This window comes from Bos grunniens, chromosome 12 (genome assembly GCF_055505025.1).
Source record: "Bos grunniens cultivar Pamir isolate PY7600 chromosome 12, Bosgru_T2T1.0, whole genome shotgun sequence".
NCBI classification, from domain to species: Eukaryota; Metazoa; Chordata; class Mammalia; order Artiodactyla; family Bovidae; genus Bos; species Bos grunniens.
This window is the reverse complement of record NC_141176.1, coordinates 17,032,393-18,185,825: the sequence shown is the minus strand read 5'-3', so window position 1 is coordinate 18,185,825 and position 1,153,433 is coordinate 17,032,393. Positions and strand designations below refer to the sequence as shown.

Here is a 1,153,433-nt window from a genome sequence, read left to right as displayed (position 1 = left end):
TACCTGTACATATTACAATGAATAAGATTAAAAAAAAAATACAAAAAAACCCTGGTATTACCAAGTACTGGTAAGCATACAGGCTAATTAGACCTCTCATACATTGTTGGTAGGAATGCAAAATAGTACGAACAGTTTGGCAGATAACTTATTATTTCATATAATGTTGAGCATATGCTTATCACACAACCCAGAAGTTCCATTCTTTGATGTATACCCAAGAGAAATGAAAACTTATGTTCATTCAAAGACTTGTATGCAAATGTTACAGAAGCTTTATTCATAATCATCAAAAACTGGAAATAACTCAAATGTTCTTCAACTGTGAATGGATAAATCTACTATAATATGCTCATACAATGGAAAATGACTCAGTAATACAAGGAACAACCAACATGGATGGGTCTCAGGTGAAAAAAATCATATATAAAAAGCTACCTGCTGTTTGGATCCATTTATATGACACTCTGAAAGAGGCAAGGCTACAGACACATAAAACAGGCCACTCTTGCCTGAGGCTGAGGGTGTAAAGAGCTTGAGCACAACAGGACCTGAGGGATTTTGGGGAGTGCAGCAACTGTCCTGGAACTGATTGTGGTGGTGGTAACATGGCTATGTATTTGTCAAAGCTCAGAACTATACACTAAAATAGGTGAATTTTATTTTATGTACATTAAATCTCATTAAATCTGACTTAAAAAAAAAGCAGAGTGCACTTTGGACTTGGAAAAGTGAAGTGAAGTCACTCAGTCATGTCTGACTTTTTGCGACCCTATAGACTGTAGCCTACCAGGTTCCTCTGTCCATGGGATTTTCCAGGCAATAGTACTGGAGTGGATTGCCATTTCCTTCTCCAGGTGATCTTCCCAACCCAGGGCTCAAACCCGGGTCTCCCTCATTGTAGACAGACGCTTTACCGTCTGAGCCACCAGGGAAGTCGAAGAAAGGAAAAGTCAAGATGCAGTTTAGCAATGGTAAGATTCAAGATCTTACAGAGCTTGGGACTTCCCTGGTGATTAACTCTGCACTTCCAATGCAAGGGGCATGGGTTTGATCCCTGGTCGGAGAACTAAGATCCCAGATGCTGGCGGCTTAGCCAAAAAAAAAAAAAGAGAGAGAGACATTTCAGAGCTAAACTGCTCTATTAACAATACCTGAAGTTGTCATCCTTGTGGGTGGAGTTGTGGAAGTGATGACATCTCCTGGAAAGCTAGCGTTACGCTGGAGATAAGGGGAGGCAGTTTCCTCCGCTCACTGGGCCTTAGAAGATTCAGGGAGCCTGAGCTCTGGTGGGTGATGTTCATGGTCACAGCCCTTCTTGGTAAGGAGGGTAGCCTACTCCTAAAACACAGTAGGAAGTCTGGGGCTAATAGGAGTGTAGATAAGGAGATTCAGAAGAAGTCGCATTTAGTAGCCAGTTTGAAGTTTTCCTTTGTTCTGTGCCCAGTTGTGTCCAGCTCTTTGCAGCCCCATAGACTATAGCCTGCCTGCCTGGCTTCTCTGTCCATGGAACTGTCCAGGCAAGAATGCTGGAGTGGGTTGTCATTTCCTCCTCCAGGGGATCTTCCTGACCCAGGGATTGAACGGCTCTTTTGTATCCTGCATTGGCAGGCGGATTCTTTACCACTGTGCTGCCTGGGAAGCCTGAAGTTTTCCCTTACTATGCTGTAATTTCGTTTTACTATCCTGAAGCCTTCAATAAAATCTGGTTATACATTACAGCCTGGTCTTAACTTGCCTTGAAGAGTTAGGATGGGCCTGAGTTTACCCTCCTATGAAGGAATAAAGGAAAAAGAAGGGCATCAGGCCGGAGAGCTTTGAGAGAGCATCAAATGTCAAAGCCATTTGATCAGTCTTTGATCTCACTGCACTATGTACTCGGAGCTGTACTTAACACATTTATATACTTGGATACTTGAACAAAAGCTATTGTCCACATTATCGTTTAAGGAAACTAGAAAAAAAATTTTTCTCAAAATCTTTATGCTGATTGACATGCAATACAAATGGTTATAAAAGGGAAAAGGCACCGACCTGATGTTTAGGGATCCTACAAGAGAAGTGTAAATCAGCCCGCATGGATGTTGCTTACTCTAATTAGACAATCCACATAGCACAATTCCTTTCTGCAGGACTGCCAACCCATTGAACAGGGCATACCAATAGTTACTGCAGCATTAGAACCTGACACATCTTAGCACTGGGTCTCTTCTTAGTTTACCTAGATTCTCAGCTGAAGGGTAAGGCTCTCAGGCACGGGGGACTCCCATGCCCAGTTCCAGGACTTCTTGGGAGGGCACACTTCTCCTCCCACCCATCCAGGCAAAAATATTGAATACCCACCATGGAGGGTGCTGGAAATCCCCCAGACTGACTATTTTGTCCAACTTCAATACATCGTTATTTTAATGAAAGTCTGTTTATTTTCCATACATTTTCTATTTATTATAATTGAGTCAGCTTTTTACCAGAAGGTTATCTGATCTTCCCCAGTGGCTCAGATGGTAAAGAATCTGCCTGCAATGCAGGAGACCCAGGTTCAATCCATGGGTCAGAAAGATCCCCTGGAGAAGGAAGGCATGGCAACCCACTCCAGTACGCTTTCCTGGAGAATTCCATGGACAGAGGAGCCCGGCGGGGTATGGTCCATAGGGTTGCAAAGAGTCGAACACTACTGAAGCACTTTGCACACATGCGTAGACCAAAGGAATAGAACAGAGAACCAAGATATAAACCCTTGTGTGGTTAACCAGCATTGTCCAGCTATTAGCTCCTTCAGATCCTCCCACCCTCAGTGTTTCGACTGAGGTCACCTTGTGGTGTTCCTCAGCCAGTGACTGAGATCACAGTTAGAGGCAGAGGTACAAGGCACTTTTATCCCACATCGAATTTATCTAACAGGCCGTTTTTGCTCCAGAGCTCCCTGCTGGGTTAGCAGTCTTGTGGTCAGGTTATTGTTTGATGGCTTCCCTGCTCAATCTTTTTCCCTCACTGTTTCTTAAGAAGCATCAATAAAGCTTCAGCACTCCCAACTCAATCTCTGTATCCACTTCGTGTGTCTGTCATCAGGCGGTGGTTTGTCTGGTGACTAGATGATGTGGGGTGGCCTCCCTTCCTTGTGATTAGCAGGCTGTGGTTGGGATAAGAGGAGGAGTGAGTCACGTGTCACTCATCATTCAGAAGGGCAGCCTGGACTTGTTCTCATGGTGAGTGATTCAAGAGCAGCAAAAAGGCAAGTCCCAGCACATAAGCACTTTTCAAGCTCGTTACATTTATTAACGTTTCATGTGCCAAAGCCAGCCACGTGGCTGGCCAACCTGATTTAAGAATGGAGAAAATAGCCTCGGCTCCTCAGTGGGAACGTCTGCCAACTGACACTGCGAGGTGTGGATGCCAGAAGACTGGCCATTTTCATAATCTACCAGAGAGACCTTGGTAGAGTTAGCCAACTCCAGCTTACTCTAAAGTAAAATGAGAATAATGAGTGCCTATGACAGCTGAAAGGGTTATTGAAAAACTTACATAGGACACAGTGAGTAGAGGGTCTGCTGTGGTATATGCCTCACAGTGGGGCTTCCCTGGTAGCTCAGGGGTAAAGAATTACCCCCTGCCATTGCAGGAAACGCGGGTTCAATCCCTGGGTCGGAGAGATCCCCTGGAGAAGGAAATGGCAACCCACGCCGGTATTCTTGCCTGGGAAATCCCATGGACAGAGGAGCTTGCCGGGCTGCAACCCTTGGGGTTGGAAAGACTCACACATGACTTAGCAACTCAGCATCAACAACAAATGCCCTACAGCAGGCACTCTTATGTAGCTGTGCCTTGTGCTCCTAAGGTACAAGAATGTTTGCGTGTTCATGGCATGTGTAAGTGACTACGTTTTGTAAGAGGTTGTATTGTTATTCCCAAATATCCACAGATCCCTTCCTTGTAAAATGATTATACACTCCTGTCTACTGCACTGCATCCCCTGGAAGGAGTATAAGTCTGCCCTGTCACTAGGCTTAGCCATGTCACTTTCTTTAACAACAAAACAAAACTCCACCAAAACTGAAACCAAACCAAAAGGAGATTATAATGTGCTAGTTCTTAGGAGAAACTTTAAGAACCATTGCTGTTTTCTACTAACTCACTTAATATTGTCCTCTGCCATGAGAATGTCAGGTCCGGATAAAGACTATTCCTTCGGCGCCAGTCATAGAATGAGAAGCAAAATGGATGAGAGCCATAGCCGACCTGCAGCCCTTCGCATGTAATATGAATGAGAAATACACTTGTTGTAAGCCATTGAGATTTGCGGGGCTGTTTGTTTCTGCAGCATGATCTAGTGAAATCAAGTACGTATTTCTTGTTCTTAGTTGGAATAAAGGGTGTATCCTTGTAGATACTTCAAGTAAGAAAAAATTCTGTTTAATTTCAGAATTTCTCATCTAGTTTCAAACTTGTGTCACTCAGACTATTTATAATAATAGTTTATTTTCCCTTGGGTAACTTGTCATTGCCTGAGATTAACTAAAAATGTGTCTTTCTCCTATTAAAGTAGCAAACTTTCTTGTAGCCTTGAATTTTCCTTCTTCTATACTGTAGATCAATAGCAATATTAAGCCACACAGCTGGTGTTTTGCAAGTTGTTTACTTTTCTAACACATTTCATTTTATTAAGTGGGTATCTATTCTTCACAATTGCACCACTGCTGAAATGACTAGAGATTATTTCCTTTGAAGTCTTATAATCCCTTTAGTTTGCAGCCAATTTTGCCCTAAGAGTAGATAGTCTGAGCCTGTGAGAAATTTAGAAGAGACATAATATTTTTCTAGAGTTTTTCTAAAAAAAAAAATCAGTCAGGTATATTCAATATAGAAAATGTAGCCATGAAGAAATGTACAAAGAGGAAAACCAAATCTACCAGCCAGAGATGACGATGGTTAGCATTTATGCTGTATATCTCCAGTTCCTCTCCTAAGACACCACTGGAAAATTAATAAGCATCTTATCTATCTATTCTCCTTCCTTCATATAAAACGGTAAAATCAATTGGGGCTTGAATACACCCTCTTCTAATAGAGCCAACTCTCTCTCCTTTTCTCTTCACCCTCCCTCCCTCTCCCCCACTTTAGCTACTGCCCCGCCTCTACTGTAGTACTAGAAAACTCATCTTGGGTGGAGGTATCCCGGGGTACAGCCCACTTCTGGAACAATGCTTTTGGCTTGGAACAAGGGCACTTGGCGGAGCTTCTCTTGAGGGCAGAGACTTTGCATTTCCTTTGCGCTCTATATGCACACCTTATTTCTACTGATGGAGGTGTAACGTGCGCGTCACTACTTTTGCTCACCCATTTCCCTTCCTTTTTTAAATTTTTGTTTGTTTGGCTGAGCTGGGTCTTCTTTGTGGCACAAGGGATCTTGAGCTGTGGCACATGAACTCTTAGCTGTGGCATGTGGGAGCTAGTTCCCCGACCAGGGATCAAATCCCGGGCCTCCTGGGTTGGGAGCTTGGAGTCTTAGCCACTGGACCACCAGGGAAGTCCCCCATTCCCTTCCATACTACAACTGTAGTAACAGGAAATTCCTTCCTACTTTTAACAAACATATTTCAGGAACTTGCTATCTGCTAGAGATAGTGCTGGGCCCTGTGGTTAACAAGATGCAGCCTGTCCATCCAGGTTTCAATCGAGAGATAAAACCTTAGCTCTAAGTTTTCTCTTAAGTGAGTGAGTGACTATTTATTAGACTGTACCCTGGGCTAAACCCTAATCAGCGTTTCTCTGCCATCCCTTCCATCTCCTTGTCTTAACTGAAATCTGACTCTTCCTTAGGTTAGCACTTTCCCAGCCAAGATCACAATGAACCTGGAGGTTGCATTCGGCAGACCTGAACGCCATGCCTTTTGGGCTGATACAGTCCACTGGGTCACAGTTTATGGAATGATTCTTCTTATGTGTCCCTTTGCCTAGATTAAATGTTGGCTGTTTATGCCCTTATACTCCACTGGCCTCAGGAATCAGCATTCCCAGTGCTAAAGAATCCACCTGCCAATGCAGGAGACACTGGTTCAATAAGATCCCTGGTTCGATCCCTGGAGAAGGAAATGGCACCCCACTCCAGTATTCTTGCCTGGAGAATCCCGTGGACAGAGGAGCCAGGTGGGCTATGGTTCATGGGGTCGCAAAGAGTTGGACCCACTGAGTGACTAAGTTTCTGTCTGCCTTCTGTTCACTGCCTCTTCCAGACCATTACTCCCTCACGCTCCTGCAAAAAAAATTCTCCTTTACTAAGGTTCAGGCCTTTTGATCTGCTCTCCCATCTGTCTTCAGGTCCCTGTCGTATGCCCACCTTGTGGTTGTACTCTGTCATTCAGTGAAGACTTTGATGCTCAACTCACAGCCTTATCTACCACATGTGCCATCCCCCTCCACGGATGACCCTCCAAGACTCGCTTCATTTTCAGTGGCCTTTTCTCCACTTCTGTCACAAGCTCCTATAGCCACACCCCAAATCTTACATCATTTGAAACTATTTCCAAAGTAACAAATTTAAGCACTGATAAATGTGTGCATGCTAAGTCACTTCAGCCGTGTCCAACACCAGGCTCCTCTGTCCATGGGATTCTCCAGGCAAGAATACTGGAGTGGGTTGCCATGCCCTCCTCCAGGCAATCTTCCTGACCCAGGGATTGAAACTGGGTTTTCTGCAAATCCTGCATTGCCAGCAGATTCTTTACCACTGAGCCACCAGGAAGCCCCCTGATAAAATGTGTAAGGACCTGTAATTGTGTCCTTCCCTCTTTAGCAGCCTAGTCAGGTTCAACACTGGGGAGAAGAACCCCGGGAGAGGGTAGTGTGTGGGCTGAGGTCTGGGGCTTATCATGCTCTGGTTGACAGAGAAGCAAAATCGAAGCTAAATAAGTTCAGCTCTTAACCACTTTATTAATGGCTTGGTCCTCTGCCTCGTTTTCATGCTGGTTCCTCTAGCAGTGTTTCATTATCTCTTAGTATCTGTGTTTGGTGGAAGAGGTTCTATGTTTGGAGGATGTGATGAAGGGTAGCTGCCCCATCCCACCGTCTTCCAGCTCTGGCCCATCCTTCCTTCCTGTCTTCTGTTCAGCCGCTCTCTCTGTAGTTGTTCTTCCTCCTCCTTGGGACCTCTGGTCCACTGACAACCCTCCCACTTTCTAATCCATCAGGCTTCTTGTCTTGGGTTCCATGGTTTCTTAGTTCCATAACATTCTTAACATTATACTAAACTCCCTTCACCCACTCACACTTTCTCATCTGGCAAAAACCCAGCCTGGAGTGGAACCACCTGTGTGCTGTCTCTGTGGTTGCCCCTGAGCCTCCGTGTCTGCTGGAGAAAATGACACAATAGGCAGACTGTTGTCAGTATATAGTCAGCATCACCTCCTTCAAATGGGTTCTTCTTAACACAGCCCAGCCATCCTGGGGCTTCTCACTTGACTTGCTTTCCTACAGTCCATGATGAAAGCTTCAAAGCCTCTCCAGTCTCTTCAGATCTCTGACTTTCTCACCTTCTGCCTTTTTTTCCAGTAGACAGCTGTGACTCCTCTCCCTCAGAAAATCCAAGCTTTTGGATCAAACCTTATTCAGTTTTCTGGTACAAAACCTGCCACCCTGCTACTTCCATATCCACTCTCTCAATGCTCCCTCTTATGGCTTCAGAAGAGGCCAGTCCTCCCATGAGGGTTGTAAGATACCCTCTCCAGAAGTGTGATGTTATTTAATTGTCTTCTCTCCTGTATATTATTTAACCTCTTTCACTCAGCTGAATTGTTCCCATCCAATCTAAATATACTCACATCTTTTCCATCTAAAACCATACAAACAAATATGAACAGAGCATAATAGTCTAGATCACGGTCCTTTTTAACTGCTCTCATTAAACTGTGTTCCTCATCTTTAAAAGACACATTTTAGTTTCAGTTATGTATTCATTACTGTGGGTATTTAGCTCATGCCTGCTCCTCCAATGGAGTATAAGCCATATGAAAGGTCATTTCTGTGTTAAGTTTTTGCTTTCCATTGTCTTCCCAGGTGCCCAGATCCACAGCTGCTTGAACAGAGTTGACCTTCAATCAATAGATATTTTGTGTTGAATTCCTTCATCCATTCAATACTTAATTTTTTTTTCAATACTTAATTTTTGACCAGCTTCCAGGCACTGAATTAAGCACCAAAGATAAAAATTTGCCTTGCCTCCAAGAACTCAAGTTCAGTGAGGAAAAAAGATCAAACCCTTGAGTGATTTCAATATAATGTGATATGTACCATGAAAAGTCATACACAGGCTTCAACTTCAGCCTGGATGGGAGTGGAGAGTGAGAAAAGGCAGATAAAGGCAGTTGAGAAAGGGTTCCAAGAAGAGGTACCTACTGTGTTGAGTCCTAAGAGCCAACGAGGTGGCAGTTGCCCAGCGAGTGATGAGGAAGACAGGCAACAGCATGTACACTGGCCCCAGGGCCATGACCTTTAATTGCAAAAGACCTCTAACTGTAAGGAGTTCAGTGAGTCTCCAGACTGTGTAAGAACGTGGAAGGAGCTGGGACATGAAGAGATTTGGAATGCCAAGGAACCACTGATGGTCTTTATACTTGGAAGCACAACTGCACCTCTAAAGCTATTGTTGAAAGGTTGTTGTTGAATCACGAGAAGACTCCGGGATTCTTGGCCCCCGGAGGAGAAGAATTCAATCCGGGGCCAGAGACGAGGCTTGATCGCTCAGAGCTTTTGTGTAATAAAGTTTTATTAAAGTATAAAGGAGATAGAGAAAGCTTCTGACATAGGCATCAGAAGAGGGCAGAAAGAGTACCCGCTTGCTAGTGTTAACAATGAAGTTATATACTCTCCAGTGAATCCAAAGAATGTCTGGAGGTTGTAAAAACCTCACCACACCTACTCCCATAATTTACATTTTAAGATAACAGAATTAGCCAGAAGGTTTAATCCAGAGACTGTCCTCAGGCAGGATACATTATTGTTATATAATCCTTGTAAAGACCAGATCTACTCCCATAATTTACATTTTAGGATAACAGCCAGAAGCTTTAATCCAGAGACTGTCCTTAATCCAGAGACTGTCCTCAGGCAGGATACATTATTGTTATATAATCCTAAGGAATATAGAGAAGGAAAAAAAGTTTGTCCTTTCTTCCTCCTTGAGAATTCCAGACCCCTCTCTCCTTGGGGACCCCTAGACTCCTTATCAACCTGCCTCGGAAATGACTCTCTCATTGTGATGCTGTATTTGCTATATTTGGGCTTCCTAGGTGGCTCAGTGGTAAGGAATCTGCCTGCCAAGCAGGAGACACAGGTTCAATCCCTGGGTTGAGACGATCGCCTGGAGAGTGAAATGGCAACCCGCTTCAGTATTCTTGCCTGGGAAATCCCATGGACAGAGGAGTTTGTTGGGCTACAGTCCATGGCATCAAAAAAGAGTCAGACACGACTTAGCAACTAAACAACAACAACAACATCTGCATTGATTACTCCTCTGTGGAGGATGGACTGAAGAGTGACTGGGAGAATCTGGAGACACCTTTTGGGTTCCTCTTCTTTTCAAATTTATTTATGTATGTGACTGTGCCCTGTCTTAGTTGGTTGTGACATGAGAACTCAGTTGTGGCCTGTTTGATCTCTTAATCATTCCTTGACCAGGGATGGAACGTGGGTCCCCTGCTTTGGGAGCATGAAGTCTTAGCCACTGGACCACGAGGGAAGCCCTAAATTGACCTTTAACTGGCAACATCAGACTAGCTTCTTTCAAGGTCACAGTTAAATCTTCAGCTTGCCATCTTTTAAGATGTATTAAAACCTTAAATGAGAAATAAATGATGTTCCAGGTCAAGAGATAAAAAGACCTACATTCAGTTCACCTCCTAATCCAGGCTTCAAAGTATATCTCTGTACTAGCCTGGGTATTTGGGTTATCAGTGTATTATTCTCCCCACCTCTCCAATGTCTATTTATTTTTTGTTCTGTTTTGATTTCTTAAGCTAAATTGACCTTTGAATTGAGGGCTACATGAAACAGCTCTAGGGAGTATTAACACTACACTTACTCTAGTTCAGTTCAGTCGCTCAGTCATATCCGACTCTTTACGACCCCAGGGACTGCAGCACGCCAGGCCTCCCTGTCCATCACCAACTACCGGAGTTTACTCAGATTCATGTTCGTTGAGTTGGTGATTCCATCCAACCATCTCATCCTCTGTTGTCCCCTTCTCCTCCTGCCTTCAATCTTTCCCAGCATCAGGGTCTTTTCAAATGAGTCAGTTCTTTGCATCAGGTGGCCAAAGTATTGGAGTTTCAGCTTCAGCATCAGTCCTGCCAATGAATATTCAGGACTGATTTCCTTTAGGATGGATGGTTGGATCTCCTTGCAGTCCGAGGGACTCTCAAGAGTCTCCTCCAACACCACAGTTCAAAAGCATCAGTTCTTTGGTGCTCAGTTTCTTTATAGTCCAACTCTCACATCCATACATGACCACTGGAAAAACCATAGCCTTGACTAGACAGACCTTTGTTGGCAAAGTAGTGTCTCTGCTTTTTAATATGCTGTCTAGGTTGGTCATAACTTTTCTTCGAAGGAGTAAGCGTCTTTTAATTTCATGGCTGCAGTCACCATCTGCAGTGATTTTGGAGCCCCCCAAAATAAAAGTCTGTCACTGTTTCCATTGATTCCCCATCTATTTGCCATGAAATGATGGGGCCAGATGCCTTGATCTTAGTTTCCTGAATGTTGAGCTTTAAGCCAACTTTTTCACTCTCCTCTTTCACTTTCATCAAGAGGCTCTTTAGTTCTTTGCTTTCTGCCATAAGAGTGGTTTCATCAGTATATCTGAGGTTATTGATATTTCTCCCAGCAATCTTGATTCCAGCTTGTGCTTCATCCAGCCCAGCATTTCTCATGATGTACTCTGCATAGAAGTTAAATAAGCAGGGTGACAATATACATCCTTGATGTACTCCTTTCCCTATTTTAAACCAGTCTGTTGTTCCATGTCCAGTTCTAACTGTTGCCTCTTGACCTGCATACAGATTTCTCAGGAGGCAGGTCAGGTGGTCTGGTATTCCCATCTCTTTCAGAATTTTCCACAGTTTATGGTGGTGCACACAGTCAAAGGCTTTGGCATAGTCAGTAAAGCAGAAATGGATGTTTTTCTGGAACTCTTGTTTTTTCTATGATCCAGCAGATGTTGGCAATTTGATCTCTGGTTCCTCTGCCTTTTCTAAAACCAGCTTGAACATCTGGAAGTTCATGGTTCATGTACTGTTGAAGCCTGGCTTGGAGAACTTTGAGCATTACTTTACTAGCGTGTGAGATGAGTGCAACTGTGTGGTAGTTTGAGCATTCTTTGGCATTGCCTTTCTTCGGGATTGGAATGAAAACTGACCTTTTCCAGTCCTGTGGCCACTGATGAGTTCTCCAAATTTGCAGGCATATTGAGTGTGATTTCACAGCATCATCTTTTAGGATTTGAAATAGCTCAGCTGGAATTCCATCACCTCCACTAGCTTTGTTTGTAGTGATGCCTCTAAGGCCCACTTGACTTCGCATTCCAGGATGTCTGGCTCAAGGTGAGTGATCACACCATCATGATTATCTGGGTTGTGAAAATCTGTTTTGTATAGTTCTGTGTATTCTTGCCGCCTCTTCTTAATATCTTCTGCTTCTGTTGGATCCATACCATTTCTGTCCTTTATTGAGCCCATCTTTGCATGAAATGTTCCCTTGGTATCTGTAATTTTCTTGAAGATATCTCTAGTCTTTCCCATTCTATTGTTTTCCTCTTATTTCTTTGATTGCTGAGGAAGGCTTTCTTACTTCTCCTTTGTATTCTTTGGAACTCTGCATTCAAATAAGTATATCTTTCCTTTTCTCCTTTGCCTTTTACGTCTCTTCTTTTCACAGCTATTTGTAATGCCTCCTCAGATAGCCATTTTGCTTTTTTTTTTACTTACTCTAAGGATATTGTAAAAAATGATTTTCAGAAACTAACAACAACCAACCCCCCAGTTCACACACATATACACACCGAACTCATAGAAAAAGAGATCAATTTTGTAATTTTCAGAGGTGAGCAGTGGTAGAGAGCCGGGGTAGGGGGAATTGGAGGAAGGTGGTTGAAAGCTACAAACTTCCAGTTAATGTTAAATAAGTACTAGGGCTGTAATACACAATATGATGAGTATAGTTAAGCCTGCTGTATGGTATATAGGAAAGTCATCAAGAGGGTAGATCTTAAGGGTTCTCATTACAGGGAGAGTTTTTTCTTTCTATGGTATCTATATGAGATGATGGATGTTAGCTAGACCTTTTGTGATATCATTTCACAATATACATAAATCAAACCATCATGCTCTACACTTTAACTTATACAGTGATGTATATCTATTTCTCAATAGAACTGAAAAAATATGTTTTCCATTATGTCCCATGTGACCTTACACAGTGATCCCTGTGTGAGAAACTCTTGCCTGATCTTAATATCAGATGTAAAGGTCCTGAACAATGACCTATTTATGTATCTGCAATTAAATTACATAATTCACTAGTTGCGTACAGAAAGGCTTAGGGATCTGCTTTGGGTCCATTCTTAATAGGGATCATTATTGTCAACATACTTTCAGTGCTATTCTTGACCCAAATGTTGACCTTTTCACTCCTCTGTTTACGTTTCACTTTAAGGTGAGAGGGTGAGTCAGGCAGCTTATGGGTGAAGAACATTCTCGGAGGAAGGAATGACAGCTGTCTAAAGGTCAAGGCAGAAACATGCCTGATGTGTTTCAGAAAGAGCATGGAGGCTGGCATGCTTGGAGTGGAAAAAACAAGGGAGAGTAACGGGAGATTCAGTCTTAGTGGTTAGTAGGTCTGGACCATGGCTTTGCAGGTCATTTCGAAGAAGTCTGGCTTTTACCCTAAGACGCGCAAAGTGGCACCATCTAACTTGTATTTTCATAGGACCACTTTGGCTGCTGGGAGCAAGGGTAGAGCTGGGTTATTAGTCAAGAGGCTGTTGCAATAATGCAGGTAAGAGATGATGGTGACTTGGACAACAGTGGTATTTCTTTTTTTAATTTTAGTTATTTGTGCTGGGTCTTTGTTGCTGCATTGACTTTTCTCTAGTTGCAGCAAGCGGGGGATACTCTCTAGTTGCGGTGTGCAGACTCTTCATTGTGGCGCTTCTTTTGTGGCAAAGCACACGCTCTAAAGCATTTGGGCTCCAGGAGTTGTGGCACTATGGACTCAGTAGTTGCGGCCCCCTGGGCTCTAGAGTGTTCGCTCAGTAGTTGTGGCGCATGGGCTTAGTTGCCCCATGGCATGTGGAATTTTCCCAGACCGGGGATCGAACCTGTGTCTCCTGCATTGGCAGGTAGATTCTTTACCACTTGATACCAGAGAAGCCCAACAGTGGTATTAATGGAAGGATTGAGAAGTGGTGGGATTCTAGATGTATTTCGAAGGGGGAGTCTATAGAATTTGCTGATGGATTGGATATGCAAGAAAATGTGGGATGTGAGCAACTAGAAAAGTATACTTGACATTAACTTTCAGGAGGAGCAGGCTTGGGAAAGAAACCCAGGAGCTAAGTTTTGGATGTGGCAAATGCTCCATAACTCAGTGAACCAGTACTTTTTTTCAAATGATCAATACATGCCGGTACAAAATCATGCATAGGTAAATATTCATTCAACATTCACAATAGATCAATGGATTTCAAAATAACAGGCTGAGAAATTCACTGATATAGTTGCAGATTCTACATTGCAGCACATCTTTAAGGAACTATCATCCTTTGAGTTTCAGGGTAGTGTCAAAGACAAATATCCATAATTATCTGAAAATAATAAAAATAACAAAGTACTCCCCTTTCCCCCCAATTACATATCTGTACATGTTTTCTTCACACACTTGAACCAAAACACATGTTGCAGTAGATTGAATGCAGAAATATATATGAGAATCTTACTGTTTAACATGTACAAGAGCTTTGTAAAAATGTAAAACATTGCCACTCTTCTCATTAATGCTTTATATTTTGGAAATAATTATTTTTCATAAAAGCATACTATTTATGTTAACATGTGATAGGTTATTTTAGTTATTTTTAAATAAATTTAAATTTTCTCAATTCAAATTAAGATGGTACACAACATTGAGAGATAAAACCACAGAAACAAAAATTCTTTGGGATCCTCAACAAGTCTCAGGGTATAAAAGCATTTTGAGACCAGAAAGTTTGAGAACTGCTGGTTTTGTCTGCTTTGCATAGCTAGCCTAGAGTCTTATAATGATTGTAAACTTATCTCCTTTGGAATTCTTAGTTCTCATCAGGACCAGAGCCAAAGAGTTAGGGCTTACACCAGCTGGCTCTGTTACTATTCATAGGCGACAGAGTGGACACTAGAGACTGCCTTTACTTCTGTATCCTTCACGTCCTAGGGTGCGGTGGACCGAAGAATACAACAGCACTTGATCATGACCAGGAGCCAAAGGGAAGCCATTCTTCATGTTGAAGAGATGGATTTCAGATCTTCAAACTATTTGGAATTGTCTTATGAAGCAATTTTAGATAAAGTTTCCTAAACAGAATTAATTTAAAGGCTCATTTAGAATGGGATATATGTACAATTTTAATATCCTATACTCCATTGAGAATTAAGTAAACCTCTTTTGTCCATTTTTCAACTGAGTTGTCTTTTTCTTTTAGTGCATTAATTAACTATAATATTGCTAATTGTCACATAAGTACCTTTATAGTTTGTAATATAAATGTGTTATGTTTCTACAGGTCAATCTACAATAATTAAATTTAAGGTCTGAATGGATTTATTTTCAAATGCCTGCTGATATCAACTGTACAGGAGACAAGTTAATTCATTTATCAAGTTAGATACAACCTCAGAAAAGTAACACAGGAGATGTAACAGTTAATTCAGGCGTATACTATCTTGTGTAGATTTGTCATAGAAATGATACTTCTGTTTCATTTGTTGCATAAATTCTATGATCAGTTCTTGAACAATGTATAGGATGGCTGCAAACCATTTCTTAACAGTTTTTCACAATGCTTGGATCACACTCTGAAATACTTTGGTTATAATGCACTTGCCCAAGGTTTTGTAATTCCATGCTGAAAGTGAAATTTGCTCAGTCGTGTCTGACTCTTTGATCCCATGGACTATACAGTCCATGGAATTCTCCAGGCCAGAATGCTGGAGTGGGTAGCCTTTCCCTTCTCCAGGGGATCTTCCCAACCCAGGGATCAAACCCAGGTCTCTCTCATTGCAGGCAGATTCTTTACCAGCTGAGCCACAAGGGAAGCCCAAGAATACTGGAGTGGGTAGCCTATCCCTTCTCCAGTGGATCTTCCTGACCCGGGAATTGAACCAGGATCTCCTGCACTGCAGGCAGATTTTTTACCAACTGAGCTATCAGGTCAACATCCCCATGCCGAAATGTCCTACTACTTATCGGAATAAGCTTTATAAAATTCTTGATTAGATAATAAAAAGACAAGAAATTAAAATGACAAATTTCCGTTACCGGTTTCATGATAAAATTCTTAAACTCAAAATTGATCTTTACATTCAAGTCAACAATCTGAAAATTACCCATGCAACCTGGCTAACCTGCTGTCTAGATTAATTTCATTAATTAAGTCATTGACTTATTCAGTGAACATTTATTGAGTGTCTAAAATATGTAATTGACTGTTAAAGGTCCTTTGTGCAGCAGGTGTGCTCAGTTGCTCAGTTGTGTCCCACTCTTTGCTACCCCATGGACTGTAGCCTGCCAAGTTTCTCGGTTCATGGGATTTCCCAAACAAGAATACTGGAGTGGGTAGCCATTTCCTTCTCCAGGGGATCTTCCCAGCCCAAGGATCGAACCTGCATCTCCTGCTTGGCAGGCAGTTTCTTTACCACTGCACCACTTGAGAAGCCCTGTTAAAGGTCCCAGCGTAATGAAAAAGACAAAATTCTTATGCTTATATTCTGTATTCTAAGTATAATCATATAATTCCTAAATGGGGTATTTATTTGGAAACTGAAGAACTATAAATGAGAATAATGACAACAGTAATAAGAAATATATTTTGAGAGCCATGTACCAGGCACTGTTCTAAATACTGTGTATCTCTGACAAGGAAATTCTTCTAACACACCACTGCACTCTCCTAGTTTCAGCCTCTTTCTAAAGAAACACCCTCATTATATTAGGGTGGGGAATGGAGGAAAGACAGCGACTTCTTGCTGCTATTGTTGTTCAGTTGCTAAGCTGTATCTGAGTCCGACCCCTGGACTTCTTGCTGTGACTTCTACCATTTACCTTGTATGAATATGTATGTGTGTGTGTGTATGTGTGTGTGTGTGTTGGGGAGGGGTTGGAGAGGAGGGAGACTAGATTCCCTGTTTACTTCCTTCTTGGTAATTTTTGGTATTGTTTGTTCTTCACCACGAACTTACATTTCTGGTTTTACTAGTCACCTGGCTCCTTGGGTTTCTCTATTATAGGAAACCCCAAATTAAATTGCTCTTAGTACTGCCTAGGGGAAGGGCAAAGAGCTCTCAAGACAATGGGAGTAGAGTTGTTTGTGACAGGCAGCTCCACTTAATAACCAAACACAGAGAAACACAGCATTGTTCAATCTTGTAGTATCCTGGTACCATACCAGTCTTCTGTTTTGGGGGAGGAACTAAAATATAATCCATTTTTCAATGGAAACCATCCTAATTGAAATAAATCTGGATTCCAGAACTATTAGCTTCATATTTTCTTTATGTTCCTTCACAATTTGGGCTAACATTTGTCGAGCACTTATTCCAGCCACTGTTTCAAGCACTTTTATACAATTTAACTCACTTTGTACGCATGATGACTTTAGGCCTGGTTTTGATGTACATCTATTTCAAAGGCAGGGAAATTGGACTTCCCTGGCAGTCCAGTGGTTAGGACTCCATGCTCTCGTGCAGGACTCACAGGTTTAATTCCTGGTCAGGAAACTAGGATTCCCCATGCCACATGGGCAGAATAAATGAATAAACACTAGAGAAACTGAGGCATGAACAGTTGAAGAAATTTCTCAAAGTTATAGAGCAAGCAAATCATACAGCCAGGATTTGGGTCCAGGCAGTCTAGCTCTACATCCCATACTCTTATCCACGTGAGAGATGCACTGTATCGATGTATTCTTTTCATTATATCACACGTGTGTAATTAAAGCACTGACGAAGGTGCATGTTCAGAAGACAAACTGAAATTACCATGGAGTCATCACAGTGCAGGCAGACAAAAATGGAGCGGGGAGGCCAGTTCTTCCAGTTCACAGAGTCTTTGTTCTGCTCCCATTCTGCTGTTGAGCCTACCACCGAACTTCCTTATTTCAGTTACTGTATTTTTCATTCCTAAAGTTTCCATTTGGTTCCTCCTTATATCGCCAATGGTTTGCTGAGGGTTTTGATTTTTTTCGTCTGTTTCGAGCATGTCTATAGTTGCTCACTGAAGCATTTTTTATCATGGCTGCTTTAAAATCTTTGTCAGGTAATCTAATGTCAGTATCAACTCTGTGTTGGTATGTATTAATTGTCTTTTATTCATTCAGTTTGAGATTGTGTGGTTCTTCATAGAATGGATGCCTTCAGATGGAAATCTGGACATTTTGTATGATATTATGAGATTCGGGATTTTATTAAAACCTGTTCACCTGTTTTTTTTTTTGACACTGCTCGGTCAAGGAAAAGGGGGTGCTGCCTAGATACTGCCAGGTAAAGGGAGAAGACCAGATTCTCCTCTTGGCCTTCACTGACCCCCAAGGTGGGGAGCTCCTTATTATTGCTGGGTGGGAATGGGAGTCCTGATTTCCACCAGCACCAGGGAGGAGGCAGTTTTATTACCACTCTACAAGGATGAAAGTACTGACTCTCTGTCGGGTCTCTTCTGACACCACCCCAGTGGGGAAGGAGGGAAGAACCTCAATACTTTTGGGTTGGGGCAGAAGACCAGCTTCCCCATATGATCTCCACTGAAACTGAGGGGTGAGGGGGCTCAGTGTCAGTGAAAGTGCGGTACTCAGTGTTCTTTTCTGACACCACCCTAGCTGTAGTTTGCAAGGATGGAATCCTCCACTCCCCCCCGCCCCGCCCCCCGCCATATTTATTTATTTAGTTGGCTGGGCCAGGTCTTAGTTGCAGCATGTGGGATCGAACCCAGGCCCCCTGCATTAGGAGCATGGTGGAGTCTTAGCCACTGGATGGCCAGGAAAGTCCCAAGGATGGAATTCTTGAGGGTCTCCTCAGACTTTGTTGGCATTGGTGGATGTGGGGCCACGGTTTTTCTTGTGGTGTTTGGCCAGAGCAGAATGTTGTTGTCTGAAAATTTTCTATCTTGTTAGGCTGTACACTGCTTTTTAGTTACAGAGAACAGACTTTGGTGGGGGTACTTTTTTAATTTTGGTCTGTACCCAATGGCATTTCTGGCTTGCTAGCTTCTTTGGCACTGATTTGGGATATACAGGACAGAGAAGAAAATCCAGAGAACTCACCGCCATGTTGTTCCTTGGTTCTAGGGATCCCTGGCTGGCTTGTCTTCTCTCCTGCTCTCAGAGTCTTGTTTTGATTGTTTTATATATAATGCCTACAGTTTTTAGTTGAACTAATTGGGGAGAATAGGAAAAGTACTTGCACTCCATATTCCCCACTGTTATTTATTTTGTTGTTCAAATTGTCTCATAACTGGCCACTGGGAGACCCTTCATACTGGCCCCTGTATATTTCTGATGCATTTCCATCATTCTTTGAATACACCCTAACTTTCTGGGCTAACAAAATATTCCAGGCTCATCATATACTTTCCCTGCTCAATCCTTAAGCAGCCATTTCTCTAAGAACTCCGAGTTCCTTCCACTGGAGAAGGGTGGTTATACATGGGCACTAGATGTGCTTGCTGGTATTGGTGGTTGCTGCTCCCAGGTCTTCTCCGTGAACAGAGCACACATACATATTTATATCTGTGATGGTCAGTCCTATGTGTCAATTTGCCTGGGCAATGGTGCCCAGATACTTGGTCAACCACTATTCTAGATGTGTCTATGAGGGTGTTTTTGTATGAGATATACATTTAACTCAGTGGACTTTGAGAAAAGCAGACTGTCCTCCATAGAGTGGGTGGGCCTTACCCCATCATCTAAAGGCGTGACTAGAACAAAAGACTCACCACTTCCGAGAAAACGGAAATTCTCCAACTTGATGGACTTTGGACTTGAACGAAACATCTCTTTCATGCGTCTGCTGTCTGCTGGCCTTTGAACTTGAATCACTGCATCAGCTCTTCCTACGGTTTCCTGCCTGATGACTCACTCTGTAGATTCTGGTCAAATCCAGAATCTAGCTCCATTATTGAATGAGCTAGCTCAAATGGTAAAGAACCTGCCTGCAATGCGGGAGACCTGGGTTCTATCTCTGTGTTGGGAAGATGCCCTGGAAAAGGGAAAGGCTACCCACTCCAATATTCTTGCCTAGAGAATTCCATGGACAGAGGAGACTGGTGGGCTACAGTCCATGGGGTCTCAGAGAGTCCGACACGACTGAGTGACTAACACTTTCAATTTACCAAAATGAATCTCTCTCTCTCTATTCATATCCTATTGGTTCTGTTTCTCTGGAGACTCCTAACAGTATATACTCCTAACACATATTTATACTTATTTATATATCTGTATATCGACAACCATGAGTTTATGCTAACAATTAACTCCAATTGAGAGAAAACTCTTTCCTTCTATATTTTAACTTCCTTCTTTGATAGAGAAAAACCTGGATCCCACGATTTTTAATATATTCACTATTTGCTTAATTCCTCTTACAAGTCTTTGAGAGATGGTAGTATGTATTTTGTTAATTTTCCAACAGGCAGAAGCGAAGTGTCCTGAGGATGGGATCACTTTGCTTTCTAATTCCATAGGAGACTATAGATGTGGGGTGATGCTGGTTCGACCTCCAGGGAAGATATCCCAGGAGAGGAGCTGGGAGGTTGCCAGGGGCACAGCACACGTCCCAGGGGGTTTTAAAAGCCAAGTCATGGAAACTGGCAATAACGATTACAGGTTGTACAATATTTGTCTAACATTTTAAAGGAACTTTCACATATTTGTTTTAGTTTGCCCCTAATTACCTTTACCTTACTTTTTTTTTTTTTTTACCTTACACAGCAAAAAGTACTTGGCCAATCTGATTAAACTAGGGTTTTGTGATGAGATCATCTTGGACTATGGTTGGTTCTCAGTGTACCTGTATCCTTGTAAGAAAAAGAGCAGAAGGAGATTTGACACGGATTGAAGAGAAGGAGGCAGAGGTTGAAGTCACATGGCTACAGGCTAAGGAGAGCTAGCATCCACTGGAAGCTGGAAAAGGGTTCAGAAAGCCCTGGCAGACTCTCCCAAATACTGAGAATATGATTCAGCTGCATCTGCAGGGAGGCACTAGCCTGCCAGAGGTTCCCACCCTCGTGCTATCCCTGGAGTCAAGGATTTTCAGTCTCCTTCTATTGCTCCTTGTTTTAGATTCCTGAATCTCTGTGGGGGTAGAATTAAGTTTTGGCCTGGAGATGATGGCCTTGGCAAGTACACAGCAAGGGGACCTTCCTTAAGGAACCACCAGAGAGTGTCTTTCTTTCCTTCTACGTTCGTCTCCATTTTCTTGGGGGGCAGGATCCTTCCAATTCCATTTCTGAGGCATAAACTTTCCCTGAGTCCTACTGGACTTTGAGTTAAAGTTCAGTCTCTTGCATTTCAAAGCTCTTGAACTTGCAGTTCAAAACCTATCCTCTGCTGATGTGCATTATCATCCTTTTCTTTAGATGATGAATACTTTTAGCTAAATAGTGTAAGTAGTAAAGGATTGAAGAAAATAGGAGGGTATAAATCTCAGTTGTTCTCTCAAATACTCATCCTGCCACCGAGAATTGGGTTTGAATATTGTGCTGGAACAGCTGAGTAAAAGCTATGACACTGGACAAGTTTCTTATTGTTTCTGAGCCTTAATTTTCCCTTCTGCAAAATGCAGGATTTGTTGTGAGAATGTGCAAATATATGTATCTTGCTCTGTTGGCATTGCCATTCAAAGGTGGTCTAGATGAGTGTTCCTCCTTCTAACATTTCTGAGACTTCAAGAGAACTAAGAGAAACCTTGTGTAAACATCCAACTGTCTCATGTTGTGTTACTGATCTTCCTTCATCCCCAGACTTTAGTTCAAGAGACTGTATATATCTGGTTAGTTTCTTTCTCTTGCAGAGCCTGGACGGGTAAAATGGAGTAAGATGAAAACCAGAGAATTCTGGAAATGTCTCATGGCAAAATGAAGGATAGGAGAAAAAAGAGAAAGAAAATATGTAAAAGAATCTGGCATTAGGGACTTACCTGGTGATCCCATGGTTAAGATTCCGGCTAACACTGCAGGGGCCATGGGTTCCATCTCTGGTCAGGGAACAACAACAAAAGATCTGGCTTTAAGTGTTCAGTGAAAGTGAAGTCGCTCAGTCGTGTCTGACTCCTCTTTGTGACCTCATGGACTGTAGCCTACCAGGGATTTTCCAGGCAAGAGTACTGGAGTGGGTTGCCATTTCTTTCTCCAAGGGATCTTCCTGACCTAGGGATCGAACCTGGGTCTTCCGCATTGCAGGCAGACACTTTAACATCTGAGCCAAGTGTTCAGTAGATGGCTTTTATTCATCTCAGCCCTCAGAAGTTTGGGTTGAGGTAAGCAGATATATTGCAAGTTGTTTCTATGGCACTTTGTAATTCTATTACTTCTATAGTTAACATACAACAGTTTAGCCAAGGCTTTGCTCTGGGCATCAAAATGTGGAGGGTATATAACTTTAATGTTTTTAAAGAAATATTAAAAGATTAAAGACACTTTTTCAGAAAATTTCTTTTCCCTTTTTTTCCCCTGCATACCATCCTACCATTAATTTCCTAGTAGAAAAAAGAGACAGACAAAGTGGGAGACTAAACGTGGAGGAAATCAGTTCTAATGAGGTGGATGAAACTGGAGCGTATTATACACAGTGAAGTAAGCCAGAAAGAAAAACACCAATACAGTATACTAACACATATGTAGGGAATTTAGAAAGATGGTAACGACAACCCTGTATGCGAGACAGCAAAAGAGACACAGATGTATAGAACAGTCTTTGGACTCTGTGGGAGAGGGAGGGGGGAAGATTTGGGAGAATAGCATTAAAACATGTATAATATCATATAAGAAACGAATCGCCAGTCCAGGTTTGATGCAGGATACAGGGAGCTTGGGGCTGGTGCACTGGGATGACCCAGAGGGATGGTATGGGGAGGGAGGTAGGAGGGGGGTTCAGGATGGGGAACACGTGTACACCTGTGGCGGATGCATGTTGATGTATGGCAAAACCAATACAATCATCAGATCAGATCAGTCGCTCAGTCGTGTCCGACTCTTTGCAACCCCATGAATCACAGCACGCCAGGCCTCCCTGTCCATCACCGACTCCCGGAGTTCACTCAGACTCACGTCCATCGAGTCAGTGATGCCATCCAGCCATCTCATCCTCTGTCATCCCCTTCTCCTCCTGCCCCCAATCCCTCCCAGCATCAGAGTCTTTTCCAATGAGTCAACTCTTCGCATGAGGTGGCCAAAGTACTGGAGTTTCAGCTTTAGCATCATTCCTTCCAAAGAAATCCCAGGGCTGATCTCCTTCAGAATGGACTGGTTGGATCTCCTTGCAGTCCAAGGGACTCTCAAAAGTCTTATCCAACACCACAGTTCAAAAGCATCAATTCTTCGGCACTCAGCCTTCTTCACAGTCCAACTCACATCCATACATGACCACAGGAAAAACCATAGCCTTGACTAGACAAACCTTTGTTGGCAAAGTGATGTCTCTGCTTTTGAATATGCTATCTAGGTTGGTCATAACTTTCCTTCCAAGGAGTAAGCGTCTTTTAATTCCATGGCTGCAGTCACCATCTGTAGTGATTTTGGAGCCCAGAAAAATAAAGTCTGACACTGTTTCCACTGTTTCCCCATCTATTTCCCATGAAGTGGTGGGACCGGATGCCATGATCTTCCTTTTCTGAATGTTGAGCTTCAAGCCAACTTTTTCACTCTCCACTTTCACTTTCATCAAGAGGCTTTTGAGTTCCTCTTCACTTTCTGCCATAAGGGTGGTGTCATCTGCTTATCTGAGGTTATTGATATTTCTCCCGGCAATCTTGATTCCAGCTTGTGTTTCTTCTAGTCCAGCGTTTCTCATGATGTACTCTGCATAGAAGTTAAATAAGCAGGGTGACAATATACAGCCTTGACTGCCGGGAGCCGGCATATTGCATATTGCATATTGAGTGCAGCACTTTCCACAGCATCATCTTTCAGGATCTGGAATAGCTCAACTGGAATTCTATCACTGCCGGGAGCCAGCGTGAGGAACTCTGCCCATGACAAAGGTCATGAGGAAGGAGGCTCAGCATACGCAAAGGCGGGATCGAGCCTCAGGAGTCCCCCATCTACCCCCAAAACCGGAGTCTGCCTACTTTCTGCTTTGTGCTTTCACCTACACCTCTGACTTTACAGGGGGCTGTCCCCCACTACCTCTCTCTGAAAAAAGAGTTAGCTTACAGCTCCAGTTAATAATTCCTGGGTGTGACAGTGTTTCAACCTACAAACTCCTTTGGAAGTCCTCTAGCCTGCCTGAATAGGTTTTTCCGGCCACATGTGATTGTTCAGAGCCTCCCAACTGTGAGAGGCAGGAGATGTTCTAAACTGTCTAAACACAGATTCTTTTGAGTAGTTAAAAGATTGATTAGAAATTGTATTGGTGAAGGGTTTTTCACTTGTTGGGCCAATGTTTGCTGCTGAGTCTCCATATCCCTTACCTGCTGTGTCTCTGGCAGTGTATTGATTAATATAATTGGGGTAAATAGTAGCTTTAATGTTTGTAATCTGGGACCCTTGAGTTAATTCTTTTTCTTGTTATAGCCCACCACACCTTTGCTCTGTAGGAATGCAACTTTATCTAATGCTTTTTGGAGGGTGGCTCCTGACCAATCACCTTTAGAGAAAAATAAGTTTTCTGAAGAAAGGGTCTTAAAATGTTAACAGGCCTCCGGGCCAGAAGATGATGCAAATCACCTAAGCTTTTGCATATGATAAGTTTGCAGGAAGAAAGCCTGGTTTGCTGCATGACTCTACCCCTTCCCCCATTATCCTCTATGCATAACTTAAGGTATAAAAACTACTTTGGAAAATAAAGTGCGGGCCTTGTTCACCCAAATTTGGTCTCCCCATGTCGCTCTCTCTCCCAAATTCTGGCTGAGTCTCCATCTGGAGCGCGGAACCCGCCATGCTTGCTAACTATGCCTGGGCTTCTAAGATCCGACCGGGGAGGCCTCAGTGTCTCCTCTCCTTCAGGAGAAAGGAAGGACGCCTGCGGCCTACGTAAGTGGTGCAAACTTCTTGTCTTGAAGTTTTATTGGTCTCCCGCGTAAACCAAGCTACTCAGCCTCTTTTCTCCACTGAATTTTCCTACTGAGCTATCCTCATCCTATTACTCTTTATATCTTTGATAAAATATTTAAATAAATAGGTCGCCGACGCCGTCCCCGCTTCGAATTCCCTGGATCCACCGGGGCTGGACCCCGGCACTTGACGAACAAAAAAAATAAATAAATGTGGAGGATTCGAATGCCACTGTACCTGAAGAACAATTCTTTCTTTCCCCTGTTCCTCAAATAGTCTTCCTCCTACCTCCCCCAAGTTAAAAAAAAGCAAACCAAAACCCCTTAGCGTCTATTTTTACTTAATTGTATTCTGCTATCCTTTACTGCCCACTGTGTGCGTGCTAAGTCGCTTCAGTCGTGTCCAACTCTTAGCGACGCTATGGACTGTAGCCCACCAGGTTCCTCTGTCCATGGGATTCTCCAGGCAGGAATACTGGAGTGGATTGCCATGCCCTCCTCTAGGGGATCTTCACCACCCAGGGATCAAACCCATGCCTACTAGTTTCTAAAATCCTTGCAAATAAGGACTGCAAAAGTTTTTGCTGGGCAAAAAGTAGTTTCTTGGTAAAGTGATTTCATTTTTTAAGGCTGGTTGTGTGGTGATGAAGCACTTAGGTAGGAGGCCCACCATCACGTTACCTACTCAGTTCTTTAAGGACGTATCCAGAGGTAGAGAGCTCTGAGCAGAGCCAAGAAGTGCTGTGGGAGGAATCTGCCCCCTCCCCCTGCCTTGTGTAGGCTTCCAAAAGAGCTGGACCCCAGGGGACCTGCATGTTCTCTTTCTCACTCCTGCTCCTATTGGGTACTTCTGCTGTTGCTGTTCTTGCTTTTGAGCCAGTATTACAGAGGGCATGGCAGTGGAGAGATTTCCTTTAATGAATCAACTATGACCGACTTGAAGCTTGTGAAGCAAAGTTAACCCAGTCAGGATCCTAACAGGGCTATAGCATTACATCTTATTTTAGTATGCTGTCTTATTCTGGTTTTCCCCGGGTGCCCTTTAAATAACTGGCCTTGGGCTCAGACGGTGGGTGGTACTTGGTAGCTCAACTTCTGTGTCTACTAAGAGTTAAAAAGCTGGTTTGACAATGTGCGAAGTCACTTCAGTCGTGTCTGACTCTTTGCGACCCCATGAACTGTAGCCCGCCAGGTTCCTCTGTCCATGGGATTCTCCAGGCAAGAATACTTGAGCGGGTTGCCCTGCCCTCCTCCAGGGGATCTTCCAGACCCAGGGACAGAACCTGTGTCTCCTGTGACTCCTGCACTGTAGGTGGATTCTTTACCGCTGAGCCACTGGGGAAGCCCCAATAAATATGCTATATTCATATCTAATGGGATACGTGTTCCTAACAGAAACTGGCAGGTCTCAATGCCGATTTGGGGGACTGGTTATCCAGATTTTATTTGATTGGTTAGATTGGGCAGTAGAAAGGAGGAGCAAGAGACATCTGAAGTACTAATGTCTGTTTTCCGTTTCCCTGTTTCTAATTGCAAAGAATATCAGTTAATGCTGAGCCTTGAGGTCAGTCCCCCATGAGTGTCAGTGAAACAATGAAGTCCTTAAGACCTTTCCTGCCTTTAAGAACTTAAGAGCTTTGAGGGATGCAAAAAGCTCCTCTCCATTCTCTAAATCGATAGTCTCCTTGTTTTGGATTCACTTCTGACCCCGCTCCATAGATGGGTTCTGGTGAAGGTGTTTTTCACGGAAGTCCCCAGGGACTTGCTTGGTGGTCCATAGGACTTCACCTTCCAATGCACGGGGTGCAGATTCAAGCCCTGGTCAGAAGCTAAGATTTCACATGCCTGGGGCCAAAAAACCAAAACAGAAGGAATACTGTAACAAATTCAATAAAGACTTTTAAAATGGTCCCCATCAAAAAAAAAAAAAAAAAGCTTTCCAGGTGATTCTGGTATACCTTCTGGGTTGATAATGTGGAATGTCACCCCCTGATTCCACTTCTAAAGGATCAGGCTATCCTAAACCACTGCAGCCTTGCACAAGCACACACACCTCCTCTCCTTGGTGTGCCCTGAGGGGAAATCAGGATGGCAAAAAATATTCTGTGCTCTGGATACTGGCTCTAGATAGTTAAGGGGCTTCCCTGATAGCTCAGTTGGTAAAGAATCCACCTGCAATGAAGGAGAACCCCCCCACCTCCACCCACACCCCCTTCAGTTCCTGGGTTGGGAAGATCCCCTGGAGAAGGGATAGGCTACCCACTCCAGTATTCTTGGGCTTCCCCTGTGGCTCAGCTGGTAAAGAATCTGCTTGCAATGCGGGAGACCTGGATTTGATCCCTGGGTCCGGAAGATTCCCCTGTGGAGAAGGGAAAGGCTACCCACTCCAATATTCTGGCCTGGAAAATTCCATGGACTGTATGTACAGATAGTTAATATGCATTTCTGAGGAATAATTTCAATAAACCGAGATCCTTATATCTTCCTATACCTAGAAAAGCTCTAAAATCATTAACTTGAGATGTCTGTTCTTTAATTAGCAGTGACTGTTTTATGTTTAACTACATGTTCTTTTCCCCCAGCAAAAAAAGTCCTGTACATCCTGGCTCCTCTTTACCTTTTGGGAGCAGTTCCTCAGAGCTATCTGAGAAGTTATGTCCTGGCTAGGGTCCTCAGTAACTAGTGTTTGATCATCTTCCCTTTGAGGACAGAATCATTCTGTTGTACGTATTCAGTCAGTTTAGTCGCTCAGCCCTGTTCCACTCTTTGTGACCCCATGGACTGCAGCCCGGCCAGGCTTCCCTGTCCATCACCAACTCTCCGAGTTTACTCAAACTCATGTTCATCCACTCGGTGATGCCACCCAACCATCTCATCCTCTGTTGTCCCCTTTTGTCCCGCCTTTGATCTTTCCCAGCATCAGGGTCTTTTTCCAGAGTCAGTTCCCTGCATCAGGTGGCCCAAGTATTGGATACTTTGGGATACTGGACAAAGTATGGGATATTTTGGGACAAAGTACTGGATATTGGATTTGGGATACTGCTGTATCCCAAAGGCAGTATTTGGCACAAAAACAGGAATGCAAGTTCTTGTTTTCTGAAGGAACCCCGTTTTACAGCTGAGGCACCTGAGACTCAGAGATGTTAAGATCACACAGGTAGTGGCGTTGATCATCTCCATTACATTTCACTAGGAAAGCTCCGGGTTTCTGAGCGCCGACCTCAGGTCTGATGTTCAGGCTGCGGTGTCCAGTTACCAAGGTTAAAGTTTGCTCTCTGTCCGCCTACGCGAGCCTATCAACAGTAACGCCTGCGGCACTCGCCCAGGGCCACAGCCGCAGAGTTAATCCGAGGCTCCGCCCCATGGGCGGGGCTAGGGGCGGTGCGCGCGTAGGGAGCCGCCGCGTCTCCGGTCGTCTCGAGGTTCTGCGCCTGCGCGCGGCGCCCGGGGGACTTGGTCGGACTGAGACATGGCGGCCTCCGTGTTCTACAGCCGGCTCTTGGCTGCCGCCACCCTGAGGAGCCACCGACCCCGAACGGCGCTGCCGGCCGCCGCCCAGGTATTGAGGCCCTGCCCGCTCTCGCTTTGAGGGTTGGCAGGAGAAAGGGCGAGGTGGAGGGCTGGCTCCTGTGGGCGAGGTCTGAGGGGGCCCGGGGCCCGGCTCCGGGTCACTCCGCAGTCGGTGACATTGGGTGACAGGGGGGTGCCCCGCCGGAGTGGCGGGCGTCTTGCCCGGGAGTGCTGCCCGCCAGGCCTGCGAACGGGCTCATGTTTGCGCCTTTTTGCTGCAGCCTGAAATCTGCGAGGAGCTCCGGCTGTCTGGCTAGGGCTGCTCACCTTGTTACTGAGAGGGCGGCGGCGGCGGCGGGGAGCCCTCTTTTTGGAGCCCTTTCGGGGGGTGGCCTCCGAAAGGAGAGGCGGGGGCTGGGTACCTTCTCCTGCTTGCTCCTGCCTCCGTTGCGGTGAGCCGAGGCTTCCGCGGCTCTTTGAGGAGGAGGACATGCCCTTCAGATACACTTTTGTGTCTCTTGGATGCTTCGCAGAACCAGTACTGCTTGCTGCTGGCCTTTCTTGAGATGAGGTCGGGAAGCTTCCCCAGATAGTTGTTTAATAGTGAGAATGAGATGATGTTCACCAACTTATCAATTGGGGAAATAAAATAATCTTGTGGATCACTTTTTTTTCCCTGCATACACCATAACATCATAGCCTCAGTTTAAGTTTGTGTGTGTGTAAGTAAAAGTAATGGAGCAAGGGCTTGAGTGTCCGTGGCATAGAAAGCCAAATTCTGACGGGTTGTTTGCAGTAAAATAAGGGTTTATTTGCAGGGCGCCAGGCAATTCACAGATCCACTGCAACTTGATCTTTCAGTTAGGAGTTCGTTTTTTTTTTTTTTTTTTTAAGGAGTTGTTTTTTAAAGGGGGAGAACAAAGAAGCTGGGAGTAATCTTTGGCTTGTGTAATTTCTGTGACATTTCTGATTCTAGTATCAGGGAGTTGAGTTGTCTATGATGTACGATTCTCTGATCAAATGGTCCAAGGCTTAGGGCCTATTAGCTCATCTTGCCCTGGAGAAGCAGCCTGAGTTTGTTCTTTACTAATAGTATCTTCAGTAGCCGGTTTAGGACATTAATGATGTCATCAACACAGCAGTTTAGTCATCAGACTCTGGTTGATTAGTGTTCAGATAGCACAGGATTGAGGTAGCGGGGGACAAGAAAGGGGATAAAGTTTTGGGTAAAGAGATTAATCATCAATTCGGTAAGGGAATTTGGTGGTAGGAGGCCTTGGTTTCCTGTGTGTTGGAGCATTTGCTGTATGCCAGGAACTGTGCCAAGCATTGTACATGTAGTCTTTCATTAGGCTCTTGAGCAACACTGTAAGGAAGTCCTTAATCTCCATATCACTGATGGAGAAACTCTGGCTGAGAGAAGGAGTAATTTGGTCTAGATCACCAAGCAGTTGAGATCAGAACTGAGCCTTCATTCTGGAAGCATGTAGCTCCAAAGTCTGTGTTTGAATCTGCTCTACAGTCTTTTTCTAGAACATAAGAATTAGACAATTCTTCCCAATATATGTTGACACTAATAAACTTGTGGAAGGGTATGATTGGCTTCATAAGTCATTTCTAGAGCTTTTGGTTGTGTTCTGAAGTAACCTCAGACATGCTGTAAATGAATTTAGATTTTTTTTTTTTTCTTTTTAAAGCTATTCATTCTTTCAATCTAGTGAATTCAGTGAATTTGCTTCCTAATAGGAGAAGTGATTTTTTTTTTTTTTTAGCCTTGAACTTCCTTCTTTTGGGTCTTAAAGGGTGCTGTCTGGTTTTTAGAAAATGAGATTTTGGTGAACAGATCTATTTCCCTTCTAATCATTGTCTTTATACTTTTGGAAATTCCTTTAAAAGTCTTTATTTCTTCTTATAGAGATGCCTGATATATTGTCTTAAACATCTCTTCCACCCTCACATTAAGAAATACAGCTTTGGAATTTGAATTCACCTTAGTCTAACCCCTTGCTTTTATTTTTAATTTAATCTTTAATTTGTATTGGAGTACAGTTGATCTATAATGTTGTGTTTCAGGTACAGCTTAGTGATTCAATTATATATATATGTATTATACTCAGTTATATTTAATATATCAGTTATATACGGATATATATGTGTGTGGTATACATATATATATTCATTCTTTTTCAGACTCTTTTCCCATCTAGATTATTACAGAATATTGAGTAGAGTTTCTTGTGCTATAGAATAGGTCCTTACTAATTACCTATTTTATATATAGTAGTGTGTATGTGTTAATCCCAAACTCCTAATTAAGTGTTCCCCAACCTTTCTGGCACCAAGGACCAGTTTTGTGGAAGACAGTTTTTCCATGGGCTGGGGGCGGGGATGGTTTTGGGATTATTCAGGTGTATTATATTTATTGTATACTTTATTTCTATTATTATTACATCAGCTCCACCTCAGATCATCAGGCGTTAGATACTGGAGGTTGGAGACCATTGTCCTGATTTATCCTTCCTCCCCAAGTTTCCCCTTTGATAACACTGTTTTTGAAGTCTGTGAGTCTGTTTCTGTTTTGTAAATAAATTCATTTGTATCTTTTTTATTCTGCATGTAAGTGATATCATATATTTATCTTTCTTAGTATAATTATCTTGAGATTCACCCATGTTCATGCAAATGGCATTATCTCATTCATTTATGACTGAGTAGTATTCTATTGTAAAGATGTACCACATCTTCTTTATCCAGTCCTCTGACAGTGGACATTTAGGTTGCTTCCGTTATCTTGGCTATTGTAAATAATACTATCAAGAACATTGGGTCTAACCCCTTGCTTTTGTAGATGGGGACATAGAGGTGCAGAGCTTAAGGAATCTTGTTCAAGGTCACCCATTAGGTTTAGCAAATTTGCTTAAACATTTTGTTCAGTGCTCTGACCCTCTTCTTGTTTCTGTGTATCTTTTGTCTAGTGTATATTTGATAAAAATAGTTCAAGTTACTAGCATATTAAACAATTTAAGATATCTTCTCCCTAGTAACTACACTTCCCCACTTTTGAATAAGTATTACTTACACTCAGTATGGGTTGGAGAGGTGGTGGTGGAGGAGTTTGGCCAGGAGTTGGTGGCCTTTTGGCAGGAGGAATCTTCTAAGTGATGTATCAGGAAAGAAAAATGCATCAGTGTGGGGAATCTTTGTGATTATGCAGGGATTTGTATTACCATCATGATTCCCAGCTGATGGTATTTCAAGTTATAGCTTCTAGTGGCACAAGGAAAGGATTATCAAAATATTTCTGATATTTTAAAAAAACCTTAATATGGTCTGAAAAGCTGTCAGCAACACCTTATGAGTACTACTAATTCTTTTAGACATTTGAAAGAAACCATAAAAATAAAGTTTTGTGTCATGGATTTATCACCAAGCTTTTTTGGAAAAATTGCAAACTGATAGGTATGTTTCAACTATACATTGAACACCCGTACTACCCTCACCTTCATTTAACATTCTGCCACATTTTCTTTAAAAATTTATGTTATTCAATTTATATAATTTATAATTTACAAAAATTATATCATTTAAAATATTATATAAATTAAAAATATTATATATATAATATATATAACTTATATACACATGCTGCTGCTGCTGCTGCTAAGTCGCTTCAGTCGTGTCCAACTCTGTGCGACCCCATAGACAGCAGCCCGTTAGGCTCCCCTGTCCCTGGGATTCTCCAGGCAAGAACACTGGAGTGGGTTGCCATTTCCTTCTCCAATGCATGAAAGTAAAAAGTGAAAGTGAAGTCGATCAGTCCTGTCCGACTCTTAGTGACCCCATGGACTGCAGCCTACCAGGCTCCTCCGTCCATGGATTTTCCAGGCAAGAGTACTGGAGTGGGGTGCCATTACCTTCTCCGATGTACATATGCGTGTATGTATAAATTACATTCATATATTTTTGTTGAAGTATTTGAGAATAAGTTACAGCTATCATGGCACTTCATCCTTAGATATTGCAATGTATGTCTCTTAAGAATGAGAGACACAAATAACCACAATATAGTTATCATACTTTAGAAATATAAAATTGCCATAATACTAATACCTAATTTATAGGGCAGATTCGTATTTCCCCAGTTGTCCCCAAAATGTCCTTTTTAGCTGTTAGGTTTTTTTTTTTTTTTAAACTGGGATCAAGCCTCTGTAGTATTTTTTTTCTGGTCTGTCTAGATAATTACGTACTACCTGGTGATTATGCTCTCTCTTAGACTTGTTGCAGCTGTTTATTTATACATCTGTGAACTCTGTGGTTGGGACCAAGTTGATCTCATTCTTTTAGTGTTCCTAGTAGTTGGTCTATAAAAAAAGCTGAGCGCCGAAGAATTGATGCTTTGGAACTGTGGTGTTGGAGAAGACTCTTGAGAGTCCCTTGGACTGCAAGGAGATCCAACCAGTCCATCCTAAAGATCAGTCCTGGGTGTTCATTGGAAGGACTGATGTTGAAGCTGAAACTCCAATAGTTTGGCCACCTGATGCGAAGAGCTGACTCATTTGAAAAGACCCTGATGCTGGGGAAGATTGAAGGCAGGAGGAGAAGGGGACGACAGAGGATGAGATGGTTGGATGGTGTCACCGACTCGATGGACATAGGTTTGGGTGGACTCCAGGAGTTGGTGATGGACAGGGAGGCCTGGTGTGCTGCGATTGGGGTCACAAAGAGTCGGACACAACTGAACGACTGAACTGAACTGAGTACAGTGTCTGGTATATAGGCATCCAAAAAATGTTTCAGTGTATGACTATTTTTACCAAGCTTATGCTAGGTACTCTCCCTTGGCCCCCTTATTTTTATTATTTTGAGGTATAATTTCTGTACAGCAAAGTACATAATTTATGTCTAACTTCAGTTTTTGCTGTTCAGTTGCTAAGTTGTATTCTACTCTTTGTGATCCCATGTGAGTAGCTAGATTAATTTGTATGTATGGATCCATCTGTGTAGCTGCCGTTCAAATTGTGGTGTGTGTGTGTGTATAGTGTTTTTAGTCTTCAGAAGGCACTCTCTTTATCAGTACTCACCAACAGAAGGTGACCAACCACTTATTTTGACTTCCATCACTGTATGTTAATTCTGAGTTTGAACTATATTTTAAAAAATCATGTAAGTTTGTGTTGTTGTGTCTGGCTTCTTTCCCTTAAAATTGTACTTGTGAGATGAATCCATTGTTGTGTGAGCAGTACGTTTTTCCTTTTTTGCTCTTGATTTTTCTATTGATATAGTACATTGTACCCATTCTTCTATTTTTAAAACAATTTAAATTATTTGTTTTTCTGTTTTGGCTGTGCTGGGTCTTCACTGTGGTGCTTAGTTGCCCCAAGGCATGTAGGATCTTATTTCTCCTACCAGATATTATTAAACCCATGTTCCTTGCATTGAACGGTGGATTCTTAACCACTGGAGCACCAAGGAAGTTCCTACCCATTCTTCTGCTGATGAGCAGTTGGGTCGTTTCCATTTTTTTGTCTGTTATGAATAAGCCTGCTATATATGCCTTTTGATAGACTAAGCACTCATTTCTCTTGAGGCTTTACCCAAGAGTGGGATTTCACAAGGTAGATGTACACTGAAGTTTAGGAGGTTGTTAGTTTTTAATACTAAAGTGAAACTAAATCAGGGGATTGAGCTACCAAGAGAAATTTTATCCAGGGTTTTAGCTTACCAAATGAATCAGAAATAGCTTGCTATTCTATATGATTGATTTGTTAGACTATTCGTTCTCAAACTGTAGAGAGCTTAAGAATCAACTGAATAACTTTACAAATGCAGATTTTTTGAGGCACAGTCCAGAGATTCTGCTTTTATAAATGAGAGTAGGGCCTTGGAATCTGCATTTTGGAGGCATTCCTAGGGAATCTTGATGCAGGTGGTTCATGAACCCTCTTTAAGAAGCAGACTATTTTCTATGAGGCTATGGTTTTTCCAGTAGTCATGTATGGATGTGAGAGTTGGACTGTGAAGAAAGCTGAGCGCCGAAGAATTGATGCTTTTGAACTGTGGTGTTGGAAAAGACTCTTGAGAGTCCCTTGGACTGCAAGGAGATCCAACCAGTCCCTTCTGAAGGAGATCAGCCCTGGGATTTCTTTGGAAGGAATGATGCTAAAGCTGAAACTCCAGTACTTTGGCCACCTCATGCGAAGAGTTGACTCATTGGAAAAGACGCTGATGCTGGGAGGGATTGGGGGCAGGAGGAGAAGGGGACGACAGAGGATGAGATGGCTGGATGGCATCACTGACTCGATGGACGTGAGTCTGAGTGAACTCCGGAAGTTGGTGATGGACAGAGAGGCCTGGCGTGCTGCGATTCATGGGGTCGCAAAGAGTCGGACATGACTGAGCGACTGAACTGAACTGATTTTCTGTGAGATTCCTTTAAATTCATTTCTTAAACATATTCTATGTTTCATATGAGCAATGTTTCAGCATTCTGTGTGGCGATAATAGAAATGTACGGATGGATAACATTTAAATGTGTGATTCCAGTAGCACTTAATTTGTTCTGCCATATAAAGTTGATAGAACTGAGTAGTCTGGAAAAAGGTTGAGAAGTGTTTCTGTGTGGTGTTGATGGTTTAAGACTAGGAACTTAGGGGGGAGTTTTGGGACCCATAGATGCTCAAGATCTTTCTGATTGCATCCTTCTTTCAGTACTTCTCATTGTTGTGGCCCTGCAACCAGACGCTGACAACTCTCATACTCCTTTGTCTTTCAACAGTGACTTATTCAGCTTGTAGAGGAATATCTTATTTCTGTTTCCTACTTATTTGTTTTTGAAAAGATAATTCTTAACTCAGCGTCCCCTCCCCCCCTCCCCCCGCCGCTCCCGCCCCGAGGGATGTTTTAGTGGAGAAAACTCCTGCAACTGTATAAAATAGCACTTCTTATTTTTTAATTTTCTATGTTTTTTACTCTTACTGCTGTTTGGCATATATTCTTTCTTTATTGTTTATGCCTCCCCCAACCCCCGACATACAAATACATACTAGACTGTAAGCTTTAGATGCAAGGGTTTTGTTGGGTTGACCTCTCTATTTCCAGTGTGCTCAGTGAGTTTTTGAGTGAATGAATGTTTTACATAGATTGAAAAGGAGGTTGGTGGGTCATTTCTTTCTTAGAAGCTTTGACTGTTTGTGAAGCATGTACACCTGAAGGGGTTTATAAAGGGAGTAGTTTAGAAGGAATGCGTTAAAGATGATATTGCAGATTGTAATTTGCCGAGTATTCAATGGAGAGTTTCATGGAGGAAGTTTATTAAAAGTGATCTCAGGATCTATACCTGTGGGAGAGTGAAGGAAGGAGGATTGACCGCAACTCCAGTGCAGTGCAGTGGGACCTCTGCTCTTCCTGTGGGAGGTCTGCAATAGGATGATCCTGAATTGTCCCAAATTGGGGTGAGGTGCCAGGTATTTGGGCTTCCCTGGTGCCTTAGCGGTAAAGAACTCACCTGCTAATGCAGGAGACATAAGAGACGTGGATTCGATCCCTGGGTCTGGAAGATTCCCTGGAGAGGGCATGGCAACCCAGTTTTTCGAGTATTCTTGCCTGTAGAGTCCCATGGACAGAGGATCCTGGCGGCCTCAGTTCATAGGGTCACAAAGAGTCGGACCCGACTGACTGAGCCACTGAGCATGCACACGCACACGAGGTTTTTACATCCCTACCTTAACTCTCATTGGCCAGTCGTTGGCTATAGGCTGACAGTGGGAAAGGAGTATGACTTTGGGCAGAAAGGCTCCAATGAGCAGACTCAGCTGAGGCCTGTCAGCTGCCAGCCCTCCCAGCAGCTGGGGCTATGAATGCCTTGGTCCTGAGGGGGGATCTGGGTGGCACACCACGATGTGCAGTGCTGATGAAGTCGGGGTTTGAATTTTGAATGTATGAAAGATTGATGGTACCACATCATACAGGTGCCTCATCTCTCGTGTCAGGCAATTTGTTAGGTCCTGGAGGAATGATGGAGAGAAGAAAGATGGGAAGGATTTTTGATTTGGTGGAAATAGGAGATTGGTTTTAGATCTGCAGAATTTGGCTTTGAGGTAGAAATGCTCTGTAGATCATTAGGGATATGGTAGTAAAGCTCAAATGAAAGTTAAAAACTAGAGATAATGAGGAAAAAGTTAAAACTATAAGGGTCACTTTTGACATTTAGCTAGTAGATTTAGTTGTTAGTTTTGTGCTGTAATTTACTCTGAATATGATATTTTGATGTTTTACTATGACAATTTTGTTATAGTTTTGAAGAATCAAGTACTCTAAAGTATTTTAAAGTGTTTTTAACAAGAATTCCTGCTAAATCACTCTTTATATAAATATGTCCCCAATTTCTCTAGGTCCTGGGAAGCTCTGGATTGTTTAACAACCATGGAGTCCAAATACAGCATCAACAGCAAAGGAATCTCTCGCTGCATGAATACCTGAGTATGGAATTGTTGCAGGAAGCTGGCGTCTCCATTCCCAAAGGACATGTGGCTAAGTCACCAGATGAAGCTTATGCAATTGCCAAAAAATTAGGTACTAAATTAAGAAATAGGTTCTCAGATAAGATACGAACTTTACTTCTGGCTTAATAACAACTTTTGGCTTTTCTTTTATATTTTTAAAAATAAGTTTTATTAATGTAAAAGAGAAGACAATTGTTGACATGCTAAAATTATTGAGATTTTCTGAGCTCCCATAGTGCCCATAACTTAAGAATCAAACCTTCAAGAAGTTGAAGTCCTGTTTTTAGTTTTTTGAGCTGAAGTCCTTTAGGGAAGGAAATTCTGGCTGTGTCGATTCTTCAGGGAATGGTGAAAGATCTTAGCTGTTTATGTATTTGTAAAGAGAAGTCTGGGGCTTCCCAGGTGGCACAGTGGTAAAGAATCTGCCTGCCAGTGCAGGAGACCCAAGAGACTCGGTCGAGAAGATCCCCTGGAGTAGGAAATGGCAACCGGCTCCAGTATTCTTTCTTGGAAAATTCCCCAGACAGAGGAGCCTGGCAGGCTGCAGTCCATGTGGTCACAAAGAGTCAGATATGACTGAATGACTGAGAACACAAAGAGAGGTACAGTGTTTCCCCATCTTTTTTTTGGACATGAAAAATAGAGAATCAGAAGGAGAAAAAAAGAAGTTTAGCATTAGAATGTAAGCTCTATGAGAGCAGGGTTTCTTTGTCTTTTATTCACTGATAGACCCCAATCTCTTAGAAGACGGCCTGACACTTAGGTAATCAATATAAATGTTAATATTTTTAAATGAATTAAATAGTTCCCCATGTTTATTAGATTCTTTTATTGATAATAGAAACCTTAGTAGCTTTGATTAATTTGAATTTATGTTAATCTCAATTAAAAAATAAATTTGGAGTTTGGAAAGTATGCTTTATATTTTTAAGGATCTAATAAGAGAACATGTTAATGAGTAATGTACTAGCTATACACTGCATTTTCTTTTAGTAGTATTTAAAATCACACCATTTTTATGTATTAATAATTATCATAATCTCTCTTGTATGTACATTTGATTAATATGCTTTTCAGTGTGCTTTGGTGAAGACTTTGCTTTTATTATTTTTTTTAGGAAAGATGTGGAACATTTTAAACTGTTGAAAATTGTAAAAGTTTTTGTCTCTATTTATACTTACTTGTTTCTAGGATGGGTTTTTGTTTCAAAAGTGAAAGCATGTAGAAGACTAGAAGGTTGTCATATATCATATGATATGTTTTTGAATGGGGCACTCTTGATTTCCTTGTCTTGGAAGTATGATTTTTAATTTGCAGTTTATTCTTAATCAGAAAAACTTCTTTTTATTCAGATTACAAACAAACTTCTTTTTATTAGTAAAAGTCTGATGTAAATTCATACTAATTTGGGGGAAATTTTTGTTAATTAATGGTAACCTGAAGTTTGAATTTGTCCATGGTAAAAGATGTACCTCATTTTAACCTTTAAAACATTATGTATATTAGGGGCTTTTAAGGGTCACGGCTTAAAGAAAACTCATGATTATATTTCTGTAGTATTTCTTGCAAAGGCACTTTTTAATAACTACCCTCTTGAGATTCAGTCTTAGATATGTGACCTAAATGTTAATTTCTAAAGAAAACCCAGATAACTAGGAAGCAAAAGTTTTTCTTATTCTACCCTTCTGTACTTAAGGATGAATTTCAGACACTTGATTTTCTTCTTTTAATTTTGTTAATTTTTTGAGTGATTCATTTTTTGTTTACTAGTTCTTTCCTTCTTCATAAAGCTGAAGGCATAAAGTGTTTTCCATACACTTTATGTGATAAAAGGGCCAGATTTAATGAAGTCAGTTAAAGCTAGTGTTTCTTTTTTCTGCTTCCAAATTATTATAATTGGTTTTCTTAGTTTTCTGTATATTTTCTCACTTAGTCAAATTTCACTATGTTGTCAAAAAAAAAAATCTATGTACAGACTTTTTCATAAAACAAGCAGGATTTATTCAGATGCCAGTCTCTCGATTTATTTACTCACTGTAAAAATCTTTAATGATTTCTAGCTGTGGAAGAAACAATAGTTAATATGTAGGATATATTATAGCTGTGAAATTTCTGGCAAGTTCTCTGGATCCAGGACTTAGAAGTAGTAAGGAGCAGATAAGCAGCTCTGATTTTGAGGCCCTTGGAACAGAAGGCATCATGTTTATCTAGAAAGTGTGCTTTTGTCAAAGAAGGCTGCAAATGATGATTGTCATATGGAGCAGGATTAGTGACAAACAGGACCTTTAAATCTAAAGAATCAGAAACACTACATTTTAAAAGATGCATTTCATAGCTGTTTGAAGAATGTTGAAACAATTTTGTTTTTTGTGGTGAGTCATTAATATCAGAAGATACCGATTATGGGATGTAATTTTACAAGTTGTGTTATGAGGTATGCTAGAAATACACCTGATTCTTTCCATCTAGCTAGCAATTTTCAGTGCTGATTTTGGCTGATTTTTGCTTCTCAGTTACTCCAAAATTCATAAAATGTTAATTCCCTTTTTTTTTTTTTTTTAAAGTCTTACCTCACCAACTGATAAACTTAGGGCAAAAATGTGTTACAGATGTGACAAAGTATTGCTTCCCTTCAGTCCTGTGGGTGGCAAGAGAAGTCTGGTTAGCATGAGGCCTGGGACCACTGAGCCCTGTAGCTGGTAACTCCTTCCAAAAGAGCTCTGACCTCTTTCCCCAGTATTCCCTACAAATTCTATCATTTTCTGGCATGATTGTGATAAAAGTTTGAAAACACTGCCCTAGGGACAAGTTTTACCTATTGTGAATAATTGAAGTTAGGGATAGGAGAATGGTTGGAAAGAAATCTAATTCCAGTATTTTAAGACTCATAGGAGTCCATACAATGAAGGGTGATGAGTTGGAAGATAATGGAGGCATTTCTGGAATGGATTATCAAAGGGTTGTTAAGTACAGAGAAATAGTTATCATTTGGGGTCAGTTCTAAGAGCAGGTTCCCATCTCCTCCTTACAGTTACTGCTTTAAGAAAACATGATTTCACTAAGGCATTTGGTAGAATTCTTATGATTTCCCTGTTGATTGTAGAAACATAGTTTGGATTCTAGTATAGTTGAGATAGAATTTCTCTCTGGATAAATAAACATGCGGAGGGTGCCGATTAGTGAATGTCTGCTTGGAGGCAGATTTCTTTTGGCATGCAACAGGACTTTGCCTCCTTTTCCTTTTACCGATGTCTTACTAGATGACTGTATATGAGGAGTGCTTAACAACATTTGTGAGTGATTAGATTCCCTCATGGCTCAGATGGTAAAGCGTCTGGCTACAATGTGGGAGACCCGGGTTCAATCCTTGGGTCAGGAAGATCCCTTGGAGAAGGAAATGGCAACCCACTCCAGTACTCTTGTCTGGAAAATCCCATGGACAGAAGAGCCTGGTAGGCTACAGTCCATAGGGTCTCAAAGACTCGGGCACAACTGAGCGACTTGTCAATGTCAATGTCAAAAGCTAGGAGGGATGGTGAATATACTTTAAAAATAATCTTGAGACACACAAATTTTGCTCTTGTCTGACTAGAGAAAGGGCCAAATCCAGTAAGACTGAGCTCTCTGCTCATTGTTGTATCAAGAACTCTAGCACAGTTATCTCGTATGTAGATGTAACTGTTGATTGAATTAATGGAATTGAATAAAATCTTCTTTCAATCATTTGTCCTCAGATTTATCTTCTTATTCTCCCTCTTTTGCTAGATGATGAGATTGTATGTCATTACTTGTGTGTGTGTTTTTTTTTTTTCTCTCTTCTTCTGTTGTGAAGGACTTATTTACAAGTAACTTTTGAAGAATCTTTTGTGCCCTTAAGGAGTTTATTTTCCTAAGAAAACAAAAATTGACACTTTGGGGGAAGAGCTTTCTGTTTTGTAAAATGTTTTTGAAGAAATAGAACTTCATTACTCTTACTTAATAGATCAGTATGTTAAGTTCCCAGCTTGATGAATAGGAATGTTTGAATTTAGCCCAGCAAAGCACCAGTTTAACTGTTGTCCATTTTTATATTACATTTATACTGTTTGGATTACAGATATCCTCTTTGGATTTAAATGAATATTTAAGTACTGGAAAACTGACTCAACAGGTAATCAGAAACAGGTAAAATGACTAGTGGCTGCTGCTTTTATCAATAATTTGGGCATGCACTCTAATTTGCTGTAGTCCCTGAGGCTACCTGTTGTCTTCTCAATAAGGAAATGATTGTCAGTTTTAAGGAAATTTCTCAACTTTCTCTAATCTTTATCTAAAATTAGTTGTTACATTTGGGAATGGTGGGGACTGTGGCAAATTGAAATAATGTCTTATGTAAACAAAACACTTTTAGTCATTTCTGGGTGTAGGGCCCAGGATTTCCAATTCAGATTTTTCAAGAACAGTGGAAAATCTGGATTCATAAGAATTCTCTTGATTTGTAACTGTTCTTTTATTCATCATTCAGAATATATTGTGTACTAGGAACTCTCCCAGGATCTTGTAAATATCACTGAACAAGATTCTGCCCTTCTGGAGTCTACATTCTAGTGAGGGAACAAAACAAAAATAATAAACACGAGAAATTATGTTTGAAGGCAATGGCTTCTATTAAAAAAAAAAAAAAAGATCAGGGTAAGGCGGATTGGTGGTGGGCAGTCAGAGTGTTAAGTAGAGTGATCAAGGTGAACCTGAACCTCATGGACAATTTAGACTTAAAGAAAAACTGAAAAGGAATGGGTACCTCTCCTAAATGGATACCTGTATGCAGAGTATTCCAGGGAGAGAGGTTGCTGGGAGCCAGATCCTGAAGGAAGAGAGGAACATGCTCAGGACCAGAGAGACTAGAGTAGCTGGTGTGTGAACAGCGAGGGGGATGTAATACAAGGGGCAGGGGTTCTAGGGGATTACACGGAGCCTTGAGGCCATTGTAAGGACTCTGCCTGTAACTCCCAGGGAAGTTACTTTTGATCATTTCTTATTTGATCACAATCTGTATTTGTTACCTCCTTGATCAGGTGAGGGTGCCCTCTCATTTGGCTTGGTATATGCATGTTAGAGATGGCCTTTCCTGGTGGTAGAATTCCCATCTTTAGCCTATTCAGATACACATTTATGGAGTGGTCGTTACTTCCCAGGGACCTCTTCCTGCTGAGGATACAACAAATAATATAACAATGTCCTTAATCCTGACCTCAAAGGGTAATTGTTTTTCGTAATGTAATAGTGATGTTACACTGCTGTAACAGTTTAACAGTGTAACTGAGCATGCATCTGTGCTCAGTCATGACTTTGAGACCCTATGGACTGTAGCCCACCGGGTTCCTCTGTCCGTGGATTTTTCCAGGCGAGAATACTGGAGTGGTTGCCATTTCTTCCTCCAGGGGCTCTTCCCCACCCAGGGATCAAACCCTTGTCTTCTGCACTGGCAGGTGGATTCTGCAGATTCAGGCGGTAACACTGCACCACCTGAGTATGGGCAAAATACTCTGAGACGTGAAATGAGGAGGCTCTGAAATTCTACCTGTCTTGGGAGACAGAATGCACCTCTAAAAAGTGTTGCTCTGAATCATGAAGAGTAGTACCTAAGCTAAATAGCTAGTTTGATAATTTTCTTCATCATGTTAGAAAAGGAAAGAAAAGAGATCAGTTTACCTGTTAAAGAAGAAAAATTCAATTATTTGCTGAAAAAAATGTCTTAAAGACTTGGAAGCATAACATTCTGGAATCTTTGGGTTAACATGCCTTAATTCCTGTCACCTCCCTCACAACAGTACAGCTGGAGAGTGTCAGTGGGATGATGTGAGCTGGTATCAGTAGTGGAACTTGCCCTCAAAGTCATGGTACATTTCTACTCAAAGCAGCATTTATACCTCAAAGTTTCATAGGATAGCAAGGTTACATATCAATAGGGAGGGAGGATGGAGAAGGCAATGGCACCCCACTCCAGTACTCTTGCCTGGAAAATCCCATGGGCGGAGGAGCCTGGTAGGCTGCAGTCCATGGGGTCGCTAAGAGTCGGACACGACTAAGCGACTTCACTTTGACTTTTCACTTTCATGCATTGGAGGAGGAAATGGCAACCCACTCCAGTGTTCATGCCTGGAGAATCCCAGGGATGGGGGAGCCTGGTGGGCTGCTGTCTAGGGGGTCTCACAGAGTCGGACACGACTGAAGCTACTTAGCAGCAGTAGCAGCAGGGAGGGAGGAAACTGTTAGGAAGGTATTTGACTCTCAATTTTGTAAATTTAGTACCTTGCAGAGTAATTAATATTTAAAGTACCAGATAAAGGTAAACTTGTTTTCAGTATGCTTAAGAAATGGTTTAATGAGTGGCTGATTTTTTTAAGTTTGTGAATCTTTAGGTGGTGAATATTTTAGTGTCCTAATCTAGAAAATCTATGTACATGGAGTGCCTCATTTTTCAACATTGTGGGTAAATGGATCTTTAATTTACTACGTTTAGTAAGGTTGCTAAATATGTATGTTTAATAGCAAAGTATTGTGTGTTGTGTGCTGCTCCATGCTTCGTATCTAATAGAAGTGTTTTTCTTCTAGGTTCAAAAGATGTTGTGATAAAGGCGCAAGTTTTGGCTGGTGGCAGAGGAAAAGGAACATTTGAAAGTGGCCTCAAAGGAGGAGTGAAGATAGTTTTCTCGTAAGTTTTTTTTTTTTAAATCATCACTATTAAAGAAATAATGAATATTATAAAAGATGCCCTTATTGAATTGATAAGTAGTAGGCGAGATAAGGTTTTGGCTGTCATGTGCTTATATTTATCTCACTTGGAGGAGAAAAGAGTTTGAGTTCTTTTTCTTATTTTAGTCCAGAAGAAGCAAAAGCTGTTTCCTCACAAATGATTGGGAAAAAGTTGTTTACCAAGCAAACAGGAGAAAAGGGCAGGATATGCAATCAAGTATTGGTTTGTGAACGAAGATATCCCAGGAGAGAATACTACTTTGCAATCACAATGGAAAGGTCATTTCAAGTGAGTAATTGTAGACATGATACATTTAGGATGATCTTATTACATTCAGTTTCAAAAGCTGATCATTATTTCTATTTGTATGGGAAAGATTAAAAAGGTATGGTCCATAATCTATTTGTGTATGTCAGGAGAACAATGTTTTTGTTTAAAAAAACAACATGATTAATGCCGTAAAACTTAATAGAATCTTGTAATAAAAATTGTAGGTAAAACCATGCTGAAATAAAACCCACAGAATTTCTAAATTGTTAATTTGATAAGAGCAGCTTAAATCATCTCTGATTCACCTTTAGATTCCATAAACTGAGAAAATAACTTCTAGCACAGTAAAATAGTCTAACCAAAGAGAAAGTCTCTGTATCCACTAAGAGAATGTGTACCCCTGGCTTCATCTTTGTCTTTTTCAGCTTTTTGGTATTTTTATACTTTGAGGTTTGTTTCATGATGACCTGCTACTGGATAAGTTCAAGGAAGACATTCAGTAGCAAACAGTATGCTTCTAAAAAACATAACCTTATTCTGCCTTGCTTTCTTTGTGGAACTTAATATGCTAGCAATGAATTTAAGGCATCATGGGAAGAGAAATTTCTTGCGTAGATCCTGTGCTTGGAGAGGGTGTTGAGTCATTTTATAGTATAATTATCTGGCTTTCTGAGTGCATTGGTTAAGTTTTATGAGCTGAATCTGTGTGCTAACTACCTTGTCTTTTGAAGACTGGGTTCATATTTGGTAGCCCTGGTCAAGATTTGATGTAGAACATCACTAAATTATATAATTGGTAATATGACATAAATTTTAAGAGTCATGAAACTATTTTCTTATATAAAATGTCTTTTAAAAAAATAGCTGTTTTCCATACTGTGTTTTTTTTAACATTTAATTAAGTCTTCTAATAATTTTTGAATGATATTATAAAATGTCTTTTGTAACTTTTAATTTTTATAAGAAAGTATTTTTTAAGGTATAACACTAGATGGTAGTAAAAACCCGCTCAGGATATAAGATAAAAAGCATTGTTTTGTTTGGAAGTGATGTCTTTACCTCTAGGTTTCTTCATGTGATAGAATTTGCTTTTGTAAGTTGCCTTAGAAATCCCATGACAGTAATCTTGTATATTACAAACATTTATAAAAATTATGTTTTTACAAATTCATTTATGTTTTTCTACATTTTCTTTTCCTTTTCAGTGATGTTATATATCAACATCTATCATTCTGTTAGTTATTATGTTTTTACTTTTTGTTATAGCCAGGAACAGGATACATGTGCCTAAACAGTTTGAAATAATGAGTCCTGTTATATTGCACATTCAGAGTAGCTCATTTTTATGGGAATAAATGTAGCAAACTGAATGTGTTTTAAAGATACAGCTATAACACTGTGAATATGTTTTATTAAAGATATGTTAAAGCAATAGAGAAAATGATCAAATTTGAATTCATTTTAAGAACTTGAATTTTCAGAGAACTCAGAGTCTTATTAAGGAAAACTGTTTTTATTTCATTTGTACAAGTAATACATAGTTGTAGTAATTCATGCTGAAAATTCAGTAGTACTAGTTGAACCATTCAGCCAAAGACATTATAATGTAGTTTGATACTATCATGTTAGACCAATGTGGAGTTGGTTGGTGTTACTTTTGGGGGTACAGTGAACTATTTTGGGAATCCCTGTGGACAGTTGCTTATTAAACAACAAAAAATAAGTCAGCCATTTAAATTAAAAAGAAAAGCACATTTTGATTGAATTAAAGTCAAATGCTTCTGAGTTAATTGCTCTTTAAAAATTGATTTGGTTGCTTATCTGTTTCTAGGAGATGAATCATAAACTCTACTGGTCTTCTTCAGTGTGTATCACATAAGGAAGCCTGAGCAGATATGTACCATAGGGTTGATGTGCCCCCCAAAATTGATTTTAAGTTCCTCTTCAGTATTTTGGCACTTTAAAATTTCTTAACATTTGCCTAGTACCCATTGGGTACTTTTGGGCTGAGACAAATCTAATTTAACAAATCATATTTGCTACTTAATTTTTCTAGTAAAACATTGCAGGCTGCTGTAAATGAATGGTACATTTAACTCTGTCAGTTTTTTTTTTTTTTACTTTCTTGGATTAGATATAAAATGTGCTGCAAGAATTCCAAATTTTATTTTCTATACTTTTATTTCTTTAAAAAGAGATATATGAAGTGGCTTCTTTGTCATATAATTTTAAATTCAGTTCCATTTTAGGGCAAAACCTTTCGTAAGACTGACAAGAAAAGAGAAATTTAGGCTAAGAATGTGAAAATAGCATTATTAATTTATTTGAAATTATAATTCTTTGCTAGAACTTACTGTTCTGAAAGTTTATCACTGAAATTTCAGAGTTGAAATGCAGATTATTTGAACTACCAATTCATTCAACAGGCATGACCATATGCAAAACTACAGCCATTGTTTTAACAGATCTCTTTCTTATTTTCCTATGTAAGCTTTCTTCTGAACAGTTGACTACAAATTTGAGGGTTTCTTTCTAGTCAGGGAATTAGTACAAAGAGCAGTTCACTTTCAGTTCAGTTTATAAGCAGTTCAGTTTCTATATTTAATTTCTTCTGTATTTTTTAAGATTTTTCTCTAACTTATAGCCAACTCTTAGAGATCTAATCATTACTTTAGTGAGAATTTAATATTAACTATTTTCCCCCAGTAGCGCTGCATTTTATGTGGCTCTTCACTTCTCTTATTAGTAGATATGAGAAGAAAAGGACTGTAAAACTAAAATAAAATGTTCAAATAAACTCTAAAAGTTTATTTATTCTACCTCTTCTTTTGAATAAAATAATATTAATCTGTAGATTAATTCATCTATATTATACTTCAGTAGGAGGACAGTAGTAGATAGACTCTTAAATCTGAATTTTTTCCTCTCTCTTTAGATCTCTGTAAAAGCTTATAATTATGAATTGCCTTTCTAGGGAGGAAATGAAGAATACCTTTTCATTTGAAGTTTGTAGAGTGTTGAGGTCCTTTAATGGACCGGAACCTGGTGGTCCGAAGTCGACCGAAAAGAAAGTAGAGAGAAAGAGGCTGATATTATTTGGTTTACGCAGAAAGCCAATAAAGCCCCTGGCATGGGGCTTGCTCTGTTTACAGAGGCCTCAGGCGCCCTCTCAATGGGGTGAATGTGCAGAGCACCTTCTCAAGAGGGTTTTAGAAGCTTGGGCAGGAAAGTGAACTCAGAGAGCCTCTGCGCTCCAAAGAAATAGCCTGAGAGAGAGAGAGAAAGACAGACACGGGGACCAAAGCTCTAATGGAGCAGAGGTGTTTTAATCAACATGGTGTGGGCATATATACTGTAGTTATTCTCAGCAAAGATAAAGATTAAAATTCCAGACTTATAAAACATAGGCGATCCATAATAAAGAGACAGAGAGTTGTAAATAATCACTTTTACCGTATGGTTCCTGTGTATTCCCCCTTTTTTAATTTTTTTATTTGCAATTTTAGTGTGTGATGTGCTCGTTTGACTATACCTTGTACCTGTGGATTATAAGCAATACCTGTAATATGTTTAATAGAAGAAGATTGTAAAAATTGTTTAAAGTGTCCAGAAATACAGGCAGGGCCATTGTCTATTTTTATAGAACTAGGAGTTCCCATTACAGCAAAACAAGCTAATAAGTGAGTTATAACATGTTGTATAGCCTCACCACGAAGAGGTGTGGCCCAAATAAAAGCTTAATACCTTGTGTGATGGGTAGAGGTCTGTTAAGAGACGCCATTTGTTAGATTTCTTTTTTATAACAAAAATAGGAGAGTTCCAAGGAGAACAAGATTCCTCAATATGCTTTAATTCTAGTTGTGTATCTATAAGTTCCTTAGCTGCCTGTAATTTCTCTTTCATGAGGGGCCACTGCTCTGTCCAAATAGGCTTGTCATACTTCCAAGTTATTTTAATAATTATATTGTTTGTTAAATGAGCAGTGGCCCCCAGGAAAAATGTGGAATGTATATCTGAGTTTGCCATATCTTATATCTTTTTATTAAAAGCATATATTTAGCTTTTCCTTAGCAACTATGAAGTGTCATATATTAGCATTTTATAGATTGGTGAATATATTTATTATATTATATATATTTAGTATATATAAATATATTTATATATAATACATTATATAATATATTTATTAATAGTTTAAATCTCTTTCGTTTTTCTGTAAGAAAAACTTTTTGTAAGAGGAAGTTAATGTTCAGTAATTAATGTTTTAAAATCTTATTTTATTTGGAAATGACCTAGTTATTTAATAAACTTTTATTATTTAGTTTAGTACAACTCTAGAAATTTAAGTTATCCCAGTCTTAAGAGATTATTTTTTTGGGCTTCAGAATCACTGCAGATGGTGACTGTAGCCATGAAATTAAAAGACGCTTAGTCCTTGGAAGGAAAGTTATGACCAACCTAGATAGCATGTTCAAAAGCAGAGACATTACTTTGCTAACAAAGGTCTGTCTAGTCAAGGCTATGGTTTTTCCAGTAGTCATGTATGGATGTGAGAGTTGGACTGTGAAGAAAGCTGAGTGCCGAAGAATTGATGCTTTTGAACTGTGGTGTTGGAGAAGACTCTTGAGAGTCCCTTGGACTGCGAGGAGATCCAACCAGTCCATTCTAAAGGAGATCAGCCCTGGGATTTCTTTGGAAGGAATGATGCTAAAGCTGAAACTCCAGTACTTTGGCCACCTCATGCGAAGAGTTGACTCATTGGAAAAGACTCTGACGCTGGGAGGGATTGGGGGCAGGAGGAGAAGGGATCGACAGAGGATGAGATAGCTGGATGGCATCACCGACTGGATGGACGTGAGTTTGAGTGAACTCCAGGAGTTGGTGATGGACTGGGAGGCCTGGCATGCTGCGATTCATGGGGTCACAAAGAGTTGGACACAACTGAGCAACTGAACTAAACTAAAGAGATTATTATAATAATAGATTATAATAATAGATTATTCTATTAAAATATAATTATTTTTAATAGAGTTTATCTAAAAGTTTTCATCTCGTTTATATATTTTTATATATATATATATATATATAAAGAGTTACCTTTTTGTTGACAAATTTAGTTTACCTTAAACCTAGGCATAATAAAAGTATTATATAATGTTGATGACTTAAGACATGTCTTAATTAGATTAGCAAACAATTATATTTAAATTATATTTATATTTAAATAAACATTATATTTAATATTTTTCAGTTCACGTGAATTTGAATTTAAATAGAGCTCATTAACTTCATATTATCTAAAAACAAAGCTGGTATATCGAGGGCAGCACTGCCGGATGTTGAGGGTTTGAGAGAAAAGATGGAATTTGCCCCAGGTTTTTGTTGAAGGGGACCTGGGGGGTCCTCTGCTTGGAGTTTCCTGGAATAGGTTTTCTTTCAGTGTCAAATTTAGACTTACAATCTTTGGCCCAATGCATTTCTCTATGGCAGTGAGGGCAGATTTTTGGAGGTTTTTTATTTTTATATTTTCATATTTTTTTCTTTTTTTTTAAGCTTTCTTAGGGCCGTCCCTTTTTAAATGGTTCTTATTTCCACATGTAAAACATCCTTTATTTCCCTTTCTTAAGGCAGCAGCTATTGTTTCAGCTACCATTTGCATCTTTTGAATTTCTAATCCTAGATTGCGACAAGCCTTCAAATAATCAATAATAGTCCCTGTCTCATGAATTGGAGCTATAGCTTTTTGACATTCCTGATTTGCATTTTCATAAGCAAGTAATTTCTCTAGTTGCCTTTTGGCTGCTTCTTCAATTACAGTATGGGAAATAGCAGTTTGTAATCTAGCTAAAAAATCAGCATACCTTTCATTAAGTCCCTGAACTTTAAATAAGTGATGAAGTAAAGTAGAAAAGTGATGGGGCTTTCCAGCCGTTTTACCCATGTCTTAATACTTACCGGCCTCAATAGGCCCTGGGGTCACTCCGTCCGAATGTGCATACGTGTACCAAGTCCCTGTTCTGGGCGCCACTTGTTGAGGTCCTTTAATGGACCGGAACCTGGTGGTCCAGAGTGGACCGATAAGAAAGTAAAGGAGAGAGAAAGAGGCTGATATTCCTTGGTTTACGCAGAAAGCCAGTGAAGTCCCTGGCACCGGCCTTGCTCTGTTCATGGAGGCCTCAGGCACCCTCTTGATGGGGTGAAGGCACAGAGCACCTTCTCGAGTGGGTCTTAGAAGCCCGGGCAGGAAAGTGAACTCAGAGAGCCTCTGTGCTCCAAAGAAATAGCCTGAGAGGGAAAGAGGGAGGGAGAGAGAGAGAGAAAGATAAGGAGAAAGAGAAAGCAAGACACGGGGACCAGAGCTCTGATGGAGCAGAGGGGTTTTAATCAACATGGTGTGGGCATGTATACTGTAGTTATTCTCAGCAAAGATAAAGATTAACATTCCAGACTTACAAGACATAGGCGATCCATAATAGAGAGTTGTAAATAATCACTTTTACCATATGGTTCACAAGAAGGAAGAGGGTACTTATCACCGTATAGAAAAACTAAGGAAAGAAATGCCTGGATTCCTCAGTCCCTGGAAGAGGCTTGCCTCTCCTCTTAATTCCTGAATATTCAGGAATTAATAAGGAACAGAATTCCTGACAGATCCAAAACAGCACACAGGAAGCCTCCTGTTAAATGCTTCCTGACAGTAGAGAAAGTAAAAATTATACTTTTAATTTCAAACATTTCCCTTTACTTGGGCTTGCGTCTGTTTTCTTCTTTAGTTTCAGAAAGCAACAGTGAATTCTTATGTTAAATTGTGTGTGTGTGTGTGTGTTGCAGTGAGTTCTGACACCAGGATACCCAGAGTTGAGCCAGACTTCACAGGTTCAGGGCACATTCCTCTGCATGACTGCCCTCAGTTCAGATATCAGTTGCAAGTTTAGCGTCCCCAGGTCACCCTCACTTCTGACTAACTGGCAACAAATTTAGGGATTCCTAGTATCCCTCAGGTTCATAATTTGCTAGAATGACTCACAGACCTTAGGAAAATACTGTATTTGTTTTTTTGTGTGTGTGTGTGTAATAAAGTTTTATTAAAGTATAAAGGAGATAGAGAAAGCTTCTGACATAGGCATCAGAAGGGGGCAGAAAGAGTACCCCTGTATTTGTGATTACAGTTTTATTATAGCCAAAGGATAAAAGCCAGAACCAGCGAAATGGAGATGCACAGGGCATGGTCTGGGAGAGTCCCACACATAAAGTTTTCATTTGCTTCAGGGTTGTGTCCCCTTCCTTACATACTGATATGTGACAACATGCAGAGTATTGTGCAACCTCAGAAGCTCACTGAACTTGTGGTCTAGAGCTGTCATTTTTTTAAAGTTGTGGTCAGAAACATAGAATATGAAATTTACTGTCTTCAACTGCTTTTATGTGTATCATACCTAAGATCTGGTCCCATCACTTCATGGCAAATAAAGGGGGGAAAATGAAAACAGTGACAGACTTTATTTTCTTGGGCTGCAAAACACTATGGATGGTGACTGCAGCCGTGAAATTAAGACTCTTGCTCCTTGGAAGAAAAGCAATGACAAACCTAGAGAGTGTATTGAAAAGCAGAGACATCACTTTTCCGACAAAGGTCCATATAGTCAAAGCTGTGGTTTTTCCAGTATTCATGTATGGATGTGAGAGTTGGACTATAAAGAAGGCTGAGCGCAGAAGAATTGATGCTTTCGAATTGTGGTGTTGGAGAAGACTCTTTCGAGTCCTTTGCACAGCAAGGAGATCAAACCAGTCAGTCCTGAAGGAAATCAACCCTGGATATTCATTGGAAGGACTGATGCTGAAGCTGAAGCTCCAGTACTTTGGACACCTGATGCAATGAACCGATTTATTGGAAAAGACCTTGATGCTGGATAAGATTGAGGGCATGAGGAGAAGGGGATGACAAGGAATGAGATGGTTGGATGGCATCATCAACTCAGTAGACATGAGCTTGAGCAGCCTCCTGGAGATAGTGAAAACAGGGAAGCCTGGCATGCTACAGTCCATGGGGTCGCAAAGAGTTGGACACAACTTAGCCACTGAACAGTAACAACAATATTGAAATCTAGTCATGTAATATTACATTTAAAAGGTACAAAGATGTACAGGGAAATATAAATCTTCCACCCACCCTTATTCCTCTACCACACAGTTTTTTTTCCTTGAAGACTGATACTTTTTAAAAATCTTTTTTTGCCTAAGTATAATAATTCTCTTTAAAAAAAATAAATAAATAAATACTCCCAGCCTCATCTCTTTGGCTATTGCTGTATTTTGAGGATTTGAAACACTGTATTGTTTTCCAAACAGTACTGAATGTTTTGGTTTGGCCAAAAGGTTCATTCAGTTTTTACCATTAAGACAGCTATAGTAGTGCTTAGTTGTTTTTAATTTCATTTGAAACACTTTTGTTAGATTTGTGTTGTGACAGCTGTCAGATCAGTGAGCTTTAAAAAAAAAAGGACATCACAATTGGTGAATTTTTGTATAGCCATTTTAATATTGAAGATGGAAGAAAAAAGCAGTGTTTTTGGCATATTGTGTTTTATTGTTTCAAGAAAGTAAAAATGCAACTGAAATACCCAAAAAAGACTTGTGCAGTGTATGCATAAGGTGCTGTGACTGAGTGAATTTGTCAGAATTGGTTTGTGAAGTTTTGTGCTGGATATTTTTCATTGGACAATGCTGCTCGGTCGAGTAGACCAGTTGAAGTTGATAGAGATCAATTATGCCTTTTGCTGCTGCTGCTGCTAAGTCGCATCAGTTGTGTCCGACTCTGTGTGACCCCATAGACGGCAGCCCACCAGGCTCCACCGTCCCTGGGATTCTCCAGGCAAGAACACTGGAGTGGGTTGCCATTTCCTTCTCCAATGCAAGAAAGTGAAAAGTGAAAGTGAAGTCGCTCAGTCGTGTCTGACTCTTTGCGACCCCATGGACTGTAGCCCACCAGGCTCCTCCATCCATGGGATTTTCCGGCAAGAGTACTGCAGTGGGGTGCCATTGCCTTCTCCAAAATGTGGCTTTTATTTTTACTTAAAAAACCGGATGAAGATTTTGGCCAACTCAATAATATTATTTCTTTACTTTATATCTTGAAATGAATTTGTTACTGAAACATTTAGATGCTGGGGTAGAAGAGTGAAATTAGTCTTTAGGTTTTTTTTTTTTCTTTCCTGAATTAAGAATCGTATATTCACTGTAGAAGTTATTTTTTTTTTTTCTTCAGAAAATGTTGTTGCTCATCGCCAAATAGTGACACAACAAAGTAAAATAATAGAAGTCTTATTTAATGTTTTACTTCTTATCTTTTTTGTGTGTCTGTGAATAGTGGGAGGGTGCACGTTTAAACACACTTTATGTTAAAAAAAATTTGAGTATAGAATCAAGGGTTTTGTACCTTTTTTTCTCCATATTATACTACTGAATCATTTTCCGTTCCAGAAGCATTAAATAATCTTCAGTAGAATGTTTTTACCGTTTCCTGTTTTTGCATATTAAGATTATTTCCAGTTTTGTGCATAGATTGGCAAATCTGTTAGATAATTTTGCTTCAAGGTTTTTTCCTTAACTGATCTTCAGTTCAGTTCAGTCGCTCAGTCGTGTCCGACTCTTTGCGACCCCATGAATCACAGCACGCCAGGCCTCCCTGTCCATCACCAACTCCCAGAGTCACATGAGTCACTCAGACTCAGTCAGTGATGCCATCCAAGCATTTCATCCTCTGTCGTCCACTTCTCCTCCTGCCCCCAATCCCTCCCAGCATCAGAGTCTTTTCCAATGAGTCAACTCTTCGCATGAGGTGGCCAAAGTACTGGAGTTTCAGCTTTAGCATCATTCCTTCCAAAGAAATCCCAGGGCTGATCTCCTTCAGAATGGACTGGTTGGATCTCCTTGCAGTCCAAGGGACTCTCAAAAGTCTTATCCAACACCACAGTTCAAAAGCATCAATTCTTCGGCACTCAGCCTTCTTCACAGTCCAACTCACATCCATACATGACCACAGGAAAAACCATAGCCTTGACTAGACAAACCTTTGTTGGCAAAGTGATGTCTCTGCTTTTGAATATGCTATCTAGGTTGGTCATAACTTTCCTTCCAAGGAGTAAGCGTCTTTTAATTCCATGGCTGCAGTCACCATCTGTAGTGATTTTGGAGCCCAAAAAATAAAGTCTGACACTGTTTCCACTGTTTCCCCATCTATTTCCCATGAAGTGATGGGACCGGATGCCATGATCTTAGCTTTCTGAATGTTGAGCTTTAAGCCAACTTTTTCACTCTCCACTTTCACTTTCATCAAGAGGCTTTTTAGTTCCTCTTTAGTTTCTGCCATAAGGGTGGTGTCATATGCATATCTGAGGTTATTGATATTTCTTCTGGCAATCTTGATTCCAGCTTGTGCTTCTTCCAGTCCAGCGTTTCTCATGATGTACTCTGCATATAAATTAAAGAAGCAGGGTGACAATATACAGCCTTGACGTACTCCTTTTCCTGTTTGGAACCAGTCTGTTGTTCCATGTCCAGTTCTAACTGTTGCTTCCTGACCTGCATACAGATTTCTCAAGAGGCAGGTCAGATGGTCTGGTATTCCCATCTCTTTCAGAATTTTCCACAGTTTATTGTGATCCACACAGTCAAAGGCTTTGGCATAGTCAATAAAGCAGAAATAGGTGTTTTTTCTGGAACTCTCTTGCTTTTTCCATGATCCAGCAGATGTTGGCAATTTGATCTCTGGTTCCTCTGCCTTTTCTAAAACCAGCTTGAACATCAGGAAGTTCACAGTTCACGTATTGCTGAAGCCTGGCTTGGAGAATTTTGAGCATTACTTTGCTAGCGTGTGAGATGAGTGCAATTGTGCGGTAGTTTGAGCATTCTTTGGCATTGCTTTTCTTTGGGATTGGAATGAAAACTGACCTTTTCCAGTCCTGTGGCCACTGCTGAGTTTCCCAAATTTGCTGGCATATTGAGTGCAGCACTTTCACGGCATCATCTTTCAGGATTTGAAATAGCTCAGCTGGAATTCCATCACCTCCACTAGCTTTGTTCGTAGTGATGCTTAGGAGACTTAAAAGTTAACTTAATTGATTAGTATTTATGTCTCATTATATTCATGATAATAGCTGGAGCTCTTCTTTGAAGGTAGATAGCTTTCTTCTTCAGAGAAGGCAATGGCAACCCACTTCAGTGTTCTTGCTTGGAGAATCCCAGGGATGGCGGAGCCTGGTGGGCTGCCGTCTATGGGGTTGCACAGAGTCGGACACGACTGAAGTGACTTAGCAGCAGTAGCAGCAGCTTTCTTTTTCACTGACCTCCAGTAGCCTAGAGATTATAAATCTGAACATTTGTTCATTAGATTTTCCGTTTTAAGTACCAGTAAACTGTTTCTATTATTTTTTTAAATGTTCTTTAAACAATACTTTAATGAACCTTCAGTTCTTGTGAGAAATGTAGAGGTTATATTTCACATATACGTGTATATTTATATTGTTTGGTATACATTTTGTGTATATTTTTAATCCTTTTCCCCTCACTGGTAAGACAGTGTCTTCCTCCTCCTTTTCCATTATTTCAGTTGAATGTTTAGAAGAACACTGTAGGAGATGCAAGGACAAATTCTCAAGGGGGTTTAAAAATAGTGGGAAGTGACAGATGTATAAGTTTAATAGTATGCATGAATAGATTTTAAGATTTTATTGATGGGTCCAAAATAAAATCTAGATGTTTTTTCTGTTTCCCTTCCTGCTAGGGTCCTGTATTAATAGGAAGTTCTCACGGTGGTGTCAACATTGAAGATGTTGCTGCTGAGACTCCCGAGGCCATAGTTAAAGAGCCTATCGATATCGTAGAAGGCATCAAAAAGGAACAAGCTGTCCGGGTATGTTGTGTTTTGAAACATTTCTAGCTTTTAATTGGATTATTGCAACACTTAAAGAGAATTAACTTTATGTAAGTGAAGTGCTTGATAAAACTTCTGAAAACATTTTTTTTGAGTGTCAGGTATGTTAAATCTTGTTTGAAATGGAAACTTTTTAGAAGTATGTACAGCATTTTACTTCATATCCTCCATAAATATTTTAATATGTATTTTTAAAAGATAAGGATTCTTTTAAAAGAGCCACTATACATACCATAGCCATACCTAGTAAAATCAGTATCTTCACTTACCCAGTCATTCCCGTTCCCTAGTTGTCTCATGTTTTTTTTTCTTTTAGAATCTGTTTGAGTTGGGATCCACATAAGTTCCTTCATTGCAGTTGGTTAATAGGTCTCATAGGTCTCCTTCTGTTAATAGCTTATAGGTTTCCTTTTCTTCACTTTCTTCATCCATTTTCTTTCATTTGTTGAAGAATCTGGAGTGATACTTTGTTTTTCATACTCTGGATTTTACATCTGCATGGTGGCATTTAATGTGTTCCTGTCCCCCCTTTATTTCCTAAACACTGTATGGAATGGTAGTGACACTGTCTCATATATCCGTATGATAGATCAGTGATTTTATTTTGGGGGTCTTATGGGTGCTTTAAAGATGCTGATTAAAGCTGTGGGCTTTCAGTGTATTCACATGCACAGTACATTTTGCCTGCAATTTCACTAGTTTTCTGTACCATCCTTCTTGTGTGCCTCTGCCTCTCATTACATTCCCCCCTCAAAAAGAGCTCTCCAAGACAAAAACTTAAGTATGAAGTTAATTATGGTGTGTGAGAGTTGCTTGGTAATGTTTGTAATATTGCTATTAAATTGTTTATATATAAAAAATAAGTGACCCATCTTAAAAAGAAGTTTGAGTATTAAAGTTTGAATGAAATTAACATCTCTTATCAGGAAACTGTCAAACGAAGCTAATGGTATTGAAGTACAGTAGAGCAGGAATTTTGACTGATACAGAGACCTCCCTGATAAAGCGTGAAGCAAGTCATTTAGGCAAGTGAGTGGTATAAATGTTTAAAGGGGACAGAGATTTGACTCATTAGATAGTTATATGAGAGTGGTAACTAGAGTCTTGAATTTAGATGAGAGAGAAAACACTTGATTTACAACAATATTTGAAGGAAGAATGTACTAAGTTTGTAGCTTTTTGAGTGATGGATGAACGGAAATACTACTCAGTATAATGCGAGACAAACTGATGTCATACTGGGCTGATCAGAATTCTTTTGCAATTCTCAGATGTTTAAATTTAAAACAGTAGATTGTGACTTCTGAAAAATTTCTAAATGAAATGGTACTTTTAATTCTTCTTATTCTTTTTTCTGAAATGTCTTAACCCCAAATGGCATTTCTCAATTAGATCATCCACTTTATTTGTATTTAATTGTTTGCATTTGAATTCTTACAGAAATCACATTCACTTTCAAAGAATTTAATATTTTCTATTGTTAAAGTTAAATGTATTGTAGTATTAGATAACAATTGGAAAACAGGAGAAAACTCCTCCAGAGGGTTCCTGAGCAGCTGTGGCAGTTAGGATTAAAAAAAGAGACATGTAACTTCCATACATGTAGCTTCTTCTGTAGGTTCAAAATTGCTTATAAAACTTTAAAAAATTATAGATTTTTGATCACCTATAGAACTTGTGAACCATAGCCTCTGGGTTGAGACCTTGGTGTATGTATTTTTTAAAAAGCTCTTCAGGTATATTTAGCAAGAAATCTTTGCTCAAGACTGTGAACTCTTCTACTAGATTGGAAGCTTGAAAGTGAAAGTCGCTCAGTCATGTCTGACTCTTTGTGACCCCATGGACTATATATAGTCCATGGAATTCTCCAGGCCATAATACTGGAGTGGGTAATCTTTCCCTTCTCCAGGGGATCTTCCCAATTCAGGGATTGAACCCAGGTCTCCCATATTGCAGGTGGATTCTTTACTAGCCGAGGCACCTTAAGGTATCTTTTGAATCTAGCATTTATTAGGTGCTCAGTACTCTTGCCTGGAAAATCCCATGGACGGGGGGGCCTGGTGGGCTGCCGTCTGTGGGGACACACAGAGTCGGACATGACTGACGCAACTTAGCAGCAGCAGCAGTAGATTTTTGAATGAATAGGATGATACTCATTTTACTAGTCATTTTACTGAATGTAGACACTCTTCATAAATTACCTAAAAGGTAAAATAGGGTTAGTATTTTGGCCATTGTTTTTAGACCAGTGGGATTAGTAGTCTACCTTTTCTATGTAGTTTTAATAAAATATTAGCCTCTTTTTTCAGTTTAGGTTGGCTATAAGACTCAGTGGCAGTATGGAGGGTATGGGATAAACATGAGAACAGAAATTGAGGTGAATGGCAAGTCATTTGACCTCTCAGAATCTCTTTCTTTGTAAAATGGGCATATTACCTGCTTTGTGAGGATTTTGCATAGTTTTGTTTAACCATTTATTGATAATAATGATTAATATTTGATCATAAATGATTCATGCTTATTATTTAAATGATAAACTACAAGGTTATTTATTTGCAACAATTTAATGTTGATTGGATGTTATGCAGCATTCTTGTAACAAAGAGACATATTGCTTTCAGCTTGCACAGAAGATGGGATTTCCAGCCAGTATTGTGGATTCTGCAGCAGAAAACATGATCAAGCTTTATGACCTTTTTCTGAAATACGATGCAACCATGGTAGAAATAAATCCAATGGTAGAGGATTCAGATGGAGCTGGTAAAGTATCTTCTTTCATCAGACATTGATTATCTGTTTAGCCCCTATCATATGCTTCACTGAGGAATTGAACTCATAAGGAAGTGAACTCATTGCTATGTAGAAACTTGTTTTATAATGAAAAGAGTGAATGTGAACGTTTGAAAAGAGTGAATGTGAACAAAGAGACACATTAAACGAACACTTTATATATTTACACACAGAGGGATTAAAGCTGTACTGTATGGCAGCTAACAATCACATGTGGCAGTTAAAATGAATTGAAATGGTATAAGATTAAACTATTTCTCAGTTGCACTAGTTACATTTCAGGTGCTCTGTAGCCCCATGTGGTTAGTGCATTAGCACACACACAGAACAATTTCATTCTTGCAAAAAGTTCTGCTGGGGAGTGTTTTGTTAGAGTATTTAGCACGGTAGTGGATAGTTATAGTTTGGGAAAATTAGCCATTTTAATCTCCCCAGGTTTCAGACTTTAGAGACATGATTGTTTTTGTACAAAGAGTATATTTTGATACTGCTGCTGCTGCTGCTAAGTCACTTCAGTCGTGTCCGACTCTGTGCGACCCCGTAGACGGAAGCCCACCAGGCTCCCCTGTCCCTGGGATTCTCCAGGCAGGAACACTGGAGTGGGTTGCCATTTCCTTCTCCAATGCATGAAAGTGAAAAGTGAAAGTGAAGTCGCTCAGTCGTGTCCGACTCTTAGCGACCCCATGGACTGAAGCCTACCAGGCTCCGCCGTCCATTTTGATACTGGAATCCTTTTAATATTAGGGAAAAAAGATTAGCTTATCACTTTGACAGCTTTCCTTTTATATGTGTTTAAAAGGTAAGTCAGATTTTGAATTATCATCCCTTCCCTGTATAGATATTCTAAAAATATAAGCTGCTTTATTGTAGCCTAAGTTTTTCTTGGTATTTCACATTAATTGCTTCTTTTGCTGTGATTTGTTAGATTTTGTTTCACATTTCTTTGGGCATTTCTAATCTCCTTAAGCATTTGTAGAACTCTTTCACTTTTGTACTTCTAATGAGTTGTTATTGTAGAAATCAATTTTTAGGTGGTCATTTATAAGGTAGTGTAAAGACAAAGGAGTAAATTCTCTTGTGATTATAGAGGTAGTTTATAAAACTAAAATTAATTAAATTTTTTAAAGAGTGAGGGCTGAAACACATTCTAAAAGTGAAATTTTAATAATTTGTGTAGGAGAATTAATCTGTATAAAACTTTGTTTTTTCCTTTTTTTTTTTTTTTTTTAAGGGAGGCAGTTCTTAACCTATTTATTCTTTTAGATTGACATTACTTAACCTGTTGTGGGTCAAGGACAAATTTTAAGAAATGCAGTGAAAATGGTATGAAAGCAAGTAACACTCACCAAGGAATCACCAGTGTTGCCACGGGTGCGTGTGCACATGCACTGTGGAAGTCTAAAGTTGGATGTGGTTTAGAAATCCTCAGCTTCCTTAAAGCCTTTAGTCCTGCGTTTGGTACTTGGATGTCACATTACTAATTCCTATTGCTAGGCAACCTTTAGAATCTTTTTTTCATGTTTCAAAACCAGTCATGCTGGAATTTTATTGGAATTGTATCATCCCTATAAATTGTTGGGGGAAAATTGACATATTTCTAGAAGTCAGGTTTTCCAACTAGAAATACAGTTTTTTTCCATTTATATTTTTTAAAATAAGGCATCTTTTGGAAGATATTTCTTTTTAGATATATTTGTAGAAATATATTTTTTGTTGCTATTTTGAATAGGATTTTTTCTGCCATTGTATTTTCTTACTGTTTATTGCCGCTGTACAGAGACTTTTGATTTTGTTCTTTATTTGTTGATTTTAATTCTGTCATTATATTTGTTTTCCTTAGTCTGAAAAGTATCTCTACTATGTTTCAGCTTGTCTCCCTCCCATGTTTGGGTTTGTTTTCAGTTTCTTCTTTCATAGTACATAGTTTTGAATTTTGACTGTACAAAAGAGACATTTTATGTATACTTTGGTTTCCTACAGTAAAGTTTTTTCTTTTTTTAAAATATTTCCCTCTATAAACAAAAACATAGCAAATACTTTGTGCCAGGCACTGTTGTAAGAGCTTTTCAAATATAAACCCTGTAGTTCATTAGATGTTTATAACAGTTCTGTGAGGGTAGGTCCTATTACTATCCTTACTTTATAGGGTAGGAAACTGAGTTATCAAGAGGTTTAAGTGACTTAGCCAGGGACACATGGCTAATGGTAGAGCTGGACTGTGAGTCCAGGTAGTCCACTGCAGAACTTGTACTCTTAGATATGACACAGTTGTATGACGGGGGTATTTTGGGTAGAGATGAGTCTATCAGCAGTATTGGAGAAGTAAGGGATTAGCTGTTAGGGTAATCTTTTAGTCTGGGACTTCCCTGGTGGCTCAGTGGTAAAGAATCTGCCTACCAATGTGGGAGGATGTGTGTGCTGTGTGCTCAGTCCAATTCTTTGTGACCCCATGGACTGTGTAGCCCCCCATCAGGCTCTCCTGTCCATGGGATTTCCCAGGCAAGAATACTGGAGTGGGTTGCCATTTCCTTCTCCAGGGGATCTTCTTGACCAAGGGATTGAACCCGCATCTCCTGAGTCTTCTGCATTGGCAGGCAGATTTTTTACCATTGAGCCAGGAGGCCAGGTTCAATTCCTGGGTCAGAAAGATCCCCTGAAGAAGGAAATGGCAATACACTCCAGTATTCTTGCCTGGGAAATTACATGGACAGAGGAGCCTGACAGGCTAAAATCCATGGGGTTGCATGACCTCTCAACTAAACAGCAACAGCAGTCTTTTAGGCTAAGAAGCTTAGTAGTAGTCCAAACAGAAGGCAACAGAGGCAGTGGGAATGGAGAGGAGAAGGGTTTATTTTACAGATGAGTTCAAGCTCAGGCTCTGTCAACGCATCTACATTTCTCATAGTACCTTCTTTTATGTATTTTGAATGGAGGCTTCAGATCAGTGTACTCTGGGTAGTTCTAAACATCTACAAATTGATATGTTTTATTTATGAGGTACATATTGAGTTTTGAAAGTAATATTTAAAAAATAGGAAATATTATCTCCTTTTGTACTAAGTTACCATATGACAAGATAGTATATACATTTGGGGAAATTATCATCGTATTCCTTAAAATAGTAGTTAAGGACATTTTGAATGACTAAATTTGGAATTATTTCCTTTGTGCACAGTTCTTTTGGAACATATCTGCTGCACAGAATTGAAGTATACCTGTTAATTTTTACTGATTTAATTGTTTGAATAATTTTAAGAGGCAAGCTTGTAGACCGTAGACTTACTTTCCTAGTAATGCTCTGAAAACATAGGGTAATATTAAAATATACATATGTATTTGAATAGAATTGCTTAAATAGCTTGTCATACCATTGTTGGGGTTTCTGAGAGATCTTCCAGTGACTACCCGTCTTCCCTGCCTGAGTTCTAATTAAAATGGATCTGACAGCTAAATTACAATTAGACAGACTTAATAAATCTATTCACATATGAGGCTTTAACAGGGCAGTCGTTTCAGGGATAGGCTATGCCTTGGGAATAGCAGTTGGACATGCTTGTTCCCTGTGGGAAGCTTACTCCCAAAAGGAAGAAAGTTTGAGCTAAATTATGCATGTCTGGTTTTACAATGTCTAGATTAACTAGATAGTTAATTTACTTCCCTTCCTCTGGGAAGAAGTAAGTAGAGAGACAGTGAGGACACAGATGTTACACTAAGTGAGCCCTTTGGATGTGAAAGGAAACATCCAGAGTTGGGGATTTGCTCAGCTGCTCCCAAACATTCCACAGTATTTTCTTTACCCACTGAGCTCAGCCATCAAGCCTGTGATCTATCAGGGTGGATGTGGAAGTTTTGAGGGACAGAGATTAGCTATCTGTTTGCATAGTCTTGTTCTGCTTTTGAGGCTGTCATTCTAGTCCCAGCCGTTGTTCCTTTGAATGTTATGGGCACACCGATAGGTAGTTTGAATTTTTACCTCCGGAAATTTCCAAAATGGGTCAGAACAGTATACCAGTGTCAGCCTTTTAAGAAGGTGTTAGGCTTAATTCTGGAAATTTACTCTTTTCTGTTTCTGACTCCAGATTATGTCCAGTCATCTATTGGAGTATCAGAAGTTCATGGGTGAGATTAGATTATATAGCATTAAAATTCTCTGAAATACTTTAATAGTAAACTGCATAAAGACACACCTGAGACATAAAGACACAAATGTGATAAAGTCCAAAGGACCTAGAGAACTGAAGTCCCAAGTCAGATTCTTTTATCTGAGTTAGAAATTCAAAGAAATTAATGTTCTTAGTAATTTCTTAACTATTTTCATTGAACAAGAGGTTGTGAATTCTAGATACAGTTTAAATTCTTTCAGCCAGGGCAGTTTGGATTTTTTTTTTTCGTAGGAATATTCTCTGTAGTCTCAGAAGTTGCATTATTTGAATTTCAGATCTCTTATGGGCCTCAATTCTAATGGTGTACAAAAGGTTAATAATACATATAAGTTTATCACAGCTTTGACCCTCTGTTACCAAATTTGGAAAAAAAAAAACACCACCACCAAACCCAGGCCATTCCCACTGCCAGGAACAGTGATCTCAGGCACAGTTATTTCTCAGAACCATGTACTTCATTTTATGAAGGGTCATGGCAGAAACTCAGGCTTCCTTGGTGGCTCAGACAATAAAGAATCTGCCTGTAATGTGGAGAGACCTGGGTTCAGTCCCTGGGTTGGGAAGATTCCCTGAAGGAGGGCATGGCAACCCACTCTGGTATTCATGCCTGGAAAATCCACATGGACAAAGGAACCCAGTGGGCTACAGTCCATGGGGTTGCAGAGTGGACATGACTAAGTGACTAAGCACAGCACAGCACGTGGCAGAAACTCAGTGAAAGCTGAATAAAGGAGAGTGGATTGATTTTAGTCTCACCAGGACGCCGGTGATTATTTTACTTGTGGACTTCAAATCAGTTGAGAGAAATCTCTGAGCAGCAAATTAATTTTGGCCTAGTAACGGCACCCCACTCCAGCACTCTTGCCTGGAAAGTCCCATGGACGGAGGAGCCTGGTGGGCTGAAGTCCGTGGGGTCGCTAGAGTCGGACACGACTGAGTGACTTCACTTTGACTTTTCACTTTCATGCATTGGAGAAGGAAATGGCAACCCACTCCAGTGTTCTTGCCTGGAGAATCCCGGGGACGGGGGAGCCTGGTGGGCTGCCGTCTATGGGGTTGCACAGAGTTGGACATGACTCAAGTGACTTAGCAGTCATTTTGGCAATTAATTTGGCACTTGTGATTTATAGGGGTGAAAAACCAAATATGTACATCTCTTAAAAGCTTTCCCTCTTTTGAACACTATGAATTGAGTGTGGGCTCTGTTTACTCGTATTACACACACCCTTGCTTAGTTAGCAGAGTTGTCAGTGGCTGGTTCTGCTGACTGTTACAGAGCTCAGGCCTAGGAAATGTGCTTCCTAGGTATTTCACCCCAGGTTGTTTTTATTGGAGAATCACCCTCAACTGAGTGAACCTGTCTTGATCTTGAGTCTGTATGCCTCGGAAGCCTACTAAGGATTGGTTCCTTAGTAATGTAATCCATGTAATCCTCATTTTTAAAAAATAGATACACAGTTGATCATTGAAAAACTTGTATTTGAACTGTGAGGGTCCACTTATATGCAGATTTCTTTTTTTCCAGTAACTGTACATCAGTATTACACAGTCTGTAGTTGGTTGAATCTGTGGATGCAAAGCTACAGATATGGAGGGCTGACTATATAAAGTTTTATGCAGATTTTTGGGGGGATGTATCTTGAGCACTTTTTGTGTTTACTGAAATATTCTTCTAAAACATTTACTTTAATGTTTATAATCCTGTCATATATAGATATGCCACAATTTATAAATTTGTAAGTGATTATGAAAATACAAGGGATCTGAAGCATTACAGTCTAAGAAACATATATATTATCATTCACCAGTGATTTCATATACTGTACTTTTCAGTTTAGATTTTCAATATGTTTCATTTCATAGTTTTATTATCTGCTGATATTTCTTACCTAGTGCTTTATTACGAACATATTTTCCTTTAAGTCGTTTTAAACATGTTTAAAAAAGCTGTTTCACAGTTCTCTGATAATTTAAAATTTTAGTCATCTTGGGTTTTGTTTCTTTTGACTGCTTTTCCTTTTTACCATTTGTTACATTTTCCTGTTTCTTAAGAGATCTAGGAATTTTTATATGGACATTTTGGGAGGCTGAATTCTGTCTTCCTCTGAAAGAATGGTTGGCTTTTGTTGTTGTTAGTTAACTTGGCTGACTCCAAACTTTGTCTCTTGTTTTGGGCAGCAGCTGAAACTGCTTGGTTCTTTTCACCTCTGTCTGTTTAGGAGTAAGGAGAATGTTGTAGTTAGATTGGAGCAAGGAAGGGATAAAACACTGAAAGATGAAGTCAGAGAATTAGCCTTCGTAAGGACCGTTTTGGTAGAGTGCTGCAGGTAAAAGCCTGATGAGAGTGAATTTAAAAGAGAATGGCAGGAGGAAAACTTGGTACAGTGAGTTAAGCGCAGGTATTGGCAGATAATAAGTATTTCAGGCTTTGTGGGCCATGTATAGTCTCAGTTGCTGCTGTTTTTCTCCTTCATTTACCCTTTCTTTTTTCTTCTTGATAACTATTTATTCATAAAAATGTAAAACCCTTTGTTAGCCCACGGGCCATAGTTTGCTGACCCCAGGTTTAAACAGATAACTTTTTCTGTGAATGGTGCTGTATAGGAAGAGGAGAGTAAGCGAGGAGGTAGCGGGTAAAAGAGTTTCTTCTTTCTTTTTATTAGGTGGGGGAAAGGATAGCTTTTTTTGCAAGCCAGTTTAATTTAGCCCATGGAAAAATGGAGTGGAATTTATGGTGCTGGAAAAGCAGAATTGCTGTGACAGTGCCCTTGAGTTGGGACCCAGAACCCAAGCAATGGAATTAGCTAAGAGCATGGACTGTTTTTTCTTGGTAATTAAAAAGAACATTAAATGCGCTTCTGAGGTTTTTCTTTCTTCTTTATCTGTTGCTTAGGACAGATGTAGAAGCAGTAACTTTAATGGGACAGTTTTAAATTCTCACATATTCTTATTCAGGAGATAGTTTGAATCAGTTGTGAACATGAGTTGAAATACTTTCAGTAAGTAACCAAATGTGTTTTTCCCCTAAAGTAAAAAAACATTTGATTATTGTATAGTTTTTTTTTTGGTCTATCTTGAAATTAAAATCGCTTTCTTTTTTTCCTTTAAAGTGCTGTGTATGGATGCAAAGATCAATTTTGATTCTAATTCAGCTTATCGTCAGAAGAAAATCTTTGACCTGCAGGACTGGACCCAGGAAGATGAAAGGGACAAAGATGCAGCTAAGGCAGATCTCAACTACATTGGCCTTGACGGAAATATCGGCTGTCTAGGTACCACGTGTTCTTGTGTTAGAGTTGGATTGGTTAATCTTATTTTCTTTATGTTTGTCGCTTACACAAATCATTTTCCTCTCTTGATAGTGAATGGTGCTGGTTTGGCTATGGCTACAATGGATATAATAAAACTCCATGGAGGGACTCCAGCCAACTTTCTTGATGTTGGTGGTGGTGCCACAGTCCATCAAGTAACAGAAGCGTTTAAACTTATCACTTCAGATAAAAAGGTAAGGGCAGAACCTATGTTTTAGATTTGAATGGTAAGAAGTAACTTGATTAATTAGTAGAGTACATAGTTTTACTTGTTGAGCATACATAGGTCATTAATAAATATTTGTTATTGATGGTGCTCTGTATTTTTTCTTGGTGTTAGATTCTAGAATTGTTTAATACAATTTTTTATTTTATTGCTCTTTCCCTTTGAGTCTGTGGACTTATTTTCCATATTTAACTTTATAAAAAGCATTAAACTAAAATGAGATACAAAATATGCTTTGTTTCTTTTGTTTTATAATTATTCTTTTTAAAATAAATTTTATTGGAACTATATTCCTATAGTTTCCTTTGGCAAAAACTCTAAAAGCAGAGCATTATTTAATTACCTAACTGTTGACTACTTGTCTGAGCCACCAGGGATTCCCAATAATATGAACTAGAGTTCATATTCTATTTCTAAGCATGGCTTTTTAGGCCTGTGTGCAAGAATGGAGAAAAGCATGTGAAAAGTTCCTGTGCTGGGGCGTTGGAGTTAGAAGCAGGCCAGGAGCCGGGGGGTGACAATGTGGATAGCATTGAAGTAGCTGTATACATATGTCCCTTTGTATTGGACACTGGGCTTGGATTTTGGAACACATGGTTTTTTCCTTCAAGGCCTTTTATAGTGTGTTGAGGCTAATCAATGTAGTGCTATAGAAGAACAGAAGACAGGGCTGATAAATTGGGAGAATCAGCATGGCCTGACTGTGATGAAGAGAGAATGCTGACCCAAATAAGCCCTGAGGTTTGGATGTGGCATGTATTCAGGAGTGGTCACACTTGTTGAGTGCTTTGGGGGACCTTGTGTTTGTGGAAAGTGGTAGAGTTGATGGGGAAGAATGAAGAAACGATAGTAAGGACTAAGCTGGAGATCTTGCATATAACGTTGTCTTACCACATGGCCTGGGGTAATGGCTCTGCTTAATAGGAAGCAAGTAAACAGAATCGGGAGGGAGGTCTTGTTAATATGGAACAGGAGAGAAAAAACTATGAACTAGGTGTTGAAATTACCCAACGAGGGGAAGGAAATTTTGGTGGGTGGTGGACTGCCAGACTTCAGTGGTGAGAGCTGCATGCAGAGTATGGCTGTTTGGTCTGAAAATGTTTCTGTGGGGTTAACTTCTATAAGGCACAGGTAGGGCTTCCCCAGTGGCTCAGTGGTAGAGAATCTGCCTGTGATGCAGAAGACACAGGAGACGCAGGTTCAGTCTCTGGGTGGAGAAGATGCCCTGGAGGAGGGCACGGCTGCCCACTCCGGTATTCCTGTTAGGAGAATCCCACGGACGGAGGATCTGGTGGGCTGTCGTCCTAGGGTTGCAGAGAGTCAGACACCAGTGAAGTGACTGAGCACACACACAAGGCCCAGATACGAGTGTGCTCCTGAGAAGGAAGGAAAAAGAGTCATTCCTTTAAAATTTTAATCTCCCAAAACATTTTATTGACAGGTACTATCTATTTTGGTCAACATTTTTGGAGGAATCATGCGGTGTGACGTTATTGCACAGGGTATAGTCATGGCAGTAAAGGATTTGGAAATTAAAATACCTATTGTGGTACGGTTACAAGGTGAGTGTAAAAGGTATCTTGTAATTGTTTGACTAACTCTAAAAGTTAAAAGTTCATAATTAAACTTTTATTTAAACTTTTAAAAGATCATTATTAAAAGTTCATAATCCCAAGGGGTTTATTTAGATTTAGTTTTAAATAGCTATATTTTTAAAATGAGAGTGTATAATAGAGAATTTTTTAAATGTGAGTTAAAAAAAATCTTAACATTGGCACAAAATTGTTGATAGTTTTGTTTGGTATAAGTTGATACATTATTTGGTATGTTTTGTCTTGAATTCTGACTTGTCTGAATTACCATTAATGTGATAAGGCAAAGTATTTTACAAGATGGCTCCAGGTTTTTACAATATTTTCTTTGGTTTAGAAGCATTTGTATTAAATGACAGAAGTTGGTTGAAATTTTATATTTGTGGTATATTGTGACAAACATTTTAAATGATTTTGTGTATGTATTTAAAGCACCTTTATATTTGCATAAATCATTTCCAGGTACACGAGTTGATGATGCTAAGGCACTGATAGCGGACAGTGGACTTAAAATCCTTGCTTGTGATGACTTGGATGAAGCTGCTAAAATGGTAAACGGGTTATGTTGATCGAAGGAAAAATTTGCAGTGTCTGAAAGTTTATAGGCACTTAGATTCTAAAGTGAACAGCTAATACTGCTAATAATTAGTGTTTCACTTAAATACTAGGAGTATTGAATCCCATATACTATCATATCCCATATCCCAACATCCTAAACAGTTACCAACTCATGCCCAACCTTGTCTCATCTAATTTTTACCTACTTCCTTCCATTGCCCATGATTATTTGGAAGCAAATCCCAGACACTATATCATTTCATACATACCATCATGTACCTATAAAAGATAAAAGTATTGATGATATAAAGGAATTATTGTTATTTCAGATGGGATAGTGGTATTATGTTTATATTTTATGAAAAAAAATCGAGTCAGTGTTGAAACATCTCTGATTTTCTTAAATATATTTTGCCTATAATCTTTGTTAGATTTAGGATCAAAATAAATCTATGCTTGCAATTGGTTAATATATCACTAAATTTCTCCTTATAGATTCCCCCTTGCCCATCCCCCACCCCACTTTTTAAGTTCATTTGTTGAAAACAAAACAGGCTGATGGGCTAGTAGTGTCTCCTGTAGTCTGGATTTTAATGATTTTATAGATAATGATTTTATCTATGGGGTGTCATTTAACAATTTATTGACCAGAGGTGTGTTAATACATTGTTACCTGAGCACTATTCTGGAATGTTTCACTATTATAATGTTTCACTATACTGGAATGTTTCAGTATTAACTTACATAACATATTGCTGGTCACAGGCGTTAGTTTCTGCAAAAAATCCCCTGGTCAGTAATGCGTTAACATGTTCCTTTGCTCCTATACTTCCTGTAAACTGGTAATTCAATCTATAGACTTGAGGGATAGTAGGAGTCTGGCTAGTTCAGTAATTAGATGTGACGTGAGGTGAAGGGAATGAATAGGTTAGAACTTTTCTCTGAAAATATGCTTGTTTGCAGTGAGAGCCTGAATTAGGAAAAGCTTTTTGGACATAGAGAGAAAGGATAAGAGTCAGTAGGTGCTTGATCAAATAGACCGTGAAAGATAAAAGTGAACAGTTGATTTAAGTTGTATCTGTAGTGTTTTTCTAGTGAATAAGAGGTTATGGAAGTCGTGACAGTATTAATAATATGGTGATAATATTAGCAATTGCTACCATTTATAATTTATTATGCATGCAATGCTAAGCCTTTTTTTCCCCTTCCACTATTACCTGACTTAATATAAGTTTGGTGATATAATATCCACTTTTATAGATGAAGAAACAAAAGCTCGATACATTAATCTTATTCAGGATCACATGTTGTAAACATCAGAGTGGGACCTGAACTCAAGGTGTCTAACTTTAAAACTTTCTCTTAACTATTCTGCTGGAGAGGAGAGAAGCTAAATTTGTTGTTTGGTTTTAGATATGTTTAATTTGTATATTTTATATGGTACCAGCTGAATATTCTCAGATAGATTTATAGAGAGAACATTGGAATTCAGGTTGATAATTGTTAACTTACTGACAGAAAGTAAAATAGTAACTTCTAGATTCAAGCCCCTATCCCAACATTCTAGGATTATATACATATTTTTAAAATCAGCTCTTATTTATTTATTTATGGCCATGCTATGTGGCTTGCAAGATCTTAGTTCTCTGACCAGGGATTGAACTTGGGCCCTGGCAGTGAAAACTATAAGTCCTAACCACTGGACCACCAGGGAATTCCCCAAACTTTTATTTAGATGTGCTTTGCGTTGTGTAGTATCCAGCCAAGACAGTCACTATTTCTGTCGTCAAAGATAGTTAAGGGCTGCTGTTGCTGCTAAGTCACTTCAGTCGTTTCCAACTCTGTGCGACCCCAGAGATGGCAGCCACCAGGTTCCCCCGTCCCTGGGATTCTCCAGGCAAGAACACTGGAGTGGGTTGCCATTTCCTTCTCCAATGCATGAAAGTGAAAAGTGAAAGTGAAGTCGCTCAGTCGTGTCTGACTCTTCGTGACCCCATGGGCTGCAGCCCACCAGGCTCCTCTGCCCATGGGGTTTTCCAGGCAAGAGTACTGGAGTGGGGTGCCATCGCCTTCTCTGATAGTTAAGGGCAGCAGATGTAAATAGACATTTCTCCAAAGAAAACATACAGATTGATGGCTACCATGCACATGAAAAAATGCTCAACATCGCTAATTATTAGAGAAATGCAAAACTACAATGAGGTATTACCTCACACCAGTCAGAATGGCCATCACTAAAATGTCTATAAATAACAAATGATGAAGAAGGTGTGGAGAGAAGGGAAATGTACTACAGTTTTTTGGTGGGAATGTAAATTGGTGAAATCACTATGGAAAACAGTATGGAGGTTCCTCAAAAAACTAAAAATAGAACTACCATATGATTCAGCAGTCCTACTCTTGGATATATCTGCAGAAAACTGTAATTGGAAAAGATAAATGCACCTCTGTATTCATAGAGCAAATTTACAATAGCCAAGACATGGAAGCAACCTAAATGTCCATCAACACACAAATGGATAAAGACGATGCATATATATATGTATATATGTATACACACACACACACATTCAATTGAATACTACTCAGCCATAAAAAAGAATGAAATAATGCCATTTGCAGCAACATGGATGGACCTAGAGGTCATCATACTAAGTGAAGTAAGTCAGAGAAAGACAGATACCATATGATACCACTTACATGTGGAGTTTAAAATATGTCACGAATGAACTTACTTACAAAAGAGAAACTGACACAGACATAGGAAACAAGCGTAGGGTTACCGAAGGTGAAAGGGAGGGGGAGGGGAATAAATTAAGAGTTTGGGATTAACATATATCCACTATTATATATAAAATAGATAATCAGCAAGGACCTACTGTATAGCACAGGGAACTATAGTCAATATCTATAAGGGAAAAGAATCTATATATGAATAACTGAATCACTTTGCTGTGTACCTGAAACTAACACAACATTGTAAATCAACTAAAATTCAATTTTAAAAGAGGAAAAAAATAAAGATAGATATAAATAGGGCAATGAAAAAGAGGTATATACATATATCAGACATGTATCCATTTAATACCTTCTGATTTTATATATGTGAATAAAATGTAGTGTGGGTTATAATATGCAGGTTATGAAGTATTAGATTTGACTGTCCTTCTAGGAGTGGCAAGGGCTTCCCATGTGGCACTAGTGGTAAAGAACCCTCCTGTCAGCGCAGGAGAGGTAAGAGATGTGGGATCGATCCCTGGGTTGGGAAGATCCCCTGGAGGAGGGCACAGCAACCCACTCCAGTATTCTTGCTTGGAGAATCCCACAGATAGGGGAGCCTGGCAGGCTGCAGTCCATAGGGTCGCAAACCATTGGACACGACTGAAACAACCTAGCATGAATGCATGCCAGAGTGGCAAATGCTTCTGAGACTGTGAAGTGGTTTATACCAATGTCAGAATAGCCCAGATGTTTTAAATGAAAAGGATTGAAGATGCAGTTAATTTCGCATTGACCAATTGTTCTGATTCTATGTTTTGGTGAAAATAGAGACAAAGATTGTTTTCTTTTCCTTTCAGGTTGTAAAGCTCTCTGAGATAGTGACCTTAGCCAAGCAAGCCCAGGTGGATGTGAAATTTCAGTTGCCAATCTGATCTGAGAATCCAGTGGTCAACTGAGGATGTTAAATGTGTTATAATTGTTAAAAATACTGTGTTCTGTATTACTATTGTTCCTTTTCTCTTCAGCGTGTGAAGCTTTGTAATTACCACCTGGGCATAAAAACTAAAAGCGTTTGGTCCGCGTTTATTTCTATTCAAAAGGGGCTGTTTGTATAAAGAATGTGTAAGGCAGTTATCTAGTTTGTTCTGTTGCAGCTTTCTTTTTCACTTTTACAGAATATGCCAGTTTATTATTGCAGTATGCCAGTTTATTATTGTTGGGTACAGCATTCTTCATTGATAAAGAGTCTTATGAATAAAATAAATATGAAGATAAAACTTTATTCTTTAGTGTTAGAAATGTATTATATCTAATAAACTAGTTTCATCAGTAGAACAATGTATTAAAACAATGTTTTATATAAGAAGGGTTTATCTTCAGCACCAAATACTTAACTAAGTATATCAGTCGCTATTTATAAGCAGATCTTTCAAACACTCCCCAGAATATTCTTTTACGTATTTCAGTGAAGTAACTTATGAATTATTTGAACATTGTTTTAATCATTACAAAACTCTTGATAACTGCTAGTCCTCATGATGATCCTGTGTTATTGAGAACCTGGAAGTCTGTATCAAGTAAAGGTATATTTACTAAGGACTTGGCAGACAAAATTAACAATGTCAATTTAAATTAATAAAGATCTCCCAATGTGATTTGGATTAATTTTTTTTTCCTTTTTAAGTAAACACAGTAAAAAGTGATATGTTTATCATTGCACTAAATACCTCTGAGGAACTGACTTGTAGATTGTGTACTAGGAATGATACTTGCATATAATAAAGCAGTCTAAAGATACTTCACTTGAATTCCACTGTTTATGTGTGTGCCATCTGGTGCTCTTCTCCAGAAAAGCCTACGCTGTCCTTGGTGTCCCAGTTCATACGTGTGTGTGTGTGTGTGTGTGTGTGTGTGTGTAGATGTCCATCTTCATTGCATAGGACAGTTGATAATTTAACTATTAACAGGTTAAGTACCATGGGAGGAAATATCAGCCAAGGAGTAGACTCTGTATGTAAACATACTGGTGAATTTGAGAACTTCTACCTATTTCTTGAAATGTGATCACACACACATGAGAGGCAGCATAGCACAATGAGGGAGCACAGAATTTGAAAGTAGACTATCTGGTGTGAATCTTGCTTCCACTACTTACTAGCTATATAAGCTGGTCAAGTTTCTAAATTTCAGTGTACCTCAATTTCCTTAGCCCCTTTCTCATCCTCACTAGAATTACTTAGTGGGGAGAGGGAGATAGAGGCAAAGAGAGGAAGGGGGGCAGTTATATAGGGAGAACATGAAATATACATATGTTCAAACCACCTATATCATATGGTCTGTCTTCCCAGCCGTACATTAAAAGACTAAATCAGAGCCATTGAACCATTTAGAATTGTGATAGTTATAATTAAAAGTCCAAAGCCTTTAGCTTTTAATTAAAAAAAGAAATCATTCCAAAAAACGCCAGCCAGTGATTAGCTCAGAAAATACTGACATTTGTTTTGGTTGGGTCTAGTCAGGAATTAAAGACTGCTTGGTATGTCAGAGAGGATGTAATACAGGCTCCTGGTAATACTAGTTTTTTCTTATCTATTCTTGCATAATAGATTGTCCCCAAACTAGTGATTTTCAAATAACAAAATTTTAACCTCACAGTTTGTATGTGTCAGAAATTTGGAAATAGTTTATCTGGGTGGTGGTCCTGGTGATGCACTTCCTTGCAGGTTTGAGGACTGCTTCCACGATGGCCCCCGCTCATGGCCGTTGGCCTCCATTTCTCCCCGTGTCAGCCTGTCTTCGGGGCTGCTTGACTGTCCTTGTGACAGGGCAGCTGGCCGCCTCCGGAGTGTGTGATCCAAGGGAACAAGAAGGAAGTTGCCCTGCCTTTTGTGTTCTAACCTCAGATATTTGTGTTCTCATCTCATTGTCCCTTCTGTGACACACCATTAGAAATGAATCAGTAAGTCCAGAGATTTCCCTGGTGGTCAATGGCTAAGACTCTGAGCTTCCAACACAGGGGCTCCAGGTTCCATCCCCGGTTAGGGAACTAGATCCCACACGTCACAACTAAGTTCTCATGCCACACGCATGTCGCAACAAAGATTAACAGATTCCGGGTGCTGCAACCAAGACCCAGCACAGCTAAATAAATAAATATATATATTTTTAAAAGACCTTAAGAAAAAAAGAATCACTAAGTTCAGTCTACAAGAAGGGAATTCATCTCCATTCTTGAAGAGGGAAATATCAAGGAGTTTGTTGACATATTTTAAATCACAATGTATGCTGGGTACTGAAAGCAAACCGTGGATGCTGAGTTCAGAGATCCATAGCTGCTCAGACTGAGATGTAATGAGCATCTAGGATCTTTCTTTTTTTTTTTTTTTGACAGGTAAGAAGTGGATTTATTCAGAGAGAAGAACATTCTACAGACAGTGTGGACCATCACAGAAGGTGAGTGCGGCCAGCATCTAGGATCTTGGAAGAGTTCTGAGGCTTGGACCACTGAGAGGAGAGTGCCTTGGCTGCTAATGTTCAAACCCTGCTTGAATGGTGGACACTGATAGTATCAGTTACAGCTGAGAAGTCAGGTAACCGGACAAAAACTAGTGGGATTGAATCGGCAGGCTATAACTAATCTTGATAAGAATGATTATAATGTAATGGTGGGGAAAGAAGTCAGTTCTGTGGAGAAGAGAGAGTGGAGATAACTGACTGGTGTCTACTTATACACCCTCCTTCCTCATCCCCCAAGCACACATACAGGCACACCTTGGAGATAATGTGGGTTTGGTTCTAGAATACTGCAATAAAGCCAATATCTAATAAAGGGAGTCATACTAATTTTTTGTTTTCCCAAGATATGCTGTGGTTTTATGTGTGCAATAGCATTATGTCTAAAAACCAACGTACATACCTTCATTTAAGAAACTTTTACTGCAGGGACTTCCCTGGTGGTCCAGTGGTTAATACTTCACCTTCCATTTCAGGGGGTGTGGGTTTGATCTGAAACTCCAATACTTTGGCCACCTGATGCAAAGAGCTGACTCATTTGAAAAGACCCTGATGCTGGGAAAGATTGAGGGCAGGAGGAGAAGGGGAGGACAGAGGATGAGATGGCTGGATGGCATCACTGACTCAATGGACATGGGTTTGGGTGGACTCCGGGAGTTGGTGATGGATAGGGAGGCCTGGTGTGCTGTGGTTCATGGGGTTGCAAAGAGTCGGATATGACTGAGCGACTGAACTGAACTGGGGAGCTAAGATCCCACATGCCTCGTGGCCAAAAAACCAAAACATGAAACAGAAGCAATATTGTAACAAATTTAATAAAGACTTTAAAAAGGGTCCACATCAAAAAATTAATAAAAACAACAAATTTTTATTGCTAAAAAATACAGACCATTATCTGAGCCCTCCATGAGTCATATTAGTGACTTCAAAGATCACTGATCACAGATCATTAAGACATATAATAAAAATGAAAGAGTTTGATATATTGCAAGAATTCCATAATGTGACACAGAGATGCTAAGGGAGCGAATGCTGTTGGAAAAATGGCACCCATAGGCACGGGTGCCACAAACCTTAAACTTGTAAAACTCACGGACTCTGTGAAACACAATGAAGTCAAGTATAGTTAAGTGCGATGCGCCTGTGACACTCATCAATGTTCTCTACTCAGTCTTGAGGCTTCCTTCCCTACAGCCCTACTTGCTTCATGTGGAAAGAAAACCTACCTTAATATTTGAATTCTTTTAAGTTACAATTATATGGATCTAAAAGTTGGCTTAAAGCTCAACATTCAGAAAACGAAGATCATGGCATCTGGTCCCATCACTTTATGGGAAATAGATGGGGGAACAGTGGAAACAGTGTCAGACTATTTTTTTGGGCTCCAAAGTCACTGCAGATGGTGATTGCAGCCATGAAATTAAAAGACGCTTATTCCTTGGAAGGAAAGTTATGACCAACCTAGATAGCATATTCAAAAGCAGAGACATTACATTGCCTACAAAGGTCCGTCTAGTCCAGGCTATGGTTTTTCCAATGGTTATGTATGGATGTGAGAGTTGGACTGTAAAGAAAGAAATCTGAGCGCCGAAGAATTGATGCTTTTGAACTGTGGTATTGGAGAAGACTCTTGAGAGTCCCTTGGGCTGCAAGGAGATCCAACCAGTCCATTCTCAAGGAGATAGCCCTGGGTGTTCTTTCGAAGGAATGATGCTAAAGCTTCAGTGCTTTGGCCTCATGTGAAGAGTTGACTCATTGGAAAAGACTCTGATGCTGGGAGGGATTGGGAGCAGGAGGAGAAGGGGACGACAGAGGATGAGATGGCTGGATGGCATCTCCGACTCGATGGACGTGAGTTTGAGTGAACTCCAGGAGATGCTGATGGAGAGGGAGGCCTGGTGTGCTGCAATTCATGGGGTCGCAAAGAGTTGGACACGACTGAGTGACTGAACTGAACTGAACTGAACCATATAAACTTCTCCAGTTTCTCCATAGAATATAGCCAATTTTGATTATATCAAGTTTATAGCTATAGAATCTAGAGCAGTAAGCTTGATAGATACTGGTGCTTTGTAGCAGATGGGATTTAAAAAACCCACACATGCTAAGGGAGAAAACAAGCAAAAATCAAAAAGAGAGAAGCGACACTCACAACTCCAGCAGGACATTGAAGCTATTCACATTTTAGTGAGCTGTTTAGTGAGTCCTTTGCCTGGCTGAGAATTCTATTTAAAGAAAAGTTAAAAATCATGGGCGTAAATGTTAGTCGGCTATGGGTCAGGTGTGCCGGGCTGTAATTAGAATCATGCTCTTTGGTCATGTTGAAACGTAAAGGGTGAGAAAAGACCTTTGGAAAAATCAATTTTCAGATGTATGTAATTTATCGTGTGGTGATAACCTGAAATGAGATTTAGAGGTTTGCAATATAAAATGAGGAAAGATGAAAGGTTGCGAAATCAATTTTTGTTTCATGTTTGATTTAAAACGAAGTGGTGAACGTGAAGGGATAAAATAATAATGATGTAAAAGTTGGCATCTAAGTGACAGCCTGGAGAGGAGAGAACTGGGCAGTGAAGGCTTGTCTGCAGTGATGCAGGAGAGAACGAGATAAAGCCGAGTGTCCTTGAGCACCAGGATTTGCCTTACTGTCTGAATGTTCTCGGAATTGAGGTTGTGGCCGTCTTTGTTCTCCTTTTCAAACAGCCGGCTCTGACAGCATCTTTTTCTGCTCTGAAGACTTTGAAGGGCTTTCTTACAGCTTTGCCTCATAAGGAGGTAAGATCATGGACAACTCTTTGTTTCTTCACGCATAACCAGCTTCTTTCCATTTTTCACTTGTTTCAATCGTGTGTGTACATTGCTGTATTCCTGCGTCCTGTGTGCCCTTAAGGTAGTCAAGGGGAGACACCCCCATTTGCCTTCCTTCACTTGACGATTCCACTGATGGTGCAGCGGCAGCAAACTGCTCAGTAAGCAGCCATCTTGGAGACACAAGACTGTTAGGGTCCAGCTTGTCAGGATCCGGTCAGTCAGCTTCCTGGAGGAGTTCCATGTGTCCTCCACAGTCACCTCCATTGTCTGTCATTCCTTCATTATACTTTATTCCTTTCATTTTAGCCTTTTGGTTCTCTGCTTCAAGAACAAATATGTGAGGTCTCCTGGACTTCACCTTGCCCTGTCTGTGGTCAGCAGAACAATAGCCCCTCGTAGAAGCCCACATCCTAATCCCTCTAACTGTGCCTGTGTCACATTACAAAGGGACTTTGCAGATGAGATTAAGGCTGTGGCTTTTAAAAGAGGAAGATTATCCAGGATTATCCCTGTGGGCCTCTTTTAGTCCATTTAGGCTTCTATAGTGAAATGCCATGGGCTACGTGGCTTATAAACAACAGAAAAGTGTTTCTCACAGCTCTAGAAGCTGGGAAGTCTAAGATCAAGGCACCAGTAGATTCAGTGTCTGGTGAGAGCCTGTTTCCTGGTTCTTAGTTGATACCTTCTCCCCATGTCCTCACATGTTGGAAGGGGTGAGGGAGCTCTGTGGGGTTCCTTTTATAAGAGCACTAATCCTTTAGTTCCTAGGGGCTCTCCACTGAAGACCTGAGCACCTCCTAAAGACCTAAGGACCTAGGAGCACTTCCTAAGACTATCATATTGGGCATTAAGTTTCAGTATATGAATTTTGGGGGGCACAGATACTCGATCCGTAGCAAGGCCCAGTCACTCAAGCCCTTAAAAGCAGAGAACGGCCTCCAACTGGAAGCAAGAGAGATGCATTCAAAGGGGAAGCTGAGAATTCCAGACATGAGAAGAATTCAGGGCACAAGGACTGGAGAGGAGCCTTTAACTGAAGATGGTCCTCAGCTGACAGTCCGTGAGGAAAGGGCTCAGTCCACAGCAAAAGGAATTGGATTTTGCTAACAGTTGGATGCATTCCTAATGAAAGTGTACGTAGCTGGCTGACACCTTAATTTCAGTTTTGTGAGACTGAGCAGAGAAACCAGAAAAGCCCACTGGGACTTTTGACCCATAGAACTGGGAGATAATAAATTTGTGTTGTTTTAAGCTGCTAAAATTGGTGGTCATTTGTTATGGCAGCAATGGGAAATTTATATGCTAATATATTCAGACTGCTGGAAATGAGTTTCACCCCTTAAACTGAGGTGAAGGAGCTTTTTTTAAAAATTAGAAATTTATACCTTTTTAATCTATCACGGACTGATTCTTTTATAGCACACTATTAATAATAAAAACTATTACTAAAGAAATAAAATTTTAAAAAGCATGCAAAGTATGAGCCCTGAATCTTTTACTTATTTTTGACTCAACAGCATAAAATTGCTCTTTCAAATTGTTATAAGGGTTTCTAAATGCTTACCCTAAAATATCTGCTTCTGCCTTTGAGGTTTGTGAACTGTTCATGGATCAGCATTAGTCCACACAGATCACAATTTCAGTAGGACTGAGAGAAGCTCAGTCACATCCAGTTTGTGAGAATGTAAACACACGAATTGGAAGTAGGATGTAAGCAAACATCTAGGGTTGAGAGGCTTAACTGAATAGTTTCTAGTGAACATTGTGATATAGCTTTGTAAATCTCTGAAGCAATTGCAATTCATCAAAAAAGCCACATGACTTCTTTATGCCCTAGAATTTAGTTGACTTTTATGTAGAAATTTATCTGTTTAGCGAATTAGAGGGGAATGCAATGAAAGGGCCAGGAGTACCCTGAGTTTCATGATGCTAACTGAGCCCTGACATTATCAACATTTTAGTAGGAGTTACTTGACCACCACTTGAGATCTTGCGTGTGCAGGCAGCATGCTCCAGGTTGATGGGGTGGACGTTTCATACGAAGGAAACTGGAGACAAACCTTGAATATTGCATGATTATTTCTCTGATGAACTCCAAAAGCAGGAAGCATCCTTTCATTCTGTTTTTGATATTATGTGCTTGATGAAACTGAGAGAGTCATTTCCTAGGCAGGTTGATAGGAAGTCTAGGGGTCCCCAAGGAGAGAGGGGTCTGGAATTCTTAAACAGCCTGAGAAAAATGCCCAGAGGGGCCCAGGTGAAAAGGGATGGGCTTGCTACTACTGTAGAAAGGAGGGGCACCTCAGGCGTGATTGCTCTCAGGCATCTAAGCCGCCCCCGGCTCCATGTCTGGTCTGCAAAGGACCACACTGGAAGAGAGACTGCCCCCAGAGGCGTAGGTCTCCCGGGTTGGACTCTCAAGACAATCAGGACTGAAGGTGCCCGGGGGTCCCCACACAAGCTCCCATCCTAATTACACCTGAGGAACCCCGGGTATTAATAGTTTGGGGGGGCCAATCCGTCGATTTCCTTTTAGATACTGGGGCAACTTATTCTGTGCTTACTGAAGCCCCTGGCCCACTTTCTTCCCGATCCGCTTCCGTAATGGGACTGTCTGGACGAGCCAAAAGGTATTATTTCAGTTATTCTTTATCTTGCAACTGGGATTCTGTGCTGTTTTCACACGAGTTTCTGATCGTGCCAGAATCTCCCTCACCCCTTTTGGGAAGGGATATACTGAGCAAGGTCCATGCCTCTGTTTTCATGAATATGGAGCCCTCCCTTTCTCTCCCTTTAGTTGAACAAAATGTAAATCCTAGAGTATGGGCTGATGGAAAATCTGTGGGTCGAGCACAAAATGCTATTCCTGTAGTTGTTAAGCTCAGAGACCCACACGTATTTCCACATAAGAAGCAGTATCCACTGAAACCTGAAGTTAAAGAAGGGTTAAAACCCATCATCGAAAATTTAAAGGAGCAGGGACTATTAATTCCCTGTAACAGTCCTTGCAACACTCCTATTTTGGGTATAAAGAAATCGAATGGTAAATGGAGACTAGTTCAAGATTTACGAATAATAAATGAGGCTGTAGTTCCTTTACACCCCGTGGTGCCTAATCCTTATACTCTATTGTCTGAAATTCCTGAACGGGCCAAATATTTCTCTGTAATTGATTTAAAGGATGCCTTCTATTCAGCGCCTTTGGCGGAAGAAAGTCAATTCCTATTTGCCTTTGAAGACCCTACGCAGCCAGCTTCTCAGTTAACCTGGACAGTTTTGCCCCAGGGATTTCGTGACAGTCCTCACTTATTCGGACAGTTTCTCACGGGATCTACAAAATTTTAATAGCTCTGAAGCAGTGGTGTTACAATATGTAGATGATATTTTGCTCTGTGCTGAGACAGAGGAAGCTTGTTCGCGAGCCTCAGAAGATTTCTTAAACTTTCTGGCAGGCTGTGGTTACAAGGCATCAAGAGAAAAGGCTCAGCTTTGTCAACAATCGGTTAGATATCTGGGCCTAATCATATCAGAAGGGACTAGGGCCATAGGCCCTGAGAGAATTAAACCTATACTAAATCACCCCCTACCTATGACTTTAAGACAATTGAGAGGATTTTGGGGAATCACAGGTTACTGTCGAATTTGGATTCCGGGAACTTGCCCGGCCTTTATATAAACTTATAGCTGAAACTCAGCAGGCCCAAACCGACAAACTGGTTTGGTCTCCAGAAACTCAAAAGGCTTTTAAGGTTCTTCAGACTGCTCTCCTGCTAGCTCCAGCTCTGAGCTTGCCCACAGGGTCAGAATTTGATTTGTTTGTCACTGAAAGAAAAGGTGTGGCATTGGGAGTTTTGACACAACCCCGAGGGCCTCATCAGCAACCTATTGCTTATCTAAGCAGAGAATTAGATGTAGTTTCACGTGGGTGGCCCCACTGCCTAAGAGTAATTGGGGCAGCGGCTTTATTAGCGTCTGAAGCTTTAAAAATAATTAATGGACGAAACCTTACTGTACTGACTTCTCATGATGTGAGTGGAATCTTAAATTCTAAGGTTAATATTTGGATGACAGACAGTAGGCTTCTTAAGTATCAGTCATTGTTGTTAGAAGGACCAGTAACTAAGCTTAAAGTTTGTGTAAATTTAAATCCTGCCACTTTCCTTCCTGAGAAGGAAAATGAAACACCTGATCATGATTGTTCTCAAGTCCTAACTTTAAACTATGCAGCTCGGGAGGATCTAAAGGATACCCCATTAGACAATCCTGACATGGAAATATTTACAGATGGCAGTTATTTTGTTCAGGATGGAAAGTGTAAAGCAGGTTATGCCGTGGTGACTACTGAACAGGTTTTGGAAGCAAAATCTCTCTCCCAAGGAACCAGTGCTCAGTTAGTGGAGCTTGTGGCTCTGACCCGAGCTCTAGAGTTAGACAAAGGGCAGCGGATGGGCCTGATAATCTATGTGAGTCTACTTCTGCTGACTCCAAATATCCTGAGTCTGCTGTTGTATCCTCAAGACAATATATTCCTGTCCTGGGCTCACTCCTATGCTGCATTCCACAATTGGTCTAACTGCTGGGTCTGCAGAGAGCTCCCCTCTTCGTCAGTGGAAGGCTTCCTGTGGTGGACATCCCCACTTCAAGAAAAAGACTTTCTCCAAGTCTGTGAATAACCTTCGACAACAATCACATGCAATGCCTCTTCTTCATCTGATGACATCTACCAACCCTAAAATGGACTGGTGCAACTTTGTACTCTAACTATGGACATAATGTGACTTTTAATTTTGATTCCTCAATTGCCTCACTTTGGGAGACATTAACTAGTTCCCCATGGTGGACAACTGTCTTAATTACAATAATTCTGGTTGTTTTGTTTTTGCTGTTTGCTCCCTGCATCTGTAATTGTATAACTGGATTTGTTTCTAGCTGCATGAAAGCTTTTAAGTTACAAATGGTTGCTCAAACTCCTGCTACTGCTGTAGCTTCCTCCAGCTACTATTTGGGGCCCCTGGATCAGATATCCTCAATATGAGGATTAGAATATGTTGCCTCACCAATTTAGGGACAACGCCCCTTGTCAGCTCGGAAACAGTTATGGAACGAAAACGACGCCCCTTTTCCCTAGGCAACATAATTCTCCTAAAAGAAAAGGGGGGAATGAGAGAGTCATTTCCTAGGCAGGTTGATAGGAAGTCTAGGGGTCCCCAAGGAGAGAGGGGTCTGGAATTCTCAAGGAGGAAGAAAGGACAAACTTTTTTTCTTTCTCCTCATTCCTTAGGATTATATAACAATAATGTATCCTGCCTAAGGACAGTCTTTGGATTCAACCTTCTGTTATCTTAAAATGTTAATTATGGGAGTAGACCTGGTCTTTACAAGGATGTATCTTGCCTGAAGACAGTGTTATCTTAAAATGTAAATTATGGGAGTAGGTCTGATGAGGTCTTTACAACCTCCAGACATTCTTTGGATTCACTGGAGAGTATATAACTTCATTGTTAACACTAGCAAGCGGGTACTCTTTCTACCCTCTTCTGATGCCTCTGTCAGAAGCTTTCTCTATCTCCTTTATACTTTAATAAAACTTTATTACACAAAAGCTCTGAGCGATCAAGCCTCGTCTCTGGCCCCGGATTGAATTCTTCTCCTCCGGGGGCCAAGAATCCCGGTGTCTTCACGTGATTCAACAACAACCTTTCAAAACTAGCATTTTCTTACAAAAAGAGACCTTTGGTTTAGTGAAAATGATACACACTCATTGTAAAAACAAAAACCCCCAACAATACAGAAAGTATAAAACAAGTAAAAAATTAATGACAAAGCCAGATCCCAGAGATGACTTGTTAACAGTTTGGTAAACTTACCTCTGGTCTTCTCTACATATGAACATTTGTACACACACACATACACACACATATACTTTTACATGCTGCTAAGTCACGTCAGTCGTATCCAACTCTGTGCAACCCCATAGATGGCAGCCCACCAGGCTCCCCCGTCCCTGGGATTCTCCAGGCAAGAACACTGGAGTGGGTTGCCATTTCCTTCTCCAATGCATGAAAGTGAAAAGGGAAAGTGAAGTCGCTCAGTCGTGTCCGACTCTTACCGACCCCATAGACTGCAGCCTACCAGGCTCCTCCATCCCTGGGATTTTCCAGGCAAGAGTACTGGAGTGGGGTGCCATTGCCTTCTCCGATACTTTTACATACTTTTACAGGCCACTTTCCCTGGTGTCCGATATAGGTCTGCATCACTTTCAATGGCTACACACACAAAAGAATACACATACTACCGTTTTACATAACCTAGTCTTGTATTATTGACATTTACTTTCTACATTTAAAAAATAATTTTATTTATTTATTTATGGCCCTGCTGGGTCTTCATTGCTGCACAAGCTTTCCTCTAGCTGTGGTGCGTGGGCCTCTCTTTGCGGTAGCTTCTCTTTTCAGAGCGTGGACCCTAGGGTGCTCAGGCTTTCAGCAGTTGTGGCTCCCAGGCTCTAGAGTTCTGACTCAGTAGTTGTGGCATACGGGTTTAGTTGCTCCACAGCACATGGGATCTTCCCATACCAGGAATGGAACCTGTGTTTCCTGCATTGGCAAGCGGATTCTTTACCACTGAGCCACGAGGGAAGTCCAGTGTTTGCAGTTTTAACATTATAAATAACAGAGGTGAATGCTCTGGTGCATATGTTCATCACGTGGTTAATTCAGATAAAAACCTGTAGGTGGAATAGATGTGTAAAAGCATAACTGGTGGTGGTTTAGTCTCTCAGTCGGGTCCAACTCTTGCCACCCTTTGGACTGGAGCCCACCAGGCTCCTCTGTCCATGGGATTCTCCAGGCAAGAATACTGGAGTGGGTTGCCATTTCCTTCTCTAGGGATCTTCCCAATCTAGGGATCAAACTGGGGTCTGCTGCCTTGGAGACAGATTCTTTACCGACTGAGCCACCAAGGAAGGCCCAAAGCATAACTCTATGTAATATTTTCATGGCAGTTACTGAGCTGCTTTGCAGAAAATCTGTACTGGTTACTCTCCCATTTGCAGTGCATATGGTTTTTCCAAGGTTTAACAACAGTGCGCTCCTAACTCCAAATGGGCAAAAGCCAGATTCTTCCTGTTTAATATTGGCTGGACTTTCATCTGTTTACTAGTCCTTTGTGGAGAAGCTTGTGTATATGACTTCCACGTCATGCTCCTTGACTATTTTTCCAGTGATTGTTCATTCTTACTGATATTTAAGAACTTTTTGCATATTTGAGATTAGCCATTTGTTATATACTGCAAATGTTTCATCATATGTAGTTTTTTTAAGTTGTTGTGAGAACACAATAGGAAATCTACCCTTTCAACAAGATTTTAAATACATAGATAGTATTCTTAACTGTAGGTACCCTGTTGTTCAGCAAGCCTCTAGAACTTGTTCATCTTGTATAACTGAAACTTGACACCTGTTGAACAGCAGCTCATGTCCCCTACCCCGGCCCCTGGAAAACCACAATTCTACTCTGTTCCTGTGAGTTTGACTATTTTAGATACCTCATATAAGTGGAATCATACAGTATTTTTCTCATATGTACTTTTTAATATACTCAAATGTACAGTCTTTGTGGTTTCTGCTTTTCATGACGTATTTTGAAAGACTTAATTTATAATATAATTTCATTTCTTTGGTATAAGGTCTGAACTTGAGTTATGAATGCAGATATTTACTCCCCCTAAATTGTTGGCCAACTTTGCAAACACAGTTTGTTTACTATTTCATCCATTTCACCAATTTTGGAATGTTGTCTTTCTTACATACCAACTTCCTTATGTGTTCTTGTGTGTATATGAAGTGAGCGAAAGTCGCTCAGTCGTGTCCAACTCTTTGCAACCCCATGGACTGTATAGTCATTGGAATTCTCCAGGCCAGAACACTGGAGTGGGTAGCCTTTCCCTTCTGCAGGGGATCTTCCCAACCCAGGGATTGAACCCAAGCCTCCCACATTGCAGGTGGATTCTTTACTGGCTGAGCCACAAAGGGGAAGCCCAAGAATACTGGAGTGGGTAGTCTATCCCTTCTCCAGTGAATCTTCCCAACCCAGGAATCGAACCGGGATCTCCTACATTGCAGGCTGATTCTTTATCAACTGAGCTATGATGGCCTCAGTATATATGTGAAGTGAAGTGAAGTCGCTCAGTCGTGTCCGACTCTTTGTGACCCCATGGACTGTAGCCCACCAGGCTTCTCCATCCATGGAATTTTCCAGGCATGAGTACTGGAGTGGGTTGCCACTTCCTTCTCCAGGGGATCTTCCCGATCTAGGGATTGAACCCAGGTCTCCCGCGTTCAGCATATATGTATGTGTATATATATGTATATATGTATGTATATATTATGTACATGTATGATGGCACCCCACTCCAGTACTCTTGCCTGGAAAATCCCATGGACGGAGGAACCTGGAAGGCTGTAGTCTATGGGGTCGCTGAGGGTCAGACACAACTGAGTGACTTCACTTTCACTTTTCACTTTCATGCACTGGAGAAGGAAATGGCAACCCACTCCAGTGCTCTTGCCTGGAGAATCCCAGGGATGGGGGAGCTTGGTGGGCTGCCGTCTATGGGGTTGCACAGAGTCGGACACGACTGAAGTGACTTAGCATGCATATATGTATATGTACACATATACATAAATATATGTATATGTATGTGTATATGAAACTAGCATTTAAAGACATGCTCTTTATTTAATTTTTATTTGGGGTAGGAAACCATGGCACAGGATGTCACAGGCAAAGGAATTTCCCTTCAGTCATTTACTGTCAAAGTCATCACTGTTTATTGTGAAAATTTTAACTTTCCTCTTTCTGATGATTCAGATTCTACTAGAGGAAAAGAACTGTAATATTTAACACCAAATGTATAAGACTGTGTGGGCTGACAAGAAATGGAAATACTGGTTTGAGTGATGAGTTACTTTGTGTCTGGTGGGCCAAGATTCTTGTGAAGGGGGAAGACATAAATCTGAATCTTTTTAATCTAATGCTTTTCTTCCAAGAAGATCACATAAGGAGCCATATCTGACACCTTCCTCTGACCCAGCTTTCCTGACATTCGATGCCTGTTATAGTTCCTTTCCCTCTTCCTTGGTGGCTCAGTGGTAAAGAATCCACCTGCCAATGCAGGAGAGGCAGGTTCAATCCCTGGGTCGGAAAGATCCCCTGGAGGAGGAAATGGAAATCCACTCCAGTATTCTTGCCTGGGAAATCTCATGAACAGAGAACCTGGCAGGCTTCAGTCCACGGGGTCAAGAGGAGAAGAGGGTGGCAGAGGATATGATGGTTGGATAGGATCACTGACTCAGTGGACATGAACTTGGGCAAACTCCAAGAGATAGTGAGGGACAGGGAGGCCTGGTGTGCTGCAGTCCATGCGGTCACAAAGAGTCAGACACTACTTAGCAACTGAACAACACCAACAAACCCTTGATATTACTATTGCATCTTTGCATGGTCAGGTCAATGTGAACTGAACCCAGCCTTCTGGCTTCAAATTCCAAGTTTTTCCAAACTATATTTCCACACACTTCCTCTATATGTTGCTGGTTTTAAAGTGAAGGTGGTGTTAGGGTGTAGAATATTCTGTCATTTGATAGTAGTTGCTGGAAGAAGTCAATTCAGATTCCCTTTCTGAATAGGAGAATTCATACAGGGGCCATTCCTGGTAGGACTCCTCTACCCCTCACCAGCCTTGTGCTGTTTCAGTTCTTCCTTTCCCCTCTTCCCTTCTGCTTGCCCATCTTTCCTGTCTGTTGTTTTTTTTGGCTCTTCCCTTCTGCTGATGCTCAGGCTTTAAAATCTCTCAGACTGGAATGGTTGATGTTGTTGCTCTTCTTGAGTTGCTCAGTCATATTCAACTCTTTGTGACCCCATGGACTATAGCCGGCCAGGCTAGGTTCCTCTGTCCGTGGGATATCGCAGTCAAGAATACTGGAGTGGGTTGCTGTTTCCTCCTCCAGGGCATCTTCATGACCCAGGGCTTAAACTCAAGTCTCCTGCATTGGCGGGCACCAGGGAAATTCTGGAAAGGTAGATGACCTCACAGCTATAGCATTCTATCATTGGCAGGAGCAGGGGACAGACTCTAAGAACCCCTGAACCTGCACACTCTGGGGTGCAAAGATAAACATACTCCATAATTCATCAAATTGAAATGTATCAATATTTGGACTGGATTTTATGCTCCAAGTTAAGAAACTGAGAAACACTCACCCAAAGGAAAATAGGCTACTTGGTAAACTATAGCAGAGGTAGAATGGGCATTAGTTAAGAACACAGATACCAAATGTATAAGAGTGTGGTGCCTTTATAATCACATTCCAGAAAAGCTGTTAATGCTGTATAGGAATAGGAAGAACACCAGACCTCGTGAAAAGGAGTGAGAGATGAACTCCTCAGAGGTGACAAAATCAAATGAACATTTCACTCCTTAATTTTCAAGGATAAGAAATCTCTTCTGTGTCTGACTAAAAACAACTCAAATAGCTTGGGCTTTCCAGGTGGCTGGCTTAGTGGTAGAGAATCTGCCTTCCAATGCAGGAGACACAGGAGATGAGGGTTCAATCCCTGGGTCGGGAAGATCCCATAGAGAAGGAAATGGCTACCCACTCCAGTATTATTGCCTGGAGAATCCCATGGACAGAGAGCCTGGCAGGCTACAGGCCATGGGGTTGCAAACAGTTGGACATGACTTAGTGACTAAACAACAGCAACAACACAACTCAAGTAGCTCATTACTGCCATGATGAAACAAAGAACACAAGTTTGGGCAATATATAACTTATAGGGAATGTGATTTGTTCCTTACATTGACTTTAATGTTCCTATAAGCTCTTGCCTTAGGTCAACACAGCTCAATATATTACTTTTCTCATTTCTAGGCAAGACAGTGCTATAATTAAGCAGTGAATAATTAGCTGCTTTTTCTCACGTGAAAATCCCAGTCACCCAGAGAGATGGCACTAGAGGTTTATTTTCCACAAGTCAAACCAGCCAGTTCATTATCAGATAAAGTCCCCGTCCTTTTTTTCACTACTGTGATACCTACGATTTACAAAAGGGAATTTCTAAGAAGGACTGTTCCTTTTCCTGAGAAGTAGAGTTACTTCTTTCTCACCCACAAAATTTCACATTGCCATTTATTTATCCTCTTCATCCCGCAAAAGGACTTGGGTGACTTATAACCAAAGACGTGCAATTCAGTTGAGTTGAACAAACGTTTGTTAAATGCTAGACTCTTCAGCAGGCACAGGGAATACAAATTTGACTAATACTAATTTCTTGATGGGTCTCTGAGCTTCCTGGAAACCTGTAAAGTCCAGAGTTCAAAGGATGTTTATTAATGTCTCTCTTTTTTTAAATTGAAGTATAGTTGATTTAAGATATTATATTAGTTTCAAGTGTACAGCATAGCGATTCAATATTCTTATAGTCCATTGAAGTTATTACAAAATAATGGCTATATTCCCTGTTGCTGTACAATATTTCTTTGTTGCTTATCTATTTTATACATTAGTAGTTTGTACCTCTTAATCCCACACCCCTGTCTGCTCCTCTTCCCTTCCCTCTCCTCACTGGTAACCACTTGGACTCACAAATATAAATATAGAAAGTGAACTAGTGGATACGAACAGTTCTTGAGTGCCAGCACAATGAAAAGTCCCTTCTACTTTTCACCTATGAAGGCTAACATATTTTTTAAAAAATTTAATACTTCCTTTTATTTATTTGTCTGGCCACTCTGGGTTTTCATTGTGTCATGCAGAATCTACTTCTCTGACCAGGGATTGAACTCAGGCCCTCTGCGTCAGGAGCACAGAGTCTTAGCCACTGGCCCACCAGGGAAGTTCCTCAAAAAGTGTTTGTAACTTCATGTCTCTTGGAAATTGCTTCAGTTCATAGGGAGATTGCTCTTTCTTCTTTACATGGTACTCCCTTGGATGTACATACAATAATGTATGCAACCAATTCCCTTGTTTCAGACATCTAGGAAGTTTCCAATATTTTGCAGGTACAAGTAATGCGGTCATGAATAATCATGTGCACGTATATGTTGGTACTATTGTGGGTGTATCTTTAGGATAAATTCCCACAAATGGGATTACTGGTTTGATGTAGTTTTTTAAAGATATTTCCAAATTTCCCTCCTTGGGGACTATTTCACTTTACTTTTCCATCAGCAATGTGTGGGAGTGCCCGTTTTCCCCACAGTCTTGTCCAGTGAGGGCACTGCAACATTTTTATTTTGTTTTTCAAACTGATAGGTGATAAATGCTATCTCAGTAAAGTTTTAAAGTTTTGCATTTCACTTATTGTAAGCGAACATCTTTTCATTTATTCAAAGTCTATGTTAAAATCCCTTTATGAATTGTCTGTTCATGTCTTTTGCCCATTTGACTTATTTTTGGACATTTCCCCTCAATTTAAAAAGTTAAAAAGATAAATTGGGGATGTTAGCTTTGATATATATTACAGATATTTACTCCCAATCTATCATTTGTCTTTTGACTGTTTACAGTATTTTTGACCATGCAAAAGTTTTTATTCTTTTCTTTATGTAGTCAAATTTACCAATCTTTTCTTTTATTGCCTCTGAATTTTGAGTCACAATTAGAAAACCTTTCTCTGCTCCGAAGTTAGAGAGGATTCACTCATGTTTTCTTCCCTTACTTGTGTAGTTTCACTTTTTTGGGTCTCTGATCCTTTTTAAATTTATTCTTTTATCTAGTATAAGCATTGAATCTAATTTTTTCCCAAATGGCCATCCAATTGTCCCAATCTCATTTATTAAAAGTGACTATCTTTGCTTTAGTGATTTGAGATCCCGTCTTTATCATGTGCTTGATTTTTATATGTAGTTGAATCTGTGTGGGAGCTTTTCATTCCATTTCTTGGATTTGTTTTCTACTCATGTACCAATACTACACTGATTTGACTATAGAGGCTTTGTAGTTTGCTTTAACATCTGATCAGCTAGTCCTCCCCAGAACTCTTCCTTGTCAGTGTTTTCTTAGCCTTTATTTTCCCATGTGCCTTTCAGGATCATCTTTTATGAGACATTTCATTCTTGATTTTGTTTATTTCTGAAGGTGTTCTGGGACTCTGTTGGAAACTGTCTATCCTAGGAATATCCCTCCCTCTGCCCTAAAGTAACTGAAGTCATGAGAACCTTTTACTGATGGCTTACCTCACAGCTTGCAGGTAAGTTAAAGCCTTAGCACAGTAATTCTTAACCTTGGCTCACATTAGAATTACCCAAAAAGCTTTTAAGAATTACTGGTGTCAGGGCTTTCCATTAAATTAGAATCTCTGAGGTTGAAGCCCTGGTACTTTAATTATAAGAAAGCTTCCCAAGTGATTCTAATGTGCAGGTAGGCCTGAAATCTATCACTTCAGAGATGTAACTGGGAATATCCTTGTTTAACACTTAACGTACACAAGAGAACAGAAATAGTATGTAATAAGCTGTGATACAAGCATACAACCAGAAGATTAGTCCCATAGCAGACAGGAGGTGATTTTGAGCTAGTGGAAAGTGATCAAATGGTGATATTTGGGAGAGAAAATAATGGGAAAAAGAAGAGTGGCCCAAGAACTCTCAGAGTGGATATAGACCATACACTTCATGCTTAATACCTACGTCAAATAGTGTGCTTTATAATTACACTTATTGAAATCAGTCAGGTACAAATGTTCTTCTTAAGCTTCAGATAATCCATGGAGGCTAAAAAAAGTGGTTTTGGGTACCTGTGGGGAGAGGGAGTTCACATGAAGTTATACTAAACGGAAGCTCCTCTGATAATGTGAGAAACTTATCTTTATTTCTGAAGGGTGTGGCTGTGGTTAGAGTACTTAACTCATGGTTCTCTTCTGGAACATTTTCATAGCACACTTGGTTATCATGCCTTAACTCAGGCTGCTATGACAAAAATAACATAGACTGGCAACTTAAATAACAAACATTTCTTTCTCACAGTTCTGGAGGCTGGGGAGCCCAGGATCAAGATGCTGGCAGATTCACTGTCTGGTGAGGACCTTGGTAAGGGTATCTTCTTCTTGGTTCTTTGTGTCTTCCCAAGGACACAGAGCAAACGCTCCAGGGTGTCTAATCCCATTCATAGTGGTTCCACCCTCATGACCTAAGCCCCGCCCAAAGGCCCTGCTTCCAAATGCCATCATTTTGAGGGTTAGGATTTCAACATATGAATTTTGAGAGGACACAAACATCCAGTCAGGGCTTCACAGGTGATTCAGGGGTAAAGAGTCCGCCTGCCAAAGCAGGAGAGGCAGAAGACTTCGGGTTCTACCCCTGAGATGGGAAGATCCTCTGGAGGAGGAAATGGCAATCCACTCCAGTATTCTTGCCTGGGAAATTCCATGAACAGAGGAGCCTAGCAGGCTATATAGTCCATAGGGTCCCAAAGAGGCAGACACTACTGAGTACACATAGAACATCCAGTCAACATCTTCGTCAGAAAGTACATAGCGTCTGACCCTTGCTTAACAATAATCATTCTCATTTTCATGCCATGTGCTTTTGTTTTGCGGAGAAGGCGATGGCACCCCACTCCAGTACTCTTGACTGGAAAATCCCATGGATGGAGGAGCCCTGTAGGCTGCAGTCCATGGGGTTGCTCAGAGTCCAACACGACTGAGCGACTTCACTTTCACTTTTCACCTTCATGCATTGGAGGAGGAAATGGCAACCCACTCCAGTATTCTTGCCTGGAGAATCCCAGGGACAGGGGAGCCTGGTGGGCTGCTATCTATGGGGTCGCACAGAGTCGGACACAACTGAAGCGGCTTAGCAGCAGCAGCAGCTCTTGTTTTGTAAGCTACCCTTCTTTAAAGAGTAATTGTCCTGCTTCAACCTATAGTTTTAACAACTATAGTTGAGATATATTCAAAGAGAGAGAGAAAAGAGAAATTAGAATGTTTTAAATTTTTTTTTTTTTAAATTGGAGCCCTCTTCCCAGGAACATGCTTCTCACTATAAATCTTTTGCAGGATTATTGTCGGGCACATTGTCCACTAGTTGACTTAAAAAACCCATGTCTCTAACTGCATCTTCCCCTGAAGCGAATCCTCTGGGGTAGCCAGTGATTGAGCTGTCCCTCTTAAATCAGGGGGTTGGCATCAAAAATGGTATGTTGCTTTTCCTTCTCTTTTATTTTATCCAGTCTTTGCACAGTGTGTCACTTAATTAAAGTGAGTGTCATTTTATATGACTTTCCTGCTTTTCATGGCTCATTATTTTTCTTCCAGTCTAGGAAGTTGCTGTACACATCATTTCTCATTCTTTCTCTGTGTCATAGAAAACGACCAATTTGAAAGACAGTTTTAGTTTACTTCTATGCAAGACATCTAGTGACCTTTCTGCTTGCCAACAAAAGAACCATTTCCTGTCCAGCATTAGCAATTAACTTCTTACAATTGATTTTGTTTAAGGTCAAAACAGAGACATCACTTTGCCAACAGAGGTCTGTATAGTTCAAGCTATGGTTTTTCCAGCGGTCATATATGTATATGATGTACTCTGTACATCATGAGAGTGAAAAAGTTGGCTTGAAGCTCAACATTCAGAAAACGAAGATCATGGCATCCGGTCCGGTCACTTCATGGCAAATAGATGGGGAAACAGTGGAAACAATGGCTGACCTTATTTTTGGGGGGCTCCAAAATCACTGCAGATGGTGATTGCAGCCATGAAATTAAAAGACGCTTACTTCTTGGAAGGAAAGTTATGACCGACCTAGACAGCATATTCAAAAGCAGAGACATTACTTTGCCAACAAAGGTCCGTCTAGTCAAGGCTATGGTTTTTCCAGTGGTTGTGTATGGATGTGAGAGTTGGACTATAAAGAAAGCTGAGCACCGAAGAATTGATGCTTTTGAACTGTGGTGTTGGAGAAGACTCTTGAGAGTCCCTTGGACTGCAAGGAGATCCAACCAGTCCATCCTAAAGGAGATCAGTTCTGGGTATTCATTGGAAGGACTGATGCTGAAGCTGAAACTCTAATACTTTGGCCACCTGAGGGGAAGAGCTGACTCATTTGAAAAGACCTTGATGCTGAGAAAGATTGAGGGCAGGAAGAGAAGGTAGTGACAGAGAATGAGATGGCTGGATGGCATCACTGACTCAATGGACATGAGTTTGAGCAAACTCTGGGAGACAGTGAAGGATGGAAGCTGTTGTATTGCAGTCCATGGGGTTGCAAAGAGTCGCACATGACTTAGCAACTAAACAGCAACAAGGTCAGTGGTAGCCTATAATATAACTACTTCAGTAAATGTAGCTTTACAGAAAATGGAGATCATGTGTGAGACTGTAAGTGAAATCTCACATCTCAAAGTAAAGCAGTTCATTTTCTGACATTTTTAAAGTAGTTGCCAATGGTGTGGTATTATCTCCAAAAAAAGCTCACACCACCTTGGAAGGCACTGGCCACATCCCATGGCCAGAAAGTTCTTCTGTGTCTTGTTCTGGGTTATTCAGTTCAGTTCCTAATGTGAAGATTCAATAGAGATGCTCATAGGATTTCCTTGGTGATCCAGTGGTTAAGACTCTACACTCCCAATGCAGGGGGCATGGGTTTGATCCTAGACCAGGGAACTAAGATTCCATATGCCAACTTATCAAAAAAAAAAAGAAAGAGAGAGAGAGAGAGATTCTGACAAAATAGAAGATGTTCCAGGTGTTCATGGGGCTGGAAAAAATCTCTGAGAGTACTTCAAAAGTTTAGCTGGATATAGAAAAGATAGGGTGGACATGATGACCACTGTCATGTATTTGAAAGGGTATTTTGTTATGAGAGGTAGTCATTTTTTTCAAAAATTGAAGACCAGTTCCAGGAATATGCTTTTCACTATAAATCTTTTGCAGGATTATGTCAGCTGCATTATCTGTAAGTTGATTACAAAACCAGTCTCTGTAACTGTGTCTTTCCTTGAAACAAATCCTCTGGGTAAGCTGGTAACTGAACTATATTTCTCTTTTAAATCCGAGGGTTAGCATCAGAAATGGTTCTTTTGACCTCAGAAGCATAATAAGTGTCAAGGGGTATAAATATAAATATGGCAAACAATTGTAAGGATACCTGAAAATTAGTGAGTAGCTTGCTGTCATTTCAAAGCATTAAGTGAGAAGCTAGATGACCATTTGCAGGATTTTTGTAAAGGGTTTTCCTGTGCTGGGTGGGTGTCCATGTGAACACACTGTGTTTTTCATGATGCTAAAGAAGAAATATTGGGCTTCCCTTGTGGCTCAGCAGTAAAGAATCTGTCTGCCAATGCAGGAGATGAGGCCCATGCAGGAGACGCAGGTTTGATCCTTGGATCAGGAGGACCCCCTGGAGAAGAAAATGTCAACCCGCTCTTGTATTCTTGCCTGGAAAATCCCATGGACATAGGAGCCTGGCGAGCTATAGTCCTTAGGGTCACAAAGAGTTGGACATGACTTAGCAACTAAACAACAACAAAAGAGGAAATTCTCGCTTTTTCAGTTTAAAATGGTTAACTTAGAGAAGACTTAAGTCCTTTCACATCATAAAATATGGGCTAGAATTTTAGGTTGTGGATACATTCCTCGTTTACTCAAGGGAAAACTATTCAATATAAAATGTTAATATGTGTAGGTTGTATATAAGCTTTTGTAAAGAAAATTCTACTCTAAATGGAAATAACATAGATGCACATGTACCAGTTTCCAGCAAACTCTATAGATGGAGTGGCCTCGGATGGCCTCAGATGGCATTCAGTTCAGTCAGTTCAGTCACTCAGTCATGTCTGACTCTTTGTGACCCCCATGGACTGCAGCACACCAGGCTTCCCTGTCCATTGCCAACTCCTGGAGTTTACTCAAACTCATGCCCATTGAGTCAGTGATGCCATCCAACCATCTCATCCTCTGTTGTCCCCTTCTCCTCCTGCCTTCAGTCTTTCCCAGCATCAGGGTCAAATGAGCCAGCTCTTCAAATCAGGTGGCCAAAGTATTGGAGTTTCAGCTTCAGCATCAGTCCTTCCAATGAACACCCATGACTGATCTCCTTCAGAATGGACTGGTTGGATCTCCTTGCAGTCCAAGGGACTCTCAAGAGTCTTCTCCAACACCACAGTTCAAAAGCATCAATTCATAGGCACTCAGCTTTCTTCACAGTCCAACTCTCACATCCATACATGACCACTGGAAAAACCATAGCCTTGACTAGACGGACCTTTGTTGGCAAAGTAATGTCTCTGCTTTTTAATATACTATCTATGTTGGTCATAACTTTCCTTCCAAGGAGCAAGTGACTTTTAATTTCATGGCTGCAATCACCATGTGCAGTGATTTTCAAGCCCCCCAAAATAAAGTCTGTCACTGTTTCCACTGTTTCCCCATCTACTTACCAGTAAGTGATGGGACCAGATGCCATGATCTTCATTTTCTGAATGTTGAGCTTTAAGCCAGCTTTTCCCCTTTCCTCTTTCACTTTCATCAAGAGGCTCTTTAGTTTTTCTTCACTTTCTGCCATAAGGGTGGTGTCATCTGCATATCTAAGGTTATTGATATTTCTCCCAGCAATCTCGATTCCAGCTTGTGCTTCATCCTGTCCAGCATTTTTCATGATGTACTCTGCATATAAGTTAAATAAACAGGGTGACAATATACAACCTTGATGTACTCCTTTTCCTATTTGGAACCAGTCTGTTGTTCCATGTCCAGTTCCAACTGTTGCTTCCTGACCTGCATACAGATTTCTCAAAAGCCAGGTCAGGTGGTCTGGTATCCTCATCTCTTTAAGAACTTTTCAGTGTTTGTTGTGGCTTTGATATAGTCAATAAAGCAGAAGTAGATGTTTTTTCTGGAACTCTCTTGCTTTTTCGATGATCCAGCAGATTTTGGCAAGTTGATCTCTGGTTCCTATGCCTTTTACTGACTCAATGAACATGAGTTTGAGCAAGCTCTGGGAGATGGTGAAGGACAGGGAAGCTGGCATGCTGCAGTCCATGGGGTTGCAAAAAGCCGGACACAACTGAGCAATTGAACAACTGTAGATGGAATGATTTCTCTGGCCTTCTTAGAGAATGGGGATTATTGCAGATCCTGATGTGAGCAAGAAGTTAGTTATTGATTGTGCTGGGAATTCTAAACCACGATATGTCAAACTGATAAACTCTAAGAAACTGGCCTTTTCTCTTAACAGACACTTTCTCAAAGCCCTGACATGTTGTGTTCAATGTCAATTATTTGCTGTCTTTGTTTTCTGAAAATAGCACCTTGATATTGATAACATGAAGCCAATGTTCAAGATGTTAAATCGGCCCTAGAAGGAAATTGTTCAGGATTTCTAAAGTAAGAAATGGTTCCCTTTGCTCTATGAAAAGAGAGAAAAAGAAAGGAATATTTCCCACCTGCCTCTCCTGACAACCACAAAGTCTCTACATAGTCTGAGAAGCTTTTTGGTCTCTTCAGAACTTTCTTTCTTATATCTTATCACTGATAACTGTCCACACTTATCATTCAACAAATCCAAACAGCCTAAGGATGAAGTTTGCTGCTATCTGCTTTGTAGGGAGGAGTTAGCTTGGGTACCTGCAGCACATTACACTCTTAGCCTCTTACTTCTTTGCAATAAGCACTAAAGTATCTTACATGTTATTTTTTTTGAAAACAAATTTTTGAGAGCATGAGATGCCCCGGTGAAATGCCATTAATTTAGCAGGCTGCATAGCACACGAAAACCTCTACTTCAGCAAAACAACTCAGTATATGCAAGGTACTCTTAGTCCTCTTTGATGGCTTTGATTTCAGAATAAGATTAGACCTCTTCTGCTCTTGAGTATGTTAGGTGGTGTACTAAGTACTTTACATATTCCTTCTTGCTTCATCTTCTCAATAAACCATGCATGAGTGCTCAGTCACGTTCGACTCTTTGTGGCCCCATGGACTATAAACTGCCAGGCTGCCAGGCTCCTCTGTCCATGGGATTTCCCAGGCAAGAATACTGGCATGGGTGGTCATTTCCTTCTCCAGGGGATCTTCCTGACCCAGGGATTGAACCCAGGTCTCCTGCGTCTCCTGCATTGACAGGCAGATTCTTTACCACTGTGCCACCTGGGAAGCCCCAGTACATGAGTTAGGTATTATTATCCACACTTTGCAGATGAGCGAACAGATGTGGGAAAGTAGAATCACTAGGTTATGGAATTAGCTTCTGTTTTGCTTCAGTAGATTCAGACAGTTTCCCTGAGGCTCTTTAAAACCTTGGGCTCTGAGTCTTTGCCTCCTTGAGCCTGAGAACTCTCAACTTCCTCATGATACATCCCAGCCCAGAGCTTGGGGAGGGATGAGGAAGGGAAGTAACCAAGAGTTAAATGGTGGCTTAACTGGAAGGTCTGTGGGAACTTGCAAGGGTGTCAGAAGCAACTCAGCCTCAAAGGTCAGGCAGGGTGGGGACTTCCCTGGTGGCTCAGCAGTTAAGGCTCTGTGCTCCCAATGAAGGGGGCCTGGATTCGATCCCTTGTTAGGGAGCTAGATCCCACATGCTGCAGATCCTGAATACTGCAACAAAAATCCCATTTGCTGCAACAAAGATCAAGACCATTTCCATGGAAAAGAAATGCCAAAAAGCAAAATGGCTGTCTGGGGAGGCCTTACAAATAGCTGTGAAAAGAAGAGAAGCGAAAAGCAAAGGAGAAAAGGAAAGATATAAACATCTGAATGCAGAGTTCCAAAGAATAGCAAGAAGAGATAAGAAAGCCTTCTTCAGCGATCAATGCAAAGAAATAGAGGAAAACAACAGAATGGGAAACACTAGGGATCTCTTCAAGAAAATCAGAGATACCAAAGGAACATTTCATGCAAAGATGGGCTTGATAAAGGACAGGAATAGTATGGACTTAACAGAAGCAGAAGATATTAAGAAGAGATGGCAAGAATACACAGAAGAACTGTACAAAAAAGATCTTCACGACCCAGATAATCATGATGGTGTGATCACTGACCTAGAGCCAGACATCCTGGAATGTGAAGTCAAGTGGGCCCTAGAAAGCATCACTACGAACAAAGCTAGTGGAGGTGATGGCATTCCAGTTGAGCTATTTCAAATCCTGGAAGATGATGCTGTGAAAGTGCTGCATTCAATATGCCAGCAAATTTGGAAAACTCAGCAGTGGCCACAGGACTGGAAAAGGTCAGTTTTCATTCCAATCCCAAAGAAAGGCAATGCCAAAGAATGCTCAAACTACTGCACAACTGCACTCATCTCACACGCTAGTAAAGTAATGCTCAAAATTCTCCAAGCCAGGCTTCAGCAATATGTGAACCGTGAACTTCCTGATGTTCAAGCTGGTTTTAGAAAAGGCAGAGGAACCAGAGATCAAATTGCCAACATCTGCTGGATCATGGAAAAAGGAAGAGAGTTCCAGAAAAACATCTATTTCTGCTTTATTGACTATGCCAAAGCCTTTGACTGTGTGGATCACAATAAACTGTGAAAAATTCTGAAAGAGATGTGAATACCAGATCACCTGATCTGCCTCTTGAGAAATCTGTTTGCAGGTCAGGAAGCAACAGTTAGAACTGGACATGGGACAACAGACTGGTTCCAAATAAGAAAATGAGTTCGTCAAGGCTGTATATTGTCACCCTGCTTATTTAACTTCTATGCAGAGTACATCATGAGAAACGCTGGACTGGAAGAAACACAAGCTGGAATCAAGATTGCCAGGAGAAATATCAATAACCTCAGATATGCAGATGACACCACTCTTATGGCAGAAAGTGAAGAGGAACTAAAAAGCCTCTTGATGAAAGTGAAAGAGGAGAGTGAAAAAGTTGGCTTAAACCTCAACATTCAGAAAACGAAGATCATGGCATCTGGTCCCATCACTTACTGGCAAGTAGTTGGGGAAACAGTGGAAACAGTGTCAGACTTTATTTTTCTGGGCTCCAAAATCACTGCAGATGGTGACTGCAGCCATGAAATTAAAAGACGCTTACTCCTTGGAAGGAAAGTTATGACCAACCTAGACAGCATATTCAAAAGCAGAGACATTACTTTGCCAACAAAGGTTCATCTAGTCAAGGCTATGGTTTTTCCAGTGGTCATGTATGGATGTGAGAATTGGACTGTGAAGAAGGCTGAGCGCCGAAGAATTGATGCTTTTGAACTGTGGTGTTGGAGAAGACTCTTGAGAGTCCCTTGGACTGCAAGGAGATCCAACCAGTCCATTCTGAAGGAGATCAGCCCTGGGATTTCTTTGGAAGGAATGATGCTAAAGCTGAAACTCCAGTACTTTGGCCACCTCATTCGAAGAGTTGACTCGTTGGAAAAGACTCTGATGCTGGGAGGGATTGGGGGCAAGAGGAGAAGGGGACGACAGAGGATGAGATGGTTGGATGGCATCACTGACTCGATGGATGTGAGTCTGGGTGAACTCCAGGAGTTGGTGATGGACAGGGAGGCCTGGTGTGCTGCGATTCATGGGGTCGCAAAGAGTCGGACATGACTGAGTGACTGATCTGATCTGATCTGATCTGAAGACCAGTACAGCCAAATAAGAAAATAAAATAAAAGAGAGAAGCATCAGAGGCTCTTCTCTAAAGGAAGAAAGAAAGAAAAAGAAAAACTATCAGGCAGGGTAAAGCAGGGGCCCCTCACTCTGTGAGAAAACCAAGGTCCAGAGAAGGGATGTACCCCATCCAGGCCAGGCCAGGAAGGAGCTCCAGTGGAATTAATTCCGTTCTCAGTGTGGGAGGGGATGATGAAGCTTGATATGATTCTGGGTGAACAGACAGGGAAGTACCTAGTTTCAGCAGTAAATCCTGCAAGAAAGGATTCCTACCTGTTATATATTTCGTTAGCAATTTGATTTCTTTCAGGCCCAACCACCACCTTTGCATTTATACAAATTCCAGACCCTATTTCTGATTCTCTAAGAGGTTTGTCCACAGGGCCTCCCATGCCCGCTTGCTACTGCCCAGGTTCAGGCAAACGAAGACTTCATGCTCGAGGCTACAGGCCAGTGATGGGTGGGTGGCTACCTTGGTTTGTCCTGGGGTTGCTGAGTGCCTGGGATTGCTGATTTGGCTGATGGTCCTGGCCTGAACTGTGGGGCGAGGCTATGTTCTAGAAGTACAGACCAGGTCTTGGAAGTGACTGTCAGTTTCCCTAGAAAAATGAGAGAGGTCCCCAGAAGGACCGCAGCTGTCTTTCTCTGCTAGGAAAAGATATAAATAAAGACCGAGAGTTTCAAGAGGAACATTTAGAAAAAAATCTTTATTCTATGCTCTTCTGCTAGGACCAGGCTCCTAGAATTGAGCTTAGATCTTTGTCACTGAAAAGCAAGAGATGAGAGGTCACCTTCTTGAGATCTTGGAGCCCAGGTTCCTGCTGGGTGTGACTTTCAGGGGCATGTGTGGGACTCTGATGTTTAGGATATTGAGATAGAATGTTTAACCTCTGTGATTTCATCTTAACACTGTTGATGGCTGAAAATTTTGTGATAATAGAATGGCTTCTGAAGATGCTCATCTCTGGCAGGACATTAATTATAAGAATAGAACAAATCCCAGATCTTTCTTTCCTTCTTGCCATTTTCCAGTCCTCTTTGTCTCTGTTTCGTCATATTTTTATCTAAAGAAAGAGGTCTGATGTGAAATTTCTTTCTTCATCACATTCTGGGCATATCTTGAGAAAATGATCTAGGGGTTTTCTGAATGATTGTTTCCCAGTCAGTGAATTCCCACCTTAGTGAAATAAGCCCCTCTGATGATAAACACTGGGAAGCTGTCATAAGTCTTTACCTTTCCTGAATTGCCTTCTCACTTTGAGATGGAGAATCCCTCATGGGGAGCAGCCCCAGCTTCCCTTGTCCAGATGGCTATTCCGAGTTTATGCATGTCTATACATTCTTCCTTTTCGTACTTGTAGCTTATCAGCACGTCTGGGAGAAACCGGGCTAGTCCTGAGCATGGAGAATCCATCAGTTGTTTGCGACTCTGGTCACACATTGAAGGAGGGAGGGATTTGAGTGTTTTGGCTAGTGTTAGATTTCGAAAAATTTATCATTAAAAAAAATTTTATTGAAATATCATTGATCTACAATGTTGTATTAGTTTCAGGTGTACAGCAAAGTGATTCAGTTAAGTGTGTGTATATATGTCTATATGTGTGTGTGTTCAGTTGCTCAGTCATGTCCAACTCTGCAATCCCCTGGTCTGTAGCCTGCCAGGCTCCTCTGCCCATGGCATTCTCTGGGCAAGAATACTGGAGTGGATTGCCATTTCCTTCTCCAGGGGATCTTTCTGACCCAGGGATTGAACCTGTGTCTCTTGCATCTCCTGCATTGCAGGCAGATTCTCTACTGCTGAGCCACCGGGGAAGCCCTATATATGTATTCTTTTTCAGATTCCTTTTCCATTATAGGTTATTACAAGATATTGAATATAGGTCCCTGTGCTACATAGTAGGTCCTTTTGGTTATCTATTTATATATACTAGTGTGTATATTTAAATAGATGATAGTGTGTATATTTTGATCCCAATCTCCTAATTATTCCCTCCCCCTTTCCGCTTTAGCAAACAGGTTTGTTTTCTATGTCTGAAAGTCTGTTTTGTAAATAAACTCATCTGTATCATATTTTAGATTCCACACAGAAGTGACATCATATTTGTCTTTGTTTGACCCCTTCACTTAGTATGATGATCTCTAGGCCCATCCATGTTGCTGCCTGGTGTTAGACTTCTGATGGGCCTGTCCTTCGTCCCTCCCTGCCCAATCCCCTCCAGTGGACCTTGGAGGATTAGATGTGTCGCAGCGCCTCTCACTGACTGGTATTCAGTCCATGCTTGTCGTCTTGAGCTGCGTCTCATTAGTCATGGCACAGAGCCCCAGGTGAACTGGCTGAAGGTCAGAAGAACCAGAAGCTGTTTGGCTTGAGGCAGTTTCTCTTGGACGATTTAAAGTTTTTAGTGACTGTTCTGTTACTGTATGTATTCATTTGCTAAGGCTTCCAGAACGAAATGCACAAACTGGTGGCTTACACAAGAGGGATTTTCTGTCTCATGGTCCTGGAGGCCGGAAGTCCAAGATCAAGGTGTTGGCGGGTTTGGTTTCTCCTGAGGCCTCTCCCTGGCTTGCAGATGGCTGCCTTCCTCCCATGTCCTTGAATGGCCTTTTCTCTGTGCATCCCTGGTGTCTCTCTGTGTGTTCAAATTTCCTTTTATAAGAACACCATCAGACTGGATTAGGGACCATCCATGTGACTCATCTAACCTTAATTACCTTTTTAAAGCTCATCTCTAAATGCAGTCACCATCTGAGGTACCAGGAGTTATAAGTTTAACATTTGTACTTGGAGAGGATGCAATTCAGTCCATGGCACCATATATGTGATGGATACCAAATCTGAGAGTCAGAGCCTATTAGGATTGGAATGGACTTTATATTTTTAGTATTTCTTTTTAATTTATTTTTACTTGGAGAAAAATTGCTCTACAATGTTGTATGGAATGGTGTTTAAACACCCAGTTTACAGATAAGGAGCCTGAATTCAAAAAGGGAAACTGGAAAAATCTGGATTGAAACAATAGGGAATCCCAACTTCTTTTCCCCACAACCCCAGCTGCATTTGGCTCCAGTCCAGGCTGGAGTTACAGGCCCTACCTGCTTCCATGAGGATGGAGGCCGGTCAGTCAGAAACTTCCTCAGAGTGACACCGTGTCCCACGGACAGGAGGGCAATGATATCCAGCTCCTTTCTAATAACACAGAGCTCCTCTCGACTCCAGGTGTGGCCTCCCCAACTCAGCCGTCACTCACTGCTGGGGTGCTCCCCCCAACACCAAGCCACTCCTCCCAGCCTCCTCTTAGGCCTTTTCCAGCCTCTTTTTAGGCTCTTCCACGGGAAACACACAGGGAAAGTTAAGTTTGTCTTTAGCTACCCACCCACAGCCTTGGCATTCATTTGTTTCCCTCCTCAGCACCTGCAGGTCTCATGCTCTCTCTCCCTCCTGCCCAGCTCCCCGTTCCTGTGACGTCCCCTCTAGGCCGCTTGCGGGCCCTTTCCTCCTGATAGTCCCTGCCCCACCACAGGTGGGCTGGACCTGCTTGAAATATGGGACTCTTCAGGGGTGTCCACGCCCGTTGCTCCCAGGGCCCTGTGCTCTCCCCTGCTCTGTGGCATTTCTCATCCTGCAGCTTACAGTAAGTCCCCTACATTTGAGCTTTCAAGTCACAAGTTTTCAAAGATGTGAATAGGTGTGCCTGCCCCCTGTATGCCAGCTATTGTTCTGTACTACTGTACTTTGCAAGGTACTGTACTGAAAGATTTAAAATGTTTTCCATATTTTTTGTGTTTAAGTAAATATTATCATGTGAAAGCATTATAAACCCATTATAGTACAGTACTATATAGCTAATCGTCTTAGTTAGGTACTTAGGCTAACTTTGTTGGACTTACGAACAAGTCAGACTAACAAACGAGCTCTCAGAACAGAACTCATTCTTATGTAAGGGACTTACTGTAATTGTAGGCTCCCATTCAGGTCTCTGCTCCTAGATTATCAGCATCCAAAGCTCAGGGGCATTTCATTTCCTTTGTGCCCTTAGGATTGAGTACAGTATCTGGAACAGACTAGGTTTTCAGTAGGTGCTTCTGGGATGAGTGAAATCCCTAATTACCCACCACTCAGCAAGGTCACAGCTCGACTTGACCTAATGATCTGCTTGCTGTGGTCTGAGTGTTGAAGGTGAAGCCACCGATGGTTGGCACGCAGACCTATGAGGCAAGGGCTCCGGACCTTCCTTTCTTCAGTCATTCAACATTTCAGACATATTTCAAGCACCTCCTGTTGTCGGGGATTGAACAGTGAACAAAACAGGTTCTGTTGTCAAGTTCAACATAGAACATGGCAGAGCTGGAAAATTTTCTCTTTTCCATTTGACACCATAGATGTGGTAGGATAAAGACTTGAAGTTACTTTGCTGGGCATCTATTAGGTTCTTAAAGGTGCGTTGATAAGTTATTTCAACATGCGTATTTCCAATATTTTAGATGAAAGCTGTAGTATCATGGTGCAAAGTGTCAGGGAAGAAACAGAGGCTGACTAGCTCATTCCTTCATGGTTCATTTAATGCTGCTGGAAACCCATTTTGGTTGCCTGCACTCTCCTGGCCAGTCACAGCTCCAACATCCTCCATTGTTCTCTATTTTAGAAAAAAAGGACTGAAAGTCTTTTTTTTGTGTGTGACACTCCTGCAATTATTGCTCACCTTCTCAAATTAATATGCTAAGCATCCAAAATGTAATTTGCATTGTGATTTGGGGGAGTGATGAATCTTGTGCCAAGGACCTTTTTTTGGATGAGAGGTAGCTAGCGTTGTGAAATTCTCGAGGTGTGTGACAGGAAGCTGGGGTTGGGCTGTGAAGAGAGGAAAGAGGGGAGAGTTTGTACTTTGCTCCTGCAGGGAACAGTAGCGATGGATGAATTTATTTACATTGATGAATATATTTACACACAAATGTAGCTTTGCATTCTTAGGATTTTTTTCTCAATAATTTTCCATTTCTAAGATAAAGTGGAACTATACTTTTTCATTGTTGAAAGCATCTCCTGTAAATATATAAAAGTTAATTCCTTGATTTAAAAAATGTGCTTTAAATAGGTAATGCATGCCTATGATATGAAAGTATGGAAGAATATGCAATAAAAATTGTGTCGTGGGTACTTGCAATTCTTTTTATTATTCTGGTAAAAATACATATTTATCATTTTAACCATTTGTAAGTATACAGTTCAGTGGTTAAGTACATTCATAAGGTTGTATAATCATCACCATTGTCAACGTGTGCTTGGATGTGTGCTAAGTCGCTTCAGTCGTGTCCAACTCTTTGCGACCCTATGGACTGTAAGGCTGTCCATGGGGATTCTCCAGGCGTGATTACTGGAGTGGGTTGCCATGCCCTCCCCTCCTCCAGAGGATCTTCCCAACCCAGGGATCAAACTCACATCTCATATGTCTCCTGCATTGGCAGGCGGGTTCTTTACCACTAGCGCCCCCTGGGAAGCCCCACCACAATCAATATCCACAACTTTTCCATTATATCCCCAATAAAATCTCTGTACCCATGAAACAATAATTTCCCCTTCCTCCCTGCAGTCCTCGGTGACCACTCTTCTACTTTCTGTGTTCAAGAATTTGACTCCTCATAGAAGTGGAGCCATACACTATTTGTCTCTCTGTGACTGACTTGTTTCACTGTGCATGCCTTAAATGTTCGTCCATGTTCTAACATGTATCAAAATTTCATTGCTTTTTAAGGCTAAATAACATTCCGTGGTATGTATATTCCACATTTTGTTTACCTATTCTCCTGTTGATGGATATTTGCATTGTCTCCACCTTTTAGCTAGTGTGATAATGCTGCTGTGAACATTGGTGTAAATATCTGTTTGAGCTCCTGCTTTTGATTCTTCAGCTATATACTTGTAAGTGTAACTGCTGGGTTGTGATTTGTTTGCTTAGATTCTTAGTCACTCAGCTCCGTTGGAGGATTCTTATTTTTGAGGCAAAGCCTGCTTCTCACACAAAAGGTGGAATTGATTTAGGGAAATCTTTCTGACTTTTTAGTCCCCTATGCCTGAGCCGGAAAGTATCTAAGCCTTCTGATATCCTTCTGAAAGACTCGCTTCCGACTTAAATCAGCCAGCGTTGTTTTTGTTGCTTGAAGTGCAAACAATGGCAGACACAGATTCCAAGTTCCTGTTTCCAGCAGAGTAGTTCTATTCTTTGAGGCACCCATTGTCACCAGCTTCCTGTGCCTCCCTCCAGATAATACTTTAGTATTTTTAAATGTAAAAGAGAGTATATTATTGCCTAGCCCACACCTAACACGAAGGCCTTGAGAATGTAAACTATGTACTGCTCAGTGTTTTTTGTTTGTTTTTTAAATATTATTTGGCTGCGTCATGTCAGCTCGTACTTGAGGCACGCAGGCTGTTGCCCTGCGCCATGTGGGATCCTAGTTCCCTGACCAGGGATTGAACCTGTGTTCCCTGCATTGGAAGGCAGATTCTTAACCACTGGAACACCAGGGAAGACCATATTAAGTGTTAACTTAGCAATCTTCTAATATCTGTGCTTGGGGGCAGTCTGGTGTTGATACTACTATGAGCTTTGACAGCCTTCTGATGAGTTAACATGTATGGCAGAGAAAGAAAGAGTTAGTCATGCAGTCATATCTGACTCTTTACAACCCCACGAACTATAGCCTGCCAGGCTCCTCTGTCTGTGGGATTTCCCAGGCAAGAATACTGGAATGGATTTCCATTTCCTTCTTAGGGGATCTTCCTGACCCAGAGATCAAACCCAGGTCTCCTACATTACAGGCAGATTCTTTACCATCTGAGCCACCAGGGAATATGGCAAAGTGTTAGCGACTCAGTCATGTCTGACTCTTTGAGATCCCATGAACTGTAGCCCACCAGGCTCTGCAGTACATGAGATTCTCTATGGCAAGAATATTGGAATGGATAGCTATTCCCTTCTCCAGGGGATCTTCCCAACCCAGGGATTGAACCCAGTCTCCCACACTGCAGGCAGATTCTTTACCTTCTGAGCCACGAGGGAAGCCTCTAAAACCAAGTGCCTACATTCTAAGTCATGTCTGACTCTTTGTGACCCCATGGACTGTAGCCTGCCAGGCTCCTCTGTCCATCGGATTTTTCAAGTGAGAATACAAGAGTGGGTTGCCATTTCCTTCTTCAGAGGATCTTCCCAACCCAGGGATCAAACCCACGTCCCCTGTGTCTCCTGCATTGGCAGGCAGATTCTTTACCACTGAGCCACCTGGGAAGCCCACGTATGACAAAGCTATTGGCGAAGGGCTCAGTGGGAAGGGCAAGAAGGGGAACACGGGAGAGCACAAGATGGGGAGCTGTGGGTGACTTCAGTACCTAGAGGCTGAGAAGCCGGTGTTGAGCACTTTGCTTAGTTGCTGGGTTCTTCAGTCTCTCGTCCCACTAGAGTATGTCAGCAGATTCCATAACTATGTAAATTCTTGATTTTAATCCCCAGTCCCAGGAGTTAAAGAGCTGAGTGGAGCTTGTTTGGGTCCTATGTACCTGTATTACCATAGGTTGCCTCCTGAGAGTCTCATTTTCAGCAGCTTCTTAGATCTCAAGCTGGGATGCCTGCTTTGATATGTCCCACCTAGTGGCTTTGCTCCTGAACTGTGCAGGAGAGAAAGGTAAAGAAAAAGGAAAAGAATGAAGACATTTGTCTTTTGCAAAGGGCACCCTTGCTATAATGTGGAAGGACAACTGAAGGGAGCCCAGAGTCCATGGGAGGGGGGAATCCTGTTAGGAGGTGGCCGCTGTCATCAGGTGAGAGATGGTGGCAGCTTGGACAAGGGTGAGGTGGTGGAGGTGGACAGCTGTGGATGCATTCAGGAGATTCTGAGAGAGGAGGCTAGCAGGACTTGGCGAAGGACTCTCAAGGGTGTCAGAGGGGAGGGGTTAAGGAGACGCCCAGGTTTCTGGCTTGTGCCCATGGGCCTTGGTGGGCTATTCACAGAGACAGGGAACCCGGAAGAGGATCAGGCTCCATGAGGGAAAGATGACCTGTTGAGACAGCTCCTGGAGGAAGAATAGGACAGCCGCATGACAGCAGAGTGAATGCATTAGAATTCTTCATCCATTCATTCATTAGTTAACCTCGTGACTGAATCTTTCTGAAAATGAGCCTAACTGCAGTCTACTCCATGGTGGTGAGGGCGTGGTGAGGGGTGATGAACTATTTGGAGATGGTTGTAGCTTCCTTGTCTGTAAAAATGAGGGATCCAAATAGATACTCTAGTTATTGTACTATGAGAAATGAAGGCCTTTTCTTCTCTCTGCTGCTGGCCTAACAGTCTCTGGACTGTAAGCTAGAGGAGGTCAGAGCACTATCTGTTTTTGTTCACCAGTCTTTTATATGTTAACTTCTCCTGGAGCGAGGACTGGAGTATTTACCTGCCTCCTTTACCTGCCTGCCTCCAAGGGGAATGGACATCATTGCTGAACATTCATTCCAAAAACCCCAACATCTTGCTTGTTTTGCATGCTGACATTAAATAGGAGAACCTTTTCTGTGGCCAACTCCAAGTCCCAGTCACTTGAATGTATTTTTATCTGCAGCCATTTCCGGCAGTAAACTTGTTTCAGATTCAAGAGAGCAAAAAGTAAAAAGTGAGTTTATATTATCCTGTCTCTGCCATTTAATAATCAGGAGAACTAGATCCAATTTAACTATTCTGAGCTCCTTACCAAAATTTCCCCTGGGGAAAGCATCTTGTGAAGCAGTCAAAACAAGTCAGGGTGAAAAGAAAGACATTCAGGTGCAGAACCCACGGTGTGGAACAAACAGCAAAACTTAAATCCAACCCCCAAATCTGCCCCAGAGTACAAACCACCTCCAAACAAACAAAAACAGGTGCCTTCCAACCCCAACACACACACACACACACACACACACGTACTCACAAATATACACACTTTTCTCATTTGGGGCATGTGCTGTGTTGGGGGACTGTTGTAGCCCAGAACCAGGGAGGGACTCCCTTGTCAAATTCTCTCCTGCTTGTCAGAATCTTCTCCTCGCTGTTCTGCTGTCAGTGACTTCTGAAGACTACCTAGTGGTGGGTATAGTAGTTAGCAGTTCACATGCTTTTGTTGGCCCCTCCCATCTTCTGCATGTCATCATCTCTTGCCATCATGGGCTCTGAGTCACCACAGCTGTCACCTTGGTGACATGAATATCTAGATCTTTGTTTAACAGTCTCTAGAAGCAACACTTTCCTCTCTAAGACAGTTGGACTCTTCCTCTACATTTCTGAGCTGGTGGAAGAAGAGAGAAGACAAACTAAATGGATATTACTATAGGTGGCGCTTCAAGGGAACTGATTATGTTTCCAGGGTCCCTCAGCAGTGAAGCAAAGTCTTGCACAGCTCCGTTTGAGGTGCCTAGGGAATCTTTATTTTTATTTATTTACTTGACTATGTTGGGTTGTAGTTGTGTCACATGGGATCTTTCATTGCAGCACACAGACTGTGGCTCTTGGGTTTAGTTTCTCCACAGCGTGTGGGATCTTAGTTCCCCGACCAGGGATCAAACCCAAGTCCCCCATGTTGCAAGGTGGATTCTTAACTACTGGATCACAAGGGAAGTCCTGCTTGTTGTTGGTGGTGAGTCACTAAGTCATGTCTGACTCTTTGGACCCCATGAACTATAGACTGCCAGGCTCCTCTGCCCATGGAATTTCCCAGGCAAGAATACTGCAGTGGGTTGCCATTTTCTCCAGGGGATCTTCCTGACTGCAGGATCAAACTTACACATCTCCTGCATTGACGGGCAGGTTCTTTACCAAGGACCCCCAAGGAAAGCCCGAAGTCCTGCTAGAACATCTTTAAAAGTGAAGACTTGCCAAGATAGGATCTTAAAAGTTGTGGTAGAATTCACACATTTACATTTAATAATAAAATACTTTAACACATGTAAGTATAGTTGTTTTAGTCCTAAGATAATAGGAAAAGGAATAGGAAAAGGAGTACGTCAAGGCTGTATATTGTCACCCTGCTTATTTAACTTATATGCAGAGTACACCATGAGAAACGCTGGGCTGGAAGAAACACAAGCTGGAATCAAGATTGCCAGGAGAAATATCAATAACCTCAGATATGCAGATGGCACCACCCTTATGGCAGAAAGTGAAGAGGAACGAAAAAGCCTCTTGATGAAAGTGAAAGTGGAGAGTGAAAAAGTTGGCTTAAAGCTCAACATTCAGAAACCGAAGATCATGGCATCTGGTCCCATCACTTCATGGGAAATAGATGGGGAAACAGTGGAAACAGTGGCAGACTTTATTTTTTGGGCTCCAAAAACACTGCAGGTGGTGGCTGCAGCCATGAAATTAAAAGACGCTTACTCCTTGGAAGGAAAGTTATGACCAACCTAGATAACATATTGAAAAGCAGGGACATTACTTTGCCAACAAAGGTCCGTCTAGTCAAGGCTATGGTTTTTCCAGTGGTCATGTATGGATGTGAGAGTTGGTCTGTAAAGAAGGTTGAGTGCCGAAGAATTGATGCTTTTGAACTGTGGTGTTGGAGAAGACTCTTGAGAGTCCCTTGGACTGCAAAGAGATTCAACCAGTCCATTCTGAAGGAGATCAGCCCTGGGATTTCTTTGGAAGGAATGATGCTAAAGCTGAAACTCCAGTACTTTGGCCACCTCATGTGAAGAGTTAACTCATTGGAAAAGACTCTGATGCTGGGAGGGATTGGGGGCAAGAGGAGAAGGGGACGACAGAGGATGAGATGGCTGGATGGCATCACCGACTCGATGGACATGAGTCTGAGTGAACTCTGGGAGTTGGTGATGGACAGGGAGGCCTGGTGTGCTGTGATTCATGGGGTCGCAAAGAGTCGGACATGACTGAGCGACTGAACTGAACTGAACTGAAGATAATACTGATCATAAAATTAATAAAACACTATAGTTTTTTATAATTTGGTTCTAATCAGTGGAGATAGATGATGCAATGAATAGTATGTTGAGATACACCATTACACCATAAATCAGTTCACAGTGGAGCAAATATTTAAACTTGACCATTAAAGGTACTCAGAAAAACTACAGAAGAATTTAAAAAATTTTCCTAGTGGGGAAAGACTTTAAAATGTGACAAAAAACCCAGAAGCAGAAAAGATGTTGTTGATAAATATATAAAAGCATAAAATTTCTGCAAGGCAAAGTCCTGTACAATCAAAATCAAAAGACAAACAGATGAGAATAACTCATATCATAGACTGAGCACTGATTTCCCTAACATATTCAAAGCCCCTATAATTTAACAAGAGAACAACAAGCCCATAGTAAAATGGTCAAAGAATATAAGTTGACAGTTTAAGGCAATAGAAATGGTTCAAACATATACACAAATGCCCAATGCCTTTTTACTCCTAATAAGAAAATGCAAGGTGAATTCTGGGACACCATTTTCCCCTGTTAAATTAGAAAATATAAAACTGTTTTGATAGTGTCAGTTAAAGAGGGTGTGGGAAATAAGCATTCTTACAGATTGATGTGGGAGTACAACTCCTTGGATACCAATTTGCTAACATGGATATACATTACAAATGCATGCACCTTCCAGCCTGCATATGCCACTCCTAGAACTTTATCCTACAGTTACGCTCATGCAAGTATAAAGTGACAGATGTAGGCAATCCTTCATTGCAGCATGGTAGAGAATATTTAAATCATTTAAATATCTTTCAAGAGGGGATAGATTAAAGCAAATATTACCAATGTGTAATCTTCAGGAAAGAATACTGGAGTGGGTAGCCTTTCCCTTCTCCAGGAGATCTTCCCAACCCAGGGATTGAGCCCAGGTCTCCCATATTGCAGGCAGATTCTTTACCTTCTGAGCCACCAGGGAAGCCTCAGAGAATACTTAAACCATTTAAATATCTATCAAGAAGGGATGGATTAAAACAAATATTACAAATGTGCACAATGGTATATTATGCAGCCATTAAAAATGAAGCATATCATTTTATGCAGAATCTAAAAAGAAATTATGCACATGAACTTGTTTACAAAACAGAAATAGACTCACAGAGAATTGAACTTATGGTTGCCAGGGGGGAAGGGTGAGGGGAGGTGATAATCAAGGAGTTTGGGATGGACAGGTACACACTGCTGTATTTAAAATGGATAACCAACAAGGTCCTACGGCATAGCACAGGGAACTCTGCACAGTGTTATATGGCAGCCTGGATGGGAGAGAAATTTGGGGGAGAATAGATACATGTATATATATGGCTGAGTCCCTTTGCTGTCCACCTGAAACTGTTAATTGGCTATACTCCAATACAAATAAAGAGTTTAAAAAAAGAAAAAAATGAAGCATATATTTTTATATATTGGTATGGAATTAACTCCAAAATATTTTGTTAAGGAAAGATAAAAATCATTCCACAATGTGTGTAAGTCAAACCATTATGCTGCACACCTCAAACTTATACAGTGCTGTATGTCAATTACATCTCAGTAAAACAGGAAGAAAAATACCAACGTGCAGAACAAGCTGTATAGTATGTTTCCACTTTAAGAGTATATTCCACATGTATAATACCCCCAACACACACACACGTGTTTGCCTGCGGATGTATAAAATATCCCCGAAGTTTACAAACTCTCTTGGGAAAGCAGTGGATTTACTAGGAGACAGAAATGAGAAGGAGACCTATTGTTTACGACTGCACTTTGTTGTTGTTTAATTGTTCAGTTGTGTCCAACTCTTTGTGAACCCATGGACTGTAGCCTGCCAGGCTCCTCTGTCCCTGGGATTCTCCAGGCAAGAATACTGAAGTACGTTGCCATTTCCTTCCCCAGGGGATCTTGCCAACCCAGGAACTGAACCCACATCACCTGCGAGTCTTCTGCATTGCAGGTGGATTTTTTACTGCTTAGCCATTGGGGAAGCCTTTACTAGAGCTTTCTAGTAAGCTTCACTGCTGCTGCTGCTGCTGAGTCGCTTCAGTCGTGTCCGACTCTGTATGACCCCATAGATGGCAGACCAGCAGGCTCCCCCGTCCCTGGGATTCTCCAGGCAAGAACACTGGAGTGGGTTGCCATTTCCTTCTCCAATGCATGAAAGTAAAAAGTGAAAGTGAAGTCACTCAGTCGTGTCCGACTCTTAGCAACCCCATGGACTGCAGCCTACCAGGCTCCTCCATCCATGGGATTTTCCAGGCAAGAGTACTGGAGGGGGGTGCCACTAGAGCTTTCTAAATTCTGATATTATGAGCATGGACTATAAATTTAATAAATAAGTTAAAATTTAAAAATATTCCCAGAAGTATGGTTCTATAGTGGAACACAAGCCTAGACTTTTAAATTGACACCTCCCCTTCCCCACCACACACACACACACACACACACACACACACATGCACACACACACACACACGCCCCTGGCTAGACCCTGTTTGGGTTCTGAATGTCACCATTGCCCTTTCTCCTTATTCCACCGCTCACTCCTGGGTGATACCCGAGGGTGACTCTGTGATTATAACACATGATACCTTTAAATTGAATAGATTCCAGATTCAGAAGATGCTGCCTTTTTGACAGAGAGGTGCCAGGACCCAGGAGAGAGCTTTTCTGGCTTAAAGGGAAGCTTTTCTTTCTCTTAGGAACCTCTATGTGCAAGTAGAGGAGATTGCTTTAGTGGTGGCAGGAATAAAAGGAGCTGAACCTTATGACTCTGATATATACATATATATATTTATATATATTTTTTAATGGCTGCTGTTATTCATGCATTATAAATGACTATTTTGACTTTGACTGTCCCTCTCTTCCTCCCTCCCTCTTTCTGTCCCTCCCTTTTCTCCTTTCCTTCCTTCCATTATTCCTTCTCTCTTTGTTCCTTCCTGTGTGAATCCATTTTAGACATAGATAGTGTTGGAAATTCTGTTTGCCTGTGATTGCAAAATCATAGGCCTCATTTGGTAACACAGAGATTCCCTAAAAAAAGACTTTGCAGGTTAAACTTTAACTGTGTCAGTACTTCTGTTTGCTAATTCCTTTTTTAAACAATAGAGCTCTGTTAATGATCACAGGAAAAACATCACATCAACTGAGAGAGTAACTGAATGTCAATAAAACCTAGACTTATGAAGTTCAAATACTGAAGACTTTCAATATTATATATATATTTATCCATTGCTTCTGGAGCTTTATCATAGCCAGAAAACCAAATGTAGCCCCGTCACACTTGGGGCACCACCAGCCTAAGGGATGTATGGGAAGAAAAAAATGAAGAATTGGATAACTATAGTTCTCCAATTCTCGGGCTTCAACCAGCCAAAACCATCTCAGGGTTCCCTTGGCTTCATCACATTTCATCAACCCTGAGCCTTTGAGTCACTCCCTTAAGATTGGAGGTCTCAGGTGGGAGCATCTGATTGGCTGAGCCGTTGGGGCCAGGTTTCTGAAAGAGTGCATATCCCTCTGTCTTTGAGGAGGATGCAGAGCTGTCTTCCATTTGTGTGTTGTCCCCCATCCCCACATTAGAAAGGGTCTTGAGAAGCCCAGAAGTACAAGCGTCCACATAAATTGTTTGGATTTTCTCCTTCAAATATCATCCCTTGTATACTATGTTGATGAGTTAAAAAACAAAAACAGAAACCAAAAACTACAACGAAGAGTTTTGAATGACTGAAGGACTTAAGTCACTAAAAGTTACTCATGGATAACTTAAGATAGATTTCAATTTTGGAGGGCTATTCTCAATCAAGATTTGGAAGCTCCTCATGGATAACTTAAGATAGATTTCAATTTTGGAGGGCTATTCTCAACCAAGATTTGGAAGCTCCTCATGGATAACTTAAGATAGATTTCAATTTTGGAGGGCTATTCTCAACCAAGATTTAGAAGGTCCTGGGTTGGGAAGATCTGCTGGAGAAGGGAAAGGCTACCCACTCCAGTATTCTGGCCTGGAGAATTCCATGGACCATGGGGTCGCAAAGAGTCAGACACGACTGAGTGACATTCACTTTCACTTTCAATATTGAAGGTTAATTTAGAATTCTAGCTTCAGACTGCTTGGTTGCTTAAGTAGTGCTATGGGGGACCACACTGCCGTAGGCCTTTTGGGTGATGTTATTTTCATGCCAGGCTAAAATTTGACATGCTGCTTTGAAGTGAAAAGAACCAATTACATAAATTCTTGACCAAAAGCAACATAATTTCAAGTTGTAAAAATCACTTGATCTTTTCACGGTTCATCACTTTGCACCAAATGACAAGAACTTATTAATTTACTTCCTTGCTTATTTAATGACCATGTTTGTGGAGAACATTAGTTAAAATATGATTACCTGTGACTGAGCGATTTCACTTTAACTTTTCACTTTCATGCATTGGAGAAGGAAATGGCAACCCACTCCAGTGTTCTTGCCTGGAGAATCCCAGGGACGGGGGACCCTGGTGGGCTGCCGTCTATGGGGTCGCACAGTCGGACACGACTGAAGCGATTTAGCAGCAGCAGTGGCTACTTTCCTGGAAAGGGGTTTTTCAATAACCTTCTGAATAATTCTTCTGTTATGTGACTTCAAGGAAGAGATATTTGTGGACTGGGCAACTGAAATTAACATTATTCAGATTAGTGTGCTCCACAGATGACAGTAAAAATCGTGCAGAGCAATTTCCTACCAGGAGAGGCTTACCGCAGGTCTCAAATGCTGAGCATGGGCCCATTTTTGTCGTTATTGTTGATTTACAGTGTCTGTCAATCTTCTCTTCAAATCAAAGTCACTTGGGGACCTTTAAAAATCCCCAGCCTCAGGACTTACTTGGTGGTACAGTGGAAAAGAATCCACCTGCCAAAGCAGGGGGCATGGGTTCCATCCCTGGTCCAGGAAAATCCCACATGCCATGAAGCAAATAAGCCTGTGGGCCACAACTACTGAGCCTTTGCTCTAGAAGTTGTGCTCCACAACAAGAGAAGCCACCGCAATGAGAAGCCCACGCACCACAGTGAAGAATAGCCCCTGCTTGCTGCAACTAGAGAAAGCCTGTGCAAAGCCACGAAGGCCCAGCGCAGCCAAAAATAAAACAGAGGAGGGAGGAGCTAAGATGGCAGAGGAGTAGGACGGGGAGAACACTTTCTCCCCCACAAATTCATCAAAAGAACATTTAAACGCCGAGTAAATTCCACAAAACAACTTCTGAATGCCGGCAGAGGACATCAGGCACCCAGAAAAGCAACCCAAGTCTTCAAAAGGAGGTAGGAAAAAATATAAAAGACAAAAAAAGGGACAAAAGAGGGAGGGACGGAGTTCTGTCCCGGGAAGGGAGTCTTAAAAAGAGAGAAGTTTCCGAACACTAGGAAACCTTCTCACTGCCGAATCTGTGCTGAGCCTTGGAAGCACAGAGGGCAACATAACAGGGAGGAAAAATAAATAAACAATTAAAACTCGCACATTGCGAGCCCTACGGTAACTCCCCTAGCGGAGAAGCAGCACAGACGCCTGCATCCGCCATTAGCAAGTGGGGGCTGGGCAGGGAGGCGCGGCGTGGGCAGGGAGGCGCGGCGCGGGCTGCATCGCAAGAATCTGGCCTGAATACCCTGAGCGCTATCTGAGCGAAATAATTTGGGCTAGCAAACCAGACTGTGGGATATCTACCAGGCGAAAAGCCAGCCCTAACCTATGACACTGCCAGGCCCGCGCACGAAACAAAGGACTGAACAGAGATAGCCGGCGGCAGACCATCCCCCTCCGGTAATAGGCAGCCAGAGCCGGAAGGGGACAATTGCAGTCCCAGAGAGACATTGTCTATAAAACTGTAAGCAGGCTTCTTTGCTAACTAAAACTTCTCGGGGGTCTGGACGGTCAACATCTGCCTGAGAAGGTGTGCCGGTGCACACCTAGATAACCGAGCGGTGGGGAAGCGATAAGTTGCAGCAATCGCGCGCGCCAAACACCTCATCACCTGAGCTGCTCGGATCTGGGAAGGGCACAAAACGCAGGCCCAAACGAGAGTCTGCGCCTCTGAGGACTACCCGAGTGCCCAAACCTGAGCGGTTTGGACCTGGGAAGTACAGGCAGCCCAGGGCCGGCCACGGATGGTTACTGGCGGGGTGGGGGGGTGGGGTGGGGTGCAGACCCAGTGTGGCTGAGGCACTGCGAGCACACGCCAGTGTTATTTGTTTGCAGCATCCCTCCCTACCTCCCCTCAGCGCGACTGAACAAGTGAGCCTAAAAAAAAAAAAAAAGTGTCCTCCATGGTCCCCTTTGTGTCAGGGTGGAAACCAGACACTGAAGAGACCAGCAAACAGAAGAAGCTATAACAGAGGGAACTGCCTTGGAAGCTACAGGCAATAGATTAAAACCCTGTGGTTACTACCAACTACATAGGAAGGGGCCTATAGATCTTGAGACATATAAGTCGGATCAAGGAACTAGCCAAAAATGAACTGAACCACAATACTCACAATAAAACCAGAGAAAGTCCTAGATATATTTTTACTATTTGTACAATCATTCTTTCTTTCTTTTTTTTTTTAATTATTATTTTTAATTAAAAAATTTTTTTAAAGTCCTCTGTTATTCCTTTAATTTTCCACTTTTATAACCAATTACTTTGCAAAAAAAAAAAAAGACCCTATTTTTTTTTAAAGCAAACTTCACATATATATATATTTTATAATTTTTTTGACCTTTTTTTTTCCCTTCTTTTCTTTAACATTATATTTTTCAAATTCCAAACTCTACTCTAGATTTTTAATTTTAGCTTTTTGGTATTTGTTATCAATTTTGTACCTATAGTTTTTTTTTTTTTTTAATAATTTCTGTGACCCTTTTTTATTTTTTCTTTTTCTTTTTCTCTGTTTCTTTCTCTTCTTCTTTTAAATAACATTGTATATCTGAAATTCCAAACTCTACTCTAGATTTTTAATTTATGCTTTTTGGTATTTGTTACCAATTTTGTACCTGTATTTTTTTTTTTTTTTTATAATTTATGGGACTTTGTTCTGTTTTTTTTTTTTTTTTCTCTTTCTTTTTCTTCTTCTTTTTTTAACATTGTATTTTTGAAATTCCAAACTCTACTCTAGATTTTTAACTTTTGCTTTTTGGTATTAGTTATCAATTTTGTACCTATATTTTCTTTATAATTTTCGCAACCTTGTTTGTTTTTTTTTCCTTGTTTGTTTTTGTTTGTTCGTTTTTTCTCTCTTTCTTTTCCTTCTTCTTTTCTTTAACATCATATTTTTGAAATTCCAAACTCTACTCTAGATTTTAATTTTTTGCTTTTATGTATTTGTTACCAATTTTGTACCTTTAAGAACCCAATCTTCAGTACCCATTTTTCACTAGGGAGCGAGATTACTGGCTTAACTGCTCTCTCTCCCTTTGGACTCTCCTTTTTCTCCACCAGGTCGCCTGTGTCTCCTCCCTAACCCCTCTCTACTCTACCCAACTCTGTGAATTTCTGTGTGTTCCAGAAGGTGGAGAATACTTAGGGAACTGATTACTGGCTGGATCTGTCTCCCTCCTTTTCATTCCCCCCATTTATCCTCCTGGCCACCTCTGCCACCTTCTTCCTTCTTCTCTTCTCTGTATAACTCTGTGAACAACTCTGAGTGGTCCAGTTGTGGAGTGCACATAAGGAAGAGATTACTGAATAGCCCACTCTCTCCTCTATTGATTCCACCTCATCTCATTTGGGTCACCTCTAACTCCCTCCTCACTCTTCCCTTCTCCATATAACGCTGTAAACCTCCCTGGGTGAAACAAGTTTCAGGGCAAGACATACCAAGCAAATTCTCCAGCAGCAAGGAACATAGCCCTGAGCTCCAAGATACAGGCAGCCCAAAGTCACTCCAAAACCATAGACATCCCGTAACTCATTACTGGACATTTCATTGCACTCCAGAGAGAAGAAATACAGCTCCACCCACCAGAACACGGACACAAGCTTCCCTAACCAAGAAACCTTGACAAGCCACCTGTGCAAACCCACACAGAGCGAGTAAACACCACAATAAAGAGAACTCCACAAACAGCCAGAATACAGAAAGGACACCCCAAACTCAGCAATTCAAACAAGATGAAGAGACAGAGGAATACCCAGCAGATAAAGGAACAGGATAAATGCCCACCAAACCAAACAAAAGAGGAAGAGATAGGGAATCTACCTGATAAGGAATTCCGAATAATGATAGTGAAATTGACCCAAAATCTTGAAATCAAAATGGAATCACAAATAAATAGCCTGGAGACAAAGATTGAGAAGATGCAAGAAAGGTTTAACAAGGACATAGAAGAAATAAAAAAGAGTCAATATATAATGAATAATGCAATAAATGAAATTAAAAACACTCTGGAGGCAACAAATAGTAGAATAACAGAGGCAGAAGATAGGATCAGTGAATTAGAAGATAGAATGGTAGAAATAAATGAATCAGAGAGGATAAAAGAAAAACGAATTAAAAGAAATGAGGACAATCTCAGAGACCTCCAGGACAATATTAAATGCTACAACATTCGAATCATAGGGGTTCCAGAAGAAGAAGACAAAAGAAAGACCATGAGAAAATACTTGAAGAGATAATAGTTGAAAACTTCCCTAAAATGGGGAAGGAAATAATCACCCAAGTCCAAGAAACCCAGAGAGTCCCAAACAGGATAAACCCAAGGCGAAACACCCCAAGACACATATTAATCAAATTAACAAAGATCAAACACAAAGGACAAATATTAAAAGCAGCAAGGGAAAAACAACAAATAACACACAAGGGAATTCCCATAAGGATAACAGCTGATCTTTCAATAGAAACTCTTCAAGCCAGGAGGGAATGGCAAGACATACTTAAAGTGATGAAAGAAAATAACCTACAGCCCAGATTATTGTACCCAGCAAGGATCTCATTCAAATATGAAGGAGAAATCAAAAGCTTCTCAGACAAGCAAAAGCTGAGAGAATTCAGCACCACCAAACCAGCTCTCCAACAAATACTAAAGGATATTCTCTAGACAGGAAACACAAAAACGGTGTATAAACTCGAACCCAAAACAATGAAGTAAATGGCAACGGGGTCATACTTATCAGTAATTACCTTAAACGTAAATGGGTTGAATGCCCCAACCAAAAGACAAAGACTGGCTGAATGGATACAAAAACAAGACCCCTACATATGTTGTCTACAAGAGACCCACCTCAAAACAGGGGACACATACAGACTGAAAGTGAAGAGCTGGAAAAAGATTTTCCATGCAAACAGGGACCAAAAGAAAGCAGGAGTAGCAATACTTATATCAGATAAAATAGACTTTAAAACAAAGGCTGTGAAAAGAGACAAAGATGGCCACTACATAATGATCAAAGGATCAATCCAAGAAGAAGATATAACAATTATAAATATATATGCACCCAACATGGGAGCGCCACAATATGTAAGACAAATGCTAACAAATATGAAAAGAGAAATTAACAATAACACAATAATAGTGGGAGATTTTAATACCCCACTCACACCTATGGATAGATCAACTAAACAGAAAATTAACAAGGAAACACAAACGTTAAACAATACAATAGACCAGTTAGACCTAATTGATATCTATAGGACATTTCATCCCAAAACAATGAATTTCACCTTTTTCTCAAGCGCACATGGAACCTTCTCCAGGATAGGTCACATCCTGGGCCATAAATCTAGCCTTGGTAAATTCAAAAAAATAGAAATCATTCCAAGCATCTTTTCTGACCACAATGCAGTAAGATTAGATCTCAATTACAGGAGAAAAACTATTAAAAATTCCAACATATGGAGGCTGAACAACACGCTGCTGAATAACCAACAAATCACAGAAGAAATCAAAAAAGAAATCAAAATTTGCATAGAAACGAATGAAAATGAAAACACAACAACCCAAAACCTGTGGGACACTGTAAAAGCAGTCCTAAGGGGAAAGTTCATAGCAATGCAGGCATACCTCAAGAAACAAGAAAAAAGTCAAATAAATAACCTAACCGTACACCTAAAGCAACTAGAAAAGGAAGAAATGAAGAACCCCAGGGTTAGTAGAAGGAAAGAAATCTTAAAAATTAGGGCAGAAATAAATGCAAAAGAAACAAAAGAGAGCATAGCAAAAATCAACAAAGCCAAAAGCTGGTTCTTTGAAAGGATAAATAAAATTGACAAACCATTAGCCAGACTCATCAAGAAACAAAGGGAGAAAAATCAAATCAATAAAATTAGAAATGAAAATGGAGAGATCACAACAGACAACACAGAAATACAAAGGATCATAAGAGACTACTATCAACAATTATATGCCAATAAAATGGACAACATGGAAGAAATGGACAAATTCTTAGAAAAGTACAACTTTCCAAAACTGGACCAGGAAGAAGTAGAAAATCTTAACAGACCCATCACAAGCATGGAAATTGAAACTGTAATCAAAAATCTTCCAGCAAACAAAAGCCCAGGTCCAGACGGCTTCACAGCTGAATTCTACCAAAAATTTAGAGAAGAGCTAACACCTATCCTGCTCAAACTCTTCCAGAAAATTGCAGAGGAAGGTAAACTTCCAAACTCATTCTATGAGGCCACCATCACTCTAATACCAAAACCTGACAAAGATGCCACACAAAAAAAGAAAACTACAGGCCAATATCACTGATGAACATAGATGCAAAAATCCTTAACAAAATTCTAGCAATCAGAATCCAACAACACATTAAAAAGATCATACACCATGACCAAGTGGGCTTTATCCCAGGGATGCAAGGATTCTTCAATATCTGCAAATCAATCAATGTAATACACCACATTAAAAAATTGAAAAATAAAAACCATATGATTATCTCAATAGATGCAGAGGAAGCCTTTGACAAAATTCAACACCCATTTATGGTAAAAACTCTCCAGAAAGCAGGAATAGAAGGAACATACCTCAACATAATAAAAGCTATATATGACAAACCCACAGCAAACATTATCCTCAATGGTGAAAAATTGAAAACATTTCCTCTAAAGTCAGGAACAAGACAAGGGTGCCCACTTTCACCATTACTATTCAACATAGTTTTGGAAGTTTTGGCCACAGCAATCAGAGCAGAAAAAGAAATAAAAGGAATCCAAATTGGAAAAGAAGAAGTAAAACTCTCACTATTTGCAGATGACATGATCCTCTACATAGAAAACCCTAAAGACTCCACCAGAAAATTACTAGAGCTAATCAATGACTATAGTAAAGTTGCAGGATATAAAATCAACACACAGAAATCCCTTGCATTCCTATACACTAATAATGAGAAAACAGAAAGAGAAATTAAGGAAACAATTCCATTCACCATTGCAACGGAAAGAATAAAATACTTAGGAATATATCTACCTAAAGAAACTAAAGACCTATATATAGAAAACTATAAAACACTGGTGAAAGAAATCCAAGAGAACACTAATAGATGGAGAAATATACCATGTTCATGGATTGGAAGAATCAATATAGTGAAAATGAGTATACTACCCAAAGCAATTTATAGATTCAACGCAATCCCCATCAAGCTACCAACAGTATTCTTCACAAAGCTAGAACAAATAATTTCACAATTTGTATGGAAATACAAAAAACCTCGAATAGCCAAAGCGATCTTGAGAAAGAAGAATGGAACTGGAGGAATCAACCTACCTGACTTCAGGCTCTACTACAAAGCCACAGCTATCAAGACAGTATGGTACTGGCACAAAGACAGAAATATAGATCAATTGGACAAAATAGAAAGCCCAGAGATAAGTCCACGCACATATGGACACCTTATCTTTGACAAAGGAGGCAAGAATATACAATGGATTAAAGACAATCTCTTTAACAAGTGGTGCTGGGAAATCTGGTCAACCACTTGTAAAAGAATGAAACTAGAACACTGTCTAACACCATAAACAAAAATAAACTCAAAATGGATTAAAGATCTCAATGTAAGACCAGAAACTATAAAACTCCTAGAGGAGAATATAGGCAAAACACTCTCTGACATACATCACAGCAGGATCCTCTATGACCCACCTCCCAGAATATTGGAAATAAAAGCAAAAATAAACAAATGGGACCTAATTAAACTTAAAAGCTTCTGCACATCAAAGGAAACTATTAGCAAGGTGAAAAGACAGCCTTCAGAATGTGAGAAAATAATAGCAAATGAAGCAACTGACAAACAACTAATCTCAAAAATATACAAGCAACTCCTGCAGCTCAACTCCAGAAAAATAAATGACCCAATCAAAAAATGGGCCAAAGAACTAAATAGACATTTCTCCAAAGAAGACATACAGAGGGCTAACAAACACATGAAAAGATGCTCAACATCACTCATTATCAGAGAAATGCAAATCAAAACCACTATGAGGTACCATTTCACACCAGTCAGAATGGCTGCGATCCAAAAGTCTTCAAATAATAAATGCTGGAGAGGGTGTGGAGAAAAGGGAACCCTCTTACACTGTTGGTGGGAATGCAAACTAGTACAGCCACTATGGAGAACAGTGTGGAGATTCCTTAAAAAACTGGAAATAGAACTGCCTTATGATCCAGCAATCCCACTGCTGGGCATACACACTGAGGAAACCAGAAGGGAAAGAGACACGTGTACCCCAATGTTCATCGCAGCACTGTTTATAATAGCCAGGACATGGAAGCAACCTAGATGCCCATCAGCAGATGAATGGATAAGAAAGCAGTGGTACATATACACAATGGAGTATTACTCAGCCATTAAAAAGAATACATTTGAATCAGTTCTAATGAGATGGATGAAACTGGAACCTATTATACAGAGTGAAGTAAGCCAGAAAGAAAAACACCAATACAGTATACTAACGCATATATATGGAATTTAGAAAGATGCTAACAATAACCCTGTGTACGGGACAGCAAAAGAGACGCTGATGTATAGATCAGTCTTATGGACTCTGTGGGAGAGGGAGAGGGTGGGGAGATTTGGAAGAATGGCATTGAAATATGTATAATATCATGTGTGAAACGAGTCGCCAGTCCAGGTTCGATGCACGATACTGGATGCTTGGGGCTGGTGCACTGGGACGACCCAGAGGGAGGGTATGGGGAGGGAGGAGGGAGGAGGGTTCAGGATGGGGAACACAGGTATACCTGTGGTGGATTCATTTCGATATTTGGCAAAACTAATACAATATTGTAAAGTTTAAAAATAAAATAAAATTAAAAAAAAAACAACAAAAATAAAACAGATAAATTATATATATTAAAAAAAAATCCCTAGGCTCCACTTCAGACTGCTTAAATCGGAATCTTTGGGGGCAAGACCCAAGAGTCAGAATCTTTCAAAGCTTCTCAAATGGTTCTAATGTACAGGTAAAGTTGAGAACCACCGGTTCATCAGATTGACTGGCAGATGACTGAAGAGCAGACCAGAAAGGCATACCCTGATTCCTTCTAGAAACTTTAGCTCCCAAATCTACAGCTTCAACTCTGGGCTCCCTCCTCCTGAGGCAGGGCTCCATATTTGTTCACAACGAAGATCATGATCTAGCTTTCACCTGAAAATCCTCTTGCCCTCCTTTGTTTCTATATTAGTTAAGGGCGTGTAAGTCCGAGTGCTGGTCAAGGGAGGTCTCTGATAGCTTTTTGTTGAAATGTAGATTCTGACTCAACAGGTCTGGGATTGCTTCCACCATCCAGGAACCGCACTTGTTTAGAAAGGATCGAATGTCCCTTGTCCCAGTTATTTTTATTTTCTATCATAATCTCTCATAGTATCTTACTTAGTTTCTTCATATTATTCTTCAGAGTTATTTTGCTTCTTGATTTATTCATTCTCTGTCCTCCCACCGCATGAAAGCAATCCTGTTTCTCTTGTATCTACCGTATGTCTATTGCACTGCCTGGCATTTAATCATTACTGCTTAACGATTGAATGAATATATGAACGAGTGAATATGTTGAAGAGACTTGTGGTAGCTGGGTCAAGCTGGAAGGGCTCTTTTCTAGTAGATTCTTGATGGGGATACTGAACTGTTAAGGTCAACTGAGGTGAAAGGTGAAGAGAAATTAAGGGCATGAATGAAGGATGAGCAGCAATTGGGTAACTGAACATGTCGAGGGGACATGTTAGGGTTTAAGTGGCGAGTGGATAACAGCAGGTTTCAGGAACCTAATGTTAAAAATTCTCCGTCACCATTGTCCCACACTGGGTTACAATTGCTTGTCATTTATACCCCTGTGCTGCTCAGTCACTGGGTATGGTCTGCCTGGGGGAGGACATGGTCTCAGGGGTGGGGATGGGGTTGTGGTGACTCTGCAGCTCAAGCAGGTCTGGAGGAACAAACAGCAGGAATCTCTGTGCTGACAGCACTTCCCTCCTTTCCTCGAAGGAGAGTCTGGGTGACCCATCTCCATGTCTCCCGCAAGGATGGACCCCACTGCATCTCCTCATTCTCTTTCTTTTGGACTCAGTTGTCATAAGGCCTTGCCAAAAGATCTGGAAGATGTTCTCATCAGTCTGAGTCCCATCCAACATCCCTTACGGTGCCTTGTGCAGCCGAGGGTACAGGGTCCATGGTTCTTTTGTGCCGGGATGTGGAGAAACAGTGACTATCACAGGTCCTGGCACAGAGCAGATGTCACAGAGGATCCCCAGTCTCATAGCAAATGGCAAGGAGCAAACCTCCTGCCACTCTCTGGGTGCTAAAAGTAGACAAGACTTCAGGGATCAGTGCAATATGGTTTATTACTCATAGTGGGGAAACAGCAGGGGCATTACCTAGATGGGACCAGTTCTCCAGGGCTCTTGTGCCATGTGATGAGGAGGAAGGGTGCTACACACCACAACTGAGGTGCCCGGGGCCAAAGACTGATCATCTTCTTGAGCAAGCAGTGAACATTGCAGCAAGAAACAAGCTACTTCCCTTCCCTGGGGGAATAGGTAGTTACATGGTAGTTACACTTGGCTACCCTTTCATCATCTTCAGTGTCAGGAGAGGGAAGAGACTTGTGGTCTGGCACACTCAGCAAGAACAAACAGGATGCTTGGGACTAGGGGTGGATAGCCTCTCTGAACAGGAGGTATTCATAAGTGTTCATAGAATGAATAAACAAGCAGAATTATAATGCGCTCTGCTTAATGTAGGAGGCCTCTGTCCCATTTCACTGGGTAACTTGGAATGGAAAACATATTCCTGTCATACTGTATAAGTTTAACTATACAGTTTTAACTGTAACTTGTTCTCACTCTACAGGGGACCTTGAGAAGGACTAGAAAGAAATATGGGTGTGGAGGAGGGTAGGACATTGGCAGATGAAATGCAAATTTTGCTGGGAAAAGAGAGGCATTTTGGGGGAGCAGGTTGATGAGCCTTAAAACTATTTGCATAAGTGCTGGAAGTTCCCACACAGTGTCTTGCTGTGATTGGTTATTAAGTTGCAGCTGCAACTGTAGAACAAGTTGCTATCCAAGTTTTAAATAATCTTCTGAAATGTGTAATTCTCCCTGGGATGGTAGATTGAAATTCATGCTCTCTGTTTTCTGTACTTCATGGTATTTTCCTTTAAAAAAAAAAATCACTATTGGGGAGAGTAAAAGAGACTGAAGAGAGTTTGGAAGATAATCAAGATAATCCCAGCCTGAAAGGGGCTGGCTGGGAGAGCCTTTCATCTGCAGCTTTAGGAATTAATGTCATCTTGTTAAGATGCTAAGAACTGCTCCAACTACTTTCACTGAGAGATTATATTGGATCAGGTATCAGGGGCCAGGACTAGACTGAGTTATCCACTGAATAAAACCACAGTTTAGAGACTGCCCTGGGGGTCCAGTGGCTAATGCTCTGCCCTCCCAATGCAGGGGGCTTTGGTTTGATCTCTGGTCAGGGAACTAGATCCCATGTGCCTCAGCTAAGGAAAGATCCCACCATACTTGCGTATTGCAACTAAAGATCCTACATGTGGGTGAAGATCCTGTGTGTAGCAACTAGGACCTGTCTCAGTAAAAAAAAAAAAAAATTTAAAACCATACTTCAAGTGTCTCAAATCCACCCTTACAGCTAAAAATGAACGATTTGCCTTGTTATGAAAATAAAGCAAGTTTTCTAAGATCCAGGAGAAAACACTGGCGGGGGTTCAATAGCATGTGTACTTTCTGACTCTACCTTGAGTTGGGGTCCTTTTCTCTGATTCATTTCCCAAGTCTAACTTAGATCCTAAGTTGTATTCTCTGACCACTTCTGCCCTCACCTTCTTGGAGGGTCAGAGCTCTTTTTATTTATATCAGTGTTTTTCAAACTTTACTGGGAATCAGAATTACCCAGGAAGTTTGCAAAAACAGAATTTTGAGCCCTAACCCTCCGAATACGGAGGAGATATGGGGTGCTGCTGGTGATTTTGTGTTCTAAATTCCAAGAGCTATGCTACTGCTACCGTGCCTAGTACTACAACTCGAGGAACTTCAATCTCAGTACCTTGTGTTTTGCACTGCTTGTAAATATCTCAAAATTGGAGACTTCTCTTGCTGTACTGCTGTTGAAACGTTCACATGTATATGTCTTGTCTGACACACGTATCTTATTTATTTAATAAATGTTAGTTCCATTCACCATGCCCCACATTATTTGAGTTATAAATTCTTTGAAGAAAAGAGTTTTTGATTTACACAACTACTTACTTAGGAAGTACTCAATAAATACGTGCTACATAAAATGGATGGATGGAAGTTTCTTGATTTCAATCAAGATTTTCTCCTAAGACTTCTAGATTCTTATTTTGTTTTGTTTTTTCTTTTTTTTTTTTTTCAAAAATGGATGTTTTGTTATAAATACCTTCAGTTTGCCTCCCATGCAGTCCTAGTAATATAGAAATATCTTTTATCGGTTGAGTGTTACGGAAAGGACTGTCAAGTGAAAATGTCTCACTTCAATGTAGTTGCCAGTTGGCCAATAAAAGATTCTTTTTCCATCCTAAGGTCTTTCACACTGCTGAGATAAGTGACAAGGTCATGAGTTTTCTGGCTTATGTCTCTGAAGTCTCTTGGAGCTGAGCTCTCACCAGGCTTACATTGAACTGTTGGGAGATGCAATCCAATGGTCTTTGTCTAAAAGACACTTTTTAACCTCCACCTTGACAGTGGCGGAGCCTCTTCCCTGGTGGCTCAGACGGTAAAGAATCTGCCTGCAATGTGGGAGACCCAGGTTCTATCGCTAGGTTGGGAAGATCCCCTGGAAAAGGGCATGGCAACCCACTCCAGTATTCTTGCCTGGAGAATTTCATGGACGGAGGAGCCTGGCAGCTACAGTCCATGGGGTCCCAAAGAATCAGACACAACTCAGCGACTAACACTTTTTTCACTTTCACTTTGGCAGTGGGGCTGAGGATGCCTAACATCTGCCTTTTTTTTTTTTTTCTGTGTCCACACTGGGACTTGATTATTGCAACAGTTTCTAGTTTGGGAGGAGAGCTTGGGAAGGAGATCACAGGATGCTTCTTTCCCTCCTGCTATTACCAAGTGCAGGAGCAGAGTTTCCACTGACCAGGAAGCCAGAAGAGTAGAAGCAAGTCACTGTTTATTTCAGACACACCAGCAGAAAGCAATCCTTTAAAACAATATCACCAAGAGTCAAAGAATTTGAGAAATAGAAAAATTATCTCTTAACTGGTCCCCTAAAAAATGAATTGCAGGAATTCTCTGGTGGTCCAGTGGTTAAGAATCTGCCTGCAGGGCAGATTGCAGGGGACATTGGTTTGATCCCTGGTCCAGGAAGATTCCACTTATTGCAGGGCAACTAAGCCCTTGCACCCCAACTACTGAGCCCTCGAGCCCTGGAGCCTGTGCTCTGCAACAAGAGATGCCACCACAATGAGAAGCCCATGTACTGAAACTAGAGTAGCCCCTCCTCACCATAACTAGAGAAAAGCCTGTGCACAGCAATGAAGACTGGTGCAGCCAAAAATAAATAAATGAATTTCATATCTAGCTTTTTTTTTTTTTTCTGTTATGGATAAGCTTGTCCTCTATCTTGACACCTGAGAGAGAGTGGGGTTTCATTATCTGTAATTATTTTATGGTGACCACTTGTTTCTGCCTATGTACAGCAGCTCCTGTGAGAGGGGTGGGAAAAAACAGATTTGAGGCCATAGACTGGAGTTCGGCTTTTGGCATTTCCCCTGCTTTAATTCTGCTCTGTTGAGAAGCTGAAGCCAGGACTGGATAGCTGTACAGAGATTTAACGGGGGAGGGAGCAGGGGCCATGGAGTAGAGCAGACTTCATATAGCATGCAAGCTGAACACCTGAGACAGAGATCAGGAAGGAGGGCGGTGGGGGAAGTCTGCAGAGTCAATACAAATGTTTGGTCAGGTTTATGGGGAACCTCAAGCCCAGGTGTCTGTTGGAGGAGTGCCATGTCTCGCAGGAAGGAGCCCGAGTTAGTCTTCAACCAGTAGCCCCCCTGTGCTCAGTTGTTGGCTGGGAGAAGTGGTGAAACCTATGGCCTTGTAATAGATCGGGTAGCTTGCACCCTACCCCTCGTAGCCCGTTACCAGGGAAGGGTTATCGCGAGACTAGGGGTGCACGATGTTTAGAGCAGCGGCTAGTAGTTGTGCTCAGCCATTGGTCGGTGCTGCAGTGAGCTGCTCCCCCAAGACACCAACTGTCAAGCAGGGACCGTTAGTGGACTTTTCAGTGAACTGTCGTCGGAGTGGTGGTCATTAGGAGGAGAGTGAGGTAAGAGGAGGATCCTGGCCTTCTCCCTGGAGCCAGCCTCCGGCCAGCAGGTGAGTTAGGAACCTTGGGAATAGGCTGGAGGCTGTGACCTGCAGGGCTCCAGCCCTCGCCAAGAACCTCCACTGGGCGAGCCTGGGCCTTGAAGCGGCTGTGACCCTCTCCCCATCCCCATCTCTGTGACCTAATGACAGCGATCCTCTGCAGGGACACAGTCTGCGCTGGTCCCTGCTGTAGCACAGCCTAAGGAGCCTCAGGGCCATCTGGGTCTTGGACGCCTGCCTCCCTCAGCAATGACAGCTGGACCGGATCTGGGGCCTTGGCTCTAAGGGAGCCGGCAGCTGAGATCTGCCTCTTCAGCCAGGCCTGGGCACTGCTGGGAGGACCCAGACTGGGTGTTGGGTAAAAGCTTGGGGTCAGGTAACCCACCCCTGCAGGGACCCTCCCCTCCCCCTTCTCAACCAGGCCTGGACCTTGGAGGGTGACAGTTGTGCCTTGGGACCTTGCCCTCTCTTGTCAGAACAGAGAATAACGTTTGTTTGGTGAAGATTTATAGGAATATTGTGATCTGATCATGAGCTGATCCCAAGAACACAGGATCTGACCCCAAGAAGTTTGCAACAACTACCCACGCCCCTCTCTCACCTTTCCTAGAAAAGGGCTTTGCTGAAAGCTTTCTAGGAGTTCAGAGTTTTTCAGGCAGGAGCCAGCCATCTCTTTGCAGGGGCCCTCAATAAACCGTTCTCTACTCCAGACTCCAGTGTTTTGGTATCCTTTGGCCTTACTGCTCTTTGGGCACATGGACTTAGATTTTGGTTACAGCTTTGGGGGAAAATGGTGGTAGGTCCAGAGTGCAGCAGCTGGGCGGCTAGATGTCCTTATAGCAGGGCATCTGAGAGCATTATTTCCATGGCAACCACAGACTCTGAGAATACATTCTGTTTTCAAACTGAGTTCCCCACCTGAAACTGACTTCCTCTCTTGAGTTTGTGAGTAACTCTCTCTGTCAAAATGTTCTTCCCTTTCTCGTTCAGTACCTGTTTCCCTCAAGACTGAGGAGTATTGGGTCTTCCCTGGTAGTCCAGTGGATAAGACTTCACCTTCCAGTGCAGGGGGTGCAGGTTTGAACCCTGGTTGGGGAGCTAAGATCCTACATGCCTCAGAGCCAAAACTCCAAAACATAAAATGGAAACAATATTATAACAAATTCAATAAAGACTTTAAAAATGGTTCATATCATTATGCCAAGGAGCAAATAAGCCCATGGGCCACAACTGTTGAGCCTGAGCTCTAGTGCCCATGAGCTGCAATTACTGAACTTGCATGCAGAAACTACTGGAGCCTGAGAGCCTAGAATCTGTGCACCACAACAAGAGAAGCCACTGCTGTGAGAAGCCCACACACTGCTTACCTTGCTTACTGCAACCAGAGAAAACCCGAGTAGCAATGAAGCCCCAGGGCAGCCATGAATACATAAACAATTTTTAAAAGGGTCCACATCAAAACAAACTTTAAAAAATGATTGAGTAGTATCAAAGAAAAGGGAGTGCTGCAAGCAAGTAGGACCCTAGAGGACCTTCCTGGGAGAGACCCCAGTGTCCTACCTGCCTCTTGTTTGTAGCAGAGCTTGAGTTTCCCAGGCTGTCACTGAGTCTCAAAATTCTGGCTGGAGTTAAGCCTTGGGAAATGTAAAGATGTGGAAACAAAGAATACTTGTTGGGCTGGGAAACTGGTAACAATTTAAACTATAAACCAGCCACCCAGCCCAGTCACCAAACTCTCAGTTCCCTGAAAGATACAGATGAAAGTCCGACACACATTCCTAAGTTGTTTTGATGGGACATGGACACTCATTAGATGAAAACGGCTGACTGCAAGCATGTGGACCCCAGGCTAGTTGAAACCAGAAGGCTAGTGATGCTCAAACCTTCACCTTGTTGCCAACCAATCCGAGAGGTGTGCACAAACTGCTCATGCATCCTGCAGCCTATGCCTCACTCTGCCTTTAAAATCTTTGGCTCCTAACTGGCAACCTGGAGATAGTCCTAGGACGTTAGTTAGTCTGCCATCTTCCCAGATTGCCGTCTTCCTGAATAAAGCAACTTTTCCTTTTCCAGCAACCTTTGTCTCTCCAGGATTGGCCTTTTGAGTGTCAAGCAGCCAAACTTGGGTTCAGTACCAGCCTCGTGCAGTTACATTTTACTGCCTCATGGGTACAGAATGATGGGAAAAATATTGAAAGACAGATTACCTTCCGTACCTAGGAATGACTGTGAATGAGGTCTGCCTAGAATTTTTATCTTGGGTAAAATGACCAAGAGATTAAAAACCACAGAGGTGAATTCATCTCAGCAGCTACTGCCTTTTTCCCCCCTGAAATTTCTGAATCTGGTTCCCAAATTTTCCCTTCAAATCTTAATTTACTTCCTATTTGCTGTTTGAGTTGAAAATGTTATTTTTATTGCTTTAACTTGCCCATGAACATTGATTTTGGGTGTTTTTCTAATCTTTTTGCTCTACTTAATTAAATGTGAGTGTTGCAAAAGTTAAATAAGAGAATATTTGAAACATTTGGTATATGTAATTCAGTTCAGTTTAGTCGCTCAGTCATGTCCGACTCTTTGCGACCCAATGAACCACAGCACGCCAGGCCTCCTTGTCCATCACCAACTCCCGGAGTTTACCCAAACTCATGTCCATTGAGTTGGTGATGCCATCCAACCATCTCATCCTCTGTTGTCCCTTCTCCTCCTGCCCTCAGTCTTTCCCAGCATCAGGGTTTTTTCAAATGAGTCAGCTCTTCGTATCAGGTGGCCAAAGTGTTGGAGTTTCAGCTTCAACATCAGTCCTTCCAGTGAACACCCAGGACTGATCTCCTTTAGGATGGACTGGTAGGGAGCAGCAGCTGTGCGGCAACTGTTGGGAGGAGCGGCTGAGAGGAGCTACTCCACGTCCAAGATCAGGGGCGGTGGCTGAGAGGAGCCACCCCACGTCCAGGGTCAGGGATGGTGGCTGAGAGGAGCCACCTCATGTCCAAGGTAAGGAGCAGCAGCTGTGCCTTGCTGGAGCAGCCGTGAAAAGATAACCCATGTCCAAGGTAAGAGAAACCCAAGTAAGATGGTAGGTGCTGAGAGAAGGCATCGGAGGGCAGACAGACTGAAACCACAATCACAGACAACTAGCCAATCTGATCACACGGACCACAGCCTTGTCTAACTCAGTGAAACTAAGCCATGCCCATGGGGCCACCCAAGACAGACTGGTCATGGTGGAGAGGTCTGACAGAATGTGGTCCACTGGAGAAGGGAATGGCAAGCCACTGCAGTATTCTTGCCTTGAGAACCCCATGAACAGTATGAAAAGGTATATGTAAGGCACCCAACAATTTTCCCCCCTTCAAAATGTAATATTTTAATGACGTATATCTCTGAGATTTGAGTTTGTATAAAATTGTATTAGGTTGTAAATGTTTATTTTTTACAAACATCACACTGTTTATTGACCATCAGCTGTGTGTGAAGTAAAATTCTATAAAAGATACTTCAAGATATGGTTCCCAGTCTCAGAGGGAAACAACCACTTTCTCAAAAATCTTAATTCCCTATTGTCTAAGATAAAATTAAAAATACTTTTTTTTTTTTGTCATTTAAGTCCACTCAGCATCTCACCCTGTCTTTTCTTCCTAGCCTTATTTCAAACCCCTGCCCATCACATTCCCAAATTTACCCACTCATATTGAACCCACATTTCCCTTCTTGTGCCAGGGGTCTTATTAAGATGTTCCAGTTGCTGCTGCTGCTGCTAAGTCGCTTCAGTCGTGTCCGACTCTGTGCAACCTCATAGATGGCAGCCAACCAGGCTCCCCCATCTCTGGGATTCTCCAGGCAAGAACACTGGAGTGGGTTGCCATTTCCTTCTCCAATGCATGAAAGTGAAAAGTGAAAGTGAAGTCGCTCAGTCATGTCTGACTCTTAGCGACACCATGGACTGCAGCCTACCAGGCTCCTCCATCCATGGGATTTTCCAGGCAAGAGTACTGGAGTGGGGTGCCATTGCCTTCTCCAAGATGTTCCAGTTACCCTTTGCTTTTACCCACTCGTCCCGCACCCCTGCCTTCTGCTGTTAGGCTCCTACCTGTCCTCGTGCTGACCTCAATTGTCCTTGACATGAAGCCATCTATAGTCTGAATTGGCCCCAATATTTCTGATCTCTCTTTCTGTTCTTTGCACATAGTAGCTTCTGTCCCCAGGATAGTTATGTTCACCCACACTTGAACCTCCCCCACTGGACTGGGCTCGCATCTCACTGCTCTTTATTTCCCCGCGAGTACTCAGCACAGTCTCTGTGGCATAAGTGCACCCCAAGTGATAACCGGAAGCACGTGGCAGGAGGGCCGGTGGGAGCAATACTGTGTGATGGTAGGAAGCAGGTGACACATTCCTTTGTGCTCTGCATTCTACTTCCTCAGAAGTATAGATAACACTCCTTTTAAATTTTATCTTCAATTTCCAAACTTAGAGAAATGGAACTACAGTATAAAGAACAGCAAACCTTTCACCCTAATTTACTGATGGCGACTGAGCGACTGAACTGAACTGAACTGAATATTTTACCACATTCACTTTTTCTCTCATTCTTCCTGTCTATGTATAATTACTTTTTTGAACAATTTGAGAATAAGTTGCCTAAATCCTGTCACTTTCCCCTTTAATATATCAGTGGGTATTTACTAAGAGGATATTCTCTCACCCAAACCACAATACAATAATGAAAATTAAGAAATTTGTCATCAATTCAGAATTAGTCTATACCCTGATTAAATTTCTTCAATTGTCCCTAAATCTAGTATATAAAAAAAAAATTTTTTTTTCTGGTTTAGGACCCAACTTAGGATCATATGTTAAATTTGGTTTGCATGGCAGATAAGATTTTAAGGGGAAAAAAATTGCATGGGATGGGGGTTCAGTTTCTACTCAAATTCCAGATGCCTGTTGTTTCTCATACTGGCAAATTCTGATAGCAAAAAAGAGAGTCTTAACCGTTCTACAGAGATTCTGGGTTTCCTGTTGCTTTTTATTTGTGGTCCTATCAGAAGCCCTGCCAGCATTGAGACCTAAGGGTTCTCCTCGACCCCCACCTTGGTGGTGAGAAAAGCTTTCTGGGGGATGAAGTGATGGTTGTCTGCTTGAAACTGCTTTTCTTTCCTAGAGATTGGCAAGGAAGTGCACTCCTGTGAGACCCAACTCAGCAGGGAGCACTCACTCAGAAGTGGTTTTGTGAAGCAGTATTACTGGTGTTGATTATTAATCATATTTATTTTAAGATTCTAAATTAACACAATTATCCATATCTGATGATTACAGCAACACAGAATATTAGCCTTTCACTTACAAATGTGTAAATACTAATTTTAGCCTTTAATGCATTGAAAAGCAAATTACACTAACATTACTGACTGGAGATGCTGAGACCGTCTCTTTTATCCCTTGTTGTGCTCCTGAAACTTTTTTTTTTTAAAACATTTCCTGGCTGGAGGTTCTTTCTTATTTTAAAGCAGTTCAAGAAGGGAACTCCATCTCCCAACCCTTTGTAAAGAGAGTGGAGATCTTCTTTGTCGGAGGCCTTTCACAATGATGGATTTCTCACATATCAGCTGTCCTTCCTGGGTAGTCCATTTCGCCTTTTCTCTTTCACGGTTAAGATGTAATTCAGTGTCCACCTCCTCCATGAAGTCCTCTGATCCTTCAGTCACTTATTTGTCCTTTCCTCCATGCACCTCAGCATTTGCTCAGTGTTGGAGAAGGAAATGGCAATCCACTCCAGTGTTCTTGCATGGAGAATCCTAGGCAAGACAGAGGAGCCTGGTGGGCTACAGTCCTAGGTAGGGGTCGCAAAGAGTCAGACACGACTGAGCGACTAAGCATTCAGCATACCAAGTAATATGCTGTGTTTTACAAACCCTGTTTCCCTTCTTGGGAATCATAATGAATTCTGGAAATGAATTCATCCTGGAGATGAATTTCATCTTTGTCTCCTCCATACTCAACATGATTTTTGGCACATGGATGGTGCCCAAGGCATGAATGAACTTCTGTCATGATCTCCCATTGACCTTCTAAGAATCTTTGAATACTCATGACTTAATTTTGGAGGCTGCTAGTTCTAATATTCTGTGCTTTCCATCTATCTCTCTGATACCCTTTGTACTTTACTTCTCACTTGGGTAGAAATGGATACTGCAGCTTTATTGCAGTTGAGAAGGCTTTCAGATTACAGAGCAGATATGATGTTTTGGGGGATAATTCCATTTGAAGACTATTGGAAAGCAGACACCTGGAGGGGCCTGAGAATTTTTCTTGTCACTTCCACTTCTTTTTGACTGATGGGTATTTTTATCATTCTCAAAGACATCTAGGGACAGCAATTGTGTGTAGCCCTGGATAGAAAACTTCACAGTGGCAGAGCTCTGAAGCATGTGTGACAGTTTAGAGTTTATAAAAATGGGTTTTCTCAGCTGCCCCTACACAGAACACAGCTTCTCAAGTCTGAAAAGAAGTCTGTCCACCTTAGGATGATAACAGTGCAAATTTATCTGGTCTCACAGATAAGCTTCCTGGTCCCATTGTCTGTTCCTTCCATCTCATCAAGTCAAGGGGTCTGGCCTCATCCAGGCCATTGGCCCTTTTTGTACTCAGCAAGTTTTACTTATAAGCCAGCTCTCCTCCTGTACTGCCTCTTGCTCCACTTCGACTCTATCTCCTAGGCCTTGGAATTCTATCTGTATCTAACCTCAGCCTCCAGCACGAGCACCTCTATATTAGTGCCTCAACGCCTAGTATGTAAGGTAAGGCTCAGAAGAGCCAGGGTTACCCATTTGCCTTTAGAGTGAAGTCTTGGCACCTTATATAATGATGCGTCCTATATTCTAACAAGTAAATTCGATCATGCGTCACCTACCCATTTTAAAAGCTAACAAAATAAATGAGTGTGTAGCTCTTATCACAGTAGTGGGAGTTGTAAGGTTAAAAAAAAAAGGCCAGATGCCTTTGGCTTTGTTTCTCAGTAACCACTAACATCTTCGCTCTACATTTGCATCTCAGTGACGCTCTCTTGCTGCTCGGCCAGGTCTATTGTTAGCACAGCACTTGTGGGCCGCACTGGCAATTTGTGTCCTAGGAGGTTTCAGTTTACAAAAATAGACAAAAATTAACTTTTCACAGCCACTGCCTCTGTAATTAAAATGGCTTATTTCTTTAGTAAGGGATGAGTTCATGGTAAGGGGAATAAGAGTATTTCCGAAAAGCCTGAATTTATATTCTTGGACCACTGCCATAAATACTAACAGGTTTGCTATTGCTTGAAAGTCAGTTTGAATGTTGGATATAACTAGATAGTGCAAATTGGATAAATTATGCTCTACATTCTTATCTTTTGGAGGACATATTGACTTTTTTTTTTGTTGATCTTGGGGAAGTGGAGTAAATGGAAGCATTGTGGTGGAAGTTTCTTTTTTAAAGAAAGTATAGTTAGGAATATACGTATCTTCCTATGGGGGGGGGAATCTCTATTCTTTTTCAACTTTGTTTTTGATCTCAGATACTATAGGTTTAAAGCATATATACTTCGGCTTCTTGGGCTTGATGCTTACTTGTTTTTTAATTTTCTAGCTGTGCCTTGCAGCATGCAGGATCTTAGCTCCCCAACCAGGGATTAAACCTTTTCGCCCTGCATGGGGAGCACGGAATTTTAACCACTGGACTGCCAGGGAAGTCCCTTGATACTTGTTTTGTTGTAGATCCTAAGTGGGTTCTTGATTCTATTCTTGAGACCATGTGGTTCTCACCCCTTGGAAGTCACAGGGGACAACTGTCTGTATGAAGTTAATGAAGGCGTTAGTGCTCGTTAACTTACTGCTGCACTGGGATTCGTTTAGGCTGGAGTAGCACCTCACACCTGCAGCAGAAGGATGTGTGACACACTGCAGCTGTGTGTTGCTCAGAGCCATCTGGGAGAAATTAGAAATTGACAGAGAGGAAAACTCTTTAGGAGAAAGTCGGCTGCCTCTAGTGGGGAAAGAAAAAAAAATATCATCACAGGCAAAAATTCCTGCATCTTTTGAAGTCATTGAAATGAAAAGGCCTTTTGCTTGAGTTATTCAGCTAACTGCCTTAATTTTCCACCTGGTATGTCAGTTGAGGTCTTTCATGTGAGTAAATACCTGGCTTTAATGATGATTGAAGTAACTAAAGTTCAGGAAATCATGAAAATAATATCCTTTTCTTTGGAGTTTATTTACTTAGCCAACAATTTGGTCTACTCTACTTCAAGCTTTGCACTAGGAAGTGGTCACAATTGTGTCCTCAGAAAGGAGCATTTAGGGATTCTGAAATGTGAATATGCCTGTAAGCCTTTCCAGGGCAAAACTGGGTGGTGGTTTTCTTCATGTCTGCAGATTCTTTGATAGTATTGCGTGCAAAAGCTGAAGTCTAATCTCCCCTCTGTGAATGTGATTGTGAGCTGAATTGGCGACTTATTTCTCATTAATAGAATGTGGTGGATGTGATGGCCTAGGATAGGTCATTAAAAAAAGATACATCTGAGACATGGAACTCAGCTTTGTTGGAATAAAGTTCTGAATCTCTAACCCAAATTTTATTCTCACTGAACAGGTAAATCTTTTAATCTAATTGAATTTTGTGTGACCCAGGTGAGTCATGCTAGACTATAAAAACTGGTCAGTTCAGACTTGGGAATTGGTGAGAATGACTATTTAGATGAGGCTTGTCTGAGCTTCTTTAGCAAGCAGTGCAAAGGATACACAACAAGACTAGGGATGTGTGCTGGTATAAGTGGATGTGGCTTCTCAGGACCTCCTTTGTCTCACATTAGACATGTTCTACGCAAGGTCAGCGGCCTCAGCAATCTTCAATGAGGGATGAATGTGTCAAGTCAGAGGAGCTCACAGATTCATAATTCTTTGCTGAACTACAATGAAATAGCTTAATTCTATAATATATCTTAGCCTGGGTTCTCTAGAAAGTGGATCCAGAAGCAAAGGCTTATATTCTCTTATGTTATCAAGGAGTATATTTTATACCACAGAGTACAGGCGAGGGACCAGGGAAGAAGGCAGGAACAAGAGAGAGCTGTTTTTGAGGTATCATATGTGTAATTGTTTGATCTCCATGGAACAATCTTCTAGAAGGTAATATAATTGACTACTTCTTGTAGTAATATAATTGATTGTCCACTTGGCGGGGGAGGATGATAAAGAATTTGTCAGTCATTTCCATTTTTTCTGGTTTAATGTTTTGCTTTTCAATTTCCCAAGTACTTATGGGTGACATTTATGTGGGTGCCAGTGGTTCCCACAATACCTCATGTCTCAACCATGAAGCCCTGGGGGAGGGAAGAATGGGAGACACAGGCATAGAGATGAAGTCCTGATGAATTGTAAACCCATGAAGCTGGCCAGAGTCCATGCAGAGCAGGTCACCAATTACTAGGACAAGGGTATTGGTGACAGATGAGGCCTGAGAGGATCTGAGGGTTGTAGGAGGTGTTGGAAGAGGTGTCTGATACACAGTGCTTCAGTTCAGTTCAGTTCAGTTCAGTTGTTCAGTCGTGTCCGACTCTTTGCGACCCCATGAGTCGCAGCACGCCAGGCCTCCCTGTCCATCACCAACCCCTGGAGTTCACTCAAACTCAGGTCCATCGAGTCGGTGATGCCATCCAGCCATCTCATCCTCTGTCGTCCCCTTCTCCTCCTGCCCACAATCCCTCCCAGCATTAGAGTCTTTTCCAATCAGTCAACTCTTCGCATGAGGTGGCCAAAGTACTGGAGTTTCAGCTTTAGCATCGTTTCTTCCAAAGAACACCCAGAGCTGATCTCCTTCAGAATGGACTGGTTGGATCTCCTTGCAGTCCAAGGGACTCTCAAGAGTCTTCTCCAACACCACAGTTCAAAAGCATCAATTCTTTGGCGCTCAGCTTTCTTCACAGTCCAACTCTCACATCCATACATGACCACAGGAAAAACCATAGCCTTGACTAGACAAACCTTTGTTGGCAAAGTAATGTCTCTGCTTTTGAATATGCTATCTAGGTTGGTCATAACTTTCCTTCCAAGGAGTAAGTGTCTTTTAATTTCATGGCTGCAGTCACCATCTGCAGTGATTTTGGAGCCCCAAAAAATAAAGTCTGACACTGTTTCCACTGTTTCCCCATCTATTTCCCATGAAGTGATGGGGCCAGATGCCATGATCTTCATTTTCTGAATGTTGAGCTTTAAGCCAACTTTTTCACTCTCCTCTTTCACTTTCATCAAGAGGCTTTTTAGTTCCTCTTCACTTTCTGCCTTAAGGGTGGTGTCATCTGCATATCTGAGGTTATTGATATTTCTCCCGGCAATCTTGATTCCAGCTTGTGCTTCTTCCAGCCCAGCATTTTTCATGATGTACTCTGCATAGAAGTTAAATAAGCAGGGTGACAATATACAGCCTTGACATACTCCTTTTCCTATTTGGAACCAGTCTGTTGTTCCATGTCCAGTTCTAACTGTTGCTTCCTGACTTGCATATAGGTTTCTCAAGAGGCAGATCAGGTGGTCTGGTATTCCCATCTCTTGAAGAATTTTCCACAGTGCTTACAACCTACCAAATTCCCCATTGTATTCCTTGCCTGGTCATAGGACTGGTGAGGTTTCAGAGTAGGGGTCAAGTCATAGACTTGGTTATTTTAAAAGAGCTCTTTGTGAATGACTTGTGTCAGAAGCATATAAAAGAAGAGGGCACCTGTTAAAAATATAGATATCTAGGTCCCATGCAGACCTACGGATTCAAAATCTCTGAGGCTGGCAACTAAAATGGGCATGTTGAACAAGTAGCTTAGGCAGTCCTGAAGTGTACTATACCTAAGAATCACTAAGAAAACATGGGATATCAGTCAATTAAAGTCAACTTTATTGAATATTGCTCTATTGTTTAAAAACATTATGCATTAGAGTAGACTTTGAAGTAATTTCCATATAAAATAATTTATCTACCAAGGCCCCATTTACTTCAAGAATCCTGACAGGCTATTATCTATTTAAATCCATTGACTGTATTTTATTTAAAAGATCAAGTACTGAAGCTACTTTAGGTCCTTGAGTACTTTTAACAGCATAGCTCCATAGCTCCTATAAAAACACACTTTCGTTGTCACTCATTACTTTATGGACTTTCCTGAAGCCAGCAAGGTCATGTCACAGGGCCTGCTCTCTGTGGCCTGTGGTCTCTGGGCTCTGTGACCTGGACATTGCCTTCCCACCACTTTTGCCTCATGGGAGCACTCACCACAGGACACGGGATCCGGGTTTCCTGGTAGCTGCCCTAGTGGGTAAACACTGGGAAGTGTGAAGGAAATTTTCTAACCTATGGAAAATGGGAGATGGGCCCCAGAGGATATATCTCCCTTTCTTCCCCCAACAGAATTTTTGAGGTGAAGTGGTTTCACAAGGCCTGTCTGGAAACCATGCCAGGCAACAGGCTGTGTTTTCTTGTGAAGCTATGATTTGATGCTGCCTTATATCTGCAGATGCTTTCTCCTTTCTGTCTTACTCTTACTGTCCTAGAATTACACTTTCCCATAAAGCCTTGGCATGTCAGTCTTGCCACGAGCCTTTTTTTCCCCCCTTAAGAAACTCAAGGGAAGAAAATTGGTGCAGGAGTGGGTCTAGAAAGCAGACCCTCAGGACTGGATTTTGAGTTTGAATTGCCTGCTGTCTGAAAGCCATAGGAACTCCATTGCTGCCAGCACATGGACAGTTAATAACTCTGGCATGCAGTGGCATCCCTAATTAGCTTTCTATAGCTGTTGTGACTAATTACCATAATCTTAGGGGCTAAAACAGCAGAAATGTATTAATTTATTATCTTCAAGTTCAGTAGGTTAGAAGTCTGACTTCGGTCTCACTGGGCTAAAATAAAGGTGTCAATGGGGCTGTGATTCTTCCAGAGGCTCCAGAGCAGGATCCGTTTCCTTGCCTTTTTAAGCTTCTAGTGGCTTGTGGCAACTTTATCTTCAAAAGCCAGCGACATAACATCGTCACCCTTTCTGAAGTAAAACATTCATTCCCCTGTCTACTGCCTCACCCTCCACTGCCTGGATACCATGCAAAACCTCCTGTGAAGTCACTAACTTGCATGTCCTCATTAAGCTCAACTTTCATAATCCCTCATTGCAATCATGTTGAGAGCAAGATTCAGGTCTAAATGGGGAGGTCCTGTTCAGGAAGAAATGGTTCTCACATAGGAGTTGTGAAAGCTCTGGGAGGAACTGGGGGAACACAGGTAAAGGGCAGGTCTTGAGGATGTTAGTTCAGGGAGGGGAGGAACATAGTACTGAGAATTCACTGACAAAGTGACACCCATACTCAGGATGCAGTGTCCAATCAGACCCCTGGTATTCATCTTAATCGCTTGCTGCTCCAGGCCTTAATTAGGGCTGCTCAAGGCCTGAATTAGGCATTGGGTTCCAGTAAATCATGTGGAGATGCCATAACTTCCTTGACAGGGTGTTCTCTCTCAGGTTTTGAGAATGGATGAACTTGTATGCCAAAGTTTTTTTTTTTTTTTTTGCAGCCAAAGATGGAGAAGCTCTATACAGACAGCAAAAACAAGACTGGGAACTGACTGTGGCTCAGATCGTGAACTCCTTATTGCCAAATTCAGACTTTAATTGAAGAAAGTGGAGAAAACCCCTAGACCATTCAGGTATGATCTAAATCAAATCCCTTATGACTATACAGTGGAAGTGAGAAATAGATTTAAGGGACTAGATCTGATAGATAGAGTGCCTGATGAACTATGGACGGAGGTTAGTGACATTGTACAGGAGATAGGGATCAACACCATCACCAAAAAAAAGAAATGCAAAGAAACAAAATGGCTGTCTGAGGAGGCCTTACAAATAGGTGTGAAAAGGGAAGTGAAAGGCAAAGGAGAAAAGGAAAGATATACCCATTTGAATGCAGAGTTCCAAAGAATAGCAAGGAGAGATAAGAAAGCCTTCCTCAGAGATCAATGCAAAGAAATAGAGGAAAACAATAGAATGGGAAAGACTAGAGATCTCTTCAAGAAAATTAGAGATACCAAGGGAACATTTCATGCAAAGATGGGCTCAATAAAGGACAGAAATGGTAGGGACCTAACAGAAGCAGAAGATATTAAGAAGAGGTAGCAAGAACACACAGAAGAACTGTACAAAAAAGATCTTCATGACCCAGATAATCATGATGGTGTGATCACTGACCTAGAGCCAGACATCCTGGAATGTGAAGTCAAGTGGGTCTCAGGAAGCATCACTACGAACAAAGCTAGTAGAGGTTATGGAATTCCAGTTGAGCTATTTCAAATCCTAAAAGATGATGCTGTGAAAGTGCTGCACTCAATATGCCAGCAAATTTGGAAAACTCAGCAGTGGCCACAGGACTGGAAAAGGTCAGTTTGCATTCCAATCCCAAAGAAAGGCAATGCCAAAGAATGCTCAAACTACTGCACAATCGCACTCATCTTACACACTAGTAAGGTAATGCTCAAAATTCTCCAAGCCAGGATTCAGCAATACGTGAACTGTGAACTTCCAGATGTTCAAGCTGGTTTTAGAAAAGGCAGAGGAACCAGAGATCAAATTGCCAACATCTGCTGGATCATGGAAAAAGCAAGAGAGTTCCAGAAAAACATCTACTTCTGCTTTATTGACTATGCCAAAGCCTTTGACTGTGTGGATCACAATAAACTGTGGAAAATTCTGAAAGAGATGGGAATACCAGACCACCTGACCTCCCTCTTGAGAAATCTGTATGCAGGTCAGGAAGCAACAGTTAGACCTGGACATGGAACAACAGACTGGTTCCAAATAGGAAAAGAAGTACGTCAAGGCTATATATTGTCACCCTGCTTATTTAACTTATATGCAGAGTACATCACGAGAAACGGTGGGCTGGAGGAAGCACAAGCTGGAATTAAGATTGCAGGGAGAAATATGAATAACCTCAGATATGCAGATGATACCGCCCTTATGTCAGAAAGTGAAGAGGAACTAAAGAGCCTCTTGATGAAAGTGAAAGAGGACAGTGAAAAAGTTGGCTTAAAGCGCAACATTCAGAAACTAAGATCATGGCATCCGGTCCCGTCACTTCATAGCAAATAGATGGGGAAACAGTGGCTGACTTTATTTTTGGGGGCTCCAAAATCACTGCAGATGGTGATTGCAGCCATGAAATTAAAAGATGCTTACTCCTTGGAAGGAAAGTTATGACCAACTTAGACAGCATATACTTTGTCAACAAAGGTCCATCTAGTCAAGGCTGTGGGTTTTCCAGTGGTCATGCATGGATGTGAGAGTTGAACTATAAAGAAAGCTAAGTGTCAAAGAATTGATGCTTTTGAATTGTGGTGTTGGAGAAGACTCTTGAGAGTCCCTTGGACTGCAAGGAGATCCAACCAGTCCATCCTAAAGGAGATCAGTCCTAGGTGTTCATTGGAAGGACTGATATTGAAGCTGAAACTCCAATACTTTGGCTACCTGATGCGAAGGGCTGACTCACTGGAAAATATCCTGATGCTGGGAAAGATTGAGGTCAGGAGGAGAAGGGTATGACAGAGGATAAGATGGTTGGATGGATCACTGACTCGATGGACATGGGTTTGGGTGGACTCCCGGAGTTGGTGATGGACAGGGAGGCCTGGCATGCTGCGGTTCATGGGGTTGCAAAGAGTTGGACACGATTGAGCGACTGAACTGAACTGAACTGAATATGCAAAGGTGCATATGGCACAAGAACTCTCCCTTGCCTCAGGGAGTAACTAATCTAGTATGGAAGATATATACCTGGGACAGAAATCATCTTCTATCTCAAGGCCACACCCCTGTATTAATAAATCCTTTGGACATATGTGTTGTGGCATACGAATTTCAGTGTAGTGGTTCTATAACTGCTGCTTTTCTGATATGACAAATAATATGATCTTAATCTAGCTACGCAAGAAGTGCATACATTTGAATAGACTTATAAAACATTTCATCTGGAGCCTTCAACTTAAAAAAAAGATTCAAGAGGGAAAAATATAGATTCAGATACTTGTTTCTTAAATACATTTATATAATTTCATTACCTGTTGAGACTGTTATTTGGAAGCTATTGAAATGTTTTTCAAGAATCACTGAAAAAGCACACACCATTTTGGTGAATTTCCAATTTAAATAGTATGGGCTTAGAAGGATATGCTTCAAGCAAAAATCTCATAAATTCCTCATATGTTCCATTTTGAAATTAACAGAAAGGTTTATGGATGAGGGGCAGAAGAAGAAAGATGAATCTGTCTTATTTCATTTCAACTGCCACTCAGACTTGTAATTTTTTACACAAGAACTACTTAGTTTTTGATAATTTAAGTTCCTTACATAATTAATATTTTCCTGGTCCATCAACTCCGTCATTTTTTTCCCCACTCTTTTGTGACTTGCAGCTCTAAGTAAGCACCGAAGTAATAGCTGAATAAGATGATTAATCTGTAAACCATGCACTCATTTGTATGATTTTTATTCCAATTAAATTTTGGAAGTATTATTACAAAGATGAACATCAACAAAATTGTTTTGGAGCAATTCGTGAAAACTATCATGGTAGACAGAGGATGATCAATAAATATTTGAGTGATGATTGTAGAAGAAAATTTATAATGTAGAAAGCAGTCATTTCCTTTACTAAAGAATTTATTCCTTTAAACTTAAAGGAATATTCTATCACTTTTCATGAAAGGAATGTTTGATTATTGATTATACATAGTTATAATTATGTATTATAAAAAGATGCTGCATTTGGAATGCTCAGTGCTGGCATCTGTTCCCTGATGTGCTTTGCTTTTTTTTGGCAAATAATATTAAGAACACATTACTTTTTACCATTATAAAAATGATATGCCATGTATTCATACATATGTATGTTTTTTTAAAAATGAAGGAGATTATTCATAATTCTACCACCAAAAAAATCACAACTGTTAATTTCTTGGTGCTTATTTTTTTTAATTTATTTTTAATTGAAGGATAATTGCTTTATAATTTGTGGTGCCTATTATTCCAGTCTCTCTATGTGTAACCATTTCATCAAATGAACTTATCTCGTAGGTACAATCAACAAAAGGGACTATTCCCTCTCCTACCCGCCCTACCCCAGTGCCTTCAAATATTTCCTTCAAATTATTTCTTCCTTCTTTGTCTTTAATAACATCTCTAGCATTCTTCTTAGTGTTGTTGTTTTTTTAATTCTCTCTCTTTCTCTCACCTTACTGGCTATGGTGCTTCCACCATATTTAAAACTATGGGAATTGGCTATGATTCAGGTGTTGCCCTGCTTCCTCTGTCTGTACAATTATTGCTTCAAATAATCCAGTTCTAAGTAATTTGGTGCATGACATGCCCTTAGTTCCAGGAATTGATTTAGAGGTTACATAATCAATATGATACTTAGAAAATTTACTGGGAATTCTGGGACACAGGAAGTATTTCTTTTCCTCTGTTGGATAATGGAGAATATACAAAGATGGAACTTGCTGCCATGACTATCATATTGGGAAGTCATTTTGTGAAGCAGCTCACCCAGACGTAATGATAATGTTGAGAGAAATGTGGAGATACTGAGCTGGAGTCCTAAAGAAATTATGCCTAAGGTCTGTGCTGGCTCTGGAATTTAGGTTTATGTGAGTCAATAAATCTCATTCAGTGTCTGAGCCAGTCTGTGTTGAGTTTTCTGTTCTTAGCTACTGAAAACATCCTAACTGGCTCACGTGTGGTTTAAACAGATGGTAATTGGAGATTATGTTCATTTCCTCTTGCTGAACTGTCTGAGCGCAGTAGCATCACATGCTTTGTGGAATTCCAGAACTATTTTATGGAAATGAAGCACAGTTTCAGAAGATACTCACAGATATTTGAGGGGTATGAATTATACATTATGTTTCTGCAATGGTCTTTCAAGTGCAAACCTCAGAGGATATGATGAGTTCTCAAGAATATGTCCTGTTAGTTTGGCTTAGTTTTAAGGGGACTCAATTGAGCTGAGGGATAATTAAGCCTTCCAAGGTGATATAGAATCTCTGTAATGCCAAAAGCAAGTAATTCCAGAACTGTTACGAAATTATATGGCTAAAGTTTGGGTAATATTTGCTTTCACCTATCTTTATGAAAACATTTTCTTTTTTGTGTGTGTGTGTATTAGTCACTCAGCTGTGTCTGACTCTTTGGGACCCCATGGACTGTAGCTCAACTGTCTCCTCTGTCCTTAGAATTCTCCAGGCAAGAATACTGGAGTGGGTAGCCATTCCCTTCTCCAGGGATCTTCCTGACCTAGGGATCTAACCTGGGTCTCCTGCATTGCAGGCAGATTCTTTACTGTCTGAACCACCAAGTCATCAAAGTGTTCAAATACAAGTTAAATACAAGCTGAGATACAAAATAAGAGCTATTGTTTGTGAGATAAATCTGGGGTTGAAATTTAGACATATACTTGTTGAAAAGATCTAAGTTTTTTGGAGACCAGTTTGATGGCTCAGACGGTAAATAATCTGCCTGCAATGCAGGAGACCTGAGTTTGATCCCTGGGTTGGGAAGATTTCTTGGAGAAGGGAATGGCTACCCACTCTAGTATTCTTGCCTGGAGAATTCCATAGACAGAGGAGCCTGGCAGGTTACAGAGTCTGACATGACTGAGCGACTAACACTTTCAATAGGCAAAAAGTAGATCAGGGAAAAACCCAAAGCATCATGAAAAATCACTGATATAGAAAGAATGAATGATTTTAAAGTGTATTTCTTTTGAGGAAGAGTAAGAAATAGAGGTAATAATTAGAAGTTAATGTCATAAAAACCAGTAATGTTATAAGTAGTTGACTCTGGGAAGGAATGAATATGAAATTGCTGCTTTTTACTATATACTGTTGTCTACTTGATTTTTAAAAAAATCATGTGCACACCTTACTTTGAGCAATTAAAGACATATCCCAGATAGGGCTTTATGTCACACCCTCTCCACCCACTCCTGAATTTGGCTGCATCGCACAGACACTTCCCTGCAAGTTCTTTCAGTTCTTCTACCCACAGCATATGGCCTCAACTGTAGTGTTTTTTTCCTCTTACTTGTTTTTTTCTTTATGCCTCAAAAGACTTCTTCAAAATTATGGGGGCCCTCCTGGTTAATGAATTGAAGCAACTAGGAAGTGGAGATGCATACAGACGCCTGGGGATAAACTTAACAGGGGCGGGGGAGAGAACCTGTGGACCCAATTTCAAGCTCCTACTCTTTTAGCTGGTAATTCTAGGAGGAATCTGAGTATTTACCGCACTTGACAGAGGTCCCCAGCAGAATACATCCCAGGTTACCTGCCGAGATGAGAATATATCCTTAATTTGAAGTGTTCTCTTTCTCTCTCATCCTCTTACCCCCATTCCTTCTTACCTATTCCTACTTCCTAGAATCACCTCTCAAATAAACTATCCGCATCAAGTTATCATCTCAGGCTCTGTTTTCAGTGGAAATGAAGACAGCTCCTGATGTGAAAAGTGATCATCCTCAGCACCCTGAAGTCTCTGGCCCTTGCTCTCTGCAGAACAGTTAGACTGCCCACGATTCCTGGGCACTGCTGCTGTGTAAGCCGACAGCAAAATAATCCCATTGCAAACAATCAGTTCAACTATTACAGAAATGTACCAGACGAAAGGCTCATGGCTGGGGCAACAAATGCCATAAGGGAGTCTGTAAATGACTTTCTGGCCAGCCAAAGAAATGTCACAGAAAAAGAAAGAAAGAAAATGAACGTGAGAGGGAAAAGAAGTTGGCATCTTACAGAGAAACGGAAGTGCTGTCTTTCTCCTTCCTCCTGTCAAGGAGGCTGAGAGGTGTGAGCAGCAGATTGCAAAATCAGCCAGGGAGCCAAGGACACCGCCAACTTGCCGTAGATACTGGAACTGTCTCTGGGGATTTTGGAAACCCACGGCAAGAGCCTGGAAAGATGCCCGAATAGAGACAGTGTCTGCCATGGATGTGGGGTGAAGGCTACCCATCGACTGAAACTCTGACAGGTCCAAGAATTCTGCAACCAGGAGACTTGCCAGGTTTCAGATTTCTAGTTTCCAGTTTGGCTTTTTCTAGACTATGAATGGCCACTGGCTTCTCTCCATCCTTACCATTCCACCCCAACTCCCTCTTCCACTAGCTACAGTGGGCTGGTTCTTGCTATTTGCAGCCAAGTTCCAGGCAGTTTCAGGTGCCCTCCCCACCAGCCTTACCTCACTCATGCCCTCTCACTTGGGGTTGTTTCCTTCCTTAGTCAAATCTTGAGGGACCCTTTGGACTAAGGCCCCCTCTCCTTTTTGTTTTCCAGCTAATTCTATTTTCTTTTTTTCATCCACAGCCTCTTTACCCATCTCTCAGTACATCTAACAGACCTTCACATGTGATGTCATCAGGCAAATGACATTGGCAAGTGGTAATCCCCTGGGCAGTCAATGCCAGAATCACCAAGAGGAGTAAAGTGTGAGTTACTTCTACCAATTTCAGTGTCCACCTTGGAAGGGGAATTACTGTGGGATTCCTGAGGTTTGCGTGACTCTTGAGTATCCATAGCCAACACAGTTACTGCTCACTTTTCCTCCCCATCTGCTTCTTGGCTGGCTGGTGGGGGTGGGGGTCTTATTGGAGGAAAGCTTGTTTGCTAAGAAATTCTACTCCTGGCTTTGCTCTAAGGATCTCATGGATGCGACTCTAAAAGCAGATTCTTTCAAGTCAACTTGCTCTTTTGAGCTAGACTTCAGTAAGCATCAAAATTTGAAACAAATTCTACTATTCCTATCACTGAAAAGGCAAATAATCAGCTCACATTTCTGGGTTTTGTTCTAAAAACATAAACACTCAGACAGCAACATGTTTTTATGCCTAAAAACAGCCACTAATATGCCCCAAGTGGTGTAGACCTATTTTCTATTATTCTTACATTTTAAATTAAAAGCAAAAACTGCTTTAAAAAATGTTAAAAAAAAATGAAGCTGAGCTGGAAAGAAGCATGCTGCAGTGCCTTAAGGAGTGGCTGGGCCAAACCACCTGGGTTGCAATCTTGACTGTGACCTTGGTCTGTCCGAGTCTCTTATCTGAGATGGGAATAGTAATAGTACCTACCTCAGAGTTTTTCAGGAGAAGGCAATGACACCCCACTCCAGTACTCTTGCCTGGAAAATCCCATGGACGGAGGAGCCTGGTAGGCTGAAGTCCATGGGGTCACGAAGAGTTGGACACAACTGAGCGACTTCACTTTCACTTTCACTTTCATGCAATGGAGAAGGAAATGGCAACCTACTCCAGTGTTCTTGCCTGGAGAATCCCAGGGATGGGGGAGCCTGGTGGGCTGCCGTCTATGGGGTCGCACAGAGTTGGACATGACTGCAGCAACTTTAGCAGCATTAGCAGTAGCAGCAGCAGCAGAGTTTTTCATAAGGATCAAATCAGTTAATACTTATAAAGAACTTAGAGTAGTACCTCTAACACAGTAGTTCAGTTCAGTTGCTCAGTTGTGTCCGACTTTTTGCAGCCCCATGGACTGTAGCACACCAGGCCCGCTGTTTATCACCAACTCCCGGAGTTTACTCAAACTCCATTGAGTCAGTGATGCCATCCAACCATCTCATCCTCTGTCGTCCCCTTCTCCTCCTGCTGTCAATTTTTCCCAGCATCAGGGTCTTTTCAAATGAGTCAATTCTCTGCAACAAGTGGCCAAAGTATTGGAATTTCAGCTTCAGCATCAGTCCTTCCAATGAATATTCAGGACTTATTTACTTTAGGATGAACTGGTTGGATCTCCTTGCAGTCCAAGGGACTCTCAAGAGTCTTCTCCAACACTACAGTTCAAAAGCATCAATTCTTAGGCACTCAGCTTTCTTTATTATTATTATTATTTTTTTCAGCTTTCTTTATAATCCAAGTCTCACATCCATACATGACTACTGGAAAAACCATAGCTTTAACTAGATAGAGCTTTGTTGGCAAAGTAATGTCTCTGCTTTTTAATATGCTGTCTAGGTTGGTTATAACTTTCCTTCCAAGGAGTAAGTGTCTTTTAATTTCATGGCTGCAGTCACCATCTGCAGTGATTTTGGAGCCCCCCAAAATGAAATCTCTCACTGTTTCCATTGATTCCCCATCTATTTGCCATGAAGTGGTGGAACCAGATGCCATGATCTTAGTTTTATGAATGTTGAGTTTTAAGCCAACTTTTTCACTCTCTTCTTTCACTTTCATCAAGAGGCTCTTTAGTTCTTTGCTTTCTGCCATAAGGGTGGTGTCATCTGCATATCTGAGGTTATTGATATTTCTCCCGGCATTCTTGATTCTAGCTTGTGCTTCATCCAGCCCAGCATTTCTCATGATGTACTCTGCATATAAGTTAAATAAGCAGGATGACAATATACAGCCTTAGCGTACTCCTTTCCCGATTTGAAACCGGTCTGTTGTTCCATGTCTGTTTCTAGCTGTTGCTTCTTGACCTGAATACAGATTTCTCAGGAGGCAGGTCAGGTGGTCTGGTATTCCCATCTCTTTCAGAATTTTCCACATTTTGTTGTGATCCACACAGTCAAAGGCTTTGGCATAGTCAGTAAAACAGAAATAGATGTTTTTCTGGAACTCTCTTGCTTTTTCAGTTGTCCAGTGGATGTTGGCAATTTGATCTCTGGTTCCTCTGCTTTTTCTAAAGCTAGCTTGAACATCTGGAAGTTCACAGTTCACGTATTGCTGAATCCTGGCTTGGAGAATTTTGAGCATTACTTTGCTAGCGTGTGAGATGAGTGCAATTGTGCGGTAGTTTGAGCATTCTTTGACATTGCCTTTCTTTGGGATTGGAATGAAAACTGACCCTTTCCAGTCCTGTGGCCACTGCTGAGTTTTCCAAATTTGCTGGCATATTGAGTGCAGCTCTTTCACAGCATCATCTTTCAGGATTTGAAATAGCTCAAGTGGAATTCCATCACCTCCACTAGCTTTGTTTGTAGTGATGCTTCCTAAGGCCCGCTTGACTTCGCATTCCGGGATGTCTGTCTCTAGGTGAGTGATCACACCATCGTGAATATCTGGGTCATGAAGATCTTTTTTGTACAGTTCTTCTGTGTATTCTTGCTACCTCTTCTTAATATCTTCTGCTTCTGTTAGGTCCGTACTGTTTCTGTCCTTTATTGTGCCCATCTTTACATGAAATACTTGCTTGGTATCTCTAATTTTCTTGAAGTGATCTCTAGTCTTTCCCATTCTATTGTTTTCTTCTATTTCTTTGCAGTGATCACTGAGGAAGACTTTCTTATGTCTCCTTGCTGTTCTTTGGAACTCTGCATTCAAATAGGAATATCTTTCCTGTTCTCCTTTGCCTTTCTCTTCTCTTGTTTTCACAGCTATTTGTAAGGCCTCCTCAGGCAACCATTTAGCCTTTTTGCATTTCTTTTTCTTGGGGATTGTCTTGATCCCAGCCTCCAGTACAGTGTCACAAACCTCCATCCATAGTTCTTCTTCACTCTGTCTATCAGATCTAATCCCTGGAATCTATTTCTCTCTTTTACTGTATAATTGTAAGGGATTTGATTTAGGTCATACCTGAATGGTCTAGTGGTTTTCCCTATTTTCTTCAATTTGAGTCTGAATTTGGCAATAAGGAGTTCATGATCTGAGCCACAGTCAGCTCTCGTTCTTCGTTTGCTGACTGTATAGAGCTTCTCCATCTTTGGCTGCAAAGAATATAATCAATCTTATTTTGGTATTGACCATCTGGTGATGTCCATGTGTAGAGTCTTCTCTTGTGTTGTTGGAAGAGGGTGTTTGCTATGACCAATGTGTTCTCTTGGCAAAACTCTATTAGACTTTGCCCTGCTTCATTCTGTACTCCAAGGCCAAATTTGCCTGTTACTCCAGGTATTTCTTGAGTTTCTACTCTTGCATTCCAGTCCCCTATAATGAAAAGGACATCTTTTTTGGGTGTTAGTTCTAGAAGGTCTCGTAGGTCTTCATAGAACTGTTCAACTTCAGCTTTTTCAGCATTACTGGTTGGGGCATAGACTTCGATTACTGTGATATTGAATGGTTTGCCCTGGAAATGAACAGAGATCATTCTGTTGTTTTTGAAATTGTATCCAAGTACTGAAATTAGGACTCTCTTGTTGACTATGATGGCTACTCCATTTCTTCTAAGGGATTCTTGCCCACAGGAGTAGATATAATGGTCATCTGAGTTAAATTCACCTATTCCAGTCCATTTTAGTTCTCTGATTCCTAAAATGTCAATGTTCACTCTCGCCATCTCCTGTTTGACCACTTCCAATTTGCCTTGATTCATTAACCTAACATTCCATGTTCCTATGCAATATTGCTCTTTACAGCATCAGACTTTACTTCCATCACCAGTCATGTCCAAAACAGGGTGTTGTTGTTTTGGTTCCATCTCTTCATTCTTTCTGGAGTTATTTCTCCACTGATCTCCAGTAGCATATTGGCCACCTACTGACCTGGGGAGTTCCTCTTTCAGTGTCCTAACTTTTTGCCTTTTCATGCTGTTCATGGGGTTCTCAAGGCAAGAATACTGAAGTGGTTTTGTCATTCCCTTCTCCAGTGGACCACGTTTTGTCAGAACTCTCCACCATGACCCGTTCGTCTGGGGTGGCCCTACAAGGCATGGCTCATAGTTTCATTGAGTTAGACAAGGCTGTGGTCCGTGTGATCAGATTGGTTAGTTTTCTGTGATTCTGGTTTTCAGCCTGTCTGCCCTCTTATGGAGAAGGATAAGAGGCTTATGGAAGAAGCTTCCTGATGGGAGAGACTGACTGAGGGGGAAACTGGGTCTTGTTCTGATGGGAGGGGCCATGCTCAGTAAATCTTTAATCCAAGTTTCTGTTGATGGATGGGGCTATGTTCCCTCCCTGTTATTTACCTGTGGCCAAACTATGGTGGAGGAAATGAAGATAATGGTGACCTCCTTCAGGAACTGCTACACTCAGTGCCCCCAACCCTGTAGCAGGCCACCGTCGACCCACGCCTCCACCAGAGACTCCTGGACACTCATGGGCAAGTAAGGGTTAGTCTCCTGTGGGGTCACTGCTCCTTTCTCTTGGTTTCTGGTGCACACAAGGTTCTGTTTGTGACCTCCAAGAGTCTGTTTCCCAGTAACACAGTAAGCCTCATATAAAAACTTTTGTTCTTGTTCAGTCGCCAAGTTATGTCCAACTCTTCGTGACCCCAGGGACTGCAGCACACCAGGCTTCCCTGTCCCTCAACTTCTCCCAGAGTTTACCCAAGTTCATTTCCACTGAATTGGTGATGCCTTCCAACCATCTCTTCCTCTGTTGCCATCTTCTCCTTCTTCCTTCAATCTTTACCAGCATCAGGGTCTTTTCCAATAAGTTGAAGTCAGCTGCTTGTATCAGTCAGCTGTTCATGTCAATAAAAACTTACTGTATGAAATAAAATGTTTTCAAATAAATTCTTCATTTTCTATGTCTATATGAGCATATCAACAAATTATTTTTCTGTTTATATAAGTGGGTGTTCTGATATATATATAGATACACACATATATATAATGGACCTATTTTTTCCCCCTTGACAATGAGTCTTGGCCATCTTCATTGTCAATATTTAGAGATACAGATATCGTTCTTTTTAATGACTATATATATTCCACTCTGTGGCTGTACAATGGCTTAACAGCCCTCCGAATGGATTTATGTTGTTCTAATATTTCTGTTACCAGTACTGCTGTAACACAGAGGTGTGGGCCTGTATTTCCAAACACCACAGCAAATGAATTCATAGAAATAAAATATAATTATTTACTTTTATTTTACTAGATATGTATTGCCAACTTCTCTCCCAGAAAAGTTTACCAACTTATACTTGGTTTGGACTCTTCTTGATTGAAATATGATGACTAAGCAGTGATTCTTGGTTGATGGGAATAAATTTGAAATGCAGAGAAATGTGTCTGTGGCATTACTGGACAGAATGTATGGCAATACATGAATTGAAATAAATTTAGGTCATAACTTTTCTGAATAGGAGCTTACCTTGGGTCTGAGCCCAGTTTTGAGAATATATAGAATACTGCTAGCATCCATGGCCACTGCCCCTTGGCTCAGGAAATCTCCTCCAGTTCATCATCATGCTCTTAGTGATGGGCTTGGAAAACACTGCTTTGGTCGGCTTTTGTGTTTCTGTTGTTGTTCAGTTGCTAAGTCATGTCCAACTCTTTGAGACCCCATGGGCTGCAGCACTGCAGGCCTCCCTGTGCTTCACTATTTCCCGGAGTTTGCTCAAACTCATGTCCATCGAGTCGGTGATGCCATCCAACCCTCCCATCCTCTGTCACCCCCTTCTCCTCTTGCCCTCAATCTTTCCCAGCACTAGAATTCCAATGAGTGGGCTCTTCATATCAGGTGGCCAAAGTATTGGAGCTTCAGCTTCAGCATCAGTCTTTCCAATGAATATTCAGGACTGATTTCCTTTAGGATGGACTGGTTGGATCTCCTTGTAGTCCAAGGGACTCTCAAGAGTCTTCTTCAGCACTACAGTTCGAAAGCATTAATTCTTTGGTGCTCAGCCTTCTTTATAGACCAACTCTCACATTCATACATGACTACTTGTAGAGCCATAGTTTGACAATACAGACCTTTGCTGGAAAAATGATGCCTCTGCTTTTCAATATGCTATCTAGGTTTGTCATATCTTTCCTTCCAAGTAGGAAGCATCTTTTGTTTTCATGGATGCAGCACCCATCGTAGATAAGCCCATGTATCAAATAAGGAGAGAATAAATCTCTTTCTAACTAAATACTCTGCAACTGCAAGAGAAGACTGTAAAGTGTGCTGAGAGCAAATGGATGCAGGAAGTCATTAGAATACAGGGTGTTGAAGAAGAAAGGAAGGAGGCCTATGGGTCAAGGAACTGACTGACCCTTGACCTCTGGCCCTGGCTGGACACTCCTTTTTGTCTAAGGGTCACATCTTCCTCTCCTTTCAGACTTCCTCTGTGCTTTCCTCAGGATGCCAGCCAATGTCCTATACTATCTTGCATAGCTTAAAGACAAAGTTTGGGAAATTCATTATATAGAACCCAAATGATACAAACTTCACTGCTGTGCAATTTCTGAGTCAGGGAAAAATTCATTTAATTGGAACAATAAATCATTATTACTCATTCATTTAATCTCTAAAAGGCATAAAGTAGGCTTACAATATAGAATGCTGAAAAAATACAAGAAAGAAGGCAAATATTACCATAACCCCTATGCTTATGCATTATATATAATTAAAAGTGAAAACTCACTCAGATCACCTTTTTCTCTCTCCCACTCCAACTGCTATTAATAGTTTCAGGTCAGGTGCATCTTGGAATTTTTAATCTTTTCAGTAGTCCATATTAAAGAGAAAATGTCAGCTCTGATCTTCCCCACTGAGCAGCTAAAAACTCATAGAATGTTCTAGCACCTTTAGGAGACAAAGGAGAGAGAGAGAAGGAGGAAGGGGGAGGAAGTGGGAGGCTGCAGGAGGGGGTCAGAAATATCTGGGGCTGCCCTGGCTCCCCTACTGCTGTTTGTTGTTGCTTAGTCATTAAGTCGTGTCCAACTCTTCCGACCCCCTGAACTGTAGCCTGTCAGTCTTGTCTGTCCATGGGATTTCCCAGGTAAGAATATTGGAGTAGGTTGCCGTTTCTTTCTCCAGGGGACCTTTCTTACCCAGGGATCGAACCCATGTCTCCTGCATTGGCAGGTGAATTCTTTATCATTCAGCTACCAGGGAAGTCCATCTCTCTGTTTACAGAGGTGCTTTTCAGCCCTTCACTCTTGATGCATCCTGGAGAACAGGATTCTCTCACTAATAAGATAATGATGATAAAATTAACTATAGCAATGATTTCTTGAGCATTTATTCTATGCCAGGTATTTAAAATGCATCACCCTCTTTAATTTCCATTTCACATTGAATCCTATTGTTATTTCCATTTCACAGATGAGGAAACTGAGGTCAAGAAAAGTTATACAGGTAACAAAAAGAGTTCAGAATTCCAGTGCACACAGTTGGACTCCACAGCACACATTCCTCCTGCTGTGAAGAAGCCCTGCAGACACAGTCATGTTACATTTGATTCTTCTGTAGAAAAGAATTTCCTGAAGTTATCCTTGGGGAAAGCTGCATTCCACATCTTTAGAAACCCACCCAGGCTAAGTCAGGAAGGTTTCCTACATGTACTTTTCTCCTGATGGATAATTTCTAGAAGACTAGAAGGGTTCTAATCCGTAGCTAGACTGATCAGCTTTGTAGACTCTGTTGCTTAAAAAGAATGGGCCAGGGGTTTCCCTGGTGGCTCAGTGGTAAAGAATCCACCTGCCAGTGCAGGAGACCTGGGTTTAATCCGTGGTCCGGAAAGATCCTGGATGCCTTGGAGCAGCTAAGACCATGTTCCACAACTATTGAGCCTGTGCTCTAGATCCCAGGAACTGCAGCTATTGGGCCCACATGCCCTAGAGTCCTTGCTCCGCAGCAAGAGAAGCCAGCACAATGAGAATCCCGTGCACCTCAATGAAGAATGGCCCCCGCTCACTGCAGTTAGTGAAACCTGCTCACAGCAAGGAAGACCCAGCACAGCCATAAATAGAATTAAAGGAAAACAAACGGCCAGAAAACTTCCAAAATAGTGCTGAGGCAGAAAGAAGTACCGGACAAAAGCAGAGCTGTTAGTAAGGGAAGTTCAGAAGTTCAGATTTATTACCAGTGTCTTAAAAGTTGGTATCTAGGAAGCTAAATAAAAGGTTTGGGGAATCAGGAAGTAATAAAACACAAACATTACTGGTAGTCCTTGGCATTGATGAACATCAAAGCCAGGGCAGCTTGGGAAAAATACTTAAATCAAAGGAACAGTTCTAAGTGGCACGTCAGAGTTGGGGAGGAAGGGTCTGAAATGTAAGGCTTGCTGGGGAGACTCATGGAAGGTAGAGCTGTCTGCAGACTGATAGTTGGGAAAAGGGAGGAAGGAAATGAGGTTGCATGTGGGGCCAGTGGATTGACGGGATGTAAAGTGTGATGCTCAGACACCAGCTGGTGGAGGCAGTGTCTCTCTCTCGGGGGAGATGGTCCCTCCCTTGTGTACTCTCTGACTCCTGCCACTTCTTCCCAGCACTGTATCTGTGGGCCTCTTTGTGGGGCCAGAAAGAAGGCACAGCTGTTCACTGGGTTGATGGCCTCACAGGCATGTGGCTAGGAGGAAGTCATGCCCAAGAAACATGGGAAGTCAAACTGATTTCAGGGAACATGACATAGCATTAGCTCAAAGTGCTGTGTCTCACGCCCTGTCAGCTATCAAGAGACAGAGGTAAAATCGCTTGTAAAACCTTCTGAGAGGTTGTAAGTAGGTGGCCAACGAGAAGGAAGCCCTGAGCTCCCCCTGACCACTGGGAGAAGGATCTGGTGGATTGACCTTGGGATGTTCGATGACCCCATTAGCCTCTGTCAAACCCCAGAAGCTGCCTCAGAGTCCAGGCTTGTAGGACAGAGCCTGGTGTGATCAGGTAGAGGGAACGTGAGAGGTAAACTAGCTGTATGGCTTGAGAGTCAGTCATGCAAGTGGCTAGAACATGAGATCTGGAGTCCCATGTGGCTCTATTCACCCACTGTGGGATCTAGGACAAGTTACTCAACCTCCCTGTGTCTGAACTTGCTCATCTGTAAAACAGGGCTCAAAATTGAGTTCTTTTATAAGGTCACTGTGAGAATGAAATGAACTAATACATGTTAAGCACTTGAACAGTGCCTGGAACATAAACAATCTATGTGTGTCATTAGTGATTATTACCAAAAAGAAACTAAAAAGTCCACTGATTTTTAGTAACAAACACTTATTGTGTTTTGAGCCTTTTACTAATCACTTCACCTGCCTTGTCACCTTTCATGTCTTAACTAGCTGTGATCAGCACACCCATTCTTCAGAGGAGGATGAGATCAAAGGAGTAAACACATTGCCTGGGGCCACACACAGCTTTCAAGGCCCAGAGCCAAGTTGCTGCTATTAAGAGCTAAGCAGGAAGTCTTGGAGGGAACATAAAGAAGGCAGGCATTGGATGTTATGAGGAGTGACCTTTGTCTTCACTAATATTGTATTTGGAAGGGGATCAGGCAGATGTGTTGGGTTCCAGCTACTTGGAGGAGTATGAATAGTTTTGTTCCCTACTTTTTTGGCTCATTACTTTGTTATCCTTTTCTAGCAAACAATCATTTCCCATCTGTGCTCTGCTGTGGTCCTCAAGCTTGCCTGTACATTACAGTCACCAAGGAGCCTTTCAAATCCTGACTCCCAGGCTTAGACCAATTAGGTGGAAATCTCTGGGGGTGGGACCTAGGCACCCATACTTTGTAAATTGGCCCAAGTGAGGCCAACCCACATCACTGTCCCAAAGCTTCTCAACCTTACAGGCCATTTTGAATCATCTAGGAATTTTTTGAACCATGCCCAGGGCCTTCCTTCCACCAGACTGAGTCACTCTGTCTGAGTTAGCACTCAGGACCCGTATTGTGTAAAAAGATCTCCAGGTGATTTGAATGTGCCACCAGAAGGACACTTTGGGCAGCAACCCAGGAGAAAATATGTTATTTTTAAGAAAAAAGAGAGGTAAAATTCAGGACATCAACCATTTACACATTCATGACTTCGATTTTGAGTTCACATTCTACATCATTCTTGTGACAACTCAGTCGATGACAAATACCACACACTGAGATCTGTCAGAAGGAAAGAGTCATACAATAACTCACATTGACATATTTGCAAGACATGATCCAAGGGGCCTTTTGGGGACGTAAGAGCTATTGGGCACTTCCAAAATGATAAAGAAACAAAGGAGCTCTGAAGACACTGGATCCGGTTCTCTTTGCTCGAGGTCACACAGCAAGAAAATTTCACGTTACTAAGAACAGTTGCTGCTCCTGTCACGTCATCTGAAATCCAGACCCTTAGAGTTTATTGATTTATGAAAAGTCTCTGTAGTGGAGCTACAGTCGCAGATTCCAGGTGGGTAGTGAGGGTGGATCAGAGCCCACACTGTAAGGGTGATGAGCAGGATGGATCTGGGTAGAGATAATCTTCATCAGTGTGTGTGAGCTTCGTTCTGTCCTCCTCGGCTGGTACCTGGCCTGACTGTGAGGTGAGCTAGAAAGTGGACAGGGAGTGTTCAGTATTCATTGTCTTTTCTATTTTATGCCAACCCCCTTCACCTACTCAGAGCTGCTCTTTTCTCCTGAGCCTGCCCTAGGAGGGAGGTGACTCGGTCATCCTTGGAGGTTAGGTGGTCCTAAGCTCAGCATGACCCTACTTGCCATGTGATTTTGGGTAAACCTCTTTACTGAGCCTCAGTTTCCCTATCTGTAAAATGGATCAATAGCATCGATTCCAAAGGATTAGAGGAGGCATATTAGGCATTTAAAGTGGCCAGAGTAGATGTTTTGCATTACCCACTGCAGGCTGGTGTTTGGGGAGAGAGGCTTTGTGGGCTATACAGGCCTACATGCTGGTGATTGTTGAAATCTGGGTCATCACAGAAATGTGTTAGTTGGGGAACCAGGTCCCACCACTGACTTGTATGGCCTTATGTCAAATAAGTGAGTTGTTCCTGCTAGTTCTCTTGGAAATACAGAAATTCATCAGTATTTCATTTCATGTAAAAATGAAGTAGAGGTTTAGAGTTTTTGGAATAACTGGGAGAGAGGCTGGGATCTGAAACCTGGGACCTGGGACTCTGCTGCAGTGCTTGCACCTGGACAAATGTCTCCTCAAGCAACAAAATACAAAGAAACTATAAGGGACTAAAAATAACTGTGTGCATGTGTAATTGGGGCAAATTATGAACAACAAGATACAAAAAGATGAAAAATCCAACGGCTACTTCTGAGGAGCAAGGCGCAAAAGCAGGGTACGGTACATGTGCCCTACACACAGCACCATGAGGCGGTGGGCAGGCCACCTAAGCCGCCCCTCTGGACAGACCCCTGGGCCACCCCTACCCTCACCCCTCAGAACCAGCTCCTATTTTTTTTTTTTTAAGGAATCTCCATACTGTTCTCCATAGTGGCTGTATCAACTTACATTTCCACCAACAGTGAGTGAGGGTCCCCTTTCTCCACATCCTGTTCAGCATTTATTGTTTGTAGATTTTTTAATGATGGCCATTCTGACCAGGTGAGGTGATACCTGATTGTAATTTTAATTTGTGTTTCTCTAATAATGAGCCAGGTTGAGCATCTTTTCATGTGTTTGTTGGCCATCTGTGTGTCTTCTTTGGAGAAATGTCTGTTTAGGTCTTCCACTCAGATTTTGGTTGTTTTTTTTCTGGTATTGAGCTGCTTGTACATTTTGGAGATTAATTCTTTGTCATTTGAGATTAATTCTTTGTTTCATTTGCATTTATTTTCTCCCATTCTTAAGGGTGTTTTAAAATCATGATTATTGTTTCCTTGCTGTGCAAAAACTGTAAGACCCCAAAATCCCACCACTGGGTGTATACCCTGAGAAAACCATAATTGAAAGAGACATATGTACCCCAATATTCATTGCAGCACTATTTACAATAGCTAGGACATGGAAGCGACCAGATGTCTGTTGACAGATGAAAGGGTACAGAAATTTTGGTATCCAATATATATACAATGGAATATTACTCAGCTACTAAAAAAATAATGCATTTGAATCTGTCCTAATGAAGTGGATGAACCTAGAGCCTATTGTGCAGAGTGAAGTAAGTCAGAAAGAGAAAGACAGATATTGTATATTAATGCATATATATATGGAATCTAGAAAGATGGTACTGATGAATCTATTTGCAGGGCAGCAATGGAGGTGCAGACATAGAGAACAGACTTACGGACATAGTAGGGGAAGGAGAGGGTGGACGTATGGAGAGAGTAACGTGGAAACATATACACTACAATATGTAAAGTAGCCAGTGGGAATCCGCTCACCTTAGGGCTCTGTGACAACCTACGGAGGTGAGAGGGGGCTTCAAGAGGAGGGGACACATGTATACCTGTGGCTGATTCATGTTGATGTATGGCAGAAACCAATACAATATTGTAAAGCAATTATCCTCCAATTAAAAAAAAAAAACCAGCTCACGGCCCCCACCTCCCCCACAGTCAGGGAGTGAGCAAGGACACCACCTGTTACTTGTTTTCACTCCCTTGTGCTGCAGCACAAGTCCCAGTAAAGCCTTGCCTGAGTTTCTCTAGCACTGGTCAGTAACAACAGTGTCTACTACATTCTAAGTTAAAGTATCTAATTATTCAATTTCAATTGTCAGTACTCTTAGCAAAAAATGCTGGAAGTGACTTTTCCATTTATTTTACTAATTGAGTGTATTGGGGAAAGGACCAACACACATTAAAAGAAAAAACCCAAACTTCCCAAAGGGTTTCTTTCAGCAAAGCATGAGGGAGGGGCATTCCATCAGCTCATGCACAATTCTCTAATTGGTTGACAGTGAGGTAACAGGGGCGTTAACCTTATCGATCTTCAGGTGCCAGCAGGTCGGGGGGTGGGGGGTTATGTGCTCATGATCATCAAGTAGTTAACCATTCTGGTGGTGGTTTTTAGCATCTGAACAACTTGAGAAATATGTGTGTCAGGGTACTTCAGAGAGGACCTACAGCAGAGGCTATAGGGGAGGGGTCTGTCCTGGGAAGGCCCCATGCACAGACTGGAATCCATACTGCTCACTTTCTGCAGTTGAGCAGTGGTTTTTGCAGGTCTGGGCACGGGTGCACTTCAGATATGTTTTATTCACTCTATTCCCTGCCATCCTCACAGACCCTCGATGGGTCCTGTGGACAGGAAGCTCAAAGGTGCTCCGAGTAACTGTGTCATCTGTCTCCCCACCGCCATGGCAGCCAGGCGTGAAGAGAGGGGATCTCGATTAAAAAGTGAGAGGTAAGTGCTTTTCCTTCGATGGTGTTATGATATGTGTATGTACAGGCGTCCTTAAAAAATATCCAGAGCAAGAGGATTCACAGAGGAAAATATGGAAACCTTGTAAGACCGAGTGTCTTACTTCTACTTTTGTATGTCATTATGTGTCTTTCAACTTTATGTGTGATTTTGAGAGTCTTCTCGTTTGTTAATATTAATAGTTGTCATTTTCTGGTTCCATGAAGAAAGGAACCCTTTCTTCATGGAAGGAAGAGCCCTTCCTTCCAGGATATGCTCTTTGTCCTTTTGGGGACATCTGTTCACAGGAGATAAATATACTGTAATATACTTTCTCAAATGCATTTCCCAGTGAGACCTGCCTTGTCTCAGAATTCGATTTCTTTTTCTAGAGAAGACACTGTATTCTTTCCAAAAATTAAAGAGAAATAGCTATTTAAATATAATTTCAGGGAGAAGATATATTTCTGATATAAAAATAAAGCATATTATAGAGCCTATATACTTGAAATTTTTGACTCATGTGGTTTAAAAAATCAATAGTATAAGACTTAAATTATAGGATGGCATATTCATTGGCACAATTGTGACTGATGGCACAGTGGCTCAAAGGGGTCCTGAGATGCTGCTCAGCTTGTATGAAACCAAATCTGCAGAAAACTGAGAAAACTGTGAACTGTTTCAGGACCAGTCAGTACATTACGCAGTACTTGAGTACTTAAGTACATTACTCAATACTTGAGTAAATGTTTGTGTGGGAGAGGTTTTGTATCCTGGGCAAAGTAAAAGTAGGTTATAAACTGTGACCCCTGGGAGGTAACAGTTCAACAAACGAATCCTAAGGGATAAATCTCAAAGATGACTTATTGGCTATTAGAGCATCATCCATACTACAAACTCCAATCAGCTCTGTGCCGTTAAGATTTCAGGGCATGAGTCCCGGGAGGGAGTGGTGAGGTGAGGGGTCGGATGGTCTTGCTAGGGGACTAGCCAAATAGACACATAGACGCCATGATGATGTCTAGAATCCGTACCCAGCTCTGCCTCTAGAAGAATCATGTGGTTCAGCCACATTTCATTTCAGCATAGGTCCATCTTTATTTTTTCTAGCCTTTTCCATATTTGGATTAATTAGGATGATTATGGTACATCGAGCAGAAGTCAGTCCAGGTCAGGCAATGTTCAGTGAATGGGCTGTGTGTCTGATGTCTGCTCTGGAAACAAAATTGGGACTGAACTTTTCATGAGAGACTCTCCAATCCAGAAAGTCTAGGTATCTGTTCCTGAAGTGGTTCTGTAAGTTGACTCTTCATAAATAAATCATTTGAGCTCACACCCTGGAAGGTAAACTGTGCACATGATATTGTACACCTGACACATGGATAGACACACATGCAGCATGCTGTTTCATCAGAGATTAAAACAAGTGCTTTGGCTTCCGCAGCAGCAAGGTGTCAGGGACCAACTCGGTACCTTGGAGGATGAGAAACTGTGAAGTCTAGGGGATAGGAAGTGCTCACCTCAGAAGAAGAAGAACCTGCTGATCCCTTCATCTTCAAGGGTTGTAGGACCCTGTGTGGATGGAGGAACATAAAAGGCAGGGTTGTTGTGGGCTCCCACGATCGTAGTAGGTTCTAGAGAGGATGGGAGAAGAGGGTTAGAGACAGTGATCTGAATGACTCTTGCAAGAAATTTTGCTTAAAATTGAGAAGTAGGTAGAAGTCTGGGGAATTTTCTTTGGGGAGAGAGGAGGAACGATTGGAATGCTTGGCAGTGTCCTCTAAACCGGGGATAATGCGTTCAGCGTCAAGGCTCTTGTTTGATTTTGAGCGACTGAGTGTCAGAAGATTTGAATCCTTGAGACATTTCTAAGCACTCATGGAAGATTTAAAGTGTCTTCAATGGAAAGAAAGCAGCAGCTAGTCTGGTCTTCTCGGGGGAGCAGTGAGCCAGGCCTCTGCGAGCTTGCTGTGTGGGGAGCTGCTGAGGGCAGGGTGGACTTTACTTGTCCCAGAGGACCCTGCTCCACCGTGGTCCACCCACCCTGGGGTTCTGTCCTTAAACAATCATACCAAGGATTGATTGGTAGGGGGTTTACCAGTTTTTCATGAAATTGGCCACTACAGATTATGGGAACAAGATAACAAGACACACTGAATGCTTTAGTAAATTATTATGGAGTGTAATAACCCAAAGTGAAGTGAAAGGGTTAGTTGCTCAGTAGTGTCCAACTCTTTGCAACCCCATGGACTGTAAGTCATTGGGCTCTTCTGTGTATGGAATTCTCCAGGCAAGGATACTGGAGTGGGTAGCCATTCCCTTCTCTAGGGGATCTTCCTGACCCAGGGATTGATCCGGGTAGTGTAATAATTAAGTGAGTGAAGTTGCACAGTTGTGTCCGACTCTTTGCGACCCCATGGACTGTAGCTTACCAGGCTCCTCTGTCCATGGGATTTTCCAGGCAAGAGTACTGGAGTGGATTGCCATTTCCTTCTCCAGTGGCTCTTCCCGACCCAGGGATCGAACCCAGGTCTCCTGCATTGTAGACAGACGCTTTACCGTCTGAGCCACCAGGGAAGTAGTGTAATAATGGTTTCTACTTATTGAGTCACTATGCTGGGTATTTAGTATACATTAGTTTTATTTCTTATAGCAGTCCTATAAGGCAGGTACTTCGATCTTCATCTTTTTTTTTCTTCTATTTTTTGGCCGCACTGCCTAGTTTCCTGACGAAGGATCCAAGCCATGCCCCCTGCCATGGAAGCATGGTGTCCTAACCACCGGACCACCAGGGAAGTCCCTGATATTCATCTTATAGACGAAGAACCTAAAGTGAAGATCAATGTGATGTCCGCATCATTGGCAGGCAGGGCTGCTGTTCAAACCCATTCTGTTTGAGTCCAAGGTTTACACTGTGTAACACTGCTTCGCTATTGATTCTGGTGACCAGGAATTTGCTTAACCTTTTTAAGATTCTATTTTTATATTCAGCTTTTAGCTCTTGAAGTAGGACGTGGAGGAAGATTCCATGATTGTTGTATAAACTGTCCACCACATATAGTAGCAAATTGCTTTGTTTCATCTTCAGTTTATTTCTCTCAGATGTTAAAAGCTACCCGATAAACCTAATATTCTGAAATGTGAAGAGCAGACATTTATTCCATTTATGTTATTTATTGTTTGTGTATTTCTGTCTTGTTACTTCTCCATCTTTCTATTTTATGAGTCCACGGGAAGTATGTGTTTATTTGTTTATGTGGCTGTGTCGGGGTCTTAGCTGTGTCATGCAGGACCTTTTGTTGCAGAGCACGGACTCTCCAGTTGCAATGTGCAGGCTTAGTTGCCCTGTGGCATGTGGGATCTCAGTCCCCCGACCAGGGATCGAACCCACTCCCCTGCATTGCAAAGCAGATTCTTAACCACTGGGCCACCAGGGAGGTCCCTGCTTCTCCATCTTTTCCACTCCTCACTACAGAGTCATATCCTTAAACCCTCTCTTCTCCTCATGTTGTGGCGGGTCTGCTGCTCCCCCTGCCCCGCCCCGTTTGACATTTTCTGGACTCCCCTTAGCCGTGATGTCATTCTTAAGCAGGATTTTGCACAGAGTTCTTATCGTGAATGCATTATGGTTTTGAATAAGGCTAGAAGTTCTATTTTGTTTCCATTATATTCAGAGAACTTCTATTACAAAGATTAGGCCAAAGGCGTCAACAGTTCACTGGACTGATGTCTTTAAGCTCAGTTTATAGTGACTCTTAGATTCCTTTTGAAAGTTATGGGCTTGGAGCCTATTCTTCATGATTCAAAACAGCATTTCCCTATCTGGGTTTTACGAAACACTGTTCAGCGTGATGTGACTGAAATGCCATTAAGAAGGTGAACTCAATGTCCACAAGTTTGGAAACTGCTGTGTGTGCTCTTTCTCTTCCTAGGACTGACAGTACATAAGAAAAGCTAAGAAGTCACATCTAAAGGATGTGACTAAAGCTAAAGGATGTCGCAGGTAAAGTTTTGCTAGAAGCAGATCTTGCAGTAAGGATTCAAGGGCAAGTAATTACTTTGGGACTCTGGAAAGCACAGAAGAGAAGTGGGGAAGTGATATAGGAATGGGAAGGAAGCCAACAAAGCGTGCATTATCGTGCTGGCCATTACTTTCGGGAAATTCTGGGAGACTCTTCATGCCTCAGAGTTGTCCCATCTGTCCGTCATCACTGATGGCTGCTCCCGATTCTTGTTCTTCCAGTCTGTTGCTGGCAAAGCAGCCTTCTGGGTTTTGGAAAAATCCCTTAGGCAAAATAGATGCAATGGCCATCTGAAGTCAATTAGAGGAATGTAGGAGGAATACAGAGCATGGACATTGCCTGCTATGTAGTAAGAATCCTGTTTAATTTAGTTTAACCACAGATTTTCAAACCCCAATTGAGCATGAAACACTTATTCTTTAGTTCACTCCTACTGTTTTGACTGCTATGAGAATTGACTCACTGCAGAGAGATTCAATGAATGAGAACGAATGCACCAGAGCTAACAAGTAAACATGACTGTAACCATATGAACACCTTTTGTACATGACTGTAGTATGAACTGTACTAAGGGAACACTCAACACTTTTTACTTAAGGTGTCTAATGGTCCTTGTCTGAAACAAATTCGATTGTTAACAGTTTCATTACATTTTTCCATGTTTCAGTGACCTGGACATTCCTTAGAGAGTTGCAGGTTTGGAGAAATTAAATTGCTGCATAACAAGCGTTGACTTTAGTAAGGTTTTGAGTTTCATTTTGCATGAAACTGTTAATAATTCAATACAGAAACATGGTGGAGACCAGCAGTTCCTAACCTTTTCTAAGGAAATGGCTTCTTTATGATGTAAAATCATGTGACAGATTCTTCATCTAATAATGTGCTCGTTTCCCTAGTCTTTAGTAAATACTCATATGAGTTAGTGTATTCTCTGGAATAATTACTTGACCCCAAGCCATAGGCTGGGTTTCTGCCACTTAATTATTAGAGAAGGGGAAGCCACTTGCAAAGAACGGCTCTTGGTGTGGAAAATGGAAATGTATCCGGGGTTCTCCTGCTTAGGAATCTTCTTACACCTAGAAACTTCTTCTGGGGTGGCTATTTCGGGAATGTTTCCAGCCTTCTCGTTTATTTCTTCATTTATTTGGCTGCACTGGGTCTTAGTTGTGGCACGTGGACGCTTAGTTGTGACGTGGGATCTAGTTCCTTGACCGGGGGTAGAACCCAAGTCCCCTCCATTGGGAGTATGGAGTCATAGCCACTGGACCCTCAGGGAAGTCCCCATCCTTCTCATTTTGACAGTTTACCTTACTTTGGTCATCCACGTCAGGTCTGAGCGGAAAATCATACCCCAGTTGTATGGTTCAGTGACTCCTTCCTTTCCTTTATAGCAGCGAATTTTGTCCCAGTAGAATGAAGCCAAATGAGTGATATGGAAAAAAGCCCCATGGCTGGCTGTCTGTTGATTCTATATTTGTCGTTACCGGTGGGCCTGGTACTTGAGACATGTCTTCATAATCTGGGTAGTGCCTCATCCCAGATGGCATTTGAGAGCAGTAATTCAGCTTCAGTGGATCCTGTAGATTCCCTTACAAAGCTGTGAGAAGAAACAGAAGACTATTTTGAGTAGTTACTGCCTTCTTGACACTTCTGATTTCTTTGGGGGTACAAATCCTGCAGCTTTGTGCCCTGGTTTTGCTGGGGTTGTAACTGCTGCCAGTTATTTCTAGCTCAGAAAAGAGAGAGGGCTCCTGTCAGTTCACTCCATTCAGTGATAGCAGAGGAACCTTCATGGCACAGTTGGGAAAACATTCTTGCTTTTATTGAAGGAATAAAAACCGGTATTCTGTCTAGCAGAGAAACACTTTATGTTGTCAGAAAGACAGTCATTTTTAGCTTTAAAAAAAATCTACTAATTGAAAACTGGTTTTGTGATGCAAATGTACCGCCAGTGACTCATCTACTGTGAAGTGTAGAAGCTGCTGAGAGGCTGAGCTGAGGCCTGGAGCCTCCAGAGTATTCTGAAAAGAGGTTGAAACTTACTCAGATTTGAAGGTTACCTTTTTTACGATGAACAGCGTCTCTGTCAGGAAAGTTTTGATGTACAGTCCTTTCACATTTAACCCCCTCTGAAAAATAAGCCACCAGGAGAGAAGTCAGTATATTTCTGACTCTGGGTTTAAATGCTATTCAATCATTTATTAGGTGTGTGCACTTGAATAAGTTACTTCATTAAGCCTCAGTTTCCCCATCTGTAAAGCAGAGCAGACAACATAATCTATCTCATGGAATTGTAGCCACATTAAATGAGGTATAGCATGGTGCCTTGCATGGTGCAGTGGCCCAAATAGTGCTAGCTATTTTTATTCTATTATAAATAAAATGAGCTCCCCTGGTGCTCAGATGGTAAAGAGTCTACTTGCAATGCTAGAGACCCAGGTTATCTGATAGTAGCTAATACTTTATACCTACCCTTAAGTCCTAACTTCTGACTCTTGTCTTATGCTTTTTTTGTGTGATGTGCTAATAATACCCTTTAGCCCAGGACCACCAGGAACATACCTGCAGTTGAATAAGCACATTTGTTACTTGTGGGAAGTAGAACACAGTCCAGCGCCTGCTTCACCACTTCTCAGCTCCCATTTCTAGGAGACCTCCATGCACATGAATTGAAGTTCATTTCTTTTTTTTTTTTTTCCTGTTAATCTGTCTTGGGTCAATTTTATTATTAGTCTGGCCACAGGAATTCAGGAGGGGTAGAGAACCCCTTCCTGGCACTGAATTCTGGAGACTGTGTCTACTGGGAGAGTCACATAGTCCAGCTGTGAGTGCCAGTCCAGTTCCTGAATGTTGGAAGCTGCTCACCTTTCTTTCTCAACTCTTAGAGTATTCTGAAGACATATTCCAATGATTAAAATGAATATTGCATCCATCTCCCATGAGGAGTTGATTAGGATCCTAGAGAAGTTTTCAGGAAAGTCATCATACATTTATTCATTTAACAAAGATATATATATATATATATATATGTATGTGTGTATATGTATATTTGGAATTAACTTCTGGGCATTGTTCTATGTGCTGGGGCTTTGACAGTAAACAAAGGTAGACAGCATATTTATTCTAGAGGACCTTGCATTCCAATTAGGGGAGACAGATAAACAGGAGACAAAAGGAGACATCAGATAGGTGGCTCAGATGATAAAGAATCTGCCTGCAATGCAGGAGACTCAGGTTTGACCCCTGGGTCAGGAAGATCCCCTGGAGAAGGGAATGTCTGCCCACTCCAGTCTTCTTGCTTAGAGAATCCAATGGGCAGAGGAGTCTGGCAGACTACAGGCCATGGGGTTGCAAAGAATTGGACACAACTGAATGACTAACACTTAACTTTTTAAGAAGGTAAACAGGGTGTTTGGAAACATCAGGTTTCATTCTGTGTTTTTGTTATCCCTGAAAAATAGTACTTGGTGAGTGGGTTTCTTCTTTGTGCAAGATTTTCTTTCTTGTCCCTTCATATCTTATCTTTCCTTTGTTTCCCCACATTGGTTGTCATGGTCCCTGAACAGAACAGGTGTTGTGAAGGCCTGTGGGTTGGCTCTTGGCTTTTCCACCATTCTGTGACCCACATGTCAGCTGTGCTCTCAGCCTCTAACTCCAGAAGCCACAACCACTCTTTCTGTGTTCAGCCCATGACTGGATGCAGACCCAGCACTGCTTTGTCATTACTTGAAGAATCTACTTACCCAGAAACCTGGTAGATCAAGATTCATTGAGGATTTTATAGTAAACACGGAGGAGATTTACCTCAAATGTTCACATCATACAACTTCAGCATCTCCATTGTTGTTGCTATTGAGTCGCTCAGTTGTGCCCAGCTCTTTTACGACCCCATGGACTGTAGCTCGCCAGGCTCCTCCATCCATGGGATTCTCCAGGCAAGAATACTGGAGTGGGTTGTCATTTCCTTCTCCAGGGGATGTTCCCGACCCAGGGATTGAACCCATGTCTCCTGCATTGCAGACAGATTCTTTGCTGCTGAGCCACCAAAGAAGCCCAGCATCTTCATGAAGCAAATCCATTTTGTCCTCAGTTTGGTGGCAATCGAGTTTTCCTGCCTATTTTTCCCCAAAGAAAGAACTTTTCTCTATTTCTTGGATTTTCTTTGGGGCACCTAAAAATGTTCACCTCTGTATCCTGGAGAGTGATGAAAGCTATCATTGTGAGGCATTCTTTTCTGAGCTATTACTGAAATAATAACTGTCTATCAGCTTCATTCTAAAGCCACTTTCTTGGCATGGAGCAGTCTCTGCTCTCCCAGCTGTCCACCTCCCACATTTGAGAGTAAATATAGGAAGTAAAATGGGAAAAGTGTATAAGTAAATATAGTTCGTGTTTCTACAGATGAGAACTACAGTTCTGGGACATCAGTACATTTTAAATATTAATTTTAGCAAAGAGAACAAAAAACATTCAAAAAACAAATTTCCTCTTATCTCTTGGATTCAGATCTTCTTTCCTACTGTGCTTTTGGGCTTACTTATTTGTTGACTGCCTTTGCCACTTTTACAGATCTTGTCAATATACTGTTTGATTATCCTTAGTTGAAGCTAAGAGTTGCATGGAAAAATGAAATTCACAGTCCTTAAACTTTTTTTTTTTTTTTGGATATTTATTTCAGCTTCTTTGAGCAGAATTGCAAAATAAATGTATTTGAATTTTATCTTCCTTGACTTTCCAGCCTGTCTTTGCTGAAGAAACATGTTGCAGTGATGAATACAGATGTTTGCAGTCAGTAATATGGGCTTGTATTGAAGGTTTACTGTGCAGAATGGAAACTGGTTCAGAAAAATCCCTAACAAAACCTTCAAAAGAAGCAACTCAGAACCTACGCTCTTTTCCACAGGAGTCTTTCTTGTCTTCATTTCTAATGATTTCATGTGTTTTTGGAGGGAGTTTGTGAATGTAGTGGTTGATTTCACTTTAGACATCGTTTTTTGTCAGAAATGATTTATAAAAGTTAGATGCATCTTACACTTATACCTATATCTCCTCTTTCCTTAGAATTAGAAATGAGAATTTATCTTCAAGGATTTGAATCTGAGCTAGAATTTATCTTCAAGAGACTCTGCAAGGGGGATGTCAGTAGTGATAATAACTGCTCTTGTTTATTTTTAATACTTGCTATTTTGTTTTTATGAAAAAAATCTTTAACTTGGGGTGATATGCAGAGCCTGGTGTACTTATGGAATGAATGCCTTTAAAAGTTCTCCAATCCCAATTCTGATACCATTCTTGCTAGTTTTGGGCAATCTCTTTCTGTGCTGTCCGCGTTTCCAGCTACTGTTAGTGGTTCTAGGGGGGAAAGAATGATCATAAAGATAATTACAATTGTTTGCATTCATTTCATGCCTGTTTTGTTGAGGTATTACATGAGGTGTTTATGAACAACTTCCTGTACACTTGAGTTACTGAAGGATTTTTAAACTTTTAAAAAAGGAGCTCAGATCACAGCTTTGCTTGAGTTGCTCTGAGTGAAATTGCTCGGTTGCTTCCGCTTTTTGTCTAGGACCATCTTTTTTTTTTTCTTTTCTTTCTTTTACTTGTATTCTAATGTGTTTGCTTACAAGTTACAACAAATAAATTCCATACACATTAAGGAAAGGATCTTACATTTTTCCAGGTTTTTAGCTATTAATTTTTGCTTGTTGAAATCATCAAAATAGCAACACATTTTATTTTTCCCCAAACTCCTCTCACATCCGGACTGCCATATAACATTGAGCAGAGTTCTGTCTAGGGCCATCTTGAATTGACCACAAAGCCTGGAAATGGAATCCTCTGCTCAATATTGAGAGAGAGAGTTTGTAAAAATTGGCAAAAATAGGGGCAGCAAGCGGTTTCTTTTGCTATGCTATCCCCTTTTCTGCAGTTCTAGAATTTTAGTTTCCTTGGTCAGTTGCAGTGTTATCAGAATTCAGTGAGGTAAAACCTGCCGTCAGCCCCCAAAGCCCTAATTTCCTCTGCGTCCCACTTACATTAGCATTCTCCAAATGTAAGAGGGGATTCAGAGGTCAACTGGCCAGGTTGGAATCCTGATCCCTGCATATCTAAACATGTCTCCTCTCTCCTTAATGTATCAAGGTGTGAGCTTTTGAAAATGTCCCCCCAAAGCTTAAGAAATCATCTCACTCACTGGATTCAAACTGAACTCCTTGAAATGACTAATGAGTACCTTCAGCAGCTCCAACAACAGATGCCAACTTGATGAATGAGAACCAAGAAAATGCTAATCCCATGTGAGCCTGAAGGTATAAAATGATAGAACCAAAGTCTTTGGGGGCCACCCCAGCTAGAGTGGTAGAAATGATCTTGGAGTTTGAAACCAGAAGACCTTGACAATTCAGAGAGAAACTCTAAGTGTGAGTAATTTTCAGACCAGTTATGTAGTCCCTCTATAAGACAGAAATGATAAAAAAAAATACTCATTTTACAAGGAAGTGAGTATTGAATGGGAATTATGAGTATTAAAACACTTTGTAAAATGTAAACCTCTCTGCAGATATTTGTTGTTTGTGTTATTGTTATTGTTGTTAATGAGAACTAATTAATTAGAAAGGTGAAAGTTCCAAAAAGTGAGGAGGGGACTCTTATTGAACCTTATGATTCCAAGGTGCTAAAAAATGAGTGACTCTAGATTAGAGGAGCTTGGAGAGACAGATATCCAGAAACCTAAAGACCAGAATTATGGAAATTTCACTCTTGACATCTTGCATGAGTTTTTTAAAAATTTATTTTTATTTGGAGGATAATTATTTCACAGTGTTGTGTTGGTTTCTGCCATACAACAATGTGAATCAGCCATAGGTATACACATATCCTTTCCCTTTTGAACCTCTCCCTCATCCCCATCCCACCCCTGTAGGTCATCACAGAGTACAGAGCTGAGCTCCCTGTGCTATATAGCAATTCCTCACTAGCTATCTATTTTACACATTGCATAAGTTTTTAAAGGGAAGCTTCAGGTCTCAGTTCAGTTAGGATCAATAAACTGTTACTGAAATACTTGTTCCAAGTACTGTATCAGGTGCTGGGGTTCTGAGATGAATGAGACCTCATTCCTACCCATTAGAAGCTACAGGCTAAGGGAGAAACCAACATAAGCAGACTATTTGATATATTGTGGTAGGGTTAGAATGGAGGGATATTCACTGTGGTCACCAAGAGTCCCTAGATCTTCAAAGCCAATGGAGATTTTAAAATTCTTATAGGAATACTCTTCTGTATATCTCTGTGGTTGACCTCTCCAATGACCTGCAAACTCCCACATTTAACTGTTTTTTTCTTTTTCCTTTTTTGTTCTTTATCAGTTTCAACCTGTCCCATATTGAGTCAATCGCTATACGTTGACACCTGAGTTACTGTTTGGATTTTTAGGTGTTTTGATAGTTTCCTATGTTCCATCTTGTGATGGAATTGAAATTTTTTTCAGACCTTTCACAGTTACAATGCAAAATGTGACTTAGGTACTGCCAGTCAGATACACCTGCGCAGGACTCAGGGAAAGAAGCGGCATAAGAAGGCAGCTGTAGGAAGACTGATCTTCTGGGTTGTGGTAATGGGGGCATCCGGTTCTTCTGGGGCTCTAGAGAGAGAGTTTCTGGCATTCAGTGCCTGTGTGCTCTGGGCCAAGTGGTTGGTGGAAGGGGTGGTTTCTCTCCCGTGATTGAGCATTGCTCCTGAGTCATCTCAAGATGTGTATCATTCATAACGAGTTCTCTGATTCTCTATAAATTATGCAAGCTAACAAATATCTCTTAATAAATTATTTTCTATTTAAGACAGCTAAAGCATTGCTTGTAACTGCCAGTACTGACTGGTATGGGCCTCAGGTTAAGAGTTCTGATGTTATCTTTCAATGAAGTTGTACACACATTTGCATTTGTGTGTTACAAACATTAATTTAAAAAAATAGACTTTATTTTCAAGAGTAGTTTTAGATTCAGAGCAAAATTGAGCCTGAAGAGATTTCTCATATATCCCTTCCCATCACGCATGCACAGCCTCTCCCATTATCAACATCCTGCTTCAGAGGGTGCCATTTGTTACAAGTGATGAACCTACATTGGCATGCCATTATCACCCCAAGTCCATAGTTTATGTTAAAGTTCACTGTGTATTGATATGTATCCAGTATCATAGTGTCATATTGAACACTTTCACTGCTCTAAAAGTCCTCCTTGACACACCAACTCATCTCTGCCACCACACTAACTCTTGGGAACCACTGATCTTGCCGTGTTCATAATTTTGCCTTTTCCAGAATGTCATATGGTTGGAGTCACACAGTAGATAGCCTTTTCAGATTGGCTTCTTTCACTTAGTAACATGCATATAATTTTCCTCCATGTCTGTTCATGGTTTGGTAGGTCAGTTCTTTTTAGCCCTGAATAATCCATTGCCTGAATGTAACAAAGTTTATCCATTCACCTAATGAAGGACATCTTGGTTGCTTCCAAATTTTGGCAATTATGAATAAATCTGTTATTATCTTCTGTGTGCAAGTCTTTGTATAAACATAAGTTTCAACTAACTTGGGTAAAATCAAGGAGCATGGTTGCTGGTTCATATGGTTAAGGTTAGCCTTAGTTTTGCAAGAAACTGCCAAACTCTTTTCCAAGGTAGGCTGTACCATTTTGCATTCCTACCAGCAATGAATGAGAGTTCTTATTGTTCCATGTCCTTTTCAGCATTTGGTTCTGCCTGTGTTTGAATTTTGGCCATTTTTAATAGGTGTGTAGTGGCATCCCATTGCTGTTTTAATATAAAATTTCTTAATGACATATGATGTTGAGAATTTTTCATGCATTTTCTAAAATAATTTAGAAAATTTTAAATTTTAAATAATAAATTTATTATCCTATTTTGGATATTTTTTATAGTTTACTATTTTTTAGTTACCAAAAAAAAAAAAAAAAAAAAAAAAAGATTTGCCCAGAACTCTCTTGAGTTCTGAGAAGACTTTGCATTAAGTTGAAGAAAGAAGGAAAGAAATGTTAGGGACAGAGAATAAGGGGATGATTGTGAAGAAATAAATTGTCAGGTGTGAAAAGTGATGGTGGTGTTAAAATTGCTCAGTCGTGTCTGACTCTTTGTGACCCCAGGGACTGTAGCCCATCAGGCTCCTCTGTCCATGCAATCCTCTAGGCAAGAATATTGGAGTGGGTTGCCATTCCCTTCTCCAGGGGATCTTCCCAACCCAGGGGTTGAACCCGGGTCTCCTGCATTGCAGGCAGATTCTTTACCATCTGAGTCACCAGAGAAGCCCATGTGAAAGAGAGTGAAGTTAAAAGCAGAATACTCCTAAAAATGAAATATTAAATGACAGATTATACTATTTCCTTTTAGAAAAGGCAGAGGAACCAGAGATCAAATTGCCAACATCCGCTGGATCATAGAAAAAGCAAGAGAGTTCCAGAAAAACATCTATTTCTGCTTAATTGACTATGCCAAAGCCTTTGACTGTGTGGATCACAATAAACTGTGGAAAATTCTGAAAGAGATGGGACAGTTAGAACTGGACACAGAACAACAGACTGGTTCCAAATAGGAAAAGGAGTACGTCAAGGCTGTATATTGTCACCCTGCTTATTTAACTTCTATGCAGAGTACATTATGAGAAATGCTGGACTGGAAGAAGCACAAACTGGAAGCAAGATTGCCGGGAGAAATATCAGTAACTTCAGATATGCAGATGACACCACCCATATGGTAGAAAGTGAAGAGGAACTAAAAAGCCTCTTGATGAAAGTGAAAGAGGAGAGTGAAAAAGTTGGCTTAAAGCTCAACATTCAGAAAACAAAGATCATGGCATCTGGTCCCATCACTTCATGGCAAATAGATGGGGAAACAGTGGAAACAGTGTCCGACTTTATTTTTTGGGGCTCCAAACTCACTGCAGATGGTGATTACAGCCATGAAATTAAAAGACGCTTACTCCTTGGAAGGAAAGTTATGACCAACCTATATCTAGGTTGCTATCGCATATTCAAAAGCAGAGACATTACTTTGCCAACAAAGGTCCATGTAGTCAAGGCTATGGTTTTTCCTGTGGTCATGTATGGATGTGAGAGTTGGACTATGAAGAAGGCTGAGTGCGGAAGAATTGATGCTTTTGAACTGTGGTGTTGGAGAGGACTCTTGAGAGTCCCTTGGACTGCAAGGAGATCTAACCAGTCCATCCTAAAGGAGATCAGTCCTGGGTGTTCATTGGAAGGACTGATGCTAAAGCTGAAATTCCAATACTTTGGCCACCTCATGCGAAGACTTGACTCATTTGTAAAGACCCTGATGCTGGGAAGGATTGGTGGCAGGAGGAGAAGGGGATGACAGAGGATGAGATGGCTGGATGGCATCACCGACTCGATGGACATGAGTTTGGGTAAACTTCGGGAGTTGATGATGGACAGGGTGGCCTGGTGTGCTGCGGTTCATGGGGTTGCAAAGAGTCGGACACAACTGAGCGACAACTGAACTGAACTTTACAAAGTGGAGTTTCCTATTTACTTAACTTTTTTTACAAAGTGAAGGGTGAATAAGAGTTTCCTAAATGTCTACTGCTAGGCTGTTTGGTGAACAGGAGAAAAACTGTAAAATAGAATTTTATGTGTAGTAGTTCACCTATGACCTTAGGCTCTAGGAAGGCTCATTTTGAAGTGGATTACACTAAGTCCCCTACACACAAACCTTCAAGTTTCAAACTTTCAAAGATGCGAATGTGCCCCTCTGTGCCAGCTGTTGTACTATTGTACTTTTCAAGGTACTGTACTGTAAGATCAGAGAAGGCAATGGCACCCCACTCCAGTACTCCTGCCTGGAAAATCCCATGGATGGAGGAGCCTGGTAGGCTGCAGTCCATGGGGTCGCTAGGAGTCGAACATGACTGAGCGACTTCACTTTCACTTTCACTTTTCACTTTCATGCATTGGAGAAGGCAATGGCAACCCACTCCAGTGTTCTTGCCTGGAGAATCCCAGGGACAGGGGAGCCTGGTGGGTTGCCGTCTATGGAGTTGCACAGAGTCGGACACGACTGAAGCGACTTAGCAGCAGCAGCAGTACTGTAAGATTAAAAATGTTTTCCTTATTTTTTTTTTTTTTAATATATTAATTTGTGTGAAAAGTATTATAAACCTATTACAGCACAGTATCACATAGCTGACCATGTTAACTGAGTACCTAGGCTAACTTTGTTGGACTTACAAAATATTCAGACTTACAAACACACTCTTGGAACAGAACTCATTCGTAAGTAAGGGACTAAATGTAGTCATGCTCATTGTATAGGAATTGCTGCTGCATACTCACACTTTTACCAACTCTACAAGAGAGACTTTGCAAAGTATATTAGCCTGATTATTAGCAAAATTCACTTCCACTTTTTTTCCCTGGAAAATGAACATCTACCCATCATAAGGATGTTATTAAGATAAAATATGATAATGGTGTGAAGTTATTTTAAAACATAACATGTTTTACAAAGGAAAATTGTACAGGATTGATTTTCTATTTTAGCCTCTCATTGATTCACAGTCACCTCAGTTATGGGACTTTTAAGGTACAATATTCGTCTAAGTTTAATGCAAGATTTATTTTGCTTCCTAAACTGATCTTGTCAATGAACACCTCACCACTTTCTTTTTTTTTTTTTGTAGTAAAATACCTTGTGGCTACTCAATAACATTTTTAATAATAAAGAATTGAAAGTATCATTTAATCATCATATACTATGTTATACATTCCAAAAGTTTTCAGTTAGTAATCTTTTATTTTTTTTTGAGAATTTCCTCTCACATTAAATATCTTCCTTAATATTCATCTCTAAAACTTGATGTTGGGGTTTTGATGTGTTTCTATTTTTATAAGTAGAATGAAAACAATAACAATAGCAATTTTCTTATTATATTCAAAAGCCTTCAAATGCTATCTTAAATATCTTTTGTTGTCTACATATTTTTTTTCTTTTAGAAGAAAAAAAATTTTCTTTTCTTCTTTCTAATTTTGTTGGAGTAGGTCTGAATAATGATATTTTAAAATAAAATGCCTTAAGAAGTGACTAGAAAACAGCATTTTGAGTAATAAATATTTTTTTTTAATAAGCATTTATTATACCTGATATTTGGGCTTCCCTAGTGGCTCAGTCAAAAAGAATCCACCTGCAGTTCAGGAAATGTGGGTTTGATCCCTGGGTCGGGAAGATCCCCTGGAGGAGGAGGGCATGGCAACTCACTCCAGTATTCTTGCCTGGAGAATCCCATGGGCTGAGGAGCCTGGTGAGCTGCAGTTCATAAGGTCTCTAAGAGTCAGACACAATTGAGCAACTGAGCAAGCACATATGGCTACTATTTATGTGAAGATGCAGTGATTATATTGTTTCATTGAATTATTGAAGGACAGCAATTGACAAAACCTGTCATGTTAAAAAAATATTTTTATCCTGAAAGTTGAGAGTTATGTTTTATTTGGTGAGGATTTTTACAATATCAAGCCCAGGAGGTAGTATCTCAAGTAACTCTGAGAGAGCTACTTTGAGGAAGCAGGGGTAGAGGGGGTGAGAGGAGCCAATTTATATATTAATAGAAGCTTTGCAACAAAGAGCATATAGTCTGAATTGTCAAAAGATTATTGTTAAGTAAAGAATTAAAGAAAACTAGAGATCTTAAGGTATGTAGTGCTCTTCTAAGTATAGGAAGTTTCAGGAGTCTTGGCTCACTGAAATCACTCCATTGATAGGCATATCAGCTACCTGGGGCGTATCCTGTGCATCCTAATTTCCTTAGGGCTCACTGTAGGGAGTGGCTGCAGTCTGATGGCTGCTAGATGGCAGGTATTTTTTCCTTCCTGGGTTCCCTTACCAGTTCACCATAGGCTGTGGCTGCAGTCGATCATGACTGTGACATCCCTTGTTTACTGGTATTACAGGCAAAATTACATTTATCAGCACATTAAAAAGGTTTTTTAAAATGATTCTATTTTTAAGGATCTAAAAAATCCTTAATAATTGCAAAACCAGCACATTAAAATTTCAGTGCTTAGCATTGCACGGTAATAACTTGACATTTAATTGTGGGAACAGTCATCCAAAGAGTGGTATCACTAGTAAAATAATAAATAACCTTTCAAAGGAGGAAATTAGAGGTAAATTTACTTGGCCCTGTGCTGGGCAGCAGAGTCCAGTGGAAAATAAAAGAGAGCAAGAGAATAAATTCATTGGGAAAGTGTTGGCAATGCTCAATGTGTATTAAATGGATTCAGCAAGCAAGGGAACATTAGTACAAGTTAAATGAAAACATCTTTAAAATGTGTGCAACTCGACATAAGTAAAACTGAGCTTAGTATTTTCTTCATCTCCTTTCATTCTTCAGCCAGCTTCTCCTCTTGATTTCTGTCTCAGTTGGTGGCTTTTATGCCCTCCCAGGTGTCTCCACCTGGCATCTGGAAGTCATCTGAGCTTCCTCCTTCTTTGTTAACTTTATGAGTGGCACAGTCTTATCAATGTTACCTCCTAAATTCATTCCCTTTCTTGGAATTCACTAGCTTCATTAAATTACCAGAAATGTTCCTGCCTTATCTCTTGCCACTTCTCTGTCTAACCTAGGAGACTTGTTTTTCACAACTTGCCCCAAGGATTGCTTTTTTTTTTTTGCATTAAGATTGATTCCGACACCTGACTGTTCCAGTAAAACAGTCGTTCTTATCTCTGGCCACACTTTGGAATCACCTGCCGTGTTTCAGAAAACTAATGCACTTCTAGATATTCTGACTGAATGGGTCTGGGGTGCAGCCTGCAAGGGGATTTTAAAATACTCTCCTAGTGATTCTAAGGGGCAGTCAAGGTTGAAAACCATAACAATAAATAAATCTCTTTTGTGTTGCCTTCTTTATCTTAAAACAACAGTTCTGGAGCTTGATTAAACATCAACATCACTGAGGTGCTTTAAAAAGCCGTGGCTTGGGGTTGTGGTGGATTGTGGTGGGGTTGTTGTGGACTCTAAAGTCATTGTTGTTGTTCAGATGTGCAGTTGTACCCGACTCTGTGACCCCATGAACTGCAACACTCCAGGACTCTAAGATATCCAACCAAATAATCCCAGCTTCCAGGGATCAAGCCCTTGTAAAGCCCCTCTTCTTGAGTGTGGTCAGGGCCCGTGACTTGTTTCTCACCCACAGAGCACAGCAAAGGTGATGGGCTGTCACTCAGTGATTATTGATTGTCTTAGGTTCTTTTCCCCTTTCTAGCTTGAAGAAGCCATCTGCCGTGTTGTCAGGAAGCCATGGAGAGAGCCAGGTGGCAAAGAACTGTGAGCAGCCTGAAGGAGCTGAGAGTGGCCTCCAGCCAACAGCCAGTGGGAAGGCAGGAACCTCAGTGTTACTGCCACAAAGAAAGAAATTCTGGTAACAATGTAAAGGGAGACAGATTTGTTACTGTTCATGGCTCCAGAAGGCTAAGCCCTGGGTGACACTTTGGTAGCATCTTTGCAGAGGACCCTCTTAAGGCAGCCCAGACTCCTGACCTGCAGAAGTAGAGAGATAATAAATGTGTGTGGTTTTAAGCTGCTAAGTTTGTGGTAATTTGCTTGGGGGCATCTTACACTAATTTGGGACCCTGTGTGTGTGTGTTAGTTGCTCAGCTGTGTCTGACTCTTTGTGACCCTACGAACTGTAGCCCACCAGGCTTTTCTGTCCATGGAATTCTCCAGGCAAGAATACTGGAATGGATTGCCATTCCCTTCTCCTGTAACTCTATTTATTTATAACCTACCTCAGGGATAGGCTACCCACTCCAGCATTCTTGGGCTTCCCTTGTGGCTCAGCTGCTAAAGAATCCACCTGTAACGTAGGAGACCTGGGTTCGATCTCTGGGTTGGGAAGATGCCCTGGAGAAGAGAAAGGCTACCCACTCCAGTATTCTGGCCTGAAGAATTCCATGGACTGTATAGTCCATGGGGTTGCAAAGAGTCAAACACGACTGTGCAACTTTCACTTTCACTTAAGATGAAAAGACACAAACTACTTCACTGGTTAAATATCTGGATGCCTCTGGAATGGTCCAGTAGAAGTCATCCTCAAATCCATTACATTTAAGCCTTAAGATTCCAAAGCCCTCTCTTCCACTCCTGAAGCCTTTGTGGGAGTGGAAAATGCCGTTACTGTATGCAGTGACCAAGCCCTTGGTGCTTTCAGGGGTATCTGGTCTTATCAAGTGATGCTTGGTAGGAAATGTCCACGAAATGGTCCTGAGAACTTAACGAGGTTCCTGCAAAGAGAGGACTAACCGGATTAGTGAAACCAGTTCAGGTAAAGAATCACCATTCACTTTTCCCACATATGAAATCTTCCTATGGAGGCTTAAAGTTGAGAGCAAGGAGGGTTGAGAAGGCTCTCTGTAGGCATTTTCCTGCAGGATCCACCAATTGGAACAGATTCCAGGGGCCTAAGTGAAATCTAACCTTTCTCCTCCAAACCCAGCCATGGGATAGATGCCCTTCAGAAGAGAGTTTCTGGTTGTCAGCTGTATTCAGGCAAAGATTTGATGGCAAGTCAAGGAGCAAGTGGCTGGGTTTCTATATAGGTTAAGAGTTTGAATGATACTGAATTTTAAGGTCCTTTCTATCTCTAAGAGTATATATATTCTAGGATCTGCACTACTCCTAAAATAATTCAGTGAGGAGGAGGTTCGTATCTAGGTAAATCAGCTGGTCATGAGTACTAGTCTACTGATAAATGTCCACACAGCTTCCTTCTTCTAGCAGCATCTATAAGTGTCTATAAAATAGTTGTCTGCCTCAGAACTGCTGAGTCAGTTGCCTTTTAGAGTTCCATTAATATTGTCCTTTAATCATCATTTTAGTTTCCTTTTCTGCAGATTATAAAAAATGAGGTATTGTCTTATTAAAAAAAATGTGTTTCTGGAAATTTACATTTGGTTTTCATGTGTCACTTTACACATTAGCATTTAATTTGCCCTTTTGTAATAGCAAACTTTCTAGTGATTATCCTATCTTGAATTTCACATTATTAACAATATCCATTTTGCTTTCAAAATACAGTAAAGAATAAAACACATTTTTAATACCTTCTTTCACTGTATTAGATTAGAGACATTGAACATGCTTTGGAATGCCTAATGAAGTCACAGAGTACCTTCTTTTGAAATAATTTCTTGAAGTTAATAACTCTTTAATACTATCAGGTCAGGGATTGCTTGTTTATACATACTGTGAGCCCATGCCAGATCAAGAGAAAATAAAACACAGATTTTATACACAAGGAATTTCAGGCCAGTTGAGGACAAAGTATAGGTACACATGAGGCAAAGGGATTCAAGGGAACAGTTGTGCAGAGGACAGATAAGCAGAGAGGTCAGAGATCAAAGCAGACTGGACGATGCAGTTCACAGGGGGTTCTGGAGGGAGAGCCACTCAGCTGAGCTGAGGAGGGTTGTAGGAGGTGGGTGAGAAAAAACAAAAGAAGGCAGCTGTTACTTGTTAGGGTGGAAACGATTAGGGAAGAATTAAAGCTCAGAGGCATTTGTGTATTAGTTTCCTCAGTTCAGTTCAGTTGCTCAGTTGTGTTCAACTCTTTGTGACCCCATGGGCTGCAGCATATCATGCTCCCCTGTCCTTCACCATCTCCTGGAGCTTGCTTCAACTCATGTCCATCGAGTCGATGATGCCATCCAACCATTTCATCCTCTGTTGTCCCCTCCTCCCTGCCTTCACTCTTTCCCAGAATCAGTCTTTTCTAATGAGTCAGCCCTTTGCATCAGTAGTTTTCTAGGGTTGCTGTAACAATGTACCACCAAGGACATGACTTCAAAGAGCAGACATGTATTCTTTCACTGTTCCAGAGGCCAGAAATCCAAGACAAAGGTGTGAGTAGGGCCCTGCTCCCTCTGAAGGCTCTAGAGGAGAACTGTTCTATGCCTCCCTTCCAGCATCTGATGCCTCTGACAATCCCTGACCTTCCTTGGCTTGTGGGTGCTTAGTTCCTCAGTCATGTCTGACTCTTTGCAATCCCATAGACTCTAGTCCACCAGGCTCCACTGTCTGTGGGGATTCTCCAGGCAAGAATATTGGAGTGGGTTGCCATTTCCTTCTCCAGGGGATTTTCTCAACCCAGGGATTGAATCCAGTTCTCCTTCATTGCAGGCAGATTCTTTACTGTCCAATCTCTTTGTCCATTATCACAGGGTATCTCCCCATTTCTCTTCATGTTGTCTTCATGTTGTCTTCTTTGTGCCTGATGTCACTACATTTCTTCTCCTTTTCTTATAAAGACAATAGTCAAGTTGGATTAAGGGCTCACCCTACTCCAGTATAACCTCAAATTAACTTACACCTTAATGATATTTTCAAAGACTCTGTTTCCAAAATAAGGTCTCACAGGTTCTGGTGGGTTGGATTTCAATATATCCCTGTGCGGTATTCAATTCCTCACTCAGCGGCATCTATGGGGGTTAGTGAAGAAGCCCTGAATACAGAGCTGAGGGCTGCATTGGAAGCCTGAAGAATTCTGAATGCTGGTGTATACTGCAGAGGGGAGGGGCATGCTGAAAATGTAGAGGAACACTAATAGCTTTTGTTTTATTTTATATTTGTATTATTTATCTATTTGTGCTGTGGCATGTGGGACATTTTAGTTACAGCATGCGAGCTCTTAGTTGTAGCGTGTGTGTCTAGTTCCCTGGTCAGGGATTGAACCCAGGCCCCTGCATTGAAAGCACAGATCCTCAGTCACTGCACCACCAGGAAAGTCCAAAACTCATAGTCAGAATGCATTTGGGACAAAGGGAGCAAGTTGTGGGACAGTATGCATAGTGTGATAGGCTTTATGTTTTAAAAGTGATGTAGTCTTTTATTATGTAGAGACTATTTCTGGAAAAATCCAAAATGTAGTCATAGTGGTTTCCTCTGAAAAGAGGAATTGAGGGTCTTTGGGATAAGAGTGAGATCAGAGACTTCCCGTGTATAATCTATTTTATTGTTTGATTTCTGTTTTTTTTTTTTTTTTTTTTTTTTATAACTGTGTACCGTAAATAACTTAAAAAAGTAAAATCATAAACACACTTGAGGCATTGTTATGTAAAGCCAACTAGGGATGACTTTAAAAACTGTAATAATTGTCATTAGAGAATGAAAGCATTTGTTTCCACATTGAAATTTCTTTAAATTGAGTTTTCTGGATCAGGCCATTTCTGGATGTCAAAGGACTAGCTAGCCATGGTATTAGCTAATTATTGAAATACCCAGTTGGCCTGGGTGTTTGAATGCTGATGCTCTATTTGTGGCTGCCTTTTCTGATGTCCTTGTTACTTCAGATGTTTAATTTTAAATCCATTTTCCCTCTGTGGTTTAAAGTTGCACTTTATTCCTCAGAGAGTGAAAGATAAGACTAATTATACTGCCAGTACCACAGAGAATGTGGGGTGACCTTGTCCTGAATGCTGAAGGACCCAGGATCCAGAGAGCAGCTCAGCGCATCTATTTCCAGAGCTCCAGTGACTCCCGTGGAGACAGAGAGGAGGCCGGTCTCTTTTGATGGTTCCTGTTGGCAGTGGTGAGTGGGAGATGTGGCGGCTTGGGGAGGCCGCTGCACGGAAACCTGGCCCGGAGGAGAAATGTGGATTGAAATCGTGTCTACCATGGGAATGTGATGAAACCTGTTTCTACTATATCTTCAGCATCACCTCTGCTTCCAGGCTGGTACATTCAAGTGTTCGTCACTCAGCTGTGTCCGATTCTTTGTGACCCCATGGACTGTAGCCCTCCAGGCTCCTCTGTCTATGGAATTCTCCAGTCAAGAATACTGGAGTGGGTTGCCATTTCCTTCTACAAGGGCTCTTCCTGACCCAGGAATCGAATTCAGCTCTCCTGCATTGCAGGCAGACTCTTTACTATCTAAGCCACCAGGGAAGCCCCAATGCATTCAAAGGCAGAGGCATTAACAATGATGAGGACTTCTTTCTCCAGATAGGACCCTGACCATTTTATTAGGGTTTTCTTGAACACTGCTTTCAAATCCCTAAAAAAGGGTAGTATAACAAAAACCTAATTCTTGGTCTTTATCATCCCCAGGCAGCTTATTTGGTGGCAGTGCTTCAAATCAGGGAAGTTAATATTAGGCAGAAAAATTGCTTTGTCTTTAACTCTTGCCATTCAGAGAGGCTCTGGGTATACCAAGTAGAGCATCCTTGCTCTTGCAGTTTGGGTCTCCTTGGGCTTCCAAAGCTTTAGGGTAATGCTGTTAGCAAATGCGAGAGGCTTGGCTTGATGAAGGAGTGGATAACTTGAAAGCAGCCATTCAGGGCTTCCCTGGTGGCTCAGATGGTAAAGAATCCACCTGCAATGCAGGAGACCTGGGTTTGATCCCTGGATTGGGAAGATGCCCTGGAGAAGGGAAAGGCTACCCACTCCAGTATTCTGGCCTAGAGAATTCCATGGACTAAACAGTCCATGGGGTCGCAGAGTTGGACACAACTGAGTGACTTTCACTTTCACTTTTCACTTGAGACTAAGACTTAATCAATGAAATGTAACACCCTTGCTGAACACCAGTCATAATAAGCCAGGTACTGGGGACGATCACTCAAGGCAAGATTCTTGGTCTCTGATGGGAAAGACAGACATATTACAAAATACAGGTTCACAATCATACCTGCACGTTTCTGATACCCCCAAACTTTGTGACACTGAATTCTTTTTTTCCATGACCCATCTGGCAGCAAACTTAAATGGATATAAGTCTGTTGGGATGGCTCAAAAAGTCCATTTGGGTTTTTCCATTACATCTTATGGAAAACCTGAATTAACTTTTTGACCAACTCAATATCGATATCCTTGATTTCTCCTACATAGTATTAGTTTCTTATGTTTTGCTCAAGAAAAATGGGATGGTGTACTCAGACCTCAATGGAAAAGTTACATAATGCTGTTGATTATGCATCAAAATTTTTTTCTAAAATCCCCCAATACAGAATTCTTAAACACATCTGGCACCAAGAGGTTGGTCTGGGGGTCTAGGTAACTGTTCAGTGCACCTTTCTCCTCAGGAGACCCTGCTACTGGGCCACCTGGAGTCTTCTAGGACAAGGACTCAGGTGACATTGTCTTTTCAACACAAACATTTCTATCTTTTCAGTTAGGATTTTCTGGTTTTCTGATGCATTCTGAATAATTTTCTTTCCTCACTGAAAGTGTTGCCTTGCCAAAGACTTATTCCCTTTTCCTTTTAGAGAGATTAATACCTCCCCAGTTTCTCCTTGTAAGTATTGTTTAATCCGCATGCAGTTTGATTGTTTCTTTCAGAGCGCTAATTAGTCTGTGTCCTACTTAAGCTGTAGGGGGCTCTCTTTGAACAGTTAGGTATAGCAGCACCCAGGAGTCTTGTCTCTGAAACACGAAGATCAAATCAAATTTGGTCAGATCAAATAGGCTCCTGTGGACTTAATATAGATGTTTCTAAGAAGTGTTCTTTCCCTTCCTCTCATCCTCCTCCCTTTCTTTGCTGCAGACGGATATTGACTTGTTTTAAGTTTAACCTTAACGGGCACCAAGTTCTCTTTCTTTGGGATTTCATGCTCACACCCCTAAGCATTCATTTCTCTCACGTGAGCGGGACAGAATGACTCAAGTGGCCAGAGTTCCTGTGAACTTTGAGGATGAGATGGTGGGGACCCTCTTTAATACTCCTCCAGCGTGTGGGATGTAAACCACTCACTGCAGTGGGTGGCAGCTTCTTCAAGGGGCTTGGGGAAGCTTTATTTTTTCCTGCATAACTGAAAGCAGATACTCTTTGTGTGAGGCTCACTTGTCTGGGATGGAGGTGGGTGTAGGACCCAAGGACTTAGTCCTGGATAGACTCACCCTGCAGGAGAAGAGTAGAAAGGCTTTAGTTTTCTAAGAAATTTCCAGGAACCAGAAACTAGAACTCCAAGCAGCAACTGCATTCATAGTATTTCTTGTTAACATTAATAGTTTTTGTTTCCCACCCTTAGTGCTTAGGAGGAAAGCTGGTAAAAAGGAAAAAAAAAAAAAAAAAGTTGGTGTGATTATTTTTAAGAATAGAAACTCTGAGTCTCCTTTTATTATTTGAAAACTTCTTCCCTCTGTCCTTATTTAAAAAGTTTATCTCCAAAATTCAATTCTTCATAGAAAATTTAGAAAATACAGCTTAGTTATAGAAGAAAAGGGAAATCCCATTATCTTGCTGCATAGACATGACTGTTTCTATCATCTTGGTGTACGCCCTTACTGACTTTTCTAAGCCTGTGTTTAAACTTGGCTGGCGCGATACATTTGGATGCTGTGTGTTCATGTACGTAGTGTGTGTCTGCACGTGAAAGTCATGGTTTCTACATTTAAAGATATTAAATGCATTTCTTCATGTTTCAGTAAATTTATTCCTCACCCATTATTTTATTCTGATTCTAGTGGTAAAAAAGAAGGCCCTTTAAACAATGGTGGTGGTGGTTTTGGAGAGGTGTGGTGACAAAGAAAAATTGCACCCAATGGATTTAAATAGGCAAAGAAAACTTTATGGAAGATAATTGGAAGAGGGGAGAGAGCTTCACCCTCAACTCCATTTAGGCAAAAGATGAGGGCGTTGAGGTGCGAGAGTGACCAGCTGGAAAAGTCCTGAAGGCCATTAGGGAGGAAGCTTGCCTGTGGGATTAGGACATCAGGGTTTACTAACTGGTGCTTATTGAAGTCAAGCTTTTACCTAATGAGGGCCTGGGAGACAGGGGTTTTATCTTCCTTGATGATATATCAAAGGGATGGCTCCCTGATCTTTGAGAAAGACATTCCTGTGCTGTAAAACTGGCAATTTTTTTTTTTTTTTTTCAGTCGCCCAGTCATGTCTGACTCTTTACGACCCTATGGACTGTAGCATGCCAGGCCTCCCTGCCCTTCACCATCTCCCAGAGTTTGCTCAAACTCATGTCCATTGAGTTGATGATGCCATCCAACTATCTCATCCTGTTGTTTCCTTCTCCTGCCTTCAATCTTTCCCAGCATCAGGTCTTTTCCAAGGAGTTGGCTCTTCCCATCAGGTGGCCAGAGTATTGGAGCTTCAGCTTCAGCATCAGTCCTTCTAATGAATATTCAGGGTTGATTTCCTGTAGGATTGACTGGTTTGATCTGCTTGCTGTCCAAGGGACTCTCAAGAGTCTTCTCCAGCATCACAGTTTGAAAGGATCAATTCTTTGGCACTTAGCCTTCTTTATGGTCCTACTCACATCTGTATATGACTACTGAAAAAACCATACCTTTGACTATACGGACCTTTGTAGGCAAAGTGGTGTCTCTGCTTTTTAAACCAGCAAGAAGCTGGGAGAAGTTTTATATCCCCCAGGGGCAGAAAAAGAATTTACAATTGCAAATTTTCCAAAATATATGAAATGAGGAAAGGAAAACAGGGGTCCATTGTTCAGAAGAAACTCTGAGTAGTTTAACCTTGCTGGACGCGGGTAGAGTTGGGTGGGAGGCAAGCCTGCCAAGCCCCTAGAGAACTGTGGGAAGGAGGAGATTTCCTTAGGACCTGGTCAGCAGGGGCTCAGACCATGGTTTGCCCTGAAGAGCAGTCACCAAAAGTGTAAGTTAGTAATAAGCATCTTAGTGCATTTTCAACCATGTTTATATTCGTTACAAAGGGGAAACTGTCTGTTCAATAAAAGGGATGTCGCTGTTGTTTAGTCGCTAAGTCGTGTCCCACTCTTTTGCAACCCCATGAACTGTAGGCTGCCAGGTTCCTCTGTCCATGGATTTTCCAGGCAGGGAGACTGGAGTGGGTTGCCATTTCCTACTCCAGGGACTCTCCTGTCGCTGTCACTGGCTGCTGCGTTCTCCAAAGGCAGCCGCTCAGAGGCACAGGAGTGTGCGTGTTTACACTCCCAAGTGTATTGTTTAGCATAACATCCTCAGGGTTCACTGCCATTGTAGCAAATGGCAGGATTTCCATCATTTTTAAGACTGAATAATATTTCATTGTTTGTATAGGCCACATCTGCTTTGTCCATTCACCTATTCATGGACATTTGGGTTGTCCCCTTTTCTCTTGTGGACATGGAAGGGCAGATTCTCTATGAGATCCTGTTTTCAGTTCTTTTGGATAAACACTCAGAAGTGGGATGGCTGGAGGGAATCTGGAAAGCAACACAGGAAGCTGATGAGTAGCTTTTGAAGTCATTTAAGTGTTTGTCCTCCTCAAGGTAGCTCAGCTGGTAAAGAATCAGCCTGCAATGCAGGAGACCTGGGTTCAGTCCCTGGGTTGGGAAGGTCCCCTGGAGAAGGGAACAGCTACCCACTCCAGTATTCTGGCCTGGAGAATTCCATGGATGTAAAGTCTATGGGGTTTCAAAGAGTCAGACATGACTGAGCGACTTTCACATCACAAGTCATTTCTGCTCACAATCCTGCTCAGTAGAAAAGGATTCATAAGGAATTTATGAAATAACATAGGAGATCGATGAAAAGATTTTGTGTGCATGCATGCTAAGTTGCTTCAGCTGTGTCTGACTCTTGGCAACCCTATGGATTGTAGCCTGCCAGGCTCCTCTGTCCGAAGAGAGGAAATAGATGTGTTAAATATTGGGTGACTCCCTTGCCCTCCTCCTCAGGCTTGTCCAGTGGGACTTCTGTGGAAAGAGAGAAGCTTTGGGGTTTGGATTTCTATAGGGCCTGAGCTGGGCTTCAAGCAGTGACTGGCCCCTTGGATTTGTTTGTAAAACGTATGTGTGGAGCACTCTTTAGCTGTCACCAGATTCTCAGAAAAGGCCATGACCTTGAGGAAGCCAAGGACCAGTGCTTTAGAGACTGGCTATCCTGCTCTGTCAGATAATCACTCCGTTTGTTGCTCAGTCGTGTCCCACTCTTTGAGACCCCGTGGACTAGAGCCGACCAGGCTCCTCTGTCTGTGGGATTTTTCAGGCAATAATACTGGAGTGGGTAGCCATTCCCTGCTCCATGGGATCTTCCTGACTCAAGGATTGAGCCCATGTCTCCTGAGCCACTCTGTGGCCTTGGGTCAATTGTTTGACCTGGGGACTCAGTTTCCACATCTTAGAGTGTTTTTCAGTTCAGTTTAGTCACTCAGTCGTGGCCAACTCTTTGCGACCCCATGGACTGCAGCACGCCAGGCTTCCCTGTCCATCACCAACTCCCGGAGCTTACTCAAACTCATGTCCATTGAGTCGGTGATGCCATCCAACCATCTCATCCTCTGTCGTCCCCTTCTTCGTTCATCCAAAGCCTGTCTTTGGGTGGATAATGTACATCTCACAGGTTTGGAATAAAGTTTAAGTAAGAGGAGAACATAATGTGTTCTTCCACTTAGAGGCTTAATAATTATTTCTTTCTTTTCTTTTTTTCTCTTCTTTCCCAACTTGTCAGAGCAGAACTTCTCTCTGGATAATTTGGGACCAGCAGGTTCTATTCTGAGTGCATCCTAAGAAATGTTTAGGCTAAATAGTTTAAAAGTTATAGGAAGAAGAACCTCTGATATTAAAAAAAATTGAAACATGTTTGACATGTAACATTGTGTTAATATAAATATATAACATGTTGACTTGACAAATGATATATTTACATATCATATAAATTTATATATTTATACATCAATTTTTACATATCAATGTTTACAATTTACATATCATATCACATAGCTATTTCTTTTGGGAGGAGCTGGAATAATTAAGATCTGGTCTTTTAGGAAGTTTGATTATTACAATACAATATTGTTGTCTATATTCACTAGACCAGAAAGCTAATGATCTCTAGGACTTACGACTAGATGCAAGTCTGTACTCTGAGACAACATCTCATTTCCCCACTCCAGACCCTGGTAATCACCATTTTAACACTCATTTTAAATTAAATACCCTTTGCTGCTGTGATCACTTACCAGAGACAGTAGCAGATGTCATGGAGAAGTCCACGCAGCAGGGAGTCATCCTGGGAAGCATTTACTAAATTCCCACTGTGCTGGGAAGATGCTGGACGTGGTCTCAGAGTTCCTTCCCCCAAAGACCTTTAAAGTGGTTCTACTCAGGCTTGCTAATGAAGGACACTCGGGGCTGCCAGAGTCCACTGAGTCCTGTCTGGGAACCAGAAACCAATTATTGCTTAGTTTAGACTCCACTGAAATCTTTTCTGGGTATTTTATGGGGATGAGCTCAGTTTGGTTGTTGAGGCTCAGAGGGAGCTAATTAAAGATGTGAAATGACCAAGCAGAGTGAATCTTTGTAACACTGAACAAGTCTGGGACCAGTTCCCACTTAGATTCTAAAAAAAAAAAAAAAAAAAATCCATATTAGGACCTCCAGACTTTCCCTTTTGAGCAAAATCACTGCTTAGGTAAAATTGCAAATATGAAATTATAAAGAGATGAGATCTGGCAGTCAGTTTGAATTTTTCTTTCCCTTCCATTAATTTTGCATCTCAAATCACCAACTAGAACACAATGATATAAAGAGAATGCTGTGCATTTGCTTCCAGTCTACCATGGAGGATGTGTGAAGGGATATGTTGCTGTGAGGGCGCTGGAGGGGCTTTCAGGGGAAACAGAAGTGCACACTCAGCTGGTAGAAAGGCCTAATACGCTTTTCAACTAGACCATGCTATATGTAACATATTATATATAGTTTACAGTTTTTTTTTTTAATAAATTATGTATATCCTAAAGTTAAAACTACTACCTTCTCCCATCAAGCCATGTATCTGGCTTGAAGCCTTTGGAAATTGCCCCCGTAAGATCTGGAAGGGAACTAATTTGCACATGGTTACAGAATCAGTTGGGGTAATTCTCTAAACATTCTCACAATTTGACATGCATTTTATATTTTTTTATCTCAATTGCCAGCAGGTATTTCTTTTTTATTTTTTTTGCTTTTTAAAAAATTTAAGTTAATTTTTATTGGAGTTTAGTTGCTCTACAGTGTTGTGTTAGTTTCTGCTGTACAGCAAAGTGAGTCAGTTATGTGTGTATGTATATCCCCTCTGTTTTGGATTTCCTTCCTATTTAGGGTTTCCTTGGTGGTTCAGCTGGTAAAGAATCTGCCTGCAATGCAGGAGCCCTGGGTTCAATCCCTGGGTTGGGGAGATCCCCTGGAGTAGGAAATGGCAACCCCTTCTAGTATTCTTGCCTGGGAAATTCCATGGACAGAGGAGCTTGGTGGCCTACAGTCCATAGGGTCACAAAGAGTCGGACACCACTGAGAGACTGACACTAGGTCACCACAGAGCCCTGAGTTCCCTGTGAGATAAAGTAGCTTCTCATTCGGCAGTTCAGTTGTTCAATGTCCTACTCTTTGCAGCATTAGTTATCTATTTTATACATAGTATCAATAGTGTATATACATGAATCCCCATCTCTCAGTTCATCCTACTTCCCCTTTCCCCCCTTGGTATCCATATATTTATTCTCTATGTCTGTGTCTTTATTTCGCCAGCAGGTATTTCTTAAGGAAGAAATGCTTTCCCTTGACACATTTCCTTGCTTAGATCTGAGTCACACTGTGTTACCTTAAATTGCGCTGGTGAGTTAAATAAAATGTTGTCATTGAGCAGAATTTTCAGTTTCTCTGAGGGTTGGATATTGTCCCGATGCTCATTGAATAGAGATATCTGGGATGTTTTTACTTCATTATTAGAAGAAAAATGAATCCATCTTAGATTCTCACCTTATAAAGTACACTCTGTCAACTAATGGTTTTTTTTTTTTTTTTTTTTACCCCTGACATAGTAGACAAAAGCTAAAGTGTTAGGAACTTTTTAGAACTGAAATATTAGTTTGCCTTTCCCCAACAAAGAGTCTACAGCTATAAATAAGTCGTTTTGTTAAGAGTAGTATTTAATTCTGTGTGGAAACATCCTTTGGCAACCCATTTGCGCTTGATATTCCGAAAGGATTTCAATAGAGTCTGATCATGGGCTTGTGTTTATGAACGTTTTCCCCCCCAACAAAATAGAGCCTAAAACTGACCAATTAAATTTTTAATTTCATACAATCTGATTGTTCTTCTTCACTTAAAAAAATCAAATAAATGCCTACATAGTGGAGACATTTTTGTTTATCAGGCCTGCAAAGTACATGTTGAAATACTCCTGTGAACATTAGAGAATGGCTTTTTCTATTGTTATCTACTTTACATTTCCTCCATAATTTTACGGATAGTGGTTTGCATACAGCAGGTGCTCAGTATTTCTAATAAATTGATAATAGGACATACCAATATTTAGTGCCTTTTTTATCTTGTTACAGCAACACAATGATCTTTCATTTAAAAAAATTTTTGGTAACAGCTTTACCAAAATATAATTCACACACAATTCATCCATCTAAACTGTACAAGTCAGTGATTGTATATTCGCAGCTATGCAACCATGAACACTACTTAATTTTAGACCATTTTTATTAACCGTCCCCACCAGCCTCAAAGAAACCCTGCATTCATTAGCTCATTAGCGGTCACTCCTCACTCTCTTCCAGCCTGGTCAAATTCTCAGCAACCCCTCATCTACTTTAAGTCTTTTTAAATTTGCCCACTCTGGACTTTATTCGTGGAGTCATACAATATGGGGTTGCTTGTGTAGGATTTTTTTTTCACTTAACATAAGCTTTCAAGGTTCATCCACAGTATAGCATGTATTAGTGAGAGGGTAACAGGCAGGAAGGCTAGGGGTCTTCAAACGGAGGAAATAGGCTGAAAGGGTCAGACTTTTTTATTTCTCTCGTAAGTGGCAGGAGGAAACAAATTACATGTGTCAGATTTTTTTTCCCCTTTTCTATACAAAATTAAAAGGAGGTTTCTCTTAAAATTCTTTGTTACCATGATGACTCCTGGTTCCACCTGAACTTACCTTTTCTCAAACCTTGAGCTAACCAATGCCTTTTTTTTAATGGAAATGTTTTTCTTAAGCTATCTTTATGAACTATGTATTTACCCTAGACTCTGTCTTTCTTCCAGTCAGTTCTGCTTAAGACTCAGAACCCATAAGGGCTCAAGAAACCAGTATATTTACTCATACAATTGTTCTCCTAATCTATGTTAATGAAACTATATATTTGCTTGGAAACTTGCCTTTCTTCAAGATACATGTCAGTTGTTTTATGGCCCCGGATGACTCACCTTGTGCAATGTTATCTCAAAATGCATGTTGTGGGTGAGGGGCCTGGGCCACTCTGAGTTTTGAGATATTTCCTTTCTCTAATTAGCAGCCTGCTGATAGGCATATAACATAATGCTAAAGGCTAGCAGGGAGCTAGCTTTCTGCCCCCTTCTGATGTCTATGTCAGAAGCTTTCTCTATCTCTTTTACACTTTAATAAAACTTTATTACACAAAAGCTCTGAGTGATCAAGCCTCATCACTGGCCGTGGATTGAATTCCTCTCCTCCAGAGGCCAATAATCCCAGCATCTTTCACAATTCAGCAACAACCTTTCATTAGTACTTTATTTCTTTTTGTTGACGTAATCATTCCATAAAAGATGATGCTGTGAAAGTGCTGCACTCGATATGCCAGCAAATTTGGAAAACTCAGCAGTGGCCACAGGACTTGGAAAAGGTCAGTTTTCATTCCAGTCTCAAAGAAATGCAATGCTAAAGAATGCTCAAACTACCACACAATTGCATTCATCTCACACGCTAGTAAAGTAATGCTCAAAGTTCTCCAAGCCAGGCTTCAGCAATATGTGAACCATGAACTTCCAGATGTTCAGGCTGGTTTTAGAAAAGGCAGAGGAACCAGAGATCAAATTGCCAACATCCGCTGGATCATCGTAAAGGCAAGAGAGTTCCAGAAAAACATCTATTTCTGCTTTATTGACTATGCCAAAGCCTTTGACTGTGTGGATCACAATAAACTGTGGAAAATTCTTCAAGAGATGGGAATACCAGACCACCTGACCTGGCTCTTGAGAAATCTGTATGCAGGTCAAGAAGCAGCAGTTAGAACTGGACATGAAAAAACAGACTGGTTCCAAATCGGGAAAGGAGTGTATCAAGGCTGTATATTGTCACCCTGCTTATTTAACTTATATGCAGAGTACATCATGAGAAACACTGGGCTGGATGAAGCACAAGCTGGAATCAAGATTGCTGGGAGAAATATCAATAACTTCAGATATGCAGATGACACCACCCTTATGGCAGAAAGTGAAGAGGAACTAAAGAGCCTCTTGTTGAAAGTGAAAGCGGAGAGTGAGAAAGTTAGCTTAAAGTTCAGCATTCAGAAAACTAAGATCATGGCATCTGGTCCCATCACTTCATGGGACGTAGATGGGGAAACAGTGGAAACAGTGTCAGACTTTATTTTTTGGGGCTCCAAAATCACTGCAGATGGTGACTGTAGCCATGAAATTGAAAGACGCTTATTCCTTGGAAGTGTTAGGTAGGTAGAATAGGGAAAAGGAGTCCAAAATGGCGGTGGCTAAAAGACAAGGAAGGTCCGAGGACCAGAGTGAAGACTTCAGGCAGAACAAACAGAACAAACAGCACTCCTGGCTAAGCCCAATTTGCATAGGGCAGCCCCAGGTGGAGGAAAAACATATAAAAGGAGGAGCCAAAGCGCTTTCTCTCGGACTCTCTCTCCTGTGTGCATGCGCGCGCTCTCTCTCTCTCTTTTTCTCTCCCCACGCACTCCTCCACTCTCTTCTCTTCGAGTCTTGGATTCTCCTCCTATCTTATAAATAAAATGGAGCTGTAACACTGATTTGCCTAAGAGCTGTAGCACAATTTGTCCAAGACCCAAGAGCTGTGATGCGCTGAGGGCTTAAATGTCCGTCGCTCCAAATCTTTGTTGTGACGAGACAAAGAACCGAGGAACATACACTCGCGTGACAGAAGGAAAGTTATGACCAACCTAGACAGCATATTAAAAAGCAGAGACATTACTTTATCAACAAATGTCTATCTAGTCAAGGATATGGTTTTTCCAGTAGTCACGTATGGATGTGAGAGTTGGACTATAAAGAAAGCTGAGCGCTGAAGAATTGATGCTTTTGAACTGTGGTGTTGGAGAAGACTCTTGAGAGTCCCTTGGACTGCAAGGAGATCCAACCAGTCCATCCTAAAGGAGATCAGTCCTGGGTGTTCATTGGAAGGACTGATGTTGAAGCTGAAACTCCAATACTTTGGCCACCTGATGCAGAGAACTGACTCATTTGAATGACAGAGGATAAAATGGTTGGATGGCATCACCGACTCAATGGACATGAGTTTGAGTAGACTCTGGGAGTTGGTGATGGACAGGGAGGCCTGTTGTGATATGGTCCATGGGGTCTCGAAGAGTTGGACTGAGTGACTGAACTGAACTGAGCTGAATATTCTGTTTTATACATATGCCACATTCTGTTGATCATCAAATGATAGACATTTGTTTTCACTTTTTGGCTTTTATGAATGATGTTGCTATGATTGTTTGTGTGCGTGTGTGCTCAGTCATGTCCAACTCTTTGTGACCCTTTGGACTCTAGCCTGTTATGTTCCTCTTTCCATGGAATTCTCCAGGCAAGAATACTGGATTGTGTTGGCATTCCCTTCTTTATGGGATCTTCCCAAGCCAGAGACCAAATCTGCATCTCCTGCATTGGTAGGCAAATTGTTTACCACTGAGCCACCTGGGTTGCCCTTCCTAAGTGACTGTACTGTTTATAATACCAGTGGCACTGAAACCATTTACCACAGATTGGGACTTGAACCCACATGCTGGGACTCAAACCCAGCCAAAACCCATAGTACCTGGTTTCAGGACCTAATGAAGCTCAGGTTCTTGATGTCTCATCACAGAAAGAATTCAGTGAGAGGCAAAGTGATAGGTAAGAAGTGGATTTATTCAGATGCAGAGAGAAGCACACTCCACAGACAGAGTGTGGGCCATCGCAGAGGGCAAGCGTGGCCCTGAAATTTGGCATGGTTAGTATTTATACGCTGGAAAATTTCATATACTAATGAGTGGGAGGATTATTCCAACTATTTTTGGGAAGGGGCAGAGATTTCCAGGATTTGGGCCACCACCCACTCCTTGGTCTTTTGACAGTGCATTGGAACTGTCATGACACTTTTGGGTGTGTCATTTCACTTGCTGATTGAGGATCAAGGTCTAGTCCTGTCTGCCATCTTGGTCCCATTTGAGTCTAATCGGTTTTATGCTGTGTTCTTGGGCTATGTCATTCTTTCAAAAGTTGTGCCCTGCCCCATTCCCTCCTATTACAGCAGTGAGAAAGTTCCAATTTCTCTACTTGCTCACCAAAACTTATCATCTACCTTTTTGGTTATAACCATTCTAGTGGGTTGGAGAAGGCAATGGCACCCCACTCCAGTACTTTTGCCTGGAAAATCCCATGGACGGAGGAACCTGGTAGGCTGCAGTCCATGGGGTTGCTAAGAGTCGGACACGACTGAGCGATTTCACTTTCACTTTTCACTTTCGTGCATTGGAGAAGGAAATGGCAACCCACTCCAGTGTTCTTGCCTGGAGAATCCCAGGGACGGGGGAACCTGGTGGGCTGCCGTCTATGGGGTCACACAGAGTCGGACACGACTGAAGTGACTTAGCATAGCATAGCATGCTAGTGGGTAAGGAATGATAGCTCAATGTGATTTTGACTTGTATTTCCCTGATGGCTAAATAAATACTTGTCTTTTCATGTGGTTATTGGCCATTTGTACATCTTCTTAGTAGAAAATTTCTATGCAAATCCTTTGCACAGTTATTATTGGCTTGCTTGTCTTTTTAATTATTGAGCTGACAAGTTCTTATATATCCTGAATACAAGTCTCTTATCAGATGTATAATTTGAAAACAGTGTCTCGCATTCAATGGGCTATATCTCTACTTTCTTGATGGTGTCCTTTGAAGCACAAGTTTAAAATTTTGATGAAGTACAATCTATCTGTGTTTCCTTTTGTTTCTTGTGCTTTGGTATTTCATTTGAACATACCATAGAGTCATGCTATAGGGGAAGATCTTAGAAGGAATACCTGGTTGGTTAATAAGGAACTCCCTCTTAAAATAGAGCTGTTTTTAGCACTAACACTAGGTACAAATGTGATTGAGAGGATGCCTGTTATAGCGTTTCCTTTCTGCACTTTGCTGTTGCAGAGAGTGCGCTTTCTGCACCCGCCCTTTAGAAGATGGGTCTGCTGTCCCACATCACCTGCCCCTGCCCACTGCTGACTTCAGATCCACATGAAGACTGGTGCCCCTGAAGGAGACCACACCCACCTCAGGTGAGGCCAGCGTGCCTTCCTATTTTCTGCTCCGTGGCCTTCTCTTTTGCGTGCAAAATAAATGACAGTGCTAGCGTCTGAAGAAAGGGGCCAATCTTTTTCCAAGATTGATTTTATCCACCTGCTTGGAGGAGGTCTGGTTCATGTGTAATGTAGATGTGCACTGCATATTGTCCTATCACAAAGAGGGCATGTTACTTATTTTTTCTTAGTTCAGTTGTTTTTCCACAGAAAAAAATTATGATTTTTTTCCTCATCACTTATAAGCCCCTTTCATATTTTTTCCTCTTCTTCAGCTAGCTTTTGTCTGAACTATGAGACAAAGAGGGCTGTGAAGTTGCCCTGTGGGTGCAGCTCTTGCCGATGAGCAGAGACTCTCTTTGTTTATGGGCTGGACTCTCCCCTGGCACCTTGACCTTGTTACCCTTTTTGAGAGGATTCACAGGAGTGATATTTCACTTCAAACAGAGCTCTGTCTTGGTGTCAACAGACATGATTTTTCACTTTCTTTCTAAAATTAAAAGCAGTGAGTTAGTCTTAAGTAAATTACACATTTCTAGACTGTACTAGAAATGAGTGCTTGCTTATGCATGAATGATCCCTGGGTCAGGAAGATCCCCTCAAGGAGGGCGTGGCAACCCAATCTAGTATTCTTGCCTGGAGAGTCCCATGGACAGAAGAGCCTGGCAGTGGGGGTCAGTCTGTGGGGTCGCAAAGAGTCGGACACAACTGAGAGACTAATACTTTATGCATGAATGACTGCTGTGACTGCCATCATCTTCATTCTTAAATAGAGACCAGAACAACTTTGGGTTCTGCAGGTCACTACCCTTGGACTGTGAGCTCTGGGGACTGTGGAATGCCAGTAGTAATGGCAGTGATAATGATGACACAGCCACTTAGTGTAGGGCACTTACATAAGCATGCACACATCCGCTTTGCTCATCACCTGATTACCAAGAAGACTGCCTTTCAGAGACGTTAATAAGCCCAAGGTCACTAGTAATGGTGAGGCTGTGTTTCAAATTACTTTTGATGGTATCTAAAGAATGAGATCTCTCTGGAACATCCCTGGCAGTCCAGTGGCTAAGACTGTGCTCCCGAACTCAGGGCCTGGGTTCAGTCCCTGGGTGGGGAGCTAAAAGCCCACATACCATAATTAAGAGTTTGCATGCCACAACTAACAGTCCTGCATGCCACAACTAAGACCCAGCACAGCCGAATAAATAACAAAAAATATAATAAAAGAAATCTCATTTCTTTTTTTTTTTTTAAAGAGTGAGCTCTCTCCACTGTATGGGCTTCCCCTGGGGCTCCGTGGTAAAGAATCCACCTGCAATGTGAGAGACCCAAGTTTGATCTCTCCGTTGGGAAGACCCCTGGAGAAGGGAATGGCAACCCACTCCGGTATTCTTGCCTGGAGAATCCCATGGACAGAGGAGCATGATGGTCTACAGTCCATGAGGTTGCAAAGAGTTAGACACGACTAATACACACTCTCTACTATATACACCGCCTTCCTCACTTACTAAGGAGTGGTTGCCAGCTTTTAGAAGGTTAAACACTCATGTCTAGTTTATGGACCCGTTTGAATTTGGTGGGCATGCAGACAAAACTCTTATTTTTTTCTTCAATACCTCTTTCAGGCTCTGTTCAGTTTCCTTTCCCCAACTCCAAAGGAGGTTTCAGGCAGCACCCTCAGCTTTGTGAATGATCCCAGTGATGAATTCAGTGTAGGCTCTGGCCATGAGCTCCCCAGATGGACTCAGTGTGGGCTGACAGCCCCAGATCTAGGTAAATGTTTCCTTCTATATCCTGTGCAAGGTACAGCACAGCTGCATTGGGGCAATCCCAGATTTTCTTTTCTGAAGTTGTGACTTAACTTGCTTTTGTTACCCTAAGCCATCACTTGTATTTCAACAGCATATGGGTTTGGAATTTGTCAGCTTTTCCAGGTGGTGAAATGAATAAAAATACTTTTCTTAGCTTCCCTCCATTTTCCTTGTTTAACTATTCTGAAACACTCTTTCCTTGATGCCTTTTTGAGAACTTAAATCTTCATGAGAGGACTTCTATTCTTGAGGTGGTGAGACAGTGTTAAGCTTTAATGTACCTAAGATTCTCTATTATGTGGTCCCACATTTTTTCTTCAACTCCCTAAATTTCTGACTGATGCTCTTTGCCAGTAGTGATGCCAAACACTTACCCAGATCCCTTGAAACTTGCCCAAGACTCAGATACCCATTTCTGCTGCAGAGAGCTCACAGCCCAGGACTTTCAGGAATTGCCCTGGATTAAAGGAACTCCCCACCTAGGGTTGAACCCCTCCCTCAGAACAGGGGCAGTGGGCATTCCTTGCCTGGTCACTGCAGGAAGGTTGAGGGGGAGGGGGCATGGTATAAAGGTCATGCCACTTTCAGCAGTTTGGACAATTTCATCTCCATTTCAGAGTCCCTCCCTTGGGTCTGTTTGTGTCCTTTGCTGCCATCCTATTGCCTAAATTCTGATTTTCCCTGTTAAAATGTGTTTTATACTACAATTTTCCTCAAAAGTGTTTTGGGAAACATAAACAGGATTAAGTTCCAAATAGTTCTATTTAAAATATTGTTTTTTTCCCTAGGTATTTCCCCCAAACTAGCTTGAAAACATAATGTTTATGAGAACATTTAAAATGTTAAAAAAAGTTAAAAATGTTTTTTAACATTTTCTGTTAAAAGCCTTGTTTTCTACCATATTTTTACTCAAAAGTTGCTTGGAAACTTTGCTTTTTCTCTTTATCCCAGCAGACATTCTGCACTTTCTAAGAATTTCTTTTATTAGATTTTTTTTTCTAAAAGTTATCTTGGAAACACAGCTCTCCCTCCACTCCAGCCGCCTCTCCCCAGTTTTACTAGAATTACTGTATACAATTTACTGTATAAATTTGAGATATAGCAAGATGATTTGATTTGCATATACGTGAAATGATTACCACAGTAGGTTCAGCTAACATGCATCATCTCATAAAGACACAATAAAAAGAAAAAAAGAAAAAAAACTCCCTGGAATGAGAATTCATGATTTATTTTCCTAACTCTCCTATATATCATACAGCAGTTATAACATCTTAGTCATTATGTTGTACATTATGTTCCTAGTACTTACTCATCTTATAGCAGAAAGTTTCAATCTTTTAATCACTTTTCTTCATTTCCCCCTCACCCCGCCTTCCACCTTTGGTAACCACAAGTCTGATTTCTCTTTCTGAGTTTGTTTTTGCTTTGTTTTTTTTAGATTCCATGTATAAGTGAGATCATACAGTATTTGTTTTTCTCTGACTTTTTTCACGTAGCATAATGCCTTCGAACTTCATCTGTGTTGTCACAAATGGCAGGATTTCTCTGTTTTTTTTTTTTTTAATGACTGAATAATATTCCATTGTGTGTGTGTGTGTGTGTATATTGGAGAAGGAATATATATATATGTCACAACTTCTTTATCCATTCTTCCCTTGATGGACACTTAAGTTGGAAGTGGCTGTTAATCACAGCAGGCTTAACTCTTTAGTTCTCAGCAGAATTTAAGTTCATTTTGATGAAAATAAAATTTCCAAGTTGAGTTTTAAGAAAAAACCTGGCACAAAACAAGATTTTCAATAGAAAAAGTGTTCAGTTTAAGAACTTTGTGATAATCATATTTCCAAGGTAGTCAAATATTAATCCTTTACTACTAGGACTGAGAGACTATTTCTCTTCCCAGTGAATTTTTTTTCCCCAATGAATGTTTTTGATATGATTTACAAACAGATTTTATATTTACAGAGAAGTTCAGTCATCATGTTTTATGTTTTACTAATGATTCATGGGGTCGCAAAGAGTTGGACAGGACTGAGTGACTGAACTGAACTGAACTGAATGTTTTAACATTATTCATGACATTATACCTGTTAAAAGGCCTGTCTGTCCTTTGATGAAATTCTTGCAAGCCAGCTGTCTTGTCTTCAATCTTGCCTTGTCCTCCCCACACCCTTAAAAACACCCTCTGTCCTACACAGATGATCTCTGTGTAGATGTCATTCTCTGATTTGAATTCTTCACAGGCTTTCTATCATCAAGAAAGTGAGTTTTAAACTGTATTCTGCAGGGGTCTTGAATTCTGTGTGTGTGTGTGTGTGTGTGTGTGTGTCTGTGTGTGGTGAGGGCAGGGGCTTTGAGGCTGCTGTCAAGGGAAGGGAAACCAGATGGGGAGATTGAATCACAGGGACTCCAAGCCCCGCTATTTTCACATGTCAGAACAGATCTAATGGTTACAGGTCTATAGAATTCCAGAGTTTCCTGTACATTTTCCTTTACTAAAGGGATTCAGGGCCTTCAGAAAAATTTCTCTTTAAGAAAAGCCCCCTTTCAGTAATAAGAAGAGTTGCAAATATTTTTTCCCCTAGTTTGAATTGCTAGTATATACTAGAAGATGGTTATGTCCGTAAATCTTTATGCTTTTATTTTTCACTTTAACAACAGCCGCAACAGAATCAGCTCACATGCCAAATTAGATAGAGTTCAGCGCCTTCCTTTTTGATTGGCTGTGATATTTTTATGAACTCCAGGAATTTACAAGACCTCAAAGTCGAGGTTAGTCAGAACACTTGTTAGATACTGTCATTACTTCTTGCAGCCACATGATGTCACTGTGGACAACTGGTCAATTTGACAGATTCTGCGGGTCTGCCTCTGGCTCACGCCGGTGCACATCACCAAGAAACCTTGGACAGTCTGCAGTGGTGGACAATTAACTGCTTCCGTGCCATGCTTAGCTAAGAATCTCCCATACCTGAGCTCCCAGGATCACAGTTCTTGACACTCACTTTTTTTCTGGCTGAAGTCATCTGCTAAGGCACTCGAAGCTCCTTGAACACTTAATGAGCTGACTCTGGAGTCTGCTTCTTGTGAAGTAGCCCACTTATTTCTCACTGCTAATTCATATCCTTAGGAGCTGGGCAACCTTCCAACTCTTGAACAACAAAGGGTTTTATTACATTAACTTTATTGGCAGATAGGATTATGTACCCCTTTCCCCTTAATGATGGTTCTCTCATGACTTTCAGGGAACCGAACATCTTTACTATAAGCCTTATCTGCCTTGGTGATTCCCCTCTCATGGGCAATCAGGATGATCTTCTAGAAGCCCTTGCTAGAGATGAGAATGATCCTCACCCTCCTTCACTCTTTGAAGTTTTAGTTTTCAGTAGAACATTCTACAAATGGTCATAGTCCTTTCCTTTGAGAAGTTAATATCTGGTGAAAGAGAAAGAGACTTAACGCTTATAATCATTTTACATTTTACTAAGCACAACAAAAGAAGAAAAGAATATGCAAGAACAGATGCTGGAGAAGTTGTTGGGACTGAGATTGTAAAAGGATTTTGTATGTTGTGATATGAATTTGGCAGAAAGTCAGAAAAAGAAAGTGAAAGTCGCTCAATCATGTCCAGCTCTTTGTGGCTTCATGGACTGTAACCCACCACGCTCCTCTGTCCATGGAATTCTCCAGACTAGAATACTGGAGTGGGTTGCCATTTCCCTCTCCAGGGGATCTTCCCAACCCAGGGATCAAACCCAGGTCTCCTGCATTGCAGGCAGATTCTTCATCATCTGAGTCACCAGGGAAGCTCAGAAAGTCAGAAGAGATTTTAAGCATCTGAGAGACAGGTTCAGGCAGGAATTAGCTTTTAGAATGCTAATTACAGAACTTGTGAGGAAGATGAACTATAACAAGGAAATATCAGTGGTAGGGAGGCTATACTAATCAGTGGGCTGCTGTCATGGTTTCAGTCCAGTCGCTCAGTCGTGTCCAGCTCTTTGCGACCCCATGGACTACAGCAGGGCAGGCTACCCCGTCTATTCCCAACTCCCGGAGTTCACCCAAACTCATGCCCATTGAGTCAGTGATGCCATCCAACCATCTCATCCTCTGTCGTCCCCTTCTCCTCCTGCCCTCAATCCCTCCCAGCATCAGGGTCTTTTCCAATAAGTCAGCTCTTCGCATCAGGTGGCCAAAGTATTGGAGTTTCAGCTTCAATATCAGTCCTTCCAATGGACACCCAGGACTGATCTCCTTTAGGATGGACTGGTTGGGTCTCCTTGCAGTCCAAGGGACTCTCAGGAGTCTTCTCCAACACCACAGCTCAAAAGCATCTATTCTTCGGTGATCAGCTTTCTTTGTCAGCTGTCAGCTTTCAGTTGTCATGGCTAGAAATGTTGAGGGCTTGAACCAATACAGTACTAGCGAGGCTGACGAGGAGTGACAGATTCCAAAGATTTTCCTGAGATGGAATTGACAGGAATGGTGTGACTGTGAAAGTCAAAAATAGAAGGCGAGGACATGATGGGCCTGAGAGACTAGATGTCGATACTATAAAGAATATAGTGAGTTTCAAAGGGAGAAAAGGTTTCTAAGGAAGGAAAAGTTCTGTTTGGGGACATTGGATTGGAAAAATATTTTCACTGGTGTAGACAAAATGTATTTCCACTGAGTTGGCAGATTTTTCTTCCAGCACATGATGTATGTCATTCTGTTGTCTTCTGGCCTTCATTGCAACTGTTGAGAAGTCATTCATAATTCTTTATAATTCTGTTCATCTGAATGTAATGGATCTATTATTTTCCTGACTACTTTTCAGATTTTTGTTTCCCTTCATCTTTGTTTTGTAGCAGTTTAACTGATGTGTCTAGGTGTGGGTTTCTTTGTGTTTATTCTGCCTGGCTGGATACTTAGCCAATTTTGTTGAGCACTTTGAACTTGTTTGATATCTTTTAACCAGTTTTAGAAAATCATTGGTGATTATCTTCACAAATATTTATTCTGCTTAGTTTTTGCCCTCATCTTTGTATGTTACTCCGATAACATTTATATTAGAAAGCTTGGTATTGTCCCATATGCCTCTCATGTTGTGTTTTTTTTTTTCTTGTCCTTTCCTCCCTTTTCTCCAGCTTGATTAATTGACCAATTCTCACATTTATGGGCCTTGTCTCTTGCTGTTCAATCTGCTGCTAAGCCTTTCCAATGCATTCTCTTTTTTTTGAAATACTGTGTTTTTCAGTCTTAGTATATCCACTTTTCTATAGAAATTCTCCATCTTTTCATTTGTTTCTTCCATCTTTTTACTCTCATTTATTTAACCTGTTTATAAAAGTTAATTAAAAGCCTTTATCTTTTGATTCCAATGGCTTGTTTATCTGTGGGTATCTTGTTGATTGCTTTTTGATTTTCTGGTTATTAGTCATATGTTACTTAATATGGCTCATAAATTTTTTATGGTATGCTAGAGACTGTGTTTAATAAGCATTTTATTTTAGAATGGATTCAGTTTCACAGAAAAATTGTGAGAGTACAGAGAGATCCCATATACCCCAGATCCAGTTTCCCCTCTTATAAATGTCTCATGATAGTACGGCACACTGGGGACAATAAATCAGCATTATTACATTATTTATTAACTAAAACCCACACTTGATTCAGATATCCTTAGCTCATACCTAATGCTTTTATCTTTTGCAGAAACTCACTCAGGATACCACATTATATTTAGATGTGATACCTCCTTAGGCTCCTCTTGGCTATGAAAGTTTCTTAGACTTTTCTTATTTTTGATGACCTTGAACATTTTAAGGGATATTGGTTTAGATATTTGTACAATGTTTCTCAATTGGAAATAGTCTGGTGTTCTCTCCATGATTGAATTGGGTCATGGGTTTTGGGAAGAAGATCCCAGAGATGAAGTGCCATTTTCTTTACATCATATCAGATTTACATACTATTAACCTGACTCTCACTCTAATCTCGATAAGGTAGCATTTGTCAGGTTTCTCCACTGCAGTTACTCTTTGTTTGCCCTTTCCATGCTGTACTCTACGGAGGGAAGTTCCTATGCACAATCCACACTTAAGGAGCGGGGAGTTACGCTTCACATTCTCAAGAACAGAGTATCTATGCATATTATTTGGAATCCTTCTGCATGGACAATTTGCTCACTCTCCCTCATTTATTTAGATTACTACTCTCTGAGATACTTATTTTATTCTTTGAGTTATAATCCAACAAAATATTCAGTTTCATGCTCAAATTGTTCCACATTTGGCTATTGACTGCTTCCCTGGAGGCTCAGGTAGTAAAGACTCGCCTGCAATGCAGGAGACCTGAGTTTGATCCCTGGGTTGGGAAGATCCCCTGGAGAAGGAAATGTCTACCCACTCCAGTATTCTTGCCTGGAGAATTCCAAGTACAGAGGAGCCTGGGGGGATCACAAAAAGTTGGACATGACTGGGTGACTAACATTTTGTTGACTCATATGACATATCCCCTTCATTGTGGGTTTTTGAGCAATTTCGTACTTTCTGGCATTATAAGATACTCCACACTCATCTTCTATATTTAGTACCAGCCCTTAGAATGATCCATTTCTCTAAAAGCTTTGATTCCTTTTACTGAAGAATAATATAAGAAACCAAGATCTGGGTGCTGCTGCTGCTAAATTGCTTCAGTCGTGTCTGACTCTGTGCGACCCCAGAGACGGCAGCCCACCAGGCTCCCCTGTCCCTGGGATTCTCCAGGCAAGAACCTGGAGTGGGTTGCCATTTCCTTCTCCAATGCATGAAAGTGAAAATGAAGTCGCTCAGTTGTGTCTGACTCCTAGCGACCCCATGGACTGCAGCCTACCAGGCTCCTCCATCCATGGGATTTTCCAGGCAAGAGTACTGGAGTGGGGTGCCATTGCCTTCTCCGATCTGGGTGCCATGTATGCTTATTGCTTCCATATCTTTTCAGCTAACAAAGCAAGAAAACATACGTGTGTAAATCAGCCCATGTATATAAAAATGTCTATAAATATGCCTACATGGAATCATCTGTTTCCATATCAAGCTAAAACATGAGTTAGCAAAGATGTATTCAGCTCCATCACCACATGGATTTTTATAGCTTTTACTCCTTGTTTATCTGTAGCCTCCCACTCCACAGTGAGAAAAACCTGGCTCCCACCATCTGCCATCCATTTACTTAATTGTTTAATTTCAATATGTATGTATAGTGGTTTCAGAATTTTTAATCCCTACTCCTGTGGGAAACAACTTTATCAGCTAGAAGACAGGGCTTATACATAATGCTTTTCATCTTTACCTTGAGGGACTCCACTTATTTCCAAAGTTACTTAGGTCAGCACCTTTTCCCTCCACCTCCTTCAATGATGTTGTTTCATACATTTGCAATACAGTTAGATGTGTTTTTTTTTCTTCACATTTTGTATTCTATCCTGGAATCTACTTACCTTCTAAATAATTTTTAAAATATTTTCATGCATTGAGTTTCCCTCTTTGTGCTATGCTATGGATTTTGACAAACGCATAGTTTTATGGATCCATCATTACAGTGTCATATAGAATAGTTTTACTGATCTAAAAAAGTCATCTACTTAACTGCCCCTTAACTTTTGGTAACTGCAGCTCTGCTTACTATCTCTATAGTTTTGCCTTTTCCAGAATGTCATACAAATGGAATTGTACAGCATGTAGCTTTCTCAGGCTGTCTTTCACTTTGCATTTAAGATTCACCAACTTCATTGAATGACTTGATAGTTCATTCTTTTTTATTGCTGAAAAGGATTCAAATGTTTGAGATGTATCATAATTTGCTTATCTGTTAACCTACATCTTGGTTGCTTCTTGTTTTTGGCAATTCTGAATGAAGATGCTATACACATTTGTGGTGCAGGCTTTTGTGTAGGGAAAAGTTTTAAAATCAGTTGAGTTAATACCCAGGAGCACAATTGCTGAATCGTATGGTAAGATTGTGCTTGGCCTCGTAAGAAACTGCGAACCTATCTTCCAAAGTGGCTGTACCATTTTTGTATGCATACCAGCAATAAATGAGAATTTCTGTTGTTCTGAATCCTACTAGCAATTGGGTGTTTTTAGTTTGTTGGATTTTAACCACTCTAATAGGCTTGTATGGTATCTCATTAGTGTTTTAATTTGCACTTCTCTCATAACATATTGGAGAAGGCGATGGCACCCCACTCCAGTACTCTTGCCTGGAAAACCCCATGGACGGAGGAGCCTGGTAGGCTGGAGTCCATGGGGTTGCTAAGAGTCAGACACGACTGAGTGACTTCACTTTCACTTTTCACTTTCATGCATTGGAGAGGAAAATGGCAACCCACTCCAGTGTTCTTGCCTGGAGAATCCCAGGGACGGGGGAGCCTGGTGGGCTGCTGTCTATGGGGTAGCACAGAATCAGACACGACTGAAGCAACTTAGCAGCAGCAGCAGCAGCAGCATAACATATAATGGAGAAGGCAATGGCACCCCACTCTAGTACTCTTGCCTGGAAAATCCCATGGATGGGGGAGCCTGGTAGGCTGCAGTCCATGGGGTTGCTAGAGTCGGACATGACTGAGCGACTTCACTTTCACTTTTCACTTTCATGCATTGGAGAAGGCAATGACAACCCACTCCAGTGTTCTTGCCTGGAGAATCCCAGGGACGGGGGAGCCTGGTAGGCTGCCGTCTATGGGGTCGCACAGAGTCAGACATGACTGAAGTGGCTTAGCAGCAGCAGCAGCATAACATACAATGTTGAGTGTGTTTTTACATGCTTATTTGCTATCTGTATATCTTATTTGGTGAGTTGTCTGTTCATATCATTCACCCATTTTTTATAATTGGTTTTTTCTGATGTGGAGAAGAAACATATGGATTCCAAGAAGGGATGGGGGATTGATGGGATGAATTGGGGGATTAAGATCGACATATATACATTACTATGTATGAAGTAGATAACCAACTGTATAGAGAACCTACTATATAGCACAAGGAATTCTACTCAATGTTCTATGGTGACCTGAATGGGAAAGAAAGCCAAAAAAGAGTGGGTATATGTGTATATGTGGCTGATTCACTTTGCTTTATAGCGGAAATTGACACAGAAGTGTAAAGCGACCATATTCCAATTAAAAAACGGGCTGTTTCATTATTGTTGAGTTTTTTTTTTTTAGCTTTATTTTTATTTTATTTTATTTTTAAACTTTACATAATTGTATTAGTTTTGCCAAATATCAAAATGAATCCACCACAGGTATACATGTGTTCCCCATCCTGAACCCTCCTCCCTCCTCCCTCCCCATACCATCCCTCTGGGTCGTCCCAGTGCACTAGCCCCAAGCATCCAGTATCGTGCATCTAACCTGGACTGGCATCTCGTTTCATACATGATATTTTACATGTTTCAATGCCATTCTCCCAAATCTTCCCACCCTCACCCTCTCCCACAGAGTCCATAAGACTGTTCTATACTTCAGTGTCTCTTTTGCTGTCTTGTACACAGGGTTATTGTTACCATCTTTTTAAATTCCATATATATGCGTTAGTATACTGTATTGGTGTTTTTCCTTCTGGCTTACTTCACTCTGTATAATAGGCTCCAGTTTCATCCACCTCATTAGAACTGATTCAAATGTATTCTTTTTTAATGGCTGAGTAATACTCCATTGTGTATATGTACCACAGCTTTCTTATCCATTCATCTGCTGATGGACATCTAGGTTGCTTCCATGTCCTGGCTATTATAAACAGTGCTGCAATGAACATTGGGGTACACGTGTCTCTTTCCCTTCTGGTTTCCTCAGTGTGTATGCCCAGCAGTGGGATTGCTGGATCATAAGGCAGTTCTATTTCCAGTTTTTTAAGGAATCTCCACACTGTTCTCCATAGTGGCTGTACTAGTTTGCATTCGCACCAACAGTGTAAGAGGGTTCCCTTTCCTCCACACCCTCTCCAGCATTTATTATTTGTAGACTTTTGGATCCTGGTTGTTCTTCATAGGAACATTGAAGTCTACTCTCATGACAACCCGCTTCCCCTTCACATCCAGCTTGTCCAGAGTCAGCTTGTTAGAAAGCAACATCTTGGCAATTCAGCTGCAGCGAGAGGCCAGGGGATGAGACAGCAGCAGAGACTCTATTGTTGAGTTTTAAGAGTTCTTTATTTATTTTGGACACAAGATTTTCATTAGATATATTTGGCAAATATCATGTCATTTTCCTTCTGCCTGATGAACTTCTTTTAACATTTCTTGCAGAGTACATCTGTCAGCAGCGAAATCCTTCAGTGTTTGTTGAAAAAAGTCTTCATTTTTCCTGAATACAGAATTTTAGGTTGTTAGTTTTTCTTCTTTTAGCACTTTAAATAGTTTGATCTGTATCTTCTTGTCTGTATGGCTTCTGATGAGAAATCCTCTGTAGTTCTTATCTTTGTTCCTCTATTTTGTTGTTCAGTTTGCTCTATCTCATGTCCATTGAGTCGATAATGCCTTTTAACTATCCTATCCTCTGTTGCCTCCTTCTCCTTCTGCCCTCAGTCTTTCCCAGCATTAGGGTCTTTTCCAATGAGTTGGCTCTATAGATAAGGTTTTTTTTACCCTCTGACTTCTTTCATAATATTCATTTTGCTTTGTGTTTTTTTGTGCAACTTGATTATGATATGCCTAGGAGTGGATTCTACTTGGTGTTTTTTGAGCTTCCTGGATTTTTTATTTGATATCTGTCATTTATTTTAGAAAATTCTTTTTCATTACCACTTCAGATATTTCTTTTGCCCTTGTTCTCTCTCTCTTCTCCTTTACTATTCCAATTTTACATATGTTCTATTACGTTTTTTGGAAACTTCTCACAATTCTGGACTTTAACATTTATTTTTTTCTTTTTCTGTTTTCATGTCAGTTTGGGAAGATTGTGTTCATGTATCTTCAAATGTCTTGACTTGTTCCTTGGTTGTGTCAAGTCTACTAATGAACTCATTGAAGGCATTCTTCATTTCTGTTACTGTGTTTTTGATTTCCAGAATTTCTTTTTGATTCCTTAGAGTTTCCATCTCTCTGCTTCTATTATCCATCAGTTCTTGCATCTTGTCAACTTTTTTCATTGAAACTCTTAATACATAATTATTTCAAATCCCCTGAGTGATATATTTCACTGACTGTGTCATATCTGAATCTGATTTTGATGCTTGCTTTATCATTTCAAACTGTGATTTTTCTTCTTAACTGTTGACATGACTTAATTTTTTTTTCTTTTTGGTGTAAAAAAAGACATTTTGTATTAGATACTGCTGCTGCTGCTGTTGCTAAGTTGCTTGTCGTGTCTGATTCTGTGTGACCCCAGAGACGGCAGCCCACCAGGCTCCCCCGTCCCTGGGATTCTCCAGGCAAACATGGGAGTGGGTTGCCATTTCCTTCTCCAGTGCATGAAAGTGAAAAGTGAAAGTGAAGTCACTCAGTCGTGTCCGACTCTTGGCGACCCCATGGACTGCACCCCACCAGGCTCCTCTGTCCATGGGGTTTTCCAGGCAAGAGTACTGGAGTGGGTTGCCATTGCCTTCTCTGGTCCTAGATACTAGAAACAGTTAAAGAACCTTTTAGTGTGACGATTTATGTTCATTTGGCTAGAAATTGGGCTGTAAATGCAGCCCAACCTAACCCTTACTGTAGTTGTAGATATCAGAGCTTCAAATTCCTCTAGTGTCCTTGTTTTTTGTCCTCTGTTGACTTCAGGGAATATCTCTAAGTTCTGCTCCTCAGAGAGTATCTGTGTGTTGCATCTCTTTCAACTACAATCATTGTTATTATACAAGAGCCCGATTGTGTGATCATGATGTATGGATGGGTGTTCTACCAACTTATGATTAAATTTCAGTCTTGTAGTAGGCTCATGTCTCTTGTCTGTGAGCTACATAAAAAAAATTTTTTTTTTCTGCCCAGTGCTATTGCTTTTTATTTCCCTCTGTTGCAGGAAAGGGGACCCATTCCAGGGCCCAAGAATGGACTCTTGTCTAACACTTGGAAATGAATTATCCAAGGAGACACATGTGTTGACAAAGCAAGAGAGTTTATTGGGAAGTGGTGCTCAGGCAGAGAGCAGGAGTGTGAGGGCACCCAGGAGGACTGCTCTGCAGTCTCTGGTTTTATGGTGATGGGATTAGTTCCTGGGTTGTCTCTGGCCAGTCCTTGTGACTGGCCTTCCTGGTGGCATTACTCAGCCAGGATGGATTCCAGGGTGGAGGATTCTGGGAGGTTGGTAGGACACATGGTATCTCCTTTTGACCTTTCCCAATTTCTTCCAGTTGATGGTGGCTTGTTAGTTCCATGTTCCTTACCAGGATCTCCTGTCGTAAAATAACTCATGTGAATAGTTACCATGGTACCTGGTCAAGATGGGTGATTTCAGTCAGTGTTTTCCCTAACACCTTGTTTCCCTTCCTCCTTTGCCTGGTTATGGTGTTTTCAGTCTTTTCCCCAGAGCTTCTTATCCCTGTTGACTATGTCCCTCCACCCTCTCTCCATTAGTCAGTAACAAGACAGATTTGTTACTGCTGAAAATTTTAAGGGAACTCAGAGACATTTCCAAAACCATTCCACATAGGCAATCCTTTGGACTTGAGGCTTTATATATACATGAAAGGAAAAATTAGGGAGGCGGGAAGGTATCTTAGGAGAGAGAGGAAGGCTAGAGGAGTCTGGAGTGCGAGAAATGCCTTTTCCCTAAGAACAAGCTCACAGAACTTTTTTCTCCAGAGTAAGTCTTGGTTATGGACAAGGTTCTGGGTGCATCACAATTAGCACTCACTTCCTTCTTCCAGAGCAATGAGGGGGTATTTCTAGGATTTTTATCTTGAGAACCAGTGGAATTCCTGAAGGTAAAGCTTACAGAAATTTGAGGGCCCCCCAAGAGATTTTTATTCTTATGCTAATCCAAACACAGATTCTAGCAATTCATCAAATTTACCCCATTCAAATTGCTCTACTATTTTATCCCTTCACTGACTTCTGCTTCAGGTGTGACTCTCTGCATGTGCCTGTTTCTCTTGATTTGGGGGTGATGTTTCCCTAAAACCTTGATTCTTTAATGGGTCCTAGAAGAGTCATTGGTTCTAGTTTATCCCACTTTTCTGCTTTTCCTTAATTATAAGGATGGTAGTGACAACTTCTAAACTCTTTACATGTTGGAGCTGAAACAGGAAATCTGAAGGTTGTGTTTCTAAGAACCATGAGATTGAAGTAAATATTATACCTTCCCTCCTCCCTAATTTTTCCTTTCATGTATATATAAAGCCTCAAGTCCAAAGGATTGCCTATGTGGAATGGTTTTGGAAATGTCTCTGACTTCCCTTAAAAATTTTCAGCAGTAACAAATCTGTCTTGTTACTGGCTAGTGCTGTAATCTTCACCATGAAGGTATCATCTTAAAAAACAGTTATAGTCTTCTCAAAGTGAAAACAATAATAATTTAACCTGTTGTCTAAGATCATATGCATGTCTTTCTGTTTATTTCTTGAGAACTTTTAAAAAATATTTATGTATTTACTTGGCTGTGCTGGGTCTTGGTTGGAATTTTGATCTTCCTTTTGGCACACTGGATCTCTAGCTGCAGCTGTGAACTCTCAGTTGTGGCATGTGGGATCTAGTTCCCTGACCAGGGATCGAACCTGGGCCTCTTGCATTGGGAGCATGGAGTGTTAACCACGGGACCACCAGGGAAGTCCCCTGAGAACCAAAACAAAACAACTTGTTTTGATAGCAAAAGAAGTTAACGATGTGCTGTGTGAAATGCGTGCAAGAGGATGGCATGGATATATAGAAAGAGGTGACGGCAGGGAAAGAATGGCAAAGGTTGACAGAGCACAGACAAATTTTACCTACTAACTACTTGCCTAACAACTTGCTTGGGGCAGCTTTTGTAAATGTGCAATCTAATTTGCAGGGAAAGCAGTGTCCCTTTCTTCCCCAACACTTCTGTGAAGCTGCAAATCTTGGTTTCTTTATTCTGCCTCTTTTCCCTGGGTCACCCACACAGTGGCTGAACTACATGACTATTTCCTACTCCCCAAGAGCTGTACTTCCAGGCAGTACCGATGTGCCTCTTTTTTTTCTCAGTCTTTGAAACTCTTTCTCATAAGTCAAGGTCAAGTTGCAAGGGAGAATGCTAAGTGGTATTCTCCTTGGTAACTTGGAATCTCAGGGTGAAGAGGCACTAAGGAACAATTGTTAAGACACCGTCTCTCTCGCCTCTGGTAAATCTTGGCACTTGAAGGTTTCACAATCCAGGCGAACACGGTTGCACCCTGCCTTGTGCCTGTTGCCAGAGTTTGATGAATTAGGTAGAGTCCATGTGCAAAATGGGTAGCCACATTGTTGAGACTTTTACTACCTTCTTACCCTATTTCCAATTAAAGGGCTTCCAATTACCAGGTTGCTCAGTGGTAAGGACTCTGCCTGCCAAGCTTGAGACTTAGGAGACTTGGGTTCAATCCCTTGATTAGGAAAATCCCCTGGAGAAAGAAGAGGCAACCCACTCCAGTATTCTTGCCTGGAAAATCCCATTGACAGAGGAGCCTGACAAGTTACAGTCCATGGGGTTGCAAAGAGTCAGACACAGCTGAGTGACTGAACAGCAAGGAGCCCCTATCTTCAGCCAAAGCCTCACCAGGGAATGTGCTAACGAAACAGGGTCACTGCTCCAGGAGCGTTCCTTGCCTGCTTTATTTATTTATTTATTTTTATTGCTTTAATTAAAGTGTGGGCGATTTACAATATTGTGTCAGCTTTAGTTATAGAGCAAGGTGATTCAGTTATACACACACACACATGTTCTTTTTCAGGTTCTTTTCCATTATAGGTTGTTATAGTGAATATAGTTCCCTGTGCTATACAGTAGGGTTATCTATTTTAGATAGAGCAGTGTATATCTGTTAATCCTAAACTCCTAATTTATCCCTCCTTCCCCCTGTTCCCACTTCCCCCTCCGGTAACTATAAGTTTGTTTTTATGTTATGATCTATTTCTGTTTTGTATATAAGTTCATTTATATCATTATTTTTTAGATTCCACATACAAGTGGTATCATATGGTATTTGTCTTTCTCTGACTTCCTTCACTTAGCATGATAACCTCTAGGTCCATTCATGTTGCTGCAAATGGCAATATTTTATTCTTTTTATCAGTCCAGTTCAGTCACTCAGTTGTGTCCAGCTCTTTGCGATCCCATGGACTGCAGCATGCCAGGCTTCCCTGTCCATCACCATCTCCTGGAGTTTGCTCAAACTCATGTCTGTTGAGTTAGTGATGCTATCCAACCATCTCGTTTTCTGTCATCCCCTTCTCCTCTTGCCTTCAATCTTTTTATGGCCAAGTGATATTCCATTGGCCATAAATGGATATATATGGGTATATATATTCCATATATGTGTATATCATATCTTCTATTTTTACTTTTTTTGCTTTTTTGGCCATGCCCCATGGCAGGTGGGATCTTGGCTCCCTGACGGAGGAAAAAACCTGTGTTCCCTGCATTGCAAGGTAGATTCTTAACCACTGGACCAATGGGGAAGTCCCTGCCACACCTTTATCCATTCCTCTGCCATGAACACTTAACTGCTTTCATGTCTTGCTTGCCTACTTTACAGCTAAGCTTTGTCCTCTCATTTTTCTTTTGAGAATGGTAGAAACTACAGTTGGAGAAGAAACCAGGTTTCTGTCCACTCTGTGGTATTTTAAAATTTTATATTTGGTTTACAGTGGCAGTAAGGCTGTCAGCGCAGTCCTACAAGGACTTTAAGCAGAAGGGCACTTCTTGGGACTGTATAAAGGTTTCTCAGTATGTTAGGCATAAAATAGAGAAATGGAGCCTGTGAAATACCGATTTTATAAAACAGAGGGGCTAAACCCATTTGGAGGAATTCTCTGCTCCAAACTGTAGAAACTTGAGAAAATTTAAGCCATTCTTTAGTTATGGAAGCACTAAATTAGGAGTTTTTGATGTATGGTTAGAACTTGCATCAGAATCATTGCTATTGTTGTTCGGTTGCTCATTGTGTCTGACTCTTTGTGACCCCATGGACTGCAAAATCATTAGGGAGAACTTACTTAAAATGCAGAGTCCTGTCCTACTCTTTGCCTCCTGCATCAGTATCTCTGAGGGTGGGACCTGGGAAATCTATGTTTTAAAAGACTTTCCTGGTAGTTTTTCTAAGGATCACTGATTAGAGGTTGTCTTTTAAATTTTATATTCTAAACTTGAAGAAAGCACTCCACAATTGTTATAATGTGAATGCCATGATAGACAGAATTCTCTTAATAAGATGACTCCCAATGACCCATGCCCTTGTAAAGCCCTCTCCCCTGGACTGTGGATGGATTCTGTCACTTGTTTCCAACCAGTAGACCTTGGTAAGGATGATGGCATATAGAAGAGTCCTTGATTATGCTGTGTTATGTAGCAAAGGTGAGGCCTTCCCCCATGGTTCAGCAGTAAAGAATCTGCCTGCAGTGTAGGAGTTTGATCCCTGGGTTGGGAAGATCCTCTGGAGGAGGGCATGGCAACCCACTCCAGTATTCTTTCCTGGAGAATCCCATGGACAGACGAGCCTGGGGGGCTACAGTCCACAGGGTCGCAGAGTCGGACACAACTGAAGCGACTGAACACGCACGCATAGCAAAGGTGAAAAGATGTTACCGATGTGATTAAGCCCTCTCAGTAGTTGATACTAAGTTAACCAAATTGGAGATTAATTTGCTGGGCCTGACCTAATCACTTGAGTCCTTTACAAGCCAGTCAAGAGCCAAGACAGAAGAAATGGCGGGGCATCTGTCTGTTGTCCTTAAAGAAACAAACGACCAAGCTGTGGAAAGAGTTACATGTCAGGGAAGAGTGGGCAGCATCTAGGAGCAGAGAACCTCTGTCCTGTAATCACCAGGACTCCTGAATCCTGTTGACAGTCAGTGAACTTGGACGAGGAGACAGACCCCAGGTGAGATGGTGACACCTGGACCTACAGCCTTATGAGACTGAGCAGACTACACTGCCAAGCTGTGTTTGGACTCCTGATGCATGGAAACCGTGATATAATACATGTGTGTTGTTTGACCCTTGTTACGCAGCAATAGAAAATAATGCAAATATTAGAGAATAAAATATTTGATTTCTCAAGCATTATAAATTAGATTTCTCAGTTGCTTGGAAGTCTGCAGCGATGGTCTTCAAATCAGGGTCTAGGTACCTGTTGGGAAATAGGAGGCTTTTCTAAGAGGTACACAATTTTGAGGAGCACCAATTTTCATATCATTGCTGCCTATAATCCTCCTTTCTCAAATGTATTGGCCTGGAAGGATGCCTGCAATTCAGGAAGTCATGTGTGTTTTTCTTTCCCACCTTCCTTTTCACATCTGTCTTTTCCCTACATTCCGAAAGAAAATCACATTTTAACACATCTGAAATCTTACTGCATGAACTGTTAGAGGGTGTAAAAATCTCTAATCAAATGAAAAATATCAGCATGCATGGTGCCTCCATTAATTTAAATCCAAAGCACCTGCTATAGGATTTCGTGTCTTTCTCAGACTTTTACATATTTCTGTTGAGTGCAAAGTGTAGCATTAGAAACAGGACTCAGATGGTAAAGAATCTGCCTGCAATGCAGGAGACCTGGGTTGATCCCTGGGTTGGAAAATCCCCAGGAGAAGGGAATGAAACCCACTCCAGTACTCTTGCCTGGAGAATCCCATAGACAGAGGAGCCTGGCGGGCTATAGTTCATGGGGTCACAAAGAGTCAGACGTAACTGAAATGACTAACACGTTCACCTTCACAAACAGGGCATTTTGGCTTCTGTGACAATGTTCTGATCTCATTTCAGTGTTCCGATCTCTGTTATAAAATGGTGCAGCAGAAGTGATGGACGCTACTTCTCTCCTCTACTTGATGCCTGTGAAGGCAGCATTTCCCAGGCAGAGGCACTGGAGAGAGAAGTCGAGAGAGTTTGCCCCACACAGTCCTCATTCCAGGATCCAGGGTGAGGAGCAGCACCTACCTGTGATCACGTCAGGGGCAGAGAGAAACAGTGGTGATGAGAGGTCCCTCCCAAAGTTTGTGCTTGGAAGTAGCAAATGTAGAGGTGCCTTCTTTTGTCAAGGGAGCAACCTCATGGAAAAGGTCTGTTCTAGAACTTGGTGTCTATGTTAGAATTCACAGGCTTGTCACAGAGACATGTGTCAACACTTTTTATGTGAATTGAAAAATGACATCAGGTATTTTTATTGTCAGAAAGAAATCTGATTTTACTGGTTTGATAAGGAGGACTGGCTGTGTCAATCATGCTATGTGGTGGATACCTCCATAATTGAAGGAGCTAAGTCTACAGTGACAAGGTTTGGATCACATGTTTAATCACAAGATAAAAACATTTTATCAAAAATCCTGTATCAGCCAAGGAGTACTATAATTAATAGCATTTTGGTTTTCCAAATTCATTATAGGATTCCACAAAATGCTTATACATGAAAGAGTCAGGTGTAATTAATATATTATTGGTAAGCTTGGGCAAAGCCTTTCTAAAAAATATTTGGAAATAAAGTTGAATGAGTCTAGTAATTGGATAGTGAGTAATTTGTCAAAGAGATTATTTCTAATTCTGTGTTTTCAATAAAATTCAAGGAGGACTTAATTAAATTGTCACCCAGTAAAACATTAAAATAATTTTTTGATGATAAATTGCAACACGATTTTGGACATTTAATTCAGAAGCAAACTCCTTCCATTCTAATTTATTCACACATATCCATATTTTTTTTTATTGCTTATAGCTGTATAAATGAGCAAAAAAGTAATGAGTGTATTTCTTAACCTGATCACTTTCTGACAACAAATAACATTCATCGATAGTTTGATAAACTAATTGAAAAACTCCCGTTCATATTATTTCCAATAATATTTAATTTTTATATTTGATATCATTTGTCAAAATTATACCAGATTTATATTCTATATTTTGATTGATTGTGTGCTATGAATAATTGTGATAATAATTCAATCCAGAAGAAGAAGTTCAATCTTGGAGTCTCATTAGAAAAGAAAATTCAAAATTGAATTATACACAATAGACAATTATATACATTTTCTTTCTGAGAGAAAAGATAGAGTGACTAATAAAATCAGGATTCAGAAGTCTGTGGGGAAAGTAAAATGAAAATACAAGTTCACCCAGAATGAATGATCTATATTTTCCAACTATTAAAGCTTGATTATATATTTTTAAAATACACAAAATATGATGGTGGGTCTTATAATAATATGATTTTGTACCCATTTTGGTACATTAAAAGAGTGAGGGAGTGGTTGTATTTCAACAACCAAAATTTAGGACAAAAAATGAAAACTTTACCATTTGCAAAAATTAAAATAACTTTCATACATAAGATGGAAAATTTTAGTTGCCAACTTAACTTAGAGGCAATCTATAGTTTCTGAAAATTATTTTAGAAGATATACAGTTAAAAATTTGAAGACTATATGTAGATGACACCACCCTTATGGCAGAAAGTGAAGAACTAAAGAGCCTCTTGATGAAAGTGAAAGAGGAGAGTGAAAAAGTTGGCTTAAAGCTCAACATTCAGAAAACTAAAATCACGGCACCTGGTCCCATCACTTAATGGCAAATAGATGGGGAAACAGTGGAAACAGTGGCTGACTTTATTTTTCTGGGCTCCAAAATCACTGCAGATTGTGATTGCAGCTATGAAATTAAAAGACACTTACTCCTTGGAAGGAAAGTTATGACCAACTGAGACAGCATATTAAAAAGCAGAGACATTACTTTGCCAACAAAGGTCCATCTAGTCAAGGCTATAGTTTTCCATATAGTGGTCATATATGGATGTGAGAGTTGGACTGTGAAGAAAGCTGAGCACCGAAGAATTGATGCTTTTGAACTGTGGTGTTGAAGACTCTTGAGAATCCCTTGGACTGCAAGGAGATCCAACCAGTCTTCTGAAGGAGATCAGCCCTGGGATTTCTTTGGAAGGACTGATGTTGAAGCTGAAACTCCAATACTTTGGCCACCTGATGCGAAGAACTGACTCATTTGAAAAGACCCTGATGCTGGGAAAGATTAAGGACAGGAGGAGAAGGGGACGACAGAGGATGAGATGGTTGGATGGCATCACCGACTTGATGGACATGGGTTTGGATGGACTCTGGGAATTGATGATGGACAGGGAGGCCTGGTGTGCTGTGGTTCATGGGGCTGCAAAGAGTCGGACACGACTGAACTGAAATGAACTGAATGTAACAGTCAATCATTGGCCAAGGAATGCTGGGTTAATAATTTCCAATTTTCAGTGGCTTAGAACACAAAAGTTTCTCATGCATGCTACTGCTGCTCCTGCTCCATGCTCTTTTGTCTCCAGGATCCAGGTCAGTGAGCTGCTCTACTTGGAAAGTGGCTGAGCTTGCAGCAAATGGAAAAAAGATCAATAACATATGGCTACTCTTAAAGCTTTGACTTAAAAGTGGCACCATGATTTTCATCACATTTTAGGGACCAAAGCAAGCCACAAGGCCAGGCCTAACATCAGTGGGACAGGAAACAAAATTTTTCCACTGGAAGCATAAGCAAATATTTGGGAACATCATCTCCCACAATGACTTATAGAATTATAGATACTCACTTTGGGCAAAGTGTAGATATGCCCAGTGGAAAAGGTGTTGGGCAAAAAAGAAAATTAAAGATGTGTTTCAATAAAAAATAGAGGTACTAGTATAGGTTAGAATTCTATTAAATAGGGAGTTTCTTATTTGGATTGACCAATTTTCTGACTTCTTTCAAATTGTGTCAGTTGCAGTCATTTAAATGCTTCATGGAACAGAGTTTTTAGGCTGCTGACACATACGTGAATCGGATCCAATCAACAGCAAATTCTTTATCAAAAACTTGTGAAATTTGATGTTTTCAGTTGGCAGATTTGTTTCATTTTTATCCTACCAATAAGTAGAGCTTCACCATTTGTCATTTGTGAGGTGATCTGTTCATCTGTTTGGAAACAGCACGTTAGAAGATTGTCAGGGGAAATGAGTAGACAAGAAATCCTGTTTTGAAATCTTTATAAGTGTCCCTGTGTAAGAAACTTCCTAGAAACCTTCTGGAACTTTAAGATGAGAACTTCAAGGATCAGTCAGTCACCTAAATTTTAATTCTAGTCTGTACTACAAATGCTTCCAATATTCAAAGCTGTTCTGCCACTTGATGTATTTTACTGTGGAATCTCACCTCCTACAACTATATTGAGAGTTTTTTGATACATGAAAATTTCCTATGAAGTTCCCAGAATTATTATGTGTTTGACATTTTAAAACATTTTTTTCTCTTCAATCTGTAGTAGTAGAAAGATGGGTAGATTAGAGTTTAAAGAAAGCTTAGGAAAAAACATGATCGTGAACTATTATCTTTATTCTCTTTTTACTCTCAATCAACTTTAAGTTAAGCGTTAGTCGCTCAGTTGTGTCTGACTCTTTGTGACCCATGGACTGTAGCCTGCCAGCCTCCTCTGTCCAAGGGATTCTCCAGGAAAGAATACTGGAGTGTGTTGTGGTGCCCTCCTCTAGAGGATCTTCTTGACCCAGGGATCGAACCCTGGTCTCCTGCATTGCATGATAACATGATGTCCTGTATTATATATTTAATGTAAATGACCTTTTCCCTTTGGACAATGCAATGTACTTAGCATGTGTCAGCTACATGGTAAGTACTCAATAAATATGGACTAATAAAAAACAGTAAGATTTTTATTAATGTAGTTTTTCCTTATTTTTCTTCCCTATTAATTTTTGCCTTGGGAATAATGAAATGTAATATTTCAGTGGCATAAACAACAAAGATTCATACTCACAGACCCTAGTGGTATCTTTAGCTAAATGAATCATTGGAGAGGGGATTTAGGAAGAGATTAGAAGAGGAAACAGAGAGAAGTGCGACTGTATCAGAGATGCAAATGTAAAAATAGTGGAGCCACACGACCACTAGAAGAAGCAAGCGTGAGTCCTTTTATGACTGTGCTGCTGAGGGGGATCTTACTAAGGCCCAAATCAAGGAGCAATAAAAGAAAAATATGACAACAATAGCAACAAAAACCAGTAAGTTTTTATTAGTAATCCCAACATTTTGATAAAGTGAGGAATAATGGTTGGGCAACTGAGGGCCAGAGAGGAAGAAGTGAAACTTTAATTTGAAACATTAATATATTTCGGGGAGTTTCCTGGTTGCCTAGCAGTTAGGATTCCAGGCTTTCGCTGCTGTGATCTGGGGATCTCAATCCCTGGTCAGGGAACTGAGATCCTACAAGCTGTGCAATTGAGGCCAATACAAAATTAGGAAATAAAGAAAAGTTAATATACTTTTTTTCTTAGTGGGCAGAGCTGTTGATGGTGTTGATGATTTAAGAGAGTTGCTTTAGCCAGAATCTGATTAAAAAGATGATGTGAGCAGCAGGATTCTGAGGATCGATTGAGTTTGAGGTTCTTCTTCGAAGAATTTTTTCTGGTAGGCTGAGTATAACACTGATCCATTGTATTTTATCCTGGAACTTTTGCACAAGGAAGTGGAATTAGAGTTTTGCCTGTTCTGCTCTATGACAGGTAGTCAAATACTTGTGTCCATTAACTATCATCTACTTCTTAAAATTGTTGAAGACAGCTAATTGTCCTATTTTATCCATTAGTAAGTACAATTGGAGAAGGCAATGACACCCCACTCCAGTACTCTTGCCTGGAAAATCCCTTGGGTGGAGGAGCCTGGGGGGCTGCAGCCCATGGGGTCGCTAGAGTTGGACACGACTGAGCGACTTCACTTTCACTTTTCACTTTCATGCATTGGAGAAGGAAATGGCAACCCACTTCAGTGTTCTTGCCTGGAGAATCCCAGGGACGGGGAAGCCTGGTGGGCTGCTGTCTCTGGGGTTGCACAGAGTCGGACACGACTGAAGCGACTTAGCAGCAGCAGCAGCAGCAGTAAGTACAATCTAATTTATGGAGATTTCTTTCTAAATTAAACTTCAAAGACTTTTATCTACTTTTGTTTCCAGAATTAGTGGATTACGTTCAGGACTCTGACACTATTCTGGGAAAAAAAAAAAAAAATTAGGCATTTTTTTTTCTTGTTCTAAAATATCAATCTAGTCAATACAAGGTCAATATTACCTCCCTGAAATCATTAGTTTGAATGTAAAATAAGTGTATAAGCATTTGTCTTAAAATGCCAACATAGCATTATATTATATTATAAGGGGATAGTATAAATTTGAAGTAGAAAGAGAACACCTAATTTTATTTTGAATTCTTTTTGATGACTATCCTTAACATTTTCCCATTTTAGCCTGCTGTTGGGTTGTCCTCCAATGTCCTCAGCAGGGGAAGGTGGGAAGAAATAATGTTTAATTAGATTGCAGCTACGTGACCCCCGCACTTTTCATTAAATCAGTGAAGAATCAGCCAAACCAGTTTGGTGTCTTGAAGGCAAAACAACTCCTTGATTAACTAAGTTTCTCACTTTTTAAATTGGTGGCTTTTTTTGTTGCATGGATATAGCATTCGATAGAACTAAAAATTAGAGATTTTCTGCAAACCATAGGAGGCATTTACAGCATCTATCAAGGCAGAGCCAAGTTGGAAGCCCTGAACACTGAGAAGGCAAAATGAACTTTGAGTCCTCTCAGTTCTATTACAGCTCTCTCCAATTTTGCTCCTGGTGAGCCACCGCCAGGTACCTGGCTCATCTGGTTTGGGCCTGCTCAGTGTTGGGTTCCCAGTGGGCTATTTGTCCTGTAATCCTAGCTGAGATGTTAACTAGTAAATGATTGCCAGCTCTCAGCTTCCAGGGGACATCTGAATTCTAATAAGAGATTAGAAGATATAATATCTCTAATGATTATATTTCAAGTAGATGGTGGGTAAAATCCCAACTTGGGCATTAGGGGATTCTGAAATCCCATCCCATAGGTATCTGGCCCATGCAATGAGCATGGTTGATTCAAAAACATAGCCAAGGTTACAGCAATGGAGAAACAGACATAAAGTACAGCTTTATGGACACAGGGAGAGGGGAGGAGAGGGTGAGATGTGTGGAGAGAGTAACATGGAAGCTTACATTACCATGTATAAAATAGACAGCCAATGGGAATTTGCTGTATGGCTCAGGGAACTCAAACAGGAGCTCTGTAACAACCTAGAGGGGTGGGGTGGGGAGGGAGATGGAAGGGAGGTTCAAAAGGGAGGAAATATATGTACACCTATGGCTGATTCATGTTGAAGTTTGACAGAAAACAACAACATTCTGTAAAGCAATTATCCTTCAATTAAAAAAAATTCAATAAAAAAAGACTAAACAAAAACATAGCCAAGGTTAGACATTGAGGATTTTAGCCCAATGCTTCATTCGGACTCCCATTATTATTCCTACCTGATTCAGAGACCATGAGGATGAGTTTCGAGAATTTGCTGCCTAAAATAATGAGCTAGGGAAAGGAAGGATGATGATACATAGTCACAAATATTTATTGAGAACTAATATTATCCAAACCCTGAACTAGGTGTGTAAGTGGCAAGACAGGGAGTGTCCTTGTCCTCATGATATTTGATAGAATGGTGGTAGAAGCTAGAAAGTAATCAAATATACAAATCTATGCTATGAATTGCAATAAATATGGAGAGGAAAACGAATGGGATACTAAGAAGTTACTGGGACTTCCTCAGTAGCTCAGGAGTGCAATGCAGGAGCCACGGGAGATGTGAGTTCAATTCCTAGACAGGAAGTTCCTCTGCAGGAGGGCACGGCATCCCACTCCAGTATTCTTGTTTGGAGAATCCCATGGACGAGGAGCCTGGTGAGCTAGAGTGCATAGAGTCACAAGAGTCAGATACTACTGAAGGGACTTAGCACGCATGCACACACGCAAGACAGTTACTGAGGGAGACTTTGACCCAGGGAAAGATCAACTCAGTGGTGAACTGTCTCCGAGACCCTGGAGCCAAAATGTCTGGATTCAAATCCCAGCTCAGCCGAGTGATCCTGGCCGCACTGCTTGAGTTTTGTGTTGCCTCAGTTTCTTCATCTGGAAAATGGGGACGATAATAATATCTATCTTATGGAGTTGTTACGAGGATTAACTGAGTTAACACATGTGTGTAAGGTGTTCAGAACAGAGACGGGCACAAAGTAAATCTTTAGTCCTTATTATTACTGGGGTCAGGGAGAGAATCTCACAGAGGAAATGCCGTTTGACTGTGATTAGAAGGAAGCCCCATGAAGAGGATTAGGACGTGGGCTCTGGGCAGAGGGCAAACTTCTGCGATATGAAGGAACTTACTACATTTAAGAAACCGAATAAAGAGAGAAGCTATCTGGTTGATGCCAAGTGGCCGGAGGGTTGAGACAAGGCTCCAGAGGAGGAGGATAGAGGTCATATTATGTTGAGATTTGAAGAGTGTGTTAAGGGTTTTGGATTTTATTCTAAGTGCAATAGTAAGATAGACATGGTTTAAACTGGGAAATAATGTGTTATGATATATGCTCTGAAAAATAACATTCTGCCTATACTGTGGAGAATGGATAGGAAAGCTGGGCTACCACTTGGGGGCGTGTGTTAGTCTAGTTAGGGTTCTCCAGAGAAACAGAATCAACAGGAGGTGTGTGCGTGCTCAGTCATGTCTGAATCTTTGTGACCCCATGGAGTGTAGCCCCACCAGGCTCCTCTGTCCATGGGATTTTCCAGGCATGAGTACTGGAGTGGGTTGCCATTTCCTTTTCCAGGGCATCTTCCCAATCTAGGGACTGAAACTGCATCTCTTGTGTCTCCTGCATTGGCAGTCAGATTCTTTACCACTAGCGCCACCTGGAGAGCCCTATATATAAAATATATATTATATATAGTACCTTCCCAGCAACATTTAGACTGGTGTCTGAAACCATAACCTACCAAGTTGACCCATAAAATTAAGCATCACGTGGCCTGTTTCCGTAGTCCAGGTGAGAGATAATGGTGAAGAGGGCAGTGGCTGGAGATTGAGAAGAGGTTGAGTCAAGACTTAGTGTAACAAAAGAATAAGTAGTACTTGGTGTTGATGCATTATGACATAGCGTAAAAAGTGGGGAGGCGGGGCGGGAAGCCATCAAGAACATCCCCTTTATTTCTGTCTTTTGTCAAAAGCACAACCCCACCTCACCCACCTAGGGGGGGTCCTCAAGCAGTGACCTTGTACAACCTGCCAAATGTGACCCAGTGAAGGTCAGGACTTGCAGGAAGGACTGGCTCAGTAGAACCCAAACAGGAATATGAAGAGAGGTTAATGCTTCCTTTCTACCCAGCTTGGGGAAAGTTGCTTCAAAAAGGAGACAATGTAAGACTTCCCTGGTGGTCCAGTGGTTAAGATGCCACACTCCCAATGCAGGGGACTCAGGTTCAATCCCCGGTCAGGGAACTAGATCCCATATGCCACAACTAAGACCTAATGTAGCCAAATAAATAAATATTTTAAAAATTAAAAAAAAATTCTTTAAAAATCGTTAAGCTGTGTTCATGAAACTGAGAGGTATTGGACTGAAAAATGCCCATCTAATTTGGTAGTTTTGCTGATGGACCCATTTTTCAGATGAACAAACTGAGGTAAGAAAGGTAAACTAACTCTTTCTAGTTCAAGCTAGCAGCTCAGTTTGTCTGCTTCCAAGACCAAACTCTTAATTACTGTCCATGTTTTTGAGAATGAGCACAGGGTGGGGTCTTACTGCCCTTGCCCTGACTTCATGCCCTTTTCTTGATGTGGCTGATGGACAGTGATACTCTGATTCTGGACTTTAGCCCAGATATAAACTGGGTCTTCTGAAAACATCTCAAAGTTCTAATATTTAAGACTCTTTCGCAAAATTCATAGTATTTGCTAACATTTTCTTAAAGTCTTAGTGGTGGTAAACCATCAGTTTGTAACACCAGTTCTTAAAATCCTTCTTGGTTTAGAGATCCATGCACTTAAAGCAAATTTACTGAAATAGATTTTATACTTAGTCTTGTAACAAGACTTTTGTTAGGTTTGTAAGCACAAACCGAGAACAACCATTCAACCATATTGAAGAGCTAATTTAGTTTTAGCCCAGCAATTTTGAAATAGTCACTTATATAATAAAATTTAAATCATAGAAGTTATTTTCTAGAAGTTACTGTGTATATATTTATAAGTTCATAATACATGCTATTATGGTTTATTTAATGTTCTTCTATTTCCAACTCACATTCAGTTCCTTCTGTTTATTTGCCTTCTGGATCATAAGTGTCAATGATTCTTTGCTCTTGTTTCATTTTCTGTCTGGCACATAGAGCTATTGTACAAATCATTTCATTTGTAAAGGACTTCTATGTAAGTTCTGTATTTTGAAAGCAATAAGCATGCCTCACATAAAAAATGACTGTGACACAGGTTATTTTATTTTTTATCACTTTCAAGTCATGCTTGTAAATGCTCAATAAGTATGCATTTTTAAAAAGAGATAATTTTATTAAACAGAAGAATTTCCATTCAGAAATTATACAACCCCATGTGGTGGTTTTTAAACATGTCCACAGACTCTTCGACATTCCTTCCTTCAGGAGGTGCTGTCTAATTCACCTCTCATCTCAATTCCTCCTCCCCTTGCATTGTGGGTAGGTGGACTTAGCTCTTAGCTTCTAACTAATGGGACGTTCCAGAAGTCATGGGGTATGACTTCTGAGCTGGGTCATAACAGGCATATCCATTCTGTCTTGTTCCCTTGGGTGACTCTACTAAACACAGCTCATCACCGTGATGTGAGGACACTCAGGTTGCCTGAGGCTTCCTGCCCGAGACCTGTGCCAACTGCCAGGTGTGAGTGAGACAACCTGGAGGCAGTCTCTGCAGCCCCACTGAAGCCTTTAGCTGATGGCAACTCTAGCCATCATGTTGGGTCTCACGAGAGACTGAGCCAGCTAAGCAGCCTCTAAATTCCTGAAGCTGAGAAAATCCAATTTTATTGTTTAAAAACCACCAAGTTTTAAGATAATTTTCTATGCAGCTAAAGATAGTAATGACCTTAGCTTTGGGAAACCCCTGGGGATGGTCAACATTTTAAAGATTCACTGTCCTCATTTGGGATGTCACTAGCATTCTTTGTTGGGGCGGGGGCGGGGTGCTATCTCTCATGTCTGTACCTTTCTGGGGAATCCCCTATAGACACAGCCCAGCCTGAGTGTGTTTGGAAGCAAGCTGGTGGAGTCCACACCACAACTGGAGAATATCTGGCACCCAGCAGTTAGCATGAGAAACACAGAAGTATTTTTAAGTAAAGCCATTGCATCATCGCCACATCGTCACCACAGACGTCACCAAGAGCGCTTGTGCTGTCACTTCAGTCATGTCCGAAGCTTTGTGACACTCTGGACTGCAGCCCGCCAAGCTCCTCTGTCCTTGTCCTCTCCAGGCAAGAATGCTGGAGTGGGTTGCCCTGTCCTCCTCCAGAGGATCTTCCCCACTCAGGGATCGAACCCACGTCTCTTACATCTCCTGTATTGGCACATGCGTTCTTTACCACTAGCGCCACCTGGGAGGCCCCTGGCCATCGCCGTCTTTGTCATTAAACATTGGGCTGCAGATGCTATTACAGAAGCAAGTGTCTACTTAAAAGGGAGAAATCAACCACACGCCCCCAAAGGCAATGACCCTTAGTTGTTTTTTTTTTTAATAATTATTTCCTTAAAGTCCTCGACAGTGTGATGATGCTTACATTTGTGTGATGTAGCCCACATTCCATGGGAACATATACTGGCAATCAAAGCCACAGTGCTTTCTCTGTCAGCTTCCATTGAAAATGCTACTGTCAACTCAGCCATTAGCCTCATTTTGCAAGTTGATTCTCTTTATCCTCCATTTTGGATGACGGAGGAAAGGGAAGACACAGAAGGAAGGAATATGCCTGCTGAGATAATTGCCCTGTCCTTCTCCGCAGGAAATAAAAAATCTCCTTTATCCTTTCATTCGTCTAAGCAAGCTGCTTCAAAATGCGGTTCGGCAAAGAACTTGGATGTTAAAAAGCCCAGATGACATCTCCAGAGTAGTATATTATGCAGCTTTTGAGCTAGGTACAGACAAGGTGGCTAATGACTGGAGAGCTGATCAGATGCCCCAGAGAAGGTAGTAGTCATGCTTGAGAATGATTCCTCCTGGGGAGTTGGCAACAACATTTTAAATCTCTGATTTGTTTGCTACAGCACAGGCCAACTGTGGTTCCTTCATGTTTATGTTCCATGCAGCCAGAGGTGCTGCAAAGACACGTTTTCTTCTTTCCCACCCTCCAGTTCCATGGGGCTCAATCTGTTACTTGAGCTAGGAATATTAGCTTCCCTGATATTTGTGGGTATCAGGAGACAAGAGATTACTTCTCCTAACAAAGGAATCTTGATGCTGCTTCATGGTATGCAGCACCTCCTTTTAATTATAGGACTTTCGTTGGATGGACAGTTATTTTCGGTTGAATATAAGTTTGAGAACAAGGAATGAGGGGATAGTGGTCATAGGAGAGGAAAACAGGCAAGTTAGGAGAGGCAGAAATGAGAGGTTTGGCATTGCAGATCTGGACTTAGAAGAGCAGCCACCGAGGGACCGATTTCTGTGTAAGTGTTTTTGAGGCAGGAGCAGTGAGCAGTTGTGTGAGCGCACCCTCCCTGCTCTGCACACCAACATCCCAGGAACCTGTCCTGAATGTGTTGCCGAAATCTTGGCTCCCTGTGCATTGATGCCATAGAAGAGAAATATGGAGACAGAGTAGAGAAAATAGAAAAGAGTAGCTTTATTTTTTCCAGGCAAAGGAGAAACACAGCAGGCTAGCACCTCAAGAACTGTGCACTTCTCTCACAGGAATAGGGAGAGGTTTTATATCCTCATGAAAGTCTTGCTTTTTTTTTTTTGCAAAGTTTCAAATCGACCATGGCTACCACCAGGCAACTCAGCAACAAGGCCTGGTGTCCCTGAAATTATTGGCTCCTGACCTTCTTTTTGAAATGCAGAACGCTACAAGAGAATATAAGGGGAGAAGAATGCAGGTTCAGAGTACAACTATATGAAGTCAAAAAGTAATTAGATTTGTTTAACTTTGTGAAGGACAAGTCTAACTATAAATGTTTGTTAGTAGTAACAGCTAAAGAATAACCAAGATTGCTTAACTCTTGCAGGCGTATTTGGCTGGTATGTGGCAAAGGCTGTTCAGTCATTTCTGTTTTTGCTGCAACAGGTGTGACCCCAAACAGCCCCACTCCCTGCTCCCGGCCTTCTTCCTTGTCCTTGCTGGAAGTGTCAGTGAGACGGAGTCTGATTGTATGTCCACAGTTAGATGAAAATAAGAACTTTCTTTAAGAAAATTAAAAACAAATGATGGATGGAAACATTTACTAAATCTTAAGAATGCATTTTTAAATGCATTAAAACCTTAAGAATGCATTTAAACCATTTTAAAATATATAATACTGTTGCATTAAGTACATTAACCGTATTGTGCGGCCATCACCACTATGCATTTCTGGAACTCTTTTGTCTTTCCAGTCAGAAATTTGGTTCCCATGAAACAATAACTCCCCATTCCTTCCTTTCCTCAGCCCCTGGTAACCACTATCCTACTCTCTGTTTCTGTAAAATTGCCTATTTTAAGATACCTAAGATACTGTAAGGTAACATTTGTCCTTTTGCATCTGGTTTATTTCACTTAGCATCGTGTCTTTAAAGTTCATCCATGTTGCAGCATGTCAGAATTTCCTTCCTTTTGAAGACTGAATAATTTTCCATTGTATGGATATACCACTTTAACTTATCCATTTATCTTTTTTTTTTTTTTTTGGATTTTTTGGCTATATCCTGCAACATGTGGAATCTTCCCTGACCAGGAAAGTGCATGGAAGTGCAGAGTCACTTCCCCTGTCATGGAAGTGCAGAGTCTTGACTCCTGGACCACTCAGGAAGTCCTCTGTTCATCTCTTGATGGACATTTGGGTTATTCCTTTTTAAAAAAAATTTTTTTTTTACTTTACAATATTGTATTGGTTTTGCCATGCATCAACATGAATCCGCCATGGGTGTACACGTGTTCCCAATCCTGAACCCCCCTCCTGTCTCCCAGCCCATACCATCCCTCTGGGTCATCCCAGTGCACCAGCCCCAAGCTTCCTGTATCCTGCATCAAACCTGGACTGGCGATTCATTTCTTATATGGGTTATTCCTTTTTCTGACGATTGTGAGTAATGTTTCCATTAACACTGATGTTAATGAACAAATACCTGTTCAAGTTCCTGCTTTTATTTCTTTTGGGTATACACCCAGAAGTGTATATACACCCAGAAGTTTTCCACAGTGACTATACCATTTTATATTCCCACTAGCAATGCTTGAGTGTTCCAATTTCTCCATATCCTCTCCAACGTTTATTTTCTATTTTTTAAAAAATTATTTTACAGCAGCCATCTTAATGGGTGTGGAGTGGTATTTCATTGTGATTTTGATTTTGATTTCCCCAATGATTAGTGATGTTGAGCATCCTTTTATGTGTTTATTGGCCACTTGTATCCTTTGGAAAATGTCTATTCAAGCCCTTTTCCCATTTTTGAATCAGATTGTTTATCATTTTGTTGTTGAGTTGTTGCTGACTATTTTTGTAAATAAAGTTTTATCAGAACAGCCATGCATGTTCATTTAGATATTTGTTTATGGCTGCTGCCCTGTTATAATGACAGAGTTGAATAGTTGAGCTGGAAGCTGAATGGCCCACAGAACCTAAAACATTTTCTATCTGGCTTTTTACAGAAAAAGTTTGCCAGTCCCTGCTGCAGAACATCAGAGCTTCTATTGACATTTTCACTTCCCCTAGGAAAGCTGGCAACCTCTTCTCCCTACCCTTGTCCTCCTCATCACCCTTTTCCTCCTCTCCACCCTTGTCCTCAAGATGTGACACTTAGTTCATTGGTTAAGGCTGTGAAGAAAGGTAAAATTAGAGAGTTGGAAAGGAGCAGAATGAATATTCTAGGAAGGATAGAATATTATAGAATAACAAGCTTGTGAGGTGAAATGTGAAAGTGGGACTCCACAGTGTTTATTTCTGTAATTAATATTTATTCGTGACTTTTAATGTGCCAGGTACTGCTAGGTACTTTCCACGCATAATAACATTTCATTATCAGAAACCTAACTCTGAGATAAATGTTCTTATTAACATTATTTAAGCATGAGATTATTTGCTCAAAGTTTCTGAACTCTAGGTCAGTCTAACTCCAGAGTCCAAATGTAACCATTCCATCACTAGGCTGGGGAGAAACAAGTTCCATTTGGAAACAGGGAGCCCAGTAGGGTAGAAGAAGTTGTGTGTTGGGAGGGAGAGGTAGATAAGTTACCTGCTCTAGATTTGAACTGAATTTCAGGTGACCTTGATAGCCATGCTGTAGGTTTTGAACTTTATCCTGAGAACTATGGGGGCTTAAATGATAAAGTTCATTTGAGGTTGTAAAGAATTGGGTGGCTGAGGAGGGGCAAGGCAGGGAGGGCAGTGGGCAGGCTGTTGTGGTCATCTTGCACAATGGTAAAGGCTTGAACTAGGATGCTGTAAATTCTAAAATGGGTCATAAAAAACCATGCATCTGTTTTCTCAGAGTAATGACCTCCAAAGGTATTTCTAGGTTAATTTTAATTTTTTTTCTTTCCTCCTCCTCCTCTTCCTTCTTCTTCTTCTTTTTTTTTTTAACATTTTGGATGTATCACACAGCATATGAGATCTTAATTCCCCAACCAGGGATTGAACCCATGGCCCTTGCAGTGGAAGTGCAGAGCCTTAGCAGTTGGACCTCCAGAAAAGTGCCTAGCTTAATTTTAGAGGAGGATGTATGTTGCTGGGTCTCTATCCTTAGCTGCATTTGTCGTCTCCTGTGGAGCACGCTAGGAGAGGTGCCATCATAACAATGGGAAAGGGGGACATGCTGTGGTTTATCTGTGCCTTTCTTAAGGCTGGTTGGGACTTTCTTAATGTAACCAGGGACTAAGAACTTTAATTTGATCTCCTTCTAGTTATTAAAAATTGCAGTTTTACCTCATTGTGTATGACAGATGGGACTCTCTTTATAGTATTTTTATTAGTTTTTCCAGATAAACAGAAAAAGAAGAAGTATTTATTTATTTAGAAGGGGTTTGTTTAGAGCAGGAATAAAGATAAATGCTGCTACTCACACATACAGAGAACAAGCTAGTGACTGCCAGTGGTGGGGAGGCGGAAGAGAGGGGAATACAGCCAATATTTTTAAATAAATGTAAGTGGAATTTAACTTTTAAAAGGCATATAAAAATTAAAATAAAAAAAAAAAGAACTGCAGTTACCGCAGTTCTCAGAGGCTCTGCATGTTTGAGACTTGGAGGCCTCTCTATGTCCAGAGAGGCTCCTGGTTGTTAAGTGAGGTAGACATTTAGTGTAATTTTAATGAGGAATGGTTTGATCCCTGGGTTGGGAAGATTCCCTGGAGAAAGAAATGGCAACCTAGTCCAGTATTCTTGCCTGGAAAATCCCATGGACAGAGGAACCTGGCAGGCTACAGTCACAAAGAGTTGGACATAGCAACTGAGCATGCATGCAGGCACCAAGCTGGTGGTATTGATCAGAATTAGAGTTGAAGTATAACGTATTCAAAATGCAATCATTTCTCATGATTTGCAGTGGTTAAGTTGATCAAGTGTCCTGATTGTGTAAATACTGAACTGTTCTCCTGAGGAAACACATGATAGGTTCCCAAGAGCCTTGGGGCACAATATTTTCATTATCAGATGAAACACATAACAATGTTTCATGTGTGTTTCTGTTTAAAGACACCTTGTTCCTGAACACTGAACTATGGCCTATGTTACAGTACTGTAACTCATGCCTGAACAAAGCTTTTCCAACACGTTGTTTCCTCTGTAAGGCATGTCACAGTCTTCTTGCTCACAGGAACGCTGGACAGCAAAGTAATTTCAGCACACGGATTGGGGACCATTTTAAAAACAGCAAAATCACTCCCCCACCCCCCCAAAAGTGAAGCGTGACAGTAAATAAACAACACAAAGGACCCTGTTTACAGCATGAAGGCTGGACTAAGATGGCTTGTTCAACCTCACCTAGGACCTCGTGCAGCGGGTGGTGGATGAAAGTATTTGCTACAATGGTGGAAATGACCCCAAGAACTCCATGAGTATTGACTTTGCAGTTACAAATAGGTTTTTGCAAGAGGCGAATTTGCCAATATGGAATAGTGAGGGTTGACTGAACATGACTAATGAATGGCATTCTTTTATAACAGCAGTTTAATTTGGTTAACGATGTGCTAACTTCTGCTTAGTTAACCCCTGTCTGAGGAAATCTTTGATCCTGCACAGTCCTGCTGTGATTTATAGGCAGAAAGCTCAGGAGTAGCTACAGGGACCAGGTGGTTGGCTTGCTTTGCAAATCTAAAACTCCGCAATGCAGTGAAGGCTCTTTCACTAGTCCACGTGTGAAAAACACCAGAGGAGCCCATATGCTCACCGCACTACTAGTGAGAACCCACAACAGACTTCATCTGCTTTTGTCTTCCTTACGTCACTTACAACAGTTAGGCATGTGAAGCACAAAAACGTTCTAATTCCAAGACAGGACTTTTAAGAGAGTCAGAAACACCAGAAACTTGCTTAAGCTAACCTTGCCTGTCTCCTGGGACAAGACAGTCAATCAACCTGCCAAGGGGGAAGTTTTTTGATGCAGCCCAGGGAGTTAAATCCAGGCTCAGAAAGTCCAGAAAGTCTAACTACTGTCCTGCTAAATCATCTAGTTACTAACAAGCCTTGGCTAGTTAATTTTCATAGGTAGAAGCCAGAGACATACATAGGAAGAATGATTCAGCTGGTTGATGGTAAAGTTTGATACAACCCTGAAAGTCATCAGACTTCTCCATACTGAATCATTGCCCCACTTGAATACGTGAGAATATGTGGGGTCATTTCAAACTTTGGGAGCAATTTCCAAGCATGGACCTGAGCCCCACAGTGCAAGAGGTCTGGGTGTAGGTTCCTGGTCCCGTCAGCATCCTGCAGGCAACTCAAGGTCCCACCTTGGACAGCACCCCTGCACTCCTCCAGCACCTAGATGCCTCACAGCAGGGATAATCCTGCTGAATTGCCTCCAGTGCAGGGCTCCATGCTTCCAGACCACATTCCTCCCCCATCCATCAAAATCTCAGTTTATCTGGTCAGGATATGATCTGTCTTAGCCCATCTCAGTTTTCTGGAGTAAAGAACCTTGTTGTCTCCAACCTTCTCCAGAACCAGTGAAGGTCTGGCTGAGCACATCTCCTGGAGTTCTTGTTTCAGACCTGGTCTTTGAGGCAGCCTCCTTATGACCGTGTACCTGAGGGATGCCCCAGACTTGTCTGGCTTCCTCCTGGACATCATCCCTGCAGTCCTAAGTTGTGATTAAAGTACAAAGTAGCAGCAACTGACATTAGAAGTTCTGGGGAGATAGAAATGATGGTAGAGAAAATGGCTGACTTCAAGGGAGTAGGTATTTCCACAAAGAGCTGCAGGTATATTGAGGCACATACAGTGTATCTTACCTGGAGCAAGTTGAGTAAAATGGAGCACATGGAGCCCCCATGGAGCATTTGAATGTTTACACATAGGATAACAATCGAGGCCTGCTGATTTAAAAATATGCACGACCTAAAGGTTGAGTGTGTGTGTGAAGTAGCTTCAGTCGTGTCCGACTCTTTGAGACTGCATGGACTGTAGCCTGCCAGGCTTCTCTGTCCATGGGATTCTCCAGGCAAGAATACTGGAGTGGACTGCCATGCCCTTCTCCAGGGGATCTTCCCAACCCAGGGATCAGAACTGCATCTCTCATGTCTCCTGCACTGGGTCCTTTACCACTGGCATCACCTGGGAAGCCCCAAAGGTGGAGAGTTATGCTTTCTCTGGTGGAAAATTTTAGGACTTCAAGCCTTTAGGATTACAAGACTTCTCTTGTAACCCTGAGAGAATTGTTTTGAGGAGGCTAGGGGGGAGCTAGGATATATAGGAGTTTTGCAATAAAGGGCAGGTAATAGGAACAGATGGAGAAGGCAATGGCACCCCACTCCAGTACTTTTGCCTGGAAAATCCCATGGATCGAGGAGCCCGGTAGGCTGCAGTCCATGGGGTCGCTACGAGTCGGATATGACTGAGCGACTTCACTTTCACCTTTCACTTTCATGAATTGGAGAAGGAAATGGCAACCCACTCCAGTGTTCTTGCCTGGAGAATCCCAGGGACGGGGGAGCCTGGTGGGATGCTATCTATGGGGTCGCACGGAGTCGGACACGACTGAAGTGACTTGGCAGCAATAGGAACAGAAGATTATTGCTAATTAAGGAAACTAGAAATCTTAAGGAATGCAGCACTTTTCTAAGTATGGGAAGGTTGAAGAGTCTGGACTCACTGAAATCATTCCTTTGGTATGTGCCTCAGCTGAGGCCAGTATCCTGTGTTTTCACATCCTGGGTTTCTCCTGGGCTTACCGTAGGGAGTGGCTACAGTAGATGGTAGGTGTTCTTTTCCTCCCTGAGTTTTCTCAGGGCTCACCAGCTCACCATTGGCTGTGGCTGCAATCACTGATGACTGTGACATTGTTTGTTTACTGAGATGGCAGGGAATATTCCATTTATTATGCCCATAATGGCATCCTGGCCATTTATTGTCTTAACGCAAATAGAGACACGTTATCAAATAAGATAGAAATAAAGCGTCTCAGTAGAAATTGTCCTAAGAATGGTTAAAATACAGTAAATGAAAGCACTTTGGGAGAAAACTTCTCAGCAAATTCGGTTCTGTGCAGCACTTTATTTCTGGATTATGTCAGGTAAACAAGACTTAATCGATTTGAGATGAATTGCTCTGCTCACAGCCTTCCTGGTTCATGCATATTTCTAATCTAGGTAGAAAGGATGACAGTAGAGTTTTTCAAATAAGAGAATCTGCCTGAGGGGGCATGCAAGAGTCTCTGGGTTACCTTCGAAACAGCCACTCCCCTCCCGTTCTTCCTTGATGGCTCTTTCAGGGTCACCATCGAAAAGAATATCAGGTTATTTCCCAACCTCCCTTGCAGCTAAGGGTGGGCGTGCAGCCAGTTTACAGCTGCTGCTGCTGCTGCTGCTAAGTTGCTTCAGTCATGTACGACTCTGTGCAACCCCATAGACGGCAGCTCGCCAGGCTCCCTCATCCCTGGGATTCTCCAGGCAAGAACACTGGAGTGGGTTGCCATTTCCTTCTCCAATGCATGAAAGTGAAAAGTGAAAGTGAAGTCGCTCAGTTGTGCCTGACTCTTAGCGACCCCATGGACTGCAGCCCTCCAGGCTCTCCATCCATGGGATTTTCCAGGCAAGAGTACTGGAGTGGGTTGCCATTGCAAATAGAAATCTGCCAGGATGTTTCTGGGAAAAACTTTCCTCTTAAATTAAAAAAAAAAAAAATTGTACAAAACAGATACATGTCAGGAAATTTCTCTCAACATCCATGTCTCCTTGCCCACTTTCTGCCTTTGAACTGCCTTGAAATTAAGCCTGTTTTAGCCCTCCTGCTGTCATTGTAACCAAAAGTGGGGTCTAGTTTCTTGCTACTCAAAAGTCAATAGAAAGGCAAGGTTAGTGGAAAGGAAAGTTTGCTTTATTTTGCATCCTGGCAACTGTTGTGGGGGGAGGGCAGGTGCCTGTCCAAAGGCCAACTCTATCCCACACAACTCCAACAATCAGTGAGCAAGAGTTTTAGTAGACAGAGGGAAGAGGCTGCACACAGAAACAGCACAGTCAGCTTTAATAGTCATCTTGAAATTGGTCATCACTGGTCTGACCAGCATCATTTTTGTTGTTTTAGATACAGTTAATCTTCAGTTCTAGGGTTGTTTTGTTCCCGTTTCCTTGAGACTGATTCTTGAAATTGTAGCAGCTTATGTCATGGCTATAGTCTGGTCATCATGTAGCTAACTTCTCCTACCTAATGCGGGTTTCAGTATCTATAACACAGTTCACAGGAAATGGCTCAGAATATTATCCATAGCCCTTGAGAAGGAACTAAATGTCCTGACTATGCTTTATGACTACATTATTATTATTTGGTTTCTTTTGATGGCTTTCCTTTTTTTCTGCATTTTTTCACTTCTTTGATTAAACTTACCCTTTGGCTAAAGTTTTTCCACAGACAAAAGGCAGGGTGAGGACATGGGGGAGGAGCAAGAACCATAGGGTCCTGCTTCATTTCATCATGAAGGGACATGTCACTCATGCACCAAGAATGACAGGAGGTAAATGTGGAGCAGTTCTGAGTCCTTGATGACACAGCTAAGCCCCTAGATCAGCTCTGGCACCAGCTTTATTTAGACTTCTAGTTATAATATGTGAGATAATTAAAATCCTACATGTCTGTTCTTAATATTCTGATATTTGAACCTGGGAACCTCCCAGATGGTCAGCTGAGTGGTGGGGAGGGCTTCTTTTTAAGGCTTGTGTGCCAATTTTGATCCTTGGTAAACACCTTTTTGAAAAGTAAAGAAAGAAACCAGGGGGCCAATTGCAGAAAAAGAATCATGTATGTAGACTGGTTAGAGCAAGTTGTTAGTGAGGTCGGGGTGGGGCTGAATTTCTGGGCAATGTGGCAAGTGTTTCAGTTTTATGGGCAAGGGCTGAGCTGTTCCTGCTCTCAACAATAGCAGCAACATGCATACAACCACCACGGTGATGACAGCCAACATTTTACTGAGTGCTTGTGCTGAGTACTGATACTGTTCTCAGATGTTTACACATATTAACGTATTAATTCTGCTTGATATCCCTATCATGTCTCTAAGGTGACCCCAAAGTTTCCCATCTCCTGGTATGCACCCCCTTGTCTTGTCACTCCCCACATTTTACTGTAGGTTGGTTTTGTGGCCAACAGCATCGGGCAGAAGGAAGGGATGGTGTGTCACATTTGCAATTAGACTAGATTGTATTAGACTATGTGCTCAGTTGCATCCAATTCTTTGTGACCCCCAGGGACTGCAGCCCACCAAGCTCCTCTGTCCATGGAATTTTTCTGACAAGAATACTGGAGTGAGTTGCCATTCCCTCCTCCAGGGGATCATCCCAAACCAGGAATCAAACCTGGGTCTCTCGCATTGCAGGTAGATTCTTTACCGTCTGAGCCACCAGGGAAGCCCTTCATTAGATTATATTAGACTATAAAAGGCTGGATTTCCTCCTTGTCAAGAAACTGTGGCCACACCCAGATTGCCTCTGGGAGGCCTCCAAGTATTATTTGATGGCTTTAGGGAGGCTCCCCAGCGTGGGAGAAGTGGTTAGAAATCCATCACCACTGCATGCTCAGAGTGGGTCCACAGGATCATGTTCCTACATCAAGGACATTGGTATGTCCTCTCAGCCAACTCAGGATCACTCTCTCGTAAATATGTGACTTCAAAGGCTAGTGCAGATCCAAAGCCTACACTCCATAGTCTTCTTATCTGGGCCCTGCCAAGGATCTGGACTTGAGCAAACGATAAAGAAAATTTATTAAAAATAGGAGTTACACTTTGGGGAGGGATTTTATTTTATCACAAATTTGTTCCTGCTCTAAGCAGTGGGTTAACCTTAGAGTTCATATTCTTTTCAAATTTATATTAATTAACTCCTCCCCTCAATGACCTCTGGATGCGTTGGAATGAAAGCTCTTGGCAGGTCGAGATGCTAGAGGAAATGTCAGATATTTAGAGAATTCATAGAATGTTCACCCTAGAGACAATGTACACAGAGGCTCCCGTTTACCAAACTAGAAGTGAGGCACAAAATGAAAATTCCCTTTGTAATAATAAAAATTCTGTAGTTTCCTGATTTATCTAGCTCTTTGAACTTTCCAGAATACCTCCATAGACACTGTTTCTCTGGACCTTTAGAATGTACTTATTCTGTCACTGTTGAGAAGGTGACTCAGAGAGATCCATTGATTTGCTTAGGTCATACAATAATAATAGCTCAGTTTGGGGCTACTTACTGTGTACTTATTATTCCAAGCACTTTCACACATTAACTCATTCAATCCAAACAACAACCCTATGAGGTAGATTCTGTTATTTTGTGCATGTGTGCTAAATTGCTAAGTTGCTTCCGACTCTTTGCAACACTATGGACTGTAACCTACCAGACTCCTTTGTCCATGGGATTCTCCAGACAAGAATACTGGAGTGAGTTGCTGTGCCCTCCTCCAGGAGATCGAACCCAAGTCTCATGTCTCCTGCATAGGCAAGTGGGTTCTTTACCACTAGCGCCACCTGGGAAGTCCATATACAACCAGGCCATGTGTTTAATCATTAGGTTTTACTACAACTAATTAGTGATATATGCTGGAATCTGAACCCATTTTTACATCTGCAGTGCTCTTACTGATTTCTTTGCTCCATTTTGCTGCAGTACCAACAATCATATAATTTCATTTCAGATATCCGTTCATTTGCAGGTGGCCCATTCTGTTTTAGAAAACTGTCAACCACTTTACTAGTAAATATGGCCTTTCTAGTGATTGCAGCCATTGAAATTAAAAGACGCTTACTCCTTGGAAGGAAAGTTATGACCAACCTAGATAGCATATTCAAAAGCAGAGACATTACTTTGCCAACAAAGGTCCATCTAGTCAAGGCTATGGTTTTTCCAGCGGTCATGGATGGATGTGAAAGTTGGACTGTGAAGAAGGCTGAGCACCGAAGAACTGATGCTTTTGAACTGTGGTGTTGGAGAAGACTCTTGAGAGTCCCTTGGACTGCAAGGAGATCCAACCAGTCCATCCTAAAAAAGATCAGTCCTGGGTGTTCTTTGGAAGGACTGATGCTAAAGCTGAAACTCCAATCCTGTGGCTATGTCATGTGAAGAGTTGACTCATTGGAAAAGACTCTGATGCTGGGAAGGATTGGGGGCAGGAGGAGAAGGGGACGACAGAGGATGATATGGCTGGATGGCATCACTGACTCGATAGATGTGAGTCTGAGGGAACTCCAGGAGTTGGTGATGGACAGGGAGGCCTGGCGTGCTGCAATTCATGGGGTCACAAAGAGTCGGGTACGACTGAGCGACTGAACTGAACTGATGGCCTTTCTTCTAGATTGCCTGCCATGTTTGATGGAAACATAATAGCATGGGAAGTACCCTAGAAACCTTGAAAAATCCATCCATCTGACTGTGACTGCTGATTCCTGAGGGTCCCCCACAGACCACAGGCCAGCCCTGAAGCTGCAGTCACATGTCATTGCTAGCTGCAGTGTTGGCTTCAGACTGCATGGGGAGTCTAAAACCTAAATGGAAACCAGCAAGAGGTTCTTCTGGGTGGGTTGCCTCTCCCAGACCTCAGCCTGAATTTGGCTCTCCAGGTCTTATCCCTCTGGGAGTGAGATGTGAGATCGCTCTTTCAGTATTTGTCACCCTTAAGAATAAGCCAACTGTTGTGTGACTTATAGAAGATAGCATAGTGTGGGCTCACAGTCAGCCCCTAGGCTTTTATAATATCTCTGCTCTACAACTTCCTCTTCTAAAGGCTCCCCTTCGCTTTTTCTATGACCTTAGGCAAGTGGAGAAGCAGCAACATTTAAAATATCTTGAACCTATTTCTCCCACCAGAACATCAGCTGTTCTGACAATAAACTGTGGAAAATAAACTGTGGAAAATTCTGAAAGAGATGAAATACTGGACCACCTGACTGCCTCTTAAGAAACCTGTTTGCAGGTCAGAAAGCAACAGTTAGAACTGGACATGGAACAACAGACTGGTTCCAAATAGGAAAAGGAGTACGTCAAGGCTGTATATTGTCACCCTGATTATTTAACTTATATGCACAGTACATCATGAGAAACACTGGGCTGGAAGAAGCACAAGCTGGAATCAAGATTGCCGGGAGAAATATCAATAACCTCAGATATGCAGATGACACCACCCTTATGGCAGAAAGTGAAGAGGAACTAAAAAGCCTCTTGATGAAAGTAAAAGAGGGGAGTGAAAAAGTTGGCTTAAAGTTCAACATTCAGAAAACGAAGATCATGGCATCTGGTCCCATCACTTCATGGCAAGTAGATGGGGAAACAGTGGAAACAGTGTCAGACTTTATTTTTTTGGGCTCCCAAATCACTGCAGATGGTGATTGCAGCCATGAAATTAAAAGATGCTTACTCCTTGGAAGGAAAGTTATGACCAACCTAGATGGCATATTAAAAAGTAGAGACATTACTTTGTCAACAAAGGTCCATCTAGTCAAGGCTATGGTTTTTCCAGTAGTCATGTATGGATGTGAGAGTTGGACTGTAAAGAAAGCTGAGTGCCAAAGAATTGATGCTTTTGAACTGTGGTGTTGGAGAAGACTCTTGAGAGTCCCTTGGACTGCAAAGAGATCCAACCAGTCCATCCTAAAGGAGATCAGTCCTGGGTGTTCATTGGAAGGACTGATGTTGAAGCTGAAACTCCAATACTTTGGCCACCTGATGTGAAGAGCTGACTCATTGGAAAAGACCCTGATGCTGGGAGGGATTGGGGGCAGGAGGAGAAGGTGATGACAGAGGATAAGATGGTTGGATGGCATCACCAACTCAATGGACATGAGTTTGGGTGAACTCTGGGAGTTGGTGATGGACAGGGAGGTCTGGTGTGCTGCAATTCATGGGGTCTCAAAGAGTCAGATATGACTGAGCGATTGAACTGAACTGAACTGTTCTGACAGCTCTTGGTGGGGGCAAGGAGGTGGGTCAGTAAAGGAGAGTGACTAGAAAATGTTTACACCTGCAAAGAAGGACTCATCTCACCTACTGCATTGCATACACAATACTTGAGTGCTTATTTTTGAGAACTTTCCCATATGTAATATTTATTGCATTGAATTAGCTACAACAGCTCTAACAAAAAGTAGAATGGTTTGTTGTTGCTGTTTTTGTTCAGTCTCTCAGTCGTGTCCGACTCTTTGTGACCCCATGGACTGCAGCACACCAGGCTTCCTGGTCCTTCACCATCTCCCGAAGTTCGCTCAAACTCATGTCCACTGAGTCAGTGATGTCATCCAACCATGTCATCATCTGTCATCCCCTTCTCCTCCTGCCCTCAATCTTTCCCAGCATCTGGGTCTTTTTCAATGAGTCAGCTCTTTGCATCAGGTGGCCAGAGGATGGTCATTATTATTATCCTAAAAGATCTTACAGAGGTTTCAAGACTTGTCCAAGACCTGGGATCCAGATCCAGATCTTGCGACCTTAACTCTAATGCTCTGTTATTATACCAGCTATGGTGACAATAACCATGTTCTTTCAAGTAATCTCCAGGATGTTTTAAATAGGATCTTACAGAATATTCAATTAGTCCCTTTGAACTGCCCAATAATTTAGAGTTGACAATAATAACAATGTCACCTCATAGTTACTGAATGCTTGTTATGTGCCAGGTACTGTGCTGAGAACTTGCTGTGCATTATCTCAGTTAAGTCTCAAAAACCCAGTACAGCTTACTCCTTCAAATGTGGTTTGCAGACCATCAGTTTGGGCGTCAGTGGGAGCTTGTGAGAAACTCAGCCTCTCGGTCCCACCCTGAATCTGAGCCTGCATTTCACTGAGGTCCCAGGTGATGTGTGTGCTCCTGACAGTCTGAGATGCTCTGCTGTGAGGAACGGTCAATACTCCGTGTTACTGAGGAGGAAAACGAGTCTTAGAGAGACTTAAGGAACACAGATGTCTATTTAGCCAGTGCAGTCCAACCAGGATGCCAGCCTCAGAGCCTTGCACACCATGACTGGCTGCTTTCCATTCTGGAGCCTCAGCCTGCCGGCCTGCCACACAGGAACAATGGCACCTCAGGGTTTCAGTATCATGGCACAAAATGCAAGATCATCCGTCAAAACAGCAGGCTCAGTGCCTCGGCCAGGGCTATGGACAGCTCTGTTTATTTCCTGTAAAGCGGTGTAAATCATGCCCAGCTGGCAGCATTCTTCTACTTCTCTACCATAATGTCTGCAAAGGTCTTAGCCAGGCTTCAGCCAATGGTGCTTATATTTTATGTATGTAATGGTGACAAGCAAGGGTTTCTTCATAAATTTGCAGGCAAAATGTGACTTCTGATTGTTTAGAAGGACAAGGAGCCTTTCTGTGGCAAAATACACACACACACACACACACACACACACACATATGCACACACACTCACATACCCCAATGCCATGGTAAAAAGCCTGAAATCAAGATAAGCAGAAACAATAATTTTATCTGCCCTGAGGCCTCAGGCGTCTCCTGAAATTATTTGCTTAATAGAGAATGAGCTGGACCATGAGCAAATGTCGATTTCTGTGTTTTCTAGCAGTATGTCCCTGCTATGACTTTAAAAGTGTTTCAGCTTCAGTGAGTAAGTGCCACATTTTTCACTGAGGAGCAAGATACCGCAGCCCGAAATACATAGCATATGTATCCTTATTCCCCTCTTATCTTCCCCGTATCTCTGTCACAGGACCCTTTTTCATCAGAGAGGACACTCTAGGTCTCTGGGGTGGCTCACACTCAAGGTTACCCACTCACCACCCAGGGATCTGGCCATATGAAATAACGCTGGTGTCACAGATGTGGGATGGATCTCCAGCTGCTGGGCTGCTGGGCCCTCCCCACTCTGTTTTTTGTCTTTTAAAGTACCCTGCTCTGGGGTTGTGGCAGGTGTCCCTTCCTCTGGCAGTGCCCTTCTCTTTTCTCTGAATACCTTTCTTTGCACAGTTTATATCTAGGGAGGACTTCCCTCATAGCTCAGCTGGTAAAGAATCTGCCTGCCATGCAGGAGACCCCAGTCAATTCCTGAGTTGGAAAGATCCCCTGGAGGAGGGAAAGGCTACCCACTCCAGTATTCTGGCCTGGAGAATTTCGTGGACTGTATAAGTCCATGGGGTCGCAAAGAGTCGGATAGGACTGAGTGACCTTCAGTTTCACTTTCACTTCTGTTTGAATTATTCCCATTGACATAAGGCGGTTCAGTGCAGTGCTCAAGCCACCTCTGTCTGCAAAGACACACTGGTTACATTCACTCCTGACTCTGCTGGTTACTGAAGCTTTTTGTGCCTCATTTACATTGCTAAGAGGAAGAGTAAAAGAGCCTACTTGCTCCCTAGGGTTTTGAGAACCTGGACACCCTTAGAACAGTGCCTGACACACAGCAAGTGTTCAGTAATGAGTCTTATCTTTTTTGTTCCTCTCTGGAAATCTGTGATCCACTCAGGACAGTTACGTTTCCATTTAACAGATGAAAACAATGGGCTCACTTTTGTTTGGTAACAATTACAGGGAGCCATCCAAAGAGCTTTTGCCTGGGCCAGGCCGACCCCGGTCAGGGGCAGTCCCTTCGATGATTTCCAGCAGCTGCTGAAGCTCCTTTAGCTCCTGGAGCCACGAGGGACTCTGGGACAGGCTCTGGCCGCCCCAGCACAGGAGATGCCTTGAGCTACTCCCACTGGATGTCCTAGGGGTAAGTCGCTCCAGTTTTGCGCTGCCTGGGAATTCTACCCACTTCCTGTAGGCTACTTTGGTTGTGGGAATTAAACCACTATGGGCTCGTCATTGTTGTTGTTCGGTTGCTCAGTTGTATCTGACTCTTTGTGACCTCAGGGACTGCCGCATACCAGGCTCCTCTGCCCACCACTATCTCCCCGAGATATTCATGTCCCTTGAGTCGTGATGCTATGGGCTCCGAGAGCCAATTCTGGGTTCTTCTCTTTTAAGAACTGTGCCAGTCTGTTTGGAGGTCCTGTCTGGGAGTGGAAAATCCCATGGACAGAGGAGCCTGGTGGGCTGTAGTCCATGGGGTCGCTAAGAGTTGGACATGACTGAGCAACTTCCCTTTCACTTTTCACTTTCATGCATTGGAGAAGGAAATGGCACCCCACTCCAGTGTTCTTGCCTGGAGAATCCCAGGGACGGGGGAGCCTGGTGGGCTGCCGTCTATGGGGTCACATAGAGTCGGACACGACTGAAATGACTTAGCAGTAGCAGCAGCAGTCTGGGAGTGGAGGTGGAATTTTTAGACTACACGTTCTCTGATTTTCTATCTGTACGGCCGTAGCTTATCTGTTGCTTGTGCTTTTGTGTGTGTTGTTTTGAGCTGAGGCACTCTGATGGGTGCAGGATGGGAAAATTCTACCCGCTCCATCTGGGGAGTGAGTCATCCGGGGCTCAGTGGGAGCCACTTTGGGTCCAGGCCACTCTGGAAGCTTCTGTCTGGGAGCGGAAGTGGAATTTTTAGGGTACACCTGGTCCGACTTTCGTTTGCGGGACCGCGTTTGTTGCTTGCCTGTTAGTGTTCGCTTTGGCTGGCTGAGAGGCACGTGGTGGCTAACAGGCCTTGCGTGTGATGCCACTGTCAGTTTCACCTGTGGCAGAGAGTGGTTGGGATTTTCCCTTTTGGATGAGCAGCAGTCATTCCTTCAGCTTCATCTCTGCTGCTACTGCTAAGTCACTTCAGTCGTGTCTGACTCTGTGCGATCCCATAGACGGCAGCCCACCAGGCTCCCCTGTCCCTGGGATTCTCCAGGCAAGAGCTTCCTCTCTGGTGGGTCTTTAATGGGGATTCTCCCCTTTTGAACTTGTGGGGCATTAGCTGGGAATCTCCTTTTATGGGGCTAGGGAATTGCAGGACCCTGAAAGACATTTCTGCACCGCATTGGTCTGCTGTTTGGCCGTGACTAATTAAGTATGGCTGAGTTAAGCTCTGTTCCATCTTACAGTCCCTTAGGGTATTTTTTGAAAAACTGGGAGATCTTTAGTTATGCTCTCAGGAATGAAAGGAATTGATATTTCTCTCCCCTAGTGCCTTGAGATGCAAATGTTCTACCTGGGCTCTCAGGAACACTTATCCAGACTATTCCTGAGACTGAAGGAGAAAAAAATGGGGATGAGGGAGGGGGGGAGGATTTTTTAAACTCTAGCAGAAAAATTGAGATCTCTGGTTCTGTCTTTATGTAAAAATTAACTTGCAAATGAACTCTATTTAATGGAATTAAAATTAAGTGCTTACACATTAAATCTAAATATTTAGAAAGTTGGTCAGAATGAATTTCGGGCTCATATGATCTGGGAAATATTCAGTACTGAGTCAATAACTGGTACTGAAGCTGGCTTTGATTAATATAGACATGTCTTCAGAGTCATCCATGTTACGTATAATATTTCTGTTGAGGTCAAATAAGACCTATCTGTTGCAAATATATCAGCAAGGAAATACCTTGATATGATGAAACTTTAAGTAAATGCAAATGAGATAAGAGCTTTTAGATAAACTCTGTAGGAATAATTATGTTTTGGGAATGTTTACCTAAAATATTCTCTCCAGAGACTCGCTTGCCTGGAAAATGCCAAAGGAAGAAAAAGAAAAGACAATCTCTTACATTTTTGCTGAAGCAGTGCCCTGTCTGCCCCACGGGAGAGGGTGGATGTTGACCCACCTTGAGTGACACTGGATACTGGAGAGGTCTCTTGATGAAGCCTTCAGGGCACTCTGTAGGTTGGGATGGGATACGTTCTGAATGTGGTTTTCATAGGATATGTGGGTTAAAGAAACTGCAGTTCATGAATCCATTCTGACTTCTTTTGACCTGCGGAAGGAGGGAAAGACACAGGCCATTTAAAGCTGTGCAAGTACTTGAAAATCTAAATCAGTATCTAACTCAATGAAAGAACTAAAAGAAAAACATAAGTGATAAAATTAATAGGTTAGGGGACTTCCCTGACAGCCCAGTGGTTAAGACTCCAAGCTTCCAATGCAGGGGGCTTAGGGTCGATCCCTGGTTGGGGAAATAAGGCCCGTCACGCTGCATGGCACGGCCAAGACAGTAACAACATGTAAACAAGCAAAAAAGCCCCAAACAAAACAACAACAACAAAACCTTGATAGGTTAAAATTCACTGTCTGAAATAATTATTCAAATATCACCTGTGACATGTTGGCTAATTTCAATGCATTGTGAGAGGTCCGGAGGCTTGTATGAGGAGGAATAAGACACAGATCTTGTCCTCAACAAGCCACTGAAAATACACTGAGCCGAGTCATATGGAGGCTTGGCTGTGGGGGTCCACCTGGTTATCTCCTATGTCAAATTGAATATCTAGGAGTACAAATTTCTAATAAAGCTGAGGCCGCAGCTTTTTTTGTTCCCATTTCATAGGATCTTTCCATCTTGCCCAGATCCTGTGACACCATCTTTCTGCTAACTCCTCCTTCCCCCAAACACCTAATTACCCACCACCATTCTGGGGAAAGGGACTCAAGCAGCGGTCCTCGGTTCCAGATGGTGAGCCAGGCAACCTCACATGCTTACTGAGGTCTCACCGGTCCCCTGGGGGTTGTAATTGCTACTGATTTTTCTGACATGGAGCCCAGACCCATTTGTCAATTCAGACTGGCGTACCTTCACCCTTTTGCAGTTCAGGCCGGGTCCTTGGGTAGTGACAGCAGCCTGGATTTGATTGAGGTTTTCCCACATTTGTTCACACGTGTGCAGAAGGGAGAGTGCACATGCTGCTTCTTCTCTACTGATGCGTTTATTCCCATGGATCCAGCCGTCTCCTGGCATGACTACCTAGTGGGACAGGATGGAGGGTTTTGATAAGCGGATGTGATGAGCAGGGAGATGTATGACAAATGAATGGAATAAGCAGGGTTGTGTTCCCAGGTGGCACTAGTGGTAAAGAAACTGCCTGCTAATGCAGGAGATGCAAGAGAAGCAGGTTTCTTCCCTGGGTCGGGAAGATCCCCTGGAGGTGGGGCTGGCAACCTACTCCAGTATTCTTGCCTGGAGAATCCCCACGGACAGAGGAGCCTGGTGGGCTACAGTCCACAGGGTTGCAAAGAGTCGGACATGACTGAAGCAACTTAGCACGTGTATACACGTTGAAAAAATGAACAGGGATGTGTGTAATGAATGAATAAAATGAACAGAAAAGTGTATAATAAATAAATGAACAAGATGTGTAACAAATGAATTAAATGAACATATTTCATACGAATGAAATAAGCAGAGTGATTATAACGAATGACTGAAATTAGCAGCAAACGGGAGGTGTTTAGAGATACCAGTGAGAGTAGAGAACTGAGGCAGGAACATGGACCATAGCAAAATAGGTATATTTAGGGAATTCTATTTTCTTACATGTTTGTCTTCACATGAGTCAGTCAACTTCCATTATGTATTTGAAGACTTTTTTGTCCAATTATTTTCTCAGGTCAGCTGATATAAAGGTAGGGTTGGCACTCAAAAGAGCAAAGTATTCCTGTGATTTAACAATAAGCTATTTCCCAAGAAGAGATGAATAAGTGAAGCCGTTCTGTAGATGTTCTGCTTGACCATATTGATTTCTTGTGTGGGTGTTTTTTCCTAACAATAGTAGAGGAAGTGACCCCAAGATTCCCAGAATCAATTATGGCAAATCTTGATAGCACACCTGTGATTCCAAGAAATGCTCTGATCTAATAAAGGTTTGCTTCCAATGAACTCTCAATTGCTTAAAATTTGCACCTACCCACCGTACTTGTGCCTTCTGTGATTCTGTGTCACTGGTGATCTTGAGTTTTATAAAGTTTATTATTAAAGAGCAAATCCAAGGAGGAAGCAAAACAGGTGCAGAGTACATCTCCCCTGTCACATTTCACGACTGTCAATATAAATCTCCCAGATGGAGACACACAATTACAACACAGTATTTATAGCTAACACCCCAGCATTCAGTCTGGTTTATGGATTAGACTATCTTGTCCCATTCATTACTATATGTACTTTCTTTTCATTTCAGTGTTTGTTATCATCCCCAAATATTAGATTAAAAAGAAAACTCAAACAAGTCTATTAAGAACTTAGGGTCTTGGAGAAGATGCTTGGTAAGGATTGAAGCAATTGACTGAGAGGCCATATTTGGATTACACGTGAACTTCAGCCATCTGTGCTTTTCCTGGGTCTATCTGTGTTCTCCAGCTTAGTCAACGCATTCCATTCTCCATAAAATGAGTGCTTGTACATAGCTCTTTGAGTTGGAGTGCGAAATTCCTGGAGAACCACCCTGTTACCTCACCGCTGACCGATCAGAAGAAAGCCACACACTCAGGAGTCCTCACCCCAAATTTTGCCTGTATAAACTTTTCCCCACAAAACACTGGGGAGTTTGGGAGTTTTGATCATGAACCACCCATTGTCCTTGCTTGGCCCTGTAGCAAACCCTTCTGTGCTCCAGACTCCTTTGGTTTATTTGGCCTCCCTACACGCACAGGGGGCACACGGACTTGTGTTCAGTAACAGGGCCCCTAGAACTGGCTGTTTAATGGTGTTCTTGTACAGACAATTGAAATGTACCATTTAAATGCCCTGTACCTTTGCTTACCCTCCTCCCCAACCCAAATGAAAATTACATTCTGCCCATTGATAGCTTACAGTGAATGATGTTGGATTTGTGATCTCTGAAGATTTAGCTTCAGGACCAGGGACCAGACTTGATCACTCAAGATCACTCAAGCAGACTTTTAAAGTACAAAAAGGGACAAAGCTTTTGACATAGACATCAGAAGGGGGACGGAGAGTGCCCCCATCGCTAGTCTTCAGTTCAGTCGCTCAGTCCGACTCTTCGTGACCCCATGGACTGCAGCACTCTAGGCTTCCCTGTCCTTCACCAACTCCCGAAGCTCGCTCAAACTCATGTCCATTGAGTCCCTAGTCTTATCAAGGCCTTATATACTTTTACCAGGCCATTCCCACAACATCTTAAATCAACAAGATTAGAACTAACAATAGACAGTGAAAGTGAAAGTGAATTTGCTCAGTCGTGTACCACTCTTTGTGACCCCAGGGACTGTAGCCCAACCAGGCTTCTCTGTCCATGGGGATTTTCCAAGCAAGAATACTGGAGTGGGTTGCCATTTCCTTCTCCAGCAGATCTTCCTGACCCAGGGATCAAACCTGGGTCTCCCACACTTCAAGCAGATGCTTTACCACCAGGTAGATGTTTGAGCCACCAAAGAAATTCCAACAATAGAAAGGTCTCACCAGACCCACTCCCACAACATACAGTTTAAGATAATGGGATTAGAACTAAGAATAGAAAGATCTTACCAGACCCACTCCCATAATATACATTTTAAGATGACAGGGTTAGTCAGAAGGTTCTTAAAAAGGAGAGAAACATGTTCTCAAGCGGGATACTTTGTTGTTATATAATCACTGGTACAGAGTTTATAAAATCTCTGGTTATATAATCACTGGTACAAAGAGCAGTGGCTGCGTGGGCGCAGGAGGGCCTAGAGGAGCTATCCCACGTTGAAGGTCAGGAGGGGCGGCGGTGAGGAGATACCCCTCGTCCAAGGTAAGGAGCAGCAGCTGCACTTTGCTGGAGCAGTTGTGAAGAGATACCCCAAGCCCATGGTAAGAGAAACCCAAGTAAGACGGTAGGTGTTGCAAGAGGGCATCAGAGGGCAGACACACTGAAACCATACTCACAGAAAACTAGTCAATCTAATCACACTAGGACCACAGCCTTGTCTAACTCAATGAAACTAAGCCATGCCTGTGGGGCAACCCAAGACGGGCAGGTCATGGTGGAGAGATCTGACAGAATGTGGTCCACTGGAAAAGGGAATGGCAAACCACTTCAGTATTCTTGCCTTGAGAACCCCATGAACAGTATGAAAAGGCAAAATGATAGGATACTGAAAGAGGAACTCCCCAGGTCAGTAGGGGCCCAATATGCTACTGGAGATCAGTGGAGAAATAACTCCAGAAAGAAAGAAGGGATAGAGCCAAAGCAAAAAGAATATCCAGTTGTGGATGTGACTGGTGATAGAAGCAAGGACCAATGCTGTAAAGAGCAATATTGCATAGGAACCTGGAATGTCAGGTCCATGAATCAAGGCAAACTGGAAGTGGTCAAACAAGAGATGGCAAGAGTGAATGTAGACATTCTAGGAATCAGCAAACTAAAATGGACTGGAATGGGTGAATTTAACTCAGATGACCATTATATCTACTACTGCGGGCAGGAATCCCTCAGAAGAAATGGAGTAGCCATCATGGTCAACAAAAGAGTCCGAAATGCAGTACTTGGATGCAATCTCAAAAACAACAGAATGATCTCTGTTCGTTTCCAAGGCAAACCATTTAATATCACAGTAATCCAAGTCTATGCCCCAACCAGTAATGCTGAAGAAGCTGAAGTTGAACGGTTCTATGAAGACTTACAAGACCTTTTAGAACTAACACCCAAAAAAGATGTCCTTTTCATTATAGGGAACTGGAATGCAAAAGTAGGAAGTCAAGAAACACCTGGAGTAACAGGCAAATTTGGCCTTGGAATACGGAATGAAGCAGGGCAAAGACTAATAGAGTTTTGCCAAGAAAATGCACTGGTCATAGCAAACACCCTCTTCCAACAACACAAGAGAAGACTCTACACATGGACATCACCAGATGGTCAACACCAAAATCAGATTGATTATATTCTTTGCAGCCAAAGATGGAGAAGATCTATACAGTTAACCAAAACAAGACCAGAAGCTGACTGTGGCTCAGATCATGAACTCCTTATTGCCAAATTCAGACTTAAATCGAAGAAAGTAGGGAAAATCACTAGACCATTCAGGTATGACCTAAATCAAATCCCTTATGATTATACAGTGGATGTGAGAAATAGATTTAAGGGCCTAGATCTGATAGATAGAGTGCCTGATGAACTATGGACTGAGGTTCGTGACATTGTACAGGAGACAGGGATCAAGACCATCCCCATGGAAAAGAAATGCAAAAAAGCAAAATGGCTCTCTGAGGAGGCCTTACAAATAGCTGTGAAAAGAAGAGAAGTGAAAAGCAAAGGAGAAAAGGAAAGATATAAGCATCTGAATGCAGAGTTCCAAAGAATAGCAAGAAGAGATAAGAAAGCCTTCCTCAGTGATCAATGCAAAGAAGTAGAGCAGAACAACAGAATGGGAAAGACTAGAGATCTCTTCAAGAAAATTAGAGATACCAAGGGAACATTTCATGCAAAGATGGGTTTGATAAAGGACAGAAATTGTATGGACCTAACAGAAGCAGAAAATATTAAGAAGAGGTGGCAAGAATACACAGAAGAACTGTATAAAAAAGATCTTCATGACCCAGATAATCACGATGGTGTGATCACTCACCTAGAGCCAGACATGCTGGAATGTGAAGTCAAGTGGGCCTTAGAAAGCATCACTACGAACAAAGCTAGTGGAGGTGATGGAATTCCAGTTAAGCTATTTCAAATCCTAAAAGATGATGCTGTGAAAGTGCTGCACTCAATATGCCAGCAAATCTGGAAAACTCAGCAGTGGCCACAGGACTTGGAAAAGGTCAGTTTTCATTCCAATCCCAAAGAAAGGCAATGCCAAAGAATACTCAAACTACCGCACAATTGCACTCAACTCACATGCTAGTAAAGTAATGCTCAAAATTCTCTAAGCCAGGCTTCAGCAATACATGTACTCTGAATTTCCTGATGTTCAAGCTGATTTTAGAAAAGGCAGAGGAACCAGAGATCAAATTGCCAACATCTGCTGGATCATGGAAAAAGCAAGAGAGTTCCAGAAAAGCATCTATTTCTGCTTTATTGACTATGCCAAAGCCTTTGACTGTGTGGATCACAATAAACTGTGGAAAAATCTGAAAGAGTTGGGAATACCAGACCACCTGACCTGCCTCTTGAGAAATCTGTATGCAGGTCAGGAAGCAACAGTTAGAACTGGACATGGAACAACAGACTGGTTCCAAATAGGAAAAGGAGTACGTCAAGGCTGTATATTGTCACCCTGCTTCTTTAACTTCTATGTAGAGTACATCATGAGAAACGCTGGGCTGGAAGAAGCACAAGCTGGAATCAAGATTGCCGGGAGAAATATCAATAACCTCAGATATGCAGATGACACCATCGTTATGACAGAAAGTGAAGAGGAACTAAAAAGCCTCGTGATGAAAGTGAAAGTGGAGAGCGAAAAAGTTGGCTTAAAGCTCAACATTCAGAAAACGAAGATCATAGCATCCGGTCCCATCACTTCATGGGAAATAGATGGGGAAACAGTGGAAACAGTGTCAGACTTTATTTTTTGGGGCTCCAAAATCACTGCAGATCGTGACTGCAGCCATGAAATTAAAAGACGCTTACTCCTTGGAAGGAAAGTTATGACCAACCTAGATAGCATATTCAAAAGCAGAGACATTACTTTGCCAACAAAGGTCCATCTAGTCAAGGCTATGGTTTTTCCAGTAGTTATGTATGGATGTGAGAGTTGGACTGTTAAGAAGGCTGAGCGCCGAAGAATTGGTGCTTTTGAACTGTGGTGTTGGAGAAGACTCTTGAGAGTCCCTTGGATTGCAAGGAGGTCCAACCAGTCCGTTTTGAAGGAGATCAGCCATGGGATTTCTTTGGAGGGAATGATGCTGAAGCTGAAACTCCAGTACTTTGGGCACCTCATGCGAAGAGTTGACTCATTGGAAAAGACTCTGATGCTGGGAGGGATTGGGGACAAGAGGAGAAGGGGACGACAGAGGATGAGATGGCTGGATGGCATCACTGACTCAAAGGATGTGAGTCTGAGTGAACTCCGGGAGTTGGTGATGGACAGGGAGGCCTGGCATGCTGAGATTCATGGGGTCGCAAAGAGTCGGACACGATTGAGTGACTGAACTGAACTGAACAGAGTTTATACAGTTGTTATATAATCACTGGTACTGGGAGGGATTGGGGGCAGGAGGAGAAGGAGACGACAGAAGATGAGATGGCTGGATGGCATCACTGACTCAATGGCTGTGAGTCTGGTTGAACTCTGGGAGCTGGTGATGGACAGGGAGGCCTGGTGTGCTGCAATTCACGGGGTCGCAAAGAGTCAGACACGACTGAGGGACTGAACTGACTGACTGACCTACAGAGTTTAAGGAAAAACATATCCTTGAGCAAGATGAGTTGTTTTTTTGTGCAATCATCAGCTCTGGGCTTAAAGAAAAAATACCTGTCCTTTTCTCCTCCTTGAGAACTCCAGACCCCTGTCTCCTCCTCTGGGACCCTGGACTTCTTATCGACCTATCTAGGAACTGACTCTCTCACCAGAACCTGGCATGCAACTCCCATGGATTGCACACAATGGCATATTTACAATTTATTTTATTCTCCAGATTTATTGAGCTATAGTTGACATACAACACTGTTTAAGGCATACAAATTAAGGACTTGAAATATATATGTATTGTGAAATGATTACCACAATAAGGATAACACATCCATATCATTTATTTTTTCCATTTCCATAGATTTTGTGGGCAGAAAGATATGCATTTGGATTCAGGCTGTGTTAGTAGCTGTGAGACTTTGGGCAAGTTACTCGCCTTCTCTGAGCCTCTTGCTCACCTATCTATTGTGGATAATACAGCTGTATCTCTGTGTTGTTATGAGGATGCAATAAAGTAATTCGTGTAATATACCCACGAGTGCTAATCAATAGATGCTGAATCTTTGTGAAATCCTGTTACTCTGGTGGACCATTGCTAGGCTCTGCCTCCCTGGTTATTTTGCCTCTCCCAATCATCTCTCCAAACTTTTGTTATAACCAGAAGATTTATTATCTTTGAAAGTGAAAGTAAAGTTGCTCAGTCATGTCTGACTCTTTGCGACCCTGTGGACCGTAGCCCACCAGGCTCCTCGGTCCATGGGATTCTCCAGGCAAGAATACTGGAGTGGGTTGCTATTTCCTTCTCCAGGGGATCTTCCCGACCCAGGGATCAAACCCAGGTCTCTCGCATTTCAGGCAGACGCTTTAACCTCTGAGGCACCAGGGAAGCCCATGGCTCTTTATTATCTTTATGTACTAGTAAAAGTGATAAAGGACTTAAATTAAGTTCTTGGTCATAGGACTGGCATTTATTATAGCCAGGATTTAAACCCAGTTCTTTCTCACTCATGCCACGTGCTCTTTCTGCTCTTTCTTTTCTCTGCTGAGTTAGCAGGCTTCCAGCGTTTTATTCTACTCTAGCATTTTGTGGACCAAGTTTTCACAAGTTTTGTATTCTCACAGAATTGCACATCATGAGCACAAAACAGATATCAACATGTGCCAAATGGCTATAGTTCTACTCTGCTGATCCAATATCCCATCCCTCAACCAGCACCAGAAACAGGTTTCCTCTCTATGTGACTGCACCTTTATCCATATACTCACATATGGGTAGCTGAAAATGGTACTCCCCACTTCTTGCCCCCAAAATATTCATGGCAAATTCCTGAAACCTATGAATGTTACTTTAATTGGAAATAGGGCTGTTGCAGATGTAATTAAGTTAAGGATCTTGAGATGAGGTGACGATTACCCAGATAGTACCTAAATCTAATGACAAGAGTCATTTATGAAAGGCAGAGGGAGGTCTGAGATAAATAGGTGTGACCACAAGCAGATACTAGAGTGATAGGGCCACAAGCCAAGGAATGCCTGGAGCTGTCAAAAGCAGGAAGAGGCCAGGAAGGATGCTCCTTCCAAGAGAGCATGTCTTGTTGATACCTTGGTTTCAGACTTCTGGCCCCCGCTGTAAAAGAATAAATTTCTGTTGTTTGAAGTCACCAAATTTATAGTAATTTGTCACTACAATCAAGAAACTAGTACACCATCCATTGATATGCATGGGCTAAATATAATAATAAGAAATTATATTTCTTGAATGCCTTCCCCCTCCTGTGATTTTTTCCCCCCTCCGGCACTGCTCCAAACTTTGGAGCAATGTAGTTATATTATTTTCCTGTCTTGACTATTAATGCTGTGGCTGCCTCCACTGGTATTGTAGCTCTAGGGTTGCTACTCACCAATCCTGAAGACAGCGAGTTCAGATGACATTGACTGAAGTTTGGAGAGTTTAGAAAACCAGGTCTTGGAGACTCAAGATCAGTGTTTTTATCTTTAATTTTTTCCTTAAAGGAAGACAGAAAGGTGAAATCGAAATTTCTATTAAATATGACAAATACTATTTAGGGAAATGGGCAGAGAAGAGTGTCTCATTACCTGGCGAATTGATTTTTAACTCACTGGCAACTTGGTGCCACTAGATCTGAAAGTCATGCCAGTGGGCAGGTTAATACATTCTTTGCAGAGATGTGACAACTGCCACTAGGAAGAATGTGCATTACTTTAAAATTAAGGTAAATTCCTGTAGTTAGTATTGAGGGAAAAATTAGCATGATCTCTTAACAGCTGAAAGTGAATAAAGCCACCAAGGGTTATTTGCAAGTGATTTGTAGTGAATAATTGCAGACCTAAGATGGAAAATGAAATCGATTAAATCTTAAAGACTTGAGATAAGGACTCTAGTTCTGGAGCTATTGCAGTATAAGCTCTGTATCTCAGTAGATAGGAGAGAAAGGAGAATAGCTTTCTGATGAAAGAAACTCGTCCACAGCGATCATCTCTCCAAGAGCCTATTTTCTTTGCTAGAAAATCAAAGAGGAAAATTATATTTCAAGGTCATGGAATTAATCTTTCTCTGAACAATAATAACAAAAATGCAGTTAAAAAAAAAAGATTTATACCTGGAAATAAATCTGTTGAAAGGGTTGTGGTTTCAATTTGACACATAAATATAAAAATATTCCTGATTTTAAAAGCTGTGGAACCTGGATTTGATTTAAGGCCAGAGTCCATTGGTCACTCAGAGGTGGCTGAGCTCTGTTTCACAGAGTGTGCAAATCAGTCAGGGTGAGCAGAGATGCTCCTGTTCATCTCCATTTTGTCACAGTTTTATAAATTCAATATTTTAACTGTAATATCCATCATACATTTTCTTTTTTTCCTGGCTGTTACTGACTCAGGGACATCACACAGCTGTGATATCCTATAGCTCTGATCCTCTCCTCTCTCTCTTATTTCTGTCCGTTCACACCATCATCATAATACTTTGGGTGACAGGTGAAAGAACATGGCATAGAAGGGAACATCCTTTTCCCGAAATTGTTAATGTCCAGATATAGTTTTCTGGGGAAATAGATAAAAAAGAATGTGTAATTTTTGAAAGTAAGCTACTTAACTGTAAACATAAGGCATGGTTTTATTTGTCATATAGTGTAAGAATTGTTTTGAAAAGTTTCAAGATAGAAAAGTAAAATAAAGAAAGCAGGGAGTGAATCTCTTGGTGATCCTGATCGGCATCATACCTAGGTTATTGGAATTCACCAATTGTTTCCTTTAATTTTTATTGAAGTTACAATGTTGTGTTTGTTTCAGGTGTACAGTGAGGTGGATCAATTATGCATATACATATATCTACCCTTTTATAGATTCTTTTCCCATATAGAACATTACAGAGTATTGAGTAGAGTTCCCTGTGCTATACAGTAGATCTTAATTAGTTATTTGTTTTATATACAGCAGTGTGTATATGTCAATCCCAGTCTCCCAGTTTGTCCTCACCCACTGCCAGCCTGCAACCCTTTACCCGCTGGTAACCATAGGTTTGTTTTCTACATCTGTCACTCTATTTCTGTTTTGTAGATAAGCTTATTTATACCCTTCCTTTAGATTCCACATATAATGATGTTGTTGTTTAGTCCCTAAGTCGTGTCTGACTTTTTTGTGACCCCCATGGACTATAGTCTACCAGGCTCCTCTGTCCATGGAATTTTTCAGGCAAGAATACTACAGTGGATTTCCATTTCCTACTGCAGGGAATCTTCCTGACCCAGGTATCAAACCTGAATCTCCTGCATTGGCAGGCAGATTCTTTATTGCTGAACCACCAGGGAAGTCCCATATAAGTGATCAGATCAGATCAGATCAGTTGCTCAGTCGTGTCCGACTCTTTGCGACCCCATGAATTGCAGCACGCCAGGCCTCCCTGTCCATCACCATCTCCCGGAGTTCACTCAGACTCACGTCCATCGAGTTAGTGATGCCATCCAGCCATCTCATCCTCTGTCATCCCCTTTTCCTCTTGTCCCCAATCCCTCCCAGCATCAGAGTCTTTTCCAATGAGTCAACTCTTCACCTGAGGTGGCCAAAGTCCTGGAGTTTCAGCTTTAGCATCATTCCTTCCAAAGAAATCCCAGGGCTGATCTCCTTCAGAATGGACTGGTTGGACCTCCTTGCAGTCCAAGGGACTCTCAAGAGTCTTCTCCAACACCACACTTCAAAAACATCAATTCTTTGGTGCTCAGCCTTCTTCACAGTCCAACTCTCACATCCATACATGACCACAGGAAAAACCATAGCCTTGACTAGATGAACCTTTGTTGGCAAAGTAATGTCTCTGCTTTTGAATATGCTATCTAGGTTGGCCACAACTTTCCTTCCAAGGAGTAAGCATCTTTTAATTTCATGGCTGCAATCACCATCTGCAGTGATTTTGGAGCCCAGAAAAATAAAGTCTGACACTGTTTCCACTGTTTCCCCATCTATTTCCCATGAAGTGGTGGGACCTGGCTTCCCAGGTGGCTCAGTGATAAAGAATCCACCTGCCAGTGCAGGAGATGCAGGAGACATGGGTTCAATCCCTGGGCTGGCAAGATCCCTTGGAGGAGGGCATTGGAGTGGGCTGGAACCCTCTCCAGTCTTCTTGTCTGGGAAATCCCATGGACAGAGGAGCCTGACAGGCTACAGTCCATGGGGTCATGAAGTGTCAGACATGACTGAGTGACTAAGTGCACATTAATGTATATTATAAATCATATATATAAATATGTATATATATTTGCATGCTAAGTTGCTTCAGGCATGTCCTATATATATATATGTGACATTATATATATATATATGTAATATACATATACACACATTTTTTAAAATTTAAATTTATTTATTTTAATTGGAGGCTAATTACTTTACTATATTGTATTGGTTCTGCCACACATCAACATGAATTCACCACAGGCATACACGTGTTCCCCATCCTGAACCCCCCTCCCACCTCCCTCCCGGTACCATCCCTCTGGGTCATTCCAGTGCACCAGCCCCAAGCATCCTGTATCGAACCTGGACTGGCAATTCGTTTCTTATATGATATTATACATGTTTCAGTGCCATTCCCCCAAATCATCCCACCCTCTCCCTCTCCCACAGAGTCCAAAGACTGTTCTATATATCTGTGTCTCTTTTGGTGTCTCGCATATGGGGTTTATTGTTACCATCTTTCTAAATTCCATATATATGCATTAGTATACTGTATTGATGTTTTTCTTTCTGGCTTACTTCACTCTATATAATAGGCTCCAGTTTCATCCACCTCATTAGAACTGATTCAAATGAATTCTTTTTAATGGCTGAGTAATACTCCATTGTGTATATGTACCACAGCTTTCTTATCCATTCATCTGCTGATGGGCATCTAGGTTGCTTCCATGTCCTGGCTATTATAAACAGTGCTGCGATGAACATTGGGGTACACGTATACACACATTTTATATATATACACACACACAGGAAGCTACAGAAGTTACTATGCAATAAAAGTTTTGGATCTAAATTAATAATGAATATAGTGAGACAGCTCATAAACAATGTGGGAAAAGATTTTAATTCTTCTTTTCCTCTGAGATAATGTCACCAGTCTCAATGGAAAGCTATTCAAATGATCAGAGTTTCTTCTTCTGGGATTAGTAGGTTTTCATAATTGAAGTCATGTCTTTGATTGCTGGGCTGTCTCCCTGGTAACCCAGTTGGAAGTCTTTGTGGCAACTTAGTGGGTGAGAACGTGTCCCCCAGCCATGCTGACTTACGGAAGAACTGCCAGCAGCTGTTTATTTTCCATCTATAGCAAGTCACAGAGCAACTCAGTAGAGCCACATTGCCCCTACATCTGTCCTGAGGAGGATTTAGATCCTTACATTTCGGAGTTGGGGACACTACAGACATCTACCTGGCATGACATCACCTATCCATCCCACAGCGTGTTCTCTTTTCTGGTGCAGCCAATGCTCCAATTCCTTGAATCTGTGGAAAAGCAAACTTTTCAGAGGCAGAGGGGGCATATGGCTGCTCACCTGGTCATGGCTCTTGACCTTGATGTACCATTCATCTGCTGCGTTCTGTCATGACCTTGTGATTTTCTGTCTTCTCCCAGGCAGGTGTATAATTTATCAGCTGTCTGTCTCTACACTTGAATAAAGTTCTGTTAATTTTCATGACCCCCTTCTGCATAATAAGAACATAGAGTGGGAGAGGAGGGAGGGAGGCTCAGGGCACCCCATCCTTCACTGCCTGCCAGCTTATTCCGTGGCAGCTTGTTATACAGGTAAGATGTCAGGCTACCTTGAAAACTACATTTACTACCAACTCCATTTGTAACAGACATGCAAGGGAACATCAGAGAGCAGCAGGGCAGGATTAGCGGATGATATCTTTTTCTGGATCTACTTCATTATTTATCCTTTTTTTGCAACTGTCAGAACATATTTGTGTGTGCATTCATTTAAAAATGCTGGCAGGAGTTAGTAGAAACCCAGGTGTCAGTTTTTCTTCCATGGTGGTTTCATGGTGGTTTCATGTCCCAAAGTGATGTAGCCCACAGGAGTCCAGAAAGCCAGAAGCATCAGGTGAGCCAACTAGGGAAGGCACGAGACTAGAAACCTCCTGAAGCTATTGGAGCAGTTTAACATCTCATTCTCATTCTCTATTGTCTTAGAATCCTCTCATCTTCCAATGAAAAATTCTTTTCCTTTATTTAAAATTTTTAAAAATTTTAGAAATTGTTTATTTAATTTTTAATTGGAATATAGTTGCTTTACAATGTTGTGTTAGTTTCTACTCTATAAGAAAATGAATCAGCCATAAATATCTATATCTATATATTGATATAGATATATATCCCCTCACTTTTGGATTCCCTTCCCATTCAGGTCAGTTCAGTTCAGTCATGTCCAACTCTTTGTGACCCATGGACTGCAGCACGCCAGGCTTCCCTGTCCATCACCAACTCCCGGAGCTTGCTCAAGCTCATGTCCATCGAGTCGGTGATGCCATCCAACCCTTCTTTTCCTGCCTTCAATCTTTCCCAGCATCAGGGTCTTTTCTAATAAGTCAGTTCTTCACGTCAGGTGGCCAAAGTATTGGAGCTTCAGCTTCAGCATCAGTACTTCTAATGAATATTCAGGACTGATTTCCTTTAGGATGGACTGGTTGGATCTCCTTGCAGTCCAAGGGACTCTCAAAGAGTCGTCTCCAACACAACAGTTCAAAAGCATCAATTTTTTTGTGCTCAGTTTTCTTCATAGTCCAACTCTCACATCCATACATGACCACTGGAAAAACCATAGCCTTGACTAGATGGACCTTTGTCAGCAAAGGAATATCTCTGGTTTTAAAAATGTCTCTGCTTTATTCAGGTCACCACAGAGCATTAAGTAGAGTTCCCTGTGCTTTACAGTATGTACTTATTAGTTATCTATTTTACACATAATATCAATAATGTGGGCTTCCCAGGAGGCTCAGGGTGTAAAGAATCCACCTGCAATGCAGGAGATGTAGGTTAATTCCCTGGATTGGGAAGGTCCCCTGGAAGAGGGCATGGCAGCCTACACCAGTGTTCTTGCCTGGAAAATCCCATGGACAGGAGCTTGGTGGGCTACAGTCCATAGGGTTGCATAAAGTCTGACATGACTGAAGGGGCTAAGCACGCACGCACACATCAATAGTGTACTTTTTTCTTTTATGCTTGTCATTTCTCCTCAGATCGTCAGTTTTCTCAGATGAGCCCCAACCCTGAGTTCCTTGGTTTCACTGGCTGTGGCAGAGATGACTAGCTGTCCTGGGACACCATGCCCCAGGTGCCCTTGAGTCAAAGTAGGGTCATGTCAGTGTGGGTTTGGATGGCGGGGGTCATCTACAGTCAGTTCTGGCCACTAGGGAACTAGAGTCAGAGAGAGAGAGAGAGAATGAACAAGAGCTCAGGATGGAGCAGCTGCAATGATGCAGGAGGGGCCAGACCTAGGGAAGAGCCAAGATGAAGGAACCAGAGGTGCAGCCTTGGCCAAGCAATGAGTTCACAGAGACAGCTCAGGGCCAGCTGACAGTTTGAGGGATGTTTAAGTCCAAGACAGGGAGAGAGAGCGTCTGATGTGATCCAAGGGAAATTTAACCATAAGATGAAAATCAAAACCTCAGCAGGGGATTTTTCAGAAAGGCTGATGAGAAGAAGACAGAATAGACTCTCAAGGGATGTCTGACTGCTCAAAACATGGACCAGGCACTGCTGGTGATATCTGGCCAGTGCCTTCTATTCTCTGTGTGGTGGTGGGGAAAGAAGGTGGGGGTCTTATGATTTGCTGGATTTTTGTCCCTCTCCTTTTGGGTCATGTTAATGATGACACACTCATCTTGCCTTTCCCTCCACACAGTTCTCATTGCACCTATCCCAGTGAGTTCTGTCTGGTCCTTACTGGCCTCATGTGTCAACCACCATTAAATATTTGCATGATCTTAGTGTGCCTTACAGGGCTTCCCCGGTGGCTCAGCAGTAAAGAATCCGCCTGCAGTGCAGGAGTCTCAGATGATGCAGGTTTGATCCCTGAGTCAGGAAGATCCCCTGGAGGAGGGCATGGAAACCCACTCCAGTATTCATGCCTGGAGAATCCCATGGACAGAGGAGCCTGTGGGCTACAGTCCATTAGGGCCGCAGAGTTGGACACAACTGGAGCGACCTAGCACGTGCGCATGCGCAGTGTGCCTTAGAAACGTGTTTTTCATCTAATGCCAGCCCAGGGTGCCGGAGGCTTTTCTGTGTCACTTCATCCTCCGTGTCTCCTTCTCCAAAAATGTTGCGGTACAACTCTCAGGTGCTGCCCATTGCTGACTAACAGCTGTTCAGTTAAGCTGTTCCTTTTCAGCCTCATCTACTGCCAGATTTTTACAAGAGCTGCAGACGTGCAGAGAAACTAGAAATGACAGAAAGCCTGGCACTCTGGATGGTGTAAGAGAGAAAAGAATCTGAATAAGTCAGTGATCATGTAATTAACCCTTGTGTGATTGGAGGCCACTGTGACTTGTGTCTCTGCTGGGACCTCTGAAAGCAACCTCAGGGGCCGTTGCTGCCCCTTTAGAGTGAATGCATTTTCTGGGCTGCCCATCTTTCCTTGGTCTTAAAAGGACTGACTTTCATCCCTTTAAATTTAGCTTTTTGAGTTGCTTTGCAGAAATGCTGCTGATGGGTCTCCCAGCTTTTCACTGTGGAGGTACTTTGGTGTAGGAGAATCAGCCTTGGGTCTGGAGTTGTTAGGCTGGGTTAGAGTTATGATTCATTAGTTAAGACTTTCCCTTAGGAAAGTCACTCAGCCTTTCTGAGCATCTGTTGTCCTTCAAGATCTCTTCCTCCCTTCCTCCTGGACACATGGCTGCCTGGCTAGAGATCATGTTTCTTAGCCTCCTTCATAGGTAGGTATGGTCTCAAAACTAAGCTCTTGCCGATGGAACACAAGGAGAAATTGCTGGCCCTGGAATCCCTTTTCTTCTCTTTCCACTTCTCTTGGGATGGATTTTAAACCTGGTGTGACACAGATGCAGTAGAGAACAACACCCCGAGGGACGACAGACCAAAAAACAGAGTCACTTGGATCCCAAGATGACTTCATGATATACAGCTGCCCTGCCAGCTTGGACCTGCAAGCTCCTCACGACCAAGTGTGAGAGGAGCAGATGTCGATCTTATTTAAACCACTCTTTTTCTGTCTCTATTATAGCTGTGTAGTATTCAGTTCAGTTCAGTTCAGTAGCTCAGTCACGTCTGACTCTTTGCAACCCCACGAACCGCAGCACACCCGGCCTCCCTGTCCATCACCACCTCCCGGAGTCCACCCAAACCCATGTCCATTGTGTTGGTGTTGGTGTGCCATCCAGCCATCTCATCCTCTTTTGTCCCCTTCTCCTCCTGCCCCCAATCTTTCCCAGCATCAGGGTCTTTCCAGTGAGTCAGCTCTTCGCATCAGGTGGCCAAAGTATTGGAGTTTCAGCTTCAACATCAGTCCCGCCAATGAACACCCAGGACTATCTCCTTTAGGATGGACTGGTTGGATCTCCTTGCAGTCCAAGGGACTCTCAAAAGTCTTCTCCAACACCACAGTTCAAAAGCATCAATTCTTCAGCGCTCAGTTTTCTTTATATGTGTAGTCTTAACCTTAATTAATGCAGTAGGTATATCTTTATTTGTAAGGACTGAGGAATTCATGTCTTCGTGATAGCGTTGCTGAGAGGGTTGTTATATAATGTATATGTGTTTAGAAATTGTAAAGCACTATTCTGCTGTTAACTTTTATTACTTTTGCCACCTTTGATGCCATGGTGAGAGCACCAGGGGGGACAGTAGAGGAAGGGATAAATCTGGGTGTGAATAATAAAGTTTCTGGAGGGGACATGAGGTATTTTTCTACCCACAGACCTTCTGATCCTGCTGGAAAAAGGGAAGGTATGAAGATGATGGCCAAATGCACAGCTTTGCATTCTGACTGCCTGAACTTAAATTCTGACTCCACTGTATATTACTTAGGCAATTTACTCGAACTTTCTGTTCCTCAATTGATCCATTATTCCTCAGATAGCAATGGTACTGACCTTGTTGGTTTGTTGTGAAGATTAAATGTGTGCTGTGAGGATTTCTGTGTATATGACTCTGAATAATGCCTGCAATGTATGAATTACTCAGATGGATTTCATATTTGAGTTACTTATTTGTTTAGAGGAAAGGACACATGGAAATTGGGAGATGCAGTACATACATGAATAGACAGCCTCTCTATCCCAAGATTCAGCATGATCTGAGACTACTTCAGAATCCTTGTAGAGACTTACTATCCTTGAGTCCCCCAATTTTTTTCTTCTCAACTCCTGTTACCATACTTCACCAGCTCTCAGATGGACATTTTTTTAAGTGGCAAAAATTGAGATGCATCCTAAAATTGATGGTGTTTTGTAACTGCTGTGGACCAGGCAGGAACTGCCTGTTATGGCATGAACAAAGCTGGGCCACAGCTATTTATATTATTGTTAATGCAATTGGGTTATGCCCATTGTTGGTTTGATTGGTGCTTCAAATATCTTAATAAAGAGGACACTGATATTTAAATGATAAATTATTAACATAAATAGACATGGACACAGAGCAACAGATTGTGCATTTTATTTTAGTGAAGCAGATATTTGTGGCTCGAGGCGTGATGTAATTCCATATTCTCCTGAAAAGTGAAAGCCAAGGGGATTATGGGACCTGAGGAAGAAAGATTTCTGTAAGTATATTAAGCTGTGTTATTTTCTGTGGCTGAAATATTTGCACAAGGATTATCAACCCCATACCTAAACACATGACTAAAGATGGAGAAATTGCCACAGTTGCCAATATATATAATTATCATATATTATCATATATCATGTGATATAACACATGACTAAAGATGGAGAAATTGCCACAGTTGCCAATATACATGAAAAGAAAATTTAAAGATATAAGAGACTTGTGTGTTTAGACTATGACTAAAGCACTGAACCACTGAACATCAATTTGTCAGACACCTCTGGATAACTCTGAACAGAAACAGATTAATTTCCAGCAACATGTAATTCAATTGAGGGAAAGCTTATAAATTAAATCAAGGGGGCAATGTTGATAAAACTTCAGCAGTTTTGACATATTTAGGAATTTATGTAAGGTATGAAGGAGACAAAGAACTTAATCATTGGTGGGAAAAAGCATCATATCACTGTAATAATATGTATAATTTCAGTAGCCAAAAATTGTTACCATATTTAATTTAGTCCACAAAAACCCAAGAATGAGATAGTAATCTAAAAGATTTTTGTTTTTAAAAGGATAGATAACAGTTGATTTAATAGAAGACTGGCTTAAAGTAATCTGAAAAAGACATCCTGGAGCTCTATCTAAATCACTAAGAATGCTCATCATTAATGCAATTTGGGGATATGTATTCAAATAATTAAAGAGGAAGCTCACAGGGAGTTTAGGGACTTGGTTATTATTTTTGAGAGGTATGACTGAATGCCTGCAGCCCTTCGATGTTTCCATCAACAAACTTTTTAAAGACAATTTGAGGAAGGAATAGGAATCCTAGCTGTTTCCCGGAAACTTTCTGATGATACCTTCTGGTAAGATGAAGAAAGTGCTGGTATCAAAACTGGCTGATAGGGTGGTAAGGAGCTTGGGAGGAAGCCTTAGAGACAAGTGCTCTCATGATGGTACAAAGAATGGTTGTGCAGAAAAGAGGGGTGGGATGTGGAGGGGTGGGAAGCCCAAGAGGGAGGGGATATATGGGATATATGTACACATATAGCTGATTCACTTCATTAATGTATATCATAAATTAACACTGTAAAGCAATTATACCCCAATTTAAAAATACACACAGAAGTATAGGTATCTGTGTATCCATCATCCACATTGAACAGATGTCATACTTGCTTCAGATTCAAGTTGCTCACTTGTGTCTGACTTTTGCAGCCCTGTGGATTGTAGCCCATCAGGCTCCTCTATCCATGGGATTTTTCAGGCAAGAATATTTGAGTGGGCTGCCATTTCCTTCTCCAGGGGATCTCCCCAACCCAGGGATCAAACCCACATCTCCTGAATTGCGGGCAGATTCTTAACCTGCTGAGCCAAAAGGGAAGATTGCCATCTTTTAAGAAGTTACAGCTAAAGCCCCAATCCCTGAACCATACCCCTCTGTGCTAGCTATTAAAGTATCGTCTCCCAGGCCCAAACCCATGCCTTTATGTTCTACACTGTTGTGCCAGGGCTGAGACTTTGTCAGCCACCCTCTCCTTTGCCAACTGAGTCCCTTGTATCTTCTGTGAAGAGAGGATGGAGGAGGTAGATGGGAAGGCTGGTGTCATCTCAGCGATGCTTCTCCAAACTGCCAGCTGTGGTTGGTTCCAGCAGCAGCTGGCTTCAGTGTGCCGGTTCCCTCTCACTCCTGGAAACTTTTGTACCATCTCAGAGATCCCAATACCCACACCTATTAGTCAGTGCCTCTGATCCAGTTTATAGGTGGTTCATCTGCACCCCTGAGGTTTCAGCACCAGCTGGGTGGTAAAACTCCTCAGAGATCAGAATAGTTGCCGCAGAGAGAACTTTAGGTCTGAAAACCCCACCTCTACAAGAAAACTGCCTTACAGCACTGATCTCAACCCACATGGGGGTGCTTGGTAAACCCATTACACTCCTTGCCTGGAGCTGGAGAAAATAGCTCCTGTTCACGAAGCCTGTGCAAACTTCAGATTAGCCTTCGAAGCAAAGCTCTAGAAAGCACTGGAAAAGCAGTTTTTAGAAGATGTCAAAGTAGAGAATGTGATTAAATCTTCTTGCACTATGGGAGCCCCTGGGAGAAAATGTGTTCCCTTGACAGAAACATCACAGTTGAGGAGAGTACCTTTCTTGGTCCCGTCCCAGAGATTGCTGGTATTCTAATCTCTGGTTAAAATAAGCAGCACTTGGGGGGTGGGGGCCAAATGGGGAAGAGCCAGCCTTCATGAAGACAATGAGCTTAAGTGGCACACACTAAGCTTGTGCGGAAGAGGTCTTCTGCAGTTAGATGAGTTTCAATCTCCTCCCGATTCTCATCCACACTTCTGGCCAGAAGAAGTTCCCAGTAAACGGTAGATATGCCCAGGATGAACATTTCCTTTGATTGCTGTTGTGAGTTTTGCCTCCAGTCCCAGAAAGTGGGCATACAGCCCTGTCTTCTTCCTTATCTGCTAAGGGCAGTGAGACGTGCCTGGCCCGCGTGGGTGACACAGGAACCCTGGCCACACTGGGGCAGGCAGGGTGGGCCCTGGGCTTCCACAGTTCCCCTGACAGCAGAACAAACCTTCCAGCAGAGTGACCTCTGTGTCTTATCAGAGGGGATGCTATCAGAGTATGCAGTTTGAGAGCATGACTGCTTGGGGACCCAGAAAGGGTCATATAATTTAAAACTCCCTCAGTATATTCAACCCTATGGAAAGCACAGGTAGAGAGTTTTCCTATGAAGGCTACAAAAGGGGAGCCTTTCAGTGTTTTCCTTTTTTTTTTTTTTTTTCCAAAGTAGAAACAAAAGAAAAAGAATTAAAGGACATAGAAGAAAACTCTTTGCTGTTTCTGTGGTCAGCAGACTTCCTGAGCATTTTCTCAGGTCCAGCTCCAGTGCCAGAGGCATGGGTCTTCTTTCCATGGACGTCACAGCTGAGAGAGACATCCTGTGAATGTGCAGTGGCTGAAACTGTGTTGGGGGTTTTCTGTTTGCCTGAGCAATTCCACTTTCTACAGTTACCATGATGCTCGGAACCCTGGGAGGTCAACCTTTATAGACTAAATCAGAGGGTCTCCTCACCTCTCTCTGGCTCTGGGGTGGGTTTGATCAAAGGAAAACACTAGCCACTATGGGAGGGAAGGAGGGAGGTCCATCAGATTGGGCTATTTATTCCCTGGCTCTTCCCTGCTGGTTAGATGAGTTCCCTGAGTTAGGGTCACTTGCTTAGTCTTGTCCAACTCTTTGCGACCCCGTGGACTGTAGCCCACCAGGCTCCTCTGTCCATGGGATTCTCCAGGCAAGAATACTGGAGTGGGTTGCCATTTCCTTCTCTAGCAGATCTTCCTGACCCAGGAATAGAACCCAGGTCTCCCACATTTCAGGCAGATACTTTACCCTCTGAGCCACCAGGGAAGCCCCAGTTAGGGCCACAACTTCTGTCAACTGGTCCTCCCCCACAATGTCACTGATTTCTCAAGAATAACCAAACTGTGACACAGAGGCACGGGTGAGCAAATAATGTTGGAAACATGGCATCCATGGATTTGCTTGACACAGGGTTGCCACAAGCCTTCAACTTGTAAAAAACAAAAACAAAAACAAAAAGCAAAACCAACAAAACACACACACACACACACAATCTGTGAAGTGCAATAAAGTAAAGCCCAGTAGAATGAAGTGTGCCTGTATAAACTTTAAAAATTCTGGTGGGAATATTTGGAGATGTCTTACGCCACCCAAGACAAGCCTCATATGTAAGTTCTCTTGCTTATTAAACCTGCCACCTACCAAGCTGGAGGTGGCTACTTCTTTCTTTGGTTTCTCCTTGTCCTCCATGGAGAAGAGCCATTTTCAGATTTCAGCAAGAAAATTCACAAGGTTTTGAACCAACAGTATACGAGAGTGCTGGATACTAGATTTTATTCAACTTGACAAATCTGAATATTATTATACTTAATATTTTGCAGTATTGCATATTACTAGACTTTTAAACTTCTCTATCTGATTGGTGGACTCCTGCTTATTTTTACTTCTCCTTTTCAACTAAATAATTTATTTAGGCATCAATAGCTTCCACTTCTATGTAAATTGAAAATCCCAGTTAGAGTGAATAGAAAGAAAATCTTCCATATACTCATGAATAACTTTTCCTTTTCTGACCATTCAATTTTTGTTCTCTATATGTACTTCCTTCAGGACATGTCTATAGCTTCTAAAATGTGTTTTCTTTTTCTGTTTTAAGTAAGTGACTATTTTAAATTAATCTATATTTTCCTTTAACCCATCTTTGCTGTTCTCTCTTTGAGTACTTAACACTCATTATTTCCTAGGTTTTCAAGGGTCATATGACTCTTTGACTTCTGTGTACATTGTATTAATAGTAAGGATGTAGAACAGTAGTAAAAAAGAGACCATCTAATTTCAGATAGAGATAAGTGCTACAAAAATAAAACAAGGATGGGTTAGAGAGTGTGTGTATTGGAGGAGGGAGGGGAAGCTGGTATTTAGATATGAAAGTAAAGCAGAATCTCCCAGAAAAGACAACTTTTGGGCAGATCCCAATGATAAGGAATGAGACACATGAAGAAGGGAGGGGGTAGAGGGGTGAACCAGGCTGAGGGAAGAATGTGCAAAGGTCCTGGGGTGGGAAGGAGTTTAGTGTATCTGAGATTAGGAAGAAGCCAACTTACTAGAGGTGAAGTGAGCAAGGGAGAGGAAGAAAAAGTTGGCTGTGCAGGCCTGTAGGCCACTGTAAGGAGTTGGGATTTGATTATATGGAAGAAAGGCTGTTAGGAGCTGTTAAGAGACATTATCTGATTTATATTTTTAAAAGGCCGTTCTGGAGACATGTGCTACTTGGGCTGTTCCTCCCATTCTCCAGCCCACTCAGCTTGGAGAAACTTCTCCCTGTTTAAAAATAGCCCTTTTTTTAAAAAACCACTTGGCATTGTGAAGTTACCAAGCAAAACAAAGTGGGGTTTAAGCTGAAAGGTGGCTTTGTGTGTGGTCCTTTATCTTTCCTCTGAGTCCTTCAATTTATCTCATCAGAGATGGTTTAATTATATCAAGTCATCGAGTTCTAGCTGAAGTATTTTGGATAGATCTGCCCAAAGATTAGATGTCATTTAAAAACAACTTGTATTTTTTTGGAACATGTCCAAGTGCAGCACTGGGTTGCTTAACAGTAGCTTCATCCTCCAGCTCTTTAGGATGCCTGAAAGGCTCCATTCCCATGAAAATGTAAGAGGAAAGCAATTTCGTATAAGTCTTTTTGTATAAACCTTTTCCCCTCTGTCTCTGATTTTCACTAAATTTCTCTTTGTTTAAAAACATTGCCAATAAAACTCAACTTGAGTGTGAATTATAATTAGAGATACAGTCTCTGAGGTTGCCACATTATGTCTTCCCAGATCTATTAACATTTCCCCTGTTCTCTGTTGGCTGATGTAGATCCTGTACTAGGAGGACTTTGGCTACTTTTCCATTTAGTTTCTGCACATTGACTGATGTGTATCAAGCTAATTGCTGGCTAATTCTATAATAGATGCATCCTTGTATTCTTGGGTCTCTTGGGGATTTGTACCGTGTGATTTTCTGCACTTGAACCCCTACACACATCTTTACCAACTTGCATAATGTATAAACCTTTAATCTCTCAGAAAACTATGCCCTTTGCTCTGCTGTAAGCCCTGGATTAAAAAGCCCTTGCTGACTACGGTGAGTTGAGTTTAGGAATTTTGATTAACAACAAAACTCAAGTCTAAAAGATTTGATTATTTTGAACTAAGATCTGGGAATACACTACAGAATAGGCCACTCACACGGTGCAAACAGCAAGTTTAGGGGGTGAGAGTGAAAACTAGGTGGCGAATAAGATCAATAGGCACTAGGTAGTACCTGGTCTCCACCTCTGCTCTTTTCTGTTCTGGTTCTGCACTGCTTCTCAGTACCACTGCAATACGTGTATCTACAATTTCAGCTGTTCTTTCCCATTGCTTTTACTCAAGAAGCCCAGAAGTTTGGAATCTGGTATTTTCAAGAACCTCAAATGATAAACTCTTTGGTATTGTGGTTAGTTTTTTTTTTTTTTTAAACAGTCTTTACCAGTGATCTGTTAGTAAAATATTCTTCAAATATTATCTTCCTAAGGGCACCCACCCTGAACTACTCTATTTAAAACTGCAACACTCTACACTTCCATATCTTCTTGTTGTTCTAAGTGGTGTCCAACTCTTTGTGACCCCATGGACTGCAGCATGCCAGGATTCCCTGTCCTTCACTATCTCCCAGAGTTTGCTCAAACTCATGTCCATTGAGTCAGTGATGCAATCCATCCATCTCATCCTCTGTTGCCCCCTTCTCCTCTTGCCCTCAATCTTTCCCTGCGTCAAGGTCTTTTCTACTGAGTCAGCTCTTCCCATCAAGGGACCAAAGTATTGGAGCTTCAGCTTCAACATCAGTCTTTCCAGTGAATATTCAGGGTTGATTTCCTTTAGGATTGACTGGTTTGATCTCCTTGCTGTTCAAGAGACTCTCAAGAGTCTTCTCCAACCCCAGTTCAAAAACATCAATTCTTCAGCGCTCAGCCTTCTTTATGGTCCACCTCTCACATCTGTACATGACTACTGGAAAAACCATACCTTTGACTATACAGACCTTTGTCAGCAAGTGATGTCTCTGCTTGTCAATATGCTGTCTAGGTTTGTTATAGCTTTTCTTCCAAGGAGTAAGCATCTTTTAATTTCATGCCTGCAGTCATCATCTGCAGTGATTTTGGAGCCCAAGAAAATAAAATCTGTCACTGTTTCCATTTTTCCCCATCTATTTGCCATGATTTTCATTTTTTGAATGTTGAGTTTTAAGCCTGCTTTTTTCACTCTCCTCTTTCACCTTCATCAAGAGGCTCTTTAGTTTCTCTTCACTTTTTGCCATGAGAGTGGTATCATGTGCATATCTGAGATTGTTGATATTTCTCCCAGCAATCTTTATTCCAGCTTGTGAGTCATCCAGCCTGTCATTTCGCATGATATGCTCTGCATATAAATTAAATAAGCAGGGCAGCAATATACAACCTTGATGTACTCCTTTTCCAATTTTGAACCAGGTTTTACTCTTTTTTTTTTTTTTTTATTAGCACTTGCCAACCTCTAACATACTATGCTACCTATTATGCTTGTCGTCTTTCTCTTTCTTCTGCTAGAATGTGAACCTCAAAACTACAGGGGTATTTGCTTTGTTCATTCATGTATACCAGGAATGAACTCAGCACAGTGCCTTGTACAAAGTAGATGGTTAATAAGTATTTGTTAAATGGTCAAATGATGTTTCACAGCAAGATTGAGTCATAAATTTCCTCTCTGAAGACTACTTCTTATTTTGGGTATTTAATTAATTCAGCTGTTCAACCAGTCTTTACTTGTGAATGTTTGCATGACATAATATGTAATCTATCTACAGCTGTCATGACTTTTATTATAATTTTCTTACCAACCATGTACATTGTAGTCCTATTCTTAGACTACCAAAAGTCGCAAAACTGGCTATTACATTTCTTTTTTTTTTTTTTAAGAAAAAAAAGTTTATTTGCTTGGCTGCACTGGGTGTTGGTTGTAGCAAGTGAGATCTACCTTCATTGTGGCAAAACGGATCTTTAGTTGTGTCACATAAACTCTTAGTTGCAGCATGTGAAGTCTAGTTCCCTAGTCAGGGATTGAACCCTGGGCCCCCTACATTGGGAGTACAGAGTCTTGGCCACTGGACTGACAGGAAAGTCCCCTGGCTCTCACCTTCTTGACAGATAAACTGATCTAATATAGCATGATTCCTATAATTAAGTATATGATATATTAATATTGTTTCGTTGTACACTGCTTCCAATTTTATTTTCAAGTGAATATCCCCTTTCTTTGGATTTATCATAGCACTAAGCATTTAGTACCTACTAATTAAGTACTTAATAACTAACTGTAAAGTGTCATGGGAATTTGCATCTTCCTATAACTATTACAATTCTGTCAGCTGTTAACAGTTCTGTTGTTGGCAGCAATTGCACCTCAGGAGTTAGTCTCATGAAATGTAAGTTGCTCACTGGCCTTCTGCACATGTTCCTTCCTGATGGTATTCCCTCCTTCCAGATCTTTCTCCCTCAGCTCTGGCATCGACAACTCTATCAAACTTTCCTCTCAGATCTGATCATCCATGCTAACCTCAAAAACCTTCAGCAGTCCTGAGTGCCTATGTGAGTGTGCTGTGTATGCTAAGTTGCTTCAGTCATGTCTGACTCTTTGCGACTCTCTGTACTGCAGCCCACCAGGCTCCTCTGTCCATGGGATTCTCCAGGCAAGAATACTGGGGTAGGTTGCCATGCCTTCCTCCAGGGGATCTTCCTGACCCAGGGATCGAACCCACACTTCTTAGGTCTCCTGTATTGGCAGGCAGGCTCTTTTACCACTAGCTCCTGGTAAAGAACCTGGGAAGCCTGAGTGCCTATGCAGATGGATACAAATTCTTTAGCATCTTATTGAAAGCCCTCTTAAATGGCCTCAAATTACCTTCATAGGTAATTTATGTCTTATTATTTTCATATTAACACCAAAATCAGATTGATTATATTCTTTGCAGCTGAAGATGGAGAAGCTCTATACAATCAGCAAAAACAAGACCAGGAGCTGACTGTGGCTCAGATCGTGAATTCCTTTTGCTAAATTCAGACATGAAGAAAGTAGGGAAGACCACTAGAGAATTCAGGTATGACCTAAATCAAATCCCTTATGATTATACAGTGGAGATGAGAAATAGATTTAAGGGACTATATCTGATAGACAGAGTACCTGATGAACTATGGACAGAGGTTCGTGACATTGTACAGGAGACAGGAATCAAGACAATCTCCAAGAAAAAGAAATGCAAAAAAGCAAAATGGGTTTCTGAGGAGGCCTTACAAATAGCTGTGAAAAGAAGAGAAGCGAAAAGCAAAGGAAAAAAGGAAAGATATATCCATTTGAATGCAGGGTTCCAAAGAAGAGCAAGGAGAGAAAAGAGAGTCTTCCTTAGTGATCAGTACAAAGAAATAGAGGAAAACAATAGAATGGGAAAGACTAGAGATCTCTTCAAGAAAGTTAGAGATACCAAGGGAACATTTCATGCAAAGATGGGCTCGATAAAGGACAGAAATGGTATGGACCTAACAGAAGCAGAAGATATTAAGAAGAGGTGGCAAGAATACACAGAAAAAACGTGCAGAAAAAATTTTCATGACTCAGATAATCATGATGGTGTGATCACTCACCTAGAGCCAGATATCCTGGAATGAGAAGTCAAGTGGGCCTTAGAAAGCATCACTATGAACAAAGCTAGTGGAGGTGATGGAATTCCAGTTGAGCTATTTCAAATCCTGAAAGATGATGCTGTGAAAGTGCTGCACTCAATATGCCAGCAAATCTGGAAAACTCAGCAGTGGCCACAGGACTGGAAAAGGTCAGTTTTCATTCCAATCCCAAAGAAAGGCAATGCCAAAGAATGCTCAAACTATCGTATAGTTGCACTCATCTCACATGCTAGCAAAGTAATGCTCAAAATTCTCTGAGCCAGGCTTTGGCAATACATGAACCGTGAACTTCCAGATGTTCAAGCTGGTTTTAGAAAAGGCAGAAGAACCAGAGATAAAATTGCCAACATCAGCTGGATCATCAAAAAAGCAAGAGAGTTCCAGAAAAATATCTATTTTTGCTTTATTGACTATGCCAAAGCCTTTGACTGTGTGGATCACAATAAACTGTGGGAAATTCTTCAAAAGGTGGGAATACCAGACTATGGGAATATGCAGGTCAGGAAGCCACAGTTAGATCTGGACATGGAACAACAGACTGGTTCCAAACAGGAAAAGGAGTATGTCAAGGCTGTATATTGTCACCCTGCTTATTTAACTTATATGCAGAGTACATCATGAGAAATGCTGGGCTGGAAGAAGCACAAGCTGGAATCAAGATTGCCTGGAGAAATATCAATAACCTTAGATATGCAGATGACACCACCTTTATGGCAGAAAGTGAAGAGGAACTAAAAAGCCTCTTGATGAAAGTGAAAGAGGAGAGTGAAAAAGTTGGCTTAAAGTTCAACATTCAGAAAACTAAGATCATGGTATCTGGTCCCATCACTTCATGGCAATTAGGAGGGGAAACAGTGGAAACAGTGTCAGACTTTACTTTTTTGGGCTCCAAAACCACTGCAGATGGTGATTGCAGCCATGAAATTGAAAGATGTTTAATCCTTGGAAGGAAAGTTATGACCAACCTAGACAGCATATTCAAAAGCAGAGACATTACTTGCTAACAAAGGTCTATCTAATCAAGGCTATGGTTTTTCCAGTGGTCATGTATGGATGTGAGAGTTGGACTGTAAAGAAAGATGAGCACCGAAGAATTGATGCTTTTGAACTGTGGTGTTGGAGAAGACTCTTGAGAGTCCCTTGGACTGCAAAGAGACGCAACCAATCCATCCTAAAGGAGATCAGTCCTGGGTGTTCATTGGAAGGACTGATGTTGAAGCTTAAGTTCCAATACTTTGGCCACCTGATGCGAAGAGCTGACTCATTGGAAAAGACCCTGATGCTGGGAAAGATTGAGGGCAGGAGGAGAAGGGGATGACAGAGGATGAGATGGTTGGATGGCATTGCCAACTCAATGAACATAAGTTTGAATAAACTCCAGGAGTTGGTGATAGACAGGGAGGCCTGGTGTGCTGCAGTCCATGGGGTCGCAAAGAGTCAGACACAACTGACTGGCTGAACTGAACTGAACTGATTTTTATATTCCCAGAAAATCAGGAGGATCGTTGTTCCCCCCATTCCCTGGACATTTCTGATTCTCTAACTTGGCTCATGTTAGTCCTTTGCCCCATCCTAGGCTGGATTCTATCTGTGAAGCTTTTTTAATCTTTCAGAATAATCTCACGGGCCACCTTCATGAAATTTCTTCTAATTCCTTCCTCTCCTTTCTCCTAAGTACTGTAACTTTTAAAACAAAGATTTGCAACATGTGGTTCACTATTCTTTTTTAAACATTTTCTTTTATTCTGGTAAGAACAATTAACATAAAATCTACTTTTCTTTTTGCAGCTTCATTGAGGAATATATGACAAATAAAATTATATCTTTAAAGTGTGCAATGTGATGATTTGATATACATATATATTATGAAAGGATTTCTACATATAAGTGATATCATGCAGTATTTGTCTTTCTCTGTGTGTCTTAATTTTACTTTGCATAATACCCTATAGGTTCATCCACTTGTCACAAATGTCAGGATTGCCTTCTCTTTAAAGGATGAATTATATTCCATTGTGTGTGTGTATATGTGTATATATATATATATATATATATCACATTTTATTTATTCATTCACCTGTTGATGGACACTTAAGCTGTTTTCATACCTTGACTATTGTGAATAATGCTGCAATGGACATGAACAAGGGAATGCAGCCATTTTAATGAGATACTGATGCCAATCTCTTTGACTATGTACCCAGAAGTGAGATTGTTAGATCATATGGTAGCTCTATTTTAATTTCTGAGGGACCTCTTTACTATTTCCATAATAGTATTTACCGATTTACATTCCCTCTGAGAGTCTACAAGGATTCCTTTTTCTCCATATCCTCACCAGCATTTTTTATCTCTTCTACATTTTCCCTCTTCCCCTCATGCATTTGATGATTTTGATGTCATGATTTACATCTTTTTATATTGTGTATCCATTAACATATTACTGTAGTTGTTATTCAGTCACCAAGTTGTGTCCGACTCTCTGAGACCCTATGAACTGTAGCACAGCAGGCTTCCCCGTCCTTCACTATCTCTCTGAGTTTGTTCAAACTCAAGTCCATTGACTCAGTAATGCTATCCAACCATCTTTTCCTCTGTTGCCCCCTTCTCCTCTTGCCCTCACTTTCCCTCAGAATCATGGTCTTTTCCAGTGAATCGGCTCTTCACATCAGGTGGCCAAGTATTAGAGCTTCAGTTTCAGCATCTGTCCTTCCAATTAACTTTCAGGGTTGATGTCCTTTAGGATTGACTAGCTTGATCTCCTTGCTGTCCAAGGGAATCTCAAGAGTCTTCTCTAGCACCACAGTTTGAAAACATCAAGTATTTGGCACTCAGCCTTCATTATGGTTCAACTCTCATAGCCATACATGACTACTGGGAAAACCATACCTTTGACTACATGGACCTTTGTCAGCAAAGTGATGCCTGTGCTTTTTAATATGTTGTCTTGATTTGTCATAGCTTTCCTCCCAAGGAGCAAACATCTTTTAATTTCACGGCTGCATCCACTGTCCACAGTGATTTTGGAGCCCAAGAAAATAAAGTCTGTCACTGTTTCCACTTTCCCCCCCATCTATTTGCCATGAAGTAATAGGACCAGATGCCATGATCTTAATTTTTTGAATGTTGAGTTTTAAGCTTGCTTTTTCACTCTTCTCTTTCACCTTCATCAAGAGGCTCTTTAGTTCCTCTTCGCTTTCTGCCTTTAAAGTGGCATATCTGAGGTTGTTGATATTTCTCCTGGCCATACATATTGTAGTTACGTATTTTTGGTGCTTCGTATTTTAGTCTTTAAACTAGAGTTGCAAATGATTATTTAAAAGACTCTTTACTTAATTTGTTACAGTATTGCTTCTGTTTTATGATTTGATTTTTTGGCTCTGAGACATGTGGGATCTTAGCTCTCTGACCAGGTATGGAACCTGCATCTCCTGCGTTGGAAGGCAAAGTCTTAACCACTCAACAGAATTGCAATATTAAAGTATTTTAAATTCAATTATACATTTACATTTACCAATGAGTTTTCTATTTTGCCTTATTTTCGTGTTACTAAGCATTCTCTCATTTCAACTTGAAGAATGTTCCTTTAACATTTCTCATAAGACCAGTCTAGTAGTGATGAAGTCCTTCAGCTTTTATTTGTCTGGGAATCTCTTTATGTCATCTTCATTTCTGAAGGAACAGTTTACCCAGGTAGAGTATTCTTGGTTGTCAGGTTTTTTGAATATACTATCCCACTCTTCTGGATTGCAGTTTTCCTGATGAAAAAAATCTGTAAAAATTATATGGGCATTTCCTTATATATAGCAAGGTACTTTTTTCTTACTTTTGCTTTTAAGTTTCTCCTTTTGTCTTTAACTGTTTACACTTTAATTATAATGTGTCTCCATGTGATCTCTTGGAGTCTTTTAGTTTGGTTCTCTTTGGACTTCCTGTATCTAGATGTCTTTCCCCCCCATTGTTAGGAAAGTTTTAAGCCATCGTTTCTTCAAATGGACTTTCTGTCCTTTTCTCTCTCTTCTCCCTCTGTGAACATTGGTCCCCTTGACTGTGTCCCATAAGTCCTAACCTATCTTCATTCCCTTTTGTTCTTTTCTTTTTGCTTCTGCTCTGTCTTTGAGTTTATTGACCCTTTCTTCCTCCTGATACAGTTTACTGAACACGTCTGTTTAATTTTTCAGTTCATTTACAGTATCCTTTGGCTCTAGGATTTCTGTTGACTACTTTCACAAACCTTTCTATCACTTTGTTTAAACTCTTACTTTGTTTACGCGTTGCTCTTCTGAACATGGTGAACATCTTTGTGACCTTTATTTTGAAGTCTTTATCTGATAAATGTTTCATTAAGATTGGTTCTGGAGATTTATCTTGTTCTTTTATTTGTAACGTATTCCCCTTTACTTCATTTCCTTTGATGCTCTGTGTTGGTTTTTGCACAGTAGACAAACAGCCACCTCTTCTGATCTGGAGAGACGGGTTTTGTGTAGGAGATAAATCTCATCAATCAGCCTCTCAAGGTCATGGTTGCCTCTCAAACCTTTGTGATTGTCAGGCTACTGTCTTTGTTCTTAGTGGCTTCCAGTAATTGAGGTTGTGCCAAGACCTGTCAGTCTCCAGACATGAAGGATACAGTCAGCAATAGTTGCATGCTGATTAGAACCTTGTAGAGTATGCAGTAAAATCTTTTCCAGGAAAAGACAGGCAGATGAGACATGTTACCTGTTTGCTCTGCACGGAGTCCTAGGGAAAAGCTTCAGCAAGTGCTTATGTGCCTGTTAACAACTGCTTCTTTGTTTGCTAAATTCTTGTGGGGATCATGAATTCAAGCCCTGCTGACTTTCAGAGCTGTGTGATTTGGGGACCTGATCCTCAGGTGGCAGCCTTAAAAACTGGGGTGCTAGATATGTGCTCTAAACTCTTCACTTCTCAAGGAGAACTTACGAGTTAGGGGTTCCTTCCCAGTTATATGGTGCTGGGCCAAGGATGGGATTCATGGTGAGAGTATCTCAGCCTTTTCTACCCATTGTAATGTGAGTATTTTCTCAATTGTCTGATGTATAGGAGTCACTCAACTTGTTTCTCTATTTGACAAGTTTAGATACTTCTTTTAATAGAATCATGCTATATTTGTCTTCCTGTGACTGGCTTATTTCACTCTGCATAATGTTCTCAAGGTTCAACCATGTGATGCATGCTGTAGATTTCCTTCTTTTTAAACTCTGAATAGTATTCCATTATATATACATACCACAGTTTCTTTATCCATTTGTCTATTGATGGACATATAGGTTGTTACCATATATATGTTGGCTATTGTGAATAATGCTATAATAAACATAGAAATGCTAATATCTCTTTGAGATCTTGATTTAAAATCTTTTAAAGAAATATCCAAAAATAGAATTGTTAGATCATATGGTAAATTTAGTTTTAATTTTTTGAGGAACCTTTATACTGTTTTCAATAGTAGTTGCACCATTTTGCATTCCTACTGAGGTGCAAAGATTGCAGTTGTTCCACTTACTCATCAACACTTATCTCTTACTTTTTTAATAGTTATTTTTGATAACAGCCATCTTTATGGATGTGAAGTGACATCTCACGGTGGTTTTGGTTAGGATTTCCCTGATGATTAGATGTTGAACATTGTTTCATATGCCCATGTCCACTGTCATAGCATTCTGTGTGTCTAATATACTCTTATTTTCTTGTACTTATATTTTAGTCTACAAACTTGTCTAGTTCTCATCCTCTGCTAGAAATCACCTATGGGTGGGGATCATATATATGGTACCTGGCATATAATATTTCACGGCTGCACTGAATGGAATGAATGAGGAAGCTTATCCAGGATAATAAAATATTTTCCATCCTTATATTGTTATCTCAAATAAGTTTAACCTTGAGTAAGGTGGAAGGAACACAGGGGGACTGATAAATTGACTGATAAGGAAGGTTTGGAAGTGTCTCTTTGAGGAACAGGAAAGAAGACTGACCAAGGACAAATGAATAGTTTGCCTAGTAGTGTTGGGAACCCAGCTGAGCTAGTGAAGTGTTACGTGGTTAAAAAGTAGTAGTAATAATAGTAGTATATTATGTGCTAAGCAGTGTGCTAAGCATTTTACAATAATAATTTTATAATAAAATTTTATTTAATACTCAATTCTATCTTTGAAGCAAGGTATTAATTTCATTTTACATATGCAGTAACTGAGGCTCAATGATTTATTTGAGTTCACACAGTTAAAGAGTGTCAGTGTCAGAATTACCAACCAGCTCTTTCTGGTTTCATCTTTGGATCATTTAACAGCTGTACTAGCCTGTCTCTAGAGGAACTGAACTCACAGGTTTTGGCATACCTTATCTCAACTGCAAAATTACTCAGCCAAAGGACAGGCACCATCACTCTTTGGATGTCAGCTTCCTTGTGTGTGATGTCTTAGTGGTTCTATTGGGGGGCAAGAGGGGTGGGAGGTATTTAAAGTGATCTATCACATTCTGTGATTCTATTCTATAGTAAATATGCTCAAACAGAGCTTCTACTTGCAATTACAGAACAAAACACAACAGCAGCCTATGGGAGAGCCTCTGGTGCCTTGTGTTTGTATAGGGCAATCTTTGCAATTGTTTCCAATTCAATCTGAGACTATAACCTGGACAGCTAATTGCTGTCACAGCCACATTTTACCATCTTCTGTGCTTGGTTATCAAGTTTTCTTATTCTCTGCCAACTTCCTGCTCTTTGGTCCCTGCTTTTTAGCATTTTTGTAGTCAAGGTAACTAGCCCTTAGATTTTCTTGACCCATTGCAGTCTGCAACCTCATCTCAATCAGAATTGTCAAGTGGGTTGCTGAAATCTACTCTTTAGCCTGATTGGAGAATAGGGGCCTACCAGCCTGCAGACAACTCTTTGCTGGGTGTTTCCCAAGTCTAGCACATTTCCTGCTTAGATATATGTTTTTGTTGACATAAAAAAATGCAAAACGTGAGAATTGTGAGTAAAGTTTTATCTGGGGCAAAATGAGGCTTGTAGTCCAGGAGACAGCATCTTGATGTTCTGAGAAACTGCTCCAAAGAGGTGGGGGGAAGGTCAGTCAGCACATGTGTGATTTTGGTGAAGAAGGAGTACAGTTCAAGCACATATTTTTTGCAGGTTTCTGCTAGTTTCACAAAGGTAACTGCCAGTCATAAAGAGCAGACCTCACCATGAAGGATTTTAGTGCATTTTTTAGATATGAAAAGATACAAGAATTGGGCTCATAAAATCAGCTCCTGAAAATATCTAATTATCTGAAGACCTGTTCTGCCAGTTTTTCCCAGGGCACAGAGTGCCTCATTTCTGTTCTCCACCCTGAACTCCTTTCAGGGGGTTCTGAAAGTCAGCAGCTGCAGTAGCACCTGATTTAATCCTTGTAGAGGTAGATGGCAAGTGCCTATGGCAAGTGCCAATTTGTAGTTGACGTTTTGAATCACAGAATCTGCTCACTCTGACCTCAGTACCTTTTATTTCTATGAAGTTAGAACCACTTCTTAGAAAGAAACACTTTCCACTGACTTTAGGAATTTTCAATTACTGCAACAATTTTCTTTTAGGACAGAAACACATTTTTTATCATGAGGGACTACATGATTTTTCATCTCCGAATGGATGCATGGTTACTTTTGTTTAAAGTTTGACTCTCAGAAAATAGCCTTGTGCTAATATTTATGTAAAAGTGACAGGCTGTGGGTCAGAAAATACAGGAGGAAATTTAAAAATACACTTTTGAGTGTGTTATGTTCAATTCCCCCAGGAGATTAATCTGCTTTGTTAAACTAGATATACCACCTTTTGCATTTTCCTTGATACATAAACTATGATTTTTATCTGCAATATTTATAGTGTTGTGGAGTAACTCATCAAAGACAAATCTCAACAAGTACTTCCAGAAATTAGAACTTCTCTGGCCATAAACCCAGTGCCTATGGGTCTAAAGTCTCAGGTCTCTGGACATGGGACATTTGGTTTTCTATCATTAAGAGAAACGGACAATTTCTTAAGTTTTGCCTAAAATGAAATTCTACTTACCAATTTTCCTTTCATTTAGCACTTAAGTTATCTGCTTTTAGTTATTTCTCATTGATCAGCAAGGAACAACTTTCAGCAAGACACGTAAAAATTCAGTTCCACACAGCTCTTAAATTCTGACTTTTGGTGGGTGCTATGTATCATGGGAAAAAGTCTTCCCTGGTGGCTCAGATGGTAAAAAATCTGCCTGCATTGAGGGAGACCCAGGTTCAGTTCCTGGGTCAGGAAGATCCTCTGGAGAAGGAAACAGCAACTCACTCCAGTATTCTTGCCTGGAGAATCCCATGAACAGAGGAGCCTGGTGAGCTACAGTCCATGGGGTCGCAAAGAGTTGGACATGACTGAAGTGTCTTAGCAGCAGCAGTGTATCATGGAAAATATAAAAATGAATAAAGTGTGGCCTCTCCTCTTTAGGGAGTTATGGTCAGTTAGTAGAGACAGGCATAGACAAAAAGCTTGAATACAGTAAAGGGACTCAGCCAAAGAAATATATTCGCTGTTCGCCTGAAACTATCACAACATTGTTAATCCTACATACCCCAATACAAAATAAAAAGTTTTAAAAACAAAACAAATGCTTAAAATCATGTTGACATGGTAACAAACTTCTAAAATATAAAAGCAGAGAAAGAAATCAATATGATCATCTACAAATACCATAAATAAAATTAAAAGGCAAAAGAACAAGCAAGAAAAATATTTGTACTGTATTTAACATTATTGATCTAGATACTTTAAAAATCATTTTCTTTTAAAAGATGAAATCCTAATGGCAAAAATTGGTGAGTTCAGTTCAGTCACTCAGTTGTGTCTGACTTTGCGACCCTATGGACTGCAGCACGCCAGGCCTCCCAGTCCATCAACAGTTCCTGGAGCTCGCTCAAATTCATGTCCATCTAGTTAGTGATGCCATCCAACCATCTCATTCCTTGTTGTCCCCTTCTCCTCCTACCTTCAATCTTGCCAGCATCAGAGTCTTTTCCAATGAGTCAGTTTTTTGCATGAGATGGCCAAATTATTGGAGTTTCAGCTTCAGCATCAGTCTTTCCAATGACTATTCAGGACTGATTTCCTTTAGGATGGACTGGTTAGATCTCCTTGCAGTCCAAGAGACTCTCAAGAGTTCTCCAACACCACAGTTCAAAAACATCAATTCTTCGGTGCTCAGCTTTCTTTATAGTCCAACTCTCACATCCAAAGATAACCACTGGAAAAAACAATAGCTTTGACTAGATGGACCTTTGTTGACAAAGTAATGTCTCTGCTTTTTAATATGCTGTCTAGGTTGGTCATAACTTCTCTTCCAAGGAGTAAGCGTCTTTTAATTTCATGGCTGCAATCACCATCTGCAGTGATTTTGGAACCTCCCCAAATAGAGGTTTTATTAAATAAGTACGCCATCATTTATTTAGCCACTCTTCTGGGTGCTTCCCAATTGTTTCTATTATAGACAAACCTAGGGGGACAGTCCTTGTACATTCATCATTGCCCGCTTTTCTGATTACCTCTTTCGTATCTAATTCCTTCAAGTTGAATTATTGGGTGAAGTTTGTGATATTTTCTAAAGCCATTGATCTATATTGCCAAATTGCTCTTCAGGAAGTCTTACCAATTTATAGCATTTGAAGAAGGTAATGAGACTGTTTATGTCACTGCACATTTATCAAAACAGAGTAGGACAATTTCTAAATTATCATCTCTAAATTATTATCAACGTCAAAGGTAAAAATAGTACCTTGTTTTTTTTTCTCCTTTCACAGTTTTCAAATTTATTGACATAATTTTGTTCACTGCTGCTGCTGCTAAGTCACTTCAGTTGTGTCTGACTCTGTGCGACCCCATAGATGGCAGCCCACCAGGCTCTCCAGTCCCTGGGATTCTCCAGGCAAGAACACTGGAGTGGGTTGCCATTTCCTTCTCCAATGCATGAAAGTGAAAGGTGAATTGAAGTCGCTCAGTCTTGTCTGACTCTTAGCGGCCCCATGGACTGAAGCCCACCAGGCTCCCCCGTCCATGGGATTTTCCAGGCAAGAGTACTGGAGTGGGGTGCCATTGCCTTCTCCCAATTTTGTTCACAGTATTCTCATATTATCCCCTATAACTCTGCTTTATCTCCTAGACCAAAAGCCCCATAAGTGCGAGGCTTTTGTGTGCTTTAATCTTTGTTGTATTCCTTTTTTTAAAATTTAAATTTATTTATTTTAATTGGAGGCTAATTACTTTACAATATTGTATTGGTTTAGCCATACATCAACATGAATCCGCCACGGTGTACACGTGTTCCCAATCCTGAACCCCCTTACCTCCTCCCTCCCCATACCATCCCATATCATCCCTGGGTCATCCCAGTGCACCAGCCCCAAGCATCCTGTATCCTACATCAAACCTGGACTGGCGATTCGTTTCTTATATGATATTATACATGTTTCAATGCCATTCTCCCAAATCATCCCCCACCTCCCTCTCCCACAGAGTCCAAAGGACTGTTCTTTAGATCTGTGTCTCTTTTGCTGTTTTGCATACAGGGTTATCGTTACCATCTTTCTAAATTCCATATATATGCGTTAGTATACTGTATTGGTGTTTTTCTTTCTGGCTTACTTCACTCTGTATAATCGGCTCCAGTTTCATCCGCCTCATTAGAACTGATTCAAATGTATTCTTTTTAATGGCTGAGTAATACTCCATTGTGTATATGTACCACAGCTTTCTTATCCATTCATCTGCTGATGGACATCTAGGTTGCTTCCATGTCCTGGCTATTATAAACAGTGCTGTGATGAACACTGGGGTACACATGTCTCTTTCAATTCTGGTTTCCTTGGTGTGTATGCCAGCAGTGGGATTGCTGGGTTATATGGCAGTTCTATTTCCAGTTTTTTAAGGACTCTCCACACTGTTCTCCATAGTGGCTGTACTAGTTTGCATTCCCACCAACAATGTAAGAGGGCTCCCTTTTCTCCACATCCTCTCCAGCATTTATTGCTTGTAGACTTTTGGATCGCAGCCATTCTGACTGGTGTGAAATGGTACCTCATTGTGGTTTTGATTTGCATTTCTCTGATGTTGAGGAAGTACCTTGTTTTAATTTGCATTCATTTATTAGTTGGAAGCTGAGTATTCTCTCACACATTTACTGGCCATTTTTATTTCTTCTTTTGTGGAGTATTCATCACAATCTTCATTGATAAAGGATAAAGGACAAAAATTGGTAAAGGTTGTGATGAATACCAATTGATGAACACTTCTGGCTTCTCTCCCCATGGGAGGAGGAGTGATCAGATGTACTCTTTGCAAAGCATCCAGTTAAGTGCTAGAGGCCCTGCCCTTGTGAACAATGACTGCCTTTGTCCATGCTTGCCTGGACCTGAGAGGAAAGCTTTGTTCATGCTGACAGGCCTCCTCACCAATGATAATAAGTTAGTGACAGTGATATCAGAGATAAGAATGTGGCATAGACAAATACACAGCGGCACTTTCATCTCAACACACAGTTCCACTATTGATAATATGCTAAGTGACTTCTCATCTTATTGATCAGTTACTTAGAAAATTCTGTACCGTATTAGTCAGCTGTTTGCTAATACAAAATGTTATGCGATGTTACATAATGAACAACTCCAAGATTTAGTGGCTTCTGACAGCAAATATTTCTTCATTGCTTATAAATCTAAGGGTTGGGCATGGTTCTGCTGGTCTTTGCTTGGCTTGTAATCTCTTCTCATTCTAGGGTCATCTCTAGCCTGAGTTCTTCTCGTAGTGAAGGCCAGGCATGTGACAGGGGCAAACTCAGATTTTTAATGCCTTTTAGGGCTTCCCTGTTGGCTCAGATGGTAAAGAATCTGCCTGCAATGCAGGAAACCTGGGTTTGATCCCTGGGTCAGGAAAATCCCCTGGAGAAGGGAAAGGCCACCCACACCCAGTCCAGAGAATTCCATGGGCAGAGGGGCCTGGCTGGCTACAGTCCTTGGGGTCACAGAGTTGGACATGCCTGAGTGGCTAACACTTTCACTTTCCTGTCTCTTCACACGTATGCATTGCTTCATTCCCACCTGAATGAGTTCTCTTGGTATAAAAGTATGTTTGCTAATGTGTGTGTATAGATAATAGAGATGAAATTTATAGTAGGAATTGGGTTGGAAATATGGGCTTCCCTCATAGCTCAGTTGGTAAAGAATCTGCCTGCAATGCAGGAGACCCCGATTTGATTCCTGGGTTGGGAAGATCCACTGGAGAAGAGAAAGGCTACCCACTCCAGTATTCTGGCCTGGAGAATTCCATGGGCTGTATAATCCATGGGGTCACAAAGAGTTGGACACAACTGAGTGACTTTTGCTTTTACCTTTCAGAAATGAATGCAAACAAAAGTACCTTAGAGTTCAGGAGATTGAAATAAAATATAATAAGAGTAACAAAAAAGTATCATTTGGTGTATAATCTTGTGATAACTTGGGTAGGAACTGTATGGTATAATGCTATGATAGTGATCCTTAGGATAAGGAAAAAGACATTTTAAAATGATAAAGAGTTAGCTATTGAGTCCTATCTAGTATATATTGACCATATACCTAACTGAGCTCTTGTTTATGAGAACAGAGGCAAGCCAGTTCTGAAACTGCTTTGCATATCAATGTCCCTCTGTATCTCCTTATTTCTCTTTGCTCTGCAATTATTCTGCTGGCTTTTATTAAACTATAGATATTTCATCCCTCTGTGAATCAAAATCTTTTGCTTCTGTCATTTCTGCACACACGTTCCATTTTAGAGTATGCATTCTGGGCATGCCAAGGAGGAAATAAAGTTTTCTCTTACTTTGGCTTGGAATTTTTTTCTTTCCAATTAGTTTACAGAGTGTTTTCTTCTTAGGCATTTCTCTTGGTAGAAAAAAATCTGTCTCCCAAAAGTATGTTTGGAACTGAAAGTGCATCTGTCTTGAGAGCCTGGCGCCATCTTAAATGTAAATATGTGCTTTGTGAACGTTCGTAATTGTCGAGAAAGACAAATAATGGAGATTGTGTCTATGGATTCTCTCTCTGTGTGTGTATGTGAGAGAGAGAGAGAAAGAGAGAGAGATTCAGAGGGAGTCAGAAGGAAGAGGCAAAAGAGAACTAAAGAAAGAAATGGGGGAATTCTTGAGATGGTTAATAAACAGAAATCAGTTTGACTTGAAGCGGGCGTCAGGGTCATTACTGTGTTCACTAATTAGACAGCTACAAAATGATGACAAAGGGGGGCCAGACACTTAGGGGAATCTGTTCAGAAAGACAGAAAGGTCACAGAGAAAAAAAATAGGAACGAGACAAGAATCCAGCTTGTCCTCCTTTTCTGGGATAATAAGAGAGTCCAGTTTAAGGTCCTGTGACAATGGATGTAATAATTCGGGAGCCCACCTTTTCAGGATACAATCTAGGTAAGGAGCTAAACACCTGAAGTGTTTCTTAAAGTTCAGTAGGGAGGAAAGGTGATTTGGAAATTGATTCCCAAAGGTATTTGTTTTCCCCGTGCTGGAGAAGGGGAGCACTTGGACTGGGGTCACCAGCAAGTGGTGACAAGAGTGGAATTGGAAATGGGGTAAATAGGATCCTGGTCAATACATTAAAGGGCGTTGCGTGTGTACTTGGTTGCTCAGTTGTGTCTGACTCTTTGCTACTCCGTGGACTGTAGCCCACCACGCTCCTCTGTCCATGGGATTTTCCAGGCAACAATGCTGGAGTGGGTTGCCATTCCCTTCTCCAGGAGATCTTCCTGACCTAGGTGTCAACCCTGGATCTCCTGCATTACAGGCAGATTCTTTATCATCTGAGCCACTGGGGAGGCCATTCCCAATATCTAATCTTTCAAACATTTCTTCTTTAACTTCCCATGCCAGTGGAGCTTTAAAAACAACCGTAGAGTAGACATTATCTTTAAACTCAATTCAATTCAGTCAATTTATTCAGGACTCATCTACTAGATGTTATAAGTGTGGGGATGAAGAGATAAAGAAGCTGGCCCCACTTCTTCAAATCTTACCACACAGGCAGCTTAGTGGAGAAACAAGCAGATACTGGTATGTGTGCTGTAAGGAAGGTGAGGAAAAATCCCATGGACAGAGGAGCCTGGCGGGCTATAGGCTACGGGGTCACAAAGAGTCAGACATGACAGAGTGCACGCACACACACACACACAGACACTGACACACACACACACACACACACACACACACACTCTGGATACTGGGGGTAAGGAAGAAATGAGACAGATTCAGGAGAAGAAATGATGTTTTGGGACAGAAAGAAGAGCTCAGTTTTGGACATGTGCTTGAGGAATCATGGGTCACCTAGATGGAGTCGATGGAAGTCAATCTCATTATTATAGAAAATGGAACTTTTAAGTAAATGAGGTCACCTGGGCCATTATAAAGAGAAGATCCTTGGGAATGCCAACAGTTGAGAAACAGGTAAAGGTAGAAGACAAGTCAGTAAAGGGCAAGAGACATTTGCTGGAAAGGTAGGAGAAGCTCTTTACAGTACAAAATGCCTCCAAACCTATGGGTTGAATGGATATAATTAATTAATTAATTGTATTTATTATACATGTAATTAATACCTCTGCAAATTAATCATTTTTCAAATTAGGCAACTGCACAGATTTAAATCATCTGTCCTTTGTTAGTGCTTAGAATAATATTCCTGAATGACTGCATATCCTAAAACTGAATGTGTAAAAAGGCTCTTCAGTGGATCTGGGGAGTAACTTATAGTTACAGAGCCAATGTGATCTAGAATGTAAAGGAGTAAATGAAAATACATTCAATTTGAAGGGGAATTTCTTTGAGCAGCTTATTTGGAAAATATATTTCTTTTAGCTATATTGTATTATCATAAATCTCCTTTCCCCTAAAAGTTTAGTTCAAGAAGAGACTGATGTTCAAAATTAGATTTTATGGGAGAGACATTTTAGAAATAGTATCTGAAACACTAAAAAAAAAAAAAAAAAGTTCTATCAGATGCAATTGTGTCCAGTACTTTTCTTTTTCTTCATGTATCTTGGATATCTTTCCATATCAGTACACAAAGGACTTCCTTGTTCTTAAAAAAAAAAAAAGTAGCTGTACAGTATAGCCACTAAATGAATGTTTGAGAATAGACAGATAACTCCATATTGCTGGAAATTAAGGTAATTTCTGATATTTTCCATTCAAAACAGTGCTGCAATAGATAACTATTACATGTGTCATTTTTACAGTCTGCTAATAAATCTGCCTGATAAATTCCTAAAAGTAAAATTGCTGCATTAAGTGATATGTGCAGTTATAATTTCAATATATACTGCCAAATTGACTCCATGTGAGGTTCCAATTTGAATTCTCATCAGCAGCATACAAGAACTCATGTTGTCTTCACTGCTTTGCAGCAAGCCTATCTCCAAAATTTTAAAATGTTACCAATGTGATAAGTTAAAAATAATGCCACATGTTTTAATTTACATTTTTCTTATTAATGTGGTCATATTTTTCCTATGTTTAAGAGCTATTTGTATTTCCTTTCCTGTGAATTAGTTGTTCATATGTCTTGCTTTTTCTATTTATTTTTCATGGTTTTTAGAAATTCATTATGTATTAATGACATTAATATATACATTTCTCTCAAGCTATTTTTTGTTTGTTTTTTGATTTTGCTTTTGGTGGTTTGCTTTGCAGAAAGTTTCAATTTTTATGTAGTCAAAATTGGTTGTTTAAAAGCTATTTTTAAATTTCATAAGGCATAATAGCTACAAAGGTCTTTCTTATTCTGAAGTTGTAAGAAAATCCTCCTATATTCCCTTTATTGTTTAATCATTGTTTGTATTTTAATTTTAAAAGATATTTGGAGTTTTTCCCTGATATAAAGTTGAAGTCCCTGCATAAAGACTTAGTTTAGATCTGGAAAATGTTTTTTTTAAGTAAGAAGTTAATTGAGAGAGTAAGAAATTTGAAGGTTTTTTTTTTTTTAACCTAAATGTGTAAAGTGATTGAGAAATCTTTTTGGAATGAGCGGTGGCTGCCATGATTTCAACACCCAAAGACAATCTCATTTCTATTTTTTTTTTTTGTCTATTCAATAATGTATTAAATAGAACTTACCTGGTTAGCAAAAGATCTTCTTTTAGATTAACTTGAAAGTGGACACAGAGTTCTGACCAGCAATAAGAATGGAATGGAAGAACAGAAAATCAAGAAGCCTTAAAGTATCGTGGGGCTTCCCAGGCAGTAAAGAACCTGCCTGCCAATGCAGGAGACGTAAGAGATGTGGGTTCAGTCCCTGGGTTGGGAAGATCCCCTGGAGGAGAGTATGGCAACACACTCCATTATTCTTGTCTGGAGAATCCCACGGACAGAGGAGCCCGGTGGGCTACAGTCCATGGGGTCGCACAGTTGGAAATGACTGAAGAGACTTAGCACACACGTACAAAGTATCGTGAGGGCATGGAACGAGAAACTTGAGGACCAAATCACAAAGTTACTTTTTCAAAATTAGCTTTTAGGGTGAAACTGGAGAAGGGATTATTGACAAAAAAAGAGTTGTATTGTAGTTCTGAGGATGTGATAAATAATGGCTTTAAACTGCTCTTGGGTTCAGTTTTTGCATCAGTTGAGTTCAGGTCAGGTCAACTTTGCTGCCCAATGACTTTCTAAAAAATCTTTTATTTTCAGAGCATTTTGAATTTCAGAATTTCCTATAGATTTGTGGTCTTCCAATCATCTGAGTTATTTTTCTCTGCTATGTTTTTCCCTGTATTTACCAGCATCAGATAGTTGTTCTCTGTGGCAGGGTTGGAAGGGATATTTTACATTGGAAAATGACTACAAGAGTAGAAAAAAGAAGACTTATATTCTAAATATGCTCTCCTGATAGTTTCATTTGATGGGATACCCTTCCATTCAAAGACATGTATATGGAGAACACTCTGATGAAACCCAAATTCATTCTTTTCTCATATGTTTTATAGCTTCCTGATCACTTATATTGTAGCTGACAGTTAACAACTTACTAGGTGAATATTCTGCTTATGTGTTTGTACAGTGTGTGGTACTAGGTGCTGGGGAACCAAATTAGATGCTCTTTCTCCTGAGGGATCATAATGTCAGTTTAGTGAGACAAACAGGTAAAGCAGTAAGTGTAGCCCAATGTGGGGAGTGTCAGGTATAAATAGGAACAGGGTACTTTGGGGGCATGGAGAAAGCCCAGCTAAACCATATTGCAGAGCTAAACCATGCAGAAGGGGATGAAACGCTTGACCTGAGTTCTAAAGTCTGGAAAGGAGTTAATGAAGAACTAGAAAAAGAAATGGAGATCACTACAACGTATGTGTGTCGGGAAGTTCAAGTGGCTTATTTGGGCTGCAGTGGAGGGCCTGTGTGGGGGATCGAGAAGGCAAGCCAGTGAGGCAGGCAGGAGTCAGAGCGTGAAGGGCCTGTGTTCTAAGCTGGAGCATTCGACCACTGTTTTGAAAGCCAGGGGATAAGGGATAAGCAAAAAACTGACATATCTAGGTTTGCCTTTGATAAAGACCATTAAGATATTTTTGTGGAGGATAGATTCGGGTGGGCCAGATGGGGAGCTGGAAGACTTAGGCAGGCAATGCTGAAAGCTGGGTGGGAGGGGTAAGACTCAAGAGGTATTAAGGCAGTAGAAGCTATAGGGACAAAGAAAGTGAAAGTGTTAGGCTCTCAGTTGTGTCCCACCCTGAGATCTCATGGCCTGGAAGCCCCCCAGGCTCCTCTGTCCATGGTATTCTCCAGGCAAGAATACTGGAGTGGGTTGCCATTTCCTTCTCCAGGGGATCTTCCCAACCCAGGGAGTGAAACCACGTCTGCATTTCAGGCAAATTCTTTACCAACTGAGCCACTTTGGAGGCCTGGGACAAAGAAACTATATCCCAATTTTAAAAAAATGCTGTAGTATAGAGTTAAAAAAAAAAGAAGCTGTAGGGACTGATGGTTGACTGAATGTGGAAAAGGGAGAAGCAAAGTCAGTTTGTAACCAGTGAAGCTGGGACCAGGTGTTTTGAGAAGCCTGTGGCCAGAATTGGAGTGGGTCTGGCCTGGTTTAAGCTCTGCTCCAGGATGACATGTAAAAACTCTCTGGTTTAAGGTTTCTGCCATTGCCTAAAAGTCCAAATGTGACCATCCCCCATTCCCATCCTGCCAAAGTTGCTAATTAAAGAAAAATAATTTTAATTAAAAAAAAAACAAACACTCTTTTGTTTAAGCAGTTTGGTGGATGCAGGTGCCTTTATGGACTTAGGGAGAAGTGGTCATTCTGCTCTGGATATCTTAAATTTGCCAGTGGGCTAGACTAATGGGGTTACCCAGGAGATAGTTAGCAAAGAGTTTTCATGTGTATGAGAGGGGTTGAAGTCAGAGGATAGATTTGGGAGTTATCTAACCATTCCTGGCTTGGGTGTGACCATTCAGGGTGAGACTATAGAGAGTAAAGAAGAGAGATTCTGTGTCAGTACCCCACAGAGACAAATATATCTCCTGTATAAATTGGGCAGTCATCCTTTTTTAAACAATTTCCTGAAGTGGGTGGCTGTAAGCAATGCATTAAGAACTTTTGCAACTGGCTGGATCCACTGCTCAGGCCAGTTAACCTGTAGCAGAGAATGGTCAGAGTGGAAAAATTGCAGATGGAGCCCAAATCTGTTAGGTTAACTCTTGATTTGAGACTAAAGGGTTGGGCTGTATGCCATTGCCTACAGTCCCTTTCAGAGTAATCTCAGGGATCCACATTTCCATACTGGAGATGGGCCTATTTGGGAGGTCTAGTTAAGTGACCTCCGTACCAAATGATGGTCTCCAATGGTCATCTTGACTACTGGAAAAACCATAGCTTTGACTATACAGAGCTTGGTCAGTAAAGTGATGTTTCTGCTTTTTAGTATGCTGTCTAGGTTGGTCATAGCTTTTCTTCCAAGAAGCCACTGTCTTTAATTTCATGGCTGCAGTCACCATCTGCAGCAAAAACAGTGGTCATCATGCCATACTCTTGATTTCTTATCTTCTTTTATTTTATTAGCGGAAGAATGTTGCAATGTTGTGGGTGTAATATAGACAGGGATTTGAAATTTTGTTGAGGGTGGTCAGGCCAAATTTTAGACCATAAGTCTCTGGATGTGTCTTTGCTAATTGTTGAACATGAGTTGTTGTGTTACTTTTCTTCAGTTCTGTTCGAACGGTCACATCCAAATCTTTCTATCCCAGAACATAAGTGAAAGGTAGGAAAGAAGCTTCCAGAATCTCTCTCCATCCCCATTTCATGCTACGCTTTCATTTTTTAATGTTCCAGAGCCACTGGTCTTGCTTCCTTTTTTCTATCACTGAGCTGTTTCATCGACCACAGGACCTCTGCACAGTCTGCCTGGAATCTTCCACAGCTTTTACTCACAACTGGCACTTTCTCCTGTTTCAAGTTCTGGTCTGTTTGCCACTTTTTTCCTCCGATCACCCAATTCACAGAGAGGAGTCCTCTCCCTATCCCCACTTCGCATCAGTCTGTCGATTTGCCTACTTGTTTTCTGTGTTGTTCAGCGGTATACCCTGACAGCAATAATGTGAAGACATTTCAGATTTATTCTCATTTGAACAATTCAAATGGCTGGCTTCCCTGGTGGCTCACTTGACAGAGTCTGCCTGCAATGCAGGAGACCCCAGTTCAGTCTATGGGTTGGGAAGATCCCCTGGAGAAGGGAATGGCAACCCAGTCCAGTATTCTTGCCTGGACAATCCTACTGACAGAGGATCCTGGTGGGCTACAGTCCATGGGGTCACAAAGAGTCAGATACAACTGAGTGACTAACGCTTGAACAATTCAATGTGCCAAGGTGTGATATTAATATACCCCAATGATAAATAAGAAATTGGAGGCCCGGAAAGCTCAAGTGAGTTACCCAGGGTCACACAGTTAGTAACGACAGAGCTGCACATGGTCTGATTGACTGACCATGGCTGCTCTCATAACATCATCGTCTTAAGGGGAGCATCTCAATGTGACCTTTCCAAGGACTAGCACTTCTCTCAAATACGCTGTCTTTGGTGAAGGCTTCACTTTCCTGTGTCTTTGCCTTTAAGACAATTTCTTTTATTCCTTTCCTGGAATCTATAGTGACTCCAGAGAAAGATGATTTTGTTTTTCCCTGTAAAAGGGAAATAGCCCCTGATTTCAGCACTGATTAGAAGTGAGGTCTTTCCCTGGGGACATAATCAGCCATGGACAGTAGGTTCTGATGATGTCTGAGTTTCTTTCTCCCGCTCTGCCCTGAGGGGAGATGAAGGGTTTTCAGTCTTTACTTTTTAATGACGATGTAAGAGGAAAACAACGAGCTGGCGCAGAAGCGGTGAGTCATATTGGAAGCAGTGAGGAAGCGTGCGAGGCGATACGTGTGTTGGTGGTGGCAGGGGGTGGTCTTTCCCAGTACTCAGTAATTATTTCAAGGAGCTCAATCAAACCCGCTGCTGGCCCCATGTCAATCAAAGGGGGAGCTAACTAATTGCCAACTTCTCCCTTTAAATTCCTTCCCTTCCTATCATTAAGGAATTTGGCAACACAGATACATAAGTGCAAGAGCCAAGCCTGCATTCATTTGCACAATCTCTTCCCTCAGTGTTTACTTCTAAAGGAGGCAAGAGGGGGCCACCCTGATGAATCAGATTTTCATAGAGTACTGACAGCCATCTAATCAGAATAAGATGAGACCTAAATTGCTTTAGGAGAACTTAGTCCTCCCCCTCACTCCCCAGAACTATCTTAGAGGTTTTTATTTTTTTAAATTAAAAAACACTTCTAACTTTTTATTTTGCTTTCATGCTACAAAAATTCTGATAAATTCCCCCTCCATTCTGATAAATTCCTCCTTGGTTACAGTGCCAGGATAAAGGATAAAGGAGAACATTTTTAATACTGTCATTTTAGTTTGGTCTCTGAACCAAGAGAAAGACACAAGGAAGTGGAAAATCTGTTCAAGGGCACCAGGGAATTTCTTCCCACCTTACCAAGAAAGACTGTAGGACAACCCCAAGCTCACTGCTGGTGCAAACGTATCACCATACTTTGCAATGTCTTGTTGAAGCAAAGATTTAATTTCTACCGTCACCAAAACCTTCTATACCTACAACCCAGAAGATCCAACAAATTACCCTTCAGTCAATAGTAACAACTGAAGTAGTTTCATAGCTGCATCTCTATATTGATTATACTCAAATGTATCATTGCTTCACGTAAATATATACACATAAAATTTATCAATAGTGTGGAAATATTGATTAGTTGTGGTTATCACTGAGAGATTCTATTAATACAATTCATATTTTTTCTGTATTTTGCAAATCTTCTACAATTACATATGTTAGTTTTATATGTTGAAAAATAGACATTTTAAAATATCATTGTGCATTGGTTTTCTATATACCATAAAAAGCTATACAGAGCAAAAAGACTAGAAAGAAATGCAGGAAGTTATTTTTAAAATATTTATTTATATACAATGTGTTAGTTTCAGGTAGCAGCAAAGTGATTCAGTTAGACCTATATATTCTTTTTCAGATTCTTTTCCATTATAGGTTATTACAGTATATTGAATATAGTTTCCTGTTCTGCTAAGTCACTTAAGTCGTATCCGACTCTGTGTGACCCCATAGACGGCAGCCCACCAGGATCCCCCGTGCCTGGGATTCTCAAGGCAAGAACACTGGAGTGGGTTGCCATTTCCTTCTCCAATGCATGAAAGTGAAAAGTGAAAGTGAAGTCGCTCAGTCGTGTCCGACTCTTAGCGACCCCATGGACTGCAGCCTACCAGGCTCCTCCATTCATGGGATTTTCTAGGCAAGAGCACTGGAGTGGGGTGCCATAGTTTCCTGTTAGGAAGTTATTAATACTGGTTATCCCTAGATGGTGGGCCAAAGGGAAATTTGTTTTACTTTTCATCTATTATGATGTGATCAGCATGTGTTAGCTTCAAAATGGGAAATGAAACAATTTTAAAAAATGAGATTAGAGAAAGAGTGCCCCAGTGCAGTAGTATGTATCACACTTAAAATCAAAACATTGATCAAAGAAACATGCTGGACAAGAGTTATGCAGCAAAACCAGGAGTTTTATGCTGCCCAATGAGAGAAAAAAGTCTTGCCAATGATTTTCATTGTTGTTTAGTTGCTGTGTCATGTCTCTCTCTTTTGCAAGCCCATGGGCTATAGACCACCAGTCTCCTCTGTTCGTGGGATTTCCCATACAAGAAAACTGGAGTGGGTTGCCGTTTCCTTCTTCAGGAGATCTTCCTGATGCAGGGATTGAACCCATGTCTCCAGCATTGGAAGGCAGATTTGTTACCACTGAGCTACCTTGGAAGTCTTCCCAGTGATTTGAGGCCACCTAAATACCAAGATGGGACCAGATGCCATGATCTTAGTTTTCTGAATGTTGAGCTTTAAGCCAGCTTTTTCACTCTCCTCTTTCACTTTCATCAAGAGGCTTTTTAGTTCCTCTTCACTTTCTGCCATAAGGGTGGGTATCATCTGCATATCTGAGGTTATTGATATTTCTCCCGGCAATCTTTATTCCAGCTTGTGCTTCTTCCAGCCCAGTGTTTCTCATGATGAGCTCTGCATAGAAGTTAAATAAGCAGGGTGACAATATACAGCCTTGACGTACTCCTTTTCCTATTTGGAACCAGTGGCATCTGGTCCCATCACTTCATGGGAAATAGATGGGGAAACAGTGGAAACGGTGTCAGACTTTATTTTTTGGGGCTCCAAAATCCCTGCAGTTGGTGATTGCAGCCATGAAATTAAAAGACGCTTACTCCTTGGAAGGAACGTTATGACCAACCTAGATAGCATATTCAAAAGCAGAGACATTACTTTGCCAACAAAGGTCCGTCTAGTCAAGGCTATGGTTTTTCCTGTGGTCATGTATGGATGTGAGAGTTGGACTGTGAAGAAGGCTGAGTGCCGAAGAATTGATGCTTTTGAACTGTGGTGTTGGAGAAGACTCTTGAAAGTCCCTTGAACTGCAAGGAGATCCAACCAGTCCATCCTAAAGGAGATCAGTCCTGGGTGTTCATTGAAAGGACTGATGCTAAAGCTGAAACTCCAATACTTTGGGCACCTCATGCAAAGAGTTGACTCATTGGAAAAGACTCTGATGCTGGGAGGGATTGGGGGCAAGAGGAGAAGGGGACGACAGAGGATGAGACGGCTGGATGGCATTACCAACTCAATGGACATGAGTTTGAGTGAACTCTGGGAGTTGGTGATGGACAGGGAGGCCTGGTGTGCTGCGATTCTTGGGGTCGCAAAGAGTCGGACATAACTGAGTGACTGAACTGAACTGAACTGAACTGAACTACCAAAATTCTCAGCATGGTGTTCATGAGCCATTTGTGAAGATGGTACAGCACTTCTGTGGACATTTGTGTACAGCATGTACTTTAATTTTTGTTTATGGTTAAGTTTTATCATACAATCCTATGTGTGTCTCTAGAAGTCATCTTTTCCTTTACTGAGTCTAGATAGAGCACAAGTAAATAGACAAAATAATGTTTTCTGATGATGTATTGATATACACCAAAGTGATTTCCATTAATCTGTCTAGGTACAAGTACCAGAACCATTTTCTATAATTTCTCTGATCATCATAATTTAGTTTAAGAAAATGATTTAGAACACTTCAGAGAAAGATAAAGAGCTACTTTTGAGCATTTTTCTTGTATTTGGTTTTGAAAGTTATGAAAACCACGGAATTATTGTAAGAGGTTCATCAGCCCGAAGGTACAAATGTTTTCTTATTCCACAGAGACTAAAAGTACATATGTTTTTACATGAAGGTCTCTGGGCTTCCCAGCTGGTGCTCATGGTAAAGAACACACTTGCCAGGGCAGGAGACATGAGGAACTTGGGTTGGATCTCTGGGTTGGGAGGAGGGCGTGTCAACCCACTCCAGTATTCCTGCTTGGAGAATTCCCTTGGACAGAGGAGACTGGCAGGGTACAGTCCATAGTGTCCCGTTGCAAAAAGTTAGTCATGATTGAAACGACTTAGCATGTACACTATGTGGTCTATGTGAAGATTTATGTGGAAATTATGACTTTAGAAAGTGGTTCTTTGATTGTGAGAGACAGTAAAGCATAGATATTGCTGTCATTCAGATCTGACTTCAAATTCCAGTATCTGAATCCAAGAGTTTGGGGAAAACGTTCTATGTAGATTGAGACTTGAGTGTATTTTATAGGTTGAAGAACTTTCCTTAGTAGTTAAAAAGGAAAGAGTAAAAAAAAAAAAAAATCAAAAGCTTATCTCTCTAGATTTCCAGTTATAAGTTGTCCCTAGCGGTCCTGTGGGTCTTGGGTTTCTTTGTTATACAGCTGTTAAGTGTATGACTTTGACAATTTACCTAACCTCTCTGTTTTCATTTCCTTACCTGAAAATAAGACTTCCCACTGTCTCAGATGGTAAAGAATCTGCCTGCAATTCGGGAGACCTGGGTTTGATCCCTGGGTCGGGAAGATCCCCTGGAGAAGGGAATGGCAACCCACTCCAGTATTCTTCTCTGGAGAATTCAGAGGGAGCCTGGCAGGCTACAGTCCATGCGATCGCCAAGAGTTGTACACGACTGAGGGACTGCTGCTGCTGCTGCTAAGTCGCTTCAGTCGTGTCTGACTCTGTGGGACCCCGTAGACGGCAGCCCACCAGGCTCCCCCGTCCCTGGGATTCTCCAGGCAAGAACATTGGAGTGGGTTGCCATTTCCTTCTCCAATGCATGAAAGTGAAAAGTGAAAGTGAAGTCGCTCAGTCGTGTCTGACTCTTCGTGACCCCATGGACTGCAGCCCACCAGGCTCCTCCATCCATGGGATTCTCCAGGCAAGAGTACTGGAGGGGGGTGCCATTGCCTTCTCCAGACTGAGGGACTAACACTATTCTATTCTGAAAATAAGAGTAATAATGTCTTCCATCATACAATTGTCAAGAAGATAGCATAATTTGATTTATATAATTTCTTAGAACACTGCCTGGCACAGAGTAAATGCTCTATGAATGTTCTTAGCATTTATCTCCAGAAGTCAAAGTGTATGATGTTGATGGTAATATAAAAAGTCTTAAAAATAACCTAGGGTGTTGCTGATGATGGTAGCAAATCCATTGGGGCCAGAATTTCTCATTTATGCTTATTCCTCTTTCAGGAGCCAGGGTTATTTCCTAAATTGACACAGGCCCAGTGGATTTCAGGCAAAGTTCATCTGTCTTGATTCAGGCATTTATTCAAAAAATGTTATTGTCTTATTTTTGGATTATGAAAAACTTTGGGAAGAAGAAAAACAACACTTAAGGTATTCTAATTTGCCAAGACCACTGTAATGTGTATTGCAGTGATGTTCTAAGTTTACCCCGTGTGGGTAACTGAAAAGAGATGAAATGACTCATCTGGTTTGTTCTCCGTAATTTCTCATGAACTTGACTCGGCTTACTTAGAGCTTAAGTGGGAAAAAGAGAAAAAGATTCCATTGTTTAAAGGAAGAGAACTGTTTCTCTCTCTAAGCATTCTCTCTGTATTTACACAGATGACAGTAGCTCAGTACTTTCGTGCTAGTCCTTGGTTTATTGTTTTATTGACATATCTTCCAGTTTTCTATGTATTTTAACTAAAATAGAATCAGATGTTGTTTGTTACCTGCTAAACGTTTTCTTGCCCTTTCCACCTACTTACTCATCAGCATTCCTCCCAGTATCTGACCAGGGCTCAGCAGGGAACAGATGTCACAGTTAAATTAGGATAATTTGAGGATGGTTTAATAAGCAGACGCTTTACAAAGACTTTGGGGGGTGTAGGGAGCCCCAGGGAACAGTGTGTCCCCTGGTGCTGATAACAAGAGAGGACAGCAGGCAGAGGAAGATGAGAGACTCTTAGAATCTCAGTGCAGCCGGTGTGATGAAGGCCACTTTGAGAGGAGCAGTGACCATGGATTGCACAGTGAAGGAAGCAGCCAACCAAAAGCAACCCCATGAGGAGGCACCAGGCAGACTAAATATTTCTACTTCTCTCTCCCTGCTCCCACCAGTCCCCTGCCAGGACTTCCCACTGGCTGACCCCAAGGATAACCAGAAGGCATGGGACACTTGATGCAGACCCCCTCATCAGCTTTAGCTGGTAGAAGAGGCTCAAAGAGAATGCAGGAGGTACCCACATGTTACCTGTCCTTTCCTCCTTCTCTTCCACGTCAGAGACAGGGATGCAATCCCTGCAGCCCACCTTTCTCCACTGATCTTCTTCTCCCTCCCTCTCCCTCTCCACCATCTCCTTCCCAGCAGTGGATCATTTTGCTCAAGTTTCTTCCATTTAAAAACAACAAAAGTAGACATGGCAACCTACTCCAATATTTTTGCCTGGGGAATCCCATGGCCAGAGGAGCCTGGTGGGCTATGGTGGCAAAGAGTTGGACCTGACTGTAGAGACTTAGCATGCAAACACCCCCTTTTAGTATCATTTTAGTGTTCTTGAAGAAATGACAGTTGAGATCCATGGGCTGAATTGATGTTAGACAGGTAAAGAGTGCGTTTCAGACAAGGAAAAAATTGTCTCAGTAGAGTTTCTGATGAGGAATAAGCAAGGGTCAGAGTGGTTGATGCTTGGTTAGCAAGGTTCAAGAAGAGACTGCAGGACTAGCCAGGATCCGAATCATGCAGGAACTGTCGGTTTCAGAAAGGATGTTGGATGTTATCCTGAGGACAGTTGGAAGCTGATCCAGTCACTATTGCTGTATAAATAAGTAACCCTCAAATTTAGTGGTGTAAGAATGGCCATTTAATTTTTACTCAAATTTTGTGGGCCAGTAATTCATAAGGGACTCAGCTGGGCAGTTCTTGCTCAGATTCTCATATTTACTTTTGTTCAGATGTTGCCTGGGGTCAGTGACCATCAGCTGAAGTCTCAGCTGGGCTGGATGGTCAAGATGTTTGGCAGTTGGTGGTGCGAGTTCAGCTGAGGCTGTTGTCTGGAGTGCCTTATATGACTTCTGAAATGGAGGTCTACCTTTTTTAAAGGTAGTATCATTTTATTTAGTGTTACAGGAATGGGGTCGCAAAGAGTTGGACATGACTGGGCGACTGAACGACAACAACATAGGAAATTTTAGGTTACTTCTTAAAACCAAAAGAAAAGAAATTCAAAGTTCCCCAAATAACAAGGCAGGAAATTGGAATTCCAGTTCGTTAAGTTTTTACGGCTGACTTTCTCCAAAGTAAGAATCTCAAGGAAAACAGATGGAAGCTTCCTGGCCCTTTTTGACCTAGGCCCAGAAGTCACATAATGTCACTTCCACTGCATTCCATTAATTGAGTCTGTCCCAGATTCAAGGATGAGGGCAGTTTTATTCTGTCTCTTAGCTGGGGAGAATCCCGAGTCCCAATCACATGTGGTCCCGAGAGCATGTGTGAAGCATGTTATCATGGAAAAGAAAATCTCTCCAGCTACTAAAATACTTTTAACACAGTAGTAATGAAGGCCAGTATGGGTCCTACAAAGGTCACTGTGCTTGCTGCTCAGACTAAAGAGTGAACAAGACTGTACATGGCAGCCTGTGGAGGTAGTGCAGGCAGGATATGCTGATGGCTTGGTGCAGAGGGCTGGCAGCAGACATGGGGAGCAGCAAGAAAATATGAGTTAAGTTGTAGACGGCACTGCTGAGGCTTGGTGAAGGATGGGCTGTGGAGTGTGAAGGAGAAGTGATGTCATGTGGCTTGCAAGTTTCTGGACTTGAAGCTGTTAAGTGAATGCTGCTGCTATTTTCCGAGATTAGGCAGTTAGGAGGAGGGGTGGTTTTGAAGGCAAAAATCAAGGCTTCACTTTAGATTGAGTGTAAGTTGGGCTTCCCATTGTGGCTCAGTGATAAAGAATCTGCCGACAATGTAGGAGACCCGGGTTCAACCCCTGGGTCAGGAAGATCCCCTGAAGGAGGGCATGGCAACCTACTCCAGCGTTCTTGCCTGGAGAATCCCATGGACAGGGGAGCCTCGGGGGTTATGGTCCATGGGGTTGCAAACAGTTGGACATGACTGAAGCGACTGAGCACACAAGTTGCTTTGGGGCCAACAAAGGAGACTTGTCGAGAGGCTGTCTACACGCTCAGAGATGGGGCTCAGAAGAAAACTCTGGGCTAGGGATATAAATGTGGTACTGGTTGTCACATGAATGATACGTAAAACCATGAAAAGGGATGAGATTCTACTAAGAGAATGCCTGCAGAGAGACGAGAGACAGGTAGGTGAGAGCACTGAGAACCTGCATCGATACTGAGCAGAGAAGGAGCTTCCAAAGGAGACAGAAATTGCCAGAGACTGAGTGTATTTTTGGTGGAAGAACATGTATTTTTCCAAACTCACATAAATCAACAGAAAAATCTCAATATAGAAAGTTGGAAACATTAAATATGCTTCTCCCAATTATCTCTTGGAAAGATTTTTTCCCCCTTCTTGATCAAGCACCTTTCATACTTAGCAGCCTAATAGGCAGTTTCTGATTTCCTGTGATTTCTGTGAGTGAGGTATTTGTTTAAACTAATTAGGTGTTAGAGATGTTATGCTAGAATGCTAATCTCTGTGTGATCCTGAATAACTTGTTTAGCAGAGTGTGTTCTCATTTGGAAGCTACCTGGATGAAAACATAAACTAAAAAATAAAAAAAATTAAAAAAAAAGAAAACATAAACTAATAACCTAGAATTTTAACTTTAAATTTAAAGTTTAAATTTAAAACTTAGAAATTTAAAATTAAGTTTAAATCTAAATTTAAAACCTAAATTTTTAACTTTAAAAAGTGTCATACACTGTTTGCTTTATTAGAGATATTTTGTTAGGCTTCTTGTCAGAGAACTATTTTGAGGTAAATGTGATGAAAACTTAGAAAGGAGGTTCCAAATTAGGTAGTAGATATAGATAGGGTTTCTCTAAAGCAAAGACATCATGAAGTGGATTGGATAACATCAAGAATGTGGCTGAGATGTATCATTTGGTGCAATATACAATTTCTTTTGTACAAAATCATAGGTGTGAAGACTAACCAGTGGAGGCATGGGATGAAGTTGGCAGAGAAAAGATATAAGGCAGAAAAATGGGCAAGAGTTGTGTGCTTCATGACAAATGAGAAGCAGCAGACATAGAGGACTTATGTGAAAGAGGTTTATAAAGCGTCCTTGATGAAGAGAACATTTCTTTTTTTTTTAACAACTAAGTGGTTTTTATTATATTCACAAAGTTGTACAACCATCCCCATTGTCTATTTTTCTTTCTGGCTGTGCCACACAACCTGTGGCACCTTAATTCCCTGAGCAGGGATTGAGCCCACACCCCCTGCATTGCAAGTGCTGAATCTTAGCCACTGGGCTGTCAGGAAAGCCCCCAAATTCTTGTTTTAATATTGCTCCATCTTCAGTAGTGATCATTGGAACATCATTTAATTTTTATTTTTCCATCTTCTGAAATTTCTAACACTTATTGCTTCAAAAAAGTGACTGTCATTCTCTGTTGGAATTAGTCACCCCCCTCCTTAGAAAGGGTATATTTTTGCTCAGATCGTCTGTTTTCACAGTATGAATTTGGGTGCAGTTACAATAAAAATAGCCAAACTCTACTCAGGAGAGTGGCGTGACCTGATTTGCTTATTAGGATGGACAAGTGGGAAGTTGGGAGGCTACCAACCTAGAGGAGACAGGATGAAAATCGAAACTGACTCAACAGTGGAAATGGCAGGAAGAGCCCAGATTTGAGCATGTTTTTTGAAGTGGATTAAACAGATCTTGGTGGGCCTTCCCTGGCAGTCCAGTGGTTAGGACTTTCGCCTTCCAATGCAGGGGGTGTGGGTTCGAACCCTGATGGGGGAGTTAAGATCCCACATGCCTCTCGGTCAAAAAACCAAAATGTAAAACAGAAACAATATTGTAACAAATTCAATAAAGACTTTCAAAAGGGCTCACATTGAAAAAAAAAAAAATTCTTAAAACCAGACAGATCTTGGTGACCGATTCAGTTGAGGCAGTTTAGATAAAGTGAGGAGTCTGATCAGGCTGATGTCTGCCTTAGATCACAGGTGAAACAGAGTCTCTGAGAAGGAACCACGTGTGGGCATGATGCCAATGAGACAACTAGAGAGCATGTCCATGTGTTATCTTCTCAGCAGCTCTATGAAGTGGATCGGGCAGACTGTATTTTCCTCTCAGGAAAGGCAACTCAGCTGAAGTTCAAAATCCGAGATCCTCCAGATCTGTAGAGTTACTACTTGCTTGCCACTAGCACCTAGATGATGAAGAGTAGGAGTAAGGAAAGAGATTTATCTCCCTCAACTCCACTCACACAAGCAATCACGACCTTCCCTATACATGTATTTAAGGCCCTCTTCTAGGAATATAGTTCTTGCTGATCAGCTAGTTATGACAAACATCTTGTTCATGGAGGAAATTTCATGATGGATTGGCTTGCACGTTACTCTTACAGCTACAATTTCCACTTTTCCTTGCAGTCAGGATTCTATCTTTAAAAGTCTTAAAATTTGTTTTTCAAAAGGTATTTATCTATTTTACTCTGCTGGGTTTTAGTTGTGGCATGTGGGATCTAGTTCCCTGACCAGGGATTGAACCCAGGCCCCCTGCACTGGGAACGTGGAGTCTTAGCCACATGGTGGCAGGAATGAGGTTTTCCTTATAACATTCTCACGGTAGGTAGGGTATTTCTCCCATCTGCAGTTCTTCCTGGCTGTGTAGCATCTACTCTTGACTCATGGCCTTCCTGGAGGTATGGTATGTCACCCAATAATCTATAATAAATGCCTTTCTGATCTAACTAGCTAGAGTTGAGTCTATTGACTGCATTTGAGAACAGCGATGATGCTCAAAGTATGTGTGTGTGTATCTATCCATCTATCTATCTGCTAAACCAGACATAAGTATCTTTATGTTGAACAATTCATTTTGGCACAAATCACAACTTTTATAGTGCTTTCAAAATAAAATTGATGTTTAAAAATTATTTAGCAGTTATTAATTGGACATTTCCTGGAGAAGGGAATGGCAACCTACTCCTGTATTCTTGCCTGGAGAATTCCATGGACAGAGGAGCCTGGCAGGCTGCGGTCCATGGGGTTGCAGAGTCGGACATGACAGAGTCTAACACACAATTGGACATTTAGGATTTTTTAATTGAAGTCTAGTTGCTGTACAATATTATGTAAGTTATAGGTGTCCAATATAGTGATTCACAATTTTCAAAGGTTATACTCCATTTACCATTATCATAAAATATTGGCTATATCCCCATAGTGTAAACCATATACCCTTGTGTCTTATCTTATACCTAATGGTTCTTACCTTTTACTCCTCTACCCCTATGTTCCCCCTCCTTCTTTGCTCTCCCCACTAGCAACTGGCAGTTTGTTCCCTATATCTGTGAGTCTGCTTCTTTTTGTGACATTCACTAGGTTGTTGTAACACTTAGGATTTTTAAAGCAGTGTCCTAGATAGGGATGCATTTGATGTCATGAGTCCTGGCCTTCAAAGAATCTCAAAATTTAGTGTCTCTCTCTGGCTTAAAATTCCTATTGGATGCTAACCTAGGAGGACAAAGACCACAGCTTTCTCATTCACCGCGGGATCTGAGGCCTAGCACCATGCTTAGCATTAACACATATACTGGAACACATACACACATATCATACACAGACATACATACTTCATGCATACACACGTGCATTTACTACATGAATAAATGAAACTCTATGCCAAGGGTACTAGAAGTAAATAACATGGGGAGAAATACTTTTGGGCTATTTCATGCCAGCCATCTCTTCTTCCAGCCATGAAACCCTACTTTCAAAATGACTCAAATTTGTTCTAACATGATTTTCTTATAATAATCTGTATTTTCCCAAGGTAATTTGCTCAGGTCAGAATTATCTCAAAGGTTTTGTTCTCTTTTCTGATTATGTAATTTTCCTAAAAATCTGCGTCCTTACTCTTGCCATGCAGACTCCCACTTTGTCAAAACGTACATTTCCAGGCAGCTGCTTCTTATTGGCACACAACCCCCAGGTCGATGCTTTCTTTCCAGGGTTAGCATTTGCTTATCTATTACCCAGTCTACTCAATCATGGAAGTCCAGACTGCCAGCTCTAGAGAGATTTTTTAAAAAACAGTTCCACACATGATTTTTTTTCCAGTTGGGGTTTGCTATCCCAGGGATGGGGGAGCCTAGTGGGCTGCCGTCTATGGGGTCTCACAGAGTCAGACAAGACTGAAGTGACTTAGCAGCAGCAGCAGCAGTGCAGGTAAACCAGGGGAGGCATATCTTGCTAATGCTTCTATTTCATAATTGAGAAAACAGTGAAATGATGAAGTTCATGCAGAACTGTAGGATGACTCAATTTTTGCTTCTTAAACTGTAATTTCTTTATGATCAACATGCTTGTTCAAGGTCACTTGAAATCTGTACTGTACACACAGTCCTAAGATTTTTAAAGTAGGGATGACTCAGGCATGGAATGACAGTGATGGCTTAAAGGAAATAATTGAGCGTCACCTCCAGTCGCATCTTTCAGACAACAAACAAGCTCAGTGAAAATTGGGGGGACATGTTGGGTGATAGACATCTGACAGGTGGGCCTCTTATTGTTTAGGAAGAGAAGGGACTTAAAGCCTAATGTGCTTTTTAGTGTTCTTTGCTGTAGTTCTTTGCTGTAGTCTGAAATCACCATCCATGAGAACAGAGCTCACCTCTAAAAATTCACAGTCGTCCACCTGCTGCTCTAGCATAAAATTTCTGCCCATCATAATTCAGAAGAAATGATAATGTGTAGGTTTTTAACTTCCTTTAACAGGTGTTTTTCACAAATATTGATTCTTTAAAAACCTCAGATTTCTCTAGACATGGCTGTGGTTGACATCATTAACCTCAGTTGGCTTCATTGAAACACTGGTGCTAGCCTGTCAGCATACCAGCTTGTGCTACCTCCAAATACTGAGCTGAGCCACCTTAGGCCAAATCCATGTGATAAACATCATTGAACACCTTCGCAGATCAAAGCTCTTCAATAGGAGCTCTTGGAGGTAAAAGGTGGTAAAATGTCTTTCCTGTCCTGTTTCTTAGACTAGTTAGGAAACGGTCAAATGAAAGCAAAACAAACCCAAGCAAAACCCATGTAATCACGGACTAAAATAAGATATCTCCCCAGGTGGTGCAGTGGTAAAGAATCCACCTGCTGACGCAGGGAATGTGGTTCGATGCCTGGGTTGGGAATATCCCCTGGAGTAGGAACTGCAATCCACTCCAGTACTCTTGCCTGGAAATTTCCATGGACAGAGGAGCCTGGTTGGCTGCCGTCTATGAGGTTTCAGAGTCGGACATGACTGAGCACACACGCACGCAAAAAATTCTTTGCAGCAGGTGAGGTAGAGAAGAGAAAAAAACTGAATGCCCAGATTCCAAGCAGTTGTCCAGTATTTCAAAGGGAGTTAATTTCATGGACGCCAGTCACTGTCATCGTTCATCTTAGAGGTCACAGGTGAAAAATTGACAAATGATAAGAAACTAGGAAAAAAAAATGTCCAAACGAAAGACAAAGTAGGCAGGGAACAAAACAGAAGAATAAAAAGCAGAGAAGTAAATTAATTAAAAGCAGAAGCACTAAAGAGAAAGTTGGTGAAACTAAAAGTTCATTCTTTGAGAAGGTTGATAAAATTTATAAGCCACCAGGCCAACTGATTGTGAAATGATCAGCAATTACAGAATTGGCATCATAACAGATTCTATAGATTAAAAAAAAATGTGTTATTTATTTTTGACTGTGCTGACTCTTCACTGCTGTGCTGGCTTTTCTCTGCTGTTAAGTCACTTCAGTCGTGTTCAACTCTGTGCAACCCCATAGACGGCAGCCCACCAGGCTCCCCCGTCCCTGGGATTCTCCAGGCAAGAACACTGGGGTGGGTTGCCATTTCCTTCTCCAATGGGTGAAAGTGAAAAGTGAAAGGGAAGTCGCTCAGTCATGCCGGACTCCTAGTGACCCCATGGACTGCAGCCCACCAGGCTCCTCCATTCATGGGATTTTCCAGGCAAGAGTACTGGAGTGGGCTGCCATTGCCTTTTCTGCTTTTCTCTAGTCGCCATGAATTTGGGCCATTCTAGTTGCTACTCCCTCGTTGACGTGCTAAGGCTTCTCGTTGCTGTAGCTTTTCTCCTTGTGGAGTAGGGGCTTAGGCTGTGCCGGTTTCAGTAGTTGCAGCTCGGTGGGCTCAGTAGTTGCGGCTCTCAGGCTCTAGAGCACAGGCTCAATAGTTACAGCACAGGGGCTTAGTTGCTCTGCAGCATGTGGGATCTTTCCGAATCAGGGATCAAACTCATGTCTCCTGCATTGGCAGGTGGATTCTTTCTCACAGAGCCACCAGGGAAGCCCTGGGATTCTATAGATCTGAAAAAAAATTAACAGAAGGTGAAAATGACATAGGAAGACAAAAAGGATAGTAATGCTGCTGCTGCTAAGTCTCGTCAGTCGTGTTCGACTCTGTGTGACCCCACAGACGGCAGCCCACCAGGCTCCTCTGTTCCTGGGATTCTCCAGGCAAGAACACTGGAGTGGGTTGCCATTTTCTTCTCCAATGCATGAAAGTGAAAAGTGAAAGTGAAGTCGCTCTGTCGTGTCCGACTCTTTGAGACCTCATGGACTGTAGCCTACCAGGCTCCTCCATCCATGGGATTTTCCAGGCAGGAGTACTGGAGTGGGGTGCCAAAAGACTCATAGAATTTTATAATTGAAATTTTCCAAGTGGAAATATATAACTATTAAATACACATTGTTTTTGAGAGCTATGTGTGTGTGCATGCATGCTAAGTTGCTTCAGTTGTGTTCAACTCTTTGCAACCCCATCTACCATAGACCGCCAGGCTCCTCTGTCCATGAGATTCTCCAGGCAAGAATAATGGAGTGAGTTGCCATTCCCTCCTCCAGGGGATTTTCCTGACTCAGGGCTCAACCCGCGCCTCCTGCATCGCAGGCTGGTTCTTTACCACTAGTGCCACCTGGGAAGACCTTTGAGCGCCACGTTGCGGTCGTTCAGTTGTCCAGTCCGACTCTTTGTGACCCTGTAGACTGTAACATGCCTGGCCTCCCTGTCCCTCATCATCTCCCAGAGTTTGCCCAAGTTCATGTTCATTGCATTGGTGATGCAGCTATCTCATTGAAAGCCATATACTATATTAAAAAAAAAAATGTACTAGGCCACAAAGGAAATCCCAATAAATTACAAAGCATTGGCATCAACCTACTCCAGTATTCTTGCTTAGGAAATCCCATGTACAGAGGAGCCTGGTGGGCTACAGTCCAAAGAGTTGTAAAAGAGTTGGACATGACTCAGTGAGTGAGCGCAAGTGGCACAAAAATTGGCATTATACAAATAATGTACTCTGAGCACAACACAGCACAGGCAGAAATTCAGAATAAAAGAGGAGCTTAAGAAAATCTACCTCCATATGATTTGAAAATATTACTAAGTAATTCCCATATGAAATAAAAAAATTATGAAATACTTAAAGCTAGATAACAAAGTGGTACATGTCAAAATTTGTGGAACAGAGCTAATGACTATCGGAAACTTTGATTGTGTTCTTAGATAGCAAGAAAGAAAATACATAAGCAAGAAGCTAGTAAAAGAATGGCAGAGTAAATATAAATCAACAAGAAGGAAATAAATAACAATGATAAAGGCAGAAATTACTAAATTTAAGAAGAATAACAATAACAAAAAAATAGGAAAATTTGACACAAAACTGATTTGTTTAAAAGACTAATAAGATCTCTCCTAAGACTAATTACAAAATGCAATGCAATAATGAAAAGAAGGGTATTATAGTTGAAGATTTTGAAATGGTTTTATTAAAAAAGTAAAGAATATTTTGAAAAATGTGCCATAGAATTGGAAGACTAAGAATAAATATCTTAATTTCATAATATATCAGAGTTGTCAAAAGAAATAAAAAGCTATAGTAAATTGTGATTCCAGAAATTAAATGATAATTAAATCTTCCATTTTCTATGAAATATTCTCCCCCCAATTATTTCTGGGTCCAAATAGTTTCTCTGATTTATTCTACAAATTTTAAAGAAAGAGTAATCCCTATATAGATTACTCTAGAAGGTAGAAAAAAAGGAAAATGCTTACCTCATTTTATGAGACTAGTACAACATAACACTAAAAGCTGGTTTAAGAAAAGATAATTTTCGGTTAATATCACTTAAGAACAGGTGTAAAACTTTATTTTAAAATGTTTCACAGCTATAATGATTTAAAAGTGACCATTGCATGTAATATTGAAAAAAGAAAATCCTTGTCTATCTGGGGTTTATGATTGCTCACTGCCAAGTAAGTTTTCGAGAAATAAAAGAAGTGCACAAACATGAAAATACTATTTTTCTAAATCAGATACTCTGTTTAATAAAATTAAGGTATTACGATCATGTCAGTTTTTTCCCAAGAATGTAAGGATGATTGAATATCAGAAAAATATATCCATATAATTCACCACATTAATGAACTAAAGTAAAAAAAAAAAAAGTTGGTGCAAATAAATCGCTTGCTAATTTTCTACACACATTTACTATGAGAGCTTGCTGATAAGTAAGGGTAGAAGGAAACTACCTTAACTGAAAAGTGGATGTTGACACAAATCTCAAAGTACAAATGGTGTTTTATTATAAAACACAGATTTTTACCTCTGAGTTCAGTAAAAAAAAAAAACAACAAAAAACTTCCAAGTGTGTCTGTTCTTGCTGCTACAGTTCAGTGTGGAACTAGAGGTTCTTATAACTAAATTCAAAAGTTCTAAAATGCTACAAGATTTAGAAGGGAGTAGATAAAATGATTACATACAAATGATATCTTAATTAACATATCAAACCCAAAAGAATCAAAGAAAGGTTCATGCAACTAATAAGAAATTTCAAAAGGATTCTTAGTTATAATATCCATATACCACATTAGTTATATTTACTTAAACCAACAATAGCTGAGTAAAAGTTGTTCTGAAAACTAAGATGCCATTTACAATAACAACAACAATATCCTAGAAATTACAAAGAATGATAAAGAATTCAGAAGTCCTTTAGGGAGACAATGTTTTAAAATTTAGCTTTTTATTGAAGCATTTTTACAGTGTTGTGTTAATTCCTGCTGTACAGCAAGGTGACTCAATGATACACCTGCATTCCTTTTTATATTCTTTCCCTTGTGGTTTATCTCAGGATACTGAATGTGGTTCCCTGTGCTATCCAGTAGGATCTTGTTGTTTATCCATTTTATGTATGATAGTTTGCATCTACTAACCCCAGACTCCTAGTCCATTCCTCTCCCACCCCTCTCTCCCTCGGTAACCACAAGTCTGTTTTCTGTCTATGAGGCTATTGCTGTTTTGTAGCTGGGTTCATTTACATCGTATTTTGGAGTCCACATATAAAGTGATATTGCATGGTATTTGTCCTTCTGACTTATTCAACTTAGTGTAATCTCTAGGTCCGTCCATGTTGCTGTAACTGGCATTATTTCATTCTTTTTTATGGCTGAGTAGTATTTCACTGTATACATGTAGCCCATCTTCTTTACCCATTCATGTTCTGATGGACGTTTAAGTTGTCTCCATGTCTTGGCTATTGTGAATAGTGTTGCTATGAATGTTGGGGGTGCATGTATCTTTTTGAATTAGAGTTTTGTCTGGATATATGCCCAGGAGTGGGATTGCTGGATCATATGGTAATTCTATTTTTAGCTTTCTGAGGAACCTCAATACTGTTTTCCGTAGCGGTTGCACCAATTTACATTCTCACCAACAGTTTAGGAGGGTTCCCTTTCTCCACACCCTCTCTAGCACTTGTTATTTGTAGACTTTTTAGTGATAGCCATTCTGACTGGTATGATGTGGTGTATCTCGTTGTAGTTTTGATTTGCATTCATTTAATAATTAGTAATGTTGAACATCTTTTCATGGGCCTATTGGCCATCTGTATGTCTTCTTTGGAGAAATGTCTATTTAGGTCTTCTGCCCATTTTTTGAATTGGGTTGTTTGGTTTTTGTTGAGTTGTATGAGCTGTTTGTATATTTCGGAAATTAAGCCCTTGTTGGTTGCATTGTTTGCAAATATTTTCTCCTAGTCTGCAGATTGTCTTTATATTTTGTTTATGGTTTCCTTTGCTGTGCAAAAGCTTGTAAATTTGATTAGGTCCCACTTGTTTGTTTTTGTTTTTATTTCTATTGCCTTGGGACACAGAGCTAAGAAAATATTGGTATGATTTATGTCAGAGAATGTTTTGCCTATGATCTGTCTAGAAGTTTTATGGTGTTATATTGTATGCTTACCTCTTTTAGCCATTTTTGAATTTTTATTTTTGTGCGTAGTGTAAGGTGTGTTCTAACTTCATTGATTCACATGCAGCTGCCCTCTGTACTGTAGCCTGCCAGGCTCCTCTATCTATGGGATTCTCCAGGCAAGAATACTGGAGTGGGTTGCCATGCACTCCTCCAGGGGATCTTCCTGACTCAGGGATTGAACCCATATCTCTTATGTCTCCTGCATTAGCAGGCAGGTTATTTACAATAATTAACATTGTAAAGATATTCAGTTCAGTCCAGTTGTTCAGTTGTGTCCGACTTTAATTCTCCTTAATCTATACAAGGCATTAGCAAACTAAACCTGGAGATCACATCCAGTCCACCAGCTCTTGTAAATAAAGTTTTATTGGAACCCAGCCACATTCTTTGTTTACATATATCTTAGGCTGTTACCCTTCTGCAATAGCAAAATTGAGTAGTTGCAACACATAATGTATGGTCTGCAAAAACTAAAATATTTATTACCTGACTTCTACATAAAAAGTTTACAGACCCATGATTTAACCATTTTTTAATGCTATTCCAATCTGATGCTGAAGCTGAAGTTCCAATACTTTGGCCACCTGATGTAAGGAGCTGACTCTTTGGAAAAGACCTGATGCTGGGAAAGATGGAAGACAAAAGGAGAAGGGGGGTGGCAGAGGATGAGATGGTTAGATAGCATCACCAACTCAATGAACATGAATTTGAGCAAACTCAGGGAGATAGTTGAAGGACAGGGAAGCCTGGTGCACTGAAGTCCATGGGGTTGCAAAGAGTTGGACATGACTTAGCAACTGAAAACATGGAAAATCTCAATATTTCTTGGGCAAATAAACAAACTTACTTTGAAGTTATATGAATACTAAATATATTAATAGTTATCATAATTCAGAGAAAGATAATGAGGTTGACCTTATTAGATTAAAAAACATTTCAAAGCTATTTTAATTAAAATAGCATGTACTGGATGGGATCAGTCAAAAGGACCAATGTTATACAGTAGATGCAGATCCAAGTAAAATGGGAACTTCTTGTAAGATAGAAATGCCGTTGCAAATTCATGAGGAAGGATAAATAGTAAATCGTTTTATTAAAGGTGAATCAATGTATGAATAAAAGGTTGAATTCCTTCCTCACAACCTTATTCCACGCATAAACTGCAAAGAAGTTAAAACTGAAATATGGAAAGAAAACCTATAAAGTGAAAAAAAAGTTTGAACGAATATCTTTGTGACTTTAGGATGGTGTTTATCTTTTGAAAGAAAAATAGGAAGTGCTCTGAAACTCAAAGTTGACAGTGTAAGTAACATAAACTTTGAAGTGAAGGAGGGAGATGAATTTGTCAATGTGTATAAAGGAACTGTGTTTAATGAAGAACACTCCAGAAAAAGTCAGCAGAATTATGATTCACTGTAACAAGATTTTTGCAACATCTATAATGAACAAAGAACTTAAAACTAGAAAAATAAAAGCAGAGAGAAGTGAAAAAAGACAAAGGCATCAAATAAGAATTTTCAGGAGGGGAAACAGAAAACATGAAGGGTACGACAGAGCTTCATTTTCAATAGAAATCAGTGAGATCAGATTCCGTTAACGCAGATACCACTTTGTATCCACTAGATTACAAAAATGAGTTTAGTGGATGCTATCAAATGCTGATGGGAATAGGAGAAAAGAGAAACCATCATGGTCTGCTGGGTGCACTGCCAACGGGTGGAAGAATAGAGCTATACTTAACAAAATTAAATATGTGATACAATATGACCCTGCGCTCCTACCTCTGGGGAAATATCGCAAAGAAACTTTTGTGTGATTGTAGAAGAGACATCTGTGAGGTTTTCATTTCACCACTGTTTGTGATAGCAAAAGTTGAAGAGCTATCACTAGAAGAAAAGACAATGAAAGATCTTTTCTCACAGCAGATCGAAACTGTCCAACAGATGCAAGAAATTAGATTCGATTTACATTTACCAACATGGATAGATTTCATATAGGTTTCAAAAAAACATCAGCACTGGATCATTTTGAAAAATTAAAAAATTCCCCACAAAATTAATAATTGATATTTTCCCAGGACAATATGTTTGAAAATAAAGTCGCGATAGATGGATTGCAAAGATACACTAAAATGAAGAGAGAGGGTATTTTGGGTCAATGGGAATGTAGCAGAAGTGATAATCATAACAACTTGAGACTTTGTGTGGTCTAATAATGATAGTTTGCCCTGAACTGAGGTAGGTCACCCGAATAAACACAGAGAGCACCCTGCAACCCCCATAAAAAGGGCAGGTATCAATGTCAGTGATGCAAGACAGTAACCACAATGGATTTGGGAGTAAAAGTCCCTTGAGATATCTGACATTAAGAACTTGAAAAGGAGAGGGTGATGGCACAGTTAGCTGGTATCTAGAAAATGACAAAGACATTATCTATATCTATCTATCCATCTATCTATCTATATATACACACGCACATACTAGATGGACAGGGACAATGAATAATTGGGCTTCCGAGAACAATCTGTGAGAACCAATTTTTCAGTATTAAAATAGAATGTGGACCATAACAGTCAAAGACACTTCCTGTTTCAAGACTCGTAAACAGAATTTTTTATAAACAGAGCAAAAGTTTCTAAATGGACTCGTGGACCCAGATGCTGTCACCAACTGAAGGGTTTTTAGCTCAAATTTTGATTTAGGGAAAAAAGCAGTCATTTATTAGGATTGCTCAGCCCTGACAGCTCTCAAAGGCCTCGGTGATTATATTTGCAGAAAGGACACAGAGACACTTTTAGCATACACATTTCCTCTGAATGAATTGTATTCTTTTTCTGTATTTATTTTTGCTTTTGCAAACTGAAAAAAATATGCTTTAAACAGAGTTTGGGTTCAGTCATCCTCTTGTTACTCACCAGAGTGTTAGTTTGGAATCTGACAAATATAGAATAAAACTTACCTTGAATTAAGTGCCTGCCTTAATTTTGATGCTTCTGCCTTTTGTGTTTCCCCTGGGAACTCAGAAAGAACCCAGCATGCCCAACAGCTCCCCAGATTGGCTGGTTTCACTTCTCAGCAAATTTCCACCTTTCTAATTTTCTTTTTGAAGCTACAAAGTGCTGAAATGTGGATGCAAACCAAAATAAATTAAATCACTTTTCATCATGCTAAGAGTGTATTTGTTGCTCTGAAATGTAAAGTGTCCTAAAGATTATTGTGTGATATTTTCTTTTTAAAAATTTTATTTAATATTGGCGTATAGCTGATTAATGATGATGTGTTAGTTGCAGGTGTACGGCAAGGTGATTAAATGATACCCATACAAGAATGATATCCAGTCTTTTTCAAATTCTTTTCCTATTTAGGTTAGCACAGAATACTGAGCTGGGTTCCCTTTATTTTTTCCTAAAGGCTTTTTTGTTATAATTAAGTATTTGAGTAAAATGGCCTTTGAAGCAGCAATTATCAACTCTGAAAAGCAATTGATATTTTCATTAATCTTTTTCTTGGGAAACCTTCTGAGGCTATACCATCTTCTGTGAGTAGGATTTAGCATAACAGTATTTCAAAAGTAGCCTTTTTATTGCAAGATAGTTGCTTGGTTTTAACATAATAAAGGCATGTGTTAATTTAAGAAAAACCAAACTCTATTTCCATTGCTAATAAAGCCTGTAAAAATGAATTGTGTGACAAATAGTAAGATAGAACATTTGATTGTGGGTAGTAGTCTGTCCAGTAGGGTTTCATAGGGAGGTCGTTAGAAGGTAGAGCTTAGAAGGATAAATACATTTATGCAAGTGGAACAAAGGCATCATAAACAGAAAGGAAAGAATGTTCAGGTGCTCAGGGGAGATGTGCTAAGGTTTCTAGTGTGATCATAGTTTGAAATACTGACTTTCACCTGGGTTTGGGGTTGGTTAAGATGAAGCGTGCTGGTGATTCCAAGCCATAGGTGTGCATCTTTGAATATATGTGTGTATGTGTGTGTGTGTGTATCCATCTCACCATTGTGGTAGAAACACTTTAGGGATGTGTATCTCATAATCCTACTAACAACAGTCCAGTTCCCTAGAAAAGAGAGACTGAGGCAAACTATACAAGCTAATGTTTTATTAAAGAGTCCAGTTCTAAGACTGCAACAGAGGAAAAATGAGGTTGGGAGAGCAAAAGCAAATACAAGATGGTGCATTTTTGTGCTGGAGAGACAGTCCTGCAAAAAACATAGCTGATTGCTTCATCCTGTTGTTGGAGAGTCCATAGGGAACCATGTGGCCTGGGAATTGTTCTTGGGGTGGAGGGATGGGAATAAGGAAGGGTAAAGCATCTATCCATCAGCTACTTCAGCTCCTTTTCTTGGGAGTCTAAGTCTGGATTTCTGTTCTTGATTCAGTACTCACTCTTATATAAATACATGGGTTTCTCAGGTGGAGCAGTGGTAAAGAATCTACCCCAATGTAGCAGACACAGGATACATGGGTTCGATCCTTGGGTCAGAAGATTCCCTGAAGTAACCCATGGCAACCCATGCCAATATTCTTGCCTGGAAAATTTCATGGACAGAGAAGCCTGGCAGGCTACAGTCCATGGGGTCACAAACAGTTGGACATGACTGAGTGATTGAGCACACACACACGCATAGAAATAGATATGTTTGCACACTCTTTGCCATGTGACTTTGCAGTTCCACAACTGGGTTGGGTGAAGTATGTTTCTGACCCCTCTGATGCTATGCTTGGCCACGCTTATGCAGAGCAGCTCACTGAGTGCTCCATGACAGATGACAGATATGACAATGGTCTACTTTGGCAAAATTGTCCAGGAGATGATAAAGCCTGGATCGCAGAGTTTGCTGTAAGTAGATTCTGAGCACAATGGAATCCTAACCAGTTTAGTTGTACCCACATATCTGTAAAGAAGTGTGGTCAGGGTTTGGGGAAGAAGGCTGCCAGTCAGGCTCAGATGTTCTTGTCCGAGAGAGTAGCTAAAGCAAAGAGACCTTGTAGATGGAGAGAAAGGTGCTGGCCCCGGAAGAACTGAGGATGAGTGATAGTAGCCAGCCGGAAGACTGAAGGAGAATATTGTCAAGATGGAGGGTGGGAATGATTTGGACCACTCCAGTCAGCTGACGTTAAAGAGTATTTTGCTCATAGGTAAGGCTGTCCCTCTGTTGCCAGGTTAGTCCACATACTTCTGAGCAAAGCTTCTTTATAACCACATACAAGCCTGAGGTAAGATTGAGCAGCTAGGCAGCAGGTATGATCACGGACTCAGAATCACACAAGATCTGGGTTCACATCCTTCCTCTTCTTTTATGTGTGGGCTTCCTTGGTGGCTCAGACAGTAAAGAGTCTGCCTGCAATGCAGAAGACCTGAGTGCAATCCCTGAAACAAGAAGACCCCCTGGAGAAAGGAATGGCTACCCACTGCAGTATTCTTGCCTGGAGAAGCCCTTGGACAGAGGAGCCTGGTGGGCTATAATCCATTGGGTCCCAAAGAGTTGGACAAGACTAAGCGACGAACACATACTTTTTTTTTTTGGTAACTGTGCCAGGTTTTCTAAATTTCTATAAACCTTGATTTCTCACCTTTAAATGAGCGTAAGGAAAGTCAGTATTTGACTGAACTATTGGTCGGTGATAAAGATAAATGATTTGATGCTTGTTTTATAGTCACTAGCACTGTTGGAGGGGGCGTCCTCCCATCTCCCAGGTCATGGTAACATTGCTAGCTCCTTGTTGGAGGGATGGTGCTGTATGACTTACTCTGGTCAATGAATTGTGGATGGAAGCTGTGGGTGCCATTTTGGGGCTGCTATATAACCCTCTGGAGACCCCTTTCCCTCTAGCAAGGTGATCAAGTGTTCAAGATAGTGGCTGCTCTGTTAATTTGCTCCCTGAATAACTACTGTGAGCAGAATCCTATTGTTGATCTGCAGTGTACCTGGAGTTTAAGAGCAAATCATAAATCTTCATTGTTATAAGTAATTAAGATCTTTGATGGCGTTAGTTACAGCAGCATTACCTATTCTTTCCTGATATAGGATAAAAACATTTGATAAAACTTCTGGCACATTGCTAGTACTCAAAAATATAGTTACTAAATTGGAAATCCTATGATTCAATTAGGCGTATTCTCCAAAGAGCTTTTGTTTTAATGTCTTATCATTAGTGAGGAAGAAATAGGAAGGAAGAAGCAAAAAGACCTGAGTAGCTGTGGAATTTTGAGGTTTCTTTTATATAATCATTAATGTTATGATCATAGTGCATAAGAATATAGGAAAATCATCACTGCACATGCAATTATCTTAGAAAAGTCTGAAAGTGTTGAGACAAGTAACTGATTGCATGAAAGTTTATGCAGAAGCTTAAGTATAAATGCATGTCAGTCTCCTAATTTAATACCTATGATCATTTCCACCTGGTTGTTTACTTGGATGATAGGTCCAGATAATATATTGATTTTTCATTCAAGGGCTATTAAAAAATAATATGACAGTAGATGAGAAAGCATCCCAATAATTTTCCTAAGGTGACATTCACGTTGTTGTATCCTGCGTGCCAAGTCCCTTCAGCCGTGTCCGACTCTTTGTGACCCTATGGACTGTAGCCCACCAGGCTCCTCTCTTCATGGGATTCTCCAGGCAAGACTACTGGAGTGGGTTGCCATACTCTCCTCCAGGGGATCTTCCCAACCCCTGGGGATCGAACCCACATTTCTTACATCTCCTGCACTGGCAGGCGGGTTCTTTACCACTAGCACCGCCTGGGAAGCCCACGCTGTTGCATCAGTGGTCTTCAAATGCCACTCATGATGTGCTGTTTCAGAATTGCCAGGGGAGTTAAACTCAAAACCTTTTTATTTCAAAATAAATTTAAATTGACACAAAAGTTGCAAGATTAATATAAACTCCTGTTTCCCTGTCAGGATTTGCTAATTTTTAACATTTTCCAAATTTTTGTCCTCTTTCCTGAGACAAGGATGTTTTTTAAAATTATCATTGTATAGTTATCAAGTCCTAAGGATTCAACATTGATTTACTACTTTTAACCTAGGCTATAATCCAATCTAGTCTTATAGTCCAATTTGTCAGTTGTCTTAATAATGCATTTTATGGTATAATTTTCTCTTCATTACAGGATCCAGTCCAGAATTATGGGCAGCATTTAATTTCCATGTCTTGTTAATCTCTATCCATCTGGAATATTTCAGCCTCTGTCTTTTTTTGTATTGACACCTTTGAAAATAAAGATCAGGGTATGTATCCCTTGCCAGAATACTCCAAAAGTTACATATGTATTTCTCAGGGCAAAAGTACTTAATACCCATCTGCCTCTCCTGGGTGATGTTAATTTTGATCACCAAGCAAAGGTTTTGCCTAATTTTTCCATTGGATAGTTATTACTTTTCCTCTTGCAAATAACAAGAAATTTATGGGTAACTAATTTATGATCATGCATATATTGTACTCCTCATCCAGTGTTCCTTCTTAGGTTTAGCAACCATTGTTGATTTTCCACATCTATCAGCTGGTCTTCTTCTGTAGGGAGTAACCTAATCTTCTATTCTACCTATGTGTCCATGTATGTTTCCATGTATATATAAGTGATCTATCTATTGATCTATTTATCATCTATCTTCATTAAAAGAACATACTCATTGATTTCTATTTTATTCAACAGATTATAATCTGTAGCTATTTTACTTATTTTGTTGTCCAAATCTTCCCAGTTTTGGCCAGCAGGGACTCCTTCAAGCTGACCAGGTTGGCTCCTATGTCTTTTTTACATGCTTCCATCATGTGTGTGTGTTTGTGTGTGTGTGGTGTTCTGCCAACACTTGCTTAATTTCTTGCAAAGCAAGATGTTCCAGGCTCATCTTATAACTAACCTGGATCAGATCAGGATTTATAGATCCCAACCCTAAACTAACTGAACTAAATGTCACAAAGTAGGGCTCAAATGTCTGTATTTTTAAAGAAAACTCCTAAATAGTTCTAATGCTCAGGTAGTTATTTTTGTGGTTGTTTAGTCAGTAAGTCATGTCTGACTCTTTGTGACCCCAAGGACTATAGTCTGCCAGCGTCCTTTATCCATGAGATTTTCCAGGTAGGAATACTGGGGGAAGCATGGTTTAGTGATAAGATCTTGGACTTTGAAGTCACAAAGACACATATGCTAAGACACTCAGTTGTGTCTGATTCTTTGTGACCCTACGGACTGTAACCCTGTGTCCATGGTATTTCTCCAGGCAAGAATCCCATGGAATTTTCCAAGCAAGAATACTGGAGTGGGTTGCAATTTTCTCCTCCGGGCGAATCCTCATGACCCAAGGATTGAACACATGCCTCCTGCTTGGCAGATGGATTCTTTACCACTATGCCACCTGGGAAGCCCTTTCAGGTAGCTATATGGCTACTGTATTATTCAATAAAAGGGGGGTTATAAAATGCCCTATAATTGTGTCAGTGATCATATTCTCTGGCCTATGATGGGTCCTTGAGTCCTCTGGGATTCTGTTTTGCAATTGCAGACCATCGAAATGCTACTCAACTACCCTTTAGAAATGCCCCCCTACCCACTAGTCAAAATTATGAAAATGTGGCTCTTTCTTCAGGGCTCACCTTCTAGCCTGGTTCTAGTTCTGCTTTTCCTTGGCCGCTTTAAATCTCGCCTTCAGATGCTCACTGCTTTCTTGTTCTCTTCCTCTTCTGATCCATCATTTGACAGCATAAACTATATTTAACATCTTTCAGGAATGGGAGAAAATTGTTGAATATTAGGGTTTATAAAGAATCTGCCTGCCAATGCAGGAGACACAGGAGACATGGCTTTGGTCCTTGGGTTGGGAAGATGGCAACTTCCCCAATTTCCTACTTCCCCTGGAGTAGGAAATGGCAGCCCACTCCAGTATTCTTGCTTGGAAAATTCCATGCTCAGAGAAGTCTGGAAGGTTACAATCCATAGGGTTGCAAAGAGCTGGACATGACTGAGCAGGCACGCACATTCATTCCTTTAGTCAACAAATATTTATTGATTAATCTGAAACATAAATTTCCTGTCATTAGTTTTAAAACGTGCATGAAATCAAGATGCTTCTTTATGCAAATGGGCTGAGTGGCAAAAAGCAATAGGAGTCAGAGCTTACTGTTAGTAGTATTATGTCTCTCTGTCTTTTGCTTTTGGTTTGAGTTCTTAGGTTTCTGTTACTGAGGAAACAGTCTAAAATGAGCAATTTATTAAAGGTTTAGCTAACAGATTAATTGATATTAAAATTTAAATATGAGCTATTAATAAATAGCCCCATGCCCTGGCATATACATTCTTATGTATTCTTTTCTATTGGCTTCCTCTGCAAATACTTGAAATAAATGTTTGTATGTACTTATTGACTAGAGAAAAGGGGCAGTGGTGGGAAAGATGGATGCACAAGAGTTGAATGTGGAGGGTGGTGGAGGTAAGGCAGGCATTAAATAAATGCTTAGGAACAGACAGAAAGCTGGCTAAATCCCTGTGTTTATGGGAAAGGCAGAGCTGGCTCAGTGAGACAGACATTAACCCTAACGGTTGTCACCTCTGAAGAAGAAATTTTTGGTATAAGAAATTCAAAGGCAAAAAGCCTTCCTTGAAAGCCAAATAGACATCATAGATTGTTGACGTGGAGCCTCAGGAAACTCAGAGTGGAGTGTTGCCTATAAATAAAGCCTGGGGACAAGACAGAGGAACCATTTGTTTTGTATGGCCAAAGTGTCTGAAAGGTGTTTCCTTTACATTTAAAGCATAGAACAGACTTCGTGGAGGGTCACCATGATTTCAAGGGTCTACATGAGGGGTTAACATGGAGAAAAATCCCTAAGCCAGAGGCATTTCTTTCTCTGGACTCTCTAAAAGCAATGAATTGTTGTAATGACTTGTTCATGTATAACCAGAGAACTCCTCACGACTGGAGGAAAAAAGCTTTGTTGCACTGAAGCCTGCAATGTCACAGTTGTCGAAAGTCACCCTGGGGAAGCTACTGACTGGGGAGTGTTTGATCCTGTTTATTCTCTAAGCCTCTTTTCAGTCATCAGTAGCAGTTTTCTGAGCAGCTGCTGGTACAATAAAATGAAGCTTACATTCACACCAGCATCAAAGGGTGGGTCCTTTAACCACCTGAGAATCTTCTTCTGTCTATCATTTCCCTGTCATGGAAATACAGAGCACTTTTTCATTCAGTCCTACTGCCTGCAACACTCTCATGGCCTTCACTGCACAGCTCTGGCTCGGATGGGGAAAGAACAGAAAAGCAACTGACAAAAATGCAAGGGTTGGTGGGAGCTGGGTGAGAAATAGAAGGGACATTAGGACAGGGAATTGGGGGCCCTGATCCACAGCATCTTTATTGCTGTGATAGGGGCAAACCTGCAAAGCTGATCAGAAGAAATGAGATACAATAAAAAGTGACAAGCGGCTAAACCAAGTCAGGTGCATTGTGGGTCAAGCTCAGCAAAGCTCCCAAAACCTTGAGGCCTTTCTCCCTGCAGGCAGTTTGGAGAGCACGTAAATGCCTTGCTAATCTAGTTAGGGGCTACCCCGGGGACTCAGCTGTAAAGAATCTGCTTGCAATACAGGAGACACAGGAGACGTGGGTCGGGAAAATCCCCTGGTGGAGGGAATGGCAACCTACTCCAGCATTCTTACCTGCAGAATCCCATGGACAGGGGAACTTGGCGGGCTATAGTCCACGGGGTTGCACAGAGTTGGATACGACTGAAGTGACTTAGTATGCACACATGCAATCTAGACACAGCTGTTGAAAAACCTAAAGGGCAAATGCACATGGTGAGGTTGTCATTTAGCCAAGACAGAGTTTTGAGAAATTCCGTGTTCCCATCACACAGTTATAAACTCTTCCTTCATTGTGAATTAAATGAGCTCATGGTTTCTGAAAATAAACCAAAAATAATCTGTGGGCCATCTTTAGATGAATAATAGCTATCCTTGGAAGAGATGAAATGCAGAAACGTGCACTTCTTGATAAAGGAACACAGGGAAATTGCTTGCTGCTCTGTAGATGACAGCCTAGAGAACTGATACGCTCTTAATCAGGGTGTATTTGGTCTGTCAGGCCCAGAGAGGATCATTTATTTTCTGTGTTTTGCTGACTTGCACAATTCCCGTTAAGAAAAACAACAGCAGCAAGAAATCAGTTACTGAAAGCCCCTGCTAACGGCATTGGTTGAATAATACACCACTGTTGCCACTTATCTGTCCACATGGTTTGAATCTGGGGCTGAGTCCCCCTGAGTCAGCAGCACCTGGGTCCAGGGGTCAGGTGGTGCCTCCCTGGGCAGCTCTGACCTCAGGAGCCCTTCTCTCCCAGCAGGAGCCCCTTAAAGGTACATGCTGAGTCCCTGGCCAATGACCTCACTCAGATGGAGGGGCAGGATTGTCTTCTAAACAGATTTTTAGGATTAATGACATTTGCTTTGAGGATCCTCTGAACTAAAAACTACCAGGGACTAATAAACAGTGAATCAGGTAAATAGGCTTTATAATCATGTATTAGTTTTTGTTCAGAGACCATCCACGTGTAATGTTAGCATTTAACAATATTTCCTATTTCTCTGCCCACTCCTCATGGATTCCGGCACAACTCACTCTTTGATGTAGCTGCTGCCTGGTTCCTAGAAACAAATCCAGGTTTCCATTCCTGGAGAGATGATGGGTGTCATCAAATGCTCAAGTAATGAGGTCAAGAGAGCTCATGTCTATCAGAAGCCTGTGTGCTTAGCTGCTGCTGCTAAGTCGCTTCAGTTGTGTCGGACTCTGTGGACCCCAGAGACGGCAGTCCACCAGGCTCCCCGGTCCCTGGGATTCTCCAGGCAAGAACACTGGAGTGGGTTGCCATTTCCTTCTCCAATGCATGAAAGTGAAAAGTGAAAGTGAAGTCACTCAGTCGTCACCGACTCCTAGTGACCCCATGGATTGCAGCCTACCAGGCTCCTCCATCTATGGGATTTTCCAGGCAAAAGTACTGGAGTGGGTTGCCATTGCCTTCTCCATGTGTGCTTAGAAGAGCAGACAAAACTATTAGAAAAGAAAGCAACTTTGAGAGTGTTGGAAGTATCCGATGAAAGCAGATTTCTAGGGGCTGATTCACTGTAGGTACATAAGTATACATCACTGGGCTACAATAGCATTCATTGATCCTTCTGTTTCAGTCTCTACAGCAGCACTATCCTGCTGCTGCTAAGTTGCTTCAGTCGTGTCCGACTCTGTGCGACCCCATAGACGGCAGCCCACCAGGCTTCCCGTCCCTGGGATTCTCCAGGCAAGAACACTGGAGTGGGTTGCCATTTCCTTTTCCAATGCATGAAAGTGAAAAGTGAAAGGGAAGTTGCTCAGTCGTGTCCGATTCTAGCGACCCCATGGACTGCAGCCTACCAGGCTCCTCGGTCCATGGGATTTTCCAGGCAAGAGTACTGGAGTGGGGTGCCATAGCACTATCCTATAGAAACATAATTTGAGCCAATATGCTATTTTATTTTTTAAATTATTTTTTATTTTTAAAAAATTTTATTTTCTTATTGAAGTATTGTGTTAATTACTGCTATACAGTAAAGTGATTCATTTATACATATATATTCATTCTTCTTTCTTAAATATTCTTTTTCCATTATGGTTTATCATAGGATATTTTCAGGTTAGCAGAGGATATCATAGGATATCATAGGATAGGATATTTTCAGGCTTTTATATATAGAATGGATAAAAGACAAGGTCTTACTGTATAGCACAGAGAACTATATTCAATATCCTATGATAAACATATAGAATTTAAAATCTTCTTGTAGTCCCATTAAAAAGTTAAAAGAAATAGGTAAAATTAATTTTAAAAATATATTTTATTTAACTCAAGTTACTCTAAATAATATCATCTTGACATGTAAATCAGGATAAAAAATTATCACGAGATATTTTACATTCTTTTACAGTCTTTGAAATCTGGTCTGTATCTTATACTTACTTAAAAATTTTTTATTGGAGTATTCAGTGTTGTGTTAGTTTCCTGTGTACAGCAAAGTGTTATCAGTTATACATATGCATATAGCCACTCTTTTAGATTCTGTTCTCATAGACGTCATTACAGAGCACTGAGTAGAGCTCCCTGTGCTGTACAGTAGATCGTTATTAGTTATCTATTTTATATATATAGTGTGTATATGTCAATCTCAGTCTCCCAATTAATCCCTTCCTCCACTCCCCGCCCATAGCCATAAGTCTATTTTCCACATTTGTAACTCTGTTTTGTAAATAAGTTCACTTCTACCATTTTTTGATTCCACATATAAGTAATATCATATGATATTTGTCTTTCTCTATCTGCCTTACTTCACTCAGTATGACAGTCTCTAGTTTCATCCATGTTGCTGCAAATGGCATTATTCTGTTCTTTTCTTGGCTGAGTGATAATCCATGGGATACACGTACCACATGCTCTTCATCCATTCCTCTGTCAGTGGACATTCATGTTGCTTCCATGTCCTGGCTATTATAAATAGTGTGCTGCAATTAATATTAGAGTGTGAATTCTGGTTCTCTCTGGGCATATGCGCAGGAGTAGGATTGCTGGCTCATATGGTAGCTCTATTTTTAGTTTTATAAGGAGCCTCCATACTGTTCTCCATAGCAGCTGCATCAGTTTACATTCTCATCAACAGTGTGAGAGGGTTCCCTTTTCTCTACACCCTGACCAGCATTTATTGTTTGTAGATTTTTTTGACACTGGCCATCCTGACCAGTGTGGGGTGTTACCTCATTGTAGTTTTGATTTGCATTTATCTAATAATTAGTGTTGTTGAGCATCTTTAAATGTGCCTATTGGCCACCTGTATGTCTTCTTTGGAGAAATGCCTATTGATCTTCTGCCCATATTTTGATTGGATTTTTTTTTATTATTATTATTACTGAGCTGCATGAACTGTTTGTATATTTTGAAGATTAATTCCTTGTTGGTTGCTTCATTTGCAAATTTTTTTCCCATTCTGTGGGTTGTCCTTTCATTTTGTTTATGGTTTCCTTTGCTATGCAAAAGCTTTTAAGTTTAATCAGGTCCCATTTGTTTATTTTTATTTTTATTCTCATTATTCTGCTGCTGCTGCTGCTAAGTCGCTTCAGTCACGTCCAACTCTGTGCGACCCCATAGACGGCAGCCCACCAGGCTCCACCGTCCCTGGGATTCTCCAGGCAAGAACACTGGAGTGGGTTGCCATTTCCTTCTTCAATGCATGAAAGTGAAAAGTGAAAGTGAAGTCGCTTAGTCGTGTCTGACTCTTCACGACCCCATGGACTGCAGCCTACCAGGCTCCTCCGTCCATGGGATTTTCCAGGCAAGAGTACTGGAGTGGGGTGCCATCGCCTTTTCCTCTCATTACTCTAGGAGGTGAATAAAATATGATCTTGCTGTGATTTATGTCAGACAGTGTGTCTGGCCTTACATTTAGGTCTTTAATCTGTTTTAAGTTTATTTTTGTGCATAGTCTTAGGGAGTGTTCTAATTTCATTCTTTTATATGTAGCTGTCCAGTTTTCCCAGCATCACTTGTTGAAGAAGACTGTCTTTTCTACACTGTATATTCTTGCCTCCTTTGTCATAGATTAGGTGGCCTACACTTACTTTTTAATTTTCTATACAAGTATTTATCTGCATTGCTAACCTCCTTGTTCATCACAGTCTCTAAGGCTTGCATATTACTGTAACACAGAAAAGTAATATTTTATTTCCATATTTTTGGACATGGAAGGCTTTCATTTTGGGATATTACTATAAATGGCATAGTACTTAAAATTTTTTATAAAAACAGCTTCTGTTTTATGATTATTTTAAGCCAGAGTCACAGGAATAGAATTACTATTTAGATTTCACAAAACCTAATATGAAAAGTTTGATTTTGGTAAACTTCTCTTACCAATCTGTTAGGGAGTTCATTTCGCTTTAATATCATTAAGTAAAGAAAGATGTTAAAAATCCCCCAAACCTCAAGTCACTTCGGAAGAATCTGAGAAAGATAGTGAATGAAAATTATTTTTTCTTATTTGCCAGTCCAAAATTAAATAGTTACTTCTGGAGTTCAGAGGTGGGAGAGACTAGAGACAGTAGGAAAAAGAGAGAGAGAGAGAGAAAGGGAGATATCCTGAATGTGTGGAGCTGTGGGCCTCATCTTTCATTTCCATGGGCCAAGTTCTGGGCAGGGGAAGGAGGTAAAAGAATCCTATTCTCCTTTACATTTGGAGGTCCAAGAGTGAAGGCAATGAATGCTACCTTATTTTGTTTGTTTGTTTGTTTTTTGATTTGCAACATGCTTGTTCCCACAGAAGCATCCTTGAGTCATGACAACCCATCAAACCAGAGATAGCTAAACACAGCACTTGGACAGATAGGTCCAAATGTACCCCCTCTGAATCCTCTCTCTCTCCAGTGAAATGTGTGAATAGTTTCCTTGCTGGTAAAGAGTGGCTTGATTGAGATGCTAAGAGCAGGAAGGACCCAGAAGTGGCCATGGGGCCATGACAGGGCTTTGCATCTGCAGAGAGGAGTATAGGTAGTGCAGTTATGACGGGAAATGATTTTTCAACTGACACCAACGTTAAGAAATGCCAGAGGCTTCAATAAAGGCCATCGTAGAACAGACCAAGACAGAAGAGCGGAGCCCCTCCTTACCAGTGCTACACCTTACAGGGCAAAAGGTGGAGACAATCCTAAAAGAAACTAAGTTTGATGGACTTCCCTGGTGGTCCAGTGGTTAAGACTCTGAGCTCCTAATGCAGGGAGCCCAAGTTCCATCCCTGATTGGGGAACTAGGTCCCACATGTTGCAACCAACTGTTCACATGCTGCAATGAAAATCTCAGATGCCATGTGCTAAGAGCTGGTGCAGCAAAATAAATATTAAAAAAACCCCTCAAATAATTAAGAGAATACTGATTTGACAGACTTCAGTTGGCTATCAGTTGAAAATGAAGAAGGGTAAAAATATAAACTTGATTCTAGTTATTGAAAATTAAAGAAGTTTTTATTTTGAAAAATACAGGGAGAGTAAAAATTTTCAGTCTTTAAAATATGCATTATTTCTGTATTTTTTTTTGCCATGGCTGTATTTTTCCAGAGGTGAAACAAGTGACTTAAATTGTTCTTAGACTGCAGGATCACATATAACTCCCCATGGTGACTATTTTCTTTGAGAACCATAGATAGTAACCAAGCAAGTGATTTCAGCTCTCTGTATTTGACATGCCATTTTGACTCCATCAAAAGCATTTGTTTTCCTTGCAAAGTAGTTTCATTTATCTCTTTTGTGGCAAAACAAATGAAGAGCCTTTTAAAGGAACAGAATGTGGAGGCTCACAGAGGCAAAGTAAGCTGGACATGAGGTTCAGAGAATTATTAATATTAGAGTTGTCTTCAGAGATCACTGAAAGTCAACGTAATTGAGATACCCTGCCTGTGTCTTTGTACTGGCAGAAAATTGGTTAGAAAATGCAAATGTACATCTATGTTCATCAGTGATATTGGTCTGTAATTTTCTTTTTTTGTGGCATCTTTGTCAGGTTTTGGTATTAGGGTGATGGTGGCCTCATAGAATGAGTTTGGAAGTTTACCTTCCTCTGCAATTTTATGGAAGAGTTTGAGTAGGATAAGTGTCAGCTCTTCTCTAAATTTTTGGTAGAATTCATCTGTGAAGCTGTCTGGACCTGGGCTTTTATTCGCTGGAAGATTTCTGATTACAGTTTCAATTTCTGTGCTTGTGATGGGTCTGTTAAGATTTTCTATTTCTTCCTGGTCCAGTTTTGGAAAGTTGTACTTTTCTAAGAATTTGTCCATTTCTTCCATGTTGTCCATTTTATTGGCATATAATTGCTGATAGTAGTCTCTTATGATCCTTTGTATTTGTGTGTTGTCTGTTGTGATCTCTCCATTTTCATTTCTAATTTTATTGATTTGATTTTTCTCCCTTTGTTTCTTGATGAGTCTGGCTAATGGTTTGTCGATTTTATTTATCCTTTCAAAGAACCAGCTTTTGGCTTTGTTGATTTTTGCTATGGTCTCTTTTGTTTCTTTTGCATTTATTTCTGCCCTAATTTTTAAGATTTCTTTCCTTCTCCTAACCCTGGGGTTCTTCATTTCTTCCTGTTCTAGTTGCTTTAGGTGTAGAGTTAGGTTATTTATTTGACTTTTTTCTGCTTTCTTGAGGTATGCCTGTATTGCTATGAACTTTCCCCTTAGCACTGCTTTTACAGTGTCCCATAGATTTTGGGTTGTTGTGTTTTCATTTTCATTCATTTCTATGCATATTTTGATTTCTTTTTTGATTTGTTCTGTGATTTGTTGGTTATTCAGCAGTGTGTTGTTCAGCCTCCATATGTTGGAATTTTTAATAGTTTTTCTCCTGTAATTGAGATCTAATCTTACTGTATTGTGGTTAGAAAAGGTGTTTGGAATGATTTCAATTTTTTTGAATTTACCAAGGCTAGATTTATGGCCCAGGATGTGAGATCATACACCATGACCAAGTGGGCTTTATCCCAGGGATGCAAAGATTCTTCAATATCTACAAATCAATCAATGTAATACACCACATTAACAAATTGAAAATAAAAGCCATATGATTATCTCAATATATGCAGAGAAAGCCTTTGATAAAATTCAACATCCATTTATGATAAAAACTCTCCAGAAAGCAGGAATAGAAGGAACATACCTCAACATAATAAAAGCTATATATGACAAAACCACAACAAACATTATCCTCAATCGTGAAAAATTGAAAGCATTTCCCCTAAAGTCAGGAACAAGACAAGGGTGCCCACTCTCACCACTACTATTCAACATAGTTTTGGAAGTTTTGGCTACAGCAATCAGAGCATAAAAATAAAAGGAATCCAAATTGGAAAAGAAGAAGTAAAACTCTCACTGTTACAGATGACATGATCCTCTACATAGAAAACTCTGAAGACTTCACCAGAAAATTACTAGAGCTAATCAATGAATATAGTAAAGTTGCAGGATATAAAATCAACACACAGAAATCCCTTGCATTCCTATACACTAATAATGAGAAAATAGAAAATGAAATTAAGGAAACAATTCCATTCACCATTGCAACGAAAAGAATAAATACTTAGGGATATACCTACCAAAAGAAACTAAAGACCTATATATGCTGCTACTGCTGCTGCTAAGTCCCTTCAGTCGTGTCTGACTCTGTGCGACCCCATAGACGGCAGCCCACCAGGCTCCCCATCCCTGGGATTCTCCAGGCAAGAACACTGGAGTGGGTAAAGACCTATATATAGAAAACTATAAAACACTGATGAAAGAAATCAAAGAGGACACTAATAGATGGAGAAATATACCATGCTCATGGATCAGAAGAATCAATATAGTGAAAATGAGTATACTACCCAAAGCAATCTATAGATTCAATGCAATCCCTATCAAGCTACCAACGGTATTTTTCACAGAGCTAGAACAAATAATCTCACAATTTGTATGGAAATACAAAAAACCTCGAATAGCCAAAGCAATCTTGAGAAAGAAGAATGGAACTGGAGGAACCAAACTGCCTGACTTCAGGCTCTACTACAAACTCACAGTAATCAAGACAGTATGGTACTGGCACAAAGACAGAAATATAGATCAATGGAACAAAATAGAAAGCCCAGAAATAAGTCCACACACCTATGGACACCTTATCTTTGACAAAGGAGGCAAGAATATACAATAGGAAAAGACGATCTCTTTATAAGTGGTGCTGGGAAAACTGGTCAACCACTTGTAAAAGAATGAAACTAGAACACTTTTTAACACCATACACAAAAATAAACTCAAAATGGATTGAAGATCTAAACATAAGACCAGAAACTATAAAATTCTTAGAGGAGAACATAGGCAAAACACTCTCTGACATATAACACAGCAGGATCGCCTATGACCCACCTCCCAGAATATTGGAAATGAAAGCAAAAATAAACAAATGGGATCTAATTAAAATTAAAAGCTTCTGCACAACAAAAGAAACTATAGCAAGGTGAAAAGACAGCCTTCAGAATGGGAGAAAATAATAGCAAATGAACCAACTGACAAACAACTAATCTCAAAAATATACAAGCAACTCCTACAGCTCAACTCCAGAAAAATAAACGACCCAATCAAAAAATGGGCCAAAGAACTAAATAGACATTTCTCCAAAGAAGACATACAGATGGCTAACAAACACATGAAAATATGCTCAACATCACTCATTATCAGAGAAATGCAAATCAAAACCACAATGAGGTACCATCTCATGCCAGTCAGAATGGCTGCGATCCAAAAGTCTACAAGTAATAAACGCTGGAGAGATGTGGAGAAAAGGGAACCCTCTTACACTGCTGGTGGGAATGCAAACTAGTACAGCCACTATGGAGAACAGTGTGGAGATTCATTAAAAAACTGGAAATAGAACTGCCATAACCCAGCAATCCCACTGCTGGGCATACACACCAAGGAAACCAGAATTGAAAGAGACACGTGTACCCCAATGTTCATCGCAGCACTGTTTATAATACGCAGGACATGGAAGCAACCTAGATGCCCATTAGCAGATGAATGGATAAGAAAGCAGTGGTACATATACACAATGGAGTATTACTCAGCCATTAAAAATAATTCATTTGAATCAGTTGTAATGAGGTGGATGAAACTGGAACCAATTATACAGAGTGAAGTAAGCCAGAAAGAAAAACACCAATATAGTATACTAACGCATATATATGGAATTTAGAAAGATGGTAACGACAACCCTGTATGCGAGACAGCAAAAGAGACACAGATGTATAGAACAGCCTTTTGAACTTTGTGGGGTGGGGGATGATTTGGGAGAATGGCATTAAAACATGTACAATATCATATAAGAAAAGAATTGCCAGTCCAGGTTTGATGCAGGATATAGGAAGCTTGGGGCTGGTGCATTGGGATGACCCAGAGGGATGGTATGGGGATGGAGGTGGGAGGTGGGTGCATGATGGGGAACACGTGTACACCGTGGCAGATACATGTTGATGTATGGCAAAACCAATACAATATTGTAAAGTAAAAAAAATATATAATAATAAAAATAAATAAATAAAAATAGTAAGCCATAGAATCAGGTTTTCAAATATGTAGTGACATTGAAAATACTTTTGATGTATTAAATTAAAAAACATAATCTAAAGCTGTAAAATTTTTTTTAAAAAAAGGAAAAAAAATGAAAAAAAAGAAAATGTAAATATGGCTCACCTCAGTTTTAGATAGCTTACTTAAGTTAGTTAAGTCTTGGGTGGCTATTTGTAAAAAGAGAGGCCAACATACATCATCATCATTGTGTAAAAGTATCAGATCAGATCAGATCAGTCGCTCAGTCGTGTCTGACTCTTTGCCACCCCACGAATCGCAGCACGCCAGGCCTCCCTGTTCATCACCAACTCCCAGAGTTCACTCAGACTCATGTCCATTGAGTCAGTGATGCCATCCAGCCATCTCATCCTCTGTCATCCCCTTCTCCTCCTGCCCCCAATCCCTCCCAGCATCAGAGTCTTTTCCAATGAGTCAACTCTTCACATGAGGTGGCCAAAGAACTGGAGTTTCAGCTTTAGCATCATTCCTTCCAAAGAAATCCCAGTGCTGATCTCCTTCTGAATGGACTGGTTGGATCTCCTTGCAGTCCAAGGGACTCTCAAGAGTCTTCTCCAACACCACAGTTCAAAAGCATCAATTCTTCGGCTCTCAGCCTTCTTCACAGTCCAACTCTCACATCCATACATGACCACAGGAAAAACCATAGCCTTGACTAGACAGACCTTTGTTGGCAAAGTAATGTCTCTGCTTTTGAATATGCTATCTAGGTTGGTCATAACTTTCCTTCCAAGGAGTGTCTTTTAATTTCATGGCTGCAGTCACCATCTGCAGTGATTTTGGAGCCCAGAAAAATAAAGTCGGACACTGTTTCCACTGTTTCCCCATCTATTTCCCATGAAGTGATGGGACCGGATGCCATGATCTTCGTTTTCTGAATGTTGAGCTTTAAGCCAACTTTTTCACTCTCCACTTTTACTTTCATCAAGAGGCTTTTGAGTTCCTCTTCAATTTCTGCAATAAGGGTGGTGTCATCTGCATATCCGAGGTTATTGATATTTCTCCTGGCAGTCGTGATTCCAGCTTGTGTTTCTTCCAGTCCAGCATTTCTCATGATGTACTCTGCATAGAAGTTAAATAAACAGGGTGACAATATACAGCTTTGATGTACTCCTTTTCCTATTTGGAACCAGTCTGTTGTTCCATTTTCAGTTCTAACTGTTGCTTCCTGACCTGCATACAAATTTCTCAAGAGGCAGATCAGTGGGTCTGGTATTGCCATCTTTCAGAATTTTCCACAGTTTCTTGTGATCCACACAGTCAAAGGCTTTGGCATAGTCAATAAAGCAGAAATAGATGTTTTTCTGGAACTCTCTTGCTTTTTCTATGATCCAGCGGATGTTGGCAATTTGATCTCTGGTTCCTCTGCCTTTTCTAAAACCAGCTTGAACATCAGGAAGTTCACGGTTCACATATTGCTGAAGCCTGGCTTGGAGATTTTTGAGCATTATTTTACTAGCATGTGAGATGAGTGCAATTGTGCAGTAGTTTGAGCACTCTTTGGCATTGCCTTTCTTTGGGATTGGAATGAAAACTGACCTCTTCCAGTCCTGTGGCCACTGCTGAGTTTTCCAAATTTGCTGGCATATTGAGTGCAGCACTTTCACAGCATCATCTTTTAGGATTTGAAATAGCTCAACTGGAATTCCATCACCTCCAGTAGCTTTGTTCGTAGTGATGCTTTCTAAGGCCAACTTGACTTCACATTCCAGGATGTCTGGCTCTAGGTCAGTGATCACACCATCGTGATTATCTGGGTCGTGAAGATCTTTTTTGTACAGTTCTTCTGTGTATTCTTGCCATCTCTTCTTAATATCTTCTGCTTCTGTTAGGTCCATACCATTTCTGTCCTTTATCGAGCTCATCTTTGCATGAAATGTTCCCTTGGTATCTCTGATTTTCTTGAAGAGATCTCTAGTCTTTCCTATTCTGTTGTTTTCCTCTATTTCTCTGCATTGATTGCTGAAGAAAGCTTTCTTATCTCTTCTTGCTATTCTTTGGAACTCTGCATTCAGATGCTTATATCTTTCCTTTTCTCCTTTGCTTTTCGCTTCTCTTCTTTTCACAGCTATTTGTAAGGCCTTCCCAGACAGCCATTTTGCTTTTTTGCATTTCTTTTCCATGGGAATGGTCTTGCTCCCTGTCTCCTGTACAATGTCACGAACCTCATTCCATAGTTCATCAGGCACTCTATCTATCAGATCTAGGCCCTGAAATCTATTTCTCACTTCCACTGTATAATCATAAGGGATTTGATTTAGGTCATACCTGAATGGTCTAGTGGTTTTCCCTACTTTCTTCAATTTAAGTCTGAATTTGGCAATAAGGAGTTCATGGTCTGAGCCACAGTCAGCTCCTTGTTTTTGTTTACTGTATAGAGCTTCTCCATCTTTGGCTGCAAAGAATATAATCAATCTGATTTCGGTGTTGACCATCTGGTGATGTCCATGTGTAGAGTCTTCTCTTGTGTTGTTGGAAGAGGGTGTTTGTTATGACCAGTGCATTTTCTTGGCAAAACTCTATTAGTCTTTGCCCTGCTTCATTCCATATTCCAAGGCCAAATTTGCCTGTTACTCCAGGTGTTTCTTGACTTCCTACTTTTGCATTCCAGTCCCCTATAATGAAAAGGACATCTTTTTTGGGTGTTAGTTCTAAAAGGTCTTGTAGGTCTTCAGAGAACCGTTCAACTTCAGCTTCTTCAGTGTTACTCGTTGGGGCATATACTTGGATTACTGTGATATTGCATGGTTTGGCTTGGAAACGAACAAAGATCATTCTGTCGTTTTTGAGATTGTATCCAAGTACTGCATTTCAGACTCTTTTGTTGACCATGATGGCCACTCCATTTCTTCTGAGGGATTCCTGCCCGCAGTAGGAGATATAATGGTCATCTGAGTTAAATTCACCCATTCTAGTCCATTTCAGTTCGCTGATTCCTAGAATGTTGACGTTCACTCTTGCCATCTCTTGTTTGACCACTTCCAATTTGCCCTGATTCATGGACCTGACATTCCAGGTTCCTATGCAATATTGCTCTTTATAGCATCGGACCTTGCTTCCATCACCAGTCACTTCCACAGCTGGGTATTCTTTTTGCTTTGGCTCCATCCCTTCATTCTTTCTGGACTTATTTCTCCACTGATCGCCAGTAGCATATTGGGCACCTACTGACCTGGGGAGTTTCTCTTTCAGTATCCTATCATTTTGCCTTTTCATACTGTTCATGGGGTTCTCAAGGCAAGAATACTGAAGTGGTTTTCCATTCCCTTCTCCAGTGGACCACATTCTGTCAAATCTCTCCACCATGACCCGCCCATCTTGGGTTGCCCCACGGGCATGGCTTAGTTTCATTGAGTTAGACAAGGCTGTAGTCCTAGTGTGATTAGATTGACTAGCTTTCTGTGAGTATGGTTTCAGTGTGTTTGCCCTCTGATGCCCTCTTGCAACACCTACCATCTTACTTGGGTTTCTCTTACCTTGGGCATGGGGTATTTCTTCACGGCTGCTCCAGCAAAGCTCAGCCATTGCTCCTTACCTTGGACGAGGGGTATCTCCTCACTGCTGCCCGTCCTGGCCTTCAACTTGGGATAGCTCCTGTAAAGTATAGTCAAGTGTATATTCAAATCAAGTATAGCAGAGAGTTTGCAACAAATAAAATTTTCTACTTTTCTCTTGTTGTTTGCTCTCATGAAAGATAATATGGACAAATGATGAGTTGTGGAATTTTAGAGGAGAGAGAAACCTCAGAGCATCTAGTCTAGTGGCTTTCAGATCCAAGAGCACTTTTTTCCCTTTGGCCATGCTATGTGACATGTGGGATTTTACCTCCCTGACCAGGGGTTGAACCTGTGGCCCCTGCATTGGAAGATTGGAGTCTTAACCACTGGATTGTCAGGGAGATCTCCCAAGAGTACTTTTACAACAAATATTTTATAATATACCTCTGATACTGCTGCTAAGTCACTTCAGTCGTGTCTGACTCTGTGTGACCCCATACCCGGCGGCCCATCAGGCTCCTCCGTCCCTGGGATTCTTCAGGCAAGAATACTGGAGTGGGTTGCCATTTCCTTCTCCAGATATACCTCTATTATCCTAAAATAAAACTTATAAATAAATTTTATACACATAACTAAAAGTGTCTTAATTATAAGTGAGAAAGAAGATGAAAGTAATTTATGATGACATATATATATGTGTGTATATATTTCATAGTGAATAACTTTAAGGTTAAAAGACAAACAGGAGCTATTCTCTATAAGCAAAAGGAAAAATGCAAGCATAGAGGTACACATAGATAGTGGAATAGAAACTATTTAGTAGGACAAGTACATATTAAAACTGTGCAAAAAGTATTTTTCTTTCATATGTAAAACAGAGTTGGGTTCTAGGCTTAATTAATTAAGACTTTTCATCTACCTCAATGTTAGAGGGACCTTAGAAATGAGGTCAATGACAGCAGGACAATTAGTGGTTTCCCCAGACTACTAAGCATTGTAGGATAACTAACATCCCTGTCCACACTTGCTAAATACCAGTGTGTCAGTTCAGTTCAGTTGCTCAGTCGTGTCTGACTCTTTGCGACCCTATGAATCGCAGCACACCAGGCCTACCTGTCCATCACCAACTCCTGGAGTTCACTCAGACTCATGTCCATCGAGTCAGTGATGCCATCCAGCCGTCTCATCCTCTGTCGTCCCCTTCTCCTCCTGCCCCCAATCTGTCCCAGCATCAGAGTCTTTTCCACTGAGTCAACTCTTCGCATGAGGTGGCCAAAGTCCTGGAGTTTCAGCTTTAGCATCATTCATTCCAAAGAAATCCCAGGACTGATCTCCTTCTGAATGGACTGGTTGGATCTCCTTGCAGTCCAAGGGACTCTCAAGAGTCTTCTCCAACACCACAGTTCAAAAGCATCAATTCTTCGGCTCTCAGCCTTCTTCACAGTCCAACTCTCACATCCATACATGACCACAGGAAAAACCATAGCCTTGACTAGACAGACTTTGTTGGCAAAGTAATGTCTCTGCTTTTGAATGTGCTATCTAGGTTGGTCATAACTTTCCTTCCAAGGAGTAAGCGTCTTCTAATTTCACGGCTGCAGTCACCATTGCAGTGATTTTGGAGCCCCCCAAAATAAAGTCTGACACTGTTTCCACTGTTTCCCCATCTATTTCCCATGAAGTGATGGGACTGGATGCCATGATCTTTGTTTTCTGAATGTTGAGCTTTAAGCCAACTTTTTCACTCTCCACTTTCACTTTCATCAAGAGGCTTTTGAGTTCCTCTTCACTTTCTGCCATAAGGGTGGTGTCATCTGCATATCTGAGGTTATTGATATTTCTCCCAGCAATCTTGATTCCAGCTTGTGCTTCTTCCAGTCCAGCGTTTCTCATGATGTACTCTGCATAGAAGTTAAAGAAGCAGGGTGACAATATACAGCCTTGACGTACTCCTTTTCCTATTTGGAACCAGTCTTGTTCCATGTCCAGTTCTAACTGTTGCTTCCTGACCTGCATATAGGTTTCTCAAGAGGCAGGTCAGGTGGTCTGGTATGCCCATCTCTTCAGAATTTTCCACAGTTTCTTGTGATCCACACAGTCAAAGGCTTTGGCATAGTCAATAAAGCAGAAATAGATGCTTTTCTGGAACTCTCTTGCTTTTTCTATGATCCAGTGGATGTTGGCAATTTGATCTCTGGTTCCTCTGCCTTTTCTAAAACCAGCTTGAATATCAGGAAGTTCATGGTTCACATATTGCTGAAGCCTTGCTTGGAGAATTTTGAGCATTACTTTACTAACATGTGAGATGAGTGCAATTGTGCAGTAGTTTGAGTACTCTTTGGCATTGCCTTTCTTTGGGATTGGAATGAAAACTGACCTCTTCCAGTCCTGTGGCCACTGCTGAGTTTTCCAAATTTGCTGGCATATTGAGTGCAGCACTTTCACAGCATCATCTTTCAGGATTTGGAATAGCTCAACTGGAATTCCATCACCTCTACTAACTTTGTTCGTAGTGATGCTTTCTAAGGCCAACTTGACTTCACATTCCAGGATGTCTGGCTCTAGGTCAGTGATCACACCATCATGATTATCTGGGTCATGAAGATCTTTTTTGGACAGTTCTTCTGTGTATTCTTGCCATCTCTTCTTAATATCTTCTGCTTCTGTTAGGTCCATACCATTTCTGTCCTTTATCAAGCCCATCTTTGCGTGAAATGTTCCCTTGGGATCTCTAATTTTCTTGAAGAGATCTCTAGTCTTTCCCATTCTGTTGTTTTCGTCTATTTCTTTGCATTGATCTCTGAGGAAGGCTTTCTTATCTCTTCTTGCTTTTCTTTGGAATTCTGCATTCAGATGCTTATATCTTTCCTTTTCTCCTTTGCTTTTTGCTTCTCTTCTTTTCACAGCTATTTTTAAGGCCTCCTCCGACAGCCATTTTGCCTTTTTGCATTTCTTTTTCTTTGAGATGGTCTTGATCCCTGTCTCCTGTACAATGTCATGAACCTCCTTCATATTTCATCAGGCACTCTATCAGATCTAGTCCCTTAAATCTATTTCTCACTTCCACTGTATAACCATAGGGTTTTGATTTAGGTCATACCTGAATGGTCTAGTGGTTTTCCCCACTTTCTTCAATTTCAGTCTGAATTTGGCAATAAGGAGTTCATGGTCTGAGCCACAGTCAGCTCCCAGTCTTGTTTTTGCTGACTGTATAGAGATTCTCCATCTCTCCATCTTCTCCATGATTGAGGGTAGGACTTCTTAATGTACTAATGTGTTAAGAATTTCCTAGAGAGATAAGAGTGTATGTAGTGTTTCTTAAAAGGACTTGTCCCATAGAACTCTTTCCATCATCAGTACTTTTGGAACATTGATTTTGGAGGCAGCATGTTTAGCAAATGCTCTGGACCTAGATTTTCTGGGTTCAGATGCCACCTTCTCCACCAGTGACCCTGGATAAACCCTTTCATCTTTTCAGCTTCTTCCAAGGTAAAATAGAAATAATGGTAACTACCTTACAAAATTTTTAGGAAACTTTTTGATTTGATATTTTAAAGTGTTTTGAATACCGACTGGTATTAATAAATACTCTATGACGGGTGCATGAGTGTGTGTGTGTGCATGCATGTGTGTGTGTGTGCATGTGTATGTGTTCAGTAAATTAATGAATACATCCACCTCTCTTGCCTTGTCTGCTAGTTTCCTATACTCCCTGGGCTCCTTTGTCAATACTTGAAGCTTCATTGCCTTAATACTTAGGAATAATTATCAAGCATGTACTTGGTGCTTGATAAATGTTGGTTGAAAATAAATGGATAAATCGATCTCATTCCATAGTAGGAGGTCAGTAAGTATGTTATCATTATGAACAACCAAGTTAAAGAACACTCACATTTTAACATTGATAACAATTGGTTCTGGAGGAGCAGAATCCAGCAAATAACTCTAGTCAACATTCTGGTGCTCAGAGTGCATAGGTAAGGAAAAAAAAAACAATCTCTGTTTTACTCCCAGAGTGTGTTACATACCATATCAAAACTCTGGAGAATAGACTTTAACTAGTTAATCAAAGGAATTAGATTAAGGACACTTAGCTAACTTTTCCAGCTTTTTCTCAAAGTCTTAATTAAAGTTACTAATTTATCCAAAAGCACTACTTTCCCTTATATACACCGGAAGACCTGGGTGTATATACTTGCTAATGAACTTGCTAATCTCAAGTTCACCTTGGTGCATACTGACCATGTGTTTCCAGACAATTCAACCAAAATTTTGAATTGTTGGAAAGGAATAGTTGAGCTAAAAAAATGCAGTTGATAGACATAAGGTAAAAAATGGATTGAAAAAACTAAGGAACAATTTTAGAAAGAAGATAGAAGACTAGAGTGACTTAGAATTTGCACTACATGGAAAAAGGAGTCAAATATTAAGCTTCCTGGACAGAGGCAAGGAGAAGAAGCAGGAGCACCAGACAGGTTGGGGGGCCCATGAGTGGTCTTTCTTAGAAAAAAGCTATAGGTCATCGCTATTTGGAGGAATCTTACTGGTTGTGATATTCCGTATAATGTCATCTGAAAGTAAACTGAAAGGTAATCAATCCAAAACCATTTGTTAAGACTCATCATGAAAATAGGGCTTCCTTGGGGACTTAGATGATGAAGAATCCACCTGAAATACAGGAGACCCGGCTCCATCCCTGGGTCTGGAAGATCCCCTAGAGAAGGGAATGGCAACCCACTCCAGTATTCTTGCCTGGAGAATCCCATAGACCCAGGAGCCTGGAGTGCTACAGTCCATGGAGTCTCAAAGAGTTGGACACAACTGAGCCACTGAGCACAAAGTACACATCATGAAAATAGATTGAAAAGAAGAGAGATTTGTTGTAATGCAGTGTTTTTCAAAGTGGGGTTCCCAGGTCCCTGAGCCCTAAGGATGCATTCTTGGGTATCTGAGAATTCTCAGCAAGACTTTCCAGATATGTTTTTATTATGGTGTGTCAAGCTAACCACTCCTCCAAATCAACAAATAGATAATCTGGATTATCTGTATGCCACATTATTGGGTGGACATATGGCCGATATTTCTGTTCATTTCAGTGCCCGAGTTTACTGTGGTGTAGAGAGAATAACAGTTCAGTTCAGTCACTCAGTCGTGTCCTACTCTTTGCGAATAGAGAGAATAACAAGCAGATGAAATCTGAAAGTGAAATGCTCACACCAAGTGAGAGCCAAATGATGCCATGGTGAGCTGAAGTGAAGTCAGTTCAGCTGAAGCTGAAGTCAAATGACTCTGTGACTCAGGAATATTTAGAAAACATCACCCAATTCTGTTTGTCTATACTGTTTACAGCAGAGTTGCTAGAGGAATCCTACCATGCTTTATCCTAAATCCTGACCTGTGAACAGAACATGCTGGAGGTGGGAAACCTTTATATATATATTAGGAGGACCCAGGAGTAGAAAGCAATCTAAACTCTGCTTCTAGGTTTTGAGTCTATTGGATGTGGCAATACCCACAAAGATTTATGGCTGAGGAGTATGTCTAGGAATGTAGGGTTGTTGTCAGTACAATGGTGCTTCCTGTGCCTTAGCCAGGCATAGATATGGTAGAGGGGATTGGATGATGGAAGGAACTTGGTGGACAGAAAAGAGGGCACACTTCATAATGACCTGCATGTGCTGACAATGGATTTCTCCATAAACATAACTGTGGACAGAGGGTTTAAAGATCAGATAGTCACTTTCCCTGGTCAATCACACTCTCTCCTACCATACATATGCCTTGATGAGAGCTTGGGGTAAAGCAAGGCAAATTGACTCTGAGATTAAGTTTCTACTGTCCTGAAAGTGAAAGCATTAATCGCTCAGTCATGTCCTACTCTTTGCAACCTAATGGACTGTAGCCCTCCAGGCTCCTCTGTCCTTGGAATTCTGCAGGCAAGAATACTGGAGTGGGTTTCCATTCTCTTCTCCAGGGGACCTTTCTGACCCAGGGTTCAAACCCGGGTCTCCTGCACTGCAGGCAGATTTTTTTCTATCTCTATCTGAGCCACCAGGGAAGCCCTAGCAGAGGACAGCTAAAAAGGAAAAATTAAATTGAGTCACTGAAATAATGAAGAAAGTAAGCTTTAGATACACCAAAATTTATAGACAAAAGTTCATACCTCTATGATATCAATTATAGGCACACCAGCTCAAATGAAGCTGGACCATGATAGATAAGTCCCCATTCTTATTGAGAGCTCTGAATTATTTTTAAACAAAATAAGATTGTGTGTTGCATTAAATTAACGTTCATTAGAATTGTATTTGTTTTGTAGTTTTGTTTTATGTTTAACTAGTTTTGACTTTTTAATTGTTTAAGAGCTGAATTCTACCCAACTTTATGCTTTTACATACTGACTAACATAATACCACTAATTCACATCCCAGCATTGTCATCTACTAGAATGTTTTCCTTTAATAGAGGTCCAGAAGATTTTACATATGAGAAACACTACTGTCAAGACAAGGACAATAAACTTCAAGGAATCCTAGAACATGAAACTAAGAAGTAAAACTTGGACATTGATTTTTAGCTTTGATCAGAAACTGGCCAGCACTAATGCTGTGAATGGCAGCCCACTCCAGTGTTCTTGCCTGGAGAACCTCAGGGACGGGGAAGCCTGGTGGGCTGTCGTCTATGGGGTTGCACAGAGTCGGACACGACTGAAGCGACTTAGCAGCAGCAGTAGCAATGCTGCAAAACAATTTTAGTTAATTATAGGAGCCACTTTTGTATAAATAAAATCATTCATTCTCAATCAACATTTAGTGCATTGAGCATTTATTAGATATCAGACCTTGTGCTAGGAACTGTGAATATACGAAGTAAAACATGACTCCTGATTTCAAATGGGGCCTTTAACTATAGGGAAATGTATGTATACAATTGGACTTCCCCAGTGGCTCAGCAATTCAGGAGCCACAGGACACCCAGGTTTGATCCCTTGGTCGGGAAGATCCCCTGGAGGAGGGCATGACAACCCGCTTCAGTATTCTTGCCTGGAGAATCCCATGGACAGAGGAGCCTGGTGGGCTACAGTCCACAGGGTTGCAAAGAGTTGGACAAGACTGAAGCGACTTAGCAGGTACACATGTATTCTAAGATAATGCTATGCTTGGAGTCTGAACAATATTTCAGTGAGAACACAGCATATTATTAGTCCCCCTTTTGTAGAAGTAGATGTGGTATGTTGCAAAAGTGGTTCAAAATGTACCCCCTCCCTGGGTCCATGACCTTGTAATTCTCCCTTGTAGAAGTGGACTCTCTTTTCCCACTCCTTGATCTTGGGCTGATCTTTTGACTTGCTTTGGCAGATAGGATGCATCAGCCATGACAATGTATCAGTTCTGTGCCATCATGCACTCCACTCCTGTTTTTGAAACCCTTGTTGCCACCATGTGAACAAGCCCAGGAGAGCTTCCTGGAGCATGAGACAGGGCATGGAGCAGAGGTGAGCTCTCTGGCTAAGGATCCCCTTCATGTCCCCACTGACAGCTAAGCACGGACACGCAGGGAAACCCAGCTAAGACCACATGGACCAGAAGAGTTGAGCCCAGCTTAAATTGGCAACCCATAAAATTATGAGATAAATACATGATTGTTGTTTTAAGCCACTGAATTTTGGAATGGTGTGTTATACAAGAAATGCTGAGACAGTCGTTTGCAGAACACTTTACCAGGGAGGTAACAATTGACCTGGGCGTTGAAGGAAGAGGTTTCTACAGACAGAAAAGAGTGGGGAAGAAAGGGTGTTTCCAGCAAAATAGGACACATAAGCAAAGGCATGGGGACTTGTGTTCATGGTGTTCTGGCAACAACCACACTGTAGTTTTGGGCGTGAAGAGTTTAAATCAAGAATACGAAGGGCTGAAGACAAGATGATAAGGTATGGGAAGAGAAGTCTTTATAAGTGGTAATAATAATAATAATAACTTATCAAAGTGTCAGAGGAGGAGAATGGGGAGGGTGCCTATGAAAGGATCACTTTGCAGGAGAATATGGTCAGCTGTGTTCAGTGAGATCTGTTAAAGTGAGGATAAGGAAAAATTGATTGGATTTAGCAGTGATGAGAAAGACACTGGTGATTTCTGAAGAGTGATTGTTTTGTGCATGCAGGCTCTTTCCTTCCAGAAAGGAAATTGTCTTACAGAAAAGAAAATAAAAAATAGTGAAGACAGCTCTAGTTTATTATCACATCATCAAGCTCAGATGAGCATCTTCCATGTGTGAATTCTAGGGTTTATATGCAGGGTAATCTCTTGCTCTGTCTCAGCTAAGTGCAGTTTGTGATTTCTTCTTTCCTGCTGATCATGCAGGTGTTAGGTTTTTTCCCTCCTCCATAATGAGGATGTATTGCTTGTGAGCTACAGGAGATGCAACTTATTTCTTGATGTCTCTATTAAGCATCTCTCGGTAACTTCAAATGCCTGAGATCATTATAGTCTTTGGACTTTATCATTGGCACTTATATAACACACCTTTGGGAATAACTCTGAGCACATGGATTTGGAATAAGCACCAATTCTCTGTGGAATTAGGGGAAATAGAAAAGGATTAAAAGAAAACCTGTAAAAAATCTTTTAGAACTGAACTGCATAGATCTGGAAATGCGTCTTCTACATTGTGTTCTTTCTAAAAAATGAAACAAAACCAAAACGTGGGGATTCTGTCATTTCCCCACTATTGACTCCCCATGGCTACAAGAAATCTAAAGTCTCCTCCTTCTCTTGATGCATTTAGTTAAATCCCTAACATTTACCACAGCAGTTACATCCTGGCTCCTCAGTCCCAGAAGAAGATAGCCCTGGCCTATAGCAATCCACCATTTATTGCTCTTGTTCCTCCTACTAGCACCTCTGCAGCAAGCTGAACCTCAGTGCTTCATTATATAGGCTTCTGGAATTTTGGCCAATGGGAGATCACAAAGTATTTGCGGCTCAGTAATGCAGATGATGCCACCCTTATGGCAGAAGGTGAAGAACTAAAAAGGCTGTTGATGAAAGTGTAAGAGGAGAGTGAAAAAGTTGGCTTAAAGCTCAACATTCAGAAAATGAAGATCATGGCATCTGGTCCCATCACTTCATGGGAAATATATGGGGAAACAGTGGAAACAGTGTCAGACTTTATTTTTGGGGGCTCCAAAATCACTGCAGATGGTGATTGCAGTCATGAAATTAAAAGACGCTTATGCCTTGGAAGGAAAGTTATGACCAACCTAGATAGCATATTGAAAAGCAGAGATATTACTTTGCCAACAAAGATCCATCTAGTCAAGGCTATGGTTTTTCCTGTGGTCATGTATGGATGTGAGAGTTGGACAGTGAAGAAAGCTGAGCACTGAAGAATTGATGCTGTTGGAGAAGACTCTTGAGAGTCCCTTGGACTGCTAGGAGATCCAACCAGTCCATCCTAAAGGAGATCAGTCCTGGGTGTTCATTGGAAGGACTGATGCTGAAACTCCAATACTTCGGCCACCTCATGCAAAGGGTTAACTCACTGGAAAGGACCCTGATGCTGGGAGGGATTGGGGGCAGGAGGAGAAGGGGATGACAGAGGATGAGATGGCTGGATGGCATCACTGACTTGATGGACATGAGTTTGGGTGAACTCTGGGAGTTGGTGATGGACAGGGAGGCCTGGCCTGCTGCGATTCACAGGGTCGCAAAGAGTTGGACACGACTGAGCGACTCAACTGAACTGAAGCAGACTACATACAAAGACTGTTAGAGTCTAGACATCACTGGACATAATGTTACATCAGTTCCCTCATCACTTTTCCGTCACTGAAATCATACTGCTAGTGCTGGCATGTTGTGTACGTGTGTGTGTGTACATGTGTGTGTACTTGTGTGTGTGTGTATATACATGTATGTGGAAAATTCTTGTTTGTCACTCATAATGACCCCATCTCTTTGGAGCAGTCCTGAAAAAATCTGAACACCTTCGCTGAACTCCAAAGCATCATTTACCTCATCCTAGTTCCTGAGTATCAAGGGCACACTTCTCTCCAGTCCTAGTTGCCATTTGTTAGGGAAATTAAGTAGTCTTGTTTTAAGCTTCAGAGACACAGCAATGCAGGCCTCTGACCTTGCTTCTAACCTGCCAGGATGCTGCTCTGACTGGGAGTGACTGTGAGTGACTGCCTGCTGTGAGTGCAAGATTTGCAGCACCATAGATAAGATGGGGGAGGAATCTTGAGATTGTTGAGCCCCTGGAGGAGGTCTGGCCAACCACTCCCAGGACGTAACAACATTCCAAGATTTACAGAACAAAACAGCGTTAACATGAAACCAGAGCTGCAATTTGCTCGCAGATTGATGATGCTCTCAGTTTGCCTCCTGGGATTATAAGCGGGAACTCGGAATTGCAGTCTTTGAAGTCTCACTCATGGAGTGGACATGCTGCCTGGGACCCTTTCCCAATTAGGACTCCAGATGTGCTGTGACAGGAGACTTCCCAGCTCTGTTTGAGTCTGGGTGTTGGTTGAAACCCAATTTGGTGATGTATTCTCTGATCTTTCTATTTCTCTTTTCTTTTAATGTTAGTATGTTGAAAGTAAGCTAGATAATTCTCTAAAAAATAAATGCATTATTTATTTGTATATAACGAGTGGCTTATTTTGTTAACAAATCCTTTGAACCTGAGACGAAAGTGAAAACTTTCGGCAAAACACCATTGGCTCTTAGGGTTGGCAGACCTCATTTCCGTGGAGGGAAGGAGTTGAGTCTCCTCTCTCCATGTAAGCCTCCCCTCATCTAAAGTAAACCTCTGGGATATCCTCTTTACCTCCTCACCTCTTTCCCTTTCTGCCATCCATTTTCACTGTTCTCTATCCATCTTTTCCTCCAGTTTGCCCTCAGATTTCATGTGTGGGCCTTTCTGCTTCAACAAGTCTTTTTGAACCCAAACTCCATTTCTCCTCTGCTGGGAACTACAACTAGAAAAGCCGTAGCCCCTTTTCTGAGGAAGATCCCCAAACACTTGCCTTTTAAATCCACTAGAGACTACCAGACTAGAATCTTCTCCAAAGCAGGTAACGTGCCACTCTTGACGTCCCCTGGGTGTGCCTCTGTGCTTGCCACCTTGTAGGTGCTCCAAATACATACTTATTCACCTGTTCTTGAACTCTTGGCGCCTCAGTTCTCTCCTGAATGGTATTAATAATATTATCTGCCTCAAGGTGTAGTTGGTAGGAATTATAATAACGCATGTTAGCCTAGAACATAGTGAGTGCTGGGCAAGTGTAAGATGTCATAAGTATTATTCCATGCACTTTCCCAGGCCTGGGTGTACAGCCTGAACGAATCAGAAATAGTAGTCTATTCCTTAAAAAAATTACATTTTAGGGGAAGATAGCTATTTAACAACTAATAATAATGAGATTAAACAAACAAACAAAGATCTTTCTGTTGTCTTAAATTTCACATGTCTACACACTCCATTTCAGTTGAAAACTTTCTTATGTTGTATGCAGGACAAATACCATTCTTCCCATTTTGCAGATGAGAAAATCGAGGCTTCAGTGGAATATGTGATCTTCCTAAGTTTTTATACCTTATGTAAGTGCTCTGACTTTAAGGCTAAGGTGTCCTCCACTGTTTCAGGTTCTTCCTTCCAAACCAACCTCTCTCTCCTGGGACAGATAAATACATGAAGCCTCTGGACACACATGACCAGAATGCTGGATGCTGTCAGTGCTATTGGGATAGGCTTTTATTTGAATGATACAAAGGGATGTTTTTCCTAAAAGTTTGCTCATACAGGTGGATTATATATTGTTTATTTATTCATTTTGGCAGTATGATCTAGGACTTTCTGACATCCTTCCAGAATAATCTAGTACAGTTCCATTGAGTGAAAGCAGCTCCCTTCTCCTGAAGGGGCCAGTTGGTCCTTCAGGGGAGTACATTCGGCAAATTGCACACTGCAGTTTTCACTTTCACTGTGCTTCTGGATCAGTAGTCTCATTAAACTATGGAATCTTGGAATCTTGTTGAGTCATGTATGACAGTTTCAGCTAATTGAGAGTAAGTCATATCACTGATCTTGTTAAGTACTTTTCTTGTTGTACTCCAAGTAAAGACTGCTGAAGCAAAAATAATTACTTCAAGAATAAGCATATATTTGAACATTGTTTCCAAGGATGATATATTTCAAGCATGCTACCTGTGTTATCCCTAAACAAAAGGGATAATTAGATGTTTATTTCTGTATCTAAGGAGACTATTTTGAAAGAATGTACTTTGCTTGCTCAAAGTAAATTTCAACTTGGAAAACAAACCTTAGTGACATACAAAATAGTCTTTACTTTTTAAATTCAGGGATAATTGGTTTAAAAATAACCTATAAAAACAAGTCCAAAGTGACAAATGGCAATAAGAACACACATATCAATAATTACCTTAAATGTATGTGGATTAAATACTCCAGCCAAAAAACATAGACTAGCTGAAAAAAATAAGCCTTTTATACCTTATCCACAGGAGACCCACTTCAGATCTAGAGACGCATACAGACTGAAAGTGAGGGGATGGAGAAAGGTATTCCATGCAGATGGAAATCAAAAGAAAGCTGGAGTACCAATACTCATCAGAGAAAACAGACTTTAAAATAAAGACTGTTACAAGAGACAAATAAAGACAGTACACAATAATCAAGGGATCAATCCAAGTAGAAGATATAACATTGTAAATATATAAGCACCCAGCACAGGAGCACTTCAATGTATAAGGCAAATGTTGACTAGATATCCCTGTCTTTTCCTTATCTTAGAGGTAAAGCGCTCCGTCTTTCACTGTTAAATTTGATATTGGTTATAGGTTACTTGCAGACTCCTTTTTATCAAGTTGGGGAAGTTTCCTGCTCAAATTCCAATACCTAGCTTGTTGAAAGTTGTATGAAAGGGCACTGCTTTTTTTCGATTTTTTTTTTTTTGCATCTGTTGAGATAATCTGTGGTTTTTGTTCATTGTTCTGTTGTTTGGTATATTTCATTAATTCTGGGGATAGCATTGCAGATTGATAGTTGTTTCCTCAGTATTTTAAAGATGTTGCTCTACTCTTATTTTGCTTGCTTTGTTTCTTAAAAGAGCTTTTCTGGGTTTCTTTTGTTTTTTTCCTGTAAGTAGCATGTCTTTTTCCTCTGGTTGCTTCTAAGGTTTTTCTTTATTGCTGTTTTTGAGCAATGTGCTTCTGCTGTGCCAGGCTTTAGTTTTCTTAATGTTTCTTGAGATTGGAATTTATTTAATTCCTTAGATATGTAGCTTTACATTTACTAATAAATTAGGAAAATATTTATGTACTAATTTTCAAATATTGTTTGTCTCTCCCTTCCAAGAGACTTTAGCTACTGATATATTAGGTTGTCTGGAGTATTAATAATTTCATAGCTTCCTGATGGTCTATTTAAAAAATTATTCTTTCTCTCATTTTTGGTAGTTTCTATTGCCAAGTCTTCAAGTTCACTAATCTTTTCTTCTACAGTGTGTAATTGGTTATGAATCCTTTCCAATGTTATTTTTCTTCTCCTACATTGTAATCTTTACTTCTAGAAATTTGTCTTGGGTATCTTAAAAATATTTTGCAATTTTTGATTAACTTATTTTTCTCCTCATTAGGGATTACATTTTACTTTCTTATTTGGATACCTGCCAATGTTTGATTGGATGTCATATGTTGTGAATTTTACCTTGATGCTTAAAGAATGTTTTTATATTCCTATAAATGGAAAATAAAACATTGAACTTTGAACATCTTGGGCTTTGCTAATGGATGCAGTTCAGCTACTTGGAATTTTTCTGACTCTTTCAGTTCTTGCTTTTAAGATACGTTAAGCAGGTTGGAGCTGTCCTCAGTCTAGGGGTAAATATTTCTCACTACTGAGGTAAAACCGTTTATAATGAGGTTTTTCCAGTCTAGCTATTGGATATAAGTACTATTCTCAGCCCTGTGTGAACACTGAATATTGTGACCTGTAATCGCTTTAGGTACTTCTTTTCCAAGCCTTGGGGAATTTTTTACACATTATACCTAATGCTGGTCAATAGTCAGTGAATCAGCTATGGGTATACATGTGTTCCCCACCCTTAACCCCCCACCTCCCTCCCTCCCCATCCCATCCCTCATGGTCATCCCAGTGCACCAGCCCTGAGCACCCTGTGAGAATTGATTTTCAAAGTCATTTCAGAAAGGCCCCAACCTTCTGCAATGTATTACATATACAAGGAAAAATGCTTTGAATACACCTATGCTATTATATGCAGAGTACATCATGAGAAACGCTGGGCTGGAAGAAACACAAGCTGGAATCATGACTGCCAGGAGAAATATCAATAACCTCGGATATGCAGATGACACTACCCTTATGGCAGAAAGTGAAGAGGAACTAAAAACCTCCTGATGAAAGTGAAAGAGGAGAGTGAAAAAGTTGGCTTAAAGTTTAACATTCAGAAAACTAAGATCGTGGCATCTGGTCCCATCACTTCATGGGAAATAGATGGGGAAACAGTGGAAACAGTGTCAGACTTTATTTTTGGGGGCTCCAGACTCACTGCAGATGGTGATTGCAGCCATGAAATTAAAAGACGCTTACTCCTTGGAAAGAAAGTTATGACCAACCTAGATAGCATATTCAGAAGCAGAGACATTGCCAACAAAGGTTCATCTAGTCAAGGCTATGGTTTTTCCAGTGGTCATGTATGGATGTGAGAGTTGGACTGTGAAGAAAGCTGATCACCGAAGAATTGATGCTTTTGAACTGTGGTGTTGGAGAAGACTCTTGAGAGTCCCTTGGACTGCAAGGATATCCAACCAGTCCATTCAGAAGGAGATCAGTCCTGGGTGTTCTTTGGAAGGACTGATGCTGAAGCTGAAGCTCCAGTACTTTGGCCACCTCATGCGAAGAGTTGACTGATTGGAAAGGACTGATGCTGGGAGGGATTGGGGGCAGGAGGAGAAGGGGACGCCAGAGGATGAGATGGCTGGATGGCATCACCGACTCGATGGACGTGAGTTTGGGTGAACTCCGGGAGTTGGTGATGGACAGGGAGGCCTGGCGTGCTGCAATTCATGGGGTCGCAAAGAGTCGGACATGACTGAGCAATTGAACTGAACTGATGCTACAGTTATTTCCTCCACTAAGGCAGAAAAATAAAGTAACATATTTAGAATGAATATTTCCCTCTTAGATTTGAGTACTTATTTTTTGAGGAGTGACTGATGAGAAAATAATATCCCACTTGGGATTTTCTCTACTTTAGTATTAACCTTGCTAATCCTGGTATATCAAATTTAGAAAATATAGTAACTAAAATATATTACATATATAATAAAAGTATAGTAAATAATGTTTTGTCTTTATTTTCTCAGTCTTTATTTTAAAATTTTCTCAGAAAAACCAATTAATTATAATACTGTAGGGATTATTTTGAAAGTTTTTCTTACTCAAAAATTTAGACAGATTTCAGTAGGAGTGCTTGTTGTACCCACAGAAGGCCTGTCAACAATCATATCATAGAGGAATTATGCAGCCCAGAATCATTTTGTAGCAAAGAGAACTTAGAAAAATATTGAGAATATTCTTAGCTTCACTACTCTTGATAAGGCCAGGCCTTAAAAATACAGAAATACGGAACAACATTTTGGCTGAAGTATAACTCTTGATACTTTTAAGTATTTGGTTTGTATAAATTACAGTCAATTTTATTTAAGTGTCTTTTATGTGCTCCTATCAATGTTCCCACTGACTGCTTTTGAAAGCAGAAATGCTATATTCTTTCAGAACGTTGGAACTTTAATCAATCAATCAAATGTGAAATAAAATATCATGATTTTATAGATCTTCAACTTGATTTCATTTCTATTTTGTAGACTTTCCTATGCTTTTTTATAATACAATTTTATAGGTTAAATAAATAATAGTTTTTAGCATTGCATATAATTACCCTAATAAGTCTTTTAGAGCATCTGTAGTAGAGCTGCACCATAGGAACCTTAAACTTATGTGAATTCAACAAAATCCACTCAGTCAAGGGAATAAAAGTTTCAAGAAATAGAAATATCAGTTTAGGAGGCCAAAAGATGCTGTATCCTCAGTTAAATTCTTTAAAAGACAATGACTTTAAAGTGTTACTTCCCCAATATGTGCTCCTTAAGCTGTAAAAAATGCTGTTAAAATTCTTCCTCAATTTCTTCTCCCAATATCAGGTCTTTGCCAGGGAGACAAAGAATTTTTCAAGGGATAATTTTGAACATATGCAATCCTCCCTTTGCTTCAACAGCTAATAACTGGACAAATGTGCATCCACTTATAAAGGTCTAAAAGAATGAAAAGAAATTACGTAGAGATCAGGATATTCTACATTCCTTTAAAATTTCCTCACAAAATTTCCAAGTCGCTGAATCACAGATATGAGAGCAAACTGTAATGAAAGGTTTATATTCTACCATTAAGCAAGCACTTTACTTAGGAGATTAGTTCTTCCCACCTGCAACTTCTCTCACACAGGTGATAGCTTTTGCTTTAATTACATAAACTGTACAACAGTTTTAATGTTCATCAAAATAGCATTAATTAGCCAAAAGTTAAGCTAGATGAACTTCAGAATATCTGCAGAATATATGCTTAAAGTATTAAAGTTCTCATTTTCTTTTTCTCTCTGATTGCTCTGAATTTCCAAAAGTATTAGACTTTTTTTGGGAATAATAAGTTAAAAATCTAGGTAGACTATTTCTTAGGTACCACAAACTCTGTGTATGAGGTTCTTCCCCTTATTTGATTCTGATTTATTTTATTGACTACTAGCTACAGGCCAACACATGGCATTTTTAGGGCATTTGGAAAATACTCAGAAAATAAAGGCGCTTCCCGGGTGGCACTAGTGGTAAGGAATCCACCTGCCAAAGCAAGTAGATGCAAGAGACACGAGTTCCATCCCTAGGAAAAGGCAACCCACTCTAGTATTCCTGCCTGAGGAATCCCATGGACAGAGGAGCCTGGCTGGCTATAGTCCTTGCAGTCACAAAGAGTTGAACACGACTGGGCTGCTGAGCACAGGACAGAAAATAAATGAAATGTTATGTCATATTACGAATTTGTCAGTGTTTTTTCTTTCTTCTATTGCTTCAGCAAAATCAGGGTTACAGAGATGCAAGCATGAAGTCAGGACTCAGTGGACACTGGGCATCCTCCTCCTGATGTTGGTCATTGCTGTACAAAACATCGCATGGGTATCTGTCAAGAGATCTTTCTCTAACATATGTGGGTTGATAGTAGGACCTGATCTGGTCACCAAGATGAGCTGCTGGTCTGGGATCGGGATGGATGTAGCAAATGGGGAGTCATGGAGTTAATGAGGAAACTTGGGGCTTTTAGAGGAATTGGGTACAGAAATTATGAGGAAGGGTTATATGAATTGTCTATATAGAGGCAAGAGAAGAAAAAGATGCCTTTGTTAGACCTTTGCAATGGGCTACAAAAAAGGAAAGAGGACATTTAAGTCAGTAAAAAGAGTCCCCAATTTAGGGTGAAAGAGAGCTATTTTAGGGTGACTGTGGACTGTGTCTACAGGTATGCTTCTCTAGGGCTCCAGTATTTTAAGAATGAACTAAGTGTTGCTGAAATTCTGAATATCTTAATATACTGACAAGGAACTAAAAAGAGAGTCCACTTAGGAAGAAATGCAAATAACAGAAAGCATGAAAAAATGTTTAAATCTGTAGTAGCCATTAACATTTTACACTAAAGTTTTTATTTCTACTTCCAGGTATAAGGTAGGATTCTGTGTCAGGCTGGGTTGTATCTTGTTTTGACCAATGAAATGTGAGTGCAATTATATCCATCACTTGTAGAGGGAATTATTTTTAACAGCCAGAGCTGATTCCCTAAACCCTTTATTTCTGCCATTGCTACTGGCAATATTCCAGAGAGAATGGTTCCCTTGACCTGGATATCAAATGAGATTGGCAGAGCCCTAAGCAAACCTATGCTGAGGATCTATCATAAGCAAGAATTAGGTTCTATTGTTTTAAGCTTGCCAGTATTCTTGCCTAGAAAATTCCATGGACAGAGGAACCTGGCAGGCTTCAATCCAAGGGGTCGGACATGACCGAGCACAGCACAGCGACAGCAGCACTCTATCCTGACTAATGCAAACTTGAGCAGTAATCAGAGACACACACATATTCAAATAACAAATTCCTTTTCACTGTTTCCAGAATTTTTGAAGTACTTTACTTACTATACTGAAACAAGATATACTCAGTTCAGTTCAGTTCAGTTGCTCAGTTGTGTCTGACTCTTTGCGACCCCATGAATCGCAGCACGCCAGGCCTGCCTGTCCATCACCAACTCTCGGAGTTCACCCAGACTCATGTCCATCGAGTCAGTGATGCCATCCAGCCATCTCATCCTCTGTCGTCCCCTTCTCCTCCTGCCCCCAATCCCTCCTAGCATCAGAGTCTTTTCCAATGAGTCAGCTCTTCGCATGAGGTGGCCAAAGTATTGGAGTTTCAGCTTTAGCATCATTCCTTCCAAAGAAATCCCAGGGCTGATCTCCTTTAGAATTGACTGGTTGAATCTCCTTGCAGTCCAAGGGACTCTCAAGAGTCTTCTCCAACACCACAGTTAAAAAGCATCAATTCTTCGGTGATCAGCCTTCTTCACAGTCCAACTCTCACATCCATACATGACCACAGGAAAAACCATAGCCTTGGCTAGACGAACCTTTGTTGGCAAAGTAATGTCTCTGCTTTTGAATATGCTATCTAGGTTGGTCATAACTTTCCTTCCAAGGAGTAAGCATCTTTTAAGTTCATGGCTGTAGTCACGATCTGCAGTGATTTTGGAGCCCAGAAAAATAAAGTCTGACACTGTTTCCACTGTTTCCCCATCTATTTCCCATGAAGTGATGGGACCAGATGCCATGATCTTCATTTTCTGAATGTTGAGCTTTAAACCAACAAGATATACTAATTGTAGCTAATTATACATATTAATAAATTCAAATGATACAAAAAGAATTAGGAGAAAAATTAAAAGCCTTCAAATCTTAACCTCAAGAGATAATTGCCAATGAAATTTCCCTTCATCAGTAGTGAATAATCTGGTTAATTTACACATTTTTAGCGGTTATATTTTTCATATCTAAAAGTTCCCTTTGGTTCTCTTCAAAATATGCTTGTTCTTTTTCATGTTGTTCTTTTATTGATCTGATGTTATTATTATTATTTTGACTACCATATAGCGGTTACTTCTAGGAAGGAGGGTGGAGGAAGGAAACAGAGCACTTGTCTGTATTAATTTAATAGTTGTTCCTTTGCAAGTAATCTGGTCTATTACCTCTTATTTTATATATTTCTACTAGTTGTTGATAATTTACCATTTTTCTTTTCATTTTTGTATATAGACAAGAATATGTTTTGTTTAGGATTCATGAACTCTTCTCCGAGCTTGCGTGAATAGTAGTAGTCATGTCCGACTCTCTGTGACCCCATGGACTGTAGTCCGCCAGGTTCCTCTGTCCATGGGCTTTTCCAGGCAAGAGTACTGAAGTGGGTTGCTATGCCCTTCTCCAGTGGGTCTTCCTGACCCAGGGATTGAACCCCTGTCTCTTATGTCTTCTGCATTGGCAGGCAGGTTCTTTACCACTAGCGTCACCTGGGAAACCCTCATGAACTCTTACTTTCCATTAATTATGGAAAATGACAAATATCATTTTTGAATTTCTCTTCTACTTCTTACTTTCTCATTTCTGGAACTCTTACAGACATTTTTACCACCTTCACATTCTCTCCTCCATGTTTCTTAACTTAGCTATTTTCTGTCTCTTAATTTTCTTTTCTGCTTCTTCGAGTGAATTTTCTAGTTTTTGAATTATATCTCTGGCTGTGTCTAAACAGTTAGTTTATCTAGTCATTAAGTATTTAACTTCCAAGACTATAGCTTTTATTCCTAAGACATCTGTTGGATTTAAAATTTTTCTCCTCTTTTCATAGTAATTAGTTCTTGTCTTGGTTTTAATTTTTATTTGACATCTTTATTATTTTTAAACTTAGTTATTTTATAAACCACTCAAGATGAAGTCATCCAACAATATGATGAAAATCTACTGTGTGAACAACACTGTTCTAGGCCCTGTACAACAGTGAACTAACTCACAAAAGTCCTTTCACTCTGGGATCTTACGTTCCAGTGAGAGGAGATAGTTAATAAAATACACATTGTGTTGGAAGGTGATAATTGCTGTGGAGAAAAATAAAGCAGGGAGGGCTGAGTGTGATGGAATTTTAAAGTGTCAGGGAAGCCTTCTTTTAGATGATAATATTTGCACAGAGATTTGAAGGAGGTGAGAAAGGAAGGCATGTGGGTATTTGGGAGAGAAATATTTCAAGTAAAGAGAACAACAGAGGTAAAAAAAAATCACCCCATGTAGGAGGGCACCCGGTGTATTAGAAGAACAGTATGAAGGTCACTATGGCTGAAGCCAAGGGAGGCAGGAGAGACGAGTAAGAAGTGAGGCAAAGGGGTAGTGAGCAGGCAGATAACATAGGGCTTGGGGCCACTGTAAGCCTTCCCGTTTTTCCCTCTGAAGGAAATGAGAAGCTGTGGGAAGGTTTGGGCTGAGAAGGGCAGGACTGGACACATGTTTCATGGCATCACTGTCTACTGTGTTGAGAAGAGATAATAAGGAACAAAGAAGGACCTCACCAGGGAGACTACTGCACTTATTCAAGTGAGAGGTGACAATAGACTGGATGGACCAAGGTGGTGAGAAATGACTGGATTCACGGATGCTAGAAAGTGGACATGGACTGCTGCTGCTGCTAAGTGACTTCAGTCGTGTCCGACTCTGTGCGACCCCACAGACGGTAGCCCACCAGGCTCCGCTGTCCCTGGGATTCTCCAGGCAAGAACACTGGAGTGGGTTGCCATTTCCTTCTCCAATGCACGAAAGTGAAAAGTGAAAGTGAAGTTGCTCAGTTGTGTCCGACTCTCAGCGACCCCATGGACTGCAGCCTACCAGGCTCCTCTGTCCATGGGATTTTCCAGGCAAGAGTACTGGAGTGGGTTGCGTTAGAAGTTAATGTTGGGAGAACTAAAACTATCATTGTAAATATTATTATTATTATTTAAGTGAACCCTTTAAAAATGTATTTATTGATCTATTTAGGCTGCACTGGGTCTTCTTTGTTGCGCGTGGACGTCCTCTAGTTAGGGCGAGCTGGGGCTACTGTTTGTTGCAGTGCACCAGCTTCTCATTGCGGTGATTTCTCTTGCTGCCCAGCATGGGCTCTAGGGTGCATAGGTTTCAGCCACTGCAGTTCTCAGACTCTACAGCACAGGCTCAGTAATTGCAACGCATGGACTTAGTTGCCCCATAACATGTGGAATCTTCCCAGACCAGGGATCAAACCTATGTCCCCTGCACTGGCAGGCAGATTCTTAATCGTTGGATCACTAGGGATGTCCCTTTAGTGAACTCTTGAGGTCTGCACATTATGCTAGAAGTTGAGGACCCAAGGAAATGATCACTTAGAAAGAAGTTGAAGTTGAGTGGATGTACTTACACATTTAATTTTTATTTTATGATGCTACCATTTCAAAGTAATGTTTTTTTCCAAAATGAAATTTATTTAATGTTATGAATACAAAAAACCTTGAATCATAAAAGAAAAATAAATTGCAATGTGAAATAAGAATACCATCTTTGAATAGGGTATCAGTGTTTGAGTTACTTAGTGATTCTTTGAGTGAAGCTTCATGCCTCAAGGAAAGTTAACAAACTAATTTAAAATAATAATTGAAATGGTCAGAAAAATAATACCATTATTATAGTTAAGCTCTGGCCTGAAATTTGAAATAAATGACCCTGAGCAGAAGGAAAATTTAAAATAAAATTTTAATTTATCGGGTCTCTGGATGAATTTGAATGCCCAATAATCTGGAGAGGAACCATTTAGGCTCTAGTAGCTTTGTGAATCAACATTTCTTTCTTTGTAAAGTGAGAACACTGAATTAGATTTTTCGTCTGACTTCAGTTATAGCTATAGTTCTTGCAATATTTGTTCTTTCTTGCTTCAAAGAAGAATATACTAAAGCACATTCATCTGGACATTCACCATGATTAGATATTTATAAAATTCATGGTAAATGTATAAGAACACTGACCTACCTATCTCATCTGTTGGATACAGATTTTTCAAAACAGAAGAATGTCTTTTATCAAAATTCTGTTAAGCTGCAAATCATTCATTATTTTTAAAATGTAGCAATCCCAATGACTGGTTTGTGGTAGGTAGGATTTTTTTGAGGGGTGGGGGTATGCACCATGCTGCTTGTGGGATCTTACTCTTAACAGTGAAAGAGCAAAGTCCTCACCACTAGATCTCTAGGGAATTCACATAGGTAGGATTTTTTGGAGAGAGTAACATGGAAATATATGCTACCATATGCAAAATAGATAGCCAATGGGAATTTGCTGTATGATTGGGAACTCAAACCCAGGCTCTGTAACAACCTAGAGGGATGGGATGGGGTGGAGGTTCAGGAGGGAGAGCACATAGGTATACCTATGGCTGATTCATGTTGATGTATGGCAGAAACCAATGCAGTATTGTAAAGTAATTATCCTTCAATTAAAAATAAATTTTAAACAAGAATTTAAAAAAATCGAATCTCTCTTTTCACCTTTCAAGTGGAGACTTGCATTTCATGGGCAGTGAATGTAACCTGAATAGGGTATGGTCCTTCATAGTTGCTAATTTCAACCTGTCCAGCTGATCCCCAGGTCTTAGTCTGAGAGTAGAGCTAATAAAACAACATGGCAAACAAGGAGTCCCCAGCTTCCTCATGTAGCGTCCGCCACTTCCAAGGTGACCTATTGTTCCATGTCAGTTTTCTTCCTGATCCTTGGGGAACCCATTTGGTGCTTCAGATGCTATAAGACTGCTTCAGGACTTCTCTGATTTGCAGCCCCACAGCTGTGAACAGGCTCCCAGACCTCTTCAGATCTCTCTCAATGTCTCTGCTATACTTGGCCCCAGCCTAGTAAGGGCATGACTGGCTCACTTATCCCAGTAGGGGATCCAGGGTCAAGTTAGTGTCAGCACTCACCTTCACTGAGAGATGCTAAGAGATACTTTCATCATACTCCCTGTAGTCTCCCTGGGTAAGCTATAGAATAGAACAGATAAGGATATACTGAAGGATGTACTGCCTGTGAGTATTTGAGTGTCTCCTGCAGAGGCACAGCTCAGCAGTGGCCTGCCACAGGGGCAGGGGCTCTGAGTGCAGCAGACCTGGGGGTAGCATAAACCCTCTTGGAGGAGGTCGCCATTAACTCCACCACAGAGCTGCCAGAACTTACACAGGACTGGGGAAATAGGCTCTTGGAGGACTCACAAAAAAACCTTGTGTGCACCAGGACCCAGGAGAAAGGACCAGTGAACCTACAGAGACTGACCCTGACTTGCCTGTGAGTGTCTGGGAGTATCTGGCAGAGGCATGGGTTGGCAATGGCCTGCTGCAGGGTCAGAGGCACCGAGTGCAGCAGTGCATGCATGGGACCTTTTGAAGGAGGTCACTGTTATCTTCATTACCTCCACATAGCTCAGTTGGTAAAGAATCTGCCTGCAATGCAGGAAACCCAGGTCGAGAAGATCCCCTGGAGAAGGAAATGGCAACCCACTTCAGTATTCTTGCCTGGAGAATCCCATGGACAGAGGAACCTGGAAGGCTACAGTCCATGGGGTCGAAAGAGTTGGACATGACTTAGTGGCTAAACCACTACCATAGTTTGGTCTCAAGTTAAACAACAGGGAGGCAATGCAGCCCCACCCATCAACAGAAAATTGGATTGAAGATTTACTGAGCATGGCCCCGCCCATCAGAACAAGACCCAGTATCCCCCACAGTCAGTCTCTCCCATCAGGAAGCTTCTATAAGCCTCTTATCCTTATCAGAGGGCAGACAGAATGAAAACCACAATCACAGAAAACTAACCAAACCAATCCATGGACCACAGCCTTGTCTAACTCAAATGAAACTATGAGCCATGCTGTGTAGGGCCACCCAAGACGAACAGGTCATGGTGGAGAGTTCTGACAAAAGGTGGTCCACTGGAGAAGGTAATGGCAAACCACTTCAATATTCTTGCCTTGAGAACCATGAACAGTATGTAAAGGCAAAAAGATATGACACTGAAAGATGAACTCTGCAGGTCGGTAGGTGCCCAATATGCTACTGGAGAAGAGTGGAGAAATAACTCCAGAAAAGAATGAAGAGACAGAGGCAAAGCAAAAATAACACCCAGTTGTGGATGTGACTGGTGATGGAAGTAAGTCCAAGGCTGTAAAGAAAAATGTTGCATTGGAACCTGGAATGTTAGGTCCATGAATCAAGGCAAATTGGAAGTGGTCAAACAGGAGATGGCAAGAGTGAATATCAACATTTTAGGAATCAGTGAACTAAAATGGACTGGAATGGGGGGATTTAACTCAGATGACCATTATATCTCCTACTATGGGCAAGAACCCCTTACAAGAAACAGAGTAGCCCTTATAGTCAACAAAAGAGTCCTAAATGCAGTTCTTGGATGCAATCTCAAAAACAACAGAATGATCTCTGTTCATTTCCAAGGCAAGCCATTCAATATTACAGTAATCTAGGTCTATGCCCCAACCAGTAATGCTGAAGAAGCTGAAGTTGAATGGTTGTATGAAGACCTGTAAGACCTTCTAGAACTAACACCTCCAAATGATGTCCTTTTTATCATAGGGGACTGGAATGTAAAAGTACGAGGTCAAGAGATACCTGGAGTAACAGGCAAATTTGCCTTGAAATACAAAATGAAGCAGGGTAAAGGCTAACAGAGTTTTGCCAAGAGAACATGCTGGTCATAGCAAACACCCTCTTCAAACAACATAAGAGAAGTCTCTACACATGGACATCACTGGATGGTCAATACCAAAACCAGATTGATTATATTCTTTGTAGCCAGAGATGGAAAAGCTCTATACAGTCAGCAAAAACAAGGCCAGGAACTGACTGTGGCTCAGATCATGAACTCCTCATTGACAAATTCAGACTTAAATTTAAGAAAGTACGGAAACCACTAGAGAATTCAGTTCAGTTCAGTTCGTCGTTCAGTCGTGTCTGACTCTTTGCGACCCCATGAATTGCAGCACGCCAGGCCTCCCTGGCCATCACCAACTCCCGGAGTTCACCCAGACTCATGTCCATTGAGTCAGTGATGCCATCCAGCCATCTCATCCTCTGTCGTCCCCTTTTCCTCCTGCCCCCAATCCCTCCTAGCATCAGAGTTTTTTCCAATGAGTCAACTCTTCACACGAGGTGCCCAAAGTACTGGAGTTTCAGCTTTAGCATCATTCCTTCCAAAGAAATCCCAGGGCTGATCTCCTTCTGAATGGACTGGTTAGATCTCCTTGCAGTCCAAGGGACTCTCAAGAGTCTTCTCCAACACCACAGTTCAAAAGCATCAATTCTTCGGTGCTCAGCCTTCTTCACAGTCCAACTCTCACATCCATACATGACCACAGGAAAAACCATAGCCTTGACTAGACGGACCTTTGTTGGCAAAGTAATGTCTCTACTTTTGAATATGCTATCTAGGTTGGTCATAACTTTCCTTCCAAAGAGTAAGCGTCTTTTAATTTCATGGCTGCAGTCAGCATCTGCAGTGATTTTGGAGCCCAGAAAAATAAAGTCTGACACTGTTTCCACTGTTTCCCCATCTATTACCCATGAAGTGATGGGACCAGATGCCATGATCTTCGTTTTCTGAATGTTGAGCTTTAAGCCAACTTTTTCACTGTCCTCTCTCACTTTCATCAAGAGGCTTTTTAGTTCCTCTTCACTTTCTGCCATAAGGGTGGTGTCATCTGCATATCTGAGGTTATTGATATTTCTCCCGGCAATCTTGATTCCAGCTTGTGCTTCATCCAGCCCAGTGTTTCTCATGATGTCTCTGCATATAAGTTTAATAAACAGGGTGACAATATACCTTGATGCACTCCTTTTCCTATTTCGAACCAGTCTGTTGTTCCATGTCCAGTTCTAACTGTTGCTTCCTGACCTGCATACAAATTTCTCAAGAGGCAGATCAGGTGGTCTGGTATTCCCATCTCTTTCAGAATTTTCCACAGTTTATTGTGATCCACACTGTCAAAGGCTTTGGCATAGTCAATAAAGCAGAAATAGATGTTAATTCAGGTATGATCTAAATCAAACCCCTTATGATTATACAGTGGAAGTGAGAAATAGATTTAAGGGCCTAGATCTGATAGAGTGCCTAAAGAACTATGGATGGAGGTTTATGACATTGTACAGGAGGCAGTGATCAAGACCATCCCCCCAAAAAAGAAATGCAAAAAGGCAAAATGGTTGTCTGAGGAGCCTTACACATAGCTGAGAAAGAAAGAGAAGCAAAAGGCAAAAGAGAAAAGGAAAGATATACCCATTTGAATGCAGAGTTCCAAAGAATAGCAAGGAGAGATAAGAAAGCCTTCCTCAGTGATCAGTGCAAAGAAATAGAGGAAAACAACAGAATGGGAAAGACTAGAGATCTCTTCAAGAAAATTAGAGATACCAAAGGAACATTTCATGCAAAGATGGGCTTGATAAAGGACAGAAATGGTATGGACCTAACAGAAGCAGAAGATATTAAGAAGAGATGGCAAGAATACACAAAAGAACTGTACAAAAAAGATCTTCATGACACACATAATCACAATGGTGTGATCACTCACCTAGAGCCAGACATTCTGGAATGTTAAGTCAAGTGGGCCTTGGGAAACATCACTATGAACAAAGCTAGTGGAGGTGATGGAATTCCAGTTAAGCTATTTCAAATTCTAAAAGATGATGCTGTGAAAGTGCTGCACTCAACATGCCAGCCTTGAATCTCTAGATTGCTTTGGGTAGTATACTCATTTTCACTCATTTCACTCATTGATTCTTCCGATCCATGGTATATTTCTCCATCTATTAGTGTCCTCTTTGATTTCTTTCACCAGTGCTTTATAGTTTTCTATATATAGGTCTTTATTTTCTTTTGGTAGGTATATTCCTAAGTATTTTATTCTTTTCGTTGCAATGGTGAATGGAATTGTTTCCTTAATTTCTCTTTCTATTTTCCCATTATTAGTGTATAGGAATGCAAGGGATTTCTGTGTGTTGATTTTATATCCTGCAACTTTACTATATTCATTGATTAGCTCTAGTAGTTTTCTGGTGGAGTCTTTAGGGTTTTCAATGTAGTAGATCATGTCATCTGCAAACAGTGAGAATTTTACTTCTTCTTTTCCAATTTAGATTCCTTTTATTTATTTTTCTGCTCTGATTGCTGTGGCCAAAACTTCCAAAACTATGTTGAATAGTAGTGGTGAAAGTGGGCACCCTTGTCTTGTTCCTGACTTTAGGGGAAATGCTTTCAATTTTTCACCATTGAGGATAACGTTTGCTGTGGGTTTGTCATATATCGCCTTTATTATGTTGAGGTATGTTCCTTCTATTTCTGCTTTCTGGAGAGTTTTTATCATAAATGGATGTTGAATTTTGTAAAAGGCTTTCTCTGCATCTATTGAGATAATCATATGGCTTTTATTTTTTGATTTGTTAATGTGGTGTATTACATTGATTGATTTGTGGATATTGAAGAATCCTTGCATCCCTGGGATAAAGCCCACTTGGTCATGGTGTATGATCTTTTTAATCTATAGATTCAGTGCAATCCCTATCAAGCTACCAACGGTATTTTTCACAGAGCTAGAACAAATAATTTCACAATTTGTATGGAAATACAAAAAAAACCTCGAATAGCCAAAGCAATCTTGAGAAAGAAGAATGGAACCGGAGGAATCAACCTGCCTGACTTCAGGCTCTACTACAAAGCCACAGTCATCAAGACAGTATGGTACTGGCACAAAGACAGAAATATAGATCAATGGAACAAAATAGAAAGCCCAGAGATAAATCCACGCACATATGGACACCTTATCTTTGACAAAGGAGGCAAGAATATACAATAGATTAAAGACAATCTCTTTAACAAGTGGTGCTGGGAAAACTGGTCAACCACTTGTAAAAGAATGAAACTAGAACACTTTCTAACACCATACACAAAAATAAACTCAAAATGGATTGAAGATCTAAACGTAAGACCAGAAAATATAAAACTCCTAGAGGAGAACATAGGCAAAACACTCTCCGAGATAAATCACAGCAGGATCTTCTATGACCCACCTCCTAGAATACTGGAATAAAAGCAAAAATAAACAAATGGGACCTAATTAAAATTAAAAGCTTCTGCACAATAAAGGAAATGATAAGCAAGGTGAAAAGACAGCCTATGGAATGGGAGAAGATAATAGCAAATGAAGCAAGTGACAAACAACTAATCTCAAAAATATACAAGCAACTCCTGCAGCTCAATTCCAGAAAAATAAATGACCCAATCAAAAAATGGGCTAAAGAACTAAATAGACATTTCTCCAAAGAAGACATACAGATGGCTAACAAACACATGAAAAGATGCTCAACATCACTCATTATCAGAGAAATGCAAATCAAAACCACAATGAGGTACCATTTCACGCCAGTCAGAATGGCTGTGATCCATAAGTCTACAAGCAATAAAAGCTGGAGAGGGTGTGGAGAAAAGGGAACCCTCTTACACTGTTGGTGGGAATGCAAACTAGTACAGCCACTATGGAGAACAGTGTGGAGATTCCTTAAAAACTGGAAATAAAACTGCCTTATGATCCAGCAATCTCACTGCTGGGCATACACACCGAGGAAACCAGAATTGAAAGAGACACATGTACCCCAATGTTCATCGCAGCACTGTTTATAATAGGCAGGACATGGAAGCAACCTAGATGCCCATCAGCAGATGAATGGATAAGAAAGCTGTGGTACATATACACAATGGAGTATTACTCAGCCATTAAAAAGAATACATTTGAATCAGTTCTAATGAGGTGGATGAAACTGGAGCCTATTATACAGAGTGAAGTAAGCCAGAAAGAAAAACACCAATACAGTATACTAACGCATATATATGGAATTTAGAAAGATTGTAATGGTAACCCTGTATGCAAGACAGCAAAAGAGACACAGATGTATAGAACAGTCTTTTGGACTCTGTGGGAGAGGGAGAGGGTAGGATGATTTGGGAGAATGACATTGAAACATGTATAATATCATGTAAGAAACTAATCGCCAGTCCAGGTGTGATGCAGGATACAGGATGCTTGGGGCTGGTGCACTGGGATGACTCAGAGGGGTGGTACGGGAAGGGAGGAGGGAGGGGGGTTCAGGATGGGGAACACGTGTACACCCGTGGTGGATTCATGTTGATGTATGGCAAAACCAATACAATATTGTAAAGTAATTAGCCTCCAATTAAAATAAATAAATTTAAATAAAAAATAAACAAACATGAAATAAAATAAAATTTTAAAAATTAAAAAACAAAAATCAATATGCAGGCAAATTTGGAAAACTCAGCAGTGGCCACAGAACTGGAAAAGGTCAGTTTTCATTCCAATTCAAAAGAAAGGCAATGCCAAAGAATGTTCAAACTGCTGCACAATTGCACTTATCTCACACACTAGCAAGTGATGCTCAAAATTCTCCAAGCCAGGCTTCAATAGTACATGAACCATGAACTTTCAGATGTTCAAGCTGGATTTAGAAAAGACAGAGGAACCAGAGATCAAATTGCCAACATCTGTTGGATCATTGAAAAAGCAAGAGAGTTCCAGAAAAACATCTACTTCTGCTTTATTGACTATATCAAAGCCTTTGACTATGTGGATCACAATAAACTGTGGAAAATTCTTCAAGGGATAGGAATACCAGACCCCCTGACCTGCCTCTTGAGAAATCTGTATGCAGGTCAGGAAGCAATAGTTAGAACTGGACATGGAACAACATACTGGTTCCAAATAGGGAAAGGAGTACATCAAGTATTGTCACCCTGTTTATTTAACTTATATGCAGAGTACATCACGCAGAATGCTGGGCTGGATGAAGCACAAGCTGGAGTCAAGATTGCCGGGAGAAATATCAATAACCTCAGATATGCTGATGACACCACCCTATGGCATAAAGTTAACAAGAACTGAAGATCCTCTTGATGAAAATGAGAGAGGAGAGTGAAAAAGTTGGCTTAAAGCTCAACATTCAGAAATCTAAGGTATGGCACCTGGTCCCATCACTTCATGGCAAATAGATGGGGAAACAATGGAAACAGTGGCTGACTTTATTTTCTTGGGCTTCAAAATCACTGCAAGGGTGATTGCAGCCATGAAATTAAAATACACTTACTCCTTGGAAGGAAAGTTATGACCAACCTAGGCAGCATATTTAAAAGCAGAGACATTACTTTGTCCACAAAGGTCTGTCTAGTCAAGGCTATGGTTTTTCCAGTAGTCATGTATGGATGTGACAATTGGACTATAAAGTCAGCTGGGTGCTGAAGAATTTGATGCTTTAGAACTGTGGTGTTGGAGAAGACTCTTGAGAGTCCCTTGGACTGCAAGGAGATCCAACCAGTCCGTCCTAAAGGAAATCAGTCCTGAATATTCATTGGAAGGACTGGTGCTGTAGCTGAAACTCCAATACTTTGACCACCTGATGCGAAGAACTGACTCCTTGGAAAAGACCCTGATGATGGGAAAGATTGAAAGCAGGAGGAGAAGGGGATGACAGAGGATGCGATGGTTTGATGGCATCACTGAGTTGATGGACATGAGTTCGAGCAAGCTCCAGGAGTTGGCGATGGACAGGGAAGCCTGGCATGCTGCAGTCCATGAGGTTACCAACAGTCGGACATGACTGAATGACTAAACTGACAGAAGGATGGAAAAGCAGATTGAACATTAGTTGATAAACAGACTGTTAAATGGAAAATTATGAGAGAAAACTGAGTGATTGCAGTCTTGCCAGAACAAAGCAGGGTGAGCCAATATCCAGTGAGTGATAAACTGAGCAGCATAAGATACGAGTAAAAGCTGTACATGTACCACTACTAGGGCTCACACCATGGGGCAATGGCATTATAATGAGAAACCTACAGGCAAGTGAAGTGAGCAGTAAATCAAGGGAGGTACGCATGAAACCTTGCTAGCTTCAGTTTGGCAACGTCTGGGTATGAAGTTATGTTCCATGCAGAGGTGGTATCAGTTAGGAGAGCCTGGATGATGTGGTAATAACTCCCAAATATTAATGTAAAAAAAACAAAGATTTATTTCTCAGTCATGTTTCATGTTATTTGTATGTGTCTGGGGAGTTCTAGTCATATTTTGCTCAGTTATTTTTCTGGGAATATTACACAGAAATTGTAATGACATGGAATAATTATGGTAAATTATTAAATGTAAGGAAAAGTAGACTGTGAAATTGTATTTTATAACTTTATAATAGAAATTGTAATATAAAACTCATGCATGGGTAAAGTCTGGAGGAAACAGTTTGAAATGCTGACAATAACCCTATTACTATGGCAGGTTTATGAATGACTTTTTTTATTCTTGGGTTTTAATATTTTTTCCATCTTTTCTCAACATGTGCTAATCTTAGAGCAGAAAAAATGGACTGCATTATTTTTAATAACACAACTAGGAAAGGAAGCTGAAGACCGGCTGTGAAACCAGGTATTTGTTGTTGTTCAGTCACTAAGTCATGTCTGACTGTTTGAGACCCCATGAACTGCAGCACACCAGGCTTCCTTGTCTCTCACTGTCTCCCAGAGTTTGCTCAAACTCATGTGCATTGAATTAGTGATGCCATCCAACCATCTCATCCTCCGTTGCCCCCTTCTCCTTTTGCCCTCAGGGTCTTTTCCAATGAGTCAACTCTTTGCATCAGGTGACCAAAGTACTGGAGCTTCAGCTTCAGCATCAGTCCTTCCAGTGAATATTCACGGTTGATTTCATCTAAGATTGACTGGTTTGATCTCTTTGCTCTCCAAGGGACTCTCAACATTCTTCTCCAGAACCACAATTCAAAATTCAATTCTTTATTGCTCAACCTTCTATATGGCCCAGCTCTCACATCTGTACATGACTACTGGAAAAACCATACCTTTGATTATACAGACCTTTGTCAGTAAAGTGATAGCTCTGCTTTTTAATTTGGAAAACTCAGCAGTGGTCGCAGGACTGGAAAAAGTTAAACTACCATACAATTGTGCTCATTTCACATGCTAGCAAGATTAATGTTCAAAATTCTAAAAGCTAAGCTTCAGCAGTATGTGAACCAAGAACTTCCAGATGTACAAGCTAGATTTAGAATATATATATATATAAACACATATATTTGTGAAAATATATATATGTATGAGTGCATGCTAAGTTGCTTCAGTCGTGTCTGACTCTGTGAGATCCCATGGAGTGCAGCCCTCCAGTTCCTCTGTCCATGGGATTTTCCAGGCAAGAATGCTGGAGTGGGTTGCCATTTCCTTCTCCAGGGGATCTTCCCAACTCAGGGATCGAACCCGCCTCTTTTACATCTCCCTCATTGGCAGATAGGTTCTTTACCACTAGAGCCACCTGGAAAACCCATTTATATATACATAAACATATATATATATGTGTGTGTGTGTGAGTGTATGCATAAATATATAAACTTTTTTTAACAATAATGAACGATGACATGTAACTATTTTTTGTTAGATGTTTTGTATTTGAAGATCTCTAAGCCTGTAGTTACAAAGTAATTTTTAGAGCTGTAATTCCAAATCCAGAATATGCTAAATCATAGGGATTATAGGTGGCTGAGGGGACAGACCCAAGAAAGACAGATTTCAAATTATGGAATCCAGGAGAGATTCTGATCTCTGGAGAGTATTTGTGTGTGTGCTTGGGGAGAGGGCAGAGAGGAGTAGGGGAAGACAACTGGTCAAGATGTGGTGATATTGCCTAGAAAAGGGGCTGTTGGGAGGCAGTAAGGAGCCCCGTTTCCTCTTTACAGTGTTTCCAGCAGAAGTTAGGGCTGTAAAAAAAAAAAAAAAGAAGTTAGGGCTGTAAAAGTGAAAAGAACTATTTGTGCCTTTAGGAGGTAACAGTCTTGGAAAGAGAGTAAGGTGTAAAAAACAGAGTAAGGGGAGTGCTAACAAAAGGTAAACATCAGTGTTTCCTCACATAGTGCCCTGATCTTTGATTTCTAGATGTGTGGATTTTTTCAGCAAAGCATTTTCATTTTGATTAACTTAACTATTTTAACCCTATAAAGCTTTTTCTTTTTTTTTTTTTTAGCATTTCACCTCTTTCAAAGTCTTTTGACGGAGAAGGCAATGGCAACCCACGCCAGTACTATTGCCTGGAAAATCCCATGGATGGAGGAGCCTGGTAGGCTGCAGTCCATGAGGTCACTAAGAGTCAGACATGACTGAGTGGCTTCACTTTCACTTTTCACTTTCATGCATTGGAGAAGGAAATGGCAACCCACTCCAGTGTTCTTGCCTGGAGAATCCCAGGGACGGGCAAGCCTGGTGGGCTGCCGTCTATGGGGTCACACAGAGTCGGACACGACTGAAGCAACTTAGCAGCAGCAGCAGCAAAGTCTTTTGATCTTCTACTTTATTTTTATTAGTCATACTTTTGCTGGGAGGTAAATATTAATATATCTATACTTCTACTAGACAAGGTATATAAACAAAAGGAAGAGAGAAAACGAAATGTCCATGAAATTAAAAGATGCTTACTCTTTGGAAGGAAAGTTATGACCAACCTAGACAGCGTATTGAAAAGCAGAGACATTATTTTGTCAACAAAGGTCCGTCTAGTCAAGGCTATGGTTTTCCCAGTGGTCATGTATGGATGTGAGAGTTGGACTGTGGAGAGTCGTGTATGGACTGTGAAGAAAGCTGAGCACTGAAGAATTGATGCTTTTGAATTATGGTGTTGGAGAAGACTCTTGAGAGTCCCTTGGACTGCAAAGAGATCCAACCAGTCCATTCTAAGGGAGATCAGCCCTGGGTGTTCATTGGAAGGAATGATGCTAAACCTGAAACTCCAGTACTTTGGCCACCTCATGTGAAGAGTTGACTCATTGGAAAAGACTCTGATGCTGGGAGGGATTGGGGGCAGGAGGAGAAGGGGCCGACAGAGGATGAGATGGCTGGATGGCATCACCGACTTGATGGACATGAGTCTGAGTGAACTCCGGGAGTTGGTGATGGCCAGGGAGGCCTGGTGTGCTGCGATTCATGGGGTCACAGAGAGTCGGACATGACTGAGCGACTGAACTGAAGCCTATTATCTCTTCTTAAAAAAATGAGGCCAACAATGTCAATCAAAATAATAAATGTAAGGCTACTGGTACACAAAACATGTTCAAAGAATTTAAACTGAATCCTTCTTGAAGGACCAGTATTACAAAATATGCAAATGATTGAAGGATCATAGAAATAAAATACTTTCTCTTCCTGTGCATTTAAGTTAGTGACTGGCCAGATTCAGACATTTTTGTCTAATCATTTATCCTACTTTCTGGTCTTACTTTTCTATTAATTTTAATTGCAACATACTTTTTATCATCTATTTATTACCGTATCTTTTTTATATTTATTTGACTAATCCCTCAGTTCAGTTCAGTTCAGTAGCTCAGTTGTGTCTGACTCTTTGTGACCCCATGGACTGTAGCATTCCAGGCTTCCCAGTCTTTCACCAACTCCCAGAGCTTGCTCAAACTCATGTCCATTGAGTCAGTGATGCCATCCAACCATCTCATCCTCTGTCATCCCCTTCTTCTCCCACCTTCAGTCTTTCTCAGCATCAGGGTCTTTTCCAATGAGTCAGTTCTTCACATCAAGTGGCCAAAGTATTGGAGTTTCATATTCACCATCAGTTCTTCCAATGAATATTCAGGACTGAATTCCTTTAGGATAGATTGGTTGGATCTCCTTGCAGTCCAAGAGACTCTCAAGAGTCTTCTCCAACACCACAGTTCAAAAGCATCAATCCCTCAGTGCTCAGCTTTCTTTGTAATCCAACTCTCACATCCATACATGACTACTGGAGAAACCATAGCTTTGACTAGATGGACCTTTGTTGACAAAGTAATGTCTCTGCTTTTTAATATGCTGTCTAGGTTGGTCATAGCTTTTCTTTCAAAGAGTAAGTGTCTTTTAATTTCATGGCTGCAGTCATCATCTCAGTGATTTTGAAGCCCCCCAAAATAAAGTCAGCCACTGTTTCCACTGTTTCCCCATCAACCTGCCATGAAGTGATGGGGCCAGATGCCATGATCTTCGTTTTCTGAATGTTGAGCTTTAAGCCAACTTTTTCACTCTCTTCTTTCACCTTCATCAAGAGGCTCTTTAGTTCCTCTTCACTTTCTGTCATAAGGGTGGTGTCATCTGCATACCTGAGGTTATTGATATTTCTCCCGGCAATCTTGATTCCATCTTGTGCTTCATCCAGCCTGGCATTTTGCATGATGTACTCTGCATATAAGTTAAATAAGCAGGATGACAATATACAGCTTTGATGTACTTCTTTCCCAATTTGGAACCAGTCTGTTGGTCCATGTCTGGTTCTAACTGTTGCTTCTTGACCAGAATACAGCTTTCTCAGGAGGCAGGTAAGGTAGTCTGTTGTTCTCATCTCTTGAAGAATTTTCCTCAGTTTGTTGTGATCCACACAGTCAAAAGCTTTGGCGTAGTCAATAAAGCAGAAGTAGATGTTTTTCTGGAACTGTCTTACTTTTTTGGTGATCCAACATGTGTTGGCAGTTTGATCTCTGGGTCCTCTGCCTTTTCTAAAAAGGACTAATCCTTAAATTTCCTATTTTTATTCTAACCTTCCTGCCCTGCCCCAACCTAAACTCAGTAGCTAAAACAATCCATAACTATATTATTTCACATATGTTGAACCCTGCAGATGTGATGAGTCTATAGTTGTTTAGTGAAAGTGAAAATGTTAGTCACTCAGTCATGTCCAACTCAGTCATGTCCGACTCAGTTGTGTCTGTTTGTGATCCTATGGACAGTAGCCTGCCAGGCTCCTCTGTCCATGGAATTCTCCAGGCAAGAATACTGGAGTGGGTTGCCCTGCTCTTCTCCAGGGATCTTCCTGATCCAAGGATGGAACTCAGATCTTCTGCATTGCAGGCAGATTACCATCTGAGCCACTTGGGAAGCCTGAGAATCTAAACAAAATGCCAGGGACCCACATTCTTTCCACCTTGCCTCCACACCCTTTTTGGCCTGTTGGCTTTGTCCTAGAGAAGCCGTTATCCCTTCTCATCACAGATGGCTGCTGCTATTCCATGAGCCATATCAGAAAACTACCATCCAGACAGAAAAGAGATCTTCTCTTCATTTGTGTCTTTTTCTAACCAATGCACATTTTCCTAGAAGCCCCCAGAGCCTTTTTCTCATGTCCCACTAGCAATGGCACAGCATAGCAACTGTAAACCAACTGTTCTCCAAGGAGAATAGAATGAGTGTAACTGGCTTTGGAAGCAAAATGAGTAATTTTACACTAATGCAAGCAGCCTTTCCACAACAGGACCCCTTTGGGAATGTAGAGAACAAAGTAGAAATAAAAAGATGTTCAGAACTTTTAATCACCCAGAAGCTGTGATACTGCCTCAAACAAAGCAGTGTACTCTCATAGCTCTTAGTTTGACCCTCCATGTTCTAATATGATTGTGTGAGTCTCTGGGCTCGGGTTTAAATCTTGACTTTGTCAGTTAGTGCTGTATGATACAGGCAGTTAACTCTGTTTCCAGATCTGGAAATGGGAAATAATAGCACTACATTCATAGCATTGTTTTGCATATTAAGTTTGCTAGCATAAAAGAAGCATTTAGAATAGTGCCTGACTGTAAGAAGTAATGAATTAAGCACACACTCAGACACACATACATGCACACATTTATTTATCATTTATTCATATGTACATCTATTGAACCAAATAGAGAATCAAGAAGTCATCGAGATATTGTTACGTTCATGGTGAATCCTCAGTCATGTCACCTTTTGGTCTTAGGTCAAGCTCCCTGGAAACAGAGATTTGCTTGCTGGAGGATTAGTGGGCAGTGCTCTCAGAAACAGCCCCTGTGAGTGGGTGGTGGAAGTGGGAATGGATGGAAGGAGGCACTGGACAGTAAAGAAGTTGCCTTGAAGATTTTATCTGATCTATGGGGAACCCAGGATCTGGGATAGCCCTCCTGAATTGTCCCAGAGGGAGGCAAGGGGGCCGGGCTCTTGCACCCCACACATGGCAGAATCATCCAGTAATAAGGCTGCAGGGAGAGGTTGTGGTGAAGGCAGGTCCTGAAGGATGCAGTTATGGGCCCACGCTCCTAGTACCTGGGGAATTCCAAGAGTGCCTCAGTTCTGAGGCCTTGACTGGGGTCTGGGCAGCCCGCCCATCTCCCACAGCATCTGCTGTACCTTCCCTCCTGTCAGCTCTGGAAAACCATTGCTGTCACTCAGTGTGGATAGGATGGAAGGCCACAGAGCACTGCTAATGGCATGGGATGAGCTGCCTGAAGCTTCCAACACCAAGACTTCAGCTACAGAGAAAAATCAGCCTCTGGTTGTTGCAGTCTGTGCGAGGGGGCCCAGAAGAGCTGAGCCGACCCCTGCTGGGGAGGCTCTGATGTGTCACCTGTCTGTCCTATATGGCCCAGAATTGGAAACCTGGACAGTCACGATGCCTTGGTTTCGAGCACAAAGGACCCCTCATATTCTGAGAAAACTGTGAAACATGGCCGAGAGAGACTAGGAATGAAGAGATGCCAAAACACCCTGGTAGCTCAGATGGTAAAGAATTTGCCTGTGATGCAGGAGAACCGGGTTCAATCCCTGGGTTGGGAAGATCCCTGGAGAAAGGAATGGCAACCCACTCCAGTATTCTTTCCTGGAGAATTCAGAGGGAGCCTGGCGGGCTACAGTTCATGGGGTTGCAAAGAGTCAGACATGACAGAGCACAATAGACTTAATCTTCAAAAGTCAAAATTTAGATAATTGTGTCATGTTAAGTTATCAAGTCTTGAATTTTACCTTGAATGCCAATGTCCACTGTATGTCTGGGACACATTTTTAAATTAAAGCCCTACCTCTTACCTGTCTTTCTCAGCACTTAGATCCTGAGAACGGTAAAGGAATTATGTGGGCGAGAATATGTTGAAACCACAAGGGCATATTTGGAGTTGATAAATATATTCAATTTAGCACTTGTGCAACAGACGGCCTCCTAAGTGGGTAATAAATATTTGCAAAACTAAAAGAAGGTGATGGGAAAGCATCAATTTCCGCTTCTTTGAGTCACACAGTTGATGACTGAGTTAATTAGAAGACAGCTGTGAGGCACAAAACATATGCGGAAGTCAAGGCTGGCTTTTCATGTCTGAATTTTGAGAAATACCTAGTGGAATCATAAACATGAGGGGGCTTTCCAGGTGGCAGAATGATAAAGAATCCGCCTGCCAATGCAGGAGACTCAAGAGACGCAGGTTCAATCCCTGGGTCGGGAAGATCCCCTGGAGAAGGAAATGGCAACTCACTCCAGTATTATTGCCTGGAGAGTCCCCATGAACAGAAGAGCCCTGGGGGCTATAGTCCATGGAGTCACAAAGAGCTGGACACAACTGAGCGGCTGAGCACCTGGTGAAATAGCCACAAGAAGGAGAAAGGGAAGAGAATTAATCTTGCTGAAGTAAAATAAATGAGCTGAAGGAGTAAAGAATTGATTATCGGGAGATGGAGCAAAGAAAGCCAGGTGATAAATGCTCAGAGTTGTAGCCTTTCTGTCAGGGGAGGGGTTGGATGTGTCAGCAGAAGACTTGGGTCCTAAACAAATTCTTTCAGTTGCTAACTGTGATCTGGGATAAATTATGTCATCTCCGGAAACCTTAGATTTGTCCACTGACAAACTGTGGTGACTAGTGTAAGGTAGGATGCAAGGTCAATGAGATTCCTTCCTGCTTATATGGGTGCATTTTTACATTTACTTTCTAAAGAGCATCAAACAGGCCTCTCTTATCATGAATCAAATTTCCGTGAGCATATCCTGTTATAGCTTCCTCATCTTAAATTAGAAGTTTTCTGTTTCTAATATATGTACTCTGGTGGAGCGTGGCTCTGGCTGGTTCCTTAGATCAACCAGTAGTTTATTTTTTTTATCGTTTCCTTTTATTTTTAACTTTCCTTTTAAAATTAATTTCTACTGGAGTATAGTTGCTTTACAATGTTGAGTGAGTTTCTGTTGTGCGGCAAAGTGAATCAGCTACATGTATACATATATTGCTCCCCCTCCACCATTTTTTGGATTTCCTTCCTGTTTAGGTTACCACAGAGCACTGAGTAGGGTTCCCTGAACTGTCCAGTAGGTTCTCATTAGTTATCTATTTTATACACAGTATCAGTAGTGTACATATGTTAATCCCAATCTCCCTATTCTTACCCATCCCCCCAATGTCCATACATTGCTCTCTACATCTGTGTTGCTATTTCTGTTTTGCAAATAAGAGCATCTATACCATGTTTCTAGATTCCATATATATGCATTAACATAAAATATTGGTTTTTCTCTTTCTGACTCGCTTCACTCTATGTAACAGTCTCTAGGTCCATCCACATCTCTACAAATGACCCAATTTCTTTCCTTTCTTATGGCTCAATAATATTCCATTGTAATTATCTGCCACATTTTCTTTATCCATCCCTCTGTTTTAGGGCTTTAGGTTGCTTCCATGGTCTGGCTACTGCAGATAGTGCTGCAGTGGACACTGGGGTGCATATGTCTTTTTGAATTATGGTTTTCTCTGGGTATATGCCCAGTAGTGAGATTGCTGTTCATCATGCAATATTTTAAATTGTAAATACTGCCAGTAAAGAATATGCTCTTTGGAGATCTTAGAGATATGAAAGTAGACCAAACTAATTAGTTTAAAAAATCATTTTGCTGAATTAAAAAATGTGTCCAAGAACCTTTAGAAACGGTTTTTATATTTTAATTTCCCTGATGTTGTTCAGACACTTTTTGTTTAAATGTAAGAGTATATTTTGATTCAAAGTTGCATCTATTATTCGGATGTAAACATGTATGGGCCTTCCTAAGGACCGACAGTTTGGGTTTTGTAGGGAAATCATTTTAGGTAAGGAATCAAGGTGCTTCTTTGGAAGAGACTGAACTTTAGGGAAAGAGACTCAGTTATGGTAAGCTTGGTTCAATAACTGATAGCTTAGAAGGATGAGGACATTTTGAATAAAGAACCTGAAGTTTAGATTTTGTTAGAGAAGGGCATTGACAGGATGTGACTGTGTGCTCAGTCAGGTAGTCGCGTCTGACTCCTTATGACCCCATGGACTATAACCGCCAGGCTCCTCTATCCATGGGGATTCTCCAGGCAAGAATACTGGAGTGGGTTGCCAGGCCCTGGTCCAGGAGATCTTCCCAACCCAGGGGCTGAACCCACATCTCCTATGCCTCCTGCATTGGCACTTGCAATTGGAAGACCATTTAACATGACTGAGCCCAGTTAAGGGCTCCATAGAAGCTTTTAAGATTTCAGTAGGTGGTCACTGTGATCTACTTAGTGTCCTGCAGCTGCCCAAGCTAAGCCTTGTATATAAGTTCCCTTGTTTATTAAACCTGCCACCTATCAATGTGAAGTGCTCTGCCTCTTTTTTTTTGGTCTCTCCCTGCTCTCTATGTGTGAGGGCCAGTTTGCAAACCAACAGATTTATCTCTGGACCACATCTGAGTCATTGGGAATGGGAGAGAGGTTACAAGTTAAAAAGAACAAAATCCAAACTCTGTAAGTTGTGGGCAGAAACCAGAGACTTTAGCACTCATGGGAGCATGGGAGGAAAGCCCTTGGCATTCCCAGTGGGAAGGTACCCTTTTGATGTTCTTTTGGGAGGCTTGAAAGCAGAATGAAGGAATCTGGATCAAAAAAGCAATAGTTCAAAGGACACCTCCCTGAGGAAAGGCAAGATGTGTTTGGGGAGGTGTCAGAAATAAATGGGTAAAACAGTGAGTAAAGCTCACAGCAACAAGTAGAAAGGAGAGAGAGAAAATTGTTTGCTGTCATCAAAGTAACGGGACTTCCCTGGTCTCTCAGCGGCAAAGAATCCTCCTGCAATGCAGGAGATTCAGTTAGGCACAGGGTTTGATCCCTCGGTCAGGAAGACCCTGGAGGGCATGGCAACCCACTCCAGTATTCTTGCCTGGATAATCCCATGGACAGAGGAGCCTGGCGGGCAGCACTCCATGGTGTTGCAAAGAGGCATGAGCATGCAGTGTCAGGTAAACATTTTTCTAGTCAGTTCCCCCCCCTCCCTTTTTTTTTTAGACAGAGCCAATAATTTTCAGTCTCCCTTGCATTTAGATGTGACCATAACATTGAGTTCTGGCCAATGGAATGTAGGTGGAAGTGATGTGTGCCACTTCGCTGAGTGGCCTGTGAGAACCTCCCTTCATGGGCTATCCCCCTTCCCTTTGTGGTCGGGGGAATGGAGAAAGCTTCACTGCCTCTCTCCCCAGAGCAAACTAGGGCAACCCCCACTGAAGACAGCAGACGTGCGTGCTGAAGAAGTCTGCTGGAGAGCACCCTGCATCCACCCCACCCCAATCACCTCTCCCACCTCTCCCCAGAACACCAGAGTGAGCTGTGGGTAAGAAGTAATTGTGTGGTTTTTATTTTACGTCATTTCATTTTATTAAGTCACTGAAATTCCAAGTCTTATCTGATATGACAGCTAGCAAGCCTCTCATTGATAAATATGTCCAAGACTCTCTGGCCTGGGGAAACAGGTGACTTACTTAACTGTAACACCAGTTGTTTGTGGGTCTTTGTTTTTTCCTTCTTTTATCTGTCTTTTGTGTGCATATGTTTTATTTTTAGGTAGTTCCAAAGAATGAAACTCTTAAGATTACAAACTGGAGACTGATGGGTAGGATCAGGGCACACACGTTGTTTTGTCTGGCTTGTGCAGTTATTGAATATTGTCTGGGTTCATTGTACACACACACACACACACAAACACACACACACACATAACTTAATTATCTGGAAACAACAACAACAACAACAGAAGTTTCCCTAACACTGTTGGTGGGGCTGAGTAGAGGTCATCCCTGTTGACAGAGCAGGGACCCTCTCTCCATTTGTCACCAACTGCCTCTTCCCAATTGTATCATGGCCAGCCTCTCTTCTTCACTTCTGGTTGTCTTTGCCCAGTCCTCGGGCCCTTAGGACTTATTTAGTCCTCTTCTTTGGAAAAAGTACTCATGTTTTCTGAGAGGTGTTCTTTAGCTATTTTTTTCCATGTATTTTCCCCCAGTAGACCCTCAGATGCCCTTCCAAGCTCTCCAGGGAAGATCAGGGTCCTCACTCTCTTTTTGTTAATTTGCAGCATCTGGATGCTTTGCCTGGAGACTTAAACTTGTTAAGCTTCTCCCTTAACCTGCTTGGGGGACTTTACTGTCTCCCCAGAATGACCGTGGTGGAGCTTCCTGCCACATTTCTTTCTAATCCATTTCCAACCGTTGTTCAGATACAGGATGTTCAAAGCAAGGATCATCAGGGGGATGCAGGCACCAGGAATTGTGGCCCTTTGTCTTGTCCTGGGATCTGAACTGTCACTTCCTACAGATCACAGCCCACCACACTGATGCCAGGAACAATGCAATGAATTGAACAAAGCAATGATAGGGTGTTCTTTCTGGCAGAGAAACCGAGAGAAAGAATACCCTATCATTTGCTCTGCACGCAGACAGAGAAGGGTGGAAAGCGCAAACTGGAACGTGGATAAAGCTTCCTTAACTAGGGTGGTGAAGGTGTTGCTTTAAAAGTTTGACAGGGCAAAAAGTAAGGCTTGTCTTAAAATGAAGCACCTGAAATGGGGATTACATTTGATATTTAATGGCAGCCCACTCCAGTACTCTTGCCTGGAAAATCCCATGGATGCAGGAGTCTGGTAGGATGCAGTCCATGGGGTCGCTAAGGGTCGGACACGACTGAAGCGACTTCACTTTCACTTTTCACTTTCATGCATTGGAGAAGGAAATGGCAACCCACTCCAGTGTTCTTGCCTGGAGAATCCCAGGGACGGGGGACCCTGGTGGGTTGCCGTCTATGGGGTCGCACAGAGTCGGACACGACTGAAGTGACTTAGCAGCAGCAGCAGCAGCAGCAGCAGGTCTTCCCTGGTGGCTCAGACAGTGAAGAATCCTCCTGCAATTCAGGAGACCTGGGTTCCATCCCTGGGTTGGGAAGATCCCCTGGACAAGGTAATGGCTACCCACTCCAGTGTTCTGGCCTGGAGAATTCCATGGACAGAGGAGCCTGGCAGCCTGCAGTCCATGGGGTCACAAAGAGTCGGACACAACTGAGCGACTTACATTTTCACACTTTTTGTTATTACATAAGTAAGATGCTTTAACATAATAACTCATGGGGACAGCCTGATACCCATTATGGCTTAAGAAATCTGACAAAGTGGTTTAAATTCTCCTATTATTATCATTTTCTTTCATTTTTTAGAGAATCATGATATGATAGTTCCTTTTTCTCATAGGTTCTCTCTCTTGCTAACCTTACTCAAATCCAAATTTTTTCTCCTGAGTCTAAATGAATAGATCAGACCTGTATTAAGTCAGGGTCAGTGAGAGAAATGTGCTCTGTTTAATGGAAGTAATTTCAAATGCCAGCAAAGTTCTGTTTGAGTTTTCCCCATTTCCATCTAGCAGGCGAATCCCCATCTGGCTTCAGTGGCAGCATCTGCCCTTAGGGTGACCCTTATCCCTCTCAGATTAGGGTTGTGTTCTTACGGAATTTTGGGATTGGATCTCTGTGGGGTCACCCTCCTGGCTGATGAGCTTTTCTGTGAGTAATATCATCATTTGCAGGGTTCTATTTTTTTTTCTTTCAGGCTAGCTGGTAATTCAGTTTCATTTTCCCTTTCCGGATATTTAAAGACCAGCCTTCAGATCAATTCCGTGCAATCGATCACTGGTGCTGCCAGCTCCTTGGGTGGGCTGTTTGCAGAACTGGCTCTTTGAACTCGATCCTGCTCAAGCAGTCAGCCCCCTACATGGCACGTGTAAGGTATCCAGGCAAAGCCACTCTTGCATGTAGTGAATGGTGAGATCAGTCCCACTGACTTGTGAGGCTATTTCCAGTACCAGTTGGGCACTGACTGGGGTGTCCACTGAGTCTCTAACATTACCAATTTGGAAATCTCAAGTATTAACCTAACAATTTCCAACATATTCCAACCTCTGGCTTTCTGCCTTCCTAATTGTGTGTAGAAATAGAGCTTGCATGTGTGGTCAGTCGCGTCTGACTCTTTTGCAACTCCATGGACTGTAGCCCTCCAGGCTCCTCTGTTCATGGGATTTCCCAGGCAAGAATACTGGAAAGGGTTGCCATTTCCTACTCCAGGGGAATCTTCCCAACCCAGGGGTCAAACATGCTTCTCCTGTGTCTCCTGCATCACAGGTGGAGTCTTTACCTAGGAAACCACAGAGAAGTAGAATGGGTGCTTATTTCACAAGTGTGAGGCAGTAATGGGAAGAGATGATTTTCTGATAGCTCAGGAATTGGATGATGTTTTTTTTCTACCCCTACATATAAGTGACTGGATTAGGGAGAGGAAGGCAACTCTGACTACATTTTTCATGCCATTTTTGGTAATAAGCAAACATAGGGTTTGTATATAAACCACTTTCTATACATTCATACTCTTGCACATATGTTCGTATTTTCGTGCATGTTTCATGAAATCTGTCATCGTTTTGTAATCTCAGCATATGTATAATTGTAACGTGAAACTACAAGTGATTGACAACAGATGAAATCCTATATATGGCAAATGAATCTGATATTCCATTCAGTGTTTAGTGTATTTCTGCTGCTGCTAAGTCGCTTCAGTCGTGTCCGACTCTGTGCGACCCCAGAGACAGCAGCCCACCAGGCTCCCCCGTCCCTGGGATTCTCCAGGCAAGAACACTGGAGTGGGTTGCCATTTCCTTCTCCAATGCATGAAAGTGAAAAGTAAAGTCGCTCAGTTGTGTCCGACTCTTAGCGACCCCATGGACTGCACCCCACCAGGCTCCTCTGTCCATGAGATTTTCCAGGCAACAGTACCAGTCAGTTACAAAGTCCTGTTTGTGAAACATCAAATTTGGATTTGTATATACTTTGTCCTAGGTCTGGGAAAAATGGCATGTCCTTACTTTGAAGCATGTTTCTCAGAGTTTGTCTTTTCCAGTCTGAATACTTGATTATTGGTAAAATTGAGGTGTTTGAAAATGATTCCTGGGATGTTTGCAGTTCTTAAAAGGAAGGCTAGGAAGAGTCTAGGAAGCAAAGAGGCTTCTGAACAGTATGATAATCAAAGAGAATAAAACCTGCCATTTTCTGGCTTCTGTAAATATCAGTGGTCACAGAGGCAGCCAGAGAGTTGAAACAGCAGTTGCAAACATGTTTTTTTCCCCTCTTCTTTGGAATCCATACATACTTGATAACTCTGTTTTTTAAAGGAGTAATTGGACCATATAATATGTTGATTTGAATGTTCCTTGCAGACTTGTCTTTGGTATAAAACTTTTATGTGAAACAATTATTTTATACAGAAATTTAAATTCAGAGATTGGAAAAGCTAATATATATTCTTCTTCTGAATTTCACTCAGTTAATATTCTGGGGCTTCCCTGGTGGTCCAGGGTTAGGAATCCACCTTGCAATGCAAGGGACCCTGGTTTTATCCCTGCTCTGGGAAGATCCCACATGCCTTGGAGCAGCTAAGCCCGTGTGCCACGACTACTGAGCCCCCAACCTAGAGCCTGTGCTCCGCAACAAGAGAAGCCACGGCAGTGAAAAGCCCTTACCCCAGGGAAGAGTATCCCTCACTTGCTGCAACTAGAGAAAGCCCATGTGCAGCAACAAAGACCCACCACAGCCAACAGTAATGATAATAATAATAAATCTTAAAAAATAGTAATAGTACTAATGAACGCCTCGAAAGTACAGTCTCATGGATCAATTAATACTAGCTAATGAGAGAGCTCTGATGGACACTCAATGTGCTCTGTGTGCTTTTTTTTTTTTTTTAAATATTGGTCTTCTAGACTCAGTCTCTTTCACGAATTTTAAGCCTAGTAGGAGAGGAGACCTATACTAGGGATACAATAGAAAACCAAATTAGAGAAAGGGGATTTTAAGAACTAATATGCTTCCTGTCCAGGTTGGTAAGATAAAATTAGTCACTGGGTGATATTTTTCAGCTGCTGATCCTGAGTTGAGGAATACATAATGCAAATGAAAAAGCATCTTTTAGCTGAGGTTAGCTAATAATCATAATAATAGTAATAGCAAATATTATTAACTATTCACTGGGTACCAGATCACTCCCTCTGAACTATCTGAAATATTTTTACGACAGCAAGGTGAGGCAGGTACCATTAGATATATTATATATATATTCATATATATTATATATACTATTATGTAAGGAAACAGCTTTAGAGGGGATTACTCCATCACATTGATTCTGAAGCAACTTTTTTCCCCACATTTTATTTTCTATGATATTCTGCCACATCTTAAGACTGATAGAATTTTACAGTCACTGTAGCCAGCCAGCAGTCTTGATAGATGTCAATGTCTGTTTGGTCATCAACATCAAGAATGCCAGGATGAAAACTTGCAGAATGTGTGCCAAATATTTGGAAGAACAGCCCAGAAGCAGCAAGCAGTGTGGGATTTTAGCTCTCACGGACTGAATGGCTGTGGGAACAGTGAGAGAGGAAGTGCATGAGATTTGCTTAGTGTCTTTCCCAAAGTTGGAGTTAAAAGTAGGGCAGCTCTGTAGCACTGTAAAGCCAGCACCATTGGCTTTAGTTAGTCCTCTGTAAATTTTCTTATGACACACTGCACTGTGTATGCTCTTGATGGACTGGTGGATACTGGACAATATGGTGTGAAAAAGCATGGACAAGTCTGACTCTGAGTCTAAAGTGACTCTGAAGAGTCAGATCTTATGTGGGAACAAATTTCAAAAATACCTCAACTGATTTTGTTCACATATATTTTCCTTTTAATATATGCACACAGAGGAGACCGATGATAAAAATCTATGGCTCATGAAATTTAAGTTGGCTCTTTTATGAATCCTTAGATAAAATGTTTAACAGATAAAAAGTATTATGTCATAGCCTACAATTACTCATGTCTTCAATTCAATCAAATACAGTAAAAGAGATAAAGGTTTGTCTGGTTCTAGAGACCAAGTTCAGAACATAGGCCATAGCATATTCACTACTATGATTTAAAACATTCGTTTGTTGCAGATAAACATGGCAAGACTGCTAACTTCTCTTTGGTGAATACTGGGTTGGCCCAAAAGTTCATCTGGGTTTTCCTGTAACAGCTTACAGAAACCCAAATGAAAATTTTGGGTCAATCCAATACATCCTGAGACAGAAAAGTAATCACAGTACTATGTACTGATAATTATCCAAAAGCTATGTTAAATTTTTTTTTGCACTTTACAGTTTGCATAGCTCTTTCAACTAGTTGGGCTTCCTTGGTGGCTCAGATGGTAAAAAATCCACCTGCAGTTCAAGAGACCTGAGTTCCATCCTTGGATCAGGAAGATCCCCTAGAGAAGGGAATGGCAACCCATTCTAGTACTCTTGCCTGGAGAATTCCATGGGCAGAGGATCCTGGTAGGCTACAGTCCACGGGGTTGCAAAGAGTCAGACATGACTGAGTGACTAACACTTTCACTATTTTTCACCAGTTTAGCTCATTGACTTCTTACAACTATGCTATGAGGTAAGAATTGTTATTACCTCTTCATTTCATGTAAAAGCAGAGTGCCCAATGAACCCTCACATGTACTTGCTGAGTGATGGTGGTTTCTCTGGGAAGAGGACTCAAAGTGGAAATGTTTGTGTGAGAAGTTTAGTGGTCAGTGCTCCCAGGAGCAGTGTCCACTGGGGATGAACAGGGACAGGACCAGGCAAGAGGAGAAGTTGAGCTGCAGTGAAATTGTGATAAAGGCCTCTGGTTGTCCCATGGAGGGAACTCTGGAGTTGGCATGGCATCCACAGATGTCCTTAACTGAGCCAGTGTGGCAGACTTATGAACCGCTGCATCAACCAGCCACTGGATGTGGACTGCCCCAGAGAGGACATGTGATCTTGGGTAAGACCTTGAGCTGACAGCAATTCTCCAGGTGGGTCTCAACTATGAGCCATCAGCTCTCAGTGCTTTGGTAGCTGGCAGAGTGGCCACTGGTTCTGTAGTGGGGAACTGGTTGGTACGTCACAGCATCCACCAAAGCCTACTCCTTGTGCTTATTTATATGCACTTGCTTTGTATAATAAGTCCACTCCATGTGAGGACAACTCCTGATGATTCTGATAGATTTCTTTTCCTGGGAAAACTTAGAAGGAGGAGAACGGTCAGAAGAATCTGGTCTCTGCTTCTACAGGTAGTTGCTGATCACAGTGGTACTCTCCATCTCCTTTTCTCCTACACATTCCCCTCACCCTTGGCTGGGACCTCTTCTGGTCCGGGTGGCTTACCTGGAGGGTGACACAGTCCTTTATTCCTGAGCAGTCTGAGCCCCTGGCCACCATTCCTGTCTCAGGCCATGCCCGCTGTACTTTATTGTCTATTCACTGCCAACACTGGACAAGTGAGTATTGATACACTGCAATGGATCTTGTTGTTTATTTGTTGTTGTTTAGTCACGAAGTCAAGTCTGACACTTTTGCAACCCCGTGGACTGTAGCCCACCAGGCTCCTCTGTCCATGGAAATCTCCAGGCAAGAATATTTGAATAGGTTGCCATTTCCTTCTACAGGGAACATTGGAGGTTTGTTTATCTAAAGTATTGGTTGTTTTTGTAGTTCAGTCACAAAGTCATGTCTGACTCTTTGCGACCCCATGGACTGTAGCATGCCAGGCTCCTTTGTCCATGGGATTTTTTAACTGGAGTAGGTTGCCATGCCCTCCTCCAGGGGATCTTTCCAGACCAGGGATCGAACCCACGTCTCCTGCATTCAGCAAGTGGATTCTTTACCACTGAGCCACCAGGAAAGCCCATGATGGATCATGTGGGTGATCAAATATCTGCTGTTGTTGTATAAAAGCGATTCTGTCTCCTTCTGATGATCACTATCTATCGCCCATGATAGGATGGGCAGTCCTTTCCTTCTCTGCTGGCCTGTTGGCTTGGGGACCACAAAGTTCCTGGGTGGCAGATAGAGCTGAGAGTTTAATTGGACCTTGACTGTCTTTCTTGGTGGAAGCATCTCCCCTGGCACTTAAATTCCCAGACCCTGAAGTTCGGGGAATGGGAACAAAAATTCTTCCAGTGAGACATTTGAAGTAATGGAAAGCATGGACATTCTTGATTCTACCATTTGTATTTGTAACAGAATCTCTTACCATCCATCCAGCCTTCACTTAGCTTCCCAATGATGCTGGTGAATTGCTCACCAAGATTTTGTCATGCTTGAAAAGTGGAACTCAGAGAAAGTGGCCACTATGGACCCGAAATAAAGAGACTTAAAAGCTCTGCAAGGTTGGAAGCTATAAAAAATGTGTTTTGTAATAAGGGGTGAAGATATTTTGACAGATCTGCATATTAGGAAATTTTAAATATACAAAGGACTATACTTGTTTTCTCTTACTTTGCAAGATCTGAATTATTTTATTTGTGAAAGTCAAGGTCCACAAAGAATGGTCCACCGGCCAAATTCAGTCTGTTATCTATTTTTGTAAACAAAATTTTATCGGAACACAGCCTTGCTGTTTACATCCATCTACAGCTGCTTCTCTGCTGTAACAATAGAACTGACATGTGGAAACGGAGGCTGTATGGCCCACAAAGCCGAAAATAGTTACTGCCTGGCCCTTTTCAGTAGTTTTCTGATCCCTGACTTTTTTTTTTTTTTTGCTAGCTGAGTTGTAATTAACAATTCATTTGGTCAAAAAAGTAGTGTTTGGTATATTTAGAAAGTAAGATGTAAATAAGAGCTTTTATTTGAGGATAACATAGCAAAGTTTTTTAGGAAAAATACATATACTCTTTTGACTATTTTGAGGCACATTCCAGTCTCATCTGTCTTAAGGATTTCTGGAATGTTCCTCACTTTCTAATTTCCGTCAACTGGCCTGTTTGGTTTGCTGTATTTTGTGTATTTGGTGTATTTACTCAGTAGCTTGAGCTCCAGTCCCACTGGCCCCATCCAGAGTTTACTAAACCGAGTTTTCTGTGAGTTTTTGCAGCTTTTTAAATCTTCTTCTGTCTTTTCTTTTTAAACACAGTAAAGAGCTTCATCTCCACACTCTGTGCCTCCAGCACTCAGGCTGCAGGGTCCTGGCGGGAACTTGCTTCTCCCATTTGCTGGGAACAGTGGACAGTAACAGTATGGATATAAAATTGCATCTGGCTTCACTTGAAGATCCGTTTTTTCCCTGTGAGTATCAGTGAGGTCATTAGGGTGTGTCTGGTACTTTTCGCAGTTGTTTTGTTAGGGGCTTCTGAAAACAGGCTCTGTGTCTAGAGCCATAGCTCTCAACTTGGCTGTTCTGAGTCAAGCAATGACACAGTTGTCGTCTAAACAGCACTTGAAAGCTTTGCTTTCCAGTGTTTTCAGAAGTCCCAGCTGAGCAGATGAATATCAGAAAAGCCCATTTCCCAAGTGAAAACTGAACAAAACAATCACCCTCAGGTCCACCCTCACGAATGAATCAGCTCTGGTGGGTTCTCCTGTTAGGGATGAAGGGGGATCATTTTTCTGATCATGAGGGAGGGTGGGAGAGGGCAGGGCAAGGGGCTACTGTGTGGTCTTCTGTTTCCAGAGGGTCTGTTGGAAGAAGAGACTTCTTTCCCACTCCTTGAACTCATTTGTTTATAAGAGTGTGTGTGGGGACATCCTTCTGTGTGTCTCTTCACCAGTTAAGAGGATGGACTATGATTGTGGGCAAGAGAGGTTTGGATGCTGAAATTGGAACAAGGGGTGAGGAGGGGCAGGGCTTTCTAGGTCCTGCCATGGCTCCCCGGCTCCCCTGTGTTGTCAACATTCCACATTTCTGAGTCCTGAGAAACTCTTTTTTTACATTTGTATTTTAAATTATTGGGATCCTCCCTGGTGGCTCAGACAGTAAAGCGTCCGCCTACAGTGCTTACCATGTGGGAGACCCGGGTTCAATCCCTGGTTCGGGAAGATCTTCTGGAGAAGGAAATGGCAACCCACTCCACCTTTTTTAAATGTATATTTTAAATTATTAAGCATTTCTTTTTATTTATTACTTTTGGCCATGCCAGTTGGCTTGTGGGATCTTAATTCCCTGACCAGGGATCAAACTGGCACCCTCTGGTTTGGAAGCACTGAGTCTACACCACTGAATCACCTGGGAAGTCCCTGTTCTGAGAAACTCTTAATGCTTTGCAGCAAGTTTATGGCCCTGGCATTCCTGTCCCCTGGAAACACTGCAATAGAATCAGCATCAGTGCCTGACCTTGGGTAGAACCCAGCAAAGGCCACTGTTTGCCAAAGCCTGTATCTGAATGAAAGCACTCTAGAAAATAAGTCCACTTGTTTATTTATTTGGCTGCACTGGGTCTTAGTTGCGGCATGGGGACTCTTTGGCTGCAGCTTGTGAACACTTAGTTGTGGCACGTGGGACCTAGTTCCCCAACCAGGGATGGAACCCAGCCTCCCTGTATTGAGAGGACAGTCTTAGCCACTGGACCCCCAGGGAAGTCTCAAGGCTCACTTTGCATGCGCGTATGCATGCTCAGTCATGTCCTGCTCGTTGAGAGTCCATGGACTGTAGCCCACCAGTCTCCTCTGTCCATGGGATTCTCCAGGCAAGAATGCTGGAATGGGTTGTCATGCCTTCCTCCAGGGGATCTTCCCAACCCAGGAATCGAACCCACATTTCTTACTTCTCCTGCATTGGCAGATGAGTTCTTGACCACTAGTGCCACCTGGGAAGTCCCGCGGATTACTTTAGGACAACTCAATTTTCTCTTAAGTAGCCTTTTGTGTCCAATGCTTTACAGCGGAAAACCTTAACAAATTCAGGTTATTATTATTATTTTGCTTCTACCCAGGACAAGAAATTCTTCTAACATCCTGGCACATAGTAGGCTCTTGATGAGTGTTGCTTGTTTTGTCAGGCTTCCTGCACAGTTCTGAGGACTTTGTTGATTATACCATTATTTTTTTTTTTTATGTTTTGTCAAAGGTTGGCCAGTGGCCAGGGCACACCAAAGTTTCTGGGAGCAGGAGAGTGCAGAATGTTCTGTCAGGGATGGGAGCATGCTCAGGGATTGCTAAATCCCCACCCTTGGCTAGACTTTCAGGAAACAAGTCCAGAGGACAGAGGAGAGGTGACCTCCTCTGTCTGCACTCGACAGTTGAAAGTCCCAAGTCAATTGAGCCGCTTGGATGAGCCAGCAATGACATAATCCACAGTGGAAGGAAGTCTTTGCAGACACCTATGCGGGTGTGGAAAAGAGCAGAAAGGCTCTGGTGTGCCTGGAGAGGCAGAGACAGTGCTGAGACGTGGAGGGCATTGGTGAGGTGGCATGTCTCGCAGGACTTAGTCCAGGTGGCCAGGTTATTTGAGAGAACAAATATTTCCTGAATTCCTCCTCTCTGCGTGAAGCTGTAGACAGAGAGTGAGAAAGGGGCAACATCTTTGGTTTCAAGGAGAAGTTTATAATCTAGAGAAGAATCTCTTAAACAGAATCATTTATATTATGATTCTTGGTTGGATTAAATGAGCGAAAACACAGAATCATTTATATTATGGCTCTTGGTTGGATTAAATGAATGAAAACACAGAATCATTTATATTATGGCTCTTTGTTGGATTCTTTGAGTGAACATTTGTTGTTGTTTAGTCGCTAAGTCGTGTCCGACTCTTTGTGACCCCATGAATGGCAACACGCCAGGCTTCCTTCTCCTTCACTATCTCCCAGAGTTTGCTCAAACTCATGTCCATTCAGTCAGCAATGTCATCCAACCATCTCATCCTCTGTCACCCCCTTCTCTTGCCCTCAATCTTTCCCAGCATCAGGGTCTTTTCCAATGAGTTGGCTCTTTGCATCAGGTGGCCAAAGTATTGGGGTGTCAGCTTTAGCATCAGTCCTTCCAATGAATATTCAAGATCAGTTTCCTTTAAGACTGAATGGTTTGGTCTCCTTTTTGTCCAAGGGACTCTCAAGAGTCTTCTCCAGCATTGGTGTGGTGTTATTTTGGATTTATGTGCTGAGTTACACATGTAGTTTTTAGGCATTTGTCTTCGGTCTGATCTCCTGGGAGCCTATTTGGCAATGCTGGGGCAGAGTGCAGCAGAGGAACTGAGGGAGATGGCTTATTCCCAGCCCCGTGGAGATCCAGCCCGGGGATAGTGGGCTGTTGTGTGGATGTGGTTCAGCTACAGACTGCCCAACACTATCCTCTGGGGCTGCCATCCCCCCTCGAGGTTGCCTTGCTTCTCAGGATGTGCATGTCTTTGGGACCTGATCATGAATTTAGAACACCTCTCCTGGGATGGAAACTCTGAATTACAGATGAGACAGAGATCACTTATTCGGGAAAGCCTCCAATTCCAAAACTAAAGACTGAAGAGCTGTCTGGATGTGAAGTGCTGATGAATCTTCATTTGAGCACATATGTATTTGCTCAAATATTACAAATGCCAATGTATTAAAATTATCTGTCACAAAATTCAATGTCATATAGTAACTGAAAACTGATGTCTGGTATCATTTGAACTGGTATTTGATACCATCATTATAAAAGTAAAAGCCTATTTTTCTTCTAAAAGGAAGGGTGACATAAATTGTATTTGCAATTGATATCTGTTTTTATCAGGATTAAGGGCAAATTTTGCATTCTGTCTGCTGGGCAAACTGGGGCAGGACAATAAAAAAATCTCATGAATTTATTACATGGTTTATGAAAAATATAATAGTCCCTGAAAGCTTAGCAATCATAGAATACATTTTCCTTTAATTCAAGCTAATGACTTAAAGCCTGAGTCAGAAGTCCTTGGAGATTAATCAAGAGGGACACATACAGTCTGGCATAGTGTGTGACAGCAGAGTTCCAAAAGTTCAGGGTAGATCATTCTGTAATCCCCAGGAGGCTTGGGACTGTGGTGGCTGCAGAAAAGACAAGAGAATTCAGATCTGCAGGAGCCCAAGATCCAAAGGGCCGGTAGAGTTCATGGCAAGTTTCGGGGAGCTTTTCCCAAATGACCTAATTTTGCTTTCCAGGAAATTTGATCCCTGAGCTAATTATTCTAATGTACAGTATTTGTCCTTCTACCGGAAATACTCACCAATTTGTTGTTCAGTCACTCAGTCATGTCTGACTCTTTGCGACCCTATGGACTGTAGCATGCCAGGCTTCCCTGTCCTTTACCATCTCCTGGAGCTTGCTCAAACTCATGTCCATTGAGTTGCTGATGCCAGTTACATGTGTTGTGAACATCCCCTGTTTTTTTTTTTTCTCTTAAGAAGAAAGAAACCTTGAGGAATTTAGCTTTTTAGAGAGGATAGAATATTTCGAGATAAAATACAAGGCATTATCTATGAAAGGAGCTAAAAAGAAACAAAGTGAGAATCAGGAAAGAGGAAGGATATTCTGTTTATATGGGGAGAGAGATAAAGGCAAAAATATTGTCCAGAAGACAAAAAAAGAAGAAATTGTGATAGCACAAGTAAACAGTGTATTACGGTAATTTGAACAATTAGCGAAAGCCACCTGTCATTGAAGTTTGAAAACTCTTTGGTTCCGGCCCTGGAAGAGGAGTTGCTGCGGTATGTGGCTCAAACGTGGTGACTCATGGAGTTGGCTGTCCTTCTGGGCTGAGTGTCTGAGCTGCAATCAGTACCCTTGAACTTCATCAAGCTGCTGTAACTGCTGCCCTCTTTTAGTTTACAAGTGAATAAATGATGCCCACAGAACTTGAGCAAGAAGCTTTGTGTCCTGGTTGTGACAACTGATAACTTTGAGGATGTGCTTGGGTATTTCCAACTCTTAATTAACAGTTGGGTCTTTGGAAAATAAAGGAGAGCTTATGAAATTAATGGGTGGCTTCACAGATGGTGTGGGCTGTGGCTTGCTTTTATAGTGATTCATACTAGCTGTTGATTGATGGGTAATCTATTATCAGTATTTATGGAGTATCTACTTTATAGTTGGTGCAAGAAACTCTCCAAATAAATATGACATACTTCTTTTTTTATGAATAGAATTTAGACAAATGGGTGAGAGAGAAGTAAAAGCACAGACTTACAAAGGATACACCAGTGTCACACCCAGGGTATTACGAGGATAGAGAAGAAGGATCCCTAATTCTAACCCGGAATGTTCTCATGGAACATTTCCAGAAAAGATATGTGTTGAGCTGGGTTAGCTAGATATAATGTGGGAAAGGACATTCCAGGCTGAGAGCGTAACATGTTTATGGCACAAAACTCCTGCCTTCCTGGAATCTGAAGTCTCTGGTCATTGTTGGAATCTTGAGAGTGGGGTCTGGGAGGAAAGGAGATGAGAGATGAGTGGGGTGGATCTCGGAGGGTTTGGGGCAGGGGTTAAGCTACGGATTTGAAGTTCAGTCTGAAGCCTATGGGGAATTATTAAACTATGCAAAGCAGGGGAATGATATAGTCATATTTGCATCTTGGAAAGTTCATTCTTAGATATGTACAGAATGATTTGAGCTTGGTCACATTGGAGCCCAGAAGATGTGACTACTAGACTCAAGAAAAGAAGGGGTTCTTCTAATGAGAGTGACAATAAAAATTAATAATACAGTTTGTCAGAGGCTTTCTGATCAAGAAAAAGGTAAAATAAATGTTGAGGGAGCAAAGGAAAACCACTTTGTTAGAGTTAGAACACTGAATATAATGGAGTATTACAAATGTGTCATGAGAAGAACAGTAGTTGTGGGAAGATTCGAGAAGATCCCCTGGAGAAGGGAACGGCAGCCCGCTCCAGCCTTCTTGCCTGGAGAATTCCAAGGACAGTGTAGAGTGGCAGGCTACAGTCCACGGGGTCACAAAGAGTTGGACATGACTGAGCAACTAACAATTTCACTTTTTCTCAGAAAAAAGTAAGAATCCACCTATTCCCCGCCCCCTCCTCCAGCAACAAAACTTTGTATTATTTTCAGTTCTTCTAACTTCCAATTCCAGTTCTGAGAATGATGCCTTTGCCTCACATTTGAGATCCTGTTCCATGTTGTTCTGCTGTACTAGCAACTGACATTTTTTCTTTCCTGGGGCAGGGATGTTAGGTGAATCTTTCAGGGGACTAATGTACTGTGTGAGCAGATGAGAGTTACAAGCCATTAAACTTCATTTTTAAGATATGGTCTCATTTGTTTCACAGATTGGTGAGTCCTGGGAAAATTTGGTTTATAGTTGCAAAGGAAACCAGAATGTTTGAATTATAGTCTTTGCTGGTGGCTCAGACAGTAAAGAATCTGCCTGCAATGTGGGAGACCTGAGTTCAGTCCCTGGGTTGGAAAGATCCCCTGGAGAAGAGAATGGCTACCCACTCTAATATTCTTGCCTGGAGAATTCTATGGACAGAGGAGCCTGGTGGGCTACAGTCCGTGGAGTTACAAAGAGTCAGACACAACTGAGTGACTAACCCACACAATGGTTTTTATTAGTGAATATTCATAAAGTATGTCAAGGCTATATATTGTCACCCTGCTTATTTAACTTATATGCAGAGTACATCATGCAAAATGCCAGGCTGGATGAAGCACAAGCTGGAGTCAGGATTGCAGAGAGAAATATCAATAACCTCAGATATGCAGACGACACCACCCTTATGGCAGAAAGTGAAGAAGAACTAAAGAGTCTCTTGATGAAAGTGAAAGAAGAGAGGGGAAAAGTTGGCTTAAAATTCAACATTCAGAAAACTAAGATCATGGCATCTGGTCCCATCACGTCATGGCAAATAGGTGGGAAAAAAATGGAAACAGTGAGAGGCTTTATTTTGGGGGGCTCCAAAATCACTGCAGATGGTGATTGCAGCTATGAAATTAAAAGACGCTCCTTGGAAGAAAAGCTATGACCAACATAAATAGTATATTAAAAAGCAGAGACATTACTTTGTCAACAAAGGTCCATCTAGTCAAAGCTATGGTTTTCCAGCTGGATGTATGGATGTGAGAGTTGGACTATAAAGAAAGCTAAGTGCTGAAGAATTGATGTTTTTGAATTGTGGCATTGGAGAAGACTCTTGAGAGTCCCTTGGACTGCAAGGAGATCCAACCAGTCAATCCTAAAGGAAATCATTCCTGAATGTTTATTGGAAGGACTGATGCTAAAGCTGAAACTCCAATACTTTGGCCACCTGATGCGAAGAACTGACTCATTTGAAAAGACCCTGATCCTGGGAAAGATTGAAGACAGGAAGAGAAAGGGACGACAGAGGATGAGATGGTTGGATGGCATCACCAACTTGATGGACGTGAGTCTGAGTAAGCTCCGGGAGCTGGTGATGGACAGGGAAGCCTGGTGTGCTGCAGTTCATGGGGTTGCAAAGAGTTGGACACGACTGAGTGACTGAACTGAACTGAACTGAATCATAGAGAATGTGCCAAATGTCTTTGAATTGTATTAAAGCCAGAGGAATTAAAAAACACACCTATGTCTTGCTCAACCTCAAAAGGATGGAACTCTGCTACTCCCCAAACTAAAAGAAACATCATCACGTAGGTTTTATGTTTGCAGTTCTTATCAACTGTGTGTGACCAATAGGAGAGAACGTCTCAAGGTTAACAAGCAACAGGACTCATGGGAAAATTTTTAAAGAACTGTGTTTTTCCTTGAGATTTTTAGTTCATATTCCAGGCTTCCAAGCCTGGCAAGTTTCAATTAGGATCTGAGGATAAAACCATTAACATGTTGGGAAAAAATAATTGAAAACAAAAATCTCCCAACACAGAAAACCTCTTCACAGTCAATAGAAACAGAGAAAGTGTTTTGTTCTTAAATAATCATTAAACCAGTATGTGATGCTCATGACAGTCAATTGCTAAGAAATTACAAAAACAGAAAGAAATCCCACTGCCTTATATAGCCAAGAACATTCCCGACAATGTTCTCAAGAGAAACAATAACTAGTCCTCAAGTCAGAGGACTTAACAGCACATTTGTCACTCATACTGACTTAACAGTAAATTGTCACTAAATTTACCTGGTAAGTGGATTAACCATCTGGGTTAGCCAATCGACTTTACACAAAGGGAAAATAAACTGCTCATAGCTTTATGACAGGAAGTAGTTTTTTTTTATTTTATTTTATTTTTAAACTTTACAAATTATATTAGTTGCCAAATATCAAAATGAATCCACCACAGGTATACATGTGTTCCCCATCCTGAACCCTCCTCCCTCCTCCCTCCCCATACCCTCCCTCTGGGTCGTCCCAGTGCACTAGCCCCAAGCATCCAGTATCCTGCATCAAACCTGGACTGGCAACTCGTTTCATAGATGATATTATACATGTTTCAATGCCATTCTCCCAAATCTTCCCACCCTCTCCCTCTGCAACAGAGTCCATAAGACTGTTCTATACATCAGTGTCTCTTTTGCTGTCTCGTACACAGGGTTATTGTTAGCATCTTTCTAAATTCCATATATATGCATTAGTATACTGTATTGGTGTTTTTCTTTCTGGCTTACTTCACTCTGTATAATAGGCTCCAGTTTCATCCACCTCATTAGAACTGGTTCAAATGTATTCTTTTTAATGGTTGAGTAATACTCCATTGTGTATATGTACCACAGCTTTCTTATCCATTCATCTGCTGATGGGCATCTAGGTTGCTTCCATGTCCTGGCTATTATAAACAGTGCTGCGATGAACATTGGGGTACACGTGTCTCTTTCCCTTCTGGTTTCCTCAGTGTGTATGCCCAGCAGTGGGATTGCTGGATCATAAGGCAGTAGTTTTGCAACTTGGACCAAGGCTCCTGCCAAAGTCAGGCTTCTAACTTCCCAGAGACTGGGAGAATCGAAGGAATTCAATGGCTCCTAGGTCCTTGAGAAAGACATTCTTGGACTGTAAAATGGCAAAATACTTTAAAAAAAGAAAGGTTTACATACATCTCAAAAGGGTCAGAGGAAATTCATAATTACAGGTTGATTAAAAAAAAACAAAACTCATGAAAAGAAGGGAGGACTTCTATTTCCTTATTTTTAAGAATAAGAAATAAGCCTTTTGATTTTAATTTGGCTTTGTTCTAACAAGGCAAACTTCTCAGGTGTTTAAGCCTTACAATCAGCAATCCACAGAAACAAAAGAAGGACAGGAATTCCTCAGACATCAACTCTTGCAATTAAACTGGAAAGAATACTTTCTTTTTCCTTTTTTCTTTCCCCTCACACTCTATTCAGGGTTTAGGCCATTTTTCACTGACTGCTGAGAGTTTATATGTTACCAATTAATTGTTCTAGTTAAGAAAGAAAGAAAAATAAATCATTCCCTCCTGCTAAAGACACATAGCTCCCCTGAAACAGTTTGTCACTGTTTCCAAAAATACGCGAAGTCTTTGGCTGGTACTTCATAAGAGAGATAGAAAATGCCTTCTCTGGGAATCAGAGGGTTATTTTCTTAATATCTTGGTCTCTAGAGTGGAGTGAAAGGTGAGCTGGGAGACCAGGCTTTGATCTTTTCCAGAATGGATGATTCACACCACCCAAGTGTACAAAATGACTTCCACTAAGGAATGGGTAAAAACTTATTTGCTTGGTTTGTGTGCACTCAGAATTTAGATTAGAAAATTCCTTGAAAAATTACTACTTATTCCTTCACTGTTGAATATAGCCCTGATCTAAGACACCTTCCCCATTTCTTAGCAAATCTCTTTGAGGCTGGGTCAGTCTCCAAAGATTCTGTGTGATTAGAGAGAATGAAAGGGTTCTGGTTGGGGGTGGGGAGGGGCGTGAGAAGTAGGTTTGGAGTCAACTATTCACTGAAATATTCCTCTAAATAAATTCAGACTTAAGTCCTTTTTGAAAAAAAATTGAAATATAATTGACCTGTAATATCATATTATTTTCAGGTGGATATATAGTGATTTGATATTTGTGTACATTTCAAAGCAGTTACGCCAGTAAGTCTAGTTACCATTTGTCATGCACAAAGTTATTACTATATTATTGACAATATTCTCTCTGCTGTAAATTATGTACCATGACTTGTCTATTTTACAACTGAAGCCTGTACCTCTCAATCCCCCTCACCTATTTTGTTACCCCCCAAACACACCCTCCCTTCTGGCAATCACCAGTTTGTTCTATGGATCTATGAGCCTGTTTCTGTTTGTTCGTTTATTTTTAGATTCCACATATGAGTGGAATCATATGGTAATTGTCTTTCTGTGACCCATCTCACTTAGCATAATACCCATCCATGTTATCTCAAGTGACAAAACTTTATTCCTGTTTATGACTGAAAAGTATCCCTTAAATCCTTTTGATTTGTCTCTGGGACTGAGCTCTTGTGAGGTTTTCCAGATGAGTAATGAAGTAAATTTGAACACTAAGAACTCTTCCTATTAACAGGTATTTCTGCAGGATTGATGATTAATAAACCTGGTTTCTTCTGGTATATTTCATCCTGTGACTGTTTCCTAGGCTTGCAAATCAGGCTGCTCAGCTTGTGTGAGATCAGAATTCTAGAAGTGAAAATACATGAAACTGATACAGTCTTTCTGCCATTGCTCTCTCCATACCCTCCCACCTCACCAAAGTAAAATTATAATTTTGGAGGCAACTTCATTTAGCCCAATGGCATTTAAACACTTTTTCTTCTCAAGGATACATTTAAAAATAATGTTTCTAATCTCTTAGCTTTCTACACAGAGCCCTTTGATATAAATGTGACTTCAAGAGAGGTTAAATAGCAGTTTATATTGATGTTTTTGGCTGCATGCCAAGTGCTAACCTTAAAATTCTGCTTAGCATGGAAAAAAAGAGGAAACCCCAAATATTTATGGTTATTTGACTTACCGTGGTATAACTTATAGGAGTTTCACATAACAAATGTATTTAATCATGTAATGGAAGCACCAGTTAGTAGATAAATGGGCTAATTTTATTATCTAGATTTTAATAAAGCACTTACTACTTTGCCTTATGAAGCCAACTTGGAAAATTAAGTCGCATTAGCTCAGATGTGAATATGGTCACAAGTGCTCATTTTTGGCTCAAATCCCATAAAGAAAGAATAATGATGGTCATCAATGCAATAAAACTGCAGGAAGATGCCCAGAGCAGTGCCTCAGGAAATGGGCAATAGATTGGTTTAAAATAATGTTTCCACTAATGATACTAAAGTTATAGTGGAGGAGGGGTAGGGAGACAGCCTCCCAGTGGATTTCGCAAAATATAAATCCCCGTAAATGAATTCTTTTTCATTTTTATTTTAGCCATCCTCTGACATCTTGAAATAAGGCATAATCAGATATGGTCCTGAAAACTCTTGGTCATTTGAAAAACCCTTAAGTCTTTCTTCTGAAAGTCATTTCACATAGAAGTTAAAAATAAGTTGCCTTCACTTTCAAAGTTTGCTCCCTCCAGAATGTGGAAATCAGTTTCTGTTAACTGTTTTGTATTACCATGTGTTAAATTGCACAACAGGATGAAAATAGCTCCTCCAAGATGGGAGAGGGAGTTGCTGCATTGCATTTGGAAATGCTGGAAAAGTACCTAAATTCATGTTTAGAAACTCTTTCCTGAGAAGATTGTTAAGAAGTGAAATCAGCTACTTTGGATATTTGGAAAGTTTTTTTTTTTTTTTTTTTAAAGTGTGTGTTTGGTGGTGGTATGAAGAATCCAGAAGTAGACAGTGAACTAGATGACATTTAAGGATTATAAATAGAAAAAATGTTCATGTTTGTGAAATGACCTGGAGAATGTGTACTGAATCCATCCTCTTGTTCTTTTCATCAGTCATCTGGTCCTTCAAAAAATTACTCAGTGGAAGACAGCAGCTTAAAAGCTCATTTCCCCCCTTTTTCTAGGCAGCAGAGCCCAAACAATATATTTTACCATTACCTAATGGCTGCCTTATGTGAACTCATGGCTGTTTGTATTCTGAGATATTTTGTTCTTGTCATTTAAAAGGGATTTGATTTCTGAATCCAGGAGCTCTTGTTCGGCACGATGCTGGGTTCTGCGGGACAGGTGAAGACTACCTGTGTGTATTATGGGATATATGAAATATACCCCATATGGGGTTTGGCTGGGGAGGATGAGTCTGCTGTTTCATCATTAGAAAAAGCCTGTACTTTGAGCCTAGGATGGAGACTCTTACCACTAAGGAGCTGATAAAGCACAAAGTCAATCTGGTTTATATTGGCTGGGGGTTTGAACACCAGCTCTGTTGCTGGTTTATGTGAATTGACAAAAAGGCAATATTAAAAGTATTAAGGGTATAGGTCTCATGGTAGGTTGAATAGTGGTCTCAAGATGTCTACGTCCTAATCCCCAGAGTCTGTGAATGTGTTATCTCCTAAGGCAAAAGAGATTTTGCAAATGGGATTAAGTTGAGATGGAGGGATTATTCTGGATTATCCAAGTGGGCCCTAAATGTAATTATAAGCATAATTGTGATGATCATGCAGAAGGAGGCAGATGGAGGTTTGACCAGTAGTAGAGAGGAAGGTGACAGGATGATATGATCAGATATTCAAGTGATGTGTTTTGATGGTGGACAAAGGGACGACAAGCCCAGATGGCCCTTGAGAAGCTGTCACTAGAAGCTGAAAAAGGTAAAGTTATGAATTCTTCAGAAGAAACCAACCCTGTTGATGCCTGGTCAGCCCAATAAGACACATTTCAGACTTCTGCCCTCTCAAGCTATGAGATGATAAATGTGTCATTCTAAGTAACTGAATCTGTGATGATTTGTTACAGCACCAATATAAGTCACACATGCAGGTATAATAACAAGGAATGTCCCACCAATGTTCCCAGGACGCAAATATGAGGCTCAGTATTATTACCTGGACTGCTGTGGATTTGAGGCCAAATTCTGGGCAGGAGAATAATGTGCACACAAACATGATCAGAGATGTTAAGATCTGACGGTAGATCTTAGGATGCATGAAGGAAAATGATCAGAATAAAAAGGAATTCATAGAGAGAGTAACTTGGTCTCAGCTAGAGCCTTTTCCATACAAACACTGTATTGGAAATAATGCCAAGGAACTTGGGATGCTGGGACAAAAGCCCTAAAAATTCAGGGTATAAATGATTTACAAAAAGTCGTTTAACCAGATTGATAGTTTCCTCTGCTATCAAGCTCCCTGACCTCAGGTTAGCTTTCCTGGGAACAGACAGACATCGTGTGAAACCTACTACAGAACTGAAGCTCTTAGATCCCAGTTAAGCTCGGCTTCATGAAAGGTGACGTGTCCTTGGGCTGACAGCGGGGTGTCACTTTTACTTTGCTTTTCCAGCAGAGTTCACAGGAGCAGAATTAAAGAGGAGGACAGAGGAAGAGAAGAGGTCAAGTTCTCAGTCTCTGTTGGGATCAGGACAACTTTTTGCCCAAGTGATGCTATAGTTGAAAATGAGTAAGTCATTTTTCTGCTGTTAGTAGGCTGGGGTGTACCAATCCTCGAAACTGCCCACTATTATGGAACAAAAGAGCGTGTGAACATAAGAGCACCTGTAAAATAAAAAGTTGGCAAGAGAATTTCTCCTGGTGAAACAGACACATTGAATTTCTCAGGAAATAATTTCAATTCCTAGAAAAAACTACATTCAGGTGCTTGATTATCATACAGTTTATCTCAGGGATTTGCCACTCTCCTTGGAATAAAGTGTTTGCTTTCCAGAGAAAACAACAAACCATTAATTAGAACGGTTTCAGGGCAGAGGGATAAACCAAAGCGACCAGTCTTGAGTACCTAAAATGGACTGCTGAGTGCAGTCATTTTTAATGGATGTACCATGGAGAAAGATAACATTTTTTTGCTAAAGATTCCAACTAGCAAAAGAATAAAATATAGAAAATGATAGTTTCTCACTTTAGCATGCTGCTGCTGCTGCTGCTAAGTCGCTTCAGTCTTGTCCGACTCTGTGCGACCCCATAGACGGCAGCCCACCAGGCTCCCCCGTCCCTGGGATTCTCCAGGCAAGAGTACTGGAGTGGGGTGCCATTGCCTTCTCCCACTTTAGCATAGAGAATAAATAAATTTCTTCAAAGTTTAATATAATGATGAGCCTCCCTGAAGGGGATTCAGAGTTGGAATCCTACTCTCCTCCCTGGCACATCGATTTCTCTGTTCTAGGCTCTGAATGAACCATCTTTTTCTATGTTTTTCACTTGAAAATTTGTAAAAGGAGGAACACCTCACAGCCAGTAGAGCACACTGAAAGCCTTGTTTAAGAGCAGTGATGAGACTTGCAATTGAAATCTGTTCCAAATATTTCCTTCTTTGACACATAAAATTTGAAATGGTCAATTTACCAACAATTATTCACAGGCATTCCTATGTTTGCTTACTTAGAATAGTGTGGTGAATGTACGCAGATCTCATCAGAGATATCTTGATTGGCATCCATTCAGCACACACTTCTGAAACTCCTCTGGTTCCATAGATAGTAGATGCTGTGCTGGGACAAAGCAGACCCAGTCTCTGCTCCTATGGAGCTTACATTCTACCTGGGAAAACAGACAGTGATCACACGCCAGGGATAATGAGCTCTTTCAATGAGAAGCATGTGGTGCTGCTGGGAATATTTTAGAAGACTTATAGTTGGGGAAGTGGTCAGGGAAGAATTCTCAGAGGAAGGAAGGATTGAATGAAGAGCTGAGCGTTAATAGGACTCAACCAGGTAAAGAGACAGGGTGGGTGTAGGGAGAGAATTCTAGAAGGAGCAAAGACTCTTGATGAGAAGAAGCAAGGTGCATTCAAAGAACTGAAAGGTATTCTGGTGCCACGTAGAGAATGGATTGGAGGGGGCAAGCCAATTAAGAGAAAACTGCAGTGGCACTTGGGTAGATTTTGTGTTAAGTGTTCTTACCACAAGAAACAGAACAAAACAAAAAGATATTTGTAGTAGCTGCTTCTCCAAGATATGGCATTATTTGAGTAAAATCCAATTAGGCAAATACTGGACTAGCACCTCAACTCAGACCTGATGCAGTTTCCTCAACGCCTACCTGTTCTGTGGCAATGGTGTAAAATGAATTAATCTGACAAGATCTCTCTAGAGCTGCTGCTGCTGCTGCTAAGTCGCTTCAGTCGTGTCCGACTCTGTGCGACCCCATAGACGGCAGCCCACCAGGCTCCCCCGTCCCTGGGATTCTCCAGGCAAGAACACTGGAGTGGGTTGCCATTTCCTTCTCCAATGCATGAAAGTGAAAAGTGAAAGTGAAGTTGCTCAGTCGTGTCCAACTCTTCGCGACCCCCTGGATTGCAGCCTACCAGGCTCTTCCATCCATGGGATTTTCCAGGCAAGAGTACTGGAGTGGGGTGCCATTGCCTTCTCTGCTCTAGAGCTGCATTGTCCAGTCTAGTAGACACTAGGCATATATGTAGCTACTGGGAGTTGGGATGGGGAGAGTCTGAATTGGCCTGCCATGAGTCTGAAATATATACTGGCTTTCAATGGCAAAGTGAAAATAAAGTAAAATAATTCATTAATGGTTTATTTTGATCATTGTTTTAATGATATTTAGGATATATTTGGTTAAATAAAACATTAAAATAATTTCACCTTTTTTTTTTTTAGGATTTTTAATAGGGCCACTAGGAAATTTTAAATTACATTCTGGCTCACATTTTATTTTTGGGGGGGACTGAGTGTTGCCTTTGAGTATAGGCTTGGTTTGTTTCAGATAGTATAAAAGAAGATCACTTTATAAAACTAAATAAATGAACAAGGATGTCAGTTAATTATAAGCAGCACATTTGATGACCTCAGGCTTAACTGTAGTGCAGGTCTCATCATATGTATGCAGTGATTCATGGAGTGTGCCTTAGTCCAGTGTAGGACAACTACAACATCCTATGCCCCAGAGTGGTGTTAGAATAGAATCCTATGTAAGCAAGTTATAGAGAAGCTTGTTAAATGAGCTTAAATGGGCCGTAAGCATAACTGGGCATTGACTCTACAGCCTACGGAATAATACATGTGTGCTTTTCTTATGTAAGATCTGCAATAACAAGCTTCCTGGGAAAGGTCTGGAAATGTTGAGATTTGCCGAGCATGGTCTCCCCTTCACATCTGTTAGCAGAGTAAGATGAGGCCAGTTACTTATTCTCCCTGTACCTCAACCTTCTCATTTGTAAGTAAAATTCACTGCATAGGAGGGTTACTGTGAGGATTAGAAGTAAACATTTCCAGCACCAGGCTGAAGATACAGTAAATACTCATCGGATGATGTATTAGTGGGAGCAGCGTGTGTTCAGGGCTTCCGAGAAAAGCACAGTCCAGGCGAGGTTCAGAGAGCCTTCCTCTCCATCTGTTTTGTGACCTTTGACAACTCACCAGTGCTCTTTAATCCTTCATGTCCAAATGCCTTGAATGGGTTAATGATACCTTATCAGAAGAGGTCACTTACCAAGATGTCATCAATTGCCTACAGTGGCACCACATATTGTTTATGGCTGAGGGAAAAGAAGTGTCAAACTCTTGGACAGAAATTTAAAATTCCAACCCTGTGATGTCATCACAGTTCTTGAATTTGGCAAGACTCTTCTGTCGCTAAAGTTGTGGACATTCCACATTTTCCTACAGAGCATCAGTCAATATATTTAAGGTTTCCTATTGAAGAGGTAGGAAGACATCTCATCTGGGCACAGGATTCATCAATAGAAATCCATTTATTAGAAAGCCACATTTAAACTATTTTATATCCTACCTTGGGTTCCACTTGGTAAAAGAAATTTCTTTTTCAAGGACAGTCAGTTGAAGTGTTGACTTTGAGCCCTAGACTTGGTTCAGGAAGGGGCCAAAGTGCACATCAGAGCCTTCCTAAAACCTGAGTTTGGGGTTCTTGGCACCACGGGGAGGAGCCAGCCCACCTGCATGAGAGGTTGTGGCAGCCTGTGAGGAGCAGGGCCCTCTTTTACTCTGCAGAGTCAGCTTGACATCTCCCCATATCTTTCCTATCTTTTTTATTTGGTAATTATTTCCTTTATTTTTCCTTTTATATCATTTTATATTTCTTTTTATTGAAGGATAGTTGATTTACAATACATATTAATTTTAGTTATACAACGTCTCAATACCTTTTATACTTTTTGTAAAGTATACTTTATACTTATTGTAAAAGTATATTTATACTCCATTTATACTTATTGTAAAAGCAGTCTGTACTTTCCTGTGCTATACAATATTACTTGTAGCTTATTAACTTTATACAGAGCAGCTTGGATTTCTTTATCCCATTCTCCCTTCCTCCCTCATTTCCTTTCCCCTCTGATAACCATGAGTTTGTTTCCTATATCTGAGTCTGTATTTGGTATACACAGTCCTTTATTTTCTAGGTTCCAGATTTAAGTGTAATAATGAATATTTGTCTTTCTCTGTCTGACTTATTTCATGAAGAATAATACTCTATATGTTCATCTATATTGTTTCAAATGGCAACATTTCATTTTTATTTACAGCTATTCAATTTCTCTTTGAAAATACCAGCTGTCTCCTCTAAACTCAGGTGATCCAAGGTCAGGTTTACTTCCTCTTGTTCAGAGGAAAATTTTAAGGAAATTGGAATTTATTATTAAAATACATGCTCATTATATACAATTGAAAAACACAGAAAGGGGTGTATAACTAAAGTTTAAATAAACATGCCATCATTCATATGCAATGGTTGTTAACAGTTTGTCGTGTTTTTCTCTGCATGAGTATTTTTATGGCCATAGATATATATAATTTTTACGAAATTGGAATTCTTTCTATGTATGCATTCCTTATGTATGTAGTACAAGTTGCATGTAGTTATACTACAGAATGATACTTCATATGACATTTAACAAATATTTAAAAATGAATGTGTTATCTCTTTTTACTTTTATTTTCAATATATATTTTCTTACATTATTAAATATTCCTTGAAAAACATGACTTTAAAATGGCTGCTAAATATTATTTTTAAAGTGTATAACCATAATTTAATTCCCTATATTTAGCTTCTTTGTTTTAGGTTGTCCGTTTCTAGGTTGCTGGAATGAACATCCTTGTACATCGTAAATCATTATGGATAGTTCTAATTTTGTAAGGTTAATTCCTAAACTGAAAATTTGGAGTCAGTGAACACAAACAGGTTGCCAAATTGTCTTGCAGAACTTTTATATTAATTTCCAGGGTGTGGAAATCACCAATTTTATTGCGCCAGGATGAGTGGGAATTGTAATTCAGTTTAACAAGAAAAGTAATGTCATCATCTTAATTTTTATTTCCATGATTACTAGCAAGTGCCTGGTGAATGCTATTTCTTTGCCTCCTTTTGCCTATAGATTCTGGAAGATACAATAACACAGTTTTTTATAATGGGTTGCTCTTTTTAGCGAATCCAATTTAGAGAATGTGTGTTTTGAGTTAAATTCTATTGAAAGTTTTGCTGTCAAAATTAATAGTGTGACTCTGAGCCTTTGTTTGCTCTCTTAAGGACAATCAGAAGGAGAAATTTCATGTAAATAAAAAAAAGAGAGCCCAATGTACTATAGTGTTAAGTGTTTGGATAGCTGTAAATTAAGAGATGTGGAAATGTGATTCTTGATCAGACAAGTTTGGACCAGGCTTTTCATTTTGATGATGTGCAAAGAATCATATTGCTAAAAGAAATGAAAATATTCTGAAGAAAAGGAGGGAAACAATGAAGGTAAGGATGTACAAGAATTGTTTACTTTTAAAGTCACAGTTCATTCTGAAGGAGATCAGCCCTGGGATTTCTTTGGAGGGAATGATGCTAAAGCTGAAACTCCAGTACTTTGGCCACCTCATGTGAAGAGTTGACTCATTGGAAAAGACTCTGATGCTGGGAGGGATTGGGGGCAGGAGGAGAAGGGGACGACAGAGGATGAGATGGCTGGATGGCATCACTGACTCGATGGACGTGAGTCTGAGTGAACTCCGGGAGTTGGTGATGGACACCGAGGCCTGGCGTGCTGCGATTCACAGAGTCGCAAAGAGTCGCACACGACTGAGCGACTGAACTGAAAGTTAGAGGAAGTGGGGAGCATGTGTTGAGAGAGAAGGTCTTCCTAAGCCAGAATTCCAGCACTGTCGCTTATTAGCTGTGACCATGGGCCTAGTATATCACTTCTTTCTTCTTCAGTTATATCACCTGTAAAATGGAAATAATGATAGATCTTTCCTCATAGTGCTGGTGTGAGAATTAAATGAGCTTCTAGTTGGAAAGTGCTTAAAATAGACCTGACCCCTGGTTAATGCTTACAAATGCTAATTGTTATTATAATTATAATAATAATGTTATTATTAAAAGTGAATGTAATTACTAGAATGGCTAAACTCTGAAACACTGACAGCAAATGCTGACAGGGCTGTGGAGCAACAGCAACTCTCGTTCGTTGGTGGTGGGAATGCAAAATGGCACAGCCAATTGGAAGAAAGTTTGGAAGTTTCTTGGCAAAACGAAGCACGCTCATACTACTTACCATATGATCCAGCAATAGGATTCCGTGCCATTTACCCAAATGAGTTGAAAACCTTTTATCCACACAAAAACCTGCACATGAATGTTTGCAGCAGCTTTACTCATAATTGCCAAAAGTTGGAGGCAACGGGATGTCTTTCTGTAGGTGAATGGATGAAATAATCTGGAGTACATCCAAACAACAGAATATCATTCAGAGCTAAAAAGAAAGAGGATAGTAAACCACGAAAAGACATGGAGGAGACTTAAATGCATATTATTAAGTGAAAGAAGTCAATCTGCAAAGGCTATATACGGTATGATTCCAACTATGTGACATCCTGGGAGAGACAATAGGGCAGACAGTAAAAAGATCAGTGGTTACCAAGGGCTAGAGGGATGAGTGAGGAACAGGTAGAGCACAGAGGATTTTTAGGATAGTGAAGCTATTCTCTATGGTACTCTACTGGTGGATGAAAGTGAAGGTGTTCGTTGCTTAGTCATGTCTGACTCTTTGAGATGCCATGGACTGTACCCACTGGGCTCCTCTGTCTATGTGATTCTCCGGGCAATACATATCATTATATATTTGCCAAAACAAATAGAATGTATAACACCAAGAATGGACTCTAATGTAAACTGTGGACTTTGGGTGATCATGATGTATTAATGTAGTTTGTAGATTGTAGTTACAATCATTGATTATAACAAATGTATTGGGTTGGCCAAAAATTTCACTGGGGTTTTTCTACAAGATGTTAAAGAAAAGCCCAAATGAACTTTTGCCAACCCAGTATCATACTGGTGGGGGATATTGTACTTGGCATTGATCTCATTAAAAGTGTGTGAATAAAAATATGTGTGAACAACATTGTAAAAACTAGTAATACAGTCATTTTACTTTAGATTGGTATAGAAGAAATTTGTATGTTAATATTTTATTTATTGCGAGAGAAGTTTAAAGAGAGTGTTCAAGGTTGTCTTATATGCTGTGTATTTTGTAAAACACTGAAACCAATTTGAGATGGCAGTAGACGAGAGCATTTCTTTTGACTTGTTCTATATTCTTTTCCTCATCTTAAAAAGTTGAGTAAATCTGTGTGGTTCAGGGTTCCTACATTAAAAAGATAAACTGTGGGTAGCAGTGAAGAGAAGAGTGAAAGTGAAAAGTGAAAGTCACTCAGTTGTGTCCGATTCTTTGCAACTCCATGGACTATACAGTCCATGGAATTCTCCAGGCAAGAATATTGGAGTGGGTAGCCTTTCCTTTCTCCAGGGGATCTTCCCCACCCAGGGATTGAACCCAGGTCTCCTGCATTGCAGGCAGATTCTTTACCAGCTGAGCCACAAGGGAAGCCCAAAGAGAAGTCTGTGGGAATTCTTTGTATTTTTTAACTCAGCTGTGAACCTAAACCTGCTCTAACAAAACAGAGTGGACCCTGAACAACAAAGGTCTGAACTGGGCAGGTTCAGAGATTTTTTTTCAATAAATATGTATTGCAGTCCTGTATGAACCTGTGGAGGCTGGCAGAAGATCAACTGTAAAGCTATATTCAAGAATATTCAACTACTCAGAAGGTCAGTACCCCTTAATACTCATGTTGTTCAAGGGTCAGCTGTATGTATGTCTATATATGCATATGTGTATGGCTATATATACTTTATATATATACACATACATATTAATAAAAATAAACTCACCCATTTTACCATAATTTAAATAACCTGTGATTGGATAAACTTTGTAATGAAACCCACACTTACACACTCACACATCCTGATATGAGAATTTCTGCTGTTAATCTGACAGATTTTCTAAAGAGTTCCAACTCATCTGTCACACTGAAAGGTTCAGTCATCCAGACTCTTCTAGAGTTTATAGGATAAACTGTTTCCATAAAGTGCCTCACATTTAGCTGAGTTGGAAAGTACATACGGCAGCACCACCCCCTTCACCTCTGGCCGGATGGTGGGCCCTGCACACACGCCACTGGCCTTACACAGCCCTGCCTCGACCCTTCTCTCACCAGGGAGACGAGATATATAAACACTTTGATGGAACGCAGTGAGCATCTGATGAATGATGAGAATTTTTCAGTATCTTCATGTGTCTCTGATAACTAATGCAAATAAAAGAAAAGCACCGAAGAAACTGTGCTTTTTATTGTGGACACAAATTATAGTAAACTCAGCTAAAAATTGTGCTCCAAGGATAGCTATTTAGAAAAATCCCTCAGCCATATATTAAACAGATCAAGGTCCCAGTTGGAAATTTACACGCACTTTATATAACCCACCAGCTCCTTGGAAAGAACCTGAATTTCCCACGTGTACACTATATAAATTTCTCAAGCATTTACAATCCATTTGTCTTCATTGAGCCTTCAACCACTTCATTCCCAAGGAAATGCTTGGCTATTTAAATATAACTTTCTTCTGGGGTGGTACAGTTTTCTAAGTGCAGTATTTCACTTCCCAGAAGCCAGAGGCTTGAAAGAAAAATATGGACAGTCCTGGGACAGCTTAGATAAATTGCAGTTAGAAGATTTTCACAAAATGCCCTGGGCATGTGAATGACCCTACCTCAAATCTATATGAAATAGGAAGGGGCATGGAGAGGTTATCAAGTCCATTCTCCTGCCTCCAAGTGGGACTGCTCCATCCTCTAGGAAGGCTTTGAAGTGGGACACGAAAGCAGAAGTTTGACTATATGCAGGCAGAATATTGAAACCACCTAGTTATTTTAATATAATTTGATATAGACAATTATTAATGAAGGTTTGTTGTTGTTGTTTAGTTGCTAACTTGTGTCCGACTCTTGCAACCCTATGGACTGTAGCCCGCCAGGCTCCTCTGTTTGTGGCATTTTCCAGGCAAGAAAATTGGAGTAAGGTGCCATTTCCTCCTTCAGGGGATCTTCCCGACCCAGCAATAGAACCCTCGTCTCCTGCGTTGGCGGGCGGATTCTCTACCACTGAGCCACCAGGGAAGCCCTGGTGGGTTTGTGCTGAGAGCCACTCATCCAACAGCCAAGATAACATACAAGCTACAAGGTGTTGAGGCTCTCTAGCTGGGGCCCACATTCAAACAACTCTGCCGAGAGAGACTGTCTCAGTACAAAACAGCAGGGCGGAAAACAGGAGAGCAGTTAAAGGTCGAAGTGGAAAGCTGGATTAGGCTGGTGGATGATGGAAACACAGGTAACTGAAAGCATTCTGTTGCCATATAAACGTCATAAGCAAGTTGCTTTATGACCCATTCAGTACTTTGAAAGAGCAGATAACCTTGGCAAAATCAATGAGCTCCTCTCTCTTCTTTCTTCTGAAGGTGCCTGAACCTTAAGCAGAAAAAAGAAGCAGCTTTGTCTCCTGTTAACATGAAATCCTGCTAACACTTTGAAAAGACTGCTTTCGAGTCTGCTGCCATTCTCGGGCAACTCCATCCTTTCTTCTGTCTCAGGGATGGAGCAGTGATTTGACTCCTTCAGTTAGTTGTATTCAGAGACCACTTTGGAGACATTCTGGAGAGGATTCTTGCTCTAGTCTTTCTAAACACACAACACTAGCCTCAGCATGTCTAGGCTTTGGGACAGTGTGTCCTGTCCTTTATGACCTGCAGCTCTTTGCATTTGTACCAGAAAATGAATCATATATTCAAATGCCATCATGGCTCTGTTTTCCTTCTAGTCATATGCCCTTTACCACTTTAATCATAGCTTTCCTCCCGAGCTGCCATGAAAGAGGAGTGAAGAATTCTACACCCTGCTGTGATTGGAGTTTTATAGCTATGCTTAACTGTCAGACTTCCTTCCTTTGTCGGAAAAAAAACATTTCCTTTCAATCAATATCTATCTCATTTTCCCTGAGCACGTGTGCACGTGCATGCACACTGATGGCAAAATGCTCTTCTGTAAAAAGAGCAAGAGATCAATGAAATAAAAATAGGGTTGGAAAATAGCAAAATGAAGATAGAAGAACATAGCAATCAGGTGCATATGCTGTGAGCTGGTTATAGATGTTAGAGGGAAAGAAAGTGGAGTGCCTTAGCCGTCCACATCAGAGTGGAATGAATCATAGCAACAACTGGGGTGGTGACTCAAACAGTAATTTATGAAGAACTTGCAGAGGGATGAGAAGAAGAGCTAGCAACTCTGTAAACCTTGGGAGTATCTGTTTGTACAAAACTAGTGAACCTTGGTGTGGTCAATCAATGTCTAACAATGCACCATCTCTGGGTATCTCTGCCAATCAGTGTGATGGAGACCTTCCTCCTCTTGAAGATGGGTGAGATAAACGAATCAATGGTGGGTCTCATCAACCCACCACTTCCTAAAGGAGAGGCTGAAATTTCTTGGTTGGGATTATAAGCCAAAGAGTTAGCTAATTAAGGGGCAGAGTCACCCTAAAGGACTGGTTACCCTTTAGTAATCCTAAAAGAAACAAAAACCTGAACCAAATTTAACCACATGGTATGAGTTTCTGGAAACCAAGAAAGAAAAATGTGAATTGTTAAGTTCCACAAACCCAAATCAAAGTGACTAACCCAGGCTTCTCCACTCAACGGAGGCCCCTGGAAGGGTCTTTCAGTCCTTCCAGAATCTAGGATGACTGTGGGGCAGATCAGGACAAAAACTGGAAGTGTACAGACATTTGTCTCCTTGGTGAAACTTGGAAGGCAACATCTAGCCGTGGAGAGAGGCCTCCAAATGAGATCACTGTCTCTGATTGTAAGTTTCCTTCTAACTGAAGGTGTTTCACCTGCAAGAGCTTTAGGTGAAGGAAGAACTCACTGGCTGGCCCCGTATGAAATGTAGACAGTTCTTCGGGAGGGAGAGCCTTCCTTTTTTATGAATTGGAGAGGTAGCTGATGGTTGGAAGGTGTTTCATTTCGAGTCTCTGGGCACTGAGGCCAGGAAGAGCATACTTGAGCATTTGGTCCAGTCAGCTCCTCTGTAGGGATTCTTTGAAAATGTTCTTCTTTTGGCTTCTGACATCAACAGTTTCCTTCCTGCTTTGCAGCTCTTTTCTAGCCTGTGGCCCTTCGCTTCTTCCTACGGCCATAAAGGATGGACTGCTCCAACGTCAGGTTTGGGGTCTCCTTCTTATCCTGTCTGTCCTGCCACAGTGTAGGTGATCTCATCCTGTCCCACAGCCTTAAAGTAAACTCCAAAGACCAACAATTCCAAATTTGCCCAGTCTCCTGCCTGATATTCTCATGTGGGTACCCAACCTCTATTCAGCATCTCCACTTGAATGCGTGCATGTGTGCTAAGTCTCTTCAGTTGTGCCTAACTCTTTGCGACCCCATGGATTGCATCCTGCAAGGCTCCTCTGTCCATGGGATTCTCTGGGCAAGAATACTGCAGTGGTTGCCATGCCCTCCTCCAGGGATCTTCCTGACCCAGGGATCAAACTCTTGTCTCTTATATCTCCTGCATTGTCAGGTGGGTTCTTTACTCCTAGTGCACCTGCGAAGCCCCAGTCTTAGTACTGAAGTGTCATGATCTCTGTCACTAGAGTTTCTGGAAAAAACAACAACAACAAATTGAGACCCAGGTAATGCATGTTGAATTATTATGAGTGCAGATTGAATGATGTACGTTGCAAAGAAGTCCACTGCAAGATTAGACTTTTAAAAAAGAATGGTACGGTGCGGGGGTGGGGCAGGGGGAAGAACGGGAATACAGAGGACCAGAATAAAAAAGCTCATAAAAAGTCTGACCATGTTTGTAGCCTGGTTACTAGAAGAATCAAATGTACAAAAAGGAGAGGAAGACATTCAGAAAACAGAGAGAAGACAGAAAAGTGAGAAGACTAGGAAAGAAAAGAAAATGCCATCAGAAATGAGAAATACTCCAAGAATAGTGGATAATCAGTGTAAACTTTATTTTCAATCTCTGTTGTTACTATAGGTAGATAAAGGGCAGCTTGACCTACCAGAAGGAATCACCAGTAGCCGGAAAGCAAAGAAGAAAAGTCAAAGAAAGTTTTCCTACTGGGACCTTTTCCTGAGCAAAAGCCTGTCACACTAAATTAGGCTGGGAAATTTGTTTACCAGCCAAATATCATGCTAGAAGCAGGGCTGGAGCTGCTGAGATCAGCTAGACTGGGCTCACTATAGCTACCGGGCTTCGGGTAAACTTTGAAAACACTCCCGGGAGGCAGAGTAGACAGACAGAAGGGGGACCATGAGGGCCTCTGTCACCATCTACAGAGAGTGACTGAGAGTCTCTTAAGGGAAGGACAGTCAGGCAGTAAATCCTCTGTCAGTCTGCCGCTTCTGTGACCATATGTAACTGGGTACAGACAGCAGGTGACAGATGGGGCATGCCAAAGAGGATGACTGCAATTGATTCTGAAATGAATCTGTTCAATGGATAAAGAAGGCGTGATATACACATGAGCACACACGCATGCAATTAAATATTACTCAGCAAAGGAAAAAAATGAAAGTTTGCATTTGCAACATGGATGCACTTGGTGGGGAGGCTCTTATGCTAAGTGAAACGTCAGGAAAGACAAATGCTGTGCAACATCACTAACACATGGAATCTAAGTAATAAACTAGTGAATATAACAAAAAACAAACAAACTAGTGAAGATAACATAAAACAGACACACAACCTATTATGTATATAATAAATACAGGAATATAATGGGAATAGACAAATATTTTATAATAACTACAAATGGAATATAACCTTTAAAATTGTGAATCACTATATTGTACTTCTGAAACATGGTACATCGACTATAACTCAATTTAAAAAGGAAGAATTAACGCCCGGCACAGCCAGTTGTTAAACATTCTGACATCAAAAGAAAAAAAAAAAAAATGGATTCTGTGACATCTGACCTCGCAGAATACCCAAGCCAACGGTTTCACCGAGGGTTTCTATTAACATGTCTGAGATGAAGAAGCAGGGAGAGAGGAAAGGGGCTTAATGTCATGACTGTCCCTAAAGGTTAACTAAAAACTATACACATGAGTGTTCTCTGTGTTGGGTCTCTGTATCTCAACATCTATGCTGTTTGCAAGTTAAAGTTCTAATCCTGAATAACTTCACTTCACTTAACACTAGGTGCATTTCATTTTCACATTATTAAAAGATACATACCTTTTCTATAATCAAATTAACTCCTTGGTTTATACATGAGGATGAAGTTAATATTCTGCAGCCAGAGGTGACTGCAATGTGTCAAAAGGTGAATAATTAAATCTACAAAACTGGAAAAAAAACTTCACAGTGAGCACGTGTGCATGTGTATGCTTATATTAGTATATTGGATGATAGCAGCTTGGCTGAGCTCTTCGTGACAATTTTTATGTGAACATGTGCATTCTATTTCCCTTCTGAGGTCATGCTAGAGATAAAAATTCATCAATAAAAGTTTATATAGCAACAGCATAGTAGACAACATGAAAATATCCTTTGGCTTTTGATTTACCAGAGAAGTAAGTGGGTTTTGGAAAATAAAAACTATTAGTATAAATTAACGTAATCACTAAGTCTTTATATCAGACTAAGTGTGTTCTAAAATCTGAGAAAAGGTGGGATTTTTTTTAACATTTCAGCTATAATTTCCTTGATTTGAGGTAAGTTTCCTTCTTAAATTCCTTGGATGACAAGCAAAATTCGTCCCTACTGTTTAAGGAAAGACCACTTTTTTCCCACCAAAGTAGTCTTTAGTATTTTGAAGGGTTGATTGGAAATTAGACACAGAAAGAGAAAAAAATGTGGTAAGTAATGGCAGCCTGCCAACAGTTAGGAGTTGGAAGAAACTTTTTAGGGTTTTTAATAATTTTGGCCTAAAGCCACTACCTCCCAGCTTGGCAGAACAGGTGGAGGTAATAACTCTGCAGCCATTTTCTGGTGAAAGCACAGTATGAAGTAATTTTGAAAGGATTATCACACACTTGTATTTTTAAATAAAAAGTAAAAGGTGATGAAACATATGGTACCATGTCTGGGGAATCTTACATGATGTTTGCAGTTGATTCAGGAAGAAATTTGTCAGCAAGTTTGGCCTGTAATCTTTTGAGGTAAAGATGTGTTTTATTTCATTCTTTTCATAGAAATTACCTTAAATTGTAAAGTTAAAGTTATGGGCAGAATATATTATAATTCATACCTCAAAATGCAGATAATTATATTCTAGCAAATGTAACCTCCTAAGTTTCACATTTCTCTCCATGCAAAATACTCTGGGCCAGCCCTCAAAATGTCTGAAAATGACATGAATATATGTGTATATATATAAATGACATGGACACAGAGTGTAACTGAAAAGTACTACCTCTATTTTTCTTTTATGATTTGATTTTTGTGAGCCCAGACCACATTTGTAAAAACTCACAAAGAAATTGTCAGATGTAAACTTTGTGGGTGAGATTTTTCACATTGCTAAATCTTGTACAAATTTTTAGTAATTTTTTAAAACTATGGATTCCATTGTACCTTCTGCTGCTGCTGCTGCTGCGTCACTTCAGTCATGTCCGACTCTGTGTGACCCCCCCCTCCCATAGACGGCAGCCCACCAGGCTCCCCCGTCCATGGGATTCTCCAGGCAAGAACACTGGAGTGGGTTGCCATTTTCTTCTCCAATGCATGAAAGTGAAAAGTGAAAGTGAAGTCGCTCAGTCGAGTCTGACCCTCAGTGACCCCATGGACTGCAGCCTACCAGGCTCCTCCGTCCATGGGATTTTCCAGGCAAGAGTACTGGAATGGGGTGCCATCACCTTCTCTGGTTGTACCTTCTAAGAGGCTATAAATATTGACATCAGATTAAAATTTGACCTGAAAATTCTCAGTATTCTAGAAATCTTTTCTACTAGTTTAATTGAAGCTTTTTAAATATTCAAAAATTATGATTTGAGCTAGATCTGCTTTGCCTATTAAATGTACATTTTTCTCATCTTACTTTTTGCATTTAGCTTCTGAAAAAATACATTCCTTAATTCATGATTCTGTTCCTCACCAGCAGACTGGTAAACTAATGTTCACTAAAGGTGAATAGGCAAGTGGAAAACTAGTATTACCTGGAAAGTTTAAAGCAGGGATAAAGAAAAGGAAGGCTTTACATAGAGATGGATTTTTAAATACTGTACTATTTTGAAAGTAATGGAGAAAAAAATCAACACTGAATCTTCTAAAGTAACATCAACAACATCAACATTCAGAAAGCTCAATGACATCATGAATGGAATAATATTAAAGTAGATTCTATGTAACGAATTCTGTCTGCTAGGCTGAGGGCCAAATGCCTTATGGTCCCCTGGGGGAAAAGTCAGGATTTCTTTCTTTTTCAGCAGAGGGCGTTTACTCTGATAGAACCAAACTGGAAGATCATTTGAACTCCTCACAGTTTAGAGCTCATTCCAGATGTATGGAGAAAAAAGTCACAAGGAAAGATGTAACAAGAAGGAAAATAGAAATCAAAATCCCTATGAGTTCCTACAGATGCTTCATTTGGAAATTCACTTTTGATTACATCAATCCCACAGCCTGGAATAGGATAAGTAACACAACCTAAATACTTCATTAGAGTATGTTGGGATCATAGTAAAAACATTTAGACATACGTTTAGTGATGACGCTAAATAGTAGAAATATCAAATGTAGTAGGTGGAGATACATTTGTATGTAAATGAGTTTGGAAATATCTCATACTGAAAGATAATTAAAAGCAAAACAAATGAAGGCTCCAGTGAGTTGCCCTGGACCTGGAGGCTGGGTAGCCCTTGTTTCCAGACTCGGGCAGGTTGGACATCTGCTCAGGGACCCACAAAACCGTGAGTCCTTCACCTGAGAGTGACGACAAAACTCACTTCACTGTGGAAGAAAATCATCTTAACAGAAGCATCACCGTCTCCCACTGCCCACCCCATTATATCACGGTTCAGTGTTTCTGGAGAAGGAAGTGGCAACCCGCTCCAGTATTCTTGCCTGGAGAATCCCTCATGGACAGAGGAGCCTGGCAGTCTATGGTCCATGGGGTCACAAAGAGCTGGACATGACTGAGCAACTAACACTTTGTGTTTCTGCATCTATTGCTAATGAAAATTGTCTTTATCATCATCTGGGGTTTCCCTGGGGGGCTAAGTGGTAAAGAATCTGCCTGCCAATGCAGGAGACCCAGATTCAATCCCTGGGTTTGGGAAGATCCCCTGGAGGAGGAAGTGGCAACCCACTCCAGTATTCTTGCCCGAGAAATCCCATGAGCAGAGGAGTCTGGTGGACTGCAGTCCGGGGTCATAAGAAGAGTTGGATATGACTTAATACTAAACAAACACAAAAAGCTAAACAACTGCCTGCAAATAAAATCTATTGCTTTCAAGACAACGTTCTTCTTAAATGCTTTTTGTGTTTCATTGCAGTATTTTCCTGTTGTATTTGCTTAAGCCACATATTTTGTATTCAAGTGGATGTTTATGAAATAAACATTCACATTGAGTTTATGTGGCTCATAATTCCATGCATTACTGATTGTTTCAGATGAATCTACAGACCTCATTTTCTTCTCACTTAAAAAATGCACTCAGAATAATATTTAAATTGCGTTTACACATCTAATAAAGATATACAATCATTTTAACAGCTCTGCACTGTCAATCACTGATAGGAAAATATAACCTGACATGTTCTGGATTTATCTCTGGCGGGCAATGCATTTGAACGTGCTATAGCTCTTGGTTAGCACAGTCTTTTCCTGGGATGTCATCTGCCATCGGTGTGCATGTTGTTGTTCATTTGTCTTCTTGCAAGACTCTACTCTCCCCTGTCAGGGAGAAACACAGTTCAAATATGTATGTCTTTTTCCTCTTAGTAGTCAGGTGGATCCCACCATTTGGAACTGGTGGCTTTAAATCCAAATTAATTACATGATGATTTTCAAACTTGTGTTATGAGTATTATATAAATTTACAAGGTTACAATTTAGTATAGACCAAGGGATGTTCCGCAGTCTATGGGGTCGCAAAGAGTCAAACACGACTGAGCGACTGAACCACACTGAAGGGATGTATTGCTTCCATGGGCTGAAAATACAGCCTTCTCTGGAGTGCCATCATATTCATTTCTTTAGGGTAGTTTTATATTAAATTGAGCAGAAGAGATGAAGATTTTTCTACATACCCCCTGCCTCCAAGCATGCATACCTTTTCTCATTATGAATATCCCCCTGGAGTGGAAAGTTTGTTACAACTGATGAACTTACACAGACACATCTCAGTCATCCAAAGTCCACACTTCACATTAGGGTTCACTGTTGGTGCCATGTATTCTGTGGGTTTGGACAAGTATATAATGACATACAGCCTTCATAACAGTCTTGTATAGAGTATTTTTACTATCTTAAAAACTCTATGTGCCCAGATGGCTAAAGAACTGCCTGCCAATGCAGGAGACCTAAGAGACTCAGGTTTGATCCCTGGGTCGGGAAGATCCCTGGAGAAGGAAATGGCACCCCACTCCAGTACTCTTGCCTGGAAAATCCCATGAACAGAGGAGCCTGGTGGGCTACAGTCCACAGGGTTGCAAAGAATCGGACATGACTGAGTGACTGAACACACACACGCACACACTCACTGCCTACTTATCCCTTCTTTTCCCATAACCCATTGATCTTTTCCCTGTCTTCATAATTTTGCCTTTTCTAAGATGACATAGTTGGAATCAAACACTTTGTAACTGTTTCATATTGCTTTCTCCTTTATGAATTAAAAATCACTTTAATGCTGAAAAAAATGCACACTAACATCTGAGCCTTTGGTGATTTGCAGCCTTTTTGCGGTAGTAAGACCAAGTGAAGCGAAGTGATGTTGCTCAGTTGTGTCTGACTCTTTGCGACCGCATCAACTGTAGCCTACCAGGCTTCTCCGTCTGTGTGATTTTCCAGGCAAGAGTACTGGAGTGGGTTGCCATTACCACAACAAATATCATCATAATGAAAAAGCTTGAAATGTTGTGAGAATTACCAAAATGGGACAAAGGGACATGAAGTAAGCAAATGCTGTCGGAAAATGGCGCCAATCAACTTGCTTGATTTAGGGTTGCCACAAACACTCAAATGGGAAAAAACAAAACAAAACAAAACGAAATAAAACAAAATACACACTCTCTGTGAAGCACCATAAAGCAAAGCACAATAAAACAAGACGTGCCTGTAATTAAAGCCCCCAAGTGTTTGCTTTCTTTTTTATTTTGGTTTGTGTCTTACACTTGTGTTCATATCTAAAACAAAATTCTTTCTCAATGTTTTTGTCCAACAGATCCCATTAGACCACCACATTTGTTTTCCTCAAGTTTGTTTTTTCCCCTGAGAAGACCTCTTCACAAACATGGGTGCCAAACAGCGCTCCTTTTTGGTGAGTCTCTTAGAAATCATGAGCGAATTTCCAAACACATATTGTGAGCTGACACCTCTTAGCTCTCTCAAAGTCCCTCATAGTCAGCCTCAAAATATTACTGTCCTACATATGGCTGGATGATTCCTCAACACGGACCAAACTCTAACAAGGAATATCATTGCCTAACTTTGCTGCTCACTCAGCACGTTTTACTTATTCTTATGTTACATGAGCTCTACTGGGTTTTCTTCTTCCTGTAAACAGGTTTTAATCTTCCCTAGCATGGCAACCCTGGAGAAGGCAATGGCACCCCACTCCAGTACTCTTGCCTGGAAAATCCCATGGATGGAGGAGCCTGGTAGGCTGTAGTCCATGGGGTCGCTAAGAGTCGGACACGACTGAGTGACTTCACTTTCACTTTTCACTTTCATGCATTGGAGAAGGAGATGGCAACTCACTCCAGTGTTCTTGCCTGGAGAATCCCAGGGACAGAGGAGCCTGGTGGGCTTTCGTCTATGGGGTTGCACAGAGTTGGACACGACTGAAGCGACTTAGCAGCAGCAGCATGGCAACCCACTCCAGTATTCTTGCCTCGAGAATCCAGTGGACAGAGGAGTCTGGTGGGCCACTGTCCATGGGATCGCACAGAGTCAGACACGACTGAAGCAACTTAGCATGCATGCATGCATTGGAGAAGGAACTGGCAACCCACTCCAGAATTCTTGCCTGGAGAATCCCAGGGACAGAGGAGCCTGGTGGGCTGCCATCTATAGGCTCGCACAGTTGGACACAACTGAAGCGACTTAGCAGCAGCAGCTCTTCAAAAATGCTGCTGTCAAGCCCACTTACAATGACGGCCTTAATTCTCCACTATGCTTTCAATAGACGTTATGCCAGAGATTGTATATCAGAATCAACTGGAGGGGTTGTAGGACTACGTGCTGTAGGGCCCACCCCCGTAGTTTCTGATTGGTAGGTTTGGAGCGGAGCTGAAAATTTACATTTCCTAACATGTTCCCCGGTGATGCTAATACTGCTGATCACGAATCTCACTTTGCAGCTCAGGATTCTACCAGCATGCCTTCTGCCTCATACTGTTTGCCGATTTTCAGAGCTAGGGCCACTTAACTCAGAAGTGATTCTGCCCCACGCGGGTAGAAAAGAAAGCAGGCCTTTCATTGGCTCAGCACGATGTAGCTTTACGGTGGGTTTGACGCGGGTAGCAGGGCTGAGCCCTTGCTGACTTTTCCAGCCGCTGCTCTTCGTCCTTCCTGGATTCCTTGCTGGACACGCTGTTTCCTCTGGGACCCGGACCCTTGGATTCCCTCTCTCAGTCCCTTTTGGAAGCTGAGGACGAGCAGGTAGTTTCACTTAACCACATCCCAGAGTTTAGTTTGTTGCCTTCTGGACACGTGTGACCCTTGCTGGTCTTGCTGAAGTTGGTTTGTCTTTGCGGCTTTCTTTCCTGTTGCTTGTGGTTTAAGACTGTGAAGTTTGCCTTTTCTGTGCCTGTGAGTCTAGTGTCTTGGGTCTGGCATTCCCAGGCCTGACTTCAAATGTCCCAGGTTACCCACTAGTCTGTTTTTGAAACGTGGGTTATTTATTCAGTTGAACAAGACTTGCTGTTTCTATGACTGCTGCCCGTTGTTTCCCTCTCTTGCTTTCTGAAATTGTTTGCCGACCCCTCAACCCCAGGCTCCATCTCCTTCATGCTTAGAGACCCAGTGTTGACTTGATCTTTTCCTTCTATGAATGATGGCTTTTCTGATAAGATTGTAAATCTTGGCTGGGATGTTCTGATGCCACCTACATGCATGCTTTCGATCCAAGTAAGTGAACTATTTTCTGCTTTTAAAATCCATATGAAGAGGTCTGTGAGCTTGCAATGCAAAGCGTCATCTGAGGATCAGTGGCTTTCAGTGTATTAGGGGAGCTTGCTGGAAATGTAGAGCCTCAGGCCCCACCTCAGATGTGCTGAGTTAGAATTTTTGCTGTAACAAGAGCCCCAGGTGCTTTTCATGCGCATTGTAAATAAATGATGCCTATAGGATGCATTGCTCCCACCTGAGACTCTTGATGCTCAACCTAATCAATCACTACTTTTTCAAACTTCTTTATCGCCACAGAGGTAATTTCACAAACCTGTATTGGGTGAGTTTCCCACTGATAATGTGAACTATGACGAATACCTCATGATTCTGCAGGAACCCAGGGTACTGCGTATACCACCCTTTTGTTGCTACTTTGTCCTTTGCACAAGGCCTTTTCAGCTATGACAGTCTACCAGGGGACATTTCTTCATGCTTTAGACTATGATCTGATGTAGGCTTGCCTGAGGGTCCAGGGAGGATGAGTATCATTCAAGTTCAACAATGAATTTTAAGTGCTTAATGTTATGTTGCTGCTAAGTCATGTCAGTCGTATCTGACTCTGTGCGACCCCATAGACAGCAGCCCACCAGGCTCCCGTCCCTGGGATTCTCCAGGCAAGAATACTGAAGTGGGTTGCCATTTCCTTCTCAGTGCATGAAAGTGAAAAGTGAAAGTGAAGTCGCTCAGCTGTGTCGGACTCTTCGCGACCCCATGGACTGTAGCCTACCAGGCTCCTCTGTCCATGGGATTTCTCAGGCAAGAGTACTGGAGTGGGTTGCCATTGCCTTAGGCTAGCAAATCAGGGAGTCAAACAGAACACATGTTGGCCCACAGTAGGTTGAAACATCTCTCATCAGCTTTTATTATGGAGGTGTGGAAAGTAGGTCAGGCTGGGTGAACTAACTCCACCTAGAGTTTCTGTGGTGAGTGGGGCCAGCAGTACTGGTCTGGACAGTAACCAGTGAATGGCCTTGTTGCCAGAAACCCATCCCTGAAGGAACAGGACTCCAGCCAGTGACTGAGTCCACAGGTCCAACCATTGCAGGGAGGAGGCTAATAAGACATATGGAGTGTCAGAGCCTCTATCAAGACTCCCCACATTAGGATAGGGCTGCAGCCCCCGAAAAAGGAAACTGCCACATTAACCTGAGACCCAGGTGGACAGGCAAGGCCTCATTCATAAGCAGTGTCATAGAAAGAACATGGCTTCTGAAGTCAAGCTGGGTTTGCATGATCTTGAGTAACATTATCGTCAAATGGTCTTCCTTGGCAAATGAAAATGCATGTCTGGGATCTAATAGAGGACTGAAATAGTAGATGCTTAATTCAGTGAAAATTACCATTATGTTTATTACAAAGGGAATCATATTATGTGAGCCTATGGACCTCAGGGATGTTCCAGGTTCTTTGAACTCAGACCTAATTGGTTGCAAAGTTAGGTAGCTAGTCACTTGCATTTATCTCTATGTACCATGCTGCTTTCCATCTGACCTTCTCACATGGTACTTTAGCTGCCAGAGTAATTCTTATACCTCAATCTGTAGTCTGTAAACCTGTCATGACCCTGAACACCTCTGCTGGCCACATCTATGTCTTCTCCTTAGTGCTTCCATGAGTTACTTCTGTTTGTACTTTAACACATTATATCTATTCATTGATTAAAAGGTCATTCATGCATTTAAACAAATACCTGAAAATGAAGATACAAAGATAAACAGAACAACTTAGCCCAGCTTTATATTCTTATTTGTACCTGTTTGTTTAATGGACTGTCCTTCTTAGTCTGTTATGAGGTTGTTATCTTTTCAGGACCCTAGTACAATATCTGTACATTGTAACTACCAAATCTATGTCTTGAATGATTTAATGAATGAGTACTATAGTAGACAAAGGAGGAAGTAGAAAGTCCCAAAGGATAAAACTTGTGTTGAAGTATGTCAGTGTAAACAGGGGTTTAGCCAACTCTTTGGAGCGAGTCTCAAGTAAATTTTATTTTTCTCTTTATTTTTTATCTATTTAATGTTTCTGTGATGAATGTTTATCTACAGAAGAAGAAAACAATTGAAAGCTTTCAAAAAGATTCAAACTTGCAGTTATTCACTATAAGCGCATATACTTCTGTATTCTTCCAGAACGACCTCAAGTGAACACATCCTGCTGTTTTCCTCAGTTCTGACAAATTAGAGCTTGGAGGGTTCATTGTATTAAAAATATCTGTGAGGACTTAGGTTAGCTACTCAGAAGCTGAAGTATCAGTTGCTGTCCAAGATTACATGTAGAAAGCTTGTCACTTAAGACATCTTTCTCCCACATATACACAATGGAATATTACTCAGCTATTAAAAAGAATGCATTTGAATCAGTTCTAATTAGGTGGATGAAACTGGAGCCTATTATACAGAGTGAAGTAAGTCAGAAAGAAAAACACCAGTATGTTAATGCACATATATGGAATTTAGAAAGATGGCAATGATGACCCTATATGCGAGACAGTAAAAGAGACACAGATATGAAGAACAGACTTTTGGACTCTGTGGGAGAAGGCAAGGGTGGGATGATTTGACAGAAGAGCATTGAAACATGTATATTATCACATATGAAATAGATCACCAATCCAAGTTTGATGCATGAAACAGGGCACTCAAAGCTGGTGCTTTGGGACAACCCAGAGGGGTGGGATGGGGAGGCAGGTGGGAGGGGGATTCAGGATGGGGACACATGTACACCCGTGGCTGATTCATGTCAATGTGTGGCAAAAACCACTACAATATTGTAAAGTAATTAGCCTCCAATTAAAATAAATATATAAACTTAAAAAATCTTTATTCCTAACAATTCTCATAACTTTTAAAATCCAGTTCTCTCTGACAAACTTCAAATCTGCATTTTTATCACTTTAAGAAGTTTGACATTCCTAACAAGTATTTTCAATAGCCCTTCTCAGGGCACCATCTGAAATGCAGCTTGCATTCTTTCAGTTGATGTATATTTAGAACATCTGTCTTTTCCTATGGGTTTTCAGGCTATGCTTTTGTGCCTCTTGGGATGGGATATAGCAGAAAAGCCTGTGATTAGGACACATGGCGTCTGCCTTGAGCCGTCAGTTTTTGAAAATGTCCTGGGCTGTTATTCAGAGGCAAACAACACTGGAGGTAGAAGCCATAGTGAGAGGTTGACTTTGCCAGATTCTTCAGGATTCTGGTGGGAGAGGAGAAACTTGAAAACCTGTCACAGGGTGAGCCAACATCAGAAGGATGCATGCTACTGAACACGGGTTAGTGAATGACATCCTGAAAGCTGCATGGTATGCTGGTATGGCTGTGGGCTGGAAGTATGTATGAAACTTCTGTGATGATGGCTTGTGTCTGTGCAGATTAACCCCTCAGAATTCAATATTCACATCTATAAATGGGATAACATTAATATCTATTTCAAGAAAATGTGAGGCTCGTCTGTGTTCACCATATTCATGAAGTACAATAAATGCTAGATTCCCTTTCCTAGTCAAGTAAATGAAAAGAAATAAAACCTTTAAAAATAAGTTCATAATTTGGTGATTGTTTACATTCACTCTATTGTTGTCCTGTAGTTTTAGAATTTTTTCCCTATGAGTCCAACTTTTATAAATCTTTTTAAGTTGCAATAAAACAGGTAACACTGTATTGGAAATCTGGAATAAATACTAGGCTCAAAAAGACTACCGACTAAAGCCATACAAATATCAAACCCCAGTAGTCCCAAACTTTGAGGTTAAAACAACAAAATCAAAGAGTCTACTCAAAAGGAAAGAGAACTTGCTGATTTATGAAAAGATAGTCCAAGGGAGGAGAGGGAAGCCCCCTTTATCATGCCTCTCACTCTACATTCTCTCCCCTTCTCCCCTTTTCCTGAAATCTACCACCTCTCAAGTCCAGGGTCGGGGTGGGGAGGCCAGGGAGACTTATTTTTATTCTTTTCATCAAGAGCAGGAAGTCTGCTCAACCATAAAAGTGGGGGTCATCCCATGATTATAGTAATTTTTATAGGGCACTTCAAAATGAAAAGGCAGTTTCAGAAGGAAAAAAAGTGAGTTGGCTGTGTCTGTACCAAAGAGAAAAGCAGGGAAATCACAACATCTCCGGCTTCCAAGTTGAAACACATACACGCTAAACAGAATGACAGATGCATCTGAATGATGAACTCAGTGAAGGCATGTGACTGAGTTGAAGTTGGAAGCTTTTCAGGACACAAGTAAAACTCGTGACATGATGCCATTAAAAGTAGCCTTAACTGAGAAACACTAGCAGCCAACATGGTTACTAGACCAAACTAAGTTTCTGGAAGGGGATTTGGAAAATAATGACAGCTAGAACTTCTTAAGATGTGGCAGACACAGAAGTGCTTCATAAATATCTTATTTAATCATCGTTGTAGTGCACAAAATAAGTACTTTTATTAGGTTGATTGTCTGATGTGGGAACTCAGGCAGAGGAAGGTGAACAATTTGCTAATTATCACGTGGCTAGGAGGTGGCAGGGCTTGAACTCTGAACCACTATGTCATGTTGCTTGATGTATTTCAGTCTCATAAATGGGTAGCCACATAGGAGTGGGAATGGATAATTATTATGACATCCTTGGCTATTGACCAGAGGACTTATAGAAAGTGTTAAAAGTCATATTGTGAACTTGTAACTCAACGTGGGATCTGCAGCTCACCAGTCAAAAGCCACCAGGTTGATGGGAGGGAAGGTTTGCTTTATTTCGGAGGCCAGCAACTAGATGGGGGAGACGGATGGACGTCTGTCCAGAGGTTGACTCCCCCAACTGACAATCAGGAGCCAAGAGCTTTTACAGGCTGAGGGAGGGGGCTCCATGCAGAGACAGCACAGTCAGCTCTGACAGTCATCTTGAAATTGGTCATGCTGTGGTCTGATCAGCACCCTTTTGTTTTAAGTACGGTTAATCTTCAGTTCCAGGGTCCATTTGCTCCCATTTCCTTGAGGCCAGTTCTCGGAGTTGTGGCTGTTTATGTCATGGCTACGGTGTGGTCATCATGTAGTTAACTTCTTCCACCTGATGGGGGTTTCAGTGTGAGACAGTTCAAGGGATGTGGCTCAGAATATTCTCTGTTCGCCCTTGAGAAGGAACTAAAGTTTCTTGACTATGCTTACTGACTAAACTGTTATTGTTTTGTCCTGTCTGCTTTGTTTTGCTTTTGCATTTTCTCATTCCTCTCATTTAAACTTATTCTTTGTTCTTTCCGTTGCAATGGTGAATGGAATTGTTTCCTTAATTTCTCTTTCTGTTTTCTCATTATTAGTGTATAGGAATGCAAGGGATTTCTGTGTGTTGATTTTATATCCTGCAACTTTACTGTAGTCATTGATTATTTCTAGTAATTTTCTGGTGGACTCTTTAGGGTTTTCTATGTAGAGGAGTATATCTACCTAAAGAAACTAAAGACCTATATATAGAAAACTATAAAACACTGGTGAAAGAAATCAAAGAGGACACTAATAGATGGAGAAATATACCATGTTCATGGATTGGAAGAATCAATATAGTGAAAATGAGTATACTACCCAAAGCAATTTATAGATTCAACGCAATCCCTATCAAGCTACCAACAGTATTCTTCACAGAGCTAGAACAAATAATTTCACAATTTGTATGGAAATACAAAAAACCTCGAATAGCCAAAGCGATCTTGAGAAAGAAGAATGGAACTGGAGGAATCAACCTACCTGACTTCAGGCTCTACTACAAAGCCACAGTTATCAAGACAGTATGGTACTGGCACAAAGACAGAAATATTGATCAATGGAATAAAATAGAAAGCCCAGAGATAAATCCACGCACATATAGACACCTTATCTTCGACAAAGGAGGCAAGAATATACAATGGATTAAAGACAATCTCTTTAACAAGTGGTGCTGGGAAATCTGGTCAACCACTTGTAAAAGAATGAAACTGGACCACTTTCTAACACCATACACAAAAATAAACTCAAAATGGATTAAAGATCTAAATGTAAGACCAGAAACTATAAAACTCCTAGAGGAGAACATAGGCAAAACACTCTCCGACATACATCACAGCAGGATCCTCTATGACCCACCTCCCAGAATATTGGAAATAAAAGCAAAAATAAACAAATGGGACCTAATTAACCTTAAAAGCTTCTGCACATCAAAGGAAACTATTAGCAAGATGAAAAGACAGCCTTCAGAATGGGAGAAAATAATAGCAAATGAAGCAACTGACAAACAACTAATCTCAAAAATATACAAGCAACTCCTACAGCTCAACTCCAGAAAAATAAACGACCCAATCAAAAAATGGGCCAAAGAACTAAATAGACATTTCTCCAAAGAAGACATACAGATGGCTAACAAACACATGAAAAGATGCTCAACATCACTCATTATCAGAGAAATGCAAATCAAAACCACTATGAGGTACCATTTCACACCAGTCAGAATGGCTGCGATCCAAAAGTCTACAAATAATAAATGCTGGAGAGGGTGTGGAGAAAAGGGAACCCTCCTACACTGTTGGTGGGAATGCAAACTAGTACAGCCACTATGGAGAACAGTGTGGAGATTCCTTAAAAAACTGGAAATAGAACTGCCTTATGATCCAGCAACCCCACTGCTAGGCATACACACTGAGGAAACCAGAAGGGAAAGAGACACGTGTACCCCAATGTTCATCGCAGCACTGTTTATAATAGCCAAGACATGGAAGCAACCTAGATGTCCATCAGCAGATGAATGGATAAGAAAGCAGTGGTACATATACACAATGGAGTATTACTCAGCCATTAAAAAGAATACATTTGAATCAGTTCTAATGAGGTGGATGAAACTGGAGCCTATTATACAGAGTGAAGTAAGCCAGAAGGAAAAACATAAATACAGTATACTAACGCATATATATGGAATTTAGAAAGATGGTAACAATAACCCGGTGTACGAGACAGCAAAAGAGACACTGATGTATAGAACAGTCTTATGGACTCTGTGGGAGAGGGAGAGGGTGGGAAGATTTGGGAGAATGGCAATGAAACATGTAAAATATCATGTAGGAAACGAGTTGCCAGTCCAGGTTCGATGCATGATGCTGGATGCTTGGGGCTGGTGCACTGGGACGGCCCAGAGGGATGGTATGGGGAGGGAGGAGGGAGGAGGGTTCGGGATGGGGAACACATGTATACCTGTGGCGGATTCATTTTGATATTTGGTAAAACTAATACAATTATGTAAAGTTTAAAAATAAAATAAAATTGGAAGAATAAAAAAAAAAAATAAACTTATTCTTTGGCTAAAGAGTTTTTTCACAGAAAAAAGGCAGGCAGAGGACACAGTGAGGGGGACAGGTGTGAGGCCTATAGGGTCCCACTCCATTGCAAACTGACCTCAGCCAGCTTGCCACATAGAGTTGTGAGGTTCTCCTTGGTATCTAGGTACTGCCCATCACCATGGCACCAGGTGAGGATGAAAGCAAGTGTCTAATCAAATTCTTCTACACTTGGATACATTTATGGTGTAAATGTTACATTCAATAGTAAACAATGCACAAGATTTCCCCCCCTCTCTGTTTTCTCACCTCAGTGAAGTTTCAGGCTTCTGCCCTTGTAAGAAATTTCAGTTAGGCAGATCAGCAATATTTTTGAGGCAGGATTCTACATCCCAAGTGATAGTCACCCTGTGGTTAGAATTATCCTAAACTGATGGCTAGCTAGATACAGAATTGATTAGGGATCAAGCCACAGACTCCATCTGCAAGGGTGAAGGGTATGTACCTGGGAGGGGGAGGTTTCTTATACCTTTTTCTTACAAGGGTGGAAAGTGTCTCTAAATTTTTTTATTATTATTATTATTGTCTTGGAATAATTTTAGCCAACACACATAACTACCACATCCACACAACTAAAATACCTTTATTTTCTTCTAAGGAGAACCCATTTCTATATTCATAATGTTTAATGATGACCCTCTGGTCTTTCAATGAAAATCCATTTTGTCTTCTAGGATGCTAATTAGCAAGCTGTCAACAGTTGTATCTTGCCTACACTTACCTTGTAGGAAAGTGTGGCTCTTCAGGTAGAATGCCAGTTGATGGTTTCTAAAATGAAGGTGCCAATATAATGTTACCTGATTATGCTGACATATTTCAAAGTAAACCACAGGCCATGTAACAGGATTGCATATTTCTAGTTTGCACATTTCTTGGGCATTCCTTTGTTATTCTTTTGGATTCTACTTCCATTTTTGGGAAGGTGATTTTTTTTTCCCTTTAAGCTTTTTGGTTTTGCCCATGAAAAACAAATACCACGATGCTCTTTTGTGGTGTGTATGATACTACATCTATATTTATAATATTCACACCATTTGGATAATAGTTATCACATCTATTAAGTGCTTACTATAATACTGGGAGTTTTATGAGACACTTTGGAGGTACCGTTTAATTTAAACCTCACAGTGACCTAATGATTAAGTTATTTTAGTTTGCAGCAAAATAGATCTGAGACTCCGAGAGATTAAATATTTGGCCAAGGTCATATAGTAGGTGGCAGCAACATTATTCAAACTCTGTTCTTGAGCCCCAAGTCTCATGCTCTTAATCAATGCACTCTACTACTCAAGTGGGGTTATTTTAAAACACACATGGTTACTTGGAGAGTACATCATTTACCCCTAATGGTTAACATTCTACCAATTGTTCAGGAACAACTTTAAGAGGATGAGGTATTGTGCGTCTTTTTTGTGGTCGTTACATAAATAAAAATGCATGAAATAGAAAGCAGTAGGAGTATATGTGTTTGTGTTTGCTTTCCTATATTAGCATCTGTTTTCAAGACAATTACAGCATTTTCAGATATATCCTGTTATGCAGAGTAAGAATGGCCTAGGCTAGTAGATCTTAGTACTTTTGATTGAACAGTCCAGAAATCTTCCATTGACTAAAGAACTGTCTCTCTCACCCCACCCCATGCTTCTGAATTCCAGAAAAATAAACGACCCAATCAAAAAATGGGCCAAAGAACTAGACATTTCTCCAAAGAAGATATACAGATGGCTAACAAACACATGAAAAGATGCTCAACATCACTCATTATCAGAGAAATGCAAGTCAAAACCACAATGAGGTACCATTTCACGCCAGTCAGAATGGCTGTGATCCAAAAGTCTACAAGCAATAAATGCTGGAGAAGGTGTGGAGAAAAGGGAACCCTCTTACACTGCTGGTGGGAATGCAAACTAGTACAGCCACTATGGAGAACAGTGTGGAGATACCTTAAAAAACTGGAAATAGAACTGCCATATGACCCAGCAATCCCACTGCTGGGCATACACACTGAGGAAACCAGAAGGGAAAGAGACACGTGTACCCCGATATTCATCACAGCACTGTTTATAATAGCCAGGACATGGAAGCAACCTAGATGTCCATCAGCAGACAAATGGATAAGAAAGCTGTGGTACATATACACAACGGAGTATTACTCACCCATTAAAAAGAATACATTTGAACCAGTTCTAATGAGGTGGATGAAACTGGAGCCTATTATACAGAGTGAAGTAAGCCAGAAAGAAAAACACCAATACAGTATACTAATGCATATATATGGAATTTAGAAAGATGGTAATGACAACCCTGTATGCGAGACAGCAAAAGAGACACAGATGTATAGAACAGTCTTTTGGACTCTGTGGGAGAGGGAGGTAGGGGGATGATTTGGGAGAATGGCATTAAAACATGTATAATATCCTATAAGAAACGAATTGCCAGTCCAGGTTCGATGCAGGATACAGGAAGCTTGGGGCTGGTGCACTGGGATGACCCAGAGGGATGGTATGGGGAGGGAGGTGGGAGGGGGGTTCAGGATGGGGAACACGTGTACACCCGTGGTGGATGCATGTTGATGTATGGCAAAACCAATACAATATTGTAAAGTAAAAAAAAAAAAAAAAGTTCTTTGACTTCTAGAAATGTGGAGAATGACCTGTGTTTGCAACACAGGAAATAAGTACTTTAGAGACATGTTAAGTAGCTTGAAGACAACTCTCATGTAATGAGCATAAAATTGCAACCATGCATGTAAATCTTTTTATGAAAACTATTTCAAATATCTGGAAAGATAATGCTGTGAAAGTGCTGCACTCAATATGCCAGCAAATCTGGAAAACTCAGCAGTGGCCACAGGACTGGAAAAGGTCAGTTTTCATTCCAATCCCAAAGAAAGGCAATGCCAAAGAATGCTCAAACTACCGCACAATTGCACTCATCTCACACGCTAGTAAAGTAATGCTCAAAATTCTCCAAGCCAGGCTTCAGCAATATGTGAACCGTGAAATTCCTGATGTTCAAGCTGGTTTTAGAAAAGGCAGGGGAACCAGAGATCAAATTGCCAACATCCTCTGGATCATGGAAAAAATAAGAGAGTTCCAGAAAAACATCTATTTCTGCTTTATTGACTATGCCAAAGCCTTCGACTGTGTGGATCACAAGAAACTGTGGAAAATTCTGAAAGAGATGGGAATACCAGACCACCTGATCTGCCTCTTGAAAAATTTGTATGCAGGTCAGGAAGCAACAGTTAGAACTGGACATGGAACAACAGACTGGTTCCAAATAGGAAAAGGAGTACGTCAAGGCTGTATATTGTCACCCTGTTTATTTAACTTCTATGCAGAGTACATCTTGAGAAACGCTGGACTGGAAGAAACACAAGCTGGAATCAAGATTTCCGGGAGAAATATCAATAACCTCAGATATGCAGATGACACCACCCTTATGGCAGAAAGTGAAGAGGAACTAAAAAGCCTCTTGATGAAAGTGAAAGTGGAGAGTGAAAAAGTTGGCTTAAAGCTCAACATTCAGAAAACGAAGATCATGGCATCCGGTCCCATCATTTCATGGGAAATAGATGGGGAAACAGTGTCAGACTTTATTTTTCTGGGCTCCAAAATCACTACAGATGGTGACTGCAGCCATGAAATTAAAAGACGCTTACTCCTTGGAAGGAAAGTTATGACCAACCTAGATAGCACATTCAAAGCAGAGACATTACTTTGCCAACAAAGGTTCATCTAGTCAAGACTATGGTTTTTCCAGTGGTCATGTATGGATGTGAGAGTTGGACTGTGAAGAAGGCTGAGCACCGAAGAATTGATGCTTTTGAACTGTGGTGTTGGAGGACTCTTGAGAGTCCCTTGGACTGCAAGGAGATCCGACCAGTCCATTCTGAAGGAGATCAGCCCTGGGATTGCTTTGGAAGGAATGATGCTAAAGCTGAAACTCCAGTACTTTGGGCACCTCATGTGAAGAGTTGACTCATTGGAAAAGACTGATGCTGGGAGGGATTGGGGGCAGGAGGAGAAGGGGATGACAGAGGATGAGATGGCTGGACGGCATCACTGACTCGATGGACGTGAGTCTGAGTGAACTCCGGGAGTTGGTGATGGACAGGGAGGCCTGGCGTGCTGAGATTCATGGGGTTGCAAGCAGTCGGATACAACTGAGCGACTGATCTGATCTGATTTCAAATATGATCTATGTGAGATTCAAATGTATACAAAAATGCAAAATATCCCCAGACCTTCAGCTTAAACTTTTGTAGACAAAGGGGCCAACTAGAAATTTATTTCTTGCTCACATAAAGTCCAGTCAATTGTTGCGGAAGGTTGTGCTCCATCCAGTAGTTCAGGGACCCAGGCAATGGAGATCTGTGTCTGCAATATGGGACTTTCAAAGTGACCCCAGACATTAACATTTAGCTGAAAGCTGGGCGAGAAAAGAAAATCGAGAACAACATAAAAGGGTTTATATGGGTCAGGCTTGAAAGTGGGCTATAACTTTTCCACTCACATTTCACAGAGTACAACTCAGCTGCTTGGCCTTGCTTAGAAGCAGGGGAGGTTAGGAGGAATGTAAAATCTTTCTGGGCAGAAGCTTCCAAGAGAAACTCTAAATTAAGTGTAAACAGAGGCATTACCAGGAAGGAACACTGGCTGCAGTGTTGGTTAAATAAGGGGACGAATGTACAGAAAAATATTCAAATCTGTGAGTGATATAAAATTCTTCCTGATATTTCAGTTGTTTACTGGGGGAATATTAATTCCCCAATATAAATATCCCCAGTATTAATTCCCCTGCATATTAATGCAGGATGATATTCTGGAATTAGCATACAGGAAGATCTCTTTGCTTACAGCAAAGTACCTAAAATGTTAAGATGTTAACTGTTGCAGGGAAAATGGTCTGTTACCATTGACAAATATGTTTTAAAATAACTGCATTAAAGGCAGTGTGTGACCTACATATGCTCAGTTGTGTTTGGCTTTTTGCAGCCCTGTGGACAGTAGCCCCCCAGATTCCTCTGTGGATGAAGTTTTCCAGGCAAGAAAATGGGAGCAGGTTGCCATTTTCTTTTCCAAGGGATCTTCCTGACCCAGGGATTGAACCCACGACTCTGGCATCTCCTAAACTGGCAGGCAGGTTCTTTACCACTAGTGCCACCTTAGAAGCCCAGTACTGTGTACAGAAAAAAAAAAAAATTAAAAGCAGTGCTATGTATGAAATAAGAGCATGAGCCTTGGAGTCAGCCAGACCACAGTAGCTGATGTTTAAGTATAGGACTATGTGAAATGGTGTACTGAAGGAAAACCTTTCAGTGTGTACTCAAAGGGTAATGGTGATTAAAATCTGCACTTAGAAAAGATCTGGGGGTGACTATTAAGTTGCCTAAAGTCATCAGGCCAGCAGGCAGCCTGAACAACAATGGCTCCCAGAATACTGGTGATCACTGCTAAGGATCTGCACAAAGCACAGCACATCAGTCTTAGACAAACATGGCTCAACAGACCTTGAATCATCCAGTTCTGCTGTACTTGTTGAAGATGATACTCCAAACTCAAGCCATTATTTAAAGCAATAGTTTCGAAAATAGAAGTGTTCAGAGAAATACAGCTTCAACATTTCCTTATTGCTTCTCTTGTTCTACTGGGTGACTCAGGTGTATTTATAGCTCCGTGGTTGTGGTTTATAAATGTGTGTGTCTCACGTGCACACAAGCTTTCCTCCCAGGCTGTATCTGGGCAGTAGTCTAAGCTGCTAGACAAAACCATGTCCCTCTTAGTTGATGCTTCAGGACTAGAGCTGCCAGATGTTCAAAAGAAACATCTGTTCCTGAAGGCCACAGGAGATGACAATGAAAGGAAGATAGAATAATTTTACATGACTGAATCCAACAAATGTGCAAATATAGCTCATCCATTCTATTTCAAAGACACTGCCATATAAGAGGGACTAACGAGACAGTAACATTGCCTACTATGCCATAGGGGTCTGTTTCTGTTTTTAGAGGTGTGGTATCAGACAAGACATTATGTTTTATCAGTTTTACTGCAAAAGAGTAGATGATGTTATGAGGAGTGTGGCAATGGAGAAAAAATTCATTTACACCCCAATTTTGCCCCCAAAGGCTATAGAGGGTGATGGTTAAATCACCTACCCCTACATTTTGGCCATAATGATGGTGGAGGCACACCTTCGTTGAAGCCCGCGCAATGGAGAAAAGCCAAATGCAGAAAAGTGTTGCAACGTGAGCATCACTAAACTAGCAACTGGACTTTCATGGTGGAACACTGGGTTGCTGGACTGTTCAGAAGGGAAGCAGAGGGAGAGACAGAAATGAGATGGTGCAGAACCTCCACGTTCTAAATACTAGGGAGTGGATACCCGTTGAGTTCAGGTGGTGCTTTCTAGAAATTCTTGGCCCAAAGTGCCTTCCGATGGTGCTGGTTATAACAACGTGGGTCCAGGTGGTTCCTAGGTCCTCAGCACCCTGGCTCCTCCTGTCACCCCATGGTCCTGAGCGCGTGGAGCTCTGGTTTCTGGCCACCTCAGGATGGTTACCTTACCTGCACCCCTCGATGGAGCCCATTTGTATTCTTGCACAAATGCCTGTCTCCCCATTCTCTGGCCTCCCGGACTTCAGCCTACCCACCCTTTTCTTTCACCTTTAAAATGCCTGCGATGACACTGGCTATTTTAAGCCCAAGAAATAGCAGATACTAAACTCCTACACATATTCTTTCTCCAGAAATCTTGTCCCAGACTGAAAAGCATATGCTCTGCTTTCTGCCACTTTTTGCCCAATTCCCTCATGCTCTCTTCGGTCTCTCAGGGGTGGTGGCAGGCCTTTTCTTTCTATGATTTAGTAATTTTTGAGAATTCTTCATCTTGGCATCCCATTGTTTACCTTCAGGCCTCAGATCTTCACCATTTTTCTTCTAGAAATCTGTCAGACCAGAAAGGCGTCCTGGTGGTATGCTTTCTGGTGTGACATTCCAGAATTCTTGAGCTAGGTTATGTGTATGGAAAATGCCACCTTCTCCTCTTATCTGGTTACTCCCTCCCCCTGCCTCCACATACTGAAAAACACAGACATTTCCAATTTTTAATCAGTGAACACTCTAAAAATAGTGCATTAGTGAGAATCTCTTCAGGTTTATTTTATTGTCTAAGAACTATATGTCCCCATGTGGAAAAACATATTGAAGTTATACGGGACAAATAGAATCATCCCTTATCCTTCATAGGATTGCATAAAAGGAAAGCAAAGATCATCTTTAATCATGAATACACTAAGACTTTTTTCTAGGGTCCAGCTCCAATATGTGGAATGTTTTAATTTCTCTGTTTGAGGACTTGCCAGGTGGCTCAGATGGTAAAGAATCCACCTGCAATGCAAGAAACTTGGCTTCGATCCCTGGGTTGGGAAGATCCCCTGGAAGAGGAAATGGCAACCCACTATAGTATTCTTGTCTGGAGAATTCCAGGAACAGAGGAGCCTGGCAGCCTACAGTCCATGGGGTCACAAACAGTTGGACATGACTGAGCAGCTAAGCACACACATACCTGGCTAGAAAATGTCCCTTATCTGTCCTATGCATGTATGGCATATGGTCTTCAGTTCACATCTGAAGAGGGTAACCATGTATATAATTTACATGTGTGCCTTTCATTTATACCTGCAGAAGGAATGACATGCTTGTACCTGTAACCACTGAGTTTGATTCAGGGATTCCTAATTGAAAACACAATGCATACCAAGATGTCATCATGACAATGTGGAAAGAGCCATTATGTAGTTATTGTTTTCTCTTCTGTTTTCCTACTGGCAAGAAAAAGAGGCAGCGACATCTCAGGTATATGTTGTTGCCATAGGGACAGAAGTTGTGATTTACTGCGGAACGTTGCTGCAAATAGCAATAAAAAGCAATTCGATGGAGGTCAAAGGCACAGATTTGCTGAAGCTACAATCAAACCAGACAGCTACTCAATCTGTTCAATAAGAATTTTGCAGTTGCTGTTTTAAAGTAAGTGGAAGAATGGTGAAATCAAGCCAAGTGTTTCTCTTCTGCTTACATGGCTCCAAATCTCCTGAGGTCCTTTAGCCATGGGCTTTCAAGCCTCTGTGTCAGGAATTCTGGGAAGTAGAAGGGACAGACAATAAATAAAAACGTTATTTTTAATTCAAGTAAAAATTCAGAACTACAGTGGGTTTCTTAAATACGACACCTTATGATCTAACATACAAACGAATAGGATTATATATTGAAAAGGAACCTGGAATTTGCTGCTCAAAATAATGAGCCAATCCCTGTCTTCCTAAAAGATGCAACTTAATTATCGCTTAGGGCTTCTCAGGTGGCAGAGATGGTAAAGAATCTGCCTACAATGCAGGAAACCTGGGTTCGATCCCTGGGTCAGGAAGATCCCCAGGAGGAGGGCATGGCAACCCACTCCAGTATTCTGGCCTGGAAAATCCCATGGACACTGGAGCCTGGTGGACTACAGCCCATAAGGTTACAAAGAGAGACAACTGAAGTGACTTAGCACAGCACAATTATTGCTTAACAGATGGACATCATGTGAAAAGAATTCATTCATGTATATCATTATAGTTATAGCTATTGTTTCAAGTAGGATGTGTGTGTGTGTGTGTGTGTGTGAGTGAGTGCTAAGTCACTTCAGTCATGTCTGACTCTGTGAACCTATGGACCGTAGCCTGCTAGGCTCCTCTATCCGTGGGATTCTCCAGGCCAGAATACTGGAGTGGGTGGCCATGCCCTCCTCCAGGGGATCTTCCCAACCCAGGGATTAAACTGGCATCTCTCATGTCTCCTGCATAGACAGGCAGGTTACCACTAGCACCACCTGGGAAACCCTTTAAGAGAATAGATTTAGCTAATGGTATTCTGGCTCACTTTTTCCCTAAGTCTTTCCTGAATTTGTTACAATATTGTTTCTATTTTATGATTTGTTTTTTGGCTGCTGAGGCATCTGGGATTTTAGCTCCTCAACCAGGGATTAAACCCACACCCCCTGCATTGGAAGGCAAAGTCTTAATCACTGGACCACTGGGGAAGTCCCCTGGCTCACTTTTGTATCTTCTCTCTCTCTCTCTTTTTTTTTTCCAGGAACACAGTGTCTGGAGGATAAGGGTCAAGCACAGCTTTTTGATGTTTTCTTCCTCATTTCCTAGGACAGGTCCCTGCAATTCTGGCTCCTTTGTCTCTTAGCAGCTAATGTTATAATAACTTTTAAAACTCAGATTTGATGGCAGGATGGTGGCAGTAGTGGTGTTCTGAAATGTGCGTTTTAGACTCTACCAGAATATTTAATTTTTTTCTTTAGCAAGTAGTTAATAGTAGCCGTTTGGTGGCTACTCCCAACTGATGGACAATGGAACATTCAAAATAACATAAGCTATGTTCTCTTTGTACATGAAATACTGTGGATGACGTAGGAAAAAATTAAGTGCAGCACGTTGCTTTTTATAAGAATGCCGCTTGAGTGTTGGAACGATTCAATTTTGTCGAATGCCTTTGAAATGATGTAGCACAATCAATGCCTCAGAAATTTCACTCCTTCAAAGCCCTCACGTCTTAACAGGAGAGAGATGGGTTCCGGGATACATGTTTCATCTTTTGATGGTCTGGGTGAGCCATTAGTTTGTACACATCTGTCTTTTTCTTTTGTTGAGGAAGGGCACTACTTCCTGTGGTGTAGCTCAAGCGAAGAAATGATCATTTGCACCAAGAGTGGAAGAAAAACTAGCTGCTTTGAATTGACCGGGGAGCTGTATGTCAGATTTCAGTGTATGATGTTCTTAATACGTATTGTATTTCTTTTTTTTTTTTTTGGCATCTTTACATTTGTCTTGCTTGATTGTCTTCAGTGTGAAGAGCTGGGTTAATCAGCGTATGAAATGCCGTCATCTTTGGTCCTTTAGAATTTTGTCTAATGTTACTATTTTTCTCTTTAATCTCTGGTCTTAATTACCCTCCTCACTCTGTCCCCCCACCCACCCACTCCTAGTACCAGCAGCTGCTGCTGCTGCTGCTGAGTTGCTTCAGTCGTGTCCGACTCTGTGCGACCCCAGAGACGGCAGCCCACCAGGCATCCCTGGGATTCTCCAGGCAAGAACACTGGAGTGGGTTGCCATTTCCTTCTCCAATGCATGAAAGTGAAAAGTGAAAGTGAAGTTGCTCAGTCGTGTCCGACTCCTAGTGACCCCATGGACTGCAGCCCACCAGGCTCCTCCATCCATGGATTTTCCAGGCAACTACTCCTATAAATTTAATATGTCCTTGTTCCATGTATTTCATAAATATTTCTGGTAAATTTTTATCCTTAAGGAATGTATAATGTTTTTCAGCGAGGTCGTAAGGGTGATGATTGAGAGTTTGGACACTGAATCCACCTACATGGGTGCCTGTATTTTTTTGAATTTGTGTTTTTGTTTTCTTTGGATAAATATCCAGAAGTGGAATTGCTGGATCATTTGCAGTTCGATTTTTAATTTTTTTGCGGGAACTTCATACTGTTTCCATAGTCGTCGTTGTTTAGTTGCTCAGTCATGTCCGAACCTTTGCGATCCCATGGACTACAGCCCACCTCCTCTGTCCGTAAATTCTCCACGCAAGAATACTGGAGTGGGTTGCCATTTCCTACTCTAAGATATCTTCCCAACCCAGGGATCGAATCCACACTCCTGCAAGTCTCCTGCACTGCAGATGGATTCTTTACTGCTGAGCCACTGGGGAAGCTCGCTTCCATAGAGGCTACGCCAATTTTCATTCCTACCAATAGAGCGCAAAGATTCCCTTTTCTCCACATCCTTGACAACACCAGCTACTTCTTGTCTTTTTGATAATAACCATTCTGACAGTTGTGAGGTGATATCTCATTGTGGTTTTGATTTGCATTTGCCTGATGATTAATGATCTTGAACCCAGGTCTCCTGCATTGGAGGCGGATTCTTCATGTTGAGCTGTGTGTCTTTTCTGAATAAAACGTCTATTCAGATCTTCTGCACATTTTTAAATTGGATTGTTTGTGTTTGTCTTTCATTTGGTTCAGTTTTTTTGTTTTTGCTTCTGAGTTGTATGAGTCTATATATTCTGGATATTGACCCTTTATCAGGTAAATGACTTACAAATATTTTCTTCCATTTAGTATGCTGACTTTGGCTTTTCATTTTGTTGATGGTTTCCTTTGCTGAGCAGAAGATTTTTAGTTTGATGAAGTCCTACTTGCTTTTGTTTTTGTTGATTTTGCTTTTGGTGTCAGATTAAAAAATTCATTACCATGACCTATGTCAAGGAGTTTACTGCCTGTGTTTTCTCCTGGGAGTTTTATAATTTCGGGACTTATGTTTAAACCCTTCATGTATTTTGAGCTAGTTTTTGTGTATGGTATAAGATAGTGGTCAGTTTCCATTCTTTGGCACATGGCTGTCTGGTGTTTTCCCAACACCATATCAAAGAGACTGTCCTTATCCCATTGTATAATCTTGACCCATCATAAATTAATTGACCATATATGTGTGGGTTTATTTCTGAGCTTTCTATTCTGTTGCATGATCTATTACCTGTTATGATACCAATATCATAGTTTTAATTACTGTAACTTTGCAATATATTTTGAAATCAAGGAACATGATGTCTCCAGCTTTGTTTTTCAAGATTGCTTTGGCTTTTCAGGGGTGGTTCCTTACAAACATTAGAATTATTTGCTGTATTTCTGTGAAAAATGCCTTTCGAACTTTGATAAAGACTGCATTGAATCTGTAGATAGCTTTGGATAGAATGAACATTTAAACATTATTGATTCTTCCTGTCCATGAGCATGAAATATCTTTCCATTTATTCATGTCATCTTCAATTTCTTTCATTAACGTCTTATAGTTTTCAATATACACTTCTTTCCCCTCCTTGGTTAAATTAATCCTATGTATTTTGTTATTTTTGATGTAGTTTTTAATGGGATTGTTTTCTTAATTTCTCTCGTAGTTCTTTATTAGTATATAGAAAGACAACAGATTTTTGTGTACCGATTTTATTTCCTGCAACTTTACTGAATTTGTTTATTCACACCATTTTTCTGATGGAGAGGTTTTATAATATAACAATGTTATCCACAAATAGTGAGGTTTACTTCTTGCTTTTCAATTTGGTTGCCTTTTATTGGTTTTTCTTGACTAATTGCTCTGGCTTGGACTTCCAATACTATGTTGTAGGAAAGTGGTGAGAATGGTCATCCTTGTCCTTTTCCTGTTTTAGAGGAAAAGCTTTGAGCTTTTCACCATAGGCTGTGATGTTAGCTGTAGGCTTGACAGATATGACCTTTATTTTTTGAGGTACATTCTCTTTATTCTCACTGAGAGTTTTTAATCATGAATACGTATTGAATTTTGCCAAATGTTTTTTCTGCATCTATTGAGATGGTTATATGATTGTTACCCTTCATGTGGTGTATCATGCTGATTTTGCAGACATTGCCTCATTCTTGCATTGCTGGTATAAATCCCACTTAATCATGGCATATGATTCTTTTAATGTTTTGTTGAATTCACTTTGCTAGTATTTTGTTGAGTATTTTTGCATCAATATATTTGTCAGGAATGTGGGCCTGAAAGTGACAGTTTAGTTGTTCAGTCGTGTCTGACTCTTTGCCACCCCATGGACTGTAGCCTACCAGGCTCCTCTGTCCATGGGATTTTCCAGGTAAGAGTACTGGAATTGGTTGCCTTTTCCTTCTCCAGAGGATCTTCCCAACCCAGGGATCGAACCCAGGTCTCCCACATTATAGGCAGACACTTTACTGTCTGAGCCACCAGGCAACTCTTTATTTTCTTTATTTGGAGTAACTTTGACTGGTTTTGGTATCAGGGTAATGCTGGCGTCATATAATGAGTGTGGAAGAATTCTCTCCTCTCTTTTTTAGAAAAGTTTGAGGGCAATTCATTTTAATGCTTCTTTAAATATTTGATAGAAATCACAAGTGAAACTCTCTGGTCTTGGATTTTTGTTTGTTGAAAGGTTTGGGGTTACTGATTCAACATCCTTACTAGTAATTGTTCTCTTCAGATTTTCTGTTTCACCATTATTCAGTCTTGGTATGCTGTATGTTCTAGGAATATGTTCATTTTTTTCCTAGGCCAATTTGATGGCATAAAATTGTTCATAGCGGTGTAATGATTTATGTGTTATCCCTTTTAATGTCCCCCTCTTTCATTCTGACTTTATTTTTATTCCTCTCTTTTTCCTTCAGTGAGTCTAGCTAAAGGTTTGTTGATTTTGTTTATCTTTCCAAAGGATCAGCTTTTAGTTTCATTGATCTTCTCTCTTGTCTTTCAGTTTCTTTCATTTATTTCTTCTCTGTTATTTTCTTCTAACCAACTTTGTGCTTCATTGATTCTTTGAGTAGTTCCTTGAGAAATAAATTTAGGTTAAGACTTTTCATATTTCTTGAGGTAGACATTTATCTCTATAACTGTCCCTTATAGACCTGCTTTTGCTGCATCCCACAAATTTTAGTACGTTATATTTCCATTTTTGTTTGACTCAAGGATTTTTTTATTTCTCTTATTTCTTCTGTGACCTGTTGGTTATTATTTAGCCTTTTGTTTAATCCCCATGTATTTGTGAATCTTTTCATTTTGTGTATTTAATTTCTAGTTTCATATTATGATGATCAGAACAAATTATTGGGTGTGATTTCATTCTTCTTGAATTTGTCAAAACTTGTTTTGTGACCTTGTTTGAGATCTAACATATGATATATCCTAGGTAAATATCTACGGGCACTTGAGACCCATTGTGTTCTGGTGTTGGGTGGAAAGTTCTGTGTAGGTCTGTTAGGTTTATTTGATTCTATTCACATCTCCTTTTCCTTATTCATCTTTCCAGATATTCTGTCAATTATTGAAAGTGGGGTATTGACATCTATGATTATTATATTCCTCTCTGTTTCTTCCTTCAGTACTGTCAGTTTGCTTTTATATATGTAAGTGTTCTAAATACACAATTTAGATGTGAGGTACATATGTTTATAACTGGCATATCCTCATGATGGATTGACCTTTTTATCATATATAATATCCTTCTTTGTCTCCTGTGATTTTTTGTTACTTAGAGACAAAGTCTAGCCTTCCCCCTTCTCTTTTGTTTACCAGTTGCATGGGATATCTTTTTTTATCCTGTCATTTTCAGCCTATCTCCTTAATCTAAAATGAGCTCATTGTAGATAGGATATAGTCAGATCTTGTTTTTTACTTATCTCTTTCCATCTTCCACTAAATTTTAGTTCCTAAAACACACTACAGTCTTCAATAAACCTCTGTACATGCTGTTCTGTGTTTGTGAAATGCTGCTCATTCTGTAAATGTCAATTTGGATAGTGCTATTTCAGAAAGTTTTCCTTGATCACTTTTTCTAAAATGAGTCCTCTGTAGCATAATTTCCGCTTAGTATGTCTTTTCCTCTATATCACTTACAAAATTGTGATTATATTGTATCTTTTTTGTTTCCTTAGTGTCTTTCTCCCCAGGTGGGTTGCAGACTCCGCAAGGTGTGTGCCATGCTTTTTGCTCACCATGTTGGTCTATCTGAAAGTGCCTATCACATAACCGGGGGATAGTGAACATATGTGGGCTGAATGGCAAGAGTTACCTGCTGGGGGAGCATTTCTCTGTATTTCTCTGCCCACCAACTTGGGCATGTTGGTGTTTTTTGCATTGTTGGTGTTTTATGGTCAATATTTTATCTTTTGCAGCAGATAAAATAGGAAATGAAATGAGCAAAGAACAATGTTTTCAGTGTCCATATTTGTTATGTGTGTGTTTTTGACTTTTGTGGAAGAGGAAAGAAGGAAATTAGTAAATACAGTGCTTATGTGGTAATAAACTTAATTCCTCATTTTTACTGTCTTCTGCAATGTGGAGTAATTTGCTCATTCCCTGAAAACCTACTATGCATGAGGCTCTGAACTAGATACTATAGAAAATTTAGACCTGTAGTCAGTAGCTAGGATCCTGCACTTGGACATGCAATTGTGGGTGTGTGGAGAGAAAATGATATAAATAGTTATTTAATGCAGAGTATTTAAGTACAGAGCTCGGAGCTTGGCTGATGAATAGGAAGAAAACCAGGTAAAATTTGAGGACGCGGATGACAGCTTAACAGTGAAGCATGGGCAGGACTTTGAGAAACAATGTTAGGTCTTCTCTGCCTTCCAGAATATATGCATGATGCTGTACAATGGTTCAGGCTCTAAAGTCAAAATGAATATAATAGGATTGTCTTTTTATGGATGTTGGTATTGCAAATAAAAATGTATGCTGTATATAAATGACACACAAGTTAAATTTTGAGATACTTAATTTAAGAGTGAAAAAAATTTTGGGCTGGTTAACTGAGTTTGTTTTGTGATTGATCTGAAAGAAATTAAAACTCATCTGAATCATGACTTCTTCTCAGTGGGCCTTTCTGAATTTGAGAAAAATGTGTTCTCAACACCCTCCATGAATTTTTAAGCAAATGCAGTCTATGAATTTTTTTTAAAGCCTAGGAATCAAGTAATTCATCTACCAAAATATTTTTGTTTATTTAAGCATAAACCTACTTCTACTTAGGACTCAATTCAGTTTGAACATAATTCTTATTTTCCTTTATAATCTTCCTTAGATTACACTATATACCACACAGTTAATTGCTTCTGAGCATTTTAATGGGAGAGGGAATTTCACTCCTCTCTCTCAAGGCAATTTGCTACTGTAAATAGCCAGGCTGTGTTCTTATGCATGTTAGTCACACAATGGTTTGTAAATGTTACAGCCTTTCTTTAAAGGTGAAATGATGAAAGCAAAGTGACCACTGGAGGATTTAATAATTCATGGGGATCTAGCTTTCTCCTGCATAATCTCCTTTTCCTTAGGAAGCGTTTAGTAATATGCCCTTTACTGTGTCAAATTAAACTAGATGATATAAAAAAGGAAGTTTCATGTGAAGTTTTCTATCCTCATCTAGGGCAATAAGGGTCTACAGAATAGCAGAAGGGCTCACTAAAGAGTTATTGGTCTTATTTGACTGGACTAAGCTGCATGTATGCTGGTACAAGAAAGCCTTCAAATTTTACAGTAGTTAGGTCAGGAAAGCTACATTGTAATACATCAAAACTGCAGTAGAAAAATAAAGGTCAATCAGATATTTGATTAAAAAATAAAAAAAGATAAGGAAGTTAGGCTCTATAATATGAAATCAATAAATATTGAATGGTTGAATTTTTTCCCATTTAAAAAAATTTTAAGTATGGTTGACATGCAATATTGTTAGTTTCAAGTGTATAACATAGTAATTCGACATTTCTGTACGTTTTAAATTGACCATCACGATGTATCATCTGTCACCATATAGTCAGTTCAGTCGCTCAGTCGTGTCCGACTCTGCGACCCCATGAATCGCAGCATGCCAGGCCTCCCTGGCCATCACCAACTCCCAGAGTTCACACAAACTCATGTCCTTCGAGTCGGTGATGCCATCCAGCCATCTCGACCTCTGTCGTCCCCTTCTCTTCCTGCCCCCAACCCCTCCCAGCATCAGAGTCTTTTCCAATGAGTCAACTCTTCCCATGAGGTGGCCAAAGTACTGGAGTTTCAGCTTTAGCATCATTCCTTCCAAAGAGCACCCTGGACTGACCTCCTTTAGAATGGACTGGTTGGATCTCCTTGCAGTCCAAGACTCTCAAGAGTCTTCTCCAACACCACAGTTCAAAAGCATCAATTCTTCGGCGCTCAGCTTTCTTCACAGTCCAACTTTCACATCCAAAGTTATTACAGTATTATCGACTATATTTCCTATGCTATCTAACTTATTTCACTTAGCATAATACTGTCTAGGTCCATACTGTAATGCTGTCACAAATGGCAAGACTTTATTCTTTTTAATGGATATATGTATATATATTCAATATATAAGCTTGCTGCATCATCTTTATTCATCTATTGATGGACCACTTAGGGTGCTTCGGTATCTTGGCTGTTGCAAATAATGTGATACGAATGTAAAAATGCAGACATCTTTTCACATTAGTGTTTTCATGTTCTTTGGATATATACCCAGAAGTGGAACTGCTGGAATGTGTAGTAATTCTTCTATTTTTAATGTTCTAGGAAAACTGATTCTGTTTTCCATAGTGACTGCACCAATGTACATTTCCATTAACCATGCATAAGGTTTCCCTTTCTCCACATTCTCGCCAGGACTTGATATATCTTTCTTTTCTGAAACAGCCATTCTGAATGAGATACTATGTCGTCGTGGTTTTGATTTGCATTTCCCTGATGACTAGAGACGCTAGGCATTTTTCCATGTCTTTTTGGCCATCTTTATGTCTTAGAATTATCTGTTTTATTTTTGTGAAGAATACCGTTCACATTTTGATAAGGATTGCATTGAAACTGTAGATTGCTTTGGGTAGTATGAGGGTTTTAGCCATAATAATGCTTTCTCTTCATGAACTTGGCTTATCTTTCCATTTGTGTTGTCTTCAGCTTCTTTCATCAGTGTCTTACAGTTTTTAGAGTACAATTCTTTTATCTCCTTGGTTAAATATATTCCTGGGTATTTTATTCTTTTTGATAAATGGAATTGTTTTCTTAATTTCTCTTTCTGGTAGTTTGTTATTAGTGTATAGACTGAAAGATTTCTGTCTATCAATTTTGTACTCTACTGAATTTATCAGTTCTAACAGTTTTTTGGTGGAGTCTTTATGATTTTTTGTATGTAGTATTGTGTCATTTGCATATATTGGCAATTTTACTTCTCTTCCAGCACGGATGCCTCCTTTTCTTCTTGAATTACTGTGGCTAGAACTTCTAATACTATGTTGAATAAAAGTGGCAATAATGGGCACCCTTGTCTTGTTCCTGATCTTAGAGGAAAAGCTTTAAGCTTTTCATCATTATTTAGCTATGAGTTTGTCATAGATGGCCTTTATTATGTTGTATAGCACAAATTTTTAAATCTTAGTTAAAGTTACAGTCATTTTTCAAGCATGTGTCATCATATATATTTCAAGCAAACTCATCTATGTTTACTTTCGTGTCTAAGGCATTTTCACATTTAAAAATACAGACTGAAATGAAAGTTGCCCCTATCTGTTTAGTACTGCAAGGACCTGGTGCCCAGTTTATAGAAAGTTCTTTTAAAAAAATTATTGGAGTATAGTTGATTTACAATGTTGTATTAGTTTCTGCTGTACAGCAAAATGAATCAGCTATACATATGCATATATCCACTCTTGTTTAGATTCTATTCCCATGTAAACTTAGTACTGAGCAGAGTTCTCTGTACTATACAGTACTTTATTAGTTATTGATTATATATATATATATATATTTAGAAAGTTCTCATAAGACACTCAGGTCTTCTCAGTCTACTTTCCGGGCTAAAACATATTCAGGAAGTAGACTTAACATCTAGCTTTTGACCAACTTTTTGCTTTAAATACATTCATTTATGGTCATATAAAATTCGGGGAATAGATCCACTGGATTCACACTCTGGATTCTCAGTGAGATGTTTAATGGATTCTGCTCCAGTCTCTCTCAAGAGTTTTGCAGTAAGGGTCAGGACAGTTGCCCTAAGAGACAGAGATTGAACTCAATTCCACTAACACAAAAGGTGAGGGAGTTTTTAAGTGTTGGAGTGAGTCACTAGGCAAGTTCTGGAGGTCATGAAGGGGCTGGTTTCTCGGTGTGATGAGGCCATCTGTACCTGCTATTTGTGGATCACCAAAGTTAGATTCCCTGCCCTTCCACAGACGCTGATAGGGGTCTTTGTTTTCTTCATGGTTACATTTCAAAGGGATGAATCCCATTCCTTGAGAAAGATGTTCCTGGATTATAAAACTAACAAGAGTCAGGGCTTCCCGGGTAGCTCAGTGGTAAAAAAAATTCAGCTGCCAATGCAGGAGATGCAGATTCTATCCCTGGGCTGGGAAGATCCCCTGGAGAAGGAAATTATAATTCACTCCAGTATTCTTGCCTGGAAAATTCCATGGACAGAGGAGCCTTGCAGGCTGCAGTCCATGGGGTTGCAAAGTAAATGCTATAAGAACAAGGAAATTGGGGACCTACAGTTAGAATATGTCTTAAAGTTTAGACAAATTTAAAAATGTTAATATCCTCTTGGTTATTTCCCATGGAAGAGATTTAAGGTGACCACCAATTAACCAGCTTGCTCTCCTCATTTTCCTAAAAATCAAGCTTAATATGCAGTAACTAAAGCAGACTGCAGAATTTTCCAAGGAAGGGTAATTTCCTAAGACTCCATGTTGGTTAGAGACAAAGGATTGAGCCATGAGTCTAGAAGGTGTGAGGAAGGATGGGGTGCAGCTGGCACTTCTGAATAAAAGAGGTTATGTTGGAACTGAAATTGTAGGCCTGGAAACAGTGCCTCTTCTCTATTTTTTTTTTCCTCTTCCTCATAACTCACAGTGACTTGCTGCCTTTTTATATCTTACCCACCTCTCTGAAGTTACCCTGGTTTCACATGTGTGTGAACATTGGAGTAAAGCAATGGCACAGTGATGACCAGGAACAGCCCTATGCCTAACTCCCAGATAATTCAGATTCATGGCAGTGACCTTTCTGGAGCACAGACACCTCTCCAGTCTAGCAGTGGCTTTAAATTCCGTGCATCAAAAAGTCAACTGCTTGAAACTTCAGGCTATAGTAGTTCAGCTTATTAGAAGAGATGTTTTTGGACTGCAATTTGGAGCATCATGGTCCTAAAAAATGTATTTAGAGAGAAATACACTCCACAGACAGTGTGTGGGGTATTGCAGAGGATGAGTACATGTACACACTGCTATATTTAAAATGGATAACCAATAAGAATGTACTGTAGAGCACAGGGAACTCTGTGCAATGTTATGTGGCAATCTGGGTGGGAGGGGAGTTTGGAGAGAATGGATACATGTATATATATGGCTGAGGCCCTTTCCTGTTCACCTGAAACTATCACAGTATTGTTTGTTAATTGGCTATACCCCAATACAAAATAAAAAGCTTAAATATAAGTTAAGGCAGGTGTACTATGGATGCTGCTGAACAGTGGAAGCCTAGACCATGGCCAACTGGTTCAGCCAGACACACCTGCTTAGGAGACCAGCCAAGCATCGTGTATTGACTGCGGGCACTTGCACACGTGGGCGTGTTGAACTTCTATTTGCTCAATACTCGCAGGGAAGAAATTTCTGATGATGTCCTATGACCATATGTGAAGCAGGAGACCAAGGGTTGGAAAGTATATTTTCAAGACAATAAGGATGAAGAAGAGCTTCACTTACCTAGGGTGGGGTGTCTGAGACAGGAACTAACTGCCAGAGGGGATGGGAATATAGATTTTTGATCCTGGTGTGTTACAGAAGACAGAGTTTCCATTTTAGAATGGGGTTGTGAGGATGGCCATCCCTCTTTATTATGTGCCAAGTTGTAAACTCTCTCCCCTCAAGATTCTGATGCCAAAATATTCGCCTTCACTCTGGTTTATCTGGGAGGAAGTCCGTCAGTACTACTGCTTGCTGTGGTTGGGAAGGAGGGCTAAGCCCCATCTCCAACCTGGAAGCAAAGCCCTGCTTCTGTTCACCCTGAAGGAGGCTGTGTACACCCCTGGATCAGACCCCCTCACTCCCCTGCCTGCTCTAGTCTTCATCCCTAGTCTTGTGCTGTTGTGGAGAGGTTTCAAAATGTTGGATGTCTTAAGGTTATACATAGGGCAGAGAAAGGAAAACCAGCAAGGATCACTTCATCCCCTTAATTCTCATCTGGGAAGGAAGTATAGGGAAATACGTGCAAGTTGGAAAAGGAAGGAGGGGAAACCAGAGGCTGAGGGTTTGCACAGATGTCAGCAGGTGCTTCCTCAGCTTGATTGCTACATTCAGTGGCTCCATCATTTTCCACGCTGACTTCCTGGTGCTTCTTCCTCAGTTCAAGGTTCCAGTGCTTTTGCCTTCATTCGTGTTCATTCTCTCGTGTTCATTGTTGTTCAGTTGCTAAGTCACGTGTGACGTTTTATCATTTTATGACCCCATGAACTGTAGCACGTTAGGCTTCCCCATCCTTCTTTATATCCCAGAGTCTGCTTAGATTCATGTCCATTGAGTCAGTCATGCAATTGTGTCCAACTCTTTGTGACCCTATAGATTGTAGCCCGCCAGGCTCCTCTGTCCATGGGAGTCTCCAGACAAGAATACTGGAATGGGTTTCCATGCCCTTCTCCAGGGGATCTTCCTGACCCAGGGGCCAAACCCTCGTCTCTTACGTCTCCTGCATTGGCAGGTGGGTTCTTTGCCACTAGCGCTACCTGGGTAGCCCCTTACCTTGCTGGTTCGGCCTCTGGTCTTATTGGACGGGCCTCTCTTAGAGCCAGATACTCACCCCGAGACTCTGAAGGGTGTAGAGATCGTGGGCTGTGGCTGGTGCAGTCTTTTCAGTGTGTTCCCATTTGCAGTTTAGAATGCCCTGGACACATTATGCATGAATATAAGTTTCCTAAGAAATGGTTTCGGTAGGTCTCAGGGGGAGGGAATTCATGACATTGTTCTAGCCTTTATGCACTTTGACTTACATGTGAAAGTTCTCCTTGTGCAAACATGGTTTCTTTCTACTCTTTCTGATTTGTCCCCATACCTTCCATGGGCCCAGAGGGCAGGGCCAAGTATACATTTATTGGGTCAGCAAGGGGGGTGGTTTGAGGTTTGGACCCACAAGACCTCTGATCCTTGCTTCTACTTTGATTCCTAGTCCTACTGATTTCAGCATCTTCCTTAGAGAGAGTCTCAGAGATTAGGCAGTAGAAATTGCAGGCATTTAATAAATTCTTTTACTCTTGAATTTTCCGCTGCCGTCCTTCTTTCTCTGCACCTCCATTTCTGTTGCCGCTTCCCTGGAAAACTGGACATTTCTGTCTGGGCTGTAGCACTCGTCCGCTAACTTGTCTCTCTGGCTTGGGCATCGTCTCTCTTCTACATTTCTTATACCCTGTCGTTAGATCATAAAATACAGATCAGATAATTCTGTTTCCTTGCATAGAAATCCCTAATTATCTCAGAATGAAATTCAGACTCCTTATTGTACCCCTCTACTCGCTTGAATGTTTTACTCCATCTTTGCTCTCCAGCCTCATCTCCATACTCCCCATCTGGGCACCGTGCGGGCCACACGGTTGCTGCTTCTCAGGAAACACTGTGTGTTTCCACGCGTTGAGCGTTGCGCCCATCCTGTTCTCTCTACCCAGAATAGTTTTCTCCTCTTCTTTTCTGGGGCCAACTACTCTAATCTTCGGCTGCTCAGCTTAATCTCCCCCTTCTTTGTGAAGACATCTGTAGTCCCCAAGAAAGAGCAGTTGGCTTCTCCTCTCTGCACCCCAGAACTCCAGCATTCTCATATAAGGAGCCACACCACTCTGTCCTGATGGACAGTGAGCTCCTTAATGGCAGTGGTGATCTCGTGTTCATCCTTGTAACCTGGATTAGTTTCCAGTCTGCCTTGAGAAAATGCCACAGCCTGGGGATCTTAAGCAACAGAAATTTATTTTCTCACAGTTTTGGAGGCTAGAAATCCAAGATCAAGTTGTTGGAAAGTTGGGTTCTTTTGGAGTCCTCTTTCCTTGGCTGGTAGGTGGCCACTTGGTACCACCTGTGTTTCACATCTTTCCTCTGTTTACACACACATCTGTGTCCCACTGTCCTCTTTTTATAAGGACATCGGTCATATTGGATAAGGCACTCCCTCATGACCTCATTTAGCCGTAATCACCTCTTTAAAGAACCCGACCTCCAAAGCAGTCATACTCTGAGGTACTAGGGATTTCTACATATGGACTTTGTGTGGGACACAGTTCAGCCCATATCTGACTCCAAACTATTCCCCTAGCCCTGTAGTTATGGGCTCCCAGCCAAGAGTTGCCAACTAATAAATGTTTGGTAAAGGACTGACTGAAGAAGCAGAGGAACACTTGGCTTCCAACTCTGTTTCCTTGTGGAAGGAGACTCTGAATGGCAGTTTTTTTCAGAGTGAGATATCTGCCTGACCCAGCCAGCCACCTCTGCAGAAGAGAGCCGCCTCCTGCATGGCACTTGGCGTCTGCCTTGGCCTGGCCATCCATCATTCTCATGCCTTCTCTGCTCAGGTGTGTGATGGATCAGTCAACTGAGAAATGGACTGGAAACTCGTGGGTGGGGAGGGAGATGGTGCTGGCCACTTGCCATGTGACCTTACCTAAGTCATTCACCCCCTCTCTTACTAGACTTCCTCCTGGGCTGGGGAGATATGATGTAAATGATATGGCTCATCCACTGCTTTTAGTACTGAAAGTGTTTTCAATTTTGCTAGTTACATTAGAGGTTGAAAAATACATTGATATAACACTGAAGTTATTAATATACATTTTCAAAGATTTTTTATAACCCTAGGAATTCAAACTTAGAGCAATTGTTTTTTTAAACTGCAAAGTAGAGCAAGAATTTTCCTTTGTGCAAAAATAGTCTCATTTGTAATTGGTATCATGTGTGGTGTTAGCTCATGGGGTGTAGCAATCATTCCATTTTCAAAGAGAAAGATTTCTATCAGTATTCTATATTGATAAACTAGGGGTTGCTTCAGAAGGAAATAGTTTAGGGTAATAATAACATGAAGGATGAATGAAGGATGTTTCCATTATATATGCTATTCCTATTTGCTCTCAATGAATGGATGTTGACCAGAGATTTCTCAGGTATGATGGATTTCCAAGTTGTAGTTCTTTCATTTATATATTATCCAAAGCTTGATGCAGTCAGTAAACAATATAGATTCATAAAGCCACACTTTTCTTACCCACACTGAAAATACAATCCTTTTATCCTCTGCCTGCCAGTAAACACCTCAAGGGATGTTCTCAACAAGGAACTTTGCTCAACAGAACCACTTCTTGACAAAGGAAATTTATAGAAACATATTGTTCATGAATAAATTATTTGGATCATAAAAAGAAAGACAAATGCATGGGAACTACATTTCAGTTTCCCATTAAGCCACACGAAAGGTGTATTAGGCTAATGTATCTGATATAGGCGAGTTGTTTAACAGAGGAACTGCTTGGAGGATATTGAAATAGATCATGCTGATAATGCCAGAGTAAAAGAGATTTCTTTCTAATTATTCTACATCTGTTTAGAGACAGGCAATCTCCAACGATGGAATTGGATTTTAAGTACTTTTTCATTACTATAAATAAAGTGTTACATGCAGTTACACTGAAAAGCCTGCAGTGCAAAAGCTGGCAGCAGCTCACAGGTTATGGCACGTTAGCATATGGAGGATGCTCTTCTTATGGTGTGATGTAGCCAGATCTAACAGAACTCTTTCCTCCTAGAGCTGGGTGAGACGCTGATTATATTTAGAGCATCTTCAGTTCCCACAATCATCTGGTGGGAAAGAAAGCACTGTTTAAACTTCATCTCCTCTGCTGGACAGTATCATGACTGGGAGTAACTAGAGGAAGAGGAAAAAATAAATCCACCCAGGATCCAGATCTAGAATGCTCATCAGAGTGCAAAGAGACAAATTCCCACCCGAGATCTTTTCCAGAATAGACACTGTTACTTCAATCCATGTGGGCAACTTTAGGTAAAGGATGAGCAGGTACACGTCCTTAGTATAAATTTCAGACCACTTTGGGATCAATCTTGATTCAAGGAGGTCACTTTCAACCCCTCCTTTTCTCAGTTTCTGCTGCTAACAAGTTCAGAGTTTCTTACAGCTGCTGGATGAGAAGCAGGTGATCTCACAATTTTTAAAGGAAGGGTTCTAGATTAGCAAATGCTGCAGCAGACAGGGGCATTAGAGATCTCTTACGATGAGAAAGGTCGGGTTACGTTGCTTGAGACGAAGAGCACTGTGAGCAAGCCCTGTTGTGCCTTCGTCGACTTACTTGCTCCTTTCTTTCCATCCCCTTCCTTCTTTGTGTGCTGAAATGGGCTTTCTGTTCTAGCTGTAGGGTGTGTAAGCACTTGGTCATTGTTGTGGTAATTTCCTTCCTGCCTCTTGCCCACTGAGGACCATCTGCCGAGTTATCCTCCATATGCTTTACTGCTTTAAGGCCTGAACTCCAGTGTTGCCAGCTGCCACCAGATGGTTTCTTAACACATTTCCTATCCTGAAAGGAGAATCAAAATGGGGTTGATATTGCTAAGACAGTGCTCTTCAGTGGAGCTGTGCAACTGATGCACTTCTCAGCTCGGATGAAATCTGAACTTTTGGCCATGAATTGTCATAGCACAGGCAACCAGAACATCTTCACAATGTTCTAGGAACCCAAGAACCTGATGGGACCCTTGCCCTCAATGCCTCATGATAGCCTATCCTGTAATATGGACAGATATTTATTTTCTTGTGTCAGAGTACAGCCTAATGGGATTTGCCTTTATAAGGCCCCCAGAGTACATCATGAGAAATGCTGGGCTGGAGGAAGCACAAGCTGGAATCAAGGTTGCCGGGAGAAATATCAATAACCTCAGATATGCAGATTACACGACCCTTTTGACAGAAAGTGAAGAGGAACTGAAGAGCCTCTTGTTGAAAGTGAAAGAGGAGAGTGAAAAAGTTGGCTTAAAGCTCAACACTCAGAAAACTAAGATCATGGCATCTGGTCCCATCACTTCATTGCAAATAGAAGGGGAAACAGTGTCATACTTTATTTTTCTGGGCTCCAAAATCACTGCAGTTGGTGATTGCACCAATGAAACTTAAAGACGCTTACTCCTTGGAAGGAAAGTTATGACCAACCTAGACAGCATATTAAAAAGCAGAGACATTTCTTTGCCAACAAAGATCCATCTAGTCAAGGCTATGGTTTTTCCAGTAGTCATGTATGGGTGTGAGAGTTGGACTATAAAGAAAGCTGAGCACCGAAGAACTGATGCTTTTGAACTGTGGTGTTGGAGAACACTCTTGAGAGTCCCTTGGACTGCAAGGAGATCCAACCAGTCCATCTTAAAGGAGATCAGTCCTGAGTGTTCATTGGAAGGACTGATGCTAAAGCTGAAACTTCAGTACTTTGGCCACCTGATGTGAAGAGCTGACTCTTTTGAAAAGACCCTGATGCTGGGAAAGATTGAGGGCAGGAGGAGAAGGGGACAACAGAGGATGAGATGTTTGGATGGCATCACCGACTCGATGGACATGGATTTGGGTGGAGTCAGGGAGTTGGTGATGGACAGGGAGGCTTGGCATGCTGTGGTTCATGGGGTTGCAAAGCGTTGGATATGACTGAGCAACTGAACTGAACTAAACTTTCTTCTCTGGGGTACTCTTTTGAGTTTACCTGAATCTGTCTCCCAAATTGCAGTCTTATAACCCCAGATAAGCTCTTTTCTTCTAATTTTTCTGGTTGACACTATTCAAGTCTGGGTAGCCTCAGTAGATACAGTGTATATTTAATGCAATAGCCTCGTTTTAAGTGGTTTCCTATTGTTACTCCATTGTTTTAGATACCTGTTTCAGTTTCCCTCTCATGGTGTGGGTCCATAATTTCTTCTTTCTAAAAATATTTGTTTATTTGGCTATACCAGGTCTTAGTTGGCACATGGGATCTAGTTCCCTGACCAGGGATCCACCCAGGTTCCCTGCAGTGGGACACACACAGTCTTAGCCACTGAACCATCAGGGAAGTCCCATGATTTCTTCTTTTATAAACCTATCTGGGTTTAATTGTCTCCTGGACTTTGCCTGAAAGTTTTTGACAAAATGTGAGACAAATTTATTATAGTCATTGAAACTGTGCTTCAGCCGGGGAGAGAGCAAAGACATATTAAAAAGTAGGGCTCCAGTCTGCCCAGGGCTGATTCTAACTGAATCAGTGATTGGTGTTTAGAGAAGGATGTAACTGAGTAGATTAGGCTCCTTCACATCAATCAATCAGCCTGTATTAATTGAAGTCAATGAAACAGAACACTTTGAAACCCATCTTACTGTAAAAAATAAGATATTAACAAAATAATAAGAATAAAGCTTACTACTTAGAGACTAAAAGATGTTAACATACTGAATATTTTTAATATAATTTAAAGATGGTGCGATTTAGATTTCTTCAAGTTGTGAAACAATTTGCTATGTTCCTAGATCCAAGGAATGCTTTTTGTGTATAATCTTAAACATCTTTTTGATAAGCATTTATAATGGTCATTTTCTCTTTCCCAGAAAGTATGAATCATTATAAATTTATTCCTCTTAGATACAGGATCAGACATGTGGTAAATTGGGAATTCTTTGGGGTTGTTTCCTTTTTTTAAGAATTAATGGTGAGCTGAGCAAGACAATGAAATAAAATTCACAAATGTTATTACCAGGAAGTGTTTCTCATGAGCCTGTGTATGAAGCACTTAGAAAATTAAATATCTATTTGCAATATAACCTTTTAAATGTGCTTTTGGATTAAGGAAATCTTTTAAATTCCAATTGTATGTAAAGAACTTTTACAATTAGCACCTCATCTAACATCAATGCAGGTTAAATTTTATTATGTCCAACTTTTTATTTTAGATAAGTCTTTTCATTAGAGATGTTTTTGGTGAATATTTTCTACCACTGTATGGTTTGTCTTTTCAGTCTCTTGACCGTGTCTTTTGCAGAGCAGAAAGAAGGCTTTAATTTTAGTAAAGTCACATTTACCTTTTTTCCCCCATGGATTGATCATGCTTTCAATGTTGAATTATCAAAAGTTAGGGAGTTTGGGGTGGACATGTACACATTGCTTTGTCTAAAGTGGATAACCAACAAGGACCTACTGTATAGCACATGGATCTCTGCTCAATAATAGGTGGCAGCCTGGATGGGAGGGGAGTTTGGGAGAGAATGGATATGTATATATGTATGGCTGAGTCCCTTCGCTGTTCATCTGAAGCTATTACAACATTATTAATCGGCTATGGTGGTGGTTTAGTCGCTAAGTCGTGTCCGACTCTTGTGACCCCATGGATTGCATCCCACCAGGCTCCTCTGTCCATGGGATTTTCCAGACAAGAATATTGGAGTGGGTTGCCATTTCCTTCTCCAGGGGATCTTCCCGACCCAGGAATCGAGCCTGGGTCTCCTGCATTGCAGGCAGATTCTTTACTGACTGAGCTATGAGGGAAGCTCCAATACAAAATAAAAAGTTAAAAAAAATGGCAAGATCATATAGATTTTTCTTCTATGTTTTCTTCTGGAAGTTTTGGAGTTTTGCTTTTTACACTTAGGTGTGTGGCCTAGTTTCAGTTAAACTTGTATAATGTGTAAGGAACGTGTCTAGGTTTATTTCTCTGCTTGTGGATGTCCAGTTGTTCAGCACCATTGCTTGAAATGACAACGACTGTCGTTCCTCCACTGGATTGCTTTTGCTCCCTCGTCATAGACCAGTTGGCTGCGTTTGTATGGATGTAGTTTGAACTCTCCATTCTGATCCATTGATCTGTGTGTCTGTGCTTCTGCCGGCATGACCAATTTTAACAGATGGAGAAATAATTTCAGGGAAATTAAATGATCATCTCAAAGTCACATGGTCACTAAGTTGTAGAGCAGGAATCTGAACTCGCCTCCTTTGATGTCATATGTGATACTTGCCTCCCTAAACTACCTCTCTTCCAATGCAGAATAAAAACCAAGTATGACTTTTAATCATGATACAGTAACCGTTATGTTTGTCTCCCTTGCATACTCCTCTTTGGGCCTATGACCTGTTGCACATTGGCCACACACAGGCAGAGTTGACAGAAAGAGTGACTGCTGGATAGATGATACATGGCACAGTAAATCCCATCTACCTGTACAATCCAAACCTTGGCATAGACTAATCTGAATTTGTTTGCTTTACTGAAATATGCACAGGTGTGAATTAAAACCCAAGTCCCTTCACAATCTAAGATGGAAGGTTTCCATAACTCTGTCCTCTCTGGATAATGACTTGAGATGTTAATGAGGCAGCTGTAACGGGCTTGATTATTGCTCCTGCTCCCACTTTCCATAAGGAAGTTTACAGAAACGAGAGAGGGTGAAGTCAGTAGTACTAGGAGAAATGGTTACAGAGCCCTAGATCTGCTACTGCTGACATTTTTAGAGATAGAAAGGTTTAGTTTGAAACAAATTATTTTAAGAAAGCATAATAATAATTTAGGTTTAAATTAGTCTGGAATTCAATGATTTATAGTAGTTTATACAAATGTCATCATTTTTTAAACTTAAGAAAGAGAGGCTTTCAATGGAAAGTCAGTTTTTTCTTGCTTTCAGGATGAATGGCCTTTTTAGTTTTTGTCCCACAGTGAATTTTCCAGCCAACAGTGAAAAGAATTCAAGATTTAAGTTGCCTTCTATAGAATTTGAGTGAAATCTTGGGTAATTCTTGATAAGGAATGAAATCTAAAATGCTAATATTATCACCTAGGATAATTCCAGATCCTCCTCCTATCCATGTTTTTATAATGCCTTGTTGGGGTTATGGCACAAGAATGAATGATGATCTGATTAGGATTTTTATAGTACTGTGGCATATGGTTTGTGGAATAGGGTATCACAGAGTTCCTAAAATGACTTTGGCAAAAGAATCTGTGAGATTCTTGGAATATAGAATCTAGGTTCTTTAAAAATATGTAGTGTAAAGGGGTCGAGATGTTGTTCATTATTATATAGGCAGTAATATTGCAATGGATGTTCTTTAAGATGTTTTCTAAGTAAAAGTAGTTAAGATGAAGGCTCACTTATAGAAAGGAAATTGCTTGTCAAATGCTGTTTTACCAATTTGTTTTTGCACAGATTGTAATCTTGGCAGTTCCTCGCATCTCTCAAAAGGCATAGATCTGCATTTACAGTATGGAAGTGTTTGGAATCCCAAACTTCCTCTAAGGCATCAAAATGCTTTGCAGATCTCAATTTTAAATATGGGCTAAATACTTGTATTCTCTGGGCTGATTTTTAACTTTGAAATATATGAGAATTACTTCTTTTCTACCAGAAATAATAGGTATAAATTAAATCAATTTTTAACTTTTACAGAAAAAAAGTTTTTTTGTTGATATTGGAAGGGGTCTTAGCAGTTCTTAAGACCAACCCTCCACTTTTTCAAATTAAGAATGGTCAGAGAATAAAATGGCTGCCTGTGGTCCCAGAACACATCAGTGGTAGAGGAGATCTCTGAACCTTTGCACAGGTTAATGTATCTTTCTTTAAAATGAATCCTTTCTACTACTATCCATCGCAGAAAACAGTACATACTTACAAGACAGATTTCTCCAGTTTTCAAAGGACAGTTCCCCATTGAGCTTGTCCAGGGCTCACATGGATGCTGATCATTAAAGCTGAGTGAGTGTGAGGGTTACTAAACTAAGTCTTAAGATAGAGCCAAACCTATGAAAGGTTGTAATAAAGAGCAACCAGGAGGGAGATCAGCTTCTGTAGAATTATTGCTTTTCTGGCAATGAACGTACTTCTTTAAATGTGGGCTAGAAAGGCTTTTTATGCAGGAATATTGAATTTTTAAAGTTCCACCATTTATCAAAAATGTGCTCCTAGATTAAAAGCATCGGCATGAACAGATCAGAAATTAGAGCATATTAGAATAAGTCAAGATGCAATGATATTAGGGGTTCTCAGATTTTAAGGGCTTCTCTGGTAGTTCAGATGGTAAAGAATCTGCCTGCAATGTAGGAGACCTGGGTTCAATCCCTGGGTGAGGGAGATACCCTGGAGAAGGGAACAACTACCCAAACCAGTGTTCTTGCCTGGAGAATTCCATGGACAGAGGAACCTGGCGGGGCTGCAGGCCATGAGGTCGCAAAGAGTCAGACATGATGGAGTGACTAACATTATTCACTTTCAAATAAATTATATAAACACCACCTATGGCTGGTTCAAAATACATATTCCTGGGTAATACTCAGATGTTTTGATTCAGATGTGGATAGAGTCTAGAGTTTTATATATATGAAAAAAAATACCAAGTGTTTCTGAAGCAGCTGGTTGGTAAAAGCTCAGAGGTTTTTTTTGTTTATTTTGTTTTTTAAAAAAAACATGGAACAAAAACTTCAAGGGTAGGAGGAGCCAAGATGGCAGAGGAGTAGGACAGGGAGAACACTTTCTCCCCCACAAATTCATCAAAAGAGCATTTAAAAGCCAAGTAAATTCCACAAAACAACTTCTGAATGCCGGCAGAGGACATCAGGCACCCAGAAAAGCAACCCAAGTCTTCGAAAGGAGGTAGGAAAAAATATAAAAGACAAAAAAAGAGACAAAAGAGGGAGGGACAGAGTTCCGTCCTGGGAAGGGAGTCTTAAAAAGAGAGAAGTTTCCAAACATCAGGAAACCTTCTCACTGCTGAATCTGTGCCGAGCTTTGGAAGCACAGAGGGCAACATAACAGGGAGAAAAAATAAATAAACAATTAAAACTCGCAGATTGCGAGCCCTACGGTAACTCCCCCAGCGGAGAAGCAGTGCAGACGCCTGCACATGCCATTAGCAAGCGGGGGCTGGGCAGGGAGGCGCGGCGCGGGCTGCATCGCTTAGAGTAAGGACCTGGCCTGAATACCCTGAGCGCTATCTGAGCAAAATAATTTGGGCTAGCAAACCAGACTGTGGGATATCTATCACCTGAAAAGCCAGCCCTAACCTAAGACACCGCCAGGCCTGCGCACGGAACAAAGGACTGAACAGAGATAGCTGGCTGCAGACCTTCCCCCTCTGGTGACAGGCAGCCAGAGCCAGAAGGGGGCAATCGCAGCCCCAGAGAGACATTATCTATAAAACTGTAAGCAGGCTTCTTTGCTAACTAAAACTTCTTGGGAGTCTGGACAGTCAACATCTGCCTGAGAAGGTGCGCCGGTTGTACACCTAGATAACCGAGCGGTGGGGAGGCGATAAGTTGCAGCAATCGCACTCGCTAAACACCTCATCACCTGAGCTGCTTGGACCTGGGAAGGGCACAAAACGCAGGCCCAACCGAGTCTGCACCTCTGAGGACTACTCGAGTGCCTGAAGTTGAGCGGCTTGGACCTGGGAGGTGCAGGCAGCCCAGGGCCGGCCACGGATGGTTCCCGGCGGAACAACCTAGAGCCCAAGCAGTGTGGGCAGGGAGGCTACATGCGCCGTGAGCGGGGGCAGACCCAGTGTGGCTGAGGTACTGCGAGCACATGCCAGTGTTACTTGTTTGCAGCATCCCTCCCTCCCTCCCCACAGCGCGACTGAACAAGTGAGCCTAAAAAGAAAAAAAAAAAAAAAGTGTCCTCCACCGTCCCCTTTGTGTCAGGGCGGAAACCAGACACTGAAGAGTCCAGCAAACAGAAGAAGCTATAACAGAGGGAACCGCCTTGGAAGCTACAGGCAATAGATTAAAACCCTGTGGTTACTACCGACTACATAGGAAGGGGCCTATAGATCTTGAGAAATAAAAGTTGGACCAAGGAACTAGCCAAAAATGAGCTGAACCCACAATACTCACAACAAAACCAGAGAAAGTCCTCGATATATTTTTACTATTTTTACAATCATTCTTTCTTTCTTTTTTTAAATTTTTTTTAAAAAATTTTAAGTCCTCTATTATTCCTTTAATTTTCACTTTATAACCTATTACTTTGCAAAAAAAAAAAAAAAAGACCCTATTTTTTTTTCTCTTCAGCAAACTTCATATATATGTTTTTTTTTTTTTTTATAATTTTTTGATCTTTTTTTTTTTCCCCTGCTTTTCTTTAACATTGTATTTTTGAAATTCCAAACTCTACTCTAGATTTTTAATTTTAGCTTTTTGGTATTTGTTATCAATTTTGTACCTATAGTTTTTTTATAATTTCAGTGACTTTTTTTTTTTCTCTGTTTCTTTCTCTTCTTCTTTTATATAACATTGTATATCTGAAATTCCAAACTCTACTCTAGATTTTTAATTTATGCTTTTAGGTATTTGATATCAATTTTTTACCTGTATTTTCTTTATAATTTTTGCGACATTGTTTGTTTTTGTTTGTTTGTTTGTTTTTCTCTCTTTCTTTTTCTTCTTCTTTTTTTTAACATTGTATTTTTGAAATTCCAAACTCTACTCTAGATTTTTAATTTTTGCTTTTTGGTATTAGTTATCAATTTTGTACCTATATTTTCTTTATAATTTTCGCGACCTTGTTTGTTTTTGTTTGTTCGTTTTTTCTCTATTTCTTTTCCTTCTTTTCTTTAATATCGTATTTTTAAAATTTCAAACTCTACTCTAGATTTTAATTTTTGCTTTTATGTATTTGTTACCAATTTTGTACCTTTAAGAACCCAATCTTCAGTACCCATTTTTCACTACGGAACAAGATTATTGGCTTAACTGCTCTCTCTCCTTTTGGACTCTCCTTTTTCTCCACCAGGTCACCTGTGTCTCCTCCCTAACCCCTCTCTACTCTACCCAAATCTGTGAATTTCTGTGTGTTCCAGACGGTGGAGAACACTTAGGGAACTGATTACTGGCTGGATCTGTCTCCCTCCTTTTCATTCCCCCCTTTTATCCTTCTGGCCACCTCTGTCTCCTTCCTCCTTCTTCTCTTCTCTGTATAACTCCATGAACATCTCTGAGCGGTCCAGTTGTGGAGTGCACGTAAGGAAGTGATTATTGGCTAGCCCACTCTCTCTACTATTAATTCCACCTCGTCTCATTCGGGTCACCTCTAACTCCCTCCTCCCTCTTCTCTTCTCCATGTAATGCTGTGAACCTCTCTGGGTGACCCTCTGGTAGAGAAACTTTTCATCTTTAATGTAGATGTTTTATCAATGGTGCTGTATAGAAGGAGAAGTTTTGAAACCACTGTAAAAATAAGACCAATAACTGGAAGCAGGAGGCTTAAGTCCAAACCCTGACTCCAGGGAATTCCTGACTCCAAGGAACATTAATTGACAGGAGCTCATCAAACGCCTCCATACTGACACTGAAACCAAGCACCACACGAGGGCCAACAAGTTCTAGGGCGAGACAAACCAAGCAAATTCTCCAGCAACAAAGGAACACAGCCCTGAGCTTCAAGATACAGGTTGCCCAAAGTCACCCCAAAACCATAGACATCTCATAACTCATTACTGGACACTTTATTGCACTCCAGAGAGAAGAAATGCAGCTCCACCCACTAGAACACCGACACAAGCTTCCCTAACCAGGAAACCTTGACAAGCCACCTGTACAAACCCACACACAGCGAGGAAATGCCACAATAAAGAGAACTCCACAAACTGCCAGAATACAGAAAGGACACCCCAAAATCAGCAATTCAAACAAGATGAAGAGACAGAGGAATACCCAGCAGATAAAGGAACAGGATAAATGCCCACCAAACCAAACAAAAGAGGAAGAGATAGGGAATCTACCTGATAAAGAATTCCAAATAATGATAGTGAAATTGATTCAAAACCTTGATCAAAATGGAATCACAGATAAATAGCCTGGAGACAAGGATTGAGAAGATGCAAGAAAGGTTTAACAAGGACCTAGAAGAAATAAAAGAGTCAATATATAATGAATAATGCAATAAATGAAATTAAAAACACTCTGGAGGCAACAAATAGTAGAATAACAGAGGCAGAAGATAGGATTAGTGAATTAGAAGATAGAATGGCAGAAATAAATGAATAAGAGAGGATAAAAGAAAAACGAATTAAAAGAAATGAGGACAATCTCAGAGACCTCCAGGACAATATTAAACGCTACAACATTCGAATCATAGGGGTCCCAGAAGAAGAAGACAAAAAGAAAGACCATGAGAAAATACTTGAGGAGATAATAGTTGAAAACTTCCCTAAAATGGGGAAGGAAAAATCACCCAAGTCCAAGAAACCCAGAGAGTCCCAAACAGGATAAATCCAAGGTGAAACACCCCAAGACACATATTAATCAAATTAACAAAGATCAAACACAAAGAACAAATATTAAAAGCAGAAAGGGAAAAACAACAAATAACACACAAGGAAATTCCCATAAGGATAACAGCTGATCTTTCAATAGAAACTCTTCAAGCCAGGAGGGAATGGCAAGACATACTTAAAATGATGAAAGAAAATAACCTACAGCCCAGATTATTGTACCCAGCAAGGATCTCATTCAAGTATGAAGGAGAAATCAAAAGCTTTTCAGACAAGCAAAAGCTGAGAGAGTTCAGCACCACCAAACCAGCTCTCCAACAAATACTAAAGGATATTCTCTAGACAGGAAACACAAAAACAGTGTATAAATTCGAACCCAAAACAATAAAGTAAATGGCAACGGGATCATACTTATCAGTAATTACCTTAAACATAAATGGGTTGAATGCCCCAAACAAAAGACAAAGACTGGCTGAATGGATACAAAAACAAGACCCCTACATATGTTGTCTACAAGAGACCCATCTCAAAACAGGGGACACATACAGACTGAAAGTGAAGGGCTGGAAAAAGATTTTCCATGCAAATAGGGACCAAAAGAAAGCAGGAGTAGCAATACTCATATCAGATAAAATAGACTTTAAAACAAAGGCTGTGAAAAGAGACAAAGAAGGTCACTACACAATGATCAAAGGATCAATCCAAGAAGAAGATATAACAATTATAAATATATATGCACCCAACACGGAAGCACCACAGTATGTAAGACAAATGCTAACAAGTATGAAAGGAGAAATTAACAATAACACAATAATAGTGGGAGACTTTAATACCCCACTCACACCTATGGATAGATCAACTAAACAGAAAATTAACAAGGAAACACAAACTTTAAATGATACAATAGACCAGTTAGACCTAACTGATATCTATAGGACATTTCATCCCAAAACAATGAATTTCACCTTTTTCTCAGGCGCACATGGAACCTTCTCCAGGATAGATCACATCCTGGGCCATAAATCTAGCCTTGGTAAATTCAAAAAAATAGAAATCATTCCAAGCAAAATTTCTGACCACAATGCAGTAAGATTAGATCTCAATTACAGGGGAAAAACTATTAAAAATTCCAACATATGGAGGATGGATAACACCCTGCTGAATAACCAACAAATCACAGAAGAAATCAAAAAAGAAATCAAAATTTGCATATAAACGAATGAAAATGAAAACACAACAACCCAAAATCTATGGGACACTGTAAAAGCAGTCCTAAGGGGAAAGTTCATAGCAATACAGGCATACCTCAAGAAAGCAGAAAAAAGTCAAATAAATAACCTAACTCTACACCTAAAGCAACTAGAAAAGGAAGAAATGAAGAACCCCAGGGTTAGAAGAAGGAAAGAAATCTTAAAAATTAGAGCAGAAATAAATGCAAAAGAAACAAAAGAGACCATAGCAAAAATCAACAAAGCCAAAAGCTAGTTCTTTGAATGGATAAATAAAATTGACAAACCATTAGCCAGACTCATCAAGAAACAAAGGGAGAAAAATCAAATCAATAAAATTAGAAATGAAAATGGAGAGATCACAACAGACAACACAGAAATACAAAGGATCATAAGAGACTACTATCAACAATTATATGCCAATAAAATGGACAACGTGGAAGAAATGGACAAATTCTTAGAAAAGTACAACTTTCCAAAACTGGACCAGAAGAAATAGAAAATCTTAACAGACCCATCACAAGCACGGAAATTGAAACTGTAATCAAAAATCTTCCAGCAAACAAAAGCCCAGGTCCAGACGGCTTCACAGCTGAATTCTACCAAAAATTTAGAGAAGAGCTAACACCTATCCTGCTCAAACGCTTCCAGAAAATTGCAGAGGAAGGTAAACTTCCAAACTCATTCTATGAGGCCACCATCACCCTAATACCAAAACCTGACAAAGATCCCACACACAAAAAAGAAAACTACAGGCCAATATCATTGATGAATATAGATGCAAAAATCCTTAACAAAATTCTAGCAATAAGAATCCAACAACACATTAAAAAGTTCATATACCATGACCAAGTGGGCTTTATCCCAGGGATGCAAGGATTCTTCAATATCCGCAAATCAATCAATGTAATACACCACATTAACAAATTGAAAAATAAAAACCATATGATTATCTCAATAGATGCAGAGAAAGCCTTTGACAAAATTCAACATCCATTTATAATAAAAACTCTCCAGAAAGCAGGAATAGAAGGAACATACCTCAACATAATAAAAGCTATATATGACAAACCCACAGCAAACATCCTCAATGGTGAAAAATTGAAAGCATTCCCTCTAAAGTCAGGAACAAGACAAGGGTGCCCACTTTCACCATTACTATTCAACATAGTTTTGGAAGTTTTGGCCACAGCAATCAGAGCAGAAAAAGAAATAAAAGGAATCCAAATTGGAAAAGAAGAAGTAAAACTCTATTTGCAGATGACATAATCCTCTACATAGAAAACCCTAAAGACTCCACCAGAAAATTACTAGAACTAATCAATGATTATAGTAAAGTTGCAGGATATAAAATCAACACACAGAAATCCCTTGCATTCCTATACACTAATAATTAGAAAACAGAAAGAGAAATTAAGGAAACAATTCCATTCACCATTGAAACGGAAAGAATAAAATACTTAGGAATATATCTACCTAAAGAAACTAAAGACCTATACATAGAAAACTATAAAACACTGGTGAAAGAAATCAAAGAGGACACTAATAGATGGAGAAATATACCATGTTCATGGATTGAAAGAATCAATATAGTGAAAATGAGTATACTACCCAAAGCAATTTATAGATTCAATGCAATCCCTATCAAGCTACCAACAGTATTCTTCACAGAGCTAGAACAAATAATTTCACAATTTGTATGGAAATACAAAAAACCTCGAATAGCCAAAGCTATATTGAGAAAGAAGAATGGAACTGGAGGAATCAACCTACCTGACTTCAGGCTCTACTACAAAGCCACAGTTATCAAGACAGTATGGTACTGGCACAAAGACAGAAATATAGATCAATGGAACAAAATAGAAAGCCCAGAGATAAATCCACGCACATATGGACACCTTATCTTTGACAAAGGAGGCAAGAATACACAATGGATTAAAGACAATCTCTTTAACAAGTGGTGCTGGGAAATCTGGTCAACCACTTGTAAAAGAATGAAACTAGACCACTTTCTAACACCATACACAAAAATAAACTCAAAATGGATTAAAGATCTAAACGTAAGACCAGAAACTATAAAACTCCTAGAGGAGAACATAGGCAAAACACTCTCTGCTATACATCACAGCAGGATCCTCTATGGCCCACCTCCCAGAATATTGGAAATAAAAGCAAAAATAAACAAATGGGACCTAATTAACCTTAAAAGCTTCTGCACATTAAAGGAAACTATTAGCAAGGTGAAAAGGCAGCCTTCAGAATGGGAGAAAATAATAGCAAATGAAGCAACTGACAAACAATTAATCTCAAAAATATACAAGCAACTCTTACAGCTCAACTCCAGAAAAATAGATGACCCAATCAAAAAATGGGCCAAAGAACTAAACAGACATTTCTCCAAAGAAGACATACAGATGGCTAACAAACACATGAAAAGATGCTCAACATCACTCATTATCAGAGAAATGCAAATCAAAACCACTATGAGGTACCATTTCACACCAGTCAGAATGGCTGCCATCCAAAAGTCTACAAGCAATAAATGCTGGAGAGGGTGTGGAGAAAAGGGAACCCTCTTACACTGTTGGTGGGAATGCAAACTAGTACAGCCACTATGGAGAACAGTGTGGAGATTCCTTTAAAATCTGGAAATAGAACTGCCTTATGATCCAGCAATCCCACTGCTGGGCATACACACTGAGGAAACCAGAATTGAAAGAGACATGTGTACCCGTGTTCACCGCAGCACTGTTTATAATAGCCAGGACATGGAAGCAACCTAGATGCCCATCAGCAGATGAATGGATAAGAAAGCAGTGGTACATATACACAATGGAGTATTACTCAGCCATTAAAAAGAATACATTTGAACCAGTTCTAATGAGGTGGATGAAACTGGAGCCTATTATACAGAGTGAAGTAAGCCAGAAAGAAAAACACCAATACAGTATACTAATGCATATATATGGAATTTAGAAAGATGCGAACAATAACTCTGTGTACGAGACAGCAAAAGAGACACTGAAGTATAGAACAGTCTTATGGACTCTGTTGCAGAGGGAGAGGGTGGAAAGATGTGGGAGAATGGCATTGAAACATGTATAATATCATGTATGAAACGAGTTGCCAGTCCAGGTTCGATGCACGATAATGGATGCTTGGGGCTAGTGCACTGGAACAACCCAGAGGGATGGTATGGGGAGGGAGGAGGGAGGAGGGTTCAGGATGGGGAACACATGTATACCTGTGGCGGATTCATTTTGATATTTGGCAAAACTAATATAATTTGTAAAGTTTAAAAATAAAATAAAATTAAAAAAAAACTTCAACGGTAATTTTTGATACTTGTACACTTTCTTTTCAAGCTTCATATCTTTTTTCCATTGCAGATCTTTAGTTAGATTTTAAAATCTAATTTTATTTTTATTTCTTTTATTTATTTTTTGCTATTTTTAAAATTTTATTTTTAGCACCAAAAGCATTTTGCATTGGGGTATAGCTGATTAACACTGTTGTGATAGTTTCAGGTGGACAGTGAAGGGACTCAGCCATACATGTACATGTATCCATTCTCCCCCAACCTCCCTCCCACCCAGGTTGACACATAACATCTAATTTTATTTTTAATCCTTTAGCTTCTCCCTTTTATTTCTATTCATACATAGATGCAATTTCCCCATAAGACCAAAGCTAAACTTAGGAAATCTCTCTCATGGCCCTGACATTTCCCACTTTTGCTTTTAATCTCCATTGTGCAGATAGATATTTTCCTTCTGTTCTCTGTGCTCTGGCAACTCCTAAGAATTATGACCTCAATTTCAGAATCCACTTTGAATTGGAAGTTCCTTATAAATGACCTTTCTTTTCCTGAACAGTATACCTGTCACACGGAGAAGGCCATGGCAACCCACTCCAGTACTCTTGCCTGGAAAATCCCATGGACAGAGGAGCCTGGTGGGCTGCCGTCCATGGGGTCACTAAGAGTTGGACATGACTGAGCGACTTCACTTTCACTTTTCACTTTCATGCATTGGAAAAGGAAATGGCAACCCACTCCAGTGTTCTTGCATGGAGAATCCAAGGGATGGGGCTGCCATCTATGGGGTCACATAGAATCGGACACGACTGAAGCGACTTAGCAGCAGCAGCATACTTGTTACAAATCCTCTTACTACAGAGAATTTGACAATTAGTTCTCCTAGTAAAGATTCTAGACAAAACTCCTAAGAAAATTTGGGGCTGAATCAGTCATCTGAAGAAATGTATTATTCTCTAGAATAGAGTTAATGCTTTGTTTATTTCAGATTTCTTCTAAGGCTAAGTGGTAGACTTTAGTTAACACTTCAGTTGCTAGAATAATAATGTCAACTTTTTAGGGACCAGGAACTTTGGTCTGGGTCAAGAACATCTATATAAACTAGCCATAGTTCTGGAGAGAGGTGCTTTTCTTGTAATTATTGAAAATATTTTAACAATTTGCATTGTTATGAAATGTTCTCTTTGGAGTCCTCAGGGTTCTCCAGAAAAGTAGAACCAATGAGAGGTCCATCAACCTATCTGTGTAGATATACACATAAATATAGTTATAAATAGACAAGATATTAAGAAATTGCCTCATTTGATTATGGAGACTCAGAGATCCCAAGATTTGCAAGCTGAAGAGCCAGGGAGCTGGTGGTCTCAGTTTCAGCCTAAATCTTGGGGCAGAAGTCCAATGTCTCAGATCAAAGAGTAAATTCTCCATTCCTCAGAATATGTTCCATTCAGACCTTCAACAGGTTGGATAAGGCCTGCTAACACTGGGGAGGGCGATCTGCTTTGCTCCATCTACTGACTGAAATGTTCGTCTCATCCAAAAACATCCTCACAGACATATCCCGGATAATGTTTAACCAAATGTCTGGGTATCCTGTGACCCAGTCAAGGCGACACATAAAATTAACCATCACAGTCCACTTTTGATTTTTTTTTTCTCCCCTGGAGTTGGTACTGTAAGATAATTCATGGGTTGGCTCCCATTTGGGGAAAAAAAATACTATCTTCTGCCTCCCCCTATAACCCCCTCTCTATCAGGAAAAAACCCCAAACTATTTTCCTTAGAGTACCAAGCTTAAACAGAAGGGATCAGTGGGGATGTAAGTGACCTCTTTCTAGGCAGAAATAGTCTTCTTGTTTAAATATTGTCCACCTTATCTCTTCAGGAAACTATGGTGGGATTTGAGGTCAAGTCCTGTAGCTTTCCTGGTGGCTCAGGTGTTAAAGAATCTGCCTGCAATGTGGGAGACCCAGGTTTGATCCCTGGGTCCAGAAGATCTCCTGGAGAAGGAAATGGCAACCCACTCCAGTATTCTTGCCTGGAGAATCCTATGGAGAGAGGAACCTGGCAGGCCACAATCCATGGGGTCACAAAGAGTTGAACATGACTGAGCGACTAACACTTCACTTTCCTGTAACAGGTGATGGCATGTTTCTGGCTTCATCCTCTAGGAAGGCCTCCTCAGGGTAAAATAGAAGAGAACCAGGCAGAATGTGTAGACTCTGATCTTATCCACATTGCAAGACTTAACTGATAATAATTAGTAGTACATTCCTACCACTGACTGGCCCAGGAGTGCCTAATAACAGTCCTTTATTTCATTTCTTCAATAAATATCTCACTGCCTACTAAGTAGTGGCATCAGAGGTAGAGTATAGAATTCAGGCACCATCTCTGACCTTCTAGGGCAGACAAAGTTTGTTGTTGGATATTTAGCCTTTCTTGGTGCCTATGAGTCGACAACCAACAATGTTACTAAAAGTAGTAGGCAGAACCAAGATATCATTTTAGTTAAGTAACTTTATTTTACTTGTCCAACTTCCCAGAACATAGAATAAGACTGCCAAAATCAGTCAAAGAAAACAAGTTGAGGAAAAGCTCTTTCCCATCTTGAGTGAATTTCAAGGACTGTGATAAAATGAAGTGCCTGGTGGGGAAGGTGGGGTTAGACCCAAAAGCGACCTCATGCAGTCCTTTCTGTTAAGGGCATCAAAAGAGAATGCAAATAAGCTACTTTGATAAGTTCAGAAGTTAATTCCCTCAAATTCATAGCTGATTGGGAGAGAGAGATGCATGAAACCTATATCTGGATATTGAAATACTGGTTTCATTACTAGTGAAGCAGCACTAAAGAATGTTTGGAATATAAATGGCTGGAATCAAGTTTCCTAATGCTGTGCTGTCCCCTCAGGCTCAAGATAGAAAAGTATAATAGCAGTTACCCCAATAAGAACACGTTACCTGGGATAGATGTTTCTACTCTGGGTGTTGTGATGAACCATAGTGAGCAGTGGAGTGTTCCCCTCTCTATGCTTTGTAATTTCAGTGGTAAGTTGCTTCAGTCATGTCTGACTCTTTGCAACCCCATGGACTGTATGGAGCCCACCAGGCTCCTCTGTCCATAGAATTTTTCCAGGCAAAAATACTGGAGTGGGTTGCCATTTTCTTCTCCAAGGGATCTTCTTGACTCAGGGATGGAACCAGCATCTCTTACGTCTCTTGCACTGGCAGGCAGGTTCTTTACCACTAGTGCCATACAATCTTTTTTTTTTGAGGGACCACTGTATGTTTATTTTTTGTAAATATATATCTTCTTGATGTATAGTTGACTTAAATAATGTTTCAGGTGTGAAGTAAGGTGATTAAAATATACAAATACACATATATATTATTTTTGAAATTATTTTTTGTCATAGGTTATGACAAGATATTGACTATAGTTCCCCATGCTATACAGTAAACCTTTGTCACTTGTTGCATATCTATTTTTTAACTAGAAATCTAGCATTCTATTCATATTAAGGAAAACGAGTGGAATCAAAATGTCATATTTTTTTTAGTTAGGCAAAAATTCAAGGCAATGGCACCCCACTCCAGCACTCCTGCCTGGAAAATCCCATGGATGGAGGAGCCTGGTGGGCTGCAGTCCATGGGGTCGCAGAGTCGGACACGACTGAGTGACTTCCCTTCCCTTTTCACTTTCCTGCATTGGAGAAGGAAATGGCAACCCACTCCAGTGTTCTTGCCTGGAGAATCCCAGGGATGGTGGAGCCTGGTGGGCTGCCATCTATGGGGTCGCACAGAGTCAGACACGACTGAAGCAACTTAGCAGTAGCAGTAGCATAGAAAAGCTTTACTACTACACTTGATAAAGGTTTGAGAAAAAACATAAAGAAAAGATGGAGAAACTGGAGAACATAAACTAAGTGAAATGGGAGCACTGACTATGAAATAGAAAAAGTGAAACTAGATAAAAGTAAAAGATCATCATATAGTCCAGTTGTTTTTAAACATGACTACTCATTAGAAACATGTGGAGCTCTGGAGAAAAAAGGCAATACCTGAGCCTTTGTATTTTTAGAAATGTTTCAAGATAATTCTGATATGCATCTGGATTTTAAAAAGTAATTTCAGGTTTTTCTATTAGATCCTCGTTTTGATGATAAAGAGTTCTGTTATTTTTCTGTTGAACAATCATGATACAATGGTATTGAGTAATACATAATCACAATAGTAAAAGATGTTTATCAGTTTTCACAATAAATAGCCAGACAAAATATAAAAGATAATTACAATTGCAAGCCATAATGGGAACATGATTAACTTAATAATATAAAATAATTACATACAACTTGGTGGGGGAGGTCAGACAGAGTGATGTGGAAGTGCATACATGCACATGTTCTCATCCACCATGCTGGTCTATGTCTTTTGGTTGGTGCATTTAGTCCATTTATATTTAAGGTAATTATTGATATATATAATCCTATTACCATTTTCTTGTTTTGGGTTATTTTCTGTAGGTCTTTTCCTTCTCTTGTGTTTCCTGTCTAGAGAAGTTCCTTTAGCATTTGTTGTAAAGCTGGTTTGGTTGTACAGAATTCTCTTAACTTTTGTTTGTCTGTAAAGCATTTGATTTCTCCATCAGATCTGAAGGAGAGTCTTGCTGGCTAGAGTATTCTTGGTTGTAGAGTCTTCCCTTTCATCACTTTAAATATATTGTGCCATTCCCTTCTGCCTTGCAGAGTTTCTGCTGAGAAATCAGCTGATAGCCTGATGGGAGTTCCCTTGTATGTTATTTGTCATTTTTTCTGTTGTTTCTTTTAATATTTATCTGTCCTTAATTTTTGTCACTTTGATTACTCTGTGTCTTGGTGTGTTCCTCCTTGGGTTTATCCTGCCTGGGACCCTCTGTGCTTCCTGGAGACTTGGATGACTATTTCCTTTCCCGTGTTCAGGAAATTTTCAGCTATTATTTCTTCAAATATTTTCTCAGGTCCTTTCTCTCTTCTCCTTTTAGGACCCCTATAATGCAGATGTTGGTGCATTTAATGTTGTCCCAGAAGTCTCTCAGGCTGTCTTTGTTTCTTTTCATTCTTTTTCCTATATTCTGTTCTGTGGCAGTGATTTCCACCATCTGTCCTCCAGGTCGTCTATCTGTTCTTCTGCCTCAGTTATTCTGCTATTGATTCCTTCCTCCAGTGTTCTTGCCTGGAGAATCCCAGGGACAGAGGAGCCTGGTGGGCTGCTGTCTATGGGGTTGCACAGAGTCGGACACGACTGAATCGACTTAGCAGCAGCAGCAGTGTATTATTCATCTCTGTTTGTTCTTCCAGGTCTTTGGTAAATATTTCTTGCATCTTCTCAGTCTTTGCCTCCATTCTTTACCTGAGATTCTGGATCATTTTCACTATCATTTTCTGAATTCTTTTTCTGGAAGGTTGCCTATCTCCACTCAGTCATTTTTCTGGGGTTTTATCTTGTCCCTTCATTTGGGACACAACTTTCTGTTTTTCAACATGATTAACTTTCTGTAATATGATTTTTGTTTAGCCACTGTGAAATTCTTCTTCTTGCTTCTTCTGCCTGCCCTCTGATGGATGAGGCTAAGAGGCCTATATAAGCTTCTTGATGGGAGGAACTGGCAATGGGAAAAACTGGGTCTTGCTCTGGTGGGCAGAGCCTTGCTGAGTAAAGCTTTAATCCAATTATCTGCTGATGATTGGGGTTGTACTCCATCCCTGGTATTTGTTTGGGTGGAGGAGACCTAGCCATGGGGTCTATGGGCTCTATGGCAGGGTTAATGGCAAACTCCAAGAGGATTTATGGCAAGAGGGACCTTCCAGTGCCCCCATCCCTGTGGTGAGCCTCTGCCGACCCACGCCTCCACAGAAGGCCCTCCAACACTAGCAGGTATCGTTGGTTCAGTCTCCTGTGGGGTCACTGCTCCTCTCCTCTAGGTGCGTGCAAAATTTTGTTTGTGCTCTCCAGCACTGGAGTCTCTGTTTCCCTCCGTCCTCTGGAAGTCCTATAATCAAATACCGCTGGCTCTCAAGGTCAGATACCTTGGGGGTTTCCATTCCCTTTGTTGGATCCCCAGGTTGGGAAGCCTGGCATGGGGTTCAGAACCTTCACAACAGTGTGGAAACTTCTTTGATATTATGGTTCTCCAGTCTGTGGGCCACCCACCCAGCAGGCATGGGATTTGATTTTATCATGATTGCGCCTCTCCTACCTTCTAACTGTAGCTGCTTCTTTGTCTTTGGGTGTGGGGTATCTTTTTATGGTGGGTTCCAGTGTCCTCCTCGGAGAAGGCAATGGCACCCCACTCCAGTACTCTTGCCTGGAAAGTCCCATGGACAGAGGAGCCTGGTGGGCTACAGTCCATGGGGTTGCTAAGAGTCGGACATGACTGAGCGGCTTCACTTTCACTTTTCACTTTCATGCATTGGAGAAGGAAATGGCAACCCACTCCGGTGTTCTTGCCTGGAGAATCCCAGGGACGGGGGAGCCTGGTGCGCTGCCGTCTATGGGGTCGCACAGAGTCGGACATGACTGAAGCGACTTAGCAGCAGCAGCAGTGTCCTCCTATCAACCTATCATGGTTGTTCAAAAGCTAGTTGCAATTTTGGTGCTCTCACAGGAGGAGACGAGCACATGTCCTTCTACTCCACAATGTTGAACTGGAAGCCTGTTCTTCTTCTTCTTTTTTTTTTTTTAATTTATTTTTAATTGGAGAATAATTGCTTTACAATGTTGATTTCTGCCATACATCAACATGATTCAGCCATAGGCATACATATACAAATTGATACAACCACTATGGGAAATAGTAAGGAGATTTCTTTAAAAACTGGGGATAAAACTATCGTATCACCCAGCAATCCCACTACTGGGCATATATGCAGAGAAAACCATAATTGAAAAAGACATGTGCCCAATGTTCATTGCAGCACTGTTTACAATAACCAGAACATGGGAGCAACCTAGATGTCCATCAACAGATGAATGGATAAAGTTGTGGTACATATATGCAGTGGAACATTCAGTTCAGTTCAGTCGCTCAGTTGTGTCCGACTCTTTTCCACCCCATGAATCGCAGCACGCCAGGCCTCCCTGTCCATCACCAACTCCCGGAGTTCACTCAGACTCACATCCATTGAGTCAGTGATGCCATCCAGCCATCTCATCCTCTGTCGTCCCCTTCTCCTCCTGCCCCCAATCCCTCCCAGCATCAGAGTCTTTTCCAATGAGTCAACTCTTCACATGAGGTGGCCAAAGTACTGGAGTTTCAGCTTTAGCATCATTCCTTCCAAAGAAATCCCAGGGCTGATCTCCTTCAGAATGGACTGGTTGGATCTCCTTGCAGTCCAAGGCACTCTCAAGAGTCTTCTCCAACACCACAGTTCAAAAGCATCAATTCTTCAGTGCTCAGCCTTCTTCACAGTCCAACTCTCACATCCATACATGACCACAAGAAAAACCATAACCTTGACTAGACTCAGCCTTAAAATGGAATGAATTTGAGTCTGTTCTAGTGAGGTGGATGAGTATACGTGGCACATTCTGCAATGCTGCATTCTTCAGATTATTCCCTGGCCCATAAATGTTGTTCTCCTCCTATGACATTTTACAGGGAATTATAACACAATTCCCATCATCCTCTCCTGGGAAAAGTTAATCCAGATACAATGGAATTTATCATTAGCCAACACCCTCTTTCCACAGTTCAACAAGGGAAGTGGGCATTATGTGTAATTTTTCTATGAGGGACTAATTCATGATCACCCCAGAATTTACCAAGCTAAATTAGAACCCAAAGTCTATGTAATACTAGTATCAGACTTATTTTCTCTTTTTAAAATGTACTTTTCTGTAGAATCTAAAGAAAAGGAACAAATGAACTTACAAAACACAAATGAACTTATTTATAAAACAGAGATAGTCACAGATGTAAAAAACCAACTTATAGTTATGGGTTGGGGAGGGCACTGGGATAAATTGGAAATTGGGATTAGCATATACATGCTACTGTATAAAATATATAACTAGTATGAACCTATGGTATAGCACAGGGAGATCTACTCAATACTCTTTAATGACCTATATGGGGAAAAAATCTGAAGAGTGGATATATATATAACTGATTCACTTTGCTGTACAACAGAAACTAATACAACATTGTAAATCAAGTATGCTGCTGCTGCTGCTGCTAAGTCGCTTCAGTCATGTCCGACTCTGTGCAACCCCATAGACGGCAGCCCACCAGGCTCCCCCCGTCCCTGGGATTCTCCAGGCAAGAACACTGGAGTGGGTTGCCATTTCCTTCTCCAATGCATGAAAGTGAAAAGTGAAAGTGAGGTCGCTCAGTTGTGTCCGACTCTTAGCGACCCCATGGACTGCAGCCCACCAGGCTCCTCCGTCCATGGGATTTTCCAGGCAAGAGTACTGGAGTGGGGTGCCATTGCCTTCTCCGAAATCAAGTATACTCCAATACAAATTTAAAAAACAGCAATTGAAAAAAATACTTTAGTCACCTACAAATGACCTGAAGTAAAATTGTGAAGAAAGCAAGTTTATCCTTAGGAACACCCTGTTTGCCCCTCAACTCTAGCTACCCCTCCCTCAGGGAACCAAACTCACTGTAGCCAAGAACTTTCTCCAAGGCTAACACTGCATGCCTTATCATCGCCCTCTGGTTTACCTCCTCCTAAAGAGGGTACCAGTGGGCTTGAACAACAAACAAACTCTATCGCAGAGTGAGCTAGTTTTACATCTCATATAATGATGTTTTATCGAGTCAAAGAGCACTTGCTCCCAGAAGGTCCTACAGCAGTAATTCCGTGTATAAAGTGCCATCTCCCTGGATGTTAATCAATACTGAATAGTAGGCAGAAGACTTTTATGGGCAAAAGACTTTTTGGGCTAAAGAAAATTCATCAGCTTTCCTTGGTGTAGGGATACTCAGAATCCTTACTTTGTTTTAGTACTCTGCAAATCTCTTTGAAGGGATATGATATGCGACTTTTTATTTGTGTAGCATGTCATGGGACCGTTTTCCTATGGAATACAACTGGGAACACACTGTTCCAGAGAATTGCAGTCTTTAATGAGAAGTGACAAGTATTTATTTTTGGTCAAGTAGAAAGTAGATTCCACTTATTCCATCATGAATAACTGAGACCCAAGGAAACTAAATGTCTTTAGTAAAGGGCATTACAGTCCAAAGAACAAGTTTTGAAGAAAGTAAGATTTGGATTTGAACCATGTATTAGCTGAGTGAGAGTAGCAAATTCATTAACTCTGTGCCCTTATTTTTCTTTAATCTAAAAGCAGGGGTAATAATTCCTATATGTTGAGGATATTCAGATAATTGCCTGAGACAATTCTGTAAGGACCTAGCACTGAGAACTTTAAACATATGGTCTAAAATAATTTCTAACTTCTTTTCCTTCTCCAAAGTTTTTTTCTCTACCTTTCCGGGGATTACATTTTAAATAGTTGAAAAATATAATTTTTCATGTCTTAAGATAACTTTCTTTTACATGATCATTCTAATAAGCATTCACTATTTACATAGATATATCCCTGTCCTGTTATTATGATCTATCTTAATGGGAATCATTAAGATAAAAATGACACAGACCCAGTGTTCATGCAGCAATTTGGCTTGTGTTCAGTTAAGTAAATAAATGCAGTTGTGTCCTGTGTGTGTGTGTGTGTGTATGTATATTATATATATATGATACATAATTTGCAGTCTTGCATCATCTTTCACATATGTTCTCTCACTTAGTATTCCCAAGAACCTTTTGAAATAGGTGTTACTATTTCCCCATTTGTATATATATATAAAAAAGACCCAAGGAAACTGCGCAATTTGGTCAAGGTCCCTTAGCTCATAACCTCAAGCATGAAAAAGAACCCACAACCTCTAACACAAATCCTGTGACCTTTTCACGCCATTACACAATGATTGTACTCACTACATTTCAAGTGAAAACCACTTAGACAATGCTTTTCTTTTGAAATGACCATTGGATAGGTTGGCAAAACAATGGCTTACTATCCAATATGGATGCTCAGTCACATCCAACTCTTTGTGACCCCATGGACTGTAGCCCATGGACTACAAAGGCTCCTCAGTCCATGGATTTTTCAGGCAAGAATACTGGAGCAGGTTGCCATTTCCTCCTCCAGGGGATCTTCCTGACCCAGGGATTGAATCCGTGTCTCCTGACTTACTATCAAGGAATACATATAAGAATCTCACCACTTAAGGCTGAGTTTTCAGCTACACAATGTCCTTTTTAACACCCCTGAAAAGCACATTTTGGAGGGTTTTGGGCTCTTCTGCCTCATGCTATTAAGGAACCACATGGCCTTAAGATATCATCTCAAATGAAACAGGAACAATAACTAGGCTTTGCCTTAATAATAGGAACAAATGAGATACTATTGAGAGTACTTTAGAAGGTATAAAGCCCTGTGTAAATGTACTAATTTTTAATTACTCTCTTTAATGTGGGGAGCAGTGATAATACAAAAGTAATTAGTTATTGGTTTGCAATGCATTTCATTATTTTCTTTGTTGGACAAGAATAGTATCCACCATTAATGGTCTATTCTCCCTAGATATTCACCACTGAGTGGCAGGAGAAGTGAATCTGATTCCAATCTTGATGATTTTTGAGGGCACTTCATGAATACAATTTGCTACAGAAAGAACCAATATATCCAAGCATTGATTGTGTAAATGGTGTTTCCAAAATAGGAAGCCCATTTAAAAGTAAAGCTTTTATTTACCTAAAGATATTTGTGAAAGTGAAATTGTTACTCAGTCACCTCTGACTCTTTGCGACCCCATGGATTATAGCCCGTCAAGCTCCTCAGTCCATGGAACTCTCCAGACAAGAATACTGGAGTGGGTTGTCATTCCTTTCTCCAGGGGATCTTCCCAACCTAGGGACTGAACCCAGCTCTCCTGCATTGCAGGCAGATTCTTTACAATCTGAGCTATACTTTCATAATTCACTTAAATATCTGGAAAATTAACTAGTATTGTGCTTTTTTTTTTTTTTTTTCTTGTTTGTTTATTTTCCATGGAAAGTGCTAAGGTATTTCAAAGCTTTACAGAGGACTGCACTTTTAAGGTTAGTTTTATAGTTTAAGCCCTTACAGGCAGAAGATTTTACTAAAATCCTTTTTCCTCCTGTATGATCCTCCTCTCATATGTTTGTAATATGTAATATATAGTCAAATATATGCTGAAGTGTTCTGTTAGTATGTAGAAAATTGTGATTAAAGTGATAAAACTCATTGCTGGCAGGACTTTGGGTAAACATTTAGGAATTATTCTGAAGAGCAATCTGGTAATATTTAATACATGTTAAGCACCAACTCTAGGCTCCTTGTTAAGTGATGGGGAAATTAAGTTGAATAATACATAATTTCTGCCTTTAAGAAATTCAAAGCCTGCTAGAGGAAGAACACATGTGGACAGATGAGACGGTGTGGTAGACAGCAGACAGCACCTCTGCCCAGATCCTAATTAGGCTACCCACACTCTGGTAATAAACCTCACCTCGAGGGATCCCAGGTGGTAATCTAGGACTCAGGCCAGTACATTTCCCGAGTCCTTCTCTAAGACTTTTCAAACTTAAATTTGGTTAGAAAAGCTTCTTTTCTCTCTGAATTAGATGGTAAAATGTGAGTCAAGAGCTGAGCACAGCCGTGTCCTAGGCAACATGGAGCAAAGCTGATTTAGACAAGGAAGATTTCAAAGCAAAGTAGAGATGAGGTACAGAGAAAGGGTCCTGACAAACTTAGTTTCTGGATCTAGGCATCTTATCTCCTTTGTGGTTTGGTTAGTAGAGCCAATGAATTTGCTTGGTCCAGATTTGGTTTCTGCTATTAGCCATCTGACCAATGTACATCATTGATGTTCTAATGGAAATACGAACTAAAGGACTACTCAGACCAAAAGATAGAATAATTTCACTTTTAGAAATATCAGTTCAGTTAGTTGCTCAGTTGTGTCTGACTCTTTACAACTCCATGGACTGTAGGAGGCCAGGCTTCCCTGTCCATCACCAACTCCCAGAGCTTGTTCAAACTCATGTCCATTGAGTCGGGGATGCCATCCAATCATTCAATCCTCTGTCGTCCCCTTCTCCTCCTGCCTTCAATCTTTCCCAGCATCAGGGTCTTTTCAAATGAGTCAGTTCTTCGCATCAGGTGGCCAAAGTATTGGCACTTCAGCATCAGTCCTTCCAATGAATATTCAGGACTGATCTCCTTTAGGATGGACTGATTGGGTCTCCTTGCAGTCCAAGGGACTCTGAAGAGTCTTCTCCTATACCACAGTTTGAAAACGTCAATTCTTCAGTACTCAGCTTTCTTTATGGTCCAAATCTCACATCCATACATGACTACTGGAAAAACATAGCTTTGACTAGACAGCCCTTTGTTGGCAAAATAATGTCTCTGCTTTTTAATATGCTGTCTAGGTTGCTCATAGCTTTTCTTCCAAGGAGCAAGCATCTTTTAATTTCATGGCTGCAGTCACCATCTGCAGTGATTTTGGAGGTCAAGAAATGAAGTCTGTCACTGTTTCCATTGTTTCCTCATCTATTTGCCATGAAGTGATGGGACCAGATGCCATGATCTTAGTTTTTTGAATGTTGAGTTTTAAGCCAACTTTTTCCACACTCCTCTTTCACTTTCATCAAGAGCCTCTTTAGTTCCTCTTCACTTTCTGCCACAAGGGTGTTGTCATCTGCATATCTCTGGTTGATATTTCTCCCTGCAATCTTGATTCCAGCTTGTGCTTCATCCAGCCCGGCATTTTCCATGATGTACTCTGCATGTAAGTTAAATAAGCAGGGTGACAATATATAGCCTTGCTGTACTCCTTTCCCGATTTGGAACCAGTCTGGTGTTCCATGCCAGTTCTAATTGTTGCTTCCTGACCTGCATATAGATTTCTCAGGAGGCAGGTCAAGTGGTCTGGTATTCCTGTCTCTTTCAGAATTTTCCACAGTTTGTGGTGATCCACACAGTCAAAGGCTTTGGCATAGTCAATAAAGCAGAAATAGATGTTTTTCTGGAACTCTCTTGCTTTTTCTATGATCCACCTGATGTTAGCAATTTGATCTCTGACTCCTCTGCCTTTTCTAAATCCAGCTTGAACATCTGGAAGTTCTCTGTTCATGCACCATTGAAGCCTAGCTTGGAGAATTTGAGCATTAGTTTGCTAGTGTATGAGATGAGTGCAGTTGTGCAGTAGTTTGAACATTCTGTGGCATTGCCTTTCTTTGGGATTGGAATGAAAATGGACCTTTTACAGTCCTGGAAAAATAATTGATACTCATTAAAAAGCCTCTTGATGAAAGTGAAAGTGGAGAGTGAAAAAGTTGGCTTAAAGCTCAACTTTCAGAAAACGAAGATCATGGCATCCGGTCCCATCACTTCATGGGAAATAGATGGGGAAACAGTGGAAACAGTGGCAGACTTTATTTTTCTGGGCTCCAAAATCACTGCAGATGCTGACTGCAGCCATGAAATCAAAAGATGCTTACTCCTTGGAAGGAAAGTTATGAGCAACCTAGATAGCATATTCAAAAGCAGAGACATTATTTGGCCAACAAAGGTTCGTCTAGTCAAGGCTATGGTTTTTCCTGTGGTCATGTATGGATGTGAGAGTTGGACTGTGAAGAAGGCTGAGCACCGAAGAATTGATGCTTTTGAACTGTGGTGTTGGAGAAGACTCTTGAGAGTCCCTTGGACTGCAAGGAGATCCAACCAGTCCATTCTGAAGGAGATCAGCCCTGGGATTTCTTTGGAAGGAATGATGCTAAAGCTGAAACTCCAGTACTTTGGCCACCTCATGCAAAGAGTTGACTCATTGGAAAAACCCCTGATGCTGGGAGTGATTGGGGGCAGGAGGAGAAGGGGACAACAGAGGATGAGATGGCTGGATGGCATCACTGACTCTATGGATGTGAGTCTGAGTGAACTCCGGGAGTTGGTGATGGACAGGGAGGCCTGGCGTGCTGCAACTCATGGGGTCTTAAAGAGTCGGACACGACTGAGCAACTGATCTGATCTGATCTGATTCTCATTACTGGTAACCCCAAATTCAAGTATTTACTTGAATTATTTTCCTGGTGATTCATAGATATGCGAATTGGAATGAAAAATTTTTGTCTTCTACGGAGGAGCCTGGTGGGCTGCAGTCCATGGGGTTGCTAAGAATCAGACATGACTGAGCGACTTCACTTTCCCTTTTCACTTTCATGCATTGGAGAAGGAAATGGCAACCCACTCCAGTGTTCTTGCCTGGAGAATCCCAGAGACGGCGGAGCCTGGTGGGCTGCCGTCTGTGGGGTTGCACAGAGTCGGACATGACTGAAGCGACTTAGCAGCAGCAGCAGCAGCATACTGTAAACAAGTGATCTTTTTACTACAAGTGTTTCTTTTCTTTTGTATTTTTGTGGGCTTTATGTTGGTGATTTTGGTGTTTAAAATGGTACCCAACCACAGTGCTGAAGTGTAGTCAAAAGTTCCTAAGTGTGAGACTGCTGTGATGTGCCTTACAGAGAAAATGCCTGTATTAGATAAGCTTCACCTAGTCAGGAGTTTTAGTGCTGCTGGCTGTGAGTTCATTCCTAATGAATCAACAATACATATTAAAGTATTTAATTTTAAACATAAGTGTACATGAAACAAGGTCATGCATGGATCAGTTGACAAAAATGTGACTAGCGGTTCACTAACTCTGTGTGTCTCTGAGGGCAGTAGCTCAGTATTTACTATTTCAGTGTTCACAGCAACATTATAGAATGTTAACTTGTGCTAACTTTAGGAAATAGTCACCTCCATTTAAAAAAATCATATTTACTAATGTTTTCATAGAAGCTCCATTCATATTATTGAACAGCTGGAGAAATGAACAGTAGTTATACTAGGTAGTTATTGTAAATTACAGTTATGTGGCTATGTCCTTACATAAGAGTGTATTTATAAAATGAGTAATGTAGAATTGTTGGGACAGAATTCATTGGCCTAAGCAACTTCCGCATCTTACATTTCTGTCTGATTAATTAGCCTGGCATGTAGTAAATATGGCAAAGAATGCTTACCCAGTAGACACTGCCTGGGAACCTATGGGACATAGTTCTGACCAGTGAAGTCTATAAGCAAGTCTCTTGGGTAAAGATTCATGGAAAGCTCTTAAAAAAAAAAAAATTCACTAGCATCCATAGTTTGCCTGTTTTCCTTTTTCTTTCAGTTTAGAACTTGGATGGTGTTTATTGGTGCAGGAGCCATTTTTCAGCCTAAGTATGTTTCTTCAGGAGAGAAGAGTATTCATGGTAAGTACTATGCCTGTCCAACAAAGATAATCAGGAAATTATTGCACACCAGTTGCTAATTGCTTTTGTGTTGTCACCGTTTCCCACACTAAAGAATATAACTAGAAATTAGTACATTCATAGAGCATTTTCTATCTGCAAAAATATTCCAGATAGTAACTCATATGTTGTTATTATCAAGGAAAAGCCTAGTTATTGTTTCTGTTTTATTTGAGATAGTATCTTAAGACCATACGATTACTTAATAGCCTAAGGCAGAGGAGCCACAAACCCTCCAAAATGTACTTTTCAAGGACTTTTAAAAGGACACTCTGTAGCTGAAACTATGTTATCCTTAATCCCCTGGAATATGAATATTATATGTTCTCTCTGAAGCTGTACAGTATAGTAATGACATTCAGATAATAGGTGAGTTCATAGAGGAGGAAACAGACGGCCAAAGAACATATAAAATGGTGCTTAATTTCACTAGCAATCAGGTAAATGCAAATTGAAACCACAATGAGCTATTTTACACAAATAAAATAGGAAAACAATAGTTTGACCTCACTTAATGCTGGGGAGAATACAGACAAATAAAAACTATCACATTTTTCTAGTAGAAGAAAGATGCACCCATTTGGGAGAGCTATTTGGCAACGTGTGTTATCATTGAAGATGCTTATATTCCTCAAGTCAGCAGTTCTGCCCCTAAACATATACCCTAGAACTAAGCAAATAGAAGAATATTTATAGGAGTGTTTTTGGTGATGCCAAAAATATGGAAACAACCTGTGTACCCACTGAGAGGAGAGGAGATGAATAAATTTTGTAATATATGCAGAAGACGGAATATTCTATAGCAGTAAAACTAAACCAGCGGTACCCATTTTGTGTGTGTGGGTACATGCCAAGTCGCTTCAGTCATGTCGGACTCTTTGCCACCATATGGACTGTAGCCCACCAGGCTCCTCTGTCCATGGTATTCTCCAGGCAAGAATACTGGAGTGGGTTGCCATGCCCTCCTCCAGGGGTGTACACATTATAAAGATGGCTAAATCTCAAAAGCAGAGTACTGAGTGAAAAAGTATTGTATAGTCTTTATATTGCCTTCATATTCATAGCTATATGAAAGAATATACCTGCAAAAGAATTCTAGATAGAGAGTGAAACAAAAACAACGTGAATGAGAATGAGCATTACTGAATTAAGCATTTGTATGGTTACTTCTGTGGTCAGACATGAAAGGCAGCACAAGGGGCTTCATTTCTGTCCGTGATTATTATTATTATTTTTTAAGAATGATCTGAAGCAGCTAGGGCAGAGGGTTGGGATATCAATGGGGCTAAATAATTGAATATAGGCATTTGTTTCATTGTTTCTTACACTTGCCTAAATGCTGCAAATATTTTCATACTTTAAATATAGATGGAAAATTACTGCTGTTAGCTTGGATTTGAAAGTATTCTCCAGGTGCCTAGATGACTAAGGGAACCCGCGTCATGGGTACTAAAGTAATAATGTGGGTAGAGGAGGCCGCTCTCACACAGCAGGGGTTCCAACTGTGCCTCTGGTTTCTGCTGAGCTGCAGTGATGAGTAAGAAAGAGAAGCATGGCATAGAAAAAGTAAGCTTTCAAGTTCATATCAAATGGAATAGTCTTCTAAAATTTACAAAGTACATTCACTCTATTTTTTCTCTTCTGTAAGTTAGCACCATTTCCCTTTTGCCAAAAAGCAATGTAATCAGGTAGGAAATACTTATTTATATTTTATAACACTTTAGAGAGATTAGGAAGAACCATATAAATGTCCTCAAATAAACTGTTCACAATTTAACAGACTTTTAATATATGTGTGTATACACACACACACATATTGTGTGCATATATATACACACACACACATACACACATATAGAGTTATACAGATAGATGCTTTGCTTGGAAAATACATTCATCTTTTAATTTATATCCAAGGAAGGAGTGTACATTTCAGTGAGGTATATAACAAAGTAATTTCAGGCAAGAGATACTGGGGAAACGTGAACTACAGCATCTACTACCACCTTGTTTTGTTTTGTCTGATTATGCAGATGCTGAAAAAAACACACCCATGCAGTAAAGCTGCTAATTTTGAGGCTTATATAACATCATCTCAGAGGATTTTAAAGTTAGTGAGCAAGAGCGTTTAGAAAAGCCCATGTAGGAGGAACATCTTCCCAACTGTGGGATTCCCAATAAGTCCCTCCCTCCATGTGTTGGGAGTTTACAAGTGACCTCCAAATTTCTACACATGTACTTTGAACAATGGAACCTCAAGCCAGCCCCAAAGATCTTTTACATTAGGACAGAATATATTCTACATGATGCGTTTCCATCTGCCCTCTGGAGGTAATGTGGCAGGTGAGAATCTAATAAACAATCAACACTATTATCAGTTAATTTGACTTTGAAATGACTTTTTTTGTATCTGGAGATAGAAAATAACTACAAATTTCACAGAATAGAGACTGTAGCATGCATGGCACAGTCTTTCAGGAAATTTAATTAGTTTCAAGGACGGCGATCCTTGTTGGTTTAGCTACTTTTTCAAGGACCACAGGAAAGAATTTAACTTTAGAATACCTGAGAGTTATATAAAAATACCTTACCTGAGAGTTATATAAAAAAAGGACTTTAATTAATACTGGGAAAAAGAAGATAGCAATCACCAAAACAATAATTGCATTTGGAAGCCAGAATTCTCCATGCAGCCAAAATCCTAGTCTATTGTTCTTTTTGCATCACCTTATGGACTGAGGGGAATAAATATCTTTTCTAGGACTTTATCTGTGGGCAATGTCTAGCATCACCTGACAGCCCATGGGCAATTCTTTTGTACATATAACATCATTAACTTTTTCTTGTCCTCTATAATCATATTGAAAGATACTGTGCTTACCTCATAGTACCAAGATTAGAGTGAGAGCTTCAGGACAATACAGGCACTTAAGAGCTATGATTATGGAGTCATGCAGGGAACTAGCATTTTGCAAAGAGTAAAAGGACAGAGTAAAATCTCCTGAAAAATAGTGGGATTAACGACTTGTCTCTTAAGCAAATGTTGAGTAAGGGTTTGCTGCTGCTGCTGCTAAGTCGCCTCAGTCGTGTCCGACTCTGTGCGACCCCATAGACGGCAGCCCACCAAGCTCCCCCGTTCCTGGGATTCTCCAGGCAAGAACACTGGAGTGGGTTGCCATTTCCTTCTCCAATGCATGAAAGTGAAAAGTGAAAGTGAAGTCGCTCAGTCGTGTCCGACTCTTAGCGACCCCATGGACTGCAGCCTACCAGGTTCCTCCGTCCATGGAATTTTCCAGGCGAGAGTCCTGGAGTGGGGTGCCATTGCCTTCTCCAGAGTAAGGGTTTGAGCTAAATCTAAACATTTCTCCCAGTCAGCTTCTTGTTCTTGTGCTACCTGTATCTCTAGAATGGTGCCTGGAAACAAAAGAATTGTTGAGTGACTAGATAAATAAATTAAAGAAATATGGGTATAAATTACAGGATCCTGATACAATAAAGCAACATGATGACACAAGTTAAGCTCTTTTCCCTCCTGCTTTGCCCTCTGTGCTTAATCCCTGGCAACGATTGGTTTGTTTTGTATTTCTAAAATTTTGGCATTTCAAGAATATTATATAAATGAAATCATGCAGTTATATCTTTTATGATTGACTTTTTTCGCCCAGCCTAATTCTCTGAAGATTCATTCAACTTGTGTACATCAACAGCTAGTTCCCTTTTTCATTGCTGAGTAGCATTACATGGTGTGTAAATACCACAGGTTGTGTGAGCACCACTCATTTGAAGAGCATCTGGATTGTTTCCAGCTTTTGGTCATTATGACCACACGTGCTGTGAACGTTTGTGTGTACATGGACTTTTGTGTCTGCATGGTTTTCGTGTCTCTGAGACAAGTGCCCATGAGTGCAACTGCTTGGTGGTATAGTAATTACAATGTTTAGCTTCTTAAGAAATTATCACACTATGTTCTAGAGTGGCTTCACCATTTAATACTCCCACCAGTAATGCATGAATGATCAAATTTCTTTACATGCTGCTGCTAAGTCACTTCAGTCGTGTCCGACTCTGTGTGACCCCATAGACGGCAGCCCACCAGGCTCCCCATCCCTGGGATTCTCCAGGCAAGAACACTGGAGTGGGTTGCCATTTCCGTCTCCAATGCATGAAAGTGAAAAGTGAAAGTGAAGTCGCTCAGTCGTGTCTGACTCTTAGCGGCCCCATGGACTGCAACCTACCAGGCTCCTCCGTCCATGGGATTTTCCAGGCAAGAGTACTGGAGTGGTACTCCCCAGCATTTTGTGCTGTCACTATTTTTTAAATTTTATCCATTGAGATAGGTTGTGATACCTCGCCGCAATTTCAGTTTGATTTCCCTAATGTCTAATAGGGCTTCCCTGGTGGGTCAGAGGTTAAAGTGTCTGCCTGCAGTGTGGGAGACCTGGGTTCAATCCCTGGGTCGGGAAGATCCCCTGGAGAAGGAAATGGCAACCCACTCCAGTATTCTTACTGGAGAATCCCATGGACGGAGGAGCCTGGTGGGCTACAGTCCACGGGGTGGCAAAGAATCGGACATGAACACAGTTTCATGTGTTTACTGGCCATCTCTATGTCTTCTTCTGTTCAATGTTTCTTCATGTCTTTTCTCTACTTTCTGATTGTTTTATTATTGTGGAGTTTTGAAAGTTCTTTATATAGTCTAGATACTAATTCTTTCTTTGATACGTGCTTTATAAATATTTCCTCCTGTGTGTTTCTCTTTTCATACTCTTATTGAGTTTTTCTCAAAGTTTTTAATTTTGATGATGTTAACTTTATAGATTATGCTTTAGAGGTCAATCTGAGAACTCTTTCCTCAACCCTGTATTCTGATGAATTTCTCGTATAACTTTTTCTAATTTTTGCCTAGTTTTGTTTTACATTTAAGTTAAAAATCTATTTTGAATTTTTTGTGAAGTGTAAAGTGTAGGTCAAGGTTCATTTTTCAACAAATAGTTCTGAAGCAATTGGATATCTATGAGAAAAAAAAAAGACTACCCCTTCTCCACTTGTGTAATTTATTTAAAAAGTGGACATATTTGGATATATACCTGAGCTCTCCATTCCATTCCATTAATCTGTGTGTCTATTCTTTTGCCATTACACCCAATTTCAATACATAAGGAAACAATCTCATGAAAAGTTGAGTGATCATCTTTTTTGTTAATTATGACATCTCTTTAGTTTCTGTTCCATTTCTATATATGACCCTTTCCTCCTGGTTACAGGTGGTATTGGTCTACTTTATTCATGCCTATTAATTTTTATAGATATTGAATGCATTGTGAACTTTACATTGTTGCCTAGATTTTATTGCATTCTATTAAATATTTGTTGGATATCATTCTGGAATGTAGTTAAATGACTTGTTACCTGTTTGATCATTTCAAGACTTACTTTTGAGTTCTGTTTGGATGTATCCAGAGCAGCATTTGATCTGTGTCGAATTTAATCGAACTACTGAATCAATACCCTTCTCAGGAAGGGTACGTGAGGCACTGTGTCCTAGAAGGGGTTTCCATTCCTGCTGGTTGGACTTTGAACCAGCATTATGTAAACCCCAGGATTACATTGCCTGTTTGACACCACTGGCTTTTTCCTTATGTTTATTTTTTGGTAGATTTCTCCCCCACACATGCAGATTAGAATGTAGCAAAAGATTCAAGATTACGTCTCTGCAGCTCTTTGGAGCTCTTCTTGGCGTACATTCATCCTCTCCCTATTTTGCCCACCCCCACCCCCCAAAGTATAACCATCTAAATCTCCTTGAACTTCAAACTCTGTATAATTGCTTCTGGAAATTACCAGGTAATTTGATTTCCCATCCCTGTGTTATGACCTGAAACCCTTCCCAGTCCTTAAACTGGAGAAATTATAAGACTTATCTCATTTGGTTCCCATCTTTGAGGGATTACTATCTTAGGATACTCATAGTGTAATGTCTGAATTTTACTATTTAATATGTTCCATCCAATTTTTGAGTTGTACAAAGTAGGAAGGTGAGTTTGGTCCCTGTTACTCCATCCTGGACACAAGTAGAAGTCTTCTTTCCATTACAAAAATTATAAAAATCTAATTCTGTTTTCTAATTTGAGGCAGTACTTTCACCTGCATTCAGTTTCATAGTATTTGAAATTTCTCAATGTTCTTATTTCCCATTTTACCTATCAGTGTTTTTCTGTTTAAATTCTCCTTTGTCTGATATCTGAGAACTCTACCATCTTTCTTCTTCTTTTGCCATTTGCTAGGAAATGTTTGCTATCCTTTTATTTTCAAATTTCCTGCATAATTGCATCTTTCAAAATCATCGTGGTAGCTAAATTTTTAATATAATCAGGTAGTACATATTTTAATAGGTGAATTTAATGCATCTATATTTGTGTAACAAACTACTTTGCCAATTTACATCATATATTTTATGCTTTCTCTTTATCACCTTTATTATTAATATAATTATATAAAATCCTGGGTCTTGGATCAGATTGCATCTGTATCTTGTGCCCAAAACTTCTGAGTTGCTTTAATCAATTTACTTAGCTCTCTAAGTGTCATTTTTCTCCTGTATCAAATGGGAATAAAATTATGCTTTATTCCACAGGGTTTCTATGAGAATTATTTGAGATATCGCACACAAAACATTTAGCTGTGTTCTTGGCACGTAATTGGCTCTTAAAAGTATTCATTGCTGTTTTAATTGTTCCTGTTTTCCCTTGAGATGGACGTGGGCCTTCTCAGCCTGAAGAGAGCTGGTAGCTTTAGAGCTATAGTTCTGTGTTGGCTAACTGAGGTTGCCCTGTACACACATTATTAAAATTATTTCCAGTTATGGATAGTTTAGCTCTTCATAGAATTACTATAGTTGTGGCAAATGTTGGGCAATATGACCCTGCTCTGGTAGGTATTGCCTTAATGATACCAGTAATGGCTTGTTTTTACAAAGCCCTCTCCATCTAACAAGGAGAAAGCACTAAAGACATTATCACATAATGATTTTGAGATGTTGCTAGGCTACAAGTACTATACTAGTGTTTCTGTTTTGCACAGAGATTCTAAGTAGCTTGCTTATATTCACTTAGAAAGATAACAGAACAAGGAAAAACACATTCTAAGGGCCTCTGAAATTCTACCTGGAGATTTGGGGCCCCAAAACAAGTCACTCTGGAGCAGTCAATGTCACAGACGCTCTGTACAATTTAAGATAATTCAATCAAAATCACTTGGCAGCATGAAATCTGACAGTATGACATCACTGATTAAATATGGAATACATCCAGCCTGAACCTGATTCAGTAATTCTAACAATCAATCCTTAGGTTCATAGGACCCAATACATTTGACAACTGAGAGGGATAATTAGTGAGGAAATTCGCATTTTCAGCCTACTTGATTTTCAACCAGTTTGACAAATAATAAGTGCCAGACACTAGGCTGCACAGCATTGGAGGGAATAGAGTTCTTAGGGACTTGGAGTCATCTAGGAAATGAAGATGGGATTGTATATAGAAATGAAGATTAGATGTTGATGTAGATATCAATGTATACAAATGAAACTGTCATAAAGAGAAAAGTACATCAGATAACAAGTCAGGGAAATGTTCATTTTGACTGGGGATCTGGGAAAACCTTGTGGAAAAGAAATGCTTTAAGATCTTAAAGAAGTGGCAGATTGGAAATTGCAGCACATGTCTGCCATAAGAAAAGAAAACCCCATGTAAGCAGGTGAAAGGGTCCTTGAAAGCCTTTGTTAACATTCCGAAAATGGGCAATTATATCTTATCTGTTCTCCAGAGCTGGTGGGGACCTCAGTTTTATTTTATCACAAACTTTGATTCCTATTAACTACTTGGAAGGAGAACAAAAGAGAGAAATGGGGAACATGGGAATGAAGGATCTGTTTCAATTTTTTTTCAAGCTTCTTTCAGAGACAGAAATATAAACCATAAGCTAAATATGTCTGAAATACCTATATATCAGCCCCTTAGGTGGTTTCTTTCAGAAACTAAATTTGTGTGTAAATCTAGTGATATCTCTTTATTCTCTTGTTTAATTCAGCATTTAGTAGCAGTGAAGTTTGTACCAATGATCTCAGTGAGGCATTGGAATTCTGCTGAATTCTAATTGCCATCCACTGTTCACCTAGTTGGCTTGGGGAACAGCTCATCAAGGGTACTTTGGTCTATTTTCCTACTACCTGGGTTGGGAAGAAGTCACAAGAGGTTTGTCTCAAGTGGTTTCAAGATAAGTTAGACGTCTACACCCTCTGGCTAGACTGTCAAGAGTCCATGGAGGCCTTAATGAGATGCATCACATATACAGTCCAGGTGGTTTCAGTAACGCAGTAAATCTTAAGGCTGTGTTCTTGAAATGTCTTCTACTGTGGGAACAGTGGGCAGAATGTACATTCCAAGGGAAAGGAAGGGGGTGAGAAGCCTCTGGTTTCTGAGGTCCAGTTTGTTGGTCAACTGGTGGTCACATTCTCTCATGGACTCCCTCCAAAACTCGTCTTGGCCTATTTTTTCATGATTGTGTGAAAATGTCTCTATAGTTCATTTTGTTTAAACCAGGATCCCTGTGTTGCCATTGATTGATACATCTCAAAACTCTTTTCATCATGTCATTTATTGGTGGAAAGAACCAGATATTTTACCTTATTGAATATTTAAAATTCTGAATTTGACTCTCTACATCCTGTAGTGTCTTTTAACATCACCTACCTGGCACATATATGAAGATACTAGCTTAAATTCAGACTTTTTCTTTAATGGGCAAGAACCTTTCATTGGTGGAAATGTCTGTTTCCCATCGCATCACAGAAAGAGGTCCATGATGTCTGGTCTTTTAGTAATGACATTGCAGTGGTCTCAGCTGATGCCAGTCTAATCTGTTCTCTACAAAGTTTCCTCATAGGCTTAATGTTTTTAACAGTTATTGATGGTTATTGCCCAGATTAATTTGTATTCAGTTCAGTTCAGTCGCTCAGTTGTGTCCAACTCTTTGCGACCCCATTAACTGCAGCACGCCAGGCCTCCCTGTCCATCACCAACTCCCGGAGTTCACTCAAACTCACGTCCATCGAGTCGGTGATGCCACCCAGCCATCTCATCCTCTGTCGTCCCCTTCTCCTCCTGCCCCCAATCCCTCCCAGCATCAGAGGCTTTTCCAATGAGTCAACTCATCTCATGAGGTGGCCAAAGTACTGGAGTTTCAGCTTTAGCATCAGTCCTTCCAAAGAACACCCAAGACTGATCTCCTTCAGAATGGACTGGTTGGATCTCCTTGCAGTCCAATGGACTCTCAAGAGTTTTCTCATTAGAGGTTTTTAAGTAGTAATTTTCTTCTGCTTTTAAGTGAAATTCTACTATAAACAAGAATTTTCTCTAAATTATTAATACTATTTCAGTTCAGTTCAGTCACTCAGTCGTGTCCAACTCTCTGCCACCCCATGAACTGCACCACGCCAGGCCTCCCTGTCCATCACCAACTCCTGGAGTTTACCCAAACTCATGTCCATCAAGTCGGTGATGTCATCCAGCCATCTCATCCTCTGTCGTCCCCTTCTCCTCCTGCCCCCAATCCCTCCCAGCATCAGAGTCTTTTCCAATGAGTCAACTCTTCACATGAGGTGGCCAAAGTACTGGAGTTTCAGCTTTAGCATCATTCCTTCCAGTGAACACCCAGGAGTGATCTCCTTCAGAATGGACTGGTTGGATCTCCTTGCAGTCCAAGGGACTCTCAGGAGTCTTCTCCAACACCACAGTTCAAAAGCATCAATTCTTCGGTGCTCAGCTTTCTTCACAGTCCAACTCTCACATCCATACATGACCACAGGAAAAACCATAGCCTTGACTAGATGGATCTTTGTTGGCAAAGTAATGTCTCTGCTTTTGAATATGCTATCTAGGTTGGTCATAAATTTCCTTCCAAGGAGTAAGCATCTTTTAGTTTCATGGCTGCAGTCACCATCTGCAGTGATTTTGAGGCCCCCCAAAATAAAGTCAGCCACTGTTTCCACTGTTTCCCCATCTATTTCCCATGAAGTGATGGGATCAGATGCCATGATCTTCATTTTCTGAATGTTAAGCTTGAAGCCAACCTTTTCACTCTCCTCTTTCACTTTCATCAAGAGGCTTTTAGTTCCTCTTCACTTTCTGCCATAAGGGTGGTATTATCTGCATATCTGAGGTTATTGATATTTCTCCTGGCAATCTTGATTCCAGCTTGTGCTTCTTCCTGCCCAGGGTTTCTCATGATGTACTCTGTATATAAGTTAAATAAGCAGGGTGACAATATACAGCCTTGACGTACTCCTTTCCCTATTTGGAACCAGTCTGTTGTTCCATGTCCAGTTCTAATTGTTGCTTCCTGACCTGCATGCAGGTTTCTCAAGAGGCAGGCCAGGTGGTCTGGTATTCCCATCTCTTTCAGAATTTTCCACAGTTTATTGTGATCCACACAGTCAAAGGCTTTGGCATAGTCAATAAAGCAGAAATAGATGTTTTTCTGGGACTCCCTTGCTTTTTCTATGATCCAGCGGATGTTGGCAATTTGATCTCTGGTTCCTCTGCCTTTTCTAAAACCAGCTTGAACATCAGGGTATTTGAAATAGTTTGTATGGGAAAACACATAATTATAAGACTTGATTTTTTTTCCTTTATGATTTTTAACAATAGGGAGAATGGCATTGAAACATGTATAATATTATATAAGAAATGAATCACCAGTCCAGGTTCCATGCAGGATACAGGATGCTTGGGGCTGGTGCACTGGGATGACCCAGAGGGATGGTATGGGGAAGGGGGTTCAGGATGGGGAGCACATGTACACCCATGGTGGATTCATGTTAATGTATGGCAAAACCAATACAATATTGTAAAGTAATTAGCATCCAATTAAAATAAATAAATTTAAATTAAAAAAAAAGAGAATAGTGATTTGGTGTCCTTGCAGTCTTCAAAGATGAACAATTAGTTTGAACTTTTTATTAGTACCATTATGAATGATTGATATTTGGTTTAGTGGTCTCCAGTACATATTTATTAACCTTCTTCTGATTTTCAGTCCCACTTTTTCCTCTTGTTCCTTGCTTTACCTGGTGATTCTTAGCTCAGAGATGCTCCAAAGTTGCATTAACCTTGTTAGTCACTCAGTCGTGTCTGACTCTTTGAGACTCCATGGACTGTAACCTGGGCTCCTCCGTCCATGGAATTCTCCAGGCAAGACTACTGAAGTGGGTTGCCATTCCTTTCTCCAAGGGATCTTTCATACCCAGGGATCTAACCTGGGTCTCCTGCATTGCAGACAGATTCTTTACTGTCTGAGCCACCAGGGAAGTCCAACTTTGTAGCTTCTTCTGAGTATATTCAGAAGTGGCTCTATCCATTCCATGCATTAACTTGCCCTTTTTTCTAATTTCCAAAGATCTGTTTAAATATTTAATTTATTCATTCTTATTCTTTTAGTGTTTCTTTTTCTCCTTTTTTTCTTTTAATTTGTGGGGGAAGATGTGTCTTGGTAAGGCAGAAGACAATGTATGTGCCACTATTATCTCATTTTCTTTTTAAAATAGACTCCCTTCAACTTATGTAATATAGCTGATGTTTTGAACTTCAGAGGAGTTTAAATGTATTAAAGTTTACAAATCTTATTTTTACATTTCTTTACAGATTGGAATGGGTATCTATTTCTATCTCAGATGATTTCATTCTTGTTTCCTGTGCCATACTTCTCATTTAAGACATAAAGAGCTTAAGCTGCATTTGGTTACTGACCCAGAGATCCTTGGAATCCATCTTTTCTAGCCTCTAATCCTAACATCTTTACCCTCTCCAGTAAACAGCTGTTCTGTTTCTCATACTCAGGAGATATGTAATCTTGGTTTTAAAAGTCATGAATCCTTCTCTCCTCTTGGATAAGAACAACTTCCACAGTTCTCAAGCTTCATCTCTCTCTAGAAACTCAAAGTGAAATCTATATGTTTACAGGCCCAGAAGTTAAGAGCTCTATCAACTGGACTGTTTCTGGAATGATTCTTTAGACCATTTATCTCCCTCAGACAATGATCCCATATAAACTGGAGTTATAGGGGCAGAGAACTGTTGCTCTGAATGTTAACCTTGTATATCACATGTAAAATGACTCCTCACATTCAATAAAGTGAGCCTCAAAGATGTGGACAGTCGTGGGGTTAGGAAGCCAATCTTGAGCAAATACAATGTATATCACATGTAAAATGACTCCTCACATTCAATAAAGTGAGCCTCAAAGATGTGGACAGTCGTGGGGTTAGGAAGCCAATCTTGAGCAAATACAAATCTCAGCAAATGGTTGTGTTACAAGAAGTATATAATTGAAGAAGATGTGTTTGTAAAGATTAGACCATACATAGAAGGGACATTTTATATGTTCCACTGAATTATATTTGCTAAAATATAATTTTGGGGAAAAACAATGACAGTCCAAGGGCTAATATATGTTATTTTTTCTGTCTTAATAAGATTTAATAGCATCTACTTGAGCATTTGATTACCTGATCAATTTTTCATTTTCTGCGAAAAGAAAAAGGATGATTTTACACTATGTGAAAGAAGACAACTATCAAAGTAAGTACAGAGAGCACATATGTCAACATAGTAAAGGCCATTTATGACAAGCCCACAGCCAGCGTATATTCAATGGAGAAAAGTTGAAAGTCCTGCCACTAAATTCAGGAACAAGACAAGGATGCCCACTCTCACCACTTCTGTTTAACATAGTGTTGGGAATCCTAGCCACAACAATCAGAAAGGAAAATAAATGAAAGGTGTCCAAAATCAAAGGAAAGAGATAAAGCTCAGTATTTGCAGATGGCATGACACTCTATATGGAGAATCCTTAATCCTTTATTTCAAAATTATTAGAACTAATAAATGAGTTCAGCAAGGTTGCAGGACACACTATTCATATATAGAACTCTGCTGCATTTCTATACTAATAATGAAATATCAAAAAACCAAGTAAAACAATCCTGAATAGGAATAAAGAGTCCCATAAAAAATGGACAAAAGACTTGAACATTAATGTACAGGCTTATGAAAAAAATGCTCAACTTTGTGAATTATTAGAGAAACGCAAATCTAAACCTTTGAATCTTGACCTGCATTTTGATGAAAAATCATTTTTATCTCTCAGTAATTGTTTCTTTATTCCTCACATGTGAGAAATCATCTTCTAAAATTATTCACCTCACTGTATTTAACAGGCTGTATTTGGGTGTCAAACTCATGTCTGTCTTTCCTTAAAGGATTCTGATAAGCTTGTCTACATATCTTATACGTGCTTTATAAAAATGTGGATCTATGGGAAGTATCCTAAAGAAGGCTCAGTGGTAAAAATGCTAACATTCTGGGGACTGTGAAAGTGGAAGGTAATGATTGGATTATTCAAAGTTTTGGGCATGCTAGAAAATTGCTTCCATGATCTGCTGTTCTACTAGAATTTCTCCATCAAAGGAAGCATAAGACTATATTTTGAGTTACAGAAACTCTCTCAACCTATTTCTGTAATGACATCTTATCATTCTAGCAATAATAATAATAAAAGTAACTTTGCAAGTCTCAATGTGTAGAAAAATATGCAGTTTTCCATAGACTTGCACTCTATAATCAGACTTCATGAGCTAATATTTTAATTACACCTCCTGGATAATAATTAGCCATCTTAGCTCCTTACTTGTCATCTGAAAACTGCAGTCATTGTTCCAAGCTTACCAGACACTATTTCCTCCTCTTTTTCCCAGTAACTAAGATATTAATCTTCTTCATTTGAAAAATGCTCCTTCCAACCATGCTAAAATTTCACCCTCATACAGAATTTCCCTGTTTTATCAGATGTACTTTGGTTGCAAGAGCAGACTAAACTATTAATTACTTTAAAATACTCTGTCCAGTTTTTTTTTTTTTTTTTTACTTAAGGATGTGCTTGAATAGCCTGTGGATTCAACCAGAAGAATCTAATTGCATTATTTTGGTAAACAGCTTGTATTTATTTTCTAAAAAGCCTAGGGTACAGATCTATCTTCTAATGGTTTCTTTTTTATTTTTAATACCATGAAATCAAGGGCAGCTACCTTTGGCTCATCCCAACATTAGGCTTTACTGAAAGTCTTTTTGATGCAAATTTAGACATTTCTCAATGATTTTAAGGTTAGAATGTTGGGAGGATTCATTCGATGGGCTCATCTGAATATCAGGCTGTGATGAGGTCTGCTCTGTCCCAGGAGACCTATTATTGCTGGAATTTGGGCTGCTGCTCTGGGAACCCGAGCCTTTCCTTCTTTAGTGCTCTAAGGACCAGTTGAAGGACAAAAAAGGGAATATAGCTGGTATTAGCTAAGCTTTAAAGAAGATTGGATCATAGGGAACATAAATTGTGGTTTATTATAAAAGCCAGTACTTTGCGCTTCCTCTCAGTACTCCATGTAATAGGATGAACAGTAGACTGAGGATCAGAAGAGTAGCATGACTCCCAGCACCTCTACTTCAGTCTCATAGTGTTGTGCAAACTGCTGAGAATTCCATATTTCCAAAATGAGAGCACTGCATTAAATGTATCTTTGGTTTCTCTCAACTTAAAACGATGCTTTTTTGAGGTTGGGGAAACAACTTACTCTATATTAATTTAATATGCACTACATCTAAAGATTGTTTATGGAAGCATGACAATTCTGACTTGAAGGAATCTCCCCATTACTGGATCCATGGTATACAAATGTCTTATGTTGCCTTTCCAAACACATTATAATTACACTTTGCAGGATAGTATTTTTACATTTAGCAGATGGAGTTTCACATCCATAAATGTGTTTTGGATTCCCACTCCTCACTCTAACATAAAGAAGAGGCAGTGACTTCTAAAGAAATACTGTAGATTAGATGGTAGAGCAAGTTGGTAGGTCCACAGCATATTTCATTTAATATTGGTTAGGCTTTTTGATGTATCATATATAAAATGCATACATAGCATGAGGCTTGGCTTAAATATTAATATTTGGCCCAGAATACATTCAGGCTCTGCCATCCTCTGAATTTTATGTATTTTTCAAGACATTCTATGAAAATCAGTGTAGCCATTTTCTTTTATATTTTTCAAATGAGGAAATAGACTTAGCATAAGTCAAAGAAGTACAGAACTTTAAAGGGAACCTAAAAGGCCATCTCATTCAACCTTCAAGGCCACTCAGCAAATTGACAGAACTCTGTCTCTTAGATCATTTGATGCGTAGGCCAGTGCTGCAGCAGCATACCATCACTGACCAAGGTCTCCTTTGCTCTTGTGAAAGCCGGTTTGGGAGAGGGAAACTTAGAAATTCAAGGTAACAGGTTGAGAACATTACCAGGACAAGCTCATAGGATTTGAGGTTTCCTAAAGCATTCAGGAAATATTTAGGGAAAAAAATCTCAAGTATTTAGTATTTCCTAAGAATATTGAAGATTTTAAGATGCTTTTGTTAAAGGCATGAGCCTTTTATTCATTAGGAAGAAATAGGGTGATAAAAGATCCCAAGTTTCTTGCTCCAGAAAGAGTCCATTTGAAATACATTTTGGTTTGGTATTGAATCATGATCCCCAGGAACAATTTGTGCTCCATCTCTCTCTTTTTTTTTAACCACACTCAGGCCTGGAATGGTTGAAAAGAAGAATAAATCCACTTTCCTTTTTCTCAGTAGTGTCTATAAAGTGCTTTCTGTACATTGTAAATTTTTATCAGTTGAGAGTTTTGTTTCATCAGTCCTATGTATAAAACTTGCTTCTAGACTTTGGGGGAAATTTGCCACGTTATCCTGAGTATCTCTGAGGTTAAACTCTGGTTGATTGGGCCCAGCTGAAATCAACAGATATCTGTAAATAGAATTTTACCCCTTCTCATCAGAATTCCAGAGGTCTTCTTGAAACTCAGAAGTTCTGAGAAGTGCAATAGAAATCTCCTGCTTCGTTCAGTCCAAGCTAGTCATCACTCTTCATACTCCTCAGGCCCACTGTGGGCCTGGTCTGCAAATCTGAGCCTGGATGAAGTCTTTCTACAGTTATGTTCATGGGACCAAAACCACATGGCCATGCTTCCAGGGAAGTCCCAACCTTTCTTTAGCAACAACCAGCTCTTTTTTTTTTTTTTTTAGCAGAATCACCCAGCATTGCATAGGAATTGAATTCTGCTTGGTTCCTCAGAAAACTTTCAAGCAGCAACTTTCATTTCTGTTTCTTTCTCTCTGTTGCCTACAGATTTAGTGATTTAAAAGTTGTGAGACAGTAAAATTATACTTTGTTGTTGTTCAGTTGCTCAGTCATGTCCAGCTCTTTGCAACCCCATGGACTGCAGCACTCCAGGCTTCCCTGTCCTTCACCATCTCCTGGAGCTTGCTCACATTCGTATCCATTGAGTCAGTGATACCATCCAACCCTCTCGTCTGCTGTCATCCCATCCCCTTCTCCTCCTGCCTTTCAATCTTTCAGCATCAGGGTCTTTTCCAATGAGTCAGCTCTTCGCATCAGGTGGCCAAAATTGTACTTAATGCTGCCAAAGTAAGTGGGGTCAGGGATATGAAATCAGAATAGAAATTCATTTAAACACTGGATGTACTGAAAACAGTTCTGAGGGAAATGAACTGAAGGAATCTTGTGACATTATGAATCTTCATAGCCACTAAAAATGTCGAAGTATGTATCTCTCCTGCCAAAAGTCAGTGTTCTTCATTTCATATGGACAGGGCACCAAATGATTTATGGGCCTTTCACCACGAAGTTCCTCTGCCATTAGCAGAACAATGCCTTGGTTGCTAAAACCAGACATATTTGGTGGGCTTCATATTCCCATCAGTTCTCTCACCTCCAATGAGACTTATATGTTCATGGGGATCATTAAGACAAATACATCTCTTTTGTTTATTTAATTTTTTAAACTTGATTTTTATATTTGAGTATAGTTAATTCATTGTTGTGTTTCAGGTGTATGGCAAAGTAATTGAGTTATACATATACATACATCCATTCTTTTTCAGATTCTTTTCCCATATAGGTTATTATAGACTATTGAGTAGAGTTCCCTGTGCTGTATAGTAAGTTGGTTATCTATTTTACACATTGTAGTGCGTATATGTTAATCCCAACCTCCTGGTTTATCTCTCCCTGCTACCTGTCTCCTTTGGTAATCATTAATTTGTTCTCTAAGCCTATGAGTCTGTTTCTGTTTTGTAAATAAAGTATATTTGTATAATTCTTTTAGATTCTACGTGTAAGTGATAAAACATGGTGTTTGTCTTTCTCTGTGGTACTGACTTTTTAGTATGGTAATCAATAGGCTCATCCATTTGTTGCAAATAGCATTATTTCATTCTTTTTACAGCTGAATAATATTCCATAGTATATATTTACCATATATCCATTATCTGTTCATGGACATTTCTGTTGCTTCTCTGTCTTGGTTGTTGTAAATAGTGCTGTAATGAACAATGGAGTATATGTATCTTTTTGAAGTATGGTTTGCTCTGGATATATACCAAGGAGTGGGATTATTGGATCATATGGTAGTTCTATTTTTAGTTTGTTAAGGAAACTCCATACTGTTCTCCATAGTGGCTGTACCAATTTCAGTTCAGTTCAGTCACTCAGTCGTGTCTGACTCTTTGTGACCCCATGGACTGCAGCATGCCAGGCTGTCTCTCACCAACTCCTGGAGTTTACTCAAACTCATGTCCATTAGTTGGTGATGCCATTCAACCATCTCATCCTCTGTCAGCCCCTTCTCCTCCCACATTCAGTCTTTCCCGGCCATCAGGGTCTTTTCAAATGAGTTAGTTCTTCACATCAGGTGGCCAAAGTATTGAAGTTTCAGCATCAGTTCTTCCAATGAATATTCAGGGCCAATTTCATTTATGATGGACTAGTTGGATCTCCTTGCAGTCCAAGGGACTCTCAAGAGTCTTCTCCAACACCACAGTTCAAAAGCATCAGTTCTTCCACACTCAGCTTTCTTTATAGTCCAACTCTCACATCCATACATGACTACTGGAAAAACCATAGCCTTGACTAAACAGACCTTTGTTGGCAAAGAAATGTCTCTGTTTTTTATTTTATTTATTTTTTTTTAAATTTTATTTTATTTTTAAACTTTACGTAATTGTATTAGTTTTGCCAAATATCAAAATGAATCCACCACAGGTATACATGTGTTCCCCATCCTGAACCCTCCCCCCTCCTCCCTCCCCATACCATCCCTCTGGGTCGTCCCAGTGCACTAGCCCCAAGCATCCAGTATCGTCCATCGAACCTGGTCTGGCATCTCATTTCATACATGATATTTTACATGTTTCAAAGCCATTCTCCCAAATCTTCCCACCCTCTCCCTCTCCCACAGAGTCCATAAGACTGTTCTATACATCACTGTCTCTTTTGCTGTCTCGTACACAGGGTTATTGTTACCATCTTTCTAAATTCCATATATATGAGTTAGTATACTGTATTGGTGTTTTTCCTTCTGGCTTACTTCACTCTGTATAATAGGCTCCAGTTTCATCCACCTCATTAGAACTGGTTCAAATGTATTCTTTTTAATGGCTGAGTAATATTCCATTGTGTATATGTACCATAGCTTTCTTATCCATTCATCTGCTGATGGGCATCTAGGTTGCTTCCATGTCCTGGCTATTATAAACAGTGCTGTGATGAACATTGGGGTACACGTGTCTCTTTCCCTTCTGGTTTCCTCAGTGTGTATGCCCAGCAGTGGGATTGCTGGATCATAAGGCAGTTCTATTCCCAGTTTTTTAAGGAATCTCCACACTGTTCTCCATAGTGGCTGTACTAGTTTGCATTCCCACCAACAGTGTAAGAGGGTTCCCTTTTCTCCACACCCTCTCCAGCATTTATTATTTGTAGACTTTCGGATCGCAGCCATTCTGACTGGTGTGAGATGGTACCTCATAGTGGTTTTGATTTGCATTTCTCTGATAATGAGTGATGTTGAGCATCTTTTCATGTGTTTGTTAGCCATCTGTATGTCTTCTTTGGAGAAATGTCTGTTTAGTTCTTTGGCCCATTTTTTGATTGGGTCATTTATTTTTCTGGAGTTGAGCTGTAGCTCTACAGCTACAGCTCTGTTTTTTAATATGCTGTCTAGGTTGGTTATAACTTTTCTTCCAAGGACTAAACGTCTTTTAGTTTCATGGCTGCAATCACCATCTGCAGTGATTTTGGGGCCCCCCAAAATAAAATCAGCTGCTGTTTCCACTGTTTCCCCATCTATCTGCCAGGAAGTGATGGGACCAGATGTCATGATCTTCGTTTTCTGAATGTTGAGCTTTAAGCCAACTTTTTCACTCTCCTCTTTCACTTTCTTCAAGAGGCTTTTTAGTTCCTCTTCACTTTCTGCCATAAGGGTGGTGTCATCTGCATATCTGAGGTTATTGATATTTCTCCCGGCAATCTTGATTCCAGCATGTGCTTCATCCAGCCCAGCATTTTTCGTGATGTACTCTGCAACATCAAGGCTGTGTATTGTCACCCTGCTTATTTAACTTCTATGCAGATATGCATATAAGAAAAACTAAAGAGCCTCTTGATGAAAGAGGGGAGTGAAAAAGTTGGCTTAAAGCTCAACATTCAGGAAACTAAGATCATGGCATCCGGTCCCATCACTTCATGGCAGATAGATGGGGAAGCAGTGGAAACAGTGGCTGACTTTATTTTTCTGGGCTCCAAAATCACTGCAGATGGTGACTGCAGCCATGAAATTAAAAGACGCTTACTCCTTGGAAGGAAAGTTATGACCAACCTAGACAGCATATTCAAAAGCAGAGACATTACTTTGCCAACAAAGGTCCGTCTAGTCAAGGCTATAGTTTTTCCAGTGGTCATGTATGGATGTGAGAGTTGGACTATAAAGAAAGCTGAGTGTGGAAAAACTGATGCTTTTGAACTGTGGTGTTGGAGAAGACTCTTGAGAGTCCCTTGGACTGCAAGGAGATCCAACCAGTCCATCCTAAAGGAGATCAGTCCTGGGTGTCCACCGGAAGGACTGATGTTGAAGCTGAAACTCCAATACTTTGGACACCTGATGCAAAGAGCTGACTCATTTGAAAAGACCCTGATGCTGGGAAAGATTGAGGGTAGGAGAAGAAGGGGATGACAGAGGATGAGATGATTGGATAGCATCATCGACTCGATGGAGATGAGTTTGGGTGGACTCCGGGAGTTGGTGATGGACAGATAGGCCTGGCATGCTGAGGTTCATGGGGTCGCAAAGAGTTGGACCCGACGAGCGACTAAACTGAAGTCTACATAAAAGTTAAATAAACATGGTGACAGCCTTGACGTACTCCTTTCCCAATTGGAACCAGTCTGTTATTCCATGTCCAGTTCTAACTGTTGCTTCCTGACCTGCATACAGATTTCTCAAGAGGCAGGTCAGGTGGTCTGGTGTTCCCATCTCCTTCAGAAATTCCACAGTTTTTTTGTGATCCACAGAGCCAAAGGCTTTGGCATAGTCAATAAAGGAGAAGTAAATGTTTTTCTGGAACTCTGTTGCTTTTTCTATGATCCAGTGGATATTGGCACTTTGATCTCTGGTTCCTCTGCCTTTTTTAAATCCAGCTTGAACATCTGGAAGTTCATGGTTCACGAATTGTTGAAGCCTGGCTTGGAGAATTTTTGAACATTACTTTACTAGTGTGTGAGATGAGTGCAATTGTGCAGTAGTTTGAACATTCTTTGGCATTGCCTTTCTTTGGGATTGGAATGAAAAGTGACCTTTTTCCAGTCCTGTGGCCACTGCTGAGCTTTCCAAATTTGCTGGCATATTGAGTGCAGCACTTTCACAGCATCATCTTTTAGGGTTTGAAATAGCTCAACTGGAATTCCATCACCTCCACTAGCTTCATTCACAATGATGTTTCCTAAGGCCCACTTAACTTCACATTCCAGGATGTCTGGCTTTAGGAGAGTGATCACACCACTGTAATCATGTGTGTCGTGAAGATCTTTTTTGTATAGTTCTTCTGCGTATTTTTGCCACCTCTTAATATCTTCTGCTTCTGTTAGGTCCATACCGTTTCTGTCCTTTATTGAGCCCATCTTTGCATGAAATGTTCCCTTGGTATCTCTAATTTTCTTCAAGAGATTTCTAGTCTTTCTCATTCTATTGTTTTCCTCTATTTCTTTGCATTGGTCGCTGAGGAAGGCTTTCTTATCTCTCCTTGCTATTCTTTGGAACTCTGCATTCAAATGGGTATATCTTTCCTTTTCTCCTTTGCTTTTCACTTCTCTTTTCACAGCTATTTGTAAGGCTTCCTCAGACAGTCATTTTGATTTTTTGCATTTCTTTTTCTTGGGGATGGTCTTGCTCCATCTCCTGTACAGTGTCACAAACCTCGTCCGTAGTTCATCAGGCACTCTGTCTATCAGATCTAGTCCCTTAAATCTATTTCTCATTTCCACTATATAATCATAAGGGATTTGATTTAGGTCATACCTGAGTGGTCTAGTGGTTTTCCCTACTTTCTTCAATTTAAGTCTGAATTTGGTAATAAAGAATTCATGATCTGAGCCACAGTCAGCTCCTGGTCTTATTTTTGTTGACTGTGTAGTTTCTCCACCTTTGGCTGCAAAGAATATATTCAATTTGATTTCAGTGTTGACCATCTGGTGAAGTCCATGTGTAGAGTCTTCTCTTGTGTTGTTGGAAGAGGGTATTTTCTATGACAAATGCATTTTCTTGGCAAAACTCTATTATCCTTTGCCCTGCTTCATTCTGTACTCCAAGGCCAATTTACATATCACCAACAGTACAGGAAGATTCCCTTTTCTCTACACCATTCCAGCATTTTTTTTTTTTTTTTTTGGTAGACTTTCTGAGAATGGCCATTCTGACAGACGTGGGGCTCTACCTCATTGTGTTTTATATGCATTTCTCTAGTAATTAGCAATGTTGAGCATCTTCATGTTATTTTTTGGCCATCTGTATGTTGTCTTTGGAGAAATGTTCATTTAGATGTTCTGCCCATTTTTTGATTGGCTTGTTTTTTTTATTTTGAGTTACATGAGCTGTTTGTATTTGATATATTTTGGAAATTAATCCCTTGTCAGTTGCATCATTTGCAAGTATCTTCTCCCATTCTGTAGATAGTCTCTTTTGTTTATGAAGATAAATCATCTTTTGATCATTCTTGTCCCTTTATATATCAGAATGCTGGACAAACTTGATTTGAATCCAATTTCAAAGGAAAAAAATGATGGAAAATAAGTCTCTACTAAAGATAACTCTAAGACAGTAATTCCTCTATGGTAACAGAGGGATATTATGTATTCCATGCACAGAATGGATATATTCTACCCACATGAGAGCCCTTAAAATATATGACTCTTCAGACTTCTTTGGAATTAGGGTAAATAACCTGCAGATTGGGTCCATGACCCTGGGCCAAACACTATTTTATGGATAAGAATTTCTTTATTTGTACTGACATCTGTTAGATATTTATGTTTGCATGAATGTTAGCAACATGCATGACTTGAAACACAGTTCCCACCAGTCTCTGCCACAGCTGATCTCACATGGAAGGGTTACAAAGATGCACTAGATCCATCAAACCCACCCGTGGGAATCCTTCTGGTGGACTGGACAGATGGGTTGTGTTAGTTCTGTTTTGACCACATCCATTGTCATGGGGATGAAGAGTTTGCTTTCTTGCTCTAATCCTTTATTTTAATCTATTGGGTATTTTTGGACATAAGCAATTTGAATTATAACAGTGGTTTTCAGAATTCAAAGATACTGTAAATTTTTCAAAAGTATTGAAGATTTGGTAAGTGTTCGATTAAATTGAACATTTTAGAATCACAATTTAAAACCATTGAACCACTGATCATTGGTGATATATTAAGTTTTTTTCACCAAAATGTACAAAGAACTCATATAATTCAACATCAAAAATCTAAACAATCTGCTTAAACAATGGGCAGAGAATCTGAACAGACGTTTTTATAAGGAAGACATACAAATGGCTAACAGGCACATGAAAAGATGCTCAGCATCACAAATTATCAAGGAAATGTAAATCAAAACTTGAGATAGCACCTCACACCTGTCAAAATGGCTATTATCCAAAAGATAAAAAACAATAAGTATTGGTGAGGATATGGAGGAAAGGGAACCCTCGTGCACTGTTGATGGGAATGTAAATTGGTGCAACCACTATAAAGACAGTACAGACATACCTCCAAGAAAAAAAAAATAGAGCTACCATATAATCCAGCAATTCCACTCTTGGGCATTTAGCCAAACACAAAAACAAAAACCACCCAAAATGACAATTTAAAAAGATATATGCACCCAATGTTGATTGCAGCATTATTTACAGTCGCCAAGGTTTGCAGTCCATTGATTGATGAATGAATAAAGAAGATGTGATATACACACACACTCTGAAATATTACTCAGCCATAAGAAACAATGAAAGCTTGCTATCTGTGACAACATTGATGGGCCTAGAGAGTATTATGCTTAATGAAATGTCAGACAGATAAAGATAAATACTGTATGATTTCACTTATATGTGGAATCTAAAGGAACAAATGAATAAACAAAACAAACAGGTATAGATACAGAGAAAAAACAGATGATTGCCAGAGGAGAGGGAGAGGAGTAAAGGAAAGAAAAACAAATAGGTGAGGGAGATTAAAAGGTACAAACTTTCAGTTGCAAAAATAAATGAGTCACAGGTACAGTGTGGAGAATATAATCAATAACTACGCAATATATTTGTAACTAGGTCTAACATGGTGACCATTTTGAAAGGTATAGAAGTATCAATCACTATGTTGTGTGACAAGATATATAACATTTTTAACATGAGGAGAGCCTCTAACATGTTAACACGTGGTGCTAGTCAACTGTGTGTGTGTGTGTGTGTCTTGTCACACTCAAGATTTGAACTAAAGTGTCTACCATTTCTACAGATATGGGGAACTTTCTGTGAAAGTGTCAGATTGGGGAAGAGGTAGCATCTCATGCAAATTCGGGTCCGTACATTTCTTTTTACATGTAAATGTACAAGGAAGTAATTGTTTACATCACACACCAGCCTCAATAAATTAAACACCAAGGCATGCTTAGACATAGCTTCTCAGTCTTTGCCCTTGCCACTGCACAATCATGGATTGTGTAATAACAGATGAATTTGTGGGAGATTGCATGACAATACAATGATACCGTATTATAATATTTTTGGTACTTTTCAATTTTGGGTGCTTTTGGTTTGACTTTAATGTTCATGAGGTTCAACCTTGAAACACAATTTTGTAGTACTCTAAGGTTTAAGAATCATGATTACCGAATAATATATTGAGGTTCAAAACAAGCCGTTAAAATGTCCACATTTATAATGTTTATCTGTGGAGAAGGAAATGGCAACCCACTCCAGTATTCTTGCTTGGAGAACCCCAGGGACGGAGGAGCCTGGTGGGCTACACTCTATGGGGTTGCACAGAGTCGGACATGACTGAAGCAACTTAGCAGCAGGAGCAGCAATGCTTATCTGTGTGAATGACATTTTTCTTATTACTGTGCAACCTAAAATATACAGAAATATTTTGGATGTGGATACCACTATAAGACTGTAATCGTCAATCATGCTCTTGATTTCAGATTTTTGGGTATGTCAGGATGGCTTTACTTTTGCCATTGATTGATGTTTAAACAAGTAAAGTTAACACATTTAAAGCATATATCCATTTAAACAGATTCCTTATAACTATTTTATATATTGGGATTTTGAGTAAGACTTCATTTGAGATAATAATTCTGCCAGTAAAAATCTCATACTAAAAATCAAGTTCAGAAGGTCAGTGGTTTGTACTCATCTCATTTTTAACCTGCCTGGCTTTGTACATATTATTCATATCTTGAAACTTACAATAATGATAACTTAATTCACTTCTTCATGTAGAAGACTTGGGATCAGACTAAAATCTTGTGGCAATTGCAATAGCTTAGAACCAAAATAAAAATGCAAATATTCTTTTTATTGAAGTATAGTTGATTTAGAGTATTGTATTAGTTTCTGGTGTACAGCAAAATGATTATATTATATCCAGGCAAGAATACTGGAATAGGTAGCCATTTCCTTTTCCAGGGGGTCTTCCCTACCTGGGGATCAAACCCAGGATCAAATCTGCATTGCAGGCACATTCTTTACTGTCTGAGCCACCAAGGAATCATATATATATATATATATATATATATATATATATATATATATATACATACACACACACACATTCTTTTTCATATTATTTTCCATTATAGAAAAAACCCTGATGCTGGGAAAGATTGAGGGCAGGGGGAGAAGTGGGCAACAGAGAATGAGATGATTGGATGGCATCACCAACTCAGTGGACATAAGTGTGAGCAAACTCTGGGGTGTAGTGAAGGACAGGGTAGCCTGGCATGCTGCAGTCCATGGGGTCACAAATAGTTGGAGACGACCTAGCGACTGAATAACAGCAACAACAGGCTATTAAATATAGTTTCCTGTGCTGTACAGTAGAACCTTGTTGTATATCCATTCTATATATGATAGTTTACATCAAAATGCAAATGTAATTGCATGTTGGTGCTGCTGCTGCTGCTAAGTCGCTTCTATTCTAATGAAGCAGGTGCAGAGGAAAGTTAGTAGATACTGCTATTTCAGACCTAATATAAAAGCCAAATTTGCATGAAGCACATATAATAGAAGACATGCATAATGACGAGAAGCTGATAATTTGGAAATGCATATTCTTTGATTTGTGAGAACATTTTTTCAGCCGATTTTCTTCCCAGTGGGGTCCCTTAATGGCTTCCTAGGTGGCGCTAGTGGTAAAGAACCTGCTTGCCAATGCAGGAGAGCTAAGAGATGTGGATTCCATCCCTGGGTAGGGAAGCTCCCCGGGAGGAGGGCATGGCAACCCACTTCAGTATTCTTGCCTCAAGAATCCCCATGGACAGAGCAACCTGGCAGGCTACAGTCCATGGGGTCAAAAAGAGTTGGACATGATTGAATTGACTTAGTGTGCATGTATGCGTGGGACTCCTAAGAAATATTAGCCAGTTTCATTCTCTGAACAGACCAGCAGAGGGGTGGGAGATACTGGGCTGAGATTAAATGGTGGTTCTATATAACTGACAGGTTCCCTACAGTGAACATATTTCGATCTGGGGACTGTTCATTTCTGCCAGCCCATCTGTTGCCTGCCTATCCCTTTACATTTCCCCGTGCATGTTCCCCAAAGGGCCACTTGCTTCACCATTACTGAGGTGTCTGGACCACAAAGCACAAAAAAAGCATACAGGAAAAACCACACAGATGCAGTAAAACAAGTCATGGTCTAAGGTCACACTTCCTCCCTCTTGGCTCACTTCTGAGTCACCAGCAAGCCCACTGGCCCTTGCCGCTCCTGATAACCCTCATCAGTGTGGTTCTGTCTGATAAAGAGCTGCGAATTCTATTCAGTGACACGTGGGCACCCTGAAGTGACTCAGAGCACGTCACCGAGTGCATGACCCACCTCTGAGTCACCTCAGGTCATTCCAGTGGAGAGCAAGGCTGCAGTGCTGAAATGCTTGTGCCGAGAGGAGTGACTGTCATTCTGTGCAAAACCACCCTCTCCATTCTGACGGTCGCATTTCACAGTCTGTGGGCTCTAGCCTGCAGCAAAGGAGGTCAAAGCAATAGGCTAAATATGACAGCCTGTGTGCCGGGATGGATAAAATCAGATCAACGTATGTCAGTAAACAGTTTAGCGTCTTGCGGAGACGATGACACGGTTTCCATTTACATCTCATCTCTAACCAACTCTGTGACATTTAGGAGGTTGCTTAGCCTCTGTGAGTCAGTTTTTTCTTATCCCTAAAGGGAATTTATTAAAGCCCGTGTGCGGTGCTCAAAATTGCTGGGAGGACTAGAGAAACAGACTTGAGCCTAAGGTCTCAGAAGCTATAATGAAAGCCATGCTGCAGAAATGACCTCTTGTGGAGCCTGCTGCTCCTGACTCCATCTTCCCACAACTTTTATTACAGCATCTAAAACTGGACTCTTCTGCTGTCACCCCCACCAGCAGTATAAATCCTCCATCCTCCCTCTCATAGGACTCACTTTCAAATGCAAGTCTCATGCAGGGGAAGCTGGTGGTGGGCCTCTGAGGTCTCCTGCCTGCGCTGTAGTTGGGAGGCTGGAGTGGCCAGATTTTGAAGATGCTGCTGGGAGGCAGAATTGATAACATGGGACATGATGAACATGTAAGGACGGTGTTTATAACATACAGAGAGGCCGCAAGTGGCAGGTTGCCTTATAAAACTGGTGTGACTATTAGAGGAGGTCACATTGTCAGGCATCCTCCACAGGATGGCACACACTGGCACCTAATAGATCCCCTTTTCCTTTCATCCCGTCTCTGGTGAGAACCTGAAAAATCCCACTCGGCAGAGGTTTGAGAGTTCTGTCAAGGAATTTCTCAGTATGCTGTGACTAATCGTGTTGACACTGAATCTTTGCCTTAACGTGGGAGCAAAGAAACAGTCTGATCTCTCCAAGCTCTTCTTTGATGCTATTTTTTGCTAAGGAGCTTGTCAGCACAAAGGATCAGAATGCACAGGATAGTGGGCTGTATGTATTCTCTTTTCTGGCCCCAGGAAGGTGATTTGCCTTCATAGGATGGAGAGAAGAGGTTCTTGCCCCCTGGCTCCCAAGGCATCTGGGAATGAATACCATGCTGGGAGCTGGTGCAACAGAGATGGATGAAACCCCATGTGCCTCCTTGATGGGCTGGTTCCTGGTCGTCCCACTCTTGAACCTTGTGGTGTGCAACAAGCTTGCTCTCATCCTTAGCTGTGACCCAAGGATTGTGCTTTGTCCTCACATAGAGCCACTTGGCCAGAACCTAGAAAATGGTCATGGGAGTCGGGAGGTGAGAGAGAGGAATATGTTCTCTTCCTCTTTTGGGAGCAAATCCTTGGAGAGGTACTAGCAAGGCTTGCTGATACAATGATGGGATCCTGGGGACCCGAACTCAGTCAGGTAGGATGTTTGCCAAAAGTCAGCACAACAGATAAGTAATCTCTGTCATGAAACCAAAGGCAGAAGCGTGAGGCTGTGCCTAGAAGGTCAAGGGCTAAGTTTATGTAAGAAAGGAGAAGGTAGTAAGCAATGATGGAAAAAGTGAGAGTTTATCAGATGGTCCTCCAAACAGCAAATGTGAAGGCCCAAAGGTATTCTATTATGGGCTGTCTAGGTAGCATCTTTATAGGTGTTTTATAGAAATAACAGTCTTCTGTTTGTTCAGTAATCTGAAGTTTGAAAAAATAATTTTACATATTTTATTCTATGTGATCTTAGTATACCCAAAGGTGAGCTAGTTGTTGCTAAGTTGCTAACTCTTTGAGTAAGTGAGTTAATTCTGTTGCCTGACTTTTTGCAACCCCATGGGCTATAGCCCACCAGACTCCCCTGTCCTTCACTATCTCCTGGAATTTGCTCAAATTCATGTCCACTGAGCCAATGATACCATCCAGCCATCTCATCCTCTGTAACCCCATTCTCCTTTTGCCTTCAGTCTTTCCCAGCTAGGTAGCTGGTATTATCCCACTTTTTACAGATGAACAAAAGCATAGTGAGTCAAAGTTAAAAGAGTTTGACTCAGGCTACATGGTGACTCTGTGAAGCGGGACTCGGACCAAATGCTCTTTCATTATTTAGGATGCCAGGCTGTGGCTAGAAGAGTCTTCAAAACCTTTCCATGAAGATTATAAACAAAAATATTGGGGAGGGGGAGTGAGTGGCAAGAGTTTCCCACTTGACTTTCCATGGGCTTCCATGAGAATGTTTTAAATTTGATCTCATGGATATTTTCCTCTAAGGTTCTAATGTAAAACTCCAGAATTATACACTTTTGATTTTCCATTAAAATAAGTAAGGTTTAGGATGTTCCGTTGCAGACTTTGCCCTTTGCACACCTTCCTCACTTAGGAGAACAGGTGCTTGTTAATTATAAGGAGGGACTTGAAATTCTCAGGAATATTTTCATCCTTGTTGAATCAGCTGTTGAGCTGAAAACAAATCATGAAAGACAGAAAACTTACACCCTTGGTAGGCTGTTTGAAAGTGACACACAGATTTAGATATTGACTCAGTTGGTAAAGAATCTGCGTGCAATGCAGGAGACCCCAGTTCAATTCCTGGGTCAGGAAGATCCCGTGTAGAAGGGATAGGCTACCCACTCCAGTATTCTTAGGCTTCCTTGGTGCCTCAGATGGTAAAGGAAATGCCTGCAGTGTGGGAGACCTGGGTTTGATCCCTGGGCTGGAAAGATCCCCTGGAGGAGGGCATGGCAACCCACTCCAGTATTCTGGCGTAGAGAATCCTCATGGACAGAGGAGAATCCCCATGGACTGGCGGGCTACAGTCCACAGGGTTGCAAAGAGATGAACACGACTGAGCAATAGACCATGGAGCTCTTCAGAGCCACTAAGTGTCTATAGAATCCAGGGGAAACGTAAAATGTAAACTTAATCATTTAGGGGTTTTAGCTATTCTCAGTTGTTAGGATATTTGATTGAATTTTAGCACTTGTCCTATCTTCTTCCTTGGATTGTTAGGAGTAGAAAAAAAAGCAGAGAGACTGTCCAGGAGAACAATTCCATATGTGTAAAGCACTGAAATAATTATTGTGGTTATTTTTTTAACTAAAGGGCTCAATTCTCAAATATACTTTTAGGCAGGAAAAAAAAAAAGTTTCATGTATATATAATAGAGTCTCTCTTAATACACCAGTTTTAAGAAGAGGCTGATTTTGTCCCATGTATCTGATCAGTTGGCAGTTTATGCCAACCCATTGGCAAAATAAGTGTGAACTCAAAAGAGGCTTTTACAAAACAAACGGATTCTAGCTGCCCCATATAATATGAAACATTGATTTTTTTTTCCCTCTGAACTTTCTTAACTATAATTTGCCATATCATTGGTCTTGAAATGAAGATTACATAAGATTTGATACACTTACAGTTGCTTAATATTCATTCCCGTTGGAGGAGCTGCAAGCATGACGAGAGTTCCAGAAACTCAGCAGGAATGTTTAAAGGCCTCCTCCATGCATAATCCACCTGCAGGCACAGAACTGCACGCTTTTCCCTAAATACTCCATGACTGGTCCATCTTTGGTATGTGTTCAGTTGCTAAGTCCTGTCCGACTCTTTGTGACCCCATGGACTGTAGTCCACCAGGCTCCTCTACCATGGTATTTCCCACACAAGAACACTGGAATGAGTTGCCATTTCATCCTTGAGGGGATCTTTCTGACCCAGGAATTGAACCTGCATCTACTGAATTGGCAGGTGGATTCTTTACCACAGCACTGCCTTGGTGATTATCCACTTACAACAGGGCAGTGTCCCCATGTCAACCACCTCCTGCTTCCAGTAATTGCATACAAGTTACTCTTTAGAATGTTAGCTGTAACTCTTGGCTTTAGCTACCAGTCCTCACGAAATAGAAGTATTATGTAATATAAACAATATGGCCTATCTACCTCAAAATTCTGACTCAAAAAGACAGTGACATTCCTCCCTGAATCTGTTTTGTTTCAATGACTTGTTGTTACTGAACTGTAATCCATGGATTTATGCAAGTAAATTATTCTTTATCCAGGTTAAGCATCAAAACTCTCTTGAGACTCCCCTCTACCCCAGAAAATACATTCACTGGAACTTTACCACAAACTGACAAATCAGAATATTTAGAGTCAAATCTGTGCACGTGTGTTTTGGAGCATCTCCTTGCTGCTAAGTCACTTCAGTCGTGTCCGACTCTGTGCGACCCCATAGACGGCAGCCCACCAGGCTCCCCCGCCCCTGGAATTCTCCAGGCAAGAACACTGGAGTGGGTTGCCATTTCCTCCTTAGGTGACCCAATAAAAAGCTCTTAACCTCCTGAATTTCCCCCATCTATTTATAACCAAAATATCCAAGCAAAACTCATAGGATGTTACTAATACATACTATCCCTTCAAACTTTCTTCAATGAGAATACATTTCTCCTGCCCCCAGTGAAAGTTTTGACAATTCTCGACCCCTTTTCTGCTCACTCTTATGTGATCTGTAGTTGTGACAAACATAATCTCAATTTATGAGTAGAATAATAATATGGGTCCAACTGCCCATAATAACCAATGGTTTAAATATAACTTTGTGCTAAATCTTCTCCCTCCCACAGTTTGGACCTTCTGGTTGTAAGCCTGAAGGTAGGGTTCTCTCCTTTTACCTGCTTACCTTCTCACGATGTGCTTGACTTTTTCTAAAGGATTTTCACCAAGTTCTAAACTTGGGTGGGGAGGACATGTGAAATGCTCAGACAGTTCCTAACTGGCTGGGTAGTTTTCTACTCACTGTTCTAGCAGTTGATTAAACCTGTCAGACCTGGGAGGGACCAGCTGGTAACTTTATGTCGTGATCAATGTGACGGTTTCATGGACTCCTCAGAGATTCCCTCCTGGGACCCTTCTGCTGCAGTTATCATGACCCTAGTGGGTATTTCTCTACTTTGTACCATCACTAATGCCCCATCCCTCAACCCTGGGCATGAACCCTGTAAACTACAGCCTCTTTTTGCTAAGAATTATTCTTCCCTTTATGTGATTCTTTGGGCAGAACTCAAAACATCCTCAGGTGGGCTAGTGGTAAAGAATCCACCTGCCAATGCAGGAGACCCAAGAGAGGTGGGTTGGATCCCTGGATTGGGAAGATCCTCTAGAATAGGAAATGGCACCCCACTCCAGTTATTCTTTTCTGGAAAATTCCACGGGCAGAGGAGCCTGGTGGGCTACAGCCTATGGGGCTGCAAAGAATTGGACACAACTGAGCAGCTGAGCGCACACATACACAACACATCCTCACATGTGACCCTCTCCAACAAAACCCACTCTGTCTAGGATGACACCCCACATCACTTGCGTTCATGGGCAGTGGGCCGCAGGCTGATACCGCACTGTAGCCTCTGCAAGATCCATCCTCAAGGCTCCTCCAGCCCCTCGATTTCCCAGGATGGAGACCTCTGAGAGTCCCCACAAAGCCCTCCTCACTGAGCTTGTGGTTAGAAGGAAGTGCCGCCTCCTCTTCAAAAGGGATGGAGTGACTCACAGCTGACAGAAGCTGTCCCCAAAGACGTCTTTTCACCAACTTCCTGCTTGCCTTCTCTGGAGCCTTTTGCTATTCCTGGTCAGACTGAGGAACCAGGAAACACAGAGCAGGTTCTCAGGGACACTTCTCCAGTTGTGTCCTCCAGGACACAGGAGGAGGAATCTGTCTTTAGTGTGTTGATGCCTGTCAAACTGGGGTCTCAGAGGCAAGTGAGGCAGGCAGAGTCTCATTCGACCCTTCTGCCCCACAGATGTAGTGTGAATTGAAGAGTTTATACACACCACAAAGCCACTAGTCAAGGAATGTTGAAGAAGGATCACCCTGACTGCTTCATGGAGCAAGGGAGAGGCAAGATCCCAGTGTAATAAGTATTATACTTGTGTTTTATGAGGTTTCTAGATAATTCAAGTCAGGAAACATCCTTTAACTCCCGTGAGGCTGAGACCTATTTTTGTTTATTTCTCATTTGCATCTTCTGATACTGCCTAGTTGTTGTCCAGTCACTAAGTTGTATCTGACTCTTTTCGACCCCATGGGCTGCAGCACGCCAGGCTTCCCTGTCCTTCACTATCTCCCGGAGCTTGCTCAAACTTATGCCTGTTGAGTCGGTGATACCATCCAACCATCTCATCCTCTTTTGCCCCCTTCTCCTCCTGCCTTCAATTTTTCCCAGCATCAGGTCTTTTCCAGTGAGTTGGCTCTTTGCATCAGGTGGCCAAAGTACTGGAGCTTCAGCTTCAGCATCAGCCCTTCCGATGAATATTCAGGCTTGGTTTCCTTTAGGATGGACTAATTTGATCTCCGTGCTGTCCAAGGGACACTCAAGAGTCTTTTCCAGCAGCACAGTTTGAAAGCATCAGTTCTTCGGTGCTCTTTGGTACTACCCAGTTAAGTAGCTTTAGACTAGGAAAGGAAACCCATCTCAGGTGGCTGGAAGTACAGTGTCCCATGCTCAGTTTTGGAGGTCTGTGGATGAAAGCTTCCAGAGGTCCACGAACTTCCTGATCTTATACCAGCCTGCTCTATGGCTTCAAGCAGAAAAGTAGCATCAGAACAAAATAAGCCAGTGTCAGAGCATTCTGAACTGATCAGACTGAAATAACTACATGTTTGGCATTCAGAGATCAGGCCAGGTCAAGTTGAATCATTTCATTATTCGTTTCTTTACCAAAAGGAGATGAATTGCATACATGAGTATCTTCCTTTCACGCATTCCATTCCAGCTTTCTCCCAAACATTGAATGACCAAGAACCCTCTCCACTCTCTAAGACCAAGCAATCATTTCAATAAAGCCATTCTAAATTCAAGCCAAGACAACTTTCTCCCTCCAAATCTCTCTGAAGGGTATAAAACTCTGAGTCAGTCTTTACAACTTACATCATTTAATAAATCTTATCTTCTCTGTCTGAATATGGACGTTAGGTTCATGAAAGACTTGGTATTCCTCTCTAGGAATTACTGTTATTTACGTTTTAAACATTTTTTTTTTAAATTACAAAACTCACTTGAAATATTTTTCTGTATAAGATGAACAGTCTACACTAAAGGTAAGTTCAAGTCTCATTTTAGATACAGGAAATAGCTTGCAGCTTCAGGTTGGAAGGTTTTTTCTGTTTGTATAGAACTCTAGGAGGAAACTGTAATTCTTTATTGCAAAACTAATGAGATTTTGTGTCTCCCTCTACTGTTTTCCAAAGTTACATTTTATTTACTTATTTATTTTTTATTTTATTATTTATTTTATTTTTTCATTTTATCTATTGACATGTAATTGCTTTACAGTGTTGTTTCTGCTGTACAATGAAGTAAATCAGCTGTATGTATACATAAAACCCCTTTCTGTTGAATCTCTCTCCTATCCCCTGAATCCCCAATGGGCCTATAGTCTGTCATACAGAATGAATTAAGTCCAGAGTTTCATTTTAGCCTTCTAATATTTATCTGAACACTTGGCAGCAAGGGTGCTCATTGAAACAATAGCATGGTCCCTGAGACTTTCAACAAATAAGAAAATAAACAAGATATTTAAAACAGAAAAGCTATGCGACCACATCTATAAAATCATCTTAATAAGCCACTGTATGGCTTAATAACTTAGAAAGGTTTCTATGAAGAGGTATTACAGTTAATACAAGAAAATGTGTGCTGTGCTTAGTCTCTCAGTTGTGTCTGACTCTGTAGCCCCCCAGGCTTCTCTGTCTGTGGGGTTCTCCAGGCAAGAATACTGGAGTGGGTAGCCATGCTCTCCTCCAGGGGATCTTCCCAACCCAGGAATCGAACCAGGGTCTCCTGCCTTGCAGGCAGATTCTTTATCAGCTGAGCTACACGGGAAGCCCATACAAGAAAACATCTCAGAATATTTTTAAATTAAAGAAGGCTGAATTTTTTTAGGAAATGTGTGAGAAATAATTCAACATGCTAGTATTTTGCCATTTTAAACTAAGAGCCTATGTAATCTGGTTTTTAAAGATAGAAAATCTAAATTTGAGATTCTTTCCAAGAGCCCAGAAAGACAATAATACTCCTCAGATTCTGCCAAAATCAGTTTTGCCATTATCTTCATTCTTTAGAAGGCTTAGAAAGAGTTTTGTTAACCCACCCCAAATGCAGGGAGATCTGACTGGGGGGAAAAAAAATCACATCTGGCTTAATTAGGATATTTCATGGTTGAACTAATGCAGCCCTGAATTATATAGAAGAAAAACTTGGCTTCTTCTTTGTACTTGGGAAAGTTAGATACGGGCTCAGTTTGGGATGAAGAAACACTGTACATTCTCTGGAAGATATTTCAAAGCCGTAGAAACTCGGAGACAAAAACTGTCTGCTCTACTAGGGAATCTGAATGTATAATAAATAAAGCCAGTAACTTTTTTTTTTTTCTTTTTCTCCCTCAGTTTCTTGAGTTTGTCCAATAGAATTTTCAATTAGTTTAAAAAAAAAAAATCTTGAATTGCTTCTGAATTTAAATAACCCTGTTTTATTTCTTTGAACTAAATTGAAGACCATTTAAACATTTTTTCTCCAGCATAGAAGGGGTCACTTAATGCTGAAACATAGAAAAGTTGGAAAAGCTGACATAGAGAAGAACCTTTAAACTGTGCTGGCTGCTGCATTTTTTAAAGTGAATCCTCTGTTATGTTATTCCTTGGGGCAGAAAAGCATCCCGGGATTGATCTGAAATGATTTAACTTAGCACCATCGGGCTGTTTCAGGAGACCATTCTTCTAATTTTCAGTTGTGGTATAATAATACATTTAAGCTTCTTATATAGCTAAAGTACTTATACATGAAAAGACTACTTTTAGTTAATACCTGAGAAAATAAATCAGGTTTGTACTAAAGTTGCATTTAAAATGCAGTGAAATTTAGTCTTTCTGATTCATGTTAGGTGTTTGGTTTAGTGGGTTTCCTGACCTATTAATGTTTACGCTCCTGCTTAGTCACTTTAGTCGTGTCCTACTCTTTTCGACCCTATGGACTGTAGCCTGTCAAACTCCTCTGTCCATGGGATTCTCCTCTGTCCATGGGACTCCCCTCCTCCAGGGTATCTTCCCCACCCAGGGATCAAATCTGCATTGCAGGCAGATTCTTTACTGCTGAGCCACGGGGGAAGCCAAATTAATGTTTATTTTGCATAATAATCAGCACTACAGATACATAGGTATATAGCAGTTTAGACTTTTAACAGCAGCACAGATTTTTAAAAATTTGACAGGTTTTTCTCCTTTCCTCACTAGTCCACCCACACATGTAGAAGTTTATTATAGCTGCATATTTATTACCATTTATATAATCTGTCATATTAAAAATGCCTACATTTTATTCTACTCCAAATATTTAAACATGTAAATGTAACAAAGTAATATTTTGTCATTATTGTGACAAAAGCATCTTAAGTTACTAGGCTAGTTAGTAAATCACACATTTGTAAGCTTCCTTTTAAGGTCAGTACGGCTGGCTATTAAAGTTACTTTATCTTTGTTTATTTATATTTGATACTGTATCCTCTCTTTCTATTGCGAAAGTCATATTTATATTGAGTGCAAATGAAAACTTCCAGGGCCACGTTCCTATAAGACTGAAAGGCACATTAGCAACTGTTTCTTCAGTAAGTGTTAGTGTTCTTAGCTAGTGTTCTTGTTTAAAAAAAAAAAAAAAAAGTGACGCTTCCAGTATGTGAATCATAATTACAGGATGCTGCTATCGTGGGTTTTCCTTTTTGCTGTACTCCATCCTTCCTTTGCTCTCCTCATGAGTGAGTGGACTTTCTCTTCTCCCTGGAGGTGGCAGCTAGCCAGCGCCCTATACTTTGTGCCGCATGATAAACAGCACCGCGGTTAGCTATCCTATGAACAAACTGAAGTGGCTTCTTTTGTAATATGTAGGATGCCAAGTGCCCACTGAGCAATACTCTCATGAATTGTCTCTTTTTTTAATGAGAAAGTTGCTTCATCTGTGTCTGTCGTGACTCCTAATGCAGGTATCTTTGGGTTTCCACAATTGTGTGGTTTTGCTTGCGTTGGTATGAAAAAGCCCAGTTCAGGAAACCTTTTCATACTCTGAAGCCTCTGATGAAACCTGAAGTGTTTCTGAAATAAACAGTTGATTCTTTGAGTTGATTTATAAGTAGAATTTGCTGTCGACTTAGGCATTAAGGAATTTATTTCTGACTGGAAACTACCCTCCTGAAACAAAACAAACCTACCCACTCTCCTTACGTCAGCATCCACCCTTCTCCAGTTCAACATAACCCTGCCTGAGGTAGGCTGATTTCCCGTCCTGCTCTGAATCCTAAGCTGCCCGTATTCTATATAGTTTCTTCCCCAGCAGGAACTCTGGCACAGATTTTCTGTCTGAGGCAGGAGCAGCTTTACTCTCAAGGTTTTCTTGTTGTTATAGCCTCAGAATGCTTCACTTTATCGTTATTATTTGTAAATAAATTTTTGTTGGAGTATAGTTACTTTACAATGTTGTGTTTCTGCTGTACAGCAAAGTGAATGAGCTATATGGATACATATAGCCCCTCTCTTTTTGGATTTTCTTCCCGTTTAGGTCACCGCAGAGCACTGAATAGAGTTCCCTGTGCTATGCAGTAGGTTCTCATTAGTTATTTATGTTATATGTGTGTGCTCAGTCGCTCAGTTGTGTCCAGCTCTTTGTGACCCCATGGACTAGCCCACCAGGTTCCTCTGTCCATGGGATTTTTTTTTCAGGCAAGAATACTGGAGTGGGTTGTCATTTCCTCCTTCAGAGGATCTTCCCAAACCAGGGATCTAACCTACATCTTCTTGGTCTTCTGCATTGCAAGCAGATTCTTTATCCATGAGCCATCTTTTATACCTAGGGCTTCCCTGATAGCTCAGCTGGTAAAGAATCTGCCTGCACTGCAGGAGACTCTGGTTTGATTCCTGGGTCAGGAAGATCCCCTGGAGAAGGGATAGGCTACCCACTCCAGTATTCTTGGGCTTCCCTGGTGACTCAGACAATAAAGAATCTGCCTGCAATGCAGGAAATCTGGGTTTGATCCCTGGGTTGGGAAGATCCCCTGGAGGAGGGCATGGCACACCATCCCAGTATTCTTTCCTGGAGAATTCCATGGACAGAGGAGCCTGACAGGCTACAGTCCATGGGATCATAAGGGGTTGGACATGACTGATGACTGAGCACACAAATGCACACATCAGTAGTGTATGCATGTCAGGCCCTATCTCCTGATAGTGGTTAGAGCTCCATGTTTGCACTGCTGAGGGTGCAGATTTAATCCCTGGTCAAGGAGCTAAGCGGAGAAGGCAATGGCAACCCACTCCAGTACTCTTGCCTGGAAAATCCCATGGATGGAGGAGCCTGGAAGGCTGCAGTCCATGGGGTCGCTGAGGGTCGGACACAACTGAGTGACTTCACTTTCACTTTTCACTTTCATGCATTGGAGAAGGAAATGGCAACCCACTCCAGTGTTCTTGCCTGGAGAATCCCAGGGATGGGCGATCCTGGTGGGCTGCTGTCTATGGGGTTGCACAGAGTCAGACATGACTGAAGTGACTTAGCAGTAGCAGTAGCAAGGAGCTAAGATCCTGAAAGCCAAGCAGTATGGCCAAAAAAAAAAAAAAAAAGTGTTTAAAGGATGATTCACTTTAATATTGAGGAGATGTGTGCTTCCTGAGCTGACCTGATTGAATTCTTTTCCTTCATCCTGAATTTATGAGCATTTCAAGTTCTAGTGCGTCTCCTACCTGCTACCATTGGAAAGGAAGTTCTCGGACTTACCTAAGTTCTGTTTGTCCTCCTGCTCAGTCTCTTTGTATGTTCTGTAAGTACAGCTCTAGCCTGCAGGATGTGAGGGTCAACACTGGAATCCTTGTTGAAAGAAAGCTAATATATGTGCTGATGTTTGAAAGCTAATGGTAAGAGAAGATGACTAATCAAGAATCCATCCCCTGAGCTGGAGGATGTATGACTAATGGAGTTTTCAAACTACATACGGAGATTGGGATGCCTGGGAGAGAGAAGGGACTAAGAGAAATAGGAAGCTGGTTTTTTAAAATATGTATTCATTTATTTGGCTGCACTGGGTCTTAGTTGTAGCACGTGGTTTCTTTCAGTTGTGGCATGCAGGATCTAGTTCCCTGACCAGGGATTGAACCTGGGCCCCCTGCCTTGGGAGCACGGAATCTTAGCCACTGGGTCCCCAGGGACATCCCCTAGGAGTTTAATTTTAAATATATTAAGTTGCACATGCCTACTGGATATCTAAGCAGAGATATCAAGTGAAGAGTTGGACATATGGGTGGAAGCTATAAATTCAGAATTCATCAGGTGATAAATGTGTTTCAATTTATGGATCTGGAAGAGATGAGCAGTAGAGAAGGATAGAAGATGGGCACGGATGGAGTGTCACATTTTTGGCAGTTTAGTGCTGAGGGCAATGGTAGCGACCGTGGCAAAAGCACATGGGAGTCTGGTACTGACCTTCAGCCAAAGGAAGAATGACAAGTGGTCATAGTGACTTACAGTGTGCTGAGAAGACTCAAAACTCCAACGAAGGTACCTTGTGCTACCTTCCTACACTGTTCATTGAAATGTACAGTTTTATGGTTTGTCCCAGTCTAACTGGTTATGTAGCTTGATTTTAGCCTGATGCATATAAAAGATGCTCAGTAAACTTGTGCCTTGGCTATCCTGAGACCTAGATGCCTTTGCAACTATCATAGAGGTTAGTAATCCAAAGCTGACACACAGCCTGTACTATTGAGAGAGGACTCTGGGAACTCTGCCTAAAAGACTCAGAACTCTTTGACATCTGCTTGTACCTTTCTTTTCCTGCTGTACTGCTTCCTTACCTTTATTAAAGCCCTTAGAGAGCACTGCATACCCTCTAGGATTTCACATTGTTGTTCAGTTGCTTTGTCGTGTCAAACTCTGCAACCCCATGAACTACAGTACACCAGGCTTCCCTGTCCTTCACTATCTTCTGGAGTTTGCTCAAACTCATGTCCACTGAGTCAGTGATGCCATCCAACCATCTCATCCTCTGTTGCCCGCTTTTCCTCCTGCCCTCAGCGAGGGCAGGAACTTGAACTAATGGATGCTACGGTTCACCCTACACAGTACGACTGTTGTTAAATTCCACAGGATGATGGTACAGTATCACTGGCCAGCTGGTGTGCTCAGGAGAGAAGCAAGCCATGGCTGGAGGTAGGCTCTGCTGTGGTGGCAGCCCACTAACTCCCACCAGAAAGGAATCTGCTGCCCTGGGTTCTGGCCAACATCTCCATTCTGTCTGTAGCTAAGACATATCAAAACCCACATACACTTCAACTCACAAGTGTTTTAACCAATTTTTCCTATTAACATTATTAATTGTTAAACATCTTGTGACTGAGCACATCAGCTGAGCTGGCCTAAGGCAAAGCTCAAGGAAAGGTTAGTGCCTCCTTTTCGGCATCAGCCTCCATACTTGAGGCATTATGTTGCGACGTCCTTTCAGATCAAACTGAACTAGCTTACGATTCCCTCTTTATTCTCCATAATGTCTTCCTACTCAGAATTCACCCTCTTGTCTTATTCCTCAGTGTTCTGAGTGAAAAAAGATTCTTGAGTTCTTGCAAATGCATATGCTTGCTCACAGACCATCAGCCACAAGATAACCTTTATGCATATGATAGGTACTTTCTTGAAGGTGATTTACCCAAACCAGGGACTCTAGTGCCTGTGATTTGTTGGGATATGTCATGTCTCTCATGGAGAGAATGAACTCATCGCATGTATGGGGTCAGCCTTGACCAGCATTTAAATGTTCGCTTTCAGTCCTCACAAGTCCTCATATTAAGCCCCTTGGTAGTGCCTGGTTTCTTTATGCCCTCAGGCAAGTATGCCCATGATAAACTTCTCTGTTTCAGAAAATATATATCATAGAGTTTTTGAATGTCAACTTACAGCTTCCACTTTCTTCTCAAATGTTTCCGGTGTGCTGTGGGGCTCAGGGTAGGGATGGCATTTGAAGAATTCTTGGCTCAGTGCATGACTTGTTCCACTCTCTCAGCATCCCTGTCAAGCAGTTTAATTATGCAAATGAGAACTCAGCTGAGGGTTTGGGGGAGGGGTGGTGGAGAGAGGAACAGTGCAGGGAAGTGCTAGACAGGCATTATGCCAAGAATATCCACACTTCCTATATTGAGAAATCTCCCTTTTTTTTTTTTCCCATTCCCCCTATGATGAAAAAAGAATTTGAAAGTCTGGTCTTTTATCTTCTTTTACACCTTTCTGCTGTCTGCTTCCTGTTCAAAATTTTTTTTAAATGCTGATTTTTGTTTTAACTCCTTGTCTCTGTCTCCCTTTAAGAGATGTTCACAGTAAAATAAGTAATGCTGCTCATGTTAATGTGTCTTAAGTTTCACAGTATAAAAGGATTTTCCTTTCTACCTTCTGAAGGTCAGTGGGTTCTGACTCAAAGATGAAATTTAATGTTGGTGATGGGGAAGCCAGCAACGGATCCCCTTCAAGTATGACTTGGATTGTTTGGATAAGAGGCCTGGGAAAGGGTTGACCAGTTACCCAGTCTGAGTGTTGCTGCCTTCAGTTCAGTTGCTCACTCATGTCTGACTCTTTGCAACCCCATGAATCGCAGCACGCCAAGCCTCCCTGTCCATAACCAACTCTCAGAGTTTACTCAAACTCATGTCCATCGAGTCAGTGATGTCATCCAGTCATCTCATCCTCTGTCGTCCCCTTCTCCTCCTGCCCCCAACCCCTCCCAGCGTCAGAGTCTTTTCCAATGAGTCAGCACTTTGCAAGAGGTGGCCAAAGTACTGGAGTTTCAGCTTTAGCATCAGTCCTTCCAATGAACACCCAGGACTGAACTCCTTTAGAATGGACTGGCTGGATCTCCTTGCAGTCCAAGGGACTCTCAAGAGTCTTCTCCAACACCACAGTTCAAAAGCATCAATTCTTCAGCACTCAGCCTTCTTCACAGTCCAACTCTCACATCCATACATGACCACCATAGCCTTGACTAGACGAAATTTGTTGGCAAAGTAATGTCTCTGCTTTTGAATATGCTATCTAGGTTGGTCATAACTTTTCTTCCAAGGAGTAAGCGTCTTTTTATTTCATGGCTGCAGTCACCATCTGCAGTGATTTTGGAGCCCAAAAAAATAAAGTCCGACACTATTTCCACTGTTTTCCCATCTATTTCCCATGAAGTGATGGGACCAGATGTCATCATCTTAGTTTTCTGAATTCTGAGCTTTAAGCCAACCTTTTCACTCTCCTCTTTTACTTTCATCAAGAGGCTCTTTAGCTCCTCTTCACTTTCTGCCATAAGGGTGGTGTCATCTGCATATCTGAGGTTATTGATATTTCTCCCAGCAATCTTAATTCCAGCTTGTGCTTCTTCCAGCCCAATGTTTCTCATGATGTACTCTGCATATAAGTTAAATAAGCAGGGTGACAATATACAGCCTTGACCTACTCCTTTTCCTATTTGGAACCAGTCTGTTGTTCGATGTCCAGTTCTAACTGTTGCTTCCTGACCTGCACACAGGTTTCTCAAGAAGCAGTTCAGGTGGTCTAGTATTCCCATCTCTTTCAGAATTTTCCACAGTTTATTGTGATCCACACAGTCAAAGGCTTTGGCATAGTCAATAAAGCAGAAAAAGATGTTTTTCTGGAACTCTCTTGCTTTTTCCATGATTCAGTGGATGTTGGCAATTTGATCTCTGGTTCCTCTGCCTTTTCTAAATCCACTTGAACATCTGGAAGTTTGTGGTTCATGTATTGCTGAAGCCTGGCTTGGAGAATTTTGAGCAGAGCATTACTTTACTAGCATGAGATGAATGCAATTGTGTGTTAGTTTAAGCATTGTTTGGCATTACTTTTCTTTGGGATTGGAATGAAAACTGACCTTTTCCAGTCCTGTGGCCACTGCTGAGTTTTCCAAATTTGCTGGCATATTTAGTGCAACACTTTCACAGCATCATCTTTCAGGATTTGAAATAGCTCAACTGGAATTCCATCACCTCTACTAGCTTTGTTCATAGTGATGCTTCCTAAGGCCCACTTGACTTCACATTCCAGGATGTCTGGCTCTGGGTGAGTGATCACACCATCGTGATTATCTGGGTCGTGAAGATCTTCTTTTGTACAGTTTTTCTGTGTATTCTTGCCACCTCTTCTTAATATCTTCTGCTTCTGTTATGTCCATACCATTTCTGTCCTTTATCAAGCCCATCTTTGCATGAAATGTTCCTTGGTATCTGTAATTTTCTTGAAGAGTTCTCTAGTCTTTCCCATTCTGTTGTTTTCCTCTATTTCTTTGCATTGATCGCTGAGGAAGGCTTTCTTATCTCTCCTTGCTATGCTTTGGAACTCTACATTCAGATGCTTATATCTTACCTTTTCTCCTTTGCTTTTCACATCTCTTCTTTTCACAGCTATTTGTAAGGCCTCCTCAGACAGCCATTTGACTTTTTTGCATTTCTTTTCCATGGGGATGGTCTTGATCCCTGTCTCCTGTACAATGTCATGAACCTCCGTCCATAGTTCATCAGGCAATCTATCTATCAGATCTAGTCCCTTAAATCTATTTCTCACTTCCACTGTATAATCATAAGGGATTTGATTTAGGTCATACCTGAATGGTCCAGTGGTTTTCTCTACTTTTTCAATTTAAGTCTGAATTTGTCAATAAGGAGTTCATGATCTGAGCCACGGTCACCTCCTGGTCTTGTTTTTGCTGACTGTATACAGCTTCTCAATGTTTGGCTGCAAAGAATATAATCAATCTGATTTCAGTGTTGACCATCTGGTGATGTCCACGTGTAGAGTCTTCTCTTGTGTTGTTGGAAGAGGATGTTGCTGTGACCAGTGCGTTTTCTTGGCAAAACTCTGTTAGCCTTTTCCCTGCTTCATTCCATACTCCAAGGCCAAATTTGCCGTTTACTCCAGGTGTTTGTTGACTTCCTACTTTTGCATTCCAGAACCCCTATAATGAAAAGGACATCTTTTTTGGGTATTAGTTCTAAAAGGTCCTGTAGGTCTTCGTAGAACCGTTCAACTTCAGCTTCTTCAGCGTTACTGGTTAGGACATAGGCTTAGATTACCGTGGTATTACATGGTTTGCCTTGGAAACGAACAGAGATCATTCTGTCATTTTTGAGATGGCATCCAAGTACTGCATTTTGGACTCTCTTGTTGACCATGATGGCTACTCCATTTCTTCTAAGGGATTCCTGCCCACAGTAGTAGATATAATGGTCATCTGAGTTAAATTCACCCATTCCTGTCCATTTTAGTTCGCTGATTCCTAGAATGCTGATGTTCAGTCTTGCCATCTCCTGTTTGACCACTTCCAATTTGCCTTGATTCATGGACCTGACATTCCAGGTTCCTATGCAATATTGCTCTTTACAGCATTGGACCTTGCTTCTATCACCAGTCACATCCACAACTGGGTATTGTTTTTGCTTTGGCTCCATCCCTTCATTCTTTCTGGAGTTATTTCTCCACTGATCTCCAGTAGCATATTGGGCACCTACCAACCTGGGGAGTTCCTCTTTCAGTATATTATCATTTTGCCTTTTCATACTGTTCATGGGGTTCTCAAGGCAAGAACACTGAAGTGGTTTGCCATTCCCTTCTCCAGTGGACCACATTCTGTCAGACCTCTCCACCATGACCTGTCCATCTTGGGTGGCCCCAGATGGCATGGCTTAGTTTCATTGAGTTAGACAAGGTTGTTGTCCATGTGATCAGATTGGCTAGTTTTCAGTGATTATGGTTTTGGTGTGTCTGCCCTCTGATGCCCTCTTGCAATACCTACCGTCTTACTTGGGTTTCTCTTACCTTGGACACGGTGTATCTCCTCATGGCTGCTCCAGCAAAGCACAGCCGCTGCTCCTTACCTTGAACGAGGGGTATCTCCTCATGGCCACCCCTCCTGACCTTGAATGTGGAGTAGCCCTGCCCCCGAGCAGCCACCGCTCCTTGGACGTGGGGTTGCTCCTCTAGGCCGCTGCCCTTGACCTCGGGCATGGGGTAGCTCCTCTCAGCCGCTGCCTCTGATCTCAGCTGCCTTAGAGGGACGGAAATCCAGAGAACTAAGGGCTAAAAGGAGGCAGCACTTGCACAGCCAACATCTAGTTGGATCTTATACAATGATGTAAATCTTTGACTTTATTTGAATCTCTACTGACTTGTGTAATGAGAATTTCTCAAATACTACAACTAAAAGTAGTGTGATTCTCCTAAAGTTTTAATGCTTAAGCAGAGTCATATAAATCCTCAGAGACTGAGTACCCTCATATATAATTAAGATTTTTTCAACTCAGCAAATGTAGAGAAATTGTTACTTGCCTGCAACTACACCAGCCCCTAGACATATGACATTAAAAGAGAGACAAGTCCTTCCCCTAGAAGAACAGACCACCAGTAGGGGAGAGACAGCACACGCACATATAACTATGTAAGTAGAAATTGTAGAAGTGCAATGAAGGAAAATTTTTTTTTTAATAAATAGTGTGAGAGATCTAATACAGATAGGGTGGTCAGAAATCATCTCCTGAGAAAATAACTTTTGAGCTGAGTCTTGGGAGATGAGTAAAAGAGAGAAACTAGAGGAGTTCCAGGTAGAAGACACAGAATAAAGTTCCAGGATGGAAGTGACATTGTTCTGGAGGAACCAGAAGATGCCAGAATATTTGACACTTAAGAGACAGTGTCCTGAGATGAGATTGGCATTAGTCAGGAAAGACCATAGAGATTCATACAGAATAGCTTCAGAGTTTGAATTTTAAGGGAGATTTTTTGGTAAAGTTTTAAGCAGAGGTGTGACATGATCTAATTCTAATGTCTCAAAAAAATCACTTCTGATGTCCATGAGGAAAGAGATTGGTAAGGGAAAAGATTTCAGGCAGAAGACTTCTGAAGAAATCTGGACAACCAGTCATGTCAGCCTGGACTGTGGTGGTGGGAGTGAAAGAAACAGTGGGTTTGATAGCTTTGCAATATTATGCATGGGGCTTGCTGCTGAATTGGACGTGGAGGGTGGGAGTGGGTGAGGAGGAGGAAAGCCGAGGTGTGAGTAACAGGGAATTTTCAGAGATGACTTCTAACTTAATCAAGAATTTTCCTGTAACTGTATTTCAGGAGATGCAATTAAAACCAAAACATTTTAAAAATTTGTTTTAAAATTAGGCAAAACTAGGTAAATGCAAACAAATTTAAAACCGAGGGGGAAAGATTTTACTATTAGACTAAGTGGAACTCAAGCTTAGAAACCATTATATAATGTGAAGATGAATGATTTATTGCATTAATGACTAGGCAGCCATTAACATGGCAGCACCATGTATAGAGCAGAATTTGTAGGAGATGTTCTGGTGTTGACTAGCAGTGGATCATATGAACAAAAATAACTGAAGATACTACGTAAATCAGTCCTAAAGGAAATCAATCCTGAATATTCATTGGAAGGACTGTTGCTGAAGCTGAACCTCCAAAACTTTGGCCACGTGATGTGAAGAACTGGCTCATAGAAAAAGGCCCTGATGCTGGGAAAGATTGAGGGTGGGGGAGGAGGTGGTGACAGAGGATGAGATGGTTGGATGGCATCACCGATTCAATGGACATGAATTTGAGCAAACTCTGGGAGATTGTGCAGGACAGGGAAGCCTGGCATGCTACACTCTATGGGGTCACAAAAAATCAGACACGACTGAGTGACTGAACAGCAACAATGTAAATAATAAAGAAAATCTTATATATATATATATATACACACACACACACATACACAGACAAATAACATACCATATTCTCAAATACACAGGGAACATTCATAAAAATTAGTGGGCCACAAAGTAAGCCTCAATAAGTTTCAAAAGAGAGAGGATACAGTTAACATTTCCTGATCTGAATGTAATAAAACTGAGAAATTTATAATAAATAATCTAAAAAAAATTTCTTCCATCTGGAAATTAATTCTATCCAAAACTCTAGGAAATGATGGAGGAGGGGTCAAGATGGCAGAACAGTAGGACACAGAGCTCACCTTCCCCGAAAAACCCATTAAAGATACATCCCCACGTGGAGCAATGCCCACTGCAGACTGCAGACTGTCATACAACGAAGTCTGTGAAAGAAAGACCCACACAAATTTGGGCTGGAAGGGAAGATAAAAGGTCAGGCCCTGTCCCCCTGGTTGGGGGAGGCAGAAGAGGAGGGTGTGATGCAGGCTCAGAGATCCTTTCCGGGCAGGGAGCTGTTGGAGCCACATACTGGGTACTGCAGCCCTGGAGTCTGATGCCATAGACAGACTGGCTACTTGTGAGCTGAAGATGTGAGGGGAAGCGCTGAGCTGATCTTTTGACCAACCCAGAGTACTAGGAGTTAAACACCTTTGCTGTTTAAAGCCAGTGAGATTTGAGGGCTGTTAGCCACTTCAGCGTAACTTTGTGAGATCATAATGCCCTTCGTAACACTGTTCCTGCTTCCCTGCAGCATTGTTTCTTGCTATTTTTTTTTCGCACTTTTCCTTACATTCTCCCCAACATAACGCCTCCCTCAGTTCTCACTGCACTTTGTTATGGTGTTTTCATTAAATCCTGAGATGTTTCTGACCTCCATGACTTTGTTTATTCTGTTCCTTCCTCCTGGTTACTTCCTACTCAACCTACTCCGCGCAACCATCACCTCATACACCTGCGCTCTCTTGGCCTCCTTCCCGCTCACATGTGCCTGCGTGCTAAGTCACTTCAGTCTTGTCTGATACTTCGTGACTCTGGACCATGGCCCTCCAGGCTCCTCTGTCCATGAGATTCTCCAGGCGAGAATGCTGGAGTGGGTTGCCACGCCCTCCTCCAGGGGATCTTCCCGATCCAACGATCAAGCCCTTTCCTCGTATGTCTCCTGCATTGGCAGGTGGATTCTTTACCACTAGGACTACCTAGGAAGCCCCCTTCTCACACTCTTCACATACTTTCTCTATAATCCTACAAACAAATGTATATACCATAAGTACTATATCTACACATTAATTGCTCATTATTTCAAGATGCTTTTAGTTCCTTCAGCACAGGGACTGTCTTCCTCACTTTTATATTCCAGGCCCTTAGCACAATACTTGGCATACTTGGTGCTCAGTGAATGCTTATTGATAACTATTGCTAACTTTTCTTTTTTTAATTAATTTTTATTGGAGTATAGTTGCATGACACTATTGTATTAGTTTCTTCTGTACAGTAAAATGAATTGGCCGTATGTTTACATATAAACCCTCTTTTTTGGATTTCCTTCCCATTTCGGTCGCCTCGGAGCACTGAGTAGAGTTCCCTGTGTTATACACTAGGTTCTCATTAGTTATCTATTTTATCCATAGTATAAACAGTGTGTATATATGTGTGTGTGTATATATATATCAATCCCAATCTCCCAATTCATCCCACCCCCTGCTAACTTTTCTTTTAAAATAAAATGTGACAAAACGAAATTAATTTAGAATTAAGATTAATGTCTTGACTAAATATGACAGATTCTTTCATTCATATTAAGCAACTGGGACTTCCCTGGTGGTCCAGTGGTTAAGACTTGGCCTTCCAATGCAGGACGTGTGAGTTCAAACTCTGGTGGGGGAGTCACTGTCCCGTATGCCTCATGGCCAAAAAATAACACTTAAAATAAGCAATATTGCAACAAATTCAATAAAGACTTTAAAAAATGGTTCACATAAAAAAAAATCTAAAGAACAAACTAAGCAACTGTTTGAAAGGGATTATGGAAATACCTAGAAATAGCTTTGAGAAGGACAGGTTGGGTTGAAGGGCCTGGATGAAGTTTCTAACTACTCTACACATATGGCTCCTCCTCCAGGCAGCCTTCTCTGACTCTTCCATGGGTGCTAAGTGGCTTTTGGCTTCCTTAGCATGCTGTGGACATTTGGTTATGGTATTTTCTATATCTTATATTTTTAGTTTACTTTCTGCTTCCCTCACTACATAGTAGATACAATGAGGGAATGACTCATGACTTTAATCTTTTCTTAAACATAAGAGGAGTCCTTTAAGTGACTAATGAATGAATAAGTTAATTTCGTTGGCAGCGATGCTCTTAAGAACACTTGGTGACATTTTTGACATCTCCTGGCATCACAATCCTAGATAGAGAACTACATATCCAAACACTGACTATCCATTGAAATTCAAATATCCATGTAACACTTGTCCAGGAAGTAATCTTATTAAGTAAAAGCTGATTATACCCAGCCATTTAAAACAGTTCCCTTAAAATCAACAGTTCACTACAAGGTATGTGGAATGAGTATTTATTGGGTGAAGAAGACAGGGAAATTGATGGATGCAGGTAGAGAGGGCTTTGGGCAAAAGAACATATAGTTCTGCTTTTATAAGCACTCCTGCTAAAAATACACATAGAGAAAACACAGCTGTTAGAAAGGACATTGCAATAATTATAGAGCTCAGCATTAAAAGCTCTCTTTGCTTGAGGACCAATTCCTTTTTAAAACAGAAGTAGTTCATAGACTATAGTTCAAGAAATTAAATCAGAGTTCATCAGCACCCTGCACAAAAGCCTTCCAGCCTTTTATTATTCACGTGTCTTGCCACATGCGTACATGCATACCACACAAGTACACAAACACCATTTCTTATTAAAAAGGCAATAAGCACAAAAGACACCTTTGAAAGACCACACCACATAGAGAAATCAAAGCACAAAGGATGTTGTCTTCCTGATACTCGAAAGGCAATATTGCAAAATGTTTGTCAAGTTATAATAATCTCAAATTATGGTTAATGTTTCCCTCTTATAGACCAGTGCTTTATTTTAAAATATGTTTTATGTGTTTAACATAAAAGAATTGTTTGTATCTCAGTAGTCCCCTATCAAGGAAAGATTTAGAACAGTAAACCCTGTGCCTTCCAGAAAACTAGATTTTGAAGGAACAAACAGTTTATTTAATGAGGAAGGTGGTAGTTGCTGTTCAATCGCTCAGTTGTGTCCGACCCTTTGCGACCCCATGGACTGCAGCACACCAGGCTTCCCTGTCCTTCATTATCTCCCGGAGTTTGCTCAAACTCATTTCCATTGAGTCAATGATGCCATGCAACCATCGTCCTCTGTCACCCCCTGAATATGGAGGAAGACACAAAAGGTGAAGTTGAAGGGATCAGATCATGAATGCCTTGTACGTTAAACTACAGAACTGCTGGTTTATTTTAGAGAGAAAGGGGGCATAGAAGGATGTCTTTGTGGCTTAGGTAGATCACTGAGGAAGCTTGGGAGAAGTGATAAAGCCAATTGGAGATACAGAATCAAATTTAGAGGTTACTGTTATAGGGTAGACAAGAGTCAATGAAAGTCAGAAAACATGGCATATTAATAAGGGTCAGGTCAAGAGAAGGACTCAAAATGAGACCTATATGTGAGATAAAATCGATCAACTATGTATTGAGTCTGGAGTGTGAAAGAGAGTGAAGAATTGTAGATTACTTTTCCGGCTTCTAGCCTGAGTGACAGGCCAATTGATTGAGGTAACGAAATAAAGACAAAAGGAGAACAGGTTTAGAGGAGAGTATGACAAATTTAGTTTTGGATGTGCTGAGTTTGAGATTCTTACAGGACGGTCAAGATGTATTTTGATATATGAGTCTGAGGCTCCGTGTGTGTGTGGCGGGGGGTTGCTTTGAAGTGAAAATGTAACTTTTGGAGCCATCAGCCTACAGGTAGTGACTCAAACCATAAATGTTGCATGGAATCACTCAGAATGTAGGAAGGGTATACAGCACCAAAAAACCTGTGGGCCAAAGGTTAAATCTGAGGAACTCCAAATAATAAGAATGGTGAAAATAATAGAAACCCACAAAGAAGATAGGAAGAAATATAGTTAGGTTCACGATGAACCAGAGACATCTAAGGAAGAGAATTTTAAGAAGGCGAGAAAGATAAAAAGTACCAAAAAATATCAGAATGGTCGAATAAAAAGAGGACTAAAACATATTCATCAAGATCATTAATGACACCAGCAAGCACAGTTTTATTGTGGTTATTGTATTGTATTGAGTTAAATGGGTCTTTGAAAAATAGAGACAATTGCAGTCTATTGTTTTGAAATTTTGGCTGACATGAGTGCCTAATTTGCTATAGTAATTACATAGGTAGAGACTAGAAAGTTTTAAATTAGATTTTTGGGTGTTTTAGTTAACAAATGATTGAAAAAAAATCAAAGAAAATAAAAAGGGTCATCTAGTGGACCAAACCTCTTTAGTTTCTGAGCAATCATTTTACATGTTTCTCCTATAAAAAGATACTGTTTCTTTTCAGAGTTATCTTGATTCTATTTCAATTGAAGGCATAATTCCTAAATAGCCCAACAATCACTGAATACACTAATTTTTTTTTATTATTTTTATTTCAGAATATCTCTCCAGATGTTCAGAGGAGCTGACTAATAGTGATGATTATATACCACAGTACAAGTAGTGGAATACAGAATTCTTAACATTTATTTCTGTAGCGGTATCTTCATCTTATTTTTATCAAAATTAAGAAAAGACAAGCCCGGAAAAGCAGATCGTGTTCTAAGGAATTTGTAGCACATACAAGGAAGCTAAGTGCCTAGGGTCAGTTTTATTCCAAGCTAACATTTCTCCTGGTCAGGAAAGTTGCTGGGGACTGTTGGTGACAAAGGTGAGAGGTCAACAATTTCCATCATCTTGAAATAAAAATATTTGGAATCCATAGAAGAATATTTTTAAAGAATTTTTTATATTTATTAATTATGTCTTCCTTCTTTTTTATAGGAATCCCTATAAGAATGCTAATATTTTAGAATGTTATATCCTTCCCTTCCCTCTGGCTGTGATTTGTCTTGTGAAGGGCTATATTTGTCAGGAGCAAGATACTCGGTGAAATTGAGTTGCATGTGATCTTACTCCAGAGCTAAATTGGTATAAATACTAAGGTGTTAACGAAGGCTTGCTTAGAAAGTTACAATGCCTGAAGTTCAAAACACCAATCTGAATCTCAGTGACTACAGGCTCTGAGAAGCAAATCTTGATTGCCAGATAGCAGTTATTGGCCCATCACACCTGTGCTGGGCCCTGATGCAGCCAGCTGGTTTGCCCAGAGACCCTTTACAGCTCTCATGAGACTGAGTTAGCCAACAAGTTGATTTGGGTTTTTCTGTAAGATGTTATGGAAAACCTGAACAAACTTGTTGGCAAACCCAATATTTCAGCACAGTTTTGAAATGTAGGGATTTGGAGAAAAGAGAAATAAGAATTCTGACTCTGCTACTTACTGTGTGTGACCTTGGAAAAATTCTCAGCCTCTGAATACCCATTAAAATGGGAAGAATAATAGCACTCTTAGGGCTGGGAAGAAAAATGAGTAATAACGGTAATTAACATCTAATAGATGTTCTATATTACCCTTATAATATTTTTCATTCATATCATCTGATTAGGTGGACATACCAGTTTTAAGATATGAAATAACATATCTATCATGGTCACCATTGTCATTAGAACCATCCCTCACTGTCATCAACCTCTGACATTACTTGAAGGCTTGTTGAGAGCCAGTCTGTTGACGTTGTTCAGTGGCTAACTCATGTCTGACTCTTTGTGACCCCATGGACTGCAGCACACCAGGCTCCTCTGTTCTTCTCTGTCTCCTGGAGTTTGCTCAAATTCCTGTCCATTGAATCAGTGATGAGAGCCAGTTACCAGGAATATATAGGATAAATCAAGAAATATTAGACTACCCTTCACAGATGGCCAGTGTGGTTGGAGACTCAGGGCATACGTATAAAAAAAGGGTGAATACCAATGAAAGGGGGCATATTTTCTGCATGTTGGCAATGCAGATAACAGTTTCCTAGGTACGTGATCACTGTGTCTTGGAGTGTATGAGGAGGACTTCTCTGTAAGAAATGATTTAAACTGCAGGAAAATGAGCATCATGGTTAAGAGGAAAAGCACAAGCAAAAGTATAGATTAAATTAAAAGTAGGGAAGGTTATGTGGACAGCCTAACTGCAGCAGAATATTTATATATGGCAATTGGATGATGAATTTAGAGACATGGACAGAGGCTTTTACAGTAGAAGCTAATTCTAGAATTAATCTTTAGAAGAGGCATATCTTCCCTGTAGTGCCTACTCTAGGTACTAGAATTATTTCAGTGTTTAATTGAGGTATATCCAATCTAGATATTTACAATAATATCTGAAGAATTCTTAATCCAACCTTTGATAAAGACTATCAAAAAATAAGAGCAGCACTGAATGGTAGTAGAAAGAACCAGGTACTTGATGGAGAGAAAGCATATTGAGTTCAAATCCTTCTTATTTTACTTTCTGGCTATAAACCCAGATAATAAGGCTCACTGTGAAGAAGTTTTGAAAATTAAGTGAGAAAATGAATGGCCCTATTTGAAATAAAGGAGAGCCTATATAGTCCATGGGGTTGCAAAGAGTTGGACACGATTGAGTGACTTTCACTCAAGAAATGTCAGCTTCTATGTATTTGCAACTAAGAAAGTCCAGTCATTGGAATGAGAAAACCATGTAGTTAATTTGAGTATAATTATATACAACGATCTAGATAAGTATGTGAGGTGTTGCTGCTGCTGCTGCTGCTGCTAAGTCGCTTCAGTCGTGTCCGACTCTGTGCGACCCCATAGACGGCAGCCCACCAGGCTCCTCTGTCCCTGGGATTCTCCAGGTAAGAACACTGGAGTGGGTTGCCATTTCCTTCTCCAACGCATGAAAGTGAAAAGTGAAAGTGAAGTCGCTCAGTCATGTCCGACTCTTTGCAACCCCATTGACTGCAGCCTACCAGGCTCCTCCATCCATGGGATTTTCCAGGCAAGAGTACTGGAGTGGGTTGACATTGCCTTCTCCGATGTGAGGTGTTACAAACTTCCAATTCCTCTTTGCCAGGAATATATGAAAACCTTTAGGCAAGCATGTGTTTCAATGGCAGTCTGGTCTGGAGCTTTCGTCTTGAGTCTGTTGATCTCATTCATACCATGTGGTATTCTCTTAGAATGTTAGTTTCACTGGGATAGCCACTATAGTCATTGGCTCACTATCCTTTGAAGAATATCTCTGGTTACTGCATCTATGTCATCGTGGGGATTTCGCGCCTCTCCAGTATGGTTTGCCAGTCCTACTGTGGATAACATCTCGATTCTTCCTGCAACACTATTGTGGTTCTTGAATGTATTCTAATCGCTTTTCATTTGTTCCTTGTTTTAATATTATTCAATGACTGGAAATGTGGCTTCTGGGAAGGATAATAAATACCCCTGTCCTGGTGGGAAGAGTAACTGCCTTACTGAGGAAATGTGTTGGGGGAAAGGATAGGGCATGAGGAGAGGAAAAACAGAGCAATGCTTCTCTACACCTTTATTTTGCCTGAAGCTAACAGAAATATAACCTATCAGTGTTTGGTACAGTAGGAAGATTTGTGCCAGGAAATCCATAAAGTTTTGTTCAGGGACTTTGGAATTCTTCAGGTCATGAGGAGAGTTCAGATTGATGAGATCAAAATAAGCTTTGGAGTAAGTTAGAACTGGGACCGGGTGAGCATTGCCCCCATGTCCATGCAACCGTCTCCTGGTTTTGTATTCTTAGCTGAGTCTCTTGGTCCTTGTCTATGTAAGGAGCAAAATGTTTGCATGTACTGAGTTGGCCAAAAAGTTCATTTGTATCTTCCCATACCATCATACAGAAAAGATTGAGCTTTTTGGTCAACCCAATGACTCAGATGGTAAGCAATCTGCCTATGATGCAAGAGACATGGCTGTGATCCCTGGATCGGGAAGATCCCCTGGAGGAGAAAATGGCAACCCACTCAAATATTCTGGTCTGGAGAATCCCACAAACAGAGGATCCTGGTGGGCTATAGTCCATGGGGTCACAAAGGATCAGACACAATATACAATATTTCATAGCATGGAATTGTATTTTGAAATCAGGATTAATAAAAGTGAATTCAAGTAAATTTCTTGGCCTATTCCTGGCCCATAATAAGTACTCAATACATTCCACCTATTATTACATTACTATATAGATGTAGCTCAGGGTACCTCACCCAAGTAGACACAGTGGCAGAGCAGCTTGTGAGCTGAGATTTGTCTCACTCTGAAACTGTTATTTCCACAGTACTACACTGCCAGTTCAAATGCTCTGATGCTCCAAAGCATTCGCTTTAAACATTTCACTGTTGAATCTTCCCTAGGGTACCCCTTTTTACTGTTTGTTCTTCTGTACTTTCCTAAGAGTATTCCCAGGGCTTCCTTGGTGGCTCCCATGGTGAAGAATCTGCCTGCAGTGCGGGAGACCTGGGTTCAGTCTCTGGGTTGGGAAGATCCCCTGGAGAAGGGAATGGCAACCCACTCCAGTATACTTGCCTGGAGAATTCCATGGACAGAGGAGCCTAGAGAGCTACAGTCCATGGGGTTGTAAAGAGTCAGACACGACTGAGACTTGTACTGCATTTCTGGTCCATCAGTCTACTGAAGCAGCAAGCCAGAGGTACCAACACAGGGTCTGGGTGTGTATTTGAAAATCACATATGACATGCAATTTTTATGTTTTGAAAAGATACAACATACAAGCAAAAACAACTGTTGATCAAATAATTGGACAAAACATACTTCTCACAAAATAAAATGAAAATCATACTGTAGAAAACTGAAAATATTTTTAGAATATAGTGTTAAATATTCTATTATTTCAAGTAGCTAACTTGAATGTAAATAGAAATAATATATATATACAGATATATGCATACACATTCAATTTTAATTAGTATCTTAGGCATAGTGTTAAACTTCATCACTTAAATTTTCTGATTTGTCCTGCCCTTGTCAAACATCATTAATTTCATCCATATTTAGATTTTCAGCTCTTCATGGAATTTCAGAACTAAGTGAATTTTAACAATTTTCTTATATAACTTTGGCCCTTCTTTCCTCCTTTTCATATCAAATACTATATACAGGTTATGATTTTCGTGGAATAAATATGATTACCCTTCAGTATCTCCAAAGCATGCTTACATTTAGTTCTTTTTCAGTGTTTTGTTTTTTTTTTTTTAACATTTGTATTGGAGTATAGTTGATTTGCAATGCTGTGTTAGTTTCAGGTATACAGCAAAGTGAATCAGTTATATGTTTATTACATATATCCACTATTTAGTTTTTTTTCCCAGATAGGCCATTACAGAGTATAGAGTAGATGTCCCTGTGCTATATAGTAAGTCCTTATTAGTTATCTGTTTTATATATAGTAGTATGTATGTATCAATCCCAATTTTCCAATTTATCTCTCTCCTTACCCCATACCCCCCTCCCCCATAACCATAAGTTTGTTTTTTACACCTGTAACCCTAGTCTGTTTTGTAGATAAGTTTATCTGTAGCCTTTCTTTTTTGGATTCCACATACAAGCAGTATCATATGATTGTTCTTTCTTGAGCTGACTTCACTCAATATGACAATCTCTAGGTGCATTCATCTGGCCACAAATGACATTATTTCATCCTTTTATGGTCAAGTAATATTCCATTGTATACCATAGTTTGCTGTGGTAGTTAACTGTTACTTTACGTGCTTGACAATAAGCCTTTTGGAGGTTGGTAATTTAGTGTTATCTGTAACATCTTACCATATGATCTTACCATATGACAGTTGAGCTCCTAGTATAGTATCCAATGATTTAAATTTTTATTTCTACGCAAAAATCTGTATGTGAATGTTTACAGCAGCTTTATTCATATCATTTAAAAACTAGGAGCAACCAAGACATCTTTTAATAGGTGTGTGGATAACTGTGGTCCATCTACACAGTAGTATACTATTCAATAATTTAAAAAGCTACCGCACTGAAGATATGCATTAATTTTAAATGCATATTGTTAAGTGAAATAAACCAATCTGAAAAAGCCACATACTGAATGGTTTCAATTATATGATTCTCTGTAAAAACGAAAAGTTAGAGACAGTAAACAGAGCAGCCAGTAATTGCCAAGAGTCCAGGGTTGGGAAGGAGGGTTAAATAGGTGAAGCTCAGGACATACTTTTAGGGGATGAAACTATTCCATAGGATACTATAATGGTGGATATGACACTACCCACTGATCAAAACTCAAAGAACTTTGTAGCATCAAGAGTGAACTTTAGTTTATAGAAATCTTAACAAAGCATTTAGGAGGTTCTGAGATCTCATGGTATAATGCAATATATGGGCCAAGAATCTAACTGAACTAAACTGATAAAAAAAACTTCACCAAGGAGGGGGTGGAGAAGGGATTGAAGTAATTAGCTTTGGAAATGAACCTTCTCTGAATAACTAGTGCAAAAGCAACTGTACATAAGCACCATCATCTCTACAGCTGGGGTACATGTTGGTACAGGTTCACAATTTTAAAATCACTCTATGTATATGCTGGAATTAAACGATTAAGCAAATTGATGGTTATGGTAAGAACCAGACTTCTCACTGTTGGAGCAGAAATTATAGCTAAGAAAGTGGAGAAGTTAGGAAGATCAACATGGTAATTGATTAGCGTTGGAAACAGTATGGGCCAATGTTTAGCTTAATACAGATACAGGTGGTTACACACAAAATATTTATAGGCATCCACATACACACAGGTTAGTATAAACATATATTTCCTTGTTACATCAGTGAGGTACCATAGAAGTAAAGATACTCCAGGAGCAGCAAGCACATCTAATACTCAGCTCTTGGTTTTTAATGCTACTCATTGAAAATGAAAATTTTAAAAGGACTTCTTGGAGATATGACGTGTCTTTGAATCTAGGACTGGGGCAGGAAATATGGAAGATGAGCCTGGAATTCTGGAACACAGTACCAGAAAGTAAGGAAGTACTAAGATGCACACGTATACACAGCCATACGGACACACATACACAATACACATCCCACAGTGCACGCTGAGAGTATGTCACGCAGACAGAGTTCTCAATGGCCAAAGCTAGAACAGTTTGAGCAACAAAATAAAGTATTGGATTAATAATGCAGAATACAAAATAAATATCTATGGGTTCAAATCAATATAAATGAATAATGAAATGGGGCATAAAAGATACATCTCTGCAGAATAATTCCAAATAATTGATGCTGGTAATCTTATATTTCCCTCGTGGAGACAAGTTATAACTCTCCCTCCTTGAATGTGGGCTGTGCATAGTGACCTCTTTCTAAAGAGTACAGCATAGATAGGGGAAAAAAGGTAACTTTATAGTGGAAACCTGTCCACAGGTGATCCATGAAAATATCCACAGTGAAAGGCGTCTTGAGAGCATATACCTTTGATATAATATGATGGGAATGTCACTTTGCCTCTGTCTTCTTCCTCCTCCAAATTTATAAATCCAGTCAAATCTTGAAAAATGAACAACAAAAAAAATCTCCAAACAAATCCCAAGGGAGGAGCATTCTATTAAATGTCTGACCAGTACTCCTCAAAGTTGTCTAAGTCATCAAAAATGAGGAAAGTTTGGGAAACCGTCAAAGCCTAGAGAAGCCTCATGTGGTACCTGGATGGGATCACAAGACAGAAAAAGGACATTGGGTTATAAACTAAGAAAATCTGTATGAAGTGTGAACTAAATTATGGATTTCAGTAAAAATTATCAATTTTGGTTCATTAATAGTGAAATCTGTACCATGTATCTTTAAGATGTTAATAAGAGGGGATCCATGGCAACTCACTGCAGTATTCTTGCCTGGAGAATCCCCATAGATGGAAGATAGTGGCCGGCTACAGTCTATGGTGTCGCAAAATGTTGGACATGACTGAGTGACTAAGCATACACAAACAGTTTGGGGTATATGGAAACTTTCTGTAGTATCTTTGTAAGTATTATGTAAATCTAGGACTATTTCGTAATTTTATTTTTACATGTCAGTTGAGCACACCTGTGTATTTTTAACTCCTTGAAATGTGAGTTTAGTGAGCAATTTGTCTCATTTTACCACTGGATCCCCTAGTGTTAGCTGCTCAGTCATGTCTGACTCTTTGCGACTCCATGAACTGTAGCCCACCAGGCTCCTTTGTCCATGGGATTCTCCAAGCAAGAGTACTGGAGTGGGTAGCCAGCCTTTCCCTTCTCCTGGGGATATTGCTGACCTGGGATCAAACCCACGTCTCCTTAATTGCAGATAGATTGTTTACCTTCTGAGCCGCCAGGATCCCCTAAACAGTCCCTAAAACAGTATACTGCCTGGCATGTAAGTAGATCCTCATTAAATACTTGCAGAATAGATAAAGAAAAACATTAATGCCATTATAGTATCAATTTAAGTAACTATCAGTTGATTACTATACTATTATTTGTTATGTTATTAGTTTTATTTTTTAAGGTATATATTCTGTTCTGTAACCATAATTTCCAGAGTTAGTTTTATTTTTTTAATCACTTCTGTTTCTTTCCTGAGTTCTATATTATTGGTTTCCTCTTGGCTAACTGGAGTTATAATCAAGTAATTATTTTCAAAAATATTTCAAGTGTTGTATAGCCCAAGTCTTGCAGATGCCAGAAGGTCTGTTGAAGGATGAGATGGTAAATAAGTCACTGATTGTCACATTTCTTCAAAAGTTTGGAAAACTTCCTCTACTTTTCTGGCTTTAAAAGTGACTGTAGAGAAATCTGAGAATTTCTTGATTTTTCTACTTTGAATTTTTGTATCTTTTCTTGCTATCTGAAAAAAAATTAATCTTATGTTTTTGAAGTCTATTTTAATTGTTCTGTCCAGTTTTCCTGGAACAGTGAATGCACTCTCATATACCTGAGAGTATGGTCTATGAAAACATGCTCAGCACCATTAATCTCACGTATAAGTGGAATCTAAAATAGTCAAACTCATAGAAACAGAGTATAATGGTGATTATCGGGATCTGGGATCATGAGGAAATGGGAGAGGTGTTGCTCAAGGAGTAAAAGTTTTCGGTTAAGCAATATGAATAAATTGTGGAGAACTAATGTGTAAATTGGAGAAGGCAATGCCACCCCACTCCAGTACTCTTGCCTGGAAAATCCCATGGACGGAGGAGCCTGGAAGGCTGCAGTCCATGGGGTTGCTAAGGGTCGGGCACGACAGAGCGACTTCACTTTCACTTTTCACTTTCATGCATTGGAGAAGGAAATGGCAACCCACTCCAGTGTTCTTGCCTGGAGAATCCCAGGGACGGGGGAGCCTGATGGGCTGCCGTCTATGGCGTCGCACAGAGTCAGACACGATTGAAGTGACTTAGCAGTAGCAATGTGTAAAATGGTGATTATAAGTAATAACACTATGCTGCTATGCTGTAGACATGAAATCTTCTAAGAGGGTAGATCCTAAGTGTTACCACAGGAAAAAAATAAATAATGGAAACTGTGTGAGATGATGGATATGCTACTTAGTTTGATTGTGGTGAATATTTCACCATGTATACCTGTATCAAATTATCAAGCTGCAGCTAAATGCATACAATTAAAAAACCCCAGAATTATCCCTTTTAAAGTTTCAATAGCAAATATACTCCCTACAGGATATACCTAGGAGTTGCATTGCTGTCAATTAATGTAATATCTCACAATTTTCTATATGTAAATAGGTCTTTACTGTTTATTGCTATTACTTTAAAAATTATAATTTTTTCTAGAACTCTCAGTTCTATGATCATATACACTGTTCTCTAAATTAGGACACATTTGGGAATAAAAGAATGCACTATCATTAATTACATGAAGACAGGAGACACAGTGAAGTTGGATATAAGGACAAACTCTACATGAATTATTTAGAAGTATATGTAAAATTTAACCACAGTAAATTATGTAATTTAAAATTATAGATATTTTTGTCTCCTTTTATAGGATACCAATTTTTTAAAGTTTTTCAAAGTATTTTATGACTCAAAATAAGGACAATGCAGTCTTTATTAGACTTCTCACTTAGGGGAGGACCTGGGCTCTTCTCCTTTGTTCTAGAATTTTTATAGACTCAAAAGCAAAACTTTGAACTCAAGGTTCATCAGGTGACTCCAAAGAAAATGCTCTCTTTTACTTGGCTTTCTATTTTTTATTTATTTTTTTAAATTTTTATTTTATTTTTTAAATTTACAATATTGTACTGGTTTTGCCATATATCAACATGAATCCACCACGGGTATACACGTGTTCCCCATCCTGAACCCTCCTCCCTCCCTGTACCATCCCTCTGGGTCGTCTCAGTGCACCAGCCCCAAGCATCCAGTATCGTGCATCAAACCTGGACTGGCGACTCATATCATATATGATATTATACATGTTTATTTTATTTTATTTTTAAACTTTACAATATTGTATTAGTTTTGCCAAATATCGAAATGAATCCGCCACAGGTATACACGTGTTCCCCATCCTGAACCCTCCTCCCTCCTCCCTCCTCATACCATCCCTCTGGGTCGTCCCAGTGCACCAGCCCCAAGCATCCAGTATCGTGCATCGAACCTGGACTGGCAACTCGTTTCATACATGATATTATACATGTTTCAATGCCATTCTCCCACATCTTCCCACCCTCTCCCTCTCCCACAGAGTCCATAAGACTGTTTTATACATCAGTGTCTCTTTTGCTGTCTCGTACACAGGGTTATTGTTACCGTCTTTCTAAATTCCATATATATGCATTAGTATACTGTACTGGTGTTTTTCTTTGTGGCTTACTTCACTCTGTATAATAGGTTCCAGTTTCATCCACCTCATTAGAACTGATTCAAATATATTCTTTTTAATGGCTGAGTAATACTCCATTGTGTATATGTACCACTGCTTTCTTATCCATTCATCTGCTGATGGACATCTAGGTTGCTTCCATGTCCTGGCTATTATAAACAGTGCTGCAATGAACATTGGGGTACACGTGTCTCTTTCCCTTCTGGTTTCCTCGGTGTGTATGCCAAGCAGTGGGATTGCTGGATCATAAGGCAGTTCTATTTCTAGTTTTTTAAGGAATCTCTACACTGTTCTCCATAGTGGCTGTACTAGTTTGCATTCCCATCAACAGTGTAAGAGGGTTCCCTTTTCTCCACACACTCTCCAGCATTTATTGCTTGTAGACTTTTGGATCACAGCCATTGTGACTGGCGTGAAATGGTACCTCATAGTGGTTTTGATTTACATTTCTCTGATAATGAGTGATGTTGAGCATCTTTTCATGTGTTTGTTAGCCATCTGTATGTCTTCTTTGGAGAAATGTCTATTTAGTTCTTTGGCCCATTTTTTGATTGGGTCATTTATTTTTCTGGAGTTGAGCTGTAGGAGTTGCTTGTATATTTTTGAGATTAGTTCTTTGTCAGTTGCTTCATTTGCTATTATTTTCTCCCATTCTGAAGGCTGCCTTTTCACCTTGCTAATAGTTTCCTTTGATGTGCAGAAGCTTTTAAGTTTAATTAGGTCCCATTTGTTTATTTTTGCTTTTATTTCCAATATTCTGGGAGGTGGGTCATAGAGGATCCTGCTGTGATGTATGTCATAGAATGTTTTGCCTATGTTCTCCTCTAGGAGTTTTATAGTTTCTGGTCTTACGTTTAGATCTTTAATCCATTTTGAGTTTATTTTTGTGTGTGGTGTTAGAAAGTGTTCTAGTTTCATTCTTTTACAAGTGGTTGACCAGATTTCCCAGCACCACTTGTTAAAGAGATTGTCTTTAATCCATTGTATATTCTTGCCTTCTTTGTCAAAGATAAGGTGTCCATATGTACGTGGATTTATCTCTGGGCTTTCTATTTTGTTCCATTGATCTATATTTCTGTCTTTGTGCCAGTACCATACTGTCTTGATAACTGTGGCTTTGTAGTAGAGCCTGAAGTCAGGTAGGTTGATTCCTCCAGTTCCATTCTTCTTTCTCAAGATAGCTTTGGCTATTCGAGGTTTTTTGTATTTCCATACAAATTGTGAAATTATTTGTTCTAGCTCTGTGAAGAATACCATTGGTAGCTTGATAGGGATTGCATTGAATCTATAAATTGCTTTGGGTAGTATACTCATTTTCACTATATTGATTCTTCCAATCCATGAACATGGTATATTTCTCCATCTATTAGTGTCCTCTTTGATTTCTTTCACCAGTGTTTTATAGTTTTCTATATATAGGTCTTTAGTTTCTTTAGATATATATTCCTAAGTATTTTATTCTTTCCATTGCAATGGTGAATGGAATTGTTTCCTTAATTTCTCTTTCTGTTTTCTCATTATTAGTGTATAGGAATGCAAGGGATTTCTGTGTGTTGATTTTATATCCTGCAACTTTACTATAGTCATTGATTAGTTCTAGTAATTTTCTGGTGGAGTCTATAGGGTTTTCTATGTAGAGGATCATGTCATCTGCAAATAGTGAGAGTTTTACTTCTTTTCCAATTTGGATTCCTTTTATTTCTTTTTCTGCTCTGATTGCTGTGGCCAAAACTTCCAAAACTATGTTGAATAGTAATGGTGAAAGTGGGCACCCTTGTCTTGTTCTTGACTTTAGAGGAAATGCTTTCAATTTTTCACCATTGAGGATAATGTTTGCTGTGGGTTTGTCATATATAGCTTTTATTATGTTGAGGTATGTTCCTTCTATTCCTGCTTTCTGGAGAGTTTTTATCATAAATGGATGTTGAATTTTGTCAAAGGCTTTCTCTGCATCTATTGAGATAATCATATGGTTTTTATTTTTCAATTTGTTAATGTGGTGTATAACATTGATTGATTTACGGATATTGAAGAATCCTTGCATCCCTGGGATAAAGGCCACTTGGTCATGGTGTATGATCTTTTTAATGTGTTGTTGGATTCTGATTGCTAGAATTTTGTTAAGGATTTTTGCATCTATGTTCATCAGTGATATTGGCCTGTAGTTTTCTTTTTTTGTGGGATCTTTGTCAGGTTTTGGTATTAGGGTGATGGTGGCCTCGTAGAATGAGTTTGGAAGTTTACCTTCCTCTGCAATTTTCTGGAAGAGTTTGAGTAGGATAGGTGTTAGTTCTTCTCTAAATTTTTGGTAGAATTCAGCTGTGAAGCTGTCTGGACCTGGGCTTTTGTTTGCTGGAAGATTTTTGATTACAGTTTCAATTTCCATGCTTGTGATGGGTCTGTTAAGATTTTCTATTTCTTCTGGTCCAGTTTTGGAAAGTTGTACTTTTCTAAGAATTTGTCCATTTCTTCCACGTTGTGCATTTTATTGGCATATAATTGTTGATAGTAGTCTCTTATGATCCTTTGTATTTCTGTGTTGTCTGTTGTGATCTCTCCATTTTCATTTCTAATTTTATTGATCTGATTTTTCTCCCTTTGTTTCTTGATGAGTCTGGCTAATGGTTTGTCAATTTTATTTATCCTTTCAAAGAATCAGCCTTTGGCTTTGTTGATTTTTGCTATGGTCTCTTTTGTTTCTTTTGCATTTATTTCTGCTCTAATTTTTAAGATTTCTTTCCTTCTACTAACCCTGGAGTTCTTCATTTCTTCCTTTTCTAGTTGCTTTAGGTGTAGAGTTAGGTTATTTATTTGACTTTTTTTTCTTGTTTCTTGAGGTATGCCTGTATTGCTATGAACTTTCCCCTTAGGACTGCTTTTACAGTGTCCCACAGGTTTTAGGTTGTTGTGTTTTCATTTTCATTCATTTCTATGCAAATTTTGATTTCTTTTTTGATTTCTTCTGTGATTTGTTGGTTATTCAGCAGCATGTTGTTCAGCCTCCATATGTTGGAATTTTTAATAGTTTTTCTCCTGTAATTGAGATCTAATCTTACTGCATTGTGGACAGAAAAGATGCTTGGAATGATTTTATTTTTTTGAATTTACCAAGGCTAGATTTATGGCCCAGGATGTGATCTATCCTGGAGAAGGTTCCATGTGCACTTGAGAAAAAGGTGAAATTCATTGTTTTGGGATGAAATGTCCTGTAGATATCAATTAGGTCTAACCGGTCTATTGTATTGTTTAAAGTTTGTGTTTCCTTGTTAATTTTCTGTTTAGTTGATCTATCCATAGGTGTGAGTGGGGTATTAAAGTCTCCCACTATTATTGTGTTATTGTTAATTTCTCCTTTCATACTTGTTAGCATTTGTCTTATATATTGCGGTGCTCCCGTGTTGGGTGCATATATATTTATAATTGTTATGTCTTCTTCTTGGATTGATCCTTTGTAGTGATCATTATGTAGTGACCTACTCCTGCTTTCTTTTGGTCCCTATTTGCATGGAAAATCTTTTTCCAGCCCTTCACTTTCAGTCTGTATGTGTCCCCTGTTTTGAGGTGGGTCTCTTGTAGACAACATATGTAGGGGTCTTGTTTTTGTATCCATTCAGCCAGTCTTTGTCTTTTGGTTGGGGCATTCAACCCATTTACGTTTAAGGTAATTACTGATAAGTATGAGCCCATTGCTATTTACTTTATTGTTTTGGGTTCGAATTTATACACTGTTTTTGTGTTTCCTGTCTAGAGAATATCCTTTAGTATTTGTTGGAGAGCTGGTTTGGTGGTGCTGAATTCTCTCAGCTTTTGCTTGTCTGAAAAGCTTTTGATTTCTCCTTCATATTTGAATGAGATCCTTGCTGGGTATAATAATCTGTTTAAATTTATGATTCTCCAAATAATTGTTTTTGATTGGAGTACAGTTGACTTACAATATCATGTTAGTTTCAGGTATACAACACAGTGTCGGTGTATAGCACAGTGAGTGTGTGTGTGTGTGTGTGTATTCTTTTTCAGATTGTTTCTGAAAACACATTTTTTTTTTTCAGATTGTTTCTCCTTATAGATTATTACAGAATACTGAGACAAGTTTCCTGTGCTATATGGTAGGTCCTTATTGGTTATCTATTTTATATATAGTAGTGTAAATATTGGAGAAGGAAATGGCAACCCACTCCAGTATTCTTGCCTGGAGAATCCTGTGGATGGAAGAGCCTGGTGGGCTGCTGTCCATAGGTTTACACAGAGCCGGACAAGGCTAAAGCGACTTAGCATGCATGCATGCATTGGAGAAGGAAATGGCAACCCACTCCAGTATTCTTGCATGGAGAATCCCAGGGACAGAGGAGCCTGGTGGGCTGCCGTCTATGGGGTTGCACAGAGTTGGACACGACTGAAGTGACTCAACAGCACAGCAGCAGTGTAAATATGTTAATTCCATTCTCCTAATTTATCCTGCCCCCATTACTCTTCAATAACTGTAAGTTTGTTTTCTATGTGTGTGGGCCTATTTCTGTTTTGTAAATAAGCTCATTTGTATTTTTTTTTTCAGATTCCATATGTAAGTGATACCATATGATATCCATCTTTCTCTTGTCTGACTTACTTCATTTAGTATGATAATCTCCAGGTCCATCCATATTGCTGCAAATGCATGATTGCATTCTTTTTTATGGCTGAGTAATATTCTATTGTATGTATGTATCACATTTTCTTTATTCATCTGTTGATGGGCATTTAGGTTGCTTTCTTTTCTTGGCTATTACAAATGCAGCAATGGAAATGCTAATTTGAAAACTGTAATTCTATAATTCTTCTGCTTCTGAAGATTTTTTACTTAATAAATAGCACAATGTACTGTTTTTTTTTTTAATTTTGTTTTATATTGGAGTACAATTGATTAGCAATATTGAGTTAGTTTCAGGTATACGGCAGAGTGGTCCAGTTATATATGTACATGTATCTGTTCTGTTTCAAATTCCTTTTCCACTTAGGTTATTACAGTGTATTGAAAAGAGTTCCCTGTGCTACATAGTAGGTCCTTGTTGATTATCTATTTTAAATACAGCCGTGTGTACATATCAATCCCAAATTCTGAGTCTATCCCTCGCCTGTCCCCACCCTTCCTCTCTGGTAACCAGAAGTTCCTTCTCTAAGTCTATGATTCTGTTTTGTAAATAAGGTCCTTGGATCACTTTTTTTTTTTTTGAGAGTCCACATAAAAGTGATATCTACTTCTGCTTTATTGACTATGCCAAAGCCTTTGACTATGTGGATCACAACAAAGTGTGGAAAATTCTTAAAGAGATGGGAATACCAGACCACCTGACTTGCCTCCTGATAAATCTGTATGCAGGTCAAGAAGGAACAGTTAGAACCAGACATGAAACAATAGACTGGTTCCAAAACAGGAAAGGAGTACATCAAGGCTGTATATTGTCATCCTGCTTATTTAACTTATATGCAGAGTACATCATGAGAAACGCTGGGCTGGAAGAAGCACAAGCTGGAATCAAGAATGCCAGGAGAAATATCAATAACCTCAGATATGCAGATGACACCACCCTTATGGCAGAAAGCAAAGAACTAGAGCCTCTTGATGAAAGTGAAAGGGCACAATGAAAATTCTAGCTTAAAGCTCAACATTCAGAAAATGAACATCATGGCATCTGTTCCCATCACTTCATGGCAAATAGATGGGGAAACAATGGAAACAGTGACAGATTTTATTTTAGTGGGGCTCTAAAATCACTGCAGATGGTGACTGCAGCCATGAAATTAAAAGATGCTTGCTCCTTGGCAGAAAAGTTATGACCAACCTGGACAGCTTATTAAAAAACAGAGACATTACTTTGCCAGCAAAGGTCTGTCTGGTCAAGGCTATGGTTTTTCCAGTAGTCATGTATGGGTGTGAGAGTTGGACTATAAAGAAAGTTGAGTGCTGAAGAATTGCTTTTGAATTGTGGTATTGGAGAAGACTTGAGAGTCCCTTGGACAGCAAGGAGATCCAACCAGTCCATCCTAAAGGAGATCAGTCCTGTATATTCATTGGAAGGACTGATGCTGAAGCTGAAGCTCCAATACTTTGGCCACCTGATGTGAAGAACTGACTCATTTGAAAAGACCCTGATCCTGGGAAAGATTGAAGGTGGGAAGAGAAGGGGACGACAGAAGATGAGATGGTTAGATGGCATCACTGACTCAATGGGCATGAGTTTGAGTAAACTTTGGGAGTTGGTGATGGACATGGAAGCCTGATGTGCTGCAGTCCATGGGGTTACAAAGAGTCGGACACGACTGAGTGACTGAACTGAACTGATAAGTGATATCATATGATATTTGTCTTTCTGTGACTTATTTCGCTTAGTATGATGATCTCCAGGTCCATCCATGTTGCTGCAAATGACATTATTTTATTCTTTTTAATGGCTGAGTTATATTCCATTGTATATATGTACCACATCTTCTTTATCAATTCGTCTGTTGGTGGATATTTAGGTTGCTTCTGTGTCTTGACTATTGTAAACAGTGCCTCAGTGAACACTGGGGTGCATGTGTTCTTTCAACCATGTTTTTCTCTGTATATATTCCCTGGAGTAGAATTGCTGGCTCATACGGTGGTTCTATTTTTAGCCTCTTATGGAACCTCCATACTGTTCTCCATAGTGGCTGCACCAATTGATATTCCCATCAACAATGCAGAAGGGTTTCTTTTTCTCCACACCCTCTCCTTTTTAAAATTTTTCACATAAATATTTTATCCAACATGTTAATTTGAAGGGTTCATTATATTTAGTTCACTATACTACAAGCAATGGATATCATATATTTATAGACGTGGAAATTAAACAATCTGTCCAAGATCATGGTTCTAACAAACATGAAAATCAAGGTTAGACATGATGTGCTTTTTTGCCCCACTAACCTTTGCTGCCTACCACTGTAACAGCTTTTATTCCTGCCAAAATTGCATGTCTGCAGTTGGACGAAGAAGATGAAGTTGCTACAGGGGAGGTCGTCCTTTGATCTCACAATTCTATTTGGAAAGCAATGTGTACTTGGCAGGCTAGAACTGCCATCCCAACTCTTGTGCTAAATTCCCCATGGCCATTGAAGAGCCCATGAAACTAATTATTTCTAAGGGCTTCTCAGGTGGTGCTAGTGGTAAAGAATCCACTTGCCAGTGCAGGAGATGTAAGAGACAGAGGTTCGATCCCTGGATCAGGAAGATTCCTGGAGAAGGAAATGGCAACTCACTCCAGTATTCTTGCCGGGAGAATCAAGTGGACAGAAGAGCCTGGTGGGCTACAGTCCATGGGGTTGCAAAGAGTCGGACATGACTGAGCATCTGAGAAAGAGGCTTTGAGCTTCTTCAAAGGAAATTACACCTGTAGCTTTCATGACTTCTTTTTGGCTCTAGGCTACTTTTTAATTTTTAATGAAAATTCATATGTACTGGAGTCCGGCCAGTTTTGATTTTTGATAGTCTTCATTTTATGACTGAGCTTTTATGACCAATGGATCAGAAAGGTACTTTCTCAAAGAGAAGACAGCACTGAGCACTGTGGCCTGTCACACATGATGTAGCTCTTGTTATTAGCATGTAGCCCATTTCTTATGAAAACTTTTCATTGCTTTGCAGAAAAATTTTTGTTTTGCTAGTTCTCAGAAAACCTTGAATAGTGCTGGAAACATTGTAGATTCTCTGTAAGTACTGTTGACTCTGGTTAGATTTAATTTTCAGTTCAGCTACCAAACGAATAAACGTACAGTATCTTGTCTAATCTGTATTATCCCATCTCCTTTGCCAGTAAGTCTGACTCCATGAGTCATTGGCCTAACTTCCTCAGCCTGAAAGCCAGGTTAATTTTGCAAACATCAATCATCTCCTTTGGGACAAATATAGATAAAGTGGATAAAATCTAAAGGAGAAAAAATTGAAATAAACATTAAGAATGAACAACGGCTCAGAGGGCTGGAAGATGCAAGTCAGAGGAAAGAGTATTACAACTCATGTTTGGTTGTGGGCTCAGCTTTTGGAAAATATATTTGATTACTAAGAGTATGTAGTTTTAATTCTGGAAGCAGTCATAAATTTAGCACATCAGAAGCCTAAAAAGAGTGAAAGCAGAATTTATAGGAATTTGGAATATGACACAGACATAGCAAATTGGGATTGCAATTCAGGACACCTCCACTCTACTGCTGGCTGTAATACTTTCAGTAAATAACTCCTCTCTGAGCTTCTTGTCCTTATCTGTGAAATAAGTGGATTGGGCTCTAGTTTCTTGACTCCTGTTGGAATGTGTATGTACTGTACAATCCTTCCTGCTCTCCTTTGCTATTTTTAAGGACTTTGTACCAACCCAGTTTAATACTGTGGATTGTGTGCATTCCTCTCACATCATATCTTCTGTGTTTCCATAGTTTGGGGATTTCCTGCATTTTTTTCCAGTAAAGGTCCCTACCACCAATAGAGATCTATGGCTTTATGTGTCTGGATTCTTTGGGTATAAGCAACAGAAACAGATCCAGTTAATTTAAATCATATATGTCTGTCTTGGGAGGAAATGGAATGACTGTAAGAACCCAAGGAAAGATAAAGGAAGAATACTTTTCTCAAATTATTTTTTCCCCAGGAAACAGAAGCTGATTGACTCAGCTTAGGATACATGCCCAGGGCAGGTAAGAGAAGGGATTCTTTAATTATCTTTTTCATCCAGACTGAGCTATGGAAAAGCAGCCTATTTGCTTAAAAGGAAGATTAGGTGCTGCCACTAAAAGAAGGTAGGGTGAGCAAGCAAATCCAAAGGTATCTTTGCTATGATTTTGTATTTATGTAAATAAATTGCTTGTCAATAATCACATTAAACTTTTTCAGAGAACTTGTACAGGAAAATTGATGAGCATGAAAAGAAGTGGCGATTATCTGCATTTTTAATGATGTCACAGAGAAGATCTAAATGTTTACCAATGTAAACATAATAGCCATCAGCTTGTCTAACTTGGTTTGGCTTTCCATTTTCATCTGTAAAATAGTAGGCTCATTATTATCACCCTTATCTAAACTATTGAATATAGTTTAGAGCACAGCTTAGAGCTTGTTAGAACAGGCTTGGAGCCTGTTCTCTTTAGTTTTATATGACAAGGGAGTCAGAATCATTCTCCATCTCCTTAGTGGGTGAATCAGACTAATGGCACAGGATTCTGGGATACAAGAATAGATTCCCAGCATGGGCTATTAGCATTTAGTTCTCTGTACAGGATATCAGATCAGTTCAGTTCAGTTGCTCAGTCGTGTCTGACTCTTTGTGACCCCATGGACTGCAGCACACCATTCCTGTCCATCACCAACTCCTGAAGCTTGCTCAAATTCACATCCATTGAGTCAGTGATGCCATCCAACCATCTCATCCTCTGTAGTCCCCTTCTCTTCCTGCCTTCAGTCTTTCCCAGCATTAGGCTCTTTTCAAATGAGTCAGTTCTTTGCATCAGGTGGCCAAAATATTGGAGCTTCAGCTTCAACATCAGTCCTTCCAATGAATATTCAGGGTAGATATTCTTTAGGATTGACTAGTTTGATCTCCTTTCAGTCCAAGGGACTCTCAAGAGTCTTCTCCAATACCACAGTTCAAAAGCATCGATTCTTCGGCACTCAGCTTTCTTTATAGTTCAACTCTCACATCCATACATGACTACTGGAAAAACCGTAGCTTTGACTAGATGGACCTTTGTCAGCAAAGTAATGTCTCTGCTTTTTAATATGCTATCTAGGTTGGTCATAGTTTTTCTTCCAAGGAGCAAGTGTCTTTTAATTTCAAGACTGCAGTCACCATCTGCAGTGATTTTGGAGCCCAAGAAAATAAAGCTGTCACTGTTTCCCTTGTTTCCCCATCTTTTTGCCATGAAGTGATGGGACCGGATGCCATGATCTTCATTTTTTGAATGTTGAGTTTTAAGCTAGCGTTTTCACTCTGCCCTTTCACTTTAATCAAGAGGCTCTTCAGGGGGCGCCACCTGCATATCTGAGGTTATTGATATTTCTCCCAGAAATCTTGATTTCAGCTTGTGTTTCATCCAGTCCAGCACATTTCTCATGATGTATTCTGCATATAAGTTAAATAAGCAGGGTGATGATATTTAGCCTTGACATACTCCTTTCCCATTTTGGAACCAGTCCATTGTTACATGTCTGGTTCTAACTGTTGCTTCTTGACCTGCATACAGATTTCTCAGGAGGCAGGTAAGGTGGTTAGGTATTCCCATCTCTTGAAGAATTTCCCACAGTCTATGGTAATCACGCAGTCAAAGGTTTTAGTGTAGTCAGTGAAGCAGAAGTAGATGTTTTTCTGGAACTCTCCTTTTTCAATGATCCAGTGGATGTTAACAGTTTGATCTCTGGTTCCTCTACCTTTTCTAAATCCAGCTTGAACCTCTGGAAGTTCATGGTTCACGTACTGTTCAAGCCTGGCTTGGAGGATTTTGAGCATTACTTTTGCTAGCGTGTGAGATGAGTGCAATTGTGTGGTAGTTTGAACATTCTTTGTCATTGTCTTTCTTTAGAATTGGAATGAAAACTGTCCTTTTCCAGTCCTGTGGCCACTGCTGAATTTTCCAAATTTGCTGGCATATTGAGTACAGCACTTTCACAGCATCATATTTTGGAATTTGAATTATCTCAGATGGAATTCCATCACCTCCACTAGTTTTGTTCGTAGTGATGCTTCCTAAGGCCCACTTGACTTTGGACTGCTGGATGTCTGGCTCTAGGTAGTGATTATACCATCATGATTATCTGGGTCATGAAGATCTTTTTTGTATAATTCTGTGTATTCTTGCCACCTCTTCTTAATATCTTCTGCTTCTGTTAGGTCCATACCATTTCTGTCCTTTATCGAGCCCATCTTTGCATGAAATGTTCCCTTGGTATCTCTAATTTTCTTGAAGAGATCTCTAATCTTTCCCATTCTGTTGTTTTCCTGTATTTCTTTGCACTGATTACTGAGGAAGGCTTTCTTAATATTCTTTGGAACTCTGCATATCTTTATATCTGCATATCTGTATATCTTTCCTTTTCTCCTTTGCCTTTTACTTCTCTTCTTTTCTCAGCTATTTGTAAGGTTTCCTCAGACAATCATTTTGTCTTTTTACATTTCTTTTTCTTGGGGATGGTCCTTGATCACTGTCTCCTGTACAATGTCATGAACCTCTGTCCGTAGTTCTTCAGGCACTCTGTCTATCAGATCTAATCCCTTGACTCTATTTGTCACTTCCATTGTATAATTGTAAGGGATTTGATTTAGGTAAAAGATATAAATCTTTTCATAAAGGATAGAAATTCAAGTAAAACGTATCAGTTTACTCTCTTGGGTTGTCCATGGCGATATAATTGTAAGAGTTAATCAACAGTTCACTCCGGTGCTTCAGTCCATTATAATCCACTAACAGTTTTCACACATGAATGAATCTTCTTGCCTCTATCATCATAGTCAAATTAGTAGCACCAAAGGCATGAATTATGGTTTAATAAAATCTGACTGGCAATGGCAACCCACTCCAGTACTCTTGCCTGGAAAATCCCATGGACGGAGGAGCCTGGTGGGCTGCAGTACATGGGGTCGCTAAGAGTCGGACACGACTGAGCAACTTCACTTTCACTTTTACCTTTCATGCATTGGAAAAGGAAATGGCAACCCACTCCAGTGTTCTTGCCTGGAGAATCCCAGGGACGGGGGAGCCTGGTGGGCTGCCGTCTATGGGGTCACACAGAGTCGGACACGACTGAAGCGACTTAGCAGCAGCAGCAAAATCTGACTTTAACACTTATACATTGGTTGAAACAAAATGAGTTTTGCCTATTTGTTTACCTTCTCATTTTTGAAATTGTTTTTGTAAACCCATAGTATTTACGTACTAAGAGGAAATGTTCTCTCTGAGAACACTTACAGAAATTTGTATTGATCATCTTATTTTCTCCTGAAGATAAATTGGGTGTCAATAATCACATTAAACTTTTTGGGAAAACTTGTATGGGAAAATTCATGGTCATAGAAAAGCAGTGGCAATTATCTCCATTTTTAATGTCATAGAAGTGATCTAAATGTTTGCCGAAATATAAATAATAACCATCAGCTTTACTAACTTGTTTGGCCTTTCATTTTCATCTATAAAATAGTAGATGCACTATTATCCTAATCAAAACCATCTATTAATTATAGCTTATAGCACAGCATAGAGCTTTTTAAACAGACATGATTCTTTCCATTATTGCCAAGTATTAATATTTAACAAGAGACCTCCTTTGAATTTGAGTGAATCATCATAACACTTAGGGCCTGCACATGTAAACATTTTAGTTTTTTTTCAAGAGGAAAGTGGGGTTCAGACCAGTGAATCTTGGAGATAGTAAGATATGCTGATTTATTCCTGTGTGTGCCATCTCTCAGATCTGAATTTTAAACTCTGAACACCAACCCTGTCAGTCTCTCAAAAGATAGGCAGGTCTGGAATCACAGCCAATCCTGCTTTTATTCACATTCTATAGCTCAGAGAAGCATTCTCTCCTGTCAACTTTATAAAGAATGGGACGTAATTTCCATTTGCCTGCCTGGATGACAATCACTGGATTCTTAGAGTGATTTTCCCCATAGGCATAATATTAACACAGACTGTACCTGTACATACAGACCCATTCATGTTCATCACATCCCCAGGGCATTTCATATATATTAATAGTTTGGTTTCCATGCAGGGTGAATCGAGACTCCTTTCCAGGCTGCATTTTCAGAGTGGGCATTGTGTTGTTGAGCTCTTGCTGTTTCTCATGGTGAGGACGTATTTAAAACCCCAGGTACCACTTTTCTAAATTCAAGGCCTCTCTATCCAGTAGATGCGACTGAATTGAATCTAGAGGACTGAAACCTTTGTTTGAAATTAAAAAAAAAAAAAATAGTATCTATTATTTGGAGACTTAATGGCAGACTTTAGGCATCTGAATGAATAACCTGAGCATCATTTTCTGTAACAGAAAGGAACCTCAGCATATTGTCAATGGCAAATAACAACAACAAAAACAGCATTCTAGCTGAGAGGCTGGAGACACGCTTGAACAGATGATTGACTGCATCAGACAGAGCTCAGCATCTCTGGCTGCAAAGTCTAAATGATGATGACCATATCCTAAATATATGTGTCCCCCAGTTTGTACTTGGGGCCCTGGGGACTCAGTTTTGCATGCCTATAAAGTTTGACATAAACAGAATTATCCAATCCTATGACAGCTATACTACCCTGTCTTGTCCTAAGAATAGATGACTAGAAGCTCTGTTGTAGGATTTCAAGTTCCATTTCAGTGGCATTTCTCCAATTAACTTCCTTCTACCCTCCCCTCACTCTCTTTAGGCAGCTTGGGTTTCCATCATTGGTATATTCTTGCCACCCATCCTCGTCACATGAACAAAGTTACTAATAAGGCCTAGGATTAGCTAGGTCTCAATTGTAAGGTGACTTTGAAAAGGACTCTTAGAAGTTATTTATTCAGTCCCTGGAGTAGAATCTAAGAGGGACTGCCATGTGTTAAAGTTTCAATTACTGTTTGGTGATTAATGACAACATGTTAATATTTTACTGCTTTATTAACAGATGGACACTGTAAATATATACCAGAAAATGTGAAAGAATGGAAATGTGAGTAACTTTCTTGATTGTGGGCAGACATAGTGGACACAGCGTGTAAGTCTAGGCATGGGTTAGAAACACAGAGCATCTCTCCTTCCTACACAAACCATTTTCCATAGTAACTAGTAAAATTCAGTTTCATAATATAGAGTATGGATGTTGCTGCTGCTGCTAAGTCACTTCAGTCATGCCCGACTCTGTGCGACCCCAGAGACGGCAGCCCACCAGGCTGCCCCGTCCCTGGGATTCTCCAGGCAAGAACACTAGAGTGGGTTGCCATTTCCTTTTCCAATGCATGAAAGTGAAGACTGAAAGTGAAGTTGCTCAGTTGTGTCCGACTCTAGCGATCCCATGGACTGCAGCCCACCAGGCTCCTCTGTCCATGGGATTTTCCAGGCAAGAGTACAGGAGTGGGGTGCCATTGCCTTCTCCGGAGTATGGATGTTAGATGTGGGATTTCATATATGGCCTTCATTATGTTGCAGTAATTTTTTTCTGTTCCTAATTAAGTGGTTTTTATTGTTGCTGTTTTATTATGAAAGGGTACTGAATTTTGCCAAACACTTTCTGCATCTATTGAGATGATCATGTGCTTTTCACCTTTTATTCTGTCAGTGTGGTTTGTGTATGTTGAACCATCCTTGCATCTCAGGGATGAATTCCACTTGGTCATGATGTATGATCCTTTTCATGTGCTAATAACTTGGTTTGCGTGTGGCATTATTCCCTTCCACTTAAAGAACTTGCTTTTGCCTTTCTTGTAGTGTCCATCTGTTGGTGACAAATTTCCTCAGGTTTTATTTGTCTGAAAATCTTTTTTCATTGCCTTCCTCATGAAGGATATTTATTGATATAGAATTTTGTGTCAACATAGAATTTCCTTTGTTTTTATATTTGAAATGTTATTTCTGTTATCTTCTGGCTTCTACTATTTGTGTTGAGCTATCAGCCATCTCTCACTATTATTTCCATATGTAATGTGTCTTTTATCCTCTGGATTTGTTCAAGAATTAGTCTTCCTTTTCGGTTTTCAGCAGTTTGACTATAATGCACTTAGGCATAGTCTTCTTTTTATTCCTCCTGCCCTTCTAATTTGGCAGAACCTGAGCTCCAATCTCTATCTTCCTATCTCCAGTACCTGCTATAGGACCAGTTTTGCTTTTTAAACTCCCAGCTAGCTGATTTCTGCTGCGTTTCCTACAAGCTTATCTTGTACACAGTTTAGGAATCAGCCAAGGATTTCAAGGGAATTGTATACAGACTTTGAGGGAACTCCATCTATGGATCTCTCCTTTTAGGCTTTTCTTCTTCTATTTCCAGCCTTTATGAAGGCCCTGATTACAACCTCGGTCTCTATAGCTCAGTGGGACCACCTTTTCCTTGAGTTCCATTTTTTTTTTTCTCAAGCACTGCACACCGGTCAGCACCCTTAAAAATGAACCATCTAAATGTAGAACTCACCTGCCATGCTTCTCTTTCCTCAAGGATTGTATGTCCTCCAATTCTGCTTTGGGTTTCTCTCCACTGCTTTCAAATACTTCATGTTATATTTTTTTCCAGTTTTTAATTGTTATTAGCAGGAGGGTGAGCCTAAGACAAACTCCACTGCCGTTATTGGAATGAAAATATTATTTGTTTTCTTTGCAGTAATAAATTCAAATGCTAATGCAAGTACTGAAATCAGGCAGTCCTAACTTATACACCCAAATGAAGCTGGGTAATTTTATGTTGTATTTTTTTTAGATTATAAATGAAGTAAAAACCCAAATTTTAAATTTTTAAGAGAATTTCTGGTCCCTTGACCAATGTAATAAGCATTCTCAGGGAGATCCCAGTTTGATATATATTGCTTTAATAATCAGTTCAGTTCAGTTCAGTCAGTCGACTCTTTGCCATCCCACGAATTGCAGCACGCCAGGCCTCCCTATCCATCACCAACTCCCGGAGTTCACTCAGACTCACGTCCATCGAGTCAGTAATGCCATCCAGCCATCTCATCCTCTGTCGTCCCCTTCTCCTCCTTTGGTAATAATAATAAAATTAAAGCTTCCTTGGTAGCTCAGATGGTAAAGAATCCATCTTCAGTGCAGGAGAACTGGATTTGATCTCTGGGTCAGGAAGATCTGGAGAAGAGCATGGCAACCCACTCCAGTATTCTTGCCTGGAGAATCCCAGGAACAGAGGAGCCTGGCAGGCTACTGTTGATGGGATTGCAGAGTCGGACGTGTCTGAGTCACTAGCACACACACAATAATAAAATTATTAACTTATTTAGAGAAAATGATAGTAACAATAGCAATAAAAAAGAGGCTTAAAGTATACATGAAGCATGTGATGAAAGAGAAAAATCACAGAAAGGTGGGGAGGAAAGCTCTGTGCTTAGAAACCCACATGGGAGGAAAAGCTGGAAAGAGGGACCAGTAGGAAACTCTTTCAGGAAACCTGAGTATAAATAGATGTATAGTAGAATAAAGAAAGAAGGGAAATCTATAGAATGGGAGTGATTCAAGAAAGGTATGCTGTATAGCAATTTACACTTAATCTATTGATGATAAAGCAAAAGGCATCACACATATTTCCGTTGTCCTGGCCCCCCAGCTCTCCAACCCTGCTTCACATTGCATGGCGCACTGGGACCACTCTACATTTTCTGATCGGTTGTGTATGGAGACTTTGGTAAGGAGAGCAGAGAGTGACTGGGAAAGGGGCAAGAATCATTCAGCCCTGGATGTGTGAAGTGGGAAAGAATAGGAAGGTGGTAAGCCTGGATTGTCTTGAGGACTATGGCTAAGCATATAAAGAGAAAATGTAAGAAGAAGTAGGAAAGGGGATTCTCCTTCCACTTAAAACAGGTGCTACAGCCTAAGGCTCCATGCAGTTTATTATGACACATTTGGGGCTCTTGACATTAACTGGTATGATAGGATAAACAGAAGTCCCTGAGCTGCTGAGCACATGGAACAGATGATACGACCGTCCAACCACTTCTGGGCTGGGGCAGAAGGAAAACATGAGAATAAGAGCGAGAGGGAGAGAGATTTGATCCTGAAGTGTTCATGAAACATCCAGGTAATTACATAAAGTGGAACCAAGGAAGAATATTTCAAGTCAGAAAAGTAAGTTTGTGAATTAAAAGGGAGATGCTCATGTAAAAGAACATGATGCATAGGCTTTAGAGTCAGGTAGAAACAACTTAAAATCCAGTCTTGTCATTGCCTAGACTGGGTGTGATACTGTTTCTTAATTTTCTCCTGCCTTATACTAAACCATACAATGGCTGAAAAGCACAGCATGGAATTGTTGAAAAAAATGAACTTATGCCACTTATAGCAGCCAGGACTAGAGACTCAGTCTGGTTCTCTCCTCTTCTAGAAGATCAAAACAGAATTCTGATTCAGATTAAAAAATTAATTTTTTTTTCTTAAAAATGTCAGAAGCCATTGAGTATCTCATCCTCAAAACTACATTTTCCCATGCTCCAAAATATAGTAGAAAGCAGAGTTGACATTGTTGTGTCACTGTATCAGTCAGGGTCCTGGCAAAAAACAGAGGCTTTAATGAAGGACTGGCTCCAAAGCTGTGTGTGTGTGTGTTCAGTTGCCCAGCTGTGTCTGACTTTTTGTGATCCCACGGACTGTAGTCAGTCAGGCTCCTCTGTACATGGGATTTTCGAAGCAAGAATACTGGAGTGGGTTGCCATTTCCTCTGCCAGGGAATCTTCCCAATCCAGGGATCAAACCCCAGCCTCAAGTGTCTCCTGCATTGGCAGGAGGATTCTTTACCACTGAGCCAGCTGGGAAGCCCATCAGAGGTATGGGCAGGGTTAAAGGGGAAACAGATGTGGAAGTGCCATAGACTAACTCCAGGAAACCATTGCCAACCTAAGGTTGCTGGGGCTCTGGGAAGAAATAGCACCCCTGGAGCCCAGTGGGAGCCAGAGCTGTGGAGAGAGGTTTGCACAATATATGTTTTCTCAGCAGATGCTGCTCATGGAAGGAGCCAAAGCTGAGTGAGAGTGGTGGGGAGGGAGAGGGAGAGGGAATGCTCCAAACCCCTGAAATTCCCACCCTCTCATCTCTTGGCAATATTTCTTTTCACTGATGGCTCAGCAGGTAAAGAATCTGCCTGCCAATGCAGGAGACACAGGAGATGTGGTTTCGATCCCTGGCTTGGGAAGATCCCCTGGGGTAGTAAATGGCAACCCAGTCCAGTATTCTTGCTTGAAAAACCCCATGGACAGAGGAGCCTGGCAGACTACAGTCTGGGAGTCATAAAGAGTTGGACAGGACTGAGTGATGAAGCACACACCAACTAAATCAGAAGCCATAGAGAAAGGGAGTTCAGATGACATAGTTGGTGAGATTCAGCCTCCTGGAGGGGAGAGATCTGCATCTGTCCCATGCATCTGTCCCAAGGATGGGAGACTAGCCATGGTGAAGATAACATGCCCCCCATAGTGAGAGTCTTACTCTGGCTTTTCTTTTTGATTGGAGGAGAATTGCTGTACAATGTTGTGTCGGTTTCTGCCATAGGACAGGGTGAATCAGCTGTAAGTATACAGAAGTCCCCTCCCTCTTGGGCCTCCCTCCTACCCCTCTGCCCCAAGCCCATCCCTCTAGTCTAGTCTTCGAAGAGTGGTGGGCTGATCTCCCTGGGTTATACAGCAGCTTCCCACGAGCCACCTATTTTACACATAGCGCTAGTGGTGAAGAACCTGCCTCCCAGTGCAGGAGACGTAACAGACGCGGCTTCAATGCCTGGGTGGGAAAGATCCTGGGGAGGAGCACATGGCAACCCACTCCAGTGTTCTTGCCTGGAGAAGCCCATGGATGGAGGAGCCTGGTGCGCTACAGTCCATGGGGTCACACAGAGTCTGGCATGACTAAGTGACTAAGCACAGCACAGAATATATATGTCAGTGCTACTCTCAGTTAGGGCCTCCTTCTCCTTCCCCTGCTGTGTCCACAAGTCCATTTGCTACATATGTATCTCTCTTCCTGCCCTGCAAAGAGGTTCATCAGTACCGTTTTCACTCTAACTTTCGAGGGTTGTGAATCCTGAGAAGGCAGACTCAGCCAAAGGACCTATTCTATTCATGATTACTAGGATGCTGTATGCTGACTCAAAATTAGCTCTTCCTGAAGAAGACATCGGAGAAGGCAATGGCACCCCACTCCAGTACTCTTGCCTGGAAAATCCCATGGACGGAGGAGCCTGGTGGGCTGCAGTCCATGGGGTCGCTAAGAGTCGGATACGACTGAGCGACTTCACTTTCATGCATTGGAGAAGGAAATGGCAACCCCCTCCAGTGTTCTTGCCTGGAGAATCCCAGGGTCAGGGGGAGCCTGGTGGGCTGCCGTCTATGGGGTCCCACAGAGTTGGACACAACTGATGCGACTTAGCAGCAGCAGAAGACATGTGTCAGAGTCACCCAGTGGCTGAGTCACCCAATGGCTGGAAGTATATGTCCCTCTTACCACTCATCACCCAGATTTGATTTTGTCTGTTTCCTTGTCAGTATCCATTCCCTGGGCTCTAAGGGTTTCAGGAGCGAGACAGGGACTCTTCAGGACTTTAGTGCCTGGCACCTCCCCAGTGCTCACTAAGTATGTACCGAACTAGTGAATAAAGGAATTATGAATGAGTGGAAGTCGTGCTGGGACTGTGCTTGCTGGATGCAGGTGCACAGGGACACACCTGTGTGATGGCTATGTGACCTTGGAAATGTTCCAGCTCTTCAGGGCCTCATTATGAAAATTAATGATCTTGAAAACACTTTTATGTACTAAAAAAAAATCTGTGTTTTGTGAAAAATAACAAATATGACAGTACTTACTGATTTCTTTTGAGAAGAAGGATGGGCCATTTATTTTCAGAGAATAAGGAGGTGGTACTCAGGCATCACAGTTAGCACATCAAATGCTGCTTTTCTGTGGCTTTATCTGACTGTAAGAGCAGAGAGGTGTTGGTTTCCACATCCCCTTTGAGTGTAATGACACACGTGTTATTGAATTTTGGAGAACTTGTATCATCATGCCTTATCATGCATTTTAATGAGTCAGAAATTTCAGATCACTCTGATCCCCCTAAGCACTCACATTGTAAAGTACTGAAAGTAGAGTGTATAAGGAAATGTGGAGGGGCAGGGCTCCGCATCGGAAGTCCAGGGAGCTGGGATCTCAGTGGGAGGCAGTGTGGAAAACAGGATGTGGTACAGTTTAAGGTCAAGAACACAGTCTAGAGTCCACCAGACATGGTTTGAATATCTAAGAGGCTCAGGCCTCTTATGAGCTGTGTGATCCTGAGTAAGCCAGTTAACCTGTCTTCACTTCTAGTTCTTCGCCTGGGATGGAAATCAGAATTCTTAGAAATGTGATGAATATTATGGGATGTGAAATATAAAGGACACAGCACATTGTATTAAGAAACTGATAACTAGTATCATTATGTGTACAAGTGGTCACATAGTCACAGGTTATAAGAATTACTCATTACAAATTGTCCAGTTATTCCTGATGAGTTGAAATAATATGACCCTAATGTCAGCTTTTATCATTGTTAGGATTTATGGGCTGATTTCTTCTAGTAATAGTAATACTGCTTTACATATGAAGGCTGCAGTGATGTTTTTCAAAGAACCACTAAATGAATTACCTCATTTTGATGTCATTCCAGTGTACAAAGCAAATGAGATATTTCAAAAGTCCTCACACTAAGACTTACTGAACTAATTACTTGGATCGACATCTTTTGGGTACAGATCAGCATCGGATTTAATTCCTTTCAGATACTCAAAACACTTTCCTAATTGTCTCTTGACCTTAGAAACAACTGGCAGTAACTTAATAGACCGGATAATCTGCATGGGCTCTTCGGATGTAGACCATTCAGATGTGGAGATCTGTTTATCTGAATTGTTTCCAAGTTTTCTGTCCCTAACACCAATCTAGTTCAACAAGGCTTTAATTACTTTGCAGTTTTCCCCAAATCTTCTTATTATTTTGCTTAGGGCAGATTATTTTAAAAGAAGTTCATATAAATAAATAGCAGCTAAAGAAAAAAATGTTATTTGGATGTAATTGGTGAAAATTCATTATGCAAGGAAAGTGTTACCAGCAATGGCAGGAGCCAATAAAAGCGTGTTACCCAGGTCACCAGATAAACAGACCCTCCTCCCATGGAATATGTTCGCACCAGCCATCAGGACACAGCTCAGTGTTCCCATTTAGCCTAACAGACACCACGTCATTTAATTTGGTTTCTCCACTGTATGAAGACAGGTTTGGACCTCTTCCGATGATGATAAATTTAATAAGAGCAACTGTGTTTTGTAATGTGAGTAAATAAGTAAATCAGCAATCAAATAAATATTGAGCGCCTGTTTTGCGTTAGGTACTCCAGGGGATTCACAATGAATAAGACATCCTTTTCTTCTAAGCGCTTACTTTCATTTTTTCCCTTTCTCGTCACGAATCAGTTTTTTTTTTTTTTTTAAACTTTTTATTTTGTTTTCAGCTTCCCTGCTGGCTCAGTGGTAAAGAATCTTCCTGCAATGAAGGAAACACTTGTTCAATGCCTGGGTCAAGAAAACCCGATGGAGGGGGAAATGGCAACCCAATGCAGTATTCTTGCCTGGAAAATCCCTTGGGCAGGGAAGCCTGGTGGGCTACAGTCCATGGGGTCACAAAGAGTTGGACTTGACTTAGTGACTAAAACAACAACAAACAACCAATTAACAATGTGATAGTTTTAGGTGAACAGCCAAGGGTCTCAGCCTCACATATACATGTATCCGTTCTGCTCCAAACTCCCCTCCCATCCAGGCTGCCACATAACATTTAGTAGAGGTCCATGTGCTATATAGTAGGTCCTTGTTGGTTATCCACTTTAAATAAAGCAGTGTGCATTACACATGTCCATCCCAAACTTCCTACCTATCCCTTGCTCTTATCCTTTTCCCTGGCCACCATAAGTTTCTTCTCTAAGTTTGTGAGTCTGTTTCTGTTTTGTAAGTTTATTTGTATCATTTCTTTTTAGATTCCACATGCAAAGAATGTCATGTGATATTTCTCCTTCTCTGTCTGACTTACTTCACTCAGTATGACACTCTCTAGGTTAGAGCTTACTTTCTAGGAGGGAAAAATCACATATAAACTATTGTAAAATAACAAATGAGGTGAAAACCACAATAAAACTAAGATTGAGAATGAGTTAATACCTACTGTGTGCCAGGTATTGCTCCAAATAATTTCCAGGCCTGGTCTCAGTTGATCCTGTGATAACCCTTTGGGAACAACACTGCTACTCCTTTTATTTTACAGGCATGGAAACTGAGGCACAGAGGAGTTAAGTGACTTGTGCACGGGCGCCCAACTAGTAAGTGCTCAACCTAGGATCTGAACTCTGATAGATCCCCAAGCTCTTGCTTTTTAAAGAATACCTTAGCACGGGGAACTCTATTCAATTCTCTGTAATGACCTATATGGGAATAGAATCTAAAAAAGAGTGGATATATGTATAACTGACTCACTTTGCTGTACAGCAGAAACTAAGACAACATTGTAAATCAACTATACCCCAATGATTGGGAACACGTGTACACCCGTGGCGGATTCATGTTGATGTATGGGAAAACCAATACAATATTGTAAATCAAGAAAATATAATAAATAATAATAATAATAAATAAAAATAAATAAATAAAAAATTAAAAAGAAAACCTTAAACTGAGGACAGAAAAAGTGCCAAGGGAATTGAAAGGATGAGGAAATTATTTTCAGATCAACCTCAGAGTCCCCATTTATAAAATGAGGATACTATGATGCCTACTTCATATAGATGTTGTGAGGTTGACCAGGACAGTGCTTGTAGAGTACCAATACTTCAACGTGAGGCTGAAGTTAACGCCTGAGCCATGTGGGATCCCCCAGCCACAGCATGGGTGTCAGTGTCCTAGCACTTGGCTGTACATACTCTACCCAGCTGGGGGCATCGGTGTCCATTCTAGCCAAATGCTTCCCCCCGCTGGCTCTAAGTGTGCCAGGACCAGCTGGACACAGACCAGATTTCAGGGGGCTGTGGAGGAAGTCCACGCTGTCCTAGGCATGTATCCAGGAGAACACTCCATGATATTAGCTATTGTTGGACTGCCAATTTCAGTCTACCATCTGATATGGTTTGTAGACACCAGAGTCCAAAATGGAGCTCTGAAGAGTCCTGGAAGTTTTTCTTCCATCCGAGTTGGAAGTTTTCAAGGAGGAACTATAAAACTGCCATTGAGATTTTTACACACAGTTAAGTTGATCCAGACACATATTTTCAAATGAAAAATCTTAAAGCCCTTTACAACAAAGCAGAAAATAAGTTAAAAAAAAAAGATGAATATATTTTCCCCTGGAGAAGAATAACTGCCTGTGATTATAGTTTGCCAGGATACAGATGTTAAAGTAGCAAACTTCTCAAACCATGATATAGGCCAGTCTCCTGGGATAAATCCTATCCTTTTCAGTAAGATACTGTGAAATTGTTAACATGGGGAAAATATAATCAATACTTTCTTAACCTGCTATATTAGAGAGTCACAAAACCTGGCAATGGGGTTTAAAATGATATCAAAATTTAGCTTCATATCAAGTAGAAACTGAAAAAGTATGATAAGAATAATTACTTCAGAACTCAAAGGAAATTAAAATTCTTTAACATCCAAGTCTACTGAGACCAGATGTTTAAGAAAACTAAAAAATAAAGACATCTTTCAAAACATTTTACCAGCTGGTATCCTACAATTACCCTAAAGTATACCCCTTTCCTCAAAATACTGAGGACTGGGAATGTGATGGTTTGTTTTCACCATGATCCCTATGTCTGCATTTTGCAACTGGAGATATTTTTAGTCTCTCCATATCAAAGTAAAAGTGCAGATCAGCTTTGAAATCTGACAGCCTCCTTCACACACACACACACACACACACACACACTCTCTCTCTCTCTCTCTCTCTCTTCCCCCTAAATGGAAAATCTTATTGGGATTAAACTGTATGTCAAAAAGTTCTTATGTTTAGTTTCATCATATCTTCTAAAATAATTGATACAGTTGATACAGTAGGTAACTTCAGAGTGAACATTTTTGGTGATACTGTTCCTGTGGTGATGGTTTAATCACTAAGTCACTAAGCCATATCTGACTCTTGTGACCCCATGGACTATAGCCCGCCAGGCTCCTCTATCCATGGGATTCTCCAGGCAAGAATACTCCTTTTCCAGGGGGTCTTCCCAACCCAGGGATCGAACCCAGGTCTCCTGCATTGCAGTCAGATCCTTTACTGACTGAGCCACCAGGGAAGCTTACTGTTACTGTAGTAGACTGAATAATAACCCCCCAAGGTGTCTATTCCTAAGCCTGAAACCTGTAAAATGTTATTTTAACATGACAAATGGACTCTGTCAATGCAATTAAGTATCTTGAGATGGAGTGATTATTCTGGAGTGATGGATGGAGTGATTCTTTGCTGGATCTAAAGGAATCACAAGGGTCCTGATTAAAGGCCCCCGGGAAGGTTAGGGAGAAAAAGCACTGTGATGACAGAAATAGGTGTGAGAGAGAATACGAAGATGCTATGCCGTGGGCTCTCAAGATGGAAGAATGGGCCATGAGCCAAGGAATGCAGGTGGTCTGTAGAAGGTGGGAAAGGCAAGAAAACAGATTCTCCTCTATGGCCTTCTATGGAGCATGCTGACAACATAGATAGCCCAGTGAGACTGTTTTTAGACTTCTGATTTCTGGAACTGTAAGATAATAAATTTGTTTCATTTTAAGCCACTATTCTGTGATCATTTGTTATATCAGCCATAGGAAACTCTATAATTACTATTACCAGTAATTGTAATTACTGGGTGTAATTATTGGTAATTGATGGGTTTATTGGCCCAGAGAAGAGCAGAGGATGAGCAAAAAGCTTACTGACACAAAGAATTTCAATTCATTTACTATATTGTACACCACTCTTCTGTTGAATCTCACCAAACCATTCAAATAGAATCCAAAATCATTTTATTTCCTTTTGAAGCTTTTTTAAGTGTCATATCAAGAATACTTTTAATTAGCCTCCAATTAAAATAAATTTAAATAAAAAAGAATATTTTTCCTAACCCAATATCATTTTTTTTCTCTTCTAAAATGTTTGTAGATTTATCACATATATTTAGGTCTGTGTTCACTCTTGGGGGTAAATTTTGTGTATGATGTGAGAAAGAGTTGAAATTAATTTTTATATGCAGATATATAATTGTCCCAGTACCATTTGCTGAAGAGGGTATGTATGTGATCAGTTGCTCAGTCGTGTCTGACTCTCGTGACCCAATGGACTGGAGCCCACCAGGCTCCTCCATCTGTGGGATTTTCCAGGCAAGAATGCTGGAGTGGGTTGCCATTTCCTAGAGTATACATTCTACCAGTGATTATTTTGGCACTTATGCAAAAACCTATTTGTCTATAACTATAAAGGCTTGTATCTGGACTCTCAATTTTGTTCTATCAATCAATATGTCTATCCTTATGCCAATACCATCCTATTTTGACTACCGAAGCTTTACAGCAAGTTTTGAAATTGGAGATTGGGAGTCCTTCAGCTTTATTCTTTTATTTTTCAAATTTGTCTTGCCTAATCTGGGTTCACATTCCTATATAAATTTTAGGATTGGCTTCTCATTTCTGCTGACATTTTGAAAGGTTTTATGTTGAATCAACTTAGGGAGAAGTGTCTCCTATTGCTTAAGCCTGCTTTCCCTAGGTTTAGATCTTCATGTACTCAGTCAGCTAATTAATACTTGGCTCCTCATGGGTCTTATTATTGGTAGGACAGAGATGTGAAGCCTTTTCCTGGAAGAAAGTTTCATCTTGCAATTACTGATTCACCCTGCTTCAATCATGTATCAACTTGGCAGGAGTAGCCATCCATTCTGTTAATTTTTTTTCCCCCCAGCTTGTACCTTTCCCATGTCTGCTCAGCATTGTTGACTCTTAGAGCTCCATTCCTACTCAGCCTCCTCCTATTTTGGCCTCGTGCCCCATTCACTTTCATGCCCTTTACTCTGCTTTCCTCTCAAGTCCTGTGATTCAGAGTCCCTTCATAATACTGTGAACATTTGCCTCCATCTAGTGCTTCCCAGGTGGCGCTAGTGGTAAAGAACCCACCTGCTGATGCAGGAGACACAAGAGACGTGGGTTTGATCCCTGGGTTGGGAAGATCCCCTGGAGGAGGGCATGGCAGCCCACTCCAGTATTTTTGCCTGGAGAATCCCATGGACAGAGGAGCGAGGTGCGCTACAGTCCAAAGAGTCACAAAGAGTGGGACACGACTGAAGTGACTTAGCACACAGCACGGTCTTGTCCAGAGGACAAATGAGGCAAGTGTAGAACAGTGGATCAGGTTTCAGAAGATATGGCTTCTCTTCCCGAATATATCGCATGTGGACTGTGTGACAATGGTTATGAACCTCCTACATCAGCTTCCTCATCCAAAAAAATGGGAATACGGATCACTCTCCCATCAAACTCACATGCTTGCTTGAGAGTCAAAGTAGGTAACATGCAAGAAAATTAATTAAAAGCAGTAAAAATAAATTAGTATATTGTGTACATGTATGTAGTCTATTCATTAAGCATTTAGAACATAGTATTTTTCTTTTCAACTAGATTATATGATATCAGTATATTTCAATGGCATCTCACGTATTATGAAGTATATAGAAAGTGAATGAAAGTCACTCAGTCATGTCTGACTTTGCAACCCCATGGACTATTCTCCAGGCCAGAATATTGGAGTGGGTAGCCTTTCCCTTCTCCAGGGGATCTTCCTAACCCAGGGATGGAATCGAGGTCTCCCGCATTGCAGGCAGTAGGGACTCCATAAAAATTTTACTTGAAATGATGAAAATATATAACTTAGTTAGCTAAAATAATTCAGACCTGGGACAAGGCCATGAAACTTCTCTGAATATGTGTCTTTATGTGTGTATGAGAGAGAGAGAGAGAGAGAGAGAGACAGATACTTCTTTCCGTTAACATCTTAAACGACTAGGATCTTGTGGAACAAACATTGGTATGGTGGATCTTAAAAATAAGCATACAAAAACTGAACTTGGAGAGAATCACATATTGAAACTCCACATCAGGAATTTATAGTTAAAGATGGTCATGTCTCCCCACCCACACTCCCACCAAAAGAAGCACAGTTTTTTATAAAAATAAAAAATAACAGTTCTTTGACTCCATAGTTCTTCAGAAATGCAAAAGAGTACAGAATGCAATGGACAAGAAAACTATAGCAAGACATCAGTTTTAATCTAAATCACAGAATCCAGGATCTACTTGGGTTGAATCCTTATAGTCATTATACCTCAATTTCTAAGAGTTTATGAAAGATGACACCCAAGTCTGGGGGCATGTCACCATGTGCAGGGACCTCTTGTGAACTCCCTCAGGAGTTCTCCCTTGTTCTCTCTCATCCTGTCTTCATGTCCAGACGTGTTCTCCAGAATTCTATGTGTCTGGTCTCATTACCACTTCCTCTTCCCACGGATTGCTCAGAAGTCTTATCTGGCTCCAGTTTCCATGCTTACCCATCCCACACAGGGCTTGATCTGACTAAATGTTTATTGAGTTCAGTTGACCTCCAGATATCCATCTCTTTCTCATCTCTTTTCTTCCCATAGAACTAAGTTTCTCTTCCTTCATCACATATATGTGCTTACTTTACTCCACGCAGGTGGTGTTCAGTTGCTAAGTTGTGTCTGACTCTTTGTGACCCTGTGGTTAGCAGCACTCCAGGCTCCTCTAGCCTCCACTGTCTCCCAGAGTTTGCTCAAATTCATGTCATTGACTTGGTGATGCTATCTAACCATCTCATTCTCTGCCACCCCCTTCTTCTTTTGCCTTCAATCTTTCCCAGCATCAGGCCTTTTCCAATGAGTCGACACTTTGGAGTCAGCAGGTGGCCAAAGCATTGGAGCTTCAGCTTCAGCATCAGTCCTTCTGAATATTCAGCGTTGATTTCTTTTAGGACTGACTGGTTTGATCTCCAAGGGACTCTCGAGTCTTCTCCAGCACCACAGTTAAAACGCATCAATTCTTTGGTACTCAGTCTTCTTTATGGTCCAACTCTCACATCCATACATGACTACTGGAAAAGCCTAGTTTTGACAGTATAGACCTTTGTCAGCAAAGTGGTGTCTCTGTTTTGTAATATGCTGTCTTGGCTTGTCATAGCTTTCTTTCCAAGGAACAAACACCTTAATTTCATGGCTGCAGTCACTGCCCACAGTGATTTCGGACCCCAAGAAAGTAAAATCTATCACTGTTTCTACTTTTTCCCCATGTATTTGCCATGAAGGGAAAAAGCAAGAAAGTTCCAGAAAAACATCTATTTCTGCTTTATTGACTATGCCAAAGCCTTTGACTGTGTGGATCACAATAAACTGTGGAAAATTCTGAAAGAGATGGGAATACCAGACCACCTGACCTGCCTCTTGAGAAACCTGTATGCAGGTCAGGAAGCAACAGTTAGAACTGGACATGGAACAACAGACTGGTTCCAAATAGGGAAAGGAGTATGTCAAGGCTGTATATTGTCACCCTGCTTATTTAACTTATATACAGAGTACATCATGAGAAACGCTGGGCTGGAAGAAGCACAAACTGGAATCAAGATTGCTGGGAGAAATATCAATAACCCCAGATATGTAGATGACACCACCCTTATGGCAGAAAGTGAAGAGGAACTAAAAAGCCTCTTGATGAAAGTGAAAGAGGAGAATGAAAAAGTTGGCTTAAAGCTCAACATTCAGAAAACGAAGGTCATGGCATCTGGTCCCATCACTTCATGGGAAATAGATGGGGAAACAGTGGAAACAGGGTCAGGCTTTATTTTTGGGGGCTCCAAAATCACTGCAGATCATGACTGCAGCCATGAAATTAAAAGACGCTTACTCTTTGGAAGAAAAGTTACAACCAACCTAGATAGCATATTGAAAAGCAGAGACATTACTTTGCCAACAAAGGTCCATCTAGTCAAGGCTACGATTTTTCCTGTGGTCATGTATGGATGTGAGAGTTGGACTGTGAAGAAGGCTGAGCGCTGAAGAGTTGATGCTTTTGAACTGTGGTGTTGGAGAAGACTCTTGAGAGTCCCTTGGACTGCAAGGAGATCCAACCAGTCCATTCTAAAGGAGATCAGTCCTGGGTGTTCTTTGGAAGGAATGATGTTAAAGCTGAAACTCCAGTACTTTGGCTACCTCATGTGAAGAGTTGACTCATTGGAAAAGACCCTGATGCTGGGAGGGATTGGGGGCAGGAGAAGAAGGGGACGACAGAGGATGAGATGGCTGGATGGCATCACTGTCTCGAGGGACGTGAGTCTGAGTGAACTCCTGGAGTTGGTGATGGACAGGGAGGCCTGGCGTGCTGCAGTTCATGGGGTTGCAAAGAGTCGGACACAACTGAGCGACTGAACTGAACTGAACTGAATGGGACTGGATGCCATATTTTTGAATATTGAGTTTTAAGCCAGCTTTTTCACTCTCCTCTTTCACCCTCATCAAGAGGCTCTTCAGTTGCTCTTTGCTTTCTGCCATTAGAGTGATATCATCTGCATATCTGAGGTTGTTGATATTTCTCCTGGCAATCTTGATTCCAGGTTGTGATTCATGTAACCCAGCACGTTGCATAATGTACTCTTCAGTTCAGTGCAGTCACTCAGTCGTGTCCGACTCTTTGTGACCCCATGAATCACAGCACGCCAGGCCTCCCTGTCCATCACCAACTCCCAGAATTTACTCAAACTCATGTCCATCGAGTCTGTGATGCCATCCAGCCATCTCATTCTCTGTCGTCCCCTTCTCCTCTTGCCCCCAATCCCTCCCAGCATCAGAGTCTTTTCCAATGAGTCAACTCTTCACATGAGGTAGCCAAAGTACTGGAGTTTCAGCTTTAGCATCATTCCTTCCAAAGAAATCCCAGGGCTGATCTCCTTTAGAATGGACTGGTTGGATCTCCTTGCAGTCCAAGGGACTCTCAAGAGTCTTCTCCAACACCACAGTTCAAAAGCATCAATTCTTTGGCGCTCAGCTTTCTTCACAGTCCAACTCTCACATCCATACATGACCACAGGAAAAACCATAGCCTTGACTAGACGAACCTTTGTTGGCAAAGTAATGCCTCTGCTTTTCAATATGCTATCTAGGTGGGTCATAAATTTTCTTCCAAAGAGTAAGTGTCTTTTAATTTCATGGCTGCAGTCACCATGTGCAGTGATTTTGGAGCCCCCCAAAATAAAGTCTGACACTGCTTCCACTGTTTCCCCATCTAATTTCCATGAAGTGATGGGACCAGATGCCATGATCTTCGTTTTCTGAATGTTGAGCTTTAAGCCAATTTCTTCACTCTCCTCTTTCACTTTCATCAAGAGGCTGTTTAGTTCCTCTTCACTTTCTGCCATAAGGGTGGTGTCATCTACGTATCTGGGGTTATTGATATTTCTCCCAGCAATCTTGGTTCCAGCTTGTGCTTCTTCCAGCCCAGCGATGTACTCTTAATAGAAGTTAAATAAGCAGAGTGAAAATATACAGCCTTGTCATACTCCTTTCCCAGTTTGAATCAATCAGTTGTTCCATGTCTGGTTTTAACTGTTGCTTCTGGACCCACACATAGGTTTCTCAGGAGATAGGTAAGGTGGTCTGGTGTTCCCATCTCTTTTAAAATTTTCCACAGTTTGTTGCGTAGGACATTACAAATGTATTAATTAAGACATGTGGAGGGGTTTTTCTTTTTTACAGTTTACAAACTGATGAATCTCAAATTGTTAATTGTGAAAGTGAAAATGTTAGTCTTCAGTCAAGTCTGACTCTTTATGACCCCATGGACTGTAGTCTGCCATTCTTCTCTGCCCATGGGATTCTTCAGGCAAGAATACTGAAGTGGGTAGCCATTATAGGAAGTTTCTCCAGGGGAATCTTCCTGACCCAGGGATTGAACCTGGGTTCTCCTGCACCGTGGACAGATTCTTTACTGTCTGAGATACCATTGTTAACTGTGAAAGTGAAGTCGCTCAGTCATATCCAACTCTTTGCGACCCTGTGGACTGTAGCCTACCAGGCTTCTCTGTCCATGGGATTCTCCAAGCAAGAATACTGGAGTGGGTTACCATTTCCTTCTCCAGGGGACCTTCCCAACCCAGGGATCGAACCCGGGCCTCCCGCATTGGAGGCAGATGCTTTAACCTCTGAGCAACAGAGAGGGCCCTACTATTCAACACGTTTTCTAGAGTAGAATATTCTCTTGCTTAGAAATGTTGTCATCTGAAATTTCAAAGAGCTCCTTTAGCCTCAAAACTGTTTGGGAGAAGGAGTATATGTTCCTCCCATTCAGTTGCAACTCTCTTACATCTTTCTCCCATAATATCCAGGAAACTTACTATTTTCCTTGAGACAGTTTGGTTTTCATTCAGTTACTAGGGTAAAACACTGGCTAATAATGACAGGGACACATAGTTAAAGTAACCTGGCTGTGCTGAATTTTCTGGCTAATGAGTTCACTTGGAGTGGGGTGCGGGGGTGACTACTGCCACAGCAGCCTCCGGAGAAGAAAGCTGCAGGGGTTCAAGGCTGTGGATTTCCTCTCCTGTTCCACAGATGACCCTCAATGACTGAGGAAGCAAAATACACTCCACTTCCCTGGTCTTCTGTCCCTCCCTGTCCCTGCCAACACACAACAGCTGGCATAGCCACAGAATTATCCAGTTATCACATCCCCATTGATTCCTTTCATCAAACACTCTCCATTGAAGAGACTGATAGTTCTTATATAAAGCCTGCCATGAATAAAAATAAACCTGCCAAGAAGAAAAATGTTTATGGGCATTCATGCTACACACATATATTGAGATCTCAGCTCCATGATAAATGCTGAGGTTATAAAGATAAAGGACGCTGTTGCTTATGAGCTTTAAAATGTAGAAGATGAGACCAAAAAAACCCCACTTCTGCAGAGTGGTTCAAGTCTAATGATAGGGGTAAGTCTAATGATAGGGGCAAGTCTAGGTGCCATGGATGTGTAGAGCATGGACCTGGGTCACTACAACTGTCTGGATTGGAAGGAGAAGGGGGCTGGTCAGGTGGGGCTCCCTGGCAGAAGGTAATAGTTGAGATGAATCCTCATCATCTTAGGAAATAAGAATCCTATTTCTTCACACAAACTCTGTTCTCAAAATCATGGCAGGAATTAGGACAAGATTATTTCTAGTGATCTGAGATGGCATGCCACCCTTGAGAGGCATGGAGTGATTGAGAACGTGGAACTCCAGCTCTGCTACCAACTCTGTGACCATGGGCCAGCTACCCTCCCAGTCTCCTCATTTGTGAAATGAAGATACCAACAGCACTTACCACATAAGGTTGTTGTGGGGAGTGGATACAGCCATGCATGCAAAATGCTTCAAATATTAATAGTTCCTACTGCATTGTAAATGCTGTATGTTTGTTATTGCTATTATTATATAAACATGATACCATTTTGTTTATATGTTGGGTGGCATTAGTGATAAAGAACCTGCTTGCCAATGCAGGAGATGTAAGAGACAGAGGTTCGATTCCTGCATCAAGAAGATCCCCTGGAGAAGGGCATGGCAACCCACTCCAGTATTTGTGCCTGAGAATCCCATGGAGAGAGGAGTCTGGCGGGCTACAGTCTGTAGGGTCACAAAGAGTTGGATTTGACTGAAGTGATTTAACACACACACACACAGTCCATGGTCAATGCTATATGTTTGTTATTATTACTATATAAGCATGATACCATTTTGTTTCTATGTTGCAGTATATCTTTGTGCCTTTCTTATGTCTGAGATCAGTTTCCTGTTTGGATTGCAGGGTATTTCAAAACCAGTGTTTCCTTTGTTTTCTGAATGGGGGGAGAGAGAGAGAGAGAGAGAGTGTGTGTGTGTGTGTGTATCCTCAAAGCATATGCAGAACTAGTAAATGTTTTTTTATTAATTTATCCACACCTAAGGTCAGCACCATTTTGCATCTTCATTGCAATAATACCAAGTATCATATAATTCCAGTAGAGTCAGTGCAAATCTGAATTCCTTCCACCAAATCAAGCCTGAACCTTGAGAGCTAAGACTTCTAACAGGCAAAGCAATCAAGCATATTTTCTGAGTACACATTTCCTTTGCTTTCTGTAGCTCTTTTCACTTCCAATAGTACATTGAAATTGGGGATAATCTCCATGCACGTATGAGAAAACTGCATGAAGTTTTTGATGCCTGAAGATCAAAGAAGTTAAGTGACTTAATGCCGGTTATATAACTGACTAGGGGCACAGCCTGGTCAATGCATCTGGAGTCCTTGCTCTTAAACCAGAGCTTTCTTCCCTTCACATGTTGCTCCTTTCAATTCAGTGCACGAGAGAGACAGTCAGGGAGACATCTTTTCTCTAAGAAGCTATGACATGCCCTCCAACTAACGATGGAACAAAGTCAACTGGCACATAAACTTAGAAAATGTTTGGCTTGAAACAAAAGTTCTAGGAGCCAGATAATCCATACACTTCAGCTCTAGGGATTTATCCCACAGCTTGATTGTTGAGATGAGGGAGGGAGAGAGAATGAGTTATTGTTAATGTGATAGTGCTGTCCCCTTTAGGAGAATATGGTTGTTTTGGGCTTGTACTTTGAGGGACAAATAATATCCTAATAGATACAATGAGAAGAAGATTTTAGGCAAAGAGGTAGCATGAAAAAGGTGCAAAAATAAGATATGGAATGTTTGAGAGCATTTGGTTCAGTTTTTGGGAATAGGTAGAGAGAGATATAACTGAAAAGATAGAGGTAATCTAGCAAAAGGCTTTGCTAATACATGACACACCACAGAAAATGGCTTGTGTAGGGCAGGGCTGTGGAGGAAGTGAAAGTTACCAAGGAAGGCTGATGCATTGGATAATGGTTATGATACACTGAGTCTTCAGTCTATAATACCTTGAGAGTCGAGCTCCATGACCAAGTGGCTTGGTAAGAAAATCTAGTTGGTCCACAGAGGATGAAAGAATCAGAAATAGGGAAAATCATCAGGAGGTTGCAACATCAGCTAAATTATGAAATAATATATTGACAGGGAATGGAGAATGGAGGCTTGAGTGAGAGTGTAAAGTTGTAATGAATGCTGTAGAGCTTATGAAGGGAGTATTCAGGGATTGAAGGGCTGAGCAACTAACTATAGATAAACCTGAAGAATCAACTAACTGGTCATCTCCTTATGGTAAGGCCCCACATCATGCCCATTGGATGATTTTAGTTTTCTATTGTTCCTGCAACAAACTCCCATAAGCTTAGTGGCTTTAACTAACATAGATTTCATCTCTTACAGTTCCAAGGGTCAGAAGTCTAAAATGAATTTCACTGGGCTAAAATCAAGGTATCAGCGGGACGTAGTTCTTTCTGGAGATTCTAAAGTAGGATCTGTTTCCTTGCCTCTTTCAACTTCTAGAAGCTACCTATACTTCTGGGCTCATGGCCCTGTGTCACTCCAAGCCTCTGTTTCTGTTATTGTGCTTTTTCTGACTCTGACCCTCCTATCTTTCTCATCTGGGGCCCTTTGTGATCACATGCTGCTGATTTGGATCATCCAGGAACAATCTCCACCCAATGCTTAACTTAATCACACCTCCAAAATCCTTTTCACTGTGGAAGGTTACTTTTTAATAGGTTCCGGAATTAGAATGTGGGCATCTTTGTGGGGGGCATTATTCTCTGCATCACAATGCAGATTCTTTTAGTATCCATCACAACGCATAACTATCACACAGAAGGAGTTGATAATGGGTTTTGGTGACTGTAGATGCTGATAGTCCAAATAAATGCTGATTGTTCAGAAAATTTGAGACAAGATGAACACAGCCTAAAAAGGTGTGTGGAAAAGGGGTGCTTTGTATACATTCAGTTAGAGATGATGGAGGTGAGTGAGTTGCTTCTAGGAACTGCTGATAATTTTAAAGGAACTGAGAAATTTGTATTATTGTTATCCTTTGGTTTAGAACCTCAGGCATCCCAAGTATGATATAAAATAGCAGTGTCCCAGAAACATGTCATTTTATAGAAACTCAGAACCATGATCTTTTATTCTCAGCCAAAAACTGAGTTTTCAGATTGACCATGCACCTGTGCTCATTCATTCACTCAGCTATTTACTAATTTTCATAGGACTATCCTTACATGACTGCATCTTTTCTTAGTGTTAGATTTAAAAGTGCACCTTTATGGGCACATCTGTGAATATGTTTAGCAATCAGTGTTTAAACATTCAATTGAATTAAACATTCAATTCAAATAATGAGTAACTTGTATCTTCTAGACTCTGTTTTAAGGTGTAAAGATGCAGGAAGAGAAACTGAGTTACTACTGCCAAAACCAAATGAACTTGCATTCTGGTGGAAGTAGAAAGACAATACACTGAAAAAATTAGGGTAATAAGGTAGAATGGCCACTAGGGAGGAACTGTATTCCCTAGAGGGTTGACAAAAGCATCTCTGAGGAAGGAATATTTGATTTGCGCCCCAGTTATATGCATTTGAATGCAGAGTTCAAAGAATAGCCGGGAGAGATAAGAAAGCCTTCCTCAGTGATCAATGCAAAGAAATAGAGGAAAACAACCAAATGGGAAAGACTAGAGATCTCTTCAAGAAAATTAGAGATACCAAGGGAACATTTCATGCAAAGATGGGCTCGATAAAGGACAGAAATGGTACGGACCTAACAGAAGCAGAAGATATTAAGAAGAGGTGGCAAGAAAATACAGAACTGTACAAAAAAGGTCTCCACGACCCAGATAATCACGATGGTGTGATCAATCACCTAGACCCAGACATCCTGGAATGTGAAGTCAAGTGGGCCTCAGGAAGCATCACTATGAACAAAGCTAGTGGAGGTGATGGAATTCCAGTTGAGCTAGTTCAAATCCTAAAAGATGACGCTGTGAAAGTGCTGCACTCAATATGCCAGCACATTTGGAAAATTCAGCAGTGGCCACAGCACTGGAAAAGGTCAGTTTTCATTCCAATCCCAAAGAAAGGCAATGCCAAAGAATGCTCAAACTACCGCACAATTGCACTCATCTCACACGCTAGTAAAGTCATGCTCAAAATTCTCCAAGCCAGGCTTCAGCAATACATGAACTGTGAACTTCCAGATGTTCAAGCTGGTTTTAGAAAAAGCAGAGGAACCAGAGATCAAATTGCCAACATCCATTGGATCATGGAAAAAGCAAGAGAGTTCCAGAAAAACATCTATTTCTGCTTTATTGACTATGCCAAAGCCTTTGACTGTGTGGATCACAAGAAACTGTGGAAAATTCTGAAAGAGATGGGAATACCAGACCACCTGACCTGCTTCTTGAGAAACCTGTATGTAGGTCAGGAAGCAACAGTTAGAACTAGACATGGAACAACTGGTTCCAAATAGGAAAAGGAGTATGTCAAGGCTCTATATTGTCACCCTATTTATTTAACTTAATGCAGAATACATCATGAGAAACGCTGGGATGGAAGAAGAACAAACTGGAATTAAGATTGCTGGGAGAAATATCAATAACCCAAGATATGCAGATGACACCACCTTTATGGCAGAAAGTGAAGAAGAACTAAAGAGCCTCTTCATGAAAGTGAAAGAGGAGAGTGAGAAAGTTGGCTTAAAGCTCAACATTCAGAAAACGAAGATCATGGCATCCGGTCCCATTACTTCATGGGAAATAGATGGGGAAACAGTGGAAACAGTGGCTGACTTTATTTATTTGGGCTCCAAAACCACTGCAGATGGTGATTGCAGCCATGAAATGAAAAGACGCTGACTCCTTGGAAGGAAAGTTATGACCTATCTAGACAGCATATTAAAAAGCAGAGACATTACTTTGTCAACAAAGGCCTGTCTAGTCAAGGCTATGGTTTTTCCAGTAGTCATGTATGGATGTGAGGGTTGGACTATAAAGAAATCTGAGCACCAAAGAATTGGTACTTTTGAACTGTGGTGTTGGAGAAGACTCTTGAGAGTCCCTTGGACTGCAGGGAGATCCAACCAGTCCATCCTAAAGGAGATCATTCCTGAGTGTTCATTGGAAGGACTGATGTTGAAGCTGAAACTCCAATACTTTGGCCACCTGATGTGAAGAGTTGACTCATTGGAAAAGCCTCTGATGCTGGGAGGGATTGGGGGCAGGAGGAGAAGGGGAAAACAGAGGATGAGATGGCTGGATGGCATCACTGACTCAATGGATATGAGTTTGAGTGAACTCTGAGAGTTGGTGATGGACAGGGAGGCCTGGCATGCTGCAGTTCATGGGGTCACAAAGAGTCGGACATGACTGAGTGATTAAACTAAACTGAACTGACTATATGCAGCTGTAAATTTGCCCAATTGAATTTATGATGCAGATGATTGAGCCCTTGTGGCAAGCACTTTTAGTTTCAACAAATAGACCACTCTTTTCTATCAATTCCTTATTCACGAAACATGTAACTTGTATGGGCCATCAATGAATTCAGTCACTCACTTACCTTTCAAGGCAAATAAATTACAAATTCAGAAGATGGGCTTAGATAGAAGAATTTATGGCTGTTTTCCACAGCCCAGCTCTATGAAGTGTGATCCCTACTGAATGACATATTCTGACTTACAATGCGAGTTTCTATGAGTCATATCTTTCCTAGTGTGTCCCCTCTTTAGTGTCCTGAGCTATTGCCCACCAAAGCATTGGAGCCAAAGTCTTTTGGGAACACTGATAAAACTATTAATTAGCTAATGGACTTTTAGGATAATTGAATTTTTCTCTCTTCCAATCCAAGTACTAAAGCAGAACATTTTTCTTCACAATTTTATTCCAGGATACCAGGTCTCCACTCAAAATAAAATAAACTGCCTGTAAACATAACTATTGCTCAAATTTATCTTGTCCATTTTATTCTTTGGTTCAGTCAGAGAAATACAGGTCTGTCTTGGACATTGGTCTGCTTGGATAGGAAGGAAGAAGGAAAGGTGCCGGGGACCAGCCCCGGCTGATCCAGGGTATTCGAAGGAGAGACGGCGTAGGCGAAGATCAGGAGACAATTGCTTAATTAAATGTTAATTAAGGATATAAAGAGTAATAGAATGAGGATAGCTCAGTGAGGAAATTTAGTGGAGAAAAGCGGTTGAAATAAGGATAGCTCAGTAGGAAAATTCAGTGAAGAAAAGAGGCTGAATAAAATTCCAAAGCAGGGAATTAATGTCACCTACGAAGGCCACAGGCGTCCTCCCGTTCTCCCGAAGGACAGGAGACACTAAGGCCTCCCCGGTCGGATCTTAGAAGCCCAGGCAAAATTAGTAGGCTTGACAAGCTTCCCTGACTCAGAGGAAAAATTCAGCCAGAAGGTAAAAGAAAGAACGACATGGGGAGACCAAATTCCGGTGAACAAAAGAGACATACTTTATTTTCCAAAGCAGTTTTATACCTTAAGTTGTGCATAGAGGATAATGGGGGAAGGGGTAGAGGCATGCAAAGACAGCAGTTCCTGATCCTTATCGAAGTCAGGCTTTCAAACTTATCATATGCAAAAGTTTAGGTGATTTACATCATCTTCTGGCCAGGAAGCCTGTTAACATTTTAAGAAACTTATTTTTCTCTAAAGGTGATTATTCTAAAGTCAGGCGCCAGCCTCCAAAAAGCATTGGAGAAAGTTGCATTCCTATAGGGCAAAGGTGAGGTGGGCTCAATCAAGAAAAGAATTAACTCAAGGGTCCAAGATTACAAACATTGAGGCAACTGCTTACATTTCTATACACCCATTATATCAATCAATACACCGCCAAGGACACAGTAGGTAAGGGATATGGAGACTTAGCAGCAAACATTGGCCCAACAAGTGAAAAACCCTTCACCAATACAATTTCTAATCAATCTTTTAACTACTCAAAGGAATCTGTGTTTAGACAGTTTAGAACATCTCCTGCCTCTCACAGTTGGGAGGCTCTGAACAATCACATGTTGCCGGAAAAAACCTATTCAGGCAGGCTAGAGGACTTCCAAAGGAGTTTGTAGGTTGAAACACTGTCACACCCAAGAATTATTAACTGGAGCTGTAAGCTAACTCTTTTTTCAGAGAGAGGTAGTGGGGGACAGCCCCCCGTAAAGTCAGAGGTGTAGGTGACAGCACAAAGCAGAAAGTAGGCAGACTCTGGTTTTGGGGGTAGATTGCTCGAGAATTTCCAGGGAGACTCCTGAGGCTTGATCCCGCCTTTGCCTATGTCAAGCCTCCTTCCTCATGACCTTTGCCACGGGCGGAGCTGGCTCCCCACAGAAAGGAAAGAAGAAAGAAAATAAAAATAAAATGAAAAAAATAGGAAAAGAGAAAGGAAGAAAGAAGGGGAGAGAAAAAAGTAAAGAAAGGATCCTTTACATTCTGAATGTACCTTATCACTGTCCATATCAAGTTTTAGGGTGCATCAATATTTATTTACCAATCCGCTTTGCTCAGAAGCTTAGATTCGCTTCTAGGGCTAAAAGCAGTATTACTTTCATGTAAACTCATCTACATTCACATAAGTAGCACAAAGAAAGAAAACTTCATATTACATATTTGAACAAAGAAGTATTTTTCCACCTCCCCATCCATTCTTCAAAAAAAACAAAACAAGACAAAAATAATTTTGAGTCATATAGCAATTTCACCTCAATCAAAAACTCCCCCTTGGAGAAAAGTATATGTACATACTTTTTCAGAAACTTTAATAACATCGGTATTTGAGAATTATGATTCATTCCTGAAGCCCAAGGAGAATTATGTATATAATTCTTTTTTTTAATTTAAATTTATTTATTTTAATTGGAGGCTAATTACAATATTGTGTTGGTTTTGCCATACATCAACATGAATCTGCCATGGGTGTACACGTGTTCCCCATCCGGAACCCTGCTCCCACCTCCCTCCCCATACCATCCCTCTGGTTCATCCCAGTGCACCAGCCCCAAGCATCCTGTATCCTGCATTGAACCTGGACTGGTGATTCATTTCTTATATGATATTATACATGTTTCAATGCCATTCTCCAAAATCATCCCACCCTCTCCCTCTCCCACAGAGTCCAAAAGACTGTTCTATATATCTGTGTCTCTTTTGCTGTCTCGTATACAGGGTTATCATTACAATCTTTCTAAATTCCATATATATGTGTTAGTATACTGTATTGGTGTTTTTCTTTCTGGCTTACTTCACTCTGTATAATAGGCTCCAGTTTCATCCACCTCATTAGAACTGATTCAAATGTATTCTTTTTAATGGCTGAGTAATTCTCCATTGTGTATATGTACCACAGCTTTCTTATCCATTCATCTGCTGATGGACATCTAGGTTGCTTCCATGTCCTGGCTATTATAAACAGTGCTGCGATGAACACTGGAGTACACATGTCTCTTTCAATTCTGGTTTCCTCGGTGTGTATGCCCAGCAGTGGGATTAATTCAATGAATTTTTTAAGTGTGTACTCTACTCTCATGGAGCCAAGCAACTCTTTGTCCAGTTTTGGTAGGGAGTGTCTAATGCCAGCCTCATAAAATATGTTGGTAAGTGTTTCCTCTTATTCTGTTTCCTGGAACAGGCTATGAATCTTGTGTTTCTTAAGACATTAGTCTATATTGTCAAAGTTGTTGAATTTGTAGACTAAAGATATTTATAATGTTCTCTTAATGTATTTTTAAAGGTCTGGAGGATCCAGAGTCATATTTCCTCTTTTACTCTTGATTTTATTGATTTGTGTCTTCTTTCTTTTCCTAGTGTGTCTATTGTTTCATCAACTTTAAGAATCTTGTCAAAGAACCAGATTTTGGTATCATTAGTTTTCTCTATTGGTTTCTGTATTCAAGTATATTCAGAAATCTTTTCTTTTATCTGTATTATTTCCTTCCTTCTGCTTGATTTGTGAATGACTTAAAAGAGGATATTTGACTTTAATTGTGACCACTGGCCTACATGCATATGGAATGAACATAGAGCCAGAGTAAAACATAGTTTTCATCTCAAATGGTTATCCTTCAAGTTCCTGGACAACTGTTAATGATCTGAGAACTGGCTTGGATCAGGGAAGAAATTCCACCGGTGTTTTTCAGTTGCTGAAACTAGCAGTTTGAGAGGATGTGACAAAGGATTATTTGTCTGATTTTATTTATTTTTTTTTTATTTTTTATTTTTAAATTTTATTTTATTTTTAAACTTTACATAACTGTATTAGTTTTGCCAAATATCAAAATGAATCCGCCACAGGTATACATGTGTTCCCCAAAGCAAGCATAACCTCTGAAACCTTTGTCCAGAACTAAGGGCTCAAATTTGTAATCCCTCACCTGGTTCTACTGGGAACTGTAATCTTCAACAAACCTCCATAGGCCTCAATTTCTTGGCCAAGAAAGTAAACCTCCGCCCATGCTGAGATACTAAATGGATCAAGAGTATCACATTTTCAAAAGAGAAAGAAAAAATTTCTTCAAAGAGCTCACCTACAGCACATTTATTAGCAACTCCAGTCCAGTTATTGTTTCTCTACCTTTTTCTTCCAGAGGCTTGAAATTCTTCAGTTGTACAAATTTAAGATATTTATATAAGTGCCTTAAGCAATGCTTATACTTCAGTTTTCCCAGGAAGGAGCACATAGATCTTTTCTTTTGTATTTTGCTCTTCCTGGTGCTCTTTAATTATTAGTCCTCCTGTGAAAATGTCCTTCATGGTAAAAGTAACCACAGCAGTGCTTTGCCCAGGGTTATCTTGAACTTTCCTAGTTTCATCTGCAAATCTGTTTAATAATTGGAGAAACAAGAACACTGGAAATCTACTTATGAGTGAAATGGAGATGTGGCTGATTTTTCTGAAAACAGTGAGAAAATATTGTCTTGACTTTATGTCTAACTCCACGTGATTTCAGCAGATCCTTACCTTCTTGGTGGGCAAGTATGTAGGTAGATGGAAATGGAAATGATACACACACAAGAGTCGAACACTGTAAAGTTTAGATATCATTCCAAATAAAGCATCGTTTTAGAAGCTCATTTAGAAAGTATTAAAATGTACGTGGACTATAACAGATGTTTTATAAGTATCAGTTGAATCTGAAACTGAACCAAGTAATCAGTGAACACCCAGACCCCTCAGACTTTGGCAGATTTCAAGAATAAATGAAAGTAAAAAAGAAACCCACTTATTAAATGAAATCAAGTCTTAGCCTAATATAAATCTTTATATGCTCAAGGGTTTTGGCTTCTATGGAGGTATATTGTCACTAATTGTCCTCCATACATTACTGATGCTTCTGCAGTCTGCTCTTTCCATTGCACTAAAAGTGGATGTTCCACAAACTTCTGTCCTTGGCTTCTGTTTTTCCCTCTACATAATACTTCTTCCATAAAGACCATTCCTGTCAGATTTTTATTAATGATTGTGGTACGAAAACAGATGGTAAAATTTGAGTGAGAAGGGGTCGGGGAAGAACTGAGCAATGGGGGACAGGTCCTTTAGTGAGCTGAGTGGCTTGAATATTAGTGTGCCTTATCAAGAGCTCAAGGAAATTTGAAAATGCTGCCCCCGTACATAAACCTGGACCCAAGTAACCATATTTTCATCACAGGATGTGAAGACATGGGTTATCTAAGAACCCAGTAACTGTTCACTCTCATATTGGGACAGAGAAAGGAAAGAATAAACATAAGAAATCTCACATCTTTAAAAAAATATTTATTTTCAGATTAAACAAATGAATATATGAGATAACACTCTGAAGTTTCTTAAAATAAAAGTGAAAATTGCTCAGTCGTGTCCGACTCTTTGCAACCCCATGGACTGTAGCCTGCCAGGCTCCTCTTTCCTTGGAATGCTCCAGGCAAGAATATTGGAGTCGGTAGCGATTCCCTTCTCCAGGGGGTCTTCCCAACCCAGGATTGGACCTTGGAGATTGGGGATTGGGTCTCCTTCATTGCAGGTGGATTCTTTACCATCTGAGTCATCAGGGAACCCTGGGTTGGGAAGATACCCTGAAAAAGGAAATGGCTACCCACTCCAGTATTCTTGCCTGGAGAATTCTCACCCACCAGAGGAGCCTGGCAGACTATAGTTCAAGAGGTTGCAAAGAGTCGGACACAGCTGAGCTAACACTTTCTTGAGATAAGGGTTCTATATGGCCAAATTTATACTCAAGAATCTAGCAAAGTACCTGGCACATAGTAGGCACTAATTAAAGGTAAAAACCTTGCATCCCTTTTGCACTTTGGCAAAGTAGCTTCTATGTTTGTGTAGGACTATGGAGTCTGCACTGTGTGGGATAAAGACACTAGCCCTGGGGACAGCTAAGCCTGTTTTCACTGAACTATAGCACAGCTCTTCATTGCTCTGCTGGAGGAGCCTCAAAGCTCTCCTCTGATTCATAGCCCCAAGAACTTCACTGGTCAGTCTCTGCCCTAGGCCTTGAGGATCTTCTCCCTTCTTAATTAAAACCATTTTACTTTCTTCATTTATTCAGTTGAACCACCACATGGAATTTTATGTTGTTGTCTTATTCTCCTATTCTCTATCCAGTTTAGAAACATTGCCATTTCTTGTCATTTGGCAATCATTTTCACTTAACACTTTTATATCAGCAGTAATGATTTCAATCCAGTCCAGTTCAGTTGCTCAGTCGTGTCCGACTCTTTGTGACCCCATGGACGGCAGCATGCCCGGCCTCCCTGTCCATCACCAACTCCTGGAGCTTACTCAAACTCATGTCCGTCAAGTCGGTGATGCCATCTAACCATCTCATTCTCTGTCGTCCCCTTCTCCTCCCACCTTCAATCTTTCCTGGCATCAGGGTCTCTTCCAATGAGTCAGTTCTTCTCATCAAGTGGCCAAAGTATTGGAGTTTCAGCTTCAGCATCAGTCCTTCCAGTGAATACTCAGAACTGATTTCCTTTAGGATGGACTGGTTTGATCTCCTTGCAGTCCAAGGGACTCTCAAGAGTCTTTTCCAATACCACATTTCAAAAGCATCGATTCTTCAGCCCTCAGCTTTCTTTATAGTCCAACTCTCACATCTGTATATGACTACTGGAAAAACCATAGCTTTTACTAGACAGACCTTTGTTGGCAAAGTAATATCTCTGCTTTTTAATATGATTTCAAGGGGCTGTGAATCAGACATCCTGTGTATAAATCCCAGCTCCATCTTTCCTACCTGTGTAACCATGTGCAAGATACTCAGCCCTTCTCTGCTTCAGTTCTGTTTTCTCATCTGTACAATGTATGAAATTATAGTACCTACCATGTAGGATAATCAGTATGAAAAGGCAAAATGATAGGATACTGAAAGAAGAACTCCCCAGGTCAGTAGGTGCCCAATATGCTACTGGAGATCAGTGGAGAAATAACTCCAGAAAGAATGAAGGGATGGAGCCAAAGCAAAAACAATACCCAGCTGTGGACGTGACTGGTGACAGAAGCAAGGTCCGATGCTGTAAACAGCAATATTGCATACGAATTTGGAATGTTAGGTCCATGAATCAAGGCAAATTGGAAGTGGTCAAACAAGAGATGGCAAGAGTGAATGTCGACATTCTAGGAATCAGCGAACTCAAATGGACTGGAATGGGTAAATTTAACTCAGATGACCATTATATCTACTACTGTGGGCAGGAATCCCTCAGAAGAAATGGAGTAGCCATCATGGTCAACAAAAGAGTCCGTAATGCAGTACTTGGAGGCAATCTCAAAAACGACAGAATGATCTCTGTTCGTTTCCAAGGCAAACCATTCAATATCACAGTAATCCAAGTCTATGCCCTAACCAGTAACGCTGAGGAAGCTGAAGTTGAACTGTTCTATGAAGACCTACAAGACCTTTTAGAACTAACACCCAAAAAAGATGTCCTTTTCATTATAGGGGACTGGAATGCAAAAGTAGGAAGTCAAGAAACACCTGGAGTAACAGGCAAATTTGGCCTTGGAATATGGAATGAAGCAGGGCAAAGACTAATAGAGTTTTGCCAAGAAAATGCACTGGTCATAGCAAACACCCTCTTCCAACAACACAAGAGAAGATTCTACACATGGACACCACCAGATGGTCAACACTGAAATCAGATTGATTATATTCTTTGCAGCCAAAGATGGAGAAGCTCTATACAGTCAAGAAAAACAAGACCAGGAGCTGTCTGTGGCTCAGATCATGAACTCCTTATTACCAAGTTCAGACTTAAATTGAAGAAAGTAGGGAAAACCACTAGACCATTCAGGTATGACCTAAATCAAATCCCTTATGATTATACAGTGGAAGTGAGAAATAGATTTAAGGGCCTAGATCTGATAGATAGAGTGCCCGATGAACTATGGAATGAGGTCCGTGACATTGTACAGGAGACAGGGATCAAGACCATCCCCATGGAAAAGAAATGCAAAAAAGCAAAATGGCTGTCTGGGGAAGCCTTACAAATAGCTGTGAAAAGGAGAGAAGCGAAAAGCAAAGGAGAAAAGGAAAGATATAAGCATCTGAATGCAGAGTTCCAAAGAATAGCAAGGAGAGATAAGAAAGCCTTCCTCAGCGATCAATGCAAAGAAATAGAGGAAAACAACAGAATGGGAAAGACTAGAGATCTCTTCAAGAAAATCAGAGATACCAAAGGAACATTTCATGCAAAGATGGGCTTGATAAAGGACAGAAATGGTATGGAACTAACAGAAGCAGAAGATATTAAGAAGAGGTGGCAAGAATACACAGAAGAACTGTATAAAAAAGATCTTCACGACCCAGATAATCATGATGATGTGATCACTGACCTAGAGCCTGACATCCTGGAATGTGAAGTCAAGTGGGTCTTAGAAAGCATCACTACGAACAAAGCTAGTGGAGGTGATGAAATTCCAGTTGAGCTAGTTCAAATCCTGAAAGATGACGCTGTGAAAGTGCTGCACTCAATATGCCAGCACATTTGGAAAACTCAGCAGTGTCCACAGCACTGGAAAAGGTCAGTTTCCATTCCAATCCCAAAGAAAGGCAATGCCAAAGAATGCTCAAACTACTGCACAATTGCACTCATCTCACATGCTAGTGAAGTAATGCTCAAAATTCTCCAAGCCAGGCTTCAGCAATATGTGAACCATGAACTTCCTGATGTTCACGCTGGTTTTAGAAAAGGCAGAGGAACCAGAGATCAAATTGCCAACATCTGCTGGATCATGGAAAAAGAAAGAGAGTTCCAGAAAAACAACTATTTCTGCTTTATTGACTATGCCAAAGTCTTTGACTGTGTGGATCATAAGAAACTGTGGAAAATTCTGAAAGAGATGGGCATACCAGACCACCTGACCTGCCTCTTGAGAAATCTGTATGCAGGTTGGGAAGCAACAGTTAGAACTGGACATGGAACAACAGACTGGTTCCAAATAGGAAAAGGAGTACGTCAAGGCTGTATATTGTCACCCTGCTTATTTAACTTCTATGCAGAGTACATCATGAGAAACATTGGGCTGGAAGAAACACAAGCTGGAATCAAGATTGCTGGGAGAAATAACAATAACCTCAGATACGCAGATGACACCACCCTTATGGCAGAAAATGAACTAAAAAGCCTCTTGATGAAAGTGAAAGTAGAGAGTGAAAAAGTTGGCTTAAAGCTCAACATTCAGAAAATGAAGATCATGGCATCCGGTTCCATCACTTCATGGGAAATAGATGGGGAAACAGTGGAAACAGTGTCAGACTATTTTTCTGGGCTCCAAAATCACTGCAGATGGTGACTGCAGCCATGGAATTAAAAGGTGCTTACTCCTTGGAAGGAAAGTTATGACCAACCTAGATAGCATATTCAAAAGCAGAGACATTACTTTGCCAACAAAGGTCCGTCTAGTCAAGGCTATGGTTCTTCCAGTGGTCATGTATGGATGTGAGAGTTGGACTGTGAAGAAAGCTGAGTCCCGAAGACTTGATGCTTTTGAACTGTGGTGTTGGAGAAGACTCTTGAGAATCCCTTGGACTGCAAGGAGATCCAACCAGTCCATTCTGAAGGAGATCAGCCCTGGGATTTCTTTGGAAGGAATGATGCTAAAGCTGAAACTCCAGTACTTTGGCCACCTCATGTGAAGAGCTGACTCATTGGAAAAGCCTCTGATGCTGGGAGGGATTGGGGGCAGGAGGAGAAGAGGACGACAGAGAATGAGATGGCTGGATGGCGTCACTGACTCAATGGACGTGAGTCTGAGTGAACTCCGGGAGTTGGTGATGGACAGGGAGGCCTGGCGTGTTGCGATTCATGGGGTCGCAAAGAGTTGGGCACGACTGAGCGACTGAAGTGAAGTGAACTGAACTGAACCATGTAGGATTATGAGAAATGACGTTGAAAACATTGCTTTAGAATGTGGTAAACACTTAGTCACTGTGAAAAATTATTTTTCATTGATTCTATTTTTTGTTCATTCTAAATTGTAACAGGAAGTGCCAATGCATGAGAAAGAAGTATGATGCATGATTCATAGTCCAAGCAATACTTTTCAGCCCCCAGAGGCCTCCCTACTCCCTGAAAAAGACCTCACCAGACTCAGGTGGCTCTCTTAGTCATGAATAAGTTCTCTAGGACCCTTATTCTTGCTAACACACTGACCTCATTCTCACCACCTCCCACAAGAAACCAATAGATTCCATCATAAAAACAGATTCAATCACCATCTCTCTTCTAGGCCACTGCAGCAGTCTTCTAAGTGGCCTTCTTGCTTCCACAGTCACCCCCTAAATCCTGTATTTTCTCAACACAAAAGGCAAGTAACTCTTTTTCAATTTAAATCATCACATTACACCTCTGCTCAGAGTCATTCAATGACTCTTAAATTTGGATGGAGAAAAGTCAGAGTTCTTTTCACGTCCTTCAAGACCCTAAATCTACCTTTTTTGCTCCCTATCTACATGATTTTATCTCCAACGTCTTTTTGCTTTTCCTGACTCTGCTCCAGCTTTTTTGATCTCCCTGCTGCACCTCAAGCATATCCGGCACACACTCACCTCAGGGGTTTGCACTGGTGATCCCTCTTTCCAGAATGTTCTGTGCCCAAAGAGTCTGATGGGGATTGCTTCACTTTTGCACCTTTGCTTCCCCAGGACACATCTGGCAATGTCTGATGATATTTTTGACTATACCAACTGGGAGAGGGTGATGGTGCCATCTAAAGTTCAGAGGTCAAGGTTGCTGCTAAGCATCTCAGAGTGAACACAGCAGGGTCACAGCAAAATATCAGTTTCAAGACATTAATAGTGCTGACCCTTTTCTGATCCAGCAGACCTATACATTTAGTAGTGATGTTAGTAATATAGTAATGCTGGAAAAATTCAAAGCCAAGTTCAAATAGGAAATTTAACATTGTCTGAACCCGAAACATGTTTTTGAACATATTTATCAACTAATGAAACTTTCTCCATAGTATTACAAATGTAAAAGCAAATACTTAAAAATTAACCTTTTCACATTCATATCTTTACTATCATTACATTCAAGAGACAAGGAGGAGTGGAGTGAGAACATTTTAAATCTTGCTGCTCAAGTTATGTCATTAGAAGCAAGAATATGCTACCCAAACTTAATGGCCACTGAATTTAGCTCTTAATAGCTTTGGAAAATGCAGAAAGAGTGGATTCTCCTATTTTTGACTCATTCTCTAGATGAGCTTAATGTGGTCTTTCCTGTGTGCTAGCTCTCCTTCAAATCCTATCCTATTTCTCTTCGTTTACAATCCTCTCAATGTGATCCTTTTAAAAGATCTATGGCTTATTTATTATCTTTGGAGATATGAATGCCAAAGATGGATATGCTTGAGATGTAGGACATTTGGATTGGGATGGTTGCTTCTTTGTAGAAAATTTCTCCAAGGATAGTGATTGGAGTGAGTCAAAATCAGAAAATATGTGGTTATGCTTTTTAATCTTTACAATGTAATAGTATTACTTGCCAGAAATTATCCATAAGTTAAGTTTGGGGGTTATCTTCCCAAAACATAAGCCAAATCACATTATTTCTTCTCCAAAACAAACAAGGGCCCTGTGTTCCTGATCCCATTGTCTCTCATTCCCTAAAAACATGTCAGCATTTTAGTCTGGCATCCATATGATTTTCTGATCTAAACACAGACTGTCTTCCAGATACTTTTTGCTTCCCTTGTTTCTCTGTTTCCTCCTCTTGGTTAAAGAAAGTATGAGAAAGTTCATACTAATTGTAAGCATGCCCCTTGTTTTTACTATATTAACAACTTGTACTTACCAACTGAATATCAGTCTTGGTTGTGCATGAGTTGGCCATGAAGAATGATGGGAGGAGAGCTTGAAGAGTGGAAGGTGGTCCTCTTTTCAGAGTAACTGACAGGAGGTTGAGGATCGATTTTGGGGAGGGCTTCTTCCTAAGAGTCCAGTGGGACATCAGATGGGATCCTGAAGAAAACCTCCTAGAAAGTTGCTGAGCTAGAAGCTTAGACAAGACGTCCACAATGACTCATCAATCCAAAGGGCTATGTGAAAATTGCAGGGGAGGCAAACTAGGAAATCAAAGACAGAGAAGTAGTTGGGTGGAGAAATAGAATATTACTCAAAGCAGTGCTTCCTAAATCAGTAAGCCACAAATATTTACAAGTTTATTTACACTGAAGTTTACTTCATTGATAATCTAAATGAGTACTGTAAACATGTGTGAGATTACTTAGATGACCAGTGATCTTAATTTGCACTTTCAAATGGCCATTAATGAACTTAATGGCCATTTGAACATCTATTTGTGTAGAGTGCTCAAAAGTTTTTCCCATTTGTTTTTCATTTTGAAATACTTGTAGATTGATAGGAAGATGTAAATTGTCACATTCATCTGTTCAGAGCTGGTTCTTAGGATTTCCTTATTATCAGTTGATGTCTGCAGTGTCTGGAGTGATATTCTTGTTTTGTTCATGTCTGATAATTTGTTCCTCTCTCTTTTTAGAAGGTTATGAACTTTATCAATCTTTTCACAGAAAAGTCCTTTGTTTCATCTGTTTTCTCTGTTGATTTTACTGTATTTTGATTGATTGAATTTTGATTGATTTCTGCAGTTATCTTTATTTCCCTCTGTTTGCTTTGGATTAATTTTTCAAATATATTAAGGTGTAAGCTTAGATCACTGACTTGAGATTTTCCCCATTTTCTAATGTAAGCACTTAGTGTTATTTCCCTTGAGAATTATTCTTTTACCTGTGGATGATTTAAAAGTATCCAGTTCAGTTTCTGAGTGTTTATAGAGATTTTTAGGTTCTCTTTCTGTTACTGATTCTACTTTGATTTTATTGTGATCAGGAAACAGATTTCATATGATTAGGTTCTTCTAAATTTGTTAAGTTTGTTTGGCCCCTTGTATGTTCTGTCTTGGTAAATGTTCTGCTTAAATAGAATGTGATGTTGTTGGACTATTCTATAATATTGATTGGTTGATGGTGATGTTGAATTCTTCTATATCCTTGATGATTTTCTGTCTACTTATTCTATCAATTCTTGCCTGGAGAATTGCGTAGACAGAGGAGCCCGGCAGGCTACAATCCATGGAGTCGCAAGAGTCGAACACAACTTAGCGACTAAACCACCACCATTCTATCTATCTATCAATTTTGGTGAAGTCTCCCAACTATAATTGTGAATTTGTCTTTTTATCCTCTCAATTTTTCGTACGATTCACATATTTTGAAACTGTTTCTTAATTAATTGACCTCGTTATCATTATATAGTATCACTCCCTCTTCCTGATATATGTTGTTATGAATTCTAGTCTATCTGTGGAGAAGGCAATAGCAACCCACTCCAGTATTCTTGTCTGGAGAATCCCATGGACAGAGGAGCCTGGTGGGCTACAGTTCATGGGGTTCCAAAGAGTCACACTTGACTGAGTGACTGAGCACTGGTTTATCTGATGTTAATATAAAGGCTCCAACTTCCTTTTGCCTTATGTTTGTATGACATATCTTTTTAGATAAATTTACTTTCGGCTTGCCTATATTGTTATATTTGAGGTGAGTTTCTTGTAGACATCACCCAGTTATGTCATATTTCCTTCACCCTTCCAATCTTTGTATTTTAACTGGTGTCTAAAAATCATTTACATTTAATGTGATTATTGATATGTCTGACATTGTATTTCTTATTTTTCTGTTTGTCTCATTTTGCCTCCTCTGTTTTCTTTTTCCTGCTTTCCTGTGGGTTACTTGAATATTTTTGAAATTTCATTTTTTTTCTATAGTTTTTTCTGTAATATTTTTGGGTATCTTTGTGTATGTGTCTTTTATGATTGCTAAAGCATTACATTATGGACACATACTTATTTCAGTCTGTGGATGTTGACATTTTATCAATTGGATAAGTTCTTTTACTCTTCATTATTTATAGTATGATCTTAAATATTTTCTACATACACTGAAAGTCTTACTAATAATATTTTTGTCTAAACCATCAAACATAACTTAGAGGATACTGATATTTTCCTTGTTTCATTTTTCATTTTTTATTCATAATGTTCTAATATTCCTTCTTTTATCATTTACTAACTGTCCCAAGGATTTCTTTTAAAATTAGGATAGGTCTCTGAGTAACAAATTCTCTTAATTTTCTTTCCTCTGAGTATATGTTGATTTACCCTTCATTCCTGAAGGATATTTTCTCTACATGCAGAATTCTGGGTTGAAAGTTCTTTTCTTTTAGCCCTTGAAAAATTGTGTATCACTTTATTCTGGTTTCAATAATTTCTTATGACAATTGTGTCATTCAAATTATTTCTCCTCTAGAAATGGCCACCCACTCCAGTATTCTTGCCTGGAGAATCCCATGGACGGAGGAGCCTGGTGGGCTACAGTCCGTGGGGTCGCAAAGAGTCAGACACGACTGAGTGACTTCACTTCACTAAAGGTAAGGTGGTGTTTCTCTTGCTGCTTTCCTTTTTTTTTCTTGTTGCCTCATTTCTCTCAGGTTTGGGGAAGAATCCAGGTTCCTCTCTTGGTTTCTGTTTACACTCTGAGAGGGATGATCCCTCATCACTCCTCTCCACATTGTCTTCTCTGGCAAGGCAGAGTGGGGGTGGTACTTGATACTGTCTGGTAGGGATGAAGTCCTGGATCCTCATGCAAACTTCTCTGATCTCACCATAGCCAGATGAGAATGGAAATTTAGTTCCTGTCACTTGGCCTTTGTTGACGAAGGTGGGTGGAAGCCACAGTTTTTGTTTAGTGTTTGAAGTAACACGGTTATTATCTAGGAGTTTTCTATCTTGCTATGCTGCATTTATCTTGGTCCATCCGTGAAAGAGAGGAGGGTTTCTTGTCTGAGCCCATTGGTGTGTCCAGTATTTAATCACCCAGTCTGAGATACTTGAGGCAAAAAGTAAACTGGGGGAACTCACTGCTGTGTTGATACTCGATTCCTTAAATCCCGGGCCAGTGTATCTTCTTTTTGCCAACTTTGAGGGTATTGTGTTTTCCCTCTGTTTTCTGTGGTATTTTCTAGGAAGAACAACAGGGAGAACTTCATCTACTATATGCTGTCCAAAACTGGAAATCAATCCTGTTTTTTTTAATTGAGTTTTGTGGTATTTTTTTTTTTAGTATTAACAATTTGAAAAGAATTGCTATCTTAAAAATATTCATGGTTTCAGTCCATAAACATGGTTTATATCTTTATTACTTAAATCTTGAGTTTCTCTCAGTAACTTTTTGCAGTTTTTCAAAAGTAGATATCGAATACATTGTTTTTTGATGTTGTATTTTCTGTTCTAGAATTTACATTTTTTCAGTTTTCATTTCTTCCTTGAGAATCTCTTTTTATCCATTAGATCATTTTCCCTTTAAATTGGGAAATGCAACAATTATTTAAATCCTTATCTACTAATTCCCTGGTAGCTCAGCTGGTAAAGAATCCACCAGCAATGTAAGAGACCCCAGTTAGTTTTTTGGATCGGGAAGATCCCCTGGAGAAGGGATAGCCTACCCACTCCACTATTCTTGGGTTTTCCTGGTGGTTCAGACAGTAAAGAATCTGCCGGCAATGCGGGATTAATGGGTTCAATCCCTGGGTTGGGAAGATCCCCTGGAGGAGGGCATGGCAACCCATTCCAGTATTCTTGCCTGGAGAATTCCATGGACAGAGGAGCCTGGTGGGCTACAATCTAGGGGGTCGCAAAGAGTTGGATTCAGCACAATACGCTACTAATTCCAATATCTGGATCATCTTTGCATCTACCCCTCTTGTTTGCTTTTTTTTTTTTCTTGGTAATGTTGGTTGTTGTTTTCTCAATGTGTTAACATTTTTAAAGTTGTATTATGGATATTGTGTTTTAAAGAAATGTGGAGACTGAAATGTCATTTTTTGGTTTTTGTTTTGTTTTTCCTAGAGAATATTCTGTTCTCTCTTTGACTGCAGGGGTAAGGGACTGGTTATTCATATTCCAAAAAAAAATCAAGTTTAGCTGGTACTGGTGCCACAGCTTTAATATATTTAATTCAACTCGATTTAGCACAGTTTCCAACCTCTCACATTACTGTCATCAAGTTATCAATCTCTTTATCTTCAGTAGCATTTGAGCTATAAAGGGACCATGCTGCAGTTTCACATCGGCTTGATGAGCTGTTAGATTCACCCCAGCAGATTTCTGGAACCTAATTACAATTAGAGGCACTATTTTTTTCTGCTTTCCAGCACATTCATTCTTGCCTTCTCAGTAAAATTCTGTGGGTGAATGAGAATTATCAAGCTGGTGATTTTTTTTTTTTTTTTTTTTTTGGCATTTGGAGCTCTTCTAAATTTCCTTCTGTTCTGCCACCTCACCCTAATTTTAAAAGTTCAGTGTATTTTTTTTTTTTTTGCAGTGACATCTTACAAAACATCTAGTTTTGCTTCTCTAAGCGCTCAAACCCAGACCAAATGGCTGATCCCACGTATGCATGTTCACATTGCTGTCTGATTGCCTACATAGTTTTGCATCTAGAATTCAGTTCACCAGCATTCCCTCATGTCTACAGTTCTTTGATAACCTAATACAAAGGATGATGCTTACCTGTTTTATTTTTTTCTTGTGCTACAAAGAAACAAAGATGTTTTGTTCCTTCAACATCTTAATTAGAAATTAATGAAAGCATTGTTCATTTGCATGATTAACTAAAATTATGGTAAAACTACAGTGGAGAGACACTCTCATCAATTATTGAGATTATATATAAACTGGTAAAATCTGGTTCCTACTAAATTCGTTAATATACATCAAGAACTTCTAAATTATTCATACCTTTTAACTAATTGTTTCCCCATCTAAACATAAGTACTTGGAAAATAAGCACAGTTATGAACAATTATTTATATCCAAAATTGGTAATCATGGTCATTTTTCTTTTTAATAAAGGAAAATTGGGAACCCCTCAAATCTTCAAAAAAGAGGAATGGGTAACTATATAAAGTTACTAGGTAATTTCACTACAGTAAGGGCTTCCCATGTGGCTCAGCTGGTAAAGAATCTGCCTGCAATGCAGGAGACTTGGGTTCAATCCCTGGGTTGGGAAGATCCCCTGGAGAAGGAAAAGGCTACCCAGTCTAGTATTCTGGCCTGGAGAATTCCATGGACTGTAAAGTCCATGGGGTTGCAAAGAGTTGGACACGACTGAGCAATTTTCACTTTCACTATAGTGAAGCCATGTGATAAAATATTATTCAGTTGTTAAGATTTTGTTAAGAGTTTTAATAATGTGGTAAACAATTATGAGATGCTATTAAAGTTAAATCAGCACAAAAATAAGAACATCTAAATTTAACCTCCGTGATGTAAAAATACATAGTCATAGAAATGCACTAGTATATTGAAATACTGTCTTTAGTATTCTTATATTCCTTCTATGTTTCTGTAATTTACTAATTTTTTTTTTAACTGTACCAACTGTCAGATAAAGGTCACAAATTCCATATTGTAATCATCTACAAAAACAGTAAAAACAGATGTATGCTCATTAGTTGTGGGAAGGAATAGATATAAGCTAATGGTAAAGAACCCGCTTGCCAATGCAGGAGACCTAAGAGACACAAGTTCAATCCCTGTGTCAGGAAGATGCCCTGGAGGCAAGCAAAGCAACCCACTCCAATATTCTTGCCTGGAGAATCCCATGGGCAGAGAAGCCTGGTGGGCTACAGTCCATGGGGTTGCAAAGTGTTGGACATGACTGAAGTGACTTAGCACACACACATGTGAAAAGCTAATATAACTAAAGATAAAGTGAAATGGGATAATTTTTTTATGAGATATGCATTTTTGAGCACTTATAGTCATGACAGGAAATGTATTCACAAATTAACAAGACTGAATTAATATTAGATACAAAGCAGGCTAAAGCAAGACCTGAGGAATCTGTACATTCTTCTAACACTGTTTTCACGTGGTAGAAGTTCGCCTGCACGAGACAACAGATAGTATTAATAGTAAGCGTTCCTTTTGGGTCACAGCTTCTTCCCAACAACCAGAGTTAGATTCTTTTAAAGACAACCCTGTACACGAGAGAGCAAAAGAGACACAGATGTATATAGAACAGTCTTTTGGACTCTATGGGAGAGGGAGAGGGTGGGATGATTTGGGAGAATGGCATTGAAACATGTATAATACCATATAAGAAATGAATCGCCAGTCCAGGATCGATGCAGGATACAGGAAGCTTGGGGCTGGTGTGCTGGGACAATCCAGAGGGATGGTACGGGGAGGGAGGTGGGAGGGGGGTTCAGGATGGGGAACACGTGTACACCCGTGGCGGATTCATGTTGATGTATGGCAAAACCAATACAATATTGTAAAGTAATTAGCCTCCAATTAAAATAAATAAACTTAAATTAAAAAAATAAAGGAGTAAAACAAACAAAAAAAATAAAATCAGACCAAAAAACTGACAAAATCAGCTGAAGACTAATAAAGGACACCATATTCTCTCTCACAATTTGGTCTTACATCAACTGTTCTTCAAACTGGTAGCACTGAGCTCCAAGACTAAGACTTAAGGTAGGCTTATTGCTTTGAAAGTCTTAAATTGGTCAAAGGTACCTGTTGGGGATTGAACTGCACTCTCCGACAGATCCAGTCAAATCCTATCTCCTGTGTATGTGCGTGTGACCTTATTTGGAAAGAGAGGTTTTGTAGGTGTCATCAGTTAAGATGAGCCCATACTGGATCAGAGTGGGTCCTAACTCCGTGACTGATGTCTTCATAAGAAGAGGGAAATGTGTACATAGAGCTACACAGAACACACATGAAGACAGAGGCCGCGACTGGAGTGGTGTGCCTACAAGCCAAGGAACACTACGGATAGCTGGCTGTGCTTCAGGCCAGATCCTCCCTACGAATCTCCAGGAGGAACCAACTCTGCCAACACTTTAATTTTGAATTTCTTGCCTCCATAACTGTGAGAGAATAAATTCCCTTATTTTGATTTTTATTTTATCTTTTAAATTAATTTTTATTGGAGTATAGTTGCTTTACACTGTTGTGATAGTTCCCGCTGCACAGCACAGTGAAACAGCTTTAAGTATATAAACATCTCCACCCTTTTGGATTTCCTTCCCATTTACGTCATCTCAGAGCACTGCGTACAGTAGGGTCTCATTAGTTACCTATTTTATACCATAGTGTCAATAGCGCACGTATGTCAACCCCAATCTCCCCATTCCTCCAACCCACCCTACTTCCCCTTTGGTGTCCATACATTTGTTCTCTACGTCTGTGTCTCTGTTTCTGCTTTGCAAATATGATCATCTGTACCATTTTTCTAGATTCCACATATATGCATTAATACACGATACTTGTTTTTCTGACTTACTTCACTCTGTATGACAGCCTATAGGTCCATCTAAGTCTCTGCAAATGACTCGATTTTGTACAACATCTTCTTTATCCAATCCTCTGTTAATGGATATTTAGTTTGTTTCCTCGTCTGGGCTATTGTAAATAGTGCTGCTGTGAACATGGGCACATGTAACTTTTTTAAAAAATTAATTTATTTTTTTTAATTGGAGGCTAATTACTTTACAATATTGTAGTGGTTTTTGCATTCATTGACATGAATCAGCCACGGATGTACATGTGTTCCCCATCCTGAGCCCCCCTCCCACCTCCCTCCATATCCCATCCCTCAGGGTCATCTCAGTGCATCAGCCCTGAGCACCCTGTCTCATGCATTGAACCTGGACTGGCGATCTATTTCACATATGTTAATATACATGTTTCAATGTTATTCTCTCAAATCATCCCACCCTCGCCTTCTCCCACAGAGTTCAAAAGTCTGTTCTTTATATCTGCGTCTCTTTTGCTGTCTCACATATAGAGTCATCATTACCATCTTTCAAAATTCCATATATATGCATTAATATACTGTACTGGTGTTTTTCTTTCTGACTTCACTCTGTATAATAGGCTCCAGTTTCATCCACCTCATTAGAACGGATTCAAATGTGTTCTTTTTAATAGCTAAATAATATTCCATTGTGTATATGTACCACAGCTTTCTTATCCATTCGTCTGCCAATGGACATCTAGGTTGCTTCCATGTCCTGGCTATTATAAACAGTGCTGCGATGAACATTGGGGTACACGTGTCTCTTTCAGTTCTGGTTTCCTAGGTGTGTATGCCTATCAGTGGGATTGCTGGGTCGTATGACAGTTCTACCTTTCTGAATGATAGTTCTTCTTTGGCTATATGCCCAATAGTGTGATCATTGGGTCCTATGGTAGTTCTATTTTTAGTTTTTTAAACCTCCATACTAGTGGCTCTATCAATTTACATTCTGACCAACACTGCAAGGGAGTTCCCTTTTCTCCACATCTTTTCCAGCATTAATTATTTGTAGATTTTTTTGATGATGGCCATTCTGATTGGTGTGAGGTGAAACCTTATTGTAGTTTTGATTTGCATTTCTCTAATAACTGGAACCAAGGAACCTGGTGGACTACAGTCCACAGCATCACAAAAGAGTCAAGACACGACAGCCACTCAACAGCAACAGTAGTGACGGGCTGTGTGTATCTCTGCTGCTCAGTCATCTGTCCGACTCTTTGTGACCCATGGACTATAGCCCGCCAGGCTTCTCCATCCATGGGATTCTCCAGGCAACAATACTGGAGTGGGTTGCCATTTCCTTCTCCAGGGGATCTTCCCCACCTGGGGATCGAATCTGGGTCTCCCACATTGCAGGTAGACTTCTCACGGTTTGAGCCACCAGGGAAGCCTGGGTCATTACATCTTGCATTACAGGTGGTTTCTTTACTGCTAAGCCATTGGGGAAGCCCAATCTACAGTGTATCCAGCAAATGAGCATGGCTTATCTTTCCTCAAGACTTGCTAATACACACTAGAATTGGCCTAACTTTCACTCACCCTTCCTTGTGCCAACTTCCCATCAGATTATAAAGAGGACTGGGGAGCGGGCAGAGCAGTGGGCGCTGACCCTGAGAGGCATGTGGTGTTGAGAGTAAGCTGCTTTCCTCCCTGAACCAAGGGAAAGAAAGGGCCTCCAGGCATCAAGAAGAGGAAACAGGCATTTCAGGGCTTACACATAACATATAAACTCTTTCACTTTTCATAATATTGTAGCCAGTCACTTAAGATAGAGTGGCATGACAAACTTTATGCATGTTCATTTTTAGAGAGTGCAAATCTAGTTTTTCCGTCATAGTGTCTTAGAGAAATTATATTTTCCCAATTAATAATATTGATCATAATAATAACCTGATAGCTATTATAATAGACAAAAATAACTTACAGTTTAGTATTTAAGTGTGGACTCGAGCTGGACTATAAGTGTTCTAAATCTAGCACTGTCACCTGCTAGCTATATGATCTGGGACAGATCATGTAATCACTCTGCCTCAGTTTACCATCTGTAAAATGGGAATAAGAGTGATTGTCTTCAGAAATTAAAGTGAAAATTAAGTGATTTACAGTAAGGCTTATGCTTATGATTCTATCATTATATGTCAAAACATTTTTTTTTTCCTTTACCCTGTATCAAAGACAGGGGGCAAGTCCCTGGGGATGAGAGTAAAGAAGGTTGAGGTATAGATCAGCATCTCCATGACAGGATTCAGTCTTAAAAGAGAATATCAGTTTCTAAGCTCCTGACTCCCTAAACCATGAGGGTCACTGGTCTTCCTGTCCATGCTGTGATTTTCCAAGATGTACTAATATAGCCTGTGTTTAGATGCTAAGTGTAGCACATATACACACACAGAGCTAATGGAAAATATCCTTGTAAATTTACCAATCCAAGAAAACATTTAATGTAAAAAATGTAGGTGGAAAAGAGAAGTGAATCCATTATCTCAGAATTAAAAAGCACAAATGCAGCACACTTGTCAGTCACTAACCTCCCATTCTCCTTTGTAGGTTTATTCCTGTTTTGGTATCATGCCAAACTTTTAGTTAATCTATTGCAGAAGAGTAATAAACTACTAAGTCATTTTTTCTCTTGGCCCACTTAGAATATATATACTTTTGGTCTTAATTAAAAATAATTTTATAATCTTGCTTACACACATTCTATTATGTTGTGAAGAAGTTATGTTGTAGTATAAAATGGGGATGATGATTTTTGATATGAAATTAATCTGCCAAAAGTATTAATTCAGCAACTTCTGTTTGTCAGCCTGTGCTCAATGCTGAGGGCAATACAGTTAAATCAAAAGGCATGGCTCTTTCTCCAGTGAAGCTGACAGAACTCTGAGGAAATCAAACTTAGGCAGAGGGAACATTCAATAAATAAATATGTTATAAAATGCTTATTTGTTTGGCTGATCCCATGAGTTCCATCTTGTTTAAGAGAGGGGTAAAAGGAGGATCCCTTAGGATTCAGGGAGCCAGAAAAGATTTCCCAAAAGAGGTAGAAATGAGCTGAGAGTTAAAGAAGGAATGCATTTTAGTAGAAGACAACATTAGGGAGGAGATATTATAGTCAGAAAACCCTGTGTTTAAGGGCATGAGAGGTGAATGGACTGTGTGTGCAAATAAGGAATGAAGCCTCACCGGGTTACAGTATGCAAAAAGGAGAACACAGCATAAGTTAGGTGGGTCTTTGATGCCAGTGTCCATAGTTTTGGCCATGCATAAAGCTGAAACTGAACTGAAAATGTGTCATTTTAATTTGGGTAAAAATGAAAGGCAAGCTAAAATAAATTAAAAAAATAAGTTCTTTTCTACCAAGCATGCTGACCTTTTCTTGAGTCATTCTATCAGTTCCTAAGAGTGGGTTCCTAAGGAGCAATGAGGAACATCCTAATCATTTTCTTAAAAAATACATGAGAAGATAATGTGGGAGCAGGTGAGGTGGGAGCCTGAGAAAGGCATGTGGGAATTTTGCTTGTGTGGATAAAAAGTATCAAAGATTTCAGGTAGAGGAATACCATATCATCTTGAACTTTCTGTGTAAAGGATATAACGGGGACAGAGATAATCAGAACTGCCTGGTGCCAAGCATACACTAAAATCAAAAATGAATGAATGAATCAAAAGACAAAAAGGTCATGAAAAAGATTTAGTCCAAATATTGTCACTTAAATAGAAGTGATCTTTAATGAAAATATGTGAGTACCATGTGTGATAGGTGAATAATTACATGTAGTCAGTAACAACAGCAACAAGTAGCAACATGTAAAAACGTTTTGGTATGTCAAGAATTTAGCAAGTGTTAATTATGTAACCCTTACAGAAATCTAATGAGTAGATACTATCCCTATTCTACAGTTTAGGAAGCTGAGACTAGCAAATGACAAATCTAGGAGTGTGCTCCTCAGTCTGGTTGAAAGTTTTTATCCAGAGACTCCACTCTCTTAGCAGAGGTGGAGATCTGATTGCTGTAATTATGTGTTGCTTTTCAGACTAATAAGTATGATAATTTTATAATATCGTGGTTTGGAATTTCAAAGGAAAATTCCATATATCAATCAGGGGTCCCTTCTATATATACCTCAAGAGACTGAATTTAGATATACTGCAAAAGTGAAGCAATTATATGCCTGTTACACACAGCTCCTGCCAAGTAATAGGGTCTCACCAGAGATCAGGTTTACATAGAACAAATAAGTATTTCTGATAAAAGTTACCTTCTGAACATAAAGTCAAGTTCTCTCTCCTTGCACTAGCCTCATGAAAATCAGGCCTGGGACCCAATGGGCCTTCCAAAACACCTATTTCCAGGATTAGGGTTATCCACCAGACTACAACACAACTCTGTGTTTAGCAGGAACACCAAAACACCTGTGCTCCAATGGGATTTTTTTTTTTTTTTTTTGTATATGCACATACATATCTCCTAATTTCAGGACCATTTTGGAAAACATGCTTTGTAAAAAAAAAAAAATTGCTTAATGCTTTCCTATTTTGGCAAAGATCAAAAGAGCTTCTTCCTTTTCCTGTGCACTGGCCATACTACCCCTGGTTGTATTTTTAAAGCACAGCTCTAATTATGTAGTTCCTTTGCTGAAAAAGCCCAAAGGCTGTCTATCAAAAGGTCATCTATTCATATTCATAGTTGAGGTCTTTTATAATCTGCATCCAAACCATTTCTCTGACTTTGCCCTCAACACCACCCTCTATTTGCCCCAAACTATGCCATTTCCCAAATATTCCATGTGGTTTCAGGTATCAGAGCCTTAGCCCCTGACTTGTCTTCAGTGTCCTCCTCCAGGGGATCTTCCTGACCCAAGGATCAAAATAAATTAATTAATATTAAAAACAACAACAACAACAACAAACCCTGCACCTCCTATGTTGTCTCCTGCACTGGCAGGCAAGTTCTTTCCACTAGCACCCCCTGGGAAGCCAATGTAGAATACACTTCACCCTTATTCTTTACCAGTCCAGCAATTCATCTTAGCCTTCAAGACCCAGTTAAATTTCACATTCTCTACAAAAACCTCTGTAAGCTTTGATTCTTCCAGTCAGAACTGCTTTTTGTTCCGTCTGAGTCCCCATGGCTTGGTGCTTATACCCTTGTTTAATGCTACCATAATCTTACATATGATAATTGCCTATATTCCCATTTTTCCAATAAAATTATGAGCTACCTGTGCACAAAAATAATGGTTTATTACTTTAAACTTTGTTGCCTAGCTCAGAACCTTTAATGAACAAAGAACCATTGTTAATTGGTTGATTGTAATAAACTATCACTATTTTACTAATGAGATTCATGAAGTCTATAGAATAAAAGTTCTGAGACTAAATTTGAATCTCAACTGGTATTATTTTAATGGAATTCTTTTTTAAAAGATGTATACATAATGTAGAGCCCTCACATTATTTAGTTTGAGTGCCTCCTTCACCTTCCAATTAAATTTTGCCAGCCAACATTAGGAACTTGTTTGTAATTTAGAGAAAAGACACTGGAGGGTCAAAAGAAACATTCCAAATGCAAACCTTTACTATAAGAAACCCTGGCTTAAATAAAGAGAAGATAAACATACTTAACAGACATCCTGGTGTTTAGACCAGTTAAGGAAAAATTTAATCAAGAGGCCAGGAGACAGCTCGATGACTCATGAATATGTAACAGGAATTTCATTAAGCCTAACAACGTTGAAAAATTCTGTTGCAACTGAGGCATACTTGTGGAAATGGTCTACAATATCCAAATGCCCACCGTCTATAACTCTTCAATGTAAATCACGCATCTGAACATTAATTCAGATTGTACTATAATTAAGAGTCTTTGATGTAGCCAAGCAAGGTACCTGGGAAATGGAATCTTGTGTTTTATTTAAGTAGCCATTTTGCCAGGGAATGAGTTGTTGAATATTGACACATATGGGGTCGTATTGGGGGAATTTTAGTATTGTAGTAACAGCAGCAAAGAAAGAACAATTATAGACTCGATTTTTGCCCTAGCTATCCCAAAGGACTTAATCTGGGGATCAGGTAATGGGAAAGGAGAAAAGGGATACATATATATATATATTTTTTTTTTCAATCAACTGTCATTGCACTGAATGTGATGCAAGTTAATGACCTTGGTTTCCTTTCCTCCTTGCTTCCTGGGGCTGGATGTTGAGTGATAATTAAAGTGGGGTGTTTGATACCATTTTCAGTTTTCATCGTCACTGTCTTTAAATGGATTTGCCTTTGCTTTTTAGCAAAGTTATTTATTTTGGGCTGTGCTGCATCTTTCTCGCTGTGGGAACTTTTCTCTCGTGGTGAGCAGGGGCTGCTCTCCAGCTGCGGTGCTTGGGCTTCTCATTGCAGCGACTTCTCTCGTTTGGAGCATCAGAGCTCTCAGGTGCACCGTTTCAGTAGTTGCGGCTCCCGGGCTCTACAGCACAGGCTCCGTAGTTGTGGTGCATGGGTTTAGACCAGTTAGGGAAAAATTTAATCAGGAGGCCGCGGCAGGTGGGATCTCCCCAGATCAAGCGTTGAGCCCATGTATCCTACATTGGCAGGTGGATTCTTTATCACTGAGCCACTAGGGAAGCCCCTCCCCTTGCTTTTTATTGACCATATTTCCATCTTGACTTCAAAAACTTTCTTCATACTAAGGAGATTTCTGAGCCACTACCTCTTCAAGTTTGTAGTCTGCCTTAACCTAAATATCTTCTGTAAACCAACCTTTCCTGGTAGCTCAACTGGTACAGAATCTGCCTGCAGTGCAGGAGACCCTGGCTCGATTCCTAGGTCAGGAAGATCCTCTGGAGAAGGGATAGGCTACCCACTCCAGTATTCTTGGGCTTCCCTGTGGCTCAGATGGTAAAGAATACACCTGCAATGTGGGAGACCTGGGTTTGATCTGTGGGTTGGGACGATGCCCTGGAGGAGGGTGTGTTCTTGCCTGGAGAATCCCCATGGACAGAGGAGCCTGGTGGGTGATAGTCCATGGGGTCGCAAAGAGTCAGACATGACTGAATGACTAAGCACAGCACAGTCAACCAACCTTACATAGTCAGGTGAAGTGTTTTTAGGCAAGATGATGTGGCTGTAACAGTGTCAGCCCACCCACAAGGGGTTATTTGACTGATCCTTCAGTTGACCCCTTCTTCACTCACTCTTCTACATGCTTCTTCAAAAGTCAGATGAGCAGTAGAAAAGGATAACCCACCCAGAGGGAGGTGGGCTGGGGTCTGCAATGCGTCTGGTAAATGGGAAAGCAGAGTGAGTGAGAAAGATGAGTTAGGAATAAAGAGGTGAGTGCCCCAGTTGTATTTTTGTATTTCTTAGTTTGAGGATTACCTTCTAGATTATCTGATACTATCAGAATGGTGTTTTGTTTTGTTTTGTCTTTTAGTTCTATTCAAGGCTCAGAACTAACATTGTATTCCATCCTTCTAATACCCATCTCTTTTGAAACAACTACAGGTTTTACATATTGTATTTAATGGCATATACAGCAGAAGCTCTTTGAGTAAAGTTTCCAAGTGTTCTGTCACAGAGAATTGTAATAACAATATTTAAAATAGTGGGAAAATGTTACTAATAATACCAAGGAAGTTTTTCTTTATACTACCAAGAATAACCTAGGGGTAGTAGAAGTAGACACTAGGAGTGAGAAGAGTCTTCTCTGGTCATTCATGTATTTCTGAGCAAGATATTAACTTTCCTGGTGTCTCATTGGCTTTCAGTTCTGAGGAGGATGATTCATTAAGACCCTCTTGATTGAAAGGAATTTAAGCCAAACTAACATAAGCTGAAGAGGAGGCTTTTTGGAAGGACACTGGGCATCCCATCTGGGCATCATGAAGAGAATCACTGCCTAGAACTTTCTAGGAAACAAGGAAGTCCTTGAAGCCTTATTCTCAATATTGCTTCTCTCTGCAGATCTGTTATTAATACAATTCTCTAAGACCCTGATGCTGGAAAAGATCGAAGGCAGGAGGAGAAGGGGATGACAGAGGATGAAATGGTTGGATGGCATCACTGACTCAATGGACATGAGTTTGAGCAATCCCCGGGAGTTGGTGATGGACAGGGAGGCCTGGTGTGCTGCAGTCCATGGAGTCACAAAGAGTCAGACACGACTGAGTGACTGAACTGAACTGAAGCACAGGTCACCCTATCAGCTTCTCAGTCTTGATAGTACAAATGGCTGCTGTTTACAGATCCAAAGTTTATTCTAGCCTATTCAAAGTATTCTAGTCCCCCTGAAAAAAATTTCTCTCTCTTTCTCTGTTTCAGCTACCATAATTACCAAGAAAGGGACAGAGTAAATGGACTTGTCCAAGTAAGTCCAAATATATAATAGCTTTTAAAAATTAATTTTGGGGAGTATAGTTGCTTTACAGTGTTGTGTTAGTTTCTGCTATACAGAAAACTGAATCAGCTATCTGTTGTTGTTCAGTTACTCAGTCTTTGTAACGTGATGGACTGCATGCAGCATGCCAGGCTTCCCTGTCCTTCACCATCTCCTGGAGCTTGCTCAAACTCATGTCCATTGAGTCAGTGATGGCCATTCAACCATTGCATCCTCTGTCATTCCCTTCTCTTCCTGCCCTCAATCTTTCCCAGCATAAGGGTCTTTTCTAATGAGTCAGTCCTTTGAATCAGGTGGCCAAAGTATTGGAGCTTCAACATTAGCCCTTCCAGTGAATATTAAGGATTGATTTCTTTTAGGATTGACTGATTTGATCTCCCTGCAGTCCAAGGGACTCTCAAGAGTCTTCTCCAACACCAGTTCAAGAGCATCAATTCTTTGGCACTCAGCCTTCTTTATGGTTCAACTCTCACATCCATACATGACTACTGGAAAAACCATAGCCTTGACTAGACGGACCTTTGTTCACAAAGTAATGTCTCTGCTTTTTAATACGTTGTCTACCTCTATATATATACCTTCTGGTTTGGATTTCCTTCCCATCTAGGTCACCATAGAGCATTGAGTAGAGTTCCTTCTACGATCAGTTCCATTCAGTTCCGTCGCTCAGTCGTGTCTGACTCTTTGCGACCCCATGAACCACAGCATGCCAGGCCTCCCTGTCCATCACCAACTCCCGGAGTTCACTCAGACTCACTTCCATCGAGTCAGTGATGCCATCTAGCCATCTCATCCTTTGTCGTCCCCTTCTCCTCCTGACCTCTACAATAGGTTCTCATTAGTTACCTATTTTATACATAATATCAATAGTGCATGCATATCTTAAGTCTTTCCAGGTAAAGTAGATATTTCCTAAGAATAAGATATCATTTAAAAGTATTTGAATGACAGACTCATTTATTACATTGTGTCCTAATTTACATACTCCATACCATACACAGTAACATCCTCCAAGTGTACCACAGAGGAAGGAAACTACCAAAGAGTAGCTGGCATTTTGGTTCAATGTGCTCATCTAAGAGAAGCTATTAGGGATTTATGGACTGTAAGTATCTTCAGTTCAGTTCAGTCACTCAGTTGTGTCCGACTCTGCAACCCCATGAATCGCAGCACGCCAGGCCTCCCTGTCCATCACCAACTCCCGGAGTTCACTCAGACTCATGTCCATCAAGTCGATGATGCCATCCAGCCATCTCATCCTCTGTCGTCCCCTTAGAAGGATCCAAAAAGAACTCTTATAGGGCAGTATTAGTATATCTTTAGAAACAGTGCTATGAACTCTTGGCAGGAGATTCTGCTTTAGGAGACAATGGATGAATTAAGGTTCCTTTGACATTACTTTTAGAACTCCAAAGTGAAGTGAAAGTGACTCTGATATGTCCAACTCTTTTCAACCCCATGGACTATACAGTCCATGGAATTCTCCAGGCCAGAATACTGGATTGGGTAGCCTTTCCCTTCTCCAGGGGATCTTCCCAACCCAAAATTACTCACTTAACACTAAGTAGATGTGTTTCTTATATATTCATTGCAGATATCACTACTACAATGACTTTCTCTTAATTTAAAATGAAAATCTGAATTTAAGAATTTTTCTGTTAAGAAAAAATGAATTAACACCAGCTTGGAAAAAAAAGACAGTTCATGACTATGAATTCTGACCATAAATTCATCTGGGCTTCTTTGAAATAAGCATAATATTAAAGATGAAAAAAATAACAGCCCTGCTTAGTGATATCATAATTTATTTGCTTATAAGCATCTACTTTTAGAGATACTGAAACCTCAACCCCCCAAAATACTAAATATTATTAATGGTAAGTATATATTTCATATCTTAACATTTCTCTGGGTATGGTAGGATTTTTTTTTTTAATTAAAACAAACAAAAAACCCTTAGGGAATAAGTCAGTTGATTTCTATTTAATATCCTGTTTTGCCTAAAAATGGAGGTAACTCTAAAGTAAGGATTAATGTTCAAGTTGCTTGATTAAGGAGGCCCTTTCCAATGACAACCCCAGTTAAGTGTTAATTCACAGGGTTCCAGCATTTCTGTTTGCTTTTGTATTGAGTAACAGAGCATCTGAACCCCGAGCTGAAGGTGACCAAATGCATATTAGATGGAGACATTGCAATGTTTTAACTAATTCTGACTCAAGGAATGACTTACTGCTTGACAAGGAGATTCTTGAAATGTTTCTTCTTTCCTCTATTTACTGGTACTTCCGTTTGTGGTTTTCTCCCTAAGCACTTTGCTGACTTAATAGGACAATGTCAAGTTCATACTGATGTCATTTCCACCTGAAATCACTGCACTTAGGAAGAAAATAGACAGAAATCTGTAGGGGGAAAATCTGTGTTAGACTGAGAAGTCTGCATTAGAGTCTGTTCCAAGTTGACATATTGGGGACTGAGACTGTTTGGTTATATATTTATTGAGAAAGTCATGTTTTATTCCAAAAGTGCACACAGCACTCATGGCTCATTATATAACCTTTGCTTTGTATAAATGACTTAAAGTTCTACCAAGATCTGGATTAGCATCTCCATTTTTCACAGAAGGAAACTTTAGCACAGACAGAGATGTCTGGGCTGTACCTGAGCAGCAAAGCCAAGGTCAGCATCCAATTAACACTTTCTAATGCCCACTGGGCCCCTAACATTTTACCTTGAGTTCAGTTGTGTTTATACAAAGAGAAAAGGCAATTTCTGTCTTGCAAGGATATGAAGGGCAGTTCTACTTATTTCTTATGCAGTTCTGGGACTGTGTTTCAGTAGATACACCCAGTATGACCTGTTTTGCTTTATAATGCTGAGAATGAGTCAAAGAAAAAGTTAGATTCTTAGTTATTTCCAAACTTTTGAGTTATGAGAATTTCTTTTTAAAATAATTGATTCCTTTGAAAATTGTAACTTTAATTTTGTAACCCCCAATTTTTAAGAATGGCATATCCATCAGATTTCTATTTAATGTATTTGTATTGGGCTTCCCTGGTGGCTCAGAGGTTAAAGCATCTGCCTGCAATGCAGGAGACGTGGGTTCGATCCCTGAGTCGGGAAGATCCCCTGGAAAAGGAAATGGCAACCCACCCCAGTATTCTTGCCTGGAGAATCCCATGGACGGAGGAGCCTGGTGGGCTACAGTCCAAGGGGTTGCAAAGAGTCGGACATGACTGAGCGACTTCACTTTCACTTTCATACTATATGCAGGTCAGGAAGCAAGAGTTAGAACTGGACATGCAACAACAGATTGGTTCCAAATAGGAAAAGGAGTACGTCAAAGCTGTATACTGTCACCCTGCTTATTTAACTTCTATGCAGATTACATCATGAGAAACATTGGGCTGGAAGAAGCACAAGCTGGAATCAAGACTGCTGGGGAAAATATCAATAACGTCAGATATGCAGATGACACCACCCTTATGGCAAAAAGTGAAGAGGAACTAAAAAGACTCTTGATGAAAGTGAAAGTGGAGAGTGAAAAAGTTGGCTTAAAGCTCAACATTCAGAAAACGAAGATTATGCCATCTGGTTCCATCACTTCATGGCAAATAGATGGAGAAACAGTGGAAACAGTGTCAGACTTTATTTTGGGGGGCTCCAAAATCACTGCATTGCTGATTGCAGCCATGAAATTAAAAGATGCTTAATCCTTGGAAGGAAAGTTATGACCAACCTAGATAGCATATGCAAAAGCAGAGACATTACTTTGCCAACAAAGGTCCATCTAGTCAAGGCTATGGTTTTTCTAGTAGTCATGTATGGATGTGAGAGTAGGACGGTGAAGAAAGCTGAGCACCGAAGAATTGATACTTTTGAACTGTGGTGTTGGAGAAGACTCTTGAGAGTCCCTTGGACTGCAAGGAGATCCAACCAGTCCATTCTAAAGGAGATCAGTCCTGGGTGTTCTTTGGAAGGAATGATGTTAAAGCTGAAACTCCAATACTTTGGCCACCTCATGTGAAGAGTTGACTCATTGGAAAAGACTCTGATGCTGGGAGGGATTGGGTGCAGGAGGAGAAGGGGACAACAGAGGATGAGATGGCTGGATGGCATCACTGACTCGATGGGCGTGAGTTTGAGTGAACTCCAGGAATTGGTGATGGACAGGGAGGCCTGGCGTGCTGCAGTTCATGGGGTGGCAGAGAGTCAGACAAAACTGAGCGACTGAACTGGCTGACTGAACTGATACAACAGGCATGATGCTAAATAAACAGTCTTTGCTCTCAAGAGGTTTGTAAACTAAAATATGACTTGACTGCAATGAATCTGCATTTTAGTAATCAAAACAACATCTATATATACTTTAAAATACAGGTGCATAGGTGTGTGAGAATAAAAACATAGTTGAAAAATACCATTGGGGGATCCTTGCTTGAGGTGGTATCCAAAATCTCTTCAGTTCAGTCACTCAGCTGTGTCTGACTCTTTGTGACTCCATGAATCGCAGCACACCAGGCCTCCTTGTCCATCACCAACTCCTGGAGTTTACCCAAACTCATGTCCATCGAGTTGATGATGCCATCCAGCCATCTCATCCTGTGTCATCCCTTTGTCCTCCTGCCCTCAATATTTCCCAGCATCAGGGTCTTTTCCAATGAGTCAACTGTTCGAATGAGGTGGCCAAAGTATTGGAGTTTCAGCTTAAGCATCAGTTCTTCCAATGAACACCCAGGACTTATCTCCTTTAGGATGGACTGGTTGGATCTGCTTGCAGTCCAAAGGACTCTCAAGAGTCTTTTCCAACACCACAGTTCAAAAGCATCAATTCTTCGGCACTCAGCTTTCTTCGCAGTCCAACTGTCACATCCATACATGACTACTGGAAAAACCATAGCCTTGACTAAACAGACCTTTGTTGGCAAAGTAATGTCTCTGCTTTTGAATATGCTGTCTAGGTTGGTCATAAATTGCCTTCCAAGGAGTAAGCATCTTTTAATTTCATGGCTGCAATCACCATCTGCAGTGATTTTGGAGCCCAGAAAAATAAAGTCTGACACTGTTTCCACTGTTTCTCCATCTATTTGCCATGAAGTGATGGGACCAGATGCCATGATCTTCATTTTCTGAATGTTGAGCTTTAAGCCAACTTTTTCACTCTCCACTTTCGCTTTCATCAAGAGTCTTTTTAGTTCCTCTTCACTTTCTGCCATAAGGGTGGTGTCATCTGCATATCTGAGGTTATTGATATTTCTCCCAGCAGTCTTGATTCCAGCTTGTGCTTCTTCCAGCCCAGCGTTTCTCATGATGTACTCTGCATATAAGTTAAATAAGCAGGGTGACAATATACAGCCTTGACGTACTCCTTTTCCTATTTGGAACCAGTCTGTTGTCCAGTTCTAACTGTTGCTTCCTGACCTGCATATAGGTTTCTCAAGAGGCAGGTCAGGTGGTCTGGTATTCCCATTGCTTGAAGAATTTTCCACAGTTTATTATGATCCACACAGTCAAAGGCTTTGGCATAGTCAGTAAAGCAGAAATAGATGTTTTTCTGGAACTCTTGCTTTTTCTATGATCCAGTGGATGTTGGCAATTTGATCTCTGGTTCCTCTGCCTTTTCTAAAACCAGCTTGAACATCTGGAAGTTCACAGTTCACGTATTGCTGAAACCTGGCTTGGAGAATTTTGAGCATGACTTTACTAGCATGTGAGATGAGTGCAATTGTGCGGTAGTTTGAGCATTCTTTGGCATTGCCTTTCTTTAGGATTGGAATGAAAACTGACCTTTTCCAGTGCTGTGGCCAGTGCTGAGTTTTCCAAATTTGCTGGCATATTGAGTGTAGCACTTTCACAGCATCATCTTTCAGGATTTGGAATAGCTCAACTGGAATTCTATCACCTCCACTAGCTTTGTTCATAGTGATGCTTTCTAAGACCCACTTGACTTCACATTCCAGGATGTCTGGCTCTAGGTGAGTGATCACACCATCATGATTATCTAGATTGTGAAGATCTTTTTTGTACAGTTCTTCTGTGTATTCTTGCTACCTCTTCTTAATATCCTCTGCTTCTGTTAAGTCCATACCATTTCTGTCCTTTATTGAGCCCATCTTTGCATGAAATGTTCCCTTGGTATCTCGAATTTTCTTGAAGAGATCTCTAATCTTTCCCATTCTGTTGTTTTCCTCTATTTCTTTGCATTGATCGCTGAGGAAGGCTTTCTTATCTCTTCTTGCTATTCTTTGGAACTCTGCATTCAGATGCTTATATCTTTCCTTTTCTCCTTTGCTTTTCGCTTCTCTTCTTTTCACAGCTATTTGTAAGGCTTCCCCAGACAGCCATTTTGCTTTTTTGCATTTCTTTTCCATGGGGATGGTCTTGATCCCTGTCTCCTGTCCAATGTCATGAACCTCCATCCATAGTTTATCAGGCACTCTATCTATAAGATCTAGTCCCTTAAATCTATTTCTCACTTCCACTGTATAATAATAAGGGATTTTATTTAGGTCATACCTGAATGGTCCAGTGGTTTTCTCTACTTTCTTCAATTTAATTCTGAATTTGTCAATAAGGAGTTCATGATCTGAGCCACAGTCAGCTCCCGGTCTTATTTTTGCTGACTGTATAGAGCTTCTCCATGTTTGGCTGCAAAGAATATAATCAATCTGATTTCGGTGTTGACCATCTGGTGGTGTCCATGTGTAGAGTCTTCTCTTGTGTTGTTGGAAGAGGGTGTTTGCTATGACCAGTGCATTCTCTTGGCAAAACTCTATTAGTCTTTGCCCTGCTTCATTCTGTACTCCAAGGCCTGTTACTTCAGGTGTTTCTTGACTTCTTACTTTTGCTTTCCAGTCCCCTATAATGAAAAGGACATCTGTTTTGGGTGTTAGTTCTAAAAGGTCTTGTAGGTCTTCATAGAACTATTCAACTTCAGCTTCTTCAGTGTTACTGGTTGGGGCATGGGCTTGGTTTAACATGATATTGAATGGTTTGCCTTGGAAACAAACAGAGATCATTCTGTTGTTTTTGAGATTGCATCCAAATACTGCATTTCGGACTCTCTTGTTGACCATGATGGCTACTCCATTTCTTCTAAGGGATTCCTGACCACAGTAGTAGATATAATGGTCATCTGAGTTAAATTCACCCATTCCAGTCCATTTCAGTTCGCTGATTCCTAGAATGTCGACATTCACTCTTGCCATCTCCTATTTGACCACTTCCAATTTGCCTTGATTCATGGACCTAACATTCCAGGTTCCTATGCAATATTGCTGTTTACAGCATCGGACCTTGCTTCTATCACCAGTCACATCCACAGCTGGGTATTGTTTTTGCTTTGGCTCCATCCCTTCATTCTTTTTGGAGTCATTTCTCCACTGCTCTCCAGGAGCATATTGGGCACCTACTGACCTGGGGAGTTCCTCTTTCAGTATTCTATCATTTTGCCTTTTCATACTGTTCATGGGGTTCTCAAGGGAAGAATACTGAAGTGGTTTGCCATTCCCTTCTCCAGTGGACCACATTCTGTCAGACCTCTCCACCATGACCTGTCCATCTTAGGTGGCCCCACTGGGCATGGCTTAGTTTCATTGAGTTAGACAAGGTTGTTGTCCATGTGATCAGATTGGCTAGTTTTCTGTGATTATGGTTTCAGTGTGTCTGCCCTCTGTTGTCCTCTTGCAACACCTACCGTCTTACTTGGGTTTCTTTTACCTTGGAAGTGGGTATCTCTTCATGGCTGCTCCAGCAAAGCACAGCCGCTGCTCCTTACCTTGGACGTGGTCGCCTCTCCTGACCTTGAACGTGCAGTAGCTCCTCTTGGCCTTCCTCTGCCCACACAGCCGCCGCTCCTTGAACATGAGGGTAGCTCTTCTCGGCCTCTGCCCCTGACCTCAGACATGGGATAGCTCCTCTCGCTGCTCCTGTGCCGTCGCAGCCTGGCGCTCTCGGTCGCCATCCCAAATCTATTACTTACATCTTAATTTTGTAGCCCATTGGTTCATAACCACTGGCTTAAGCTTTCCTCCTGCTCCTGGGAAGGACGACTTCTCCTTTTTTTCTCAGATAATGGAGTGTTTGCAAAAGCCGACTTTAGATTCCAACTTCTGGTTCTAGTATTTATCATCTATGTGACCTTGAACAAGTTCCTTAATGTCTCTGTGCTTCCATCTCTTTCTTTTTTTCTTCAGTCCCATTTGAGGTATTAGATCAGATCAGCATACAAATAAAATTATAATATATTTTAAGTGTACAATGTGATGATTTAACATACGTATAACTTATGAAAGTATTCTCACAAAATTGATTAACACATTCATCATCTTACTGTGCTTGTTTTCATGAGAACACAAGTTCTATTCTCTTATCAAATTTCAATTAAAGAATAAATATAGTATTATCAACCGTGTGTGTGTGTGTTAGTCACTCAGTCATGTCCAACACTTTGCAACCCCATGGACTGTAGCTCTCCAGGCTCCTCTGTTCATGGAATTCTCCAGGCAAGAATACTGCAGTGGGTTGCTATTCCCTTCTTCAGGGATCTTCCCGACCCAGGGATTGAATCCAGGTTTCCCACACTGCAGGCAAATTCTTTACTATCTGAGACCCAGGGAAGCCCTAGTGACCATGTTATATGTTATATCTTCAAAGCATATTTACCTTATAACTGAAAATTTGTATCCTTTTACTAACTTCTCATTCCCCTACTTGCTCAGCCTTGGTAATCCCTATTTTAGTCTCTGCTTCTATAAGTTTGCCTATTTTAGAATACACATATAAGTGCATCAATACAGTACTTGTCTTTCTGTGTCTGGTTTATTTCAAATAGCATGATACCCTTTGGGTTTATTCGTGTTGTCACAAATGGCAAGATTTCTTTTTTTAAGGCGGAATAATGTGCTTACCTGTGTGTTTGTATATCACACTCTGTAGTTATCCATTGATGGGCACTTTGGTTGTTTCTATATTTTGACTACTGTGAATAATTCTGCAGTGAACATGAAAGCATTGTCATTTCTTCCAGATAATGATTTTGTATCCTTTGGATGTATACCCAGAAATGGAAGTGCTAGATCATCATATATTCTGTTTGTAATTTCTTGAGGAAACTCTATACTTTCTTCCAAAGTGGATGGACCAGTTTACATTCCCACGAACAGTGCACAAGTGTTCCTTTTTATCTGCAGCCTCACAATTATTTGTTATCTCTTAACGTTTTCATAATAGCCATCCTAACAGGTGTGAGGTGATATTTATTGTGGTTTTAATTAGTATTTCCCTGATATTTAGTGATGTTGAGTGTCTTTTCATGTACCTCTTTGCCATTTGTATGTCTTATTTGGACAATGTTATTCAGCTTCTTTGCCCATTTTTAAATTGGTTTATTACATCTCTTTTATACACACACACACACACACACACACACACACACACATACACATATGCATACACTGGTATGAGTTCTTTGTATATATAGGATATTAACCCTTTAAACATGTGGTTTGCAAATATGTTCTTCACTTCCATAGGTTCCCTTTTTGTTTTGTTGACAGTTTCCTTTAGTAAAACTATTCTTCTTTGATATAATAATATGTTTCTGTTTTTATGCCAATACCAAACTCTTTTGATTACTGTAGGTTTGTAATATACTTTGAGATCAAGAAGCATGACATATCAGGTTTCTTTCCTGAGACTGCTTTGGCTATTCAGGGTCATTTGTGGTTCCATACAAATTTTTTAAAATTTATTTCTAACTCGAGAAAAATTGCTTCATGATATTGTGTTGGTTTCTGCCATACATCAACATAAATCAGCCATAGGTACACATATATCCCATACAAATTTTAGAATTGTTTTTCCCATTCTGTGGCAAGTGCCATTGGGATTTTTATAGGTATTGCATTGAATCTGTAGCTCACTCTTGGTAGTATGGATATTCTAACTATATAAATTCTTCCAGTCTATGAACACAGAATATCTTTCTATTTATCTGTGTCTTCTTCAGTTTCTTTCATCAAAATGTATAGCTGTCCTGTATCCACAGATTCTGAACCTGATCCAGGATTCACTGAATCCATGGATATGGAACCTATGGATATGGGAGGGCACCTGACTATGCCATTCTCTGTAAGAGACTTGAACATTTTTGCAAGGGACTCTGAAAATTTTGATATATTTGAGGGTCTTGGAACCAATACCCTGTAGATACCAAGGGATGCCTCTATTGAAGTTTTTAGTGTACAGATCATTTACTTCCTTGGTTAGATTAATTCCTATTTTTTTCTCTTTGATGCTATTGTAAATGGGATTATTGTCTTCATTTTTTCTTTCTGATAGTTCATTGTTAGTCTATTGTATTTTTGTATTTTGACTTTGTATCCTGCAACTTTATTGAATTGTTTATTAGTGGTAACATTTTTTTTTTTTTGGTGTACTGTTTAGAGTTTTCTATGTATAATAGCATGGCATGTAAACAGAGATAATTTTATATTGTTTCCTTTTTGAGTTTCATGCCTTTCATTTCTTTTTCTTGCCTGATTGGTCTGGCCAGGATTTTCAGTACCACAATGAATAGAACTCATATGAGTGAACATTCTTGTCCTTCTCATCTTCTTATAGAAAAATCTTTCAGTTTTTCACTGTTGAGTGTCATGTTAGCTTCGTGGTTGTCATATATGATCTTTACTATGCTTAGGTAGGTTCCATTCTTTTTTATGGCTCAGTTTTATCATGAAAGGATGTTGAATTATGTCAAATACTCTATCTGTTGAGATGGATAAGATTTTTATCCTTCATTTTGTTAATGTGGTGTATCATATTGATTGATTTTCATATGTTGAACCAACTTTGCATCCCAGAAATAAACCTCACTTAATCACAGTGTACAATTATTTTTATGTATTGTTGAATTCAGAGTGCTAATATTTTATTGAAGATTTTTGCATCTGTGTTCATCAGGGATACTGGCCTATATTTTTTTCTTGTAGTGTCCTTTTCTATCTTCTATATCAAGATAATGCTGTGACCTCCTAAATGAATCTGGAAATGTTCCATTTTCTTCTATTTGTTTGAAAGAATTTGACAAAGATTGGTATTAATTCTTCTTTAAATGCTTGGTAGAATGGACTTTGCTTTGTTGGGAAACTTTTGGTTACAGATTCAATCTCCTTCCTAGTAGTTGGTGTGTTTCAATTTTCTATTCCTGATTCAGTCTTGGTAGAGAGTTATGTTTCTAAGAGTTTATCCATTTCCTCCAGAATATTCAATTTTTTGCCATATGATTGCTCATAGTAGTTTCTTATGGTTCTTAATATTTCTGTTATCAGCTGTAATGTCAGCTCTTTCATTTCTGATTTTTAGTCTTCTCTTTTATTCTTCGCCTAAAGATTTACCAGTGTTGTATGTCTTTCCAAAAAAAGAACTCTTGATTTGATACTTTCTATTGCAAGGAGATCCAGCCAGTCCATTCTGAAGGAGATCAGCCCTGGGATTTCTTTGGAAGGACTGATGCTAAAGCTGAAACTCCAGTACTTTGGCCACCTCATGCGAAGAGTTGACTCATTGGAAAAGACTCTGATGCTGGGAGGGATTGGGGGCAGGAGCAGAAGGGGACGACAGAGGATGAGATGGCTGGATGACCTCACCGACTCGATGGACGTGAGTCTGAGTGAACTCCGGGAGTTGGTGATGGACAGGGAGGCCTGGCATGCTGTGATTCATGGGGTCGCAAAGAGTCAGACAAAACTGAGCAACTGAACTGAACTGATTGTCTTTCTAGTCTCTATTTCATCTGTTTCTAATCTGATTTTTGTTATTTCCTTCATTCTTCTAATTTTGGGATAATTCATCTCTTTTTCTAGTTCTGTGGATGTGAAGTGAGGTTGTTTATTTAGGTCTTTCTTGTTCCTGAATGTAGGTGTTTTTTTGGTTGCCGATTTCCCTCTTAGAACTGCCTTTTGCTGCATCTCATAGATTTTAGCATGTTGTGTTTCCACTTTTATTTGTCTCAAATTTTTCTTTTATTAACCTTTTGATTTCTTTGATGCATTGGCTGTTCAGAAACATTTAATTTTCATATATTTGTGAGTTTTCCATTTTTTTCTCTTTTAATTTATTTCTAGTTTCAGAATATTGTATCAGAAAGACATTTGATGTGATTTCAGTCTTCTTAAATTAGTTAAGACTTGTTTTTTGGCTTAAAAATAGATCTATCCTGGAGAATGTTCCATGTGCCTGAGCATAATGTGCATTCTGCTGCTTATGGAATGTTCTGTTGTGCCTATTAAGTCTATCTGGTCTAATGTATCATTTAAGTCCAATATTTCCATTTGTTCTGTCTGGATTACCCATTGTTGAAGTGGGATTTTGAAGTCTCCTAAATTATTGTATTGCTGTCTATTTCTTCCTTCAGCTCTGTTAATCTTTGCTTTACATATTTAGCTTCTCTAATAGAGTGCACGAATAACTGGAGTTATTATAACCTTATGACTGATCTCTGTTCCTTATTACATTTTTGACTTAAAGTCTATTTTGTGTGATATACATAGATTGATGCTTGCTCATTTTTTGGTTTCCATTTGCAAGGAATATCATTTCTATCTCTTCACTTTCAGTCTATGTCCCACCATTTCATGGGAAATAGATGGGGAAACAGTGGAAACAGTGTCAGACTTTATTTTTCTGGGCTCCAAAATCACTACAGATGGTGATTGCAGCCATGAAATTAAAAGACGCTTACTCCTTGGAAGGAAAGTTATGACCAACCTAGATAGCATATTCAAAAGCAGAGATATTACTTTGCCAACAAAGGTTCATCTAGTCAAGGCTATGGTTTTTCCTGTGGTCATGTATGGATGTGAGAGTTGGACTGTGAAGAAGGCTGAGCACCGAAGAATTGATGCTTTTGAAGTGTGGTGTTGGAGAAGACTCTTGAGAGTCCCTTGGACTGCAAGGAGATCCAACCAGTCCATTCTGAAGGAGATCAGCCCTGGGATTTCTTTGGAAGGAATGATGCTAAAGCTGAAACTCCAGTACTTTGGCCACCTCATGTGAAGAGCTGACTCATTGGAAAAGACTCTGATGCTGGGAGGGATTGGGGGCAGGAGGAGAAGGGGACAACAGAGGATGAGATGGCTAGATGACCTCACCAACTCGATGGACGTGAGTCTGAGTGAACTCCGGAGTTGGTGATGGACAGGGAGGCCTGGCGTGCTGCGATTCATGGGGTTGCAAAGAGTCAGAGACGACTGAGCGACTGATCTGATCTGATGTATTTAAAGCTCAAGTGAGTCTCTTTAGTGAATATAAGTCAGTATACAGTCAGGTCTTATATATATAGATAGATATAGATATATAAATCCCTATATATGTATCTATTCAGTCACTCTGCATTTTGAGTGGAAAACTTAATCCACTTATATAAATTAATTATTGATAAGTTTAGACTTACTCTTGTCTTTTTTTTTTTTTTTGCTGATAGTTCCTTTGTTTCTTCCTCTCCTTTGTGATTTGATTATTTTTTATAGTGGTATGCTTTGATTCCTTCTCCTTTATCCACTTACTATAGGTTTTTTATTTTGTAATTAGCATGAGTCTAGCATTAGACATTTTATACCAGTCTGTTTTAAGCTGATAACAACTTAACTTTGTATGCATACAGAAGTTCTAAATTTTTATACTTTCTCCTAGGGGGTTATATTTTTGATGTCACATTTATATTGTTCTATGATGCATTCAGAAGAGGCAATGGCACCCCACTCCAGTACTCTTGCCTGGAAAATCCCATGGATGAAGGAGCCTGGTAGGCTGCAGTCCATGGGGTCGCTAAGAGTCGGACACGACTGAGCGACTTCCCTTTCACTTTTCACTTTCATGCATTGGAGAAGGAAATGGCAACCCACTCCAGTGTTCTTGCCTGAAGAATCCCAGGGATGGGGGAGCCTGGTGGGCTGCCGTCTATGGGGTCGCACGACATGAAGCGACTTAGCAGCAGCAGCATGTTGCATTCAGTTCAGTCGCTCAGTCGTGTCCAACTCTTTGTGACCCCATGTACTGCTACATGTCAGGCTTCCCTATCCATCACCAACTCCTGGAGCTTGCTCAACTCATGTCCATCAAGTCAGATTTGCATGCTACTGCTGCTCTGCTAAGTCGCTTCAGTCGTGTCCGACTCTGTGCGACCCCATAGACGGCAGCCCACCAGGCTCCCCCGTCCCTGGGATTCTCCAGGCAAGAACACTGGAGTAGGTTGCCATTTCCTTCTCCAATGCATGAAAGTGAAAAGTGAAAGGGAAGTCGCTCAGTCGTGTCTGACTCTTAGCGACTCCACGTACTGCGGCCCACCAGGGTCCTCCATCCATGGGATTTTCCAGGCAAGAGTACAGGAGTGGGGTGCCATTGCCTTCTCTGCAGATTTGCATATCTACTAACAAATAATGTTGTTTTAGTTATTTTTAAATACTTTCCTTTTTATCTTTATACTAGAGTTATAAGTGATTTACCCCCACCATTACAACTTTAGAATATTTTGAATTTAACTATATGTTTACCTTCACCAGTTTATACTTTCACATGTTTTCATGTTACTAATTAGCATCCGTAAGTTTTAGGAACTCCCATTAACATTTCTGTAAAGTTGGTTTTGTGCTGGTGAACTATTTTAACTTCTGTTTGTTCAGGAAACTCTGCTGCTGCTAAGTCACTTCAGTCGTGTCCAACTCTGTGCGATCCCATAGACGGCAGCCCACCAGACTTCCCCGTCCCTGGGTTTCTCCAGGCAAGAACACTGGAGTGTGTTGCCATTTCCTTCTCCAATGCCTAAAAGTGAAAGTGAAGTTGCTCAGTCGTGTCCGACTCTAGCGACCCCATGGACTGCAGCCTACTAGGCTCCTCCATCCATGGGATTTTCCAGGCAAACGTACTGGAGTGGGGTGCCATTGCCTTCTCCATCAGGAAACTCTATCTCTCCTTAAGTTGTAAAAGACAGCATTGCTGGGTAGAATATTCTTGGTTGGCAGAGTTGGCTGGTTTGGTTTCTTTTTTATTTCTGCCCTTTGAGTAGATCATCCCATTCCCTTTTTGCCTACAAGGTTTCCACTAAAAATCTTCTGAAAGTCTTATGGAAGTTTCCTCATACATGACAAGCTACTTTTTCTCTTGAAGCTTTCAGATTCTCCTTTGTCTTTAACTTTTTTTAAAAATTTTTTTTGTCTTTAACTTTTGACAGTTTAATTATAATGTGTCTCAGTATGGGTCTTCCCTGGTGGCTCAGAGGGTAAAGCATTTGTCTTCAATGTGGGAGACCCAGGTTTGAATCCCAGGTTGGGAAGATCCTCTGGAGAAGGAAATGACAAGCCACTCCTGTACTCTTGCCTGAAAAATTCCAAGGGCAGAGGAGCCTGGTAAGCTACAGTCCATGGGATTGCAAAGAGCTGCACACAACTGAGCAACTTCACATATGGCTCTTGGATTCTTTCTTATTTTGTACTTTTTTGGATTCCTAGTTCTAGATATCTGTTTCTTCCCACAGGTTAGGAAAGTTTTCAGCCATTATTTACTTGAATAAAATTTCTGCCTCTTTCTCTCTCCTCCTTCTGGGACCTCTATAATGTATATATTTGTTTCCTTGATACTTACTGTAACATAGTCCTTGAAGCTACCATCACTCTTTTTCTTCTTACTCTTCTGATTTGATGAATTCCACTGTCTTTGAGTTTGCTGATTTTTTTTTTTTCTGGTTGACTTAGTCTGCTCTTTAAGTCCTATATTAAAATTTTCACTTCAGTTATTGTATTTTTCAACTCTATGATTTCTGTTTGGTATTTTTCAAAATGTTCTCTTTGTCAAAATTCTCTTTTCATGCATTATTCTCCTGACTTTGAGCATCTTTATGACCATTATTTTGTATTCTTTGTTGGGTAAATCACTTATCTCCTTTTCATTAGATTTGGTTTCTAGCTATTTCTTTTGTTCTTGTGTTTGGAACATATTCCCCTATTTCTTCATTTTCTTTGACTCTTTTTGTCAATATATGTACATTAAATAAAAAGGCTGCTTATTTAATTTTGATAGATTGGCCTCATAAGGAGACTAACCTCATCAGTCAGCCTGGCCTGAGCACCTGGATGTCTTTCAAATGTTTATGTCCGTGCTGCCATTGTTTTCCTAGTGGCTCCCAGTTTTTGAGGATGTAGCAAAACCTTCAGTGTACCAAAGATGCTGGAGATGTCCACATTCTTGTTTAGGATCCCAGAGGACTACTAACCTCCAACCCCTTGAATTCCCTGATGCAGGCTAGTTGAACACTGAAACTTCAGGCAGCAGGTAGGAAAATCAGGACATTCTATACACAGTAGAGCCCCTCCCAGGGGGGAATCAGAAGCTGGTTTCTAAAAAAAAAAGAAGCTGGTTTCTGATTCACTGTGCTGGGTATGAGGGAATAATATCTGGGAGTCCTTGCAGCTCAAATAGAACTGCCTTTTCATTTTGTGTAGTCCCAAGGGACGGGGGAGCCTGGTGGGTTGCCGTCTGTGGGGTTGCACAGAGTCAGACATGACTAAAGCGACTTAGCAGCAGCAAGGGACTCATCCCAGAGCTAGGTAAACTGAGAGCCAGCCCCTGGGGTGGCAGCCATAATATTAGGGTTGCTAAGTGTGTGGACAAGCTCATTTCAAAGGAGAAACTGGAGACTTGCTATTACTATTGGATTAAGTTGGAGGAGACAGTGGGAAATGTGACTGCCAGCACTACTGGGCTACCAGGAAGATACTAGCCAGCTCCTCATGCAGACTGATTAAAACCCAGAACCTCAGAGAGAAGCTGGGGAAATATTAAGTGAAATCTCTTCCAGGGAGAAAGTGGGAGATAGGTGTTTTGGCTGTTCCCTCTGTGCTGTCTGGTAGGAACTGCTGCAGTAAAGTGCTTTCATGCCCATTTGAAAACTGCTTTTTTTGTTTGTTTAACATGGTCCTGTGGGACTAGTGAAATCTGAACCCTGTTGGCTGTCAGAGCTAGTTAATATGAGGGCTTATGCTTCAGGTGGCAGCCACAAAATTTGGTACACAGGAAATGTGAACAAGCTCCTTCCAGGAAGAAGTTGGAGACTTGGTTTTACTGTTGGAGGAAGCCAGAGGGAGAATGTAAGGTAGGTGCCTACTGGCTCTTTTGAGCTCTGAGGAGGATGGTAGTCAGCAACTAAATACAGGCTGATCAGAAGCCGGACCTTCAGGCAACAGCTGGAAAAGTATGCAGTCAAGCCCCTTCCTGGAGGAAACTGGGAGATGGGTGCTTATTCCTACTCCCTTTGCACCGAGCCCAGGCATCTAGTCACAGGGAGTATTTGCACATCCATTTAAAAACTGCTTGTTTGCTATAATTCTGTGGAATTTATGAACATGAGTATTCAGAGCTAGGTCATTTGGGGGTTGTGCCTCCAGTAGCAGCCTTAAAAGTTGGGATTCTCAATGTGAGGTCCAAACTCTTCCCTCCTCTTGGAGAAGCTGGGAACTTCCCTCCCAACTGTAAAGCACAATTAGTGTGGGGTTATGGTGTAGGTCTCAGCCTTTCCCACCTGTTTCAACGTGGGTACTTTCTCAGCTGCCTGATGTGTAGGAGTCACTCAACTAGTTTCTGGATTTTTCTCGGAAGGAATTGATCCATAAGGAGCTGTATATTCTGTATATTGTGAAAGGAAGTAAATTCAATAGCTTTGTATGTCACTATCTTAGTGACGTCTCCATTTCTTTCTTCACAGTGGAGATAATAATAGTACCTATGTTGTAGGGTTGCTGTGAGGATTACACAAGTTAATAAACACACAGCATTTAGCAATTATTACTTATTACTATTACCTACTACTTATTACTACATTATTGTTACTACTGCCATTATTCAGTGTTGTCAAGGCAGGTACTTGAGAACATACTATGAGTCCAGCCCTGACCAAAGAACACAGCTCACCAGTAAGTCATGCATGGGGATGTGCAAAGATTTGTTTCCATTTCACATGGCCTAAAGTTTGGTTCGTTTTGAAGGGATATAGATGATTCAGCACTGTTCATTGTTTGCCACGCCAGTATACAATTCCTTGTTTAATGCTTTATTGATCAGGAATGTGTGTAGGCACTCTGCTTGAGAGACCTCCTTGGAGGACGTCTAGTATTGATGTCTTATTGCCAAGGAAACTGCAGGTTATTTCTTTTCTTTATAGGAGCTGCTTAATAGCATCAAGCCATTGATCCATTTATTGTATTTGGCCCCCTGGCAATGGCTAATGCTGGAAAGACCATGTAATAAAGTAGTTTGCTTAGAGGGTTGGGAGAAAATGAATATCGTTCTTGACTGAGGGAGGCATGGAGCATTGGCTGGCTCTTAGACATCTCTCTACTCTTACAGCAAGCTCTGGGTGGTTGGCTGCATGTGTGCCATACCTACCATTTATTTTCCTTTAGTTTCGAGTACTGTGCCCTTACACATGTTCTTTTATTGGTTAGGATACCTTCCATTTTCAGATCAGTTACTTTTCAGGGGACTCTCTGGATCATAGTAGGGTGATGGGCTAACACTAGAGGAATAGAAAAGAGTCATGTTTTAGATCGGAGAAGGCAATGGCACCCCACTCCAATACTCTAGCCTGGAAAATCCCATGGACAAAGGAGCCTGGTGGGCTATAGTCCATGGGGTCGCTAAGAGTCAGACACGACTGAGCGACTTCACTTTCACTTTGCACTTTCATGCATTGGAGAAGGAAATGGCAACCCACTCCAGTGTTTTTGCCTGGAGAATCCCAGGGACAGGGGAGCCTGGTGGGCTGCCGTCTATGGGGTCGCACAGAGTCGGACACGACTGCTGCGACTTAGCAGCAGCAGCATGTTTTAGATAAGAGATGAGAAATAATTTTTAGTCTGTAGGTAGAAGTATCACTCAAAAAAGCTGCAAAATCTTTCTGACATCATGACATATGCTGGGGGGAAGCTATTTTATTTTCCTTTCTGATTAAAATACAGTGGATATAGGAAATAGAAATTTGATTCGGGAAGACTGAGGCCCAAATGTTATCTCTAACACTTACTGCCCTGTGTCCTTGAGTAAGTTATATAGAATTCTTGACTATCTATAAAAATAGGATGGTAAGAGCTACCCTTATCGGCTAATGTGAGAAATAAATGAAATGAGAATTGAAGCATAGTAGTTATACCACAAACATTCATCTCTGTCTACCCACTGTGGGTAGAGTTGTGGGTGGTCGACAGGGCAGGGGTATTAGGTACCAGTCTGAGCTCTTAAGCACAGTTTAGGACAAGGCCTCCTCCCAGCATCAAAAAACAATTGGGGGGTGTCCACTCTTTTGGAGGGCACCACGCTAAAGGCACTATTGCTTGGTTGATGGTTCCGTCAATCTAAAGCCCTATTTAGGGACAAACAGCTGGGTTCTCTTTAACTCCCAGTTCTGTATCTATTTCTTCAGTTCAGTTTAGTCGCTCAGTCGTGTCCGACTCTTTGCGACCCCATGAATCGCAGCACTCCAGGCCTCCCTGTCCATCACCAACTCCCAGAGTTCACTCAGACTCACGTCCATCGAGTCAGTGATGCCATCCAGCCATCTCATCCTCTGTCGTCTCCTTCTCCTCTGCCTCCAATCCCTCCCAGCATCAGAGTCTTTTCCAGTGAGTCAAATCTTTAAGGTCCTCAAAAAAAAAAAAAAAAAAAAAAAAGCCCCTTTGTCAGTAAATGCAAGTGATAAGCAAGGAAGAGTGTGGAAAGGGAATATTTCTAGGGCAAATTTTTATTGAATAAACAATGTGGAAGCATTTTAGTAAACTGTAAAGCATTACACAGGCATGCGTGCTAAATTGCTTCAGTTGTATCTGACTCTTTGGGACCCCATGGACTGTAGCCTAACAGGCTCCTCTGTCCATGGGATTCTCCAGGCAAAAATACTGAAGTGGGTGGTGGTTTAGTCACTGAGTTGTGTCTGACTCTTGCTACCCCATGGACTGTCGCCTGCCAGGCTCCTCTGTCCATGGGATTCTCCAGACAAGAATACTGGAGTGGGTTGCCATTTCCTTCTCCCAGGTATCTTCCCGGCCCAGGAATTGAACCTGGGTCTCCTGCATTGCAGGCAGATTCTTTACCAACTGAGCTATGAGGGAAACCCACTGAAGTGGATGGCCATTCTCTTCTCCAGGGGATCTTCCCAACCCAGGGATCAAACCCACATCTCTTATGTCTTGCATTGGCAGGCAGTTCTTTACCACTAGCGTCACCTGGGTGAAGTCTAATTCCTGGGGCATTTAGCCTTGGGCAGTGCTCCTTTATATTTGCTAGAAGCCTTCTCTCTCTCTCAGCTAGAAGCCCTCAGCCAGCACAGTGAGGTAGAAGATGTCCTGCCCATTGGCCTCTGCAGTGACAGGAAGGACAGCCAAAACCAGCTTCTACAGAGAAGGCCCTGGTGAGAGCCTTTCACAGTGTTTGAAAAGTAAAAGATTTCTGCAACCACACAGCCCTACATTAGAAACTCTTTCCCCTTAAAAATGCACACACACAGCCCCACACATGTACACACATGGATACATATGTATACACACATGCAAACATATACACACATATGCTTAGACATACACTTGAATATACACTCATGCACATGCATATACACAAGCACATAGTCACACTTAAATCTCATACACACACATACATACACAATGCTGCCAGCTTATGGGAGGAGAGAGTGAGAGTCAGCCCTGACCTTTGTCTAACAAGAAGACATGGGTCATTTTCTCACCAGTGCAAACCAAAGGAAAATCAAGCTAGAAGTTATGGTGACTGTGGTCTTCAATGGTAGCTATAAGGACTTAGTGGAGAAGGAAATGGCAACCCACTCCAGTATTCTTGCCTAGAGAATCCTGTGGACAGGGGAGCCTGGTGGGCTGCCGTCTATGGGGTCGCAAAGTCAGACACAACTGAAGCAAGTTAGCATGCATGCATTCATGAGGACTTAGTCTCAGGATAATTTATTCTTCCTTGTTTCAGTGGTTTGGGAAATAAAAGACATTCAGAGGCCTTTTTATTGATACTAAAAGCCATTTATACAGGTGGGCATTCTGGGAAAAGGTGTTTTGCAGAATTTGAGGCATGTGTCCATGTGCTTAGGAAGAGAGAAAGCATATATGATCCATGGCCTCTTGACAACAACTTTCGAAAGTGATCTAACAACATACACACATGTTCTAAATCATACATAAACAAGCCATATATTTGCATATTTCACTACTTGAAGTCTGTGCCTTAATTTAGGTTCTTGACTCTTTTTCTTCTATCTTTAAAATATTTCAATAAAAAGAAGCTATACAACTTGAGTGAGTCATCCTCTCCCCGGAACAATATTATTCTGAGTTAGAATCAAAGACCAGCAGTTTCTTCTGTGTGTGCAAAAAAAAAAACAACTGTATATGAAAGCAGGTTGGAAATGTAACTTTCCTTGACTAAACTTCCCAAGAGTTCTGACTGCCATGCAAGTCATAGTCAACTAAGATTTCACAGTTGTCAGCAATCAGAATTGTAACTGTTTCTCCCTTTTCATTCTGTCCATCCTCCCTTTTTTCTCTCTCACTCTCTCTCTCTCTCACACACACACTTCTGGATAAAAGCTGAGTGATTACCTGATAAGAACTAACAGGCTATTTGATAGGTGATACTGGGATCAGTCTGCATGGTAGATCAGCAGGCAGGCTGAAGCAGGGTCTTTCCCTAATTGGAAATCTGAGTGGGAGGTGAGACATTATTTGGATTTGCTGTTTTGTTTTTGGAGATGAAGCAGGTCCATATACAGGTAGATCCCTTAGCAGCCATTTGTATTCAGCAGTCCTTGACATATCTATTTGCTGAGACATAATATAGAAGATTTTTAAAGACACATGTAATCCTCTCTCATCCTTTATGCAGCCTTTTGAGACATTTCATCAGGATATCACATCTTCTTTCTGGGGACTTGTGGTAAATTACATAAGGTCTTTACAGGCACTGAAAAGATCATAAAGTATCTGGGCTCTCTTAACTTCTTTGTGCCGGAATACCACTTTGGTTCTCCTCTTACCTAATATTAACATATTAGATGAATTCCAAAACTGTGTAAGTCAAAGTTCTCAACTAGAAGGAAGGCAAACACTAAATACTTCTAAAAGAAAGGGGAATCTTTGTTCTAATCAAGTAATTCTTGATTAAAAAACATTGTGGATGTGAGAGGCAACTTGAATTGTAGAATAAATAGAAATGGGAAATGGACAAAACAACTTTGCTTTTAGAACTCTGCTGCTTAAGCTCAGGGCCCCAAATAACTCAATAGTAATTATATATCCTTTAAGTTTTCCTCAAATAACATAGCTGCTTTGATTTTACTAATAGAAATGCTCATTTTTTTTGTTTGGATGTGCTATTAAATTTTTCTGCATCTTTATCCTTATTTCCTTTTTCTAAACATACCAAAATAATGCAGTAAACATATACCTATGCTAAGTCACTTCAGTCGTGTCCAACATATACCTATACATGTATGATTTTTTAATGTATTTTTAATTGGAATGTAATTGTTTTATAGTGTTGGGTTGGTTTCTGCTATACGACAACATGAATCAGCCACAAGTACACATATATCCCCTCCCTCCCACCCCACCCCACTCCACCCTACTCCTCTAGGTCATCACAGAGCACCAGGCTGAGCTCCCTCTGTATTATACAGCAACTTTCTGCTAGCTATTGATGTTTTACACATAGTAATGTATATATTTCAATGCTACTCTCTCAATTCATCCCATCTTCTCCTTCCCTTGCTGTGTCCAAAATCCATTCTCTATGTCCGTGTTTCTATTCCTCCCCTGCAGCTAGGTTTGTCAGTACCATTTTTCTAGATTCCATATATATGTATTAATATATGATACTTTTTTTTCCTCTTTCTGACTTACTTCACTCTGTATAACAGTCTCTAGGTTCATTCACCTCACAACAACTGACTCAATTTCATCCCTTTTGAGGGCTGAGTAATATTCCACTGTATACATGTACCGTATCTTCTTTATCCACTCATCTGCCAGTGGACATCTAGGTTGCTTCCATGTCCTAACTATTGTAAACAGTGCTGAAATGAACATTGGGATACATATGTCTTTTGCAATTATGGTTTCCTCAGGGTATATGCCCAAGAGTGGGATTGCCACATCATACAGTAGCTTGATTACTAGCTTTTAAAGGAATATTCATGGGGTTCTCCATAGTTGCTATATAAATTTACATTTTTAATAATGTATGTTCTTTGATTTTATAAATGAAGAAAAGGAATTTAAGTGCACTTTTTTTTCCATTCTTGCCTTCTCCCACAGAGTGATGTGTGTTATGGTAAATTCAGTGTGACTCTTTTCAAGTTAAATGTTTTGTATCTGTAGAGTAACATAGCTATCTCTAAACAAGATAGTGACTTTTAGTTTATATAAAACCTTATATGATCCAGCAATCCCACTGCTGGGCATACACACTGAGGAAACCAGAAGGGAAAGAGACACGTGTACCCCAATGTTCATCACAGCATTGTTTATAATAGCCAGGACATGGAAGCAACCTAGTTGTCCATCAGCAGATGAATGGATAAGAAAGCTATGGTACATATACACAATGGAGTATTACTCAGCCATTAAAAAGAATACATTTGAATCAGTTCTAATGAGGTGGATGAAACTGGAGCCTATTATACAGAGTGAAGTAAGCCAGAAGGAAAAACATAAATACAGTATACTAACGCATATATATGGAATTTAGAAAGATGGTAACAATAACCCGATGTACGAGACAACAAAAGAGACACTGATGTATAGAACAGTCTTATGGACTCTGTGGGAGAGGGAGAGGGTGGGAAGATTTGGGAGAATGATATTGAAACATGTAAAATATCATGTAAGAAACGAGTTGCCAGTCCAGGTTCGATACACGATACTGGATGCTTGGGGCTAGTGCACTGGGACGACCCAGAGGGATGGTATGGGGAGGGAGGAGGGTTCAGGATGGGGAACACATGTATACCTGTGGCAGATTCATTTTGATATTTGGCAAAACTAATACAATTATGTAAAGTTTAAAAATAAAATTAAAAAAAATAATAATTATAAAATAGTTAAGTCTCTTTGCAACTTGCTCTTTTTTTTTTTTTCATTTAACATGATATTTTTCAGATGTGTGCATGTTGGCATAGTATATGTATAATTTCATTTTCTTCAACTGCTTTATCATCTTCTATAATTTGAATGTACCATATTTCAGGCATCTTTACTGCACTCTCAAATCTTTCCATTGTGCTCTGTAGAACTCTGAAGACTTTCTTGTTCTCTGGAGATTTTCTTTCCCTCTTGCTCACTGGAAAGTACCCCAGCCCTGTGAACACTGCCTCTCAGAACCCCTCTGTCCTAGTTAATGCATTCTCTTCTCCGGGGGACTGTTTCATTCCTATTCTCTCCTCAAACGTTATAGACCCCTTTATCTCACAGTCCCCTTAGATCACAATTGCTTCCTATTTTAGAGATAAAATCAGAGTAATTAAAAGAAAACTCCTTCATTTTTCTACCACCAAACCTATATGACTACCCACCTCACTTAGTCTTCCTTCCTGTCTAACATGAGTGAGGTGTTTGTTTCCATCTAAAGGCAACCTCTTGTACACTAAATCCATGTCCTCTTTCCTATTTAAGACATGGCACCTACACCTGTCCTCCAGTCTTTTACATCATCAACTTCCTTCTCTCTTCTGGGTCATTCCCAACAGTATACAAATATGCTGTGGTAAATATCATAAAACTTTCCTAGGCTCTCTGTTTTCCTCCTACCACTCTCTAGTCTCAGCTTTTCTTTTATAGTAGATCTCCTGGAAACAGTTGTCTGTATTCAATGTCTCTACCTCTCTGCAGGGATTCACTCCTCTATCTATGCCAGTCACAACACTGTCCCCAAAGTCTACCAAGATTATACTTAACAATGTTACCTGTCTTGCCAAATCTAATAGCCAACTTCTATTTCTCATTTTATTTCAGCATAATAACTACCTTCTTGTTGAAGACAGTTTATTAACTTGGTTTCTAAGGCATCAAACTGTATATTTTTTCCTCATTTTTCACTGATTTCTAATTCTCAGTTACCTGTAACGATTCACCTCTTATTCATGAGCTCTAATTATTGAACGTTCTCTGGGCTCAGTGCTTGGCTCTCTTCTCTTTTTTAATTGAAGATATCACATTTCTCATATGCATTTGGTTTGGAATCTGCTAGAGTTACAATGGGGGCAGGACTGTAAGAAGAGTCCTGAAGATTCAGTCTTCTGAGTATCAGAAGGTCTACATTATTTGTATTGTTTTAGATTAGTTAACATAAAGCTAGTGATTCTATTTACACTGCAAGAAAAATTTTCATGTTTTCTAATATATTTTATAGAATAAATTAATGTTATGTACTCCATGTATAGCCCAGTTAAGATGAAAGGTTAAATTTCTGGGAAATTAGATATCCTTGGAAATTCTTGCTTTCAGTAAATAAGAGGCAGAGCGTGATGTGATTCAGTCTCCCATAGTGCTCTCTGTCCATTGATTATGGTCCCATGATGTTAATATTCTCTGCCTTATTTTTTTTAATCTTTCTGAGAATAATAAGGGTAATATTCTTAGAATTTATGACTCAAATTCTTCCCTTCTAATCAAAAAATGGGCCAAAGAACTAAATAGACATTTCTCCAAAGAAGACATACAGATGGCTAACAAACACATGAAAAGATGCTCAACATCACTCATTATCAGAGAAATGCAAATCAAAACCACTATGAGGTACCATTTCACACCAGTCAGAATGGCTGCGATCCAAAAGTCTACAAATAATAAATGCTGGAGAGGGTGTGGAGAAAAGGGAACCCTTTTACACTGTTGGTGGGAATGCAAACTAGTACAGCCACTATGGAGAACAGTGTGGAGATTCCTTAAAAAACTGGAAATAGAACTGCCTTATGATCCAGCAACCCCACTGCTGGGCATACACACTGAGGAAACCAGAAGGGAAAGAGACACGTGTACCCCAATGTTCATCGCAGCACTGTTTATAATAGCCAAGACATGGAAGCAACCTAGATGTCCATCAGCAGATGAATGGATAAGAAAGCTGTGGTACATATACACAATGGAGTATTACTCAGCCATTAAAAAGAATACATTTGAATCAGTTCTAATGAGGTGGATGAAACTGGAGCCTATTATACAGAGTGAAGTAAGCCAGAAGGAAAAACATAAATACAGTATACTAACGCACATATATGGAATTTAGAAAGATGGTAACAATAACCCTGTGTACGAGACAGCAAAAGAGACACTGATGTATAGAACAGTCTTATGGACTCTGTGGGAGAGGGAGAGGGTGGGAAGATTTGGGAGAATGGCAACGAAACATGTAAAATATCATGTAGGAAACGAGTTGCCAGTCCAGGTTCGATGCATGATGCTGGATGCTTGGGGCTGGTGCACTGGGACGGCCCAGAGGGATGGTATGGGGAGGGAGGAGGGAGGAGGGTTCGGGATGGGGAACACATGTATACCTGTGGCGGATTCATTTTGATATTTGGCAAAACTAATACAATTATGTAAAGTTTAAAAATAAAATAAAATTGGAAGAATAAAAAAAAAAAAAAAACCATGTAAATTAGGACATTTTGTTAATCATGATGTCTAAATCTTCTATTCTTTACTAAATTATAGTCTGTGTTTTTTTCTCAGTGATGAAGGTATGATAAATTCTCTAGCTATAATTATTTCTCCTGTAATCCTGCCAGAGTATTCTGTGGATATTACATATATATATATATATATATATATATATATATATATATATATATATATATATATACAGTGAATTACATTATAAAATTTCATATATTATGGAGTATCAGGAAGCATTTAACTGGTGGCTTCCTGTGTGCTGTTTTGGATCTGTCATGAACCTCTGTCCCTTATTAATTGAATATTCAGGAATTAAGTGGAGCAGCAAGCTACCCCTGGGGGGCTTAGGAATGCATGTATTTCCTTTGTTAGTTTTTCCATACGGTGATAAGTAACTATTTACAACCCTCTTCCTTTTTATGAACCATACAGTAAAAGTGATTATTTACAACCCTCTCTCTTTCATATGGATGACCACATATTTCCTTGATAACTTGTAAGTTTTGATTTTATCTCTGCTGAAAATAGCTGCCTTGTAAGACAGTATAAATACCCACACTATGTTGAATAAAACACCTTTGCTCCATCAAAAAAAAAAATAAATAAGCTTTATTCTTTAAAAAAATGTGATCTAAAACGTTTCATTTTAATGAATTGAAAAATTTTGTGTTTAATTTTTATTTCCTTCCTGTCTGCACTTACTTTGTTGGTGATTCTTATCTAGCTCAATGACTTTATATATCATTTACAGCTTGAGGACTCCACATTTCTAATCCTAATGTGGACCTCTCCCCTAAATTCTATGCCTATATACTCAATTACCTTTTTGGCATTTGAATACCTAATAGCAAGCTCAAACATAACGTATTTAAGAACTCCTAAATTATACCCCACTCTTTCCTACTCTTTTTTCATCTCGTTAAAGGCATCACAATTCACCTTGTTGCTGAGAGCAAAACTGAAAATATTATAATATTCTCTTCTGTTCCTGCCATAGTACATATCCATTCCACTGGATAGTAGTAAGCTTTACCTTCCAAACATGTTCTTCCCTGGGTTGGGAAGATCCCCTGGAGAAGGGAAAGGCTACCTATTCCAGTATTCCGGCCTGGAGAATTCCATGGACTGTTGAGCCCATGGGGTTGCAAAGAGTCAGACACAACTGAGCAACTTTCACTTCACTTACCTTTACAACATACTGTGAATCCACCTACTTTTAACCAACTCTGTTGTGACCATCCAAGTTAACTTTATCTCTTGCCCCCTAACATCTCCTTCTTGCCACTCTGCTCAATCTACACAGCAGGCAGAATGATTTTTTAAAGCACAAATAATAATCTGTTAACCTTTATCTAAAACCCATCTATGTCATCCCACAGTACTCAAAAGAAAATTCATATTCCTTAGAACAATCTTTAAGACATTACATGCCCAGCCCTGCCAATGTCTTTGACTTTCTTTCCAGCTACTCACAACTCTGCTTACCTACTTCAGCCACTCCTCAAACATCCCAACTTCATTTTCCCTTCAGTACAGTTTTCTTTTCCATCCCCTCTTCCTGTCAAGTTCCTGCTCTAGATCTTACAAGTCTTCATTCAGGCATCTGATTAAATGTGACCATTTCAATGAGACACTTTGCAGTTACTGTCTGTTAAAATTTTCAACCTGATCATTACTCTCCATTGCCTTATATAACCATTCAAAAGTATAGGGTAGATTTATGTGTTTTAATTTTCTATTTCTACTATGAGGGAAGAAACTTGATACATTTTGTGCATTACTGTATTCCCAACACAGTACAGGGCACATTTAAGTACATATAATAATTAAGTGGATCAATGAATGTGAGTACTTTAAAACATAATTCAAAAATACCTAACACTCCTCCCATTAAGAATGTGGAGTCCATGTCCCCTTTTCTTGATATGGACTAATAGAATATGGCAGAAGTTATGCTGTAATAGTTTTTCAGCTGAGGCCTTTAAAGAATGGAAACTTATATTTCCTATATTTGGGGGTATTCATAGAACCCCAGAAACATTCTGTAAGAAAACAAAGAATCATATAGAAAAATCACATACAGTTGTTCTTGTAATTATCCTACCTGAGGTTCCAAAGAGTAGCCCATTATCAACTTCCAGATATGAGTGAGTAAGTGTTCAAATAGCCTCCAGTCACTGAATGACCCTTACCCTTCAGTCTCTCAGCTCATGCTGCATAGAGCAGAGATAAACTTTCCTTTTAAAGTGTTGTCCAAATTGAAAGTTTGTGAGCAAAATAAATGATTGTTCTTGGTCTGAATCATTCAGGATTGGGATGCAGCAGTAGATAACAGGAACAATGAGCAAAAGACTAATATATATTTGGCATTACAATAGTATTGAACTTCCCTGGTGGCTCAGGCAGTAAAGTATCCATCTGCAAGGCAGTAAACAGGTTCAATCCCTGGGTCAGGAAGATCCACTGGAGAAGGAAATGGCAACCCACTCCAGTATTCTTGCCTGGGAAATTCCATGGACAGAAGAGCCTGGCGGGCTACAGTCCATGGGGTCACAAAGAGTCAGACGCAACTGAGCAACTAAGCTTGCATGCACTACAGGATTATTGTTGACCAAGTGGCCCATTATCAAGGCTAGAAATCTGCATGCCTCTGTCCCCTGCACAGTGGCATCAGAATTGCCAAGGAGAATAATGCAGTCAAGCCCTGGATGGAAAGCACTTTCCTCTCATAGAGGAGAGAGAGCAAGTTCAGCTTCAGTAGTGGGCACTGGTTCCCCTATAGGCAGTGAGTCCCTCTCAGCAACTTTCAGTACAGCACAGGGAACTCTACTCAGTGCTCTGTCGTGACCTAAATGGGAAGGAAATCCAAAAAAGGGAATATATGTAAACATAGAGCTCATTCACTTTGCTGTACAGCAGAAACTAACAACATGATAAAGCAACTATACTCAGTAAGATTGTCTTTTAAACAAAAGGCAATTAGTCTGGATGTTCCATTCTGGTGAGGCAGCAGAAGGACACTGTCCTCTCCCCTCTGGGGACAGATATAATAGTGGGGTGTGCTAGGTGCCATGTGACGCACATGCTTAAGGAAGGCAAAGGAGCACATACTGAGTTTGAAACTGGGAAAGACAGTCCTACCTAAGGTGACAATTCCAACACAGTCTATGAGGACTCTTTCAATAAGAAACTGTTCAGGACCCAAGGTCCATTCTCATGTGCTTGCATAGGGGGTGAGTCACTGCATGCATGAGGCTGCCTTTCCCTACAGTTACTTATGTGGATATTTTACTTGTGACCTCGCATAAGTGCAACTGGTCTATCTTTTGCTTTTAAGACTGTGATGGAATGAGTGTGGTAGACTAATGCTGCCACTCATAGCAGTGGCGAAATCCAGATTTAAAAAAAATTCGGAAGGCCTGAAGGTGTAGGGGGTTGGACCACACAAAAACAAAAAAGAGGCAAAAACTAGTATGACTAACATGAAGAGCATGAAGGACAAAATGATAGGACACTGAACGATGAGCTCCCTGGGTCGGTAGGAGCCCAATATGCTATGGGAGATCAATAGAGAAATAACTCCCGAAAATGAAGAGACAGAGCCAAAGAGAAAACACCACCCAATTGTGGATGTGACTGGTGATGGAATTAAAGTCCAATGCTGTAGAGAGCAATATTGCATAGGAACCTGGAATGTCAGGTCCATGAATCAAGGCAAATTGGAAGTGGTCAAATAGGAGATGGCAAGAGTGAACATCGACATTTTAGAAATCAGTGAACTAAAATGGACTGGAATGGGTGAATTTAACTCAGATGACCATTATATCTACTACTGTGGGCAAAAACCCCTTAGAAGAAATGGAGTGGCCATCATAGTCAAAAAGAGTCTGAAATGCAGTACTTGGATGCAATCTCAAAAACAACAGAATGATTTGTTTGATTCCAAGGCAAACCATTCACTATTACAGTAATCCAAGTCTATGCCCCCACCAGTAATGCTGAAGAAGCTGAAGTTGAACAGTTCTTTGAAGACCTACAAGACCTTCCTTCTAGAACTAACACACAAAAAAGATGTCTTTTTCATTATAGGGGACTGAAATGCAAAAGTAGGTAGTGAAGAGATACCTGATTAACAGGCAAATTTGGCCTTGGAGTACAAAACGAAGAAGGTCAAAGTCTAACAGTTTTGCAGAGAACACAGTGGTCATAGCAAACACCCTCTTCCAACAACACAAGAGAAGACTCTACACATGGACATCACCAGATGGTCGACATCGAAATCAGATTGATTATATTCTTTGCAGCCAAAGATGGAGAAATTCTATACAGTCAGCAAAAACAAGACCAGGAGCTGACTGTGGCTCAGATTATGAACTCCTTATTTCCAAATTCAGACTTAAATTGAAGAAAGTAGGGGAAACCACTAGACCATTCAAGTATGACCTAAATCAAATTCCTTATGTTTTTACAGTGGAAGTGACAAATAGATTCAAGAGGTTAGATCTGATAGAGTGCCTAAAGAACTATGGATGGAGGTTTGTGATATTGTACAAGAGGCAGTGATCAAGACCATCCCCAAAAAAAGAAATGCAAAAAGGCAAAATGATTGCCTGCAGAGGCCTTACAAATAGCTGAGAAAAGAAGAGAAGCTAAAGGCAAAGGAGAAAAGCTATACCCATTTGAATTTAGAGTTCCAAAGAATAGCAAGGAGAGATAAGAAAGCCCTCCTCAGTGATCACTGCAAAGAAATAGAGGAAAATAATAGAATGTGAAAGACCAGAGTTCTCTTCAAGAAAATTAGAGATACCAAAGGAACACTTCATGCAAAGATGAGGTCAATAAGGACAGAACTGGTATGGACCTAACAGAAGCAGAAGATATCAAGAAGAGGTGGCAAGAATACACAGAAGAACTGTACAAAAAAGATCTTCATGACCTAGATAATCACGATGGTGTGATCACCCACCTCCAGACATCCTGAAATGCGAAGTCAAGTGGGCCTGAGGAAGCCTCACTATGAACAAAGCTAGTGGAAGTGATGGAATTCCAGATGAGCTAATTCAAATCCTAAAAGATGATGCTGTGTAAGTGCTGCATTCAATATGCCAGGAATTTGGAAAACTCAGCAGCATCCACAGGACTGGAAAAGGTTAGGTTTCATTCTAGTCCAAAGAAGGCCAATGTGAAAGAATGTTCAAACTATTGCACAATTGCACTCATCTCATAGATTAGCAAAGTAATGCTCAAAATTCTCCAAGCCAGGCTTCAACAGTACATGAACCGTGAACTTCCAGATAGAACTTCCAGATGTTCAAGCTGGATTTAGAAAAGGCAGAGGAAACAGAAATCAAATTGCCAACATCTGCTGGATCATCAAAAAAGCAAGAGAGTTCCAGAAAAACAACTGCTTTATTGACTACACAAAAGCCTTTGACTGTGTGGATCACAATAAACTGGAAAATTCTGAAAGAGATAGGAATACCAGACCACTTGACCTGCATCCTGAGAAATCTGTATGCAGGTCAAGAAGCAACAGAACTGGACATGGAACAATAGACTGGTTCCAAATTGGGAAAGGAGTATGTCAAGGCTGTATATTGTCACCTTGCTTATTTAACTTATATGCAGAATACATCATGCGGAATGCCAGGCTGGATGAAGCACAAGCTGGAATCAAGATTATGGGGAGCAATGTCAATAACCTCAGATATGCAGATGATACCACCATTATGGCAGAAAGTGAAGAATAACTAAAGAGCCTCTTGATAAAAGTGAAAGAGGAGATTGAAAACTCTGGCTTAAAACTCAACATTCAGAAAACAAAGATCATAGCATCCAGTCCCATCACTTCATGGCAAATAGATGGGGAAACGGTGGAAACAGTGACAGACTTTATTTTCTTGGGCTCCAAAATCACTGCAGATGGTGACTGCAGCCTTGAAATTAAAAGACACTTGCTCCTTGGAAGAAAAGCTATGACCAGCCTAGACAGCATGTTAAAAAGCAGAGACATTACTTTGCCAACAAAGGTCCATCTAGTCAAAGCTATGGTTTTACCAGTAGTCATGTATGGATGTGACAGTTGGATTATAAAGAAAGCTGAGTGCCAATGAGCGCCGACAAATTGATACTTTTCAACTGTGGTGTTGGAGAAGACTCTTGAGCATCCCTTGGACTGCAAGGAGATCCAACGAGTCCTAAAGGAAATCAGTCCTGAATATTCATTGGAAGGATGGATGTTGACGCTGAAACTACAATAGTTTGGCCACCTGATGTGAAGAACTGTCTCATTGGAAAAGACACTGATGTTGGGAAAGATTGAAGGCCGGAGGACAAGGGGACGACAGAGGATGAGATGGTTGGATGGCATCACCGACTTGATGGACATGAGTTTGAGTAAACTCCAGGAGTTGGTGATGGACAGGGATCCTGGTGTGCTCTGGTCCATGGAGTTGCAAACAGTTGGACACAACTGTGTGACTGAACTGAAGTATGACAAAGATTTTGAGAAGGTAACTGCAGAAATAGCTAATATTTTCTGTGCTGTTGAGGTGTTTTATTCTTTTGAGGTATTTTCTGATTCTTGGCTGGGAGTGAGATACTGATAATCAGATAGAGGGGCTGCTACTGAAAGGTAGAAATGTCAACAGAACTTTTGGCAACTCCACAGAGCCAAGGACGTAAAAGTTGGAAGTCAAAGTAGCCAGGATGTGAGGTCTAATTTTTAGAATGAAAAGAAGTGTAACGAATTGACTCTGAGACTTGACACTGTTTCCCCTGAGGTGTGGCTGAATTCTTAAACTGCCCAGCACAAGAAACCAAACAGCAAAACTCTGAAACATATGTGAGGGTTTTAAGACTCATGGTGTCAGGAAGACAAAAATTAGAGTTCAGGGCATACCAAAAAGGAAAAGTTTGTTAAATATCCTAAACTCTCAGATAGGACACTTAGGTAGTTAAACCCCAAAAGTGAAGATTACTCAGAAATAAACAGAAAATTACAAAGAAGTTAACTTGAGTAAGCTCAGTCTCTGATTGGTTAGCATGACCTTATCCTTTCTACTGCTTACACAAGAATAGAATAACCTTCTCTGGAAAAAGTAAAGTTATCCAGATTGTCTAAAAGTTTACTAACATATGTCTGGAATTTACTCAAAAACTACTAGCCGAACAAAATAATAAGACAAAAGAAAAGCAAAGCAACAATAGAAACAGAGTGTCGTCAGACAAGAACATTAAAGTAATTGTTATAAATTTGAGAAAATAAATGAGAAATGGGGAATTTTATTAGGAAAACATAACCTTATATAAAATCAAATTAAAATTATAGAACTGATAATTTAAATAACTAAAATTAAGAACTAGATTGGTTTAATGATAAATTGGACAAAAGAGAAGATTAGCAAGTGGAAGTCAGTTAACATTTAGAATGAAATATGGAGGGCCAGATGGATGAAAAATATAGAGACTATTATAAGACTCATAAGAGTCATAGTGAAAAGTCTATCATGTATTTAACATATAAGAGTTCTAGAAGAGAAATGAAAGAGAATGAGACACAAGAATTATTTAAAGTAATAATGGCTAAGCTTTTATGTTAATAGAATACATCAAGAAACAGGTGCAGGAAGTTTAACAAATCTAAGGGGAAAATACAAAGAAAGCAATCCCAAACTGTTAAAAACCAAAAAAAAAAAGCAATAATTATTGTAAAGCAGCTGAAAAATGATATATTACCATCAAAGAAGCAGGAAATAAGTTGACAGTGGACATAAAAATATTGAAATGATGAAAAATGATATGCTATACAAAGAAAAACCGAAAGAAGTTAATGTGATTGTAGTACCCAGATAAAATAAGATTTTAAATATTTTGTGTCTTGTATGTACAGTACAGTTAGACCCTAACATTCCCTGGTTCCCCATCTGCAGGTTCAACCATGGTGGGCTGTGTACAAGGTTCAGGATCTGGGTTGAATCACTGAATGCACAATCCTGCACATATTGAAGGCTGATTATAAGACTTGAGCAACAGCATATTTTGGTATCCATGGGTTCTAGAACCAGTCTTTTGGAGATAGACTGGTTCCAGGATCTCTGACTATCAAAATGATGATTATGTGTCTCTTGTATAAAGTATAGAGCTCTGAAAATCTTTATCCTTTTATTGAATGACTTAGTCCCTTCAGGTATAATGCAACCAGGGATACATGGAGGTTAATATTTACCATCTTGGGATTGTTTACTATTTTTTTTCTGTTTCACTTCTTTTTCTCTCCTTATCTATGTTGAGTATTAGTTCATTTTATTAGCTTACGAGCTACACATTCTTTCAGGGGTTACACTAGATAATATGTGTATATCTCTATATCACATGCTAGACTTACTAAAATTAATAAGTTCTAATTGTTATACATCTACTAACATAGGTTTAAAAGACATAAGGTGCAAAATACAAAAGTAAAAGTTATCAATCACAGTCGGAAACTTTAACTTCTTTCAATAACAAAATATAACTAAACATTCCTGGGTCAGGAATTCACTAGAAAAAGGGATAAGCTACCCACTCCAGTATTGTTGGCCTTCCCTGGTGACTCAGATGGTAAAGAATCCACCTGCAAAGCAGGAGACCTGAGTTCGATCCCTGGGTTGGGACGATCCCCTGGAGAAGGGAATGGCTACCCACTCCAGTATTCTTGCCTGGAGAATTCCATGGAATATATAGTCCACCGGGTTGCAAAGAGTTGGACGCAACTGAGCAACTTTTACTTTCACTTTTTAAACAGATAAGATATTCATAGCACTATTCAGCACTATACAAATCCAGACTAAAATAAAAATGAAAACATGTCTATCAACAGCAGAATGGATAAATTATAAATTTATAGGTATTATATAGTAATTGGAATGAATGAATTGCTACATGAAACACAAATCAATCTTACGAACAGAACATTGAGTAAAGGAAGCCAAAAACAAAAGATGACATAACGCATGATTCAATTTTATTTAAAAGTCAAAAACAGGCAAGCTCATTTATTTAAAAGCTCAAAAACAGGCAAGAAGATTCACAATAGTTATTATCTTTGGGGAAGGAGGTGAATGAGGGGATATGTATTAATAAAGGAGTGTCTGTGATGCTGATAATATTTCACTTCTCAATCTGAACTTATGTTGTGAAAAGTAAAGACACTGTCAGCCAGGTGTTGACAGCTCAGTGTTTGTTTTTATGTTGGCATCTCTATGGCAGGATAAACATTCTATTAGCATTCTGTCCAGCATTTTGAGATGATGATCGATAACTGGGGAGAGGCACAGTGAGGCAGGTGTAAGAAAGTCACAGTGCAGAAATGCAAGACGATAGACCATGGCAGTGAGTTTTAAAATACAGTCTGCACCTGAGGAATTTATTGAACATGCAGATTCCTGGGTACGACCCCTAGAGAGCATGATTCATTGTCTGAACTGATATCCAGGAGTGAGTATTTTTACAAACACTCCAGGAAATCCTAACACAGGTGATTTAAAGACCAGTCTACACTCCATGGGGTTGCAAAGAGTCGGATACGACTGAGTGACTACTGCATACTCATGCACGCACTTCAGAGTGCTCCTTAATAGAGGAAACACTTAGGTTACAAAAGTATGGAACCCCCACATAAAATACGGTAATAACTTACAAGGATTCACTTTGAGCTACAGCCTTGATCATATATCCTGTTTTCTAATAGATTTCCTATAGGGTGTCTTTAAGTTCAATTCCTTCAGACTACTTTGGAAAGCAAATTAGAACCTGACTGACGAGCTTTTGAAATACAAGTTATTATTCTATGACAAAGCTTAAATCTGCTCTAATTTAAAGACAGAAATTATTTAAAACTATGGTTTTTCACTTCTGATAATAAATCATTTGCTACATACAACACAACTGGTCAGAGCACAAGCTTGTCATGATACTCTGGTTGATAATCCTGGGTATACTCATTTATGTAAGAGGGGACTCCCAGTAAAGTTTAAAGAAAACAGCTCAAAAAAGCCATTCTTCAGGGAAGTTAGAAATCTCTGGACAGTATTATTTATTAAAAAGAACACTGCTCTAAAGCTAAGGTCTTTTTGCACCTCCATGTTAGAGATGAGATAACCAAATAATAACAGAAGCTGTGACTGTCCTAAGGATACACAGAGATGGGGTAGGCATTATAGTACTCATCTCCTCTTACCTGTATGAGGATTTGTGAGACAACTGGCTAATTTTATTCAACATTTTCTTCTGCTTCCAATGATTCTTATTTCACCTGAATCCCTCTTATTTGTTTGGTTAATAATGGTTCATGCTCAGTTGCTGAGCCATGTCCGACTCTTTGAGATCCCATGGACTATAGCCCGCCAGGCTCCTCTGTGCATGGGATTTCCCAGGCAAGAATAGTGAAGTGGGTTGCCATTTCCTACTCCAGGGTATCTTCTCAACTCAGGGATTATACCCATGTCTCCTGCATTGACAGGAGAATTCTTTACCACTCTGCCACCAAATTTGCACGTGTAACATTTATATGAAATCCTTATATAAAGAATCGCTTTCAAGGATGACTTTAAATATATAAAAAACACACAAACTAAGAATTAAAAAAAATACAAAAATTTCTGCAATTTGTAACCCATGTAAAATACTTCATGTTTAAATTCAAGGGATATTTGATCCAAGTGTATGTGTACTTACCTAACATAAATGCTAACATTCTACAAATGATCTTCAGATACCTGTTCTCAAAAAAAGAAAATACAAAGTCTTTACCACTAAAAAGTAATTAGAAGTCATCTTACCTAAAAGTTTTCAGTTAGTTGTGCAATAACAGGGAAAACATTGGCAAGCCTGAAATAGCACCTTTTCAAATAGTGTACTATCAATATTCCTTAGTAATCCTCTTTTGATGTTTAAAATTCATTCTTATCTCTTCAAGTATACTTGAAATTGTTTAGTAGTGGATGAAAAACCAGAGTGCAAACCTGGGAAGCATAAAGCAGGGTTTCTGAAAGATTTACCCCCAACATCTGCTCTAGCGTTCGCTGACCAGCTGTTTACAGTTACACTGGGATGGCCAAAAAGATGGTTCAGGTTTTTCCATAACATGATGTGGAAAAACCCAAGCCAATTTCTTTATCAGCCCACTGCTTTCAGGTCCCCACTCAGCAGTGACTGGCTGGCATCTCTGGGAGTCAGTCCACTCTTCTCAATTTTTAACCCACCCACACTCACCACGGGTGATTCTTGTTCACTCTGATCAAATAATTTAATTCAGATTAAATAGCAAATAACCGAGAGGCCAAATCGGGCAGGTGTTATCCTAGCAGAGTCTCATTTCAGATAAAACCATCATCTGTGTCTTCGTGGTTGTGTGTGTGTGTGGGTGTGGGTGTGGGTGCGGGTGCGGGTGCCCACAAGGAAGAAGAGCCTGCTGGCACTGGGGAGCCGGGAAGAAGGAGCAGGGATCTTTCTTGGTGGGTGGCACAGTAGGTGCAGAGGAGGCAAAGTAGAAAGTAGACAAAGAGGCATTTGATGTTTTCTTTCTAATAATTTTCAGGTAGGTAGTTAAAGATGGGGGTATAGCTTTTTTTCAGGTAAATGAGCTTGAACTAACTAGGCCACAGCAGTGCATCGGAACCCCAGTGAGCCTCCATTCTTAATCCCTTGAGAAACGTAAATGTTCTCCTTAAATCAGCATAAGGAAGACTGAGGTTAAATTGAGCAGTAATCGGTAAGACTAGTGGAAAATTAGTCAAAAGTAACCAGACTATACCTCAGCACTGTACATTAAAAAGTCCTGTTTTAATTTGGATGTATCCTTAAATGTGTGATAAAATGTCTATTTTGGGGGGTTTGATTATTTGTTTTTATTTCAGGCTTCCCTGGTAGCTCAGTTGGTAAAGAATCCACCTGCAATGCAGGAGACCCCAGTTCAATTCCTGGGTCAGGAAGATCCCCTGGAGAAGGGAATGGCAACCCACTCCAGTATTCTCGGGCTTCCCTGGTGGCTCAGCTGGTAAAGAATCTGCCTGAAATATGGGAGACCTAGGTTTGATCCCTGGGTTGGGAAGGTCCCCTTGAGAAGGGAAAGGTTAATTAATAATTAGCTATTTTATTTCCAATTAACAAAATTTTAAATTAAATTTTTAAAAATATATAATAAAAATTTTAATAAAATTAGTTATTTTATTACTTTATTTATCTGTTACTCTATTTCAATAACTAATACACAGGGAGATAAAAAGGTAAACCTCCAAACAATTTAGAAAAAGAAAACGTCAGGGACATATGGACCATGTATTCTTAGCATATACCATCCTAGGTCTTACCCACATCAGAAGTGACTCAGGAAAACTCCTAAAAAGGGCCCCAGTAAGGGGAAAATAGTTCATTTGTCATGAGATCAAGGAACAAAGGATATACTGTATCTGATATTAACCCTCAAAGTATTCTTAGAGTTAAGTCACAGAGAGAGCAGTCCTTGGGCTTTTCTCCCAGCAAAGCCCTTGCAGAATTCATGCTTGAAAAATGTCAGGTTACATTCCTAGGCTGTTATTACTTGACAGATCAGACTTACGTAATGTACACACTTTCCTCCATTGTCTTATAAATCACAGAGAATGCACAAATGTTTTCTAAGTACTAGTGAAAGCTAGAACTAGCCTCTCAGTTGTCAATTAAAATCTAAGAAAAGGCAAGTCACCAACCATTTAGATCTCTCTCATACTTGTAACTCAAAAAAGGAAACCTATTCCTTATAAAGGAGAAGGAAATGGCAACCCACTCCAGTATTCTTGCCTGGAGAATCCCATGGACAGAGGAGCCTGGCGGGCTACAGTCTATGGGGTCGCAAAGAGTCAGACACTACTGAGTGACTAAACAACAACAATTCCTTATAAAATGTTTTGCTTTATTTTTTAATGTGTGTTGGCAGTAGAAGATAGGAATATGGTTACCGTCTCAGGTAGACTCTGGTTAGAAAATGAATTCTCATCTCAGCGTTCCCTTTACGAATCACATGAACGTATGCAAGTCACTACCCTGTTGTCTGGCTCTCCCAAACTAATGCTTCCTCTTTTCTGCCTCTCAAGAATAGCATATGATCATTAATACATTTTTTTGAAAAGTTAAAGTATTATGCAAATGGCATATCTAATGTAACCTTTGTCAGACAAAACAGAAACTGAGAATTTAGGAAGTTGGAAATTTCCTCCCCAGGCTGAGCTATGAGCAAGTGAAAGTCTCTCTGTCATGTCCAACTCTTTGCAACATCATGTAGCCTGCCAGCCTCCTCTGTCCATGGGATTCTCCAGGCAAGAATACTGGAGCAGGTTATCATTCCCTTCTCCAGGGGCTCTTCCCAACCTAGGGATCAAACCCAGGTCTCCTGCTTTGCAGGCAGATTCTTTACCATCTGAGCCACTGCCCCCTGTGAGAAAGCACCCAACAGTCACCCAACAAAGGTCTGCCCACAGGTGCCCTACGGTAAGACTTTGCTGAGCCTCATCTGACCCCCTTCCATGGCTCAGCTCAGTCATCTGCTTCTTAAAAAAATAGAGAAGGCAAGGTCTTGGTGTGAGAAAGGACAGTGGTGGAGCAGGTTGTCAGTGCTGCCACATGGATAGCACTAGGCAGTGATGAAAGTCCACCTTCAGAACAAGATCAACTGCCTGTGAACTATAGGCTGAAACAGAGGGTCACTGCCCAGCAGTGGCCTTTGTTTCCACTAAGTAGCAAGTATCAGGAAAATAGAAATCAGTAGGCGGATAGAATATTCAATGTCCAGCTGAGTCTCTAAACCAGAGAAGGGGAGTGAGAGTTTTCCCAGAATGTCAGGCCTGTTACAGAGGCACAAAAGCTCACTTAAGACCAAGTGAAGGGACTGTTCATGGCTCCTACCACAGCCCTGGATGATAAAGAGTCGAGGGCCTTCCACACATGGCACGCTGCTCGAATTCAACAAATGCAGGGGACTTAAAATTGTTAGACAAATTAAATGAGTGTTAAAGTGGTCCTTTAGAAGAGTTCTTAGTTCTCCTTTGGCCCCTTGTGAAGGTTCTGCTTCTAGGGCAGACTTTAATAAAGATAGGCAGCTAACCAGTTCCGTTACCAAGGATTCGAAAGGTCAAATGACTGAAGGTGGCTGCTTTGGGTGAGTGAATGAGGAGTCAAGAACAGGATTCTGCAACCTGTAGAGGAAAAAGCAGACACCTGCTTCCAATGGAGACAGTCCAAAGAGAGCCCCTAGGTTATCCCGAAGAAGGGAGTGATGGGCACTGTTTGCAGTCTCCATGTAAGCTCAGATTGGCAGGCTTTCTCTGAATGTATTTCAGTTTCTATGAGAGAAAAAGTCCTCCTCAACCTCAATAACAAAGCACCTCCATCAATGAACTGGGTCTGTTTTCATGGAAGACACTTTCTCTAGGTCCTGAGGTCCTCTCTAGTAGAAAACCATCACACAGACCTGAAGAAGTCCTGGACTGAAGGGCAGGTTGCAGGACCTCATCGCTGACTCTTGACCACATTGGGTCTATCATACAATCCCTCACTTGGCTTTCCTGTCCTCCACTTGGGACTGAAACCCATGCTATCTTTTTCTCATAATCTCTCAGGCAACCTAGCCCATTGATGAATGCTCGTTAAATGCTTATTGACAGACTAAAGCCCTTACTTGAGAGGGACCTGCAGAGAAGTATCTTTTAGTTGGAGAAACATGATCGACATCTAATCATCAAGCTTTGCAATAGGGGTGACTATGACACCCCAGACTCTAGCAACAGAATGACACCTCCTGTCCTCATCACATGCTCTGCTAGTTCAGGAAGCCCTCTGGCAGCCTCTGATGTTCTATCAAGAGTCTCCTTTTGGACTCCAGGCCCTAGGCAGAAAGATCTCCATCCATAATACCTCTAGGATTAGATGTCGATACCCTTCTCCTTTTAATTCCTGTAAGTGACTCTGTGAGCCCTGGGCTCACAGGCTGCCACTCGGGAGGTGGCTGGTTTCATTCTGCTGCTCTTTCACTATCATTTCTGTGCAGGATCATTTTTTCTGATCCAATGGTCATCTTAATGAAGTGGAACAAAAGCAGTTCCTCTTCCCTAGGATCCAGATCAAGTTTCCAGAGAGAGAAAGCCCAGACAACGGACATTTGGATATGTCTGTACCTGTTTCCACTAAGAATCAACTTTTGAGGAGGCTTAAGGCAAGGGAGGAGACCCCCCCTGCACCACACCCATCCTACAGGGGTGGAGGCGGGACTCGCCACCTTATAATAGGACTTGCAGAAATCCAGCTCCACAAATCCTTCTTTTCTTCACTCTGACAACTGTTTCTGATATAATATGTGTGAATTTGTGATCTACCTTTGGAAATTCTCATCTGAGTTCAAACTAATTTTAATATCTTATTACTTATGCACTAGTAATAATCCTACCTTATCTGATATTCATCACTGTGTCTGTGCTGAGGGTATTGTTGAAGAAGATGTATATTATAATGAATGTGGTGGAGAATCTACGGAAGACATTTCTATATAGTGTTATTAGAATAATTCTACTTTTCTGTAGCACTTGACTTTATCTTGACTTTGCAAATTGTGTAGTTGATCATACATTCTTTTCTGTGTAATACTCGAGCCTAGTTTGTGTCTGAATGATAACACAGGTACAGGACTGTATGTTGTGAAAAAGTGAAAGCGTTAGTCACTCAGTTGTGTCCAATTCTTTGCGACCTCATGGGCTATAGCCCACCAAGCTCCTGTGTCCGTGGAATTCTCCAGGCAAGAATACTGGAGTGGGTTGCCATTCCCTTCTCCATGGGATCTTTCCAATCCACGGATTGAACCCAACTCTCTTGCATTGCAGGCAGATTCTTTTACCATCTGAGCCACGAGGGAAGCCCATATAACCTTATACCTGGCACCATTTTCACTTAGTTCCCGCCTTCTTGGATTTTTCTATTTGATGTCTAAAAGGCAGAGTGGTATAGTGTGGATGGTTCAGTCTTTGGAGTAGGACAGATGATGGTTTATATTCTGGCTTCATTTTTGCTGTGTGACCTTTTCGTTTCCTCTCTAGGCCTTCTTTTTCTTATCTGGAAAATTATAATAAAAATAGCACCTGTTCCTCTTTGTATTATGAGAACAGTACATATAAAGCAATACATACAAAGCATGTAGCACAATGATTGACACGTCCTTGTTCAAGAAATAGAAGCCACCACAATTACAATGTATGTTTCTTTTCCTCTTTCTTAAAAACTTTAGGCTGTCCCAAATGCAAGCCTCTTTCCTCTGATTCCAAATCTAGGAAGCCTCTCACTACATCACACACCTTCACTGTGACTCACGTTTCCAAAATTCTTTACTTTAGTCTTCAGCAGCTGCATGAATCATAGTTTAAAAAAATCCAAAATTCAGGGACATGAGTACCTTATTCAATGCCAATCATTTTCCCACTAAACTCTACACTGCGTCACAATCTCAAAGTAGATAAGACAATCCTATCGAACTGTATTCCAGCTCAGCTGCTGCTTTTTATAGCCTTTGTTTCCCAAACCAAATCACCCTTGTTTCTTCTCTCCCAAACACCCTGCTTACCAACTCACCCCTACCTTCTCTCCTTTCAGGGACATCAACTGTATGCTCCCCTCTCCCTCACCCACTGTATGTAATCCATCACTCATCCTAGAAACTTTTACTTCCCAGCCTCCCAGTCCTCTCCCCTCATTCCAGAGTTCTCTAACCATCTACGTGATCCACCCACACTCTCGCTCACCTGCTCAGTCTGCCCTATCCTGCATTTCATAACCAAATGCAAGAGAATGTGCTTTTCTTTTCTTTTTTAAAACACTTAAAAAATGTAGCCTTAGTGGTTCTGTTAGCCTACTTTTCAGAGAATAGATGCTGGTTCACCCCCATCCACTTTTTTTTTTTTTTTCAGTTAAGAAGGGAAAAGCATACTTTGTCCTTCCCCACACAAAAGTACTCAGAGCTTGTCTATTAGCTTCACACTCCCCAATAATATTAATACAATGTCTCCCTTCCTATTTCTTATCATATTGATGTTTTTGAAGTGGCTGCCACCATTGCTGGCTCACTGACTAGTCTCATTAAAGACTTACACAGTAGGTTATGTCCTTAGTTTGGAATCTTAATTGCAATTCTGAGACAAGAGAAGATGATGACCTGGACATCTTGTGATATAAATTTAAATATGCCTTGGATCCATCATAAAACACATTTAGTAATGACTTTGATGACAGAACAATTTGATTGTAAGCTATTTAAGGCTTATCAGACATGGACAACAAATCTAATGGTTACCAAAAGGGAAAGGTAGGTAGGGGTAGGGATAAATTAGGAGGTTGAGATTCACAGATATAAACTACTATAGATAAAATAGATAAGCAACAAGCACGGGGAACTCTACTCAGAATCTTGTAATAACCTATAGTGGAAAATAATCTGAAAAATCTGAATAATCTGAAAAAATAAATATATAAAATGGATCACTTTGTATACCTGAAACTAACAGTACTGTAAACCATCTATACTTCAACAACATAACCATTTTTTTAAAAATTGGGGTATAGTTGCTTTCCAGTATTGCTGGTTTCTGCTGTGCAACGAAGTGAATGAGCTCTGTGCACACATATATCCCCTCCTCTTGGACCTCCTTCCCACCTCATCCCTTCCCACCCATCGCGGGCATCACAGAGCGCTGGGCTGAGCTTCCAGTACTGTTAGGGCAGGTTCCCACTGGTGAGCTGTTTTACACATGGCAGTGTATATGTGCCAGCTCCAGCCTCCCAAGTCATCCTGCTCCTGCTTCCCTCCCATTTGCAGGTCTGTCCTCTGTCTCTATTCCTGCCCTGAAAATAGGTTCATCTGTACCATTTTTCTAGATTTCGCATATATGGGTTAATACACAATATTTATTTTTCTGACTTACTTCACTCTGTCTGACAGTCTCTAGGTCCATCCACGTGTCTACAACTGACCCAATTTTGGCCGAGTAACTTAATGACTAATATTCCAATATGTATATGTACCACATCTTTTTTATTCATCTGTCGACAGATATTTGGAGAACAGTATGGAGGTTTCTTAAATTAAAAATAGAACTAGCATATGACCCAGCAATTCCACTACTGGGCATACACCCTGAGAAAACCATAATTCAAAAAGACACATGTACCCCAAAACAATCTTTTTAGATGTTAGATTATACCTTACTAGCTTGAGAAATACCCTTTTAGTTTTGTCCCTGAGAGGAGCAGTGGGTCTAGTGAGTGAGCCAGATCAAGACAGAACCCTATGGAAGTAGTGTGAATTGAAAATTCTGTACCTTTTGCTGGTAACTCTGGTCCAATAATGGAAAAATGAGATTGAGGAGGGAGGCATGTGTAATCTGGTTTGACTGTCTACACTGTCTTACCAGATAATTGCTTGATACCTTCACTTTGCCCTAGTATTCAAAGTGTTAGTTGCTCAGTCATGTCTGACTCATCGCAGCCATATGGACTGTAGCCCACCAGGCTCCTCGGTCCATGGAATTTTCCAAGCAAGAATACTGGCGTGGGTTGCCATTCCCTTCTCCAGGGGATCTTCCCTACCCAGGGATTGAACCCAGGTCTCCTGCATTGCAGGCAAGTTCTTTACCACCTGAGCCACCAGGGGGGTTGCTTTTTGCTCTAGTGGACATCACCTAAGAGCAGTTTCTGGCTGACCTCCCGTGGTCTGTTTTTGTTCCCAGTGATCTGTGGACAGTCAGCTACACCACAATTAAGATTTCACACCATGGCTGGTAAATAAATAGGAGGGCTGTTGTGATGCTTGAATTTATGGAGGAGAGAAAGAAGAGTCAAGAATTTGTATTCAAGATTAACACCTCGTATGGCAGGTGGTTGCAGCAGATAATCCAGAGCATACAGAGAAACTACAAATTTAGAAATACTAGGACAGCCACTTAAATAGTATTTGCATACCTTGAGTTTGTGGTACTGGAAGGATGTTTAGGTAGAGGTGTTCAATATATAGGGAAATATGTATAAGGAGGGCTTCCCAGGTGGCATGAGTGGTAAAGAGCCCACCTGCCAATGCAAGAGATGCAAGAGATGCAGGTTTGATCCCTGGGTTAGGAAGATCCCCTGGAGGAGGAAATGGCCCCCTACTCCAGTATTCTTGCCTGGAAAATTCCATGGGAAGAGGCACAGCAGATGTGAATATAGCAGTGTGAGAGAAAAACAAAAAAAATGCCTTGCTTACTTATTCTGTTGTTACTTCCATGAGCATCCATTGCCATAGCAACACATTAAGCCTCCTTTCTTACATCTCTAGTCAGTAAAGTGGCATAACCAGCATCAAGTATTGAAACTCACAGGAGGTATTAACAATAACATTGCATTTAACAAGACAACATAATAAACAGATCCACCTACTAAATTTACCTAGTGGAGCATCTGTTTCTAGGAAGTACAAAATGCCTTTTTTAGAGCTTGTTCTCATTTCTGTTTATCTCACCATGGGGAATGTACAATTCAAGTATCAGCTTCCTTTGCAGGAGACTGATCTCTGCCCAATAAGTTGAGGAGGGAATCGGGATACAAAGCTGGGTTCTTTGTTTCTCTCTCAGTTAAGCATCCTTCATCAATCCTCATTGCCTTTGCTGAGGAATTGATTTATCTCCCCCAAACTGGAATCCAAAAACAAGTGAAATCTCCTAGAGCTCTGTGTTCCAATATATAGTCAGGTGTGACCTTTGAGTACCTGAGATGTGGTTGGCCCAATTTAGATACATTGCAAATACAAAGTATACACCAAATCCCAAGTATTTAGCACAGGAAAAAATAATGTAAGATATCTCCTTAACAAGAGATTGCAGAATGTTGATTATGTTGACTGCAGATTAAAATGATAATATGTTGAATATAATAGGTTTCCTCTTATTTTATAAATGTGCTTACTAGAAAATTTAGAATAGCACGCATAGCTCAAGTTTGTGGCTCACAATCTATCTCTATTGGGCAGCAGTGCTCTGGGGGCTGAAAGCAGTCACCCATCCAGGAGTGATGACTCACCTCCTTCCCCCTGAAAAGCTCTTCTTCTCACTCTCTCCTCCATGTTCCTTCTCCTCTCTGCTTCCTTGTTGTTTATTTTGATCTTTATTGCTATGTTTTCCCCTTTTTTCTTCTCTTTCTCTTCTTGAGATTTGGGATAAAGAGAAAGGAGAAGGTGGTTAGAGAGAAAGAGAGGAAGAAAGAGGATGATGAAGCAGGAAGTGGACTGTGGTTCTGGGTCTTAATTCTGTATACAGATGTCCATCCTTCTTCAAAGTTGGCTCTAGAGAACTGAAAAGGAGGCAACCATGATTTTCAGCAACTCCTCTTCTTATTCTCAGAAGCAGACATCTTTAACCACCATACTTCCCTGGTGGTGGTTTAGTCACCGAGTCGTGTCCGACTCCATGGACTGTAGCCCACCAGGCTCCTCTGTCCATGGGATTCTCCAGGCAAGAATACTGGAGTGGGTTGCCATTTCCTTCTCCCCAAACTTCCCTAAGAAGACCTAATAACGTTCCTTCTTTTCCTTCCTTCACCCGCTTCTCAGTTTGTTCACCATCTGTCAGAACTCTGAAGGCGGAAGTATATGCTGGGACTTGAGAATAGAAACCTACACTGCCGCTCTAGCATCCTCTTTACACTTGCTTTCAGACTTCCGAACTAAGGGCTCCAGTTCCATTGCTGCTCCCACCTTCCCTCCTCAACTGCCTCAACCCGACTGTCACTTGCCCCCTGCTTCAGACCCATAACACCACTGCCTATATTTTTGTGTTGTCTAGGTACCCTGCTCTACTGCAGACATTGCGGTGCTGTTCTCAAATGTATGTGGTGTGTTATATTTGCACCAACAAAACACTTTGAGAGAGGACGAGGTCTACATTTATGAAATGGGGAATGTGCAAAAGTATCCCTGATTGAGCTAGAAAATGAATGCTTCAGACTATAAACGCATTGCACTTTGTTAGAATCTGATTACGGTATTTATCATCTGTGTTGTTATTTGAAAGATTTAAAGCTGTTTGAAAGTTACCATTATTAAAAATACACATATACATGTGTATAAAATACATACACATATACATGTATAAAAATACACATTTACATGTATGTAAATTTGTAGAGCAAATTTACATACATACTGTTCTCACAATTCTGTGAAATTGGTAATAAACTCTCCATGTGATAGATGAGAGTCTAAGTTTCTGTGGTTTCCCAAGGTTTTATAGAGAATAGTGGACAAAGTCTGAACTAGAACACAGATCTCTCTGGACTCCACATCTAGCCACATCTTTTCTCGATTATATAGTAGAAATTTCAAATGAATCTTCTTGTGTGCATTGGTTCTGACCCTGGGGTTTAGGCACTGAAACTGATAAAATGCTTCTCTGTTACTCATCCCACAAGTCACAATGGGGCTGGTGGAGTCTCACCATTTGTGATGAGAGGTCACCGGACTTGATCCATATGGAACTAATACCTCTCAGAGGGTAATGGGTTAAACAGTTCAGCTGCTGAACTATTAGCACAGAGTAAAAATTTGATTTGATAAACAATACTGAAAATCTAGGCCAAAGTCTCAAAACACAACAGGCAAAAAAGAAAAATGCTACAATAAGCACAAACTTAACACAAACTGCAATAGTTAATATTAAAAGTCTTTGTGGGCTTTCCTGGTGGCTCAGACAGTAAAGAATCTGCCTGCAATGCAGGAGACCCTGGTTCAATCCCTGGGAGAGAAAGATTCCCCTGGAGAAGGAAATGGCAACCCACTCCAGTATCCTTGCCTGGGAAATCCCATGGACAGAGGGGCCTAACAGGCTACATACAGTCCATGGGGTCACAAAGAGTCCGACACAACTGAGCAACTAACACACACACACACACAAATGTCTTTTTATATAATTTGATTCTTATACACATCATTTTATAAATATACACACAATGGAAAAATCTCCATTTCTAGTGGCTTATTTAATAAGTACTTGAGAGTTATTAAGTACTTGGTAGTTATTTTTTCTTGCCTATCCCTGTATTTTTTCCCCACCTAACCCTCAGCAGAGTTGGAAATAGGTATTCTGGTCACTAAGGGAATGCGAGCAGAGCCTGGCCAATCAGAGTTCCCCATTCACTCCTGAGTTTGTGGTAATGGGCCCAAGGGTGGTCATGTGAGCCATGAAAGACCAATAAAGGTTTTCCCTGTAACAAGCCGTTTGAAAATGAAGCTCAATTTACGTTGTACTTACTCAACGGAGGAGCCTGGTAAGCTGTAGTTCATGGGGTCGCTAAGAGTCGGACACGACTGAGCGACTTCACTTTCATTTTTCACTTCCCTGCATTGGAGAAGGAAATGGCAACGGACTCCAGTGTTCTTGCCTGGAAAATCCCAGGGACGGGGGACCCTGGTGGGCTGCTGTCTACGGGATCGCACAGAGTCGGACACGACTGAAGTGACTTAGCAGCAGTACTCAACCCTGAGGAGCCAGACCACGTCTTCCCAGCACCCTTGAGAAGCCTTTCCACAGACTGAGGCTAAGCAGGGACAGGGTGACAGGAAGCTTCGTGGAGGAGAAAAGAAAGGAAAAGCCTGGTGATGTGAGTCCCTGTTCTAGCCTCTGGTCTCTGGACCCTGCAGTAATTCCTTTGAGCCTGTGAACTACCCCTAGAACAATCAGAGGTACACACATCAGTAAATTGGGGAGATGAAAGAACCTGCCCGCTTTGGGAAGGAGGCTGTGGCAGGCACCCTCCCTAGTTGTAGATAAGGTGACACGAGGAACATTTGAACTTTAGGAGGGAAGAGTGGAGGGACTCCAACGTGACTTCAGATGTCAGGCCTCCTCTCTTCCTCTTGGTTGAGCCAGAGGAACTTTCTCTGTCTTAGAAGGATATTTTCCTAAACCCAGAAGCTGGTGACCAGGAATGAGATGTGGTGTCAGGGAAAGGAAAAATGAGGGAAAATTTATAAGAGATGAAAGAAAGAACTGCTATGTAGAATTTAATTCAACAAACCCTCATTTTTTTCTAGGCCTGAGGGATTCATTAGTAAATGACAATAGAAAAAGTCACTGCCATCAAACCTGTCATATGTTATAATATCAGATGGGATAAATTCTGTAAAGAAACTGTCTTGACTGTTAGTCAAGGAAGGTCTATCTAAGGAGGCTTTTAAGTCAACGCCTGAAGGAAAGAAGAAGAAAGGTAAAATCTGGAGACAAAAGTATTCTCAGGAAAGGAAACAGCTAAGGCAGAGGTCAAAAGAGGGGAGAAATTTGGTGTATTTGAAGAACAAAAAGTGAGTTTGTATGACTAGAAGGCAATAACAGAGTACAGGATATTTTAACTTCACCATTGATGACACAAGCTAGATAATTTAAAGAAGATGTCAACTTATTAATCAGAGGTAATATGAAATCTCTCCATACTTGAGAATCAACAGAAAAAATAAATGTATAAGATCTGTAGAAACAAAACTGTAAAACACTCTTGTAAGAGAAAAAAAAATTATGGATAAATGAAGAGGCACAATGTGTGGGGAAGACTTTGTATCAGAAGAGTTTAAGTTCTCCAAAGTTGATCTGTAGTTCTAATATGATTCCAATAAAAATACCAAGAGGATCTTGTTCTTGCACTAGACAAGGTGATTATAAATGCATAAAAAACAAGCAAAAAGAGAGGAAAAAAAAGGTAATGAACAAGGACCTACTGTGTAGATAGCGAACTCTGTTTGCTGCTAAGTTACTTCAGTAGTGTCTGACTCTACGCTACCCCATAGACGGCAGCCCACCAGGCTCCCCAGCCCCTGGGATTCTCCAGGCAAGAACACTGGAGTGGGTTGCCATTTCCTTCTCCAATGAATGAAAATGAAAAGTGAAAATGAAGTCGCTCAGTCGTGTCCAACCCTCAGCGACCCCATGGACTGCAGCCTTCCAGGCTCCTCCGTCCATGGGATTTGGGAAAAGAATTTGAATGTAATTGAATCACTTTGCTGTACACCTGAAACTAACACCATATTGTTAATCAAGTATGCTCCAATAGAAAATAAAAATTTTTTTAATAAATAAACTCTTAAAAATGAGAGTAGTCCTGTAAATTATTAAAACATAAGTCAAATAAGTATAGAAGTGTGATAAAAGTTCAAGAATAGATATTGATGAACTCACTAATACAAACAAATGGGATAATTCACATAATAAGAGTGGTATCTTAATAGGAAAAATATTAAGAATTAAAAGGTACTGGGATAACTGGACAGCCATCTAGAAAAATATAAATTGGATATAAACTAATACTCTATACAAGAATAAATTCCAAATGGATAAAATTCCAAATGATTTAAACATATCTACAAGAAGGAAACTCAAAAGTTACTAGGAAAAAGCCTGAGAATTATTTATAATCATGAGAAGTCTTTCTAATTAAAATATGATCTCTTGTAACTTTAAAATAATAGTCATAGTTTTTCAATCTTTTAAACTCCTGCTAAAACCACTATAAGAAAAGAAAAAGGACAAACTGAGAAATTTGTAACCTTATCACAAAGGGCCCATTTGACATAGTAAGACTGTCAATCAACAAAGACCAGCAATCTATAGAAAATTGAATCATCTATTTACCATTTCCCACTTCAACATTTTTTAAATATTTAAATATATTTTCAAAAGATTTAATAAAATAAAAAAATTTTAAATATAGATTATTCTCTCTACTGTTTGGGTATAATTCATTAAAGATTATTGCACATAAGTACTGACTTCTGTGAATGGATATTTTTGTAGAAACTAATAAATTGTCTGTTTCATAGCTGAGTTCACACAGTATGAAAATTAGTGCATGAACTAGTAAGATAGAAAATTGATCCATGAACTGACAAAGCAAATCATAACCAGAGGTAGCTGTAGAAACTTAAAACACATTACACAACCAGGGAAATTTTCCTTCTTCATCCTAAACAGTTAAATTGATGGAAATTTCAGGAAAAGTTTTAGATTTCAGTAATAGCATAAAATTGGATATTTAGAAAAGCATATTTAGTTCTTAAGAGGCAAGTTGATCCCAGCTGACTTTGGGGTTATTGAAAAATAAAGCACTAAACTAGATGTCAGATAACCTAGACTCAAAATTTATCTGTGAGGGCCAATATGACACTTGAACACAAAATAATTTGGGTTCTCACCAGTAACCCAAATATTTAGCATAGGTTCTGGCACGAAAAACAAAAAACAAAAAACAATTCTAGTTCATTCTATATCTTTCTCATTCTGATCATGGTTTTCCTTATATGATTATCTCTCCAAGACTGTAAGCAAACTGAAGCATGTATATTGCTTACTCACTTGATACTGGTTACCCACTTGATATTAGTTACCCACTTCATTCCATTGCATCAAGGAAAAAAGAAAAGATCACATGATTTAAACAAGAGGAAGTATTCTTTTCCTCTCACACTAGAAAATGTCCTGGGCTGGTATGACAGCTCTTTCACTGTCATCACAGATGCCACACCTAACATCCCACTCACCATCCTAGTATAGCCTCTGTTCTCAAGGTTACTTCATGGTCCCAGGTAGCTGCCAGAGCTCCAGCTATCAAACCCAGTCTCCATGCCATATGAGTAAAAGAAGACAAACACCAAAGAGTATGTGTTGTATGTGTCGATTATCAATGTATTGCCTCTCAGCTCTAAATCTTCTTCCCCCTGTTTTGTGATACTGGTGCTTGGCCCCATAAATGCTCTCCTTTGCCTGTTCACTCAATATTAGGCTTGTCAATAAATGGTTCTGCAGATCTGTAGCAGGCAAAAGGAGCTTCCCTTCCTAGTTACAGGATACTGTTTTGGATATGTATGGAAGCTGGAGGATTGGCATGGGGTGGCCTGGTAGTGCTCACATCAGTGGTCCTCACAGACCCACATAGGTCTGTGTCCTCCACCAGGGGCAAACCACTTGTCTGGGCAAGTTCTAGCCTATAGCTTCTAGCAAAGTTCTTAGCTACCAGCAGGCTGCCTGCTCCCCTAAGACCTCAACTCTCTCCAACCAGGTCTGAATTTCAGGGGTGAGAGGAGAGCATTCTTTAAATTCCTGATGTCTTTCTTAATCATCCCAAGTCCTAGAGGTAGTAGCTGACATTTACTACTTTGTAATCCTTAGCATCTTATTTTGCCCATCTTCGTGGTTAACTATCTTTTAATCATTAATTCTTTACATTAATTTTTCCCTGTTCAAATTACTGGTGTGCTTTCTTTCTCCTGACGGGACCTTGCCTGATTGACTATGTGATTCCACTTATATAAACTCAAAAATCAGGCAAACTAATCCACAGTGATAGTGGTTACCTCTGGAAAGATTACTGACTAGGATGGTCATAAGGGAACTTTCTAGGGTGCTGGAAATTCTTTATATTTTAATCTGGGTAATGGTTTCATGAGTGTACGTACATGGAAAAATCAAATAACCTATATGATTAAGATCTGTACCCCGTCTATATAAATTATTCCTCAATATGGGGGCAAAAACCTATGTTGCAAGCTAGAAGAGGAGTTAAAGAAATGGATTTAAAACAAAACTCTTTACAGAGCAACCAATGCCTCTTTAAGCAGTTTCCCAGTAGTATTACACTGCCAGTATCTGAATACCATGGCCCTGAACAAAACCATATGGCCATAACTAGCTGCAGAGATGATAAGTGACAGTATGCTTTGCTCAATATCAGAGTTCTATTAGGTAAGGAAGAAGGAAAGAATGGATGCTGGTGTAGGCAACTAGCAGTCTCTGCCACAACAGATACTATATTAAATTTGCTAAATTTAATTGATAAATTTACATGATAGCCATGGGATTAAGCCTTGGGGAGTGTATGTAAATAAGTGAATAAATAAATCCATGGAAGCATGATTTAGCATTTTTTATACTACAACATCCTATCCTTCCATTACAGTTGGGCATCATTATAAACTAAACTGGCAAGGCCCTGTTATCTTGGAGCTTACATTCTAGCACTTGGCACTCAGCTGACAAAAAAAAAAAAAAAAAAAGTTTGTTGAATAAATGAATAATAGGGAATGGATGAATGAATGGATAATACTTGTTTCAATGGGAATAAAATTACCTAGGGAACTGCCACTACAGCCATCATCTCGAAAAGTGCATCTGCCTCACTGGGAAGAAGTGAGTTATCCTTGGAAGTCTGGTAGACCTGATACATCATATAAGAAAAGGTTTAGAAAACTATAAATCACCCCAAAGGGGTGACTTCCGAGGGGAGGCCAGAGCTGCAGTCCCTCTTCTGGGAGAAGAGATCCATGTGTCACCTCTTTCAGAACCCAGCTGGAATTTGAGGTCTCCCAGACATACGGCTTTAAATATAATGATTACAGAAGGACACCAACTAAAATGCACAGTAACCAAATTCCAGGAAAAGGCATGCTGCCCCTGAGAGATAAGGAAGCTTTCATAAATCAGGCTTGTCAGGGAACAGTTTGCCTTGGATGAGATCTCCAGGCCTCATCCAAGTATAGAGGCAGCAGGCTCTGTGCCTCTTGCTGGGCCTCCTGAGACCCTTTTTGGGCTCTTATCATGGGGCAGCACACATACACAAAGTTCCTTTAATTTCAAGAGCTGAATTGGACAAGACCCACGGCCTGCCTTACGAGTGAGACATGAAGACTTTCCCAAGGGGTGGATATCACTAGAGAGGGCAGAGTAGGGGCAGAATTTTGAGGGACGAATGTTCACAAGATGATGGGGAAAGAAGAGAGAAGCAGCCAGAGTCGCAGTTGTTTCCAATGCCAGCAGCACATAATTCAAGAGAAAAGCCTGGGCAATAGATTCATCAAAGGGCATTAGAATGGGAATACATAGGCACTGGCTACCCTGATCTTTTTACAGTGGTAATGAAGTCCTGTACGGGGACTAGTGTTTCTAAATCAAAGAGTTAAATGAAAAAAATAGATAAAGAGAACAGGGCTGTTGTTTCCTTGTTGTGTTAACTATGAGCAGTGACCTCTCCAAACCCAAATTTTGTTGACCATGAAATGGAGGATTACAATACATAACATGCGTGGACACCAAAATAAGAACATTCCTTGGAGGACGATTAAGCTTTATCTGCCAGAGAGGTACTCATCCTTAAAAGAACATTTCCATGAATCATAAATCATAAATTATATTGCCATTTCCCATCTGGAAATCAGAAATTTTCATAGGCAGTAGCTTTTAACAGGTGCCCTGCATATAATTTTTGTTCAAGCCAGACCTTCTGTACATTTAGTCAATTCATTCTGTAAGGAGATGGAAATGTTCCTATAATAATGCCCAACTGTAATAGAGGGTTTTGTAATAGAATGCTATAGTATAAAGAATCCTGAATCATACTTCTATGCATTTATTTATTCACTTATTTACATGTACTCTGACTCATTCTAAAAAAAAAGAATTTGAGGTGATTTACAGCAGAAACACAATAACATGATAAAATATAAAAATTTAAAAAAATACTGTACCAAGACAAAGATAAATTAGAAGAGTGGGTCATGACATGAGGAAAATAAAACAGAGAGATGTATTCTGTAAGGGATTACACAGATGCTATAATTTTTTTTTCTGAATGAGTTTTTCTGAAACAAATACAAAGAAAGAGAAGGACAGTTATATCATTCTCCTTATTATCTGAAGGGAAAAAATAAACACCATACTATTTCCTCAGAAGGACAAGGAATTCAACGATCTGAATTATAGAATGAGCTATATCTTGGGTAATCCATCCAACATTTGTGGGTATCCCTGAGTCTTTATAAAGTGAGGAACTGGAGAGCTTGACCAGGTGACTAAGTTCTAGCTAACGGAAGAGGAAGTGATACTTGTCCCTTCCAGATCAAACCTTCCTTGGGTGACCTTCTTTGTCTTCCCCTCAGCAGGCTGCAAGTTAATCCTCAGAGATTCCCAGGTTGGGTTCTGCAGTAAACAGACTCTGAGTGGATTGCTTAATAGGAAAAGCCTAGGGAAAAATAGCTGTGGAAGGAAAGGCAAAAGCAGGATCGGGCAGAGGGCAAGTCAAGCTATGAAACAGACCTGATGCCAGCTTTGGCTGAGCACGTGGGATCTTAGAAGCTAAAGCAGCCCCATCTGGTGGTCAGCTCCTGTTGAGCTGAAGTGGTTAATACACCTACTACCATCAAGCCTGGAATATGGACTACTCTAGAAGGTAACCCTGGGTAAGATCACCAGACATCTGAAGACAATTCCTCCTTTGAAGGGGGTCTGACTGGTGCGTCTTGACATCTACATTCACAGGGTGACCTTCAAAGTCACAAACTAAACAGGCCTGAGTCCAGCAGGATGTCCCTGCTCTTCACTCTGTTACACTGAACCATCTTACTGTTAAGGTGTATCTGTTACAACAGCTAGTATTGTGTTACTTAAAACACACATGCGTGTGCACACACACAATCTTTAGACATGTCTAACACTTGAATAAAAGAACCAAGTATACAGTGCCTCTGTACTAGAATGGATATTCCTACTTCTTTAAATTGAGAGTTAATGTAGAGTCTGAACAGAACTGTGAAGTTGGCAGAATTTGTCTTCATGGCCTCAGTTTTTGTTCTGTGACTGTCCCATCCGCCCACACCTGCTACAGCCACTCTCCAACTTACTTACTTCAATAAACCAAATTTGTACCTTCATGTTCCTTACACTTGCTGCTTTTGAAAAATCTCCTTTTATTACATCCATATACTCAGCACTACTTCTAATAGAAGTTACAGTGAGCATTTTTCCCCCTGGGGAAAATGCATTCTTAGACCCAGAAATAAAGGGATATAACCACTATATGTAATTTCACACATACACCGTGGGACATAAGGAAAATTTGGGGATATTAGGAACCCAACCAAACTACCAGGAGGGAATATAGCTGTTTTTTAAGATCAGCTCTCTCTATTAATACATGGCTCCAAGGCTGAGTCCTATATGGCCTTAGGTTATACCAGACTAGAAATTAAAAGGTGATCAGGAGACCCAGTTCAATCCCTAGGTCAGGAAGATCCCCTGGAGAAGGAAATGGCAACACACTCCAGTATTCTTGCCTGGAGAATTCCATGGACAGAGGAGCCTGGCAGGCTGCAATCCATGAGGTCACAAAGAGTTGGACACAACTGAGTGACTAACACACAACTTATAATACTTATCCACTTTTATCTCAGAGGAAACTTGTAGTAATTCTCAAATAATCTTTCCATAGTCTTCTGGTTTGATCCCTCATCACTGTGTCCACTGTCCAAGAACCGTTGAGAAGCAAGTCTTAGCTCTGCAGCCAGTCATGCCAAGGAGGAGGCTGCTTTCATCGCAGGGTTGCTGTTGCCTGACTTGCCTGGAGGTGTCAGTGTGGAGCACACGAGCAGCGTGTTCTCTAGGTTGGAGCCGCTGTTCCAGACAGAAGGATGGAGAAAGCTCCTCCCACTGCCTGGGTCAGAGTCCCAGGTCAACTCAGACATTTTAACTTCAAATCCAGAAGAATTCCCTGTGGAAAAAAAGAGCACCTCATGAGAAGCCACACGGATTTAAGGTATATCCCCTCTCTCAATGGATCAGTTCAGTCCAGTCGCTCAGTCGTGTCCGACTCTTCGCAACCCCATGAACTGCAGCACGCCAGGCCTCCCTGTCCATCACCAACTCCCAGAGCTTACTCAAACTCATGTCCGTGGAGTCAGTGATGCCATACAACCATCTCATCCTCAGTCGTCCCCTTTTCCTCCTGTCTTCAATCTTTCCCAGCATCAGGCTCTTTTCAAGTGAGTCAGCTCTTCACATCAGATGGCCAAAGTATTGGAGCTTCAGCATCAGTCCTTCCAATGAATATTTAGGACTGATCTCCTTTAGGATGTACTGGTTGGATCTCCTTGCAGTCTAAGGGACTCTCAAGAGTCTTCTCCAATACCACAGTTCAAAAGCATCAATTCTTGGGCACTCAGCTTTCCTTATAGTCCAACTCTCACATCCATACATGACTACTGGAGAAACCATACAACAGTTTTCAATTCTTGGAATTAGGTCGGCCGGGCTGACCTATACTGGGCCATGATAGGGAACTACTCTCTGGGAGAGATGCCAAGCTATCTTCTTCAACTAATTTTGTCAGTACAGAATGAAGTCTCTCATTCTCATCTCACTAAAAACCTTCATTCAAATTGATTTCTGGCAACCACCCTACTAGATCATGGCCAAACACATCTAAATCCCAGGTTAGAGTTCAGTTGGGACTCCCACTACTTAGACAAAGTAGATTTTCAAAACAGAGTGGGAATAATAATAATATCAATATATTAACAGCTAACATTTATTGAGGGCTAACTATGTACCAAACACTGTGCTAAGTGCTTCTCAAGCAATTTTCTGATTTAACTGTCAAAAAATGCAAGAGATATTATTCTTTTTCACCATAAAAAAAGCAAACTGAGGTACAGAGATTTAAGTATTATGTTTAAATTTACAAATCTAGGGATTTGCTGAGCCCAGATACAAACCTTAAACCTTAAGTTTACAACCACTGTTCTCTGCAGATAGGCACAACCTATTGGCCGTCAAGTCAGCATGCCCTGCTTACAGAATGTGAGCACTCATTTCATAAAGTGTGATTAGATAAAATATATACAGCTTGGTTAACCCTTCAGGTTTTGTACTGTCTTAAACAGTTACGAAAAAATAAGACTCCATGAAGCCCAGGTAATCAGAAATTCTACCAAGGGCAGAACATCCTTCTGGGAAGTTTGCTGTGTGATTAAAGGCACCAATATTCACTCTCTGTTGTTTCATAGAATCTGAACATCATTTAGGCGCAAAGTCTTTTGACTCTCCGGGAGACCCTAATACAAAGGATGGGTAACTGAGTAAAGGAAAAAAAAATGTTTCTGAAGAGACAAGAGGATAGGAAGATAGCAGGGAGGGATTGGGTAATCAAGAGGGGGATTGTCCAAGATAAACTCCATTGTCTAGCTCAGGCCAAGCCCTGTTCCTGGATATGTATCAGGCCTCTCATAAGTACTCACGTATTTATAGCTTACTGGTTTCCCTAGCTGCTGTCAATTCCCAAACTGTGTGACATCTGTTCTTGATCCCTCCTCCTCCTTCATGCTATCTTGCTATTTCCCTCCCTACAACACCCTTAACATTGTAATATTGGTCAGTTTTTGCTGTCGCAATAAATAGCCCTCAAAATCAATGACTTACACAACAAGTATGTATTATTTCTTGCTCACATGACATGAGGGTTGCATGTGGACTATGGTTTGACTGGGCTCCATGTGTCTCCTTATTTGGGGATACGTGACTATTAGCTATTAATACCATCTGGCCCACGTTGTTTTCATGGTGGAGGACAGAAAAGAAACAGAGCTATTCCACGAATAATTAAAGCTTTTGCTCAAAGTCCTATTTGTCATGCTGGCTAACAATCCATCGGCTTAAGCCAGGGACTATATATACCTCATTTAGTGTAGTGGCAGTGGTGGGAGGCACAGCAAAGGTGGGGAGGGGATGAATAATTTTGAATAAATAATAAGGTCGACACTAATAGAGTCTCCTCCAATTTCTCTCACCATGTCTATACAGTCACAGAACACAGTTCTCCTCTGTCTCACCCTCTCAAAATGCTGAGTGCTCTAGACCAGAAGTCCCCAACCTCAGGATCTAATGCCTGATGAGCTGAGGTGGAGCTGATGTAATAAAGTATACAATAAATGCAATGGGTCTGAGTCATCCTGAAGCCATCCTCCCACTGCCCGCTCCCAGTGCACTGAAAAGCAGTCTTCCACGAAACGGGTTCCTGGTGCCAAAAAGCTTGGGGACCTTTGCTCTAAGCTCCTGTCCTTACTGCTTTTCCATTTTCCCTCTACATGTTGTCCTAGAGCCAGCCTGCCCAGCTACCAATAGCCTCACCACTGTATTTTCAGCACCACTTGTCTCCTTGATCTCAGACACATATTTTCTGTATAGTATGAAAGTGAGAGTGAAGTCGCTTAGTCGTGTCCGACTCTTTGCGACCCCACCAGGCTCCTCCATACATGGAACTTTCTAGGCAAGAGTACTGGAGTGGGTTGCCATTTCCTTCTCCAGAATATACTGTATACCTCTACCAAAATATCCTTCCAGTCCCACAAACTCAAGATATGCAAATACAATTTGATTATCTATCCTGATACTCCCTAAATTTGTGTTTTCCCTGATGCTCTGAATTGTCTGCTGCAACCACTTGCCCGGCTAGATGTCAATCTTGAATACAAATTCTTGACTCTTCTTTCTCTTCTCCATAAATTCAAGCATCACTGCAGCCTCCTATCAGTCTGTCCCACTCCTTGTCACGCCTGTCCTGGTCCATGCCCTTATTATCCTGTCAGCAGTGAAGCACTGTAATAGGCTTCCAACCAGCCTCCCTTTCTCCAGCTTCTCTCAATTTCAATTCTTCCTCCTTGGATCTATTGGAATGATCTTCCTAAAGCATAAAATAATTATGATCTTTCCCAGGTGATGGCTCTTCAGTAGCCCTCCACCAATTCAAACTATTGGAACCACAGGATTCCATGGAGGAAGCTCATGGACCAACAGAGTGGGAAAGAGTGGGAATTTGTTCATTTCTTTCTCTTAATTTAGCCACAGAAGGTCTGTTTTATGGGTAGACACCCTACACTATTGAATAAAGGATTCCTGAAATATCAAACCGATGGACAAGCAAAGCACTTTGACAATCCCTCACCTGTAAAAATTAAGCAAATTTCTTAAAGTTGTACACCACATAGTCAGACTTCAGTCTTCTTTTCTAACTATTTCCTGCCACTTCTATCCTCCAAAGCATACCTCATTTATACTCTTTTCTACCAGGACACCAGCCGCACTGAAATAATCAATGTAGCTCTCTTGGCCAGAAGTATTATCTCCTTTTCTTCAATTCTACCAGTCAGTCAGTTCAGTTCAGTCGCTCAGTCATGTCCAACTCTTTGCAACCCCATGAATCGCAGCACGCCAGGCCTCCCTGTCCATCACCAACTCCCAGAGTTCACCCTAACTCATGTCCATCGAGTTGGTGATGCCATCCAGCCATCTCATCATCGTCCCCTTCTCCTCCTGCTCTCAATCCCTCCCAGCATCAGAGTCTTTTCCAATGAGTCAACTCTTTGCATAAGGTGGCCAAAGTACTGGAGTTTCAGCTTTAGCATCAGTCCTTCCAAGGAACACCCAGGACTGATCTCCTTTAAAATGGACTGGTTGGATCTCCTTGCAGTCCAAGGGACTCTCAAGAGTCTTCTCCAACACCACAGTTCAAAAGCATCAATTCTTTGGCACTCAGCTTTCTTTATAGCCCAACTCTCACATCTATACATGACCTCTGGAAAAACCATAGCCTTGACTAGACGGACCTTTGTTGGCAAAGTAATGTCTCTGCTTTTCAATATGCTATCTAGGTTGGTCATAACTTACCTTCCAAGGAGTAAGCGCCTTTTCATTTCATGGCTGCAATCACCATCTGCAGTGATTTTGGAGCCCCAAAAAATAAAGTCTGACACTGTTTCCACTGTTTCCCCATCTATTTCCCATGAAGTGATGGGACCAGATGCCATGATCTTCGTTTTCTGAATGTTGAGCTCTAAGCCAACTTTTTCACTCTCATCTTTCACTTTCATCAAGAGGCTTTTTAGTTCTTCTTCACTTTCTGCCATAAGGGTGGTGTCATCTGCATATCTGAGGTTATTGGTATTTCTCCCGGCAATCTTGATTCCAGCTTGTGCTTCTTACAGCCCAGCGTTTCTCATGATGTATTCTGCATAGAAGTTAAATAAACAGGGTAACAATATACAGCCTTGATGTACTCCTTTTCCTATTTGGAAACAGTCTGTTGTTCCATGTCCAGTTCTAACTGTTGCTTCCTGGTCTGCATGTAGATTTCTCAAGAGGCAGGTCAAGACAACTTCTATTCTTTTCTCTAACCTCAAACAGAGCCATTTCTAACCTGCCAATTCTCATCACAACCAGCCTAGACAGTCAGCTGTCCCCTCTTTGAGTCTCATAAGCTCCTTTTAAATAACACCCTTTACTCTGCATTGTTGGTTATTTATTTGCTTGGATCTGTATTCCCAAGAAATTGGGAGTTTCTTGAAGATAAAGCTGTGGCTTACTTGTCCTTATATTCTTAGTCCCCTGCCTAGTGTTTAATACAAACCAAACACTCAAATAAAATTTATAAAGGGATTGAATGAAATCAGTGATGATGGTAAAGCACTGTATTCTTAGAGCCCCCAAAAAACATTGGTTGCTTTTTGAATTCTATAGTCTTCCTGCATTATGCATATGGCACCTGCTGCCCTCACTTCTCATCTATGCTCAGATACTGCCTAATCGTGATGAATGTAACTACTCAATGTAAAATACAGTATTCCTCCTACAACCCAGCACTATGTTTTCTTTTAATCTTGCTTTGGTCTTCTTTACTAAATATATCAATATCTGACATTTTATTTGTTTATTTGTGAATCACCTATTGTTCCCTCCTGCAGGCAGGGGACACGTCTGTTTCATCATTCATCTATCATCAGTTCCCAGATCAGTGCTGGGCATGTGGATGTTTGTTAAATAAATGAACAATTAGTAAATTCCTTTTATGTTTAAACAAGTTTGAGTAGCTTCTGTTTTATGTTAATGTACAGGAGTAATAAAGATTGCTACTCTCCTAGAAGCATAGATATCCTGGAAATACAAGCTGTTGTAGCTTCTAGGATAAAATCTCTAAACAAAGCTAAATCTCTAAACAAGGCATTTTTTTCACTATTAAGTCCATGTAGATTCCTTTGGAAACATTCAATGTTAAGGTGAAATCCTTGTACACTAAAATCATAAGGATTGAAATCAAGGCTATAGTGTTGATCTTCATGGTATCTGGGCTTTAGATGACCTTTCAGAGAAGGCTGACTGATGTCTTAAGGAGGGTAAGTTGATCATCTAGATATCTTTGGTCTAGCGCCCCTCTACAAAGGTTAGAGAACTCAACCTCTCCAAGAAATCAAGTGGTAAAGGCTAGTTTTCTAGATAAAACATACTTGTAATGACTCCCTCCCTTTTCCTCTGTTTCTTTTACTCCTGCTTAACTTGCCTTTGAGTATAATCTCTTCTTGCCTCCCCACTCCCTGAAGAATATCTGGGTGTTAGTGTTCCCTCTGGCCCTCTTGGAGTTAGTATACTTCCCTCTAGACATGAGCTGCCCCATAGAGTAGCCACTAACCCCATGTGGCTATTTAAAATTAATTAAAAGCCAATGCAATTAGAATTTTGGTTTTTCGGCAGAACTAGTCACATTTCAAGTGCTCAGTAGTCACCTATGGGTTGATAATTACAGTACCAGACAATACGGGATATTACCTGTTTCCATCATTGCAGGAAGTTCTATTGGATAGGATCCCCCTTCTAGAATCCTGATAATTTAGTACACCTACTTCTCAGTCTTTGCCTCAGATTACAATCCCCATTGCCTTTCCAGCCCCTGGAATTGGTAATACTGGGCTTGATCTGCTCTTAGTCATAATATGGTAGTGATTAGATCATGCCAAATCTGCTCTCAGGTCTTCATTTTCATGAAGGCTGATGATGATATTCAAATTACAGGTTGCTGATCAAAAGTGAATCCATTTTGTAGTAGAAAGGACAATGCACCAAGATTGGAGGAAAAGTAGTAAGTACTAGTGAAGCATTGTGGGTAGTAAAACCTACGGGAAGGAGAGACCAATCAGGAGGAGAAAAGAGGCAGGACCGTGGAATAGTTTGCTTCCTTGTCATCACATGGGGAAAATGGGAATCTGACGAGGTAGAATCCAAGCGTTTGCTTGGATCTAGACTGTGTAGGCATCTAGACCGTGCAGAGTCCATTGTCTGTGTTACTTTGTTTTTAAGTCACTCAGTCGTGTCCGACTCTTTGCAACCCCTTGGACTATAAAGTCCATGGAATTCTCCAGGCCAGAATACTGGAGTGGGTAGCCTTTTCCTTCTCCAGGGGATCTTCCCAAACCAGGATCAAACCCAGGTCTCCCACATTGGAGGCAGGCAGATTCTTTACCAGCTGAGCCACAAGGGAAGCCCAAGAATGCTGGAGTGGGTAGCCTATCCCTTCTCCAGTGGATCTTCCCAATCCAGGAATCGAACCAGGGTCCCCTGCATTGCAGGTGGATTCTTTAGCAACTGAGCTATGAGGGAACTGTCTGTGTTTCTTTATGACAGCAGTATTGTCATGGAGTGGGTGTGGAGTGAACAGTAACAGGAGTCAGGAGACTCCTTGGGCAAAAGCTGGGTGGCTTTTTTGACTAGGTTCATGGGCCAAACCAAGTCTCATGGGGAAGAATATGACTAATGTATAACAAGATAACTGCTTCCTGGGCTCCAGAGAGAGAGAGAGAGCTACTGGCCAATACTTGGAAGTCCTGCTTAGAAAAACAGGAGCTAGGTCGGAAGAACACAGATTGCTCCTTCTTCAGAGAGTTGCTAACTTTAATTTCCAATCATGTAGCAGCCCCTTATATTATTCTCCATGACATTCAACATCCCCTGAGAAAAGAGGGTTTCCCAGAACCCTGGAATAGAACAGAGGTGCCAGTAGAAGAGATTTGCTTATTCACCAAGAAACAAGGTCTTAAGTGAAAGAATAGACTCTCAGGAGTGGTAGTATCATGGAGGATAGGGAGGGTTGTCCTCAGTGATTCTAACTTCCTGAAATCCTGCCATAAATTCTGTTTCTAAGTTCTAAATTCTCCCCCACCTCAACCCCCCGAGAAAGAGAGAGAAGAACAATGATGCTGGCCACTGAAATCACTCTGCTAGTGGATGTTCTAAAAAAGCAAGTTGACAGAGGCCATAAATCCTCCAATTTGCTTCCAATTCAAGCAACAAGTTTTAATAAAGCCAAATTTGTATATCATCCCCAGCATCAAATGAATAGATTAAATGCTACAAGTGGAATTCAAACTATCAAAAAAAAAAAAAAAAAACTTATAAAACGTGGCTGAGCCTTTGAAATGAATTAGAAATTCATTTCAACATAATGTACATACCATTCTTGCTCTGGGCTGACATCGCTAATCTGCAGAATTTCTTCTTCAGACATAGGATACAAAGGCAGAAAAAAGAAATTAAAAAAAGAAGCCTAGACCTTAACATCTTAACATCCTCAATACTCTGTAAGGCTTCACTTAGGAAACCTGGCAAGACACTATTGATTTTCCCAGAAACAAGCAAGGATCAGCTAATTCCTTGAGGCAATTAATGGCTTTGTTATTTAACATTTCTCATGGGCTTTTCATGCATTTGTTATTACAGGCTCCTTCCCAGTGGCAGAGCACTGGATCAAGTTCAAAACACAGAAGAGTGGTGGAGACATTAGCATGGGCTGAAAACCTGTGTATATATATCTGGACTGGTTTGTGTGAATGAGGTAGGGATATTATCATTCTGATTCCTGTCTTCACTGTCTGCTCTGAGTGGACCTCCTGAGTTCTGAGTAATCATTTGAGTGGAGATGAATACCATAAATCTGCCATAAATGAAGCAGTTACTAAGAAAACCATACTGCAGATAAAGAGAACAGACTTGTAGTTGCCTTGAGGGGGGCAGAGGAGGGATGGATTAGGAATTTGGGATTATCAGATGTAAACTATTAATATTATATATAGAATGAATAAACAATAAGATCCTATTGTATAGCATGGGGAACTATATTCAGTATCCTATAAGAAACCATAATGGAAAAAATATGAAAAGGAATATATATGTGTAACTGAGTCACTTTGCTATACAGCAGAAACTAACACATCATTATAAACCAACTATACTTCAATACAATAAATTTAAAAAAGAAAAGTGTGCTAGCTTCTTTCACATATGATTTTATAAATGCTTTACAATTATCTTGAGGGGCAGATATTATTTATTATTCCAAATTTTCAGATGCATAAAGTCTAGATTAACTTGTCCAAGGCTTCACAGCTTTATAGAGTGGACCACAATTAAAACTTAGGTTTTTTAGTCCATACCTTTTCATGGGAACTAGAATTATCCTCATTGTAAACAACATACACCCTACCAGGCTCTTCTGAATATTTCTGGTTTCCATAAAACCCCACTCACAAGAGCTCCTTAAAGTATGTATTTTTAAATATTTGCTTATAATGTGAAATTTTGCCAGAAATTTACATAAAGGGAGAAAAAAAGGGAATCAAACAGAATATTGTGTGCTGTGTGCTCAGTTATGTCCAGCTCTTTGTGATCCCATGGACTGTAGCCCGCCAGCCTCTTCTCTCCATGGGATTTCTCAGGCAAGAATACTGGGACAGGTTACCATTTCCTTTTTAAGGGAATTTTCCTTACCTGGGAATCAAATCCACATCTCCTGTATCTCCTGCAATGGCAGGTAGATTCTTTACCATCGAGCCACCTGGGAAGCCCAAATAGAATATTGTTCTGTACAAATGGCAGGGACATGCAGTATTCCTGAACCTCTGCCAAGCTGTCACCAAACATCACAAGATTTCCTAGTCAGGTTGATCAACTTTCCAGATACTCAGAAATTCAACTGAATAGAAACCTGAATATTTCATTCTGTAAAAGCACTAAAGCAGATGAATGAAGTGGGGATTACAGAGTTCAGGATTGGCAAGCATCAGGATATAAGTGTTCAGCGCTTGGAATCAATGGACTCTTGGTGTTATAAGAGGGTCCCTTCTGAGAGCTACGACGTAAGCCATAAGTGACCTAAGAGAAGGGGTCTAGACATTCTGCCAGCTTTCATATTGCTGAAGCAGGACCTCTGAGTTACTTTAAGCAAGAGAATGTTTGCAGTAGAGCTCACACCAATTGCCAACTGTTCAGCAAAAGTTCCCTGGGTCTTTCTCATAGGAAGTAGACAACATCTCCTGAGAAAACAGCAGGAGACACATCGTGATGTGGCGAACCACTCTGATGACTCAGTAGCTTTTTATCCTTTCCTCAAGCCAAGTAGTTCAAAGGACTGCTTGCTATTATTCTTAGCTGCTGGGATGTAGCTTCCTGCTCTGTGTTTTCATCACAGGTGGTGATTGCTGAGAAGAAAAGTTGTTAAAAAAAATAATAACTTGTCACAAGCTACTGCATGACTCAAGCATAGATAGTTCTAAGTGAAGTTCTGGAAACAGAAAACCTTCCCTTAGGAAAGGCATTTAGCCTCAGATTTGCAAAGATGTAGCCCAGTATTACTTGAATGTCTGGAATGGGCAAATTTAACTCAGATGACCATTGTATCTACTACTGTGGGCATGAATCCCTCAGAAGAAATGGAGTAGCCCTCATAGTCAACAAAAGAACCCAAAATTCAGTACTTGGGTGCAGTCCCAAAGATGACAGATTGATCTCTATTCGTTTCCAAGGCAAAGCATTCAATATCACAGTAATTCAAGTCTATGCTCCAGGCACTAATGCCAAGGAAGCTGAAGTTGAACAGTTCTATGATGACCTACAAGATCTTCTAGAACTAACACCCAAAAAAGATGTCCTCTTCATCATAGGGGACTAAAATGCAAAAGTAGATAATCAAGAGATACCTGGAGTAACAGGCGAGTTTGGCCTTGGAATGCAAAATGAAGCAGGACAAAGGCTAACAGAGTTTTGCCAAGAGAACACACTAGTCATAGCAAACACTCTCTTCCAACAACACAAGAGATGACTACACATGAACAACACCAGATGGTCAATACTGAAATCAGATTGATTATATTCTTTGCAGTCAAAGAAGGAGAAGCTCTATACAGTCAGGAAAAACAAGACCGGGAGCTGACTGTGGCTCAGATCATGAACTCCTTATTGCTAAATTCAGACTTAAATTGAAGAAAGTAGGGAAAACCACTAGACCATTCAGGTATGACCTAAATCAAATCACTTATGATTATACAGTGAAAGTAACAAATAGATTCAAGGGTTTAGATCTGATAGATAGAGTGCCTGAAGAACTATAGATCAAGGTTTGTGACATTGTAGAGGAGGTGATGATCAAAACTATCCCCAATAAGAAATGCAAAAAGTCAAAATGGTTGTCTGAGGAAGCCTTAAAAATAGCTGAGAAAAGAAGTGAAAGGCAAAAGAGAAAAATAAAGATATATCCATCTGAATGCAGAGTTCCAAAGAATAGCAAGGAGAGATATGAAAGCCTTCCTCAGTGATCAAGGCAAAGAAATAGAGGAAAACAATCTGGGAAAGACTAAAGATCTCTTCAAGAAATTTAGAGATACCAAAGGAACATTTCATGTAAAGATGGGCTTGATAAAGGACAGAAATGGTATGGACCTAACAGAAGCAGAAGATGTTAAGAAGAGGTGGCAAGAATACACAGAAGAACTGTACAAAAAAGATCTTCATGACCCAGGTAAACACAATTGTGTGATCACTCACCTAGAGATAGACACCCTGGAGTGCAAAGTCAAGTGTTCCTTAGGAAGCATCACTATAAACAAAGTTAGTAGAGGTGATGAAATTCCAGCTGAGCTACTTCATATCCTAAAAGATGATGTTGTAAAAGTGCTGAAGTCAACATGCCAGCAAATTTGGAAAACTCAGCAGTGGCCATGGGACTGAAAAAGGTCAGTTTTAATTCCCATCCCAACAAAAGGCAATGCCAAAGAATGCTCAAACAACTGCACGAGTGCACTTATCTCACATGTTAGCAAAGTAATGCTCAAAATTCTCCCGATAAGGCTTCAACAGTTTATGAACTGAGAACTTCCAGATGTTCAAGCTGGATTTAGAAAAGGCAGAGGAAACAGAGATCAAATTGCCAACATCTGTTGGATCATAGAAAAAGCAAGACAATTCCAGAAAAACATTGATTTCTGCTTCATTGACTACGCCAAAGCCTTTGTGTGGATTACAACAAACTGGAAAACTCTTAAAGAGATGGGAATATCAAACCACTTTACCTGCCTCCTGAGAAATCTTTATGCAGATCAAGAAGGAACAGTTAGAACCAGACATGGAACAATGGACTGGCCCCAAATTAGGAAAGGAGTACGTCAAGGCTGTGTAATGTCACCTTGCTTATTTAACTTCTATGCAGAGTACATCATGCGAAATGTTGGGCTGGATGAAGCACAAGCTGGAATCAAGGTTGCATGGAGAAATGTCAATAACCTCAGATATGCAGATGATACCACCCTTATAGCAGAAAGTGAAGAGGAACTGAGGAGCCTCTTGAGGAATGTAAAAGAGGGGAGTGAAAAAGCTGGCTTAAAACTCAACATAGAAAAAGCAAAATCATGGCATCCAGTCCTATCACTTCATGGCAAATAGATGGGGAAACAATAGAGACAGTGACAGACTTTAGTTTTCTGGGCGCCAAAATCAGATGGTGACCATAGCCATGAAATTAAAGGACACTTGCTCCTTGGAAGAAAAGCTATGACTAATCTGAAAGTGAAAGTCACTCAGTCATGTCCAACTCTTTGCAACCCCATTGACTATACAGTCCATGGAATTCCCCAGGTCAGAATACTGGAGTGGGTAGCTCCCTTCTCCAGGAGATCTTCCCAACCCAGGGATCGAACCCAGGTCTCCTGCATTGCAGGCAGGTTTGTTACCAGCTGAGCCACAAGGGAAGCCCAAGAATACTGGAGTGGATAGCCTATCCCTTCTCCAGTAGATCTTTCCAACCCAGGAATCAAACTGGGGTCTCCTGCATTGCAGGCAGATTCTTTACCAACTGAGCTCTCAGGGAAGCCCCAAGACTAACCTAAAAAGCCGAGACATTACTTTGCCAACAAAGGTCCGTTTAGTCAAAGCTATGGTTTTTCCAATAGTCATGTATGGATGTGAGAGTTGGACCATAAAAAAAAGCTGAGTACCAAAGAATTGATGCTTTTGAACTGTGGTGTTGGAGAGACTCTTGAGAGTCCCTTAGACTACAGGATCAACCAGTCAATCCTAAAAAGAAATCAGTCCTGAATATTCATTGGAATGACTGATGCTGACTGAAGCTCCAATACTTTGGCCACCTGATGGGAAGAACTGACTCATTGGAAAAGACCCTGATGCTGGGAAAGATTGAAGGCAGGAGGAGAAGGGGACAACAGAAGATTAGACAGTTGGATGGCATCACTGACTCAATGGACATGAGTTTGAGCGAGCTCTGGGAGTCGGTGATGGATAGAGAAGCCTGGCGTGCTGCAGTCCATAGGGTCGCTAATAGTTGGACATGACTGTGCTACTGAACTGAATTAATGTATGATGTATAATTATATGTATAATTAATGAATTAATTTAGACTCTTTTGGGGGCCTCTCATGTGGAGCATTGCTAAAGAACTCACCTGCCAATACAGGAAGCGCAAAAGACACAGGTTTGATCCCTGGGTCAGGAAGATGCTCTGGAGTAGGAAATGGCAACCCACTCCAGTATTCTTGGCTGGAGAATCCCATAGACAGAGGAGCCTGGCAGGCTACAATCCATGGGGTTGCCAAGAGTCAGACACAACTTAGCAACTGAGCACAGAGACTTTATTAATATTAACTCACAATAGCCATGGAGATAATTACTATTATCTTCACTTTACATATGAGAGAGCTAAACTCAGAGTGTTTTAAAGAAATTGCTAAGATCACATAGCCAGTAAGTACAGAAGTGTCATTTAAAAAAAATTGAGGTTTAATATTTATATAGTTACATGTATAAACTGAACTACCATTAAATGTACAGCTAATTTGTATGACAGACTCTAGGTCATCCACCTCTCTACAGAAGACCTCATTTCATTCCTTCTTATGGCTGAGCAATATTGTGAAGTCAAAAAGATGAAAGCAAATATTGTATATTAACACATATAGATGTGATCTAGAAAAATGGTACAGATGGACCTCTTTCCAGGGCAGGAATACAGACACAGATGGAGAGCACAGACATGTGGATGCAGTGGGGGAAGGGGAGCGCAGGGCAAACTGAGATAGCGCATTGTCATATATGCACTCCTGGGTATGAAATAGGTAGCTAGTGGGCAGCCGCTGTGTAGCTCAGCTCAGTGCTCTGTGATGACCCAGGCTGATGGGGTTGCAGGGTAGTGGCAGGGAGCTCCAAGAGGGAAGGGATATATATACACATATATGTGTAACTCATTCACCTATTCACTTAATTGGACAGCAAAAACCAATATAAAATTGTAAAGCAACTATACCCTAAAAAAAAAAAAAAAAAGGAAAGGAAAATGTACAGCTAAGGAATTGTTATATTATATATATATATATATATATATATATATAACCTGTAAACATCATCTAGCTCAAGATAGTTTCTCGAGTCCAGAAATTTCCTTACTGCCTTTTCCTATTCAATATGCAACCCAGAGGTAACTTCTCTTCTAGTTTCTATAAACATGGATTAATTATGCTTCTTATTAAACTTCATCTGAACATACCATGACTAGTCACTCTAATTTGCCTGATACTGAGGGGTTTCCTGCATGTGGACTTTTCAGTGCTTAAAATCAGGGCAGCTGTTCATCCTATAAATCGAATCACCCCATACATATTCTTTTGTGTCTGTTTTCTTAAAACACAGTAATAGTATCTGTGAGATCTGCCAAGGTTGTTGAAAGTAGCAAGATTTTGCCCTTTTTTTTCTTGCTAGATTTTATTTCATTGTATGACTTTTATAACTTTTTTTTATCCATTATTCTGTTGACACACATTTGAGTTGTTTCCAGTTTTTTACTTTCATGATTAAAGCCAAAAACATTCTCATATGAGTACTTTTTTGTAGATATAATTACTCAGTTCTCGAGGGTAGGATTTCTAGGTCATGGGGTAAATGTATATTTAGTTTTAATAATATCAAAGTTTTCCAAAATAGTTGCACTGATTTATAATCCTACTAGTATTTTTAAAACATTTTGGTTGCTCCACATCCTCACCAACACTTGCTATGCCAGTATGTTTACTTTTAGTCAGTTTTGTAGTGTGGTAGACTGCTGTTGTAATAAAAACAGACTACTATCAGGACTCTAAAACTTCTGCTGCTGCTGCTGCTAAGTCACTTCAGTCGTGTCCGACTCTGTGCGACCCCAGTGACAGCAGCCCACCAGGCTCCCCCGTCTATTCAGGACTCTAAAACTTCTAGACAGTAACAAAAGAGGGAATCTAGGTAACTTTGGGTTTAGATACAATACCAAAATCATGATTCATAAAAGAAAAAATAGATAAATTAGACATTATCTGATAAAGGATTTGTGTCCAAAATATACAGAGAATTCTTAAAATTCAATAAGAACATAAACACTAAGTTAAAAGTTGGACAAAAGATCTAAATAAACATCTCACCAAACAAGATACATAAATGGAAAACAAGGATATGAAAAGATGCTCAATATTATTTGTTATTAGGGAATTGCACGTTAAAGCCAAAATGAGATCTCAGTATAAGCCGATTAGAGTGGCTAAATTAAAAAATAATAGCATCAATTGTTAGCAAGGATATAGAGCAACAGGAACTGTCATACCTGTGAGAATGCAAAAGGGTACAGGAACTTTGGCCAACAATTTGACATACTGTTACAGAGCTAAACACAGTCTCATCATACAATTCAACAATCATCCTTCTAGGGACTTAGGTGATTAGAATTATGTCCATACAGAAGGTAGCACATGAATATTTACTTTATTCATAATCACCAACTACTGAATGCAATCAAGATGTCTTGACGTGTGAATACGATTCATCCATACTATGGAATATTATTCAGTGATAAACAGAAATGAGCTATCAAGCCCTAAAGAGACACAAAGTAATCTTGAAGGCATACTTATAAGTGAAAGAAATGATCTAAAAAGGTGTGTACTATATGATTCCAATTATAAGACATTCAAGAAAAGAAAATTATAGAAACAGTTATGAAGATCGATGGTTTCTAGGGATTCTGGGGAAGGGGAGGGATGAATAGGAGTCAGGAGATTTTATTGTGGTGCAGCTATTCTGTGCCATACTGCAGTAGTGGGTACATGACATTGTGCATTTGTCAAAACCCATAAGACAGGACTTTCCTGGTGGTCCAGTGGCTAAGACCCATGATTCCAATGCAGGGGCCCAGGTTCAGTCCCTGGTCAGAGAACTGGATCCCACATGCCACAACTGGGATTCAACACAGCCAAGTTATTAATAAAAACAAAACCAACCAATCAAACAAAAAAACTGCACAGGACTGTACAACTGAAGAGTGAACCTTTATATGCAAGTTTTTAAAATTCTGCTAAACAGATAGAAGGGCAGAGGATCCCAGAAAGAACATAGACTGGAACAAGGGAATGTAGTTGTATTAGAAATATGAAATAATCTCACTGAAGCAGGTGGAGGGGAAAAGATGCTGACTTAAATAACTTTAGGAATGAAATGAAAGCACTGTACTCTAGTTGATAAAGTTATTTTCCATGAGATGACAAATTAAGAATTTCGATACTACTATATCTGTACCCAGGAATTGAACAAATAAGGAAATTGCTGGCAGATGGTGAAACTCAGGTCCTCACTGTTGGCATGTGAGTATATAGACAAGTAAAGGTCAAAAACTAGAATGATCCATGTGATGGTTTAGAGTTAGAGACATCAGTAAGAACTCATTTTAAATTTAATATAGATACAGAGATTATATATAGAAATATTTATAGATATGTATATAAATGTCAGTTTTCAAACACATCTATACTTCTTTGTTCTCTTTACTAAGAGGGTCTGAAGGAAACACCACCACAGTAACAATACCCAGCACTTGGTTTTCAATATCCTTCTCCAATAGAAGAAACCAGGGAACCTCAGAGAAATTACTAATTTTAAGACTGGAGCAGGAAACATACAAGATAAGCTAGAGCATCTATAGTCCAGAAATAAGGAATTGCTTATTTAAAAAAAAACAAAAAAACAACAAAAAAAATAACAACCACCAAAACAAAAAAAAAACAAAAAAAAAAACAAAACAGAAAAAAAAAATACCCAACATCACTGATGGAAGTATGTCAAAAGATCACAGGAGCCAAAGGAAAGGATATCCAATGACTAAAGATGAACAATTTTAGCAACAAAACAAAAACTAGCAGTGGGCTCTAACCCAAAGTATAAAATAAATATTCATGAGTCCATACTCCTGTAAACAAACGATAAATTAATAAATGGGAAAGGAGAGACAAGTCTCCCATACAGAAAAATTAGAAATAAATTATGTAGCTACATCACACTCAAGAAGGGAAGAAAAACTCTCTTCTTCCTAAGTCTGGGCTACAGGTAGTGACTTTCTGCCTAAGAGTACAGATTAGAGATGGGGAATACAGGGCTACTTTACAGTGGGGAAAGCTAACACACACTGTGTATAATGTGATGAAAATACCATTTATCTCTTAAATCTCAGTACCTGAAACATCAGTCTAATCATGAGAACAGCATGAGATCAGGACTTCCCTGGGGGTCCAGTGGCTAAGACTCTGTGCTTCCGAGGCAGGGGGTCCAGGTTCAATCCCTGACCAGGGAACTAGATCCCACATGCTGCAACTTATAAGATCCTGCATGCCGCAATGAAGACTGAAGATTCTGTGAGCCACATCTAAGACCCAGAGCAGCCAAATAAATAAATAAAATACTAAAAAATGAGATAAATTCTAATAGAGGATTATACTACAATATACCCTGCCAGGACTGCTGACAACTGGTAAAGTCATCAAAAACAAGGAAAATATGAGAAACTCTTACAGCCAAGAGGTGCCTCAGGAGACAGAAGATGAAACATCATATGGAATCCTGCTGGGGGTTCCATGGGGGTTGTAACTGCCTGCGGCTCAGGAGACTGGAGGTGTGGGGCCGCTTTCAGGGACCTAGTCTAGTCCCTGGGATATTGTCTCCAGATTATTCTTTGCTTTATTTTTGGTGGGTCATATCCTTTCATCTACTCAAATTTACAGGAAAACTCTCCTGCTGTCTTGCAGCAGTCTTGTATTTTACTATACAAAGGGAAGACTTGGAAATTTAGCAAATGCCTCTTTCTCGGCTAGGCTTAGTTTTCTGTAAACTTCAAGTTCCTATTGGAAATGTGGAAATTCAAAGCAGATCATTTCTCAATATCACATTTTTCCCAATACATTCCTGAAATAAGCATCATAATTCTCATAATTAAATAATTTCTAATTTGTTGCTTGCAGGCTCAGTCTCTCAGTTGTGCCTGACTCTTTGCGACCCCATGGACTATAGCCCGCCAGGCTCCTCTGTCCATGGGATTTTGCAGGCAAATACTGGAGTGGATTGTCATTTCCTCCTCCAGGGTATCTTCCTAACCCAGGGTTCAAACCTGCCTCTTTTCTGTCTCCTGCATTGCTTTACCACTGAACCACCTGGAAAGCCCCAATTTGTATGTTACTCTTGTAGGTTCAAATGAGCTTTCTTAAAGGAGGATATATATATTTCAAGCTGCTGCTGCTGCTGCTAAGTCACTTCAGTCGTGTCCGACTCTGTGCGACCCCATAGATGGCAGCCCACCAGGCTCCCCCGTCCCTGGGATTCTCCAGGCAAGAGTACTGGAGTGGGTTGCCATTTCCTTCTCCAATATTTCAAGCTACCAGAGGTCTAAACTCCTTAGCTTCTCCCATACTTTGCAAGAAACATGTAAAGCAAAGTATTTTAAAGTTGTATATTATAGCCATCTACTTAAATATTTTAAGTGATCATTTATTCATAAGGCCCCAATTTTTCCTTCCCAGGATACTTGGCATGAGGCAGTGGCAATGAAAAGGCATGCATAATCACCACAATTATTACATTTTCTGGCAGCTTCACTCCACCCTTATATAGCAAGCCTCCAGAGCTTCAGTCCAGCCTCTGGAACAGAGAGCATCCACCTTCAACAGAGGTTCCAGCCCATGCTCTTGCCTGGGTCACCCATGAGAGCGTCAGCTGTGACTCAGCCTCACCCTGGGAACCATGGTCAGTGACTCAGCGTCACCTCCCAGAGAAAAAGTCTGTTCTTTTCCTCTCCTGAGAACTGTTCATTCTGTGCTATCTGCAGGATGAAAAACAGCAGATTGAAAACTCCAAAAAGCAGTCAGCTTTAGCTGTCCCACAGTGTGGCTCAGGCTTTGATTACCGAAAAGAATGGAATGTGTAAGATGGGTTTTATAATTTTAGAAATCATTTTCAAAAGAGCTTGGTTTCATTCAGAAAGGCCAAACTTGTGCTTATGTTCTAGTCCCCGCCTGCTTCCTCTGTATCGGTCTTTCTCTCTCATGTATTTAGGAAAGGAGCGTCTGGTCCAGCATCTCATATCATATCCCTTCCTCCAGGTATTCCTGGAAAATAGGAAGTGGATGTCCTGGGCCAGATGAGTGAAAAATTGACCCTCCTATCTGCCTGACCTGACATCTCAGCTTTCCAGCTGTATCTGGAAACTTTCTCCAACCTCCTGAGGCAGCGTCATGGGTTTCCTCATCTATATTCCCATATCTAGGGTCACCAAATGTTCCAGTGTGCTAGGGACTGCCTCAGTTTTGGCAATGAAAGTCCTGAAAACAAGGGAAATTCTGAGTCCTGAGGAAACCAGGACACTTGGTCAACACATCATATCACAACACAACATATCACTGTGTTCAAGTGTCAGTATTTACACTGTTATAAGGATTCTAGTTACTGCTGGTTGTCCTCATTCCATGTGAACTTCCAGAAGGCAGGAATTATGTCAAGCTTTAAAAAATCTGTTGACAGCATGAAGGAGTTTCAGAGAGAATAGGGGAATATGTACATGAGTGAATGAACTAATTAGTCTGATAAGATTACTTATGGTTTTGAAAGGTTCCTTGATCATTTTTCTTGCTTGACAGGGGAACAGAAAGGTACCCTTTGCTCAGTAAATTTGCTTACATTATTGCTCTGGGCTTCCCTGGTGCCTCAGAGGTTAAAGCGTCTGCCTGCAATGTGGGAGACCAGGGTTCGATCCCTGGGTCGGGAAGACCCCCTGAAGGAGGAAGTGGCAATCCACTCCAGTATTCTTGCCTGGAGAACCCTATGGAGGGAGGAGCCTGGTAGGCTACAGTCCATGGGGTTGCAAAGAGCCGGACACGACTGAGCTACTTTACTTTCACTTTCACTGCTCTAAATCCCATAAAATGCCTGGATTATATATCTGAACATCATGATTGAATACTGGGATCATCACCAGAAAGGGTAAGGGCATCTGGCTATGAAAACAGATAAAGCAACAAGAAATGGTGGCCAAAGCTGAATGCAGGCTTTTTCCAAGAGGGAAAGGCAAATGATCAGGATTTTGTTCCTGCTTCATCTTTTTTATTGGCAGGTGAGCCTAATGCATATAGTCTATGGTGGAAGAAATTCCCTGGATATTCATGTCTAAATTCAATATATTAACCTTTTATTTCCATTCAATTAAATAAGTTTTGCAGCATCTATCAGAGCACTGGGATAAGTGCCAGAGGTGAGAGGAGGAAGAACAAAGGCAAATTTGACATGTTAGAAGGCAGTATGAAGTCATAGTTAGTGTAGGGACGTGAAGCTACATGGCCGGGGAGGGATCACCACTCTTACCTTCTAATTCTGTGACTCTGGGTGGGTGATGTAACATCACTAATCCTTAACTGCTTCACTGTTTCATCCTGTGAAATAACAGTGCCTGTCTCGTGTGTGTGCCCAGTTGTGTCCGACTCTTTGCGACCCTTGCACTGTTGCTACCAGGCTCCTTGATCCATGGGATTCTGCAGGCAAGGACACTGGAGTGGGTTGCCATTTTCTTCTCTAGGGGATCTTCCCGACCCAGGAATCGAAACCACATCTCCTGCATCGGTAGGCAGATTCTTTACCACTGAGCTGGCAGGGAGGCCCACCTACCTGACAGGATTATTGAAAAGATAAATGAGGTGGATGAAACACTTGGCTTAGCATTTGGCATAAAAAGTTCTTCAAAGTGGTAATAATTAGTTTAACTGTTCTTGTTTTCATGACTTCTGCCAGTTTTACTATTAGTAAAATAGAATCCTTGACATATAGGAGTCATGGTTTAGCTGAAAATGGTAACTGTTCTTTACTGATTGACCAACGATCAGAAAACAGATCACAGCAAATTGAAATACAATGTGCTAAATGCATCAATAATTGTAAATACTCCTTAATAATATGTAATGGTCAAAAAAAAGGTTTGATCACCCATTAGTGTTCTCTTTATTTTTATTAAAACATATTATGGCATTATGTAGATAGCTATAGGACATTTCTTTAATTGGCCACATGTAAATTTAATAACAATGATACTGAATTCTTGTCAGATTTTCTCATAAAATTAACTAATTAAATTTCCATTAACAAAACTGTTGAGTTCAAAAAGAATTCCTTGCACAAATACAATTATAAACCCTCGGATCTGTAAGAACAAATTTAAGCTCAGAAGAGTTCCATTAGGCCTGCAAAAGCCCCTATGACACGAGGGAGCCGCAAGGACCTCACAGTGGTTCAGTTCTAATGTGGATGACTTTGGGGATTTTCTTGCCAAACAGAGCATTGTTGCTAAGAATGGAGCCCACTTACAATATCCTGAAGCCTTTTAAAAGCCAGTCACCAAGATGGAGAGCCAAAGATGCACTATATGTAAAAACCTTCCTCAACTGTCAAAGCCCTCATCCCATGGTGAGCCTGGAGAGAAACAAACCTGAGCCAGTAGTCTTCCCCTCATCAGGCCCTTGGCCCTTGGGAGCCCGGAAAGCCTATTATAATGGACTGTCAAGAGAAGACGGCTGCAGCGCTAATGTCCTTTACATTTTATAAGAAAAAGAAAAAGTAAGCCAGACCATATCGCCAAGATCTGCTTCTCAATGCAATGCTATTCTAACCAAGTCAGAACATATATAAAAGATGGATGATGGAGTAAGCCTGGAGACAAGCATTATGTTTTCTTACAGCATCTGTTTTTCTAGAAGTTCGGTGGGAAAGCATTATTTTATATTTAATCAGACACAGATTCCTCATGAATTTTTATAATAAATCAGGATATCTAAAAATATATGTCCTTCTCTGGGACTGTACTTCAGATCCCAGGAATTCTGTGTTTATGCTCGTTTTCTGAAACTTTGGTGGGGAGTTTGAGTACTCAATGTGACAACATGTTCCCATAAGTTAAAGACAAATGCAAGTTCTGTGATTTTTATGTTCTGAATTTGCATGCATTTCTCTTATCTCTCCAGTCCTTTGGCACACACAAAAGCAAACTCTAGCTGCAACAAATGTGGGGTTCACTTTGCCCTCCCCTCAACTCCCAGGTTCCACACACTTCTATTCCCTTTTAGAGTAAAAAAGGATTTTATGTTCTTATGTTTTGCCTTTCCTTGAGGACACAGAGCTTCATAAGATCATACACAACAGCTGGTAAGATCCCCACAAGGCAAATGCAGATGGTGATGTTAGTCACCCACACGTTGTCTGTCTGCCCAGACACGAACCTCAGGTGCACAGTTTTATACCAGTGAAATGGGGGTATCTGCATGCCAGCAAAAAGCAGACTTATAAAAGGTATGATGCTGCCTCCCACCCATCCACGCAGGCTCTGAATCAAGAGCACAGTGGTCCAGCAGAATCTTAGCTGACCAAAGGTCCCATGATTAATTGCTGCTGCTGCTAAGTCGCTTCAGTCGTGTCCGACTCTGTGCGACCCCATAGACAGCGGCCCACCAGGCTGCCCCATCCCTGGAATTCTCCAGGCAAGAACACTGGAGTGGGTTGCCATTTCCTTCTCCAATGCATGAAAGGGAAAAGTGAAAGTGAAGTAGCTCAGTCGTGTCCTACTCTTCGCGACCCCATGGTCTGCAGCCTACCAGGCCCTTCCATCCATGGGATTTTCCAGGCAAGAGTACTGGAGTGGGGTGCCATTGCCTTCTCCAAGTGATTAATTGCTAGATAAATAGAAAAGAAACTACTCTGGTTTTTCCAAGGGGGATGACTGCAAGTCAAGGAGCAATAGTGGTCTAGATGTTTGAGTTTCAGGTCCGTGTGGACCGTGGACTCATCGAAGATCAGACATCCATCTTTACATCCCTCGTACCGCTCACGGTTGCTAGGAAGGAGGAGGAGGTACAAATGAATGTCCGAGGAATGATAACTAAAGGCACAAATAACTGTTAGAAGTTTTTAGTCTGAAAGGTGAAAGCCCAGGCAAAGTCTAATAGAATTATTAGGGTTAGAATTCCAACTTCTATTAACTGTCAGATTGTGGGTAAGTTGTTTAAACTCACCGAGCCTCTGTTTTCTCATGTATAAAATAACATATCTCAGAGAGTTGCCGAAAGAACTAAATTACAAAAAATAGCCAGTGTATAATGAGAAATGGAGTGATTGCCCCAAGTAGACACCAAATAATTTAATCTTTCTAACAGAGCAGTTCAGCTTCCCCTGTGTAATAGAACTCAGAGTGGAAAGCCAGGCATGAAAAATAGAACGTTTATCTGGACAATTATGAACAAATGAACTGAACTGAGAAAGAGTACAACTTGGGCCCAGAGATATTGGTTTTGCCTTGATTTTGGGCTTACAAGCTACATGAGGCTGAGTGAGTCATTTAACTTCTGTTATTCTTAGTTATATCAGTCAAAATTATGAATATTAATGTTTATAGTTTTATATTTATATATTTTATAATACATTAAAAGTTATAGTATTTATGGGTTTTATTTTTTAATCAACTTGTGTTGGAGTATAGTTGCTTTACAATGCTGTGTTAGTTTCCACTGGACAGCAGAATGAACCAGCCATACGTATACATTTGTCCCCTCCCTTTTGGACTTCCTTCCCGTTCAGGTCACCACAGAGCATTAAGTAGAGTTCCCTGTGCTATGCTATGTTCTCATTAGTTATCTACTTTATAGATACACTGTTGATACTATATATAAAATTTTTATACATTTTGCTCATCCCTATAAGTAGGTCCACTTTGAGACTTTGTATGGTCAGGTGTAACCATGATTGGTCAACAGTGAAACACTGTACAAACATATAGCCGCTGTTGTTCAGTTGCTCAGTCGTGTCCAACTCTTTGCGACCCCATGGAGTACAGCACACCAGGCTTTCCTGTCCATCACCATCTCCCGGAGCTTGCTCAAACTCATGTCCATTGAGTTGGTGATGCCATCCACCCACCTCATCCTTCTCCCTTCTCCTCCTGCCTTTTATCATTTTCATACTGTTCATGGGGTTCTCAAGGCAAGAATGCTGAAGCAGTTTGCCATTCCCTTCTCTGAGAACACTGGAGTGGGTTGCCATGCCCTTCTCCAGGGGATCTTCTCAACCCAGGGATCGAACCCAAGTCTCTCACATTGCAGGCAGATTCTTTATAGTCTGAGCCACCAGGGAAGCCCACGAATACTGGAGTGGGTAGCCTATCCCTTCTGCAGAGGCTCTTTCTGACCCAGGAATCGAACCAGGGTCTCCTGCATTGCAGGCAGATTCTTTACCAGCTGAGCTACCAGCTGGTATCATCCAAACATAAGACATTATTATGTATCAAGATGTTTTGAACTGCTAAATAGAAAAGGGGAGTAAATACCTGGATCATTTAGTAGGCAAGATGGCTTATAGTAAGATTTCTCTTACTGCGGGAGAAAGGAAATCAGGCTTCCAAGGTTAGAAGTCAGTGTTTCTAACTTTAGATCCAATAGGCTAACAGGTCTCATCTTGAATGCTTGGAAAACTAAAGTGAGAAAAACTCTGAGGATGTGCCTGTGTCCAATTAAAAAGAACATCATTGTAGCTCAATGCTGGCTGCTAAGGATGGAGGAGGTAGGAGTGTCAGCGGGTGTGCTGTGAATTTTCCCTCCTAACACATTACATCCTGTCTGCCCAAAATATTCCTGACAATCTACTTCTTGAAACCCTCTGTTCTGTGAACCCTCACTTGCCTGGTTTGCCAGTGGCTTTGAATGTTCTTTCTTTGCTTTCTGGCACGTCTTGCTTCCTCCCATCATCTTTATTTTCATTATGCTGGGTCTAAACTCATTTCCTGAGGGACTTCTTTCATGCTTGTGAGAATTCCCATATGAATCCTAAATGTACACGTATTGCCCTGATACATGTACATATTTCTTAGGTCATTATCACCTCGATTCAATATGTATAAATATTTATACATCATCTTTCTTCTATCTCCTTCACCAAAATGAACCGTTCCTCTTTCCTAATATATTTCATTTGTCTCAGGCAGTGAAATACATTTTTTGTAGAGAGTTATAAACTTGAGATATATTCTATTATATTGGAGGAAATGGAATCACAGTCAAGTCACGGTTTCCCTGTTTCCCTAGGGTACAGTATAAGCCCTGGGGGTTTCATGTAGTTACCATGAGGAGTGAAAACCATGTCCTTGCTCTAATCTATATATGCTGCCATCTCCTGAGACTTTCAGAATGCTGATCACTGGCCTTCAGGGATCAAGCCATGCTCTTTGCTGTTGAACAAACTCTTATTTGGGCTTCCCAGATGGCACTAGTGGTAAAGAATCCCTTTCCCAATACAGGAGATGCAAGAGATGAGGGCTCAATCCCTGGGCCAGGAAGATCCCCTGGAGAAGGAAATGGCAACCCACTCCAGTATTCTTGCCTGGAGAATCCCATGGGCAGAGGAGCCTGGAGGGCTATAGTCCAGTGGGTCACAAAGAGTTGGACATGACTGAGCACATACACACAAACCCTCATTTACATCTGCTAGGACCTGTTAGGATTCTGTGGTTCCTTATGGTTAGGAATTTCTTCAATGAAGAGCAAAAATGAAGGGGAGAAGAAGAGGAAAGTAAATACCACGTAAAATATATTAGTTCCTATTTCAAAACAAAAATGTTTTCTGACTTTACTTCTGAAAGCAATGGAGTAACAGGAACAGTTTCCCCTCTCTCCTGATACAAACAAAAATGGACACCATATTCTTTTAAACTTTTTAAGACCTTGGACAGTGAAGGTCAGTGAGAGATGGGATTCCCTGAGAGACAGGAAGCCAATAAGGTGAGCACCACAGTGGCTCACTACCACCCAGTCTACTTCCTGAAAAGAGTTTCCAGACTGCACAAAATTAAACTCAAAATGGCTTAAAGTCATAAACATAAGTCATGACACCGTAAAACTCCTAGAAAAGATCATAGGCAAAACATTCTGTGACATAAATCATACCAATGTTCTCTTAGGTCAGTCTCCTAAGGCAAAAGAGGTAAAAAAAAACCAAAAATAAATAAATGGGACCTAATCAAACCTACAGGCTTTTTCACAGCAAAGGACACCATAAACAAAACAAAAAGATAACCTAAGAATGGGAGAAAATATTTGCAAGTGATGCAACATTTGGCTTAATTTCCAACAAAGGCTTAATTTCTTAAATACAAAAACATCTCATACAACTCAATATCCAAAAAAAAAAAAAAAAACTGATAGAAAAATGTGCAGGAGACTTAAATAGACATTTCTCCAAAAAAGAAATGCATATAGCCAATAAGCACATGTAAAGATGATCAACATCACAAATTATTAGATAAATGCAAATTGACAGTGAGGTACCACCTCCTCACACCGATCAAAACGAACGTCATTAAAAAGACTACAGATAAGTGCTGAAGAGGGTGTGGAGAAAAGGGAAACCTCTTACACTGTTGGGGGGATTGTAAGTTGGAAAACAGTTCCTCAGAACACTAAAAATAGAATTACCATATGATCCAGAAATCCCACTCCTGGGCATAATCCAGACAAAACTACAATTCAAAAAGATACATGCACCTCAATGTTCATAGCTCTATTCACAGGAGCCAAGACGTGGAAACAAACTAAATGGCCATCGATAGATGAACAGATGCAGGGGTGGTACATATATACGCTGGAATACTACTCAGCCGTTGAAAGGAATGAAATAATGCCGTTTGCAGAGTGGATGCAACTAGAGATCACACTAAATGAAAGACAGGAAGCTACCTTGTGATATCACTTATACATGGGATCTAAAATATGACACACATGAAACAGAAACACAATCACAGGCATAAAGAACAGACTGATGGTTGCCAAGGGGGAGGGGCTGTGGAAGGGAATGAGTGGGAGGTTGGCGTTAGCAGATGTAAGCTTTTATGTAGAGAATAGATAAACAGCAATGCCCCACTGTAGAGCACAGATAACTATATTCAATATCCTATGATAAACCATAATGGAAAAGAATATTAAAAAGAATGTTTATATATATACATAACTGAATCGCTTTGCTGTACAGCAGTAATTGACACAACATTGTAAATCAACTATACATCAATAAAAAATAAATTTAAAAATGAGGAAAATTCGTAAGAGGCCAAAGGAAGAAGATAAATTACCTACAGAGGAACAATGAGAAGACCAATAAATTTCTGGTTGGAAGCAATGCAAGTCAGAAAAATGTGATGCAACGTTTTTAATTACTGAAAAAATTTTAAAATTAACCTAGAATCTATACCCAGTGGAAATATCTTTCGAAAATGAATATGAAATAGACTTTTTCTCATCTACAGAAGCTGAAAGAATTTATCACTAGCAGACTTACTCTACAAGGTGAGTTTTTTAAAAATAAAGTCCTTCAGGCAGAAGAACTAAGATACTAGGTAAAAAATTGGTTTTACAAGGAGAGGAGTAATGAGCACCACAAAGAATATTTATGTGGGCATATATAAAAGACTTTTTTCCTATTCCTGAAACTTCTGTCAGAGATGACTACTTTATACAAATGGTAAAATACTGTGAGGCTTATAGCATACCTAGAATTAAGCACGTGACTGCTCAGTCAGTCGTGCCCAACTCTTTGTGACCCTTTGGTCTTAGCCTGCCAGGCTTCTCTGACCAAGGGATTTTTCAGGCAAGAATACTGGAGTGGGTTACCATTTCCTCCTCCAGGGGCTCTTCCTGACCCAGGGATCGAACTCACCTCTCCTGCAATGACAGGTAGATTCTTTACCACTGAGCCACCAGGGAAACCAAGAATTAAGCTTAATGGGCACTTACAACTAAAACGTGTAAATGCTAGGCAATAATTTCATGATAGTTGCTAAAGCACAGTAATGATTACAAAGTGAATAAAAGCTGGGACTTCCTTGATGACCCAGTGGAAAGGACTCTGCACTTCCACTACAGGGGGTGTGGGTCTGTTCCCTGGTTGGGACACTAAGATTTCACAGGCCATGCATTGCCGCAAATAAATAAAAGTTTGTGTATTAGTTTCCAAGGATTTCTGTAATAACTACCACTAACTGAATGGGTTAAAACAACAGCGATTTATTGCCTCACAGTTCTGGAGGCTAGAAGTTCAAAATCAGGATGTTGGCAGGACCATATCCCTCTGAAACCTGGGGAATCTTCCTGGCCTCGTCTTAGCCTCTGACAGTTTGTCAGCGATCTCTGGCACCCTTGGTTCGGAGCTGTGTAAACTACATTTTCTGCTTCACGTGGCGTCCTTCCTGTGTATCTGTCTTTTCTATGAGACACCGGTCATTTTGGACTTGGGGCTCACCCTACTCCACTATGACCTCATCTTAGCTATGTACACCTACAATAACTGCATCCCCAAGTAAGTTAACATTCTGAGATGGTAAGGATTTCAGCACACCTTTTTAGAGTAACACAATTCAACTCATAAAATTGGTAGCCATAAAGATTTTTCTGAGACAATCTTCCTAGATTCTGATATCTTTAGAGTATATAAAGGTACATAGGCATTTTTGTTGTATTTTACCAGGTAAGCAAATAACATGGGATCAGAGTTACGTATATTGTTGATTTTCTTTTCAGCACACCAGAGTGACAGGATTCAACAGCAATACTAACATTCAGTGCTCCTCTGGGTTTCAAGATCCTCTGTGAATAATTTTTGACAAATCATTCTCTAAAAAATATCAACTTTAGAAAAGCTGCAACCCACACAGAACTGTTCCACCTTCAGAGACAGTAGACAATTAAAGTGTCAATTCAAATCTAATAATAATCTAATAATAAACTACCATCTTTAAATATTAATATATTATTCTTGGGTATAGGAAGAGTGTCAAGATCTAGGCACTTTACATATTGCTTTTCAGGTAAACAAGACCTCTAATGTATAATTCACATTATTAAAAGACATAATCACCAAGTGTTTGGTAAGTCATTTCACAGAATACTGACTGGGCATCTCCATTGCTAAAAATTACATGTATTTGTTTTAAAAAATTATTTAATATAGCTGCTTTACAATGTTGTATTAGGTTCTGCTGTACAACAAAGTAAATCAGCCATGTGCTGATTTAGTCACTCAGTCATGTCCGACTCTTTGCCACCCCATGGACAGTAGCCCTCCAGGCTTCTCTGTCCATGGGGATTCTCCAGGCAAGAATACTGGAGTGGGTTTCCATGCCCTCCTCAATACATATACACATATCCCCTCTTTTTGGATTTCCTTCTCATCGAGGTCACCACAGAGTACTGAGTCGAGTTCCATGTGCTGTTGAGTAGATTCTCAATAGTTGTCCATTTTATACATAGCAGTGTGTATATGTCAATTCCAAGTCTCCCAGTTCATCCCAACCCCACTTTCCTCCCTTGATGTCCATATGTTTGTTCTCAATGTCTGTGTTTCTATTTCTGCTTTGCAAAATAGGTTCATCTGTATCATTTTTCTGAAAAACCATAACTCCAGAAGACACATGCACCCCAGTGTTTACTGCAGCACTATTTACAACAGCCAGGATGTGGAGGCAACCTAAATGCCCGTGGACAGAGGAATGGATAAAGATTATACAATGGGATATTACTTAGCCATAAAAAGGAATGAAATCGTGCCATTTGCAGAGACATGGATGGACCTAGAGCCTGTCATACAGAGTGAAGTAAGTCAGAAAGAGAAAAACAAGCAAGTCTACTTGGCTCATATATGTGGAATCTAGAAAACTGATACAGATGAACCTATTTGCAAAGCAGAAAGAGAGACATGTGTATTATTCAAATAGAGTTTAATAGCAACTTCTCTGATAAAGACTCCTTGTTTTTAATTCAAATCTCACTGAGGAAGGAGAAATTATTAATAAAGATTAAAATAACCACTTGGTGAGAGGGTAAAACAAGAAAGCTAAGAAAAAAGTAAGCCAACACTCAGAGAAACTTTCATTGCATAGAAACTGAACTACTAAGAGGGCATTTTAAAGGAAATGAGTACAGGTAAAATCAGACCAGATTTTGGATAAAATCTAATTTTATCCAAGTGATAAAGACTTTATCCAAGTTTGAATGCTGGCCAAGATACTACTAATTACCAGGAAAAGGGGCAAATTACACACAGAAATGTTCAATAAATTTTAGAAGTTATCATTATCTTATACCCCTTGCAGTCCTAATGATGCAAATTACAATACCAATTATTTAATAAAATTAGGTTCTACTTATGTTGCTGCTGCTGCTATATAGTCATAAGTCATGTCCAACTCTTTGCAACCCCATGGACTGTAGCCCACTAGGCGCCTCTGTCAGTGGGATTTCCCAGGCAAAAATACTAAAGTGGGTTGCCATTTCCTTCTCCAGGATCTAATCGTGTTACATTAATACAGTTTACATACAACAGTAATTTCATAAATATTAAGCTTTATTATAATTATTATCATAGAGGAGACAGAGAAGTCTGTGATTTAGAGAATATTAAGAAATTTATCAGATTCCAGTCCAAGATGGAGGATTTTGAGGTGGTGCCAGTAGTAAAGAATCTGCCTGCCAATGCATGAGACACAAGAGACATGGGTTCAATCCCTGGGTTGGCAAGGTCCCCTGGAGGAGGAAATGGAAACCCACTCCAGTATTCTTACTGGAAAATCCCATGGACAGAGGAGCCTGGTAGGCTACAGTCCACGGGGTGGAAAAGAGTCGGAGGCAACTGACCATGCACGCCAGTCCAAGATGTGGCATAGAAGGCTCCTGAACTTACCTCCTCCCATGGACACACTGAATCTACACTATTTATGGAGCAATCACCTCTAAAATCAATCCAGAAACTAGCTGAGTGACTCCTAGGCATCAGGCAAATGAGAATCCACCCTTATTAAAATAGGTATTGACAGGCTGGGACACACTCCTGCCCTAAATCCTATCCCTGGCACAGTGATATCCAATCAGGAGAGAACTCGCATCTCCTCACAATGAGAACTCAATTTTCTCACTGTGGGATGAGGAGTTTGGACCCAACATCTAGCACCCCAACTTTTAAGACTTCCACTTGAGGGATGGGCACCCCAGACATCTTGCCCTGAAAGTCAATGAGACATGCACCCATGAAGTGCACAAGATGATAGCAAGCAAAGAAACGGTTTTTAACTGGAGGCAGATAATCACTGTGGGCTACCACTGACCCAGGCCTTAGCGCAGAGAGGCCACACAGACATACCCAGGTCTGAGGCTTCTTCACAAAAAGACCTAAAGGCAAAATGATAGGATACTGAAAGAGAAACTCCCCAGGTCAGTAGGTGTCCAATATGCTACTGGAGATCAGTGGAGAAATAACTCCAGAAAGAATGAAGGGATGGAGCCAAAGCAAAAAGAATACCCAGCTGTGGATGTGACTGGTGATAGAAGCAAGGTCCGATGCTGTAAAAAGCAATATTGCATAGGAACCTGGAATGTCAGGTCCATGAATCAAGGCAAATTGGAAGTGGTCAAACAAGAGATGGCAAGAGTGAATGTAGACATTCTAGGAATCAGCGAACTCAAATGGACTGGAATGGGTGAATTTAACTCAATGACCATTATATCTACTACTGCGGGCAGGAATCCCTCAGAAGAAATGGAGTGGCCATCATGGTCAACAAAAGAGTCCAAAATGCAGTACTAGGATGCAATCTCAAAAATGACAGAATGATCTCTGTTCGTTTCCAAGGCAAACCATTCAATATCACAGTAATCCAAGTCTATGCCCCAACCAGTAACGCTGAAGAAGCTGAAGTTGAACGGTTCTATGAAGACCTACAAGACCTTTTAGAACTAACACCCAAAACAGATGTCCTTTTCATTATAGGGGACTGGAATGCAAAAGTAGGAAGTGAAGAAACACCTGGAGTAACAGGCAAATTTAGCCTTGGAATACGGAATGCAGCAGGGCAAAGGCTAATAGAGTTTTGCCAAGAAAATGCACTGGTTATAACAAACACCCTCTTCCAACAACACAAGAGAAGACTCTATACATGGACATCACCAGATGGTCAACACCAAAATCAGATTGATTATATTCTTTGCAGCCAAACATGGAGAAGCTCTATACAGTCAGCAAAAACAAGACCAGGAGCTGACTGTGGTTCAGACCATGAACTCCTTATTGCCAAATTCAGACTTAAATTGAAGAAAGTAGGGAAAACCACTAGACCATTCAGGTATGACCTAAATCAAATCCCTTATGATTATACAGTGGAAGTGAGAAATAGATTTAAGGGCCTAGATCTGATAGACAGAGTGCCTGATTAGGTATGGAATGAGGTTCGTGACACTGTACAGGAGACAGGGATCAAGATCATCCCCATGGAAAAGAAATACAAAAAAGGAAAATGGCTGTCTGAGGAGGCCTTACAAATAGCTGTGAAAAGAAGGGAAGCGAAAAGCAAAGGAGAAAAGGAAAGATACAAATATCTGAATGCAGAGTTCCAAAGAATAGCAAGAAGAGATAAGAAAGCCTTCTTCAGTGATCAATGCAAAGAAATAGAGGAAAACAACAGAATGGGAAAGACCAGAGATCTCTTCAAGAAAATCAGAGACACCAAAGGACCATTTCATGCAAAGATGGGCTTGATAAAGGACAGAAATGGTATGGACCTAACAGAAGCAGAAGATATTAAGAAGAGGTGGCAAGAATACACAGAAGAACTGTACAAAAAAGATCTTCATGACTCAGATAATCACGATGGTGTGATCACTGACCTAGAGCCAGACATCCTGGAATGTGAAGTCAAGTGGGCCTTAGAAAGCATCACTACGAACAAAGCTAGTGGAGGTGATAGAATTTCAGTTGAGCTATTCCAAATCCTGAAAGATGATGCTGTGAAAGTGCTGCATTCAATATGCCAGCACATTTGGAAAACTCAGCAGTGGCCACAGGACTTGGAAAAGGTCAGTTTTCATTCCAATCCCAAAGAAAGGCAATGCCAAAGAATGCTCAAACTACCGCACAATTGCCCTCATCTCACACGCTAGTAAAATAATGCTCAAAATTCTCCAAGCCAGGCTTCAGCAATATGTGAACCATGAACTTCCTGATGTTCAAGCTGGTTTTAGAAAAGGCAGAGGAACCAGAGATCAAATTGCCAACATCTGCTGGATCATGGAAAAAGCAAGAGATATCTTGCTATTTCTGCTTTATTGACTATGCCAAAACCTTTGACTGTGTGGATCACAATAAACTGTGGAAAATTCTGAAAGAGATGGGAATACCAGACCACCTGACCTGCCTCTTGATAAATTTGTATGCAGGTCAGGAAGCAACAGTTAGAACTGGACATGGAACAACAGACTGGTTCCAAATAGGAAAAGGAGTACGTCAAGGCTGTATATTGTCACCCTGTTTATTTAACTTATATGCAGAGTACATCATGAGAAACGCTGGACTGGAAGAAACACAAGCTGGAATCAAGATTGCCGGAAGAAATATCAATAACCTCAGATATGCAGATGAGAACACCCTTATGGCAGAAAGTGAAGAGGAACTCAAAAGCCTCTTGATGAAGGTGAAAGAGGAGAGTGAAAAAGTTGGCTTAAAGCTCAACATTCAGAAAACGAAGATCATGGCATCCGGTCCCATCACTTCATGGGAAATAGATGGGGAAACAGTGGAAACAGTGTCAGACTTTATTTTTCTGGGCTCCAAAATCACTGCAGATGGTAACTGCAGCCATGAAATTAAAAGACACTTGCTCCTTGGAAGGAAAGTTATGACCAACCTAGATAACATATTCAAAAGCAGAGACATGACTTTGCCAACAAAGGTTCTTCTAGTCAAGGCTATGGTTTTTCCTGTGGTCATGTATGGATGTGAGAGTTGGACTGTGAAGAAGGCTGAGCGCCAAAGAATTGATGCTTTTGAACTGTGGTGTTGGAGAAGACTCTTGAGAGTCCCTTGGACTGCAAGGAGATCCAACCAGTCCATTCTGAAGGAGATCAGCCCTAGGATTTCTTTGGAAGGAATGATGCTAAAGCTGAAACTCCAGTACTTTGGCCACCTCATGGGAAGAGTTGACTCATTGGAAAAGGCTCTGATGCTGGGAGGGATTGGGGAGAAGAGGAGAAGGGGACGACAGAGGATGATACGGCTGGATGGCATCACTGACTCAATGGACGTGAGTCTGAGTGAACTCCGGGAGTTGGTGATGGACAGGGAGGCCTGGCGTGCTTCGATTCATGGGGTCGCAAAGAGTCGGACACGACTGAGCGACTGATCTGTTCTGATCTGATGCATACTTTCAAAGTTGTAGGCAGGGGGTCAGCCTTCTAATTTAGCACCCATCTAGGGGCTTTCTGGAGAAGGCAATTGCACCCCACTCCAGTACTCTTGCCTGGAAAATCCAATGGATGGAGGAGCCTAATAGGCTGCAGTCCATGGGTTCGCTAAAAGTCGGACACAACTGAGTGACTTCACTTTCAGTTTCATGCATTGCAGAAGGAAATGGCAACCCACTCCAATGTTCTTGCCTGGAGAATCCCAGGGACGGGGGCGCCTGGTGGGCTGCCGTCTATGGGGTCGAACAGAGTGGGACACGACTGAAGTGAGTTAGCATCAGTAGTAGGGGCTAACTGCAAGGGATCAGAAAGGCCAGTGGGCACTTGTTCTCCTTATTCCCAGTGATCAAGAATATTCACTGGGAAATTCACTACCAAATTCTGCTCCTTATAACTTGTGCATACTCAGTTATGTCTGACTCTTTATAACCCCATGGGCTGTAGCCCACCAGGCTGCTCTGTCTGTGGGGTTTTCCAGGCAAGAATACTGTAGTGGGTTGCCATTTCCTCCTCCAAGGGATCTTCCCAATCCAGGGATCAAACCCATGCTTCCAGCGTCTCCTGCATTGGCAGACGAACTCTTTACCACTGAGCTACCTGGGAAGCTCACCCTATATAACTTAGCAGTTCAATTTATAATGTAGCTTTCCTGAAGTTTAAAACAAAACAAGTATTATTCATTCTATCAAATGTGTGAAATAGCATGGATATCTTAGCAGTGGTGGAATGCTAAAGTCTTGGTCTCCTGAGACCAATAACATGTCAGAGCAATGTTTGTGGAGACATCTCACCCAGTCTGTGTCACTGAGAGGCTAGGTGAACCTGATGTTAGTTCTTTCTGAGCTTCATTAATTCATCTTTATAGATTGAAAAAGGTTCCAAACTCATTGATCTGTTTTTTTAATTCGTGCAAAGATCAGAGTGACTGATACATATAAAACATATAATAAATGCATTTTTTTCTTATTGTTGTTGTTGTTGATGGTATTGTTATTATTATTCTGAACTAGAAAGATCCTGAAAAAAAAAACACCTTGGTATCAACACAGGGATATCAACTCCTCTATCTCATTATCCTATGCAGTGTGCAATTCTGATCAAATTTAAAAGAGCTTCTGAGAAAATAGTTGGAAAAATAATGTGAAATTAAATATAACTTAGCCATATTGCTCCAAAATAAACAACATTATGTCTTTTATACTGAGAATTCAATCCACCATGTCAATCTAGTGCACTGTGTGTTGCTTAGTAAATGATGTTAAGCAGTTGATCCATCAAACATGCTTAGGATAGACAGCTGATTCACCTTGAAACTAAAGGACAGGGAAGTCTGTGTTAGAGATGAAAGTTTCCTTCTGCCAATAACCACAAAAAGAGAACTCAAACTCTGAAACTCTGTTTCCTCTTTTACATAACTTGAGTTCAGTGCCTACTGGTAATGTCTACAAGCAGTCTGGCAAAGATGTTTTCTCTTCTATCTACACCTACTTATCTTTCAGGAAGGAGAATTATGTGCCCGTGGCAGGCATTCAGAGCCACTCTTCTATAATCTTAGAATGCCCATCTCTCACCTGGGTCTGTGGGTTATTTAACACTGTTTAATTGACTCAGACACAATTATGGTCACTAGTACAAAACAATACTTTTCCCTTTGACATTGAGTTTATAGTTATCTTCATTTGGTTGTCTCAAATATGCATTAGTCACACCATTTGGTCTTGACAGCTTTTTTGGGGGGATGTTGATTTTGTTTTCTAAGTTACATAGATACAAAAGATTAAAAATAAGATAGCATATTCTTAGTGGGAACACGCTTCTGGGTGTCTTGGATAAGACCTTTTCTCATAAGTAAAAGCAAAACATAATTTGGAAAAGTGGAGAATCAAGGGAGTCCTAAATGTCAAACAAAGTCCTGGACACAAGGCAGGGACCTTATGAAGTGGCTGTCGTTCCCATGACTGGCCTCCAAACATTCACTGCTCCTGTGAATCATTTGTTAAATATTCAAAGATTCTAAGTCCCTGGAAGGAGTGTTGACTTGTCAATGAAGCTCCATCAGAATCCATAATAGAGGCAGCAGTGGGAGGTAAGAATAGGAGACTGGAACCAAAAGCGACCCTCCATCTGGGACAACACACAGTGGATTATTCTTTTTAGCAGGAAAGTGGCAAGCCACTGGTACAGGAGGTGGATGCCAGACCTTCTCCCAAATGGCAGCTATTCTCTATGAGCAGTGATACTCATACTAATAGTGATCTTCTTTGCATTAGATTTAATAGAATTATAAAATATTTATCACAATCTTATCAGTCACCCCCGCAAACCTATGGGATGCATATCATTATGTTTATTTCATAAATGCTCAAGTAAGTGCCTTTTCCATGGTCTGTCCCTGGTAGTTCAGATGGTAAGGAATCTGCCTGCAGTGCAGGAGACCTGGGTTCAATCCCTGGGTCAGGAAGATCCTTTTGAGAAGGGAATGGCTACTCACTCCAGTATTCTTGCCTGGAAAACATCATGGACAGAGGAGCCTGACAACTAGGGCTACAGTCCATGGGGTTGCAAAGTGTCGGACATGACTGAGGAACTAACACTTTCCACAGTCACATGACTTTGATATGTTTGAGTCAAGACTCATACACTATGCAAACAATGTACTTTTTCACTAAATAGTTGTTGTATAAACAAATGGATAGGTGGTAACTTTACAGAATTATATAAGCATATCACCTCTTAGAAATAGGTTCATAAATGGAAGGATGCTTTTAAAACGTTTGGCCCAAAACCTTTATCCTAAAACTCAGGAAACAAACCATGAATCAGTATGATTGACCTAAGGATAAACCGCCAAGACCGAAATTCAGGTTTACTGAAACTTAGTATCACACTCGTATCCCTACATCTTATCCCTATTGCCTTACCCAGGTACCCCACTTATATATGATTGGGCATCACTGTTCTTATCCCATGAAAGGAAAAGAGAAATATAATAGAGTCCATGCTGTCTGCGAGCTCATGGGCAACTTGAAAGTATTTCTTGTGCATCAGACCAACCTTGAAGGACTTTCAGATACTGCCCAAGGGATCCAGGGCTGCTCTCCTTATGGAAACCCATTCACTGTAGATGCTACCAAACCTGGAGATTGCTCTCCCACACAGCTTGCTCTGGAAGGCTTGTTACAAATCCACCAAAGCCATAATGACACAGTGAACAAAGGATCCTTCCCCAAGCCTCTAGTCATCAATATAAAGTGACCAGTCCCAAGTGAGACAAGCGTCCCTAATTGGAATGAACTTCCCATATTAGCAAGCATCTAGGGCAGCTCTCTCCAATCTTTTTGAAACCAGGGACAAGTTTTGTGAAAGACAGCTTTTCCATGACTGGGGAGAGGGATGATTTTGAGATGATTCAAGCACATTACATCTATTGTGTACTTTATTCCTAATGCAGCCAGTGACCTAACAGGAGGTCCCAGTCCACAGCCCAGAAGTTGGAGACCCCTGATCTAGAGTGATTAGCCCTATACCACTGTTTGATTTGTGGTTAAGTGGAGAAGGCAATGGCTTCCCACTCCAGTACTCTTGCCTGGAAAATCCCATGGACGGAGGAGCCTGGTAGGCTGCAGTCCATGGGGTCGCTAACAGTCGGACACGACTGAGCGACTTCACTTTCACTTTTCACTTTTCACTTTCATGCATAGGAGAAGGAAATGGCAACCCACTCCAGTGTTCTTGCCTGGAGAATCCCAGGGATGGGGGAGCCTGATGGGCTGCTGTCTATGGGGTCGCACAGAGTCAGACACGACTGAAGCGACTTAGCAGCAGCAGCAAGTGCAGTTCAGAGAAGCCTCTGAAGACCAGGCTACTGTTTCAATTTGCAGGCTCTCAATTTCAAGTACCAGAATACCCCAAAGTGGCTTAAATCTTAAGGATTTATAGTTTCCTGTGGTACACTGGTAAATGTTTAACATCTGACTCTCCAGAGGATTAACATCCTTGATTTGTAGCATTTGTAATTTCCATGGTATAAATACTCTCAACAGGGATGATTTCATCCTACCAATGCTGTTAAGGCAGAATTGGGAGATGCACACAATGGATTCCCACCAGGAAAGTTGGTTCCAGCATGTCACACAACAAGTCCACCATGGAAGATTCTGGGGTTAGCTCACTGCTTAAACAAAGTCACAAAGAACCCAAGTCTCTCTGCTTTCGTCTTCCGTCATCCTCAGAATACTGGCTGTTACTCTCAGGCTTGACTCTTCATGGTTGCGAGATGGCTGCCTCTGCTCAGAGAGTATGTACTCACACAAGTACATGCAAAGGCAGGAAGGCAGGCTTCCCTGCCGGTTTCTTTTTATTGGGATGGAAACCTTTCCCAAAAGTGACTCAGCCTATTCATTGGCCAGGATTGAGTCAGAAGCCAGACACTAACTGCAGGAGAGGCTGGAAAAGTGGTTTAAATGGCATTTTCAGCAGCTTTAGTGGGAATAGATCCCAACCATCACAGAGGAAATCGAGTCGGGGAACAGGAAAGGGGAAGGGATGTCACTTTGTCAACTACTACGACAGAAAAGTTTGCCACTGTGCATGATAAAGTTTTATTTGAAAATGAGCTGTCTATTAGAATGTAACTCAAGCACAAATTGCAACTTGTCTGTGTCCTTGATTGCATTTGGGAGGCTCATCTAAAGCAAGACTGATGAAACCACCCTTGAAACTAAGCGTTTATTTCTATTAGCCAGCCAGCCATCTCACCTTTCTCTGGAGTAAGAGTTAACAGTTTCTCCTTTCTCTCAGAAGTGGCTACTTTTATAAGCTGTTGGGAAAATTTTCTATAGCTTTTTACGTGAAGTTCTTACAATCGGAAACTGGAGATACCTGCTTCTCTAGAAGGCAGTCATGTGCCCAATACTTGGTTATCAGCTCTATCAGTTACACTGATCCCTTGTAGCCACTAAGTTTGACCCTTCCCAGCTCATAAGTAAAACAGTTGTCTGGAGATTCTGAATCATATGGGTTGAATGAGTAGTTGGTACCATGGACAGAACAATGAACTGAATGTCTGAAGACCCCTACTAGTTCTAATCCTGCTACCAACTGGCTGTGTGAGCTTGGACAGGTCATTTATCCTTTGCAACCTTGTCTTCTTTATCTCTGAACAGAGGGAATTTTAGGAGATGATCTTTAAGTTTCGTCTAGGTCAAAAGTTCTGTGGTTCAAATTATTAATAAGCCAAAATCAAGATGCTGAGTCCCTAGGTAACTTGGGCAAGCACATTAACCTGTCTGGGTCTTGGCTTGTTTACTCACAAATGTGTGTAATAGAGTGAGGTGTATTATCACCTGTCTGTACATATAAAATAAGTTAGACTTGAGGAGGACATAGAAACCTGCTCCAGTATTCTTGCCCGGAGAATCCCATGGACAGAGGAGTCTGGTGGGCTACAATTCGTGGGGTTGCAGAGTCAGACACGACTGAAGCGACTTAGCATGCACATTTTTCAATGACAGGTTGAAAAATGAAACACTGAGCAGAAACAATAGCCAGTTAATAAAATATAAAGGCACAACCCTCTGTCCTGGTGATGGGCAAATGCTGTCATATAGCTCCAAAGATAGGTCTGATTCAGGCAAGCAGTAATCTGGTGAAGCAGAATGAAATCAGGCAGATCTAATCTTTTATAAACCTACTTCCAAGAGACAATATGCTTTGGTATTAAAGGAAAAGATCCAAAAAAGGTTTCTTAAAAACAGAAAAAAAAAAAAAAAAAAAAAAGACAACTTGTGCACGGAAAATAGTTCATTGCAACTTCATTTGACAAATGGATTATTCCAAAAGCTCAAGTACAGCAAGATCTTTGGAACTCAGAAGTTGCTGTTACAGGATTAGTCTCCCTGGAGTGGACTATAAATGTGTTTTAGTCACAAGGTGCTTTCAGAGGAGTTTGGCTCTTGTGACCTGAGGGAGGGTGGTATAAGACAAAGCAGCAAGGATGGAAATCAAGCCTTGTTGCCAGCACAGTTGTGAAACCAGGCATATTGCAGGCAAATACAACCTCTTGATTTTTTATTTAGTAGTTTTTGTTTGTTTGTTTTTATCCCCATATGTAAACATGACCCAGTAAGTTGAGTTTAAGAGCCTCTTTTATCCCTATCACTTAAGCCAAACCTAAGTTATCAGCTCTTCCTGGCTCCATCTTCTATCCTGGACCTACTCAGTCATTCATGGCAGGGAGCACGCCCAGAAGGGAGCACGTCCAGGCTGGAGCTGCGCCTGCTCCATATTTGTAAGCCTGCTTCAGGAAAGGAAAGAGAATTTTGCATGTGTCCCTCCACTCCCAACCAAGAGAACTACCACCTCTCACACCTTCCCCTAGTAGAAGGCATCCTGTCTCCTTCTTCCCTCTGTTTCTGCCCCATACATGCTATGCAGCTATACCCTTCTACAAACAGAATTCCCTTGAGAGGTAGAGTAGGGCCATAGATATCTATGGTTGTCAAGAGGAACTAGGACTTCTTCAGTTGGTGGTAACATCCACTGGGGATGACCATGGCAAAAGAGAAAGCCAGGTCGTTGTAAACTGACATTCTCTCATGGAGGTCTTTCTGGATATACCTATATATAAAGCTCCAGTTCTTCCTCAGTCTCTTGTGAGCATGAAACATCCAACCAATACTCAAGGGTGGGTATATTCATCAATTGAATGTTGAGATAGATGTAAGTTAAACTAGAAAAATTTTTTTTTGCTTTTAAAATCTTTTTTGCTCTTTTTCTTTTTTCTTTATTTTAATTGGAGGCTAATTACTTTACAATATTGTGGTGGCTTTTGCCATAAATTCACATGAATCAGCCACGGGTGTATATGTGTTCCCCATCCTGAACCCCCCTCTCACCTCCCTCCCCATCTCATCCCTCAGGGTCATCCCAGTGCACCAGCCCTGAGCACCCTGTCTCATGCATCGAACCTGGATGATCTATTTCACATATGATAATATACATGTTTCAATGCTATTGTCTCAAATCATCCCACCCTCGCCTTCTCCCACAGAGTCCAAAAGTCTGTTCTTTACATCTGTGTCTCTTTTGCTGTCTCGCATATAGGGTCATCGTCACCATCTTTCTAAATTCCATATATATATGCATTAATATACTGTATTGTTGTTTTTCTTTCTGGCTTACTTCACTCTGTATAATAGGTTCCAGTTTCATCCACCTCATTAGAACTGATTCAAATGTATTCTTTTTAGTGGCTGAGTAATACTCCATTGTGTATATGTACCACTGCTTTCTTATCCATTCATCTGCTGATGGACATCTAGGTTGCTTCCATGTCCTGGCTATTATAAACAGTGCTGCAATGAACATTGGGGTACACATGTCTCTTTCAATTCTGGTTTCCTCAGTGTGTATGCCCAGCAGTGGGATTTCTGGGTCATATGGCAGTTCTACTTCCAGTTTTTCAAGGAAATCTCTACACTGTTCTCCATAGTGGCTGTACTAGTTTGCATTCCCACCAATAGTGTAAGAAGTTTACTTTTTCTCCACACCCTCTCCAGCATTTATTATTTGTAGACTTTTGGATAGCAGCCATTCTGACTGACATGAGATGGTACCTCACTGTGGTTTTGATTTGCATTTCTCTGATAATAAGTGATGTTGAGTATCTTTTCATGTGTTTGTTAGCCATCTGTATGTCTTCTTTGGAGAAATGTCTGTTTAGTTCTTTGGCCCATTTTTTGATTGGGTCGCTTATTTTTACGGATTATTAAGATTGCCAGGAGAAATATCAATGACCTCAGATATGCAGATGATACCACCTTTATGGCGGAAAGTGAAGAGGAACTCAAAAGCCTCTTGATGAAAGTGAAAGTGGAGAGTGAAAAAGTTGGCTTAAAGCTCAACATTCAGAAAACGAAGATCATGGCATCTGGTCCCATCACTTCATGGGAAATAGATGGGGAAACAGTGGAAACAGTGTCAGACTTTATTTTTGGGGGCTCCAAAATCACTTCAGATGGTGACTGCAGCCATGAAATTAAGACGCTTACTCCTTGGAAGAAAAGTTATGACCAACCTAGATAGCATATTCAAAAGCAGAGACATCACTTTGCCAACAAAGGTCCGTCTAGTCAAGGCTATGGTTTTCCCAGTGGTCATGTATGAATGCAAGAGTTGGACTGTGAAGAAAGCTGAGCGCCGAAGAATGGATGCTTTTGATCTGTAGTGTTGGAGAAGACTCTTGAGAGTCCCTTGGACTGCAAGGAGATCCAACCAGTCCATTCTGAAGGAGATCAGCCCTGGGTATTCTTTGGAAGGAATGATACTAAAGCTGAAACTCCAGTACTTTGGCCACTTCATGCGAAGAGTTGACTCATTGGAAAAAATTCTGATGCTGGAAGGGATTGGGGGCAGGAGGAGAAGGGGATGACAGAGGATGAGATGGCTGGATGGCATCACTGACTCAATGGATGTGAATCTGAGTGAACTCTGGGAGTTGGTGATGGACAGGGAGGCCTGGCGTGCTGGGATTCATGGGGTCACAGAGTCAGACACGACTGAGGGACTGAACTGAACTGAAAGATCTAAATGTAAGACCAGAACCTACAGAAAATCTTTTTGTTGTTACATTTTATTTTAAATGTTAACACTTGTTTTGCAAAAGCATCCTTGAATTTATTGCTCTATTTTTCCATCTCAGTGTATAGAATACAAAAAGAAAATTGAATGTTCTTTGGTTATGGGAGATCTCACTGGTCCCTGGTTGTTCAGACCTTCAATCATTACTTTTCTCTGTGCTCACTCCTAGACAAGCCTCTACTTCTCTAAGGCTGTATGTAATCTGTATTACCCCGAGACTTTTCCCAGAATACCTATTTGTATTACATCACTCTTGTGAGATTACTCGGCAAGAGAATTGCACAAAGAATTCTAACTAATCAAGATTTTATTGTGCAACTCGACCTCTCCAAGCTGCAAATCATGATATTTGACTTAGGGAACACAACAGTATATACCTGCGTCCAGCACAGCGGGTGAGAAAGACCTGAAATGGGGGCAAGCACTTAATGAAGACAGACACATATAATTTGGCAAGCGGGGAGTCAGGGGGCCCTCCTGCTCTCCATGGCAGGAAGACAAAATGTTTCCTTTCAGCCTGTACTTTTATTGGCAGAGGTCACATGAGATCATTAGGGAATAGCTATACTGGGGAGTTTGATTAGCACAACTCTTGCCTGGAAAATCCCATGGGCAGAGGAGCCTGGTGGGCTGCAGTCCATGGGGTTGCTGAGGGTTGGACACGGCTGCGCGACTTCACTTTCACTTTTCACTTTCATGCACTGGAGAAGGAAATGGCAACCTACTCCAGTGTTCTTGCCTGGAGAATCCCAGGGACAGGGAAGCCTGGTGGGCTGCTGTCTATGGGGTCTCACAGAGTCGGACATGACTAAAGCGACTTAACAGCAACAGCAGCAGCAAAGAGGGAGTAAAGTTAAGGCTTTGCTGTTGATCAGAAACATCTTGTTTTGTTTCCATGGGGATGGCTGCAGGGGTAGGCAGTGAAGCAGAGCAGAGAGCACATCCCGCCCCAAGAATGTCCATTCAGCATGCTTACTAGGACAATCATGAGGGCGCAGTTCTCTGCACCCTCAGGTCACGGGGCAGGTTCTGGTCTCTGTTCCACCAGGCTGCAACATATATCTTATGTCTCCTTTTTAAAATCCTTTTTAGTGGTGATTAAACAGAAATATTTCGGTAAATTATTCCCAATCAGTTTTAGCACCAAATTAATATAGTGCACTTCTAGGGAAGGCTTGTTTTTTTCAAATTGTCTCCATACTTCTGGAAACTCTCCCCTGATTTAGCATTGGTAAATAAAATTCAAGATGATGGATGTCCTGGCCATCCGATTAAAGTTTTGGGGAGAACACAGAATTTACCTCTGGAGGTCTCATTTTAGTGTCTGTCAACTACAAACAAACAGTTTAGAAATGTTACCCACTCAGTAGAGACATCTGATTTACAGTATCACTTCCTGTTTTTGATGGTAGTGTTTGTGTTGCTTTTACAATCTAAACACATTATAACAACAAACTGATGAGTCAGAAGTCAAAGTTGAAACTCCCTGAGCCCGGGTATCATTTGTCCTTTCCCTCTTTCCACCGCTATTCCTCCCCACCACTTTCACCCTGAGCCCATCTCATTCTATTCCCTCCAGTCATTCTTTTCTTTTGTCATGCTTCAATAGCAGCAGCCACTTTTTACTGCCTCCTACTTTCCATCCCATCCCTTATAGGCTGCACCAGCCCAGGAGCTTCCTATAGTTTCCTATTTTTATTTTGAAACCTCTTTATTGAAGTATGATTGACACAGCAAAAGCTATACATATTTAATGTACAAAACTCAATACATTGGGAGATAAGCATACATAGGAGACGCAGGAGATGCAGGTTCGATCCCTAGGTTGGGAAGATCCCCTGGAGAAGGAAATGGCAACCCACTCCAGTATTCTTGCCTGGGAAATCCCATGGACAGAGGAGCCTGGTGGGCTACAGTCCATGGAGTCTCAAAGAGTTGGATACAACTGAGCACACACACACACATTAAACTATCACCACCATCAAGGCTAGAAACATAGCCATCACTGTGAAAAGTTTCCTCTGACCCACTTTATTATTATTATTATGTGTACTAAGAACACTTAACATCTAACTCTTAGCAAATTTTATCTGTACAATACACTATCATTAGCTATAGGCACTGTGCTCTATGGGCTTCCCTGGTGGCTCAGTGGTGAAGAATCGCCTGCCAGTGAAGGAGACAGAGGAGATGCAGGTTCCATCCCTGGGTCGGGAAGATCCCCTGGAGAAGGGCATGGCAACCCACTCCAGTACTCTTGCCTGGGAAATCCCATGGACAGAGGGGCCTGGCAGGCTATGGTCTCTGGGGTTGCAAAAGAGTCAGTCGTGACTTAGCCACTAAACACAGACCACCAACACTATGCTGTATAGATCTCCAGAACCTATTTATCTTACATAACTGAAACTTTGTATCCTTTAATCATCACCTCCCTAGTTTCCCCTCCCCACAGTCCTTGGTAATCACCCTTCTGCACTCTGCTTCTAGGAGTCTGATTATTTCAGGTTCTGCATATAGGTGAGAACATACAGTATTTGTCTTCTATGTCCGGCTTATTTCACTGAGCATGTTACACTCCATTCCTGATATCAAAATGGCAGGATTTCCCTTTTTTTTTTAATGGCTGAATAATATTCCAAGAGAACATCCCATCCTGTCTTTATCCATTCATCTGTTGATGGACACTTAGGTTGTTTCCATATCTTACCTACTGTGAGTAGTGCTGCAATGCACACGGAAGTGCAGATATGTCTTGGAGATACTGATTTCAATTCTTTGGGCCTAAATACCCAGAAGTGGGATTGCTGGATCGTATGGTAGTTCTACTATTAATTTTTTAAAGGGCCTTCCATATTGCTTCCCATAATGATCATACCAATTTACACTCCCACCAACTATGTACCAAGGTTTCCTTTTCGCCACATTTTCACTAACACTTATTTAAAAAAAAAAAAAAATTAGCTGTCCTAACAGATGTGGGTGATATCCCATTGTGGTTTTAATTTGAATTTCCCTTATGATTAGTGATCCTGAATATTTTCTCATATATCTGTCATTTGTATGTCTTTGGGAAAATGTCTATGTGGTCCTTTGCCCATTTTTAATTACTTAGCTTTGTGCTATCAAGTTACAGAATAAACCTGTGGAAATGCTAATACAGAGAGAGCTTCTTAAATATTTTGAATATTAACTCCATATCAGTACATCATTTACAAATATTTTCTCCCATTCCATAGGTCGCTTTTTCACTCAATTTTTCTTTCCTTGGCTGTGCAGAAGCTTTTGCATTTGATGTAGTCTCACTCATTTATTTCTGCTTCTGTTGCCTGTGCTTTTGATGTTATATCTAAAAAAATCATTGCCAAGGCCAACTTCAAGAAGCTTTCTCCCTGTTTACTTTAGGATGCTTATGGTTTTACATCTTATGTTTAAGGTTTTAATCCATTTTGAGTTGGCTATGAATTTTATGATTTTTTTTCTATTTCTATGAAAAATGCCATTTGAATTTTGATCAGAATTTCTTTGAATCAGCAATCAATTTGAGTAGTATAAACACTTTGAATGATAATAATTCTTCCAATCCATAGGGAGATTTTTCCATTTATTTGTGTCTTCAATTTATTTTATCAATGTTTTATAGTTTTCATTGTACAGATCTTCCACATCCTTGGTTTAATCTACTTTTAAGTATTTTTTGAGATCCTGTGTAAACAAGATTGTTGATTTCTTTTACAGAGAGTATATATATATTCTCTCTCTCTCTATATATATATATATAGAGAGAGAGAGAGAGAGAGAGAATATAGTGTATCAAAATGCAACTGATATTTGTATGCTGATTTTTTATCATGAAATTTAACTGACTTCATTTATTAGTTCTAACTAATTCATTTATTAGTTCTAAGTTTTTGAGGGGTATAGTCTTTAGGGTTTTCAACATATAAGGTCTTGTCATCTGCAAAGAGACAATTTTATTTCTTCCTTTCCAATTTGGGAGGCTTTTATTTTTTCGTGTTGCTTAAATGCTCTGACTAGGATTTCCTCAGATTTATCCCTAAGCTACTAAAATGTTGACGGTGAAGAAATTAGATTTAACTTTCTCTCTGTCTTGTGTGCGTGTGTATGTACATGTGAGTGTGCTTCAGTACATACATATGAATATTTATTTTCTAGGTTCCTATGCACAAAGTACTTTACCTACATTTTATATTTTAATCCTCATACTAACCTACTTATATTTTACAGATAAGAAAATAAAATCCTAGTGAGCTTGTGTAATTTGCCTTAAGAGCTAGAATGTGTGAGCTCATACTCAAATCCAAGGTTCTAATTTCTAAAGCATGTGCTGTCATTTATTCAATGAAACTGCTCACAAAGAGAAGCCCTGAGCTAAGGTTTAGAGTGTGTAGTCTCCAAGCTGCCTCAGACACTGTAAACCTGACCTAGCTATAGTTTCAGATTTCAGAGATCCATAAAAGTTGTCTTTCAAATCCACTCGACTTCTCCCATAACTCTGTTTTGGAAATACGTCCTCAAGTCTACTGATCCTGGAAATTCCACAATTAAAGTTTTATTTCTTTGGTTAAAGTCTTTCTGTTTCTTGTGGAAGTAAAAATTCCTCTGAGAATATCACATTAAACTTTAAAAAAAAAAATCTATTTTCACTTCAATATGAAAAAATTCCCTAGATAACTTTCTGAATAAAGACTGCAATGGGAAGAGTCCCAGTGGAGAAAATATGGGGCCACTGGTCAGTTAGGAGGAAGAAAAACTACCAGGAAAAGGATTCAGAGATGGGAAATGAGGACTTGGTGTAAGAAGGAGGGTCTGCCAGCAGGCATATGCTATTGCACGTTTTATATTTACCCCAATTCTAACTTTGCATAGTATACTAACAATTAAGCTGGAATATGTTAATTTAAGATTCTCTCACTCCATTATTTTAATATGCAGCTGAGATATAGCTGAGGTGTTTTAGGTTTATAAAAATAATCATTTGTATACGTAATACAAATAGCTATTTCAAACTGCATGTGTACAATATGTGTGATGGAGAAATGATTTAAATATTGCCTCTTCCAGATGTCCACATAACTACTGAATAAAGATTGTTGAAATACCTTAAGAATTTAGGGTTAAATGTAAATATCTTCCCTATAGATTCTTTGGGGATATAGAATCAGACTGTCTATGAATCAAAAGTGGATCGGTAACTGTGCATATATGATAAACTGGTGAAGAACTTATCTGGCAGCCAGATGGCTGCTCTCATAGCTTCCCTTTTGGTAATAGAGTTATTAGAAAATTTATTGGTCAATTATATATTTATTAATACAGCAAAAAATACATATTTTAGCAATTATTATATACTGGGCAGTGAAGCTACTGTAGTGAGAAAAATAGATAAATAGATATAATATCCTCTCAAGGAGTCAATGTCCATTTGGTCATTATTAGCCTAGCAAATGTTCAAACTATTGCACAATTGTACTCATCTCACAGACTAGCAAAGTAACACTCAAAATTCTCCAAGCCAGATTTCAACAGTACATGAACTGTGAACTTCCAGATGTTCAGACTGGATTTAGAAAAGGCAGAGGAACCAGAGATCAAATTGCTAACATCCATTGCATCATCAAAAAAAGCAAGAGAGTTCCAGAAAAATATCTGCTGCTGCTGCTGCTAAGTCATTTCAGTCGTGTCCGACTCTGTGTGACCCCATAGACGGCAGCCCACCAGGCTCCCCCGTCCCTGGGATTCTCCAGGCAAGAACACTGGAGTGGGTTGCCATTTCCTTCTCCAATGCATGAAAATTGAAAAGTGAAAGTGAAGTCATTCAGTCGTGTCTGACTCTTCGCAACCCATGGACTGCTACTTCTGCTTTATTGACTATGCCAAAGCCTTTGACCATGTGGATCACAACAAACTGTGGAAAATTCTTAAAGAGATGGAAATACCAGACCACTTGAACTGCCTCCTGAGAAATCTGTACGCAGGTCAGGAAACAACAGTTAGAATTGGACACGGAACAACAGACTGGTTCCAAATCAGGAAAGGAGTAGGTCAAGTCTGTATATTGTCACCTTGCTTATTTAATTGAAAAGCAGAGAACATGATGCGGAGTGCTGGGCTGAATGAAGCACAAGCTGGAATCAAGATTGCTGGGAGAAATATCAATAACCTCAGATATGCAGATGACACCACCCTTATGGGAGAAAGTGAAGAAGAACTAAAGAGCCTCTTGATGAAAGTGAAAGAGGAGAGTGAAAAAGCTGGCTTAAAACTCAACATTCAAAAAACTATGATCACGGCATCTGGTCCCATCACCTCATGGCAAATAGATGGGGAAACAATAGAAACAGTTACAGACTTTATTTTCCTGGGCTCCAAAATCACTGCAGATGGTGTCTGCAGCCATGAAGTTAAAAGAGGTTTGCTCCTTGGAAGAAAAGCTGTGAGCAACCTAGACAGCATATTAAAAAGTAGAGACATATTTTTCGAACAAAGGTCCATCTAGTCAAAGCTATGGTTTTTCTAGTAGTTATATATGGATGTGAGAATTGGACTATAAAGAAAGCTGAGTACCAAAGAATTGATGCTTTTGAACTGTGGTGTGGACTCTTGAGAGTCCCTTGGACTGCAAAGAGATCCAACGAGTCAGTCATAAAGGAGATCAGTCCTGAATATTCATTGGAAGGACTGATGCTGAAGCTGAAGCTCCAATACTTTGGCCACCTGATGTGAAGAACTGACTCATTTGAAAAGACCCTGATGCTGGGAAAGATTGAAGGCAGGAGGAGAAGGGGATGACAGAGGATGAGATGGCTGGATGGCATCACAGACTCGATGGACACATTTGAGCAAGCTCCAGGAGTTGGTGATGGACAGGGAAGCCTTGCATGCTGCAGTCCATGGGGTCACAAAGAGTTGGACACAACTGAACGACTGAACTGAACAGAGCCTAGCAAAGATAATACCTACTTCATGATAGTGTAACTAAGATTGTATTAAGAGGTTATTGTAGCTAAGGGACTCAGAAACCATTTCTGAACCAACCATTATTTTTTTAAGATGCTGGAGGAAAGGATGTAGACTGGCAATAATCAACCAAGTAAGGGACATTAATTCTCAGTTCTCAGAAGATAAAGTTGTGACCCAGCTCCCAACACAGAGTCATGGTAGGTCTAGCTCTACTACATAGGGATTCTTGTCTCATATTGATGGGTCAGGCAAGGGTACCAAAGACCAGAATCTCCAAAGTAAAGGAGACATACTTTATCTATTTTTATCCGAGGCTCAAATTGAGTTTTAGATCATAACATGCCAACTTGATGAAAGGCACAGCCACCAAGGACAGAGGAAAGGAAGTAGGAATCCCTTGGAACAACTTCTTTATTTGTACCCATGAACTCAAGCTATACAAAAGATGACCCAGTCAGCTGTCTGCAGCATTCCTCCTCCTTGAACTATGCTATGCTATGCTATGCTATGCTAAGTTGCTTCAGTCGTGTCCGACTCTGTGCGACCCCATAAACGGCAGCCACCAGGCTCCCCCGTCCCTGGGATTCTCCAGGCAAGAACACTGGAGTGGGTTGCCATTTCCTTCTCCAATGCATGAAAGTGAAAAGTGAAAGTGAGGTCGCTCAGTCGTGTCTGACTCTTAGCGACCCCACGGACTGCAGCCTACCAGGCTCCTCCATCCATGGGATTCTCCAGGCAAGAGTGCTGGAGTGGGGTGCCATTGCCTTCTCCATCCTTGAACTAAGAGGAGGAAAAAAGAGAGGGAGGAAGCAGAAAGAAGCCTTGGGCTTACCTGGTATATAAAACGCTCAATTAGAACTAAAGAAGGCAGAAAAAAAAGTAAGGCAAAAGCAAACTAATAAGAAGGGAAATGAACAGAAAACAGATACAAATGTGGTCAGTAATATCTCAATTATATCAATCATCACTTTAATTGGAATAGTCTAAATATACCAAATAAAAGACAGAGACTGTCAGAGTGGGGAAAAAAAAAAAAAAAGACCCAACTACATATTGTCTTAAAGAAACTCACTTTAAATACAAAGACTTATACAGATTAAAAGTTTAAAAAAAATGGAGAAAGCTATACTATGTTGATACTAATGAAAAGAAAACTGGAGTATTTATATTAATTTCAGGCAAAGCCTATTTCACAGTAGGCAAAATGGCCAGAAGTAAAGAGTCAGTGCATCATGACAGAGGCACCAAATTTCCAAGAACACATAACAATGCTCATTGTGTATCTACCTAACAACAGTGTCAAAATACACTAAGCAAAACTAATAAAGCTGGAAGGACAAACACATATCTACTATTATATATGAAGAATTCAACAGCTTTATATGAGTAATTGATAAATCCAGCAGGCACAAAATAAGTAAGAATACAGTTGAACTGAACAGCTACATCAATCAACTGGATCTCCTTGGCCTTTATAGAGTATTTCACGAAACAACAGCAGAAGACACATTCTGCACAAGCTTACAAGGAATATTCACTAAGACAGATCACATTCTTAGCCATGAAGCACACCTTAAAGAATTTAAAAGAATAGAAATCATGCAATGCATATCCCCAAGCATAGTGAAATTAAACTAGAAACCAATAACAGAAAAAAGCTGTAAAATCCCCAAATATTTGAAGATTAGAGCACATATTTCTAAATAACACAAAAAATTAATATAAAAGAAATATAAAAATATAAATATTTTGAACTAAATGAAAACAGAACTCAACTTATCAAAATGTGTGGGATGCAGCAAAAATACTGCTTAAAGGGAAATTTATTGCACTGATGCATATATTAGAAATTAAGAAATTCTAAATTCAAACAATAATAGCTGCCACCTTAGGAAACTAGAAAAATAAGAGCAAATTAAATCCAAAATATGCAGAAGGAATGAAGCAATAATTAGAACAAAAATCAATGGAATTTGAAAACAGAAAAACCATAGAGAAAATCAATGAAAATAAAAGCTGGCTCTTTGAAAAGATGAATAGAATTGACAAACTCTAGGGTGGCTAGCTAGCCAAGAGAAAAGAGAGTAGGCACAAGTTACTAACATCAGAAATGAAAGAGGAAGCATTACAAGTGACCCCATGGAGATTGAAAGAACACTAAAGAAATATCACAAACAACTCTATGCCCCCAAAATTTGATAATTTAGGTGAAATACATCTATTTCTTAAAAGACACACTCTAGTAATACTAGATGGAAGGAATAAATAATATATATAAGCCCATATCTATTAAAGATATTGAATTAATAATAATCTGCCAAAACAGAAAACACCAGAACCAGACACTTTGACTGTGAGTTCTAATGCACATTTAAGTGAGAAATGATACTCTCTACAATCTCAGAAAACTGAAGCAAAGAGAACACTTCCTAACTCATTCTGTAAGGCCAACATTGCCTAAACACCAATAAAAGAAAAAAATCATTACAATAAAGAAAAACTATTGACCAATATCTCTCATGAACACAGATGTAAACAAATCCTCAATAAAATAGTAGCAAATTGAATTCAACAACATATAAACAAAATTATTCATTATATGTTAATTATACTTCAATTAAAAAAAAAAAAGAATTGTATAACATGACCAACTAGGATTTATTCCAGGTATGCAATGATGGTTCAACAAGTGAAAATCCATTAATGTGCACCATCACATCAACAAGTGAAAGAAAAACAATTATAAAGTATTGTTAATAGACACATAAAAAGTACTGACAAAATGTAATACTCCTTTCAGTATAAAACTCTCAAAAACTAGGAATAGAAGAGAACTTCCTCAATTTTATAAAGAACATCTATTTAAAAAAATAAAATAAAAAGCTATCATACTTAAGAAACTAGATCTTAAAATGGGAAACAAGATAAGGACGGCTCTTCATACTACACTATTGTACGAGAAGTGCCAGATAGCATTAAAAAAAAAAAAAAAACAACAAGACACACAGATTGCAAATCAAGAAATAAAGCTGTCGTTGTTTGCAGATGAAATTATTGTCTATGTAGAGTATCTGAAATAATTGACAAAAAAAATCCTGGAACTAAAAGAAAAAAAACCTGGAACTAATAACAATCATATCGACTTTGCAGGATACCAAGCTAAAATACAAAATGCAATTTTTCCTATACACTAGCAGAGAACAATTGGAATTTGAAATTCAGACACAAAACCATTTACATTAGCACCAAAAAAAATTGTTATAAATCTAACAAAATATGTTAAAAAATTTATATAGAAAATATGTTTTTAAAAAACTGATGAAAGAAATCAAAGATCCAAGTAAGTGGACAGATAGTCAATGTTCATGGATAGGAAGATTCAATCTGTTTCAGATGTCCATGTTTCCCAAATTGATCTATAGTTTTAACACAATCTCAAATCAAAATCTAATCAAGTTATTTAGTGAATATTCACAAACTGACTCTAAAGTTTATATGGAAGAACAAAACTCCCAGAAACCAGACAATTTGAAAAGAAGCAAAATCAGAGGAATGACACTGTTTGACCTGAAGACTTCCTGTTGAAGCTCCAGCCATCAGGACAGTATGGTCTTGGTGAAAGAATAGACAGATCAATAGGACAGAACAGAGAACCCTGAAATAAACCCCCACACATTTAATCAACTGATCTTTAGCAAAGGCAATTCAATGGAAAAAGGATAGTCTTTCCAACACATAAGGGCTTCTCTGGTGGCTCATACAGTAAAGAATCCGCTTTCAATGCAGGAGACATGGGTTTGATCCCTGGGTTGGGAAGATCCCGTGAAGAAGGGAACGGCTACCCATTCCAGTATTCTGGCCTGGAGAATTCCATGGACAGAGGAGCTTGATGGTCTATGGTCCATGGGGTCACGAAGAGTCAGACATGACTGAGAAACTTTCACATTCACTTTTCTTTTTCCAAAATATGGTGCTGAAAAAACTGAACATCCTCATGCAAAATAATAATAATAATAATAATTTATACAAATTAACTCAAAATTAATCATAGGCTTCCCAGGTGACACTAGTGGTAAGGAGCCTGCCTGCCAATGTAGGAGATGTAAGAGAGCTGGGTTCGATCCCTGGGTCAGGAAGATCCCCTGGAGGAGGATATGACAACCCACTCAGTATTCCTGCCTGGAGAATCCCATGAACAGAGCAGCTTGGCAGACTGCAGTCCATAGCATCACAGAGAATCAGACACGAATGAAGTAACTTAGCACACACACACAATCATAGGCCTAAAAGACAAAACTATAAATATTATACCTGTGGTCAAGAGTAGTATATCAAACAATAAGCAAAAATTGTTAAGAGGATAGACCTCAAGTGTTCTCACCACAATGAAATTTCAAAAAATTACAGGGCATGTATTGCAAACAAAAAGATGTAATTTCTTGGCAACACACACAACTGAAAGAATGTTCAACACAAAATGTTATCTTGTAATAGTCTCTACTAAAGTGTATTTCAATTTCTTGCTAAAATACTAATATAGAGTAGAAAGATGGAAACTTGTAACACTACCAAATATTGCAGTGAAAGCCATATAACTTAGGAGGCCTTGGTATTAATTTTAGCGTAGATGGACTGAGAATACCCCATCCAGTTTTCAGTTCATAAGAGACCTTGAATTGGATTGTTGAAACAGAAGCTGCTGAACAAAAATTAGGAAGGCTCTGTACCTCCATAGTCGAAAACTGGAATGTCATTCCCCTTCCCTTCCGGGAGCTTCATTGTAAGGTGGGAAGAATACTCTCTACCTTTCTCACCCTGCTCTATCCCTACTGTTATCATTCTTTAACACTGAGTACATTTACATATATATTTTTTGAAGTTTGAAGAAAAATAATAAAATTAATATAAATACCGCTATCCAGACTAGACATCAAGTCTGAGATCTAGAGACTCACGCCCTCACTTTGCTCCACTATCTCTACAAAGTATGTGGAATTTCTCTTGCCTGGTGAGCAGGCATGGGGAAGCTTAGGCCACTTTGGTAACTGGTTCAGGGGTGCTCCATAGGGGTACCAACTCTGAGTCAGGTCTAAGCTGTTGTGCCCCAGGCAGAGAGGGTCTGGCAGCCTGGGAAAGTCTTCAGAGGTTTTCAACTCTATGGTTTTCTTTTATTCTACACATAATTCTGAGCTATGTAAAGCAAGTGTGACCATATTCATTTCAAAATAATGTAAATTAAGGAAAGAGAGATTAACTCTTGGTATATATGTTTGCTGAATGAATTCATCATGGCTTGCTATAGTTCACAATATAATTTTGTGGCAACGGATGTTAGGAAATCCTTCAACTTGTACATACTTATAGCTACCCTACAGGCTTCCCTGGTGAAAAGTGAAAGTGTTAGTCCCTCAGTCTTGTCCAACTCCTACAACCCCATGGACTGCAGCACACCAGGCGCCTCTGTCCATGGGGTTCTCCAGGCAAGAATACTGGAGTGGGTAACCATTTCCTTCTCCAGGGGATCTTCCCAACCCAAGGATCAAACCCAGGTCTTCTTCATTGTAGACGGATTCTTTATCCTATGAGCCACTAGGCTTATTGGTTTAGGGCTATGGTTCTCGCTTCGGGTATGAGAGGTCCTGGGTTCATATCCTGGATGAGCATGGCTTTTAAGGGCTTCCCTGGTGGCTCAGTAGCGAAGAATCCTCCTGGCAGGCAGGAAATGCAGGTTCTATCCCTGGGTCAGGAAAATCCCCTGGAGTAGGAAATGGCAACCCAGTCCAGCATTCTTGCCTGGGAAATCCCATAGACAGAGGAGCCTGGTGGGCTATGGGGTTGCAAAAGAGGCAGACATGACTTGGAGACTAAACAAGAGCACAGGTACCCTAGAATGACTCTGTGTTCCTATATGTACTTTCATAAATAGTAGCCACAACTGGCCTTCCCTTAATTTCATGCAAAAACCAGTCTTTGGTGAACAGTTAAAATAACTTTATGTGAAAGGGTTAATTTATTTTTCCATCTTTTGTAACTATGATAAAATGAAAATATTTGGCAGTCAAGTAATACTATTCCATTATTAAAGTTACATGAAATTCATTTTTCTAGTTTGACTTTTAAACTTTTGTAGTCACGTACTCTCATATGCTATCTTTTATGAAGCTGCTTATGTCATTATTTTATTTTTCCATGAAGTGACATTTATAAAAGATCAGGAACGGAGATAGTCAGAGCTTATGATGCTAAAGGGACTATTAAGTATTTCTAAAGCTTGGCTCTAGAAAGATATCCACATAATAAATTTTGTAAAACAAACAATCACCCTGTAAAGATTGTTTGGTAGTAGATATGGTAGTACATTTTAGAGGTCTCATCAATGACAAAGAAAAACTTCACTATAGAGCTCATGATTCATTTCTACCCAGCATAAAGGATATTAATATTAATTGTTAACAAAAACCTTATTATTTACTCAGCTTCGTAATAGTCCAGCCTTTCAGGGTGTCCATTTTGTAGAGGAGATAAGATATGCACATGCAGATAACAATACAGGGATTGGCGTGTAATTAAATGCTGGGCTAAGAGATGCACTCAGTGAACATTATACTAATCAGGGAGAGGAGAAATCATCGAGTGGGAAAAGACTAAAAAAGTGAAGCTTTGACTGAATCCTAAAGGATGGAAATGATCTGAATAGATGGGTAGGTATGGAAGGGCTTGACAGGTTGGAAGACCAGCTTAAGTGAATATGAGCTTATCAAAGTTGGGTTATTTGAGAAAAAATAAAACATAGGGATAGACTACTTGCATTAAGTCATACATCCCTGGTGGCTCAGGTAAAGAATCTGCCTGCAGTGCAGGAGACCCAGATTCAATCCCTGGGTCAGGAAGATTCCCTGGAGATGGAAATGGCAACCCACTCTAGTATACTTGCTTAGAGAATCTCTTGGACAGAGGAGCCTAACAGACTCTTCAGGTTAGAAGAGATGAATTGTCTTGGGGGCTCCATCCTTACTATGCTTATTAATCACCTCTACAGCATCCTTAGCAAATGGTCACTCAACCTTTGCCTTGATACCTTCATTATCACTTCTCCTGTTGCATTGCTGAACACTCTAGACATGACAAGATTGCTCTTTGCATGAGGCCTATATCTGACCCCTGTAATTCTTACTGATGAGTTCTTATTCTGCTCTCCAGAAATAAGTCTCTGCAGAATTGCCAATCAGTCCTTCCAGTGCTGTAGTCCGAATATCTAGTTGTGCCTCTGCCACTTATTCTATAACTGTGGGCAGTTAAGGATCAGGGAGAAGAATGTAGAGCTGACCTTCAAATCACTGTGAAGAAAACAGCCTCGGGGAAAATAAATCCAAAAGACCAGAGATTAATGTGTGATGGTGCAACTGTATGCCAAGCAAATGATGAGAAATTATCCCCAAATAAACTGCTATCACTTCCATGAGAGAAATCAAAGCAATTAATCTAACTAAATACAACTCAGAGCATTTAGAAATGCATTTTCTTCCTCCACTCCCTTGCCCTTCTATTTATTTGCAGATGAATTCTCTGCTCCTAGAATAAAAACACCAGTTGCACATAACAAAACTCTGATCTTCACTGGATGAGTGAGCTCTACAGCTATTCCAAATCCTCCTCTGTCAATAACTTTCACCCTCATCTTTCATAAACCTTACCAATATCTGCTGACATACAGCAAAATTGCTTTCTATGGCTTACATTTCCACCTCCTCTCTGCAAGTGTTGCTCCAGTGGAGGTGCTAATGAACTGGACAGTGGACAGAAGGAAGAGGGCCAGAAGGTGAAGGATAGAAGGAAAGGAAAGAAGAGGAGGTCAAACAATCAAGTTTGTGGTTTGTTGGACCTGAATGTGCTCACTTCCCGTATCTGCCTGGTCCCCAGTCCTTTTCATCATTTGCCAAAGTCTCAGGGGTTCTGCATGTGCTGGCCATTCTCACTGTTGCAGTGAAACAACACGGATGTGAACTCAATGTCAGGCTTTTAATTTATGCAAACCTGGACACTGGACTGGACTAAAAGATGTTTTACACACACACACACACACACACACACACACACACCCCTCGGGGCCTAAAAGGGCTTCCCAGGTGGTGCTAGTGGTAAAGAACCCACCTGCCAATGCAGGAGACATAAGAGACTCAGATTTGATCCCTGGGTTGGGAAGATCCCCTGGAGAAGGGGATGGTTACCATTCCAGTATTCTTGCCTGGCAAATTCCATGGACAGAGGAGCCTGGTGGGTCCATGGGGTCTCAAAGAGTTGGACACAATTGAAGTGACAGCATGCATGCAGGGCCTAAAAATATCCAGGCTTCAGACTACTGATTTTATATAAAGATTCCTAAGACTATATGATATAACACAAATTTCTCTGGCCACATCAAGTCACTTTAATGGTAAGCACTGAAACGTTGCTGGGACACTCTCTCTTACCAATGGAAGATTCCAAGGAACATTTCCTGTGTTCTTGCAAACTGCTGCTGCTGCTGCTAAGTCGCTTCAGTCGTGTCCGACTCTGTGCGACCCCATAGACAGCAGCCCGCCAGGCTCTGCCATCCCTGGGATTCTCCAGGCAAGAACACGGGAGCGGGTTGCCATTTCCTTCTCCAATGCATGAAAGTGAAAAGTGAAAGTGAAGTCGTTCAGTCGTGTCCGACTCTTAGCGGCCCCATGGACTGCAGCCTACCAGGCTCCTCCGTCCATGGGATTTTCCAAGCAAGAGTACTGGAGTGGGATGCCATTGCCTTCTCCATCTTGCAAACTAGTTTATTTCTATTTCTTCTGCCTTAAGAACTCAAACGTTGCTGGGACACTCTCTCTTACCAATGGAAGATTCCAAGGAACGTTTCCTGTGTTCTTGCAAACTAGTTTACTTCTATTTCTCCTGCCTTGCTGCACACAGTGGCCTATTTCTCTGCAACCTTGAGCTTATTCAGCACAAAGTCCCTCCATATCACTCCATCTCTTTAGTAGAAAAATGTATTAACCCTCATAGGTGGGTCAAGTGAGAACGGAGCTAAGAGACAAGGTGATCATTGCAAACCAAGCTGTCAGGTGTGTACAACTGAATGATACCTAGGGCTTTGTATTAGTGCCCTGTCTCCTCTGTAGCACATTGCTACAAACTCAGTAGCTTAAAACAACCCAAGTGCATTATGATAGTTCTGGAGGACAGAATTTGAGCTGAGTCTTCAAGAGCTAAAATCAAGGTGTCAGCTGGGCTCATTCCTCCTGGAAGTGCCAGGAGAGAATCTGTTGTTTGCTCTTGTTAGTTTCTAGGGCTGCCTGCATGCCTTGGCTTGTGGCTGCTGTACTTCAGTATTGGCTTCCATCACTACAATGCTTTCACCATCTATAGTCAAATCTCCCTCTGCCTCACTTTTGTAAGGATGCTGGTGCTTACATTTAGGATATACCTGAATAACCAAAATAATCTTCCCGTCATGAGATCCTTAAGTTAATCACATCTACAAAGGCCTTTTTACCACCTAACAGTCACAGGTCCCATAAGCCAAGGTCTGGATATCATTGTGGGCCATTATTCATTCTACCACAGCCCTGTCACTGAGTCAGGCTGAAAATACCAGCTTTTTCTTCAGGATTAGCTTTACGCTAAGGTCTCAGACACCACTAGTGGACAGAACCTTGACAACTGACTGCTGCTGCTGCTGCTAAGTTGCTTCAGTCATGTCTGACTCTGTGCGACCCCATAGACGGCAGCCCACCAGGCTCCCCCGTCCCTGGGATTCTCCAGGCAAGAACACTGGAGTGGGTTGCCACTTCCTTCTCCAATGACAACTGACAGCTTGACCAAATGTCGGTCAGACATTTTCCTGGATATTTCCTCACTTAACCAAAACTTAGAAGCAATATTAGTACACCATTTTGCAGACGAAACGTACTCCTCAGAGAGATGGAAATGCTTTGCTCAAGTGAACTCAACCAGGAAGAGATAAAACCAGCCCTGGAATTTACAGCCTGCTTTTGTCATCAATATAAAGCCTCCTATGAATCTTAAAAAGATTACAACCTGAACTTACCCCTGTCTCCCCAGCCTATTTCTACTCTGGTTGGAGTAGCCTCTAGCCATGGTTCTCCTCACGTTGTTCTGCCCTACACTGAGGGGTCTGGCTCCGGTTCAAATTTCTACATGTGGGACTTCCTGGTGGTCCAGTGGTTGAGAATCCACCTGCCAATGCAGGGGACACAGGTTTGCTCCCTGGCCTGAGAAGATCTCACATGCCGCAGGACACCTGAGCCCCAGCGCCACAACTACTGAGCCCATGCTCTGAAACCAGAGAAGACACCACAATGAGAAGCCCGCACACTGCAACCAAGAGGAGAAACAACTAGATGCAGAACTAGACATGATGCAGTGCAGCCAAAAAGAAATTAATTTTTAAAATTCTATATGTGATTTTTCCAGGCTTGACCCCAGGCAATTATACGGCTTTGCCTGGCAGGCCTCATGGGTGGAGCGGGGGAGGGGCTGCTACTGAGTCAAAGTGGAGCTGGGGTTGGAGGCTGATCCTTTAACTGCAATTCCTGCAGGAAACTGCCTCCCCCTCCCTTGGCCAGCCACACTCATAGGCATATCTGCAATCCTAGCCTAGGGGCCTGCATTCAGCGACCTCATTATTCATGGGGGCGGAAGGTGGGGGGAAGCTTGACTGAGGTGCTTTTCTCCACTCTGACTCAGTACCTTTCCACCCTTAGCCCTCCTCCCTCCCTGAATCCATAATACACCAGATGCCTTTGGTTTGGAGCTCTTTGACAGTGAGATGATGCCTCCTGTCTGTGCTACGTCCACCTGACCCTCATTCGGTGCTGTTCCACAGGACATGAGAGGCCAAGGACCCATTTTGCCTCTTGCTCACACGGTTACAGTAATAACAGTGATCCCCTGGAGAAGGAAATGCCAACCCACTCCAGGATTCTTGTCTGGAAATCCCATGGACAGAGGAGCCTGGTGGGCTATATAGTCCCTAGGGTTGCAAAGAGTTGGACACAACTTAGGGACTCAAAAGCAACATGATTTTTCATGTAGCCATTTCTCTAACCACTTTATCACCTGACTGTTCAAAACCTGCCTGTCAGACCTGCCCTTTCTCTCACCATATATTCAATGCCTATTCACTTTTCAAATCCCAATCTGTTTTCTACGCCTGTGAATCTGTTTTATATATAAATTGATGTATTATTATGATTGCCAAAAGGGGAAGGAAAAAGGGACAAATTAGGGTATGTAATTAACATGTAAAAACCATTATATTTGAAATAGATAAGCAACAAAGGTTTACCATATAGCAAAGGGAATTTTATTCAATATCTTGTAATAAGCTATACTAGAATGCAGTCTGCAAAAATCAAACCAGCAAACAAACAAAAAGCCAAAATAAATAAATAAAACCTACCAATCACTACACTGTACAACTGAAACTAATACCATATTTTAAATCACTTATACTTCCAAAGAGAAAAGAAGAATTCCCCATATAATTTTATGGCTTGATAGCTTAATTTTTTTAGTGCTGAATATTATTTCATTCCCTGAATATACTAGAGTATATTTTTCCATTCATCTGCTGAAGGACATCTTGGCTTCATTCACATTTTGGCAATATTGAATGAAGGTGCTAAAAATATCCATATGCAGGTTTTTGTGTGGACAAAAAAAAAAAAAAATCCAATCTGATTTCTATCAGATGTTTCCCATATTCACATACTCTTTTATTTATGATTTGTTCTCCATGGCTCAGTGGTAAAGAATCCGCCTACAATGCAGGAGCCACAGGAGCCACAGGTTCAATCCCTGGGTCAGGAAGAGCCCCTGGAGGAGGGCATGGCAATCCATTCCAGTATTCTTGCCTGGAGAATCCCATGGGCAGAGGAGCCTGGTGGGCTACAGTCCATAGGGTCACAAAGAACTGGACACGACTGAGGCGACGTGGCACACGCACACACTCCATGGTTTGTTGCTCACTTGTCTGTCCTTGTCTGTTGTTTTTGTTTCATGAAACCTAGTCTTGCTTCCCTAATGGATTTTTCTTTAATCTAAATGTTAGGTAGGTAGAATAGGGAAAAGGAGTCCAAAATGATGGTGGCTAAAAGACAAGGAAGGTCAAAGGAAGGTCCGAGGACCAGAGTGAAGACTTCAGGCAGAACAAACAGCACTCCTGGCTAAGCCCAATTTGCATAGGGCAGGCCCAGGTGGAGGAAAAAAACATAAAAGGAGGAGCCAAAGCGCTTTCTCTCAGACTCTCTCTCTCCCGCGTGCGTGCACTCTTTTCTTTCTCTCTCTCTCTCTCTCTCTCTCACTCACTCTCCTGCTATCTTCTAAATAAAATAGAGCTGTAACACTGATTTGCCTAAGAGCTGTAGCACGGTTTGTCCAAGACCTGAGAACTGTGACGTGCCGAGGGCTTTAATGTCCATTGCTCCAAATCTTTGTTGTGACGAGACAAAGAACCAAGGAACATACACTCACATGACATAAATATACATTGCCAAGTGTCTTTAAAACTAACTCAATAAATACTTAATGACATAGCCAATTTACAAGCATCTTTTAGAGAATGACTAACAGATTATAGCAGTATTCACTCCCTTTAGAATATAGACTCACTATAATCAGGGTGTGGCAGTCATTTATGGAGCTAGTGAAGACATGACAAAAACTATCAATCAAGACATAGTTCTCATCTCTGCAGATTCCCATTAGGATGTTACTGTTTCATTTTAGGAAAAACTTCTTTTGTTTTAGTTTTTCCTAAGGCACTGGTTGGATCTATGCCATAAAAGGATATAAAGTGCCTAAGAGACTCACAAGCTTATAAGGGAAGAAAAACTCACCAGATGAAAACCTGTAGCTGGAATTTGAACTTGTTAGAGAGATCTGATGTATTGATTAAGGGTTAATACAATCTGCAAAGGATTCCTTTATTTCTATTTGTATGTATATATATAATTGGAGCTTAAGATGGTGGAGGAATAGGACAGGGAGACCACTTTCTCCCCCACAAATTCATCAAAAGATCATTTGAATGTTGAGCAACTTCCACAAAACAACTTCTGAACACTGGCAGAGAACACGGGGTACCCAGAAAGGCAGCCCCTTCTCTTTGAAAGGAGGTAGGACAAAATATAAAAGACAAAATGAGAGAAAAAGGGGTTAGGAACTGAGGCCTGTCCTGGGGAGGGAGCCTTGAAGGAGGAGAAGTTTCCACACAGCAGGAAACCCTCTCACAGGCATGTTTATGGGGAGTTTTGGAATCTCAGAAGGCAACATAACTGGGAGGAAACAAACCACAGAATACACACCTAACTGCAACTGAAGGAAAAAGAACTTTCCTGCAAAGACTCTAACCTAACAACCTAACACTCAGCCTGGGCTCACAGAACAAAGGATTGAACAAATACCAAAGGAGAGCTAGCTGGCTGCATACCGGCCCCTCCCTGCCCAGAGGCAGAGAGGCATGCTTGTGACAGCCAGAGCCTGAAGGCAAAGGGCTGCTACAATCTCAGTCCCAGAGACAAATCTTCCACCAAGCTGTAAGCAGGCTCCCCGCTGCTAACCAAGTCTTCCTGAGATCCTGGATGGCTGACATCTGCCAGGAGGGTTGTAGCCTGAGATCAGCTCTCCAGAGGAGACACATGGCACACCTGATGGTGCTCTCAAGATGCACCCGAGACACCGAGCAGGTGATGGGACCGGGGAGGTGATTAAGATGCACGGCCCACGAGGGACAATGCGCTCACCAAGCACCTGGTCGCCTGAGCTGCTCAGACCTGAGAAGGGCACAAAACGCACACCCAACCCACAGAGACTGAGCCAGCATTGCGTCTGAGTGTCTCCTGTGGAGGTACAGGTCAGCAGGGGCCTGCCGCAGGGGCAGGGGCTCTGGGTGCAGCAGACTTGGGTATGGCATAAGCCCTCTTGGAGGAGGTTGCCATTAACCCCAACATAGAGCCACGAGAACTTACACAGGACTGGGGAAACAGACTCTTGAGGGCACAAACAGAACCTTGTGCACACCAGGACCCAGGAGACACGAGCAGTGACCCCACAAGAGACTGACCCAGACATGTCCATGAGTGTTCAGGAGTCTCAGGTCGGCGGTGGCCTGCTGCAGGGTCAGAGGGACTGAGTGCAGCAGTGCATGAATGGGACCTTTTGAAGGAGGCCGCCATTATCTTCATTACCTCCACCACAAGCAACAGGGAGGGAACACAGCCCAGCCCATCATCAGAAAATTGGATTAAAGATTTACTGAGCTTGACCTCACCCTTCAGAACAAGACCCAGTTTCCCCACAGTCAATCTTTTCCATCAGGAAGCTTCCATAAGCTTCTTATCCTTCTCCATCAGAGGGCAGACAGAATGAAAACCACAATCACAGAAAACTAACCAAACTTATCACATGGACCACAGCCTTGTCTAACTCAATGAAACTATGAGCCATGCCATGTAGAGCCACCCAAAACGGACGGGTCATGGTGGAGAGTTCTGACAAAATGTGGTCCACTGGAAAATAGAATGGCAAAACCACTTCAGTATTCTTGCCTTGAGAACCCCATGAACAGTATGAAAAGGCAGAAAGATAGGACACTGAAAGAGGAACTCCCCAGGTCAGTAGGTGCCCAATATGCTACTGGAGAAGAGTGGAGAAAAAACTCCAGAAAGAATGAAGAGATGGACCTAAAGCAAAAACAACACCCAGTAGCAGATGTTACGGGTGATGGAAGTAAAGTCCAATGCTATAAAGAGCAATATTGCATAGGAACCTGGACTATTAAGTCCATGAATCAAGGCAAATTGGAAGTGGTCAAAGAGGAGATGGCAAGAGTGAACATCAGCATTTCAGGAATTAGTGAACTAAAATGGACTGGAATGGGTGAATTTAAATCAGGTGACCATTATATCTACTACTGTGGGCAAGAATCCCTTAGAAGAAATGGAGTAGCCATCATAGTCAACAAAAGAGTCTGAAATGCAGTACTTGGATGCAATCTCAAAAACAACAGAATGATCTCTGTTCGTTTCCAAGGCAAACCATTCAATATCACAGTAATGCAAGTCTATGCCCCAGCCAGTAATGCTGAAGAAGCACTGTTCAACTAACATCCAGAACTAACTTCCAGAACTATCATCCAGAAAAGATGTCCTCTTCATTACAGGAGACTGGAATGCAAAAGTAGAAAGTCAAGAGCTACCTATAGTAACAGGCAAATTTGGCCTTGGAGTACAAAATGAAGCAGGTCAAAGGCTAACAGAGTTTTGCCAAGAGAAACACCCTCTCCCAACAATACAAGAGAAGACTCTACACATGGACATCACCAGATGGTCAACACCGAAATCAGATTGATTATATTCTTTGCAGCCAAAGATGGAGAAGCTCTATACAGTCAGCAAAAACAAGACTGGGAGCTGACTGTGGCTCAGATCATGAACTCCTTAATCCAAATTCAGACTTAAATTGAAGAAAGTAGGGAAAACCACTAGACCATTCAAGTATGACCTAAATCAAATCCCTTACGATTTTACAGTGGAAGTGACAAATAGGTTCAAGGGATTAGAACTGATAGACAGATTTCCTGAAGAACAATGGATGGAGATTCATGACATTGTACAGGAGGCAGTGATCAAGACCATCCCCAAGAAATAGAAATGCAAAAAGGTTATCTGAAAAGGCCTTACAAATAGCTGAGAAAAGAAGAGAAGAGAAAGGCAAAGGAGAAAAAGAAAGAAATACCCATTTGAATGCAGAGCTCCAAAGGATAGCATGGAGAGATTAAAAAAGCTTTCCTCAGTGATCAATATAAAGAAATAGAGGAAAACAATAGAATGGGAAAGACTAGAGATCTCTTCAAGAAAATTAGAGAGACCAAGGGAACATTTCATGCAAAGATGAGCACAATAAAGGACAGAAATGATATGAACCTTAACAGAAGCAGAAGACATAAGAAGAGGTGGCAAGAATACACAGAACTGTACAAAAAAGATCTTCATGTCCCAGATAACCACAATGGTGTGATCTCTCTCCTAGAGCCAGACATCCTGGAATGTGAAGTCAAGTGGGCCTTAGGAAGCATCACTATGAACAAAGCTAGTGGAGTTGATGGAATTTCAGTTGAGCTATTTCAAATCCTAAAAGATGATGCTGTGGAAGTGCTGCACTCAATATGCCAGCAAATATGGAAAATGTAGCAGTGGCCACAGGACTGGAAAAGGTCAGTTTTCATTCCTTTTCATTCCAATCCCAAAGAAAGGCAAAGCCAAAGAATGTTCAAACTACTGCACAATTGCACTCATGTCACACACTAACAAAGTAATGCTCAAAATTCTCCAAGCCAAGTTTCAACAGTTCGTGAACTGTGAACTTGCAGATGTTCAAGCTGGATTTAGAAAAGGCAGAGGAACCAGAGATCAAATTGCCAATATCCACTGGATTGTTGAAAAAGTAAGAGAGTTCCAGAAAACATCTACTTTTGCTTTATTGACTATGCCAAAGCCTTTGACCGTGTGGATCACAACAAACTGTGGAAAATTTTTCAAGAGATGGGAATACCAGACCACCTGACCTGCCTCCTGAGAAATCTGTATGCAGGTCAAGAAGCAACAGTTAGAACCGGACATGAAACAACAGACTAGTTCCAAATTGGGAAAGGAGTACATCAAGGCTGTATATTGTCACCCTGCTTATTTAACTTATATGCAGAGTACATCATGCAAAATGCCAGGCTGGATGAAGCACCAGCTGGAATCAAGATTTTCAGGAGAAATATCAATAACCTCAGATACACAGATGACACCACTCTTATGGCAGAAAGCAAAGAACTAAAGAGCCTCTTGATGAAAGTGAAAGAGTGAAAAAGTTGGCTTAAAACTCAACATTCAGAAAACTAAGATCATGGCATCTGGTCCCATCACTTCATGGCAAATTGATGCGGGGACAATGGAAACAGTGAGAGACTTTATTTTGGTGGGTTCCAAAGTTACTGCAGATGGTGATTGCAGTCATGAAATTAAAAGACACTTGCCCTTTGGAGGAAAAGCTATGACCAACCTAGACAGCATATTAAAAAGCAGAGACATTACTTTACCAACAAAAGTCCATCTAGTCAAAGCTATGGTTTTTCCAGTAGTCATATATGGATGTGAGAGCTGGACTATAAAGAAAGCTGAGCACGGAAGAATTGATGCTTTTGAACTGTGGTGTTGGAGAAGACTCTTGAGAGTCCCTTGGACTGCAAGGAGATCCAACCAGTCCATCCTAAAGGGGATCAGTCCTGGGTGTTCATCGGAAGGACTGATGTTGAAGCTGAAACTCCAATACTTTGGCCACCTGATGTGAAGAACCAACTCAGATGCTAGGAAAGATTGAAGGCAGGAGAAGGGGATGACAGAGGAGGAGATGGTTGGATGGCATCACTGACACAATAGACATGAGTTTGAGTAGGCATCAGGAATTGGTGATGGTCAGGGAAGCCTGGCATGCTGCAAACCATGGGGTCACAAAAGCGTTGGACACGACTGAGCAACTGTACTAACTATGTATATATATATATATGTGTGTAGCTATCTCACATCACATGCATGCATGCTCAGTCATGGGCAACTCTTACAAACCAAAGGACTGTAGCCCACCAGGCTCCTCTGTCCCTGGGATTTTCCAGGCAAGAGTACTGGCGTGGGTTGTCATTTCCAGCTATATATTTGACCCTCATCCAGTGCCTGCCTTTCCATGGGGAAATTGAATATAGGGGAGCTGAAGCTTCATTTTGTCTCACTTATCATATAAGTATATGCAGATACCTTTTTAGTAAATAAATGTTCCAACAAATAAAAAATAATATTCTAATATTTTCTGTACTCTGAATAGAGTAATAATTATTCATGTTTACCCTTTCCTCAAAAATTTGATATAATGATTTCTCAATTCTGTTTAGCTCTTTAAACTTTCAAAGTGACTTCACATATAAAAGTTTTATCAAAGCCTATATCCTAGAGCTTGATGCTGAACATTTTATACCAAAAGATAGATGGTCTAGAGTCTCTGTTGTGGGTGGATTGAGTGAGATGATTATTTCCATTTTGCAAATGGAGTCAGTGAGGTTCTTAAAGTTGGATGGATTTGCCCAGAAGCTTACAGCCAGTAAGGACCATCTCAACTGTCATTGGATCTCTATATTCCTGAGTCCTAATTCATAAGACTAATCCTGAGGCAGAAAATAATTACAAAAATCTAAGCGTCATATTTTAAAGCATAGCTCATTTCTTACCAAAAAGGAAATTGGTTTTGTAGAACATAAATAACAACCTTAACCCAAAGATGAGCTATTTGAGGAATCTGTCCTTTTATATTACTTTTGAAGGCATACAAATACAAATATGGCAGAGGTTCATCTTTTTAATAATCTCTGTAGCAGTGTTTGTCAAAATTGAAATGTCAGTTTCATTCACTTAGTCTTTTTAAAATGGAGCAAGAATATTTTCTTTTCTACTATCTTTGTCTTTTAGCTTATCAACAGCTCCTTCCCTTTAGATTACAGACTCTTCTATTCCCTGCCTTCAAGCAAAATAATTTGAGATGTAAGGTAAATTTCTCAAGCCCAATAATCTCTTCATGGCTTTGTTTATCCTTCCAGGGAATGATTAATACATGGAGATTTTTAAACATGGAGGTTTTGCTGAAAACCGTTTGTTACCCAGGCATTCCTCTTCAGCCACAAAAGTTTAAAATGAAAGGAAAGCCTCACTTCTTTTCAGTTTTCCAGAAAACAACACAGCCTTGAAGTGCTTATCTCTGGTTTACAATGCAATAAGACAGGAGAACACAAAGTAAACTTGCGGGCATCTAGGTGATTCCATAGAGACTCAGACTCACAGATCTAGCCCTAGGAGAGAATTTAAAGTCTGATAATGCAATCTTAGCCATCTACCAAGACTGCCTATTTTAAAAATAACTTTTCCATCTACCACCTCATCTGAATGTACATATGACAATATTTCATGTACTTTTATGCTCCTTTTTTTTTTTTTTCCTAAGGCATTTCCCAGGATGTTCTATAGACCTGCTCGTGCCCCTAGGACCATGGATGAAGTACCACAATACTACTTATCCTTGTGATCCCTGAATCTCACTTTCTTGAGTGATAAAATGGACCCCACTCTCCAGAGTTCCCATTTTATCTCTCATATGTATGGTTACTATTTACCTCTGCTTGGTCTGAACTTGGGAATGGATTTGGAATCATTTTTGTGACTCTCTGTCCCTTTTATTTTGGCAACAATGGCTTACCACCCATCAACACACTTACATCACTGTCACTGCAGATGAGACAAAAACATTATTTTTAACAGATTTTGAGTTCCATAGAACATTTATTGGCTAAATTAACTTGGTGCACTAAAGATGTTAGGATAGCCCTGGGGACAGATTACAAGTTTACTCTTAGAACAGAGTCCATTAAATTCCCACTGACTCTGTTTTGATGGTATCAGTTCTGATACCTATCCACAGCATGGCAATTAAGCTCTCTGGATTGTGGCAGAATTGTGCCTTCATAGTATCTGCTTGGACTATTTTATATGCTAAATTTCTTAAAAAGGAAATCTCTTTATTACCTCAGAGGCTAAAGCCCTGATAAATAACATCCTGTACATACTACCTTCACCCCTTAATTCTGAACCCTGGAGATGGCTTTAGAGAGATTTTCTAGTATTACAATGTAAACAGTATTAAGAGTTAAAACATTAAAATATAACTCTAATGATTTAGAAAACAGAGGGTCTTTTTTATTAGAAGGAACTACAAATCAGTGAGCTCATGATGTAAATACGATAAATAAAGATGTTTCTTTTATTATGCAGTGACTAATATTGATAATATACTTTTCAGATAACATATAGGAATGTGTTGCCAGGCACTGTGTCTTCTACTACAATGTCTCTTCTGAAGCCTATGAATCAAGAAGTAATTCTGACCTCCAGATCTTGATTATTTAAGACAAGCACATTTTGTAAGGCTATAGCTGCTGTATATAGTGATTCTTCTGATGGATTTAGGCAAGGTCAACTGAAAGTCTCCCAGAAAGGATTTGCCATTCTAGATGCCATAAAGAGCATTCATCATTCATGGGAAGAAATCAAAATACTAACAATTAGAGGAATTTTGGAAGTTTATTACTACCTTCATGGATGATCTTGGGGGGTCCAACACTTCAGTGAAGGAAGTAACTGCAGATGTGGTAGAAACAGTAAGAAAAGTAGAATTAGAAGTGGAGCCTGAACACGAGACTGAATTGCTGCAAATCTCATGATGAGACTTTCACTGATGAGGAGTTGCTTCCTATGATGAGCAAAGAAAGTGGTTTCTTGAGATGAAATCTACCAGTGAAGATGCTGTGAAGATTGTTGAAATGACAACAAAGGACTTCGAATATATTACATTAAATTAGTTGAGTGGCAACAGGGTCAGAGATGATTGATTCCAATTTTGAAAGAAATTCTACTGTGGGTTCAGTTCAGTTCAGTCACTCAGTCGTGTCCAACTCTTTGAGACCCCATGAATCGCAGCACACCAGGCCTCCCTGTCCATCACCATCTCCCGGAGTTCACTCAAACTCACGTCCATGGAGTCGGTGATGCCATCCAGCCATCTCATCCTCTGTCGTCCCCTTCTCCTCCTGCCCCCAATCCCTCCCAGCATCAGAGTCTTCTCCAATGAGTCAACTCTTCGCATGAGGTGGCCAAAGTACTGGAGTTTCAGCTTCAGCATCATCCCTTCCAAAGAAATCCCAGGGCTGATATCCTTCAGAATGGACTGGTTGGATCTCCTTGCAGTCCAAGGGACTCTCAAGAGTCTTCTCCAACACCACAGTTCAAAAGCATCAATTCTTCGGCGCTCAGCTTTCTTCAAATTGCTATCAAACAGCACTATGGGGGGAACTATAATGCAAGGGGGACTTCCCTGGTGGTCCAGTGGCTAAAACTCCACACTACCAATGCAGGGAGTCTGGGTTCAATCCCTGGTCAGAGAACTAGATCCCTCATGCCAAAGACCTGATGCAGCCAAATACTTTTTTTTTTTTTAAACATTACTTGGTACAGAGAAATCACTCATGAAAAGAAAGAAAGTGAAAGTGAAAACACCCAGTCATACCCAACTCTTTGCGACCCCATGGACTGTAGCCTACCAGGCTTCTCTGTCCATAGGATTTTCCAGGCAAGAGTACCAGAGTGGGTTGCCATTTCCTTTTCCAGAGGATCTTCCCGAGATCGAACCCAGGTCTCCCACATTGCGGGCAGACACTTTACCATTTGAGCGTCTTTCATCAGGGAAGCTCATGAAAAGAAGAGTCAATTGAAGCAGCAAACTTCAATGCTGTCTTATTTTAAAAATTGTCAGACCTGTCCTTCAGCAACCACCACCCTAATCAGTCAACAGACATCACACTGAGGCAAGACCCTCTACCAGCAAAAACATTACGATTCACTGAAGACTCAGATGATGTTTATTATTTTTCAGCAGAAAACTTTTTTTTTTTTTTTTTTTCATTTTTTGACGCTGTGGTGCAGCATGCAGAATCTTAGTTCCCCAACCAGGGATCGAACCTGTGACCACTGCAGTGGATGTCTGGAGCCCTAACCACTGGACTACAGGAGACTAACCAGTGAAAAACTATTTTTAAATTAAGGCAAATGAAGTGAAACTCATTCAATCATGTCTGACTCTTTGAGACCCCATGAACTATACAGTCCCTGGAATTCTCCAGGCCAGAATACTGGAGTGCGTAGCCTTTCCCTTCGCCAGGGGATCTTCCCAACCCAAAGATCAAACCCAGTTCTCCCATATTGCAGGCAGATTCTTTACCAGGTGAGCCACAAGGGAAGCCATAGTTGTGTGACTTGGTTTATTGCAGTGGTTGGAATGAAACCTGCAATATCTCCCAGTGTAGTTATTCTTAACACTTTTAACTTTTATACTAGGGTTAAAAGTGACCCATGTATCACCCTATCAGTAGTACATTGCTGTATATTTGTCTGTACAGTTACTTTTCTGGTGAGATTTATACTGTCCTATACTTTTGTGTTACTGGTTGGCATCTTTTCATTTCAACTTCAAGAACTCCCTATAGCACTTCTTACAGTGGTAATGAACTCTTTCAAGTTTTTGTTTCTCTGGAGAAGTCTTTTTCTCACATTTATCTGTAAAATATAGTTTTGCTATCTATAGTAATCTTAGTTGGCAGGTGGGTTTTTTTTGTTTTTTGTTTTTTTTTTTAATATATATGTCTCCCACTCTTCCCAGTTTGGCAGGGTTTCTGCTGAGAAATTTATGGATCATCTTCTGGGAGTTTCCAGGTGAGTAGCTTTTTTTTTTTTTTTTGCTACTTTAAAAACTCTTTGTCTTTTGAAATTTAATTATAATGTGTCTCAGTGTAGACTTTAGTCTATTTGGGATCCTTTGGGATTCATTAATCTGGATGTTTAATATGGATTCATTAATCTGGATGGCAGTTTTCCACCATTATTTCTTTAAATATGCCCCTCTCTTTTTCTCTTTTGCTTTTGGGGATATCATGATGTGTACTTAGATTCTGTTGACCTTATTCTATAAGTCTCATAGGCTTTCTTTGCTTTTTTTTAATCCTTATTTTTATGCGCTGCCCCGCCCCAGGATATTCTCAAACAACTTATTTTTGCATTTGTTGATTCTCTGCTTGGTCAAGTCTGCTATAGAAGCTCTGTATTATTTTTTTTCAGTTCAGTCATTGTATTCTTCAGGTTCAGAATTCGTTTTTCTTTTTTTCTGGTCTCTACCTCTTTGCTAAACTACACATCTTGCTTCATGCCTTGTTTTCATGATTTTGTTTAGCTGTCTATTTTTTTTTATAGTTCACTGAATTTAAGACTGTTATTTTGATTTCTTTGTCAGGCAGTTCTTAGAGCTCCATTTCTTTAAGGTCACTGTTAGAGCTTTACTTTGCTTCTTCAATGGTGTTATGTTTCCCTGATTCTATGGCCCTTGTAGCCTTGTGTCAGTGTCTGCACATTTGAAAAACCAGTCATCTTTTCTTGTCCTTAGCTGGATTTCAGCAGATACTCTGGCCAGAGATTCAGAGTGGGCCAGCTGGCAGGCTGCAGGCAGTTGGCTCCCATGGTCCATAGGGAGGCAGGTCTGCTGCTGGGTCCTCAGGTGAGCAGACCTGTCACTGAAGGCTGCTTTCAGGGCCTCAGGCCAGCTATCAAGACCTGCCCACTGGCTGTTAAGAGTCCTTGCCCATTTGCTATGTTCTCAGCTACCCCTTGGGTATCTAGGTGTGCCACCTTAGTGTTCTGGGTGAGGATGACAGAAGCAAACATCTCAGGTACCCAGAGTTTAAGGAAGTCAAACATTAATGCTGTTCTCTCTTTCCTGTGCAGAATTTGTGCCTGAGATGACCTCTTTCAAGTGCTACGCTGTGCAGCCTGGGGGAGAGGTGATGTGGGTGAAATAAAACTGTTCTTATTACACTTTTCAATTTTTTTAAAATTGTTTATGCTTCACAGAGGTGCCATAATCTTTCATCTGAATTCCAGAGCTCTCATGACAGTATCTGTATCTGCAAATGGTTGTTAAATTTGTGTTTCTGTGGGGCATGAGGACTGGAACCTCCTATTTAAGGCATCTTGCTGATGTCATCCCCTTCTTACTCCTTATAACACTATTACAAGTGCTGTTTTTTTCCAATACAATAAATGTTCTATTTTTAATAAAAATTCTTGCAAGATATGAAAAAAAGAAATTTTAATAAAGCCAAACTTTGAACTATATATTCCAACTGATATCACTTTAATATCAGCCTTCCTTACAAAACAATAGAAATGGACCACTTTTTTATTAGTGGGGATTTCTTAACATACAGATGTTCTTTAGAAAGAAGAAATTTCTACCATATCCCTTTCTCTTCTGAAAACCGTAGTAATTCAGAAAGTGCTTTGTCAATACTTGTGTCTTTGACAAGAAGGCAAGTTTAACTATAAGACTGCCTCTGAAGCCCAGTTTAACTTGGAAAGAGTTAATCACTCTGAGTCAAAGAGTCTTGTTCAAACTCTTTTAGATTTAAAAATCACAGAGCTCAAAAATATGAAACTAAAACAGTCTAAAGAAAAATATTAGAGGGACTTCCCTGGTGGCCCAGTGGTTAAGAATCCACCTTTCAATTTCTCCCAGCCTCTCCCTCCCCGGTTATGTCGACAAGTCCATTCTCTACATCTGTGTCTCCATTTCTTCTCTGTAAATAGGTTCATCAGTACTATTTTTCTAGATTCCACATGTGTGCATTAACGTACGGTATTTGTTTTTCTCTTTCTGACTTACTTCATGACGAATGTGCACTATCACGTGTGAAACAGATAGCTGGCGGGAAGTGCTGTGTCGCACGAGAGCCCAGCCTGGTGCTGTGTGATGACCTAGAGGGTGGGATATGGTGGGGGGAAGGAGGCTCAAGAGGGAAGGGATATACATATAATTATGACTGATTCTCACTGATGTACGGCAGAGACCACCAGAATATTGTAAGGCAATTATCCTCTAATAAAAAAAAAAAAAGAAAAGAAATTTGCCTTCCAATGCAGGAGATGCAGGTTCGATCCCTGGCTGGGGAAACTAAGATCCCACATGCAGGGCAACCAGAAAGCCTGTGTGCAGAAGCTAAAATCTGATGCAGCCAAATAAACAAACACTAAATATATGTATATTAGAAATACCAGGTGAATTACTTAGTCATACTTTTGCTGAGTTTGGAGAACACTTCCAAACACCAAGATGTTGAAATAAAGGGACAGGGGGGCAGGGTGGAAGAACCAGAAAAGATAATCGGAAGTACCAACTGTACTAAGATGTCCCATAGACCCAGAAACTCTGATTGTGGTAAGTAGAATAATGCGACGTGAGGATAACTGATTATTTTTCCTTCTAAAAAGAATCAGTGATAGCAAGACATATGTTTTGTGAGAGCTATATTTGGAGCATTACCTAGGATGGAAGTTAAGGATGAAGTGAAGAACTCAGAGATGGCTCTGTGACCAAAATTATTACCTTGTTCAGTCTCAGTTTCAATCTTATTCATAATCCTAGTAAATGCTACTCTTGTGATAATGCCAAACCCCAAGGCAACTTTCAAATGGAATTGTTTGCTGGAGTTATTCTTAGTTGACCTACTTTTAACTGCCAAGAGGAAGGGTGAATATTTGTGTCACACCGCATTCTTCCTCAAAATGCACTTCTTTCCTTTCAGTGAGGTAAAGCAGAAAGAACATTAGCGTCTCTGTGAGCTACATGTCTGTGAGCTTCTCTTTTGTTATCTGTAAAATGGGGAGAATGAGTCTGTGTAGGGTTATTGGGAGGTGTAAATAAGGCAATAAAAACCAAGCATGTTGGATGCAAAGATGCTTAATAAATGGCAGTATTCTATTTCCAGTGGGTCTTGAGTTTAGTGAGCAATTAATTTCCTTCAAGACATTGGGAGATAAGAGTCACAAATTCATTTCTCAAAAGAATATTTACATTTTAACAAGAGGCTCCAAGGATTTACAAGACTTCAGGGTACCAAGCACATTGACAAAGGTGGAATTTTGGATGCTGTTCAACACATATTTGCTGAGTGTCTCTTCTTTGCTAGTACTGAAAACACAAAGATTAATACTGTGGTACTTGTCCTTAAAGAAGGTAGAACAGACTGTTGGACAAACTGGTATCTCTTTCCTATCTCAGAGGACAGCAACAGAACACCACACAGAGGAGGACAGAAAATCGACTCTTGGTGTAATGAAGGAAAAGATTACACTCTTAGGAGAAGGGAAGGGAAACGAGGAGAAAAGGATTTTTTTCTAACAGACCTTTCTGTTGTGGATTTGGGGATAGGAAGACTAATCTTCTGGACCCTGCCCTGATACTTATGAACATGGGCATTTGGGCTCCTGGATACTCTGGCACTAGAGTTTTTAATTTGTACAAGGACTGTCTTCTGCATTGATAGCATTGTTGACTCTAGAAAGTTGAGAAGTATGTTTCAGATCAAACTCAAGTAGAAAGGTGAGTGCTAGTTGCATAGAAACAGTTTTGGCACAAGCAACAGATATAAAGGGACTCTTCCAACTTCTCATTGCTCAGCCTAGTTCATTAGAGTGGAGAGGGGGAGAATGTCTACCAAAAAATTATATCTAGGAAGAAATATCTGAAGTATAGCTGGTTCTATACCTTAGAATACTGAAAAGGAAAGTGAGAAATTCCAGCAGTAGTAAACAGATATTGGTCATCATAATTTCTTTTGGCTCTGAAACAAATTACTACAAATTTAATGGCTATGCTAAGTCACTTCAGTCGTTTCCGACTCTGTGCGACCCCATAGACGGCAGCCTACCAGGCTCCCCCGTCCCTGGGATTCTCCAGGCAAGAACACTGGAGTGGGCTGCCATTAAAACATCGCAAATTTATCTTACAATCCTGAAGGTCAACATCTGAAATTTGCCTCACTGGGCTAAAGATAAGATGTCAGTGGAGTTAAGCCTTTCTGGTTCTCATGGAGAATCTTTTGCTTAAGCTTTTTTTTTTTTTTCTAGCTTCTAGAGGCCACCTAACTTCCATGGTACCCTTCCTGCATCTTCAAAGCCTGAAACTGAACACATTCAAATCTCCCTCTCACTTTGATGTCTGATGCCATGATCATATCTCCTTCATTGACCCTCACTTTCTCTCTCCTTCCTAAAAGAACTGTGAGATTACATGGACTCTACTTAGATAATCAAAAATCATTACCCCATTTCACAATTCTTAATTACATGTACAAAGCCCTTTTTGCTAACCATTGCAAGATCATGTATTCATCTATTTCAGAGATTAGAATTTGGATATCTTTGAAAGCCCATTATTCTGCATACGACAGCCAGGATCTGAGAAGGTGGATATAAGCATTACCAGAAGTATAAAAATAAACATTGTGATGAGCAAAACTGGGATTTTGGCTTTGCCTTCTTACCATCAAATAAACACATTTGCCTTTTCACCTGGTGAGTAAGCAGATCCCCCACAATAAACTATTTTTAGCTCCAGTGCCGATGGGAGAGGGACCCTATTTTGGGAGATACCATAGGAGCCTGCTATTCATCTGAGGATGCTCAGTCCCTTATCTTACTGGTAACCTTGACTCTTTATATGTTTACTCCTGAATGGCCTCTTGCCTTGTTCATAACGTCATCCACCGAGTAGGTGATCATAGTTGCTTTCTCTATCTATCCTTTGGTTTTCTTCACCCTACTCCTGATACCCAAGGTAGTGAGCTCAGATTTCCCCCATCTTTGGCTCTACCTAGACATGCACTCACAGCAAATTAGCATCCTTCCTCTAGGTCTCACCATTCACTGGAAGAATCATGAAGCAGCACTCAGTGCTACACCATTTCACTTCCTTGTTTCCCAGACACAATGGCATTCTTCTCCTGTGCAGACATTTCACTGGAGATACTATGCTGGAGACAGTTTCCACAGGTTGCCTAGTCACCAGGCATCCACTTGCATTGTATAAAAACTGTGTATCTAGACCTCTGGCTGGCAAGAAAGCACAAATATCTACAGGAAGCTCTTAAGGACATTTCCTATTAGCTTCAAATCTGACCAAGACAAGGAACTGAAGACAATAGATATTAAATATCCCCACTTTCACTTCTAAGAGTTGCCAGTGAACAGAGATTATCTCCTCTTTGCAAATTTTGTCTTCCTTCATGACAAAAGTACATCGGTTTAGATTTGTTCTATACCCTTTGCCTCCATCCCAAATGATCTCAGATGCTTTCCTTGTGGCTCAGATGGTAAAGAATCTGCCTGCAATGCAGGAAACCCAGATTTGATCCCTGGGTCAGGAAGATCCCCTGGAAAAGGGAATGGCAACCCACTCCCATATTCTTGCCTAGAGAATCCCTATGGACAGAGGAGCCTGGCCAGATATACTCTTTTGCATCAAAGAGCTGGACACGATTGAATGACTCAAACTTCCACTTTCTGTTTGGAAAACGAAGTCCTCCTAGCAGTCAAGCAGAAGAAACTCAGAAGTGTAGGTGAGTTAGTATCCCACAAGGCAACACTCAAGTAATGGGGCTTGAAAGCCAATATATAAAAGGATCTTCTATTCATCCCTTCAATAGACTTGTAAGATTCACCCTTTACTATCCTGTAGAAAATCCTAAAACGACTGAGGACAGTTGGTTCTCTCTCAAAAATACTAAGTTTTATAATACACGCCTGTGTTGGCTTTCCCTCTATTTTATTCCCCCCAATCTGTCACACCTACTCATTTCCTAAAGAAACTAGATTCAGTAAGCTTTCATCTAAGGCTCTGGTTTTAGGATAAGAGAGTTGCTATCAGAAATAGTCCAAGAAAGCAATTCCTGAGGATCAGGTTTTGGAACTGAATCTGCTTCCTGTCGGAGAGCAATAGGAACCCCACAGGCAGTGTTAAGTGGATTGGTGATAACCCCCTGGTATGGAGTACCTTCAGATTCAGTGAGATTCTGATTTTCCCAGCTATGAGAAGTTCCTTCCTTTCCCTATTTTACTCACTCTGATCGCACACTCCTGCTTAGTTCATGGATAAACTACTTCTATACAAAACTTGATCTAAAGCCCAGGCTAAAGCAATATGTAAGTCATAGCACGTGACACCTTGCACAAGAGGCTAAAGCTCTTCATGTCACTCAATAAAACCCAAAGACCTAGACCTAATTTGTAAGCTGCTGAATTATCTAGCTCCTACACATTTCTAACCTCACGGGGCAGAGACTGCTAATTGTCTCCTCAATATCTATTCTTTCCTATTTTCCTACTGAAACTATCTTCATGTTAGGAGGGTAGGTAATTCACCTATCTAAAAACACATTGCTCACAGGGCCACACATCTCCTTCTTTACAGCTAGGGTGTTCACGTGATACAGCTAATTCATGGCCAATAAGCATAAGTTGCTGAATAGCTTCCCAGCTGGAAAATAAGTAGATAAAACCTTTAAAGAAATGGACTCAGTTCTCATGAGGCCTTTGAATTTTCGTTTTTTACTTTCTCCCTGCCTGAAAGCCAGCAGGGAAAACAGGAGTAGATCAACCATCTTTATCACAGGGCAAAATGTGCATTGAATTTAGGCTAAGATTGGTTGAGAGAAAAGCTAGAAAGGATCTGGGTTCCCAATGGTATCATGGAGCTTCTGTATCAGTTTGTGTACCTAATGCAAATAAAATCCCCATTTCATTGTATGAGTGTATGTTAAGTCACTTCAGTCGTGTCCAACTCTTTGCAACCCTATGGACTGTAGCCCACCAGGTTCCTCTGTCTGTGGGATTCTCCAGACAAGGATACTGGAGTGGGTTGCCATGCCCTCCTTTAAAGGATCTTCCTGACCCAGGGATAGAATCCCTGTCTCTTACATCTCCTGCACTGGCAGGCAGATTCCTTTACCACTAGCGCCACATGGGAAGCCCTCCCATTGGATTAAGCCACTTTTGTAAATATAATTTTCAGTGTGTGCAGCTAATTCTACCTGATGACTCTATCCCAGTTCTACTGAGCTCTTTTTCAATCCTCAAACACACCTGTCTCAGATTTGGTACTTATTGTTTCCCCTATCTGGAGAATTCTTTCCCCAGATGTTCACACAACTCATGCCTTAACTTCATCCAGGTCTTACTTACATGCCACTTCATGAAGAAGATTTCCTTAATGACTCTACCTAAGCTCCCTCTCCAACTTCTTCACTTCTTTTCCCTTACCATGCTTTGTTTCTCAATCACTTACTAGCCTTGACATAACTTTTATTTATTAGTTAATTTTTATTTATTTCTTTTTTTATTGGGGCATAGTTGCTTTACAATGGTGTGTTAGTTTCTGCTGTACAATGAAGTGCATCCGCTATATGTATACATATATCCCCTCCCTCTTTGTTCTCCCTCCCACCCCACCCTCTTCCCACAGAGCACTGAGCTGAGCTCCCTGTGCTATTACAGCAGGTTCCCACTATCTGTCTATTTTACACATGGTAGTGGATATCTGTCAACCCCAGTCTTCCAATTCATCCCACCTCTGCTTCCCTTCCGTGTTCACACATCCATTCTCTACATCTGTGTTTCTGTTCCTGCCCTGCAAACAGGTTCATCTTTGATATTTTTCTAGATTCCACATACATGTATTAATATACAATATTTGATTTTCTCTTTCTGACTTATTTCACTCTGTATGACAGACTCTAGGTCCATTCACGTCTCTACAAATGACACAATTTTGTTCCTTTTTATGGCTGTGTAATATTCTGTTGTATATAGGTACCACATCTTCTTTATCCATTCATAAATTGATACAGTCACTATGGAGAAAAGCATGGAGGTTCTTTTAAAAAACTAAAAATAGAGCTACCATATGACCCAGCAATCCCACTACTGGGCATATACCCTGAGAAAACCGTAATTCTAAAAGACACATGCACCCCAATGTTCATCACCAGTCCATCCTAAAGGAAATCAACCCTGAATATTCATTGGAAGGACTGATGCTGAAGCTGAAGCTCCAAAACTTTAGCCACCTGATGTGAAGAGCCGACTCACTGGAAAAGACCCTGATGTTTGGAGAAGATTGAAGACAAAAGGAGAAGAGGGCAGCAGAGGAAGAGATGGTTAGATAGGATCACTGACTCAATGAACATGAACTTGAGCAAAGTCCAGGAGATAACGGAGGACAGGGAAACCTGGCATGAGGCAGTCCATGGGGTCGCAAAGAGTCGGACACAACTCAGCAACTGAACAACCACCACCCCAATGTTCATTGCAGCGCTATTTACAATAGCCAAATTCCCAAAACATAGAGCAGAAGTATGGATGGTGGATTCACAATAAATATCATTGAATGTGAGAGTAAATTGGGTACCAGAGGTAGGATTAATATCTCAGCAGCTGAAAATGAGGTTTTACTACCTTCCTCAACTCTGGATTCTCTTAAAAAGCAAGTTTTGACAAAACCAGATGCCCCACTACTCTCGCGGGGGAAAAAAAAAACAGGAAAACTATAGGCCCAAATCACTTACAGATAAAGACTCAAAATGCACAGTAAAATACTACCAGAATGAATCCAACAAAACATATAAAAAAGAGCATGTACTGTGAGCAAGTGGGTTTTATCCCAGGAATGCAATGCTGTTTTAACATAAAAAAAACGGTCTCTATAAAACATCTTATTAATAAAAAACAAAACACATGATCACCTCGATATGTTTAGGGAAAACATTTGAAAAAATTCAATACCCCTTCATGATAAAGTAACACTCAATGAAACAGATATAGCTGGGAACTTTCAGTCTGATAAAGGGTATCTCTAAAAACCCCACACCTTTGGGAGAAGGCAATGGCACCCCACTCCAGTACTCTTGCCTGGAGAATCCCAGGGACGGTGGGGCCTGGTGGGCTGCCATCTATGGGGTCACACAGAGTCGGACACGACTGAAGCAACTTAGCAGCAGCAGCAGCAACGTCATTACATGAAAGATTTAATATTTCCACCTAAGACCAGGAACAAGACAAGGATATTCATCCTTGCCACTTCTATTCAACATTGTACTGGAGGGTCTTGCAATTAGGAAGGAAAGAAGGAAGGACAGAAAGGTAACTGTAGAAACTAAAAAAGTAAACTATTTCTATTCTCAGAAGATGTAATCTAAAGAAAATCCTAAGGAAAGGAATACATTAAAAATTAGAATAAATGAGTTTAGGAAGGTTGTAGGACACACGATCAATACACACAAAACTGCTATCCCTATATGTTTGCTATTAACAACATGAAAATGAAATTAAGAAAATAATTCCATTTAAAATAGTACCAAAAAGAGAAAAGAAAAATAATAATACTTAGGGATAATTTTAACCAAAAAAAAAGCAAAACCTACACACTGAAAAATAAAATTCCTGAAAGTTTATTTTCCCAATGAAAAATATTCTGTGCTATTTCAGGGTTAGTGTGACATGAAGAGAAGAGACCAATCACAGAAGTAGACAGGATTTTGGTGACAGCCATAACGGGAGAATATATGGCACCATAACCTTCAAACCTCACAGGACCAGCACCAAATACCCCACGGGATGTCAGAAAGAGACTAAAGCCAATTTTAGTTTCATTTCAATGACAGAGAACCTCAGCCACTTTCTAGGCTATAATAGCAAAGTTTACTTGAAAATAAAGCCGTAAGTAAATAAAACTGAACACAATTTAATCTTTGAGAATTTAAGGAGTGCTTCAAGACCTAGTATTTGGGTATTTTTACTATAGAGATTAGAGAAGTACATATGGTTTAAAAGATGCCTATTTCATAAAATGCTACCACTCTATTTTTATTTCAAGTTAGGCATGAGGTTGTGTCTTGTGGTTTTTAATCTCAAAAAAGTTTCTCGTAGGTTCTTAATTAAGAATTATACTATCAAAAATATCATTCCAGTTTTTATATTCAACAAATAATGCATCAGTTAGGTTTTTTTTTCTGAATGTGCCATTGTATTTTACCTAAGAAAGTTATAATTAAATTCTATAGTGGATTTTTAGAATCTTAACTAAACTTAATATTGATCCAAAAAAAAGGTGCATGCATCTATGAAATGTCATGAACCCGATGGTAATTATGTGTGAGACAAGAATATTTTCTATGTATTATTTATTTACCTTTTGCAGAGTTTATATAATGGCCACTGAAATAATTATTTTGAATAGTTATTCCATAAAAGCAACATTGTTTTAATTTTACTAAATTCAGTTCAGTTCAGCTCAGTTGCTCAGTTGTATCCGACTCTTTGCAACCCCATGAACCGCAGCACGCCAGGCCTCCCTGTCCATCACCAACTCCCGGAGTTTACGCAAACCCATGTCCATCGAGTCGGTAATGCCATCCAACCATCTCATCCTCTGTTGTCCCCTTCTCCTTCTGCTCTTAATCTTTCCCAGCATCAGGGGTCTTTTCAAATGAGTCAGCTCTTCACATCAGGTGGCCAAAGTATTGGAGTTTCAGCTTCAACATCAGTCCTTCCAGTGAACACCCAGGACTGATCTCCTTTAGGATGGACTGGTTGGATCTCCTTGCAGTCCAAGGGACTCTCAATACTCTTCTGCAACACCACAGTTTCAAAGCATCAATTCTTCGGCGCTCAGCTTTCTTCACAGTCCAACTCTCACATCCATACATGACCACTGGAAAAACCATAGCCTTGACTAGACGGACCTTTGTTGGCAAAGTAATGTCTCTGCTTTTTAATATGCTGTCTAGGTTGATCATAACTTTCCTCCCAAGGAGTAAGTGTCTTTTAATTTCATGGCTGCAATCACCATCTGCAGTGGTTTTGGAGCCCAGAAAAATAAAGTCAGCCACTGTGTCCACTGTTTCCTCAGCTATTTGCCATGAAGTGATGGGACCAGATGCTATGATCTTAGTTTTCTGAATGTTGAGCTTTAAGCCAACTTTTTCACTCTCCACTTTCACTTTCATCAAGAGGCGTTTTAGTTCCTCTTCACTTTCTGCCATAAGGGTGGTTTCATCTGCACATCTGAGGTTATCAATATTTCTCCCGCAATCTTGATTCCAGTTTGTGCTTATTCCAGTCCAGTGTTTCTCATGATGTACTCTGCATATAAGTTAAATAAACAGGGTGACAATATACAGCCTTGATGTACTCCTGTTCCTATTTGGAACCAGTCTGTTGTTCCATGTCCAGTTCTAACTGTTGCTTCCTGACCTGCATACAGATTTCTCAAGAGGCAGGTCAGGTGGTCTGGTATTCCCATCTCTTTCAGAATTTTCCACAGTTTATTGTGATCTACACAGTCAAAGGCTTTGGCATAGTCAATAAAGCAGAAATAGATGTTTTTCTGGAACTCTCTTGCTTTTTCAATGATCTAGCAGATGTTGGCAATTTGATCTCTGGTTCCTCTGCCCTTTCTAAAACCAGCTTGAACATCTGGAAGTTCATGGTTCACGTATTGCTGAAGCCTGGCTTGGAGAATTTTGAGCATTACTTTACTAGCATTGTGAGATGAGTGGAGTTGAGAGGTAGTTTGAGCATTTTTTGGCATTGCCTTTCTTTGGGATTGGAATGAAAACTGACCTTTTTCCAGTACTGTGGCCACTGCTGAGTTTTCTAAATTTGCTGGTGTATATATATATATATTTTTTTTTTCTAAATTTGCTGGTGTGTGTGTGTATGTATATATATATATATATTGAGTGCAGCACTTTCACAGCATCATCTTTCAGGATTTGAAATAGCTCAACTGGATTTCCATCACTTCCACTAGCTTTGTTCGTAGTGATGCTTCCTAAGGCCCACTTGACTTCACATTCCAGGATGTCTGGCTCTAGGTCAGTGATCACACCATCGTGATTATCTGGGTCATGAAGATCTTTTTTGTATAGTTTTTCTGTGTATTCTTGTCACCTCTTCTTTATATCATCTGCTTCTGTTAGGTCCATACCATTTCTGTCCTTTATCGAGCCCATCTTTGCATGAAACGTTCCCTTGGTATCTCAAATTTTCTTGAAGAGATCTCTTTCCCATTCTATTGTTTTCCTCTATTTCTTTGCATTGATCACTGAGGAAGGCTTTCTTATCTCTCCTTGCTATTCTTTGGAATTCTGCATTCAAATGGGTATATCTTTCCTTTTCTCCTGTGCTTTTTGCTTCCCTTCTTTTCACAGCTATTTGTAAGGCCTCCTCAGACAGCCATTTTGCTTTTTTGCATTTCTTTTTCTTGGGGATGGTCTTGATTCCTGTCTCCTGTACAATGTCACATACTTCCATCCATAGTTCATCAGGCACTCTGTCTATCAGATCTAGTCCCTTAAATCTATTTCTCACTTCCACTGAACAGTCATAAGGGATTTGATTTAGGTCATACCTGAATGGTCTAGTGGTTTTCTCCACTTTATTCAATTTCAGTCTGAATTTGGCAATAAGGAGTTCATGATCCTAGCCACAGTCAGCTCCCAGTCTTGTTTTTGCTGACTGTATAGAGCTTATCCATCTTTGGCTACAAAGAATATAATCAATCTGATTTCGATGTCGACCATCTGGTGATGTCCATGTGTAGAGTCTTCTCTTGTGTTGTTGGAAGAGGGTGTTTGCTATGACCCAGTGCATTCTCTTGCTGCTGCTGCTGCTGCTAAGTTGCTTCAGTTGTGTCCAACTCTGTGTGACCCCATAGATGGCAGCCCACCAGGCTCTCCTGTCTCTGGGATTCTCCAGGCAAGAACACTGGAGTGGGTTGCCATTTCCTTCTCCAATGCATGAAAGTGAAAAGTTAAAGTGAAGTCGCTCAGTCATGTCCAACTCTTAGCAACCCCATGGACTGCAGCCTACCAGTTTCCTCCATCCATGGGGTTTTCCAGGCAAGAATACTGGAATGAAGTTCTCTTAGCGGAACTCTATTAGCCTCTGCCCTGTTTCATTCCGTATTCCAAGGCCAAATTTGCCTGTTACTCCAGGTGTTTCTTGATATCCTACCTTTGCATTCCAGTCCCCTATAATGAAAAGGACATCTTTTTTGGGTGTTAGTTCTAGAAGGCCTTGTAGGTCTTCATAGAACTGTTCAACTTCAGCTTCTTCAGCATTACTGGTCGGGATTACTGTGATATTGAATGATTTGCCTTGGAAACGAACAGAGATCATTCCATCTTTGAGATCGCATCCAAGTATTGCACTTCGGACTCTTTTGTTGACTATGATGGCTACTCCATTTCTTCTAAGGGATTCCTGCCCACAGTAGTAGATATAATGGTCATCTGAGTTAAATTTACCCATTCCAGTCTATCTTAGTTCACTGATTCCTAGAATATCGATGTTCACTCTTGTTATCTCCTGTTTGACCACTTCCAATTTGCCTTGATTCATGGACCTAACATTCCAGGTTCCTTGCAATATTGCTCTTTACAGCATCGAGCCTTGCTTCCATCACCAGTCCCATTCACAACTGGCTATTCTTTTTGCTTTGGCTCCATCCCTTCATTCTTTCTGGAGTTATTTCTCCATTGATCTCCAGTAGCATATTGGGCTCCTACCGACCTGGGGAGTTCATCTTTCAGTGTCCTATCTTTTTGCCTTTTCATATGTTCATGGGGTTCTCAAGGCAAGAATACTGAAGTGGTTTGCCATACCCTTCTCCAGTGGACCACATTCTGTCAGATCTCTCCACCATGACCCGCCTGTCTTGGGTGGCCCCACACGGCATGGTTTAGTTTCATTGAGTTAGACAAGGCTGTGTACCGTGTGATTACCGTGTGATCAGATTGGTAGTGTCTGTGATTGTAGTTTCTAAATTATAGCAGGTAAAATAGTCTTAAAATTATTTAAATAAAACCTTGGTTCATTAGGGCATACAATGGTACTATTGATAATCCACTATATACAATACATTTTAGCTTTTTTGAATTTCCTTCGAACATTTGAGAAGATAAAAGAAACTACTCCAAACTTGGGCTTCCATTGTCTGCCTGCCAATGCAGGAAACACAGGAGATGTGGGTTTAATCCCTGGTTGGGGAGATCCCCTGGAAAATGAAATGGCAACCCACTGCAGTATTCTTGCCTGGAGAATCCCATGGACAGAGGAGCCTTTCAGACTACAGTCCATGGGGTCACAAAGACTTGGACACCACTGAGTGACTAAACACGCACAGACACGCACCCCAAACTTAGATCAAGTTATTCTCTATATAGAATCCACCCAACTTTTCATTCCTCTCAGACACTCCACATAGGTTAATTATGTTTCCTTCCATCTGCAAAGTGAAATATCCTCCTTCCTTACTCCTTTCACTTGGCCACCAAATCCCATGAATGCCCCCTCCTAGAACAAATCTCCTAACTTCTTTTCCTATCAGAAAGAGACTTGCAGACGAACTTATGGTTGCTAGGAGGAAGGTGAGGGAGAAAGCATAGTTAGGGAGTTTGGGATGGACATGTACACACTGCTGTATTTAAAGTGAATAACAAACCAGGACCTACTGTAGAGCACAGGGAACTCTACTCAATGTTATGTGGCAGCCAGGATGGGAGAGCGATTTGGGGGAGAATGGATCCATGCATATGTATGGCTGAGTCCCTTCACTGTTCACCTAAAACTATCACAACATTGTTAAAAGGCTGTACCCCAGTGCAAAGTGAAGTTAAAAAAAAAAATTAAAAACAAACAAAATAAAACTTCTGATGCCCCTGCATTGTTCACAAGATAAATCCCTAGATCTGTGATGTGCGGACTTGGTTCTTTAGTCTTTCTTAACTTTCACTGTCTCTAGTGTCCTGTCCCTCAGAAACACCCAGCTCAGACCCCTCTAGGCATGGTGCCCGCTCACACTGCAGGACCCTCCGTGGAATGCTCCTACTTAGCTGTCATTCATGAGACCTTCCTTGTTCATTCACTCAGAGCCAATTACTCCTTCCTGCACCCCTGCTGGGCTGAGTAGAGCCTTAAGCATAGCAAGCATCTCATTGCATAATTATATGTTTACATTGGACTTCCTCATTAGGCTTCTTTGGAGCCAGAACTGAGTCTTATTTACTTATGCATTTTCCAATGCCTAACATTAGGTGCTTTCAATTTTTTTTTTTAAATCAATGATTAATGAATAAATGGGGCCTGATGAGGCAGTTTAACAAAGTCTTTGGTCTTCAAAGTCTATCAGTTACTCAAAACCTTCACCAGCCTCCTTGAGGCCTCCTTACCCTTTCATTCTCAGCAGAAGAATATCATCTTGTCTTACAGAGAAAATTTTGACTTAACCTGCATCCTTTCCAGATTAGCTGTCCCTGCCACTTCTCTGAAGCTGCTCTCACAAAAAACTCAATGACTCTGTCATTTCCTAACAGGATGAAACCCCTACATCTTAAAAGTATGCCAACTGTGCCAACTGTCAAATGTAAATTAATTTCTACAATGAAGAATTCCCACCTTTGTGAGGTGTGGAGAAATGGGAACTACAATAGATAGCTCTTGGGAAGGTAAAAGAAAGACTATATAAGTAAATTAAAGATGTGCAGAGCCTTTCTGATCCATCTATTCCTTTTCTTGGCATACATCTCAGGAACTTTCTGGCCAAAGCACACTAAAAAACACAGGCAAAAATTCCTTAAAGTAGTTTAAAAATAGGAAGCAATCCAAATGTCCATTTCCAGAAGAAATGATAAACTACCACATATTCCTATAATGGCATACCTTATAGTACTGTAAATGAAGAATAAAAAGTAGCAAAACTATCTTAATTAAATAAGCATAATGTTAATCAGAAAAATTAGAATTCAGAAAATGTTATACAGCATTAAATTGATATAAATTTCAAAAGTGTGCAAAAAGAAATTAATTGATTTAGGATAGAAAATACTTCTAAAATCTGTAAAAATAAAAAACAGTTGGCGGTGGGGAATAAAACCAAGAATTCAAAGCTGTGGGTCTATTTCAGGAATAAGTTTAGGAAGGAGGGGCAGTGCCTCAAAGGAGAGGCATGGGGGCTTCAGAGTTATGGATTTGTTTGTGTTTTAAGTTTCATGCTGTATACATGCATATTCATTTTACATATAAGTAAATACTCTTACACACAAGCAACACATGAGTAATATCAGCTGTATAATTAGTATCATTTTGTATGATTTAGTGGTATATAAATTCAATAGGTAAGAAAAAATTACCTCTAAGATGATCACATTGTTTTTCTGGCAAATTAGAGGTTTGAAGATTTCAAGATTAAAATGTATTCCAGTTTTTTAATATTTCAAGGTCAGTGTGAATAACAAAGATTTTGAGGGTTCAGATAGCCCAATTCAAATGAAAGCAAGCACTTTGAAATGTGTCCTTTTTACAAGTAAACCAGAAAACTTGACTCTTGGAAAAGGTCTTTATTTCATGTATTTTTAATGGATTCACCAGTAATACCTACTCAGTACAGCAACTGAAGTGTGACTTTGCTTCTTCTGAAGTGCAAATAATTGATTTCATCTTTTCACTTCTTAGAAAAGGTAATTTAATATATCCATTTTAAGTTTGCGCTAGTAATGTTCCTCCTAATTTTTCCACATACATACATCTAATTAAAGTAAATATCATATAACATTGTAGTTGGTATTAAACTTACACAAATGATAAGACAGGAAATCAAAACAGCATGCCACTGAAGTACAGTTTTACTATAGCAGTTATTACCTTCAGAGGAGAGAGATGGGAGAATAAAAGGACTTTCACCTTTTTCTTTCTTCCATTCTACAGTATTCAAATCTTTTATGATTAGTAAGTACATGTTACTTTTGTAACCAATATGAACAAAAGATATAGCATAGATATTAGGTGTATGTACTAATTTATTTATTTAAAGGAGAAAAGGAAAGATATAAGCATCTGAATGCAGAGTTCCAAAGAATAGCAAGGAGAGATAAGAAAGCCTTCTTCAGCGATCAATGCAAAGAAATAGAGGAAAACAACAGAATGGGAAAGACTAGAGATCTCTTCAAGAAAATTCGAGATACCAAGGGAACATTTCATGCAAAGATGGGCTTGATAAAGGACAGAAATGGTATGGACCTAACAGAAGCAGAAGATATTAAGAAGAGATGGCAAGAATACACAGAAGAATTGTACAAAAAAGATCTCCATGACCCAGATAATCACGATGGTGTGATCACTGACCTAGAGCCAGACATCCTGGAATGTGAAGTCAAGTGGGCCTTAGAAAGCATCACTACAAACAAAGCTAGTGGAGGTGATGGAATTCCAGTTGAGCTATTTCAAATCCTGAAAGATGATGCTGTGAAAGTGCTGCACTCAATATGCCAGCAAATTTGGAAAACACAGCAGTGGCCACAGGACTGGAAAAGGCCAGTTTTCATTCCAATCCCAAAGAAAGGCAATGCCAAAGAATGCTCAAACTACCACACAATTGCACTCATCTCACATGCTAGTAAAGTAATGCTCAAAATTCTCCAAGCCAGGTTTCAGCAATATGTGAACCGTGAACTTCCTGATGTTCAAGCTGGTTTTAGAAAGGGCAGAGGAACCAGAGATCAAATTGCCAACATCTGCTAGATCATTGAAAAAGCAAGAGAGTTCCAGAAAAACATCTATTTCTGCTTTATTGACTATGCCAAAGCCTTTGACTGTGTGGATCACAATAAACTGTGGAAAATTCTGAAAGAGATGGGAATACCAGACCACCTGACCTGCCTCTTGAGAAATCTGTATGCAGGTCAGGAAGCAACAGTTAGAACTGGACATGGAACAACAGACTGGTTCCAAATAGGAAAAGGAGTATGTCAAGGCTGTATATTGTCACCTGCTTATTTAACTTATATGCAGAATACATCATGAGAAACGCTGGACTGGAAGAAGCACAAGCTGGAATCAAGATTGCCGGAGAAATATCAATAACCTCAGATATGCAGATGACACCACCCTTATGGCAGGAAGTGAAGAGGAACTCAAAAGCCTCTTGATGAAAGTGAAAGTGGAGAGTGAAAAAGTTGGCTTAAAGCTCAACATTCAGAAAACGAAGATCATGGCATCCAGTCCCATCACTTCATGGGAAATCGATGGGGAAACAGTGGAAACTGTGTCAGACTTTATTTTTTTGGGCTCCAAAACCACTGCAGATGGTGATTGCAACCATGAAATTAAAAGATGCTTACACCTTGGAAGGAAAGTTATGACCAACCTAGATAGCATATGCAAAAGCAGAGACATTACTTTGCCAACAAAGGTCCGTCTAGTCAAGGCTATGGTTTTTCCAGTGGTCATGTATGGATATGAGAGTTGGACTGTGAGGAAGGCTGAGCACCGAATAATTGATGCTTTTGAACTGTGGTGTTGGAGAAGACTCTTGAGAGTCCCTTGGACTGCAAGGAGATCCAACCAGTCCATTCTGAAGGAGATCAGCCCTGGGATTTCTTTGGAAGAATGATGCTAAAGGTGAAACTCCAGTACTTTGGCCACCTCATGTGAAGAGCTGACTCATTGGAAAAGACTCTGATGCTGGGAGGGATTGGGGGCAGGAGGAGAAGGGGACGACAGAGGATGAGATGGCTGGATGGCATCACTGACTCGATGGACGTGAGTCTGGGTGAACTCCGGGAGTTGGTGATGGACAGGAGGCCTGGCGTGCTGTGATTCATGGGGTTGCAAAGAGTTGGACACGACTGAGCGACTGAACTGAACTGAACTAATTTATTTGGGGCTTCCGAGGATGACAGAGGATGAGATAGATGATTGGATGACATTAGCGACTCCATGGGCATGAGTTTGAGCAAGGTCCAGGAGTTGGTGATGGACAGGGAGGCCTGGCATGCTGCAATCCATGGGGTCACAAAGAGTTGGACATGACTGAGAGACTGAACTGATTGAGGTAGCACAGTGGTAAAGAACCTACCTGCCATCTGGGAGATGCAAGAGACACAGGTTTGATTCCTAGCTAAAGAAGATTCCCTGGAGTAGGAAATGGCAACCACTCCAGTATCCTTGCCTGGAAAGTTCCATGGATAGAAGAGCCTGGAAGGCTACCGTCCATGGGGCTGCCAAGAGTTGGATAGGAAGGACTGAGTGACTGAGTATGCCACTATTTGTATTTAAGAACACATTTTTATGTGTTTTCTCTAGTCAGAAAACTAGATGTTAGAGTAACTGTGGTATTTTGTGTGAGGCAAAATTGCAAACCGGGTGAAGGTAGCCTTTGATCATCGTCCGCTTTTGCCTTTTCCATTGTAACTTTGTGTCACACCCTTGACCTAGCCAAGGCATCTGCCCTCCAGTCTCCCTCTGCCGGCTGTAACTCTTCCCTTCATGCAACAGAATTTCCCCTTCTTTACCTAAATCCAATACACTGTGTCCTCATTCAAGTTAGTGGTCACTTGAGTATCATGGGCTTCGATACAAGCAGACTTTGCTTTTCACACTCCACAGTATAGTTAAATACCACCAGCCTCCCCAAAACCATGATTCAAATTTCATTACCATAGTATCTTAACTGTGAGTCACTGTATAAAGCACACCCTTTGCTCTTATGTCTGCAAACCACTAGGTAAATCACCAATGTGCATCCCGACCAGTGGCCAATCACATCAAGTCTTTCCAATTTTTTCGGTGACTGGTCACTGCAAGTCTGTCATCCAGTTCAGACACGTGCAGCAGCAGTGTACTTGCATTGCCTCCTTGTCTCACAGTGATAAAGTAACATGATAATTTACAAAAACAGATACTCAAAAGAGGGTCAACAAAAATAAAAACTCAGCCGAAAAACAAAAGCGATAGCTTTGGAAGTGAAATTTGATCCAAATGCAGTTATAGAAGAAATAGCTGATATGGGAATATTGACAGTGCTTTGGTTCTGAGACTCTGGATATGCAGCAAAACGATCTCTTGAAAGCACTTTTTAAAAAATGTCAGTCCATCACATATTGGAAATTGTATTATATATTTATTTTGGCCACAATGCATGGCTTATGGGATCTTATTAATAATTCCCTGACCAGAGATCGAACCCCTGGCCCCAGTGGTGAAAGCGTTGAGTCCTAACCACTGGACCTCCAGGGTGTTCCTGAAAGCAAATTTACTGACATAAATGAGGAAAGTGGTTGTGATGGAAAGGATAAAGATATCCTAGAGGAAATGACACTGGAGAAAATCCTCAGATTAAGAGAACTCTCAGAGATATTTTTTGATATTAAAGAAGCAAAGACAAAATGTTGGAAGCAGATCTGAATCTAGAAAGGAATATTACAATTTGCTGAAGTATAGAAAGATGTTCACTCCACACTGTAGGTTATACAACAAAAAGGCAAGCACTATTCAAACTGCTCTTGATACTTTTTCTTTACAAAGAAATAGAGTTGTTATTAACTCTTAATGTTAATGATTTAAGTTATAGTATACTAAATAATATATACGAAAATGTAGTGTACTAAACAGTATATTAAATACATTTAAATGTAAGTTTTATTTTTTGGAGAAGGCAATGGCACCCCACTCCAGTACTCTTGCCTGGAAAATCCCATGGGCGGAGGAGCCTGATAGGCTGCAGTCCATGGGGTCGCTAAGAGTCGGACACGATTGAGCGACTTCACTTTACTTCATTTTTTTATTTCTCTATACGTGTATAACAGAGTTTTTAAAGTTTTGACAGAAATATTTAAGTCATGGAACATTTTTAACTTTTTCCATTAAGATCATTTTGCACAGTTTCAGCTTACACAACCATCTTCACAGTTCTGGGCTACCATGCCAAGTGTGGACACCCTGTGTTTGACATGAAGGTCAGTTAGTATCTGCTACACTAATTAAAATTTTTGCAGCAGGACATTGTAGAACTAGTATAGACTTCAGACAGGAGGGACTGGAGTTGAAGCTCTGACTCTGAAACTTATCTGCTTAGTGACCTTCACTTTTTCACGTAACCGCTCAGCATTAGTTTTCTCCTTCATTTCTACAGAAGAGATGTGAATATTACATCTTTAGTAGTTTGCAGGCTGGTTGTGTGGATTAACTGAAGGAAATAAAACAGTAAATTACAAAGTGTGTTAATTGCCCAGTCGTGTCTGATTCTTTGTGACCCCATGGACTATAGCCCACCAGGCTCCTCTATCCATGAAATTCTCCAGGCGAGAATACTGGAGTGGGTAGCCTTTTCCTTCTCCAGGGGATCTTCCCAACCCAGGGATTGAACCCAGGTCTCTCACATTGCTGGAAGGTTCTTTACCGTCTGAGCCACCAGGGGAGCCCAAATAATAAAGCATAATTCAAATATTTGTTGCTATCAAAAGGCATAGGATTTGGAGTTTAATGGATCATCCCCTCACACACATCACATTCTAAAAGACAGTGATGAGTGACATAATATGCTCTTCAAAAAAAAAATTTTTGTCTTAAAGAAGAGGTTTTCAAAGAGTATTTTAACTAGTGCATAGGATTTTAAAAATAGAAATCAATCCTGTGTCTTAAGTCCTAAACCAATCTTTCCTTCCTATGCATAAATTCTATTAACTGCTTAAACTCTCCCCATATCTAAATGTGTTTTTCATATTATCATTTGGATTCCAAACTTTCTGAAGTCTGTTCTCACACAATAGCTCCCTGCTGTACTCTTGAATCATTGATTTAGTAAACTGAGATTCCAATTAACTGTTAAGTATACTCAATGCATTGGAAAAGACCCTGATGCTAGGAAAGACTGAAGGTGGGAGGAGAAGGGGACAACAGAGGATGAGATGGTTGGATGGCATCACCGACTCGATGGACATGAGTTTGAGTAAGCTCCAGGAGTTGATGGACAGGGAAGCCTGGCATGCTGCAGTCCATGGGGTCGCAGAGAGTAGGGCACGACTGAGTGACTGAACTGATACTCAATGCATAAAAAAATACTGAAAGGCAGGAAGGAAGAAAATGTTCAACTGGCTTCAAAAAGGATGTTTTAAATTTAGTTCGAATTTCTTGAATTTTCTAGAAACCTAATGATTTCAGAAATGGCCCTGAGTGATAAGGTTGTATAAAGACACAGTATGTCAATTTTGGAAGGATTGAGGGCGCTAGATCCAGAGCAAATTTTTACCAATGGCCCCTGGTTTTACCCACTTAATTTCTAAGCCCAAAGTTGGTCTCCAAAATACATGAATAAGCCCTTGTAAGAGGCCTAGTCCTTAGCTAAAGAGACACAGATGTATAGAACAGTCTTTTGGACTCTGTGGGAGAGGGAGAGGGTGGGATGATTTGGGAGAATGGCATTGAAATATGTATAATATCATATATGAAACGAGTCACCAGTCCAGGTTCGATGTACGATACTGGATGCTTGGGGCTGGTGCACTGGGACGACCCAGAGGGATGGTATAGGGAGGGAGGAGGGAGGAGGGTTCAGGATGGGGAGCACATGTATACCTGTGGCAGATTCATTTTGATATATGGCAAAACCAATACAATATTGTAAAGTTAAATAAAATTAAAAAAAAAAAAAAAAGAATAAGGTCTAGTCTGCCTTTAGGGCTTATCACCTTTCATGCCCTAATTTCACTAGTGAGATGACTTTCTTAGAGGGTTAACCCGATACAAAAGCTCTCAGGGATTGTTTGGTTCTCAGCGGAGGACAGATGTGGGTGAGATCTCACAAACCTGAGTCCTCAACCAGCTGGCTACTCCAGTCACAGTTTCAGGGCGGGGATTGGTAACGGGTATATTCCTGATGAATGAATAGTCTTTAACATTGTCTGAGCATTTGAACCAGGCCCCTGTTGGAATGCTGGGTATGGGGTCCTCTAATATAAGTACAGCTCCTGCCCAAACCCTAACTAGCAGCTGACCAAAATTTTTTGGCTCTTTTTACCAGAAATTAAATCTTATCTTGGTCTAGAAATGCTAATCTGGCAACTCTGAAATTGCCTCAGGTGGGGACAAGGGAGACAAGTCAAGAAAAATAGCATTTTTTGTCTGAGACCTGGAAGAGAACTCATTTATGTCATGCACAACATGGCTGTCTTTGTGCTCAGATGTTCAGTCACGTCCGGCTCTTGGCAACCCCATGGATTTGTAGCCCACCAGGCTTCTCTGTCCATGGGATTCTCCAGGCAAGAATACTGGTGTAGGCTGCCATTTCTTTCTACAGGGGATCTTCCCAACCCAGCGATCAAGCCTGCATCTCCAGTGTCTCCTGCATCGTCAGGCGGATTATTTACCACTAGCTCCTGGGCAGCCCTGGCTGCCTTTGCTCAGCTCCAATTTTCAGACCCTCTAGGCTTTGCAGGCAAGCCCACTGCTCCCACCCCCATGGGGGGATACACTAGTGCTTTCTTTATGCACAAGATGTAAAAGAGCTACGAGACTCCATCTAAAAGGAAAATGCTATGAATGAGAAAGGATCCAGAAGATGCTGGAAATAAGTAAAAAAAAAAAAAAAAAAAAATCACAGAGACCAAAGAGCTCCACATACCAAAATCTCCTCCCCAGCCTGAGCACCGAGGCCTGATCATGACTCCCTGGACCATTTCACAACCCTTCTTGATGGTACGATAAGGGCAGGGCAAGAACAATTCTTTGACTCTCCACAGTTATAGCAATACCACTCTGCCAAGGGTAGGATGTAGCCGGAGTCATCAGAACTTAACAGTTTTGTTTAACATTTGCCTGCTTTTCAATAACCTTCAGGTATATCTCTAGTTGGCACCTTTATTTCTCCAGCATAGAATTCATAGATTTTCTGCAAGTTTTTATAAGAAGAAATAGCTTAACTGGAAAACTCCTGTAAGTTCTCAGTCCAGATGCATGCTAAGTTGCTTCAGTGGTGTCGATTCCTTGAGATCCCATGGACTGTAGCCCACCAGACTCCCCTGCCCACGGGATTCTCCAGGCAAGAATACTGGAGTGGGTTGCCATGCCCTCCTCCAGAGGATCTGCCTAACCCAGGGATCGAACCCGCCTCTCTTATGTCTCCTGCATTTGCAGGTGGATTCTTTACCTCTAGCACCACCTGGGAAGCCCCCTCAGACTAGATAATGGCCTCCAATTTTTTTTTTAATTTATTGTACGTTTTAACCACATAAAAATAGAACACTAAAAAGGATCCCTGTATATCCACTTGCCAGCCTCCATAACTTTTAACATTTTTAAAAATCTTACACACATATACCAGAGGTCTGTAAACTTTTTCTGTAAAGGATCAGACAGTAAATATTTTATGCTATTTGGCCCTGAGGTCCCTGACACAACTATTTCCTTCTGTTGTAGTGTGAAAGCAGCCACAGATAATAAGCAAATGAGCATGTCTGTGATCCAACAAATTTCATTTACAAAAACAGTCTCTCCTCGCCACCCACAGGCAATTGCTCTTCTGATTTTTTTTCTTCATAGGTTAATTATCCCTGCTATTGAACATCATTAAACTGTACTCTTTTCTTTCACTGAGCATAAATTTGAAATTACCTCATGCCGTTTCTTTGTATCAGTAGTTCATTCCTTTTATTGCTAGGTAGTATTATACCATTATATGATAACAGAATGAATAAAAATATATCTGTTATTTTATTTATCCAGTCTCCTGCTGATGGACATTTAGATTGTTTCCAAGGGTTTTGCTGTTAGAAATAAAACTTCATTCAGCATTTATATATAAGTAATTTTATAGACATAAGCTTTAATTTCCTATAGATAAATTAATAAATTTTTGATTTATGATTAAAGTGACTACTTCGACTGAGCAACAACACTTTCACTTTTCACTTTCATGCATTGGAGAAGGTAATGGCAAACCCACTCCATCGTTCTTGCCTGGAGAATCCCAGGGACGGCAGAGCCTGGTGGGCTGCTGTCTATGGGGTCGCACAGAGTTGGACACGACTGAAGCGACTTAGCAGCAGCAGCAGCAGAATAATTAACGTGTTTAAGCATTTTTCAAGTATTGGCCATCTAATATATGACTCTGATGAGTATCTAAGACTTTTGGCCATTTTCAATTAAGTTGCTTGCCTTTTAATTATTAGCGTTCATAGATTTGAGTCTTTTGCCAGATACATGTATTGGGAATATTTTCTCCAAGAGTATAACTTTTGTTTTTTTTTTAATATTACTGTTCTTTAAAGTAAAGAATACTTTTTTTCCTCATATACCCTTTTTATCTCCATATATCGTTTTTCTTGTTACTACTAACTGATATTAGTGTGGTTTTTTGGCAATGGATAAACCGATATTGACAAATACATTTAAATAAAGATTGCAGTTTAGAGTTACTCTTTTTGTTGTTGTTGTTGTTGTTGTTCAATTCTATGGGTTCTGATAAAAGCATAATGTCATGTATCCACTATTACAGTATCATATGGAGTAGTTTCATTGACCAAAAACTATCCTGGGCTCCATTTATGTATTTATTCATTCCTACCAATCCCTTCCCTCCAAGGCCTGGCAACAACTCATCCTTCTACTGTCTGTAGAGTTTTGCCTTCTCCAGAATATTATAGAGTTGGAATCATATATTATGTAGCCTTTTCAGAATGGTTTATTCCACTTAACAATATGCATTTGAGGTCCTCCCCTGTCTTCATAGATTGAATAGTGTAAACCCATGTAACATTGTTCAGAATAGAGCAGCGCCTGTAAAGGGCCACTATCAAGTCTCTTTCAGACATACAAGAGCTAGAAAATTACTGAAGACAAGAAGTTACAAATTCTCAAAAAAAAAAAAAAATACCCACATCCTAGAGAAGCACAGCCAACTCAGATACAGCTATGGACCAGAATAGATATGAAGTCACCCCGTCTTTCCTGCACCTTGTCCTTTGCAACTCAGTAAACGAGTCAAATCCCCACCCTTCAGAGCCTACACCACCCTGAGTCTGTCCCTTTCCTCACTTCAAAAGTGAGTAAAAACTCTCTTCTTCTCTTGTTAATACTTCTATGAATTCTTTCACAACCTGCATCAGCTCACATAACCAACAGCTCATTTCTTTTGGTTCCCGAATGACACTACACTGAATGGATGTGCTACTGCTGTGCTGCGCTCAGTCGTGTCCAGCTCTTTGCAACCCCATGGTCTGCAGCCCACCAGGCTCCTCTGTCCATGGCATTTCCCAGGCAAGAATACTGGAGTGGGTTGCCAGTTCCTACTCCAGAAGATCTTCCCGACCCAGGGATTAAACCCACATCTCTTGAGTCTCCTGCATTGGCAGGTGGGTTCTTTACCACTGTGCCTCCCGGGAAGCCTATGGATATACTGTAGTTTGTGATACACACGTTCACCTATTGAGGGCATCTTAGTGATTTCCAAATTTCCACTCTGAGCCTGTACCTCTGGGCCTTGGTCTTTACAAGTCCTTCTCCGATTCTATCACCCCTTAGGTGAGACAGAAAGGCTAGAGGGACCTGGAGCTGAGTGTTTCCCTTCCTTCACATCAGTGACACTGATGTTCACTCTTTCCCTCCTTCAAAGGCCAGAGGGGGCCAGAGCTGAGTATTTTCTTTCCCTACATGAGTTAGGTTCTAGTGAAACATTTTGGTTGGTCTGTGACAAAATAGGTGCTTTTAAGTTCAGGCCTTTAAAATATATATATATATATATACATACATACATATATATATACATATATATATTATTTTGAAGCATAGTTGATTAACAATGTTGTATTAGTTTCAGGTAGACAGCAAAGTGACTCAGTTATACATATACATGTATCTATTCTTTTCCAAATTCTTTCTCCAGGTCAGGCCTTTTTAAGGAAAATAGAATCCTCTGACAACATTTCAAAATGTTTACTTCCTCCCCTCTGCTGGATATATGAGGGGGTTTTGCTCTGATCACAGTAACCAGCTGGTGAGGCTCCTGGTAGTAAAACTAAGCCCCTAAGACTGCACTGGGCTCCCATGTGGCTCAGTGGTAAAGAATCCACCTGCCAAGCAGGAGCCACGTGTTCGGTCCCTGGGTCAGGAAGATCCCCTAGAGGAGGAAATGGCAACCCACTCCAGTATTCTTGCCTGGAGAATCCCATGGACAGAGGAGCCTGGTAGGCTGCAGTCCATGGGGTTGCTGAGGGTCAGACTCGACTGAGCGACTTCACTTTCACTTTTCAGTTTCATGCATTAGAGAAGGAAATGGCATCCCACTCCAGTGTTCTTGCCTGGAGAATCCCAGGGACGGGGGAGCCTGGTGGGCTGCCATCTATGGGGTTGCAAAGTCAGACACGACTGAAGCGACTTAGCAGCAGCAGTAAGACTGCATTGGGCTCCCATGTGGCTCAGTGGTAAAGAATCCACCTGCCAAGCAGGAGCCACATGTTTGGTCCCTGGGTCAGGAAGATCCCCTAGAGAAGGAAATGGCAACCCACTCCAGTATTCTTGCCTGGGAAATCCCATGGACAAAGGATCCATGGGGTGCAAAGAGTTGGACACAATTCAGTAACTAAACAACAATAAAGGTTGTACCCTCAGAAATTGTATTCTCTTAAATTACTTCACTCTCTGCTGCTGCTGCTGCTAAGTCGCTTCAGTCGTGTCCGACTCTGTGCAACCCCATAAACGGCAGCCCACCAGGCTCCCCCATCCCTGGGATTCTCCAGGCAAGAACACTGGAGTGAGTTGCCATTTCCTTCTCCAAACTTCACTCTCAGTCTCCAGCAATTAGTCAATTATCCCTTATCCCTACAAATTTCTGGCTCCAGGGAAGTTTTTTGCTCCTGGTCAACTCTGATTCTCTATATTCGCCACTCTGTTTGCTTTGTGACTTCAATTCTCTGATGGATCTAAGAAGAGTTGTTGATTTTCAATTTGTTCAGTTTTTTCTTATTGTGATAACTTCCAAGCTTTTTACATATTGGACTAGAAACTGGAAGTTTTAATTAACAGTATCTTTTGAGAACAGAAGGTCTAATACTTGTTTAACTCCTGCTTATCATTTTTCTTTTATAGTTAGAACTTTTGGAATTCCATATAAAAAACCTTTGCCCAATTTCCAGTTTGCTAAGATTTTTCTTGCATTTTCTGCTGGAAGCTCTATAATTTTGGCTTTTACATCTAAGACTGTAATCCATTTGATGATAATTTTTGTATATCATGCACTAGTATTTTTCCACACAGATATCCAGTTGGTTATACAGCATCTATTGAAAAAACTGTCCTTTCTTCATTGAATTGCATTTATGCCTTTTTCAAATATTTGAGTATATACGTGGTTGTATTTTGGGATTTTAATTATGTTGCATCCATCTGTTTATCCTTACTCCAGAACTGCACTGTCTTGGTTACCTTATCTTAAAATCAGGAAATAGAAGGACTCCAACTGTATTGTTATTCTAGAACATTTCCTTTTGCATACAGATTACAGTATCAGCTTGACAGTTTTCACAAAAAAACTCTGGCATTTTTAATTGATATTTTATAGAATCTGTAGTTTGGGAGGAAATATTGAATCCTCCAATATGTTAGCATGATGTATTTCTTCATTTTTATACATGGAAAGATCTTCATTTCTCTCAACAAATGCTGTAGTTTTCAGTGAGGAATATTTATCTCTAGATATTTATAGTTATTTATACTTTTGTAGGGCTTCCCTTGGGGCTCAGTAGTAAAGAATCCACCTGCCAATGAAGGTGATGCAGGTTCAATCCCTGAATAGGGAAGATCCCTAGAGAAGAAAATGGCAACCCACTCCAGTATTCTTACCTGGAAAATCACATGGACAGAGGAGCCTGGCAGCTTACAGTCCATGGGGTTGTAAGAGAGTTGTATGCAACTCAGCAAGTAACAACAAGATACTTTTGTAAGCAGTATTAATTTCTGAGTTTTATTTTCTAATTGTTTTTACTAATAAATAGAAATGTAATGGATTTTTTTACATTGACATTATATCCTGAGACCTTTTCTTTTTGAGCTCATAGCTTATTACAGCTAGCAGGTTTATGTGGATTTCTTTGATGTTTTTCATCAATTTGGGGAATTTTTCAGCTGACATAGCTTCAAATATGTTTTTATTCCATTTTTTATGGTCATGAGATTTCTAAATGTATGCATGTTTTTTTAAGGTTTAATTTACACCTGCACTTGTACATTTATACTAATATCTTGGTTCAATGTTTTCATAGATCAAGAATGTACAATATTTAAAAAGGAATACCAATCATGGTGTTGATCACCAATCATGGTCAAGAGCAACTCATAACTAGCATACTTTTGCATTTGGTTATAGAAGAAAATCCAACTTTCTGTCCCACCCTGATATTAGAAAATAATTTAAGTACAGATGCTACAAAGATAAAGATACAGACATTAAAACATGATAGTTTAGTAATGAGAGCATTCCTTATCTGTCACCACAAGACTAAATATGGTATTACTTATTATTAATATATACTGTTATGTAAAGATATGTTTTTCATCAATGTTGGAAAAATTTTAGTTGATATTTCAACTACTTTCCTTGATTCATTTACTTTCTTAATGTTCTGAGATTTCCAAATATATGTATGTTAGACCACTTATGGACAAGGCAATGGCACCCCACTCCAGTATTCCTGCCTGGAAAATCCCATGGACCGAGGAGCCTGGTGGGCTGCAGTCCATGGGGTCGCTAAGAGTCAGACACAACTGAGCGACTTCACTTTCACTTTTCACTTTCATGCACTGGAGAAGGCAATGGCAACCCACTCCAGTGTTCTTGCCTGGAGAATCCCAGGGACAGGGGAGCCTGCTGGGCTATTGTCTATGGGGTCGCACAGAGTCGGACACGACTGAAGTGACTTAGCAGCAGCAGCAGACCACTTACACATTGACCCATCGACATCCAACATGGCCTTCTTCATCTTTTTCTTCCCTCATGTGTTTCGTTTCATTTAATCTGTATTAGGCTATTTTCAATTTCTCTCATACTTTCTTCAGCATTTATTTTGATCTTAAAGCCAATGTACTTCCTATTTCAGATACTTGTTTTACATACCCAAGATCTCTACGTGACTTTTAATAGTTTCCATTTTTCTACTGACCTGTTGACCCATTCTTTCCATGTTTACCTGAAAATCCTTGTACATTTGTAATAATTATTTTAAAATCTTCATCTGCTTGCTCTAATATCTGTTTCACTTATGAATTGCTTCCTTTCTCTTCCCTGCCCATCAATTAAATCTGGGTGCTATATTCTTAGTTCTTTTTATGTCTAGTGATTTTTGACTGATAACCACACATTATGTGTAGAAAAACAATGAAGATTAAGAAATATTGTTGCATGGCTTTGTTTTCCCAGAGAGCAGGGCATCTAGTGACTAAGATGAGATAAGCTGGATTTCACTGAGTATCAGTTTGATCTGTGACTGAGCTTCAGTTTTAAGGGGTTAAATTTAAGCCTGATTTAGCCCCATCTCTAGTGCTGCCACTACCAGGGATCTGTCACTGCCACCACCAATCACTCCGACTTCCAAATACCAGCTAGGGGAACTTTTTCAAGAGTTTGAACATTTATAAGGTTCTTTTCTCTAGAAATCAGTTCTAGAGAAAGTTAAAGCTTTCTCCTGTCCATCTCTTTTAGATGATCCTGTTAAAATATATGATTTTAATATTACCCAGATTTTTCTTGGTGCTAATATGTCAGAAAAAATCTCTGTCTTTTCCCATCTAAACCATAGACGGAGTATTTGGGGATTACTATTTTAATCCAGAAATTATGTCATTTCCCCTATATATACTTCAACATGCTTCTCCAATTGGAATGTTTAACATCATTTCCAAACCATTTTAACACCTAAAAATTAACTATAATTCTTTAGTATTATTTTGTACCCAATCCATAGTTACATTTCCTTATTTGCCTAAAACACTCTCTTCCTGTTGGTTTATTCTCAAAATCACATACTTAAATTGCATGTGTTTGTTATACTTCTTGGGACTCTTTGAGAGAAGTCACTCTATTTTGCTCTTTTATTTTTACAAACCATCATTTGTTGGAGAAACCAGGTTGGTTATCTTGTGCAGGGCCCTACACTCTGGATTTGGATGATTCCCCTCTTGGGCTTGTGGTTAATGTTTTCCTCTATCTCCCATAGTTATTATAAATTGTTAGACCTAAAGACCTAGGTTATATCCAGATTTATTTATTTTTAGTGTAGGTATTTCATGTCTGTATCTCATCAGAAGGCTCATAATACCTATTATCTCCCTTGTGTGATTCTAAAATTGATTATTATGTTCAAGTGGTGTCAGTCTGACTCCATTATAACATTTCAACACTTAAAAGCTCTCACTGACATCTCAGCAAGTGGTTTTAGTGGCTACGGATGATTACTGTTTAACATTTTGACCAGTGGTCACAAATCATTTCCTCTTCATGTATTAATTGGAATTCTATAAAGAATATCTTTCATCAACTATAGTCATTTCCCCTATAAAATGGTATGTGCATACTAAGTCGCTCAGTCATATCCAACTCTTTGCTACCCTATGGACTGTAGCCTGCCAGGCTCCTCTGTCCATGGGATTCTCCAGGCAAGAATACAGGAGTGAATTGTCATGCCCTCCTCCAGGGGATCTTCCTGACCCAGGGATCAAACCCACATGTCACACGTCTCCTGCATTGGCAGGCTGGTTCTCTACCACTAGTGCCAGCTGGGAAGCCCCAAGTTGTATTATGTGATTTTGTCAATTAGGTATTACAGGATTTATAGGAAAATAAGGCTGAGGCTGAACACGAATTTGAATACTTTCATAGGTAACATAATATAAAGAAAGAAAAGAAAGAAAATGAAGTCGCTCAGTTGTGTCCAACTCTTTGCAACCCCATGGACTGTGGCCTACCAGGGTCCTCCTTCCATGGGATTTTCCAGGCAAGAGTACTGGAGTGGGTTGCCATTTCCTCCTCCAGGGGATCTTCCGGACCCAGGGATAGAACCTGGGTCTCCCGCCCTGCAGGCAGATGCTTTACCGTCTGAGCCACCAGGGAAGAATATAATATAAATAAATCTCAAATATGTGACACAGTTTAAAATATTTAATCCCTAATAAAGAAAGAGTACGTCAAGGCTGTATATGTCACCCTGCTTATTTAACTTCTATGCAGAATACATCATGAGAAACATGGACTGGAAGAAGCACAAGCTGGAATCAAGATTGCGGGGAGAAATATCAATAACCTCAGATATGCAGATGACACCACCCTTATGGCAGAAAGTGAAGAGGAACTAAAAAGCCTCTTGATGAAAGTGAAAGTGGAGAGTGAAAAAGTTGGCTTAAAGCTCAACATTCAGAAAACTAAGATCATGGCATCTGGTCCCATCACTTCATGGCAAACAGACAGGGAAACAGTGGAAACAGTGACTGACTTTATTTTTTGGGGCTCCAAAATCACTGCAGATGGTGATTGCAGCCATGAAATTAAAAGACGCTTACTCCTTGGAAGGAAAGTTATGACCAACCTAGACAGCATATTAAAAAGCAGAGACATTACTTTGCCAACAAAGGTCCATCTAGTCAAGGCTATGGTTTTTCCAGTGGTCACGTATGGATGTGAGAGTTGGACTATAAAGAAAGCTGAGCACTGAAGAATGGATGCTTTTGAACTGTGGTGTTGGAGAAGAGTCTTGAGAGTCCCTTGGACTGCAAGGAGATCCAACCAGTCCATCCTAAAGGAGATCAGTCCTGGGTGTTCATTGGAAGGACTGATGTTGAAGCTGAAACTCCAATACTTTGGCCACCTGTTGCAAAGAGCTGACTCATTGGAAAAGACCCTGATGCTGGGAAAGATTGAGGGCAGGAGGAGAAGGGGATGACAGACGACAAGATGGTTGGATGGCATCACGGACTCAATGGACATGGGTTTGGGTAGACTCCAGGAGTTGGTGATGGACAGGGAGGCCTGGCATGCTGTGGTTCATGGGATCTCAAAGAGTCGGACACGACTGAGCAAGTGAACTGAACTGAATAAAGAAAGACTGTAGTCAGCAATGAACTTTACCTTAGCAGTAGACATCAGATTTGCTTAGCAAAAGTGGATGTGTTCAAATGCTGTACTTTTAATTTATGGAGAAGAAAATACATTCTTCTTTGGACAAAATATAATGAGATCAGAGGCTGTAGCTCATTGTCCTGTTGTGTGTGTGTGTGGTTGGTGCTGGTGATGATTTATTTTCCTACCTTGACTTAAAATAGAAATTTGGATTTTGTTGTTTTACCAAGTTTCTCCCTTTTACAAAGCTGCAGCTTTGTAAAATGAGAATGGGTGCCTCTAAGCAATATCCTGTTGTACTGAGCAACCTCATCTTTATTTTACAGCCCACTGTAAGTGCTTCTCAGGCCCCATGAAAGTAGATCACTGTTTTTCATTTATCTACTAGGTGTTCAGATGCGTTCAGATCTATTGTTCCTTTTACTTTCACAGAACTATTCTTAGGGTGCACAATTAGTGAATTCCTTTAGATTATCTCAATAACACCTATTCTCTTATTTTAAAACACTTTATTATTTCAAGCTTCTCTTCAATATATGAGGTTTACTTTTCCCATTCAAGGCCTGGATTCTCCTACCAGGATATTTACCTATGGTTTGGATTCTGTACTGTTTTCAAAGTCTGGAGAACATGTTTCACACATGTAGGGCAATGCATATGAGTAACTGAAGTAAGAGAATATGATACAAGAGTATAGATTCTGTATATTCTTCCATAAGCCACTATGCTCTTCTAAGATGCCATGATTGCACACAGTGGGTGTAACTTGTTAGTTCGAGACATTCACCTTGTAAAATATTTACATATTTTGCATTTTTGTGATTTTGTTTTTTATCTACCCTGTCTGAACCAATTTGGGCATTACAAGCAAGCATTATACCAAAAGGATTGTATGTGCTGCAGGAAAGATAGGAGCAAATCATAATTCTTTCATTTTATTGACCACTTTTCAAAGTTGGTACCCCAGCAACACTGAACTCAGTGCTATCCTGTGAGTTGTTTTATGAAGAACTTACGGAATTTTATGTTGAATGTGCTTTACCCAGTTGCAGTTATTATGTTTTTAATGCTTAAATTTGTCCCATCCTGAGCCAAGGAGAGTCCCCTTAGGTTGCTTCTGTGTTCTACTGAAACAACCATTAATCTTTGATAACGTTTTTCCTTTCCTAACATAATAAGGTATCTCAAACTCATTTTGCTCATCTCCTATTTCAGGTCTGGAACTGAGCCATTTTTTCAAGGAGTCGTGCTCCCTTGCAGTGGAAAATTATATTAGAAACTACAATCTGGGTGATAAGAAAGCTCATTGCTTTGGGTCTTGATTGCAAACCTATCATTGCTTCTAGGGTTTTTAATGGACAAAGAGTCAGGAAACATGCATATTAGACAAAATAAATTACAAGTTCATACTGCTGTTTCTATTTCAAATTTAATAACACAGAACTTTTACTTGAATTCTTTGATTTTATACTTTTACCATTTTTTTTCTTTCCTGAAAAGTCTTAGTTCCTAAAGGTCTTAACATAAGTTCATATAATTATGTATTATCTCTATAGTAGTTTCAAAATAACAATATGATTATTATTAATGTTAACTGAATGCACTTTATGTCAACTTGTTTTCTCCCTGAAATAAATCCCAATAAAGACATTCAACTAAAATAACTATGCCTTAAACTCAGTTGAAGTAATTATTTCTCTATATCTATGTCACCAACTTGATACAGTTAGTCTTATTTCCTTCTTTTTCTTTTCCCCCCTAATATTAAGGGATTGCTTTTCTCTTCTGAGTTTGTTTTAATTATGTAAAAACTTTTATGGGGTTCCAAAAAGGAAACCTTTTTATTATATATATTGAGGGATTATTATTATATATATACCTTATTATATATATAATGGGAGATATTCACTGAAGTCTCACTAGCATCTTTTTTCCTCTACCTGGTTACCTTCTTCCGCATACAGGCTAGGAAGTTCAGTTCAGTCACTAGTCGTGTCTGACTCTTAAAAACCCCACGGACGGCAGCATGCCAAGCTTCCCTGTCCATCACTAACTCCCAGAGATGGCTAAAACTCATGTCCATCAAGTCGGTGATGCCATCCAACCATCTCATCCTCTGTCGTCCCCTTCTCCTCTGGCCTTCAATCTTTCCAAGCATCAGTGTCTTTTCCAGTGAGTCAGTTCTTTGCATCAGGTGGCCGAAGTATTGGAATTTCAGCTTCAGAATCATTTGTTCCATTGAATATTCAGGACTGCTTTCCTTTAGGATTGACTGATTTCATCTCCTTGCAGTCCAAGGGACTCTCAAGACTCTTCTCCAACACCACAGTTCAAAAGCATCAATTCTTTGGCACTCAGGGTTCTCTATGGTCCAACTCTCACATCCATACATGACTCCTGGAAAAACCATAGCTTTTAGACGGGCCTTTGTTGGCAAAGTAATGTGTCTGCTTTTTAATATGCTGTCTAGGTTGGTCATAACTTTTCTTCCAAGGAGAAAAAGTCTTTTAATTTCATGGCTGCAGAAACCATCTGCAGTGATTTTGGAGCCCCCAAAATTAAAATTTGTCACTGTTTCCATTGTTTCCCCATCTATTTGACATGAAGTGATGGAACTAGATGCCATGATCTTTGTTTTCTGAATGTTTAGTTTTAAGCCAACTTTTTTCACTCTCCTCTTTCACTTTCATCAAGAGGCTCTTTAGTTCTTCTTCACTTTCTGCCATAAGGGTGGTGTCATCTGTGTATCTGAGGTTATTGATATTTCTCCCAACAATCTTTATTCCTGATTGTGATTTATTGTGATTCATGCAGCCTGGCATTTCACATGATGTACTCTGCATATAAGTCAAATAAGCAGGCTTACAATATACAGCCTTGACATACTCCTTTCCCTATTTGGAACCAATCTGTTGTTCCATTCATTTCTTTTTTTTTTTTGTTCCATTCATTTCTAACTGTTGCTTCTTCACCTGCATACAGATTTCTCAGGAGGCAGGAAAGTTCAGTTCAGTTCAGTCGCTCAGTCGTGTCCGACTCTTTGCGACCCCATGAATCGCAGCACGCCAGGCCTCCCTGTCCATCACCAACTCCCAGAGTTCACTCAGACCCACGTCCATCGAGTCAGTGATGCCATCCAGCCATCTCATCCTCTGTTGTCCCCTTCTCCTCCTGACCCCAATCCTGCCCAGCATCAGAATCTTTTCCAATGAGTCAACTCTTCACATGAGGTGGCCAAAGTACTGGAGTTTCAGCTTTAGCATCATTCCTTCCAAAGAAATCAGGAAAGATGGTCTGGTATTCCCATCTCTTTAAGAATTCTCCACACTTTGTTGTGATCCACAGTGTCAAAGGCTTTGGCATAGTCAGTAAAGCAAAAATAGATGTTTTCCTGTAACTCTTTTACTCTTTTGATGATCCAACAATGTTCGCTATTTGATCTATGGCTCCTTTGCCTTTTCTAAATCCAGCTTGAACATCTGGAATTCATGGTTCACATCCTGTTGAAGCCTGGCTTGGAGAATTTTGAGCATTACTTTACTAGTGTGTGAGATGAGTGCAATTGTGCATAAGTGTGAGCGTTCTTTGGCATTGCCTTTCTTTGGGATTGGAATGAAAACTGACCTTTTCCAGTCCTGTGGCCACTGCTGAGTTTTCCAAATTTGCTGGCATATTGAGTGCAGCCCTTTAATAGCATCATCTTTCAGGATTTGAAACAGCTCAGCCGGAATTCCATCACCTCCACTAGCTTTGTTCGTAGTGATGCTTTCTAAGGCCCACTTGACTTCACATTCCAGGATGTCTGGCTCTAGGTCAGTGATCACACCATCGTGATTATCTGGGTCATGGAGATCTTTTTTGTATAGTTCTTCTGTGTATTCTTGCCACCTCTTCTTAATATCTTCTACTTCTGGTAGGTCCATACCATTTCTGTCCTTTATTATGCCCATCTTTGCATGAAATGTTCTGTTGGTATCTCTAATTTTCTTGAAAATATCTCTAGTCTTTCCCATTCTATTGTTTTCCTCTATTTCTTTGCATTGATCGCTGAAGAAGGCTTTCTTATCTCTTCTTGCTATTCTTTGGAACTCTGCATTCAAATGGGTATATCTTTCCTTTTCTCCTTTGCCTTTCACTTCTCTTCTTTTCTCAGTTATTTGCAAGGCCTCCTCAGACAACCATTTTGCCTTATTGCATTTCTTTTTCTTGCGGATGTTCTTGATCGCTGCCTCCTGTACAGTGTCATGAATGTATGTCCATAGTTTTTCAGGCACTCTATCAGATCTAATCCCTTGAATCTATTTGTCACTTCCACGGTACAAACTTAAGGGATTTGATTTAGGTCATACCTGAATGGTCTAGTGGTTTTACCTACTTTCTTCAATTTAAGTCTGAATTTGGCAATAAGGAGTTCATGATCTAAGCCACAGTCGGCTCCCCGTCTTGTTTTTGCTAACTATATATAGCTTCTCCATCTTTGGCTGCAAAGAATATAATCAATCTGATTTTGGTATTGACCATCTAGTGATGTCCATGTGTAGAATCTTCTTTTGTATTGTTGGAAGATGGTGTTTGCTATGACCAGTGTGTTCTCTTGGCAAAACTCTGTTACCCTTTTTCCTGCTTCATTCTCTACTCCAAGGTCAAATTTGCCTGGTTCTCCAGGTATGTCTTGACTTCCTACTTTTACATTCTAGTCCCCTGTAATGAAAAGGACATCTTTTTTGGGTGTTAGTTCTAGAAGGTCTTGTAGGTCTTCATAGAACTATTCACCTTCAGCTTCTTCAGCATTATTGGTCAGGGCATAGACTTGGATTACTGTGATATTGAATGGTTTGCCTTGGAAACAAACAGAGATCATTCTGTCATTTTTGAGATTGCATCCAAGTACTGCATTTCAGATTCTTTTGTTGACTTTGATGCCTACTCCATTTCTTCTAAGGAATTCTCGCCCACAGTAGTAGACATAATGGTCATCTGAATTAAATTCGCACATTCTAGTCCATTTTAGTTCATTGATTCCTAATATGCTGATGTTCACTCTTGCCATCTCCTGTTTGACCACTTCCAATTTGCCTTGACTCATAGACCTAACATTCCAGGTTCCTATGCAATATTATTCTTTACAGCATTGGACTTTACTTCTGTTAGGTAGTTAGAATAGGAAAAAGGAGTCCAAAATGGTGGTGGCTAAAAGATAAGGAAGGGAAAAGCCCACGATAATAGAACAAAGGAAGGTCCGAGGACCAGAGTGAGGACTTCAGGTGGAACCAACAGCACTCCTGTCCAGCCCAATTTACATAGGGTTGGCCCAGGGAGAGGAGAAAAAACGTATAAAAAGAGGACCCAAAATTGGGCCAGGCCTCTCTCTTCTCTTTGCATCTTTTGGATCAGCATGTCCTCATGCCTCATGGATGTATTTTCCTTTACTTTCTAAATAAAACTGAGCTGTAACATGGAGCTGTAACACTGGTCCTTCTGAGAGCTGTAACGCTGGTCCGTCCGAGGGCTGTAACACTGCTCTGATGCTTCAGATTTTTTTTGTGACAAGACAGAACCAAGGAAATAACACACTCCCCTGACACTTCCATCACCAGTCACATCCACAACTTGGTGTTGTTTTTGCTTTGGCTCCATCTCTCCATTCATTCTGGTGTTATTTCTCCACTCTTCTCCAGTAGCATATTGGGCACATACTGACCTGGGAAGTTCATCTTTCAGTGCATGATCTTTTGGTTTTTTCATACTGTTCATGGGGTTCTCAAGGCAAAAATACTAAAGTGGTTTGCCATTGCCTTCTCCAATGGAACACGTTTTGTCAGAACTCTCCACCAAGACCCATCCACCTTGGGTGGCCCTACACAGCATGGCTCATAGTTTCATTGAGTTAGATGGGGCTGTGGTCCATGTGATCTGTTTGAATAATTTACTGTGATTTTGGTTTTCATTCTGTCTGTGCTCTGAGGGATAAGGATAAAAGGCTTATGATGGGAGAGACTGTGGGGGAAACTGGGACTTGTTCTGATGGTGGGGCCATGCTCAGTAAATCTTTAATCCAATTTTCTGTTAATGAGCTGTGTTCCCTCCCTATTGTTTGACCTGAGACCACACTATGGTGGAGGTAATGAAGATAATAAGTAATGATACATAGTAACTTGGCATTATCTTTGTTCTCTTTTTAATAAGTAAATTCATATATTAATATATACCCAAATTGACTTCCTATTTCTTACACAAAGATAGCACACTTTCCATGCTACCTTAACAGTATATTTTGGATATCAGGACATATTAGTATACTGATGTTTTATCCATACCTTTTCTCAGCTGCATAGTACTTCATTGGGTTAATGAACCAGAATCACTGAACCAGTTCCATGTTAATGGACATTTCAACTGCTATTAAAAATAATGCTGATAATGAATAGCTTTGTTCAAAGGCTATATGCTATTTTTTCCTTTGGGGTAGATTTCAAATGGTCAAAGAGTAAATGAATATGTATTTATTACTTCTAAATGGATATCTCTAGGGAATGAATTAAAATTTTAACTGTTACTGAGTCATGTAATTGGATATGATCTTTCTGTCATCTTGATCCCCAAAGATCAGACTAAGTCAATGTATTTATTTAAAGTTGAAACACTAAATTTTATTAGCGACTGTATGAGCTTAACCCTTAAGCTGTTGCAATGAAAACCCAGGATATAATTATAGGAATGGCATATTATCTAGACTTGGGTTATATGTATGGACTATAGGAGCTATAGAAATTTGTAAATTATAGGTGGTGATTTAGTTGCTAAGTTGTGTCTGACTCTTGCAACCCCATGGACTCTAACCTGCCAGGCTCCTTTGTCCATGGGATTCTCCAGGCAAGAATACTAGAGTGGTTTGCCATTTCCTTCTCCAGGGGATCTTCCCAACACAGGAATCGAACCCAGATCTCCTGCATTGCAGGCAGATTCTTTACCAACTGAGTTATGAGGCAAATTACAGGTAGGATACACAAAGAGTCAGACATGGACTGAAGCGACTGCACGCACACACACACACACACACACACACACACACAATTCTGGAAAGGAAAACAAGATTACAGATAGAGGTGATTATGCCCTAATAGGGGTCAATTACTGATCCACTGAAATGCATGTTTGGAGTAAGTTGTAGTAGGGAGATCTGCATAAATCAGTGGGGTGAAGCTAGTTGAAGAAGGGCCTGGAAAACCACACTGAAAAAGTTATGTCTGCTTCCTATGTTCCATTACACCATAATCCCTTGTAGAGAGACATTGCATTTTGTTTTCCATTGTACGCCCAGTGCTTGGCCCTGTATCAGTGTTAAGAAATGTTTGTTAAATAAATAATAAATTAACCATTGAATTGATCCAGATCAAATGGCTAGTTCTCTCTCTCTCTCAGTACTGAACTTGAAAATTGATGCAAATGAATAATGTTCCAACCAAACTTACCAACATTCTCCTCCTAGGCCAGTGGACAGTATTTCAGTCTTAGTAATAGAGATAAATTAAGGTTCTCCCCATAGTGCTACAACTATAATAGCTCTCAAGTTGTTGGAAGAATGAAGAGAAATGGTTTTAATTACATAGCATCTACATGAATATGTGTTTGGGTTTGTAACATTAACAGAAATAATTCTTCATGCTCAGGGATGAATTATTACCCATGCATATGGATGTTTGTGAGTTTGGCTTATTTGGGATGTATTCTTTATTTGGGAAGCTGCTGCTCCTCCGCTATAAACATTGGCTCTAATGAGGCTGACAATCATTGTTATCTCATTCCTCTAGTCAGGGCCATTGTATGTGATCCATACCCAGACTCAGACATTCACAGCATATCACAGGGAAAATATTTTAGGCTTTGAGGAACAAAAGGCAAAATGGAACATATTATATGGGTATGTTTTTAACCATTTAAAAATGCAAAGGCCATTCCTTCCCTGTGGTATGAAAAACTAAATAAAACCTCAGATGGTACCCTGATTTAGCCCATGGGCCACAGTTTGTTAAGCTCTGATACATTCCGTCCTCCTAGCCACACAGTTTGCTTCAGGAGTAGATGTGTGACTAAAGCCAGACCAGTAAGAGTTCATCTCTGGGATTTTTCAATTTAGGGCTCGAAGAATCATGGAGCTAAAAGCTATGAATCATCCTGCCAGCTCTATGTTTGTCAAGGGAAGAAAAAGGCCAAAATAGAGATAAAAGCACGCGCAGAGAATTTCTGAAAGAGCATGAGAGTAAAAGAAAGCTGATTATTCCACTAGAGCTCTTAGACCCATTTGTGCTGGAAGTAAGATCCATACCTGAATTTCTTATTATATAGGACAATAAATAATCTTTTAGGCTTAAACTTATCTAGTTGTATTTCTTTCATTGGTAACAAGTATATATATATATATGATACACATATATGATATATATGCCATTCAGATATAATGTATATATATTTACATATGCATACACACAATTAAAACATGTTGAGGACCTAATATTTATCACATAACATTCTAGTCACTACAAATACAAAGATGGAAAACATGCTTTAAGAGTCTGAGAAATTCTGGGTTAAGACAGCCTTTTAAGCATATATTTACTTTCTTTCTTTTTCCAAATCCTTCCAAAACAACTATAAGAAGATTTTTTAAGGCATAAATTTATAAGGACAGAGAATGATAGAAGAGATAGGAAGAAATATTTGTAGCTAGTAAGCGATTGAGAAAAAAAATTTTTTTGATAGGAAAAGCAGTGACAGCAGCCAATAGTGAAGAAAACTATGCATTAACCTGATCTACACCACCAAACAGAAACCCCAGAAGTTTCAGAAGCTGACAATACCAATTACCTCTGCAAGAGGGGATAATGGTGATAATAAAAGAGGAGTATCAGCCCTGGAATTTCTTTGGAAGGAATGATGCTAAAGCTGAAACTCTAGTACTTTGGCCACCTCATGCGAAGAGTTGACTCATTGGAAAAGACTCTGATGCTGGGAGGGATTGGGGGCAGGAGAAGAAGGGGACGGCAGAGGATGAGATGGCTGGATGGCATCACCGACTCGATGGTTGTGAGTCTGAGTGAACTCCAGGAGTTGGTGATGGACAGGGAGGCCTGGCATGCTGCGATTCATGGGGTCACAAAGAGTCGGACACGACTGAGCGACTGAAGAGAAATTGTAGTATACTTAAAAATCAGTCAAATCCCCAAGTATTTCTCCTTTTCAGTATCAAAGTTACTTAGGACCTCTAGAAAGGGTAAGACAGTTTTTGGACTGGAGAGTCCAAGTAGAGCTGAGGATGAAAACACCATTCTGACCACGGGGTACCTAACTGAATTTTTACATCCAGAATGAGGATATTCACACTTTCTTCTGTCACTCAGCTCCTTGTCCAAGGATTCTAAGCAGCCTAAAAGACTAAAGAATTTCTCAACACCAGACATTTCAAGGAAATTGCCTGGCCAGATAAGTCTACAGTAGTCATGTATGGATGTGAGAGTTGGACTATAAAGAAAGCTGAGCGCAAAAGAATTGATGCTTTTGAACTTTGGCATTGGAGAAGACTCTTGAGAGCCCCTTGGACTGCAACCAGTCCATCCTAAAGGAGATCAGTCCTGGGTGTTCACTGGAAGGACTGATTCTGAAGCTGAAACTCCAATACTTTGGCCACCTGATGTGAAGAGCTGACTCATTTGAAAAGACCCTGATGCTGGGAAAGATTGAGGGCAGGAGAAGGGGACGACTGGGGATGAGATGGTTGGATGGCATCACCAACTCGATGGACATGGGTTTGGGTGCACTCCAGGAGTTGATGATGGACAGGGAGGCCTGACATGCTGCAGTTCATGGGGTCACAAAGAGTCTGACACGACTGAGCGACTGAACTGAACTGAACCCCACAATTAGCATTAAAAAGTGAAACCCATGCATCAGAGACTTTAAAAAGATTTTTTCTTCATTATTACTGTTGCATGGTTTGCAGGATCTTGGTTCCCCAGCCAGGGTTTGAACCCTCACCTGTGGCAATGGAAGTGTAGGGTCCTAACCACTGGACTGCCAGGGAATTCCATCAAATTTAGATTTTTATTGGTCAAATCTTAAATATGAAGAAATAATCATGGGTTAGCAAACACCTAAAGAAAGTGAAAGTGCTGCACTCAATATGCCAGCAAATCTGGAAAACTCAGCAGTGGCCACAGGACTGGAAAAGGTCAGTTTTCATTCCAATCCCAAAGAAAAGCAATGCAAAAGAATGCTCAAATTTATGCACAATTGCACCCATCTTACACACCAGCAAAGTAATGTTCGAAATTCTCCAACCAGGCTTCAACAATACGTGAACCATGAACTTCCAGATGTTCAAGCTGGATTTCAAAAAGGCAGAGGAACCAGAGATCAAATTGCCAACATCTGCTGGATCATCAAAAAAGCAAGAGAGCTACAGAAAAACATCTACTTTTGCTTTATTAACTATGCCAAAACCTTTGACTGTATGGATCACAACAAACTGCGGAAAATTTTTAAAGAGATTGGAATACCAGGCCTCCTGAGAAATCTGTATGCAGGTCAGGAAGCATCAGTTAGAAATGGATGGAACAACAGATTGGTTCCAAATAGGGAAAGGAGTATGTCAAAGCTGTATATTGTAAGCCTGCTTATTTAACTTATATGCAGAGTTCATCATGAGAAATACCAGGCTGCATGAAGCAGAAGCAGGAATCAAGATTGTCAGGTGAAATATCAATAACCTCAGATACACAGATGACACCACCCTTATGGCAGAAAGTGAAGAAGAACTGAAGAGCCTCTTGATGAAAGTGAAAGAGGAGAGTGAAAAAGTTGGCTTAAAACTCAACATTCAGAAAACTAAGATCATGGCATCCAGTCCCATCACTTCATGGGAAATAGATGGGGAAACAATGGAAAAAGTGACATTTTATTTTGGAGGGCTCCAAAATCACTGCAGATGGTGTCTGCAGCCATAAAATTAAAAGATGCTTGCTCCTTGGAAGAAAAGCTATGACCAACCTGCTGCTGCTGCTAAGTCACTTCAGTCGTGTCCGACTCTGTGCAACCCCAGAGACAGCAGCCCACCAGGCTCCCCCGTCCCTAGGATTCTCCAGGCAAGAACACTGGAGTGGGTTGCCATTTCCTTCTCCAGTGCATGAAAGTGAAAAGTGAAAGTGAAGTCACTCAGTCATGTCTGACTCTTAGCGACCCATTGACTGCAGCCTACCGAGGCTCCTCCGTCCATAGGATTTTCCAGGCAAGACTACTAGAGTGCATTGCCATTGCCTTCTCTAGACAACATATTAAAAAGCAGAGACGTTACTTTGCCAACAAAGATCCCTCTAGTCAAAGCTATGTTTTTCCAGTAGTCATGTATGGATGTGATAGGTGGACTATAAAGAAAGCTGAGCGCCAAAGAATTGATGCTTTTGAACTGTGGTGTTGGAGAAGACTCTTGAGAGTCCCTTGGACTGCAAGGAGATGAAATCAGTCAATCCTAAAGGAAACAAGTCCTGAATATTCATTGGAAGAACGGATGCTGAAGCTGAAACTCCAATATTTGGTCACCTGATGTGAAGATCTGACTCCTTGGAAAAGACCCTGATGCTGGGAAATATTGAAGGTGGGTGGAGAAGGGGATGACAGAGGATGAGATGGTTGGATGGCATCACCAACGTGATGGACATGAGTTTGAATAGGCTCCAGAGATTGGTGATGAACAGCAAAGCCTGGCGTGCTGCAGTCCATAGGGTCACAAAGAGTTGGACATGACTGAGCTACTGAACTGAACTGAACTGAAAAAAAATCCATGACATGAAAAGGACCAAAAGAGTCATGTAACTGTAGTGCTTCAAGCAGAAACAGAGATCTTCCTAGGGAGTAATAGTTTCAAAATAGCTATAGCTAATACTACTCATGAAGAAAAGAATAAAATGCTATTTAAAAAGAACATTCAGAGAATAAAAATGAACTCTTAAGAATTAAGATACTAGGGATGAAATTAAAAATGCCATAATTTAGAAGATAAAAATGAAAGAAATTTATACGAAATTAGCCAAAGATATGGAAAACAGGAGAGGAAAAAAGCAAGAATATTAGAACACTAGACGAGAGGTACAACATCCAAATAATGGGAATCCATAAATAGAAGAGTGGGGAAATAAAAGCAAGGAAATAATCCAAAACTAATTTATGAAAAATTTTTCATAAATAAATGAGAAATGTTCAGAGAATAAAAGGATTCATTAGGCCACCAGCCGAGCGGATGAATGTAAACACTCACCACAGCATGTCATGACATTTCAGCATTTTACAACAGAGGACAGTGAAGGTTCTAAAAGACTTGAGAGCAAAAAGGAAAGGAGCTACATCACACGCCAAGGTGAGAAATAGGACTGACTTCTGTCTTCTCAACAATACGGAAGCTAAAAGGCAGTCCAACAAATTCAGAAGGAAAGTAGTTTCTAACTATATCAAGGGGGTCCCCAAGACCAAACCCGCATGTTTAATGAATCCCTGGGAGAACTCACAGGATATGGTCATAGTCACTGCTGTGGTTTGTAAGAACAGAAGGAGACAAGAGAAATTCAGCAAAGGGATTGGCACATTTGGTTAAAACCTAAGGATACCAGGTTCAAACTTCCAAGAGTCCTCTCCCAGTGGAGTCACAAATGAAGTACTTAACTCTTCCAGCAATGCTGATCTCTTCCACATGTGTGACATCACATGTGATGTCTACCAGAAAAGCTCTAGAGATGCAATGTCTGAGATTTTTTATTAGATGTTGGTCATGTAGGGGGACTTCCCAGATAGCTCAGTAGAAAAAGAATCTGCCTGCCCAGCAGGAGACTGGGGTTTGATCCCTGGGTTGGGAAGGTCCTCTGGATAAGGAAATGGAAACCCACTTCAGTATTCTTGTATAGGGAATTCCTTGGACATAAGAGCCTCATGGGCTACAGTCATGGGGTTGCAAAGAGTCTGATACAACTTAGAGACTAAGCAGCAATAGCAGCATTATAGGCATCCTTTGCCCAGAATATACCAAAATTCCAGACTCCCAAAAGAAAATCAGGTGTTCAGCATAAACTATGTTGCTTGCACAAAAGACTAAGACATAGGAAAGCACTCCTTTCATTCAAGGAATGTTTATATCAGTGTAGGGAACTGTTTATAATCCAAGTTTCCAGACCCCAGTCAAGGAACAACCTTGCAAGCAGGCTTTCTAAGGATAGCATTATCAGTCTAAATATGCTAACTCTTCTGCACACTGGCCCCTTAGTTCTCAATTGCACCATCAATCAAATGTGAAAACAGAATAAAGATATTTTCAGATACTCAAGACCTCAGGAAAAGTTATGTCCTATATCTTCCTCCTCTGGAGAGTACTGAAGACCACACTTCACCAAAGTGATGGAGTAAACCAAGAAGTAGAAAGTATGGAGAAGTAGGACACAGGGACTCCCACACAGAAGAGAGGCAATGAAATCCTCAGGATGACGGTGACAGATCTCAGGATGAGAGCTTGTACCAGGTACTGATGACAAGCAGCTCATCAAGGAACACATCAGGAGAAACTTCTTTAGGAGGCAACATCAGTAGGCTATTTGATGGACTGAGTAGATTAAAAGCATATGTAGACAACTGACAGCTACTTAGAGTTGAATCTGTAGTAAGTAAAGAAAACAAACATGAAATCAAGACAATTACTCAGCTCAGTTCAGTTTCTCAAGTGTGTCCAACTCTTTGCTACCAAATGGACTGCAGCACACCAGGCTTCCCTGTCCGTCACCGACTCCTGGAGCTTGTGCAAACTCATGTCCATCAAGTGATCAATGCCATTCAACCATCTCATCCTCTGTCATCCCCTTCTCCTCCTGCCTTCAATCTTTCCCAGCATCAGGGTTTTTTCCAATGAGTCAGTTCTTTGCATCAGGTGGCCAAAGTATTGGAGCTTCAGCTTCAGCATTAGTACTTCCAATGAATATTAAGGACTGATTTCCTTTAGAATTGACTGGTTGTATCTTCTTGCAGTCCAAGGGACTCTCAAGACTTTTCTCCAACACCACAGTTCAAAAGCATCAATTTTTCAGTGCTCAGATTTCTTCATGGTCTAACTCACATATCTATACATAACTACCAGAAAAGCCATAGCTTTGACTAGACGGACCTTCTTTGTTGGCAAAGTAATGTCTCTGCTTTTTAATATGCTGTCTAAGTTGGTCATAGCTTTTCTTCCAAGGAGCAAGCATCTTTTAATATCAATGGCTGCAGTCACCATCTGCAGTGATTTTGGAGCTCAAGAAAATAAAGTCTGTCACTGTTTGCATTGTTTCCCCATCTATTTCCCATGAAGTGATGGGACCAGATGCCATGATCTTATTTTACTGAATATTGAGTTTCAAGCCAGCTTTTTTACTCTCCTCTTTTACTTTCATCAAGAGGCTCTTTAGTTCCTCTTCACTTTCTGCCATAATAGTGGTGCCATCTGCATATCTGAGGTTACTGATATTTCTCCTGGCAATCTTGATTCCAGCTTATGCTTCATCCAGTCCAGCATTTTGCATGATATACTCTGCATATAAGTTAAATAAGCAGGGTGACAGTATACATTCTTGACATACTCCTTTCCTAATTTGGAACCAGTCCATTGTTCTATGCCAGGTTCTAACTGTTGCTTCTTGACATGCATACAGATTTCTCAGGAGGCAGGTCAGGTGGTCTGGTATTTCCATTTCTTTCAGGATTTCCCACAGTTTATTGTGATCCACACAGTCAAAGGCTTTGGCATAGTTAATAAAGCAAAGTAGATGTTTTTCTGGAATTCTCTTGGTTTTGTGATCATCCAACGGATGTTGGCAATTTTATCTCTGGTTCCTCTGCCTTTTCTAAATCCAGCTTGAACATCTGGAAGTTCTCATTTCACGTACTGTTGAAGCCTCAGTTGGAGAATTTTGAGCCTTACTTTGCCATCGTGTGAGATGAGTGCAATTGTGCCATCATTGAACATTCTTTCGTATTGCCCTTCTTTGGGATTGGAATGGAAACTAACCTTTTCCAGTCCTGTGGCCACTGCTGAGCTTTCCAAATTTGCTGGCATATTGAGTGCAGCACTTTCACAGTATTATCTTTATAGAACCTGAAATAGCTCAGCTGGAACTTCATCACCTATCTTTGTTTCTATCTTTGTTGTGATGCTTCCTAAGGCCCACCTGACTTCAGACTCTAGGATGTCTGGCTCTAGGTGGGTGATCACACCATCATGGTTACCTGGATAACCAATTAGTAACTTTAGGGGAAACAAAGTTGGACAGGACGTGAAAGATAATCACAGGAAAATATTGCTAAGCGAAATACATTTTATTTTATTTTATTTTATTTTTGTAAATAATGCTGCAGTGAACACTGGGCTGCATCTATTGTTTTGAATTATGATTCTCTCTAGATACATGCCCAGGATTGGGATTACTGAATGATACGGTACCTCTATTTTTAGGTTTTTGAGGAACCTCCATACAGTTCTCCAAAGTGGCTATACCAATTTACCTTCCCAACAGTGTAGGTTTCCCTTTTCTTCACACCCTCTGTTAGTATTAATAGATTTTCGGATGATGGCCATTCTGACTGGTGTGACGTGATACTTTTTTTTTTTTTTTGCTTCCTTTTTATTTTATTTTATTTTTTTTTTATGTTAATAAACTTCTGTTTGATTTTGTCCTGCTATTCTGTCATTTCTTACAGAGATCCTCAGCTAAGAACTCAGAAGGGTAAAGGGAAATAAGCCTCTATGTCACCCTAAGTCAGCTTCAATAATTGCCATAGTGAGCAGTCTTTTTTTTGGGGGGGTGGGGATGAAATGTCCTATAGCTATCAATTAGGTCTAACTGGTCTATTGTATCATTTAAAGTTTGTGTTTCCTTGTTAATTTTCTGTTTAGTTGATCTATCCATAGGTGTGAGTGGGGTATTAAAGTCTCCCACTATTATTGTGTTATTGTTAATTTCTCCTTTCATACTTGTTAGCATTTGTCTTACATACTGCGGTGCTCCCATGTTGGGTGCATATATATTTATAATTGTTATATCTTCTTCTTGGATTGATCCTTTGATCATTATGTAGTGACCTTCTTTGTCTCTTTTCACAGCCTTTGTTTTAAAGTCTAATTTATCTGATACGAGTATTGTGACTCCTGCTTTCTTTTGGTCCCTATTTGCATGGAAAATCTTTTTCCAGCCCTTCACTTTCAGTCTGTATGTGTCCCCTGTTTTGAGGTGGGTCTCTTGTAGACAACATATGTAGGGGTCTTGTTTTTGTATCCATTCAGCCAGTCTTTGTCTTTTGGTTGGGGCATTCAACCCATTTACGTTTAAGGTAATTACTGATAAGTATGATCCCGTTGCCATTTACTTTATTGTTTTGGGTTCGAGTTTATACACCATTTTTGTGTTTCCTGTCTAGAGAATATCCTTTAGTATTTGTTGGAGAGCTGGTTTGGTGGTGCAGAATTCTCTCAGCTTTTGCTTGTCTGAGAAGCTTTTGATTTCTCCTTCATACTTGAATGAGATCCTTGCTGGGTACAATAATCTGGGCTGTAGGTTATTTTCTTTCATCATTTTAAGTATGTCTTGCCATTCCCTCCTGGCTTGAAGAGTTTCTATTCAAAGATCAGCTGTTATCCTTATGGGAATTCCCGTGTGTGTTATTTGTTGTTTTTCCCTTGCTGCTTTTAATATTTATTCTTTGTGTTTGATCTTTGTTAATTTGATTAATATGTGTCTTGGGGTGTTTCTCCTTGGGTTTATCCTGTTTGGGACTCTCTGGGTTTCTTGGACTTGGGTGATTATTTCCTTCCCCATTTTAGGGAAGTTTTCAACTATTATCTCCTCAAGTATTTTCTCATGGTTTTTCTTTTTGTCTTCTTCTTCTGGAACCCCTATGATTCGAATGTTGTAGCGTTTAATATTGTCCTGGAGGTCTCTGAGATTGTCCTCATTTCTTTTAATTCGTTTTTCTTTTATCCTCTCTGATTCATTTATTTCTACCATTCTATCTTCTAATTCACTAATCCTATCTTCTGCCTCTGTTATTCTACTATTTGTTGCCTCCAGAGTGTTTTTAATTTCATTTATTGCATTATTCATTATATATTGACTCTTTTTTATTTCTTCTAGGTCCTTGTTAAACCTTTCTTGCATCTTCTCAATCCTTGTCTCCAGGCTATTTATCTGTGATTCCATTTTAATTTCAAGATTTTGGATCAATTTCACTATCATTATTTGGAATTCTTTATCAGGTAGATTCCCTATCTCTTCCTCTTTTGTTTGGTTTGGTGGGCATTTATCCTGTTCCTTTATCTGCTGGGTATTCTTCTGTCTCTTCATCTTGTTTAAATTGCTGAGTTTGGGAGTCCTTTCTGTATTCTGGCAGTTTGTGGAGTTCTCTTTATTGTGGCGTTTCCTCACTGTGTGTGGGTTTGTACAGGTGGCTTGTCAAGGTTTCCTGGTTAGGGAAGCTTGTGTCGGTGTTCTGGTGGGTGGAGCTGTATTTCTTCTCTTTGTTCAGTCGTGCTGTGGGGAGGGAGGGAGGGATGCTGCAAACAAATGACACTGGCGTGCGCTCGCAGTGCCTCAGCCACACTGGGTCTGCCCCCGCTCACGGCGTGTGTAGCCTCCCTGCCCACACTGCTCAGGCTCTAGGTTGTTCCGCCGGGAACAATCCGAGGCTGGCCCTGGGTTGCATGCACCTCCCAGGTCCAAGCCGCTCAGGTTCAGGCACTCAGGTAGTCCTCAGAGGCGCAGACTCAGTTGGGCCTGCGTTTTGTGCTCTTCCCAGGTCCGAGCAGCTCAGATGATGAGGTGTTTGGCGAGCGCCAATGCTGCGACTTATCGCCTCCCCGCCACTCGGTTATCTGGGTGTAAAACCGGCGCACCTTCTCAGGCAGATGTTGACCGTCCAGACCCCCAATAAGTTTTAGTTGGCAAAGAAGCCAGTTTTATAGATAATGTCTCTCTGGGGCTGCGATTGCCCCCTTCCGGCTCTGGCTGCCTGTCACCAGAGGGGGAAGGTCTGCAGCCGGCTATCTCTGTTTAGTCCTTTGTTCCGTGCGCGGGCTGGCGGTGTCTTAGGTTAGGGCTGGCTTTTCGCATGGTAGATATCCCACAGTCTGGTTTGCTAGCCCAAATTATTTCGCTCAGATAGTGCTCAGGGTATTCAGGCCAGATTCTTACTCTCAGCGATGCAGCCCGCGCCGCGCCTCCCTGCCCAGCCCCCGCTTGCTAATGGCAGATGCAGGCGTCTGCGCTGCTTCTCCGCTGGGGGAGTTACCGTAGGGCTCGCAATCTGCGAGTTTTAATTGTTTATTTATTTTTTCTCCCTGTTATGTTGCCCTCTGTGCTTCCAAAGCTCGGCACGGATTCGGCAGTGAGAAGGTTTCCTGGTGTTTGGAAACTTCTCTCTTTTTAAGACTCCCTTCCCTGGACGGAACTCTGTCTCTCCCTCTTTTGTCTCTTTTATTGTCTTTAATATTTTTTCCTACCTCCTTTCGAAGAGTTGGGTTGCTTTTCTGGGTGCCTGATGTCCTCTGCCGGCATTCAGAAGTTGTTTTGTGGAATTTACTCGACGTTTAAATGCTCTTTTGATGAATTTGTGGGGGAGAAAGTGTTTTCCCCGTCCTACTCCTCCGCCATCTTGGCACCTCCCCCGCGAAATACATTTTACAGTGTATGTGTTATGCCATCATTTGTGATTTTCTGAAAAAGATGTACAAACACATTTATATACTCATGGACTCTCTCTGGAAAGTTAATCAACTTTCTTTTGAAAAAGAAACTAAGTGAATAGATTGAATGGGGGTGAGAAATTTTTTCACTCAGGTTCTATTTGGATTTTTTGAGACTTTTGCCATTAACATGTATAATTTTTCAAACAAACAAGCAAATAAAATGACCTCTGAAGACAAAACAAAACAGTAGCAGAATATAGAGTAGCAAGACATCATAGTCCCTCCAGACAGATCATCTCCTTCAATAAGCATGGTCACCCTGGCTACACAGTCTCACTAACAAGCGGAAGGAAAGCTCATATGTCCAGGTAGAAAAAATGTTAAATAATTCTTTTTTTTCCCTTTAATAAGAAACAGTTAAGAAAAAAGAGCCTGTAGTTTTCCCTTATAAACAAAACTCACATTAAAAAATGTGAGTGTTTCTTCCTTTAGTCTTCTATAAGCTTTTAAAAAAAGTATCTATGCACATGAGTGGAAAATTTTAACTACCATAAAAATATCAGGTACTCATTAATGAGAAATAATATGAGAGAAAAATTGTAACCTTCTCAGCAAATATGCAGCATAAAAAACTTGATCATGAATCAACTCATAGTTTTTCCCTAATGAACTGATGACTTTTCTTACTAATTCTTTTGCAGCTCAGTCTCCTCATCAGAGCAACAAACAATCATGGAAATAATATTTGCTCTAATTGTAGCTTATATTTATTAATGTCTTTCCTCTTTAAAATGAACCCTTTTACATCTCTCATGTGATCCTCAGCAATGCTGAGTGAGGCAAGATAGCTGTTATTCCTGTTGTTTAAAATAAGGCAAAAGAAAGTGAGTGTCCCTGAATTTGTCTTGATCAAGCTGACCCCGCTGATCAATAATGAAGCCAGAGCTGGAATCCAGATGTTCTAATGCCTGCTCCAGGTTCTCTCTCCTGTCTTGCTGCCACCTGCTACCAATCCCACTAGGTCATTTGACTCTCAAGGGGATAATGGTCATAATGGCCCAAGAGGAGGGCAGAACAACATGCAATAAAATATTATTACAGCCCAACTCTAATGAAGCAACTTACTACAACATTAATCAGTAAACCAAATGCAATGGCTCACCCTATCCACTTCAAAGAAACGCTGTAAATGTAATTAACCTTTCTAAATCCATCACGTGAGAGAGCTTCTTAGAGATTATTTTTTAATGTGCCTACCTTCAAGCTGCAGATAAAGGCAGAAGTGTATGTGAATTACCCTGTGCAAAGTACAGGCCAGAGGCAGAAAATATGAACTTGGGTTTTTCTGCTTCTCCCACCCCATTGCAGTCAGTACAGAAACTCTAGTCCCTCCACACCACCTGCAGGCATCCCACAGGTCTCTTCTCCTTCAAACAGCTAGAAAATGGCAAGTGGAGCAGCAGGTGGGTGTGGCTTTTAGAAATGAAGACATAATGGATAATTCACAACCAGAAGACTTGTAAAAGACATAAAAACAAACGTCACAAAACAGAAAAGCCAACAGAACTTTAAAATATGCAGCAATTACAGTCTCCAATGATGCAGGAATCATTTTGAGAGATCATGGTACCAATGTTGTTTTTCATGCATCAAATATTGTATGTACAGAAGAAGGTGAGCAGGATTCACGTTTCCCCTGTCTTATTTCTCCTGTAGTTCCAGAAGAGAAGAGAGGCTAAATGACACTTCTTACCCTAAACATAACCTGAACACATGCTGGTTGTTGTGTGTTTATTGCAAAAACACTACTGAGCTCCCAGTATCCTGTGGTCAACATTGTTTGCAATTTCAATTAAATCAAATATCAAATATTACATAGAAATTCTTCTGTGCATTGATATCTACACATCCCACAGCTAAACCACATACCAAAGCCTTGTTTACCCTAGATTTCAGTCATCAGACCACTGCTTGAATGATACACTCTACTTATCAAAGGGGGGATCACATTGGGATCATGTATAATTATGTTAAAAAAAATTTTCAGGCTAAAAATCAAGTCAAAAGAACTCTAGACATCACCATCCCTGGTCCCCTCCAGACTTCATCTCAATGCTTTCAAACTGCCATACTGGAAAAGACTCTTGAGAGTCCCTTGGAGAGCAAGGAGATCAAATAAGTCAATCCTAAAGGAAATCAACCCTGAATACTCATTAGATGGACTGATGCTGAAGCTGAAGCTCCAACACTTTGGCCACCTGATGAGAAGCACTGACTCACTGGAAAGACCCTGATGCTAGGAAAGATTTAGGGCAGGAGAAGAAGGAGGCAACAGAGGATGAGATGGTTGTATGGCATCACTGAATCAGTGCACATGAGTTTGAGCGAACTCAGGGAGATTATAAGGGACAGGGAAGCCTGACATGCTGCAGTTCATGGGGTCACAAAGAGTCGGACACAACTTAGCTATTGAACAACAACAACGAACAACCAGAGAGTAAGTCTTACTGATTCCTTTAAAACAGACTTTCCAGGTGATTGTTAACTACAGTAAAGTTTGATAACCAGTAAGCTCTGGGGACACTGTTTGAGTAATACAATCCAGAATGCTTACTGAGGACTCTGAACTTGGCTTTCACCTGCATAATTCATTTACTTTTTAAACCATAAACTATTGTGTTATTTCTACATCATATCTTGTTCTAGATAATACAGTATGATATTGAGCAAAACACACATGGCTCCTGCACCTCACCAAGGCATTTAAATTCTATTTAATCCCAGGGTTCATGAGATTATCCTGAAAAGTTTGGGTAGCCACCACAAACAATGGGTATCAAACATCACCTGAGAAGCTTGTTAAACATCATGCATATTCAGCAGCTCTGTAATGGATTATAGGAATCTACCTAATTAATACATTTCCCAGGTGATTACAACCACACTTTGAGAAACCCTAGTCTAGAGAGTTGAAATATAGAATATATAATTTGTTGTATATGTTTAAGCTTAAGTTAACATATTATACAAGGTCTTAGGCTTCAATTTTTAAAAAGAAGATATATCTGTCCAACATTTTCCTTCCAATTTTTTGAGCCATTAGTTTTTATGAGTTGTATTTATATGTGCTTGTTTAATAACTCAGCAAGTATTCAGCAAGCACTATTGAACACCTACTATGTGTCTTATTCCCTCGTGGGCACTGCTAAAACCAAGATTGCAAGGTTCTGTCTCTTCCCACATGGAGCTTACAGAGGAGGCTTGTCAGCTGTCACTCTCCACAAGTGTCTTAGTAACTATCGAGTTGGCCAAAAAATTCACTCATTTTTACACAGCATCTTACAGAAAACCCTGAATGAACTTACTGGCTGATATTATGGACAAAAGTGAGTTGGGAACAAGAGGAAAAATTATTGATTGGGCTGTGCCTGGGAATCTTCAAGGTGTGCACAGAAGTGACATGGAGGCAGGAAGTGACACAGAGGCAGGAAGTGACATGGAGGCAGGAAGTGACACAGAGGCAGGAAGTGACATGGAGGCAGGAAGTGACACAGAGGCAGGAAGTGACATGGAGGCAGGCTTAAAGAATCCTACCAGACAAAGAAATAAATAGAGGACTAGAGGATATGCCAGGCGTTGTGTGGAGTGTTTAATGAACATGATTCCATTAATTTTCACAATATCCTTATAGGTAAATGCTTTCTCTATCATGATTTTACAGCAGAGGAACCTGTAGCCAGAAGGGTACATGACTTGCTTCAGATCCCAGGCATAGTGAGTGCCTGAGCTGTCACATCCAAGCTGTGGGACACCAGAGCCTGCAGACGCAGATACTCTGTCCTGTCATAGATGGAGGGAACCCCATGGAGAAGAGCCCAGAGGCGTGGGAGACCTTGCCGTGTTCAGGGATCTCAAACAGCACATGGTCCCAGGGTAGAATGTATGTGGAAGGAGGAGGAGAAAAGAGCAGAAGTGTAAGTGGGATTTTGATTAAACAAGACACACCTGAAAACTGGTGTCCTTACTTTACACTCTGATCTTCACATTTATATTTTCAGAATTCAGTACAAGAATCCATTCGTGTAGGCAGAAAGAACTACTACAGTTGGCCTTCATTATTTGAAAATTCCATATTTGTGATACATCAACTCACTAAAATATATTTATAACCCCCAAATCAATACTGGCAGTTTTGGTATGGCCACGTGTGGACGTGCACGTGTATAGAGTAGTGAAAACTTTAAGTGGTCCCGTACACCCCACCCACAGCACCCAAGCTCTTGGCCAAGCTGAGGTGGAACAAGAGGTTTCAGCTCTCATTATATAAGCAAGTGTCCTTTTTGCAATCTACTTAGTGCCACTGTTCTCACATGTTTATGCTTTTTGTTGGTGATGCTGCTTTCTAAACTGTCCTCCAAGCAGAGTGCTGAAGTGCTCTCTGGTATTCCTAAAAGCAGGAAGGCTGGGATGCACATGATAGTGAAAACACATGTGTCAAATAAGCTTCTTCAGGCATGAGTTACAGTGCTGTTGGCCATGAGTTCAATGGTAATTAAATGTAAGTTGTAATATTATATATTAAAACACATAGTATATATTATGGGATATATTATAATTATTCATTGGGCTTCCTAGTGGCTCAGATGATAAAAAAAAAAAATCTGCCTGCAACATGGGAGACCCAGGTTCGATTCCTGGGTTGGGAAGATCCCCTGGAGGAGGGCATGGCAACCCATTCCAGTATTCTTGCCTGGAGAATCCCATGAACAGAGGAACTTGGTGAGCTACAGTCCATGTGGTCGCAAAGAGTCAGACATGACTGAGCAACTAACACACACACATAATTATTAATTACACGATATTATATACCACCGTATAGACATTGTTCAATTTTGAACTCAGGGCCAACAGCACTATAACTCGACCCTGAATGAGTCTGATCTAGCACTTGTGTATAGTCTAACACATGCGTATGTGTGTGCTCAGTCATTTACTTGTGTCTGAGTATGTGTGTGCTCAGTCATTTACTTGTGTCTGACTCCTTCATGACCCCTGGACTATAGCTCTCAAGGCTCCTCTCTTCATGGAAGTTTCCAGGCAAGAACACTGGAGTGGGTTGTCATTTCCTTCTCCAGGGGATCTTCCTGACCCGGGGATTGAACCCACATCTGCCTGGCATGTGAATTCTTTACCACTGAGCCCCCAGGGACCCCATTTAACACACACACACACACACATACACAAAATAAGGTTTCTTAAAACAGAAACCCACATAAAACAACATTACATATTGATCAGCTGATAAAAATGTGATCAGAGGTTTGTAGGAATCCAACTCTGTGTTTTGCTGAAGGACAATGATTCAGTATTTGCTAACTCAGCATTCACAGTGATTGTATAGAATAGAATTACCATAAATAACAAGAATAGTCTGTATTTGTATTTTTAGAAATGAAATTAAGAATAATGTAAAACCTTTACTATATTGAGCACTTGCTCAGATACCATGTCAGGGGCCTTATGCTTATTTAACTAATTTTTATGACAACTCTGTGAAGAAGGTATTATTGTTGCTATTCTATAGAAGAGGAAACAAAGACACAAAGCAATCAGTTATCTCTTCAGGATGATACAGCTGATTAAGTGATAGAATTTGAAACTAGGTGTGACCTCAAAGCCCAGCTGATTGTATAAATACTTTCCCCATTCTATCCCCAGAATTGAAGAAGCTCCATGCATAGTACCACTGTTGCATGTTCTCTAATGAAGGCCATTTTGAATAAGGATTTTATTTGTTGGGTCAATAGTGTTACCTTCACCACCTTTCTACATGCTAATAAGTTTGCCCTTTGATTTGGGCCCCTATAGTCCTCAATTCCAGATGGCTAGGTCAGACAAGGCAAGGTAGATCTTCCACGGAAATGACCTTGGGCCCCTTTACACTATTTATGCAGCTTCCTAAAAACCTATATTATTTAAAAATTAGGAGTTTTTGAAAATGACCTTTAAAACCCTTTCCAAACCTGAAATTCCATGATTTCCTGAGCTTATTTTCCTGATGCTTAATGTGATACAAGCTTCCCCGGTGGCTCGGTGGTAAAGAATCCACCCACCAATGCAGAAGATGTGGGTTTAATCCCTGGGTCCATCAGGAAGATCCTCTGGAGAAGGAAATGGCAACCCACTCCAGCATTCTTGCCTAGGAAATCCCAAGAACAGGGGAGTCTGGCAGGCTACAGTCTATGGGGTCGCAAAAGAGTTGGACACAACTGAGCAATTTAACAACAGTAACAAACACAGGATGGTAGACTTGCGGATGTTAAAGCGACTCCAGAGGACCAGAGCATTGACAGACAGACATCAGCTCTGTGCTGGTGCCTAGGAAGATCAAATTTCTAGGTGGTGATATCCCCCGAAGTCTGGGGCTATTTAAAGACAATGTACCTACATAGATACTACACAGATACTGTGAGGACACTTTCAGAGGAAGGCCAAGTTAATAAAACAGAAGACTGTCTTGTAGAAGACTTCAACAACATTACCACAGCAGGTGTGACTTGCCTTAAAATAGCTTAAACTGCCTTTGTAGAATTAACAGAACGTAAAAACACACCTTAACATCCAAAGTTACTATAAAACAATATAGTTGGGAAGCAATTCAAACACACTAAATGCTAAAACAAAACAAAACAAAAAACCCTGCGTGACCTCTTCCCCACTGATATACCATTTAAAGAGATACATATTTAAAAGTCTAGACTACTCATCTGAAATACAGTGTCCACAATATGGAGACTTTGGAGATGTCTTCCTTCTCAGGACATAAATTTTTAGTCAATTTATTTAAATAGTTTTTTGGGCTTCTAAACAATTACATTGTTTAGGACCAAAAAAATGTAGTTAGTGAAAAACTAGTGCATAAAATCCAGCCTAAATAAAAAACAAGGAAACAAAGCACTTGAAGCTACTCAGGCATTCCCTTTCTTGATGACTCATGAAATCTACTGGCTAAGTATTGCAGGTAATATATTAAATGTTCTTTATTTTAAAAATGTTCTTTTTAAAAATCACAGAGGTATCTGCCAGTTTACCACATGGACAGCCATAATATAATGGAATTAGTTTGGGGAAATTACATATCTAGAAGGATATGAAGGTCATTCTTGCAAAGTATTAAACTGTCAACCAAGTATATTCAATGAGAAGTCTCCATTGAATGTTGATTTGATTGAGTTTCAGTCATGTTTGTGTTCCTCCTGCTGAATCTGTGATCAAGTATTTATAGTCTTAAAAGATTCAAAAAGTTTTTAGTCTATGCCAGGGATGTCACATGGACATTTCAAAAGGTGCAAAATCTAACAAATGTCACCAAAGAAAAGCTAGTTGCCCATATAGACAAGTGCCACAAAATGACATATTCCCAGTTATATTTATCTTTTCTTATTTATTACATTTGTCTATATATTTATTAATATTCATTCAGTCAAAAAGTTTGTATTTTACTTTCTGGTTTGAATCACATTGCCCTCTGAAGTCAAATGCATTTTTTTTTCAAACTATCATCACCTAAGCAATTGACTCTTACAGATCCAACCTAAGCCTTTTCTTAGAAATTATTTGTAAGATGAAGCTAAGTATAATCCCTAGCATGATTTGAAATATTGAAGATATTTGATTTTCAGACCGCTTATGAGGCTTGTTTGATTTAAAGTGAAAGCTGAAAGCATATACATAATGTATTTTAGATTGAGGAATTCTCTTCAAACAAGGGCTATTGATTATGTATTTCTTCAAAATAGTACTTAGGCTTTGTCCATACACAGAGGTACAGAAAACTTTCTGTGATAAGCTTGAAGCTACATCCGTTAAAGAAATAATTGATAAGCTGGAATTCAATAAAATTAACGCCTACTGCTCTTCAGAAGACTATGTCAGGAGAATGAGAAGCCAAGTCACCTACTGAGAGAAGATATTTGAAAAAAAAAAAAAAAAAACACATGAAGGACTGTTATTGAAAATGTACCCAAAAAACTCTTAATCCTCAACAATAAGAAAACAACCAACTCAATTAAAAACTAAAAATAAAAAACAAGGCAAGGATCTTGAAAAAGAAGATATATAGGTGGCAAATGAGTATATGAAAAAATACTCTATATCACGTCACAAGAAATGCAAATTAAAATGACAAGATAACCACTACATACTTATTAAAATGATCAAAATCCAGAATACTGACAATATTAAAAGCCAATCAAGATATGGAGCAAGAGGAACTCTCATTACTGGTGGAAATGCAAAACAGCATAGTCACTTTGGAAAATAGTTTCTTACAAAACTAAACATACTTTTACCATATGATCCTACAATTGTGCTCCTTGGTATTTACCCAAAGGAGTTGAAAACATATCCACACAAAATCTACGCAGGGGTGTTTCTACCGTATTATTCATAATTGCCAAAACTTGGACACAACCATATGTCCTTCAGTAGGTGGTACATACAGATAATGGAGTAGCATTCAGTGCTAAGAAAACAAATGAACTATCAAATCATGAAAAGACATAGAGGGAATTTAAATGCATATTTAAATGCATAAATAAAAGAAGCCAATGTGAAAAGACTACATCCTGTATGGTTTCAAGTATGATATTCTGTAAAAGGCAAAACTATGATGACAGTGAAAGGATCAGTATTTTCCAAGGATGGGAAGTTGGGTGGGTGAAGATGGATGGACAAGGCACAGGGTATTTTTAGAGCAGTGAATATACTCTACGATATCATAATGATAGATACACGGCAATGCACATTTGTCCATACCCATAGAAAGTAAAGCATCAAGTGAACTTTAATGTAAACTATAAACTTTGGGGAGGTATGATGTGTCATTGACACAATGTGTCAGTGTGTCATTGTCATTGAAATTCATCCATTTCAACAAAGACACCACACTGGTAGAGGATGTTGGTAATAGGGGAGGCTATGCATGCATGGGAGAAGGGGTTCTATGGAAAAATCTCTGTACCATCTCTTCAACTTTGCTATGAGCCTAAAACTGCTCTAAAAAAAAAGTAACATCTTACGAAAATTGAAAGCTGCTTTTGAAAATCAAGATATTCTAAATTATAAACATAAAGTTTAAGTACCCTCAATAGTAATTGAACCACCTGAAAGCATGAGTTAACCATGCTGACCATAAATATATACAGCGTAATGTGAGCAGATGATTCCCTTGATTCTGCTTTCAAAAATCAGGAAATAATACAGTTATCTGAATTATCATAATCATTGTAACCATGGTTATCAGGACATACTGGTTGCATTTTCCTTAAAAGCAAACTCAAAAATGAATTATCTGCCTGCAATACTGTTCTTAAACTTTTTTTGTTCTCTATTTCCACAGCCACAACTCCCCCACTGGTAAGACTGAGACATCACTTGATATTTATACTTTCCCATTTTATTAAAACTGTCATCGCTGTCAAGTCTAATTTCTTTTTGGCACAGCTCAATTTCTTTTTCGACCCTGAGCCTGGCAGGCCCTGTTAATTTGAATGTTCAAGTTCTATTACACTATTCTGTGTATTGACTTTTATCATACTATGAAAGCATTGCATACAAAATAAAATGCCTTGCTGGGCTCCATAGGATGTGGGACTCACCCCTCTAACCTCATCACATCCCCTACTCCCCTTCCTCTCTAAGCTCCGTCCACATGCCCTTGGACTGTTTATTATATTACTTATTGACCTTGACAAGGTCTTTCCTGCCTGTCAGCCTCTGTGTTTGTAACTCCCTCACCACAATGCTCTGACCTCAGATCTTCACCTGGGTGAGACTTTATATGTCAGTTTTCAAGGATGATTATCACCTCCCCAGAGAGTCTTCCCAACTAGCCAACCAAACACAGTCAATCTCCCATGTCCCCTTCCCCAGGCAAATTTCTGTCAAATCACCTGGCTTCATTTACTTCTCTGGATTTGACACCATATAAAGTGATACTGCTCATGGTTAGTCTGCTTTTGATGTAACCCAACTATATTATACCGCAGTTAGAGGAAGAATGTCAAGTCCCAGTTCTATCTTTGACATGGAATAACCCAGAGGAGGTCCACAAATAGGACGAACCCTGCAGAAACTTCAGTGTCCCCTGTAATATGAAAATGTATTACTTTTTAAAGAAATAATTGCACTGTGTGATAGGCTACAGAAATGCTGTTGAAATGCTGTGTGTGATTGGGATTTTTTATTTTGGGGGTTTTTTTTAGAAATCAAATTAATTTTCAACTTCATTTGATGGGAATCTAAGGAACATTAATGCAGATTCACGTATTAATCACTTTTTCTTTAATTATGATTTTCTTTTATAATTAAAATAAAACATATTCTTTGCAGAAAGTTTAGACAATACAAAAAAGTATAAAGAAGGTAATTAAGATAAACAGCATCTTATCACAGAAAACATCCTGGTAGTATTTTCATTTGGTCTTTTATTCTATGCACATAAACATGTAAATTCATTATGAATGTAAAGCCCTATAGTGTGTGCAATTTAGATCTTAACTTTTTTAACATTTCATTAAATCTTTCTATGTCATAACATATTTCCTAAAATAAAGTATTTAAGAGCTATAATGGTATTCCTCCATGTATGCCATACGTTATTTAGCTAAGCCTTTAGCATTGAGCATTTATGTTACTGACAAAATTTTGATTATAAATAAAAGTGTGATGAGTATCATCATATAAACTCATATTTTTAAATCAGATCAAATTTAGACCAAATGTTTCTCCAAATGGACCTGTCTGTTCAAAAACACACAGCTGACACTTTCATTGAGCTAAATCTAGACTAGTGCTCTTTAAAATAGTAGCTGGTAGCAAAAATCAAATGATGACTCACAACCAAGTAACTTAGGCAAAAGACTCACTATTTCTCCTCATTATGTTTATTAATTAAGCAAAATTACTTGTCCTTGGCTGGACATATAGCAGAGAGGACCCACGGCATTGCAGAGAAAAGATAACTACATGATGGACGTATGTGACATTCCCAAGCTTCTCTTAGACTGAGAAGGGGAAATTGGTAGTTAGAGCTGTGTCTAGGTTAAACCAACTACAGAAAGATCAAGGAAGAGAAAAGAGGTTGGAAGAAGTTGTTGTACACTATATCATATCGTCAACAGGCATGGACCTTGGTTAGATTCATGGATACATTATTTCTAGAGATTTGATCTTGGATGGTTACCTATACTCTGAAATTTTGACTAAGGGAAATGTAGATAATGCCTATTTCACAGACTTCTTTTAAGGATTAAATATGACAAACTCCTAAGTCAATATACAACATACTAGATGATAAATATTTAGCTAAAAGAAGGCAATGAATCTCACATACTAACAACCAAGTGATCGCAACAAAATTCTCAGGCTATAATCAAATGCACACAAATGTCAGAGAGCAGAGAAGAGTATAAACAATCAAGGATGAGAAAGGAGGTAAAAGCTTGAAGGGGTGGGGAAGGGGCAGGGAAGAAAGCTAAGGTGAAACAAATACTAATCTGGGGAAGCTGAAAGCATGGGTCAGGCAGTCAGAGGTGACCAAGGAAACGTAACTGAGCAGTTAAAACCACACTTGGCATAGAGCAGGGGTCCCCAACCTCTGGGATCTAATGCCTGATCATCTGAGACAGAGCTGATATGGTAATAATAGACATAAAATGCACAATAAATGTAATGCTCTTGAATCATCCCAAAACTATCCCCCTACCCCATCCATGAAAAGACTGTCTTCTATGAAACCAGCTGTTGTTGAGTCACTAAGTCGTGTCCGACTCTTTGCGACCACATAGACTGCAGGCCACCAGGCTCCTCTGTCCATGAATTCTCCAGGCAAGAATACTGGAGTGGATTGCCAATTCCTTCTCCAGGGGATCTTCCCAACGTAGGGATGGAACCTGTAGCTCCTGCACTGGCAGGCGGATTCTTTACCACTGAGCCACCTGGGAAGCCCCATGAAACCAGTCTCTGGTGCCAAAAAGGTTGGGGACCACTGGGCTATAGAGTGTCATAGATTCTATGAGCAGCTGATAGCTGATCAGGACTAGCACAGGTCTTGATGGTAAGTCAGGCACCTGGTGGAGTGGGGAGTGATGGGACAAGCCTCAAACATGTTAGACACTTTATTCATTGGTGCCCTAAGAACACTGCAGATAAAGAAAAGCTGCAGTTAGAAAGTTAGAATGTAGCCAGGAGCAAAGAATAGAAAATTCAATTAAGGAAATTAAGACAGAAACATGTTTGTTTACTTAACAAAAAGTCCTGCGGTAGATGTGGTCAGTTTAGGAATTCACTGTTATCGTTATAAACCCAGTTACTTTCCATCCTTTCAGAAAGCCATGCCCTTTATGCCAACAGGGCTTCCCCAATGGCTCAGTGGTAAAGAATCTGTCTGCAATGCAGGAGACACAGGAGGCCCAGGTTCAATCCCTGGGTCAGGAAGATCCCTTGGAGGAGGAAATGGTAACTGAAACCCACTCCAGTATTCTTGACTGGGAAATCCTATGGACAGAGAAGCCTGGAAGGCTACCATCCATGGAGGTCCCAAAGAGTCAGACACAAATGAGAACACGCAGAGGACATAGTTTATACTAATAATTTCTTCCTACTCAGTCACAAGTTGCCTAGGCAACAACTCCAAATGGCACAGACAACATTCCAAAGTGGAACCAAAAAGGGTGGTGGAGGAAAAAGATTTGTTCATTCTGGTCTTCTCTCCTATTAAAGAGAACACTCTGGAGAGGCCCCCACAAACCTCCAATTATGTTGCCGTGCCTTGAACTCTGGTCCCATGCACACTCCTAGGTGATCACTAACCAAGAAGAAGGTGGTTGCAGTCTGCCCATGGAGATACTTCAAAGGGAAACGAAAATGGAGCTCATGAAGGAAGTGGACTCGAGCCATAGGGAAGCCCCCCAGAAGTGAGCCACCAGTTACAGGATGAAGGAGAGGCCACTGACTTACATCAGATGACCCAGGTATTGGCCCTGTCTCTGTCTAAATCCTCTGCTTGGGTATACTGATGATCTTTAAGGCAATGTCCATGCTTCCGTAAACTGGAAATACTACTACTCTCACAAGGGCTTATCACTATTATGAGGATTAAATGAGATAACACATGTGACAATGCTTTGCAACCAGGCGCGAGAAGGAGTCCAGATATGACTTTGGTTGAATGGCTGCAAGGCATTAGCTGTCAGCTTAGGCCATCTGTAAGTAAGTGAAGGCTTCTTCAAGAGGAAAGTCACCATGTGGGATCTTTATTGTTATTACCACTTTTAAAGACTTGGCAGACAAACCATTGTAATTGGTGATATACACTAAACGGCAAATTGAATGGCTTGGAGATTTGAAAAAACACACTTAGAAGGTATAACACATAAAACTGTCTACAGTGTATCGGACCGAGTGGAAGCCACTTTAAATATTGTGTGAAAGAAAAGTCTTGACTGCACTCCAGCAGGAAAATAACTTGTTGAAATCTCAGTAGCAGCAATTTTCAATTTATTAGAATTCTGAATATTACATGCTTGAGTTATCCCTGGAACAAAACCTCCACGCATGAATAAACAGATAAATGCAAGGGAGACAAACCAGATGTTTTTTTCTAACCCATTCACTCACTGGAATCAGCTAACGGCCCTGAGAAAGTGACTATTACCTCTTTTGCCCGATAAATCAACCCAGCCTCCTGGCAGTGGCAAGCGAGGAGACATGCAACAGCCAGAAAGGGATGTAAGCATCTGATCTGACTTAGAGTTTGCAACAGCCTCTATCATTGTGCCCGGGCTGTATTGAGTTCTATGTCACACTATCATGGCCGCCTGGAAATGGCTTTGTGAATCATGTACATGCTGGGTCAGGAATCAGAACTTTTCAGGTCAGAGAGACTTGGTCATAACTGAGGGTCAACAGGCTGTCGGGGTCTCCCTTCTTCTATGTGCAGAATGAGGAGCATAACTGGGGTGTCATAATGAGCCCCATATCTTCTGTGTGCACTGAGCTATAGACACACAAGGACAAGATGCAAATGGATGGCCCAGACTGGCCTTCTTCTAACCACCTCCGTGTTCCAAGCTCTCTCCCTGACTTGTGTATTCATGTGTAGTCTTCCAGCTAAATATCACAGGGTGTAAATAACTTGACTCCATCCTCTTTCTCATCTGGCTATTATGTGTGCATGCTCAGTCACTCAGTCAAGTCCAACTCTTTGCAACCTCATAGACTATAGCCCACCAGGCTCCCATGGGATTTTCCAGGCAAGAATACTGGAGAGGGTTGCCATTTCCTCCTCCAGGGGATCTTCCTGACCCAGGGATGGAACCTGCATCTCCTGCATTGGCAGGTGGATTCTTTACCACTGAGCCACCTGGGAAGCCTCCCTGGCTACTATGTCTCTTCCACAATTATTGCTTCTCCTTTCTGAATATGCTTTCATAATAGCCTCCCCTGAAAATGCTGCAGTAATGAAGGCCAAGAGGTATTAATAGTTGTTTCTGTCCAATTAGCTATTATTTATGCCAGGTACAAGCTAGAAATGGGGTAAGAGGTAGGAAAAATTAAGCAACTATGTTGGAAAAGGATGTAGGAATAAAAGTGAATCAACAGAAAGATACAGAAGAAGGAACAAGGGTGAAGTTCTGTTTAGGTTAACAAATATTTTACAGAGTGCCTAGCACATACAGATACAGGACTAAGGTTTGGAAATTAAGCAGTAACTAAGAAATTAGGAAGTGTGATGATCTAGTGGAGGTGGTAGATATGTTCATGTTTTTACTTTAAAATAAAAAAGTAAAAGAGAGATATACATTTGGGATGACGTGGAGCACTGCAATACAATCCAGGAGCTTAGAGAAGATGCTGTAGAGGACACAGTGCCTGAGCTTAGTCTTAGAGGATGAGTAAGACAGTAAATATGGGGCAGATATTTCAAGTAAAGGGACTAATGTAAAGAAAGACATGAAGTGAAGGAAACTGGTGATGCAGAAAGAGGGGTCATAAGGTAAGAGACTTTCCTATGGTCAAAATTAATCAATGATGAAAATCATGATACAATGTACATTTTATAACAACACTTAACTTACAATCCATTAGCTCATCTTTTCCTTGTAGCAGGCCTGGTGGTGGTGGTGGTGGTTTAGTTCACTACTTTGTTTCCAACTCTTGTGACCCCACAGACTGTACCCTGCCAGGCTCCTCTGTCCATGGGATTCTCCAGGCAAGAATACTGGAGTGGGTTGCCATTGCCTTGCCAGATCCAGGGGGATCTTCCTGACCCAGGGATTGAATTGGGTCTCCTGCATTGCAGGCAGATTCTTTACCAATTAAGCCACCAGGGAAGCCCTGTAATAGGCCTAGGAGAGACAGATACTGCCATCCACGCTTGCAAAGGAGAAGAATGAGGTTCAGAGAAATCAGTTCAGCAAGGAAGGGCCATGCCCAGCAGAGCCTCTGGGATTCATCTCCAGGGCCCTCTGCTGTCCATGACTTTTGCTTCTTAACAGAATATGAAACCACTCGAGAGGAAAGGAAACTTGGGGTATCATATACTCCAGTAACTTCAAAATTTTGAGCATGACCAGTAAAAATAAATTTCATTTCCATCTAGCACCCCTTTCAGAATATATGTAGACAAAAGCATCACAAAACAAGACTTAGTATATACTATGTTTTCTGATATTGTCTATTCTATTGTTTCATTTAAATAAAAAATGCTGGTCAGAACTACTAAATTAATTTCACTACAACTGAACATTTGAGGAAATGGTGATATTCTCAGCCAGTTCATTTAGAGGGAGTGAAACTGAGCCCTGAGAAAGAACGGGGCTTGCTAATGTCACCTGTGAGGCACTGAGCTTCCTGGCTGTTGGAGAGATCAACAAAAGGCACCAGATTACTAGGTGAGTGGTCTGCCCAGAACAGAGCCAGCATGGATTTTTTTTTTTTTTTTTTTTTTGCATACTAGGCCTTGTTCTAAGTGCTTGATCTGTCCTAACTCATTAAGCCCTAGAATCCTGTGAAGAAAGTCCCTTCACTAGTCCCATTGCACTGGTGAAGAAACCACATAAAGCACAGAAAGCTTGAAGGGCTGGCTTGTGGACGCTTACATAGGTCATGGGGGAACTACCCAGCCCCAGGCCAAGAAAAACTGTGTTCAAGGACCTTGGATTTTTTTGGCCACTTTTTGCAGCCTATGGGATCCTAGTTTTCCAACCAGGAATCAAACCCCAGTCCTCAGCAGTCAAAGCACAGAGTCCTAACCACTGGACCACCAGGGAATTCCCGGGGACTTTGGAATATTGATGAATAGCTCTTTTACATGTGCATTTAAATTATTAGGATCTCCCCAATTCTCCTTTTCTTCTCATCAGAACCTTTATTTCTTCACAGCTGTATTCTATGACCTGGCTGGGTCATGAACTCTGTGCTAACGTGAGGAATCCAAAGACATTCTCAGGATTTCTCAGTTCTAGAAATCAGAATAATGCTAGGACTTGTTAGTATTGCTCTGATCCATTTGGTTTGGGGGTTAATTTTTTCTTGTTTCTGCAGAAGCAGAACAGTCTCTTAATATGCAGAAAATTGCAATTTCTACACCAGTGGAAAGGGCGACTGGCTTCTATTAATTCATGAGACACAGACAGTATTGGGGAATAGTCATCCAGCAAGTGGACAGATGATACCAGGGAATTTAAATGCATGTGATATAATAGGATGTACACATTCATATTGAAACTCTGCTATTTCATTACTTCTAACGATTTTTCTTTCTTGATGGCAATTCTCCAATAAGTTAACTGTTAATCCACAGTAGAAAATAAAAGCTTATATAAAGTTCAGTCAATTAATATTAAATGATCATTGTGCCCTCAGTGACAAGGTCAATGGAGGGGTTCAGGAGGTAACTAAAAAGAACAGTAAAGCTGGCTTTTACAATGGGAATCTACTTAAAGTAGAACTCAGAGGATTCAGGAACGCAATTCAATACATGGTTTAATGAAGTCTCCTTGAGAGAGAATCAATCTCGGGGGAGAAAAACAAAGCCTCGGGTTTCCTCCAAACTGAGAGAAATGTATGTGACAACAATAAGAGATTCCAGAAAACAGAAATGTTTCCAGCAGATGACATGAATTAAGGACAATCCTGCTCGCTCTTTCAACAGTTTTTTCCCCTCCTCTGGGAGTCACTTACATAATCTAGGAAATGATCAATCACTTTTATTTACTGGTACTTCTCCAGCATGATAAACCTCTAGAAAACCTAAATCTCTAAGTGCTGACAGTTGAATAAGTAGTAAGCCTTTTTCCTCACCTCAGTCCAAGAAATGACTTCATTATCCTTAAGATAAAAGTCAGGGAATCCTTGCTGAAAACATCTTTCAAATGGATCCAAAGGGGCAGCTTCATCTGGGTTCTGAAAGTGGCTCACTGTTCATGAACCGTGTGGTCTTGACTACATCGCATCCCTTCTTGGAGCCCTGTTTCCTCATCTGCTACTTCATTGACTACACTAAAGCTTTTGACTGTGTGGATCACAGCAAACTGGAAAATTCTTCAAGAAATGGAAATATCAGAACATTTGACCCACCTCCTGAGAAATCTATATTCAGGTCAAGAAGCAGCAGTTAGAACCAGACATGGAACAACGGACTGGTTCCAAACTGGGAAAGGAGTACATCAAGGTATTGTCACCCTGCTCGTTTAACTTATCATGCGAAATGCTGGGCTGGATGAAGCACAAGCTGGAATCAAGACTGCTGGGAGAAATATCAACAACCTCAGATATGCAGATGATACCACTCTTATGGCAGAAAGCCAAGAGGAACTGAAGAGCCTCTTGATTGATGAAAGTGAAAGAGGAGAGTGAAAAAGCTGGCTTAAAACACAACATTCAGAAAACTAAGACCATGGCAACTGGTCCCATCACTTCACGGCAAATAGATGGGGAAACAATGGAAACAATGACAGACTTTATTTTCTTGGGCTCCAAAATCACTACAGATGGTGACTGCAGCCATGAAGTTAAAAGACACTTGCTGCTCAGAAGCAAAACTATGACAAACCTAGACAGTGTATTACAAAGCAGAGACATTACTTTGCCAACAAAGGTCCATGTAGTCAAAGCTATGGGTTTTCCAGTAGTCATGCATGGATGTGAGTGTTGGACCATAATGAAGGCCAAGTGCCAAAGAATTGATGCTTTTGCATTGTGGTGTTGGAGAAGACTCTTGAGAGTCCCTTGGACTGCAAGGCGATGAAAGCAGTCGACCCTAAAGGAAATCAATCCTGTATATTCATTGGAAGGACTGATGCTTAAGCTGAAGCTGCAATACTTTGGCCACCTGATGTGCAGAGTCCACTCATTGAAAAAGACCCTGATGTTGGGAAAGATTGAGGGCAGGAGAAGAAGGGGATGACAGAAGATGAGACCGTTAGAGGCATCACCAACTCGATGGACATGAATTTGAGTGAGCTCCAGGAGATGGTGAAGGACAGGGAAGCCTGGAGTGTTGCACTCCATGGGGTCATAAAGAGCTGGACACAACTGAGCACCTGAACAACAACACAAGATGCAACTCTACTCCATCAGAGTTGCCTGTCTCAACCCAATTTGTCTTTCAAACTTCCTGTTCCCTTCAGTGCCCTCCCTGGATTTCTCCTTTTCCTCAGACATCAAGCTTTTTTTCCATCTTACTCCTCAGGAGCATGCCCCCACTAAGCCCAATGACAGACAGCCCCGCACATAAAACCTTGCCACCCAAATCACAGCCCCCCACTCCCACTGAGGGAAACATCAAATGTTTGTGGCCAATACGTCTGTCAAAAGCAAATTTTTACAACAGGAATAAACAAACACACCTGTACATACATTAAAAAAAAATTATAGCTGGTCAAAACTTAAAAGAAAAATGGAATAATGAAAGGAAACTGAGGTGGCAAGAAGAATGACATTTTCTGATATTATTTATGCTTCATTTTACAAATGATAGAACTCAGGATTTCAACTGTATTGAAAAGACAAAGATAAAATAAATTTTCCTAATTTGGTAGGGATTACTGTCTCTAATGGATACAAACATTCACACACAAATACAACGTGTGTGCATGTGTATGTGTATATTGTGTGTTTATATATAATATATATATACCTTAGGTGTGTGTATGCATATATCTTCTATATACTTGTGTATGTATACAGTGGACACAGTGAATATATGAATATATACTATATATATCTTGTGTGTATATATGTGTGTATATTCATCTTATATGTGTGTGTGTGTGTATATATATACACTTGCAAATCTGTGTGTGTATATGTACTCTCTGTAAGTGTGTATTTCACATACACACACACACTTCTGTTTTCCATATAGAATATAAAACAATTTCACCCTTATATGTATTCTCTGTAAGTGTGTATTTCACATACACACACACACTTCTGTTTTCCATATAGAATATAAAACAATTTCACCCTTATTTCCTTCTGTGGAATTTAAAAAAAATTCTCAAAGAAGGAAAATCCCAGCTCACAGACAAGATATTATTATGGGAGGATGATTTACTACACTATTAAACTGTGCTTTTCCTGTCTCAAAGTTTCCCTCCCAGCTCATTTCACTGTCTTTTCTCGGTGGCTCCCTGTAGAGGAGCAGAAAGAAAATATGCCTTTGACACCCAGCAAGGCTGGGAGGAGAGGTTCTTCAGATCTGAGAAAGACAGAGTTCTGTGGTCTCTAACAGCAGGAACGAAGTCCTACTTTCGGGAAACTTCCGCTCTGGGGAAGTGGCAAAAAAACAAAAAGTCATGAAACTATGGTCCATCTCCAGGTCCAGAAATTCTTGAAGGTGGAGCAGGGCTCAGGAACCAGAGTGGCTGCAGTCGGGAAGTGTGTGTGTGACCCAGGGCAGCGGGTGAGCCATCAAAGACTGATGCCTTTGATAGCAGGGTTTCCCCAAAGCTCTGGACATGTGAAACCTCAGCTCCCTCTGCCAGCTGCCGCAGGGGACCAGGAACACAGGAATAATGGGTTTGAACTTTCCAGTAGGGAAGAGAATTAGGTACTTATCTCAAGAAAATAAAGTCAGTGCTTCTTGCTCACCTTTTCTGCTACTTTAAATATGCAGTATGGGCCACATAAAAGTATTGGTTTTGTCTTCAAATGTCTAGTTAAGAGACAATACATTAAGTTTATTTTTCAGAGAGGAGAGAGGGTGGTAGGGTAGGGAGATAACTTTGGTAAGAGTTCTATATAAACAAAAGGATTTCTTGATGAAAACTTGAATAAACAGCATTTTGTTACCTACATAATGTATTACAGTCTTGCAAACAAAGCAGCTGCTACCAAGCCAAATCAGAAAATCACTGTCCTAGGATTCTCTGTCACCAGTGATTAGACTTTTCAGTATTAAGTAATTCACAGCAGGGCTACCTTGAAAGCATGTTCACCTTGTATATGTCAGCCAAAAAAAAAACAAACCACAAAAAAATAGCCCTGCTCACCAGTGACGTGTGGCTACAAAGTTGATGGTAAACCTGTGCTGTGCCAAGGACTCTGGGTCCAACTCTTCCCTGGCTTCCTTGGGACTTTGTTTTAGCCACACTGAGGGGTCACCTGGGGTCTTGAAAGTCTGAATTCAGTTTGTTCACGGATTGTAGAAATTAATTCACTACATAGGCCCAATACTCCCAGTATTATAATTCTTATCTCAAAGGCAATGGAGAAATTCAGCATGGGGCCTGGCCCAGGCTCTTTCTATTTATATCCAGGCTGATCAACTAGCAAAAGGCAGATTGTACTGGGGAATGAGTGATGTGGCCTCCATTCCTGGAAAACATTCAGGACCAAAGTCCAAGTGATCAGCAGACATTTTCTCTCATTAGTGGAAGCCAGTTGTAGATGAGTCAGTAGAGGCCATGGTAGAATTCTGGCCTAGTTCCCACTTTGCATTCCCCACTCACCCATCCCATTTGACATATCCTCAGTAGCTGTGCTACCTTGATGAGGTCCTGAGCCTCAGTTTTCTCCTCTATAAAATAGGATGCTTGGGATGGATGATCAATAAGATTACTTATGGATGATCAATAAGATCAACTCTAGTAGTTATAAGTTCATATTATTATTATTACCAAGATACATTCACATTATGAATCACTTTTGGACAAGAAGCAAAACATAGGGTTGAACTGGTATTTTGATAAAATAATGAATCCATTTGATTAGATCTATTTGATTATGGGATTTGGATAAAATAATGAATCTATTTGATTAGATCTATTTGATTATGGGATTATGAATCCCACAATCATATTTTCTTTCCTCTCATCCAGTTTTATAAAACTCCTTGTCCTTTTTCCCTTTGTCAATTTTTTCCCACTCTGCTTTTCCCCCCCACGCTCAAACATGTTCTGATCTTATGCGGAGGAGACCATTATAAAGTGCTCAAAGCATTTATTTTTTCAAAAAATGTAGTTATGTTGTATTTATTCTTTGACCAATGCCTGGTATTGCATATGATTGGAACCCTGAGTGTTTGGATCCTCTCTGATTTTTATGGAACCACATGAGACACCCCAGTTCTTCTGTATGAGTGATCAAACCTTGAACAGGCCTTGAACCTCTTGCAGCAGAATGGAAAGTTTCACCTCTTCCCAACTGAGCTTTCCACACAGAGAACATTGTAGGTTACAGGAGGTGGAATGCAGAGAGAACAGCCCACGTCTCCCTCCCAGTCATTTCCACCCTTCATGACTTCTACCACAAAACTGAGCAAGATAGAGCTATGTGGAATGCAGCCAGGCTCAGGAGAAAGGGAGCTGGCTTTGCAACCAGATAGACCTAGTTCTGAATCTAACACTTTTAGGTAAGTATATCAACTTTGTGAATATAAATTTCCTTTGATAATTAACACCTTCTATAATAACACTTATTTTAGGGTGGATCATTTTTTAAATGTCTGTTCTTAATTGATAATTATAAGATATATTAAGAATTTACATATATGTATGTATATGCATAGTTGTCTCATCATAGTTGTATGGAACCATCAAATACCCCAGATATCTTGAAAAAGAATAAAACTGGAGGTATTATACCCCAGGATTTAAAACTATACTGCTGCTGCTACTGCTGCTAAGTCGCTTCAGTCGTGTCCGACTCCGTGTGACCCCATAGACGGCAGCCCACCAGACTTCCCCGTCCCTGGGATTCTCCAGGCAAGAACACTGGAGTGGGTTGCCATTTCCTTCTCCAATGCATGAAAGTGAAAAGTGAAAGTGAAGTCGCTCAGTCGTGTCCGACTCTTTGCGACCCCATGGACTACAGCCTACCAGGTTCCTCCGTCCATGGGATTTTCCAGGCAGTACTAGAGTGGGGTGCCATTGCCTTCTCTGAAAACTATACTAAAAAGCTATAATAACCAAAACAGTATGATACTGGGCAAAAGAATGATATTGGACCCCTATCACACCACACACAAAAAATTAACTCAAAATGGATCAAAGACTTGAACATAAGAACTGAAGCTATGAAACATCTAGAAATACAGGTAATAAGCTTCTTGACATTGGTCTTGGAGATGATTTTTTTGGATTTGATACCAAAAGTGAAAAACCAATGGGACCATATCAAACTCCATAATTTCTGCACAGCAAAGGAAACCATTAGCAGAATAAAGGCAACCTACCAAATGGAAGAAAATGTTTGCCACCTGTGAATCTGATAATGGGTTAATATCCAAAATATATAAAGAATTCACATAACTCAATACCAAAAAAGAAATCCAATGTGATTTAAAAATGGACAGAAGACCTGAATAAACATTTTTCAAAAAAAGACACACAGATGGTCAACAGGTATATGAAAATGTACTCTACATCACCAGTCATCAAAGAAATGCAGATGAAGACCATACCTGTCAGAACAGCTACTATGAAAAGAAAAGAAATACCAAGTCTTGATGAGGATGTGGAAAAAGGGAACCCTCTTGCAGTGTTGGCAGAAATGTAAATTGGTGTTGCCACTATAAAAGTAAGTATGAGATTTCTCAAAAAATTAAAAGTAGAACTACATTATGATCCAATAGTTTTACTTCTGAGTGTTTTCTTTTTCTTTGGATACTAACTCTGAAAGATATCTGTACCACCATAGTCACTGCAGCATTATTTACAACAGCCAAGATGTGGAAACCACTAAAATATCTATTGATGCATGAATGGATAAAAAATATGTGGTGTATATATACATATATATATGTATATATACTTTATATGTGTACACACACAATGGCATATTATATGGTCATCAGTTCAGTTCAGTCGCTCAGTCGTGTCCGACACTTTGCAACCCCATGAATCGCAGCACGCCAGGCCTCCCTGTCCATCACCAAATCCCAGAGTTCACTCAGATTCACGTCCATCAAGTCAGTGATGCCATCCAGCCATCTCATCCTCTGTCGTCCCCTTCTCCTCCTGCCCCCAATCCCTCCCAGCATCAGAGTCTTTTCCAATGAGTCAACCCTTCGCATCAGGTAGCCAAAGTACTGCAGTTTCAGCTTTAGCATCATTCCTTCCAAAGAAATCCCAGGGCTGATCTCCTTGAGAATGGACTGGTTGGATCTCCTTGCAGTCCAATGGACTCTCAAGAGTCTTTCTCCAACACCGCAGTTCAAAAGCATCAATTCTTTGGCGCTCAGCCTTCTTCACAGTCCAACTCTCACATCCATACATGACCACAGGAAAAACCATAGCCTTGACTAGACGAACCTTTGTTGCCAAAGTAATGTCTCTGCTTTTCAATATGCTATCTAGGTTGGTCATAACTTTCCTTCCAAGGAGTAAGTGTCTTAATTTCATGGCTGCAGTCACCATCTGCAGTGATTTTGGAGCCCAAAAAGATAAAGTCTGACACTGTTTCCACTGTTTCCCCATCTATTTGCCATGAAGTGATGGGACCAGATGCCATGATCTTCGTTTTCTGAATGTTGAGTTTTAAGCCAACTTTTTCACTCTCCACTTTCACTTTCACCAAGAGGCTTTTGAGTTCCTCTTCACTTTCTGCCATAAGAGTGGTGTCATCTGCATATCTGAGGTTATTGATATTTCTCCTGGCAATCTTGATTCCAGCTTGTGCTTCCTCCAGTCCAGCGTTTCTCATGATGTACTCTGCATATAAGTTAAATAAGCAGGGTGACAATATATAGCCTTGATGTACTCCTTTTCTTATTTGGAACCAGTCTGTTGTTCCATGTCCAAGTTCTAACTGTTGCTTCCTGACCTGCATATAGGTTTCTCAAGAGGCAGGTCAGGTGGTCTGGGATTCCCATCTCTTTCAGAATTTTCCACAGTTTATTGTGGTCCACACAGTCAAAGGCTTTGGCATAGTCAATAAAGCAGAAATAGATGTTTTTCTGGAACTTTCTTGCTTTTTCAATGATCCAGCGGATATTGGCAATTTGATCTCTGGTTCCTCTGCCTTTTCGAAATCCAGCTTGAACATCTAGAAGTTCACGGTTCACGTATTGCTGAAGCCTGGCTTGGAGAATTTTGAGCATTACTTTACTAGCATGTGAGATGAATGCAATTGTGCGGTAGTTTGAGCATTCTTTGGCATTGCCTTTCTTTGAGATTGGAATGAAAACTGACATTTTTCCAGTCCTGTGGCCACTGCTGAGTTTTCCAAATTTTCTGGCATATTGAGTGCAGCACTTTCACAGCGTCATCTTCCAGGATTTGAAATAGCTCAACTGGAATTCCATCACCTCCACTAGCTTTGTCCGTAGTGATGCTTTCTAAGGCCCACTTGACTTCACATTCCAGGATGTGAGGCTCTAGGTGAGTGATTACACCATCGTAATTATCTGGGTCATGAAGATCTTTTTTGTACAGTTCTTCTGTGTATTCTTGCCACCTCTTCTTAATATCTTCTGCTTCTGTTAGGTCCATACCGTTTCTGTCCTTTATCGAGCCCATCTTTGCATGAAATATTCCCTTGGTATCTCGAATTTTCTTGAAGAGATCTCTAGTCTTTCCCATTCTGTTGTTTTCCTCTATTTCTTTGCATTGATCACTGAGGAAGGCTTTCTTATCTCTTCTTGCTATTCTTTGGAACTCTGCATTCAGATGCTTATATCTTTCCTTTTCTCCTTTGCTTTTAGTTTCTCTTCTTTTCACAGCTATTTGTAAGGCCTCCCCAGACAGCCATTTGGCTTTTTTGCATTTCTTTTCCATGGGGATGGTCTTGATCCCTGTCTCCTGTACAATGCCACAAACCTCAGTCCATAGTTCATCAGGTACTCTATCTATCAGATCTAGTCCCTTAAATCTATTTCTCACTTCCACTGTATAATCATAAGGGATTTGATTTAGGTCATACCTGAATGGTCTAGTGGTTTTCCCTACTTTCTTCAATTTCAGTCTGAATTTGGCAATAAGGAGTTCATGATCTGAGCCACAGTCAGCTCCTGGTCTTGTTTTTGTTGACTGTATAGAGCTTCTCCATCTTTGGCTGTAAAGAATATAATCAATATATGGTCATAGAAAGGATGAAAATCCTGCCATTTTTTTACAACAAAGATGGAACTTAAAACATTATGCTAAGTGAATAAGTCAGAGAAAGACAAATACCGTATGATCTCACTTTTATAGGCATGTAGTTATATATGTACACACATATACATATATATAACATGTACACATTTACTTATATATGTACACTTATATATATATGAAGCACAAGCCAGAATCAAGATTGTAAGGAGAAATATCAACAACCTCAGATATGTAGATGACACCACCCTTATGGCAGAAAGTGAAGAGGAACTAAAGAGCCTCTCGATGAAAGTGAAAGAAGAGAGTGAAAAAGCTGGCTTAAAACACAACATTCAAAAAACTAAGATCATGGCATCCAGTCCCATCACTTCATGGCAAATAGATGGGGAAACAATGGAAACAGTGACAGACTTAATTTTCCTGGGCTCCAAAATCACTGCAGTTGGTGACTGCAGCCATGAAGTTAAAAGATGCTTGCTCCTTGGAAGAAAAGCTATGACAAACCTAGACAGCATGTTAAAAAGCAGAGACGCTAATTTGCTGACAAAGGTCCATCTAAAACCTATGGTTTTTTCCAGTAGTCATGTAAGAGTTGGACTATAAAGAAGGCTGAGCACCGAAGAATTGCTGCTTTTGAACCATGGTGTTGGAGAAGACTCTTGAGAGTCCCTTGGACAACAAGGAGATCAAACCAGTCATCCTAAAGGAAATCACTTTTGAATATTCATTGGACAGACTGCTGCTCCAATACTTTGGCCACCTGATAAGAAGATCCAACTCATTAGAATAGACCCTGATGCTTGGAAATATTGAGGGTAGGAGGAGAAGGGGATGACAGAAGACAAGATAGTTGGATGGCATCACTGATTCAATGGACATGAGTTTGAGCAAGCTTCGGGAGATGGTGAAGGATGGGGAAGCCTGGCCTGCTGCAGTCCAGCAGGTTGCAAAGAATCGGACGTGACTGAGTAACTGAACAGCAACAATATATATATACAAATACTGTATGATTCCACTTATATGGAATCTTTTTAAAAAATGGATTCATACATACAGAGAATTGATTAGTGGTTGGCAGAGGTTGGCAGGTGAGCAAAATTGGAGAAGGTATTTAAAAAGGCACAAACTTGTTATCATAAAATAAGCCCTGGGGAGGTAATATACAGAATGGTGACTATAGTTAATAATACTGTGTTATATATTTAAAAATTGCTAAGAGAGTAGATCTTAAAATTCTCATCACAAGAAAAAAATGTAACCATGTATGGTGATTAATGATAACTAAACATTATGGTGATCATTATGCAATATGTAAAAATACTGAATCATTATGTCATACACCTAAACTAATAGAATGTTATGTGTAAAAGATATCACCATAAAAAATAATTCAATACACCTATTTACCTCCAACCAAGATTCTAAAATAGAGCACAACCAATGTATTCAAAGTTCAGTATTTGATACTTCTCAAATTCGAGATGTATCCTCATTCCCATCATAAATTTTGTGTTGATTAGTCTTTTTCCTGGTCATTGTTATTACTAAACATATCTATATAATTTTATATACATATAAACTTAAGATATATAATAAAGTTGAATAAGATTTATCAAAATAAGTTATATTTACATGAGTCCATATGAATCCATATTAATAATATTGATGTGAATGTTCTTATTCTATACATATTCTTTAATAACTTCCTTCTGTAGCTTTTAATACATATACCCATGGGTTCACATAAGTTATCTCACAAATTCCTTTCCAGCTGTGTCACAAACCTTAGGTTTGTAATTTCAGTTACTGTAATTTTTATGTGAAATTCATAGTCCTTTTTTAATGTTCTTGGTTATTTTTAATACTCTGGTTTTTCTACACACTTTCAATACCTCATCCTTTTTTTAATACCTTTCTTTAATTACATAAAACATATCTATTTTTAATTTGTTTCTCAAAGTTTCAATATCAACCATCCCTGCAGGTCTTATTCTGTTTTATTCTATTACTTATTGGCAGTACATTTCTGTTGATTGTTATTAAGGGTGGCTCATCTTCTCGCTTGTTAGAGATTTTAATTATGAGCCTCTGTTTCTTGGAGTGCAGTTTGTGAGAGTTCTTTTGCAACCTGCCCAGTCTGAAAGCATCCTTCTTTGGAAAAGCTTTTAGTTTGCTTCTGTCAAGCACCTGAAGCCTGTCAACCTGGGACCATGGTTAGTTTGGGGCTTTGGTTTCTGACTACATTTACTGTGACCTATAGCTTCAAGCTCACGTGAAGACTGATTTGTATCAGGGATCAAGGGAAATTATTTTTCTACTGCTTCTGAAGAGCTATTTTTTCTTATTCACTATTGTCCTTTGGTGGCCCTGCCTTGTAAATGAGTCTTTAATCCAACTTTGCATCTGTTCGGTTCCCAAGCATTATCACCTATCTCCAAGGCACCCACACTTTCAGACCCAGAATCTCAACTATAAGGGAGAAGTGATTTCCCCCAGGAAACAGGCTGATGGTGATGCCACTCAATTCTCTGGGCTACTACTTCCTCTTCGTTACTGGCTTCCCCCTGCTATTCACCACCTGGCCCCTCCCCTCATGTACACATAGTACTCTCATGCACTTAAAGACTTGGTTTAAAAATACCTTATCAGGAATATTTAGGCGTTATGCGCAAGAAGGGATTTCTCTGGACACTGGGTTCACCACTGTTAGACACATGAGCATTCCATCTCGCTGTGGTCTTCCTTCTCCCCTGGGCTCATTGCCCTCTAATCAGCTCCCGGTGACCTGCAGACCCCTTTCCCATGCCTGGCCCTGCCTCCATGAGCCCCTCAAACACTTTTCTTTGCTCTGGACATCTGCTTCTTTCTTACCCCAAATTTTCAACTCGGCTAAAGAGAGAAAACAAAAGCTCTGGGGTCAGAAGACCCAGATTTGAATCTTGTGTCTCCCTTTCTTGTGGGATTTAGGGTTGTGAGATAAGAGAAAATATATAAACACATGGCTCTCTGCCTCAAGTTCCTGGCACAGAACTCCTGGAATTTATAACTTCTTAAGAGAAGCGACCTTGAGGGACTGCTGGATGGACGGGGGGTTGGTCAACAGAAAGACCAAGCCATGAATTTTCAACCCCATCCCCATCTTCAGAGAGAGTGGGGGGACTGGAAATGGAGTTAATCATGGATTGTGCTTATGTGATATATCTCCATAATATCCCAATAGCATGAGGTTCGAGGAACTTCCAGACTGGTGAACACATTCAGACCAGGAGAGTGATGCATCCCAACTCCACAGGAACAGTGGCTCCTGCCAGCCAGACCCTCCCAGACCTCGCTATATGCATCTCATCAGGTAGATCCTTCGTCATGTCCTTCAATAAACTGGTTAAGGTAAGCAAATATTTCCCTCTGCCCTATGAGTCATTCTACCAAATTAATCAAAACTGAGGAGCCTGTCATGGGAACCTCCGATTTGCAGCTACATTAGACAGAAATTCTAAGTAACCTGGAGACCTCTGTGTGTGCTCAGTTGCTCAGTCATATCTGACTTTTTGCAAACCCATGGACCATACCCTCCAGGCTCTTCTGTCCATGGGATTCTCCAGGCAAGAATACTGGAGCGGGTTGCCATTTCCTTCTCCAGGGGATCTTCCTGACCCAGGGACTGAACCTGAGTCTCCTGTATTGCAGGCAGATTCTTTACCATCTGAGCTACCAGGGAAGCCTTGGTAAATAATTGTAATGAATAATTGTACTAAGAAGCAAATAAAGCAATGTATGTAAAAAGTTTTATAATTCATAAAGTTTGCTAAACATGTAAACCGTTCATAGAATTTGACCTACAAATTAAGGGTGCTTCTCTCCATCCACTGTACCCAAGGAAAGGAGCTAATGAATGATTTTATACTGAATGCATTGTACTTCAAGGTCATTTGTGTTTCAGTGGAAAATATGCGTAATGCAAAAGAAAGCAATTCAAAGTGTCTTCAGGATGCTGGGGTTGGTATTTGGGGATGGTGGTTTTCCTTTTTCCTCATGCCTCTGTTATCAGCACATGCACATGAGGTCAACGTTCTTCTTACCTCCAGAAACCATCTCACTCCTAAATTCTGGTAATGGCTTCTGCAGCAGGGATGATCACAGAAAGGGAAGGCCACTGCAGAGCACACACAGCCCGGGCCAGCTCTTACTGACTCCTGTGGGGCACATCATAAACTTTGATAGATGCCCAGCTGAAAACACAAAATAGTAAAAGTTTGTTTTAACACTTTCCCAAGAGGTGATGCCTGAGGCCCTTGTTGGAACTGAAATCGAAAGCTGGCTCCAGCCATCTGTTAAGCGGCCACAGGTCCTCCCCACTGCTCCCTGTGGGCCAGAGTTAATATTGTGGCTATGGCTCTGCCTACTGGGAAGCTGGGTGAGCTGAATTCATAATCAGCGAAAAAAAGCAGACATGCAGTGTCAGCCAAGGAAGAAGAAGCAATATTTAGCATATATGCAGGTAATAAAGATCCTCAAAAATGTATATAGTAAGTCCCCTACATAGAGACAAGTTCTGTTCTGAGAGCGTGTAAGTTCAATTTGTTCATAAGTCCAACAAAGTAAGCCTAGGTACCCCACTGCCACAATCGGCTATATAGTACGGTGAGATGAAAGCCTCTCAACCATGTCCAACTCTTTGCGACCCCGTAGACTGTAGCCTGCCAGACTTCTCTGTCCGTGGAATTCTCCAGGCAAGAATACAGGAGTGAGTAACCGTTCCCTTCTCCAGGGGACCTTCTCAACCAGGGATCAAACCCAGGTCTCCCACATTGCAGACAGATTCTTTACCATCTGAGCCACCAGGGCAGCCCATATAGTACTGTACTGTAATAGGTTTATGATACTTTTCATACAAATAGTACGTAAAAAACACACAAAATAACACATTTTTAATCTTATAGTACAGTACCTTGAAAAGTTCGGTAGTAAACAGCTGGCACATAGCAGGGGCATCGAGGGAACAGGCAAGAAGAGATACTGACTGGAGGAGGGAGAGGAGGCAGGTGATGGTAGAGCCTTAGGATTGTCAGCAATAGGAGACAGAGGGCAAGCTGCAATTTCGCTCATGCCTGACATCGATGGCACAGGTCCTGGTTCCTTGCTGGAACCAGACACATGTTTGCATCTTTCAAAGTTCACAACTTGGAGGTTCATATGTTGGGAATTTACTGTATATTCTTATGATGGCAAGTCAGCCAGGAAGTCAAGCTTTGTGTATTTGATGGAGTTCCTAACATCTTAGCATCAGCCTGAATTCCTGATATTTTATATAAAAACATATGCACACTTGATCTGGAGTGGTTATTATTTCCTTATTTTAAAGTCCTGAAACTTGGTTTTAGCTACCTATACACTTATGCCTCTGTCTGCCCATATTGCAATTTCAGTGGCTCAGTTAAGTTTTATCAGAACATTGGTACTGAGCAGAGTCCAGCATCAGCTGTCTGAGATATCCTTTGGGAAGTAGTAGTTGCAGTAGTACAGGGTTTGACAAATGAAAGGGTCACCTATGGCCACTTGACAATCTGGCTGTCCGGAAGCTGAGATGATGGAGACAGGCATAACCAATGAGCCATCAGAATTAGGAGATAGTCTGAGGCAGGAGCTGGGAAAGACATGAAGTTGGTCAGGAGGATGGGAGACGGGCAGGTAGGCAGTGTAGGATGACTCGAGGTATGGATATGATGCCCTCGCCATGGTACTTTGGGCTGGCTGAACCAAATCTGATACATTGCTTGTAAGGCTACTGTGGGCTTGCTTTCAATGTTTATCTAAATCAGTAAATATCCACAGGCTGATTTATCCATTGTTGAGTGTAATATATTTTATGAAAATACAGGCTCAGCTCATCTATATGTCTTAATTTCAGAGAGTTAAAAATCCAGCATTAGTTAAGCATTAAATTAATAAAACTATTAATAATGAACAGAAAAGAAGAATCAGAAAAAAAAAAAAAGCCTAGATCAGCATAATAGTTACCAAGTCTAAATTCTAAATGCCATCATACAGCATTCAGGTGTCATCATAAGCTGTCTTTCCCTTCACCTAGTCTTTCTCTAGGCTTTCCTGGTGACTCATTGGTAAAGAACCCGCCTACCAATGCAGGAAACACATTTTGATCCTTGGGTCAGGACGATTCCCTGGAGAAGGAAATGGCTACCCACACCAGTACTTTTGCCTGGAGAATCTCATGAACAGAGGAGCATGGTGGGCTACAGTCCACGGGGTTGCAAAAGAGCGGGACACAACTTAGTGACTAAACAACAGACCTTCTCTCATTTTTCAAGACTCAAAATTTGTTCCCCCCTTTTTCCTAATTCAAGTATGTTCAGGCATGTGTCCCCCTTTTCTCATGACTTTCTGCTTTATTTGGAAATGTAGTTTAAAGCAAAGTTATATGTAGACAACATAGTTACCAAGTCTAAAATCAGGTTCAGAAGCCTTGCAGATTAGAAGTAGAAAAGCCTGATAAAGTTGCAAGTGTCCTAGGTAGGGATCGAGTCAAAAACTTCTTCATGGTTTTAAAGTCAATTCCTTGAGAGGCTGTCAGCTTGAAAGTTGCCTACACTGTATCACCTTGCTTCAAACTACATTCTCATAAAAGGAGAAAGTTGTGAGAAAAAAAAAAGGGGGGGGGGGCAAATGATGCCAAAGTAAAGTTTAATTAGGAAAAAAAAATGTAGAAAGGAAGAGAGAAGTTGAAGAGAATGAGTGGGAGATAGGACACACGGATCATGGGGATGCTCAGTGCTAGGGAAGGCATTTAGAATTAGCCTGAGGCTGGTGCTTTTCAATCTCTGTTCAGGAACTAGGGCTCGTTTGAACATGTCTCAGACACAACCCTGAGGGAAGAGAAGGCAAGGAATCCTTCTGAAATATCCAGTCACCTTCTGAGGTCCCTCCAAGCACAGAGAACCTGGAGACTGGCAGGAGTCTAACTGCCTAGACCTACAACTGGGTTGGCCAAAACTTCACCTGGGTTTTTCCATTATGTCTCATGGGAAAATCTGAATAAAATTTTTGGCTAATGCTATACTTTGTTGTTGTTTCATCACTAAGTTGGGTCCAACTCTTTACAACCCCATGGACTATAGCCCTCCAGGCGTCTCTGTCCATGGGGTTTCCCAGGCAAGAATTCTGGAGTGTGTTGCCATTTCCTTCTCCAGGAAATCTTCCCAACCCAGGGATCAAACCCACATCTCCTGTATCTCCTGCACTGGCAGGCCAGCTCTTTACCACTGAGCCACCAGGGAAGCCCAATCCTATACTATCTTTGGTTAAACAGGTAAAATAGAATCATTTATCCACACTGAGATCCTATTTTCCCTTTGGTTATAATGCTGCTATTATTCCTCCCATGGGATTGAGAGTTATATTTGATTTTGCTGTAAGAATACAGTTCATGCAGCTATCAGATAAGATTTCATGTTCAGAATGTCCCGGGTCCTTAAAAGACAGAAATCACCAAAATTTTTCTCACATTTTGCTACAACTTCAGCTGTGGAACCATGATCATCTGGGTGATTGGCTTAATGATGCTCCTTTCATTATTTCTATATTCTTATGAATCATTTCATTGTGGTGGCAGCTCAATTGGACCTCTCAGGGAAATAAAATGTAACTCTATTTGTCCAAACTACCTAACTCATCTCAGTTTTTGGCATCGATCTCTTTTGTCCTGGCATCCTCTAGCCCTCTCTACCCAGATGCACCTTAGAAAAAATTTGCTTCTCTAGATTTACATTCTTCAAAAATTTTATTCAAAATAATCTTCACATGGAGATGAAGCTTAGATGAAAGCATCAATATTATTTATTTCTAGCTCTGTCAACATTCATTCATGCTCTGAAAGTCTGATGTGAAACGTGGCCCGTATATGAAGCCACATCTTCCATCACAGGACCTCTTTCATCAAAAGTCCTGAAGCCATATCCCAAAGCTGGCAAAACACACCACGAATGCTACAGAGGCTGTTCCTCACTGCAGGATTGTTGATATTGTTGTTTGCAAAGCTTTCACTTATTAACCCCAGACTTCTCTTTCGTGATATTCAGGTTGCTTTTTTGCAGCAGCCTTGTGACAAATAAAACCAAAAAGAGCATCAGTCAGCCCTGCAGATGCCACAAAATGTACATCACTGTGCATAAGTGCCACTCTGGCTGCTGGTACCTGGTTTGCAAAACTCTTGGCCCTAGAGAGATGTAATTTAGCAGGAAAGAAAAAACAAATAAAGGTACACAGGAAAAAAACTAGATGATAGGTGGTGGCACTGAGGTCAAGGGCACTGGTTCTCTGAGACTACATTCCTTCAGTTCATATCACAAGTCCTGCTTACAGGCTGAGCGATCCTGGGTGAGTTAACTAACTCCTCTGTGCCTCAGTTTCCCCATGGTGGTGGTTTAGTTGCTAAGTTGTGATTGACTCTTGTGACCCCACGTACTGTAGCCCACCAGGCTCCTCTGTCCATGGGATTTTCCAGGCAAGAATACTGGAGTGGGTTGCCAGTTCTTCCTCCAAGGGATCTTCCTGATCTAGAGATCGAACCCAGATCGCCTCCATTGCAGACAGATTCTTTACCAACTGCACCACAGGGGATTCTGCAGTTTCCCCATACAAAATTAAAATAATTATTATCTGTTTAGATTTTCTAAGGATCAGGTGAATGAATACTTTTAAATGCTTAGGACAGTGCCTGGCAAGTAGCACTCAGTAGGTGTCAGCTATGATAATACTTCTTATCAAGGCAAAACAACCAACAGTTTCCATGAGATCTGACTCATATTTTTATTGCTGGTTCTAAGTGTATTTGATCTATGCTCTCCTGGCTTCCATCATGAGGCGCTTATCTTCCCCTGTGGCCTGTTCTCGACTATTTCTTGCCATTACATTGCATTCCGCTTCCCTTCAATTGCTTGTTAGTCTCTAGCATATTTGTTCTGCAAGGAAAGTGCTTCCTATAGAAATTCAAAACAGAGGAACACTGGGGACATGCGGTGAAACAGAAAGCTGTGTAGCCTCAGGGGGAAGAAAGGTCACCAGGCTGTCACACACTCAGCCCAGCGAGGTGGTCTTTGCTCCCCAAGGAATCGACCACTGTTTGTCTCCAACTCAGAGGTCAGCCCACTGCAGAAAGATACCCCTCTGAGAATCAAATTCACAAACTCACTGTGTTGGGCTAAATGATGGCCCAAAGGATATCAGCTCCTAATCCCTGGGATTCTGCCTAACTGCCAAGTGGTGCTTAAACAACATCTGCCTCATTCACCTTCAGTTCAGTTCAGTTCAGTTCAGTCACTCAGTCGTGTCCGACCCTTTGCGACCCCATGAATCGCAGCACGCCAGGCCTCCCTGTCCATCACCAACTCCTGGAGTTCACTCAAACTCACGTCCATCAAGTTGGTGATGCCATCCAGCCATCTCATCCTCTGTCGTCCCCTTCTCCTCCTGCCCCCAATCCCTCCCAGCATCAGAGTCTTTTCCAATGAGTCAACTCTTCGCATGAGGTGGCCAAAGTACTGCAGTTTCATCTTTAGCATCATTCCTTCCAAAGAACACCCAGGACTGATCTCCTTTAGAATGGACTGGTTGGATCTCCTTGCAGTCCAAGGGACTCTCAAGAGTCTTCTCCAACACCACAGTTCAAAAGCATCAATTCTTCAGCGCTCAGCTTTCTTCACAGTCCAACTCTCACATCCATACATGACCACAGGCAAAACCATAGCCTTGACTAGACAGACCTGTGTTGGAAAAGTAATGTCTCTGCTTTTCAATATGCTATCTAGGTTGGTCATAACTATCCTTCCAAGGAGTATCTTTTAATTTCATGGCTGCAATCACCATCTGCAGTGATTTTGGAACCCAAAAAGATAAAGTCTGACACTGTTTCCACTGTTTCCCCATTGATTTCCCATGAAGTGATGGGACTGGATGCCATGATCTTCGTTTTCTGAATGTTGAGCTCTAAGCCAACTTTTTCACTCTCCTCTTTCACTTTCATCAAGAGGCTTTTGAGTTCCTCTTCACTTTCTGCCATAAGGGTGGTGTCATCTGCATATCTGAGGTTATTGATATTTCTCCTGGCAATCTTGATTCCAGCTTGTGTTTCTTCCAGCCCAGCATTTCTCATGATGTACTCTGCATATAAGTTAAATAAGCAGGGTGACAATATATAGCCTTGACGTACTCCTTTTCCTATTTGGAACCAGTCTGTTCTTCCATGTCCAGTTCTAACTGTTGCTTCCTGACCAGCAAGGGGATTAGGCTCGCTCATGGAAGCTCCTCAGATCCTTTGTATCGAAGGAAGAGACAGTTTTGCATACCACTTTTTTTTCAGCAAGGATTGTTTTCATGCTGAGAATTCAGTAAAAACCGAATTCCACTGTAACAGCCTAAGCAAATCAACAAACAAGCCTGAGATGAGAAGAGACTGGGGAACACATGGCAGAGGACAGGGGATCTATGGAGACAGAAAAGAGGAAACAAGACCGCAGAGTGAGTGGGTTCTCTTCATGCCTCAATTTTTGATTTGCTCCTCTTCTATTCTTATTTATTTTCTTGGTTGTTTTTTTCCCCCAATTTCCCCCCATATTCCAGGTTATTAGGAAAAGAAGAGTCCCAGGCACAGGGCTCCTGCCCTCTTCTCCATGGTTATGAACCGTGAGGAAGTATGTAAGCATCCCCAGGAGAACCTGCTTCTTCTGCAAGGAGCTGGCTCTTAAGCCACAGCCAAGACCAGAGGTTGCCAATCTTGTTAGATCTATGGACCCCTTAGGGACTTGGTGGGCTTCCCTGGAGGCTCAGACAGTAAAGAATCTGCCTGTGATGCAGGAGACCCCAGTTCCATTCCTGTGTCGGGATGATCCCCTGGAGGAGGGCATGGCAACAGACTCCAGTATTCTTGCCTGAAGAATCCCATGGACAGAGGAGCCTGGAGGGGCTACAGTCCATGGCTTTGCATGCAATAATCTTCATATCATCTGTAGGCCAACTATTTGAACTGAATCTCAACCATACTAAGGTGTATGGCTGAAATGGAGCATGACCCAATGGTCCTTCCTCACCATGTCCTCCACCTGTTCTTTGAAGAAAAACTTTAGCCAAAGAAAAAGTTTAATCAGAGAAGTCAGAAAATGCAGAAGCAAAGGAAAGCAGTCAAGACCAAAGGATAATAGTTTGGTCATTAAGCAAACTCAAGGACCTTTAGTTCCTCCTCAAGGGCTATGGATAACACTCTGAGCCATATCCTGCGAGCTGTTTTCATATCAACTGTCATAGAAACCCCACCAGGTGAAAGAAGTTAGGGTCAGGCATAGAGTTAGGATTAGGCAGGGAACTGCCACAGTTCTGAAAACTGGCCTCAAGGAAGTTGAGGAAAAACCGACCCTGGGCCTGAAGATTAACTCTACTTAACACATTCAAGATGATGCTGGTTAGTCCACTACATGAACAATTTCAAGATGACCTTCAGGTTGACTGTGCTGTTTCTGCACACAGACCCCCTCCTTGTACTTCTGTAATGGTCTATATGGGAAAAGAGTCTAAAAGAGAGCCGATATCCATATATGTTGAACTCAGTCACTTTGCTGTACACATGAAACTAACAATATTGCAAATCAACTACACTCCAATAAAAATATTAAAAAATATATAGTGCAAACACACAGGAGCATACACATTCACAAGCTCCTGCCCACTGATATTGTCATGGAGGGGCGGCCGGTGGACTCCAGTCTGCTCCAGCCCCTACCCTGGTTGCTGGTCTCTGAAATAAAGCAAACTTTCCCCTCCACCAACCTTGCCTCTCGGGTATTGATTTTTGAGTGGTGAGCAGCCAGACCGCACTCTCAGTAACATGGCCACTAAGGTGTGAAGCTTTCCCTCAACCTTTGTTCCCACCTTTTTTGCCTGCCTCTTCTGCCTTCCAGAACATTCTCTGCTATCTCGCCTCACCTCCTCCTCACAGCTTGCCCAGGCCTATGCCCTGCAGCCCCGACCCCAGCTGCCTGCCTGCCCCTGCAAAGTTCCCCCGGACCAGCAGTGCTTCATCTACCTCCCAATGGCTGTTTTCTCTGCTGTCACCCACAAGGAAACAGCTCTCAAAATACGCAATAGAAGTGTTGCTAACACTTGGAGTTGTGTCTTGAATGTGACTATTTCTGAAAAAGCAAACAATTTTTAAAAGCCCCTTAATTCTTAAAATATCTGTGTGGGATCACTCCTTTTCATTTGCATGCTAATGGACTCTAAAACCTCTCATGAAAACAACTTGGAGACTAATGGTCATGGATATTGATTTTTCAGGAGAGAAGGAGCATTAAATAAAAATCGTCAGCGTAATTAATTGCAGCTGAGCAGAGAGGTAAGCCGGTCTACGATACCCTAGGAAACATTCTTTATCAAGGTAAAGCAACAGTACTACATTCTTCTTATGACTAACTTCTCTCACTAGATTTCTTCAGCACACTTCAATATATAGATAGCATAAATAATGCATGTTATGTAAAGTAGCAGACAGGCATTGAGAACATAAGTGTTTCTTTTTTTTAATTTCTAATTAAAACCTATCCTACAGAGCTGCACCATCCTCACATATATGATTCCTTATTAGTATGGCATCCACTTAATCCCCTAAGTAGCTGTTGTTCAATTAGTCAGTATTAAGTCTCCACATTTGACTTTCCTACATTTTAATGGATTTTCTCTCCAGTAGCATTTTTTAGGAGCATTAAAGGGAGATGAATACGTTTTGTATGACTACTTGCTAATACTTTCAAATGGCCACCCACTCCAGTATTCTTGCCTGGAGATTGCCGTGGACAGAGAAGCCTGGTGGGCTACAGTCCTTGGGATCACAAAGAGTCAGACATGACTGAGCAACTAACACACTTTCATGTCTAAAACTAAAACTGTGACCTCCTCCCACTAAGAGCCACCAAACACCTATTGCAAGCACAGCCTTCCTTCTGTCAGTGAAAGGAAACTCAAACTTCCCGTATTTAAGTCCAAAATCTCACAACTGTTCTTGGTGACTACTTTCCTACACACCACCCATCTAATCTATTAACCCTACCTCCAAATTTATCTGGAATCCCACCACTTCTCACCATCCACGGCCACCACCCTGGTGTGAGTCACCATCATCTCTAACTTACATACATGACTTTAATATCCCCTCTACAATGAGAAATTCCTATTTGACTATAATCCCTCACTTTATTGGAAACCATGTAGATATGAGAAACTCTGAGGGTGAGTTGTTTTCATTAAAATGTGTGAACACACTGCTACTACAATAGGCCACAATGCTAAATAATAATAATAATTTCACTTTCACGATTGATGGAACTTGCTGCAGGAAACCATGTGTAGGTAATAAATTTTATTTTCAGCAAAATGTTCTTCAGAGAAAAAATAAAATCTATTTGGGGAAATGACAAAGTGATGTGATTTTCCTTTATTTATTTTTTAAATTTTTTTTTTCTTCAAATGGGCTTCCTGTAGGGAGAATCAGAATGGATTCAAACCCAGGAATCTTGTGTTTGCGGTTTATTTGTTCATCTGAGTTAATATTTTCCTAGTAACTTTGGTGGCTCCACACTGAAATACCCACATTCTCACCTGTTCTCTTACGACTAACAGCATCCTTTTCTAAGACGATTGAGCAGATTTCAGAGGCAGACTTTCCTGAAATCTGGTTGCTTGGATGCCCCTGAGTTCCAAGAGACACCTTGAGATCCTAACAAGGAATGCTTTCTTTTGCTTAACTCTGCTCTATATGTGTGTGTGACATCTGTTTTCCAAAATCTAAACTGAATGGCTTGTGTTTCCTTAATGTAATTTCCCAGCACAGGATATAAAGTCTCTCCTTCACAGTTAAGTCCTTTTAAAACTATTCTTATTGACAGGAGATATTTACAAAGTCAAATAGTGATATTTCCATAAGTGAAGCTCCTACTGCCAAAGAAAGAGAGCGTTAAGCTAGGAAGTAGGCACGAATATTCATGGTGTTTAAGCACAGTTTCTCTGATCAAAATTCTCACATATTAATATAGGCCTTAAAGACTTTAAATATGAGTATTTCTACCATAAGGATAAATAAATGCATAGTCACACTGCCTCAGTAGAGACATTTATATTATCCTCAGGTTTGCAAATACAAATACAAGCCGTGCATTCAGGTCACTGAGTGCTTGCGCCCCACCAATTGCTTCAGTTCCCTCACATGACATTTGTGAAATTACTGCTATCATTCTCTTTACGTGTTAGTGCATAGCTTCAACCCTGTAATTTTAAAATGCATTATTCAAATCCTAGCTCTACTGGTCACTTAAAATAAGTCATTTCTTTCTTCCTCAAATCAATCAGCCTCCCCCGCCACCTTCTTTCTTATTGACTAGGAATACTCAGTTTTACAAAATCAGGAACAAGATGCAGTAAAGTGGTAAATATTTACATTGACATCCTCATCTCTACCAAGTAATATCATCCAACCACTTAAAAAAAGTCTCCAAAATCTATGTGCTTTTAGCATATTGCATCCGCAAAAGCAGCAGCAGAACTAGTGGAAATAGACCCCATGTAAAGGCTGTGATGGGGACTTCCCTGGTGGCTCAATGGAAAAGAATCCACCTGCCAATGCAGGAGATGTGGGTTCCATCCCTGGGTCAGAAAGATCCCCTGGAGAAGGAAATGGCAACCCATTCCAGTATTCTTGCCTGGCAAATCCCATGGACAAGGAACCCGGTGGGTTATAGTCCATGGGGTCGCAAAAGAGTCAAGACAGGACTTGCTGAGTCAAGAACCACAACAACAAAAGGGAGTGATGCCTTGCCCCCCACCTACCTCCAACCCACAGATCCAGGATTTCTTTTATCATCTTAGTCTCCAAGGAACCTCTCACCCATCTCCCATTTGGCGTGGATTGGTAAACTAAGAATCTGGGGGGAGGGGTGGAGGGTGGAGAATGATATAGAAAGATGCTGCAGAGGGGTAGGGGTAACAGAGGAGGAAGAGAGCGACGTGCACACTGTGACAACTTGTCCCTGACCCATTTGTTCATCCAGCGTGGTTTCCTGATCACAAACTCTATGTCAGCCTCTACCGTAGGTAGCTCCTGACGAGAGTGACATGTCGGCATTTACACGTGAATTTTAAGTGTTATGGACAAGGGTAGTGACACACCAGGAACGCCACACTTAGGGTCCCCTCACTGTGCCTGGCCCCCAACAGCACACCCTGCTTCCACCCAGCAGCACGTCTGCCCACACAACCCCATTAGGTGGTGGGATGACTCACTTCACAGATGAGCAGAGTGGGATTAGAAAGGCTCAGGGATTCATCTGCTGTTGCAAGGTTTATAAGTCATGAAAGCAGACCTAGCTAGGACCACCATCCTGGTTAGCCTGAGACTAAAGAGTTTCCCAGCGTTCCAGTCGTGGGCAGACCAGGTCCACCTTATCGTATCCAGGGTCTCCTTAATCCATGTCAACTTTTTTTTCCCAAACCACCAGTACTTTTAGTTTCTTATTTTTGCAGTTTACTGTTTATCTTAATGAGCTTTCCAGGCATTGCTATTGTATTCGTGTGGGTGAGGGGAGAATTCATAATAGAAGAACTAAAATTCTTCTGTGAATAATGAAGAAAAAAAAATATATTTTGTTGTTCCCAACATACTTTATACCCTTCTAGAAGATCTTATTGGCTAATAATTTTTATTAATGCCTTTTAGTTTTGTATATATCTTACACATTCCATTATAAACATAATCAGCAATCTCCTGAAAAAGCAACCTATTGATGGCAGTGATTTAACTGTGACCCACATTTCTATGTTAGGATCTTTCATATTGAGCAGAACATTGAGGTTTTCTACTTGTATTGAGTTTTCTTCAGATTTCCAATCTGGTTTCAGAGTTCTTTTCTATCTTCATCTTCAAAGACTGTGATTTCAACTGATCATCTATTTGATCTCTTTTATAATGTCTTTTAATGTTTTATTAACAATTTCCTATAGTTCCTCAGAGTTTTTCTTTGAAAGAAAGTACAACCAGATGACTAAGAACTTGGGCACTGACCATAGGGCATGGAGTCAAGTCCTGTTCTACTTACTTTTGGTGTGACTTGGAAAAGATGTGGTGATTCTCTAGACTGTGGATTCCTGATCAGTAAAATGAAAATAATCATAGTGCTACCTTGTAGAGTGATTTTAAGGAGGTGATGACTGTATATATCTGGAGGACTTAAAACAGTTCCTGGCACCCTCCTGCACAGATGGTTGGATTGTAAATCAGTATAACCACTACAGAGAACAGAATGGAGGTTCCATGAAAGACTAAAAATATAACTACCATATGATCCAGCAGACCCACTCCTGGGCATATATCCAAAGAAAACCATAGCTTAAAAAGATACTTGCACCCCAGTGTTCATTGCAGCACTGTCTACAATAGCCAAGAAAATGGAAGCAACCTAAATGTTGATCAACAGAGGAATGAATACAGAAGATGTGGTACATAAATACAATGGAATAGTACTCAGTGATAAAAAGAATGAAATAATACCATTTGCAGCAACATAAATGGACCTGGAGGTAATCATAGTAAGTGAAGTAAGTCAGAGAAGGACAAATACCATATGATATCACTCATATGTGGATTATAATTTTTTAATTGTTGTGACCCAAGGACGAAAGAGCAGATAAAACCAAGGAGGGTCTTGGAATGCAGGAATGGAAAAACCAGACCCTTATTGTCCTTCCCTTCCCCATGTTGTAACTATTAATGGAACAGTATAACCTGTCTCCCCTCCTACCCCATAGGGAGAAGGCATCTGCCCTACTCTTTCCCCACCCATATACATGCCTCATCCAATCAACAAATGATCCACAAGACCTCTATCCCACTCCTTGTATCCTGGGTATAAAAGTGGACTAAGGACCCCTGTTCAACATCAGTTCTCCCTTGAGCTGACAGTATCTCCCACTCTAATAAATGTTATTTCCCTCTCATTCTCTCTCATGTCTTCAAATTCTTCTCCAGTCTGCACCTAGACCACAACTAAAATAACATATGAACTTATTTACAAAGCAGAAACAGACTCACAGATTTTGATTTCCCAAAAGGGAAATGGGGGTGGGGGGTATAAATTAGAAGCTTGGGATTAACACACACACACTATTTTATATAAAATATTGATAGATAATCAACAGGACCTATTGTATAGCACAGAGAACTCAACTTAATATTCTGTAATAATCTATATTAAAAGAATCTGTAAAAGAATATGTGTTATATGTATAACTGATTCACTATGTTGTACACCTGAAACTAACACCGTATTTTAAATCAACTATACTCCAATAAAATTGTTTTTAAAATGAATACATTTAAAAAAGCAGTTTCTGGCACATATCGTGTGCTTAACTAGTGTTAGCTAATGTTATTTTCATAAATGGCTCAATAATTTTTAAGATTCTAAGATCACAACTCTAAGATTTTTAACAGAAATATTAACAATTCCTAGAAACATTCTGATTAAAGTTGATGATACCAATTTAATGTTACATTTTTTTTAGAAAATATGATTTCCTTTACAGTATGTAATCTGACAATGCAGTGTTAGCCACTGGGCAGCCAGGGAAATCCCTAGACTATCTACCTTTGACAAACTTCATTCCGTCTTATTCTCTGTCCTCCTCCTAAGTAGTGCCAAGCCACTAATTGGAGATCAACAATCAAGCATAACCTCCAGTCACCCTGTATCAGCTTATAGTGAATCCCATTTTCCCTCTAAATCCATGATGCCTTAGCACCTATCAGCTTACCCACTGCCAACCAAGGGATATCCCTTCAATGGAGTACACCCTCACAACTGTTTGTTAGGGTCAGTGGATTTTAGGAAGTAAATAAAGATGTAATTATTATCAGGCAATAAACTAACACAAGGAGGAGGCTCAAAAGTGATACCATTCTATAAAATTATACCTCCCATTGCTTCTCTTAGGAGTATCATCCCTTATATCAGCAAATATGCATTGCCCGCCCCCCCAGTAATATTTGGTAGATATCACACAAACCTCACTCCCCAACAAGCATCCACTCCAGACAACCGGAATTAGCACAGTGTAACTGCTTTAGCCACATAAAAATGGGCATTTAATTTTATAGTCAGAAAACCACCCAAGAATTCCTTGAATCCAAGAAGGGGGTTCAGCCATCCTCTCCCACGTATTTCTGTGTGATATTGAGAGTGTTCCGTTCCATCCTGGAAGCCAACCATTGAACAGGAGATCAACAGACATTTGTCCAAAGGAAAACATAGGGATCGAGAAGTTTCCAGAATATGACAAAGAGGTTAAAGAAGCCTGTGACAAAGAGTTGAAAACCTGGAGACCATTTAGCTTAAAGAAAAGAGGATTTCAGGGAAAAAAGATAACTGAGGTGAACAGGGCAGCCGATTAGCCAATTAGCAATCTTCAAATGCTCCAAGAATTATCATGACAATTGAGGCTTTCAAGTTATGATTGTTAAAAAGAAAAAATTGTGACAAGAAATTTTAGTTCTGGCATCTTTTGTTGCCTTTGTTATTGATAATTCCCTGCTGCCCTCCAGGAAGGGTGGATTCTGGTACCAGATGGGTTCTTTGTTTGCTGAATGGGAGGCACTTGTGGGGAAAAGAAAGAACTAACTTCATCAAGAATAGGAGAAAGATCTAAGGACTCTGAGGACGATTCAAAGGGGAACAGGACCACGGAGATTCAGAGGCTGCCTTGGGGCAAGAGTTTCATGACAGAAAAGTACCAGCATAAGATAGACAAAGAGAAAATCTGAAGAATGAATACACAAATGTAGTATTTTATCAAAATAATAAATGGCATGGTTAAAAATTTTAAATAGCACAAAAATGTTCATAATAAAACAAAGCTCTTTCATCACACTAAAATCTTCACCTCTAAAATCCTTTTCAGAGGCAATAATCTAATTTCTGATTTTTTTTTTAATTTTTTTTTTTTTTAATTTCTGATTTTAGTTCTTCTCTTTGTTTTCAAATACCATACTTACATTTTAAAGACCAAAGTTATATATTAGCTTTCCCTGGTGGCTCAGACAGTAAAGCATCTGCCTGCAATGCAGGAGACTCGGGTTCAATCCCTGGGTCAGGAAGATCCCCTGGAGAAGAAAATGGCAATCCACTCCAGTACTCTTGCCTGGAAAATTCCATGGATGGAGGAGCCTGATGGGTTACAGTCCATGGGGTTGCAAAGAGTCGGACACGACTGAGTGACTTCACTTTTCACTTTATTAACTTTAAAAATTATCAGTTACTCTATAACTGTATTTAGTATGCTTAAAATTTATATCCTCTTCCCATTCCCCAATATAATCCAATATTATTAGATTTTTTTTTTTAGTTTTTGATGGACAGGGAGGCCTGGCGTGCATCCATGGGGTTGCAAAGAGTTGGACATGACTGAGCAACTGAACTGAACTGAAAATGTGTTTACTTTTGTTTTTCCCATCAGCTATATTCATACTTGGAGAAGGAAATGGCAACCCATTCCAGTGTTCTTGCCTAGAGAATCCCATGGACGGAGAAGCCTGGTAGGCTGCAGTCCATGGGGTCGCACAAAGTCGGACACGACTGAAGCGACTTAGCAGCAGTAGCAGCAGCAGCATATTTATACTTCCACCTTCATCCTTACTTGCCTCCTTCCCTTTTCCACCTCCACACTTCACATTATCAAGGTTGAAAACATTATTCTGTAACCACAGTTAAGTATTCTTTGCTTTGTTTATAGGTGATTACAGAATTAAAAGGCATCAATTGCATTTTCGGTCTAATGACTGAGTAAATATTGTTTACCTCAGAAGCTAACAGGGTGATTTCTGAAGTAAATAACATTCCTTCATGGCTCCAAAGCTCACAGTTTCAATGCTACCCTAAAAAAAAAAAAAACAAACCTGTATAAAGGAATCTCATTCTTACACTCCACCAGGAGCCCAATCACACTGTGTTTAATTTCCCAAATGGAGTCTGCATTGCTTGTAAAGTTTACATGATGGTTGTTTCACCTGGAATTTCAGGTTGCCTCATGTGTGCATGTTGTCAAAGCAAATTTGCACTAGACAGGGTTAAACAGGCAAGGAAGACTATTCAAAACTATCACCATAAGAGAGAGATTCCATTCAACTCCCCTGAAACGACAGGCCAGAGGTTTTGAAGAGATGGGATAAACTAGTAGAAAAGTACTAGAAGACATTAGAGGGAGTGTGGTCTATGTAACTAGACAATTTATGTTTGCTAATTGTTGCTTATTGCGATTACATTCCTCCTTTCCCTCAGAAACTGGAAGACAGGGGCACTGGTCAAGACCAGGGAGGCCCGGCAGATAACAAAGAATCTATAGTAGGACTGGAAAATCAATACTTGGTCACTTACCATGCTCTTCAGCTCTTCGACTTCCTGCTTTATATTCATCCTCCAAAAACATCCGGTATAGTTTTGCACGTTGATTCCCTGTGCAATGGTCCATGTCCACTCTCTGGCCATAGCTGGTAGTAAAGATAAGAATACAAATATTCTAGTAGCAGTAAATCTCAAGGGCAGTTGAGTCAGGGTTACTTGATTTGAAGACCTCTCCCCACATAGTCAGTCTCATTTTCTGTTTGGGCATTTCTGAGAAATTTTCTTTTTTTTTTTTAAGGAGGGAGGCAACCCACTTAACATCTTTCAGTGCTGAACACTTCTTCATTGAATGTCTCAGTCACAGCCAGATGTCTCATTCTAATCCTCAGTTAATGTGAAATGCCACTTTTTCTGTGAAAATTTTCCTACTTCCCAGGCAGAGCAAGTCACTCCTTTCTCTGCTGTGCCATTAAGATACGTTATTTTACTCAAAATCTTTGTCTGGGTATTTCTTGATCCATAAATGTGGAGGTGTTAAACCTCTCTCTCATGGACACTGTGAGGATTAAATAAGGTAACACACTGGAAGGCTCTTGGTGTGGTCTCTGACATCTACCTTCTTTATGAAATCAAGTGAAGTCACTCAGTTGTGTCCAACTCTTTGCAACCCCGTGGACTGTAGCCTACCAGGCTCCTTGATCCATGGGATTTTCCAGGCAAGAGTACTGGAGTGGGTTGCCATTGCCTTCTCCACGGGATCTTCCCGACCCAGGGATCGAACCCAGGTCTCCCACATTGTAGGCAGACACTTTTACCATCTGAGCTACCAGGGAAGCCCCCACCTTCTTTACAGTGGTACTTATTAATAGCTCCTGCGATTATGTTGGTTCTTTCCACATGGGGCTCTGATCCCTAGATTGTGCGCTCCTTGAAGGCAGGGGCCATATTTTGTTCATTGTTCTATCCCTAGGACTGAGCACAGTCCCAAGAACAAACAACAATAAACATTGGCTGAGTCAAATCGTGACTTAGTATAATCAGTTTGCTTTCCTATTAAAATCTACCTGAGATCAGAATACATTGAAGGTGTTTGGGGGACATGAGGAGGAAAGCGGGTAGCTTTTGAAGCATTTAAAGTTAGTTTGCAGCAGTGGGGTGACTTTACGATGCCAAAAAATACCACAAGTTGTGCTGGAAGGGGAATCATGAAGAGAAGCAAGATGGTGCCAAACTCAAATATCAATCTCCCCTTCCTGAAAATTCCCCAAGTTCTCTTTCAGGCCAAGCCTTTTTGAAAAGAACTAATGAAGAATTTTTTCTTGGCTGACAAAGGATGGTGAACAATGCACCTGCATTTATAGGGGCTCCTGGGTTCCTGATATCACAGGCCCTGATGTTACCTGATAGTGAGTTTCCAGTTGGAGTGAAGAATGGAGGAAGAGGACTGGAGTGGACCCACAGGGATGGCTCAAACTCAGATCCCAGGGTCCACTCTCCTGTGACACAGAGGACTCTATGATACCTCAGTGGATAGACTAACCTTCAGCCACCTCAAGCACTCCCATTCCTCTTCCTGTAGTGACATGTTCAAAGAGAAGGGAAGCCATGTACAGTCATTAGGGGAAACACACTGACCGAAACTGCCCACACTGGCCAGGCACCACGGTAGCCATTTGTGCGAATTGTTGTACCAGGAGGTCCTGGTAAAGAACACAGAACTAACAAGCCACCACCAACCAGAAGAGTTCAGGAAAGGTCAAAAGGAGATGCCATATGTCTTTCCACCTCCCAGAATCCTCCTTGCTGGAATCCATCTTGGTTGAGTGAGGCATGTGTCACCAGAAATGACCCTGCATCAGAATGATTGGCCAGAGACAACCCAGAAACTAATCCCATCACAATAAAAATCTGAGACTGTGAGCCACCTGGCAGAGTGGTCCTCCTGGGTTCCTTTACCCTCCTGCTCTCTGCCCAGGCACCCTTTTCCAACAAAGTCTCTGACTTGTCAGCATGTGTGCCTCCTCAGACCATTCATTTCCAAGTGTTAGACAAGAATCCCTTTTCGGACCCTGGAAGGCATCCCCCTTCCTGCAACATACTGAGTGTCATTTCTGGGTCATACATGTTTCTAGGCACTTTACCTTTCAGACTCACTTTCATCTCATGGAAGTATTGTATTTCTATTTCACAGAGTAAAAGGAGGCCCAGTGGAGTTGTATCAGGTATAGTAAATAAGAAAGTCAAGATTCAAACCCAAACCATTCTTGTCCCCAAAGCCCTGCCTCTTTTGCTTTTCCTCACCGATGCCCCCAGGCCAGGATGCTAAACATGTCCATTCAGCTGTCCCAGCAGAAGCCAGAGATGATGACAAAGCTGACGGCTGGTTCTCACCCCTGTCCCCAAAGACAGTGACACTTTCCTAATACATGTATGTGTAGTTGGATGTGCTGTGGCCTTTACATTTGCTGAAATCTGTACTAGATGGAACACATCCATTTAGTGATGGGCTAATCATGATTTATTCATTGGGAAACGCAGCTTTTGGTGGAAGCAGAGATGTGGTGGTGCTGTCCCTGTGCCTGTATTAATTTGTGTTCATTAAATTAATTATGTGCCATGCCAGGAAATGCCAGTATTAATATTTCGACCTGACAAAAGGAGAAAACCATTTAACTCAGTAATGTGAAACCAATGATGCAAATTTGCAACTAGAATTAGAATACAGACTGAGATCAAAAGCCAGCCTTCCATTTATTTGCTCTTTCCAGTATTGTTTTTCACAGGGAGTTAAGGATGAAAATAAACCAAGTCAAGAGTGGCTCCATCCTGTGAACCTTCAAAGACTTAATGGGATGTTGGTCCAGTACCTGAATGCTTGGCAACATGGTTCTGATGTCTAGATTAGACTTACGCAGTGTCAGTTTATACATGCAAAGTCAGAGGACTGTTGTCATTATTGATATAATTCAGGCCAAATGCTTCCTACATGAATCCTTAGCTGCTCATTACTAAATGGAGGATCTTGTTTGTATCATGCCTCGAATTATAGCATCTCTTAATTTCAGATTTGCCAGATACAACTTTAGATAAGAGGTCAGTTAGTCAGTTTAGTCACTCAGTCGTGTCTGACTCTTTGTGACCCCATGGACTGCAGCATGCCAGGCTTCCCTGTCCATCACCAACTCTCAGAGCTCACTCAAATTCATGTCCATCGAGTTGGTGATGCCATCCAACCATCTCATCCTTTGTTGTCCCCTTCTCCTTCTGCCTTCAATCTTTCCCAGCATCAGGGTCTTTTCCAATGAGTCAGCTCTTCGCATCAGGCAGCCAAAGTATTGGAGATTCAGCTTCAGCATCAGGCCTTCCAATGAATATTCCAGACTGATTTCCTTTAGGATGAACTGGTTGGATCTCCTTGCAGTCCAAGGGACTCACAAGAGTCTTCTCCAACACCACAGTTCAAAAGCATTAATTCTTTAGCACTCAGCTTTCTTTATAGTTCAACTCTCACATCCATACATGACTACTGGAAAATAGCTAAGAAAAGAAGAGATGCAAAAGGCAGAGGAGAAAAGGAAAGATATACCCATTTGAATGCAGAGTTCCAAAGAATAGCAAGGAGAGTTAAGAAATCCTTCCTTGGTGATCAATGCAAAGAAATAGAGGAAAACAACAGAATGGGAAAGACTAGAGATCTCTTCAAGAAAATTCGAGATACCAAGGGAACATTTCATGCAAAGATGGGCTCGATAAAGGACAGAAATGGTATGGACCTAACAGAAGTAGAAGATATTAAGAAGAGGTGGCAAGAATACACAGAACTGTACAAAAAAGATCTTCATGACCCAGATAACCACGATGGTGTGATCACTCTCCTAGAGCCAGACATCCTGGAATGAGAAGTCAAGTGGGCCTTAGGAAGCATCACTATGAACAAAGCTAGAGGAGGTGATGGAAATCCAGTTGAGCTATTTCAAATCCTAAAAGATGATGCTGTGAAAGTGTTGCACTCAATATGCCAGCAAATTTGGAAAACTCAGCAGTGGCCACAGGACCTGAAAATGTCTGTTTTCATTCCAATCCCAAAGAAAGGCATTGCCAAAGAATGCTCAAACTACTGCACAATTGCACTCATCTCACATGCTGGCAAAGTAATGCTCAAAATTCTCCAAGCCAGGCATCAGCAGTATGTGAACCATGAAATTCTAGACGTTCAAGCTGGATTTCGAAAAGGCAGAGGAACCAGAGATCAAATTGCCAACATCCACTGGATCATCAAAAAAGCAAGAGAGTTCCAGAAAAACATCTATTTCTGCTTCATTGACTATGCCAAAGCTTTTGACTGTGTGGATCACAACAAACTGTGGAAAATCTTCAAGTGATGGGAATACCAGACCACCTGACCTGCCTTCTGAGAAATCTGTATGAAGGTCAAGAAGCAACGGTTAGAACTGGACATGGAACAACAGGCTGGTTCCAAATTGGGAAAAGAGTACATCAAGGCTATATTGTCACCCTGCTTATTTAACTTCTATGCAGAGTACATCATGAGAAATGCTGGGCTGGATGAAGCACAAGCTGGAATCAAGATTGCCAGAAGAAATATCAATAACCTCAGGTAGGCAGATGATAACACCCTTATGGCAGAAAGTGAAGAGGAACTAAAGAGCCTGTTGATGAAAGTGAAAGAAAAGAGTGAAAAAGTTGGCTTAAAATTCAACATTCAGAAAACAAAGATCATGTCATCCGATCCCATCACTTCATGGGAGATAGATGGGGAAACAATGGGTAAGAGGTCAAGTCATCACTAATCTGTCCAATGAAGAAATATGCCATTTTACCTCTTAAAGCTTCCCTCTCACCTCTCTGAAGATGGAAATAGATCACGATGCCTTATAGAGTGCCCTTGCTTTTCAGGCTGTCTTGGATTCACACATCTCTGGGTAAAAGAAAGATTAATAAAGAATTATAGGAATCTCTGAATCTCTTGGTTTCTCCACTGCCCCCAATATTCTCTTGAATTCTAAACAAGATGCATGACTTTAACACAACCAGAACAAGATTAAGTATGACCCCAAATAGCCCTTGTGTGTTTCCCCAGATGCTACTGGATTGTGTGCACAATTGGATTGTGTATTTTTGATAATTTGATGAAACAGGAGTACAGATGTTCCACTGGAGGTGGGGGAAAGGGTGGGGGTGATTCCAGGACACCCTGCAGATACTGAAATCCAGAGATGCTTAAATCCCTTATAGAAAAAGGCAAAGTACTGGGATTTCCTCTGCAGTCCAGGGTTAAGACTTTACCCTCTAATACAAGGGATGTGTGTTAGATCCTTGGTCATGGAGCTAAGATACCAAATGCCTCAAGCCAAAAAACCAGAACATAAACAACAGAAGCAATGTTACAACAAATTCATTAAAGATTTTTTAAAGAATGGTCCACATCAAAAAAAAAAAAAATTTAAGGCATAATATTTACATATAACCTACATATATCCTGTTTACTTGAAATCATTTCTAGATTACTCACAATCCCTAATACAATGAAAAAGCTATATAAATAGTTGTAAATATAACACAAACGCTATGTAAATAGTTGCTGCTGCTACTGCTAAGTCACTTCAGTCGTGTCCGACTCTGTGCGACCCCATAGACGGCAGCCCACCAGGCTCCCCCGTCCCTGGGATTCTCCAGGCAAGAACACTGGAGTGGGTTGCCATTTCCTTCTCCAGTGCATGTGAAAAGTGAAAGTGAGGTCACTCAGTCGTGTCCGACTCTTAGTGACCCCACGGACTGCAGCCCACCAGGCTCCTCCATCCATGGGATTTTCCAGGCAAGAGTTCTGGAGTGGGGTGCCATCGCCTTGTGTGGCAAACTCAAGTTTTGCTTTTTGGAACTTCCTGTGATATTTAAAAATTAGTTTGGATCCACAGTGAGTTGAGCCCATAGATGCAGAACCCATACATATGGAGGGCCAACCGGAGGTCTGTGGCATAGCCTATGTTTGGCTTAGAGGACAAAGGGTCATAGGTTTTTTTTCTTTCAGGTTGTTGAAGAGCTGGAACAGAGAGTAAATTGCCAAGATCTTTTGAAAACTGTATACAAGTTGCTGAAAAAAATACATCCCTGTAAGTGCATCCCTTAATCCCTTTAGCAAGTGAGAAGATCACATTCAAGGGTAGGACTTAAAAAAGATTAAGTTAAAATCCATGACCACCCCAACTGTCTTTCTCCAAGGAAGCCTTTACTTGCATGCCTCATTAGAACAAAACTACAAATTTTAGAACAAAAATATCCTATCTGTATGCACTCTAGAGGTTATAAAGCATTTTCACATGGGTTATCTCATTTTACCTTCTCCACAACCCTTTGATTTGAGCATGTGATACTGTTCACATGTTGTAAAGGAGGAGAAACTGAGGTTGAGAGAACACACGTGATTTGTCAAAAATCACAGGATGAATCAGCAGGCTAGGGCCCCAGCCCATACTTTCTAACTTCAAGTACCCTGCCCCACCAGTTCCCTCCTTATGCAATGTTGGGGGAGAGGATATTATAAAGCTGATCCTTTCACATCTGGGCTTTCTGCTCCCAGTCCTTGGAAGTCAGTTATCTCAAGATCTTGAGACCTAGTAAGTGCCTGAAGAAAAAGGTCTTAAGAAATCAATAAGATTGTATTTAATTACTGGAAATTTCTCCTCACATTCCCTCTGCAATTGTAAGGGTATAAATAACCTAAAAAACCTTACTGCAACAAGCAACCTGAAAAGCTGATGAGTGATGAATAAGATCCTGAATGCAGCCAACTCTGAACCGATTGCCATTTCCATTCTATGTACCTTGGTTGTTTTTTTCTTTTTTTCTTTCACAAATGCAGGAGTTTGCTTTTGCCTTATTTGTCTATTTCCTTATGTAACTGACCTTAAGCGATTGTATAACACTGCGAGACTGTGATTCAGTGCACTGTTCTCCCCTTCTTAGTATTATTAGAAGCTATTGGAGAAACACGGCTGGTGCTCTCTGAAAAGGGATCTTTTAATATTCTATTTAAAGATCGTGTTGTGTTTTCCTGTGAAGAGGAATAAAAGATAAAATTGTCACATGCAAAATTATTAACTGGTAATTGTTGATTTTTTAATGAAAAATGTTTATAGAATATTTTGTGTGGCAGAGAACTAAGAAAAAAAATTAAATATAACACATGATAGATTCACAACAAGTTTGCCACAGATCACATGTTATCAAAGACATCAGCATGAACATAGAGTCATTTTCTTAAAATTCTTACCTACATTGATACCAAAAAGAGGAAATTAAGTTATCTATAAGTGTCACTGTACTGTATATATGAAATAATCTTGGATTTTCTTCCTAAAAGTTCTACAGTAGTACATGTGAAAATGTGTTGAAAACCAAAGGAAAAAAATTTCCTTATTGACTAGATATACTGTAAAAGTTGCTGGTGTGCTTCACAAGAAAAAATTTGTACTCTCCAAAAAGAACTGCTTTAAAAACCCAACCAAACAGCAATAGGAATAAATGAAGACTGAACAAAGCAAGGTCACCAATGTTATTTCACATTGTTTTCAGTCCTCTGATGGCTACATGCCAGTGCCTTTGTACAAGGGTGCAGTGGCAATGATTTTCTTCTATCCCTAAAATTTATCTGATTCCTTAAGGCAGATGCCATTAAACTCTCACCACTCCAGACCCGAGTCCTGAACTCCCAATCCCTTGCCAAACACTCCATTTTTCACCTTTCCAGCTTCCTTGGTTCTTTCCTCTTATTTAGCGACTCCAATCTGTGAGAATTTTTTTTTTCTATACAGTAGATTTATTAAGTTTATCACCATGGATACAATCAACTACCTCATCCTTAAGGGAAGATTGCTTCCTTTTTGCATCACCATCTCCTGTCCCACTGTAATCACCATAAAGTTGGCTTATGTATTATGGGGGTTATAGGATAACGTTTGAGCCACAAATTTAAAATAATTCTATGTAAAAAAGTGGCACCTACATTTTTTTTATGATATTCCTTTATTATCATTTAACTATCTCTGATGTCCCCACTTTCATTCTTTTTTAAAAAAATTTTTTTAATTGAAAGCTAATTACTTTACAGTATTGTGTTGGTTTCTGCCAAACATCAACATGAATCAGCCATAGGCAGACCTATGTCCCCTCCCTCCTGAACCTCCCTCCCACCTCCCTCCCCATCCCACCCCTCTAGGTTGTTACAGAGCCCCAGTTTGAATTCCCTGAGTCATAAAGCAAATTCCCATCAGCTATCTATTTTACATATGGTAATAATGTATGTTTGCATGTTACTCTCTCCATACATCCCACACTTTCCTTCCTCCCCACTGCCCCACTGCCCCACTGCCCCACGTCTGTAAGTCTGTTCTCTATGTCTGGTCTTCACTGCAAGAATTAGCAGTTAAATTTTTACAGACAAGTCACCGTCTCCCAGGAGACTGCTCTAAAGTTGAAAGGAAGCCTTGCTTTGTACTTCTGAGAGATTATCATAAAGAATTGTACCAAGTCAGAAGTTCTACTAGTATCTCTTTTTATCACAACATACAGACCTAAGTCTCTATAGAATATGGGGCCGGCTCTATTTTTAAGTCTGAGCTCTACTTTCATCTTCTGGCAACTCATTCCTAAAGCTGTAGATAAACAGGAAAAGGCTCAGACGGAAACATAAAGACTGATCCGTGGCTTGGATGAACTGATTAATTAAGGAAGGTTATTGGAATTTTCCGGAGAAGGCAATGGCAACCCACTCCAGTACTCTTGCCTGGAAAACCTCAGAGACAGAGGAGCCTGGTGGGCTGCAGTCCATGGGTTCACCAAGAGTCGGACACTTACTGAGCGACTTCACTTTCACTTTCACGCATTGGAGAAGAAATGGCAACCCACTCCAGTGTTCTTGCCTGGAGAATCGCAAGGATGGCGGAGCCTGGTGGGCTGCGGTCTATGGAGTCGCACAGAGTCGGACACCACTGAAGCGACTTAGCAGCAGCAGCAGCAGCACTGGAATTTTCAGAAGTACCAGTCATCCTAGCAGATCTAAAGGAATTTCATGGCCGTATATCTCATGAGAGAAAGGCATACCAACATCTTTGCTGGGTTATAAAGAAATTATCCAAAACTAGGATTTGTCTTTATCAAAAGGAAAAATTCAAGCTTTAGATCCTCTTCCTTCAGTGTCCAAATTTGATCATATTGGGACTCCCATCCTCATGAGTAAAGAGAGTGCAGTTAAAGAATAAAAATATGGCAAAAATACAGTATAACATACCTATATATCTAGCCCCCAAACAAGATTCAAATAAACAATTGTGCAGACAGGTTTGCAAATACGCAAAGATGTCAGAATCAACATCACAATGCAATGGGCAAAAAGAGGAAAACAGCAAAAATAGCTCTTTTTAAGAAATAAACCAAATAAAATGATGTGATGTCTGAGATCTCTTTAAAATAATAAAGGGAGACAGAGAAAGAGAACAAGATTGGCCATGAGTTGACAAACTGATTAAATTGAATGATGTATACATATGGTTCATTATACTCTTTTCCGTATTTTTGTATATATTGGGAAACGTCTGTAATAAAATAACAAAAAAGATACTGATTTGACAAATTTTTCAAGAGAGCAAGACTGAGATCTGCATTTCATAGCAGGACCGGTCAAAAAGAAGAATCATCAAAACTTCAAATGGCCTTTATGCTCATTAATTTTAGTACTAAAAAGATACATGCCCCCAATTCAGGTACAGTCCTTATGTGCCAAATGAAAACTAAAGATTATTAACTTCCATTGCTCCGTCTTAAATTGGTTGCTTAGATTGCTCCCTGTTTGTACACAGAGTACCTTGATTCAACTGTTAAAGTACAATTTTAATCATCTTTCTGTCTTCTGGAGAAGAACATGTGATACAGAATAGCTTGAAGAGGATGAGATCCTGAGTTTATCATTTATACTTTGAGAGACAAAACATTCTGTTTGTTGGGAGACAATTTTCCTTGGGTCTTCTGTGTTTCTACATGTCTTATAAGTAAAGGCACAGACTACCCTTTGTTAAAGTCTATCTTTTCAAAGATCTTTGTGTAGCAACAGGCCTGAAAAACAGAAATAATTTCTCCCCCTGACACAAAGGGCAAACAGGCTTATTTCCCATGTATTCCCTAGGCTTAGAGTTCTAACACAACTACTGTGCAGGTATCATCTGCCCTTTTTTCTTATGAGGATTGGGTCTGAGGAAATGAGCATAAAACATACTGATTATACAAAAAAAAAAAAGAAAATACTGATGCTCATGCTGCATGCTATACCTTCAGTAATAAAGTTCTTTGTCTCTGACCTGGGAGTTTCATGTCTCTTTCTAGCTTCCATGAAAAGGTAACAAGATCATCTACTGGCTTGCAAGTAGGAGAAAAATCTCAGATCCTTCACAAATCTTGACCCTGCTAAAACTGAAACTGTAAATATGATGTGCCCGGCATGAAAGTGACCTATATTGAAACTGACTGCAAAGAAGACAGCCTCTGAATTCATTTTGAAAGATTATAGTTAAAAATTAGCAATGCCTGCCAAGCAAGCCAGCAGGTGGACTGCATCCTTCATGCCATTAATGCTGACCTTGTCGAGTTATTTGTGTCTGTGCCAGCTACATAGGAAGTGCTCAATAAATGATTACCAAGCTGAAATGCTTGCTACAATTCTAGAATTTGATTCTAGATTTCAATTGATTAAAAACTGAAGAGTCACACATTGCTTATGGTAATAATTTTGGTTTTTAACATTTTTATAATCAAAAGTTCTTCAACTATTGAATAGAAGAAGAAGAAAAGCATGTATACTTTGTATGCAAGACATAAGCACTGAAACATTAATAAAAATTTGACATAAAACATTAGAGAAAAGGTTATACAGGTTTCTTCATTACTATTTAAAGAGAATTTAAAAACCAAAATTATCACCACAGGTAATATTTATTATTTTAAGCTCTGCTGCTGCTGCTAAGTCGCTTCAGTCATGTCCGACTCTGTGCAACCCCATAGCTCTAAATAACTAAAAAATAATACCATGCCAAAATTGAAGTCTCAGGTATTATGTCAAATATTTGCCAAGGTCTCACACAGCTGAAATGCTCCAGTTTTCCTGCTATAAGTAGATAGCCAAGGTCTTCAAAATAATTCAGAGGCAACATTTCATCTAGCATCAAACAGGACAGGTGCTCAGGACAGGCAACAACACTGATAAACGCCTGAGATGAATTTCATTATCCACAATGAATAATATGTGACTCATCCCCGTGGGGTAATGAACAGATTTTGTGCAAATAGCATGAAAAAAACAACGGTTCAACTTTGGACTTGCCTACCATACCACTTATTTGGCACAGGTTCATTTCTTAAAGTGCTTTATCACTGAAAAACATAAAAAAGGGAAATCTTACTGTTCTCAAACCTAACAGAAGAGTATAACACTTTTGATTAGTGATATATTTTTCAAAAGGCAGTGCAGGTGAGCCCACAGCGCAGCCTGTGAACTGGTTACTTCTACCAAAAGGTTCTGTAAAGATGCAGTATTAATTTATTTTCCTAGATGCAGATCTGGACCAAAGAGAGGCAGAGGAAAGAGAGAGGAGGCACAAAGTTGTCAATGGCAAAGGTCATTAAAGAGTATGATTTTGTCCTTTTATTCTATATTTAATGTGAAGTTGTAATTCAATGCTTGGAAATTGTTCTAAACATAATTTTAATTAAAAGTATATAAAATAAACCCTTAGCAGAGACTCCAATTACATAATTATGGCTTGAGGTATTTCCCAAGATTCTAGTTTGATCAACTGGGTGGATTATTTACTAGACTGAAAGAGGAACTGCGGGAAAGGAAAGGTGTTTATGAAATATTTAAGCAAAGGTGAAATATGAAATTAAAATGAATACGAAATATCTATGTGAACATAATGAGCATCAAGGAGATGCCTTCAATGAATATACTTTAATATCTGTCAAAATACAAATGGCAGCTAAAGCCTTGATAATGAATGACATTATCTAGGGAGAGAGTAGAGGAAGAAGGCATCTCTGTATTGAGTTGTATAAAAGCCCAATAAAGATAGGAGGAGATAAGGAAACGAGACAGAAAGGATATGCAGCGAGGCAAGTGGAAACCAAAGAGATGGTCTCAAAGTTGGGAGAAATCAACTTCTATGAGACTTACTGATAGATTATGCAGAATACAAACTTCAAGGATTTTGAAATGTGGAAGTACCTAGTAACTGAAAAAATTTCTAAATATAAAAAGAAGCAAGAACGGTAGGAGTTAAAGGATTGAATAAAAAAAGATGCGGATTACAATAGTCAAGACATGGAAACAACTTAAATGTCCCTTCACAGAGGAATGGATGAGGAAGATGTAGTACATACATACAATGGAATATTAGTGATTTTAAAAATGAAATAATGCCATGTGCAGCAACATGGATGGGCCCAGAGATTGTCATACGGAGTGAAATAAGACAGAGAAAGAGAAATAGCCCTTAAATACAGAATCTAAAAAGAAATGATACAAATGAACTTACAAAGAAGAAAGAGAGTCACAAACTTAGAGAATGAATTTATGGTTGCCGGGGAAAGAATGCAGGGGAGGGATAGTGAGAAAGTTTGGATGGACATGTATACACTGCTATAATTAAAATGGATAACCATCAAGGACCTACTGTATGGCAGAGGGAACTCTGCTCAATGTTATGTGGCAGCCTGGAAGGGAAGGGGAGAATGGATACATGTATGTGTATGGCTGAGTCACTCTGGTGTGCGCCTGAAACTATCACAACGTCATTAATAGGCTATACTCCAATACTGAATAAAAAGTTCAAAAAAAAAAAAAAAAAAGATGGTGACTAGGAGCGAAAATATGTAGACATTTATGAGTTTTTTTTTCTTTAATTTTATTTTATTTTTAAACTTTACATAATTGTATTAGTTTTGCCAAATATCAGAATGAATCCATCACAGGTATACATGTGTTCCCCATCCTGAACCCTCCTCCCTCCTCCCTCCCCATAGCATCCCTCTGGGTCGTCCCAGTGCACCAGCCCCAAGCATCCAGTATTGTGCATGGAACCTGGACTGGCATCTCATTTCATACATGATATTTTACATGTTTCAATGCCATTCTCCCAAATCTTCCCACCCTCTCCCTCTCCCACAGAGTCCATAAGACTGTTCTATACATCAGTGTCTCTTTTGCTGTCTCGTACACAGGGTTATTGTTATCATCTTTCTAAATTCCATATATATGCGTTAGTATACTGTATTGGTGTTTTTCCTTCTGGCTTACTTCACTCTGTATAATAGGCTCCAGTTTCATCCACCTCATTAGAACTGATTCAAATGAATTCTTTTTAATGGCTGAGTAATACTCCATTGTGTATATGTACCATAGCTTTCTTATCCATTCATCTGCTGATGGGCATCTAGGTTGCTTCCATGTCCTGGCTATTATAAACAGTGCTGCGATGAACATTGGGGTACACGTGTCTCTTTCCCTTCTGGTTTCCAAAGTGTGTATGCCCAGCAGTGGGATTGCTGGATCATAAGGCAGTTCTACTTCCAGTTTTTTAAGGAATCTCCACACTGTTCTCCATAGTGGCTGTACTAGTTTGCATTCCCACCAACAGTGTAAGAGGATTCCCTTTTCTCCACACCCTCTCCAGCATTTACTATTTGTAGACTTTTGGATCGCAGCCATTCTGACTGGTGTGAAATGGTACCTCATAGTGGTCTTGATTTGCATTTCTCTGATAATGAGTGATGTTGAGCATCTTTTCATGTGTTTGTTAGCCATCTGTATGTCTTCTTTGGAGAAATGTCTATTTAGTTCTTTGGCCCATTTTTTGATTGGGTCATTTATTTTTCTGGAGTTGAGCTGTAGGAGTTGCTTGTATATTTTTGAGATTAGTTGTTTGTCCGTTGCTTCATTTGCTATTATTTTCTCCCATTCTGAAGGCTGTCTTTTCACCTTGCTTATAGTTTCCTTTGATGTGCAGAAGCTTTTAAGGTTAATTAGGTCCCATTTGTTTATTTTTGCTTTTATTTCCAGTATTCTGGGAGGTGGGTCATATGCTGTGATGTATGTCAGAGAGTGTTTTGTCTATGTTCTCCTCTAGGAGTTTTATAGTTTCTGGTCTTATGTTTAGATCTTTAATCCATTTTGAGTTTGTTTTTGTGTATGGTGTTAGAAAGTGTTCTAGTTTCATTCTTTTACAAGTGGTTGACCAGTTTTCCCAGCACCACTTGTTAAAGAGATTGTCTTTAATCCATTGTATATTCTTGCCTCCTTTGTCAAAGATAAGGTGTCCATAGGTGTGTGGATCTATCTCTGGGCTTTCTATTTTGTTCCATTGATCTATATTTCTGTCTTTGGGCCAGTACCATACTGTCCTGATAACTGTGGCTTTGTCTACTAGCCTGAAGTCAGGTAGGTTGATTCCTCCAGTTCCATTCTTCTTTCTCAAGATTGCTTTGGCTATTCGAGGTTTTTTGTATTTCCATACAAATTGTGAAATTATTTGAGTATTTACATAATAGAGAATAACGGAATGGAAACTGATGGAGATGCAGTGTCAATGAAGGGGCTGGTATGATTGCAATATGATAGAGAGAAAGAAACTGAATATACAGAAAAGGGAATATATTCTTCAAGTAAGAAAGCCTTTGGGATGATGAAAATGGAAGGGATCCAGAGCAGGTGTGGTGACTGTGGATTCAGGAGGAAAGGAGAGATAAGTCAAGGAGCCTTCACATGTGTAGATATAGAGATGACATGGTCATTAGATAAAGCGGTAAGTGGGGCTAGATGGAAAGTGTGAGGAGAGACTTGAAATATGAGAGAAACATCGTAAATCAGTAATAATAGATTTGATAGGCATCTGCAGCTAAACATGGCTCTATGGTATATTATCTTCACATGTGTGGTAACTCATCTTAATGAAATAAAAGGTTTATTTAAATGTGCTGGTTATTTGTTGTTGTTCAGTCTCTAAGTTGTGTCTGGCTCTTTGCGACCCCATGGACTGTAGCACAACAGATTCCTCTGTCCTCCACTATCTTCTGGAGTTTGCTCAAATTCATGTCCATTGAGTCAGTGATGCTATCTAACTATCTCATCCTCTGCTGCCCCCTTCTCATTTTGCCAATTATCCTTATGTCAATAATATGTTATAGTGTTATTTATAATTTCAGCAGCTCTCAATTGTTTCATTTTCCCCTTGATTCTGAGTTATTTTGAGCCCATGGATCTTCAAAGATTTAGCAGTAGTAATAAAGGTAGGAACAATATTTCCTGGAAATCTGGTGCCAAAGAGACAGCTTCTTTAAGTCATCTTGGTTGGATCTGACTACTCAGTAATAAAAAAATTTTGCCTGCAATGCAGGAGATGTGAGTTCAATCCCTGGGTCAGGAAGATCCCCTGGAGAAGGAAATGGCAACCCACTCCAGTATTCTTTCTTGAAAAATCTCATAGAGGAGTCTGGGCGGCTACAGTCCATGGGGTCACAAAAGATTCAGACACAGCTTAGCAACTGAAAAACTGAACAACAATCACCAAAAACATAAGTGAATAAAATCTGTACTAGTTTTCTAGGGCTGCCATAATAAGATACCACAGAATCATGGCTCAAACAACAGAAATTGGTTTTCACACAGTGCTGGAGGCTGCAAGTCCAAGATCAAGGTGTAGGGAGATTTGGTTTCTCTGGCAGCCTCTGTCCTTGGCTTGCAGGTGACCGACTTCTTGCTGTGTCCTTACTTCACCTTTTCTCTGCACATGCACATCCCTGGTGTCTCTCCTTCTCTTTACAAGGACACCAGTCCTATTGGATTAGGGCTCCCCGCTAATGACCTCAGTTAAACTTCATCATCCCTTTGAAGGTCCTATCTCCAGACATAGTCACATTGATTACAGCCCACCTATATGACCTCATTTTGCCTCCTTGAAGGCTCTCTAAGTACAATTAAATTCAGAAGTACTGAGCATCGAATGTTCAACAAACAAACAGATTTTGAAAGGGAATCAATCAGCCCATCTTCCCTGGTGGCTCAGATGGTAAAGAATCTGCTTACAATGCAAGAGACCTGGGTTTGATCCCTAGGTCAGGAAGAACTCCTGGAGAAGGGAATGACTATCCACTCCAGTACTCTTGCCTGGAGAATTCCATGGACAGAGAAGTGTGGGGGGTGGGGGGCTACAGTCTATGGGATTGCAAAGAGTTGGACACGACTAAGTGACTAACACACTCAGTCAGCCCATAACAATAGCTAAATGTAAATGACCTTAGAAACTCTGAATAAGTATACAAATATCCAATGCTGCTTTTAAATTTTCGTGAGAAAGAAATTCCATAATAAACAATATGAGAAATGATACATGGGGTCTCATGGGACATATGAGTTATACTATGGGTCTGTTAGCATTAGGTACAACTATTATTTTCATGTTTCTGCATGGCTGGGGCCCCCTGATCAGACTGCTGGAAACCTAGGCTTAAGGATGCTAAATGGTGAACAAGTCTTAGAAGTTAAAGACAGAGATATCTGGAGAGAATTTCTGGTCTATTTCCCAGGAGCTATTTGTTTATATTCCAAAGAGTAATAGACCTAGGGACCTGGGTTCATGTCTCTAGAGAGGATTTATTTACATCGCACAGAATAAAAGCTCAAAAGTGTTCCCCTCTCTCTCTCTGAGGGAAAGACGGGGCAAGTTTGTTCCTATTATAAACTCCGAAAGTCATAATTTGGAGGACTCCTCTCCAGTGGCATGAACCCACCGCTTGTGCAGGTGACATCCATCCTTACCGTGTGGCCCATGAGGGACTGAGCCCTAGGGAACTGTCACAGAGGTTCCATAAGTAATTGGCCTGTCCTCTGATCAAGAAACCTCATGTCTACAGCCAGGATCAAATAAATACATATAGATTTTTTTTTTTTAAAGGTAGGGGCTATAATCTCTAGATTTAAGATCCTAAAATTTCTAAGGACCAAGATCTAAAGAAAAGTAGGTGAAAATCCTTAGAACAAGATGCCTTAAATAATAAGCAAACAAGTACTGGATTTGATTAGCTACTTTCCCCTTTCCAGACAGTCAACTACCCATTGCAAGTGGCTTAAAAAAATCTTTAGTTTCTTGCTAGCTTTTGTCTTACATATTGAGGTGCTCCTATGTTGGGTGCATATATATTTATAATTGTTATATCTTCTTCTTGGATTGATCCTTTGATCATTATGTAGTGTCCTTCTTTGTCTCTTTTCACAGCCTTTGTTTTAAAGTCTATTTTATCTGATATGAGTATTACTACTCCTGCTTTCTTCTGGTCTCTATTTGTGTGGAATATCTTTTTCCAGCCCTTCACTTTCAGTCTGTATGTGTCCCTTGTTTTGAGGTGGGTCTCTTGTAGACAACATACATAGAGGTCTTGTTTTTGTATCCATTCAGCCAGTCTTTATCTTTTGTTTGGGGCATTCAACCCACTTACATTTAAGGTAATTATTTGTAAGTATGATCCCATTGCCATTTACTTTATTGTTTGGGGTTCAATTTTATACACCTTTTCTGTGTTTCCTGTCTAGAGAAGATCCTTTAGCATTTGTTGGAGAGCTGGTTTTGTGGTGCTGAATTCTCTCAGCTTCTGCTTGTCTGTAAAGCTTTTAATTTCTCCTTCATATTTGAATGAGATCCTCGCTGGGTACAGTAATCTGTGCTGTAGGTTATTTTCTTTCATCACTTTAAGTATGTCTTGCCATTCCCTTCTGGCCTGAAGAGTTTCTACTAAAAGACCAGCTGTTATCCTTATGGGAATCCCCTGTGTGTTATTTGTTGTTTTTCCCTTGCTGCTTTTAATATTTATTCTTTGTGTTTGATCTTTGTTAATTTGACTAATATGTGTCTTGGGGTGTTTTGCCTTGGGTTTATCCTGTTTGGGACTCTCTGAGTTACTTGGACTTGGATGACTATTTCCTTCCCCATTTTAGGGAAGTTTTCAACTATTATCTCCTCAAGTGCTAACAAGTATGAAAGGGGAAATTAATAATAACACAATAATAGTGGGAGACTTTAATACCCCACTCACACCTATGGATAGATCAACTAAACATAAAATTAACAAGGAAACACAAACTTTAAATGATACAATAGACCAGTTAGACCTAATTGATATCTATAGGACATTTCACCCCAAAACAATGAATTTCACCTTTTTTCTCAAGTGCACATGGAACCTTCTCCAGGATAGATCACATCCTGGGCCATAAATCTAGCCTTGGTAAATTCAAAAAAGTTGAAATCATTCCAAGCATATTTTCTGACCACAGTGCAGTAAGATTAGATCTCAATTACAGGAGAAACACTACTAAAAATGCCAACATATGGAGGCTGAACAACACACTGCTGAATAACCAACAAATCACAGAAGAAATCAAAAAAGAAATCAAAATATGCATAGAAATGAATGAAGATGAAAACACAACAACCCAAAACCTATAAATACCCCACTCACACCTATGGATAGATCACTGTAAAAGCAGTGCTAAGGGAAAGGTTCATAGCAATACAGGCTTACCTCAAGAAACAAGAAAAAAGTCAAATAAATAACCTAACTCTACACTTAAAGCAACTAGAAAAGGAAGAAATGAAGAACCCCAGGGTTAGTGGAAGGAAAGAAATCTTAAAAATTAGGGTAGAAATAAATGCAAAAGAAACAAAAGAGACCATAGCAAAAATCAACAAAGCCAAAAGCTGGTTCTTTGAGAGGGTAAATAAAATTGACAAACCATTAGCCAGACTCATCAAGAAACAAAGGGAGAAAAATCAAATTAGTAAAATTAGAAATGAAAATGGAGAGATCACAACAGACAACACAGAAATACAAAGGATCATAAGAGACTACTATCAGCAACTATATGCCAATAAAATGGACAACTTGGAATACATGGACAAATTCTTAGAAAAGTACAACTTTCCAAACTGAACCAGGAAGAAATGGAAAATCTTAACAGACCCATCACAAGCACGGAAATTGAAACTGTAATCAGAAATCTTCCAGCAAACAAAAGCCCAGGACCAGATGGCTTCACAGCTGAATTCTACCAAAAAATTAGAAAAGAGCTAACACCTACCCTACTCAAACTCTTCCAGAAAATTTCAGAGGAAGGTAAACTTCCAAACTCATTCTATGAGGCCACCATCACCCTAATACCAAAATCTGACAAAGATGACTACAGGCCAATATCACTGATGAATATAGATGCAAAAATCCTTAACAAAATTCTAGCAAACAGAATCCAACAACATATTAAATAGATCATACATCATGACCAAGTGGGCTTTATCCCAGGGATGCAAGGATTCTTCAATATCCACAAATGTAATACACCACATTAACAAATTGAAAAATAAAAACTATATGATTATCTCAATAGATGCAGAGAAAGCCTTTGACAAAATTCAACATCCATTTATGATAAAAAAAAAAAAAAACCCTCCAGAAAGCAGGAATAGAAGGAACATACCTCAACATAATAAAAGCTATGTATGACAAACCCACAGCAAACATTATCCTCAATGGTGAAAAATTGAAAGCATTTCCCCTAAAGTCAGGAACAAGACAAGGGTGCCCACTTTCACCACTACTATTCAACATAGTTTTGGAAGTTTTTGGCCACAGCAATCAGAGCAGAAAAAGAAATAAAAGGAATCCAGATTGGAAAAGAAGAAGTAAAACTCTCACTCTTTGCAGATGACATGATCCTCTACATAAAAAACCCTAAAGACTCCACCAGAAAATTACTAGAGCTAATCAATGAATATAGTAAAGTTGCAGGATATAAAATCATCACAGAAATCCCTTGCGTTCCTATATACTAACAATGAGAAAACAGAAAGAGAAATTAAGGAAACAATTCCATTCACCATTGCAACGAAAAGAATAAAATACTTAGAAATATATCTACCTAACAAAAGATCTATATATAGAAAACTATAAAACACTGGTGAAAGAAATCGAAGAGGACACAAATAGATGGAGAAATATACCTTGTTCATGGATCGGCAGAATCAATATAGTGAAAATGAGTATACTAACCAAAGCAATCTATAGATTCAATGCAATCCCTATCAAGCTACCAATGGTATTTTTCACAGAGCTAGATCAAACAATTTCACAATTTGCATGGAAATACAAAAAACCTCGAATAGCCAAAGCAATCTTGAGAAAGAAGAATGGAACTAGAGGAATCAACCTGCCTGACTTCAGGTTCTACTACAAAGCCACAGTCATCAAGACAGTATGGTACTGGCACAAAGACAGAAATATAGATCAATGGAACAAAATAGAAAGCCCAGAGATAAATCCACACACCTATGGACACCTTATCTTCGACAAAGGAGGCAAGAATATACAATGGAGAAAAGACAATCTCTTTAACAAGTGGTGCTGGGAAAACTGGTCAACCACTTGTAAAAGAATGAAACTAGAACACTTTCTAACACCATACACAAAAATAAACTCAAAATGGATTAAAGATCTAAACGTAAGGCCAGAAACTATAAAACTCCTAGAGGAAGACATAGGCAAAACACTCTCCAACATAAATCACAGCAGCATCCTCTATGACCCACCTCTCAGAATATTGGAAATAAAAGCAAAGATAAACAAATGGGACCTAATTAAAATTAAAAGCTTTTGCACAACAAAGAAAACTATAAGCAAGGTGAAAAGACAGCCTTCAGAACAGGAGAAAATAATAGCAAATGAAGCAACTGACAAAGAATTAACCTCAAAAATATACAAGGAACTCCTGCAGCTCAATTCCAGAAAAAGAAATGACCCAATCAAAAAATGGGCCAAAGAACAAACACATGAAAAGATGCTCAACATCACTCATTATCAGATAAATGCAAATCAAAACTGCAATGAGGTACCATTTCATGCCAGTCAGAATGGCTGCTATCCAAAAGTTTACAAGCAATAAATGCTGAAGAGGGTGTGGAGAAAAGGGAACCCTCTTACACTGTTGGTGGGAATGCAAACTAGTACAGCCTCTATGGAGAACAGTGTGGAGATTCCTCAAAAACCTGGAAATAGAACTGCCATATGACCCAGAAGTCCTACTGGGCATACACACTGAGGAAACCAGAATTGAAAGAGACACGTGTACCCCACTGTTCATCGTAGCACTGTTTATAATAGCCAGGACATGGAAGCAACCTAGATGTCCATCAGCAGACGAATGGATAAGAAAGCTGTGGTACATATACACAATGGAATATTACTCAGCCATTAAAAAGAATATATTTGAATCAGTTCTAATGAGGTGGATAAAACTGGAGCCTATTATACAGAGTGAAGTAAGCCAGAAAGGAAAACACCAATACAGTATACTAACGCATATATGTGGAATTTAGAAAGATGGTGACAATGACCCTGTATGTGAGACAGCAAAAGAGACACAGATGTATAGAACAGTCTTTTGGACTCTGTGGGAGAGGGCGAGGGTGGGCTGGTTTGGGAGAATGGCACTGAAACATGTATATTATCATATGTGAAACAAATCACCAGTCCAGGTTTGATGCTTGATACAGGGTGCTCGGGGCTGGTGCACTGGGATGACCCAGAGGGATGGGATGGGGAGGAAGGTGGGAGGGGGGTTCAGGATGGGGAACACATGTACACCTATGGTGGATTCATGTCAATGTATGGCAAAACCACTACAATATTGTAAAGTAATCAATCTCCAAAAAATAAATTAAAAAAAAATTCTTTAGTTTCTTAAAATCTTGGTGAGCTTTCTACCAGTCCAAATTTTTAGCTTTTTTCTTTCTTTCTTTTTTATTTTTAGCACAAGAAATTGTTATATCTAGATCATTTTGTTTTCATTGCTGATGTGATAGTTGTTTGTAGGACATTATATCAACATGTCACTTGAAACTTGTCTATTGTCTTTATTTACTTTTTAAATCATCTAAAAAATATTTCCTTTAATTGGAGGATAACTACTTTATAATATTGTGATGGCTTTTGCCATACATCAATATGAATCGGCCATAGGTATACATGTGTCCCCTCCATCCTGAGCCCCCCTCCCACCTTCCTCCCCACCCTTGCTGCGGAACACTCTAAAGCTTCAAAGTTAAGTCCCCAACTCTGTGCTAATCAGATAACAAAAACAGTGCCATTAATATGCTCAGAGAAGTTTCTTGTGAAGTTTCTTTTTAATTTGATAGAAATATTATGAAGAAATAAAGAGTTATTACAATTAGAAAACAATACAAAAATAAGATGCCTTGTCTCCAAAGGGGAAGTCTTCTTTTAAGGAAGAGCTACTTTTAATTGCACTTATCCCCCACTGTGCAACTTTTCTACTTTTTCAAGTCTCATGTCAAATATGATGGACTGTTTTGCTTTAGCAGCTTAAAGAGCTGCTGAAATGAATTTACTTAGAGACAAAATATATCTTTACATCTGCCAAAGACTTACGGATTTTAGGCAGACATCAAGGTGAACTCAGGGATTATATTAAAATACAATCTATTATCCATCTACTGACAATATATGTACATTTCTAAAGCTTCTCTCAGGATTTGAGTTTGAGAGGACCTTTGGTCATCTAAGCTAACCATCAATCAAAAATTTACAATACTTTTGCAGATGGATATGTAGCCTGAACCTGTAAAAGGGGTCTGTTGTCTTCTAAATCCACTCATTCCATCACTGGGACTCTTAAACCCTGGAAATTCTTTTTTATATTGAATCAAAATTCATCTCTCCATAAATTACACATATTGATCCTAAGTCTGGCTTATGGATGATAACAATTAAGTTTTTTTTCTCAATCAATAATTTGTCAGATACACGAAGATCATTGCTGTGTCTGTTTTAATCTTCTTCTCCAGTTAGTTATTGATTCTAACATCCAAATCTGTGTTCCTTCATGCTCTTTTGATCAAAAATTTCTATGCCTTGGACTCATCTAATGGTATCCTAGCACCCACGCCAGGATCAAACCGTACCTCAGCATCAAGCTGCATTATCTTCCAGACATTGCCTTGGACCTATAACCTTTTCAGAGCTGAATATATTTGAAAGTGAGTTATCAGCTCCAAACTGTTAAATAAAACCTAAAAAATTGAAATTAATAAAAATTTTATTAGATATCTGTAAGACATATCATTTTGCCAGATTCATCCATTATTAAATTTAATATTCATTTAAAAATCATTACATATGAAAACAATCTGTAGGTTAGTTTTAACTTCTTAATCATTTCCAAGAATTCAAAATGACTGCAGAGAAATGACAGCTCATTATAAATGAAATGAGGTACTGTAGCTAAACAACTTCAAAAGCAAAAACTGTAAGTCTTCACAAAATATAAGCATTTATAAATGTATATGTCACACAAATATAATATTAATGATTTTTCGTTCTAACTGAAAGTCAGAGATTTCAACAGAAGTAGAAGAGCCTGTAAAGGTCTTAAAAATGGCCTTTAAAATTATGAACTACTAACTCCCTAAGAATCACCTATGGGATATATGATAAATTCAGTGTTCTGGGCTCCCCCTCAGACATACTAAATTAATCGTCTAAAATTTCAGTGCTGCTTATTTTGACCAAAACCTTGCAGCTCCTGTCCCTGACTTTCCTCATTATTTCACCACGCATCTCTGACTCCTGACCTGCAATCTGTTTCTTGTCAGGTACACTGACATTTGTGTCCCTGTGTTGGCTTGAAGCAGTCAGGTCCTCACATTATTACTACAGCATTCAGACTATGGACCGAAAGCCACATAGAAATGTTTATTTCAATTTTAGCCACAGTGAATGCCACCAGAAGAATGACAAGAAGACGAAATAAAATTGTCAAAATCCTTCCCAGCATCCCCAATGCCAAAGTATTATTTACATTTATTTTTTCCTTCTTGCTTCCAGCTTGAATTGCGTCTGCTGCCCTGAGTGTATAAGGAACTCAATCTGTCCAAGGAGGAACAGTCCCTAACCTGGGGTGCTGGTAACTTGCTGCTGCTAAGTCGCTTCAGTCGTGTCCGACTTTGTGCGACCCCATAGACGGCAGCCCACCAGGCTCCGCCGTCCCTGGGATTCTCCAGGCAAGAACACTGGAGTGGGTTGCCATTTCCTTCTCCAGTGTATGAAAGTGAAAAGGAAAAGTGAAGTCGCTCAGACGTGTCTGACTCTTAGTGACCCCATGGACTGCAACCCACCAGGCTCCTCCATCCATTGGATTTTCCAGGCAAGAGTACTGGAGTGGGGTGCCATTGCCTTCTCCGGGTGACTTACGATTCTAGAAACACATCTCTAGAACAGATCAGACCATTTTGGCTACAAGAATCTGAAGTGAGGAGTATCTCATTTCCTGAGCCACTTAAATAAGTAGGAAATGCAAAGATCTTTTTAAAGACTCATCACCAAGCTAGGGAGCATTGCCAATTTTTTCTTCCTAGTGGTAGATTTTGGTTAGTCATTTTTCTAAAAATGATTCTCGCACTTACTGTGCCTCAAATGGTCTCCAAGAAACCTGAAATAGTGACAGAGTCTCCTTAAATACTACTAGGATATGACACAGAGCCCAAGAATCACAGAGCTCAATAAATATTAATGAGTTTTAATGTTAATATCAAAAATATTCCTATAGGATATTCAGCTAGTCTGATTTTTATATCATTTTCTACAGGAAAACACCATCTCCTGGAGAAAATGATACAGCCAGCATCGACCTAATATTAATATCTAAAGAGATAAAACATTTATTGTTGTGGGACTGTTATTTTTTTAAAAAGCAACATCCTCTTTCTTAAAATCAACTTTGTTGAAATCAAATATATCCATGTAAGGCCTTGATACTAAAAGAAAAAAAAATTCTTCAGGATTTTTAATATTAGACTTGTCAGTGTATCTGAACTTTGCTAAAAATAAACTAAGCAGAGTGCTAAAAGACAGCTTTGGCAACAGAATGTAACACAATTACTGAATCTTCAGAATGGAACATTCATAAAAATAAACACTGGACATGTGCCTAAGCCCATATAGAAACTGGGCCTGGTTTGTGTATAAATGGCACATTTGACACACCCAACCAATTTTGCTATAGATTAGCAAATCCTAGAAGAGTTATATACAATGGATTAAAAAAAAAAGCAAGCATAAACTCACATGACAAAGAAAAAAAGAGAGGCAATAATAACAACAGAATTTTGGAAACTCAAAAGCAAATGAACTAATGGCAACTCGCTTGGCAGAACTGAAAGAGCAAAATTCTAAACCAGCAATGTGGAAAGCGAAGAAGCAATCTGATTGACACAGTAGATTCTCGAAAGGCTAAGAATTCAAGCCCTCCTAAGGTAGTGCTCCAAAGGATGTCATGATGAGAAAGATTGGTCTGAAGACATATGAGAAGCATTAGATTCTGTATATCTTATACTCCCCTCTTGTGGCTGGGTTACTGCTCCCTCCCTCAGTACGGCAGAATGCTAGAGATTTAGTCTCTGAAGAGAGTAAAGCACAGGGTCTCTGGACTGAGGGGAATATACACATAGAAGAAATTGGGGACCCCCTACTGCAAAGAGGAGAGTTTAGCAAACTTTGCATAATGACTGCTGAAACCTCTCAAATCAATTTCTGTACTGGCTTCCAGGACTATGGCCACCCTGTCCTGACTCTCCAGGCAAGTGGTTGCATGAATCTTCTCTGGGAAATTAGTTTGGTCTAACAAGAAATATCTAAAGATACCAACATCCACATCTGGGATTTCCTCAACAGCTGCTGCTCGGTTGCTCACTCATGTCCCATTCTTTGTGACCCCATGGACTGTAGCCTGCCAGGCTCCTCTATCCATGGGATTTCCCAGGCAAAAATACTGGAGTCAGTTGCCATTCCATTCTCCTCAACAGCTAGATGACCCTAAAGCAAAGGACATCAAAGAAAAGTCTGCCCAATGCAGCAAGCTTTCAATCATCTTGACGAGGTCCCACTCTTACATGAAGACAAGAGATGGCCAGAGATCTCGGGAAATTCTCAAGATAGATACCAAAAGACACAGAGGAAAACAACTTAATAGAAACAGAGACTATCTGAAAAGAAGGAAATTTCAAAAACATTATCTATCATCCATATCCTCCAAGACAAGAGAAACATTGTATCCATTAAATAAGAACATGATAATCTAATAAGGAACATTTAAAGCAGCAGCTCTCAAACCTTCTGTTCTAAGGATCCCTCTCCCTAATACTTTAAAAGAATTATTGAAAATCCCCAAAAGCTTTTGCTTATGTAGACCATATCTATCAGTATTTATATTAGAAATTAAAATGGATAAATTTTAAATATTTATTGATTTAACAAAAAATTATATAATCAATATAAAAAGATAAGTAATGTATTTTTAAAAAAATAATTACATTTTCCAAGACAAAAAGTAATCACTGACAGTAGTGACTGTACATTTTTTTAATTCTCTTTAGTATTTGAGTTAATAAAAGGCAGCTGAATTCTCAGATCTGATTCTGCATTCCATCGGTTGCAGATCATCCAGTATTTACACATAAGAAATTTCAGAAAGAGGAAACACAGAAAGGATACAATTATGAAAACGATTCCAGAGAATTTTTCAGATGTAAGTTTCAGACTGAAAAGTCTCATCAAGTGCACAAACAAATGAATAAATGTAGACTCATCCAAGCCTACATCACTGTAGACATTTCTGAATCATTTCAGAGCCATCACACAAGACTTCTGAGAGAAAACTAGGTCACACTCAAATGATCAGAAAGCAGAGAAACCTCAGATTTCTCAAATAATAACATAATCTAAATTAAATTCTGTAATCTAAAAGAAAATGGACCAGTGCCTTCAAAATTTTGAAAGACAAATATTTATAACCAAACTCTCATCAAGTGTAAGAGTAGAACAGAGACTTTCATAGAAATGTGAAATCCCAGAAAAGTTTTCTTCATACATCCATTTCCAGGGAACTATCGAAATATGTGTTCCATCCAAATAAGTCCTTAAACTGCATTCTAAAAAACAAATGAAAAGTTAAGTGTTACAGGAAACAGAAGATTCAACAGAAGAGAAGCAAAGAGAATACTGGGAATACTCAGGATGATAATGACAAAAGATTTCCACGATAACACACCTGTGCCCCTGGTACAGAGGGGCAGTCCAGTAAAGGGCGGGTCAGACGCCGAAGTCTATAAAAAGATGAACCTGATAAGAATGCAGGTGTGAGAACAGATTTAGACAAGTGTTAGAAAGTTTGGGATTAATGTTACATAAATAGAATATTAAGCTAATAAGTAAACATAGGTAATTATTAACTCCAGAGAAAACAAAAGGCAATGCATGAAAGGAAATACAAGCATACCCTCCTAATTGACTCAGTTCCAAAGAGACTATAGAATTTCCCAGGTGGTGCTAGCGGTAAAGAACCCATCTGCCAATGCAGGAGACATAAGAGATATGGGTTCAATCCCTGGGTCAGGGAAGATCCTCTGGAGGAGGGCACGGCAACCCAGTCCAGCATGCTTCCCTGGAGAATCCCATGGACAGAGGAGCCTGCCAGGCTACAGACCATGGAGTTGCAAAGAGTTGGATACGACTGAAGTGACTTAGCATGCACAATAACAAAATCTAGCCAAAACTATAATCTAGCTATTTTGAGACAATAGAGTGGGGACAGATAAGTGTGCCTGTAAGAGCAACACAGTGGAAAGAAAACTAATTCTTCATCTTCCAAAGTTAGAATTCAATAGAAAATATCAATAATTGATTTAAAAAAAAAAAAGAGTAATACAAGCATATTATTTATAGACATGGAGGGAAATTCTGAAGTGTAAGTTAAAAATATTTAAAGAGGACATCTCTGAGGAAGGAGGGGAAAAAACTACTTTTCATCTTAAATCTTTCATAGTTAACTCTTTAAATGTATAAATATGATAAGAATACATTTTTAAAATGTTGCACAACTTTCAAAACACAAAATAAATCAAATACATAAAGTATCAAACATTTGGGTCAAAGAAAGCTAACACTACTTCCTTATTTTAGTTAGGTCTTCTCAAATATTTGAGCCTTTGAGGAAACTAAACACATTAACCACAAACCCAAGCTAATGTTCTAAAATATTACATCATTGGTGAATTCTAGAACTCAAACAGAGGTTCTGCCATTGACCCATGTGAATGCAAATTTACCTGATTATTTCATTATCAAAATGAAATTTTTGATAATTATTTTTTAAGCTAACTTAATCATAGAGGGGCTTCCCAGGTGGCACCAGTGGTAAAGAACCCATGTGCTAATGCAGGAGATGTAAGAGATGCAGTTTCAATCCCTGGGTCAGGAAGATCCTCTGGAGAAGGGCATGACAACCCACTCCAGCATTCTTGCCTGGAGAATCCCATGGACAGAGGAGCCTGGCGGGCTACAGTCCATGGGGTTGCATGGAGCTGGACATGACTGCAATGACTTAGCCACAGCAAACAGAAGGAATCTTCTCATCACTGCTGGTACAGGCTTGTTTAGTATTATTGCTTCAAAGACAGAACATATATTAAAGCTGCTGCTGCTGCTAAGTCGCTTCAGTCGTGTCCGACCCTGTGCAACCCCATAGACGGCAGCCCACCAGGCTCCCCTGCCCCTGGGATTCTCCAGGCAAGAACACTGGAGTGGGTTGCCATTTCCTTCTCCAATGCATGAAACTGAAAAGTGAAAGTGAAGTCGCTCAAGTCGTGTTCGACCCTCAGTGACCCCATGGACTGCAGCCTACCAGGCTCCTCCATCCACGGGATATTAAAGCTAACAGTCTCAAATGTGGTCTTACTAAGAATATAACCAGTGAGAGGCTTTTATTGCATCTGATATAAGTTGTGGTATAGAATCACTTGTAGGTATTTTGGGTGCCTCTCCAATACATGGCACACACCAACTTCTTAGTATATGCAAATATTAGTAATGATGGTGATACATTTGAAAGCAATTCTGCTAAAATCACAAGTCAGTCCAGTCTATACTTCTAGTACTGAGGCATGAAATGGTGACCAGTGTCAGTTTTGACATAACTGAGTATTGGGGCTGAATTTATCAAATATATTAAGTACTATCCCTTTGTTTCAGATACTGTGTTAGGCTGTGTGCACAAAATGGGATATTTACATGCTAAAGCCACAGTGAGTGCTTGGACTATTTCTCTATATTTAGCCATAACTTCATGAGAAACTGTCCTTGTTCTTTCAATTAAATTCCAGTATGCCTTGCCCGTGACGATCATCTAAGTTACCCTGGAACTGGAGTTGCTCATTGCCTGGGAAGAAATGGCCATCGCATTTCCCAGGGACAGTGGGGTGGGCTTCCTGGAGGTTTCCTAGGAGGCATTGCATTGTCTCATCCAGTCGCAGGCTCAAGCTGCTTTGGGAGAAGCTCTCTCTAAAACTATGTTGCAATAGAAATGGAAGAATAAAGTATAAGAGGCCAAGCACGTTTTGGGATTCACTTCTGCTCTCAGCCATTGGGAATGAGACTAGATGGGTCTTCAGCCACACAGAACACAGAGTGATAATGAATAAGGAACAGGAAAGAGCCTATTGGCGATGCTGGGATGGAGCCTGAGGATTCCCTCTGATGAAAAGTGGGAAAGCAGTAAGGAAAAAATAAAACACATGGGTTTGAAATCAAAGAACTAGTTTTAAATACCAGATCTACCCCTTTCCCGCTATATTTTTTAAACAAATAACTTACCTTTTTTGAGCTTCAGTTTTTGTTTTGTAAAACAGAAATGTTAATATCTATTGGGGGGGGGGTCATTTAAAAAATTTAAATAATTCATATAAACCTCCAAAGCACTGGGCTGTATTGCTGTTGTCATACAGTAGAAGGCACAGTGACCCCACGGCAGGTCAATCTCAGTTGTGACACTGAAAGTGGCCATTACAGCTTTGGAGCACAGAAACAGTGAAGTCAGGCAGAAGCATTCAGTATTCTGGTGTCAAATAGGAGGGGAGGTCACTAGAACATCAAGCCTGATGGAGGCAGTGACTCAGCCAGACAGAAAGGCCCAGAGGCAAGTTAAGCACACACTTCTTCCCTACTGCCCTGGTTTTCAAAATGATGCACTGTGACAGGCTGAATAATGGTGTCCCCAGGGATGTCCACATCCAGGTTATGCTACCTGGCAAAAGGGACTTGTGGGTGTGATTAAGTTAAAAATCTTGAAGTGGGGAGGGTATCAAGAAGTGGGCATCAAGAGTGGAAGTCATCAAGAGTGGGTCTGATGTAATCACAAGGGTCCTTAGAAAAGAGTCAGGGGGATCAGAGTCAGAGGAGATATGTCAATGTCTGTGTTCTGTCTCCAGATTAAGTCCTGCCTTCAAAAGTAGACCAAATAATACTGCAAGAACATGTGTTGGCATCTTCAGTCTTCCAAAGAAGGGAAGGCAGATTTCTGTCAATTTCACCAGCTGGTGTTTCTGCGATTCTATCATTAAAATCCTATTTGAGGCCATGAAGAAAACTATTTAAGGGCAAACACAAATGTATAAAGAAGCTCAGTTGGGGTCTATTTATTGCTGATTTTGCTAAGCATGTGAACCTCTATTCCACTCACTTCCAGATGACTTGAAGACATTCCTCATCCTCCCCATAGGCATGAACAAAAAGTTTATATCTCTTATTAATTTATCAGTCAAAAGAGGTACATATTGACAAGGTCATTGAGAAACATTGACTGTTATGGTCAATCATTTCACAGAATCGGGAAGTCATTTCCTGGCTGTGGATTGATCCCTGGAGAGGCTGGTTCAAAGGATCTCGGTAGTTATCACAGCCAGGAGCAGCCTTTGGGAGCCACAACCCCTACAGCAAGGGCTTCCAGCCCAAACGAAGTGTCTTTATTCTAGGAAGTAGCCATTAAACCTCAGCATATCATCCCTGCCTTCCTTCTCTTCCTTCTCTTGTCTTTAGCTTTTACAACATTCCCCAAACCAGTGCATTCCAGAGAAGTATCCAAGGGAACTGAGGGAAGTTCCTCCTTGAAGAATTTGGAGCATGTGTTTATCTGAATGAAATGCAGGCAACAGGAGAAGCACAGGGACAGAGAAGGTGGAGAAAGACCCACCTTGGAAACAGAAGAAATGACAGGAATCCTCTGTTTCTAAAAGCTATTTCTCCATTTACAAATAACATACGTTTTAGAGACGTATTTGAAAAGTTAGGCCCCATGGCATCTGAGCAGAGCATAACAAATTTACAAACTGACTTGGCATACAATAGAAGAAGTCACATTATAGAAAGGGTCTGATTATAGATAAATTTCCAGTTCTCAGAGAAGAAGCTTCAGTTCAGTTGCTCAGTTGTGTCCGACTCTTTGCAACCCCCTGGACTGCAGCACGCCAGGCCTCCCTGTCCCTCACCATCTCCCAGAGCTTGCTCAAACTCATGTCTGTTGAGTGGCTGATGCCATCCAACCATCACATCCTCTGTTGTCCCCTTTTCCTCCCGCCTTCAATCTTTCCCAGCATTAGGGTCTTTTCAAATGAGTCAGTTGTTCGCATCAGGTGGCCAAAGTATTGGAGTTTTTTTAGCTTCAGCATCAGTCGAAGAAGCTTGGTATGCAATAAATTCAACAGCTCGAAATTTTCATTGAAATAAGGCAGTCTCAAGGAACTTATATGGTCCAGGAGGCATTTTACTTCTTTAGAAAAGGGATGCAGGTTCGAACTCTGGTTAGGGAACTAAGGTCCCATATGCTGAGTGGTGCAGCCATATAAATGAATAAGTAAATAAAGGTAAACAGAAAAAGAGAGCCTAGAAGGGCTTCTTTCCACCCAGGGTCTTGTGGGCACAGGGATCAAGTCTGAGAATGTTGATTGTATCAAATTCGATTGCAGAAAAGTATGAGAAACTGAAGATACAGTTTATTATCTACAAAATGGACAATTATCTTGTTAAGGTCCTCACCTATCTTAGTACATTTATCCACTCAGCACACATTCACTGAGCACCTGCTACATGCCAGGCATTGAGTTAGGCTCAGAAATAGAAAATTAAAAAACACAGAGACTCTGCCATTAAGGAGCTCAGAATCCAAAGATAAGACAGAGATGCAAGAGACTGTAAAACACGGAGAAGAGTATTTGTGATATTCTTGCCTTCAGGCATGCTAGTTACTACTCAAATTGTTATCCTAATCTGCCAACTGCTAGTTACTGGCCTACAAGGAGACAAGTAAAGAAATTGAGAATATATCTTTAGACATTCTTACCGGAGTTTGAAATTACCATGACATCCAAGCACAGGATTGCCTATCAAGTAATTCATTTATATTGTATGTTACAAAATGTCAGACTATGATAGATAGGAAATTTTTTTTAAAAAATCAGTCCTTAACTGTAGATCTTTTGAGAGATACTACTTAAAATTTTAGAAACTTTATATTATAAAACTAAGTGATTGTGTATTATATACACAAATAGGAACACTTCAGAATTCTTTCCCATATCTCCCATTAGCTAAAAAGAATTATTTTTTCTTAAAAACACACTACAAAGCCTAGAAATCGGCCCAAAGACTTTCTTTTAGCTCCTAGCCTGGGAGCGTGTGGCTCAGTAGTAAAGAATCCACCTGCCAAGCAGAAGACGTGGGTTTGGGCCTTTGGGTCAGGAAAAATCCCCTGAAAAAGGAAATAGTAACCCACTCCAGTATTCTTGCCCAGAAAATCCCCTGGACAGAGGAGCCTGGTGGGCTCCAGTCCACGGAGTCCCAGAAGAGTCAGACACAACTGAGCAACTAAACATCAGCACAAGTGAGAATGTACTGGCTATCTAGGATTCTTAGAAAGGTTTTATTTGTCCTTCATGGTATTTATTTTATATTCCACATTTAAAATTGAGGTAAAAAGAGGATTGAAAAGAGGATTCCAGAAGAATTGAGATAGTTGCCTTTGCTTAGGAAAATGTGGGAACACCGGCCTCCAGCCCACAGGGCTGTGGCTGGGAAAATGCAAAAGCCCCTCATCCTGGTACCCAGGTTCCTCCTTTGAACTGTCTACCTGTCCTCTGTAAATATGTGAGTCTAAACCACCTTTCCTTATCTTCACTTGATCAGTCTGATTGGGGTTGTTAGTTCATTTCTGCCACTCTCCCATATCTATTTCGTCTGTAACATTTTGTAAAGCAAGTAGGAAATTAAATTCCTTCTGGTAAATAAAATGTGAACGGGTTTTAAGTTTCAAAAGCAGTATTCTAGCTTTGGTTCAAGAAATTCTGAGACAATCAGAAAAGGAGAGGTTTTTGTAAATGCCACACATTATAAACAAGACCTAAAACCATGTCTAGATAAACCCCTCACTCTTGGAGTGGAATGAAGACGGAATTTTGTAAATCAAAATGAACTCCTAGAAGAACTTGAGAAACCATATCTTTTTCCCATAGCATTCTTTTGTTGTTATTGTTAAATTTTTATTTTACATTAGGGTATTGTTGAGTCTCGTGGCACTTCTTGGTTTTATGAGGATTTATTCACTCAGTGAATTCTTACACAGTACTTTCTATGTAGCAAGCTTATGCATCTATCTACCATGCATTCAGTTGTGAACAAAATAAAATCTCTACCTGTATGGAGCTTATACTCCAATGAAGAGAGAGAGATAATAAACATGTAAAAATGCATAAATAACTATGTAACTTCAGATAATAATTATAATGAAGAAAACAAAATAGAACAATGAGATAGAAAGCAATGGAGTATTTGTGTTGGGGAGAATTGGAACCATAAGTGGTTGGGAAAAGACTGCACAAAGAGATGACATTTGAGCTGAGACTGAAATGAGGAAGAGACAAGCATGCAAAGATTTTATGGGTCACCAAATCTATAGACAAGAAGGCTGCGGGGGCGGGGCAAACTGAGAAAATTGCACTAAAATCCTCAGCCAGACTGCTCAAGTGAAGAAAAGCAGAGGTGACGCACTCAAATACCTACAGACAGGTAGACAGCCCCACCAAGGGAACTGAGACAAGCATTCCAGGCAGAGTGCTTGTGACTCCCCAGGTTATATAGGGCTTGCCTGGTGGCTCAGATGATAAAGAATCTTCCTGCAGTGCAGGAGACCTGGGTTTGATTCCTGGGTTGGGAAGATCTTCTGGAGAAGGGAATGGCTACCCACTCCAGTGTTCTTGTGGGGAGAATCCCATGGACAGAGGAGCCTGGTGGGCTACAGTCCATGGGGTTGAAAAGAGTCAAACATGACTGAGTGATTAGCACTCTCACTTCCAAGTTGCACAGGCTCTGCTGGTTGTTATTTGGTGCTTCCTAGCCCAGAAGGAAAGGCAGAGTGATTCTCTTTGAATCTGGCCCAACCTTAGTATTGTATTACACAGGCCCTGTGTCTCTGGGTCTTAGATGTGGTGCTTTCTTAGCCAGTACACAGGTCCTGAGATGGAAGCAAACTTCAAATGTTGTGGGACTTCTAATAAATCTCACATGTCTATGAACCTCCTCCATCTCCACTTTTTTCTAAATTTCCCCAGGACCCTCAGCAAATTACTGCTGATGCAGTAAAACATCATTCACTGACTTTAGCTTGTTCCTCACAATTTCTGCCAAATGTTCACCTTCATGTCCTCTCCGCCCCATTCCCCAGTCCTTCCTAACATCCTTGTAAGCACCACCATCACCACGACCAAAGTCTCAGAGAGTCATTTGAATTTACTGCCAAGTGGTATGCCAGGCAGCCTTCTGCCTGCCAACAGAGGAGACGCGGGTTCAATCCCTGGGTCAGGAAGAATTCCTGGAGGAGGAAATGGCATCCCACTCCAGTGTTCTTGCCGGGAAAATCCCATGGCCAGACCAGTGTGGTGGGCCACAGTCCATAAGGTCGCCGAGAATCAGAACATAACTGAACGACTGAGCTCACTCACACAATTTGCCAGGTAATGACAGCTAGTCAATTATGCAGTTATGTCCAATTTTATGTCCAGCTATAAAATAAAAGCAGTGTTAGTTGAAGGTTTTTCCTAATCTATTGTGCACACTTTAAAAAAAAACACATGTTTTTAAGACCCTTGATGAATTTCACTGACAAAGAATTTTTTTAAAAATTAAAAGTTAAACAATTAGACTTCAAAGGGTTCACAATTGATTGAGAACCTGAAGAACTTAAAAATTGAGTATCATCATAAATTCCAAGACAACTATATTGTGTACAGTACAAGGACTAAAGAATGAAGCTATTGATTATTTAAAAAATTAATCATCATTTACCATGATTGTGTCTAGCACTTGCTAACAAGGAATCAAAACAGTAACATTAATTCCTCAAAGTAACTGACATGAAACACAAAATGTTTCAAAAGTAAAAATAAAAAGAAAGGGAATCACTCCAAGAACATGAAATCATATAATTCTTATTTGAAGGTTAAAAATAAAGAATTAGAAGATTTAATAACCTCCTTCAGTGAAAGGAATTATTTATGTTGGTACAATGAGTATAATTAAATAGAAGAGGATGAATAAGAACATGAAAAACTGAAGACTAGTGTGAAAATTCCCAGATGGTGGGAAATATACATATTATCTCATTGTTATTATTCAATATTTATCAAACATCCTGTTTTCCAAATGCTGCCAATTATAAAATTCCAAGTGTATGTATCTTAGTGAAGAATCTAGAATAGCTTGTAGACTCAAAAAAATCATCGAACTGTTAAAGCGCGTCTTTGAATGATCTTCCCTCCCTCCCTTTCAGTACAATGCAACTACCAGTTATTGGAAACCTACTGGGAATGAGGCATTGAATCACAGGTCAAGAGGTAACTCAAACTCTGGCCTCCTGCCCAGGCTGTCAACCCATAAATTATCCACTTTCTATACAAGCCCATCAAAATTCTTAGGCTCACATCTCGGGGAAAAAAAAAAACAGAGGACTTGGATTCAAGTAATTCACACTCTATTGAGGATGACTAATAGGTTTAATCCATTGAAACTAGATGCTGTCATTGCCCACATCCCTGGTTCCTCATGTACCATTTCTGTACTGGGGCTGTGTCCAGAACTGTGGAAGGCTATATTGTGCATGAATCAGGCCAGGAGTGCTAGAGAATTAACACCAGCTTGGAGCAGCCTTCAGTCCATGCATCTAGGGAATCAGTGGTATAAATACCCCAGCTCTACCCTCCTCAAGCTAGAGAGCTAAGGCACGTCACGATGCACCCCTTACTGGCTGATTTACCTCCTCTGTCTCACTCCTCCACTTTCCTCATAGTGTATACTTTATATCTTTCAAGGAAACTACTTGCACTCAAATTTTTGTTAGGATCTGTTTTTAAGGGACACAAACCAATACACCAGTCATTAAGATATTTGCATATAAGATGATGAACTTATTCATCCAAATGAATTTACTCAATACCAGTAGGGAAGGAGAAAGTGAGGTTGAGAAGGCTGCCCTTTGTTCAGTGCTTACATTAGCCCCCAAACTTCCTCTGATCTGTCTCCCTCTGATCTTCTTTTTTCCCTGCTGAATCTCTGCTGCTGCTGCTGCTAATTTGCTTCAGTCGTGTCCAACTCTGTGCGACCCCATAGACGGCAGCCCACCAGGCTCCCCCGTCCCTGGGATTCTCCAGGCAAGAACACTGGAGTGGGTTGCCATTTCCTTCTCCAGTGCATGAAAGTGCAAAATGAAAGTGAAGTCGCTCAGTTGTGTCTGACTCTTAGCAACCCCCTGGTAGGAGCCCTACCAGGCTCCTCCATCCATGGGATTTTCCAGGCGAGAGTACTGGAGTGGGTTGCCACTGCCTTCTCCGGCTCAATCTCTGGGGCACCCCAAGTCCCTGGGTCATCTCTAAGCATTGTTTGCTGTTTTCCAGCCCCAATGATCTCTTCCACACCTAGAATCATGTTCCATTTGTTATTTCTTCCACTTGCCTAGCAGTTGTCCCCATAAGAAGACCTCAAATGACTTTCTCTGTGACTTTCTCACACAGGTGAGATCCCTCATGTTAGGATCTGTCTAGTTGGATCTTTCAGCAAGGCCACTATTTCTTTAAAGGGCAAGGTGAGAAGTCCTAGACCACTGCCAAAAAATGACCTTACTCTTTTGAGCATCTGATCTGGACTCTGGCCTGGCTTTAGCTGCTTCTGAGGTTCTGTATCAATAACCTCAGATATGCAGATGACACCACCCTTATGGCAGAAAGTAAAGAGGAACTAAAAAGCCTCTTGATGAAAGTGCAAGTGGAGAGTGAAAAAGTTGGCTTAAAGCTCAACATTCAGAAAACAAAGATCATGGCATCCGGTCCCATCACTTCATGGGAAATCAATGGGGAAACAGTGGAAACAGTGTCAGACTTTATTTTTTTGGGCTCCAAAATCACTGCAGATGGTGACTGCAGCCATGAAATTAAAAGACGCTTACTCCTTGGAAGGAAAGTTATGACCAACCTAGATAGCATATTGAAAAGCAGAGACATTACTTTGCCAACAAAGGTTCGTCTAGTCAAGGCTATGGTTTTTCCTGTGGTCATGTATGGATGTGAGAGTTGGACTGTGAAGAAGGCTGAGTGCTGAAGAATTGATGCTTTTGAACTGTGGTGTTGGAGAAGACTCTTGAGAGTCCCTTGGACTGCAAGGAGATCCAACCAGTCCATTCTGAAGGAGATCAGCCCTGGGATTTCTTTGGAAGGAATGATGCTAAAGCTGAAACTCCAGTACTTTGGCCACCTCATTCAAAGAGCTGACTCATTGGAAAAAACCCTGATGCTGGGAGGGACTGGGGGCAGGAGAAGAAGGGGACGACAGAGGATGAGATGGCTGGATGGCATCACTGACTCGATGGACGTGAGTCTGAGTGAACTCCAGGAGTTGGTGATGGACAGGGAGGCCTGGCCCGCTGCGATTCACGGGGTCGAAAAGAGTCGGACATGACTGAGCAACTGAACTGAACTGAACTGAGGTTCTGTAAGGTATTACTTGTGACTCATCAATGCAGATGACTTATTTGCAATGTGTTGAATTTATCCTTTCACCTGATTCTTGTAAAAACAGCACTCATTTCTAAATCTTTATTTCTCAACAGACTAACCTGCCAATATTTAAATTTAAATTCTTCTTTCCCACCTTTCAGAAAAAACCTTGCCAAACCACCAGTTATAGACACTTCTTCAACTGGTTCCCAGCACTGCTTAATTTCACAGGCTATGTTATTTTTGTTCAGTTGCTCAGTCATTTCTGACTCTTTGTGACCCCATGAACTGCAGCACACCAGGCTCCTTTGTCCTCTACTATCTCCTGGAGTTTGCTTAAATTTATGTCCATTGAATCAGTGATGCCATCCAACCGTCTCATCTTCTGTTGTCCCCTTCTCCTTTTGCCTTCAATCTTTCCCAGCATCAGGAGTCAGCTCTTCTCATCAGGTGGCCAAAGTATTGGAGCTACAACATCAGTCCTTCCAATGAGTATTCAGGGCTGATTTTCTTTAGGATTGACTGGTTATACTTGGCTGTAATTTCCCTGATGCTGGGGTTAACTTCATTCTAGTGCTGAGCAGTGAGGCCATCATTACTGACAACACCTTCATCAAAGGTTATTTCCAGAGACTGGAAAGTTAATTTGGGGTTTATTCCCATGTGTGCCTTTTAGGAAGTGTCTGTTAGCTTCTTTGTGATATCCTCAATTCTAGTTTGGTTTAAAGACATTTGCAACATCTACTCTTAGAGAAGGCAATGGCACCCCACTCTAGTACTCTTGCCTGGAAAATCCCATGGATGGAGGAGCCTGGTAGGCTGCAGTCCATGGGGTCACTAAGAGTCGGACACGACTGAGCAACTTCACTTTCACTTTTCACTTTCATGCACTGGAGAAGGAAATGGCAACCCACTCCAGTGTTCTTGCCTGGAGAATCCCAGGGTCGGGGAAGTCTGGTGGGCTGCCGTCTCTGGGGTTGCACAGAGTTGGATGCGACTGAAGCGACTTAGCAATAGCAGCAGCAACATCCACTCTAGTTATAATGAGTCTTCCTATGGCAAAGATGAAATCTAACTCATGTCTTTGAGTGACACGAATCTGCATGCACCCTCCAAGCAGATACCTGGCTTTTGAATTAGCTTTTCCTGCATTTTTGCTTTCTTTTCATAAAGTTTATAGCAATGATGGACTTCTTCGTGATCTTTCTGGTCACGTTCCCAAATCTCTAACAATTCCTGACCGTGTTCCAAGCAAATTTCTCTCAAAGATTTTCCAAATATCAAGTAGCTAACAATCAAAATCAGCCAGGTTTCATATATACACTATTAGGTATAAAATTAAACTCCAGGAGATAGTGAAGGACACGGAAGTCTGGCATGCTGCAGTCCATGGGGTCTTAAAGATTCAGATACAACTTAGTGACTGAACAACAACAATGTTCAAAATAGTTAACTATGAGGACCGACTGTATAGCACAGGGAACCCTACTTGATGATCTTTGGTGACCTAAGTGGAAAGGAAATCCAAGGAAGAGGGAATATATGTATACATGTGACTGATTCACTTTGCTGTATGGCAGAAGCTGTACAACATTGTAAAGCAACTATGAAGTGAAGTGAAGTCGCTCAGTCGTGCCCGACTCTTTGCGACCCCATGGAGAGTAGCCTGCACCAAGCTCCTCCATCCATCGGATTTTCTAGGCAAGAGTACTGGAGTGTGTTGCCCTTTCCTTCTCCAGGAATCTTCCCGACCCAGGGATCGAACCCAGGTCTCCCGCATTGTAGACAGACGCTTTACCGTCTGAGCCACCACCAATAAAATAAAAGGCGGGGGGAATAAAGCATGAGAGCTGTGAATAGATTATATGCAAAAACTGTCATTTTACATAAGAGACTTGAGGATCCATGGACTTTGGTATCTGCAGAGAAAGAATTGTCCTGCAGATACCAAGTGTATGTGCTAAGTCGCTTTAGTCCTGTCCAACTGTCTGGGATCCCAAGGACTGTAGCCCCCCAGGCTCCTCTGTCTAGGGGATTCTCCAGGCAAGAATACTGGAGTGGGTGGCCATTTCCTCCTCCAGGGTATCCTCCCGACCCAGGGATTGAACCCGAGTCTCTTACATCTCTTGCACAATCAGGCAGGGTTCTTTACCACTAGTGCTACCTGGGAAGCCCAAGGGGCAAATGTACTTCCTTAAGAGGAATATATTTCAAATCAAAGTAATAAATAGCCTTGTAGAATGTTTTGATAATCTAATTACTTAAAAGGAGTGAATTATATCTTTTTCTTGGTGGGGCAGGGAGGATTTCCCTGGTGACTCAGCTGGTAAATAACCCACCTGCAATGTGGGAGACCTGGGTTCAATCTCTGGGTTGTGAAGATCCCCTGGAGAAGGGAACAGCTACCCACTCCAGTATTCTGGCCTGGAGACTTCATGGACTATACAGGGTCACAAAGAATTGGACACAACTGGGTGACTTTCACTTTCACATATCTTTTAAAAAAAATTAGCCAGGCTTCAAACTGGTAGCACTAACGCTCCAAGGCTGCTTCTTCATCATGTCATTCTCTCAGGAGATCTCAGCACACACATCACACAGTGCCTCCTTTTTCTCAACATGCGTAAAATGGCATGCAATTTCCCAGCAGCAAAATCTTCAAGTTTTGCTTTCTAGCCACATGGATCTAAAACACAGCTGTGTTTTCCATGAATCCTTCACTGCAAAGCACACACATGCTGCAGAAACTGGTATCCTATTTTCATGCTGCTGTTGCTCCAGAAATTTTTCAATCTGTTTCTGAAGCTGTTCTGATAAAACATTATGAAACAAAATATAGTTGTCTCTTTCTTTCCAAAAAGCAGCTCAGGCTGATTCTCACTTCACTATAGGACTCTGTGATATACGTCTGTCTGCTTTTCGGGGTTTTTCCCAATTCGGTTTCCAGGTTCTGCATATAATGCATAAATTTCTAGCTGCTGGTTTTTGGCTTTTCTATTTCAGTTTTCTTGTCCTGACCCACAATGTCTTTGGCTTGGTTTGCTTTTTCTCTTTGAATTTCAATTCTCTTGCAATTTCTCTGCAGGGAGCTCTCTAGCTCCTGCACTAACAAAAGATGCCAAAGAGTGTTCAGGAAGAAATAATAAGAACTTAGCATTACAATTTGGATCTATAAGTGAACCACCTTCATAACCCCTGGGAAAAAATTGAATAAAACAGTGTAGTCAAATGTAAATTATCATGAGGGCTGGTATACCTGAGTAGTCTAGAGCCAGTCCAATTGTTGTAGGTACGGGCTCTATCATTCACCAGGTATTAAATAGCTGCTATTTGTGACCTTGCACGAGTTTCCTAACCTCTCTGATTGCATTTCCTCATCTGTAAAATGAGCAACAATAGCATCTATCTTATGCATGCACGTGTGTGTGTGTGTGTGCGTGTGTGCAAGCTAGGTCTCTTCAGTCATGTCTTACTCTTTCGACCCTATGGATTATAGCCCGCCAGGTTCCTCTGTCCATGGGATTCTCTAGGCAAGAATACTGGAGTGGGTTGCCATGCCCTCCTCCAGGGGATCTTCCTGAGCCAGGAATTGAATCCACATCTCTTAATGTCTTCTGCACTGGCAAGCAGGTTCTTTACCAACTAGCACCACCCAGGAAGCCCCACTTATCATACAGGCTGGAGTTAAAGATTAAAATGAAAACACATGTCGATAATTAATTGCATACCTTCTCACAAATGTGAGCTATTTTTACTGTTCAGTCTAATGCAAAGTGTATGACAAAGGAGAGTGGTTAGGGACTTCCCTGGTGGTCCAGTGGCTGAGACTCTGCGCTCCCAACGCAGGGGGGCTGGGTTCCGTCTCTGATCAGGGAACTAGCTCCCACATGCTACAATTAAAGAGCCCACAGGCAACCAATACCCGGTGCTGCTAAATAAATAATCAAACTTTTAAAAGACTATTTGTTTTCAGGAATTGTCTGTGTCATTTTGATCATTTGGTTCAGAGGGAAGTCTTTATCTTTTCCACCTCCTCTCCAGCTCTAGGGTAAAGTCTCCCAGCCCTAGTAGCCTTTCTGCACACACCACCAAGCTGCATGCTTGGTTATGTAACTTCTGAACTGCATGTCACTGTTGGCCTGCTCTCTGGGTCTCTGCCACTGGATTGAATTGAACAACCATGTTGAGGCACAAAGGAGCTTAACGAATGATATCTCTCATCCTAAGAGAGGTTCTGAACCAAGTGACAAATAAAATTGGGACTTCCCTCGTGGTCCAGTGGGTAAGACTTCACCTTCCAATGCAGGGGGTGAGGGTTTGATCCTTGATTGCACAGCTAAGATCCCACATGCCTTGAAGCCAAAAAACCAAAACATAAAAAACAGAAACAATGTTTTAACAAATCCAACAGTCTTTAAAAATGGTCCACATCAAAAAAAGAAAAAAGAAAGAAAACCTTTAAAAGAACCTTAAAAAAATAAAAAAATTAAAAAAAAAGAAAACAATATAGTAAGGCAAGTAGAAAAAATAGATAACCTTTTGGCTCCCTGGTGGCACTAGTGGTAAAGAACCTGCCTGCCGATGCAGATAAGAGATCTGGGTTTGACTCCTGGGTCAGGAAGATCCCGTGGAGAAGGGGATGGCAACCCACTCCAGTATTTTTGCCTGGAGAATCCCAAGGACAGAGGAGCCTAGTGGGCTTCAGTCCATGGGGTCGAAAAGAGTGGGAGAGGACTGAAGCAACTCAGTGCAGACATAACACCTTTACTGTAATAAAGATGATCTTGGAGAAGATAGGAAGGAGGTGGGTTTCCTTATACCAAGTGCCCAAAACATACAGCCTTCCCCTCCCAGGTTGTAACCATAGGTCTTAACCTTGCCTGTGAAACTGATCGCATCAACAAAGGACAGATGTACTGGCTGAGGAGATTTGCTTCCAAGGAAAAGAGGGAAAGGAAGGCATTGAAATAGACAGGCCTGTTTTCTCCATCTCAAATCCCCACTGACATTGTCACATCGCCCTCTAGAGAACTCGCACGATGGGGTAGAAGCAGGCTGATGGCACCGCTAGTGATGCTCTTATCTACAGGAAAGGGTACTTCAGGAGGGAGAGCTCAGAAGACGCGCTCCTCCCCCAACAGGCTGGAAGCATAAGACCAGCCAATAGCAGTGTTATAGCAGAGGTCAAAATGCAAGCTCAGAATCCTATCATCAGAGCCTTGCTTTCCTGTTTCCTGCCTTGAATTTCTCAACATAAGAAGAAAAAAAGAGAGAGAGAAAGAAAGAGAATAAGAATTAACCCCACAAGCCCACATTTGAGTTTTAAATAACTCAACTTTTCTCCAATTTGATACATCTATTATATTCCCTGACATTCCAGGAAGCCCTGCAAAACTGAAAAATACAGCCAATGCTACCTTTCTGGTGCCACATGTGTGCTCAGTCACGTCTGACTCTTTGCCACCTCATGGACCGTAGCCCACCAGGCTTCTCTGTCCATGGGGATTCTTCAGGCAAGGATCCTGGAGCGGGCTGCCATTTCCTCCTCCAGGGGATCTTCCTGATCCAGAGATTGAACCCACACCTCTTGCGTCTCCTGTGCTGGCAGGCAGATCCTTTACCACTGAACCACCAGGGAAAGCCTTCTGGTGCCACAGACGAGCACAAAGTGACGGACGTGGGGATGGACCCCACCTCCATCCAGCTTCCCTGTTTCATTCTGGTCTCACCAAAATACAAGATGACCCTTGAGACTGACCACAGACTGTGACACAGTATTTTTTTGACCTGCTACTAAACACAGTGACCCAAGACTTTCTCAAGGAAAAAAATGCGGTGGGGTGGGGGGGTGGAGGCAAACGTTTTAATTACCACTTTTCATGGCTTTGTTTCTTAAGAAAAGTTCAGAGAATTTAATGGGCAAATCTCCTGTTTTCTCTTTGTTTCGTTCCATTAAAAAAGAAAAAAAAAAAGCCAACTTCCCTGCTTTGCCCAGGGTTGTGCCAGAGGGTTTCAGAGGTGGTCTTGTTGCACACCACACCCAAGCAAGGATGTGGACCTTGTAACCAAGCTGTTCTCCTTTGTCGGTCCCACTCCCTCAACCAGTCTATTTTCTCCATATTGTGGGTCTTGTGCTAGATTTCAGAAATAAGCCCAAGTACAAAAAAGAGCTAATTTATTCCCTTGAACTTACACAGAGGTATCATCTTCTGATGCAAACACAGGTTTTGATTAAGAAAATTTCACTTATTGGAAGCAGGGCTGACCCAAGGTTTAAAACCCCAGGTAAGACAAAGAGGTACGAACAATAGAGACCCACATGCCTCCCAAGGGCATCACTGGGAGAAGAAACATTTTGAAAAATATCCTAATCTCTGAGGTGCAAATATTGGAATAAAGACAAACTTTTAATGTCATTTTTTTAAACATTTTTTGGGGGGGTAGGATGGTTGGAATAATTGCTTTACAATATTATGTCAGCCTCTGCCATACATCAACATGGATCAGCACAGGTATACATATGTCCCCTCCCTCCTGAATCCCACTCTCATCTCCCACCCCATCCCACCCCTCTAGGTTGTCACAGAGCCCTGGCTTGAGCTCCTCATGTCACACAGCAAATTCCCACTTGCAATCTATTTTACAAATGGTGATGTGTATGTTTCTATGCTAGTCTCTCAATCCTTCCCACACTCTCCTTCCCCATGGTATTCATAAGTCTGTTCTCTATGTCTGATGACTCAATAAAATGTTAAGAAATTCCATAAGTACATAAATAAGATCATCTTCCTACTCTCTAACTTTTGTCTGACACTCCCAAATTAAAGCATTTCTCCAAAGAATTGCCAGTAGAAAAGCAAATGCTACTACTATGCCCAGGTACTCAGCAGTTTTTCTTTCAATAGGCTGTCTCTCTGGGGTGTTGACTTTCTTTTTCACTAAGAGATAACAGTTCCCTTTCAGGCAAATAAAGCGAACTTCCATGACTGTGTCCAGAAAGTGGGAGGATTCTAAACAGGATGACTGTACAAAATCCTCATCTTAAACACATTGATGATGCAAATCGGACCAAAAACTATGTAAAAGAGTTTCCTTTAATTTATACAAAAACATTTAATAAAATGCAGAGTATAAACCATCTATTTCCCTGGGGCATACTTATCAATGCCTCCACCTAAATCTTACAATTTGCCAAAAATCAAAATACAGCTCAGAGTCTGTCCAACTTTATAGCAGGACAAACTATATTTTAAATGTCTACAATTTTTTTTTTTTAATTTTGGATGTGGGCAGAAACAAGAATAAAATATATTTTAGAATGAAAGAGATAGGACTGTGTTGTCAGCCTCTCAAAGCACAAGCCTGGTGTACTGCAGTCCATGGAGTTGCAAAAGAGTCAGGCACAACTGAGCAATAACAAACATGCTGACCTCATCAAGCTGCAGAGAAACAGCCCAGAGTCTTCAGCTGTACCTATTAATATTGCCAGATAAAATTCAGGAGGCCTATTTAAGCTTCCCAGGTGGCATAGACCTTAAAGAACCTGCCTGCAATGCAGGAGACTTGGGTTTGATCCCTGGATTGGGAAGATCCCCTGGAGAAGGAAATGGCAACCCACTCCAGGAGTGGGACTCCAAAGAGTTAGACACAACTGAAATACTTTTAGCTAAGTTTGATTTTTCACTTAGTAATAAAAAATTCTTTTAATATGAGCATGTTCCAAATATTTTATGGGACTTGGTTTCATGAAAAAATTATTGTTTGTCTGAAATTCAAATTTAACCAGACCTCCTATGTTTTTTATTTGTAATGACCTAGAAGGGTGGGATGAGGGGACAGTGAGAGGGAGGCTCAAGAGGGAGAAGATATATGTATACTTATAGCTGATTCATGTTGTTTTATAGTAGAAACTAATACAGCATTATAAAGCAATTATATACCAATGAAAAATTAAATAATAAAAAATCATTTAAAAAAAAAAGATAGTTACCTCTACACTTTGACCTTTCACTCAACTGGGCTATTAAACTCTGGTAACTGGATAGAAGAAATTAAGCTGCTTCATGAGCAAAATCAAGGCAGAAATGGAATCACTCATACTGACCGAGTCTCAGCTTTGTTTTATTTCTCATCTCTACTTCAGAGGAAGCTTTTGAGAAAGAGGACATCAATCCACCCTGCCTCAAGCAATCTAGTTTTCTATATTAATAGCTATCATCTATAAGATCTCTTCTATTTGTAAGTCAATGTTTCAAAGTGCCCAGCATATGTCTCTATGAAACTGGAACCATTTTTACCACAGTCTTAACAATCAGGAAGCTCAGGCAACAAGAAATGAAGGCATTTCACCCAAAGCAAGCAATAATGGAGGCTGACATCGAACCCAGGCATTTTGACTCAGAGCTGGCACTTTGAACAACTAAACATTCTTCCTTAGTCATCTTGTGTGCACGCTAAGTCACACCTTTTGCGTGTGCTCAATTGCTTCAGTCATGTCTGACCTGTTGCTACCCTACAGACTACAGCCCCTCAGCCTCCTCTGTCCATGGGATTCTCTACGAAGGAATACTGGAGTGAGTTGCTGTTCCCTCCTTTAGGGGATCTCCCCAACCCAAGGATCAAACCCCAGTCTCCTGCATTGCAGGCAGATTCTTTACTTAGTGAGTCACTTGGGAAGCCCCAAGTCACACCATAGTCACCTTAATTTCTGATAAGATAAATCACCTTATCTCTGAATTTAGGTCAACTTATTTTGACCTTAACTCTATCTCTTCAATCATTTAGGAATATATTGCCAATAGCCTTGTTGTTGTTCAGTCATTCAGTCATGTCCGACTCTTTGCAACCCCATGGACAGTAGTCCAGCAGGCTCCTCTGCCGTGGAATTCTCCAGGCAAGAATACTAGAGTGGGTTGCCATTCCCTTCTCCAGGGGATCTTCCCAACCCAGGGATCGAACCCAGGTCTCCCACATTGCAGGCAGATTCTTTAGTCTCTGAGTCACCAGGAAAGCCCACTCTGTTAGGCAACCGTTGACCAAAACCACCTGCCTTGGCCAGGCATGATAATAACCTCTTACGTGAGTTGTCTCACAGCAGGAAGTCCCAAAAAGGAACATGATGCTGCTGCCAAAAACCAACTAGGGGAATTTGGGAGGGGCCAGGAGGAGGGAGGAGATGCCAGCCCATAATAAGTCCTGCCAATCTCCCAGAAACCCTCACACTGGATCCATCTTGGCTGAGAGATGCACGTGTCACCAGGAAGGACCCTGCGTCACAGCAAATATGAACACAAGCAAGATGATTGGCCAGAGACACCCCAGAAGGCTAATACCACCACCATAAAACCCGAGACTGTGAGCCGTGTGGCAGCAGAGCAGTTCTCTTAGGTTCCCTCACCCTGCTGCTCTCTACCCAAACACCCCTCCCCAATAAAGTACTTTGGTTTATAAGTACATGTGTTTCCTCAGACAATTCATTTCTGAGTGTTAGACAAGAGCCCACTCTCGGGCCCTGGAAGGAGTCCCCTTCCGGTAATACCTGAACTTGTGTTTATTTTCAGTTCAGTTATCACAGGCAGTTTCTATAAGGGGCATGTGTGTTCTTGCTCTTATACTGATTTTTTTTTTTTTTTCCTGAAACACATCAGCTCTTTTGGTTATTTATTAGGCATCAATCAAAGCTCTAGGTAAGACAAATAAAAGGCTCTCCCTAACATCAGACAGCTTATTTTTTCACATGACCAGAATAGACTTGGTGCCTCTTCTCAGTTCTGTGTATAAACCCAGTCACAGACCAAGACCTGGTTGTTGTCAGGAATCAATCAGAAAGACACGTGAATAGAGCAGTTTCCAGAATCAAAGAGAAGAGAACTAGAATTCTGTTCTTTTGAAAAGAATTAACTAGAACATAGAGGGCAGGAGATCCCTTCTTAGTGGTGTCACTGTCTCAAAGGCAGAACTAGGAAAGAGAATAGAAAAGAGATTTCACAGGGAGATGGAAAAGACTGGTGAGAAAAAAAAAAAAAAAGGCAGTAACAACAAAAACACCCTAAAGTCATCTGAAGTTTGAAAGCCCCGATTGAAACACTGAGAATTTCCCAACTGATTAAATTTTTGAAAGCTGTGCCTGTGTTTGGGAGTGGAGGGGAGGGAAGGTAGATTTCAGGCTTTGTTCCAACTGATTTAAACTAAGACAGGATAGTTGATCATTCTGCTGAAAAGCAACAGACTTACAGAACAATGAGGGTGAGTACAGTGTTTGAGACAAGTTACTATAGTTCTTTTACTACAAAAGCAAAACATTTTTTGTTCTGTTGGATTGGCTTTTATCCCAATCCCCAAGACTTCCAGTTCAGTTCAGTCACTCAGTCATGTCCAACTCTTTGCGACCCCATGAACCACAGCACACCAGGCTTCCCTGTCCATTACCAACTCCCAGAGTCCACTCAAACCCATGTCCATTGAGTCGGTGATGCTATCCAACCATCTCATCCTCTGTCGTCCCCTTTTCCTCCTGCCCCCAATCCCTCCCAGCATCAGAGTATTTTCCAATGAGTCAACTCTTCGCATGAGGTGGCCAAAGTACTGGAGTTTCAGCCTCAGCATCAGTCCTTCCAATGAACACCCAGGACTGGTCTCCTTTAGGATGGACTGGTTGGATCTCCTTGGTGTCCAAGGGACTCTCAAGAGTCTTCTCCAACACCACAGTTCAAAAGCATCAATTCTTTGGCGCTCAGCTTTCTTTATAGTCCAATTCTCACATCCATACATGACCACTGGAAAAACCATAGCCTTGACTAGATGGACGTTTGTTGGCAAAGTAATGTCTCTGCTTTTGAATATGCTATCTAGGTTGGTCATAACTTTCCTTCCAAGAAGTAAGCATATTTTAATTTCATGGCTGCAGTCACCATCTGCAGTGATTTTGGAGCCCAAAAAAATAAAGTCTGACACTGTTTCCACTGTTTCCCCATCTATTTCCCATGAAGTGATGGGACCATATACCATGATCTTAGTTTTCTGAATATTGAACTTTAAGCCAACTTTTTCACTCTCATCTTTCACTTTCATCAAGAAGCTCTTTAGTTCTTCACTTTCTGCCATAAGGGTGGTGTCATCTGCATATCTGAGCTTATTGATATTTCTCCTGGCAATCTTGATTTCAGCTTGTGCTTCCTCCAGCCCAGCGTTTCTCATGATGTACTCTGCATATAAGTTAAATAAGCAGGGTGACAATGTAGAGCCTTGACATACTCCTTTTCCTGTTTGGAACCAGTCTATTGTTCCATGTCCAGTTCTAACTGTTGCTTCCTGACCTGCATATAGGTTTCTCAAGAGGCAGGTCAGGTGGTCTGGTATTTTCATCTCTTTCAGAATTTTTCACAGTTAAAGAATGAAATTAGATAAAATTCAGTAACTTTCATTGATCACTGCCTGAAAAATTTAAAAATGTGATTCTATAGAGGTCAAATAAACCTCTGCTGCTGCTGCTAAGTCGCTTCAGTCGTGTCCGACTCTGTGCAACCCCATAGATGGCAGCCCACCAGGCTTCCCCATCCCTGGGATTCTCCAGGCAAGAACACTGGAGTGGATTGCCATTTCCTTCTCCAATGCATGAAAGTGAAAAGTGAAAGTGAAGTCGCTCAGTCATGTCCGACTCTTAGCGACCCCATGGACTGCAGCCTACCAGGCTTCTCTGCCCATGGGATTTTCCAGGCAAGAGTACTGGAGTGGGTTGCCATTGCCTTCTCCACAAGAACACTCTACATAAATATAAAAAATAACTCTTTCAATTGCCTGTTAAGTGTAACTGTTATTTGTTCAATATGGAAGACATACAGAACAAGCAAAGACAAAGCCAGACATTTCCATCAAAGACCTACAGTCTCAAGGTGGTTTCAACAGCAGGTAGACTGGCTGGTTGAGAAAGGAGAAAGCAAAAGAAATTGATCTCAGACAATCTCCTGGAGCATGTTTTTTTTTCCCCCTTTATGGTTTCACATCTCAACTACTAATAAGAGAAAGTTTTATTTCTACTTTATTGTGTGTTTTTTTGGTTTTTGCATACTTCGCAATTTTTTATTGGATTCCAGCCATTGTGAATGTTACCTTTTAGGTACAAAATATTTTAATATCCTTATAAATATTTTTGAAGTTTGTTCTGAGATACAGTTAACTTTCTTGGAAACAGTTTGATCCTTTTGAATATTAGTTTACTTTTTTGCTCAACAAGGCAAGAGCAGTTGAGTCCAGGGTTAATCATACTCCATTGCTGAAGTAAGATTCTTCTGATTTCTCTAGCCAAAGCCCCCAGGAATTGTGGGTTTTTCTAGCCTGACTGGTAAAAACAGGCATAATTCCTGGTACTGGGTACGCTCCAGGCACTGTCACTTCTCATTCTTTTTGGTGGTTCTTTCTCCAACCTTGACTAGTTTTCTCCTATGTATGTACTGATCATTCTCTGCTAAACACCCAAGGAGGAGCCTCAGCAGGTCTCTGGAGTTTTCTCTGTGCAGCTCTCTTCTCTCCTGTGCTTTGTCCTACAAACTATAGCTGCCTTGTTCTCCCCTGACTCTCAGCCCCATCTAACTCAACTCAAGGAGTTCTCCTGTGTTCCTCCTCCTTGCCCCATGGACTGGACGCTCTCTAAAGGCAGTGTTTGGGGCAGTCATAGAGTATACCTCACTTGTTTCTCATCTCTTAGGGATCACATCCTGCCCAATATGATCTCAGATCACACTCAAGGGCTAATATTCAGTGTCTTCAAAACTACTGCTTTATAATATTTTGTCTGAGTCTTTTAGTTTTTTTAGGCAGTATTGTAAATCTAATCCCTCTTTTTCCAGCTTGGCCAAAAATGGTCATTCCTACTAAAAGGTTTTTGAAATTTCCACATGTGAGCCTCACTGCAATGAAGGTGGGTGACGCTCTCTTCAATGCTCTTTGATGGGAAAACAGAGACCATTAGACTCTTTAGTTCCTACCAGCTACATAACAAGAAACCCAGCTGGTTTAAAAGGATCTGTTGCTTTTTGGATTCCAAGGCAAGCTGTTGACTTAATGTAGAGGACGCCAGGGATATATAAACCAGCACTCTTGTTTCTGTTTATAATCACCAATGTATGTGCCTCAGTCTCTGGTGCTGCAAAAAGAAGATATTCAACAGTTGGGGACAGTGTGTGTCTCTTTCTCTCTACTCCTCTCTCTTTCTTCCTTTCTTTTCATTTTTTTTTTTTTTTTAAGATTCACCACCTGCTTCATATCTCCCAAGAAAAATCAAGAAGAGACTCATGTCCACATTCAGGTTAGAGACCATAATGGGGGTCTGGTATATGCCTTAAAACACCATTGAAACAAAAACTCCCCTACCCACCAAGAAGGCAAAATTCAGAAAGAAATAAGCAGAGTTGCCTGGCCTAGCCATCCTGTTTTCTACTTACAGATGAGAAAACCAAGATTCAGAGTTAAAAGACTTGCTCCAAATACAATACAGTGAGTAAACAATATACATATGCACTCAAATTGAGACCTGATTCTAAAACGTCTGCCCAACACACCATAATAGCACACACCCTTTCTCCAAATGCAGACCATAGTTCTACCAGCTAATGGGATCAAAGTTAACAGGGTCTCAAACAGATCAGATCAAACTCCTACCTCCTTCTCCATGGCACCATTACCAGAGGGGCTGCAGTGCTAGTCCCCAGCTTCCACTCAATTCTTATCTTCTTAGGACTGCCCTTAAGAGTCACTTAAAAGTCCTCTTGTCTCCAAAGAGATGGGCTGGTGGGATGAAGGTTGGGCGGGCAGGCAGGCTATAGCCAAGGAAAGATGAGACACCAAAAAGCACCCTCCTCTAACCCTGTAGTCTACTAGGGAGTTTTCTGGTAGAAAAATGCCCGATTAGCTGCTCGTCCATCATGTAAAAATGTTTTCCTGCCCCTCTTTTCCTTACTGTTCTCTTTCTACTAAATACTCATCAGCAGTCCTGTTGCCACTTGGATTGTAACTCTCTGGAATGGACATTGGGTTGATTTGTGTAGGGTGGTCAGGAGAGATCATATAATATTCCCTCCTCTGTCTGCTACAAATTAGTAGAAGAGCTAGTGCACGGTCTTCTTTTTCTATTCATATATCTCACAGAAGCCAAATCTAGAGTATCAAAACTCTGAATTGCTTGTATATTGGCCCCTTAACTTGAAATCAAGGCAAACGGATGAGCAAGTGATTGGTAAAGATGATACAGTGTAGATGCCCTGAAGATGCTAATATCTTAGACAAATGCAGTGTTGCCATGAGCAAAGAATAAAGGGCAAGTTCTAAGAGGCTATGAGACAATATATTTTTCTAGAAATGATATAAACAACAACACAAATGCACTAAAACGGACACAGTCTATTATCTTTAATAGAAGTTTCTAAGTTTTCAATGTATCTTTGCTTTCCTTGGTACCTATCATTTAACCGCATGCCCTTTCATACACCCATGCCAAGTGGAAGGTGCTTGATCATACACACTGGCACAGAAGCAAGCTACTGCTTGTTCTGGCATTTCCGCCTGTCTTTTTAAAAAAAAAAAAAAAGTCTTAGAAAACAAGTAGGCAGGTTTGAATATGTTGTGTTAAGACATCATTCCAATACCCTGGTCACCCTTCAAACATTACATCAACAGCTCCATTCAGCACTTTTCTGACCTGTGAGGCATCTTCATCTCTCCCGAGGATTGGAGATGAAGGCTCCGTGCACAGTGAATGAGCTCTGGGGCAGAATGTAAGATCGGGTGCAGTCCAAGGGCAAGGATAAATCCTGGCAGAACACTGACACCATCAGTCATGCTTTGTCTGAAGGCCACACCATAAAATCCACCACCCATTAATGTGCATTTGCTATGAACCAGCATACAAAATCAAGCTCTCCTTAACGCATGTCAGAACTATGCTAATCCCACTGAATGCTAATATCCTGTGGATTTCATTTGAATATCTTGTTTTCAACTCCAGCTCAAACCCTCTTCCTTAGGCAGATTTCTGGATCTAGAATGACACTTCTAATTTTCTTCCTGGTGTTTTTACTACTTCCCTAAATAAGGTAATTCAGCTCAGGGATTATTTACTCATGAGAATTGCCTTTTCAGGGAACCAAAAACTTGACTCCGGACTAAAGAGACCAATTCTTAGGACTAAAGAGTACAGTTAGGCTGTACTCTAGGTGGTTTACAGCTTACAGTTAACTGGTTTACAGTTAAACTAGCTTAACTGTATTCCATACAAAGTTTGACTGTAGCTTTCCTGGCAGCAGTATGATATATACCTGATGTTGGAAACAGCTATGACATAGTTAAAAACACAAGGACACTGATTACATGTGAGAACTACAGCTGTTAGCCTAAGGATTGTCATTTTTATCAAAGCTTCACAAAGTCCCCTTGGTATCCATACATTTGTTCTTTACATCTGTGTCTCTATTTCTGCATTGTAAATATAATAATTTTTTTTCAGATTCTACATATATGCATTAGTATACAATATTTGCTTTTCTCTTTCTGACTTACTTCACTCTGTAAGACAGTCTCTAGATCCATCTCTGCAAATGACTCAATTTCGTTGCTTTTTATGGATGAACAAAATATTTCATTCTGTGTGTGTGTGTGTGTGTGTGTGTGTGTGTGTGTGTTTAGGCTTCCCAGTAGCTCACCTGGTAACCACATACCACATGTGGGGTGGGATGAATTGGGAGATTGGGATTGACTTATATATAATATTGATATTATGTATAATACAGAGAACTAATGAGACCCTACTATATAGCACAGGGAACTCTAGTCAATGCTCTGTGGTGACCTAAATGGGGAAGAAATCCAAAACAGCAGGGACATATGTATATGTTACCTGATTCACCTTGCTATATAATAGAAACTGACACGACTCTGTAAAGTGACTATACACCAGTAATTTTCTAAGTTTCAAAAAGCCAAGGAAAAGCAATTTATTTCTCACCTGTGTTCATTCTCAGCAAATGTTTACTGAACACCTGCTGTGTACAAGGTATTGTACTAAGAAAGCTCTGAGAAAGTCAAAGTCCCTGCCTTCATGAGGATTAGTGAGAGAGCCAGGTAATAACAAATAGGAATGATGGAAATGAAGAAAATAAGACAGGCTTAAGGTATAGAAAGTGGGACTGAGTCCTACTATACACAGGAGGATCAGACAAGGCCTCACTGGGGATACAGCATTTGCACAAAGTTCTAAATAATGTAAAATAACGCTGGTGACAAGACCTACTATAGAGCTCATGGAACTCTGCTCAGTGTTATGTGGCAGCCTGAAAGGGAGGGCAACTGGGGGAGAATGGATAGTGCATATGTATGGTTGAGTCCCTTTGCTGTTCACTGGAAACTATCACGGTGTTGTCAGGCTATACCCCGATACAAAATTAAAAGTTGTTTTTTTTTTTAAAGAATGTTGGTGAAAACTGTGCTACTGGCAGAGTGAAGAGCAAAGAGAAAGGTTCAGAGATGCAAATGAGCCTGGCATGTTCTGGAAACGATGAGAAGGCTTATGTGTGGCTGGAATCCCATGGGGGACATAGGAAGGAAAAGGAGGTAGAGATAAAGAGATAGGCAGGGACCAGGTCATGGAGGCCCTGTGAGACGTGGAAAAGCAGAGATTAAAAATGCAGAGGATGAAGCCTGGAGTACACTCTCAGAGATGACTCCTCTGGCTACTCTGGGGAGACAGACTTTAGAGGAGCAGGATTTGAAGCAGGGTCCAGTGAACTAGACACTAAGATGGAGATTGGTAATGCTCTGGACCAGAGGGGTAGACAATTAATTGTTCTCTTTTCAGTATGTGGAAGCTGAAAGGCCTGCTAAGAATCTAAGCGGACAACAATTGGGTCTAGAATCTGGAGGTCAGGGGACCAGAGCAGGACTAGAGACAGCTCAGGAGACAGCAGCAAGAGGGGTTACTTAAAAACAAGGAACTGCTCGAGATCTCAAAGGAAATCTCAAAGATCTCTGCGAGGGCAGAGAAAAGACTTCAATATCTAGATGTTAAGAAGAGCCAAAGCAAGAGCAGGAAACCCAGGGAGTAGAAAGGAATCAGACTACTGCATGGTGTTACTCTGCCATAAAAAGGAAACGAAGTTGAGTCATTTGTAGAGATGAGGATGAACCTAGAGACGATCATACAGAATGAAATAAGCCAAAAGAGAAAAACAAGTATCATATATTAATGCATACGTGTGGAATCTAGGAAAATGGTAGAGATGAATCTATTTGCAGGGCAGGAACAGAGACACACGTGGGGAAAGGGGGGTGAGATAAACTGGGAAAGAAGCGTTAACATATATACACTACCCTGTGGAAATAGCGAGTGGGAAGCTGCTGTACAGCACAGGGAGCTCAGCTCGGTGCTCTGTGAGGACCTAGAGGGGAGGGATGTGGGAGGGTACCTCCAAAGGGAGGGGATATATGTACACATGTAGCTGATTCACACTGTTGTACAGCAGATACCGATACTATATTGTAAAGCAACCGTATTTCAATTTTTAAAAGAAATTCAGAACTGTCTATTGGGATCTCCATGGAAGTTTTACATCCATCACTCCATGCTATTAGATGCTGACAATGAACAACAACAACAAAAAAGTGTTTTTAAATGAAGAAAAGTTAATTATGACAAACTCTACTGAAATGCTAATACGGAAAATGACAGAGATTGGACCACCAATGCTTCAGTGTGAAGGGCAAGTTAAACTCAAAAATAAATTTCCAGGAAACTATTTAATCTAGTGTCCAGCTTGGAAAAAAATTAATTTTCTGAGCGCATCAAAGTGTTATAACTTTTGTACTGGAATGTTTAAGAAATTTAACAAGAATATTTCAACAGCTTTAACAAGAGTTCCGTTTGTATTGAACATATTGAACTAGAACTTTAACAAAAGTTCTAGTGAAATAGTTCAGTTCAGTTGCTCAGTCGTGTTCAACTCTTTGTGACCCCGTGGACTGCAGCATGCCAGGCTTCACTGTCCATCACCAAATTTTGGAGCTTGCTCGAATTCACGTCCATTGAGTCGGTGATGCCATCCAACCATCTCATCCTCTGTCATCCCCTCTCCTCCTGCCTTCAGTCTTTCCCAGCATCAGGGTCTTTTCCAATGACTCAATTTTTCACATCAGGTGGCCAAAGTATTGGAGCTTCAGCATCAGTGCTTCCAATGAATATTCAGGGTAGATTTTCTGCAGGATTGACCTGTTTGATCTCCTTGCAGTCCAAGGGACTCTCAAGAGTCTTCTCCAACACCACAGTTCAAAAGCATCAATTCTTTGGTGCTCAGCTTTCTTCACAGTCCAACTCTCACATCCATACATGACTACTGGAAAAACCACAGCTTTGACTAGATGGACCTTTGTTGGGAAAGTAATGTCTCTGCTTTTAAATATGCTGTCTAGGTTGCTTATAGATTTTCTTCCAAGGAGCAGGCGTCTTTTAATTTCATGGCTGCAGTCATCATTTGCAGTAATTTTGAAGCCCTCCAAAATAAAGTCTCTCACAGTTTCCATTGTTTCCCCATCTATTTGCCAAGAAGTGATGGGACCGGATGCCGTGGTTTTTGTTTTCTGAATGTTGAGTTTTAAGCTAGCCTTTTCACTCTCCTTTCACTTTCATCAAGAGGCTTTTTAGTTCTTCTTCACTTTCTGCCATAATGGTGGTGTCATCAGCATATCTGAGGCTATTGGTATTTCTCCTAGCAATCTTGATTCCACCTTGTGCTTCATCCAACCTGGCATTTCACATGATGTACTCTGCATATAAGTTAAATAATCAGGGTGACAGTAAACAGCTTTGATGTACTCCTTTCCCAATTTGGAACCAGTCTGTTGTTCCATGTCCAGTTCTAACTGTTGCTTTTTGACCTGCATATAGATTTCACAGGAGGCAGGTCAGGTAGTCTGGTATTTCTATCTCATGAAGAATTTTCCACAGTTTGTTGTGATCCACACAGTCAAAGGCTTTGGCGTAGTCAATAAAGCAGAAGTAGATGTTTTTCTGGAACTCTTTTGCTTTATTGATAATCCAGTGGATGTTGGCAATTTGATCTCTGGTTCCTCTGCCTTTTCTAAATCCAGCTTGGACATCTGGAAGTTCATGGTTCATATACTGTTGAAGCCTGGCTTGAAGAATTTTGAGCATTACTTTGCTAGCATGTGATATGAGCGCAACTGTGCTGGAGTTTGAACATTCTTTGGCATTGCCTTTCTTTGGGATTAGAATGAAAACTGACTTTTTCCAGTCCTGTGGCCACTGCTGATTTTTCCAAATTTGCTGGCATATTGAGTGCAGCACTTTCACAGCATCATCTTTTAGGATTTGAAATAGCTCAACTGAAATTCCATCACCTCCACTAGCTTTATTAGTAGTGATGTTTCCTAAGGCCCACTTGACTTCACATTCCAGGATGTCTGGCTCTAGGTGAGTGATCACACTATTGTGATTATCTGGGTCATGAAGAATTTTCTTTGTACAGTTCTTCTGTGTATTCTTGCCAACTCTTCTTAATATCTTCTGCTTCTGTTAGATCCATACCATTTCTGTCCTTTTTTGAGCCTATCTTTGCATGAAATGTTCCCTTGGTATCTCTAATTTTCTTGAAGAGATCTCTAGTCTTTCCCATTCTATTGTTTTCCTCTACTTCTCTGCACTGATCACTGAGGAAGTCTTTCTTATCTCTCCCTTGTTATTCTTTGGAACTCTGCATTCAGATGGATATATCTTTCCTTTTCTCCTTTGCCTTTTGCTTCTCTTCCTTTCTCAGCTATTTGTAAGGCCCCCTCAGACAACCATTTTGTCTTTTTGCATTTCTTTTTTTGGGGACTGGTCTTGATCTCTGCCTCCTGTACAATATCATGAACCTCCATCCATATTTCTTCAGGCACTCTGTCTATCAGATCTAATCCCCTCAATCTATTTGTCACTTCCATTGTTTACTCATAAGGGATTTGATTTAGGTCATACCTGAATGGTCTATTGGTTTTCCCTACTGTCTTCAATTTAAGTCTGAATTTGGCAATAAGGAGTTCATGATTTGAGCCACAGTCAGCTCCCAGTCTTTTTTTTTTTTTTTTTTGCTGACTGCATAGAACTTCTCCGTCTTTGGCTACAAAGAATATAATTAATCTGATTTCAGTGTTGACCATCTGGTGATGTCCATGTGTAGAGTCTTCTCTTGTGTTGTTGGAACAGGGTGTTTGCTGTGACCAGTGCATTCTCTTGGAAGAACTCTATTAGCCCTGCTTCATTCTGTACTCCAAGGCCAAATTTGCCTGTTACTACAGGCGTTCCTTGACTTCCTACTTTTGCATTCCAGTCCCCTATTATGGATAAAACTGGAGCCTATTATACAGAGTGAAGTAAGTCAGAAAGAAAAACACCAATACAGTATATTAACATATATATATATATATATGGAATTTAGAAAAATGGTAACAATGACCCTATATGTGAGACAGCAAAAGAGACACAGATGTATAGAACAGACTTTTGGACTCTGTGGGAGAAGGCGAGGGTGGGATGATTTGAGAGAATAGCATTGAAACATGTGTATTACCATATGTGAAACAGATCCCCAGTCCAGGTTTGATGCATGAGACAGGGTGCTCAGGGCCTGATGTGCTGGGATGACCCAGAGGGATGGGATGGAGAGGGAGGTGGGAGGGGGGTTGGGTTCAGGATGGGGGGACACATGTACCCCCATGGCTGATTCATGTCATTGTATGGCAAAACCACTACAATATGTAAAGTAATTAACCTCCAATTAAAATAAATAAATAAATTTTTAAGAAAGAAAAGGACATCTTTTTTGGGTGTTAGTTCTAGAAGGTCTTGTAGATCTTCATAGAACAGCTCAACTTCAGCTTCTTCAGCATTATGGGGCATAGACTTGGATTACTGTGATATTGACTGGTTTGCCTTGGAAAGGAACAGAAATCATTCTGCTGTTTTTGAGACTGCACCATTGAAATAGTGAAATAATTAGAAAAGTATATTTCATTAGTAACAATCACAAGATCATTATCTCATACTATGTGTTTAAACTTACAATAATTTTTCCTACAGGATTATATGGGCTAATTCTTATTCTTTTCAGATGCTGTTGAATATAACTTTAATGTGAAACACTAATTCCCATTTTGAGATATTTCTGTGATTTAGATTGAAACATTCAAAAAATTTCTAACTGAAATTATAATTCTGAGTTGTATCTTATTTAAGTTGAAATCTAATTTTAAATTTATAATTATTGAAAATGGCCCATATCCTTTCAAGAATTTGCAAAAGAAAACTAAGAATAGTTATGTTTTTTTTTTTTTAATTTTTGTGTTCAGAAGAAATGTTTATTAAAAATGCAAAACCAGTTTAAAAATAATAATAATAAAGTTAACAACCAACAAGGACCTACTGTCTAGCACAGGGAAATCTGCTCAATGTTATGTGGCAACCTGGATGAGGGTGGATTAAGGGAGAACGGGTACTTGTATATATGTATGGCTGTGTCACTCTGTTATGCTCTTAAAAATACAAAACTATATCAAATGGGTTTGAGTGAGTGCCCTGGTGGAACTGCAGCTCAAACAAGATGAAAACACAGCCCTCAGAGTTGGAGACAATATTTGCAAATTAAGCAACTGACAAAGGATTAATCTCCAAAATATACAAACAACTCATGAAACTCAATGTCAAAAAAAAAAATCCAATCAAAAAATGGGTGGGAGACCTAAGTAGATATTTCTCCAAAGAAGATATACAGATGGCTAAAAGGCACAGGAAAAGTGCTCAACATCACTAATTATTAGAGAAGCGAAGATCAAAACTATAACGAGGTATCACCTCATACTGCTCAAAATGGCCACCATCAAAAAATCTACAAACAATAAATGCTGGAAAGAATGTAGAGAAAAGGGAAACTTCTTGAACTGTTCGTGGGAATGTAAATTGATATAGCTACTATGGAGAACAGTATGGGAAGTTCCTTTAAAAACTAAAAATAGAACTACCATATGACCCAGTAATCCCACTACTGGGCATATAGCTTGAGAAAACCATAATTTAAAGTTTAAACATTCAAAAAACTAAGATCATGGCATCCAGTCCTATCACTTCGTGCAAATAAATGGGGAAACAATGGAAACAGTGACAGACTTTATTTTCTTGGGCTCCAAAATCACTGAAGACAGTGACTGCAGCCATGAAACTAAAAGACACTTACTCCTTGGAAGAAAAGCTATGACCAACCCATATAGCATATTAAAAAGCTGAGACATTACTTTACTGACAAAGGTCCCTCTACTTGAAGTTATGTTTTTCCCAGCAGTCATGTATGGATGTGAGAGTTGGACCATAAGTGCTGAAAAGCTGATGCTTTTGAACTGTGGTGTTGGAGAAGACTCTTGAGAGTCCCTTGGACTGCAAGGAGATCCAACCAGTCCATCCTAAAGGAAATCAGTCCTGAATATTCATTGGAAGGACTGATGCTGAAGCTGAAGCTCCAATACTTTGGCCACCCGATGAGAAGAACTGACTCATTGGAAAAGACCCTGATGCTGGGAAAGATTGAAGGCAGGAGGAGAAGGGGATGACAGAGGATGAGATGGTTGGATGGCATCACTGACTCAATGGACATGAGTTTGAGCAAGCTCCGGGAGTTGGTAATGGACAGGGAAGCCTGGAGTGCTGCAGTCCATAGGGTCACAAAGAGTCAGACATTGACTGAGTGACTGAACTGAAAGTTTAAGCAAATAGAAAAATGATATTTAAAAGCATCTAAAGAAAATGGAAATTAGTCAAAACCCTATGGGCAAATGTGAAGTACTGACAAGGTAAATCGTGACATGAGTAATCAATAAAAGTTTGCAGAAATGGGATAAAGCAAAAGGTAAAATCAGATAGGTGGTGAGGACAACTGAAACTCCAGAAAAGATTGCTATTCTGGATCAATAAATCTGAACTAGTGAGAAAATAACACAGATACGTCAAAACAAAGACGTCAAATATTAAAGTTGAGATACTAATTGCCAAAACTAAAAACACGAAGCTGACAAGCTACCAGAGAAAATGCATCAAAGAATATTAAAAAGGTAGAATGTTTGGAAAGAAAAACAGATTTGACACAAATATTTAAACTGAATTTAATTTTCCTTGAAAACATCAAAAACGCATTTTACATGAAATGATGTGAATTAAAAGCCATTTTAATCTCAACTTAAAAATTTCAACTCGCAACTATTTCCAAACTAGCAACACAAGAAGAGAATGAGAGTCCTATATTTTAAGCATCAGTGTAAATAAATGGCATTAGTCGGTATTTTCTGTTTTCAAGTCACAAGAGAAAAACTTCTAAGAGGTCCGGTTCATCTATTTAAGCCAAGACTCACAAATTACAAGTGACAGTCCAGCCAGCAGACTGGCTTTGGGGGGTCAGGGTCCTTCCCTGTCATTTGTGCTGAGGAAAGACAGAGACAAGAGGTACAGGGCAGGCGTTAGGGCACCATGGTTCAGAGACTCATCTTTGGAGCCAGACTCCAGGGTTCAACCCTTGGATCTTTTATTTACAAGCTGTGTGACCTTGGGTGAGTTATTTAATCACTGTGTCTGAGTTTCCTGATCTGAAAAGAGATAATAGTAATATCTACCTTACCAGTGTGAGGATTAAGTGAAATATTTAAACAGTACTTAGAACAGTCCTTGGCACAGAGTAAGCTAACCAAGTAATGTAAGTTATTATTAGAGTCCGAGTATAGCCAGAATTAAGAATATGAGCTTCACCCAGAAGAAAATAAACACTGGTGATTTTGGAGCAGGAGAGTATGGTATATAAGAAAATTAATCTGACAGTCTTGAGAGTGAAATTCATGTCTATAGCTTATCTCCACTGCTAGGTTACAAGGTCCCTGAGCACAGAACTTGTATCATGCTGCTGATGTGTTATGCAGCTGATCACATAGCTTTAAGCACAGAGCTGTGCCTAATAAGAGGCTTCCAGTAGATGAGTTTGTAGAATTGAACTGAGTAACTTTAAAGAGGAATTGGACTCCCTGGAAGTCCTGTGATTAAGATGGTGCTCCCAATACAAGGGGTATGGATTCAATTCCTGGTCAGGGAGTGTGGATCCCACAGGGTGAGATGCAGCTTAAAAAAAAAAAAAAAAAAGTTAGGAAGAACTGGTGGAATTTGGTGACAACAGGAAGATACAGGAAAATAAAGAAGATCCAAGCATATTTTTCATGTTTTAAGGGTGCATGGTGGGAAAAACATGGCTACCATTTTTTAAAAAAGAAAGTTGGAAGAAAAGTTTAAGACAGTTTGAATTTGAGGTGTGGGTAGTATGTTTAGGTGCAAATGTCTAGCAGATATTTAGAAATGTAAGGCTAAGCTTGGAAGATAAGATACGGCTGTAAATACAAATTTGGGGATCATCTGCCTCAATGTGTAAAAATGAAGTTGCTCGGTTGTATCAGACTCTTTGCGACCCCATGGACTGTAGCCTACCAGGTTCCTCCGTCCATGGGATTTTCCAGGCAAGAACACTGGAGCGGGTTGCCATTTCCTTCTCCAGGAGATCTTCCTGACCCAGGGATTGAACCCAGGTCTCCAACATTGTAGGCAGACGCTTTACCATCTGAGCCACCAGGGAAGTCCCTCAATGTGTGAGTTACCACTATAAGAGCAGATGGAGCAACTAAGAAAGAGAACATAAGAATAAAAGAAGAGGCCAGAGAAGGACGTGGGAAAAGCCAAATGATTAGAGAGGTTTACAGAGTTAGATTCTGGAAGGATCAAAACAGGACTGCAATGAACAGAGGTAGAGCAGTTAATTTTAGATATCTACCAAGACACCACTTTCTTGATTAAAAACACATCATACTACCTTGGTCTGCCATGGCTCAGCTGGTAAAGAATCTGCCTGCGAATGCAGGAGACCCAAGAGACAAGGGTTCAATCCCTGGGTCAGGAAGATCCCCTAGAGAAGGAAATGATAACCCATTTTAGTATTCTTGCCTGGAAAATTTAATGCACAGAGGAGCCTGGTAGGCTACAGTCCATGAGACCCCAAAGAGTTGGAAATGACTAAGCATACGCACATACTGCCGAGCTTCCAAAAATCAACATAGCTTCTAAACAGTTCTGCCTTCATCTCCTTTCTATGGACTAATTTGAACAGAAACCTTATCATAATAGCTATTTTCTCCTTTTCCTCGGTAAATGTTGAAGCACTCAATATCAAAAATCCAAAATGATTTACTTCATATACTTGACCAGAGCTAAAATAGGAACTGACATTCCTGCAAGGAAACAGTAAAATTTGATGTCAGACAGAGCATGTTTTTTTCTTCTCGCAGTAGGAATTTTCTCTTTGTTAAGGTTTACTTTTTTTTTTTACTTCATATTTTCAGTAACTTAATTTGGGCTTGGTGGAAACTTTTTTTGAGGTGAATGACATAATAATAGCTAGAATATTAACTGGCATGTTCAGACAGGGATGAAAAACTATTTGAGGATAATGCAAATTGCAAGAACAGGAAGAGGGTGCTTAAATATCCAGAAGAACAAGTACAAACTGAATCTTTTTTTTTTTTTTCCCCTGCACTCTTAGCAATTGGCACTTGGGTAAATCATGTGAAACAATCAGGAATGAGAAGTTTCTGACTGATCTGATAGCCTCTAAGAAACGTGTAGGAAGCTTACCTAAGTAATGGTAGATATTTCACAAAGATTTTTTTTTCTTTTTTTTTTAAATGTGAATACATGGAAAACAAAGATATTAGGGTTTGCTTGGGACTATATCCTAAAAACAAAACCCTAAAATTATGGAAATATATTATTATCTCTTACAATTAACACCTTTACTTATGTTATAACCACAACAGGGCATTAATTCTTAGGAAGAAAAAATGAATGTTGAAATATGACTTTTCTTTTGTTTGACTTTTCAAATACAAGTATGCTAATCAATTCATGCTTGATTCTTATAGATGATCATAAAGAAACACGTTTCACACACACAAAAAGGAATCTAATTTTCTCAAGGGCCACTTAAGCCTCTGATATCCAAATCAGTATTTTTAAATCCATCGCTTCATGACCTTTGTTTCTCTTTGTCAAACAGTGTAAGTCTACCACATTTTCAACTCACAGCAGCTTTTCAGGTGACTAATCACCTTCATGGGTGGTATAAAATCTAAGCTCGGCACACCAGTATTTGAGATTTCCCTTCACAACTGATCTCCGTCCCATTTGCATTAAACTTTCAAGTGTTTACAGTATTTGACATTGGACAAGGCTCTTCTTTATTTTCACAATGCATATGGAATAGATGCTCATGTTGTGACCAGTGAGATGCGAGAAAACAGAATCATTTTTTAAGAGCACACTTGAACAGAGGAACGTATCCCTGTAAAGACAATTTTGGTTTCCTCTTCAACTGTGTAAGGTGTTTGAATTATAAATATCGATTCCACAGACTTATCAGGCTATTTTTCAGGTTGGGTCATCCCTGTCTCTAACCCCAAAGACATGACATAAAAGAATAGGACAAACATCCAAAAGCTGAATAGCAAAGAAAGGACTATTTTCCTCTATCCCAAGGTTCAAATTAAATATGTGAATTCAAAGTAAATGAGCACTCTTCATTGGTAATAATAATAACCCAAAATTTACTGACAGATCATTATTTCCCAACAATGTTTCACTTGCCTTAATTCTACTTTTCTTTCTCTCTCACATAACCCTTTAAGTTGAGTATAATATCATCTCCATTTAACAGGTGGCAAAAGTGAGACTCAGGAAGGCTAGGGAACTTGCTAAATTTATAAAACTATTAAAAATATATATTGGTGTATAATCACTTTACAGTGTTGTGTTTGGTTCTGCAGCACAACCAAGTGAATGAGCTACGTGTATCCATACATTCCCACCCTCTCGGACCTCCCTCCCACCACCCTCTAGGTCATCAAAGACCACTGAGATGAGCTCCCTGTGCTATAGCAGCTTCCCACTAGCTATCTGTGTTACAATCCAGTCCAAAAATAGGCAGAAGACCTGAATAGACATTTCTCCAGAGAAGACATACAGATGGCCAAGAGGCTAATGAAGGGATACACAACATTGCTAATTATTAGAGAAATACAAATGAAAACCACTATGAGGTATCACCTTACACCAGTCAGAATGGCCATCATCAAAAAAATCTACAAAGAATAAATGCTAGAGAGGGTGTGGAGAAAAAGGAGCCCTCTTGCACTGCTGGTGGGAATGTAAAAAAAAAAAAAATTAATTATGAGATTTACAAGGGGAAAGATAGGGGTAGGGAATTTAGATATAAACTACTATGTATAAAATAAGCTACAAGCATATATTGTACAGTGTAGGGAATACAGTTAATATTTTATAATAACTGTAAATGGAGTACAACCTTTAAAAATCACGAGTCATTATGCTGTACACTTGAAACATATAATACTGTGAATAAACTCTACCTCAATAAAAAATTTATAAGAGATATACAAACTGACATGGTTTATATAAGAAAGGTTAAAGATTTTGATGCAAGGGCATATGCAAACATTTTATTCTTTGGGGAAATGGTAGTTATTAGACTTATACACTAGCTCATAGATAAGACAGCTTACTTATGGTGATTAGAGATAGAGAGAGATGAAAGACCAACACATTCTTTACATGCCAAATAAACTATGAGCTTATGTTTCTAACTCAGGTTAAATATGTTCCTGCACATTAGCTGCCAAGGACCGGAAGAATCTAGGATTATCTTTTGAGAACAGAGGTTAATCCAGAATTCCTTAGAACCATAATGGTGTCTGTGAGGGGGTAACCATGGCTTTAGTTGTTCTGTCTTATATATCCAATAATCACTACATCTGACACTGATTTCCTTATGGGAAGGAAGCACTGGAACGAACTCTCAACAGCTAAACAATTGCATGACCATTAATTACTGAAACAGTGACAATACAAGCAAATGAAGTCAAATCAGTAGCAGTGGTGGTGGTGGTGCTCATTTGCAAATTATGACTACTAACAAGCCTTAGGCAACACTGACATTACATGATATATTCACAGTGCTCTGTGGTGAACTGAGGGGGAAGGAAATCCCCAAAAAAGAGGGTTTTATGTATACACATGACTGATTCATTTTCCTGTACAACATAGAAACTAACATTAGAAAGCAACTATACTCTAATAAAAAATTATTAAAAACATGAGAGTATCCAATTTATGACCGTGGTTTAGACAGATATTTTGAGCATTAGGAACAATTTCCAAAGTGCCTCCTTCTATAAAACCAATAAAAATAAATCCTTTCCCTTAAAGTCCATTGATGGGTTATTTTGAATAAGTGGCAGAAACAAGGACTGGAATCTCTAACATTAAGTTATTCTTTAAACATTCTAAAAATTTCAAAGGTTTATGATTCCTTTTGCTAGTTCTCCTAGAACTATAAAAATGTGCATTCATCAGTGCAAGTCTAACCTGAAAACAAGCAAATAAATAAATGAGAAAACAAAAACCTACAGATCTACCACCTCCCTGGATATCACTGATGTACTTTGGGATCTTCACTGAGAGGTTTTTCAAATGACTGTTCAGTTCCCATCCATAGAGAATAATGGTCTCCTTGAACACACTTAAGCCAAGCTCCTCCGAGCCATTGGCTGGTCTAGGCTTGGCCTTGGGTTTCTGTCTCTTGTCTTTGTAGAGTCCAGTTTTTGCAAGAATTTTTCTAAATCAGCTTAGACAGACTTTCCCACCCAAATTACTCACTGACTACCATCCTCCAGGTAATAGTTGATTACTCTGGTCTGCCTACAGCAAGAATTCTATTAGTTCAGTTTAGCAAAAAATTGGGCTTCCCCGATGACTCAGCTAGTAAAGAATCTGCCTGCAATACAGGAGACACAGGACGTGCAGGGTCAATCCCTGGGTCAGAAAGATCCCCTGAGAAGGAAATGGCAGTCCATTCCAGTATTCTTACCTGAAAAATCCCATGGGCAGAGAAGCCTGGCAGGCTACAGTCCAAAGGGTCACAAGGAGTCGGATGCAACTGAGCACGCACAGCGAAGAATTACTCTACAGTCTTAGAAATTTTCCATCTTCTTACCCCTACCCTGCTTCTTGGCTATAAATCCACACTTGCCCCTGCTGTATTGGGAATGGAGCCCAGTTCTATACTGAGTTCTCTTTCCCCAATTACAACATTTCCTGAGTAAAATCTGTTTTGACTATCTTCACCACCATCCAGTTCTGGTTTTCTGTGACAAATGGATCCATTCCAGTATATGAAATTGATATTGATGATGACTACAGTCCAGGTACTCTTCAGATATCTCCAACTGTCTTTGAATCTATGCCTTAGTTTCTCTATCTCCAAGTGGGAGATAAAAATTGAATCTCCTTTACTTCGAGGACTAAATGAATTAATACAGGTACAACACTTAGAAGAGTACCTGGCATATACCAAACATTCATGACATGTTATCTACTTATTATTGTTACCAAATTCTGTATCTATAAGTTGTTTTAAACCTCCAGTGATTTAACCATATGGATATTTCAGTATTATAAAGTCTTCTAATTAAGCTCTACATGCTTGCCCTTCAAACAAAATTTTCAGATACCACATATCCCACAAGTAATTCCAAGTAAAGAAGTGGAAATCTGTAAGTGACACATGGAAAATTATTTCATTGTTTTTTGTTCATACATAGGTGGCTCACATGGAAAAGAATCTGCCTGTAATGCAGGAGACCAGGGTTCAATCCCTGGGTCAGAAAGATCCCCTGGAGAAGGAAATGGCAACCCACTCCAGTATTCTTGCCTGTGGAATTCTATGGACAGAGGAGCCTGGTGGGCTACAGTCCATAGGGTTGCAAAGAGTCAGACATGACTCAACGACTACTACTTTCAAACATATCAGTATAAATGCATGCTACATATTCACATGTGAATGGATTTTAAATCTTTCAGGGTTTTAAAAAGAAATAGTACCAGAAATATGAAAAGTGAGTCATCAAGAAAAGCAAGGTATGTATCAATAAATCAACCTATCAGAGACTACAAAAGGAAGGGATTAATAATATTCTGTCACATTGAACCATGCCTGACTCTCACTGGGCTCCACATAAATTTATCAAGTTGAAATAATCTGAAGATACCAGGCTGTAAATAAGTTTTCCTGGGACTCAACAAATGCTAACTATTGTTACTATCAGTGAAAAGTGCTGAGTCACTTCCAACTTACACATTTGGTATTTGCAACACCCATTAGTTTCTTTCTTTTTTTTTTTTTTTTGATTTACCAAGCTTTATTGTGCCATTGTTAACCGAGCCCTCAGCCCAATGACCTGCCTTAACAATATGTATGCATTTTAAATTTTTGTGCAAGCTAATTATAGTGTTATATTATTAATAATACATTGACTGTAAGACCCTGTGCTTATTTTATACAATTTAATTTTCTCAACAGCCCCATTTTATAGAGGAGAAAATTGTTTCTTGTTTAAACAAATTGAGCTAGTAGGCGGCAGGGCCAGCTTCTATCTCAGATATGTCCTGTTCCTAAAGTTAGGCCGTTAACCATTTGGCTGAGCATACTTTGCAGTTCTCTAGAGAGGGAAATGTACAGTAAAAAAATATTTGTTGATCAGTAAAACTGCTTTTGTTTATCATTAGGACTTTCAGACATTTGCTTTCTTGATTTTAATCCCTTGTTCATGTTCATTGTTAATTTTATGAAACATGGGCCTGTGTGTTTTGTAAGCAGTATAATTATTTTTCCCAACCAGTTGTTTTGCTTTTATTGCTCTTGAATAGGAAGAAAAAAAGAAATTGTGATTTTTTAAATTTTCAAAATGACCAACCTGTCTTGGTAATTACAAAGGAAAACCAGAGGATATTTTAAGAAAATATATTTATTTGGCAGGTGTGACCTAATGGTTAGGGTATTGGCCTCGGGTTGGATAATAAAATTATCTTGAAAAAGTGAATTTCACTTATAAAAATAGTTATTTTATTCCTTAATGATTAAATTGGTATTAAAAAAATCTTTTATTTTTCATGGGAAAGTTGTGAAAAGTGTTATAATTATTTCAATCAAATGTTTAAGTCATTCTTAAGACAATTAAGAATGACAGTTTTGATTTTTTTATTGTCATTTCAGAAAAATCTTAGCATTTCTTTTTTTTTTTAATCTTTATTTTATTTTATTTATTTTTTTAATTTTATTTTATTTTTAAACTTTACATAATTGTATTAGTTTTGCCAAATATCAAAATGAATCCATCACAGGTATACATGTGCTCCCCATCCTGAACCCTCCTCCCTCCCCAATACCCATTAGTTTCCAATCAAAAAGTTCTAGGGAAACGTGTTGCACAGATGAATAGATAAGTAAACAAATGAATTAGGTCAATATCACTGTAACATGAGCATCTCTGGTCTTCTGTCTTTCCTCAGTCTAGGGCTGAAATTTCCTTTTTCTCTACCTGTGTATATCTCCTTCTTGAGGTTGCTTCCTCCCCCTTAGTTTTACTTTATTTACTCCCTTTTTTTAGTATGTGTGCTGCCTTTTTTCCTTTTCAATCTCTCCAATTATGTAAACAAATTGGTAAGTTTTAGCTTAAAAACAGAAGATTGGGAGGTTCAAGAGGGAGGGGACATATGGATACCTTTGGTTAATTCATGTTGATATATGACAGAAACCAACACAATATTATAAAGCAAGTATTTGTCAATTAAAAATAAAAAGGATGATTGAATGAATGCACATTTTAAGCTTACTTTTCTTCTCAAAACACCTCTAAAATGAATATACAGATTTATTTTTCCCCCAAAGGCATAAATCCTCAAGGGCAAAGAGACAAATGTCAACAAGATTTGAGAAGCTAGGAACCAGATGGGTGGGCAGTAAATGACTTAACAAACCTGCAAACCCAAAGACCAGTCTGGTTAATGGGGAGGCTCTCAAAGCAACCAGTGTATACTACAGTTCCCTGGTACTCAGAAATTGAAGTCACCTAGTACCCCTGAAAGGACTGGGTGAAGGTAGAGCTGACTGGTTGAAAAGTCTGTCTAGAAAGAAAAGAGATACCCTCTTCAATCTCAAAGAAGGGGTTTCCCTAGTGGCTCAGATGGTAAAGAATCTGCCTTCAATGCAGGAGACCTGGGTTTGATCCCTGTATCGGAAAGATGCTCTGGAGAAGGAAATGGCAATCCACTCCAGGATTCTTGCCTGGAAAATCCCACGCACAGAGGAGCCTGGCAGGTTATAGTCCATGGGGTCACAAAGAGTCAGACATGGCTGAGCAACTAACAATAACAACACCCTTCAATCTCAATGGAAGAGAGAAAATTGACTCTCTGAATATGATAAACTGGGCAGATTCTCAGGAGTACCCCCAGGCAGAGTTAGGAACAAAAATATCAAACCCAAACTTGGCTAGACTGAGCGAAAATCTACTCACCAAATGGTGAGATCCCCAGCCACTCCCCCACTCAGATCTCAGAAGAGAGTCAACTAGATATTTACCTTCCAAAGGTAACTGAAAGTCTTTTCAAGGAAATATAATCAACCTAAGAGGAAAAACCTAATGATACAGAGGGGTGAGTGATTGCCACCACCAAAAAACAATGTATAGGAACCCCTATCCCCAAAACACACACGGTGCTTAGCATCAGGATTTTCAGTCCCTCACCCTTAAATAAGACGGGTGAGCCTGAGAACACCAGGTATTTGAATAGGGCCTCTCACATAGCAGAGACTGAATCCATCAGGGAAAGGGAAATTGGAAGAAACATAGACCTGCAGGGAAAAGAAAACAAACCAAAGATCCTTTTTTCTCAGACAAGGGAGAGAAAACCTTACAGCTATGAAAAAAAAGAATAGGATACTACAAACGTGATATTCTGGGACAAAAGAGAGCTCTTGGAAGTTAAAAATGCAATGATAGAAAGAAAAAAAATTCCAGAGAAGGGTTAGAAAGTAAAATTGCAGAAATCCCTCAGAAAGTGGCTCAAAAGAGCAAAAAAAAAAAAAAAGAAAGAAAGAAAGAAAGAAAATTAGAGAATCAGCCTAGAAAGCTCAGCATCTCAATAAAAGAATTCCATCAATAAAAAACAAAGAGAATCAATACAAATAAACCAAAGAAAGGATTCAGACAAAGTTTCCAGAACTGACATATATGAACTCTCAGATTGAAGACCCCACTGAGTATCTAGCTCAAGAGAAAAGATCAATCCCAAACAAGCGTTTTCCTAGTGGAACTCAGAGTCTACGGGGAAGGGTTCACAGAGTCCCTTCTTTAAAGTTAGGTTCTAGAGAAAGAGGAATCAGAAGGATGTTGGTCTATTCAAGATGACCCCAGAAACTAGGAGACAACCGAACAATGATTTCAGTATTCAAGAAAAAGTATTCCTCATCTAATTTTCCCTGAAAAGGAAACTACTAATGGTGAGGATTAAAAAAAAAAAAAAAAAAAACTCAAAATTTACTCTTCTGCATCCTTTCTTAGAAATCTGCTGGATGAACTGTGCTATAACAGGAATATAAACAAAGAAAGAAAACAACGTGGACTACAGAACTCAGGGCCGTCAACACAGAAGAGCAACAAACATAATCTTTAAGATAATGGTTAGAGAGATCCCAGGACTAGAGTTGTGCGACAGGTCTACAGAGGTTCCAGTACTGGTCAGAGCAGAAACGCACAGGGCTCCATGCAGGATATTGGGCTTCCCTGGTGGCTCAGCACTAAAGAATTCACCTGCAGTGCTGTAGATGCAGGAGACATGGGTTCAATCTCAGGGTCAGGAAGATCCTCTGGAAAAGGGCATGGCAATCCACTCCAGTATTCTTGCCTGGAGAATCACATGGACAGAGGAGCCTGGTGGGCTACAGTCCGTGGGGTTACAAAGAGTTGGACACGACTGAAGCAACTTGGCACACACCAGGCAGGATGTGACCATGAAGACTGAGTTTACAGGGTGTTTGTCTATGAATACATACAGAAGAGATTTACATTTTAAGCAGAGTCCTGAGCTGGATTAGTAATAAACCCCTAAAAAGTAAGTAAACCAGAATGCAATTGTTAAAAATCAAGGAATAAGGGAAATGTAGTATACCACATGGCCAAGTTGTGAAGAAATGTCACAATCACAATAATATACAAGCTGAACATAGATCAAACTAAAAATTAGATACAGGAAGATGAGTGAAGGATGTATGTGTGTTGACTGGAGGAGGAAGAAGATGAAATTTTCATCCGTCATACAGGGTGGTCACTTGAGAAAAATAATTTATTCAAAATAAATTATTTAGCAAGATGAATATAAAATACTCAAAGAGGCAGCAAAAATAGCTAAAAGGGGTGATATTTGGAAAATAGGAATGAGGGGAGAAGGGAACCAGAGAGCTCTATTTTTCACAATTGACCTCATAACATCATTTGACCTTTTAAAAATTATGGATGTGTACCACTTAATGAAAACAAAAACAAAATTGATAAAGGGATTGAGGAATTTATATTATTTTAATTTTAAAAAGTCTTGCTTATTAATATTTTAAAACTCAGATAGTATGAGATGGCTGCATTTTCTCTTTTACCTGAAAGATCACATTTTTTAAAAATTTATGTGTGATCTTCTGCTTATCTCCCCCCCACCACACACACTGAGAGTTATGCGTTTCGAATAAGAATGCAGTGAGCCATTCCTATTTCAGAGAGGAAATCCTCTACGAATTGCCCCCACCCCCTACCCACTCTGGCCTTTGTATTCCTTCAGGACCTACCCACAGTCCTCTTATAGCAATTCTAATTCTTCATTTTAATTATTTCTTTCCATGTCTAACTTTTGTTAGTAAATACCGAATTGCTTGAAGACAGAATTTATCTTATTCATTTTGCATCTCTACATCTAGCCTAGAGCCCAGGAAAAAAAAAAAAAAAAGAGAGAGAGAGACTACTCAATTAAGAAGGGAGAGAGGGAGAAAGGAAAAGAAGAGAAGAGACAGAGAGAGAGAGAGTTTAAGGGGGAAAGGGGACTCATTGTGAGCAAATGTCTGGATGTTGGATATGACTCACAGAAAAAAAGACATTTGGAATATTCCAAGATTTATTAATAGTAGTGCAGTCTAGGAAGAGAAGCTAGTGAGAAAGAATGAGAAGGAGCTGCCGGAGGATGAGAAGGAAATTGAAGATATGGAATCACAGAAGCACAGGGACGTAGAAAGTAAAGATTGGGATGGACACATATACACTATTAATACTATGAATAATATGGATGATTAATGAGTATATACTGTATAGCACAGGGGACTTCACTTAATGCTCTGTGGTGATCTGAATGGGACTGAAATCCCAAAGGGAGGGTATATATGTGTATGTACAGCTGAGTCACTTTGCTAAACAGAAATGAACACAACATTAACACAACACAAAATTAGCACAACATTGTAAAGCAACTATAATAAAATTAATTTAAAAAAGAAAAAGGAGCATTTCTTGGTCCTTCAAGGTCTACAGCATCAATGCTACCTAGAGACCAGGTTAGATGAGGGTGGAATTACCCACGAGCTTTGCACACTGACATAGCTGGGGTCCTCCATAAGAGCCACTTCCAGGGAGGGGTGGAAGGAAAAGCCACATTGGGCTGGTTGGCAGGACAATGTAACTGAAAACACAAATACGGGAGGAAGAACAAGCTCTGTGGGAGAGTTTGCTAGAATAGAGGGCAGTAGCAGGAAGAATCGGAGAAGGCAATGGCACCCCACTCTAATACTCTTGCCTGGAAAATCCCATGGATGGAGGAGCCTGGTAGGCTGCAAGTCCATGGGGTCGCTAAGAGTCGGACACGACTGAGTGACTTCCCTTTCACTTTTCACTTTCCTGCATTGGAGAAGGAAATGGCAACCCACTGAGTGTTCTTACCTGGAGAATCCCAGGGATGGGGGAGCCTGGTGGGCTGTCGTCTCTGGGGTCACACAGAGTCAGACACGACTGAAGTGACTTAGCAGCAGCAGGAAGAATATGTGAAGCTTAGAAAAACATTCATACAAATATTGCTAAGGCATAATTGCATGCTAATAGCAACAATCCAGTAGAGAGAGAGAAATGGTGGTGGGAGAGGAAGAGGACGCTACAGCAAGAATAGATCTTCTGGGAAGAGGAGAGAGGGGTTGTGGAGAGGTTGGCTGACCTTAGCAGAAAGAACAGACACTTCTGTTCTAAGGGGGTGGGGGAACATGCAGGAACAGAGAAAGTGGGCTTGCTACAATTGACACTAAGAAAGTGAAGTAGTTCTCATCTGATTGCATCTATTTTTCTAATAAATATGCAGCATTTATGGACAATGAAAGGAGAGATCTCTCTTCTGAAAGGAATAAGACTGAGCTGGACAGACAAGGAGAGATTCCAAATAGGTTTCTAGAATAAGATATATTTGCTGGAGATGAATAATAATCATAACTACAATACCAAGCTCTGAAACATGCTCGAGGAAATAGTAAAAGGTTTTCTATATTTGTAAAGAGAAAGGTACACAATTTGACTTTACAACCAAGAAACCACTGTGTTGTTTTTAAGCTCTAGGTAATAGTCCAATTCAGAGAGCATTTAATAATAGACATTTTCAAAATGCAAAACAGAAAAAAAAAAAAAGCCCATTATATAAAGAGCTTACATATGTTTGGCATGCTCTATTTTCTTTAATTCTCATGGCAACCCTATGAAATAATTATTATTTCTCTTTTGAAAATGAGAAAACTGACCCTCCAAAAGACTAATTCAGCCAAATCACACCACTGCCAAAGAGCCAAACTGAAAACTATGTCAGTTTGATTCCTAAGTTCAGCTCTTTCTATGACCCTCTACTCAGAGTCATCCATAACTTCATAAAATGCCATAATTTGTAAATGCTCTCTTTAGCTAATACTCCTAACTTTAAGAGATTTGTCATTTGAAGCACCATTTTTAGTTTATTCAGAATTATGTATAACTCAGTTTTATAGTGATATATGCGGAATTCATTCCTTTTCTTTATACATATTAATAAGCATCACTTAGGTATACCTCTCAAGAATGGTGGGAGATGTAACTAGAAACAAGAATCTATTTAGAAATAGCCTGAAGAGTAACAGGCTCTGTTTCAGGGCTCAGATGCTCAACATATGTCAGGATTAAAACAAACAAACAAAGAAAACCACTGTCTTCTGTTAAGTAGTACAAAGTACAGAAGCACTCTGATACAACATCTGGCACAAGTGAGACAGTCACCTGATCACATAAGAGACATCCCCAGGCACTCTAAGAATTTATTCTAAAACTACTGATCAGACACAGATTGAAGGGGTATCGGACATAAGCAACTTTTAGTTATTTGTTTCAATTCTAAGTGTGGCAAGTGTGGAGAAAATTGAAGGAAAGCACTGAACTGAAAGCATTGGTAGAAATCTGAGTGCTAAACCTGGGGAGGCTGTTCAGTTCAGTTCAGTCGCGCAGTCCTGTCCAACTCTTTGCAACCCCATGAACTGCAGCACACCAGGCCTCCCTGTCCATCAACAACTCCCAGAGTTCACTCAAACTCACATCCATCGAGTCAGTGATGCCATCCAGCCATCTCATCCTCTGTCGTCCCCTTTTCCTCCTGCCCTCAACCCCTCCCAGCATCAGAGTCTTTTCCAATGAGTCAACTCTTCGCATGAGGTGGCCAAAGTACTGGAGTTTCAGCTTTAGCATCAGTCTTCCAAAGAACACCCAGGACTGATCTCCTTTAGAATGGACTGGTTGGATCTCCTTGCAGTCCAAGGGACTCTCAAGAGTCTTCTCCAACACCACAGTTCAAAAGCATCAATTCTTCAGCGCTCAGCTTTCTTCACAGTCCAACTCTCACATCCATACATGACTACTGGAAAAACCATAGCCTTGACTAGAAGAACCTTTGTTGGCAAAGTAATGTCTCTGCTTTTGAATATGCTGTCTAGGTTGGTCATAACTTTCCTTCCAAGGAGTAAGCGTCTTTTAATTTCATGGCTATAGTCACCATCTGCAGTGATTTTGGAGCCCCAAAAAATAAAGTCTGACACTGTTTCCACTGTTTCCCCATCTATTTCCCATGAAGTGATGGGACCAGATGCCATGATCTTAGTTTTCTGAATGTTGAGCTTTAAGCCAACTTTTTCACTCTCCTCAACAGGCTTTTTAGTTCCTCTTCACTATCTGCCATAAGGGTGGTGTCATGTGCATATCACTGATGTCAAAGTCAGTTTTGACAATGGACAATCATCCCCTCCTGTCTGGCCCCATTTCTATTTCACAAATTAAATAAGAGGTTTGGCCCCTTTCAGTGGTCTTCAACCCCAGCTGTGTGTGCTTAGTCGCTCAGTCATGTCTGACTCTCTGAAACCCCATGGACTGTAGCCCGCCAGGTTCCTATCTATGGGGATTCTCCAGGCAAGAATACTGGAGTGGGTAGCCTTTCCCTTCTCTAGGGGTTCTTCTCAACCCAGAGACTGAACCCAGGTCTCCCACATTGCAGATGGATTCTTTACTGTCTGGGCCACCAGAGAAGCCCTCAACTCTGGCTATGCACTGAAATCTCTCATGGAGCTTTGAAACAATATAGGGTCTGCATTGTAAATCAACTACTCTTCAGTAAAATTTAAAAACAAACAAAATATAGAATCCAAGTCAACCCAGATCAATAAGATTAGGCTCTCAGATGGTGGGACCCAAGCATTGACAACATTTTATTAAAACCTCCCCAGAGGATTCTAATGTGTCAGTCAGTCAGTTCAGTTGCTCAGTCGTGTCCAACTCTTTGCAACCCCATGAATCGCAGCACATCAGGCCTCCCTGTCCATCACCAACTCACAGAGTTCACTCAAACTCATGTCCATTGAGTCGGTGATGCCATCCAGCCATCTCATCCTCTGTCGTCCTCTTCTCCTCCTGCCCCCAATCACTTCCAGCATCAGGGTCTTTTCCAATGAGCCAACTCTTAGCATGAGGTGGCCAAAGCATTGCAGTTTCAGCTTTAGCATCAGTCCTTCCAATGAACACCCAGCACTGATCTCCTTTAGAATGGACTGGTTGGATCTCCTTGCAGTCCAAGGGACTCTCAAGAGTCTTCTCCAACACCACAGTTCAAAAGCATCAATTCTTTGGCGCTCAGCTTTCTAAGGGACTAAAAGTCTCCAGGCCAATGATGAGTTCTGTGTGGGAAGTTTATGATGCTTTAGCTAGACCTGTGGATGGGATCTTGATCAGAAGACCCAATCATACTGATTAAACCTCATCCTACTTTCTTAAGTCTATTGGAACTAGCTCATACCAGTGCTTAAAAATTCTCCAACCTTTCAGAGCAGTTGAGTTCTGCCTCTCTCCCTATTGCAAGAGTCTTGAATAAAGTTTTCCTTGCCCATATGACTCTGTCTAGTGAGATCTTTCTTTAACAAGGAGTTTGAGTTTCTAGTGATACTCACTGCAGAAAAATGCAGATGAGCTGAGTGGTCTCTTTTCAGGGAGATTCAGAAGCAGAACATATAAACCAAAGATCTCTCTCTTGCTATCAATACCACGTCCCAGGGCCCAGGTTCATCTCTAAAAGACCTCAGCATCTCTGAGATTTTAGATCCTCTCGGGCCCTTCCTTGTCATTGATATTATTTTGGATACTTAAGTCTGCACTAATTCATTTATTAATGTTTATTCAACATCCATACACATCACCCAACAATGAATGGGACCTTCTATGGAAATCTTACCAAAAAAAAAACAAAACAAAAAAGAGAGAGAGAGTCCCTTGGACAGCAAGGAGATCAAACCAGTCAATTCTAAAGGAAATCAACCCTGAATATTCATTGGAAGGGCTGTTGCTGAAGCTCCAATACTTTGGCCACCTGATATGAAGAGCTGACTCATTGGAAAAGACTCTGTTGATAGGAAATGTTGAAGGAAGGAGCAGAAGGGGGCAACAGAGGATGAGACGGTTGGATGGTATCACCAACTCAATGGACATGACTTTGAGCAAACTCCAAGAGATAGAGAAGGACAGGGAAGCCTGACATGCTGCAGTCCATGGAGTTGCAAAGAGTTAGACACGACTGAGCACCTGAACAACAGCATTTACTACTCCCTGAGGTGCAGCATGGAGAGCAGAAGAAAAAAACTGGTTAAAATTAAATAAAAGAGAAAGAGGGTTTTCTATGTATTGTTAAGTCAAAATAAGCTCAATGTGCAATTTCTCCCTTGACACTAAGCATAAACACCACTATCTGCATATTGCTCCAAGACCAACTTGGGATTTGAGGTAGGTTGTTCCTCCTCTTTGTGCTGCAGTTTCCTCAGCTCTAGGATGAAGGCACGGTACTGGATGCTCTTATTTTTTGCATTATAAACATGATTTGTCTTTTATCCCAGCATAACAGACGGTGACCCTGGAGAAGTATTCTGGCCTGGTGACCCTGGAGATGTATTCTGGCCTGGGAAACCCCATGGACAGGGAAGCCTGGCAGGCTATAGTCCATGAGGTCACAAAAGTCAGAGCCAGACAGGACTTAGTGACTAAACCATCAACACCACCAACAGAACGTAAGAGTGAAACAGAATCAAAGGGGAGGTGGAGGAATTCGGCCTGAGATTTCCCTCACCTCAGCCTAGCACACAGTCTGATACTGCCTTGATTGATAGCTGAACCCAGTGATGACATGAAAGGCATTCTCAATTTTCCAAATGAAGTACCTTCTCAAAGATTAGAACAGAGAATCTCAACCTTGACTACACGTTAGATTAACCTACAGAGTCTTAAAACTGATTCTCGGGTCCAGCACCCCAGTATCTAATTTAATTGGTCTGGAGAGCAACCTGCCTGTGGATCAGGTTTTTTTTAAAGCTCTTCAGATAATTGTAATACGTAACCAAGGGTGGGAACCACTACCTGAGAAGATGGAATTTAAATGCCTTAATGCATTTCAGAGGTGCTTACTTCTAGTGTCAAACTAATGGAATAATATGTAGGAATGCACATCCAGGAGTAGCAGACCGCACTAATGTTGTTAGCAGTGTAAGTGAAGCAAAGAAACAAGTGGGCGTGACGATGAACCAAAGGGTGATGGGCTGTACTAAAGAGAAGACGACAATACACACAAGCATAACACGGCATGCCCGGCAAGGGCAGGCTGCAATAGAAGAGCGGAAGGAAAAGAGGAAGCTGTGTGCATTGAGTGTCCACTGTATTAGCCATTCTGCATTTGTTTCCCTATTTTTTGACATCCCCCAGAGACAGGTGTGATGAGATAGCCATTGTTATCATCATCTCACCATTTGGAAAGTGGCTCAGTCACATTATATAACTTCCCCCAGGGTTATCCAGGGCCCATGCTTGTACTAAATATTCAGGTCCATCCAAAACTCATAGTCTATTTTGTCCGGATTATTAATGAAATGACTAAGAACAGACTTGGAATTCATCAATTTGACAACTACTTCTTGCCACAAAATAGACATTCTTATCATGTGCTGGCACTCAGACCACTGTCTATTTTTCAGCGTCTGGACATGGCCAAAAGAAAGTATGTTAATCTGATAATTAAGACTTGGCAATTTCTTATCAAAGTCAGCTAGGCCAACTCAAAGACTCATTATTTTAAGAAGAAAATTTGTAGTTCTACTACATAGATGTTATGTTTATAACTTAACTTTGATCATCTTCACAGATGTTGAGTTTTTTCTTGTTGTTTTAAGGTTGGCCTGTTAATCATACTTACACATATAGGTGATGTGTTTTTGCTATTTGACTTTTCTCAAATTACTAGTTTCAAAATTATTTTCTCAATTAGACCATGAAATTTTGTTTCCTTCATTCAGCTTTCTTGGATCTATGCATGTTGATCTAATCATTTAGGGTCACAAGCTTCCAAGTAACTGCTTTTGTGCCTTTCCTCAATAGATATTCTGAGCTCTTCATCAATACATATTAAGCTCTTAGGCTATATTTCCTTCCAGCCACACTTTTTAATCTAACATCTAAGCCCCTTTGGTCATCACCCAACTCCTCATTTGTCAATGTCACATCAATGGCAGCTCTTTCCCCTGGCAAATTTGTAAATACAAATTCCATTCTTGGTTCTCTCCCCCTCTTTAATGAGTCACAATTCATTCGGGTCTTCCTCTTATCTTCTTTCTGCAAACCAGAGACCTACAATCTGAGTCCTATTGTGCCACACTTTTTCCGTCTAATTTGCTCTGTGCCGTACTCGTTCAGCTTTTGGCTCTGCACTAGGAGAGATGGTGTTTTGGGCCCCCTTTCTTTCTTCAGAGAAACAGAAGCAATTTAACTTCCTTAGCTCTGATTCATAGACGCTTTCTCACGCTTAGGGCTTTTGATGTTCTGTTGCTCATTCGATTCAACAAATAACTGAACAGTCCCAAATTTACTTGCTGGCCATCTAACTCCTTTGTCAGGGAGTGTATTTCCCTAGCGCTTTCAATACCTGACATTCAATTAAAAGTGGGACACAGAGGAGAAGCAGGCCATGGTGAGCAGAGCCTCTTCCTCCAGCGCTGTCTTTTTTGATTAGTTGGCAGCCAGAAAAAGGCTCCCGGATGCCAGCTTTCAAAGTCCCTGAGCTAAGAACAAGGGAACAACTGGACAAAGTGATAATTCCGCTTCCTGAAGGGGCTCCAGGCATTGAGCCAGGGAAAATGAATGCCATCATATTTAATAGTTTAACCCAAGGGAAGTTGAAAGGGGTAAGGGAGGTTGGCGAGTTGCTAGAAACTGGCTGAAAGCCAGTCCATCCCTGGATTCAATCCTAGACTTGCCAGCAACAGGTAAAAAAAAGTCCTAGAAAGGCAGTGGTCACTGTGGGTTAAAGAACACTGGATCCTTTTCATAGAGTCTGTACAGTAAAGGAGCTCAGATTCTCATACATCATGAGAGAGGGAAAGGGTTTCCCTGGCCCTTTTCTCTCCCACAATGGAGACTGAATTTTCCTCCAGTGAAGCAGCTTTAGGGCTTCCCAGGTGGCGCTGGAGGTAAAGAACCCACCTGCCAACGCAGGAGACAAGACACAGGGGTTCAATCTCTGGGTCAGAAAGATCCCCTGGCAGAGGGCATGGCAACCCACGCCAGTAATCTTGTCTGGAGAATCCCATGGACAGAGGAGCCTGGGGGGAACTACAGTCCACAGGGCTGCAAAGAGTAGGACACGACTGAAGCAACTTAGCACACATGCGTACACGCAGGCAGGAGATTCAACTAATTTAAGAGAAGGCAATAGGCCATTTCTCCCTCTAGTATTGCAAAGTAAAATCCATGCCTACCACAAAAGCATTTGTGAGTGTTCAATACAAAACCTAGAAAACAAGTAATCAATACATTGTATTATTCTTAATTAATTGGCTGCAGTGAGAACAAGTTCCTTGTAAAATTAAGATAAAAATACTTCTTTATAAAATTGTGATGAGAATTCAAAGATTAAAAATGCCTATAAAAGTAATCAAAATAATGTTGACAAATACTCGATAAACTGGAGCTACTCTTAACATGTATGCATATTTCTTTTACTCTTTTATTTAGGAGCTAATAAAGTTCTGGAAGCAAACTCAATAACAATAACCCAAAAAATGTCCCCAGTGATAAGAAACGTCAGCCACACTGTAGTCTGTACTGCTCATTCAAACCTCACTATCTCACATCCTGACTCTCCAAGCAAAATCATCAAAACATCTCCAGTTCCGGAAACTCTGTCCCCTAGATTTTAAATGGTAAGAGATAAAGGTCCCAGGGAACAACAGCCTTTAAGAGTATAAATAAAACAACAACAAAGTAAGTAATAAGGAAAAGCAATCAAAAGCAGAGGGATGAAGGAGCCCAAAAGAAAGCATCATTAACAATGCCAAACTCTGCACTGATGCAGGATCAAATAGGAAAGTGCTTTGGGGTCTCTGGATGCAAGGTGCTCCATGGATGTCAACAACCGCATTATTCTTGCCTTTACTACAGTGAAGAATGAAGTCACATGAACAGAGGGCACGTGATCTCAAAAGCTCTGTATCTGCCCGTGGCAATTTTCAAACTAATCTGCACAGCTCAACTCTGTAAAGAAAAGAAATAAAATACGTCTTAAATTACCCCATGCATAACACACTTTGGCGGAAGCTGATGGTTAAGCCCATGTCCTTGTTATTAGCATGTGTTGCTACCCCAGCTCCAACTGTCTTAGGTCTTTAATCACTGGGAAAATTAATCTCACAACAAGTTTGTTCACAAGAGAAAGAGGCTGCCATTTGACAGCTATTATGCAAAATATGAACCAACACAAAGTACATGACCATTATTTTTGTTTTCAACAAATGTTGACTCTAAATTGTGTTAGATGGAGTTAATAATAGCATAGTTCTTTGGACAGAAGAAAATATATTGGCACACGGGAATACTTCTATTAATCATCAGATTGGAATGATCATTTCAGAAGCCTGTTTGGAACATTTTATTAGTATCTAGCAGAGAAAGACAGGTAAACTCTGAAAGCATTTTACAGTGATCCAAAATGAACATTTATTAAGTGTTACTTCTGAAGACAGAAGTACTTATTTCAATATCTCCAAAATTCTTAATGTGTATATACCAAGCTGCATAAAATGTCAGGTGACCTTCCCAGAATAACAACTCCCAGTTAATAGCAAAGGTGATGGTAGCAAGCCTTACTTGTATGACCATACATACTCCCATCACAAGAGAAATACAGGCTGGAACTATGAAGGGATTGCAGACTACTGCACTATAAATGGCATTTCTAATTTTGTTAAGAATGCTGATTCTTTATTTGGACTAAAGTCTACCCCAACTTATTTCCCCTGGTGCTTAGCTAGTTATGACATCATTTAAATGTCAATAGAGTCAAATAAATATTTGTCATTGTTATGTTAAGTGAGAACAACGGAGAAAATATCAATAGTGACTTCTTAGCTGTCCAAATGAGCCAATTTTGCCAAAAGACCCTTTCTAAGAGCACTGCGTTATCTTATATAATCCTCTGATTATATCATCAAACTGAAGGGATCTCTAAGACAGGGCATGGTGAACATAGGGACATGCATAAGTGCATGTAAGGGACATATAAATGCCTGTTGATGCTTTTAGTTTTTATTTACTAAAGGGTACACAGGACTCTGATAGTTATTAAATTTATAGATACAGATTCACATGCAATTGTAAGAAGTAACACAGAAATTCTGTATACCCTTCACACAGTTTGTACATCTTGCAAAACCATGATACGATACAACAGGGATACGGGAATTGTTAGAATCTACCAGACTAATTCAGATTTCCCTTGTGTTCAATGGTGTGCATATGCATATCACATTCTATAAAATTCTATAACATGCATAGGTTTGTGTATCCACCACAACTTCTGATTTTTTTTTTTTTTTTGGATGGATTATTCTATTTTTTAACTGGAGTACAGTTGCTTTACAATGTTGTGTTCGTTTCCACTGTACAGCAAAGTGAAGCAGCTGCATGCATACATACATCTCCTCTTCCTTGGGTTTCCTTCACATTTAAGTCACCACAGATGTTTTCTTTTATAATGCCAACCACCTAACCCCCAACCCCTGCCAACACTCATCTGTCTTCCGGTTCTCTAATATTATCACTCCTAGAATGTTATACTATTGGCTTTTAGAGTCAGCATAATTCCCTTGAAAACAGACGCACGTCGTTGGTTGTCTCACTAGTGCGTTCCTTTTTATCACTGAGTAATATTTATCTGGGCTAAATGCCCAAGAGTGGAGTGGCTGGGTCCTATGGTGATCGAATGTTTCTCTTATAAACAATGGCCAAACTTTTCGAGTGGCTGTACTACTTTAAATGTCTACTAGCATGTATGAGTAATCTAATTTCTTTACATCTTTGCCAGAATTTGGTGTCACCATGTCACTAAGTTTTTAACTTTTTTTGACTAGGAATTTTCTTTTTAATTTAATAATTCTTATCATACAAACAAGACACCTCTTTATAGAAAAATCAGAATACAAAGAAAACAAAACTTGTCATAATTCTACCAGTCATTGATAACTACTCTTGATATCTCTTATTATCCTGATATATATTTCTAAAATCAGTGTTAACTTTACCAAAGTAGAACCTGCCATTTGTGACCTTTTTCATCTCTTAACAAATGTATCATAAAGCCTTTTTATAGACAATAACTCCCTGGTTGTCCAGTGGTTAGGATGACCGTTTCACTGCAGAGGATGTGGGTTTGATCCCTGGCTGGGAAACTTAGATCTCACATACAGTGAGATGTGGCCAAAAAATATATAGACAGATACAGATATACTAGAGCTATACTATATTATATTGTTGGCTACATGATAGTTTAAAGAGTAATTTCTGTAGACTGTCTAGCTCTCTAGCAACTATTTAGAAACTTGGTAGCAACATGTATAATATTTTCATTTCTGGGTCTAGTGGAATTGATCCATTTATCCAGGCATGTAGTGATATCTCATTGTGGTTTTAATGTATATTCCTCAAGTGTTTCATAATGTTGAATGTCTTTTCATGTGCTTATTTGCCATCTGTATATCCAGTGTGGTGAAATGTCTGTTCCTGTGTTTTGTCTATTCTCTAATTGGATTGTAATTTTACAGTTGAATTTTGAGAATTCTTATATATATACATATATATGTGAATATACACACATGCTATTTTTGTAAGCTTTGGAAGCATTAAGCCACTAAAAATGCTACAGTGAACAGTAGATCTTACGGCTTTGAAAGAGCCATCAGGTCATCTGCCAAACTACCTCCTCTCTCACAGGTAAGGCTGCTAATGTTCACTGAGCATATAACCAACTGGGCCCCGGCAGAGCACGTGGCCTGCCTGAGTCGTGCATTGTTAGTGGATGACGGGGTGGACTTGCTGGTGATGGAGAAACCACCTCCCTCATTTCCTCCAGGGCCCCGGGACTACATCTGCAAAGTTGAGGTGACACTGATGCCGTCTCCAGAAATCCTAAAATCCAAGTCTATCCAGAAGGTAATTTCTTCTCAAACTCGTAATGACACTGGCCGAGCAATCAGTGTCATCTGTCCCTGGTGGCAGAACTGACTGTTCTGGTCCATAGCTTCATGCCTCTCACCAGAGCTGGATAAAATAACAATTCATAAATTGAAGAGCTTCTGTTCCACGGCTCAAATAATATTTTATCAAGTAACACTGACTCACGCTCCTTAGAATACAATGAATGTGCATGACAGAGGCAAGTTCTGAGAAATTTTAAATAATGTCATTTGCAACAACACGGATGGACCTAGAGACAGTCATACCAAGTGAAGTAAGTCAGACGGAGAGGGAGGAGTATCGTATGGCATACCTCATACGTGGGGTCTAAAAAGAAACCACTCAAGTGAACTTATGTACAAAGCAAACAGACCTATGGACTTAGAGAACAAACTTAATGGTTGCCAGAGGAGGGATCGTTGCAGAGTTTGGGATGGACATGTACACTGTGCTGTAATTAAAATAGATAACCAGCAAGGATCTTTGCTGTATTCTACTGGTTAGAAGCACCTCATAGATTCCACCTGCACTCAAAGGGGAGAGTTATACAAGAGCACATAAGTTTTCTGACAAAGGTCCCTATAATCAAAGCTATGGTTTTTCCAATAGTCTTGTATGGATGTGAAAGATGTGAGAGTTGGACCATAAAGAAGGCTGAGTGCTGAAGAAATGATGCTTTTGAACAGTGGTGTTGGAGAAGACTCTTGAGAGTCCCTTGGACTGCAAGGAGATCAAACCAGTCAATCCTAAAGGAAATCAACTCTTGAGTATTCATTGGAAGGACTGATGCTAAAGCTGAAGCCCCAGTACTCTAGCCACTTGATGCGAAGAGCTGACTCATTGGAAAAGACCTTGAAGCTGGGAAAGATCAAAGGCAGAAAGAGAAGGGGACGACAGCGGAAGAGATGGTTGGATGGCATCACTGACTCAATGGACTGAGTTTGAGCAAACTCAGGGAGATAGTGAAGGATAGGGAAGCCTGGCATGATACAGTCCATGCGGTTACAAAAAGTCAGACATGAGTAAGTGACTGAACAACAGCAAAATAGTTCATTGGAAGTGATCTACTGATGTTTAATTATAGGGGGGAACCTTTATTTTTTAATATTACCCAGAAGGAATCAAGACCACAGAGTGCACAGAGAGTAAAGTTACATTTAAGGCAGAGTTGCTCAGTTTTCAGGGTGGCAGGTAGGATGGACACAATCAAGAAACCGATGCAGGGGCTTGCTGTCTTAGGGATGTGTCTCATCTGAATCAGCATGAAGGGGATAAAAAAGGCAATTTTTTCACTCAGTGTTTGGGGAAACAACATAGTTCAGTGTCCATTTTGTAGGAGAGTAAAATGACATTGCACAGGGTTAAATAATTATGTTTCCAAACATGTTGACAAATTCAGGGATATTTCTGCTTTATCCTCTAAGCCATTCCCTCCAATCCCAGTTCTTCTACAGTGTCTTGTCTTTCTCTCTCAAACTTCAAAACAAAAACAAGTCACTTGTTCTCTCCTCCCTCAACATTCTAATGAAAGATTCTGACATTTGACAACAGTGATGTCATCTAATTAAAATTCTTACCACAGGGAGTGGAAGGAAGAATGAAAAATGTGTCTTAATATGAAGGATAATTAAGCCTTCTTTCTTCATTTTAAAAGAAACTCATGATGTCTTTTGATAACAATCTGTCCCAAGAAATGTCTCCATCCATGTTTCTTCATCTGGTTATGAAACCTGTAGATTTCATTTATAAAGGTTCCAATGCCATCACTCTGGGTCACCCATTCCCACAGTTTCAGCCTTCTGTGTAGATGTCCTCCAAGTGAAATCACGTAACCTGAACATGCATGATCATTGCACTGGCATGACCTTACCATATATGTGTTACTGATGCTTCAAAAGCAATGTATCTGAAAGAGCCCCTCTCTTCATCTTTTAATCTCTCTTGCCTTCACTATTCCTGTTAAAAGGACCACCCTCCTCCCCATTTCTCAGACTGAAATTCTGTCATCTTTATTTGCTCCCTCCCTTTGGGGGATTTTTTTTCCTTCCATCCAAACCTCTGGAGTGTTTTACCAGGTGTCCTAGCCCTTGCACCCCAAGCTCCCACCTCCGCTCCTGCCCACCTTCCTTATCTCCTGTCGTGGAGTTTATTTCTCCTTCCACCCTTCCTTCCGTTCCTTTTATCATCAATTCTACCCACGCTACTTCCAACATGATCTTTTTAAAAACACCTCACATCATGGCATGACCCTATTGAAAAGCAGTGAATAGCTCTCTAAACCATAGGGAAAAAATTCAAATTCCTTGGACAGGGGTTGAAAAATCTTCAGAATAAGGTACCGACTTATCCCAGCATTATCTTCTGCAGTAATTACACTCCCACTGTGTCACCCAGTCACAGGCACTGACTCACCAATCTTGAGCCTGCCTTCACCTGATTTCCCCTTCTGCCTCTCATGCGTCTCTCTGCCTGGAAGTCCCTATATCTCTATACGTACATCCTCTCTTCTCCTCATCTATAAGCAGTTAATTTCATAGCCACATGTCTCCTGAAGTTTTCCAGACTTCCTCATCTATCTCCTCATTTTTGGATAGGACATACAGCAGTGGAGCACTTCCATGTCACTCCACATTAAAGAAAATAGAACACAAAGGAGGCCCCTTGTTCTCTAGGACATCAAGAAGTCTTTGATTACATAAAGGTTCCTTTTCAGAAACTTTCCTAGGAAACAATTTCTCAAAACTCACCCTTTTCAAATATTCATTAATTTTCAAATTATATTCCAGGAACCTATTATAGGTGTTAAAGAAACAAAGATAGGAAGTCTGACTACAAGGGACTCAGGATCTGACAGGAAACACAGATAAATAAGACACTATGGTGGGGGTTTAGTTGCTAAGTTGTATCCAACTCTTTTGTGACCCCACGGACTGTAGCCTGCCAGGCTCCTCTGTCCGTGGAATTCTCCAGGCCAAGATACTGGGATGGGTTGCCATTTCCTTCTCCAGGAGATCTTCCCTGACCAGGGATCAAATCCTCATCTCCTGCATTGGCAGGCGGATTCTTTACCACTAAGCCACTATGGGTTGCCACTATAATAGATTATAAGCGAATCAAATAAGTAGATCGGATTATTCTGTTGGGAGATGGAGGAAAAGGGATTTGAGAGAAGGCTTTACTGAAGAAATGACATTTAAGTTGGACTGCAGATGGTGATTGCGGCCATGAAATTAAAAGACACTGACTCTTTGGAAGGAAAGTTATGACCGACCTAGATAGCATATTCAAAAGCAGAGACATTATTTTGCCAACAAAGGTCCGTCTAGTCAAGGCTATGGTTTTTCTAGTGGTCATGTATGGATGTGAGAGTTGGACTGTGAAGAAGGCTGAGCGCCGAAGAATGGATGCTTTTGAACTGTGGTGTTGGAGAAGACTCTTGAGAGTCCCTTGGACTGCAAGGAGATCTAACTGGTCCATTCTAAAGGAGATCAGCCCTAGGTGTTCTTTGGAGGGAATGATACTAAAGCTGAAACTCCAGTACTTTGGCCACCTCATGCGAAGAGTTGACTCATTGGAAAAGACCCTGATGCTGGGAGGGATTGGAGGCAGGAGGAGAAGGGGACGACAGAGGATGAGATGGCTGGATGGCATCACCGACTCAATGTACATGAGTTTGAGTGAACTCCAGGAGTTGGTGATGGACAGGGAGGCCTGGCGTGCTGCAATTCATGAGGTTGCAAAGAGTCTGACATGACTGAGCTACTGAACTGAACTGAACTGAAATGCTATAACAACATTTTTTATATACCAGGCACTTTAAATATATTTCTTTCACATGATCTTCTCAATCACCATATGAAGTTGATATTATTATTATTCCATTTTACAGGTTAGAAAAAAACAAGACTCAGAGCAACTGGGTAATATTGCCCAATCCATGCAGTTAATAAGTGGAATTGGGATCCATACTCAGGTCTGGATAGATCCACAGTCTAGGCATTGGTCATTGCTTCAACCTGAACTCTAGATCACAGCAAACTGGGTGACAATATCCCCACTTTAGCTCCTCACAAGTTTCAATGTTGAGCTTAGCACTGTAAGTTTTCTTACCAAAAAAGTACACTGAAGCACAAGCAACACGTGGCAACATAAGCTTTATTGTGTATTTTGTAGAGAAAATTTTGGAGAAGGTCACACAAACACCCTTCAACTAATAGTTCAAATTTTTCTATTAAGACATTTCTAAGTTCCTATTGATACATCCCTTGTCACCCAGCCACCATCTGGCAGTTTCTCCTCCTCTCTCTTTCACGCTTATGCTCTTCGCTTCTTGCTCCTAAGATATACAGAGCAATTCCACTCAAGCACATGAAAAGTCATCAGAGTGATCAGGAAAAAAAAAAAATTAAATGCCTCTCATGAGGATCCTTGATCTAATATCTAAAATTCTATCTGTAATTTGCTGCCTGGGAACTTACCTCACATGCTAAATATATTTATCAGGAAATTCTTCCTCCAAAATGCCATGCTGCCACCAGAAATAACTCTGGTAAATAAAAATTTCTCCATAGTTCTACAATATTAGAGTGGCATTCTTATTTTGAAATATATTAATGTGATTTTCTCTAATGCACTTCTGTATATGCAACCTTTCAATCAGATCCAGTGAGGAAGATAAAATCTAAAAACTAGTAGTATAGTTTAACAGAGATGAATTTGCTATACATGTGTTAAAGAATTGAGAAAGCAAAGAGGGAACACAGAAGTAACAGGAAAATAGTAATTGCAGGAAGCAGCTACCCCCTGTAGGGCTGGAGGAACAAAGAAAAGATCATTGAAGCTCAGAAGAAGGCTCAGGAGCCAGATTCAGACCTCTGAGGAGGAGGAACAAATAATGCTGGTTCTGGAAGTGTGGAGAGAAACTCACAAGTGGAACTAATTGCCATTGCCCATATTAGAGGCCAGTGCTGGGCCATGTGATGAAACAGGAAGCAAACAGGAAGGAGTAAGTCTCTCCTCCCTTATCCAGTCTTCCAGTCTCCTTCTACAAAGTCCCAGGGGGCCCTAGTGATAAAGAATCCGCCTGCCAATGCAAGATATGCAAGAGATGCGGGTTCGATCCCTGGATTGGGAAGATCCCCTGGAGAAGGAAATGGCAACCGACTCCAATATTCTTGCCTGGAGAATCCCATGGACAGACGAGCCTGGCGGGCTACAGTCCATGGGGTCACAAAGAGCCGGACACGACTGAATGACTAATGCTTTCACTTTCTTTCAGTCTCCTTCTGGTGCCCTGACTGTTAAAAGACAAAAGTGCTTTTCTCTTTAGAATCTCACCAGCACAAATCCTAGTAGAACTAGACATCTTAGGTTCTGAGAGAGAATAGTTTGACAACCAGGAAATGATCTCTCTAGTTAACCTGAGTCAACTACCTGCCTGAGCAACAGAGGCAGCAACTGGAGTAGTGGTGGACGATAAAGATTTGTACAACAGGGATTCCATGGAATGATGAGATTCATATTTATCTTGTAAAATTTACACAGTGATTTCTGAATCTGCAAGCAAGATGAGAGGCTAACACTGTTTGGAGACAGTGACTCTAGACACTGTCTGGAGAGAAAGATAATTTTCTAACTGCTTTTATCTCATCTTAAGAGATAAGCCTAGAGGACCAGATAATTAAGTTTATCTTTATGCATAGGGTAAAGCTCTATACAGTCAGCAAAAACAAGACCAGGAGCTGACTGTGGCTCAGATTATGAACTCCTTATTGCCAAATTCAGACTTAAATTGAATGAAGTAGGGAAAACTACTAGACCATTCAGGTATGATCTAAATCAAATCCCTTACGATTATACAGTGGAAATGAAAAATAGATTCAAGGGATTAGATCTGATAGAGTGCCGGAAGAACTATGGACGAAGGCTCGTGACGTTGTACAGGAGGCAGTGACCAAGACCAGTCCCAAGACAAAGAAACGCAAAAAGGTTGTCTGAGGAGGCCTTACAAATAGCCGAGAAAAGAAGAGAAGCAAAAGGCAAAGGAGAAAAAGAAAGATATACCTATTTGAATGCAGAGTTCCAAAGAATAGTAAGGAGAGATAAGAACACCTCCCTTAGTGATCAAGGCAAAGAAATAGAGGAAAACAACAGAATGGGAAAGACTAGAGATTTCTTCAAGAAAATTAGAGATATCAAGGGAACATTTTATGCAAAGATGGACTCAATAAAGGACAGAAATGGTATGGACATAACAGAAGGAGAAGATATTAAGAAGAGGTGGCAAGAATACACAGAAGAACTGTACAAAAAAGATCTTCATGACCCAGATAATCACAATAGTGTGATCACTCACCTAGAGCCAGACATCCTGGAATTCGAAGTCAAGTGGGCCTTAGGAAGCATCACTACGAACAAAGCTAGTGGAGGTGATGGAATTCCAGCTGAGCTGTTTCAGATCCTAAAAGATGATGCTATTAAAGTGATGCACTCAATATGCCAGCAAATGTGGAAAACTCAGCAGTGGCCACAGGACTGGAAAAGGTCAGTTTTCATTCCAATCCCAAAGAAAAGCAATGCAAAAGAATGTTCAAATGACCCCACAATTGCACTCATTTCACACTCTAGCAAAGTAACGCTCAAAATTCTCCAAGTCAGGGTTCAACAGTACATGAACTGTGAACTTCCAGATGTTCAAGCTGGATTTAGAAAAGACAGAGGAACCAGAGATCAAATTGCCAACATCCACTGGATCATAGAAAAAGCAAGAGAATTCCAGAAAAACATCTACTTCTGCTTTATTGACTACACCAAAGACTTTGACTGTGTGGATCAAAACAATATGTGTAAAATTCTTAAAGGGATGGGAATGCTAGACCACCTCACCTGACTCCTGAGAAATGTGTATGCAGGTCAAGAAGCAACACTTAGAATTGGACATGGAACAATAGACTGGTTACAAATCAGGAAAGCAGTATGTCAAGGCTATATACTGTCACCCTGCTTATTTAACTTCTATGCAGAGTACATCATGAGATATGCTGGGTTGGACGAAGCACACGCTGGAATCAAGATTGCCGGGAAAAGTATTAATAACCTCAGATATGCAGATGACACCACCCTTTTGGCAGAAAGCAAAGAACTAAAGAGCCTCTTGATGAAAGTGAAAGAGGAGAGTTAAAAAGTTGGCTTAAAGCTCAACATTCAGAAAACTAAGATTATGGCATCTGGTCCCATCACTTTATGGCAAATAGATGGGGAAACAATAGAAACAATGACAGACTTTATTTTGGGGGGGCTCCAAAATCACTGCAGATGGTGTCTGCACCCATGAAATTAAAAGATGCTTGCTCCTTGGAATAAAAGCTATGAGCAACCTAGACAGCATATTAAAAAGCAGAGACATTATTTTGCCAACAAAGGTCCATCTGGTCAAAGCTATGATTTTTCCGGTGGTCATGTATGGATGTGAGAGTTGGACTGAAGAAACTGAGCACCGAAGAATTGATGCTTTGGAATTATGGTGTTGGAGAAGAGTCTTGAGAGTCCTCTGGACAGCAAGGAGATCCAACCAGTCCATCCTAAAGGAAATCAGTCCTGACTATTCATTGGAAGGACTGATGCTGAAGCCGAAACTCCAATACTCTGGCCACCTGATGCAAAGAACTGACTCATTTGAAAAGACCCTGATGCTGGGAAAGATTGCAGGTGGCAGAGAAGGGGACGACAGAGGATGAGATGGTTGGATGGCATCACAGACTTGATGGACATGAATTTTGAGTAAGCTCCGGGAGTTAGTGATGGACAGAGAAGCCTGGCATGCTGCAGTCCATGGGGTGGCAAAGAGTCGGACATGACTGAGTGACTGAACTGAACTAACATGAACTTTTGCATAGGATATAAGGAGAAAATTACGTAGATAAAATGATAGCTTAAAGTTTGCTTCTTCCATATCAGAAGACTGCTGGAGGAAAGAGGGATACCGTAAAAGTGAAAAGATCAAAAACAAAGGCTTTCATTCCCTTGACCCCTCTTGATGTCAAACCTCAAGGGGAGAAGGCAGTGGGAAACCTCAGGGTAGAAGAAAGACAGTTCAAACACATTGTCATTGGAGACACACTCCCTGGGCATGCTAGGGGAAGCCTTGTTCATAGCCATTATCAAATGGCACAGGTTAATGCAGCAGCAATGTGATGGGAGGTAAGTAAAACGCTCTGATGTGAGGTGATGAATAGTCCTTGTTTCCATGAGCTCTGTAAGGTACACAGGGAAAGAAGAAGGGGCCACATGCCCCAGAGAGCAGATATGAATGTGCTGAAAGGCCAGTGGGTAGGCGGGAGCCTGGGGAAGGATAAAAGAAGGCATAGCGTGCTGGGTCACCAAGATGGACATAGAGATCAATGGCTAGAACCACAAACTTAAGGTAGGCTCCAGCCCTTTGCCCAAGTTTGGGCAGAAGAGTAGATGCAGCCCAAGGGCCATTGACTGAAGAGAGGTCTGCACTCATCTAAGGAGTCTAGAGAAGATCCAGAGGTCACTGTGCCAGTCCAAGCACTTCGAGGGCTCTGTTGACTGGCACGAGGCTTCTTTTTTCCTTTCCTTTCCTTACTCTCCTTTCTTCCTTCTCCCCCATCTCCATCTCCTCCCTGTCTTCTAACACAATATTCTTTAAGTTTAACTTGGCTAAATAGCTTCGATTCTTGATGTATACTGTCACAGACTATACACATGCAAGGTAAGGAGCAGGCACAGTTGACCCTTGAAGAACACAAGCTTGAACTGCACGATCCACATGCAGACTCCTTCAACAAATATACTGGAAAGTATTTTGGAGAGCTGATACAGTTTAAAAAAGCTCTCAAACCACAAAGCCTGAAAATACAGAATTTTTTTGTAAAGTTAGGTATGCCATGAATGCATAAAATATATGTAGATGTACACATTTTAACATTAAAAAATGTGTTAATCAACCATCTACATTATCAGTAAATCTTCTGGTCAATAGTAGGCTGTTAGTAAGTGGGAAAATTAAAATTAGAAAAATTTAAAAGTAAACTATTGCTCTATCTTTAAATATTGAGTTACAGGCAAGCAAGTTTGTGTCCCCACTATAATATTAATTCATATGTTGAAACACATACTATTATTTTTAACATTGACTCTGAATTTTCAAGAAGCCATGTAATATAGAATTTAGGAGAAGAAACTCTTTAGCTAGACCACCTGCCCCAAAATCTGAGCTCCTTCACTTCTTACCTGGGTGGCCTTTGATAATTTGCTTAACTATGCTTCACTTTTCTCATCTTTAATAGAAGTAATAACAGTTCCTATTCAACTTTATATATGTAGAGCTTTCAGAAAATTTCCTGCACACTGTTCAATAAATGCTATTATGATGCTAATGATGATTTATCAGGAGCCTTATCCGAGTTGTAATCATCATCCTTTATCACCTCCAGGTTGGAAGGGTGGCACAAAGCATAAAAGATACAAACTCAACTGAAAGGGGGCCAGCTCTTTAAGATCATCACCATATTCCACAAGAGAAGTTAGTTTCTCTGAGTAACCAATATGGCAGGATCTGAGAGTCAAAAGAGGTCTTTTCCACCCAGATGTAGTGGGTTGGCCAAAGGGTTGCATAAGACATTACAGAAAAACCCAAATAAACATTTTGGCCAACCCAAGTGGTACTAGCGGTAAAGAACCACTAGATCTTCCCGAGTCAGGAAGATCCCTGGGGAAGGAAATGGCCACCCACTCCAGTACTCTTGCCTGGAGAATCCCATGGACAGAGGAGCCTGGCAGGCTGCAGTCCTTGGAGTAGTACATGACTGAAGTGGCTCAGCACATGCAATAGAATGGAACCAACAACAACAAAAAAGCAGGTGAGAATTCCAGGTGCTGCTCTATCTGCACCTGTCCCTTTCTCATTATTTCTAAGTGTTTAATTAAGAAGGACCAAATACATTTCAAATCTACAAATGAGATTAGAGGCTTCGTACTGTAAAAGTTTAGATGCTGGAATTTAGATGGTCCTGCAGAGCATTCCTGCCTTCTGTAATTCAGAGCAGTGGCAACAATGGCAAAGCCATTAGAATCATATCCACTCCCTGGCATTATTCAGTTTTATCTTCTGAGGAGGAACAAAAGCCATAGGGTTAAGAGGTGGCAGTACTCCTCTCACTTCATTCTCCCTCCTAACAGCTATCACTGCAGATAAGTTAGTAATAAAACACAAAGGGACTCTTCTGAATGGATGTATCTCCCTTGGAGCCTAATTGATAACATCATCTTAGAATTGAAAGGTATGATATAATCAGGAAAAATAGTGTTCCATATCTGTTCCAATTTCTTCTGATTTACTGCATTTTAAAAGTAATTTAAGACAAGGTTTGCTGATTGCAGATTTTTTTGTGTGACAATTCCCAGGTGGTGCAGTGGTAAAGAATCCGTCTGCCAATGCAGGAGACACAGGAGATGCAGGTTTGATCCCTGGGTCGGAAAGATCCTCTGGAGTAGGAAATAGCAACCCACTCCAGTATTCCTGCCTGGACAATTTCATGACAGAGGAACCTACGCCATGATTCGGACACAACTGAGCATGCACACGCACACAAGAACCATTCTTAACTGTTTCATTGAAAAAAAAAAAAAAGCAAAGGAGAACTTTTAAAGAGTTGGACCTCATTCCAAAGAAGCCTGAGATAGTCACATGATTTTAGCAAGACTCCTGCCCAGCCCCCACCCTCGCAGCCACATATCGTCATCTGCTTTAGGATTAATCTGATTCATTTCCTTTCTCTCTGTTTATATCAGCCACCTAGAGGCCATCCAGACTCCCAGGTCTTTCCTCAGGTCCCAGACGTTATTTCTGGAGACATCTCAGGCAGAAACACAGTATCAGACACAACATCAGCCCTACCCCAGCACTCACTACCCTCTTTCTTTTCTCCACACCACTTCTCAGCACCTGACTTACTACAGGCTTGTTTGTCTGCCCCTCCACACTAGACTGTAATCTTTACAAAGGCAGGAAGTTTTGTCTTGATCACTGATATAGCCCACAATTTAGTGTCATGTAGATGGCATATAGTTTGTTGAATAAATGAATGAGTGAATTCACCCCTCCTGTAAGAGTGGAGATGACTCTAGAATTGATCTCCCTTCTCCTTTTCTCTGGTGGACAATTTCACTGGGTAGGCAGAGGGGAGGGAAAGAAATGCCATAAAGTTGGGAAGACCATCCATTTTATTTTTTCCCAAATTTAAGATCTTTTCACCTCTAACCTCTGAGGGTCTCTGAATTCCTTTGTGACTTGATTAAAGGGATGATTCTAAGCAGGAAAGTCAAGGTCTGTGCATACACATGGCTATAAATCAGGCTTTTCTGCATTAAAACCCTTCTGTAACTCCCTGGGTGAAAGCACCCTAACAAGTAAAGCCAAATATTTAAATGTAGGAAAGGCATATCCACAGGAGGAATACTCAAGAACAATGAGAGTGCTTGATAAAATCTCCATGCTAAAGCTAGAGTCTGACTCTGCATTTGAACAGACAGTATAACTTTGATTCAATTCAGTTTTTCCATCTATAAAATAGACTTTTCACTTTTAACTCACAAAGACACAAGAATTTGATGTAGGGCTTTCACATTCTGATTTGGGGAAATTCCATCTTGCTGACATTTTACATCAGAGAGAGTCTTTATAAAGTCTATTATACAAAATCTTAATATTGTCATTTGATCATGTTACAGACTTGATAAGCCGCACTAGATAATGTGGCCAGGCTAATTTGGATGGGATACAGAATAGGAAGGAAATGTTCAGTCTTGAGAATGGAGTAACTTTAGGTATTTAATTAATATGCTGATTCATTTCAGATTCTGGAAGCAGAATATCATCTGCTTACCAGCAGTCCAGGACGATACTCAGAGACACAATGGTGGATAGTAGTGTAAGAGTTTCAGGCAGGTACAAGCAAGACTGTCCTGCTAAACTTCAGATTTCCTTTCCTAAGCATGAGGAACTTTCCATTCTAACCCATAGAGCTCCAAGAAGTAAAAGGAGAAGGATGTTTATGGAAAGCAACACTTCCCTCCTACTGCTGTTTATTTCTTGCAGAGACAGCTTAATTAGTGTAACTCTGACCCTCTTCACCCTTATACTTTGCTAACATTGGTTAAATGAAGTGACTTTTCTAACTGATAAATTTGGGGACAATACTGGGTTGGCCAAACAAGTTCATTCTTTCCATAAGATGATATGGAAAAACCTGAACGGCCTTGCTGGCTAACCCAATAGTTGGGGAAGCTTGACCTAATAATTTTTCCCCTTGGGAGAGAGCTGCCCTACAGAGCATCACTCTATAAACTAATCAGAGGCTGAATTCTGCAGAGGTAGGCCTGTCCTGGTCAAGCTCCGTCTTTAACAGTAAGAGAAAACCTGGCCAATCCAAGGATTTAATTCAGGCCCGTCAAGCTATTTGCCAGTCAAACTCCATCTTTACCTGTTTCTCACATGGTTCAGAATCCAAGCAGCAAAGAGAGTTTTATTTATCATGACCTCAACACCTTATGTTCTCTTTTATTCATTCCATTTTCTAGTCAGTCTGAGCTATTAATTGTTCTCTATACTGCATCAAAATGTCTTTGTTTTCATCTCTTTGCCCCTACTGTTATTTCTGCCAAAAGAAAATATTCTTTTGTTTAGTTGCTGCATCTTCAGAAATTGTTTTCATACTTCAAGACCAATGCAAATACTTCCTTTTTCAAGATAAGCTATCTGCCCTCAGAGATGCTGTCTTTTGTTTCTGTTTTATCTCTAGTGCCTAGCATAGTACCTGGCACATATTAGATTGCTAAATGTATTAAGAACTGTTGGAATAAAATGAGTTGGGTATTAGGAAACAGATGATCTCCTGCTTAGAAAGGATTCAGGCATCAGTTCCAAGATAATTCATGTTTTTACCTTCAAGAAAATCAGTCTGAGGGATAAATACATATAAACAAAAAGCAAAAATCCATCACTTTCTCCTTTAAAGTATGATTTTTTTTAAATGTATGTGCTTCATATCCTCAAATAAACCCTAAACCCCTTGAAGAAGGGCAGAATTCAGAATGCATTATATTATATATTGTAGAAAATGTGTATCTTTCAACAAATAAATAAATGCCTAAGTTGTTAAAGTAAAAACGACTTTCCAAAACTCAGGTTTCATTAAGCTGCTACATCAATGAATGCTATAACCAACATGAGCAACTCTCCTTCTCTACTCACCACCCCAAGTCAACAATGGATTCAGTCCTAAAATTCCCAGTGAGGTCAAGGAGTGAAAAGTTGAATCAAAGGCACTTTCTAATGTACCTGATGCACACTTCAGTAACAATCATGGCCACTTATGATGGGAGGCTACTGGATATTCTACTGGATTCTGTCAGGCCTAACCTCATATTCAGGAAGTTTCATTACCTCCCACCCTCTTTGGTTCATATGCTGTGTGATTTCCTATTAGTGAGGCTGTATTCCCTGACTTTAAGTGTGAGATGTGTACAGCTGGGCACCAGTGGTGATCCACATGATGATGATGAAATGCATGTGTCATTATTTCTCTTGTCTTATCAAAAAAAAAAAAAGAAGAAGAAGAAGAAGAAGCTTGAAGAGCTAAACTGTAGGTATTTGGAATTTTATGAGAGCACTCAGGACATTAGGGATGTGTCTATGCTTTAAATGTGTTCTTTGGAAGTGCTGATACTCAGACCCAGCTTTTGAGTGTTTGTTCGCTAGAAGACATGCACTGAAGCACTCAGCATAGTTTTATCTGTAATAGGCCAAACCTGGTTACAACCCGAAGGTCCATCAACTGTAAGTTAATGAAAGCATTGTGATACATTTGTAGAATGAAATACCATACAAGGAGAAGTGTGAACTACTGCTACACAGTTCAGTTCAGTTGCTCATCGTGTCCGACTCTTTGCGACCCCATGGACCACAGCACGCCAGGCCTCCCTGTCCATCACCAATTCCCGCAGCTTACTCAAACTCATGTCCATCGAGTCAGTGATGCCATGCAACCATCTCATCCTCTGTTGTCCCCTTCTCCTCCTGCCTTCAGTCCTTCCCAGCATCCGGGTCATTTCAAATAAGTTGGCTCTTTGCATCAGATGGCCAATGTACTGGAGTTTCAGCTTCAGCATCTGTCCTTCCAATGAATATTCAGGACTTATTTCCTTTAGGATGGACTGGCTGGATCTCCATGCAGTCCAAGGGATTCCCAAGAGTCTTCTCCAACACCACAGTTCAAAAGCATCAATTCTTTGGTGCTCAGTTTCTTTATAGTCCAACTCTCACATCCATACATGACCACTGGAAAAACCATAGCTTTGACTAGACAGACCTTTATTGGCAAAGTGATGTCTCTGCTTTTTAATAGGCTTTCTAGGTTGGTCATAGCTTTTCTTCCAAGGAGCAAGCATCTTTTAATTTCATGGCTACAGACACCATCTGCAGTGATTTTGGAGCCCCCAAAAATAAAGCCTTTCACTGTTTCCATTGTTTCCCCATCTATTTGCTATGAAGTGATGGGACTAGATGCCATGATCTTAGTTTTCTGAATGTTGAGCTTTAAGCCAACTTTTTCACTCTCCTCTTTTGCTTTCATCAAGAGGCTTTTTAGTTCTTCACTTTCTGCCAAAAGGGTGGTGTCATCTGTATATCTGAGGTTGTTGAGATTTTTCCCAGCAATCTTGATTCCAGCTTGCGCTTCATCCAGCCTGGTATTTCTCATGATATACTCTGCATATAAGTTAAACAAGCAGGGTGACAATATACAGCCTTGCGGTACTCCTTTCCCTATTTGGAACCAGTCTGTTGTTCCATGACCAGTTCTAAGTGTTGTTTCTTGACCTGCATAAAGATTTCTGAGGAGGCAGGTAAGGTGGTCTGGTAGTCCCATCTCTTGAAGAACTTTCCACAGTTTGTTGTGATCCACACAGTCAAAGGCTTCGGCGTAGTCAATAAAGCAGAAGTAGATGTTTTTCTGGAACTCTCTTGCTTTTTCGATTATCCAACAGATGTTGGCAATTTGATCTTTGGTTCCTCTGCCTTTTCTAAATCCAGCTCGAACATCTGGAAGTACCCAGTTCATGTACTGTTGAAGTCTGGCTTGGAGGATTTTGAGCATTACTTTGCTGGCATGTGAGATCCTATGAATGATAAGCTATCAACCAACAGATTGTACCAGCACAGATGTTTAAGTTGTAAAAGTCAGATGCTTTATGTACCTGTAGAAATGCCCCATAAAACCTCTTGTTCACAAAAAAACAGGAAGGGGGATCTGAGATGACAAACTAAGAACTTCCAGAGTAAAACTTTTATTTCCTGAGCAGGAAAAACTATAAAACAGTGAGGCTTAGTTTCAATCTTACACTGAGAGGTAATCCAATTTAGTTTTTGTCTCTAGGATTTCAGAAATTCAAACAGGTTTAAATAATTTCTTAGCCCCCTTTATCATAAATTGTATATAGTGAATACTAAATAGAGAAGGCAGAGTTTAGCCTGAAAATGCACAGCCCCAGTGCAGAGAGTTTTGGAAACAGACAACTGGAATTGAAACATTTGAAAATCACCGTGGATTCAGAGAGCATCCCCTTAAGCTCTGGAAGAAGGGGGCCCTGCTTCACGGTCCACAAGTCACATGTCCCCATGACTTGGAGGACTGCTCTTTAAACTTCCTAGGACTCCTCTGGTGTCAGGGACAAATGGCAGCCATCCTGGCACAGCACCACAAACCCAAACCCATTCCTTCTTCTTAGGGCATCCTCTGACCTTCCACCCTGTATGGAAGGTTGACCAAAGCCCCAGGAAGCTCTGTGGCTTAGGCCTGTGGGGTCACCCTGGAACTCCATGTTCAGCCCCGTTTGAGGAAGGGAGGGCCATGCAGGCAGAGTATTTCTTTTCTGGGATTGATATAGGGCCTCCTGTAGAGAGCTGACACACTGATTTAGGGTAACTTACATTTTTTTATAGAGGAAGATTCCCCCAAAGGAGGAAATGGCAAACCACTCCAGTAATCTTGCCAGGAAAATTCCATAGACAAAGGAGCCTGGTGGGGGGGTCTATAGAGTCATTGGGGTCAAAAAGAGTCAGACACAACTGAGCGGAAAAACTGCTTAGAGACTGGGCTCCATAAACTCTAGGAGCAACCCTGGCTTCAGAAAGTTCAGAAGATGTTTTTTCCCCTGACTTCTAATATTGAATATATAAAACACTTGGCAATAGAGAAGTGCATGGAATTATTAACAGAGAGAAAAGATAGAGGCGGAAGAAAAAAAGAGATTGACTTCAGGTTGGTGCAAAATGACAGTGATATGGGCACTATAGTGTCCATTTTACAGATAGCAAAACTAAGGTTCAGAGCGTAGCTTAGCCCTTGTTAACACAGCCATTAATCACCTCCACCATCTCTAGGATGTAACTGGACCAATCTTAGATTCCAGAAGCAAACACTGAATCAGAAACAGAATGATGCAGAAAGGTATCTAAACATTCGACAGACACGTTCTACACCCCTGTCTCCATGGAACATGACAGACACTCCTGTCACCATGGGAACCCAAAGACCTACAAAGACATGGCTCGACAGGCGATTCTCAATAGGCCATTTTCATAGCTATCCTGTAGCAGTGTTACTCTCCACATGTCGTCCTTTTTTGTTCTGGACCAGAGTGACTTGATTAAACCATCACACGGGGTCCCACCTGGACCTTCAGACAGTGGACAACCCCAACTGGGATCACCAATATGGCTCCAAATATGTTTTTTCCTTAATTTTATCCTAGACACACTGAAAAAAATGCATGCTTTGTGTCACTCATGATTTTTTAAACTAAAGAATCCATGTTAAACCTATATTAAAAACTCAAAGAATATTACAAGGAATGAGCCTGGAGAAAAGAACTACTTTGAGGTAAAACTCAGAGAAATTAGCTAATTAATTATACAACTGACTTAAAAGGTGCCTGAAATGTAAAGAAGCCCAGAGACTAGAGATAGTTTTCCAGGAATCATGTGTGGGTCGAATAAAGATTACTTCTGCATAGTGAAATTAAGTTAGAGCTAGAAACTTCTGAGAGGAAATAGCCTTTAGAGGATAGCTTAATCTTGAAACATTTATCACCTGAGTGGGAGAGGAGACAGAAATGCCCTGTGGGTGGCAGTGACTTAGGTTAGGCGACTCCATGGCTCTCTCCCCAGTTTTATTTTAACCTTAGCAGGCAGCCCAGTATAAAATAGAAAATTCCTTAAAAAAAAAAAAAAAAAAACACCTTTCAAACAGTCCTCACAGCTATATTCTGAAGGATGGCATCCTTTTGCCTTTTCATTTTTAAGCCCTAAACCTTCCCCCACCCCCAAAATCAATTATTCATGAAAACTTTACTAAGCAGTTGCCTGTCCCAGCAGTAAGTGTCTCTTTAAAGTTCTGCTGGATAATTAGACTTAATGCATACAGGAGCAGAACTAAGATCATTTGTGTTACAGTGTTTTAATAATGGCATTTCCTTTTTCCTGTGTAGACATAATGGGCTTCCCAGGTGGCACAGTGTAAAGAATCCCTCTACCAATGTAGGAGACAGAGATGCAGGAGATATGGGTTTGATCCCTGGGTCGGGAAGATCCCCTGGAGTAGGAAATGACAACCCATGCCAGTACTCTTGCCTGGGAAATCCCACGGACAGAGGAGCCTGGCAGGCTACAGTCCATGGGGTTGCAGAGAGTCAGACACGACTGAGTGACTAAGCACACACACGCATGTAGACATAATATGTACGAACTCTTCTAACTTTTCAGATCAGGTGCATCTATTCCCCTATTCCAGATCTAACATAAAGAATATTCTTGAGCCATTTAACAAACCAAATCATTTCAGCATGCTTTTAATAAAGAAAAATATTAAAATAATGAGGCATTAGTACTAATGATCAATAATTACTTTTAAAAATTCTGAAAAAAAAAAAAATTTAAGTCTAAAGTGCCACAGATAAACGTAAGAAATACAAACATAGGTACAAACTAGTATCTGATTTACCCCGATGATTCATAACCTTTGTGTAGTTGAATAACAGTGCTCATTTCCAAAGCTAAAAAGGAAAGATTCAATACTCTGTCTTCACTTTAAAGAAACCCCAGTTGAATTAAGCATCAGTTTCAGTTCAGTTCAGTCACTCAGTCGTGTCCAACTCTTTGAGACCCCATGAATCGCAGCACACCAGGCCTCCCTGTCCATCAACAACTCCCAGAGTTCACTCAAACTCACGTTCATTGAGTCGGTGATGCCATCCAGCCATCTCATCCTCTGTCGTCCCCTTCTCCTCCTGCCTCCAATCCCTCCCAGTATCAGGGTCTTTTCCAATGAGTCAACTCTTCGCATGAGGTGGCCAAAGTACTGGAGTTTCAGCTTTAGCATCATTCCTTCCAAAGAAATCCCAGGGCTGATCTCCTTTAGAATGGACTGGTTGGATCTCCTTGCAGTCCAAGGGACTCTCAAGAGTCTTCTCCAACACCACACTTCAAAAGCATCAATTCTTTGGCACTCAGCTTTCTTCACAGTCAAACTCCACATCCATACATGACCACAGGAAAAACCATAGCCTTGACTAGATGGACGTTTGTTGGCAAAGTAATATCCCTGCTTTTGAAAATGCTATCTAGGTTGGTCATAACTTTCCTTCCAAGGAGTAAGCGTCTTTTAATTTCATGGCTGCAATCACCATCTGCAATGATTTTAGAGCCCAAAAAAATAAAGTCTGACACTGTTTCCACTGTTTTCCCATCTATTTCCCATAAAGTGATGGGACCAGATGCCATGATCTTAGTTTTCTGAATGTTGAGCTTTAAGCCAACTTTTTCACTCTCCTCTTTCACTTTCATCAAGAGGCTTTTGAGTTCCTCTTCACTTTCTGCCATAAGGGTGGTGTCATCTGCATATCTGAGGTTATTGATATTTCTCCCAGCAATCTTGATTCCAACTTGTGCTTCCTCCACCCCAGCGTTTCTCATGATGTACTCTGCATATAAGTTAAATAAGCAGGGTGCCAGTATACAGCCTTGATGGACACCTTTCCCTATTTGGAACCAGTCTGTTGTTCCATGTCCAGTTCTAACTGCTGCTTCCTGACCTGCATATAGGTTTCTCAAGAGGCAGGTGAGGTGGTCTGGTATTCCCATCTCTTTCAGAATTTTCCACAGTTTATTGGAATCAAGCATAGCTTTTAACATAGGTTAGACATAGTTCAGGATCACAAAGGAACTTACTCTCAATTCCATTTAGCAGAAGACACTAGCTGCATACGTAAAACAAGTACATACCAAAGCTATGGTTATTCTTCTAAGTTCCCCAAACAACTCTCCTGGTATTTTGGAGCTTCATTTTATTCTGAAGTAAATGTAACTCTCCTCATATGTAACCCAAACTCACCTTTTGATGAAAATGGCTGTAACTGGCATGTTTAAATTTCTCTCCTCGCCCTCCATTCTTTGGGTGAAACACGTGACTCAGAGATGAGAGCTCTATTGCCACGTTCAGTAGAGACTTTTAAAGAGGCATCAGATGGCTGAAGTGACACTGAGGAAGAACTATAGGAAAGGAGCATCGCCCCACTGGCCGAGCTCACACTCCAGCTCCCCACTACACCTGCAGCAGACTATCCATCTATCTTTAACCGATGTGAAGCTGGATCCCCTTAGGAATGCAGTGAAGTACTGAATTTGCCTCAAGGACAACAGCGGGGTAAGAACTGCAACTGTTCATGACTGATTCTGGGATCTGACATGATAAACACCATGGGAGAGACACACATGGGAAATTAGGAGAATGGAAAAGGAGCAACTAATCCCAATAAATACTAACTGTTATGAATACATGGGGAGACTTCCCTGGTGGTCCATTGGTTAAAAATCTGCCTTACAATGCAGGGAGCTCAGGTTTGATCCCTGATCTGGGAACTAAGACCCCACATGCCCCTGCTGTGGTGCAGCTACTGAGCCCACGCGCTCTGGAGCCTGCCTGCCGCCACTAGAGAAGCCGAGCGCGGCAGCGAGGATCCCACGTCCTGCAACTAGGCTGAACACCAGCCAAATAAATATTGCCCCCAAAAAAAGAGCTTACTAAATGTTGATTTGCTAGATGGGTGGAAGTTTTAAAAAAGAAATGAACACATGGGGGGAAGACTGCTCGGGGTGGGGGCCCTGAAACGGGCCTTGGGAGTTTGGAAATGACAAAGCCAAGTGTTCATGCTTGAGTTTCAGATACAAAGATTAATCTCAGTCACTAAATAATTATAGAAAAGGGATCGGGAGAGATGATAAGTTTGGCAAGCAGACAGTCACTCAAAGAGGTCAGCTAGTTGCAGTGAGAGACCCTGAGGGGGAACATGGGAGGGAAGAGTTCAGCCCCCTGGGGATGTCAAGACCCTGGAGGGTCTTCCCCCCAGGTCTTCATATCATCTTCCAACTACACATGCCCTAATGTGCCCTAATCTCCTCTTATAAGAGCACCGGTCGTGTGTTCTGGATCTCATTTCAATGTCACACCTCTTTAAAGGCCCTATCTCTAAAAATAGCTACATTCTCAGAGATTGGGACTTCAGTACATTATGATTTTAGGAGGGACACAATTCAGGCCATGACAGATGACCAAATTCTGACTGAGTTTTAAGGGTGTTTATCCTGAGATTAAAATAGTACTCTTCCTTGACTGTATGTAAATTAATGGGAACAATAAAGTATAAGCATCTAAGTAGGCTGACTGGTGTAGACAAAATTATGAGGAAAATAAGACCTTTATATTTTCATACCTGTATATGGGAAATGTATAGATCTTTTCATTTTCTCTGAAGGAAAAAAAAAAGTACATCTTCAAGAGACAATGAGTAAATCTCAAATAAAATGTTCAAGTAAAAGAACTCCAACTGAAAAAAGCAGATGAAGGCTAGACTTGTGGAGAGCTTTGAATACAATCTAAGAAATGTGGAATTGGTAAAAAAGGAAGGTAGGGACATTTTTTTCTTTTAAACAAAGGAGTACCAAGAACCAAACAGTTCTTTTCTAAGCTTAAATTGATGGGTGGGTTGGTGAGAGAAAGAATTGGAATCTCACAGAAAAGAGAAACCAAGCAAAGAGAGCGTAAATCAAATGGCAAATGTGCAAAGACCAGATGGGGATGATGGAGAGAAAAAAAGAGAAAGTAGATTAGATTTAATAATGAGTTGGAACTCAGGAACTCGCGATAAGAATGAATGAAATTTAACGCCAAAATTTAAGCCAGCTTATTCATTGCCACCTTTCATAGCAAACAGTGTTTCTGTTTTTCCATTTTCAATACCTAATTAAATTGTCACTTGAAAAATATGGAACAACAATTTCTGTTGTTAGATGTCTGTGTATTAACTGATTTGCTTTTGCAGAGCAGTGAATACTATTTAGAGAGATAGCTATATTTCCCCCTCAGAATGATCTTTCCTTTGGTGAAATGTTAAATTACTCACAAAAACTTACTTATTAAATTGGCTGTAACTGCCACTGTTAAAATATGATGGCCAACATAATTGGCCCAAAAGTGACCGCTAATGTCTCGTTCATAGGGAACATGCAAATTAATTGTATTGTTTCCAGTTCCAAAGCTCAACACTTCCATTACCCATCAGTCAGTCCCTGTTGGCATAGCCTCTCTCTCACTAGGCTTACTTACGCCATGACTGCAACTCCCTTCTTCCTCAAATAACAGTGCTGTGGCAGGAAGTAACTGCCTCAACCTAAACAGTGGGAGTTTATAGTCTCACTGCCATGGATTTAGGTTCCAGGTGCCTCAGGTAAAACTCACAAATCATAGGTGGCTTCATGACTCATCCCTTTCACTTCTTCCTCTTCTAAACCTTCGCAAGGGCATACACGCACATGCACACACACACATGCATTGCTCAACACTGGCCCAGCTCACTTTGAGCATCTGGCTTGGCTTCCTCACTCAGAACTTCTGTTTTTCTGATATTATAACTCTGACCTAACTGTAGCCCACCTGATTAGAGCCCTTCTGACTTGAACTGCTTCTGACAACTCCCTTCTGCTAAAAGCTGGATGCTGTACTTAATAATCGTAGGCACCCATTAAGGTCTTTCCAGGAACTGTTACAGGGAAAAGCCAATTATGACTCCATATTGGATTTATTTCTTTTACTCTAACCTTTGCTTCCCATTGCTTTTTTTTTTTTCACTAAAACGATACTCTCCATACATAATAGCCTGCCTTGGGGAACTCTGCCCCTATGCCTAATGTTATACTAAATGCCTTTGTTCAGAACCCTGTGCACCTGTGGATGGCTACAGGAAGCAAGAAATTAACACATCTCCTCCCTGATCACCTGACCTGCCTCCTGAGAAACCTGTATGCAGGTCAAGAAGCAACAGTTAGAACCAGACATGAACACTGGACTGGTTCCAAATTGAAAAAGGAGTATGTCAAGGGTATATATTGTCATTGTGCTTGTTTAACTTATATGCAGAGTACATCATGAGAGATGCCGGACTGGATGAAGCACAAGCTGGAATCAAGATTGCCAGGAGAAATATCAGTAACCTCAGATATGCAGATGACACCACCCTTGTGGCAGAAAGTGAAGAGGAACTAAAGAGCCTCTTGATGAAACTGAAAAAGGAGAATATAAAAGCTGGCTTAAAACTCAACATTCAGAAAATGAAGATCATGGCATCCAGTCCCATCACTTCATGGCAAATACATGGGAAAACAATGGAAACAGTGAGAGACTTTATTTTGGGGGGCTCCAAAATCACTGCAGATGGTGACTGCAGCCATGAAATTAAAAGATGCTTGCTCCTTGGAAGAAAAGCTATGAAAAACCTAGACAGCATATTGAAAAGCACAGACATTACTTTGCTGACAAAAGCCCATCTAGCCAAAGCCATGGTTTTTTCACTAGTCATGTATGGATGTGAGAGTTGAACTAGAAAGAAAGCTGAACACCAAAGAATTGATGCTTTTGAACTGTGGTGTTGGAGAAGACTCCTGAGAATCCCCTGGACTGCAAGTAGATCAAACCAGTCAATCCTAAAAGAAATCAATCATGAATATTCATTGGAAGGACTGATGCTGAAGCTCCAATACTTTGGCCACCTGATGCAAAGAGCCGACTCATTGGAAAAGACCCTGATGCTGGGGAAGATTGAGGCAGGAGGAGAAGGGATGACAGAGGGCAAGATGGTTAAATGGCATCACTGGCTCAGTAGACATGAGTTTGAGCAAACTCTGAGAGATAGTGAAGGACAGGGAAGCCTGGCATGCCGCAGTCCATCGGTCAGAAACAACTGAGAGACTAGACAGCAACTTCTCCCTGAGGTTGGCCACTCCAGTAGATATTTCAAGATCAATGGCTTTTTTACTTCCTCACCTCCCACCCTGTTCTAAGAAAGAACATGGCATCCAGACCCCATAAGATGGTTATTTTGAGACATCAGTCTGCTATCTTCTCAATCTGCCAGTTTTCCAAATAAAGTCCAATTGCCTGCCTCAACACCTCATCTCTTGGATTTCTTGGCGTGTTGTGTGGCAAGCAGAGTGAGACTGGACTTGGAACAGAATGGACCAGACCACAACCACCCACCTGAACTTCATTTCCTCGGCTACCAGAGCTTGACTCAGACCACCACGCTTACCAAAGTAGACATTCTTAAAGGTTCAAAAATATTCAAAAGCAGAGACATCACTTTGCCAACAAAGGTTCGTCTAGTCAAGGCTATGGTTTCTCCTGTGGTCATGTATGGATGTGAGAGTTGGACTGTGAAGAAGTCTGAGTGCTGAAGAATTGATGCTTTTGAACTGTGGTGTTGGAGAAAACTCTTGAGAGTCCCTTGGACTGCAAGGAGATCAGCCCTGGGATTTCTTTGGAAGGAATGATGCTGAAGCTGAAATTCCAGTACTTTGGCCACCTCATGCGAAGAGTTGACTCACTGGAAAAGACTCTGATGCTGGGAGGGATTGGGGGCAGGAGAAGAAGGGGACGACAGAGGATGAGATGGCTGGATGGCATCACCGACTCGATGGACATGAGTCTGAGTGAACTCCAGGAGTTGGTGATGGACAGGGAGGCCTGGCGTGCTGCGATTCATGGGGTCGCAAAGAGTCAGACATGACTGAGCGACTGAACTGAACTGAACTGAAAGGTTCAAAGCAAACTGATTTGATTGTACTTCTTTGATACATCCTTAGGAATTAGATCATATCCCATACAGACTGGATTTCCTCCTTCTTCCCCTTGAGTTTTTGTTTCTAAGCTCTCCAAGCTAAGCCCATGTGAATTATAATACTAATTCATCCTGAAATTTCAACACAGTTGGCTTCACCAGAGAAGGGGAAAAGTTCATGCTCCATGTATCCACAACTCTAACTTATTCTAAAAATAGCCACAAAGCTATCATTATGGATAGTCAGGTAATCAATGTAAGGAAATATGAACAAACCTGAGGCTTAGTTGACAATTCTAAAACCCTTAGGGAATCCATAAATTCGCTGTCTTCAAAACTGCAATAAATAACATGTCAGATTGCAGTTAATGAAAGGACAAACAACTCACATTTTTCATTATGGAAACATAGTTCATTGGTTTTTAAAGGGAATCCTACAAATAACCAGTGACAACAATCTGTTAAAATTGTCTTGACTCTAGAAATTAATTTAAAACCTTCAAGAGTGAAAAATTCTAAAAATTAGTTGTCACAAAGTGTCCCCATGTACTCTGTGAGTCTATTTTACTTTATCTTAAAGTAATACTTATGTGACTAACCAAATCCACTTGGCTATATATTTTCTTATGGAAAAAAAAAGCTGTAATAAAGCAGAAAGACTAGGAAATTGGAATAAGAAGATATAGTGTACCTACCAGTGTTCAGTTGAAAATAACCAAGTCCATTCTGGGAAATGTAAGCAGACAGGGAATTTGTAAAAGACTTTTGAACTGACAGAATCTCTGTGGGTTCTGGAGAACCAAACATACTTGCTACACACTCTGACACATTGGAGCTTGTTATTTCTCAGCCCAAGAGAACAGCTAGCAATTCTCCCAGGTGTCACCACTGGACTAACCCCAGAAGCTTGGCCGTGGCGACCCTACACACTCAGACCCACCGCCACGTCACTTCCTCCCTGCTCACAGCCACAGCGGTTCCTGTCTGTATCCTTCTTACACAGCTTCATCAGTTTTGTAGAACCTAAGCCACTTGTCTGCGCTGTAAGCAGGAAGGGAATCCGAGAAATCGTTGTGGGAACGGTCTGGAGTGAGCCAACCTAAAGTATCAATCACAGTCTGTCCCTTTGACAGTTCAATGCCCTTTCACACTTTCTTATAATTAAACTTCCAAATAATAATAAAGCAAAACAATGCTTTTGCTTAACTTTATGCAATGTTGGCTTAGATGAGTAAAATGATGCTTACCTCTTTTTTAAAATTGGTTTTTATTGGAGTATAGTTGCTTTACAATGTTGTGTCAGCTTCTACTGTGCAGCTATACATGCACAGTAGAATCAGCTATACATATATATATATATATACTCCCTCCAAAATTTAAATAGTTGTTCATAGCAACACTATTTATACTAGTGAGGACAAGGAAGTACGCTGAATGTCTACAATAGTGAGGATATGGAAGTATCCCTTATGTCTATCAACAGAGAAATGGATAGAGAAGATCAGTGCATGTATGTGTATATATATGAGTGTGTGTGTGTGTGTGTGTGTATAAAATGGAATATTACTCAGCCACTAAAAGGAATGAAATTAGGTAGTTTGTAGAAACATAATGGATCCAGAGGGTGTCATATAAAGCGAAGTAAGTCAGAAAGAGAAAAATAAGTATCATAAACTCTTACCTCTTGCTGCTGCTGCTGTTGCTGCTAAGTTGCTTCAGTCGTGTCCAACTCTGTGAGACCCCATAGACGGCAGCCCACCAGGCTTCCCCGTCCCTGGGATTCTCCAGGCAAGAACACTGGAATGGGTTGCCATTTCCTTCTCTAATGTATGAAAGTGAAAAGTGAAAGTGAAGTCGCTCAGTCGTGTCCGACTCTAGCGACCCCATGGACTGCAGCCCACCAGGCTCCTCCGTCCATGGGATTTTCTAGGCAAAAGTACTGGAGTGGGGTGTCATTGCCTTCTCCGTCTTACCTCTTAAACCCTTTCAAAAAGACCTATGGTCTTATCAATCCCTGTACCCATCTCATGTAGTTCTCCTCTAGTCTAGTACAATCTTATCTTGATACTCTGTAGGCTAGTGACTAAATTATGCACATGCACAATTTACCCGTAGGGGAAAGAGTGATGGAAATGAAAACTTTGAGCCTGTAAGTCGTCTTCCTTGAAGCTTTGGACCCCAGGAAGTAGGATCCAGCCCACTGGCCAGTATTCCTTGTGCATCAGAACTATACTGTGAGGGATGCCTCCAGGTCTGCCCAAGCTAGCGCTTCATAGGCACCTCCCACCTGATAACCTCAGCTGATCATTTAAATGGCCACCACACCCCTAAACCCCTGTGTCTCCCACTCTAATACTGCAGGACCTTCACGACATTCAAACATGTCAGATCCCAAATCCCATATTTTCAATTAATAATCTTGGTCCCAATTACTAAGTTAACCTATAGATTTGGACACACTGGTTCTACCAGGTCCTAGCTCCATTAACTGCTTCAGGTTTTTGGACAATAAAATGGGAACAGCATGGTATGGTTTTTTTGATGATTAAAAAATATGGGAAAATTCCTACTATAATGAAATTTATCTGATGGGTTGCCATCAAAATAATTGTTTTGGGTGGACAGAACATAGAATAGGTGAGGAAAACAGATAAGATACTGGACTAGAGTACAAGGAAATGTTATAGCAGAAGTTACAAGAGGATACTCCTGAGGGAGATTGTTTTAGCCAGTTCAGCTGCTATAACAAAAACAGCATAGATTGAGTGGGAAAAACAACAGTTCTGGACCTAGAAGTCCAAAATCAAGGTGCTGGCAAATTAGGTTCCTTGTGAGACCCCTCTTCCTGGCTTGCAAATGGCCACCTTCTGGTTATATCCTCATATGACCAAAAGAGACAACTCTTAAGTCTTTTTCTCTTCATTTTTTTTTTCTTCTTCTTTTTCTTCTTCTTACAGGGCACTAAGCCCATTATGGGGGCTCCATCCTCATAACCTCTTTTAAACCTAATTACCTTCCAAAGACCCAAGCTCCTAATATCATCCCACTGGGGTTAGGGCTTCAGCATATGAAGTTTGAGACGGAAGCATGCAGTACCTAACAAACTTGATGAGAGAAACCACACGCAGGACAGCACTGCTGTTCAGGAAATATAGTAAGAAATAAGCCAGCCTCATACATTACAGGAGCCCTTGAGAGAATCCATTTTACAGAACGGTACAACGACCACAAGAAGCAGTGATCTGGAGGCATTGCCACATAGCAGCAACAGGCTGACCCTCTGGAGTCAGATAGAAACACAAACCCCAGCTCTGCAAGTTACTAGCTTTATGATCAGGGGTGCTTCAGTCTCCTCATCAGTAAATTTTAGACATTTTAGCAAAGCTGCATGACAATCATGAGAGACAGTGTATATAAAATGCAATGCCTGGCATGTGGAAGATACACAATAAATATTTTATTAATATCCACATCTATATTTTAGGTACCATGTTAGGTTCTTCACAAATCAAGTGGCAAATGTGAAAACGGGGGCTGGGGATCACTTCAGTTGTGTCCAACTCTTTGCAACCCCATGGACTGTAACCCACCAGGCTCCTCTGCCCATGGGATTCTCCAGGCAAGAATACTGGAGTGAGTTGCCATGTCCTCCTCCAGGGGATCTTCACAAGCCAGGGATTGAACCCACATCTCTTACATCTTCTGCATTGGTAGTCGGGTTCTTTACTATAGAACCCAGGAAGCCACCTGGGAAGCACACTCTCATAAGAGTCTAGGAAAATCCTGTGATAGTTTGTTATCATTGACATGACCATTTTACAGATGAGGAAACAGAAAAGCTAAGTGGCTTGCCCCAGATATCAGCTAATAAAAGGCTGAGTTGGGATTCACACACCAGTGACCTTACTAAAGAGTTTGGATTCACCTGATAATTTCTTTATCCTCTAGAAAAGGGCAGATATAAGAACTAGAATAGATTATCTTAGCCTCATTACCAATTCTAATCTAAAACATCAAAAAATATTTACTTAATACTCTCTAAACAGTAAAAAAGGAAGTATTATGTTGGCCCAAAAGTTCATTCAGATTTTTCTGTAACATCTTATGGAAAACCCAAATGAACTTTTTGGCCAACTCAATACATAAAGCAGTTTCAAAAAAACTTTCTGTCAGTAGCAGATACAAAGTAAATATTTCCAGACCAAAAGGTAGAACCCTCACTTAAAGTGAAGTGAAGTCGCTCAGTCGTGTCCGACTCTTCGCAACCCCATGGACTGTAGCCTACCAGACTCTTCCGTCCATGGGATTCTCCAGGCAAGAGTACTGGAGTGGGGGTGTCATTGCCTTCTCCAAACCTTCACTTAACTTGGGGACAAAAGCCACTAATCCAAGATGCTTAATTATTAAGGAAGACTAAGAAATAAAGAAGACAATTTGGGGCACAAGATGGCTGCAGAACAGTCCCATAAGGGAGGAGTAGACACCTCAAAACACAGTAAAATTCAGTGTAAGGATTTTCTAAACTGAAACATTTAGCAAAGGATAAAGACGATGATTCCCTGAGTTTATCACAGTGTAAGAACTAGAGTGAGTAGGAGCAGACAGAGAGGCTAGTTGGAAGCCCAGAGAAGTGGAGCAAACCATAATAGAAACTCCTTACAGCAAAGCAAGCCATTCCTAGAATGCAGAACTCAGCCCAGGCACTGGCTGGCACTTTCACGGCAGCTTTCTCTGTCTCAGGGGAGCAATGAGACTGAGGCTCATTATGGAAGGGCCTTAGGACAAGGAGTGGGCTTCCCTCGTGGCTCAGCTGTAAATAATCCACCTGCCAATGGAGGAAACTTGGGTTCGATCCCTGGGTCGGGATGGTCCCCTGGAGAAGGGAATCTTCACTTCAGTATTTTTGCCTGAGAAATCCCATGGACAGAGGAGCCTGGCAGGCTTCAGTCCATGAGGTCTGTAAACGAATCAGCTGTGACTGAGCAACTTCACAACAAGAGTAACTCAGGAGGAGGAGGAGGTGATCTGGTTCCCACTGACAACTCTCAGACCAATTGGCACAGCAACGTGGAGCCGAGGGCCTATACAGCTTTGCCTTCATGGCCTTGGTGGGCCTCAGAGTAGATGATCTCAAGCAGAAAAAAGTGTGATAATCCAGATCAACAATTAGCCTGGGTGAATACATGTGAATGCAGCAGCAGCAAGGCAGTGAAATCGAAGCTGTCCCTTTAAACCAGGCAGGGGAAAAACCCAATAAACTGTAAAAATTGTGAGGAAGATGACCTTCTCCTCCCTTATGCCTAGAATTAATTTGAAGACTGTCAGACTATAAGTCAATTTTAAATAGGTTATGAATAGTCAGATCGGAGAGGGGAAAATGAAATGTGCTTGTATGAAAGTTTACTCTCTTTCAGATCAAAGGGCAGACACTAAGAATATGGTGGGGTGGGAAACCCTGGAGGAAAAAAGATTCATTTACCAAAGACACTGGTTTGGGAAAGAAGAGGTGGGGAAGAAGAGATATTGTCTTACTGTCAGGCAGTGTTCTCCACCATACTTTGCAGTATCTTCTGCCTCTGATGCCTTAATCCCCAGTTGGTAGTAAAGTGAAAGTGTTAGTCGTTCAGTTGTGTCTGATCCTTTGGAACCCCATGGACTAATAGCTCGCCAGGCTCCTCTGTTCATGAGACTCTCTGGGCAAGAATACTAGAGTAGGTAGCCATTCCCTTCTCCAGGGGCTCTTCCCAACCCAGAGATTGAACCCAGGCCTCCAGCACTGCAGGCAGATTCTTTACCGTCTGAGCCACCATTCTGGTTAATCTGCTATCAATAAGAGCAACATTTAGTCATCAGTGGAAGAGCTTTAAGTACTCTTTTCCTTTTGATGTCTGTACTGATCTACTTTCCATCAGTCTGGATTCCTGAACAAGAAGAGCAGAGAGCACAGCCTATGACAGTATGAGGCACAAGGGAAGACAGGCCATCACCATCTGAGCTGAGATTTCAGAGCTATTTGTTACAGCAGCATAACCTACCCTGAATGAAAGCAGAAACTGGTACCAGGAATATGATGACCCATATTATAGAGGGATAACATTTGACAACATGATCATCTACGATAGTTTGGAAAGCTAACATATTAATACTTAGTGAACATGTTGAGCTTCCCTAGTGGCTCAGATTGGAGAAAGCAATGGCACCCCACTCCAGTACTCTTGCCTGGAAAGTCCCATGGTGCAGCAGCCTGGTAGGCTGCAGTCCATGGGGTCGCTAGGAGTCAGACACGACTGAGTGACTTCACTTTCACTTTTCACGTTCATCCATTGGAGAAGGAAATGGCAACCCACTCCAGTGTTCTTGCCTGGAGAATCCCAGGGACGGGGGAATCTCGTGGGCTGCCGTCTCTGGGGTTGCAAAGAGTCGGACACGACTGAAGTGACTTAGCAATGACTCAGATGGTGAAGAATCTGCCTGCAATGCAGGAGACCTGAGTTTGATCCCTGGGTTGGAATAATCCCCTGGAGAAAGGAATGGCTACCTATTCCAGCTGGGAAATCAGCTGTGAAAACAGTGACTATAGAAAGCAACATAATAATAAACTCTAAGAATTATCTTATTCTCTTCTTACTCTTGCCTGGAGAATCCCTTGGACAGAGGAGCCTAGTGGGCCACAGGCCATGTGGTCACAAAGAGTTGGACTCAACCGAGCAACTAACACTGAGAACTGAACATGTATCTCCAGAAGTGGTTAGATATCAGAACAGTATAGTATGTTCTTAGCATCCTTAGCTTCATCTATGGGGTGTGTTAATTTGCTATCACAAACTGGGTAGCTTTTACAATAGAAAGGTATGCCTCAGTTCTGGAGTTTAGAAGTCCAGGATCAAGGTGTTGACAGAGCTGCTTCCTCCTGAGTATTTAGAGGGACAATCTGTTTCATGTCTCTGTGCTATTTTCTATTGTCTTAATGACAATCTTTGGCATTCCTTGACTTGTACATGCATTACTGTGAGATCAGCCTTCATCTTCACATGGTTTCAGTGTCTAAATATTCTGTCTTTATGAGGACGTATGTTATATTGTGCATCCAACGACTTCAACTTGATTACCTCTATAAAGATGCAATTTCCAAATAAGGTACATTTGGGGTCAGGGAGGTCTGTGGGGCTAGAACTTCAATGTATCCCTCGTGGAGAATACAATTCAACTCCCTACATAGGTATGACAAGAGAGTTGAAATCAGGCAAGAATAAGTCACATTCCTAAAGATGCTTAATGAACACAGTGTTGCTTTCCCAATTAATCTTAGGCATATGTGATAACCAGCATCACAAGTTTGAGCCCTTTCTAGGGCTCTTTGCTCCCCAGACCCCTTGAGCTGTAGCAAGAGGCATGACTGCCATGGAATAAATGGACTCAGAGCAGGGCTTCCTAACAGAATGAAGTTCAAGCAAAAAGAGCTTAGAAATGAATTCCCATTTTTCCTAATGCAAACTTGTGCTAATTCTGAGTCTGAATTCTCCTCCTGCTGCACACATTTCTCATGGGGGATAAATGGTATAACTTGAGGTAATGAGCCTTTGCAGTTAGGAAACTGATGGGAAATCTAACAAATTGCAAGATCTTCAAGTGGTTCTTTTGGGAGAATCCAGCATCACAGTGAAGGCAAACAGAAACAAATTCACATAAAGCAAGAGGAACAATTCATATGTTTTTCCCTAAGGATGAAAGAATATATTGTTCTCAGTGTTTCTTCCTGCAATGATTTTATCCCACAGTTGCACATGTCTCTGGCTTATAAAATGAGTGAATCAATCAAAAGTGATTAGGCACAAGCATGTTCTGTTATCTGGAGAGTGTAAGCAGCCCCTGTCATTCTTACAAATCTAGGATTCCTGAGCTAGGACAACAGTTCTATGGTCTGAATCTAGGGAAGTTCAAGTAACACATGTTTTACAAAGCCAACCTGAGGAAGCAGGAGGCTGATTCTCATCTAACGGGATTTATTCAACCTCTACTGACCTTTCTCTGCTCTATGATATTTAGATTCTCATTCATTATCACTTAATCATCCTCTAGCAGTTCCATATTTTAGTTTTTCTCTCCCAAATTATTCAGTGTACGCTTTTTGAAAACAGAAACCATATCTAACAGAGGTTATAGCTGTGAAAACACTTAGTGACTATAAAAAGCAACATAATAATAAGTGCTATTATCATTGTACCTTATTCTAAAACAGCATGGAAAATACCATCATTCAAGCTCTATAACAAATGATTACATTTCCCTCAAGTCTACCAGAAGACTAAAATTAATTTCATACTAATTAACTCCAATCCACAAACTAAATCTCAGTTTTCAGCTTTAATCTTGGCTTTACATTTATGATCACCAAGAAAAAAGGCCACAGGTTACAGAATGTCATGATTTCACAGTTTCCAAGGGGGAAGATTAAGATATGGTATGATGATAAACTCATTGAGAGATTTTGAAAGTTAGCTCTTTGACGTCCTTGTTATTTTTTCAGGAGAGAGGAGACTTTCAAGCTTTTTAAAATATGAATGCATATTTAATCTGAAATGATATCACAATGACAATAAACTCGGTGCCTGAGAACATAGTAAACACTTTCCAGCTGATTAATAGGTGTGAGACAACAACATGCCATACGCTTCAGCAGGACTTCTCTGACACAGAAGGCGCGAATGACCCACAACAGAAAGTTCCTATCACCACCCTCCAAGAATCCTCAAGCCTGAGGACCTTCCTGGGGATAAACGTGCTTGTGTGTCAAACCAGCAAATAAAACTGAGAATACAGAAAAGACCACAGAGGTAGAAGTGAAGCAGAGGCGCTGTGAGGAGGTGGCTATGAGTCAGGATCTGGAAAATGAAAACCAGGCAGACAAGACATAGATCAGGACATTGGAACATAAGGCAAAAACCTACAGCAGAAAAGAAAATGGAACATATATCCAAAATAAGGAGTGAATACAAGCAACGGCATCTGGCACACAGCCTAGTTCACAGAATGTGCTTGGTAAGTGTTTGGGGTTTTTTAATGATGATGTCATAGTTCATGGGCTCAGACGCACTGTACTTCTGCCAGACTCCATACAGGGTCCTTTTGTCCTTCCCCATCGCTATAAGACACACTCTGACATACACTGGTGTGCTAACCTGACAACAACCAACAACAGATACCAACAAATTACATCATGAGGAACATTTGGCTGAAGAGATGGGTTAAATAGCAGAATCTTCTCTTCTCAGGATTCATTTGGGATGCTCTACAAAAGACCGATCTTGTCACCAGCGCCCACCCAGTGTCTCCCACGGACACAGCCTGATACCCAAGTGGAGGGATGTGGCTAACAGCAGCTCATCACAGCTCTCTGCTCCCTTCTTCCTCCTGGCCAAATCTGTTATCTCAGACACAGCAACCAGAGGAAAGGGTCTCCTGAGTTTTACAGAACCGACAGAAGATCAGACGTTCAGTCTGGGGAAGTCTGGCCACCACAGGTACTAAGTCAAAACCAGGGTATAGTCTGAAAAGGAAGAACCATATTGGAAACTGGCTGCATGATGAAAAGACAAGGAAATCAATCTATAAGTCAGACAGATTGATTTCCTCATTTTACAGATGAGGAATCCAGGTTTGGGAACTGCTCTCAGGTGCCTTGGCTGGCTGGTAGCAAAACATGGGACTAGAGACACATTTCCCATCACCCAGAGGTAACATCTCACCTGCCACGCTGCGGCTCCTCAGGACAAGGGGTGGTGAACACACCTGGCTCGGAATGCTCAGGGACCAGGCATGTTCTGGTGATGTGTCTCCTGAAGCTCCCCTTCTCATCTCAAAACCAATCACCCTTCTTCCATCCCCAAAGTAAAGGGGAAGAGCACTTCCTCTTTTATTTTTTAAATTTCCAATGGCACTATTATTATATCCACTTTAATGTCTTAAATTTTACTTTTTTCTTTTTAAATTAATTTTTATTGGAGTATAGGTGCTTTACAATGCTGTTATAGATGATCTTATCACAGTCAAGCACGACCGAAGCGACTTAGCATGCATGCAAAGTATACACTGCTATATATACACTAGGTTGGCCAAAAGGTTTGTCCAGATTTTTCTGTTGTATCTTATAGAAAAACCCAGATGAATTTTTGGTCAACCCAATATGTATAATGCTCTATATTGTATTTCCATATATTAGTGTAATATTCAGAGAAGGCAATGGCAACCCACTCCAGTACTCTTGCCTGGAAAATCTCATGGGCAGAGGAGCCTGGTGGGCTGCAGTCCATGGGGTCGCGAAGAGTCGGACACGACTGAGAGACTTCACTTTTACTTTTCACTTTCACGCATTGGAGAAGGAAATGGCAACCCACTCCAGTGTTCTTGCCTGGAAAGTCCCATGGGCAGAGGAGATTGGCAGACTACAATCAATGGGGTCGCAAAGAGATGGACACAACTTAGCAACTCAACAAACAAACAAAACAGATGATTTGCAAATATTCTTCACTCTTTTGAATGTTTTCTTTGCTGTGAAAAAGCTTTTTTAGTTTGATATACTCCCACTTGTCTATTTTTGCTTCTGTTCCCTGTGCTTTTGGTGTTATTTCTAAGAAATTAAAGATGATGTTATCAAGATTTTATAGTTTTCTTGTAGGAGTATCATAGTTTCAGGACTTATGTCTAAGTCATGTAATTTTTATCCTTCCTTCTCTTTATGTGGTATATCATGCTGATTTTTTTAACACTGAACCATTCTTATATTCCAGAGATAAATCCCACTGCTCATGTTGAACGATCCATTCAATGTACTGTTGAATTTGACTTGCTAGCACTTTGTTGAGAATTTTTACGTTTATATTCACCAGGGATATCACCCTATGCGTGTGCACCTTGTAGCTAAGTCATGTCCAGCTCTTTGTGATCCCACAAACTGTAGCCCACCAGGCTTCTGTGTTCACAGAACTGTCTCAGAAAGAATACTGGAGTAGGTTTCCATTTCCTCCTCCAAGGGATTGTCCTGTAGTAGTATATTTTTTGTAGTGTCTTTGTCTGGCTTTGGCATCAGGGTAATGCCAACCTCAAAAATTTAGTCTGGAAGTCTTTCTTCCTCTTCAACTTTCTGGGAGAGTTTGAAAGGGATTGGCTTATCATTATCCTTTAAATTTTTGGAAGAATTCTCCAAAATTCCTGATGGCTAAGCCATCAGGCCATAGCCCTTTCTCACTGGGAGGTTTTTGGCTACTGATTCAATCTCCTTACTAGTTACACGTATGTTGAGATTTTAATCTTCTTAAATTTCTTAAGACTGGTTTTTTACCTAACCTATGATCTATCCTAGAGAATATTCTGTGTGTTCTTAAGAATGTGTCATCTGTTACTTTTGGATGAATATTACACATAGGTCAAAAACCAGTCTTAAGAAATTTAAGAAGATTAAAATCACACCAAGTATGTCTGTCTGGTCCATTTGTTTTATAACATTGCTCAAGTCCTCTGTTTTCTCATCTTCTGTCTGGATGTTCTATTCTTTCTTGAAAGTGAGATTTTGAATATTTTTTACTATTATGTCACTGCCTCTTTCTTTTTAGTTTTGCTAATATTTGCTTCTTGTATTTGGGTGCTCTAAGGTTGAGTGCTTACATATTTATTATACATATTATAGTTTCCTACTAGATTGACTATTATTATGTAAAGTACTTATTTGTCTCTTGTGACAATTTTGACTTAAAATCTATTTCATCTGATATAATTACAACTACTTCTGCTCGCTTTTCATTACCATTTGCATGGAATTATTTTCCCATCCTTTTACTTCCTGCTTATGTGTGTCCTTTAATCTAAAGTGATTTAGCCATGTACCCCAATATTCATAGCAGTGCGATTTACAATATCCAAAACATGGAAACAACCAAAACACTCATCAAAGATTACTGGCTTGAGAAGATGTGGTGTATATGTACACAATGGAATAACACAAAGTCATAAAAATATTGCCATTTGCAATCACATGAATGGACCTAGAGAATATCTTAGTGAAGAGGGTCGAAGACAAATACAATCACTTATATGTGGAATCTAAAATATACTACTAATGAATCTGTATACAAGACTTCAACAAGCAGACATAGAAAACAAACATGATTATCAAAGGGGAAGGTAGGGAAAAATCAGGAGTATGGGATTAACAGATATAAATACTACGTATAAAATAGATAACCAACAGGGATTTACTATACAGCACAGACAGACGAGCCTGGCAGGCTATAGTCCACGGGGTCGCAAAAGACTTGGACACGACTGAATACGCATGCACGTGCAGGGAATTATATCCTGTAAAAACCTATAATGGAATGGAGTCTAAAAAAACAACTGAATCATTTTGTTGTACATCTAAAACCAGCACAATATTATAAATCAATTATACCTCAATTAAAATAAATTAAAAAAATTTTAAGTGATTTAGCATGTAGGTATCTTTTAAATTCATTCAGTCACTCTATATTTTGATTATGGAGTTTAATTCATTTACATTTATTTACATCAGTAATTACATTATCAGTAATTACTGATAGGGAGGTATATTATTGTCATTTTGATCACTGTTTTCTGCTTTATATTTTTTGTGTTCCTCTTTGTCTCTCTTGCTGTATTTCCTGATTCTTCGTGGCTATTTTGTAGTGTCATACTTTGATCCATTCTTATTTTCTTTTTTGAATCTTCCATAAATATTTTCTGTGGTTACAATAGGACCTACATAAAACATAGCTATCACAATCTATTTTGTTGATAATAAATTATCAATCACAAACAAAATCATTTTTATTCTTCCCACATACTTTGTGATATTGATGTCACAATATCCAATAAGTCTCTACTCATCAGAATTAAATTTGCCTCCCATTTTAAACTTAATTATGATGAGTAGAGACTTAACTCTGCCTCCCATATTAAAGGGCTTCCCTGGTGGGTTAGTGGTAAAGAATCCGTCTGCAGTGAGGTAGTGCCAGAGACACAGGTTCAACCCCTGGGTCAGAAAGATCCCCTGGCTGAGAGTCTGGGAACCCACTCCAGTATTCTTGCCTGGGGAATCCCATAGACAGAGGAGCCTGACGGGCTACAGTCCATAAGGTCACAAAAAGTTGGACATGACTGAAGCAATTTCAAACTACTGCTCAATTGCACTCATCTCACATGCTAGTAAAGTAACACTCAAAATTCTCCAAGCCAGGCTTCAGCAATATGTGAACTGTGAACTTCCTGATGTTCAAGCTGGTTTTAGAAAAGGCAGAGGAACCAGAGATCAAATTGCCAACATCCACTGGATCATCGAAAAACCAAGAGAGTTTCCGAAAAACATCTACTTCTGCTTTATTGACTATGCCAAAGCCTTTGACTGTATAAATCACAATAAACTGTGGAAAATTCTGAAAGAGATGGGCATACCAGACCACCTGACCTGCCTCTTGAGAAACCTGTATGCAGGTCAGGAAGCAACAGTTAGAACTGGACATGGAACAACAGACTGGTTCCAAATAGGAAAAGGAGTACTTCAAGGATGTATATTATCATCCTGCTTATTTAACTTCTATGCAGAGTACATTGTGAGAAATGCTGGGCTGGAGGAAGCACAAGCTGGAATCAAGATTGCTGGGAGAATATCAATCACCTCAGATATACAGATGACACCACCCTTATGGCAGAAAGTGAAGAGGAACTAAAAAGCCTCTTGATGAAAGTGAAAGAGGAGAGTTAAAAAGTTGGCTTAAAGCTCAACATTCAGAAAACGAAGATCATGGGCATCTGGTCCCATCACTTCATGGCAAATAGATGGGGAAACAGTGGAAACAGTGGCTGACTTTATTTTTCTGGGCTCCAAAATTGCTGCGGATGGTGACTGCAGCCATGAAATCAAAAGACGCTTACTCCTTGGAAGGAAAGTTATGACCAACCTAGACAACATATTAAAAAGCAGAGACATTACTTTGCCAACAAACGTCTGTCTAGTCAAGGCTATGGTTTTTCCAGTGGTCATGTATGGATGTGAGAGTTGGACTATAAAGAAAGCTGATCGCCGAAGAATTGATGCTTTTGAACTGTGGTGTTGGAGAAGACTCTTGAGCATCCCTTGGACTGAAAGGAGATCCAACCAGTCCATCCTAAAGGAGATCAGTTCTGGGTATTCATTGGAGGGACTGATGTTGAAGCTGAAACTCCAATACTTTGGCCACCTGATGCAAAGAGCTGACTCATTTGAAAAGACCCTGATGATGGGAAAGATTGAGGGCAGGAGGAGAAGGGGACGACAGAGGATGAGATGGTTGGGTGGCATCACACACACAATGGACATGCGTTTGGGTGGACTCTGGGAGTTGGTGATGGACAGGGAGGCCTGGCGTGCTGCGGTTGCAGCAGGGTTGCAAAGAGTCAGACACTACTGAGCAACTGAACTGAAACAATTTAGCATGCACACATGCTAATTTTAAATGTCATTTTCAACTTTTACAAACAAATTTAAATGTCTATTTTGTACTTCAAAACATTAAGGAAAAAAGACTTTTCATAAAATAAAATTATTCTCATCTTAAATTTAGTATGATTAGTTAAAACAAAGTAACAACTACAATGCTGATTAGCATGATCAAAGTAACAATGATACACATATTTAAACTGAAAATGTACAATCACAGATGCAAATTTATAAATGTATCCACTATCTTTGGTCCAATTTCTACCATGCTCACCATTCTAGCAGCTTCTCAGATAGGAGAGCATGCATCTCAAGCTTTCTTTGCTGGAAGCTTAGCAACAAGAAACTTCAGGCAGCCACATACATTTCGTTCCTCTTTTGTCTCTACTATTATACACGCAGTTTGACCTCTTTTTAAATGGCTTAAATAAAGTCCTGCAGTAAACAAATGCTTGTTGACAAATACAAGTGTAATACTCAAAGAACAATCTGCCTACCTTCCAACTGTTCTTAAAATGAGAAGCCACAGAAGAAATGTATCAGGAAAAAAAAAAAAATACACAGATCAAGCCAATGAGGAGCAAGTTTTCATGCTATCTCCAATCCCATTAAAAGGAGCTATTTCATAACATTTGCAGTGTAAAGAGTCCTGTATATTAAATACCTACATGATGCATGCATGCTAAGTTGCTTCAGTCGTGTCCAACTCTTTGCAACTACGCCAGGCTCCTCTATTCATGGGATTCTCCAGGCAAGAATACTGGTGTGGGTTGCCATGCCCTCCTCCAGGGAATCTTCCCCAACCCAGGGTCAAACCTGTGTCTCCTGCATTGACAGGCAGGTTCTTTACCACTAGCGCCACCTGGGAAGCCCTTCTGCTGCTAAGTCACTTCAGTCATGTCCGACTCTGTGCGATGCCATAGACGGCAGCCCACCAGGCTCCCGTGTCCCTGGGATTCTCCAGGCAAGAACACTGGAGTGGGTTGCCATTTCCTTCTCCAATGCATGAAAGTGAAAAGCGAAAGTGTAGTCGCTCAGTCGTTTCTGGCTCCTAGCGACCCCATGGACTGCAGCCTACCAGGCTCCTCCATCCATGGGATATTCCAGGCAAGAGTACTGGAGTGGGGGTGCCATTGCCTTCTCCAGGGAAGCCCTTACATACCTACAAATTTTAACACATGTAGAAATGCCAACTAACTTGTCTAGGACCTGAATGATAAGGAGGAATCTGGGGCTGAAGTTTCTGGAGGCAAGGTTTTCAGACAGAATAATCTGGGCACATGCCTAGAGATTGGATGAGTTTGATGTGCTTTAGGGAAGAAACCAGAGACCGTGTATGAACGGGTTTCACATGTGATAGGAGAGCGGGAAAAAGATGAGCTTAGAGATGGAGACATGGGCCAAGTCAGGTAGGAGACTTAGACCTTGGCAAGAATCTGAATTTTATTCTAAGAGATGTAGAGAGCCACTTGACAGTTTTAAGAGATCTGGTAGATGTGCCAGAAGGCTCGCCCCAGCTGGTGTGAAGCTTGTGAGCTCTCTAGATGGGGTGGGAATGGAAGCTGGTAGAAAGCATCAAGACAGGAGGTGGGGGCAGTTTAGAATAGAATGGTATAGTGGAAGAGAGAGGGCAGATTCAAGATAGATTTTGAAGATGCTGCTGATAAAGACATAATCAGGAGATAAAGGCAAGAGAGCTAACAAGAGTGAATCCTGGGCTTTGGGCTCTGGTGGCAGAATACCTACACTAATAGAATATGGACAGTCTGAACAGTGGGCTTAAACATGCAAGACAAACGTTCATAAAGATCAACTTAAAATTCTGTACCTAAATTATTACTTTTTAACCCATTGCAAAAGTTTTAAAAGATTTGGTTTAACACAAGTGTATGTGAAACCGGTTTTGGAGTTTCCATTGAGTCCATACTTAATAGAACCCCAGACAGCAAGCAACAGAAAATACGGTTGCTACTGTACCCATATGCGTGTTTTAAATACATATGTGCAACACGTAAACACAGTGTTATAACTCAACATTGTATTACAGAATTGTTTGCTATTATAAAGCTTTCATAACGATCATTTTATAAACTGCATAATATTCTATTAAGTACATCAAAACTTAAATAGCCCTCTATGGAATATACAGGTTATTCCCAGTTGTTCTACGATCTATGAGTTCTCATAGTGACTATCATGATGCACATAGTATTTTCAATATTTGGGCTCATTTCCTCTGAGAAAAATCCTAGAGATAGAATTTTTGAGTTGGGACCCATTAATATCCAACCAGTACATATTAGTACAGCCATTCTGATTGATGTTCATATTTAGTCGTACTGAAATATGTCCATGTAAGTTAGGATATAACCACTGCCCAGCACCTCCTGAGTACCCACTTTTCCCATCATTAACCCCTCCTTTGGAAGTATTTTGACATCTTGAGGATCCCAAAAGGAAAGTGTCAACACCTGGCTACACAAAGTGGCTCCAGCATTGTGACCAGGGTCCTGACTGGTCACTGGTAAAGCATTATTAGTTGTTAAATATCGTGATACTCCAGGGTCACAGGTATTTAAGTTCATCATCGTTGTGGTGCAGTGCTCAGTCGTGTCCGACTCTTTGCAGCCCCATGGACTATAGCCCGCCAGGCTCCTCTGTCCTTGGGATTTCTCAGGCAAGAATACTGGAGTGGGTTGCCATTTCCTCCTCCAGGGAATCTTCCCAACTCAGGGATTGAATCCACGTCTCCTCTGTCTCCTGAATTGCAGGCAGATTTTTTAACCACTGAGCCACCTGGGAAGCATTTAAGTTATAACATTTATATAAATTAGTCCAGCTTTAACAAATGAACCGTAACTTTTATTGATAAATTGGTTCTATAACATTCAAGGTGGAATGACTATTTTATCCAATTCATTCTGATTCTTCTAGACTCTTCTGGGGCTAAGACTACCTCATTAAGTTGCCCTGGGTATTCCCCAGCTCCCACCCCATTCTCCATGTACCACATAGAGGCCTTTCTTCCTCCCTGAGACATTACAAAATAGTAGAGTCTATTTCTTTTTCTGCTATTCCTCTCCTCACCTCCATTTCAGTACATTTTGGTCTCTACAGACAGGTTTTCTTTCCTCTGTCCCGTGTAGGAAGAAGCCTATAAATATTTTTATTTGTTGATGGTGCACAGTCTATATTTTTACATTTTTGATTTGTTGGTGGTAGACAGTCTATATTTTTTTGTGTTGTCCTAAAGAAACACAGGCTGGAATCAAGATTGCTGGGAGAAATATCAATAACCTCAGAAATGCAGATGACACCACCCTTATGGCAGAAAGTGAAGAGGAACTAAAAAGCCTCTTGATGAAAGTGAAAGTGGAGAGTCAAAAAGTTGGCTTAAAGCTCAACATTCAGAAAACGAAGATCATGGCATCCAGTCCCATCACTTCATGGGAAATAGATGGGGAAACAGTGGAAACAGGGTCAGACTTTATTCTTCTGGGCTCCAAAATCACTACAGATGGTGACTGCAGCCATGAAATTAAAAGACGCTTACTCCTTGGAAGGAAAGTTATGACCAACCTAGATAGCATTTTCAAAAGCAGAGACATTACTTTGCCAACGAAGGTTCGTCTAGTCAAGGCTATGGTTTTTCCTGTGGTCATGTATGGATGTGAGAGTTGGACTGTGATGAAGGCTGAGCGCCGAAGAATGGATGCTTTTGAACTGTGGTGTTGGAGAAGACTCTTGAGAGTCCCTTGGACTGCAAGGAGATCCAACCAGTCCATTCTGAAGGGGATCAGCCCTGGGATTTCTTTGGAAGGAATGATGCTAAAGCTGAAACTCCAGTACTTTGGCCACCTCATGCGAAGAGTTGACTCATTGGAAAAGACTCTGATGCTGGGAGGGATTGGGGGCAGGAGGAGAAGGGGATGACAGAGGATGAGATGGCTGGATGGCATCACTGACTCAATGGACGTGAGTCTGAGTGAACTCCGGGAGTTGGTGATGGACAGGGAGGCCTGGCGTGCTGTGATTCTTGGGGTCGCAAAGAGTCGGACACAACTGAGCAACTGATCTGATCTGATATGAAAGACATTAGAGCTTTGAAAGATCACAAAAGCAGTATTTTCAGGGCTGGTAAGGGACCAGACAGCTCTGAACTCAATAAGTTATTTTTCTCTCTCTGAAATAAGTATTTGAGGATACCTGATCTTGGCAAAATCATTGTCTTTATTTAGTTAAAAAAAGAAAAGAAAAGAAAATGCATATAAGTGATTTATGCTGAACATGCTTTTCTAAAAATGTTGAGCCAAAGCAATCAATCAGACATGGATTATTGCATGGTATGATAGTCACTACTCAGGTGGCTATTGCAATATACACCCTAAATTTAGTATACTCCAAGTCACTTTTGGAATATTTTCCACAGCTCATCTCCTTTCCTTTTAGCAGTTAGCTTTGAGAGTCACTCCTAAAGCAACATGGTAAGTACTGATATAACATCATTCATTTAGAATAATAATAGAACAGGTGGACCCAGTTCTGAATGAGTGGTGATTTAATCCAGGGGTCCCCATCCTTTTCAGCACCAGGGACAAGTTTCATGGAAGACATTTTTTTTTTTTCCACAGACCAGGGTAGGAGAATGATTTGAGGATGATTCAAGTGTATTACATCTATTGTGTACTTTATTTCTATGACTATTACATCAGTTCCACCTCAGATCATTAGACATTAGGTCCTAGAAGTTGGGGACCCCTGATTTAATCCACAGAGAAAATATATGATGGAAATCTGAGATGCTACGAGGCTATCTTAGGAAGAATCATCATTTTGCAATCTACTAAGGAAAAGTATCCCCACAAAAGTGAGGGTAGGAAAGATGATGCTCTTAGAAGAAAGATGGCAGCACTGGGCCAGCTCACACTCAACCCTATGCTTCCAATTATGCATTCAATTTAGTTGAGACAGAATTATGCTCCAGAATAAGGCTTCCTACTTTGGATTTCTTTTTTAATGACTATACCATGGCCTGCCCAGAAAACTTCTCCTTGACAAGTTGAAATAGAAAACAAATAAAGGAAAGTAAATATAATCCCAGTCCCTAAAATGACGTATATACACGTACATACTTGAAGCAGAAAAAGAACGGCAACAGCAATCCAAGTTGACTAATAAATTTTAGAAAAAGTGATAAAAATCTATAAGAGTCATCATAGCAAAAATAGTGATGAAATTGGTGGTTAAATATAAAATAGAGTTCTTGGTGAATGCTCTGAGTTTAATCTCAGAAAACATCAGCTTACTATGAAGATACCATGTGGATTAATGCAATTTAAGTACCAGAATGATTTTTCAACTATTGGATCAAATATCATTCAATTTACAAGAAAGCAAAATAGATCGGAAAACAACAGGTCCATGTCTTCTGTATATTAAAAAATCCAAGAGTTTGCAACAGCAGTGATGCTATATATTTAACAACCAGTTTTACAGAAAAGAAACTGATCTGTAGTGCTTGCCTATTTCCATGGTGTAAATATTATTGCCGTGGCAGATTTCAACCTGCTGACACAAGTCACCGATTAGATTTGGAAAAAGATGGGCACAGTTGGCTCCTGCAAACTGGTATAAGCTATCTCCAGCACACCACTGATATAGAGGGCAACGGACAATATATCATGTGAGTTCCAGTCATAAAAATAGCTTCATTAAGTATTTATAGTCTGTGGAGACAGTACAGCTTAGTGGCGAAAAGCTACACTTTGCTGTTTATATATTTGGGTGATAAACCCTTCCCGTTTACTATTGCGTGGTCATTTGCACATAATAAAGTTGCAGTGGCCCCCCTGAGCCGCAGCTTCATTTTTCAGTTTCCCAGTTACCCAGGGTCAACCACAATGGGAAAATATTAAGTGGAAAATTTCAGAAATAAATAATTCATAAGATTTAAATCGTGCACCACTCAGAGTAGCAAGATGAAACCCTGCACTGTCCTGTTCTGTCCCACCGGGGATGTGAATCATCCATTCGTCCTGCTTATCCCATTCATTAGTCACTCAGTAGCCATCTGGTTCTCAGATGGACTCTCTAGGTACTGCAGCTCTCATGTTCAAGTAACAATTATTTTACTTAATGATGGCCCCAAAGTCCAAGAATAGTGATGCTGGGACTTCAAGCATGCCAAAGAAAAGCTATAAAAGTGCTTCCCATCAGTGAAGAGGTAAAAGTTCTAGACTTAAAAAGAATCCTGTACTGAGATTGCTAAGGTCTATGATAAGAATGAAGCTTCTGTGAAACTGAAAAAGGAAAAAAAAAAAATTCAAGCTGGTTTTGCTGCCACACCTCAAACTGCTAAGTTACACCTGTGGTGTGTGACAAGTGCCTAGTTAAGATGGAAAATGAATTAAATTTGTACAAGAAGATACTTTGACAAGAAGATAAACACCACATTCACATAACTTTACTATACCATATTGTTGTAATTGTTCTATTTGTAATTACTGTTGTTAATCTCTTACTGTGCCTAATTTAGAAATTAAACTTTATCACAAGTATATACACATAGGAATAAACAAGTATATATACATATATGCCCACGGAATTCTCCAGGCAAGAATACTGGAGTGGGTTGCCATTCCCTTCTCCAGAGCATCTGCTTGACCCAGGGACTGAACCCAGGTCTCCTGCATTGCAGGTGGATTCTTGACCAGCTGAGCCATCAGGGAAGCCCTAAAATTACTTAAATTAATTTTTATAATTGTTCTACTTTATAATTACTGTTGTTAATCTCTCAATGTGCCTAATTTAGAAATTAAACTTTATCACAGGTATGTACATATAGGAAAAAAACAAGTGTATATACGCATATATAAACACGTGTATATACACACACACACATACACACGTGTCGTGTGTGCTGCCACTTCAGTCATGTCCAACTCTTTGTGACCCTATGGACTACAGCCTGCCAGGCTCCTATCTCCATAGGATTCTCCAGGTAAGAACACTGGAATGGGTTGCCATGCCCTCCTCCATAAATACTCTCACTATCTGTGGTTTCAGGCATCCCCTGGGGGCGTTCTTGGAACGTATCCCCTGTGGATGGGGGAACAATTGTATTTCAGTGTACCTAGATTTACTTTTCTATACACACAACGTGCATAAGAAGAGTATTCGCTCTATATTACATGAGAATATAACAATGCATGTGATCACTGGGCACAGGACCTAGTACGTGTGTGTGTGTGTGTGTGTGTGTGTGTGCGTGCGTGCGTGTGCGTGCGCTTAGTCGCTCAGTGGTGTCTGACTCTTTGTGACCCCATGGACTGTTACCCGCCAGGCTCCTCTGTCCATGGCGATTCTCCAGGCAAGAACACTGCAGTGGGCTGCCAGGCCCTCCTCAAGGGATCTTCCCAACCCAGGGATCAAACCCAGGTCTCTCGCATTGCAGGCAGATTCTCTGCTGTCTGAGTCACCAGGGAAGCCCCGAGTACATAGTATAAAGGAAAAACTTACATGTTCAGCTATGGATAGAATACACCCAAACTCCTTAATATAACCCACATGTTCCTTTCCTAGCTACCTGGAAAACCACAGCCCTCAGCTTTCTTCTCTTACACCCCCTTATAGCCAATGGCCAACTATAGTTCCCTGAACAGGCTCAGCAAGTCCAGACCTCGGTTTGTTATTCCCTCTCCCACTTTCCTCTGGAGTAAATACGTATTCATCCTTTAAGTTCCTACAAAAATCTTTGACTCCTCTGCCAATCTTTCCTTGACCACTTAGTTCCTGGATCTTTATTTTTATTATTGGACAATAATTGTTTTACAAAATGTGTTAGTTTCTGCTGTACAATGAAATAAATCACCTATGTGCATACATGTCCCCTCCCTCTGGAGCCTCCCTCCCACACCCCATCCCAGCCCTCTAGGCCATCACAGAGCACTGAGCTGAACCCCCTGTGCTATACAGCTGCTTCCCACTAGCTGTTTATTTTACACATGGTAATGTATACATGTCAATACTACTTTCCCAATTTGTCCCACCACTCCCTTCCCATCTAGTGTCCACATGTCCATTCCTCCTGTAAAATTGATCACGCCTTTCTCCATGCTTCTTCATCCCTTGTTCATATCTTCAACACTTACCATATTGTATCTTAATCATTTGTTTACGTATCTGTCCACCCAATACATAATTATTTTGTAAATGATAGTCTAGTGTCTTGACAGTAGGTTAGCATGCTCCTCTTTATACCCCAAGCCCCCGATAGAGTGCTTGGCCTAGTGCCTCACATATTTTTTGATGATTTATTGAATAAAGTCCAAACAATAACTGAAGAGCTGGAACAAGAGAAGAAATGCAAATTGAGTTCCCTTAAGCAAAACTAGTACTTCTTAGAGAGTAATAAATTCAGACAGCTTGCTATATTCATTGGGGTCTAATTAGAAGACAAAAAAAAAAAAAAATACCAGTAATTTGAACAAGGACAGTATTAATACCAAGAATTGTTACCTGGGTAATAGGTAGTTAATTACTGAAAGGAGTAAAAGAAAATATTAAGGTATAAAAGGGCAGCCACTTCAGAAAGCTGTTGCCACTATTAAGCTCAAAGAAGTGAATAGGGAACCTAGAAACTTAAAGGAGGGGTCTTCTCCCGCAAGAGAGAGATTCTGACATTTGAGAAGGAACTGGCAGCTGCAGAAACACGTAGCCGCTAACCAAGGTGAATAAACAGGCTCCAGGCTACTTGCCAGAACCATAGGCAAGCGACCCACTGAGCTCTGCTCTGCTTGATGTCACAGGAGAAAAAGAGGAAACAGAAGGAAAAAGGTCCTTCTCATATTATCTTGCTGTCCTTTCCACAGCACCATCTATTGGCAGAGCTTAACATCAAGCCAGTTGGTAAAGGATAAATGCAGCCGTATAGCCAAAGCTATAGTTTTTCCAGTCTGCATGTATGGATGTGAGAGTTGGACCACAAAGAAGGCTGAGTGCTGAAGAATTGGTGCCTTTCAATTGGGTGCTAGAGAAGACTCTTAAGAGTTCTTTGGACCGCAAAGTGATCAAACCAGTCCATCCTAAAGGAAATCAACCCTGAATATTCATTGGAAGGACTGATGCTGGAGCTCCAATACTTTGGTCACTTGATGCAAAGAGGTGACTCACTGGAAAAGACCCTGATGCTGGGAAAGATTGAAGGCAAAAGGAGAAGAGGGAAGCAGAGGATGAGATGATTAGATAGTATCACTGACTCAATGGACATGAATCTGAGCAAACTCTCAGAGAGTGAAGGACAGGGAAGATTGGTGTGCTGCAGCCCATAGAATCACAAAGAGTTGGACATGACTTAGTGACTGAACAACAAATGCAGTTGACAAAGCCTATATCCATTACCAAACATTAGGACAAAGAGTAGGTTTAGAGCTGAGAAGTAACTGATAGCCAGCACATTCCAGCAACTGTAATAAGTGAAACAAAAACCAAGGACCGCTGCTCAGGTGCTAGGAGCAGAGACTCAAACCATCAGCATCTTTTCTCTCCAGTCCCATCCTGCTCTTCTCTTAGCGAAACCCTCATTCTACCTTTCAACCATGGATGGGCTCTTTCATGAGTCATAGATCATGACCACTATCACCAGCCAGGACCATCCTTTCCAAATCAAGACCGAAGTGGAGGCTGAGGATTAGCAAGGATCCTGAAGAATCTCTGCCGCATTATAAATAAACTCTGAAGGAATTTTGAATCATGGTCCCAGACCCCTGCTGCCTTCTTTAATGAGTTTCTGTGCCCAAGAGGGTGTACAACTCCAGTGTCTTAAATGACACATGCTCATTTCCATAGGGCGGAGATAATGGGCTATAACTGTAGAAGAACATGGTGAGGATAGAGAAAAAGGAAGAGCTCCCCCAAAAGAAGGGGCAGAAGACAAAATAACAAACACCTGCTTCAAATACTTCAACAGTATCATCCTATGCCTCATTTCTCTCTCCTTCAGACCATTATTTAAGATCCTGCTACAAAGCTCAGTCTGCAGATCTACTACTCAGCAAGCAAATTCTGCTTCTACACAACCTACTTGTTCAGTGCGTTTGATCTCCTCTGCTTCCATTTCAGCAATGACAGAAATAGATGGCCAAGGGCTGGTGGTGGACACCATGATCAATCTCCGTGGAGTGAGTCATAATGCTGGTCTCGTTTCATTGCCGCAGCTTCTTGATGCAGGGTGAAAAGAATTTGAAAGGCAAGTTAAAGTTTCATAGACAAGAGAAGATATGTTTAAAATTAAAAACCTCCTTTATAGAGAACCAATCGTGATTATGACCAAGGGGGGTTTTATTTAAGGAGAGGAATACCCACTTAGATAGTACCTCATTTAGTGAGCCCAAATTATTCACCTATGATTTTAAAAACTTTCAAAATTGTTTTACTGAGCACCTGGACATCAGTTAGAAATGTGATTGATTAATTCCCTTAAACTGTAATTATAGATTTAATATGGTTGATTGCTTTGAGGTTATTAAAGTATCTAAAATAGCAAATAACTGAAGTTCAGTGATTCCAAAATTTATAATACCTTAACATTAAAGTTAGTTATCAAAATGGTGAAAAAAAAATATTTAACTTTGTTTCTTCTTGCCCCGTACTCTGACACAGTGATAGTGCTATTTTCAGATGCTCTTAAGAGTTTTATTAATCTAACCAGACACAAAAGAAAAAGATCATAGCCACACAAATCAAGGTTGCAGATTCTAGTTGTCGGCTAGGAAACTCTGCCTTGGGACCTTGATCTGACTGTAATGACCACAGTGATTCAAAGAAGTGACACTGAGCATAAGCTGAGTCTTTTTATATAGTAAATGTTTTAAGTTTCATTTAAGTTGGTGCCTTTTCTGAAAATGATGTATTCTTCAACTTTTGGATTTCTTGGTCCCTAATCCCTTGGCCTGTCTCTATGATATATGAATCTAGTCTATTTGCATTATTATTAAAAGTATATGCTTTTTCTAGAATCTTTAAAATTTTAATTACTAGAGCCATCTAGGGTTTAATCTCTATGAATATCTCACCTCTTGAGCTGTTAGACTCAAGAGATTAGGCTATTAGAGATTAGGCTACTTGACTAGAAATGAATTTTTGAAATTTCCAACTTCTTGATCAACAGGTTTGATTAACTTTTATATTTAATTTGCTGGTTATTTCATATGACCACAGTGCTGATCACTATTTCCTTTTCTTGGTAGAGCTCCTACTTTACACTGGATTCCTTTCCTCCTTACACAGAAACAAGTGTGTGTGTGCACGCACGCACATGCATGCACACATATATTTAATTAAAAATACCACACATAGTAATATTTCCACTGTAAAAAATAAAAACTTTAAAACTATCCAAATATATCTGTGCTCCTTTTATATGATAACTATTCTTCGCACACTTAACATCAACCTTTTTTACTCAGGGTGTTAGAAATTAGCATCTGTAAAAAGCCATGAATTTGTAACTATTATTATTTGATGCAAATTCCTAAGGGTTACTGTTGCTGAGTCCTCTTAAGTAGATCTCCTCACTCTTTTACTGTCCCTTACATCTCCAAAAGCATTTTTGCTTTCTGACAACAGAATATTCCACACATAGATTGATTTCTTTCCTGGCTTGAGGAGGAAATCAAACACCTCCACGAGATCTGGTCCCTTCTATGCAGAGGACAAAACTGGACATCAAACAAAATCTGGACACTAGGGGTGCAGTAAAGACATGCTGATGGACAAAAGCCAGACACTATTGGACTTTTTTTTTTTAATGTCTGAGCAGGAATATGTATTTATCTTAAAAGTATGACTTCAAGTTAATTTTTCAAATTTAATGTATTTTCATTCCCACCTTTCCTTATAATATGCTATTTCATCAACCACTAGGATTTGTTTCTACACTGACTTAAGATCTCGATAGTTCAAACAAAAAAAAAAACCTTGGAAAGGATAACAAGTTTAAGATTCTGCATTGCTTATACATACAGAGGATATTTACATATAACAAACTAAAAGTAGAGTCATATGAGTAATTTTTTAAGCAAAGTATAACTCAAAAGTAAAGAGAATTAGGAAGTAGAGTATGGTTCATGATTTTGGAAAGCAGGATTACAATATAACAGTGGGAAATCCATGTCTGTGGTTCTAGACAAAGAATTATCATTCTTCATCTTTCTTCTTTGAAAAAATGTAGAGCAGTAGAGGCTGGAGGACTAACTGAAGAGAAAAACATGAAACATGTTCATAAAATAAGTCAGTCAATTTCATGAGTCCATGGATAATGATGATAGATGAATCATTCCTACTCAAAGGAAAATTTTATGTATTTTTGTCACAAAAATATTTAGTTCAAAATCATCTATTTGTTGAAAGTAATGCCATGGATGGTGATATACTACTTCATTTTGTATTCATGAATGTAATGAAATTTGATTCAGCGAAGATGGTGGCAGTGGCAGTTTATTTTTCTTAAATTCTTCTTAAGAAGAATAATCCTACCATTCAGAAGACTGAGATCATGGCATACGGTCCCATAACTTCATGGCGGATAGATGGGGAAACAATGGGAACAGTGAGAGACTTTATTTTGGGGGCTCCAAAATCACTGCAGATGGTGACTGTAGCCATGAACTTAAAAGATGCTTGATCCTTGGAAGAAAGGCTATGACCAATCTAGCAGCATATTAAAGAGCAGAGACATTGCTTTGCCAACAAGGGTCTGTCTAGTCAAGGCTGCAGTTTTTCCAGTGGTCATGTATGGATGTGAGAGTTGGACTATGGAGAGGGCTGAATGCCAAAGAGTTGATGCTTTTGAACTGTGGCATTGGAGAGGACTCTTGAAGGTCCCTTGGACTACAAGGAGATCAAACCTAAAGGAGAATCAATCCTAAAGGAAATCAGTCCTGAATATTCACTGGAGGGACTGATGCTGAAGCTGAAACTCCAATGCTTTGGCCACCTGATGCAAAGAATTAACTCATTGGAAAAGACCCTGCTGCTGGGGAAGATTGAGGGCAGGAGAAGGGGACGACAGAGGATGAAATGGTTGGATGGCATCACCAACTCAATGGACATGAGTTTGAGTAAGCTCCAGGAGTTAATGATGGACAGGGAAGCCTAGTGTGCTGCAGTCCACAGGGTTGCAAAGAGTTGGACACAACTGAGCAACTGAACTAACTAAATTCTATTATATAAAGCAGGCAAGTAGCCAGAAAACAAAGAGACGATCAACATCTCCAACAAACTTAGGTGACAAAGTATCTTCATACACCCCATAGTAAGGGCTGGTATAAACAAACTTTTAGTAGCTATCAGATACATAGAGCATCTGCATCATAGGAAGCATAAGAAAGAACTGGGTATCCTCCACAGTCTAAGACTACAGTCCTAAAATAGCCAACAGAAACTCACTGGAAATTCCAGAAGGCCAATGTGAGAACAGCAGCCGGCACTGGGTGAATTTTGCATAGTCCAGTGGTGGGTGAGGGTGTGGGCCCTTGTGGTGAGTTTTGAAGAGACTGGAGCAGTCTGTGTCCCATGGACTCAAAGTCAACTGCCTAAACTCCCTTACAGGACAAAGTCCAACACTGAGCATGAAGTGCTAGGAACAGAATCCAATTGAAAGACACAAGGTCAATGGAGAAAAACGAAGGAGGTGCTCACATAGAATCTGAACATGAGAACAGAACCAGGAGATCGAGAAGACCCATGATACTTTGTGTGGGTGCAGTGAGTCGTGTCCAACTCTTTGTAACCCCATGGACTGTAGCCCACCAGGCTCCTTTGTCCATGGTATTCTCCAGGAAAGACTACTGGAGTGGGTTGCCACTTCATTCTCCAGAGGATCTTTCTGACCCAGGGATCGAACCTGCATCTCTTGCATCGGCAGGTGGGTTCTCTACGACTACTGCCACCTGGGACTGTGTAACCCTACATAAAAGAGTTAGAAGGGTTAACTGTGGAGCATACAGTTAGAGAAGTTATCTTGAACGAATGGCTTTCTATAAGTTTAACAAAACTGATTTTATATAAAAATAAGCAACAGAAAAGAGAGGTCAATCTCATAACAAGTTAATTAATGCACATATTAATATAAGGGAAAAAAAAGTAAAATGTGCCCCTGTTACAGTAAGAGATCCGAATGTTGGAAAGCAAACAGGATACCTATGGAAAGATAAATACATCAAACCAACTTTGATTTTACACAGATCTAAAGGGTTTGTGGTGTTTTTCTGCAGAGAATTGGAAAAGTCCACAGGACAGACATCAGAAGCAGAGCAGCCATTCCAAGCAATGCAGATACAATCAGCCCAAGAATGAACAATATCCCTCAATCAGCCCAAGAATGAACAGAATGTTTCAAAGCAGCTGCACATGGTGTAATTTTATTTCTGAAATGAAGATAGCTTTATGCTTGGCACAGAGATCAGATTAACTTTGATTACAAGGAAGCTAACCTCTATAGATGGGCTTCCCAGATGGCTCAGTGGTAAAGAATCCACCTGCCAATGCAGGAGACGGAGGTTTGATCCCTGGGTCAGAAAGATCTCCTGGAGAAGGAAATGGCAATCCATTCCAGTATTCTTGCCTGGGAAATCCAACAGACAGAGGAGTCTGGAGGGCTACAGTTCATGCGGTCGCAAAGAGCTGGACATAACTGAGCGACCAAACACACAACCTTTACAGAGGTTTCCTTAGAGAAATCTCTAACAGATTTCTTTCCAAGGAGACAGGTACCTATGAGAGTTGAACTTGAGCAAGTTTACAGTTATTTTAAGAGATCTGTGTATCTTACATGTTAGTAAGCAAATGCTTATAGGCTGAAAGAAGATGTCATCCACATAAAATGTTCTTACTGTTCAAATATAAGTAGTTGATTTTGTATTTAATAAAATTCCGAGTATTTCAAAAATTACTGAACTCAGCTTTCTCTAACATTTAAGAGACGTTCATGTATGTTCAAATAAATAAGATTTTCCCCTGCTTTTTATTTTGAACAATTTCAAAGCAATTGGAAGCACAGCACATGAACAGCCATCTGTCCTTCACGTAGATTCACCCATTTGTGACATTACTGGCAATATAGTTCCATTCTCTCTCATTCTCTTGGGTGCTCATCTATTATTTTTTTTTTTCATTTTCCTGATATATTTGTAATTGAATTTTAGACTTCACCTCTTCACCTTTAAATACTTTAATGTCTCCTAAGATTAAAATTAAGGAGATATCCATTCTACACAACCACAATATGACTCTCATACCTATTGAAGAGGAGAAAGAGAGGGGGAAGGGAGGCGGAGAGGGACACTGAATTTAAATTTTACCAATTCCTAAGAATATTTTAAAAGTTGGGGTTTTTCCTCTGATTCAGGATCTAAACAAGATTGAGAAAATGAATTTGGTTGTTTTTCTTTCAGTCTCTTTTAATACAGAAGTGTACCCTTTTTCTTATGGCATTGAGTTTTTGCCAGAGGCCAGGCCAATGGTCTTGTAATAGAATATGTCATGTAATTAACTTGTCTGATTGATAAATCCACTGACTAAAAGATTCAGCTAATATATATATTTTTTTGCAAAAAATGTTACAGGGGTGCTATTGTATACTTATTTCACTAAATCAGGACACATAATAATCATTGTCTCACAATAAGGAACATTAATTTGATCACTTGCTTAAGTGAATCACAGGCTTATGTTCTCCAGTGCAAAGAAAGATTCACTTCTGCCTCTGTAAATCATGTTAGCTAATTCTCAACAAGGTATTAGCAAACTGAATGCAACAGCACATTAAAAAGAATCATTCATTATTATCAAGCATGATTTATCTCAAGATAGCTCAACATACACAAATCAATACATGCAATACACCACATTAACAGATCAAAGGTAAGAATCATATGATCATCTCAACTGATACAGAAAAAAATATTTAGCAAAATTGAACATTCTTTCATGACAAAAAACAGTAAGTTGGGTAAGAAGAAAGTCCAGTATAGAAGGAACATTACTTAGCATAATCAAGGCCATTTACAACAATGCCACAGTTAATATTGTGCTCAGTGGTGAAAAGTTAAAATCCTTTCCTCTAAGATCAGGTACAGGCATAGAATCCTACTTTTTGCCATTTCTATTCAATAGAGTATTGGAAATCCTACCCAGAGTAATTAGACAAGAAAAATAAAAGACATTCACATCAGAAAGGAAAAAGTAAAATTGCCTGTTTGTAGCTGATATGATTTTATATAGAGAAAACTCTAAAGACTTCATTTAAGAAAAAACTATTAGAATAAATCAATTCAGTAAAGTTGCAGGGTATAAAATCAACATACAAAAATCAGTTGCATTTCTATACAGTAAGAGTGAACTACCTGAATGAGAAATTAAGGAAGCAATCCCAGTTATAACAGCATCAAAAATCAATAAAACACTTGGAAATATGTTTAACATGTTTAACCAAGGAGGTGAAACATGTGTAAAACAAAAACTGTAAGACGTTAATGAAAAGATTGAAGAAGATACAAATAAATGGAAATAGATTTCATGTTCTTGGATTGGAAGAATTGATATTGCAAACATGTATACTACCCAAAGTGAACTACATATTTAATGCAATCCTAATCAAAATCCCAACAGCATTCTTTACAGAAATAGAAAAAAATTACTCTAAAATTTGAAATCACAGAAGACCTTTTATTAATATACTCAAAGCAATCCTGAGAAAGCACAAAGCTGAACCCATCACATTGCCAGATTTTAAGCCTTATTACAAAGTGATCAAAACAGTATGGTACTGGTATATAAGTAGGCACACAAGGCAGGGGAATAGAATAGAGAGTCTGGACATAAACAGTACGTATAAGGTGAACTCCCGGCAATCTTGATTCCAGCTCGTGCTTCCTCCAGCCCAGCGTTTCTCATGATGTACTCTGCATATAAGTTAAATAAGCAGGGTGACTATATAGAGCCTTGACATACTCCTTTTCCTATTTGGAACCAGTCTGTTGTTCCATGTCCAGTTCTAACTGTAGCTTCACACAGACTTCTCAGGAGGCAGTCAGGTGGTCTGGTATTCCCATCTCTTTCAGAATTTTCCAGTTTGTTGTGATCCAATCAAAGGCTTTGGCATAGTCAATAAAGCAGAAGTAGATGTTTTTCTGGAACTCTCTTGCTTTCTCTATGATCTAGCAGATGTTGGCAGTTTGATCTCTGGTTCCTCTGCTTTTTCTAAAACCAGCTTGAACATCTGGAAGTTCACGGTTCACTTACTGCTGAAGCCTGGCTTGGAGAATTTTGAGCATCACTTTGCTAATGTGTGAGATGAGTGCAATTATGCAGTAGTCTGAGCATTCTTTGGCATTGCCTTTCTTTGGGATTGGAATGAAAACTGACCTTTTCCAGTCCTGTGGCCACTGCTGAGTTTTCCAAATTTGCTGGCATATTGAGTGCAGCACTTTCACAGCATCATCTTTTAGGATTTGAAATAGCTCAACTGGAATTCCATCACCTCCACTAGCTTTATTCATAGCGATGCTTCCTAAGGCCCACTTGACTTCGCATTCCAGGATGCAAGGAAATCAGTCCTGAACATTCATTGGAAGGACTGATGCTGAAGCTGAAGCTCCAATATTTTGGCCACATGATGCAAGAACTAACTCATTTGAAAAGATTCTGATGCTGGGAAAGATTGAAGGCAGGAGGAAAAGGGGACAACAGAGGATGAGATGACTGGATGGCATCACTGACTCAATGGACATGAGTCTGAGTAAACTCTGGGACCTGGTGATGGACAGGGAGGCCAGGCATACTGCAGTCCATGGGGTTGCAAAGAGTCAGATACAACTGAGTGACTGAACTGAACAGAACAAGGTTCTTAACTGGAACTGAGTAAGGAACTGAACTGAATAACTAATTTTTAACAATGGTTCCAAGACCACACAATGAAGGAAAAGGACAGTCTCTTCAATAAATAGTCCTGGGAAAACTGAATATCCGCATACAAAAAAATAAAATGGACCTCTATCTTACACCACTAACAAAAATTCAAAACAGATCATCTAAACATAAAACATAAAATTGTATAACTGCTAGAAAACACAGGGAAAAAGATTCTTGACACTGGCTTTAGCAAGGATTTCTTGGATAAGACACCAAAATCACAAGCAACAAAGACTGCAATAAGCAGGACTAAATTGAAGAGCTTCAGTGTAGCAAGGAAAACAGTGAATTGAAAAGGCAACCTACAGAATGAGAGAAAATATTTACAAAGCATACAGATGATAAGGGCTTAAAGTTAAAATAAATATTAATAACTCATAACTCAATAACACAAAAAGCAAATAATCTGATTACCAAAAAGGCAAAAAACCTGAAGACATTTTTCCAAAGATTACATATAAATGTCCAATAGGTATATGCAAAGATGCTCAGCATCACTAGTCATCGGGGAAATGCACATCAAAACCAGTGAGATATCTCCTCATACCTGGTAAGATGGCTTTTATCAAGAAGATAAGAGGTAAAAATTCCTGGTGGAAAAAAGAGAGCCCTTGTATACTGTTGATGAGAATGGAACTTGGGTTAAGCCACAGTGGAAAACAGTAACAGGTTTCCTCAAAAAATTAAAAATTCATCTATCGTATGATCTGGTGATCCCATGCCTGGAATATACATTCAAAAGAATCAAAACCAGTAGCTGAAAGCAATACCAGCACTCCCATATTCATTGCAGTGTTATTCTCAATAGCCAAGGTACAAAAACAATAGCCTAAGTGTCCATCCACAGATGAATGGATTAAGATGTAATGTATCAGATCAGATCAGTCGCTCAGTCGTGTCCGACTCTTTGAGACCCCATGAATCGCAGCACTCCAGGCCTCCCTGTCCATCACCAACTCCCAGAGTTCACCCAGACTCACGTCCATCGAGTCAGTGATGCCATCCAGCCATCTCATCTTCTGTCGTCCCCTTCTCCTCCTGCTACCAATCCCTCCCAGCATCAGAGTCTTTTCCAATGAGTCAACTCTTTGCATGAGGTGGCCAAAGTACTGGAGTTTCAGCTTTAGCATCATTCCTTCCAAAGAAATCCCAGGGCTGATCTCCTTCAGAATGCACTGGTTGGATCTCCTTGCAGCCCAAGGGATTCTCAAGAGTCTTCTCCAACACCACAGTTCAAAAGCATCAATTCTTCGGCACTCAGCCTTCTTCACAGTCCAACTCTCACATCCATATATGACCACAGGAAAAACCATAGCCTTGACTAGACGAACCTTTGTTGGCAAAGTAATGTTTCTGCTTTTGAATATGCTATCTAGGTTGGTCATAACTTTCCTTCCAAAGAGTAAGCGTCTTTTAATTTCATGGCTGCAGTCACCATCTGTAGTGATTTTGGAGCCCAGAAAAATAAAGTCTGACATTGTTTCCACTGTTTCCCCATCTATTTCCCATGAAGTGGTGGGACTGGATGCCATGATCTTCGTTTTCTGAATGTTGAGATTTTTTTTTTTAATTTTATGTTTAAACTTTACATAATTGTATTAGTTTTGCCAAAAATCAAAATGAATCCACCACAGGTATACATGCGTTCCCCATCCTGAACCCTCCCCCCTCCTCCCTCCCCATACCATCCCTCTGGGTCGTCCCAGTGCACCAGCCCCAAGCATCCAGTATCGTGCGTCGAACCTGGACTGGCATCTCATTTCCTACATGATATTTTACATGTTTCATTGCCATTCTCCCAAATCTTCCCACCCTCTCCCTCTCCCACAGAGTCCATAAGACTGTTCTATACATCAGTGTCTCTTTTGCTGTCTCGTACACAGGGTTATTGTTACATCTTTCTAAATTCCATATATATGCGTTAGTATACTGCATTGGTGTTTTTCCTTCTGGCTTACTTCACTCTGTATAATAGGCTCCAGTTTCATCCACCTCATTAGAACTGATTCAAACGTATTCTTTTTAATGGCTGAGTAATACTCCATTGTGTATATGTACCATAGCTTTCTTATCCATTCATCTGCTGATGGACATCTAGGTTGCTTCCATGTCCTGGCTATTATAAACAGTGCTGCGATGAACATTGGGGAGAACATGAACGTGTCTCTTTCCCTTCTGGTTTCCTCAGTGTGTATGCCCAGCAGTGGGATTGCTGGATCATAAGGCAGTTCTATTTCCAGTTTTTTAAGGAATCTCCACACTGTTCTCCATAGTGGCTGTACTAGTTTGCATCAAGACAGTATGGTACTGGCACAAAGACAGAAATGTAGATCAATGGAACAAAATAGAAAGCCCAGAGATAAATCCACACACATATGGACACCTTATCTTTGACAAAGGAGGCAAGAATATACAATGGATTAAAGACAATCTCTTTAACAAGTGGTGCTGGGAAATCTGGTCAACCACTTGTAAAAGAATGAAACTAGAACACTTTCTAACACCATACACAAAAATAAACTCAAAATGGATTAAAGATCTCAACGTAAGACCAGAAACTATAAAACTCCTAGAGGAGAACATAGGCAAAACACTCTCTGACATACATCACAGCAGGATCCTCTATGACCCACCTCCCAGAATATTGGAAATAAAAGCAAAAATAAACAAATGGGACCTAATTAACCTTAAAAGCTTCTGCACATCAAAGGAAACTATTAGCAAGGTGAAAAGACAGCCTTCAGAATGGGAGAAAATAATAGCAAATGAAGCAACTGAATGTTGAGCTTTAAGCCAACTTTTTCACTCTCCTCTTTCACTTTCATCAAGAGGCTTTTGAGTTCCTCTTCACTTTCTGCCATAAGGGTGGTGTCATCTGCATATCTGAGGTTATTGATATTTCTCCCAGCAATCTTGATTCCAGTTTGTGTTTCTTCCACTCCAGCGTTTCTCATGATGTAATGTATATTTACATATATAATGGAATATTATTCAGCCCTGAGAAAGAAGGAAATCCTGACAGTGTGACCATGAGAATGGACTTTGAAGGCATTATGCTAAGTGACAAAAGTCAGGCAAGGAAAGACGAGTATGATCTCACTTATGTAAGGAATCTAGAAAAGGTAAACTCATACACAGTAGAATTGTGGTTACCAGGGACCGGAGGTCTGGGGAAATGTTTAAAGGTACAAACTTGAAACCAGTAAGTAAGTTCTGAAGATCTAATATATCGATATCATAATACAGGTAGTAACAATCCAGTATTACAAACTTTAGAGCTATAATACAAACTTTAGATCCAGGAATACTAACTTTATATCTATATATATATAAATATATCGTGGGTGCTTGTGCTCAGTTGCTTCAGTCGTGTCCAACTCTTTGAGACTGCATGGACTGTAGCCTGCCAGGCTCCTCTGTCCATGGGATTTCCCCAACAAGAATACTGGAATGGGTTGCCATGCCCTCCTGGCCGAGGGATTGACCTGCGTCTCCTGCATTGCAGGCAGATTCTATACCGTTGAGCCACTGGGGAAGCCCCCATAAATATATCAAATAGACACATTATATACCTTAAAATTACACAATGCTGTATATCAGTTACATCCCAATATTTTTAAAGGTAAAAAAAAATAACAAATTATCCAAGGGATGATATTTCAAGACCACGTGAATTTCCTGTTCCCAACAACATTTGACCATTAGCTTAAATAACTATTGATATAATTCTGCTGGAAGTACCAAGACAGTGATTTTCTAACTTTATTCTTTATGCATTTATTTGGGCTTCCCTGATGGCTCAGTGGCAAAGAACCTGCCTGCCAATTCAGGAGATGTGGGTTCAATCCCTGGATTGGGGAAGATCCCGTAGAGAAGGAAATGGCCACCCACTCTGGTATCCTTGCCTGGAGAAAATCTCATAGACAGAGGAGTCTGGTGGGCTATAGATCATGGCGTCACAAGAGTTGGACATGACTTCACAACTAAACCACAACAACAATGCATTCACTTACTAATGATCAATAGAAATGAAAAAAACTACTGTGATTTGAGAGTACAAGTCTTCAGAGAGGTTAGAAGCCACTTTGTCTAGGCAGACATGAGACATTAGGCTCAAGATTATGTAAATGTCCCACTTCCCCCACACGCTCACTGCACCACTGCACAGGACAAGTATTTTTCCTATTAGAAGCTCTGATGATTGACAGCCCTGCTGTCTGAATTATTTGCAAAGATCTCATTATTAGATTTAATAGGGATAAACATAATTTTCTTTAAAAAACTAGAACCTCGTTATTCCTGACATTTAATATTAGGATTCTAAAAAGCTGTATGAAGTAACTGAAAAAGCTGGCTTAATCTAGACTGTGAAAACACTAAGCAAATGACTCTACAACCTCTACCTCCATACATGCTGAGAACAATGAAATTTTAATATCTGCTGCCTAATTTATCTTTATTTTCTTTAATTTATGATATATTTAATACAAAGACTACATGAGGCCAAGTTGTTAAACTCTTGTACAAGACTGGTTACTTTGTAATTTGTGATTCCCTGGATTTTTCTTGAAAATCAGCCAGAAATTGCTACAGGTATAGAATTTAGCAGTTTCGAAACTGCATTCAAGGAGAAGAGGGACCATTTTCACTATGGAGATCCTTCAATAGGCTCTCATATAAGAGCCTGACCTACTCATATTCAATGCCAAACCAAGATCAGCATCAGTCCTGACTCTGTGAGGTTCACAAAAGCATATGTTCAAACAGGGGTTTCATTCTTTAGAAATGTCTCCACAATGTGTATAACAAGGTTTTTGTTGTTATTGTAAAGATTTCAAGATTTATTATCAAATCTGCTTGCATGATTAATGAGCCACTCTTTTCTAATCAGGAGTCATCTTCTCCAAGGGAGATAGATGGTAGATATTCAAAATACAGCAGAAATCCAAGGTCATTATAGTCAGTAGTCCATACCTACCTTCTGGATTCTGCTGTGCGATTTTTTTATTTTCATTGTTAATCAAATTTGAAGGATAATAATGGAGTAAATACTTGCTTGTTGAAAACATTAATTTGTAGGAATTATGAAAATGAAGTATGTAAAAGTAAATAATCCTTGAATGAAATTGAGAAATGGTTGAAATCTGGGGGTGGATCCTGAAGAAGGGCCAGCTTCCTGAGAGAGTCAATTCCTAGGCAGGTTGGTAAGAAGTCCAGGATCCCCAAGGAGGAGAAAGGGGTCTGGGGCTCTTGAAGCAGAGATAGGGGTCTAGAATTCTCAAGGAGGAGGAAGAGACAAACATTTTTTTCTCTCTACATTCCTTAGTCTTAGTCACATAGAATGTTTTTTTCTTTAAGCCTGGAACTGATGATTAACCAAACAACTCAGTTTAAACTCTGTACTAAGGATTTTATGGAATTGTCACTCAGTATCTTCAAGGAAGATTGTTTTCTGATAGAATATATCTTCAGACAGAGAAGGCAATGGCACCCCACTCCAGTACTCTTGCCCGGAAAATTGCATGGATGGAGGAGCCTGGTAGGCTGCAGTCTATGGGGTCCCTAAGAGTCTGACGACTGAGCGACTTCACTTTCACTTTTCACTTTCATGCATTGGAGAAGGAAATGGCAACCCACTCCTGTGTTCTTGCCTGGAGAATCCCAGGGACGGGGGAGCCTGGTGGGCTACTGTCTATGGGGTTGCACAGAGTCGGACACGACTGAAGCAACTTAGCAGTAGCAAGGATTATACAACAACAATATATCATGCCTGAGGACAGTTTCTCCTTCCTAAAAACCTTCTGGCTAATCCTGTTATCTTAAAATGTATATTATGGGAATGAGTCCAGTAAAATTTCTACAACCTTGAGACATTCTTTTGATTTATTGTAAGAACTAACTTAAAAAGTCAATAACTCCCTTGCTAAAGACTAGCAGGGGGACACTCTCTGTCCCCCTGCTGATGTCTATGTCAGAAACTTTCTCTGTCCCTTTTTATACTTTAATAAAACTCTGCTATACAAAAGCTCTTGAGTGTTCAAGCCTGGTCCCTGGCCCCGAAGTTAAATCTTCTTCTTCGGAGATCACGAATCCAACACCATTCACCATAAGCTAACATTCTCAAACAGACGATGCTTTTTCAGAAAAGACTTTTTTTCAGATCAAAACAAACACTATCCTAACAGGACCCTAATAAATTTTTAAGTAGATTTCCAAGTACGTTTCAAACAGAATTCTTCTACATAAACATCCAACTGTAACTAGCAAGTTCACAAAATACATAGAAGTTGGCTCGTTAAAAGCAAAATGCATTTGTTCTTGAAATCTATCCTTTGAATAACTATAAATAAGTCATTCATTTAAGACTCTCCACCTAACATTCAGCTTGGATTAGCATAGTTCTTACCAGAGTTCTTACTCAGAATCATCTGGTAAGATTTCATTAAAAAAAAAATGTGATGTACCCCAACGTTCATTGCAGCTTCACATAGCCAGGACGTGGAAACAACCAACATGTCAACTGACAGATGAATGGGTAAAGAAGTTGCAGTACATAAACAATGGAACATAACCCAACCATAAAAAGGAATGAAGCTGAGTCAGTTGCAGTGATGTGGATGAACCTATAGACTGTTATACAGAGTGAAATAAGTCAAAAAGAGAAAAACAAATATTGTATATTAAAGCATACATATGGAATCTAGAAAAATGGCACCAATGAACCTATTTGCAGGGTAGGAATAGAGATGCAGACGTAGGGAACAGACTTGTGTACACGGATGGAAGGGGAGGGTGGGACAAATTGAGAAAGTAGAATTGACATAAATATACCACCATGTGTGAAACAGCTAGCTAGTGAGAAGCTACCATATAACATAGAGAGACCAGCTTGTTGCTCTGTGACGACACAGAGGGGTGGGATGAAGGGGTGGAAGGGAGGCTAAAGACGGGGTGGGGGGGATATATATATATACTCATGGCTGATTCACAGTGTTGTACAGCAGAAACCAACACAACATTGTAAAGCAATTATCTTCCAATTAAAAATAAATTTTAAAAAGTACATGTGCTGAAACACACACCCAGGCACTCAGATTTACTGGAGATTATTACTAGAGTCAGGAATATACATATTTTTAAAACTCCCCCAAATGATTCTGAGATGTACTGCCATTTGGGATGAGTCAGTGGAGAGAGTAAATGCAGATAGGTTCAAGCAAATATTGCCTAACTAGTTAGACAATCTTGAGAAAGACACTGAATATCTCTGAACATCCTTTCATCTGTATGTAACTGAGCCACACACCATGAAATGTCATCAAATATTATATTTCACTTTTTAAAACCATTTTTGTAACTGTTTTAATTCTAAAAATCTGTCCACATATTTAATGTTTCATTTTTATTTTAAAAAGCTATTACTAAAGTCAAAGTGAGTCTTAGAGTGAGTAGTATCCTAGGATAAGGAAGTAAGAATTAGACCCAATGAAAATGCCCCAAAGTTGACATTGCCGCTAGCTACTGTCTCTGCTGCGCCTCAGTACCAGTCAAGAAGGGCCTTAGAACCTTAAGAAAATTCAGTCTTAAAAGTCAAGGCAGGCCATTTGAGTCCCTGAAAATATGAATCTTTGTAGGAATGACACCTAAATTAGGGTAGTCAAAGTCCTTTTTTGGGGGGTACCATCTCAGAATGTGATCTTAAAAATATTACCTTAAAAATAAAAGTACCCAGAATTCATCCTAACCAAAATTTCAAGTCTCAAATTTAAGTTCTTATACAAGTTCTGCCTCTTTATATCATCTTCAAAAGACCCATATGTTCTTGCTTCTTTGTCTTAATTGCCTCTCCTAAGATAGTTCTCAGGTGGATAGCTAACCTTCATGTGCTTGGGACCATCACATATTAATACTGTTCATCTCATTCTATTGAGGAGGAAGAGCTTTCTAACAGTAACACTGGAACACCTGCAGTAGGGGCTTCTCTTCCACAATGTACCGCTAGGGGTTGTTGGATTATGACCTCTCTCAGTGTATTGCTGCTGCTGCTGCTGCTAAGTCACTTCAGTCGTGTCCGACTCTGTGCCATCCCATAGACGGCAGCCCACCAGGCTCCCCCATCCCTGGGATTCTCCAGGCAAGAACACTGGAGTGGGTTGCCATTTCCTTCTCAGTGTATTAGGTATCTATAAGTATTTTAAATCCGACCTCTCTTCCATCTCCTTTGTATGAGTAATACTAGTGAAGGATGTTAAGTTTTCATGAAGGGCAGAATATTACAAAGTACAGGGTAAGAAGATGATTCCACAGCAGAAATTTCTTTCATTATAGAATTGAATCTCCCTCTTATATATCTATGAGAGCTTCTGCTGCTGCGGCTGCTGCTAAGTCACTTCAGTCGTGTCCGACTCTGTGCGACCCCAGAGACGGCAGCCCACCAGGCTCCCCCATCCCTGGGATTCTCCAGGCAAGAACACTGGAGTGGGTTGCCATTTCCTTCTCCAATGCATGAAAGTGAAAAGTGAAAGTGAAGTCGCTCAGTCGTGTCCGACTCTTAGTGACCCCATGGACTGCAGCCTACCAGGCTCCTCCATCCATGGGATTTTCCAGACAAGAGTACTGGAGTGGGGTGCCATTGCCTTCTCCGATGAGAGCTTCTAGTATAACAAATTTAAAAAGGGGGCAGGGCAAGATGGCATCAGTGGAAGACCTTGAGCTCACCTCCTCCCATATGGAGATTGAACCTATACCCACATATAGAACAACTCGTCCTGAAGACCTGAGGGCTGAACAGCTATTGCACGTCGAAGGACCACGTGTAGAGAAGACAGACGTGGTATCCATGGGAAACCTACTCCAACCTGCAGTAGGGAGGGATATAGCTGAGGGGCCTGAGCACCTGGGACATAGCAAAACAAACAAAAAAACCCACAGCAGTTTAGAGGGCACCTAGACTATGGGGAAAGAAAAATCCATTTACTAACCCTACAGCTTCTGCCAGAAGATTAAGGAACTGCTGGAGCCCTCTCCAGGGTCAAGGGCTCTGAGGAGCATCACCAAGTCCCTTCATGAGTCATCTCAGCCCACACCTTCTACTGAGTGGTTGTGAAGATTAATGATATGCTTTCATATGAAAGTATTAAACTATTCTTTTTACAAGAAATGCTGGTTTCTCCTATTCTTCTTTCATTTCTTCTTTCTATCCTTTCTGTTCTTATTATCAGCTCCTCAAAGAGGAGAGTATGGCAAAGCTCCTCAAATAAGAGTTGCTGAAAGTAGGGTTAGCAGAGAGGTCTATTGGACAAATCAATGAGAACCCCAGACCACAGCCTCCTATCAGCTTCCACTAGATGTGAAATTCTTAGGCAAGTGGAAGTCTCAGTATCTCTACAGATGCCTGCCTTGCTCAAGACTGACCAGACTTTAATCTGAAATATGAAATTGAAAACTGCATTTATCCTGACAGGTCTCCTCTTGAAATCAAGACAGTACATCTCTGCCAATTCTCCTTGGTTCTTGGGATCTCAGAAAACTGTTTCTGTTCTCTTGGTGACAGTAAGCGGGATAATATTCAGCCCTGAGAGGCAACCCAAGTAGACCCTCATACACATTTGTTTCCACACTTGAGCACTAGTTGAGTTTCTCCAGTCAAAATGTACTTCTAATTGAGTTGTGTTGGCCTGGGGACAATTGTGAAAGAGAATGTTTCTGATTAACCAGGACTAAGATCAACAAGCTTTGATATGGTAAATAGCAAAAATATTGTGCTGCTATGTCTACATGAGTTAGTAGAAATGTCACACTTGTACTATGAAATAGACATTGAACAAAGACACAGACATTGGCAAGAAGAGTGGAGGACTGCAACTTGGCCTATAACTCAAGTAGTAATTCTTTAGCACTTAAATGCCTAGTGGGGTACGATACAATAGAGGGGGAACATCACAGTTTTTAAGTGAATCAAAATAAAATAGCTAGTAACTCTTGAGACTTATCATCCATGCTAGATTTCAACATCGAAATTATAAAAGAAAACATTTTATATTTCCTATGGCTGTTCCACATCCCTACCAGATAAACATCCTCCACTCAGTAAGCCTTGAATTTAGTAAGCCTAAAACAGAGATTGGCAAACCATGGTCTGCAGGCCAGACACCTATTTTAAAATAGAATCTTACTGGAACACAGTCATACCAGTCATTTGTGTATTACTTACGGTTGCTTTTGTAACAGAAGAGTAGATAGGGCAACAGAAATTGTGTGACCAATAAGCCTGAAATATTTACTATCTGGTCCTTTAGGGAAAAAAATAGTCAATCTAAATTCTAAGCAAAAGTTTCTGGCTCTGGGTAAGATGGAATGAACAAACTCCTCACTGTCTCTTCCACTGAATTCAGTTTTAAAACCTGGACAGAATATAAAAGGAAATGATCAGGAGACTGAAAAGTAGTGGCAAGTGGGTTGGTGAAAAAGACTACAATTCAGAGTAGTACCAAACCAGTGGTGAGTCCGCCATTGTCTCCCCTGTATTTGGAAACCCCTTCATTTGTTCCCCTACGTGGATGCAGCAGTGGACATCCATTCCGGCCAGGATAACTAAAGCCCCAGATTTCTGGCCAAAAGTCTGAAAAGGAGATCCCCAGAAAGCTAAAAAGTACTGACGATATTGTAGTGGTGAAGAAGCATATGAAAGTGACTTCACAAAGTTTATTAATTCCTAGGAACACCCCTGACCTGTGTACACATGGACAAGATCTTAATCAGAAAATGAAATATTTTGAGAACTGGTCCCAGGCTTGTCACTGGCTGATGCACACGTGGCATATATTCAAATAACACTGCAAAGGCTTTGAAAGCTGAGTTGACGTTAGAACTACAGTGCAATAGAGGCAATTTTAAACTTCCAAATTAAACCTGATTGGGCATCCAACAGAGAAGGCAATGGCACCCCACTCCAGTACTCTTGCCTGGAAAATCCCATGGACAGAGGAGCCTGGTGGGCTGCAGTCCATGGGGTCGCTGAGGGTCGGACACGACTGAGGGACTTCACTTTCACTTTTCACTTTCATGCATTGAAGGAAATGGCAACCCACTCCAGTGTTCTTGCCTGGAGAATCCCAGGGACGGGGGAGCCTGGTGGGCTGCCGTCTCTGGGGTCGCACAGAGTCGGACACAACTGAAGAGACTTAGCAGCAGCAGCAGGCACCCAAAACAAATTTTTTTTCAGCGTTCACTGTAGAATTTAACAAGATCTATAATCTCACAGCCTAATATTCAAAATGTGTCAGATTTAATCCAGAATTACTGAGCATATGAAACACAAAAAAAAAAACCCATCTCCACTTCACATGGGAAAGAAAACCTACAGACATCAACCCGAGATGAGATAGATATTAGATCTATCTGACAGACTTTGAGGCAGCTGTTGTACAAATGCTCCAGCAAGCAAGTCTAAATACTCCTGAAACAGACACAAAAAATAGGCTGCAAATCAACAGATAAAGAAAATCTGAAATTCTAGAACTTAAAAATACAGTAAAAGAAATTTAATGGAAAGGACTAAGAGTTAAAACTCTCCTACCAGAGTCACTAGTACACATTTTTTTTTTCTTACAACCCATACAGACATCCCTTCACCAAAATAGTATAATTAAAAGCTCTGGGTCTCAAATTCTATAAAATTTTTCTAAAGATTCATTGTTGCTCTTTTGAACTACCTCTAAAATAAGTTTCAGTTCAGTTCACTTGCTCAGTCGTGTCAAACTCTTTGAGACCTCATGGACTGCAGTACGCCAAGCTTCCCTGTCCATCACCAACTCCTAGAGCTTACTCAAACTCATGTCCATCAAGTCGGTGATGCCATCCAACCATCTCATCCTCTATCATCCACTTCTCCTCCAACCTTCAATCCTTCCCAGCATCAGGGTCTTTCAAATGAGTCAGTTCTTTGCATCATATAGCCAAAGTATTGGAGTTTCTGCTTCAACATCAGTCCTTGCAATGAATATTCAGGACTGATTTTCTTTAGGATGGACTGGTTGGATCTCTTTGCAGTCCAAGGTACTCTCAAGAGTCTTCTCCAACACCACAGTTCAAAGCATCAATCCCTCAGCGCTCAGCCTTCTTCACAGTCCAACTCTCACATCCATAAATGACCACTGGAAAAACCATAGCCTTACTAGACAGACTTTTGTTGGCAAAGTAATGTCTCTGCTTTTCAATATGCTATCTAGGTTGGTCATAACTTTTCTTCCAAAGAGTTGGCGTCTTTTAATTTCATGGCTGCAGTCACTATCTGCAGTGATTTTGGAGCCCAGAAAAATAAAGTCTGACACTGTTTCCCCATCTGTTTGCCATGAAGTGATGGGACCAGATGCCATGATCTTCGTTTTCTGAATGTTGAGCTTTAAGCCAACTTTTTCACTCTCCACTTTCACTTTCATCAAGAGGCTCTTGAGTTCTTCTTCACTTTCTGCCATAAGGGTGGTGTCATGTGCATATCTGAGGTTATTGATATTTCTCCTGGCAATCTTGATTCCAGCTTGTGCTTCTTCCAGCCCAGCGTTTCTCATGATGTATTCTGCATATAAGTTAAATAAGCAGGGTGACAATATACAGCCTTGACGTACTCTTTTTCCTATTTGGACCCAGTCTGTTTTTCCATGTCCAGTTCTAACTGTTGCTTCCTGACCTGCATATAGGTTTCTCAAGAGGCAGGTGAGGTGGTCTGGGATTCCCATCTCTTTCAGAATTTTCCACAGTTTACTGTGGTCCACACAGTCAAAGGCTTTGGCATAGTCAATAAAGCAGAAATAGATGTTTTTCTGGAATTCTCTTGCTTTTTCCATGATCCAGCAGATGTTGGCAGTTTGATCTCTGGTTCCTCTGCCTTTTCTAAATCCAGCTTGAACATCTGGAAGTTCCTGGTTCCTGTACTGTTGAACCCTGGCTTGGAGAATTTTGAGCATTACTTTACTAGTGTGTGAGATGAATGCAATTGTGCAGTAATTTGAGCATTTTTTTGGCATTGCCTTTCTTTGGGATTGGAATGAAAACTGACCTCTTCCAGTCCTGTGGCCACTGCTGAGTTTTCCAATTTTGCTGGCATAATGAGTGCAGCACTTTAATAGCATCATCTTTGAGGATTTGAAATAGCTCAACTGGAATTCCATTACCTCCACTAGCGTTGTTCGTAGTGATGCTTCCTAAGGCCCATTTGACTTCACATTCCAGGATGTCTGGCTCTAGGTCAGTGATCACACCATTGTGATTATCTGGATCACGAAGATCTTTTTTGTACAGTCCTTCTGTGTATTCTCACTGCCTCTTCTTAATATCTTCTGCTTCTGTTAGGTCCATATCATTTCTGTCCTTTATTGAGCCCATCTTTGCATAAAATGATCCCTTGGTATCTAATTTTCTTGAAGGGATCTCTAGTCTTTCCCATTCTATTGTTTTCCTCTATTTCTTTGCACTGATCACTGAGGAAGTCTTTCTTATCTCTCCTTGCTATTCTTTGGAACTTTGCATTCAAATGGGTACATCTTTCCTTTTCTCCTTTGCTTTTTGCTTCTCTTCTTTTCACAGCTATTTGTAAGGCCTCCTCAGACAGCCATTTTGCTTTTTTGCATTTCTTTTTCTTGGGGGATGGTCTTGCTCCCTGTCTCCTATACAATGTCATGAACCTCCATCCATAGTTCATCAGGCACTCTATCAGATCTAGTCCCTTAAATAAGCTTACTAACCACACACACACAAAAAAAGTTTGTTATTTTTACTTTATGGTTATATATTAGATTTGCTTGTTTGCTTTAAATAAAACTGGTATCATCAAGCTCTGTTTTTCATTATAGGCAACCAAGTTTCTGACAAATACATGTCAGATATTTGCCACATTTACTGGGATATTTTGTGCCAGTTAGAATGTATCAAAGACAACTGGGTTATATCAAGAAGGTAAGGAGCTAATTGGAAAGAGTTTCTATCAAAAAAAAAAAAAAAAAGAATGAATGCAATTGATTGGAAAACAGTGGACTCTTAAAAATCCATGAATTGATAATATTAATGTTAAAATAGGTAAAGGGAAAGACCAAAAAACCTCATTTAACAACTTTGGAAGTAACTGGGTCAATAATTCTTTATTCTGAAAGTTAACAATTAGAAATTAAGAGGAAAGAATTAGTCATTCTACCTTAACCTACATGAACTACATTTCAGGATAACTAAGTAGTCTTGACTGATGATGGAAAGCTATTTCTTTAATCAAAATACTCTAGCTAAATCATGTAGGGAGGAAAAACAGATTTGGAAAATCACAATTTTATAGTCCCAAAGTAAAATAATTGAGCCAAGCAACACAATCAATGGAAAGAAACCATTAGATGGAAAGTTGATGGGGAGCTTCACAATGGAGGGATCAGGATTTCAGGATTAAGACAACCAGACATCACTGTCTTATGTGATGCAACAGGAGCATGTAGCATCCTTCCTATGAAGTATTCTTGCCAAAAATGTGGAGCTAAAATCAAATCAAATCTCTAAAGCTAATGCTAATTTATCAAAGCAAAACAAAACAAACAAACCAAAAAAAAAAAAAAATCAAAGAGTAGCATTAAAATACACATATTAGACAACAATATATGTTGTCTACAAGAGACCCACCTCAAAACAGGGGACACATACAGACTGAAAGTGAAGGGCTGGAAAAAGATATTCCATGCAAATAGAGACCAAAAGAAAGTAGGAGTAGCAATACTCATATCAGATAAAATAGACTTTAAAACAAAGGCTATGAAAAGAGACAAAGAAGGACAATACATAATGATCAAAGGATCAATCCAAGAAGAAGATATAACAATTATAAATATATATGCACCCAACATAGGAGCACCACAATATGTAAGACAAATGCTACAAGTATGAAAGGGGAAATTAACAATAACACAATAATAGTGGGAGACTTTAATACCCCACTCACACCTATGGATAGATCAACTAAACAGAAAATTAACAAGGAAACACAAACTTTAAATGATATAATAAACCAGTTAGACCTAATTGATATCTATAGGACATTTCAACCCAAAACAATGAATTTCACCTTTATCTCAAGCGCACACAGAACCTTCTCCAGGATAGAGCACATCCTGGACCATAAATCTAGCCTTGGTAAATTCAAAAAAAATGAAGTCATTCCAAGCATCTTTTCTGACCACAATGCAATAAGATTAGATCTCAATTACAGGAGACAAACTATTAAAAATTCCAACATATGGAGGCTGAAAAACACGCTGCTGAATAACCAACAAATCACAGAAGAAATCAAAAAAGAAATCAAAATATGCATAGAAATGAATGAAAATGAAAATACAACAACCCAAAACCTGTGGGACACTGGAAAAGCAGTCCTAAGGGGAAAGTTCATAGCAATACAGGCATACCTCAAGAAACAAGAAAAAAGTCAAATAAATAACCTAACCCTACACCTAAAGCAACTAGAAAAGGAAGAAATGAAGAACACCAGGGTTAGTAGAAGGAAACAAATCTTAAAAATTAGGGCAGAAATAAATGCAAAAGAAACAAAGGAGACCATAGCAAAAATCAACAAAGCCAAAAGCTGGTTCTTTGAAAGGATAAATAAAATTGACAAACCATTAGCCAGACTCATCAATAAACAAAGGGAGAAAAATCAAATCAATAAAATTAGAAATGAAAATGGAGAGATCACAACAGACAACACAGAAATACAAAGGATCATAAGAGACTACTAACAGCAATTATATGCCAATAAAATGGACATCGTGGAAGAAATGGACAAATTCTTAGAGAAGTACAACTTTTCAAAATTGAACCAGGAAGAAATAGAAAATCTTAACAGACCCATCACAAGTACGGAAATTGAAACTGTAATCAGAAGTCTCCAGCAAACAAAAGCCCAGGTCCAGATGGCTTCACAGATGAATTCTACCAAAACTTTAGAGAAGAGCTAACACCTATCCTACTCAAACTCTTCCAGAAAATTGCAGAGGAAGATAAACTTCCAAACTCATTCTATGAAGCCACCATCACCCTAATACCAAAACCTGACAAAGATGCCACAATAAAAGAAAACTACAGGCCAATATCACTGATGAACATAGATGCAAAAATCCTTAACAAAATTCTAGCAATCAGAATCCAACAACACATTAAAAGGATTATACACCATGACCAAGTGGGCTTTATCCCAGGGATGCAAGGATTCTTCAATATCCACAAATAAATCAATGTAATACACCACACATTAACAAATTGAAAAATAAAAGTCATATGATTATCTCAATAGATACAGAGAAGGCCTTTGACAAAATTCAACATCCATTTATGATTAAAAACTCTCCAGAAAGTAGGAATAGAAGGAACATACCTCAACATAATAAAGGCTATATATGACAAACCCACAGCAAACATTATCCTCAATGGTGAAAAATTGAAAGCATTTCCCCTAAAGTCAGGAACAAGACAAGGGTGCCCACTTTCACCACTACTATTCAACATAGTTTTGGAAGTTTTGGCCACAGCAATCAGAGCAGAAAAATAAATAAAAGGAATCCAAATTGGAAAAGAAGTAAAACTCTCACTCTTTGCAGATGACATGATTCTCTACATAGAAAACCCTAAAGACTCCACCAGAAAATTACTAGAACTAATCAATGAATATAGTAAAGTTGCAGGATATAAAATCAACACACAGAAATCCCTTGCATTCCTATACACTAATAATGAGAAAATAGAAACAGAAATTAAGGAAACAATTCCATTCATCATTGCAACGAAAAGAATTAAATACTTAGGAATATACCTACCTAAAGAAACTAAAGACCTATATATAGAAAACTATAAAACACTGGTGAAAGAAATCAAAGAGGACACTAATAGATGGAGAAATATACCATGTTCATGGATCAGAAGAATCAATATAGTGAAAATGAGTATACCACCCAAAGCAATCTATAGATTCAGTGCAATCCCTATCAAGCTACCAATGGTATTTTTCACAGAGCTAGTGCAAATAATTTCACAACTTGTATGGAAATACAAAAAACCTCAAATAGCCAAAGCAATCTTGAGAAAGAAGAATGGAACTGGAGGAATCAACCTTCCTGACTTCAGGCTCTACTATAAAGCCACAGTCATCAAGACAGTATGGTACTGGCACAAAGACAGAAATATAGATCAATGGAACAAAATAGCCCAGAGATAAATCCATGCACCTATTGACACCTTATCTTTGACAAAGGAAGCAAGAATATACAATGGATTAAAGACAAACTCTTTAACAAGTGGTGCTGGGAAAATTGGTCAACCACTTGTAAAAGAATGAAACTAGAACACTTTCTAACACAATACACCAAAATAAACTCAAAATGGATTAAAGATCTAAACGTAAGACCAGAAACTATAAAACTGCTATAGGAGAACATAGGCAAAACACTCTCTGACATAAATCAAAGCAGGATCCTCTATGACCCACCTCCCAGAATACTGGAAATAAAAGCAAAAATAAACAAATGGGACCTAATTAAACTTAAAAGCTTCTGCACAACAAAGGAAACTATAAACAAGGTGAAAACACAGCCTTCAGAATGGGAGAAAATAATAACGAATGAAGCAACTGACGAACAACTAATCTCAAAAATATACAAGCAACTCCTACAGCTCAATTCCAAAAAATGAACGACCTAATCAAAAAATGGGCCAAACAACTAAATAGACATTTCTCCAAAGAAGACATCAGATCAGATCAGATCAGTTGAGTCACTCAGTCATGTCCGACTTTTTGCGACCCCATGAATCGCAGCACGCCAGGCCTCCCTGTCCATCACCAACTCCCGGAGTTCACTCAGACTCACGTCCATCGAGTCAGTGATGCCATCCAGCCATCTCATCCTCTATCGTCCCCTTCTCCTCTTGCCCCCAATCCCTCCCAGCATCAGAGTCTTTTCCAATGAGTCAACTCTTCCCATGAGGTGGCCAAAGTACTGGAGTTTCAGCTTCAGCATCATTCCTTCCAAAGAAATCCCAGGGCTGATCTCCTTCAGAATGGACTGGTTGGATCTCCTTGCAGTCCAAGGGACTCTCAAGAGTCTTCTCCAACACCACAGTTCAAAAGCATCAATTCTTCGGTGCTCAGCCTTCTTCACAGTCCAACTCTCACATCCATACATGACCACAGGAAAAACCACAGCCTTGACTAGACGAAACTTTGTTGGCAAAGTAATATCTCTGCTTTTGAATATGCTATCTAGTTTGGTCATAACTTTCCTTCCAAGGAGTAAGCGTCTTTTAATTTCATGGCTGCAGTCACTATCTGCAGTGATTTTGGAGCCCAGAAAAATAAAGTCTGACACTGTTTCCACTGTTTCCCCATCTATTTCCCATGAAGTGATAGGACCGGATGCCATGATCTTCACTTTCTGAATGTTGAGCTTTAAGCCAACTTTTTCACTCTCCACTTTCACTTTCATCAAGAAGCTTTTTAGTTCCTCTTCACTTTCTGCCATAAGGGTGGTGTCATGTGCATATCTGAGGTTATTTATATTTCTCCTGGCAATCTTGATTCCAGCTGTGTTTCTTCCAGTCCAGCGTTTCTCATGATGTACTCTGCATAGAAGTTAAATAAACAGGGTGATAATATACAGCCTTGATGTACTCCTTTTCCTATTTGGAACCAGTCTGTTTTTCCATGTCCAGTTCTAACTGTTGCTTCCTGACCTGCATACAAATTTCTCAAGAGGCAGATCAGGTGGTCTGGTATTCCCATCTCTTTCAGAATTTTCCACAATTTATTGTGATCCACACAGTCAAAGGCTTTGGCATAGTCAATAAAGCAGAAATAGATGTTTTTCTGGAATTCTCTTGCTTTTTCCATGATCCAGCAGATGTCGGCAATTTGATCTCTGGTTCCTCTGCCTTTTCTAAAGCATACAGATGGCTAACAAACACATGAAAAGATGCTCAACATCACTCATTATCAGAGAAATGAAAATCAAAACCACAATGAGGTACCATTTCACGCCAGTCAGAATGGCTGCTATCCAAAAGTCTACAAACAATAAATGCTGGAGAGGGTGTGGAGAAAAGGGAACCCTCTTACACTGTTGGTGGAAATGCAAACTAGTACAGCCACTATGGAGAACAGTGTGGAGATTCCTTAAAAAACTGGAAATAGTACTGCCTTATGACCCAGCAATCTCACTGCTGGGTATACACACTAAGGAAACCAGAATTGAAAGAGATATGTGTACCCCAATGTTCATCGCAGCACTGTTTATAATAGCCAGGACATAGAAGCAACCTAAGATGTCCATCAGCAGATGAATGGATAAGAAAGCTGTAGTACATATACACAATGGAGTATTACTCACCCATTAAAAAGAATACATTTGAATCAGTTCTAATGAGGTGGATGAAACTGGAGCCTATTATATAGAGTGAAGTAAGCCAGAAAGAAAAACACCAATACAGTATACTAATGCATATATATGGAATTTAGAAAGATGGTAATGATAACCCTGTATGCGAGACAGCAAGAGACATAGATGTTTAGAGCAGTCTTTTGGACTCTGTGGGAGAGAGAGAGGGTGGGATGATTTGGGCGAATGGCACTGAAACATGTATAATATCATATAAGAAATGAATAGCCAGAACAGGTTCAATGCAGGATGCAGGATGCTTGGGGCTGGTGCACTCGGATGACCCAGAGGGATGGTACAGGGAGGGAGGTGAGAGGGGGGTTCAGGATGGGGAGCCCATGTACACCTGTGGCAGACTCATGTTGATATATGGCAGAACCAATACAATATTGTAAAGTAATTAGCCTCCAATTAAAATAAATTTAAATTTAAAAAAAGATAGTTTTTATGTAAAAAAAAAAATAACATAAAAAATAAAATAAAATTACCATGTATAAAAAAGATAGCAAGTAGGAAGCTGCTATGTAGCATAGGGAGCTCAGCTCAGTGCTCTGTGATGACCTAGAGGGATGGGATAGAGGTGTAGTGGGAGGGAGTCTCAAGAGGGAAGCTAGGTGCATACTTATGGCTGATTCATGTTGTTGTACGGCAGAACACAACGACACACAACACAATTTTATGTATGTACACAACATTGTAAAGCAATTATTTTCTAATTAAAAATAAAAAATTTAAAAAGCAAACACAAAAAACAGGAGCTAGACAAACATATTACATGACACCACAATGAAGCAAACAAAACCATTCTAAAATTAGGAACTTCTAGAGGTTTCTGTTGACAAGCCATTGACCAGGTGTTGCAACTAATCAAAATGTTATGAAAGTGAAAAATAAGGATGGGGTCAGTATAAATGACGGAGAAGGCAATGGCACCCCACTCCGGTATTCTTGCCTGGAAAATCCCATGGATGGAGGAGCCTGGTAGGCTTCAGACCATGGGGTCGCGAAGAGTCGGACACGACTGAGCGACTTCACTTTCCCTTTTCCCTTTCATGCATTGGAGAAGGAAATGGCAACCCACTCCAGTGTTCTTGCCTGGAGAATCCCAGGGACGGGGGAGCCTGGTGGGTTGCTGTCTATGGGTTCTCACAGAGTCAGACACGACTGAAGTGACTTAGCAGCAGCAGCAGTATAAATGAAAAGTCTTAGGATACATAACATCCAATGAATATATCTTTCTTGGATTCTAAGTTGAAGGAAAATTGCAAAGAGGCTTCTTTGCACCTTTGAAATGATGGTACTGCATAATATTAAGGAATTAACATTTTATTAAGACAGTGGCACTGTAGTTATATTTAAATATGTCCTTTTTAGAGATGTACACTGAAGCATGAAGGTATAAAATGACTGATGTCTTATATTTGACTTTTAACACTTCAGAAATAGAAAAAAAGAAAAAGCTTTAGATAAAGCAATATGGAAAAAATTCTGATAATATACCTTGATGTTGAATATACGGAAACTCATACTAGTCACTCTACTTTTCTGCATGTTTAAATTTTTTTCTTAAAAATATTTTCACTAAAAACTGCTATTGATCAAATCTTAAAGATACTCCAAAATCTGTCAGCTAAGTTCTAAAAGTATCTCTGAAATAAAAGATTTGGGTGCATTTGCACCCTCATTCAAATATGTGGTTGTTCTCCCAAGGTGCATATTTTGAAGGAGCAAAAGAAGCAAAACTCTGAGCTCTAAGTTCTAATGTATTTTCTTTAAACTGCAGGCACTTTTATCTGTAATCTTAACATGTCTTATTATTCACCATAGGTAAAATCATCACACCTTTTTTAAAAACATTAAAGCCCAGATCCTCCATTGATAAGGGAAAGAATATGAAGTGGAGAGAACACTGACTATCTGAACCACATGACCATCCTGCTCAGCCAGAGATTTACCTTCTTATTACTTATAGCTGCTCCAAGGGGGCCTGCCACTCTTGTTTAATATTCTGACCTAGGTCACAACATGGGCTTCCCTGGTGGTTCAGTGGTAAAGAACACACCTGCCAATGCAGGAGATGTAGGTTCGATTCCTGGGTCAGGAAGATCCCCTGGAGGAGGAAATGGCAACCCACTCCACGGTTCTGGCCTGAAAAACCCCACAGAAAGAGAAGCCTGATGGGCTACAGTCCACAGGATGGCAAAAGAGTCAGACACGACTTAGCGACTACAGAAAAACAACCAGGTCCTAACATAGGACCCTTTTCTTACACCCTCAAGTAAAATTGAGTCAATGCTGAAACATTTACACAAGATTTTAGTTAAGAATTGGGAATAAAATGACACCAGGAGTAACATAAAACTATATCAGGGCTGCTCACAGAGTGGCCATTGAACCAGCAGCATCAGTATCACTTGGGAGTCTACTATGAATGCAAATTCATGGACTCCCACCCCAGACATACTGAGTCAGAATATCTGGGGATAGAGCCCAGGAATCCTTGCTTTGAGAAGTGTTGATATAATTCTTTTATAAGTTCAAGAATCACTGAACTTGATAACCTCTAGAGATTCTGAATCGGTTGGTTTATGATAATCATCCTCAAACTTGGCAGCACATTAGAATTACCTGGGGAGCTTTTAGAATTCCTAACACCCAGGATTTACAACAAACCAATTAAATCAGAACCCTGGGGTATATTCCAGGCATCAATAGCTTTTAAAACTCTCCAAAGAATTCCAATGCACAGCCCAACTTGAGAACCATTGGTCTAGAATATGGCATGACCCAGACATCAGTATCTTTTATAGAGCTCCAAGATGATGCTAAGCGTAGCCTGAGTTGAGAACCAATGAATGATATAGTTTAAATTCAAGGTACATCAGTTTCAACAAGGGGTATTCTAAATCATCTCACTGTCTGCTTTCACACATCATGGGTCATTTTTTCCCCTCCATGCCAGGAATCCCCACAAGCACGCCTTGATGCTGAAAAGTCCAAGGAAATAACAGTGAAGATGGTCATTCTCTCTCCTCCCTTTTTGTATGTGCCTTTCAAGTTCTGATGATTTGCCTTCTGCAGATGTATGATGTCAGGAGTATCAACCTGATTTTGAGAGGCCCCACTTCTTACTCACAGGGAGGAGAACTTATCCAAAAGACTTCAATAGAAATTGTATCAAAAAAAAAAAAAAGAAATTGTATCAGAATCTGCCTCAACACAGTAACTTCAACATTTGAACATGAGACACTAACTTAAAATAGTAGATAAAACAGTTTATGTTACCTATGTATACCAAAAATAATGCAAATAAATATTTCAGTGTCCAGAAAAAGAGAAGTAATTAAAGATATAGGTATACTATATATATATGTGTAAGCTACTCTGTGGTTTATACTTTAACTGATAATAGAGCCTATGGGAATTAAATACTTTAAATTTCCAAGTTTTCTGAGAGCTTTAGATTCTAAAGAATAAATCTGTCTCTTACTGATGCCATTCTGAACTACCACCAGGGTGATACCACCATATAATGAACTGTGCTTGAGATTTATACAGACCTTCATTTGAACCCAAATCCACCACTTACTAGGTATATTGAATTAGTGATCCTGACTGAGTTATGTCCTCTATTTGAACTTTGATTTCATGTATAAAATGGGAATAATAATCCCTATACTGAAGGGCTTTTGGGAGAATCCATATATGTGATACACTAACAATTTGCTTACCATATGATTTGTGATCAATGATGGATGTTTATTATTGTTTCCAGAATACTCATGTCATTTCATGCCTCCAGGATTTTGACACTCTATTTCCTCTGCCTGGGATGCCTTTCCCTTTTGTTAACCTTTCATTCAACTAACACATATTTTTTAATATTTACTATGTGCTGGACCTTACTAGGCACTAAGGATAATTTAATTCTTCATGTAAAGACAACCCAAATTGACAAATGCTATGAAGGAAAAATATAGGATAAAATTCAAGTGGACCAAGGGGGCTTCTAGTCTGAGGTGTCATCAAAGAGTGACAAGGTTGAAAGCATGGACTGTGGAGACACTTCCGACTCTGCACTCCACTAGTTGTGTGACCTTGGGCACATTATTTCAACCTCTGTGTTCTGTTTCCATAGTACTTAACATATAATGTTGTTGGGACAATTAAATGCTGGGCAAACAGCATAATATCTGGCATATAGCAAGTACTTAAGTCTTAATCTGGTGAAAATCCTCTTGCCTTTAAGTGTTATTGTTTTCTATGAAATTTTTCCTACCATTAGTGTAGTCCATATAGTAGAAACACAATAAGTGTTGAAAGAATAAATTCCACATGTACTGCAAAAAAGTCAGAAGTTTACATTAAGTTATATATAGTATTTCAGTGAAGTATGGAAGCATTCACTTGGCCATCTAGCTCAAGGTCTTCCTTTTAACTTCCATATAATAACTGCTCATATATTCCACTGGCCTCCTCTCTATAAGAATTTCAAAGGGAAGCTAAGTTTTAACATAGAAAACAGATTCTTTGCTTGAGGATAGCCTTTTTAAGTTTATTTGTGAATTAATTTTGTACCTGTCCATAATATTATCTTTAACTTATAAAGTTATATTTATCAATGCTTAATTAATGTTATTTTCTGTGTATGGCTATTATTAAAATTTCTATTTTATAAAGGAATAAATTATAGCTCAGAGGCTAAGTAACATGTCCATGTGCATAACTAGTAAATGGCACAAACTCCCTCCAACATGTTTCCAAATTTCATGACCTCTCACCTTCTTTCACTGCAGCTGTAGACCAAAAGACACTTGTCATACTTAAACCCATCAATTTTAGTAAATGATTACCAACATCTCCTAAATACTCCAGTCTGAATCTGTCTTTATGTTCACAGATGCCAATGCTCCACTACAACTAAGCCCCCATATAATTAGATTATGTCTAGCAAATCAGCTTTGATATAATTATAACAAGAATAAATCTTAACATTTATATTTATTATGTGCCAAGCACCAATCAAAACACTTTACAGGCATCATCTCTTTTAATTCTCTCAACACCTCTGTAAGGTAGCCAGTCCCATTACTCTATTTCACAGATGAGTAATTTGAAGCTTAGAAAGGTTAATCTAAGCGACAGAGTTCAATTTCCACCTTACATTCACATTCAAAGCACTAATTTTTAGCTGTTTTTTTTTTTCAGTCTTCTCAGCCTATCTGTGTTCTTGGTTATGGACATAATAGCATTTCAACATTTCCTATTCCCAGTCTTCCCTATTGCTGGAATTGTTGTTTCCTGCTTCAACGTTATTGTTCTTCTTTATCATAAATTGCCTGTAAAATTTTTTCACTGAAAGGGTACCAGACTGGCTTTGACAATCTCTCTGTTGAATTGTCAGGCCCCATTCCTAAAAATTGTGTCTATCGGGGATCTGGGGGTAGGTGGCTAAGATAGAATTCCTAAGCTAGGCCTCTTTCTTAGCTGGTATGGACTTAGAAGTCCATGAACTTAGCTGGACTTAGAAGTCCATGAACCGAAAATACATCCCCACTATGACTCTCAAGCAGATAAATGCAGAATAGCCAGCAATTAGCTTGAATCAAGTCATGATGACCCCTGGGCACCACTTACAAGTTGAATAGAAACTGCTGAGCTATTGTAGCACCATCATCACAACAGCTGGGGAAATATGCTATTAGTTATTGAGTGTTCCAGATGGTCAGTCAGACACGTGCATCACAATACAAGTTACCATACCAGCTAAGTCTTGGATCAATTTACAGGTAGGAAATTGTGTGTAACCCAACCTCTACAAGAGCACAGATCCCTAAGAAATGGAGAATTTAAGGAAGGAGAGAGGAGAGACAAGGCAGATATGTCTTGGCTAATTCAAGATCCCCACCCTCTTCCACCTGCTGAGACAGGATTGCTTGAAGACAGCTATTGCTGGGGCTAATTAGCAAGCAGACAAAGGAACCATTGGCAAGACCACATACCATTGAAACCTTTCTCAGGAAGAACACAGGCAGGAACAAATAAGACCTGAGTTGTGTGTGTGCCATTGAATAGTTACTGGAGTATTTAATCTTGAAGGTAGCACGAATTTTTGGAAATCACATAATGTTTTGTAGAACAGGGCAGTAGAAGGGGCTTCCTGGTGGCTCCGTGGTAAAGAATCTGCCTGCAGTGCAGGCGACACAGGAGACATGGATTTGATCCCTGGGTCAGGAAGATCGCCTGGAGGAGGGCATGGCAACCCACTCCAGTATTCTGGCCTGGAAAATCCCATGGACAGAGGAGTCTGGCAGGCTATAGTCCATGGGGTTGCAAACAGTCAGACACGACTGAAGCAACTGAGCACGCAGCACACACAGGACATTAGAAGCTACACGTGCTCTCAAATCCACAAAAGCCTCCATTTCTCTGGCAAGATAGCAAATGGCATTTAAAGGATTAGGTGGTAAAAATGTCAAAAGTATTATTTAAAATAACATGAGAGAAGGATCATGCAGAGAAACAAACTTGGATCCCTATCTTACATCACCCACAAAAATTAACTGGAATAGATTAAAAACTTAAAGACTTTAAACTATAAAATTCCTACAAGAAAACACAGGAGGAAAATCTCCTTGATATTGGTCTTGGCAATGATTTTTTTGCATATAGTGCTAAAAAAAACAAACAAAAAAGACAAAGATCAACAAGAGACTTAGATACAGAGTGAAGTAAGTCAGTGAGAGAAAAACAAGTATTGAATAATATTGCTTATATGTGGAATCCGAAGGAGGAGCCTGGTAGGCTGCAGTCCATGGGGTCGCTAAGAGTTGGACACGACTGAGCGACTTCACTTTCACTTTTCACTTTCATGCACTGGAGAAGGAAACGGCAACCCACTCCAGTGTTCTTGCCTGGAGAATCCCAAGGATGGGGGAGCCTGGTGGGCTGCCATCTATGGCGTCGCACAGAGCCAGACACGACTGAAGCAACTTAGCAGCAGCAGCAATATGTACAGATTAACGTATTTGAAAAGCAGAAACAGAGACACAGATGTAGAGGAAAAATGTATGAATACCAAGGAAGGGAGTGGGGAGAGGTGGGATAAATTGGGAGATTGGGATCGACATATATACACTATTGATGCTATGTATAAACCAGATAAATAATAAGGACCTACTGTATAGCACATGGAACTGAGTGCCCTGAGGTTAACTAAATGGGAAGGAAACTCAAAAAGAGGGGATATATGTATACATATAGCTGATTAAGTTTGCTGTCCAGTAAAAACTAACACAACATTGTAAAGCAACTATACTCCAATAAAAATTTTTAAAAAACCAAAATAAGAAAGAAGCCATTCTGCTTTTCTATCTAGCACTGCCTAACACCATAACCCAAGCTTGGGGGCTTAAACAAACTCTTTGTGTCAACCTCATAGCTTTGTGGGTCAGGAATTTGGAGAAAGCCTGTCTGGGCAACTCTTCTGCTAATTAACTCTTCTGTGATGGCATCACTGTGGATCATTCATTGGTGGTTATTGGTAGGAATAAAAGGTCCAATATGTCTGTGTTCACAGGCCTGGCACCTTAAGGTGGGGTCTCCTCACCTTCTTCATGCATCCTCAGAGCCTCTCTGAGGGCCCTTCAGCAGGGCAGTCTGACTATGTGTTAGACTGGCCAAAAAGTTCATTTGGATTTTTCCGTATGATTGAATAAGCTTGAACGAATGTTTGGCCAACCCAATACATGTGGCCCAGGGGCCTAAAAATGAGCATTTTAAGAGACAAATAGAAACAATGGCCAGGCCCAGAGCTCGTATGGGGTCAATTCCCCAAACTCTATTGGTTGAGACATCACAAGCCAGCCCAGATTCAAGGAAAGTAGGCCCACCTCTCAATGGAGCCATCTTTCATCTGCTACCAAAGAAAACAAGTTTGGTCCAAGGACAAGTAGGTATTTTCCAAGGAGAAGATACTCTGCACATTTATAGAGTGTGCTACACAGACTGCCCAATCACCCAGCCATACACACTGATTTTTATGGAGGGGACCTGCAGAACAGAATGAGCGTAAACGAAAGTCCTCAGGGTGTTTGTAGAAAATTGAGGAGACTAACAGCTCTACTTCAAGAGAAAATATAGCCCAGGCTGAGGTAGAGGGTCTTGTCAGTGTCAGACATGGAAGAGACCAGGAGCCACTTGGACCCTAAGCCTCCCTTCTGCACCCCAGCCTAAGGTAGGCAGGGTACGGTCACCCCGCATGGCCACCTCGTTACCTCACACAGGTAAGGTGTTTGCAACCCCAGACCTCAGGGAAAAGGGGCTGATTTTGTGGGTGTAGAATGAGTCAGAGAATGCACTTCTGTTTATACTCTTATGATCTCCCTTTTCTGTTAAGGAAACATGGGGCCATTGCTTAAAAGCCAGTTACCTTGAACTTCTGCTGAGAACACAGAAGCAAAGTTTGCCCCCCAAGTGGGCTTGTACACATTGTGAAAGAAAATGATAGTCATTCAGTCATGTCTGACTATATACCCATGGACTATAGCCCCCAAGGTTTCTCTGTCCATGGACTTCTCCAGGCAGTGGGTGGCCATGCCCTCTCCTCCAGGGGATCTTCCTGACCCAGGCATCAAACTCGGGTGTCCTGCATTGCAGGCAGACTCTTTAACATGTGAGCCACCAGGGAAACAAGGAAGTACCCACTGTATGAATGGAAATAAGCAATTCCCAGTGAATAATGGAGAAAAGGAGATGAGGGTGGCAGAGGATGAGATGGTTAAATAGCATCACTGACTCAATGGACATGAATTTGAGAAAAACTCCTGGAGACAGTGAAGGACAGGGAAGCCTGGTGTGCTGTAGTTCTCAAGGTCAAAGCATCAAGTACAACTTAGTGACTGATCAACAATACTTAGTGACTATCAACAAACAATGGATTTCTTCCTCATTTCAGCATTATTGCCAGTCTGTCTATTCAAATACTGCAGTAAAATGTTCTTGCGGATGTAGAGGTAGAGTTTCTTGTTCCAGTTGGGAGATTTTCCTTTATATTCATGAGAATGTAATACGATGGGTTCCCAGGATGAATGTGGGTTCATTCACTAAGCAGACACAGTCAGCTCTCATAGTCCTACAGACTCAATTACTCTACAGGCATCTCAGCACTATACCAAAACCCATGCACATGGCAGCCAGCATGGACAGTATCATTTCTTTTAGAGGTGAATGAAAATAGTAATCTGAGGGAAGAAACCAAAGGAAAAAATATACAACAGACATATTTCTCAGCTAGTTTCCTCTCTTCGTATATCCACCCCTATTCCAAGCAGAAATGGAAATCCTATATGGCAACCAGAACATTGTTTTTGATTACCATTCTGATCATCTGATACTCTTGGCATTTTTTAAAATATGTCATTTGTTAACTGTGTGATAGAATATGAAGCAATGTTAGGACTCTGGCAGATGCAACTGACAGAAACTCAAAGTCAAATGACCTTAAGCCTAAAGAGGGAATTATTGGCTCAGGAAACCAACAACGTTAAGGGAGGATGCTCTCAAACCCAGATAGATCTGGAGGCGTGAGTGATGTTGTTCATACTCTTTTTCTTCACCTCTGGGCTCTGCTTGTCTCCACTTCTTTGTATATATTTGTCTCATTCTTTCCTACTAGAGGCTTACAGGTTATTCCTCAAAAGCAAGAGACATTCTGTCTCCTAGGATCAGTATTTAAAACCTCACAAGATTCCACTTTAGTCCTCTTGTATCCTATATCCTCTCATCCAGCAGTGAGAGACATGGGGGTCCCATGATCAGCCTGGCTGGGTTCTGTGACAACCCCAAGGCCAGCAGGCAGCATACAAGGCCCATCAGAATCCTGGGCTTAAGAGAGAAAGATGGGCACTGGGCAGTCATGTCCAGGATTGATCATGTCCCCATCACATGATCAATCCTGTGTTTCGTTAAACTAGAAAGCATGTGTTAAGAGATTGGGGTTGGGGCGGGGTGGGGAAGTAAAAAAAAATCTAACAGTTTACAATGCAAATAAAAGATTTTATTCATTTATTCTTTTCTATGCCACTCTAATCTGCTTTTATTTTGTTGTACTTCCATTCTATTCTATCCTATCTTAATCCCCATGTTATTCTACTTTACATAGAATGAGTTTAACGTAGCTACAACTATCTCTTCTCTCATAACACTTTCAGTGCCCTTGCTATGGAATCATTCCTATCCTACAAGCACACTGCCAAGTTTCCATCAGAAGTGGGCCCACCTACAATTTAAGTACCCTGAAATTACCTGGATCCGCCCAGATAATCCAGATAACCTCCCTGTCTCAAGGTCACCTGGTTAAAGACCTTAGTTTCATCTGCAGTTTACTTCCCCTTCACCATTTAATGTATTTCCAGGTTCTAGGGTTTGGGACACGGACATGTCTAGGGGTTGTTATTCTGCCGACCACAGACCCCAGGGCTGGCTGACCCTGGTTGACTTGCCGAGATACTCTTGTGATGAGGACTTTTGCTGCTTCTTCCCTCAGTCATCTTGATTTACTTTTTTTTTTTTTTTAAACTTTACATAATTGTATTAGTTTTGCCAAATATCAAAATGAATCTGCCACAGGTATAGATGTGTTCCCCATCCTGAACCCTCCTCCCTCCTCCCTCCCCATACCATCCCTCTGGGTTGTCCCAGTGCACTAGCCCCAAGCATCTAGTATCATGCATCGAACCTGGTCTGGCAACTCGTTTCTTAGATGGAGAAATATACCATGTTCATGGATTGGAAGAATCAATATAGTGAAAATGAGTATACTACCCAAAGCAATTTATAGATTCAACACAATCCCTATCAAGCTACCAACAGTATTCTTCACAGAGCTAGAACAAATAATTTCACAATTTGTATGGAAATACAAAAAACCTCGAATAGCCAAAGCGATCTTGAGAAAGAAGAATGGAACTGGAGGAATCAACCTACCTGACTTCAGGCTCTACTACAAAGCCACAGTTATCAGGACAGTATGGTACTGGCACAAAGACAGAAATATAGATCAATGGAATAAAATAGAAAGCCCAGAGATAAATCCACACACATATGGACACCTTATCTTTGACAAAGGAGGTAAGAATATACAATGGATTAAAGACAATCTCTTTAACAAGTGGTGCTGGGAAATCTGGTCAACCACTTGTAAAAGAATGAAACTAGACCACTTTCTAACACCATACACAAAAACAAACTCAAAATGGATTAAAGATCTCAACGTAAGACCAGAAACTATAAAACTCCTAGAGGAGAACATAGGCAAAACACTCTCTGACATACATCACAGCAGGATCCTCTATGACCCACCTCCCAGAATATTGGAAATAAAAGCAAAAATAAACAAATGGGACCTAATTAACCTTAAAAGCTTCTGCACATCAAAGGAAACTATTAGCAAGGTGAAAAGACAGCCTTCAGAATGGGAGAAAATAATAGCAAATGAAGCAACTGACAAACAACTAATCTCAAAAATATACAAGCAACTCCTACAGCTCAACTCCAGAAAAATAAACGACCCAATCAAAAAATGGGCCAAAGATCTAAATAGACATTTCTCCAAAGAAGACATACAGATGGCTAACAAACACATGAAAAGATGCTCAACATCACTCATTATCAGAGAAATGCAAATCAAAACCACTATGAGGTACCATTTCACACCAGTCAGAATGGCTGCGATCCAAAAGTCTTCAAATAATAAATGCTGGAGAGGGTGTGGAGAAAAGGGAACCCTCTTACACTGTTGATTTACTTTTTAAATAAAAAAATTTCTTAACAACCTCAAAAAAAAAGAGACAGAGAAACAGCCTCCCCCTCACCCCCGCCAATCCCTTCCTGCGCTGCCAACTACTGCAGCTTCTCAGCTCCTCTTTATAGCCCCGAGCTCCTCACCAGCCCCATGCGATCTGACTGCTGCCTGTTTCTCCAACCTCACGTTTCTTCCCCTCCCCTCTTACTCTCTTCTCAATCTATGTCAATCAGACTTTCATCCCACTCACATCCCAAACTGACCTCTTATCAACAAGGTCATAAAACAGTATTAATTTTGTGATTCTCAATTCCCAGTCCTCTCTTTGGTCATGCCTCAGCAACATTTGGTGCTCCCTGGTCATCTTGGAAGACCTTCCTCTCTTGGACTTCACAACACTTTTCTATCCTGGGTTTCCTTCCATCTCAGTGGCTGCTCCTCCCCATTTTCCTTTGCCAGCTAGCCCCCCTGCCCCCCAATTCTCTTACTGACTTCTCTCTGGAGCACCTTGGAGCTCAGGCATTTTCTTCTTTTCATCTCGATTTACTCCTTAGGCAATTTTCTCCCAATCCTATGACTTCAAAGATCATGTAAATGATGAGGAATCTCAAATTTATACTCCAGTCCTAATCCCAATTCCAGGCTCATGTATTCAACTACTTAATATCTCTATTTCAGTGTCTAAGAAGAACCTTGATTTAACAAATTTAACATTTGCTCTCCATCTCAATATATGCTTCTCCCATAATTTTTCACGTATCAGCAGATGGCAACTCCATCTTAGTTACATGGGTCAAAAACTTCAGAGTTATCCTTGACTCCTATTTTTTTTCTCATACCTCACTTTTACACCATCAGCAAGTCCCACTGGGTCTACCTTCACAATATATCCCAAATCCAGTGATACCTTATCACATTCACCAACACCAGCTGGCTCAAGCCTAGATTATTGCAGCAATCTCCACCAAGACTTTCTTCTTCTATTCTTGCTTCCTTCAGTCAATTTTTAATCCAACTCAAAGCATTCTTGTGTTCTTAGGCCCCACACTTCTTACCAAGACCTGCAGAGCCCTACATAATCTGATAGTTGCCTGTTTCTTCAACTTCATATCCCACCAGTTTTCCCCTCACTCCCTTCTCTAGCTCCACTGGACTGTCTATTGTTCCCCAAGTATCCCAAGTCAATCATACATCTAGGATATTCACATTTGCTTGTCCCTCTCCCGTTAGCTCAGATGGTAGACTGCTTGCAATGCAGAAGACCCAGGTTCGATCCCTAGGTTGAGAAAATCCCCTGGAAAAGGAAATGGCTACCCACTCCAGAATTCTTGCCTAGAGAATTCCATGGACAGAGAAGCCTGGCGGGATGCAGTCCATGGGGGTCACAAAGAGTCGGACACCACTAAGCCATTAATCCTTTCTCCCTGGAAAGCTCTTTTCCCAGTTTCCCAGGATTCTGCTGGTTATTCAGCTCTTAGCTCTAATATATCCTCCTCAGAAAGATCTTTCCAAAGAATACCATCTAAAATACTCCCCACTGCTCTCTATCCTCTAACACTATACCATTGTCCTCCTGGGCAGTCGTCATCACCTGGCCCAACATTTACATACTAGTGTATCTATGGTGATCTACCTTCCCAAATAGAATGGACGCTCTATAAGGGAAAACCATAATTCCATCCTGTCCACATAAGCATGGCTCAGCAGTAAAGAATCCACCTGCCAATGCAGGACAAACAGGTTCCATCTCTGAGCCAGGAAGATCCCCTGGAGAAGGAAATAGCAACCCACTCCAGTACTCTTGCCTGTGAAATCCCACGGACAGAGGAGCCTTGGCAGGCTACAGTCCAGAGGGTCACAAAAGAGGTGGACACAGATTAGTGACTAAACAACAACAATTCACATAAGTATACCCAGCACCAAGAGCACTGCCTAGATAGTGGGAGGCCATTAATAAACAGTTAACAAATGAGGAAAATGCCGGAGGCTGTTTAAGAGAAACTGGGGGGTAGGAGGGGAGGAGAGCATGAAGAGCTGTCAGGGTAACTGGAACTGGAAAGAGGTTACAGAAAACATCCTTCTTTTCAATTAGAGCATTTTTATCAGACAGATAAAATCTAATTACATTTGCAGGAATCTAACTGATTTTTAAATACTGTTCAAAAGGCACAGAAAACACTGTAGAGACTGTCAAACTCCTGACAGGAAAATGACAGTTGAAATTTGTCAGGAATATGTAATGAACATCTTCTGCCGGAGGAGGCGATGATTAATAGATTGTATTTTAGAACTAATATGTTGAAGTGATGCATATGGAATTTGATAGTTTCAAAGATGTACAAAGATGGTTATATGGTATTTCTTCCTCATTTATTATTAAAGATTATTGATATTCATGATTTACTTATAGTTTAAAGTTTCTCTCTTATAATCAAAAAGAAATATTCAATACCTCATGCCTCTCCATATTGAATTTGTTCACTTATACACAGTTCTCAGACTGCCCAAGTATTGCAGAACTAAGTAATTGGCATCTCTTCTCAAGAAGAGAACACATAAGGAATAAGGTAATAGTTCTTAAAAACTTTATATATATACACACATATATATAGAGAGAGAGAGAGAGAAATCATCTCCCAGAATAGCAGCCTGTTTTCACTATCCCAACTGAGTAGGTAATGAGCCACAGGACTGCTGACCTTCCTAAGGAGAAGCAGAACAGATGTGGACAACTGATCCCCAAGGGGACCATTTAGATGGTCTCTGCCTATAATTCTGAGATGGTCTTCAAAAATTCCAGCAAGAGAATTTTCACTTCCAAGAATAAAGAGTAGACATAGTTTTTCCTATTCCTTCCACTAAGCATAGGTAAGACCCCTAGATGTCATATATAAAATCAACATAACACTCTGAAAGGTAGAAAGTGGGAGGCAGAGTGCTGAGGGCCCATGAGACCTAACAATGCAACACGCAGGTGGTGAGTTTCTGGGTTTTCTTTTGGTCTCATGTAACCCAAACCAGTGCTGGAGAGAATAGCAAGCAACCTGGAAACACCAACAGCAATAAACAAACAAAGAAAAAAAATGCCTCAACCAAAGCCTCTCTCAAGCCAAAGGATCAGGAAAGCAATAGCCTGGGAAGACAGAAAGGCTTTAGATAATAACCACTCTACTTTGCACACCAAAAAGTAGACTGTGGTCCCCATTTTGTAAACATAGCTGTGGTCATTAGAAATAGGTGTTGCAGTGGTAAAGAATCTGCCTGCCAACGCAGGAGATGTAGGAGATAGATTCAGGTTTGATCCATGGGTCCGATATATCCCTTGAAGTAGGAAATGGCAACCTACTCCAGTATTCTTGCCTGGAGAATCCCATGGACCGAGGAGCCTGGCGGTCTACAGAGTCACAAAGAGTCAAACACAACTTGAGCACGCACACATCACCAAAGGAACTTGATCTAGAAGGACATGGGAAATAGTCTTATTACACTTAAATCCCCTACATACAAACAAGTTCTGCTCCTAGAACATTTTCCTAAGTCCAAACAAGTTAGCCTTGGTACCCAACTAACACAATCAGCTACTTAGCATCATTGATTATAATTGTAAACGTGCACTTGCCCAGAGTAATTAACCTATGATATAGGATGAGATGGTTGGATGGCATCACCAACTCAATGGACATGAGTTTGAGCAAATTCTGGGAGATGGTGAAGGACTTGGAAGTCTGGTGTGCAGAAGTCCATGGGGTCCCAAAGAGTCAGAGAAAACTTAGCAACTGAACAATTAACCTATGATATAAGTATATAATGGCACTGAGATGTTCAATTTCAATGGAAAAATCTATTGTTTTTCCAGTAGTTGAATCAAGTTGTTTTGATTCTACCTCACTATTTATCATTAGCTCATCCTCATAATCATAAAAATGAAAGGAGAATATTTAAGGGAAACATAATTGTTTATAGGACATATTTTTTCAAGCTGGATAGCATGAAGTGGAAGTCACTCAGTTGTGTCCAACTTTTTGCGACCCCGTGGACTGTAGCCTGCCAGGCTCCTCTGTCCATGGGATTCTCCAGGCAAGAGTACTGGAGTGGGTTGCCATGCCCTTCTCCAGGCTGAATAGCATGAGTGGTCAACAATTTTTATTACTGGGCTATGTGGAATTGTCCAATTAGCCTAAGCCTAATTGATATGAATTGATAGCCTAAGCCTAGTGCATATCAATGATCATTGATCATTCTTATGTTCTCAATGTGCCCACAAATAAATGCAAAAGGTGATTCTAATCCTGTCTTAAAAATAAGAGAGAGAGAGAGAGAGAAATGATACAATCTAAGACATAATCCTCTCCGAAGCATTTTTCTCAGGTTTATTTAAAATAGCAATTATCCCTCTCTCTCACGAAATCCAGATTGACAAAAACTAGTCTCTATAACTGTTTCAGAACATGTTTGCTATACACAGCAAGGGGCACTCACACTGTTACACATTAAGCTTGGTCTACTAAATATAATCAGTTTTTAACACTCTCACAGACAATAAGGGGACCACATCTGCCGTGGGCCAGTGAACTGATTGTCCATGAGTAAGGATTCTGGGATATGCAAAGGTAAGCAGCAAAAATTACTCCATTCAAAGTGAGGCTGGTGAGGTTGTATTGATGACTTTGTGTGTAAATCTAATCACTTTGACCTATCTCATAGCTTGTTTTATGACAGCAAAAGGTAAGCCAGAGCCTGGAGCCTGTCATGAACTAGTCCTATTGAGAATAAAAAACTCAAACCAAAAAGCAATACAATATTTTAGAAATTAGAGACCTTGTACTATGCCACTAAAATAAAGTGAAAGTGAAGCTGCTCAGTTGTGTCCGACTCTGCGACCCCGTGGACTGTAGCCTGCCAGGCTCCTCTGTCCATGGGATTCTCCAGGCAAGAGTACTGGAGTGGGTTGCCATCTCCTTCTCCAGGGGATCTTCCCGACACACAGATTGAACCCGGGTCTTCCACGCTGCAGGCAGACTCTTTATCACCTGAGCCACCAGGGAAGCCCCATGACACTAAAAGTGCTTTTTAAATAGGGAGATATGAACCAAAATTGCAAGATGGTCGCACACACTGTGAATACCAGGATGGCACTTCGTCATATACTCTAATCTTAAGAGAAGTCTGGACCCCAGAAACGTTACCTTCAGGCAGTTTGACATTTTAACTCAGCAAATTATAAAACCATTATGCCTGACATTTTCTGTGAGTGGGACAAGTTTCCAACTTGCTTCTGCTCCTGTGCAAGTAAGGATTCAAATGAACAGACATTTTAATAAGATGAGCAATGCTATCTGAGTGTATCATACACAGCGCCTTCCTTTCTTACCTCATAAAAGTGCTTTGTTATGGAAGCAGATTAACAGCTATCATAATTCTAATCCTCTAGGTTCCATTTAAATTCTAATCCTCTCAGTTCCGTTTATTGAAGGCCCACCACACACCACTTACTCTACTCGGTACCCGCAGCTGTCATCACATATGATCCTCACAATAATCCTATGAGGTAGAAGAGGAAATGGAGGCTCAGAATGATAAACCAGCCTAAGGTTACAAACCAGAATACAATACTGCTGCCAAGGAAAGTCAAACACCTCCTGAATGCTTAGAAAAAGGGAGGAGAAAGATGATGGTTGAGGTGGTGGGTGAGCAGGAGAGGTGGTGGGTGAACAAGTGGGACTTTTATTCTTATTTTCTATATCTACTTTTTTTTTTTTTTTTAACTGGGAAAATAGGGTTACTTTTATAATTAAACAGAAACTACTGAATTCCTTGATCTGATAAGACACCTGTATGGAAACTGCAAATCCCTTAAAAGCGAACACACAGCCTGCTCAAAGTAAATATTAGACAGAACTGAATAGGGTTAAAGTAATTTATTCTTCTTTCAAAACAGTGAAAGCTAAAACCAGAGAGCAATTAGCAAAGTATAAGTAATGTGATTGTATAATATGTATAAAGTACCATTAGATTACAATAAATGCAACAGATACCCTTGTATAAAATATAGAAAAGGTATCTAGGGAGTATTTATCAATGTTCTAACATTAGAAAATGTCAATGATTCTCAGCTTCTGCTGCACAAGTATTTCTATGGAGTTTTTGTTTCTGTTTTAATGAAGAAAATTTGGCCCCATTCCAGATGACCTGAATCTAAATTTCTAAGGTAAAATCCAGGCATAAGTATTTTGAAAAATCTCCATAGATATTTGTTGAACAGACCAGTAACTGAGAATCCCTACTAAAATTGTTCCTTTAAAAAAATAACTCAGGGTCCTCCCCACCTACACCCTATAGTACTGCTGATTTTATTGGTATTTGAACTACAAAGAAAGGAACTGAAAATTAGAACTCAAATCTTTTTTTGTTCTTTGTATTTTGATGAAAATTTTTGTTTTGATGACTTTTGCTTAAGAAAATAGTGTGTTTGTTGTTCATTTAAAGTGAAGGCAAGATCATGTGAATTTTTTTTCATGTATGGGTATGCAAATCTTTTTTATACCAAATATCTCAGTTGATAGAATATTAATTTTTTACACATTTTCCAAAACATTTTAGTAAATGTTTAGTGAGCATTTGTATACCAAAAACTTCTCAGCAACTCTGCTCCTAAACATATGTTCAGCAGAAAACACTTATTTACCAAAAAGGCATTGACTAGCCGAATAATAACAATTCATAGTAGCCCCAAACTAGATACTATCCAAAACACTCGTAACAACAGAATGAGTAAATTGTGGTCTTAACCTAGTAACAACAGGATGAGTAAGTCACACAATGACTGGCATAAATCAATCGACAGCTACATGCAACAAGGATGAATATCACAAAAAGATGTTGAATAAAAGTTGCCAGCAAAATAGTACATACTGCAATAATTCTAACATAAACTTTAATAATTGATAAAACTCATTTTGCTGTTAGAAGTGGACAGAGTGACTGAAAGGGAAAATAAAGGGGATCTCTTATATGCTGGAACTTTTCTGTTTCTCATCCTGAGTGCTGGACACCTGGGTATGTTCATTTAAGGAAAAATGCATCAAGCTGCACACTTACAATATGCGAACTTTGCTGTAATGTATTATATAGCAATATAATAAAGGCAAAATAAAACTAAAATGTCCATGGCAAAAGAAACAGGAGGCATTAGGCAGTTTAAAATTTAAAAGCCAAGACATAATAAAATCCAAAATATATAGTCAAAGAAAATATGATGCAATAGACTAAGAAAAATGGAGACACAGATTAAGATTCCAACACCAGCACGGGCCTGTGAGATTAAACTTGGACATAACTCTTGACTTCTGAGGGGCATCTGTGTCATGGACTCTTACTTCACCTGTCTTGCAGATTTGCTCCCAGGACTATATAATATATACATAAAGCATAGTACTTGTCACATGGTTCTATAAGCATTTATTTCTCTTCCTTGGCTTTAGAATAAGATATGACTGTAAGTTTCAAAGACATCTGCTGGATGAATGGACAAAAAACCTGTGGTACATATATATACAATGGAATACACTATTCAGCCATAAAAAGGAACGCACTTGAGTCAGTTCTGATGAGGTGGATGAACCTAAAGCCTATTATACAGAGTGAAGTAAGTCAGAAAGAGAAAAACAAGTACCATATATTAACACATACATATGGAATCTGGAAAGATCGTACTGATAAACCTATTTGCAGGGTCGCAATGGAGACACATAGAGAAAGACTTTTGGACAAGGGCCAATAGGAGGAAGGAGAGGGTGAAATGAATGGAGAGAGTAGCATGGAAGCATATACACTACCATACATAAAACAGATAGCCAATGGGAATTTGCTGTATGACTTGGGGAAGCCAAACTGGGGCTCTGTAACAACCTAGAGGGGTGGGAAAGGGTGGGAGGTGGTTGGAAGGTTCAAGAGGGAGGGAACATATGTATACCTATGGCTGATTCTCCTGATGTACTCTGCATATAAGTTAAATAAGCAGGGTGACAATATACAGCCTTGACATACTCCTTTTCCTATTTGGAACCAGTCTGTTGTTCCACGTCCAGGTCTAACTGTTGCATCCTGACCTGCATACAGGTTTCTTAAGAGGCAGGTCAGGTGGTCTGGGATTCCCATCTCTTTCAGAATTTTCCACAGTTTATTGTGATCCACACAGTCAAAGGCTTTGGCATAGTCAATAAAGCAGAAGTAGATGTTTTTCTGGAACTCTCTTGCTTTTTCCATGATCCAGTGGATGTAGGCAATTTGATCTCTGGTTCCTCTGCCTTTTCTAAAACCAGCTTGAACATCAGGAAGTTCACGGTTCACATATTGCTGAAGCCTGGCTTGGAGAATTTTGAGCATTACTTTACTAGCATGTGAGACGAGTGCAATTGTGTGGTAGTTTGAGCATTCTTTGGCATTGCCTTTCTTTGGGATTGGAATGAAAATTGACCTTTTCCAGTACTGTGGCCACTGCTGAGTTTTCCACATTTGCTGGCATATTGAGTGCAGCACTTTCACAGCATCATCTTTTAGGATTTGAAATAGCTCATCTGGAATTCCATCACCTCCACTAGTTTTGTTTGTAGTGATGCTTTCTAAGGCCCACTTGACTTCACATTCCAGGGTGTCTGGCTCTAGGTGAGTGATCACACCATCATGATTATCTGGGTCGTGAAGATCTTTTTTGTACAGTTCTGTGGATTCTTGCCACCTCTTCTTAATATCTTCTGCTTCTGTTAGGTCCATACCGTTTCTGTCCTTTATTGAGCCCATCTTTCCATGAAATGTTCCCTTGATATCTCTAATTTTCTTGAAGAGATCTCTAGTCTTTCCCATTCTGTTGTTTTCCTCTATTTCTTTGCATTGATCACCAAGGAAGGCTTTCTTATCTCTCCTTGCTATTCTTTGGAACTCTGCATTCAGATGCTTATATCTTTCCTTTTCTCCTTTGCTTTTTGCTTCTCTTCTTTTCACAGTTATTTGTAAGGTCTCCTCAGACAGCCATTTTGCTTTTTTGCATTTCTTTTCCATGAGGATGCCTCAGATATGCAGATGACACCACCCTTATGGCAAAAAGTGAAAAGGAACTAAAAAGCCTCTTGATGAAAGTGAAAGAGGAGAGTGAAAAAGTTGGCTTGAAGCTCAACATTCAGAAAACGAAGATCATGGCATCTGGTCCCATCACTTCATGGCAAATAGATGGGGAAACAGTGGAAACAGTGTCAGACTTTATTCTTCTGGGCTCCAAAATCACTGCAAATGGTGATTGCAGCCATGAAATTAAAAGATGCTTACTCCTTGGAAGGAAAGTTATGACCAACCTAGATAGCATATTCAAAAGCAGAGACATTAGTTTGCCAACAAAGGTCCAGCTAGTCAAAGCTGTGGTTTTTCCAGTGATCATGTATGGATGTGAAAGTTGGACTGTGAAGAAAGCTGAGCGACGAAGAATTGATGCTTTTGAACTGTGGTGTTGGAGAAGACTCTTGAGGGTCCCTTGGACTGCAAGGAGATCCAACCAGTCCATTCTAAAGGAGATCAGCCCTGGGATTTCTTTGGAAGGAATGATGCTAAAGCTGAAACTCCAGTCCTTTGGCCACCTCATGTGAAGAGCGGACTCATTGGAAAAGACTCTAATGCTGGGAGGGATTGGGGGCAGGAGGAGAAGGGGACCTCAGAGGATGAGATGGCTGGATGGCATCACCAACTCGATGGACATGAGTTTGGGTGAACTCCGGGAGTTGGTGATGGACAGGGAGGCGTGGCATGCTGCAATTCATGGGGTCACAAAGAGTCGGACACGATTGAGCAACTGAACTGAACTGATGGCTGATTCATGTTGATGTATGGCAGAAATCAAACCAATATTGTAAAGCAATTATCCTTCAATTAAAAATTTAAAAAGACATCTGCTGTTATACTTAAATGCAGGAAGAGTACATAACCAGTAGTCTAACTCAACATCAGTGTGGACAAGTGTACTACAAAGAACGTCCATGCCAAGATAGAATTAGACAATTCCAGGGGATTTTTGAATATTCCAACATTACATGCTTTTCTAGGGTGGGAAAACAAATAGTAGGTGGTGACTAAGCTACCAGACAGACAGATATGTGTATATATTGTGCTGCCTGAAAGAATATCGGCTGTGACAGAGTTTTTAACAACCAGGAGTTGTGATCCTGATTCAGCTGAGTGTCACTGTAATAAGTGTCACTGAACATTGAAGGAAGAAGTGATGATCAAACTCCAGGAGCCAAATTCCAATGCAGCAAGTGGAAAAAGAAGACTGTATATTAAAAGATTTTAAACTGCATGGCAATTGGCACTAGCATGTTTCCATTTAAATAAGGCAAGTCGGTATCAAATTTGGCAAGAGCTAGTGTATTGTTAGGCTTGGTGCATTGACTGGCCTCAGGAAGCATTACTATGAACACAGCTAGTGGGGATGATGGAATTCCAGGTGAGCTATTTGAAATCCTAAAAGATGATGCCATTAACGTGCTGCACTCAATATGTCAGCAAATTGGGAAAACTCAGCAGTGGCCAGAGGACTGGAAAAGGTCAGTTTTCATTTCAATCCCAAAGAAGGGTAAAGCCAAAGAATGTTCAAACTGGACAACTGCATTCATTTTACACTGCTGCTGCTAAGTCGCTTCAGTCATGTCCAACTCTGTGCAACCCCATAGACGGCAGCCTACCAGGCTCCCTCGCCCCTGGGATTCTCCAGGCAAGAACACTGGAGTGGGTTGCCATTTCCTCCTCCAATGCATGAAAGTGAAAAGTGAAAGTGAAGTCACTCAGTCATGTCCAACTCTTAGCGACCTCATGGACTGCAGCCCACCAGGCTCCTCCATCCATGGGATTTTCCAGGCAAGAGTACTAGAGTGGGGTGCCATTGCCTTCTCCACATTTTATACGCTAGCAAAGTGAAAAAATCAAGCCCAAAAGCATAAGACAGAAAGGGGAAACAGCCTCATTAACCTCATATTTCTACACAGTCATACTCAGAAGATGGGAAGAAAGTATATACAATGCCCTCCTACAGTAGCCAAAAACATGGAAGCACTGGAAATAAATATTCACTGATAAATGAATAAAGAAAATGTGATGTTCACATACAATGGAATATTATTCAGCTTTTAAAAAGAAGGAAATATTGCCATTTGTGACAGCATGAATTGCCACTGAGGCTTCCCCAGTGGCTCAGTGGTAAAGAATCTGCCTGCAAAGCAGAAGGTGAAGGAGGCCTCATGTTCAATCCCTAGGTTGGGAAGATGCCCTGGAGGAGGGCATGGAAATCCACTCCAGTATTCTTGCCTGAAGAATCCCGTGGACAGAGGAGTCTGGCGGGCTACAGTCAGCCCATGGGGTCGCAAAAGTCAGACATGACTGAAGCAACTTAACGCACACATATAAATACACACATAATGTTCTCAAGGAAAGAAAATGTGACAAGAATTTTAGACTAAAGTGTAGAGTAATGTTTTTGAACTATTAAACACTCAGGGAATACAGTTCCATGACTTGTTTTTTAAGAACCCACTAGAGAACAATCTTCAATCAACCAAGAGATAACTAGACAGCAATGGCAAAAATAGATGTTGGTAAGCATTCTCCCCAGCAAACTGTAGGACTAAGCCTGGAGCAGGTGTGAGGACTATGATCACAAAATGGATTTTATGTTATTGGGCCCCAGAATCATTTAGAAATGATATAATGAACACAATTGGAAAAGTCAGAAAGAAGGTAAGAATGTGAAAGAAGGTAAGAAAGAAGAATAAGCATGCTGATTTTCTCTTCCCTCATAGATATTATGTAAAGCTGATAAGTAAAGGCGCATGTTGTGCATGCTAAGTCGCTTCAGTCGTGTCTGACTCAGAGCAACCCTATGGACTGTAGCCCCCCAGGCTCCTCTGCCCGTCGGATTCTCCAAGCAAGAATACTGGAGGGGGTTGCCATGCCCTCCCTTCAGGGGGTCTTCCCAACCCAGGGATTGAGCCCGAATCTCTTACATCTCCCAGGTACACATACACTTAAAGTAAGAAGAGCTATAAAGACCTTGTCCACAGGCACAGCTCTGCACGAGTCCTGTGTGTTACTTTTTCACGGTGCATTTGTACGTGAAGTTATTTTCTCCAAATACATTACAGCCTTTGACTTTTCTTTATGGCAAATTATCTAGAGGAAAGCACTTGATCTTTGTAGAGAAATTATGTGGAACCAAGTTTCTAAAATGCAGTTAAAATGAACATTGATGGAAATGGTAAAAGCAGAGACTCTCCAACTGAGGGATAAAGATACTCCAAGGAGAAGTCAGGGTTTTAAGTGGATAAGATTGTGGCTTCCAAAAACTGTTATATTTCTTAGGCCTTGAAAGTTAACAGACATATGAAAAGAAATTTTTCATAAGCAGCAATACTTCACAGACATTATATTCACAGATACCTTCATTAGAATAATTCTCTTTTATAGTGAGTCGTTTTATTAGAGCCCAACAGTGGTTCATAAAATGTGAAAATGTTCGAGCTGCCAATTTAAAGAACCCTGTGTTAGATGTGGGGAAAATATTAATAAATTGTTTGTAGAAATATGTTAGTATATTATTTTAGATAGGTATTTGGTGGTATCTTTGAAATTTAATATTTTCAATACTAAGACATGATTTAGCCTGTTTAACAAGAAGAGACCAGTCAAGTGAATCATAGTGTACCCTTCACTAGAATTCTATTGCCCAAATTTGTTAAAGTTATACATATAATTAAAGTTTTAGTAGAGATATATATATATATATAATCTAGGCTTCCCAAATGGCTCAGTGGAAGAGAACCCACTTGCCAATGCAGGAGACACAGGAAACGTGGGTTTGGTCCCTGGATGAGGAAGATCTCCTGGAGGAGGAAATGACAACCCACTCCAGTGTTCTTGCCTGGGAAATTCCATGGGTAGGGGAACCTGGTGGCCTATATAGTCCATAGGGTCACAAAGAGTCGGAAATGACTGAAGTGACTTATAGCATGCCTTATCCTGGAAAACACAGTCCAGAGTAACTTGGGACAGAAAATAGAACAGAAAGAGTAACTGTATCTCAGTGGATAGCATGGCCTTAGGAGAAGCTACATCACGGTAACATTCTTTCCCATTTCAGTAGTTTATGGGGCCCTACCAGATATTTTATAAAAGGCCCTGAGGAGTTTAACTGCCTGAATTATCAATATCAGGCGAAGAGAGGAAACAATAATCTGGCTTTAAAAAGTGACCTCATGAAGGTGAAAACTTGCCTTTTCTGCTACACTTCTGAGGAAGTCAATACTTCATCTTGACGGGATATTGAACCCACTGGAACTGACGAACCCAGTGTACAATCCACTCATTTCATCCCATCAAAATCCAAGACTCCCTTTCTGCCACATGGCCACTCACCACAAAGAAGGGAGAGCTCCAATCTGGGTCAAGACCAAGGTCACGATCAGGACATAAGTGCTATTTAATAAAAGATACAGCCTTCATTGAGAGGAACAAAGAGGTTAAATAATCTATTCCAAGCAGTGAGCTCTGATTATTTGCCTTTTAGATCAGTGTATTTTTCTCTCACAGGCTGTTTTTCTCATAGCACTAGTTTGGGAAAATTGACCAAAAGTGTTTCTGTTTCTTGGAAAGTACCTCAACCGTCCATCTCCCCACCCCGACTGCCTTATCTAGAACTGGAGTGGAAGACAGAAGAATTGTCCAAGAGGCTGTTAGGCATGGCTCTGACCCAACAAATTAACCCTCACAACCCACGGGGTTTAGTCTGGCTCACTGCGTTCCCTAGTTATGAATAAGAAGTAAATTTGCCTGGAATATTCCTTCAGCACATACCATAGACAAATCAACTGGGTGTCTATGCCCACAGTTGAGACAAAATTTGGAATCATGCTCAAACATCTTTGAGATTCAACCAACAAATGTATGTAGAACTTTATGAGGGCAATTCTTTGAGACTAGCAAAAACACTGCCTCACAATAGCTTTCTTGTCTTTTTTTAAGAAAAAGGTTATCCTTTTGCTGTATAGTGAGCATCTAAGTAATAATATATTCATTTTTCCCAACTCTAGGATATGCCTGGCAATGGCAACCCACTCCAGTACTCTTGCCTGGAAAATCCCATGGACGGAGGAGCCTGGTAGGCTGCAGTCCATGGGGTCGCTGGGAGTCCGGCATGACTGAGCGATTTTACTTTCACTTTTCACTTTCATGCATTGGAGAGGGAAATGGCAACCCACTCCAGTGTTCTTGCCTGGAGAATCCCAGGGATGGAGGAGCCTGGTGGGCTGCCGTCTATGGGGTCGCACAGAGTCGGACATGATTAAAGTGACTTAGCAGCAAAGTAGATATATCAGGAAACAAACTTACACTTTTCGGACACTGACCAACTGGAGTACTATTTGCCTCTCCAGTGAGAATGTACCAAGTGGCCTCGTGACCTGAAATATATGCAATGTCTCTTAAAGTACCTAAGTATGACTTGGGCACCAGAGCCAGTCTGATGGAATAAAAACACATAGCAAAAAAAAAGAAAAATGGATAAGCCAAGTATTACCTTCCACTAACAGTGGATAGTCATTGTTTTACTAGTCTGGGCAAGAAATCTTTGTTTGACAAAGGGGTCCATTCCATACAGTCCCCATGAAATAGTCAATCACTTTGCCCTCATCTCTCCCAACAGGTATGGGCAGGTACAGGTCCCAGACTGGCCACCAATTCAAGGGCTCCATTCCCCCAACCAGAAGAATCTGCCTGCAATGCAGAAGACCGGTTTGATCCCTTGGTTGGTAAGAGCCCCTAGAGAAGGGAACAGCTACCTACTCCAGTATTCTGGCCTGGAGAATTCCATGGACTGTATAGTCCAGGGGGTTGCAAAGAGTTGGACATAACTGAGCGACTCACTTTTCATTCCCCTAGCCACCATGACTGGTTTAGAGATGGGCATGTGACCCATGCAGGTCCAATCAGGGTCTTTCCTGCAGGTAATATAGGAATATTATAAAGTTAAATCATAAATTATGTAAATTCAGAACCACCAACAACCATCTTTCCCAGCTTCATGAAAGAAGTCAGGTGTAGCCCAAGAGAATCAGGTTAACTGAGAGGAAAATAGATTTCAGAGACAGAAATAGTCTGCATCTTTTTAGCCATTGGATCCAGCCATGCCTGAAGTATCAGTTCCATCCCTGGACTTTTCAATTACATAAGAATCTCCTTTGATGCTTCTTTGTCTTGGATTTCTCCCATTTACCAACAATAATCTTGAATAATACAACTGCCATGCTTAAAAGAGAAGCTTTTTAACATCTCACCTTGAAGCCAGTGTATCTCAGTCATCTTCAGAACATAAGATCATTCCTGGTTCTCTTCTTATGACCTTTAATTAGTTTAAATATTTTAAAATAATTTTGTTTATAAACCTAACACATACGTGCTTCAGAGAATTTATCAAATCCAAAGTAAACATAAACAAGAAAAAATGACTCTAACTCTTGACCTAGATGATTACTATGAATGCTTTCATGCATTTCCTTTTGGTCTAGGATCATGCATACGTGTTTTTTAAGGCTGAGGTCACACTCTATGGAATTTTTATCCTGCTCTTATTTGACACATGAATAACTTCCCACGTAATGAAATGCTCTTCAACTATATGACTCTTAAAGCTAAATGCTCTTTCCTTTGCCTTCTCTCCTCCCTGAAATATCTCCTTCCCTTGGCTTCTAAGACTAAGGGAAGAGAATATTTCTGTTTTTCCTCCTTCCTCACCATGCCTACACCCTAGCTTCCCTGACTGGTTCTTACTCACCTCTAAACATTGAGGTATCCCTGGATTCAGCTGTCCAACTGCTTCTTTGTCTGCTCAGATGTTTGGAAAATCTCACCCTATTTCATGTCTTTCAACATCATCCATACACTGACAATTTCCTAATTTACATTGTAGCCTTGTATATCTGGACCCTTGTATACAGCATAGTCACTTGTTGGTCACAAGACATCTTAAGTTTAACACGTCCAAAACTGATCTGATATTCACCCAAAACTTGCTCTCCCTTGAGGCACTTCAATGAAGGGCAATTCCATCCTTCCAGCTATCCAGATCTAAAAAACCTAGTAACCTCTCTTTCTCATATGCCACATCCTATCTATCCATCAACAAGTACTCTTGACACTGTCATCAAAATATACACAGAATCTGACCATTTCTCACAAACCCATTACTACTACCCCAGTCCAAGCCGCCATCCTCTCACGTGAAATGGACATCCTGCTTCCCTCCTACCCACTACCTAGCCCTCACCTTATTCTGTTCCCAAAGCAGCCAGAGTGATCAATTTAAATGTATCTCAGAGCATGGCATACTCCCACCCACATCAAATGGCTTCCCATGTCACTAAAGGATGAGCCAAATCCTTTCTCTGGCCTGTGTAAGGTTCTCCACAGAACTCCCAGCCCACTCATGCTATTCTAGCCACACCGGCCTCCTTGTTTTTTCTCACCCATCCCAGGCTTGCCCCAGCACCTCAAGGTCTTCACTTGGAGAAAAACTTGCTAAACATTCTTCACCCACTCCCCATATATATGCCCGAATCATTCTATTTCAAGTCATTGATCAAATACAAGCTTCCCATAAAGCCTTCTCTGACCACCTACCATTACAAATCTACTCCAGTCCCTATCCCAGGCTTTATTTTCTTCTAACACCTATCACTTGTAGACATTATGTAACTTACTATTTATATCCTTCCACCTCACACTCTCAGGACAAAATCCACTCACCACATCATTCTTGTATACTTTAACATTTTCAGTGAAACTGTTCTTATTTCTTAGTAAGGTCACCAACCAACCTGTGTTGCCAAAATCAATGGATTCCTCAATGCTTTCATCTAAACAGGCATCTCAAGATGGTACACTTCTCAGTTGGCCTCTTTTTTTTTTTCATTTTTATTTTATATCGGAGTAGAGTTAAGAGTTGGCCTTTTTCTTTTTCTTGAGACACTTTCCTCTGTTGGATTCTATGACGTGGGACTCTCCTGCTTGTCTTGCTGCTGCTACTGCTGCTAAGTCACTTCAGTCGTGTCCGACTCTGTGTGACCCCATAGACGGCACCCCACCAGGCTCCCCCATCCTTGGGATTCTCCAGGCAAGAACACTGGAGTTGCCATTTCCTTCTCCAATGCATGAAAGTGAAAAGTGAAAGCGAAGTTGTTCAGTCATGCCCGACTCTTAGCAACCCCATGGACTGCAGCCTACCAGGCTCCTCCATCAATGGGATTTTCCAGGCAAGAACACTGGAGTGAGTTGCCACTCCGCCTTTTCCACCTGCTCGTCTTACCACTTCTCAAAGGGGTTTTTTTTGTTTGCTTGAATCCTTCAAACCCTTAAGATTTAGAGTATAAATGTTGGCATGCTTGGTCCAAGGCTTCTGTTCTTCTCTGTCATAACCTTTGCTCTTTAAAGTACTGTGATGTGGGTTGAGTAATGATCCCCAAAGATGCCCATGTCTCAGTCCTCCAAACCTGTAACTACGGTACCTTAAAATGGTAAGCACAACTTCACAAGTGTGTTTAAGGCTAAGGGCCTTGAGATGGGGAGAGTAGTCTGCATTTGTCTAGGTGAGCCCAATCTAATCATACAAACCCTTAAACGTGGAGACTCTTTCTCAGCTTCAGAGAACCAGGGTGGTGACAGCATGAGAAGAAATCACCTTCTAGCCTCTAGCTTTAAAGATGGAAGAAGGGGCTACAGAAGCCAAGGAGCACAGATGTCCTCTAGAAACTGGAAAATAAGATTAGATCTAAGCTCCCCTAGACTCTCCAACAAAAATGCAGCCCTCTTGACTGTCCCTCTACACCTCCCTGACTGGAGTAATCCAGGGCTCAGCCCTCAGACCTCTCTGCTTTCATAATCCCATTCACTCTCTGGCCGATCTCACCAAGCTTCAGACTTCAGGTACCATCAACATATCACGGACAGCCAAGCTTATACCTCAACTCCATACTTATGCTTACCACCACCAAAAACTCCTTAAGCAAATGAATTAAGGCAGAAATACTGTCCATCTTCACAGTATTAGCTCCTCAAACTGTCTGACACAGCACTTACTTTTTATCTGTGAAATTAATGAGTATTATTAAAACTAGACACCCGTGTTGGCAAACTGAAAAGACAGACGACAGGGTCATTAGCTCATTTCAAGTAGTGGTTTCTTTTCACACATGCCAATGGCATTAACATAAGGCAACACAGGACCCTGCTTTCCAAGCGTGCAGTGGTCAGGGGGCCTGGCTTGTTCCAAACCTCAAAACTGGAACATCCAAAGGAAATGATGGACTGATTACACACCACTTGGGAAATCTGTGAATTTTTTTTTTCTTCTCATTCTTAGACGATTAGTAAGATTTGAGTAATAGAAATCTCAGGGGCATATTCTGAAGAAAGAACATGGAATAAATAAATTATATGCTGCCAATTCAGCACAAAATCAGATACAACTAAGTGGAGGTTAAAGCGGCCGCTGTCTTTAAAAATAAAGCATAAAAGGACAGACAAAAGAAGGAGCTAGTTAGTCTATGCTTCTTTGAATAAAAATGAGTGACTACCCCAGACATCCCGGCCATTTAAGTTTCCCAGATTGCAATCTACTAAAAAGAAAAAAATCAGTATACTTGCACAGCAATATGAATGACTCTTACAGTCATGCTATTAAGCAAAATAAGACAGACGCCAAATGAGCACGTACTACATGCTTCCATTTAAATGAAGGTCCAAAAAGGGAAGTTACACCATGGTGGGAACGGTAGAGATCTTGATTTCAGTAACGGTTACATGAATGTATATATTTATCAAAATGCATTAAACCATTTCAGATCTTAACAATTTAATGAACGCAAAATATAATGTGATTTAAACACATAGAGGTTTCCTGCAGTGAGTACTCTGGGGGCTGGGAGGGGAGTGGGAAAAACAGAAAACAAATGCCTTCACAGCAGGATCTCTCAGAGCCCTTAACACGCTTCTGTGCACTGCTCAGTGGTAAAGAATCTGCCTGCAATGTGGGAGAGCCAGGTTCGATCCCTGGGTCAGGAAGATTCCCTGGAGGAGAAAAGGGCAACCCACTCCAGTGTTCCTGCCTGGAGAATCCCATGGACAGAGGAGCCTTGTGGGCTACAGTCCATGGACTTGCAAAGAGTCAGATCCAACTGAAGCGACTTAGCACGTGCACTGTAAAGTCCTAAGATGAGGCTACAGGATACTGTATGTTCCAGACTCAACTGCTCAAAGAACTTTATTTTTTCTTACATATATTAACATTTGTAAGGCACGAATATTTCAGAACCCAGTAACTTTAGCCTGGAAAAATTCAAACAAGGGCCATGAATACAACGTCAGTCACTGAAAACATAAAAATCAACGTTTTTTAGTGAATCCCCCAGAATAAACTAGTTGCAAAATGCACACTTAGAGAAAGTCCAATTAAGTACTGCAGTACCTCTGCCCAAAATAATAAATTTCATTTTTGTATTAGTGACCTCCCAATTCCTTCTGGCAATAATTAGAGAATAAACCCTATCTCTACCACCTAAGTGACAGTGAAAGTGAAATCCCTCAGTCGTGTCCGACTCTTTGCGACCCCATGGACTGTAGCCTATCAGGCTCCTGTCCGTGGAATTCTCCAGGCAAGAATACTGGAGTGGATTGCCATTTCCTTCTCCAGGGGATCTTCCCGACCCAGGAATCAAACCCAGGTCTCCAGCATTGCGGGCAGACGCTTTACCGTCTGTATCTATTGAAGAACTCCAAGTTAGTAGCAAGAAAGCACTCATCCATATAGACAATAAATATCTTTCTGTCTCTGTAAAACATGCAAGTCTTCCTTAAGTGGCATAAAGGCGCTGAAACGCAAGTTTAAAATTGGAAGTCTTAGCTTGGGCTCCTCAGGAACCCTTGTGTGTAGATTCACTAGGGAAAGCTCCAGACCAACAGCTGTAGGGAAGCAGGGCCGGACAGGGGGAGGACTTTAACTGTGATGTAGCCACCACAAAGGTGGGGCACTCTGGAAGAGGGGAGGGATCAGCTGAGAGCTGACAGCTGCCAACACTTCCGGCAGCAGATAGAGTGAAAGCCTTAGCCCTGAAGGGAGAAATGAGTCACACACCACAGTGTCCACAACAGCAGCCAGGGCACACCCTTTTCACCAGGCCCAAAGGGGTGTCTGATCTGCAAGAAACCATCCTGACCAAGTCTAATTCTCACGCTATTAATAAACAAGCTCTATTTAAGTACCAGGAGCCAAGGATTGAGATTTTGCCCATATTGTTTTGTCCTTAAAAGATTTCATGAAACTGCAATAAAAACTACAAATTATCTCAGATGGTTACTAATAGAATTCCCTCATAATATAAACTATATATCAAGAAACTCACACGACTACCTTTACCATGACTGGAAGCCCAGCTTTTTTCAGGTAGAATAATGGTCTGAGAACATGAGCTTTAAGACTGATAACACAGCACTCAATATAACAAGATTTAGCATCAAAAAGCTTTACAGTCACTTTCCAACACTAAAGTGTTTCTTTTTTTAATATATTCTCCTTTGCCTTTCTTTTCATTTGTGATTTTCAAAGTGATTCAATTTTATACTTTAATTTTTAAATTGATATATAATTGACTTACAATGTTGTGTTAGTTTCTGGTGTACAGCAAAGTGATTCAGTTATATATAGACACATATGCATACATATACATATATACATACATATATAATATATACATATGTATGTATGTAAATATATATTCTCTTTCATATTATTTTCCATCATGGTTTATTATATGATATTAAATATAGTTCCTTATGCTACACAGTAGGACCTCGTTGCTTCCTTTGCCTTTTATAAATAAAATTAATTTAGTATCCCGTTGGATAAAACAATGAAAAAGGAGTTAGAATTTTCTCCCTGAATCAGTTCATTTATTCCTTAACAATGCGTCTACCAAGGACATCCCATTAGGGGACATTATGTTTGGTACTGAAGGTACAGAGATGAATAAGAAGCTCACCATCTAATAAAGACGACAGACATGTGAACAAGTGACTATAAATCATTCATTCATTCTACAAATACATCTAAGAACCAACTATATATACCATGAATAATAAAAACATAGTCTTTGCCCTTCCAGCGCTTGCATGCCATGTGAGACACATTCAAATAGAAGGTGTTGTAGTCTCTGCCTCCATGGAAAGAATGCCATGGAAAGCTTTCTAACAGTAAGCTAAACAACAATAGTAACAACAGCAACTAACCTTTACTGAGGGTGTAAAATGTTCCAGGCAAATACATGAATCTTAACCCTCAAATCAATCCTCGGAGGTAGATGTTATTATTACGTCCTATTTACAGATGAGGAAGTCACAGCACAGAGAGGTTAGTAACTTCACCCACATCACACAGGCGGTAAGGGTTGGCCTGGGATTCAGAGGACATAACATTGGAACTGAGCCTTGAAAGCTGAGTAGCAATTTGCAAAATGGACACAAAAGTGGTGGGGGGAGTATTCCAGACACAGTGAACTAGAGTAAAAATGCTTAAAAATCATCAGAAATTGACAAATTCATCTGCATGTAGGCTGCTGGTGGGAGGTGAACAAAAGACCCAGCCTGAAAAGTGGGAGCAGTGGGGGATGGACACAGACAGGAGCCACGTGCCCTACGGAGACGGAAGGAATGTTGGCACAAAGTGCCATGTTTAGTAATATCAGTAAGAATACTAATAAGAATTAAAGACATAGGCTAAACATTTCTACTCCTTATCACATTTTAGTTTTACTAAATGAAAATGAAGCAGCTTGACTGTCTGGGGTTCTACTCCTTGTGAGTAACAGAGCTGTGGTTCAAACCTGGGGAACTCTGATTCAAAAGCCCATGCTCTCTCCACAGCTGGCTCTACAATATGTGGCAATCACCCCCCACCCCACCCCATCTCTACAAGGGAAGCAGAGGAGTCGGAGGAAGACAGGGAGGCAGAGAGGGGTGGATTCCTGCTCCAGCCCAGGAGACAATGAAAAAGTGAAAGTGTTCATCGCTCAGTCCTGTCTGACTGTCTGAGACCCCACAGACTGTGGCCCGCCAGGCTCCGCTGTCCATGGGATTCTCCAGGCAAGAATACTGGAGTGGGTTGCCATTTCCTTCTCCAGGGACTCTTCCCCACCCAAGTATCGAACCCCAGTCTCCCGCATTGCAGGCAGACTCTTTACTGTCTGAGCCACCAGGGAAGCCCAGGAGAATATGATACAGCCTTTAATCAAAGAAGTGAGGGTTGTAGGCTGGAGAAGAGATTTGAGAAATGTGTACACAGAGGTGGCCCTGGAGACTTCTTAAGATCAGGCAGTGAAAAGGAGGGAAGAGATGTGGAAAATAGCCAGCTGTCTGAGAGACAGTGATTCTTTAACCAAGTGGAAGGATGGAAATAAGCAGGAAAAGGTGGGGCAGAACCGGAGAGGGGAGATTAAGATGCTCAGGCCAACATCTCCCAGGCTAGAGATAAAAGGGCCTGCTGGACAACTAAATATCTGAGGCAAAGCCACCGTGAAGGTACAGTTTTGGCCAAAAACATGTTGAAGGAATGAGAGAGGAGGTGTATTTGGCTAAGAAAAACGTAAAGAATAAAAAGATGAACAGAAACCTAGAAAACCTCAACTATTCAGGAAAGAATCCATTTTCCCATCTGTAAAACTAAGATACATAGACAGAGATTCCTGACATATCTGCCTTCTTTAAAAATCTGAGAAGGGGCTTTCTTATAAGTAAAGGTGATTCGTTAGTGTTATCTCTGGAAAAACTTATTCTCTTCCCTGTGTGAGGTATTGGATTACTTCTAGGGGGTATATTTCTGCTGAAGAAAATAAGCTAGTTGAATGGTGTGTTTAAAAATTTGAAGAAAAAAAAATAGTACTAAGAGCTTCTCAGCGTTATTACCAAAAATCTGCTAGCCATTCTGAGCCCAAATCGCGGATGTCAGTAATGCCACTTCAGGAATAAGCTCTCTGCCTGGAAACACCAGCGCTCCGAGGAAATACCATTCTCCGCCTTTATTTACATTCTCTCTTCACCCTTCACCCTAAACAGTATTACAGTGAGGCTTACCTGCCTTAGGAATCTGTACCAAAGGCGATTTCTCCCGTTTCTCTCTTTAAAATTAAAAAAAAAAAAGAAAAAGAAAACTTCCCACTGTTAATATGTAGCAAATGGGGAAAAAAAAAAAAAAAAAACAGCCCTTCTGGTCCGCCCTCCCTGACTGTTGCTACCTTGCAGTTTATGACATAGACAGAGGGAGGGCTGCCGGAGTGAACCAGGCGGCGGTGGGGAGCAAGTCCCTTGCCGGGGAGGCGGGAGTCCCTGGAGCGAGCGGCTCTGCCCACTGGTAGCCCGCGACGCGGTCCGCGCGGCTCTGAGCGGGGCCGGGGACCATGTCTCCGCGCGCCCGGCCCGGCGAGCCCCGCGGAAGGGAGGGAGCACCCAGCCGGGCGGGGGCAGAGGGAGCCGCCGCGGACCTGGCAACGCTGGCACTGGCTCGACTCTCCCAGACAGTTTTGAAGTCAGCAAAACAGAAATCGAATTACTATGATGCTGGCAGTGGCCGCTCGGGGAGAAGGGGCTCTCTCTGCCGGCTTGATCACCAGGAGAGATGCAGAGAGTCACAGATGAGCCAAGCGTGTCTCCCGGACGGACCCTGAGGACCCGTGTAAGTTGCCGTGTTCTCCGGCTTGCTGTATTCTACGGTTGTGTCGTTTTCTTTCTTTCTTTCAAGCCTTTCTGGCTTGAAAGGCTGCTTGGCCGCCATGGAATTGTTTCGATGAGAATTCCCAGTGTGGAAAGTTGATGATCCTTAAGACTTTTTTTTTTTTTTTCCCTTTTCTTTGATTAACTAAGCCACAGAATACAAGCTGAAATTCCTGAAGGCAGCCGGGGCAATGCAACCCAAGACTGACAACTATAACCCGAAGTACCACTATACTTATTATGGGGTTAACCCTGGATGTGTTTTTAGTAGCCTGCCGGTACTGTAGGCTGCCTGAAGCCCCACTGTTTGGGATCGAATGCTGTGTTAATGCTGCTGTGGCTACACTAGTAGGATCAGTGTAACCAATGGAATGAGATAGAGCTAAATGACAGTCCTGCTAGTTAACAAAACTTTTCTCTTTTTTTTTGGCCAGGATCACATTTTTCTCCCTGACTCCTCAAAACTGAGCAACCTCTCTCTCAAAAGTTCATGCTGCTTTTTTGATCTTACTTTGGAGAGAAAAAAGAAGCTAGACAGAGGATTCTTCTGAAACTGTGAAGGAAAGCGCTGTAAAGAAGCCACCGCAGTTCCTTAGCTCCTGCTGGAACAACGGAAGAAGCGAAGCCCACCACGGAGCCCAGCACACACGCCAGCCTCACTGCGACAGAGCTTGGGCACAAGGCTGAATGGTGACCAGAGCCTGTAACCGGCAAGGTTTTTCTCACACTTCATCTGCTACAAGTTCCGGCTTAGAAATGGATATTCTCTGTGAAGAAAACACTTCTTTGAGCTCGACTACGAACTCCTTGATGCAATTACATGCTGACACAAGGCTCTACAGTACTGACTTTAACTCCGGAGAAGGTAACACTTCGAATGCATTTAACTGGACCGTGGACTCAGAAAATCGAACCAACCTTTCCTGTGAGGGCTGTCTCTCACCACCCTGCTTCTCCTTACTTCATCTCCAGGAAAAGAACTGGTCTGCTCTGTTGACAGCGGTAGTGATTATACTAACCATTGCCGGAAACATACTCGTCATCATGGCAGTGTCCCTAGAGAAAAAGCTGCAGAATGCCACCAACTATTTCCTGATGTCACTCGCCATAGCTGATATGCTGCTGGGTTTCCTGGTCATGCCCGTGTCCACGTTAACCATCCTCTATGGTGAGTGGCATTTGCTTCCTAGCTGTACCCACATGGGTAACAAAACGCGTGCATGTCATTAGCAGATGAGTCCGGGCTCAGGGGACCAACTAAGCGTAAGGCTTTGTTTATGGAGGAGGGGCTACCATGTTACACTACTTAAATTTTAAAATGAGATCACATTTTAAAAGATCAGACAACCTGTACACTGTGATCATTGGAGAGTTTTGTGCTTTGAAACATATACAGTTTACGTAGGGAGATAAAGCATTGTGCTTAAAAGCACATATGTTTTACTCCTGTATTCTTGCCTGGAGAATCCCAGGGATGGGGTCGCACAGAATCAGATACAACTGAAGCAACTTAGCAGTAGCAGTAGCAGCAGCAAGACAGTCCTAGAGCAAGAGCATCTGTCATATCTGAATCCATTTGGTTTTCAAGCCTTTATATTCCCAACCAAATATCCCAGCCTTCAAGACAGGCCAGTTTGATCTTGGTCACACTGCTTTCAGCACTTCTAATGGAGTGGTAAAACCTTCCCAGTTCCCTTGGAATATTTACAGAGAGAACATTCATGGTGCAGTGGGTTCAATGTTAAAATATGCAGCGTCTCCATTAGAATAAATGACTTACACCAGTTTTAATTGTTCCCTGCCTGAAGCAGCATTAATTTGGAGGTGTGCCTTTGAATTCTACCCCTCAGCTCTTTAAAAATGCATGTGAATAAACTCCTCCCGAATTGTTTGGAGGAGGGTGGGAAACACAGGGGAAGAGATTCATCTTGCTTCTTCTCAGTGGAGTTTGAAAGAGTCAAACCTCTCAGCAAGTCAGCAAACACTGGGACGACTTCAGCGGGAAGCAGAATGTGATATTCTTTCCAAATTATGAGTAATACAGCCAGATTCCTCCCTTTAAAAGTGGAAGAGGAGGGGAGAATATTGAGAGTGCTGACTCAGGCACACCAGCCGGTCACCCAGACCTAGAAACAGGTTATGGGCGTTGTTAGAAGGGATTTTTCTGGCTATGTCTTAAGAGCTAAAATATATGTATCAATCCATCCCCAAGGAGTATGGAGGAGGAAGGAGGTGAGCAAGGGAGCGTGGGCATCGGGTTTGCACAGGGTCCACAGCGCTCCTTGCAAGGCCAGCCCCCGCTTGACTCAAAATGTCACACCAGGATGATCTGATTAAATTCGCTTGTCATTTCCCAGACATCCGGGAGAGGTTCCCGCTTCCTAAAACCCTGCCACGTGGAAGGCAAACTCCAGGAGTAGGAGATGACTCCCAGAGGGCCCATCTGGGAACCCAAGCCTGAGTGAGAGGCGGGGAAGGGTAGGTACTCCGGAGCGGCGAGTGGGGCTGGCAGCAGTCAGCCAGGTTAGCAAGTCGAGTCCAGCCGGGCGCCGCCGGCTCGGGGTGCAACGGCGCCCCCTGGTGGCCACGGCTCTGTGCGCAGTTGATTCCCATCGAGAGACGTGCCTCTCCTTTGGCTGGTCCCCAGACTCCACAGAAATGCCCCCTCCTTATCCCCACCACTAGAGAAAGCAGTGGCAACCCACTCCAGTACTCTTGCCTGGAAAATCCCATGGACGGAGGAGCCTGGTGGGCTGCAGTCCATGGGGTCGCTAAGAGTCGGACACGACTGAGCGACTTTACTTTTCACTTTCATGCATTGGAGAAGGAAATGGCAACCCACTCCAGTATTCTTGCCTGGAGAATCTCAGGGACGGGGGAGCCTGGTGCGCTGCCATCTATGGGGTCACACAGAGTCGGACACGACTGAAGTGACTTAGCAGTAGCAGTATCCCCACCACGGAAACCCAGACTACGGTCCCCCGCTGCCTCCTTGCAGAGAAAACTCCTCCCACGGTCAGCATCAGTTCCGACCAGGCAGAGGGTGGCTTCCTCCCAGGCACTGGGCTCTCCTTGGAGCTCAAGCTCTCTGCATGTAGCATGAAAGGCTCCACGTCAGACTTGACTCCTGCACTTTAACTTTTCTAAACATCAGTGGTGGCATCTTGGTAGAGATAGTTTGTGGATAGAGAGTTTGTTCAGCTTTGTGGGTCCAGAGCATGGGGAAAGATGGTCTTCATAATTTTCCTTCTTAACATGTGTCCAGATCTAACACCACGGCTTAGATTGTCATCAAAACTAATGAAGGTTCCTATAGCCATTTGATCTCCCTCTAAAACAGATACAGGAGACTGTGTGTCCCTCAGACATATCCTATCTTCTTAATATAGCAGGTGACTTCCTGCCCTGCATCTCACAGTGGATCCTTTGGGTAGCTTTAAGTCAATTTAATGTTGAGATCCAACTTCCACCCACCCTCCTAGATATCAGATCAGATCAGATCAGTAGCTCAGTTGTGTCCGACTCTTTGCGACCCCATGAATCGCAGCATGCCAGGCCTCCCTGTCCATCACCAACTCCCGGAGTCCTGGATATCAGGACCCCCAGAAAAGCTGTCCAACTGATTCTAATGTGCACCCCCGGGTGAGAACCACTGCCCCAGGTAGTGGTTGCCCAAGTGTGGCTCCTGGACGGGTAGCATCGGTACCAGCTGGGAAATTGCTAGAAATGCAATTCTTCCTGCTCCACTGCACATGCATAGAATCAGAACACCTGGAGGTGGGCTCCAGTGGCTCATTTTAAGAAACCACCACAGAGAGTCTGAGGCTCCTTCAAGTTTAAGCATCATTTCCCTGAAACAGTTCTCAGAAGAATACCATCCTTTTCTTCATCATTATCTTTATCCCTCCTGCCCCACCTCACGTCCCTGCAGTTTGAGTTTAATCCCCAAAGCATTATTAGGGAAGCTTCATTTTCATGAAGGCATATACCCAGTCTGTGGAGAAGGGCATGGCAATCCATTCCAGTATTCTTACCTGGAGAATCCCAGGGAGAGAGGGGCCTGGTGGGCTATAGTCCATGGGGTCGCCCAGAGCCAGACACGACTGAAGAAACTTAGCATGCACACATGCCCAGTCTGGATTTTTAAACATTTCTTCATTCACACCAATAGCATTTTTGGCAGACTGCTAAATGCCATCACTGTGCAAGACTGAGCAATTGTAATAATGGCTAAGAGGTGGCCTAACCTCAGAAAACCTACAGTCTGAAAAAAAGTAAGTCAATAAATAAGTAGCTATAGGATTCTTTGACCAGGCTCCCCTGTCCATGGAATTCTCCATTTGATAGAGGAACCCAAAGTACGTCATAACTCCCAACCTAAGTCATTAAAAACAAAAAGAAAAGTAGGTATTGTTAGGCAGAGGAGACAAAACAAGAGAAACCCTGAAGAGACAACAGCCTGAGTTCACAACACACCAGCATGATTCCAGCTATAAGTTTTCAAATCTTGCATTCAACCAGAGCAGTCTTACTCTACTTCAGTACAGTTGACATCAGGCTCCTCTGAAGTACTGAAAGTATCTCGTGTTGCCCTTTGCTGTTAACCGTGCCTTTTCCCAGGATGAAAACTATTCAAGCAGGGTAAATTCCATACGCCAGAGAAGCTCCAGGTCATTCACTAATGCTAACCTTCTGCATCCCAGGGTACCGGTGGCCTCTGCCCAGCAAGCTCTGCGCTGTTTGGATTTACCTGGATGTGCTCTTCTCCACGGCCTCCATCATGCATCTGTGTGCTATCTCCCTGGACCGCTATGTTGCCATTCAGAACCCCATCCATCACAGCCGGTTCAACTCCAGAACTAAGGCATTTCTGAAAATAATTGCTGTTTGGACGATATCAGTGGGTAAGTGGAACAGTATTTCAGACTCTCACTTCAAATGACAGTTCATGCCTTCTAAGTAGACTTCTGTTGTGGTTTTTTGTTTGTTGGTTTTTGCGCTGAACCCTGACATCCTCAATCATTCTATTTGCTACAAGATATGTTTATAGCATAGTAAATCTCAGCTTTGCTTTAGGAAAGAAAAATCTGTTAATGTCACAGGCTGACAACATAAATTTGTATTGTTTTGCACAAGTAAGAATATACATGCACACCAATAGACTCAAATCAGAATAACTGTGCTATGCATGTGTTCAGCACTAAGTCCTATCCAACTCTTTTGCAACCCCATGGACTGTTGCCTGCCAGGATCTTCTGTCCATGTGATTTCCCAGGCAAGGATAATGGAGTGATTTGCTGTTTTCTTTTCCATGGAGATCTTCCCAACCCAGGTATTAAACCTACGTCTCTTGCATCACAGGTGGATTCTTTACCACTGAGTCACCAGGGAAGCAATGGTGCTATAGCCATCTTCAAAAACTTTTCCTATCTTGTGCTTTCAAATGCACAAAATTCAAGTGCCTGAATTTCTAAATCTTGAGTTTCCCAGAGACCTCAATATTTATAATCACTGGACTTGTGATCAATGTAAGGAAACAGAGCCCAATACTGGAGAATGCACAGTTTCTGTGGGTAGAGAAAGGTGCCAGGCACCATAACTCAGAGGGAGAGGTAAGGACGAGAGACGGTGGCAGGACTTAGTCAAAGAGAACCCAGCACCTCCGTAAGCTTCCTCGTCCTGTTATGATACAACATGCCAGAGGATTTCAACCCACTTCACTTAGGCTGATTACACACCTTCACCTGTTGCCAGTATTGATTTTCTGTCAGACACCTAATAGTCAGAAAAGCCCAGGTAGTAGAAGCCAGAGAGAGCTCCCAGGCAGCTAAGTGAATTGCACCCATCACCTCAGCCGGCGTGGTTCGTAACCAAAGACTCCCTGGGAGTCTTTTTTTAAGTTTTAAAGTTGCCAAGTGGAAACCACAGTCCCACCAGGACCACTTAGCTGCCAGTGTCTGCTCACATGAGAAACTATGGATTTGTTGGCAGGCTTGCCATCAAGGACTCGTGGGAGTCTACTCACAGTTTTGTAATGATGAAAAATGCAAATGAATTATTGTTGAGTCACTCAGTCATGTCCAACTCTTTGCAGTCCCATGACTATAGCCCGCCAGGCTCAAGACATTTCCTGGGCAAGAGTACTGGAGTGGTTGTCTTTTCCTTCTCCAGGCGATCGTCCCAATCCAGAGATCAAATCTGAGTCTCCTGTGTCTCCTACACTGGCAGGTGGATTCTTTACCACAGGGATAGCAAGCACAATAATAGAATAGCTTTGTGTTTTTCAGGGCCTATGGTTTGCCTTGCTGTTAAATACATCATCTGCAGAGGAGGTAACTCCGTTTTATGGATGAGGAAATGGGTTCAAAAAGTAAAATGGCCAAAGCTAGTGAATAGCAAAGATTGTGCTCGATTATGATGGGAACTTATTTAATTGACTTAAGGGATCACCCCTGGTGGCTCAGACAGTAAAGAATCTGCCTGAAGTGGAGACTCAGGAGACCCGGGTTCGATCCCTGGGTTGGGCAGATCCCCTGGAGGAGGGCCTGGCAACCGATTCCAGTATTCTTGCCTGGGAAATCCCATGGACAGAGGAGCCCGGCAGGCTACAGTCCATGGAGTCACAACAAGTCGGACACAACTGAGCAGCAAACATGATGGGAACATTAACAAACTGCATTGGTGTGATTTCAGCATTTTTGGAAGTCCTAGCTATTCTCCATTTTAAGCTTCACAATACAGTCTGAAGCAGATAGAGTGGGAGATCTTATTTTGTATTTATCTGAAGGACTGAGGAAACAGGGCGGAGGAAAGTGTGTGGCTTCCTGGGTCGCCTCTCCAACTAGTGCCAGGGCTAGGACTCTAAGCTTCCGGCACCAAACCCTGCTGTCACTGCTGAACTTGGTAAATTCTTTCCTGAGTAAACAGATGTTGCTCCCAAAATATGCTTGCAGTTTCTGGGCCTGTGCACTCTTGAACTCATCCTACTGGGATCAAGAGAATGAAGGATTGGTGGTGCTCAATCTCAGCTGCATGTAAAAGCCCTGGGGAGCTACTGATTTCACTGGTGTGTGTGGGTGTTGGTGTGTGTGTGTGTGTACTCAGTCACTCAATCGTGTCCAACTCTTTGAGACCCTATGGGCTTATGGCCCACCAGGCTCCTCTGCCTGTGGCATTTCCCAGGCAAGAATATTGGTGCAGGTTGCCATTTCCTACTCCAGGGGATCTTCCTTGACCAAGAATTAAACCTGTGTCTCTTGCATCTCCTGCACTGGCAGGTGGATTCTTTACCATGTGCCGCCTGGGAAGCCCTAGTAGTATAAGGGCTATTTCTGCACAGCGACCAGAGACACGGTAGTGCTCAAAGCACCTTACAGGGGATAAATTGCAGAGAAAGACGTTGCACAGGATGACATAGCTCATAACCAGGAGTCCCCCCAGGGCAATTCTATTTGAAAGCCAACACTCTTACTACTGCCCAAAGCACAGTCTGCTTCCTGCTCCTTCCAGCCATCACCCCAGGAGTCAGGCAGGCTGGAATGAGTTGTGAAGGAGACAGTCAGGAGCCATCACTCATCCATTTGGCCAAACTTTTATTGCATAGCTCCTATGTCCTTGGATGCGCGTTTTGTGGTCCCTGACCATGTGGTCAGAGAAGGGAGATAAGAAAATACAAGAAACCCTGAGGTTACCTAGGCTCTGTACCAGAAATCTGTGAGAGATATGGCTGAGGAGTCGGTAAAGGTTTTAAAAAAAAGTCAGTTCTAGTGAAGATGTGCACATACTCAATTGTCTGACTCTCTGTGACCCCATGGACTGTAGCCCACCGGGCTCCTCTGTGCATGGAATTTTAATGTAGCATAAATATTCTCCTGAATTATTTTTTTAATGTTTTCATTTCCACTGATTTTTGTTGTTGCACATTTAAATCCTTAGGCTGGAAATTTTGTGCGTGGTCTAACGTGCTTTCTTCTACCTATTAAAGCCTTTTCAGTATCTACAGATTTCAGTTTTTCCCCTTCAGTTTATTGATGTATTTAGTTTTCTTTCAGATTTGAATATCAAACTTTTCTTGCTTGCCTGGAATATATTCATAAATGAAGCTGGTTTGTTATTCTTATAAGGTTTCTTTTGGTGGCTTTATTAAATTTGGGAGATTTCTTTTTTTTCCTTAAGATCCTGAAATATTTAAGTAGGAATGTGCTTTAAAGGTTATATAGAATTTAATTCTAAATCTTTCTCATCCTGGTGGCTTTTAAAATGGTATCTTTAACTATATCACAAACCTCTTTAAACATTTTTATCTACATTTTCTACTTTGTTTTGGGTTATTAGCTGAGTGCAAAGTTTGTCTTTTGTATTGATTCATTATCATTAAATGCAATGCTTCTTGCTTTAAAGTCTCCTTCTTCTGAAATTAGTATAACTATGCCAGGTTGTATTCTAGGGTCTTATTTTCTAGATATATTCTATTCCATCCTGTTACTGCCAAACTCCTTTTTGACTTCATATATAAATATTAAGTACATTGCTTGTAAGAAGCATATGAAGTTTTTCTTTTATTCAGTCTGTCTTTTAATTGGACTGTTTTATTTGTATTTAATGTAACCCACATATATTTGGATTTAAATTGACCACCTTGATTTTCTTTTTATTTCCCATTTTTCCTATGTTCCAGATGCTTTCCATTTTTGCCTTCTTTTGCACTAATCAAGAATTGTCAATTCATTATACCCGTTTCTAGAACTGTTAGTTATCTCAATCTTCTAAATCCTTTTAGTGATTATAACATTCATTTTTCCCTAAAAGAGGCTAATACAACTACTTTATCACTTCCTAAATGATTCAAAGACCTTAGCATATTTAAGTCAGTTCACCCCATCCTTTGTATTGTTTTTGCTACTTTCTATTTATCTTTTTAAAACCTGTAAGTCATTGTAAATGTTCTGTTCGCTTAGTATTTGTTTTTCACATATTGACCCTTTCTGTTGCTATTTATTGCTTCTGTCACTTCTGTGATTCTGCCTGGGTTTATAGTCCTAATTCCCGAAGAATTTCTTTCAGAATATCACATAGGTTTATTTCAGCTTTATTGTTTTTATAACAAACATTTTTATTTCACCTTCATTTTAAGCATATTTTTTTTCATTATAGAGTTCAAATTTGGGAGTTATATTTTTTCAGCAAGTTGTGGATGATGTTCTAAAGTTCTAGTTTATATTGTTTCTTAGTAAGAACTTTGCTGTCAGACTTGTTTATAATATACCGCCTCTTACCACCCTTTGCAGCTATAGGATTTTTTTACCTTTGTATTTTAACACTTTTACTATGATATACCTCAGTGTGGGTTAGTTTTGCTCTTTTCCTGAGTGAGTGAGTGAAGTCGCTCAGTCGTGTCCGACTCTTTGCAACCCCATGGACTGTAGCCTACCAGGCTCCCCACTCCATGGGATTCTCCAGGCAAGAGTGCTGGAGTGGGTTGCCATTTCCTTCTCCAGGGGATCTTCCCGACCCAGGGATCGAACCCGGGTCTCCCGCATTCCAGGCAGACGCTTTAGCCTCTGAGCCACCACGGAAGCCCTTAGCCTGTGTGGTGTTTGTATGGATTCTTAAATTTGTAACTCAATGCCTTTTGTCAGTTTGGGAGAAATCTTGGTCGTTATCTTTTCAAATATTGCTTCTGCTCTATTCTCTCTCCCGTCCTCCACTTACTTCTTAGATTCCAATTTCTCATATGATAGAACTTTTATTCATGTTTATGACTCTTAAGGCGCTTTCCAGGTGGCTCAGTGCAGTAAAGAGTCCTGCAACACAGGAGACGCAAGACACATGGGTTAGATCTCTGAGTTGGGAAGATCCCCCTAGAGGAGGAAATGGCAACCCACTCCAGTATTCTTACCTGGAAAATTCCCTGGGCAGAAGAGCCTGGCGGGCTACAGTCCATGGGGCCGCAAAGAGTTGGACACAATTGAGCATGCACACATGACTCTTAAATGCTTTTCTACATTTTTCACTTTTCAGTTCGTACTTTAGTGTGGATCATTTTACTGACTTTTCTTCTCCTGGGTTGTTAATCCCCTCACCAGCTATTTCTAATTGGCTGTTAAGCCCATGTTTGTATTCTTAATTTGCTACAAGCATGTTTAGTTTTTAGAATTCCCACTCGATTCTTTTCTGTAGATTCTAGTTTGTAGGTGGCGCTAGTGGTTAAAAAAAAAAAAACAAAAAAAAAACACACCTGCCTGCCAATGCAGGAGACTCAAGAGATGTGGGTTCAGTCCCTGGGTTGGGAAGATCCCCTGGAGCAGGAAATGGCAACCCACTCCAGTATTCTTGCCTGGAGAATCCTATGGACAGTGGAGCCTGGAGGGCTACAGTCCATGGGGTCGCAAAGAGTCGGACACGACAGTGTGCGTGCATGCACGCACACGCACACACACATGCAAGTACTCTGGAATAACTCTGTTTTCATCTGTTTTCTTAAATATTAATCACAGGTATCTGGGTATCTGAGTTACCTGGGAATTTCTATTTTCTAGAGTCTTTTTCTGTTAGGTTCTGTCAGCTGCTAAGCCTGGTAATGTTATTAAATATAGACACTGGAAAAAAAATACGTGCATACTGTGTTGATGTTGTCATTCTTCAGAGAGGGGTCCATTAACTTTAGCGGTTAGGTCTCCTAAATCCAGCCAGGTTTAGGATGAGTTTTTGTGGTCTATTTTCATTTTACCCTTAAACCTAGGATATATTCCTTCTCGACCTCAGGTGAACATGACTTCCGTCTCCATTTTTAAGAGCTCTCAACTCTAGTTTTTGTCTCCGTGGCACCATAAGGCTGCTGCTAACCCTTCTGTTGTTCATTGGAGCATAATTGATTTACAATACTGTGTTAGTTTCTGCGGTGCAGCAAAGTGAAATGGTTATGTGTATATCCACTCTTTGAGATTGTTTTCCCATATAGACCATTGCAGAGTATGAAGAGAGTTCCTTGTGCTGTAGCAATAGGTCCTTATTGGTTGTCGGTTTTATATCGAGTAGTGTGTATATGTCTTTTCCTCCCAATCTGTCCTTCTAACAAGTTGGTAAATGCCTTAAAGGGAAAGGAGGCGCATACCATTACATTCCTGTTTTCCTCTTCCTTTCGCTCCAGATCATAACGCCTGAAACCCTGACTACTTTGACAGCCCTAACTCCCAATTTTTGACCTCCCAACCCCTCCCAAGACAAGGATTGAGGCCTTGAATTTTGCTTTATTTGACACTAGCATACCGTACCTCCTTCTCCTTGTTTGAGTCTTTCCAATGTATCTTTTCTCAGCCCTTCATTTTTAATATCTTTGTTCCTTTGTTTAATATACTTATTTTCACAGATAACTTACAGGTGGACTTTTTAAAAAAAATCTGATACTCTGCCTTTTGATAATGAAATTCAGTCTGCCTACACTTACTGTGACAACTGACATAATTGGTTTTATTCCTCCCATTTTACATTCATCATGTACCTTTCTTTGTAAGAATTTTCTTCCTCATTTCATATGGTTGCTGACTTGCAAAATGTTTTGCTTCTTTCACCCTGTCCCAGTTAGTTTGAATTTCTTCTTGGCTTTTCCATTCCTTTTTTGATTATAAAAGCTGAGTCGTGTCCAACTCTTTGCAGCCCCACGGACAGTAGCCCACCAGGCTCCTCTGCCTGTGGAATTTTCCAGGCAAGCATGCTGGAGTGGGTTGCCATTTCCTCTTCCAGGGGATCTTCCCAACCCAGGGATCAAACCTGCATTTCTTGCATCTGTCTTCTGCATTGGCAGGCAGATTCTTTACCACTAATACCACCTGTAATCTTACCCCAAACAATCATTATACCAACATTTCTATTACTATTAATATATGTAAAATACATAGTAACCCCACTAAATTGTTTTATTTCCTCATACACCCTGAGTCCCAATCATAGATTTTTTCCGTTATTTTATTTATTTATTTTAATTGGAGGCTAATTACTTTACAATATTGTGGTGGTTTTGCCATACATTGACATGAAGCTAATGGCACAATAGATCCTTTCTAAGCAAGTCAAAAAATGCAGAAACCATAAAGATCAATATAGACATAGCTTAATACATGAGAAATAGTACGTTTTATATGGCTAAAATCAATATCAACAAAGTCAAAAGCAAACTTTCAATGTCTGGATAACAGACCAAAGAGCACCCACGTTTTGATAAAAAATGAAAAGACAAGCAATTGAACAGGGAAAAAATAAACGATACGAACAGGCAATTCACAGAAACCTAAGTTAAAATGGACAAACCTCATGAAAAACACTCAGCCTTTTTAACAGTTATGGAAATATAGTTTACAACAATAATGCAATATCACTTTTTACCCATTTGATTGGCAAAATTGAGTGAAAACACCCACTGCAGTTTTGGCTTTGGTGCCCTGTGTACCCATATTCAGTTTGTGTGAATATGAGTTGTTTGTTCGTGAACCATCTAGCAAAAGTTATTAAAATTTGGCCACCAGCCTCACTTGAGAGGATCTGTTCTACAGGAAAACAAAAGTACATGTAAGAATCTAAGACAATTTGAGAGAATAGCAGAAAAGCTAGGTCATTGTTGAACATATTATTTTAAATTATGGAATATTCTGCAGCTCTTAAAAATCTTGAGTTGGGGTTATTGGAGATTCAACTGGAGGAATGTCTGTGAAGTTAAGTGCAGAAAGCAGGTGGCATGCATGGTCTGGATCCATTCTGGTACGATAATAGTAACAGTACATGGAGATGTTTACATATCATTAATAGCGCTGAGGAACTATTAAAGGACTTCACACTTGCCAAGAAGGTAAAATTAGGAAGAATGGCAGGATTATTTTATTTTCCCTCACATAGTTCTGTACAATTTTTCACACAAATATGATGACGATAAAGTGTTTTAGATCAGGGGTCCCCAACCTCCAGGATCTAATGCCTGATGTTCTGAGGTGGAGCCGATGTAATAATAATAGAAATACAATGCACAGTAATGTGATGTGCTTGAATCATCCCCAAACCATCCCTCCCCAAGTCCGCGGAAAAACTGCCTTTCACAAAACTGATCCCTGGTGCCAAAAGAGTTGGGGACCACTGATCTATATGTCCACAAATGAAACAGTTACACCTGCGTCATAGGAGAGAGGGCTCTGTGAGAGGTGGTGGTGGTGTTTAGTTGCTAAGTCGCGTCCAACTCTTTGCAACCCCATGGACTGTAGCCTGCCAGGCTCCTCTGTCCATGGGATTTCCTAGGCAAAAACACCGGAGTAGGTTGCCATCCCTTTCCTCTCTTCCTTTCCCAGGCAAGAATATTGGAATGGGTTGCCATTTCCTATGCTGACACTCAAAGTTTGCAAGGATCTAACAGATGGCAAGCTTGGTAACCACATCAGAGATGACTCAGGTTTTCTTGCTCTAAGTATCTCTGAGATTGGCTGCTTCTCCCCAGCTCCTTACAGTGACCAGCTTGGTCAGTTTACTTTTGCCAAGACCTCTATCTAACTCTGAGGAACAATGAACATAATTACAAATTGATTCCATTTTCTATGTGTGAGTTTCTCTGAGTAAAGAAGTGATGACAGTCAAGATTGAAGCATTAGATTAAGAATGATCCTGAGCTTCTCTGAATTTCATTTTGCCTTTATAAACCCAATTCCCTTGATCAGAGGGAACCGTGACTTCAACTACAATATATAAAATGAGCAGACCTCTTCCTCATGATGATTGCCTTGCTAATGCTGTATGAGAAAAGAAAATAGATGCTGTTTATTCCCTGACTGTCTTTAGCAGGTAAAAGTATATATCAGATAGAAAATGTGAAAATGACTATTTTCACATTGTCATATCCTGACAAGCAAGCAAAGACACCAACTTAATTTTTTTTCTTGAACTTATTTCATTTTAGAATTGTATTTGCAGCTCATGAGTAATTTTGAAGTATCATGAGTGTAAATAAGATTTTTTTTCCTCCATCAAGGCTAAGCATGACCTTGTATTTTATGCACAATTACTTTTATAATAGAAGAGACAAGCTGTGTCCATTTATTCAGTCCTTCGCCTTCACAAACCGGGACACCACATACAGGATCCTAGACTAAATGTTTAGGTCCTTGGATCCAACCTCATGCCTTCAGGCAGGCCAAAACTTACCTTCCTAGATAATGTAGATGAATGAAGCAGCTTTGAGGGACAATGGAAATGCTACGTCTCACTACAGTTTTAATTCGTATTTATCTGATTATATAGTATTTGAGCATCTTTTTATGTTTTGAGCAAATTTATATTGTTTGCTGTGGTTGGCTGCCTGTAGTTTTGGCTGTAGAACTTGGTGGTTATGAGCAAAAAGTCTGGAGCCAACTATCTGAGTGTGTCCCCTGTAAGCCGTGTAGCCTTGGGCAAGTTACTCAGCCTCTCCACACCTTCGGCTCCTGGTGAGTAAATGACAGTAACAGTACCTACATCGTGAGGTTGCTTTACTAATTGAATAAATACAGCATTTGTCTCATGTTAAAAGCTTACAACATCCTTTGAGCTCCTTCCTGTAAGGTTCTTGGACTTTTCCTAATACAAAATAAGAGAATTAGCTATTTGTCCATGTTTTCACAATTTATCTATATATTCCCAATAGGTTGTCACTTGCCATTACTTATGGTGGTTTTTTTCCCCTCACATACTTACATATATGATTTTATTTACAGATGTTCTTTTCTCCTTTACGGCTTCTGAATTTTGAAGTGTTACTAAAATTGCTTTTCCCACTACAAAGTGATAAGAGGAATTATTCCATATTGTCTTCCATTGTTTCTATGGCTTTGTTTTATACATTTAAGCCTTTGATCCATTTAGAAGTTAACCTGTGGCTTAATTTTATTATTTCTACACTGCTTTTTATACTAGCTACTTATTGTACCACTTATTTGCCCTTTGATTTGATATGCCACCTTTATCATATACTCAGTTTCATATATGTGTGTTTGGGTTTATTTCTGAACTTTATGTTCTGTTGACCAGTCTGTTCATTCACTTACAGCATACTTTTAACTGGTGAGATGACATATGGCCTTTATTATCTCTTAAAACTAATATTCCCTCATTGCTCTTTTTCAGAGTTTTCCTGACTAAAATTTTCACTTGCTTTTTTTGAGTCTCAGTTTTTATTAGAAATCAGCTTCTGTCTAGTCCCAGAAAAGAAAATTTTATTAGAGCTGCATACAATTTTGTAAATCAATTTTCTAGACCTTTTTGCTGGCATATCTGTATACCTCTGGTCTTGTTTAGTGTGTGTTCGTAAACAGCCTCAAATTCCCTTTGGAATTAGATGAAAGTACATACAGGTAACTACCAAAAATTTTAGCACTTAGGTTTTAAAAACTATGTGTATTTAGGTCCAAAAGGAATGATAATGAAATATGTATGTTGAGTTTTCCTATCATACCATATCTTCTGGGGGTGGCGAAAAGCTTGGAAAAATACAAAATAAACCAGAATAAAATAGGCTCAAAACCAGATGGTGTTCTGTTGGCCTTCTTAGTGGGGTACACCCTAGCTCTGCTGTCAGAAGCAGATGTACCTGGGGAGCCCACTTGGGGTTCTCTCCTCTGAGACCTTATAGGTTTATGCCCAAGCCCCTTGCTGCCAGGAATCAGCCTAGGAACTGGGTTTCAGAGACTCACCACACAACAGGACAGGAAGGACTTGGATTACCTGCTCTCTTTCCCACTGAGTAGAGATCACATTGTAGGTGAGCATCTACCAAGACACTAGGCTGGCCAAGAAGTTCATTCAAGATTTTCCATGCGATGTTAACCCAAATGAATTTTTTGGCCAACCCAATACAAAAGGAAAGTGCTGAATAATTCGTCTAATTCGCCTTTCCCTCAGTTTTCTCTGTCTTCTGATTTCTCTCCTGGGTGCAGTAAGATCGCCTCCCCTCTTTTTACCCCCGGCCTCAATGCATTAGCACATCAGAGATCCACAAGGAAGCTCTGGGAGCTGCCCCAGCCTACAGGTGAGTGGGTTGGTGTCCAGGAGCAGCGATGCCCACAGCCCAAAGGGGCTGCCATCCTTCCTTAGGGTGCTACAGCACCAGAGAGCTGCCAAGGAGCCTGCCACACTGTCTCTGCCCTGAAACAAAGCCTCTGCAGGGCCACCACACTGTCCACCTCCTTCTCTTGACCCCCGAGTGAAGCACCCTTTTCCCTTTCCAGACACAGGTGCAAGAATTTAATGACATCTCCCCCAGCAGACCACCTCATCTTGTACTTCTCATATACTTCCTCCAAATCGATCCTTCCCTTTGGGGTCAGCAGGTAGGAATCTTCACTAAGTCAGGAACAATAGCAGATCACGCGATCAATTTGTTAGAATGTCACATCACAAAAAGACTGGGCTCTTAGAAGACATGTCCTTGGTTGTCCTTTAGCACACTGCCCTCCATAGATAAGAGGAGGTTTAATGGCCTGAGTTGTTTAGAGCCTGCCAGAGTGACAACCGACTTCTGTATGCATGGCAGATTCTAGCTGTAGCCATGGGACTATGTACTGAATAAAACAGCATTCGGTAGCATGCCTTCTCCACGGCCACTGGAAACTGGTGGGGAAAATTCAGAAATGATCCAATGAAAAAGAAACACTTTTATCCTTTATGGACTGGACCTTCATTGTAGACTGAATTTCTTGGCTTTTTGCTCATCATTCTTCTAAGGTGCAAGAGTTACAGGAGGGGGCACAGGACTGGGACATTCATAGCTTCTGGGCACTTAGAGCAGAGAACTAGTATCCATAGATTGCCCCCTCCTGCCCTTGGGCTGCATCAGGAACTTGCAAGCTATGGAAGCATCTGCTTCCTCCACATCTATCATTTCCTTTTGGGCCAGCAGGTAGGAAATCTTCACTAAGTCAGAAAGGGTAACAGATCATCTGATCAACTTGTTATTGCTCTCACCCGTGGTGCCCTGGTACTTCTTCCTCCAGTGGCCTGACAAAACCCCAGCCCTGGACACCCAACCTTTACTGTTGCTGGAGAAAATTACACTCTGTGAATCAGGCACCACCCACCCGTGGCCTCCACGCCTGCCTGGACTCTCATTGTTTTCAGTCCTTTGGTTTATCTTTAGTGGATGTATTCAAATCTTTTTCCTATTAAAGTCTTATAAACCCTGGGTACCATGCTCTGAGCAGACAATCTTATTCCCTTTCAACCTAAGAAGGGGCCATCAAGCGCAATTCCTTTTCTACTCCCACTTTCTAATTCCACTTTCAGTTTTCAGTTTCCAAATGGGCGTCCCCAGAATAGCCAAGTTCTTCCACACTCTGTCTCTGCGTCCTATCCCTCCCACCAGAACCTCTGACTTCTCCCCATCTCCCTCTCTCTGAATCAATTTCCTCTAAAGGTTCTGCTCACCTGCTCCACTTTGTCACCTCCCGTTCACACCCCCACGCACCATCCGGCTTAGACCTCTCTCCTTTGTACTGTTCTTCAAGGTTACCTAATTCACAATCCAATCCGAAAATCTGTTTCTATTTTAATAACATACTCAAGTAACACATGAATGCATCCTCAATGTGAGAAAGTCAAACAGCTCTGACTATAGAATGAAGTTGTCCTTCACCCCTCCTGCCTCTCCAGACCAGCACCCACAGGCACTGTGCTGACCTTGAACCTCACTGTGATTGCTCAGTGCAGAGCATAAACAGGAGAGGAGGGAGTACCACCAGGCAGAACTCCCCAAGCCCCCTCCCACTGGTATATCCTCTGACTCTGCTTGCATTTCCAGCTGTACGCTCCAGATCCTATTGACCTCTGCTGTAATTTCTTTGTTTAGGCCCTTTCTTCAGCTTCTCTCTCTAAACCTAGCCCCATCTGCTGTCTGTCTTCCAGAGATGCCTCCATCATTTGTGAAATACTAATAAGATGATATTTTCGTGGGTCCCATGGACGGAGGAGCCTAGTAGGCTGCAGTCCATGGGGTCACTAAGAGTCTGACACAACTGAGCAACTTCACTTTCCCTTTTCACTTTCATGCATTGGAGAAGGAAATGGCAACTCACTCCAGTGTTCTTGCCTGCAGAATCCCAGGGACAGGGGAGCCTGATGGGCTGCTGTCTATGGGGTCGCACAGAGTCGGACACGACTGAAGCGACTTAGCAGCAGCAGCAGCGTAGTTTATTCTGATCAATGTGCTTTATCTTTTTTTAATCAGTAAATGGAATTTTAGGAGGGAATATAGACACATGGACATGTGCGCTTGGATAATATCTTGATCCAAGCTTTATTTATATATAGATAGACCATTCTTTATCTACAATCCTTTCTTGCATTTAACTCTGTATTGACATCTCTTCAAAACTGTCTCTTTCTTCAGAATCTTCCCCTCCCTCTCTGATCTGTTGCTTGTACAGTCTCCTTTTTCTCTTATTCCGTATATGGTAGTGTTCTCTATAGATCTATTCTCCACCTTCTCATTTTTTTATTCTCCTTGCTTTGCTGGGTCCCTTTCTTTTCCATAGATTCACCTACTAGCAGAACACTGAGGAACTAACAAATCTATGTTCTAACCCAAAATGCTCCCCAGAACTTCAGACTCTGGCATCCAACTATGTGATGAGGACTTCTAGCCAGAAATCCCACAAGAGCCTCAGTTTTATCAGATCAAAAGCTGTGCTCACTGTCTGCCGTTCCTCCTCCTGAAACCTCTAGTTCAGAATATGGCATCTAGTAATCTACTCGATTACTAGATACCCAAAAGTCCTCCATATCTAAGCAGTTGGCTACTCCCTTGGCTTTGACTTGCTAGTCGTTTCATACATCAGCTTCTCCTTTCATTCAGCCCTGCCATCTGTCCTGTTCACAGGGTTTTGAGTTTGTTTGGTGTGGTTTTTTGGGAGGCTGTGGTTCTCCACCTTGTCACCAAAGTCACCCTGTGAAATAAAGGTTTAACTAAACCACTCTCCTGTTGGAAACCCTTTGGTTTGCTTGTTCCCAAAGGAATGGCTTTGCTGCCTGTAGATTATAGATCCTTACATGAGAGACACAAAGCCCCATAAGTCTGGTCCCTCCCACACCTCTATTTCACCTCCTACCATACTTTGCCTCACATTTTCTTCTCCAGCTACAATAAATTGCCCATAATTCCCGTGTCATTTCACCTTCATCTTTGCCTATTCTGCTGCAAACGCCTTCTCACCTCCTCACTTGGCTAATTTCTACTTCTCTGTTGGTACCGCCTCCTCTGGGAAGCCTTTTTCATTTCTCCCTTCTCTCCAAGGATGAGTTATTTGCCTTGCTTTGATTCTTCCACAACTTTTATATGTAGTATCTTTTCACAAATTTTAATCATCTGTTTATTCCCTTGCTAGATGATGAGTTACCAAACAAGAAATGAAAATATATATATTTAATCTTCAGCCTAAGTTACATAATAGATAATGCCTTTCCATGCTTGCACACAAAAATTAATTTCTAGAGTCAGACTGAAGGTACTTTTAAGAAATTTAATGTTTAAAAACTGTGTTTTTAAAAAAACCTATTTTCAACCTATTTTTAGATTGCTTTCCCCAAACTTCATGAAAGCCTAACATTTATATCCAAATAAACTGCTACTTTTATTTTTCTACTTAATACCTCCCATGCTGTGGTTATTATAAAGGCCTAATTAATAGGATCTGTAAGAAAGTTGTTGAATCTTTTCCCCCACCAGTTGATGAACTTGGTTTGAGACTCTGTGGCCTGTTTGGAAAGCGTGGGACAATTCTCCTCCTTCGAAACCAGGTTCTCTCCTGTCAGAATCAACATAGCATCTCAGTGTAGTTTTTCACTGGCTGCTTCTTTAAAATAGTAACAAGAAGGTAAGTAATATATCTCTTGGAGGCCTCAAGGATGTCTCAGGCAGAATCTCATCATTGCAGCTGAACATCCCTGGGGTCTCTACATTCTGCAGTCCAAACACCACCTTTGCAAGTTCATATTTTTCCTTCCTTTACCCCAGAATTATGCCACTCTGGGGAAGCTGATGAACACGAGTCCAATTCAAATAAACTGACTTCTTTGATACATCGGTAATATATACCCATCTTGCTGGACCCATTCACCTGCTTGGCATTCTCCTTCCTGGCTGGGCAAGCCTCTCAAATGGCCGTACAAAATAGCGATGTGAAGTAAGGGAGGGTCCACAGTGGGCCAGAGACAGGATAAGCGTGTAAGGGACATAGTGAGGCCTGAACAAACCTACAAGCACCTAGCAAAGGGCCTGATGCATACAATTTCAAGCTTTTTTGTTTGTTTGTTGTGAATCAAAATATAAGCACACAAAGGGCTTTATAGTCTAATGGAGCAAGAACTGTAACAGAAAACAGAACTGCCATTATAATAAAAATGCAAAGAATTCAGCAGCATTTGAGGACGAGAGAATGTTGTATAAAAATAGAAATTTGAGTTGAACTTTGAAGAAGGGAGGAAAGTTGGGAAAATGGAGAATGAGACAGAACTCCCCAGAAAGAGAATAACGCAGGAGAAAGACATATCGCTTGACAAATAAAAGGACTGAGATCTATGAGTGTAGACAACCTTTAAAGGATATTTTTATAACAAACACTGATGAATTGCCCTTTTCTACTCTAGGGATTGTTGTTGTTCTTTAGTCTCTAAGTCATGTCCAACTCTTTTGTGACCCCAGGGACTGTAGCCCGCCAGGCTCCTCTGTCCATGGAATTCTCCAGGCAAGAATACTGGAGTGGGTTGCCATTTCCTTCTCCAGGGATCTTCCAGATCCGGGGATCAAGCCCATGTCTCCTGCACTGGCAGGCGGATTCTTTACCACTGACCACTAGAGAAGCCCCCGCCTCCAGGGTTGTCTGTCTTTAAATAAGCCAGACCAGTCATCTTGAATCAGAGCAGCTTCCCCCCGGACAGCACTGAAAGAAGGCTGAAGGTTTCTTAGCTCTCAGCTCTCAGCCTCTTTCAATATTTCATCTCAGTCATCCAAATAGTTCATTATACATTAATGTTAAGCTCTAAGATTAGCACTTGCTGGCCTTAGTCATGTTACAGGTGCTGGCTAAGAGAGGTGCCTTGGACCCTCGGATACACAGGGAGATACGTTTTTATCGGAAACATTTTCAAGCCTTTCTTCTAGAGAGTTGCTTCCGGGAAGACTTCTGCAGGTGAAGAGCTTCATCATTTTATTATAATCCTTCTTGGTTTTCATTCTAGAAGGTGGCACCTTCCGACAGTCCCCTGCATTTTGCTCTCTTGCTTAATGAGGGGGAATGGCCTTTGTTTTGGCCACAGAATCAGGAAGCATGAAGAATGCTGGCACTCTAAAATGTCCCCCTAAACTTAGTTTCTAATCTATCCTCATATTTCTCATTTTTTAACGAAGGCTGATTTCAAGAGTTAGGACTGCTTGCTATGGTGGGGTGTAGAGGTGGATAGAAACTTCTTGCTCAATTTCTATTAGAGTGTGCCCGTAAGAACCTTTATGATAAGTTATTGTCTTAGCTTTTTAAAACATTTTCCAAAACGAATTACTTTCTCTCCTACATCTCCCTATTTTCTATGGAATGGCTTCTTTCTCATATCCCTATTCCTTTTTAACTCCCAGATGAACTGTTGTAAAGGTGTGATGGGTGACTGTGCTTACAGGCTGTCCACAAATGGTTAAAACATGACCAAGTTAATGCCCACTGTGTGTTATGTTCAAAGAAACTACCCAGTTTCTACATTTGACATAGAAACTTTGGCAACCACTCAGTTGATACAGAAACCAAAATCTGTCTATTCAGGGGTGTTCTTTTTTCTCTAATACAGCAATTAGCCTACCTGTTGGGTAAGGGCTGTTGCTTATTAAACTTTTGCTTCATTCCCTGAAAGATATTCAAGCCTGTCTGGAGGAAATCTGATCTCCATTTATTGCCTCTGTTTGGCACACTGGTTATCGTGTCTATGCCTGTTTTAGGCACTGGCTTCTGAGCCCCTGGTAGATGCCCACGGTGGACCACAAACCATGTACCTGTCTCGTGTCTACTTAAAGACAAAAGAGAGATGATTATTATGTTTCCCAGCTACCAACTCTCCAGCACCTTCTTATACAGGACTCTGCCGGCGTTCTGTTGTGGCTCCATGCTATTCAGGCATCATTATTCTTGATGCGAGTTGAGCCATCAAGCTTTGGATGGTTGGTATGCCCAACCCTGCCCTCCATCAGTGTGTTTAACAGATAGTCTCCCCAGGTACTTAAAGGCAAGGTTGTATTCCTGTTGGATTTGTCTCCTAAAGCCATCTATCTGACCCATATAAGATGGGGAAAAAAAGTCTGTGGATTTAACCTCATATAGGAGCTTGTTTATACTTGTTGATTGAATAAATAAAATGAATGAATGAGAAAAGAAAGGAGAAAAGGAGGGGAAAAGGAGAGGATAGGAAAATAAATGGAGGAAGAGAAACAGGGCTTCCTAGAAGCCTTTGTTGTTTTCCTGATAGCAAGTCATCTTTAACATGTTCACCTAAGCCTGTTTTGCATATGAGGCCTCACCTGGCAAAGGATAACACATGAAAATTTACAAGAGCATCTCCATAGTAGCTTCTCTAGTATTTTCGCTTAATGTCCGTTTCCATAGAAACGGATTTGGCAAGGCTAGTCACAGAAGCTAAGAATGAAACACATATACCAGGAGAATTTCAAGTTCTAACTTCAAGTAAAAGCTGAAAGTCACACTTTTGTCTTTTCTATAACTTTCTGCTTTAAACCCAGTAGAGAGCCTTATTAATTTAAGAAATAGTTTCATTACATTAATGATGTTTTCATTTTTGACTGTTTATGTATCTCACAAAGTGAAAGCCATTGTAGGAGCAGTGTTCCTAGGGGATGTGCTCCAGGGAGTGGAGAACTCTAGATTCCAGGTATGGCATTCAGAATGAACACCCCACCGACCACCCTTTTTTCAATGAATGGTCTTAACCAGAACTTGCTCATCTGCCTGTTTTCTTCATATTTGGCTAAACCATTTATAAGAATGTTAGAAAAAGACTGAGTGAAATACTCAAAGATGGAGATTAAACAGTGAAATGGTTTTCTAAGCATCCATCATAACCATGTTATGTTTCTGAAACAAGACGAAAGACACAAAAATAATGACCCGTGACACAAAAATAATGAACCATTTCATCCTTGGATGAGAACCCATTTCTGTGAAGGATGGCTTTCCTATAAGACAACAATGGAATTGATTTAGAGTCATAGGAAAGTGCATATTCTCAGGGTCACGCCCAGATAATCTGATTTAGCAGATAAGCAGCAGCCGTCCAAGGATTGGTGTGCACTAACAGGCACCTTAGTGCCTTACTCCTTGGAAGATAAGCTATGACCAATTCAGACAGCATATTAAAAAGCAGAGACATTACTTTGCCAACAAAAGTCTGTCTAATCAAGGCTATGGTTCTCCCAGTGGTCATGTACAGATGTGAGAGTTGGACTGTGAAGAAAGCTGAGCGCCAAAGAAATGATGCTTTGAACTTGGTGTTGGAGAAGACTCTTGAGAGTCCCTTGGACTGCAAAGAGATCCAACCAGTCCATCCTAAAGGAGATCAGTCCTGAATATTCACTGGAAGGACTGATGTTGAACCTGAAACTCCAATACTTTGGCCACCTGATGTGAAGAGCTGACTCATTTGAAAAGACCCTGATGCTGGGAAAGATTGAAGGCAGGAGGAGAAGGGGATGACAGAGGATGAGATGGTTGGATGGCCTCACCGACTCAATGGGCATGAGTCTGAGTGAACTCTGGGAGTTGGTGATGGACAGGGAGGCCTGGTGTGCTGCGGTCCATGGGGTCGCAAAGAGTCAGACATGACTGAGCGACTGGACTGAAGAGGAACCACCTGAACTATCAGTTTAGAACTGGGATAGATTTTTTTCATGTATGTTCTCATGGAGTGCCTCACATGCACTTTAAGATTTCAGACATATACATTTTATGTACATTTGTTTCCAAGGAACCGATGGTTTAATAGTGGTACACAGAGCTGTCGACCCATGCAGTAGGGCATGCTGGGTTTTTAACCTTGCACACACATGGTCCATACTGTCTTTGATTCATTCATCACTAGCATAGTAGGCGCTTGAAACATGCTGGCAAAGCTGACCATTAAAGAGCCCATTCCGATTTCCTCAAGCCAGGGGTGCTGGCCTTGATTCTTCATAGTCTCTTACATTATCTTGGATTTAAAATCTAAATTTAAGATGAGTTTTCATTCCAAGTTGGTCAAAGTCACAGGAACTGTTTCACACCTCAAAAAGCACCATACTTTAAAGCTATCATTGTACATCACGAACTTTACCAGAATTGAAGAGGAAACAATTGAAGATACAACTTAAGTAATTTCCCTGGAGTTCTTTTGAAATCATAAGACTTATGTGGGATTTGTCTAGAATTAAATTACATTTTGATAATCCTTTCCGGCCCTATAATTCCATTTTCTACTGTTAGATCTCAATACCTAAAATTGTCAGCAAGCCACTGAACAAAGAGGCTTTTGTTCTGGTTCCAAGGGATTCTATGCAACCTTCAGAATCATGCTCAGAACAAGTTAGGTGTCAAGATACAGAGAAAGACACTGAAACCTCCGACTGGCCTCACCAAGACCGGTGGTGTTACCTGCAGCTCTTGTCCATTTGCCTACCTGGAGAGTCTATCAACACTCTGTTTTGAAGCAGAGTTGGATTTTGGTGAATAAACTAAATCACAGACTATATCAACAGAATAATGCTAAAATGTCTATTTTCAGAATGATTTGCTTGTTTTTCTTTTTCCATAATGGTTGAATGCAGAGTAGACAATGGATTGTTTAGTAACCCAGTAATCAACTCAGAAGCTTGAATAAGGCCAGGAGGGGACTGATGGACCAGAAGAAGTTCTCTTTTAATCTACTGTCAAGTAGAACTGAGTAAATAGTAGTCATAAAAGCAGATAGGGTTTTGTGATTGATTTCCTTTTTGTTTTTCAGGTCAAAATGGACCTATCTAGTTTATGGGATTTTAACCAATTTCTCACAAGATATGAAATATGAATCAGGTTGCATTTATAGTTCTTTAGGAAGCTCTTTCTACATTAAGCTTCTAGCATGCAGAAAAGCCCAGTTACTGGTAAGTTGAAATAATTCTCACAATGTAAAATGCACTGAAAGTTGGAGGAGAGAAAGGATGACGGGTTTGATTAGCGTAATATTAATAGCAGTAATCTAACAACTTTTTAATGGGCTCTCCCAGTGGCTCAGTGGTAAAGAACCTACCTGCAAATGCGGGAGATGTGGATTCGATCCCTGGGTCAGGAAGATCCCCTGGAGAAGGAAATGGGAACCCACTCCAGTATTCTTGCCTGGAGAATCCCATGGACAGAGGAGTCTGGCGGGCTACAGTCCATAGGGTCGCAAAAGAGTCAGATATGACTTAGTGACAAAACAACATTTTGAAGATACATCTTCCAGCACTGAGCTCCTCTGGTTATAATACAGTGTCATGCACAGTTGAGCACAAGATATGAGAAGAGTATGAAGACTCAGGCAACCTGGGCTACTGTCCAACTTTGACTTTTGTCAGAATACAGGCAGTGTATATTTCCTCACTTGTAAAATGAGTTTTGACTACTGAATTCCTAACTATTTAGTCATGTCAAAGGATCCCTGAAGTCTTGGCATTAAATGAGAGTATTCAGTGAGATCCCAAGCAATGTTTAATTGGAATTTAACTTCAGTTCAGTTCAGTCGCTCAGTCGTGTCCGACTCTTTGCGACCCCATGAATCTCAGCACGCCAGGCCTCCCTGTCCATCACCAACTCCCGGAGTTCACCCAGACTCACGTCCATCGAGTCAGTGATGCCATCTAGCCATCTCATCCTCTGTCGTCCCCTTCTCCTCCTGCCCCCAATCCCTCCCAGCATCAGAGTCTTTTCCAATGAGTCACCTCTTCACGTGAGGTGGCCAAAGAACTGGAGTTTCAGCTTCAGCATCATTCCCTCCAAAGAAATCCCAGGGATGATCGCCTTGCAGTCCAAGGGACTCTCAGGAGTCTTCTCCAGCACCACAGTTCAAAAGCATCAATTCTTCAGCGCTCAGCTTTCTTCACAGTCCAACTCTCACATCCATACATGACCACAGGAAAAACCATAGCCTTGACTAGATGAACCTTTGTTGGCAAAGTAATGTCTCCGCTTTTCAATATGCTATCTAGGTTGGTCATAACTCATCACCTTTTAACCACTGGTTTAACTCTGGTCATTAATTTTAGCCCAATTTAAATTTAAGTCTTCAGATTAAAATTGAATATAATTGATACAGCTCCAGGATAAAGGGATCTAGTTCAAACCAACATTACTTTGCATGATATCTAATTACTAGAGATGCAAAGTATTGAGCCCACCAATATATTTCACTTTCCCTTTAATCAAAAAAAACAAAGCAACAGCATTAGAAATATTTTATTCCTAGAACTTTTTGTTTTAACTCCCACATAAAATGTGTTTTAGCAAAGATAATATTATACGTACTATATACTATATTCTGACATTTCAAATAATGTTGTATTAATGTATTTTTATTTTTCCATATAGGCTTCAAAGTTAAGATTTTAATGGCTACAACTAATTCCCTCATGTTGTGGTTTTAAAATCTATCAGCCATTTCCCCAGTTCTGTTTCTAGTTTTGACTGATGAAGTAGTGTATTCAAAGCAGTGGTTTGGCATATAGAATATCTTATCCCATCCCTACAGTAGTCTGTTCGTCCTTTTACTTCCACTTGCCTATAAATTACCTCAGATATACTTCCTTTGGTCCCAATAAATTTACTTTTTCAGTTTAAACAAGCCCTTGACCCATTTAGAAGTTAAATTTAAAAGTCAAAAATAAAAGGCATGTACATTTAAACAAATTATGGTTAACAGATTTGCCATTTTAAGAATATAATTTAGGAGTGTTATATTCATAATCTCGTGCAACCATTACCATTATTTATTTCTAGACTTATCCCTGCAAACAGAGACCCTGAGCGTTCCCTCCTGCTCCAGCCCCTGGTAACCTTCAATCTATTTTGTCTATGATTTAGCCATTCTAGATATTTCATATAAGTGAAATTTTATTTATCCTTTTTTGTCTGGCTTATTTCACTTAGCATCTTTTCAAGTTTCATCTATATTATAGCACGTATCAGAGCTTGATTCTTTTTTGTAGCTGAATAGTCATTACATATACATTTTGTTTGATTTATGTGTTAGACAGTTGGGTTGTTTCCATCTTTCAGGTTTTGTGAATAATGCTATAATGAACATTGGCATACAGAGATCTGTTTGAGTACCATTTACTGCGGAGTGTAATTGCTGGGTCATATGACAGTTTTATGTTTAGCTCTTTGCTGCTGCTGCTGCTGCTAAGTCTTGAGGGACTGCCAAATGGTTTTCCACAGTAACTATGCCATTTTACATTCCCACCAGTAATGTACAAGGATTCCAGTTTCTCTGCATCATTACCAACGCTTATTTTTTGTTTATAATAGCCTTCCTGCTGCTGCTGCAGCTAAATCGCTTCAGTCGTGTCCGACTCTGTGCAACCCCATAGACGGCAGCCCACCAGGCTCCCCCGTCCCTGGGATTCTCCAGGCAAGAACACTGGAGTGGGTTGCCATTTCCTTCTCCAATAATAGCCTTCCTAGTAGTCGTAAAGTGTTATCTCACTGTGGCTTTGATCTGCATTTCCCTAATGACAAGTGTTATTTCACATACTTACTGACCTTTGCATATCTTCTTTGAAGAAATGTCTGTTCAAGTCTTTTGTCCATTTTAATTAGAATGTTTGAGTTTTAGGAGTTCTTTATATATTCTGGTTATTAAACCTTTGTCAAATACAGTTTGCAAATATTTTTTCCCATTCTATGGGTTGTCTCTTTACTTTCTTGATGGTGTTCTCTGATGCGTGGGATTTTGATGAAGTCCAGTTTTTTCCTTCAGTTGCTTGTGCTTTTGGTATCATCACTATCCTCTTAGTCTCATTTTTACTCCTTCACATTCCTTTAAGTGACTTTATCACCACAAGTATTACTGTCAAATAGTAAACCAATGAGAGTGAAAAGTAAAGACTTATAAAAAGGTATTTTCCTGTAATTTCTTAAGATATTTAAAAACAAGTATTGGCACTTCTGTGTAGCCATATAAATAGCTGATAATTTTTCCACCTTTTAAATGGCAATCTTCCAGTTGTTAGTGAATATAGATGTGGTTTATAAAGTCCTTTTGGATACTTCAATGATGAATAGCCACCCTAGACTTCCTTGGGGAAGTGCTTGAAGATAAATACTGAAAATTCTGTGTAATGGATAAAATAGAAGCCCAGACAAATATAAGGACTTTAAGGTATTCTCCCTGTGAGCAGATTCTTTCAAAGAACTAAGTATAGTAATTACACATCTTTAAAGATGTGATTTCCTCGTTTAAAAGGAAAAAATTCCAATGATGATATTTTAGGGAAATGCTAGTCTGCAATTCGAGTAGAAGTGTGTTTTCAGTCATATGGTCAATTCCTCCAAATTCATCTTCTGAACAGCATTGTTCGTAGCAATGCCTTCACCCTCAAAGACCTTGTACAAACGTTAAATCTCAATCCCAAGCTGTCTGAGTTTTGGCTTCCATTTCATCTTCAGACTCCTTTTCCAGCTGCACAGACCCTTCAGTGATTCCATTCAGCATGCCTCTCTGACCCAGCTCTGGCAGCTTTACGCATCCAGGAATGCTGAGCTTTCAGATAATTCAAGTATTATGTGCTCCCCAAAGTCTGACCTCCTTAGGGAAAAGACATCCCCATAACTTTACAGAGATGGAAAGAAAAGATATTTGAATACGGAAACAGAATGTCCACTGATGACATAAAATTGTGAATTTAACAGACTAACTAGATTCCCAGCTGCCTAAGGAAACCAACTGCTTAAGAACTGACCATCTCTTTGCAGCAGTGCCAAGACAATTGATGAACTATCTTTTTTGTTTCTTTTTCTGGATATTTTTTCCTTCAGTCAGGACAAAGTTAAAATGTAGACTTTAGGAAATTCAATCCGTGTATAAGCTTTATCATCAGTTCTTACGTTCCCTTAACTATTTCATTGTTCTACCAAAATTACTAATTCATTCAGAAATTACATGTGATGCCTAAAGGGTGCATCTTAAGATTTTACTTTACTTTCAAGGTATCAGTCACAGGTTTACCTGCCACAGTTTCACAGATGCTGGCAGATGACATGAGACTTTTGGACCAGAGGTTCCTGGCAATGATAGGCAGAATATCATCATTTTCTCGAACTGGTTGCCTGAGCCTTGTCTCACACAGGGCAATGGAACCACATAATGACCACACACAGTACACTACATTATAAGTAAGAAATCTGCATGTAACAAACACAAATCCTTTATGATAAGCAGCAAGCAACCTTCCCTTTGCTTCAGATGGATACACTATCTCTATCATCCAAGACTGTTCACTATTCAAACATCCTTGGTAAGATATTCTGGAGGAAGAGCAGCTCAAAGTTCCACGGAGAATTGCCTGCACAATTTTATAACTCACTGTATACACGTTTGTATCCCATTATGTCATAATGTTGATGTAAATTCATAAGCGGTAGATTGCAGAATAAGACACATTCAAATTGAAAATGGCCCCTTCCCTGAGACTGGCAATTTGTTAAGATTTGGTGGTTAGCCTTCACTTTGCAGGATAAAGGTCACCTGTAACCAGCTTGTAGAGTAGTTATTTTAGATGCAAGATATCCGCTAGCTAACTTTGTCTACTACACACCTAGGAGAGAGTAAGCATTTGAAGAGTAGCTGTTGTCATTGTTATTAGTTCCAGGCAAGGGTCAAAAGCTAGTTTTTAGTTTCCTGTCTTCCTGTGTTTAGACTCAATTTGGAAAGTTCTTCCCAAGATAGGTACATGTTCTATTGCCTCTTAAGCCTTTGCTCAAATGCTTGTTTCTTGCAAGACCTACCCTGATCTCCCCGAAGAGGTTATCCCATTCTTTCTTATCCATTCATTTTACGCAGCTTTCTCTCCCCACCACCTTATTTTATTGCCTTTTTAATGTATTTACTTATGTATTATCTTCACCTAGAATGTACACTCCATGAGGGTAGTCTAGTTCACTGGTGAATCTCCAACCCCACACACTGTACCTAGCCCATAGCTGATATTCAGTTGTTCAATTGCTCAGTCACGTCCAATTATTTGTGACCCCAAGGACAGCAGCACCCCAAGCTTCCCTGTCCTTCACTATCTCCCAGGGTTTGCTCAGACTCATGTCCATTGAGTCAGTGATGCCATCCAACCATCTCATCCCTTGTGGCCCCCTTCTCCTTCTGCCCTCCGTCTTTCCCAGCAACAGGGTCTTTTCCAATGACCCAGCTGTTTGCATCAGATGGCCTAAGTATTTGGCATCAGTCCTCCCAATGAATATTCAGAGTTGATTTCCTTTAGGATTGACTGGTTTGATCTCCTTGCTGTCCAAGGGATTCTCAAGAGTCTTCTCCAGCTCAAAGAGACTAAGAACCTCGTCTGGGTTTCATAACTAACAAGGCTGTACTGTGCTGTGCTTAGTCGCTCTTTGTCCAACTCTTTGTGACCCCACGGACTATAGCCTTCCAGGCTTCTCTGTCCATGGAATTCTCCAGGCAAGAATACTGGAGTGGGTTGCCATGCCCTCCTCACTAACAAGGCAGGACTGGTCAGATGCAGGTCTTCTAATCTGACGTTCATGACTACTGCTGCTATGCAACACTTTCTTTCCTCAGCCTCACCCTATGCTAAGACCTCTAGGCAGGTCCAGGATAGCTCTAAGAGCTGAGAGACCTCAGAAAAAGGAGGGAGGCAGAAAAGGAGAACTGTGAGGCCAGGCTAAGGCTGAAGGACGGGTCAGCTTCACAGGTAAGCAGATCAGGAAGTGGATCACCTGATCCCACTGTATCTATAGGAGCCGGCCTCCTGGGTTAAGAACCCAGATGCTGAGCCCTGGAAATGGGAACTGTCAGAAGTCTAATCTCTCCAAGTCAGGACTGCCTGTATTAATCAACACTTTATAGAGAATTTTAATCTACAAAGCAATTTATAAAACTCTCACAAATGAATCCTCTTAGGAGTTCCAGCATGTGGGCAAGATAAAGATAGCAAAACTTAATAATGAAATGTAGACAGCATAAAGGTCTCATGAGACGGCTAGAGGAAGCCTGGGAAAGCTTACCCCCTTCCGAGCATCCACATGTTCCCATTGCTGCTACCATCTTTCAGGTGTGCTTCAACTGGTCCATGCCTCCTCCAGTCAGTGAGAAATGCTGATCAGCATTCCATATTGCAGATTTATCCCCTCCCCCTCCTGCATCAGTACAGGTATGTGTGTGTATATATAAATATACTCTAAGTAAATGACCCCAAAATACTGGGTTCACCAAAAAGTTCATTTGGGTTTTTCATTGCATTTTATAGTAAAACCTGAACCAACTTTTTGGCCAACTCCAAAAAATTTTGCCTGGAATCCAGTAGTCCCGAGTTATCTCTAAAATAGCCACTAGACTAATCTATTGCTATTTTAAGGCCCTATGTCCCTTGATGGCATTTCAAAGGGTTGGCTCCCTGGTCCTTAAAGACATTCCTAGTTGTAAGACTTGCAAGAGGCTTTGTAAAAGATTTAAAGCTCAGAGTCAGAGAAAGAATTTACAACTGTACAAAAGAAAATGCTTTAAGGGAAGGAAAGGGAATGTCTTTCGCCTTATTTTTAATAAGGAGAATTTATGCTTTTGATTTTGATTTGTATTTGCCCTTAAAGTCTATACAAGCAATATACTGACTCAAAGTTGTATAGCTATTTGTAATGTGACCTTACTTGACTGTTGGGAAAATAAGTCATAATTAAAGAACTTAAATTACAGAGTTTTTAAAAGAAATGTTTACTCTCAAATGCACATGGTAAAACAGGGTTATACCAAAGAGAATCAGTACAGAAGTCCTTAGTATTTTATTTGAGGAATAAATTGAAAAGTTGTATAGAGATTTAAGTCATTTACACAGAGATGACCAAGTGCTTAGAAGCATTCTAAACATTAATATTTCCACCAGTAACTTCTTTTCTTCATGGATCAAATGCCATTTTATAAGTAGTATCAGTATTTTTCTACATAGTCCAAAATAGGGCTTTGAAATACAGAAAGTAGTATAATTAGCCAAGCAAAGAACTTAATTTTCCTTGACTGTGTTACCTTCAGTTCACTTCAGTCGCTCAGTCGTGTCCGACTCTTTGCGACCCCATGAATCGCAGCATGCCAGGCCTCCCTGTCCATCACCAACTCCCGGAGTTCACTCAAATTCACATCCATCGAGTTGGTGATGCCATCCAGCCATCTCATCCTCTGTCGTCCCCTTCTCCTCCTGCCCCCAACCCCTCCCAGCATCAGAGTCTTTTCCAATGAGTCAACTCTTCACATGAGGTGGCCAAAGTACTGGAGTTTCAGCTTTAGCATCATTCCTTCCAAAGAACACCCAGGGCTGATCTCCTTTAGAATGGACTGATTGGATCTCCTTGCAGTCCAAGGGACTCTCAAGAGTCTTCTCCAACACCACAGTTCAAAAGCATCAATTCTTTGGCGCTCAGCTTTCTTCACAGTCCGACTCTCACATCCATTCATGACCACAGGAAAAACCACAGTCTTGTGTTACCTTACTATAGGTCTTTGCCTCCTTTGTTGTGCTATAGAAGATGTTACGTGTAACGATCATATGCTCTCAACAACTTCTGTTATAACTTAGGAAAACTAACACCCTCTACTGCTTTATTAAAAGCTGGTTTCAATACTTGGTAAGATTCATCCTCAAGGAAGGGTCACACCATCATTTACTTGAAGGAAAATTCCAGCTGTTATTCACGTACTCTGTAGTTCATTCTTATAAAGTACCTTCATGTTAATCAAGTGGTCAGAAAAGTGTCAAAATTTTTACATACTCATTAATCTGTGCAGCTATTAACCCAGTTAACCTGTAGATGAATACTTGAATGCTCAAACCACCTTAAGTTTGATGCCTTATTCAGCAAAATTCTGAGATAGGAGTTACGTAAATAAAGATCTTTAATAACTTTTCAGTGGTTTCCCATCACCCTTTGGATGACTTTGAAATACTTTTCTTTATGTTTGAATGCTTAAATGAGTCCTTCTGCCCTCAGAGACCTGCCCATTTCTCCACCTTCACTGCACCCCACTTGTTCTGTGTCTCCCTTAGGACCTGCCTGGTATTTCCCCAATTAACAGACTCTTTGATGTCAGGGTTGAAATACCACCCATCCTTCACTTCAATTCCTCCTCTTTATGTCAGTCTTGGCTCCAAATTTTGTAAAGTAGTGTACTTTACCACTGAAGTTCTCACCAATTAGAGGAAGTTCTTAGAGTTATCTGACCCAACAGATGTTTTGTTTTAGGAAGGCTTCGTTTGCTAGAAGTCACTAACAACAGTGACAGACTGTATTTGGGGAGGGGGGGCTCCAAAGTCACTGCAGATGGTCACTGAAGCCATGAAATTAACACTTGCTCCTTGGAAGAAAAGTTATGACCAACCTAGACAGCATATTAAAAAGCAGAGATACTACTTTGCCAACAAATGTCTGTCTAGCCAAAGCTATGGTTTTTCCAGTAGTCACGTATGGATGTGAGAGTTGGACCTTATTAAAGAAGTCTGATTGTAGAAGAATTGATGCTTTTGAACTGTGGTGCTGGAGAAGACTCTTGACAGTCCTTGGACTGCAAAGAGAGCCAACCAGTCCATCCTAAAGGAAATCAGTTCTGAATATTCATTGAAAGGACAGATGCTAAAGCTGAAACTCCAATACTTTGGCCACCTGATGCAAAAAACTGACTCACTGGAAAAGACCCTAATGCTGGGAAAGATTTAAGGCAGAAGGAGAAAGTGGTGACAGAAGATGAGATGGCTGGATGGCATGACCGACTCAATGGGCATGAGTTTGAGTAAGCTCCAGGAGTTGGTGATGGACAGGGAAGCCTGGTGTGCTACAGTCCATGGGGTCGCAAAGAGTTGGACACGACTGAGCAACTGAACTCAATTCATTGGAAAAGACCCTGATGCTAAGACTGAGGGCAAGATCAGAAGGGGGCGACAGAGGATGAGATGGTTGAATGGCATCACTAACTCAATGGACATGAGCTTGAGCAAACTCCAGGAGATAGTGAACAACAGGGAAGCCTGGCGTGATGCAGTTCATGGGATCACAGAGTCAGATAAGACTGAGCGACTGAACAGCAACAACTGCAAGACAATATTTTTTTCTTCTAAAGGAAGTTGCCCCTACATGTATCCACTATTCATTATCTTGGGCTCTTTGGCACTATATAAAGGCATATGACAAACTGACTTCCATCAGGTTATTAGTGATCCAGGAAGTTTTGGCAACACAGATTAAACCAGAGAAGGAGCCTTCTATTCAGAATTGTAGGAGGGCACTAACAGGCTTTTCCACTGCTGAAAAGTAGCACTTGGGGAAGGAAAAACAGTAATTTCCTCAAAATAATTCATTCCACCTGCTTCAGCACCCATAGGACTTCTATTTGGGATAAAGTGTTAGTTGATAAGAGCTAATAGGTTCTACGTTATCAGCCCTTTCAGAAATGGGTGCATTTTAAGTAGAGAGCGCCAGAAAGATCGAGATGCTCAACAGATACAAAGAAATGCATCTGTGATGGGAAAACCTAGGCAAAGTAGGAAAGAATTTGAGACCTTCCTTCCCAATGTCTCCCAAACTGTATCGCAAGAGCAAGTTTACTCCTTGGCCCAAAGCTGACAGGGGAGCCCCAAGGATTGGTGGAAGGAGCTGTGTGGATATTTGTTGCTGGGTCATGTGTCTGGAGGTAAAGAAAATTTAATAATGGTTTTGGGGACAAGGGAAGGACATTTATCACAGTCTAGAAGTATGTCAAGGGAGAAGGAAGCTGCTTAGAAGAAAAAAATAAAATCCTATCCTTTGAGAGCCCAAGCTCCAAGTTTCAAAAATGCCAGCACTCAATCGGATTTCATCATCTTCTCTTTCTCTTGCTTCTAAGCCTTTCTCCTCCATTTCACTCTGAACTGGTTGCTTTCTTCATTTTGGCATCTCGGTTCAGTTTCCTACCAGCTGTCGGGAAATAACTAGGACCTTTTAAAAGGATAAATTCTTTTTTCCTCCTGCTTAGTTTCCCATTTCTGCCTACCACAAAAACATCTGGTGAGTCTAATTTTAAGTAATCAACCTTTTCAACATGGTGTTAAAAGATATATATCTGAATTTGCATTCATTTGTAGAAATGCTTCCTGGGAGCCATTCATTTTTCATCAAGCTCCCTGTGCTTTTCACTACTTCCTGCCATCCCCCGGTGGTCAACCTGCCTGAGTAAGCAGCTCTATTTCACCCCCATCTCTTGCTCAGCAAATGTGAAACCATTAGCAAATGTTAATAATAGTAACCCATCAGACTTCATTATTTCAGTAATGGAATCTGTCAAGGTCAGCCACTGATAGCTGTTAATGACCACTTTGTTGACAAACAGGGAGTAACTGCAACAATATTCATTTTAAGCAAATAAAATATGTTCTGATGAAGAATTCATTCTCCCCAGTTGGAATCCAATTAAGCCAGCTTCTGCTGGAGAAAGGCTCACTCAGATCTCTCCACTTAAGAATATGGTCATTTCAGGATGGGGAACACATGTATACCTGTGGCAGATTCATTTTGATATTTGGCAAAACTAATACAATTTGTAAAGTTTAAAAATAAAATTAAAAAAAAGAATATGGTCACAGAAAGAACATAGTTTTAAGCGGGACTTCTTTCAATAAGTCTTTTCCTCTTTAGAAGCAAAGAGCTTTCCTTCATCCAAAAGAAAAATAAAAGGAGATTGTCTGGCAATCCTTCTTTGCCCCATCTCAGGCCCCAGCACACAAACGCACACCCACAGGTCTTCCCGCCACTTTTCCATGGTTGACCCCGTGTGCTTGTGTGCTAATTCGCTTCAGTCCTATCCAACTTTTTGTGACCCTATGGACCATAGCTCACCAGGCTCCTCTGTCCCTAGGACTCTCTAGGTGAGGATACTGGAGTGGGTTGCCATGCCCTCCTCCAGGGGATCCTCCCAACCCAGGGATCGAACCCGAGTCTCTTACATCTCCTGCATTGGCAGATGGGTTCTTTACCACCTGCGCCACCTGGGAAGCCCAGTTAACACCATGGTTTAAATTTATTCATGTTACCACTGAGGATCTCTTTTTCATGTAGGGAGGGGCTACACTGTGTAGCATGTGGGATCTTAGTTCACCAACCAGGGATCAAACCCTCACCCCCTGCATTGGAAGTGCAGAGTGTTAACCACTGGACCACCAGGCAAGTCTTGGGGATCTCTTAATTAGTATGGAGGTTTCCATGTATTACAAAGTAGACTTAGACCTCCAGTTAGAAATCCAGACAGGGGAACAGTCAAAATCCTTACTACTCTATATGACGCAGATACCGACCTAGGACCCTATAGTACAGTGAGACCCAAATATATAAACAAAATATAATCTGAAGCAGATAAAAGGGCTATGAATGAATGGGACAAAGTATCAATATCACAACAGTAATAATGGTAACCATTTAGAAAAGATGTTCAGAAAAGACTTTGAGCATTTTTATTTCAACTGAAACTTGGAAAATAAGTAGCCACATAGTAATATCTTGAGGCTTTGGACAAATTATTAAAAACTTTGTTGCAGAGATTTGTGTGTGATTATTTGGGAGAGAAAAAATGCCTACAAATGCTAAGTTACAGTAATATTTTTTTTCCCATATGTTGAGTACTGCTGTCTCCTTGGGAGAAAAGTAGTTTTTCAGAGTGAAATAATTCCTGATCCTTAATATTGATAGAAAAGGAAATATGACATCACTGCAAGTTCTTTACTGCAGACAAAAGTTATAAATGTTTCTTGTAGTGAACAAAAACCCCAGTCTTTTAATAATTCATGAGTTCAGTAGAATGAAAACCCAAGGGTCAAGGTGCATCTGTCCTGCTTTTCTCAATAGTTACTTTTTCCCATCACCCGTCTTGTCTAGCTTATGAAGTGGCCAGGTCAGATCCCTGAACACCATTCTTGCCATTTTTCTTGCCCCCCAGAGTCCATAGCTAGGTCTTTTGTCACTTGGTATCGCCTGGTTTCATTCCTTTTTTCTCCATCCCCTCTGCCTTGGCATTCATTCAGGACTTTAACTTTGACAGGAATAGTGCTATATTATCCAAAGTGGCCTAGCTTATTCACATTTCCAGTTCACGCTTGTGTTAGTGCCCAATCTAATTTGTAAAGCACAGATGTAACCGGGGCTCTCCCCTGCCTAGAATCTGATTGGCTCCTTCCTGGTTCATCGTGCATCACGTGTGACATGGAAAGCCCATCAAGAATTATTTCCTGGGACTTGCCTGGGGTCCAAGAGTTCAGACTTCACCTTCCAATGCAGGGGGTACGGGTTTAATACCAGATTGGGGAGCTAAGATCCCATATGTCTCGGGGCCAAGAAAACATAAAACAGAAGCAGCATTGTAACAAATTTAGTAAAGACTTTAAAAATGGTCCACATCCAAAAAAAATATTAAAAAAAAAAAAGAATTATTTCCTGCCTTTTTACTCCATCTCAACCCCTCTGTGTTACCTGCAACTCCTCATTGTGTTCTGATTTCTTTCACTAAGATGCTCCCCCTGTCTGGGGCATCTTCCACCTCTTTACTATGATCGCTGCTTTTCATCCTTCAAGGCTCAACTCAGTACTCCCTTCTTCCTAAGATCCTCCCTGACAACTGAGGTGCTGGTCCTGGAGGAATCCTTAGCACCTTCCTTGTCCAGACTCCTGCCTATTTACCAAGCAGTTCCTCTTGGTTGTGCTCTATCTCCAAATCATTGCAATCAAAATTGACATTACTTTCTCCCTAAAACTTTTCTTTTCTAGTTCACATTCCGTGAGGGGTAGGTACCACCCCACAGAGCTAAAAACCTTCAGTCTTCATTTTTCTTTCTGTCCTCACATCCACACCTAGTCACTATGATCTACTGATACTTTTAATGTTTTATTAATCCCCCACTTTCTTTGGCTCCACAGTTGTCACTTCTCACCTTGTGTTTGACACCAGCCTCTTTACTGGACTTCAGTTCAGTCGCTCAGTCATGTCCGACTCTTTGCGACCCCATGGACTGCAGCACGCCAGTCCTCCCCGTCCATCACCAACTCCCGGAGTTGACTCAAACTCATGTCCATTGAGTCGGTGATGCTATACTGGGCTAGTTCCCTTCTGATTCATTTTCCACACTGCCAAACCTTTCATCCCATCATTTCCATTCTCTGCCTTAAGTCATTTAATGGCTGTGTGTCACCCTCAGGATAAAGTTAAAACTTCTCCAAATGGCTCACAAGGCCCTTCAAGATGCGACTCTTGCATACCTCTTCAGGCACATCTCTCCCTGGAGGATCCTTACCTCATATTGAATTACTTTCACTTCTTATTACATGCTGTGCTTTCCTGTCTCTAGGAAATGTATTCAATTTGTCTGGATAAAGCCTTCTTTTTGAGGTCTCAAGTTTTTGATCACTTTCTACAGAAAGCTTTCTTGATCTGATCCCCAAATCTAAGTGTCTCTCTGCGCTCCCTGTTGTACCCCAAAACTGCTGCCACCCTAGAATTTCTTACCATTGTTAGTACTTTTTCCTACTGAACTGTAAACTCATAGCAGGGACTGCTTCAGCCAAGGGGGTATCCTTGGGGCTCAGCATCATGCCTGACACTTAGGAGATATTTGAAAAGTATTTTCTGCATAAATGATAAGTCATTAAATAATGATAGCCCTTTAACCTAAGTTACAAGCCTTTTCATAAGAAACCCTGATCCCAGGATGTAAATATCAGGTTGACCAAAAAGTTCATTTGGATTTTTCCATGCCGTCTTGTGAAAAACCCAAACAACTTTTTGACCAACCCAATACTTTGTGAGTACTTCCATAAGAACCACCATACAAGCCCCATTCACTCTAATACTTTGTACTAAGAGTTGAAGAGGTTCTACTAGAGAAAGGCAAGCTGATCTTACCTTTTACCAATTTTAAGGTATTTATAAGATCTGTATTCACCCTAAACCTAACCTGAGCCACAAGAGAAGCCCAAAAGTATTGGAGTGGGTAGCCTATCCCTTCTCCAGTGGATCTTCCCAACCCAGGAATCAGATTCTTTACCAACTGAGCTATCAGGGAAGACCCTGTATTCACATAAAAGATCGATATTCCATAAGGTTGAAGGACAGCCAAGCCCCACATCCATTTAGAAGACTCATTTCTATTCAGAACCCTGCAATTTTTACCTTCAGTTTCATAGGTTCATAGCCAATGAAGTAACATTCTTACATCTTTACTTCCTATCTGTCTTTGTTGGGAAAAAGAGAGGTTAAGCTATGAGGTTTATTAAGAGTTCACTGGAAAGATAAATGAAGCACTAGGTACAACTTTATTTCAAGTCCTTTCTAAATCGCATATTAGGTTGATTAGAAAGCCATGAGGGATCACTGTTTTATTTTAATGAGAGATTTTTATAGAGAAGAACAATTCAAATTGAGTACTTTTACAAGGAGGTTAAGAGTCATATTGGTAGGACACAAATGCCTGAATCTTGTTCTTAACCCATTATTCAGAACACTATCATTTTTCCAAGAGAAATTTATAACCAGAGATGAAGCAGGACAAAAGATTGCTTTGTTCTACCCTGTTTTGCCCTAAAATCCAGTCTCTTATCTTGAATGTCAAGAAATAAACCAGCAAGGAACAAGTTGTAAGAATAAGACAATGGTGACTAGAGGAAAGACCATTTTTCCCCAGAGCCAGGGTTGTTTAAGACTTTTGGGGACTAATTTTTAGAGGCTCCATCCACATAAACTTAAATATGTAAGTTTTGTTCAATGTGGCATATTAAGGTAGCTAGGTAGCCAGCTCAGCACCGATAGTTAGACGTTACTTTGCATAGACACTAGATGTTCATTTTGAAAAGGTTACATATTTGTATTTTGGATCCTTTTTTCCAGGTCTTATAATTTTTATAGGCCCTTCAGAACACTAAAAGGTCTCCAACTTCAGACCTTTTTAGGGAAAGTAAGCTTTGCGGTTCTGTCCCCAGGTACAGTTTGTCTGTCTATATGGAATAGAGAGCAACCAATATCATAAGGAAAAAGCCAAAGAAAAAGGTGGCCAGGATACCCCGTAGGGAGCCCCTTCCCATTCCAGACAAGGGAGAGACGACCCTCCATACCACCCTAATGAGGTTTATTTAGGGGTCTCACACACAAAGAATGTTCTATGTTGGATCATGTGACACTCACCTTTCCGAAGATCAAAGATGGCTAAATAGCAACATTTTCAGGCTTCACCCTAACAATTCAGTGAGTGTCCTTGAACCTAACCGATCCATAGCATCACTTCTCCCAGGAGGCAGAGTGAGGGTAAAGGGGTGTGTTACTTTTCTAGGCTGCCATACCACAAACCGGTGACTTAAATACATTTGTTTCACAGTTCTGGAGGCTAGCAGTCCAAAATAAAGGCCCGGGCAGGACTGGTTCCTTTTGAAGGCCGTGGGGGAGAGAGTGTTCCATGCCTCTCCCCCAGCTTCTGGTGGTTTGCTGATAATCCCATTTATTCTTTGTTTTGGTAGATGTACCATCCAATCTTTACCTTAATCTTCATATACTGTCATCCCTGGGTCTGTCTGTCTCTGCATCCTAACTTCCCCTCTCCATAAGGTCAGACATACAGGATTAGACATAGGGCTTATTCTAATGACCTTCTTTGAACCTGATCAAGGAAGTCTATTTTCAAATAAGGTCATGTTCACAAATACTGGGAATTAGGACTTCAACTTATTTCCCAGCAACACTCTAGCTCATAACCTTAAAACTGGGGCAGGTTGCAGCAGGTGCGGGGGTGGGGGGGTGGGCAGGCAGAAGGTAATCTATGATCACTTGACCAGAGACCCTGATCTGTTTTTCCCTTGAGCGTTATCTAATGTTAATTTTATGGTCACATACCTGAACCTAGGAGTCTCTGCTGACTTCTCTTATTAGTGACGTATACCATAAAATCCCCGGACAACGCCTAGATAGAGCTGAAGTAGGGCCAGACCTGGAATAGTGATATTTTATTCTAATAGAGGTTCAGAAAAAAAAAGAGAAAGAAAGAAAAACCACCACTATTGGAAGTCCTAACAATAAAAGTCAACTCTAGCAGGGTCTGCCTCGAGCCAGTACAAGCCTGAAATAAGCTAAATAGCTTATTTCTATTTTGCTTCTAAATAGTCCTGCAAGTTCTATTATGCGCCTTCTTGTAAGCTAACAAAAAAGTCTAATTAACTAAATTCTAACAAAATCTAATAAGCAATCCCAACAAAAGGGAACACTAAAGGTATGACTCACAGCCACCAAGAAACACCTAAGCCATTTGTAACACCACCTGCTCGAAGATTCTCTTATTCTCAGCGCACTGATCCTCCTGTAACACATTAATGTTTCCGTCCTCTTCACACCACAGGAGTTCAAGTTCAGCTAACACCTGTGGGCATCTCCTGAAAGATGACACTGCGGGGGAGGGAGGGTCTTTCCACTTTATCACATTAAATCCTCACAACAACTCTGAGGGGCAAACTTGTTAGGTAAGAATCAAATCCCAGGGCTTCTCTGGGGGCTCAGTGGTAAACAATCCACCTACCAATGCAGGAGACATGCATTCAATCTGGCCAGGAAGATCCCACATACTGTAGGGCAACCAAGCCCGTGCACCCCAACTACTGAAGTCCATGTGCCCTAGAGCCTGAGCTCTGCAACAAAAGCCACTGCGATGAGAAGTCCGCACACTGCAACTAGCGAGCAGCCCCCTCTCACCTTTGCTGCAATGAGAGAAATGCCCAGGCAGCAATGAAGACTCAGCACAGCCAAAATAAATTAAAAAAAAAAAAAAAAAAGAATCAAATCCCAGACTTGGCACTGTGTCCAGAGTCCTGAGATTCCACCACCATCCACCCACCCCCCAACCTGAGAGAAGATACACGTGGTGCTGATGACCACAACCCGTCCAGCTTAGTCTCTCAGGCTGGCTCCCCTTTATTCTTCCAGGTGTAAAAGTAAAGAAGAGCCTCAAGGTGCTGTTACAAAGGCAGACCCTTTGGAACTGGAGACTCTCTCTTCCCAGCCTAGCAGAAGAAGGTTATTAATGACTCTGAGGACTAGCATCAAGGCTACGGCAAACCTCTAGGAAAACCGGTCATCAGGTCCACACGTGGGAGACACATGATCTAGAGAGGAAAGCAGTGAGAGCCACAGACGGGGCAGAGGGCCCCCTTAGGGTCTCCCCACCACCCTTGGCAGAGGCTGCTTCCCTGGTGACCAGGCAAAGCAAAGAAACCGCAACGTCCGCCAGCGCCTTCTCCAGCCAGTGGGCTTGTTCAGGCCAACCAGGGTTGAGGCCGCAGAGCTTGGCCTCCACAGCACATGAGAATCACCTGTGGAGTTTTAAAATCTTCTGTCTTGGGCCTCACCTGGAGCTCAAGCTCGGCCCAGGTGTCAGTATCTTAAAGTTCTGAGATGTTTTAAACGTGCCCCAAGGTCCAGAACGTTGAATGAAAGCACGCGGGAAGCAGGGGAGCGGTCAGCTGGTCCCTGAGCTTTCTCTCCTCCTGCTTCTCCCAGCCTGAGGGCCAGGGGAGGGTGAGCTAGATCAGCAGCCCATGCAGGTGCTCATAGAGGCATCCAGGCAGGCTATGGACGAACGGGAATTTGGGGCGCACATTTTAATGCTAGAGATTCTCTGCACTAAAGTCCTTCTTCCTTCCCAACCAAAATCACCAGGAGGCATATGGGCTAGGGTGTGAGCTGTGTAACGCCTTCTCCTGGTGTCTCCGTAAACTGTGGCACAAACTTAAACAAAAGATACTTTGGCCTATGAGAAGCAATTCGATAAAGGGAATGCGTCCCCCAGTCTTTACTCAATAATTCAGAGGTAACACAGCATATAAAGGAACAACAGCAACCACGCAGATGGATATGGGCAAAAAAAAAAAAAAAAAGGCGGTAACATAAGAATCCTCAAGAACTTTATAAAAAATAAAAAAGCCTTACACTACTATGAGAAAATAATAAGACAACTAGTTACAAAGATATGTAACATGTTCATATTGGGATAATTTGACATCGTTAATAGCACAACTTAAGATACTAGTTTTCCCCTAAATTAAACCCACAGTTTCAATTCAAAGATCAAAAGGATTGGAGGAACTTGACAAAGTTGTTGTCACTGTTTATGAGAGAACAAAATCCATACACCCATGGCTTGTCTGAGGAAGAGGAAGGACCAAGGACGGAAGGCAGTGCTTCCCAACCCCAGCCTCCCGCCTGTTTATTTCCCCCCACGTGACCACAGCTGTGAATGGCACTTCAATAGCATAAATAAAGGTGAAAAACAAGGCCGCTTTTCATATTCTGGAATAGTTTTCTTCCTCACAGGAGAGTTTAAAAATTAACACAGGAGCCTGGATAAGCATCAAAACTCGTGAAGTTTTGAAGGATTCATCAGGTGAATCCCACTCCAAACACACAAAAGCAATGCCATTAAAACAATGAGGGCAGGGAGGGCTGTGCACAAGCAGAGGCTGTGTTCATGAGCTGGAGAGCTCCCCCCACCCATTGACCATCTCCCTGAATGTGCTGACCTACAGCAATACCCAAGTATCCAAGCAGGAACTGCTCCAAGCAATGTGTATCCCTTTCTGGGGCTGCAGTAATAATTGTCACAACTGCAGAACAGTTTGGTCAAGAATTTTTAGGAAACCCATGAATGTATTACTTCCAGTTTCAGGTAGAAGTCTAAAATAGGTCTTACCAGACCGAGTCAAGGCATCAGCAGGGCCACATTCCTTCAGGGAGCTCGGGGACAAAGTATCACCTCGCCCCTTCCAGCTTCCAGAGGCCAACGGCTGCCTTCTTCAAAGACCTGGTGGCTCTGATCTGACGCTCCCCCTCTCTCTTCCACTTTATAAGGCTCCTGTGATTACAGTGAGCCCACCTGAATGAACCAGGATTCTCGCCTTGGCTGAAGGTCAGCTGACTGGCATCCTTAATGCTCACCTGCAACCTTAACTCCCTTTTGCTGTGAAACAACGTATTCAGGTTCCAGGAGTTGGATGTGAGTATTTCAGGGCATCATTAATCTGTCCCCCACAAAATGTTTCAGTGCAAAACTTTAGTGGGCTGGAATTAGTTAAACCATGTCTCTGCTACTGTCACAAAGTTTAGAAAAGCAGTGAGCATATAATCAAGAAGTTCACAGTTTACTTGGCCGTATCCGCCACTACTCAAATGCTCAAAAGGTTGTTAAAAGGAGGGTCTCTCTCCCCCTTAGTCTAAAACCATCCTACCCTTATAAACTAAGTGGAAAAGTGAAAATGAAAGTCACTCAGTCTTGTTCGACTCTTTGCTACCCCATGGACTATCCATGGAATTCTCCAGGCCGGAATACTAGAATGGGTAGCCTTTCCCTTCTCCAGGGGATCTTCCTGATCCAGGAATCAAACCGGGGTCTCCTGCATCACAGGCAGATTCTTTACCAACTGAGCTATCAGGGAAGCCCAAAACTAAGAGGACGACTGAGGAATTTTTCAGAAGTCCCTGTTTCCATGGTATGGAAGTTATCTATATGAGAGTCTAAGTCAGTCTTCTGGTCTGACTTATTCCAAGAAGAGTTTCAATTTTAACATGTAACTGGCAAATTAACTTCTTGGACCATAAAGACAGCTTAGTGCCAAAGAATTGATGCTTTCAAATTGTGGTGTGGACTCTTGAGAATCCCTTGGACAGCAAGGAGATCAAACCAGTCAATCCTAAAGGAAATCAACCCCCGAATATTCACTAGAAGGACTGATGCTGAAGCTGAAGCTCCAATACTTTGGTTACCTGATGCGAAGAGCCGATTCATTGGAAAAGACCCTGATGCTGGGAACGATTGAAGGCAGGAGGAGAAGGGGACGACAGAGGATGAGATGGTTGGATGGCATCTTCAACACAATGGACATGAGACTGAGCAAACTTTGGCAGATAGTGAAGGATAGGGAAGCCTGGTGTGTTGTAGTCCATGGGGTTGCAAAGAGTTGGACACGCCTTAGCGATTGAACAACAACATAACTTTATAGAAGTTAGAATAAATGAAATCTTACTGAGTGGCAATTTTATTATCACTCACTGAAAATACAGTCTGGGAGAAATCAAAACCCAAAGTTCTTCATCTCAGGCTTCCTTAAACCGGATGGGAAGTTTAGAGGTCTTGGCCAACCAGTGTGTGCATGCGTGTTCAGTCACTTCAGTCATGTCTAACTCTTTTGTGATGCTGTGGACCATAGCCCACCAGGCTACTCTGTCCAAGGGATTTCCCAGGCAAGAATACTGAAGTGGATTGTCATTTCCTCTTCCAGGGGATCTTCCCTGATGAGTTTTTGATAAAAGAGTGGGAAGGTACAAAGCTCTACAAACCTAGCAGTTCAAGGAGAGAGTGGCTAAGACAGGAGGGAAATACAGAAGGGTAGCTTAAGTTAGAAAAGGGGGTCACCAGTTGGTGACTTTCCGTGTCCCCCTCCTCCAGGGACACTGTCAGAACAAGGGCTTACCTATCTGTGTGGCTATTGCATTGATCTGTGTCCAAGGGGAGTATGTCTGTCACCCACGCTGATAAAGACCCTGCTTGATCACAGGACTTAAGAGCCAAATTAAAATGTGTTTGAGCCTTCTGGTAGAAACAATGTCAGTTTAGCAGTACAGGGACAGTGACCCCAAAAACATGGCAAGACAAGAAACCTATAAGAGATGGAAGTAAAGAAGAATCCACTTAAAAACACTTTAAAATTTTTTTTTTTTCCACCAACAGGAGATGCAGTTTATTTACACCAGCAGCTATGGGGGCAGGGCGAATACACAATGCAAAAAAAAAAAAAAAACTTTTTAAAGCTCCAAACCTATGCCAAGCTAATTGAATAATGAAAAATTGGTCTGGCGTACAGATGTTTTGTTTGGCTCGCACAGTGTGTTTTTTCCTTAATTGAACCTGCTCGTCCTTAGACGCTGTTCCGCTTCCCAAGCGCTGCTCTTCCATCTTCTTATACTCCAACACAGAACTCAGTTATATGACTACACCAGTGCCCTATGCATTCAAGTTCACACCTGTTAGTATGTAATTTCCAGAATGATCTATGTATTAAATAGTTGAGCATGTGCTGACTGCAGGGATGACAGAGAAAGAGGACAATCACAGGAAGGAAGAGGAAAGTAGCAAAAAGCCGGGAATTCCAGCACTGTCATCTTTGAAAAAGGCATTTCCCTGCCCCTAGCCCAGTGACAACAGCTGCAAACCGCACCATAGCTAGGTCCGGTGAGATGGGTATCTGGCATAGTCATAGCTGGCCATCTCTTCCAACAAACCTTTCTGTATTTGGAGAAATTCCCAAAAGGCAGAACTCAAATTCCCAGCCTTCCTTGCCGGTCAGACATTGGCTCATGGCCGAGGTTCCTCCAAAGAGCAGCATTTGGCAAAACTGTGATATGGAAAAGAGCAAAGTGAAAAAAACAGAATGTCTTTGCCAGCATGGAGGTAGCTGAGGTGTCAGGTTCCCAGGGGCAACAGAATTGAGTCCCTGGTAGAGACGTGCCATTGATGAAGCAGGAAGCTCTGATACTCAGTGGATGAGGAAAACAGAAGTTTCCTCATCATACCAGGTCTGCAATGAAACTTTGGTGGTTCCAGCCACAGCAGAGATTTTCACATAAAATGAAGGACTCTGCACATTAAGAAAGGCTGTTGAACATTTTTCTCTGTTATTTCTGTCTGCTAGACAGAATAAGACTTAACAAGTTAAGACCTAATATTTACTACCAACAGTAGAGCAATTCTCATTTATAGTCCTCATGAGAATTCTTTAATGGGGATACTATTAAATAATCCCCCATTTTATGGGAGAAAAAGCTCAGATGGATTAAGTGGTTGGCTTAAGGTCACAGGGGATCCAAACTTGAGTTTTCTGAGTTGAAGCTGGTGGCTTTTTCTTCTCTATCAGTGGTTTTCAGTGTGGGTTCCAGGGATCTCTGGGACACTTTCAGGAAGTCTAGCCAAGCTAATACTATTATCATCACCAACATCATCATCGTCATCAACATTGTTATCATCATATCCAAAGGAAACGAGACCACTGTCCTGAAGAGATGTCTATAACCCCACGTTGTTTGCAGCATTATTCGCAATAGCCAAGATACGGAAACACCTAAGGGTCCATTGGTGAATGGATAAGAAAATGCGGTGTGTGTAGATATAGAGGGAATATTGCTCAGCCACTAAAAAGGATGAAATCCTGCCTTCTGTGACAACGTGGATGGACCTTGAAGGCATTATGCTAAATGAATGTCTGGAAGAAAAAGACAAATACTGTATGACCCCACTTACATGTAGAATCTAAAATCATTGAACTTTTATAAACAGATCAGAATGATGGTTACCAGGGGCTGAGGGTTGGGGGAAATGAGAGTACAAACTTCCAGTTATAAGATGAATAAGTTCTGGGGATCTAAGGTACAGCGTGGTGACTGTAGCTCACAATACCATATTGTATATTTGAAAGTTACTAAGAGCACAGCACTTTCGTGTTCTCACTGTACCAACAACAAAATGGTAATTTTATGAGATAAAGGATGTGTTAAACAACCTTATTGTGGTAAACATTTTGCAAAGTGCATGTGTATCAAATCATCACATTATATACCTTAAACTTACACAGTGGTATATGTCATATATCTTGATAAAGTTGGGGAAAATAAGGTGTCGTTTTCTCTTTTCCCTTTCATTGTTTTATGAGAGTGCAGTGGAATTTTCCAGAAGATGCATGGCATGTGATGTAACAGGCTGAAGCAGAAGCATGTGTGAGAATCCAGCTGTCTTCCATTAAGTCAGACATAAAAGAAATTTCCAAAACTGCAAAACAGAGCCATTCTTCTCACTGTTTTATTCTGGGAAACAATTATTTTTCATAAAAATGTTATTTATGTTAATATGTAATGGGTTATTAGTTTTGTTTTAAAACGGATTGGTAAATTATTATTCTAAGTGTTCTCAGCTTTCTTTTCTAACACAAGAAGTATTTATAGATACAACCCACAGAAACAAAAACTCTTTGGAGTCCCTAATAATTTTTCAATGTGTGAAAGAGTCTTGAGACCAAAATATTTGCGAATTGCCATCCTGCATTGTTGTTGTTAAATCACAAAGTGGGGTCTGACTCTTTTGTGACCCCGTGGACTATAGCCCACCAGGCTCCTCTGTCCATGGGATTTTCCAGGCAAGAATATTGGAGGGGCTTGCCATTTCCTTCTCCAGGGAATCTTCCCAACCCAGGGATCAAACCTGCATCTCCTGCATTGGCAGGTGGATTCTTTCCCACTGATCCACCTGGGAAGCCTGCCATCCTGCATTATACCTGCCTTAAAAAAAATCAAGATTTACTTTAACTGCATTTTAACAATTTGATGCCAGGGCTAAACCTAGATTTTCTGCCTACACCTCTGTATGCTCTTCCTCCCTAGTCTTGATTTGGATTGATGAGTTCGTGAATGACAGCCAGAAGTCTTGAATCGCAGTGATTATAGACTTAAGCACCTTCTTCCTGTCAGTTCCGAAAGTACCTAGTTCTCTGTATATTCAATTAATATTTGATCACTGGATGAATGACTAAAATAGGTTGCTATCACAGAGAGAGGAAATGCTTCTTGTCGCTGACAGGCATGTGCCCTTCGTCCTGAGTTCACAGTTGCATGCCAAACACAACTGAACTCAGCCCTGGCCAGTGCACCCTGGCAGGTGTACTACAGCCCTGTATGTTCAGCAATAGTATACCCGCCCCTCTACCTTTGGACTTGACCCCTGTCCAGAGTCTGTTGACCCACAAAACCCAGCTTAACCACACAGTGTCCTACACAACTCTTTCCCAGAGACACTAACCCACAATGACCATCACGTTCTGACATCGCGTAGGAGGGTTTGTCCACATCACCGGCTTCTCCTCTTGGTCTCATTCTATCCTACACTGCTCTCTTCTTCTTTATTTATTTAATTTTATTTTTTAAACTTTTTTATTTTAATTGGATTATAGCCAAATAACCTCAAGTATTCTTGCCTGGAAAATTCCACGGACAGAGGAGCCTAGAAGGCTACGGTTCATGGAGTTGTAGAGTCAGACACGACTGAGTGCATCAGATCAGATCAGATAAGATCAGTCGCTCAGTCGTGTCCGACTCTTTGCAACCCCATGAATCACAGCATGCCAGGCCTCCCTGTCCATCACCAACTCCCGGAGTTCATTCAGACTCACGTCCATCAAGTCAGTGGTGCCATCCAGCCATCTCATCCTCTGTCGTCCCCTTCTCCTCTTGCCCCCAATCCCTCCCAGCATCAGAGTCTTTTCCAATCAGTCAACTCTTCCCATGAGGTGGCCAAAGTACTGGAGTTTCAGCTTTAGCATCATTCCTTCCAAAGAAATCCCAGGGCTGATCTCCTTCAGAATGGACTGGTTGGATCTCCTTGCAGTCCAAGGGACTCTCAGGAGTCTTCTCCAACACCACAGTTCAAAAGCATCAATTCTTCGGTGCTCAGCCTTCTTCACAGTCCAACTCTCACATCCATACATGACCACAGGAAAAACCATAGCCTTGACTAGACGGACCTTTGTTGGCAAAGTAATGTCTCTGCTTTTGAATGTGCTATCTAGGTTGGTCATAACTTTCCTTCCAAGGAATAAGCGTCTTTTAATTTCATGGCTGCAGTCACCATCTGCAATGATTTTGTAGCCCAGAAAAATTAAGTCTGACACTGTTTCCATTGTTTCCCCATCTATTTCCCATGAAGTGATGGGACCGGATGCCATGATCTTCATTTTCTGAGCTTTAAGCCAACTTTTTCACTCTCCACTTTCACTTTCATCAAGAGGCTTTTGAGTTCCTCTTCACTTTCTGCCATAAGGGTGGTTTCTTCTGCATATCTGAGGTTATTGATATTTCTCCTGGCAATCTTGATTCCAGCTTGTGCTTCTTCCAGCCCAGCGTTTCTCATGATGTACTCTGCATAGAAGTTAAATAAACAGGGTGACAATATACAGCCTTGACGTACTCCTTTTCCTATTTGGAACCAGTCTGTTGTTCCATGTCCAGTTCTAACTGTTGCTTCCTGACCTGCATACAAATTTCTCAAGAGGCAGATCAGGTGGTCTGGTATTCCCATCTCTTTCAGAATTTTCCACAGCTTATTGTGATCCACACAGTCAAAGGCTTTGGCATAGTCAATAAAGCAGAAATAGATGTTTTTCTGGAACTCTCTTGCTTTTTCCATGATCCAGAAGATGTTGGCAATTTGACCTCTGGTTCCTCTGCCTTTTCTAAAACCAGCTTGAACATCAGTAAGTTCACGGTTCACATATTGCTGAAGCCTGGCTTGGAGAATTTTGAGCATTACTTGAGTGCATACACATAGCCAAATAACAATATTGTGATAGTTTCAAGTGGATAGCAAAGGGACTCAGTCATACAGATACATGTATCCATTCTCACCCAAACACCCCTCCCATCCAGGCTGCCATATAACACTGAGTAGAGTTCAGTGTGCTATACTGTAGGACTTTGTGAGTTATCCCTTTTAAATATTGCACTGCTATCTTTCTAGAGGCTTCCCTGATAGTTCAGTTGGCAAAGAATCCGCCTGCAATGCAGGAGACCCCAGTTTGATTCCTGGGTCAGGAAGATCCGCTGGAGAAAGGATGGGCTACCCACCCCAGTATTCTTGGGCTTCCCCTGTGGCTCAGTTGGTAAAGAATCTGCCTGCAATGCAGGAGACCTGGGTTTGATCCCTGGGTTGGAAAGACCCCCTGGAGAAGGGAAAGGTTTCTCCCATCCAGGCTGCCACATAACATTGAGTAGATTTCCCTGTGCTATACAGTAGGATTTTGTGGGTTATCCATTTTAAATATTGCACTGCTGTCTTTCTAAATCACCTGTGTCTATTTCGTTTTCCCTGCAAGATCTTGGGCTTCACAAAGGTTCTCAAAGGTCTTCTGTGGTATACTCAGAGTCAAGCATAGTGTCAAGGACATTATAATAACTGCTATCTTAAAAGTTTGCAAGATAATTCAGACACATTACCTTGTTTTCTCACCAAGGCCCTATAGGTAAGTTAGGGAAGGCCTCTTTTTATTATCTCCACCTTACAGAGAAAGGCGTCACAATTAAGCCGTCTTCGGTCACCCAGCTAGTGACTGACAGAGTCAGGATGCAAACCCATGTCTTGTGATGCCTTATTCTGTGTTTTCCTCACTGTCTTGTGCTACTTTCCTAATATGTAACCTGTGTCATTTACCTGAAGGAGAACTTTGAGAAAAACAACAACCTTAGATCTAGGTTATGAATCAGAACAGACAGGAATAAACCCAGGTCTCCTGATTCTCCCTCAGACACTGCATTTCTCAGCATCTTTTCCCTGTGATTATAGCTGTTGAGATGGTCAGCTCATGTGCTGGTTAATCCTCTATGTAGTTTTCTCAGAAGGTATACAAGTTAAGGATCCCGGAATTATCTGATTTCCCTCTCTCTGCCCTAGGTGGCTAACTGGTAAGCTCATGTATTGTGTTTTTCTGGCAACAATGAAGGATAACATTATGAAATAATCCAGTAAATTCAAGTTATGTCTATAAGAATTATTATTATAATTTACCTTTGTAATACCTCATCTTTTCTCCTCTTTCCATTCATTCATTCAGTCAGTCCCACAAGCATTTGCCCAGACCCACGTATGAGCAGCACTGTGTTAGCTACTGGAGGAACCTGCAATAAGTAAAACAATCGATGTCACATAATCAATTATCATAATGAGATTATCATCTCATGGTTGAAATGGCAATTCTAGAGAAAAATTCTAAGGCATTAGAAGGGTGGGTGAGCTCAATATAAATGATTTATGGAGGTGATGAAGGTCTATAGCAATGCTGGAGATGCAGAGACCTGGGTCCGATCCCTGGGATGGGAAGATCGCCTGGAGGAGGGCACGGCAACCCACTCCAGTGTTCTTGCCTAGAGAATCCCATAGACAGAGGAGCCTGGTGGGCTACAGTCCATGGGATAGCAAAGAGTCAGACACAGCTGAAGCAACTGAGTACACACGCTCACATAAAGGTCTGTAAAGGAAAAAGGCTCTTATTTTGGAGAAAAACAATTAGGGAAAGGCTTCATACCAGGGGTGTCTTAAAAGAATGATGTCATGAGATACGTCTTAAAAGAAATGTAGACTATGGTCTGGGAACATGATCTCCATCTATAGCCCCCAGATCACCCCCAAATCATCATACAGTCAAAGTAAAAACAAATGTAGCCACAAGACAAGTTGCCTTGCTCCACACACCCAGCCAGCTGCCACCCAGGTCCTTGCTACAGAGAAATTCTGGAGCCCCCCAGGAGCTGGCAGAGCATTTCAGGGGAGAGAGTGGCACTGGAACTGATCTGGGGCAAAATGGAGAAGTGAGACTGTACCTTCCAGATTCTGCGTACAGAGCATTTTCCTTCCCCAGAGGTGCTCAAGGCTTTTACGAACAAACCAACGTGCCTTAGATGCCGCATTCCTCTCTGCCCTGCATCCCCAGATATTCTCAGTATTTCTCTCCTACAATGTGCTTCTTTCCAAGGCCTGTGCCCTCAGGAGTCTCTCCTGCTATGCACTTCTGTGTTTCCACAAGTTGAGTTTGGATTAATAGGTAACCCTCTGAGGTACTGCAGGTACACAGAATGGGACCCCTTGCTCCAGCAGCGGGACACCGCCATGCCCCAAGTACGCCACTGGAAGACACAGGTGGAGCAGGCAGATCTACTAGCTGAAGAGTCAGTTCAGTTCAGTTCAGTTCAGTCGTGTCCAACTCTTTGTGACCCCAAGAATAGCAGCACGCCAGGCCTCCCTGTCCATCACCAACTCCCGGAGTTCCCAAACTCATGTGCATCGAGTCAGTGATGTCATCCAACCATCTCATCCTCTGTCATCCCCTTCTCCTCCCTCCCCCAATCCCTCCCAGCATCAGAGTCTTTTCCAATGAGTCAACTCTTCGCATGAGGTGGCCAAAGTACTGGAGTTTCAGCCTCAGCATCAGTCCTTCCAATGAACACCCAGGACTGATCTCCTTTAGGATGGACTGGTTGGATCTCCTTGCAGCCCAGGGGATTCTCAAGAGTCTTCTCCAGCACCACAGTTCAAAAGCATCAATTCTTTGGTGCTCAGCCTTCTTCACAGTCCAACTCTCACATCCATACATGACCACAGGAAAAATCATAGCCTTGACTAGACGGACCTTTGTTGGCAAAGTAATGTCTCTGCTTTTGAATATGCTATCTAGGTTGGTCATAACTTTCCTTCGAAGGAGTAAGCATCTTTTAATTTCATGGCTGCAGTCACCATCTGCAATGATTTTGGAGCCCAGAAAAATAAAGTCTGACACTGTTTCCACTGTTTCCCCATCTATTTCCCATGAAGTGATGGGACCGGATGCCATGATCTTCATTTTCTGAATGTTGAGCTTCAAGCCAACTTTTTCACTCTCCTCTTTCATTTTCATCAAGAGGCTTTTTAGTTCCTCTTCACTTTCTGCCATAAGGGTGGTGTCATCTGCATATCTGAGGTTATTGATATTTCTCCCGGCAATCTTGATTCCAGCTTGTGTTTCTTCAAGTCCAGTGTTTCTCATGATGTACTCTGCATATAAGTTAAATAAGCAGGGTGACAATATACAGCCTTGACGTACTCCTTTTCCTATTTGGAACCAGTCTGTTGTTCCATGTCCAGTTCTAACTGTTGCTTCCTGACCTGCATACAGGTTTCTCAAGAGGCAGGTCAGGTGGTCTGGTATTCCCATCTCTTTCAGAATTTTCCACAGCTTATTGTGATCCACACAGTCAAAGGCTTTGGCATAGTCAATAAAGCAGAAATAGATGTTTTTCTGGAACTCTCTTGCTTTTTCAAGCCACATGTAATATCCTTTACAGTTCAAGATATGACATAAAGAAGACAGAAAACACCACATGGCTGTGTCAGAATCGAGAAAGGTGAATAATGACATTAAGACCAGATCACAGAGACCTTACAGAGTGGGCTCGAGCACTAGGGACACTGTTCCTGACACGCCTTCTAAGCCTAGAGGCCAGGAAGTGAGTTGTCACGTGTGAAATTCATTCTTCAGGCTTTCAGAAGGAATCACTCCAAAACTCTATCCCTTTTTAAACACATGGAAGAAAAGATATAGTTCTTCCAAGATGTATGTTGGGCAGAGATGAAATTTTGTAAATAAACCTTTGCTCTTGAGCACATGGCTAAATATACGGTCTAGAAAAGGACACTTTTCCATTGATGGATAGTGTGATGTCCACTTATTATCAATACAGATGACGAGTTGAATGAAAGAATTTGAAAAGTTTCTCTGTTGTATTCCAACGAGAAAATGAGACTCTGATCATTTTTTTCAAATTCCATCATATCATTCAGATTCTATCTGGGCTTCATGACATATGGTCAGGTGAAGAAGGTGGTGGAAAGACACCAATCTGCCTGGGATGAGGCACGTGGATGGACTTCCAGGTGAACTGTCCACAGCTGAAAACACACCTTCAGCAAGTCAGAATGTAGTCTCTTGACCTTTCAGTGCAAGATGGTCACACTAAAATCACAACTTCATTGGGGCTGAGGGTGGGGGGTAAATCAAGAGTTTGGGATTAACATATATACACTATTATATAGGACAGATAATCAATAAAGACCCACTGTATAGCACAGGGACCTCTACTCAGTATTCTGTAATAACCTACACAAGAAAAGAATCTGAAAATGAATGGATATATGTATATGTATAACTAAAGCACTTTAGCTGTATACTTAGTAACTATCTTGTGGCTGTTTAGTTGCCCAGTTGTGTCTGACTCTTTGCAACCAGATGAACTGTAGCCCGCCAGGCTCTTCTGTCCACGGGATTTCTTCCCAGGTAAGAATACTGGAGTGGTTTGCCATTTCCAGCTCCAGGGGATCTTCCCAACCCAGGGATCGAACCCGCGTCTCTTGCATTGGCAGGCAGATACTTTACCACTGAACTGCCTGGGAAGCCCTAAATCATCTGTACACCAACATAAAATAAAAATTAAATTTAAAAAAGCACAACTTCTGGGCTATAAACACAATGGAAAAGGAATGAGGGTCAGAAGAGCAAGAGGTCACCTTTCTAGGAAGCAAGGACAGGGAACCAAGACCACCAGCTTGGGCGGTGAGTGCACAACTGCATGTCCCGCGGGCAGACTTGGATCATTCCTTCCAAGAATCGTATATGGACTGGGGCAGAATACAAGCTTGAAAGGCTTTTTGGACATTTAGTCATAGTAGTTAAAGAATTGCGACAAAGACTTGGAGCTTAACATAATAACCTCACTCAACACTTTTCTCCCCCAATTAACTACTACTCTCCATCAATTCTTCACGTTGCCTTGCTGTTTGCTGCAGGAAGTTGGCCTGAGTTGGTTGGAAAATTAATAGATTTATTTAATGAAGGCAAAGGGCAGAATTGTTAAATTTTACTTGATTTGGTTTTATTTCACAATCAACACTTTTTACTGCACTTTTAATCCTATACATCTTGGGTTCTTGACACTGGTTGTAGATTAAGATCAGCTAGGTGTTCTTTTGTTTTAATAATAATGTCCTAGCAGGACCTGAGCATTAGTATTGTTCAAAGTACTAACGTCAGAACTTCTGGGAATGGAACCCAGGTGATGAAATTTTCAAAAGCTCCCCAGGTAATATTAATATGCACGCAAGGTTGAGAATAACTGCAATATAACAAAGAAACTAGGTATTGATTATAAGGATTTCAGTTTTTAAATATCTGTCTGGCTTCAAAGATAATGTCTCACTAGAGAAAGTTTTGACTTTGAGAGTAAAGAATGAAAAAGAAAGCATCAAGGTACGGAGGATCATTGGGGATTGTGTGTGTGTATTCTATAGGTAGGGCACTGATATAATTCAGGGGTTATTAACAGCCTTGGGAGCAGGAACTTTTCTGATAATCTAATTAAGGCTCTATCTTCTCTAAAACAATGTACATATACATAAATTTTGGAAATTTTAGGGCTATCACCGTGTTCCTACAACCAATGTTAAGGACCTCTGATACAGTCATAGACTGTTATAACTACCATAAAAGGAATAAATAAGCAGGTAAAAAAAATCAGCCATAAGAACTGAAAAGCCTAAGACTGGGTCTTGATTTTGCCCCCAAATTGCTGTGTGATTCTAAACAAATTACCTAAGCTTGCTAAACCTCAGTTTTTCTATAAAGCGAAATGTTTATCTGCCTATAGGGCAGTGTGGATAACATTTTTACAATTTTGTAAAAATAAAATCAATTCAGAGTAAATGCATAACTGTAAAACTACTTTGAAAAGCTACAGTTTATTAATAGAGATATGCAGGGGGCTTCCCTGGTGGCTCAGTGGTAAGGAATCCGCCTGCCAACACAGGAGACATGGGTTCGATCCCTGACCTGTGAGGATCCCACATGCTGTGGAGCAACTAAGCCCGCATGCCCCAACTACTGAACCTGGGCTCTAGAGCCCGGAAGCCACAATTACTGAGTCCACGTGCTGCAACTACTGAAGCCAGGGAGCCCCAGCGCCTGCGCTCCACCGATGGCAAGAGAAGCCACCGCAATGTACTCATGTACTGCAGCTAGAGAGTAGCCCCTGCATGCAACTAGAGAAAAGCCCAAGCAGCAGTTAAGACCAAGCACAGCCAAAAATAAATAAATAAATAAGATCATTTAGGGAATAAAAAGAGATATTCAGAATTTATCTAAGAAGAAACATACAATTTCCTGGGTAACTGACATGCATATCTGGCTTTCCCTGTTATGTACACCTGCCTCGTTAGCAGACCATCGATTTATAAGGAATTCAGCAACTCTTGAGCAGACTCAGAGCTATATTAGAAGCTCTGTACTAGAAGGATGGTCAGTCCCAGCGCCGATTGGCCTATATATGCAACCTATCTCTCCCTACGCTACGATGGGTAGCCTGCTGTTACCATGTGTGGTGTTTTCTGTCAAACTGCTAGTAAATCCATTCATATTACTTAAAAAAAAAAAAAAAACTCATGTATTAAAATGCAAAGGAAGACTAGTAGTTTCAGGAGAAAGAAACCTATGAAGCAAAATTTGGTCTTTGAGGCCCTGGGGATTCCCAGTGGCTCCCTTCAGAGAATCTCTGCTTCTTATTTCACAAGGAAACACTGTCTCAGAAATATCTTCAGTCCCAAGGTATTAAAGTGTAAAAATCTAGGACTGAGAATAAAGTTTGCTTTTCACAGTCAGTGCTGCAGAGTTAAGGCCATTCACCCTGACTGTGGTAAGATGTTAACCAGAGGGGCAAACTTTGTATGCAAATTCTAAACAGGGTTACCCTAAAAGAAAGATCACCAGCTGAAACCTTCATGTTCCTGGGTGTCTAAGGTTCCTATTCACTTCATTGTCTTAGTCTTAATAAAAGGAAATAAGCAATGCGCAAGGAGGATCTGATACTGATACTGAATTTCGTTGGCTGTTTTCCACTCCTCAGAAAAATATATTAAAATGCAGAGTAGCTCGAACTACTGTCTGTCTGTTCATAAAGGAAAACGCTTTATGTGCAGAAATTTCAAGTGAGAGGAGATCTCAGGTCTTCAAAAGCAGCTATTATCAAACAAAGCAACCAGAAAATTAAAGCACTGTAGACGGTTCCGACCACAGTCTCGGCTGTCTGCCAGCGTCTCCATCTCTCTTGGTAGGAGCGTTTTTGAATTGCTTATTGTGTCCACAAAGTCTCTCTGAGTGTTCTGCTTCTTTGACGTAAAATTCCTCCCCCTCCTTTACAGACTATTACTTTAACTGTATAGTTAGTCTCTCCCTAAACCCCTGTTTACCATCTGCTCTGAGCAAGGCACTGAGAAGAACGGTATCTGAGAGCATTCAAGGTGTTTCTGTTACACGTAAAGAGGAATGGCCATTAAGGACCTAAGCACTTCATTCTGTCCCTCCCAGCCAAGGTCCCCCGAGTCGAGGACCCACCTGTGCCTCTCGCCCCACCCACTTTACAGTAGCTCTTCACCCCAGACCTAATGGAGGAATCTCAGCTTCTATGGTCATTCCTCTCCCTCCCTGACCAGAGAAGTTGGGCCATTCTGGAAGGGTGTATGTATGAAAGAGAGAGAGAGAGAAAATGTCTTCTCCCCAAACAAGGACACACATTTGAATTCCAAATGATTGAAAATGATTGAAGAATTTGGTCTCTTAAGCAATCCTATATTCTGGTTAATTGAGAACTGCCACTTATATAAATTACCAGGTCACATACAAAAAGGCCAGAGGCTCTCAAGGTGGTGACTTCCTCTGTATTAATCAGGAAAATGCACAGCTAAGAGTTGAATAACAAAATAAAACACTTTTTTTGGATGGTTGGTATTTTATTTATGTGTATCATGACAAATCGTAATGGCTGTAATTCATCACATTAGAGAAGCAATCAACAGTTCTAGCTGGACAGAATTAAAATTGATTGAGACCCTTCGTCACCCTGGCAGAAGATAATAATTACATCATTATTTATTAACTATAGAGCCAATAGCCAACAGTCTTTTTAATTTCTTTTGATTTAAGATCTAATATACATTAAAGTGGGCTTCCCTGGTACCTCAGTTGGTAAAGAATCACCTGCTATGCAGAAGACCCTGGTTCAATTCCTGGGTCGGGAAGATCTGCTGGAAAAGGGATAGGTTACCCTCTCCAGTAGTCTTGGGCTTCCCTGGTGGCTCAGCTGGTAAAGAATCCACCTGCAATGATGGAGACCTGGGTTCAACCCCTGAATTGGGGAGATCCCCTGGAGAAGGGAAAGGCTACCGACTCCAGTATTCTAGCCTGGAGAATTCCATGGACTAGATAGTCCAACAGGTCACAAAGAGTCAGACACTACTGAGCAGCTTTCACTTTTTCATACATTAAAGTCCAGAATATACAAGCAAAGCAAAATATGACAAAATTAGGGGAAAATCAAGTGAATGTATTTAATCTGAATAATCCTGGGAAAAGGCTGCTCTTGTGTTTATGTCCCATTGGCAGAACAGCTAGTCTGCACTGAACACTGTCCTGGGTCCTCTGCATCTTTGGTTCGTTTTCTCCTCACCACATCCATAGAAGCATATTGGTTGCATCCATTCTAAGTAGTGAACAACTACACTAACAAGGATTGTGTAGATTAATATAGGAAACACCTTATATAGATAGTGGAAACACCTTATATAGATAGTGCAAACACCTAGAAAAACAAAACACTCTTCTTAGAAACCGCATCTCAACTTGCAGGGGAGCAACAGAGACACAGACACAGAGAACAGACTTGTGGGCACAGTGAGGGGAAGAGGGTGGCACGAACTGAGAGAGTAGCGTGAAAACACACACATTACCACGCGTAAAATAGGCTGCCAGTGGGGATTTGCTGTATGACACAGAGAGCTCAACCCAGTGCCCTGTGACGATCTAGAGGGGTAGGATGGGGTGGGAGGTAGGACGGAGGTTCAGGAGGGAGGGGACATATGTATACCTATGGCTGATTCACGTTGATGTATGGCAGAGACCAGCACATTATTGTAAAGCAATTATCCTCCAATTAAAAACAAGTATTTTTTTTCTAAAAAAAGAGTCTTTTGAAGGATAAGCAAAACTGGTATGTATCCAAAACGTCAGAGGATGTTCCTGTTGGAACCACATTTCTTCCATCTCTTCTTGGCCCACAGCATGTTCCCAGAAACAGGCCAGGGACAGAGAGGAATGAAGGAAATGAAGAGTCATCGTGCACACCGAGTGTCCTTAAGAAGAGTTCTGATGTCATTTATCTCCACCTCCCAAGAATCCTGGGATGGCCTCGCACAGACAAGTGACAGATACTGTCGGTTCAGTCTGTGACCATAATGGCCAATGTCACTGAGGAAGATCTGCGTCCAGCATTACAGTAACTCAAGCTGATGTACCCTCCTTGCAAGGATGGCCAGCGTGAGGTGACGTGAGGTTAGGACAGTCCAATCCCTGGTTGGATGGAGATGAACTCAACGGAAGTTTTCCGTGGATAGCAAGAGTCAAGCAAGCAGTAGCTCCTGGCATGGGTATGAAACTGTTGTTGGCTGGTTTGTGACCACTTATTAGACTCTAAATGGTGTCAGAAGCAAGGACCAGGGCACCCCCTGTTATACAGTTCTGAAGGAGCTGAAAACATGGGCAGGAGATAGAAACTTTTTGCTGACTTTCTCTGGGGTGCTGCTGTGGTTTCTACCCTTCATGAAGGAAGCAACCTTAAACTAAGCTATAAAGAGCATTTGAGGACTTCCCTGCTGGTGCAGTGGATGGGAATCTGCCTGCCAAAGCCGGCGACACGGGTTCCATCCCTGGTCTGGGAAGATTCCACATATGCAGAGCAATTAAGCCCATGTACCACAGCTACCGAGCTGGCGCTCTATGAGCCACAACTACCGAATCTGTGTGCCGCAACTACTGAACCCCACTCACCTAGAGCCTGTGCTCCACAATGAGGGAAGCCCTGAAATGAGGAGCCCGTTCGCCGCGACAAAGAGTAGCCCGCACTCGCCGCAACTAGAGAGAGCCCACACAAAGCGATGAAGACCCGGCACAGCCAAAAATAAAACAACTAAAAAAAAAAAAGAATATTTGATTATTTCTGCATCATCCTGATCATCCTGATTCTTCCTTTATGACAAACACATGATTTCCTGGCCTGACCATTCCCAGACCAGAAAAGGAAGACATTCCCACTTCCCCAAAACTGCACAGTGATGGTGGTGGCCATCTGGCCTAACACCATGGAAGAGAAACTAGCATGATTAGAGGCCAACTCTTGCCTTTATTCCCTCTGCTCCTTCCTCTGCCTGAGCCTAACAACTCTAAAAGTTCCCCAAATTTGAGTGAAAAGGCAACTTGACCATGGACTCAAATTCCCATATATTTGGCTCATTCTGTCCCCAAATCTTATATGTGTCAATAAGAAAAGCCCGTGGCTGCTAATTTGTTTGTAATCCACCCTTCTGAATGCTTTACTTACAAAATTATTTTTAAAAATATATAATACCTTTTATGGGACATTAGGAATGTGGATACCAACTCTGTATTTAATAATATTAGAGAAATATTAAATTTCTATGTAGGAATGGGAATGGTATCATGATAATATCAGGATTTTTAAGAGTGCATGGCTTTTATAAACACACTAAAGTATTTACAGATTGAATGATATGATGTCTTAGATTTGTTTCAAAATAACATGGGAGGGTTGCAGCAGGTGGGGATATGGGTGAAACAAGATTGGCCTCCAGCTGATCATTGTTGAAGCTGGGTGGTAGGCTCATTGCGCTGGATTTTGTGTTGTGTTTGTATATGTCAGAAGTTTTCCATAATAAAAATATTTTTTTAAAAAAAGAATCAAAACAGGTTAAAGTTACTTTAAATTCACATTAGAAAATCATATTTTTCAAAAATGATTAAAAATAGATGTAGTTATATGATTTAACATTAAATGAGATTTAAAGCTATACATAAAATATTGCCTGCATATATATATATATATATATTTACATATGCATGTAAATGGAAAACTAAAACTACAGAAAAAGCAAATTATGGGTGCCCCTGACTGGCAAGAATACATATTATTTGTAACTTGTTACTTTTTTTTTCATTTTCCTAATTTTCTAGAAAGAAATACATTAAGTTTTCAATTTTATGAAGTTATTTGTATAAATCATGCTCGTGATGCAGAAGGTGAAAAACAGAGTTATAGAACTGTACATGAAATAGAATCTGAATTTGTTTTTAAATGTGTGTGCATGGTGTGTGTATATGTATCTAAACTAAACATCATCAAATTGTTAATGATGATAATCTCTGAGTGATGGCATCATCGGTCTTTTTTTTTTTTTTTTCTTGGTCTGTTTCTTTTTCAGTTAATATCTTTGTCTCAGTCTGTTTCTTCTTCAATCAATAAGTATAATGTTATAATCAGAAAAACATAGCATAAGAAAAGTAATTTATTGCTATTTCTTTATAAGTAAAGGATTATCTATGTAGGACAATATAAATATAAGGAACTATGTAATGTATACTTAATGAAACAGATAAGTAAGTCCAAGGGAATTTTAATTCTCTTTGAAAGTATATGTTAAGCCTTTATTTTTTTTAATTTTATTTTTAAACTTTACAATATTGTATTGGTTTTGCCAAATATGGAAATGAATCAGCCACAGGTATACATGTGTTCCCCATCCTGAACCCTCCTCCCTCCTCCCTCCCCATACCATCCCTCTGGGTCATCCCAGTGCACCAGCCCCAAGCATCCAGTATCGTGCATTGAACCTGGACTGGCAACTCATTCCATATATGATATTATACGTATTTCAATGCCATTCTCCCAAATCATCCCACCCTCTCCCTCTCCCACAGAGTCCAAAAGACTGTTCTATACATCAGTGTCTCTTTTGCTGTCTCGTATACAGGGTTATTGTTACCATCTTTCTAAATTCCATATATATGCGTTAGTATACTGTATTGGTGTTTTTCTTTCTGGCTTACTTCACTCTGTATAATAGGCTCCAGTTTCATCTACCTCATTAGAACTGATTCAAATGTATTCTTTTTAATAGCTGAATAATACTCCATTGTGTATATATACCACAGCTTTCTTATCCATTCATCTGTTGATGGACATCTAGGTTGCTTCCATGTCCTGGCTGTTATAAACAGTGCTGCGATGAACATTGTTAAGCTTTTAAACAACGCTGATATAAAGTTGTTCTAACAGCCACCATTATGCAGTAATGCTCTTGCCTTCATATACTCACTTCCTTAATAATCGTGGCTCATTTTCCGTCCATCTCCAGGTATATCCATGCCAATACCAGTCTTTGGGCTCCAGGACGATTCCAAAGTCTTTAAGGAAGGGAGTTGCTTACTCGCAGATGAGAACTTTGTCCTGATTGGCTCTTTCGTGGCCTTTTTCATTCCCTTAACCATCATGGTGATCACCTACTTTCTCACCATCAAGTCGCTCCAGAAAGAAGCCACTTTGTGTGTGAGTGATCCTGGAACACGGACCAAATTAGCTTCTTTCAGCTTCCTGCCTCAGAGCTCCCTGTCTTCGGAAAAGCTCTTCCAGCGGTCCATCCACAGGGAGCCAGGCTCCTACGGCAGGAGGACTATGCAGTCCATCAGCAACGAGCAGAAGGCTTGCAAGGTGCTGGGCATCGTCTTCTTCCTGTTTGTGGTGATGTGGTGCCCCTTCTTCATCACCAACATAATGGCTGTCATCTGCAAAGAGTCCTGCAACAGGGATGTCATCGAAGCCCTGCTCAACGTGTTCGTTTGGATCGGTTACCTCTCCTCAGCAGTCAACCCGCTGGTGTATACACTGTTCAATAAGACCTATAGGTCTGCCTTTTCCAGGTATATTCAGTGTCAGTACAAGGAAAATAAAAAACCATTGCAGTTAATTTTAGTGAACACTATCCCGGCCTTGGCTTATAAGTCCAGTCAACTCCAAATGGGACCTAAAAAGAATTCGAAGAAAGATGACAAGACGACAGATAATGACTGCACTATGGTTGCTCTAGGAAAAGAGCATCCCGAAGATGCTCCTGCAGACAGTAGCAACACAGTGAACGAAAAGGTTAGCTGTGTCTGATGGGCTGGTTGCCATAGCAACCGTGGAGGGCAACACGGAGTCCGTTTTCCCTCTCTGGGAGGGGAAAAACATGGGGAGACTGGAGAAAATTAGGCCAGTCTAGTGGAACCAACAATAATATCTATATGCCTCATTTTATTCTGTCAATGAAAAGCAGGGTTCAATGCCACAAAACGTGCACTTCAAAAATATTCTGACAGCATTTCAGCTGTGAGCTTTACCGATATCATTTTTAACATTGTAAAAGATGTGTCTTTAAAGTAATTAGCTTTTATTGTATAATTACAATGAGGCCATAAATAAATCTAAATTATCTTCTATTTTCAAGTGGAAACCTCGCTGCTATTTTGTCAATTGATGGCATGAGTTGGGTACCTTTTGCTGTAAATAAAAATAGCTCTAAATAGTGAAATATTGGTTACATATAATGGCCTCTTACATAAAGAAAAATTCTCTGTGAAACTTGCCATGATACATATTTTGAATGACAACAACAAAAAGACCCTAAGGACAGTGTTAGGAAATCTGTATTGCTATGATACTTAAAAGAAACACTTGACAACTTTTTCATTCCTGCTTTTTCATAGATGCCATTTTGAAATATTCACAGAGCTGCTGGCATTTGCTGCACTTCAAGTTAATTCTTCTCCAAAGTGAACACGATTTGAAATGTTATTTAGTAACTATTGCTGCTTTCTCTTCTACTACTCCTGCTTTATTCTGAATTTCCAATGTGATCTTGTTTAGTGTTTGCTCTACTAGGTAAACCTATCAAAAGGATAATCAAACATTACCAGATACATTTCTAGAAATTGCTTCTCCTAAACAGCACGGCAGAAGTCTTTGGTATCTTGCCCGTTAATGACTGCATTGTGCATGCGCTCCTCTGAGCAGTAAAGCAGTATTGATGTAACTATCAGGATTGAGGAACAAACTCAGGTTTTTTGGCTACTGACTGCAGTAGAGTCTTAGGTTTGTTTGTTCAGTTGCCCAGTCTTGTCCAACTCTTTGTGACTCCATGGACTGCAGCATGCCGCAAGTCCATGGGATCTTGGGACAACTCTGTAAAACTCAGTGATCCTCCTGTTGGCATCCATTAGGTAAATCAATGCTTTCAGATCAGTGTATGTGATTTACTTAAACCGCTCCGTTTTGGATTCACAATCGGTGATTGAGTGTACACTACGTGTGAAGAAACGCCCTAGGTATAAAGTTATAAAAATAATTAAAACAAGATCTTTGCCTTTAAAGACAAATAACCTAATTACAATGGTTCTTATCAAAAATAGTAATTAACAGACATTTAGAGAACCAGTTCAATTTATTTCCTTCTCATCTGGCTCAGAAACAGGTTTGTCTCCACTCTGAGGATCGTCTTGTCAGTTTCCTGACCGTTTGCCCATGAATACCCACCAAACGAAGGAGGGGGAAAATACCACTGAAGGTCAAAATCTGCAAATTAATTCAGGAATACGCACTTCAACCTTGACCCCCAACTCTGACTAACAAATACTGAGCGAAATTTTTGCTCCACTTTCCTAAAAACAAGCTCATTTATTACTCACTGACGCTGGACTTCCTACCCCTAAAAAAGTGGTAATGTAATATTTTGTAGGAAAGTTTGCTAAAGAGACAGAGATGAACAGCAGTTAATTCACCTTGATGTTACATTACTCTAATTTAAACTGCACTTTCTTATTGGAACAGATGTTAGATATGTTATTACAATACTAACGCCTCTGTATGAGTCAAAAATAGTTTTCTGCTCTACGACATTTCAAAAAAATCCTCTATTTGAAACCTAAAGAATGTGGGAAATACCATTGTGTAATTTGGAAATGCATTTAGGGCTATCCTATTAATAATTATGTTCTTTTAAGTACATTGAAAGGTGTCTTTTTCAAAGCTAGAATTTATGGTAGGCTGCTAATATCTAGGCTCCATTTGAACTGAACTATTTTAATGATTATACCATACTGATACAAAGGTTAAAAAGTCTCTGCTCTAATGTATTTTGCCTTAGTTTATAACTCTGTACATCTCATTATATAGTAAAGACTACAGATTCTACACCCATATTCTCAATCTTGGTCAGAATGAACATAAATACTGCCTGATATGTCTTTTGACTACGTATATATTACAAATGTGTCTGTTTTTCTCTCCATAATTATCTCTTCAAGTGTATATAGACAAACATGTATCTGTATACTTGTACAGACATGTTCCCATGCACTTTATTCAATATTTATATATTTATATGGAGGAAAGCAAGAGTCATTACTGAAAACATTTAGTATATACACATGTGTGCATGTTTGTATCATGTCAATTTAAATGTGAATTTCATGTTCTAAGGTTTCTATGATCTTCCATTGCTGTCAAAGCAGATTAAAATGTAACAGAGGTGTCAGCTCTTTAAATAAACTGGAAGTTGACCTAATTTTGTGGGAAGACTAACACAATTCAATGAGGGTGATGAAAGCACTGTTCCTTTTACATACTTGATTGATCCTAAATAAAATGGTAATTTTAGGCTCTTTGTTAAGTCTGGGGATTTTCAAATTACTACGTTTTGTGGGTGTTTTAGTTTTTTTTGTTTTTTTTTTGTTTTTGTTTTTTTGGCCCCATCACACAGCTTGCAGTATCTTAGCTCCCTGAACAGGGATTGGACCCACACCCTTGGAAGCAAAAGCACAGGAATCCCAACCATTGGACCACCAAGCAATTCCCACTAAGGCTTTTTAACATACCTCTTACTCCATTGAAATAGTCCTTGACTTATTTATGGATCTGTGATTAAAAGACTCATTCCTAGTCAATATTAAAGTAGAGTGACCAATCTTATTTTACTTTAAGTTGAATGGTAGATTCTTCCACATTTAAAGAAAAGAATTAAATGTCATAGTTAGAGATACCTGTTTAAAACATGCTTAATCTACTTGGGCACAGCACCATCTCATGGTCATTTTTTAAAGTGCTACCATAGAAAAATTGAACTAAGCTACTGTAACTGCTTTTACAAAGGGTGCTTTCTCCACTTGTGCATCAACAAAACATATTTATAAAGTGTTAAATTATTCTGTGCCATATGGAACACATAGAGTGAAGATTATTTTATGTTATGATTTTAATCAAGGCTAAATCGATTTTGAGAAAGAATAAATAATTGTAAATAAAATATACTCAAAAATAAAGGCAGTTTTGTGAATCTATTGCTATATCTGCTAAAGAGAGTTGCCTGAAACCTCCCAAGTGATCGGGCTGGGAGCTCCAGGTACCATCCAGGTATTTTGAGAGTACAAAGCCTGTGCTTCTGGAGCTCAGTCACAAGAGCTAGGACCCTCCCGGTTGAGTTAGATTTATGGTGATGGTCCAGTTTCTAGTTATCTGTAGCAGACAAATGCTCCATGTTTCGTCACCATATCTGGTCCCACCTGTGGGTACACCTGCCTGTGAGTACAGATATACAGGTGTACCCAAAGACATTCATCGGTACCTACACACACACATATTTTCACACAAGCTAGTTTCAAGAATTATTTAAAGTAGAGATGCAATACCATTGAATTACAGGAAAGTTGCTCTGATTCATCATTTCACCTCTGAATGTAGGGGAAAGGGAAGTAGGAATAGCAATGATCTTTTCCAGGTATTTCCAGCTCCAGCACAAGAGAACCTATCTTGTGCCTGGCAGTAAGTTGTTTGCTTTGCTTGCTTCATCTGATGGAATCATCACAAGCCTACAGGTATGTATTGTTATTCCCTCTTTTTTACAGATGGAGAAACTGAGATTCAGAGAGGTTAGTAACATGCCTTGAGGTCACACAGCTGGCAACAAAAGTGATGAGTGCAAGCCTGGGTCATCTGACTCTGAAGCAGAAACTGTCCCCTGCTCAATTTGGTGTAGGAGAAAGAACACTGGACTTAGAACCAAAAGATGCGCGTTCCCATCTTAGCTCTCTGTGCACTGATTATTTGAACCTGGACAGGTCATTCCCTGTGCCTCAATTTCATTGTCTCTAAAATGGAACTGCTAGATCTTGTCTTGGCTAACTAAGCACTCTGTTTAAACGAGATCATGGCTATGGCTGTGCTTGATAACCTATGAAACACTACATAAATGTTGTAGATGTGTTGTTATTAAAAAGAAAAAAAGCCTCTATACATTATTAGCCATCAGAGCAAATTCTAGACAAAACTAGGGGCTAAGCAACATTATTATTCAACATCTTCCACTATCCTTTCTCTGAATGCTTCTTATTTTTGACAACTATTTGTTTCTGTTTTGTTCTTACCGTAGTGGAGAATTCCCTTCACTGGTTTTCTTCTATTTACATCAAAACTTACTTATGTTATGCACCATTCCCTCTAGTTTCTCCTCTTTTCTGGAGCACTAGTAAATAATTCTAACAAGTGATTTGGGCTTCCCAGATGGCTCAGTGGTTAAGGAATCCACCTGCCAATGCAGGAGATGCAAGTTTGATCCCAGGGTGAGGAAGATCCCCTGGAGGAGAAAATGGCAACCCACTCCAGTTTTCTTGTCTGGGAAATCCCTTATACAGAGGAGCCTGGTGGGCTACAGTCCATGGGGTTGCAAAGAGTCAGACATGACTGAGCAACTATAAACAACAACAAATAAGCAACTCAAGCTGATAACTCACTGTCTCTCACAGATCCCTTCAGCTGCCTACCATGAGGATAAACCAAAGGCAAAAATTTTAAACACTAGAGAGACAAGGCAGGAAGAAATCTGAGGGCAAGAAACATCCTTCCTGCTGCTGCTGCTGCTGCTAAGTCGCTTCAGTCGTGTCCGACTCTGTGCGACCCCATAGACAGCAGCCCACCAGGCCCTGCCGTCCCTGGTATTCTCCAGGCAAGAACACTGGAGTGGGTTGCCATTTCCTCCTCCAATGCATGAAAGTGAAAAGTGGAAGTGAAGTCAGTCGTGTCTGACTCTTAGTGACCCCATGGACTGCAGCCTACTAGGCTCCTCCATCCATGGGATTTTTCAGGCAAGAGTACTGGAGTGGGTTGCCATTGCCTTCTCCGAAACATCCTCCCGGTATTACTCAAATGATCCACGGAAAAACAGGTGCCTTCAGACACTCCATAATTTATATAAAGTTTTATAACTTAACGCTGACCTTTAATCCACAGTAACAACAGTGATTTTGAAAGAAACATCTGTGACTTTAACGATGTCATTCTAAAATGAGGACATTATAATATTACTAAGCTTTCTCTGAATGGATATTTTCCCCCGGTTGTTGAAAACAATTTGCACAACGTGAGAGTTGCATGTTAAGTTTTACTTGGGACAAAATGGACTGCAGCCCAGGGTACCGCATTTCAGATAGACATGAGAAACCGCTCCAAGGAGGTGAGGGGAAGAGTTAGGATGTACAGGAGTTTTGCAACAAAGGGCAGGTAGCTGGGAACATCAAAAAATTACTGTTAAATAAAGAAAGCAGATATGTCAAGTTAAGGAATTTAGCACTTTTCTATGTATTGGAAGATGCAAGAGTCTGGGCTCACTGAAATCCTTCCTTTGGTACACACCTCAGCTATCTGGGGCCAGTATCCTGTGCTTGCACATCTGAAATTTCCTCAGGGCTCAACATAGGGAGTGGCTGCAGCCTGATGGCTGCTAGATGGCTTATATTCTTTCCTTCCTGAGTTTCCTCAGGGCTTACCAGCGCACGGTGGAAGGCTGCAATCACTGATGACGATAACACCCTTGTTTATTGACATGGCAGAAAATATTCCTTTTCTCACAGTAAATATGCAATAGAACAGAACTTCTTTGTTAATTTTTATCATTTTTTAAATGATAAATGTTATCATTTTGCAGACAGTTTGCAAAAACAAATAGCTTTCCCATTTTCCCTCAGTGGCACTCCCATCATCTCGGTTCCATTATTTGTTTTTGATATTTAACACCAGATGTCCACCTAAGCCAACAATGTTACTGGGAGTTTTCACATCCAGTTGGAACCTCAGGATTTGATGTGATTCCACTGGAGCAGAAGACTGAGTGAGACAGAAAACCTACATCTGCTGCTAATGTCTGACCTTGGTCTTAGTTGAAGCCTCTTTTCCCTCAAGTGTATAATGAATACTTAGAGTCAATGATCTTTGCAGAGTCTAAGGCTATGCTTCTCTGAGTGCTAGGGAGTCCAGTCAAGGCTTTGATGAACCAAGGCATAACTTCCTGTGCACAGAATATTCTGGAACCCACAATTCACACATTTTCTTAAATTCTTTATATTAATTTCAAATAAAAGACAGCTTTAACTTTTATATGGGGATCTTATGAGAAAAATCAAGCTGTTAATGATTTCAGGAGTTTCTAAGATATGAGACCAAGAGTCTGATATCAATAGGAAGGATTTCTGCTGTGGCATTTTTCTCAAAGTCAGCCCCTCTTTTGTAGTTACTAGCTGTTTTAAGATACCAAGTTACTCTTTTAAACAGCCCCCAGGCTCCCTGAAGAACAAATATTCCCACTATTCAAGTCCTTGAAGGGTTAAAATTCAATGTCCAAACAGATGTAGAATGCACAATGCAGAGAAAGCTCTCTTTTTAAAAGCTAGATTTTTGTTGAAAATGAGCCAAGGTCATTTAAGTTTTTATTTATAATTAAGATTATGAGGCCTTAAAAGTGTGCTTATTCTGGCTTCTAGAGAAAAGTACGATTTGTACTTCCTTCTTACATTGATTTCAAATATTGAAAGGTAATAATATGCTATTATTCAAATGATCTTGTCTTAGTTGAGGTGACCCCAAGTGCAGAGCTGCGACAAGGACTGGGATGCAAGTTGTTTATGTGGGAAATGATGCCAGGAAGCAGAAAGAAATAAGGAAGATATAAAAGTCTAATTAAGGGTATGGTATCAAGGAAACTATAGACAATTAGAACCCAATTCCACCAGCAGTAGGAGACAACTTGGAACTCTGCAATGCAGGCAACTGAAATCAAAGGTGAGCCAAAGACACCTGATCAAGATCTTACTTATGTGTTTTATTCAGTTTATTCATGGTCAGCTTCCCTGGTGGCTCAGCTGGTAAAGAATCCGCCTATAATGCGGGAGACCTGGGTTCGAGCCCTGGGTTGGGAAGATCCCCTGGAGAAGGGAAAGGCTACCCACTCTAGTATTCTGGCCTGGAGTATTTCTCGGACTATGTAGTCCATGAGGTTGCAAAGACTCAGACACGACTGAGCAGCTTTCATTTTCAAAAATCATTATGCTTCCTCAATAGAAAATGGTATCATTATAGTCAATGACAATTTTTAAATAAAGATATCTTCATACTACATGATCACATCTAAATTTATTCCTGAGACCCTCCAACCAGCATGCATGTTTCATACAGAATCGATCTCAGAAGCATGCTGCAGATAACTCTTTTCAACTCTGCCAAGACAGTTATGGACAGTCATCATCATTCCTACAGGAGCTGTAGAAGATGTAAAAAAAAAAAAAAAAAGTAATCTACAGTCTGGATATGTAAAAGAGAAATTCTTTGTATAAGTTCCATTTGTTTAGCCCAATGTTTTGTATGAGTTCTATTTATTTAGCCTAAGTGATCAATCTAAAGTATTGAAATGGAAAGAACAGAAAGAAACATAGTCAATATATTTAAGAGCTAGAGGAGCCTAGACACCATGAGGTTCAGGCTCTTTATTAGCGGAAGTGGTGATGAAGAGTCAGAAAATTTAAGTAAATTATCCAAGGTCACCTGACCTAGTAGCACCCAAGTCAGCTATGGGATTCAGGTCTCCCAGTCTCTACTTTTCTCCTTATATGAACAATGGATCTAAGAAGGGTCCATTAGTTAATGGACTATGTGCCTTATTTGGTCATACCACTGAATATATATTCAAGTCAAGTTCAGATACCAGTGTTGCAAACTCACTTACTCTCTCAACAGGTTTATTAGTGAGGTCTACTATGAATGTTATACCTAAGACATCACTAAGTATGAGAAGACTAGGAATGGAATTACTTAAAAAAAAATAATAGAAATAAGACATTTCAAGAGGAATTATAAAATTATGTCTTCTTTATAAAATTTATGTTGATTTTGTGGAACTTACTAACTTTGTCAAAAATTGGCCTAGATAACATGTGGATAACTTGACCTAGCTACCCAGGGATGCCTCTCATGAGACTGCATCTGACAGAGGTCCCCTGAAGCAATGCTACCACCATTGGCAAAAGTGTTAAGAACAGCATTTGGAAATTAGTTTTAAAGGGAAAAAAATAAAAATTGGACAAAATGTTCAATATCACTATCTGCAGTTTCCACTACTAAAATCTACATCAGAAGACCCATGGTTCACAATAGAGTATATTAAAAAAAAAAAAAGAATATCCAAAAGATGGGAATCAAGTCAACATAGAAAAGCAAATGAAGAAGAATTTTTTTTAAATAAAAGGGAAAAAACTTTAAACTATGATAAAAATTAAAACTAATTTGCTCAGCATGCACACATTTAATAATTTGAAGTTGCCCCTTTGACCTCTAAAATGAGATATATAAGTATTTAATTTCCAAAAATGAGATGATGGTTTTTTTCTAAATTAGCAGGAAAACAGAAAATAGTTATTCATGAATGATTTGAGTATGACACATTTAGGAAAACTAAACATTTTCAAGAAAGAAGAGTGATTTGCATGAAAATGTATGTTATACTTCAGATCAGATCAGTCGCTCAGTCGTGTCCGACTCTTTGTGATCCCATGAATCACAGCACGCCAGGCCTCCCTGTCCATCACCAACTCCCGGAGTTCACTCAGACTCAAGTCCATCGAGTCAATGATGCCATCCAGCCATCTCATCCTCTGTCATCCCCTTCTCCTCTTGCCCCCAATCCCTCCCAGCATCAGAGTCTTTTCCAATGAGTCAACTCTTCGCATGAGGTGGCCAAAGTACTGGAGTTTCAGCTTTAGCATTATTCCTTCCAAAGAGATCCCAGGGCTGATCTCCTTCAGAATGGATTGGTTGGATCTCCTTGCAGTCCATGGGACTCTCAAGAGTCTTCTCCAGCACCACAGTTCAAAAGCATCAATTCTTTGGCACTCAGCCTTCTTCACAGTCCAACTCTCACATCCATACATGACCACAGGAAAAACCATAGCTTTGACTAGACGAACCTTTGTTGGCAAAGTAATGTCTCTGCTTTTGAATATGCTATCTAGGTTGGTCATAACTTTCCTTCCAAGGAGTAAGCATCTTTTAATTTCATGGCTGCAGTCACCATCTGTAGTGATTTTGGAGCCCAGAAAAATAAATTCTGACACTGTTTCCACTGTTTCCCCATCTATTTCCCATGAAGTAGTGGGACCGGATGCCATGATCTTCGTTTTCTGAATGTTGAGCTTTAAGCCAACTTTTTCTTAGCCTTCAAATATAATCACCAGAGGACTCAACTATGGTTAATTCATCCCTGCAATTGTCTGAAGTAGAAAGTGGAAGCTATTACTCACAGTTGGTCCTCTACCCATTCACCAGATAGATCAGACTGAGTCCAAAAACCCATTAAGACCACTCAAAAGGAGTTCAAATCATAATCATGATGCAAATAGCAAGTTATCTCAATTTATATTAAGTATATAAATAAAATATTAAAGCTATGGGTGTACTTATCTAATGTTCTGTAAGAAATTTGTTTTAATGCCTTTGAAAGACAAAACTATTTTCCCCTTGGAGAAGAATACTTTTTACTTAAATTTAGTAACAGCTTCTGTTGCTCATGGCTTTGAGCAGTCCTACTTGGTTCTAAGAATCCAGATAAAGTACAAGTACCCACTTATAGGTAGATAGGTAGGTGTGTCTATAAATGATAAATTAGCAATGTTTTGACATTTGGGGGGGAAACAATGAAATTAAACCCAGAACCTTCAGCCTACCTTCCTTATTATAGGAGAGAAAAGCAGAAAGAAGATACAGATGTAAATATTTATTTACATTCTGACAACCATCTGTTTATCTCATCATAACCAATGAGGAAACTGAGTCTGAGAGGGAAATTAGCTCAATTTCACCAGACTAAGGAGCAGAATTCAAGAGCAGATCTGTATGACTTAAGTTTGTACTGTTTCCTGTTTCTACTATGCCGAAGATCAGAAAACATTTTCAGTAAAGAGTTGAATAGTATATATTTTAGGTTGTGTAGGCCATATAAACTGTCATGGCCATTCAACTCTGCTGTTGCAATGTGAAAGCATCCACAGACAATAAGCAAACGAGAGGATGAGGCCCTCTTCCAGAAAGACTGTATTTACAGAAACAGGGTGGGTCCAGACAAATCCCATTGGCCATGGTTAGCCAATCTCTGAATTACACCATTCAAGAACAATAAAAGCAATTACATTTAATACTATGGGCTTTCTTGCTGGCTCAGTGATAAAGAATCCACCTGCCTAGGCAGGAGATGTGGGATCAATCCCTGAGTCAGGAAGATCCCCTGGAGAAGAAAATGGCAACTCACTCCAGATTCTTGCCTGGGAAATCCCATGGACAGAGGAGCCTGGTTCATGGGGTTGCAAGAGTTCGACATGACTTAGCGAATGAAAGACAACAGCAATACAGACTACAAACTTCATAACTATGTATTTGAGCCCTAATTGAAAGCCAAGTATTGTGTTATGTCTTTAATATATCATTTTATTTAATTCTCATAAGATAAAAACTATATGCTTAATACTACCATCATCTGCATTTTGTGTATAAGGAAACTGGAGATTAAGTGACATGCCCCAGCTCATACAGAGTAACTAACAGAGTCAGATTTTGAATCAATATTCATATTCTCAGTTATTTGCTCTATTTCTTCCCTAATTCAAAAATGCAAGAGTGGGAATTCCCTGGTTGTCCAGTAGTTAGGGCTCTGTGCTTTCACTGCAGGGAGCATGGGTTCAGTCCCTCGTTGAGGAACTAAGATCTCACATGCCACACAGCACAGCCAAAAAAATAAAGTAAAATAAAAACTTAAAAAAAAAATACAGGAGCACATCACCATCAGGCCTGAATCTGCCTGGCCTAAGTTAAACTGAAAAATGAAGCTTAACAGAATTCTAATCTTGAGACTTTAAGCAAGCTCTGGGAGTTGGTGATGGACAGGGAAGCCTGGCATGCTGCAATCCATGGGGTTGCAAACAGTCAGACATGACTGAGTAACTGAACTAAACTGAACTGAGCCTTGAGAAGGCACAGTTTTTCCCAAAGTATCTAACTTACGATACAGGTTAAATTAGACTTTGCTGAATAAACATAATTTTAACCCATAAGGACAGTTCACCATCAACAAGATTAATTCTCTCTATAAATGATGGTTCTTGATCTTACATGATACAATCGTGATAGGTGGATTGTTGTTTGTTCTCTTGGTTCATCTTCATGCCCACAAAATATAACATTAAGTTCCTCTTAAAGGGGAAAACAAATAAACCCTATGCCTTTTATTCAGTAAAACTATACCCCAAAATAACTTTCTTATATATCCATTCTATTTCTTGCACTAACAAATAAAACCTGAAGAGGGAAGATACTATTTAAAATGAGTGTTAGGCCTGCTAATTTGTTGAAAAATCTCCATCAAGTTCCTCCACCAATAAAGGAGTTTATGGTCAGGATACACACAGGAATGAGCAAGCAGGAATCACTGATGTCTAAGAGGCCCCACAGAAGCCCAGAAAGAAAAGCACAGCCAGCTCTGTACCAAACCTAGGGCTGCCTGAGGTCACACAGGGCCGAGTTCGCCCACACCTCCATGGGATTCAGCTGCTCTCTCCCAGGCCGTTCCTCTCTGTGCCCCTCTTCCTTCTCCAGCTCCTACACTGATTTCCTTCACTTTCTCCTTCCTTTTCACACCCTCACTCATGGTCTACCATGACCGCGTTTGTCTTCTACACCTGCCACTCATTACTTAGTCTTTTCCATACTCCTCTGTTCGGATTTCTAAGAGAGGGTGAGTGGGTTGCTTGAGGGTCTCACTGTCAGGGCAGAGATTTTGTTCCAAGCTTCTCTTATAGCCTTCTCACCAGAGTTTGGCCAGATGCCCCAATCCAACCAGCTGTGGTGGGTGGTGCAGAGTGTTTCCCTGCTGGATCCCTGGACAAAAGAAAAGTTTTCACACAAGGATCTAACAAATGTCAGTACTGTGTCTGGTCAAAACCTTCTCCAAAAAAAAGAGAGAACCTATTGACTCTGCTAAGGGTTGTTGTCTCTTTCAAACAGCACTGACTCAGTGATGCCATCCAACCATCTCATCCTCTGTTGCCTAATCTATAACAACAGAACATTCACACTTTAAAGAAAGTCATCAAAAACTGAGCCAGCCAAGTTTTCTTTAATGGCACAATCTGCAAAAAGAGTCATTGCTAAAAATATACAGAAGCTTAAATGTGAAGTTCAGGAAATACAATGGAAAGGAGATAAACTAAGCTCAATGATGCTTCTCCAACCATGGAGAATCATGGGGATCATGATTTGATGACCTCAACAAGCAATCATAGTGCATTGTGATTAAAATAGCCATGTTACAATCTAAAGAAAATTAGGCAATTCAGGAGGGAAAATCTGCCAAGCCTCAGGAAGGAGAACGTCATTTAGTGTCTGAATTAGAAACATTCATGTCATTGGGGTGACATAGTCCTCCAACCATCTAGTCCCCTGATGTTTTGAAGAATTACCTAGGAGAGGAAAGGCATAAAATGATACACAGAACTGCAGCCCTCAGCCAGATGCCAAATTTACACCTGTGAGTAGAGAAGAGCATGGATGTGATTATCTATAAACCCAAACTCTGAGGAAAAATGAGAGAATTAACTATAGGACATTAGTGAAAACAAGCTAATAAAATATTTCCCACTGCCATGCAGCAAGAATTGTTTGAGGTTGAGAATTAAGAACTCCTCAGGTTCACAAAAACAAGAATTTATATAACAGAGCTTGGGAATCTTGTGTTAGTGAATTTTGCAATGATTTAAAGTGCATGGGAAGCTATTAAGGGAAAAGTGAAAGTGAAGTCGCTCAGTCACATCTGACTCTTTGCGACCCCATGGACTGTAGCCTACAAGGCTCCTCTGTCCATGGAATTTTCCAGACAAGAATACTGGAGTGGGTTTTCATTTCCTTCTCCAGGGGATCTTTCCAACCCAGGAATCGAACCTGGGTCTCCCGCATTGCAGGCAGACGCTTTACCATCTGAGCCACCAGGGACTGAAGAAGGGAAGGTTATATTTTAAATTGAATGCTAAAAGATTTAGGAAAATGCTTGAATTTCATAGGCTTGAGAGTTACACAGATATTGCTTCCAAGTCTGCCTCTGCAGCGAATACACTGAAAAAATGAAAAAAAAAAAAAAATGAAAGAATCATTTAACCTCTGTAAGCCTCATCTGTTAAATGGAGATGATAATGTCTTATGGCGTTGTGAGAATTAGAGGTAGAGCCTTGAACAGGATTTTGCCTATTGCAGAACATGTGATGTCATGAACATTACTAGCTAAAGAGCAAAGAGGTAACTGCTTGTTAGGAAGACCTACCTGACTATATCCCGCAGAAAGGGGGACAGAAATGAAGCTGAAGGTACCTCTAGAACTAACAAACTATGGGACTTCCCTGGAGGTCCAGGGGCTAAGACTCCACGCTCCCGATGCAGGGGGCCCGGGTTTGATTCCCTGCTCAGGGATTTAGATCCCACATGCTGCAGCTAAGATCCAGTGCAGCCAAACAAAAATACATTTAAAAACCTTAGGCAAAATTTCCACATGAGGTCTGACAGCCTGTCAAACTAATCTATCCCCTTGTTGTTTTCCCTTGGTGTTCATATAATAGGGTGAGTTATCAAGGAAAAGAAAACCAACCTACTGTAATTTGGGGTTCTTTCAACAATGTGGACTTAAAAAGAAGGCATCTCCTTTTCTTACCTGCATCTGTCTCTAAAGGTCTGAGGCTCCTTTCCAGAGGGGGCTGGTCCACAGGGCTGCTTAAGCCACTGAGGCATGTCACATCAGATGCAGAGAGGCTGGGATCCAACACTTTAAACTGCAGTTGCGGGTGAGGGCCTATGCCAAGGTTTCCCTGAGACTCGGGGAACTAAAGGGATGAGCGCTCGTACAAGCGAGAAGAAGTAAGGCCTCTATCAGGCTGCGGCTGAAGGGCAGAGAACAGAAGACCAGGCGCCTTGATGAAAGAACCGCAGGCCTGATGCTGACATGGGGGGAGAGAACCTCCCAGCCGGCCTCCACTGCACAGCGCAGACACGAGCATCTTGCGGTTTCTGAAATTGTGACCTCTGGATTCTTCTAAAGTAAGAGGATTCTTGTTCCCAGGCATCAGTGACAACACTGGACTCTCACCAGCCTCTGACAGGGGAAATCAGGCACAGATTTCTTTTCGAAAAATAGGTGTTTTTTTTTTTTCCTCCAGTGTCATTGTATAAGGCCTTCCCAGGTGGCGCTAGTGGTAAGGAAATTGCCTGCCAATGCAGGAGACCTAAGAGTCACAGCTTCCATCCCTGAGTCGGGAGGATCCCCTGGAGGAGAGCATGGCAACCCACTCTAGTGTTCTTGCCTGGAGAATCCCATGGGCAGAGGAGCCTGGCAGGCTATAGATCATTGGGTCGCAAAGAGTCGGACACTACTGAAGCTGTTTAGCATGCATGCAGGATTGGACCCAGGAATTTAAAGTTTGTATAAGAACTTGTTTCTTCAACAATTAGTCCTTGAGATACTTTTCAGAAAATACTGACCTGAAAGTAAGACTGCACAACAGTTAGTGAAAGTGAAAGTGAAGTCCGCTCAGTCGTGTCCGACTCTTTGCAACCCCATGGCCTGCAGCCCGCCAGGCTCCTCCGTCCATGGGATTCTCCAGGCAAGAATCCTGGAGTGGGTTGCCATTTCCTTCTCCAGGGGATCTTCCTGACCCAGGGATCGAACTTGGGTCTCCCGCATTGCAGGCAGACGCTTTAACCTCTGAGCCACCAGCACAACAGTTAACCATTCCTTCAATTACCTGTTAAAAACACACTGAGGTACTGCGTTGGATGCTAAGAATACAGAGATGATGGAGGCATGGTCCCTGCCCTCAGGAAGACCAGAGCCTAGTTGGAAACACAGACAGGTAAATAAAATCCGCAAGAGTTTCATCAGAGCTACGCAAGCATCTATCTAACACAGCACCAGCCACACTGGTGATGTGAAGGAGTGCTAGACTCTAATTCAGGAGGGCTGAGAAACTTTCACTGATGACATGTTTCATCTGCATCATAAACGGTACAGATGAATTCACCAAGCTGACCTCAAGGAAGGGCACTTAAATATTAGAGGAGCCCAAAGGTGGGAAAGTAAGGAAGTTCAGTGAACTGTAAGTCTTACACTGAGAGTGAAGGGGAGAGAGAAGCAACAGAAAGTGAGTGGAACTGTACAGATGGGGGTTGGGCCAAAGACACCCAAGTGAAGTGAAGGGAAGTGAGAGTGGCTCAGTCGTGTCCGACTCTTTGTGACCCCATGGACTCTACAGTCTATGAAATTCTCCAGGCCAGAATACTTGAGTGGGTAGTCTTTCCCTTCTCCAGGGGATCATCCCAACCCAAGGATTGAACCCAGGTCTCCCACATTGCAGGTGGATTCTTTACCAGCTGAGCCACAAGAGAAGCCCAAGAGTACTGGAGTGGGTAGCCTATCCCTTCTTTGGGGGATCTTCCTGACCCAGGAATCAAACCAGGGTCTCCTGCATTGCAGGTGAATTCTTTACCAACTGAGCTATCAGGGAAGCCCACTAACCAACTGAGCTATCAGGGACACCCTAAATTGGAAACTTTCACATTGGGAATCTCTCCAGCGGTCAGTGGGGAGCCGTTGATGAATTAGTGAGATAAAATGTAATCAAATTTGCAACTCTGATCACTCAGGTCCCAGTGGGAGACCCAGCAAAGTTGAAGGTGGAGGCTCTGATGGTTGCAACTATATAGCCCAGGGCTTTATCGAAAGCAGTGGTAGCAGAGGTGAAGAAACACAAAATGTGGAAATTGTTTGCTAATAAAAGGGATGAAGTAAAGATGGGAGAACTGTAGCTCCAAGCCCTCAGGAAACCTTTATATAACAGGCTCACCACCTTTTAACCTGAAATCCAAAATTCTTTATCCTCAATTCTAAAGTCCTAAAGTTCTGGACATTAAAAAATAATTCTTAATAACAGATTTGGTAGCAATACCTGACCTGATCTAAAGTCTTTTGTGGCAAAATCTACCCTGAGTTGAAATGAGGTGGCATAATTTTTAGTTATCTGCTTGGTGTGACTATTCATATGTTTCACTGCAGAAATTTAAAGTATGTGATTCCTGAGAGCTGGTCTAAAACCTGTTGGAGATGTATGTTATGGAACGTATTGGGTCCAGATCACCTTTCCAAAACCAAAACAGTCTAAATTCATAAATACTAGCAGCAGAGAGAAGACACCCAAAGACGTATCTATAAATATAGTGGAGAGAGAAAAAGAAAAAATTCATTTTGGGTTTGGGTTTAGGATAATAAAGATTATCACTATCCAGAATGACAAAGAAGGAGCCCCCCAAATTAAGGAATGTTCTATAGGAGTTTAAGAATTTTCCAATTCAAATTATTCATTTTTTATAACAGTGTTTAAAGGCACCATTATACATATCTAGAAATCTATGTGTCTGGCATATCTAAAACCTCTTCCAAAGCAGTTAAGTGAGAACAAACGCCATGCCTTCAAATCACTGTAGTGCTTTAGAGCTTATCAAGCAATTTCCTATAATTATTACACTGAATCCTCTGAACTGCAATGTATTTTTGTATACATGTGCTCACATTTAGCTAAATCTCAATTTTAAAAAAATCTTTCAGTTTATTTTTACATATTTTATGCTTCAAAAAATATATTCAATACCAGAAAAGCCTCTGTGCAGAGAAAAGCTTAATATTCTAGGGAAAAGAGTCCACAGAGCCACATGCATTCTAATTAGTTGTACTTCCATATCAATGTGAAAAATGTGGAAATATATACCGAATTTATCAAATAATACAGCACTATGGGATTGCTGTTGAAAGAAGGTAGAGGGGCAGCCTACACCCCTCTCCCTTCAAGCATTCTAACAGTATGCTTTGACCACTATTTTCTTTTCAATCAATAAACTTTTCTCCATTCTAAAAATAATGCACCACAATCTATAATCATACATCTGTTACCCTCAATTGTACTTACATTTCAGTCTCCTGAGTGAAAGCGAAAAGTGTTAGCTGCTTAGTTGTGTATGACTCTTTGCAGTCCCCCTGGACTGTAGCCCACCAGGCTCCTCCGTCCATGGAGTTCTTCAGGCAAGAATACTGGATTGGGTAGCCATTCCCTTCTCGAGGGGATTGAACCCGGGTCTCCTGCATTACAGGCCGATTCTTTACTGTCTGAGTCACCGGGGAAGCCCAATCAATCTCTTGAGGCAATAACAAATTTAACTGTTCCATTCTTGATTACATTGTCCTTTCTAATGCTTTATTTATCAAATGGTTCCATGGCACTATGCAGTGCCCTTGCTAACTGTAAATGCCAACTATTTCTCTTGGTTAATGTGCATCTCTGCAAAGCTCATGTTAAAATGACATTGTTGGTTGTTTTTTAGTCACTAAGTCCTGTCTGACCCTTTGCAACTCCATTTGGACTGTAGATTGCCAGGCTCCTCTGTCCGTGAAATTCTCCAGGCAACAATACTGGAGTGGATATTTCTTTCTCCAGGGGATCTTTCCGACCCAGGGATCAAACCTGCATTAGTAGGTGGATTCTTTACCGCTGAGCCACCTGGGAAGCCATGTTGCCTAAATGAAAAGAAACGTATCCTTAGTAAAAGCTGTCGGTCTTACCCACAACCTTTAAAACACTTAAGCAAGTAACTTAAGGCTATATTGTTGTTGTAAAACATTCAAATTCATAGCCACACACACAGCCAAATGGAAAGGCTCCTTTTCAAATGTTGAGGCTCTCCTACTTCTCGCCATTGATAATATTAATAGTTTGGTAAGTCATTTCACCATCTGCACCCTTTCCTATGCTCAGGTAGTTCAAAGGCAGAATTCAGTTGTTTTTCATATATAGTTTTCCTTTTATTATATATTTAATAAATATTATATTTTTATATAAATATATTATATAAATATTATATATTTAATAAAAGGAAAGGTACAGAGACGAGGAAAAGGAGGAAAAAGTACAAAGCTACAAAGGAAACTGATTCATTAATGATTGAATTCATGGCTGTGATGCTTGACCACTCATCAGCTAGCAATCCTTGATCAATCATCTCAGTACTATGGTAGATGCTAAGCAACACAAAGAAACATCAAGATGAGTTTGAGATGAGGGAATGTGACAAAATGTTCATTTTCATCTAAAATAGAAAAACAAGTGGAGAGTTATGTGGCACATACTTTCAGCAGTACAAGGCCATCTTTCCCTTTAGTCATAGTCCTTGATTCAACTATGAATGAACAGAACTTTTAAATAAATGATATATCTATTTCACAGCTAAGCACATATCCACTCCCTATAATTTGTTCATAGTTAGCACACTTTAGTAGTGCTAATAGACCAGACTAATAGACCAGAACTTAATGAGCAAACAACATGAGGCATTGAAGAGTTTGCATTAAATCATAAGGATAACAAGAGATGAGGGTCTGTGGGCCAGTGGTAGGCTGAATTCAGCAGGACCTGGGTGGAGGTCTGGCAAGACTGGGGTTCATGAAGAGGCGATAATAGGACATCGTAGGCAGGAGAAAGAGAAGTGTGAAAAAGAAAATGATCACAACAGGAATGAGGGACACTGAAAAAGTCAGTTTGGCTACAGAACAGGGCTTAATACAAAGCAGTAGAAAATGAACTTGCAAAAGCTAGACACAGGCATTTGGACTTGATGTGATAAGAATAGGGAGCTGTGCCAGATTTTTTCTCATTTTATTTGGAAAATTTTCAAACATCAAAACTCAAAGAGCTGTATGCTAAACACCCTATATGCATCGTGTAGATTCTATAATTTACATGTCAGTATGTTTGCTTTATCCCTATCTAATCACTCCTGCATTAATCATTCCTATTAATCCATCTTGTGTTTTGAGAATTTTTTAAAATGTGGTAGATTTATTCTTCCAGATGAGTCTTGAATCATTTCCCAAGTTCCACAAGAATACTCTTGGAATTTTGATAGGCATTACACAAAACTTGTCAATAAATTTGAAAGGAATTTACATGTTTAATTATCTGGTTTTCTTTTCCGGAAAATACTCTCAGTAACGTTTTGTGTTTAGCATTTTGTATTTTCCGCTTGCATGGAAGTGGAAATTTGCCAATTTATGATTACACTTATTCTTAGGTGTTTAAATGGTGATGTGACTATCTTTCCCCCAGCTACCACCATCTTATGTTTCTAATTGGTGGCCCAGATCTTTCATCTTTTTTTCCTTCTTTTACCCAGACTTGGCTCATCTTGTATGTTTCTCTTATCCAAGACTCCATTATAACCTGAGCTCACAGTGCCAGGTTCAGGGCTGAGATCAGACGGAAAGACTATACTCACAAACTAGCATTCTTCGCAACAGTCCATCTAAGTTACTCATAAGAAAAGACATCTTTCTCAGTAATTATTGACTCTTTTGCCAACCTAATATACAAAAGAACAATTTATTCAGAAAAAGTTAAAGAGTCAAGGGAGTAAAAGACTTGGCAGCTGACAAAATTTCATAACCGCTTTCAATAATTGGTAGTATTCATTTCCTGAATCAACCATGTATTTTCTTTTGAGAGAGAATAAAAATCTGGGATATACAGGTGGGTTATTTAAAAGCAAAGATAAAAGAGAGGGCGTGTGAGAACATGTTCATTTTCATCTAAAATAGAAAAGCAAGTGGAGAGCTACATGGCACATACTTTAAGCAGCACAAGGTCGTCTTTAGTCACAGTCCTTGATTCAACTATAAGTGAGCAGAACTTTTAAACAAATGATGTATGTGCTTTATAGCTAAACACAGAATCTAAATGTTATCATTGTGCTTTAATATTAATTTTACAGTAAATATATTCAGGTATTTCAAAAATCAAATGAATATAATTAGGAATCTCATTGCTTCCTGTTCCCTCATATCCTCTATAATTTATTTACAGTTAGTACACTTTAGTAGATTTGTGCATTCTCCTAGTATTTCTTTCAGTTCAGTTCAGTTCAGTCGCTCAGTTGTGTCCGACTCTTTGAGACCACATGAATAGCAGTGGGCCAGGCCTCCCTGTCCATCACCAACTCCCGGAGTTCACTCAGACTCACGTCCATCGAGTCAGTGATGCCATCCAGCCATCTCATCCTCTGTCGTCCCCTTCTCCTCCTGACCCCAATCCCTCCCAGCATCAGAGTCTTTTCCAATGAGTCAACTCTTCGCATGAGGTGGCCAAAGTACTGGAGTTTCAGCTTTAGCATCATTCCTTCCAAAGAAATCCCAGGGCTGATCTCCTTCAGAATGGACTGGTTGGATCTCCTTGCAATCCAAGGGACTCTCAGGAGTCTTCTCCAACACCACATTTCAAAAGCATCAATTCTTCGGTGCTCAGCCTTCTTCACAGTCCAACTCTCACATCCATACATGACCACAGGAAAAACCATAGTCTTGACTAGACGGACCTTTGTTGGCAAAGTAATGTCTCTGCTTTTGAATATGCTATCTAGGTTGGTCATAGCTTTTCTTCCAAGGAGTAAGCATCTTTTAATTTCATGGCTGCAGTCATCATCTTACACACATACTAATGCCTATTTGTAATTTTTCACTTTAATACAAAAGCTAGCATACTACATTCATTGATCATTGATCTATGCTTGTTTTTTCTTTGGACTTAGAGGTCATTTTACATTTGTACAAAAAGAATTTTGTCATTCTTATAGCAGGCTGCATAGTATCCCATTTTGTGATGTACCAAAGTATACTTAACCAGTCCTTAACTGATGGAGATTTAGGTTGTTTCTTTTGTTTTGGTGTTATAAACAATGCTGCAATTAATGTGGATGTATAATATTTCACATATTTGTAGTCATATCATGGGGTTTATAGTGTATGTACTGTAGATAAAATAATAATAATGAGTTAAAAGGAAGAGGAGTGGAAAGATGGAACAATACTGGTTACAAAATTCTCACTTTTTTTTTTCATGAAATGGCATAATATTAAATCAAGGTAGATTGTGATAAATTGAGAATATATATTGTGATTCCTAGAGAAGCCACTTAAAAAATATAAAAGGGTAAAACTGAAGAGCCAATAGAGAAACATTGACCAAACACTGAAAATGGAATACTGAAAAATATTTAACAAATCCAAAAAATATCTATAAAGAAGAATTAGAAAAAAAAAAAAAAACAGATAGGACAAACAGAAAATAAATAGCTAAAGACCAAAATCCAATAATATCAATACTTACATTAAATATATATAGACTAAACATCCCAGTTACTTTATAATGATAAATTATAATAATAATACCAAAAAGATATAATAATAAAGGTTTCCATGCTTAATATCAGGGTTTCAAAATACATGAAGCTAAAACTGACAGAACTAAAGGAAAAAACAGGCAATTCCACAATCATAGATATGTACTTTAACACTTTTTTCTGAATAATTAATAGGACACATTTAAGACCAGACAAAAATTAGTAAAGATGTGTCATATCTGAGCAACATTATCCACTAACTTGACTGCATGAATATTTAGAAACCATATAATCTACAACCACATGATACATATCATTTTCAAGGGCAGATGGAACATTTATGAAGATAGACACTATGCTGGATCATAAAAGTATCTCAATACATTTCAAAAGATTGAAGTCTTTCACAGTATGGTCTCTGACTACAAGGGAATTAAATCGGAAATCAATGACAATAGAGAGAGAAGATGGAAAGGAGAATTACAAGTATGGAAAGATTATAATGGGGTCTCATTCAATAGGAACATGACCAATAGGAAACTAGACTGATATTCCCCAAACTGTGTTCCAGACAACACAAATCTATCAGAATGCTCTAAGACAAAAACAGTAGTGTATCACCAAGTGGGAGTTTCATAATTCATACCTTAAAGATTCCTTAGATCTTTAGTACCTTAAAGATTCAATGAAGTCCTTCATTTAGCCTAGCATTCTCATATTTAATCCTAGAAACATGAATCTAAATAAAATTCTAAGGAGTTAGAATTTCTCAGTGTCATTTGGAGAAATGTGGGGCCAGATTTATAAAGAAAGTCTGTTCATTAATCAAGCTTTGTCAAGTGATGATAAAATTTAAAGTGAGATAAAAATTGTTATGTAAGCTCTGACTTCACCTAAGTATATTCCTGAAACATCCTAGCCTATGATTTTATATAACTAGTTTATGGAAATTCCAAAAATTTGTCAGCTTTGCAAGAACAGTCTTTTGTATATCAGGTTATCCAAATATAACAATAAAATTATCACTGTTTTCCTGACCATTTCTAGTAAGTTCAAAATGGTCCTGGCTTTTCTTCAATTCTTTCATTTTGAATCAAGTTTCACTCTATAAAAATCTCTCCTATTCACATATTTTATTCTCTTATTATTCTTATTCTCCACTGACTCCTTTTTTCAGAGTTTTTCAAACAGTGCTCTTCTTCACTTGTTGATTCCAACAAAAACATTTTTAGAACATTGTAAAGGGCACATTACCCCCCTACTCACAAGGTAAATTTCTATAGTGTTTGCATAACATTTCTGACTTACATGTTCTAGGTTAATTTAGTTGGAGGAAGACTGGAAAAAAACCAGAATTTAAAAGAATCAAGAGATACTAGCTATGTCTTCTTAAATCCAGCTGAGTTAGTCTGGGTTGAAAGCAACAGTCATTTACACTCTGGATTTCATTCTGTGGGACTGATGTTGCCTTTCTTGAAGACCCTGGTCTGCTTCAAGCTAACACATAGTACTAGAAAGATAAAATTCTAAACACAGTAATGTTTCAAAAATACAGAATCGGAAACAGATTATTTCAGAATGTCAATCTAAGGATGCTAGATCACCATGATAAATGCAAAATATTAAAATGTGCAGTTGTAACTGACATATATACACTACCATGTGTAGAAGAGATAGCTAGTGGGAATCTTCTGTATAGTTCAGGAAGCTTAGCTCTGGGCTCTGGGATGACCTAGAGGGGTGGGATGGGGGTAGGGTGGGAGGGACATTCAAGAGGGAGGGGACATATGTATGCATATGGTTGATCCACTAAATTGTAAAGCAGAAACTAACACAACATTGTAAAGCAATTATATTCCAATAAAATTGTCTTAAAAACTCTTCTACACTAGTTCTGTGTTGTAAAAGAATCCATTAGATGTTTTATTAAATACAGTTTATGAAATCAAAATTAGATCAAGCCTAAAATAAAGACTTTGATTACTTCCAGATTTCTATATTCTTTTGCTAGGCACAGAAAGGTGAAGAGCAAAATAACTCACACCCTAACTTTTAAATTGCTCTGAGCTCATAGTATTACAAAAATTAATACATAACTAGCCCAACCTCTAAATCATCTATATGATTAAAGATGTAATTTTTATCAACTGATTTAAAACTTGAACTTCCCTCTCCATCATCTAAAAGTTATTGAGGGTATATTAGTTGTAGCAAGAGCCAAACATTCCAAAAAAGAGACAGAAATAAAAATTAAGTAGAAGAAAACAAAATTTGTATTTATAAAAAAATTGATTAAAGAACGTGATAGTAGTTCAGTAGAACTTAGTTATGAACATCCTAAAAAACAGGCCAAAGAAGGAAATACAAAGCATAGCACCTATTAATGGACAGAAGTAGAGTAGTTTACTGGGGAAAGCAAATTTTTATTCAGACCCCTAGTGCTAAGAGAAACACTTTTGGGAGACTGTGTAAGAGGGTATTAAACTGCTTTATAAATATTATAAAACCATCTCAAATGTTACATGTTTTCATTTCAGCTATCTAAGAAAATGATGCCAAAACATCATTCTGAAACGTAACTATAGTAGTGCAGTCTAGGTATTGAGTTTTCTAATTTTTTTAAACACATGGTACTCATCAAAGAGACACTGCATTCATCAAAACATCTCCTTCATGCAGAATTACAACTAGACAGTTAATCTATGCGATTTCTGAATTCACATTGGGAATGTGTAGTGAAATGTGCTTCAGGTTGCACGCTATAAAATGCAAAGTGCCCCTCTGGTGAAGAACATTGCCTAACGAAAAGAGCATAAAGAGATGGAACACATCGATGGGAATGTAAAATGGCATAAGTGTTTGATATTTGGGCAATACATATCAGGAGGCTTAGGGGTTCCCTGGTGGCTCAGAAGGTAAAGAATCTGCCTGCAATCTGGGAGACCCAGGTTTGATCCCTGGATGTGAAGATTCCCTGGAGTAGGAAATGGCAACCCACTCCAGTATTCTTGCCTGGAGAATCCCCATGGACAGAGTAGCCTGGCGGGCTACAGTCCTTGGGGTTGCAAAGGGTCAGACACGACTGAGCAACTAACACTTTCACTTTCACTTCACATCAGGAGGCTTAAAAAGGAGAATAAATTTCGACGCAGAGATTCCATTTCTAAGATTCTGTCCTTAGGAAACAAGAAAGTCGCAGGGACTCCCCTGGTGCTCCAGTGGCTAAAACTCTGCTCCCAATTCCGCAGACCCGGGTTTGAGAGAACTAGATTCCACATGCCACAACTAAGACCCAGCATTGCCAGATAAATAAATTTCATTTTTTAAAAGTGGGCAAATTTCTTACAAAATATACATCATCAAGTTCTTTATAGTAACAAAAAATCAAGAACAATCTAAACATGCAATGAGAGTGGTAAAATACATTATATGGAAAATTAGTCATCCATTAAAAACTCCTTCATAGAAAAATATTTTTTTCTTGGAAATATGTTCAAATATAAGTTAGTGTTAGAAAAGGGATAAGAAAATAGTTTCTTTCATGTGCTGAAGGCTGCATAAATTTGGTAAACTCTTATAGGAGTGTTATGAAGTATACTTATCAAAATTCTAAATGTGCATGCCCTATTTGTGGGAAACACTCTGCAGGAATCCTTGCTGTGTGCACACAGATATACGTATGTACATCTTTGTGTTGTGTTGTTGTAATGAACAAAACCATAGACAGTCTACATGTTCGTAACAGGTGTGGTGGTTTTAAAACACACCCACAAATTCTTTGGCTCTTCTCCCATCAAGAGGTGGGTCTAGATTCCCCTCTCCTGAAATCAAGGAAGGCTTGTGACTACTATTCAACACAGAAAAGGCTGTGCAGTTTCTGCCTGATTCTCTTGGGACTCTCAGCATTAGCGCCCTCAGATACCACGTAAAAAGTCCAACTACACTCTCGTTGTCATACTGTAAGGAAGTCAGACCACATGCGGAGGTAGGTGCTTTAAAGAGCCAAAATCAAGCAACAGGAATGTAAGTAAAAATGTCTACTGATGATTTCACCCTAGTTACTGAGTCATCTCAGTTCTAGTTCTCCCCAGCTGAGGCCCCAGACATTATGTATCAGAGACAAGACATCCCCACTGTGCTCTGTCTGAATTCCTAACCCACAGAGAGAGTGCAGAAAAATGGTATTTCATATGACTAAGTTTTAGAGTCATGTTTATGCAGTATCAATAGCCAGAGCAAAAAGGCACTGGTTGAATAGAATATGGTATGTCCACAGAATGAAGCACTCTGCTGCTGCTGCTGCTGCTAAGTCACTTCAGTCATGTCAGACTCTGTGCAACCCCATGGGCAGCAGCCCACCAGGCTCCTCTGTCCACGGGATTCTCCAGGCAAGAATACTGGAGTGGGTTGCCATTTCCTTCTCCCATGAAGCACTATACTGCTATTAAAAAGAAAAGATGAAATAATTTTAGAACAATCATATGATATGACCCTAGTCTGTTTTTTATTTATTTTTATTTTTTTCCAATTTTATTGAGGTATAATTGGTCACTATGACCAATTTGTGAAAGGGAAAAATAAACACTGCATGTGAGTCTGATGAGCTTTCTAGAAACAAATTTTGCAGTATATCTCAAGAATACTAAAAATCTTAAAAGAGTTGACTCAATAATCCCTCTGGTAGGAATATATTTTAAATTTCCATTTAAAAATACATGTGTTCATGGGGAACACATGTATACCTGTGGCAGATTCATTTTGATATTTGGCAAAACTAATACAATTATGTAAAGTTTAAAAATAAAATAAAATTTAAAAAAATTCATACATAAATCTAAGTATTGTTCTTTGGAAAGACCACCTAAGAAGAATCATCTCTGAATGAAAAAACAAAGCTAAATGAGAATGAACACGAACGGTACTAACAAGGGGGAAAGTATGATAAACACAGGCATGGAGATTTTTATTTTTAAAAAGAAAACACTGCAAAAAATATAAAATCTGGATAAAAGAGATTAACTTTTTGGAAAACATAAATTATCAAAATTTACCTGAAAGGAATTTTAAAATCTAAACAATCATGTTAGAAAGTGGAAAAAGGTTTCACTACTACTTCCAAAAATTCATCAATCAGGCACAAAAGCTTTACAGGCAAATGTTTTCAAACTTTAAATGATCAGATGACCTAGCAGAAAAATTGAATGAAATTCTCTCTTAAACAGTAGGATTATTGGTGATTTTATTTTTATTAATTTTTATATTTGTTAGTGCTCTTTTCAAATATATTCTTGTATCATTAATATAATTAATACTGTATATTTTAATGCAATCAAAATTTATTAAACATTGGGATGAAAAGAAATCATGAAAGCGGAAATATGTCCTTTTTACTTTATGAAACCTTTGAAATCAGTGAAAGACAAGTAAAATGAAGGTGGTATCAATTTGGGGATGTTGAGATAGTTAGGAAGAGAGGAAAACAGAAATGTAGCCTGCCCCTTAAGGCAAAGCTCCAGGACAGGCAAATCGGCCTCTTTCTCAGAAAGACTGGGGCTATGCTTCAGTCTGTGTGAGCATCCCCTGGGGTGGCGGTCTGCTGCTCTGAGCTCCAGAGACAGGTGGTCAGTGGGCACTCCCTGGGCTGCAGCCGCAAACCCCAGGGCTCTAGATGTGTGCAGAAGCTCCCTTCCGGGAGATACTGCCACTGTGGACTGTGTCAGGAAGAGCTGGAAGACAGTGCCCTCCACACCCCCCAGAAAACGAAAGAAGTCCAAAGTTAAAAATAAAAATGGCACCCATCAGCTTTAGCAAGACAGAGGAACAGCATGCAAATGGCCCCTGCCAGCACCCCTTCCCAGGAGAGCATCTCGACAGGCCTTGCCCTCCCCACTACCCCCAAGTCAACCTGCGATATTTTAAGATTAGCAAATAAATCTCTTTCACATAAAGTCTGAAAACTTTTCAACCACCGGGTGCTTCTGCCCTGAGCCCTGGAGCGGTTTAGCCCAAACATGCCCGCCCTTTGAAGGCTGCTTCTCAGCTCACACAGCCTTTTGGGTCTCGTGGTTTTCAAAGCCAGACGATTCAGGGGGGCTCATTTCTTAGATGCAGGTCTTAAAGGTCTGGAGTGCCTAAAGCAGGAGATGAACACTCTCTCCCACGCAGAAACTCAGATTCTGTAAGGTCAGGTTCTGCGAGGTCCCTCCAAATTGTGGGCTGCCACGCACGAGTGGGATTTAGGGCGAGACTCTGTCTCAGCCTTTCCTACCTGCCAGGACGTGTGCTGATATGAAGGAGTTGCTCAGATAATTTTCAGGTCATTTTCAGAGTGAACTGTACCCTCAGTAGCTGTAGGCTAAGTGTGTCCCTCGGAGGAAGTGAGTTGAAGCTTTTTCTATTCTGTCATTTGAACTGCCTTCCAGGACTCATTTTCCATAACTGGAAGTCTGGAAAGTCTAGGAATCTGGATGATTTTGCTCATCCCCACCCCTCCATCCCCGAACCCGGACCCTCCCTGCTCCCCTCCACCACCTCTGGCAACCATCAATCTGTTTTTAATATCCAGGAGCTCTCAGTTTTGTTTTTTTTTAAAGATCCGACATATAAATGAAATCATTCACTATTTGTTGATCTCTGTCTGATATATTCATTTAGCATAATGCCCTCGGGTTCATTTACCTTGTACCAACTGATATTTTCCTCTTTTTTAAGACTGAATAACATTCCATTGTGCATATATACATAAAAATCTCACATCTTTTTCATCCATTCATCCATCAATGGATGCTTAGGATGCTTCCATGTCTTGACTATTTTAAATAATGCTGCAATGAATGTGGTGGGTGCATACATATATCTCTTCAAATTAGATATTATAAAATTATATATATATAGTATTAAAGAAGAAACAAATTTATTGAAGCTATAAATTATAGCTGTATTCATGTTGAGTAAAAGGTATTTCAAATTTCACTTGTGGTTATCATCACACTCTATCAACCCAAGAACCTTTCAATAGAAGACTTCATGTCACAGTTCTTAGGCTAGTCTGCACCCCACAGCAATCAATTTATCAAATAAATACCCTTAACTCTCTCCAAATATTTCCTATCAATTTTAAATAACTTGCAAGTTTGGGTATTCTATTTTAGTTGTGAAACTCAGTTTGAAGAAAATTCCCTTTTCAGTAATTTATATTAAAAAATAGTAGAAAGTAAACTGAAATTTTCATTTCAATGCTTTCTCAGAATATAAACATCATTTTGATTAAATAAATACTATCTTCAGCCTGAATTCCACTGGATCCACAGCTCCTCAGATTAGTTCAATCCACAGCTGGCTATGGCCAAACGGGCCCGAGCCACTGGAAAATTGCTGACGGGTAATCTCCTGTGTGGCATCTATACTTATAACAACAGTTCCAATTACCACTCTTTCGTGAGCAACAGTTCGCCTACCACTGCTTTCAGACATCATTTGCACTGAGTGCCTAGTGTAAAACGGAAATACGGGGGCCCTTTCAAAACTCATTAACAATGTGGCATAGCAATCAATTATACTAAGCGCAGGTCCCTTTTGACGTCCTGTTCCACTGGGCATGTTGCATGCCCCAAAAGCCAGCCTTGTCTTTTAGAAGATGTCATTAAAATTTCTCAGTCTAACTATTGGCTAAAAAAACTTTTTTTAAGCTTTTTATGTAATCATATTTAATTTCCTCAATGGGCAAAGTACACTAATGATCAATTTGGTTAAAACAAACAAGCAACAGAAAGAGAAGGTCAAGCAAGTATTTGTTGTTATGTCAGCAACCAGCAACTATTGTTGCTCAATTCATCTAACATTGAGAGAAGGGAGAAAACAGGACACTGGCGAAGCTCCTTCTATGTTTCCAGCACAGATTTTTTAAATGGCTCCGACTTCACTCCAGCAACCAAGTAGGTGAACTGGAAAGATGGGGATGGTGGGGGGCTATGGACTTGAAGTTATCTCCTGGTTTCTAAAAAAACTTCAAAAGATTACATGAAAACATTTTACACGAGTTGGGGGCCAGAGTTCAGGTTCACTCAAGCCTGGGCATTATCCTGCGTCCTCCGGGACGAGTCTGGAGGGAGGGAGTCGGGGAGGGTGGGGATAGGGGGAAAGGCCTGTCCTTGACGTGGGGGGCGTCTTATCTTACGACAGGGGGCTGCGGGCTAAGTTGCTTCAGTCGTGTCTGATTCTTTACGATCCCATGGACTGTATGGAGCCAGCCAGGTTCCTCTGTCCATGTGATTCTCCAGGCAAGCATACTGGAGTGGGTTGCCACGCCCTCCTCCACTGGCTCTTCCTGACCCAGGGATCGAACCCTCGTCTCTTACGTCTCCTGCATAGGCCGGCCGGTTCTTTCCCACTAGCGCCCATCTGGCAAGTCCTGGAAAGGGAAAAGCGGCTCACAAGCGCTGTGGGAGGGGCAAGTCTGAGGGAAGGGGCGGGGACAGGGGCGAGGCTTTAGGGCGGGGCCAAAGGGAGGGCGGGGCTGAAAAGAGACTCCGGAAACAGGACCCCAGGGTGGGGGGGCCCGGAGGGGGCTGGGCCGAGGCGGTGGCTCCCGCGGCCATATTTAGGCCGGGCACATCCCTTCTGGTGCAGCTGCTTTTCCCGCCGCCACCGTAGGTGAGCCTGGTTTTGGGCAGAGGCCTGGTTGTCCTCGGGCCGCCGGGGTCTCGTGTTGCACGGGTGATACTGGGGGTTCCGGTGGGGACGGACTCTCCTGAGCCCTTGCGGCGGGTCGCGTGTGTGCGATCGCGGAGAACGCGGCCCGTGGGCTTGGCCGCAGAGAGCCGGAGCTGGAAGCCGAGGGAGGGGCGCTGGCCGGAGGACTTTGTACCCAGGCTCGGCGCCTTGTCCCAAACCCCTGTTCCCCACTAAGCCCCCAAGAATTGTAACTCCGGGCGCTCGGGCCTGCAGTCTCTTTCTTTGAGCAGCTGCTTGTTTCTCAAGGGCCCACTGCGTTTCCGTAGCTGTTTCTGTGTGAAATTGATGTGCACCCCACTCATGGAGGAAGCAGACCCTAGACGTTCGCAGTCCCCACGGGAGGGGGAACCCGCTTCTCTGCACGCAGTTGCAAGCTCTTGGGAAGTCCGATTGTGTTGTAAATGCGCTGTCAGAATTGTCTCGGAGCGTGGAGGTCATCTCTAATGGGGTGGTCAGGGGGACGACATTTGCAAGGACCTTGGAGGGCATTGGAGGTTGCAGAAATAATAGTGTGAGTAATCATAGCCAGCAGCGTTGTAAGTGCATGAATTAACAACCCTATCGCATTGGTCCTATTAATATCCCCATTTTATAGATGGGGAAATGAGGCATAGAAAGTTTGCCCCCAGACACTGCCACGACCAGAATACTACCAGGAAGTGGTACCTAGAGAAGCCAGAATTTGAACCTGGAGCGTCTGGCTCCACAACCTGCTTTAAAATCACTGTACCATGGCCCCCAGTAGAAACATCCAGACTATACTAGACTGATTGAACTTGACTAAAATAAACAAGCCCAGAAAAATAGTGTGGGACCATTGAAGACAATTTAAGTTAAGGTGTCTGGAGTTCATGAATGTTCTTTTTTCCCCCAGGGTGGATTAAAAATTCTGTGGGCAAGCCATGTGAATTTTTATGAAGGAAAAGAGATTATGATTACTACACAGTTAATAATATGACCGAAGTATATATGGCGTTTTATTCATCCTGCTCTTTTTGTCAGTTCATAGTCTGAATTTTGTGAACTTTTAATTGAATCAAACTTGAAAAAAATCGTATAGTTAATGCCAATGTCTTCTACTTCAGTGACATACTGGTTTTCAGCTACTGGCCTGATAGTTGGGTGGGATTAACTCTCTACACCTGTAGCAGGATCCTGGCTGTGGGCCAGCATTTGTCATCTGCTAGTTAATGTGAGCAAGCTAACCATGTTTTCAAATGGACAGACTATACTTAACACTGTACAACTTAACACTATTGAACTATGCACTTAAAAATGGTTAAGACAGAAGACTTTATGTTTTTATCACAGTTTTAAAATAAAATTAAAAATACATTTAAATGATGAGTGATTCCAAGTAGACCATGTTAGACCTGACTGTGACTTGTGTAGAGCTCCACTGAGCAGTAAGGTAAATGGATTAAAGCCCTAGGCCTCTACTCAGGATCAGTTTTAGTGAGACATAAAAGAAGAAAACAGAGTAGGAAGCTAAGTTTTAATTTCTTGTATATAATTAGGATGGTAGTAATGGGAATTCAAAGAGGGGATAACGTTAAGACATTACAAACAGAATTGGGTAAGACGGGCATAGATGAAAAGAGAGCAGAAAGAGGAATAGAAAAACGTGATTTGAAGGTAGGAGATTGAACTTAACTTCAGCTGTGTTGAGTTTTGCTAGCCAGAGGCACATCAGGTGAGATGGGTTCAACAGGAAATTTAAATTCTGGCACCAATGTTTGAGAACGATTGAGTGGAGAGAGGCAGATTTATATTCTTTCACACAAAAAATAGTTGAAACTTTGGGGATGGGAGTTAAGGAAAGAATGTAAACAAAAAAGGAAAGGAAGATGGGAGGAGAAACAAAGAATGGAAGAGAACTCAGATCCTGTAATTTCGTTGAGGAAAAGGATTTTTACGAAGAAGTGCTGGAGAGCAGTGCCATAATTGGGTGATGTTGGGGAGACCTGTGCAGATCATTTAGAGCCAGTGGGGTGGGGACACATTGCAGCCAGAGAAATGGATCAAAGTCCATGAGAGAATGGGAATGGAAATCCAGGTAGAGATAGGTAGAAAACTTTTGATGCTCAGGAGAAGAATGAAAGAATGGGTAAAATACAAAGAATACAGATTTCTGGAGATAGATAACATTTAGCCTCAATGAGTAAAGGGAACAAAAGTAAAATCTGACAGTTTGGCCTTTTGGAGGAGTACATGCTTTGTGAATAAAGACAGCTTTCTCTTTAATAGTGTTTACCTAATCGGCATTCCATGTGTTGATACCATGCAGTGAGAGAACCTTTTTCTCTGAAGATTGTTGAGGTACATCTCATTGACTTTCTAAGAAAATTGGCACTGTGGGTTTTTTTTTTGGGGGGGAGGGGGGGTTGGTTTTTGTTTTGAGGTTTCAGAGAGGGGTGTTTTTATTATTCTGTCGCACTCTGTAATTTCATTTCTCCCCAAGATCTCTTCCTAGAACTGAAGTGAAGCGTCTGTCAGACAAATGTCGCTTCGTGTGCATCGCTGCACACATTTCTGTTGTTCCTGTGTTGCCCTCACTTCACCATCTTTCATAAGCCTAGTCAGTTTTCTCACCAGGTCATGTTTTCTAGCCAGTCAGCCCAGTGTCCTTAAGTTCTCATCTCTTCGCTTCTTTATCCTCCCTGCATGACAAGTTTGACCTGCAACTCAGGTGGATTTAGGCTTCCTCTTATCTTCCTCTGCTTTTCTAGTCTCCATTCCTGTTTTCATCACTCTCAGCAGTTGATCATATCTCATACTTTCAAATTACGATTTAAAACTTTTTTTCTGTTTATTTAAAAAGAAAAAAGAAAGAAAATAAAAAAACCTTTCTTCATTGGAATCTTATTCCAGGAAAAGTTTTTAACCAAACACGAGGCCTTGTGGCAAAGTAGATATGAAGGTTACTTAGACTATGGGCCTAGGTAAAGCGACGATGCTGTTCCGTCAGCTGGCCTTCCCATTCTGCCACACCCAGGGTGGATGGTCATCTACCTTAAGAAAGGAAGGTAACTCTACTGAGAATGTATAGTGGAACTGTTACCTTTGTTGTAAAAAGTATGTCCCATTTATACATCATTTGGTCTTTTTTTCAGGATCATCTACCCTTTGGTACAGACCAAAAAGCAAGTAGTAATTGGACAGGTACATTAAACTTTATTTTTGATATATTACTTTTGAACTTGAATATAAAAAATCTAGTAACTTGGCTTAAAATATGCTGTGTTTAGCTTAGGAAATTTTTAGTGAAAAGTGTAATCGCCTAGTATATCATATATTGAAGTATATCATATCTAGTTCTTAGCTTATGTCTTGATTTTTTTATTGAGCCTTTTTTCTTAATTCATAATTGAAGACAGTTTCTAAAATGGGTGGTTAGGGGGAAAAAGAACTTTAAAAGGTTTTTAAAAAAATTCATTCTACCAATTTAAAAAACAGTATTTTCACTTTGTCTTCTTTGCCCAAATGGAAAGTACTTGATTTTGAATTTTAATTAAAAAGAGCATTCAAAGAGTAGAAGAAATAGACCAGTGATGAGTTACTAAAATAGGTGAATAGCAAAGTATTCAAACAATAGAGGTAAAGATTAAGTTAATTTTAAAAATGTTCACATAATTGGTAGCTAGAAGTTTAAAAATGTATTCATTAATTCAACAAATAATTTTTAGATATCTTTCATGTACTAGATATATTCTCGGTGTACCATGTTTTGGGAAAACGGATATAATCCCTGCTAGGTCTAAAAAATAGGAATTCCTTGCAGAATAATTCCACCAGGTAAATTTTATTCTTTGGTCTCATGTGCATATATTTTAAAAGTGTATTTCTGTCTCTTAATTCATTGTTTAAGATAGAGTCGTGAACAAGAATGGCTGGTTAATATTCAGTAACTAATAACATCATTTTTTTCTAAAATTGGCCTTTTGAAGATTAAAAGCATAAACCTTTGAATAGAAGGTAATTCCTCTGTGTGTAATTGTAATACCCTAATGCTATCAAATTGTCAATCTTTTCTGGGGGAAAAAAAAAGTTTTTTTTAAGAGTATTTAGAAACCCTCTGGTGAGGCAGGAAAGCAGAGCAGCAGAGGGGCTCTGAGGTCAGACTCTCTGGGTCACACCCCAGATTTCCAGCGTGAAGCTCAGTGTTTGGATTTATCGAGGAGATTACCTAAAGGTAAGGTTGAAACTAATCTTTTGCAAAGACATTTCCCAAATAAGCTTTCCAAGATTCTTTTTACATGTCTTTTTAGAGTAACTGTAGCACCACAGCTGGATTAGCATGCAGTAGAGCCTTTCACGGAGAGACCACCAGAGTGGTAATACCGGTTCCTGGGGTCCGAGGATTTTTATATTTAGTGTGTATGATTTACTGATTTATAATAAGGAGAGAAAGGGAATCCTTCCTTGAGAAATACAAATCAGAATCAGTCTGGTTTTTCTTTGCTCAATGGGTGCTTAACCATACATAAAAGATGGTGTTCCAGTTTTTTGTGGGGGTTTTTATTGGTATTATTATTAAAAATTAATAATGTGTGGTATTTTAACATTTAAGTTTAAAATTATTCATGAAAACTTTAAGATGTTTTGGAGAGAAAAGAATTAACCAAACTTCAAAAATTTTTTCTGTCAAATTCCATAGACTGAGGAGACTGGTAGGCTACAGTCCACGGGGTCGCAAAGAGTCGGACACGACTGAGCGATTTTACTTTCACTTTTAATTCACTTAGGACAGCCGTATGTTTTACTTGCTTGTTTGTTTTAAAAGGAGAAATGTTGATCTGAAAGTTATACAGCACTTTCTCTGAAATACTCCGGTAGGATGAGTAATTTGACTTGGTTTAATGTATAGGAAAGTGCCTATGCTGTAAGTGTTGAATACATGTTCTTTCTTATTATTATCAAAACCATTACTGTTACATCATTTTCCTCCCATTTTCTTACCAGCCATAATCAGTCATACCATTGACTCTTTTGTTACAGTTCACAGCAAACTATTAACAATGTTTAATCTTCTTAGCTAAAGTAATCAGTTAATAACTTATTTGTATTCTCTCGCTTTCTTAAAGGAACTTGGGGCAGTCCACAGACATACACACCATGAAGCTTGTTAATAAGTAATGACATACCAGAGTACTTGTTTTCTAAAGTGAATATAACAACTCTAAGTGTACCTAATAAACTTAGTCACTTTCATAATACTATTTATCAGAAAATTAGCATGTGAAAAAAATTCGAGGTGGCAGACAGCCATATGTTTAGATACTTTATCTGAAAGCAGTTCTGTTGCAAATTTTTTAAGAGCTAATTCTCTGGAGATTGATGAGGTCCCTCTTCACTAGTAGGGGAAGAATGGCCCTGAAACAGGTTTCCAGCAGCAAGTGCTTTGGTGGACTGCAGAAAGTTTTTGAACATGACAGGTAAGTACAAAGAGGATACAATTTTAGATCTCTCTCTGCTTCCACCTACTTAAATCTTTAAATAAGCCCATGAAAGATCACGGTTGCATGAATAACTGTTCACATAGAAAACCTGTGGTTTTTATCAAATTTATCTTACCTAGTTTTGACATTGGTGATAGTAATAAGATATTTACTTGTAAATTACATATAAATTTCATATTTATACAAAAAGAGAATTAAGGACGTGATCCATTTCAGTGTCTGTGAGCAAACATGTAGTTTAAGATCTTTAGATTTGTTATTTCATACATTTCTTTAGAAACAATTTTTCTTTTAAAAATTTTCGTGCTATATTGAGGGTATTACATTTATTCTTTTAATTCATTCTTCTCCAGATGACTGTGTACCATGTACAGCATAAGCTCAGGTTGATTAGTATGCTAAATTGGCCCTGTTCTTTCTTCAAGGGCTAGGGGCTATACCCTAAAATGTTGATGAGATCACTTATTCTGGACGTTAAATCACTTGTTTTACATTTCTTTGTGACTAATGAGGGGCAATTTTTTTTTTGATGTCTGTTAAAATTATAGTGTTGAACTGAAGTGCAAAATGAAATTTGCTGTCTATTTACCACCAAAGGCAGAAACTGGAAAATGCCCTGTGCTATATTGGCTGTCTGGTAAGTGTTATGCATTTGAGTTTTGTAAAGGGGTTTCTTTTTCTTTTTTCCTGGCTTATCTTACTCTTCCATCTTGACTTTTTGGTGTGTTTTCTTAACCATCTATAAAAAACTTTAGGAGCCTATAGTCTGCTCTTACTTTATCCTGAGAACAGTTTCAAACCTACTGAATTACATTTCTTTTATTACTTCTTTTTCATGTCTGTGTTGTTATTGTGTAATTGCTAAGTCATGTTGGACTCTTTCGCGACCCCATAGACTGTAGCCCGCCAGGCTCCTCTGTCCATGGGATCTCTGGGCAAGAATTCTGGAGTGGATTGCCATTTCCTTTTCCAGAGGATCTTCTCGACCTAGGGATCGAACCTGTGTCTCCTGCATTGGCAGGTTGATTCTTTACCACTGAGCCAACCAGGGAAATCTACTTCTTTTTCAGTTAGACCACATAATTTAGCAGAAAATATAAAGTTCTAGACTCATTGGCAAAAGCTTAGAAAACTTATTTAGTTTGTGCCTAAACCAAACATTTCTTAGAGTCTTTACCACTCAAATAGAACAATGTTAGGTAAAAGCAGGATACCTGTGATATGGTAATTAGAAACCACAGACAAGTAACTTCTTACAGCATTCTCTAGAATGTTTGAATTGGACCCGGATCTTCTCTGGCAACAGTCTGGAACATCCCAGAAGACTTCTTCTTAAACACTGGTGAATATCAGACTATCCAGTGGATTGTGAGAGCTCTTTCACAAGATCCTGGCACTTCATCTTTAGAAGCAAACATTTTAAGAGACTCATAGAAAACCAAATTATGTCATAGAGTTGTATTATTGTTTCTTTAAAATTGCTTCTTATAACTTTGATTTACTAAATCCTCCCTTAATGTATGTTTTCTCACCAAATTATCAGTCTTTGAGAACTATGTTTCATTTTAAAAGGTAAAAATTAAGTACCTACATAATTTTAACTCAGCTTCACTTTCACTTTTCACTTTCCTGCATTGGAGAAGGAAATGGCAACCCACTCCAGTGTTCTTGCCTGGAGAATCCCAGGGATGGGGGAGCCTGCTGGGCTGCCATCTATGGGGTCACACAGAGTCAGACACGACTGAAGCGACTTAGCAGCAGTAGCAGTTCTCTTCTTAGTACACTGAGAAATTCAAAGATGATTAGTCTAAATTTTATTGCTGAGAACTACTTGTATATAAAAATATCTTAGTATTATGATGACCATAATATTATCTCACTGTGAACATTTATGCTTTGATGCAGGAATAGTATTAACATACTTGATAACACGCCATTGGGATTGTCATAGCATTTGGTTTATGCACCATATTGCCATTCTACAGTTTGAAAAATTCTGAATTCCCAAACACATCTAGTCCAGAGGATTTCTGTAATTGAAATTGTAGTCCATGACTTTGAAAAGGCAGCTAAGGGATCATTTAACCTAAGACAATTCTTAGATTGATACTGTTACAAATTTTATGAGAAGAGAAACTTTAGTGTCTTTTTCAGCATGATTTCTTCAAAAAAAACAAAACAAAAAACCTTTTTAATAGTAAGTAAGGAGATCAGTCCTGGGTGTTCATTGGAAGGACTGATGTTGAAGCTGAAACTCCAATACTTTGGCCACCTGATGCAAAGAGCTGACTCATTTGAAAAGACCCTGATGCTGGGAAAGATTGAGGGCAAGAGAAGGGGATGACAGAGGATGAGATGGTTGGATGGCATCACTAACTTGATGGACATGGGTTTGGGTGGACTCCGGGAGTTGGTGATGGACAGGGAGGCCTGGCGCACTGCGGTTCATGGGGTCGCAAAGAGTCGGACATGACTGAGCGACTGAACTGAACTGAGCTTATTTTCTTGTGTTGTTAAATAAAGCTTATAAGCCGTTTACAGTATATCATGAGATAACAATATTTTTGATCTTTAGGTTTAACTTGCACAGAACAAAATTTTATATCAAAATCTGGTTACCATCAAGCTGCTTCGGAACACGGCCTTGTCGTCATTGCCCCAGATACCAGCCCTCGTAAGTGTTCTTATTCCAGAGATCCTTTGTAAAAGTATAAATCTTGAAGACTAAGTTACAAGCAGAGTAACATGTACACAATTTATTTTGTATTTTTGCTATTTACTAATCTTTCAGGCAACATCATGACTCTAAAATACCATACTATATATTTTCCTCACTGAATTTTACTAACAGTTTTGCTACTCCCATTTTATAGATTGACACTTTAAAACAGAGACTGAGCAACTCAATTAATCTTTATCATCTTGGCACTAGTACCAAAATAACTTACAATGCAGAGGAAATAATTTTTTGTTCCTTGGGTAGCCTGTCTTGTCATGTAGTAATTTTCTTATTTCTGTTAGTCATCAAGCAGTCATGCAGCTAAACAAATATTAGTTTTAATACAAGTGATTATAATGTATACGTTAGAGAAATGAAAATGTCAGGTATTTGAGAATTCAATCCATCAGATAGTTGAAACTTGTTTTGTGACCCTGGAAGGGTCAGGAAATGGAATTTAAATGGAAGCTAAAACTATCTGGAAGTTGAATGACCGGCCTTGGGAAGCACTTCATTTCCTTTCACAGTCCCTATGATACAACAAGTAAAACATGTCTCACAGGAAATGTAATAAAATGTTTAATTCAGAAGGGCATCAAAAATATAAAATGTCTCCAGAATAAACTTTTAAAATAAGGTTTATTTTTAAGTAAAAACCATAAAAAATTCTTAATGATCATTAGTGGGAAAGTGCCATGTTCCTGGATGAGCAGAGACTCTTACAAAGAGGTCATTTCCATCCAATTACATATCACTATGATTTTATTCGAAATCTCAGTGGTTGACTTTACTTTGCCAACAAAGGTCCGTCTAGTCAAGGCTATGGTTTTTCCAGTGGTCATGTATGGATGTGAGAGTTGGGCTGTGAAGAAAGCTGAGCACCGAAGAATTGATGCTTTTGAAGTGTGGTGTTGGAGAAGACTCTTGAGAGTCCCTTGGACTGCAAGGAGATCCAACCAGTCCATTCTAAAGGAGATCAGCCCTGGGATTTCTTTGGAAGGAATGATGCTAAAGCTGAAACTGCAGTACTTTGGCCACCTCATGAGAAGAGTTGACTCATTGGAAAAGACTCTGATGCTGGGAGGGATTGGGGGCAGGAGGAAAAGGGGACGACAGAGGATGAGATGGCTGGATGGCGTCACCAACTCAATGGACATGAGTTTGGGTGAACTCCGGGAGATGGTGATGGACAGGGAGGCCTGGCACACTTCGATTCATGGGGTCGCAAAGAGTCGGACACTACTGAGCAACTGAACTGAACTGATGATTTTATTCGAAATCCCAGTGGTTGACTTTAAACTGCATGCAAGTATATAAAATAAAACCTAATTAATTAAAAAAGAATGTAAGAAAATTCCACTGGCGGGATGGATAAATAGGAGAAACAGGATGGAATGATTCCAGAGTATATAAGAAGACATTTTCACTGTCAGCTCAAGATAGCGAATTGAGCACAAGTGTTTGTCCCCATTCTCTTCTGAGATCACAGTGGTACAGAGAAGCAAAGAAGTGTTGGGGTAGTGAGGAGGGTCATCAGAGAAGAAATTTCAACACATTTACGAAGGATAAAAAGAAGGTCGAAACCCTTTGACAGGTAAAACAGAGTGAGAATATGTTCAGAACACTAGGATCTTCTAACATCAACAAAGAAAGACAGTGAATACCCCAGCCTGGAGGACCATGTCCTCCTTTTCCTACCTCATTGTCTGGAACTAGTCATAGGACCGCACTCGAGGGCAAGGACGTATGTGCGCCAAAAGGCCAGAGAGCTCACAGTGTCCAGTGAACAGCTCTGATGCAACTGAATATTCAGGTTCATTTTAAAGTGTATTATTAAACGGGGGCCATTACTAACAGAGAAGATGAAACCACGAGACTTTTCTTTAATTAGGTGGCTGCAATATTAAAGGAGAAGAGGACAGCTGGGACTTCGGCACTGGCGCTGGGTTTTATGTCGATGCTACTGAAGATCTTTGGAAAACTAACTATAGAATGTACTCTTACGTAACGAAGGAGGTAACTTAATTTACATTGTAATTATTAATCGATGACTGTGAAAGTTTGATTTTGGACACAAGGTCCTTCTAGTCTTTTAAACTAAGGTATGGTATTGTTGAATCTGTTTGGTATATGTGATATGATGTCCGACTCTATGCGGCCCGTGGACTGGCCCACCAGGCTGCTTAGTCAATGGAATTTTCCAGGCAAGAATACAGGAGTAGGTTGCCATTTCCTACTCCAGGGGATCTTCCCGACCCAGGGATTGAACCCACATCTCTTGCGTCTCCTGTGTTAGCCACCAGTGCCACCTGGGAAGCCTATTTAGTATATATTTACTAATTAACCTTTGTAAAGATTCCCAAGTTTACTGGTACTATACTCCTATTTTCTCAATAGGAGAATACTCCTATTTTCTACAATAGGAGTATTCTCCTATTCTCAATAGGAGAATACTCCTATTTTCTACAATAGGAGCATTCTAAATTCACTTAAGTACAATTTTAAGGAATTTAATAATTATTTTGATACCTGTTTACATTGACCAGGTTATACAAAGCAAATAGTATAGGAAAACACTTCGCATTTCTCTGGTAGTTGGTTCATTCAGACATATTCACAGGGATTAATCATAATCAGAAAGGATAAGTGGTAAAGCATTGCTTCTATTAATAATATTTGTGTACAGTTTATGCATTTTTCTAAATTTTATATGATTTTAACAATGTCCACATCATAAAAATTCAGAACTAATAGTATAAAATTTTAATCATGTGTAATTCTGTCACCCCAGACAACTATATTTTGGTATATTCCAGACTTTGTTTTATGAGTAGTTTTCATATAATTGTGAAACATTTTTATCTTATTCTTTTTTAGTTATAGAAAACAAATATTTTATAATATTCTGATCTATTTGTAACATAATTTTAAGAATTGGATAGTATTCCATCATATGCCATGATTTACTTTTTTCTAATGGAGCTATTTATATGTTTACATATGTTTTTTACCATAATGTTTATTACTGCATTGCTTATCTTTGTGTATAACTTTTTCTACCCATAAGAACTTTTCCTGTAGAATAGATTCCAGGAAGTGAAATTATTGGATCAAAGTTTAGAACATTTTGAAGTTTCTTTCTGCATTATCGTCTTAAATTTGCTTTCTAAGTGTGATGTATCATATATTCTCCAGTGATATATAATCATTGTCTATCCTGCATTTTTAAAAAATCTTTACGGTGTAAACCATTTTAAGACTGTGATTTGGAAGTATTGATTTTTTTTTTATACAACTTTGAAAGAGTCTAAACTTCCTTATCTCATATCTTCTGTCCCACCATTAAATTCTCTCTAGCTTCCCCAACTTGTAAATGACAATTTCCCAGTGGACCCCCAAAGGATGTCTGTTTTTGGCCACTCTATGGGAGGCCATGGAGCTCTGATTTGTGCTTTGAAGAATCCTGGAAAATACAAAGTAAGATTACCTAAGCTTCTAGTGACAGATATTTCTCTTGAATAATATAATATTAGGAACTTACAGAGATTGAAATTAGATACTGTTGTTTAGTATTGGAACTAAACTTTTCTAGTGTTGGGAATTTCAAGAGATTGTGGGGGAAGACTATTAAATTGACCATACAATATATGCTGCAGACTCAAAAGAATAGGCCTTGTAACCCAGTGTTTTCTCATTGGTCTGCTAGAGGTATTATCAAGAAATTTTCATTGCTTCTATTCAAACTATAGTTTTCTAGGCTCTTTTTTTCTAAAAGTTAGTCTTGACTAATGTTATTATGGCAGTATATTATCATTTACCTATATTTTTACCAAGAATATTCTCACATAAAGTTTACTCTGATTTTCCATTGTTTTAAGTGGAAAAACTGAGTAGAAATTCATCATAAACTTCATTTGTGCCTTATTTAATGAAAATGTAATGTACTGCTTGGTTGCTTTAGCAATTATATTTTATTAGCTCTTTGAATAGAACACAAAGGATGATGGGTCTTGGAGAGGCATATAATCTAAGCTCATAGTATAGCAGAAGAAAACTCGTTCACAGGGACTTTCATGACAAGTCAGAGTTTTTAAGCAAGTTGCAAATATCTTTGCATAGTCAACTTACAAAAATATAACTTGTTTGTAAATTTTATTTTATTTTCGTGCCTTAAGTCTGTGTCAGCATTTGCTCCACTTTGCAACCCAGTGCTCTGTCGTTGGGGCAAAAAAGCCTTTACCGGATATTTGGGAACAGATCAAAGTAAATGGGAGGTAGGTACCGGATGGCTGTCTTAAACTCATTCATAAGTTTTCAAATTTGTTGAAAAGCTGCACTACAGACATTCTGTTCCTAACTTATTCAAGTAAGGATCCAGGGTCCCTTGCATTGCAAGCAGATTCTTTACCATCTGAGCCACCAGGGAAGCCCAAACATCCAGAGCTAAAACTAATTAACAAAAGTGAATACATATACCAATAACACCACCCATGAAGGATCTTTTTTAAATTGTATTGAATTATGGCAGATATTCTGAGGCTACATCTTTTTTCTGCTAATGATTAATTTATATGTTTATTTTCTAAATTAACATTATGAAAAATAGCCCCTATTACTAAATTTAGACTTATCTCTTAACTATGTGCTCGATTGTATGGTAAGAACCAGGAGGCCTGGGTTTTTATTTTGTGTATCTGTTTGAAAATCTAGTGTCTCTCAGGTTTAGATTTTTAATTCTAGGCTTAACAGCCTTTAAACATAGATACTGTGTATGTAATGTACATTTATGAGTCTATTTACAACAGCGAGATTGCTTTTTAAAGCATAAGAGCAGATGCTTCTAGATGAAAATAAACAGGCCCTTTTTTCCAAGACTGTGCAGAAATGGGCTATTTGAAAACTCCTGCCAAGAATTTGAATATTTTGCAAATGAGCTCATCACCATGTGCTTGTTAGCAAGTAGCAGATACTTGAGTTGGGGCGGGGGGGGGGGGGGGGGGGGGGGGGGGGGGGGGGGGGAACCTTTTTTGTCTCATTGCTGTTTATTCAAAATCATTTACACATGGACCCCTATTTTACTTAAGTTTGGTCATTGAAATTCTAACAGAATTGGAAAGTTAATCTCTTAGTCACTAGATTAAAGTTTTGTTTTGCTTAGGCCTAGGTTTTCATTAGATTGGAGGAATGCCAAAAATTGTTACTATTAGTTACTTGGAGAACAACGCATTAACAATGCTTGTGCATCAGTAGTTTGAGTTTTCACCATATGCAGTGTTTGTGTGGAGTTTTGAAATCTTCTGTCAAGAAGGTGATGATCCTTTCCTGCCCACAGGGGCCTTATGGTCTAATAGAAGATTTGAGTGAAAGACCAACTGATTGAGAGAAGTAGGGGAGGGGTAGCCTATAAAGGAACGTGTATCCTTTTTCTCCAAGTGGCAGTAGATTTTACTGTCTTAATTATGCTGTGTTTAGGCCAGCATTTAATTTACTCTTGGAAGAAGGAGGCTATGCAGAATTATGAACTCATAGAACTTTACACTAGTTGGACTTTGTATGTTTCCTTTCACTCGCCTTTTAAGACTAAAGAAAGCAAGTCTGAAAAAGCATGATACTTTAGAAGGGAAAATCTTTTGTTTGTCTTGATCAGTGCATCAGTGTGGTTAGTGAATATACATGAGTGATCAGCATTTAAAGACGGATGGTAAAATAGAAAATTGTAACTAGTGGCAGCTCCTCAGATACTAAATTTGAGTTGTTAACATGATTCAGATTATTCAAGTCTTCCTGAAAGTTCCTGGAGATGGTAGATATTTGGTGGTTTTCAGCAGATAGCAAAAGAGAGATTTATGTCTGAAATTAGTCAAAAAGCAGAAACAAAAATAGACTGCTTATTTGAAATAGTTAGAAGAAATAGTCAATTTGTGAAAGGATTTACAAAGGAAAAATATCAGGGTTTTTGAAGTTGAGAAGTGGTTAATAACCTTGATGATTTAGAAGAAAAAAGGTTACACAATGAAGAATACTTGAGATATAAAATCCTTGCTGTCGGTCTAGGACTGCTTGAAAGTAAGGAAGAGGCTGTAATGAGAATAGCATTCTGAAGACCTTATAAATAAAAACCAGACAAGCCAACTTAATCAGCCTTAGAGCTTGAATGACTTAAAATTTCTATTCGGTTCTAGTATAGGATATTCTGAAGAATATCTTTCTGGCGCTTGGGAATTTACTTTTCATTATTTCTCCTCTTTTTATAGGCTTATGATGCTACCTATCTTGTGAAGTCCTATCCAGGTCCTCAGCTGGATATACTAATTGATCAAGGGAAAGAGGACGAGTTCCTTTCCGACGGACAGTTACTGCCTGATAACTTCATAGCTGCCTGTACAGAAAAGAAAATCCCTGTTGTTTTCAGATTGCAAGAGGCAAGTACCGGGAAACCTTACCTTGCTCTAAATTCATTATTAAAAAAACAAGATTCCATAGTATTTTTTAAATTTTATTTTAGAATTTGAAAAGGTACCTCTAGTTAAGATATTTTCTAATAAGACAAAGTGAAAACCTTCCTATTAAGTCAATGATATCTAAGACCAGATTACAAAGAAATAGGAACGCTTTTGGCAGTGAAAAGGATTTACAATTTTCTGTCCTACTGTAAGATCAGTAAATAGCTCAAAGTTTGATGCTTGGGTGGTACTTAATCATCAACATTATCGGGTGTCTTTCTTTACACATGCAGCTGTTGTTGCAGTCAAATAAAAAGACAAGCTTACACCTTAATTACTCTTCTCTTTAGGTACACATCTTAGCCTCGGAAGCTGTGTATTGTCTGACACACACATATGCACTATATATTGAGTTAGATACTAACCTATCTGTTGAGCTGCTTTCTCGTTGTTTGAGAACTATTACTGGATTTTGATTGGTTTGCAGATTTTCCTTTTTCCTTGGCTAAAATACTTTTGACTATTCACTACTCACCTAACTCTATGCTAATATAGTTATAATTAAAGAAATTCTGCCTTTATTTTTTAAAAAATTATATAATCACACACTTCAGAACATAATATAAACAAAATTTTTCTTTCAGGATGAAAAATGAACCCTGAAAATTATACATGGCCAGGCTTTTTAAAAACATTTTTATTCATGTTTATGGGTAATATGCCATATGGATAATATGTTTATGGGTAATATTCCAGGCACATTGATCTAAAACTTATAATGATAAGTGTTATCTAGATCACTCCAGTGTTCTTGCCTGGAGAATCCCAGGGACGGGGGAGCCTGGTGGGCTGCCGTCTATGGAGTCGCAGAGTTGGACACGACTGAAGCGACTTAGTAGTAGTAGTAGATCAATGTGTAAGCTTACAAAACTGTTTTCACAGCATTAACTCATTTTATCCTTATATGACCAGATGAGAGACCATTCTATCCTGTCCACCTGTTTGGGTTTTTTTTACTTTTTTTCAGCTTTTTTTTTTTAATTGTGGTAAAATAACCACAATACCACATAAAATTTACTACCTTAACTCTTTTTAAGTGCAATTTCAGTGGTGTTAAATACATTCATAATGCCCTGCAGCTTTCACCATCATTCCTGTCCACAATTCTTTTCATCTTGTAAAACTGCAACTCTGTTCCCATTAAGCACTAACCCCCCATCCCTCCCTGCCCCCAATCCTTAGCAGCCACCATTTTACTTCCTGTCTCTGTGACTGCCCTGAGGATTTCCCATAAGTGGGCTCATACAGTATTTGTCTTTTTGTGACTAGCTGATTTCACTTAGCATAGTCCTCTTAAGGTTCATCCATGTTGTATCATGTGCCAGAATTTTCTTCCTTTTTAAGGCTGAATAATATTTCATCCTATACATATACCAGATTTTGCTTATTCAGTCATCTGTCAGTGAACAATGTAGGTTGCTTCCAAGTCTTAGCTATTGTGAATAATGTTCCTATAAACAGGGATGTGTAAATGTTTCCTGAAGATTCTACTTTTATTTATTTTGGTTATTATACCCAGGAGTGGAATTGTTGGATCATGTGGTGATTCTGTTTTTAATTTTTTGAGGACACTTCATACTATATTCCATAGCAGCTAAACCACCTTACATTCCCATCAGCAGTGCACAAGGGTTCTAATTTCTCCACATCCTCCCCAACATTCCTTTTTTCTTTCTTGTGACTATCCATCATTTAAAAATAGGATTTTTTATTAATAGATTAATTTGAACATTTATTATCAGAATTACATGTTTTAGATCAATGATCAACCTTGAGAAACTTTATTATAAAGATAACAGTGTGTTTAATTTTATTAACTCTAGCTATAAGTGATAGAACAAAGCGTGTTTTTTCCCAAATGACTTGAACTTCTTGGCAGTAGTGCTGTTGGTTGCCTCTTCTGCATCCCTTGAGTTTATGCCAGGAAATTTTGTTGTTACCACTAACAGCAAAGTTTCAGCCTTCCTACAAAGACTGAAAAACTTCTAGAGTTTGTTATATAAGCAGCAGGGTTAGAACACTGATGAAATTCTTGAGGGGAAAAAATAAGTCAATTTATTTATTTCTAAAATGCCTATATCCCAAGCAACTGAAAAACGTAGTTGTCTGTGCTTAGTGAAGAGTCAAGACAAAGCATTCCTTTTCCTTTTTTATTTAAAGACGAGAAAGCATTGAAATCATCAGTCACAATTTTTAGCTCAGGCCCAGTTTTCTGTCCACTTTCCTTCCAGCATGGGCAGTTTGAGGGAACTGCACAGTGTGGAGCAGATCACGTTTAGGTTTGTTATAGTTGAATGAGCAGCACAATGTTCATACCTCGGCAGTGGCTCCAGAGAGGCAACTTTGCAGAGTTTTAAGCCAACTTCGGTTGACTTCAGACTACCTCAGGTCTGAGGGACTTACTATCTGCTTTATCGTTAGGGTTTCCCAGGTGGCTCAGTGGTAAAGGATCCACCTGCCAATGCAAGTAGACGCATAAGACACTGGGTCAGTCCCTGGGTTGGGAAGATCCCCTGGAATAGGAAATGGCAACCCGCTCCAGTATTCTTGCCTGGAAAGCCTCATTGACAGAGGAGCTTGGTGGACTCAGTCTATGGGGTCGCAAAGAGTCAGACATGAATAAGCATACACGCATACCTATTTTCGATCGGGTCCATTTTTTTATCAGAAAACTGGCAGGTACCACTTGGTACTATGCTTTACAGGTTTTGTGGCCTAAAAATCATGGGCATATTTGACCTCTTAACAAGAGTTACATGGGTGCCAAGTGCTTGTGTCCTACTTTCTTTATGTAAGAAACTGTCCTTCAGCTCTAAATTAACTGGGACTGGTCTAATCATTGAGTGATGTGAAACCAAATAATTCCAAGGCTCAGCCTTAATTTTGACAGCATTCCTGTCAGATTCACTTCTGCAGTTTGGCCACTGAAAATAGAAAACAGATGGCTTTTAAGTTTCTTTGATGATTTTAAAGTAGAACTCTTTATTAACTGGTGTACCCAAGATATGCTTTGCATACGGCTGGAAGTTAGAGATTGAGAACGTTCACTGATTCATCAAAACCTTAGGGATTTTACCTTGTTCCCTGAAATTCAGGTGATATTTTTTATTAGGCCCAGTTTTATTTCTTCAATGCTTAGAAAAATTCATTTTTCTTCCAATCAGACCATTTGCTTGATCAGGTTAAACTTTCTTAGACTCTTATCTTCCCTGGTTTATTCTCTTTTATATTTTAATTGCCTCTGGCAGGGTAAGGGCTGTCCTAAAAATTACCTGGTTTTTAACACCCTTAAGTTCTTCCCATCCTATTTTTAATTTCTTTTTCCCTTGAAAGGTACTTACTTTGTACTCAGAGGACACCTTCAGGAGGGTTGCTTCTCCTTTTGCCACTGATCACCTGTCACTGATTTTATTTAACCAGATAGAAATCTGTTTCAACTCAATTACATTTTCTCTCTGCAGCATGGTAGTTTTTAAAAGTTTACTGACGTTTTACCCAATTTGGTTTATTGCTGAGAGATGTCAGCATTTAATTAATTATTCCTTTTTCCTCAGCTGTAGTAGGCTTTTACTGCACAGGAGGTCAGATTCTTAATGTGATTTATCATGGCCCTGTTTAACTTCCCAGGATAGGGCATTTGGCTGTTCACATGTTCTTTCCCTGTATTGTTTACATGTGCTTATTTTGTATCTTAGCATTTCCTTATCGGTGGTAGTGTGTTTCCTTTGGGATTTGGAACTTCTTGCCTGTGTTCCTAAACTCTCTAAATTCTGAGTCTTTTATGTCCTTGTTGATAGGACCACATGTTTACTCTGTGCATTTAATTAATGTGTTATTTCTTTTCTTTGCATATATTAATAGCAGCATCTAGAAACTAGGCTATGCAGAATGTTTCTTTTTTTTTTCTTTTTACATTTTTGCTATTCTTTTTTCAGTGAAAATATTGAAGTACAAGTGTAATAAGCTTTACTTTGATTAGAAACCGTTCATATATGGTGATAGTTTAATTATTTACAAGCAAATTAAGTGACATGCAAGATATATTTAATGTCCCTTTACTGACTTTTCTGAATGGTAGATAAACATCATCTCTCTGTTTTGTCTTCTAGGGTTATGATCACAGCTACTACTTTATTGCAACCTTTATCGCTGATCACATCAGACATCATGCAAAATATCTGAATGCATGAAAAACTTCAGATAAGAGAATCTCTTCAGGATTATAAAATTGTAATAAACAGAATTGCAAGGAAATAAGATTTTAAAACTTTGGATTTCATAATGCTAAAAATGCTTCATTCTGTAGTTGAATCACTCACTGAATAAATATATCAAATCTGCTTCTGATTTTTAAAGTTACTTTACCAGTGTTCACTTGGGAAATATTTGATACTTAACAGCTTTTTCAAGATCATTTGGAAATGATTCAGAGGCATAGGCTGTCTTTTTCCGTATTGTTTTGTATCTAGTGTCTAACAACTGCTTGGCTTCTAGTGGTCACTGAGTTGAATATTTGTTAGTTGGTGAATACAAAAATAGACTCAGAAAGATTAAGTGAATTTCCCATCATTACAGTTATTTGTGGGAGAGCTAAGATAGAAGTCAGATTTCCAGAACCCAGTCAACTATATTTCTTATCTGTTGAGTCAAATGGATTTGTGGACATTGGTTTATGGACCTCTCTCAAGAGACAAGAATTAAATACTAGATTAGATCTGAAATTCGATAAGGAAACTTGTTTCATATTGTTACTGTGAAAGATATTTTCCTTTAATTACATGCAGAAATGTAGCTTGATAAACTCGGCCAAGAAAAGTAATGATTCTCCTTGTAAGTACCAGAGTGTGTTCCTTCGAGAACTTAATGGACACACTTTTGAAACATGATAGGTGAATTCTGGTTGTTTTAAAAGAAATATATTTTTCTGTTAAAGAGCACAAAAGTTATACATTTTAAACATTCAAGAGTACATATTACATGGTAATAGAGGAAGACATCAGGTTTTTAAAATTATAAAATAAGTACTGTGTAAATGTGAATTAGACTAAACTTTTTTAAAATTATCACTATTTAAATATCAGTATTCAAGATTGAACCCTACAATGAACTACACCCAAATGGTTCAAAGTCTTAACAAATTTGTGTCCTCTAATAAGAAAAAAATTTTAATTCACAAATTTTTTCATGTAGATAATTCCTTTATAAAGAAAAATAATTGTGTGATCCTATGATCTTTGTATTTGTTGAGGATTTAACCAAAGAAGCAGAACTATTGGTAGACATGTACATTAAAAGACATTTTAGAAGGAATTTGCTGTGTCATTGTGGGGGTTGGCCAACTGAGTCTGAAATCCATGAGACTTGGAAGGGAAGGGAAGGGAGGGAAGTGCAAACAATGAAGTGCCAGCAGGAGGGGAATTTCAGGAGCAGGGACTCCATGGGCAGGGCTGAGGCCATTGTCCACAGCTGGAGTTTCTTCTCTCTCAGCTTCAGCCCTTAATCCTGCTTTTATATACCTTCTGAGTAAGGCCCACCAGATAATCCAGAATAATCTTCCTTATTCAAAGTCAGTTAATTCGGGAATTTGATCATGTCTGCAAAAATCCCTTCATAGCAATAGCTAGATTAGCGTTTAAGTGAATTACTAGGGACTATTATCTTACAAATTGTCACAACATTATAAAAAAATAATCACTTTGCTGTTTTGCAGGGTAAATGCAAAACATTCAAATACTCAGTAAATAATTGCCAACATATAGCCAATGGTAACCAGTAACGACAAAACCCTTCAATTACAATACAGAATTGACTATTAAGGATATATGGGGAGCCAATAAATTGGAACTTGCTTTGATGTGTCACAAATACTGGCCGGGGGACGAATGAATGCTTATATATATATATATATAAGAATATTCTTATATACCTGTATGATGTTTCCCCTACCAGAAAAAAATCCCAGTCTCTCATATAATAAGGAACCATTTCCATGACTTTATAATAGCAAATAACCTAAAAATGAACTCCTAATACTAATTTTGTGTGCTTCTGACAGTCACCTGACAGGAGGCAAAGGAACTGACTCATTTCCCGGATCACTGTAAATGTAAAAGCTCTCTTTAATCTTCCTTTAACGAAACAAAACAATACAGTAAAGCCACCATTACTAGTAGAGGCAAGCCATGAAATGGGTGGAGGTGCTTGCAGAATGGGTATTTGACAGAACCTGAATCTAGAATGTATAAAGAACTCCATAAATTAATTATTTAAAAGATAAGCCAACAGAAAAGTAGGCAAAATATTCGATTGGGTACTTATCAAAATGGGATGTAAGTATGATTAATAAATACATGAGAATGTGTTTAACTTCATAAGACCAGGGAAATGCAGACAATGAAGTGCCACTGTACACCTCCCTGAATGGCCAAAGTTGGGAGAAATCGCAAGTGTTGGCCTGGCGGTATGGTGGCCTGCTAATGGGAGTGTAGCTGGCAGAGTCTGCTGAGATCCAGCATAATGTCCAGTCATATCCAACTGTTCTCGAGCCCATGGACTGTGCACGCCAGTCTTCCCTGTCGTTCACTGACTCCCAGAGTTTGCTCAAACTCATGTCCATTGAGTCGATGATGCCATCCAACCATCTCATCCACTGTCGCCCCCTTCTCCTCCTGCCCTCAATCTTTCCCAACATCAGGGTCTTTTCCAGTGAGTCAGCTGTTTGCATCAGGTGGCCAAAGTACTGGAGCTTCAGCTTCAGCCTCAGTACTTCCAATGACTATTCAGGGTTGATTTCCTTTAGGATTGATTGGTTTGATCTCCTTGGTGTCCAAAGGATTCAAAGGGTTTTCTCCCAGGGCCCCCCCTGGTAGCTCAGGTGGTAAAGAATCTGCCTGCAATGCAGGAGATGCTGGTTCGAATCCTGGATCAGGAAGATCCCCTGGAGAAGGGATAGGCAACCCACTCTAGTACTCTGGCCTGGAGAATTCCACGGACAGAGGAGCCTAGCAGGCTACAGTCCATGGGGTCCCAAAGAGTCAGACATGACTGAGCGAACTTCACTTTTCACTTTCTCCAGCACTACAATTCAGAAGCATCAGTTCTTCAGCACTCAGCCTTCTTTATGGTCCAACTCTCACATCTGTACATGCCTACTGAAAAAACCATAGCTTTGACTATATGGACCTTTGTCAGCAATGTGATGTCTCTGCCTCTTAATGTGCTGTCTAGGTTTGTCATAGCTTTTCTTCCAAGGAGCAAGTACCTTTTAATTTTGTGGCTCTAGTCACTGTCCTCAGTGATTTTGGAGCCCAAGAAACTAAAGTTTATCACTGTTTCCATTTTTTTTCCCATCTATTTGCCATGAAGTGATGGGACCACACGCTATGATATTAGTTTTTTGAAAGTTGAGTTTAAAGTCAACATAACGGCCCTTCCCAACAATCCCACCAGAGGTGTACCCAGCACAAACATGTATGTAAAACCTATATGGGAATGTTCGTAGCAGCACTGCTCATAATATCCCAAATCTGGAAAAAACCCAAATGCCCATCTACAATAGTATGCATAAAATCAGTGTATTCATACAGTGGAATATTCTACAATGAGATAAACACACTAAAATTAGATGCAGCAACACAGTCTCAAACATTAAACACAATCTTTTTTTTTTTTTTTTGCCATACCACATGATATGGAGAAGGCAATGGCAACCCACTCCAGTACTCTTACCTGGAAAATCCCTTGGACGGAGGGGCCTGGTGGGCTGCAGTCCATGGGGTCGCTAGGAGTCGGACATGACTGAGCAACTTCACTTTCACTTTTCACTTTCATGCATTGGAGAAGGAAATGGCAACCCACTCCAGTGTTCTTGCCTGGAGAATCCCAGGGACCGGGGAGCCTGCTGGGCTGCCGTCTATGGGGTCACACAGAGTCGGACACGACTGAAGCAACTTACCAGCTTTCCAGCACATGATATATGGGATCTTAGTTCCCCAACCAAGGCTGGAACCAGTGCCCCCGGAAGTGGAAGTGCAGAGTCTTAACCACTGGACCACCAGGGAAATCCCTCAAACACAATCTTGAGTGGAAGAATCCAAGTACAAAATTATAAACTGTATATGTCATTATGTATCATTTCATATGAGAGTCCAAGCCAGGCAAATTCATCTGTGGTGTTAGAAGTCAGGATGGGATTACTTATAGCAGAAGGAGTATGGGGCCCTGGGCAGAGGTGGTTAGAGGGTAGCATACAAGTTCCTTCAGGGAACTAGAGATGCTCGCTTCATTTGGGTTAGTATATGAGCTTAGTATATGAGCATGTTTACTTGGCAAATTCATCAGGCCATACACTTAAGACTTATACACATTTTCATATGTGTTATACTTTAGTGAAGATTGTGTTAAAATCTCTTAAGTAGTCATGTTATAGAGATCATAAATATACTACTGCATGAAACAAAAGATTCTTGATGTTATACAAGAATGTTTATTTGGGAGAATACAGTTTTCAGTGGCCACATCATTTATGGAGTCAAATAATGTTATCTCACTTAGAAACCACTTAGAAGTGAAGGTGATGTGTGATGGCTTGTGAGCTCTCTGAATTTTGAATATGCAAGTGGAGCCCAGATAAAAATTATTTATTGAAATCTTACAGTGGAAAAATTCCAAACTGATATTTAAAAAATATTTTTAATATGTGTAATAAACTGTGACAAGTAGACATGAATTTTTGTTTTGAAGAGTTCATAAACATTTCAAATTATCCAAACAGCTTTTTTACATATTCTCATCAGAAACAATGCTGTTCTTGTATTTGGCCCCAGTGAACATACACACTGGATGAGAGACAAAGTGGCTTTAGTTTTGATGGCTGCAGTCAACATTACTAACAAGAAATTTGTGCACATAGCATATTTTAAGTTGGAAAACATGAATTTTAAACACTAATGTTTAATAAATGTTGAAAGCCAGGAAGAAAAAACAGTGCTTACACCCATCCATGTCAACATCTTTATGAGTGTGTGTGTTTTTGGCTGTGCTGGGTCTTCATTGCAGCAAAAAGGCTTCTCCTTGTGGGGAGCAGGCTTCTCGAGTTGCAGCACACAGTCCTCTTGTTGCAGAGCACAGGCTTAGTTGCTCTGTGGCATCTGGGATCTTAGTTCCCCTGCTGCTGTTGCTGCTAAGTCGCTTCAGTTGTGTCCGACTCTATGCGATCCCATAGACGGCAGCCCACCAGGCTCCTCCA

The 1,153,433-nt window shown here is 40.5% G+C and overlaps 3 protein-coding genes and 5 long non-coding RNA genes across 68 annotated transcripts; 7 read left to right on the top strand and 1 right to left on the bottom strand.

The window, feature by feature from the left end:
• Nucleotides 1–27,949: 27,949 nt before the first annotated feature.
• SUCLA2 (succinate-CoA ligase ADP-forming subunit beta) lies at nucleotides 27,950–72,607 on the top strand. Its single transcript, XM_086329006.1, has 11 exons — nucleotides 27,950–28,059; nucleotides 36,401–36,581; nucleotides 43,106–43,205; nucleotides 43,373–43,535; nucleotides 55,300–55,428; nucleotides 58,071–58,209; nucleotides 65,513–65,674; nucleotides 65,765–65,907; nucleotides 67,381–67,501; nucleotides 67,994–68,082; nucleotides 71,668–72,607. The coding sequence occupies exons 1-11, from the start codon at nucleotides 27,970–27,972 to the stop codon at nucleotides 71,740–71,742; spliced, it is 1,392 nt and encodes a 463-aa protein (XP_086185132.1). The 5' UTR covers nucleotides 27,950–27,969; the 3' UTR covers nucleotides 71,743–72,607.
• A 1,593-nt stretch (nucleotides 72,608–74,200) lies between these two features.
• Nucleotides 74,201–93,837, top strand: LOC147361439 (uncharacterized). Its single transcript, XR_015137916.1, has 3 exons — nucleotides 74,201–74,263; nucleotides 90,274–90,385; nucleotides 91,161–93,837. It is a non-coding gene; the product is annotated as an uncharacterized LOC147361439 (long non-coding RNA).
• Nucleotides 93,838–134,982: 41,145 nt separating this feature from the next.
• LOC147361438 (uncharacterized) lies at nucleotides 134,983–181,138 on the top strand. Of its 2 annotated transcripts, none has more exons than XR_015137915.1 (4): nucleotides 134,983–137,655; nucleotides 142,096–142,227; nucleotides 148,927–149,048; nucleotides 180,817–181,138. It is a non-coding gene; the product is annotated as an uncharacterized LOC147361438 (long non-coding RNA). The 2 variants fall into 2 exon arrangements; XR_015137914.1 differs by having other exon boundaries at nucleotides 134,983–137,678.
• Nucleotides 181,139–419,433: 238,295 nt separating this feature from the next.
• Nucleotides 419,434–676,744, top strand: LOC147361437 (uncharacterized). 4 transcript variants are annotated; one of them, XR_015137912.1, is made up of 4 exons: nucleotides 419,434–421,885; nucleotides 484,468–484,544; nucleotides 597,597–597,717; nucleotides 676,205–676,744. It is a non-coding gene; the product is annotated as an uncharacterized LOC147361437 (long non-coding RNA). The 4 variants fall into 4 exon arrangements; XR_015137909.1 differs by having other exon boundaries at nucleotides 484,463–484,544; XR_015137910.1 differs by lacking the exon at nucleotides 676,205–676,744 and adding an exon at nucleotides 622,503–622,620 and having other exon boundaries at nucleotides 484,463–484,544.
• Nucleotides 657,933–1,079,789, bottom strand: LOC147361435 (uncharacterized). 14 transcript variants are annotated; one of them, XR_015137900.1, is made up of 7 exons: nucleotides 1,079,302–1,079,782; nucleotides 972,313–972,448; nucleotides 838,350–838,462; nucleotides 837,774–837,850; nucleotides 675,940–675,982; nucleotides 672,329–672,668; nucleotides 657,933–668,378 (listed from the first exon to the last, which is right to left on the bottom strand). It is a non-coding gene; the product is annotated as an uncharacterized LOC147361435 (long non-coding RNA). The 14 variants fall into 14 exon arrangements; XR_015137895.1 differs by having other exon boundaries at nucleotides 972,313–972,445; nucleotides 1,079,302–1,079,769; XR_015137906.1 differs by lacking the exon at nucleotides 972,313–972,448 and having other exon boundaries at nucleotides 1,079,302–1,079,789.
• LOC147361436 (uncharacterized) lies at nucleotides 737,093–741,580 on the top strand. Its single transcript, XR_015137913.1, has 2 exons — nucleotides 737,093–740,423; nucleotides 741,486–741,580. It is a non-coding gene; the product is annotated as an uncharacterized LOC147361436 (long non-coding RNA).
• On the top strand, nucleotides 1,034,849–1,099,604 carry HTR2A (5-hydroxytryptamine receptor 2A). 3 transcript variants are annotated; one of them, XM_086329002.1, is made up of 5 exons: nucleotides 1,034,881–1,035,258; nucleotides 1,035,731–1,036,464; nucleotides 1,037,654–1,037,774; nucleotides 1,040,000–1,040,200; nucleotides 1,098,478–1,099,604. In XM_086329002.1, the coding sequence occupies exons 4-5, from the start codon at nucleotides 1,040,077–1,040,079 to the stop codon at nucleotides 1,099,275–1,099,277; spliced, it is 924 nt and encodes a 307-aa protein (XP_086185128.1). In that variant the 5' UTR covers nucleotides 1,034,881–1,035,258; nucleotides 1,035,731–1,036,464; nucleotides 1,037,654–1,037,774; nucleotides 1,040,000–1,040,076; the 3' UTR covers nucleotides 1,099,278–1,099,604. The 3 variants fall into 3 exon arrangements, with proteins under 3 accessions (XP_086185130.1, XP_086185127.1, XP_086185128.1); XM_086329004.1 differs by lacking the exons at nucleotides 1,037,654–1,037,774; nucleotides 1,098,478–1,099,604 and adding an exon at nucleotides 1,077,540–1,083,434 and having other exon boundaries at nucleotides 1,034,849–1,035,258; XM_086329001.1 differs by lacking the exon at nucleotides 1,037,654–1,037,774 and having other exon boundaries at nucleotides 1,034,878–1,035,258.
• Nucleotides 1,099,605–1,128,296: 28,692 nt separating this feature from the next.
• Nucleotides 1,128,297–1,148,526, top strand: ESD (esterase D). Of its 42 annotated transcripts, none has more exons than XM_086328971.1 (13): nucleotides 1,129,368–1,129,424; nucleotides 1,131,753–1,131,824; nucleotides 1,132,619–1,132,667; nucleotides 1,133,210–1,133,300; nucleotides 1,134,590–1,134,637; nucleotides 1,134,863–1,134,940; nucleotides 1,135,513–1,135,601; nucleotides 1,137,540–1,137,638; nucleotides 1,139,575–1,139,699; nucleotides 1,141,041–1,141,160; nucleotides 1,141,859–1,141,957; nucleotides 1,143,938–1,144,105; nucleotides 1,148,296–1,148,526. In XM_086328971.1, exons 5-13 carry the CDS (start codon nucleotides 1,134,621–1,134,623, stop codon nucleotides 1,148,374–1,148,376), a joined length of 876 nt encoding a protein of 291 aa, XP_086185097.1. In that variant the 5' UTR covers nucleotides 1,129,368–1,129,424; nucleotides 1,131,753–1,131,824; nucleotides 1,132,619–1,132,667; nucleotides 1,133,210–1,133,300; nucleotides 1,134,590–1,134,620; the 3' UTR covers nucleotides 1,148,377–1,148,526. The 42 variants fall into 42 exon arrangements, with proteins under 42 accessions (XP_086185122.1, XP_086185116.1, XP_086185121.1 ...); XM_086328958.1 differs by having other exon boundaries at nucleotides 1,134,823–1,134,940; XM_086328963.1 differs by having other exon boundaries at nucleotides 1,133,192–1,133,300; nucleotides 1,134,823–1,134,940.
• Nucleotides 1,148,527–1,153,433: the final 4,907 nt, after the last annotated feature.

Excerpts from the sequence above, each read along its gene's own strand:
- HTR2A (XM_086329001.1), top strand. The coding sequence starts at position 1,035,984 with ATGGTGACCAGAGCCTGTAACCGGCAAGGTTTTTCTCACACTTCATCT. Across the intron at positions 1,036,465-1,039,999 it reads CACGTTAACCATCCTCTATG|GGTACCGGTGGCCTCTGCCC; the intron begins GTGAGTGGCATT and ends TCTGCATCCCAG. Across the intron at positions 1,040,201-1,098,477 it reads TGTTTGGACGATATCAGTGG|GTATATCCATGCCAATACCA; the intron begins GTAAGTGGAACA and ends GTCCATCTCCAG.
- ESD (XM_086328967.1), top strand. The coding sequence starts at position 1,134,843 with ATGAGGTCCCTCTTCACTAGTAGGGGAAGAATGGCCCTGAAACAGGTT. Across the intron at positions 1,137,639-1,139,574 it reads TGCCCCAGATACCAGCCCTC|GTGGCTGCAATATTAAAGGA; the intron begins GTAAGTGTTCTT and ends TTCTTTAATTAG. Across the intron at positions 1,144,106-1,148,295 it reads TTGTTTTCAGATTGCAAGAG|GGTTATGATCACAGCTACTA; the intron begins GCAAGTACCGGG and ends TTTGTCTTCTAG.
- SUCLA2 (XM_086329006.1), top strand. The coding sequence starts at position 27,970 with ATGGCGGCCTCCGTGTTCTACAGCCGGCTCTTGGCTGCCGCCACCCTG. Across the intron at positions 58,210-65,512 it reads AGAGGATTCAGATGGAGCTG|TGCTGTGTATGGATGCAAAG; the intron begins GTAAAGTATCTT and ends TTTCCTTTAAAG. Across the intron at positions 65,675-65,764 it reads CGGAAATATCGGCTGTCTAG|TGAATGGTGCTGGTTTGGCT; the intron begins GTACCACGTGTT and ends CTCTCTTGATAG.